The sequence below is a fragment of the Nycticebus coucang genome, chromosome 20 (genome assembly GCF_027406575.1).
Source record: "Nycticebus coucang isolate mNycCou1 chromosome 20, mNycCou1.pri, whole genome shotgun sequence".
Classification (NCBI taxonomy): Eukaryota; Metazoa; Chordata; class Mammalia; order Primates; family Lorisidae; genus Nycticebus; species Nycticebus coucang.
In genome coordinates, this window is record NC_069799.1 from 54,741,391 (window position 1) to 55,894,823 (window position 1,153,433).

Genomic DNA, 1,153,433 nt, shown 5'->3' on the forward strand with positions numbered 1-1,153,433 from the left:
TATTACAGAGTAAGTTATAGGTAGACGGGATAATATGAAAATGGCAGAACAATCATCATTGTTGAAGCAGGGTGATTCGTAAAAGGAGTTCGTCATACTATTTACTTTGCATTTCTTTGATACTTCTCAGTATGAATTTTAAATCATGGTATCATGATCCGTTCTCTCAACAAACATTTCCTTGGGATTTCTGTGTGCTAGGAACTTTTCTCAGGTCTGTGCATTGAGAACGGCCCCAATACAGCAAACAGGACGAGCATCACAGCTCTCACATTCCAGTGGAGGAAGACAGGCAAGCAATAAATAAAACAGTGAATGCAAAAGTATAAAGGATGGTTGTCAGGGCTCAAAGACTGAACAGGCTGCAGGAGGAGTAGCGAGGATCGGAGCAGAAAACACATCTGAAATGGAGTGACAGAGGACTCACCGAGGAGACATCTGAAGCCTGAAGGAAGGAAGGAACTGGCCAGGTTGCCCTGCGGGGACCAAACACCCCAAGGTGGCGGCATCCCTGGTGCGCTGAAGGAGCAGTTTGGGGGACAGATCATTGATGAACCTTGTAGGCCAGGGTAGCAACTTTCCCTCTTAATTATAATGAGCTGTGGAACCCCTGGAGGATTTTAAACAAAGCAGCAGCTTGATCTTATTTACATTTTAATTGAATCATTCTAGCTCCTGTGCTGGGAATAAATTGAAGGATACTAAGGTGAGCAGAGGCAGAACACGCAGATGAAAGGATGCTGGCTTGGAAAAGGGCCTGGCCGTAGGAGGCTGGTCACTCATGGGGCACATTCTGAAATCAAAGCTGCCAAGTTATGCTGAAGAATTATTTCTGGTGTATAGAGGGAGAGACGAACAGGCATGGACTTCTGGACACTGTCCTGACAATAGATAAGTCATCAATTTTATGGAAATAAAAAAGACTGTAGGAAGGGTAGACTTGGGGCTGTGCTCCTTTCCAAGAAGGCAGAGTGAAATCGCAGGAATTCCAAACAGTTCCACCACTGAAGTCTCAACATCTGGTCTGGCAAGCTTTGGGGCTTTCTAGGTTTTGAGAGTGGAGCTCTGTGAGGCAACCAGTTTCTATTATGTCTTATCCACAAGCTTCTCCCCAGAAAAGGGTGAAAGAGGGAAATTCAGAAAGGGAAGAGAAAGGAAATCCAACTTTGTTCCTTAGAAAATAAAGGCACTCAAATGGGACACTCAGAACCAGAGCTGCAATTACTTATTGTCCCAAATGTAATTTCATATTTCTAGGGCATGGGAAGAAGGAAGATGAAAGAAAAGAGATGCCGGGAACGAGAGGGGGCAGCGAGAAGGGAGGAGGGGGGAGAAAAAAGCAGAGGCAGTTTTCCTACCACTATTAACAGTGTCGCCTCTGATGGTCTGTGGGTTCCCCGTCAGCCTCATTCCGACCCTTTTCGCCTTCTTTCCCATGGTGGAGACCACTTTCCCCTCATTTTTGTGCTTCGGAATGCAGTTGTGTCGGTGCCCAACGTTGGGAGCTGCTGAAGTTGTTCAGGGCATGAGGAAGGCTGGGTACAAGAATGATGTCACAAAGATCCACTGTGCCACTGAACTTGGACTTTGTACTTTTGGATTTCTTATCAGGTGAGACCATTTCTATTGTTTAAGGCATGTGAGTTGGCTGTTCTTTTACCTGGGGTAAAAAAAGCCTTCCACCTGAAGCTCGGCCTGGCTACCAAGAGTTCTCAGAGGGTGAGCTTGGACTGGCACATTAGCTTCACCTGGAAACTTTACACAACTGCAAAGCTTTACACTGCTCCCTACGGTTCCATTTTAACAAATTCTCCAAGGACAGCTGGTGCACCTATAGTGTGAGAATCACTGCTCTGGGCTTTAATGAACAGGAGAGGATTAATGAATTCTGAAAAACAAGCTCTATCGGGGAAGCAGTAAAAACCTACCTTAATATAAAATGTCTGTGCATACAGTTTAGAAACTTCAGTTATTCTACAGGTATAATCATGAAAAGTTTCAAGCAAGTGTGGTGTTTGCTGTAAGCTTATTCTCTTAAGGATAATTATTTGCAAAAGATAAAGAAAACTTAGCTATGGGGAGGAGAGGAGGCTATAAGGCCTTGCCACAGACTCTCCAACAAGCCTGTCCCCCAACATTCCACATCATGGCCTGAGCTAATTTCACGGCCATCATGAAAACTCTTTTTATATTAACATTTTAACTCCTTCACCTATAATCCCCGAACTTGGTCCTCTGTGCTAAATTTGTATATCAGTTGCTGGCAGAAGCTAAGTTTTTTAAGCATTGCCAATCATATTCCACACGTGCTGAATTTAAATTCCTTGAAGCTAATTAAATGGTTATGTCAAGCATTAGCTATTTTAAGTGCAGCAATAAACTCTTATTGCTTTTCTGACGGATGGGACATGTAATACAATTGCCACTGTGTATATTTTGACTCTCGAGATGATTCATTAGATCCTGTATAGAACTTTCCCAAAAAGAGCAGGTTACATCAAACACTTTGAATAAAAATGTAAACCCACGGTCAAAGTGCTTGAGATTATCTTTCAGATTTAATTGAAATGCAGGTACAGCTTCTGAAATGATTTGAAGTCTCTTCCCAAAAATACAAGTTGTCTGAAAGCAAGAACTTTTAGCAGTGTGCCAGCTCAGCTGTTAAACAATTATTAGTGGCAGCTGTAGTTTAGGGGGTCACTAAACGAGACACATGCACAGTCAACTCTTTAATTCTCTCAGCCCACAGCTGCTGGATTAAAATTTGACACAGTTGAACCAGCTCTTCTTGATGTGTGATAATGGGACACAGCTCACCTCGCACAACTTCACCAACAGGAAGTGGGAACTCAGAGGTCAAGGGTGTCCCCGTGACTCTGAAGCTGGTGATATCAGATGTCTCTGATTCCAAAGTGCTTCTTCCTTTAGCATCTAAGGATTTTGTGTATAATAACTTTCCTAATTCTTAAAACCACTTTGTGACAGGAGAAACCTATATCCTAACGTGTAAATAATCAGACATCTTTTGTGTTTCAGCGTAAATTTTGCAAACAGCTGTCCCAGGATGGGCCACTTCTTAACCTTAGGTGCTTACAATAGTGTCTGGGACCCTTCCCTACTTCCTTTTTGGGGGTAAAGGAGGTGGGCAGAAAAGGAAGACAAGAACCCAACCACTCACAGAAGTCCCTACAACATGGTAGGTTGTGCCCGGTAACTTTTGCACGTTAACTCACTTAACATCATTGTCGCCACCACCCAGTCATGTAGATACTTGTTGGAAAGGTGAACCTGACTTTTAAATTGATGAAATTAATTTGCCCACAGATTATAGAACTACTTAGAGCTGCAACAGGGATTAAAATTCCATTTGGCCTGATGAAAAAACAATTGCTTTTCCTTTTACACCTGTAAGATAGATGCACCACAGCCCCCCTCCCTATTCCTGGGGAAAAAATTCTCTAATAATAAGATTTTACACAAGAGGGCAATTCCCTACCCCCTGCCATGGACAAATGCCTCCTTTGGCCACCCTGGCTTCGGTCCTGATTAATACTCAAAAATATATAACTGCATCATTCAAAAACTTCATGTTTAGCCAAGCACTTTAACTGTGATTCTTCCTGCATCTCAGCGGCTGCCCTTGGTAGTTGAGTTTCACCACCGTTAATTTCCCCTGGGGGTCTTTCTGATAGATGCACTGCAAACTGAGGGTTGAAAAGAGGAAAACAACCGAGGAAGGAGTTTATGGCATCATGGCTGGGAAATTAAGTGCAACTCCCTTACAACACATGCATTTTATCTTAAAGTGAAAATATTAATTATGGATTGATTTTAAGTATTGCATAAGCATTTCCCCTAAGAAACTGCTCTTTTGTAGCAGTTCACTCACTGAACCAAACAGGAACTTTACAAAATCTAAGGCGCATGGAAGGGCCCACTGCATAGATCTAACAGTTGAGGGCAATTCTTGCTGTAGTATTTCTACTCCTTTTAATGAGATTCTCAGCGGTTCTCAGGGCTGTATTCATCAGCACCCATTTATCAAAATAAAAAAGGTTTAGGCCTCCACATACAGTTAAGCGGCAATGATCGTCAAATGTTTTCTAATTGATTTGATACCCATTAAAATTCCATTTTGAAATATAAAAAAACCAAGGCCTGTAATAAATAATCAGTCACCTAGCACAACCAAAAATACACATTGCTTATAAATTATTCAAAGTGAAATGATGTCTCAGCAAAATCTTTAGATGATCTCTGAGAATTAGATACATGAAGAAGAAAAATCAAGGTTTTCAATGTATTTTCATAGTCAAATTAGTATTAGGCTTCAAATACTTCTAATTACTAGAAAATAATACTAAAACAAGCTCAGGTACTTATATCACTTTCGTTCTATTTAATTGAAGAAGATAAACCAAGGATTATCCATGAAAATAATTTCAGGGTTATATGTTAGACCAACTACTTTTCCAGGAATTTAATAACTGTAAAATGAATCTTGTGAAGCCAAGAGATATTTTCAAGGAAAATAAGATGAATTTAAAGCTTACCCCCCAAAAAGAAGAAAGCAGATACCAATATACTGTAAGCATTTAACCTTTTGGAATCGCTCTGTGTGAGTGTATATAAACATACACAGATACACACACACATATGGCACATATATATACCTCTCCATTTATCTAAAGTAGCTATGTGATACATAGATAGGTAAGGAGAGTATAACATATGGAAACACAGCAAGTATTTGACATATTTGACCATATTATGTCTTATAAGAAACTGGTCAGAAGAGAATTTTCAAACCTGGACCAGATGAACCCAATGACCATGGTCTGTGTGCAAATCCTAACTTCTTGGATGGCTCCTCCTTCTGGGTTAGGCTGAATGTGTATGTTTAGCCACTGAAAATCAGAAACAAATCATTTGACAAAATGTGCCCCATAGTCACATACAGGGACAGATAAAAACCCACTTACATGCATAATATTTATTGTAATTTTGCCCAGCACACTTGAGTGTTCACTGCTATTTCTTTAGGTAAACTTACTTCAAGTCCTTTGGGGGTGGCTAAACCGTCTTGGGCTCAAGGGGTGCCTGAGATCTAAGTTAACCACTTATAGTTTTTAGTCCAGAAATGTGTGGGTAACTCATTTCCTGTTGGTAAGATGCAAGAAGTGTATTGTGGCTTCTAGGAAAGATGTTTAGTCCCTCTTCTGAAAAGCTTCTAGAAGGGCACTTCTCTCTTCATAGTGTTGACAAGAAAACATACAGCCCTAGGAATAGGTGACAGCCTCGCTCCTTGAACAAGGAAGAATAAGAATAAAACTGACACTGTCAAAGGCAGACTGGATAAAAATAAACTCAGTCCTCCATGGACTGACCGAGCTGAACCAGTTCAAAGACCCTTTCTACCTTTGTACTTGCAAATCAGTGAACTTTCTTCATTATGTGGGCCAGTTGGAGAAGGTTTTTCTATTACTTAGAACCAAACCCACTCAAAATAACACATTCACTTTTAAAAATGTCAATTCCATCAAAAATATGTATTTGTCTTCTACTTTTAGAAAGTATCTAAAATTTAAAATAGGTCAAACTTCTAGACTATGACCGCACAGTAAAACAAGAGGAATTCCGTATCATTTACCAGTTAGTTACATGACGGTAGAAAACTACCCCTAGATTTCCACACTTTACAACATGGGATCACCCCTCATTTATGTTACACGTTCATTTTGGATCTTTCCTATGTTTTAATTTTAAATATGTGTTTTGGTTGTGACAAAGGTAAACGAACTACAGAACTTCCCTGAAAGAGTTTACATGCAACTAGCGTGGGGAAATTCCACCTACACGTGACTGACCAAAGCAAAAAATGTTGACCAGCATGAAAAATGCTGATGTCACATAAAAAACTAAGGGAGTTGGTTTACAAAAAAAAGAAAGCAGAAAAAACAAAACTCAGTGAACCACTGAGAACAATGATAGACAATATCATATCCCCAACAAACATTTTTTTAAATTTGCACGTCACAAAAAAAAAATGCAACATACAGTTTAAAAACATAAAAATGAGGAAAGCCAAGAGAAAACAGAATGGTATCTGCTAATTACGAAAAAAAAGTGACGAACTTGAATTCTAATTGTAATGAAGACAGCCATCTGCATCGGCTCACTTCACTTAGCACAGTGGCCTTCACCTTGGCTCCAATGGCAGGATCAACTTTTTTTTTTTTTTATTAAATCATAGCTGTGTACATTAACACAATCATGGGGTACCGTGCGCTGGTTTTATATACAATTTGAAATATTTTCATCACACTGGTTAATGTAGCCTTCCTGGCATTTTCTTAGTGCAATAAGACATTAATATTCTACATTTAGTAAGTTTCACATAGACCCTTGTAAGATGCACCATAGGCGTGGTGAAGAGCATTTCACTGTACGTATATGCTACATTCTCTTTATCCCTTCATCTGCCCATGGAGATTTAGGTTGTTTCCACGTCTGGGGTGCTGTGAATGATGCTGCTGTGAGCACAGGTGTGCAGATAGCTCTTTGGGATCTTGCTTCCAATTCTTTTGAATGTACAAAAATACATGATCTCACTTTTATAAGGAGCCCAGGTGAGTCAAACTCACGGAAGCAGAGAGTAGAATAGTAGTTGCCAGGTGCTGAGGGTGGGAAGAGTGGGGAAGTATGGGTTAGGTAAAAGTTGGTTATGCAGGAGGAATAAATCCCAGGGAGCCACTGTACCACCGAGTGTCCACAGTTTAAAATACTCAAAAATTTGCTAAGAGGGTTGATCATAGGTGTGCTCATATTGCACACACACAAAAAGGAATGAACGTAGGGAAAAATTCTGGAGTTGCTGACTACATTTATGGATTTGATCCTAGTGATGGTTTCAGGAGTGTATATTTATTTCTAAATTCATCAATTAATATACATTAAATATGTACAGTTTTTGAAGGTCAATAATACTTCAATAAAGTCATTTTTAAAACTCCATTAAACTCTGGAAGGCTGAGGAGGGTGGATTGCTTTAACTCAGAAGTTTGAGACCAGCCTAAGAAAGAGTGAGACCCCATCTCTACTAAAAATAGAAAAACTAGCCAGGTGTTTTGGTGGGCGCCTGGAGTCCCAGCTACTCAGGAGGCTGGGGCAAGAGGATCGCTTAGAGCCAGAGAGTTTGAGGTTGCTTTGAGCTGTGGTACCATAGCACTCTATCCAGGGTGACATGGGAAGGCTCTGTATCAAAATAAATAAATAATAGCAGTATTGAATAAGGATGTGTCTGAAGGGACAATGTCTCCTAATTTTTGGAGTAAAAGAATTAAATCACTTAACACAGTGTCCTTTTATGATAATTATCCAGATTACAGTCTTTCTCTTCAGGATAAGTTCCGGGACTCTTTCTTTTCTCCCCTTACACTGGCAACTAATATTATCTATCATTTTTGAGCACTTATTACAAGCCAACTCTCCCCTAGATGCTTCCAGTGTGTTTCTCATTTGAGCTCTGAAATATCCTTGTCATCATCCCCATTTTGCAGATCATAGAAATTAAGACTCAGAAAAGATTCACTAAAAGACCCCAAGTCACAAAGCTCAATCAGCTAAACACAGCCAGGAATCTCTTAGCGCATTTTGGCAGATTGGATTTTCCAAACACGACCGTAGCAGTATCCCTCGTCTCATGTGCTTCTCGACAGTGTGCTTCAGTGATCTTTGCATGAGCTCTGGAGTCTGCACGGCCCCTGAGGTTGAATTATAACCAACAGGCTGCTGTGAGAGGGATGGTGCGTGACATCTGAGGCCAGGTTAGACAGGGCCACGCAGCTGCTGACTGGTTCTCTCAGATGCTCACCGGGGAAGTCAGATCCTGCACCATGTAAGCATTTGGAATACCCTGCAACCTTGCTGCTGGAGAGGCCACATACAGGAACATTTACTGAACTTTCCCAACTGAGCCTATCTTCCCAGCCATCTCTTCCAAGGTCTCAGACAGGTGAGTGAAGCCAACTTGGATCCTCTAAAGCAGTCCATCTACCAGTTAAGTACCACTTAGAGATTGAGTTGACTGTATAAATTTCAAAACTGCCTAGTTGAACTCCATGTGAATTTCAGACCGATGTTATCACAAGCTGTAATAAAAAGGTTGTTGCTTTAAGTCACTAAGTCTGCTGATGCAGGATTGTAACTGGAGCACACAGGCATTGATTCCATTGCAGACTGATTTTTCTTGTTGTCAATCAATGCGTGAGTTTGCTTTTATGACAGCACTCAAGCCATTGCTCACATCTGAATTCCAGTCTCTTCCAACAAAAATCAAATATGAACCATCTATTTAAAACTAACATTCTGCTCTCTGGCTGGAGAATAAGTCATTTCAAATCTTCTGCACTTTTACATTAGTTTATCAAGATATAAAAAGTTCAACTCTTTTTTTTTTTTTGTAGAGACAGAGTCTCACTTTATGGCCCTCGGTAGAGTGCCGTGGCCTCACACAGCTCACAGCAACCTCCAACTCCTGGGCTTAAGCAATTCTCTTGCCTCAGCCTCCCAAGTAGCTGGGACTACAGGCGCCCGCCACAACGCCCGGCTATTTTTTGGTTGCAGTTTGGCCGGGGCCGGGTTTGAACCCTCCACCCTCGGTATATAGGGCCAGCGCCTTACCGACTGAGCCACAGGCACTGCCCAAGTTCAGCTCTTTTTAAGTAATCGAAAGTTAACAAAAGAAAGCAATCAAGTTCTAAATGCAAATAAGACTACAGTGTGCCCCAACAATTAACTGTCATTCTAGTGATGGTTTTCTTGCTTTCTGGAATAAGTTTGCCAACTGAGTTTACTTCACCTACCCTGTTAGACTGCTAATGAGAGACATCAACGTCTACAATGGATTCTGAATGGTTGATCTTTGCTGGTAAGTCGCATCAGAAACATGACAATTGCCTTGCTGAGTGCAGTGCCAATGCTGTAATCCAAGCACAGTGAGAGGCCAAAGTAAAAGGACTACCTGAGGCCAGGAATTTAAGACCAGCTTGGCAAGACCCTTTCTCTTATTTTGAATAATAATAATAATAATAATAATAATATTAAACAAACATTATGAGATGTACAGGAGAGACTAAGAAATTTAGAGTCTGATCCTATATTATTAACTCTCTACTCTAAATGCAACTCTGTTAAGTCCATTTTCTTCTCTAGGTCTTAATTTCTCAGTGTAAAAAAATGAGAGGATTGGGCGGCACCTGTGGCTTAAAAGAGTAGGGCGCCGGCCCCATATGCCGGAGGTGGCAGGTTCAAACCCAGGCCCGGCCAAAAACTGCAAAACAAAATTAAAAAAAAAAAAAAGAGAGAGAGGATTATCACTAAAATATCCTTTACCTCATAGGCATGCTGGAGAATGACTGTTTATTCAACAGTTAATTGAAGGGGAAAAGAAAAAATAAGTCCATAGACCTTTAATCAATTGTATAACCAGTTCATGAAAAACAAAGTTGTCAATAGAGAAAAAAGTCTATGTCAAATAATTTACAGTAAATATTTTTTATCTTATTTTAACGTAACATTCATAAAGATGTGTAGTTATAAAAGTTTGAATAAAATTACTATGTTAAAACAATAGCAGTTCAGAGAGTATATTTTATTCTTTGAGACACATGTTGAAATCAGTTAGTTTTAAGACTTTTGTTTAGAGATCAAAGAGGGAAAGGCAAATTGTTCCTCTCTAGTTTCTATCTACGCTTTAACTGAGAAGACTCTGGAAGTGATACATGTATTTTTTTTTTTTTTGTAGAGACGGAGTCTCACTTTATGGCCCTCGGTAGAGTGCCGTGGCGTCACACAGCTCACAGCAACCTCCGACTCCTGGGCTTAACCGATTCTCTTGCCTCAGCCTCCCGAGTAGCTATGATACATGTATTTTTAACATCATCATGAATAATGGAACTCACACAACAGGGGACAAGCCTAAAGAAAATGCTCCGTGATACCCATCACGAGCCTATTACCCTGCCACTAATGATAGACTCAGTTTGTAACCACTTGGTGAAGGATCTGACACCGAAATTTCTCCCTAAGGCCTTGATGAGTTTCATTTTGGAGGACTGCATGCAAAAAACACATGGTGTCTTTCTAAGATTTTAAAATCACAACTTCAAATAATTAGGGTGAAAGAAAACTCCCAGTTAGAATGAACATGTGCTAATCTCTACCCTCAATCAAAATCCACCTTAACAGAAAGTTATAAAACTTTTTAAAAAAAGAAATTTACAAATACAAAAAGAAGAGAAGAGGGAATTATAACAGGTGAGACATCATAACAGAATATTGGAGATAGAAAACAAATACAAAAGCAGTAATTAACTTAGAAATACGGGAACCAAATGGCTTACAAAAATGTCCAGTAGGAAGGAAACCAATTTCTGTAATGACTCTGACCAGTACAAGGGTTGAAAAGACCAGAAAATGTAATAGAGAAAGCCAAAATTGGGATGGGGTTTAAATCAGGACACCTGTTAAAGGAACAGTCCAGACTCACTGCTAAAGGAGACAGGTGGTCATCCTGAACCCCAAACAAAGTGATGTTGAACCAGAGACTTCCAGCACTCAGGCAACCAAAAATTGCTCAAGGCAGGGGTGAGAGATATTTAAATTTTAAAATACTACATTTTAAAATTGCAATTGTAATTGCCTTATGTCATTAGGGTGCCTGAGTAGGTAAATCTGAGATCCATAGAGCAGGCCCTTAGAGAGGGCAAGCTATAGTTCTGGAGTACAAGTTAAAGGTGCTATCCATAGGCAGAATTTCTTCTTCAGGAAATCCAAAGCTCCCCTCTTAAATCCTTCAGTGGATTGAATCAGCCTCACCCAGTTTATTTTGGAATATTCTTCCTTATTTAAAGCCAAAATAATTGATTGTGGATTTTAATCACAGCTGCAAAGTACCTTTACGGCAATATCTAAATTCCTGTTGGTTGAATAATTGGGGACTGTAATTTAGCCAAGGTTACATATAAAACTGCCCATCACACTAATATTAGGAGATGTTCCTGCAAAATGACCATTCTAAGGCCTCCATTTGATGAGCACCACCCATGCTCACAGAACATCTGATCAGATTGATAGAATTCAATGGTTTAAAATGAAAAAGAAATAAATATTTAAAGAAAATGTGATACAGAAAAGTCAGAACCAAATGAAAACTTGAATGAACAAAAAAAGGTTCAGAGAACAATAAAAAAAACTTTAGCTGTAATAGGTATTACTGTACACAAAACAAATTTTATCATAAAATAAGAAGAGAATGCTGTTTTCTGGAGTATTAAGTATAATTAAGAAGAGAACACAGAATTTTAAAATATAACAGCACAAGTTAAAAATTCAGTAGAAAATCCCAAAGACAAACTTCAGAGATTTGCCCGGAGGTCAAACAAATCCTAAAGAGATAGAAAATAGGAAATAGAATAAATTTCAAAGAAACAACATAAGGAAACGTTCAAACGTTGAAGGTCATGAGTTTCCAGAATAAAAAAATCAACTACGTGTCCTTAAAAATGAGTGAAAAAACACCACAATGATATATCACCGGAAATTTTCAGAATACCATGAATATAAAAATGGTCCTAAAAGTTTTCAACGGGAAAGATCTATGTGTGCATATAAAGGATTGGAAACCAGCGTTTCATGAAACATTTAACAGCGACAGTAGAAGCTAGAAGTCGTTGCATCAGTGCTTTGGAACTGTGAACTGGAAATAATTTTTAAACTAGAATTCTGTGCAACATTCACCCTCAAAATCAAAAGGTAAAAATCATGGTATTTTCAGCCAAACAAAGTCACAGAAACTTCGCTTCAAAGCAACCTTTCTCAATAAGCAAACAGATAATATAATATGATGATAAGGCTTTGCCAAAAGTGAGAGGAAAATGAAGAAAGCGGACCTAGGATCCAGGAAGCCGGATTCTGTGCAGTTAAGAAGCAAAATCCCTGCCTCACATGTCACCATGGGGCAGGCGTGGAGAGCAGGAGCCCCTATCCCAGAAGAGAACAAATCCCTAATCTAATTAGTTTAGATATTAATCTAATCTCTCCGAGTCACACCCCAAGGGGGAATTCAGGATGGCTGGAACCTGGTATGTTTGATCATACTGAGAAAAATGTCATAGTTCTGTCAAAGAAAATTAAGCCTGAGGAAGAGAAGAGGAAGGCAAGTGTCCTCCCAGAAACACAGAACTGTACATCAAAGCAAGTATTATCACAGAATACAATGTAGTGCATTTGCCAAAAATATTTACATATTATGAATAGGGCGGCGCCTGTGGCTCAATGAGTAGGGCGCCGGCCCCATATGCTGAGGGTGGCGGGTTCAAACCCAGCCCCGGCCAAACTGCAACAAAAAAATAGCCGGGCGTTGTGGCAGGTGCCTGTAGTCCCAGCTACTCGGGAGGCTGAGGCAAGAGAATCGCTTAAGCCCAGGAGTTGGAGGTTGCTGTGAGCTGTGTGAGGCCACGGCACTCTACCGAGGGCCATAAAGTGAGACTCTGTCTCTACAAAAAAAAAAAAAATATTTACATATTATGAATACTATCATATTAACAATATTATGAGAGAGTCAGGACAGGGAAGTGCTTTCTCCAATTACGGTTCCTATCGTTTCCTTGATGTCTAAAACAGCTGTTTCTTTGACCAAAAGAAATAAAAGTTCAAATTTAAAGTAATAAAGTAAGGAAAATAAGGCAAATGCTTAAAGTTCTTTCCAAATTTTTCATTTTATTCATTTATTTTTATTATTATTATTTTTTTTTTTTTTGCAATTTTTGCCTGGGGCTGGGTTTGAACCCACCACCTCCGGTATATGGGGTCAGTGCCCTACTCCTCTGAGCCACAGGCACTGCCCTCATTTTGTTTCAAGGGAGTTTACTTTCCTGGCTTCAAAATGAGAAGCCTGATAAAATTATTTCTATCTTTCTCCTCTATTCCGACTCTCTGTGTCCGCAGATGGGACTTATTTCATTCCACCGGAGAAGAACTACAAAGCTGTAAAGGAATATACTACTGAATTCATTTTTTTTCGAGTTGTTTTCTAAAGTTCAGTTAATCTTCCTATCTGAATTCCAACCTTTAAGAAACAGTATATCTTTAAAAGCTGAAGAATGCCCCATGAATTTCATAATAGAATTATCTTTTAAGGAGATGGCTGCCTGGAATACCCAGTGGCTGCCATTTACCATTGCTGAACTTGCCCACGGTCTCTCTAAATAACTTTTAAGATATATTTCTCTTTTTATGAGTTGGCTATAGAGTTACATTTTTGAAAATGAATTATGTGCTAAAACTAATAATATAGTACATGCAGCCCTGACTGGTTTATGACAAGGTGAATTCCAAAATCAAAGAAGTGTGATTTGCTTTTTCATATTAAATAAAGGTCAAATTTACAAAATGTTTCTCTCAGGTATAAGTCTGCTTGTCGACTTTATCAAATACATTCCAGATGTACTGATTCAATCATTGTGATTGGCAACCCAACTACATAGACAATGCCCTACCAGGAAGATTACCTAATTCTGTATTACATTCTCCTAACAGATACTAAAGCTAAAAGACAGAAGGAACCTGGCATCCTTGTGCGTAAATCTTTTATGATACACAAGTTTAACTTTTTTTTTTTTTTTTTGTGGTTTTTGGCCAGGGCTAGGTTTGAACCTGCCACCTCTAGCATATGGGACCACCGCCCTACTCCTTGAGCCACAGGCGCCGCCCACAAGTTTAACTTTTTAAATATAAGGTACCCTAGAAACTAAGAAAAATTATATCTGAACCTTCTCACTGAGAAAACTAAAGCAATATTTTAGAGATGACCATTTGAATTTTGCCCATATATTTTATAGTTGAATCAATCAAGCTATTTTAACTTAATGAAGACATCAATACTTTTTTCCTTAAAATAGAAAAGAATTTTTAAAACATAATGGAAATGTAATTGGGGTATATTGTAGTCCAAATAAAGCGAAAAAGGAAAGATGAAAAACAAAAAAGGAAAAATTTTCACAGCTTAACTTACACTCACCAAATTGTGGAAACAACCTAAATGCCCACCAATCCAAAAATGGATTAACAAGCTGTGGTATATGTATACCGCGGAATACTATTCAGCCATTAAAAAAGATGGAGACTTTATATCTTAACCTGGATTGGGGTGGAACACATTCTTCTTAGTAAAGCATCACAAGAATGGAGAAGCAAGAATCCAATGTTCTCAATTCTGATATGAAGCCAGAGGATGATCTAATTCAAGGTGGGAAGTAAGGAATAAGGGAGTGCAGAGAGGGGAGGAGGAAGGGGATGGGGGTCAGGGTGTATGGCACATCACTTGGGGGCAGGACACAATTATTAGAGGGACTTTACCTAACAAATGCAATCAGTGTAATCTCATTCTTTGTACCTTCAATGAATCCCAAACAATTAAAAAAAAAATTGTTTAAGCCTGAATGTGGTGGCTCACGCCTATGATCTTAACACTCTGGGAGGCCAAGGCTGGTGGATTGCCTGAGCTCAGGAGTTCAAGACCAGCCTGACAAGAGTGAGATCAAGTCTCTAAAAATAGTCAGGCATTGTGGCAGGCACCTATAGTCCCAGCTACTCAATTTATTTTTGTTGATTAAATATGAAAAGTACTGTATGTCATCTAAAATATTTTTAGCCTCAAACCAAAAACGTAAGCAATGAGAAAAATGTTAACACTGGTACTGAAGCAATATTTGAGCGTCTTTTTGGTGCATTCTGGTCAGTGAGCCTCCATAGGGCAAGAGTTAAACTCTTTACATAGGAAGAATTTCTAGCATATTCCATCTTCAGAAATAAAATATAGTCACGAACTTCTTAGCATGTTTAGCATGTTATCTTCCTGTATCATGCTTAGCAAGGTAAGATGTGAGATTTCATACTAAATCACTCATCAATTCTGAAGTTCTAGACTTATAACAGTTGGCTATCTGAATTTTAGGATACTTTGAGTTGTAAGGGTAAAAAAACAAATCAAATTGACCTTGAAAGCAAAATAAGAAATAAGAGGATGTTATTGCTTATGCATCTGAAAAGTCTCATCCAGAGTGTAGTCAGAGGACTCAATTTCCTTCTCTTTCCTCTGCCTTCCCACACTGGCTTTATTATCAGATTTTATTGATGGGGCTTGAGTAGAGTCCATTAAACACCCTTCTTGCTGGCAGGGGTCCAATGGGGCCGTGAAAACACACCTTCCTTCTCTCAACAGTCCCAAGAAGACACGTCCTTGCCTCAGGTTTGTTTCAAGTCTATCATTAAACTGATCAACTGATCACTGTGGCTAGCCACCTGCACAGTGCTTGGAAAGGCCTAGACCGAATTTCAGATCTACCACCCAGTGAATATACTGAGGATGGGAGGAAGGTGTGGTTCTCTGGAAGAAAACTGGAGTAGTCTTCCTAGAGAAAATGGATAGTGGATTGCAAAACCCAAAGTCATCAATTAGAGTTGCTTGGTTCTCCTTATCCTATGACTTCCAATTTAAGGTTTTGTTCTCTGTTAGAGATTTGTTTGCCAAAGCCATGCCAGAGAGAACTAGTTTCATCTAAAACATAATTCTGTTCTACACTCCCCCTTCCGCACATGGCCACAGTCTTGAAAGGCATAAATGAAGTTCTTTGTTATGATAATGATATGTTGATAGCAATAACGTGATATTGTAGTGGGCTACTGTTTCTCAAACTGATACACACATTCTTAAAGCTCTGATTCTTAAAACTAAGAAGAACTTATCGTGATAGTACCTCAGCTTTACAGAGTATATAGTAAATTCATTTTTCAAATCTCATATTCATGATACACCCATTTAAGTGCATATCTCCACTTTTTAAAAAACTTAATAGTTTTCTGTTCTAGAATTTCAAAGCATTTTATACACGTATTATAAGTGTATCCCTATGTTCTTCAACTGTATTTGAGAAAGTAGCTGCAATTATGAATTCTGATTTCACAATGAGTTGTGGCCATATCTCTTGTCTCCTAAGATTGACACAGTAACTAAAACACAGGACCAGGAAATTTCCAGATTCCTAGACAAAGAAATGGATTCCAAAGCTCTTTCTCATTTCATGACCCACACCCTCCCCCTTACACATGATTTCCACACATTACTGTTCACTCAAATAAGACATTAGTGGCGGGGCAGCGCCTGTGGCTCAAGGAGTATGGCGCCGGTCCCATATACCGGAGGTGGCGGGTTCAAACCCATCCCCGGCCAAAAAAAAAAAAAAAAAAGACATTAGTGGCTTTGGGGGCCATTTCTTTCAAAATAATTAAAATAATCATTTGAAAACAAAAGACTTCACCTTATAGATAAGATTAGACAGACTACTTTTTGTTTGTTTCTGACTGATTCAAATGATTATGTGACACATTACTCTTAAGCAACAAACAAAATACCACAGCTGCATCTTTCAACCACCCTAAGCTTCCTTTTACAGCACATGATACATAGTCAATTCTCATCATTCCTGGTAGAGATGTTGTATGAAGTCATTGCAAAAACTGAATTAGCTAATACTGAATCATTTCTCCTAAGGGATATACCCAGCTAATTTCCTGTAAGTCTCTGGCCACATTTTCTTCAACGTATCAAGATAACTTTTTTTATGCTTGTTTCTTTTTAACGACCCCCCCCCCCTTAGTTCTTGTTGATTCATGACAGACACTGTTGTTAAACACAGAGTTGATCCCTTAACATTGAACTCATAGCCGGTAGCACTGTATAACTCATGCCTAACCAAAGCTTATCTAACCTCCATCTATTCTCTATAAGGTAAATCACAGCCCTTTTGTGCTTGGGAACACTAGATGATACTTTCAGCTCTGTGGTTGGGGGGTCATTCTAAACAGTGAAATCAACAAGAGAATAAAAAAATGGAAAAAAATATGGCACTACATAAACCTCAAAAAGAACACTTGTTTATAGTACAAGATCTGAAACGAGAAGGCAGACCATTTCCTGTTTCATGTCCGCTGGGGATATGCGCATTGGGTAACTCAGATTTTTCACTGCTCTGCACACATCTGTGAATGACAACAGGATGCTACAAGTATTGATTTGGGGATTACACATACGTTTTACCAATAGGTGATTTGCATAGAGGGTACCCAGGTATTAATAATGAGGATAGACTATATCTGCTATCCATGACTTTTTTTTGTTTGCTCTATATAATTTTATTTTTATTTATTATTTTTATTTGAGGTTCATGTGAGGGTACAAACACCCAGGTCAAAATGTTTGATTTTGTTAGAGTGCCTCTTGTGATTATGTCCCACACTCAAAAAGGGTGCCAAATACCCCCACCCATGGGAGCTCCACATACCCCCAGTATCCCTCCCCCAATTGAAATGAATTTTTCTCCTATGTGGGTCCATGACTTTTCTGAATCCTTCTTGGGCATTTTATGTCTTTATTCTACTATCCACCACTTGGTAAACCCATATTATATTTGTTCTAACCATTTGTCTCAAGACTTTCATAGTCATCTTTCAGTTCGTCTCTTCTGCTAGTTTTTAATGATATGCCCAAAGCATGTTTTTTGTTTTGTGTTCCAGTTCCATTTTTGAGGGGAAAAAAATAACATCTACAATCATTTTTTTAAATACATAGCCTTCTGTCTTACTCCAGTTTTTTAGATGTCAATTGGCTCTGTTTTTTTAATTGAGTTCCTTCTTAAGCTGAAAATTGTACATCCATTAGTTGACATTTTTAGGCTCCTCTAAGGAGGCCGCTTCTTGGTGCCTGAGGCCAGAATGAGATTAGCATGAGCTCCCATCAAGCTAAGCTGCAATGGGAAGCTTATTTGTGAGTAGTTTCTGCACTGGTGGCCCCTTCTTTTAATACCAAGTGGAAGACAGAATAGGCATTTGAAATTACAAATACATGGAAGAGCCCAAGTACCAACGTGGAAGTGTTTCAATCCTCTCTGTGATGAACAGAATATTTTTTTCTTAATATATTTTAGGACTGGGAAAAGCCACACTGCTATTACAACTTTTAAATTAGATATCAAAATCCATTTTAACACCTGCTATACTGCTCCTACAAATGCCTAGGCTAATTAGGTATGTAGGAAAAAGTGAGAAAATTTCTACTACCCTAACTTTTCATGAAAAGATAACCTAGAATTTCAAGCCTTCTACCTTTCCTACTTACGAATTTATATCTTTTATTTGTGAAGGAATAAAATAGTTACTTTGTGTGCAGTCTAGAGTATATCCTGAAATATTGGCATTAAGAGACATGGAAAAAGAAACCCTGAGTTGAAATGGTTAACGGATTTCTCGAATTTTCTGCATAGCCCCTAACAGAGTAGTGAATTTCTTTTACCCTTTCTCCCTTCCTGACACATGATTTTTCTGCCTGGTGTCATCTCACTTGCCACTTTAGTGAAACTAAATTCCTATCTCAAAGCAGAGGCAGCATATCAAAGTTCAAATTTACGTTGCTTTATCTTTGTTCCTTGTGTCTGAACTTTGGCCTAATAACCTCCCCCAACACACACAGCATTAACTATAACCACAGGGAAAACCAAGATGAGGATAAGGTTGAGTTAGGGCTGTAAAAGATAAAAGAATCAGAAACAGCACTGATAGTGACTTTCATTTTGAAGTTATCCCCTGTAGGTTGTTCTTATCTAAGTCACAGTTGACTGGTTATTAAACTTGGATTTTCTGGGGTTTTTTTTTTTTATGATTTGTCCTTTGGGGGAACCAGCTGTTTGTTCTCTTTGTTTTTAAAAAATTCTATCTTGGGAATTGCTAGGTAAATTATTGTTTTAGATTTCAAAAAGTGTAGACAATGTTGTCAAATAAAACTGAAGTAAGAATGTATACTGGTTTGTATTACCTATTCCATAAAATTTCTCAAAGTTGAGAGTATGGTATTATGAAGACAGAAAATCTGAGTGGTCCTCGAATGTATCTTTCAGCCTCCATCACATCTGTCCTCCTACCACGTCAGGAAGATGCTAATCCCAGCTTTGTAACCTGGGGCTGGCTCATGCTGCCTCACATGAGCCTGTAAGTGCACAATTTTTACCAAAGCCACCCTATGGGTTCATGAAGATAGCCTGAAATGGACCATGGAAGAAGAATCTACATCTTGGGAATCAGCAAATGTTACAAAGCAAGGTGTTTTTTTTTCCCCTGGGAAGTTTGGTAAACATTTACCCCCATACCACCAAAGTACATAGCCCTGATGCGAGGACCATATGTTCCCAAACCACCTTGAAACAGCAGACAGTAGCAAGCCCTACATGTACTATGGTTTTTTATACACATACAGCCCTATGATCAGGTTTAATTTATAAATTAAGCACAGTAAGAGATTCATAAAATAATAAAAGAAGACAATTATAACAATATATGTTACAAAAGTTATGTGAATATAGGCTGGTACTCATTCATGTGCTTTCTCTCTCAAAATATCTTCTTGGATTATAATCATCTATTTTGGACCATTGCAGGTAACTGAAATCATGAAAAGCAAACCACTGTTATGGAGTGACTACTATATCTTTTTCTAAGCCTGGTAAAGGGAGGAAATGTCCATCTCCCAGAGAAGCTGGTTACAGAACAGAGTAAGACTACGCAAGGCTCAGGAGATGTATTTCCTCGGAGTTGATAGCCCTAATTGTCCCCTTCAACCTACACCAATGTAAAAATCACAAATTACCCCACAGGCTGAATATTTAGTCATCTATGATCAAAAATTACAGGGCAGACCTTATTCCAGAGTATCTGAACCAAAGACCCTGACTCCTTTATCTCACTGACCTTCATAGGTGACCGTGATCTTATAGATGCTGATATCCACAGTCACTGACCATCATAGGTGACCGTGATCTTATAGATGCTGATATCCACAGTCACTGACCATCATAGGTGACCGTGATCTCATAGATGCTGATATCCACAGTCACTGACCATCATAGGTGACCTTGATCTCATAGATGCTGATATCCACAGTCACTGACCATCATAGGTGACCTTGATCTCATAGATGCTGATATCCACAGTCACTGACCATCACAGGTGACCTTGATCTCATAGATGCTGATATCCACGGTCACTGACCATCACAGGTGACCTTGATCTCATAGATGCTGATATCCACGGTCACTGACCATCACAGGTGACCTTGATCTCATAGATGATGATATCCACAGTCACTGACCATCACAGGTGACCTTTATCTCATAGATGCTGATATCCACAGTCACTGACCATCACAGGTGACCGTGATCTCATAGATGCTGATACCCACAGTCACTGACCATCACAGGTGACCGTGATCTCATAGATGCTGATACTCACAGTCACTGACCATCACAGGTGACCGTGATCTTCATAGATGCTGATATCCAGTCACTGACCATCACAGGTGACCGTGATCTTATAGATGCTGATACCCACAGTCACTGACCATCATAGGTGACCTTCATGTTATAGATGCTGATATCCACAATCACTGACCATCACAGGTGACCGTGATCTTATAGATGCTGATATCCACAGTCACTGACCTTCATAGGTGACCGTGATCTTATAGATGCTGATATCCAGTCACTGACCATCATAAGTGACCGTGATCTTATAGATGCTGATATCCACAGTCACTGACCATCATAGGTGACCGTGATCTTATAGATGCTGATATCCACAGTCACTGACCATCATAAGTGACCGTGATCTTATAGATGCTGATATCCACAGTCACTGACTATCATAGGTGACCATGATCTTATAGATGCTGATATCCACAGTCACTGACCATCATAGGTGACCTTGATCTCATAGATGCTGATATCCACAGTCCAAGAGTAGGAGAGAACGAAGAAGAAAAAAGAGCATAAGAAAGACATGGACCTCCTATCTCCTTCAAAGAACCCAGAAGATTATAACCTATTGTCCACAACCTGGTCATGCTAAATTGAAGTGGAGCTGAAAAATAATTTTAATCAACTATTTTTTACATCTACTAAAAATTTTATGATTTTTCTCCTTAATGTATTAATAAAGAAAACTATATTGACCGATTCTCTAATATCAACCCCTGCTTGAATTTCCGGAATAACTCTGTTTATTCACCATCTATTCTTCCAATATATTGTTGAATTGTGTTTGCTAATATTTCGTTTAGGATTTTTGAGGATTATAATGAGTTAGCATATGTAAAACACTTAGAAGAGCATTTGGCCCATAAAAACATTTTATAACAGTTACCTGTTGTTACTACTAAGTTCCTAAGTCAGCAAATATTACCTGAGCTGTGATTTGTAGCTGAAGTATTCCACAGTGAGAAAAATTTTCAGTACATGATGAATATTCATTACAAAACTTTATAAAATGTTCTGTACATATGGGTCATCTCTTTGCAAAAATTGGTAGGAATATTTTTTAAATAATTTTTTGCTCTTGGACAGAAACATTTTTATTTCTCCTGGTGCATCTGATAAGATTTTTCCCTTGAATATAAATCTAGAATTGGAATTGCTGCACTACCAGGTAAGTGATTAAAATATAATGGCCAATGTTGTTGCATAGCTTAAAATATAATGGCCATTGTTTTAAGTACTAGCTTTTTACCTACCAGGAATATATAAAGAATACAGCTAATCTATATTTCCAATACTAGTAATTAATACACTTCTTCATTATTGCTGGTATGAGTTTTCTCCTTCTGCGAAATATGTATTTATATATTTTATCCATTTTTACATTGTGTTACTTGTATTTTCATAGTGATTTATATCATTTACATAATCTGGTTAACATTACTTTGTCAGGTACATGTAACATAAATATCTTTTCCTAGGCTGTAGCTCTTTTTTCAGGCTCTTCAAGTTAGGATTTTTTGTTTTGTTTTCTTTTTATAAATGGGAGTTCTGAATTTTAATGTAACAAATCTACCCATAGTTGCTCATATGGTTAGAATTTCTATCTTAAAACTTTTCCAAACTTAAAGCTAGCAGATCCTTTCTTTATATTTTTTATAAGTTTTAAAACTTTACTTTCGACATTTATATCTTTAATCCCTTAGAGACTGAACTTCTATTATGGTGCAATGTTAGAACTCAGTGTTTTATGTAGTTAACCAATTTTTCCAATGCCATTTCTAGAATGATCTCTCCTTCACTGTGGATCTGTTTTGTCCCCTCTTTCAAATATCAAGGTTCCAAATATACTAAGTATTCATAGTTTATTCTAATCTATTTTCTTCCATTGTTCGACACGTCTTTCTCTGTCCTAACACCACACTGTGTTAATTACTATAGCTAATTTAGAGTCTTAATATAAGGTAAAACAAGTTCTTCTTCATTCTCTTTTTAGAGTGTTTTGACCTTTCTTGACCCTCTGTTCTCTCACATAAATGTGAAAATTGTTTGTCAAGTTCCATGAGTAACTGTTGGAATTTTTATTGACCCTGCATGGATTATATCCGAAATAGATTGGGTAAATTGAATTATTAATGACATTGTCTCCCTCACCATGAATTTAGCATAAATCCCCATTTTCTGAGTTTTCTTCAAATAAAATTTTGAAAAAATTTTAATTTCTGCCTTTAATAAAATTTTATCATCATTAGTATGGCTTATCTTTTATTAGATTCACTTAATATGTATTTTATAGTTTGTGTTACTATTGTAAATGATGCTAAAGATTTATTTTTATTGATGAATGGGGATAGAATTGGTTTGTTTGTATTGATCTTATATTTAGCCACCTTGCTAACTTTCCATTTAGCTCTAACAATTTGTACTGATTTCTTAGATCATATTAAAAATGTTATGCAGACAATTAAGCAAAACCAACAATGGTTATATTTCCTCCTTTTTAATCTTTATGTCTTTAATTTTTTTCTTGAGTGACTGCATAGCCTAAACCTCTAGTAAATGGTTGAAAATAAATAATGATAGTGGGGCATATCTATATTTTTAATGATTTTTAAAGGAATCTTGCTAATGTTTCTCCACTTAAGAAGATGGTTGTTGTGCTCTTGTAATATATTCTATGTATACATTAGCAATAGCCATTTTAATTTAGACTTGACTTGATTTTATAGGATTATGTTGCTTGCCCTCAAATTAATAATTTCTGTATGTTTACTAATGTTTATAGTGACCTATAAGGAGGAAGGAAGAAGAAATGCTAGATAGATAAAAATAGCTGATGAATGAATCACCTTCCTCTTTATTCTGAACTCCTAACTCTTTCTTATGGGGAACATACTTTAAGTGGCTTTTGTAAAGGTGAACTTTTACCTGCTCCCACCACAGACCTGAATAATCAACTCAGTTGTTCCAGCAATCATGAAGAATCTATCTCTTTCTGAGAACATATATGCTAAGGCCTGTGTAAATCTGGAGCTCCAAGGAGACATCCTGGCTAGATGGTGGAGGAAACCTAGCTGAGGATGAGCTGCCCAAAAGGAAAGCCAACCTTCACTTTTCCGTTTTGTGTGCCAAAAATTCTTACCCATGCCTACCACTTTTGTCTGCACCAAGTGGATTTTTGTTTAACTTATAATCAGAAGAATCATAAGTATCACACAGCTATTACTCAGTCACTTTATATACCAGTCCATAAACTATGAAAACAAAAGGCATAAATATTTTTACTCGCCATTATATACCTAGCACTCATCATAATGGCTGGCATGCAATAGGTAGTTCATTTTTTAACAAGCCAATGAAGAGACTAAATATAATAAGCATGCAAAGATTTTATGTTCCTTTATGTCGAGTGTAAGCTGATTTTGTAACATACATCTAAATTTCTTTTGACAAGTTAATCTTTTATGCACAACACAATAATGACAATGAATAGGTTTTTATGGCTCTATTTCTCTTATTGTATGATTGCAACATCTGTGTTTGTTCTTCCTTTCTTGAGCATTCACTCCACAAGCATGTAACATATGCCCAAATAACACCATGTGAGGTGCTTCAGAGGACTCAAAATCAAACGAGGCATGCCAGCTACCTTCAAAAATCACCCCTGCGATCTTGTCCATGAATTCCCAATGTCTGTTGTGCATGCATCACAGACACAAGACGCAAGGCGGGAAGAGAGTAGTGGTTTCCACCTGGAATGTATGTGGGTGTGTGGTCTTTCTGAGGCAAGCATGAAAAAAACAACAAAACAGCAATTAAAAGAGTAGTTAAAGGTAATATGCAGAAGAGGTAAAGATAAAGAGAAATGAAGAAAGCCAGCATGTAATTAGGGCTGAAACAGCTGCTTAATCACCAGCATCATCTTTAAAATCACATTTTGCAAATAGTCAATATTTCCAAAATCTTAATCTATGAGCACCTTTCTCATACAAACTGCCTATGTTTGGCTATAGCTGCAGGAGTCTGTGTTTATCCAGGACAGTCAGGAAAACAGAACTTTTCACAACGTGGAAGCATTTATTGTTTTTAGTAATGTGTTCATTTATGCTGTTGGGGCTAAAAATCAACTGTACCTCCATTTCCTCACCTGTAAATAGAGAATGTGGAATTTCCAGCATCCTGACTCACATTGATACTAAGAGAAATGAAGTAAAATGCTGCGTCTGAAAGTATAACATACTCACTGTGAGTCCAAGGTGATCAGAGAGCACAGTGAGGTTATTACATCAAGAGAACAATATTTTCTATTAAAACAAGAGTGTCATAAGTTCTATCTACCAACACAAGACTTAGCTTATTGCCAACCTCAGAGGTGGTTCTTGTCTTCCAAATCCTATAAACTCTTCTCGCCGGCATGGCATAGATCAGAGAGTTCACAGAACGGAGATTCAGACAGAAATCCACAGAAGATGGAACGCCCAGTCCTAGGATGTCAGGCTACAGTGCAGAAACTCAGTGGAGGCAAAGGAATCTTCTTATGTGCCATCTTTGCTTAGATATTCACCAGAGTCATCAGAACAAAGAAGACGCGTGGAGATGACGCTTGGCCACCTCCCAAGCCCCCTGCTTAGATGGGCATTGGGCTGCTGGGTGGGGCCGCTCCACTCTGCTGCAGCGGGTGCCCCAGTGGTTTGAATCCCAGCAGCTGAAAAGACAAAGCTAAAGCTGCATGTCCCTGTACATGTACTAACCGTTCACAAAAGTCAGGGACAGTGTGGTTGTACAAAGAAGGGGAGCAGAGGACGAGCAAAGGACGAGGTCTGCAAACGCAGGACCCAAGCAGAGATGATACAGTCACCCACCAATCACAGTGATACTTGTTATAAATATGATTATATAGCTGCGTATCTATGCATGTGTGTGTGTATATATACAAGTTTATATATATTCACATATTAGCTAATTGATAACAATACATAAATTATAAGTAAAGACAAAGAAAGCCTATTTCATTGGGTGGGCTCAGCCATTCAAATTCATTATTAGGTTGTTTTTAAAATTCCTACCATAAAGATAGTCTGTATTATTTGTCCTCAGCAGTGCTGAGGTTTAAAATTGTGTGCAGGTATTAACCCTTAAGTTGTCATGTCTGGAAGGTGAGAACAGCTTCCGGGAGAAGGGAGGGGAGGAAGGGATTCTCAGGAGTATCAGGGAAGCAGCCTTTTAAGCAACCAGTTCAGAAGTATTTCAATATCTTAGCAACTGGTGTGGCCAGCCCAGTAAGGACCCTATCTTCATCCCTAATGGACAGTGGAGAGGGTGGCACCCAGAACAGACAAGCCAAACAAACAGCACCCCTGTGGTGGTGACAGCATGAGGTTGTTCTGCCTGGTGAGCTTGTAGTGCAACACAGCTTGTTATACCCCCCAGCAGGAAAACACACAGAGAGTGGGAATAGGAGAAACAGAACGGGGGGTTAGATGGAGATGAGAAACTCAGGAGAAGAATTTCATGAGATATGAGTCTATGTGCTGAAAAATGCTAAGTTTGTTGGAATTTAATAGATTCTCCACAGCACAGGGGACTTGCAAATGAAGTTCATTCCCTAAAGCCAGCTCAGATAAAGCAACTAACTACCAAGCAAGCTGGAGCTGCTGTTACTTTTAACAATTAGGAAATGCCTTAGCTATGGCTCTAGCGCAGGATATCATGTACAATGACCTGTGCTTCCCCCATGATCTTGGGTGAGAAGAATACCTAATGCCTGATTGTTATGTTCATGAACAAAATAAAAGGTTTAGTTTAATTTGGAAGTTCTAAATCTGGGGACGATTGGAAGGCTGTTTTTTTTTTTTTTTTTTTTTTTTAACTTGCTGTGACTGTCTGTCTTCCCAAGGTCAAGGCTCGGGTGCTGTGTATGTAGTGAGCTTGGGCACTGGTGAGGCCACTAAGGAAAATTCAGGACCCAGAATTGGCATTATTCTACAAATCCAAGAAAACCTCTTAATTCCTTTTTAATTTCAGGCTGAAGAAAACTTGGAATAGTTTTTACTCTCTCGAGTGAGAGGGACATTCCTTCAGCACTAATGTATCCAATAGTGGACCTTTTGTCTTGAAAACTGAAGTTCTTTCTGAGAAGGCCTGTGACCTGAGCGAGTTGATGAGTCTAGTTCAGACACACTTTAGTGGGAAAGCGTAACAGCAGTTCTTCTACTTAGTAAATGGGAGCAAAATTTCAAGGAAACCATGGGGTCTTTAAGTCTTGACGTAATGCCTGAGAAAAAATACAAAGGGATCAGTAAAACCCTGTGGCATTGCATATAGTTTGTCATGCTGCTGATATTTCTAAGTAAAAGCAAAAAAATACGGACTCTCTTTATGAACTGAGCTTTAAAAGACAGAGCAGAGGATTACTGTGAACCACACTGAATCAGTGAGTCTATTAGATAATAAAGTATTAGGGTTTGGGACTATCAGGAAACTTTGGCATTATAATTTTATAAACCTTGGACAAATCTCCAGCCCCAGGCATTTGGTTTCTTAACTGGTAGGATTAGAGTGTTACAGGGACCAGTACATGGAACTGTGATTATTTAATTAAATCTTTTACAATTGGTGAGAGTCCTTGAATTGCTTTGGCTTTTAGAGCATATTCATTAATTTAGGCAAAGGTTAAGAATGGTCTATTTGGGCATTTTTAGGTTTCATACTTTTAATGCTTCCTATATCAGTGGAGAAAGAGGCCTATAAACATTCAGGTATTTTAAAAAGGTCAGAGGTATTGCAGGCCTAAGTTCTGATCTTATCAATTTTTGCCTGTAGAGAGCATAACAGTTATGACTCGGGAGAGTCAGGGAACTCTAAGAATATTTCTCCCTCTACAGAGAATTTTATATGCCCTTTTAGCTTTGAAAATTAAGTCTCACCACAGCGAGTTTTACTGGAGCAATAGCACACAGTAAAATGGCATGTTTTGGCCCAGAAATTTGTCTCACATCTGTAATCCTAGCACTCTGAGAATCCAAGGCAAGAGGATCACTCGAGGCCAGGAGTTCGAGAACAACATGAGCAAGAGCAAGACCCTGTCTCTACTAAAAATAGAAAAATGTAGTCAGGAGTGGTGGAGCATGCCTGTACTCCCAGCTACTCCAGAGGCAGTGGTGGGAGGATTGAGCCCAGGAGTTTGAAGTTGTAGTGAGCTACAATGACACCACAGTACTGTAGCCCAGAAGACACAGCATACCCTTTCTCAAACAAAAACAAACAAACAGGTGTGTTTTTCTGAAAATGGCCCCAAAAGTCAGTTGGACAGGTTCACATTCATGTATGAGAACATCTTGAAATTCTCATCACAGAAATCTGTTAACTGATTAAAGTAGGGTTAACAGTAGACAAAGTAGTTCCAATATCCACAGGGGCTGAGAAAGATTCCCCACTTTCTTTAACTCTTGTTTTAATCGTATTACAGGGAATAACATACTGGAAAATCCCTCAGAGCTTTATCCATGTCAACTATCGTCATAAGAGCTAAAATCACACTGGGCTTTCTCTACTGGTCAGAGAGTCCAGCCATAAGGGAAGCCTGTTGGTGGACTGTTCTGAAGGACACAATCTCTTTTCCAGTGTCCTGGTTGTTTGCCCTTTAGGTAAATCCAATACAACTAAGCATCAAATCACATTTAATCCCACACCCAGTACAGTCTAAATATTGCTCAAATAAATTAAGAGTACAAATTAGTGGAGCTCAGAATTCAAGGGAAAACCTACTAGAACCTCTGGTTACAAACATTACAGCAGTGAGTACAATTGGTTCTGTGGGTATCTTGCCTGACCACCTGGTATTTTGGGGGGTCATTGGAGTTTTCCTTCAGATCCCACATCTGACACCAGATCTGTGAGAAGAAAAACTTTAGATAAATTAAATTTATCAGAGTTTAACTGAGCAAGACAAAAAAAATACACGAGTAGTCCTCAGAATTGGAAACAGATTCAGAGAGACTCTGCGGTTACCACACAGAGAAGATTTTTGAAAAATAAAAGTGGAAAGTGACATATAGAAAATGGAAGTAAGGTACAGAAACAGTTTGGTGGGTACAGCTTGGTGTTTACCTTATTTGAACACCATTGGATAAAGGACTTGCTCTGAGTGGTTGAGGTACAGCTGCTGGGATTCGCTGAGACATAGCTATTGCTAAAGAAATATTACTCCATTACATTTGTGGTTTATTTTCCTACTAAGTGTGGTTGTGGTTCATATGTAAGAACTGAAGTATGGAATTACAGAGGCTTTCTCAGGCCACATTTAACGATTTTAAATACACACATATTCATACAAATGCGTATGGGTGTGTGCACATGCGTGTGCAACCTGAAGGTTTGGAGTAGAGGGAGACAATGTTATCCACCAGGATTAAAACTTGTTCTTAAATCTTTTTCCAGTATTTCTGAGGGCCCAGGGGGCATTTCCGGGACTCCTGCAATTTCCCCCACTCAAATCAGCTACACCTGTTCCTAACATGGCCAAATGAGGCATTCAGGATTGTCTTGTGTTCTAACAAATACCGTCACAAAAATTCAAGAGCCAGTCTTTCATTTAAAAGGTGCAGAAAACCTCTGCCAGGGAATGAAGATGTGACAGCAGATGGGAAAGCAATCCCAAAAGACTGTGTCACCCAAGCAAGCTATTAACAGGGTGATGAATGTTTTAATACATACCCTCAGAGACCAGGTGGCTTAAACAACAGAAATTTGTTTTCTCACAAATGGAGGTGGAAGTGAAAGATCAGGGTGCCAGGATAGTCACTGGTTCCTGGTAAGGAATCTCTTTCTGGCTTGTAAATACTGAATTCTCATGTGGCTAGGGAAAAAAGAGGAAGTAAGCCTTGGTGTCTCTTCCTGCAGGGATAATAATCCTATCACAGGGGCTCACCCTCTTGGACGTGAACTCATCTAAACCTAATTATCTTCCAACTATGCCATCTTCAAATACCATCACCTTCAAAACATGAATTTTAAGGGGACACAGTTCAGACCATAGAATTAATAAGGCCCTCAAAAAAGAACTAGGGAACAGGCTACCAACGTATTTCTACATCTAACTTGGCCACAAAGAAATAGCCTCTGATCTTGACCCATTAGCATTCCGATCTAACTATACCCAGTCATAAGATACCAGCCTTTGCATCAGGGACAGACTTGAAAATGAGCCCTCTCTAAAGTGACTGCAATCATGTTTCCTCAATAATATTTTACTTAAACTTATCCAGAAGATGAATTACGATGTTCCCAATTCCCTTAGCAAGTGTAAACGTCACAAGAATTAAGTGGAATTTTTGTAAAAGTGCAATTAGTGGTGATCATCGAGTCTTATCCTAAAGAATATTCCTTTTTTATAACAAAACAAAACTAAGTAAAATATGAATGAATAAGGTTTAAATTGGAAAATCATTCACTGTGTAATAGCAGCACCAAATGGATTTGTAGATGGGAACTAAATGAGCTGGAAATGAAGGAGTAATGTACTAGGGACGCTATTCTTCATGTCATATGTTTCCTGTGTCTGAGGCAATCTGAATTGACCATCTCGTCAATATCTCAGGAGATGAAAATGCCAGCCTAGAGGAAAAGAAATGTTAGAACAGAAATTCTTATTGTCCTGCTATTCATTTAATTCTTCTTATAGAAAGCCCAGAGAACCCGTTATCTTTCAATGAGTAAGTGTCCCATCTTCCTGCAATTAAACTGTAAACCAAGCTCTTTAAAAAGGTCATATCTCAATGTATTGTACATTTCATTTTTCAAACAGCATAACTTTTCAACAGCACAGCAATTAAGAACCTAATTTCAAATAAGCTAATACTATATACATTTTTTGCCTTCCTTTGAATATTTATATGGTTTTAATAGTTATTACAATAGCTTAGAGTTTTATGTTTTCACATTGATATACTGTCTTCAAATACGTTGTTTTAATGATTTATAGAACCACTTCCCTAACTTTTTTAAGCTTTGCAAAATTTGTCTAATGAAAATAAATTTGCAAAAAGCGATGTCAGACTACTGCGTTTTATGTTATTTTATTTTAAATTATGTCCATTGGATAAAATTCCAAGTGGGATTTTCCTGTGCTAGGAACAGAGTATAGAACTGCTTTGTCCACAGTAAGCACCTTTTTGTTTTTTGGGTGGTTGGTGTGTAAATAAAATGGCTCAAACTCCTTTCTAAATACTATAGGAAATCCAGCTCCCCAGTGTTTCAGGATTCAGTGGCTGAGATTATTCATTCAAATACAATTAAAACTCATCCCTTCAGAGGAAGTTCTAGCTTCTCCCTTTCACTTCAAGAAGAATGAATCAGTGAAATAAGCCTAATTTAAGAACATTTAAATGTCAATCACCTGTATCATTTCAGACTCTACTAATGGAATTATCAGATCAGGCAAGGTAGAAGCCAGCATGTCAATAGGCCAATAAGAAAAATACATTTTGATAGGCAAGTAGGTTCTCACTGAAACCTTTAAAATATGATTTATAGGTGACTGCATGGTACATCTAGTTTCATGTGAAAGAAACCCTATTTTTACTTCAGCTGTATTTAGTGTCTCAGAAATAAATTCTGAAAGATACAGGCTGGGGGTGTGGAACAGCTTATCTATAGAGGAGTAAAGATAAAAGTTGCATCTGATTCTTTCTCAAGAACCAGGAAAGCAAGAAGAGAGTGGAGTGAAATATTTAAAATGTTGGAGGAAAAAAACAAAAACTAGAATTTTATACCCTGAAAAAAACTTATTTCAAAGTTAAAGGAGAGATGGGAAGCAGAGAAGGCAAAAAGAAAAACAAAAAAGTAAAGGAGAGATAAAGACTTCCTCAGACAATAAAATTTGAGGAAATGTGTTGCCAATAGACCTGCCTTGCGAAACATGGCAAAGGAAGTTCTTTCAAGAGAAGGAAAATGATATAGGTCAGAAACTCTAATTGACATTAAGAAAGAAAGAGCACTGGAGAAGAAATAAGGTAAATTTGTCTATTGAAAATAAAAATAAAAAAATTTTAAAATAAAAATTTTAAAAATAAAAATAAAATTTAAAGTAACATTTTAAAAATAAAAAAATTATTATTATTATTATTTGAGACAGAGTCTCACTTTGTCATCCTCAATAGAGTACTGTGGCATCACAGCTCACAGCAATCTCAAACTCTTGGGCTTAAGCGATTCTCTTGCCTCAGCCTCCCAAGTAGCTGGGACTACAGGTGCCTGCCACAATACCCGGCTATTTTTTTTTTTGTTGTGCTTATCATTGTTTAGCAGGCCCGGGCTGGATTTGGATCTACCAGCTCCAATGTATGTGGCTGACACCCTAACTGCTGAGCTTTATGCACCAAGCCAATTTTTATTGTTCTTAATTAAAGTAACATATAACAAATTGTTTGCAGTAAGAATAGCAATAATGTATTCAATTACATATGTTTTTACATGTTTTATAAATTATACATACATGTGGTTGGACAATTATGGTCACAAATATCCTAGAAAAATTGCTACATTCCTCATGCTGACTATGACTATAGTCACCTTCAAAGTACTCTGGGAAGCTACGCACCAATGACAGTGCCTCATCCAGCCTTCAAAGCAATTTTAGAACTCTTTTTCCAGAATGGCCATTAGAACTAATGTTCTCTGAGGTCTGAGGTTTGTCAATTAACTTTGCAAACTCATCCTAGAAAAAGTATATACCTCATTGCTGAATATCACTGTGGTCACCAGATGGCTAACGGGGAGTACTTTGAAGGTGACAGTAATGATATTCAGCAATGAGGTATAGCAGTTTTTCTAGTATGTGTTCATGAACCTAATTTTCTGACCTCGTGTATGCAATATAATTATAAGTAATAATTATATATTATATATACATATGCATAAATTATATTTATTATAATAATTAAATATGAAAATTTTTTCAGGCAGTAATTTTAAGCTGAGCCCTGAGAATAGACCAAATAGCCTGGCTCATTCCAGAATAAAAAAGTGACCACTGTGCAGATTGTGAGGGGAGTTCACCTATAATGCAGCTTCTAAGCACTTAATAGTTTTTCTTTAAAAGTTATAGTCTGTTACTATTTAACAATTTACTTGATTTTAATGTCTTTCTTTCTCATAATCAGGTTATGAAAAAGATAATGAATCCGCGGAAAGCAGGGACTCTTTCTATATCGCTAAACCTTCACTCTATTTAAGAAGCAGTTTCTAGGGAAACCCAGAGACAAAATAGGAGACAATAAAAGACATATAAAAAAAATTTCAGCCTCTAAAAGCTTTCTAGATAATTATAAAAGCTTAAACTAAAGATCTATTTACCTCGGTTCTTTATATTCAGTATGTCATGTCCACCTATCAACAAAACATTACAGGGAATATTAAAAGCAAAAACCACAGTCTGAAGACATAGAACAAGTATCAGGAACAGATTCATAGTGCAGAGGTTTTGGAATGATCAGACAGAGGATTTAAAGAACAATGACTAATGTGTTAAGAGCTTTAATGAAAACACAATATTGAAGGAGAGAACAAAATCGGGGAACTGGCACTGCTTGATGTTGACTCACTATAAAGTAACCAAGACAGTATGGTTAAAAAAGAAAAAAAAAAGACAAATAAATCAATGGAATGAAATATACAGCCCAAAACAGACTCATGCAAATATAGTCAACTGAACTTTGACAAAGGAGCAAAGGCAATTCCATAGAGAAATGACGATCTTTCCAACAATTGGTACAGGGACAACTGGACATCCACATACACAAAAACATATCTAGACACAGACTTTACACCTTTCGTATAAATTGACTCAAAACAAATGTAGATCTAAATGTAAAACACAAAACTATAGAACTTGTAGAAAATAACAGAGAGAGAGAATATAGTGTGTCCTTGGGATTGCCAAGGACTTTTTAGACAGGATAACAAAAGCATAGTTAATGAAAGAACAAATAGATCAATGGTACTTCATTAAAATTAAAAACAAACCAGCAATCCCACACCTTTAAATCATTTATCAACTCATTTCCACACGAAAACCTGAACGTGAATGTTTAGAGTAGCTTCATTCATGATTGTCAAAAATTGGAAATAAACCAATGTGAATGGATAAACAAGCTGCAATGCAGTAATAACAATGAAATTTCCTTCAGCAATAAAAGGAAATGAGCTATCAAACCACAGAAAGACATGAAGAAACCTTACAAATGGTATGTGAAAGAAGCTAGTTTGAAAAGGCTGCAAGCTGTGTAATTCCAACTATATGATAATCTGAAATAAGCCAACTTTAGAGACAGCAAAAAAAGATAAATGCCTTCCAGGAGTTCAGGAATGGGGGCAAGATGGAGTGGAGCACAGGAGGTTTTGGTGAGGTGAAGCTACTCTGACACTGCAGTGGCAGGTACATGACATCATCATTTCTCAAAGCCCACATAATTCTACAATACAAGGCATTTGCCCTCCTGTAAATTATGAACTTTAATTAATAATGTATCAGTAGTGGCTCATCAATTGTAACAAATATGCCCACGAATGCAAAATGGTAAGAGGGGAAACTGTGCAGAGGAGACAAAGAGCCACGTAGGAACTCTGTACTTTCTGTACAATTATTCTGTAAACTTAACAAGGCTATAAAAAATTAAAATTATTATTAAAATCCAAACGGAGTAAATCAAGTTAATATCATCACTATGAAAACTATGTAAGTTGTAAGAGATGACATTAAAATCACTTTTAATAGCATCCCCCAGATCCAAGCACTGCAAATGTCTTCTACTTCCAATCTTTCATTCTAGCTGTGAGTCATGCCACATAGCTATTCCTCTGTTCTGCTCTTCCCATCATCACAACTAATCTGATTCATCATAGAAGTACAAATTGCACAAAAGCCAGTTTTCATAGGTTTTATTTTTTGAATGTAATTATTCTCTCTCCCATTGTTGAATATTTACTTATATATTATTTATATATCCCTATATACATGATATCTCTTTATCTTGAAACAATGATGTGGCAAAAATCTTTGTCCATAAAACTCTGCCTTCTTTCTAAAATCTTTTTGTAAAAATAATTTCCTACAAGATGTATTAGTGAGACTACCTAAGGAGGGTGTACTTTACACTTGGAGTAACATTTATGATTATTTTAACTAAATAATTAAAGTCTTTCACACATCGTAAGATACTACCAGCATGTGGCTACGGCATTCTACTTCACCATCATGCTCCGATTCTCGCCATTCTTAATTCATGAAAATGTGAAGCCACTTGATTACTCCCAATACAATTTGGTGCCACATTGTTCAACACTAACATATGCGTTTAAGTAAACTTAAAGTATAAGACTTTTAAATTAGATTTCTGTCATCAACACTGTAAAAAGGAATAAATAAGAAAAGGAACACATGACAAAGAGATTTAATTTTCAAAACAGTTCAGATTACAAAGTACCTGGATATTTGCATTTATGAAGGTTGTCAAAATATCTACCATTGAATATTTGGCCACATTTTCAATTTGGCATCTCCAATTACAACAATCCCACAGTAAAGTTTGCAAAATGGTTTCTACTAAAATTTCCTATTTGGGGTGGTGCCTGTGGCTCAAAGGAGTGGGGCACTGGCTCCATATGCCAGAGGTGGCAGGTTCAAACCCAGGCCCGGCCAAAAACTGCAAAAAAAAAAAATCATCCTATTTTTACTAACTTATAATTCCCTGGAACAATCCCTGTTAAGTTTATATTTTAGCTTTCTTGGTTAGAGCTGAATGAGAAATTTGAGAGTGATGAAATCCTTTTAGCGACTATTAGTTTTACTTATTAGATGTACTCTCAAATTAATATATTCAAAATAAGATTTTTCTTTTCTCTTCACATTTTTAATAAAATTTCTTGGCATCAGTAATACAATGAAGTATTGATAGTTTGAGGAAGAAAATCAAGTAGGGCTAATTATGAAAATATATCAGGCAATCTAAAAAGACAAAAAAATAAAGAATTCATTGATCATTCTAAAAAAAAAAAAAGAAAATATATCAGGCAGAGACGGGGTACTATTAATATTTAAAGACAGCTACATATATCATAGGACTTTCTATCTAGAGCCAATAATGCCAGAAAAATTTCATTCATTGATTATACGATGAATACTGGCCACTCACAGAGCCCTATGTCAAGTGTCAGTAATTCATTTACATCCAAAGATTGATCAAAAACTAGTATATCCTTTAAATAGGACATATTATGTCCTGATACAGTGATTGGAATGTAAGGGAACTTTAAAAGTCATTAACATCCCAGCTTCCCAAATGAAGACAACAGTTCCTACAGAGATCAGGTGACTTGCCCAAAATATATTCAGCTATTTAACAGGTGAATATTAATCTGGGGCTTCAAGCATGAGGCTTCCTTTTGATGAAAAATAATTTACCCCCACCTACCCAACCTTCCCCTTGAGATCATTCACTTTTAGCTTTCTATTCTTTTGCATCGCACGTGGTTGAGAAGAAGAAAAGATAAAGGACTAGTTAAGCAAAATCCATCACATGAAAAATCTTTGTAAAATAAAGACCTGTCACAGGAAATCAAAGAACTGGGCTCAGTTAGATAGAAGCACCCCTGGTTTACATGTAAGAGAGCCTGACCTGAGACAGAAGAAAGAGCCATAAAATGGGGAAATAATTACATCACTACAAATAAGGAGTAATCTTTATCCACTAACCTCCAGCAGAGAATGAAAAAAAGCTGCTGATTTTCCTCATTTCTTGCTAATGAACCAATGATTCAATTAAAAAAAAATAAAATAATAGAGAAATAGTAACATAAAAAAAAGCAGGAAATATCTATCTTTGCAAGTTTTAAGCTATCTTTTTACATTTCCCTCCTAAGTTTACGATAGCATATAGACTGATTAGTCAATTAAAAGGGAATCCTGTAAATATTTGAATGTTTTCTCATTACATAAATGTGTCTTTTACAAATGTCATCCATCTCCTTGCTATTTCAGCAGCTTCTCTCCCCTTATCAGTCCCAAGGTTTTGATAATTTTACACAATTAGTTTCCCAGAGGACAACCTGTCTGTCTTACCAGCAAGGGAATCAAATCCTGCTCATTACTCAACCTTTATCTCCGGGGTTGAACTTTCCAGGCTAAAAGTAAAGGGTGTCATTCGTCCCTTTTCCATAGTTTCTAGGACAAGCCTAACACTCATCTCCACCTCTGTGTTTTCTTTCACTGGTCCCTTCTGGAACCTGCTACCTAACCTGAGTATTTTATTTTCTAAGTAAACAACATGCCTCCTAATTATATCCCCATAAGTATGCACTATTTTTTAATTGAATATAATTCCTCATCCTCACAAATTATTTATGTTATTTTGCATTTCTGAGTGCCTAGTACTATAGGGGACAAGAAAAAAACCCTATTTGATTGATTGGATCATGAAGTAATTCTCCCTTGCAGCGACTTTGCTTCCTGTGTGCATTTCCAGAGAAATGGTGGCCTTATTTTATTAAACAGGAAGAATCAAATTATGCCCTTCTTTCTGATAAATAAGTTTTAAATCTTTATCATAACATGGTATTAAATTACCATTCCACTTTTCTTCAAAACCATTTGAAGTCCTCCTGCTGTGTTTTACTGCCATTAAAAGAAGTCAAATAAGGCTATCCCTTTTTTTTCCTGTTTCACTAGAATATGCCTATAAAAAGAAAGAGTGTATAGGGCTAGCTATTAAGACAGCTCAAGTGATCTGTGTGTGTCCAGGCCTTTGGGGGAAGAGATGAATAAAATATAATCCTATATTAATCTTAAGTAATCCTTTTTTGCATGAGCAAATTCTATATAGATGCGGAGTAACCAACAAAGATTAGTAGATATTGAATGACTCTATTCAAGTGATTTTATTGGGAAAAAAAACACTACATTTATAGGCGTAGATGTAGGTATATACTTTGTTATACTACTTACATTTTGTATATAACAAATTTGCCAATTTGTTAAAAATATTCTACGAAAGTGTCTTTGGGTATTATTTCTAAAAATTCCAATGACCTTGAAAAATCTTTAAGAAGCATATTAGAATTAGTAGAAAATTCTAACTTTTAATAGCACAGTAAATCACAGCCATTTTTGATTACTATTGTTACAGGCAGTAGAACAGAGCAGAAGTTTAAGTCTCACAATGCCCTTGGCTCACATTTGACAAACAAAGAAGGGAGACACATAACAGCTTATTACTTAGAAGGATACTGAAGCTTGAAGCACATGTATTAAATTTGGGCAGTCTTGGTGAAAATGAGAACGGGTTTCCTCATTATACGAGCTGACATCCTTCATCTAAAACTAAATGAGATGATAAAGTAAGAGAAACAAGATGCATTTTCTGCATAGAGAACCATGTAATCCTTTACCTCATTTAAATAATAGATTCATAATTTTATGCCAACTATTCTGTGAAACATTAACATGCTTCATATTCTCACATGCTCAAAAACATACTTGATATTTTTGTATAAATATTATGTGCAGAAGGACTCACATGTTTTGAGTTTTGCCTACTCATTTTTATGAAGTTTTTCATGTGCCATTAACTATAAACTGTAAGAATATAGCAGCATAATTTTCTAAAAGTGGAATTAAAAGCTACTTTTAAACTGAGAGCCCGAGACTGAACTAATAATATTTAATGCACCTCAAAAAATGTTAAAATAATGTGCCCCATTCTACTATATCCCATTTAGAAATAGGACTTTTAAGTCATGAAGATAGAAGTAACTTTAGAGAATAAAGTCAAATTTATGAAGATTATATTTAAAATATCAGGTAATTGTTCACTTTTTAAGCCATTTAGTTTGCTGGGTTCTTACATTTAAAATCTTTTTCAGATCCTAAAGTTGGGCGATAGGCACGTGGACAGTCACCATATTATCCTCTCTATTTTTTTCTGTAAAGTTGAAATCATTCATTTTATACAAGTTTTAAGTATTTTTAAATTTTCTTTCGATGAATGCCAATAAAATCTCTGAAACTAATAGTTTTATCGATGATTGTGTTTCTCCATTTAAACACTTGATAAAAGCATAAGTACAAATCTTATCTAACATATCTACTATAATATCATACTTTTAACTATGGGCTAGCAAACACCTTTTACTCCCAACGACACTTCTAATTTCTACTCAAAATTTTTCAAAGCAGATAAGGACTATAAATATTAATCCACTTTCTGTAATCATTGAGTGACAAGGTTCTTAAAATTATAGTTCCTCGCCTTTTCCTTCCTTTACAAACCCTTTGTGAAGTCACAAAACATAAATTCCATAATTTAGCTCAACAAACAACATTGAATAAAACTGGGTCCCTTTGCCCTCACAATTCAAAATCTACTGGGTCTGTCATCACAGTTAATACATCAGGGAATACTTAGGGAAGTGTTTTTATTAACTAGATTTTATACTCAGTCACTCATATTAAATAGAATTTACTTTTATTAACTTACAACAAAATATCTATCTCTGGATCCAAACTAAGGACGGGAGTCAAGCCCCAGCAGCTTTGGAGTTCCCTGTGGGGCTTAGCTGTGAGAGTGGACCTTATGGTTCCCAGCAGGGGGGAGTGATACTTAATTCTATTCCCTCTTCCACCAGCCCCATGAGCTTATTGTAAAGGATCTCTATGTTAAGCTGCCATCTACTCAATATATCTAGAGTAGTCTCTTTCCTCTAACTGGACTCTACCAAGTGATAATACTAATATGAAATAGGCCTGCCTATTTCGTTTTCAATTTAGCTGGGTAATTGGTACATGTGAAAGAATGCAGGAAAAATACCAACTGCATTACAATTATAGATTATTCCTACTGTCATTGTTGTATGGAAGTGGCATGAATGCAAATAGAGAAATGCAAGGTCAAAAAAATAAGTCAAGTCTAGAATAAAAGGCAATTGTACAAAACGCTATATTCCAAACAAGTGACACGGCCTGCAGTCTCAGCACCTACTAAGTGAAGGGAGACAATGGGCATAGGCAAGGTAACTCTTTTTCTAAAATAAGTCTTGGCATATGAAAAAATGCTTATCATCTTTAATCATCAGAGAAATGCAAATCAAAACTACCTTGAGATACTATCTAACTCCAGTAAGATTAGCCCATATCACAAAATCTCAAGACCAGAGATGTTGGCGTGGATGTGGAGAAAAGGGAACACTTCTACCCTGCTGGTGGGAATGCAAACTAATGCATTCCTTTTGGAAAGATGTTTGGAGAACATAGAGATCTAAAAATAGACCAGCCATTTGATCCTACAATTCCTCTACTAGGTATATATCCAGAAGGCCAAAAATCACATTACAACAGAATGTTTATTTCAGCCCAATTCATAATTGCTAAGTCATGGAAGAAGCCCAAGTGCCCATTGAATCATTAATGGATCAATAAATTGTGGTATATGTACACCATGGAATATTATGCAGCCTTAAAGAAAGATGGAGACTTTACCTCTTTCATGTTTACATGGATGGAGCTGGAACATATTCTTCTTAGCAAAGTACTTAAGAATGGAAGAAAAAGTATCCAATGTACTCAGCTCTACTATGAAACTAATTTATGGCTTTCATATGAAAGCTATAACCGAGTTATAACCTAAGAATATGGGGAAGGGGGAAAAGGAGGGGAGGGAAGGGGATGATGGGCAGAGGGAGGGTGATTGGTGGGATTACACCTATGGTGCATCTTACAAGGGTACATGTGAAACTTAGTCGATGTAGAATATAAATGTCTTAACGTAATAACTAAGAAAATGCCAGGAAGGCTATGTTAACCAGTGTGATGAAAAGGTGTCAAACTGTTTATAAAAGCAGTGAATGGGGCCCCATGATCACATTAATGTACACAGCTATGATTTAATAATAAAAAAATAAAAATAAAAAATAAAATCCAGGGAAGGACAAAAATAAATAAATAAATAAAATAAAGTAAGTCTTGGGTGTATAGCCACTTAGAGATGAGCAGCCCTTCAGACAAAATCCTCATCAATCAGAGAAAGTGCAGAACACTCAGGTCCTCAACAAGTTGTTTAGTAGCTGTCAGGATCAGTAAACAAAACACCACATGTAAACGCAGGGAAAATATATATATGTACATGTAATAAAATCCCACTATGGAAGTAGGGGGCAAATGTCAATATAATTAGGTAGGTCACTGAAAGTTAATACCATATTTGAAAACTCCGATGGAGTATGAGAAACACTGAATAGGTTGCTGTTATTCCATGAATTTTTCTGATTGGCAGTTGATTAGCTAAGAAAGATTAGAATCACATTTATTATCTTAACATATTTTTAATAACCCTAGCATCACCCTTTACTGATTTAAATAATTATTGATTTTCCTACTACGTGCTAGGAATTTCAAATATAAAGGCAGCCAGAACAATACCCTCATCAGCTTAAGAATCTCAGAGTCTAATCATTTTCCCCGTCAGCAATGGACTCCCTAGCTATGTTTGAACTTTCAATTTTAAAAATATAACACTCATTTCAGAAGTAAGGGGTCTTAGTTTGTTTCCCCAAATGAATACTTTACATGAAGAAGAGAGTTTTTACTTACCTAAGAAATTATTATACTTTAGAGAGATTCACATAACAATGAAGTATTTTTATTAAAACTACAGACCATCAAAGCAAAGTAGAAAGTGACAGAAGCCATGAAAACCTAATGATCTAAAGTATTTCTTGAAAAAATATTTTTTAGTAAAAACAGTATTTGGAAAACAGTTACATCTTTGTCTATTTACTGAGTGCCAACTACCCGTGCTAGACGGGTGTATACAAAGGACTTTTATTTATATATATTTTTTTTAGTTTTTGGCAGGGGCCCGGTTTGAACCCAGCACCCCCAGTATATGGGGCCAGCGCCCTACTCCTTTGAGCCACAGGTGCCAACTTTAATGGAGCTGTATCTCAAGGTAGTCACAGTATAATCTAACCCAGTGGTTCTCAATCTGTTGAACGACCCTTTCACAGGAGTCGCCTAAATACATTCCGTATATCAGATATTGACATTATGATTCATAACAGTAGCAAAATTATAGTTATGAAGTAGCAACAAAAATAATTTTATGACTGGGGGTCACCACAACACGAGGAACTGTATTAAAGGATCATGGCATTAGGAAGGTTGAGAACCACTGAATTCTAACCTATTTTTATATGTAAAAGTAGTTACTTTAGATAGCTTAAGAAAAAAGGATACAATATTCTTATTTAAAATAATAATAATCGACTATCATCATTCCCCACACAAAGTCAGAACCAGACACGCCTAAAACACTAGCATTTGCTATTCTCACTTCTTTTCCATATTTATACAAGGCATATTTTCAATTAAGGAAAAAAGATAATAAATAATGACGTAACTTTGGCTAACCTATCTTTTAAACCAATACTATAAAACTCATTTCACAAAATTACAGCCTTTTTGGCAAAATAGACAAAGAAGAAAAATATGTTATTTAAAAGAGAACAAAATGTCGCCTTGAACTCCCCAGTTTTCCATTGTTGCCAAATTTTAAATGGCTTCAGTGACACAAGAGGAGAAATACCTGGTCATTTTAAGTAGATCTTTGGAATGACTTTGACCTACTTCATGGCCAGTTTCTGTAAAATACAAGGATTTTTTTAAAAATGTATCCCAAGACCAGAGATGTTGGCGTGGATGTAGAGAAAAGGGAACACTTTTGCACTGCTGGTGGGAATGCAAATTAATACATTCCTTTTGGAAAGAGATATGGAGAACACTTAGAGATCTAAAAATAGATCTGCCATTCAATCCTGTAATCCCCCTACTGGGCATATACCCAGAAGACCAAAAATCACACCATAACAAAGGTATTTGTATCAGAATATTTATTGCAGCCCTATTTCTAATTGCTAAGTCATGGAAAAAGCCCAAGTGCCCATCGATCCACGAATGGATTAATAAATTGTGGTATATGTACACCATGGAATATTATGCAGCCTTAAAGAAAGATGGAGACTTTACCTCTTTCATGTTTACATGGATGGAGCTGGAACATATTTTTCTTAGTAAAGTGTCTCAAGAATGGAAGAAAAAGTACCCAATGTACTCACCCTTATTATGAAACTAATGTAGGACCTTCACATGAAAGCTATAACCCAGTTACAACCTAAGAATAGGGAGAAAGGGGAAAGGGAGGGGAGGGAGGGGGATTAATGGGATGACACCTGCGGTGCATCTTACAAGGGTATATGTGAATCCTAGTAAATGTGGAATGTAAAGGTCTTAGCAAAATAACTAAGAAAATGCTACAAAAGCTATGTTAACTAATGTGATGAAAATGTGTCAAATGATCTATGAACCAAGTGTATGGTGCCCCACGATCATACTAATGTACACAGCTATGGTTTAATAAAAATAAATAAATATAAAAAAAAAAGTATATCTACACTCACAGAATCCTGAGTTGCCCCAGTATACAATGTTCTTGACACTTCTTTTATAGGAGCTTTTATTGATCAATAAACTTTCAAGTTTACATATAAATACAGTCATTGATAAACAAAATACTAATCATAAGGGCCAGCATTGCCATGAATTAGCTGACCAGCCTTTGTTGAACAACTGCATGCTCAGTAGAAAATTGCTTTTGGCCCCAGGCTAGGATATCTGTAATTGTTTAATTCACAGTGTGAACTGGGTGGGATACAAAAAGAAAACATTTATTGTTCCATCAATTATTTATTTATTTTTTAAATCTATGACTTCAAAAACGCATTTCAACATTCCTTCCTAAGAGATCGTGAATACAAATTCCATACTTTGTGGCTGTTTTAGCATCTGAAAAGTCTGGACACATTTCTCTTTCAGCACAGGCATACTTGGTTGTATGGCGATGTACCTTATTGCACTGTGCAAGTCCTGCATTTTTTACAAATTGAACGTTTGTTGCAATCCTGTGTCAAGCATGTCTAACATCACCATTTATTTCCAATAGCAGGGTCTCACTTCATGTCTCTATAAAATGTTGGTAATTCTTACAATATTTCAAATATTTTCATAATGAATAGATCTGTTATGGTGATGTATGATTATTGAACTTTGATGTCAGTATTATAATTGTTTTGGGTCATTGCAAATTGTGCTCGTATAAGGCAGTGACTTACTCTATAAACGTTTCCGCCAACCAGCTGTTGCCTCCATCTTTCTTCCTCTCCTCAAGCTTTTTTCCTGAGACACTACAATATTATGCCTATAATCCTAGCACTCTGGGGAGATGAGGTAGGAAGATTGCTTGAGCCCCAGAGTTGGAGACCAGCCTGAGCTAGAGTGAGACCCCATCTCTAAAAATAGCCAGGTATTGTGGTGGACACATGTAGTCCCAGCTACTTGGGAAGCTGAGGTAAGAGGATCCCTTGAGGCCAAGAGTTTGCGGTTGCTGTGAGCTGTGATGTGCACACACTCTAGTCAGGACAACAGAGTAAGACTCTGTCTAAAAGAAAAGAAAAAACATTGATAACTGATAATCTTGCAACTGTCTCTAAGCATTCATATGACAGGAACAGTCACACACATCTCTGCCTTTAAACCAAAAGACAGAAATGATTAAAATTAGTGAGGAAGGCATGTTGAAAGCCGAAAAGTCAATTAGCTAGGCCTGTTGTGCCAACCAAATTATGAGCATGAAGAGAACATTCTTTGAGGAAGTAAAACAGCTTGATTGCTGATATGGAGAAAGTTTGAGTGGTCTGGATGGAAACCAGCCACAACTTTCCCTTTAGGTAAAGTCTAATTCAGATCAATTCTATGAAGACTCTCTAACCAATTCTATGAAAGCTAAGAGAGGGGAGGAAGCTGAAGCGATAGGTTTGTTCATGAGGTTGAAGAAGAGTAGCTGTCTTCCTAACACAAAAGTTCAAGGTGAAGCAGGAAGTGCTGATAGAGAACCTATAACAAGCTGTCCAAAAGATCTAGTGAAGATCAATGATGAAGGTGGCTACACTACACAACACATTTTCAGCCTTTCATTAGAAGAAGGTGCCATCTAGAACTGCCATAGCTAAAGAGAAGTCACAGTCTTGCTTCAAACAAAGTCTAATGAAAGAATACATGAAACACAACAGATTTCTTTCAAAAGATTACTTATTGACAATACGTCTAGGCACACAAGAGCTCTGACAGAGATACATGAGGAGATTAATGTTGTTTGTATGCCTGCTAACACAACATCCAGAGTGCAGCCCATGGATCGAGAGTAATTATGACTTTCAAGTCCCATTATTTAAGAAATATATTTCCCAAAGTTATTGCTGCCATAGACAGTGATTCCTCTGATGGGCAAAGGATGGTTCCGACAAAGTAAGTTAAAAACCTTCTGCAAAGCATTCACCATTTTAGGTGCGGTAAAGAACATTTGTGATTCATTTGAGAATGAATATCAGCATTAATAGGAGTTTGGGAAAAGGTGATTCCAACTCTCACGATTGACTTTGAGGGGGTCAAACTTCAGTGGAGAGAGTAACAGCAGATGTGGTACAAATAGCAAAAGAACTAGAATTACATGTAGAGCTGAATATGGGACTGAACTGTGCATTCTCATGATCAAACTTGAACACATGAGGAGCTGATTCTAATGGATAAAGAAGTCATTTATTGAGACAAGATCTACTCCTGTTGTAAAGATAGTGTGAATGTTGTTGAAAGGACATCAAAGGATTTAGAATATTACATAAATGTGGTTGATAAATTAAGATATGAGAGGATTGACTCCATTTTACTCTGGGTAAAATACTCTCCAACAGCATTACACGGCTCTTCTAAAACAGAGCCAATGGATGCATGAAACTTCATTTTTGCTTTAAGAAATGGTCTTCAGCAACCAGCACCCTGATCAGTCAGCAGCCATCAACATTGAAGGAAAACCCTCCATTGGCAAAATATTAAGACTAGCTAAGGGTCACATGATTGTTAGCATTTTTTAGCAATAAGGGATTTTTACTGAAGGTATATACATTATTTTTAGAAATAATGCTATTGTACATTATAGACTACAGTATAGCATAAACATTACTTCGATACGTACTAAAACCAAAAAATTCTTTTTTTTTCTTTTCTTTAGAGACAGAGTCTCACTATGTCACCCTCAGTAGAGTGCTGTGGCATTATCAACCTCAAACTCTTGGGCTTAAGCGATTCTCTTGTCTCAGCTGCCCAAGTAGCTGGGACTACAGGCACCCACCACAATGCCGGGCTATTTTTTTGTTGCAGTTATTTAGCTGGCCCAGGTTGGGTTCGAACCTGCCACCCTCAGTGTATATGGCTGGTGCCATAACCACTGTGCTATGAGCACCAAGCACAAAACATTCTTTTGACTAATTTTTTGCAATATTTACCTTCTTGTGACAATCTGAAACAGAGCCCACAATATCTTTGAGGCATGCCTGTAATAGAGTAGCTGACTCTCCCAAAGATAATGATTACAAACTCTAGATAAAATATGAAGAAAATAATCACTTTGAGGCTCTAGAGAGTAAACAAAGCTCATAGAACTTAAGGGGAAATGCTTCTACAAAATTTATTTTATTTATGTTATTGTGTTTTTTTCTGTGACGGTACTTCCCAGTCTGAGCAACTGAGAGTATTAGGAATGCAGAGGATGGATTTTAGGTTTGAGAGAAAAAAAAATCCCAGTGAAAAGAGCCATGAACAGGAAGAACTAAATGTGTTTATAAACTCTACACAAATCCTTGGCTAACCCCTGAACCACAGACACACAGGGACCAGGTGAAGAAATAGTTAGAGGCTAAAGGAGCTGAGAGGAAATGTCAACGGCTTGCTTGCCAAAGGAACGACAGGGGAGTTGCAGTTTAGATAAGTTAACTCTGCTAGAGCAAACGCCAACATGTTAAAATTCTTCACCGAAAGATAAAATCCAGAGCCACTACGATATATCAACTACAGTGTCAATTACACAACAAAAATTATTTGACATTAAAAAAAGCAGAACTAAAAAGTTTCCAATAGATAAATAGTCAATAAAACCAATCCCTATATTACCTATGTGCAGGAGTTAGCATAGACTTCAGAATATCTATTTAAAACCATGTTCAAAAATGTAAAGAAAAATATTACCAAATGAACAGGTGTAAACTATTAACAGAAATGTGAAAACTATAATGTGAAGTAAATGGAAATTATACAACTGAAAATTACAATGTCTAAAATCAGAATTTTACTGGCTAGGCTTAACAGTGAACTTGAAATTCCAAAAGAAAAGCACAATAAATGAAGAGAGAGAAATAGAAATTTCTAGCCTAAAAAACAAAGACAGAAAAAAGACCGAAAGGAAGATAAGAACACATCTTCAGTTATAAATAGGTGGGACAATATTAAGTAATCCAACATAGTTTAAATCAGAGCCTTAAGAAAAATGTTTTAAAGAAATAATGATTTTCCTAAATTTAAAGTTACAACCTAGAGATGAAAAAAACAAACAAAAAAATTCAGCAGAGGCTAAACAGGATGATGCAAAAACCAGCCAAATATCTAGGTACATTGTAGTCATCCAGATAATCAAGAAGAAAGAGAAATCAACCAGAGCAAAATGAGCACTGCAGGGAAAAGGGGGGTGGGAGCAACAACAAAAAAGTCTACCTTCAAAATATTAAGGGCCATGAAACAATAAAATAACTTCTTCAAAGTACTAAAAGAAAAATGTTAACCCAGAATTCTAATCCACTGAAAATGTCCTTTCAAAAATGGCAGCAGTAACCCAATGGGCAAAGATCTTCAACATTTATCCAAAGAATCCACATAAATGACCAGTAAGCACGTGAAAGAAGGTCAAAATCGCTGATCGTTAGTGAATGCAAATCAAAACCACAATGAAATATTGCCTCACACCCATCAGGTTGCACACTATCAAAAGAAAAGAAAAGAGTAAGCATTGAGGAGGAAGGGGAGACGCTTGAACCCTTGTGTACTACTAGTGGGAATGAAAACGGTGCCTCCATTCAGAAAAACATACGGAGGTTCTTCAAAAAATTGAAAATATAATTAGCATAGAATCCAACAATCCCACTTCTGGGCATAAATTCAAAAGAATTCAATGTCAGATCTCGAACAGATATTTGCACATCCATCTTTACTGGAGCATTATTGACAATAACCAAAAGGTGGAAGCAACCCAAATGTCCATTGATAAATGAGTGGATAAAAAATACGTGGTAAACACACACACACACACGTTAGCATATTATTCAGCATTAAATAGAAGGAAATTCTGTCACAGGCTACAACTACAACATGGATGAACTTTGGAACACATTATGCTAAGTGATATAAGCCAGTCGCAAAAGTATAAATACTATATAGTCCACACAGATGAAGTATCTAAAATAGTCAAAAATTATTTAATATAAAAGCAGGCCTGGCACGGTGGCTAACACCTGTAATCCTGGCACTTTAACAGGCTGTGGTGGGTGAATTGCTTGAGCTCCAGAGTTAACAACCAGCCTGAGAAAAAGAAAGACCCTATCTCCAGTAAAAATTAAAAAAAAAAAAAATTTAGTTGGGTGTCATGGAGGGCACCTGTACCCCCAGCTTCTTAGGAGGTTGAGGCAGGAGGACTGCTTGAACCCAAGAATTTGAGGTTGCTGTGATCAACCATTGCACTCTACCCTGGGGGACAGAGCAAGACTTTGTCTCAACAACAACAAAAACTATAAAAAGAGGAAGTAGAAAGGTGATAAAGAAGAGTGAAATGCAGATGAATGTCATCTGCTTAGTATTTCCATTCATATACACAGTATGTCTATTTTATGTAATAGAAGAAAATAAGAATATCATGTTGTTAACATGAGAAACGTGTGTGGAGACAGAAAATCAGGGTGTTTTCAAGGAAGAAGAAAGAATAAAGGAAAGAGAAGTTCAGCCAAAAATAGAGGGGAATGCAGAATACGGTAATATAAATGCACGAGTTGTGTGTACATGGCCATGTATGTGTAACATTTAACCACCAAATAAGAGAAGACTGTTTAAATAAATTATCAGAAAACAACAGGCTCTAAATCATTCTGGTAAAGGGGAAAATGTACTCTTAAATGATCCATCCTCAAATTTGGCCTTTGCCAGGTACTAGCCTTGCAACTTCAGGCAAATTAAATAACCTCCCTAAGCCTCAGTTTCCTTTTCTAAAATTTAGTTAGGAATACTGTCAATTCCCAAAGTGGTTTTGATTCATGATCTATGTCTACATGACTTAATAAAAGGAAAAAAGAAAAAGAAAAGAAATGAAATACCGTTGATTATCTGTACTCCCACAGGGTTGTTACAGGGGCTAATTCTATAATGCACATTAAATTGTAATATATTGTAAGATTTACACTGCATGACTGCTGTTATTGTAGCATTAAAATTAGAATCATATCAATTATTGATCTCATCCTGACATTTCCATATGCCACTAAAGTATCACTATACACATATTGTCCCATCTTACTTACAAAGTAGGGCGGTGTTGGTACCAAAATGAAAAAGAATGATAAAAATCATGAGAGCACTATGCTGTAAGTTTTTTCTGCAACCACCACAATCACCATCACCACCTGCCCTCCAGAATTTTAATTAAATATCTTACAGCATGAATTTCTCTCATTAGAAATGCTAGTCATGCCAAATTTGCATTTGATATTTTTCATGAGAGGAAATTCTGAGCATGTATTGTATTTCTGATTCTGCATTACTGCTTTATTATTTAACCATATATAACCATGAGAAAATTGACAATGAATAGTAAAGATGGAAAAAAAATAAAACCCAGCTGCAAATTACTATAGACTTCAAGTGTTACCCCCATATGGGCCAGTTACTGGTAGAGCTGAGTTCTCAGTTGTGTTCTAAGTCTTGCTACTCAAAGTGTGGTCCGTGGACCAGCAAGGTGAGTACTGCCTGGCAACTTGTTAGAAATGAATCATCTCAGGTCCCAACTCATGTCTATGGACTAATCTTCATTTTAACAGGATTCCATGATTCATTTGCACACTGTCTGTGAAGCCATGTCCTAAATGATATCTATTATGGGAAGTTATATATGTCAAGGTCTGGGTATAGATGCTTCAACTATGGGAATGTCATAATAAGTGTTGTTTTCCTGAACTAGCTTGAAGAAGAGTCATTTGCAAATGGAGTTTGGAAGAGTCCTATGCTGTGTGAAGTGGGGGAGCAGAGATGGGGTGTGGGTGGGTGGGTGGGAAAGTGGCAGAGGACAGTGAAAAGGGCGTAGGCAGGAGGACTACAGTTTGCCCAGCCCTACAGACTCTTTCCTGAGCACTAAAGAAAGGGGTTTCAGATGCAAGCTAAAATTCTAGTCCTCTGAAACTCTGGGAGATTTCTGCTCACAAGTTGTGCTGCTTTGGTTCCAGGTAACAAAAATGTCACAAAAATAGAAAGTCTTCACACTTCAATGTGGAACACAGAGTATGATGGTCAACAGGAAAAGCTGTACTTTGATGAGACGTCTCAAGAGCAATCACTGAGAAGGGAGATTGCTCGGCCTCCCACATATTTTCGCAGTGGCCCCTACCATTGGCTGTGCTGAACCAGCCCCGAAAAACTGCGCATCGCTGGCAGCCAGCATCAGTGATGTAGGGCCAGAGGTGTAGTGAAGAACAGAATGAGTTTAGCGTGGAAGTGAGAGGGCTTTGCTTTTCAGACACTTTTGGGGACTTGCTAAAGTAATGGGGGCAGAGATATTGAGCCAACAAATAAAAGATGGTTACTTTTAAGAGAGGATGGCTCCCACTTGTACCCCAAGTCTCTTGGAGAAACAGGATTATCTTACACAACATTTCCTTGCTTTCTTCTTTCTAAAAGGATATCAAAGACCAGGCTCAGTGGCTCACCCTATAATCCTAGCACTCTGGGGGGTAGAGGCAAGAGAATTGCTTGAGCCCAAGAGTCTGAGGTTGCTGTGAGCTATGACGCACTGGCACTCTACCAAAAGTGACAAAGTAAGACTCTGTCTCACAAAAAAAAAATAATAAAATAAAATGTTATCTAAACGTGGTTAAGCCATTCATCCTTGGTGATTTCTACATTTCTGGAACAAAATCATTTTTATGTATTCAACATATTTATCCACTTGGATGAACAGATACTGTAGATTGATTTATATATTGCTAGTGGTAATATTTTTAGTTAATGAAATACTGAACTTTCATTTTTTAAAGCTATTTTTGCAGGATGGCAAAAAGTGATGGCTAATGTATTACCTTGGATTAGACTACATTTTTCTTGTCAGCAACAATGAGAGTGTGTTTTTAATATGGAGCGCATTTTAAAAGATGCTTTCTATATTCTTACTTGAATTTGGTGATTATATAATCATTTCTCCTCTAAGGGAGACCAATGGCACTGTATTTTTTTTTTTCCTACTCTCTTAACTAAACTCCTACAGTCAAACAAGCAGGAGGCAGGGCAAAAGTGTCTACTCATTTATAAGTCAAATAAATTGAACCCTGACTTATTAGAAAATGCAATTTGAGAACAGAAAAATTACTTCCTTCACATAATGGTTTGGCATTTCTCATCCTTGCATAAATCTGTTCCTTTTAAATTCGTAGCTTTTAGGCCTTGGGTGTTCTCATTATATTTTGGAAAATTGTCTTCAATTGCATGACCCTAAACCAGGCCCTGGGCTCTTTAATAAATCCATTTCAAATGTGTCAATCCTTATGCTGCACCTCAAGGACTCTCACAGCTAAGACTGAGTGGAGCTGCATGATGGCAGAGAATTATTATTCCCAGAATCTTAAACACACCAAATGAATAGTTAAGCAACACAGAATCCTTATGCTAAGTAAAATTGTCCTTGCAAAGCTAAAAACACAAGATTTTCCAGATCTCAAATATCAGCCACTTTCTCCTATCACATAATTGCCATTACAAAGCCATTCTAGCACAGGATACATGTTTTTAACATATATTCAATAAAAATTTAATAAACACCTACTATGTGCTGGTATGTACTTGGAATTAGAGCATGAACAAAAAAGAATTTACATGATTATATCTCTTTTGATGTAGGTTTTGGCTGATTTATGTTTATAGATCCTAGAAGGAAAAGAATCACATATGCTAATTTTTTTAACTCATGCTATAAGGTACTAGTTGTGATGATATCAAAAAATTGCTAAAAAAGAAAATAGAAAGCATCCTCTTCACCTGGCATTATGTGCTGCTCAGCTTCCTGGTTTCTACTTCACCTTATTGGAGCCCACGTTAACCGACTATGAGTAACAAAAGAAACGTGCCCTTTCCTTTTTCCATAGTAAGTCATAATCTCAATTTGTGGGCACAAAATGTTTCTTCCAAAAGCAGAAAACAATGAATTTGAGGGAAAACCTTCTTCTTAGATTTAGGTAAAAAGTCTTTCACTACACAAACTTTTCCTTTCATTGAAAAAAAATCCCTGATTTTCTTAGTACATATCAAAGTTAAATGTAGACATAAATACAGAGGGTGCCAAAAAAAGTATATACTTTTAAGAAAGGAAAAGAATATTAAAATTGTAATACTTGATATATACCAACAGCAAAAGGTAATATATATTGATGAATACAATTCACATTTGACTACCTCTTATCAAGTCACTCAAATGTGACTTATTACTCAGATATAGAGGATACCGAAAAACGTATACACATTTTAAGAGATCTCGTTGGAAGTAAAATCAACCACTCCCAAAAAGCATACAAATTGCAGGCAAAAAAAATGGATGTGTGTAACATGTCTGGGTACACTTCACCAGTAAAGGTGCCTCCAACTGAACTTCGAAAAGTAATACATAGATAACATCTCTTAAAATGTGTATACATTTTTTGGGCATCCTCTATGTATGTATAAAGAACATTCCTAGCAGCAACATTTGTAATATTAAAGACTAGAAGCATCCGCAGTATCTATGTTGGGGGTCAGAATAACAAATTTTGGTACAGCCATATAGTAAAATGCTATACAGATTCAAAAATCCTGCTGTATTTGTATTGTAGTAAGTTGCAGTCATGACCCCAATTTTTTATAGCTCCTTGTTTTCTACTACTGCATTCTCACACTGATTCTGGACTTGACTTTGTGAGGGGCTTCAGTTGATAGAATAGCAAATTTGATGCAAACAGAGACGCAACAAAACTTACATACGCTCCTCCATCAACTCCTGGAACCCTGCCTCTGTAACTATGACACGCCTGAGATGCCCTGTGTAAGAGGGGGAGAAAGCAGAGTAGGAGTGAGGGACATACGAACAAAAGCCAAGTTTTCCAGCAGAGACAATTACAGACCAGCCAGCTTCTAGTCCATGTACCACTATCTACACACACACGCAAAGTTAAGATCAGTGTATATTTGAAGAACTATCAGCTGACCTATAACTCATGAAATATAATAAATGGCTGTTGTTTTAAGTCATTAAGTTTTAGGGCATTTTATTACACAGGATTAGGCTGGTAATAGACCTACTGAGATGAACTAACTCTATCTCAAAAAATGTATTATTGACACATAAAATCAAGTCCCAGGAAAATGACTATAGAATAATTACATCACATTAAAAAAAATTCCGATTCGTATATAAGAAAAAAGACAGATATTCAGCAACAGTTACAATATTTACCCCTAAGGAAAGATGCAGATTAAATATGAAGGATGAGGTAGAGTCTTACTTAAAATCTGTAGAACCTTTATTGATTTGAAAATTTTTCCCAATAAAGATATTTTTATTGGCTCAGCACCTGTGCCTCAAGCGGCTAAGGCGCCAGCCACACACACCTGAGCTGGCGGGTTCAAATCCAGCCCGGGCCTGCCAAACAACAATGACGGCTGCAACCAAAAAATAGCCGGGCATTGTGACAGGCACCTATAGTCCCAGCTACTTGGGAGGCAGAGACAGGAGAATCGCATGAACCCAGAAGTTGGAGGTTGCTGTGAGCTGTGATGCCACAGCACTCTACCCAGGGTGACAGCTTGAGGCTCTGTCTCAGGACCAAAAAAAAAAAAGGTATTTTTATCTATTAGTTCTATAATTTTAAGGCCATCTTCAAAATAAAACATGGCTATAAGAAATTACCATAACAAAACACACTGTCTCTTCACTTAGCTCATTTGATAAAAGGACACTAGCTGTAGGTAATGAATATTTTAATGCAATTTAATCTGACCTGCAGAATACTTTGAAAATACAAAAATTTGAAAGAGTGTCTTCAAAGAAGACACAGATATAGCAGACAGTAAATGTAAGAGGAGATCCTGGATTTACTAAATTCTTGATACTGCTCAAGTGTGGCCTCTGTTATGGTAGATGGGCAAGAACAGGAAAAAAAAAAAAAAAACCCACTCCGAACCCCCTTGAAATACCTAAGAAGCTTAGCACTCTATCACTACCTGAACTATAACTACTACTTTCTTGAGCCCAGAATTGTCCCTAGTACTTTAGTTGTGGGAGATATATTGTTTTAGGGCATCTAATTCCAAAACATCTCTATTAAAAGGAAGTATCTTAGTCCATGTCCTATTGCTATAACTGAAAACCATAGACTAGGTAATTTATAAATAATAGCAGTTTAGGCCAGGTACAGTGGCTCACACCTGAAATCCTAGCACTCTGGGAGGCTGAGGCAGATGGAAGCTGGAGCTCAGGAGTTTGAGACCATCGTGAGCAAGACTGAGACCCCATCTCTACCAAAAATAGAAAACCTAGCTGGGCACATGGAGGGTGCCTATAGTCCCAGCTACTAGGAAGACTGTGGCAAGGATTACTCAAGCCCAGGAGTTTGAAGTGGCTGTGAGCTATGATGTCATCTCACTCTACCCAGAGCAACAGAGTGAGACTCTGTCCCAGGAAAAAAAAAAAAAGAATAGATTTGTATAGCCATAGCGCTAGAGGCGGGGAAGTCCAAGAGCATGGAGCTACATCTGGAAATGGCCTTCTTGCTACATCACAGCATGGCAGAGGACATCACGTGGCAAGAGAAGAAAAGAGTATTCGTTCACGCCTCCTTTCTTTCCTTAGAGAGCCATCGGTCTAATCATGGGAACCCCACCCTGATGGCCTTATCTAATCCTCATTACCTCTCAGAAAATGACCTCATCTCCAAATACTATCAACATATGAATTTGGAGATTAAGTTCCAACACATAAAATGTCCACAAAGAGTCCTAACTTTTGAATGAGATAATTGAGTATTTATATTCAAAATTTAGTCACTCTTTCAATCTTTTTAGATCTAAATTTTTTAATCTACAAAAATAGGTGTTCTTCTACACTTGCACAAGATAATTGTGAATGTTAAATAAAATACCCTCCTTACTATATAAATAAAATTATTTAAATATCCTTTGACTATACCAATAAGGATCATAGCAGACAATCACCCATGGTTTAAGATTTTTTTTTTTGGGGGGGGGATTCATTGTGGTTTAAGATTTTTAAAAAACCAGAGATTATTTTCCTGATTCTAAATATCACTCCTTCTTACTTATTCTGGATCAGTAAAATTTTACACTAGAGAAAATGATTTACTTGACTTAAAGAATGTTCCTCTTAAAAATATGAAATTTCTAAGAAGGCAGTTAAACCTTAATGTAAGAAGAGTGAATCTGACCTTTACAGGATATGCAATGATGACTACCCTAAACTTATTTTGTAGATTTTTCAGGAAAATAAGGTACTGAATATATCATGTCTAACGCAAAGATTGGCCTATGTTGAGACAGCAATAAATTCCAAAACATGAAGCTAGAAGCTCATCATATGAAAGGGTGCAAATGTAAACATTCCCATCACTAAAGAAATTTCTGTTGCAAAGTGTTTCTCTAGACAATGAGTCAGAAATTTTTTCTGTAAAATGGCAGAGTAAGTATTTAGTCTTTGAGGCATATGCATTCTTCCCTAACTCAGTATTGCCACTATAGTCCAAAGGCAGCCATAGACGAGGCATAAACAAATGAGTGGGGGGCTATGTTCCAATCAAACTTAATTTATGAATGCTGATGTTTGACTTTCATATAATTTTTACACATCACAATATTCTTCTGTTTACTTTTTCCCAACCATTTAAAAAAATGTCAAAATCATCCCAAGCTAGCAGGCCATCCAGAATCAGGATGAAGGCCTGATTTGTCCTACAGGCCAATGATCTCCGTTCTAGACAGTCACAAATGTATCCCAGAGAGATTTTATGTCATTGAACTTGAAGAGCTACTATTCGCCAGGCCAATGTTGGTCGGAAGTAGAGGAGGAAGAAGAATGGAAGGAGAGGAAGGAGAGGAAAAGAAAGAGGAAGAGGAGGAGGAGAAGGAAGGAACACAGAGAGAAACAAGGATAAAGGAGCACAATGCCAGTGTTCTAATTTGGGCAGACTAGCCAGCAACTCAGGCGCTGAGGGCAAGTGCACCATGCTTTACTCAGCTCCTGGGGGCAGAAGGAGCAAGCGTAGCAAGTCCACCTTAGCTCCTGGCAGCCAGAGACCTAAGTTTCACATCACAATCTCTGATACACCATCCACACAAGAGAAAGGTCTTGTGAACCTTTATACTCGGGGAAACAAAAGTGGCAACACGCCAAACGGGACAACTTCCCACTGTACACAGTATAGGAATACATCAAGGCCACAGGTGAGAAAGCCCAAACACTTTTTCCTGTCCCTACAAGGAGTGTAACACATTCCAGGAACTACAAATAAAACTGAGTGTGTAAGACTTGAGTTTGAGAGTGGCTAGAATTAAATGTGAGAAGCAAGATCAGAACCGGTATGCCACAGTGATGTCCCCTCTTGTTGGTCTTTGAGTTTGGCACATAGTCTGGCCTGCAGAGGGTGCTGTAACAGGTGGCGCTTGGTGTGATATTAATTAGAAGTATAAGGGCACCAGGAAGCCAGAGTCAGGCATGCTTCCTCGGCGGGTGTCCTCACAGTGGTCCTCAATCCAGCCTTCTTTATCTACTGCTATAAGTGCAAGGGATGAGATCTCATCCATGGATGTGGGAGGCCCATTGATTTAGGAGCTCCATGCCCCGAATAGGAACCAAGATATCTTGCAACAGTCCTGTAGATGTAGTTTCCAGGCAACCAAAGCCACATGCCCAGATCCATCCCCACATTTTAGGAGCCAGACCTAAGGTTTCCCACTCATAATGCTCTTTAATGTAGCATGTCACTGATGGGCCGTTTTTATGATCTGCAATACAGCCCAGGAACATAGCTAGACATTTCACCTTTACTGGGTCCTTAGGAAAAAAGAACCAGAAGCACTTAATTCAAGATAACATTTGTGAAGTATAAGGAAAAGAGTGTTGTTAACCCTTTACCCACAGCGATGCTAAGAAACTTGGCATTCCTCTTATAGGCAGCAGAAATCAAGGCAATCAAACTTGCACTGGAAAAAGATCATTCTGCAAAAAGATCAAAAAAATAAGTTAACTGATGACTCCATACTGTATCTCAGAGCCAAAGCATTCTATAATAGACATACTCTTATTTGACAACGTGAATGTTACTTTCTTTGCATTATCGTTATTATTATTGCTTTACATTTTGATATAGCAATTGTCTGATTCCTTTTCTGATTGTATTTATGTTTGTTCATTCGTTCTTTACAAGGTTTTTGTTTTTAGTTCTTATCTTAACCATTGTTATTGTTATCAAATTTTAAGCGTTTTTAGTTTTGTGAAGGCAAAAAAAATGGAAACCTAATAAATACAGGTATATGTAAAAATAAAAAATAAAATAAAAAAAGATTGTTCTGACAGCCACATAGAGGATGAACTGAAGAGGAAGGAGTGTGAGGTGTTGAATTCTGAGAAACCAATAAAGATGTTGTTGCAATAATCCTAGGGATCATAATGGCCCAATCTGAGGCATAAACAGCAGAGAGGAAATTGAAAGGACTTGATGACTAATAAAGTCATAAGGAGGTAGGGAAAAAAAAAAAGAGGGATATATCAATATGTAGTTCCCACATTTCTGGCTTAGGTGACTAAAAATTTAGTGGCTCTTTAGAAAATACGGAGAAAGGAATGTGTCTAAAAGTTGTATTAACCTTACAAGAGAAAATAAATAGCAATTCAGTACCGTTTACAAAAGACAAATACTAAACAATCTTGATTTAGGGTATCTTAGGTGAGATCTCAACCCAGAAAGAATGCTTGGTTTTTAACTGTAAGAGCCGTCTAAACACAGAGAGTGGTGTGACAAAATCCACTCACTTACATTAGAGCCTTTTGTATTAGAACTAATGAAAGAGGATTTCTTTTTTATTTTTAATGCAACTGCTAACCTATACAGAAGAGATGTCTGTAAACTGAACTTATTTGAGTTGGTCATTTAGGGCCCCTCATTAACAAAAAAGCCAATAATGGATCTAATGTTGAAGGGAGGATTATTAGTGCTTAATTCATGTGCTTGTACCTATGCCACATATTGGTATATTTTTTTCTTTTGCATGACATACATGTTTTGCCTTTCAAAGGGCTCTTTACGGTAATAAATATAACCTGCTCATGGCCTTGATGAGGCAATATATATTCAAGGAAGGCATGGATATACAAGTATTAAATTACGTTATCTATGTGTATATATATATTTCAAGGAAGGCATGAATATATATGTATTTAAAAAACAGTATTGTCCTTCTAGATCAGAGTTCCTCAGAGTAGTACTTTTCAACAATTTTCTGAGCATGAAATACATATAACATGGTCATGTTTGCAAGGAATACTACAGACTAGACAAGACCACTACATGCCCTGTCTGGCAATCCCACAACTCACTAATTGGGAACTCTGTGCTGGACTACACATGTAATTTTCACTTTCTAGTATTTCTGTAGCTCCTGTTGCCTTTGTGACCCAAAGCCAATCATACAATCTGTTTGAGGAGAAATTGTGCAAGTCCTGATGGACCTGGGCTTTGAGAAACATCTCTAGGCAATCATCAAATCCATATACTTTCTTTTACTGCTGCATCTGTAATACATTGTAATACCCTGAATATCATAAAGGCAGGAGAGTAGAGTCCCAGCCAAAAATGGAAAGTCTCGCTAATTAATCCTTTATGCCCACGGCATCTGGAAGAATGCGGAGAACAATTCCTTACTTCAAGTGAATTATCTATTATTCTCGACGTAGAGTTCACCTAAAATAGGTTCTCTACAATATTCAAATTATCCCACCAAGACCTAGGAAGACTTAACAATCTAAGGAAGACTTCCATTTTCTTAAGATCTTAAGACCACCCAGAAAAATGGCACCCTCACCATGCATTTAATATTAGAATGAGAGAAAAATACAATCCATACTTTCATAGTTTTGCCAACAGCCATATTACAATATTTGGATCTGCACAAACGTGTACAACAATCTCTCACAACAGGTTTATGGCATATTACAAACCATAAATTGCACTATTCAGCTCAACCTACCTGCTTCTTAGATACCCAACTGACTTTCATTTTGAACTGCAAAGATTTTCCGATTTTCTCTTCCCCCATCTTTGTTAAGAGGATATCTCTATGTTCCATAGTTGCCCTCAGCTTCCTTTCCTCCCATCAATGAAAATAATATTTTTTAATCAACCTTTTTTTATTATTTTCTTTTGGTTACTGTTGCAACTGCCTTTAAAAAGGCAGAGATTTAAAGTGAAAAGGGTAGGAAGAATATTGGAAGAACTCAGAAGAGAGACTAGTTTCAACATATAATAATATTTTTTAACCTGACAGAGACAAGAATTAGAATGAAAACAAAAATCTGCATTAGGGTTCCCGGCCATGTGTCATTGTTGGGAACTTGTTAGCAGGCACGCATACTGATGCAATCCCCGTCCCTTCTCAGAAATCTCCACGTTTCCTGAAGCTTCAATCCTCTTCTGCTCTGGTGTTTCCATTCATACCTTACAATGAGGACTTCTGCACATGTTTACAACTTCCACTGCAAACCTTTCATAGGTGGTTCTCTGTGCAGCCGTTTGTGCAAACAAAGAACTTCTTCACTGCAAGTGGAGAGTCTATAGACCACAAGGAAGTGAACGGACACTGTAAGAAGATTTCTGTACAAGTCTGCCAAAACAAATTGTTTAGAAGGAACATGCTAAACTTAAACCCCATGAAATACCCTCTGTCTCACTGGAGAAATTCGGGCTGCTGTATTAACCATATTTCTAGCTTCTGTAAACTTGATGCTTCCTTGCACATGTATGCTGGACATGCATTCCAGACAACTTAGTAATACACTTGACACATTTTACCTTGGTCTCCAGCCTCCCTTCCTCATCATCCCTCTCTGCTCAGGAGGAGTCCTCCGCCTGGGGATGTTCTTTTTCAAATACAAATCAACCATTCCAGAATCCACACCTCCAAGCACCTTCCTATTGAACTCTCATACCCAGGCCACTATCTACCTGCCCTTATCAGCCAAGGGCTACATACTAGTTGAATAGTGATGGTCCCTATGCCTCAGAGCCTGCTGAAATTATTCGAACTAGCCAGTCTGAAGCCTGTTTCTTGTTTTTTTTTCCTGTAGAAATATGAGAAAGGCTCTTGCCTACAGTTCCTTCCTCACCTTCTGCCCATAACCAATCTCAGTGCTTCCCCCAGTGGCGTCTCAAGGGGTGGCATGGCCCTGTGTATTGAACTGTAATAAGCTATCTTTTCAATGGCAGTTCTCTTCTGAGCAGTTGGACTTACTACACCTCAAATTTTCTGCTAAACACTGTATTTTAGAACACCTGCTGACTCTGACCATACCAGAGCACCGAGGAAGAAGAAATCACTGGAAAGGGGGATGTACTAAAGTTAAGATGCCCACTCCCTAATAGCTGACATTTGGAGAAGAAGGGTGGTAGGTAACTACCCATTTCTTACATGGCCCCATGTTGTCACACATCATTTTGTCCTTTAGAAGGACAGAGTAATGCACCAAGAATCAAACTCAAGTGTACAAGCCCAGGCTTATTCCATATCCTCCATTACTAATTAGTCTTGCCTAAAATACAAATGCAATAATCATTCCAAACTCAAGGTATGTGTGAAAATTAAAGCAGTAACTGATGGGAAATGCCTGTTCCAGCACTTGGCACACAGTAATTACTCAATACTGATATTATTATTATTACCATCATTATTGTTTTAATTTTTTGTTTAATCTCACTTGATGCTGATGTTGAAATGGTAGTTATGATCCAACAAGGACCAAAATTTCTGAATTATTTTCAAAAATTTAAAAACCAATGATTTGTCAACCAAAGAACAAAACAAACTAAACCATGAAATTTTGTCATTTTAGCACTCAAAATATTCTATTTGCACAATAACCGGCCAACTTGTCATGTTCCAGCCAATAGATCTGATAAATTAGACCTCCTGAAAGGGAGAGAAATCATAAGTGTCTATGCAAAGGCAGGAAACCATAAACCATTCAGTACTGAAAGGCATAAACTATAAAATAAAAATTTAAACATCCATAAATCTCAATCAAAAATGTCATAAGACATCCAATCTAGTTGTGTATAGTCTTGCTATAATCTGTGATAGTTTCCGTGACTGAGGCAGAGGGTGCCGAGATTTGGCCCAACATTATTCTGGGGCTTGGCGTCTGTAGCACAGTGGTTACGGCACCAGCCACATTCACCGAGGGTGGTGGGTTTGAATACAGGCTGGGTCAGCTAAACGACTTCAACAAAAAAATAGCTGGGCATTGTGTTGGGCACCTATAGTCCCAGCTACTTGGGAGGCTGAGGCAAGAGAATCACTTAAGCCCAAGTGATGCCATAGCACTCTACCAAGGGTGACATATTGAGACTCTGTCTCAAAAACAAAACAAAAGCATTATTCTGGGTGTGTCTCTAAAGGTGTTTGGATGAGATTAACATTTACGCTGGTAGACTTAGTAAACCAGACTGCCCTTCCTAATATGGGTAGACCTCATCCAATCAGTTGAGGACCTGAATAAAACAAAAAAGATAATCTTCCCCTAAGTAATTGAGAATTCTTCCTTCCTAACTGCCTCCAAACTGGAACATCAGCTTTTTCCTACCTTCAGACCTGAACTGAATTTTGGTTCTTCCTGGGCCTGAATCCTGCCAACTGCAGGGCCAAAGCTACCTGATCAGCTCTCTTGGGTTTCTAGTTTGTCAGCTCATTCTGGAGATCATGGGACTTGTCAGCTTCCATAATCATAAGAGTCAATGGCTTTCAGTCAATGTTTTTCTAAAAATGTGTGGGAAAATGGAATTAAAAAATAAAAACAAAAATATTAATTTTATTTTTCTTTTTTTTTTTTTTTTTTTTTTTGTAGAGACAGAGTCTCACTGTACCGCCCTCGGGTAGAGTGCCTGGCGTCACACGGCTCACAGCAACCTCTAATTCTTGGGCTTACGAGATTCTCTTGCCTCAGCCTCCCAAGCAGCTGGGACTACAGGCGCCTGCCACAACGCCCGGCTATTTTTTGTTGCAGTTTGGCCGGGGCTGGGTTTGAACCCGCCACCCTCGGCATATGGGGCCGGCGCCCTACTCACTGAGCCACAGGCGCCTCTATTGAGCTTTAGAGACTTTTATAAGCAGGGATACCAGATGTCTAGTCCATCCCTGAAGAACTGAGGTTCCTGGGAATTTAATCTTGTTAATGAAGTCTATTTTTATATTATTCTTTGAAGAAAAATGTGTCCCCTTTTAAAATGTTTTAAGATCAGAAGTTTTAAAAACTCAGACGGAGCCAGATTAGGAGTGTAAGGTGGACACCTAATGGTTTTTGTGGGTTAGAGATACGGGTGAAAGATCAGGGACAAATAGAGCTTAGACTGATATTCCGGGGGTGGGGGGGGGTCTGTTGTCAAGAGCCCAGATTCCACAGACCCCCCGCATGGCACACAGTGCAGGGTGGAGAACCACCTGGAGGTTTAAATGGATTGTTCAGCAATTACAAATCAAAATCTGCTGGGTATGTCCAAGTCTAGAGTGGGACCCAGGGAAAGTCAAGGTCAAGTTCTACCCCCTAAGCACTGTATCCATAACTGTCTGAACTTATGATGATATGACATTGTTCTTAAGATGTTCTTTTTTCTTTTTCCTATTACTTCCCTGAGGTTAGAGTTTCTTTCTGTTTATGATTAACTTTTTGGTCCAGGCTGTGTTACACATATACACTTTTCACACTCAATAAAAGACCCCTGAGGTCTTTGTTTGGGGAAGGATTTCCTTGCTACTTTCTGAGCATGTGAATTGCTTGTCTCTCCCCAGCCTCATCCATTATTGCAGTGCAAATAACTGAGCGTGAGTTTTCTTTCCATGCTGTCCCCTTGCCAGCCCCTCCACTGGAGCTGAACAACTACAGTTTCCCATCAAAATTTCACAAAACTGCACTTCTTTGAGGAGAGGAATGAGCAGGCGCATTGCCATGGCAGAAGACCCTCTGATGATGCTTTTCCTGTGTTTTTCTGCTAAAGTTTTGGTTGGCTTTCTCAAAACACTCTCAAAATACCCAGGTATTATCATTCTTTGGCCTTCCAGAAAGTTAATAAGCAAAATGTCTTGAGCATCCAAAAAAACCGTTCCCATGATCTCTGCTCTTAACCATGCTGCTTTCATTTTGACTGGACCCCTAAGTAGCCATTGCTTTGACTGTGCTTTATCTTCAGGGTCATACTGGTAAAGCCATGTTTCAGCTCCTTGTATAGTTATTAAAAATATATTTTTTTCAGGATCTTGATCCCACTTGTTAAAAAATTTTATTGAAAGTTCTGGTCTTATTTGCAGCTGATTTGAGCACAATACCTTTGACATCCACCCAGGAGAAAGTTTGCTCAACTTTAATTTTTTAGTAAGAATTGTGTTAAATGAATCAATTACCTAGTGTTAGTTCTTGTTTCTGATTTTGACTGTTGGTCCTCTTCAATTAGGGAACAGACAATATGAATTTTGTTCCTCACAAATTGATTTGGATGGATGGCCTGCCCCCTTGGGCTTCATCTTCATCATCATCTCATCCCTTCTTACAGCGAGTTATCCATTTATAAACTGCTGATTTCTTTGGGGAATTGTCCCCATAAACTTTTCATAAAGCATCAATGATTTCACCTAAGCATCACCATAAATGTTATGTGTGTTCTTGCTTCAATTCTCTCAGAAGTCATGTTTCTTTGATAGGGACCCTTTTCAAATTGATGTGATTCCTCTTACCCCCTCAAACTAAATCCTGCGCAGATCTGTTAAGAGAAGTTAGTGCAAGTTTATTTTGGCACAAAAACATTTTGAGATGCATTCATCATTTTTTCATACTATGCAATTTCCATGAACTTTTTGAAAACCCACTCATCTATACATCCTATTGATCCTGTTTCTCTAAACAATCTGGACTAATATACGTGCCCCAAAACCTATAATTAAGAATCAATGCATAGAAATAATGACAGAGTCTTTATTATGTTCCAGGCACTGCTCTAATCCCTTTATAGAGGCAGTTATTTAAAAACAATCCTATAAGGAAGGCACTATTAAAATATAAACAGGCATAGAAATGTGAAATCATTTGTATCAGCTTATATTGAATGTACATACTGTAGGTCCAGAGCCTGTGCTTCTTACCAAGAGGGTGTCCCATCTTTTATTTTAAGAAATAAAATACTTACAATAAAATGTACTATCATTGGAAACATAATTATTCCACTGTCAACAACTCTGTGTGACCTTAGCCCCATATTCTCATCTTTTAAAAAATGACTTTCAGGGGCTAGGCACAGTGGATCACACTAATAATCTTAGCATTTTATGAGGCTGAAGCATGAGACTCACATAAAGCCAAGAGTTTAAGACTAGCCTCGGCAATATAGTATTACCCATCTGTACAAAAACGGGAGTGTGATGGTATATGTCTATATGCCAGTTCCTTGGAAGGCTGAGGCAGGAGGATTGCTTGAGCCTTGGAGCTTGAGATTGCAGTGAGCTATGCTTGTACCACTGCACTCCAGCCTGGGCAAAGCGAGTCAGACTTGTCTCTTAAAAAAAAATAATTGTAGAAATTTTGTAAGAATTATTCAGCTCATAATATATAAAATGCCTACCATATTTTCCTAACACACAGCTAGTACTCAATTATTTCTACTTTCTTTCCCCACTGTGAATGGACTTTTCTTGATGCCATTACCATAAACTTAGACTATATTATAATAACTTATCAGTACCTCTGATACAATACATGCCTATGTTCTTTCATCACTTGGTCCTTGGATGATTTGTCTCCTGTACACTTTAAAATGTGGCAGTAAACATAAAATCAACTCAGTTTTAATATCCACATTTCTGTCAAGTTACACCATGCTTGCCCATATTGTAAAACAAATTTTCATAATTTCATTATCATGATAGATCAAAAAAGAACTCACATTCTGACAGTAAAATAATATACCTTCTCTAAAGGCTGTACCTGTAAATTCACAAATGTGACAGATTATTTTCTTATTCTATTCATGCTTTATGTGGGGAATTAACTTGTCAGTTGAATTATATACAAATTACATTGTTCTACATTACTCCTTATAAGACAAACTACCAGAGCTCATAATTTCTATAAAATTTAAACTGATACAGTACCAACAACGTTTTGTCTACCTTGCATTTTTTTTTCTTTTTCACAGAAAGCTTACTGCATTAGCCTTGTTACTACATTTTCAACTAGAGAGCAAGGACGTATCTTGTACTTGCTTGTCTACAGCTAAGAAAGTGCCAGTGATTTCCCTTCCCTGTTCTTGTTTGCTTTAGATATGAATGAATAAGTTCTGGAGATCCATTGGACAGCATGGTGACTATAGTTAATAATAATGTATTGTACATTAGAAAATTAATGAGAGTAGATATTAAATGTTCTCAGCAAAAAAAAAAACATTAAGTATGTGAAGCAATGGATATGTTAACTAGCTTGACTTAATCATTTCACAAAGTATACTTATATCAAAATATCATGTTGTATACCATAAATATATACAATTTTGTTTTTCAGACACAGTCTCACTTTTCACCCTTGGTAAAGTGCCACAGCATCATAGCTCACAGCAACCTCAAACTCTTGGGTCAAGTGATCCTCTTGCCTCAGCCTCTCAAGTAGCTGGGACTACAGGCACTGGCCACACACCCAGCTATTTTTTAGACAGAGTGTCTTGCTCTGGCTCAGGCTGGTCTCAAACGCCTGAGCTCAAGCAATACACCTGCCTTTGCCTCCCAGAGTGCTAGGATTACAGGCGTGAGCCACCAAAAACCTGGCCTATTATACAATTTTTATTTGTCATTCATTCATACCATAATAAAAGTAGACAAATAGAAAAATAGCCCTCTTACAACTATCCTTCACAATCAGAATATTAAAGATTTGTCAAAGTGTCTAAAAAAATTATTAGAAAACACATTCAAATATTAAAAGGATGTATTTGTTGTTCTTTAAAAAAGAAAACATCTCAGCCCAGTTTTCAGTTGATTCTAGCCCAACTCATGGTCTAAGTGGAATCACAAAATAGAACCCAGTGAAAATTGTCTAGCTAAGCCCAGTCACCACAGAAATATGAGAAATATATTATTCCCTTGCCTGGGTAGGGAACCTGCTGCCCTTATAGAAACTTGTGGCCTTCCAGGTCCTTAGCTGTTGACTTTGACTGAATCCAAATTTGACATAACAAATCCTCTCATTATAAGAGTTTCAGCAGAGAACTATGATGAGGCTTTTCTTGCTTACTGTGGTGCTTAAAAAAGAATGACCTTGAAATTAGAAAGCCAGCGATTCCTCACCCTACAAGGGCAATAAGTTTGTGGCGGTTTGTTATGTAAAAATAGATAACAGAGACATCTTATTTTTTCCAGGCAAGAAGAATAAGACAAGAATGTGTGCTTTAATGTCTGAGATAACAACTAAAGGAATAGGAGAATGGCTATATAACAGGAATGCCAGTAGCTAAAAGGCAAAATGGTAAAGATGATCAATACAGTCAAACTTTCGTTTCCAGGTATGATGTACATTTTTGCAGCAATCCAGCGCTCATGAAACACAATAAAAAGATAAGTAAATTACTCAAATTATTTATATATATATTTTATTTATTTATTTTTTTTTTTTTTAGAGACAGAGTCTCACTTTGTCACCCTTGGTAGAGTGCCATGGTGTCACAGCGCACAGCAACCTCCAACTGCTGGGCTTAGGCGATTCTCTTGCCTCACCCTCCCGAGTAGCTGGGACTATAGGTCCCACCACAACGCCCGGCTATTTTTTTGTTGTAGTTCGGCCAGGGCCGGGTTCAAACCCACTACCCTTGGTATATGGGGCTGGCACCCTACCCACTGAGCCACAAGTACTGGCCTCAAATCATATTTTTAAAGATACTAGAAATACGTGGAAGCACAAAGCATTACATGAAATAAAATTCTAAAGTGTTTTTGGAGAAGTACATAAGAGGGGAAACTTTCTGAGAAAAGCTGAAGATAATCCACTTTCTCCCTTCTCCCCTTCCCCCTCTGGAATAGGAGCTATTCTTGTAGCGTAGACTAATGATCTGGTTTGTCCAGGCTTCTGAGGATGTTAACGTCACTGGTAACAATAAGTGAATACTGGGCATATATGAATATATACAAATAAATGTGAATACTATGTGAAGAATATATATATGAATATTGACAAAAGAATAATAGAATATTGATTATAGATAGCAATAATTGTGATAGTTTGTGAATTTTTAATTGTATGTAGAAAAATACATAAAGGAATGATAATATAAAAGGTAGGAAGTTAGTAAAAAGAATTGCGATTCTAAGGTTTCACTAGCATTGTGGAAGAATTAAAATCAGTAACTCTGCATTAGTCTATAATAACAAAATAGTACACATAATTCCTATAGTAACCAATAAAAGATATACCCTGTTTCCCCGAAAATAAGACAGGGTCTTATTTTAAGGTGTGCTCCCAAAGATGCGCTAGGTCTTATTTTCAGGGGACGTCTTATCTTTCCTGTAAGTAGGTCTTATTTTCGGAGGATGTCTTATTTTCGGGGAAATGGGGTAATAATAAAGGAAGGTATAATTATTAGCAAAGTACAGTAAAATATATAATTAATACAAAAGAAGAAAAAGAAGATAAAAGGAACATTAAAAAGATTAATAAAATGGAAAGTAACAACTGAAAATAGAAATTGAAATAGAAAATAAGTAACTGTCATTTTAAAGCCAACTACATCAAAGTTGTATTAAATGTAAACGGACTAAATATTCCAAGGAAGAACCCTATATTGTGAAATGGGATTTAAAAACAATTATAATTTAATATTGCTTTTAATAGAGTTTTTAAAGAGACTTACATTAAATAACAACAAATATGGAAAAAGGTGCTTATCCTTACTGTCATAAGTCATCAGGAAAATTAAAATTAAAACTGCGATGAAATACCAAGCCACCCACCAGAATGGCAAAATTTTAAATGCTGACAACACCAAATTTTGTTGATGATGTGGTAAAAATTCTCATACAGTGCTAGGAAAAGTATAAATTGGTAAAGATACTACAAACAACTATTTGGCATTATCCACTCAAGTTGAATATATGCATTTTTTTATGATCTCACAATTCCATTCCTAGTCATATATCTGACAGAACTGTATAAATATGTGAACCAGGAGACATATATAAGAATCTTCATGTTAGTATTATTCATGATGGCAAAAACTAGAAACAACTGAAGTATGGAGAAACAAGTAGAATCAATTCCTTTATATGTATGTAGTAAAACAAAATATATGAAATTAACGATAGCTAGTCACAAAAATTGGATGGCTATCCTAAGCATAATATTAACCAACAGAAACCATACCCATATAATACACAACAAGTATGAATACAACTAAATAAATATACCAAAGCTAAAAAGGGCAAAACTAAACTATATATTAGAAACCAAGAGCATGATGATTTTTAAAAACCAAATAGGGAGCTTGGGAAGGGACATTAAAATTTTTTCTTTGATGTTAGTACTGTTCAATTGTTTTACTGGGTAGTAGTTATATGTTTTGTGGAAATTCTTTAGGCTGAGCACTCATAATTTGTTTTTATTTTTTTGCTTTTATTTTTTTGTTGTGTATGTCAATAGAGAAATTTCAGAAGTCGTAGAGATAGATCTGTTTTAATGAGATAATATTGCTGGGCTAAATAGAATGACCTGAAACATTAAACAAAGATTTATGAAATAATTCTTCTAGTAGACATCATTTTGGCAAATATAAAGGCAACAAGACAGTGTGGGCTGAAGAAACAAAGGATGAAAGAGGAACAGATCCAAGGAAGGACGGCCAGTAGTGAAGACGATGGCTAAAGGGAGCAAATCTTTGAAATTCTCTCTATACCAAATCACAACGTAACAATATGAAAATAGACTGAGGCTTTTAACTCATTATTTAAGAAAAATTTGCTTTATTAAGTTGTTTTTCTCATCTATAGAAATTCATTTAACTAAGCTTGGTAATGTTAATAGCTGTTAGCTAGTATACAATCACAAAATTTGGAGCTGAAAATTTTCTATTTATTTGATCTAAACATGAAAAGATATCACATTTAGAAAGTAATATAATTTCGATAATGCTAATATTTAGTTTTTAAGCAGTTATCTTAAACAACTAGGTAGGAATTTGGCTTCATGAATGCTAAAGAGTTAGAGGAGAGGGAGAAGTTCATAATTATTCAGCTGGAACTTTGTATAATTTCTTGGTGGAATTCCTGATTGCACAAATTGAGGTCTCCAGGTCTCTGACTCAGATATGTTCAGCAAACTTGTTTCATTTGCCAAATGGCAATAATCATAACTTTTAGTATTCCTGGCAATCTGCTTCAATAAGGATACAAAATGGAAATACACTATAGCATAACATCATAAAGTATACTATTAGTAAATGGAGCTATGATCATCTAAGTATGCTCAGAAAAAAATAAACCTGTGATATTCTAGAAAATATATGCAAAAGCAAACTCTGGTCAAAATCTCAATGAATTAAAAACAATACATTTTAATCTCATTTTAAAAACTTTCTTCTTTGCTAAACATTCTTCTACAAGATTAAGAAATAAATTACCTGCTGAAAAAGAAAATCAAAGTGCTACACAAACAAACAATAAATAGAAATAAGTTTTTGTTTGTTTTTGTTTTTGTTTAGCAGGCCTAGGCTGGGTTTGAACCTGCCACCCAATGCCGATTGAGCTATGGGTGCCCAGCCACTAGAAATAAATTTCATGCATTTCTGAAGTGTTGTATAACTTTTAAATAATAAGCTCAAAAAGATGTCACTATTGTCCACTCAATTCCTGCTTCTCATTTGCATCCTGCTTTTAAAGAATTTAAGTTTTTCATCATTGGAAGCTAATTTATTACCAGTAAACAGACCATCTTTAACTCCATTTATCCTAAATACAAAAATATAAGACTCTTGGGCAGGCAGGAGAGCTGAGTGGAGATAATCTGGCTGCTTCTCCCCACTGCCCATCAATTTCCCACTAAGCGGCAGGCCCAGCTGGAAGCCAATGTCACCTGGCTGGAGGTGTATACTATTAGTAAATGGTATACAACCTGCAAGGTGGGCCCTTCCTGATGACATGAACAAAGAAAACCAAGGTTAGAACAGGTCATAAGGCAAACAGGCCAGGACCGACCCAGGATATGTGAAGAAAGACTAAAATTAAGGAATTTAATAAAAATTAAATAATTATTTTTTTTAGATGCTTATGACTTGGAAGATTAAAATCAAACGCTTTATCAGGTCTGTATTGCTTCAACTGCTTCCACTTCATTCAATTTTCTCTCTGACAGGAAATTTTGCTTTCTTATTAATTCTTGAAAGATTGACAACTTAATAAAATTTATTTCATGGACTTGGGAAAACTTTTAGAGGAATGTAATGATATTTTTTTTTAAATGTTGACTATTGTGTAGTGTAATACACAAATGATAAGTATGGTATTAATCTAGGATTTGAAATCTCTGTTTGCTAGTTTGGCCCCTTCCCGGGGCTTGTTTTGAGCTTACACATATATAAAAGCATTCTCTGTGTGACTGGCCACGTTAAGAAAGAAAGCAAAATGGGCTGGATGCAGTAGCTCACACCTGTAATCCTAGCACTCTGGGAGGCCGAGGTGGGTGACCAGCTCGAAAGAGTGAGACTCCATCTCTGAAAATAGCCAGGCATTGTTGGGAGCACCTGTAGTCCCAGCTACTCAGGAGGTTGAGGCAAAAGGATTGCTTGAGCCCAAGAGTTTCAGGTTGCTGTGAGAGATGACACCATGGCACTCTACCGAGGGCGATAATAGAGTCTTTTATCTTTTATCCTTTTATCTCTCTCTCATTCTTTCTTTCTATCCCTTTCAAGAGAGAGAGAGAAAGAGAGAGAGAGAGAGAGAGGAAAAAAAAAGATAAGAAAGGGATAGAAAGACAGGAAAGAAAGAAAGAAAGGGGGGGAAAGTCTATTTTTCCCTTCCTCCTCCTTTCCCATTAGAATTAAGGAAAGGAGAAAAAATGAAAACATACTCATCCTTGAAAATAAGCCACTTACACTTTCTGACTCAAACTTTCTAAACAATTCTGATGGATTTTCAAAGCATTTTCTATAGAACTGGAAAAAAGAATGTTTTCAGCATGCTCAGATAAAGAATAATGGAAATGTTATCAATATTAATATTTTGTGAATTGTCAATAATCCAAGTACAATTCAGTATATCCAAGAAAAGGGGGAAAAAAGAAATGGATTAACTCCAAAGCTATTAAAACCCTCCACATTTTGGACAGATGCCAACCCTTTGCTCCAGACCATTTTTATAAACGGCATAATAACATAACACTCATTTCTATTTCAATCTCTTTGATGCAAACACATCCCTGAAATGATGACACAGCAAATTTTTAGGATTGCAGTGATTTTGTTGGATTTTTGCAGTATCACATGCAGAAAACTGAACAAAGCAAGTTGGCTGGGACGTGAACTTTGTTGGAGAATTAGCAACCTAAAACATAATTCACAACATCCTTGGCAGATGGCACAGAGCTGTCCAATTATCTTTGGAAAATAGCAAGGGATTTACTTAAAGCTGCCCTTTAGATCTTAAAGACTTGAAAGATAGCAAGAACTCACAGGCCTGTGGTCCTTTTAGCTAAGATTTTGTTTTGTTCATTTGCCTCAATCTCAGCAAAAGCACAAATGAATTCATGTGTTTGCTTAATGATGACGTTTATAAAAAGTTTCAATGAAATGATCTTTCAATACAAATTACTCGGAAAACTATAGCATTTAGACAAATTCACTGTCAAGCTCTCTTGACAATTTTCTCAAAATTTAAATAAATTACGTAATTTTATGCTTTCAGACTATGAAAGAGATATATTTTGGTATTGCTCTGTGGTCTCCAAAGGAATAATTGCAGCACAAATTAATGGCCTTTTAAAGCCCAGTAAATTGCTTTCTTTCCCTTTTATTTGTGAAAAGACGTTTCTTTCACATTTTTGTCTGAAAAGGAAAAAAGTATTCTAAGAGTAAGCAGACCCAGCAGAAGACCTATTTGACATATAATTATTATTTGTTGATCAAACAGGAAGTCTTACTATGCTTTTAAGCAACCTGGTTTCATAACAAGCAATTAAGCATGATTGAGGTCAGCCCTCTGTTTGAATTTCTAGTTGTTTTAATTCCTGTTTGGCAGGAATAGGCCTATGCAGAGCTTAAGAACTCTGACTTTGGTGTCAAGTATTTCTGGGTTTGAAATAGAGCTCTGTGGTTTACTATCTGTGACATGAGGAGTCACTAACCTACCTCAGTTTTCATTATTTTTAAAATGGGTGGATAATGGTGCTTGTTGCATTTCTTCTAAGAACTAAATGGCATGATGTATATAAAATGCTCAGAGCCCAATGCTGAATAAATTGCTCAGTAAATGACTTGACTATTATGAAGATTTTGAGGCAAGAATTTGTAAAATCCCTGGTTCCCTGGTTTTCCCAAACAGTAACTAAAACAAGTGACCTCAAATGTCAACCAGGCCAGTTCGGTTCAAAAGTATGTCCTTAAAATATCTGGAGAAAATCTTTCATGAAGGGTGAAAACTCAAGCACTTTTGTCCCAAGAATTGATGTTCAAATTCTCAGAAGGTTCTAGGAAATCGTCATTACAGACCACGGGGCAGGGCAGAGCTCCAGAAATGAATAGCAGGTTCAGCGGTTCAGCAGCTGCTGAAGGGACGATTTGGGTTCAGCAGGAGGAGTGGGGAGAAACACATGCCAAAGTCTGGCAAACATCACTTTGAAAAATTTGCTGGGCATGGTGGCTCAAGCCTTAATCCCAGTATTTGGAAAGGCTGAAACAGGAGGATTGCTTGAGGCCAGAAGTTCCAGCTATGATTATTCCTCTGTACTCCAGCCTGGGTGACACAGAGAGACCTTGTCTCTTAAAAAAAAGGGGGGGTGGGGGGTGGGGCTTAAACTCATCAAGGTCTTTTATATATCTAACTTTATGATGACAACAAAATGATTACCTGTACTTTGTGATGACTGAATTTACACTAGACAATGAACTATGAGCAAAGTCAATGTATCTTAAATCTACAGGCTGTGCAGTAAAGTTCAAGTACACTGTGGTTACAGTTATTATAGCTAATTTGCTAAAAAAAAAAAAAAAACAGAAGCAAAAGAACACCTGGGAAAACTAATAGAGAGAAAAGGGGTTTCAGCAGAATGTTTAAGACTAAAAGGGACGACGAAAGGGGTGTTTTAAGGAAAGGAAATCGTTCTTTCATAGGGTTGAGAGTAAGGCCTTTAACCAGGAACGTCTCCGGTACACTGATTCAGAGTATTGCCTGGTTACTTTTGTTTCTTTGATTCACCCAGTTAAGATTATAGGCTCTGGATCTAACACAGAAGTTTGAAGACGTTGGGCTGACCCCAGGTTCCATACCCACAAACTAAGAATTAAAATACCTATCTCAGGATTGTGTTGAAGTTTAGAGAACAGAATGTCTGAAAATCCTAGTATGAGCCATCAGTTACTCAACCAAGTACTATTATTTCATTCTGAGCCAGCCATTGATGTGGTTGGACAATTCATGTTGAACTTCTCACACGTTTGCATTTGAAAGGAACAAGAAAAGGCTCTGCCCCTCTTCAATTTCCTCTATTCTCCAGGAGTGCAAGAACTTTAAGAAGCAAACTTAACCAGAAATCACCCATTTGTTTCTCTCCTAGTGATACTTCCTAAGGGATTAACTTGAAATATCAGCAAAGGTTCATCTACAAAGACACAAATACGCTCAACAATCATGTTTACTAGGAGTTTTTATGCCACAAAAACATTCTAATAATGCGTAGGGAAAATCCGATTCAAAATTTTACCTGCAGTCTGAACTCAGCTATTTTAAAATGCATAAAGGAAAAGGATTGGCCCCAGAAATGCACTTGAGACTGCCCTCTGTCTTCTATGCAACACCTGCCACCACAAGCTTTCTTCTGTGAGAGGTGAAAAGGTTTTTAGATCCTTCCAGCTTTAGGAAGGGACATAATATCTTCCGGGCTAAATGTTGCCTAAAAGACTTTTACGTTATTCAGAATCTCATTGCTGATGGTTGTGTCAACCACAAAGAACACAGATTCTGAAAAATAATCTAAGGATGTTTATTCCAAGACAGTGTGACCGTGGTCCAGAGAGCTATATCCAAGAAGCCTTAAGCAAGTGGTCTTGTAAGGGTTGGGATACATTTTGGTTTTACATTCATTTTACATTTCAGGAAGAATTACACGTAAACTCAAATTATTACATAGAAAGCTTACATTGCTTTGACCCAAGAAGAGAGGAAATCTCAAAGTGGGACGTTCCAGGTTATAGGTGAGTTTAAAGATTCTTTGATTTGTCATTAGTTAAAGAAATGAACCTTTGTCTAAAGATAATGAAATGTTTTAAGGTTAAGGAAGTCTGCTAATCAGAGACAAGCACCAGACATAAAACCAGACTCCAGTGATCTGTTAAGAAAACGGATGACCTGCAGGGTCATTTCAGGTTGGTCTTGTGTGGCAAGGTTAGTTCTAAGAAGGAACAGGGGCATGACAGGCATGTCCAACCTTCCTTTTTATGGCCAGCAACTCAGTTTTAGGGTATTTCTGGGGTCCCCTTGGCCTGGAGGTGGTCCATCCAGTCAGGTGGAGGGGTGCTTCAGATTTTATTTTAGTTTAAAATTGTTTCCTGTTATTTGCAATTATGATAGTCAAATGCTAATGGCTGAAATTTAAAGTTATTTGCTGCTACAATGGTTCACTGAAATATATGAAGTTGTATTTATCCCATGAAGTAGAATAATTTTTTTATTCTTTGGAATTCTTTAAAAAACAACAGAAAAACATTGCTTCTCTCCAATTCCTTCTGTTCCCATTGTTCTGAGACTGTCTCATACACAGGCTGTTAAAATATTCTCAGCACTACTGTTCTTGCCAATAAACTCCATCTCCTTCATCCGTTGACTATAAAGAAATTAACCATCCTGATTAAAAGTTTTACTCATGTTATTCTCACAAGAGATGACTATATCCTAACTACTAAAACCTATACTTTTTTGCAGTTTGCCTTAGATTAGTCTTAGTTTTTTGGTTATCCTTTCCCCAGAACACAAGATTTCTGGTCAACCCAAATTCCTCTCTATCGCCCGGGAACATATGCTAGATAAAAATGAGTCATATGAATAAATGAACACACCTCTCATTCCTCCACAATCCTATATAATCTAGTCTCTATCATGTGTGGACGCGATCAGACTGCTTTGTAATGTAACTTGTACCCCTGTATTGGTCTCTGCTAATTGTAAATTACTCAAATACAGAGAAGGGTTTATAAAATTTTCATTCCATAGTAATAACTCATGCTTTCCTCTAACCATGTCTCTGATTATTCATGAATGTCAACTTACTTTCCATTTTATTTCAGGTTAAAATGAGGGCACAAACAACTAGGTGACAATGTTTCCATTTGTTAGGTAGAGTCTCTCTTGTAGTTGTTATTGATGTGTCTTCTTGGATGCAATACACAGACTTCCATGTCTGTGCCCTAACATTGTGCCCACTGAGTCAGATCACACCCATCCCATCCTCCCTCCTGCCTGCTCCCCTTTTCCTGGTCCCCCCAACCCCTCGACTTGAATTGAGTTTTTCTCTGTGGGTATCTATTAGATAGTCTACTGTCTTCTTATTAATATTGAGCACATTAAATATTTGCTTTTCCATTCCTGTGATACTTTACTAAGAAGAATGTGTTTCAATTTCATCTAGGCTAATACAAAAGATGTAAAATCTGCCAGTCTTATTTCTATGAAGAACTGTTCTCCTTTAATTATGATATGGCCAAGAAGAATCAGCTTTTCCTTGAATGATAGCTTTCATGTCTGTAAAAGGACATGGTTAGACCATGAGATTCCTAAAGGCCCTTCTAATCCCAACAAGCTATGATTATCTTAGGGCCCCCATGTAAAGGACCCTGAAGGCTAAAAGGGTGCAGTTTTCCACATGACTTTCAGTTCATTTGTGTTCCACTAATATACAAGATCAAGAGTCAGTTGTTACGCATTGCAGGTAAAGTTTATTTAAATTCAGAGCACTGGGAAGTTTTCATGTAAAACACAAGAAATGTCTAGCATGTCAATGAAGTTTCTGTCCTTTGAAGATGATCCAACTTGAAAAACGGGACAACAAAATCAAAGACTTGCTAGAAGTAAACTGTGCCAATGTTTCAAGTCTTAAGGTAAAGTCATAAAGAGGCTTCCTACAAGACACAGTAAAGTCATTTAATGCAGATACACTTTACAGTCCCTAGCAATGATTCAGACCCAAAAAGAAAGAAAAATGCATTTCTGAGATGTTTCAGTTTTTCTATAAAAAGCTACTAAATAAGGACAGGGCCTGTGGTTCAGTGGGTACGGCGCTGTCCCCATATATGGAGGGTGGCGGGTTTGAACCCAGCCCCAGCCAAACTGCAACCAAAAAAAAATGGCCGGGGTGGGTTGAATTGCAAGTACAAATTAGATCTATGAGGTGTAGAACACAAATGTCTTAATGCTATAATTGGGTAATTGAGGTGAAGGCTATGTTGATTAGTAGGATGTAAGCACTCCAATTTGTACAAATAATCAGCACACTGAATCCCATAATGGCATAAATGTATTTGTGATCTATGTACAAATGACTTAATAAAAGAAAAAAAAAATGGCCAGGCTTTGTGGTGGCCTCCTGTAGTCCCAGCTACTCGGAAGGCTAAGGCAAAAGACTCACCTAAGCCGAAGTGATCAAAGAATACAGCAGCATCTCAGGTTACAAAATCAACATTCATAAATCAGTAGCCTTTATATATACCAACAATAGTTAAGTTGAAAAAACAGTTAATGACTCTATCCCATTCACAGTAGTGCCAAAGAAGATGAAATATTTGGGAATTTATCTAACAAAGGACGTGAACGATCTCTATAAAGAGAACTATGAAACTCTAAGAAAAGACATAGCTGAAAATATTAACAAATGGAAAAACATACCATGCTCATGGCTGGGAAGAATCAACATTGTTAAAATGTCCATACTACCCAAAGCAATATATAATTTCAATGCAATCCCTATTAAAGCTCCACTGTCATACTTTAAAGATCTTGAAAAAACAATACTTTGTTTTATATGGAATCAGAAAAAAAACTCGAATAGCCAAGACATTACTCAGAAATAAAAACAAAGCAGGAGGAATTACGCTACCAGACCTCAGACTATACTACAAATCGATAGTGATCAAAACAGCATGGTATTGGCACTAAAACAGAGAAGTAGATGTCTGGAACAGAATAGAGAACCAAGAGATGAATCCAGCTACTTACCATTATTTAATCTTTGACAAGCCAATTAAAAATATTCAGTGGGGAAAAGATTCCCTATTTAACAAATGGTGCTGGTGAACTGGCTGGCAACTAGTAGAAGACTGAAACTGGACCCACAGCTTTCACCATTAACTAAGATAGACTCTCACTGGATCAAAGATTTAAACTTAAGACATGAAACTATAAAAATACTAGAGAAGAGTGCAGGGAAAACCCTTGAAGAAATCGGTCTGGGCGGGTATTTTATGAGAAGGACCCCCCCGGGCAATTGAAGCAGCTTCAAAAATACACTACTGGGACTTGATCAAACTAAAAAGCTTCTGCACAGCCAAGAACACAGTAAGTAAAGCAAGCAAACAACCCTCATAATGAGAGAAGATATTTGCAGGTTATGTCTCCGACAAAGGTTTAATAACCAAAATCCACAGAGAACTCAAACGCATTAGCAAGAATAGAACAAGGGATCCCATAGCAGGCTGGGCAAGGGATTTGAAGAGAAACTTCTCTGAAGAAGACAGGCGCGCGGCCTTCAGACATATGAAAAAATGCTCATCATCTTTAATCATCAGAGAAATGCAAATCAAAACTGTTTTGAGATACCATCTAACTCCAGTGAGACTAGCCTATATCATAAAATCCCAAGACCAGAGACGTTGGCACGGATGTGGAGAAAAGGGAACACTTTTGCACTGCTGGTGGGAATGCAAATTAATACATTCCTTTTAGAAAGAGATATGGAGAACACTTAGAGATCTAAAAATAGATCTGCCATTCAATCCTGTAATACCTCTACTGGGCATATACCCAGAAGACCAATAATCACATCATAACAAAGATATTTGTACCAGAATGTTTATTGCAGCCCTATTCATAATTGCTAAGTCATGGAAGAAGCCCAAGTGCCCATCGATCCACGAATGGATTAATAAATTGTGGTACATGTACACCATGGAATATTATACAGCCTTAGAGAAAGATGGAGACTTTACCTCTTTCATGTTTACATGGATGGAGCTGGAACATATTCTTCTTAGCAAAGTATCTCAAGAATGGAAGAAAAAGTACCCAATGTACTCAGCCCTACTATGAAACTAATTTAGGGTTGTCACATGAAAGCTATAACCCAGTTACAACTTAAGAATAGGGGGAAGGGGGAAAGGGAGGGGTGAGGTGGGTAGAGGGAAGGGGATTGGTAGGATTACACCAGCGGTGCATCTTACAAGGGTATATGTGAAACTTGGTAAATGGTCTGTGAAGCTAGTGAATGATGCCCCATGATTATATCAATGTACACAGCTATGATTTAATAAAAAAAAAAAAAAAAAAAGACTCACCTAAGCCCAGGAGTTGAAGGTTGCTGTAAGCTGTGATGCCACAGCAGTCTACCAAGGGTGATAAAGTGAGACTCTGACTCTTAAAAAAAAAGCTAGTAAATAATAATTCATTATGTCTTCAGTATATATTTCTTGAGTATGTACCATATTCCAGTTCTAGCTTCTACATTACTGTCTATATGCACTTGGGCAAGTTATTTAACTTATTTGGGACCTAGATCCCCTACATCAGTTCAATGAGGTAACAATAGAGCCCATGTCCCTGGCTCTTGTGTTGATTAGAGTTAATACTATGTATATACAAAACTCTACAGTAGGAATGAGCATGTACTTAACAATATTTAAATGATTTATATTGTTATATTGTTGGCATTATTGCTGTTCCATTATTATTTTTCCATGCAAGGCACTCTTTTAAATATGTTGTGGGTCCAGAAAAAGCTGCACCACAACCCACCCCCGACCCATGCCTGCTGGGCCTCCGCATGCCCTGACCAGGAACTGCGGAAGCCACGCAACCCTGCCTCCTCCCTCCTGTACCCTCCCTGCGCCCACACTGGCCCGCTCATCTGGCCAGGGACTATGGTAGCTGCGTGCCCTCCAGAGCCCTCCCTGCCTCTGTGCAGAGCCCTTCTCCTGGCCAGAGACTGCTGGAGCCTTGGACTCTCTGTGTCAAAGTCACTGGGCACCAGGCACTCCCTGAACCACGCACACCACCTCCCGCCCTGTTGCTGGATCCGGGTGTGTCACACTCCAGAGCTGCTTTCGCAACCAGAACTCCCTGGCTGGGGCAGCCCCAGAGGAACTACACAGGGTCACTCGCTACAAAGATCCAACAACAATAGAGTGATCCCACTGGAGTCTGATCTTGGAGAGACACCTCCCAACTCCGAGGACAGGACAGCCAGAGGTAATGGTGAAAAACAATCATGAGGTGAAATCAAGAGAAAAACTCTGGAAATATGAATAATCAGAGTAGATCAACTCCCCCAAGGATCAATGGGGCAGACACAGCACAAGATCCCCTGCACAAACAAATAGCTGAGATGTCAGAAATCGAATTCAGAATCTGGATAGCAAATAAGATCGAATCAGAATTCCAAGCAGTAACCCAAAAGATATCTCAAGAATTCAACGAATTCAAAGACCAAATGACCAAAGATTTTGATACGTTGAGACAAGGAGTTGCATCCCTCAAAGATCTGAGAAACACAGAAGAATCCCTCAGTAACAGAATAGAGCAAGCAGAAGAAAGGACTTCTGACATTGAAGACAAAGCTTTCAAACGCTCCCAAACTCTCAAAGAGGAAGAGAAATGGAGGGCAAAAACTGATCACTCTCTCAGAGACCTCTAGGATAATTCAAAGAAAATCAACATTCGTCTTACAGGGAGTCCCGAAAGCAATGAAGTGGCTTCACGAGGCACAGAGTCTCTTCTTCATGAGATTATGAAGGAGAACTTTCCAGACATGCTAAGAGATTCTGAAATTCAGATAGCAGACAGTTTCAGAACTCCAGCACAACTCAACCCAAATAACACATCCCCCAGACACATCATAATCAATTTCACTAAAGTTAATATGAAGGACAAAATTCTGAAAGCAGCCAGACAAAAGGAAACCATCACCTCCAAGGGCAAGAATATTAGAATAACTGCAGATCTCTCTGCTAAAACCTTTCAAGCTAGAAGAGGATGGTCATTGACTTTTAATCTCCTAAAACAAAATAACTTTCAACCCAGGATCCTATACCCAGCTAAACTGAGTTTCATTTATGATGGAGAAATTAAATACTGCAATGACATTCACATGTGGAAGAAATTTGCCATAACTAAACCAGCTCTCCAGGATATTCTCAGACATATCCTCCATAATGACCAGCATAATCCTCCACCACAAAGGTAAACCCACCCAGAAAATTTTGATCAAATTCCAACTTCCACAGTCAAAAAAGGATTAAAAATGTCCACTGGACTCTCGAAAGGCTTATCAATATTCTCAATTAATGTGAATGGTTTAAATTGTCCTCTAAAGAGGCACAGGTTGGCTGACTGGATACAAAAACTCAAGCCAGATATCTGCTTCATACAAGAATCACATCTTACATTAAAAGACAAATATAGACTTGAGGTGAAGGGATGGTCATCTATACTCCAGACAAATGGAAAACAGGAAAAAGCGGGCATTGCAATCCTATTCGCAGACGCAATAGGCTTTAAACCAACCAAAATAAGGAAAGATAAGGATCTGCCATTCCATCCTGTAATTCCTTTACTAGGTTTATACCCAGAAGACCAAAAATCACAATATAACAAAGACATCTGTACCAGAATGTTTATTGCAGCCCAATTCATAATTGCTAAGTCATGGAAGAAGCCCAAGTGCCCATTGACCCAGAAATGGACTAGCAAACTGTGGTACATGTATACCATGGAATATTATGCAGCCTTAAATAAAGATGGAGACTTTACCTCTTTCATGTTTACATGGATCGAGCTGGAACATATTCTTCTTAGAAAAGTATCTCAGGAATAGAAGAAAAAGTATCCTATGTACTCAGCCCTACTATGAAGCTAAATTGTGGCTTTCACATGAAGGTTATAGCCCAACTATGGCACAAGACTATGGGGAAGGGGCCAAGGAAGGGGAAGGGAGGGAGGAGGTTAGCATGGAGGGAGGGTGATGGGTGGGGCCACACCTACAGTGCATCTTGGAATGTGTACAGGTGAAACTTACTAAAGGCAGAATACAAATGTCTACATATAACAACTAGGAAAATACCATGAACGCTGCATTGAACAGTTTGATAGGAATGTTTCAGATTGTATGTGAAACCAGCACATTGTACCCCTTGAGTGCACTAATGTACACGGCTATGATTTAACAATAAAAAAAAATTGACGTCATGGGAAAGCTAAATATACTAAAAGAAAAAGTGATGATACTATATAAGAGATAAAGATAAATGCTATTAAAGTTAAGAAAAGGGGAGAATTACTTACATAAACTTTCACTATAGGCATTAACAATAGTCATGTGCTTTTTTTCACATGATTTTTAACCTCTTTCCTCTCCCCACGCTGGACTGAGTGGTGCCCTGGAAGATCAGTCTTATGCCTAATTCATGCTTGGTTCAGAATACAATATAAAAGACTTCCATAAATCTTGGTTTAACAGAGCAAAAGTTTTAGAATCAGGTAGAAAGAATTTGTCTGTAAACTCAGCATCGAAAGAGAAATGTCTAACAAGGAGTTAAAAACAGGAATTAATTTTAAGTTTCTTGAGTGGAAAGAGCACCACATACTGAGATTTTTTTATTTCAGAAAAGAATCTGATCATTGTCTATAGGATGAAAGGGAAGAGAATAAAAGTCAGTCAGCAGGCCATTTAAATTTTCCAATGTCAAGAAATTCAACTTGAAATCTTTTCAATTTCTTCTGAGTTTTACATCTTTAATAAGATTTATAGAAAACACTTCAATTCCTTTATCAGAGTGGTATGACTTGGTTCGTTATTAAAATGCAATCAGTACATTCTAAACGTGAGGCCATTCCGCAGATACTGACATTCTATCTGTTGTAAGATAAAATTTGTGTTATAGATACTGTCAGAAAGAAGGATCTTAGAACAGAGACTTAGCTAAGAAAATTTCATTAGGGATTCCATGATTGAGATTTGCTGTACATCTAGTCCCCTCTATGAGGATTTGACTACAATCGATAGCCTTTAGAAAGTAATTTAGGGCAATAGCTTCATAGCTACCCAAAGGATAGAATTATTAATAATAAACCAGTCCCTTCTATACTGCAGACATTGCAGAAACCATGGTTAAAGTAAAATGTTACCTCTTTGTGATATCCAGCCAGATCACTGCTTCCCTAAATTTTTGAATCACAAAATTATACCTTCCCACAGCAGAAAACTATTACTTATTTCCTTTTTCCTAAGAGTATTCCAAATATTGGCTCCTTGTACTTCTGAAAAGATGCTGAGCCTTTTGTTTCTGGCCATTTGGGAATTAATAATCTGATCCCTCTATCCCAACCCATGATACAAAAAAAGAGATGTTACCGAATACATATAAATTACCACCCAGCACATGCATTATGGGTATATGGCACACTATTTGGGTGTGGGACACACCTACAAGTTGGACTTTAACCTTACAAATGCAAACTATGGGAGGGACGGAGACAAGATGGCAGACTGAAGCCAGCTATCCACAGAGGCTCTCGTCTAGAAGGAGAGTTAAAGGACAGAAATTTAGCAAGTAACCTGGTAGATTAGAGCTGCACCAAGAGAGAAGGCTGAACAACGCACATCTCAACCCCCCTGAGGCAAGCTGCGACCCCAAGGATACAAACAAAAGGTACAAAATTCATCACCAAGCAGGTGGGGAGTCCCCTCCCCCATGAGAACAGTTCAGAGTGCCCCACAAACAAACGAGCAGAGTTCAAAGGTCCTCCCACAACACTCCATGGGAGAGACCCTCTAAAAACTGGACCTATCTCCCCCCCTAGGGTGCCATGGTGTTCTCCTGCCAATCATAAAACTGTACAAAACTGTATATATTCTCTTCCTGCAACTCTGAGCTCCAAGCACTCCCCTCCACTCTCATTCAGAGGTCTGGAGGCCTGTCCCCCAGGAGTCCAGATTCTTGGGTGATGTCTCGAGGGGTGTGGATAGGGCCTAAACAGCAGCTGGCCAGTGCTGACTCTGGGGCACAGGAGTTAGGAGAGAATGGTCAGCTAAGGGGGAACCACACTGGAGAGGCAGTGCCCTGAGATGCAGAGCAGCAGCCGTCTTTTGGCAACAATAGAGCTCATTCCTGGATATTCTGAAGCCACTCCCCCTGTCTCCCTGGGCAACCAGAGGAGGCCAGGCATCTACTCAGGTGGCAACCACCATGGAACAGATCTGGGACGAAAACACAGGCCCCGTGAGTAAACGGTTTGCCTGAGGCGGTACCAGCCTGAGTGGAGCACGGGGACTAGAAAAACACGTGCAGAGCCGGGAAGTTCCCAGGGTAGGGCTGACCCAAGGAATTACTTTACTGAGCCTAAGACGCACCCGGCCCTCAGGAGATCATCAGCATATAGACAAAGGAAGACAGGAGGCTAGAACTGACAGGTAACTGAATACAAACCTTCAGGAGCAAAGACAAGGCCTGAGGCGCAGGCTCTGGGAACTCAAAACAGATTCTCTTCTGCAGGGGAATTTAGCAGGGATAGAAACAAATTCCTGCAAAGTTGATGTGTTCTGTTTTGTCAGTAAGATCAATCAGGGGTGGGGCTAGAACTGAGTGAACACCCCCCAGCCACCATCAAGCACCCGAGGTTGTCAGGCCTCACCTCCCCCTGCTAGATAGAGGCAGAGTGCAGTGGCCTGGCTGAGCAGAAATAGATTTCCTTGTGATTCAGGCAGGTGCAAAGCCCTGGAATATTTGTTAACTATAGGCAACTGGGTCAAAGCCCTGCAGGAGTATTAGCGACTGGGTGTGACAGAGGTGCAAGGTAGGGAAGGAGGCATCAACCTTCCCAGACTGATCTATTTGCTGGTGGGCCCTCCTGACTCCATGGAGCACTGGAGTAAGCCATATCTGAGTAGTCACCAGACCCCTGCGATCCAGTTGCCAGAGACCTTTTAAACTCTCCCACTTGAGAGAGGTGCTGACTGAGACAATTGATTTGGACCTTTTAAACTGAGCCAATCGCCAAGGACTATTCAGGTGGTGCCCTGGGTGTGTGGTTGTAGGAAGGTTTGATTTTCCTTTTCCAATTGTCGCCTGTGGGGGGCGGGGTGACTTAATTGCTGGTATTTCTCTACAACTGAGACTTCAACCCAGAGTAACTATTTCACTAGGGTCGAACAGAAACCAGCTGAAAACAAGAGAGAACCACTTAGCCCCACAACCACAAACAGGTCCCCAGTTTCTCAGGCCATAGCACTGTACGGGTCCTCGACAAAGCTACAGGGGAAAAAAAATCAAACGGTATAAAACAATCATGGGGTGGAATCGGTGGAAAAACTCTTGTAACATCAATAACCAGAATAGATCAACCCCCACCCCCAAAACCCCAAGGAAAGATATGGCAGATGTAACTGAAGATCCCATTCATAAACAGCTGGCTGAGATGTCACAAATTGAATTCAGAATTTGGATTGCAAACAAGATTAATAAAATGGAGGAAAATTTGGAATTAGAAATTTGAGCAGCAATTCAAAAGTCAGAATTAGAAATTCGAGGAGAAATTCAAAAGTTGTCTCAAGAATTTAACGAATTTAAAGACAAAACCACCAAAGATTTTGATGCACCGAAGCAAGAATTTGCAGCCCTCAAAGATCTGAAAAATACAGTAGAATCCCTCAGTAGTGGAGTGGAGCAAACAGAAGAAAGAGTGGAGTGGAGCAAACAGAAGAAAGGATTTCTGACATCGAAGACAAAGCTTTGAACGTTCCCAAACTCTCAAAGAGGAAGAGAAATGGAGACCAAAAATGGATCATTCAACTCAGAGAGCTCTGGGATAATTCGAAGAAGGCTAATATCCATCTCACTGGAATCCCTGAAAGTGATGAAGTGGCGTCGCAAGGCACAGAGGCCCTTTTCCATGAAATTATGAAAGAGAGTTTTCCAGACATGCCAAGAAATTCTGAAATTCAGATAGCAGACAGTTTCAGAACCCCAGCATGACTCAATCCGAATAAGACATCCCCCAGGCATATCAAAATTAACTTCATTAAAGTTAATATGAAGGACAAAATTCAGACGTAAAAAATCCATTACCTACAAAGGGAAGAACATTAGAACGACTGCGTATCTCTCTGCTGAAACATTTTAAGCCAGAAGATGGTGGTCATCGACTTTTAATCTCCTAAAGCAAAATAACTTTCAACCCTGGATGCTGTATCCAGCTAAACTGAGTTTCACTTATGATGGAGAAATTAAATACTTTAATGACATTCATATGTTGAAGAAATTTGCCATAACCAAACCAGCTCTTCAGGATATTCTCAGACCTATCCTCCATAATGACCAGCCCAATCCTCTACCACAAAAGTAAACTCACTCAGAAACTTTTGATCAAACTCCAACTTCCACACTGGCGAAAGGATTAAAAATCTCCACTGGATTTTCAAAAAACTTGATACTCAAAATTTTACCAGACTTATCAATATTCTCCATTAATGTGAACAGCTTAAACTGTCCTCTAAAGAGGCACGGGTTAGCTGACTGGATACAAAAACTCAGGCCTGATATTTGCTGCATACAAGAGTCACATCTTGCCTTAAAAGACAAATACAGACTCAGAGTGAAAGAATGGTCATCCATAATTTAGGAAAATGGTAATCAGAAAAAAGCAGGTGCTGCGATTCTATTTGCAGATACAATAGGCTTTAAACCAACAAAAGTAAGGAAGGATGAGAATGGTCACTTCATGTTTGTTCAAAGTAATACTCAATATGATGAGATTTCAATTATTAATATCTATGCACCCACCCAGAGTACACCTCAATTTGTAAGAGAAACTCTAACAGACATGAGCAACTTGAGTTCCTCCAGCTCCATAATAGTCAGAGATTTCAACACTCCTTTGGCAGTAATGGATCTATCCTCCAATAAGAAGCTGAGCAAAGAAATTTTAGATTTAAACCTAACCATCCAAAATTTGGATTGAGCAGACATCTACAGAACATTTCATCCCAACAAAACTGAATACACATACTTCTCATCAGCACATGGAACATACTCCAAAATCTATCACATCTTAGGTCACAAGTCTAACCTCAGTAAATTTAAAGGAATAGAAATTATTCCTTGCATTTTCCCTGACCACCATGGAATAAAAGTTGAACTCAGTAACAACAGGAATCTGCATACTCATACAAAAACATGGAAGTTAAATAACTTTATGCTGAAAGATAGCTGGGTCAGAGATGAGATTAAGAAGGAAATTGCCAAATTTTTGGAACAAAATGACAATGAAGGCACTAATTATCAGAACCTCTGGGAAATTGTAAAGGCAGTCCTAAGAGGGAAATTTATAGCACTGCAAGCCTTCCTCAAGAGAACGGAAAGAGAGGAAGTTAACAACTTAATGGGACATCTCAAGCAACTGGAAAAGGAAGAACATTCCAACTCCAAACCCAGTAGAAGAAAAGAAATAACCAAAATTAGAGCAGAATTAAATGAAATTGAAAACAAACAAATTATACAACAGATCAATAAATCAAAAGTTGGTTTTTTGAAAAGGTCAATAAAATAGATAAACCTTTGGCTAACCTAACCAGGAAAAAAAAAAAGTAAAATCTCTGATGTCATCAATCAGAAATGACAAAGACGAAATAATAACAGACTCCTCAGAAATTCAAAAATCTTTAATGAATATTACAAGAAACTTTATTCTCAGAAATATGAAAATCTGAAGAAAACTGATCAATACTTGGAAGCAGGTCACCTTCTAAGACTTAGCCAGAATCAAGTGGAAATGTTGAACAGGCCCATATCAAGTTCTGAAATAGCATCAACCATACAAAACCTCCCTAAAAAGAAAAGCCTGGGACCAGATGGCTTCACGTCACAATTCTACCAAACCTTTAAAGAGGAATTAGTACCTATATGACTCAACCTGTTCCAAAATGTAGAAAAAGAAGGAATTCTATCCAACTTGTTCTATGAAGCAAACATCACCCTGATTCCCAAAACAGGAAAAGACCCACCAAGAAAATTATAGACTAATATCACTAATGAATATAGATGCAAAAATATTCAACAAGATCCTAACAAACAGAATCCAGCAACACATCAAACAAATTATACATCATGACCATGTCGGTTTTATCCCAGGGTCTCAAGGCTGGTTCAATATATGTAAATCTATAAGTATAATTCAGCACACAAACAAATTAAAAACCAAAGACCATAAGATTCTCTCAATTGGTGCACAAAAAGCTTTTGATAATATCCAGCATCCCTTCATGATCAGAACACTTAAGAAAATTGGTGTAGAAGGGACATTTCTTAAACTGATAGAGGCCATCTACAGCAAACCCACAGCCAATATCATATTGAATGGAGTTAAATTGAAATCATTTCCACTCAGATCAGGAACCAGACAAGGCTGCCCATTGTCTCCACTGCTCTTTAACATTGTAATGGAAGTTTTAGCCACCACAATTAGGGAAGAAAAGACGATCAAGGGTATCCATATAGGGTCAGAAGAGATCAAACTTTCGCTCTTCACAGATGATATGATTGTACATCTGGAAAACACCAGGGATTCAACTACAAAATTCTTAGAAGTAATCAAGGAATACAGCAGCGTCTCAGGTTACAAAATCAACGTTCATAAATCAGTAGCCTTTTTATATACCAACAATAGTCAAGCTGAAAAAACAGTTAATGACTCTATTCCATTCACAGTAGTGCCAAAGAAGATGAAATACTTCGGAGTTTATCTAACAAAGGATGTGAAAAATCTCTATAAAGACAACTATGAAACTCTAAGAAAAGAAATAGCTGAAAATGTGAACAAATGGAAAAAACATACCATGCTCATGGCTGGGAAGAATCAACATTGTTAAAATGTCCATACTACCCAAAGTAATATACAATTTTAATGCAATCCCTATTAAAGCTCCACTGTCATACTTTAAAGATCTTGAAAAAATAATACTTCATTTTATATTGAATCAGAAAAAAACCTCAAATAGCCAAGACATTACTCAGAAATAAAAACAAAGCACGCTACTAGACCTCAGACTATATTATAAATCGATAGTGATCAAAACAGCATGGTACTGGCACAAAAACAGAGAAGTAGATGTCTGGAACAGAATAGAGAACCAAGAGATCAATCCAGCTACTTACTGTTATTTGATCTTTGACAAGCCAATTAAAAACATTCAGTGGGGAAAAGATTCCCTATTTAACAAATGGTGCTGGGTGAACTGGCTGGCAACCTGTAGAAGACTGAAACTGGACCCACAGCTTTCACCCTTAATTAAGATAGACTCTCACTGGATCAAAGATTTAAACTTAAGACATGAAACTATAAAAATACTAGAAGAGAGTGCTGGGAAAACCCTTGAAGAAATCCGTCTGGGCGAGTATTTTATGAGGAGGACCCCCTGGGCAATTGAAGGAGCTTCAAAAATACACTACTGGGACCTGATCAAACTGAAAAGCTTCTGCACAGCCAAGAACACAGTAAGTAAGGCAAGCAGACAGCCCTCAGAATGGGAGAAGATATTTGCAGGTTATGTCTTCGACAAAGGTTTAATAACCAGAATCCACAGAGAACGCAAACGTATAAGCAAGAAATTAACACGTGATCCCATAGCAGGCTGGGTGAGAGATTTGAAGAGAAACTTCTCTGAGGAAGATAGGTGCACGGCCTACAGACATATGAAAAAATGCTCATCATCTTTAATCATCAGAGAAATGTAAATCAAAACTACTTTGAGATATCATCTAACTCTAGTAAGACTGGCCCATACCACAAAATCCCAAGACCAGAGATGTTGGCGTGGATGTGGAGAAAAGGGAACACTTTTGCACTGCTGGTGGGAATGCAAATTAATACATTCCTTCTGGAAAGATTTATGGAGAACACTTAGAGATCTAAAAATAGAGCTGCCATTCAGTTCTGCAATTCTCCTACTGGGCATATACCCAGAAGACCAAAAATCACATCATAACAAAGATATTTGTACCAGAATGTTTATTGCAGCCCTATTCATAATTGCTAAGTCATGGAAGAAGCCCAAGTGCCCATCGATCCACAAATGGATTAATAAATTGTGGTATATGTACACCATGGAATATTATGCAGCCTTAGAGAAAGATGGAGACTTTACCTCTTTCATGTTTACATGGATGGAGCTGGAACATATTCTTCTTAGCAAAGTATCTCAAGAATGGAAGAAAAAGTATCCAATGTACTCAGCCCTACTATGAAACTAATTTATGGCTTTCACATGAAAGCTATAACCTAGTTATATCCTAAGAATAGGGGGAAGGGGGAAAGAAAGGGGAGGTAGGGGGGATAATGGGCAGAGGGAGGGTGATTGGTGGGATTACACCTGCGGTGCATCTTACAAGGGTATATGTGAAACTTAGAAAATGTAGAATATGTCTTAACACAATAACTAAGAAAATTCCAGGAAGGCTATGTTAACCAGTGTGATGAAAATGTGTCAAATGGTCTAGAAAACCAGTGTATGGTGTCCCATGATTGCATTAATGTACCCAGTTATGATTTAATAATAAAAAAAAGAAAATAAAAAAAAAAACAAATGCAAACTACGGAATCTGGTTGCACCTCCATATTAATCTGAAATTAAAAAAAAAAACAGATGCTAGATATATTTTTAAATATCTTACTTTTAAATGCTTTGCTAATCTGAAAAGAAAAAACCCAAAGGCAAAAAATAATGATGATGATAATCATGATAACATGATAAAAGTAGAGTGAAAAAGAAAATATGGAGCTGCAAATAGCCTGGAAGCAAATGCCAATAACTGGAGTCTTGAGCTTTGGAGACACGCTTATAACTGAGGATTAGACTATGGGCCTTTGCCAGGATGGAGACAGCGGAACATAGACCCCTACAAAAAGAAATAAGTCTAGCATGGGGAAAGGATGTCCTAGGCAACTCAGGCCTCCAGCAAAGATCGAATAGATCTAAGAGATCAACCTGTCTGTCAGGGTCTTGGTTCCTGGAGAGAAACAGGCATAAAAGTGTAACAATAGTCTCAGAAAAAAATTTTAACCATAGACCTGCCACCACATGTGCTTGGGGCTTGGTGCATTATATATCATGTATGATTTGGAGAAGTAAAAGCCAAAATATTAATTAAAGTGGACCCAGGATGATAAAACAAATCCTCTTGGGAAGAAGGCATGTTCTACTGAACCCCCACACAATTTTCTTATAGTCAAATAAGAGTCCAAAATAATTATCAAATACCCAAGAAAATAAGTTATCTTGATGAAGAGTCAGTAGGAATATCAGACGAGAGGATTAGATCCCCAGGGATTTTAACACTAGAATAACATGGAATATAAAATAATGAAAGATTAAAATATTTAAAGAATAGAGAATCAAATCATCGTGAAGGATCAAGGGAATATTAAAAATAATCACACAGATTTATCAAAGATCCAAGTAAAAGTTCTAAAACTTTATTAAGATGTAGTCATTGAAGTTCAAAGCTTAAAAGATGAGTTAAATAGCATAGGAAACAAAACCAAAGAGAAAATTAACTATATCTGAAGAAATGAACCAAATGTTCCATGAATAAACAAAATAATTTAAGAGATACAGAGAACAGAATGAGAAGATTTAACATACATCTCATCACAACTGGAAAGAACAAAGAGACTAGGATACATAGGTGATATCTAAAAGATGACACATAGAAATAAAAAGGACTGAAAAAAGATCAAAAAACCACAGTCCAGATACATTATATTTAAAACATTTCAGAAATTGAAAGACAAGAAAAAGATACTTTTAAGATGTCATAAAAATACAAAAGAATAAAACAAAGAAAGATAAAGAAAGAAGAGGCGCACTGGCAGAATCAAATGAAATGGGAAGCGAATATAGAAGCACCATATATTCAATTGTCCTTGTTACTCCAATGAGTATGTGGCTCACCATCCGGACTTTCTGGAACAGAGCGCCCCCAAAGAGACCCTCATATACACAGAAATAGTGTGACAGAAAAGGCATTGTAGATCAGTAAGGATAAAGTGGAGTTTCAATAATGATGTTAAAAATGGAAAAACAGTGATGCTGGAACAATTGGTTAAACTTAGTAATATAAAAAGTAATATACAAAGAGAACTCTATTGTACACTAGACAGAAAAATCAATTCAAGGGAATTAAACATTTAACTGCGAAAGAGATGTTTTTAATCATAAAAAATATATAGATTAGTATCTTTAGGACCTTGTGGTAAGGATGACTGACTTAAGCAGGATGGAAAACTATGATGACTGAAAAATAAATTTGACCTATTAAAATTAAGGGTTCTTTATATCAAAAGACATTTTTTTTTTTTTATTGTTGGGGATTCATTGAGGGTACAATAAGCCAGGTTACACTGATTGCACTTGTTAGGTAAAGTCCCTCTTGCAATCATGTCTTGCCCCCAGAAGGTGTGGCACACACCAAGGCCCCACCCCCTCCCTCCTTCCCTCTCTCTGCTTCAAAAGACATTTTAAAAGAAAATGTAAAATCTGGCTCAGCGCCTATGGCTCAAGCAGCTAAGGCGCCAGCCACATACACCTGAGTTGGTGACGGGTTCGAATCCAGCCCTGGCCCGCCAAACAATCATGACTGCAACCAAAAAATAACAGGGCATTGTGGCAGGCACCTGTAGTCCCAGCTACTTGGAAGGCAGAGGCACGAGAATCGCCTAACCCCAAGAGTTGGAGGTTGCTGTGGGCTGTGATGCCACGGCACTGTACCCAGGGTGATAGCTTGAGGCTCTGTCTCCGAAAAACCCAAAAAATGTAAAATCAAATATTTAACCTTGAAGATATTTTTGGCACTTGGCAGATCATAAACTGGAATGCATAAACAATTCTGAGAAAAGGGAAAGGACAAATGACCAATTGAAAAGCAGGCAAAAAATATGTAAATGTCTATATGCCCAACCTCATTTTTAACCAAGATGGGAACAGTAAAATCGGGAGAGAATATTTTATACGTATCGGATTGGCAATAGTTTAAAAACCTGACTTTAGCAAGTATTAATGAATACAGCGAGTGAGAATGAACTGTTGGAATTGGCATGAAGCAAATTGGTTCAAAAATTTGCAAAATAATTTAGCATTATTTTGTAATGCCACTTCTGTAATGTGTTTCCACTTCTACACTAATAATTTAGACCCAACTCTTTGTGCATTTACACAAAAAGATGTTTTCAACTGCAAAAAAAAACAGAAAACAAAACCAACTTAGAAACAAGCTAAATACCCATTGACAAGAGAATGAATACATTGCCTTATAGTTACATGGTGCAAAAATACTAGTGAAAATTAATGAATTCCTACTACTATTGCATACAACAGCAAAGATGAACCTCCAAACCTAATTATGAGTAATATAGAGTAAATGAAAATCAAAAGAGAAAAAAATTATTTTTTTCTGCTGCATAAAAGGTAAGATGCCCCCTTCTTTTCCTTTTAGAACATTTTCTTTAGAAAATTTGTTATAAATTCTCTGGGAGGGCTGCAGTCTAACCTAAGTGGGCATCTCACTCCAACTCTATCTCCTTTCATACAGGATATGAGAAGTTTGTTTCTCCCTTTATATAGAGCCAATTAGCTAACACAGATGGTGACTCGATAACAAGTGAATTTAGGATGAACTATGAAAAATGATGCTGTCAAATCCTCTTACAAGAAGAGCGATTGCTGTGTTCTTGACATCACATATCTAATGCGTTATATATACTTGTGTAGCATTATAGAGGAATAAGATTTCTTGGGTCTTTGCAATCTCTTTAGCAGATTGCCTGCAAAGTGTGTCATACCCTAGTTTAATGCTTATTCAAACCAAAATAGATTTTGGTTTTTCTAGGTGAAGGCAATCCTAGTTGCTTACATTTGTCTTTTCCCATCATCACAGATCATCACAGCCCTCATTCCACATGGGAGAATCCATGTGGAAATTCCACCCCTTGCTGAGTGTGTCTATTCCAATTATAATTTCCAGAACTGGGGAAATAATTACAGGATGGGTTCAGGGATCCACTGGGCCCACAGAGCTGAGCTAAACCCCACCCACCCCCCTTTGATCCCATGGTCTCCCTAAGTTCCTTCCCACTGTTAGAACACAGCCATGCTTTGGGTCTCCCAAAAGCTGTGTCAGTTTAGTCAATGTCCAGAACTCCTCACCAGATCTGATTAGTTCCTTTTCCCCAATGTACACCTACCATGGTAAAAGACTGTTCTCCTTTGGGGAAAAAGTTAGAATAAACATTAGCAGTATAAATTTCTAGCATTGGAGTGGAGGGTGGTCCTTGCTCAAAGAAATTTAGCCTCACCTACATTAAAAGGGTCTATAAAGTGGGTCAAGATTGAAAATTGACTTAGAGGCCATGATTTTGTTTTTATGATTCCGGTTAGACTTTTATTCTCTTGACCTAGAACAAGAGAACAAGATTTGCTTATATAGATCAGGGAAGAATTTAGTAGTCTTCCTAGCTGTTCACTCCTAGAAAAACCACATTTTACTGACCAATGCCACAATCTACCTGAGTAAGACTAATCTGATTGCTTCCTTGACTCTGCTGAAGTTACCTCACCTGCCTTTGATGGTTGAGAGCCACCACTCAGCCCCTGCCCCCTCCAGATGCTAGGATGCGATTACTCCTTTTGCATCTAGTTTTCCTAATCCAGTGGCCGTAGTTCCTGCTATAAATGCTAGCCTGCTAGAGACAATGATCACAGGACTCTTCAAGAATACTGGGTCTCCTTGAACAAATTCATTTTTCACAGTCATAGGGAAATCTGTGTCTTCTGGCCTTCCCAGCGTAGGTAAACAGATTTTAGATGACAAATCCACTCCAGCATTCCAACCTCCCTAAGCCTTCCCCTCCAGTAAACCAGGGCAGACCTGGCATTTCAAGTTCATTTACTATGGGCGACCTTTTGCTCCATGTTTCAACCAACCAACCAATCTGTCAGAACCCTTTCCACCACTCTGAGCTGCAAGTTTAAATGCAACATCTCTGCTTAATGAGCCGATATCAATAAATTCAGCATGGTCCCATTTTAAGTTCTTGCCACCATTACCCTACATCCTTAATATCCTTTCCCGCACATATCCATGGATTTCTGTTTGTATAATTTAAAAAATCAAGTAGTTCTTAGAGTGTAGCGTAATTCCTCATGAGTTACACTTTGTGCCTTTAGGGGCCCCTAGGACTTGAATCTAGCTACAGGCTGGGAACCAAAGAGACGTGATTGGGGTTGGATTCAGAGGAGACTCAGCATTGTTTTTTGGCTTGGCAACAGCCTCAAGAAAGGCCACTGCATTTTCCTCAGGCAATGCAGTGTTAATCTCAGTTGGTGGAGAGCTGCTTGGATTAGCAAAGATTTACCAGAATAGAGATGTTCCATGTCCCCAGCTTTCTCCCATCCTCTGACCTTCAGAATCTCATTCCTTCCTCATCAGTGCTCTCACTTTAACAGTAGACACCCTGGGAGACTGGGAATTGACCCGGCTTTGTAATTCAGTCCCTTGCAGCATGAGTAACTGGTTTGCAGCAGTCTTAGCCCTGCAGCTGTGGGAGATAAGTGTCTCAACTCAGGGCAGACAGAAACTCTCATTTCATTTGCTCCATTCCTGAGCTGGAAATTTGAAACTCTGAGCTCATCCCCTTTTTTCCTCCCACTTTAACCAACAACATTAGAAGCAATGAGCCAGTCTCATTATGCCCAGTTGGACAAAGATGTTCACAAGCATCAGATGCCTGGCCACCCAGATCTTTGCCTCTCTTGTTGACAATGACCCTCAGTGGCATTGACAAGCATGGTGAGAATGTGCCCACACATAGTGTATTTATGATCTAATTTATCAAACCGGCCACTAGCTCTGCTCTGAGCGCAACTTTTGATGACACATGGATGTCCCATTGATTGAGAACTCCTCAGCATTATGTTTTACTTTTCTGAATAAAGTTGTATTAACCAAGTTGCATATATTTTTATGATTGTCTTAAATACTCCTAAAGGTGGGAGACAAAAAACAAATAGCATTTTTTCTTCTGACCTTCTCATCCTCTGTCCATTTTCCACATTAGGAATTCTTATACAAATATATGAAGAGAGACAATAATGGCAAAGGAAGATGTCAACTATCAAGGGAAAATTCATATTTTAAAGAAAAAATATTCAACATCAGAAATGCTGTGTACAGTGATAAGTGCTATATTGTCAGTAGCTCGAAAACCAGCTATAGGTGGTGATGACTTAAAAAATGGCCTCCAAATTTCTGACGCACTTCTCATTGATTGGAAGACAACATCTATGTTCCCTCCCTTGAAGTGGGGCTCTGTGAAAACTACAGAAACAAAACATAGCAAAACAACATAGTGCCCATGTCTGATCCCAAGCTTTAAGAACCTGACAGCTTCCACTTCCTATCTCTTGGAATGCTCACCTGTAGAATCCAGACACCATGCTGTAAGGTTATAAACAGCGCACGGAGAGGTCCAGATGAATCAGAACCAGATCTCCAGCCCATAGCACTAACTGGGTTCCCAGCCAACAGCATATACCAGCTTGCTAGCCATGTGAGCAAGCATCTTAAAAATGGGTCCACTAGCCTCCACCACGCATGCCAGCTGATCTCCAACAGAAAATAGCTACCCATTGTAGCTACCCAAGCTCTGCCCAAACTGCAGATCTATCTAAAAAAAAGAAGAAAATTGTTGTTGTCTCAAGACACTATAGTACTCAGATGATTTATTTTTGACACCAATAAGAACTAGAACAGAATATTTCCTAGAGCATCATCATAGACTCTTAAATATCATGCAAAAGTTAAATACAATTAACAAGCAATTAAAGGGGTTATATGCATGTATTACTTTTATAGATGTTCATGAGTTCTCATTGTAAACAAGACGATGGTTACCAAAAGGTTAAGAGATTTGCCCAAAATTAAGCATTTAATGAGGAGAGGTATTAGAATTAAAATGCAATTCTCCAGGCTCTGATTCTGATGTTTTGCCAACAGCCTGTGCCCCTTTGCATACAGCCAGTGTTTGAAAGGCACTTGTTTTCTAGGGCAGGTCTGCACTTAATTGACGTTCTTCAAAAGATAACTCCAGCGCTAATCAAGGCAAAGGAAACTCACGTGACATCTGAAATCAAATGAATGTCCCAGATGTAAACATTTATTTTAGGATAAAAATTCCTTCCTTTAGCCTTCAGTAACAGAATTTATTTCTTAAAGACAGCAAGAGTGTCCAAACATCTGAGAAGTACAGTCAATTATAACATTAAGTAAGGAAAGAGAATCACATAAGCTCTAGCAATGACAAAAACAATGGCCAACTCAAAGTTTAAAGGATAGCAAAGTAAACATGTCCTATGCCTTGGATGTAACCTGAGAATCTAACTGATCCATCACTGAAAATACATTTAAAATATAAATATACACTTGCTGTCCTAAGAAACATCACTTGATGGTTCCATTTTTATCATAAATTTACTGAGAAGGTATCCCCATGTGACTGGTATTTCCTACAGTACCTGCATCTTGTTACCACCCACTAAAATATGTACCAACAAAACCAAAGAAGAGAATGTACTGTGGAAGAGGCTACACAACCTGATAAAGTCAAGCACACAAAGGATAAAAATGTATGCAGACTGTACATCTTGTGTGTAGACTCAGTACTCCCTTTCACCCCAAGTCAATGAAACAGGAAAATTTCTGCCTTTCTGATTAGCAAAATAAAGTAATCTCTCTCCTGTCCCTGTTTCATCTATTTTAGCAAATATGAATCAAATAAGTATATAAATCAAAATCATAGTTCACATTTACTAGCTATTGTAGCCAAATAAACTCATCAGCTATTAGACAATACTGAGGCCTGGATGGATGACAAATTCCTTTTTCATATCAAATTCCTTTCTAAAAACACCTATAAGCCGATGACAGATGTCTGTTTTCTGGGGATGTTCTCTGCTTTGATTTCTCTGATGTTAACACAATTTTATCCACAATTTTATTCTTGTCTGTTTCCAACAAACAGTTGAGAATACATTTTAAGTATCTGTTGATCGAATTTATCCAAAAAATTTTGACTTCTAGGTTGGGTACAGTGACTTATGCCTGTTATAAAGCACTTCAGGACGCCAGGCTAGGAGGATCACTTGGGGCCAGGAGTTCAAGACCAACCTGGGCAACATAGCACAACCACGTCTTGACAAAAAGAAGAAAAATAAATTAGCAAGGTATGATGGAGAGGGCCTTTAGCCTCACTTGGGAGGCTGAGGCAGGAGGATTGCTTGAGCCCAAGAATATGAGGTTGCAGTGAGCTATGAGGATGTCACTGCACTCTGGCTTAGGTAACAGAGCAAGACCTGGTTTCAAAACAAAAACAAAAGAAAGAAAAGGAAAAGGAAAGAGCAAAGAAAAATTCTGACTTCTAGATGTAAAATACCTATTATCAATTACACCAGGTACATCACATTTTTGTAATAATATAGTTATTAAGAATCCAGGAATGGGAGCCAGGTAGTATTGGGTTTGAATTTGATTCTTTTCTTTAGCACTATGACTTTGAAAGAGTTACTAAAGCTCTTTGATCTCATCTGTTTTTGTACAGATTAAGTTAGATTCTTTAAGGAAATAATTTTGAAGATTTGTTTGTTTGCCTACAGCTGAAGAATTGGCCAAATTAGTGATAAGACTTAATTTTTGTCTATACCCAAAGCTCCTACTTTATCTATTGCACAATACAATTTCTAAAACCATATATGAATTATACACTGAAGTGCATTGACATAGAATTACTGCTCTATGCAGGCATTCTTATTCTACCAGCTTTCAAATACATGGTCATTGTAAAACTTTATATAAATCTTCACCTTTCCTGGAAAATACAGCAATATCACTATACTTCTTCTCATCTATCCTCTCATAGTAATTATTAGAACACTATTCTCCAGAGGTCCCTCGCACTTCTGAAAGCCTTACAAGTGTGGTACAATTTGCCCCTTGTTCTAGAATATCTTTTCAAAGATTGTCATTAAAAAAACAGCCTTTGAAGACAGAGGTAATTTCTCCTTCTAGAGCAAAGAACAAATATACTCCTTTGGAAAACAGACAGTGTCTTCCTCCCAGGCAAAGATAGAAGTGTTTACCAAACCAGTATAATAAAAATAATGTTCTGGCCAGGTGTGGTAGCTCACTGCCATAATCCTAGCACTCTGAGAGGCCAAGAGGGGTGGATCTCTTGAAGTGAGGAGTTCAAGACCAGCCTGAGCAAGAGCAAGACCCCATCTCTAAAAACAGCTGGGCATTGTGGTAGGTGCCTGTAGTCCCAGCTACTTGGGAGACTGAGGTAAGAGGATCACTTGTGCCCAAGAGTTTGAGGTTGCTGTGAGCTATGATGACACAGCACTCTACTGAGAGCAACTAAGTGAGACTCTATCTAAATAAATAAATTTCTCTCTGAAACAGAGAGCAATCATACTGACCACCCATTATAAAATATTCAGATTCTCCAAACTCAGCATTCCTCTCTCATAATGCAAGCTATTGATGTGAAAATGTCAACTGATTCTCTTACACCCCTATGTAGGAAGTGGATTGGGGCAACTGATGTAAGAATGCTGATATTCTCCATTTTTTTTAATTTTAACATCACATCCCCGGGTGAAGAGTTCAACTACAACATGACCTTTACCTAACAAATGCAAACAATGTAACCTAATCATTCGTACCCTCATATTAATCTAAAATTTTAAAAAGTAATAATAATAATTTTTTTATAATGTTTAAAGGAGAATGCTGATGTTTTGGCTACTCACTGATTGCAGTGAGCAGTGAACTCTCCTTCATCTCTGATCTAGATGCTTATTTGTTCTGCCCCTGATGAAACTATGATAGGCTAACTTGTCAGTCTGCCAGTAGGGTAAAATCTTATGCCTATCACAGTCCTTGGAAATATATAATGCATATCTTTTCAGTAATTTGCTTCAATTCTTGAAATTGGATTTTTAGGTAATTATAGCAGAGGTCAGTTGTACCACTGATATCTTCCTCATGTAATTAATGAAATTAAACAAGAGTAGTCAACTAAAAAAAAAAAAATTACCAGCAGTGTCACTACTGAAGATGTAGGGTACACATTATACCCAAAAGATTTCAAAACAGGAGCTGGACAGAACATTCTCGGTCTATGTGACTGCTAATCTCACTGCTGAACCTTGGAAAGAACACTGGTAATAGAACAGAATACTAAAAACTCTTATTATTCTCAGCCTGGAAAGAAAGCTACTGCAGAAGAAAGATGGAAGCCACAAAAAATGATAAGAAAAATTCTCTGAGAAAAAGGTACTACCGCCATCAAAGGATAATCAGATCTATGAACTCGGACAGGATTCATCCTTTCCATGGCTGTGATGGCTTAAATTATGTCCCACAAAGAGATATGTTCCCAAGTATGTTAGAATGTGACATATTTTTTAAAAGGGTGGCTGCAGATGTAATTTGTTACAATAAGGTCATACTGGGGTAGGGTGGGTCTCTAATCCAATACACCTGGTGGCTTTGCAAGAAGAGAAGAGGGGACTCACAGGAAGATGGCCACATAAAAACAGAGGAAAAGATTCGGGGGATACATCTGCGAGGCAAGGAACACCAAGGATTGACGATGACCACCAGAAGCCAGAAAGACGCAAGGGAGTGTGTGATCGAGTATCTCAAAGGAACCATGAAGTGACCAGTGTGAGCAGACACTCAGAACCTTGGGGATACAGCCATGAGAACAGTGGAATAAAGCCTATGTTGAAGTCTCCTCCACCACTGCCACTTTCCACTCCCACACACTCTATGCTGTCACCACCCCCAGGAGACAGGACAGAAACAGTGAAATGTGGTTGCTCTTCTTCCATAAATCACAGCAGGTAGGTCTTGGGTTAACTTTTTTTATCCTTACTCCCTACACCCAATCCACATCAAATCCCATTACCATCAAAATACACATAGAGCTCCTCCATTCCACACCAGCCTCACCACTGCCACCTCCCCCAAGCCCTCCACTGTCTTTCAACAGAATTCTTGTCAGTTTTTCCACTGATGGCTCTTGCCCTAGTATGTCCTTATACTCTATATCCACACTGCAGTGAGAGTGATGCTACTAAATATGAATCAGATTGTTTCTCTGTGCTCAAAATCCTTCAATGGCTTCCCATTTTTCTTCATATAAAATCCAAAGTCCTTTAAAAAATCCCACAAGGTTCTTCACCATCAGGCTGCCCACTGCTCCCCCTCTACACTGGCTTCCTGGATGATCCTTCAATGTGCCAAGCCCACTCCCAGCTCATGGAATGTGCCTCGGCCTCCAACACAATGGTTTCTTCCCTCACATTTCATAGATATGCACCTAAAATATAGATACAATCGTTGGTCCGGTGTCCACTCCTCCTACTAGGTTGCAAGCCCTTTGAGGTCAAGGACATTGCCTATCTTTTCCCTGCTGTATTCCCAATGCCTAGAAGAGGGCCTGGAACGTAATATTTACTGAACAAATATTTGTCGTTAAATACATAAAGATGAGGATGAGATCCATGTACTTTCTAGCAGATATGCTTGTCAGAGTAAATAGAAAGTCTGAGCAAAGATACCATGTATGGACTGGGGTTAAATGAGCTGCAGGTTAAAAAGAAAAAAAAGAAAGAAAAGTATTTTAAAGGAATTCTTAGTCTATAATCCCCAAAGGAGAGTTGACAAAAGACAGTATGTCTTACTTATCTTTGAATAACAATTGTTGCTTATTACATGTTTGTTTAATTAGCTTTGCTTTATAAATAGTACCTATTTTGTTCTTTTTATTATAGCAACGCTCAGGTCATTAGACAACTTATACATTCCCTCCCTATAGTCTACATGTGATGGTTAATTTTAAGTGACAATTTGGCTGGGCTAAGGGATGGCAACTTGATGGTAAAACATAATTTCGGGCTGTATCTATGAGGGTATTCCTGGGAACGATTAGCATTTGAATTGGTAGGCTGAGCAAAAAAGATAAGTCCTTACCCACCTGAGTGGGTTTGCTGAGGGTACGAATAGACCATGTGGAATAGAAGGGGTGAATTCTATGCCTTCCTCCAGCAGGTGGCGGGGGTTCCTCTTCTGCCCTCAGATATCAGAGCTCCTGGTTCTCACACTGGGGTTAGTTACATCATTAGCTCCCTGGTTCTCCGGCCTTCAAAGCCAGTGTTTTCACTGAGGGTGAGGGTGTTTGTCACAGCCTTTGTGTGGGGGACATAACCAGAAGAGGGACTTTCTAACTTTGTTAGAAAACAAAGTTTCTAACCTAACAAAATCAATTATTTTAACCTGGCTGTTGTACCCTCACATTAACCTGAAATTAATTTACTTAAAAAGAAAAAAAAAAAAGCTCAGTATTTTGAGTCCTTGTGTTTTTATTTCTCTGAAGAACCCTAATACACTGTAATACAATTTGACTCCCTCAGAAAACAACCAATATTGTAATGATTCATTCAGTCATAATCCAGCCAGGGTCTACTATGAAAGAATTAATCCTCTGCATAAACTGATTTTATAGCAAAGTATCAAAAAATAATCTCGATATCCAAAATGAAGGCAAATTCAGTAGTAGTTGTCTTTCAAATTTGATATTTAACTCAAACACCAAATATACTTTATATGCTCATGGTGTTTACTTATTAAAATGCTTAAAGTATTGTCCCACCAATAACATAATTCATTTCTTTTCTCAAAGTCAAGTTTACCTTTCGTAAATCTCATGCTCTTTAATAATTATAGTAGAACAAAAGTCACTATTTCCGCATGCTTTCTCCTCATTTTTACTAGCCACATAGCATGCATGGTATCTCCCAAGAATATTTTTGGAAAACATAGCTCCACACTTACCAAGTTGAACATAAAATATGTACAGCATTTCTACAGCAGTCACATTTTTTTCAAAAAAAGCAGGCATACAGGTAGGTTATAGAATTTGCAATAATGTTCTGAAAATTATTTTATAAAAGAATAGAGCATTCTCAAAAACAATCATTTAAAGCCCTGAAGTCATGCAAACTAACATAGAATTCAAGTATTTGGATAGTCAACGTAGGACCAGTGAGACGTACACAAAGTTTCTATCGCCCAAAGTTAACGAATAAATTTGTCAAATATAGTAATGAGCCCAACACAACCGTGTACATCACAAGCCTAGCCAGGCATTTACAAGTGAACAAACTGTTGGGATAAATTATTTCCTTGACTTCTTGGATTGCAATGTTATTGGAACTTGGCATTTGGGGGAATTGGAACTTAATGAACTTGAGATGACCTGGGATATGGTGGTTGCCTCTAATGAATCATTGTCACAGAGGCTGCTCTCCTCCCTCCCCACCTTTTTTTTTAAATAGGAAAGTGAGATCAGTGAGAGTTACAGTCTCTTTCTGTCAGAGCTCAATGCAAATTTGCAAGGTGAGTGGGAGTCTAAGACTTTGTTTTCAACAATAACTAAAAGGGTTTGCTTGCTGAACACTAGCTATCCAGCAGTTTGCCAAGCATCTAGAAAATATAGTCTTCCACAGCGCTTTACAAAATAAACTTGGAAGCAATTTAGAGTACAACATTTCTTCAAGACAGTTCATCAGTCAAAAGCAACCTCACTTCCCATTGGCATACTCTGAATCAAACCACAGGATGGCCTTTCAGTTCTCAAGTGTGAACAGAAGGTTTTACTTGCATTTCTAAGAAAGGGACTTCAAAATAGAAAGGCAGTGGTTGCACAATTCTGGACTTCCAATCAGGAGAACACAAATTCTAATATCCCTTCTAAGAAGAATTGCATTTGTAAGTGATAATTTCCATATACTCAATGTCTAACTCTTTGTATTAGGATTGTTAACAAAAGAGAAAAATGTGGTTCCCCCACTTACTCATTTAATTTCCTCTCCTTTCTTTTCTCCTTTCCCTTTTCCTATCAGTACTGGGGCTCTCAGTTTGCATCCCCATCCATTTGCCTTTGAATCGCTGGGTAACAAAGCTGCTATTTCAGTCCCTTGAGCAGGAGCAAAAATCACTGCTAATCAAATAAGCAATTAATCTGAGAGTATGTCACAGAATAGCTGGATATCCATGGGGAACTGAGAAAATAAATCGAGATGAACGTCTTCCTCCTAATGCAATTTTTTCTACTCTTCACTACTCCAGATAAAAGAACAATGCTTATTAATGACTGAGATATTATTTAATTTAAAGTAACATGATGATACCATGAACATGCTTCAAATAAAGGCCAGCTCATTTGAATTCCACATAGCTGGAACAATTGTCAAGCTGCCAGTGAAAAAGCCTCCAGTTTTATTCCCCCAAAGGCTTTTCCAAGGCTGACTCTGCCAGCTTAAACTAAACGTGTTCAATCATACACATCATTATGTTGGCAGCTTCTTAAAAACAAGTAGGATAAAGTTTGTCATTAACTTCTGAATTTTCTCTACTTTCATTTTGACTTTGGCTTCACAGACTACCAGAGAAACAGACCCCAACCGGCCACAGTTCTAATGCTGTGTGAATTTTGTCCAACATTTCGTCTCCTTATGGGATATTATATCTGGATATGGAGATCAAAAAAGATAGCAGAGAGGGTTACTGGCTGGCCAGTTATGTTGGAAGGCTAGTCTACATCAAAGGTGTCCAACTTTTTTTTTCTCTGCCACACATCGGAAGAAGAAGAGTTGTTATGGGCCAGATATTAAACATGCAAACACTAACAAAAGCTGGTTAGCAAAAAAAAAAAAAAGTCTGTGCATACCTTTTGTGACATCCCATACCACAGATAAGCAAAAACAGTCTTCAAAAATCAGCCTGTTGCCCCATGAGCAGCACCAGATTCCCCTGGGAATCCTTTCATCACATCATCGATCATTCCAAATTATTTATAGGTTGCTGTTCCCACCTGATGTACCAGTTCTGGAACCAGACCACCTGGGTCATAGTTCTACCTTTCCCACTACCGGGAGGGTCATTTATCCTCTCCATGACTCAGTTTCCACATGTAAAAAGAAGTAGCACTTACCAACCTTTTGGAATTGTAACAACTAAGTTAATTCTTATAGAAAAGTGGCAAACATATTTGATGTTGCTCATGCCTGTGTCTTTTGAAGGGAAATAGATGTTCTTTTTGTCTGTACCCCCCAAAGACTCACTTCGTGTTCAACCCAGAGGGTATACAGTAGAACCTCTGTATGTTGACCACCTGTGGGACTGTAACAAACCGATCAACGTATGGAGGTGGTCAACATAAGGAACTAGGCCTACTGTACTGATACATACATGTGGTGCATGTCTGGCCTATGAAAATTGGGTCACCTTAAGGAGGTGGTCAGTGTAGGGAGGTGGTCACCTATGGAGGCCCTACTGTCCTTGAAAAGCCTTTTGGTTGGGTGGACTTGGGTAAGGCAATAAATTCTCTGAGCCTGTAACAAAGAGAAGCATTCAAGTGGGGGCAGTGTAGTCAAGGGAATATGGATGAAACAAAACTGACAGAGACCAGTAAATCTTGAATCTGGATCCTATAGGAGTTCTTTACACTATTTTCTTTATTTTTCTGTATGTTTAATAATGCCTGTGATCAAATCTGGACCAAAATCCAGATCTGAGCCTGTGTTCTTTCACCTATATAATGACAGCCTTCTAGCAAAACTGCTGAAAGGGTTAGAGATAAGTGAAGTACAGAGTGTGCCACACGGTAAAGGGCTGGAAAAACAGTAACTACTGCTTCTATCCTTCTCATTAACTGAGGAACTAAACTGTGATGCCAATTTCCACCTGGGATATCTAAATGAAGGCGCCATGCTCCTTAGTTTTTGAGATCTACAAACTCTATTATATCCATGCACAGAAAAACCTCAAAACCTGTTTAGAACTCATCACATAAAAAATTAATAAATAAACCTGTGTGCCAATGTATTAACTTATGCTGGAGGTGCTAGGGAAACTCAGTAATAACAGAAGTCAAAACTCAAGGACGATATGATCCCAACAGGTCTTCTTTCACCGAGAAAGTGTGCCATAAACAGCAATTCCCTCTAACTTCCCTCCCCCTCCCTCTCTCCCACACCTTCAAGGAAAGTTACCATGTTCTTACTATCAACTTCCCCTCTTCCCAGGAGATTACCTCTCTTTCTTCTGAGGAGTTCATGCCAATAATTATGCTACAATTGTATTTCACTGTTCAATCTTTCCTAGAGTAAAAATGAGAAACAAACTCGAATCCCATCTTCACCTCCTTCCCTTTGGTACTGACCTACCCTCTCCCAGATGTGTCCTTCACACCATCCCTTCCTAAGAAATGTCTGCGTGTTTCCACTCCCTCACCTCTAACTTTTGACCCATTCTAATTTGGCTCCTCTCCACCTAAGGTCACCAACAGTCTGTCTGTTCAATATCAATAATACAATATTTTAGTCTTAGGGTTTTATGAAATTTCACATCACCATGGCATTCTTTACTGATGACCCCTCCCCATTCCTTTCTAAAGTCGTCTTTTACCTGGCATCACATTATTCTGGTTATTTCTCTACTTTCCAGCCTCAGCTTTGCCAGTTCATCACCCAGTTTGTCTAGACTCAGTTCTAGCTCATTCTTTTCCTCTTTTCCTAGATTTACCAGAATTTCCTAAATTGATGTTTTTTGTACCCTGAACTCTACTCTAAATTTCAAATCACTATTATAAGTGTGTCCTTACATTTCCTCAAAGATGTCCCAAAGTTGCTTCAATTGTATAATGTATAAAACTGAATTCATTACCTTGTCTCAAACCAACTTGCCTCTGTGCTCCCCACAAGACATCTGGTGCCCCATGCCCCAGTAGTAGTCTCCCTGACATCTCCTTTTCATTTACTCCTTTATTTCTACCCCTATGAATTACACGTATGTGGTAGGTGGTGTGTGTTTGTGTGTGTGCAGGTGAGTAGGTGTGTGGATGCCCCTGCCTCCTACGGGACCCCTGGGTACATCTGAGTGCCCATTTGAGGTTTATGATAACCAAGTTACCATGAAATCAATCAAGAAGGTTTTGTGATTTCCTGCTCCCATGATGTGTCATGGAGTTTAATTGGGGTTGAATTTTGCCAGATGTCTACAGAGGAAGAGAAGAACAAGAGATTGGGGGATATGGAAAGAGAGTGATTATGATTAGGGGTCAGTAACAGGGGCCACCTGCTACTCAGGTTGAGTAGCAGAGGAGTTAACAAGAGAGAGTGATGATTGATAAAAAATAATAGTAGCATCTGTGGATCACAAAATGATCAGTTTGGAGATAGAAGATAAACTTCCTAAAAATCAAAGAATTGAGGGCCACTTTGAGGGAGGGGAAGAAATACGTTAAAGTCATTGATAATAACGACAGGGGAGAGGCATCACCAAATTCTGACAGTTCTACTTCCTAAATTGAATCTATCCATTTGTTTCGGCCATCACAACCCTACTTGATGTTACCATGGATGGAAATTTTCAATACTCATACCCATTTAATACAACATATATGATACCGTTTAATTCTGTTTCTAAATTATATACGTAAGAGTACTTTTCTAGAAAACGGAAAACAGTATCAACCACAATTAAGTATATCCATGGAAGATAATGCCAATGTTTATTCGAGCTTCACATAAAGAATAAAATGAGAAGCATGGACATTACAGGGAAAAAAAACCATAAGCTATAATATACACATCAGTAAAATTCTGTATTGTAAAAAATCTGAGCAAAATAACTGAAAATATAAATTTACAAATACTTCTGAAGTAGTACCTTAAAAGGTAAATGCAAATGAACCATGTATTTTATTCTTCAGAAATATCTGAAACAGCACCACATTGCAAAGGAATGACGCACCCTCTAAGGTTAAAAATGCAAAACTCTGCTTTTGTAGTAAGTGTGGCACTGTGGCACTGGAGGCTGTTGCTCGGTGCCTCTGACAAGGCCATGAAGTATGGGAGTTGCCAGATAAACGAATCATGTACTAAAAACTCTTATTACAAAACAGGTCAAGACATTTTGGCATATTTTGAAGATGTTGCAAGGGCTCATACCTATATTATTTCTGTAAAGTGCTGCAATTATATATTTATATCACAAAGAGAATATTTCAGAAATATATTTCGTTGCATATAATGAATAATAATTTTTTTTTTTTTTTTGAGACAGAGCCTCAAACTGTTGCCCTGGGTAGAGTGCCGTCACATCACAGCTCACAGCAATCTCCAGCTCCTGGGCTTAAGCAATTTCTTTGCCTCATCCTCCCAAGTATCTGGGACTACAGGTGCCTGCCACAATGCCCGGCTTCTTTTTTTTTCTCGTTGTTGTTGTTGTTGTTGTAGTTGTCATTGATTGGCAGGCCCAGGCTGCATTCGAACCCACCAGCTCTGGTGTATGTGGCTGACACCTGAGCCACTTGAGCTACAGGCGCCAAGCCAATGAACAAATGTTTCAAAATAATCATTCCAAGCCATGATGGTTTCTCATCACTACTAAAATGCATTTAGCTCTGATATGAATACCATTAAACCACTCAGCTTAAGTTATTTCATATACTCCTCAAAAATTCTCTGAATTAGTGCTATGAAACTGATGTCAACATGACTATCTAGATCCATGAGTTTCAATCAGCGGGCCACAGCACACTGGTGAACCATGAGAGGATCTTAGGTATGTCACAACAATTTTTAAAGATCATTCATTAAATTATTTGCCAAGAGTCTGTGAAGCTAGTGAATGATGCCCCATGATCAATGTACACAGCTATGATTTAATAAAAAAATAAATAAATAAAATAAAATTTTTTTTGATCAGCATTATTTAAGTATGTCACAGAAGTCTAACTGTAGGTCCAAGTGTGGAGTTAAATAAAAATGGTTGGAAAACACTGGTCTTAGATTATTCGGCATACCACATAGCAAAACTAGCAGTATAAATATTTTTATTTATGATGATGTAACAGTTTAAGCAGATGACTTCTAGATGAAATCTTTAGTTAAAATGTTTGCAAACGTGCTTCTAAAGAAGAGGGAGTTTTGTTGTTTGTTTGTTTTTTTAATTACCCCACAGGCATATCTTTTTATGTAATAGAATCATCCTTTTAAATTGCCAGAGTTCAATGAATAAAACATGCCTCGCCAAGTCTTATCTGTGCAGATAAATTGTTCAAAATATAGGTGTATTTTAATATAACAGCGACAGACCAAGAGCAGGTACAAAATCCAAAAATGTGAGCACCATATCTTATCACTGTTTCCCATGAAGCTTAATCACAGAAACAGCAGTGCAAGCACACAGATTGATCCTTCCTATTTTTGAGACTACACAAGAATAAGGTATTTTTCTAAGGTAACTAAAGTCCAATTGTAACGTTTTATTTCAATTCAACATCTAGAATCGCAACCTGGAGGTGAATCAAAAATCCACTATCATGCTCATAAGGCTCATATTTCTCAAGGAAATGGACCAAAATGTCCATCTTAAGGAAAGGATGCTTTAAGGAGCAATTTATTCCGTGGGTGTCACAAGGCACTTGCTAAATAGAAAGGAAAAATCAGAAAAGACAAATGATACTTCACTTTTTAAGTACTAAAAAGAGGATTGGAAGAAAAAATTACAGAGATTATGGAAACGAGAAAATAATTTTAAAATGAAATAATTTTTATGGTTTCTGTCTTCCAATGACAAGTGTCACTAGTGCTAGTGACATCACAGTAGATAACAGAGCAAATATTCAAATAATTCTTTTTTAAATATAGATTCTAACTTTTTAAACATAAAAATTTCCGTGATAGAAATCACTTTTTCATTCCCTTTTGGCTATTCTGCTATCTGTTATCGGAGAACAGAGAGAGGAAATTTGCATCCCAAACCGCACAAATTTGGCTACTTACTCCCAGTTCTCAAGAACTTTTTGGTGGCCAGGGCCAGAGGTACCAGGCAGTGATGTAAGGCTGGAAATCAACTGAACAAAAGTGAAGTTATTTGTGATTCTGTCCCACATCTCACTGTCCAAATGCCACAGAAATAATATCTTGAATTCAACTCACCTGATATCTAAGAAAAAACAGATGCCCTAAAGAGACAGCACTTGGTCTGAACCACAAGGCATTACTATTTTGAAACAATCAACAAGTATTGTCATAAAAGTCTCTGACAAGTAAGTTTAATTAAGTTTGAATTTAATTTTTTGCTATATTGTCCAAGATGGACTCCAACTCCTAGGCTCAAGAGAGTCTCCCCCTTCAGCCTTTCCAAGTAGCTGCTTCTACCTTAGCATATGGAGTAGACCCTTCTGCCTCAACTCCCTGGAGTCGCTGGGACTCCAGGCACATACTACCAACCACCTGGTTTTCTTTAATTTTGATATTTTGAGATGTTCAAGCTAATTCTCCTAAAAGTTATTACAAAAGTTATGTGCCACTAGGGAATTAACTAAGAGACAAACAAAACATCCCGATGCATTTGGTTCACATTTGTGCCAGACCCACACTAATTCTCTAAGAATATATCCTCTAGACTATGACTTTTAAAAGTTTGTTGTTGTTGTTTGGCTGAGGCTGTGTTTGAACCCACCACCTTCAGTATATGGGGCTGGCTCAAGAAGCTAAGGCGCCAGCCACATACACCTGAACTAGCGGGTTCGAATCCAGTCCCGGCCCGCCAAACAACAATGAGGGCTGCAACCTAAAAATAGCCGGGTATTGTGGTGGGCGCCTGTGGTCCCAGCTACTTGGAAAGCGGAGGCAGGAGAATCGCTTGAGCCCAGGAATTGGGAGGTTGCTGTGAGCTGTGATGCCACAGTACTCCACCCAGGGTGACAGCTTGAGGCTCTGTCTCAAAAAAAAAAAAAAGCGTTTCAAATTGTGTTTTCTGAACTGATTTTCTAGTTATACAGGGGACTGCAATGTAACTTGAAAATAGACATTTCAACTGAGTCCTAAAAGCAATGTTTCTCAGTAGAGATACCACTGGTATTTGAAGTAGAACAATTCTTCTTCAAAGCTGGTTCACCGTGCCCAGCCTGGACATCTCTGAACTGGAGCAGAGGCCATGTTTAAAAATCCTGAGGGCTGGGCTCTCAAGGGAAAGACATTTAACCAACACATCATTCCCTCATCTATCATATTCCTAAAACTCCCCCAGCATGTCCCTAGGCAACCACTGATATTCTTACTATAAATTAGTTCCCATTTTTTTAATTTTACATGAATGAATTAATATAATGCCTCAACTTTTATCTGGTTTGCTTCACTCAGCATAATTATTTTGAGATAAGTTGATGTTGTAATATGAAGCAACACTTTATTCTCTCTTACTGATGAGTAGTATTCTATTGTATGGGTGCCCGGGAGTTGATTTATCCATTCATGAGCACAAAGTCCAATTTTTGACTATTACAAAGAAGGGTGCTAAGAACATTCACTTACAAGTCTTTGCATGGACAGATGCTTTATTTTCTGGTGGTTGCCTGGTAGATATGTGGTCGGTGTTATGGTAGATATGTGTCCAACTTTTAAAGAAAGTGACATTTTTCCAAAGTAGTTGTGATTTTTTATATTCTTATGAGCAGTACATGAGAGTTCCAGTTCTATCACATCCTGCTAAAATTTGTTTTTTCTTTTTATTCATTCTATTAAGCACACAGTGGTATCTCATTGGGATTTATCTGTATTGCCCTAAGCACTAATTATGTTAACTATTTCACAAGTTCATATACCAAAAGTATATCCTATTTTGTGATGTGTCTGTTCAAATATTTTGGCCATTTTTACCCACTTTTTTTGAAATTAAAATGACATTAGCATATCAAAACCTATGAGATATAGCAAAGCAGTAATAAGAAGAAAGTTTATAGCAATAAGTGCCTACATCAGAAAAGTAAAAAAGTTTCAAATAAACAACTGAATAATGCATCTCAAAGGACTAGAAAACCAAGAACAAACAAAATCCAAAATTAGGAGAAGAAAAGAAATGATAAGGATCAAGGTACCAATAAATGAAATTGAAACACACACACACCCCCCAAAAATAAAAGATCAATGGAAGTAAATGTTGGGTTTTTTTTTTAAAGATAAACAAAATTGATATAGCCAGACTAAGAAAAGAATAGAGAAAATCTAAATAAATAATATCAGAGACACAAAATCCACACACAAATATATGAATCAATGGCATTTCCATATGCCAGTAGTAAACAATCTGAAAAAGAAACCAAGAAAGTAACTTACTTATAATACCTACAAATAAAACATAATGCCTAGAAATACCCTTAACCAAAGAAGTGAAAAATATCTATAATGAAAACTATAGAACATTGATGAAGTCACAAGAAAATGGAAAGATATTCCAAGCTTGTGGGTTGGGACAATCAATATCGTTAAAATGTGCATACTATCCAAAGCAATCTACAGATTCTATGCCATTTCCATCAAAATAGCAATGACATTCTCAACAGAAACAGAAAAACAATCCTCAAATTTATATAGAACCACAAAAGTCTCAGAATAGCCAAACCCATCTTGAGGAAGAATAACAAAATTAGAGGAATCACACTACCTGGCTTCAAATTATACCACAGAGTAACCAAAACAGAATGGTGCTGGCGTGACAGACACATGGACCAATAGAACAGAATAGAGAATGCAGAAATAAATCCACACATCTATAGTGAACTTATCTTCACCAAAGATGCCAAGAACATACAGTGGGAAAGAATAGACTATTCAATGAATGGTGCTGGGACAACCAGACATTTATATGCAAAAGAATGAAACTAGATCCTTATCTCTCACCATATGTAAAATTAAATCCAAAATGGATTAAGGACTTCAATATAAAACCTGAAACTCTGAAACCACTAAAAGAAAACATTGCAGAAATGTATTGGGACATTGGTCTGGACCAGGACTTCTTGAGTAATACCCACAAAGTCCAGGCAGCCAAAGAAAATTGGACAAATGGGATCATAGTGAGTTAAGAGGTAACTCACAGAATCAGAGAAAATATTTGCAAACTACCCATTTGACAAGGGGTTAATAACTAGAATATGTAAGGAGCTCCAATTTTTTTCAACAGGAAAAAATTCGAATAACCTGATTAAAGAATGAGCAAAGGATCAGAATAAATATTTCTCAAAAGAAGACATAAGAATAGCCAATAGGTGTATGAATAAATGCTCAACTTCATTATTCATCACAGAAATGAAAATAATTAGATGTCATCTCACCCCACAAGTGAGAATAGCTTGTATCGAAAATATAGGCAATAATAAATACTGGTGAAGAAAGGGGAACACATGTACACTGTTGGTCCGAATTGAATATTACTACAATAACTTTGAAGAACAGTATGGAGGTTCTTCAAGAACACTAAAAATAGAACCCACATGACCCAACACTCCCATTGCTAGATATGTATATATATATTCATATTCAAAGAAGGGGAATTTAGTAAATCAAAACATATCTGTACTCCCATGTTTATTGCAGCATTGTTCATAATAGCCAAGATTTGGAATCAACCTAAGTGTCCATCAATGAATGAATAAAGAAACTATGGCGTGTACGTATTATACATAATGGAGTATTACAAAGCCACAAACAAGAATGGAATTCTGCCATTTGCAACATGTATGGAACTAGAAACATTATGTTAAATGAAATAGCAAAACATAGACAAATCTCATATATTCTCATTCATATGTGGGAGCTAACTATTAAAAACAATTCATCTCATGGAAGCAGGTTGGAGTGATGGTTATCAAACTCCAGGAAAGGTAACAGGGAGGGAGGGAAAAATGGGGATGGTTAATGGGTACAGAAGTATAGTTAGATAATTAGACTGAAAATATTTGATAGTACAAAAAAGTGACTATAGTCAATAGTTAGGGCATACTTTAAAATAACTAAAAGAGTGGAACTGGATATTCCTAATAAAAATAAGTCAATAATGCTTAAGGTGATGGATACCTCAGTTATACTGATTTGGCTAATTCACACTGTATGCCTGTATAAAAACATCATATGTACTCTCGAAAGATATACAACTATTATGTACTCATAACAATTAAAAATAAAAAAGAATATTGTAGGCAATCAAAAGATAATAAGATTTAATATTATTGCATGGTTTTCATAAACAATTTCTGATGGCTCAATATAATTTAAAAAATGTATATTTTAAGGTAAATACATTTATACATTAGTGCATTTATGGGGTACAATGTAATTTCGTATAGAATTAGGAATGCTTACATCACCCTGATTAATATATACCCCATCTCGTTTACTTGTGTTAAGACATTTATACTCTATACTAATAGATCCGACAGGTACTCTTGCATTACGCACCATGGTGTGATCCCACCATTCACCCTCCCACAATCTGACCTTCTCCCTCCCTTCCCATCATCCCCTCCTCCCTCCTTCATCCTGGTCCATAGTTGTGATCTATTCATCATATGAAAATGTGAGTGATTGTAAATTTGTTTCATAAAAGTACCGAGTACATTTGAATATTTTTTCTTCCATTCTTGATATACTTTAAGTAGGATATGTTCGAGCTCCATCCATGTAAACGTAAAAGAAGTAAAATCTCCATCTTTTTTAAGGCTGCATAATATTCCATGGTATACGTATACTATAATTTATTAATCTATTCATGGGTCAATGGGCACTTGGGCTTCTTCCATGACTTGGCTATTATGAATTGAGCTGCAGTGAACAATCTGGTGCAAATATCTTTGTTATAAAGTGATTTGTGGTCTTTTGTATATACACTTAGTAGAGGAATTGCAGAATCAAATGGCAAGTCTACTTTTAGATCCCTGAGTATTCTCCATACTTCTTTCCAAAAGGGACGTATTAGCTTGCACTCCCACCAGCAGTGCAGAAGTGTTCCCTTTTCTCCATATCCACGCCAACATCTGTAGTTTTGGGATTTTGTTACGTGAACCACTCTTACAGGAGTTAGATGATATCTCAAAGTGGTTTTGATTTGCATTTCTCTGATGATTAAAGATGATGAGCATATTTTCATGTGCCTTGTCGGCCATGCACCTGTCTTCTTCAGAGAAGCTTCTGTTCAAGTCCCTTGCCCACAATGAAATGGGATTACTTGTTCTTTTCTTATTAATAAGTTTGAGTTCTCTGTGAATACTGGTTATCAAACCTTTGTCAGAAGCATAACCTGCAAATATCCTCTCCCATTCTTAGGACTGTCTGCTTGCTTTACTTACTGTGTTCTTGGCTGTGCAGAAGCTTTTTATTTTGATCAGATCCCAGTAATGTTGGTGTTGCTTCAATTGCCCGGGGAGGTCTTCCTCATAAAGTATTCTCCCAGGCCTATTTCTTCAAGTATTTCTCCTGCACTCTTTCCAAGAATCTTTATAGTTTCATGTCTTAAGTTTAAATATTTTATCCAGTGAGAGTCAATTTTTGTTAATGGTGAAAGGCTTGGGTCCAGTTTCAGTCTTCTACAAGTCGCCAGCCAATTCTCCCAGCACCATTTGTTAAATAAGGAATCTTTCCCCCAATTTGTATTTTTGATGGGCTTATCAAAGAACAAATGATGATAAGTGTCTGGGTTTATCTCTTGGTTCTCAATTCTGTTCCATACATCTACCTCTCTATTTTAGTGCCAATACCATGCTGTTTTGATCACTATAGATTTATATATAGTTTGAAGTCTGGTAGCATGATTCCTCCTGATTTGTTTTTATTTTTGAGCAATGTCTTGGCTATTCAAGGTTTCTTCTGGTTCCATATAAAACAAAGTACTATTTTTTCCAAATCTTTAAAGTGTAACAGTGATGCTTTGATAGGGATTGCATTAAATTTGTAAATTACTTTGGGTAATATGAACATTTTAACAATGTTGACTCTTCCTAGCCATGAGCATGGTACATTTCTCCATTTGTTAACATCTTCAGAGTTTCATAATTCTCTTTATAGAGATCTTTCACGTCCTTTGTTAGGTAAATTCCCAAATATTTCATCTTCTTTGGCACAACTGTAAAGGGAATGGAGTCCTTGACTGTTTTTTCAGCTTGACTACTATTGGTACATATAAAAGCTACTGATTTGTGAGTATTTTGTACACTGAGATGCCACTGTATTCCTTGATCACTTCTAAGAGTTTTATGGTTGAGTCATTGGGATTTTCCATGTATAAAATCATCTCATCTGTGAAGAGAGAAAGTTTGATCTCTTCTGAGCCTATTTGTACACCCTTGATCACCTTCTCTTGCCTGATTGCGATGGCTAAGACTTCCATAATAATGTTAAAAAACAGTAGAGATAATGGGTAACCTTGCCTGGTTTCTGATCTTAGTGGAAATGTTTTCAATTTTATTCTATTCAATATGATATTGGCTGTAAGTTTGCTGTAGATGGCCTCTATCAGTTTAAGAAAAGTCCCTTCTATAACTATTTTCTTAAGTGTTCTGATCATGAAAGGATGCTGGATATTGTCAAAAGCTTTTTCTACATCTATTGAGAGAATCACATGGTCTTTGTTTTTTAGTTTGTTTATGTGATGCATTTATAGATTTATGTATATTGAATCAACCTTGAGACCCTGGGATAAAACCCACTTGGTCATGGTGTATAATTCATTTGATACGTTGGTGGATTGTATTTGCTAGGATCTTATTGAATATTTTTGCATCTATGTTCATTAAAGATACTGGTCTATAATTTCCTTTTCTTGTTGGGTCTTTTCCTGGTTTGGGGATCAAGGTGATATTTGCTTCATAGAATGTGTTGAGAAGTATTCCTTCTTTTTCTATGCTTTGGAAAAGGTTACATAATATAGGTACTGGTTCCTCTTTAAAGGTTTGGTAGAATTCTGATGTGAAGCCATCTGGTCCCGGACTCTTCTTTTTGGGAGATTGTGCACAGTTGATTCTATTTCAGTATTTGATATAGGTCTGTTCAGCACTTCCTATTCTTTCTGATTAAGTCTAGGAAGTTGGTGTTCTTCCAAGTATTGGCCAATTTCTTTCAGTTTTCATATTTCTGAGAATAAAGGTTTTTTTGTAGTATTCATTAAGGATTCTGTGACTTTCTGAAGTGTCCATTGTTATTTCACCTTTGTCATTTCTGATTGATGATACTATGGACTTTAATTTTCTGTTTTTGGTTAGGTTGGCAAAGGTTTATCAATTTTGTTGAATTTTTCAAAAAACCAACTTTTTGATTCATTGATCCTTTGAATAATTCTTTCGTTTTCAATTTCATTTAATTCTGCTCTAATTTTATTTATTTCTTTTGTTCTGCTGGGTTTGGGGTTGCAATGTTCTTCCCTTTCCAGGTGCTTAAGATGTCCCATTAAGTTATTGACTTCCTCTCTTTCCACTCTTTTGAGGAAGGTTTGCAAGGCTATAAATTTCCCTCCCTCTATAAATTTCCTTACTGTCTGTGTAGTATCCCACAGGTTCTGATAATTCATGTCTTCATTATTGTTTTGTTCCAAAAATTTAGCAATTTCCTTGTCAATCTCATCTATGACCCAGCTATCATTCAGCACAAGGTTAGTTTCCATGTCTTTGTAAGAGTACGTAGATACCTGTTATTGGTGAGTTCAAATTTTATTGCCTGATGACCTGAGAAAATACAAGGAATAATTTCTATACTTTAAATTTGCTGAGGTTAGACTTGTGAACTAAGATATGATCAATTTTGGAGGATGTTCCATGGGCTGATGAGAAGAATGTGTATTCAGTTTTGTTAGGGTGAAATGTTCTGTAGATGTCTGTTAAATTCAATTGTTGTATGGTGAAGTTTAAGTCCAAAATTTCCTTGCTTAGCTTCTTATTGGAGGATCTATCCAACACTGCCAAAGGGGTGTTAAAATCTCCAACTATTATGGTGCTAGAATATATTAAATTGCTCATGTCTGTTAGAGTCTCCCTTATAAATTGAGGAGCATGCTGGTTGAGTGCATAAATATTAATAATTGACATTTCATCATGTTGAGTGTCTCCCTTAACAAATATGAAGTGACCATCCTTGTCTTTCCCTACTTTTGTTGGTTTAAAGCCTAGTGTATCTGCAAATAATATTGCCACCCCTGCTTTTTTCTGATTTCCATTTGCCTGGATGACAGGTGCCCATCCCTATACCCTGAGCCTATATTTATCCTTTAAGGTAAGATGTGATTCTTGTATGCAGCAGATATATGGCCAGAGTTTTTGTATCCAGCCAGCCAACCTGTGCCTCTTAAGAGGACAGTTTAAGCCATTCATATTAATTGCGAGTATTGATAAGCCTGGTAGTATTTGGGGTGTCAAATTTTTTGAAAGTCCAGTGGACATTTTGAATCTTTTCACCACTATGGAAATTGGGTTTTGGTCAAGAATTTCAGAGTAAGTTTACTTTGGTAGGAGAGCATTATGCTGGTCATTATGGAGGATGGGTCTGAGAATATCCTGAAGAGCTTGTTTGATTATGGCACATTTCTTCAATGTGTGTATGTCATTGAAGTATTTAACTTCTCTGTCACAAATGAAGCTCAATTTAGCTGTACACAGGATCCTGGGATGAAAGTTGTTTTGTTTTAGAAGATCGAAGGTCAATGACAATCCTCTTCTGGCTTGAAAAGTTTCAGCAGAAAGATCTACAGTCATTCTAATATTCTTCCTCTTGTAGGTTATGATTTTCTTACATCTGGCTGATTGCAAGATTTTCTCCTTCATATTAACTTTGGCAAAGTTAATTACAATGTGTCTAGAAAATACTTTATTTGGGTTGAGTCGTGCTGGGGTTCTAAAATTGTCTGCTACCTGAATTCAGTATTCCTTGCCACGTTTGGGAAGTTCTCAATTTTATCTCTTGGAGTATCTGTGCCTTTCGGACCATCCTCTTCTCCTTCAGAGATTCCTATGAGGCAAATGTTTGCTTTTTTGGAGTGGTCCGCAATTCTCTCAGGGAATGATCTGTTTTTTGCTCTCCACTTCTCTTCGAGCATTTGGGAGTGTTCAAAAGCTTTGTCTTCAATGTCAGAGATCCTTCCTTCTGCCTGCTCCATTCTGTTACTGAGAAATTGTACTGTATTTCTTAGATCTTTGAGGACTGCAAGTTCTTGCCTCAATGTATCAAAATCTTTGGTGATTTGGTCTTTGAATTCATTGAATTCTTGAGACAGCTTTTGAATTGCTCCTTAAATTTCTAATTTTATCTTTACCTCTGTTCTTTCAATCTTATTTGCAATCCAAATTCTGAATTCGATTTTTGACATCTCAGCCATTTGTTTATGAATGGGACCTTCTGTTGTATATCCTTTATCATTCCTTGGGGGAGTTGATCTACTCTGACTATTCATGTTGACAGAGTTTTTCCCACTGATTCCACCTCATGATTATTTTTTCACCGCTTGGCTAGAGAAGCTGGCAAGGTGAAATTGAATTGAGGGCTTCTCTGGAGTTGTAATTAACCATTCCTTTACCAAAGAACTGGGACTGGTGATTGCAGCTTTTCCCTTAGAGTTTTACAAAGGTCCCATTCAGAACTACTACCTAAAACTATGGGCACCTGCTTGGTGTGGTGGGGCTAGATGGTGCTGACTGGTATTCAGCCTGTCTCTGTCCAATTCTAGTGAATCAGTGGCTTTGGGCTGAAATCTCAGCTTAAATTTGTTTCCTTGGAGTCCCAGCTTGTCGCAGCAGGGGTGATGCAAACCTATCAATCCTCTCTCTCAGCTCAGCTCCCGATCTTTCACTTTATTGGGTTATTTCTAGCCATTATTTCTCCCCCTGGATGGGAGCCTGTGACAAAAGCTGGCTTGAGTCAGCCATCTTGCCTCCCACCAGTAAATATATTTCTATTATTTTTCCTTCAAAAGCATGTTTAGAATTCCATTGAAATAAATAAAACCTTTAAGAAATGATTATCATAAAAAGAAATCCCAGAAGAAATGCATCAACACGTATTTTATTGGGTAATGGAATTATAGGTGGCTTTTTTTAAATCTTCTTTGTTCATTTTGCAAAACTTTTTAGAGTATGTTCTCAAGTTTTTTATCAGAAATAGTCACAATAATTTCTATATTTTTAAAAGCTATTATTAAACAGTGCAGCCACTGTTGAAAATAGTTTATCAGTACTTTAAATGTTAAAATTAAAGGTACCAAATGGTCCAGAAATTTCCCCCTCACATGTATATCCAATAAAGTTGGAGACAAGTCAAAGAGATTCTTGTACCCCAATGCTCATAGCAACATTATGCACAAAAGCAAAAAGGTAATAAAAGTCACAATATGCCCATCAATGGATGAATGGATGATCACAATGTGGTATTTACATACAATGGAATATTATTAAATCTTAATAAGGAAGGAAATTCTGATACAGGGTACAACATTAACCTTTGAAACATTATGCTAAGTGAAATATGTCATACACAAAAGGACAAATATGTGATTTCACTTATATGAGGTACCTAGAATAGGCAAATTTAGAAAGTAGATGGTTACCAGGAGCTGAGGGAGAGGACAGGGCAAGTGAGTGTTTAATAGGTGTCTCCTGTTTGTGAAGATGAAATATTTCTAGAAATGAATAGTGGTGATGGTTGTACAACATTGTGAATGTACTTAATGCCACTGAAGTGCATGCTTAAAAATGGTTAAAATAGTAAATTTTATGTAATGTATATTTTGCCACAGGAAAATGGTGATGAGAAAATGAGAATAAGAGCAATGATTTTTATTCAAAAAAAAAAAGTAAACTAGTATCCAGTGTATATATTTTATATCTTTTTGTCTGGTTTGTTCTTAAATGTTTATTTTGTTATGTTATCATGTTGTTTTCATTTGAATTTCTGACTGTTTATAGCAAATATGTAGAAATAGAATTGATTTTTGCATGTAGATCTTGTATTTTGCAACCTTGTTACGTTTACTTGTTAGTCCTGATAAGTTTTGAGGTTTTGGTTGTTTGGTTTTTTTTTTTTAATACATGTCATCAGATTTCCCAAATAGGTCATCAGGTCATGTGTGAACAAAGACGTTTTTGTGTATTGCTTTCCTTACCTCTACCTTCTATTTTCAACTTCTGCACTGGCAAGAAGTTCCTCTGTTGTGCTGAAGAGCAATGGTGAAGAGTAGACAGACATCATTTCGTTCCTGACCACGGACAGAAAACATGCTATCTTTCACTCTTGGGTATGCTATTTGTATATTTTCCTATTTGCATTTATCATTTTGAGGTGTTCCTTTCTAGTTCTACTTACTGAGAGTATTTATTAGGAATGCATGTTGGGTTTTATTTAATACTTTTTCTGTATAAATGGGTTTTTCTTTTAGAGTCTCTCCATGTTGTGAATCACATTGACTACTCATCTAAATTAAACCAACTTTGTATTGGTGCATTAACACGGATTTATCTTATGTTGTATTGTCTTTTTCATACATTGTTGAATTCGGTTTGCTAATATTTTGTTGAGGGTTTTTGCATGCCTGTTCATGAATAATGTACTTTTCCTAATGTTTTCCTGGTTTTTCTATTGATATAGAAAAAGTTTGGAAATATTGCCTGCTCTTACACTATTTGGACATTATTTTTTTAGAATTTACTTCTTTAAATATTTAGGGGAATTCTCCAGTGAAGACATCTGAACCCAGGGTTTCTTTGTGAGGAGGTCTGTAACTACCAATTTAATATCGTTTGTCTACGTAAGTTTTGTAGCATTTGGAGATTTAAAACAGTGTCTACTTGAGGGCTACTCATTCCATTCTTCTGAGGCAAGACCTTTCTGAATAATGTATCCAATACCATATTAATTGTGAAGTTTTCCATTCTGGCTAATGAGGACAGACACTCTCATCCTTGATTGATTGCCCTACACTGATGTTATTAACCCTTTCCCTAGACTCAGGTCCACTGTTTGCTCACATGCAGGCTATGGTCTATAGTCAGCTGAATAATCTATGGGTCCTCCTCCAAACTCCAAGGTTTTTTTGTTTTGTTTTTTTGTACAGCTATGTTTTGCATGACTCTTTCCTGTGAACTCCAGACAATTTCACCACCTTGAACTCTCAGCTCCATTTCTTCACTTTAGGATATCCATGAGGCCTTGCCTGAGCTCCCCCTTCCTTCCCTGCAGCCTGGAAATTCTGTTTTTTATATTTCAGACATCACTATCTTTAATTGCCTAAGGCCTGCTGTCCTCAAAATGTTTGTTGCATGTATTTTATTTTTGCTTCAGCAGAGAATATAAATCCAATAGGAGTAAGGCATTTTTAATCTCAGAAATAAAATTTTGCTTGTGACGTTAAGTGATGGCAGGACTTCCTATTTTCAAAGATTAATCAGATGAGGACTCAGTCAGGGAAGAGGACAAATCAGACCCACTAAATAAGAATAGAGATTTCTAGAGAAAAATAAAATTATCTTTTCATTGCCTCCCACAGATTGCTCATCTTCATCGTAAAAAATATTCAGCTACCGAGAAAACATTCATGACCCTGACTAAGGGGTTCAACTCATTTATGCCATTCTTTACTGCTGTGGCTGTAAGTTATAACCTCTCCATATTAAATGATAATTATAAAAAATGCACAGAGTGAAGCATATATTTTTCTCCTTGGAAAATTTTCCAGTCAACATTTTCTGTTCACCAAATGTCATCGAAACTTAAAGAAAACCTCCTACACCCTGGTTATATTTACTCCTCTCACAAAAAAGGGCTTGATAATGAAATCAGGCTTCACCCTGCGAGTTGTTTCTGCGGGGCCACAGATATCAGAATCTTTACAATATTGCCAAATTGGATTTTAGCTCTCTAGAGACTATATTTGATGGCACTCCAACATAAATCCATCTGGTCTGAGACTCCGAGTACATAGAACCCATGAATAAAAGGTTTAAGTCAAGAACTTTTTTGCACTACAGCAATAAAAATGTTTCCAAAGGCAAGAAAAACATGTATTATCATTGTATGAAAAGAAGGCTTTGAATGTTTTCCTCTTTTCAAGATTTTCAGAAATGTTTAAACATTCTTTGAATGTTTTCCTCTTTTCAAGATTTTCAGAAATGTTTAAACACATTTCTTCAGTTAAAATATCTACTAAGTACTCTAGTATAATCTATTTTAACTGAAGTGTATTTTAACTACTCTAATATCTAAGTACTTCAGACTCCATACTGAACCTCAGAGTCAAAGAATTCTATTATAGACATACTCTTATTTGACAATGTGAATGTTAATTTCTTTGCATGATTATTATTATTGCTTAAGATTTCGATATAGCAATTGTCTGATTTCTTTTCTGAATGTATTTATGTTTGTTTGTTATTTACGAGGTTTTTGTTTCTAGTCCTTATTTTAAACATTGTTATTGTTATTAACCTTATTTTATTAATAATATTAATAATAACCTTATTATTAACCTATTTAACCCTTTTTAATTTTATGAAGGCAAAAAAATGGAAACCTAATAAACACATGTATATGTAAAAATAAAAAATATGTATCTATTAAGTACTTACTTAGTGATGGTGTTGTGCTATGTGCTGAAAATATAGAAATGGAGTATACCAATTCTGTCTTGAGGATGTTTACACATGGATCATTACAAAAGTTTTGAGATACACAAAAATCAAGAAACATAATCTGCGTGACAGAAAAAAAGGAACTCCTTCAAGCAACACCAATAAGCCAAGAAAGGTGAATCAGAAAGGGTGCTGTTGCCTATAGTTCGTGAAAGAGAAATAACGAACCATAACACAGTCTGTCTCAAAACTTCCACAGAGACCCACATAGTTGGAACGGGCCTCAGGGTTATATAGACAGATAAATCAGCACTCATAAAGACTTGTTTTGTTTCCATAAAAAGTCATACCCATGATGAGCTATTATAGAATTTAAAATATTGTAGAATAATCAAGTTTTTAAAAATCATACCTTTTAAAATGATGATCACTTTTTATTTAATTCCCCTTAACCTCCCATTCAGCAAATATTCATGCCATCTACAGAAAGTGATATTGAACGATAGTCAGCAAACTATGGCCCAATGGCCAAATCCCTCCTGCCTCCTGTTTTGATAAACATTTATTAGAATAAGCCAATAATTATTCACTTATACATCACTTACTGCTGCTTTCATCCTACTACAGCAGAGTTTGAGTAGCTGCGACAAAGGTTACATGGCCCTGAACACTGAGCATATTTACTATCCGGTGCTTTACAGAAGTTTGCTGACTCCTGCATTAAACGATTACTTCTCAGCCCTACATTTAAACAAAAAGCTCTATTTAAACTAAAACTTGGCTAGTTTGAAATGTGCAATAAAGGAAATTAGATAACCTACTAACCAACAACTTGACAAGAGTTTTCTTTACAGAAATCCCTAGTCCTTTTTGTTTGCTTGCTTATAGAAAGCCAGTTGTTCTACCCCACAGAGGTGGTAGACCTCGACATTATTGTCCTCCAAATATTTCTGTATATGTCACCCCTTTCCTCAAAAAACAAAATATTTTCAACGTTTTAAGAGTCACAAAAATACAAATGGCACAGAGAGAACCTTGACTCTACCTGCCATATGACTCCCCAAATACGTGCTTCTGATTAAACTTTTCTTTGTATTACTCTGATTTGGTAAACAAGATTAAAAAGTACCAACTATCTCTAGAACTATATCATAATAGGTTTTGTTAGAGTGTCCTTAAAGAAGGGAACTATTTACTCACAATAAATTTCTCACATTCTGTGCTTCTAACTTTACCTTTTGCCAACAAAACATGTGTTCCATTGTTATGCATAACTTTTGAGTGAGGACATAGCAGATTTCTTAATGCTTGTAGGAGGTAGAGTATCATTAAAATGCTATTAATTAGACCCATATAGATTATTAGGTGGATAAACAAGCTACAATAACTTACAGTATCAAGAAATCTAGATTTCCCACATAGGAGAAAAACTCATTTCAAGTTGGGGGGAAGGGTAACAAAGGATGGGGAAAGAAGAGTAGAGTAGGCGTCAAGAAAGCTAGAGTTCCCACCTAGGAGGAAAACTCATTTCAGTTCAAGTTGGGGGGAGGAGTAACAAGGGGAGAGGGAAAGCGAAGGGGGTTGGGGAGCTCCCACTGAATGGGCACAGTGGCCCATCTTTTGAGTGTGGGACATAACTACAAGGTGGACTCTACCTAACAAAATCAAGTATGTTTACCTGGTTATTTGTACCCTCACATTAACCTGAAATAAAAATAAAAAAAGAAATCTAGATTTAACTTCTTAGCCCTACATTGAAACAAAAGCTCTATTAAGATTAAAACTTGGCTGCTTTGAAATATGCAGTAGAAGAAATTAGACAACACATTCCTAATATGTTAAGGAAACAAAAGATTTGGAACTATAGTTGACCCTTAGAACAGCAAAGGTGTGAACTGAACAGCTCCACTTACATGTGGATTTTTTTCGATGAAAGTTAGTGAGCCTGTCTTCCAACTCCTCCATCAACTTCACCTCTGACTGCAAGACCAGCCCTCCTTTTCCTCTTCTTCCTCAGTGTACTCAAAGACATGAAGACAAGGTGAAGACCTTCCACTTCCATTTAACGAAAGTAAATATGTTTCATCTTTATTATGATTTTCTCAATCACATCTTTTCTTGAACTTTATTGTAAAAGTATATAATATTAATGTATAAGACACATGGCATAAACAATAATTTTTAATCCACTGTTTGTTATCAGTAAGACTTCTGGTCAACAGCAGGCTATTAGTAATTAATTTGGGGAGAAGTCAAGGTTGTATGTGGATTTTTGATTGTACCTGAGTCAGAGCCCCAAACCTCCATTGTGGTCATGGGTCAAATGTATAAATAAGCTTCCTTCAAAATAATAAGTCTGTGGTGGTCACTGTATGTGTCTTTGAATATGTAGTGGAGAAAATGTTTTTCTATAGTTCTGTTTGGAAAGGTTCAAATGGTCAGTGATTAGCTGCTAAGATGAAAATACATTTAGCTGGGAAATGTTCATCCCTAAAGACCTCATTTCTATAGATGAGCTTTATTTCTATTTTGATTAACCTGGTTTCTCCTCCCAAATCATTCTAGAGTCACAAAGCCTACTTCCAAAAATGAAGTTGCCTAATGTTTTTTCAGCTGAAGTAACTACCTAGAAAGAGTCCAGATTTCTGTTTAGAAATGTGAGTGGGTCAGTGAGTAAGCGGACAAGCTCAGGGAGTTATTCCCTAGGCCCATCTACTGTATTGTTTTACATAATTAGAGACATTAAAGACCTTTGTAAGTTTTCAAAAAGTTTATGCAGTTGCTTCTGTAATACTATACTTTATCCATTTTTAACAGTGTTAAGCTGTATTCACTGAATTATTCATATTACTTCTTAGAAAAGTCAAAAATACATTCTGAAGCATCCAAAATTAAAAGGCAGGGGCAGTTTTCTAGTTTAGTGGTTTTTCTTTATTTCGGCACCAGGTTACGGGATGCAGTCCAATTAGACTTTTGGTTAATTCTGTATTTCTAGGCAGCAACACTTACATGCATTATATATAATAATATGCAGTGAGGACAGAAGCAGATGAAAAAGAAACAAACACACATACAACAGGTGTCATTCAAAGTGCAAAGTGTCAGAACCTACCAGAGATTCCACAGGAAGAAGTTGCAGGACAAACTCGGGAACAAGACAGCAGCAGAGGTCAACCCCTGAGAGGTACAGAATCCAGCGAAAGGGGTGGGGTGGTGGTGGTGGTTTGTTCTTCCTCCCTCACATCTCTGGCAGTCAGCAGCCTCTTGCACTGCTAGATGAGCCTTTCTATCCTAATGAGCCCAAAAAGCTCCTGCTGCCAGTGCACTGGCAGCTTCCTGAGGACTAAGCACCAGGCAGCCAGCTTCCTTGGGGTCACTTCAATGGCCACAGAACCAAGCCACGATGACAGGCACTGTATTACCTTTCCACCCACTGTGCACCTCTGTCTTCCACAGGGAGCTTTAGCCCCTCCGTTTTTTGCCTTACTTGTTCCCAGGCAAACATTTCCCAACTCTAGCCCAGACTATAGGAGAAAAAGGGACAGTGGGGCTGTCATGACTCCAAACAGAGGATCTGCATGACTCCAGACTCCAGACATTCCAGGGTGGGCTGGCTTCTGGAGAGAGGAACAGAGACGACCAGAGTGCTAGCTTTCCTCCATCCAGACTCTTCTCTTCCCCTGCACCTCTGCCACTCACTGCTGCCAAGAGAGACCACCGAGCCAGGGCTCTGGAGAACAGCAGCTTCCCCTCTGTTGATGCAGCTACTACAAGTAGATCTCACGCCTTTCCTCTTAAAGACCCGCAGTGGACTAAGGGGTGCTCAGACTATCAGCTCCCCACTCACCAGCCTTCCTCAGTGCCGCCTGCCCAGCTGCTTCATCACAGCAGGACACACTCCAGAGCAAAGGAGCATCAAGCTTGCTCAGGCACACCATACTTGCCAATTCAAGACCAGCATACTTCTGCTAGGCACAGCCAGGGATTGATCTTCAGGGACCAGGGACCAGGCCTGCAGGGCAGATCCTGTACGCCCGGCTTTCATTTGTGTTGTTTGGGGGCGTAGAAAGATATGGGGACTGATCCCAGCAGGCAAAAAAGCCCACATGGGAAGACCTGAAAAAAAGAGTGCAGTATGGGTCCCAGCCACAGTGCACTCTGAAGCACAGGAAAGCTGTGTATTCAGCCTGGGGTGGGATCCTGGAGAGGGAAGGTCCCTGCTTGTAGCATCACTGTTGGGAGCTTAGCTTGTCTGAGCACGTAGCTACTGGCAAATGCCAGAGGAAGGGAGAAGAATAAAACCCTCTCCTGACAGCCCAGCCCCCATGACCAGACTTTCTAGCTAAATGTGGTCCCCCCCACCCCACCGTGAGCCCTTGATCCCTGCTGAGACAGCTACCTTAACAGCTTCTGTGGAGCCTGAGGAGGTAGGCTCACCTGATCCAACCCTGCAGAGCTTCACTACTCCATCTGCCTCTACTGAGGCAGAAAATAAGGGCTCCCTGGGAAGTTCCAGGGTCCCACCCATCACCTGGGGCATTCCAGCGCTTTTCCTGATGGGCTATAGCTAGTCACAGGTCCCAACAACACCACTGTTCCATCTGGAAAGCACCACCTTGTGGCAGGGAGGTCAATTTGCACAGCCCTTTAAAGAATTTTCTGACTCAGTCCTACAGGTGTGGCTGATTGTTATGCACAAGTGCCACCTACTATCTCAGAGATTAAACTGGGCATGCCAGTACAACTCACTCTGCTAAGACTACAAGGCTAAAAAATGAGAAAAGATTCCAAACGTGGACTGAAAGGAAGCTCAAGGAAATTCAAGAGAAAATGGAAAACAAACTCAAAGAAAGCAGGAAAACAAATCAGGAAATGAAAGAAAAATTCACCCAAGAGACATATTAAAAAGAAAAACCCATTAAACTTCTGCAAATGAAAAACTTCATTTAAGGAAATACAAAACCCAGTGGAAAGTTGTGAGAGTCGACTAGACCAGGAAGAAGAAACAGCTTGAAGACAACTCTTTCAAGTCAACTCTGTCAAAAATAAAAAAGAATAAGAATAAACAAAGCCCCCAAGAAATGAGATTATGTAAAGTGACCAAATATAAGAATCATAGAAAAAAAAAAAAAAAAAGAATCACAGGTAACCCTGAGGGTGAAGTAGAAAATACACAGGAGCTGGAAAAGCTATTTGAGGAATACTTGAGGAAAATTTTCCTGGTATTGCTGGGTATTTACACATGTAAGTACAAGAAGCTCAAAAGAAATCTGGGAGACTCACTGCACAGAGGCCGTCACCAAGACACGTAATTATCTGATTGGCCAAAGTCAACACAAAGCGGGAATTCCTGTGACCCATGAGGTGAAAACAGTAAGTAACTTACACAGGAAACCCCCACCCCGAATTAGTCTAACTGCAGACTTCTCAATGGAGACCTTATAAGCCAAAAAGGACTGTGGCCTCTCCTTCAGTCTTCTTAAAAAGAACAACTCTTAGCCTAGAATTTTGTATATTGCCAAACCAAGTTTTGTAAATGAAGGAGAAACAAAGAATTTTGCAGACAAGCAGACACTGAGGGAATTTGTCAAGAGCAGACAGGTATTGCAGGAAATACTCAGAACTACAGTACATCTGGATCAGTACAATAGACACCCACCAGCAGAAAACCACCCAAGAACCAAAACTCAGAACTCACATTAAATAACAGCACAAGAGGTCAACAAAGTAATAAGGTACTGCCCAGCAGGGTGATCAGACCATCATCCACATATCAATTCTATCAATCAGTATGAATGTTCTGAATGCCCCACTCAAAAGACATAGCCAGGCAGAACAGATGGAAAAAATACAACCCAACTATCTGCTTTCCCCAGAAAACACATCTAACCTACAAAAACTTATACACATGCAAGATGAAGGAATGGAAAATATATTCCATGAACACAGAAACCAAAAGAAAGCAGGTGTAGCCATTTTTATATCAGATAAAATTGACTTTAAATCAACAATGGAAAAGAAAGACAAAGATGATCATTACGTACTCATAAAGGGAGCAAGTCAACAAGGCGACATGTTAATCCTACATACAGAGGATGCCAAAAAATGTATACACATTTTAAGCAAGAAAAACACCGTGGAAAAATATACTTGAGTCTTTATGTAAGTTTATGGATACACAAAAACCCCCAAACATAAAATTCATGAAGACAGAAATAAATGAAGCCATCCCAGGATCAAGAATAAGCCAAGCAAGCTGAAACTTACACAAGGAAACCAGAAAGGATGTTGTCAACTATGTTTCTTGGACATGAAATAATAGACCATAGAACATAGTCTGTTTCAAAACTTTCATAGTGACCCAGGTATACCAGTATCATTTGTTATCGTGTATAATGCACCTTGTATCCCTTATAAAAGTCAAACATGACTTGAGTATTAGTTTTAATACGATGTTTTCATGTCTTACAATGTGTACACATTTTTTGGCACTCATTGTCTTTATGCACCTATGCCCCTTCCACAAGCATGCCCAGATTTATAAAGCCAATGCAGGAGATAAACAGCTGCATCATAACTGCCAGAGAGTTCACCGCTCCATGGACCCAACTGGACAGATCATCTAAGCAAAAAATAAAGAAACACTGGACTTTAATGGGAATCTTTAACAAATTGGCCTAAATGGCACTTAACAGAACATTTTACAAAAATACTACTGAATATACATTCCTCTCATCAGCACCTGGTTCTCTAAGACTGAGCATATCTTAGTCCAGAAAACATGTTTCAATAAATTCAAAAAGATGGACATCATAGCATGTATCTTTTCAGACCACAGTGAAATAAAACTAGAAATCAACTAGAGGCCCTATTCAAAACAGCAAACATGTGGAATCAACCTAAGTCTCCATCAACAGATGAGTGGATAAAGAAAACGTGGGATGAGTATAGTGCAATGGAATAGTAGTCGCCAAAATAAAAGATGAAATCGTGTCTTACGCAGCAACGTGGCTGGTATTTAAGACCATTACCTTAAGTGAAACTACTCAACAACGAAAAGTCAAATACGTGCTCTCGCTGGAAGTGGTAGCTAAACAGTATGTACATTAACACATGGATGTACAGTGTGAACTAATTCTTTTGGACACTCAAAAGGGTGTGAGGGTGAAAGAGGTGAGAGATGAGAAATTATTTGCCAGGTACAAAGCCCTGACTTCACCGCTCCTCAATCAATCTACATAACAAAATTTTATTTGCATCCCTTAAATTTACACAAATTTTAAAAGAGAGCAAAAAGCTATAATATGACGTTTAGGATACCTTTCCATCCTCTCTCCCACCACAAATAATGATACATTTTTGCAGCCCCTTGATACAAAGAACTGAAGAACATAAATGTAGAAAGTCTGATCTGTGCTTCCTCCCAGTTATTAGCATGAGTTTTTGAAAATAAAAAATAAAGAGCTATATAGACGTGAGTCATGGATATTTCAAGTAAAATATGCACTCTTTAATTATCACCAAAGACACTCAGACACCATACAGCAGTAATTAGAGTGTGCAGCTATTTGCTCTGCAGTACTAAAGGGTGTCAAGACTTCCATTATTTATAAAGCTATATTTTTTTCAGCCTTTCATTTCACTGGCTCAAATTGATTTTGAAAAGATCCAGCCCTACCATCAAACAAAATCCTTTTAAGGCCCCAATATGTTCTCACCGCTAAGAAATTGCCTAGATATTTACTTTATAGTCAGAAACGATTAACCTGGATGAACTCTGAATTAATGTCCTTGCAATAGTTATTTGAGAAACATAATTCTAGCTGTTGGCTGACCTTTGGCCCACACAACTATCACTAGTCTTTCATCCTAAAACAATAGAAAGACAGTAACTTTGGAGGTAGACCTGCCTGCCAGACCGAGCTCTATTACCTTCTGTTAACATTATCTAATGCAAAATTGTTCAATTCTTTGCATCTCCTTCAGATTTGCGTCACTGTCTAATTAGAATTACATGAAATAATGTTTCTTTATACACAACTGACACAAAGTAAGATTTAAAACAATATTGTTTTATTCCCTTAAGTAGTCTGTCCTTCCTCTAGGCTTTTATTCACATCTCCTCCTTGGCTCTGAACACTTGGCTCTGACCTCACCTATGAAAGCAGGGGACTTGACTAGTATCAGCCAGAAGACGGAAGAGCCAGTAAAATCATTATTATGAATCTTGTCACAGTTTTCTTTGCACCAATTTCTCTGGATCTGCTTAAAACGTTTTCAGTAGAATGTTTTTCAAGAAATACAGAGGATGCAAAAAAAAAAAAAAAAAAGATACACATTTTAAGAGAGGAAAAGACTATTAAATGTGTAATACTCAAGTCACATTTGACTTCTGCAATTGCAAGTGGGCTCAGCATGACTTGTATTCATCTTTTGTTATCGGTATATATTATTGCAATTTTAATACAGTTGTACCCTAAAGTGTGTATACATATTTTTTCGCAACCCCATATTGAAGTAGATGCTAGTCAAACCATGACAAGATGAAATTCACAGTTGTTGCAAATCCGAAGAACTAAAACATATAATTTTTTTAACATATAATATCATGGGTTAAATTAAAAAAGATGTTGCCACAAATAAGTGTTTCTGGAGTTCATGAAATTTAAAAGCTGAATGTTTGGATGCTATGAATTAGCTACAGAAAAATCATTCACAATCTTATTTTCTCTTCATTTCCTCTGAAATAGAGACTGGAGTCTTAGGATACCTTTTCAGAATTCCCTGTATCAGGATTTTGCCATGCAACTCACTTCCAGCCAGAAGAACATTACCCGACTAAAATGGCCACTGTTAGAAATTTTTGCAGTTTTTTGGCATTTTTCCTTCTTCTGCCTGGGACATAGGATATACTTCCTAGAGGGATAAACAGCTGTATTGAAAGCATGAGGATGAAAAACACAACATAAAAATAAAAGGAATTCAGGACCGTGACGAAACCACTAAACTCTTCTACCAGCCCAAGACATCCTACTGCCAATTTTCTTGTTCCATTAGACAAATAAACCTCTTATTTGTTTAACTGCTATTAGTTGAGTGTTCTGCTCCTTATAAGTGAAATTTATCCTAATTGATGCAGCCCAAATGGGGAAGAGTGTTCACTTTAACAGGGAAGAAGGGGAGGAAATTTTAGGTGGGAAAAACAGCAAGGAACAATGACCGCCTCCAAGAATGAACATCCTGTGTTTGGAGACAAAGTAGCTTAACAAATGTACTGAAGTCAAGAATACACAGAAGGTCATCGCAGATAAATGGCCTCGTGTGTTTGTATCTGTGGGGAAGGGTCTAAATGCACAGTCACTGAATGCAGGACAAAGATTGGGAAATGGGGACTCACTCAGTGAAGGGCCAGGAGTAGGAGGGAATCCCGACATGTGGACAGGAGTCTGCCATCCAGGAGTGATTTTTCAGTTACTTAGACCACATGTACATGGGACTGGTAGTCATCATTTTTAAAGGCCTAGAATGCAAATAGCACATCCATTCAGCATCTGTCCCTGGTCATCTACTCTGTATAATTTATGAAGCAGCTCTGGTACTCAACACTAGGGTGAGACCTCAGAATGAATAATAAATAATAGAAAGTAAGGATGTATTTATCCCTTAAATACTTCTGTTCTTTACATGATAAATAAACTCTTCCTCTGAGGTTACTTCCCTATCACTTGTATCATCAACTCTTCTAGTCAGTCCAGGCCACTACACCAAGATACTATAAACCCAGTGGTGTAACCAACAGAAATTTCTTTCTTACAGTTCTGGAAGCTGGGAAGTCCAGGACTGGGTGCTGACAGATTTGGTATCTGTTGAGGGCCCCTCCCTGGTTCTGTCCTCACGTGGGTTTTTCTTGGTGCATTCAGGGAGAGGAAGAAAGAGGGAGACAGGGAGAGAGAGTAATCCAGTTGTAACAAGTGCCCTTTTAGGTAAAAATAAAATAATACTCGTGACGATAGCAAGCATTAGGATCACTTTCACTTTTGACAGACTCGGGAAAAGTCAAACTCCATAATCTATGTGCTGAAGAATAAGATACGAAGATCAGAGTCTAACAGCTTGTTTAAAAGCCAGGCCAGAATCAGGAGAGGAAGCCAGGCTGGGTTCCTCAATTGTGCCATGAACCTTCACCGCCCTAGTTTTTTCAAAAATCTATTTAACAAATACAAATGTCAGGCTTACTACGTGACTTACCCTGAATCTACGCAGTACTTACTATGATTTATTCCCATTTCACAGGTGGAGGGATAAAGAGGTTAAGTAAACTTCCAAAGTAAGTAACGTTAAGTAATCTACCTCCAAATTACAGGGAGGGTGTCATAAATAGGCACAGTTCATCATAAATAGGATTTATTTATTTTATAGGATATTTATTTTATCATAGATATGATTTTACCATAAATACCATATTTTATAGGATATTTATCATAAACTAGCAAACTCATGTTTTTATGTTTATCAACAGAAAAAATTATAAATATTTTGTACATGTAAAATCTTATAATGAATATTTTAAAAATAACATTTATCTATCATTTTCCATTTTCTTTATGCATGTACATCTGGTAACAGTGTCATGAAATATTCTCTTAGTCATTATATTCTTCTGTCCTTCTCTAAACAAGAATTTGATAGATGCTGGGAGTATAGTATACGGTTGTGCCTAAAATCCATATTACAAGTTTTTGCCTTCTTATAAATGTAATCCGTCTATCCTCGGGTTGTACAGAGAAGGCTGGGAGAGAGTCCTCTAGGTGAAGTACAATGACCGCTTCAGAAATTACCTCCATCTTTGGAGTTTGGGGGATGCCAGAAATAGGCTCAACTAGCTAAAAAAGGAGTAAAATAACTGAGAAGCACATTAGAGAAGGCTGCACACCAGTCAACAAGTGTAGCCTTTATTATCCTGTAGTTATGATCATAAAGAACCATTGAAGAATCGCCCGTGTCATCCAAGTCAGCCTGAGCTGCACAAACAGTGAAACACCGTCATCAGCCTCAGGGAAGAGGGAATTTAGGAAATCACAACTATCTGGGAAAAGTCCATCTCAACACAGGATCAGGACATAATTACTCCTGTCACTCCAGCCTTTGATAAAAAAGGCAAAAAAAAAAAAAATTAAGCAGTAATGGGTAGATTGGCATTGAAGAAAAAAAGACAGTGTTGAGTTTTCGCGGAAACATTCGTGATCATAGGCACCCTTTGCGAGTTCTGGGTACTAGAAGTCACTCTCAAACACAGAGAAAAATGCTTTTGTCTTTCAATAAGAAGCTGCTGCAAAGACAACATGACATTCTTTGCTGAAGGGTACGTTCCAGCTGGACCCAGAAACATGATTGAGTTTCCACATCTCGGATTTGACTTTGGGGCCACACTCCCTCTGGTATTCACAGCTTGGGAGGCTGGCAGCCTGCGTCACATCCCTCTGGTGCCATCGTTCCCATAGGAGATCACAATGCCCACTTCCCATTTTTCCACCTGGGAAAATTTCCTAGGGGTATTTCTCAGACCTGATTCCATCTCTGGATCCCCATGTAGGGGGTTATTCTTTGCATACCCAGTTTCCCATTCTAGCAATTTTGATTAATGTGTTTGGGGTAGAACCAGAGCATGCCCTTGTTTTTCAAACTCCACAAGTGACTCTGATGCAAAGGAGGGCAGAGACCCCCACCCCAGAGGTAAAAACGATGGTCGTTGTCAGCAACATTTACATTCTTGCTGTGCACCAGAGGATTTTCATTTGATTTGATCTTCATCACAACCATCTGAGCTTGGGACTATGATTATCCCTGGTTTCTAGTTAGGAAATCTGAGACGGAGATAAACTGAGTAACTTTGCAGAGGTCACACGTAGCAGAACCAGAATTTAAACTCAGGAGGTCTGCTGTAAATATGTATGTGGGTATTCTTTGCGCTGAATAAGAAAAAGCACCTTCTTTCTACGGCCCATGTGATTAGCTTAAAATCTTAATTCATGAAAATCTTAAAGCTTAAAGAATGGAAGATTGAAACGAGAGTGGATTGAATCATCTGTATTTTATAAGGGCTGTCTAGAAAGTATCCAGCCACTTTGTAATTTTTTTTTTTTTTTTTTGTAGAGACAGAGTCTCACTGTACCGCCCTCGGGTAGAGTGCCGTGGCGTCACACGGCTCACAGCAACCTCTAACTCTTGGGCTTACGCGATTCTCCTGCCTCAGCCTCCCGAGCAGCTGGGACCACAGGTGCCCACCACAACGCCCGGCCAAGTAATTTTTTTTTTTTTTTTTTTAATTATGAGCTAGATACTTTCCGGATAGGCCGCCTGTATCTGTGAAAGTCTACTGACCTCCCCAAGATTTCTACACAGGGTCAGGGAAGTGATCAGTCCTGGCCCCAAACTCTGGCTTTCACTGAATCAGTTCAGTTGGAGCAGCATTCTGTTGACTACCTTTTGCTGGCCTGTGTTTCCTCTGTATTGGCTCATAAAACAACCAGACGTGGGAAACAGTCACTTCCCACAATTAAAAAAAGAAGAAGAAAAGACAAAAAAAAAAAAAAAAACTAAATGAGCTATTGTAAGTTTTATCTAGAGTGTAGCAAAATTCTCTACTAATCTCTTGGGTGAGACAGAGAGTTTATTACTTTTTCAACTGTAGCAAGATAAATAACTTAAAATTGAATAGTGCTGTCCTGTCATTAAAATTCCCCAGCTGCGGGCGGCGTCTGTGGTTCAGTCGGTAAGGCACCGGCCCCATATACCGAGGGTGGTGGGTTCAAACCCGGCCCCGGCTGAACTGCAACCAAAAAACAGCCGGGCGTTGTGGCGGGCGCCTGTAGTCCCAGCTACTCGGGAGGCTGAGGCAAGAGAATCGCTTAAGCCCAGGAGTTGGAGGTTGCTTTGAGCTGTGTGAGGCCATGGCACTCTACCGAGGGCCATAAAGTGAGACTCTGTCTCTACAAAAAAAACCAAAACAAAACAAAAACAAAAAAAATTCCCCAGCTGCTCGACTATGCCAGTTACTCAGCCACAACCCACTGTCTCATTTTCTCTCTCGCTTTCTTCTATTTTATCCACCCTTGGCTTTCCCCTCACCTCTTCATTGCTAAAAACATTCCCAAGTGCATTGACAGCCTCAGATATATTTTTTTTCCAGGTTAATATCAGGGTACATATGATTAGGTTACATTGTTTGCCTTTGTTAGGTAAAGTCCAAGTTGTAGTTGAGCCCTTCACCCAGGTGTCCCCTATGCCCCTACGTTGTACCCATTGGGTGAGAGCTTACCAAACCCGCACGTCCCTTCCCGTCCCCACTTCTTGAATTTGTGTTTTTCTCGTTTGACCTTGGAGTTGTTCATCTACTAGTTTCATATCAGAATAATTGGAAATAACCCAAGGGCCCAGCGGGTGTAGTTATTTATTTATTTATTTATTTGCTAAGACCTGCCCTCACTTTACAAACGGGAAGCAGCAACTCAAAAGCTGCAAAGCTGAGCAGAGTTCAACCGAGAATTCATGGTCTCAGGGGACTCAGAAGCCCAGCAAACACTCCCAGCTTTCACTGAGATTCATGAAAGCCTATTGCTACTGAAGTCAGGGCAACTGGAAATGGAAAAGCTCGCACAGAAAACTTAAAGCTGCAAATCAACTCAATCCCAGGTGAGACTGAGGGCTTCTTCCCCTAAACCACCTGCACACTCTAGAAACAAAGGCAAATTCTCTGGGCAAGAAAGTAGCTTCATGCAGCGCCTTAAAATTGCTCAGTGATTTTCACATACAACAACTACAAGAAATTGTCATTTCTGTAAAGCGAAGATCACAAAATGTATCCCCTAGATAATTAGGAAGATTGAAGAAGTTGGTGAATTATCTGGTGCACCAATGAGAACTCAGCAAATGAGCACTCTAATAGCAAACAATGAGAAATTGAGTATGTAACCACAAAAATAATCCCTTTTAATTGTTCAGCCAGAGAAATTGTGGAAAGTTGATTCGTAATACTGCCTCAGGTATAGGAGAAAAAGGTGTCCTGGCTTTATGATTAGACTAACATCAGTAGTAGAAACCAGAGCCGTATACTTTCTCTCGTCAGTTCCTAGGCAAGACACCAGAAGTTAGCAAAGACCACAGCTCGACATTAATAAAACATGCATAGCTCGAAAGGCACTTAAACCTTATTTGTCTAGCCATTGTCATCATGTCAAATCCCGGGCTGTTCTGCTTATAATTAAACAAAATTTCTGCATACAGCATCACAACCTAATGTTTCATAATGAAGACAAACTAATTACCCTTTCACTATGGGTGTTCCTTAATAACCGCGAATGCATTATCCACGCTTTTAAAGCCTCCATATTGTTTCACACTTAGAATGCCATAATAAAGTCTTGATGGCAGGTATGAAATGTACTTCAAATTTATTAAGTGTTTGAAAACATCCGAGTTCTTATTTTTATATCTTTAGATGAGGGCTGTGTTTTGATGTTTATGCCCTAATGCCTAAGAGTATGAGGCATAAACCTAAGTACCAGTGGCAGCCCATCTGATACTAAATTCTTACTTTTTACACAGTTTTGAAATGTCACTTTTGCCTTCTAATATAGTCTGAGACTTGCAGACAAGACGGGATAGCAGTTGACTATGTCAGTGAGTGGACAATTTTTGATGGCAGTTTTTTATTTTACTTTCAGTAATATCTAATTTCTAATATCAACAAAAACTACAAAATTCCTATGCACTCACATGAGAATGAACATACTAGAGATATATAAACAAGCCAGTAAATTTAAACTTGACTCATGGACACACGATGGGATCTGAACACAGAGAGAGTTACACCATGTTTTTTAGATTGAGAGTAAAAGTACTGGAAACCTGTAACTGCTCCTTAAAAAAAACCTGTAAAATCAATGGAACTTGAATCAAATGCAAACAAATTTATACAGTGATTGTACAATTAAGCAAGTGGGCAGAATAGGTAAAAAAAAAAAAAAAAGACTTAAAGAAATAAAAAATAATAATAATGAAAGTGGTTTACCCAAATGCCAAAACATAACAAAAAGTTTCAGAACCTAAAGAATGGGGAAATAGGAAAAAGAGACAAGATGGTGGACTGAAGCCAGATTTCAACAAAGGCTCCCGTCCAGGAGAGTTAAGGGACAGGAATTTAGTAAGTATCCTGGTGGACTTGAGCCTCACCAAGAGAGAAGGCTGAAGAATGCACATCAACACCGCTGAGGCAAGTTGTGATCACAAGGACGCAAACAAAAGGTACAAAATCCACCACCAAGCGGACGGGAGTCCCCCTCCCCCATGAGACCGGCTCTAGAGCCCCACAATTGAACAAGCGGGCAGAAATTAAAGGCCCTCCCACTACACTCCACGGGAGAGACCTTCTAAAAACTGGACCTACCTCCCCTACTGGGGTGCCGTGGCGTTCTCCTGCCGGACATAGGGCTTAATAAAACTTTGGGAATCCTTTGCCGGCAACCCTGAATCCCCGGCGCTCCCCTCCCGCCCACTGAGGTCTGGAGGCCTGTCCCCCAGGACTTCGGATCCTTGGGTGATTTCTCAAGGGGAGTGGACAGTCCCCGAGGTGCGACTGGTCAGCATTGACTCTGAGGCGCGCGAGTGAGGAGAGGGCACCGGGCTGAGGGGGAGTCACGCCTCGCGGCACTTCCCTGCGGTGCAGTGCAGCAACCCTCCCCGGGCACAAGACTGAATAAGACTCTAGCTTCCCCTCTGAGAGCTGAGAGCCCCTACTCTCACTCGGGGTCTGAGGGCCTATCCCCCAGGAGTTCGGATCCTTGGGTGATTTCTCAAGGGGAGTGGACAGTCCCCGAGTTGCGACTGGTCAGCATTGACTCTGAGGCGCGCGAGTGAGGAGAGGGCACCGGGCTGAGGGGGAGTCACGCCTCGTGGCACTTCCCTGCGGTGCAGTGCAGCAACCCTCCCCGGGCATACGGGGCCCAAGACTGAATAAGACTCTAGCTTCCCCGCTGAGAGCTGAGAACCCCTACTCTCACTCGGGGTCTGAGGGCCTATCCCCCAGGAGTTCGGCTCCTTGGGTGATTTCTCGAGGGGAGTGCACAGTGCCTGAGCTGCGTCAGGTCAGCGCTGACTCTGGGATACGTGAGCGAGGAGAGGGCACTCTGCTGAGGGGAAATCAAGCCTTGGCGGCACTTCCCTGCGGTGCAGTGCACCAACCCTCCCCGGGCACAAGACTGAATAAGACTCTAGCTTCCCTGCTGAGAGCTGAGAACCCCTACTCTCACTCGGGGTCTGAGGGCCTATCCCCCAGGAGTTCGGCTCCTTGGGTGATTTCTCGAGGGAAGTGCACAGTGCCTGAGCTGCGTCAGGTCAGCGCTGACTCTGGGACACGTGAGCGAGGAGAGGGCACTCTGCTGAGGGGAAATCAAGCCTTGGCGGCACTTCCCTGCGGTGCAGTGCAGGAGCCCTCTCCGGACGCAGTATTGCATAAAACTGAATGAAACTCTAGCTTCCCCCCCCCACTCCCAATCGGGGTCTGGGGGCCCATCCCCCAAGAGTTCTGATTCTTGGGGGATCTCTTAAGGGGTGTGGACCCAGCACAAACTGCGGCCGCTCAGTGCTGACTCTGGGGCGCCTGAGTGCCCACACCAGAGCAGCAGTTCCCTGGAGGTAGATCAACAGCCGTTTTTTCTTTAACGGCAGAACGCTCACTTCTGGATATTCTGAGGCCACACCCCCTGTCTCCCTGGGCAACCAGAGGAGGCCACCGGTGACACGGCTCACAAACCGGGAAGCTTCCAGGGCGGGGCCGACCCAGAGAGGTGTTCAGACGCAATTCTCCAGCAGCAAAGACGTTTGAACTCAAAACAGCCCATCTTCTGTAGGCGACGACAGGAACAGAGACAGAACCTCACAAAGTTGTCTGTTCTGTTCTGTTCTGTTAGCAGCATCCATCAGGGACGGGGCTAAGCCTGAGTGAACACCTCCTTCCCATCACCTGCATCAAACACTCAAAGATGTCAGGCCCCATCTCCTCCTGCTAGATAGCGGCAGTCTGCGGGGGCCTGGCAGACTTCCTTGCGATTCAGGCAGGTGCAAACCCCTGGAGTGTCTGTTCACTGCAGGCAACTGGGTTAGCCATCTGCAGAGATACCAGTGACTGGGTCCGACGGAGGGGCAAAGTGGGGAAGGAGACGTCAACCTTCCCAGACTGCTCTGTTTGCTGGGTGGCTCCTCCTGACTCCATGCTGCACTGGGGTGAGCTGTGTCAGAGGAGTCACCAGGCCCCTGTGATCCAGTTCCCAGAGACCTCTTGAACCCTTCCACCCGAGACAAGTGCTGATTGAGACAGTTGATTCGAACCTTTTGAACTGGGCTAATAGACTGAGGACTTTTCAGGCAGTGCCCTGGGTGTGCGATTGTAGGAAGGTTTGATTCTCCTTTTCCAACTGGGGCCAGAGGTGGGCAGGTGGGGTGACTTAATTGCTGATTTTTCCACACAGCTGAGACTTCAAGCCAGAGTAGAAGTTGCAATAGGATCGAACAGAAACCAGCTGAAAACAAGACAGAACCACTTTGCTCCACCACACCAGACAGGGCCCCAGTTTCTCAGGCCACAACACTGTACGGGCCCTCGATAAAACCCCAGGGGAAAAACCAAAGGGAGTAAACCATGGGGCGGAATCAGCGGAAAAACTCTGGTAACATGAATAACCAGAATAGATCAACCCCCCCAAGAAAAGATACGGCAGATGTGATTGAAGATCCCATTCATAAACAACTGGCTGAGATGTCAGAAGTCGAATTCAGAATTTGGTTTGCAGACAAGATTAATAAAATGGAATTAGGAATTCGAGGAGAAATTCAAAAATTGTCTCAAGAATTTAACGAATTTAAAGACAAAACCACCAAAGACTTAGACACACTGAAACAAGAACTTACAGCCCTCAAAGATATGAAAAATACAGTAGAATCCCTCAGTAACAGAATGGAGCAAGCAGAAGAAAGGATTTCTGACATTGAAGATAAAGTCTTCGAATGCTCCCAATCTCTCAAAGAGGAAGAGAAATGGAGAGCAAAAACGGATCACTCACTCAGAGAACTCTCAGATAATTCGAAAAAAACAACATAAGGGTTATAGGAATTTCGGAGAACGATGAAGTGGCTGCCAAGGGCACAGAGGCCCTTCTACATGAAATTAAGAAAGAAAATTTTCCAGACATGCCTAGAGAATCTGAAATTCAGATAGCAGACAGCTTCAGAACCCCAGCACGATTCAACCCCAATAAGCCATCTCCCAGACATATCATAATTAGCTTCACTAAAGTTAACATGAAAGAGAAGATTCTCAAAGCAGCCTGGCGAAAGAAAACTATAACGTACAAAGGTAAGAATATTAGAATAACTGCAGATCTCTCTGCTGAAACTTTTCAAGCAAGAAGAGGTTGGTCATCAACTTTTAATCTCCTAAAGCAAAAAAACTTTCAACCCAGGATCTTGTATCCAGCTAAACTGAGTTTCATCTATGATGGAGAAATTAAATACTTCAATGACATTCATATGTTGAAAAAATTTGCCATAAGTAAACCAGCTCTTCAGGATGTTCTCAGACCTATCCTCCACAATGACCAACCCAATCCTATACCACAAAAGTAAACTCACTCAGAAACTTCGGATCAAACTCCAACTTCCACACTGGCGAAAGGATTAAAAATGTCCACTGGACCTTTGAAAAACTCGATACCCAAAATTCCACCAGACTTATCAATACTCTCCATCAATGTGAATGGCTTAAACTGTCCTCTAAAGAGGCATAGGTTATCTGACTGGATACAAAAACTCAAGCCAGATATTTGTTGCATACAAGAGTCACATCTCAACTTAAAAGACAAATACAGACTCAGGGTGAAAGGATGGTCATCCATATTTCAGGCAAATGGTAATCAGAAAAAAGCAGGTGTTGCAATTTTATTTGCAGATACAGTAGGCTTTAAACCATCAAAAGTAAGGAAGGACAAGAATGGTCACTTCATATTTGTTAAGGGTAATACTCAATATGACGAGATCTCAATTATTAATATCTATGCACCCAACCAGAATGCACCTCAATTTATAAGAGAAACTCTAACAGACATGAGTAACTTGATTTCCTCCAGCTCCATAATCGTCGGAGATTTCAACACTCCCTTGGCAGTGTTGGATCAATCCTCCAGAAAGAAGCTGAGCAAAGAAATCTTAGATTTAAACCTAACCATCCAATATTTAGATTTAGCAGACATCTACAGAACATTTCATCCCAACAAAACTGAATACACATACTTCTCATCAGCCCACGGAACTTACTCCAAAATTGATCACATTTTAGGTCACAAGTCTAACCTCAGTAAATTTAAAGGAATAGAAATTATTCCATGCATCTTCTCGGACCATCATGGAATAAAACTTGAATTGAGTAACAACAGGAATCTGCATACCCGTACAAAAACATGGAAGTTAAATAACCTTATGCTGAATGATAGCTGGGTCAGAGATGAGATTAAGAAAGAAATCAACAATTTTTTGGAACAAAATGACAATGAAGACACAAACTATCAGAACCTCTGGGACACTGCAAAGGCAGTTCTAAGAGGGAAATTTATAGCACTGCAAGCCTTCCTCAAGAGAACGGAAAGAGAGGAAGTTAACAACTTAATGGGACATCTCACGCAACTGGAAAAGGAAGAACATTCCAACCCCAAACCCAGTAGAAGAAAAGAAATAACCAAAATTAGAGCAGAATTAAATGAAATTGAAAACAAAAGAATAATACAACAGATCAATAAATCAAAAAGCTGGTTTTTTGAAAAGGTCAATAAAATAGATAAACCTCTGGCCAACCTAATCAGGAAAAAAAGAGTAAAATCTCTAATATCATCAATCAGAAACAACAAAGACGAAATAACCACAGACTCATCAGAAATCCAAAAAATCCTTAATGAATATTACAAGAAACTTTATTCTCAGAAATATGAAAATCTGAAGGAAATAGACCGATACTTGGAAGCACGCCACCTTCCAATACTTAACCAGAATCAAGAGGAAATGTTGAACAGACCCATATCAAGTTCAGAAATAGCATCAACTATACAAAACCTCCCTAAAAAGAAAAGCCCGGGACCAGATGGTTTCATGTCAGAATTCTACCAAACCTTTAAAGAGGAACTAGTACCTATATTACTCAACCTGTTCCAAAATGTAGAAAAAGAAGAAAGACTACCCAACACGTTCTATGAAGCAAACATCACCCTGATCCCCAAACCAGGAAAAGACCCAACAAGAAAAGAAAATTATAGACCAATATCACTAATGAATATAGATGCAAAAATATTCAACAAGATCCTAACAAACAGAATCCAGCAACACATCAAACAAATTATACATCATGACCAAGTTGGTTTTATCCCAGGGTCTCAAGGCTGGTTCAATATACGTAAATCTATAAATTAATTCAGCACATAAACAAATTAAAAAACAAAGACCATATGATTCTCTCAATTGATGCAGAAAAAGCTTTTGATAATATCCAGCATCCCTTCATGATCAGAACACTCAAGAAAATTGGTCTAGAAGGGACTTTTCTTAAACTGATAGAGGCTATCTACAGCAAACCCACAGCCAATATCATATTGAACGGAGTTAAATTGGAATCATTTCCACTCAGATCAGGAACCAGACAAGGCTGCCCATTGTCTCCATTGCTTTTCAACATTGTAATGGAAGTTTTAGCCACCGCAATTAGGGAAGAAAAGGCGATCAAGGGTATCCATATAGGGTCAGAAGAGATCAAACTCTCGCTCTTCGCAGATGATATGATTGTGTATCTGGAAAACACTAGGGACTCTACTACAAAACTCCTAGAAGTGATCAAGGAATACAGCAGCGTCTCAGGTTACAAAATCAACATTCATAAATCGGTAGCCTTTATATACACCAACAACAGTCAAATTGAAAAAGCAGTTAAGGACTCTATCCCATTCACAGTAGTGCCAAAGAAGATGAAATATTTGGGAATTTACCTAACAAAAGACGTGAAAGATCTCTATAAAGAGAACTATGAAAGTCTAAGAAAAGAAATAGCTGAAAATGTTAACAAATGGAAAAACATACCATGCTCATGGCTAGGAAGAATCAACATTATCAAAATGTCCATACTACCCAAAGCAATATATAATTTCAACGCACTCCCTATTAAAGCTCCACTGTCATATTTTAAAGATCTTGAAAAAACATTACTTCGTTTTATATGGAATCAGAAAAAACCTCGAATAGCCAAGACATTACTCAGAAATAAAAACAAAACAGGAGGAATCACACTACCAGACCTCAGACTTTACTACAAATCGATAGTGATCAAAACAGCATGGTATTGACACAAAAACAGAGAAGTAGATATCTGGAATAGAACAGAGAACCAAGAGATGAATCCGGCTACTTACCGCTATTTGATTTTTGACAAGCCAATTAAAAACATTCAGTGGGGAAAAGATTCCCTATTTAACAAATGGTGCTGGGTGAACTGGCTGGCAACCTGCAGAAGACTGAAATGGGACCCACACCTTTCACCATTAACTAAGATAGACTCTCATTGGATTAAAGATTTAAACTTAAGATATGAAACTATAAAAATACTAGAGGAGAATGCAGGGAAAACCCTTGAAGAAATTGGCCTGGGTGAGTATTTCATGAGGAGAACCCCCCGGGCAATTGAAGCAGCTTCAAAAATACACTACTGGGACTTGATCAAACTAAAAAGCTTCTGCACAGCTAAGAACACAGTAAGCAGAGCAAGCAGACAGCCCTCAGAATGGGAGAAGATATTTGCAGGGTATAACTCTGACAAAGGTTTAATAACCAGAATCCACAGAGAACTCAAACGCATCAGCAAGAAAAAAACAAGGGATCCCATCGCAGGCTGGGCAAGGGATTTGAAGAGAAACTTCTCCGAAGAAGACAGGCACACGGCCTTCAGACATATGAAAAAATGCTCATCATCTTTAATCATCAGAGAAATGCAAATCAAAACTACTTTGAGATATCATCTAACTCCAATGAGACTAGCCTATATCACAAAATCTCAAGACCAGAGATGTTGGCGTGGATGCGGAGAAAAGGGAACACTTCTGCACTGCTGGTGGGAATGCAAATTAATACATTCCTTTTGGAAAGATATATGGAGAACACTCAGAGATCTAAAAATAGATCTGCCATTCAATCCTGTAATTCCTCTGCTGGGCATATACCCAGAAGACCAAAAATCACAACATAACAAAGATATTTGTAACAGAATGTTTATTGCAGCCCAATTCATAATAGCTAAGTCATGGAAAAAGCCCAAGTGCCCATCGATCCACGAATGGATTAATAAATTGTGGTATATGTATACCATGGAATACTATGCAGCCTTAAAGAAAGATGGAGACTTTACCTCTTTCATGTTTACATGGATGGAGCTGGAACATATTCTTCTTAGTAAAGTATCCCAAGAATGGAAGAAAAAATACCCAATGTACACAGCCCTACTATGAAACTAATTTGGGACTCTCACATGAAAGCTATAACCCAGCTACAACTTAACAATAGGGGGAAGTGGGAAAGGGGGGGCTGGGTAGAGGGAGGGGGATCGGTGGGATCACACCTGTGGTGCATCTTACAGGGGTATTTGCGAAACTTGGTAAATGTAGAATGTAAATGTTTTGGCACAGTAACTGAGATAACGCCGGAAAGGCTATGTTAACCACTGTGATAAAAATGTGTCAAATGGTTTATGAAGTGAGTGTATGATGCCCCATAATCATATCATTGTATACAGTTATGATTTAATAAAAAAAAAAAAAAAAGAATGGGGAAATAGATAAATGAAACTAAAGAGACCCATGCATATACAAAGAATTAATTTATGATAATGGTGACATTTCAGATCACTGGGGAAATAGCATTGAAACAATCATCAGCTAGACATTTGGAAAACTACAAACAGATGTCTATCACTCATTTAGAAAAATCGAATTCCTACCACACTAAAGATCTAAATGTAAACAATAAAACTGCAAGCTTTTAGAAAAGACTTTAGGAAATTATATCCTGATAGAAAAGCTTTCAGCAAAACTAAAAACCAGAGCCCTAAAAGTTTATACTTGAACCAAAAGGAAGCTCAAATTCTGAAAAAACAAAAATCTCTTAAAAGAACAAAAAAACATAATGAGGATTATACTGTACTACATATAAAGGACTTCTACAATTTTTTAAGATATAAAAATGTTGTTGGAACATATAAGAAATTCACAGAAGAAAAACAAATTTCAAATAAACATAGAAACAAGATCAAATCATTGGGAATTAGAGGAATTCAAATTTACCATTACTATGACATACATTTTAAAGCTGACAAACATTCACTGTTGGCATGTCCTCATATTACTGGCAAGAATATAATATGTCACAACCACTTCAGAGGACATTTGAATCAATAAAAATTTAAAATGTGTGTGGACGTAGATCCAGGTACTTAACATCTACAAATTTATCCCTGAGAAATACGTGACTATGAGCTCAAAGAAATGTGTACAAAAGTATTTATTAAAGCATCACAACAGTAAAACACATCTTTTTCATTTTAGGTTAGTGTGAGTACAAACAACTAGGTTACAGTGTTTGCATTTGTTAGGTAAAGTCCCTCTTGTAGTTGTGTCTCTCATCCAAGACGTGTGCCCTACATCCTTCCATTGTGCCCATTCAGAGCGAGAACACCAATCCCCTCCTCCTCCTCTCTCCCTTCCCTCATTCCTCCTCCCTGCAACTTGAATCAAATTGAGTTTTTCTCTTACATGGGTGTGTGTTAGGTAGTCTACTGGCTTCATATTAGTATGGAGTACGCTGGATACTTGCCTTTCCATTCTCATGATAAATTTAAATGCTCGTGAAAAATTTAGATGATTTAAGTTTCTAACAACTAAGGGATGTTTACATACTACGATAATCCATTACGTGAAACATACCATCTTGCTTAAGAAATACAGACATATTATGCACATGTATGCAAATTAATAGACCAATATCTGAAAATGTAACACCAAATATTAATAGTGATTAAATTTAGGGGATAAAAAAATGACCACAATAACTTACTTTAAAATATGCATAGACTAAGTGACAAAAAAATTATAGCTAACGTGCTTTATTACATTGTAATATGTACTTAAATCTTAAACTGCCAATCAAATGGTTGTTCAATACATAATATATGTATAATTGACCCTATGCACTGAACTTTTTATTAAGAAAGATGAAAAGCAATACTAACATGTATTTGCAAAAAGGTAGTAAAATAATTTTACTCGTTTTCATGTACATTTTCAGCCTCATAGAACTGTGTGTATAACCGTTGGTTCCAGATGAATGAGCTGCCTGATATGTAATCAAGATGAAATCAAGTTTAAAAGTATCATCCTCCTTATCAGTTCTATAATATTCAGGCTCAAAATTAATCATGCAAAAGGTCATAGAGATAGCCTATGTTTACCCTAAAAATGGTTATTTTGCTTTTGTAGTTTGCATAGATTCACAAGATAAACTTTAATAACACTTTTAGTTTTACATAGTAATTTATGTGAGCTGGTTTTTTAATGCATTGCAAAGATACTGGTGATTTATGCTATAATATCAATCTGAAATTGGCTAGGACAGGGCTTCCAAATCTCTAATCTACAATCCCAGTGAAATTTTTGACACATATTTCTTTTCTGAGTAGAGAATAGCACACTGATTTTAAAGTTTACATTAAAAATAAGTTCCCAAGAATAGCATACACATTTCTAAAAGATAAAAATAGTAAAGAATTTCAAGACTTATAATAAAGGTTCAGTAATTTAAACAGTTTGATGTTAATGCAGAAACACTAATAAAACCCATACTTACATCATACTGAGAATTCAATGTATAAATTCTTATTAATAGAGAAAGGATAGATAATTCAGAAAATTTCGCGAGACAAATGGCTGTTTGAGAAAAAAAATCAAATTGTACTCAATTTACAACTAAACCTAAGTATAAGGAAGTGAATACAAAAACAAATATTCAAACATATACAGCAATCACTTATAATATTTAGGTGAAGAAGAAATTTATAAGCAAGATACAAACCATAAGAACCAAGATCACCAAATTTAAAATTCAGTTGAACAAAAATACCATATGCAAAGGTCAAGATCAACAAAAACACTGAAGCCATATGCAGACTAGAAAATAATTACTATCTATATTACATCAAAAGTTCCTGTACAGCAATAAGGAAAAGACAAATATGCCAATAGGAAAAAAATAGGCAATTAACCAAGGAAAAAAATAAAAATTGTATAAGAATGATCTCAAAGTCAGACAATCTGCTTCTGGGAGACAACGCTGCAGAAATGTTAGCAATGAAATCCACAGCAGACAAGCAAAAGTAATTCGTCATCAGTGGATCTAATGTGTCATAGGAAAAAGGGAAATCTTTTCAGGGTCCATTAATAGAAAACTATTTAAACAAATTAAACAACAGACTATCATGAAGCCATTTAAGGAACAAGGAAAATCATGTAGTACATCCAGGGGAAAAGAATGTAATTGGCCAAACCAAGGTCGCAGAATCAAAAGCAAGTGTATTTTACTATGATCTCATCTGAAATACATAAATCATGTGAATGTGTGTATGTGTGTGTACAAGATTTTGGGAGACCTGAGTATCTCTAGGAATCTCGCAATTGTGAGTGCACAGTGGAACAAGCAAAGAGAGACGGGTTACTTTTACTCAGATGGAGCCCAATGGTGTTTGAAGTTTGATAAGCACATAATTTTGTGCTATATTTCTTTAATTGAAACCATTCATTTGTTCATAGCAACAAAAACTAGAATACAAGTTAAGAGGTAAAAGAAAAAATAGACCTCCCATTTGATTCTATAATCCCATAATTAAACATCTACCCAGAAGAAAAAAAATCATTTTATGATAAGGATATTTGCACTGTTTATGGTCAGCTTAATTTACGATCACTAAAATGTGGAAACAACCTATGTCCACCAACCCAGAAATGGATTAACAAACTGTGGTACCAGGGGTCCTCAAACTACGGCCCACGGGCCACATGCAGCGGTGTGATTGTATTTGTTCCCATTTTGTTTTTTACTTTAAAATAAGATATGTGCAGTGTGCATAGGAATTTTTTCATAGTTTTTTTTTTTTTAAACTATAGTCCGGCCCTCTAATGGTCTTAGGGACAGTGAACTGGCCCCCTGTTTTAAAAGTTTGAGGACCCCTGTAAGGAATACTATTCAGCCATTAAAAAGGTGGAGACTTTACATCTTTTGTATTAACCTGGATAGAGTGGGAACACATTCTTAGTAAAGGATCATAAGAATGGAGAACCAGGAATCCAATGTACTGAATTCTAATATGAAACCTGTTGACTATCTAATATATACCCACATAAGAGAGAAGCTCAAATCAATTCAAGGTGGGGTACAGGGGAACGAGGGAGCGGGGAGGGGGCAGGGAGGGAATGGGGGGGTCAAGGCATACCACACCCCTCTTGGGGGCAGGACACAATTATAAGCGGGACTTTACCTAACAAATCCAAATAGTGTAACCTAATTCTTTGTACCCTCAATGAACCTGAACCAATAAAGAAAAGAGATAAAAGGAATATCTTTTAATCTGTTCACCTTAGTTAAAAGAGTTAATAGATTTGGGCGGCGCCTGTGGCTCAGTCGGTGGGGCGCCAGCCCCATATGCGGAGGGTGGCGGGTTCGGGCCCGGCCCCGGCCAAACTGCAACCAAAAAATAGCCGGGCGTTGTGGCAGGTGCCTGTAGTCCCAGCTACTCGGGAGGCTGAGGCAAGAGAATCGCTTAAGCCCAGGAGTTGGAGGTTGCTGTGAGCTGTGTGAGGCCACGGCACTCTACCGAGGGCCATAAAGTGAGATTCTGTCTCTACAAAAAAAAAAAAAAAAGAGTTAATAGATTAACATTCATTTCTATGAATATTTTCAAATGCATTGAAAATAAATTTGTACTTATTCATTTCTTCAAATATAACCACGAGTAGAATTTAAAATACAATGACTATTTTTCAAAGAATTAGATAAAATAAATCAAAGAACACTTAACCTATCTACCAAAAACATCAAAAAGTAGAATACAAAGACATCAGGCATCAATAGAACAGAAGAGGAAGTTTTGTCAGGTTACATGGATCTTTAGAAAGCAGAGTCAGCCTATAGTTAAACATTCCTACAAAAGATCCACCTAAAATAAAGAGAAATATAGTTGCTGAGAAAAAAAATCTTTAAAGGATTACAAAACACACAAACAAAAAAATACTCTGAAATGCAAAGATTAAGAAAGCTGGGTTTATAGTGCAGAATTCAAGAGAAAGAAAAAACCAAAACAAAAAAAATTTTTTTTTAATTCAGATATGAGGGTACCTACAATTAGGTTACATTATTTGTGTGTGTAAGGTAAAGTTCAAAGTCCAAATTCTAGTTGAGTCTTTCACCCAGGAAGTTTGCCATATACCCTACATTGTGCCCAATAGGTGGGAACTTACCCAATCCCCTCCCCGCTTCTTGAATTTAATTGCTTTTTTCTCTCTTGTGTGCCTGTAATTCCCATTTTGTTTTTGACAGAGGGCATTTTCTACTCTGAAGAAAAGATAATTTATTTGCCATTTACCATAGAATTATTATGGATATGACATGAGAGCTGTTAGAAAAAAAATGAGTATAAATTAATAAAAACATAGGAGCCATGGGAGATTTCTATATATTTCAAATTTTCATCAAGTAGACCAAAAATGTACAACTACATATAAAAGTTTAATGATATTTTTAATAGGATTGATTCAATGGCTAAGTAAACACTTTACACTAGTTCTCCTCACTAAGTGATTGCAAGAGCCTGGTTTCTGGCAAATTTTAAATTTTAAATTCCTGTATCAGGGAATTGCTCACATATATGTAACATACATACCCAATTATTACATGACATTAACATATTGTTTTCCCTCTTCTTGATTCATCCCCTATTTTAAAAAGTTCTAGGCCAACCTCCAAGTTCACCTGCATGTACATCATTCTCCTTTCCCCTGTATGTACGGGAGGAAGTGCATACCCGATGCTGGGGTCCATCTTTCAACCACAAAAGGAAACACAATATGGACACACACAGGTGAGTACTTCCAGGAAAAATGTAGAAAAGTATTGCTAGTGTCCTTTTCAAACAATTCCTGAAACGTGATCTACTCTGGACTTTTCTGGTGCATTTGCCAATTAATCCTCTTTATTATTTCAGTGACCTTGCTGGTTTCTCTATTACCTGTATTCTGAAAGCATCTCAACCAATACAGACTTCAAGGCACTGAAAAACACAATGTTTTAGGGGAAAGTATAAGAGGATACTTCTCTTCCCTTTTTTTATTTTGTGCTGAAGTTGATTTGAGAGATTCCAAACCAGTGAATTGTATGCCTCAAAATAAGATTACTGAGTTTTTAATGGAACCACCTTTTGTTTCATTTATACCCTTTCCCTCCATCTCTAATTGATAAAGGACTGTAACATATGGTACAGAGAATGAGTTAATTCTAAACATACTCAGCATGTTGTGTAAGTGACAAACATTGTGATGTATTCAAAGTAAGTCCTCTAATCTTTTTCTATTCCCTTGAAATATTGCTTTTCCAGGGGGCTCCTTACTACATCAGAGCTTTCCTCTCATGCCTATCCTTTTGCCATGTATTAAGTTCCTCAAAAAGACAGAACTGAAGGACGGGTGGAGAGAGAAAGAAAAATGAGAGGGGATTTATGAAGACATCACATGATTATGGAGTCTGGAAAGTCCCACAACAAACCCTCAGCAAGGTGGAGCACTAAGAAAGCTTCCACCTTACTGTTTCAGCCAGGCCTCCAGCAGATTGAATGGTACCTGCTCACACTGAGGGTGGACTTTCCCCCATCCCCCACACACCAACCTCCTCCAGAAACACCAACACCCCCAGAAACAGTCCATCCCTCAAGGCACTTGACACCCAAAAGTAACCATCACACCACGTGTGAGGAAGACATAACTAATAAGGTATGAATCCCAGCAATGGATGCAGCTTAATACCAAAGTAAGACTGCTATAACGTGTCTATATCAAAATTAGGTGAAAATACAAATCCATGTAAATTAATTTCCTACAAGAAACAGAGTAAATGGATCCAGTATACCAACAGGCCAGGAACGTCAAACAATAAAAACTGATATTAGCTAACTTACATAGAAATCAGACAGACATAGGACAGCTCACAGATCACAAGAAAATCTGCAGAACCAGCCTCGACATGCATTCAAGGGTGCAAGGGGGTCTGGATGGCAGAGACTGCTACTGAAGTCATGCTGGTCTGCCCCAAACACCACTCTGAATATTACTGCTGACAGGCATAGAACCCGGACACAGGAGAGTACCATTGTGAGAGAATTCAAATCTGGGATGCTCACTCAATATTTCAAGACAGGAGCCTTTGACTGTCCAAGCAGAGCTCTCATGTTTTAAACTCCTAGCTGCCAGGACAATGAAAGCCCAGCCTCCTTTAGCTCTCTTACTAGGAAGTAGGAGACTGCTTCCCACCATGACTCACAAAATGTTGGCTTCCAAGCCCAAATGAAAGAGACGCTGGGCAACCAACCAAAAAACAAAGGTTTGTTGAGAAGTAAGTCAAGATTTGTCTCTCTCATTTCTGCACATCTTGTGAGAACAACCCTGATTTTCTTTTACTCCAGACTAATTTTTTGAAATGTTAGGTTTAGCAAAGAGCCTGAGATGATGTATGGCTTAAAAAACTATTGCATGTAATGCTGATATTCTGACTACTGCTACTGCTGAGAGTAATAGACTGACTTTTGTCTCTGACCCAGGAATACTATGTCTTCTACCAGCATCCATCAAACTCTGGCTGACCAACTCTACAGTGGGGAAATAGGGTAAAAATCTCACAGTTTCTAACAGTCTCAGCTACAAACACCACCACTCAAACCACACAAAATGGACTGCAATGTTTTTTTAGCCTACATAAATACAACTAAAAACTTGTAATAGCAACACAAATTACACATAATTCCTATAAAATAAGAAAAAAAAAAACCACTGAAACATTATCCTTGTATTTTGGTATTTACAGTGAGTCCTAAAGTTTCAAAATAATTTTTCAACTAGCAGCCAATCCTTATCATTCCTGTTTTTCAACTGACTTAAAGCCTTAGCTCAGAAGCATGCTGATTGGGGAAATGTGGACTTAAAGCTAAAATTCGAAAGGAAAGCATCAATTATTCTAAAGTTACACTAGTATAAAGAGTTTATATAGATAGCACTTTTATAGAAAAAAGGTGTCATAAAACATAACTACAAATGAAAATTTTGCAATTATAGAAAGCACTATAATTGATGATATGCTGGGAAATATATAAATTGGTAAGATTAACTCAATAAGAACTACCAAATCCAAATAAATCAACATTCGGGGAAGAAATTTAAAATAATCTCTACAAAAAACATTGAGATTAAAGGAAGTTGCTGTCAACATTCTTTAAAGTTATAAAGACTAGACCAGCTCCCATGCTATTTAAAATATTTCAGCAATAGATAAAGATGGAAGTCACCTTATTTCTATTACTCAGCTAACACAATCTTGAAAATAAGATCAGCAAACAATTAAGCAAACAACCAAAAATCAAACAAAAAATATCAGCTAGATCTCATACATAATGCAATTGAACAAATTATAAATAAGTACTATAAAGCAAATCAGGAATATATTAAAAACAGAATATATAATGACCACATAAAGCTTATTACTGATTTTATATTATATCTATCATCAAATGTTGTTAATAAGTGAAATAGAAATTATAACAATATCTTGACAGATCCTAGGAAGTCACTTGATACAAAGTTCATTGTAGTGATAGGCACTATTCAACATGTGTTATAAGGAAAAAGGTATGAGAGTGGCCAGATGGATGAATTAGACAGATGGTCCTTTGCCTGTTACACAACAATTTCTACTGCTTCTTAAAAGTCCCAAGATTTGGTTCTGGGATGTGTTCAGCCATGATTCATCACCATCTAATGAAAATCAATTTCTTGCTTGCAGTGATTGGTTTAGGATTCACATATGATCTAGCCCCATCAATGAGGTTCGAAGACAAGTCTCCTAGGAGTTTCTAGGGGAACCCCTGTTAAAAGACAGTACCTTATTTTTTGCTTTGGATGCTATTGTGTGAATAAAAACTAAGAAAACCTTAGAAAAATTGATCTAGAGACCTGACACCATGGAGCTTTTAAGTTCATCAACCCCAGAAGTTCCTACGACCATATACTTCTTACATAGGATTTATTAACAACATTAATCTGTTTTTTAAGAAACAAATAGCCAGATAGTTTGTATTTGCAGCTAACAGTATCCTATCTATTACAACACGATAAATGATATCTTTGTCAAACCAACTATCAACATTGCACATAGTATTTTAGCCATCCCTTTTAAATTCAGAGACAAGATGGTAATGTTTACAAATTACCACCACTGTTTAACATTCTCTTGGAATTTCCAATCCATGAAATAAGACCATCAAAAGAAACAAAACATAAATATTGAATAGTCAACATTATCATTATTGCAAGGCAATATTATTATTTCCCCAGAAAACATAAAACCCAAGAGAATTAACTGGAAACCTATTAAAACCAATACAGAAGTTCATTAATGCGCTTCAATCATAGAGGATTTTAAATGCATTACTTTAAAAACCAATAGCTCTTCAATATAACAGCCATTCAAAAATATTATAAATCACAGCTACAATTGCAACAATAATATGATGTACCTGTGTTTAAACTTTGTAAATCTGCAGAGCATTATGAAAAGTTTTACTGGGAAATACCTAAATAAACGAATAACTACTCATATTTAATTCCCATATCTTAAGCACTTGAGGAGACTGACAACTCTATAAGATAACTTTTAGTAAATAATACATTTTGGATCAGCTCCTAATTTATAATTATTGCCATTGGGAATACCTGTATGCCCTCTGATCTTTTCATATAATTTGTGTTACTAAACATTTATCTATGAGCCTGGCATAGTGGTATGCTCCTGAGTCCCAGCAACTTGGGAGGCTGAAGTTTGAGTTATCCCTCGAGCCCAGGAGTTTGAGACCAGCCTGGGCAACAGAGTGAGAGCCCAGCTCTTAAAAACAACTATCCATGAACAAATTGTGCACAAATTAAATTATGTTAAAAGTATAGTGTGTTTTGTGTCATCAGACATTAAAACTTTGGAGCTAAAAATGCATAATGTGGATATGGTCTACTATCTGTAAAGGTCTCAAACTGGCTTACGCTTATATCATGGTAATAATTAAAAGTAAATTTCAAAGTTTTAGGATTTCATAGCATCACTTATATCTTCATAAACTAAGCTCTCATCATCAATTGCCCATCATTCAAAGAAGCTTTACAAATATGCCATTGTTTATGCATTTACCATGGATGCCTTTGACCAGCCCTTGACATTTGAGCTTTTTAATTGTGTAAAAGAGGACTTACATAATAATATAGTATTAGTATCAATTATGACCAGATACTTATTTCTTAGAAAGTTTAATCAAAATTTTAGTTAAGAAAATATTTTTAATTTTCATACAGCTGCAAGGCTAACTTAAGGATCAGAAAGAAGAAAAGTTCTAATGCAAAAATATAAAATTTATTAAATTTTCAATTTCCAGATACAAAGAACAATGTAAATATTTAGTAATCTTTTTCTAATTACAGAAATAACAAAAAAGGAATGTAAATTTCACTAGCTTATATTCAATGAGGTTAGCTGAACCCTTGAATTTTTTGACACAATGCATTTCTAATAACTAAAGTATTAATACTTGGCTCTGAATGTACCCTTTGCCTGACAAACTGTAACCACACTATTTTAGTTTGAGTTCCTCCTAAAAGTAGAGCCTGTGGCAAGGTCTTAAATGCAGAAGTAGTTTATTTGAGAAGTGACCTCAGGAAGTAAGGACATAAAGATAGTAGGACGGTAAAGAGATCAAAACCATGAAAATGTGTGTAAAGGAGCTATTGGCCATTTAGCTGAGTTCTCTTGGCAATCCTCTAAGGATCTGTGGAGAAGGAGCCTCAGGACGTCCCAGAAGATATTCTGAACCCTTTGTCCACCAGCTCTCGTCTTTTGCTGATGAAGGGCTGCCTCCACTGTATGAGCTCCCTTTGAACTTCAAAGCTGCATTTGCTTACAGATGAATAACTTTTCCACGTTTCAAGAAAGCAGAACCAAGAGATATCTACAACACGCTTGGTGCAGGAGGCTGAGGCGAGGAGGGAACTGTCCATGATGTAAGTGCTGAATTCAGGCAAACTACAGAACTCAGGTAATTTGCATTGAAATACCCATCCCATACAATCCAAACAAAAGTCTATGCCAAAGGCAAAAACAAACTATTTAATGAATTTATCTAATAAAAGAATTTATCTGAAGCCTATGAGAATTACTCAGAGAAACTGAAAAACAAAAGTATACATAGCCATACATTTCCTCCAATATATCAAGCTGCCCATTCAGATGCTATCTGGGTGTCAGTTCCGTGAAACAGTCTGCTCAAACTCTGTTCGAGAAGAATTTTCAGTGACTACAAGTCTTCCCATACAAATCCCTATTCCCCCATTAGGAAAAATAATATGGAAAAAGTTCAAATCACCTTAACAATGACTAAACAAATGTTGGTTTCTTCCTGGGGTAATCAAATAAAGAGCTTTCCACAATCAAATTAGAAAACCAGAAAGGCTTCAGTGTCACAGGTGAAAAGCTCATTTCCAGCCATTTGGTAGAGACAACTATTCGTACATTCCTAATTTACTCTCCTGGCATTTTATTGTTTTTATACATAAACTGGAGTAATTTGACAAAATGATCTCCAAGATTATCCCACCTTTAATATTTATGGGCTTATAGGTCAAAACTTTAAGAACACCATATAATGGACATTATTAGGAAAGATAAAAATTAAAATTGGGTTTGAAGTGGTAGGGATGGAGTTAGTCATCAGTTAGTGTCAGTATTTGTTTAGGCTGTATAATAAACCACCCCAAAATTTATCAGCTTAAAACAACAAATATTTATGATTCTTTTGTGGATTGCCTGGATGGTTCTTCTGATGGAATCCAGCTTAACTGAAACTGGATGGCCTGTAACAGGGGTTAGGAAACCTTTCCTATAAAAAACATTTTGGACCATTTGGTCTGTATTTAAGCTACTCTACTGTTGTAGCACAAAAGCAGCAATGGACAATTTACAAATGGATAGACATGGCCGTGTTCCAACAAAATTGTATTTATACATCGGTGGTGAGCTGGATTCAACTGACAGGCAGTAGATTTGCTGACGCCTGATCTATAGTGGTCTGACATTCATGTCCAGCTGGTTAGCTCAATGTCAGCGAAGGTGCTTCAGTTCTGCTCTACACAGCCTCTTAATCTCCATCAGGCTAGCCTGTGTCCATACCATTAACATAGTATATACTTGTGTTTGTAGATGCAGCAAGACCAGAAAGGCCCACTGTGTATCATTTTTCAAGTTCATTTGGTGTCATATTTTTGCATTATTCAAAGTAAGTTACATAGCCATGATCTGAATAGGAAAAAATCAACAAATAGACTGCACCCCTAGATGAGAAAAATGGGGAAAGTCACCATATAAAGTAATGTGCATACAGGGATAGAAGAAATATGAAGCTGATTTTATAATAAGCCACAGGGAATGCATAAAAATAGCCATGAATCCAAATTTCTTTCTCTCTTTCCTTTTTTTGAGACAGAGTCTCACTTGGTCACTCTGGGTAGAATGTCATGGCATCATAGCTCACAGCAACCTCAAACTCTTGGACTCAAGTGATCCTCTTGCCTCAGCCTCCTAAGTAGCTGGAACTGCAGGCACCCACCACAATGTCCGGGTAGTTTTTCTATTTTTAGTAGAAACTAGGTCTCACTCTTGCTCGGGCTGATCTAGAACTCCTGAGCTCAAGCAATCTTCCTGCTTCAGCCTCCCAGAGTGCTAGGATTGCAGGCAGGAGCAACCACACCCAGCCAGTGAATCTAAATTTCTAATTGTTTAGATTTACCTAACTCATTGGAAGATAAGGTTTTCCGATGACATGGAATATACCTTCTTTCTCCTAAAAACAATTTTAATGTTAGGATTATTTCAAGCTTTTCTACATTGGAAAGAAATACTACCATTCTGAGGCAATCCAGAGTTTCTCTGGATTATAATGTGTGAGGTTAGTGGAGAGTGGACCATTAAAAAGTAGGTTAATAAAATCTCTTTAAATTGGATTTTTTTTGCCCACTTTTATGTGAAAAGAGATGTCTATAACCCACAGCAATAAGCAAAGAGTCCATTTATACTTGAGAGTGAAAATATACACTTCCTTCCATCATTTCTACTCAGTTTGCTATCTCCCCTCCAGGCAAGGGAGAGGGGCAGCAATCACTTCAGAAAGTGATTGTTACTTTACAGCAGAAAAGCCTCTGAGACCACTGTTTATGAAAGTAGAGGGGAACCCTTAGAAAGCCAAAGGTGCAATTTCCCTTGACCATTTTGTCAAAAACAGAAATGAAAGTGAGAATATTTAATTATTTGGTATGGTTTTCGAAATTATACGTGGACTGTTACAGTGCCTGTGGTTGAATCTGGTGTTAATACTCATTTAAGTTTTTAAATAGTTTCATTTGCATTAATATGGACCATTAATTTGTCAACAATGGAAAAGCAAAGAGATGCAGACAGGGAGGCATTTGAAGGAAAATCGAAGGCCTCTTCTATATAACACAGATGCCTTCCATGATTGGTATGCTTCCATTAATACTCTCAAGATTAGCCCCTAAGAACAAAACTCCTTTCCCTAACATTTAAATCTTTCATCTCATCTTGAGAGGTTGCAATCAACTTTCTTCCACATAAAAAGAATAATGTAAATGAATTTATAGATTACCTATGGGGGGAGGTCAGGGAAAGGAATGACCTCACTGCTTAGAGTAATAGATCTTAAAATGTGGGCCCAGCAACATCAGCATCACCTGGGAACTTGTGAGATATGCAAATTGGTCTGGCCCACACCCCACTCAGTGAATCATACTCTAGAGATGGGCCAAACATCTGTGCTTTAAAGCCTCGTAGTTAATTCTGATACGGGCTGGAGTTTGAGAAACACTGCATTAGAAAATGACAAAATGTGAGCATTACATCAAGAGAGACACAAGAAGGGTCTGATAATTTTAAACTATCTGCTTTCAGCATTCTTCATGGCCCATTCATTATTTAAAAAAAAAAATAGATATTCAAATAAATAAATAAAAATAAAAAAATTAGATATTCAGCTAGGCACAGTGGCTTATGACTATAATCCCAGCACTCTGGGAGGCTGAGACAGGAGAATCACTTCCACCTCAGAATCCCAGACCAGCCTGGGCAACATAGCAAGACCCTGTCTCTAAAAACATTAAATAATTTGTCAGACATGGGGTGCTTGCCTGTAGTCTCAGCTCCATGGGAGGCTGAGGCAGGAGGATGACTTGAGCCCAGGAGCTTGAGATTTCTCTGAGCTATGATAATACCTCCCCACTCCTGGATGACAGTAAGATTCCATCTCTTTAAAAAAAAAAAAAATCAACAGGAATTTTAGTTATAGGAACATAGGTTGTCTTCTAAAAGTAGGCTTGATCAGCAAATCACTACGCTGTGGTGAATGTCTACTTCTATTTCTTATTCAAGTTAGGTGGGGACAACATAGGTAAAGAATAAGTTAAACGAGGAACATTAGGCCATGGAAGTGAGATAAAATTCCGCACCATTTTGTTGCTAGTTTTCACAGGTGTGTGCTTTCTGTGACTCCATGGAATTAATTTGATAAGAAGAGTTACTAAATTTATTCTACCTTTACAGGACAGAAATCATGTAATGAGTCCAGCCAACATACACACACACTTAATACAAAAAAAAAAAAAAGAAATACAAGTGTATTTTTCTTCTTTGAAATAAAAAGTCTACAAGTGAACAAGCACTTGAAATGTTAATGAGCAAGACACAGAAGGAAAGTTAATATATCAGATGAAAATGCAATTTAACAGAATTTGGTACCCAATAGTGGATGGGGGATGAATTAGATATAATATGGTGTATGAAAGAGCTCAGGAAGTTCAATTTTTTTAACTTATTTGGGATGGTCCCATTTACATCTATCTATGGTTTTGTTTTTCTACCTCAAGGGAAAAAAGTTGCCAGTAGCCAGGATGTCACAGGTTCAGATTACGTTCTCTTCCAACCAGTCCTTTGTCCCCAGCCTCTTTCTACAACTTGTTCTCACTCTCGGATGGTGTTGGGTGTACGCATCTCACAGGACTTTGCTACAGAGAGTTACTTAATTACAATCACTTCCCAAATACTTCTCTACCTAATGAAGCCTGGGGGTGACATTTCCACGAGCATTTAACAGTGCCTTTAAAAATCTTAAGCTCCAATATGGTAGAGGTCATAGGAATCCACAAAGAAAAAGATCATCTTAAAGGGAAAAATTGGCTTTTCTGTGCATGTCTTAAAAATTCGGTTATTGTACAACCATCTCAGATACTCAGAACTGAAATTTCTCTTTCTAAAGTAAATCTCTAATTTGGATGATTATTTTATGTAGAATTATTAGAGGAAACGACCTAATGCTATGTGATCCTTTTATATTGCATAAAAGACTGATTTTTACATCTTCACAAAAAAGCTAAAAAAGCTAATTTACACTAAGAAGATTTTCATAGGCATTGTATTAGATGACAAGTTTATTAAAAATAACTACTTGCTATTTTTAGATGCTTCATATGTTAATTACAATAATCAACTGTAAAGACAAAGTCTGATTTTCACAAACCGCATCTGAGATTGAGAATCAAAACCAATTGAATGAGAGTACATGGCTACTCTAGTAATGACTAATTTAAAATTAAGAATCATACACTTCATTTTTTACTCCAACTATGAGTATTACTGATCATTTATAGATCTTATTAAACTTATTAAAATAAAAATTTTCACAACTGATCAGCCTTTTTGTCTTTGTCTAATTTATATCTACAACTAAAATCAAAGTTGCATGTCCTTTTTGAGGGGATGGAAACAGAATGGAAAATTTTAAAAAATCTGGTGAAAATGGACTTGAAGTGGACACAGCACACAGAGGGAAATTTTTATTGTTAAATTAATATTTCAGGAAAAAAGAAAGATCTCGAATCAATAATTTAAGTTTTCATCTTAGGAAACTAGAAAAAGAAGATCAAGTTAAATCCAAAGCAAGCAGAAAGAAATGATAAAACTTAGAGCAGAAAACAACGGCTTTGAAAACAGGTAGGAAATCAATAGGGAATATCAATAAAACTAAAAGTTGGTTCTTTGGAAAGATCAATAAAATCAATAAATCTCTGAGTAGGCTAATCAAGGAGAGAGAGAGAAGACACAAATTACTAATATCAAGAAAGAAACAAGGATTATCACCATTAATCTTATGGACAGTAAAAGGATAAAAAAAGAATAGTATAAACAACTCAGTACTCACAATTTGACAGATATATTGGACAAATTCCTTGAAAAACACATTCTACCAAAACTCACACAAGGAGAAATATATAGTATGAATAGGCCTCTATTTGTCAAAGAAATTAAATCTATCATTAATAACCTTCCAAAAGAAAAAAAAAAAAATACCAGGCCACAATTGGTTCACTGATAAATCCTTTTAAACATTTAAAGATGACATAAATTCTCTACCGAACAGAGAACAGAATTAGAAGGAATATATCATGTTTCTTTCTATCAGGCCAATATTATCCTAATACAAAAACAGATTGAAAAACTAGAGACCAATCTATCTCATGAACATAAATGCAGAGAACATAAATTCTCTATAAAATATTAGCAAATAAAGTCTAGTAACATATAGAAAGAAGCATATACTATGACCAAGTGGGATTTATTCTCTCAGTATACAAAGCTAGCTCAACATTCAAAAATCCATTAATGTAATCAGTCACAGAAAATTATATGACTGGTGTTGACAGATGCAGAAATGCTTCTACATTCTGTTCTGTGAACATCCAATACATATTCATGATTTGAAAAAAATTCTCCACTAACTAGGAATAGAGGGGAAATTGCTCAACTTGATAATGACCATCTACCAAGAAATATATAGCTATCATCACACTTAAGGCCGAGAAAACAGATTTTTTTCCACTAAAATCAGAAAAAGGGAAGAACCTCACTTTCACTACTTCTATTAAACACTATGCCAGAATTTCCAGCTTATGCAATAAGAAAAGGAAAGTAAAAGTATACAGATTGAAAAGAAAGAAATCAAACTATCTTTGTTCACAGAGGCGTCATTATCTATCTCCAAAGAACCAGCAGCAAACTCCTAATATTAGTAACTGATTATAATAAAGTTGCATGACATTAAGTTAATATGCCACATACTAGAGTAAATTGATTCCTTATGTGCTAGAATAGTCAATTGTTATTTCAAATTAACATTTATATTATAAAAAAATGAAATAGTTGTAAAATTTAAAAAGCATAAACAAGATCTACGTGAGTAAATCCACAAAACTGTTGAATGAAATCTTAGAAGATGGGCGGCGCCTGTGGCTCAGTCGGTAGGGCGCCGGCCTCATATACCGAGGGTGGCCGGTTCAAACCCAGCCCCGGCCAAACTGCAACCAAAAAATAGCCGGGCGTTGTGGCAGGCGCCTGTGGTCCCAGCTACTCGGGAGACTGAGGCAAGAGAATCACTTAAGCCCAGGAGTTGGAGGTTGCTGTGAGCTGTGTGAGGCCACGGCACTCTACCGAGGGCCATAAAGTGAGACTCTGTCTCTACAAAAAAAAAAAAAAAGAAATCTTAGAAGATCTAAATGATTGGAAATCCATCACATGTACGTAGATGAAAAGATTCAATATTGTTAGGATGTAAGTTCATCCCAACTTCATTTAGAGTTCAATGCAATCCCAACCAAAATTCCACCAAGTTATTTTGTGGATAAAAACAAACTGATTCTAAAATTTATATGAAAAGGCAAAAAATCCGTAATAGCTAACATAATATGAAAGAGAAGAATAAAGTTGAAAAACTGACACTTCTTTATGTGAAGACTCAGTATAAATGTACAATAATCAAGACCATGTGCTCATGCTAAAAACAAACAAATCCAAATAGACAAATGGGTCCGAATAGAGAGCCCAAAAATCAACCCCCACACACATAGTCTATTGATGTTTGACAAAGGAGGAAAGTCAATTCAATGGAGAAAAAATAGTCTGTTCAACAAACGGCACTGAAACCAAAGGACATCCACATGCAAAATCAAAAACATAGACACAAGGCCTTTTTTAAACTCAAGGTAAATCAACAACCTAAATGAAAAATGCAAAAAAGTCCTAGGAGATACCATGCAAGAAAACCTAAGTGACCTTGGATGTGACAATGACAACACCAAAAGCATAAACCATGAAAAAAATATATACAAGTTGAACATCACTCAAAATTCCTGCTCTGCATTGGGTGGCGCCTGTGGCTCAGTGAGTAGGGCGCCGGCCCCATATACCGAGGGTGGTGGGTTCAAACCCAGCCCTGGCCAAACTGCAACAACAAAAAAAATTCCTGCTCTACAGAAGACATTGTCAAGAGAATGAAAAGACTAGAAAGAAATGTTACAAAACACATGTCTGATGAAGGATTGGTATGTAAAATACACAGAGAACTCTAAAAACTCAACAACAAAGAAACAGAATATTGGTTGCTGGGGGCTAGGGGTCGAGGTAGAGGATGGAAAGGTGTTAGACAAAGTATACAGGGTACAAAGTTTCAGTTATGCAAAAGAAGTAAGCCCTAGAGATCTACTGTACAGCCTGGTGGTATCTACAACTAACAATAATGCATTGTTTACCTAAAAGTTTACTTAAAGGGTAGATGTTATGTTAAGTGTTCCAATTAGAAAGAAAAGAAAAAAGGAAAGGAGGGTATTTTTGGAGGTGATGGAAAAGTTTATGACATTGCTTATGGTAATGATTTCACAGGTATATGCTTACCTCCAAATCATCAACTCATATATAGTAAATATGTACAGCCTTTTATAGGTCAATCATATCTCAATAAAGTGGTTTTCAAATGATGACAGAAAGTTCCAACATCTATTTGATCCATCACACCTAACAGGGATTTTCTAATTATCTATTCCTTTTGTACTTAATTCCTTATGCATTATAGGAAAACAATTCTCAAAATATTAAAGGATAGTTGGTTGTGCCATAATGGCTCACTTCTTAATGAAATCTAAATTTTTGTATCAACTTGTGATTGAAATGAAACATCACCAAATGATTATTGTCTGAGTACGCAGATTTAAAATACGTACCTAGGGTACCATACTATTCCTGCTTTCGAGTGTAGCTCACCTATCTTATAAAACTAAAAGGTGAATTTCTGTGACTTGTAAAATGTCTGTATTAAAATGATTTCTTACAAGAAGAATGTACTCCCTGTAAAAATGAAATTGATGGCTGGAGTCTTTATGATGAGTCAATTTAACTCAAATAAAATCTCTCCTGAGTGAAATACTTAATATGCCACCTCAAACTGGATTTAAACCCCTGTGTTACCATTTTTACTGTCTAAATAATAATCCATAAAAGATAAAAGTTCAAAAACATTACAAAATTATAAATCCAACAATGAAACTTCATTTGGGTTCAGCTTGGAAGGTAAATGCCAACTACCCACAGGAGTTTTTAGAATGCACATAGCTGCTAGTTACTTTAAACCATGGTGGCATTTTTCCAGCAACATTCTATCAGGAAACAGTACATCGTTTTCCTTGAGAAAAATGCAGCATTACTCTGATAGTTCTCAAACCCACTATTTTTTTTTTTAAACAAAGAACCTTCTGCATTCAAACAAAGTTTGTAACTATTCCCAAAAGGGCACAAAGAAGGCTACGAAGCAAGAAAAGATTATGATTCCTATATTGGCTATTATTCCCTCTACTTGTACTACTAAGTATATAAAAAATGGAGCAAGTTTAAAAAATGGGCATTAGTTAAGGATGGAGAATGAATACACTGTATTGAAAAATATACCCATATGGGTTAATTTTTTCCCTCACAATAAGGATCCCCTTAGGTGGTGCCTGCGGCTCAAAGGAGTAGGGCGCTGGCCCCATATGCTGGAGGCGGCTGGTTCAAACCCAGCCCTGGCCAAAAAATAAAAATTAAAAAAATAAGGATCCCCTTAAAATGCTGCCTAACTTTTAAAAGTTTATTCATCAAAAAGCAGGTTTTCCATTATCTTACCAAACATCAAATATATTGTTTACACTAAACGCTCAACAAAATCCCCTAGGAAGATAGACAGAAATCACAGATGACCATTGTCTGTTTTTCCCTATAACAACATCAAGCATAAGAAAATGAAAAGGTAATAAGCCAGCCTTCCTTTAATTTGGGGAAAAAAATAAATATTTAAAAAAATTAAATATAACCAAAAATTATAAAATAATTTAAGGTTGCAGACTAGTATTCACCCAAGTGATTACGGAATTTACCCAAGTTATTATGGAATTCCTAATCTGTCCCATTATATACAAGGGAAAGAATTCACCAAACACAAAATAAATGAAAGATCACACAACTAGGTTCTTCCAGACAAGTTTTTGTGTTTTTTAGTGCATCCCCATTTTCTTGTATCGACTTGAGTTGCCCCATTAATAAATGCTTGATGTCTGTTTGTTGAAAGAAATTTTTAACTGAGCTGACTCCAACATATAGGAAAACTGGAACTTCCCTTCTCTCTCACAATCACAGGACTCCAGGACAGAAAGGTTGGCAACTATTATTTTCCTTTGTTAATTCTCTGTCCCTTTAGCACAGCAGCTACATCCCCATTTTTTTTTCTTATATGCAGCTTTCTACGTTTCTCTAATTATTCTTCCAAAGACTCGAGAGGAACAAGATTTGGGTTGAGGGGCGTGGATGTTTGAGTCCACCGTAAATTGCCTCTGACAATGACGTTTACACTTGCCAGAAATTCAGGTAGGCATCACGATCGCTGTGGAAATGGTCAGTGTATACAAACCTGTACTTGCTGTTGAGGGGGGAGAGATAATTGAGCTTGATATTTGATGAGAAAGATAGAAAAATAACAATCTCTTCTGGTCCCCAATTATCAGGCTTCAAAGCTGAGTGCCAGAATAAAATAAAAATAATAATAATAATAATAACAGCAATGATTCTCATCAAGAAAGGGGGTAGAGATAGAAACTAGCTAAGCTAAGTGAAGATTTAGTCCAGGAAACTCGGCCTGAGTCAAAACCAGAATACACAGACTGTCTCTAAATCACAACATTTTGGGGTTTTGGATAAACCTGAGGCTGGAGGACAAGGTCCGTGAAGGGATAGAGAAATCCCCGGAGCAGCCAGCAAGCCAGGACTCCAAGAGCAGAGGCAGTTTTGAGCCAGGGGAGCACAGAAGGTTTCTCATTTCCGTCTCATCCTCCACTGGCCAGCGATCCCAGTTGGGTGTGTGCAGCAGAGCCCAGGATCCACACATGCCTGATAAAGTTTGGAGGTGGCAAAACCTGCTTGGCATGCCCTGCGGCTCTGTTCTGGACATGTGGAGAGGAGACCAGCCTTGGCATCCCTGTCCTGGATGGGTGCTTCCTTGTCACTAATTCCATCGGGAAGAGTGTTCAGCGTGAACCAAGTCTCACCGCCTTCTGTACACATCCATTCAGTTCAGCCTCACTGAGCCTTTCCAGTTTTGAAAGGAAGGTTTTGCTCTCACTTAAGGCTGTGGCATCACAGGCAGGAGCTTCGTGATGTAAAAGGGAGCTTAGAAAGAAATAGCGTTTAAATAGGATTGTAGTGCTGTGACTCTAGAGCTATTTTTCCTCAGCCAGGTGACACTCCAGCATGCTCCCGTTTGCTCACCCCAAATTTTAATATACCCATATTTCGTTTTATACCTTACAAATTTCTGCTAAAAGAAAGCAAGATACTGTTTTTTTCCTTTTTCTGAGTATCCTTTCGGTGTTTAGTTAGAGTCCTTTAGGGTTATGCCTCTAGAGGCAAATAGGTTGGTCTTCTTGGCTGTAAGATAATGTTAGTGATCAATAGAGACAATAATAAAACTAAGTATGGGTCATTACAAACATAACAAAAATTGCTTCTGTAATAGTTGAGCAAATTACCTGGAGGAAAAAAATCCAATAGACTCTTTCAAAGTGACTTTAGTCCTTGGAGTATTCAAAACAACGGCCTTTGTAAGAGAGTGTCAATACAGCCCTGTGCTTTAAGGGGGAAAATCACAGTAGAAGCCCTCAGAGGCTAAGGGATGGGGAGATACCACAAGGAAGGCATGTGAGTGACATTATTTTTCAACATTTTTTTTATTATTATTAAATCATAGTTGTGTACATTAATGCGATCATGGGACACCATACACTGGTTTTATAGACCATTAGACGTCTTTTTTTTTTTTTTTTTTTTTTGGCCGGGGCTGGGTTTGAACCCGCCACCTCCGGCATATGGGACCGGCGCCCTACTCCTTGAGCCACAGGCGCCGCCCCATTAGACCTATTTTCATCACACTGGTTAACATAGCCTTCCTGACTTTCTTAGTTATTTTATTAAGACATTTATATTCTACATCAATATTTCAAAAGAGAGCAAGCCCTTAGCGAGAGGAAAGCAGGGAGACACTCCCTGTAATAGACAGGGCCAGCTGTATAATTTGCAAGGCCCAAAGCAAAATAAAAATGTGGGTCCCACTTATTCAAAACTTGACAGCTTTCTCCTTTTTAAGTCTCGTCTCTGGACCCGCCACTGCGGTGTATTATTGTTTTTGGTTTTTTTGCTTTCTGTTTAATGCTACACTAACCCAGTCCCAATCCCTTGCACACAGGCCTGGCCCAACCCCTACCTCCCACCTTCCAGAGGGTAGGGAGGGTCATACCCTGGGAGGAGCAGGTGCCTAAGGATGAAAATGCACCCTGGGGAGGCACAGAGGTGACGGGAGACAGGACCCTACAAGAACCCAGGCTCCTAACCCCGGCACTTACTCCACCAGCCAGCAAACTTCACTCACAAGGCACAGATTCAAAGACTAAATCATTAAGAATTTCATAGATGGCAATGGTACAGCATTCAACCTAAAAGCGGTGCAGATGCGCTGGTCACACGCCCACGAAACCCATCCTGATGGCAGAGAAAGGTCCAAGTCCGAGGCGTGTGGACTGATCAGACAGTGAGAAACAAGAGCTGCCGGCACCGGTGGAAATGGCACCGCACACACCCCTTCCAATTTCACCTCGCCCTGCTAAGCTGCCAGGACAGAGCAAAGGAAATGTCAACACAACTGTGGTGTAAGTGAGACTTTCGGGGAAGAACTTATGAGCTGGCTCATTTCTTTTCCCCCTTGTTCTTATTGGTGACACATTTAATTAGCAACTTTGCTGTTACTGGCTATAAACATTGTAGGAAGCAAATCTATTTTTTTCTACCAGTTTTTACCAAGCCAAATTTACTTTTTTAATCAGTACAGTGCCAAGGAGATCTACAAATTTTATCTTCCTTGAATTTAATCCCCCAAGACTCACAGGTTAATTGTGAAGGAGGAAGGGAAAGAAAAGAAGAAGAAGAAAAAGACGACGTAGTGTCTGGTATACGATAAGGGAATTGCAACGATTTTGCCAGGTTATTTTACGTAGCTGCTGGAGTTATCTAACAAAATATTTATACATACATTGCCGAATCTGTTTCATCTATTTGGGAAAAATTCATTATATGGGGCTTGAGGCTCATCAATTTTACAAAGTGGTCAGTTAGCAATTTTTATTTTTAATTAAGTTTTCTTTGCCAAATTCTGAGAATCTAGGGCACATTCAACAAGTCATCAAAAAGATTAAGCCCTCAAAACTAGAGGACGCTGTTAGTAACAAAGGGTTACTAACGAGAACAGCAAAGTTGGATTATGATTTCCTTCGGTACTTTAAAACTTACGAAATCATTTATAATGTTCTAACAAAGGAATAATATAGCCTCAAATGCAGTCTTATTAACCGTAAAGCATCTAATTTTTGAACAGATGTACTCTCCCTATTCAAGCACCTCCAGGGGCTAATTCAGAACCACAGGGTTTAATTTGAGGGAAAGAGAGAGTCATTTTTTCTTAGTGGCTTCACAGCTTCAGCCCGCTCTGCTGCAATTTTAGGAACAGGACGGAGAAAAATAGCACCGTTTGCGCCCAGGAAGCAAAAGCACCAGAGGGGACAAAGCTTTCGAAGGGCTTTTATCTATTATTATTTTCAACTCAACTGGAAAGATCTGGAAAGATCAACACAGAATCTAAAGTGGATAAAAAAACAAAGTGAAACTCAGTTTCTAGTGGGGCAGACATTTGGCCAGAGACAGGGGTCATCATCTTTGCAGAGGCAACTGATAATACGGGATTCCTGGAAAGAAAAATAAAAATTGCACCCTTTTGAATGAGCTTTTCAGAGCAGCCTTAAATTGTTTCCTTTTAATTTCTAGAAGAACCAACAGAGTAAAGAGAATTATTGATTTAACATCTGGTAAGATTCACACGCTCCTTAATCAACATAATTGAAGGAAATATTAGGTAGCCCTAATCATAAAAGACCACTCTAAAGGCCATCTCTCTTGCAGGGTTTCACATACCCAAAATCTAACAAGGCACCCTTTATTAATGAGTCTTATTGCTTCTTATTACCTTAAGAAACACTATTGACTATAGGCTTCTTTATGAAAACCTACAAAGTTCTTTCAGGTCCATGTACATGGAAAAATATGAATATATTATATCAAGCAAATTATTTTTACCTTATGATTATGAAAGATTATTTAACACCAGTCATCAAGGAAATGCAGATCAAAAGCACAGTGCGATATCACTTCCCGCCCACTGGGATAACTAAAATCACAATGTCAGATTAAATGATAAGAAATACATGTGGAGAAATTAGACCCCTAATCTACTGCTGGTGGGAGTATCAGGTACAGCCCCTTTGGGAAACAGTCCGGAAGTTCCCGAAATGATGACTCATAGAATGACCATAGGATCCAGCAATTCTACTCTCCAGGATACACCCAAGAGAAACAAAAATGTGCACCACACAGAAACCTGTATGCAATGTTTAAGGAAAAACAATGCCTGTTAGCCAAATCTGGAAGATACCTAAATGTCCGTCAGTGGTCAACAATGTGGATACCGTATTTTGAATATAATGTTCATATGATGGATTATTATTCGTCCATAAAAAAGAAATGAAGAACTAATAACAAGCTGCCAGGGGGACGAAGCTTGAAAACATCATGCTAAGTGAAGAAAGGCAGCCCCAAAAAAGCACGTGCTGCATGATTCCATTTATATAAAAGCCCATGTTAAGAGATTTTATACAGACAGAAAATAGACGAGTGGCTGCTTTTGTCTGAGAGGTAGAGAATACACTGAAAGAGAGACTGGCAAAAGATAAAGCGTGCGGGGTTTACTTTTGAGGTGATGAAACGTTCTAAAATTGACTATGGGCTGGGTGTGGAGGCTCACACCTGTAATCTCAGCACTCTGGGAGGCTGAGGCAGGTGGATTGCTTGCACTCAGGAGTTTAGACCAGCCTAAGCAAGAGTGAGACCCCATCTCTAAAAATAGCCAGGCATTGTGGCGGGTGCCAGTAGTCACAGCTACTTGGGAGGCTGGGACAAGAGAATGGCCTAAGCCCAGGAGTTTGAGGTTGCTGTGACACTACGGCACTCTACCGAGGCTGACAAAGTGAGACTCTGTCTCAAAAAATAAATAAATAATATTGACTATGGTGATGGGTGCCCAAATTTCAGAAAGTACTAAAAACCACTGATTATTGATTTCATTCTAGCATCATCTCCCATTTCCTCACCCTGGTCTTCCCATTGCTCCTTCCACAGATCCTCTGAGCACAGCTTCTTCGTTTATATTTGGCCTCTATTTATTCTCTTGGTAAACTTGTGTATCACCTCATTTTTCTCTCTGGAATGATGTACATTAGTAATTATCAAACTGTTACTATTATATTAGTTTAATTAACTTTTGTTCTTTTAACCAGTTGACTTGGGCAAGCCTAATCTTACAGTAACAACTATGTACCAGATGTACAATTCCTTTTTTTTCAGTTATTATTCAGAGTTCTTTTCTTTATAATTTCTTTTTAAAGGTGACAAAATTAAAATTTATACGGAAGCTTAATTGTCAAGGTTCACTTATGTGAAGATCTCATCTTCATTTAATTATCTTCTTTCTGTGGGTAATACTTTAGAGTTGCTGGTTAAGTCTGTATTATCTCAGGGAGTTCTTTATGTCTGAAAAGAATGACCACAGAACTATCAAAAGCATTTATCTTAAAGCAACTGATAGATTACCTAAATTCCTATTATTTTTGCTGAGTTCTCACAAGCATTCACTCTTGGCAGATAGGGTACAACCAGCACTGTCTGCTTAAAAAAATCACTTTGTTTTCATGCTGAAAGTATTGTGTAAAGGAAATTTATAGTACATAAAGCACAAACAGGAAACAGATTGAAACAATTCAGTCTTTTTCCTTAGGAAAATACATGTTATACATGAATATTTTAGTAAAAATATTTCTACTCTTCACTTACTGAAAATTACATGTCCCTTGCCCTATTTTCTTCAATGTGTCAATTTCAGCTCAGTTACAATTTCATAAAAGAATGATGCAGAGATTCTCCTAAAAATTGCAATTGGCCCAGTTGTCAAGGTAGGTGGCACTTCTATAATTCTGATTTTTCACCCCCTTATAATAAAGCTTTTCATATTACTCAGTGCCTCTGAAGTGGGGGAAATGTTAACACTCTGAAGTGGGGGAAATGTTAACACAGCTGAAATCCAGTTCACACACTCCCTCTGCTGGTAACTTACTGTCTTCTGCAAGCTTAAGGACACCCAAGTTCACTGTCTCTTCCTGGAAAATGCCTTTCCCTTACACACAGATGTTCTATTTTATAATTCCTCTCTAATTTTTGTTTATTCATTTATTTTTTTTCTTTTTTCTTCTGACAGGGTCTTGCTCTCTCACCCAGGCTGGAATGCAGTGGCAGGACCTGAGCTCATTACAGCCTCGAACTCTGAGGATTCAGTGATCCTCCTGCCTCAGCCTCCCCAGCAGCTGAGACTACAGGCGTGCACCATCACGCATGGCCTATATCTCCTTACAAAGAACCAAGTTACCTAATTTAGTTATGAACAAATAAACGAAAACTTCTTTAAATATGAAAACATATTCTTCAATGTTTTTATTGAGCTCCTAATTATTGAACTCATATTAAGTGTAAAACCTTCTTGCCAAATTCCATCCATTTTAAAGAATTTTATGATACTATCATGTTTTTACCCTTCTCTCTTTCATCTCCTTCAAATTAATCTGATGCAAAGTACTGTGTTTTTCTTCACTTACAATTGCCACTTCTAAAACCCTTTACTACATTTTCCTGCTTCTAAGACCACTATGTTACATAACCTCTGATATCATGGAATACTTCCTAAAACATTAAATCCAAAAATTAACATGCACACACAGAAAATTATTCATTACTTTCCTTCTATTTATAAAACTCATCTTCAGTTAATTAGTGCACAGTATCTTTCTTTTATGGCTTTAATCTCCATCCCTGCAGCTGTCTTCCCAGTTCGGGTCATCAGCTTTTCATATTTGTATTTTTCTAGTTCCCCTTCTTTAATGGCGCTAATGATACTGCTGCAGAGAAAGTTTCCCTAAACCAGGAAAACGTCCTAAACCCAAACACAGGGTTTATTTCCATTAGCCTCAAAAAGTCGTAAAATCTCCTAAAATTAGATACAACATTTTGGCATCTGCATTCATGTCTTGTGCTAGAGAAAGGGTTGTGTAGCTTTCATTAGATTATCGAAAAGATTCATGATACCCTCTAAAATGTAAGAATTTCTTTCTTCTCTGTGCCTTCACACACCTGCTGCCATACAGGTGATGTATATACCTCATTGCTTTCCTGGTCTCACACCCAGTGGGGCCTCCCTTTCCACAGCTGTGCATCGAAGCCGGTCCCTTCTTCAGGGCACAGTAAAGGACCATCTCCACAAAGTACATTCTAACTGCTTTAACCCGAGCTGGACACTGCTTTCTGAATTCCTATTACCCTATAAACAGTAGCACCCTATTTAGCACTTAATTATTCGCTAATAGCTTCCCAGTTATAATAACCCTTTCCTGCTATTTCTGGCATGCGCATTAGTTTTATTTTCCTAATCAGGCTATACATCTCTATCTTATCCCTTGGTGGTCTTTTTCACCTGTTAGATTGTGAGGTCCCTCAGGGCAGAAGGCACACTGCTCATATACCCAACGCCCAGCATTGCACCTAGCACAGAGATTCCCTAAGTGTTAGTTGAATAATTTTTTTTTTTTTTTTTGAGACAGAGCCTGAAGCTGTTGCCCTGGGTAGAGTGCTGTGGCATCACAGCTCACAGCAATCTGCAACTCCTGGGCTTACGTGATCCTCTTGCCTCAGCCTCCCAAGTAGCTGGGACTACAGGTGCCCGCCACAATGCCTGGCTGTTATTTGGCTGTAGTTGTCATTGTTGCTCGGCAGGCCCCGGCTAGATTCGAACCCGCCAGCTCTGGTGTATGTGGCTGATGCCTTAGCCATTTGAATACAGGTGCTGACCCTGTTAGTTGAATAATTAACTATAAATTCTCTGAAGGAAACAAATGCCTCATTATCTGGCTACTTTCAATGTATAGGTATAAAAAATTTATGAGTTTATAAAAAAGGTGGTGCTACCATTCATGATCTAAGCTTTTCCTTGCTCAGGAAATAAATCAAAAATAAAAGTATTGTGCCATGTCCTGGAAGTTATAAGGCCTAAATCTCTTGTTGTTGTTGTTCATTTTGAGACAGAGTCTCATGTGTCACCCTCAGTAGAGTGCCATGGTGTCATAGCTCACAGCAACCTCAAACTCTTGGGCTTAAGTGATTCTCTTGTGTCAGCCTCCTGAGAAGCTGGGACTACAGGTGCCCACCCACAACGCCCAGCTACTTTGAGAGAGGAGTTCTCCCTCTGGCTCAGGCTGGTCTCGAACCTATGAGCTCAGGCAATCCACCCACCTTGGCCTCCCAGAGTGCTAGGATTACAGGCATGAGCCACCACACCCAGCCTAAGACCTAAATACTTTGATCTGTAAGGAAGGTTTATAGTTCACTACGAAATATTTAGAATTATACTCCAAAAAAATGGATGACAAAAAACCCCAAATCTTGTTTATGGTGACTATATCCATATTTCCCATAGATGATGGCAGAGCCTGGTGGTAAAAGCACAGATTACAAGGTACAAAGAAATGCCTTAGCACATTGTTTTCTTTTTGGCCTTTCTGCCACAGATTGGCTCATCAGAGGCTGCCCAATATAACAAATTTTTGCACAAAAAAGATATGAAGAGTAACAAAGGTAGAGGGTGAAAGACCTCAGTTCAAAAACTTGAATGCATTAATGACAAACAGAATCAAGTAGCTATTCTCAACACTGAACGCCACCCATATTAACAAGCAAGTTATCAGAAGACTACAGATACCAGGAGACTAGGCTCAGATTTAGTCTGAGGTTCCCCCCTCAAGGCTGGACGGGGACCCCAGTTTCCTAGGCCTGGGCAATTTCATGTAAGCCAGCCAGCCCTCTTTTCAAGTGGGCACTCTGACGCCCTGCCTGTCTGCCTCAAGCTGGAGGGGCTGCCTTGTTTCTGATTTGTAATAATATTTTAACGTATGTTTCTTGCTATGCAATGCTCCTTCACATAAATTGGTCTCTTACTGCCTAGGAAGACTTGATGAAAACAAAAACCAATCTGACTTGCACAAATATTTTCTTCATAAAGTTAGGATACCAAATGGTAGTGGGTAATGCTGTGCCCATATCTTGTCTAAAAGTGTACTGCACTCTTCAGTGAAAGTACTGAAATATCCCAACATTAGTAGCTATCTTGGAGCATGTATGATTTGGTCATTCCCCAAGCCCAGCATCAATAAGTCAACTGGATAGTAAAATAATACAAACTTATCCCAGCATCCACTTACCAAATCAGAATCTTAGGACAAGGGGAGGGTGTCTTGAGATTGTGTATTTTTGACCAGCACTTATAGGTGATTCCACGATTAGGCAAGTTTTAGAAACACTAGACTAAGGAGATGGGGAAATTAAGAAAGTGTAGGAATAACCAAATAGTGCTTAATCTAATAAAAAAAAAGCAGATGATCATTACATTACTTAATGTAGATCAAAAGGCACTAAAACAGTGCCTTAGACATAAAAAAAAACAAAGAAGACACTATTTCACCAAAGCGTAAGATATTGTAAAGAGGTGCAGCTTTTAAAACTAATCAAGATGGTTGACTAGAATTAATATTCAATAGTACAAAAAGTGACTATAATCAATAAGAAGTTAGGGTAAACTTTTAAAGAATGGAATTGGAATGTTCTTAACAACAACAAAAAAAAGATAAATGCCTAAAGCTGTGTTTTTCAACCTTTTTTTAATCTCACCACACACTTGAACCTATAAACTTCCTCAGAGTACTTAAATTATGTTAATTAAAAAAAGAGTGGAAAAAAGAATATATGTACTTGAAATTCTCTCAAAAATAATTTAATTAATAGTCTTTAAAAACTTTAGAGGCACAGCTAAGATCCTCTCACAGCACACCAGTTGAAAATCACTGGCCTGGAGTGATGCTGCGGCTTGAAGGGGTAGGGCGCCCCGGCCCCATATGCTGGAGGTGGCGGGTTCAAACCCAGCCCCAACCAAAAGCTGCAAAAAAAAAGTCACTGGCCTAAGATGATGGACACCCCTATTTCCCTGATTAATTCACACTGTATGCTTGTATCAAACATCACATGTACCCCATAGAGATATGCAAGTATTACATACCAAGATAATTAAAAAATAATTTAAGTATTTTTTAAAAACAATCATTTTCATTATTTATATCTTCTACCTCAAGAAATGACTTGGACCAGCTCTCCGTAAAGCTACAAATACACTGGTATAGAATAAAATAAGAATGTCAATTTACAAAGATAGAATGTAGACTATACATCCATAGAGCCCTGGCTAATGAACGCTGCAACTGAACTCAAAGCTTCACCCTGAGCTCCCCAGCAGTCTAAGGAAAGGGGAAATTTTGGTACGTAACTCTCAGTGCCTACCAGGAGAAAGCACATCATTTCATCAGGAGAAAAACATTTTCTTAAATCTCTATGTTAGGAAAAATTTATCCCAAGGGTGTTGATGTAAGGAATATTGAGCAGGTAATGGGCCATGAACTCTAAAGCAAAAAGGGGAAAGAATGCCATTCAGCACACAGCTATTTTTTCATTATCAAAGACTCAGTAAAAGCAAAAGGCACAATTTTGTAAAGGTATGAGGACTTCTGGTAATGGTAACGTTCTCCAGTGGAAGAATGATTAGCATCACTAATCATTATAATTCAGAAAACCATGAGAAATTAAGTCCATTAAGCCCTACGTTAATCACACAGTTGGTAAAATACAAATATGGTCTAGCAAGCGGGAGGGGTGAGGAGGGGAGGGGAAGGGGAGGGGAAATGGGAATAGCGATTGGATTAGTGGGAGGAGGGAGGGCATTTGGTCGGGATCTCACTGTGCACCATGCAAGGGTCTATTTCAAAATAAAGGAAATTTTAAATGCCTTACCACAAAAAACAAGTTAACTGAGGCAAGGGCTATGTTAATCAGTTTGATTTAAACATTCCAGATTGTGTATCAAATCATCACATTGTAACCCATAAATGCATACAATTTTTAATTAAAAATTAATTCTAAAAATAAATGGATAAAAAATGTAAATTCCTGTGACTTTGCCTGGAAACTGAGTAGGGACCAAGGATCTACACAGAGAGCAACTGATTCTCAGGTGACAATGGAGGCACATTTGGAGAACCCCTTCCTGGAATCTGCATCTTAATCGATACAACTGCATAATAATATTTGAGAACCTTTGCTCTAGCTATTGGGCATAGAAGTGGGGAAGAAGGAATAAAAAGATACTTTATTGGGAAACCTTGAAATAGCAGCGCTGGGGAGGGCAGCCTACTGGAGGAGTTCTCAACAAGCAGAGCCAAGATTTCTTAGAGAGCAATTTCAGAGTTTTTTCAGCCCTCAAACCAGAAATCAGCTACATGTTGCACCATGCGTGATGAATAATTAAAGTTTCCAGCAACTTTCAGCTCCAGGAAATGTCCTGATATATTAATAGTATCAGTTGGCACCCCAGACCTATGCTTCCAAATATAATCACCCTTCCTCTGCAATCCTTCTTCAACAACACTGGGGACAGAAGCGCCTTCTCAGCTCACCTAATTAAATTTTCTCAATAAAAAATTGTGAGGCCAAGGTCATGCCTAAGGTGACATAGTTAATCTTGCCAAATATAGCTAAGAATTCTAGGTCCCCACTACTGCTACAACCAGTTCCTTCTATAAGAGACTTGCTAATTCAAATCTAAGTTATTATTATTATTTTAATGAAAGGCTTAACCTAGGGGTCATGGAAGCAAGAACTTAATTTTTTTGAATATACTATCTTATATACTAAGAAAAAACTTTTCTATTCTCCTTAAATGTTGATTTTTGTGGTTTTTATTTATTTATTTTTTTTTGTAGAGGCAGAGTCTCACTTTATGGCCCTCTGTAGGGTGCCGTGGCCTCACACAGGTCACAGCAATCTCCAATTCCTGGGCTTAAGCGATTCTCTTGTCTCAGCCTCCTGAGTAGCTGGGACTACAGGCGCCCGCCACAACGCCCGGCTATTTTTTGGTTGCAGTTTGGCCAGGGCCGGGTTTGAACCCACCACCCTCGGTATATGGGGCCGGCGCCCTACCGACTGAGCCACAGGAGCCGCCCTGTGGTTTTTATTTTTAAGGATGGAACTTGATATTGGCTTTGATTTGGGTTTTTGTTCTTTGCTGCTCTGTGTTTTGATTTGAGAGGTAATACATTAGCCAATCTTTTACCCAGACTCCACATTCAGAAGTCTACCATTCTTGGGGTGAAACCCTGGCCTTTCAACAAACTGCCCCAAATGGCCTGCTTGTGGGTTCTGAGTATTGCCTTCATCTTTGTAGTATAATATTAGAAACCCAGATGTCTCTGTGTCAGCCAGAAACTTACCCCTTGGTGTAATAAAAAAAAAAAAAAAAGAAAATTCCTTTCTGACATTTTTCTAACAATCCTGCCCAACTAGCTTTCTGGATATGAATTAATCCTACCTATGAATGGGGTTTATCCTAAACAACATAAATGTAGATCTAACCTTGAGATAATGACACCCCTGGACTTTATATTCAAACAAAACTCAGACAGAAATAATGCTTCTTCATTAGTTTTTAATCTACAACGGTGTTATTCATAGGGCTTCTCACAATTTATAAATCTATTCTTAAGAAGATGCTCTCAAAGGGGAAAACCAAAGAAAACACTATTTTTCTGAAACTTTTAAAGTTGATCTACGTATTTGTATAAACTTTTTTTTTCTTTTTCCTTTGACTTACATTTATCTGAGCATCAGCCTTGTTAAGAGTTTGATTGGGGAAGAGTAGTCTTAAAAGCCTGCTAATGGCAGCTCTGTGGAAGAGAGAACATCAGCACAGATCTCAGGAAACAGGCTTAGCAAACAAGCCCATGCACTCAACAGAACCCTGCAAGTGCTAGTTACCTGCGACCCTATTCTAGGAAAAGACATTGTTACTACAACATACAGTAAACGATATTCTGAACAGATCTCTCTCATTTAGATTTTGGAAATTTAAGAAAAGCTATCAAGTGGGACAATCATAAATAAACAAATTCCACCAAAAAAAAAAAAAAAAAGAAGATTGTTGAAATTTGGTGTGATTTCTACAGTCACAATGGAAAATTTGCCAATGAGGACAGGTAGAGTTATGCTTAAGAATTCTGATTTTATTCTGATTAGGTTTGTAAAGCCACTTTCCACGGACAATAGGATCCAATAAAAAAATATGTATATATATTTACATGTTTGTTAAATTTTTCACCTTCAACTATCTGGATAAATATCATACGAAACTGTGAAAAATTGATTTTAACAAGTCCCACCTATCATTTAAAAGTTTAGTTAAGCAGGCTGAGTGCCCATTGCTTAGTGGCTGGCAGGTTTGAACCCAGCCCGGGCCTGCTAAAAACAATGACAACTACACCCAAAAAATAACCAGGCGTTGTGGCGGGCGCCTGTAGTCCCAGCTACTTGGGATGCTGAGGCAAGAGAATTGCTGAAGCCCAGGAGTTTGAGGTTGCTGTGAGCTGTGACACCATAGCACTCTACACATAGCAAGACCCTGTCTCAAAAAAAAAAAAGTTTAATCGACCTATTATAGAATCGTTTTCTGTTATGGCAAACATATAAACATTCTGCAGTCTGAAGAAAAGCCACTGCATGTAAACACTGAGCAGCTAATGGTACAGGCCTTCCAAATACCTAATGAAAATTACATATAGTTGTTCTATTAAAAAAGAAAAATAAGAGACCACTTACACTTTAAGAGATACAGCCAGAATAGAAGTGTTTCATCCATCGGCCATGCAATGCACGTCAACAATTTACCAGTTGCCATGCATGGTTTCCCATACTACCCATTGGAAAGAATCCTTCACATTCGCTCAACATTTTCTATAAGTCTTCTTCGATGCTGAGTTTCAGAATCCAAAGAAAAATAAGATCTGAGTTCTTCCTGTCTGGAGTTGGTTGACATGTCAGAAAAGAATTCTATTTCCTTATGAAAAGTGGCTAAGACGATGTTCAAATACAAGTAAGCCCTTGAAACAATCAACTCCTTTCCTGGGTTGAAAATAGATTTGTGTTCAAAGCCTTCTGCAAACCGAGGTTTATAGGATGATGACTTGTGCAAGTCTGAGAAGGGCTTACTATCAAAGAGAACAGGACTATATGGGCAAAGGCAGAGTCATGAACCAGCTGAGCATGCTCAGAAGCCAGCCAGTATTTAGGGGCTTACGTGTGTGCCTGCCTCTATATTGGAAGTGGGAAGGAAAGGAAATTATGATAGAAAACCAAGTAGAAGGCAGACTGTAAAGAGTTTTGTATGTCCAGTATTCTATGCAATGCCCTTTTTCTCTAAAACTTCATTCCATAAGTATGAAGTAATTCCTTTAATTGGGAATTAAAGAGAACTGAACAAAAAGAATGGCTGTAGGGATAAATATGATAAAATATATAGCCAAGATATTTACTTAGTTGTAATAGGTGATGATCTGTTGAGTTTAATAACAAATACGGCTTCGTTTCTGGAGTTACATTTGTGAGCAAAGGTTTGAGGTGATCCTTAATTTTTAAGCTCATTATAGTGAATTCATTATAAATTAAATGAATGAATTAAATGAATTAAAGTGAATTCATTAAAAAACTAACTATTGTGACATTTTAGGGACAAAAAAAAATGATAGGTATACTGTCTTGGAGCTAATATCTATGCTTCCACTGAATGTGGGTGTTTCTATCCTTCCATGCCTATGGTCTCCTTCTGTTCCACATTTTCATCATTCTATTCTGATTTCTACCATCTCCTACTGCGGTTTGCTTGAACGAGCCCTGAATCGTCTCTCTTCCTTAGCATCACCTAAAGTCTCCCTCTGTAAAGCTGCTCAGGTAAATGTCAACTGAACACTTGTCTAAAAACAAAATAAAAATACATAAATATGTATTGAGTGCTTTCAACCCTGAACTGTAAACACCCAATGCTAAAAACAGAACAGAAATATAAAAATGCAATTTGTAAGGGCTTTTCAAGGTCTACGAGAAGTAATTCTCATAGAATACAGATGGATGAAAATACTGAATTCCAATCAGGCCTATCTGGCTACCATCAACTGGCTCGTTTTCAAAGTGCGAGGCTACCATTCCTGGTTGGCCTCCAGCCTTATTAAGATTCTCAGTATTGGGGCGGCGCCTGTGGCTCAAGGAGTAGGGCACCGGTTCCATATGCCGGAGGTGGTGGGTTCAAACCCAGCCCCGGCCAAAAGAAAAAAAAAAAAAAAAAGATTCTCAGTATTTTAGACTAAAATTTCTACAAAAGGAGTTGCAATGATAAAGGAGACGTCCAGTAGACCCAGATGTAGAGGCTCTGGTGGCCCTCACTGAACAACTCTAACACACCCTGAAACTATCACTCTCCCCTCTCTCTTTGCATCTATTTCCTGAGCACTAAAATGTGGATGAAGAAACATTTAGCAAATGGTAGACAGACGCTGAACTAGAACGAAAAGTTCAGTTAAATAATTAACCAATGTACTTTGCCACATATGGTTGTCAGTCCAGTGAAACAATTTCACCCAGAACCTAGAAGCATAAAACACCAGTACAAATTATCATACTCCCAGACTCCTCAGGTTTGAAATTCAAACAGAGCAGAGTGTACTTGGTTGTTTCTGCTCTAAGATGTTTGAAGCCTCAGATGGGAAGACTAGAAGGTTGGAAGTGACTCACAACCTGGGAGATGGAATCGCCCAGAGGTAACTTCCCTTGTATGTTTGGCAATTGATGCTAGTTGTTGACCTCAGCTGGGCTGTTGGTTGAAAAACTCACCAACTAGCTCAAAGTGAGCTAGTATAGATTGCCTGGCATCGGAGGAGCTGGGTTCTAAGAATAAGCATCAAAAGTGTACCAGGCTCCTGCCCAGGCCTGCTAAAAACAATGACATAGATGTTATAGCATCTTCTATGACCCAACATCAACAGTCGCGCCGCTGTACTGCACACTCCCCAGTCTGCCCAGGTTCAAGGCACTCAGCAGGGTAAAGTGTCAAATTCACAGTGCAGGGGGAGCATGAAGCATGGGAAATCCTGTTGCAGCATTTTGGAGACATAAAATCTTCCACATGAGCAAAGAGGGTACCAGGAGAAATGCCAAACTTCATCTTCAAGAATTAATTTTTGTCCAAATCTCAACATTTTGTGAATTCAACAAAATCCATGAACTGTGCATATCTGAGGCTCCATCATGGCCCCTCCTGGCAATTTTATGGAGTTGTTATAGTTTTTAACAGAAATTCAAATCCTAGGGGTAAAACAGTAGAAACCTTGATAGAAAAATGTACAGATATAAATCACCGGTTGATGGTGAAAAACAAAAGTGACAAGCATAAGAAAACGACCAACCAAAAGAACAAGTTAAAACAACAAGATGATTTTATCTGCCAAAATAGCCAGGAAATAACAGTGTCAGCAACGATTACCTTACAAGTTGCTGGTAGGAATAGGTATTATTTATCTAAGGATATATAATGAATTATCTCCAAAATATAGCAAATTAAGACAAATATTTATTATCTTATAGTTTCTGAAGGACAGGAGTCCAGGAATGGCTTAGCTGGGTCAAACAATTTTGGCAGTAAGGTCATATATAACTAAACCTTTGTATTTTCCTATCATGTTAATATTTTAATATTATGCACTTAGAAAAACTAACTATATTCCTCATCCTAAGATCTACAGTGACTGGAAAGTCATCAATATATATAGCAATCTATCAGACTATATTTTTCCTATCATAAATCTGAGTGGAATTCATTTGTACATCACAAAACTATTATCTATTCAGGAAACTCTTGCAATCATATACTTTACTGCTGAACTAAATTAAAAAAAAATCATGTGAGGACAAACAGATCTTTTGTTTTAGTTTTGTTTCATTTATTTTTCTCTTTCCTTCCCTTAGAGAAATCCAGGGAGTCCAGACTTTACAAAGATCAGTCTGGGGCTTTATCTTCCAGCCAATTCTCAACTTCATTTACCTGTTCAGTTTATATGCAGAGGCATTAAATTTTTCCCCCCACAAACTCTAAGTCTTTTTACAAATGGTATATTAAGCCATATATTCCTGCACAGAAATGCAATAATTTGATTCCATAAGGTAACACAAGAATTAAATGACCAATGGAATTTGCAAAGGAAATCCTGAAAAGCCCTGGAAAGAGGAGCATTTTTTCTAAAAGACAAGTCTCTTTTTTCAAGGGTCTTGAATATCCTTACCCTCTTTTGCAAATAACTGCAAATATAAGAAACTTGGACTTTTGCACTAGAATATCCAATATATCCAAATATCCTATTACAACAAAATATCTCAATACAAGAAAAAAATTCTTAAAAATAAATGCTATCGTGATATATTACACTTTAACAAGACTATCTTCTTTAAAAATTAAAGTCAACACCTGTATATCTACCTTGAAATTAAAATATACTTTAGGGCAGTGCCTGTGGCTCAAAGGAGTAGGGCGCTGGCCCCATATGTTAGAGGTGGCAGATTCAAACCCAGCCCCGGCCAAAAACACAAACAAACAAACAATGTGTGTGTATATATATATATGTGTGTGTGTGTGTGTGTGTGTGTGTATACACACACACACACACACACTTTAAACTCAGAACAAAGTTAAAAGGAATTATAATTAGAACAAGACCAATGTTTTCATACACCCATTTTTAGGTCTTGAATGTTTTACCTGGCCTATCATTAAGCTCAGAACCACAAATCCAGTCAAATATTATATTAAGTGAAATGTTCTACAAATGTTGGTTAGTTATTGATACAAAACTATTCGAATTTTTCTTAAAAAAATTTAAAAATTCCCCTGCAAAAAAAGATGGGAACCACATACATAATAACAGCTGCCAAAAGCTAGATTGTCCTAGCTTTAGAAGGGTAATTCCTTACTTAAATAAAGAGTAAAAACTGAAGAAGTAACAGAAATACTTGTCTTTATAGGTCTTTGTCTGCCTTCAAACATAATGCCCAAGTACTATTATTACAATGAAGCTAAAAACAGGCTATTTACTGGCACATTAGTAAGTTACCCAAAAGCTTTCTGGCACACTGCCCATCTTGTAAAAGAAAATGTGTGGGTTTTAGAATAAAACCTACAATCAACCAATCTGCAATGTACAAAGGCCTATTTGGGTTCTGTGCACAGTATAAATCAATCATTTTCACTTACAATTCCCAATTGTATTTCTGTTAAACCAATGCTTCAAAATACAAAGTTTATTTCTGCAAAATATAACTGTCTATTATTTTGGAGGCATTTGAATAAATAGATTTAAGTTTTCTCGACTCTTTCAAAAGCAAATCAAGTGCGGTGCCTGTGGCTCAAAGGAGTAGGGCGCTGGCCCCATATGGTGGAGGTGGTGGGTTCAAACCCAGTCCTGCCCCATATGCTGGAGGTGGTGGGTTCAAACCGAGCCCCCGCCAAAAACTGCAAAAAACAAACAAAAAAAAAATCAAATACACTTTTATCTCCTGACAACATTCTACGTAAGGATGTATTATCTATCCTTAAATCATATTGTTGTTTTCAAATACTATTTTGAATAAATTAAGAGAATAGAGATAAGATCCTTTCTTCACAAACAATATAGATTTTCCAAATATTATCTATATTTTTTCATTAAAAAAAAAAAAACATTTAACTATCCTAGAGGCAATGAGATTTAGCAGTTAAGAGCACAGAAGGTGTAGTCAGGTTGTGTGGTTGGATCCAGGCTCTGCCACTTAATAACTACGTGCCATGGAGAAGTGACACAACCTCCCATCTGCCTTAGTTTCCTCATCTGTAAAATGGGAATGATTATAATAGAACATACCTCACACAGAGTTTTTGCAAATAAATACATAGACCAGTGCCTGCTAGGACGTAAGCGTGCTACACGCTGTTTTTTCCTGATCATTTCTGTTCTCATCGCCTCAACTTTCATCTGAGACTATTTCATTTCCTTAAAAGTGACAAGCCAGCCTTCCCACTGGTTTCTTTACCTTCTCCCTTGTCAACATCTAGAACACTCCTATTTCTAAGACATTAATGTGTACATTTATCCAGTGTCAAGCCCCACTTTGTTGACAAAAACTTTCTGTATTGCCACAAACTCCCATTGATCAGTGTGTATACACACACACACATTTATATAAATTCCTTGTCTTGCCTAATTATTTGAGTCCTTTGCCATATGCTGCCTTGAATTTTAATGTTTTGGTTTATAATTGCCATATGAACATCGAACTCCATCATGGCACATTTTTAGCATTCCCCTGCTCCCCAACAATTAACCTGCCTCTCTGGGGATCAGGACTGTTTTACTCATCTTTTAGGAGAGCCACAGCAGGGCATATAACAAGTATGATACGGAATTGATTCGAATATTTGTGATCACTTTCTAGGCAGACATCATCCTATTAGCATCTTTCAAATAAGGCAGTGTCTTCTTACAGTTGAAAAAGAGGAGGAATTCTCGGCTGGGAAAGCCTTGGAAAAGTGCATAAAGTTAGCTTGTTGATTGCCCCAGGTTTGTGTTTGGACCAAGAGAAACACAGAGGAACAAACGCGTTAACTGTGAGCTGGGCAACTGTCCTGGGAACCTGTGGGGAGTTCCTAATGGCACAGATTTCACCCAGTCATGGTGCACTGATCAGAGGGGTGAGGGGTGAGGTGGTGGCTCCAGCAGCTGCAGAGTGACTATTTTAACTTTTTTCTATCAAATGACTAGAATGTCTTTTTTTTTTTTTATTTCTTTTCAATAATGGGGTTGTGTTTGACTAAAAGAATGAGTCATTTTGCTGTTGTGAAGATGGCGCCCTGGGGTTCTGCCCTGACCTCAGGACGGACAGTGACAGGGAAAAGTTCTGCCTCAGTCCTTGCCTGGCTCCAGGCCCAGGCAGTGACAAGTGTTCTCTTTAACTGCAGCCTCAGGTATGAAGAGGGGATGCTTCCCCTCTCTGCAAGCTCCTCCCCATCATCTTCCCATCTCACACCCTCCTCGGCTCTGCCCAGCAAATTCCTAATTGCCTAGTGTGTTCATACCAAACCAAAAAAGATATAATCAAGGTTGTTTTTTAATTGAAAGATCTTACCACAGAGGCTTTGTGTAAAGGATGAATAGACATGGAAATTTTAAAAATTGTTACGGCAACATAAATGTTCAGCCAACAGATGCTCGTGCCCTGGAGTTGGGGCACAGGAAACACTATTCCCTCATGGAATTGGACCAGAAGGCAGCCTGGCCACCCACTGCAGGATTGAGGAAGACCTCTGTGCCTGTCCTCAAGCTGCAAACAAACTTAGTGTTTTTGTCCTGTGCTTTTGCCTACGCTGTCCCCTAGGCCTGGAATTTCAACCATCAGTTGTTCAGTGGGAAAACTGTGTTTATCTTTTAATCTGAAGTGTAAGCTTCTCTCAATGCCTGGATAAGACATCTTCCCTCTGTCCTGTAGTAATATTCACAGGGTGGCAGATTCGTGTATCTGTTAATCAACACTCAGTAGACCAGAATGAGTTCCTTGAAGTCAGAATTTTTTTTTCATCTATGTATTCCCACAAATACCGTACACATTGTGTCCAATACATATGCATGGATAAAACAAATGAGTAAATCTATGCATGAAAGAATGAACAGGTAAAAGCAGCCTTCATCACTGGTCATCTTAGACAAAGATAAACCACTGTTTGTGAACCTTCGTGGAGATACAGTGGTTCCCCCTTTCAGGGCTGAACAGGGAACCCCCATTTCCTAGGCCTGGGCAATTTCACTTAAGCTGGGGTGGCCTCTTCTGCAGAGGCTGCCCTTCCATTCATTTGTTAATACAGTCATTAACATTGAAAAGGTGTCTTCCACTTACCAAGTCCTGGCCAGTGTCATTCTCAAGACCTTCTACCCCTAGACAAAAAATCCACTCAGACTTCCCAATTGGCTATTTCCCTCTGCGGAAGCTCTGGTGCTTTTTATTCCTTCTGTTATTTCCTTCTATCAAATAAATCCTGTCTTACTACTGATCTGTGGTCTGTGGGTTCATTCTTTGAATCCCCGCAACCAAGAACTTCCTGCAGAAATTTCATCAGCTCTGGGACCAAGGGTTTGGCAGGTGAAGTGAATTGATGTTACTAAATGCTTCCCTCTCACTGAGCAGGAACACAGGGCTGAGCTGGCTGCAGGCGTCATGTGTACATTAGATAAACAGGGACATTCCTAGGACAGACACAAGAACTGACATCTCTGTCATGACTATAGGACGTCTTTTCTTCTTGCTTCCAGCCAGAGTTAGGGAAGAAGTAACCACGCACTGTTGATATTTCTCATTTAGGATGTTCTGTTTTATTTATTTATTTATTTATTGCAGTTTCTGGCCAGGGCTGGGTTTGAACCAGCCACCTCCGGCATATGGGGCCAGCGCCTTACTCCTTTGAGCCACAGGCGCCACTCTCGGATGTTTGTTTTAAAATGAACTAAAATGAACTTTCCTGCTTAGGTAGTAAGCCCTTTGGGAAATGGCTGCAACTATATAATGTACAGCAGAAAAGCACATTATCACCAAAGAGATAACAGCAAAACCACCTCTAAGGAATGCGATAAGAAGTTAGTTTAAACTTTTCCGAGAGGACTGAGATTCAAGACGAGAATAATTACAACCTTTGGGGGTAAATCTCTTCCATAACCTTGAATCAGGGAAAGAGAAAAGATTGCAAGTTACCGCTCTGTGGTTTGCTGGCTTCTGCAGTTAATGATTTGAAGTACAGCAATGGCGTTTTATCCTTATTGGCGAGTTGATTCTTACACACTACATAGGACTAATTAAAAATGGCTACGTAGAATGAGGAGCTGTGAAGACTGCTATCAACAAGGAAGGAAGGACTCACAAGTTTGCTTAAACAATATTTCTTAGCAATTACATTTAGGAAGATGCCCTGACCTCAGAAAGTACAATCTCCTGTTGTGCTTTCAGACAATAGTCATCAGATCATGTCAGAGAAATTAGTAAGTCTACTAATACTGCCAAGTCTTAGATATAACAGAAATAAGAAATAAATGAATGGTATTGAAGGTAGACCATTTGCATATATTTCTTTACTTTACTATGAACACATTGAACAGCAAAGTCCAAATACAATCCACATTCTTCATGTTTTTTTTTTTGTAGAGACAGAGTCTCACTGTACCGCCCTCAGGTAGAGTGCCATGGTGTCACACGGCTCACAGCAACCTCTAACTCTTGGGCTTCCACGATTCTCTTGCCTCAGCCTCCCGATCAGCTGGGACTACAGGTGCCCGCCACAACGCCCGGCTATTTTTTTGTTGCAGTTTGGCCGGGGCCGGGTTTGAACCCGCCACCCTCGGCATATGGGGCCGGCGCCCTACTCTCTGAGCCACAGGCGCCGCCCTTCATTTTTAATCCAATCCAAAACACTTCCTAAAATTATATTATCTCCTTTCATTATAACAAAAATTAATGCAGTTTTTTTTTTTTAATATGCCTTACAGGGTAGGTGCAAGATCATAAAAAAGGAAGTGCAAAGCGACCCAGTTCACAGGCAGTAAAACTCAGATTTCAGCTTTAATTTAGTGAAACCTAAGTAAATAAGGAGTTTGGGTAGGAGAATCAATCGACTCAGCTTTAACTAGGATAGCATTCAAATATTCTAAGAGGTTTTTTCCTTCAAAATAAATAAGAACATGATTCACGATAAATATTAAAAATGACAAAAACAAAGTTCTCCAAACGATGTGCAAAAGCAAGTAGTTGAAAGGCAGATTTTGCAAGAGCAGGAAAAACAATACATACATACTGTGGGGCAGTATTTCCCAAACGGTGCTCTGTAGAACGCTAGTTTTAAAGGAGTTTAAGAGATACTATGTGAAGAAAACAAAAAGAACTCAACAAAAAATCATTTGCATTTCTACACATTAACAATGAAATGCTGAAAGAGTTTAAGGACCAAGTTACTCAGTGAATAAGTGAGGAACTGAACTCTGCCCCATCTATGGATTCCAGAGACCAAAATTTTATTCATCACTTTCTGTACTTGAAGCCACAGTAGCAGCAACATCAGTAGTCATAAGTGAACAAACAACTACAGTCAAGGCATAACAAAACACAAAAGTATTTTACATTAATTTTTGTTATGATAGGTAAGTAGATAAATGAATGAATATAAGAATGTATGCTTATATTTCTACTTTATCCACCATTCATTTTAATGACCACAAATAGATGAACAAGAAATTTTTCTTTTTAACATTTCAAAGCTGAAAAACTCATGCTCTCCATCTTATTTCCATCTATCAAGAGATTCAACACAAACTCTGCCTCAAAAATTTTGAAACTTGTCCAGGCGTGGTGGCTCACGCCTGTAATCCCAGCACTTTGGGAGGCCGAGGCAGGAGGATTGCCAATCCCCTGCCTCCTCTCAGGCCATTCCTGACCTCAACCATTCTGCACCAGCCCCACCTTCTTCATAGCTTTCCCCAGACTATGCTCAGAATATTTCCACCTCAACATTTTGGCACATGCTACTTCATCTGGAAATTTAACTTCTGGTTTGTTCTCTCCCTCCCTTGAGGTCTTGATTCAAATATCTCAGACTTGGAAAGACCTTCGATGATGAGCCTATACAAAACAGGTCCATTTACAGTGTTTATAATTTAGTTTGGTTTTATTATCTTGCATATAAAAAGTAGAAGTTTTGTGTATGTGTTTGTTTCCTTATTTAGTGTCTACCTCACTCCACTAGAATATAAGTTCCATGAGGGTGAGAATTTTATTTACCACTATAGCCTCTAAAATACTGCCCAACACACACACAGAGTTTAAAAAATATTGTTACACGAATGACTAAATGGACACAATTACTGCTCTATTCAAGCACATAATTTACAATTGATGTAATTTACAATTTGCTTCACTACTCCAATTAAATCCTTAAAATGAATATTTTCATTTTGGTCATAAATGGCCCCAGGTAGACTTAGGTGAATAAAAATTAGCTTTTAAATGGCAATACAGCCACTAGTGGAAAAAGAGAATTTAACTGCTTTTATATATTGCCTTAAAATCTAGATGAGCCCTCATTCCTAGGATGTCTTAGTCACTTGGACTTAGAATCTGAAAGAAACAAATCAAACTTGCTGTCACTAGAGTGTTTTTTTTTATTTTCGTGATTTAGTGCAAACAACAGAACTGACAAAGTGGTTCTGATTTGACTGATGTGAACCACTATTAACTACAGTCATACTTATGTGCTGGGATATATTTCTGATCAAGTAAATTTGTTACTTTTCTATCAATAACATCTTCTCAAACTTCTTTCAATTCAAAAATTTATCAGCTAGATGAATCAAACTCCATATACAAAACCAAACTCCATATAAATTGTACAAAACCAAACTCCATATAAATTATACAATTTTTGTACCTCATCCAATAACAAATTTTATACAGCAAATGAGGTGTTTCCTCTAAACTTCAGGGGTGTCCAGTTTCATTTTATTTTTGTAGCTTTATTTGTCAATATATTGTGAACCTATGTCTAAATCGATGAACATAGTTCCAAATGTCGTTGGTTTTATCATATGGATGTGTAATTTGTCGTAATAATTCACCAATGTGTAATTATTAGAATTTAAGTTATTTTTAATGTATGATATCACTAAGGACTGAAATGAAAATAATATCCCTGTTCATTTTCACTCAATATTCTTTCTCAATGTCAACTCACCAGATCTGGCCTCCCAGGTTGAGTCTAGATGTGGCCCCTATCTTCATGTCTATTCTGCTTAAAATGTTTATTTTTTATATTTTGGCTAAAACTGATATGCTAACTATCTAGGCCAAGGTATGATGATGAATAACATGGAAATTTTGAAATGACAAGTCTTTTCCATCATTACTCCGATCACAGAGTTATTTATTACAACCAAATATTGTAAGTGCCTACTCAGAAATCAAACAGAACGTGACTAAGTCCAACATTTAAAAAGCAATTAGGCAGGGGCGGCGCCTGTGGCTCAAGGAGTAGGGCGCCGGTCCCATATGCCGGAGGTGGTGGGTTCAAACCTAGCCCCGGCCAAAAACCAAAAACCAAAAAAAAAAAAAGCAATTAGGCAAATGACAGTAATCCATTGAAAATAGGAAGTGATCATTAAAAATGATATTCATAAAGACTATGTTAAAGGTATGAAAATACTTGTGATTTTAGTGACAATCAGATATAAAAAATGTATGTACCTTATGGTTATGTCTGTTAAAATATGTATGGATTTAGGTAAGAACTGGTAAAAAACAAAAAAACACAGAAAATAAATACAATTTATGTATGAGGATGTTTAGACTTCTTTCAATTTTTATTAATTTTAGGGCTATTTTAAATTGAAAACAATAGAGTTTTAAACATTACCTTTAACAGTGTTATAATAATATGGTCAATTCCACATTTCCTTTTGTAACTACTGTTTTTATTCCTTAAAGAAAGGTCTCATATGATAATACATATTTTGTCCATTCCAATCTAACACATTTTATCATACTACATAAAAACTTTAACAAATACTTTGCCCACTAAACATGGAATATTTCCATGAAAGCAATAGCAGATGGCATTAATTTGTCACTGATTTTGTAATTTATAACATTCATTTGGAGAATTGTAACCACCTTCCTATTGTAATATTTATTCCATTATGAGTTTTCTGCCATTACCTTTAATGATATGTTTTGCTGAAAGCAATTCTTTTCTCAAATAGGCTTTTAAATTATTTATTTTGACTGTAGCATTCACCACTAGGGAAGAACTTATCTTTATCAAGTATTAAAAATTATTTATAATTTCTCTATCCTCAGGATTCATCTGAAAATGGCAGATTCAATTTAGCTTCTGTCAAACTACAACTTGAAGAGATACACATCAAAAAAATCCTACACAGTCATGAATTTCTACCAAGAAAATATATCCCTCTGATTGACATTTGGGGAGCAAACGATTTTGATAAGCACTGAATAGCCAATAAAAATATTGACCCCAAAGCCATATTTGACCAATTTTCCCACAGTGGAAACATTCTCAAGATGTCTTTACTTTATGGCAGTTTGAATGTCTTTCCCTGGTATCCCCCTCATAAAATAACAAAACAATAATTCAACATAACTAGAATTCCAGAAAATAATTTGGAGTTGAAAATAAATTTTGCTCTTGTGAAGTGACCAAAAAGTACCTCTTTTGTTCACTCCCTGATCCATTATTGTTAGAGTAGGGGAGATGGTTGATGTTGCTGAGGAAACTACACAGCAATCGTGTCTCTCGACAGTGGTGATCACTTTCCCAGAACTCCAAGCAAGAAGAGACTCTTTTAGTAAAAAGCATTTAGAACGAGGCTTCCATTACCTCAGCGTGAGCTCAGCAGAGGAATGCAGAATGCCCGGGGTGACGCATTATAGAGCTGATTAATCATATAGCCACAACCAGCCTTTTATAGATTATACATAAGAAAAGCAAACTCTTCCATATGACACACTAAAACCCATTCATTATTTCTTTCATTCATTGAAGGAAGTATTTGTTACACACCTGCTATATAGAGGTCCGGTACTCTTCCAACACTGAGGATAAAACTTTCAACCATAAAGGCAACTTCCCTGCTATCAGGGAGTCTACATCCTACCAGCTATTAATTATTTGAATGAATAAGATAATATTGATATGTGTTCTAAACAAAATAAAGGTGAGTTAAGAAGATGAAGAGTTGTGAAAAGGCTGGCAGATCCCATGGTTGCAACTGATGGGCAGGCACGGACTCTCTGATCAGATGACAACTGGATGAAGTGACAGAGTGAGTTAAGAGACTACCCCCACGTGCCATGGCCCCAGAGAACTTGGCATGATTGAGGATATTACAAGGAAACAAGCACCACTCGAAGTACCATGAGTGAAGTCATGGTTACTTCAGTGGAAACTAAGAGGTGCAGGTAGAGAAACAGCTCAAGGTCATTTCATAGACGGTGTTACATGCCATACTAAGCAGTTTGGTTGCATGCTGAGTCAAAGTATACACATGTGCCAACTTTGGGGCTAGGACAGGAGAGCAAGAGGAGAAACCAAGAGACGCAATTAAAAATTGACCGCAATAGACCATGTAGGACTAAGAATACTTAACTAATGGCTCAAAATTAGTGTATATTTTGAAGATAGAGATGATAGGATGTTCTGTTATTGAAGTATGACAAAGGAAAGATAGATAACTCTTGATAGTCAAATCTCTGCATCAAGGTAAGATAATCAAGAGAGTGAATGTGAATAGAGAAAAGACCCAAAGAATATACTATAGAAGACTCTAATAGTGGAGGTCAGAAAGCTGAATAGGATTTCAGACAACCAACAGTCCAATATGGTAGACAGAAAACAAAAGAGGATCCCAGCTTTTTGGAAAGCTGAGGCAAGAGGATAACTTGAGGCCAGGAGTTCAAGACCAGCCCAGGCAACACGGCAAGCAAGACCCTGTATTTACAAATTAAAAAAAAAAAAAATAGGTTGGTATGTTGGCTCATGACTCTAGCCCCCTCTACTCAGGAGGCTGAAGCAAGAGGATCCCTTGAGCTTAGGAGTTCTAAGTGAGCTATGATACCACCACTGCAGTCCAACCTGGGCAGCAAAATGAGACCCCAAGACTAAGGGAAAAAAGGGGGTGGGGAATGATATCTTGGTGATTAATTGTAGACACAGCTTCAATTGCTGCTCAATCAAGTAAGAGGAGGACCACGGATGGACCACTGGGTTTAGCCCCACAGAGAAGATGTGTGAGAAACATTTGTAGAATTATAGAAAGAAGGCCCTATTTGGAGTGGGCTCTATAGAAAATGAGAAAAAGACAAAGATTTCATATTTTCAAAGATGTAAAATGATTCATCCTTATATTATCCCTTGGCAAATATCAGAGTTACGTAGCCTCACCATAAAGTCAATATGCAGCTTCATTATAAAGTCAAAGAAAAAATAAAGCAAACCAAATAGGTATTTTTCACAATCTTACAATTTCCATGGCAATCTTTAAAACATTTTTTTTTTTAAGGAATCTGAAAGGGTAGACTTCCTTTATAAAAATTCTAGTCTTTTAAAGAAATTATATATATATATAGACACACACACATATATATAATGTCTTGATATAAGATCAGCCAAACATGAAATTTAATATTTGGCTTCTCACAAAAAATAAAATTATTCATGAAAATGAATAAAGAAAATGAGTAATACCTCATTGTGCTTCTCATTTTCAGAAGAGAAAATTTCCCATCAGTTACTTCATTAAGAATATTTTAACAGCCAATGAATGCTGTTAAATGTAGTATTTTCAATAATGATCTATTCTATGTGTCTTTTAAAAAAATAAAAACTAAAAGCTTAGGACATATGTTGTATTCTCTGAGTGAATTTCTAGAGCAGATGAACATCATCTAAAAGAATCATTCCAACTTGCTTGTGATCTGACATAGTAATAATTCAGATCTCAGGAAATTAGAAAATGAATGGTCAAATTACTCCTTGAACAGAGTTTCACAAACTTTTTTGAGCCAACACCTGTCCCTCCAATGGGAGAAGCCCAAGGACTTAGGGTCTCTGCATATGCTCAACTTATGCCAACATTGGTTGGAAAGAACCTTAGACTGTGATTCTCAAACATGAATTGTCTTTATCTCTCTTTTGAGAGAAAAAAACTAGCAAAAATCCAGACCAACTCTGAGGAGCACCTCAAATACAGAGTGAAGAGATGCCATTTGCTTTCAGCACTTGGTTTGCCGGTGAAAAATTGGGACTGTTGCTGTATAATTGCCTGAGAGTCTTCTTTAGAAGGAAAGGAAACTCCAAAAAGCACCTGTGCTGGGGATCAAGTTGTCCTCCTGTAGTGGCTTTGATTGATTTCATGCTGAGACTGAGGAACCACCAAGGCCATCTATCGTAATGACAGAACAGTTCTATTCACATTTATGGCCATTTCTTTACACTTTCTGTTGTAGTCAAAAAAGGTTCATGATATTCATCAAAAAATTCAGAAATGACTGCACAAGTGTAGTCTTGAAACCACTTTGGCTGGGAAATGTGTAAAGGCTAATAATACCCATCTACAACCTTGACTGAAAATAATTTCAGCACGGGCTCTGTAAAGCAGGCCCACTCACGCTTTTGAGGAGTATCAGAGTCCAACACATGGACTTTTGGAGAGGAGCCAATGGTTTAACGCTTATAAATCCTAGTGGAGAGAAGTCCAAGAATCCTCAGTAAAATCCAACTATTGCATTCACGTACTGTTATAGTCCCCTATATTTCCAGTGCTTAGAAAAGTATCTGGCTCGTAGTAAGTGCTCAGTAAATATCACCTCTAAAATTATTCATGCTAAATACTTTATGGAGCACATACCATACAGCAGACTCTGCTTTGTACAGCAATTCATAAATAGAACATTTGGAATGTGTTGTATGTTATGGAAACCTTGTGTGGATAGTTGAATAAAAATTTTATTTTTGCCATTATTGGCTATTGAAAAACTATCTGGGAATCTGAAAACACTTATTCACTAGGATCATTGTCTTTTTCTTTTTTTTTTTTTTTTTTGAGACAGAGTCTTAATTTGTCACCCTGGGTAGAGTGCTGTGCAGTCACAGCTCACAGCAACCTCAAACTTTCGGGCTCAAGTGATCCTCTTGCCTCAGCTTCCCAGGTAGCTGGAACTACAGGTGCCCACCATAATGCCCAGCCATTTTAAGAGATGGGTCTCACTCTTACTCAGGTTGGTCTAAAACTCCTGAGCTCAAGCAATCTGCCTGCCTCAGTCTCCCAGATTGCTAGATCACTTACTTTTTTAACAAACCCTTTCAGATTTATTTTCTTCAATCCTTTTCACTCAACATAACTGCCTGAATCTTGGACCAACCCCTACTGGGCCTTAATCTCCTTCCATAACATGATTGCTCCTATGATATACCTCTTCCATTGGAAATACCAATAGTCCCCTCAAGACAGAATACAAAACTATAGCATTTCTCCTACAGTAACAGCTATTAATTAGTTGGCTACGTCATTTTCCTATGGAGATTACTTTTTATTTGTTCAGACTCTATTCCAAAATGATGTAAGTATTCCTCCTACACACGGTCCTATGTCTTTAGCAGTTTTAAAACTATGGGAGAAATGCTCTGCTTAACTTTTTCAAACCATTTAATTTCCTTCCAAATAAAACCAAAAGTGAATGCCCAGTAGGATGCAAAGCCTCTTTAATTTAATGATGATACAAAAATAAAGAGAAGAGGGTGGTGCCTATGGCGCAAAGGAGTAGGTCGCTGGCCCCATATACCAGAGATGGCAGGTTCAAACCCGGCCCAGCCAAAAACTGAAAAAAAAAAAAAAAAAAAAAAAAAAGAGAGAGAGAGAGATAAGAGAAACATCTGCAGCTGTCTGCTACGTGGCAGTGAAGACTGCTAGGGTCAAGAGTCCAAAGGAAGAGTCTAATTTCAGAAGACACAGCTTGCGCTGGGAAAGCCAAAGGGAGAATAAGAACCAGACGCTGACGCTGAGAAAGGCCGGGAAGGCTGGTAGAAGACTGTGATTCACACTCCTTGAACAAGGCTATTTCTAAGTCCAGTGAAGCTAAGAACACCCACAAAAATGAAATACCATCAGGGCTCAGGCTTTAGTCAAGGATATTTTACCAAGCGCTATTCAGTGTGAAATGAACTCACAGTGGGATTACAATCCAGGCTCAGATACATTAGATCACCAGTTTCCCCAAGGCTAAGGAAGGAATAGTATTTATGATTGTCACAGCAAAGGATTTTTCAAATATGCAGTTCCTGGTAAAGGTGGGCTTTTAAATTTCTTCACTGTTAATATATATATCTGTTGAATGAGAAAATTATTAGTAGGAAAAAGCTTCTGTCATTGAAACAATAGCAACAAAGCTTTTTCTGGGTTTTGTACTGTCTAGACTGTAGAGGGATGATAAGCCTCTTATTTCAGTTATAAACTGATGAACAGTGTGTGTTCCTCAGTCTTTACTTGGTGGAAGCCTCGTTACTCATCAGCCCTGTACCTTAGCCAGGACAGAAGCCTGTCTGATACACACATGCACAACTTACATCAATACATGGCTGCTAAAATACAGGACATTTAGGAATAATAAGAACAAAAAGGTCATCTTTTGGAAATGATTCCATTCAGATTTATAAAGTTAATCTAAGCACAAATGGCTTACTGCCAGAGAAGTAATCTTATTATGAGGATGATTTTCAAAGGCCCGTAGGTTTCCATCGTCACCTTATTAGGGGGGCTTGTAATGAGCCACGTGACAGGCATTGCGGCTTAAATGCTTTTCTCTGAACCTTAGTCATGGTTGTAGGCCTTGCAGTACCTTACAATGTGAGCATTTTCAGTATTCAATAAATATTTTTAAACTGCTCAGAATAAAGTCAATTTGTGTATCATGGGGTTCATTGGAGAAAGGCTACATAGCCGTGATGAGTCAAGGATCAAATTAAAAACCAAACAATTTGGCAACATGTAGTCGTGGGAATAACCATGTGTTCTTTTGCTCACACAATAAGATCTTCACAAGAAGATGCTGGAGATTCAGACTTTGAAGACTTTGCTCTAATGGGCATGGAAAGCATTAGAAAGAGTTTTCACGCATATGGAGAAGTATGTAATGCTTACCTTACACCAAAGGCAATGATTCCAATGATCTCTAAGGTTTTTTTATTTCAGATTAATATGAGGGCATAAATGATTAAGATACAATATTTGCGTTTGTTAGGTCAAGTCCTTGTAGTCATGCCCCTCACCCAGGAGGTGTGCCGTGGATGCTTACATTCTGCTCATTAGATGGGAGTGTCCCAATTCCTCCTCCTTCGCCCTCCCTCCCCCCAACTTGCATTAAATTAAATTTTTTCTGGTGTGGGCATGTATTACTTCATTTACTGGCTTCCTGTTAGTATTGACTACATTGGACACTTGTTTTCTCACATAAAGACATTCAATTTGGGTGCTAGCTTCCTGACTGATTAGATTGACCCATATGAGCCCTTGTTGAGTATCTCAGACCAGTTCATCCTGTTCAGCCCTTGTGAGTATCTTGGAGTATGTTCATCTTCTCTAACATAGACTATCAGAATGGCCTTTTACCTTGTTCCCTGACATCAACCCTTCAGTCTTCTTGGGTTCTTCACTGAGCTTATCTTGCCTATATACGCACCTTTTGTCCTCGTCATAATCCTACTTGCTCAGTACTGGGAAGTTTCTCCACTGATGACAGAGCAAAATTCAACTTTGTTAAAATGTTAGACACTTTTGGACTAACCTAACTTTTATCCTAACTTCACAGATCTAGAAAAAGAATTCTATGCTTTGTTTGGAACCGGAAAAGAAGCTGAGTAGCAAAAGCAACCTTAAACAAAAAGAACAAATCTGGAGGCATCACGTTAACAGGCTTCAAACCATACTACAAGTTTACCCAAAACAGCACTGTATTGGTATAAAAATAGAGACACAGACCAATGGAACTGAAGAGAGTACCCAGATATAAAACCATCTATGTACAATTGATTGATCTTTCACAAAGCAGACAGGAACACGTACCAGGGGAAAGAAGCCCTATTCAATAAATGGTCCTAGGAAAATCAGACAGCCACATGCAGAAGAATGAACCACCTCCCTCTTAACCACTAACAAAAAATAATTCAATGTGGATATGACTTAGGTCTAATTTTACCATTATTAAACATATGCCCACATATCCATCTCCAAAGCCCTCAGATTCTTCAGTTGTTTCCCCAAATGTCAAGCCTTTGTTCCTATTTTTCTCCCTAAAATGACTTTCCTCAAGACCTAGAAGACTCCTACACATTCTTCAATGCCCAAATAAACATTGTCCTCATTTTGACATCTCAGGGTGTCCAGGCAGAACAGTGAAGTCTTTTCTTTGTTTCTATAACTCATAACATCTTTCAATTATTGTGAGATGTCACATTTGTCTATCTTCCTACTTTGGTTTTAAAATCCATAGGCATGAAGAAGGCATTCATCTGATAAAATGTCACTATTATTATGCTTGTATAAGTTTTAATCCTATGCATAATTATAATTGATTACCTACTAAGTACCAGGCACTATTCCTAAAGCTGAGGATATAGCAGTGAACACACAAACAAAATGCAGGGTGAGTATTACTGGGACTAATGATTGCCATTCTGATTTGGGTGAACAGGAATGTGCTCACTGATAAAGTGATATTTGAGGCAAGATATGGACACTGTGAGGCAGAAAGCCATGCAGCTATATAGAGAAAACCATTCAGAGGTTCTGTAGCCAGAGACACAGCAAGTGCAAAGGCCCTGTGGTGCAAGCACGCCCAGCATGGTCAAGGACCAAAGAAGACAGTGTGGCTGGAGATGAGTTAACAAGAGGAAGAACAGTAGCAGCCAGATTATGCAGGCATCACAGCCTACTGTATATAGATTCAGAGGTTTTGGTTTTTTTTTTTCCTCTGAGTGAGAAGGAAACCCTTAGAACGTTTGAAGCAATATAACAATTTCATGCTTACATTTCCATAGGATTACCATTCTTGCTATGTGTTTATCAGATAATTTTATCTCCTCCCTTAATTCATCAGTACACACTATTTCCCAGTTTCCCTTGCTAGATAGGACCGTGTAATTGACTTCTGGCCAAAAGCAAGTCATCAGTAGTGATGTTACTCTATTTCCAGTCCTGGCCCACGAGAAAACTCATGCACACTCTCTGCTGGATGCAGAGAATCCAACAGAGTTAATGCCACTATGCAGAAGAATCCTGGGTTCCTGAGTGGCCGTGTGGATCCAAGTTCCTTCATTCACTCGCTGCCATGTGAGCAAATAACACATTTATTGCACTAAACCAGGGAACTTTCAGAGTTGCTTTTTGTAGCAGTTAGTGTTATGACTGACACAGGAAGCTATTGCAATTACCCGAGTCCAACGTGGTGGTAGCTTGGATAAAGGTAATAACGGTGGTAACAGCAATCAGAATCTAGATGTGTCTTGAAAATGAACCATTTGGATTTACTAATAGGTTACATTTGGGATGTGAAATTAAAAGAGGAGTCGCAGGTGTTTCTCATGTTTTTGACCTAAGCAGGTACATTTATCTGAGAGGAGAAAAAAATTATGAGGGAGGGAACCAGGCTTTGGGTATAATCAGAAGCTAAGGTTAAAAAAAATGAAAGGTTGTGGCGGGCGCCTGTAGTCCCAGCTACTCGGGAGGCTGAGGCAAGAGAATCGCTTAAGCCCAGGAGTTGGAGGTTGCTGTGAGCTGTGAGGCCACGGCACTCTACCGAGGGCCATAAAGTGAGACTCTGTCTCTACAAAAAAAAAAAAAAAAATGAAAGGTTTGTGATTCAATTGCAAATGGTCACATAGGCAATCAGATATACAAGAGTGTGGATAAGGGGAAAGATCTGGCGATATAAATTTTGGAGTTGTCAGCTCAATATTTAAACCACAAGGTTCTACAAGCTCTCCAAGGGAGCTATTATAGATGGAGAAAAGGGCCCCGAAAAGGGCCCCACAGGCATTTCAGTTTTCAAAGGCTGGGAGATTAAAAGAAATTAGAAAGGAAAGCCAGTGAGGTAGAAGAAAACCAAGACAGAATGGAAACCAAATAAAGGATTCCTGGCTGCATAGTATTCCATGGTGTACACATACCACAATGTGTTAGCCCATTAAGTCATTCAGGGGTCAATGGGCACTTGGGCTGTTTCCACGTCTTGGCAATTATGAATTGAGCTGCAATAAACATTGTGGTACAAATGTCTTTGTTGTAAAATGATTTTTGATTGTCTAAGTAAGCGAGGTGATGGATGTGTTAATCAGTTCAATGTAAGCATTTCACATTGTATATCAGTACACTGAACCCCATAAATGCATCAATGTACAGTTATGATTTAATGAAAAAAATAAATGCATAAGATTGAAAAAATTAAAAAACAAAATTTCAAAGATGACAGAGTGATCCACCACATCAGGTCCCTATGGTAAACCACTTAATATTGTTATTCTTTCACTCTTTATCATCGTAACTAATACAAAGAAGCATGAATCCTATGTACTCAATTTTGATATGAGGACAATTAATGACAATTAAGGTTATGGGGGGGAAGCAGAAAGAAGGACGGAGGGAGGGGGGTGAGGCCTTGGTGTGTGTCACACTTTATGGGGGCAAGCCATGATTGCAAGAGGAACTTTACCTAACAATTGCAATCAGTATAACCTGGCTTATTGTACCCTCGATGAATCCCCAACAATAAAAAAAAATAAAAATAAAAAAATAAAATAAATATCAATGAATACTGAACGACTTTAAACGGTTAGCTATAAATTTGCTTTAAGCAGTGAGACACTAAATGCCTCCATGAGGGACACACTAGTGACAAATTATGCTTATGGGAAATGATGATACGAAATCTTCTTAAAAAGATAATAGTTAATTAACTAATAGTTTCACCAATCTTTAGCAGCAAGAAGCATTTTGATTACCCAAATGGTAGGATGAGTTGTTTATTCAATGGGGCAGGAAGTTTGGGAACCTCAAAAATTTCCTCTTTTGTGATACATAATATTTTGAAAAAATAGGACCTTTCTTAAAAGAATACCTGTTTGCAACTATAAGGAACAGTTTGAATTTTATGTAATTAGGCAATTATTTCTTTCACATCACTGTCTTCTCCTACTTCCAATTTCACTTTCTCCTTAATTCTCTTTAGTATGTTGAAAATATGACAGGGAATTTTAAGCTGAAAAATTTATAGCGAATTATTATAAAAAGTAAACCAGCATTGGCAGAATGTTGAATGTTTAAAAAATGTAACTTAGAGACTGGGTGCAGTGGCTCCTGCCTATAATCTTAGCGCTCTACAAGGCAGAGGCAGGTGGATTTCTTGAGCTCAGGAGTTCATGATCAGCCTGAGCAGGAGAGAGACTTTGTCTCTAAAATTACCCAGCTGTTGTAGCAGGCACCTATGGTCTCAGCTATATGGAAGCTGAGGTACGAGGATCACTTGAGCCCAAGTTTGAGGTTGCTGTGAGCTTTGACTCCATAGCACTCTACCCAAAGTGACAAAGTGAGAGTGTCTCCAAAAAAAAAAAAAAAAATTATGACTTACAAACATTTATGTGTATATGAAGAACTGACAAATGACAAAATTAACTTAATTCAACAAAACAAATTACAAACCCATGAGAATAAAATGAAGTTAGAAAAACTATTAATATAGCTGAACTATAAGACCAACCACTCATATAATTTGGGCCCAAATTAGGCCTCAGGCATGAAGAACAATCCCTCTCAAGGAACAATGCTTAAATCTGTCATTTCCCAAATGCTCCTGAATAGAAGTTGACAACTTCAACTGTCTCCCTAAAATAAATGCAAGAATAGGTTACATTACAAAATATATGCATTCTACAAAGGAATTAATTGGAGAGCACAGGCAAAAGAAATTTTAAAGGAATTTTGTAAGCAAACCAAATCAGCGTGGACTCCTGCATAGCTCTTTGGTGCACTGAGTTAATGCATGGTAAACAAAGGAATGCTTCAAACACAGAAATCATATGTTTCAAGTAAAGCTTGGAAAAATACAACAAATACAAGGGTCTCGAGAATTCACGGTTTTTGTGCTGGCTTCAGTGTAACATCTGTCTCGACTGCGCTGTCCATGAGTGTAAATTCCTTGGAGATAGGAACTTTGCTATTGTAATTGTCTACCGTGCCTAGCATAGCATCTTGCAGAAACAGAGGTTTACAAAACATAAAAAACATTCATTTGTCTCTAGAGCGCCTCCTTTTGGCTGAGGTAGTTCCTGTTCTCATCCGCATCTCCTGACGTTCCTTGAGTGTGGCCCGATGGGAATATACAAAAAGAAGCGAGATACCCTAAAATTAGCATTTCTCCTTGGAGACGCCTAGAAAACTGCCATTAAATTCTTTAAACACAAAGTCTTTTTACCACTTTCTGCATACATTATACAGTCTTTTAGTTCTTTCCCCATAAATTAAATAAGTTCAAACTAATGTGCAGACTTGACACAAGAATGGAAAAGCTCATTTTTCAAGTACCTGTTTAATAGTCATCCCACATTTTATTTAATTGATACACATTACAACCCTGATGGTAGAGAATATCCAACCCATTCTAGACTTAAGCTACTCAATATTTGAAAGTACTTTTTCTTGTGCAACATAATCAAGAGTGGAGCCAGCCTCAGACTTCAAAATCTAAGATTATATAATAATTTCTGTGCAGAAAATTTAAAACAATACTTATTGAAACAATAGATATTTTTCAAAACTAGAGCCTTACGTAAGTCCATGCTCCCTCCGTAATTTGTTCTCAAATTTCCAACTTATAGTTTATTTAGAAATTTAAAGTTAAAATGGCTTTAATCAAAACACAGGCAATAACAAATGCTGACAAAGATGTGTGGGAAAAGGGGGACCCTTGTACACTATCGGTGGAAACATAAATTAGGAAAGTATGGAGGTGCCTCAGAAACCTAAAAACAGAACTACCACATGACCCAGCAATTCCACTGCTGGGTCCATGGGTCATTATGAAAGTTTTGAGATACACAAAAATCAAAAAACATAAAATCTATGCAGATGGAAATAAAGGAAGCCCTCCCAGCAACATCGATAAGCCAGGTAACTTGCAGGGGCCAATCAGAAAAGACACCACCAATTGCACTTTTTGAGAGTGAAATAAACTGTAACAGTTTGTCTCAAAACTTTTGTAGCGACCCATGTACATGTCCAAAAGGAGGAAATCATTGTATCAAAGAGGTACCTACACTTCATGTTTATTGCAGCACTATTTACAACAGCCAGATATGTAATCAACCTAAGTGCCCCTCAATAGATGAAAGGACAAAGAAAATGAGGTACATATATACACAAGGGGATATTATTCATCTATAAAGATATAATATCTTGTCATTTGCAACAAGGTGGATGGAACCAGAGGACATTATTTTAAATGAAATAAGCCAGGCAGAGAAAGACAAATATGGCAGGTTCTCACTCATACATTGGAGATAAATTAAAAAAAAAAAAAAAGTTGAACTCATGGAGACAGAGAGTAAAATGATCATCACTGGAAGCGGAGAAGGGTGGTGGGGAAGAAAAAAGAAAGTGCGGATAATGGATATAAAAACAGAGACAGATAGGGTGGTGCCTGTGGCTCAAAGGAGTAGGGCGCCAGCCCCATATGCCAGAGGTGGCAGGTTCAAACCCAGCCCCAGCCAAAAACTGCAAAGAAAAAAAAAACAAACCAGAGACAGATAAACAAATAGAATCTAGCATTGACAATAATTTGCTGTATATTTTTAAATAACGAGAAGCATAACATTGGAATGTTACTAACACAAAGAGATAGTAAATGCTTAAAGTGATGAATATTCCAATTTACCCTGATTTGATCAGAATATATTGTATGTTGGTATCAAATCATCACCTATACCCCAAGTACATACACACAACTATTTTGTTCCTTTACAAAAGGATCACAAGTGAAAAATAGAAATTTAAAGTAATGTTTATAAAATAATCGTTCAGAACAACAGCCTCATATAAAATCATGCATTTAAAATATGAATGCAGAACTAACACATTTTAAAATACACTGAAAGGAATAATAACTCAGATGTTTTATTCAAAACAGTAAGAATCTCTTTTAGGAGGATACATAATGAGATATAAATTTAAAATCTCCTCCATAGTAACAAATACTGAACAACAAACATTTTAGGACATTGATACAAGTAATAAAAATAACACACACACACATATATATAAATTAGTTCATTACAAATGCATACATAAATTTTGGGCACTAAAAATAAACAATGCACATTTCATTGGTATATACATTTTTGTGTGTATATGTGATAAATTTCATAAACTAAGAGTACAGTCATTTACCTTAGAGATTTGGGAAACAGCTAAAACTGCCATAAATAATCATAAGATAGGATGTTGGCCAATGCTAATGTTCAAACTTGGTTAACACTACCACAATACCAGACATTCAAAGGTGTTAAAATAAAACAGATTATAAAGTCAAACTATGTATCAAATTCTAATATCGAGAATAACTGATCTAGTGAATACAGGTTTAAAATGACACGAGTTGAATAACAATAACGTTAGAGCTTTTGATCTCTAAGGTCTGTCATTTCTGATATATTATTTCACCAACCCAGGAAAAAGGAATGAATCGGTCTTTTTCTTCTAGTATCACGACTGTCTCAAAAGATTCTCTTCACAACTACCAAATTTTGGTTTGTATAATTCTGAGATCATTTTGAAATGCAGATATATTTTCTAATGTGAATAATTGTTAAGCAACAGGATACACTTCACTATGCAATCTATTCAACTAAAAACGTTTTAGGTTTGATTGCAATTTCATGGCAAGTCAGCTTCAGATTATTCAATACCATCAAAACAAAATCTCGCCAAGATTTTCTAATGTGCATTGTGTTTATAAATTCTTTTCAACCTAAAAAAGAAAACTGCTTCAGACCCTAAGCTATGTAGTAATTAAGGATTGTTAAAGAATTCAAGTATTGTTATATCATAATGCAAATTTTAAATTGGCACCATTTGTACAAGCATTTTCTGACATTACAGATGAGGTTCCATGACTACTGCTCCGAATAAAAACAAGTTAAAATGCTAATTAAAAAAATATTTTTAAAACTTTTCAAATGTCTTCATCTAGCAAGAAAGTAAGGAATATTCAGATGCCAAATGTTAAGTGAGGGAAGAAACTAAAAGATGAACAGAATTTGAAACAGATTGTTTGGCTGGGTGCAGTGGCTCACTCCTATAATCCCAGCACTCCGGGAGGCTGAGGCAGGTGAATCACCTGAGCTCAGGAGTTCCAGACCAGCCTAAGCTAGAGTGAGACTCCATCTCTAAAAATAGCCAGGCATTGTGGTGGGTGCCTGTAGTTCCAGCTTCTCCTGAGGCTGAGACAGGAGGATCCCTTGAGTCCAAGAGTTTGGGGCTGCTGTGAACTATGACTCACTCTATCCAGAGCAACAGAGTGAGAAACTGCCTCAAAAATAAATACATTCATACATAGATAACTATATAAATAAAGCATTTTTTTCTTGAAAGAAATTGATTTCTCAATTTAGGAATTTTATACTTTGAAATTTTTTTTTCCAGTTTTGCGATTTGTCCTGGCCTTAAAGCTGCAGGAACACAAGATAACACCCCGGGCATACTTAAGTTTAATAGAAGGAGAGGGGAAAGAGAATGAGAGAAAAGAACTATTTCAATAAATAATGACTTCAGGTTTCTAAATCTTCCAGAAGACCCCTCCCTACAAATCCAGAAAGATGTACAAATAGCAACAGGATAAAAAAGGAAAAATCCATATCATAAAGAATCGCCAAAAAACAAAAGAAGTCATTTCATTTTTTGTTGGTGGAGAAAAACACAGATTGCATTCATAAGAATATTATTTTCATTGACAGCCAACTTATCGTTTGAAATAATGGAAACCAGAAGAAAGTGGAGTCATACGTACACATACACTGAGACAAACTGAGTGTTAGAATTATCAACCTAATTAAAAATATTAACCAAATATGCCAAGGCATAATATTATCTAGAATAAACTAATTATGTGAAATTCAGTGAATTTTGATAATTATTCCAACTGCGAAATCACCACCACAATCAAAATGCAAAACATTTCTGTCACCACCAAAGCTACCTGAAGCCCTTTTGCAGTGCACCCTGCTTTCCACCACGGATGCTGGACAACCAGTGATATATACTTGTTGGAGGAGGGGGGAATAATATAGCATTTTCTACTCTTTTTACTTGAATGGCATTATATAAATATGTATTTTTTGTGCCTTTTTTCTTGTTTTTGTCTCTTTTACTTAGTTACTTTGAAGCTGATTCATGTTGTATTATGGATGACTACTATTAGTTGTATAGATATGCCACATTTTGTCTATTCATTCACATATTTAAATTGCTTCTACTTTTTGGCTATTGTGGATAAAGCTGTTAATAACATTCATCTTTGTGTGGATACGTGTTTTCATTTCATACCTACAATAAAATGCTTAGATCATATAGTAGATGCATGTTTACTTCTTAAAATAAGTGACAATCTTCCCAAGTAGTTTCAAGTGTAAGAATTCCAGTTGCTTCATATTCTCAGTGATTTTATTATCAGCATTCTAAGGATATCCAGTATCATCTCCTTGTGATTTTAACTTGTATTTTAAGCAACATGCTTCTGAATGATCACCAGTTCAACGAAGACATTAAAATGAAAATTAAAAAAAGTTTTTGAAATGAAAATAAAAACATAACACTAAAACCTGTGGAATATGGTAAAAGCAGTACTAAAAGGAAAGTCTGTAGTATTAAATGACTGTAACGAATAAGTAGAAAGATCGCAAATGAATATAAGGTTGTACCTCAAGGAGTTAGAAAAGCAAGAATAAACCAAACCCAATGTTAGCAGAAAAGCCATAACAATGATCAGAGAAGGGCTAAATGAAATAGAGACCCAAATACACACACACACGCACACACACACACACACACTCTCTCAACAAAATGAATAGATGGCTCTCCAAAAAGCTAAACTAAATTGATAAAGCATGAGCCAGACTAACCAAGAAAAGGAAAGAGAAGATAAACACGATCAGAAACCAAAAAAGGAAACATCACAACAGATAACCCCCAAAATGCAAAAGATCATCTGAGACTATTACGAATAACTATATACTCAGAACTAGAAAACTTTGACAAAATGGATATATTCCTGGCAATATACAACCTCTTGAGATTGAACCAGGAAGAAATGAAACTTCTAAATATATCAATCACAAGTAGCAAGATTGAATCAGTAATAAAAACTCTCCCTATAAAAAAATGTGCAGGACCAGATGCATTCACAGTCAAATTCTACCAAACGTACAAAGAAGAACTAACACCAGTGTTCCTGAAACCATCCCCCACCAAAAAAAATCAAGAAGGGAAATCTCCTTAAATCATTCAATGAGACCAGTATCACCCGCATACCAAAATCAAACAAGGACAAGACAACAAAACTACAGACTAATATCCCCAAGGAACACAGATGCAAAAATCCTCAATAAAATTGAGCAAATCAAATAAAAAAGCACACCAAAAACATAATATACCATTACCAAGTGGGTTTTATACTAAGGAAGCAAGGATGACTAAATATACACAAATCAATAAATTTGATACACCATATAAAATTAAAAGACCAAAACCATATGATCATCTCAATAGACACAGAAAAAGCATCTGATAAAACTCAACATCACTTCATGATAAACATCAACAAATGAGGAATTAGAAGAAATATACTTTTAAATAATGAAAACCATATATGACAAACCCACAGCCAACATCCTACTGAATGGAGAAAAAGCATTCTCCCTAGGAATTGGAACAAGACCAGGCTGACCACTATCACCACTCTTATTTAACATAGTACCGGAGGTTCTTGCCAGAGCAATCAGGCAAGAGAAAAAAATGACAAGCATCCAAATTAGAAAAAAAAAAAAAAAAAAAGTCACATTATTTTTATTTACTGATAGTATGATCTTATATCTAAAAAATCCTAAAGACTCCAGCAAAAACATTTTCTATTTGATAAATGAATTCAGCAGTTTCAGGAACAAAATCAATGTCCATAAATCAGTAGCATTTCTATACACCAATAACAATCTATCTGAGAACCAAATCAAGAAGTCAATTTCATTTACAATAGGTAGAAAAAACAAGATACCTGAGAATATATTTAGCCAAGGATGTAAAAGATCTCTACAAGGAAAACTACAAAACACTGATAAAAGAAATTATAGAGGACATAAACAAATGGAAAAACATCCCAAGCTGATAGGTCAGAAGAATTAATCTCATTAAAATAACCATACTTCCCAAAGAAATCTACAGGTTCAATGTAGTATCTATGAATACGTCAATGTCATTTTTCATAGAATTAGAAAGAACTCTGAAGTTCATATGGAAGCAAAAAAGAGCCCAGATATCAAAATAATCTTCAGCAAAAAGAAAAAAGCTGGAGGCATCCCATGGCCTGATTTCAAATGATGCAACAAGGTTGTAGTAACCAAACAGCATTTTATCAGTATAAAAATAGACACATAGGAAATGGAACAGAATAGAGAACGCAAAAATACAGCCACATATTTACAATCAACTAACCTTTGATGATGTTGATGGGAACATACATGGGGAAAGGCCACTCATTCAATAAATGGTGCTTGAATTTTTGATTGCCATATGCAGAAGAATGGACTCCTCTCTCTCATAATGTAGAAGAATCAATTCAAGAAGGACTAAAACTTTAACAGAAGACCTGAAATTATAAACATTCTGGAGGAAAACCTAGAGAAAATTGTTTTAGACATTGGTATAGACAAAGAATGTAAAACTACGACCTTAAAAGCATGGGCAACAAGAACAAAAATAGACAAATGGGACTTAACTACAAAGCAAAAGAAATGATCAACAGAGTGAAAAGGCAATTTTCACAATGGGAAAAAATATTTTCAAACTATACATGTAACAAAGGACTAATACGTAGAATTTACAAGTAACTCAAATGATTCAACAACACAAACAACTCCATTAAGAACTGGGCTATGCGCTGGGCATAGTAGCTCATGCCTGCCATTCTAGCACTCTGGGAAGCCCAAGTGGTTGGATTACCTGAGCTTAGCGGTTAGAGATCAGCCTGAACAAGAGCAAGACCACATCTCTACTAAAAATAGAAAAAAAAAAAAAAAAAACAACTAACTGGGCATTGTGGTGGATGCCTGTAGTCCCAGCTACATGGACAGCTGAGGCAAGAGGGTTGCTTGAGTGCATGAGTTTGAGGTTGCTGTGAGCTATGATGCCAAGGTACTCTACCCCAGGGCTGAGTGAGAGTCTGACTAAAAAAAAAGGGCTAAGGACAAAAACATATATTTTTGTATTTTTCAAAAGACAATAAACAAATGGCAATAAGCAAGTGAAAAAATGTTCAACATCACTAATCAAAGAAAGCCAAATTTAAACCACAATGAGATAGCATCTTATACCAATCAGAATGGCTATTACTAAAAAGGCAAAAAAAAAAAAAAGATGTTAACAAAAATGCAAAGGAAAGGGAACACTGACATACTGTTTATGGGAATGTAAATCAATGCAAACTTTGTGAAAAACAGTCTGGCTATTTCTTAAAGATCTAAAAATAAAACTCCTATATGATTCAGCAATCCTGCTACTGGAGTGAGATTAGAAAAGGAAAAAAATCAATATTCAAAAAAGATCTTAATATATTTATTACAACACTATGCACAGTAGGAAAAATAGGGACTCAACCTAAGTATCACCAAAAGAGGACTGAATAAGGCAAATATACACATTCACAATGGAATACAACGCAGACAGGAAAAAGAACGAAATCACGTCTTTCACCACAACATGGATGGAACTGGAGGGCAGTATCTTAAGTGAAACAACTCAAACACAGAAAGACAAATACTGTGTGTTCTTACTTACAAATGGGAGCTACATAATGTGTAAACATGAGCCTGAGTGTGGAATGATGGACAATGGAGACTTGGAGGCGGAGAGGGGGCTGAGATGGGGGTGGATCATGGGAAGTTACCTGGCTGGGCACCATGTACCTTGCTCCAGTGATGGATGAACTGAAGGCTCTGACTTCCCAAAATGCAATATATCAGTGTAGCAGAGTTTCACTTGTACTCCACGAATATCCACAAATAAAAACTACGATCATATACGTATGAGTTGATTTCTAAACTCCCCATTCTGTTCTATTGATATACACTGTATTTACCTCTTCGCTAAAACCGTACTGTGTTATTTGACAGGGTTTTATTTTAACATTTATCATACAATCCAGCAATTCTGCTCCCAAGCATCTACACAAGTAAAACAAAAACTTAGGTTCACATAAAAACCATTATAAAAATATATATGGCAGCTTTATTCACAATCCACAAAAACTGAAAACGACCCAAATATTCATCTACTAGGGAAAGGATACACGAACATTTTTGTTTTTCAGTACTAAATTAGGCGATGTATGGATACCTACGAAGGACTCCAAAGTTTGGGAAATGAACAAGTCTATTTTATCTCCATTAAACTGCAATCTCAGTTCAACACTCTTGTTTAGAAAGTAAAGTGTGCCGTTGGGTTTTATTTTCTCATTTCAATGAACTATCAGTTCTTTTCAAGGCAACAGTGGAAAGAGAACAGAGCAAATATGTGAGATTGAAATATCTATTAGGCCCAAAAGATTTTGAGAACTCTGGATGAGGCAGTCAGTTGTTGGTGCGAAGCAATTTCAGCTGTGTCCCAGATTTTGCAAGCTAAGTCAATACTGAGCACAGCACTTATTCAAAAGCCTACAGAAGATTTCATTGACTATTGGGTTCTCATCCAGCTCTTACAACGTATATCCATTTCCCAATCTTTAAGCAAAAGTTGCACCTAATACATTCTCAGTACAACAGGCCAATGAGCATTTTAAAGACACTACATGCAAACCACTCAAATTTTCAACATGCCTAGGAATAAACCTGAAAGTATTTGTCTTTAAAGAAACGCTTACTAAATGTCATCTTCATCATAGTTGCAATGTTACTTTTGAGGTTAGTCTCCTAATTTTTAGTTGTTTAATGTTTGTTTCTACATTTAATTTTTTTCTCTATTATAGAACACTCTCAGTTGAATTCTCCGCAGCATACTCAGGAAAGTCGGCATTACATATTAGGAAGTGAAAAGCTAGTCCCCGGCATATCATAAAAGCTTTGAGAAGACCTTCATCTAATGTGTTGACAGAATCATAGGGAGGTGGTTACAAAAATATATAAAGGAAAAAGAAAAGCTGGCATTCTAGAAAAGTGGCATTGATGTAAGAGGAAAGGATCTCAGTTATATCTGAAAACCATCAAAATGGTTTAAGGATACACAGTGGGGCTGGGAGATCTGTTTTAAATCCTGGAAGGCATTTACACAGCAGAATGAGAGAAAGTGAAAATGTTAAAAGCTATCACATCTTGCAGGAAACTAAAATCAAGCCATCATGGTGGCTGGTCTCAACCACCTGCACAGAAGCATCTTGCCCAGGTAACAACAGCAACCAGGCTCCAGGAAAACCTGCAGGATGTTCATGACAGCAGCATTAGGGGAGCCCTGATATCAGCTCCAGGCTTCAGGTTCTTAGGGGATCCCTTTGGTGAGCATTTCAAGTCTGGCAGTCCTAACATCAATTAGAACAAAGAATCAAAATGACAGTTTGTGTAAAATTGCAAGGACCACCAATCCCACCCCGGACAGAGGAAGAATTTTACAGAGACCAGCTTCAAGCAATCCCTGGAGGACTGAGTTATAGAGTTCCAGGTTCATTTATGTTTGTTTCTTAAGACTCTCAAAATGTTATATGGCCAGGAGCTATAGCTGTTAGAATAACAATATTCATTGCTATTTGGTATTCAGTCAAACACAGACAGTTCATTCAAGTATTTACTTTGACTATATACATGGTAAATAGCTCTCAGAACGTCTCTCCCAAACCAACCAGCATAAATCTAGTCACTACTGAGAACCTTTTGGGAAAAGCAATCTCTGGTTTCATAGAAGTTTTCCTGTAGTTACCCAAAATATTATCATTGATGACGTAATTGGGAAGGATTATCAAATTTATGTAAATAAATTAGCAGAGGCTTTCTTAGCATAGGAAGTTCTAACAAGGCAAGACTATGTTTAAAAATGCCATATTTTAAACTGAGATTTTCATTTAAAAATTGCATGATCAAACTAGAATTTTCTGATACAAAAAATATTTGGCATATGTAAGGTGGCCTTTTAAACTCTAGAATTCTGGATACCAGTATGTCCTGGCTGGCACCTGGACACAAAAGTTGTATTCTCTCTCTCCCTCCTCCTCCTCTCCCCCCAAAAGGAAAGAAGCAACAGGTTAGCCACCTGCTCAAATTTGCAATTTGTTAGAAAGTGAGTCTCTCGGGCATGTTTTTCACATTGGCCGTGCGTGATCTACTGGAGAACAGAAACCAGCAAAAGTTCTCAAGGATGTGAATATAAGAACAAGAAGGTTGAGTCCTTGGAAATCAGGTTGTTCAGCTTTGTGAAGGCATTTCTAAACTTTTTAACATTCTGGAATGCTCTCTGGGTTCTGCAAGGAATGACACGGTGATGCAGACACTTGAGACTAAGAAGGTGACAAAATCCTGACACATGAAGATCAGCAAAAGCCAAGCTAGCAATTGAGCCGCAGAGCCCAGGAAAGCCTTGCTCTGGGTTCACTAATCCGGGGACAGAGGCAGTGCTATTTTAGACAGTGCCACAAGGGCACTGGGGCAGAGCTGCTGCTGGTAGGGTGCCCTCGACGCCACTGGAATGGAGGAGTTTGAGTGACAGCTGGCTTCTAGATGTTAAGTCCTTTCTTATCAGATAATAGCATGGAGTTAGCAGCCCAAGCAGTCTCCCGGAGAGACTCCACAGCACACTTTTGAAGGGGCATTGCACTTGGTACATTTAGCCCTTCTGCAGCAAGAAGTGTTGTCTAAGAACCCGAGACGAGGAAATTAAAAGAAAAAGGGGAGTATAAGGGTTTCAGCTTCTGCTGACTCAGATTAATGGCTCTCTTTTTTCTATTTTAAGTAGGCCATTTTTGTTTGATATAAACTCATTCAGCAATGCGTTTATATCAAACTCCATACAGAACCTCAAAGTCAAAGCATTCTATAATAGATATACTCTTATTTGACAATGTGAATGTTACTTTCTTTGCATTATTATTATTGCTTAATATTTCGACGTAGCAATTGTCTGATTCCTTTTCTGAATGTATTTATGTTCGTTCCTTCGTTCTTTACGAGGTTTTTGTTTCTAATCCTTTTCTTAAACATTGTTATTGTTATTAAATATCAAGTCTTTTTAATTTTGTGAAGGCAAAAAAAAGGAAACCTAATTAATACATGTATATGTAAAAATTAAAATTAAAAAAATAAAATAAACTCATTGCTATATATATCTTTAAAATAGCCACAAAATTCGAAAGGAAAACTTCTCTAAACATCCAAATTGATCCTAAAGTTACATACCTCTCAGAAAAGAAAAAGTATGCTTTTTTATCTGTTATGGAGTTGGGTGTGTTATTTTCCTGTCTCATCTTGCCGGGATAGGTAAAGGAAAACATCAAGCTATATTTACAAAATTGGATTTTGCCAGTGTCTAAGCAACCTTTGAAGAAGAGGTATGGTTTTTTTTCAGGCCTACATGGCAATGCTTATTTGAAAGACTCCCTGATGATTTTTAAAATTAACATGTCATCTGCAAACACCAAAAGCAATAATGAAATTTAAAATGCCACAAAGGCATCTTGGTACTTCTGATGTTGGGCTACAATTCATTCTACCCAGTAAATCAAAGATTTGCTACCCAATAAATCAAAGCTCAAAGATAATAAAAACACTTGAAGTGTTATAAAGAATTTCCAATAAATACCTGTGAGTTCTCACAAAATAGTGTTTCACAAAAATACTTGTTCAATCATTTGAAATTGCAATAATAATTGAAGTTACAGGCCGCCTGGAACCATTTATTACCAAGCTAGTGTGGGCCCCCCAGAAAATGCAGATTAACAATCCTTTTGCACTCACAATGAATGCTGAATTTGACTTTTTTTTTCTTAAAAAAAGAATAAAAATGTTTTTCGTGTGTTTGCAATGGCATAAAAGAACATGGAGAAAAAAATACGTGTTCAAAAGTATATCCACCACCTTTTCGGCTTCTAATAGTGGCACCTGCCCGCAAAGCTGACATTTTCTCTTTGTTCCTTTCCTTTAAATTGTTATCACAATGTCAATCAAAGGCAAATTTACCCTCCGACAGGTGCAGAGAACGGCCTTTTCCCATAGTATTTTTGGGGACAGTAAGTCATTTGTTCATCAGCCAAAGTCAATACAGCCTTATTCATCCTGCAACAGCAATGTTCTGTTCAGAGTTGCCGAGGGCCATAGTTCTCTTTAGTGTAGTGGGATCATTCACAAATTTTCCAAGATACAAAAAGGCTTTTTAGTACCAATTTTGTTCCCTTGGTGAATGTAGGATTCCAATCAACTGTTCTTACCTAAGAGTGGAAGAGACTGTTTTTACCTAAGAGTGAGAGAGCTTTTCTCTTAAGTGTGCTATTAGACAAAACCTATGTATCTTACCACTTTAAAATCACCAAAGGACTGATTTCCCCAGAAATAAATACACTTAGGGGATAATCACAAACCTTTGAGTGGGGTTTCAGGTGCTCACATAGCCCTGAACTTCACCCACAGAACTCAGCTTTAAACTCTTGCCAGTGACTTCTGCGATGGGTTCAGCTTCCCAGGGAGGTAGCTGTTTTTTAAGTGTTTTTGCTCTCCACACCTGCACAGTGGCTGTAGAAGGTAATGGAAAACATTTGACTCTGTTGACGTGGGTTAGAGTGAATGGAGCTCCATCTCCCTCTAGTCAGGCTCTGATACTACTTCATTTCTCCCCCTGAATCATCATTAAGGACAGAGCTTGAGAGAGCCCTTCCCTCCTTTCACACACCGACCATGGAATGGGTCTGGTCAGTCTGCACTGAGGGTTTTCACATCCTCTGCTTCACCTTTTGATATCAGAGGGCTGGAAACACCACTCTCAAATTACGCTAATGCTGCCATTTTTTGAAATGTGACCCACGAGAGGGCATGAAGTTCAGTGGGGCATGCGTGTAAGTTTCCTCTTTCAGAAATAGTCGTGACTCCTCCCATGGCTTATTAAATATGTATTTTTGGCTAAGCCTGCCAGCATAAACTCCTGCTCCCTCAGCCCCTCCCTCCAAGCACTGGTTCTCACTTTCTCCCCCAGGCTATGCTTCCCAGGCTGCAGGACGGCCAGCCTGCAGGCTGCAAGGCTTTATGGGAAATAAAGCTCCCTCTCCAAATGTATGAACCTCATCATTCTTTAGTTGACACCTAGAATGATAATTTTCCAAAGTGTGTATATAAAGCACTTGAAACACATCCACTTTACTACTGGACAGTATTTCTGGGTTATCAACCAGGAATACTTTGTTCATTTACGCATTTAAGAACTATTTATGCAGCTCTTATTCATGCCATACTTTTATCTGTCTGGAAGCACAAGAGAAGGGCCGAGGAGACAGATAATGGTCCCTCCTGCATGTCGATTATATTTTTATAGATAACGATAAGAAATAAATAGGAGACTGAACAAGATAATTTCAGATAATGAAAAATGATATTAAAAAAAAGAAACAAAAAAGCCAAGTGATGTGATATTGACTGGGAGCAAGGTAACATTAGGCTTGGAGAGCAAGAAGCCCTTGTCAGGGGAGGTACCCGTGAGCAGAACCTGTTGGACAGTGGGCAGCCGTGCCAGCGTCAGTAAGCAGAATGGGCAGGCGATTTATCCTGAGACGGAAAGAGGGGCTGCATGATTGGAACAGGTGAGAGTCTGAGGCAGAGTTTCATCCTATTTGCTTTATGAAAATGTACATTGCCCAGCTGTAGTATGCAAATAGATTATAATGGGGCAAGAGCGCAAAAAAAAAAAAAAAAAAAAGGAGAGAGATAACTTAAGTACAGCACATGATCTAAGGCAAAGACTATTATCCCGCACCTGACTTTTGAAAAGTGCTTTTTGTTGGTGTCTACAATACAAATCCTGTATACAAACAGTAGCACTGAATCACAGCATTATAGGGCGGCGCCTGTAGCTCAGTGGGTAGGGTACCAGCCACATACACTGAGGCTGGCGGGTTTGAACCTGGCCCTGGCCGGCCAACAACAATGACAATGGCAACAACAACAACAAAAAATGGCCAGGCGGTGTGGCAAGTGCCTGTGGTCCCAGGTACTTGGGAGGCTGAGGCAAGAGAATCACTTGAGCCCAAGTGCTGTGACGTCACAGCACTCTACATGGGGCTACAGCTTGAGACTCTGCCTCAAATAATAAATAAGTAAATCATAGCATTATAAACTTAAAAACTTAACTTGGGGGTGGCGCCTGTGGCTCAAGGAGTAGGGCACTGGTCCCATATGCCGGAGGTGGCGGGTTCAAACCTAGCCCCGGCCAAAAAAAACCACAAAAAAAAAAAAAAAAAAAAAAAAACCAAAAAAAAAAAAACTTAACTTGGTCCCACTGTCTGATGAAAGCCGCACGTGACCTTGCCTTAGAAAAGATGAAGGGACAAAGAGATACCTGAATAAACAGGCCTAGCTAAGTACCTCCCAGTTCTCCTGCATGACCTTGCCTATTAACAGGACCTGTAGTTCTTTGAACCATTTCAATTTCTGATGCAATTACCTAAAGCTAAAGGCTGCTTCTAAGGTTTCATTGCTTGATTCACTTGAAACAAAATATACATAATGTAATATTTTAGTTGTGATTTGCCTGCAGCATGGAAGCTTTAAATAACAGTAGATTGATTGTAATAATTATATAATTTGAGGGAAACTTTAGGAGTCACCTGGTATTTCTAGAGAATGGAGATTAGTGTCTAGGTAAGCTAGTTTCTACTACCATGTTTCAGTCATAGTAATTGCATTTTAAATAAAAGAACAGAAGATGTGGCTAATATTTTATATCAAGGAAAAGAAAAAAAAGGAAAATTTAAAATACAATAATATGTTGACACAAACTTATGATACCAATACCTATTTTTCATTCAGCACCCTTGAATATCTGTGTCTTCAAGAGCCACACTGAGGGCTTGGCACCCGTAGTTCAGTGGTTAGGGTGACGGACACAGACACAGAGGCTGGCAGATTCGAACCTGGCCCCAGCCTGCTAAACAACGACAGCCACAACAACAACAAAAAAATAGCCAGGTGTTGTGGTGGGTACCTGTAGTCCCAGCTACTTGGGAGGCTGAAGCAAGTGTATCACTTAAGCCCAAGAGTTAGAGGTTGCTGTGAGCTGTGATGCCACAGCACTCTACCCAGGACGAATTAGCAAGACTCTGTCTCAAAAAAAAAAAAAAAAAAATCCACATTGCGTTCTGGTTCTAAAATGTCTATATTTGTTTTTATACTTCCTTCCACTTTCAGCAGAACTGTGCCACCTTTGTATCATTAACTGCCCAGAGCACCCCCACTCTGTTTTAGTGGGTTATTTTTTCCCTCAGTGCTGGCAGGAAGGCTGTTGATCCAGAATTTTGATGATTATTAATGTTTATGATATTTCTCTATCCTGATAACTGGGGTATTTGAAAACCCAAATTATGATAAAAAGTTATAAATGATACAAGTAGGCCTCAGGCACTGCCCCATGGAATGGAAGTCCCACGGAAGTCCCATTCATTTCCCACATGGAAAGTCACCTCTACCAATGTCCATGCCCATCCTTATTACTCCTGCCCATGAAAGATGCTCAATCGTTTTGAATATGGATCACGTCGAGCAGAGTCAACCAAGTAACGATTATCACCAGATTTTTCTTCCTTGTACATTGAAAGGTATTATCTTTGTAATCTTAATGGCCTTTTCCTCTCACCTCCTCCTTTCCCACAGATCCTCTTTTTAAAATCTCAAGTCTTACTAAGACAAATTAGCCACAGGTACAAATTCAGCCATGTAAATTCATTAGCTAAATTATTACCTACTTTCAGCATTCAGATTGGACAGACCCAGATTAAAAAAATAAGTTCAGTTGCTATCTCTGATGGTACATAAGGAACACCAAACATGGTGAAATGATGGGTTTTTCAATGTTTAATCAATAGCTCACAAAAGGAATACCCTGATTTTTTTTCTCCATAATCAATAAGCCCATTCTCCATTTTTATATTAATCCACAGCGAAGTAAGGCCTGGAATTGCAGATTAAGGCTTTCAAGTAGCCACACTCATTTCCCAACATGCTCTATGTGGTGATGTTTCTTGCAGATGCTGAGTAATTGTTAGTCATCCCTGCATTTCTCCAGCTCCCTGCAAATAACTTGAGAGAAACTTTAGGAGTCACCTGGTATTTATAGAGTTGATCTATTAAGTGAGCTTGTATTTCAGTGACTCATAAAAAGCTTGAGAAAGCCCAGCCAAGGGTGATGAGCAAAGGAAAACTTAATTAGTCCAAGCGACTCAGGCATACCTGCTATTTCGATCACTCCACCAGAATCCGGTTTTGAGAACAGGTTTCAGTGGCTGGGTCATCTGTACTCACTTTGGACTTTGAAACCTCCCAGGTCTAGGACTGTAGACTGTCCCAGGCCTTTGGAGCCGGGCTTGAGAGGAGATTGACGGCAGGAAGAAGGATCCAGACAGGGGTGTCGGCAGCCCTGGCTCTACAGGAACTATTCTCGCGTCAAGCCAAAGAGATCTGCTACTTATAGACCTACCCAGGAGCAGCTGAGAAGAAATAACACGTGGATGGCAGAGTTGATCCTAATCAGAATGTCCAAGGGCAAGTCTGGGCTAGCTGGTGAAACCAAAGGGGGTCAACATAGGATCTGCTTCAGATGCTTTCTTCTGCCCACCTTGAAGTGACCTCATAAACCACTTGATCACATGGGAATTCCACTTGGGTCTGGAGTAAATCCTTTCTCCAGAGCACCTGCCTTGATACGTGAATGGTAAATGTGTTTTAGGGAAAGGCTAACAAGAGACTCCAGATTTAAAATACAACAAATATCTGCCTCAGAATTCTTCATGGCAAAGACACATTCAGTGGGTGGCCGTAAGCTCCCAAGACTGAATCTCAAGATGGCTGTGTGGCCCTGTCTTGATTCCCAACTGTTAAAATGTACTTCTTAAAAATAACAAGCTGCTTTTGGTGACAGAATAAGGAAAAAAACAAGTTTTTTAAATTAAAAAAACAAATAAGTTGTGTCCTAACCTCAACATGATGCAATTCATCCACATAACAAATAACACCGGTAGGCTCAGTGCCTGGGGCTCATGCGGCTAAGGCACCAGCCACATACACCTGAGCTGGTGGGTTCAAATCCAGCCGGAGGCTCGTTGGATGACCATGACGGCTGCAACCAAAAAAATAGCTGGACGTTGTGGTGGGCGTCTGTGGTCCCAGCTACTTGGGAGGCGAAGGCAGGAGAATCGCTTGAGCCCAGGAATTGGAGGTTGCTGTGAGCTGTGATACCACAGCACTCTATCCAGGGCAACAGCTTGAGGCTCTGTCTCAAAAAAAAAAACAAAAAATAACAAAAACAAATAACACCTATAACCTTCTAAATGTAGCCCCTAAATTAAAAAATACAATAAAATACAATAAAATGATACCCCTCTGCTTTCCCTTTCCTATGGGGACAAAGGCACTGAAGCCACTGGAGGGTGGAGGAGGGGTGTAGAAGTGATGGGCCCTGGTGACAGCAGCATATTCAAGGGACTAGGAAAAAACGGAAGGGTGAGCACACAAATTGATATAGTGGTGTTAGTGGGCACCAGGTTTCTCATTGTTAGATAAGGACTTTACAAGAGTGGAAAGCTGGGAAGCCATAAAGAACTCAGGTATTGAGCTGGAATGGGGGGTTTCTTGAAGATACTTCAAGAAAAAGTAAAACACAGAGACTCCACATCCACATGCCTTTGGTGGAGGGTTTTTCTTTTTAATTGCACCACGTGAAATGCATAAAAACATGAGGCAAAAGTTTGCTTTGGAAGCCCCCTAATGGGCTCACGTTCCTGTCATTTGGTATGGTGTGTCGTTAGAAGGCTAGATTTTTAGTTACGGCTGTTACTAGGGGTCTATAGATGTAAGGAAAGGCTCCCTCAGTGTGTGTGTGTGCACACGTACATATGTACATATGCTCACACATACACCATACGCATTTTTTTCTAGCTGATGCAAATTCTGAGGGAGGAAAAATACAAGATGGTCGTCTTTTGGTGCCAGAAAGTAGAGAAATGCTCAAGTTAAAAAAAAAAAAATAAGAATGGGAACATGTGAAAGGAATTGGGGAGCCACCCTAAAGAGTAAGCTCACAACTTTTAAAAGACAGACTTTGCAGTCTTCCTTTAGCTATGGTTTGGCTTTGGAAGTTTCAGGTTCCTGGTCAATCACGGTCAGAAATCAGAAAATAGATGAGTACGGTACATTCAAGAAAAAGAGTAAAACGGAGAGCCCCCACATCCACATACCTTTGGGGGAGGATTTTTCCTTATAATTGCACCACCTGAAACACATAAAAACACGAGGCGATGGGCTGCTCCACCTGTTTCTAAGAACAGCAAACTTCTAATCCCCAAGATGAGAAAAAACTGAGCTAAAAACCCCAATGGTCTTGCCTTTTTTCCAGCTGTCTCTGATTTGGGGCGAAGGGAGCCTCTCGGTTCACACACCTGCTCCAGGCTGCAGAGAGCAGCCATTGCGGCGCTAGGGGAGGCGGTGGTGGTCCCCGCTGCTCCGTCCCCTTACCCAGGGCCCTGGTGCAGGAGCTTCCCAGGGACCCTCAAGGAGGGCAAAGTTTGGGGCCAGGGCCTGCCCGCGCCCCAGGTCCTTGTGTCCCCACCACACCGCCTCTGGCCACCAGGGTCCGGTCTGCCTGCGTGCCAGAACCAGCACAGGACTGATTCCGGGGGTGAAGGCACCCTGAGCGAGTGCTGTTGTCTGCGGGCCACTCCCCAGGCTGGGGGGTCCTTTCCATATGTCCATAGACCCTCCCCCGCCCCCACCCCAGTAAGCAGAGGCACGGGGAGAGGAGAGACACAGAGTCCGCGGCCCCTTTCCTGTCTAAAAATAAAATAAATTAATAAAATAAGTAAAATAGAATAAATATTTTAAAAGGTTGAAAAGCACTAATGGGCTCACATTCCCATCATTTATTACAGTGTGTTGTTAGAAAGCTAGATTTTTAGTTATGGCTGTTAATCCCTTACTGTGCTTACAAATCATAGGTGTATATGTAAAGAAAAAAACATAAAACCCCGTATTTATTCAGGGTTCAGGACTATCCATGATTTCAGGCACCCACTGGGGGTCTTGAAACATATCCCCTGCAGGTAAAAAGGGACAACTATTGACAGAAATGCAAACACTGCTATATTTGTATGTGTGTGAGCATATGTACATACATACATATGCTCACATATACACCATATGGATTTTTTTCTAGCTGATGTAAATTGTGAGGCAGGAAAAATACAAGATGGTCGTCTTTTGGTGCCAGAAAGTAGAGAAATGCTCAAGTTAAAAAAAAAAAAAAGAATGAGAACATGTGAAAGGAATTGGGGAGCCAACCTAAAACAGTTCCCAGTGTCCAAAGCTGGAGCCATTTGGACAATAAAATAAACGACTGTAGTGGCTTATAATCCACAAATAAAATAAACATCTTTGATGTAAATGATTATATACAAATAAACAGGGAAGAAGCAACAAATCTTTTTTACAGAAGAATTCTAAATTATTATGAGGATAGAATGAAAGAAACAGAAAGCCATCATTAGAATTCCACAGTAATTATTGTTGCAGGTAAATCCTACTATGGAATACTAAAATTAGTAGCAAAACTTTAAGGAGAAATAGGATAACCCCCCTCCCATAATATTTATTAATTTCTTTGGTACCCATGAATTGCTGTGGTTCCAGGAGGTGGAGCTTAATGATCCTTCTCTGAATATGATCTGAATTTAGTGAGTAGCTTCTAATGCACAGAAGATGGAATAGGAAAAATTATGTCTTTATAGGAGAGAATGTGGCAAACACCACCTCAACCAATAATCAAGGTTAACATGACCAGTATGAGTCGTGTTCATACCAAGTACCCACTGACGTGTCAAGATGAGAGGTGCACATTACCTCTGTGATATTCTCCCCCAAAGTCCATTAGTGAAATATCATCAGACACAAACTTCGAGATGGTCTACAAATGCCTCCTGACTGGTACTCTTTAAACATGTCAAAGTCATGAAAACAGTGAGAAATCAAAAAAGGCTGAAGGAGGGCTGGGTGCCTTGGCTCAGTCAATAATCCTGGAACTCTGGGAGGCCAAGGCAGGAGGATTGCTTGAGGCCAGGAATTTGAGACCAGCCTGAGCAAGAGTGAGATCCCATCTCTGAAAAACAAACAAAAACAAGCGTAGCGCCTGTGGCTCAAAAGAGTAGGGTGCCGGCCCCATATGCCAGAGGTGGTGGGTTCAAACCCAGCCCTGGCCAAAAAAAAAAAATTAGCCAGATGTGGTGGCTCCCACCTGTAGTCCCAGCCATTTGGGAAGCTGAGGCAGGAGGATGGCTTGAGCCCAGAAGTCTGAGGTTGCTGTGAGCTATGATGACACCACAGAACTCTAGCCTGGGCAACAGAGTGAGGCTGTATCTCAAAAAATAAAAATAAAATAAAATAATAAAATAAATAAATTAAATGTAAAAAGTAAAATAAAATAAATAAAAAAGTAAAATAAAATAATATAAAAATTTAAAAAGTTTGAAAAGCACTGAAGAGACATGACATCTAAATGCAACTTGATCCTGGATTCAATCCTGGAACAGAAGAAGGACAACGGTGGAAAATCTGGCCAAATCCTAATAGTCTGTGGCTTAGTTAATAGTGTTGTTCTGATGTTAATGTCTTATTTTTGATTATTGTACCATGGTTATGTAAGATGTTAACATTAAAGAAAACTGAGTAAAGGATAAATGAAAATTCTCTGTACTAACATGCAATTCTGTATCTTTAAAATTATTTTGAAATAAAAATATTTTTTAAATGAATAAAACAAACAATTGAAGTACTATCAGTATTTTACATACACACATACATGCCCTCCTTTTTGGCTGTTCAAATACTATTTCTTATCACTCTGTGAATTTTCTAATTTAACTGTTTTTTTTTGTTGTTGTTGCAGTGGGGCCGGGGCTGGGTTTGAACCCACCACCCTTGGTATATGGGGCCAGCGCCCTACCCGCTGAGCCACAGGTGCCACCCCATGTAACTGTTTTTTTAATTTAAAAGATTGAGCTGGGTCAAAAGCATGGGAAGACAAGTCACAGACTAAGAGAAAATATTTGCAAAGGACATATCTGTTAAAGGACTGGTATCCAAAATATACAAAGAGCTCTTAAAATTCAACAAGAAACAAATCAGTTTTAAAATGAGCAAACTACCTAACCAGAGACCTCAACAAAGAACATGCACACGTGACAAGCATATAAAGAGGCTCGAGGCCCCTAGCTCAGTGGTTATGGCGCCAGTCACATGCACCGAGGCTGGAGGGTTCAAGCCCGGCCTGGGCCTGCTAAACAACAATGACAACTGCAACAAAGAATAGCCAGGTGTTGTGGCTGTAGTCCCAGCTACTTGGGAGGCTGAGGCAAAAGAATTACTTGAGCCCAGGAGTTTGAGGTTGCTGTGAGGTGTGACGCCACGGCACTCTACCAAGGGTGACATAGTGAGACTCTGTCTCACAAAAAAAAAAAAAAAAAAAGATGCTTCACATCCTATATCATCAGGGAAATGGAAATTAAAACAACAGCGAGATACCATTATATACCTATAAGAATCGCCAGAACACTGACAACACCAAATGCGAACGAGGATGAGGATCAACAGGAATTTTCATTCACTGCTGGTGGAAACCCAAACTGGTACATCCACTCTGGAAGGCAACTGGGCAGTTTCTTATAAAACTAAACATACTCTTACCATAGGATTCAGCAATCGAGTTCCTTGGTATTTTCCCCAATGGGTTGAAAATGTTTATCTACTCAGCAATCTGCATCTGGATGAGCATAGCAGCTTTATGCATAATTGCCCAAACCTGGAAGCAACCAAGATGTCCTTCAGTAAATAAATGGGTAAACTGTGGGATATCCATACAATACAATCTATTGTTCAGTGCTAAAAATAAGTGATGTATCAAACTACAAAAAGACATGAAGGAATTTAAATGAATATTAAGTCTAAGAAGCCAATCTGAAAAGGCTACCTACTGTATGATTCCAACAAGAAGGCATTCTGAAAAGGCAAAATTATGAGGACAAGAAAGAGGTTAGTGGTTGACAGTGGTTGAACAGATGAAGCACTTTTAGGCAGCGAAACCCTACTGTGTAATAGTCTCATGGTGTCTGCAGGTCTTGATGTGTTGGTCGAAACTCATAGAATGTACAAGACCAAGAGTGAACCTATATAAACCACAGACTTGGAGTGACAATGATGGGTCCACGTAGGTTCATCAATATTAAGAATGTCACCACACAGGCAGTGCCTGTGGCTCAACGGAGTAGGGCGCCAGCCCCATATACCAGAGGTGGTGGGTTCAAACCCAGCCCCGGCCAAAAACTGCAAAAAAAAAAAAAAAAAAGAATGTCATCACACTACTGGATGTGATGGTGGGCCAGGCTATACGTATGTTGGGATGGAAGTTTTAGGGAACACTCTACACTTTTTGCTTAAATTTGCTGTAAACCTAAAACCGCTCTTAATAGTAAAGTATATACATTAAAAAAAAAAAAAGGATTGACCCCGGGGTAATGAGTGAAGAAAATTTACGAGAAAAAAAAAACAGCTTAATGCACTCTGAGAAGTACATTTACTGGAACGCAAAATTAGCTATGTGCCAGACGTGTTCAAGTGCTTTGTATACATAATTACACTTAATGACTACATTTCTAGAGGGTAGCTAACTTTTATAATCACTGCTTTACAGATGAGGAAACACACTCAGGGAGGTTAAGAGACTTGCTGAGGAGGCAGAAGCATGTGGATAAAAGCGGTTCTTGGTTTCTGGGAAAAGCAAAAGACAGAAGTCTCCTTAGAAATTAACTTTTTTGATTTAAGAACGTAGCTGCATTTGGGGGCATTATATAGTCCTACTCATAATAAGCACCTTGAAATCATGTAGTCTCCACAGAAAATCACACCGTTTTTCATGGATTCAGAATGCAATGTTTTTCCCATAAATATTCTTACTTTACAATTATGCTTATTATAGATTTATTATGCAAGTACTCAAAAAAGGAAGCTCATGAAAGAATGCCTATTTTATGATAATAGGAAAGAACATCCACTAACTGGTTTGTATTATCAACATCTGACATAAACCAAACTTGATCTACAAGGTATTTATTCAAAACTAATCACTGAAGAAGCTGAGGTCATTAGAGTATAAATTATAAAGAATATTCTCCTTGCATCTGCCAGTTAGAATATGTAAGTATAAGTTAAGATCACAGTGAATAGTAAATCACCTCCCCAGAGGACACTCAGTACTCCCTTCCCAGAGAAAGTTATACAGCAAGTCTAGTGTTAAGGCCAAGGGCATGGCAAAAGAAGACCCATCAACTGCTGTCAATGAAAAGGAACATTTCCATTCGTGGTGAAGATATAGAAGGAAGGGAAGAGAGGAAATAGAATAAGGAGAGAGAAAGAGAGAGAGAAGAAAGGAAAGGACTAGAAGGAAGAAAGAGAGGGAAGAGAGAGGGAGGGATTTTGTTCATCTTTTTTCTTCACTTTTCTTCCACCAATAAAATACCAGTAAAATATATGCCGAGGTCCTTAGGACCTTGTGCTAGTTCTTCTGTCCCTAATTCACAGGCCGAATTTCCAAACTCAATTGCCTACCCTGTTTCCCCGAAAATAAACATCCTCCGAAAATAAGACCTACTTACAGGACCAATAAGACGTCCCCTGAAAATAAGACCTAGCGCATCTTTGGGAGCACACCTTTTCGGGGAAACGGGGTAGATTCCCACTTCACAGGTTTATTCTAACTCTCCAGATTCATTCTTTGCTTTCTGGCCTCAGTGGCTTTGCTCACAGAGTCCCTCCTCTGAAATAAAACATCCTTATGCAACATCTAACGTAAAGGCCGCTCTGGCTGAAAAGCTTTCCCAGATGGTTTTTCATTCCTGCATTGAAGTTTGGTTCTCCTCTCTTTCCCTGTATTACTGACTCATTTCAGACCCTCGTAAGAGCACTTGTTCATTCTGCCTGATGCCACGGTTTACTAGACTGCCCTTTCTCTTTTGCGAGGCTGTGATCTGAGAATAGAAACCATGTCTTATTCATTTTCCTACTTTCCACTCCCAACACATCTATTGTGATTGACACATACAAGAATCCTAGAATCATGAGCTCAGAGTCAGAAGGAAACTGAAATAAAAAACATAAGCTATTGAGAAATATTTGATGGAGGAAAGATTTAGGGGAAAGGCTTGCGAAGGAAAATTAGAAAGAACAAGCATTATAAAAAACATTAAGAACTTACGTTTCACACAATTCCAAGCCCTTCTCCTATATTATCTCATGTAATTTTTACAACAATAAAATGAGGTAGGTATTGCTATTGTTTTTATTTTAACAGAGAAGCAAACCAAGACCCAGAGTGGTTAAATAATTTGCCCAAGATGGGAGCAGCTGAGGAATGATGGAGCCAGAATTCGAACCCAGGAAGTATGAGTCTAATGTTTATGCATATCAGTAAAATACAGTTTCATAAAGGGGCATTTTACATAGAGAAAAGGGACCTTCAGGAAAAATGGGTGAATACAATACACTTTCCAGCCTGCCAACCTTTGGATACTCAACACTGAATACCCTGGGTACAATTACCTTGAAATTGTAAAATCCTCAAAGTGGTCAACATTCAAATAATGTTATAAAATACTCACACAATATAAATTTTTCAGAAAGCCCCTCCTGTCTGTGATTTTTAATGCACAAATCTCCCCCACCCCCCAAAAGTGATACATTTAGTAGCCAACCCAAGCATTGCAGCCACAATGGAGGAAAGTCAATGAATTTTATCAAAGCATGCAGTCCAGACCTCTTCAGAAACGCTTGCTAGAAAAACCACAGGTAGTTTTCATTTTCCATCATCTGTCCCTAAGCAGCCATTAATTCTTTTTCTGCTTAGTAATAATTCAAAGCAAGTTGCCTACAGGAACAATTTGTAAAAGACTAATTTTTTTTATAACATCAATGCTAGATAAATTTTTCAAAATTTCCCACTTAAATCAAAGCTCAATAAAATATTTATAAATACTGAGACTGACAATTTATTATTTTCCAATTTTTAACCAGAATGGAAAAACACCAAGTATTGATGCCATGTACGTTCTCTGTGGTCCCAATATAGACAAGTTGTTAAATCTATTGGAGTTTAGGGAATATGTGAATCAGTTGGAGTTTCTGAAACTCAGCTCTGTGTTACTGTAGGGCAAACTCTAAAAGTTGAGAATGGACATGCCTTGGAAATTAGTATAAGAAGTGTTTGACATGAAATAAAAGTATATACTCATTTCCAGTTCAAATAAAAACATGCACTCTCTCTCTCACACACACATATACACACACTTTACCCTTGACTCCCTGACCACCATTGTGTTAGGCAGTTTCTGGGAAAACCATTCACACTGTAGTATAAATAATATCCCCACATTGGGCTCATTCTCTTTCTTGCTTATAGCCTCTTCCATCAAGCAGCCTCATAATGCCCTTATTTACTGGGAAAACCAGATCTCCTGCCTATCATTCAGCTTACAAATACTGGAACTGATCTAAAGCCTAAAGATATACCTTCCTGCATTTTAATAGGACAGAAAAATATATATTGATGGGATTAGAGCCTAATGCTTCAGGCCCTGAAATTCAGCATCAATTGGGTGATAACAGAAAATATCTGGGACATCTAAGCTTACCATCCTTTCTAATAACGTATGCAGAGGAGCATCCAGTGCTCTTATATTAAACCAGCCCTACTCATTATTATTGTTTTTTTGTCTGTTTGTTTCAGGTTAATTTGAGGGTACAAAGAATTAGGTGACAGTGTTTGCATTTGTTAGAGTCCCTCTTATAACTATGTCCCGCCCCCAAGAAGTGTGCCATACACCCTAACATTGCTCCTTAAGTAGGAGCACCCCCTGCCTCTCCCTCCTCCCCTCTCTCTACGCCCTTGTTCCCCAGCCTCTCACTTTGTTGTTTTTTTTTCTTTATTAAATCATAGCTGTGTACATTAATGTGATCATGGGGCACCACACCCTAGTTTCATAGACCGTTTGACACATTTTCATCACACTGGTTAACATAGCCTTCCTGGCATTTTCTTAGTTATTGTGCTAAGACATTTACATTCCACATTTACTAAGTTTCACATGTACCCTTGTAAGATGCACCGCAGGTGTAATCCCACCAACCCCCCTCCCTCTGCCCACCTCCCCAGCCCCTCACTTTTTCTCTTATGAGGGTATGTATTAAATCCTCTACTGGCTTCATATTAGAATAGAGTACATTGGATTCTTGGTTCTCCATTCTTGTGATGCCTTACTAAGAAGTATGTGTTCCACCTCCATTCAGTTAATACAAAAGATGTAAAGTCTCCATCTTTTTTAATGGCTGAACAGTATTCCGTGGCAAACAAATACCACAGCTTGTTAATCCATTCCTGGGTTGGTGGGCATTTAGGTTGTACCACAATTTGGCGAGTGTAAATGGAGCTGTGATAAATAGTCTAGTGCAAATGTCCTTGTGCTAAAGTGCTATTTCCTGCTCCTTATTTTTTTTTATAAAACTTCAGGGTCCTCAGTCCTAGTGTTTCTGTTGATGAGCTGGAGATGTGGACTAGCATAAAAAAAGAGACGGGTGGAGAAGAACCAGAGGGCTGAGGCTTATGTCCAAGGTCACTTTTCTTCACTACTTCCAGCCCCACATTCCCCATCCCTGGGCCCTGCCTCAGTAGTTTATTCAGGTTTTCAGATCATCCTGATACAGTAAGATAAGACTGAGGATGATACTGTCTCCCAGGGTTGTGATGAGCTGTCAGTGAGTTGACACATGCAGACATCTGGCATACCCCTTGGGACCCTCCATCAATGTAACTAGTGTGGTCAAATATCCCTACGGTTATATGGAATTTGATCTTAGAGAAATTGCCCCACAACTTACTTCTTGATTATAAAAGCTTCTATTTACTCTGCCCGGGATCTTCATTACTCTCTCCCATGAAGATGATAAGCCTCCACATGCTGTTTCTACTTTCTCAAATTGTATAGCGCCTCTGATGCTTCACTTTCAATCAGGCCTAATAGACTCTAATTGCAAACATTATTGATGGGAACGGTGCTACTTCCTGATAAGTGAGCTGTCGGTACAGAGCGTCCTGCCATGGCTCGCAGCTGAGCACAGAGAAACAAGTGTCCTTCCTCAGATCTCTCTTGGCACCCAGGACGTGGTTGATGGCACCTGGCAGCCTCCTTGATCAGGCTACGTTGTTTTGCCAGCTACCAATTGTCATCAAAGAATATGTTCTAGTATTATTCTATGGTTTGTTTTTTGCAAAGAGATTGTTACAAAATAGTCCACTGGACTCTTTGCCAAGCCACCAGCAAAGAGGTACAGAGTGCAGACAAAACATTTTCCATTTTCTGGGATGAAATTAAATAAAAGATGGCATTTTCACTAAAGTTTGAGAATGGGAGTTTCCAAGGTCAAAGGGGAGACTTCCACGTGTGGCTTGATAGTGATAGTTTCGTTAGGATTTTGAGTGAATCCTTTGATCACTTTTACTACAGAATTTATTCTATGACTAAAGTTTGAGCATTTAACTGCTCAGCTCCCCTACATATTAATATGTTACAGATGATCCTAAATAATTTGATTGGCCAGGAATAAGTAATTTGAACCAAATACAATCAGCTTGGTGGAACTTTTTAAAGAATGAAAATAACGCCTTTGATCAACTTCATTTCTTGGAACATAGATAATATGAGACCAGTTAAAGTGAGGAAGGAAAAAATGCCTTTCTTTTCCCTGTTGAATTTGGAAATCTCTAGTCAAGAAATGTCTTTTCTACAAAAGTTCTCTGATAATAAGATACAGTGGTCCGGCTGAGCATGTGGCTTATGCTTATAATCTTACCTCTTTGGGAGGCTGAGGCAGGAGGATCCCCTTGAGCTCAGGAGTTCAAGACCAGCTTGAGCAAGAGAGAGACCCATCTTCACAAACAATAAAAAAATTAGCCAGATGTGGTGGCACGTGCCTGTAGTCCCAGCTACTCATGAGGCTCAGGCAGGAGGATCATTTGAGCCCAGGAGTTTGAGGTTGCAGTGAGCTTGGATGATGCCACTGCACTCTACCTGGGTGACAGAGTGAGACTGTCTCAAAAGCAACCAAAAAAATATGCTGTCGGAAAAGTTAGTCCCTGGAAGATTTACCTGCCTCCAGCCATCCTGAAATCTTATTTCAGTTATTTCTCCAACTCATTCAGGTTTTTCTCCCCACAGCAGCTTCACATTTGCAGTTCTCTGGGTCTTGAACATTCTCTGCATCACTCCTCACACTACCTCCTGCTTACCCTTCAGTTTCAACTTGAACTTCACTCCCTCATGGCAATCACCTCCGATCATCTCCCGGTGTCCCTGACATAGACTTCCTTCCCTCACACCCTTAAACTATCACTGTGGCTCCCACATCTTCTCTGCAATGCTCTTCACTTGTACAATGATTTTTTAGTGCTGGTCTTCTCCCTGGCCTACCATGATGACTGCACCCAGGTCTTCTTTATCTTTCTGTCTCTAACACCGCGAGGCCTGGCACACTAAAAAATCATTTAGTAAATGTTTGTTGGATTAATCAGTTAATACCTGAATGAATGAAACCAGACATGTTGACACACTGTTACTGGGTGGGTGTGAATTGACATCAGGACACTGTTACCTTAGAAGCATGACTTCATGGGGATTTCCCAGCCCCTTCCAGACGGTGTTCTCATGTCAGGACACCCAGGTGCAGGTGTGGCTTAAAAGGCAAGAATGAAACCAAAAGATCCAGCTTATGAACTGTGCTGTTTCCATACTGGCCATCAAGACTAAGAAGTAAGTTGTATTTGTAGGTGGGGAGGGTTTGATTTGGGTTTTGGTTTTGTTGAGACAGCGCCTCACTCTGTTGACCAGGCTGTAATGCAGTGGTGTCATCATAGCTCACTGCTACCTTGAGCTTTCAAATTTCCAGGCTCAAGCAATCCTCCTGCCTCAGCCTCTTGAGTAGCTGGGACTACAAGCAATGGCTGCCATTCCTCCTTTTTTTTTTTTAATCACTTTTTTTTTCTGTAAAGATGGGAGGGTGTCTCAATATGTTGCCCAGGCTAGTCTTGAACTCTCAGCCTCAAGCAGTTCTCAAAGTGCTGGGATTACAGGCATGAGCCACTATGCTCAGCCAGTTTTTCATTAAAGTATGTGGTTCCTTATTAAAGCACATACTCTTGCCATCTGTCATTTTCTAAAGAGCTGAAGGGGGTGGAGGCGCGCAGAAGTCTCTAAATAAATAAACTGGCCGTCGGACTTAGATGGCCAATTAGGAGAATCTGCAAGTAGCAGCAATTTCCATGGGCACAATGACACAGGCCCCCTGGACTGTGTAGCCAGACCACCATGGAGGAGGAAAAAAGTTTTTTCACGAAGGGGAATAATGAAAATGCACAGAGAGCTCGCCTCTACAAATTGGACTGGTGATACTGTCCTCCCAGATAAGAAAACAGTCAGAATGCTCACAAACGAATATTCCAATGACCTTTGCACTGAGACTGTGGCTGGACAGACTAGCCAGGGCATGATGCTTACATTATAGTAACAAACAAAACCTGAAATCTTAGTGCTTAAAAGAACATGAATTCATTTCTCCCTCTTGTCATATGACTCTTCCATCTGTTGGGGGGGGTCCCCATCATTTTCCAGTTTAAAGTTTAGCCAGAATATAGGGTGAAGAAATCAACCCAAGTGTAAAATAGTTTACTACCACTTATGGTGCAGGGGACAGAGCTGGTCACATGGCCACTCCAGCTGGAAAGACCCTGAGAAGAAATGCAGAGAAAGGCCTGGATATGGGTGGGTGGGAACAGTCTCCACCGCAGTTATCAAGCAGTTCTGCTTTTCAAAACATCGTCTTGAGGTTTAGCTAAAAGGACTATTTCCTTATGGGTGGCTGAATTTAGAGCACTTATTATAAAATACGTTCTCAGAAACTGAGAGCTTTGCATTTATATCTTTGGTGTTGTGCTCCAGGGTGTACTTAAGATACTGTATTATTTATTTATTTCTACATACGTTACCACTCAACGTAGCAGCTTGAAACAGCAAACGTTGATTATCTGTTTCTGTGGGTCAGGAATTTGGCTGTGTGCCTCTAGTTCAAGGTCTTTGCTGAGGCTGCGAGTTCTGCTGGTGTGGAGGATGGGCACACCCTGGAAGGTCAGTTGCGGGGATGACTCACTTCCAAGCCCTGTCACGTGGCTATTGGCAGAATTTGGTTCCTCACTGGCTGTGGACTGCAAAGGCCTCAGTTCCTCCCTGGCTGAGGGTCAAGGTTCTTTCTCAGTTCTTCACACACATATCTTTCCATTAAGCAGCTGGCATCCCTCAGAGCAAGTGAGCGAGATAACGGGAGAGAAGAGCCAGGAATGGGAGCCACTGTCTTTTGGATCCTAATCTCAGAAGTGACAGCCTTCTTTGTCATCTGTCATATGCTGTTCATTAGAATGAACACTAAGTCCAGTCCACACTCAAGGAGAAGAGATGACACAAGGGCCTGAGTGTCAGGAGGCGGGAGTCATCGCAGGCTGCTCACCACTGCTGTCATTCCAAGCTACCTTATTTTGGGTTATCTTATTTCGATTCTTTTAGTTTGTTGAAGGTTTTCCTTTTTTCAAGGTTAGGCTAATAAAGATCACTTTCGTGCTGAGAATCAGGTAAGTTTTAAAACCCTAGGCTTGGTACTCGTGATGTTTTAATGTGGATGTTTGAATAAGGCAATAGATGATGGAAGATGGTGAAGAATCAATAAATAAAACCTACAGTAGGTCCGTTATGTGTAGTCATCTATAAAGTAGGAAGGATAGCCTGTCTTCGGATATCTAGAGCTATGCTACATATGTTGTATATAATATATATTTCCTAGTTAATTTCTTTTTCTTTTTTGCAGTTTTTGGCTGGGGCTGGGCTTGAACCCACCACCTCCGGCATATGGGGCCAGTGCCGTAGTCCTTTGAGCCACAGGCACTGCCCGTTAATTTTTTTTTTAAATCATATCTTAAAAAGCAGGAATTTATGTCTAATAAACGTTAGTACTATGAATAATTTATAAATAAAAATTAATACAAATACTGAAATGCAGCAATAACATAGATATGTCCATCTTCCGTTTTCTCATGAGTCCTTCATTTTTATTTCTGTTGGATTAAAGTTCAACATACAAATATCCCTTGTATACCATTAACAATTAGTTAATTTCTTAATAGGAGTTGCTCAGTTTTTAAAATTCCATCTGATATTGCACTGCCAAAACATCTTTGGATAAATGAAATGGCCTATTAGCAAATTTGAGTGAAAACATGATGATTTATTAGCAATGGCATTTAGATGATATTTCTTCTCCTAGAGAACTTTGTTGCCTATATCAGGGGCTAGGTTATACTGAGTTACAAACCACCTTAAATTTTAAGTGGCATAAAACTACCAAGATTCAATTTCTACTCCTGCTACGCATCCTTCCCAGCTGGGATAATGAGAATGTGGTGGAGGAACAGGGAGAATGTGTTTCTTGTTGTCACTCAGAGACTCTGGCTGGCTGAGGAACACTAACCCACATGTTGGTCATGCCAGCAAACAGAGAGTTCTGGAAGGTGTTACATTCCAATTAAAGATTGGCCCAGAAGTGACAGATATCATTTCCACTGTCAACACGTTTTCAGAACTGCTTACATTGCTGCCCAACCACAAGGGGTCAGGAAGTTCAATATTTCTGTGTGTCCAGGAGAGGGAAGAACCAAAAATGATCGCAAACAACACTGATGACAAACCACTCAATCCCCATTAAATACCACTGTGAGGAAATCTTCTATTTTTATTTCCAACTTGAAGGTCAAACAATATTATTAATATACTCAAATCTATTTGTATATATAAAAATATTCTTCTATTCAAACTGGACCTTCAAACCCCAGATGTAGGCATATCCCTCCTATCCCTGAGGTCCATATTTTCTTGTGCCAGCAGTAATTTCAAATTAAGCAGCATTGCAGGGTTTGTGTAGAATCTGGCCAATGTGGCCTGGGTGTTCCTTTTGTGTGTCTTAATAACTAAATTAAGAAATCATTGGCTTTGGGCAGCTCCTGTGGCTCAAAGGAGTAGGGCGCTGGCCCCATATGCCGGAGGTGGTGGGTTCAAACCCAGCCCTGGCCAAAAACTGCAAAAATAAATAAATAAATAAATAAATAAATAAACTTAAAAAAAAAAAGAAATCATTGGCTTTTAAATGCTAAAATGTCTCATGAAATATACATATTTGAGTTACATTAGGCAACACAAGATAAAAGTTAACTAGTTTGGAATTTTTTAAAGGAAGTTTTAATCTTTGAAAATTATTAGAGTTGTTTATAAAGATACAAAAATGTGTAATTTTATAATAATTCTTATAACTCTTTAAGGAAGAGTTTTATTTTTCTCGTCTCTTTACCATAGTTTTCTCCCTAGCCTATGCTCTGTCATGGAATATTTTAAAACAAATTGAGGTTACATCACTCTCCTGTTTACAACTCTCTAAAATCAGTGTCTCTGCAAACATTTTGAATAAAGCCCAAAGTCCTTACTATGACTTGGTATCTGGCTACAGCTCCGATGGACTTGAGTCATGCAGCCTGTTCAGTGGTCATCGCTCTCACAACGTCCAAGCCTGAAGATCTTTCATGACTTTTTGACTTATATAAGATTCATGACTTTTCCCTTTGTTACTCTCTGCACCCCTCCTATGAGTTTTCATGTCATTTTCCTTCATTCCATTCATCTCTCCACTTAAACTTTTAAAAATCTGGAGAGATATCTTCCCTGAATAGCCTTTCACTTCTTTTCACTTTATCCTGCTTTTCTCTACAGTAGGCATCACAGGTACTACGCACCATATTTACTCACTTTCCCTTCCTCCTAAAATGAAAGCTCCTAAAAATGGCAACTTTGTTTTAGTCCCTGCTGCCTAGAATAAGAGGTGGCCATAGTAAGAGCACATAGAAGATCCATTCAACAAAGTAATTTTGGAGAAACTTAAATCCAGAAGGGCAAGAATTCTTTTCCTCCCGGTCCTTGAAACTCCTGTAGCTAACAAAGTGTCATGCTGCACACTGGTTTTTAAGTAGCTATTGTTGAAATTAACAAATAAATGCCCCAGTTGAAAAGAATCCATGCTGCTGATTCTTAAAATGTGTAATAAAGTATTTTTCTCAGGTAATACCCCATAACTGCATGCCAGCTTGGGAAAAAAAAATTTCATACAACTGCAGAAAAGCCTGGCAAAGCATTTTGAAAAGCATAAAGAGATTAGAAATTTGAAATTGCTCATCTCTGGCCTAACTTATTAGCAGCACAGGCCTGAAATGACCTCTTAATGGCGGAATCTAATTCTGCAGTCTAAACGCAAGCATTGCTAAATTCCTTTGAAGAAATGAACTTAAAATTCCACTGATATGACAGGCAGAGCCTAGCAGAGAAGGCAAACGCCTGGTGCACCTGCTGTTCTCCCAATTCTTCTGCCATGACAGAAAACAGCTCATCAATCATCACATCCTCTCCCCCTCTGAACCTCACCTCGGCCCCAGATTCCTTGGCAAGCTTCTCTTAGAAGCCACGGCAATGAGGACTTGGACACCTCCCTCAAAAGCTCCTAGGTTGGAAACTTAATCCCTTTGAGCTCATGAATAGATTGATGGGTTAACGCAGGCTCAGCCCTCCTGATGGATTAATGTTGCTATAAAGGAAGTGGGTTCATGGTCAAGGGAGTGGCTTTGTTATAAAAGCAAACTCTCTCCAGCTCTCTTGTACTTGTTCTTTCTACCTGACATCATGACATCTGCCCACGTCATGACCCAGTAGGAAGGTCTTCACAAAACACCAGCACCATGCTTTTGAACGTCGCAGCCTCCAGAACCAATAAAATGTGTCATATAGTAAGCACATAAGCTAGAAACACAGTCATATATGACCATTATCAAGTATTATGTACTATATATAATTTTGTGGGCTACACATTTATAGGTCTGCTATTGCAGGTCTGTTTTCAGTGGCATCACCACAAACATGTGAATGATACTTTGCACTTAGACATTACACTGGCCACAATGTCACTAGGCAATTGGAATTTTTTTTGCACCATTATAGTTTTATGGGACCATCCTTGTCTATGTCATCTATTGTTGACTGAAACATTGTTACACACAGCATGATGACAGCATTCAGTCTGAGGCAAAATTATCAGAGGCTGATGAGAAAGCCCAAATCACTACTTTTGTCTGTTTCCTAAAACAAAGCACACACGACTCAGACCTCAATCTAGGTAACTCCACAATTCAGGAATTAGTCTTTGTTACTTCACTCCCATATTAGTGGCTAAAAAAAAAGTGATTTTCATTTTGGGAAACATGAGATCCAAGTATTTTTGTGGGAGGTGATCCCTTTTGGGAAGCAAGGTTAAATTTCAACTCTGGGGTGCATCTCCTTCAGATCAAAGTTGTGTGACCTGAATTCAAATCAAATTCTTAAGTATTTTCTAGCATCTGTTACATGGAAAACGTATTCCCTGGTAGAATAGGTTGTTGGGAGATGGAAGAAAACTAATAGATCCCAATGGCAACTATAGTCAGAGATGATACTTCATAATATCATAAACTCTTATAAATAAATGATGATTGTGTAAAAGACCTGATAAAAATCCCATCTTTCTGATGTCACTGATACAAACTACTTCCTAACTATATCAAGTCTATTCTAAAGTTTATTTTTGAAATTTCTATGGGAAGAAAAAGTCAGTAAACAAATCTGCAACACAGGGGCAAAGGTAACAGCATATTTCACCTACATAACAAGAGAACTTTTGAGGACTCCAGCAACATTCATTGAGTAGAGGTGCGGTGGCTCACACCTGAAATCCTAGCACCCTGGGAGGCCAAGGAGGTGCATTGCCTGAGCTCAGCAGTTTGAGACCAGCCTAGGCCAGAGCAAGACCCTGTCTCTAAAAAATAGCCAGGCTTTGTGGCAGGCACCTGTAGTCCCAGCTACTTGGGAGGCTAAGGCAGGAGAATTGCTTGAGCCCACGAGTTTGAGGTTGCTGTGAGCTGTGATACCACAGCATTCTACCTCCCAAGAGTGACAAAGTAAGACTCTGCCTCCAAAGAAAAAATAAAAGTCAATTAACAAGTCTTATCTACCCATTAAATCCAGTCTAATGGGAACTAAATTGTGGCATGATAATTAGCAATAGTATAGAAACATCAAGCCATCAAACATTTTAAATTTTTAAAAATTATATATTTTTTAAAAAATTGTATTATTTAGATTTTTTTACTAATGTACCTTAGCCCATCCTTCCTGTGACTTTGAATTGGTAAGATGTTACCTACAAAAAAGAAATTTAAACATGTGTTCAGTAACCAAATAGCTAAAAACTTTTTGCAAGAGGAAATCTTCCATTAAATGGTCAAGAGGAGTCACAAGCATGAAATGAAATGCTATTCTGCCATCTACAGGACACACACTAACTGGCTAGAAAATAACGTGGGCCCCTGAAGCTTAAAATAGATAAAAAGAGATATTCTGTTTGTAAAGGGGAGGAGGGAGTAGTGACAAGTTGTACATTTTTCTCCATGCCACAGAATCAGATTTCATCACAGAGAAGAAAATAACATTTTGAAAAGCACTTTTTTTGGAGACAGAGTTTCACCCTGCTAGTTGCTCCAGGCTGGAGTGCCATGGCATCAGCCTTAGCTCACAGCAACCCCAAACTCTAGGGTTCAAGCGGATCCTCCTGTTTCAGCCTCCAGAACAGCTGGAACTACAGACATCTGCCACAATGCCCAGCTAATTTTTCTATTTTTAGTGGGGCTAGGGTCTCACTTTGCTCAAGCTGGTGTCAATCTTCTAAGCTCAAGGGCTCCTCTGCCCCTGAGCCTCCCAGAGTGGTAGGATTATAGGCATGAGCCATCATGCCCTGCCTGGAAAAGCACTTTATAAAAACCAGTGTTTAGTCTACCCAGCCAGCTCAGTCAGTAGAGTATGAGATTCTTAAAAAACAACATTCACTGGGACTGCAAACTAATACAACCTTTTTGGAGGGACGTATGGAGAATCCTCAAAGAACTCAAATTAGACCTCCCATTTGATTCTGCAATCCTATTACTAGGCATCTACCCAGAAGAAAAAAAAAATCTTTTTTTTTTTTTTTTTTTTGTAGAGACAGAGTTTCACTTTATTGCCCTCAGTAGAGTGCCGTGGCATCACACAGCTCACAGCAACCTCCAACTCCTGGGCTTAGGCGATTCTCCTGCCTCAGCCTCCCGAGTAGCTGGGACTACAGGCACCCGCCACAACGCCCGGCTATTTTTTTGTTGCAGTTCGGCCGGGGCTGGGTTTGAACCCGCCACCCTCAGCATATGGGGCCAGCACCCTGCTCACTGAGCCACAGGCGCCGCCCGAAAAAAAATCTTTTTATCATAAGGACATTTGCACTGGATTGTTTATCACACCTCAATTTACAATCCCCCAAATGTAGAAACAACCTAAATGTCTAACAACCCAGGAAGGATTAACAAGCTGTGGTATGTGTACACCATGGAATACTATTCGGCCATTAAAAAAGATGGAGACTCTGCATCTTTTGTATTAACCTGGATGGAGTCGGAACACATTCTTCTCAGTAAGGTATCACAAGAATAGAGAAGCAAGAATCCAATGTACTCAATTCTAATATGAAGCCAGTAGATGATCTAATGCACCCTCATAAGAGAAAAGCTCAAATCAATTCAAGGTGGGGAATGGGGAGCTGGGGGGGGAGTAGGATGGGGGGTTTTGGGGTATGGCACACACATCTTGGGGGGCAGGTCGCAACTGTAAGAAAGACTTTACCTAAACAAATGCAAACAGTGTCACCTAATTCTTTGTACCCTCAATGAACCTGAAACAATAATAATAGTAACAACAGCCTTCACCCGTGCTTCTCTTCCTATGTTTATACTCCTCCGGAGTTCTTTGTTAAAAGCCAAATGACCAAATAATGAGGAAGAGAAGAGAAGGGCAAGACTCTTCAGCCTTCCTTGCACATAGCAAGAAAGAGGGAAAAATCACAGAAAGAAAGAGAAGGATGAGAAACGAAGGACCAGGAGAAGGAGGAGGGAAAGAACAGGAAAGAGAAAAAAAGGGGAAGGAAAGAAGAGTGAGGAAGAGGAGAAAGCACGAGAAGGAAAAAAAAGCAAAGAAACCCCAGACCCACTCATTTACTGACTACATATTTTGTCGCTACTGTTTTCCTGCAAACTGTGTTCTCCATGATTGCTTACATTATAAATTTTCCATTCCATGTTTTAAAAAATTCTTAGCTAATGTAGACCTCTTGTTAGATAGTATTAGAAACTGCTATGTCACTATTTACATGTACAAAGTATTTGCTTTTCCGAGTGCTTTACAACATTGTATTTTTTCAATCAGGAAGCAAGAGTGTGATCAAGTAACTTCATAACTGAAAGGGGTAAGGGCAGCGCCTGTGGCTCAGTCAGTAAGGCGCCGGCCCCATATACCGAGGGTGGCGGGTTCAAACCCGGCCCTGGCTGAATTGCAACCAAAAAATAGCTGTTGTGGCGGGCGCCTGTAGTCCCAGCTACTCGGGAGGCACTCTACCAAGGGCCATAAAGTGAGACTCTGTCTCCACAAAAAATAAAAAAAATAATTACTTCGATCTTGTTATCTTTCAGTAGAAGAAACTGAGGTCAAGAGATATTTCTATACTCTGTTTAAGATCACATGTCAGTTATTGGGAGAGGCTTCATTATAATCCACACTACCTCGTAAGTCTAACTTTTCCCCATTCATTTGTACATTGGGCAAATATTTAGGGCATACCTACTCTGGGCTAAACATTGTGATAGGTGCTGAAAAGTGAACGGTATATGAAAAAGACTCAGTCCCTGCCCTCCCAGTGTTCAGTCTCCTGGGCTGAAACATTCATCAGAGTCAGACAAAATTATAAAAGTATGGAGATGCAAGAGAGAGTTGAGTGAGGGCAGGGCAATGATCTGGAACAGGGGATGAGGGCTGACTTCTCTAAAGGAGTTATTGTTTTTAAACAGATACCCAAAGGATAAGCGGGGGGTTATCTGTGTGAAACAGAAAGAATATTCCAGGAAAAGCAATTTACAAAGAATGAAAGGAAGCATGGCGCTCTGATGGAACTAAGATCTAAGTAAGAACAGAGTGCAAAAAATAAGAGGGAATTGACACAGGAGGAGCCTCTGTAGGCAGCCTTGTGTCCCCTCATCCAGACCCACATTGGGACATTCTGTTGGTTTTGAGAAGGACCAATCATAGCTCTCATCTCACCCTGAGAAACACCTGGATGTGTAACAAAGGCCCAAGTGCTCTTGAATGAGGGTAGTAACCACAAACACAGGAAGCGGGCCATTTCCAGGGAGAAATTTTAGAAACAACTGGTGGGTGGGTACAGATGTTCACTTGATTTGTAAATTGCACACACTGTTTTATGCACTTTATGTTAAGTTATAAATTCACAAAAAAGGAAATGATATAACATTGATGAGGAAGAAATTAAAAGAAGAAACATTTTAAAAGGAGTCACTGTTCTCGTTTGCTTGTATTTTCAGGCAGAGAGATTTAGACTCCCGATTTAGCTCAGTCAGGAATACAGCTCAGAATTCCCTCTGAATGGGAAATCTTTCCCTAAGCCTTCTCTCACCCCCTCTTCTGAGAGACAGGGCCCCTGTTTTGAATCCAAACTGTCTTTGCTAGCCAAGTGACTTCCATTATGCCTAGGCATTCCTTGAATTTCCTTTTTGGGCAAAGCATATCTTGAAGAAATTCTTTCATTTCCCTTTCATTCTCCTAATAGGAGAAGAGGAAGTCAGAGCTGAAGTTTCTTGGATTTTCTCCGTGGTGGTTAGCAGCTTTAGAATCAAATGTCCCTGTTTTAAATCCTGGCTCTGCCATATGCTAATCTTACAACATTGGACAGGTCACTTCCCTGCTCTGTTGTCTCCATTTAAAATAGTAATAAATACATTTACCTTCATAAGGTGGTTGTAGAAAGCCAGGCACAGTGCTCATATCTATAATCCTAGCACTCTGGGAGGCCAAGGTGGGTGGATTGCTTGAGCCCAGGATTCCAAGACCAGCCTGAATAAAAGTGAGATCCCATCTTTACTAAAAATAGAAAAACTAGGTGGACAGGTAGCGGGCACCTGTAGTCCCAGCTACTTGGGAGGCTGAGGCAGGAGGATTCCTTGAGCCCATGAGTTTGAGCTTGCTGTGAGCTATGAGGCCACAGCACTCTACCCATGGTGACAAAGCGAGACTCTGTCACAAAAGTTAGTAAATTATCAAGTAAATAAATCAATAAATGTGGTTGTAGAAAAGTAAGTTTATATTAATGTTTTTTGTTTTTTGAGGCAGAGTCTTACTTTGTCACTCTTGGTGGAGTGCTATGGGGTCACTATGCCTCCCGGCAACCTCAAACTCTTGGGCTTGAGCAATCCTCTTGCCTCCTGAGTAACTAGGACTATAGGCGTCCACCATGACATCTGGCCAGTTGATTTTCTATTTTTAGTAGAGATAGGGTCTCACTCTTGCTCAGGCTGGTCTTGAACTCCTGAGCTCAGGTGATCCACCCCCCTCTACCTCTCAGAGTGGTAGGATTACAGGCGTGAGCCACTCACACCTAGAATATTAATGTTTTTAACAAAGTAGTTAGCATAGGGATTGGCATGGGGATGCCCAACATGGTAGATATCAATATTGCCTTATGACGATCTATTTGATCCTTGCGTACATCCTTAAACAATGTGGAGTGTCTCCTATCTATCCACCAACTCCACAGAAATCGTCCATACATACTTGGCTTCTCTCTCATCTCCTATGGGGACTAGATCCAGTGTCAGAAAGAATCCCCAAATCCGATCACCTGTGATTTAAACAGAATATGAAAGGTATGAAGTATCCTGATTTTTGAATTATACATCATGTACCAAAATAAGGCGATTTAATTAGAAAGGAGAAGACAACCTATCCCACTTTGGAGGGCATGGATTATTTGTTACTATAGAACTCAAATTGTATTTGTTTCTGTTGCAGAAGAGTCCTCAAGGATAACTACAGCTTTGGGTCTCCAAATCCTCCCCCAAATCTCAGGCGTGATGGTGCGGAGGCTGGTCTCACACCTAATCTAGGTTGTTCTGGACCCCATGGAGTTGATGTGTAGCCAATCTCAGGCTGGGATGGAGCAGGAGGCTGAGGAGCTGAGCCAGAGGCAAGCGACACATCCACCTGTGCAGGTAGAGGCCCCGTACATATGGGTGGGAATGCTGAAGGTGGCCTTAATTTCCTTCTGAAGAGTCTGGATGATGTATGTGGTTACACGTGCACAAACAGACGTGATCAGAGTGGTCTACAACTCATGAGATCCATCAGTAGATGCCACGGTGACAGAGATGGACGGTCCTCTTGGCCCCGGCCTGCAGGTCAATCTCTTCCCCTCATTTGGCTTCTCTACCCAAATCCTGCTTCTGAACAACTCATCTCTTTGGTAGGTGTAGGTTTAGATGAAGACAGAGATTATGAGGCAGTGTTGAAGCCCAGATCAAACTCCTCAAACCCCACAAATACTGTCTTGGACGTCCTAAGCTCTCTGGGGCCACCTACGACCTGGGAAGATGGAGCACAGTAGGGAATGGGAGCTTTGCTAGAAAACTCTGTCATGTTACTCCCCAGCTTGCATCCCTTCAGTGACTCCTTTGCCTGCTATAAAATCCCAGGTCTTTCTTTATCTTAGTCTACCACAATTTCCAGAGCCAGATTGTCCCAAACCTTGAATTTGGCAAGTAACCTTGGGAAAGATCTTTGATCACTACAGCTTGTTTCTCTCTTCTGCAAAGTAAGAAAACCTGCCTTGGACTGTATTGGCCAGGGCCATATTCATCAAATCAGGCTCTCTCTGGCATTCACGGGCCATGTGCCAAGAATTTCTGTCCCCACCACTTCCCAACCTGGATGAAATGTCCTCCCACAGGTTTTGGGATTTGGCATTCCATGTTGCCACTAGCAACCCGGATGTGTGGGGAGGTTAACACCCATGGGGCAAAACTAGACAAATGGGACACTCCAGATAGGAGAGCGAGGCAGATGAATTCCCTCTTCTCCCCTCCGTTGAATTCTGCAGGACATTTCTCCACAACCCTACAGCCCAAGGGGAGGGCCCCCCTCATGGTCCTGACCGAGTAGCTGGTGGACACACCTGCTGTGCCTCTTCCAGAGGGATCATGCAGCAGTGCCCAGCTTGGCACAACATCACTGTTATTACCAATCATTCTCTTCTGCCTCATTTCTGCTTTCTTACTCCCAATGCCTTGGGTTTGCACCTCCCAAATAAAATATCAGTATCTTGTTTTGAGGCAGTTTTCTAGGCGACTTGGGCGTGGAGGGAGAGGAAGCTAGTAGACTAGGGCAAATAAAGATGAAACCCCACACCTACTCCAGAAACCTGGGTTACCAAGCACTGAGGCACCTCTTCTGCTAGGCTCTGCCCAGAGTCCAGGGGATACGACCATTCCCACAACTCAGCCAGGTGGTCCAGAACCTCATCTATGGACTCAGCAGGCCACTTTACTGACCAGCAAGCTAATAGTGAGACATGTCTGGGCGCAGGTGCATGGATCAACAAACTGTGACGCTTGTATACTACAGAACAGCACATGGTGATGATCGTGGGTGTATACCCGAACTTTTCAAATCATACACTTTAAACATACACAGTAGAATGTGTATTAATTACACCTACATAAAGCTGTTTAAAAAACAGGTATGACTCTTAAATTCAGCTGATTTTTTAAAGAGGCAGGATGAAACCTTACTGATTTCTCTCAGAAGAAATCTCGTGAGGTACTTGAAATTCCTAACCTTCTACACAAAATTTGTAGCCCCATGTATAATAAGCATAATGAAAATTTCCTTTGTGTTAGATTACACTCACCTTCTTTTATAAGTAGATACACATGTCCACGACCCCAATTACATCCCAGCATGGAGTGCTCCGCACATGGCCGCCTCCCCACTGCGGAGTTTCTCCTCTGGCAAATGCACCTTCCACCTGGCCAGCTGCTTGGATCACAGTGATGAAGGGCCCAACGCAGGCTAACAGACTCCTTCCCTGAGGAGTATGGAGTTGTACCCAAGAACCTACCAATAATCTGACTTCTCCCAGACTTGGATGTCATCTGCCACAGAGATCACGAAACAGAGACATCTAGTCTAGAGAAAGACACGATTATGAAGAAGATAACTTCTTCCTGGTTTCTCCGCAGCGTTCCACTCGCTGGTCCTAGTTTGTTCTAGAAATACAGTTGTATTCCTGACCTTTGGTTCTATGAGCTCCCACTACCTCTTTGTTATAACAAAATTCTCCTCTCTGGTGGCACGCAGGGGTTTCTATCACCTCCAACCAGAACTGTTAAAGCAGATTTTATCTTTCAAAGAAAACAGTAAGTTCACTTCATATTGGAAAAGTAATTATTTATTATGACAAAAATAAAACCGTTGACTGAAAACAAATGAATGTTACACTATATTGCACCGTGATTGCAAACAAACCAAAATCTGTCTAAAAGATGAACATTCCAAAGCAAACGGCATCCTTTCACTTGGGTAAGTAGGCATGCAAGCAACTCGTTATAACATAATTGCAGAAATAAAAAAATCATGAGTACCAGCAACCTAAACTCAACATATAAAAGCATTTCATAACAGTAATGAAGTATTAAAAATTTTAAAACATGTCTTTTAAACAACCCCACCATTAGAAAAACATGCTTTGAACCACTTTCGGAAAGTGATGATGTGAATGCACTAAGTAGTTCGTTTGCTTTTCATTTTTTTTTCATTAATACTTGTTACACTGGACCAATGGCACACATTTCAATTGCTTGACTGGGGTTCAGAAGCACAGGTTGTGGTGTGAAACACGTTTTCCCCCTCTGTACAATAACAAAGGACCCACAGAGAGCTCCAATTCATAATTTTGACCTTATTAATACCACCTTCTATTCCACTAGGCTGATTCAGATACTGTTACAGAGCTTATGCAGGAAGGCCGAAGCTGGAGGGATAATAACAATTTGTATTTAAATCTTAAGAAATGAGGAGGGAGGTGGGTGGGGCCTTGGTGTGTGTCACACTTTATGGGGGCAAGACATGATTGCAAGAGGGACTTTACCTAACAATTGCAATCAGTGTAACCTGGCTTATTGTACCCTCAATGAATCCCCAACAATAAAAAAAAAAAAAAAAAAAAAAAAAGAAATGTACACAAAGATGAATGCAGACACATGAAAGTAGCTTTACATTCTGAGGTAAGAAATATATACTGAACGCGGGGCCTGCTACTTCCTCTTTAATGCTCAAGAGCACCAATTTATGTTAAGAGAGCCATGTATGATTATAATCATTACACTCGGATTAGAATAAATGCCAGAACAAGGCTGTATAGTTTTTGTTCTTTTTAAAAATTGTTTTAAAACTATGCTCTGTGGAATAGATGAACCAGAAAACAATTTATAACTATTCCGTAATTGGAGAAAAAATCATGACCATCATTTTATTTCATACTTTCAACAGAATAGCAGCTATAATTTTTTAGAAATCAAAAAGTTTTCATAACTACACTGAACAGTTTACTCCAAGAGAATAAAATAGGGGCTTCAGAGTCCCTGAATTTCCTGAGGGAAAATGTAGGAAGATTAAAATCATTAGAGTCTCATATGAACAGGGCTAAAACATGCAAGGAAATCATATAGCCAAGATCAACTGAGAGTCATTTGATATCTTACCAACACTGATGGAAATATATTCACAGTATAAAAGTGTCAATCAAATTTAAGGATTTTTCCTTTTACTTAATTAAACTAATTAAATATTGACTGAGAATTTGCCAATGTGCTTTAATGAAAACCATATGCGAATCTGATCTATGTCTATACCATGTTAGCCCCGCTGGTGGTAAACAAGAATAAAAACAAAAACAAAAACCACCTCCCAGGAATGCTATACCTTCGTTATAAATTTTGCACATCTGAAACACAGTCTGGGGAAGGGGTATTTATGGGACGGTGCAACATCCCCCAACTTGAGCAAAGTACCTCATGGACTGAAAAATGAGGTAATTTTTTAATTAAAATTTTACAGGTGGTGCAGGAAAACATTTCCATTCTTTTAAAACTTTGTTTTTTGACTGTAAATGCTATGCACAGCACATTTGACAATTTCTCCATTGCCAAGAGAAAATGTGGATGTCTGGTTTAAAAATGCAAAAGATGCCTCTACGTAACTACAGCTCCAAATTCTAAAACCCTAATCATGCTTTAGTCTTTTGGCCACATTAAAAATAACATATGACATCTAGTTCTGTAACAAAAGACTACAATTTCCAGTACTTTTAAGCGCCTTACCAGGGGAAAGGAGGAGATATTCACTGCTCTCATTCACATACTTTCTTAGCTAATAGTCTTTTGAGGACTCTCCCACTCCAAGTTTGTCTTTACTTCTGAAGAGTTTTGACTTTGTTTCAAGAGATGGCTCCAAACTTCTAAATTAACATTTCTCACATTTAAAGCTAACAGCAGTTCTGTTGAACATACTTTTCTACCTTAAATTTACAATGGAGTACTTGAATTTATTTTTTATATTGACCTTTATTTAGCTTTGGTCACCTAGAATTCTTAAAATATACTTTCCTGGGAATCTGGCTTTGGATTTTAGTCTTCAGAGTAATAAGAATAAGAAACTACTTAAAAACGGCAAATATAAACCACTTTTAGATTTATGCAGACATTTGTAAAATAGTGACATCTTGGCTACACTGTCCCTTCAATAAAGAGAACTGGTTTGGGGTGGCACCAAAAGGCAATAATTCTGAGCTCAGTAGCCAATTCCATCTGATTAGTAAAAGCCAGGAAAATAAGCAAAGTAGCTTCTCTAGCAGAGTATTCTTAACACACACAAGTGCTTTTTAAGCAGCTTGTTATTTTCTTAGCAATATGGCTTGTTTTCTCTTTTGCACTGTCATTGGCCGTTTGTTCAATTAAAGTGGAACAGCAGTTACCAACTGGTAACTTTTTTCCCTACTGTTTCATGATTGTATTGTTATATGAAGGAACAGAGGAATCAAAAACAGAAAAAAAATAAATTTAACCTCATACTAAGTGCATTTCCTTAATATTTGGGTTTTTAAAAAATTTTAGTGACTGTATGTAAGAATTCAGAATTTTAAAACCAAGACATGATAGAACTCTGGTTTAAGTTTCTCAGTATGAGAAAAAAAGGAAGGTCATGGACAGTAACCGTCCAAGGTCAGTTAGACAACTGACAAAGGCCAAATTTAGATTCAAATCCACTTCTTTGGATGACCAGCACAACATTCTACCAGATATAAGATAACATGCTGTACACAGAAGTGACTTTACCCCAACAAAATGTAAATGATTCTTAGAATTGAATTAGATGTGAAACTTTGTGAGTCCAAAGCCACACATGAGAAGTTAGACTCGTAAAGTTGGTCACCAAAGATAAGATTTCAATGAAATTCATCCATTCACAGGCATATCAGTATGTTTTTCTACTGATATGATTTTACACAGTCAAGGATTAAATCAGGATTAATCAATAGAAATAATTCTGTTTATAATTTGTCCTAAGATACTACACTAAAAAGATTTTTTTAAAGAAAGCTTTTATTGTTTTCTTTGAAATTTTCTTTATTTTGACTCTCATAGCTCTTCAGAGAACACTGTTTATAACACTCCCTATATACCACTCACTGTTTCCATAGGAAAATAACTATTTTCTCCTTTATAGATAGTAAAAAGTTAAATTATGCATAACTAAAATGACTATGGCTGTAGAGATGGCAGTCATTAAAAATTTTTAGTTATGAAATTTGAATTTAATATCTTTCCTCTAATGAATATAAAAGTAAGTACACCTTTAAGCATACTAATATAAGAAACTAAAAGCAAAAATTACATAATCTTCAGTTTTCAATAGGTTATATATATTAATATTCCAGGTTTTAAGCAATTAAAATACATTAATAAAAAATATACAGTATATTCCCTTATAAAGGAGCCTGCTAATTCTAAAAGAGTTATCAAATGGGCTTCAATGAGAATGAGGGGTTTGAAGATGAAGAACATAACATGTTCAAAATTAAGAAAAATTCCGTATTTGAACTGCAGGTTAGTTTTCCACTTTAGTTGTAACAAAAAGATTTCAGTTAAAATTTACTTCCTTTATCCTCAAATTAAAAATAAAAGGCAGAATGGTCTCCTGCAGGGGATGTGAGCTGGACTCCTTGCTTCCCTCTTACTGGAAACTCTGCTGGGCGACAAGCGCAGTGGACAGGGAAGGTGAGACCCAAACTGCTCAACTCATGATGTCTGAAGCACAGGCAGAGTAAAAAATTGAGAACTTATCTCAAAATAGGAACGAAGGCACTAATTACAAATTTATCTTTCAACAGACAATATCTTACAGTTGCTTGATTTATAATGTCAGAATCACTGCTCTAGGATTAGATAACTTGCTTGGGTCAAAAACATTCTCTTGGAGTAAAGGATAATCAGTTTTCATAGTACTGTAACAGGAAAGATCGAACTGAAAACCTAAAAAAATACTTTTAAAAAGCCTTACATGAATTTCCTAATTGAACTTTTCCCAATCAGCACAAAATCTCCTGGATGCCAATTTTATCTTCACTACACAACTAACATAAATCATTTCTAATCCAAAACTAATAAAATATTTTTAAAAAAGATATAGAAAATAAAATAAATTGTATTTTAAAAACTAAATAGTAAATTTGAGTCTATACTAGTAGTTATTTGACAAAATACAATCAACTGTTAAAAACACTTTCAATAATATAATGCTGATGTGGTAATATAAAAAATAACCATATAATTTGATAGAAGAAAACGGAGTCAGCCAATCTTCTTAGATACAAAAAGGCAGATAATCATTTCATGAGAACAAATACAGGAATACTAAATATGCTTTTTCTCAGGACAGACTTATGAGACTTATCCTCTGCATTTATGGTAAACAATATAACCAACTAGAAATTCAGGCAAAGTGTGCTCAGGTAAACGGCATTTTGTCAATTCCACCCCTCCCCCCCCCTCACCCCTTCCATACACACCACAAAGTATCCACATTGACTATGTCTGCTTTTCTCTTATGTTCTTGATTATGAGTTACATTAAAAGCTGAACTAAACTTACCCTCTACTTGGTACAGAATCACTAAGAAAAAGATTCAAAACAAGGTTAAACAACTATTTCCGAAAGTCCAGAAAAATTTCCGCAGGCCAGTTTTCAGTTCGAGGCTATGCTACCACTAAAGAGAAACTGGAAAAATGCTACCGACTAAATTAACTAAATATAATAAATCAAGTACACTCAAAACAGAGCAAAATTTAAATCAACTTACAAATAAAAAATACTAAAATCAAACTACCACTTTTGAACAGATACTGTGATGAACACTGAATCTTACTTTCAATCCAAAGTAAAAAATACTGCAAAAAATGAAGCCCTATTCTGTAAGTGTGCATTTTACCCCTTCCTTAGCAAGAATCACCCACCTGAATAAGCAGGATGGAAATTACAGGACCTGTCTCCCCTCTTAATTTAAGGTATACACTGTTTATTGTTCATGTTATACAACTGCCTCAAATAACTTTTTAACGCTATCAAGTAAACTTTTGATGGGCTATGACTTTTTCATTTTAATTGCTTCTTAATTTGTTAAGAACATCAACTTTGAGTCTCATAGTAGAATTTGAAAAGCTAGGATTAAATTCAGCAGTTTCCTGTAAGATCTTAGAGCTCAAGGCATACCTACAAAGATGGCAATTATTTCCAATCTATTACATAACATCTTAAAATAGAGACAAGGAAAGCCACATGGTTTTTTTAAAGTAATACACTGCTGGTGATAAAAATGCTATGACAGACACATTTTAAATTTTAAGAAAAAAAAAGTACTATTCATACTTCGGCTTTAGCTGCTGCCCAAAGTAGATGTGATTTCTCTTATAAACAGTATAGGTTGAAATTTTACTGATAATAAAGTTGTTGGTAAATTGATAGTAAAATATATTTCCAAGTGTCTTATTTTTAGTGCTTTAGCACTGAATGTGACATTCTTGAAATACCAAATTTATCCAATAGTATTGAAGCTGGGCTTTCAAATAAATATTTAACCTTGAGTAGTGTTTGACCAGATGTGGAAGGCAGAAAAATGAATTGAATTCCTTTAGAAAAATAAACAGCCTATTTAATTCCCATGCTAATGGTGACTTAAAAAAATTATTCCGTAACTTGTAATAATGTGTAGAAGTTTAAAGGTGAGTACTCCTGATGTTTGTTCTTCCTTATATATTTCCTTAGTCTAAGTAGATTTCTTTCTTTATAATAAGTTCTGTCCAAAAGATAAATGGTTTATAGAAGGAGCAAATAGTTAGTGCTGGAGAAGTTTGCAAGCAGTACCTGGTGACTTCCACTACTATTCTATTGAGCTAGCAATTACCTGACCAGGAGGAAATGGTGGTCAAGAATTTAAAGAAATTGGTCATTAAGGTTACAACAATACTTCCGAAAACATTAAACATATGACAAACATTTCTTACAAGGCAGTCACTGAATAATTAGAATAAACAGAAGAATTCTGTTGCTGAAAACATAGTTATACATTATGTTCATCCAACTGAAGATTAGTGCATTAAAAAAAAGTGAAGAAAAAAATCTTTTATGTTCCAGTTCAGCTGCACTTGATTCAAGTGTTGCTCAGAGGTTTGTGTTGTTATAAATTAAACATGCTGCTGCCTTAGCAGCCAAAGGTACTAGGAAAAAATGTTCATGTCACAGAATAAATAGAGCAGTCTCTTTCAAGCAAAAAAGTTATCTCACACCGATCCGGGAGGTCATCCACTCTAGACCTTGGCATAACCTGAACAAAAAACAGAAGTATTATCAAAATTAAAAGCCTTATACTTAAAAATTGAAAACATTATTAAGTCTTACCCAAAGCTTGGTACTACAATCATTATTTATATACCACAGTGTCAATAGTCAAACAACACGGTAAGAGGAATTTTTAACCGGAAGGTTCACTTAAACAAAATGATCTTCACCAGTGGAGTAATGTGGGAAACTGCTTCAGTCACTTCTTGAAGGTATAACTTTGACAGTTTTGCCATCAAGATTGCCAAGTACCTGCCCCCTCCCTCTTTTTTTTTTTTTTTTGAGACAGAGCCTCAAGCTGTCACCCTGGGTAGGGTGCCGTGGCATCACAGCTCACAGCAACCTCCAATTCCTGGGCTCAAGTGATTCTCCTGCCTCTGCCTCCCAAGTAGCTGGGACTACAGGTGCCCACCACAACGCCTGGCTATTTTTTGGTTGCAGCCATCCTTGTTGTTTGGCCGGCCTGGGCTGGATTTGAACTCACCAGCTCAGGTGTATGTGGCTGGCGCCTTAGCAGCTTAAGCCACAGGCGCCAAGCCAAAAGATGGAGACTTTTTTTTTTTGCAGTTTTGGGGGCTGGGGCTGGGTTTGAACCTGCCACCTCCGGCATATGGGGCTGGTGCTCTACTCCTTTGAGCCACAGGCACCACCCGCTCCCTCTTTCAAATGAACAAAAACCAAGAACTTTACCTAACCCCCACCCCCCCAAATTCTAAGGAATAGAATTTATGACCCACTCTTAAAAAGTCTACACATAGCTATTACATTGCAAGCTATTTCTGAGAAATATTATAAGAAAAACTAAGAAAGTTTGGTGGACTTGAGGATAAAGTGGTTAGTTCTCTGATACAAACTGGGTAATCCATTTATAACACAGTGGATTCTCCTTGGCCTAATATCCACAGTCAAATTACTAGGAACAAAAGTCTATACCATAGTGGTGTTTGTCTCAATCATTCATTGTCTGGTAGTTGACTTCCAAAAGAACCCCTACTAATAAAGACGGATACACATATGGAAAGCTCAGAGCTTCGGTTTAAGTTCTTATAGAAAATATAAAATCTCTTTAAAACTTCCTCTTTAATGCAGGTGACATTATGGTTCTTGTGATAAAAGCAAAAAAGAATATAAAAAATTTGGATTAAAAAACAATTAAAAAGTTAATTACCAATTTTTTTTGTAGAACATTACATTTACATTAAACATTATAAAAAGAGAGTTTACTAAAATTATTTCAACCTTGTAACCCCGATACACAATATAAAAACCACCTTTAGTTAAGAGCAACAGCAAAAGAAAGAAACAGGATCCAGCAAGAAAACAAGAGGGCGTAAGAAAACTGCAGGAAATTTGAAAGAAGGCACAGCTCCCCTCAGACCAACAAACACCTACCCTTCTCCTGTTAGAGCACAGCAGGACTGAATGTGCCATGGATGATCCTTAATTGAACTAAGGGTGAGGTATTTAGAGATTTCAGCTGCCGTCATACACCCTTTCATATCCTGTTTATTTGCAAAGATGAGGACTGCAGCCTTCCGCAAATCCTGCAACCAAGACAAAATATCTCTAATATGTGAAATATCACAATTCAAATTAAACCAATGAAGCAACAGGGTGAAGCATACTCAGCTGAACTGTTATAAAGAAATGTCTCTACCGTAAAATGAGCAGGCACTAAGATTTAATGTTAAATTTGTATTAAAATAATCTTGCTGAGCATGGTGGCTTATGCCTGTCATTCTGGCACTTTGGGAGGCTGAGGTGAGAGGATCTCTTAAGCGCAGGAGTCTGAGACATCAGCCTGGGCAACATAACAAGTCTCTACAAAAAATTAAAAACAAGAATCAGCCACGCATGGTGCATGTGCTGGAGCACAGGACTTATGAGGCTACAGCAAGCTATGATTGGACCACTATACCCAAGCACCCTGCCTTGGCAACAGAGTGAAACACCATCTGAAAGAAGAAAAAATACACAAATAACCATGATTTATGATTCACTCGAACAAAGACCGATTAACGTAAGATAATTGATTAAAAGTTATTTTTTTTTATTTATGGGCCAATGTGGTCAAACTAAAAGGAAACCCTGAATCTTAAATACTGACTCAAAGCTAGATGAGTAACATTCTAATGCAAATACGGTAGGTAGGATGTTGCCAAATACTACACTTTCTCCAAAATTTAAAGTAGAGGAAAGGAGATAAGAGCTGGGCAATACTTATCAGTCTTTATATAACATAAGGTCATTGGTTAATGTGCATTTCAGCATAGTTTATACTACAAAAATTAAAAAGATCAACTGTGGAAAACTATATCCTTGTTAAAGGGATAAACTAAAGCAGTACACACTAACATGGGTAAATCACAATGTTGTCCAGAAAAAAGCAAGTTAAGAAAAATGTGCACATTATGACATTATACAAAGTTTTAAGAACATGAATATAATGTTCTGTATAATTTAGACACACAAAAACATAGAGAAAGTATAAAAACATACATAGGAATAATAACCACTACTTCTAGGATAGTGGATACCTCAGACAGAGGGTAGAAAATCAGATGGAAGAGGACTCTTAAGACCCTGCATATCCTACATTGAATAGCAGCATACGAATGCGTTTCATTGTGCTCTTTTAATATTTATGAAATATTTACAAATAAGTGATCTCCAATTATTCATTAAAGATCTTTTAGTTATTATAAGCACTTGGGGAAAAGACACACGTTTTCCTTTTCCTTACTTCACTTTATCAGACTTTTTAAGGTATCCATATGTAATTTTAACTTTGAAAAACCTCTGCAATTATAGTAGTACACAGATTAATGTCAGTTTTTTTTTAAAAACTGAAAAAATGTGAATTTTTGACATCAAAATTTTCGTCAATTTAATGTATAAACTTGTGTTGCTAGGATGACCAATACCGTACTACATTAATCTCAGTAAAAAAGAAAAGCCAAAGAACAGTTACTCCATTGTTTTGTAAAGATTTACTTTCAGAATTTACCTCATGAGCCAACATTCTGTATAATTCTTCTTTTGTAATAGCTAGCCGTTCCCTGTCAATGCTATCAACAACAAGAATGATGAACTAGAAGACAAAAAAAGAAAATCGAATGAGGTTTCAAAAAGTTTTCTATAAAATAATTCAAGTGATCTAAATACTTTCTTCATATGGCATCATCATTATGATTTTAGCATCTACTATTTTTTACCATAAAGAGCTTCTATGAAACTCACATCAAGCAGTAATATCTAAATGTTAACAAGGTAACTTACGACTTCAATAAATAAAAACCATACCCAAGTTTATTTTGTAAAAAAATGACTGATGCCTGAATACATAATACTACATAATATTAAGATTTGTTTCAAATGCTGGTAATAAAAATTAATTAAAAATATACTTGTGTTTTACTAAGAATAATGTCTTCCACTTCCATCCAGGTTAATATGAAGGATGTAAAGTCTCCATTTTTTTTTAATGGCTGAATAGTATTCCAGGGTATACATATACCACAGCTTGTTAATCCATTCCTAGGTTGGTGAGCATTTAGGCTGCTTCCACTTTTTGGCGATTGTAAATTGAGCTGCAATAAACAGTCTAGTACAAGCATCACAAGAATGGAGAAGCATGAATCCTATGTACTCAATTTTGATATGAGGACAATTAATGACAATTAAGGTTATGGGGGGGGGGAAGGAAAAGCAGAGAGAGGGACAGAGGGAGAAGGGTGGGGCCTTGGTGTGCGACACACCTTCTGGGGGCAAGACATGATTGCAAGAGGGACTTTACCTAACAAATGCAATCAGCGTAACCTGGCTTATTGTACCCTCAATGAATCCCCAACAACAAAAAAAAAAGCTATGCACCAAAGCCAGTGCCTAGTTCACCCTTCAAAAAAAATAAAAAATATATATATATATATACTTGTGTTATCCTAAATAATACTCTTGTAGTCAAACTTCAAAGTATTAGCATTCATTTAACCAGTGGTGTCCAACCTGTCCACAGGCCACATGCTGATTTGAGGATGGTTTTGCTTATCTGTGGTATCTGATACCCAAGAAGTACGCATAGAACTTTTGTTTTGCTCATGAGTTTTGTGTCTGTGTATTTAACGTGTAGCTCAAGGCAACTCTTACTCTTCTGATGAGGCACAGAAAAATAGAATGTGGACACCCCTGAATTAAACAACCAATAACTGTTTACTTTCATGCCTATTAGAAGAAAAACATTAAAAAAACTAGTAAGATATTTTTACAAAACAATAGCAATAGTAAATGTTCAAGAAAAAATGTGCTAAACTGAAATATGTCTACCTACATGCTAATATACTAAAGGGAAATAATAGGCAAACTTAACTAAAGGCAAGAGACCCAGGAGAATTAGAGAAATTGGTTAGCAAAGATGTATATGAAAAAGGGTATTCTCAAAGCAAACTAAATAAGATTTAAAAAAAAGAAAAGAAAAGAAAAGAAAAAGGGTAGATCATGAATATTAAAAATAAAAGCAACTTTGGTAAGAAAAAAAGCAAATATAGCAAGAAAGTACCCTTAAATCATATGCATGCTGAAGAAAAGTTAAGAAATGAGGTTAAGGCCGGGTGCAGTGGCTATAATCCTAGCCTATAATCCTAGCACTCTGGGAGGCAGAGGCAGGTGGATGGCCTAAGCTCAGGAGTTCGACACCAGCCTGGGCAACAATGAGACCCAATCTCTAAAAACAGAAAAGTTAGCCAGGTGTTCTGGCAGGCGCTGTAGTCTCAGCTACTTGGGACTAAGGCATGCCTCTGAGGCAAGAGGATCACTTATGCCCAGGAGTTTGAGGTTGCTGTGAGCTATGATGTCAGAGCACTCTACCAAGGGTGACAAAGTGAGACTCTGTCTCCAAAAACAAGCAAACAAAAAAGAAATGAGGGTAAGAGGTACTAAAGGTTCTAGTAGAGGACAGAGGCAAGATAAACACAGACAGGAAGGATGGAATCAGATTATAGAGATGACTTTCAAATTAGGGAATGAGAGACAACTCATCAAAATATAAAGTGATTAAGGCTTAGAAAGGGATAAAAGGAAAGAGAAAGAAAGACAGCATAGGAAAAATGGACAAACCATGGGGGTGCAATTTTAAGTTAATAAGGTGTCGAGAACCAGTCAACTCTTGGGCTCTAATGAAAACGCTGCAGCTTTTGGATGACTCCTCAATGTAAAGAATTTTCAAAAGCGAGACACCACGGGTGAATAAAGCAATTAATGGGAAACCACACAGACAGGAGCCCTACCTATAATCTAAGGTTGCAGATGCTCTGTGCCATGCTGGTGGGCTGCAACAAAGGCCTTTGTTCTTTAGTGTGATTTTCATATTCTTGTAAAAAGTTTATTGAAAGATAGTGCATGCAAATAACATTAGTAAAACATTCTTTATGGACCCATACTAAGTCTTCTAGAATCAATTTTGACCAGGGCATGCTCTTTTCCCAAACGGAGTTGTGAGTTTTAAAAAAGTACCAAATAGCTATGCTATTTAAATAAATCATATACTAAGATGATGTTCTTCCCTTGGTCTAGCATATTCTACCTTTAAAAGTTTATTCTGCTGTACAAATGTGCCCTATAACCAGACTATTTGCTTACCAACGTCTTCTGTCCCTACAAGAAAACAATTACTACCACAAGTGCTAAATTATCTATGACATACCATTCTAGTTTACTACTTATACACACATACATATGCTATTACCATATAAATCTAGAATATATGTTTTTTATTTAAAAAGCCAACTTTGTTGACCAAAAATCCTTATATTCCTTTCTCCCCTGTCCTCCCACAAACCCCAATTTTTAAAAGGCATCATTTTAGAAAAAATTGGTTAAGTGTACCTCTGTGCAAGGAAAAATGGAACTGATGCAATGTACACCAGTATTCTTAAAAATAAACCTTTTCAACAGAACTCCGTGGTCTTATAAAACAAATGCCACGCAGAAGAGACCAAAGCAGAAACGTGACAGAGCACTCTGGGGAATGACCAGCAAATCCATTTTTAAAAATTAAAACACAATCTAACCAAAATTTTGAACGTTCAGTTCACGTTATTTGAAATAGTTTTATTAAATTATGCTTACAGTATTTTACTCCTCACCCAATCAGGGTTTGTTATAAAGTTGTGAGAACTTGGGAAAAGGTCTGTAATTTTTAGTGTCAGATTTCTGCAACAAGGGAGATCAGTTACTATCGTGAGGATGAACCGAGAGAGCCTGACCAACAGTAACCACTCAGTCAATACGCAGTATAATAGTAATAGCTTCCAAAACAATTGCTTCTTGCCTTTCACTTGAAAACCCAAATTCCTTACAAAAAAGGAACTATTAAAAGACATCTGTCAAGATGCCCTCATGGTAGCCTATCTATTTTCTGTGCTTACTCTTTGGTTCTTTTTATTAAAATTTAAGAGTAATCTTAGCATACCTCTGTGTTTGAGTAATATGTGTTCCAGGATGACCGCAGGGACTCTTGACCACCAATATCCCACATAAGAAAATGAGTATTCTTTACAACTATCTCTTCAACATTGCTTCCTATGGTTGGAGAAGTATGGACCACTTCATTCATTAAACTGTTGAAAGACACCATTAAAACTCTTGTAAACCTTGAGAACCCAAAGCGAGTTTTATCTCTATATTTTAAGAACAATCTTCCTTATTAGCATTGGTGATAATAATTAGCATGAAAACAGAAACATTTGTGCAAATAAATATCTAGACAAAGAACAACCCCCAAAGAAAGTTTTGTGGGTTTTTTGAATGGAATGAACTAAAAGCTTAAGCTAAACAGAAGGGAACACTGTGGTGTGACTCTGCATTTCTACGTCTAAAAATTCCAATACCACCATGTCCTGTTATCTGTTAGATGAGAACCAATGCCTCATCCTAAAATAACAAGTTTCCAGGAGACTTTATGCCAATACTTACAAAGTAGCAATCACTAGGTAATAGGCTATCTACAATTTTGAAGACTGCCTATGTGAGAAAATTGAGACTTAACACATAAAAATTACTTCAGGCTTATTAACCTAAACTAGTTCTAAAAAGATAAGGCCATGAGCAAATGAAAATTTTAACTAATATATTTAAAATACTGACATTTATTCAGCAAGTATTTGCTGTAACATGCCAGCCCTGCGCTGAAGGAGGCTTGTGAATCTCTGTTGGATTTTGTATGTATTTTTGAAGCTAATATTAGTTCAATAAAAATGAGAGGTTTAAAGATTAAATCATATTTAGGGTGGCGCCTGTGGCTCAAGGAGTAGGGCACCGGCCCCATATATCAGAGGGGGTGGGTTCAAACCCAGTCCTGGTCAAAAAAAAATTAAATCATATTTAAACAGTATAATATATAATGCCCAATGAATGAAATGCTTTTTAAAAGAGTAGTTATTCAGCAGGGCATTATAGCAGGTGCTTGTGATCCCAGCTACTCAGAAGACTGAGGCAGGAGGATGGCCTGAGGACAGTTTGAGCTTGCTGTGAGCTATGATGCCACTGCACTCTACCAGTGACAGTGTGAGACTCTATCCCAATTAAAAAGAAAAGGTAGTTGTTCAATGCTGAAACAAACCATAAGTCAGCAGCTTTTTAGCAAAGCAGCTAAAAAACCATGTTGAGCATTGGTTAAGTGAAGTACTTCCGATGAGCAGCAGACTACTATAATTTCTAATGCAAGATGAGGTGGAAAAAGGGAAGAACCACTTAACGGGGCAAAGCACTTCACAACGATTTGTTAAAATGCTTAGGCTATAGCTCCATTTCCACTGCTTAACAGATCACTTCCTTGGCACTGAAAGGATGATGGGAGGGAATTCACAGTGGATTCATGGACTGTTAAAATTTCCTTGAAATACTAATATATTTCTCTGAGTTTCAAGCTACTCCCTATTACAAGCTACTATAGCAATATTTTCAGGGGTGATTTCATTTCTTTTGATTTGAGAAGTCTGGGGCTATGTTAAAACAATTCCAAAGTTATCAGTCAGGACAGTACCAATTTATTACATGACCCTCACAGTAGGAAGAACTAAGTGAAATCCACTTCATTGCCTTACCCCAGCACTATAATATGTCCTTTATTTATTATTCGTTAATATTAATTCTTTCTTTTAAGGCCAGCAAACAGTGAATGCTTGTGAAGGTTTTAACAAACATACAGCTGTTTATTTTACTTGGGTTTCTATAAAAATTGCATTTGATAAAATTAAAAACTGTATGTTTAAGTTTTCCATCATATTACAGTGTATCTCATTCTTAATTATAAAAGGTTTCAGTAACTAAAATAATGAAAACTCATACTTACAACTGATAAAGAATGGTGGTTTTCCCTGCATTATCCAATCCCACTATAATTACTTTGTGTTCTACGAAAAGAAAACAAATAGTAAACATTTAACACTGCTGCATACTGCAATTACATTCTTTTCAACAATGATTATCAGTTAGCTTGCTAATGAGAATCATTCGCTGGATATCCATTACTGGACTGTTAAAATACAGAAAGAAATTTTATTATGTTAAGGCTAGCTGCCTCGAGCGAGACAACTATAATTTTTAGTTCTCTTGTAAAAGCAGGGGGTTATATCTAGTTGTGAGAAGATTATACAACTGCATACTTTTACAACAGGAAAGAAACTGCTCCTCAACCCATACATGTAAACGATATATTCTTTATCTGTAAGTCCTCAAAACGTTCTCCATAAAAACTAAATATTTAGCTGATGGATGGACTAAAATACAGTCAATTCTCAATTCATGTTGAACAGGGCAAGCAACAACCTGATTAGTACTAAGTTATTTAGAACAGATTCGGCAAATACAGTGGAACCTGCACAGTTAACCATCTCCCTACCCTGACCACCTCCTTAAGTTGACCTAATCTTCATAGACTGGACAGTACAGTACAGTACAATATCATGTACGTATCAGTACAACAGGCCTAATTCCTTATGTTGACTATCTTCATATGCTGACCAGTTTGTTACAGTCCCTTAGGTGGTACCTTTTCAACCTTCTTTATTGTTTTTCAGAATCATTATTAAAATCAATTGGCTGGCTCAGCACCCATAGCACAGTGGTTACAGGGTCAGCCACATACACCAAGGGTGGTGGGTTCCAACCCGGCCCGGGGCCAGCTACACAACAATGACAACTGCAAAAGAAAATAGTCAGGTGTTGTGGCGGGCGCCTGTAGTCCCAGCTACTTGGGAGGCTGAGGCAAGAGAATTGTTTAAGCCCAAGAGTTTGAGGTTGTTGTGAGCCGTGGTGCTATGGCACTCCACCGAGGGTGACATAGTGAGATTCTGTCTCAAAAAAAAAAATAAATAAATAAATAAATAAAATACAATAAAAAATAAATAAAATCAATTTGCTGACAAGAGTACAAAGTGCCCATACTTAGACTGTGTGTCAGACATGCAATTCAAAAGGTTTTGTGGGTAGTTGAATAATTTGGGGTTAAGATGTTACTTGTACCTGTCAGAGTTACGGTGAATTGGAATGTTTTAAAAATGTGTCACACCATGAGACGGTCTTTCTAGGAACCATATTCCACTAGAAATCTCTTCTAGGAGACCAAGCTGCAACCCTCACCCTGACAAAGGGCTGAGAAGGAAGAGGGCTTCCACTGTCACTAATCTCTTCATCTCCACAGCCAACGCAATACACGCTCATTTGTACTGAATGAAGAAAGCTCCAATCTCAGAGGGGCTGTTTAATGTTAATCAAGTGTTTGCACAGAAGTTTCTCTGTTGTCTTGCCTATGGTGTTCTCTTGGACCTCTTGTAAAACCAGCTCATACTTTGAAAAGAAAATCAGTAAGAGCACTTATTTCTAGACAATTTCAGGTTAAGAAATGAATAATTCCAAAAAAGAAGAAACAAATAAAAGAAAATGTTCTCCCTTTACTCTGTTTTTCTATTTTTAGTAAACTGAAAAAGAATTGTAGTTTTGTATTTTTTGAGACAGATTCTTACTCTGCTGCCCTGGGTCAAGTGCTGTGGCATCATCACAGCTCATGGCAATCTCAAACTCTTGGGCTCAAGAGATCCTCCTGCCTCAGCCTCCTAAGTAGCTGGGACTACAGGTGCATGCCACCATGCCTGGCTAGTTTTAATATTTTTAGTAAAGACAGGGGTCTTGCTCTTGCTCAAGCTGGTCTTGAACTGAAGAGCTCAAGCAACCCACCTATCTTGGCCTCCCACTGTGCTGGGATTACAAGCATGAGCTACCACACCAGCCTAGAATTTATAGTTTTAATATAGAATATCAAATGATGCCAATTAGATTAACACTATGGGAAGAAAAGTATTAAGAGAAATACTAAATAGTGAGAGAATTAAAAATCGTGAAAATTTGTCAAAATATATTCTATCATATTAAAATTTGATAGTGTTAAAATGACCAGCTTTTAATTTTAACATATAAGACAGCTCTAAAGATATTATGAAATAGGAATTGCTCCCCTCTAGGTATATAATAGTTAGACTCACACTGTCACGTAACTAGAGTATATAAACACCATATAACCAAATAAAAATGCCCAAATTAAGCAAATTTACCAAATAGCACTTAAGTCTGAATTATTACAAAGGACAGGCTGTAAAAGCAGAAGATGTGTTGTGGCAATCTGAGACTGCAGGCCTACAGGGCAATGATGAACACCCAAGAATTCTGGCTCTTGAAAATAAATGAAAAACCATAAAAAACTAACTGTCTCTATATTACACTGATTATAGAATCATAATTATGTTTTAGCTTGGAACAGACTGCAGAACTTGAGATTTATTCCTGCCCTCTCATGACTTCATCTCCAAATGCACCTCTGAGGAACCCAGCACCTTGCTTAGTTTATAGATAAGGAAACTGAGGCCCTGTTAAGATAAATAATTGGCTGTAGTTAAAACACATGTGGATGAGGGCAGTGAAAAGCTATTTCCCCCTTCTTTCTGTTCTACCATATTAACTGCCCTCCCCAATTCTTTGGTCTCCGCAGACCCCCATCACAACACTCACACTCTCGAATGCCTCACTTTTTCAGAGCAGCAATGTAAATCTGATGATTCAATGATTCAACATTAAGTTCATTTCAATGCTTGATTGCACTAATTGTGGTTAAGATGAACAGGTAGACTCTTAAAAGTATGTAAACAAGCACTGACAAAATAGTATCATTAGTTCAAAGAACAAATACTCCTAAGGATGAGATCTAGAATCCAGCTTTCAGTTAAGGAAAAAATTAGAAAGGAATATTCTAGTGTTTCAATCCAAGTGTTTTATATGCATTATGCAATTCAATCCTCACCATCATTCTAAGACAGCGGTTCTCAACCTGTGGGTCGCGACCCACAGGAACTGTACTAAAGGGCTACAGCAGTAGGAAGGTTGAGAACCACTGACCTAGGAGAAAGTGATGTAATTCCTCCTTTAGCAATAAGGAAACTGAGTTTTGGTTGCCCGAGGTCATGTTGCTGGGAAGTAAACAGAATCTTAGCTAGGAATTTGATTCTAGAGCTGGAGCTCTAAACTATTAGATAATGGATTTCTTCACTAGTCATGTTTTAATACTATTTATATATTAGTGGTAAACCAGATATAAATACAATGTCAAAAAAATCTTTTTAAATCTTCAAATATGAACATTATTTTAAATTTTAGAAAATGCTTAAGTATAGAATCTTTGCTAAGTATTTAAAATACTTTCTATTGACTTAGATCTTTTGCATTAACCTGGATGGAGTTGAAACACATTCTTCTTAGTAAAGTATCACAAGAGTGGAAAAGCAAGTATCCAATGTATTCAACACTAATAGGAAGTCAGCAGATGATCTAATATATGTCCACAAAAGAGAAAAAGTCAATTCATTTAAAGTTGGGGGCAGGAATAAGCAGGGGGTAGAGGAAAAGAGAGGAGGGGATTGGTGTATTCCCACTTAATGAGCACAATGTAGGGGTATACGGTGCACCTTTTGGATGGGGGACAAAACTACAAATGCAAATATCATAACCTAGTTATTTGTACCCTCACATTAACCTGAAATAAAAATAAATAAATACTTTGTGTTGAATAAGCTTAGAGCCTAAGGGAAAAAGATAATCATGTTCTATGTCTTACTTAGCTTCTTCTCAATTCAGTAGTAAATAAAACATTCCTCTATTACTTTTAATTTTTTAAGGTTGACTAGTGGTTAACATGATGCCTCCCCATCTCTGTGACAAAATTGAGTCTTATAATCTTTAGGATAATAAAAAAAGGAAAAGTTTATTGGGTATAAGAAACAGTCTTCAGGTAAACAAGAGTATTAAATGCAGAAGATCAAAGAGTTTAAGCAGGTAGAACACTATTAACGTCACGGGCCAGATTAAAGTGCCTGAAAGATACCAAAGACCTTTTCCCCAACTCGATGAACAAAAGAATTGATAAGAGGGCTTCACCAAGAACACAATGAAATAGATCTAACGTGTGTGTAGTATCTAGAGAATTCAAACGCTACCCATGATCTGGAGGGCAAATGTAAAGGGACACAGCGCATGGTTTTCAAGCTTGTTTGATAATGATCACAGTTAAGAAATATATTTTACATTACGATCCACGACACATATAACACAAGCAAAAGTTTCACAGAACAAGACCTTTACTGAGATACGTTCTGACAGTTTCTATTTTAGAATGTCCATTTAAATGCTCACTAAATCAACATGATAACTTACTAATCACTTATGGTAGGCAGCTTGGGGAGAAAATGGTCTAAGAAATACAAGTTAAAAAAGTAAACTGGGTGAGTACAAACATAAGAAAAATGTTCAAATTCAAGTACAAAGAAAAATAAAGCTAGGCACAAAGTCGATCTGTTGAAAACCAAAGATAAAGAAAACATCCTGAAGGCAATAAGAGAAAAAGCCACATAAATCTAAGTACAGATAAGAACTGTTATTGAACAACTTGTCAGAAAAAAAAAAAGTCCAGTAAACACTGAAATGACATTAAAGCACTAAAAGAAAAGGAAGGATGCTATAGTCAGCAAAAATATACGTAAGAGGGCAGCACCTGTGGCTCAGTGAGCAGGGTGCCGGCCCCATATACCGAGGGTGGTGGGTTCAAACCCAGCCCCGGCCAAACTGCCACAAAAAAATAGCCGGGCGTTGTGGCGGGCGCCTGTGGTCCCAGCTACTCGGGAGGCTGAGGCAGGAGAATCGCCTAAGCCGAGGAGTTGGAGGTTGCTGTGACCTGTGTGACGCCACGGCACTCTACTGAGGGCAATAAAGTGAAACTCTGTCTCTCCAAAAAAAAAAAAAAAAAAAAAAAAGAAAAAAAAATATATATGTAAGAATGAAGGATAATAAAGACATTTTTAGGCAAAAAGAATCAATCATGAGCAGAACTACATTACAAAAATGCTAAAGCTCTGCTTGAAGGAAATTTCTACCACATGGAAATGAAAAAACATTGAAAATAGTGAAGTGGGTAAATGAAAGAAATAAAAGATAACCCATCTTAAAACTTCAAAGAACATGTGACAGGAATGTCACATGACATTCAAAGCAAAAATTGTAATGTATTTTGTAAGGTTCATGACATATGTTGATATGACACAAAAAAAGGATCAGGTGAATGTAGAATTCTATAGTTTTAAGGTGCTTACATTTTACGAGAAGTGTTACATTAATAATTCTTGGTAGACTGAGAAATTAAAATGTGTGTTATAATTTCTAGTGGCATCATAAAAATAATGCACAAAAGAATAGATAGTCAAATAAGCATCCTTTCTCCCTTTGCCCATACCCTTTGCCCCGACCACCACAAAGAAAAACGCAAAATAAAATGGAATCCTAAAATTAAATCATTTAACCCAAAAGTAAGTATAAAAGGAGGAATAAAGTAACAAGTCTTTGGAACAAACAGAAAACAAACAGTAAAATAGTAGACCTTAATATACAACCATACCACAACCCAAACAATATCCTATAACTGAACTATGTATTCCAATTAAAACTAAATTTTACAATTCAAGGGAGAGAATTTCACAATTCTTTTTTGTATTAAAAAAGCAAGACCCAACTATATGCTTTTTATTTGAGGTATGTACTAAAACACAGAAGATCTGAATGAGACAACCACTTTTACCTAGTACAGATTTATAAAACATTACACACAACTGAAGAGTACTCATTCTTTTCAAGCGCAAATGATGTAGACTAAAACAGACCACTGACAACCACAAAAATAGTCTTGAGAAATTTGAAAAGGAAAATGGAAATCTTCCAGAGTATGTTTCTGCCCCATAAGTAAGTTACTTTAGGAACCAAGACTAAACTATCTAACGAACAACTAAGGTTTGGAAATTAAACACGCTTATAAATAAAACACAAGTCAAAGAAGCAACCAGAGACAAAAAAAATTAGAAAATATTTCAAACAGAACATTCAAACACAACATATTAAAACTTGCAGAATGTAGCTAAAGCAGTACACTAGAGGGACATTTACAGCTTTAAAATGTTGACATTTGAAAAGACAAGAGCCCAAATAACACAATGCCACACTTACAGCAGCTAGTTTGTTTTTTTAAGAATAAACAAAAAAGTTAAGCAGAAGGAAGAAATAAGGAGCAGGAATAAAAACAGAAAAACAGAGAAAATTAAAACATTTTCTTTTAGAAGATTAACAAAACAAAGTTGGAAAATTTCCACTACCAGACTTGTAGTATGGCTTAGGGATAAACATACATATGGCTCCAAGCAAGACACGACAAGGCAAGCCAAGAGAAAAGACTCACATTCATAAAATCATTTGGGTTTCAACAAAGGCTCCAAGGCAATTCATGTTGGGGAAAAAAAGTCTTCAGTAAATATGCTGGAACAAGCAGGTGTTCATGTGAAAAAAAAACAACTCAATCCCTATTCACATCATAAACCAAAAGTAATTTGAGATGAATCAGAGAGCTAAGCATAATAACTAAAGTTTCTAGATGAAAGGGGCAGATTCCTTAAACAGGACACAGAAAGCAACAACCACTAAAAGAAATTTTTTTTGAGAAATTGGATTTCACCAAAATCAAAAATTTCTGCATAGCAAAAAATCCCCATTAAGAAAATGACAGGTAAACCAGAGACTGAGCCAAATCATTCACAAAACACATACTGACAAAGGGCTCAATTTCAAAATACATCAATAATTCCTAAAATTCAATGATAAAAAGGACCCCAAAATTATTTTTTTAATGGGCAAAAGATTTGACCTGTCTTCAAAGATCTATACACCAACGGTCAATAAGCACAAGTAAAATAGTATGCTCAATGTTCACCAGAAAAATGGAAATTCAAATCACAATGAGATACCACTACACATCCAACAGAATGCCTAAAAATTAAAAGATGAACAACACCAAGTGTTAGTAAAAGTGAGAAACAAGTGAAATACTACTTATGAGGCAGGAGGATCATTTGCACACAAGAGTTTGAGACTGGCCTAGGGAACAAGATCTCAAAAAAGAAAAAAAAAGAAAAGAAAAAAAAAAAGAAAACCACTTACAGACACCTGGGCAGGAAATTTCTAAAGAATGAGTTTCATCAAATAAGAGTAAAGCGGGAAAGAAGATACTGGTTTAATAAAATAGAAAAGCAAAGGTAAGTCCCTAACAACTGTGTATGAGACACAGACACAAGTTCTGTCTGGAACACTCTGGAGGACTGTAGGAGAATCAGGAGTAAGATAAATCGCCTGAGAAAAACTGCTACAGAGAGGTTTTGGACAGTGTGCAGCGTGAAACAACTTAACCAAATTTGTAAAGAAAAGGAAAGCAATACTAAGAAGGTGTGATTAATTTTCTCAAGAGGGCCAATGTTGCAGGAAAAAAAGGAGACACAATTACACCACACTATAGCTCAGCAATAAAACTTTAGTCATAATAATAATAATAATGAAAATACTTAGTGTATAATAATCTATACTAGGATGAGGAGGAAAAGTATGAGTTTTTCTTCTGTAGCAGTAAGACCAATGGTAACTTCCATATAGGCATATTATTCAGCTATACAGAAGTATATATTGAAAAAAGTTAAGAGTTTGAAGAGCTATGAATGATACATACACCACTTTAAGAGTTTAACATTAAATTTAAAAAGCAAAAGGAAAGTTTTAAGACAGTCTGTGTTATCGGTTCATTACTTCACTTCCAAGAAACACAGTTGATAGCGTCTTTCCTGATTCACCTGTGCAAGTTTCACAATTATCAGGGTTGCTGGGCAGGCTTCATTTCTTTCCATTCCCAGTTTTACGTTTCTTCATTTTTGTGTATCTCAGACTTTCTTAATGACACATGAATATGTTACTCAAACAAACTTTTATGTTTAAAAAAACATACACTAAAATCAGCACCCATTATGTGCCAGCTATTGGGGGGGGGTATAGAAATGATTAAGATAAAGTTCATGTTTCAGAGAATGATTTCCATTGAAAGACATGACAATTAAGTAAACAAATTTATAATACAATTACAGGTTGTGATAAGCATTACTGAGAAAAAGACAGAATGAGAGTTGGGGTGGCAAGCATGCTATTTTTGATAAAGTAGTCTGGAAGGCATCTCTGAGGAGTGACATTTGATCAAAAATTAGAATGAATAAATGAAATGAATCAGGGATAAAAAATGCTCTGGAAGATGAGGAGTAAATTCTACGTTTAAATTTAGTGTGTATGAAACCAGCAGGAAGCCCAGAATTAAGAGCAGAATATGATAAAGGGAGAAATGTAAGCCACAAGACCTATGCAGTGAGAAGTCAAGAACAGTAATGATCTCATAAAAAGCTGGCTATCAGTGTTTAAAACGATAACGTGAAATTCACAAACGAGAAAGAAATAATGATAATGGAATTAAGATGTTATTTGGTTGTGAAAATGAACTCCAATTAAAACATTCCATTTGTTCTTAATTCTAGATAGCACTTTGTACAATCACAACACAGAAAAAGATCGTGCCTAAGAAAGACAAAAGGAAATTAAAAAAATAAAAATAGAAAAAGGAACGCAAAACCATACATTTACACATTGATATTTTTATAGAAACACACCTATAGGACCACATAGATACATAAAATGTTTGCAAAGGTGATCAGATTTTGAAATCATATCGTCAAATGGTAACTGTCAAAGTAATCAGTATTCTAGTTTAAAATGAAACAATACAAAACTGCTGGGATTAATTGTGTACTTTTAAGTTGCTTTAAACAATACATACTTTAGTACTCTTAAACTCAAATAGCATCTAATTTATGAGAAGGTATTTGAGGCTCTAAAATGCTACAGGAAAAATAAAAAGATGGGTGTGAGTAAATACTAGTAGACAAGGGAAAGGACTACATATGGTGATACCAGTAGTTCTTTTTTTTTTTGTAGAGACAGAGTTTCACTTTATGGCCCTAGGTAGAGTGCCGTGGCCTCACACAGCTCACAGCAACCTCCAACTCCTGGGCTTAGGCGATTCTCTTGCCTCAGCCTCCCGAGTAGCAGGGACTACAGGCGCCGCCACAACGCCCAGCTATTTTTTGGTTGCAGTTCAGCTGGGGCCGGGTTTGAAACCGCCACCCTCGGTATATGGGGCCGGCGCCCTACCAACCAAGCCACAGGCGCCGCCCTTACCAGTAGTTCTTAATACTACCTGCACATTCCAATTACCTTGGCACTGATGCCCAGGCCACCCTATCCTGTTAGGATTTAATTGGTCCAAGGTTGTACCTTGGGCATATTATTCTAATACATCTAATACCTCTGGCTTAGATATGTATAGCGACAAAAATGGAAACCGTTGAGGTTGGCGATTAATTTTGTTAATGCAGAAAAGAAAAGTATGGACTAAGATAAGCACCTTATGATATTCTCCTGCTTTAAAAAAAATCACAAGATCAAACTCTCCAATGGCTCCCAATCCTTGTACTAAGTCTAAATAGTTTTATGTTGTAGTGGACATCTGTGATCTGATTACCTCTTCAATCTATTCCTGTATACACCAAATTATTTAATTCCTCTTCCTCTTGTATATCCTTCCTTCTTCCTAGAAAAAAACGCTTCTCTACCCCCTTGGTCTAGTGTGTCTCCGGAACTCCTACTCATCCTTAAAGTCAACGTATGCCTTATCCTGCAAAGTCTCCCACAAACTACCTGAGAAAGATGAATCACTTCTTTCTTGAGGCCATCACGTTTTTTTGCACGTTATCTGTTTAAAAATTTGCTACACTGCACTTTTTTCATGTCTGCCTCATTTGAGTAATTTGAGAACAAATGAGGTCTTAATTCTTAAGACTGGCCTATAGCAACAGGAATTAAAGAGAATCAAATGACAGAATGACCACTAGTTCTAAATTTTCAACAGGAAATTTAAAGAAAAACATCAAAAGTGGAAATGGAGACTTAGGAGGCCTGAACAATTAATTATGTGACTATAAAAGTAGCCAAGAAATGTGTTTCATCATCTTCACAATTTTCCTTTCACCTATTTTATTTCCTGCTAGTCTGATTAAGGAAACTTCTTCAAACAAAAACGATACGAAACAGGAAAGGAAGGAAGGTGTACACAGGGAGAACCAACTACTTTGGTAATGTTATTTCTTAAGCCCTGGGGAAAGAGAAAGAAGTGGTATTTCTGTTAGTCTTTATACACTTGTGAGCATGTCTTAAAATGTTGCTTTACGTAGTGAATTTATTTAACAAGGATTATAAAATATAAACTGCTAAAAATACATTCAATTTATGATAACATCCACAGAGAGTTAAACTCTGGCTACTTTGAAATTATTTGATAAGCAATATTTACCTGTAATAACTGCATACACACATATGTATCTTTCTAACTTCAAAATGACTAAAGTTCTAATACCACGGACCAAGTGAACTAACACCATTTCATTCTCTTCAAGACTTCTTAAATCCAGAAAAAAGATACATTAGCAACAATAAATTGGTATCATCATAAAAATAAAACTGGTTTATAAATTATCCCTGGATATTAAAAACAAAAGCAGCTGCACTTAAAAACTGGTTTCAATTACTAAGAAACCATTCTGTAAATAGAATGCCTACAACTTATGGTTGGCCTCTTTTTTATCTTAATATTTTCTCTCTTCAGAAGACATCACATCTCATTCTTACTCACAACAGGTTTTACAGCTTCTTGGCCCTTTGGACTTGCGACTTCCAGATGTCTCATAACCTGTTCTAGACTAATTACGGACACGTACCGTCTTACACAGAACCAAAAACACTTGAGTTGTAGTTTTTAACGCCAAAGGGGGGAAAAATGTCTAGAATGAAGATTTCGGAAAACTCCATGTATCTGAATAGGCTAACTCATTCTCGAGTCCTAGAAATCAGGAGAAATCAGAGCGTGATGGTGCACGGACTTAAAGGACAGGAAGGAAAACAAAGCAACAGTAGTTAATTCGGAAAAAAATTTTTAGTAGTGTCGGTGGACACTTAACCTGGGGCTAGACGCAGAAACAACTATGCCTAATTAGAGACGGAAAAGGCCCTCAAAAGCCTCCGGGCGCCTTTAGGATATAGTAATCCCCAAATTCTCAATTTGGATTCTGGGACGTCAAATGCCTTCTCCGATTGCCCCTTTCTGCCGCCCATCAGGTCTCTCTTGTATATTCTCCCAGTCTAAAACGCCGAGTTTCTTGCTCCCCCTTCCACTAAGTCACTTCTCTGCGTCTCCGAACGCTTCTGTTCCCCGAGAGCGCTGCCCCCGGTGTCTCCCTTCTCCGGCGGCCGAACCCGTCGTCCCCCGATCCTTCTCACCTTGGGTACAGAAGAGGCTCCACAGTTTAGCGAAGATCAGCCCCATCATGAGCACCTTGGGCGGGCCTCGGGCTCCCTCAGCAGCAGGTGCCGCTGCGCCGGGCCCCCCACGGCGGCGCCGGCTGGGGGGAACCCAGAACAAGCAGGCTGAGACCGTGCAGCGAGGGCACTGGTTGGCCGCAAAGCTTCGTCCCGCAGCTCGGCTGCCGGTCGGAAGGCGCCGCACCGCGTCCCCACCGGATAGTCCTTTGTTTCGAGCCCGCTGAGCCCAACGCCGACCCGTAGTCCCCTCGGCCTGAACCCACCTACCCACCAGAGAACTCCACCAGCCCCAGGCCCCGCCTCGGCTCCGCCTCCCCTGCCAATGCCCGTACCACCCATCGCCGGAAAAACGGCGCGTGACGTCGGGGCGCTTACGTCACTCATGACGCCGACGTGGCGTTTCCTTCAGTTTCACTTCCGGTGGGCGGGCCCCGAGCGGGCCTGAGTCTGGCAGATTCCGGCGTGATAAGGAGTTGGGGAATTTCCCTCGGCGGGCGCTCGGTCCCTTGTTTCCCTAGAAGCGCTTCCGGGGCTCCCTTTGAGTACCTCTGCAGTCAGGCAGCTGTGACCTTGGCCTCTGAAACACGAAAAAATACCACGATTTTTGTGATTAAGCAGCCGCTGTTTGCTGCCCTTTGGCGTACAGCAGTGATGTGTTTTTCTTCTAACTGAAGTTTTCTTACCTGTCACGCTGGGCTGGCAGGTTTGGGGTTCTGTCGTAATTCTTAATTCTGAATAGAACGGATTGGGAGGTGAGCCATGGAATGCCTGCAGCCAGAGTTCAGTTCTGTGATTAGCCATTCCCCCCTTATGCAGTTTTACCAAGCAGTAGGTAAGTTCCTGAATCTTAGATCTAATTCTCTACATGATTTTCAGTTTTAGTTTCCGTTTCCCCCCCCCTTTTTTTTAACCTTCTTCATGAGCAGAAAGTTCCAAGAGATTGAAAAGTAAACCTTCACAGCCTCGAATGAGACGAAATTGGGTGTCCCTGAAACCAGCTGACGAAGCAAGCTTAACTGAAAAGCCTATGACTTTAGTCAGGTGGTTGGATATTAACCCTGGCAGCGTGGACTTTTAAAATCTCAAACTATTTAATTCCATGTGCAAAAAGAAGTGTATGATGCCCTCCCAGTGCTACGGTTTCACAGACCTTTTAAGACAGATGCAGGATAATATGCTTCAACTTTATGATAAAGAGGCGTACTCAACCTATGGAGATTAACTTGCCTATCAAGTTGGGCCATAAATGCAAATGATTTTGTGTTGGTATGAATCGAAGCTTACCGGGACATTTCTAGGCCTAGGTTCATTAAAGAAAAACGTATAGATTCTGTAACAGGTTCTTCAGTTGTTAGACATGGATATAAACCACCTAGATTTCAGATTTCTAAGAAACAGTTTCTGGAAGAACAGAGCGTTTTATATTAAAAAGCAAAGTTGAAGTGAAAAACTGTAGATTTCTTAAATATTTTTATTATAGTCTAACGATATTTTAGAAACAGTAGATTTGAATTACATTTCCAATCTTAACTAAGTGGAATTAACATTTTTGAGGAGGGCTCTTGATATTTTTATTGGTTTTACTTCTTGGAAATATCCGGAAACTTTATGTTGAACTGTTTCTTAAAATTTACTTTTATTGTAAACATCTTTTATGTGAACAGTTTACCTGAAAATAAAACTGCTCTAATATTTTAAAATAGTTTTCGTATCAAAATGTTATGTTAGCAGATTTAGAAATTTGAAATCTTAAAAAGTGGAGGGAAAGAAAATTAGCCACATGAAACAATGAGCATGACTGATTAATAGTATATAGTGGTGTATTATCTTAACAAGTCACATTGGTGTATCTATTGATCTGTTAGAAAAAAACACACTAAATTCATATTATATGCTTGTATCAGTTGTATAAATTGTATAATACTGCTAATTTACTTTAGAGAAATTTTGAGTTTTTAAATGTAACACTTAGAAACATAACTTCTGTATGATTTTTTTTCTTAAAACAACGCTTTACAATTTTTAAAAAGTAATTTTAGGGTAGCCCTTGATACAGAGGAGGTGATACTGTTCTGTAGAATGGTACTATTTAACAATAAGTTTGAGTTCATGAAATAAGAAAAAAATGTCATGATAAAAAGGAACATAATACTATTATTAGGATTAGAACTTATTTTCTTAAGTGTTAATTGGAAATAACTTTTAATTAAGATGGAAATTCAGTAAACTCTTTCCAGTATAAAAAAGTATAATGCAGGGCGGCGCCTGTAGCTTAAAGAATAAGGCGCCGGCTCCATATACCGGGGGTGGTGGGTTTAAGCCCGGCCTCGGTCGGAAAAAAAAGAAAAGTGTAATGCAAAGCAAAAAAAACTGAAATTTTAAGAAAAAAAAATGTCAAGTCGGGAATTTGGGAAATAAAACTATAATATTTCTTAGAACAAACTATTATAAACTAACTTTAGGACAGATAATACTACTTGGAAGAACTGGCCTCATCTGGAATTAAATTCAAATTGTTACGCAGATAACTGAGATCAACTCGTTAAAGGCTTGAACCAAGATTTCAGGGCACAGAATGTTCTGCCAGCAAGGAATAAAATTTACTCTTTAAAGTTTTTTTTGAAAACTCTCCTCAACCTGTAAGGTAATGTTCATTGTGATTTTAGTCTAACTGATCAGTCTCCATTTTAGATGGGATTGACATATTTCCTGTAAGAAAATTCTGTTATTTCATATGATGTAACAAGTCAACATCATGTCATTTTCAGTAAGTATCTATTGAGAAACCAACACTTTTAAGATGCTCTAGGTAATACAAAAGAAATTTAATGTTCCTATCAGTGGGAAGAGCATATGTAAGGTAGATTCTGATGAAGTTGTTTTATGTTTACAAAGAGGAGTCCTGACGTTCCAATAGGTCAAAGCATCCTCATTGCCTTTGGCCGATATTCAATCAATGAGAATTAACGTCTCATGAGGATCAGCCTTCTCAGTTTTGGTAAGCGTTCCTTTGAACGAGTACCTCAAAATGTCGATCTTAATTTAAAAATATAAAGTCATAAGGGTTCTGCTGTTCAGTGGCGGTCACGGTGGTTTGTAATTGCTCGATTATAGGAGGTTTTATTTTTTTTGAAACTGATGCAGAAGTACCTAATCATTGCAAAGATACAGATTGCTCAGGAATCTTGCTAAACTCTACATACAAGTTAAAGCCCTTTTCTTTCCCAGAGTCAGTGTGGTTCTTCCTTACCTAGATCGGAAAGATATTTTCAAGATAAAGCAGGTAGGGATTTAAACCCGTCCACCTCCTCTACTTTGAGGTTACCCGGCAGGACAACAGTGGAGCCCCTCCCCTTATTCCGGCAGGCCGGGTCTTCCACCAGCCCACGCCATTTCTCGCCACCCAGTCTTCCCCGACCGGCGGCGAGGTCTGTTTACTCACCCCGCTCGCCGCCCCTCCCTACGGAGGCCCCGCCTGACCCGGCGGGCCGAACCGCCGTCCGCGGGGCGGGGCTGGCGGCTACTGGCGGCTGCGGATTGGGAGACCGGCAGGGGAGGAGGAGCCCCGCAGACGCCGGATGTGACGCAATCGGAAAGCGGGTTTCCACGGAAAAGTTGGCGGCGCGGGTTTGAAAAGAAGGATATGTTATAAGGTGGCAAGCGACGGACCTGCTGCCAGCTTGGTTTCCGGATCTGGATTCAGTTCGCCACTATTCAGCTATTAAGCTTTTCATTTTATTTTTTTTGGAGGGGAGTTCTCCGCGGCCTGTGTAGCATTGCCTCAGACTTCTGTGATCCTCCTCAGCCGAGCAAAGACTCTTAAATAAATCTGGCGAGGCTCGAAAAAGCCTGGACGCTTCTCCGCGAAACGAATTTAACTGGGCGTGATCGGCACGATTTTCCCGGATACTTGGCATTACCGGCACTCTGTGTGTGGGGCTGTTCGTTGTCAAGACACTGCTCGCTGTAATTCAGAAAGAGAAAAAACACCGTTTCTCCAGCCCTTGCCTTAGAGGAGAACTAGACAACGGGGTAAAAATGTCTATTTTCCCTAAAATATCTTTGAGACCCGAGGTTGAAAACTATCTTAAGGAGGATTTTGTGAACAAAGAGGTAGGTCATATAAAGACGTTAAATGATACTTGGAAAATATCAAATATTTGCACTCTCCAGAGAAATAGAAAAAAAAATCTAAAGGGAAATTTTCATAGCATGGTTTCTTACTAATTAACCGAATCCGAATGTAAAAATACCAGTCTTTCCTACAAGTATGTTTACTAGGACAAAGAGTGAATAACACTTTCTAACACTTAGGAAGGAGAAAGAAGGAAAAGTAAAACTTACGTGTTTGTCATGCATTGCGCTGAAGAGGTTACAAGGATGACAAAAAGTCCCTGTTTTTTTTCTTTTCTTTCTTTTTTCTTTTGGGGGGGCATAGTGTCTCACTTGTCGCTCTGGGGGAGTGCTATGGTTTCATAGCTCACAACAACCTCAAACTCTTGGGCTTAAGGGATTCTCTTGCCTCCGCCTCCCAAGCAGCTGGGACTACAGGCACTCGCCACAACGCCAGGCTTTTTTTTTTTTTTTTTTTTGCAGTTTTTGGCTGGGGCTGGGCTTGAACCCGCCACCTCCAGCTCATGGGGCCGGCGTCCTACCCCCTTGAGCCACTGGCTGGTCTGGAACTCCTGAGCAAAGACAGCCCACCCTCCTTGGCCTCCCAGAATGGTAGAATTACAGGCGTAAGCCACTGCGTCCGGCCAAGGTCCCTGTTCTTGAGAACGCAAGTCCAATATAGAAGATGCACCTGTACTCTTAGAGCGCTTGCTGTGGCACTCAGGTTAAAAGGGTACTGTAATTTATTGAGGACTCTTTAAATTCCAATGGTGGTGTCAGGTGTTTTGCAAACCTTTACATTTTAATCATAACAATCTTTTTTTTTTTTTTTTGGTAGAAGTTTGTTCCCATTTTAATAGGTGAGAAAACTGAGGGTCCAAGAAATCATGTTAACTGACCCTAGTTGACAGCGCTGACAAAACAACTACTGAACTTTGAAGGTAAAGCGTTTAGGTGTAATGAAAAAAGATTTTGAATGTCAGGTGATTTGGATTCCAGTGCTTTGAGTGAATTACTTTCCGTTGCTTGACATTAGTTTCCTCTTGTGTGAAAATCAAGAATGGTTCAAAGTACTTCACAAGGTTATTTTGGGGTACTAAACATGAGAAGAAGTAACAGACATCGTTTTGGCACATACATCCTCAAAATGTTAATGTTACTGCTATTGGCAGTGCCTACCACGAAAATCCTCAGTGAATTTTGATAGTAAAGCCTGTGCTCTGTTTTACTTGACCCTACTGCTTCTAAACAACTTTAATTTTTTTTTAAATCTTTGGTTTTCTAATCAAATGAAAGCCACTTAAATGTACTCATTTTTTAAATATGTCGTTGAAGCTATGACTTCTAGATGTGATTTCTACATTTTATTTCCAAAGATTACATTAAGGGACTAGACTGTGTGGAAAGAAAAAAATATAATTCTCTTCATTTAAGTTCCTTAAACTCTTAAGGAAAATAGTAAGAGAAGGAGGGGCATTCAGCAGTTTTTAAGATGTTGAACATTGTGTTATAACAGATCAGATGTCTTTCTTTGACATCACCTTTACCTTAAACCCACTAACTGTTGTTTTACCGAAAAAAAAAGGCTGCCCCTTTGTAAAAAAGTACTGAGGAAAAGGAATATTCTGTACTAATAAAACTGATCTTTGAGAAGGGACAAATACTTGAAGACTGGTGGATTAACAGGCTGACAAGTGATTTGTGAAGATTTTGAAGAAATGACAAAGCAGGAGAAACTTCAGTTAAGTACAAGGGAACCTAGCTGTTTGAGTCTTTATACCTTCATTTCTGACAGGTATCTTTGCTACCATCTTTTTTGGACAGTATTTGTTACATTTAATAATACCACATTTAAAAACCTGATGTCCTGGGGGATCTTTGGCTGACAGTGAGTATATCAATGTTGCTTATTCTTTAATATTGGTATGTTAAATATACTAACCAATTTGCTCTGGGATATGATCTTAGCAAGTAAAAGCTCTACATGAGTGCTGTTAAGAGTTAATCTATTATAAATAAGTAGAACGAAATCCTGAATTTATGTGGAAAAATGTAGCAGATAACTAAATATTTTCAAAATGTTAACATTGGTATGAAGTTGAGGCAATGTTTTCTTAAGCCCTTTATGTTAGGCATTATAGTAGGTGTTTATTACTACAATTAAACCCAAGAACCCTGTGAAGTATTACTGTTCCCTAATAGTCATTAGCACATAAATAATACAGCAAAATGAAATGGAAATGAACATTTGCTATAAGGTGTTTCATTAAATGGAACAGATTCATAAGCATATTCTTCTGAATGGTTTTAATTCAGAAAATGAAATTTAAACATTAACCTGGTTCTTTTCAGGTTGTATCTGCTTTGGGTAAACAAGAAGCAGAAAGGAAGTTTGAAACTCTATTATATCACCTGTCACATCCTCCATCATTCACAACCGTCAGAGTGAATACAAATTTAACCTCTGTTCAACATGTGAAAAATCTGTTACTTGATGAACTTCAGAAGGTTTGTGGAAATTTTTGTTTTATGCATAGTTACATTTTTACTATTTATGTTTCTTGTTCCCCATTAAAATCCTACAGATTATATACTAATGTTCTAATTTTATAGATAAGTCAAGGATCATGAAAGCTAACTTAGTTAAAAAGACTTTGATATTAATCAGATTTTTACTTACAGGTAGTGATAATCTTCTTAAGAACAATGACATTAGGCATAAAGTATAAGCAGTGGCTCTAAGCAACTAAAATTGTTACTTGTACATAGCCATGAGTATATGCTTTCAACTAGTGGAAATTGTTGTGAGGCCCAATAGGCAGATCTAGACTGTTTTTTTGTTTGTTTGGTTAGTTTTTATGTTTTAGAGACAGGGTCTTCCTCTGTTGCTCCAGTTGGAGTACAGTGGTAGAATAATAGTTCACTGTAACCTTGAACTCCTGGGCTCAAGCAAGGCTCCTGCGTTGGCCTCCCAAAGTGTTAGGATTAAAAGCATGAGCCCAGCCCAGATTGTTTCTAGGGAATTATTCCTAGAATCTGGGTTTTCTAGTATCCTAATCTGATGTGTATAAGATCTTATGGACTGGATCTAGGAGAGGACAGATAGCATCTCTCTGGACTTTTGAGTCCCTTTCCTTAAAGGTTAAGATTGGACTCAGACCCTTAATGATTATAGAAACAATAGGAGCAAGATTGGACAGGGAATCTTGATTCAGTATATACAAAACTGATGAATAGAGCAGCTTTAAACTGGCTGGCGAGTTTTAACCCAGCCTGGGCCAGCTAAACAAAAATGACAGCTGCAACAAAAACTAGCCGGGTGTTGTGGCAGGCGCCTGTAGTCCCAGCTACTTGGGAGGCTGAGGCAGGAGAATTGCTTAAGCTCAAGAGTTTGAGTTTGCTGTGAGCTGTGACACCACGGCACTCTACCGAGGGTGACATAGTGAGACTCTGTCACAAACAAACAAATCCTATGAATATCCGATCTCCTTTAATGTTTCAAAGCTTACATACACCCCAAAGAGATGTCCTGAAAAGTATGATGCAACAGTAGGTGCTTCTCCCCAAAGTTTCTCTGGACCATCTGTTAAAATTTAATAATTTTAAATTTCATTGGCTGGTGAGAAATGGAGAAATAAACCTTCATACGTTGCAGGTGGGAATATAAAGCAGATAGTACTTATAAAATGAAACATAAGAAAATGACAGTTCATTGTCTTTAAAAAGATCGATTTCTTACTGTTAATTCTGTCAGGACATCAAAACAATGAAGGAGGGAGGGAGGGATAGAGAAGAGAGAGGGTTTGATTGAATAAGGAGTTTACCCTTCATACTGCTTCTTAGCTATCTAATGGGTATGATTATGGTCTGAAGTATCCTTTGGGAGCAGCAGACATTTAGAGAGCTGGTGACTTGGTAGAAAGGTAGATTTCTGTAATATGGGCAATTAGTTTCTTTTTCCTTATCAACTTAAACATAAATAGGTAGATTTTAGAAGTTTTTTCTAAATAGTATGTGGATACTATAGGGCAGTGCAAATATGAATTGTTGTTACTGCTTTTTTATGTAGTCTGTGAAGGAATGAGTTGGTAAACTCTAGCCTACATGGCACAGACTTTTAATCAAATATTTACTTGCCACCCTCTGACAGAGTGTTCAGTCCCTGTCATCTAGCCCACTGCTCTTTATTCTGTTGCATAGGGTGCCCAGTCGTCTTCTGCCTGCAGCAGTGGTACACTGGTACATATTTAACAATCCAGTTTTGGGAAAAATAACCCTGACATGTTGTGTTCGCTGATTTCCACTGTGATGGGAGTATTAACGTGTGTTGTACTGTGGTAGCCTCCGGTGTGACCATGGAGATGGGAGGAGATACAGACACTGGCACTCTTGAGCCTGTGAACTGGTTCTGGCACCTATACCACTGTCCCTGCACCTGTTTTCAGTGTGACAACAAAGTACAATAGAGGATACTGACAATCTTAAACCCCTACCATAAACACTTGTTTCTCTCACCAAAACGGAGTTGGCATCCAGTATTGATAGTGTATATTGAATAGTATTTAGTAATCTTAGGCTTTCATGTCCCATTCGGAAGCTTTTTTTTTTTTTTCTTATTTCAGATTAATGTGAAATGGGTTCAGTTATAACCTAACTATAATTAGGTTATAGTGTTTGCATTGGTTAGGTAGAGTCCCTGTCGTCGTTGTGTCCTGCATCCAAGAGGTATGCTATATACTCTTACATTGTATCTATTAAGTGGGAGCACACCAATTCCTATCCCTCCCTTCTTTATCTCTTTCCCCCTCCCCCCTCAACCTCCTCCCCCAACCTCCCCCCAACTTGAATTGAATTGAGTTTTTCTCTTATGTGAGTATGTATTAGGTTGTCTGTAGGAGACACCTGAAAAGAAACACCTTGGTAATAAGGGAATGGGGAAGGGATTGGTTTCTCTTAAAAAGCACGAGAACACGTAACATTGCTTGGCCGTCTCCACACCTGTGCTGTAAATAGCCATGGGATCACTTCTGTAAATAGCCACAGGAGAAGTAAGTGGAGGCTCCTACTGAGACTGGCTGCTGCACCTTTGAGGCGCTCCGCACCTCTGACCTGACTGAGACAACTGGCTCCTCCTGATGAGGAGACTTACCTGACTGAGACAGCAGGCTCCCCAGAACCTATGGGGAGCCATACTCCCAGCGAGCTTGTACAGCGGTCCGTGTCCTGGCAGTTTCATGGGCTGAAGCTGGCGACCTAGGGTCCGGGCTCCGACAGTTGTCTACTGGCTTCAGAAGCTTTTCTTAAATGACTACAACATGTAACTCTTTATTGGATATGTTTTTAAAATAAGTCACTTAAGGAAAACATAGTTTGTATTTATAATGCTAAATATTAAGTGAAATTGAGTCTTACAAAGAAGTTAGGATACTTCAGAATGAAATTTTAGAGGAAACATAGTTGTTTTTAGGGCTTTTTGATTTTTAATAGTATCCTGTGGAATAAACTAAAAGTGCCCCAGAGCTACCAGACCTTCTTGCTGTGGTAGATAATATCTGGCCAGGTAATGATCCTGAAAGGTTTTATAAATTGAAATTTATCAAATAGGTTGATCGCCTTATAATTATCTTTGTTTACTCTTAACAGCAGTTTAATGGGTTAACTGTTCCCATTCTCCAACATCCAGAACTTCGGGATATCTTACTTATTCCTGTTATTGGACCTAGGTTTGTAATTGTTTTATTTCCAAACTATATTCTTCTAAGTGAAAATTTGTCATAAGGATCTTTTTTACTGTTTGGTGATAATGCTAAACTTCTATATTATTAGCAACTAGAGAAACTAGAACTCAGGCAGCGCCTGTGGCTCCGTGGGTTGAGCGCCGGCTCCATGTACTGAGGATAGCGGGTTCAAACCTGGCCCTGGCCAGCTAAAATAGCAGTAGCAATTGCAACAAAAATAGCCCAGCGTTGTGGCAGATGCCTGTAGTCCCAGCTACTTGGGAGGCTGAGGCAAGAGAATCCCTGAAGCCCAAGAGTTGTAGGTTGCTGTGAGCTGTGACACTACGGCACTCTACCGAGGGCGACAGAGTGAGAGACTGTCTCAAAAAAAAAAAAAAAAAAAAAGAACTCAAAAATTTATAAATGCAGACTCCATATTCTATCATGGAAAATACTACAAAATGAGTGGCAACTGCCCAAGTATCTTGAGCATAAGGCCCTTTTTGTCCATTCAGTGCAGTAATTAACTTTTTCCCCATTTTCTTAGAAACTTTATTGATTTGTTCACTTGTATTTATAAATGAGAGTCTAGTGCTAAATTAAAACCTTTTTGGGTCACAACAAAACATAAAGCAGCGGTTCTCCACCTGTAGGTCGTGACTATATTAAAGGGCCGCAGCATTAGAAAGGTTGAGAACCACTGACATGAAGTGACATGAAGTGATATATTTCCTACCTTCATACCTGGTATGTTTGTAAAATTTTATTAGTAATTCAACAGTTATATAAGATTATAATATGCCATTTATGTTTTTCTTATTTACATATTTGAAAGGCATATGTTTGAAAATTAAAATATAGGCTTAGGGTTGATGTGGGACCCACAGCTCGCTGTTGAACAATCAAAAATAGGTTTATATTGTTCATCCATTCAGGAGGTCATTCCCCAGGGAACAGCCTGCCTGGGGGACTGGATAAAAGCCACTGCAGGGTCTGTTTACCCTGAGAACAGGAAATGCCCAGCTCACCCTGGGCATTTCCTGTTCTCAGGGTAAACAGTGTTACATGGTGCATCCCAGCTGGTGTGCTTCATGTGCAAGCCATGTGGACCTGACTCTGTGACGACTGAAACATTTCACCTGCTGGATGTGCCCGTTACCCAGGTCATGTAAAGGCTGTGGTAAAGGGCACCCCTGCTACCTCAGAACGCAATGTGATGTTATTCTTGATGAATCAGACAGTAGTTTAAGCAGCCTTAGCAGATTGGCTGACTCAGTTTCCCCTCGTGGATCTTACAGATACTAGTAAAACCTTAGGGCAGTTAACAAGAGTGGTGATGTGTGGGGATGAGTCAGAAGACACATCCCAGGAAGGTGGAAATTTTAAAATGGTTTTTAAAAATTAAGTGAATACAAAAAATTGGGGTAAAACTTAAAAAGGAAGAGTGATAAGATGGGTTGTAGCAGGATAGCAATTTTTAGATGATTATTAAGGAATGAAATAGATAAAAAGAAATAAAAATAGGCTTTCATATAATGGGAGTTCTCTTCCCACAGAGCATTTTAAAATTCTTAATTATAGCATGAAAATTTCTTAAACCACTGAGTTATAATATATAAATGCTTTTTTTGGAAGTAGAGCAATGGATTACTATATTTTGCTTTGTAAAATGTCTTCCCATGTATGACATGCACCTACATTTTTGGCCTAAAATTTCAGGAAAATCTTTTGTTTTAATTTTTAGATTCATTTTTATTTGTTTAAATTTAGTATTTGTTTTCTGTATTATAAACGAATTTTGTAAAAGCACCATCTTGTTTGCTAGCTCCCGCCTAACGTGTAAAATAAATGTCAGTCTTTGTTGGCTGAAAAAGCTTATGGCAAGTTCGTGTTCAAGTTCAACAAAACTGATCACCATGTTTCAGGGTATCATTTTGCATATAGATACCATTATTGGTTCCTAGAATTAAACTTTTGATGTATGAGCATAAATAAAAGAATTAAAAACATTTATAATGATACAGAATTAGTACTACCCATGTATAATGTGCATGGGTAGTATTATTCCCTCAAATTAGGGCAAAGTAGTGTCCATCGTACACAGCAAAATATAGTAAATTACGGTTTATGCATGTAATAGTTCATGCGACCTGTAAAAGAAGATGTTCATGATCAATTTTTAAGTATCAAAAGTAAATTGCCATGCTTAGGATCATTACTTTTTTTGCAATTAAAAATACAACTATGCATTTATGTGTATTTATTTACACATGAGAAAAAATCGAGAAGCTATAACATACCCCACTCTTAGTGGTAGTTAACTTTGAGGAGGTTAGATTGGGACAGAGCAGGTAAATAAAAGGAGGCTTTTATTTGTAAAGTTTCTGGTTTTTTCTTTCACCGTAAGAATGTATTATTTTTGCAGTTAACAAAAAGCTGGCTGTGGTGGTTCACACCTGTTCCCCACACTTTGGGAGACCAAGGCAGGAGGATCACTTGAGGCCAGGCCAGGGGCTTGAGATGAGCAGGAGCAACATAGCAAGACCCTCTTCTCTATTTTTTTAAAAACTAGCTGGCTTTGTTGGCATGTGTCTGTAGTTCTAGCTACAGGGAAGGCTGAGACAGGAAGATTATTTCATCCCAGCAATTTGAGTCTGCGGTGAGCTCTGATTGTATCACTGTACTCTAACCTGGTGACAGAGTGAGACCTCTTATCTCTAAGAAGGCAAAAAATATTCATTTTGTAGGCTTCTCATTCCATTCAGTTTTTAAAGGTAAAATTTACATGTAGTGACATGGAGAGATCTTAATGTATACTTTGCTGAATTTTGCCAAATTTGTACGACTATGTAGCCAAGACCCATTCTGTTCCCCCAGAAAATTCTCTTGTACTCAGCTACCCTGCTGGGAATGTCTTAGCTTTGAACCATTCAGCTACTATAGTAGATCACAATGACACATCTTTTGAAGTTACACTCATTTTGAGTATACAGACTTGTAGTTACTTAGGTTCAAAATTTGGCCATTTCTTATTCTGTTAAATATCCTTTTCTTTACTTTTAGTTACTTTTTTTAAAGGATAAAGTTTAATTAGATTTTTCTTCTTTACAGAAGTAAGACAAAACTGTAAAAATGAGAATTGTACATAAATCCTACAATAATTATTGTTACCCATGCCACCTCCCAGTTCTATATCTCTGAGTATTGACTTTGAATTTATTTAGTCTCTGTGCTTATATTTGCCTATGTGAATGTGTGTGTGTGGTTACTTACTAGAAAACATAATGTTCTAAAAAAAAAAAAAGTAATGTTCTGCAATTTGCTTTTGTGTTCAAGACATTGTTTATGTCTAATTGAGTTTGAAGTAACTGTGAGGCATCTGTATACTGAGGGTGCCAAAAAAATGTATACACTTTCTAAGAAAAGAAAAAAGTGTATTGTAATCATAATACTGAAGTCACTTTTGATTTCTGCCATTACAGAAGATAACAGGGCACAATATATGTGTACAAGATAACAAACATTATTGGTATAGAGTATTACAACTTTAATAGTTTTTTTTCTTAAAATGTGTGTACTGTTTTTGTACCTTCTGTATATATAGCTGTCTGCAGACAATTATTAATAAAAATACCAATTCAGAATCTAAGACTAAACATTAGAATTTACAGGTTATTGGCGGCACCTGTGGCTCAGTCGGTAAGGCACCGGCCCCATATACTGAGGGTGGCGGGTTCAAACCCGGCCCTGGCTGAACTGCAACCAAAAAATAGCTGGGCGTTGTGGCGGGCGCCTGTAGTCCCAGCTACTCGGGAGGCTGAGGCAAGAGAATCGCTTAAGCCCAGGAGTTGGAGGTTGCTGTGAGCTGTGTGATGCCATGGCACTCTACCCGAGGGCCATAAAGTGACACTCTGTCTCTACAAAAAAAAAAAAAAAGAATTTACAGGTTATTTTTATAAGCGATTACTGAAATTATGAGATCGCCAAGGGCTACAATGCACAGTTGTAGAGATGGTGGCATGTTTGGAACTTGGGAGAACAAGTCTCCTGAAGCAGCAGGTAGAGAATGAGCAATAAGACTGTGTGTGGGGTGGCCACATACACCCAGGCTGGTGGGTCAGAACCCGGCCCAGGCCAGCTGATCAACAATCACAACTGCAACAACAACAACATAGCCGGGCATTGTGGCAGGTGCCTGTAGTCCCAGCTACTTGGGAGGCTGAGGCAAGTGAATTGCTTATGCCCAAGAGTTGGAGGTTGCTGTGAATAGTGACGCCATGACACTCTACCCAGGATGACAGCTTGAGACTCTGTCTCAAAAAAAAAAAAGACTATTTGGGACCAGGAAAGAACTGAGAATTTAGTGAGATTTGATACTTTGAAGATCATTGAGAGAAGGTGGTGGCATGCACTTAATTCTTCCAGAAACGAATTGTGACAAAACGTGAACCGCCAACCAGGGACGCTCATTAGAGATTCAGTGCTCAGGATTTAAAGATAGATAGCCCTTTTATTCAAGGCTAATTGTATTGGCACCTTTGATCTTTGGAAAAGTCTTCCACGAGTGTTAGAGGTGATACCCAGATTTTTGTGATCTCAGAAATGAATGGAATGTGACTCAAAAAGGTTGACGGCAAAGGAAGGAAAAAAAGACTTCGCTCCCTTTGTCTATATTTAGTTTAAAGTATTTGTAGTTTACCATGCAACAGTTTACTGATTGAGAAATATTTTTGTAATTCTTTGTGTATTTTTCTAAAACATCTTTGAAGACAGAGAAATCTATTTTTTATCCAGCGGTATAAGGGAAACAGTCATGTCTGTGAAATGATTAAGCAGTTTGTAGTGCACTTTATTGCCTTCCACCAGGTGGACCTCTTCAAATTATTTTCCCTTTCTCAGGTGCCCATCTTCTTTTTCTTTTCTTTTTTCTTTTTTAAGTTTTTCCTATATATTTATCCCTTCTATTTTTAGCTTTCTCTTTCTCACTTATTCAGGACAGTTGAGACCAAAGAGCTTATTTGAGTTTAGATTGAAACACTGAAAAAGTGGGTAGGCATTAGAGGTATATTACTCTTAAATTTCTCTTGTCTTTTACATCCCTAGAAAGAATATACAAAATCAACAGTGTGAAGCTGTTGTTGGAGCCCAGTGTGGCAATGCAGTGTTAAGAGGAGCCCATGTTTATGTTCCAGGAATTGTGTCAGCTTCCAAATGTAAGTAATAATATTTAGATTTCCCTTTAAAATAAGGGTTCTCTAAAATTTATGTGCATTATCAAATGGAAAATATGTCAAATGATTACTAAGATGTGTTTCAAACTTACCTTTGATGTTTTCCCAGCTTCTCATTTAGAACTTTGTCTGATAAGGACAACTCATTCTTTGCATACAAGGATATATATGGGGATGTTTCTTTAGAGGATCATTACTGATGAATAGAGAGGGTGTCAGTGACATTACACTTTGTATTGACTCCATGGCCCCAAAACTTCCGGCAGCTGTCGTGTTATTGGTTATAAGGGTAACGTTTAAAACTTAGAACCTGAACATTGGGATAAAACTTTGTATTCTTAATTTCTTCACCCAGTTAGTGACAAACCTATATTGGATATACTTTGTAAGCGAGTTACTGTTATTCCCTGCTACCTTATTGGACTTGAAATCAAGAACCACTCATTTTGATATATAGCAGACTTAGTCTCTAGACCTCTGTTATCGTGTCTGTGAAATAAACAATTTGATCTGCAGAGTTTGGCATGCCACTGCCCACTGGCCAAGCCTGACCCATGCTTGTTTTTATATAGCCTACAAGCTGAAAATGATTTTTCCATTTTTAAAATGTTGTACCCTCCCCCCCAAAAGACAAAAAAGTGTATACCATGCCAGAGAGAGCTTATGTGGTTATAAAGCCTAAAATATTTATTTGCCCTTTACAGGAGAAGAGAAGTTAGTTTAGCCCTGATCTACATGTTTTTAGCTCTTCTACGTGGTCCAGCTGGTGGGCTGCTCACTCCTGTTGTTGGGTAACAGGCTAACCAAATTATAATAGGTAGTTTTAAAATATTTTTTCTTAAGTGTAATGCAATTTTCTATTATTATCATCACTGGGGTTTGTTCATTTATAATGAAATGCCTACAAAAACTAATCTAATCAGCCATATAAATCAACTCTACACTGTACAGCATAAAGGTTTTCGAAGTGTATACATACATGTACGTGTGAAAGTATGTATGCACATATGTGAATGAATAAAAGAACTTGTCATTAAAGGTTCTGCCTTAATTGTGCTGGACAGCAAATGGTGAAGAAATACCTACAGGGTTATGGGATTGAGAAAGATTTCTTTAAGCGATTTTTCTGTACATTTTTGAGGAATCTTTCTGAAAGAAACTTAGATCTTTGAGGACTGAGCTGTCAAGATTTCTGTGAAATCTTTTAAGGAATTTTAGGCCTGGGGAAAATAATTCATATAGAGCAAATCCTTCTCTGCTCAGCTAAAGGTTTCCAATTGGGGTAGGATATTTTGAAAACTCTTGTCTTCGCTGAAAAAAATTCTTCAATTAGATTTATTGGTAGGAAGTATTTAAAAATGAAATGAGATTTTCTAAGAATTGTATTGAGCCGATGGACCAGTTTGAAATGTCTCATGTCCACTTTGGTGCCTCTAGAGACCCCACTCTAGCTTAAAGAGTTTTTACCATTCTTCTGTCAAAGTATCTAGCTCAGTATAATCTGATTTTCTTCTTTCTTTAGTTATGAAATCTGGAGATCTTATTTCTGTATACTCTGATATTAAAGGAAAATGTAAGAAAGGAGCCAAAGAATTTGATGGAACAAAAGTATTTCTTGGAAATGGGATTTCTGAAGTAAGCCGCAAGGAACTCTTCAGCGGGTTGCCTCAACTGAAGTATGTCATCCAGTTTCACAGGGGAAATGAACATCCTCTTTGTGGTTTAAAGAAAAAAAAAAAAATGAAAGACACATCTAGTTGCATTGCATGAATTTTTTTTCTTTTGGTATAAGTTCATCTGGAAAAAAATTGTTTAACTCCTATTTCTATGATTTTTTTTGAAAAAGTTCCTCTTAGTCAAAAAGGGTAAATGGTGAGATTAAAGAGTCCAAGTAAACAACTACTCACACTGTAATTGTCAAATAATTTTGCTTTTCATTTTGAACATTATTTATGTGAAATTTTTTGCTCTTTGAAAACAGTGCTTATCTCAGAGTGAATTAGACGACTTACCTAGAATTCTTATAACATTCTGATTTTGTTAAAAGTTTATGATTTTAATAGGAATTAAAAGTGATTTTTTTAAACTAAAACAAATTTTAACCAGAAAGCCAACACTAACAGGAATATTTCTGGTCAGAAATTAATGTTTGAATTCGTTAAAACCAAATTGAAGTATACTTCTAAATCATCTCTTGTTGGCTGGTGGCTATAAGTAAATTAAATTCATGGAAAAATCTAGGCTCTTAGTTTTTTCAGCCTGTTTTAGGAGTTCCATGGACAGCTCCACTAATCCAGAGGCAACAGCTGACACCGGCATCCTGAAAGCTATGGATTTATCCATCTAGAATTGGACCGTATCATTGGTTCTCAGAACAGTTTTTCATGTTGCAGCAATTTGGGTTTACAGTTGAAATTCCTTCTTCTGAAAAAAACTGACCATTGGATTCCCTAGATCTAGGTAGCAATACTTTCCAAATGGCCAAGAACAAAGATTTTTATCCTCCTTAGGATTATTAACTATATACTCTTTATTCTCTTATTTGACCATTATTCATTATTAGGATTATTAACAATATACTCTTTATTCTCTTATTTGACCTGGTAGTTCCTGATATTGGGCCAAGTAATGTTTATAAACAGTGTTTTAAATAATTTTTTGTTGGTGAGAGTTAGGAGATTAGGTGACAGCCATCTTTCAAAAATGGTTGGTTTTTAAGTTCAGTTTATTCTGTTACCTTGTTGCAGTTTCTGTCTCTGCCTGTGTGAGTAGGTGAGAAGATGCCAGCTTCCACACATAGAAATGCTACATTTTCCCTTATTTCTCCTTTTTTTTTTTTTTTTTTTTTGAGATGGAGTCTTACTCTGTTGCCTGGGCTGGATTGCAATGGCGTGATCATGGCTCATTGTAACCTCAAACTCCCAGGCTTAAGGGGTCTTCCTGCCTCAGTCTCCCAAGCACCTGATACTGCAACATGCACCACCCTACCTGGCTAATTTTTTTTTTTTTTTTTTTTTTTTTAGTGGGGTCCCCTTATGTTGCCCAGGTTCGTCTCATAGTCCTGGCCTCAAGTAATCTTGCTACCTTGGTCTCCCAAAGTGCTGGGCTTACTCAGACAGGCGTGAGCCATTGTGCTAGGCCCCCTTCTTCTCATCTGTGTTCTTTAAAAATTTAGAACCAGCTCTATTAGTGGTACATTTGTTTTTGGGTAGAGAATTTGGACCCTTGGTTTCTTGATTTTCAAGTGAGTTGAATCATTCCTAGACTCATGGAGGTACATTAACTTGCGAGCAGACTGTTATAAGTATGCGATCTTGTACTTTGCATTATTATATGGAGATACATGGCTACAAAAATACCTTTAAAAGAAGCATGTAATCTTATACCTGAACAATAATTGGCCTAAATTATTTTTTGTCATGTTATTTTAAATTAAATGCTGTATAGATGGACTTGCTTGTGCTGGTAGGAATGATCAGAAGGAGTCAGAGGGGACCAGAAGTTAAGATGCCAGATAGCAACTGGGGTGGGAAGGCAGGCATGTCAATTTTAAAGTTTTGGTATTTTTCAGAGGACTGGAATCTTGCAAGTCAGAAAGTCATTTAAATTACTAAGGAGTGACCAGATCATAGAATTGAAGATGTTCAATAATGGTTCTAGACTCCAGGTGGGAGGTGAGGTATTGATCAAGATGAGAGCACCAGCTATCTCTGCAAAGGACTGACTTTCACATGTGAGGCAATGACATTTCAGAAGGTTCCTTGGTATGTTTCTTGCTCCAGAGCAGAAACTATTTGGGAAGAGAATATAGTAGTTTGACTGGATCCTGACTGGAGCAGGGACTGAGTTTGACATCTGAATTAAAAGTGCAGACTTAGTGGTTTTAAGCGGGAAAAATAAACGAGTGAGGCAGTTTCAGGGGTGAATGAAAGAGGAATAAAGGAGCCACCAGTTACTTACTGCATGCCAAAGGCTGCTAGAAAGGAGAGTTGATAGTCATACCAGTGCAGTGACACTCACAGATACCTACAGAAGTTATTTCACTCTAAAGGCCAGTGTAAACTTACCCTGCTTACATCAGGTAGGTACAGCCTATCTGTGTAGAAGCCTTTCTTCCAAGATCTATTCACAAGCTAGGTCCTAAGCTATCTGTGAATTTTTCTACTGTACTGTTTCTGAGAACTTTATCCTTACTTTCCCTACTTAGGCTCCCTTCTTTGCTTGTACCCATACACTTGGTTTAAATCTTGATTTTTATCCTTACCTTTATATTGAGATTACTTTTTTCTGTGTCCTTCTAATCCCCAGAAGCACTGCTTTGGTTTCTCCTTTTCTTGTTCCCTCTGGGTTGGCCTGATACACCAGGCCCGGCGTGGCTTTCTGTGACAGCGTCTGTGTGCTCTTTTCTCCCCTTTCATAGTCGGAACAGCCGCTCTCAGATTGCAGTGTTTGTCTTTATGAATCACTGTCATCACTGCCTTCCTGGGTCCCTGCCCTTCCTGCTCTGATCAGCTCTACTGCCGTTCACAAAGTGGGGCAAAGGTGGAAAGATCATCCTTGGGGTTGTGTCAGTACCGAGCAATTATTCTATAAAGAGATGAGAGGAGGGCTGTATAGCGTGTTTGTCCTCGTTCATGATTCTAAATTCTTTCGTCTTTCATAAAAGTACCTACTGACAAAGTGCTAGTGCAGCATTCACAAAATGTTTGCGGAATGGGAAGGCTAATAACATTGATCATAAATCTGTTACTGCAAAAATCAGAGTGAATTAATAATCAGGGATTACTTGGTTTTTAGTTTACCCAAATCTCTGAAGAAACTTATTTGTGCTTAAATGAAAATATTTGTGTAACTTTATCCTTTTCAGTTCTGATGGCCTTGAACTTTACTGCAGGCAAATATTCGAAAATAATTCACAGCACTACTCTTAAAGTATTTTGGTGTTGAAAAAAAGCAGTTTTAAAAAGACAAAGCATCTTACATTAGACTTACACCTGACTATATGCCCAGAAATGTAGTTTGTATAGACTAATGTTAGATTTCTTATTTTCCAGAGGTATAGGCATAAGAATGACAGAACCAGTATATCTCAGCCCTTCATTTGACAGTGTACTGCCCAGTTACTTATTTTTACAGGTAAGTATTTCTAAAAGTAAAATATTTAGTGACACTTAAACATATATCAGTGAGTTATTCGGAAACTTTTTTTTTTTTTTTAACTTTTATTAGCATTTTTTTGTGGTCTATATGTATTCTGATCTACCTTTGGTTAAGCAGCAAGAAAAACTTAAAAAGCACTCTTTTTTTTTTTTTCTTTTGGTAGAGACTGAGTCTCACTTTATCACCTTGGGTAGAGTGCCGTGGTGTCACACAGCTCACAGCAACCTCCAACTCCTGGGCTTAGGTGATTCTCTTGCCTCAGCCTCCCGAGTAGCTGAGACTACAGGCGTGCACCACAACGCCTGGCTTTTTTTTTGTTGTGTTGTTGTTGCAGTTTGGTTGGGGCTGGATGGTTGAACCCACCACCCTCAGTATATGGGGCTGGCGCCCTACCCACTGAGCCAAGGTGCTGCCCCTATAAGCACTCTTTTTTCAGTTGATTTTTAAAATACTTTTTCTATCCTGTTTTTCCCAAAGGTGATTTAATAACATTTTAAATTACTGCTGTCCATCTCAGAATATTAATCCCTAAATGATGCATGCATTTGGATATACATCTGAGTGTTTGTAACTCAGCGTTTGTAACTCTGAGTAAGATTCAGTTGGTTTACTAGTATCAGATTTTTGCTAGGTGATTATCAATTGCTGTGATACAGTTTGTTTTGCCTTATCCAGTTTATTAAGCACTGGTGTGTATGTTAACTCATTTGATTTGTTACAATCTGCTGTCACTCCCAATGTAAGATGCAGGTACTGAAGACCGGATGGCTAGATCTGTTAGGGTTCTTGGCCAAGGTCACACTACTGGTCATTGTTGGTATCTCAACTCAAACACAAGTCTAGATGCCTTGTGCCTTCTCATCTGCACAGTATTTAACCAAAAGACATTTAATAGATTCAGAGATTATTTCTGGTGTCAACACACAGAAAAACAGATTTGTGTTTGTCATCTAATTGCACGTCACTGGTGATGTAACACATTAGTGTGTAACACTAGATGTAACACATAACATATAGATGTAACACATATAATCTAGTACATAGTTGCTTATGAATCATTTTACTGTTTGGTTTGTTGTTTGCTTAGTTTTAGGTTTTATTGCTTGCTTATTGTATAATTTCAAACATCTTGATCATTTGACAACATAGCCCTGAATCATTCATTGCTAGTGACACCTGCACCTCCCTCACATTACTGATAGTTCCTACAACATTACTTTTCTCTTTGCTTTCACAGTAAAGGGCCAGGTACCTGCTCATTGCAGTTTAGTTTAGACTTTTGAAAAGAGAGAGCAAGCTTGCACAGTGCAATTTTTTTAAACATTTTTTTGCTACCTATAACTACAGCCCCAACTTTAAAGTCAGCTTAATGATGACTTTACAGTTTTTGGCCAGGGCTGGGTTTGAACCCGCCACCTCCGACATATGGGGCCAGCGCCCTACCCCTTTGAGCCACAGGCGCCACCCCATGACGATTTTATAAAATAGAAATTGTGAGTCCTTTTCTGATTCATGCTATCCAAGCCGCACTGTACAGCCACATTCTTTGTCACCTAGTATTAAAGGATTTGAGACTTTACTCCTGGAGTCAACTTTTGTGTCTTAGGATAGAGTTTAATCTTTTGTCATTTTTCTTGTAGAAGCTATTTTATTTTATGTAATTTATCTTAATGACCATTATTTGGCTAGTGAACCTAATTAAAAATGACAATAAGAAAAGTAATATTTGAAAAAAAAAAAAAAAAAGAAAAGTAATATTTGCTGAGTGCTTATTCTGTACTGGGTACTGAGTGTATTATGTACAGTTTTTTTTTTTTTTTTAATTTTTATGCAACACCACCTTCCAAAATCTTACAAAGAGGTGGCCAACATATAGGTAATACTTATGTAAAATTTGTGAATGAAGGTCTGGAGACTTCAGGGATGACCTTTGGAACCCCCTGGAAATCTTTGTCATATGAGAAAACTTGCCAAAATTCACAGATTGTATTATATTTTATACTCTTTCACTTATTTACCTTTACTGTATATTATTAATGCTGTAGAGCAGTGGTTCTCAACCTTCCTAATGCTGCGGCCCTTTAATACAGTTCCTGTGGGTCGCGACTCACAGGTTGAAAACCGCTGCTTTAGAGTGTTGTCCACATATGGAACAAAAATTAATGTAGGTAAGTCTCAGGGTTTCTCATCTGGAGTCAGATCATAGCTACGTATCCCTCACTTTTTCAAAACCTCTGATTTCTTCACAAAACAGAATTATCTTTTTTCCTCCTTGCAACTAATAGTGTGTGGGAGGAACTTTAAAAATCATCTAAATATCTTCATTAAAATTTCTCCCTAGATTTAGTATCCCTTGATACTTCTATTACTTGCATTAATTTTAATGCTTTGTATGTTCTCAGAAAGGGGGAAACTTGTTTATTAGTAACTTCTTTTTCACCAATGAGTTTCTGTCTTGAAGTTGTGATCTTGGATTCACTTGAGAAATGTTACAACTTTCTCAAAGTTCTTGAGGAGGTCCTAGTGGTTGTAACAATGTTCATTATTTTGGTAAGAATTAACTGAACTATTGCAGCTTTAAAAATAAATCACTCCATGCTTGTTTTAGCCTCTACCTTCTTTTTTTTCTTTTTTCCGAGTAATTTTTAAAAGGAACTATTTTTGATAATATTTCACCTATCTTAAACAAAGCTGACAATTGTCTTGTAGTAGCAATCTTTATATAATTAATAGTAATAAATAAATGATGTTAATTGCCATAGATGAGATATGTTTAGATTGTATAATCTCGTAGCTTTAGAAGCCCTTCCATTTTATTTTTCTCCTACTGAAAATGTAGTCTGGTGGCAGGGAGCTAGGAGTCTAAATACACTCGTTGGGTGGCATTAGCAGCATCAAACAAGGATTCTTAAATAGGAATTAGATGATGGAGCACCCCGAATTGCAAAATTTTGTACGATTTTGGGAAAAAGATGTAGATCAGTCTCATAACTGTAGAGGTTTCTGGCTATCAAAATATTGAGAACCAATAAATATAAGTAAATATGATTTTTTTTTTTGCCAGTACCCCCCAAAACACTGATATCAGAGCAGAAACCCCAAATTGACTGGCAGATTCATCGTGCATGTTTATGTCAAGTGTGCTCTGTGTGTGTAAGTCCTGTGAGACCATAGGATAGTCTAGGAAATCTGAATTTCCTGACCTCAGCATATTTACAGAAACTCTACTCTTGGCAGACGTGGAGTTGCTGTACTGCAGTTACTTGCAAAGGTTTCTTTGTGGTCACTGATTCTGAACTTAAAAGTGATTTTTGAATCATCAATGATTAAGTGCATTTTTTTTCTTATAGAATTTACCATCTGCCTTAGTGAGTCATGTCCTGAATCCTCAGCCTGGAGAGAAGATCCTGGACTTGTGTGCAGCACCTGGAGGCAAAACAACACACATTGCAGCACTAATGCATGACCAGGTGAGATGGTCGTCACAGCAGAACCATGCTCTGAGTGTTAACGTGTTTCCCTAGTGAAGGTGGAACTACGTGTAACTTAGGAAACACATAGCCATCCATAACCTAATTTATTTCAGATTCAGCCAAAGTAAGGACTATTCAGTTGTCAGTAGACAGTGTAACTTAGGAATACTGAATCAAGACCTTTTTTATTTATTTATTGTTTTTTTGTGGTTTTTGGCCAGGGCTAGGTTTGAACCCGCCACCTTCGGCATATGGGACTGGCATCCTACTCCTTGAGACACAGGCACCGCCCAAGACCTTTTTTAATTCCCTAGTTTTTAAATAAAATTATAGGATAGAACTCTTCCTGATGAAATTAAGTTGAACTAAAACATGTAAGAGTTTTTTTCATATTTAATCATAAAATTTCATAGTTTACTAAAATAAATTCTGCCACTAAAAGTTAACTTGACAGTGCATTATCAAAATGTGAAGAATGTACATATGTTGAGATGCATTCACGCAGATACATAAACAGATAAGGACATAGCCATACACGCACAGTACATATTTGTGTGTTTGTCTTTAAGGGTCATATAAACCTCGTCATCTGGCTTAATTATAAACTTGGAATTGTTGTCCCAAAATATGAGTAAGTTTGTCTTTGGATAACTTCAGCACAGATTTCATTGCTTTTTGATTGGAAGGTGTTTTCCTTTCTGATGGGCTGGTTTTATCTGTGTGTGAAACTCCTTGTGGCCTTGGAACCATTATGTTCCTCAACTGAGATTCTTCAACTCTGGAAGGATATGGCCAGTTGATGTCATCTTTCCTGTTTGTTTTGAATTCTGTAAACGAAGTGATTTCTAAAATCCTTATACATGCCAGTGTCTTTGTCTTTAATAAACTCCTCAATCTGGAGTCAGATTTGAGTTGACTGATTGAAAAACTAGTTAGTATGTGCCAGGAAAATAGTATTGCACTATAGTGACCAGTGTTCTCGTCTTCGTAAAGCTTACACGTGGGTCACTACAAAAGTTTTGAGACAGATCATGTTATGGTCTAGTATTTCACTTCCAAGAAACATGGTCATCAGTGTCCTTTCTGATTTACCCTTGCAGGATTAAACTTGGCTCACTTATCGATGTTACTGGGAAGGCTTCATCTGTTTCCATCTGCATGGCTTTTATGTTTCTTGATTTTTGTGTGTTTGAGAGCTTTTGTAATCACCCACATTTTATTAACAGAAGACACATAATAAATGAATAAAAGATACAACATTAATGATTATGGTAAAGGGTATGGTGAGAAATAAAGAAGGATTGAGGAATAGGGACTATTGGGGGGAGAGGAATGTGTTTGCAGTTTTAAATGACATGGTAAGAAGGGTCCACACTGTGAAGGTATTACAGTATCTGAGGGAAGAGCTGGAGGTAAAGAGCAATACAGAAGTATCTGGAAAGAACGTTGTAGCTAGAGGAAACAGTAAGTGCTGAAGGTGGCAGGGGCCCTACCTAGTTAGAGGACTCTCAGTCGTTTCAATGAAGTAGGGAAAGGGAGAGTAGGGGAAGGAAAAGAGATGAGGAAGGTCTGCAGACGAGGGCATTAGGGGGAGGAAGAGAGATGAGGAAGGTCTGCAGATGAGGGCATTAGGGGGAGGAAGAGAGATGAGGAAGGTCTGCAGACGAGGGCATTAGGGGGAGGAAGAGAGATGAGGAAGGTCTGCAGACGAGGGCATTAGGGGGAGGAAGAGAGATGAGGAAGGTCTGCAGACGAGGGCATTAGGGGGAGGAAGAGAGATGAGGAAGGTCTGAGACGAGGGCATTAGGGGGAGGAAGAGAGATGAGGAAGGTCTGCAGACGAGGGCATTAGGGGGAGGAAGAGAGATGAGGAAGGTCTGCAGACGAGGGCATTAGGGGGAGGAAGAGAGATGAGGAAGGTCTGCTGACGAGGGCATTAGGGGGAGGAAGAGAGATGAGGAAGGTCTGCAGACGAGGGCATTAGGGGGAGGAAGAGAGATGAGGAAGGTCTGCAGACGAGGGCATTAGGGGGAGGAAGAGAGATGAGGAAGGTCCTGCTGATGCCGGTCCTTGGTAGAACAACTTTGTAGGACCTGTTGGGATTCTTTTTATTGAGAATGAGGGGAAATCTGGAGGATTTTGAGTGCAAGACTGTTATAAGTCTACTTAAGATCAAACGTATCATTTTGGCTGCTGGATTGGGAACAAGCTGTAATAGAGGCAGGATGGAAACAGACGAGGTGGAAGGCTTTATGTCAGGGAAGTAGGGGTAGTGCAGGTGGTAGGATGTGGTCACATCCTGGGTATGTTGAGGGAAAGCTGTTAGTACATCCTGGGTATGTTGAGGGTGGATTGCATGTGGGTTGTGGAAGTGAGAAAATATTCCAGCGTGATACCTGAGGTTTTGTGCCTGAGAAAGTGGAGTGATGGATTTCCTACTGTATAGATGTGACTGTGGGAGGAGCAAGTTCTGCAGCTAAAAACAAATTGAGTTTTACATGTGTCAAAAGGAGATGTCTATTGGACATCCAAGTGATGGAGTTGAGCAGGCAGTTGGATATATGAGTAGAAGGGAAACGGTTGGGTTGGAGATACAAATTTGGAAGTCATTGACGTATCAATGATACATAAAGCCATCAAGCTGATAAATGGGTGGAAAGAAAGTAGAGGAGGTCTGAAGAGTGAGACTTCAGGGTATAGAACATCAACATTCAGAGATTAGAAAATGAGAAGGAATGTCCGCAGTGTAGGAGGAAAACAGAGGCGTGGATACCCTGGAAGCCATGCGAAGAGAGGCGTGGGAAGACAATGGTGGGGTGAAACGTGTCAGTGGTTGTTGACAAACCAACTAAGAAGCAGACTGAGAACTCCCACCGGATTTGGAAGTGTGGAGGTCATTGGTGACTTTGTCATGAGCAGTTTTGATTAGTGTAAATGCTGGTTTGGATCGAGAATGGGAGGAATCAAAGAGTGAATTGAGATAGCTCCTTTTGGGGGGAAGGTAGTGTGCAGGAGAGCCAAGAAATGGGGCTAGTTGGAAAGTCATGGGGCTCGGAGTTTTTAAGACAAGAAAGAACAATGTATGCTAACAAAATTAGGCATTAAGAGGAAAAACTGATAACCTTTGAGAGAGGGGAGAATTGCTGGAACAGTATCTTTGAATAGGTGAGATGGGTTAGGATTTGATACCGAAGTGGCCTTCGGTGGTAACAGGAGGCATCTTATCCGTGGAAGCAGAAGGGAAGACCAAGTGCATGGGTGCAAATGTTGTTGGGTTGGTGGAATTGGCAAGAGACAGGAAGTTTTCTTCTGACTGTCTCAGTTTTCTCAGTGAAAGAATGAGAAGGAGGTAGCAGGAGCTTTGAGAAGATATGAAATAGGAAGCTAGGAAGATGTGTGCTAAACTGGGCCATGTACATGCCATGAGAATTCCAGCCTTCACTCAGGGCCTCGTGGAGGTAGTGGTCATCAGTTCGTAGTGAGATTAGCTGGTATGGTTGTATGCTTTTCAGCTACCTGTTGTCAGACCTGAAGTTGACAAAATAGTGTTTTTTGTCGTGTTTATGCAAGAGAGGTGTGAGAGTTGAGGTGGTTGTCATGTGCCACAGAGTCTAAGATGGGTAAAGCGTGTAGCAAGGACGTTAAAGGGAGAGCTAGGGGACCAGTTGCTACTACTTTTCTAAATTAGCACAGATTTATAAAGTGTATGAAAGATAATAGAAATCTAGGAAACTCACCAGTTACCTTCATGGTACTTAACAGTAGTTTATAAGTAAATTTTACCTACCTGGGACAAGACTTTGGGATGTAAAAAATATACCTCCATAAGGCTTAACAAAATCCTTCTGCTCTAGCTAACTTACTTGATAAAAGATGTGCTGTCTGTGTTCCCACCCCCAAAGTGCCAGATGATAGACTTTATCAACAGATCCATTTTTGATCAGTAGTTGATAATTCTTTGGGTTTTCAAGGGGGCTGGGCATGATGGGCTCACAGCTGTAATCCCAGCACTCTGGACAGATGAGGCAGAAAGATGGTTTGAGGTCATGAGTTGAAGACCAGTCTGAGCAAGAGCAAGACCCTGTCTCTGCTAAAGATGGAAAAATCAGCCAGGCATCATGGCTGGTGCCTGTAGTCCCAGCTACTGAGGAGGCTGAGGCAGGAGGATTGATTGCTTGAGCCCAGGAGTTTGAGTTTGCTGTGAGGTAAGGCCATGAAGTGTTACCATACAAAATTATTTTTAAATTGTTTTTTACACCCCTCCAGAACATTTTGCTATGACATACAGAGATTGTAGGTCATATTTTCCTGGCTCGAGTTGCCAGAATTCACAGAAATCTTGTCTGCACAGCTGGAAAATATCAGACTGAGGATCAGTTGTACTAGTACTGTTTGTATGCATTTCTGAGCACCATAAAGCAGCCGTCTCATAGCGTTAATTCATGTTCTTAGAGGTGAACAAGGCACATCAGGTTGATGAGTTTTAATGGTTACCTCTGAGGGATGGTTTTTAATTTTAGAAGATTGTAATCCTTTCTTTTTGAATTTGAGTTTTGTTGATTAAAGGTACTTATAAAACTATTTTTCTGGCAAGAATGTGCTTTTTAGATGCAAAGACTTAGGTATTTGATGTAAATCGGATATATATTTGGTTAATGAATTTGGTTTTAAAAGTAGGGATGGTAGGAAACTGAAGGCCATAATTTTTAACCATTTTTTTGATTGTTCAGTTTCAAGACTGTTTAGATTAACATTTATTTCTACTTTTTCTGCATTGTTTTTCTTTTTAGGGAGTAGTGGTAGCAGTGGATAAAATCTTCACCAAAGTGGAAAAAATAAAGCAGAACGCCTTGTTATTAGGGCTGAATTCCATCAGGGCATTTTGCTTTGATGGAACAAAGGCGGTTAAATTTGATGTGGTTGAGGACACCAAAGGTGAGTTAAATTTTGTTTTGTTTCCATTATTTTCATTTTATTTATTTATTTATGTTGAGGCAGCATTTTACCTTGTTGCCCCAGGCTAGAGTGCTATGGCATCATAGCTCCCAGCAACCTCAAACTCCTGGACTTAAGCGATCCTCTTCCCTCAGCCTCCCAAGTAGCTGGGACTACAGGTGCCTGCCACAACATCCGGCTAGCTTTTCTATTTTTAGTAGAGATGGGGCCTTGCTCTTGCTCAGGCTGGTCTCAAAGACCTGAGCTCAAGTGATCCACCCACCTTGGCCTTCCGGAGTAGTAGGATTACAGGTATGAGCCATTGCACCCGGCCTGTCTTTATTATTTTTACGTGAAAAATCGTAATTGTATATATTAGTTATATATTAGTAGGATACAATGTGATATTTTGTTAGGTATACAATTTTGTATATGATGTGGAATGTTTCCAACAGGCTAACTGACCTATTCATTGCCTTATCATTGTGGTAATAAGACATTTGAAGTTTACTCTTAGTAAGTTTGAACTATAAAATACATTGCTATTAATTGTAATCACCACTCCACGCAATAGATCTCAAATACCTACTTAACTGAAACTTTATACTCTTTGAGCAGCATCTTTCTCCCTTCCATCCTCCCCCCATTCTGCTGTTTCTCTACGTATTCAACTTCCAGATAAGGGAGAACATCTGGTATTTGTCTTTCAGTGTCTCGCTTATTTCACTTAGCCTTATGTCCTGCAAGTTTATTTTGTCACCAATGACAGATTTTCTTTTTTTGTTTAAGGCTTAACATATTCTCCTTTTTTGTTAATTCCATTATGTATCTGGACCACATCTTTATCCATTCATCTGTTGGTAGGCACTTCGGCTTGCGTCCCTGTCTTGGCTATTGTGAATAATGCTGCAATGAACGAAGGAATTCACATGTCTCTTTGAGATACTGATTTTAATTCCTTTGCCTTGTATACCCAGTAGTAGGACTGCTGCATCATGTGGTAGTTTTTTTTGTGTGTGTGTTTTTTGTTGTTTTTTTTTTGTTTTTTTTTTTTGAGAAATTTCCAAATCATTGTCTATATTTGTTATGCCAATTTACATTCCCACTAACAGTGTAGAAGAGTTCACATTGCTCTGCATCCTCACCAGTATTTGTTATTTTGGCGTTATTTGATATTATTCATTTTCTTTTTTTTATTATTATTAAATCATAGCTGTGTACATTAATGTGATCATGGGGCACCATACACTAGTTTTATAGACCGTTTGACACATTTTCATCACACTGGTTAACATAGCCTTCCTGGCATTTTCTTAGTTATTGTGTTAAGACATATATATTCTACATTTACTAACTTTCACATGTACCCTTGTAAGATGCACCGTAGGTGTAATCCCACCAATCACCCTTCCTCTGCCCATCCTCCCTCATCCCTCCCCTCCGTTTCCCCCCTCCCCCTATTCATAGGTTATAACTGGGTTATAGCTTTCATGTGAAAGCCATAAATTAGTTTCATAGTAGGGCTGAGTACATTGGATACTTTTTCTTCCATTCTTGAGATACTTTACTAAGAAGGATGTGTTCCAGCTCCATCCATGTAAACATGAAAGAGGTAAAATCTCCATCTTTCTTTAAGGCTGCATAATATTCCATGGTGTACATATACCACAATTTATTAATCCATTCGTGGATCGATGAGCACTTGGGCTTTTTTCATGACTTAGGAATTATGAATTGGGCTGCAATAAACATTCTGGTACAAATATCTTTGTTATGTGATTTTTAGTCTTCTTGGTATAATATACGTAGTAGAGGAATTATAGGATTGAATGGCAGATCTATTTTTAGATCTCTAAGTGTTCTCCAAACATCTTTCCAAAAGGAATGTATTAATTTGCCTTCCCACCAGCAGTGTAGAAGTGTTCCCTTTTCTCCACATCCACGCCAACATCTCTGGTCTTGGGATTTTGTGATATGGGCTAATCTAACTGGACTTAGACGGTATCTCAAGGTAGTTTTGATTTGCATTTCTCTGATGATTAAAAATGATGAGCATTTTTTCATATGTCTGTAGGCTGTGTGCCTGTCTTCTTCAGAGAAGTTTCTCTTCAAGTCCCTTACCCAGCCTGTGATGGGATCACTTCTTCTTTTCTTGCTTATACGTTTGAGTTCTCTGTGGATTCTGGTTATTAAACCTTTGTCGGAGACATAACCTGTGAAAATCTTCTCCCATTCTGAGGGCTGTCTGCTTGTGTGTTCTTGGCTGTGCAGAAGCTTTTTAGTTTGATCAGGTCCCAGTAGTGTATTTTTGAAGTTGCTTCAATTGCCAGGGGCGTCTTCCTCATAAAAATGCCCAGACCGATTTCTTCAAGGGTTTTCCCTGCACTCTCTTCTAGTATTTTTATAGTTTCGTGTTTTAAGTTTAGATCTTTAATCCAGTGAGAGTCTATCTTAGTTAATGGTGAAAGGTGTGGGTCAAGTTTCAGTCTTCTACAGGTTGCCAGGCAGTTCACCCAGCACCATTTGTTAAATAGGGAATCTTTTCCCCACTGAATGTTTTTAATTGGCTTGTCAAAGATCAAATAACGGTTAAGTAGCTGGATTCATTTCTTGGTTCTCTATTCTGTTCCAGACATCTACTTCTCTGTTTATGTGCCAGTACCATGCTGCTTTGATCACTACCTATTTGTAGTATAGTCTGAGGTCTGGTAGCATGATTCCTCCTGCTTTGTTTTTATTTCTGAGTAATGTCTTGGCTATCCAAGGTTTTTTCTGATTCCATACAAAACGAAGTATTCTTTTTTTAAGATCTTTAAAGTATGACAGTGGAGCTTTAATAGGGATTGCGTTAAAATTGTATATTGCTTTGGGTAGTATGGACATTTTAACAATGTTGATTCTTCCCAGCCACGAGCATGGTATGTTTTTCCATTTGTTAACATTTTCAGCTATTTTTCTTAGAGTTTCATAGTTATCTTTATAGAGATCTTTCACATCCTTTATTAGATAAACTCCCAAAGATTTCATCATCTTTGGCACTACTGGAAATGGAATAGAGTCCTTAACTGTTTTTTCAGCTTGACTATTGTTGCTATATATAAAGGCTACTGATTTATGAATGTTGATTTTGTAACATGAGACACTGCTGTATTCCTTGATCACTTCTAAGAGTTTTGTAGTAGAATCCTTGGTGTTTTCCAGATACACAATCATATCATCTGCGAAGAGTGAGAGTTTGATCTCTTCTGACCCTATATGGATACCCTTGATCGCCTTTTCTTCCCTAATTGCGGTGGCTGAAACTTCCATTACAATGTTAAAAAGCAGTGGAGACAATGGGAAGCCTTGTCTGGTTCCTGATCTGAGTGGAAATGTTTTCAATTTAACTCCATTCAATATGATATTGGCTGTAGGTTTGCTGTAGATGGCCTTTATCAGTTTAAGAAATGTCCTTCTATACCAATTTTCTTAAGTGTTCTGATCATGAAGGGATGCTGTATATTTTCAAAAGCTTTTTCTGCATCAATTGAGAGAATCATATGGTCTTTGTTTTTTAATTTGTTTGTGTGCTGAATTATTCTTATAGATTTACGTATATTGAACCAGCTTTGAGACCCTGGGATAAAACCGACTTCGTCATGATGTATAATTTGTTTGATAAGTTGCTGGATTCTGTTAGGATCTTGTTGAATATTTTTGCATCTATATGTATTAGTGATATTAGTTTATAATTTTCTTTTCTTGTTGGGTCTTTTCCTGGTTTGGGGATCAGGGTGATGTTTGCTTCATAGAACGTGTTGGGTAGTCTTCCTTCTTTTTCTACCTTTTGGAACAGGTTGAGTAATATAGGTACTAATTCCTCTTTAAAGGTTTGGTAGAATTGTGACGTGTAGCCATCTGGTCCCGGGCTTTTCTTTTTAGGGAGATTTTGTATGGTTGATAGTATTTCAGAACTTGATATTGGCCTGTTCAACATTTCCACTTGATTCTGCCTAAGCGTTGGAAGGTGATGTGCTTCCAAGTATTGGTCAATTTCCTTCAGATTTTCATATTTCTGAGAATAAAGTTTCTTGTAATATTCATTAAGGATTTTTTGAATTTTTGAGGAGTCTGTTGTTACTTCGTTTTTGTCGTTTCTGATGGATGAGATTAGATATTTTACTCTTTTTTTCCTGGTTAGGTTAGCCAAAGGTTTATCTATTTTATTGATCTTTTCAAAAAACCAACTTTTTGATTTATTGATCTGTTGTATAATTCTTTTGTTTTCAATTTCATTTAATTGTGCTTTAATTTTGGTTATTTCTTTTCTTCTACTGGGTTTGGGGTTGGAATGTTCTTCCTTTTCCAGTTGCGTGAGATATCCCATTAAGTTGTTAACTTCCTCTCTTTCCGTTCTCTTGAGGAAGGCTTGCAGTGCTATAAATTTCCCTCTTAGGACTGCCTTTGCAGTATCCTAGAGGTTCTGATAATTCGTGTCTTCGTTGTCGTTTTGTTCCAAAATTTTGGCAATTTCCTTCTTAACCTCCTCTCTGACCCAGGTATCATTCAGCATAAGGTTATTTAACTTCCATGTTTTTGTATGAGTATACAGATTCCTGTTGTTAGTGAGTTCAACTTTTCTTCCATGGTGGTCCGAGAAGATGCAAGGAATAATTTCTATTCCTTTAAATTTACTGAGGTTAGACTTGTGACCTAAGATGTGATAGATTTTAGAGTATGTTCCATGGGCTGATGAGAAGTATGTGTATTCAGTTTTGTTGGGATGAAATGTTCTATAGATGTCTGCTAAATCCAAATGTTGGATGGTTAGGTTTAAATCTAAAATTTCTTTGCTCACCTTCTTCTTGGAGGCTGTATCCAACACTGCCAAAGGAGTGTTGAAATCTCCGACTATTATGGATTTGGAGGAAATCAAGTTGCTCGTGTCTGTGAGAGTTTCTCTTATAAATTGAGGCACATTCTGGTTGGGTGCATAAATATTAATAATTTAAATCTCATCATATTGAGTATTACCCTTAAAAAATATGAAGTGACCATTCTTATCCTTCCTTACTTTTGTTGGTTTAAAGCCTGTAGTGTGTGCAAATAGAATTGCAACACCTGCTTTTTTCTGATTACCATTTGCCTGAAATATGGATGACCATCCTTTCACCCTGAGTCTATATTTATCTTTTAAGGTAAGATGTGACTCTTACATGCAGCAAATATCTGGCCTGAGTTTTTGTATCCGGTCAGCTATCCTGGTGCCTCTTTAGAGGATAGTTCAAGCCATTCACATTAATGGAGAATATTGATAAGTCTGGTAAAGTTTTGGGTATTAAGTTTTTCAGAAGTCCAGTGGACATTTTTAATCTTTTCGGCACTGCGGAAGTTGGAGTTTGATGAACAGTTTCTAAGTGAGTTTACTTTTGTGGTAGAGGATTGGTCTGGTCATTATGGAGGATAGGTCTGAGAATATCCTGAAGAGCTGGTTTGGTTATGACAAATTTCTTCAACATATGAATGTCGTTAAAGTATTTAATTTATCTGTCATAAATGAAACTCAGTTTAGCTGGATACAGGATCCGGGGTTGAAATTTATTTTGCTTCAGGAGATTAAAAGTCGATGACCACCCTCTTTTGGCTTGAAAAGTTTTAGTAGAGAGATCTGCAGTCATTCTAATATTCTTCCCTTTGTAGGTATTGGATTTCTTACGTCTGGTTGCTTTCAGAATTTTCTCCTTCACATTAACTTTAGTGAAGTTAATTATATGCCTGTGGGATGTCTTATTCAGATTGAGTCATGCTGGGGTTCTGAAACTGTCTGCTATCTGAATTTCAGAATCTCTTGGTATGTCTGAAAAATTCTGTTTCATAATTTCATGGAGAAGGACCTCTGTGCCTTGCGAGGCCACTTCATCACTTTCAGGGATTCTAATGAGGTGGATATTAGCCTTCTTCGAATTATCCCAGAGCTCTCTGAGAGAATGATCCATTTTTGCTCTTCATTTCTCTTCCTCTTTGAGAGTTTGGGAGCGTTCAAAGGCTTTGTCTTCAGTGTCAGAGATCCTTTCTTCTGCTTGCTCCACTCTGTTACTGAGGGATTCTACTGTATTTTTTCAGATCTTTGAGGGCTGCAAATTCTTGCTTCAGTGTGTCAAAATCTTTGGTGATTTTGTCTTTAAATTCATTAAATTCTTGAGACCACTTTTGAATTTCTCCTTGAATTTCTAATTCCGACTTTTGATTTGCTCCTCGAATTTCTAATTCCAAATTTTTCTCCATTCTATTAATCTTCTTTGCTATCCAGATTCTGAATTCAATTTCTGACATCTTGGCCAGCTGTTTATGAATGGGATCTTCAGTTACATCTGCCATATCTTTTCTTGGGGAGGGTTGATCTATTCTGGTTATTCATGTTCCCAGAGTTTTTCTGCTGATTCCACCCCATAATTATTTTACACAGTTTGATTTTTCCCTTGGAGCTTTGTTGAGGACCCCTACAGTGCTATGGCCTGAGAAACTAGGGACCTGTTTGGTGTGGTGGGGCTAAGTAGTTCTGTCTTGTTTTCAGCTGGTCTCTGTTCGACCCTAGTGAAACATTTACTCTGGGTTGAAGTCGCAGCTGTGGAGAAATACCCGCAATTATGTCCCCCTGTCCCCAGCAGGCAACAATTTGAAAAGGAAAATCAAACCTTCCTACAACCACACACTCAGGGTACCACTTAAATTGTCCTCAGGCGATTGGCTCAGTTCAAAAGGTCCAAATCAATTGTCTCAATCAGCACCTGTCTCAGGTGGAAGAGTTTAAAAGGTCTCTGGCAACTGGATTGCAGGGGTCTGGTGACAACTCAGATAAGACTTGCTCCAGTGCTCCGTGGAGTCAGGAGGACCCCCCTCCCTCCCAACAAATAGATTAGTCTGGGAAGGTTGATGCTTCCTTCCCCACCTTGCACCTCTGTCATACCCAGTCACTGACAGCCCTGGAGGGCTGTGACCCAGTTGCCTGTAGTGAACAGATACTCCAGGGATTTGCACCTGCCTGCGTCACAAGGAAATCTGTATCTGTTCAGCCAGGCTCTGCCCCTATCCAGCAGGGGGAGGTGAGGCCTGACAACCTTGGGCGCTTGATGGAGGCTGGGGGGTGTTCAGTCAGTTCTAGCCCTGCCCCTGATTGATGTTACTGACAGAACAGAATAGAACAGAACAACTTTGCGGGAATTTGTAAATTCCCTGCTAAATTCCTCTGCCGTAGAGAAGCTGTTTTGAGTTCCCAGAGCCTGTGCCTCCTTTGCTCCTGCAGGTTTGTATTTGGTTAGCTGTCAGTTCTAACCTCCTGCCTTCCTTTGTCTATAGGCTGACGATCGCCTGAGGGCTGGGTGCATCTTAGGCTTAGTAAAGCAGTCCTCTGGGTCAGCCCCACTGTGGCAGTTTCCTGGCTCTACACGTGTGTTTTCTAGTCCCCACGCTCCACCCAGGCCGGTACCACCTCAGGCAAACCCTTTACTCACGGGGCCTGCGTTTCTGTCCCAGATCTGTTCTGCAGTGGTTGCCACCTGAGAAAATGTCCGGCCTCTTCTGGTTGCCTGGGGAGACAGGGGGTGTGGCTTTGGAATATCTGGGAGTGAGCCCTATTGTTGCCAAAAGTGGCTGCTGCTTTGCGCCTCTGGGCATCGCCGCTCCATCCTCTCCTCACTCCCGAGCCATAGAATCACCACTGACCAGATGCAATCTAGGCCCTGTCCACACTTCTCGAGAAATCACCCAAGAATCTGGACTCCTGGGGGACAGGCCTCCAGACCTCAGAGTGAGAATGGAGGGGAGTACTGGGAGCTCAGAACTGAGGTAGAGAATATATACAGTTTTATGCCTGGCAGGAGAATGCCGTGGCACCGTAGTAGGGGAGGTAGGTCCAGTTTTTAGAGGGTCTGTCCCATGCAGTGTAGTGGGAGGACCTTTGAACTCTGCTCATTTGTTTGTGGGGCACTCCGAGCCGTTCTCATTGGGGAGAGGACTCCTGTCCACTTGGTGATGGATTTTGTATCTTTTGTTTCTATCCTTGGGGTTGCAGCAGGGTTGATGTGCGTTCTTCAACCTTCTGTCTTGGTTCAACTCTGATCCACCAGGTTACTTGCTCAATTTCTGTCCTTTAACTCTGATTCTGGATGGGAGCCTCTGTGGAAAGCTGCCTTCAGTCAGCCATCTTGTCTCTGCCCCCGATATTATTCATTTTAAGTGTAGTGAGGTAATATCTTAGTGTGGTTTTTATTTGCATTTTTCTGATGATTAGTGGTGTTGAACATTTTTTCATATACCCATTGGCCATTTGTACATCTTCCTGGGAGAACTGTCTACATCACCTTTATTATTTTTTAAGGGACAGAGTCTTTCTTACAAGGGCTGGAGAGCAGTAGGGAATCATAGCTCACTGCAACCCTGAACACCAGGGGTTTAAATAATCCTACTACCTTGGCCTCTAGATCAGCTAGGACTTGAAGTGGATGTTACCATACTTGGCCAAGTGTTTTTTTATTTAGAGATGGAGTCTCAGTATGTAGCCCAGGCTGGTCTTGAATTCCCAGTCTCAAGCAATCCATCCATCTTAGCCTCCCAAACTGCTAAGATTACAGGGATGAGCCACTATGCCTGCCTATTTCATGGGTTTTTTTGTTTGTTTGTTTTTATTTGTTTTTTGAGACCGTATCACTATATCGCCCTCAGTAGAGTGCTATGGTGTCACAGCTCAGAGCAGTCTCAAACTCTTGGGCTTAAGCAATTCTCTTGCTTCAGCCTCCCCAGTAGCTGGGACTATAGGCTCCCACCACAATGCCTGGCTATTTCTTTTGTTGCAGTTGTTTAGCAGGCCTGGGCCAGGTTGGAACCCTCCAGCCTCAGGGCATGTGGGTGGCGCCCTAACCACTGAGCTATGGGCGCTGAGCCATTCATGTTTATTTTTGAGATAGTTTTGCTAAATATAAAATTCTTGATCAATGGTGGTTTTCTTTCCCTTTCTTTACTATGAATATGTCATCTTACTATCGTTTGGTTACTATGAATATGCCATCTTACTATTATTTGGCCTTTCTTCTTGTTGTCCCAGTGAGCAGTCAGCTGTTAATCTTATTGCAGTTCCCTATTTCATGGTGATTTGTTTTCCTCTTGCTGCCCTTAAGATTTTGTTTCCTTTGGCTTCAACAGTTTTATGATGATGTATCTTGTTGTGGATCTTTTGTTGCACTTGTGTAACTTAAGAGTTATTTGAGCCATAATTTTTAAAAATATTCTACTGAAGGCGGTAAAGTGAGACTCTGTACAAAAAAATATATATATGTTTTTCTCTTTCTGGCACTATCATTGTGCCTGCGTTGGAGCCCTTAATGGTGTCATAAATTTTTCTGAGGTCCATGTTCATTTTACTTCATCTTTTTGCTCTCCAACCTGCAGGTTGCACAATCTATATTCATCTATCTTCCAGCACACTCGGTTTTTGTTTCAGCTTAGCTCTGGTTGAACCCTTCTAGTGGATTTTTTTAATTGAAATTATTGCATTTCTAATTCTGTAATATCCTTTTTAATAAGATAATCCCCTGTTATTAAGGAGACACTGTCACCTTCTCTTCCCTTGCTCCTTTGAGCACGGTTTCCTTTTCTTTAGTTGTTTGAACATATTTTTAAAGGCTGCTTTAAGTCTTTGTCTGCTGTTTGGCAGCTCATCCTTTTCAGAGATAGTTCCTTTTCACTGCTTTCCCCCTTATATATGAGTCACACTGTCTGTTTCTTTGTGTATCTCATCATTTCTTCTTTAAACCTGGTCATTTTAGATAAATTCAAATAAACTTGGATACTAATCTGCCTCCCCCTCCTCCCCCACCCCAGCTTATTACTCTTTATTTCTTTAGTGTGATGGCTGGACTATTCTGGTAAAGTCTGTTTCTTCAGCATCTATAGCTTCTGATATTAGCTCCTCTGCACTCTTCAGAATGTGCCAAGTGACCCTGGGATAACTGACATTGGTTTTAACGGATCCCTCTTTTTCTCTTCCCTTGATGTTTGTGCTAAACTCTGTTTCAGTTGATATTACAAAGACTTGTTAGGCTCTACTAGTGACAGATTAATTGATCCAGTCTTTTCAACAGGTCCTGGCACATAAGTTGCTCCACTGATCCAATAAATTTGAAACGTTTTGCACGGGTCGTCTTGGAGGTTTGTTCCTGCCCCAGGAAGGCTCCTCTTACTGTCTCACTCCTTGGGTCTCTGATAAGCTTCTGTCTGGTCTGTGATTTAGCTTCTTGCCCTCATCCAGTTACCAGCATCCTCCTAATTGATTATCACCAGCCTCTCCTTTATTTCAGGAGTGTGCTGAGGTTTTCCACTTTTTCTTCTTAAGTCAGTTCACTTGGGGAGACCTTCAGAACTCTGTTTTCCTTTCTGCCTCTTCCCTTGGGCAGAAGCTCTGGGCCACTGCCTCAGAGATGAGGACAGGACAGTGGCCTGTTTCTCGTGGAGTGACACTCTTGCTAGGGTGGCAGCCTCTGGCCTTTTGTGGAGTGACACTCTTGCTAGGGTGGCAGCCTCTGGCCTTTTTGCCTTGCTTTTCCTAAAATAGAACCTCTTCACTATGAGCTGGGGCAATGGGAACCAGTCTTTAATATTCTCAGCCTCCTATATCTGGGGTAGAGCCTCCCACTTATGACTGGGGATATCATAGGGTGGGGAAGAGACATCCCCAGGATTTTCAGCTGCTCTTCTATGGAATTAGAGCCTGGGCAGATAAAAAATACTGGCCAGCCTGCCCCTTGTAGTGACAGCACATTCCTTGCATTCCTTAACTGAGAGCTTTGGACAAAGAAGGAATTATTAATATGCGTTTGTGGCTGTGCCCACATGAAGTGGATCTTTCACTCTGAGCTTCAGGGAATGGGGAGGCAGTTGAGGAAAAGGGAGAAGGGAATGGGATGTGGCTCAAATTCTGCAGATTCCCATGGTTCTTGCTGAGATGTAGTAGGTTTTCTTGAATAAATGCTTATTCATTTGCTGTATGCCCTAAGGACATTTTCCAGCAGACTTTAAGGGTTGCTTTTGGCTTTTTGCTGGGAGAGGGTCTGTAGAACTTCTAGTGCCCTTATTCCAGAAGTCATCTCAATCTCACTTTTAATATAAATTGCTACTAAATTATACACCACTCTAATGTAGTTTTAGAGATCCCAAAGTATAATTTCAAGATTATATATTATGTGAAAAAGCTTTTTGTAAATAAAAATGTCCGTATTCTTACACTACAAATAATCCTTAACACTTTTTAGTTTTGTATGAAAGAAATTTCACTTGCATCACATACATTTGGGGGTCATTTTGGTGATCTCGGTCTGTTCTATGAAAAGTTTGGAAGACATCCTGTTAATTTCTTAATTTACTGTCTACATAATCATCTAGTATCATCCATGAAAGGTGGTGTTTATTAGAAATGGGTGCAGAAATGAGGCATTGCCACTACCCTTGACAGGGTCACCATGTGCAGGGACATCTGGCTGAGTGTAATTCCAGCTCACGTGTTTAGCTTGGGCACTTTGCTATGCACAAAGGTATGTTGTAGGCTTGCAGATTTCCTGGCCTTTTAAAAAATTTTTGAGAGCTGTTTTTAGGGAAATTTATCTGGCCATAGGATTAAAAGAAAACTCTAAGTTATTTTAATAGAGGAAATTTAGTTTAAATTTATACTAAAGAGAGATTATTTAATATGAATAAACAATATAAGGAACTAGTTGAATAGATGCAGGAGAGCCCTGGGACAACCTAGAGCTGATAAGTGCCAGGAAAAGTCCCTTCCCTGTAAGGGAGACATTCCTTGATACTCGGAGCAGGGTACCTCCTGGAGCTGGGACTCAGCCCTCTCAAAGGAGGGGGCCTTGGTCTATTCTATACTGATACTTAAGGGAAAAGGCTGGAAACTGCTGGTGCCAACATAAAGGCTGTTACTGGGATGTTTTTGACAGGAGCAGCAGGTAAACAGGATGGAAGGACAAAGTCTGTTCTGCCTCTCGCCTCTGATCCCCCTACCCCATCACTCCTGAGCCTCCTATTGGTGATTCCCCAAAGGAAGTCAGCATGCAAAGGAGAACTATAGTTTGCAGAGTTGCTACCTGACCATCACAGGGCAGCATGTATGGCAGTCTAGATTTGTAGCTCAGAAAAAAGCATTTGAAAACTTGGATGTGCTGGAACAAAACAGAAACCTTTCAAATAGGTCCAAGTATATGTAAGTACAAGAATTCTATGTAGATAAAGGTAGCATTTCAAGCCTGGAGGAAAGAGTAATCAGTCAGTAGATAGCTCTGTGTTGATTTATTTTTGGAGGGAGAGGGGAAAGGACTATATACAAAAGTAAGTTGGAGATGGATTAAATAGAGTCAGGAGCTAAACTGAAAATAACCAGAAGCAGATGTGAACGAACATTTATGTGGTTTCACAATGGGGAAGGTTTTAAAGAATGGAAGCAAAAATAGAACTCAACAACAAAGATAACGTTTACTACTCAACATTGATGTGTACAAAAGCCTAAAATGACAAACTAGAAAATATTTATAAAATATTTTATAGAGGAAAGATTAATACCTTTCTTATATAAAGAACTCTTACGATCAATAAGATGACTATCTCAATAGAAAAGGGACAAAGACATTATGTTCTTGTAAAGAAAAAATGCAAATAGCCAATAAAATTAAAGTCAGCTTTGTATAGGATTTGGGAAAAGAAGTGCACTTATGGTGATAAAAGTGTAAATTGGTGTGGTCTTTGTAGAGGATTTTATCAAATTGTGTAAACGTAATTACTTACCTTGAAAAGAATTTCTTCTGGGATAGTAGATAAGACAGTAAAGATGGTTGTAGATGGAGCTGAGTTCAATTGATAAGAGCTTACTTTTACCAGCTTTGAAAAGCAGGTGATGTTGCAGTGAGGTGTGGAACCTTGTTGGGAGCCTGTAGAAAAGCAACCAGCTTTAAATACAACTACAGTCAGCAGCAGTATCTCGCTTGCGGGTAGATAGTAGAAATGTGTAAGCAGATCGTGTGGTTTCATAACTTTCTCCTAGCAATAGTAAATAGATCAGAAGTTGGAGTGAAGAAGATTACTCAAGTGAGTGCCAAGGAACACATGGTATAAAATTGAATCCGGGGAGGTCTTGACTCATTCTGCTCATTCCGGATCCCAGGTGTACGGATGGCCACAGAAACAAGGAGACTCATGTATATAGCCAGAATCATATGTTTCACTACCCCTAGTATGCTCTCTTTTTCTGGGCTGTCCCCAGGAGGAACGAACAAAAGAAGTATATGTTTTTGGACTGACTAGAATCAATTCCAGTTCCTACCTCTGATAAATTGTGTCTCCTGGAGTTACCCATACAAGGTCTTATTTAATTAGAGCCTCTTTTGTACTTTATCAAAAAGTAACCCCTAACTACAATAAGCATATTTTTAATCTTTCCACAAAGTAAAATCTATATTAAATGTAAGTCAGAATTAGTTTAACCAGCTAATTGGTTGAAGGGAGAGGTGGCTTTTCTTTATTCCAGATTATGATTTTAAATTTGTGATCTCTGCTTCTATCTCAAGAGTTTTCTATTCTAGACCAGAAGGGCAAATAGTAAATGTTTCTAATTCTCTTCCCAGGGGGACCTCCTTTCTTGCCAGAAACTTTTGACCGAATTCTTCTTGATGCACCCTGTAGTGGAATGGGTCAGAGACCAAACATGGCTTGTACTTGGACTTTGAAGGAAGTGACATCGTATCAACCATTACAGCGGAGACTCTTTACTGTGGTATGTTATGACCCTTTCCTGTAAAGGAATATTGACCTTTGCTAGTTTGATGCTTGAACTATTGAGAGTAATGTCATAGCAGCATCATTCACAACAGCCAGGAGGTGGAAACAACCCGAAAGTCCACTGACAGATAAATGGATAAACCAAATATGATATATACATACATGGAACATTATTCAGCCTTAAAAAGGAATCACATTCTGATACATGCTACAACATGGATGAACCTTGAAAATATTATGCTAAGTGATAAGGACCAGACCCAAAAGGAAAAATACTGTGCGATGGTGCTTATGTGGCCTAACTAGAAATAGGCAGATTTAAATAGAAGTTACTAGGGACTTGGGAGTGGGACAATTAAGAGCTTAATGGGTACAAATTTTCTGTTTGAGATGATAAAGTTCTGGAGATGGATGGTGGTGATGGTTGCACAATGTCACTGTATACTTAAAATGGTAAATTATATGCGATATATATTTTACTACATACACACGCAAGAATGTACACAAAAGATTGAGAAAATTTAGTTTGTTTGTTTTGCAGCTTTTGGCCAGGGCTGGATTTGAACCCACCACCTCTGGCGTATGGGGCCAGCGCCCTACCCCTTTGAGCCACAGGCGCCGCCCAGAGAAAATTTAGTTTAAATACAGGGAGTTTTCCTTTATGTTGAGTCACTCCTTAAAATGTAAGGGCAAGAGTAGAATTTCTTCACTGATACATTTAATAAATTTCAAACATTCTGCTCTATCCTAAAATAGTTAACTGAGTTGTTAACATATAGTTACTAATTGACATAAGGAATTGCATATAAAATGAATCACTTTTTTTATAGGGTTCCTGGGTCATCTGAAATAGCAAATTAGGAAGTCTAATAGAGGCAAAACCATTGATAAAAGGGAAAGTGACAGGGTGGTGTAGGATAGAAGAACCATGAAAAGTGCAAATTTAACTGGTATCCAGTATATTTTGGAACAGCGGTTCTCAACCTGTGGGTCGCGACCCACAGGAACTGAATGAAAAGGCTGTGGTATTAGGAAGTTTGAGAACCACTGTTTTAGAAGAACTCCAGATAGAACATTTGATGATTTTGCTCAGTCTTTTTTTTTTTTTTTTTTTCAGTTTTTGGCCAGGGCTGGGTTTGAACCCACCACCTCCGGCATATGGGGCCAGCATCCTACTCCTTTGAGCCACAGGTGTTGCCCGATTTTGCTCAGTCTTGTTAAAATGACTGTGGATATCACAGAGTATAAACAGCATTTGATCAGCTTCCCAATTATAAAGTCATAGGCTATAGCAGTGTCTAAAGTTGTCTTTGAGTACATTTCTATTGAGCTGTCCTGGTATCTCCTTTCATTCACGATGGTGGCACTGGCTGTGGATAATTCAACTTCTTGTTTTTCCTATATAGCCTTGAAAGAACACATCCCTGGAATTGAAACAGCAAGGAGCAAAAAGGAAGCTTTTCTTATAGCTGAGACACACTTTGACTTGAGGGTAAAATTAGGATTCTGCCGTCAAGGACTTGGCTCTGTTCTTTTTAGGTCATAGCAAAAAGGAAATTTTCAAAGGCTGCTAGGAGTAGATGCAGTCCTGATGGCAGTGAAAGGGAACGCTGACAGTGGTGAGGAGGAACTTAGGAGCGCCCTTTGGCCTGGACAGAAATGGAGAATCAGACTTAAGAGCCAGAAACGTCTTCATTCCAGCCGTGGCTCATCCACATAAGTGACCGTGGGTGCACAGGCTTTCATGATGGATAACGGCTTGTCCTAATGCTGGTGGTAGTAACTTTCCCTCACTGTTGTTACAAGGATTTATGGAGAAAATCCCAGTGAACTGCACATAGCAGCAACGTAAATTTTGATCAGCATACTCTGGTTTAAAAAGCACAAGTGCCATGCCATGGCTCATGCCTATAAACCCAGCACTGTGGGAGGACAAGGTGGAGGATTGCTCAAGGCCAGGAGACCAGCCTGGGCAACACAGCAAGACTCTATTAAAAAAACAAACACTAGCTGGGCATGGTAGCATGTGCCTGTGGTCCTAGCTACTCGGGAGGCTGAGGCAGGAGGATCACAGAGCCCAGGAGTTTGAGGCTATAGTGAGCTTTGATCATGCCACTGCACTCTAGCCTCTCAGAGTGAAACTGTGTCTCTTTAAAAAAAAATAATCATACAAGTAGAAGAATATACTGTGTTTTTTTTAAATTTTCATTCAAAATTTTTAAAATATCTGGGAATTTGAAAGTATAAACTTCAGGTCTTTCAAATCCACTTTAGCATAACATCTTATTTCCTGATTCACTTATTTATTACACAAATATTCACTGAGTGCCTACTGTATGCAAGACAGTATTCTAGATATTTGACAGTACAGTCGTAACACAGCAGGGAATGCATGGCCTTATTTATGGGGTTTCTATTCTAGCAGAGGAGGGAAGGACATGTATAAGCTACTCAGTATATCATGAGGCATTAATTCCATGGCTCTGTAGAGCAAAGTGAAGACAGGAAGGGGGCTGAAGGGGACAGGAGTGCTGCATTGGCGTAGTTCCAGTTTTACCTAGGGTTTGGGAAGAGCATCGCTGAAAACACGGCATGTAAGTAGAGGAGCATGTGAAGGACCAAGTGTATGGAGAAGTAGAACTTTCTGCCCTGGTGCCAAGCTCCTGAGGTCGGCGTGTGCCGTGCGTGTGCCAGCCCAGCAGGCAGCCTGAGTGAGCGAGGGAAAGAGTTTAGGAGAGAAGGTCTGAAAGGCAACCAGATACTTGGGTGTGTCGGCCTCCACGGCCTGTGAGGACTTTGGCTTTGTTTCTGATAACGGAGGGCATTTGAAGGGTTTGGGGCTGAGAAGGGTCAAGTTTAGAAGGACTGCTCTGGACTGTACTGAGACTGGATCGTAGGAGGGCAGGCAGACTAAATGGGAGACTGTTGCAGTGACCCAGGCTTGGACCACGGTGTTAGTGCAAGTGATGAGAAGTGGCCAGATTCTGGCTGTGGGTTGAAGGTGGACCCAATAGAATTTTCCAGTAGATGGGAAATATGAGAGAAAGAGAAGCATAAAAGATACTCTAAGATTTGGGATGGGAACATCTGGAAGGATGCAAAGATGTCAGTAGGTTTCAGAGGGAAGATAGGAGTACCTTTGGGGAAATGTCAAATTTGATAGTAGAAAGGTTGAGTGGCAACTAAATGTTTGAATATGGAATTCAGAAAGGATGTCTGGCCTAAAAATGTAAATTTGTGAGTTTTCAGCATAAAAATGGTATCTAAAGGCATGAATGTGAGTGATTGTGTTTGAGAGAGTTTTGGTCCACATGGATTATGACAGCTCCATGATAGTGAAGTGTGTCTACTCTGGGCAAGTATTGGTCTTAAGTGCTCTAATTAGAGATGGGTTCCTTACAGAACATCATTGTATTTTACACAGATACTAAAAAATGTACATTCTGCTGAGGAGTTCCTTCAGATGTTTATTGGGTCTTGTGGCCTGTGTGATCTGATCACAGTTTTCTTTAGGCAGTCCAGCTGCTGAAGCCAGGGGGTGTGCTCGTTTATAGCACGTGCACTGTGACACTGGCAGAAAATGAAGAACAAGTTGCCTGGGCCCTCAAAACATTTCCTTGCCTGAAGCTTCAGCCCCAGGTAATAATAGTTTCACTTCTGTCTGTGTAATCAAATCACAGAAACAGAAGCAGGTGATAACACGGTGTGTTACATGAAGAAATATGTGAAGTAAAGCTTCTGAATACTTTAATATACCATAATGTTTTTCTGAGTTTAAGACTGACCGGAGAGAATTTGTATATGTCCTGACAAACTTTATTCCTGTCTCTGTTCCTCACCATTGTGTTAAAATGGCACAGAGCTTGGGTGTCTTATGTGTTTATTCCATTTGTAAACTTCTTACTATTCATGTTATTTGGCCATTTCTTTCTAAAAGGTTTTTCTTTTTCCCCTTTCCAATCTTGTATTTTTCTGATACGGAAAATGTTAAGTATTTTTTTTTCCATGTCCCATCAAAGCCCAGACAGGCTTTGATAACTGTGATTTTGTGATATCAAAAAACCAACCAGGAGGAAAAAAAGTAGTTCAGGATTATTGTTTCTTTACAATTTATTATATAAACCATGTAACATTTAAAGAGCTTTCTTAAAATTTTTTACCTAGTGCTAGTCTAACTTTGTGTTACAGTATTTATTAACACTGTAATTCAATTTTTAGCCCAGGTTGTGTGAGATTAACTTTAAACCCATAATAATGCTCATGTTCATTTGATATGTTGAACATTGAGCTTTAGAACTTTCCTATATAGAAAATAGGTAACTGGAATACATAAATGAATATGAGATGGTTTCTAGACTCAGAAATTAAGATAATTACATTGTAGATGAAGGGAAGACTTGAGAATTAATTTGCAAGTGTATGTACATGTCCACATCCATATGTAAGCTCAGTAGAGACCGAAAAGAGATGGAAAGTTTTCCCTTACATTTTCTTAACTACTGTGTTTGAAAACACGTTTTACCAACATGAAAAAAATAGTGATTTAAAGTCAGGATTATAGGTCTTTTTCAGTAGTGGTTTGCAAGTATCACTCAATTCCTTTTGATTCTGTTTGTTGAAACTAATTGATACAGCCCTAATTTACGTATCCCTAATATTTGTTCTTGTAGTACACGTAAAAACAACAGCAACGAAAGTTTTATCATCCAGTTGATACGGGTCAGGGAGAGGTATCCTAGGTGCCTAACTCCTTTCAGAGTTTAAGATAGTGATAAAGCAGTTTGACCTACCGCTTCATTGATGATAATGTTCCATTTACTCAGTGCCCAGTGGGCACCTATGAAAGCTGTGATACCACCTTCTTTTAGCCTTAGACCTGAGTGTATTATCTGTTGTATAGATGAGGAAATTGGGATAGCTAAAGTTATTTAAGGTCAAAAGCTAAAACGTAGCAGCTGCTATTTGAGTTTCTGTGTTTCCAGCTACAGAGCTCAGGGCTTTGTAACTTCATAGTGTTTGATAAGCACTCAGGACATAATAGGTGACCATAATTCATCAGGTCACCACATACTACTGATTTCCCACTTCTCTGCCCAGAAAACAGCATGTATGTGCCACATAAGTAAAAGGCATTTACTCATTTTTCTATTTTTGGAAGATGTGGTTGTTACAACACAATGTGTCTTTTAACTTAAATTACACCAGGCATACTTAGTAATTACAGGATGTTCATCCACATTTATTCACTTTCTCCAAACAGGAACCGCAGATTGGAGGAGAAGGGATGCTGGGAGCCGGCCTGTCATTTGAACAATTGAAACAGCTGCAGCGATTTGATCCATCTGCTGTGCCACTGCAGCACACTGACCTTGACTCTCTGAGAGATGCCGCAATAGAAGACATGATGCGCTTGGCAAATAAGGATTGTATAGGTTTTTTCATTGCAAAATTTGTAAAATGCAAAAGTACATAGGAGAAGGATCCTCAGAAATGAAAATTCCAAACATTTGCCTTTTTTTTTTTAGCCAAAGTGTTGTCAGGCTAACTGAGCTATGGCATGGTTGCTAAGGAAACCAATGGCTTCCCTAAGTGAGCGATGGCATGGTTGCTAAGGAGACAAATGGCTGCCAGCTGTTTCACCCGGATCAAGAGATACAGAGGAAGTAGGGAGTGGTGGGAAATAATATTGTTTTTAAAATAATATTTTCTTTATGGGTTTAGTGGAGTTATGAAGAGAAGATATCTATAGATGTCTGGAACATATTTTCATTTGGGGTCTAGTATTTGTAAAAAATATAAGTCATTTTGTAATGTTAAAAAGGAATAAATTAGCAATATTTAATGTGGTTATAAAAAATAATTGTTTTCTGTTCCCAAGTTCCTATGTTGTAATTCCTCAAGAAGTATAGTATTTACTATGTACCAACAACTGAGGTAGTATTTTACTTTACTTTATCTCTGCTTGTTATCTGGGACATCAGCCCCTCTTTCAAATGAATTATGAATACTCTTCTAAATGATAGCTTACCTTTCCTATGTTTAATTTTGTTGATGATTTTAAATTAGAAAGTAAAATAATTATTTTCTTTACACTAAATTTTAAAAATGAGAATATTCTACAATTTGGATACCTTATTTTTTTTTTTTTAAACATGCATAAATTATTAGAAAATGTTTGAAAAAGAGAAAACCAACTTCTGACATGTGGGACTGGGCCTGGCCCTTGATGTTCTATTGAACATAAACCATTTCACATGAAACCAACATCAGACAAGCCAACTGTGCCTGTGACAGATCCAGACTAAAAAAGACTACTTCACAATCGAATATGGACTCCAACAAAAAACAGAGCATCATTGGAACTGCAAAAATGACCATATGGTGGCCAATGTAAGTGACAGCTTTTTAAAAACATTAATTATAGCCTCAGCTTATTTCATTCTACTGTTACTGGCTTTTTAGATAAGACTAAAATACCCAGCACCCAACCAGAGTTTGAAGGCTAGCTCATGCAGTGGCTGTTACATCCAACTGTTCTGTTAGCTCAGCCTGAACCTAGCCAGCCCTGGGCAAATGAAATACATAATTGACAACAATGGCCTGATAGTTTGATTTCTTTTTTTCTCCCTCATAGGTTTCCTTTGGGAATTCCTCGTAACTGTCACTAATAATGATTGCAAGGTCTCTTGGATCAGGTAAGATTCCTATCTGGAGAAGCCTGGCTGAAACACCCTTCCCTGAAGTTGTCTAGGTGCCCCTCATTGGGTGTCAGTCCCAGTCTCTGTTGGTCTCCCAGCAATGAACACTCTCATTCAATTTTACTAGCTGTGCCCTCTAAACCCCCCTCCACATTTAGGAAACACCCTGGAGGCAGAGACTCTGTGCTTTTTAGTCGCTACTTCAGAGCAAATGTTACCAAATGAGAGAGAAATTATTTCAAGCACGTGTGTGTTTTTGATGTCACTCATTCTGCCTTGCATCCAGTAGATGTTATATGACTAAAGAGAAACACTTTACCTGTGACATTTCTCTTTCCAGGGCTTAGCATACCTTCTCAAGCTTTAAATGTATTTTAAGAAACCCCACAAAATCCATTTCTTCTCAAGCTCTCTGCAAAACCTTATGTGCTAAGTGGGATGAAAATGGTAGAGAATCAGCATAACAACAAAATTGTAAACCATTAACAGCAACAAAGATCAGAATATAAGCATTGCCAGCAAAATGGAAGAAAAATATTTGCATATTGAAAATATTAAGGACACAAAGAATATTGTTACATTTTCCTTAAAGGTAGACAACGTTTAGTAGGCTTTTTCCTTTCAAAAATATAAGTAAATTGGAACATAAAATAATGTTAAGAGACATGGAAATTTAAGGAAAAAATGCTGTAGGAAGGGAGAAAAATGTGAGGGAAAGTTAATAAATATATGTTTTAACATATTTAGGATTAACAGGTCTCTGCAACAGAAAAAAGCATTTAAAACTAATAGGGAGTACATTTTACTTTAAAGGCCTGTGTCACGTTTTAAAATACAACGTAGCAGAAATTCAAAAACTGACAGATTACTCTGTTAGAGATCACATCTTAAATCTTTTACCTACCTTGAGCTTTAAATTTTAAATCAGACACATTGGGAAGATTACTAAAGGAACATCAAGTGTTTGGCCTTGCCTCTAAGGAAGGTACTCCCCAAGTAGGAAGAGTTGCTGAATATTTAACATATCCTCAATTACTTGAATCATTCCTAAAATGGCAATTAATACTACTACTAAGGAACAGTGCAGAAGCCAGCTCTTTATTTGTTTTATATGAATTACTTTAAACCAGGTTTGTTAAACAGTTCAGTGTAGCTGACAGTGAATGTCTAACAGGAATGCATAGCAGACCATGTGAAAAGTGTGGCATTGTCCCAAAGTACAGTATGACTGAGACACCCTGCATTTAGCAGCACCTTTTTGTAACAGTACCTTACATTAGCAGTAGAGAAAGAGCATAGGAAAGACTGAAACGGGTCTGACAAAAACATACAACTGTTAAATACATGTCTAGAATTTTCTAGGATGAAATCATGATTCTACAACTGAGTAGGTTAAGATTAAGCCTTTGCTGTGTGAAGCCCATAATTTTACATTCCATAAGTCAGTAAATCCTATCTTCCTTGGGACTATGTCTTCATTGACTAGTTTACAACACAGTGTACACATACGCTTACTATACACATTTCATGTATAGATGTTCTTATGCCAAACCCTTTAGTGTAACTTTTGGAGGAACACAGAAACATTCCAAAGTCATTAATTGGGACGAAATACCAGAGAGAGTCAGACTGGTAATCAACAATATTTTGCTGTGATGAAAGTTGAGCAGAAATATGGTTTCCCATCTAAGTGAGGATTTTGTCAAAAAAGTTACATATTATGACCACTTTTATATTTAATAAGTTTCACGTAAACAGTATAGAGCTAATTAACAAGGAAATTGCTTCTACGGGAAATTTTTCATATGTTAGCTGATACAATACTACACACGTAACTGATTTTTAAAACTGAATTTTCTTAAGGGTATGGTAAGCAGGGAGTTAAATGTAAAACAATTTAAACTTACAGAAGTCTAACAATATTTGGCAATAACTTGGATTAAGCAAGGAAGCAAAACAAAAAAACTAATATTATTCTGTTAAATAAGGTAGTGTACAAATCTGAATTTACAGATAGGCATTTTCCTGGGACCGACTCACACACTTAATCCTGCCTTACCTGTGAGTCGTGACTGGACAGAATATACACTTAAGACACAGAAAAAGCTGCAGCATTAACACGGCTACAACAGTGGAAGCTTCTTAAGAGACAGTGTCTTCAAGGTCCCCCTTCAGAGTGGGTATCTGATGTAGGAAAAATGTTCTTAACATTTTATTCATTGCAAGTCCCCCCATTTTTGCCCTGATTACTTCTGAAGAGCAGAAACTTTGGTTGTAAGCAGCACTTCTGGGTACTGACACACTGGGGGAGCGGGTGGGGGGGAATAACGGTGGGTGAGCCAGGAGAGAAACCCCAGGAACAGTAGGCAAGCTTAGAAAATGAAGTGGGAGAAGTCATAAAAATTTATTTTCCCACGAAATAATTCCACAAGCTGTGTAAACGTTTCTTACTAAAACAAATACTCTAACACACAAAGATTGTACATTTCCAGTGAAACACTCACAGTAAAAGTTGCCTGTATTTTTACTCTCTAGGAGCAAAAACAAGGAGCCAGCAGATGAATGCTTTCCTCGTTACCTTTGGCGGCAAGCTTCCTCACATTCCCTGACTGCGCGATGGATTCTGAAGCAACACGGAGCACGAGGAGACACAAAGCCAGGTGGGCAGCGTTCTCCATACCAGTCTCTAGTGTCTTCCTCACACTTGTATACAGACACACACACACACACACGTGCACACAGCGGGTTCCGGCTCAGATCCTCCAGTGCAGCGACTACAGCAGACACCAGCTACTAAGAATGTGTTCGTCACAATCAGTGTGAACTGTATGGAGTAGAACAACCGCTGGAGTTTGGTTATATTTACCATAATTTATGGTGAAAATTACAAACTTACAAGGATGGTATAACATTCAGAAATCAAACCTTTTCAAGTCAAGCAATCACACATATTTACAGTATGTACAGACTTTCTAATAGAATGAGGGTAGTGTCTAGACACTGTTATTACAAATTTCCTGAATGTGGGCATTTCTAGTCCCTGTAATTCATAAAGCAAATCTGCTGACTTGGCATTAAGACTCTAAAATAGTGTGATCAAACTGATATGTATATAATTATAATAAGGTGTCTGCAGAAATAACATTTACAAACTCTCTATACAGTACACAGTACTAGTACATAGAAAATAGATTCTAACTTTATGATCCCCTTTGTGTAAGGCAAGACTGAATCTGTCTCCAAATGTACCTCTGGCTGACTAAAAGCACGAAACAGTGGTCCATGAATGAATATGCAAATCTGGAGAAACAAGCAACTCCACTTTCTATCTGTGCTGATTCTGGCTTGCTGGATACATCAATTGCATTTCTGAAAACACTAGTATCACCTAGATGGCAACAGATTTTGTTCAAGTAGCAGCTGCCCGAGACAGTTTGTGAAGAGTCCAGTATAGAACCGGAGGACTGCAGCCGTACCAGGCCAATGGATACAGCACTTACAAAAAAGTCTTTGAATACTCTATTTCATGCTATTGCTATTCAAGCAATAGCAATACAAAATATTACAAGACGTCACATATGATTGCAATAGAGACCCCAAAGATTTTGTTTGAGGGTGAAAAAAAAAAAAACACACACACAAAGGGCAGAAGTCATTGGCGGATGTAGACATCCCTGTTCCACTCCCCGGCCTCATTCCGTTTTTTGGAGATGACGTCTCCATCCTTGTCACAGTAGCGATCCTTGGATTTATGACGGCTTCGCTGCCTGTTGCACTCGTTATGGTCTTGCTCTCGGTCCGTGTCCCTGGAACGGTGCCGCGGTTCCCTGTGTCTGTGGTCACTGCTCCCGTGGGTGTCATCTCTGTGGTTATGGTCACGGTGTGAGGCATAGTGGTCCACGTGTTCATGGGAATAATCTTCTTTGGGCTCCACGTAGGCAGAGTCTCGACTCTCCTGGGTCTCGGAATCAAATGTCTCTTGCCTGGAGAGACCTCGGCTTGTACCACTGCGATGGTTGTGGTGAGGCGCAGAGGACGAAGAACGGTGCTGGGATTTCTTGACAGGTTCCAGGCAGGGTTCTTCTTCAGCTTGAGAAGCAGAGCGGACTGGAGCAGAGCGATCGGTCTTCTGCTCACCCTGAGAACCCTGCCAAGGAGGGGAGCACATGGGCATTAACCAAGGTCAGTGTGTAAGGAACTAGCACAGCCTCAAGCATGTCTATTCTAGCATAGTCTTTCTGTGAAATATTAAAATGAATTCTAACCTATCTCAATTCCTGTGATAATGTCCAATGGCATTTTTAAGGGTCCAGAGCAGTACACATAGAAATAAAAAAAAAGATGCAGTGTTCTGTATATTCTCTTGTGGTTGAATACAGATCCTCAAGGGTTTTCTGCAGATGGATGGAGCCTTAACTACCTCTGCTTAAGTATATGTGGGAAGATGAAGAAAGAGAATCCAAAATAATTAAAAATATAAAATGCTTCAATGACAATATACTGCTCTAGGGCCTTCGTATATAATTAATCTGCCAGTCTTAAGGTCAACTCATGACAACAGACAGGAGGTAAATAGTGCGCCCTCATTATGCCTGAGTTAAGAGCAGTTGGAGACCTTGTTCAAGGATGAAAATTTAGTTGGAGGTGGAGCCAGGACTGGAAGCCAAGTGGTCTGCTTCCACAACCAGTGCTATTGACTAGCCCTATCTTAAAGAACATGTAGTGAGTTTTAAAGCCTGTATTAGGATAAATAGGATATTCTGTTCAAACAGATTAACAGCTTATGCTGGACCTGGTTTATAATGTTGGTCTAGGGCAGCGGTTCTCAACCTGTCAAACAACCCTTTCACAGGGGGCGCCTAAACACATCCTGCATATCGGATATTTACATTATGATTCATAACAGTAGCAAAATTACAGTTAAGAAGGAGCAATGGAACTAATTGTATGGTTGGGGGTCACCACAACCAGAGGAACTGTATTAAAGGGTCACAGCATTAGGAAGGTTGAGAACCCCTGGTCTAGGCATAGAGTTAGTGTATGGGGAACAAGCCCCATGCTGGCTCTCGGGGTTTGGATCTCCGTGGTGTTCCCTTAAGCAGCCTAGGTTCTCTATGAAGACTGTTAAATCCCCTTACCTGTGAATTAGAGGCTAGGGTGGGGCTAAGAGGCAGAGTGGAGGTGGCTAAAGTACGGCTAAGGAGAGGGTTGGGGAGATTGGTGCTGGGAGGGTGGGTGGCCTTCCAGTAGGCCTCCAGGTAGTCGGCCAGGTGCTCACAAGCATCCTCAAGCTGGTTCTCATCCAAGATCACATCAAACAACTCCTGCAGGGGTAGACATTTCAGACAGCACAGTTATGCTGGCCTAAGGCAGAGTTCCCGCCTCCTTCCCCGACTCCCAAAACTGAGGGAGAGAAGGGCAGAGGAGCTGGACCCCTAGGTACTGTATCTGCTCTTGGTCACCTGCTCCTACCTTCTCCTTCTTTCTTGACTGTCGGTCTACCTCAAATTAATGTTCAGACACTGAATGCATAACTAGTAAGAACCACCAGAAAGTGAACAGGCTTCATAATAGTTAAGAGCCAGACAGCACAGAAAAGTTGTCTATCAGCAGTGAAAAAAGATGTAAAAACAAATTTGGACCTATGATCTTGTGTTAGATACTAGCAAAATGAAATCACCGCAGGATACTTCATTTGTTTGGAACGAATACCCCTTGAAGTAATTAGGATTCTCTTCCGTGACAGGTGTTTGTCTGTTTTTTGTTTGCCTATTTGTAAAAATACAATGCCAGGTCTGATTTTTTTCAACTGGATTATGCCCTATATAGAAAGATAACTTACTGGAGGACATTGAGCCAGTTTATCAGCTGCTACCATCTGGACATTGAGGTGTTTCGCTTGCGATTTCCCTCGAGATTTTATTAACCTTTGTAAAACCTGTAAAAGATACGAATTTTTAATAGGAATATCTGCACTCATACAACTAGAAGGCACATTACTGACTCCTTTCTCTGGAGTCTTTTTATACATGTGTATAGGGCCTTATTATATATACAATAAAGACTTATAATAGAGCTAGAAAATACACTGTATAAGGTCATCTGCAAAATTGACAGGTGAACATAAATCTCAGTGCAAGAACAAGCATGGTGAAGTTTTTTTGTTTTTGCTACATGTAGACTAGCAGTTCAGATAGTTTGTCTCAAAACCTTTCAAGGTTTTAAAAAATTGTTGAGAACCCCAAAGAATTTTTATTTAAATACTTACCATATTAAAATTAAAACTGAGAAAGTCTAACAACATTAATTCATGTAAAAGTAATAAATGTGTTATATGTTAACATAATTTGCTTACTATAAAAATAGGTGCATGCTTTTCTTCTTTTACAAACTTTTCTAATGCTTGGTTTCACAGAAGACTCCTGAGGTCTGTCTGCTATCTATTCGATCTTCTCCAGTCTACTACACTGTATTATTTTGTTTGAATATGCAAAGAAAATCCAACCTCCTACAGATACGTTATTGAGAAAAGGAGGCATATTTTAATAGCCTTCCCAGATAATTGTGCATGTTCTACTTTGATACAAAACTCAACAAGTAGTGATTTTTTTAAAGACGAGTCGCCATGGCACATCTGAAAACGTATCAGTGAAGTAACTCAGTACCATTAGTCTGCCTTGAAATTAACATTATTCATTGACTTGAAAAATAATGGTTCCCTGAGTTCTGTTACTGGCAACACATACTGTTAGATGTTCTCCTCGAAGTGATAGGCTCACTTTTTTTTTGTTGTTGTTAAGACTCAGGGTCTTGCTCGGTTGCTCAGGCTGGGGAGCAGTGGTGGGATCACAGCTCACTGTAACTTCCAGTTGCTGGGCCCAAGCAGTCCTTCTGTGTCAGCCTCTCCAGTAAGCTGGGACTACAAGTATATGCCATTATACCCAGGCAATTTAAAAACAATTTTTTATTGTTGTTGTAGAGAGGGAAGATCTCACTACATCACTGAGGTAAGTCCTGACCTCCTGCCTTGGCCTCTCAAAGTGTTAGGATTACAGGCATGAACCACCACGCTCAACTGACAGGGTCTCTTTATTCAATAAAATATCTGCCAAATACCGAAGTTCAAATAAGGGTAGCCTGTCAGTTCTGTGAGATAAAAAAGTGGCTAGTTTAGTTTACATCTCAAATAATCACATCAGTACTTATCCTTCAGACAACTTATTTTGGTATGTACGCCCTACCTATTTCTTGAGACAGAATATTAAAAAGACTCATATTAAAGAGTCAAAATTTAATAAGTCAGTTCATCAGGATTTCTTAAGTGACACTGGCTTTTCTTCCTTAAACAGTGAGAACATGGTAATGATGATTTTTCATACCAGTCTTGATTCAGGCTTACTTTCCAGCAGTTTCACCCCCCACTGCATTTGATCATTCATGCAAATGTCACAACAGTGGAAAAAAATGAATAATGTCTTAGTATTATCCTAGAAGTAGATTTGACTTCATGGACTCTCTGAAAGTATTTCAGAATCCTGTTAAAATTCTTGACGAACAAATCTCTTCATCTCTGTACATTCATCATAAAAGCTGTTACTATTAAAAAGCAGAGCAGTTTGATTATAGAGCAAAGAACAGCAGCCCCACTTACCTTAGGAGAGGAAATCTTCACATATACTATAATAGGGGCCAAAGAGGTCTTACTCAGTTGAGCTGGATGATTGATAGTGTCTGCATCAAGAACCACCAACTGTAGCGTTCTTGCAAGTTCAAAAATTCTTTCAATTTCACTCTGCACTTCCGCTGTAAAATGTCAAACAGGGTTCAATTAGTTAAAGTACAGTATTTAAGGGACGGAAAAAGGGTATACTATTTTTTTAGCAGGAAGGTAGGTCAACCATTATGTTAATATTTATATGCAATACAACTGATAACAAGGTATCCTTTTGGAAAGTTTTGTTTCTCCACAACACCTTTAGAATTTAAGGAAGTGCCCTCTCAACTAGCTTTAAAGTTTACTTTTGAATAATACTGTGTTTGTTACAGTTAAATTTTTTTGTTCTTGCTCTGCTAACTCATTTTTTGGTGCTAGAAAACCTTCACTGTGTGGAATCATTTCATAAAACTTATAAGAAACTTAAGAGATATCGTTCATGTATTACTGGCTTTCCTTTTATTTATATGTCACTCATCAGTATGCTGTCTAGATATGTTTATTAGCAGGCTGAGTAACATCATAGCCAGAGACAGAAAGGGTGTCTCTAACAAAGGTGTTCAAAGGCACACTATTCATATTTTCCACCAACAAAGAAATGAGGCTGCAACATCATGTCTTAAAAGGGCAGTTATCTAAGCACAGCACTACAGAAAGCCAAACTATAAAATTTACTGAAAACTTATCACCAAATATTTCAAAATCTACTTGAATGCCAAGAAAATTACATTCAGTTCATCTGCTGCCCCATGCTCTCTCCAGAGAGCCCAAAACCTGACTAAATAGAGAATATTTCCGTCATTGCAGAAAATTCTATCTATGCTGCCCAGTGTGCTAGCTGCTAACCACGTGCTGCTACCAAGCAGTTGAGATATAACTAGTTTGAATGAACAACTGAACTTTAAATTCAAATAGCCAGAAGCTACTAGACCAGGCACCATAGGTCTACAGAGCATTATATGTAACTTGTGGGGGTACTTGTACTGCAGTCATGGGGGTCATTTCCATGACACTCGAAGACCAGCAAACTTGGACCTATGAACTCCTTTCAGTTCTGAAGTATTTGGATTCATGCTAAAAGACTCCTGGCAATAATTTTAACTGGTATATTATTCCAGAAAATTCAATTCACTAATATCTCTGCCTCCCAATTGCTTTTATTTAACTAGATGTCTTTAAGAAATCAGGACCCCCCCCCCCAACTACTTTAGATACTAGATTTATGCAGTCCCATACACCCATGATAGTCTTGCTAAAAGAACACAAAATATTATCAAACTTTAATAAAGCTTCTGGATTTACCAGTTGATAAGGAAACACTAGGATAGAGAATCACAAACTATTACACCAATGAATGTAATGCTGTTAGTGTGAAACTCTACAGAAAAAGTAACCCACCCAGGTTTTTTCAAGCAAAAAAGTCACAAGGTAAGGACACAAAAAAAATCTATAGATTAATAACAGAGTAAACAGACACCCTACAGAATGGGAGAAAATATTCACAAACTGTGCATCTGACAAAAACAAAACGTTAAAAAGTGAGCAAAGAACGCAACCATTTTTTAAAAGATATACAAATGGCCAACATGAAAAATATGTTAGCATCACTAAACAGAGAAATGCACATTAAAACTTCAGTGAGATACTCTTACTCCAGTTAGAATAGCTGTTATTAAAAAGTCATAAAACAATAGTGGGCAACACCTGTGGCTCAAGGAGTAAGGTGCCGGCCACATATCCCAGAGGTGGCAGGTTCAAGCCCGGCCCCGGCCAAAACTGAAAAAAAAAAAAAAAGTATTGGGGCAGTGCCTGTGGCTCAAAGGAGTAGGGCACCGGCCCCATGTACCAGAGGTGGTGGGTTCAAACCCAGCCCCGGCCAAAAACTGCAAAAAAAAAAAAGATATTGGCACAGATGTGGAGGAAAGAGAATGGTCAGGCACTGTTGGTAGGAATGTAAATAAATAAAACCTCTATGGAAAACAGTATTGAGATTCTTCAAAGACTGAAAGTAGACAGATCCAGCAATTCCGTTATTAGTATCTGCCCAAAGGAAAATAGGTCATTCTATCAAAAAAATACATGTATGTTTACTGCAGCACTATTCAGAATAGCAAAGATATGGGAACCTCCAAAGTACCCATTAGTTCATAACAGATGAAAGCGTGGCACATGCGCACACGCATGGAATACTAGTCACCCATAAAAGAATGAATCATGTCTTTTACAGCAGCATGGATGGAGGCCATTATCTTGAGTAACTCAGGAACAAAGTCAAACATCACAGTCTCACTTCTGAGTAGGAGAGGGGTGTGAGAGGAGAAATTGCTTAATGGATACTATGTACACAGAGTCCAGACTTTACCGTTATGCGATATATCCATAAAACAAATCTGCACTTCACAATCAATAAAAAATTAACACAACAAAATACTATAGAATAAGAGAGACTTAAGAGATCCTTTATCCATAAAGTACAGACCTTGTTTGGATACTACTTTGGGCGAATAGTAACTTGCAATGCATAAATGAGTAAGCTTACTCATTTATTACAAAGCCATAATTAATGCAAAGCAGTAAGTGAGTAAGCCTAATACCCTTAGGATAACTGGGATTTGCTTGGAAATAATCCAGGGATGGTTGGCAGAGAAGGAAGAGGAAGATGATTAATGAAACAAGATTGGCCATGAGTAGCTAGCTGATAGTTGAAATAGGGTTCTGAGTAACTTGAGATCCTTACAATATTCTCTTTACTTTTACATAGATTTGAATTTTCTTTTTTAAAACAGTTTTAAAGATGAAAATGGCATTCTGGTATTTCTTTTCATAATAGTGTTCTAAAATACTACCACTATTAGTATTTATTCTAACTCTTCTGTTACTTTTTTTTTGTTGTTGAGACAGGGTCTTACTCTGTCACCTAGCCTGTAATGCAGTGGTGTCATCAGAGGTCACTGTAGCCTCAAACTGTTGGGCTGCAGCAACCTTCCTGCCTCAGCCTCCTGAGCAGCTGGGACTACCAACGGCTGCCACCAGGCCTGGCTAATCTGTTGATTTTCAACTTTATCTTTGTGCCCTATAAATGTCTACACGACCACCAAACCCCAACAGTCAAATTCCAACCTAAATTAATATTTATTGTAAGCATTAGGAAAATGATCACCAAGATTTTCTTCTATGTGCTGTTAGTAACTATTCATGTACCCGCTAAATCTCATACCTTAAATGTACTTTTAACAGTTTGAGCCCTATTTATTATAAATTTAACATGTTTTCGTTGAATAAAATCAGAAAGCACATAAACAGAAAAAATAATCCATAATCTTATAATATCCGGAAATTACTTCTATTAATGTCCAAATTATTTCTGTTAAAACATGGGAATATATATGTATTTATATACACACTTGTATGTACATGTCCCTATCTTTTTAGAAAGTCTTTTTTTTTTTTTTTTTTTCTGAGACAGCCTCAAGCTGTTGCTGTGGGTAGAGTGCGGTGACATCACAGCTCACAGCAACACCCAGCTATTTTTTGGTTGCAGCTGTCATTGTTGTCCTGTGGGCCCGGGCTGGATTCGAACCCACCAGCTCAGGTGTATGTGGCTGGTGCCTTAGCCGCTTGAGCCACAGGCACCGAGCCAGAAAGTCTTATAGAAATACTTTAAACTTCTTTAATTAGGGGAAAACTGAGATAATTTAAAAGATTTTAAAGTGGCCTCCAGGATCCCAGTGTGACATTAGTAAATATAACCTTCAGGAGAGATGACACATTCAGATGAAAATACTTTTAACTTCCAAGTACAACTGATGCCTTCAAAAAGAAATGTATCCATACCAAGGATTTTCCTTTGACAGACTACATCATGCTCAGAATTTACTTCAAAAATGAAATGTCAAAGACTTCCCTGATGTTCATATCTGAAACTGGAGAAAAAACAGTCTGAAAGTCCATTTGATCCTTCAGAATTGTCCTAACTAGTCAAAGAATGCAGGTCAGCATCTTGAAGACTGGGCAAACCCTATTCATCTCCCCACATCATAGAGTTTTTTATACTTATTGTATTAAAACAAACAAAAAAATAACATTTTCCTATGCTTTGTATCTCCAATATCTATGAACGATACCCAGTAGGAATCATAATTTTTCTCCAAGATAAGAAGGAAGGGTGAAGTTAACTTATTCTGAAGGAGGTTTCTGCAATCAAACAATACTGTGACAACAGAATGGTAGTAACTTTTGTTGTGGCTAGTGTTGAGGGACATCTGAGTGGTTAGGAAGAAATTAGCAAAACCCAGAGGCAGCTCTAATATCAGTTATGTATAATGGTGATCTCAATGCTGATTTCATAATCACTAAGCAGGAAACTCCTAATTTTGACCAGCGCTTGCCATGTCTAAAGGAAACCTATAAAGCCTTCTCTAACCACCTTTCTCCAGCCCAGTGGATTCCACCTTTGCTTCCCACTACAAGGTGGCAAAGTGGCTTGGGTAGAAATATTTGATCCACAGACAACATGTTGAACCTAAGTATTTTTATCTGTAAAATGGAAAGGAGGAACCCATGTTGAGTGCAGGTGGTCCTTGACTGAAAACGGTTTATGGTTTTTTGATTTTACTGTACTGTAAAAATACTCTGCTTTCTCTTCAGATTGCATAAATCTTTTGCTGTGTATAGTGATGCACAACCAATAACCCATACACAACCATTCTGTTTTTCACTTTCAGTATTCAGTAAATTATATGAGATGTATTTATTTATTCAGTAAATTTATTTATTCAGTAAATTACAGTGGCTTTGCCCGACTGTAGGCTACTGTAAATGTTCTGAGCACATTCAAGGTAGGCTAAGCTATGATGTCAGTAGGTTAAGTGTATTAAAGGCATTTCGACTCATATTTTCAACTTAGCACTGTGTTTATCAGGACGTCAGTCAAAGAGCATCTATACGTAATAGACCTCAAGTATAACTTTGTACCTACCTCTGTTAACATGTAATCTCAACTCTATTTCAAAGCAGTGATTAAATATTTTTTTCTTTTCTGTTTTTTTTTTTTTTTTTTTGAGACAGAGTCTCACTTTGTTGCCCTCTTTGTTGGAGAGTGCCGTGGCATCACAGCTCACAGCAACCTCAAACTTGGGCTTAAGTGATTCTCTTGCCTTAATCTACCAAGGAGCTGGGACTATAGGTGCCCGCCACAATGCCTGGCTATTTTTTGGTTGTAGTTGTCATTGTTGTTTGGCAGGCCCGGGCTGAGTGTGAACCCGTCAGCTCCAGTGTACGTGGCTGGCATCCTAGCCACTCAGCTACAGGTGCCAAACCGATTAAAATTTTTTCTAATCAGCAGGAAATGGACTAAAAACTCAGAACAGTATGAAATTATTTCTGTTCTGTCCCTCAGCACAGTGCCTGGTACATAATTAGCACCCAAAAAGTGTGCTGAAAGGAGGAGTCAATTATGAGGTTTTTAAAAATAAAGACAAAAACTACTATTGTAGAAAAGAACCATTAAGTCTTAAAAACATGTGTTAGTGTGGCAGCCAGATGTATTTACATGAAATCAAAGTCTCCCACTGCTATAGATGGGCCATCAGAGCAACATAATAAAAATTGTACTTGATTTCTCAAGATAGACACACCTACCCTGGTAATTGATGGGTCAAAAGGAAAGAAGATATGAGATTTAAAAGATAACTGGTCCATAAACTTCACACTTATTGTTAAAGCCATTGGAAAGCCTACTTTCATTAGCTCTTTATTCTCCATAAATTATTTTCTCTCTCTCCTCCTAGAAGAGAGATGGCACTGTTCAAGTAATGCACTGAAAAATGGCTCCACCCAATGGAAAGCAATCTTGGACAGGTATTCGGAACACTGGTTTCTAGCTTCGGCTTTATACTTGCCTGGGTACCTCACTACACAGCCTTTCACATCCTGTGGTTCTGCAGTTCTTCACTGTATAGAGATGGGCTTGAACTAGATCAGGAGTTCTCAAACTTTGGGTACAATAGGGTCACCTGTGGGCTTAAAGTAGAGATGGTAGGGGCCCCTCCCAGAGTTTCTCAGTCAGTAGATGGGGCCTGTGAATTTTTATTCCTAACTAATGTCCCTGTCTTACTGGTGTTATTGATTTGGGGACCACCAAATAATTTATATATATATATATATATATGTGTGTGAAATATATAAATATTATATATAATTATATATATAAGTGGGAGGCTCAAGAGTTCTGACCAGCCTAAGCAAGACCCTGTCTCTACTAAAAATAATATATATACATACATACACACACACCAGTGTTTTGAAAATAAATTCCCCATGTTGAGCAGTACACCCATCATAGGGTTAACTGCAATTCAGGCTAATGAATGTTTTAAAGAATATATTCTGAGTAGTTGTCTCTGTCCCAAAACTCAGTCCAATTGTTTACTTTTCCTCTGATACATGATTTCCAGCTGCTCATACTGGCACCATAAGCATTTGTACAATTTTAGTTAGATCTTTGAACCATTAATGTTTAAAAATATTAAACACTATGGGTGGCACCTGTGGCTCAAAGGAGTAGGGTGCTGGCCCCATATACCAGAGGTGGTGGGTTCAAACCCAGCCCTGGCCAAAAACTGCAAAAAAAAAATAAATAATAAATAAATAAAAATAAAAGAAAAAATATATATAAAACATTATAGAGAAGCTATCATGCAGACTTAGAAAAATATGCTACATAGAAATTGGTTTCATCGGTAAGAAAATTGACTTCAATGTAAGATTCTAATATTGACATTGTAATAGACATTTTATCTTTTTCTAGCATAATGTAGTAATAGTAATTCTCCTCCCTCCTCCTGTAAATGTCAGCAAAACTACAACTTAAACGTATACAAACGCAGCAGCATCAAAAATAAACAACTGGGACCTGATCCAGTTAAAAATTTCTGCACAGCTAAAGACACAATAAACAAAGCGAATGGGCAACCCTCAGAATGGGAGAAGATATTCTCATGTTTCAAATCTGGCCAGGGGCCAGTAACTAGAATCTACAGAGAATTCAAGCAAATCAAAAAGAAGAGAACATACAATCCAGTTAATCACTGGGCAAGAGAAATGAACAGAATCTTCTCCCAAGACAACAGAAGAATGGCTGCAAAACACATGAAGAATGATTATCATCTCTAAGCATCAGAGAAATGCAAATCAAAACCACCTTGAAATATCAGCTAACACTAGTGAGAACATCCCACATCACAAAGTTCCAAAGCTGCAGATGTTGATGAGGGTAGGGAATCCTCGTACAGTGTTGGTGAGATTGCAAATTAATACAGCCTTTTTGAAAAGAAGGATAGAGAATCACCAGAGAGAGAAAAGCAGACCTTCCATTTGATCCCATAATGCCATTACTAGTTGTCTACCAAGAGGAAAATAAAATCATTTTTACCATTTTACCAAATACATCTGCACCAGAATGTTTATAGCAGCTCAGTTCACAATTGCAAAGATGTGGAAACCACCCAAGTGCCCATCAACCCATGAGTGGATTAACAAACTGTAGCTATGTATACCATGGAATACTATTCAGCCATAACAAGACGGAGATTTTACCTGTTTTGTATTTACCTGGATGGATATGGAGAACATTCTCCTTAGTAAAGTATCTCAAGAATGTAAAATGAGCATTCCATGTACTCAATACTAATTTGAAACTAGCACATGGACAACTACAGGAGACAAATTCAAGAAGGGGGAAGAAAGGGGGGGCTTCTTCAGTAAGCCCCCACCTAATAGATACAGTGTAGGAGTATAAGGCACACCCCCTGGGTGAAGGACTCAAATACAACTTGGAATGAATTCTGTGTACCCTCATGTTAATAATAAAATATATATATACATATACACACACATATATAAGAGAAAAGAACATGTTTGCCCCAGAGGAAGCACAAACTTGTGATCTATAACAAATAGTGAGTACCAAGTCATTTTCCAATATTGCATAAACACAGGTCACAAAGCTCAGGGTAGGAGAGGAGGGTAGAAAGCAGTGTCAATGAAGTTTTTATTAAATGTCTAGTATGTGCCCCTCACCGTGGTATGTATGGAGGAAGCAATGGTCAAAAAGGATCCAGTTCCTGAACACACAGAGCTTACAGACAATCAGCAGAGGTCCTCAAACTTTAAACAGGGGGCCAGTTCACTGTCTCTCAGACTGTTGGAAGGCTGGACTATAGTTTAAAAAAAAAATGAACAAATTCCTATGCACACTGCACATGTCTTATTTTGAAGTAAAAAAATGGGAACAAATACAATCACGCTGCCTCCTGTGGAGTTTGAGGACCCCTGCAGGCATTCATACAGATGAATTTTACTAAAATGAGTCCTTTAAGTTGTGGAAGGGAGAGGTCATAGGCTCAAAGGGGTAGGGCCCCAGCCCCATGTGCTGGAGATGGCGGGTTCAAACCCGGCCCCGGCCAAAAAAAAAAAAAAAGCAAAAGCTCCTCAGTAGACAGAACTAAATGAAAGACTGTATCATGAGCTGAACTGTGTCCTCAAAATTCCCAGCTCTTTCACTTCCTTGGAATGTAGTGCCATTGCCTTTCTAGAGGCAGTTTTGATAAATGATGTCAAATGAGTGAGTCCTATCATGTGATGTACAATTGATCCTTAAACTATGTTGGGGTAAGGAACTCTAACTGCTTGCACAGTTGAAAATCTACGCATCATTTTTGACTCCCCCAAAGTTAACAATTAATAGCCTACTGTTGACCAAAAGTTTTCCAGATAATATAAAGTCAATTAAGACATATATTGTGTGCTAAGCATGTTATATACGGTATTCTTATCATACAGTAAGCTATAAAAAAAGTTAAAAAGATAAGGAAAAGAAAAGATGTTTACTATTCATTTAGTGGAAGTGGCTCCTCATAAAGGTCTTCCTCCTCGTCTTGTTGAGTAGACTGAGGAAGAAAGGAGGGTGTGGTCTTGCTGTCTCAGAGATGGCAGAGGAATTTGAGGAGATGGAAGGGGGAGGCAGACACATTTGGTATCATTTCTGACTTATTAGTTCTGATTTACTTAAATATATTTCCATAGGGTACTAGTCCTTTGTTCATTGGCTTCATCTCTGATGCCTGCATCATAGATGGGTCCATGTTGGAAAGGAAGTCAAAGGCAGTGTCGAATCTTTGGAGCCCTTCGCCAGATTGTCCGACATCACTGTTTTCTGCCAGTGCTGATTCTGTGTCTTCCTTACCGTTTGGCATGGGTTTGGAAGCACTCACCTCCATCAGGTCATCTGTTACTTTTGTCTGACATGGTGTCTGTTAACTTTTGAATTCTTCCAACATCCATATCTTGAAACCCTTCACCCCTTGCCATGTTTTGCCATACCCACAGTCTCTTTCACGATTTCTTTGATTGGCTCTGTAAATCCTATGAAGTCATGCACAAACCTCTGGACACAGTTCTCCAGCAGGAATTTGTTGTTTTGGGCCTAGTGGCTTTTCCTGTAACGACAATGGCATCTTCAGTGATGCCTTCCAGACTTTCATGTTTCTTTATCAGTGTTCTCTTCTGTAGCGTTGACACTTTTTTCCCAGGGAATATCATGTGTAATGAGCCTTAAAGGTCCTTATGACCCTCTGATCTAGAGTCTTCAATAGAAATGTCTTTGTGGATATTGAGACCACTTCAGTGATGTTGGTGTTGAGCTCCTGGGGTTCTGGGTGTTCCGGGGCAATTGGATAATGTAATTATCAAATTATATCCAGAAAAGAACTTTAATAAAGACACCCAGAAAAGAACTGTATCCAAGGAAAAGAACTTTAAAAGGCAGTCCCTTACATAAGCAAAAGTCCCTTTGACTTCAGGGACAAAAACACTGATGGGAGCAATCCAGAAAGAGGGTGCTCACTGTTTAGGATACTGGGATACTACAGCTGGGATACTGGCAGCTGGTGTTTATCTTTCCCTTCAAGGCTTAGTTGAGGTTAGCAACTTCAAAGATAAGGACAGTCCTGCTTATAAACCCCAGTACATTTGCACAAAAAAGAGTTAGCCTATCACTTCCTGCCTTAAATCCTGGCGCTCCCCTCTTCCTTACAAATAAGTGTCCTTTGTGACCCCCCCCCCCCAAATAGGGCACCTTTATCTTTATTAAAAACCTGATCAAACAGATAGGCTTTCTTCTCAATGACTTTTCTTAGAGGATTAGTTCCCAGATCCCATTGTTTCTTGGTTGGCAGAAGCCACCTCTCCCATTATCTTGATGTTTTTTAAGCCAAACCTCTTTCTGAAATTATCAAACCATCCTGTACTGGCATTAAATCTTCCAGCTTCAGATCCTTCACCTGCCTTTTGCTTTAAATTATCTTACAATGATTTCACCTTTTTCTCAAATCATGTTAGAGTCTAGAGATAGGCCTTTCCTTATAGCAGTCCCACAACCACATAAAAGCTGCATGTTCAATACGAGATAAAAGGTATTTCAGAAGAAAGCGCAAGGTTTTCATGCTTGCTGGTATAGCTTCAGTGACATCTTCACAAATTTCCTTTTTACTCACTGCAAATAGTGCCATGAAGTTTTGGGTTTGTGTGCATAAGTTTTGATAAGTTTTAACTTTTTATAACAGATTTGTATGTATTTTATGGTAGCACAGGTGAATGATAAAATACTCATATCTGCATTTATTTTATACATTCATGATATATCTGTTTCTTAATATTTTTGGTTATTTTCAGGATAGGCAGTTTTCCAGAGTTACGGTGTATTGTTTAGGACCATATGGATATCTGCACAAGGTGAGCTCACTCAGGGGTTTATAAATAACTCAAGGTGAGCCTGCTTAGGGGTTTATAAATAACTTCATGGGGTTGTTTCCTAAGCTTCCCTTTTTCTCCACTATCTTTTTGGTCCGCTGGATAGAAAGCTGGGCTTTTTTTACCCCACTCTGCCATGCACTTGTGGTATCTGTGCCCAGGCTCTGGAGCCAAGTACTGGGGAGAGGAACAGAACTTTATCTTACTCTTTTTTTTTTTTTTTTGTAGAGACAGAGTTTCACTTTATTGCCCTCAGTAGAGTGCCGTGGCGTCACACAGCTCACAGCAACCTCCAACTCCTGGGCTTAGACGATTCTCCTGCCTCAGCCTCCTGAGTAGCTGGGACTACAGGCACCCACCACAATGCCTGGCTATTTTTTTGTTGCAGTTTGGCCGGGGCTGGGTTTGAACCCGCCACCCTCGGTATATGGGGCCGGCGCCCTGCTCACTGAGCCACAGGTGCCGCCCAACTTTATCTTACTCTTTGGGGAACATAGCTTCATCCTCAAAGTTTTGGGCTTTTGAGGACACCTGTGGCCATTGCTGTCTCTGCCAGGCGACCTCTTTGCTAAGTGTTTGCCTTGAAACTCTTGGTGTCTATATGTCAACACCCAGTTCCAGGTTCCAGATTGTAAGAGTCCAGGCTGTAGGATGCCAGAGGGGAAAAAATAAATTTAAGGTCATAATTGCAGTCAGAGTTCAAATTCTGGTCATCTTCTCTCATCTGTCTACTATGATTTATTTTTCACAATCTTCAAATAACTGTGCTTTGCACTCTGTTCAGGTTTTATAGCTGTTGTCAGTGGGAGAGATAGGATGGAGTGTACTTACTCTATTTTACCCTGAAATGGAATTCTCTCAGTTATATTTTCAAGAACTTACAAGATCTACTATAAAAGGTAAAACAAGCTGTAGTTACTAACCATAAATAACTAAAATAAAATATAAAACATGAGGAAAGAAGAAAGCTGAATAAAACAAAATATAGAATAAGATAACAAGTAGATCATTTAAGAAAATTAATTTAACAACGCTGGTTAAATCCTCATATTTATATGGGCTTTCAGTTAAAAATTCATATGCTGCTAATGAGAAATAAACCTCAAACACCACAATAATTAAGAAAATGAGGTGAGAGATATATTAACCAGTACTATGTAAATATTCCATATTGTATATGAAATCAGCACACTGTACCCCATAAATGCATTAATGTATACGTGATCTACCTCTTTATGATTTAATAAAAAAACCTCAAACAAAATCTCAGAGAGTTTAAAAATAAAAGTAGAAGCAATAATTACAAACACATACAAATTACCAAAGAATTAGGCAAGTGGCTATTTTTAAAAATAAAGGAAGTTTGTAATAGCATATAAAGTCAAATTTAAGATAAACTTAAAAAAATATATAAAATATAACAAAATTGTGGGCCTTCATATCAATAATAGCATTGAAATATGTCAGCTAAAATTACTAATTGACAATGAATGTCTCATGATGTTTCTACTAGATTTAACCAAACTGAGAAGTTAGCGAAAAGGTAAGGTTGCAAAGGTTCTCAATAATATAATTCATAAAGGTGATTTAACAGAAATTAAATGTAAAATTAATAATAATAGTCTATATACAAAGGAAAAAAATATTCAACCACTCGAAGGATTCAAATTGACATTACAAATTAAAAATGGTTCAGCACGGTGGTGTTTAAAGTTTGATCCTGGAACCAGCAACATTAGTATCTCCTAAAAATGTCATCGAAACACAGACCTCAGGCCATTCCCCAGACTTCAGGAACACTAGGGCAAGTCCCAGCGATCTGTTTCAGCATGCCTTCCATGGAGTTCTGATGCAAGCTCAAGTTTGCAAACCACTGTCCTGGGGATTAAATGGGTTTGATTTTTTACAGTGCCTTATCTAAGTTCAGCCTGCTGTTACTGAGAATACGATCTGTATTTTCAGGATAGAACAAAAACAGTTTCTGAAATGGGTTACTGAGGAAGCATCTTCATTAAATCAGCAATTTTTTAGAAAAGGAGGATCTCCAAGAACTTGTCAGAAATGCAGATGCTCATACTTCATCCCACACTTACTAAATAAGAATCTCTGGTTTGAGACAAGCACTGTTTTAACATACCCTCTAGAACCCAGGTGATTCTGATACGGAGGCTAGAGTTTGAGAATCACAAGAAAAGCAGCGATGACTACTCCATGTAACAGCACTCATGGAAGGCAGCCAGTGTTGTCTGAATTCAGATCTAGATTTATATCTTATGTACTTCAGTCTTTGAATAAGAAATAGAAGAATTATACAAACTGTCCTCTGTATTTGAAAAATTAGAGTTGACACTGCCAATGTTTCTTCCTGTTCCCATGAAAGGGAAAAGAAAAACAAAACTACTAATAATAGCAACCATTATTGACCTACTACTGTGTATCAACACATTCTATCCAAGTCACAATCATAAGGATACATTCTAATATTTTCACTATTTTAGGGATGGGAAGTAGAAAGACTATGTAATCTGATAGCTTAACAACAATTAGGAATAACAAAGACCTAAGGAAAGCAAGAAGAATAAAGTAAATATATAAGGAAATTAAAAAAGAAATGGTAGCCCTTAGTACTATAAATAATCTTAGTTGCATATATATATATATATAATACATAGTTGCATATATATATGTATACTTAGTTGCATATATATGCATTTATAAACTTAGGATGCCTAGCACATTCCTCAAATATTTGTGATATGAATGAATGAATGCTTCAAATCTGTACATGCTTCCCTAATGCCTCAAGAATAAACTCCAAATTCCTTAATTTCTTTTTTTTTTTTCTAAGACAAAGCCTCACTTTGTCACCCCAGCTGGAGTACAGTTGCATCATTATAGCTCGCTGCAACCTCAAACTCCTGGGTTGAAGCACTCTTCCTGCCTCAGCTTTCCCAGCAGCTGGAGACTATAGGCACCCACCACCACGCCTGGCTAATTTTTCTACTTTTAGTAAAGATGGGGTCTTGCTCTTGCTCAGGCTGGTCTAGAACTCTTGAGCGAGGCTGGGCACCCGTAGCTCAGTGGTTAGTGTGCCGGCCACATGCTCTGGGGCTGGTGGGTTCAAACCCAGCCCCGGCCTGCTAAACAAACAAACAAGCAAACAAAAAATAGAACTCCTGAGCTCAAGCCATACTCCCACCTTGGCCTCCCAGAGTGTTAGGATTACAGGCATGAGCTGCTGCCTGACCCCAGCCTGTCTCTCTGGTGTCTTGGTCCATCTCCCTCTTTTTAAAACTCTATATTTCAGCCAAAGCAGAGCAGACATATTTTCCAGAAACTTCTTGTAGCTCCCACTCTCAGCTGTCATCTTTTCCACCTCTTTCCCTTTTTTCTTGGCTAAATCTGATAAATCTGATCATGCTTCAAGTCTCAGCTCATGATAGGCTCCTGGGAAAAGCCTGTCTTACCAGCCTAGGTGTATCCACAGCGTTAGCCCTTTGGCAATCCCTTTAGCGCTGGACAACTTTGCTCATCACCCTCCGTTTCCGTGGGCTTTTCACTTACTTGCCTTCTTGCTACATACACCAAGCTTCTTGGTGGCAGAGGCTTCATCTAACTCATCTTTCTATTCCCAGGCATTCCCATGATATTCAGGGTCTAGTGTATGCTCAATAAAAATATATGGAGCAGGAGAGTCATTTAAAAATAAAGCAGAGCCAGCAGGTACAGCCCTGGTAATCTAAATAAATCTTTTATGTCCCTGATTCAGTTGATGAGTCTAAACAAATTACTTGACTCTGTTAATCAGTTGAATATATTAAATGAGCAATTTTATAATAATTTTTGAGAGCATCAAATAACGTATGGTAAGAGTTTTTAAGTGTCATAGAGGATAAGGACATTAAAAGGAAATTGCTGTAAACAAAATATATGATCACATTTTTTTCCCCCTAATAAATTTTTAAGGCTGTTACTGAAGTTTCATCATTGAGGAGTTGTTACATGAGGAACAAAATTTCAGTTCTATAAAATAGCATACTCATTACTGATAAAGTTTATTATTTCTAATAGTTTTTCTATTATGTAATCATACTTCAGGGTTAAAAGTATGATTTTAAAACTATATTAAAAACAAGCCTCCCCAAATTTACATATTTAACCTATAAATAGAAAAAAAATTAAGCTCAAAGATCTTACACAGCCTTCAGAAAATACACTTTATAAAAACAGAGACCTAATAATCCAGTAAGTCACATGTATAAAACCTAGAACTCCAAGCACATGCCAGAGAGAAGAAATAGCCAAAGGAACTCAGTTTAGTCAAATCAGTACATGTTAATAGGCAATATCCAATGACCACCTTGTAAATACATGAACTAAAATCCCTATACTCGTTTTTACAGATAAAACCAAAATGTTGATATTGGAAAATAGCCAGGAATTGACCTCATCTTTTACCAGTGTCAACCAACACACACAAATTATACTGTCTTGAATATAATTTCATTATTGATACGATTCAAGTGTTAAGGATTATTTGAAATAATAGACATCATTTATGGAGTTCATACCATGGTTAATCCTTAACAATAATTCTATAAGTTATATCTTTTTTTTTTTTAAGGAGGAAACAGCCTTTGAGAAATTAATAAGCTTGCTCACTATGAAGCCAGTCGTTGTTAAGAGTCTATAGACACCAAAGTTCAGATTACTAAAACCAAACCACAACCAAAACATTACTGTTGACAGCATGTGGAATTTTTAACTTGAAAGTATCATAACAAATCCTTCCACACCATGAAATCATTACGACTGTAGCACTAGCTCCAGGGAACACAAGTTGTTTTTTTTCTAAACTCTGTGACAAATGGAATTATCATCTCCTTAGATCTCACTGTCATTTTCAGGAGAACAGTGTTAAAATAGCTCAAGATCACTGCACTGACTTACCTAAGCTTGACCTTGTGCTGGATCTTTCTATGATCGCGTGCTTACTGGGATTGTTTAATACTGAGCGTTTGGCAAGCGAGATATCAGCGGTGACCCTTGTGATGGATATCCTGTTGGGAGAAAAAGTAACAGAAGACCCTAAGGTTATTAATCTAATCAAATGGGGTGGGGTTGGGGTAGGGGAAGAGGTGCATGCCCCAAATAAATCTAAGCATGGTGTGTGTGTGTGTGTGTATAGATACATAGACACACAGAGTGGCCATATTTTTACACATTTGTTAGGGCACTTACTCATTTTGTTTATCCTGCCCCTTAGTTAGCATTAATTGGTTGCTTGTCAAGTGCCAGGTATTTACTAAACACTTTACCTAAATTATCTCATTTAATCATCCCAAAAACTCCAGGAGAGAGGTTTACTATCTTACTTCTGGTGTAGAAGTCAATGACATTATTTATCCAAGGCTATGTATTTACTAAAATGTTGGTGCTAGGATTTGAACCCTGACTTTTGAGCCTACATTCTGTGACAGACACGAAGAATATGTAAGACAGATAAGGTCTTCCCTGAAAGAGTTGGTGCAGAGATGAGTAATCAACAAGAAAATAAATTAAAATTAAAGATTATGACGATTATAGTGAAGAGAATGTGCAGAGAATGACAACTGGCAATAATGAGTTGGGGGATCATTTTAGATAGGGTAGAAATGAGAACAGAAATTGGAAGCTGGATCTAGAAAGTGACTTATACTAGAGAAAGCTGAATAGTCAAGTGAACGGTAGAAAAAGTGGTGAAATAAAGTTGAAGGCTCACAGCATCTCTGAAGAAGTTGGGAAAGATGGGACCAAAACAGGAGGTTTGGTTACAAAACCTGTTTCAGAGTCCAAGCCCTCTACTTCTTCACAACATCAATTAGCCAGCTGACAATCCTTTGCCTACCTGGTCTAAGACCACAGATTTATTATCTACAGACATTGAGCAATAGGTCTTTGACCAAAAGACCCTGGGCAGAAGTGGAGACAGAAAATACTAGATGTGAAAGTAGGAATTCTGAATGGTGAGCCCCAGCCTTCTTCCCCATCTTAGAATACTGGTAGCCAGGCCTGTGTTTATATCCCTCATTGATCAGAATGGAAGAATATTCTCTGGGGAGTCTGCCCAAGAGTGAAGACCCAAGGATGATGGTAGCGGAGGGTTCCTATGTCAATTGATCAGCAAGGTTGTCCTACTTGAGAGAAAGCACAAAGTTGACAAATTCCACCTGTGAATTAAGAATTTCAAGTTAATTATTTTATGCTCCATTTTAAAATTTGAGCACAGGAACATTTGTCAGCCCTGTTTGGAAAACCTCTAACCTGAGAGACCAAAACAAATAGAAAAATCAACTATGAATTTGACTCACAGTTGAAAGTAAGAGGTCATTGTATCTTCAAAATTGAAAATGGACAACAGAAATGAACATTCAAAAGAAGGATTAAACAATAATGGTAAGGACCTTTTCAAAGAGTTAAAACAAAGACAAGGAGAGAAAATAAGAATGGTAAGAAAATTAGAGAACAGGAATTTAGGAGAAGAGAATGGAGAAAACAGAGAAGAAACCAGAGGAATCATTCCAGAAAGAAGGGTATAATTTCCCAGATTGCCCAGCACAGTGGTTAACCAATCCACACCAAGACATTTTCTTCCAGATTTCCTAACACTGGGGACAAAGAAAAACTCACAAGTTTCCAGAGGAGAAAATGGGTTTCAAGGGGTCAGGAATTGGAATGCTTTGTACTTCTCAACAGAAGCTAGAAGATACTGGAGCAAAAAGCCTCCAAAATTCAGAGGTGAAAATTATTCCAGCTAGCGTTCCATTACTATTTAAACTATCAATTCACTGAAAGGCTGACTGAAGACATTGTCGGGCATTCAGAGTGTTGAAAAATTTGAATGTACCTCTTTCTAGAGAAACTATTGGAGAAATTTTTTGAGGGAGAAATTTTAAGGGTAAAGGTTGACAGAAATTAAGGGATCTAGAAAAGTAGAGCTCCAACCCAAAAGAAAGGTAAAAAGAATCTCCAAGGATAATGACGAGGGCTGTCCCAGAATGATGCCAGGCACAGAGAGAAATGGTCTATATTAGAACTGGCTAGAACAACTCAGGGATTCAAGAAGGTAAGTAATAACTTTGGCTGGCTCCATATTTAGTATTTAGTATAACTGTGTAAATAATATTCCAGTGGACCATGTCATACACTGCTTTTTCTTATGTGCTTTCTTTATGGTTTTCACGAAATGAATAATTTTACTTTTTAGACTTGCCTAATTTTCTGTTAATTTGCCATGAATCCAGCCCCCAACTCTGTCCCAGCTGTCTAAATCTTTTCAAAGTATTTTCAAAAGCATCCAGTAGTTTCTCAATTTTAACTACTGAGAGATCAAGAGAGGAGACTTATGCAGGTGTATGATTTGCAGAAGTGCTCAATATTCTTCCTGGTCTGAAGTTCATAGACAAAGCCTAACACTGAAAACTCAAATAGCAAATTAAGCCCTTTATTTACAAGCAAGGAGAAAATACCAAAAGTCACAGCTGAACACTTACAAGTAGTTGGAATCTGGAGAGCAGGATGTTTGATAAACTATGAAAAGGAACTACTAGTATTTACAGAAAGATTTGGATCTTTATCTTTGTACAATAAAATTCATTCTTTTTGGTGTATAGGTCCAAGCATTTGGACCAATTTATAGAATTGATAGGGAATCCTTCCATGACCTCTTATGATTCAATGGGTTGCTGCCTTTGTAGTCAATCCTCCCTCCCACCCCTCCACTGGGAAATACAGAACTGTTTCCTGTCCCTAGATAGTTTTGCCTTTTCCAAAATATCGTATGTGTGGCCTTCTGAGTTGATCTTTAACTTTGTGAAGGGATGTGAGATTTATCTGTGCTGTGTGTTTCAACAGTTTATTCCTTTTTATTCTGAGGCTATTTTTTTTAAAAGGTAAGTATTTGATAAAAATCTTATTTAGTATTTAAAAAGCAGCAGTCAGAAAAAGAAACATTAAACCCATCAATTTAAAAAATAGTTTCATTGTTACATTGCATTGTGTTCACAAGGGAAGCCAGTCTACAGGAGGGTGCCTCCACTGCTCCATGATGATTACCAAATGTTTTCATTTATCTGGGGGTGGTATAGAAGGGTGAGGTGGTGCCATCTGGGAAACTCCAGCTGTCACATATGTAACAGATTGCCTTAATGCTGAGCCTGGCCACAGGGAGAGCTGTTCAAGCACTTATAACAGATTCCCTTAATTCTGAGCCTGGCCACAGGGGGAAGCTGTTCACTCAGCACTTGTAACAGGATTCCCTTGATGCTGAGCCTGGCCACAGGGGGAAGCTGTTCACTCGGCACATATCTATGGAGAGCCTATGTGCACCTGGAGATCTGGGTTTACACCTCTTAAGAGCCCTGGACACTCACTGGGAAGCAGCCACCCTGCCATGGCACCATCCCCTGTATGCAGCGGTGGTGAAAAGACAGACTACACCTCAGAAGCACCTTGTAGTCCCGCCTCTAGGGAACTCATTCAGGTGCAGAGTGGGAGCTTCTGTCATAATCCATCTTCCTTGTCCCACGTGCTTAGCCTTTTCTTCCTGAAGGTGGTATTCCACTGACCTGCTCGTGTGCTTAGGAGACAGGCCACTATCCTAGTTCAACTCCTGAAGTTACACTCTAGACATCATCATTACTTGTAGTTCTGCTCAGCAGCAGCAGACCTTGAAAATCCTGAAGGCAAAAATCTTGGGGACAATTCAGTTCAGAGTAATAATTCTGAACCTCTGCAGTATATCAAAATTACTATATAAGTTACGAATGCTCATATCCTGCCTTAGAGCTCTGGTTTCAATTAGTGGAGAGTGGTAATTTTAATACACAGCATTTAGAAGTTATCTCACATCTAAGTAAATTTCTCACACCGGAAAAAAAAAAGTGATGTAATGTTGCTGAGGATTGATTTCCAGTAAGATTCTCTCAGATTCTGGCAATAGTGTACATACCCCTATAGCAATTCAGTGCACATTCCAAACACTCCAGCGTGGATAGCTGATGTTTTCAAAGTCCCTGGGGGGAAAATCCCAATTTATCCCAGATGGTAGCTGTCCTTGTCAGTTTCCTTGTTAAGCTACCTGCCACTTCCTGCAAGGTGAGTGTGAAGATGGCTTTGTCTACAGGACACAGTTGGTTCAGGGGGATCCAATTTTAAACAGGCTACTCTACCACACACAACAGAGAGAGGATGGTGACTTGTCATCTATTCTTTCACCTGACACACTTATGCTATTTAACAAGCAGAATCGTGATTCTCTTCCAGAGATCCACAAATGGACTTACGTGGGATTCAGAACAGAAAAGGAATTCCTACCTAGAACCTTCTCATCATCAACATTTCCTTTTGCATTTTCTCCTCTTGGGTTTAAAATTTAAAAAAAAAAAAAAAATCTAGGGCTCGACGCCTATAGTTCAGCGGCTAGGGTGCTGGCGGGTTCGAACCCGGCCTGGGATTGCTGAACAAGGACAACTACACCAAAAAAAAAATAGCTGGGCATTGTGTTGGGAGCCGGAAGTCCCAGCTACTGCGAGGCTGAAGCAAGGGAATCACTTAAGCCTAAGACTTGGAAGGAAGACAGACTCTGTCTCAAAAAAATAAAATAAATAAAAATAAATAAATTTTGTTTATTGGACTGATGATTAAGAAACGACTCATTTTTCACTTTCAGAATGTCACACATGCACTCATACCGGATGCTTTCGATGGCTGTTCACCCTCTGTCGCCGTCCCGCCTTCCCCAAAGCAGAGGCATTTAATGATTCCGTTACTCTGGATGTCTTGCCGAGGGTAAAAACGTTCCTTTTTGTACGTGGCTTTTGAAATTCTATTTTATGAACCCTATCACTTCCTTTGACGACCTTTAACCTGGTGATCACAGGCCTTGACTACCGAACTCCCATCTCCTTAAGTCAAGATGAACTGAAGCAGGTTCATTAATAAATCCATGTGGAAAAGACTTCTGGTTAGGCTGGATATATACAGCATTCATAATATTTTGTGCATCTGTTTCTTAAATGAAACCAATCTGGGTAATTGACACTTTAGAACACCGGTTGAAGATACACTCTCTGGATGGAATCTATCTTCGAATTCTAAACTTACTCAGGCTTACACAGAAATAAGTGGTAAATCAGGAAATTCCATCCCATTTCCTCATCTTTGGCATTAGTAAAAAGAGCAGTGGATTAACTCAGTCATAAAAAAAGAAACACCTATTTTAGCAGAAATTTTTGTGCATGCTCATGTAGACAATTCCAAATTGTGATAAATAGCAGAGCCAAGGATAAAGAAATAAAAGCTAAAAGGGCCAGACTAGAGGCATGCCTTTTATACTTGGCCAGGGCCTGGTAGCCTTGGGCCAAGCTGTAAGGCTGCATTTCCTGGCACAAACTAAAAAACATTTTGTCAAGTTATGCAAAATTAAAAAAAAAAAAACAACTAATTTGGAGCATTTGATTAGGTAGACCTTGATTATGATGTCTTTTAAGACCTTGAAACATAGTTTTTTTCTTCTTTCCCTCTCAGTCCTTTCCTTGATCATTTCCCAACAATATATCTCTTGCTATGAAAGTTTCTCTCTTCATGCTTTGTCTTCCCTGCCATCATACTTGGGTTCTGGGAGGAAGGGGGAGAAGAAGGATGTGACGAGAGGTATGCTCAGTGCCCATAGCTCAGTGGTTAGGGTGCTGGCCACATACACCAGGCTGGTGGGTTCGAACCCAGCCTGGGCCAATGATAACTACAACAAAAAAATAGCCGGGCATTGTGGTGGGCCCCTGTAGTCTCAGCTACTTGGGAGGCTGAGGCAAGAGAATTGCTTAAGCCCAAGACTGAGGTTGCTGTGACTGTGACACCACGTCATTCTACCAAGGTGACATAGACTCTGTCCCCTCTCCCCCACCCCCAAAAAATACAGGAAGGTACACTAGCTCTGTATGTCCCCAGGTCCCCTCTAGTAAGCTACTCTTAGTTTAAACCTTGAGGTTTCCATTTTGGACTCCTGTCATGTCTTGAAGATCTGGCCTAACCTTTGTTGTGGCACCTGCTGATGTGATTCAAGGCCTTTCAATAGAGCATAAGGAAGTGGCATGAAGCCAATGCCCTTGGCTGTTTTTGCTACTTGAAATGCCTGGCACACAGGATATACTCAATAAATATTTGTTAAGGTAAGTTGAGTGAGGAGAAGGAAAGTATTCAGTCCAAGCCCACTGGCATGACATAATAGAAGCGGCTCCCAGATTTGTTACCAATCACTCCCTCCTTAGGTCCTTAAAGACCTCTAGGCAGGTTGCTGTATACATACGCTGTGTCCTACCTCAATGACTTCGTCCACTTTATACCCTCCACTGGGCACACCCTTCTCTTGCTTCCAATTCACTTGGTGAAATCTCAGGTGCCATTTTGAAACTCTTCTTGGATGTGGAAGTGCTAATTCCTCCTTCCTTTTTGCTATCTGTACCTAGTACATGCACATGCTGAGTTGCCCTTTCATTTACATTCTGTTTCACAGCTAGAGGTCTCAATTCGTGGTTTACATACACTCTTCATAGGCAGAGACTGTGGCTTCCCCATCCCTGCATTGCCTAATAGACTATGAAACAGTCATTCAAAAACCCTCCATCCATTTTCACACTGAGTGCTGCTCTAGGCACCAACAAATGAACAGCTTAGAAAACAATAAGTAAGATACATAAAAGAGCACGGGGGTGGGGGAGAAGTCAGGAAAGAGAGAAGGAGAATACGGGGAGCGGGGGTGTTCTCAGCAGAGGGAACTGTTAAGTGCAATGGCCCCGCACTGGGCACAGATCTGTCTGGCTGGAACACAAATGGGACAAGGGAGCGAGTGTGGCAGGAGCAGAATGAGCAAGTTAAATGAGAGTCAGAGAGAAGGAGCAGAAAGGGGGTGTGGAAGGGCAGACCACAGTCTGTGGACATGATAAAAGACTTTGTGTTTTACTCTGATGAGAAGAGAGGAGACTGGATGGCTCGGAACAAAGGAGTGATGAGACCCAGCTCATAGTAACGGGGTCGTGTAGGCAGTTGAGTCAAGAACAGACAGTAAGGGAGGGATGGTAAGAGCGAGAAAACGAGTCTAGAAGTGATTGGGGATGAGATGATGTAATGATCCAAGGAAGAGCTGGCGATGGTGTCTCAGACCAAAACAGTAGCAGAGGGCGTGTGAGAAGAGCTTTGATCCTGCATATGTTTTCAAGACACAGACACCAGCATTTGGATGTGGGAAGTGAGAGAAAGAATACTCAAGGATAATTCAATGATCTGGGGCCAAAGGGTCTTGGGACTGAAAGATGAGGAAACCATTAATTGAGATAGGGAAAGACTATGGGAGTGGAAGTTTGAAAAGTCCATTACACATCATAGTGGTGATGGTGAATAGGCAGTTGGGTGTATGAGTCTGGAATTCAGAGGAGAGACCAGCAAAAGACTGGTATTTAAAAATTAGACGCTGAAGGTAGATAGAAAAACTAAAAGCCCAAAAAGCTTAGCCCTGGGTTCTCCAAGATGTCTAGTAGATGAAAAAAGACCCAACAAAGGAGAAAAGGAACAGCTAGTGTGATAGAAGGAAAACTGGGGAAGTGTGCTTCCCACAACCAAGCAATTAAAGTACGTAGAAGAGTCTGGGGGAGGCCGCCCTGTGAACGCTTGCTCACGGTCAAGTAATATAAGGGCTGTGCATTCACCCCTGGATTTAGCAATATGAGGGTTACTGGTGATAGTGACTAGTTTTTGAGACAGAGTCTCGCTCTCTAGCCCAAGTTAGAGTGCAGTGGCATCATCATAGCTCACAGCAACCTCTTGGGTCCAGGCCATCCTGCCTCTGCCTCCTGAGTAGCTGCCACAACGCCTGGCTAATTTTTCTATCTTTAGTAGAGACAGGGCCTTGCTCTTGCTTAGGCTGGTCTTGAACTCCTGAGCTTAAGTGATCCTCTGCCTTGACTCCCAAAGTGCTAAATTACAGGCATGAGCCAAGGCACCCTGATTGGCATGACTGGTTTTGATTGGGTGGCGGGGGTGACAGCATAACTGGAGTAGGATCAAGGGAGCAGAAGGGAAGCAAGTGCACACAGCTCTTTGAGGGAATTTTCCTGTCAAGAAAAATGGGATATTTAGAGGGAATATAAGGTCAAATGTAAAGGGAAATAAGAATGTTTTTACATACTGATGCAATTTCCAATGGAAAGACAAATACTGATGAGAAAAGAAGGACGGACTATGCAGCTGCGTCTGGACAGTGTGAGTGGGGAAGACGGCCGCTGCTATGCACACAGTGGCTGGCAAATACACAAAGGAGGACAGATGGAAACCTCTTGCAGTTTTTGTTTTTTTTTTTTGAACCCGCCACCTCCAGCATATGGGGCCAGCGCCCAGCGCCCTACTCCTTTGAGCCACAGCCACCGCCTGAAATTTCTTGATGTTCTCTTCCATTTGCCTCTATTTTCTCAATGAAATCGTAAAGCAATGAGCAACAGCAAGATAAGAAGGGGTTGTTGAAGGTTTAAAGAGGGGGAGATGACAGGGAAAATCTTTAGAAAGGTGAAAGAGTGAACCGAACAGAGATACTTAGTGCCACGTCTAAGCAGCAATCAGGGGCTGGTTGATAGTGAACTGAGGTGAGACTAGTAGCCAGCAGGGCCATGTCCAAGTTCAGCTTACAGATAAAGGGACAGAAACAGGATCATCCGGAGTTGAGTACGTACAAACACAAATATCCTATTGAACCAGACTCAATTGAATGAAACTTCCTTCCTGTCATCACACAGTCATCGGAGGGGAGTTTTCTCTTAGGATCCCATTCCTGTCCCACCAGTACTTTGTCACCTTTAACATAAAATCCATAACACCCAATATTCTCAAATACTCACCGCCCTTCAAATCTGTGTTTTAAGAAATCAAACAACGCTTTTTGCATCATATCTGTGACCTGCAATTGGGCAAGCAATAAATTAAGATACAACAAAACAAAACTATTACTAATTAGGATAAAGCAATTTTATTTCTCTGGGGAGTGCATGAAAACCTGGGCTTTGCGTTTGGAAAAGGTAGCACATGAGCTTGCCGCATTCCTCTGGTTTTTGAGTCCTGATGCCGGTGAGAATGAAACTGAACTTTGGATGACATTTCCATGACAAACGACACTAAATGGTTTCAGTCACTCTCCATTTGCTACTATTTTCTGGACCCAGTAAATTGGAGCTAGAAATCTTCAAAGCAACAGCCAGGAAAACAGGACACTAAGCTTGAAAAACAACATGCTTTGTTGCTATGAACTCTTTAAGCTCTACATTCAAGGGTTGGGAATGGGGTGCAGAGTTATTTAATGCAAAGGAGTTCAGCATGCAAAGGTTGAGCATGCTATAGAACACGGCTACTCACCTCGTATCCCTTCAGAGAAGGGCCCACCAGGACCACGGGTCGCATAGATGGTACCACGTCATACGGAGGGGTGTGCTCTGTCTGCAGAGAGAGGAAAGGCTTTTAGACCCCTCCCAAGCTGGGGGAACTTCAGTATTTCACCTCTAAGGTGCTCTTTCTGAACTCCGTGATACGAGGCACGGGCTTTCCAGACATCTAAATGTTTTTTTTTTTTTTTTTACTTGCCTCTTTTCTAAATAAACCCAGTCAAAGATCAGTGGTGGGTTTATTTTCCTCAAGTTTTTAGTGACTCGATTAGCTACAGTTTTCCTGCTGTTCTCAAGAAACGCTACTGACCTCTCCGTTCCTCAAGCAGGAGGCACTGCTTTTGAACAAAAACCAGTTGGGAGAACAAACAGAAACAGGGCTCATGCAGAAAAGGTGCTTTAGGCTTGAGGGCAAGTTATTACTGCTTTTCAGATGCATTTGAGTTTTCTGAAGAGTTGAAAGGCAGGCATAATGTGGTTAATTATGGAGGAAAGAGACACTGCATTGTTCTCACCTCTGTCTTTCCTGCATAAAACCTAATTTCAAAATATTAGAACTCTCAGTACCAAAGGCTTGAAAAATTCTATTTTATCGTGAGAGTTTAAACTGGCATCACTGGTTCCAGTAAACAGTAATCGTGATCGCTGCTGACACCTTAGTGGTTGATGCTTTTTTCCTTATACTTTGGTACTTAAAAACTTCACATGTATATGTGTCTTGGAGGAAAGATGGTTAATGTGTAGTAATATATTCAACGGTGCTTCAGTGGCCCCAAAAGGTTCATCATCAACTTGCATATCTAACATCCTACTTAAAAATAATTTAGGCAGCGTTTTTGTTGAACAACTTGTTTCATGTCTTTCTGCAATGATTTTCCTTTTTTGGAAGAGTAGGGGGAGGAGCTAAATTTTCTAGCAATTTCTAAAACTGTCGCCAGTTTTCTGCTTAATTGCTTCAGATAAAATGGATAAAGTAGAATTTTTTCAAACAAATGAGATAAGAGCTAATTGGTCTGATTATTTTAAAACTGGCTCTTTTGATGGCAGAAAATATTAAATTGATCCAAAAGTAAACTTGTTTTTAATGTAGAAGAGAGGCAGATATGGCCTCAGACACTGGGATAGGCAAATCTTTGGGATGTGAATCCCAGCAAAAAGTGCCTGAAAACATGTGTTTTAAGAATCATATGCACCCAAAGACAAAATATGTGCTTTAAACTACTTTAAGAATTTGATAAACTGATGTGCAAATGTGAATGTGATTTTTGCATCAGCCTATCATTCCAGAACCTTTTACTGTTGCTCAAAACTGCCCATTGCAAACTTTCTGCCTTCATTTTTAATTTAAGTTGCCTCAGGGGGGAATAGAAAGCATTTCAAATTCAAAAGCTTCCATCTGAGATTTCACCAAGTAGTCACAGACTGTCTAATCAGAGGGGGAGAAAATGTTACTGTGACTGTGCTGTCAAATGGTACTGCTTAAAACTTTACCTAACATTCAAAATTCATTTGGATAGACACAATCAAGCTAGAATACATTTTTGAACAGAAAAAAAAAAAAATAACAAGACAAACATAATACAGTGACAGCACGAATGCCATACAAGCACCAGTCTAAAAGCAACCTAGAACATGGAAGACAGTCTCCTCGTTGACTTGCGGATTGTTGTTCTGTTTTTGAACTCTACATTGAAGTCTACCACATAATCGATAACATAAGAAAAATGAATTACCAGTGCCGAAGGCATCAGAAGCATATTTATTCGATTATTACATTTATACCACCTGGGATCACACTGAAAGTGCGTAGAAGCCAAGTCCTTCTAACTATGCAGGATATGGACACCTTTTTCACCACTGTAATTAGAAATATAAATTGCATGCCTTTTAGTAATAGCTATCAAGAAATTTCATCTCAGGCCTGGAAGTCTTCAGTGGCCCAGTGTGGGAGAGGTCTTTGGTTCCTTTGTTTGTGACTGAAAACTAGCAAAGGGTTACCCAAGCTGGAAATCAATCAGCTTCGCAATCAATAGGGTAGCTACAGAAATTACCTTATTTGATGGAATATTGGTGTTTTGTGCCTTGTGGAGAGTGACACCATTATTTGATCTATCCTTCCCTGTTAACTCTATTTTCTTTGAATTATTTAGTTAAAAAAAAAGTACGCTAAACAGTTTTAGAGTTTTTTGGAATTTAACGGTAAACAGATTTCAAAAAGTGTCTCGACTAATGAGATTGTAGTTCACGTTCCTGCTCTGAACTGTCCAAAGCAGCTTAGCAACGCTGATGCTCTCAGCTTCTGAACTGTGGACACTATTAGTCATGTGTCTGCAAGTTTCAGCTGCAACAAAAATATTAGAGCAGAGTGATGGGTCCACTGTTTGGGGAGAACTTCAAGCTGAAGCTTTTTGCATTAACACAAAAATGCAATGTTTTAAATTTTGCCTGGAGTGTTGAGTTCTTCTCTTATTATAGTTTTTTTTTTTTTAAAGAACTTTCCAGTTCAGTATCTGATACCTCATTGCTGACTTGAGAGTTCCTCCAAAGAGCAAAATACTTGTTTGCTAAGGAAAAGAGATCAGCATGTTGAGAGTTTAGGGCAGAGAGGAAACGTGGCTTCACAGCTGTGTATTAGAATATCCCCCTGGTTTTGCCAGACATGGTGATATCAGAGGTATGACTCTTAAAAGACACCATAGGAGCTGTGGAAAGTGGTGTGTACAAGGAGGGGGAAAAATGGAAATTTTGGAGGAGAGGGGGAGAGTTACTGGTCTCTAAAAAATAATGCTTTGAAGCCACAAAATGGACTGAAAGAACACAGACTTTTTCTGGAATAAAGATAGCTCAGGTATACCCTATAATTTCCAGGTAAGGGACAAGTGGCACCACTGGGTAGCATCTTGGGTGGCCGACGGCAAAGGCTCTATGCACGGCCACCAGCCACACTGTCCAACAGGTGAAATGCTGAAATCTGAACTGCTGGGGAAGGCGAGAACATGGGGAGAGTATTCATATATGACAAGAGGAGAAACTCACAGTAAACCGCCAAAACAAGCCTGCAGTTCTCCACTGGTCTTGCTCATCTGCAGATTGGGCACCTAGTGGATTAGAAGTTTAAATACTGACTAAATTAAAAATCGAATCATTTGCTTTTTAGTACAAGCTATGTATCTGGATAGTATCAACCAGAATCTCATAACTGCCTTAAAATGCTTGATTAGAAGTTAAATTTCTGGCCAATAAAAAAGAAAAAAGAAAGACAGACAGTAAGCATGCACAATTGAGGTGCATCGATGGGGTTCTCAAAGTCTGACATCCCTGGATGTTGAAACAAATTCCCTCGCTGGTAGATAGTATTCCATCAAAAAGGATAAGTGCTGTAATGGCGTTTGAACAGATCACTCCCTGAACTGAGTTGCTTTGAAATGCATGGACTCCATTCACTGTGGATAAGTTCTTCTCTCGGGACAGAAATGGTTGTATTTAATAAAACTGTGGGAATTAATGCTAATGATGCCAGTGGCAGGATCAACACAGCTATGTCAATGTGAACTTACCGATTTCTGCTTCTGCTTAGCTACAGCAGCGTGGAAAGGAAACAAAGAATAACAGAGCATGCATGTTATTGGCTTGTCAAAGGACGCAGACGGTCAACAGGACTAGCGAAGTGACGCAGTGCAGTCGAGCGGGTGGACAACGGGAGCTTGGAAGTTAATGTTACCTTCTTAAAGAAGGGCATTCTTTTCTCTTTGGAGTGGGGTGACGTTACACTGTTTGCACTGGGTTTAGGGGAGCGGTGGTTTGCTGGAATATCATTTTCTTCTGCATCTAAGCCAGTAGCGTCTATGTCTATAGCTATATACAGACAAACAATTCAAAAATCATCAGGTGGAGAGGAGAAGCAAACAGGTCACAAAGAAAATAAAATGAAAGCAAATAAGACTGACTGTAGTTTAAAAGAAAATGTCTCATGGGAGGTCAACACAGTAAACAAAGGAAGTAAAATTTCAAGGTAAAGCATGTTAGAATGCGATGCCACCAAATCTAACGAAATGGAAAGATACCCACTTGAACATTTCAGTTTCATGCTATATCTCTTGAATAATATTTTTAAAGAAGCATTTTTAACTTGTTTCAAATATAATGTCGATGTACTCCATATCAACTGTATAAAATAGGACAGAATAAAACATTTGGCTTGACTTCCTATGATATCTTAAACCAGTTTTTAGGTAATAAGCAACTGGGCTGAAAACTTTTTATCAGGGCAGTGACTCACACCTGTCATCCTAGCACTGCAGGGGCGGGGCTCCGTGGATTGCTTAAGCTTAAGAGTTGGAGAACAGCCTGAGCAAGAGCAAGACCCCATCTCTACTAAAAATAGAAAAACTAGTCGGGCATTTGGTGCCTGCTTTCGTCTCAGGTACTTGGGAGGTGAAGGTAAGAGGATCACCTGAGCACAGGAAGTTTGAGGTTGCCATGAGGTGAGATACCAAGGCACTCTAGCCTGGGGCAACACAGTGAGCCTCTTTCTCAAATAAGAAAAAAAAGAAAAAATGTTAAGCCACTGTCTCCAAAAAGACCGAAAAAAAAAAAAAAAAAGAAAAGAAAAGAAAAAAAAATAAGCCTATATCACGCTGTGGCTCTGATTTCCCATTTTGCCTGCTTATGTGCAAACTGAAGGCAATGTCAAAAGGTTCACTGAGATTCCAACAGGCATTTGAGGAAAACAGAGAATAAAAAATCCTCAATCCAGGCAACAGAAAGTTGTCATACGCAAGGCAAATGACTCAGGGAGGGCTCCTGGTGGACAAAATCAACATGATTTTAAGATACGTGTGTCCTCAGATAGTCCTGATCGGTGAGTAATCAAAAAACACCGGATCCCCTGATGCGGGAATGAAATCAGTCTAATAAAACTTTAGGAAACTTCTGATGCCTTGTGTAGAGCTGCTGCTGGATTTAACACAGGAGGTAGAGTGCGAGGGCTCAAAACCCTCTAGAATACGTCACTGGTTTCCTCATCCATAACAGGAAGGGTCTGGGCGTGGTGCTCAACGCTCTTTCACTTTTTGAATTTTTCAATCTCAAAACACCGCACTTAAAATGGGAAAAACACGTGTGATCTCATTTCAAAGTTTATAAAATACTTCCACATCCAACAGAAATTACTATGGAATTTTATCAACTATAGAATCAGAGTGGGAATCATTTTGAAGAACAACTGTCAACTGCGTTATTTTTAAGATGAGAAGATAAACTCGCAAAGTTTAAGGGGCTTGTTCTTGGCAAAGACTCGGCAGACGCAGGCCCCAGACCTTGTTCCGCCTTTGGCAATCTCTATCCTGTCTTTCCACTGCCCTGTCCCTCTGGGTTAGGTTCTGCCTCAATCTGGGGGCACTCTTTCAGTCCCCGGCCCCCTCGGAGTCATGCCCTGGAGGTCAGCATTTGGGATATCAGAGTTAAGCTCACCAGAAAATTATTCTGTGTTTGACATTAGCTTCAAAGAGAAAACAAGAAGAAAACTTACCCCAGGACATCATCATATTACACATGTCAGCTCTCTTAACAAAAACCACAGTACATTCAGATTTAAGGAACAATTTACCATATTGAAATAACAGCCCCTTGGTTGTGATAACAGCTACCATTCCTGTGGTACACAAGCTGAATTCGTGCATTCAACAGCCTCTTTTAACCTTTTCAAAGGCTGGGACCTCATCTGACAGGTATCACGTTATTTTTCAGCGTTGTGGTTATTACGGATATTAGATGATTCAGCCTTACGAAAACTAAGATCTCTTATTTAATTGTTCCTTTTCATTTGATTAGGTAGAAAGCCTGGCACTGTTTGCACAAAAGTATCAGTCTCGGTGATTGCTTGCATAGTAGATGGGGTATGACTTTTTATCAAGTGAAACTAAGAATGGACTGCACGGATTCCAGGTAGTTAGGTAAGCTTACCTAGAGAATATGTCTCTCTCTGCCCCATCCATGCATATTGATGAGCTAAAAGGTTCAGCAGGTGGGGCGGGGGAGAAACACTATGAAATGTCTCGGGGGACTGGAACCAATGCTGATTTTAATATCACCAAGTAGCTAATCCTTTGCTCATACAGGCAAATTTGCCTATGAGGCTTACTGAAGGACATAAGCCAAGAATCTGAAAAAAAGTCTTCAGGAAGGGGCAGTGCCTGTGGCTCAAGGAGTAGGGTGCCGGCCCCATATACCAGGGGTGGTGGGTTCAAGCCCAGCCCTGGCCAAAATTGCAGGAAAAAAAAAAAAGTGTTCAGGAAGGATTTTCATTGAATCCCAACGAGGAAGTGTGTTGTTAGCACCTTCCTGGATATAAAGGAAAGGGTCAGGGTCAGTATCTCATTTATGTCCTCACCAACATCAAGTAAGTTTCCCTTCCAGTGGTAAATTCCAACATGCTTTTATCTTTGTCATCTTTTATTGGGCTTATAAAGTCTAATTTAAGGGAGAGTAGCCCTTGAGTTTTATTTATTTAAAGAAAGAGTAATGGGCATCAATGTTTAGTCATGACATTACCCAGATGATACCTGGCTACCCACACAAGTAGCCTGAGTCAGGTTCTAAATTTACCTGTGCCTGGACAAAAAGGGCTCAAAATCCCAAATGAAAAACTTTCCAATGTTATTAGTCCCAACATTTGGTTAACTTAAGTCTAAAAGCAGCTGCATGCATTTTGGAATGCAGAGAATTCTACAACATGTCACTTTCAGAACAAATTAAAGAAACTTACCAAGACGGTTAAGAAGTATTTTCAACTCTGTTCAGAGTTCCCTATATTTTTATGGTTTCCTTTTAGTGCAGTGTTCTCCTTTTTAAATTTCGTCTGGGTCTTCCCATACCTTAGCAAACACTAGTTATTTACTTGGGAAGAACTACTGCCCTCTATTTGAAAATAGTTTCATTCTTCTTCATTAGTATACTTGTATTATTATTATTACTATATCATTGCTAGAGAGCCTTGGGAACATGTTTTGAAATTTTTATTTTAATCTTGGAGCTTGGGTCAAGTTGAGCGGAGTTCAGGGGTGACACACAGTGCTGTGTGTTCTGCAACTGACCCCATTACCTATACAAGATGACCCCATTACCTATACAAAATGTGAAAATTTCTCCTATTCTAAGTCCTTGAGGACATTTAAGCATATATATGTTAGGCAGCTGCTTATTTTCTTTGATCTAGCCATGAGGGAGGGAAATTACCCATAGGGCCACCAGGAAACAAAGATAAACATTACCACTGCAGGTCAATCTACACTTGATAGGTAGGGCAGCTGCTAGTGAAGGGGAATTGGGGGGCACTTCTTTCTAGAATTTTCTCATGTTTTCCTTTGAATTTTATCTCAGAGTAGTCCTGACATTCCTGTTATACATTTTGTCATCAGTGGTATCTCTAGTCAACTCAGTCACAAGGATTTTCTACTCTTTGTATTCAGAAAAATTATTTCAAACTCCTTTACCTGCACCTTTTCCTTCAAAAAATACTAAACTCTTCACGAAACTTGAATTCTAGTAAAGATAAACATTGGACTACAAGGTAAAATGTTATTTTACATATATATTAAATGATTCTTCAAAATCTAGATACCTCCTCTCCTTATACAGATGATCTTTGACAATAGTTCGACTTCAGATTTTTCTTTTTTTTGTAGAGACAGAGTCTCACTTTATGGCCCTCAGTAGAGAGCCATGACCTCACACAGCTCACAGCAACCTCCAACTCCTGGGCTTAAGCGATTCTCTTGCCTCAGCCTCCCAAGTAGCTGGGACTACAGGCGCCCGCCACAACACCCGGCTATTTTTTTGTTGCAGTTCGGCCGGGGACGGGTTTGAACCCGCCACCCTCGGTATATGGGGCCAGCACCTTACCGACTGAGCCACAGGTGCCGCCCTTGACTTCAGATTTTTCAACTTTATGATAGATTTATCAGGATGTTACCCCATCATGAGACGAGGAGGATCGGGACCTATGACAGCTTGACTTAATGACTTTTGGACTTTATGATGGGTTTATCTAAGTATTAAATGCAGCATATGATATTTTCAGTTTACCACGGGCTTATTGGTGTGCAACCCCATCATAAATTGAGGGCACTTGTACTGACAAAATGATTAGAAGACCACGATATGGTCGGAGGTAAACAAAGAACTGTTCTCGTCCTCAGAAACAGGACTGACATCTGCAAGTGGGATTGCTGCCTTACCGCCATGCGATGTAGCATTGTTCCATTTTAGAAGCCTCATAATGGTCCTCAGGAGTGACTGAAATTGTCTTTAAGATATATAAGAGTAGAAGTTTGTATAGTAATCCCTGCAACTTCATACATTTGAGGAGCAACAAGACAAGGCTCCTTCCCAATCAAGGGAAGATAGAAACTTCACTTAATAGCTACAAGGGCTTCAATTTTCATTTTGAGCACACTTTTTTTTTTTTTTTTGCAGTTTTTGGCCAGGGCCAGGTTTGAACCCACCACCTCCAGTATATAGGGCCGGCGCCCTACTCCTTTGAGCCACAGGCGCCGTTCCATGCTACTTTCTTAATTGCTGCAAGTTGTAAGTATATAGTTTTTGAAATCATTATGCATCCTAAAACAATTTATTTCTCACTGTCCTCAGATTTTACGCACAAAGTCCTATCATTTTTGCTAAGAAGTCCTTGACTGGTCTCTAAAATCTGTCAACATTCAAACAAGATGTGATTATCAATAATAGAGAAATCCAGTTCTTATGACACACCAGCCACCATGTAACTAGTCCCTTAATTTTTCCACAGATGCGCAATTCCCTCTTTTTGATCTCTTCCCATTTCTAGCTTTCTAGAAATCATACGCAGCATCTTTTCCCTCACGTGCACTGGCAGCTAATCTTTATGCTCATACCCTCACTCCCCATTATAGCTCTTAGCAAACTAAGTCGGTGATCCCAGGCTTTCCTGCAATTCAACCAATTAATTTCCTTTGTATATAGAACTCCATGTTCTATAAAGAACAGCAGAGTTGCCAGATTTAGCAAATATAAATGCAGTAAAATTTGAACTTCAGATAAGCAATCTTTTTTTTTAGCATACGTATGTCTCATATAATATATACTTATGCTAAAAACATTATTCATTGTTTATCTGAAATTCAAGTTTACCTGGGTGTCCCTTATTTAATCTGACAACTATGAGATGAATCCACTGATCGGGAAAGAAAACAGTAGATACTCTCCTCACAAATGTTTACATCTTTCCTCTGTAATTCTTTTCTATGTATTCTGCAAAGCCCTTTTGGTACAGCGATCCCTCCATGTTCACTTTCTTCTCTGTTCCTCACCTCTCTAAAATTTTTAATTCTTCTTTCTTTTTTAAACACCGCAACTACACTTCATGTTGCACTACGGTTGTTGATGGGCGTCACCCATGCACTGCCCACGACAAGGTGCCAGGCACCATGAGGGAACAAAAGATTAAAAAGTTAAACCTGTTCATCCTTTGATCAGCAGCAACTTAAACATTTTGACACACTTTCTTTTTTTATTTTTCCAAGCCAGAAAAAAAAAAAAATTCCCCCGTATTGTTTTTAACTCCATAAGGGCATCTTTACTTCCTGATCCCAATGAATATCTGTAGGGTTAACATAGTAATTCAGTGTATGTAAGTTCACAAAGTAGACAAGGCTGGCGGAAGCATGAAATGCAGTGTGGACTATCAGTGTGCGTCACCGACTTACCAGATGATGGAGGTGTCGATTTTCTGGAACTAGGTACTATGTCACCCAAACTGGATGATGAGTTTCCTCCCGATTTACTGGAGTAAAGCAAAAATTTCTATTAAATCTGACACTTATTTCAGATCTTAAAACATTTGTCTTACTCAATAAACATGATAATCCACTGTGTTCTCATTGAACTTTACATGTATCTTCAAGAAACAAAACAGAAATTTCTCAGCAGAGGTTTCTGGAGTACACAAAGGAGCAATGTGATGGTCCCTGTTTTCAAATTCAAGGTTGAATTTAAAAAGAATCAAAGATACTGGGCATCAAAAAAAAAAATCATTCTATCATAAGGACATCTGCACTAGACTGTTTATCACAGCTCAATTTACAATCGCCAAATTGTGGTACAACCTAAATGCCCACCAACCCAGGAATGGATTAACAAGCTGTGGCATAGTGTATATACAATGGAATACTATTCAGCCACTAAAAAAGATGGAGACTTTACATCTTTTATATTAATTTGGATGGAGTTGAAATACATTCTTCTTAGTAAAGCATCGCAAGAATGGAGAAGCAAGAATCCAAGGTACTCAATAATGATATAAGGACAACTGATGGTAGTACATGGTAGGGGGAGGAGGAATAGGGGAGGGGAGGGAAGTAAGCGGGTACAGGGCCACGGTGTGTGACACACCTCTTGGGGGAGGGACACTATTAATCGAGGGATTTCACCCAGCAAACTAAGCAGTACAACCTGGCTCATTGTACCCTCAATGATTCCCCAACAATAAAAAATAAAAACAAAAATAAAAAGAATCGAAGAGAACTGGGGTAACTGATGCAGCCCTCAGGTTCTCTGCCCAGACCACCAGCAGCTGAATAGCAGAGATTTCCTTTGCTTTTTATTTTAGAGACCCTCAGCGGCAACATCTACTCCTGAACCTGAAGGCTGACACCCAGACCTAACGTTTCTTTGTTGTCTGGTTCCAGCTCTTTTTATCTTGGCCTGATTATCTTTGGTACACTAAGACTCAGAGTACTCCAGTGCTCCCAGGTGACCCAAGAGAGAACAGCAGAGCAGTACAAAAACAAGCTCACCTTTAAAAGACACGCGAAGAAACGTGACAAGCTGAGTATCTGTACAATTTCACCACTGGACAGTGCCTAGAACATTTCTCAGGCATAACTAGCATGGGGATTAAACATGGTTACCCTGAGAACGATGGGACTATATCATTACTTCTGATCCTCTCAGAGCTGCCACGTTCTAAAGTTTAAAGTAAGGTATGCTTCAGTGTCTTAGAAATTTGGGGAGCTAATTAATACTAGAGTAACAACATTTTTTTTCTTTGCCAGTGTACCAGCAAGCTAAGTAACGTATTGCTAACTGGCCTCTTTGCAGAAGATGGCAAGGAACATCTTAAAAAAGCAACATGGACTTCAAGATCAGGAAGCCAAAAAGAAAAAAAAAAAAAAGAGCATCACTGAATTTGGGCAAGATGATCTCATTGCCTGATGTTTATTACTGTGACCATGCCAGGTCTAGTTGAAAGAACTGGTTACACTATCTATGCATCAAAGGACAACAGTCATTTATGTAAATGCTAATGTGAAAAATAAGTTCCTTGAGAATATCAGTCACAGGCTGGCTCTCCTTGCTGCTCTTCTGGACTTTTAATGCATACACCAAACATCAAGAATATTATCAGGTGACTAGCAGGAGGGCTACTTATCTTTTCAAGGTTCTTAAGAGATACTCCAGCTCCCTTAATGACACCAGACAGTAATGCAGTTAATAAACAGAGGCATTTATAGGAGCAACTCCTGGCAGTTATGCAAAGGCACTTATCACCAGGACCAAAATATTTTTTTTTCCCAGAAGTATGTCGTTTTTTAAAATTTTCTAAAGTTTTAAGTTGAATTTTGGTTCAAGCAAATTCCCTTTGAATTTTCTTAAATGAAAAAAAAATTTTAAGGGTTGGCTGTCTTTACAGAATCTCTTTGATTTTTACCAATAGTCAAAATATTATTGGAGTTGTATAAAACAGTCAGAAATATGGCAAATAGTGAAAATGGTCAGATAGAGATTTGCCCTTGACTTTTAATTCTACAAAAATGCCAAGTTCTTGAATTGTGTGTGCCCCAATTCTATGGCCTTTGATTTCCGTCAATTGTTTTAATTTACGTATCAAGGTTTTTAAACACTGCCAGATTCTGATTATGTCCTCAAAACAAAACGACATTGAAAATGTTAGGAGACAAATGTAAAACCCGCTGTCAGCCAGAAAAATATTTTCACATGCTGAGGCAAAAGCTCAGGACAAAAATAAAATCAAGAAAATCAAAGGAAAATGTATACAGCTGTAAGAAAAGGTAATCCTTGCCCTAAGGTAAGTTCTGAGATGTTATATGGATAATTTGTAGTCCTTTAAGCAAAAAGTGCTATAGTAAAAAAATATATTTGAATATTTATGACAATAACAGTTCATTCTTTGCTTGGCTGTGCCAGGCAGGCCGTGACCCCATAATTGGTAGACAGCAGGGCTGAGGTCTGGGTACCACCCTGGTTCCTACTGCTTACTAGGCTCTGTGGCCATGATCAGGTCCCCAGCCTCTCTTGGCCAGTTGGCTCATCTCTGACTAGGGGCTCTCATACCTGCCTTTCCCACAGGTTCTTAGAAAGCCGAGCTCAGCATTAACACTGGATTATGGAGGCTCAGTCGGAAGGCAGAGGAGAGACCTAGTCTCCCTAAGAATTTTGGCGAAGATTTCTACTCCCTTTCTACTCCTTGTGAAATAGTTCTCATTTCTCACCATAGGAAGAAGCAGAGAAAGACATACAAGCTCACCTCTGCAAAAATCCATCCCACATTTTCCAAAATGCCTTCTACGAAACATTTTTTTTTTTTTTTGGAGATAGTCTCAGCTGTCTCCCTTGGTAGAGTGCTGTGCTGTTACAGCTCACAGCAACCTCAAACTCTCGGGCTTAAGTGATTCTCTTGCCTCAGCCTCCCAAGTAGCTGGGACTACAGGCGCCCGCCACAGTGCCCAGCTACTTTTCTTGTAGTTACTATTGTTGTTTAGCAGGCCCAGGCTGGGTTCGAACCCTCCAGCCTCAGTGTATGTGGCTGGCATTGTAACCACTGAGCTATGGGCGCCGCCGAATAAAACATTCTCAAGACCTGAACCACAGAAGTTTTTATAAGAAGGTAATTTTAGTAAATACTGTACATGAAAAATACAGCCATTCCACTACCCAGATGCATGGTGCACATTATTAATATATTAATGGCTCTGAAGAACCCTAAAATAACTTTCCAGTACCTGGTACTATCCTAAATTCATTTGACCACAGAATCCCTTTCTCAAGGGACTGGACAAGAAAATTCTGAGAACTGCTGAATTAGCCTTAACAAACTAAAAGCGAACCATCCCCAGCTGGAATGACTTCAAACCTCAACTCTATAGTACCTAGCTGATAACAACAATGTCTATGACCTATGAAAATGAGCATTTTCTACATTATACGATTTTATTAACTAATGTTAGATATCAGACGGAAAGGAGAAAAACACAAAATAAAAGTCAAAATTTGAGAGAACAGCATCAGACCTTCTCACCTTGGTCCCATCTCCACACCTCTACTTAAACATGACTTAATGCATCTCAGGATCCTGAGATGCCTCCATGACCCAGGGATTAGTGAAAGTCAACTCTGGGTGAGAGGTCTCAAAACACAGAGGAATCTACCTGAACTGAATGAACTTGACAATTATAAAATGCTGGCTAATGAGGGCGGCATTCTAAACTACAGAGAATAGTCTATTTCCCTCACCTGACATGCGAGAGAAATCCTTGCTAACATTAAAATACTATCATCGACAAAGGAATTTCCATCATTCTATAAACACATCTGGCTATAAGCCAGAGAAAACAGAAATCTGCTATTCACATTAAAGAAAATCTTGCCATAGCCCACATCCTGTCACATAGGGAGGCACACCGCATCCTTGGACTCATCTGCAGAAGGTTCAAATTAAAATTCACTGCACATCGGAGTAGCCCTTCCAGTGATTCAGTGAGGGGCAAAACAGTCTCAAGAATCCTAAGAATGATCAGTCAGCCCCAGCCTGTTACATAACCCATCTAACTGTGACCTGCAAAGGCAGTTGTAACTTGTTTCACAGTTAGCTTTTCTTTTAAGCACTTCACAATGGATAGAACTGAAAATTGAGTTTCTCAGGTGAAAATGAAAGTAACAGATGACAAGAACTGCTGTTTGCGGTGATGTCTGAGACCGTCATCTTTATAATGTCTCCCTGCCATGCCAGGCAGTTACAGGCGCCAGGATTAGTCACCAGAGCACTTGTCAATGAACAATTAAGAATTCAGAATTTCTGGCATTAAAGCCTGAATTTAATACTCTATGACCTTGGATATTTTCATGAAAGATAATCATTAATTTGATTCTCACCCAATTAGGATGAAAGTTTCATGCTGTGATGAAGTTTTGCAAGTGCAGGATTTGTGATGCTACTGATGAACCGTGTCACCCATGTCCTTTTTAACATATTACTACAGAGGGCAGAGTACAGGAAAGGACAGGACGCAGATGACGGCATGATGGCGACTCTGACGCACGCCCTTGACGTTATTCTCCTACCTGGAGTAGAACTTCCCCTGCTTGGCCCTCTGCTCATGCTGCAGCCTCATGTTCTCTAGTTTCACCGGGCTTGGAATGAATCCGATTTCACAGCCTTCTTTCACCAGTCGTCCTATCCACCAGTCATTATTAAATTTCTAAACACAAAATCAAAAGTATTAAAATTGGTGCTGAGAGGCTCACGTCCCCAGAATTATTTCTCCATATGAACTATTTTTAACAGACAGCAATATGGCAATTACAATGAACAATGAGGCCTCCAATATCACAACTCAAGACACTCTTCAGTTCGTGCTAAAGGTAAGAGTGGAAAGATTTTGGTGCTCCTGGCAATCCGTGGAAGGCTTTCTGCTCCCTTCTCTCTCCTGGGAACAGGCTGAATTGAGTGGCTGCAGCAGCAGTTATAGGATAAGCCTTCTGGGTTCAAAGATTTAAGGCTCTTCCTAGCAAAACATCATTAGGATCTAGGAAGTATTTACAGAGATCTCTCCTCATATCAGTGCTTTCCAACTGGTGTGCAGTGGGTGGACCTTAGGTGTGCCATGAAAATTTTTAAAGATCATTGATTCAATTATTCTTGAGATAAGTTCAAAGCACAGGAAATATATTCCTTTTTCTTTTTTCATTTTGATCAACATAATTTAAGTGTGCCATGAAATTTTACCTACAGGTTCAAGTATGCCATGAGATTGAAAAAAGGTCGAAAAACACTGTCTTATATTATCAGATAAATTAGAAGTATTAACAGAAAGAGATAAATATTGAAGTTTACCTTAGATATTTCGTGTCAAAGAAAAATGTGTCTTTGTGTAAACATGTTTATAATTACCCAATACCATGTTCACAGATGATTTCCCTCCTTTTACTAATGTTGACAATTTATCCCCTGCAGGTGGAATATTTAGCTTGAGTCTTTATGGCTTGGTTTCATTTTCCTCAACCCAATAAGTTTGTTTTTGAGCACATCCTTGAAGCCTATGTGGTTTTTCTTTTTCTCTCATGATAGGAAAAGATCTTCCTCTGGCATTAGTCATGCTGTGGCAATCTAACCTCCTGTTGCAAGGTGAGATTTTAGGCATGCCACTTCTGAAAACTTTTCTTACCTTTCCTGTCTAGCCACTATTTTGCATCTCTGTTTACAAGTTATTGAAACGGGAGGCTCTAAATTCTCTAGGCTCTTTAACAGGCAGTCATCACCTCCTTTGTTTAGCTCAGTGAACAGTTAAATGTACATATGCTCTCTCTGACATATCCTTCTCTACACAGAAGGGCTCAAATTATAAATTCCTACAGGTCCAAGGAAACTTCGCGCTTCCACACTGAGATGATGATGTGGGAATTTCTGGTCACTTAACACAGCCATGTGGTAAATGTAGACTCCAAACAAACCTTAAGTAAGGGAGAATTTTCCCAGTTGAACAGCCTATGTCATTGTTAACGGAAAGGTGGAGACTTTCGACACGGAAGAAAAAGAATTTTCCTAGGGTGGCGCCTGTGCTCAGTGAGTAGGGCACCTGCCCCATATACTGAGAATGGCGGGTTCAAATCCAGCCCGGGCCAAGCTGCAACAAAAAAAATAGCAGGGCATTGTGGCAGGCGCCTGTGGAACCAGTTACTCAGGAGGCTGAGGCAAGACAATTGCCTAAGCCCAGGAGCTGGAGGTTGCTGTGAGCTGCGATGCCATAGCACTCTACTGAGGGTGACAAAGTGAGACTCTGTCTCTTTAAAAAAAAAAACAAAAACAAAGAAAAATAATTTTCCTAATTAACTTTTTCTTGCCTCACTAGCCCCAGTTCCTACCATTCTTCCTCCCGTGGCACAAATGTAGCGTCCAAGCAGGAAATAGGGGTACCTCCAGTCTGAGTTTAGACACTGTCAGCAGAGAGGGCAGTCGTGAATTCTAGATATTATTACTGAACTCTCCCCAGATGGCTAAACTTCAGACATCAGGAGAAACTTCACATCGTCAAGGTTAAACATGAAAAGAAAAAGTAACAGGTTAAGCATAAAAAAAGGATCATCTACTCCGGCAGTTCCCAATTTCTGGGCCACTGCCCAAGGGAGCGCTGAAGTTATTGCAAGAGGCCTCTGACTTCTTTCTGCTTTAAAAAAATCTATTTATATTAGCAAAGGTTGAGAGCCAGGGATTTAGTATGTATGTTATATAATCCTAGCTCCTATGCAAGGCTATTTCACAGCAATGAGAAATAACAAATGATATGTCACGGTAAAAAAATCATGGCGACAGACATGGAAATTACTGTCCTTACTTCCTTAACATGCAGAAAATCTTTTGATTCGAACGAGATGGCCATGCCTGGTACCGGCACATCGTCTTCGTGGGCTGCGCTGTAGCCGACATTTGTCCGAACTGCAAACGCAACAGGCTTTGTCTAAAGTGGGGGAAAGAGAAGGGAGAAAAAAAAAATAAGGACCCCCAAAGCAAGTCTTCCTCCTTTCCCCCCTCTGCCAGATACAAATAGACACGGAGTAAGTATTGTAATCAGTGGTACTTTTCCCTGCGTTGGTTCTTTATCACAGACAGCTTGTTAGTATTCCCAGCACGTGGGGAATCTTCCAGCTCTCAGCTGCATACGACCCATTTCCAAACTAGCAAAAGGCAGTTCTTCTCTTTGAAAGGACTATGTGTAAGGGAGGTGAAGATGAACTCCCCAAACACGTGTTTACATCATCACAGCTTGTAGCAACCGGAAATTAGAAAACGCAACATGAATAGAAGGCCCAGTTCTTTGGTTTCCATGGAAACGATGCAGAAACTACCTCCCCAGACACAGACTCTAATTAATCATAAAGGACATCAATCCAAAAGGTAAACTATTCTGAAGGAGCAAAGAACCAGGGAGTACAGACAATTGTAGTAACTATTCTTCATGGCTGCAGGGAATTAAGAAAGGGATGAGATTTTATCCTACTATTTCTTCTCCTGGAGTTTATGCAGCCATCAAAGACGATGCCATTAATTAACCTCTCCATTATTTGATGGTTTGAAAATGTACAGATAAGCCTCTGTCCTCTCTTTAGGCAATACCTGTTTAACTCTCAAGATGAAAAAATAGGTAAGCTCAGGAACGGCAAAAAGAGATGCTGTTCTGATGTGCTTCTTCCATGTTAAAGACATCTGGGGCGGGCGTCGCCTGTGGCTCAAAGGAGTAGGGCACCAGTCCCATATACCGGAGGTGGTGAGTTCAAACCCAGCCCCGGCCAAAAAAAAAAAAAAATACATCTGGGGCTTCCTCTTGGCAGGTTCTTCCTGCTCAGCGAGCTCTTGACCTGGACTTGCCAGGCAGAACTAAGAGGCAGCTGGAAGGGAGGGAACCCACCTCATTTGCACATTGGCCCCCTCATCTGTATCTGGGGCTGGGGACTGGGTTAAGAGCAGTGAAGGTTCTCTGGTGCACCCCCTGCCTGCAGACTGGACAAGGAGGACCAAGTTTTGGATATAGACACAACAGACACGAAGTGAATTTAAGTATTTAAAAGGCAATTCCTGGTATCCATTATAACTTTTAAGGATGCTATTTTATTTTATCTTATGAGAGAGCGCCTCACTTTGTTGCCCTCGGTAAAGTGCCATGGCATCAAAGCTCACAGCAACCTCAAACTCTTGGGCTCACGTGATCCTCTTGCCTCCGCTACCTGAGTAGCTGAGACTACAGGTGCCCACTACGACATCAGCTATTTTTAAGGATGGGGTCTCGCTTTTGCTCAGGCTGGCCTTGAACTCCTAAAATCACCTGCAATCCACCTGCCTCAGCCTCCCAGAGTGCTAGGATTACAGGCATGGGCCACCACACTCAGCCCACTAATGATATAATTATTAATATTCCCCACATTTGGTCATCTATTAAGGCCCAGCACATATGGTTTCCTAAGCGCTCCCCTGCTGAAATCCTCCTCAGACCAAACTCATAACACAGTTTAATACTCACCACGGGATGCATGCAAATCTCTGGGAGACTCGAGATGCTGTCCTCAAATGTGGATTCTGTCATGTCCTCTGGGACATGAGAAAATGATAAGTTTCTTTATATTCATTTTGCTTGCCTTGTTTTAGCTCTTTAGTTTGGATTCCCTTTGATAGTCCTCCGATACCAGGGTCATTTATTCTATTTTATTCTTAACCAACTTGAAGTTCCAAGGACCATTTATGAAGAAAGCACTGCATTTTTATCCCACAAAACTCTTCTTTATCAAATATATCCTGCTCTAGGTTAGCATTTTCATTGTTGTCCAAAAAACTCAGCAGGGACAGGGCCACAGGGGCCTTTCCTCTCATCATTTGGAGGGGGGAGGCTCTTGCCTTTGTTTCCAATTGGAAATTCACTTTTGAATTTGAGGCCATTTACCTGCATATTCCTATTACCTCTCTCTCGGTCTCTCTTTTTCCTTCTTTTAAAGGTAAAGCGAAGTCCTGATAAGCAAGAAGAACCAGGAGGCAAGAAACTGGTTCTGTCCAGAAGCCTCACAGGACCATGGGGAACAGTGGGGCTGGTGGTGAGACCTGCACCTCACTCTGGAACCCAAGAGGTGCCTTGGACCTTGAGGGAGGCAAAGTTAGTCCAGACCTGAAGAACGAAAGCAAAGGCGAGCTCTGAGAATTGGGTTCACTTCAGGCTGTAGGTTCCTTCTTCCAGCTGTCCTTTCTCTCACCCTCCAAGGCCTCGCAAGTTTATCTGAAAGGCTTGGCCATGGCTGGAGAGAAAGGTGGGAAGAGAAGTGAAAGGCATATCCCACAGCTATACTCAGGGAATGTCTGTCAAATGAAAAGCGATGTGCTGTGTGTTATACAGAGACTGCTGCATTTAATTTAATCCCAGCAACAATTGTTTTTTTCCCAGGTGAGGAAACTAAGGCTCAAAAAGTTCTCCCAGCTGGACATGGTGGTGTGCACCTTTAGTCCTAGCTATGAGAGGCTGAAATGAGAGGTTACTTGAGCCCAGGGGTTTGACTCCATCTTGGGCAACACAATGACACCCTGTCTCTCAAATAAAAAAAAAATAAATAAAATTTTAGGGTAACTGTAGTGGAAGGTAGAAAAAAAAATAAATAAAATTTTAGGGTAACTGTAGTGGAAGGTAGAAAAAAAAAAAAATAAAAGTTCTCCCAGACCAAAAGCAATTGAGATGGCAGTCACATCTAACCGTCTCACTCAAAAGCTTCAGTTCCTTTTGCAGGATTTAAGTGATTTTCATTCAAAAGGGTACATTGATGGCAATTCTAGGGCACTTAGATGTTTGTGTGAAATTTGAAGACTTGAAAGTTATAATTTACAAAAATTGGTTGGTACAAAAATGGTAAAAAAAAAAAAAAAAAAAAGGCCGTAGTTTACCCTGTGGTCTTATATGGAATGAGCACTTTCACAAGTTAGAACTATGGCTATTCATTATAAAGGCCACCTATTTCTGCCTCTCTGCCCTTAAATCAATTTCAGGTGCAGTAAATCAACAGCAATTTCGAACCGTAATTTTCGCTATTTGGATATAGCTGTCTTTGCATCTCCTTTTTACAATATGTAAAGCAAAATGAACTGGGATGTGAAAATGTACATGGTGTCATAGCTTACAAAAGTGTTGCTGAGGGCCCTGCACAGGGAGAATTGAAAGGACACAGCCACTCTAGTTCAACAACAGTCAAACAAGAATAAAACTCATGCAAAGTTCCTTAGGATAAAATGTTTTGGCTGGGCACAATGACTCATTCCTGTAATCCCAGCACTTTGGGAGACTGTGGTGGGAGGATCACTGGAGGCCAGGTGTTCAAGACCAGCCTGGGCAACATAAAAAGACCCCATCTCTACAAAAATAAAAATAGGAAAAAATTATCCAAGTGTGGTGGTACCTGCCTATGGTCCCAGCTACTCAGGAGGCTAAGGCAGGAGGATCAGTTGAGCCCAGGAGTTCAAGGCTGCAGTGAGCTATGACGGAGCCACTGCACTCCAGCCGGCAAAAGAGTAAGATCTTATCTCTTCCAAAAAAATTTTTTTTCATAGATTAAGGATTTAAAACAGCCTTAGAGTTTGTTTTCCGAGTTGATTACTTTTTGAAAGATTCATTCTCCATGTAACTTTGGTGCATCAGCTCAACACACTCTGCTGTTATCACTCAGGATTCTTCAGAGAGCTCCAGGATGGCCAACTACAGACATGTCTATGCCAGCCACTCTCGGGAAGATCAGGATGAGGGGACTCCAGTCACCTGTTACTGGATTGTCTAGCATAGAATCATTGTCATGAGGGCGCTGTGAGACAGCAAGGGACACTAGGAGCCTGGGTGGCTGCTCCAACACCCAAGCAAAGAGACCAGGGAGACCACATAGGGTTCTTTAGCTCCTGCTACGGTTCTTGGTTGTGGCTACACACACAGTTCTACTCAGTTTATAGCTTTTACGATGGACTTGTGTTGATGATTACAAGTCATTCCATTCAGAGCAATTCAGTCACCCAAAGAATGCTACTGAAGGTTCAAACCCCCTCATTTCATTACCTCTTACCCATTGCCAGCACTGCCACTGCATGGCAGAAAGACCCAATAGGATGGCCCCAAACTTGCCACCTACACGCTTCTGCTCTCACACATGCCCTCAACCCATACCTTAACATCCTTAACCACACTGCCGCGTGCTTTGTTTCTGTAGCCAGACGCTGGACCCAATCCTTAACAGATGGGTATGAGTGCCCCACGCGGGCAGCTCATCCCATGGCAGGACCTGCCTTTTCTCACATGCATAGGAAGCCCCATCAGCTCCACAGGGCCCATGGGCTCCATTTAAGGTTTATGGCTGAAGCAACTTCTGTTTTCTCCCAACCTTCTAGAATCACTAGGCCTAAGGTGTTAAAAACCAATTATTACAAGTAGGAGATAATTAACCTAAAATTTCTCTTTGGTGGTGAAGCAGAATAAACAGATTATCATAAATTTATGGCAATATTTCCAGCTTTCATCCTAAACAATGATTTAATGAGTTCATAGGGAAGCTAATAATTTGAATGAATCCAACGTCCAACAAACACAAATGTTTACCTCAAGTTTATTATAAATGTGGGTGTGGTAGAAAACATATTATTAGAAGGCAAAATGAAATTCACTCAAGAATAAACATCAACATCTGATCGTGGTATATAATCACTTAAATTTTGTGGATTGACTTCTTCACTTGTTAATACAGAGATGAATGTACTATGCTGAATGGCAAAGCTTTTCCACCTTCATTCTGAAACCATCAATAGCTAATAACATAAAAAGGAAATTCACAGTTTGTTTTAATGTCAGTAATGAATTTGTCTTAAATACTACCTTCTCCCAAAGTACAATCTTTTAAAAAGGAATTTAAAGAAAAATATGACCCAGATCCCTATTCTAAGAGATTATAGAAAAAGAGTTGAATATCAGGGTTTTGGGATCCAATTTCTTATAGGATACAATATTTTCCTATAAAACGATTCTACTCTTTTATAATTTTAAATGCCTCGAGTCAGAGCACAGTCTTACATAAGAAGCACTCCAGAACCAAAGAGACAGCGGTTTTACTTTTAGGAATCAGATTATAGGTATCTGTTGTATTTCTTACTTATTCATATTTCATTTCCATTATCCTTTTCCGATTACAACGTCTCAGTATCGTTTTGCTACTTTAGTGACAATCAAAAATTCTTTCAATAGAGAAGGAAACTTTTCAACTTCATTTTATTTCTCAACTTCATGTTATTCCCCATACAGAGGCAAAATGTCTACCATATAGTGTGAAAAATCTTGAGTCTTGCCCATCACTGACCTTTTAAAAATCTTTGCATCATTTATTATAAGCTGTTGGGTAGTCTGAGAATTCTTTTAATAGCAAAACACATCAAACCACAGTGATCAAAAGAGGAACAACTGATTATGTCCCCTGATGACTAAACACTGAATCAGACTGAATAAGCAAACAATCACAGATTCGTCACAAGATAAAATTTACATATGCAGTTAACTGAGCTGAGAAATTCAAGTTTCTTCTATAAAACTGATTCCCTTAATAAACATTAAGTTCATAATTACTATCTCAACTTAATGCCCTTGTATAACTTCTCTTAAATTCTAGTGCAGAAGATACCATGAGTAATATAATTCCTAACAATGAATAAAGGAAAGCAAAGCTGTGTGATAAAGAGTAAGCGTGGAGGAAGGGAGACAGCCAAAGGGGCGTGGGGTGGTGAGGGGGCTGCTCTGGAGTTAGCAGTGACTCATTCATTCATTCATATGAATTTATCGGATACTACTTTGCACAATTGGGATACAGGAGGTCTGGCAATAAATGCCGCAACTTTGTCCTAAAAGAAATGCTACCTACCTCATTGCTAAATATCTCTACGATCACCTTTGAAGTACTCCCCTTGGGAAGCTGTGCGTCAACGCCAGCAACTAGTTCACCCTTCGAAGCGATTTGAAGCATTCTTTTTCTGGAATGGCCATCAGAGCTGTCGTCCTACTAGGCCAGATGATTAAGTTGGGGAACTCATCCTAGAAAAAGTGGACCTTACTGCTGAACACGCGCACAGTCACCTCCGAAATACTCGCTGAGAAGCTATGCACCAAGGGTAGTGCCTGCTCCACCCTCCAAAGCACTTTCTTTAGAACGAGTTTGCAAACTGAATTGTCTTGACCTCATACTTCAGTAAACAACAGAAACTAAGACCTACTGCCCTCTAGGAGCTTCCATTTCAGAGGGGAGAGACCCACCATAAGCAATAGATGTAATAAACAAGTGAAGTAGATAATATGCTAGAAGGAAAATGAAAAAAAAAAAAGGAAGGAAAACTAGGGTGCAAAGTGACAGGGAACATGCAATTTTAAATGGGGAGCTCCGGTAGCTTGCATCAGGGAGGTGACCTTTGAACAAAAGCGTAAAGGAGGTGAGGGAGTGTGTCTCTCCAGACTCCAGGCAGAGGGAGCAGCCTCTGCAGAGGCCCCGAGGCAGCAGCAGGTCAGCTGCACCTGAGGAACAGCAGGAGACCAGAATGGCTGATGGGGCCAACTGGGGAGAGAAGAAAAGACACGGCCAGAACCCTCTGGTCACAGTCAAGACTTCTGGCTTTTGTACTAAATGAGATGAAAAGTGGCTGGAGGCTTTTCTGCAGAGGAGTGATATGTTCTGACATGTTAAAAGGACTGTGACAGCTGCTGAATTGAAAGGAGACTCCGGGGCTGAGCATGGAGACAAGATCTCGGTTGGAGAATCACCATAATCCAGGAAGAAAGATGACAGTCTGCCATCGAGGCAGCAGCAAGGGTGGGGGAATGTTTCAACTCTGATGCATTTTCAAAGTAGAACCAATAGGACTTGCTGACTAGATTGGTTGTAGGTATGAAAGACAGTCAAAGGCAGCGCATCTGAAGGGTGGAATTATCAATACGTCAAGCGATATGGGGCAAGGTTCTCGGTGGGTGGCTAGGCGGCAACAATCTGAGACTGTATGAAACATCCAACTAGGGTTTGGAAGAGTGCTCAACATCTGCTTGGAAGAATGATCTGGGCTAAAATATAAGGTTGTAAGTCTTAGGCATAAGGATGGCATTTAAATTCATTGAAGTCTGATGACACAGCCAAGGACACGAGCCTGCATGAGGGCCCTCTGCTACCAAAAACACTTAGGAGGACCAAAGATGGAAAAGAAAGACTGCTTAGACTGTAATTTATAGAAAGCCAAGTGAAGTGTCCTGAAGATAAGAAAGTGATCAACAACATGAAATCCCGATACCAGATGTAGTAAGAGGGCTGGGAACCGCCATGTGGACTTTGCAACCCAGAGGCCATCGCTGACTTCAGTGGCAGAAGAAGAGGAAGAAAAGAAATGGACCTGAGAGGTACAGACAGGTCCTCCAAGGAATTCTGCTACACAGGGGGGACAGGAGCGACAGAGGGCAGGGGAAGAGTTGAAGATCTTTCCCTTTAAAGTAGGAGAAATCATAGCTTATTTCTATGCTACAGGAATGATCTTGCAGAGAAGAAACTATGATAATATTCAAAAGAGGACAGAACTGCCTGGGGAGAGGAGAGGCCCATGACCACCGGGGGCAGGGCCTCCAACGCCAGACACAGGCCAAGAGACCACGTGTCCAGGTACAGCTGCCCGTCATGGGGCATGGGGCATCATCATCTGCTCATTGGTTTCATTTCTCCGCAGAATAGGAAGGTGGACGGGAGACGGGGAAGAAGGTATTAGAGGTTTGGCCAGGGATAAGACAATATGTCACAGTTATCTAAGACCACAGAGCATCACTGGACCACGGAAGAATGGTAGGCTTGCCTGGCAGTATTAAAACCCCTTTGACAGTCAAGGTCATCCATTATGATAGGCTAGCCACACCCTGCTAGAATATATGGGCATCATCATCCAGGTAAGAGAGTTAAAAGCGTAATCCTTCATCAAGATGTCACGGCTTTAAAATTGCTTTTTTCCAGGCAGCACCTGTGGCTCAGCAGAGTTGGGCGCGGCCCCATATGCCAGAGGTGGCGGGTTTAAACCCAGCCCCGGCCAAAAACTGCAAAAAAATAAAAAAGAAATTGCTTTTTTCCCATCTTGCTCTGAACTTTATACATACAGCCATTGTGTGACAGTGTATATTATAGTATGTATACAAATGTATTCTGCATATGGTTGGGGGCATTTTTACCTACTTCTATGAAGTGATCCCTGATACAGGTATTGGTTGCTACCTTTTTCTGGTGAATGATCTATATTCCTCTTTATTTTTTGATCCCGGGCTCCAAGTACTTACTACAGTGGTAAATATGCAGAAATAAACTGCTAGAGGAATCAATTAAGGAATTGGTTTTCTTCAGTTAGAGAAATCAAGTGTCAGGTACTTACAGGACAACTATTCCATATAATTCTCTATTACCATGGCTCCAGGGCCCACAAAACGGAATCTCTGAAACACTGTGAAAGCTGGGAGGGTCTAATTAGGCTCGTTTTCTATGACTAACATGCAGACAAGGGTGCGTATATATAAAACAGTTATCAAGTGTAAAACAGACATATTAAGAAGCAAAGGGGTATATGTTCAAAGCAAAATCTAATCTTTTATCACTTGAAAAGCCACTGTGTAGGAAACAATATATAGAATGTTTTACCCTTTGAAACAGAAAAATAGCTGAACTCTCGCAGAGGTGTTTTATGGAGCGCATACTGCGACTGCAGACAGGTGCAGAATCAACAGGCAAGGTAAAGTGAGACTAGAGTAACAATGACAAATGTACAGAGAAATGTGGCAAGGCCTTTTCCTTCTGCTCATCAAGGGAACTGATCAGGTTAGATCCGAGGTCTTCAATTAAGGCATGCACAAGATAAATCACTAGTTGTTACAGATTGAACGTTTACGTCCCCCAACATTCATGTGTTGAATCCTAATGCCCACAGCGATGGTATTCAGAGGGGGGCCCTTAGGAGGCAATGACCTCCTGCAGGTGGCACTCTCATGAAGGGCCCCCTTGCGGTCTTGCTTCCCTTCCCACCTTCTGAGATTACGGCAAAAAGATGCTTGTCCGTGAACTAGGATTCAGGCCCTTACCAGACGCTGAACCTATTGGCACCTTGATCTCAGACTTCTCAGCCTCCAAACTCTTTTTTTTTTCAATTTTTTTCTCCAGATGAACATGAGGGTACAATTAGGTTCCTTTGTCTGCATTTGTTAGGTAAAGTCCAGGTGGCAGCCGGGTCCCTCCCCAGGAGGTGTGCCATACACCCCTACTTTGTGCCTGTTAGTTGAGACTACACTAATCCTCCCTCCGCCCAGTAATTTCCCCTTTTCTCCTTCCCCTCCACCCAACTCCATCTAGGCTAATACAAAAGACGTAAAGTCTCCATCTTTTTTATGGGGTGGGCATGTATTTGTGCATCTACTGCTTTCATATTAGTATTGAGTATGCTGGGTAGTTGCTTTTCCGTTCTTGTGATACTTTACTTGAGAGAAAGTTCTCAAATTCCATCTAGGCTAATACAAAAGATGTAAAGCCTCCATCTTTTTATGGCTGAATAGTATTCCCTGGTATACATCTACCACGGTTTATTAATCCATTCATGTGTGGATGGGCACTTGGGTTGTTTCCACACCTTGGCGATTGTGAACTGAGCTGTGATAAACATTCTAGTGAAAATGTCCTTATGATAAGATGCTTTTTGTTCTTCTGGGTAGATACCTAGTAATGGGATTGCGGGATCAAATGGAAGGTCTACTTTGAGTTCTTTGAGGTTTCTCCATACTTCTTTCCAAAAAGGCTGTATTAGTTTGCGATCCCAGCCACAGTGTAAAGTGTTCCTTCCTCTCCACATCCGTACCAGCATCTGCAGCTTTGGGACTTTGTGATGGGAGCTCTTCCAACTTGTAATTTTATTCTCTGAGGATTCTCCATACTTCTTTACAAAGACTCAGCCTCCGAAACCTTGAGAAATACATTTCTATCATTTATAAGTCCCCCAGTCCCTGGTAGTCTGTTAAAGCAGCCCGAACAGACCAGCAAACCTTCACCAGGAAAAGCAAACATCTATGGAGGGATTCATCCCATGAGAAACCCACTCAAAAGAGAGAGACTGTATCACAGAGAGATACAGTCTCTGTGAGTTCGCTGGAGTCCACTGTTATTTAGTATCAATAAAACATTCTCCATTGGTAAGAATGTGCCGGCTCCTTTCCCCCAAACAGCTGTCTTTTACTAGAGTGAGGTCTTCCAAAGGTACAGCAACTCTCCCTGTTCTTTTCTCTGGACGGTGAAATGCCTGGCTTCTCTGACTGCTCGGGAATGTGAACACAATTCTCAGACAAGCCAGCATCTTAAGTGGAAAACAACTATTTATATATTTGATTTCATGCCTTGGTAGCTTTACCAAGTATGATAACAGCATTTCTCAAGTGATTTGGAAGCCAGTGGTATATAATTTGAGAGCAATTAATTTTATTTTAGGCTTATTATAGAACAAGACATTTTTTCCCGTCTTTGGTTGCCTTAACCAAACCAACGTGATGGTTTGTATTTCTAGAGAAAAACAGAACATTGTCTTGATGTTAAAATCACTAATAATCAAAGATTATTAGATTATTTATCTAAAATTCCTATATGCCTTTTCAGAAAAATATTAGGAAAATGTCAAGTCAATAAAAATTCATTCCTCTTTCAAGAAACATTTACTTAGAATCTATTTTATTTAAAATCCTGCATAGGGCCAGGCACAGCGGCTCACACTTGGAACCACAGCACTTTGGGAGGCAGAGACAGGAGACCTGCTTAAGCCCACGAGTTCAAGACTGCAACGAGACCCTGTCTCATAAACAAACAAATAAATAAAATCCAGCACTGAACACTTAAAGGATAAAACTGTGCAAGACACAGGGTTTCCTTCCCTGTGTCCCTTGAACCCTAGTGGGGGAACTTGTGCCTACACCAGACCAGCAAACTTTAGCTAAGGAAGTTGAAACGTTCGGATTGTTTGGCTGTTGCCTTTAGATCAATCTGCCCACTCTCCTCTTGGCTGGCTGCATCTTTTATACAGTTTTTGCCTTTCACACCTAAGTAACAATTTTGCATTTTTATTCTTTTTCTTTGCTTACCTGTTAACACACTGAACCCACTTTGCTGTCCCAGCTACTAAGCTGTTTTTTTCTCATACTATTTCTATTTTGCTTAAAGTACAAAAATTTGCAAAAAGTACAAATAAAAAGCAGGGTGACAGAGGGATATCTTGATAGTTACCAGCGGCACCCTTCTTTGACGGGATTTAGTCCATAAATGTGGCCCAGAAAATATTCAGAACCTGGAGCACTGAGCAGGTGTTTTTTTTTGGGGGAGTTTGTTTTTTTACCTTTGCCGCCATGGTTCCGCTTAGTATTTATATTCTCTGGCAAAAATGGGGATAAAAGAGTTAAAAGAAACTAATAATGGTATCCTTTTAAAATTACTGCTAGCATTTGAACAGTTATATCTATTCCATACTTACGTAGAAAATTATACAGTGCAAAGAAATTCCAACGAAGCATTCTAAACAAATACAAGGAAAGCCTTTACAAAGTATGTGCTGACAAAGAGACACATCCTATTTTGTGTTAATTCAGTAATCTTCACTTTTCTTCTCCATACTAACAGCTGTGGTTTCAGCTAAGTTCATACAGTTCTAGCGATCAAAAGTTATGCAAGCTCGAGACTGGGTGCTGTGGCTTGTGGCTCAGGCCTGTAATCCTACAACTCTGGGAGGCCAAGGCAGGTGGATCTCAGGAGTTCAAGATCAGCCTGAGCAAGAGCGAGACCCCATTTCTAAAACTAGCTGAGTGTTGTGGTGGGTACCTGTAGTCCCAGCTACTTAGGAAGCTGAGACAGAAGGATGGCTTGAGCCCGAGAGTTTGAGGTTGCTGTGAGCTATGATGACACAGTACTCTACAGAGGGCACCAAAGTGAGACTCTGTCTCAAAAAAAAAAGTTATGCAAACTTGAGAGTTTTTATTTTGCCATTTATTTCACACTGTTTTATCTTTCTTAAACTAAAAAAACAAACAAACAAACAAACAAAAAACAAACAAACCAAAAAACCAAGCAGAGTTATCTCCATGACCAAGATCCAAGCTTTGGCAGGTAATAAATTAGTGCATGCAGTTGTGGGTGGCAGGTTCTGAGTGTAAGACTCTGTCTGGTTACTCACTCTTTAGAAACTCTTTAAAAAAAACCCACCTTTGTCACTGCCCCTTATTTCAGGGTTGCAAGACTTTCTGGAGTAAAGCTTTGTGACAGATTGTCACTCTGCTTGACAGGGTAGAACAAGGTTCAAAGGGGCAGACCCTTGAGGAAGGCAGAAATCAGCTTAATATACGAAGAATCTTCTAATAATGACATGCTCCACAATGACGGACGTGTATTTTCAGATGTGATGTTATCATCTGAACATCTATTATACAAATGAATTCTGATAATAACTTAGAATGACTCTAAAGGTCCTGACTAAAGATATCCCAAACATCTGCCTGAGGCATCTTCAATAAAGTTAGGAGATATTTCCAGGCTCCTTGTGGCCCTCTGTGAGTCACAGTTTCAGGAAAGGCTGTTAATGTTGGATACAAATCCAACACACAGCATCTTCAACTTCCTTGGGTAGACCTGTGGCAGTAACATATAGAGATCATATGTATATTTATATATAGATCATATATATTTATATATAAATCCATGTATATATTTGATATATTTGTTCATATATAAATACATGATTTGGTCTGGTGGTAAACAGGCTTGCTTTTTGAGACATTAGACTATAATAATTGATAATTGCTTGAATCCTACTATGTAGAATGTGCTTAAACAGATCTCATTCAGTCCTCATACAAACCCTGTGAGTTACTGCAGGACTCCATATTACTGAAAAGAGGAAACAGAAGGTGGGGGGGGGGGTCAGAGAGGTGCCTGTGCTCACATATCTAGTAAGGATCCAGGACCGAAATCTAGGTCAAAAGTACACACTCTCTTACAGCCCTACACTGTCTTCAAGAGACACCACGGCCTCATTGGTAACACTTTTGTTTTCGTTTATTTCTACGCATCCTCTAATCGTTCCAAAATTCTATTACATGTCATCATATCCTACAGAAGTGACAGGTTACTTATTTCAGAACTTATCAAATTTCACTAATTCATATACAATCCTTCAAATAATTTAAATTTACTATTTCTTGGTTATAGCTTCTACATTTGTATCTTTTATATTTCCCAGCTGGAACTCTTACAGAATATATATCCAACTAAATTTTCACTTAAAAAACATACAATATAGAATATCTAGGAAATGCATCAAGTAAAAGAAAATGTCTTCTATGACTTCATGATCCAGTTAACATTTTAGAGATTACACATATGCTTAAAAAATTAAAAAAAAAAAATAAAATAAAAATCCAAACAAAATCAGCACTGTACTGGAAATAAAATTTGGAAACCACCTAATTTCATTTAAAAGGCTGTTGTCTTTCCATGCCATTTTCTTTTTATTTTTTAAAAATATTTCTATTATTTTTTATTTCAGAATATTATGAGGGCACCATTGCTTTGCTTGCATAAATTTGCTTTTGTAGAGTGTGAGTCAATTGTATAAGTGTGCCCATCACGTGGATAGTTTGCACTGCGCCTGTTAGGTGTGACTTCACTCACCTCCTCCTCCTCCCCGCCCACCTGCTCGATTTCCGCTGAGTATTATTTCCACGTATGCCTGTAAGTGATTGATTGATTCATTTCAATTTAATAATTAGCACATGTGCTGTTGGCTTTTCCATTCTTGTGATACGTCACTTAGAATGGTGTCCAGTTCCATCCATCCATGTCATTTTTAATGGCCACACCTGTCTGCATCCATTGGCTAGGTGAGACAGCTCATTTAACCAATCAGATGACTTTCCAGTTCCCCAAAAATCAGAAGCTAAGCCACAGAGTTTACGTAGGCATGCAACCCCAGAGAAAAGACATGAGGGGCGAGAGAGAGAGACCAGCCATCGCTGACCTGACAGCCAGTAGGTGTGACGCTGGCTTAACCCTCCTGGAGTATCCTCTGAAAAGACATATAAACCAAGTCTCAGGACAGTCTATCAGGTGGAGGATTTTTTTTTAATCTCGTTTATTCATCTCCTGGTCAAAGGTTTGCCCTGCCATATGTGCCTTCCCTGTGCGCAACACCTGTGGTCATCAACAAAGACCTGTTGACCCCCCCACAGGGGAATCACCACAAAAATGGACAGAACGAGAGGCAGGTGAGGCCAAGAGGATCTCACGGGTGCATAAGAAAATGTCTATATTATTATTACACATTTCTTACTACTACAAACACGTCCCTAAAACATTTTATCCTTAATTATTTCCTTAGACACATTCTCCAATCCAAGAACTAACTACGCCCAACCTTGCTGAGCTTCCATCAGACAAGATCGACCACATTCAGGGTGGTAGAGCCACAGACTCGTTAGACAAATTCTTAGATCAAAAGAGGTTTATATCTGAAAAGATTTGGTACACATTACCCGTATTTCCCTCCAGGAAGATAATGGTAATAGTGGTAATTCTCACGCGTACCAGGAGGGGTCAACATACCTCATTTCTCTCAGCCCTCCCCATCTGCCCTCAGCTCTGAGAGTCAAAAGGATGTGCTGGAAATGTACAAGTTCTGGACTGTGTTTTCTTCAACCTAACTAGGGACACTTGGTAGAATTAGTTCAGTAATCAAATCATTTCCTTTTGAATTAAGTGTTTATTAAGTGCCATTGCTTGGCAAGGAGAACACAGCTCAACAGAGAGAGATGGGTTTTGCTCTGTGAGGCTGTTATTTTAAAAGTACAGGGTGTCCCAAAAGTTACCGCTAATGGCACTACACATAGGGAAAAATGGGAAATTGTAGCTGAACATACCTGTATTTCCAAACTATTCATTACAAAATTTTACGAAATATTTAGAAAGTATTTTCCACTTGTTTGGCCACATCTTTGTGAAATTTTTTAATGAAATGGAGTATTTTGTAAATACAAAGTACATTAAGCTATAATTTCCCATTTCCCCCTATGTTTACAGTCAACCTTTAAGATACTCGGCATTCACAGAACCCAAGGCCTACTACTGTGAATGCCCTTCATATCGGTAGCTCATTCTCCTTTGATAACTAGTTTAGTTTTCTGAGACAGGCCAGAGTCATTCAAAGCCAAGTAGAATGGATCAAGCAAACATACGATGAACTTGGGAGATGAACTTGTAAATTGAAAACATTGCCTGACTATAAAAGTAATGAGCTTGCTTCTTGTATATTTCATGGACTGTCTCAGAAAACAGTCCTAACAATTTGTCAACGTTTTTGGAGAGCAAGCCAGTCCCCGCTATAGGTCCCAGAAGTTATCTTTGATTTTTATGGTTCCCACAAGTCATTTTCTTGGGATTTTTATTAAGAACTCCAGGCATGTCTGCAGGCATTTCTCAGCACACACCTGCCAAAAGACGGCATCACACACTCTGTGGGCCTTTCTACTTAATCTTGGCAGGAAAAAAAAAAAAAAATCAGGAAAAGGGTTTCAGGATATATAGACAGATAAATATGAAAAAATACATATATAAACTATATGCATCACACACAGCTATATGCATCTACTTTGGTTCTTTTTACTGAATATTTCTACTTACAAAGAATTCTAACATTCTAGAACTTTTCTACTTATAAAAAGAAATGCTGAACCATTCATGACAGCAAAGATATGGAATCAACCCAAGCGTTCATCAGCGGATGACTTGATGACATACAATGACATATTATTTAGCCATAAAAAGAATGAAATTATGTCTTTTGCAGCAACGTAGATGGAACTGGAGGCCATTATCTTTAGTGAGACGACTCAGAAACTCAAAAACCACACCTTCACACTGACACACGGGCCCTAACTAATGTGCACGCGTGGACAGAGTGGGTGATGGAGACGCTGAAGACCCAGGAGGGTGGGACGGGGTGAGGAACGAGGCATTAGGGCGCAACATACACCTGTCAGGCGATGGGAACAGTAAAAGGCCAAATGTCACCACTGCCCAGCGTAATCCATGTGAAAAAAATGGACTTTAACCCCTTTACCTAAGTTAAAAAAAATAAAAAGAAACGCTCAAAATTAGCAAAAATTGTAGGCACCCAAATAGTCACAGATTTCTAGGATTTTATTCCGAAATAATAAAAGAATGTGGAAGGAGTGGTGACAAAGGAGTGATGGAGCATTCACTTCTTGCATTTTTGTTCATTTTAGTTAAATTCTTGTGTCATGAATAGAAAAGTGTTAGGTTTCCCATAATTGTTTAGGTCGATGGACATAAGAATGTGTGGTGCACCCAGGTAGAAAAAAGCTTTGAAGAAAGTTTTTTTTTTCTTTTTTCTAAATGGTTCTGCGTAACATAGACATACCCACTATGGCCCCCACAACGGGCACTGACCATCCTTGGGGGAACTTTCAGTCTGGATCTTGACTACAGACAACAAAAGGATCCAGAACGGAAACCTCACTGTACAATAAAAACCATACACAACAAGCGTGTGCCTCGTGCTGCAACACAAGCATAATTTTATATAAGTAATCATAAGTGGTTTAGTGCATGAATCACTCCTTCTTCCTTCCTATGGTTCAGTGGCTCAGAAATCCTCTAAACTCATCCAATACAGAACTCCCTTTCTCACGGGTGAGGCTCAGCTGGGACACTTCTGCCCAGGGTGGCAGCTTTTGTCCGGGTATAAGGGTTCCCATTACTAAGCGCAGCCTGTCTGTCGGCAGTTGCCAGAAGTTCCTAACACTGTAGGCTTAACGTCTTTACTATGATGGAGGTTCCTTTTCTCCTGCAATGGTCTTAAAAAAAACAACAACAACAAAAAACTTGATCTAATTCCTGAGGAACCATGAACGTCTTTCTTCTCTGCTCCTCTGGCCTTTCAGCTTCCTGCTTCTGACTCTGTTTCCCCCTGGTTGGCTTCAACCTTCAAAGTGGCCGATTTGTAACCACACTCTGCTCCTCTGGGTGGAAAGAGGAACTTTCTAAGTAAGTCGTACTTGGATGAAAATATGGATGCCACCACCGCCGGGCTCCCAGCTGACATCCTCTTTCTCATAGCGGCTTGAGAAGTTTCCTACTTATGTTCACTGTCGAGTGGCTATACCAACATAGACAGCTCTTATTTTTCACAGTATACATTTCAAATGTCTTTAGCAAATTCTGAAGAAGATCATAATGAGAAACTGTCTTTAAGGGGAAATAAAAATCACAAAATTCAACATAACTGTGAACTGTGATCAAATGGAAGTTGGGGCTCTATCTGGTGGTTCTCCAGACCTTTCTACGGAAAGTAGCAGAGGAAGCAGTCATCACACTGGGGGAGTCCAACCTCGGCCATGAACTGGCTGTGTGCCCCAGTGCACGTAAACCATTCTCAGTGCAGCTCCCACATCTTAAAAGAAGGTTTTGTGAACATGAAGTGAGCTGGAACACACAAAGCTCTCAGCCCAGTGCCTGGAATCAGGACACATTCAAAAAACATACACAAATGAAGTTTCAGAGAAGATCAATCGATCTCGAGGTCTTCCAGTCTGCTACTAATAGATCAATAGTAAGATTTGTTATTTGAGAGGAAGGTTGTGGAAGGATCAATAAGGTATTCCTAGATCCAGAGATCAGTAATCATAACTATACTCTCAGAATGTGGCCCGAGGTAAGCACTGGCGATATTTTGTGACATGAGGAGAAATACAGAGGGTGCAAAAAACAAAAAAATGCACATACATTTTAAGAAAGAAAAAAACTGTATTAAAATATCAAGTTACGTTTGACTTCTGCAATGACGAAAGATGCAATATACCAGATAATAAATGTTAATATATATATCGAGTATTACAGTTTTAATATAATGTTTTCCTTTTTAAAAGCGTGTATACACTTTTTACACACCCTCAGTATATATTTGGTCAGGGTTCCTATTTCCTGGAACACAGACCCTTTGAAGGGGTGTCTTTTATGATGATAATGAGGTGGCTGGGAACTGAGGGCCCCCAGATGGGCTCAGGATGGGGGGCTGATTGAGGAGGAACCAACCACATGATTAGACGGTCAGATCTTTCAGCCACCCTCCCCCCCCACCCCCGCCCAAGCTCTGGAGAGAAGAGAGGGGCAGTGATTTAATCAATTGTGCCTAAGTAATGATGCCTCCATGACACCCCAGAGGCTGGTGTTCGGGGAGCTTCCAAGTTGGAGAAAACATGAGGGGCAGGAGGGTAGAAGCTCCCCCCAACATCTGTATCATCTGGCTCTCCCTCAGTTGCATCCTTTTGTAATAAACCAGCAGCCCAGCAAGCAATTTTTTTTAATGAGCACTGTGAACTATTCTACCAAATTACTGAACACAGGGAGGGCACCGTGGGAACCTCCAATGTGTAGCCAAGTTGGACAGAAGTTGTGATGTCACTAGACCGAGAGGGTCTGGCTGCGCGTCACTGTCAGCCAGTATGCAGAGACGGATTATATCCACCAAACTTTGCCAGAAGCCAGCAATTCTGGAGAACAGTGAGAGTAGCCTTTTCAAGACTACTGATTCTTCCGTTTCCAAAATCACAGTTAAAAGTTAAAAGCAAGAGCTGTACTAACCCTTATCTTAAACAACAGTAATTAACGCTTATCTTAAACAGCAGTAATCACCATAACACATAAGCCACAGCCCACCACAATTCTCATTCAAAAGTTAATCTTCTAAACCAATTGCCCTACATTACTCAAGATACACTTTCAGGTTGAAGTGGAGCTTATAAAACAGTAAGAATGGGAGCCAGGAGGTAAATGTCACTTAGGACCCAAGCCGACCAGACCGCAGCGTCATGTCAGCCCTCACCTGACAGATTCGGTCTTATTCTCACTGCATGTGCTCTCCGTGGGACACCTGCAGACTCATTTTTTGGTGACTATTGTCTAAAATGGGAACAATATTTTGGGACTGAGCCCTCCACCTGTTGGGTCTGCACTAACTCCAGCCAGGGTCAGAATTGAATTGAGGCTGGATGCAGCGGTTCCCTTTTGCAACCCTAGCACTTTGGGAGATAAAGGTGGGCAGATACATTGACAAGGCCAGGAGTTCAAGACCAGACTGAACAAGAGCAACACTCTGTCTCTACAAAAAAAAAAAAAAAACAATTAAAAAATAGCCAGGTCTGTGGCATGTGCCTGTAGTCGCAGATACTTGGGAGGCTGAAGCGGGAAGATCGTTTGAGCCCAGGAGTTTAAGGTAGCTATGAGGTATGATGATGCCACTGCTCTCTAGCTGGGGAAACAGAGTAAGATCCTATATAACAACAAAAATTAAAAAATAAAAAAGAATTAAATACAAATTTAGGACACCAACTTGGTGTCTACAGAAAATAGGAAAATTTCTTAATGTGTGTCTGTGGTGGGTGCGGTGGGAAACGTATCTGGAGCTGGAAGAATTAAGAGAAGCAGTTCAGTGGAGAGGAAACAGGATTTTTCCTTTCCGTGCCCCAGTATTTAGTGGGCCAATATTTAGCCAATGCTGAATCTGCTCTTTCAAAAGGCAAATGAGATGCTTCCCTGTGCTTTGCATTCACAAGATTATCCGCCCAGCCCTGTCTCCTGGAACGGGGAGCTGTTGCTGAGACAGTACTTAACACGCAGAGGACACAGCTCCAAGGAAGACAGCTGCTGAGCTGGCATCTCCACCCTGGCGCAGCCTCACGAACCAAGGGAACTGGACAATGGCACATGAGACCATGAGTCTGACTAAGCACCTGGTTTATGGCCAGAATGTGACCACAGGACCAGAGTCCACTGTCCCTGGGAGTCACCCTGCCTTTCTGGCCCTCAGCTCCCCTGTATATTAGATAACATGACACAATCCTGCCAGCTGCTGTCAGCTCTCCTCCACTGCTCTATGAGCACGCCTTCTACCAAAAAGTATAATTACATGTTTTCAAGAAGGCCCATTTTCCACGTGAGAAATATCAGCAAAACATCTTGAAACATCATGTTTTGACCATTATAGCAAAAAGAGCTCTTAGCGAGCGAACCCAACCCTCGTATTTTAAAAATGAAAAGCTGAGGCCCAGCAACTTTGTGTCTAATTCAAGGTCACAGAGTGCAGCGCGTGGCAGGGAGCCACACCTGCTGTCCCTACCTCCTACTCTGGAACCTTCTCCAGTTACAACTTGGCCCCAGTTCTCCTATGTGAAAAAGCCAATTGAAATCCCAAGAAATGATTTTTTTCCTTCTAGCTGGTAGTTTTCACTTGCTATTTTACAGCTCGAAAAAGACAAGTATATTTTTAAGAATCCCATAAAGTCAAGCTCTTTCCCCACTTTGGCTATTTAAAGCAAGTTACGTGAATTCTCCGTGGGACTGACAGGGGGAGGCACACATTTCTGGTGTTGCTTACGAACACACCAGTGCACCAGAGGAGAATTGACTGATAGCTTCAGACACTAATAAGTCCAGAGTCTGTTCCGAGGAAAACACTTTGCATGCGTCATTAAGGCTATTTTCAGGCTAGCTGTCTTGAATTGAATGTAAACTAGCGTTGGTGATTCTGAATCAGCGTTGGTGCTTTCAGGGAAGGAGAAAACATAACATATTATTTTCAAGGCTTGGTAGGGGCAATATTTTTGTAAAGGCTGTAATACATCTAGAGGGTTTTACAAGATAGTACTTTTATAATTTCTTTGAAGAACACCCCAATGACAGCATTACCTTAATATTTATCAGCTTGTATTATCTTAAATCAAATCAAAACACTGCTATCCAAAACAGGCATTTATTTTCACTGCAGATGCATCAGACCATACTATACTACAGAGAAATAACCTGTGATACTTTTTTTTTTGTTGTTTTTTTAAAGAGGGCTGGGCCCCTCCAGAAAATTATTGCCCTAGCTTGCCAGTGGGTGGCGCCAAAGCACAAATGTATTTTACTGAAGTCCTTTAAAAGCCCCACAGTTGATTCTCACCTGCTTCATCTATTAGGAACCACGGATATCACAGAATAGCAATGCAAATTCTGTGGTACCACTTTGACATCCTCCATGTCCAGGAACATAATCTAAGACCTAGGTCTTCAGATCTAAATTTTCTTATTTTATTTTTTACAGATCATATCTCAATTTAGTTCTTTTTTAAAATTTATAATTTCTTTTTAATTGTTTGGGAATCATTGAGGGTACAAAGAGTTAGGTTACACTGATTGCATTTGTTAGGTAAAGTCCCTTCTATAATTGTGTCCTGCCCCCCAAAAGTGTGCCATGCACTGTGACCTCCCATCTCCTCCCTCCTCCCCTCTCCCTACTCCCTACCTTTTATTAGATCATTGACTGACTTCGTATTAGAATTGGGTATAGTAGATTCTTGCTTCTCCATTCTTGTGATATTTTACTAAGAAGAATGTGTTCGACCCCAGTCCAGGTTAATACAAAAGATGTAAAGTCCTCATCTTTTTTAATGGCTGAATAGTATTCCATGGTGTACATATACCACAGCCTGGTAATCCATTCCTGAGTTGGTGATCATTTAAGTTGTTTCCACAATTTGGTAATTGTAAATTGAGCTGCGATAAATAGTCCAGTGCAAATGTCCTTATGATAAAGTGAGTTTTTTTCTTCTGGGTAGATGACTAGTAATGGGATTGTGAGGTCGAATGGGAGGTTCAGACCTAATTTAAATCAAAGACACTAAGGCTCTTCTATCAGCTCCCAACCTCCCTCCCACCCCAACTTTTGGAGTTAACATTAGGCTATGGAGGTGGCTTCCATCATGGGACCAAGGTGGGCAGGAAGGGTGGAAGGATGGGTTGGATGTCAAAGGAATTGAGACTTCTACTTCAAGAATGGTTCAGCTGGCTGGCCCTGGGGTTCGAGAAATAAAAGGAAAAACATGAAGCCAGGAGGGTATGATCTACTCAAAGAAAATGGAGCAACCTAAACCTCTAAGCTGCATCTGAAATTAAATAGTAGATGTAGCAGGAATGAGAACTGGAAAAGGAGCAAACAGAAAGAGGACTGTAATGAAAAAGGAGGGGGGAAGATGCTGGAGTTTAACATTTCTGGAGTGAGACATATTTGTTACCTTACATAAGGATCCTCTAACAGCAGGTAAGCAGAAAACAGGCATGGGGCCATATTGCAACACTGGATGGCTAGCAAGGGACATCCGTATAGGGACTTACAATTCACAAATCATCTTTACAGACACTGCCTATCACTCTCTAGCTAGGTATTTCTTCTTTACCTTTACTATTAAACAAAATTAAGGTCTCGCCTAACTCAGGAAGCCAAGTATGTTTAGCAGGTACATTAAGATGCCCACTTTGCAAATGAAGAAAACCAGATGGTAAGCCCCAAACCACATAGTTACATGTGGTAGAGACTGGACCGTAACCCATAATTCCAACTCCACTGCCCCATAATTTATGATGCAATTTTAGGCTTTGGCTAACATGTGCTCCAGAGGACTTGGAAATGCACAAGCTTACACCACGGGCAATTCAATAAAGACCAGTGATCACAGGATAATGGCTTCCTGTCTTGGAGAAAATACTAACCACAATGACTTTTTAAAGTATCTGTGCGGAAGAGGTAGTTGTGTTTATGATAGGCAAATAATACCATAATTTTAAGGTCTTGCAGAAACGCTCAGATGACAAACTTTCACATCCGCATCATTCCGCATCACACCCTACCATCTGACCCCAGCACATGGGCAGGACTTGAGATGGTGTCCACCAGGGCATCAAGCCAGGCTCCTCCCGGGAACCAAGAGAACAGAGACTTGCTGGTGTGGCTCCTACATTCATACCCTCTCTGCATGTCTGTCTCTGCGACCAGGTTGAGTTCTTTTAAGGACAGATGGTGTTTTCTTTGCCTTCATATCCTGCCACCACCACCACCGTCCCCACCCAACATTCAACAATTATTTCACCAAACATTTGAGGGCCTACCAGGTGCCAGATACTATAAGGATACCAACCTGAGTGCTCATGAAAAATCAGACACAGTGTAATAGGGTCTGGTGAACAGTGTGTATAATTCTGATGCCAATGAACTGAAGCAGGCTTAGGGAAGGAGAAAGTCCAGAAATCCCTATCAGCTAGATTAATGCGTACAGCCTGAGTCACATTTGAGATGTTTTTATTTAGTGGGTGAAGAAAGACACACATACATACACAAAATATACACACATGCAGAAATGGAGACATTTTCAAGGATTTTTTTTTTTTTTTTTGTAGAGACAGAGTCTCACTGTACTGCCCTCGGGTAGAGTGCCGTGGCGTCACATGGCTCACAGCAACCTCTAACTCTTGGGCTTACGCGATTCTCTTGCCTCAGCCTCCCGAGCAGCTGGGACTACAGGCACCCGCCACAACGCCCGGCTAGAAATGGAGACATTTTCAAACACATAAAAGTACTTGGCATTTATTTTGAAAAAATTCAACAACTCCTAAGAGGTAGATTCACATCCTTCCTTTCGCCTCTCAGGCATAGCATCTAACTAGGACACCAGAATCCTGTGGGGAGACAAGCATATAAGGAAAGCATCACAAGTATGGTAGAAGCTCTGTTAAGTTGACCACCCAACGGACTGTAAGAAACTGGTCCACACACAGAGGTGCTCAACATAAGGAACTAGGCCTATTGTGCTGATATGTAATGTGGTGCATGTCTGGTCTATGAAAATTAGGTCGACTTCAGGAGGTGGTCAACTTACAGGGAGGAGGGCAATACTATGGAGGTTCTAGTGTATTCGAAAGTCATAGCAAAAGGAGAATGCAAAGTTAGTCATTTCAACCAAAAGATTCTAAAAGAGATTATTTCAGACTCTTCAAAAAACACGAATGCCTTTTTATTTCACCTTATTCCCTTTGACACATTATTCAAATTCCATATTTTATTCAGATTTGCTTCCATCTGGGGCCCTGTTCATTAACACATATTTCTAATAGTAATTGATCTAGAACTTGTCCTTCCTCTAAGGAGCTAGAATCTTTACATGAAGGATTGTGAGGTCTCATTGAAGTGACAGTCTCTCACTCCGTCAGCCAATAACATCCCTAACGGCTCCAATCAATGGCTGCAAAGGGATTTGTTTCCTTCTGCTAGGGTAGAACCTTCTGTGTAGGACTTTTTATCCAATTGAAAAATCAGAAAAACCAAGCTCATTAGAAACTGCAGGTGAAACAGACAGACTCCAGCTTTAGTGCCTCCATGTTTTATTTTTACTTGGATGGCTGAAAGGTTTTATTTGCTAGTCAGGGATTCTTGGCTTCAGGCTGTGTAATTGGAGTGTCAGATAAGTGGTCCCCGGGGCAGGGAGGTGTGACTGTATTTGTCTATCAAGTGCTGTCATTCTCCTGTGAGGTCCAGATAACTGAAAATTATTAAGTGCCAAAATGTTCAGCCACAAAACCCTTATGGAGGAGGTGGATGGGGGCACTTATCTTTATAAATGACAAGATTGAAAAGAAACATGGGGCCCTGTGCTTCATCTTGCATGCATCTGGAAGGAAAATGACCAAGCTTAAATGAAGGCAGCGCAGAGGTAGGAAGAAAAGAGGAATACGTGGATGGGTCTGGGAGAAGGAGGACGGATGGTCTAAGAAGACACCCTGAGGCTGAGAAGGGGACCCTCTTGTTTTCTCATCTATATATTTGTCCTAGGTGACTTCATGCACCCACAGCCTTCAAGTGTCACCTCTGTCCTCTGTCTACATATTTAGCCCTGAAGTCTTATTTCTAGTTGTCTATATCCAATGGTCTCCAAGAATATCCACTTGCTTATCCCACAGTTCAACACGTCCATGGATTAAGTGATGTACAGGCAAGGCTCCCAACCACAAATATGCGACTGACACATGATTTACACTTACAAACGAAGGCTGTTACAGGTCAATGTACCTGTTCCAACCTACATACAAATTCAACTGGAGGACCTGTCTCATTCGTAACCCAGGGACTGCCTGTATTCAAGACTTGGTCCTCCTTGTGCTCCCATCCCGTTCGATACCCCTGTGGCCCAGACCCCTTCCTCTCCGTTCTTTCGCTCTGGTTCTCCACGCTAAGTGGGTATTTTTTACATGTTACCTTGTCCTTGCCCCCTTGTTCTTGTCCCTGCTTTCATACAGATGCTGCTGATTTCTCCAGTTTTCCTTCTTCAACAAGATGGAAAGGAACAAGAGCCAGAGAGGGTCCTGAAGAGACAACAGTGGCTTGGACCAGTGTGGTGGTGGCAGCAAGGCTGGGTATATTTTGGAGACAGAAACAACAGGACTTACTGACGGCTGGGGCCATCGCTGAACAGGGGAAGCCCGAGAGAGGAACGAGGCTGGGGAAGAAGTGGACAGTCAAGTGCTCTGAGTGGGATAAGTTTGAGGTCCTATGTGAATAAGACCCCAAAATAAATAAGTAAGTAAACACAAGTGGCAAAAGATGGCCAGAGAAGATGGTGTCACAGAAACCAGGAACAGAAGGCATGCTGTGTAGGAGGGAGTCATCAACTATTTTTTGAATGCTGCTGACAGACTGAGTGACATAAGATAACGTTTATGACCTATTTGATGGCGCAGGGCTTGTCAGTGACCTTGTTGGGAGACATTTGCTGGAAGTACGGAGGGAAGGTCTGCATGGGGAGAGGTGAGGAGGGGAGAAGTTAAGTGCAGACCTCTCCTTTGTGAAATGCCTGGCCGGGGAGGGGTGGGGGAACCTGAGGCTGAATGGAGCTGAAGGACCTCCAGGGTTTCCACTTTCCATCTGGGAAACCCCACAGTATCTTATGCTGAGGGAAGGATCCCACGGACAAGGAAAGATGGGATGCTGCCCAGTAGGGAAGATGAACGAAGGCGGGAAGTCTTGGAAAGTAAGGAACAAAGAACCAGAATATTCTCACAGGGACAGATTTACAGATGTGGATGGTGGCAAGAGGACAGTGTTACCACCCGTGAATCCCTGGGTTCTCAGTGGGGTATGAAGTAAAGGGAAAAACTAAACACTAAAAGACATTTTTTCACTTTTTAAAAGTGAAAAGAGATAGTAAAAACACTAAAAGTGAAAGGATAAGAAACTTGAGGAAAGAGGGACAAATATGAAAATCACCTCAGCTTCTATGACAGTGAACACGCTCTGCGCTCAATAAATAGCTCCAAGTAGTTTGATCTCTTGTGGGCAGTGTGGGAGCTATCTCTATTTTTGTATACCTTAATAATTTCCTATAGTGACTATTCTATCCTGGGGTTCCTTGAAATTTTGCAAAGTTCTGGAAAAAGACTGTGAAATCAGGGTTACTGGGCATCTCAGGTGGGTGGTTTCTGCATGGGGCAGATGACCCAGGTGGAACACCAACTCCCCAGAACTGGGTGAATTCTTGGCTCTGAGGGTAGAGAGGTAGCTCCTGCTGGAATAAATGAATATGCAACACAGGGAAGAAAAGGGAATCTCAGACACCTTTCCAGCACTCCAGGAAGATTTCAGTATGTTGAGGCAACTAGAGTTTGTAACAAACTGGTCAACACACAGAGGTGGTCAACATAAGGCCCTACGCCTACTGTGCTGATACGTACGTGTGGTCGTATGACTGGTCTATGACAATCAGGCCAACGTAAGGAGGTGGTCAGTGTGGGGAAGTGGTCAGCTATGGAGGTTCTACTTTATATCCAGTCTGATCCTGGATGAACTCCCTCCTCCGGTGATGAAGGACCGACGAGGATTCCCTGACATTTTCCCACTCCCACTCTCTGAGGAGTTCCAGATTTGGGTAGGGTGACGATGGCCAAATAATAGAAAGGTTTTATCAAAAAGCTGAAAAGATAGTCTGAAAATATAAGTATATCTTGATAGAATCAAGGGCACATTACGGACAGTGAACTTACAGGGATCTGAAAAGAGAAAGAGGTGTCAAATGAGAAGGCTAATGGCTGGACTGCGGTCAGCTTGGGCAGTGACGGGGCCACATCAAAAACATCTTCTGGACAGCACCCAAGAGATAAGGGTGGAATAATGCCAGCAACGTGAGGGTAGTCTGGGGGTAACTACAGAAGAGATACCAGTTTCGAGCAATAAGGGGAATCTCCTTCAAAGACTTTATAACCTTCCCAAAGAATAATCTCCCTGGGACAATCACTGAACTCACCCGAGATGCTTGTATATATCAGAACTCTTGTAGGAAAAAAGGGTGAATAAATTTGAAATATTCCTAGAGATATAAAAATAAAATCCGTTTTACTTAAACATTGGAGCTGTGTGTATAGGTCTTGCAAACTGATGACTTTGAGAAAGCCTTCCCTTGGGGTTTATACCTACCCAACCTCCCAGGGCTTATCCTGGAGAGAAAAACTGTAAAGTATGGATACAAACATGGAACTTACAGGCTGGAAGATGATCCGTGGTAGTTCCCACCACGCTTAATGTTAAACTACCGAAAGGCACAAACAGGGAGGTAATTTGCAAATTGAAACCGCACCCCTCACTTCTCACCTGCCTTTCTTTTACGCCTCATTACAGATTTCCATTATTTCACTGGTCCCTTGAGAAGTACGTGTGTGTGCACACATACAGATACATTTAAGTGTGTATACATGTGTATCTATGACTATAAGCATGTATGTATGTATATATCAACATAGGATTTTCTGAAAAGAAACCCCAACTATGTGAGTACCCAACTGGTACAAACTGCTGGAGAACAAGAGCCCCCCAGTGGATGGTAGACGATGTTTAGAATATTGTGGCATTTTTAATTAGCGATATCATACATAATAAAAGAGAGAAAAGGTCATTTTCTCTGTTTGGTGAATGTCATCCAAACGTTGGTCACATCATGGAGCGTTGTTAGCACGGACATGCTAACTGTCACCACTCCACGCTGCTCCAAAGTCTGAGGATGTGGGTTTTCCCCAGCACTGAGGGGTCTGTGTGTTGGGGTGTCAGCCCAGACAAAGAGAAGTGCCACTGGATAATCTCCGCCACGTCCTTCCTCCAGAATTGTTCCAGAGGACAGTGACATTTCTGCAGAAAAAAATATAGCCATGACAGCTGGGAGGAGCAAATCACAATCTAACGTGCCATCGGTACCTGCGATTTCAGTGTTTGCAGCTCCAGGTGTGAATCTGAGGCAGCGATAGTCTTTGTACAAAAGCCGAAACAGCATTAAAAAAAAAATTAACATAAAAATTTATAATATCTTCAATGTTGAGTTACCATATGGAGCAAAAATGTTTAAAAACCTTTGTAAAAGTTCACTTTCTTTATATTGGGGCCTTTGAATTATTTGCTCATTAAAGTTAGGATAATAAGCGAAAAATCCTTATTTTACTGATATTTAACTGATATATTTATGAGATTTATAGTAGTGTCAAAGGAGGAGTGAAAACAGAAAGACAACTGTATATCCAAGCATTGATAGAACTCAGAATAAGGGGTGATCATTTTGAAGTTAGCATGTAAAAGATCCATTACTATATACGTTGTCATCTCTACCAGGCCCAGAGGTGGAAGGCAGAGGTGAGGAGGGGCACTACAAGGAAAGGGGGAAAAAAAACTATAAATGTCTTAACACAATAATTAAGTAAATGAGGTGTTCGATATAAACATTCCAAATTGTATGTAAAATTAGCACACAGTACCCCATAAATGCATTAATGTGTACATGATCTATGTGTTTATGACTCGATAAAAATAAATAAATAAATACCCAGCAGGAAGACTGTGAGTATGAGACAGAAGAATTTGAGGGGCAGCTAAAGAGAATAAACATTAATGAGAATAAACAGATTAAAGACGGGGAACCTGTGTCAAACCTAATGTAGAGTATAAATGTCTTAACACAGTAATTAAGAAAGTGCGGTGAAGGCTATGTTAACCAGCTTGTTGTAAGTATTTCCAATTGTATGTAAAACCAGCATGTTGTACCCCGTACATGCATTATTGTACACAGCTGTGATTTAATAATAAAAAGAAAAGATGGGGAACTGGGTTGGAAAGAAGAATGGAAAAGAAGGTAAGAGAAATGTGGTGGGCCAGTTACTAAACAAGCTTCCGGTGTGGGGGCCATACAGCCTAGCAGGGAGTTTCTTCAGGGAAAGGGCATCATGAAAGTGATCATTTACACCAATCGGTCAAGGAAGGGAAGATTGCATTACATAGATGAAGATGAATTGCCAACAAGGAGGTTGGTTAAGTGGGAAATGGGATCCAAGTAAAGCACGTAGATGTCTGTAAAGACAGGAAATATCTTATTTCTCGTGTAACTGCACAAACCATCTTGGTATAAATAGTAACATCACCCTTAATGGAACTTCATGTCACCCGCCCTCAGCATCCTTTCTGGACCATCAAAGCTAGGCCATGCCTCATTTCACCGCACATCAGTGAAGCTCCATTCTACTTGGCTAATGAAAAGAAATTTCTGCTAGCAGTATAGAATTAGAGGCCGAGGACTTTTGAGGGGTTATGCCCTTATTACCATTCTAAAACAGAATCCATTTGCAGTTGCAAAAGAGCAGCCACAACATGAGTGGGGCCTACAGAGTTAAAGCACTTAACAGACCTCAGTGCCTTAACCTTCTTAAAATTCCTGAAAGATAAGCGAGTAGAATGTGTTGAGTGATAGACAATTTGCCCTTGGGCTAAGTTCCTTTATGAAAAACTCCTTCACCAGCATTCCCAACACTAATTTTATACGCTATTCCCCCAGGACGAACCTGTGTTTCCGCATATGTTCCAAACAGAACTCACCTCCACCACCAACAGCGGATTGTGAACCAGTTTACTTACATTCTCTAAAAATGTTTCTTACCTTCAGGACGTTTTAAACCCAGATCTCTGACTCCTAATTCTCCTGGGAAACTTTATCAGTATTCATTTACCTAATAATATAAGTACTGATTCTAAATCTAAGTCTTAGGCAGCACTTTCTCACTAAGTCACCTTCCCAATATATCACCAAGTACTCTCAAGAGTCAACCAGCCCCCACATGTTCCTTTCTGAACTGTACAGTGATAACTGTGCATTTATCTGTCACATTTTTCCCCTAAAAATACAAAATCTTCTGATACATCCTTTAATCTTCTTTATGGAGACCCGTATTGGTGGGTATTATTATATGAACTCTCATTATGATTTTGATGATGACTTGTCATTGCAATGAGTGTGAATTTTTAAAAAATTAATTATCATTTTCTCCTCAATGGAAAGAAAATCATGTTCTTTTACGTAAAATAGTACACAGTCCACTAACATATAAAAAGCAAGTACTGTGAAGTTGTATTGACTCCATCTCCTTCAGAATTTTGGTCCTATGATAATAAATGTTTTAATACCTGCATTCTCAACAGGATGATGTCACCCTCAAGGGTAACAAGGCCAAAATACAAACGCTGGCCTCCTGGCACTTACGTGCTGCTGGTCAAAAATTTCTTCTGAGGGAGTGGGAAACAATCTCACTCCTTTTAAGTATAAAGTGTAGTTACACATACAGCATATAACAGATAAAGAGTACTAGGCATATGTCTCTAGTATAAATTTTATTGGGGGATGGTGATTATGAAAAAAAGAAATTTCTAGAAAATGTTCCTTTAAAGGGGAGATAATGAAAAAGGTTAAAATATTACTTTTTAATATAATCATTAATGCCTATACAGTAATATAACAAGTTAGTTATTTATTAGTAATCCTTCAAATCTGTAGCCATTCTTATTCCTAAGTATTTGGTCTTTTTTTTTTTTTTTTTTTTGAGACAGAATTTCCCTTTGTCACCCTAGGTAGAGTGCTGTGGCGTCACAGCTCACAGCAAACTCAAACTCCGGGGCTCATCTTGCCTCAGCTTCCTGAGTAGCTGGGACTACAGGCATCTGGCACAACACCTGGCTGGTTTTTGGAAACGGGGTCTTGCTCTTGCTCAGGCTGGTCTCGAACTCCTGACAGGAGGATTGATCAAGCAATCCTCCTATCTCAGCCTCCCAGAGTACTAGGATTACAGGCGTGAGCCACCACACCCGGCATAATATTTTTCTTGGATACACTCCTAAGGGGTTGTGGTGCCAGGCAAAGGCATACCTATCACACAATATTATAACTGTTCATTCTATTTTATCCTCTCACTATCCTGTTTCCACTGAAGAGAATAGGGACTTCCTTCCCTCCTTCCTTCGCTCCCTCCTTCCCTCCTTCCTTCCTTCCTTCCTTCATTCACCATTTACAGAACACCCATGGTGAGAAAGACACTGGGCCCCCTTCCTAGGAGTACAGACAAGTCAAATACAAACACTGGTCTCCTGTCACTTACCTGCTACTCATGAAAAAAAAGACAGACACAGGCATGAAACAATCTAGAAACCATTTCATTCAAGTTCTGTGGAAGAAATCAACAGGCTGACATGAGACATGGTGGTTAAGAAGACATCTGTGAGGGGTGACGACTGGTCGGCATGTAGGAGATCAGAGGGAGTTGGCCACACAGTGGCCAGGAGGAGAGATTCCCAGCCTCATGGATACGCAGAGAGAGCCTGAGGAGGTGAAGCGGGGACCAGAGGAGCTGCCAGCAGTGAGGTGGGGACTGGCGTGAGGGGGGCCGGGAAAGACGCTGGGAAGTCAGGCCCATGGGGGCTGCTTCGTGCACTGCCCTTAAACCCCAGCAAGGCCTTCTGCTTTATCTAAGAGCACTGAAACACCACCCTAGGCTTTTAAGCAGGATAGAGACAAGACCCAATTTAAGTGTTAAGAAAATCCCTCTTGCTGTCATTGGGGCAGAAGATCACAAAAGCAACACCAGAAGGAGGAGACAGGTCAAAAGGCTGCGGAAGTTTTAATAGTTCAGGTGAGACGGGACTGGCTTGGATCAGCTGGCGGCAGCCGGGGCCGAGATGGAGAGAAACGGATTGGAACTAAGAATCTGAGTGAGGGGAGTGGGACAGCGGCCAATCAACGATGATTTTGGCCTGAGCAATGGGTGGACGTGACGACTCCTGCTGAGATGAGTTTTTTATCTTGTTTGGATCCCTGACCCTGCTCTGTCCTGGCCACTTCAAGCTGCCGTCAGGGTGCGATATTCTAAAATTCATCTACACTAAGATAGACTCCAGTGAGCTCTACCAGGTATGCTTATTAAGGAGATAGTCAGACTAAGCCAAAGCAGCTGGGGGGCTCCTTCCAGGCCAAGGAACCTTCTTCTGTGAACAGAAACACAGAAATCGTACTAGGTGGAGAGTACAGTTTCCTTAGAAGGCCAGTCTTGACAACCTCCCTCTTTGCAAAGATCCACAGACAGCAGCCTTTCAACATGCTGTGCTAACTGGATTCTTCTTATTTTTCTAATGTGCTCCTGTGGCTATGATTATTTTTATTACAATTTGTTCCAAAAGGACTAACGTTAATTTATGGAGGTTGGAACAACTCAGTACAGGGGATATACTTGGGACGTTGGGAAAAGAGTGCATGTGGGAGTGAAGCTGGGCCACATCTTTTACCCTTGGAACCTGAATTTATAGCTGTTAAAGAACTGAACCGAACCCCACAGTGGATTATGCGGAACACACTGCAGCATAATAAACAGATCTCTAGACACAGACTACGTTAGGACCCAGCATCCTGTTCGAAATATACATGCCTTTCAAGTTAAACACAACGAAATGCAGGTATTGCTGACGTGCAATGTAACGAACTGTGCAACCGTTGCTTGTGCAGAGCGTCCCACAGAGCTGGGACACAGGGCAATGAGTGGGTGGGAGGGACTGCAGCACAAAGAGTCCTTACTGTGAGAAGCCTCCCTCTTCTGTGAGACAGGCCGAAATGCAGAAAATGGTCAAACACTCTCTGAAGGGGAATAATGTGGTTCCTGCAAGAACACAGCTCTAAAGCCATTTAGTTTCTTAATGCATCAAATCAGGAAAACTTCATTTATATTGGACAATTCTGTCACAATCCAGTTTAGAATAGCGCCAAGTCAACATGGGAGATTTGATGTATCTTATTGACAGAAACTCTCTGTCTGTGCTGCAATTTATATATGAACAAAATGTGAAGCAAAGCAGGGGAAGATGGGAACTTGTGTGTTTGTAGAAACCAGGTACAAGGATCCTATAATAAATCTTTTCTTAGAATTGCAAATAGGAGCTGGGCAAGCTGTAATCCCAGGCCGCGGCAGGAGGATTGCTTGATGTCAGGAGTTCAAAACCAGTCTCAGCAACATAGCAAACCCCATCTCTACCGAAAATAGAAAAACCAGCTAGGCATGGTAATGCAAGCTGGTAGACCCAGCTGGTAGGGAGGCTGAGTCAGGAGGATCGCTTGAGCCTGGGAATATGAGGTTGCTGTGAGCTCTGATGACACCACTGCACTCTACTAGCCTGGGCAACAGAGTCAGACCCTGTCTCAGAATAAACAAACACTAATAAAAACAAAAACAAGAAAAAGAAACGCCGCTGGATATAAGATGCAACTACCCAGATGGCTGCTGCTTTATTTTGGGCGCTTCCATGAACTAGTTGTTTTTCTCACACCCAGCAGGCTAAGAAGAAAGGGAAGAACCAGGACGGAAATGAGCCGCTGTTACCGAGGGCCGCCGTCGCCCAAGTCCCAGTGCTGCACTGATCCCCCAGATCTGATCCTGGAAGCGAGTGACACTTTTTGATTTGAATCAATTTTTATCACATGCGTGGTTGAAAGTCACACAATTCGCCTGTGACTCTTCAATTGTGTATGACGGCAGCTGCTGGTATACATCCCGATGAACAGGTTGAGATGTCAGTGGCCATCCTTTTTATAAAAAAGCGAACGCGACAGTCATTCTTACACTGCTCTGCCCCCTCCCGCTTACTCTGACGCGCTTTCGGAGGAGGAAGCCAGAAGGAACATCCAAGTTCTGGGGGTTTCCTTCCCTCCCACGCACTCTCTCCTTTTCAGCTACAGTCCCACGTGCACCACCTCTGCATTCTTCCCCGCATCCTTCCCTTCCTCGCCCTCAGCCATGACTAAAAGCTCTGGCTTTGAGGTGATGAGGGAAAATGCACAGAAGGTATTTAGCAAGGAAGTGAGACCCGGGTTTCTGGGGAAGGATGCTCTTCGCCCTGCTGAACACGAGCCTGCATGCACGGAGCAGCCGCATTTTCAGATCCAGCTCTGTGATTCAGTCACCGGGCATGATTTCACAAAAGGCAGACACAACGAGAAACCGAGCACGTAGGCAGTTTACAACCAGTGGGTCCTTAAGATGGCTGGAACTGTGCATTCACGGGACGGTTTGGAGCTGGGTGGGCTGCTGAGCTGGGGAGTTACACAGACCCAAGGGATAGAAAGAAGAACAATAGAACATTTGCAATGAAGAGCTCTGGTCCCTGGGCCTGGGACATGCTCTGTCTTCTGCTGCACATCTGGTGGCTTCCATTCTGGTGAGAATAGGCTCCTTGGTGGGACCCGAGTTTGTCATCCCAGCCATTCTGTCCCATTCTGCCTCTTGTCCCCAACCCTGAAGTGCTCCCTCTCTCTACCACAATGGCCCTGTGTCCTTGGTCACGCCTTGGTAGCTGCAGCTCTGGGGACAACCCTACAGCCTGAAGACCAGTCCCTGGGGCTAGCATTCTTCTCCTCAGGCCCTGGCTCAGGAGAAGGGACTCACCAAAGAACAAAGGAAAGTCAAGTTGCCAAATAGGTGAGGGAGATTCCATCAAGCTCCCTGTAGATGCCTGGGATTCAACTCCTGGCCTCAGCATTTACCAGCTGGTGAACTCAGCCATGAATTACTTCATTTCTTTAATGCAAGATGGAGATTAAAGGAGGACGTTCATAGGGTCCTTGGGAGGATGAAAGCCGTGGGTTTCCGCAAACTGCTTGGTAAGGGTTCGTGGTTCTTTTTTTTTTTCTTCTTTTTTTTCTTTCTTTTTTTTTTTTTTGTAGAGACAGAGTCTCACTGTACCGCCCTCGGGTAGAGTGCCGTGGCGTCATACGGCTCACAGCAACCTCCAGCTCTTGGGCTTACGCGATTCTCTTGCCTCAGCTTCCCGAGCAGCTGGGACCACAGGCGCCCGCCACAACACCTGGCTATTTTTTTGTTGCAGTTTGGCCGGGGCTGGGCTTGAACCCGCCACCCTTGGCATATGGGGCCGGCGCCCTACTCACTGAGCCACAGGGTTCGTGGTTCTCACTAGATGCCTCGCCCCCAGACCCTGACTCAGCCTTGGCTGTTACAGGAACATTTTCAATACAGTTTCAATACAGTTACAGTTTATGTTACAGTTTCAATACAGCCAGGGCCCCCTGACACACTGCTGTGGAGGGCGGCCTTGTGTTCCCTGTCCCGTGTTTAAAGTAAGGAGTTTGGTATGGTCTTTGCTGCCCCTAACACCATTTCGAGACCATGTGACACCCCCACCTTGGCCTGTCTCCTACAAGGCCCATTCTTCCATGTACACCCCCTGTTATGGATGGTTCTGCATTGGGCTTGTAGCACCCGCCTCTCTGTCCCAGCTTCATTGTCACAATTTTGGTACCCACAGCACCACCCCTTCCTGGGCCTAGTCCACAATTCTCCAATTCTGGTCACTGCTGTCCCTCCTTCAAAATGTTACGTGTCTTTATCCCCTATTTCTTCTGATCACATCCGGACAAAGAATGTGCCTTCCCATCTCTGTCCCAAGCCTCGCCTTCTTCCTGCATCCTGTGTTTTTTACTCAAGCACAGGTTTTCATTTGTGGTCCCAAGATCGACCACTGCGCCACCACCTGGGAACTTGTCACCGCCTCAAGCAGTTCTAATGAGCAGGAACCCCAGGGGTGCAGCTGAGCTCCAGGGGATTATGATTCAGCCCAACAAGAAGAACTACTGTTCCAGAGAATTCAGTTGTAAAGCAAGTATTCCTCTTTTATGCCTTTTTGTTCTGCTTTTTTTTTTCTTCTTATCACTAATCCTGTTTAGGTCTCCCATGCCCTTTGGAAAAAAAATAGTTCTTAGGTTTGAAAGTAAAGAAATCCCCTATGATGCGTAAAAAATAAACATTAAAAAAAAAAAACATAAAGAAAAATAGGAATCCTGCTCTACCTATAAACTTCCATTCAATAATTATTTTATTTCATTAACACACTCTAAACAAGGGATGTGATGGACTTTCTATTCTTCGTGTCACACGAAGACTCCATCAGGCTTCCACACCTACCACATTCTACTGAATTATTCTTCCTGAGGCTAGTGATAACCTCTTGTTTTCCAAACTTTAGGCTCTCACTCCTGACATTACTAAACATGCCCTTCCTTTAGAAAGTCCTACCCTGATTTCCCCCAAAAGCAAGATCCCACCTCTGGGCCTGCCGGCCGGGCTTTCTTACCTCCATCTACCGGTAATCACTCTTCTGTACCACCCTGACCTGGCCCCGTGTCTTCTCATCCACCCCCCTCAAGTCCTCCTTTCCCACTGATTCCACCCTTATGAATTCAAATGCCCCCCTCCCCCGCCAAGTGACAACTTGACATTCACCTTCCTATCCACTTCCGCAAAACATGCACTCTTCTAGATGTTTCTAAATACGCGCTCCACAGCACCTCAGCTTTAACACATCATCTCTAGTCCAAACCATGTTCTAGTTTCAACCTGTAAGTCTTTATTAACGACACCATCATCTTCCAAATGCAAGGCAGCGTGTCCTACAATAGCGTTCCAGAAAATCCTACATCATGTAGAATTTTTTAAAAAGATTTCTATGGACAAATAATTTTGGGAAATGAGGCAATACTGTCTTTTTCTTAGGGATCCACAGTGTACAATAGCCTATTAGAGACAGTGTGAAACCCTGCACAGGAAAACCAACACAGGCAAATGCAGATTGATTTGAGCAAAGTCTCAGCTCCTTTGGGGACACTAAGGAATGTCACTGGGAACATCTACCTTATTCATCCAGATGTGTTGATTCTTCCTTGCAGAGATGTCCTTACCTAGATCTTACTTCCAGCCTCAGGGCCACCTCTCCACATCATGCCCTTGCTACTTCCTGCCCAAGTATCACAAATGATCACAGCTCACTCTCATGCTCTTGAACCTTTAATCCAGTCTAATTATTAATAGTTTGAAGCCAGATTAGTTTACTCAAAGTACAGCTCAGATAAATTGTACTGCCTGGTTCAAAACTTTCATTCAATCAAAGAAAAAAAGTATCATCATACAGAAAACAGCATCTGAGGTCCCTTCTTGTCCAGCTTGCCATCCTTCCCTTCCCTTCAGCCTCTGTACCCTGAGCTTCATCTCCAATGGACCTCTGACCCTTAGATTTCCTCACATCCATACTCCAGTTCTTGCTGTTTCTTTACTTCACCATGGAAAGCCCTCCTGTGGTGTCACTTTCTTTCAAAGATGTATCTGTACCCCGCCCCACCCCACCCCCAAGCTAGTAACATAAGCCCACTGTGTCTGCAAAGCTTTGATTGACCCTGGCTCCCCTGGAACCCAGAGTGAGGTGTTCACTGTACTCAATACATCTGTCCTCCGGTCTTCAGAACAAGGCCTGGCAAGGACACGTATGGTCTCTCATTCATATTTATCTCCCCAGCTGTACCTAACACAGTGTCCTGCTCAAGAGAGAGCTCTCAAAATAACCTAGATACTGACTAATGATCACCTTATGTTGACCAGTACCTAGGAAAGGAAACTCTTGTTTTTAAATCCAGAACCAAGGACACTGGAAACTCCTTCACCAACACATGGCCAGTCCATGTGTGATGGAAAAGAAAATTCGCTATGTTCTTCCTTAAAGTGCAAGCCTCTTTTAATACTAAGTGCTGTAATTTTGTTAAACTGATGCTGTCTTGGAAGCTATAAACATTATAGCTCAAGACAAAGTCTCAGACATGGTAATTGGCACCAGTTCTCGGCTTACCAGCTGTTAGACAATTTCCTCTCTTGTTCCTGAGAGGAACCAGATGTGTTCAAGTTCCCAGTGAAACCTTAATACTGAACTGAAAAAAATAATAGAATAATGGTAGCGTATTAGGTAGGACCTCAAAATACCAAGGGCAGAAACGAGACATACAAACGATTCCTACTTCTATCTTCTTATTACATTAGATATTTCTAGTAAAGCAAAACTGGGACAAATTCAGTTTGTTTTACAGTAAATGAGCCACAAATACTTGGCGAAAAACAGAACCAAAAACTTGGGCTTACTAGTTCAACCACAGGTTTTCATCTTTCCAGAAAACAAAGGGTAAAACCACTCAAGCTTAGTACAACTGTTAGACACAGTCCAAAAACAGTCTGGCTTTCATTTCCCCCCTTCTCCTATCCTTGTTTACTCTTTGTTCCTTCAATTGACCATTCTAAATGTCATCATATTTTGCTAATACTCTGGGCAGTATGTCACTGTATCTCCCTTGCCATGAATGGAAGGGGAAAAGGAAGCTAATAGTTACTGAATTTTCACAGACATCTTTGTCAAGGGGTTATTATTTTACAAATTAAAATGTCGGAAATGTACAGTAGCACAGAAGAGTGGGGTAAAGTGAAACCTCCCCCAGCAAAGCAAAAGTTCGCTGTTAATGTTCGTTAAATAAACACAAAATACAAACAATTCAATGACTTGCTACAGGACACACAGCTAAACAAGTGGGAGAAACTGGATTTTTAACCCAGGACTTTCTGGCTCTTTTTTTCTCTACTTCCTCAGTGGAAAGGATGGCTTATAAAGAAACTGGGGGAACATACGGGAGGCCAGAGTCACCCATTTTCTGAGATGATGCCTTTTGTAGGTTGCTGTAACCCCCAACATTTGTATGCCGGAGTCCTACCCCACAGTACTTCAGAGGGTGACCTTATTTGGATAAAGGGCTTTTATAGGGGCAGTCAAGTTAAAATGGGGTCATGAAGGCAATAGACTGGTATTACTATACAGAGAGAAATCAGAACACACAGACACACACACAGGAAGGATGATGTGAAGACACAGGGAGAAGACGGCCATCTTTCTCCATACCAAGGAGAAAGGCCTAGACCGGAACCTTCCCCCATAGACCTCCGAATGAACTCTTCCTGCCAACACCTGGATTTTGAACTCCCATCCTCGGGAACTGTGAGATAATAAATGCTGTTGTTTAGGTCACCCAAGTCTGTGGTGTTTAATTATGGCAGCCCTTGCAAACCAATGTAATGTGTGACCACAAACCATGGGGTTTTTTTTGAGACAGAGTGTTGCTATGTCACCCTCGGTAGAGTGCCATAGCATCACAGCTCACAGCAATCTCAAACTCTTGGGCTTAAGCAATTCTCTTGCCTCAGCCTCCCAAGTAGCTGGGACTACAGCTGCCCGCCACAACGCCCAGCTATTTTTTTTGTTGCAGTTGTCACTGTTGCTTAGCAGGCCTGGGCTGGGTTTGAATTCACCAGCCCCGGTGCATGTGACCAGCACCCTACCCACTGAGCTACAGGCGCCAAGCCCACAAACCGTGTTAAAAAGCACCCCCTTGGCTGGGTGCAGTGGTTCACACCTGTAATTCCACTCTGGGAGACTAAGGTTGGAGGATCCCCTGAGCTTAGGAGTTCAAGACCAACCTAAGCAAGAGCAAGACCCCCATCTCTACTAAAAATAGAAAAACTAGCAAGTGCCTATAGTCCCAGCTACTAGGGAGGCTGAGACAGGAAAGAACACTTGAATCCAAGAGTTTGAGGCTGCTGTGAGCTATGACACCACTGTACTCTACCCAACGCACAGAGTGAGACTCTGTCTCAAAATAACAAATAAACAAACATCATAGCCTAACACAGTCACATCCTGGAAGTGGTTCAGAGGTCTTATAATAGTTTACGAGAGCTGACATCACGAAGGACACACACCAGGTGCCTTAAACAACAGACATTCATTGTCTCATGGTTCTGGGGGCTGGAAGTGCAAGATCCAGATGTTAGCAGGTGTGGTTTCTTCCAAGGCCTCTCTTTTTGGCTTGTGGATGGAGCCACCTCCTCCTCCTTGTTGCCACATGGTCTTTTCCTGGCATCTCTCTGCATCCTCGTCTCTCTTAGGTCACGTCATATTGGATGACGGTCTACACTAACAACTCCATTTTAACTTGACTACTTCTTTAGAGGTCCTATCTCCTAATACTGTCACACTCTGAGGTTCATCCTGAGGTGAAGGTTCTAATATATGAGTTTTGGGGGGGACACAGTTTAGGCCATAACACAGGTGATGGATATAGGTAACCTCTAGCAAATAAATATGAGTCATTCCTTTTGTTCAGCAAAATGTTAAGTAATTTATGTGCTTAGTAACCTAAAATATTTTTCTCTTAAATTCTATTTTGGTGTGCAAGGTAAAATGTGTGTGAATTAAAAAAAGTAAAACATGAATTCACAGGAGGACTCTTCCTGCTGATCCACCCCATCTGGATGCCTGGGCCCTGTAATGCAAGGGCTGCCATGTTTCTGCTGCTCTCTGCACATCATGGAGATAAGCTTGAAGAGCCACACAGGAAAGGATGGGTGTCTTGGTCCCTGTAAGCTACTGTAATAAAGTATTGCAGAGTGACTTATAAACAATGGATATTTATTTCTGATGGTTCTGAGGATGGAGAAGTCAAAGATCAGGGTGCCAGATTCAGTGACTGGTGAGAACCTGCTTTCTTGTTCAGAGATAGCACCTTCTTAGCTTCATCCTCACCTGGTAGAAGCAGTGCACAAGCTCCACTGCACCTCTTTTTACAGGGCTCTAATCCCATTAATGGAAGCCCCACCCTCAAGATCTAATAACCTCTTAAAGGCCCCACCTCCTAAGATCATCACCTTGGGGGTGGGGATTTCAATGTGAATTCTGGGGACACATGCAGACACAGCATAGCAGAGCACTAAGGGCAGTGAAAATGAGAATAAGGGACCCTTTTCCAGGGTCTGGGCTAATGAAGTACATACATAGGTTGAATCATCTAATCAGAATCCTGAATCCACTCTGGGAACAGAACACTCCTCCTGTAATGTTATACTGAATGGGTCTCGGAAGGATAAGGAAGATGAAGAGGAATCTCATCCTTGAGAAAACAATATCTGCTCAGATTAGTTAATCTTAACCTTTAAGATAACCTGGGAAGTTGGGTCTATGCCTTCCCTTAAGCTGCTCAGGAAACTGCACAAAACAACCAACAAACAATAACTGAAACATAGCAGAGAAGCCAGGAAGGTTCCTGGGGGCTCCCAAAGGCCCTGCACCCAAGGCCCCACTTGTCAGAGGCCTCAGTGTTCATCCAGTCAGCCTGACAATGAGCTGTGAGGGCTCAAGGTGTCTGATGATAGCCACAGTCACTGTGCCTCTGGCTGGATCAGCTTCTTCTCTGTCTTAGGACACTAGGATGTTTGCTCATTTGCCATTTATGCATAGACTCACTGATTCACTCCAAGTGTAGCACCAGTTATGACTCAGGTGCTGTATTGGGGATATAAACAAAACATATTCCATATTTTTACACACTTCACAATTAAGTAAAATGCATGCTAAAATGAAGTGACTATAAATAGAATTAAGATTTGTGGAGCCCCTAAGTTACAGGAACTATGTACACTTGAGCTCTGTAATAGTCTCCATTATACTCATTTCTCAGGGAAGCATTATCTCTTTTTGATACACAAGAAATCGGAGTATTATCAGATTGCTCTGAGCTTAAAACAAAAAGGCCAGATTCAACCTAGGTGTGTGTACAATAAAGGACAGACTTGTTCTGGTACCTCCCATTGTTTTGGTATCTCACGCCCAGTTCATTCAGAGGATTAGCTTTTCAATCTTGGAAGGTTCTAGAAGGACTTATTAAGAGACTAGCTTGAAAGTACTTAGAAAATACAATCAAATGTATTAATCACCTTGATAGTAAATGTGGACAATCTACATGTATATCAAAATACCATTCTAGGTGGCGCCTGTGGCTCAGTCGGTAGGGTGCCGGCCCCATATACAGAGGGTGACGGGTTCAAACCTGGCCCCGGCTGAACTGCAACCAAAAAATAGCTGGGCTTTGTGGCGGGTGCCTGTAGTCCCAGCTGCTCGGGAGGCTGAGGCAAGAGAATCGCTTAAGCCCAGGAGTTGGAGGTTGCTGTGAGCTGTGTGAGGCCACGGCACTCTACCGAGGGCCATAAAGTAAGACTTTGTCTCTACAAAAAAAAAAAAAAAAATACCATTCTACAGGGTGGCCAGAAATTTTGTATGCAATTAAAAATAGTGTGCGATTTAGAATTGCATGTAAGTTGTATGGCCATCCTGTATAACTGTAAATGTCTGTAATTTTTATTTTTCAATTATACCTCAGTAAATATATAGGGAAAATAGTTTTTTCAAGAGCTTTTATAACAAGGAAAGCAGAATTACTATGAGCTAGAAAATGCTGAAGATAAGTAAACTCCATAAAATAAGTCATATTATTCCGTTCTTAGGTGGTTATTCAAAATGAATCAAGAACAAAGTAAACACAATGTGTCTCCACTACTGGTCACCTGACTGATTCCTCAGCTTCCACACTTGCTTCCAATCGCACTTCATTTCTCCTCACAAAAGAAACCCAGTATTTTTCTTTTTTTTTTTTTGAGTGTTCTTAAGATAGAAGGTTTAAATCACATCATGCCACTCTCTTGCTCGACACCTTCCATCAAATGTCCTGACATTCAGAACATAGTCCAAAGGCTTCCCCAGGGCTGGGAAAACTCTATCCACAACAGCCACACAATTTGTGCTGTGATCTAATGTGTCTCCCCCAAATTCACATGTTCAAACCTAATAGCATCAAGAAGTAGGGTCTGTATGAAGGCTTCACTCTCATAAATGAGATTATGCCCGTATCAGAGGACTCAAGGAAACCTGTTTATTCTTTTGTCCCCTTCTGCCATGTGTAAACACAGCAATAAGGCACCATTTATGAAGTAGAGACCAAACCTTCACCAGAGACTAAATCAGCCGGTGCCTTGAGCTCAGAGTTCCCAAACTCCAGACCTGTAAGTAATAAACTACTGTTGTTTATTACTCAGGCTACGATATTTTCTTATATCCACAGGAAAAGAGATAATTTATATTTGTGGGTGGCTTGTTTACCCCAACTATGCAATAATCCTTCCGAGGGCAGCAAACTTATTCTATTCCTTGTGGCTGGGACACAGCAGGTGGAAGACAGGGAGGAAAGAAAGAAGGAAGGGGGGCCGGGCACAGGGGCTCACACTTGAAATCCCAGCATTCTGGGAGGCCATTGCCTGAGCTCAGGAGTTCAAGACCAGCCTGAGCAAGAGTGAGACACTATCTCTAAAAAAAAAGCCAGGTGTTGTGGGTGCCTATAGTCCCAGCTAATGCGGAGGCTGAGGTAGAAGGATCACTTGAGCCCAAGGGTTTGAGGTTGCTATGAGCTATGATGTCACTCTACTAGTGGCAACAAAGTGAGACTCTGTCTCAGAAAAAAAAAAAAAAAAAAAAAGAACAAAAGAAAGAAAAAAGGAAGGAAGGGAAAGAAGATGTTTCATACTGGAAGTTAGTCAATTATCAGGTGAGACCTCTTATTCTTGAGCAGAAACTGATACAGGCTGAGTGACCAAAATAATTAGGCTGACTTATAACTGTAGAAACAACCAAACCTCAAGGATCCTGGTTCACAGTGTGACAATCTTAAGTGTATTTATAGCATGATTTTGAACGTGATTGGGAGATGGGGGACTTCTGCTACAAGAAGAAAGTAATTGAGAATAATTACAGTAAGCTGCTTATACTTTGGAGGGGATCGGACTGTGTTACCCTAAAATATGTAACTTTGCCATAAAGATTATTTTGTGCATAAAGCAAGTAAAAAGCAACAGATGCAGAAAGAATTCTTTGCCTTTCCCCTCATCTACCTAAAATGAGGCCATGAATTTTTCCTTATGAACTCCCCCTCCTCCCGTATCAGTAACAGAAGTGTGAATCTTAATACCGGAGATGGAAGGTGGGTGCTCAGATGAGTCTGTGAAAACAAACATTACCAAAATGGTTAACCCCAATCTTCCATTAGGTTCTCCTTGTCACTTCCCCACAACTTATCCTGTGAAACCCAACCCCCCTTTCCTTTGTTAAAAATGGTATATGAGCCCCCCAATCCTCCTGCTTCTTTTTCTTTTTGTGAATTTCTGTGTATGTCAAATATGAATAAAATTGTGTGCTTTTTCTGTTAATCTCTTTTTTTGTTTGTTAATTTGAAGGACTTAAGTACTAAACCTAAGAGGGTTCCGCCCTTCCTTTCCTGACAACCTTTATGTACCACCAATCCAAGCCTTCCTAGTCCCTTCTGTTCAATGCCTGGCCAGATCACAAGTATTTAATTTACAAGCGGTCTACCTTGTAAGACGTATATTTATAGCACTCTCAGACAGGACGAAATCAGATAAAGGGGCATTTTTAAAAGTCACATGAGGATTCAGGACTTTTATCCCAGAAAAGAAAGAGGAAAAAGGTGACCATATACGCTATAAGTCTCAGAGAGAACTGAAGTGAGATCAAAAGATTGATGTTAAAATAAGGCAAACTTCCCTTCTATATAAATTGAAATGCTATAACAGAGCTGTTGACAGAGGGCACAGGCTGCCAGCCAAGATGAGAAGAAATGGTCTATTTGGAAAGATGTGATGCTGGAGAACAGATGGATAACTGGCCTGGATCACTACTGGTGGTTTATAGGGTAAACACAAGCAGAGCACAGGTGGAGCGGGACCTCGAGGTCACAGCTACTGCCTATTTGCTATGGGGCTTGACTGCCAATCAACAAGTGTGGGCACCAGTTTCCACCATTAACGCAAGATGGATTAAACTGGTGGTTGGCCAACCCAGTTTCTCAGTGCCCAAGATTCAGGGCATATAACTCTGAAATGCTTAGTAGTGGCTGGAGACAGGAATCCAGCTGAGCCAGGTAGTTGAGATGCCCTAATACTCAAGGCCAGTTTCCTGAATCTATTAGTGCAGTTGTGTTACCTGTTTCAAAAACTGAGATTGGATGGATAATTTCATGGGGGAGGCGGGAGTGTTCCATGAAGAAGAAGAATTAAAAAACCCACCAGAGTAGCTCCAATCCCCTTTCACTTCTGAAATCCTATATTTTGGTGTCATTAACCAGCTAATGGTTTTAAAAGAACAGGGAAATTAAACAATGAAATTTTAAAAATCAAACTTAAAAGAAATAAGCACTTACTCTATATAATTGTAGGAGTGGAAAAATCAGTTTTAATAAATTTCCATGCTCCTTCTAGGTCAATTTGTCTTGATTACAAAAACTCTTAAAAAAATCGAGTCATAAACAAACAATATTCTATGACTTTGGAGTTTGGAGGCAACTGTTTTATTTGCCCCAGCAGAAGCAGGTTCCTAATGTAAGGTGACCCCACATTTGAACAAATGACAGAGTAAGCATCTTCGGCGGCCAGCTCTTAGGATTGCAGAAGATAGTCAAACCTTGTGGCAAAGACTCAAGATGCTTACCTAATATAGACAACTACATTTTCTAGCCTTCCTTACAGTTAGGTTTGGCTGCAGTGATTGAGCTCTGGGCAGGGGAATGCCAGTGGAACTAATGTTTGTCATTCTCCAGGCTGGCAACAGCAGAACTCATACCATCTTCTCACATTTTCTCTTCTTCGGGGGCAACTCTGGAGACTAGTGACCAAGATGGCAGCATTGCAAAACAGAATCTGGATCTCCAGGCCACTGCCCAGAGAAGGCTGGACTGTAACACACATGAGAAATAAATCTTTACTATGACTGACCAATCCGATATCTAGATTGTTATAGCAGGTAGTATTGATTGTCCCAGCACAAATTTCTACTTAAAATTTACATATAAACTACTTAAATGTCCCATTTTATAAATATATGCAATTGATACAACAGAGGTTTGAACTGCACAGGTGTCCACTTCTCTGTGTACCTTTGTCCGCCTGTGACACCACTGAGACAGTAAGGTCAACTCTCCTCCTTCTCTTTGTCTACTCAGTGTGAAGAGAAGTAGGATACAGACCTCGGTGATACTGTACTTCCACTTAATAGTAAATATATTTTCTCTTCCTTATGAATTTCCTAGTAACATTTGTTCATAGCGTTATTGTAAGAATACTCAATAACATACATAAAATAGGTATGAATTGTTTGTTAGTGGTAGGGCTTCTGGTCAACATAGGTTTTTAGTAGTTAAGCTTTGGGGGAGTCAAAAGTTCCAGCAGATTTTCGACAGTGTGTGGGGAGGCAGTACCCCAGCTCTCGTATCATTCAAGGGTCAAGTGTATTAATGTAGAAGTATCCCTCTTTCCAGACTCTTACCCTTATATTCCTTAAAATAACCTTTCTGAAAAGTTCTCATCTGCTTGGTGACCATTAGTAGAGGTACTGGGTGACCTGATGCTTTTCTAGAAGAAACTTCTATCCAACTTCTTGGAAACAGTATGTTTTAAATCCTTGAGTTTATCATAGCATCTAAGACTATATTTACAAATGTGAGGTCATGTTTCCAGACATGAATGTTAAATCTCTACTTAAATGTTTAAGTCGAATCGATCAGGTGACTCACATAATCAAAATAAGACGGAGATTATTCAGGCCAGTGTATCTTTAGCACATGGTATATGCTGATAGTCTTGTGAGGTTTCAGGTATAAGGTGAGTCTTTTCCGAAGAATAGCTCTAAGGAAATAAAACCTCATCTCATATTCAGGCATATGTGGTAATCTTTGGCAATTTTTTATTTCTGAACATTTAGCTTGGCATATTCTCTAAGTGCATATGGAAAAAATAAACATGATTTATTTTTGCTCAGTTGTATAAGCTCATTCGGTTTTGGCATCTACATGGATGGGAACTGAGTAACATTTTGTATGTAGAAGAATCTCTGATTATTTTTTCAGGTGCTTTAGGGTTTAAAAAATACCAAACACGCTTTGCAAGCAACAGTACTTCTAATCATAAAGCCATATGTAAGTCAAGGAACATCAATCTACCCATACATTTTCAAGGAGCAATTTTTACTCACAAGTCCTATTTTCACTTTTATTTATTGGTAGAGGACAGGGAAGAGAAATGTGGCAGTGATTATCAGGAAAAAGCATTGTTTTGATTGGTTAAAACATTGTTTTATGTTTGTTTTTTTTTTTTTTTTTTGTCTGTTGTTCTCTTACTTTTTCACTATGAATTTAATTATTCTTCTACAGGCAAACCTGAGAACTGGCAGCTTTCTCTGACTTTATTTCTGCAGATTTTGTAAATTCCTAATTCCCTGTATTAAAAATCACTTTATTCCTGAAATACTTTAAGTGGTTTTTGTTTTCCTGACTAAACCATGAGTAGAGTTGAATTGTTGTTCAAAAGAGGATACTGGGAATTTTGTCTTACTGACTGTTTAAAATCACACTATGGGGGGGATCCCTTTGTCACCTATTCAACAAATTAGAAGAAACGACCCTCGCATCATTTTCATCAACTTAATGTCTGAAACTCTCAACGTTCTATGTTTTTGAAGTGGTATTTCTGTATCAAACATGCTGTATGATTTTCAGAGAAAGTTCAAAACTAACTGATAAAGCTTTATATACAACACTATAAGCTCTTGCTGAAATGCCCAGAAATACTGAAACATAGTCCGTTCTACCGCAACAGTTGTGTTCCAAGAAGTTCCAAGCTATTAAAAAGGAAAATATCTAATTAAAGACAACAGTTTTGATTGTAGAAAAAAAGGATTATGGGCTACAAAGTCTCAAACTTGCCATAACACATTTACTGTTCCTTAAAGGTATTTACAATATTCTTAAAGTTGTTTCAAGAAAATGTAGTTAGAAATCATAAATACCGCTCACTGACCCATACTTCATTAAATAGTTGTATAAGAAAGGCTGTCTCTTCAGCAACCCCAGCTATCGCCAGCACACACAGATTCTTAGACATTCCTGCCATTCTGCGATAAACAAAGCTATTCACACAAAGCTTCCGAGTTACAGAAACAACAGCTATTTTTCTCGTGTGCTTGGTCTTAGATCACCCCAACACTACATTTGAGTGGAGTCTATGCACAGCAGAACTTGATGCCTAATCCATCACTTGGTTTCCACTAAAACTGAAATATGAGAAATGTTGGGATATAAAGTAGTCTAGCTTTAGGAAAGACAAAATGATTCTCTGTGGTCACTAATTCAGCTCTATTAAACTGATCACTGTCCCTAAAACTAATCCAGCTTCCTCCTGCTCCTGGGAGCATGCTGGTCCCCTTGCACAAAATATCCTATCTTTGAAGAATCCTTAAAAAACTCAAATTAGACCTCCCATTTGATTCTGCAATCCATTACTGGGCATCATCCAGAAGAAAAAAAATCATTTTATCATAAGGACATTTGCACTAGACTGTTTATTGCAGCTCAATTTACAATTGCCAAATTGTGGAAACAACCTAAATTCCCACTGTCCCAGGAATAGATTAACAAGCTGTGGTGTATGTATACCATGGAATACTATACAGCCATTATAAAGATGGAGACTTTACATCTTTTGTATTAATCTGGATGGAGTTGAAACACATTCTTCTTAGGAAAATGTCACAAGAATGGAGAAGCAAGAATCCAATACATTCAATCCCAATATGAAGCCAGTAGGTGTTCTAATACACGCCCACATAAAAGAAATGCTCAAATCAATTCAAGGTGGGACATGGGGGATGAGGGAGTGGGGAGATGGGAGGAGGAAGGGGGATGGAGGTCAGGGTGTATGACACACTTCTTGGGGGTGGGACACAATTATAAGATGGACTCTACCTAACAAACGCAAATAGTGTAACCTAATTCTTTGTACCCTCAATGAACCTGAAACAATAAAAAAAATTAAATTAAAAAATAAATAAATATCCTACCTCCAGCACTGTATTTTATCTATCTGCAGCACTGGCACACTGCCTTGTACCTGATAGGATCTTGAATACTTATGTATGTGTGCATGTGTATTTATATTTTGATGACAAAACAGCATTATCCAAACTGTTACATTCTAACAAGGGAAAAGAATCATAAACACAGAAACTGAAAGCCCAAATGCTTGGATGGCAATAAAAAGTGGCTGACATGGGTCACCCATCTTTTATTTCAAAGGTGTAAAATATTTATTTTGGCTGCATTTTCTGTGTGTTCAAAATACGCCAATGAATTTCTTTTTCCTAGAGATTATTGAGATGTTTTTGAAAACTGATGCTTAAGTTTTTATTTTTAACAGTTTTGTTGAGGTGTAACAAAGATACACATCCATCGTACTATTTGTTAAGTTTTAGCTTATGTGACCATTGGTAAAATCATTACCATAACCAAGATAATGACTTTATTAGGACATCAGGAAGGGCCAGAAAAGGATACAAAAGAAGACAGTTTAGGGTAAGGAGGGTGAAGGACTCGTTCATTGTTATATTTAAAATTTTAAATCTTACTTCAAAAAAATACAATGTGTATGGTATTTTTGTTGAAACTCTGGGTAGTCCAGAGTTAGTAGCTTAGTAAGTAGCTTGACATTTTGGTTTATTAAAAATATTTTTCATTTGCAAGACTTAGAATTACACTTCTATTTCTAAAATTAATCTGCTCTTCTTAAAAAAAGATAAATAATAGTCTTGCGTGTGACAGATACGTGTCCTGAGGGAAGGAGACACATGGGGTCTAAAATATCCCGTTAGGCTTTATCTGTTTTGTTTCTTGACTTTTATCAGATGGTCAGTAATTTCATCTCAGTTAATTTCCTTGTTTTGACTTTTTGAGGATGAAAATGTTTCTATTTATATGCAAAGCGTTTAACAAAGGTGCAGAGCCTGGTCGGCCCTTCATATTTTGTATCACAGCTTTTATGTTTAAGTTGACATTTTCACTAACTTTGCTGAAGTTCATTCTAGATTTAAATTGGACATATCTGCTCTTACAAGCAATAACCACAAGAAAGGCAAAATTGATTTTTTAGGCGACATGGAGAAATTTATAAAAAGAGCCACTTGAGGCATCAGTCAAAAGGCAGATTCATTCTATACCCACAGGTAGGTGTGACTGATGGAGAAGGCAGACAAGCAGACATTAGCTGTGGGTATGGAAAGTCTTATGAAATCTCAGATAAAGGAGACATCACATGTAAATACAAGCACAAAAGCATCTGAGACCCAAATATAAAATGGCAGAGATTATCTACTCACATAATCCATTTGCTTGACAGATTAAATGCAAACATATAAATGTTTTTCATGTGAATAACTAGAAATCCGATAATATTTACCTGTCACCCTTCCCTCAGCACATTTACATATGAGAATTATATCCACTCCTCTTAGGAATTTCTTTTGGGAGACAGGTCTCAGCAATGTGAATCACAGATCAGAACAATCCATACTACCCGGCCCTTGTCAACACATTGAACGTAATGAGATACCGTTAGAAGTGAACCTGCAATTCCTAAAACGGTCTTTACTTGTAATTTTAAGGAGGATAAAAATAAATGTCTTCTTTCTGTCTCTCTCCTCCCATACACCCTGAATATATAGAATATAAACATTCTGTGTTGCCACGTGGTCCTAAGACAGGTTTGTGTACCTTGACTCAAGTCTTAGTAACATGGAGCTGCCTGAATATCTGTTGACATTAGACGTATCCAACTTACATACAGAACATAGTTCATTTTTCCCTATTATTCTGGGTAATGCGACCTGCTTTAAACATCTTCTTGATTTTCCACTTAATAGAAAAATCAGTATAAAATAAATAGTGTTATACCAAAATTCAGATGAAATAATTCAGTATTAAATCTCATGCACGTATCTGCCAGTTCCGGCGGTGGGGCTCACTTGGTATTTTGCATGCATATTCCACTGAAGAAGAGCTAATGATGTTGGATTAATTAATTTACTTTAACTCTTAAGCGCTAATGGTTGAGACTCTTTCAGGGTAGATGAAATAGTCAAGTATTCATTTTCAGAAGGCACAATAAATCCAAAGCCGGAAAAAAAAAATTCTGCACCTTGACAGATTGTAGTAAAACTGCACAAGGACACAGATAAGGAGATCGGAAAGCGGGATGGAGAATGGAAATGATCCGGAGAGCTGGCTCCTCAGGGGTCAGAAGGGAAAAGGAAATCAACCACCATCTTCTGAGGTCCAGAAAAAAATACCACACTTAAAACTGTTTCTAGCAAAACTATCATTTTTTTTTTTTTTATTGTTGGGGATTAATTGAAGGTACAAGAAACCAGGTTACACTGATTGCATCTGTTTGGCCAAATACCTCTCGCAATCGTGTCTTGCCCCCACAAGGTGTGGCACACACCAAGGCCCCGCAAAACTATCTTTTATAAATGAGTTTCCTTCCAACAAATGGACTTCATCATCTAAAATGTTCTTATGAAAGAAACTTGGAAAGAACAAACTAGCCTGGGTTCAGTGGCTCATGCCTATCATTCTAGCACTCTGGGAGGCCAAGGCAGGTGGATTGCATGAGCTCAGGAGTTTGAGACCACCCTGCCCCTACTAAAAATAGAAAAAAACAGCCAGGCATTGTGATGGCTGCCTACAGTCCCAGCTATTTGAGGGGTTGAGGCAAAAGGATCTTTTGAGCCCAAGAGTTTGAGGTTGTTGTGAGTTATTGTGACACCATAACACTCTACCCAGGGTGACAGCATGATACTCTGTCTCAAAAAAGAAAAAAAAAAAAGGAATAAATATCAAGAAGAACAGTAATCAGAAAAAAAATTGTGAAGAACATTAATCAGAAAAAAATTGAAAAAAAATAAGGCATTAGAAAATAAATCAAAATAAATAATAGAGTTTTTTAAAGATAAAGAATAAAAATATTAAGGTTAAAAAAACAGATAAACTTATTGGCAAAAATGTAAGTCAGGAAAGACTTATCAGGCTTAAATAAAAATGTAACAAACTTACAAGATTAACAGAGGAAAGCATATGAAATAATCAGCTTAGTACCTGACTCAAGAAGAAAAAAGAAATTAGAACATAGCTACTCAGGAGGCTGAGGCAGGAGGATCACCTAAGCCCAGAAGTTGGAGGCTACCGCACTCTAGCCCACTCTAGCTGGGTTAACGGATCAACAAGGGAAGGGAGGGAAGATGTGAGGGAGGATTGTAAAAATGCTGCTTATCCAAGTATGCAAAATCTGTTTCATGTAGAAAATCTATTAATTTACCACAATCGTATGATCATCTTATAAAATTCAAAAGGGGCAGTTAATAAAATGCAGTATCAATCCTTAATTTTTTTAATAAATCCAAACTGGAAATAGGAGAAAACTTTCTTAACATCATAAAATGTCTTTAGAAGTATTTGCATAAAGACGTTTCCTTTAAGGTAGACTTTCACATACATCAAAAATGTATAATTCTGTTTCCATTAAGCCCCCGGGGGTTAATCACTGATAACTCTGAATATCAAGAAGCCAAATATCCTTAAATACCAATACTTTCCTCACACAGCTGTTTAAAAATGATTCTTTCTACCGTGAATATTTTCTAGAACTCACTAGGAAAATTCCTATACCTATTATGTTTGGAGGGTTTCTTTTTCTTTGGTGGGTAGATTTAACTACTGATTCAAATCCATTAATTGTAGAATTCTACAATGAATGTCATTTTCTTTTAATGACAAGTTGTGTGTATAGCTTTCTAGTTCTATTTTATCTATACATTTTTGTGCAAATAATTCTCTAGACACATTTTATGTTAAGAAAGGTTTCCGGGCGGCGCCTGTGGCTCAGTTGGTAGGGCACCAGCCCCATATACCGAGGGTGGTGGGTTCAAACCCCGCCCCGGCTGAACTGCAACCAAAAAATAGCCGGGCGTTGTGGCGGGCGCCTGTAGTCCCAGGTACTCGGGAGGCTGAGGCAAGAGAATCGCTTAAGCCCAGGAGTTGGAGGTTGCTGTGAGCTGTGTGATGCCATGGCACTCTACCGAGGGCCATAAAGTGAGACTCTGTCTCTACAAAAAAAAAAAAAAAAAAAAAGAAAAGTTTCTTCCACTTCTAGTTTGGATTTTTTCAAAAAACTATGGATTGATACTGAATTTTATCAACTGCCCCTTTTTACATCTTATAAGATGATCATATGATTTTTTTAATTTATTATTGTGATAAATGAATAGATTTTCTGCATGAAACACATTTTGCATACTCATTTCTTCATAAGCCTTTTAAGGTGAGCTGTGTTGTCCCAAAGCATCTTATACTCTTTCTGATGAAATCGAGGATATGTGACAAATTAGGCAGGTCAAACTCTAAGAGGAAGAAGTGCAGTTATTCCCCAGACTTTGTCATGTATAGAAACAGACTGGTCATTTATAAGCTGTCAAACTTCCCTACTGAATTTTCCATCACTGCTTTCACTAAGGACCCCTACTCAGGCAAACTGGTTAATTCACATTATTTTTGGCCAAAATGTACCAAGACTCTTTCTCAAAAGTTCATAAAACTATTCGTATTCTAAATGCATAATTTTGAATAGCCCAAGAATCTACTGGAAAAATGCCTTTTCATCCCTAGAAGTTCCAGAAAATGAAGCCTTAATTTTCAAAATACTGAGGTTTTTATCTTAACAAAGTCACCTTCACCTTTCAGTCCACCTCTAAGTGGTTTTTAGAACCTGGGACTTCATTCTGTATCATCTGTCTTCCATTCTTTCCTCTACAGTTATTCCATTTAAAGATCCATTACACGGCGACTATGACAAGCAATTAAATTCCCTGTTTACTGTGGATGGGCTAATCTCCTTTGGTTAAAAGTGGGTACTAAAAACAGTAAAACTAGTCTGCAGTCCTGGCTACTCAGGGCTGAGGCAGGAGGATCTCTTGGGCCCAACCAAGAGTTTGAGGTTGCTGTGAGCTGTGACACCACAGCACTCTACGAAGGTGACAGAAGGAAACTCTGTCTTTAAAAAAAAAGGCAGATGATTCTTCTCTGACTGGGTACCTATCTTTCTAGGCTCAAGAACATGGATATTTCATTGCTCACATTTCCTTTTTCATTCTTCCTCGTGGAAGTGTCGTGCTCCTGACTGTTAGGACCGGGAGACCATAATGAGGGCATGATACGCTCCTTCCACTTCTGTAAGGAAAGGCCTGAAGGTTTGTAGATCTGCTCATGCCTGAGTTTGTCAAATTTCTAGAGTTAGAAGGAATTAGAGCGTTACTTTGTGGTTGCAGATCTAAGGTCCATCTTCCCATCAACTCTATCCACACTCAAGCTGATCTTTTCTTTTCTTTTTTTTTTTTTTTATTTCCAAAAGGATTGCTTTCATTTATCCAGCAAGTGATAGTGACCCCTAACCACTTCCTAGCAGGAGGAGGATTGGGAGAGGTTCCTTTCTCAGTCCAAGGGCCTCCACAATGTTGGTCTGTTGGTTCCAAACACGTAGACAGGTGGCATCACAGATTTGGTAAACTAACAATGCTTAATCTCCCTCTGCTAGAGCAACAAGGTGAGCATCAATCTCTGCTTCTGTAAGAATCCTGAATTTAGGATTTTCAACTGTAACTACTCCAACTTCTATTTCTGAAGGTTTGAAATCAATTGACAGAACAGTAGACAGGCATGTAATCGCAGTTTCCACTGTCTGTTCAAATGTCCAATCAAATTTCTTCTTCACTTTTTTTTCAAGGAAACTGGTTGACTCAGTTTGTTTAACTCCTGCTGCAGTGGCTTTAAACCCACAGTAGTAACCCGCAGGATCACACTTGTACACCTGAGGGCCTTGTTCTTCATCTATACCAATTAAAATCATACAACAACCAAGAGGCCTCATTTCAGCATTCTGTGTGTAGACCTGAGAAATGTCAGCAATTCTTTTACACAGCATGTCCACGGGAATCTCATAGCCATACTTGTATTTCCAATTAGCTGCCTCATAGCGAGCCCTCTGTACCTGGGATCTGCTGTCAGCTGTCATTCTTTTTTTTTTTTTTTTTTTTTTTGTAGAGACAGAGTCTCACTGTACCGCCCTTGGGTAGAGTGCCGTGGCGTCACAACGGCTCACAGCAATCTCTAACTCTTGGGCTTACGTGATTCTCTTGCCTCAGCCTCCCGAGCAGCTGGGACTACAGGCGCCCGCCACAACGCTCGGCTATTTTTTTTTTTGTTGCAGTTTGGCCGGGGCTGGGTTTGAACCCGCCACCCTCGGCATATGGGGCCGGCACCCTACTCACTGAGCCACAGGCGCCGCCCCTGTCAGCTGTCATTCTTGTCATCACACAGCCAATGTTTTCGGTTATCTTGAATAAGTGAGTCACTGTGCTGGAATCCAATAATTTATCAGGTACCTTCTTCTGTGTGACAATTACTGCACAATCTTTCCCTCTGACAGCTACTGATGTAAGGCCACCTTGGTTAATAGCTTTAAAAGCATATTCTACTTGGTAGAGCCGACCTTCGGGCGAAAAAATGGTAATGTGGCGGTCAAAACCGGCACTGGATCTACGGGACATTTTGGTGCACCTACTACTTCAAGCACAGTATCCTGAGCTTTTCATTGAAAAAAAAAAAAGTGTGTTTATAGAAAATCTATATCAAATATTACATGAAATAGTAAAAATAATCTTTTAAAAAGTGTATGAAGAATCACCAACATTGTTGAGAGCCTGGCTTCTAGCCAGTGGTGCCTGACGGAAACAAAAAATAGAAAATTTAAAGGGATTAGAGAAGAAGACATGTAATTTTCATTGCTCACATGCTATGACTGGCCTATCTGTGTCTGATGGAAAACCAAAGAATCTACAGAAAATTTATAAACATTTAATAAGTTTAGAAAGACTGATATAGATTTTCAGACAAAACCAACTCCATATCCATGTCTCAGTGAAAAGAAACTATAACTTCACAGTGAGAGAGAAAGTAAGACAAAGAGGCTATAATAACTGAACGGTTAACATACCTAGGAAGAAATCCAACAAGCATAAGCATGACCTTTATAAAAAAGATAAAAAATATTCAAGAACTAAATTAACGGAGAGATATTTCGTATTTGTGGATGAGATGACTCAATATTATGACAAAGGCATTTTCTTCCAAGTTGATCCACAGACTTAAATTGCAATTTCAAACAAATCTCAGCAGGGTATTTTTATGTTCTTTTTTCCTTTTCTTTCTTTACTTTTCATTTTCTTTTTTTTGCTGTTGAACTTGATACATAGTATCTAAAATTTAAATGGAAGAGACAAGTCCAAGGATAGTTACATCAGTCCTGAAGAATAAAATGGACTGACATATTTGAGTTATATCAATATTTTATATCAATATTTACTTTAAAACTGGCAATTAAGGTAGTTTCGCCAAGAAAAGCAGTCCAGAAACATATTCTTAAGTAGAAAACTGATTTATGACTAAGCAGATATTTTACACCAGAGGAAGGTAACCAGTTATTCAAAAAATAGCTCAAATTGGTATTCCATGTGAAATCAGATCCCATCTCACTCTGTATATAATACCTAATTGTGGACTTATTAAAAAATAAAGAAATATGAAATTTTAAAACTATTATAAATAAACATAGAAGAATTCTTTATGAGGCCAGGGTAAAGGAGAATTTCTTAAACAAAATTCCCCAAAAAACATCAGAGAGGAATGACTCATCTGATTCATTATAAACAATGCTACATAAATATGAGCTGATAATAGCAGCTACCAGGCAAAACCTTTTGTCAATACACAAAAAAGACACAGATTATATAAAGTCCTCCTATATACTAACAGAAAAAGACAACTTTATTGAAAATTAGTCCAAAGCCATGCCCATCCATTTCACAAGAGAAAAAAACAAAGGTCAATACATATATGTAAAGTATTCATCTCGTAAGTAATTATGGAGCAAAAGAAACTCTTCTACCATGATGGTCTCAGTATAAATTAAGACAATCTCTTTAAAAACTAACTGCCTAATAAAGGTAAAAAATATATAATACTGTATTACCTAAAGAGTCCTTTGCCATCATGAAAGTTTTGAGATACACAAAAATCAAGAAACAGAAAAACCACATGGATGGAAATAAATGAAGCCCTTCCAGCCCCACTGAGAAGCCGAGTAAACTGCAGCTTCCACGGGTGGATCAGGAAGGACGCTGTCACCTTGGAAGTGAAATAATGGACCATAACACAGTTTGTCTCAAAACTTTCATAATGATCCACATCTGGAAACTAGAGAAATTCTTCTACGTGTACATCAGGCGACACGGACAAATGTTTCCAGACCAGGACTGTTTGCCACAGCAGAGAACAGAACAATCGTGCCAAGTCCTTGACTCAAGTACCATATATCGATAAAGAGAAATAAATTACCGTGACACGAATCAACGTGGATGAATTTTACACATTTCTTGCTGAGCAAAGAGAGCAAGTCACCAAAGAGCATCTTATTCTACTTAGATAGTGGTTTCAAAACCGAAGCAATACGGCGCGTGGAATATAAACTTATGTGGTAAGACAATCTACAGAGAACAGGAAGGAGGGAGAAATGCCAAGCTCAGCACAATGATAACCTTCCATGGGGGAGATGGTTCAAGGAGGGACAACGGGGGAGCCTTCACAGCTATCAGCAACACTCTGTGTCTTCAACCATAGCTGAGAATTTTTATCTCACTGTTACAAATACTCCTTTATACACAGGGTGTCCATAAAGGTCATGTGCAGTTGAAAATCATTTCAGACGGTTGATTGCACATGAACTTTATGGACACCCTGGAAAATATAACTGAGAAAGCGACCTGACATTCTGTTTGCAATACGTTTTTCCTTATATATTTTAATAGTCAACACATGTAGAAAAATGTTACTATTCCATATCAGTGACAGCATACAGCATCAGTACGTTATAGAGAAAAGGCTCTTTCCAGTAATCATGAGGTCAGATAATTGCCTTGTTTTCATTACTGCATTCTTGTTCAAAAAAAGTTGATCTAATAGTCTGCACACAGGAGTATTTCAGACATCTATTTTAGATATCTTTATGTCTCATACTTAATTCGCTTTCTCTCCTTGCCACTAATTATTCTAAAAATGACAATAATCCAATTTCACATGGGCCAAGAATTCAGGGCATTTGTTTGTGCCCACGGCAGAACATAGAAAGTCCTGGCAACTTGTGGACAGGTGTCTGGCTGCCTGGCGTGGGGCAAGTCTTTCTCCCTGGGCTCAGATATGGTTCCGCTGTATCTTCCTCCACCCCATGCCTGTGCACCCTCCCACACCAAACAGAAAGTTCTAAAAGACTTCTTCAAATTCCCACCACCAAAAGCTACCCAATAATTATTTTTCACTAAAGAATGCATTGGGCAACCCAAAGTTACTGTGAGTATCAGTCAGTATCACTCACTGCTTTGGCCATTAAGGGAGATACAAAGGAACTATATATCCCAGTTCCCCTGAGGTTACATGGAGGTGTAGAGACAAGACGTAACCTCATAAAACAGGGGAGACAGATAGACAGAGACAGCAAAATGCGGTAACACCCAACACAGGATTCCATTCACACATTCCCCATCGCTCAGCAGACGGTGTGATTTCACTTCATCTATGAATATGTGTTATGCCACTACATAGGAATTAAATTTTAAGTGTCAATAGAACAAGTCTTAGTTCAAGTTGCTCTCAGGTGTACATGTTTGTTGATAGAAATAAATAATCCTGTATGGTGTGATAATGGCTATAAGAAAAGTCTAAGCTATTTGGGGGTGGGAAGTGACCAACGGGGGCAGATAAAGGGGTGAGCGGACGGAGTGCACAGCTGCTGAATCACAGGGAATCTGTCCATGGAACCTGAAACTTTTGGGCAGAACCAAGTCCTGTTGCTACAAACATTTAATATTTCATTTATGTTTCTAAGAAGCCAGAAAGATGGCAGAGGCTTCTTTTTAATCCAGGGAATAAGGACAGTTTAGTAAGAGTGAGCCTTATCCTTCTGGAACCCCCAGGGACGGTCCCCTCCAGACAGCTAAATGGGGCTCTAGTTATCTAAATCAAATAGATAACCTAGACAAAAACAAACAGGATTAACACGAAGAAAGAAGTTCATACAAAATAAAGCCACTCAGCCTAATAAACTAGCATAGGCACGTAGCCAGCCCAAACCAGACAAAAGATTATCTCCCACTATCAGCTGAACTGGAAACCATCTTTTGGTTTTGCTCAGGTTCATACACATAGACCATTAAAAAAAAAAAAATCTGAAAACGCTAATCACCAACAACTGTTTAAACTAGACCATACTTAACAGCTATAGCCCAGGAAAGTATTTGGAGTATTGTATAAGCTGCCCAAACTACTTATACAGTAGACTAAACACTACAGCTAAAACCAGAACTCTCAGAATCCATGTGGTAATATCCTCAAGCATCTGAGCGCACAGAAAAACAGGCCACATGCTCAGGGCAATGGCCCACAGACCCCAGCGTCCATCGTTCTATCAGGACGAAGGCCGAGATTATTACCGAGAGGGTCTTGTACCTTTTATACCCTAGGACATAGCATTTGCTTCAGGGGTCTGTGAATACCCTGGAAATATCTACTAAACTATGGGCATAGGAGGTGACCATTTGTCTGAGGAAGGCTCACAGATTCTATCATATATTCAAAGACATTCATGATCCAGAAAAAAATTTAAAAACCACTGTTTTTCTTTTCAACTTTTAAGAAAGGGTATGATATTAGCAATATCACAATGAACATTTTCAGCCAAGGAAACGGCATACATATTTCTGGTAAATGTAAAAAACTGTTTCGGGGCTAAAATGATAAAATATGTGTTTTTCTGACTTAAAAACTTGATAGCTTTCTTTGGGCCGCAATTAATAAGAGTTGATAGGCCTTTACTAATACCAAGACATTTTACATACGTATGAATGTTTAGAAATAAAATTATTCAAAAGGCTCTCAAAAAATACTACATTCTCCTTTCTTTCAGCAAGACATTTATCAAAAGCATAATATTAAAAACAAATGGTTCAAGTTTGGAAAACTTTAATTCCTCAAATACTTAAGAGAAAAATTATTTTTTGCAGTTTTTGGCCAGGGTTGGGTTTGAACCCGCCACCTCTAGCATATGGGGCCAGCGTTCTGCTCCTTTGAGCCACAGGCACCACCCTTAAGAGAAAAATTTTGAGGCATAAACATGATCTTGATTTAAAATTTAAAAATTTAAAAAAAGGTTCAGTGCCTGTAGCTCAGTGAGTAGGGCTCCAGCCACATACACGGAAGGCCCCACCTAGGCCAGTTAAATAACAACGACAACTACAACAAAAAAAATAGCTGGGCATTGTGGCGGGCACTGTGGTCCTAGCTACTTGGGAGGCTGAGGCAAGAGAATCATGTAAGCCCAAGAGTTTGAGGTTTGAGCTGTGACACCATGGTACTCTACCCAGGGCGACATAGTGAGACTGTCTCAAAAAAGAAAAAAAAAAAGAAAAGAAAAAAAAGAAAGAAAAAAAATCAAAAAGAAAGCCTCTTTTCAATTCTTCTTATATTTCCTGGAACCCAAATCTCTATAGATAGGGTCAAATGCAAATGAATGTCCAACTATATTCTATAAAGAAAATGGTTATAAGCGCATAGGTTAGTAATTTTCAACCAGCATGCTGTGAGAGGATCTCAGGTGTGCTGTGACAATTTTTAAAGATCATTAATTAAATTGTTTTTGGAAGAAGTTCAAAGCACAGTAAATTTGTTCTTTTTTTTACTCTTTTTTCCGAGCAACAATTTAAGTGTGCCACAAAAGTTTAACTATAGGTTCAAGTGTGCCATGAGATAAAAAAAGGCTGGAAAACACCAGTATTGGTGAAACTTCAATTAGCAAAATGTGATCATAAATTTCATGTGTCAACTTGACTGGGCCACAGGGTGCCCAGATGAACATCATTTTGGGGTGTGTTTATGAGGGTATTCTGGATGACATCAGCCTTTGAATTTACAGACTCAATGAACTGATTATCCTCTCCAATGTGAATAAGCAGGATCCAACTTTTAGGGGGCTTGAATAAAACCAAAGGCAGAGGAAGGAGGAATTTGCCCATTTTTCTTTCCGTCTGCTTGAGCTGAAACATGGCTCTTTTCCTGCCACTGCACTGAGATTTACACCATTAGCTCCGTGGAGTACTCAGGCCTTCAGACTGCAATTACACCAGGAGGCTTTCTGGGTCCCCAGCTTACAGACGGCAGGTTATGGGACTTCCACAATCATGTGAGCTAAGTCTCTGGAGAACTTGAACTAAATACACAGACGTATATCCCCCAAACAGAATTTGGTTTTGTAGCAAAATATTAATGGCGGAATGTAGATTGATTAATGTAATAAGCTTAAACAAAACATTAAAGATTGGGATGTATCTCTTCATTCAAGATATAAAAGTCACTTTATAGCTGAATTTTGGTCACTTGAATATGAGGGTGCTGACTCAGCTGTCACCCAAAATGCCTTAGAGGTAGATACTAAGAACATGATGGCTCCAACCCCAGTGCACAGCCCATGACAGCTGTGTGACCTGGGCCCTCACTGCCATCCCCTTCTCTCTCTCTTTCATTTTTAAGTGAGGAGTTGAATAAAACAGTATTGTACATTACAATACAGTCACCATTTTATTTCTTGTCCCCTAATCTAGCATATATGACAAGGTAGGTGACCCATGCAAGTCTGTCAAAGGACTAATTACATGGAAATTTTTAACGATTCAAAGGATTTCTACATACCATTTTGTGTCTCCATCACTACACATGCTCTAGACTAAACTTCTGCTTCACTGAGAATTAGGCAAGCACTTGTAGGCTCAGAGGAGGACCAAGCAGTATTATGTCTGATCTGATAGTCATAACCAAGGTCTTCTTTAATTCTGCCTGAGTTGGTATAATGTTGGGTCGCCCTGTAAATGAACTTGTAACTTAATTCTCCTCTGTAAGGAACATAGGTTGACTCAAATGTAAGGTTACAATGGGTCCCATAAATATTTCACTCAGTGATGACTGTAGTTCCTCTAAGAAGATAATGGAATCATTAGCTGTTTAAAAAATCCAGGGAATGAAGCTAGAAAACTGTAGACTTTCTAGTTATAGAGAGTCCTGGGTAGCACCTGTGGCTCAATGGGTAGGGTGCTGGCCCCATATACCGAGGGTGGCAGGTTCGAACCCAGCCCCTGCCAAACTGCAACAAAAAAATAGCCAGGTGTTCTGGCGGGCGCCTGTAGTCCCAGCTACTTGGGAGGCTGAGGCAAGAGAATCACCTAAGCCCAGGAGTTGGAGGTTGCTGTGAGCTGTGACATCATAGCACTCTACCAAGGGCGATAAAATGAGACTCTGTCTGTAAAAATAAAAACAGAAAGTCTAGACTGTCTACCTTTTTGCTTAGCTCTTGTTCAGCATACTACCTGCCTGGTCCAGGGAGGTAAGATAATGGTCATGTTGGCCTCAAGTATTCTAGAACTGACATTTAAACAAAAAAAGCATTAGGCATTAATCCTACAAATATCAACAGAAAGAATTATTAGTAGGAACTTCCTAAAAGAAATTATTCACAGCTTATTGTACAATTCATTTTCCTTCCTAAAGACAGAATTTAGTTTTTTAAAAGTACTTTTTTAGACCACAGAAGTTTCTTTTAAAATCCTCACTAGTTTCCTCATCATTATAACACATTCTCATCTCTCTAGTCAACTGTCACCTGTAACCTTACATTTTTGGTTGCTATACTTTTGAGATTGATTTTTTTCATTTCCCCCCCTTAGCAACAGGCAATAAAATCCCTTTTCAAATAATTTCACTGTGTTTTCAATCTTCTCTCCTTTACCCTACTTTAACTCTGTTTCCTTAGCATTCTTCATACAATCCATTAAATGTTTCCTAAATACTTGACTGTTTTCCCATTTCTCTACAGGAAGAGAAATTCAAATAGTGCTAGGCTCTTTCCATTCGTATCATCATTTAACTAAGAACAGAGTTACGCACACACGCCCTGGAAGATCCTTTAAGAACTTACTAGATTCAAGAAATAGGCTATGTTAACCAGTGTGATGAAAGTGTGTCAAACAGTCTGTGAAGCTAGTGAACGATGCTCCATGATCATATCAATGTACACAGCTATGATTTAATAAAAAAAAATCAATGTACACAGCTATGATTTAATAAATAAAAAAATAAAAATAAAAAAGAAATCATATCAATGTACACAGCTATGATTTAATAAATAAAAAAATAAAAATAAAAATAAAAATGAAATCTAAAAACAGACTTATTTCAAATCAGTGCTGTAATGACCATAAACTGAACTTTAAAAATGGGGGGAAAGTGAGTATTTTGCTCATGAACTCTCTCTGGGCTCAACAGGAAACACAAACACACACACACCCCAGTGGTGCTTCTCCTTTTAAAATTATTTTAATTCTGCCCTGCCTTAAATTGGCTTTCATGGTTGAAGGGGGAAAAAAAAGTTTGCCTTTAATCTCTCCAGAGTATGAAACACAGAGGCAAGATTAGTGCATTCTTAGCTGTGTCTTTCTAAAAGGGACCCTTAGATCAGGTGAAAAAAAGCTAAGGACAGGAGCATTGGAGAAAGAATCCTGGGGCCTTGCCCTAATTCTACCACTTACGAGCTCAGTGACCTTGGCTAAGATCCTTCAATATCCACCATCAGTTTATTCTTCCATAAAAATGGGGCACCTATATCTACCCTCCCTTCCTCACTAATTTCAATGAATAAGCAGAATAATATCACGGGGAGTTAAATACCAAGGCACTGTGCATGCATAAGCGATAATTATTATACTGTCTGCTGATAGTACACTATCAGTGTGACAGGCCCATTGAAAAAAAATCCAAGATTAAATACCTTACAGCTACAGTCTCCAAACCCCAAGAGTTACACAGCTGTGTGGATCTGTGGCCTATTAGGAACTGGGCCTCCCAGCAGGAGGTAAGTCACGGGTGAAGCTTCATCTGTGTTTACAGCCCCTCTCCGCTGCCTGCATCACTGCCTGAGCTCCACCTCCTGTCGGATCTCCCCAAAGCCAATCCCCCCACTGCACTGTCAGTGGAAAAATTGTATTCTGTGAAACTGGTCCTTGGTGTCATAAAGGTTGGGGACCACTGCTTTACAGCATCATTCCCCATATTCAAATGGGAAGCAGCCCAGCTGTCCATTGACAGATGAATGGATAAAGGAAAACAGTTTGTACATAGAAAGAATATTATTCAGCCTTAAATTAGAAGGACATTCTGTCACATGGGACAGCATGGATACACCTTGAGAATGTTACTCTGAGCAAGATAGCCAGTCACAAGAAGACGAATGCTGTCATGAATTTACCTATATGCAGTAGCTATAGCAATCAAAATTAAGGAAACAGAAATAAGGATGCTGGATGTTCCCTGGAGCTGGAGAGAGAGGGAAATCAGGACTCGTTCAGATGGGTACAGAGTTTCAGTCCTGAGAGATGAAAAAGTTCTAGAAATCTGTTACATAACCATGTGAAATACTTAACATCACCGAACTAGGCACTGAAAAATGTTTAAGAAGGTGAGAAGAAAAAAACAAAAAACTTCAGTGTGGTTATTTCAGGGTAAATTGAGAATTAAGTGAGATTTAAAACACAATGAAAACTTTGTTGGGTGCCCCGCCTCCCGCCAGTTAGTAAGCTCAACAAGAAGCATGTGGCCAGGAAGCACGGGCTCTATCTCCAGAGAAGTGATGTGACAGTGGGGACACTGATAATCCAAACTGCCCTTCTCTGGTTGTCAGCCCTCCCCACCCCAGCAGGATCGGGGTCCACCTGTCTGCCGTAAGACCAAGAGCTTTTTAAGGGAGAAACCACATCTGATCCATTGTTGGTTTCCCCTCCTGGAATCCCCAGCTCAACTGAATAATACCACTCATCAAACCTTGGCTTATTAAATAAATTCTCCCTTCTTCCAGTTTTCAGCATCTTTTATTTAGCCATTGGTGGGGCAAAAACTCAGAAGAGCAGAGAGAGAGAAAGAGGGAGGTTGATTATTTTAAGCCTTGTGTGAGCCTTTGTATTATTCTCTGTTCTTATCTGGCAGAGAAAACGGAAGGGAAGAATCATGTATTTATAGCTGTGTTTACAATGATACAACAGAGATATTCAGTTATAGTGCTCTATGAAGAAAAAAAAAAAGGGCTTGAGCTGAGAAGTTTATAATAATCCTTCCCCAATCCATTTATGGTTTTGAAATAACCAGAAGTCTATATTATGGTAACAGCCCTTATAAGGGTTCTTAAATAAGAGTGCAGGTTTAAATGTGGGCAATTCTCAGCCCTCTAGAACCTCCATTAATAAAAACTATAAATCCATGCAAATGAGCATTGAATTGGGCAGAGAATCAGGCTGTTTTTAAAACATGTGAGTCTTCCCATAAGAAAGTTAAAGCTTGTTTAATAGGTAGACTGCCAAGATAAATATAACTATGAAGAAAGAGAGAGAGCCATGTGCAATTTTATTCCCAAAATATTCAGGTGTTGCTCAGAAAACAGTCTGTAAGGAGAGGGAGAGAGTTCAATCGCTCTTGATAACCGAGGCAGGAATCTGTACCCATGTGAGGGCCAAGTGCAGCGCCCAGCTGGAAGTCATAGCTCAGGAGACAGGACACGTGCTCGGTCACGGGGATGAATGTGGATGCAATCTGACCCACCACAGTGACTGCTGTGAGGTCTAGTGACAGCGTGAAGGCCGTCATTGCACTCAGTCCTGGAGCCACAGGATGATGACACTCAGATCACTCACCAGCAAGGGACAACTTGCTGATACAACAGTGACAATAGAATACAGCCTATGGCAACTATTTGTAACTAAAGAGAAAATAAAGGTACAGGCTTGATAACATCTCATACGAACTACTCCTTACACCTTGAACTCCCCGATGGCTAGAGCTGTGAGCTGTGGCTGCCTGTGCCTGTCACAAGAGGCCTGGGGTAGGAGACGGGTCCAGGACCCTGTGCTGGAAACGTACCAGCTCAGCTGATAATCACCAGAGTGCTGGGAAACAGGCGATAGTGTCTTTTTACACACAAAAAAGTTGAGCTTCATGTGTAATTTCTCAGAAAGTCAGGCAGCCAATGCATGGTACACCAAATCCAAGTTTTTGTAACAGAGACCCCCCTGGCTTACAAAATGCTGAAATATTTCCCACGTGATCCTTTAAAGAAAATATTGCCGACCCCTGGATTAAGTCTTCAAGCTTGGGAGGATGGAGGTAATGTGGAAAAAAGGGAAGGTTTGAAGGTGAAGACGGGGAACTCACTTTTAGATGGGTGGCAGAACCAACCGAGATACGAAAAGAGGGCTGGGTGCCCGTAGCTAAATGGTTAGAGCGCTGGTTCAAACCCGGCTGGGGCCTGCTAAACAAAAAAAAAAAAAAAAAGGAAGAGCTGAGATCTGAGATCCTGGCACTAGAAGGAGAGGTCAGCCCTGAAGGCACCTGCAGCAAGTGACCTTGGAAGCTTGGAGAAGGACAAGGAGTGAAGGGGAGAGGGTTTAAAGCAAGCTTGGATTGAAACAATGCACAGGAAGTCCCCCACACAGACTGCGTGGAGAGAGCGCTGCTCTAGCTGAATCCCAGGTGCAGGGCACAGATCACGACCCACTGGGGGGCCCTGGGTCTCTGCAGCAGCTCCAGGGGATGCCATAGACCCCCTGGGCTCTACAGAATTCTGTCTGAAATCCAGCAAAGACAGCAGGCCAAGCCCCCGGCATGTGGTTGTACGGACACCCACATTTCAGCGGGGGTGTGGGGGTGGGTAGCCAGAAGCTGAAGCAGAAGGGACAGAACAAGGCCCTCCAGTGTGGTGGAAAACCAGGGTGTGTGTTGTCGCCTGCACCTGCAGGACAAAACTGACTTACTAGACACCAAAGCCAAGTTGAGGTTTGCAGGGAGGCAAGGGAAGGCTTAATAAAAGCTCAGTGGACTTGGCAATTCGAAAGTCATCAAAGACCTTGAGTGAAAAGACTGAGACAGGAATCGGTTTCCAGGTGTTCAAGAGTAAGTGGGGGAAGGAACAGAAACGGGAGGAGAGCCCGGGGTGGTAGGCTGGCAGTAGAAAGGGGGGGGGATGGATGAAAGAGCTGTTTATTTTAAAAGGCTTGGAGACATTTCTTCTTCCAAAGAGGTAAGAAAGAAAAGAGATGGGCGTGGCAGCTTGCTTGTAGGAAAGGCCGCAACGCGCCCCAGCTGAAAGCAAACCCATGGTAGCTCTCTCCCATACGGACACGGGGCTTAACCCCGTGACTTGCTTTGACCAATGTGATATTAACAAATAGGACACAAAAAGAAATCTGATTATCACCTGTCAGACCTTGTTCTCTCTCCATGAAACCATGAGACCTAGATGAGCAGGAGCCCTCACCAGCCAGTTAGAGGGAAGAGACACTTAAACAGGAACAAGACGTCTGTGCTGACAGCTGCCAACCTCCAGACGCAGGCACCAGGCCATCCCGTATCAGCCAGTCACCAGCTCACCGGCCAGCCGGCCATGCTCATGGGAGAGAGGTGGAACCTAAGTAAGATGGTGACTACAAGCCACTAAGCTGAGATCGTTTTGGAGCAAAAGCTGTGAGAATGAGTGAAGCTTTTGCTGAGACTTTTAAACATCAATGCTGCAAGCTCTCTGTATCACCACGACTGCTCAAAAGGATCTCAAAATGTTAGAAAGACACGAAGCTCTGGTTTGCCTTTTGTATCTCTCTGTAGTTGGCAGTAATCAGGCATTATGGATTGCTATTATCATTGTCATAACTATTATTGTCAACTGACACTTGAAGTGAGTGGGATAAAGACGGCGGCAAGTGTGGCAGCAGTGTGTGTGACTGTCTCTACTGACTCAGAAGGGGGAGTCGGGGGAACAGAGGCATAGCACAGGTCCGGGGGCTTCTACACACTTTTGATTTATTAGAGGTAAAAAAAATACTGTCTAAGCTAATGCATGAGCAATAAACGAACCTATGCTGTTGGAAATTAGACATTTGTAGCCAGTTTTCGACTCCTACTTGAAAGGTAACTGCCATCAGCAAAAGAAGAGAGCTGACAACTTTTTCAAGGCAAAAATAGCAAGACAGCATCCGGAGTCCATGTTATGAAAGTAACTTAAGCCTAAAATATTCTCCTAAGGATGTCTCCCCTACATGGGGCTTTCTGGGATGAGCTGTCTTTCCCGGACTTTGTCTTTTACCAGTTCAATGTAATTTTTTTCTTTTTCTATGAGGAGCCCTTTAGCTTTTCATCTGCCACATGCTCTCTGAATTCTCCCCAACAGCGTCTCTTGCAGGTTTAAGAACATATGCATTCCAGACCTACGCATATACTTCTCAACTACCTCCCACGGAACGTTCTCAATAAGACTTTTTTTAAAAACATATTTAATATTTTTTGAAATTGAAAAAAAAAAAAAAGTGTCCCTGGGCTGATGAAACATGAGCAGATTTAAGTGTCTTCTTTTTGCTGGAAAGGCTAATTCAGGAGTATTTCCAACTGGGTAGGATTCTGCCCCATCCACATGGTATTTATCAACTAAGGAAATATGGGAAGTATTTTTTTTCTCTTGTATAGAATTTTTATTGAGAAAGATTGGGAATAAAACACGGTCAGCTGAACACAGGAGGTCAGACCATTAGTAAGCAAACTCCTTCCAGAAAAAGTGTTAACACAGCTCAACCGTGTAAGGTTGAGGATGAGTATTTCTAGGATGAGTATCCCTATGGTCACTTTCGAAGTACTCTCCTTGGGAAGCGATGCGCTGATGATGCCAACACTTAGTTGACCTTTGAAAGCAATCTTGCAACTCTTTTTCTGGGATAGCTATCAGAGCTGTCATCTTATGAGGTTTGACAATTAAGTTCACAAACTCTTCCTAGAAAAAATGGTTTGAAAGTTGGACTAGGCATGGGTGCATAGCTTCCCAAGGGGAGTACTTTGAAATTGATAATTCAGCAATGAAGTATGTGGCACTTTTTCTAGGATGAATGCAGGAACTTAATTGTCAGATTTTCATATGATGACAGCTCTGACGGGCATTCCAGAAAAAGAGTTCCAAAATTGCTCTGAAGGGTGGACCTGGTGCTGGTGAAGGTAACCATAGCGATATTTAGCGATGAAGTATGGAGTACTTTTTCTCGGATGAGTCTGCCAACTTAATCATCTGACATGGTATAAGCTCCCTTCTGAAAATGTTTTTTTTTAATTTTTTTTTAATTAAATCATAGCTGTGTACATTAATGTGATCATGGGGCACCATACACTGGCTTCATAGACCGTTTGACACATCTTCATCACACTAGTTAACACAGCCTTCCTGGCATTTTCTTAGTTACTGTGTTAAGACACTTACATTCCACATTTACTAAGTTTCACATATACCCTTGTAAGATGCACCGCAGGTGTAATCCCAAAAATATTTTTTTAGAAAGACTATAAACCCACAGGTATAAAGAACAAGAAACAAGCTAAGAGAGGCAAACAAAACAGAAAGTTATGAACAAGTAGCAATTAATAGAGTAGGAAGAGTTAGAACACAAGGGCTCTGCAAGGAAGGGCTCAAAAGCCAGGCTACAGAAAGCTCCTAGCAGCCACAGCCATACTTCTGCCTTCAGAAGTCTGGGCACCTCCAATTCCTCCTCCTTGCCAGAGTCCTGAGGCTATAGTGGGCTTCCTACCTGAAAGTTAGATTTATCTGAGTCCCTGCCTCAGTCTCTATAACCAGGCCACTTTCTCTCCCCACTCACCTCCTGAAGACCAAAGTTTACTCTTTGGGGAAGATGACTCAGAAATTTGAGATAACTGGAGGTACAGCTAAGAACAAGGGTGATTGATGTACCACAATAGGAAGAATAGATCATTTTAAGATCTAAATCTTAAGTGATCATAGTCCAGTCACCATTTCTCAACAGCTGCCAGAAACTTCGTTACCAGTCCAACATATCCGGGCAGATTAGGAGAACCCTCTCTGACCACATGCAAAAATAATCCCTCCCCTCTCCCAGTTAATGATCTAGGGTCCTCTCCAGTTACCCTATAAGAGTCCACCAGGCAAGAAGCTTTGCCATCACACCCAGTGCTTCTAATCAGCTCTGCAATATCTTCCTCTTAATTATGAATGGATGATCAAAACTCAAACAGCTGAAAAGTCTCCAGTGCATAAAAATAGAGTCACACATAAAAAAAACTTTACAGAAAACTAAAAAATAATAATAGTACCTTAAGAGATACAAGATATTTTAGCCATGGAATAAAAAAAAAAGGAAGCTAAAATAGAGAAAGAAGAAAGTTCTTGAAAGTTTTAAATTTTGACAAAAATAATTTCAGTAGATGGGTTACAAGTTGAGAAAAATGCAGAACAAAAAGTCAGAGACAGCAAAGAAAAACAATTACAAAGGAGCTTGCTAATCAAGTGTCTAACCAATTAGAGAGCCACAAAAAATACAGGGGAAAAATTGTGAAAGAAAAAAATAAGACAATTTCCAGAACTATAGTGATTGGCCCTTTGCAATGAACATAGGAAAAGCCAAGGGCAATAAACAAAAATATCCACACTAAGGTGCATGATGTCAAAATGTGAAAATACCAAAGAAAGAACAGTTCTCAAAATATTACAGAGAATTAAAGAAAACAAAAGTCACACTTAAAGACTGAATGCCATTGGCAATCATAATGGCAGGGCTGGATGTTAGAAGATCACAAAGTAATACCTTTGCAAATCTGAAGCAAAATGGTTTTCACTCTTTTATACCCAGCCAAACTATTCATTAAATGTGAAGGTAGAATGAAGACACTTTCAAGATGGCAAGATCTTAAGAAACTATTTCATCTCTGGAAGGTTCTATATTCTCTTGCTGCTAAGCCTTTACTTATACAGGCCTTGAAATACATAGTATCCTCAGGGCCTAGGAGGCATTTCCCACTGCTCCACTCCCTACGTCAGAAGATGTTAACTTCATCCATCCATCTTGTAAGATCTACTTTTAGGACACCACCTCTGCCAAGAAGGAGTTTTCTTTTCTTGACAGAGAGAAGAGCTTTTCCCTCTGGGTACTTACAGATCTTCCCCCTACCCTCCAGGGTATTCCATTTTACTTTTTATTACTATGATTTTCCTCCCTAAGTATATAGACACTTCCTATAAGCAAAAGACCCATCTATTGCTTCTTTATGGCTATGACCTTGTACTCCCTCCTACCACCAATGATGTCAAGTACCATTTCTGTAATATAGTAGATACTCGATGATGAGAGAACGTGGGCTTAAAATTGACTATTGATCCATTCTACTAAGACGATCTCACTAATCTCTTATCTCTGCTCCAAATCTTCCTATGTCTTCATTTTATAACTCAAGAGTTTCTGCATACAGAATAGAAGGCATCATTTTTGAGGACTGATGGGGAAAAGAAGAAAATGATTCTTTCAATTAAACGAAGATGATCGCATGACCCAATAATTTCAGTCCTTGGTAGAGACATATGAAAAATCAAACACCTGCGCCTGTACAAACGCATACATGAAAATTGACAGCGACCTATTCACAATACCTAAAAGGGGGAAACCACCCAAATTTTCAGCCATTGATAAATGGATAAGTAACTATCCACTGCACATGCAGACAGTGGAGTATTATTCGGCCAAATAAAGAACGCACGCTACAGCATGCATGAACCTTGACAACATTACACAAGTGAAGGTAGCCAGTCATGGGTGACCACCTAATGAATGATTCCATTATCTACAGAAACAGAAAGTTAAGGAGTACTTTCCCAGGACTGAGGCGATTGCTCATGGAATCAGGACAGTGATTGCTCAGGGGTTTGAGATTTCTTTGGGGGGCAATGAAAATGTTCTAAAATTATAGAGGGATGTTATGGTGGGCATCTGTAGTCCCAGCTACTGGGGAGGCTGAGGCAAGAGAATTGTTTGAGCCCAAGAGAATCGCTGTGAGCTATGATGCCATTGCACTCTACAGAGGGCAACATAGTGAGACTCTGTCTCAAAACAAAAAAAAAAAAAAAAAAAAGGAAAGAAAAGAAAATGTTCTAAAATTGATTCTAGTGATGGTTTCACAACTCTGGATATACTGAACACCACAGAATCATGCATTTTAAGTGGGTGATTAATGTCTCAATAAGGTTATTTATAAAGAAAAGATAAATGAGCAAATAAATGAAATTAATGTATTTTTTGTCTTTAAGATATTATCCACAAGCACAAACTGAAACAAGGTAGGATTTGCAAAGCATTCATAACTGAAGGTCAACACACACATTTGGAATCAGGAAACACCAAGTTAAAAAGCAAGGACATGCCAGTTGATATTGATTGGCATCAAAATTAATATATAATGTTTGCACTGCTGAGGTCACTAGTTAAAGAAAAGCTGCAACAAAGGGACAGTGAAGACCTCATTACATAATCTTTTGTAGGTCACTTCATTTCAAAAGGCAGTTTCAATTACTTGCCAATTACCTTATGTGGTAGAACTATTATTAAGGTAATTAGTGAATAATGTATTCACAGTTATATAGGACCAGGATCTGACAGCCCTGCTGAGGTCTCTTCCCGGTATTTGCACAGATTTATTATATGTGACCTGTAAAGCAAATGAGTAAAAGCACCAACTTGTAATGGCTCTTAGCTTAAGGGATGCTAGTCAAGTAAATGCAGAAAATGTTGGTTCTTCAAAAACGGATGCACAAAGTGTTTCAAGTTAAAGTTAAATGATGAATTCACGCATTTTTATATTTTAAGTCTCCTTTTTTAAATAGGTCTCACAAAGTTATGATGAGATCTGGGAAACAGGAATGGATAAAAAAAATAACTTAATAAAGAACTAGTCTTCTGAAGTCCCTATTTTGCATTCTTTAAGGATATTGGAATTTGAGAGCAAATCATCATTTTAGTATAAAGTAAAATTAAATCCTAATTTCTATCTTCTTTTTGAGCATATTCCAATTTTCTCTTACCCTAGTGTAACTCATTTGGATACATCAAGGGTTTAAGACATTGACCTAATTTTAAAGGAAAAAAAATGAATGTAAACTATTCTCATAAAGCTGAAGCTTTCAATTATTTTGCTTTTGTTTTAAATTCTCATTTGCTTTCACCTTCCCTATCATTCCTAACTAAAAACTTTTAAAGCTGTATGACAAGTACTAGGAACCTGGTTTGATTTAGGATCAGCATTTTGATCAATGGTAGGTTGAGAGATACTCAAAAGTTCTTTGCCGCAATTATGTCTTACTGGTGATTTACAGCATAGGGTTGGGACTCAACCAGGTATCCAAAGACTTCAAAAAACAAATACATTGGGTTGTAGGATGATGAGACACCAACCTCAGAAACTGTTTAATTTGGTCATGTGAAAATCACATATATAAATTGGTTACAAGTGGAACAATCTTTTATTTTGGAATACAAGTTTTTTGGTGTTATTTTGTCTTTACTTTTCTTTACATACAGTGTCAAATATAGAATGCAGAATTCAAATTCTCAACTGCAACCTAGATTACCTACAGTGCAAATTTGTAGCAAGTAACTCCACTAGCCATCTATCTATCATTTAACGTTCTCCATCATTTAACTTCAACCACATAATGTTTTAAGTGGCTGACTTTGACAGATTGTATTTGTTAGTTGATGGCAACTAGGCCTCAGCTTGCTTTGTTAGTTTCTAAGGTTGCAAAACCCTCCTTGTTATTACTGTTTATGAGCTATCTCCTGGTTAAGACTGCTAGACCAGGAGATGATTTCCCTGCCAGCTTTGGGGAAAGGATTGTTCTGATATTTGAAAATACTGCTTCTTAGAAGTCAAGGTCTCCTGGCAGATTCTCAGTAAACTACTATGGCAGCTGCGCCAGAGGTCATGAATATTACATAAGGGCCATCCAGGCATTCAAACCAGAATCTCCAAGCCACGATTCCCATAGCAACACACATAGATTTTACTCATCTCAGAGATGAAACAGCCAGCAGAAATGCTACCCTGATTTTTTCAGCAAGATCAACCCAGCACTTACTCTTCCTCAAGGCAGTAATTTTTTTCAAAAGATAACCAACCACCATACTAAAATACGTTCATTTCGGAAGGTACGGAGTCTCCCACAAGCCAAGCTACCTTCAACTGGGACAACAGTCTGTGCTTTAGAAATAGCTGTTCAAATGACTACATGGGGAAAAAATGACTTCAAATCACTACAATTAGTGAAATGAAACAGAGCTTAAGAAAAATCCTATAATTATATATTTCATATCTGATTTCCAGTCTCCCCTCTGCAGCTATACACTTTATTATGATGCCATGGACAAAAAAAATTCCAAGGAAGCAAACTTTTTTAATCAATAAAATCCTTTCTCTCTTCATGTTTGAAAAACATAATGCAACCAATATTGTAAACAAGAAGATGATGTACAACACCAACTGAGCAACATTTGGGGGAAAGATCATTCAAGTCTACGAAAAATGCACATTAGCTTGAAGAAAGTTGGTTTTTTAAACAGAGATGTGATTCACTGGAAAAATGATGGAAACTCTCTTGATCTCAGGTAGATGCACTTTTTTCCTCTTTGTACATTCAGGGATCTTTTGGGGTGTGTCCTAATAAGCTATCCACCCATTGAAACAAATCACGTGGCTCAAAAAACAACATAAGCATGAAGACCACTCTTCTATACCACACTTTTTTCTTTCTCCCAAGGGAAGCAAATAGGTGCTATTTCTCGTTTAAACCAGACAACGGAATACTCCGATAGACCAAACTCGAGCTTCAGAGGACGCTCCCACTGGTGGCCCAGCACCTGCCCAGCACAGCCTGCAAAGCACAGTTGTGGCAGAGAAGAAAGAGTCTCACCTTTGCCTTTTCCAGCTGTGCCTGGGCCTGCCGCTCAGCTTCTCTGCGCACTGCCTCCCGGTCCTCCTCCAGAGATACATCTGAATCGGATGGACGGCTGGTGTAGGAGTCTGCCGAACCCTGGAGAGGAAAACGTACATTTTAAAATAGATTCCATCTATGATGTTTGCCTTGAAAGTGTCTCATCTCCACGGCAGTGAGTTTCCAGAATGGTTCTATACATTCCTGAAAAGAGGAGAAAAGCATCCCTTTTGCGGCAACCCATCTAGAAAATCATGCTGTGGTTTGCAGGAGCACAGCTGTATGTTCTGATAGAGGCCATTCCTTCCCAAGCCTCACATTCCAGACTTTAGCCTTTCTGAAAGCTAGAACAAGTTCCTTTATAATTAACCAGCTCAGTGGTGCAGTGCAGGGCTGAAGGGCACCCATGGGTTTCAAGGATAGCTTCAGGAACAATCTATCTGCTAAAGCAAGTATTTAAAACTGGGAAGACATGAAGCCTAGGAACAACAGAAAAAAAAGTCTAAGGAGGTATAAACTTGAACTCTCTAAAATGTGACTACCAGGAGAGGACGCCCACTTTAACCTTAAGAACCTTTTACATCTTTTTGTACACCTGCTACCTTCTGCCAACTTCACTCCATCTTCCAGCAACACATTTTTAAATCCCTTTACATCGATTCAATTAAAGCTGTGTACAGAATACACCTGCTCCGGGATAGCTTCTGTGGCAATAAATCACGCACACAGAAAAGGATAGGAATCTCCCTGGCTCCCTCTTGCAATCAGGATCAGATTAACTCTGTCAAGCCACCATCTCCACCTGCACTCACTGCAGCAAAAAAGCAAAGATAAAACAGCGTCTCCCCCAAACGAAAGCCCTCGCGCTTACACAGATATCCGAATTCTTCAGCCGTCCTCCTTTGGCTCTTTTCAGAAGCCTGATCCAGGTGGCCTTCATGAGCCAGACGGCGCCTGGATCCTCCGCAGCTGCAGCCCGGGGCGCAGGTTCTCAGTGTGCGCCGAGCCCTGGAGAGCCCGAGCTCCCCCCCAATCCATGCTCCGGGCAAGCCCCTCTTCTCCGTCCCTTTCTGCCTCCGGGGCGTTCACACCCTGCCCCGGGGGACTCCCATCCGAGGAGACTTATTTCCCCATTCCGGGGGTCGAGGAAAAGACACGCTGGGGTGCTTTCTATGGCTTTCAAAATAAAGAACGCTTCAAGTGCATTCAAAGACGAGCATCAACTCGTTCTAAACTTAATGTATCCGATCATCCTCTTCCTTGCCCTCGCGTTGGTAAAGGAAATGAGTTGTAAGAGAACCTTAAAAAAAAAAAAAAAAAAACTAGTGCAAAAACGTATCCAGTGACATTTGCGAGTGCAAAGTTCAAGCCTTATCTTTGGCGATCTGGAGGGGCGGAGGGAGGAGGGGGAGGCGGCCGTCCTCCCGCACTGGGCATGCTCCATAAGTGGCCTTTTTACGCAGCAGCTCACATCTCGCTGTCCCTATGTCCAATTGCCCTTTCACATGCCAAGTGTAAACAGCTGGAAAGGTCTTTCGGCTCTCTAGTAACCCAGCCCAACGGTGTATTTACCAGATTTTGTTTCAGATGAAACAGTCTCTCAGACACAAAGCATGGATTCTTCTCATCTAACCTCTTTCTCTTCCTGACCTGCCTCATAAAGTATATCCTATGCCCCCATAAAGCAATTCGCAGGTCATAAATATCATGTGTGATACTGCACAGCCAAAATCAAATACTGCTCATTGGCCATCATACGCAGATAAAGCTGTTATTTGTTGCTTGTGACTTCCCTAATAAGATGCAAGAGAGAGATTTGGTCATTTAATAAGGACATCAAAGTAATCATAGCTCTATAAAGCAATGAGTTTAACTGAGCACAAAAGGACTGACCCGCTTCTCCAGCGGGGAAACTAGCCCTGGAAATAAAGCCAGGGGCATACAGAGCAATGTGAATTGTTACAGCAAGGCTCAATGAAGACATTTCAAAGCTTGGTGGATTTATTAGCTTGAGATAAAATTCACAGCATAATTGAGTTCACACTCTGCCTGCAGATAAGGGGATGGGGGCTTGAGAAGGAATGATATCAGGAAGTTATTAATTTCCTGTACTCATGAAATTACATTTTTTAAAAGTTTACTAATGAAGAAATATGCCCTTTCCAATTTCTTAAACATAAAATTATATTGCTGCATTCCAAACTGCATTTATTTGAACGTGGTGGGGTATTATTTTGTAAAGTCTCATGCAAACAAGAAAACAAAGGTTTTTTTTGTTTGTTTTTTTTTTAAATGTTTCCTCCCTCTCTCCTGTCCTCAGAATCTGAGCTAACAGCAATCTACATAACTTAAGTGCTAAAAAAATACATAGAACAGGGGCTTCAGGATAAAAATTAGAGGTCAACTGCACCACAGCTGCGGTACCATGACATAAACTAATAAGTAGATCTTCATTGTGGTGTGAAGTGCATGGAGGACAGAAATGAACCTTTTTGTTCAAGGAATATTTACAAGGGAATAATGAAGTCCCACGGTCTCACCTACCGTGCGTATTGCAAACGTACATGTCAAATAATAGTAGAGTATAAATGTCTAAACACAACAATTAAATAAGTGAGGTGAATATGTTAACCAGTTTGATGCAAACATTCCAAATTGTATATAAAATCAGCACATTGTACCCCATAAATGCAGTAATCTACACAATTATGATCTAATTTAAAAAGGGGGTGGGATATGAGTCTTTCAACACAGACACACATGGTAATAGATGCCTCATTTTTCTAGATGGCTTCTTAAACCAGTGGTAGCACAGTAGAAAATTAGTAGGAAGCACAATTATAACCCTTTGTCTGGTCCCCAGTGTTCCCAGGCTTGGCATCCTACACCCAACCACCCCACTAAAGGTTCAGGTAACACCTCAGTGAAGATACAAAGTTTCCATCTTTAAAAACCCTATAGTGACAGGCTGAGAGAGACAGCATAAAATACACATTAATTTTGTGTGATCTCATTCCCTTTGAAACAAGACTTTGAAAGTCCTTTGCTAATAATCAGATGTAGCTTTTGCAATGCATTGTCATTTCCAGACTGGTTCCCAAGCTTAAATAGTTAAACTGTTAAAAAAAAAAAAAAATCTCTTTGTTGACTTTTGGCAATGATCTTTTGACCATTTGCAACTTACTCAGCCTTGACTGTTTTATAATACTGGATGTGAGAGGATGAATTGATCTTTAGCTTGTGGAAGGAGCCAGATTACTTGGATTTCTTGCATCTGTAATAGCATAGACTTTGAAAATATTGTTCATGATAGCAGTTATATGTACCTGGTGTCGAAAGAGAGGGCAAAAAAAAAAAAAAAAAAAAAAATTATCCCACACCGTCCAATAGTAGCATGTTCCAGTCTCCAGAGTTGCTGCATTTTTGAAAGTCACACTCCTGACATACGCCTTATAATTAATCTCCTTCCTTCTGGGAGTGTGGATTTATGCAGTTAGAAGTGATACATCTAATTAAGCTTTTGCCTTTGGTACCATATGGATTTTCTGGGTCATTGTGCCTCAAGTAGTCTTCAATCAGGAACAGCTGGCAGTCGCTTTTATAACTCCAGAACAGGTTCATTACAGGATGTACCCTTGATCGCTACTGTGCCTGTAATGTGATTAGCTGGTCTTCCGCGGAATTTGCCCTTGTAGGTACATCCCATTTTCAGCTGCCCATATTTCCTTTTTTGATCACTTAATATTTGCACTCCTAATGGTATGATGATTCTAGAATGTGCCTCGCACCTAAGGTCCCTCCATAGTTCATCTTCACACTCGGAATACGCGTTCTTTGCTTTTAGAGGAAACTTTCATCTGATTAGATGACCTGATGCTTTTATCTGCTCTTTAATTTCTTTTTCTGATTTATGTCAAATAGTTGCACACCCTTTTTTTTTAGCACATTTTTATTTGTATTGACGATAGTTTTTAAAGCTATGCTCTACTACGTACAATCGCATGTAATTCCAACCTCAGTTTTCTTGAATGTTCCTGTATTTTCTCATTTAAATCTGAAAAGAGTAATAGAGTTGTAAGCCTACTTTTTTTTTTTTTATTGTTTCAGGTTAATTTGAGGGTACAAAGAATTAGGTTACATCGTTTGCATTTGTTAGGTAGAGTTCTTCTTATAATTTTGTCCTGCCCCCAGGAGGTGAGCCATACACACTGATACCCTGCCCATTAAATTGATCGGAGCACACCCATTCCCGTCCCCCTTTCTCCTCTCCTTTCCCTGTTCTCCTGTCCACCACCTTGAATTGAGTTTTTCTCCGATGTGGGCATGTATTAGATCTTCTGCTGGCTTCATATTAGTATTGAGGACAATGGATTCTTGTTTCTCTATTCTTAGGATACTTTGCTAGGAAGAATGAGCTTCAACTCCATCCAGGTTAACACAAAAGATGTAAAGATGTAAGCCTATTTGAAAAACATTTTGGATCCCAGACTGTGACATCTATTTCTGTAGGAAATCTTCATACAAAGTCTAAAGCAATGCTCCACAGCAGTGTTGTTCAACTGGTGTGCCACAAAAACTTTGAAAGATCATTAATTAAATTATTTTTGAAAGACGTTCAAAGCACAGTAGGTATATTCTTTCTTTCACTCTTTTTTTTTTTTTTTGATCAACATAATTTAAGTGTGCTGCAAAGTTTAACCATAGGTTCAAGGGTGCCGTGAGATTAAAAAAAAAAAAAAAAAAAGGTTGAAAAACACTCATTTAGTGCAACATCAATTTCTCATGGTATCTGAAAGACACCTTGATTCTAGACAAAGCTATACCTCAAGAATGTCCTCAGGACTTCAAACCACCTCTTCACGCATAGGACCAGGCCAACACAATGGCAAATTTGACTTCAGTTACTTCCTCCAAACCTGCCATGGGACAGATAGTCCGTGGCCTACTGGCCATGCTCACATCTTTTAAAATAAAATTACAACAATGGGGTAGATGTCTAAGGACAAGGACCCAGTGGAAAGGGTTGTATCTTGTATTGTCTGTTAGCAGGGGGTGATCAATCCTTCATTTTTCATATTGTCATACCTCTTCACAGCTTGCAAGAATTAACTTTTGTTCTGTGAAGCCATCTACATCTCAGAAATCTGAGTTGTCATCCCCCGTTTTTTTGACTTCTTCATAAACAAAACCATAACCCATTTATGGATAATGAGAGAATCCAAACTCTAAAAATTCAAAAATGACACAGGATGCTGAGACGAAGCACATTTCCATAAATACTGTATACTTTAATTTGCATATGTCATGTAATTACTATGCAAATGTACATGCACAACATCAAATGTGATTGGCCTATCATTGAGCTTCATGTCAAAATAGCAGCCGAGGGGATGGTAATAAATCCTTGCAAGGTCATCCTTGGGTGACACTTTTATGATTATGTAAAAGCTAAAATGCTAGCTTCAATTTTCTCAAGGGAACAGGAGAATCTGTAAATTTTGTGTAGCTATGGAATTTACTAATGAAGAGAGTAAATCCCCCCCCACAATGAAACCCACAGAAAAGCAAAAACCACACGTGCAATTACTGAATGTTTATGGTTTGAAAGTTTGTGTTACACCTGTAAGCTACGTGCTGAAAATATAACTGGAAAAAGATTAAAGCTTCCTTTCTATCATGGAGCTTACTGTTTTAGTGAAGGATGCTGATTTTTTCTTTTCTTTTTTTTTTTTTTTAAGGTAGTAGACAATTGCTGTGAAAGACTTAAAATAGACCGGGATAGTGACATGACAGTAAAAGGGAGCTTAGTTTTTTAGTTAGGGTCTGAGATGACACCAAGCTGAAGCTTAAAGGATAAAAGAAAAAAGTCAGTCCTGGAATGTGTTGAGAAAACAGACATTTGGTGTAAGGAATAACATGTTTATAGACAAGAACTATTTAGCATGTTTGAGGAAGAGAGGTCAATATAGGTATCCTGCTGCCTTTATTGAAAGATTTATTTAAGCTTTCTGTCACTCTCTCCCTCACTCCCTCCTCCTCTCTTTTTCTCTCACTCTACATATGTATAGTGCGGCCTCACAAGACAATTCCTTCCACATGTTTGATTTACTTAATTAGGAGTGACATTGAAGTTGTTGTCAGTAAACTTCACATTATTGGAAACATAATGTGTTCTGAGATTTCAAGAGAGCTCTTGGATTTACTTCCTCGCAATACCAGCTCTCTAAGAGGCTATTCGCAGTATGTTTTTGTGATTGTTCTACATTACACCAATAATTCGGACAATGAACTTATGAAGAGTAGGCTATGTACCGCACTGATGGAACTGCTGATAGTTAAGGAGCGCTCACTCTGTTAGGCCCTGTGCTGATTTCATATTATCTAATTTAATCTCTAATTACCTTCATTGTAACGGAGGAGGAAACGGAGACACACAGAAGTGAACTGACCAAAGTTAGGAAGCAAATAATTGATGGAGTTAACTTTTAGCAGAGTTCAAGTCCCATGCACGCATCAGCTCATAAAAGTAAAAGGCAGAGCAACCCCTGACGTGCCACTGATGTTTCTCTTCATCAAAAGCATATCTGTTCTGTCTGCTGTACATGGACAGCCATTTCTAATTCTCATAAAACATGATGATGACTTCCAAATCCTAAGCCTGATCTTTGCTAACATCTTGGCATTCTCTCTCCACGCCCTCGCCATACACACACATCTTCATAAATTTTCAAATACGATCATTCCAGAAGGCACAATGCACGTGTCATGCAGATCTGCCGAAATGCAAAGAATTTCACATTCACTGATGTAATACACCGGTTTGTGGAAGGAAGAATTTAGATACTTGGCCGCTACTCTGAAATTTTCCTCACTTCAAAGTATCTCAAAATTGTGAAGCACACTTTTCATGGAAAGTAGAAAAGTAGACTAGGTAAACAATGGGAATCATGAAACTCATTTTTCTTTCTTCTCTGAAAAATGAATATAACTCTGGCAAGCTGGCCTTTAGTCGCCTGTTGGCAGCTAATGCTGCCTGAGGCTGGCTGGAATTCAAGCACCTTCTTTCAGTTTGATAGAGCCAATTGCTAGTTTTCACCTCTGAAGCTGAAATTATTAAAAAGTATAAATGGTAGGTATAAAGTTCAGAGACACGACTCACATATTTTTAACATCCAAACAGTATTATCACCAAATTATTCCTTATAGTGAGGGCGGGATAGCTGTTCATAGTCTACAGAAAAGCTTCTGTCCAGTATTTGTAACATCTGACATTATCAAATGGAATCATTTTGACAAAGTTAAAACTACACGGCCAATTTTGATACTGAGTTTTGGATTTCACACACAGGCTCAATGATTTTTCTTCATTATGTGTTTGTGTGTGTTGGGGGTGTTTTCCAGGCCTTTCATATGTATTTACAGCTCAACATCACTAATCATCAGGGAAATGCAAATTAAAACCACAGTGAGATATCATGTTCTCCCAGTTAGAATGGCTTAAAGTCCAAAAACAATAGATGCCAGCATGGATGTAGAAACAAAGGAATGCTGATTCACTGCTGGTGGGACTGCAAATGAGCACAACATCTATGGAAAACCGTGTGCAGATTCCTCAAAATCTGAAAGTAGACCTATCATTTGATCCAGCAATCCCCTAGTATTTACCCAAAGGAAAAGAAGTCATTGTATAAAAAAGGCACCTGCACTCAAATGGTCATTGCAACACCATCCACCCAACCTAAGTCCCCGTCAATTCATAAGTGGATTAACAAAGAGCACCATGTATGCCACGGAATACTATTCAGCCATGAAGAAGGATGTTGCCTTTGGCAATAATTCGAATGGAACTAGAAACCATTATCCTAAAAGAAGTATCTAAAGGATGACAAAACGAACACCACATGTATTCATCATTAAATTGGAGCTAATTAGCACACGTGTGCAGAGGGGAAGTAAAACTCAATGGAAATAAAGCAGTGGGGAGGGGAGAGGAGGAGATGGATGAAAACCTAGATAATTGGTAGAATGACCACTATGTGGGTGATGGGCACACTTACAACCCTGATGCAAGCATTCCAAAAGCTGGCTATGTAAAACATGCATCTCTTTTGTATCCCCATGATATTCTGAAATAAAAAAAGAATTTAAAATATATATATTTACTGATGGTGATAGATAATAAGAACTGTTCATGGTAACATATATAATTCCTTATGAAGAACTTTACCGTTCCTTTTATGAGAATGGGAACAGGTAGGCAACAGAAATACAGTGACCTGGGAAAGTTGGACTATCTCAATTCACTGCTGAAGAAAACTGAATAAAATAGGGGGAAGGAATGAATAAATTTGATGTAGGGTATTTTTGGTATAGAAATTCATGGTGGGTCTAGATACTGCCAGAAACTGTGTGTGGACACCATCACATTCTACTGATTCATGCCAATCTGGGTACACACAAGCTATTATTTCTCTCTCCCTAAGAAAACCTTCCCTTGGCTCCATTTTCTCTACTAGCCCCTACCCATTTCTTTGCTCCCCATCATAGGAAAAATTGGCTAAAAAGGCTGCCTATACTCACTCTAATTCTTCTCTTCCAGTTCTCTCTCAAACTGATTCCCACCATTCTGCTAAAATTGCTCCAAGTCATCAGTGATCTCTCCAAGGTTCCACCCCATCGTCCATTCTCAGCCCTCATAACCCATCAGTAGTAGGTGGATCACTTCCTGTCCCCTGTTTCTCAACTTGACTTCTGTTCTCCCTTGGGCTTTCTCTCACCCCACTGGCTGCTCCTTGTAAGTCCTCTTTGCCAGGACCTGCTCTTCCTTTCACCTTCGACACCCTCTCCAGCCACCTGTCCTCCATCTTCTTTCTGTTCCAACCTCACGGACCTCCTGGGTCTTCCTCACAGACACGAGGAATGCTGCTCCCCCAGAGGAGCATTTGCAATTTGTAAGTCATCAGCTACAGCTTTCTACACTACTAACTCAATCACCTTGTCTAAGTCTTTGCTCCAAAGGCCTCCTTCTCAATAGGCCTTCTGCAACCATCCTATTTAAAATTGCAATCCTTACCACCCTCTAGTGTTTGCAATCTACTTACCCTGTTCTAATGATTTTTTTTTTTTTTTGTAAATAGTGTCTTCACCTCTAACATAAAATTTACTAACTATATTGTTTATTGTCCATCTCCCTCCACTGGAACAGTGGTCTCCAACCTTTTTGGCACTAGGGAGAAGTTTCGTAGAAGACAACTTTTTTTCATGGATTGGGAGGGGGATGGTTTTGATACAAGTCCACAAGCAACTCATTTATTATCATCTCTATGCAGTCAAACCTCTCTGCTAATGCTAATCTGTCCTTGCTGCTGATTCCCAGTGCTATCTTCACCACCTCAGCCCACCGTAGATCAGTAGGCATTAGGTTCTCATGAGGAGTGCACAGCCTAGCTGCCCTCACAGGCAGCTTACAGCAGCGTTCGTCCTCCTATGAGAATCTAACGCCACTGCCTTCTGACAGAGGGCAGAGCTCAGGTGGCAATGCCAGTCATGGGGAGCAGCTATAAACACAGATAAAGCTCACTCCATGGACTGATACTGTTCCATGGCCTGGGGTTGGGGATCACAGGACTTCAATGTAACACCCTCGAGCGCAAAGTTTTTTGTTTGTTTCATTTACTCATATAGTCCAAGTGGCTAGAACAATACCAGGCATGGAAAGCTCTATAAACATTTATTGAAAGACTAAGGGTTGACAAACAGCCTGGACTCCTTCACATTCTAGATCTTAAAGCTTTCTCCCTTTAAGGGAGGGGGTCTTCATTTCATTCTTAAACATTTCAAAATATTCTTAAGCATTTCAAAAAGTGCTCATGTCTATTCCTTAATAAATAAAAAAAAACAAAAACAGAAATCTACCTGTTTATAGTGAATGGACAATAAATATTTATAATGAATAAAAGAAGAATACATAAAGAGTTCAGCTTGCATACATTCCTGGTGTTCTATCATAAACCCCAACAAAAGCCAAGTTCACTAACTTAGTGCAAGTGTCCACTATAGGTCAGTTGATTAAATAAGCATATCTTAAAACAAACAAGCCACTCCAAAAACCCAGGTCACTATGCTTAAAATTTATATAGCATCCTTCTTCCAAGGAATTTAAAAGAGACTTTGTATTTCGAAAATATGATTATAGCTCATCTTCTGTGAAGCCCCTTTTCCTATTAATTTCACTTCTTCATTCCAGGAACTTAAAGTTCCAATCTCTTTTTTTTTTTTTTTTTTTTGGTCGGGGCTGGGTTTGAACCCGCCACCTCCGGCATATGGGACTGGCGCCCTACTCCTTGAGCCACAAGCGCCGCCCCTAAAGTTCCAATCTTAAAACTGCCAGAGACTCATTGCATAGCCAAAGGCAAGTCATATAAATATTTCCCAGGCTAATTCTCCCCTTTGTAAAATGAATACACTAAATTGGAGCTACTAGCAGGAATGCTCTTGGAAACTTTCTTGCAGATGGTTGAAAACACATTAGAAATGTGACATCGTGTTTCAATGTTTACTATTTTTTTTTTTTTTTGTAGAGACAGTCTCACTTTATGGCCCTCGGTAGAGTGCTATGGCTCACACAGCTCACAGCAACCTCCAACTCCTGGGCTGAAGCGATTCTCTTGCCTCAGCCTCCTGAGTAGCTGGGACTACAGGCACCCGCCACAACGCCCAGCTATTTTTTGGTTTGCAGTTCAGCCGGGGCCGGGTTATGAACCTGCCACCCTCGGTATATGGGGCCGGCGCCATACCGATTGAGCCACAGGCACCACCCAATGTTTACTGACTATTAACTTCTCGCGCACACCACCCCTGCCATTCCTGCAGGGATGAAGTTCAAGTTTATAGCAGAAAGTGTGACCGTACATATAATTTGTAATAAGACAGAATGTTTTAAATCTCAAGCCAGTGCAAGAGGAAGATATTTCTTCAAGTAATTTTGGGTAATGCATTTCAAAGGAGTACAACTTGGCTTTTTTTTTTTTTTTAGAGACAGAGTCTCACTTTATTGCTCTCGGTAGAGTGCCATGGCGTAACACAACTCATAGCAACCTTCGGTTCCTGGACTTAGGTGATTCTCTTGCCTCAGCCTCCCGAGTAGCTGGGACTACAGGCGCCCGCCACAACGCCCGGCTATTTGTTTGTTGCAGTTTGGCCGGGGCCGGGTTCGAACCTACCACCCACCACCCTTGGTATCCGGGGCCAGCGCCCTACTCACTGAGCCACAGGCGCTGCCCATCTTAATTGGCTTTTTACTATTAAATAAAGGTCATGTCAAAAGATGAACATCCAAGTGCCAGGCCTTTTCTTGAGTGGAAAAACAAAGAAACAAAGCGGGGCTCTTGCTTTTCAAGGTGAGTTCTCCCGGGTGGCAATGAACAATTGATCCACAAACATTAGTAAACAGCCAACATGTGTGTCCTCCAGGGACCTGCACAGCTGTCCAAAGGGATATGGCTTCAGCCCTCCAAGAATTTATCTTCTAATATTTTCTTCGTACATACACAAGGCGTACTAACTGATAAGAAAAATAATAGGAGATGAATGGATCTAAATAGACAGAGGCTCTGAATAGGAGATTCACCAAAATCCAAGCAGTCATAAGCATCTGGAGAAAGTGTTCAGCCTCACTAAATTAAACACAATTCCGTTTTCCTCTAATTTCCTCTTTGCAAAGTTCCAATTCCCAGTGTTGGAAGGATGCCCTTCTATTGAGACTTTCACTCTCTGTGAATGGTTTTTGACTTGATTTTCCTACAAACCTTGGGGAAGACACGTTAACCTTCTGTAGATACCCAGACATGTAATGAGATGTACCTAGGCTATCAATTTCACTTCCGAGAACTAGCGTAAGAAAATTCTGCAATTATGGTCCCTACACTTAGTAGACTATTAGGCAACGTTAAAAATAGTTACAAAGACTGAAAAGGATTACAGGCAAATGTTTATGGACTATATTTGGTAAAACAAAGAAAACCCAAATCTCAAATAATTTCTATGTATACATACATTTATGTACGTAAGAAAAAATAATAGAAGAGATAGGGTTGGATTAGTTTTTAAAAAAAAAATCTGAGGATTATTTTAAATTTTCTCTGTAATGTTACCATTTTATGAAGAAAACTACTCCCTGGAGTCCCAGCACTTTGGGAGGCTGAAGCCAGTGGATTGCCTGAGCTCAGGAGTTCTTGCATGAGCAAGATGGAGACTCTGTCTCTAAAAAATAGCTAGGTGTTGTGGCGAGCATTTGTAGTCCCAACTACCGGGGAAGCCGAGGCAAGAGGATTGCTTGAGCCCAAGAGTTCAGGTTGCTGTGAGCTGTGACACCATAGCACTCTAGTGAGGGTGACAGAGTAAGACTCAAAAAAAAAAAAAAAAGTTCTTTATTCTTCTAAATGAAATGTCTAACAAAATTTTTAATATCGCCAAGATATTTCCTCCAATTGATTGATTTGACCTAGATAATATTTTGCCTGTGGGGAAAGAAGGCAAAGACTTGGTCTCCTGAAAGCCTCTTTATACACATTAAAAACAATAAAACCAAGTAAAGATTGCTGTAGGAATTACGTTGGGTAAGAAACAAGAGTACTTAAACGTGTATTATTCTGAAATATTACATTTCTCTGTGGAAACTGTATAAAAATAACTATTTCAGTTTCCACATAAGATACTGCACTTCTCTCATATGAGTCCTTAAATAATTTCTCACTACTAGGATGGGTAAGTAAGCAGGCCAAATGACTCAGTAATTTGGTAATAAATTATTAATATACTGCTCTAAAAGCCTAACCTTCCAGAAAGATGTGACTTTGGTTCGGAGAGATTTAATATTGAAAATAGGCTACACCATCAGGGATTTGGCTGGACAAATGCCAGTGATGTGGTGCATTCAGTAATAAGGCATCGCAAAGTACCCTAGTGACCTAATATAGTTAATGCATCCCTTAAGCAAAGAACCCACCTTCAGGAGGCAGTTTAAGAACTAAAGACAATCTGGTTGATACATCTCTCTGTTTAGAAAAGACTGCATATTTTGATTAGTTAGCTGGAAATGTGCCTTTGGTATATAACATTCATATTAGAGAACCAAGACTATGTTAAGAACATTTAACAAAAGATTAAACACGTACAGTTGGTCAAATGCACTGTACGTACTAATAATATATCTTGTCTCACAAATGAGAAAGCATTTTATTTTTACTACATGGAAATATCTGCTGAAGTTTTAAAGTATAATGAATTTGAAGGCTGGTAAAAGCTCCATCATCCAGCAAAGCAAAAGTACCCAGATAGTTCGGTACGAATGCAACTTGGTAAGGAGCAGGAGTGGCTTGGGGACTCGCTGCAGTGGAATGTAATATCTATATGAAGATGGAAGCTTGTTTTGTTCACATCTGCATCTCAAACCCCAGGACACCTGTGGGGAGAAGACATGACGGATTTTAAACAGTCTAGTGAGGGAGACAAGACATCACAGGGGTCATAGCACAAAACATTATTTGTGATTTTCAGGAATTACTATCAAGGAAAGGCAAAGTGTCGGGCCAGGGAAGGTGGAAGGGAGCTGAAGCCAGAACTCAGAAGACGCTTCCAAAAGGAAATGTGTATTTAGACTGACAAAATAGTTATCAGCTATAGAAGTCTGAGTTCCCTCCCATATTAATAAATCTTATCATTCCATACAAAAAAGACCAAACAACTCAGTGCAAAAAAATAGACCAAAAGAAGTTGGTGGGAAACAGTCATTGAAAGAGGTGAGGGAACAACATTCCAAGATGGAAGGGCCAAAAAGAAGGAGAGAAGGATCTTAGCCTGTTTAAGGAGCAAGGGCTGGGTGGGCGGCGCCTGTGGCTCAAAGAGGTAGGGCGCCAGCCCCATATTCCGGAGGTGGCGGGTTCAAACCTGGCCCTGGCCAAAAACTGCAAAAAAGAGGAGCAAGGGCTTGGTGAAGAAGAGGAAGGCCCTGAGACGCCTCAGCTGGCTGTGTCTTCTGGAACTCAGTACTTCAGGTATGAGTTGAAGCCTTTAATTACAAAGGAAAGTTATGGTAACACCATCAATTCCTTGATTCTTTTTCTGGACGAATACATGGAATGAGCTTTCATGATTCTTCCCAGTTTTGTGTGTCACTCAATGTTTCTCTCAACAGGTATCCCCACCCAGGAACCAGGTATGAAAATATAAAGACAAGACATATCCCTCATCCTCAGGTAGCTTACAGCGCCTACATCTCTCACCAACCCACGTCTCAAAGCTTCAAAACACACAAGCTATACACTTTACTGCACAACATTAAAAATCATAAAGTATTAACAGTAAACTTGGACAAAATACAAAATGACAAAAGTCTGATTTCTTTCATAGGTTAATAGGTCTTATAATTCAATATGAAAAAGACCAGTTAATAACTTCTCCCTGACTTTCAAAAGTAATCCAACTCAGTGGACAAAATAGGCAAAAAGAAAAAAAAAAAAAAAGGTGATAGTCACAGGAAAAAAAAATGGTTTTAAGCATATAGGAAATTATTAACTTTAGCCCTGATGAAAAAAAAAGAGAAAAAGAAAATACCAGCTTTGATCGTTTGTGGCAAAGATGAAAAGCAAAGTTAGTTTGCTATCACGATGGTCCTCTCCAACATTGCCCCTTATGAATACAATTTGTAGAATTTATCAAAATTGAAAATTCACCTTTGATTCGTAATTCTAATTCTCATTCCAGGACTTTTAGAGATATATACATACATATGCATATATGTAATATACATATTTATATAAAGATGTTTATATAAGAATGTTCATTATGACAAATCATATTTGTGTGATTTTTGAATAACTTAACTGCAGAGAAATGGTCAAATAATTACACAGCATCCATATGATAGCATGTTATTCAGCCATTAAAAATAGATAGAGTATATCTAGCAGTTAGTATTAGCAGCTCTGCCGATGACGTCACTTCCTTTTTACCTACACAACACCTGCTGCTCTTGTTCTTCAGAGAGGATCCTGGGAGTGTTTGAAAAGGAAGGCAGCCTGCCAGGGAGGTGGGGCATGATGGTTGGTTTTCTCTGGGTAAAGGAAAGGTGCTAATTAACACAAAAAATCAAGATTGCTCTGGGGCTGCATGCAGGGAAGTTTACACATTTCCTAAAGAGTAGGTTCCTCAAGGTGGGATATTAGCTATTTCCTTTCCTATTCATCTTTACTTTAGTGATCTGGAAAATTAAGAAAATGGTGATGCATCTTTCTTTAAACCTAACCTTCAAAATTCATTTTCCCAGTTAATAACTTCTCATTGACTTTTGAGAGTAATTTAAAGGAGGATCATTTTCAAAATAGTTCCTGTTCCCCAAAGTGTGCACTTAGGTTCTCCTAGGTAGGTGGTGTTGAAGATTTTTCAAGCAATAAAACCTTTTTTTTTTTTTTGGGAAAGACAAAAATTAAATGAAAATGTTGCTTGGTTAGTCAAACCATATTATCAAATATTTTCAAAGGAATTAAGAACACTATTGATTCTTGAGTTAGAAGCTTTAACCTAAGTGAATTAAAACTAAAAATTTTAATTAAACTTTTAAAAAAAATTTTATAAACAGTTTCTAACGAACCTTAAGGACATTATGAAAACTGAAATAACCACAAATGGACAAATAGCATATGGTCCCTGTATGTGAGGTCCCCAGAACAGTCAAATTCACAAAGAAAGAAAGCGGAATAATGGTTGCCAGGGGTTAGGGGTAGAGAAATTGGGGAGTTAGCATTTCATGGGTATAGAATTTCAACCAGGAAAACAGATGAAATTCTAGAGATGGATGCTGAGGTGGTTACATAAGAATGCAAATGTGTTAGATGCCACAGAATCATACACTTAAAAATGATTAAAAAAAAAAACAGTAAACTTAATGTTATGAATAGTTTACCACTGTAATTTTCTTTTTCTTATACCCAAACAAGATGTCTGGTAGAGAAATCAGAGTAAGCCTTGGCATTAAAAACAGAAGAATGACACAAGGCAGCAATTCTCTCTAGGAAGTTGACAAACACAATGTATATAAGCTAGAGACAGACAAGGCTGTCCCTGCACTGTTCTGAACTGTCACCCCCAGCACCTAGAACATAACTAGGCTGGGCAGGCTCCTGACTTGGATTTGTTCCAGGGAGTTGGGAGCAGAAGGGAGGAAGTTTTTGCCTTTCAAGTTGAAACTCACAATTTCGAGAAGCCCTTTTAGAATGCCCTCTACCGTGAATAGGCTAATTCGCGAACACCCTCTTAATACTGACTCATGGTAGAGTTTAATAATTTTTTGTTGGTTTGTTATTATGTTTTTTTTTATTGAAACAAATGACAAATTTTATTACATGAGTTAATTTTTTATGTCCAAGCACAAGGATAATAAAATATATTTTCCACGCAAAATATTATATCCATTAAATAACAGACAGTGGTAACAATGCAGTGTAGGTTTCCTGGGAAGCAGACTCTGTGATAGAAATATACAAGTAGAAAGCGTATTTATTGGGCAGTGCTGTGTAGATGAGGACCAGTGAGAGCGGAAGAATGAAGCAGGATAGACAGAGCAAGAAGCTGAACTCTATCAAAGTCCTGAACCTTGAATGAGACTCTCTTCAGCCATGGGCAATTTCCAGAGAAGAACTCAGCAGAGAGCAGCCAACTACCCTGTTTCCCCGAAAATAAGATAGTGTCTTATTTTAAGGTGTGCTCTCAAAGATGCGCTAGGTCTTATTTTCAGGGGACACCTTATCTTTCCTGTAAGTAGGTCTTATTTTTGGGGAAACAGGGTACCAATAAATATTCCCTGCTGAGGGAAGGAGGGCTTCAGTCTCAAAAGGGTTGGGGGATTTGTGGGAATCTGGGAAGCACATCATAGCATTGACTACGGATGATCAAAAAGAACAATACATATTTCATAATTGATAGCCAAGTTCTGCCTCAATCCCAGATACAATTAAACTTGAAATTATGAAAAGGTAAAATTCTAGCAAGAAAACAAAGAAACCACATGAAATGCCAGCTACTGAAATTATGGAAACTTTGATAGAAAGAGAGAAAAAACACCCCCCCCCCCCAAAAAAAGGCCTCTAAATAGTGAGGAGAATTATTTCTGGAAATACTCATTTTTTCCCCCAAAGTCTTAAAAAATAGACAACTAATATTCATAAATAAAAATAGAAGACAATTTCAAAAAACAGATCATGCCGAATCTTATGGACAAAAGAAAAAGAAGAAATCCTTCTTTATGTTTTGTTTTGAGACAGGATTTTACTCTGCTGCTTGGGCTAGAATACACCGATGTTTTCATAGCTCACTGTACTCTCAAACTCCTGGGCATAAGCAATCCCCTTGCTTCAGCCTCCCAGGTAGCTGGAACTACAGACACACGCTACCATGCCTGGCTAATTTTTCTATTTTTTGTAGAAATGGAGTCTCACTATACTCAGGCTGGTCTTGAACTCCTGGCCTCAAGCAATCCTCCCTCCTCGGCCTCCCAAAGTGCTGGGATTACAGCCATGAGCCACTGTGGCCAGCTGATTACACCTCTGATTTATTAATTAAATTACAGATTTTGTATAAAGCAATTGCATCTAGAAAAAGAAATTCTGTATGTGCTACAGAAGGATAAAAATCTGAGAACGTCAGGTGGTCTCGGTGTTTTAGGTAACCCACAATTTTAGCACTAAAATGCCCAATTATACACTCATTTGTGATGAAAATGTTGACATGTCACCAAACATGCTGTAATGTGTTAAGTATAATAATTCAAATGTGAGAAGTGACATATTTCAGACAGTATGTTAATGCCTGGGGAGAGGCTTACTATAATTATCGTTTCGGTGTCCCTGGAATTTCACCATCCTAGGTTTCCAAATCTGTAGGTCTAAACCCCACCTCCCAAACTCTTGATTAGATCATTTCCTTATGCTGAATACCTTCCAGACAAGGAGCTGAAGCAGAATGTTCATGGGCCCCAATTAACACGAAGTAAATAACTTTTCTAAACTGCCAAAAGAAAGAGTTCAAGGGCAGGGTATATGTCATAATGATCGTGTTCGGTCAGTTCCCAGGTCTGGGTAGACATTTAAACACATCATCTGAAGGAATGAAGGTTATCATTTGTGTTGGCAAGCTTAATTTTCAGACACCTCAATAAAAACAGTTTTCTACAAAATGGCATCTGTAATACAGCCTTAATTTCATGCTAAGCTGTGTAGAAAGCATCACACTTCTCCTACTATGAAAAAAAAAATACCTTCAGGATTCTAACCACACAGATCATATCAGCACTCGGCCAAGGACATGGACTCAATTGGCCCATTGCCTCCTTCTGGATGACTCTTTCCGTGAGCTAAGAGCGATACTCACATTTTTAAATAGCTGAAAATCCAAAGAAGAAGAGTATCTTGGGGCATGTGAAAATGATATGAAATTCAAATTTCAGTGTTCCTAAATAAACTTTTATTGGAATGTGGCCACACTCTGTCACGTATGAATTCTTCATGGCTACTTTTACGATATGGTAGCAGAACTGAGTGGTTGGCAGTGGAGAGACCATATGGCCTCGGAGCCGAAAATATTTGCTATGTGGTCTTTGACAGATAAATTTTGCCAACCTCTGTATTACGTGACATGCCAAATTTCAACTTCTATCTGCTCATGCCACATTGATGCTGATGTTGGTAATACTGACACCCAATGATTCCTTACGCCCCATTCCCCTTTGTCCAAGCGAAATGGGAATGTTTAATTTTGGAAGGCACCTGGGTGGCACAAGAAGTTTCCTCCCCCTCCCACTGATCAAAATTATTGACACTTACACTGGTATCTTTGCACAGTCGGTTTTTAATCCAGTGACTTCCTCAAGAGATGAAAAATAGTTTTGTTCCCCAAATCTATGTCGGAGGCATTTGGAGGCAACTTCATGATGGTTTTCGGCATATTGACAACCAGGAAAACTGAACCATGCCTCAAATGTAGACACGGTCAACAAGGGAGCAGTGTGTGTTCAGACATTCACTATGCACATTTCATGCCTGTGAAACTACCACACTCAAGCCGATAAACACCAGAGATGTCACTCAGGGCATGGACTCCTGCACTCCCCAACAAGGGTCCAAGGAGAACTGAATTTTCGAACTCTTGACACCAGTATTTTGTGACAAATATTTTTTTTTTTATTGTTGGGAATTCATTGAGGGTACAATAAGCCAGGGTGTGACAAATATTTTATTCCCTAATCTTAAGGAACATGGCTACTTAAGGAAAAAGAGAAACAGATGTCTTCATCAGTTAAGAGCTGCTTTTTCTAGTTTAAATGGCCTGACATTTTCCCAATGCATAGCCCTAAACACTCAATTTAAAGAGGATAATTTACTTCTCAGAGGACTTAGAAACTGATGAATTTAACAACAGACCTCATCCCCATTAGCAGATTGAGATTACTGTTATTCTAATAAAGAGACACGTACTTTTCTCCTTATGCAACGAGACAGATCAAAATAAAAGGGAGCAGGATACTTCAGAACACTCAGCTCCCAATCTTTTCTTTTCATTTCTAATACCAGAGAAAGTAGGCATTTCTCCTGAGGCTAAGTCTTAGGACACAGCCTTTTGCTTTTCCTAAAGTAGTCTGTCTTTAGGGGGCAGTATAACAAGAACTGTATCTGACACTTAGTAGTCTTTGACATTGGCCAAGTGATGTAGCAGCTCTAAGGCTAAGTTAGACTCCATGCCCAAGGCTCTGAGGCTAAATCGTAGGGACCCTGCTCTGTTACTGAGTGGCGTTTCATTATTTTGCTGCCAACCTTAATGCTAAGTACATCATTTAGGTTGCTAACCTACTCAAGGAAAATCTATCTCAGTGACAAGGGACTTCCAAAGATGATTCAAATTATAACTCTTCAGTGTTGGCTTGCTGGAAGCTCCCTCTGTTTCAGTCCTCACACCACCCATGTCCCAGGAGATGCTTCCCTTCCATCTTATTTCAAGGTCATCCCCTCTTCTTTCAACCCTCCGAAGGTCATCTTATTTTTCTACTTTCTCCCAGTTCTACTTGGCACCTCTTCAGCTCACCTTCCTTGCAGTCTCCTCCACCTTCCTGAATCCCTTGGAATCAGCACATCACCTCTGAGCCCTTTGTCTCCCGTCTATCATCCTGCTGAGTGTGGCTTGCTGAATGACCTCTGCAGCCCTCTCGACCTCAGCCAAATCATCACTTTTTATCTCATGTCACTACGTAGCTTCCTTTCCCTCTGCCACTATGTCTATTCTCAGCTACCATCTCACCCTGATATGCCTGGTAATTATACATCTTTTTCTCCAACTCAACACCGCATAATAATGAAATATGGAGGTGGGAAGAAGGGCGGCTAATTCTTTTTTTTTAAATTTGTATCTATTCCTTTACATGCGTTTTCAAGGTTTCCTCTCACACTTTGTTTGATCTCTACATCTCAATTTTGTCTTGAAAATATGGACTCTTTCAAGACTAAAGATCAGGAATGTCATCTTCTTTTTTTGAAACAGAATCTCCTTTGTTGCCCTGGGTAGAGTGCTGTGGCATCATAGCTCAAGCAAGCTCAAGCGATCTTCTTGCTTCAGCCTCCTGGGACTACAGGCACCTACCATTATGCCAGACTATTCTTAGAGACGGGGTCTTGCTCTTGCTCAGGCTGGTCTTGAACTCCTGAACTCAAGCAATCCACTTGCCTCGGCCTCCCAGAGTGCTAGTATTCCCACCAGGAAAGTCTTAAAGAGAAGATTTGGGCAAGTACCAATTGAGAAGTGGACATTAGTAGACTCCTAGCAAATGAACACTCCTGTCAAAGTAGACGGCATTCCAAGTTAATAATCCTAACACTGTATTCATTAAATCAAAACAAAACAAAACAGAATACTAACCAAGAACCTAAAGGAACATGGAGGCTAACTTCAGAGACTTAAGAGAGCAAACTGAGAAATTGCAGAGATGGCCCCCTGGGAGGAACAGTATAGAGCAATGAAGGGCTTCCATTTTGCATTGAGTTGGCCTACATTTGAATTCTAATTCTACCTCTGATGAACTATGAGATCTTAGGGCATATTTTTCAAAGTCTTGAAACCTCAGATTCCTCATGCATAAATTGTGAACAATAAAAAAGGTTTTGAAGAGTCAATATATGTAAATCACTTAATATAGTGCCTAACCATAAATATTCAATAAATAATAGCTACTCTTATCATCACTATCAGCGTTTCACAACAACTGGAGGGTTTTTAGGAACTGTCCAACGTTGTTTGGGAGAAACAATTGGAATCAAGATATGAGAGGGGAATCAGTTATAAATCAGTCTGAGTGTGGGGCAGGAAGAAGCACAGTGCCTGGCCCTCACGAGGGGTTAATAAATGGCTGCTGAACGAATGAATGGAGTCACAGATCACAGAAACCTTGGAAAAGAGGTTTCTTTAAAGATCTCCCCACAGCACAGGCCCAAGAGAGTTCTGCAAGTATTTAGGGAAATGGGATACGCTGCTGCCAATGATTTCACATTTCATAGCGAAGTGTAGTTCTTGTTTTTGTTTTTCTCCAATCCACTGGATCTAGGGTGATTCTTGAATCTTTAAGAGTGCAAATCTCCAGGGAGAAGTGAGCATATTTCTAGACAGGAGCCACGAGGTGGGGCTGACATTTGGCTAAAGGTGGCCTTGTCCTGGAAACACTCCGTGGCTTCCAAGAAAGAGGCAGTCATGGCCGTCCCAGAAGAAGCTGACGGTGACCTCACCACTGAGTCCCTTCATTCAGGAATTAAAACAAAGACACATCTGCCAAAAAGGACCAAGGGACTACAGATTCTTGATTAGTCTGTTGTAGAAAATCAAATCAGAATTTGTATAATTTTCCTTCCCAGCCCAAGGTAGGGGTGAGGGCAGGGACTGACCCCCACTGGATAGAATCAGGTATATCTGCCCAAATAGACCTGCCCTGCCCAGGAGGGGTCAGACTCATGTCCCTCCCAGGAAATAGGCATGCTGCCAATTGCTGCCCTCCTCAACCCTTTAAATCTCTATCCGCTGTAACCCATGTGTGGAATTCCTCTCTTGATTTCACCCCACCTGCATCCAGGTGGAAATAAAGACCACATGATTTCTACAGAACGGGGATTCCATCTTCCTTACATTTTGCACCTTCGAGTCATCTTTCATCCTTGGGTCCAGAACCTTTCACCACTGATGGTATTTTGGTATATTTGTTCATATCGGACAACAGAACATAGGAAAACAAACCATCAGTGGGGTCAGTCTCTGAGGCCCCAACCCAACTGCTGTGCAACTGTTTAATGAGATTCATTTTTGAGTCTTTGTGACACAGAAGGAACGAAAGGAAATGTTCTCAGCTCACCCGAAACCTCGCTTTGGTGTACAGTCAACAAAAAGGTGAACCCCCTACTCTGTCAGTTAGGCCTTTCCCTTGGTGACTAGGATGATGGCAGTGAGCAGACCATAGCAGTGTTATCCACCAACATAATTCACATATGTATTAACTAACTTACTCTTCAGGATAATCCATGAGATAGGTGCTATTATCATCCTTGCTTTGCAAGTGCTGTGAGTATGTGTGGCACCCTCCCCCATTTAGTAAGTGACAGAGCCAGGGTCTAATGTCAGGGCTTCTGGCTCCAGAGTCCACATCAACCACCAGACAGCTGGATAAGCTGATGCCAAGACGAATGCAAACACAGACAATTCAGGGAAGATGAGCGACAAATCCCTAGCGGCCTGAAGGGGTCAGAGGATGAAGGGTCAGTCACATCTCGGACAACCTGCTTAAACTTTTTGAACCTTTGTATTCTAACCCGTGAACTTAGGATAAGAACATCAAAGTGTACAGTGAAGCTTCCACTGTAATCCCAACAAGCATCTGTCACTTTCTACCCATTATCTTCAAAATCGGGAACTGCCACATTCATTGGAAAATTTACTTCTCTCTCAACTTTATGTAAACAACAGAGCGAGGTCCATGGTCCACAGTGTTCTAAACACTCAGCTGAAAAAAGGACAAAGGCCATAAATTGAAAACTCACCAAGGACTAACAACAATAGTAGTTAATACTCATAGCACCTACCATCCTAAAGTTCACACTTTGTTAACTCGACTGGGTCTTCATGATGACCTTACAAAGTAACTTAAGATGAAGAAACGGAGGTGGAGATACTTGAAATAACTTATCCAAGGTTACATGAGTATAGAAAAATTAACTATGGCTAAAATATGTGAAAAAATTGACCTCAACAATAATAAACATGTATGTAGATGTTTAAAATGAGATAAAATTTTTGTCCACCAAATTAACCATTTTTTAAATGACAGTCAATATGACACTGGAATTCAAACACTATTGGCAGAAGTCTAAATCAGTATGCCTTTTCTGAAAAGTGTGTGGGAGTATGTATTACTCTTTTAAAAGTAAACACTCGGAAATTCTTTTTTATAGAATCTATCTGAAGGGAAAAAATAGAAAAAATATTTAAGTATAAGAATGTTCACTACATGATTTTATATATGTCAGAATAGGAGACCAGAAGACAAGGCTGAAACCAGATGCAGGGGCTTGAAATTTGGGGGCAAATGTTAAAGTAAACACCCTCCCGGGCAGACGAGCAGCGGTAACAGTAACTGAGAACCCCAGGCAAGAACTGGCTTCGGGCTACCTCTGTCACCTGACATGAACTCTAGCAATTTATAATATCACTTACATCGTGGTTTTCCAAATTTCTCCACCCTTGAAATCGCCAGGGCAGTTCCAAGGCAACCATATAAAGTATAAAAACAGGAGGGAGCCCAATTCACGGAATTCCTACCCAAATTCTTGGTAAAAGCCAAACCCGTATCCTTGAATATTCCTCCCCTCCATCAGTAGGACGTCAAAAGAGCAAAAACCACTTCCTCCTGGCGCAGCTGCTCTTTTGTGGAGGCTGACTCCCCTCTCTTTTGAGAGGGAACGTTAACTTTTAATTAAAAAAAGAAAAAACTATCACTTGTTTGGTTTATATGGTGTGTCCTGAAATTCTTTTCTCGCGATGATCAGCAAGAACCAGGGGAAAAGAAAAATCCTCCCTTCAGAGGCCACTAACATACACATATGTGTGCACATATATATCCACCAATATGTATCTATGCATAGCTATGTGCTGGTATTTTATATGTACACGTACTCGTATATGAGCATGTCTATAGGTAAGTCACTACGAAAGTTGTTTTTTTTTTTTTTTGTGGTTTTTTTTTTGGCCGGGCTGGGTTTGAACCCGCCACCTCCGGCATATGGGACCGGCGCCCTACTCCTTGAGCCACAGGCGCCGCCCTTTTATCTTTTTTTTTTTTTTTTTTGTGTACGAAAGTTTTGAGACAGACTATGTTATGGCCCATTATTTCATTTCCAAGAAACACAGTTGACAGCGTCCTTTCTGATTTCCCCGTGCAAGTTCAACTTGCTCACCTTATCAGTGTTGCTGGGAGGGCTTCATGTCTTTCAGTCCATGTGAATTATATGTTTCTTGATTTCTGTGTATCTCAAAACTTTTGTAAGGACCCACGCGTATGTGTCTGTGTATCCGTGTAAAGCTAACTACATATCCAAGAATGGGAGAAAGTATCATTATGAAAACTCCTTTGAAAGTTACATTCTATAGGCATGGACTACTTTATCTTTTTAGTGCCTAAAACATAACAGGAATTTCAAGTTAGCAGGAGCTCTTATTTTAACTAGGAGACTGCGCTCCATCTCAGGGGGAATTTTAAATAGTAATGAGCATATGAATCCCCGGAGCATCTTGTTAAAATGTAGATTCTGATTCAAGGCCTGAGGTGGGACCTGAGAATCCACATTTCTAACAAGTTTGGAGACAGAGGCCCTCAAACTTTTTAAACAGGGAGCCAGTTCACTGTCCCTCAGACCATCGGAGGGCCGGACTATAGTTTAAAAAAAAAAAAAACTATGAACAAATTCCTGCACATATCTTATTTTGAAGTAAAAAAACAAAACGGGAACAAATACAATCACACCTCCTCATGTGGCCCGCGGGCTGTAGTTTGAGGACCCCTGTCAGCTATGGGAACTGCAGGCCCACCGAGCACATTTTGAGGAGAAAAGTAGAAGTCACGTGTAGCAATTTAACTCAATAGTCGATTTTGGCTCACTCCTGTAATCCTGGCACTCTGGGAGGCTGAGGCAGGTGGATTGCTTGAGCTCACAGAGTTCAAGAACAGCCTGAGCAAGAGCCAGACCCAGTCTCTAAAAATAGCCAGGTGCTATGGCAGGCACCTGTAGTCCAACTACTGGGGAGGCTGAGGCAAGAGAATCACTTGAGCCCAAGAGTTTGAGGTTGCTGTGAGCTGTGATGCCCTGGCACTCTACTGAGGGTGACAAACTAAGACTCTATCTCAAACAATCAATCAATTAATTAATAGTCAATTTTTTAGTTGCCACATTTCAAGACCTCGAAAGCTACCGCACTGGACAGCACAGATGCAGAGTATTTCCACCATCAGAGAAAGTTCTACTGGACAGTGCTAGCTGGTAGACACCAAAAGCAGCACAGAACGCTTCCAGGACCGGGTGGCTGGTGACTCATTTGCCAGTGGGCTCACTTATTATATTTTAAACTGAAGGAGACGTACTTTTTCCCCTTCTTGTAACTTCCAACTACCGGCCCAGCTTCTAAAAAGATGCAACATGGAAATGTACAACTTCTTAAATAGTCTTTTCAAAGGTGCCATATTTTTCTGTTTCCTGTTAAAACTAAAATTAAGAGCACATCAATAATCTCAGGAGAAAATGATGATTCTTACCTTCCCACTATCTGTTACTTACACTACAGCAAGTACAGGTCATTTCAGTAACAATGACAAATCGCAAAAAAAAAAAAAAAATTGTTAGTGGCACAAACAATATTAAACTCACATAAAGAAAACACAAAAAGGACTTTGGGACTAAAAAAACAAACACATTTTTTAATCTAATAGCTTAAATTTTTAATTTAGTAGTATCATCCCCGCAGATTTTACTACAAAGCCTGGAAGAATTACCGGAGTCAATTTTTATAACAGTTACATACACCTCCTTTTAATAAACACATACTCAAATTTAAGTCCCCAATAAAGGGTCTGATTCAGGGTTTTTAAACATTTGAATTCTTAACACAAGAAAAGTTCCAAACTCAATCTCAATTACCAGAATGCCCTACGTTAATGAATTCACAGGAACCCTAAATGAATAGCAAACGTCAAATGAACACCAAATCCTTTAGGCTCCTGCTGTCACATTGAGGCCAGTACCTTTTTTTTTTTTTTTTAACAAAGTGACTCATGGTGTAACTATTTAACATGATTACATACTTTAAATATTTTTTTCTTCATTATAGACCATATGGTTTCTCAAATTATGTAAAAAAAAGATAAAATTATTCATGGAAGAACCATCTTCTGTGCATAATCTCATACAACAGGTATGTATTTTAAACACATGGGGGCTGATTAATGAATGTGTATTCCTAAAATACTCCTTTGGGTGTATTCTAGGAAATAATTTCTGTATACATTTACATTCATTATTAAGAAAAATAAGAAAAACCTGGAACTCATTTTCAGACATGCATTCTCTAAAACGTTAACACCATTCCTCAAAATACATCTTCCTGTTTGGTAGCATATGCTTAAATGCAACTCTTATATAGATGGAAAATTCTGCGTGAGCCACAAGAAATATAGACAATTCAAAGAGACAGCGAGGCTTGGACTGTGGATATTGGATGCATTTCTGCATTATTTATCTAGTATAAGTTTCCTTTATGTTATTATTCTGAAAAGTTATGACTTTGTAACCACTTCAAGTTCCTGAGAACTTTCAGATCGAGTCATATCCTACTCTTAAAAGTTTCTTTTCGTCTTGACAGTGACCCAAGGGAAAAGAACAAGAGATAAAAATGTGCCTTAAAAATAATGGCCATACTAATAGAAAAGGCCATTTTGAAATTTATAATAAAAACTTTCAACTCTCATACTGGAATGACAGCTATGGATCATAACCTCACTTCAACAGTTGAAATAAAGAAACCAAATTAAATGGCAAACTGTGTGGGGGATTTCAATCTGCTATGATTAGAGAGGTCAGTTGCTTTTCAAGAATTTTTTTTTCCTTCTGGCCATATGACAAAGAAATGAAATCATCTCATTCTATTAAAATCCCAAACAGACCTAAAAATGGGATTTTGTTTTTAGTGGAATATGACCAATCAAAATGTATTCCTTAATATAGGTCTATTTCTTTTTTTTTTTTTTGAGACAGAGTCTCACTATGTCGCCCCCATAGAGTGCCAAGGCATCAGAGCTCACAGCAACCTCAAACTCTTGGGCTTAAGCAATTGTCTTGCCTCAGCCTCCCAAGTAGTTGTGACTACAGCTGCCCGCCACAATGCCTGGATGTTTGTTTTTTGTTCTTGTTGCAGTTGTCAATGTGGTTTAGCAGGCCGGGCCAGGTTCGAACCTGCCAACCCCAATCAATGTGGCTGGCGCCCTAACCACTGAGCTATGGGTGCCAATCCCACAGGTCTACTTCTTAACAGTTTATTATTAATCTAACTTACAGCTTACCAATCTTTCTAAAATCACATTAAATTACCACCTCGATTCATCAAGGTATTAAGGAATTAGAAATATGATTATAGAATTTGAAATGGATGATACAATATTTCAAAATATATATATGGTTTAAAATACCGTTTTACAATCTTAAAAATGTGTGTGTCCATAACTCTTAAGTTTAACTTCATCTTTTATTTGCATATAAGAAGTGACTACATTTATTGTCCCTTTTTTGCTCTGTGCAGTCATTACTGTGAATTTTACATAGTTTTATGGATTAAAAACAATGTTAAGCCAGGTGAGGTGGCTCACACCTGTAATCCTAGCACTCTGGGAGGCCGAGGCAGGAGTTCAAGACCAGACTGAGCAAGAGACAGACTCCGTCTCTACTAATAAAAAAACTAGTTGGGCACTGTGGCAGGCAACTGAGTCCTCGCCACTTCGGAGGCTGAGACAAGAGTATTGTTTGAGCCCAGTTAGTTTGAGGTTGCTGTGAGCTATGATGCCATCTACCAAGGGCAACAAAGTTAGACTCTAACTCAAAAAAAAAAAAAAAAAAAAAGTCAAATCCTAGTTATTCCCTTTTAACTTAAATACTTTCATTAACGTTTAAGAGAAGCACTCCTTAGAGTGAAATTTCACTAATAGTTCACTAAGTATTTACAAATGACCTAAAGAAAGTTTTATAACATATAAAAGTTCTCAATTCAATTACTTACAACCATATTTAACAGATATTATTTCACTGAAGAATCAAGGTATTTTAAATTGCCTATAGTTACACTCACAAGGGCTTTTTTATTTATTTATTTTTTTAGAGACAGAGTCTCACTTTATCACCTTCGGTAGAGTGCCATGGAGTCACAGCTCACAGCACCCTCCAACTCTTGGGCTTAGGCGATTCTCTTGCCTCAGTACGAGTGGCTAGGACTACAGGCTCCTGCCAAAACACCCGGCTATTTTTTTGTTGCAGTTTGGCCAAGGCTGGGTTTGAACCATCATCCTCGGTATATGGGGCCAGTGCCCCACTCACTGAGTCACAGGTGCCACCCCACTTACAAGGGCTTTAAACAGTACTCTTCCAGAAGATGTTTTTTGTTTTTTTTTTTTTTTTGTAGAGACAGAGTCTCACTTTATGGCCCTCGGTAGAGTGCCGTGGCATCACACAGCTCACAGCAACCTCCAACTCCTGGGCTGAAGCGATTCTCTTGCCTCAGCCTCCCGAGTAGCTGGGACTACAGGCGCCCGCCACAACGCCCAGCTATTTTTTGGTTTGCAGTTCAGCCGGGGCCGGGTTTGAACCCGCCAGCCTCGGTATATGGGGGCGGCGCCTTACCGACTGAGCCACAGGCGCCGCCCCAGAAGATGTTTTAAGATGCTGAAAACTGAAATCCAAGTTCAAGTACAAAAGTAACCCTAAATACAACATGTAATACAGTTACAAAATGTGTATGTTAATTTCAAACTTTGCCCCCTAGTATATTAACATTTATTCTAGCCCCTCAGAAACAAGCTATTTCTTTTATACTGCAGTTAGTGACAGCAAGCACTTGAGTGGAAAGTTTAAAAACAAACTTGGAAATGATTAAAGAAACTGATGAAAAATGCTAGCTGTCCCTGAGAGTAGGTTTTTTACCACTTCAGAATACTCACTGCCACGGCAGCACATGCTTCACACACACCAGTCTAGATTCTCAGAGTGTCCATTAAAAGGGCTCCTAGGACGCGGAAGCTCATTACCACAGGGAAGCTCCTTCCACAGCGGGAATACAGGGATATTAGTTTCCCACGCTTGGCAATGCTCTTAAAATAGGCTCTCAGACACTGAAAAAGCAAATTAAAAAAAAAAAACTATTTACAAGCACTTCAGGAAATGATGGTCTGCAAACTGAGTGGAAATTCCACATCCAGAAAAAAAAAAAAGTCAGTTTTTGATGTAATATATTAGTTGACTACTAGAAGCAAAATAAATCAAAGAGAGAGCTGGGCTGGGGACATTCAGTCAAGTTTCTGTTAAGTGGTTTAATCACTTGACCCAGTGACATGGGGAGAAAAAACACAAAACCACCACTAAGCAACATTAATTTCCCATTTATTTAAATGAGTAGAAAGATTTTTCTAAGAATTTAAAGGTAATTTGAGTGTTTATTGGTGAAAAGCTAGAGGATCTAATAACTTATTGAATTTCACATCCTGACAAGCAAATTGACAGATTCTCACATCCTCAGTAATGATAATGATACTTTTATACATCGCCTTTCTTTCTGGGTCTGCATTTGCTTCAACCTGTGAATAATTTGTGTGGGAAGACATACAAAGAAATTTAGGATTGGTTAATACTACACCAAGCATCCAATGAAAACAGAATAACAGTTCTTTTGCCAACTTTTGGGTAGTATATGCAAAGAAAATTGCACTGTTCTGTCTCAATACTGTGATTCAGAGAAAATATTTCACCAACACATTGAATTTACTTCCTACCTTCTAAAAAAATGATAACAAAAATCTTGCCCAACATCCTTGTAGTACAAGGACAGAATTTCGGCCAAGGAAGTTTTGTGTGTTTTATTTAGAAGTAATTTAACCAAATACTGGACTAGCTTAAGAGGTTGTATGGATTGGAATAGAGCAACATGCAAAAGGAATCCAACCTGGGGTGGCATCTGGAAAAAACCATGAAGGAAAACCAAGGGCAACAGTTCAAATCACCTTGAACTTGTAAAATAATTGGCCATCAACTAGTTGCTAAATATGGATGAGGGAAGATTGAGAATTAAAAAGATGCCTTCAAGCTTTCTGGTCTTCTCATATTCTGATGAGAACTTCAAAGCCAAAGAGGTTAAATAACTCACCCAAAGCCAGTCTGCTAGATTGCCTGCTGGGAACAAACTAACTCCCAGACGGCTCTTACCCAAACTCTGAGATGGGAAACCACTCTTTGGATAGCAAACAAGCACAGGTTGAACTCCGAAACAGCCTTCCCTCTCAACTCCATCTGTAATTAACCTTGAGGTCCAGGGCAAGTCCTTTCACTTCTCTGAGGATTGCTTTCCTCCCCAACCCAAGTGAATGGTAGTAGATGAATTTCTACAGCTTTTTCTACCTCTAACATTGCAACATTCTGTGCAAATAAATAAAATAGCACTTGCTAAAAAAAAAAAAAAAAATGGTATCTTAACAGCAAGAGACATTGTCGATTTCTGGATTTTAGGAAAAGTCTTTAATCTCCCATCATTTTTAAACCCTATTATCTATAATAACAAGTTAAAGAACAATAAAGAAAGACTTTATGGGAAATGGGGCTTTGGTAGAAAGGAGAAAGTTGGGAACTAAGAACAAAGAAATGTAAAGCAAAGAAAGGAGTTAGAATACAAAAGAGATACATCAGGGACAAGCGATCAGAGGTGGCAGGAGGGACTCAGGAGGGGGGCAGTGAGTAGGCTGAGAGATGGAGAAGGAGAAAAGAAGACCAGATGGTGACTGAACTTCACTGGGGTCTCCACTCTTCAAACAGCATTAAAAACAATACTGCTGGGCCGGGCGTGGGGCTCAAGCCTGTTATCCAGCATTCTAGGAGGCCGAGGCAGGTGGATTGCTTGGGCTCAGAAGTTCGAGACCCCTGTCTCTACTAAACAAAGAAAAACGAAGGCAAGAGGATCTCTTGAGCCCAAGTTGGAGGTTGCTGTCAGCTATGATACTACAGCACTCTACTCAGGGCGACAGGTTGAGACTCTGTCTCACAAAAAAAAAAAAAAAAAAAATATATATATATATATATATATAGATAGATAGATAGATATAAAATACTGCTGGGATTAATATTTTTATAGCAGTTTATGTTATTGAATCCACTTCCCCCAAAATTATTTATCTATAAACCAGACCTTTTTGATTGGCATTACTATTTTACAAAAAAAAAAAAAGAAGAAGAAGAACAGACATGTTAGGTGCCATACCCAACATCACACAGCCACCCGGATACATTAGGCAAAGGTATGATTCAGAATCCCTGGCTCAAATACTTGCTTTTTTTTAACCATATCACACTGTCCAGTCATATCTTTTTTCAAAATGCTATTAAATACTAGCTTTGAACTTCTAGAAGGTTGAAAGGAATTCAAGGTACTAAAGGCTCACATTCAGAAGGTGCACACTCTCTGAAAGTATAATCCAGGCATGTCTTTAAACTACCAGCATGACTAACATGGAATGTCACCGGGGATCAGAGGATGAGACTTCCCCAGGGAGCGGGGAAGGCCCCACGGAGGGAGAGGGCGAGGATTGGCAGCAGGCCTAGCGAGAATGCTGAGGTGACTGGGTTCCAGACATCCTCAAGTGAGTAGATCTGCTTAGTAGTGGCCAAAAATTAATAAAGAAAAAGTTTGCATGGAAATCACAGGTATTATATCTGAACAGGTGAGCCTGGGCCATCCACCCTGTTCAGAGCAGGCCGGTTAGGAACCTCCAAGTGAGGGAACGGGTGGGTCAATGGTCTTCAGCCCAATGAGCCTGTTGGAACAGAGTTTCTGAACTCACTTAATAAAGATTTTGCTTAGCTGGGCACAGTGATTCATGCCTATAATCCCAGCACTCAGGGAGGCTGAGGTAGGTGGACTGCTTGAGCTCACAAGTTCAAGAGCAGCCAAAGCAAGAGTGAGACCCCATCTCTACTAAAAATGAAAAACTGAGGAAGAGGATCTCTTAAACCCAAGAGTTTGAGGTTGCTGTGAGCCGTGATGCCATAGCACTCTCTCTACCAAGGGGTAGAACGTGAGACTCTGTCTCAAAAAAAAAAAAAAAAAAAAAAAAAAAGATTTTGTTTTACAATGTTCCCACTCATACATAGAACCTAAATATTAAAAGAGCAATTGATCTCATGGGGATAGAGATTACAATGACGGCTACCACGGGCTGGGAAGGGAAGCAGGATTGGTGGAGACAAAGTGGGGACAATTAAGGGGCAGTAGTAGTTAGTTAAAATCAACACTATTTGATAGCACAACAAATAATCAACAAGTTGGGGCAGACTCTAAAATAACTAAAAAGTGGAATCGGAATGTTCCTAACTCAAAGAAATGATAAACGTTTGATGTGATGGATACCCCAATTACCCTGATTTGATTAATTCATATTGTATTCTTGTAGCAAACATCACACACCCCCTACAAAGATATACAACCATATGCACCCATAACAATTAAAGATTTAAAAAAATTAATGAAAAATATTTTGGTTAACATTCTTGATGAGTTTTCTATAGCAATATTTTAATAGATTTTTATACTTTATGGCCTTGAAAATCTATTACTTCACAAGTATGGGGGGGGTTTGGTTTGGTTTTTGTTTTTTGAGACAGGGTTTCTTTTTTTTTCTTTTTTTAAAGACAGTCTCACTTTTTCACCCTTTGTAGAGTGCTGTGGAGTCACAGCTCACAGCAAGCTCAAACTCTTGGGCTTAAGCCATTCTTGTCTCAGCCTCCCAAGTAGCTGGTACTACAGGCACCCACCACAATGCCTGGCTATTTTTTAGAGATGAGGTCTGGCTCTTACTCAGGCTGGTCTCAAACCTATGAGCTCAGGCCATCCACCCACCTCAGCCTCCCGGAGTGCTAGAATTACAGGCATGAGCCACTACGTCTGGCCTTAGAGAAGGTTTCATTCTTCACCGAGGTTGGTGCACTGGTGTCAGAAACACCTGGGCTCACATGATCCTAGCATCTCGGCCTCCTGAGGAGCTAGGACTACAGCCATGCAACACCACATCTAGCCATTTTTAAAATTTTTTCTATAGACAAGATCTCACTATCTTGCTCTGGCTGGTCTCAAACTCATGGGCTCCTCCTACCTGGGCCTTGCAAAGTGCTACAATTATAGGTGTAAGCCACTGCACCAGCCTGAGCACATGCATTTAGTAGATGGGGCAAGGGGAAGAAATCAGCCAAGAATGAGAAGTCATGCTCAAGGGAGTAAGCAGCAAGAAAAATAGAAGGGGGAAAAGGAGGAATGAGTAATAGAAAAGCAAAACCAGAAGGGATTAGAACTGTGGACATAACCTTGGCTTTGACAGTTAGAAAGGCATTCTTGTTTCTTTCTTCCTATCACTAGTAGGGAATATCCGCAGTTTTGCAGCCAACCATGATGGAAACTACATGGATTTTGAAATCAGACACCCCAGCTCTGCTACTCGCCAGCTGTGCATTAAGCAGGTGCCCAATCTGACGCCCCAGATGCAAGTAGCCTTGCAGTTTAAGAGGATAAGCTCTTAGATCTGTGATCAAAGTCATCTCTTAAAATTCTGTGCCTTTACTTCTCTGTAAAATGAAAATAATAACAGATCTACCTGATAGGACTCCTACCAGCAAAAAATGAGTCATTAGAAACACACAGTAAATGTTAGTCCCAACACAAAACTCTTCTTGCCTAAGTTTCCTCTTTCATACAAGAGAAGCCACCATCTAGTTCAGAGGTTTGACTGATGGATATCGGTGTTCCTCCCCGTGTTCACCATGCTGACTCATCAGCAAGTTATTAATGAATAAATCTTTCCTGAGAGCCTATTCTCCCTCCCCTCCATGTTCCTACCCTGTTTTTTACCCCCAGTATAGTATCATGTTCCTGTATTTATGGGCTAGTTTGAATACAGAGCCACATAGTTTTTCTCTTTGTGCTGGAGACTGAAATTTACAAGCCAGGACTCTTCATTCACTGATTGTAAAAAGCATAAAAGTCCCCCGTCATGTCAGAAAAATCCAGAGAATAATATCAAAAATTCAGGAGCTGTGGGCAGTCAACACACTAGTTTAAGAAGGCTCTTACTAACATCATTTGAAACCAAATGTATCTGGGGGGACATGGGGGAGGTCAGGGGAGACAGACTTCCCAGGGTGCACTGGCTATTTTCAGTTTAAGGTTATGACCACAAATGAGGTTCCTAAATAATTTAGAAGATAAAAAAATAAAAGTAAACTGTAGCTCCTTCCACTCCTTTTGATTACCAAGCCAGCTTTCTCTATCATAATCTACTGAGTTCACTTTATACAAGTATTCTGAAAGAAAGAAAACTCAGCCCACCATGATGACAGGCACCTGAGACCTTCCTAGAGAAACCAACTGTTACATTTCAATTAAAAGTAGTTCCATGGATAGAGAAAGGAAGCTCATTAGGGAAGGAATGTTTCATTCACTGTTTGGTTCCTAGATCCTAGAATAGGATCTGCACATAGTAGTTGCTCAGTAAAACTTCTTAGTTTTGAGGACACAGGGTCTCGCTTTGTTGCCAGGCTGGCGTACAGTGTGAAGGCCATAGCTCACTGCAGCCTCAAATTCCTGGCCTCAAGTGATCCTCCTGCCTCAGCCTCCTAAGTAGTTATGATTACAGGAGCTCACCATTGCACTTGATTAATATTTTTCATTTTTGTAGAGATGAGGTCTCACTATGATAGTCTCCAACTTTTAACCTCCTTCCTCAGCCTCCCGGAATGCTGGGATTACAGGAATGAGCCACCATGCCTGGCTCTCCGTTAACGCTTAATAATTGAATAAATGAGTGTGTTTCCCTGTCTCTGTGCATTTCCTTTCATTCATTCTTCGGTTCCCTCCTTAAACACTTGCCATGCATTGCTACGATAGTGTGCTGGAGTAAATGCCGAAGGCTGTCCGGTATGGACGGCAAACGTGGTTCTCGTCTTCAGTGGAGCTTATGGTCTAGACCGGTGGACCCCAACAGAGTGTTCCAGAAATGTGTCGCTACATTTCTGGTTGTTTGAACGAGGGAGGGGTGTGACAGACTGTTTGTAGGCAGTGACTAGAACTGTCCTGTGCTGTACACAACAATCCTATCTAATTACAAAATGGGTGTACACCACTCTCAACCTTTGACTATCCTGCTGAAATTCAAGTAGGTGAAAAAATACACTTAGAAAATTGTCTGAACCTGGAATCCAACTCGATTTTGCACTTATGCACAAAGTATTTTTGCATAGTTGGAACTATACTGAATGTTCTAGAAATGAAAGTACTGGGTAACGCAATGGAAGACTGTACTTTGTTGGGAACTTCAGTGAGACTTGTTAACGGCTGTCTGCAGGAGCCACACACCTGCGTAGCCCACTACAGCAGTCCCTTCCTGCCACCTACTTCACGGTGTCTTCCAGGAAGGTGATGCCGGAGCCACCAAAAACTGAAGTACACACAACTTAAGAATAAATTAATTGAACCTAACTTTGTACTCACGTAGGTCCAAATTTCAAGGTTTTAAAAATTGGGTGGGTCAGCTGTTTGAAGTAACATTAAATTCTACCTCAGGATCATAAAGGAGGAATGGGGAAGTACGGATGTTAAAAGAAACAACGTCTGATGGAAATGTAAACTGCTGATCTAGACAACAAACATGTCCAATTGTTTTATTTGTACCAGGTGAATAAACCGGGTGCTGTGACAGAGAATGATGGGGGGAAATGCTTTGGACAGGGGAGTCTGGGGAAACCTTTCTGCAGAATCATAGTTTAGCCGTCTCCCAGGCCAGGGCAGGGAAGAATATTCCAGGCAAAAACATCCCCAAAATAAAAACAAAACCCCAGCAAGACCATGAAGATAGAAAGAGTTAGCTCATTGGAGAAATTGAAAAAAACCCAGTTAGTACTGTTCAGTGAGGTTCAGTGAGGGGGAAGAGCGTGGATGGGGGGCAGGTGGTGAGTTTCCCAAGGGTGCCTCGAGTGAGCATGAGATCCAGCCCCCAGATTGAGGTAGTTGGATGAATGAGGAGGCATCCACATAGCAGAAAACAGAGGAAGTGGTGGCCTCGTCTGAGGTGGCACCCATGGTGTTCTAACAGCATCTCTAACCTTGCAAAGAATCAAGGACAGGGACGGGACAGGTGTGGGGCTGTATCAGCGCCTGGGCAGTGGGGATCCAGGTCCCCCAAGACCTCAAGGAGGGCAATAGCCACAGGGAGCCTGCGTCCTGCTAAAGTGACCCTTGTGAAAACCTTCCAGAAATTTTGTTTTAGTTTTTGTATATTTTACCTGTGCGTTAGCTGACTCAGACATTACAGAAGAGAAAGAAAAATTCGGATCAAACTCAGGGAGCCTCATTAGCTGGGCTCAAGGCAGATAACTCCTTCATTCTGACAAGTGCTCTGGGCTTCAGCAGAGGCTTTGCTGTAGCATTAAAAAAAAAAAAAGATAAGGGTACATTTACTCAAGTGTTATAATTACTCATGTGATATCATTTTTTTATTCCAAGAATAAAGTATATATGAAATTAACACTAAATGGTTATGTATGGAATCACCTGTTATTCAGAAGGATCCTAGATTTGTCCTTATTTTTTAATAATGACATTTTTTTCGACCTAGGTTTATACCTAGAAAAGAACAATTACAAATAGGGGTTATAAAAAATAACCTCCTTATCCAGAACTCCCAAATCTAAAAAGCTCAAATAACAAGAGGTATTAGAAGTACTATGTTAAGCCCCCTAAAACACCACACAGGTTGCGTGCCCCTTACCCGAAATCCTAGGGACCATAAGTGGTTTGGATTTTAGATGGCTTTGAATTTTGGAATATTTGCATTCACATAGTGAGATATTTGGGTGATGGGACTCAAATCTAAATGAGAAATTCATTTATGTTTTATGTACATTGGATACATACAGCCAAATGGTAACTGTATGCAATAGTTTAAAAATAATTTTGGGCATGAAACAAAGCTTATGTTCACTAAACCACCAGAAAACAAAGTTATCACTATCTATCTTGCGTCAGTGCTCAAAAAGTTTTGGATTTTGAGGCATTTCAGACTTTGGGATTAGGGATGCTCACCCAGCTTCTAAAGAAAAACTCATACATATGGTTCTATGGTTGTGTTGTATTTTAATTCTCTGAACCCTGTCAACCCATGTGTAGACTACGTAGATACTGAACTTGTTTTCAGAACCAGAAAAGCCATCTCCCCACTGTTTGCTCAGTCTGACTGCTCGCGAGGCAGTCTCAATCTTCTGCTCTTGGAACCATGGCCTCCTTGGGCCCAGAGATTCTTCTAAAGATGGCTGCCCCCACCCTCACAGCTGTAATTCAAGAGCACACACAGAGCAAGACAGTAACTCTAAAACACAACTCAACCAAAAACCTCAGCTTCCTTTCAGGCTTCACCCTTTGTGCCCTTAGCCACAGCCAACCCAGTCGACCACTCCATGACACCATCTGGTTCCTCCTCCAGCCCCACAATAACTGTCTTAGATCAGGCTGCCATTTTGCTTTGCCTAGGACTCCTCCAAGAACCTTCCGACATCTTCAAGGCCAGAGCAAGGTGGGAGGGGGTGAAGGAGTGGAGGACAGATTATGACTTGGAATCAGGAACAGTGTGTAGTTCTCCTGGGACCTCAACAAGGAGACTCCTCCCAAGAGAGGTCAGATCTCCAGGCAAGCAGTTTAAGGACACAGATCAGGAGGGAGAAGATTCTAAATATTTCACGTGTGTTTCTCAGATGATTAATGCTTCATTATCATATAGTCCTTTACTATTATTATTTTTTTTTTGAGACAGAGTCTCACTATGTTGCCCTTGATAGAGTGCTGTGGTGTCACAGCTCACAGCAACCTCAAACTCTTAGGCTTAAGTGATTCTCTTGCCTCAGCCTCCCAAGTAGCTGGGACTACAGGCACCTGCCACAATGCCCTGCTATTTTTGGTTGCAGTTGTCATTGTTGTTTAGCAGGCCCAGGCTGGGCTTGAACCCACCAGCCTCAGTGTATGTGGGCAGCATCCTACTCACTAAGCTATGGGCGCCAGGCCACCTTTTACTATTTTTAAAGATTTCATATTGTATTTGATCCGTGAGGCTCAGAGGAACCATGTCATCATCATTTCAAACACAGAAATTAGGAAACGGACCCTCAGAGATACTGGGTGATGTATCCAATGTCAATGATTTAGTTAAGGCCCACTCCCATTTTTGAAAGATCATTAAGTTCCTTTTCAATAGTAATCAAGTACTCATCAAGCTATCAGACACTCACTGGTATTGATAAGTACTGAGAATTTTCAGAATGTCAACTGGAATACAAGTTCGAACGACATCTGTAGAAGGATTTGTTTATACTAGAAATAAAACTTTCTCATGATATTTTATTACAATGCACTTGGGCAAAGAAGTAACTTCAATTGCCACAGAGCAGTATAAGGGAAGTTTTTTTTTTTTTGTAGAGACAGAGTCTCACTGTACCGCCCTCAGGTAGAGTGCCGTGGCGTCACACGGCTCACAGCAACCTCTAACTCTTGGGCTTACGCGATTCTCTTGCCTCAGCCTCCCAAGCAGCTGGGACTACAGGCGCCCGCCACAACGCCCGGCTATTTTTGTTGCAGTTTGGCCGCGGCTGGGTCTGAACCCGCCACCTTCGGCATATGGGGCCGGCGCCCTACTCACTGAGCCACAGGCGCAGTTTTTAAGAACTAAGCTGGAAATCTAAAACTGGATTCTGAGACTAGATTTCCATGAATTAGAAATGTTAACCATTCATGATCCTTGAAGCACTGCAATATGTCTTACCAAGCATTTTCTTTCTTCTTCTTTTGCATTAGTTTTAGATGTTTTTGTGGTTAATTTCACTTTGATGCATACCTTATACTAAATCAACACAGATCAGTTAACTGTAAAGGAAAGAAATCTTTACATGCTTAGTTTATATCATAAAACTACTGAGCTAAAAACAATTGAGAAGACTCATGCCCTAAGATTTTCCCAAGTCCATAAAAAATACAGATCTTCCATAGAATCATAAACTTTTAAAGTTCAATTCTAATTTCAAAGCATCACGTGTGTTTGCCTAAAATGTAGGCCATATTATTATTTAGGAATCATATTTCTCTAAAAAAATAAGATTTCTACTTTTCATGATCTTTTTACTGAACATCACATTTTCCTGCTACCAAACATATTTCATAAAAAATAACCTTTTTAAAATAGTCTATAAATTAAAATTATAACTTGACAAGAAATCATGTAGTATATTTGATGGATTCAAACTATGCTCCTATGTTCTGTTCACAGTTTTTAATGATACAAATGTATATGAGATCTGACAATAAAGTTTAAGAACTCACCCTAGAAACTGCATTCCTCACTGCTGAACATTACTAGGGTCACCTCTGAAGTACTCCCCTTGGGGAGCTGTACACTGACACCAGCACCCAGTCCACCCTTCAAAGCAATTTTCCCAGAATAAGTTTGCAAACTTAATTGTCAGAGCTTATACAACAACAGCTCTGACGGCCATCTCAGAAAAGAATTCCAAACTCGCTTTGAGGAGTGGACTAGCACTAGCCCTGGGCATAGCTTCCCAAGGGAAATACTTCAAAGGTGACCACAGTGATATTTATGCAGCACTTTTTCTAGGATGAATTCATGAATTTAATTGTCTGACCTTGTATATTCCTTCGTTTGCTCAGAAGATGGAAAAGTCCATTATACTAACTAATAATTTCAAATTGTGCTAAATAGTACAATTCTCCCTTTAAAAGGCCATATCCTATACAATGCTATGAAGCAGTGTTTTCAGTATTACTTAAAAATCAGGAGTGCACGTGGAACCCCTTGTAAGTCACATGACAATTAAGTGCACACGTTTGAGAAATCACGGACCTAATTAAGACAAAAACCCTTTCAAAGTTGTAAGCGAGCAGCAAAACAATATAAATAAGAGTTCTTACAAATGGAACTCGTGGAATGCTTTTAAGTGACGTATTTATCATGCACTGATAATTTCTTCTCTTTCTCAATGTATCAATCCTATCTCAGTACCCTTCTGTGATAACGTTAGTCACTGACCCAATTCCACAACCAAAGTGCATTCATACCATGGTGACATGTGCTATCTTCATAGCCTCGCGTGATAAAGCAATTATATTCTCCCAGTGTTATAAGAGTTAACAAGTCCAGTTAACAATGCCATGGTTTTTTCTGGCTCACAGAGGAGTCCTATTATAGGATGTGATGTGTAGAAGTCACTTAATCCATGTGATGTGAAAGGTAACAGGCGTATCAAAGAGGCATTACCTTTTATAAGGGAAGGATGAAGTATTATAATGGGGCTGGCTTGGGTGTCAAAATGTACTTCTGGGAAGATGATTCCTCTGGTGAGTAAGGTTGGTACAGCCTCTTCCTTTCAGGGAACCCCAGAAAGAGCAACCTCGTCAAAGCATCATCTGTCTGAACCTTGCAAACAAGTCGTGCACCTTTCTAGGACAGTGAACAGGCTTTGAGAAGGCAGGAGGGGAAAGGATTTAAAATTCCCAAGGTCGGGTGTGCTGGCTCAGGCCTGTGATTCTAGCACTCTGGGAGGCCGAGGTGGGTGGATCACTTGAGCTCAGGAGTTCAAGACCAGCCTGAGCAAGAGCAAGAGCAAGACCCAGCTCTACAAACTAGCCAGGCAGTGAGGTGGAATGCTATAGTCCCGGCTACTTGGGAGGCTGAGTCAAGAGGATCATTTGAACCCAATAGTTTGAGGTTGCCCCAAGGACCAAAAATCATTTGGCAGTAAAGATATTTGCACCAGATTGTTCACTGCAGCTCAATTCATAATTGCCAAGTCATGGAAGAAGCCCAAGTGCCCATCGACCCACGAATGGATTAATAAATTGTGGTATATGTACACCATGGAATACTATGCAGCAGTAAAAAAGATGGAGACTTTGCCTCTTTTATGTTTACATGGATGGAGCTGGAAAATATTCTTAGCAAAGTATCTCAGGAATGGGGAAAAAAAAAGTATCCAATGTACTTAGTACTACTGTGAAACCAATTTATAATAACTCACACTTGCATATGAAAAATGAAACACAACTTTAGGCTGTGGGGGGACAACAGGGCAATTTGGGGACAATCTTGAGATCAGGCCAGTTGGGTGATTTTCATTATCTCTGCCTATGAAGGAGGAAAGGGGAGGATGAGGGATGGGGAGGGGGCGGGAGAGATAGTAGGGGATGATAGGGGGACCACAACTATGGAGCACATTGCAAGTACAAGTTGGTTCTATCATGTGTAGAACACAAATGTCCTAATGCTATAATTGGGTAAATGAGATGAAATTTATGCTAATTAGTATGATGTAAGCACGCCAATTTGTACAAATAATCAACACACTGAAATGGGCATAAATGTATTTATGATCTATGTACAAAAGACTTAAAAAAATAAAACAGTTTGAGGTTGCTGTGAGCTAGGACAACACAGCACTCTACACAGGTGACAGAGCGAGACTCTGTCTCAAAAAAAAGGATTTGAAATTCTCTGTATCAATGTTTATATTTTAAATGTCATAACCAATTATTTTTCTCTGGTTTGTAAAATCTGACAGCCATTTTGATTTGTTGAATCCATGAATTACTCAGGAAAAAGCAGCTAATAGAAATCACTCTTTAAACTACAGACTTTCCACTTTCCGATTTGGAAAGAAATATGACGAGGGAACCTTAAATTATGTTAAAATCTTTCCTAATTCAGTAATTAAGAACTTGATTTAGTTCATTATATTGAACTGAATTCCTTTGGTTTCCACTGCTCCAGATCAAGCGCAAGGGAAGGAATTACCCACATAGACTAGAAAATTATTTCTCTCAGCTCATGTAGACCATCTGGTTTTCCACGGTAGAAGGAAAAAGGCAAAAAAGGGTAACAATAGAGTAACGTATCTTCCCAACACAATTTTGAAAAATGCTTTGAAATGTCTGTACATAGCAAATAGTTTTCCAGTTCAGCATTTCACGGATTAAAAAATACAGGCTGAAGAACATAAAGACACATCCACCAGTACATAGCAGAGTCAGCAAAGATCTCTTGATCTGTGTAATTTCCCCAAGCGTTTTCTTGTTTTACGATACTTCTTTTATCACAAAGTGGTCTCCTAATCTCAATATATCATGATGATAAAACAAAATATATGCTTAGATGCACGCCAATAATTGAAAAAAGAAACATAAAAAAATCCCCATAAAATGTGATGAGAAATCTGGTAATAAACACATATTTCAGCAAGAAAACAAAAGGAAAAGAAAGGGTATACATGTGGTCTTTATGAAAATATCTTTATTTGTATACACATTCTCTTGAGGGAGCTGGTATATAACGATAAGAAAAAATTGCTCTTTAAAAGACAAAAAAAAATCTCTGATCATTCTAGAAGACAGAAAACTATTTTAGTAAAAATGGATTTTTTTTAGAGAGGATTATAATGTTTTTTTAAAACACAAGGCAATTGGGGGACAATCTTGGGATCAGGCCAGTTGGGTGATTTTCATTATCTCTGCCTATGAAGGAAATAGCTGATCTTTGGTTTTGCTGTGTGTATGTGGGGGGATTCTAGGAGGGCTGACTGAAAGCTTCACCTTCTGCTACAAGACCCTCAGGTCTCAAGGTCAAGAAGGAGCTCCTTCGTAAAGGAACACTAGCTGCATGCTATGGTTCATGCCTGTAATCCTGGCACTTTGGGAGGTCAAGGCAGGAGGACTGCTTGAGGCCACGAGTTGGAGACCAGCCTGAGCAACACTCCCCATTCTCCACTTTCTGAGCCCCTGACAGCCACCATTCTAAGTCTGTCTCTGTGAATCTGCCACTTCCAGGTCCCTATCAGTGGGATCCTGCTGGAACTGTCCGTACGTGCACTTCTGAGTCTGGCCTATTTCACTGAGCATATCGTCTTCGATTTTAATGGCATTTTGAATGCTAAGTTTATGCTGCTGGCATGGAAAGTAGTCCCAAAGAAGTCAGGCACGCTCTCTCGGCTGCAGAAATTAAACCAATATGCACTTTCTCAACCCCAGAGCAGATACTGCATCAATAACTGGACCCATAATTATTCACACGATCTCTTACTGAGTTTGCTTTAGTAATCTGGAACTCAGTGAAAAATTCTTTTTTTTTCTTTTTGGTGTGTGTGTGGGGTCTCTCTGAACAATCAACTTTCAACATTTCCAATGATTGTTATAACTACAGCACAACAACGCTCAGGTACACAGAAGCAGCCCCATGGAGGCCCTCATGGAAACTCTGAATGCTATCATGTCTCCTCCCAGTTCCTGTGAATTCCTGCCTTTCCTGTGAAATGCAAAGACAAGAGGACAGATCTGAGCTCTCTTTAAAATATCAACTTTTTCGGAGCTCACATTTAGGCCACATAACCATCTTGGGCCTCTCTAATTGTAGCACAAAATATGTACGTCAATGAAATCGTTTTAAAGAGACAGTTGACAGGGTCTCTTGTCTAATTGTTTCAGGTCAATATACTAAATTGAACTCAATGCCACAACTTCCAAATTTTCAATTGACCTTTTACCCTGAGAATTCTCTAAACATTTGTGTCTGTAATAGAGAGTCATGATTCCCTTTTCTTCAATATTTCCATAGCTGCAAATGTATTTTCTTACCTTGTTATCCATGTAAATGATAATTTTCTCAACAACAGAGACCACCTTTAACTTCACCTAAATAGTACTTAATTCATACTATGTGGGTTATTAAGATTTTGGGTAATACCTGCCAAAAGGTTGCTTTTGTCGAAGGTTGATTTTTTTGTCCATTCTGTTATAGTTGGGTGCAGGTCCAAGCTTCCTTAAAAATAACCCACCTAAACATCAAATTAGTAATAATTATTCATAGCTCATTATGAAAGTGTTGGAAGTTTAGTTGTACATCATGCTCAAAAACGCCCTGATGTGGAACTTGAAAGATTCCTTCCAAATGTTTTTTATTGGTCATTAAACCTTATTAAAGTAAATCACAAAAATGGCCATAAACCTGGACCCAGCTGGAAGAATCTCAAGCCCAGCAGGTTTCATGTTGTAGAAATATCTCTTGTTAAAAGCATGACATCAATATCAAATGCACATTCTTTAACCCATTACTCAGGCTTCAGAGGAAAGACAAAAACTACAAACAGCTATTCTGAGATGCTCTAAGTATAAGGCATCACCTCCCTGGGCCTCTCATCTCCCAAACGAGACAGTGGAAAGGCAAGAATTGTCAATTATCACCTTCATTTCTCAGGGGAAAGTCGACAAGCCCAGAGATTTAATCGGCTTGCTCCAAAACCAAGAGACAAGTGCTAAAGTCAAGAATAAATCCTTGTTATTCTCCCTTAAGTTCAGTGAGATCCATCCATCCCATCATGCTCTCAAAGCAAAGACACTTTCTGTCCACGAGCAACTGTGAAGAAGATTAGGGGACATAGGGTGGGACAAAGTAGACTTTATAAAGAGGACACTTGATCAGGGGACGTGGGCCTTTCTGACAGTGGAAAAACTATTTTGTGTTCACAGTATAAAAAGGATCTCAGACACGACTTTATGGGCCATAATTTTTCTTTCTGATGCTGCTAAGAGGTCACAAAGCAATGTGACTTAACTGGGGTTTAAGAGTAGGTAATGGCTGTTAGTAGAGTTAACAGATGACATAATGTGGCCCTGAGCGTTGGCTCACACCTGCAATCCTTGCACTCTGGGAGGGAGACGAAGGGGTGGGGGCGGGGGGAGCGGGGATTGCTTGAGGTCAGGAGTTGGAGGCCAGCCTGAGTAAGAGTGAGACCCTGTCTCTACTAAAAACACAAAAAATTTATCTGGGCATGGCAGTGTGCACCTGTCGTCCCACGTCCTTGGGAGACTGAAGCAGGAGGCTTGCTTGAGCCCAGGAGTCTGAGGTTGCTGTGAGCTCTGATTAATCCATTGCATCCTAGCTAAGGCGACAGAGCAAGACTCTGTCTCACATACACACACACAAAAGACATAATGTTACATTAAGGTTAAAATGACAATAGGTCCCCTACCAAAAAAACATACAGAAAATTTCAATCTCCAATCCTAGGGGAGAAGTGAAAAGTCCCTGAATGGCCAAAAGAAGGAAGCCAGCAGGTGCAGGGGCCCTTCTGGTCCTGAGAGCCGTGAATCAGCAACAACCTGATGGGCTAGGCTTGTGATGTCCCCGAGGATGCTAAGTCTATGGAGCCAAAAGTGGGACTGAATTCACTTGTTATGTTAATTGCCCTTCAGTCAGCTGTGGTCTTTTCTTATTCTGTAGAATGGTTATTAGCTGTCTGCCAAAAAGTAAGTTAGACATCATAATAAAGTTGAAAGCTTTTTGGTTCTACTTTTTTTTTTTTTTTTTTTTTTGGCTGGGGCTGGGTTTGAACCTGCCACCTCTGGTATATGGGGCTGGTGCCCTATTCCTTTGAGCCACAGGCACCACCCAAAGAAAGAAATGACTTTCTTTTTTTCTTAGAGACAGTCTCACTTTATCACTCTCAGTAGAGCGCTGTGTTTTCACAGTTCACAGCAACGTCCAGCTCTTGGGCTTAGGTGATTCTCTTGCCTCAGCCTCCCGAGTAGCTGGGACTACAGGTGCCCGCCACAACGCCCGGCTATTTTTTGTTGCAGTTTGGCCACCTTGGTATATGGGGGCTGGCACCCTACTCACTGAGCCATAGGTGCCGCCTGGTTCTACTTTTCAAAACTGAGTCTTCATCTTCTGATTATTCTACTGGTGATTTCTAATGACATATATTACCCTTTAGACCCCCCAAGTGTGGCCCCTTGAGGGAATCCAAACTTCACAGAACAAATCCCTTTACTAAAAGGGTTTGTTATATAAAATTTGGATTTAGTCAAAAGGCCAGTACTCAAGAGTCCAGGCCACATGTGGCCCTGAGGTCCCGGCTCCCCACCCCTTCTGTAACAAATACTCTTAATATTGGGTGGCGCCTGTGGCTCAAAGGAGTAGGGCGCCAGCCTATATACTGGAGGTAGCAGGTTCAAACCCAGCCCCGGTCAAAAACTGCAAAAAAATAAAAAATAATACTCAATATTTAATGAACTAAAGTAACATTAAAAAATCTAAATACGGGATGCCCAATAAAATAATTTACACAAATACAATAATACACATATAATAATACAAATACAATACACGTCTATAAATATTCAGACAAATATTCACCTTCACTAGTAATCCAAGAAACGGAAATTAAACCAATATTGTCTAACTATTTACCTTTGAAGTAGTCATTAATATCTAATGATGGGTACACTGCATAAAATCAATATATTAATAATGCAGACACTGTCAACTAGAATTCTCAAAAGATATATCAAGAGCCTAGCCAGAGATTAACAAGAACATTCAAATTCATTCACTGTTCAAACTATTCCACAGCTGAGAATTTATCTCCAAGTTGTTTAACAGAGCCAAAAACCATATCCTTACAATTGTCATTATACATTTATTTAAAACCAATAAAAACAAAAATATGGAATCAACTTAAAAGTCTAATCATACATGACTATGTTATTGGATAAATGATGGCGAAGCTGCAGAATGTTATGTTACAACTGGACAGTGTTCTCAGAATAATGTTGAGGGGGAAAGGCAGAATTCACAGTACTCCGACACTACAGTTCCAACTATAAAAATACGCAGGCTAGTAGAAAAGGAGCAGAGGGCAAAATGCCAGCATAAAATTATCTGACCAAACATGGTGAGGCTGTGGGATATTCTTAATACTTATCATTTCTTTTAATATTTCTTTTATTTTTACTGATAACAACCTTACATTAATGACTCAGAATGGGAAAGTTCTAATTCAAGTTTTTCCAGTTTCAGTAACAAAAAGAACTTTGCGAATCTCTGTCCAGATTGCACAAAATGATCATTTCCACCAACTGCTTTATGGGACGAGGTAAAATCAAATCAAACAGGCTGGTACCTGTAGGTGATGCTGCCAGTATTCTCAGGTATATGTGCTACCCACCAGGCCTTAAAAACAGGGTATCTACACATTTACATACAAATTACATCCCACACGAGATGCAGAAACCTGAAGCCTTAGGCCATTATCTGCTTTACACCATGCAAGGATGCACGGTCACACGTTAACTTTCTCTTAAAGGAAGGAAAAAAAAATACTATGTTAGCAATATAAAAAGAAAGAAGAAAGAAAATCACTAGATTTTCTTAGAATATTTAACCACCACCATCTTTTTTTGTTCTCCAAGGCTTATTCCCATTCCAGAGCTCTGGTTCATCACCCTTGAGAAGTGGAGGACTGGCTCGGTGCCCATAGCATAGTGGTTACAGCACCAGCCACATGCACCCAGGGTGGCGGGTTCGAACTCGGCCCTGGCCAGCTAAACAACAATGACAACTGCAACAAAGAAATAGCCAGGCGTTGTGGTGGGTACCTGTAGTCCCAGCTACTTGCGAGGCTGAGGCAAGAGAATCACTTAAGCCCAAGTGTTTAAAGTTGCTGTGAGCTGTGACGCCACAGCACTCTACCAAGGGTGATATAGTGAGACTCTGTCTCAAAAAAAAAAAAGTGGAGGACCACTTTGAGAATCAACTGAAGCTAGAAAATGTTCATATATACATAGGCTGAAATATTTGCTCACAGTTTTGCAGAGTTTACACTTGTGTTCCTCTCCTAGCCCTCTGGTAGTGGATGTATAAGATAGCCAAATAAGAGCCTCGCTTCATGCCGGGTTATTGAATCTCTTCCCCTTCCTCCAACATGCAAAAGAAAGAAAGCACCCAAACCAAAACAGAAAACCTCCTGACCTTTCCCTGGCTGCCCATCATAAGCATCTAGTTTCAGATCTCAGAGCTGAGTTCATTCATTCTTTGCCACTGCAGAAAATGTAGGAGTCCTAGTAACCTTAGGACTGCAGGTGCTATGCAAATCAGGCCACCTATAATTACATTTCTATACATGTACTCTGAGCTTTTAAAAGCAATTTTCACAAATACCTTAAAACATAAATGTTATTATTATTCCTAATCTGATAGTTGGTGAAACTGAGGCTCAGAGAAGATAAAACTTGCCAATCACATAGTTATTAGGAGGATGGCCTGGTATTCAAAACAATCTGTCCGAGTCCAAACACTGGCTCTTAGCCACAGTCAGAGAAAACTAAAATTATGGGGAACATCCTAAATTTTTAAAAGCTTCCATAAATTGAAGAGATCATTTTTTACGTGGAGAAAGGGAAGAAAAGACATTGAGGGAGTGACCATGTTGGTCTAAGAATAATTGTGGCTATTAAAGATGACGATGTTTGAATCCGTGTCATTAAAATTCTTCAAGACATAATTTTTAATTATTATTAATAATTAATAGAAATATTATTCTACTCTAGGAATGAATAGCTTTCATAACTATTTCCTTAGTTTTAGACTTTTAGGTCATTTCCAATTTTCAGTATTATGTTTTATGATGAACATCTTTGTTCAGGGAAACATAAAAACCTACTTGCCCAAAGCTCACATTTCCTCAGAATTGACTAATCAAATTCAAATGCCAAAGGGATGAATATTTTATTGAAGTTATATTCTCAGTATGCTTTAACCTGCATTAAATACTGTAACAAAATTAAAAATCATTTGTGGAATGCAAAGAAAAATTACATTTTTCTCCACTAAGTATATATTAAAATTTCAAAAAAGAAAATACCATATTCAGAAATTTACAAAGCATCAGATTTTATAAAGTCAACAAGTGCATTTACTAATACTTAGACTGATTTTTTTTTTTTTTTTGGCCTTTGGCTGTGAAAAGGTAATTACACCAAACTGCATCAGCTTCATAGTTTCATTTTAATGCAAGATGAAAATTAAATGAATCATTTCTAAATGTGTCTTCATGCCGTTGGGGTTTGTATGACTTTTAAAAAGTCCTGATATAAACTGATACCGATATAAAAACTAAAATCATTCTTGGGTTGGACAAAAATAAAGACCACATAGTTTATTCAGCATTTAAAAAAGTTATTCTGCAATACATATACACACATAAATACACACATGTAAATGTATATGTGGATTACGAAAAAATTTCCTCATTTATACTGTTGTCCCAACTTCAAAGAAAAGTTTCTATTATCGTGGAACTTTGAGAAAGACTGAATTGAAAGTACTAGATGGTTACAAAAGCCTTTATAAAGAGTTATTTTAAACTTTAACCATTCGAACAAAAAAATCTATGTATTTGAAAGCCTCACTCCAACATAGGTGTTAGTTAAAATGAGAAGGGGCAAGCCATATAAGAAATAAAAAATCCAGGTTTAGGGATGAAAAAGTGGTTTCAAAGGAAAAACATCTCTATGCAGATTCCCCGTAACACTTCGAGACAGGACTGAAATTAATGCTAGGATAAATTACTCATGTGATTATTTTAGAATCACACAGATTGGCATTCCCATGAAATAATTGAAATAATGGTGCCCAATTCCACTGTTGACTATATTCAAAATGACTAACGATATGTATTTGGCAATTTGGGTTTTGTGTTATTTATTCTCCTAATTCATAGAATTCTTTTGTAGGAAAAAATATATAGCAGTTTTTTCACATCTGATAATATTCTTAGAGAACAGGCAAGTTTACGGGAAATGATGACTCTGGGCGTCCCTCAAAACAGGTATTGAACGATTTCTAAACTGAATATGAATAGTATGTGAAAAGTTCAGAAACTTGTATAAAGAAAATATTAAATGCCTAGATGCTTTATAATTAAAATAATCACGAGTAACACACTGCCTGCCCTATGTATAAAGGAATATAACTGTGATATACAAAACTTAATGGGAGCCAACTCACCAGGGAAATCCTGTATCTTTAGAAAACCTAAAATGAAATCTAATAAAAGATAGTCAAAATCACATAGATCAAGCAAAATATCTCAATTTATTGAATATGCTAATACTTTTAGATGATACCATGTAGAAAAAATGATTATTGCACATAACTTCTTAGCAAGTACTTTTTCCCCTATTATTCTAAATTTGGTGTACGTTGAGATAACAGAAAACAAAAGAGATCATTTGGAAAGAGTTGTTGTTATTGATTTTAAAAAGGGATTTTCGCGTCCTAGTAGCATAGATGTTTATGACATTATGATTTTTATTTTTATAGGCTCTGTGTTAATTTTAGATTCTGGAATTATTATTTTTTGAAAGGCATCAATAAAGTTCTAAACCAAATCCAAACACCCAAGACAGCCAGTGGTTGTGCAGTCAGGCTGCGTTTCAGTGTTTTAAGTATTAAGACTCTCACGTCTATAGTGCATTAAATCCAAACAATTTTCAGGGACAAACAGCAATCAAATCTTCATTTGCAGCAACACAAGAAGTCACCGCATCCTGATTTACACAGAAAGGAATCAGACACACACACCAAAACGGCTCAGTGGATGGGCTGCCAGAAAGAGCCACAAAGCAACAAGTGCTTGTCTGCGGCTGGAAAAGCCTTTTCATTTTCCTCTGAAGTTCGTGCTTTTCTCTCTCTCTTCTCCAGGCTCCTAAATGGATCTAAATCAGATCAAATTTAAAGCCAGAACTACAGTTTCCCTAGATTATGCCCCACGGTTAAGTCATAACACCGTGAATGGCAACATTTCTGGCAAGATAAGAACACTTCACAAAGTAAAGCCACTGAGTTTGCTTGCAGCTCGGTAATAGCTCAGCGCATTTTTGCTTTCTTTAAACCACACCGTGCATCTATCTGGCTGCCTCCTTCCCCGTGTTCTTACCCCAGGAATGATGCATTTTGTCTGCGGAGAAACCAGGCGTCTGTCAAGCATGCTAGATCTGCTGGAAGGGGACCGGCAGGCCAGGGGGAATACTCTTCCCAGGAGCAAAAACTCAGGACCAGCCAGAGCAGCTCAGCTGAGCAGCATATCAACAGCTTTCCCCTTCACTAGCTGGCTTGGGGGGTGTAGCCGTAGCCAGTATCACTTTCTACAGTTTGTCAGATTACAGCTGCTCCCTGTGTTCCAGAACCACTTAAGAAACAGCCGAGGAGCCCATCAAAGTTAATTAACAAAGGAAAGTGGGAGGGTCTTTTTCTACTTTGAGTTACATCAGCTGGCTTGGAAGAGACCGCCAAACTTGTCCAAGCAGAGTGACACTTCATCAGGGTCAGATGCGAGCCATCAGGCTGCCCCGCCACACAGAGCTCAAAGACACCTTCTTCATAATAGCCCAGGGTGGGGACAGGGCTGCTTTAAGGCTACACATGGTTTCTAGGTCCTTAAATGCCTTTTGACTGAATCCACATTTGACAGAACAAATCCTTTCATGTTGATGAATACCTTTCTGTTTGTCTTTTATATTTTATTTTGAAAATGAATGCATTTTAAATACCAAGGAATAAAATGAATTTCAGCAAAATAATCCTTCCAGCTTGACAGGCACAATTAGAACATTTGTGAATCATAACGTTAAATAGATGGCTATTCTGCTCATGGTTTAGTTCTAACTTGCCCCCACCTGGCCGTTGCCACTACCAAATGAAGCTGGCTGATGACCTTTTATGGGGGTCAAGTAAGCCAGTCTGTCATCAGCTTTTGACAATGGTGTACTGTGTTTGAAGTAGCATTTGTGGACAGTTGCATAGCTCAATGTTTTTAAAATTCTGTCTGAACAGCCCAGCAAGTCAAAGATGATCAACAGAACACTGAAGGAAGAAAACAGATTTCTTAATGAGGATTAGGAATTGCAATAGTATCTTGTTTCTGCTAAAGAGGAGGTGATTTGCTTGCTTTGTGATACTGCAATATCAACATTAAAGAAATTCAGTGCTCATCAGCATTATTATAACATGCATAAATATTTTACATTAGAGGGAGAGGCTTGAAAGATTTTATTGCAGAAATTAAAAAATTAAAAGTGAAAGCAAACACAATTCCTTCAAGCAGCAGTAAGACCTGGAAACAATACCGCTGAAACAATTTATAAAGTAGTTCAAATACTCAGGAAAACAGGGAAGCCATTCAGTGACATAAAAGTTATGAAAGAATGCATTGGTGAGGCTGCAGCTTGCTTAGATCCTGGTAAGGTTTCAAAATACAAACTTGGCTCTTTCAAGACGAACCATAAGTGGTTGGCTGCATGAATCAGCCTTCAAGTTAACAGAACAACTTCATGCAATGCTTCAAAAGGAAAATTTATGTTCTTCCATCACTTTGGATGAATCAACTGATAACTACTGACTCCGTGCAGGCTGTATACTTCATTCAGGTCGTAACAGAAGATTTTCTTTACACAGAGTTACTTGTTTCAGGCACTCTTATGCACAGAACATGGGGAATAAACATTTTCTACAACTTTCTTCAACAAGATAAATGTCATGAGGTTGGAGTGAACTTGGTAAATTTGGTGAATGTATGTCCAGATGGTGTCCCTTCCATGACAGGAAGACATGAAGGGTTTATTACACAGATAAAAAAATAAGAAGTATTAACAGATCCAGATGCTCAATGTTTACTGTGGGTTAGGGGCATTTTGCATCTCTGTGAGGACAGACATTAGTTTGCAGAAAACAGACAGATGTACAAATGAATTTTTCCAGTAGAAATGAACTTGTCTGGTACCCAAATAACTGATGTCTAGTATGAAAAAGACCCCCTAAATTATAGTTTTATTGCCATCTAGAGTATGAACCAGTTCTGTATCAAATTTAATAATCTTAGCTCAGCATTCTTTTCTGCAATGACTATAAATATGTGCACCTTGCCCATAATCTTTTAAAACAGTGGTTCTCAACCTGTGGGTCACGACCCATAGGAACTGTATTAAAGGGCCGTGGCATTAGAAAGGTTGAGAACCACTGGTTTAAAGTGACTTTACCCTCTTACTGCTTCTTTCAATAGATCAAAAAAAAAAAAAAACAGTCTCTGGTACATAATCATTCCGTATTTCTTTCAAAGAAATATTCCAAAATTTTGGAAAAATTATATCAAGACGCCAGTTTTCAACTTGCAACATGATTTCTTTCTCTTCTGACAGCAGCATGTCATATACATATGCCATATCTGATGCTAACTTTCCCAGCTTAGCCCACTTAAATTTATAATGCCACTAAAATACATATTTACAGTGGGAATGTTAATAACTAATGAGCTCAGGTTTGAAGAGAAGGATGAAGGATGAACAATTCCCGTATGTTGCATTCAGAATTTTCATCTTCATCCTTCTCTTCAAACCTGAACTCATTAGTTATTAACATTCCCACTGTAAATATATGTTTTGCTTGGTTGCTTTCCAAGCACTGTAAATATATATTTTCCTTGGTTGCTTTCCAAGCTCTTATAAACGTTCTAGAACTAAACAACGGTCTGCGTGTGTATGTGCACTTGCATGGTTATATGGATAGTATTCTTTTCGCATTATTAGAATTTTTTTCTTTTTGCACTCAAATGGGCCTGAGAGACAGTTTGTTGAGGTCCTTGGGAAGAGTATGGAGAGCTAAACTGAAGAGAAATTAAGGAAGAGGTACATATAAGAATGACAGTTACTGAAAGAAAAAACCAGTAAAGGGAATATTCAAGGCCCATGAAGGACAGGAAGTGAGAGACTTTTATTTTATTTTTGTTTATTTTATATTTATATTTTATTTTATTATTTTATTTCACTGCAGCCTCAAACTCCTGGGCATACATGATCTTCCCAATTCCCAAAGCACTGGGATTATAAGTGTGAACCACTGTGCCTCACCCAAGTGACAGATTTTAGATGAGATAGTTTGTCATGCCAGAAATAGGAAGAAATAAGAAATCCCAGACCCCAGACAATTGGTCACTTTACAGTATTAAAAGGATAGAAAAAGGAAAGCAACCTTGGACGATGCCTGTGGCTCAAGGACTAGGGCACTGGCCCCATATACCAGGGATGAAGGAAAGCAACCTTAATTTAGATAGGTGAGTCACTATCTAATAGTAATTTTGGACTTTTCATACTTGCAGTAAATTTTCAAGTTACATGTCTGTACTGGAGGAAATGAATCTTTAAAATACTCAGCCATGTTATAAAAGTAACATATTAAAAATAGCATATTTCTAGATTTCTTCCCTAGGTATCAAATAGTTTTTTTGGTTATAATTCATTTCCATTGTGGAGTACTCAAAAATAAGGAAAAACAAAACAGAACAACAAAGCAACACTTATGGTTGCCATCCCTCAGGTTCCTGATCTATAAATAGAGGGTAAAGAGTTCAAAGGATAATCATCAGGGTGACACGTACAACACCTACTAACCATCTGGCATACCAGCGTTGCCAAATAAACGTTAGCATCTTTTGCCATAATCCAGCAGTTCTCAACTGGGGGTGATTTTTTACAACATTGAGCAATTTCTAGAACCTCTGTTTGACTGTCACAACAGGGAGGGGTGGGGACTTTACTGACATCTAGGGGCAGAGGCCAGCGTTGCTGCCCACATCCTATAGAGTGCACAGGGCAGCCTCCAAAACACAGGATGACTCAGGTCAATGTGCCCAGAGTCCTAACACAGAGAAACCCTGCTGAAATGTCAAGGCTGTCCTTTCTGTCAACACTGCTGACGTGAAGGGCTTTAAAGTGCAACCTAAGATCACAGAATGTGAAATTCAAATTATTTCTACGTCTATTTCAGGTTGAAAGTAGGACAGATGACTAGAGAGGCAAAGGAGAAAGATGGGAAAACTAGACCACTGTAAGTCTGGAACATCTTGGAAACAGTTCCAGGCGCTCAGCAAACTGCCTGGTTTTTCTGTGGTCCTCAGAGAAGCCCAGAGAGGTCCTTGGAATAGCTGTGTGTCTGATTTCAGAAGGAAGGACCTGAGGTTTCTGAGGTCTCAGCCAGCACGCATACCTCTGACATTTTAACTTATTTCCAATACTCCTCGATGACACCCCTACCCACCCCCCAAGTTGTCTTTGCTAAACTGAAAAAGACTTAATGAAAATGACATTATAACCAGAGAACTCCCAGAGTGCTTTTTTTGTTTAATAACTAAAGATCCATACTAATCTGAAAACATAAGGGTTCTTTTTATTGGTATACAAAGGTCATTAGGAAAGTTTTGAGATACCTCAAAATCAAGTAACACAAATACCTGTACAGATGGGAACAAATGAACCCCTCCCAGCAACATGATAAGCTGAGCACGTTGAAACTTGCACAAGTGAATCAGAAAGGACGCTGTCAATGGTGTTTCTCGGAAGTGAAATAATGACCGTAACATAGTCTGTCGTGACAATTTCATGGGGACCCCTGTATTTGTACTCAGTACAGCTATGATGTGTCCACATACCCAGAAGGCAGGAAGGAGAGCTTCAGTCACTGTGAAACGTCAATGTCAGACAACTTTACCATTTGTTGTTTTAAACTTTAAAACAGCAGCTGATCTTTCTAGATGGGGAGGTAGTAGCCAAAATACAAATACGTTAGGTTGCCAGGAGATTAAAAAAAAAAAAATACAGAATTTTGGAGGTCACATACTTCAAGCAGCCAGTCCAGACTTCAAAGTCCAGACTATTTATCTAACTGGCCAGGATTGTGAAAAAATTCCCTTGATCACACCCCAATTTAGAGCTTATGCCTCAATAGTGTCGTCTTTGATTACAAAAGGCCACGCCGTGTGTACAAATATGGATAATTATGGTATGCGTTAACCAGACGGTGACTCATCATAGCAAAACAAAACTCTACAGCATGTTTACACGCTAAGGCTCACATGTGTTTTTGGTAAATAACAGCCAAACACATCATTTGATCTAAAAAATAAAAATAGGAAACAATCTTACATGCCATGATTAAAAAAAAAAAATGGAAATAGTCACACACAACTGAGTTTTCTTTCCACATAGCCATCTATCTTGTTACTAATAGTACTTTTTTCTCTTTAACAAAATTTCCAACTGAATTACAGTCATTGACTGAAAAGAATATGAAAAAGAGTGAAACAATTTCACTGCAGTATTTCAGTGAATAGTTTTGCTTTCTCAAATTTTGGTTCCCCCTAAGTAGCCACGATCAACCCTTCAATCCCACCTCCATTCAACCATCTGCATAGGAGGTGAAAATGTCCATTCTGATCAAGAGTCACTCAGATAAATGGAGCTCCCTATTAATTTCATGAAAAATGTAGCCGTGGGGAGAACTCAGTTGCCTTGTGTAAGAGAGTAGGTCTCACTTTGTTGCCCAGGCTAGAGTGCAGTAGCATCATCATGGCTCACAACAACCCCAAACTACCAGGCTGAAGGGATCCACTTGTCTCAGCCTCCTGTGCAGCTGAGACACAGGCCATCACTTTATTATCTTCTGAATGGACAGGGTCTGGCTATGTTGCCCAGGCTGGTCTCAAAATCCTGCCCTCAAGTGATCTTTCCACCCCAACACCACCCCAAAGTACTGGGATTATAAGCTTGAGACAGTGCACCTGGCTGGGATCAGGTGACTTTTTATTTCTCTTCTCTTCTTGATAAAATAGCTGTCCCTTAATCTGCTCTTTATCATTAGTGAAGAGCTTACATTGGCTAAACAAATTCCTTTCGAGACAGCACATTACATTCAAGCATATCACAACCAACCAACTGCAAAAACAGACAAGGACTCTTTCCTTCCCACCCCCTAGTCCCTATTTTTGGATGAGACATACTTGAAAATAAGCACATATTATAATTAATGAAGAGGCACAGTAATTTTGTCTACATCAAAAATGCCACTTCAAAAGATTCTAGGAAAAACAGAAGGAGAAAATTGTGTTTTCTGTCTCTCTCCTCGCCTCAGGCCTCCCTGTTCCCTGAGACACAAGGCAGAAATTAGGCAAATGAGTAACCCTACAGAAAAAGGCGCGTGTCTGTCACTTAAAATCAAATGCTAGAAATGATTGAGTTTAGTGAGGAAGGCATGAGGAAAGCTAAGATGGGCCTCTGGGGCCAAACAGTTTGCCAAATTGTGAATGCAAACGCAGAGATCTTGAAGGAGATTAAAAGTGCTACTTCTGGGAGCTCATGAATGTAAGAAAGCAAAACAACTTTACTGCTGATACGGAGAAAGTTTCAGTGGTATGAGTAAAAGATCAAACCAGCCACAGTTATTCCCTGGAGCCCAAGCCTAACCCAGAGCGAGGCCCTAACTCTTTTCGATTTTGTGAAGCCTGGGAGAGGTGAGGAAGCTGCAGAAGGGTGGTTAGAAATTAGCAGAGGTTGAATCCTGAGGGTCAAGGAAAGAAGCTGTCTTTATAATGGAAAAGTGCAAGGGAAAATAATAAGGGCTGATGGAGAAATTGCAGCAAGTTATCCAGAAGACCTGGCTAGATCAGTAATGGAGGCGCCTGCACTACACAATTCACTTTTTAAGGCAGATGGAACAGCCTTCAGCCGGAAGTACTAGATGCCATCCAGAGCTAGGGAGGAGAAGTGAAGGTCTGACTTCAAAGCTGCAAGAGACAGGCTGACCCTTTTATTGAAGGCAAATGCAGCTACTGATTTTAACTGATGGTTGAGTGGCAATTTGAGCAAAAAGCTATCTCACGCCACCGGCTACTATTTCAGTGACATGATCAGGAAAGCTTTTACAGTATCCTACATTACCCTATGTTTTAAAAACTGTGATAGCTAATGTGACTGCAAACATGAGTTAACCTGTGATTGGTCAACAGCATTTGGGGACGAAAACACAACTCCTGACTGGTCAACAAGGTGTTAGGGTGAAGCAAATGATCATTTACCATTCTGAAAATCCTAGTACCTCAATTAAATCTACTCTGCCTAATGCCCTAGAAATGGAACACCAAACCCTGGACAGTGGCATATCTGTTTACAGAATGGTTTACTGAACATTTTCAGCCCAGTGTTGACACCTACTTCTCAGAAACGAAGAGTTCTTATCAAAAATTACGGCTCAGTGACGGTCACCCAAGAGCTGTGATGGAGATGTACAAGAATAATGTTGTTATGGCTGCTAAGATAATATTCATGATGCAGCCCATGGAACAAGGAATAATTTCAACTTTTAAGCCTTATTATTTCAAAAAAATACATTTTGTAAGGTGATTGCTGCCATAGACGGAGATTCCTTTGATGGATCTGGGCACAGTAAATCAAAAACCTTCTGGAGGCAGATTCACAATTCTAGATGTCATTAAGAACATTCATGATTGAATGTTCAATCATGAACTCAAAATATCAACATGCAACAAGAGTTTGGAAGAAGTGGATTCCAACTCTCACAAATGACTATGAAAGCTTCAAGACATGAGTGGAGGAAGCAACTTCAGATGTGGTGGAAAGAGCAAGAGAACTAGGATTAGAAGTGGAGCCTGAGGATGGAAATGAATTGCTACAGTTTCCTCGTGAAGCTTTAACAGGTGAGGAGTTGCTTCTCATAGACCAGCAAAGAAAGTGGTTTTTGAGATGGAATCTACGCCTGTTAAAAATGCTGCAGATTATTGTTGACTTGACAAGAAGAGATTTAAAACAGTGCATTATCTTTAGTTGACAAAGCAGTGAACACAGTTTGAGATTAATTCCAATTTGGAAAGAAATTCTACTTTGGGCTAACTGCTACCAACAGCAACCCAAGCTACAGAGAAGCCTCTTAGGAATGAAAAAGTCAATCAACGTGGCAAATTGCACTGTTGTCTTATTTTAAGAAATTGCCACAAGCTACCCTAGCCTTCAGAGCCACCATCCTGATCAGACAGTGGCCATCAACATCAAGGCAAGATCCTCCACCAGAAAAAAAGGCTATGACTCCATGAAGGTTCAGGTGAGTGTTAATGCTTTGTAGTAAAGAAGTGTTTTTTAATTAAGGTACATTGGGTTTTTTTTAGACACAATGCAATTTTACATGTAATAGACCAGAAAACCAAAAATTCATGATTCACTTTATTGCAAGATTTGCTTTATTGAAGTGGTATTTGAAATCGAACCTATTGTGTCTCTGAGGTACGCCTATATATGGAAAAAGAAGTATTTTAATATATGTGAACAGCATTAAATACATTAATGTTTATATATGTTTATATAATCTTTGTGTATATATACACACATATATATGTACATATATATATATATATATATAAAGTCTGTCTTCCCCAAACAGAATAAATGTAGAACTTACAACTTGTCTATCATGCTAGTTTAGACTTTAATGTTACCACCATGAACACACGTACTGCTTTTAGAGGAGTAGAATTTGGCCCATAATCCTGTAAAACATGTAGAATAATTGATCTCAAAATGCATTTCTTTGACATATTTTAAAGTAGCCTGGCAAGGGTGTCTTTCGTAGGGGATGTTTGCGCCTGCAGATCTAGGGAGAGTCTGCATTAATTCAGCCAACCCTTTCCTGGTCCAGTTCTAAGAAAGATTAACTGAGAGTTGGACATCTTTAAAGGTCCAAAAAGAGACATTTACCACCTAGCCTCTCTGAGGCCTGCCAGCTGCGAGGTTTGATGTATATAACAAGACCACCTTCGCCAGCCAGGCCTCTTCTCTCTCACATAACCTGTCTTGCTACTAAAACCTTATTTACCACTATAACTTCTTCTTCTTATTATTATTATTATTATTGCCAGGTTTGGAGGCTACATTCTTCCTGTAACCTCTAGACGGTAAATAAATTCTATACCCCATTGAAGGCTGAGTCTTTACTTTGAAGGATCCCATGCATACATGTTAAATGAGTTCGTATGGGCCTTTTCTACTGTGAAAGCATGTCACATTGGCAATGTTGATAGAAAGGACACCTTGGACATTTTAGCAGTGTTTCTTCATGTCAGGACTGTGGGCATATTGACCTAGGTCATCCTTTGTTTTGAAGGTTAACCTGTTCAGTATAGAATATGGGCAACAACCCTGATCTCTTCCCCTAGATGCCAGTAAACTACCTACCCCTCTTTGTTGTTGACAATCTAACAGAGGTTCTAGAAATTGCTCAATGTTGTAAAAAAATCAACCCCAGTTGAGAACTGCTGGATTAAAAAAAATGCTAACATTATTTGGCAACTCTGATATTCCAGATGTGTACTAGATGTTGTATATGACACCCCGATGATTATCCTTTGAACCCTTATCCTCTATTTATAGATTGGGAACCTGAGAGATGGCAAGGATTAAGTGTTGCTTTGTTGTTTTGTTTTACGTTTTTTCCTTATTTTCCAGTCCTCCACGATGGAAATGAATTATACCCCCCAAATCTATTTTACACCTAGAAAAAAAAATCTAGAAATATGCTATTTTTAATACATTAATATCATACTAAGGCTAAGTATTTTAAGCAATCTGCCTCATGTCAGTGATTTTTAGCAAACCCATAAGCCCTTGGCCCCATAAGTACCTTTAGTAAAGTGAAAAGCACACCAGGACTCTTTTTAAATTTAGGTTTAAAAAAAAGTCAAAAGACATGGTACTTGCTCTTCCTTACCGCTACCTATGGAGGTGGCGACCATCTGTTTGGCATCATGGCCACCCTCAGACCTCTTGTGAAGCTGAAGATCATCAAAAAGAGAACCAAGAAGTTGATTGGGTGCTACTCAGACCTATATGTCAAAATCTGGCAGAAACCCAGAGGTATTAACAACAGGGTTTGGAGAAGATTCAAGGGCCAGATATTCCTGCCCAATATTGGTTATGGGAGCAACAAAAACACATCAAGTGCTGTCCAGTAGCTCTGTAAGTTCCTTGTCCACAACATAAAGGAGCTGGAAGTGCTGCTGACATGCAGCAACACAATGTTTCTTCCAAGAACCACAAAGCCACTGAGGAGAGAGCAGCCCAGCTGGCCATCAGAGCCAGTAATCCCAAAGCCAGGCTGTGTAGCAAAGAAAATGAATAGACAGCTCCTGCGCACATTTTATTTGTGTTTAAATAAAACCTTAAAAACAGGAAAAGAAAAAAGAAAAAGAAATGATACTTGCTTCGTTAACTGAACTTTCACCATACTACCATCTTGAACTCCTCGACTCAAGAGGTCCCCCTGAGTCCTCCTGGCTGTACAGGATCATGCCACTGTATCCAGCATCTCCTCAGTTTTATTTAAACCAGAGCTTGCTGATACAACGAGTCCTGGGAGGAGTAGACCCAATAATTCTCTACGTTTGCACTTGACTACATAAGTATATGTATTACAAGTGACTAAGGTATAATTACCTATATAAAATTTGTCAAATATTTTAAGTATTAAATAGTGATGTAATTTCTATGACTTCTTTGTGTTACCTGTACAAAGTACATTTCAGTTTTAACAACACACATTTATCAATTCAATAAAAAAGAATAAAACAGAGAGATAAAGGGTATCTGGATAAAATAATGGATTTGTGATAAAGATACTGTAGAACATTCATGTCTGCTAAAGTAAGACCATGAGCTAAAAGGAGTGGTTCTCCCATGTGACTGCATTTACTGTAACTTTCTGCCAGGCAAGAGTAAAATAAATTCCACTTTCTAAACGCAAAATGCATGGAAATCCCAAAAATGTAACTGTTTACTCCCTGATTTTGACTACAATGACACATTTTAAAAGCCTATATCTTTCCCTTCCTCCCACCTTTTTATTATAAGAGGTAATTTAGGAGTACCAAGTCTGGGAAAAAATATTCACAATCTCATTATGAAAACATAACAGGCATGATTCATCACTTGCTTTTTTAAGCATAAAAACTGTTTTGTTGTTTGTGAATATACAAAGGCAGGACCCTCATGGGTGTTTTAAAATGTGATTAACAACCACATAGCGCTTTATTTGGAAGAACATTTTTCGTGGATGTTAACCATCCTTTTTTAATAGAGTTGAGGATCCCCATCAGTGCTATCTATTCCTCTGTGGCCCAGAATATGCACATTTATTCTGAATGTATTGTGTATCACAGCCAAGTGGAGAAAAGATTAGAGAGGCAATTACGAAGAAAAAGAAAATCCTGACACATAAATGACAGAGTGTGTATTTGTGTACAAATGAAAAGTGGGGGAAATACACGCCTGTGGTCTTGCAGCCCTAACTTCTCTCATAATGTGTCCTTCTGCTTGTTGGTGGTTCTCAGCGTGGTCTGAGGACCTTGAGACCATTTCAGGAGGTCTAAGTCCACAGTATTCTCTGAGTATCACATAAAAACTAGACATGTGGGAACAACCTAAATGCCCATCAACCCAGGAATGCATTAATAAACCATGGCATGTGTATACCACAGAATACTATTCAGCCATAAAAAAAGATGGAGACCTCACATCTTCTGTATTAACCTGGAGTTGGAACACATGGAAAAGCAATTATCAATGTACTCAATACCAATATGAAGCCAGTAGATGAACTAATACCCACACAAAAGAAAAACTCAATTCAATTCAATTCAAGATGGGGGAGTGGGTAGGGGGGAAGGGAAGTGAGGAAGGGGATTGGTGTGCTCCCACTTAATGGCCACAATGTGGGGTTATATAGCACACTTCCTGAAGGCAGGATGTAACTACAACAGGGACTCTACCTAACAAATGTAAACACTGTCACCTAATTCTTTGTACCCTCAAATTAACCTGAAAATAATAAAAGAAACTAGAGATAATCACAAAATTCAACATTTGAGAGATATGGAGATTTTATAGTTCCTTATTCTCTAAATAGCTGATGAAATAAATATTTCCAAATATTGTCTACGTGTTGGCCACCTCTTTGCAAAAGGTTGTAATGACTATTTTGTAAATAAAAGTATATTTAGATACAATTTCCCATTTTCCTTGTGTAAGGTTACTTTTGGGGTGACTATGGGGACATTCTGTGGAGGACCCAGTCTTTAGTAAGGTAGATTAAACTCTGGTAAACAAGATCCCTTTAGTTTATGTGCACACCCACTATGTAAATATAATTTAAGTATACTCATACTTAAGTATAATTGTGGTTAATCTATGAATTATTCTAACTATGAATATGATGCATGATACAGGAGTGGATAAACCAGGCCCAAAACACTCTTACTTGCTTTAAAACAGCAGTTCTCAGCCTCGCTGCAATATGGAATCACAGGGAAGCTTCAAGTTACACCTAAATCCCACCCCAAGATGGTAGTTTCTTGGGTCTGGGATGAACTTGTTTGGGCATGTGGATTTTTATAAGCTCTGCAGGTAATTCTACTGTTAACCCAATGTAAAAAACAATTGCTTTAGGGCCATGAAAATTCTCCTTTCTTCTCTGTAGGTTTCATCATTGTTCAATTTTAAAATATTGAATTTTGAGGCGGGGGGGGAGGGCAGATTTTCACTCTATTACCCTGGGCACAGTGCTGTGGTGTCATAGCTCACAGCAACCTCAAACTCTTAGGCTCAAGTGATCCTCTCACCTCAGCCTCCCAAGTACCTACAACTACAAGTGTCCGCCACAACCCCTGGCTAGTTTTTCTGTTTTAGTAGAGATGGGGTCTCATTCTTGCTCAGGCTGCTCTTGAATTCCTGAGCTCAAGCCATCCACCCATCTTTGCCTCCCAGAGTGCTTGGATTACAGGCATGACCTACCTCACCCAGCTTAAAATCTTGAATTCTTATAGCTCTTGAACTTCACAATGAAACCCAGCATTTGATCACTTCTAGTATTCTCAGACTATGGAGTGGAGGTGTCTTGCATCTTTTCAGGTCTCTCTTCCAGACCTTCACAGGCTCACCAGTTACCCCTAAGGCAGCCCTTCTTTCTCTGCCTAATCCTAATGACCTGCTTCATGGATTTGGCACTTTTGATCTGCCCTCTATGTGCCCTACACTCCCACTCCGCCCTCACTCAGGCCTGTGACCCCTTGCCCAAAATCTTAAACCAGCCTTGCCTGGACCCCTGCTCAGCCCTATCTCCAGAGACCCTGCTCATTTGCAAGGAGAGGTTAGTCAGACATCAGAATATAGGGCATACATGTGGTCATTAAAAACAAGACCGGCTGCAATTTAGTATTTCCAGATGTGTGTATTTCCATAAGATAGCATTTAAGTATATCTGATATTTTTGGAAGCTGAAGAGATGAATCAAAAGAGAATTATGTTGTTTTTATTATGAAAATGTAATGGATATACTTAAGAAAAAAACATGTTCTTTATATTTATGTCATAGGCACGTTCTTTTGTGGTCTCTTTACTTGGGCTCTGAAATCCACAGGTGCCTTGGAGCAACATCAAAACATATCTGAAGGCATTTTCTCAACCAGAATGAACAATTCTGGCATGTTCTAGGATATCGTTTTTCAATATCAGGAAAGTTTGACTTTTTAGTCCTCACGGAAGGGTGGTGGCCTATGCAATTGCTTTTAACAATCTTTCCTTTCTACTCTCTGAATTAATGTGAAGGTGCGTAAGTCAAATTTGAAGACGTTCCCATGATTGGGGGAGTACTCTGCCACATTCCAAAGGAAAGCGAGGATATCCTAAAGTAAAACTCTCTCCAAGTGAGCTGTGCTTATTAAGCACCAAATGGGATTTGATGTATTTGCAGAATTTAATCTGAAGCAGTCAGAGGGCACAGCAGTTCTGATGAAGTCTGATAAAGGAAAAAGTGCACGTTTATCTTCATCTGCTCCTTCTCGCTGGGCTAAAACACTGTGAATTTTCTGCCCCTTGCTTTCCTTGCATAAATTACCAAGAAACAACAGTTAAGTCTATGCTGAATTGCACTTGGGGTAACTAAGATTGATCAGATTCACCTTGGAATATGATTTTGAATTCAAAGTACCAATTACTTGGGGGACAAGGCTTTACATTTACGAATTATTTGTTTCTGATTTCTATATTGGACTCAAGGCAGCAATCACAGTAAACATGATTCATTTCCTACTAATCACTGGATTCATGTTTCCCCTTTTGTCCATTTTCCCCACTTTTCCTATTGCTTTATTATTATTTTTTTTCTTTCTGTTTCAGGACGCTAATCCTGATTAATTTTAGTAGCTCCTATCTTCTGTTACTCATTTACCTCGAAAAATGAAGACCACGGAGTCAGGCGAGCCAGGATTCACACAGTAGAAATCAGCCTCAAGGACAGGTTTGATTCTTAACTCTTCTTCTAAATAGCTATGAAATCCAAGGCCAGTGACTTTACCCTATAGGTCCCAGTTTCTGTGATTTAAAAATGGAGACACTCTGGACTGGACTGGCTACATGATTTGCGGGGCCCCATGCACAATGAAAACATCACTATCTTCTTCTTTGGGATTATTAAGAATTAAAGACAGTGATTACAGAGCATCCTTCCAAACATAGGGCCCTTTACACACCCATAAAGCTGGTCCCTGCGATCTCAATGCTTCTTTCATAGGGTTAGGGTGGGGAATAAGATAACACATGTAAAGGACTAAGCACAGTGTTGGCACAGGTAAGTTCTTAATAACCAATAGCTACTATCAAAATATTATTTTTGCTCTGCATTCTATGTTAACTGACTTCTAGTTGGCTTACTCATTTCTCCTTGCATATTCATTTAACACTGCCATTCACTCGTTCAATGATATTTGTATTCTGGAACAAATGTCTCCATTTTTTTTTTTACTCCAATCTACTTTTTTCTTTTTGAGATAGGGTCTCATTCTGTTACCTGGACAGTCATGTCATCATAGCTCCCTGCAACCTCAAACTCCTGGGTTCAAGCAATCTGTCTTCCTCAGCCTCCAAGTAGCTGGGACTACAGTGCACACCATTGCACCTGGCTAATTATTCAATTTTTTGTAGAGACAGGCCTTGCTGTTGCTCTGCTCAGACTGGTCTCAAACTCCTGGCCTCAAGCGATCCTCCTGTCTCTGCCTCGCAAATGCCAGGATTACATCATGTCTGAGTTCCACTTCATATTTGAAGATCCAATCGAAGCTTCCCTTCCTTTCAGAAGTCTTCTCCATTGTTCTCGGGGAGAGAGCTTCCCTTCATTATCCACGGCATATTCTCTGTAACAGCACCGGCCACTCTATGTACACAAATACTTGTCTAATATACAATATACCTTTCTTCCCTGTAACTCTGAAGCTTCTCATGAGGAGAAAGGCTGTTCATTCAACTTTGTACTCCTGCGCTGTAATCTGTAGGTGCCTAATAAATGCTTGGAAGATGAATGAATGATGTATTAACTCTTTGCAAGCTTGAATTTTATCCTAGATTCATTTGCATTCCTTGCCATTATAGGTGCTCCTAAATTAGTATTTTTTCCAACCGTTTTGCACAGGCTCTGTCTGTATCAGCAGGTTGTTAATGGCACATAATGTGTCATTTTCTACAAATGCTTGGATTTAGGTTGTCTCATTTTGATTTGTTCAAAGAACTAGCAGAGCAATGCCTTATAACAGGCTTGGAAGAAACTCACCGCTTCTTTTCTGGATAGAAAAATAGAAAAGATAAGAAAATCTCTAAGCAACACGAAGCCTTCTAACCTCTGCCTTCCAGTTCAACATAGTTATTGAATGTGATCATATCTTTTCATTAGGATACTGTCGGTAATGAACTTCCTCAGTGTTGAAACTCATTCCCTTAACTGCTCAAAAATATCACATTTAGATCCATTCTGATGAAAATAATGTCTGATGCCATATATTCTTACAATGAAAATATAGAGTCTAAGTCAAGCTTGTTTTGCATGACTCAGGTTCAAATTTCTGACCACTAATGACTATGATTCTGCCAGTGCTCCAAAACCAGAAACATCCCAATACGACGTACCAATGGAAGAGCAGATAAATTGTGATATAGGTTCTACAATGGAATAGTATATGACCATCATAGGTCAATCTTAGAAACTTAATATTTAGTTTTAAAGAAAGAAGCTCCAGCCTTGGTGCCCATAGCACAGTGGTCATGGTGCTAGCCACATACACAGAGGCTGGTGGGTTCGAACCTGGCCTGGGCCAGTTAAACAACAATGATAACTACAACAACAATAAAAACAAAGAGCCAGGTGTTGTGGCAGGTGCCTGTAGTTCCAGCTACTTTGGAGGCTGAGGCCAGAGTACTGCTTACGCCCAAGAGTTTGAGGTTGCTGTGAGCTGTGATGCCACAGCACTCTATAGAGGGTGACATAGTGATATTCTGTCTCAAAAAAAAAAAAGGACACTCTGAATATAGACATAGAATATGATTTCATTTATATAAAATGCACAAAAATAGATAAATCACTCAATGTTGCTTAAGAATATATTCAAGAGTGATACAATGATAAAGAAAAATAAAGTGGCTATCATCATAAAAGTCCAGATAGTGGTCATCATTTTTGTTGTAACTTTCTACATGAAATTCATTCTCCAAATTTTCTTAAATCTTTAAAACATTTCCTAGATGTATTCAGGCAGAAAGTAAGATTTTTTAAATTGATAAGTTTATAAACTACTGTGCATTTAAAAGCTTTAAAAGCTATTAATCTAAATGACTTAGCCAGCTGTGGGCTCTAATGCAAAAATAAGACATTTATAAAATTTATTCCTTTAATGAAATGTTTTGACAATTTATCATCTCCTTTAGTTTCACAAATATAGTCATTATGTGTTTCATATGTAATCACTTTGAAATAGGAGATTAACAGAACATTAAATGCCATTCTATTTCCCTTAGAGGAAATAAAATTATATAGTTAGAGATACTGCATAGCTCTCTGATAATTGTTTCTAATCTGTTCATTCCATCTCATTCAGGGTAATTTTGTAAAATTATGAAAACGTGGCATGTTTTACAGAAAACCGTCACATATAAATAAATATTATAAACAAAAACCGATTGAGTTAATGAACAACGAAGAACCTTAATAATAAACGCTGACTACAAAATATGTGCTTACCACTTGCTTATGGGTGGTCATGATTTCCTTCATGAAAGCTAATTAACATTTTTTCTTAGTGTTATTCAGCACATTTTAATGATTCTTTCTGTTAGCTATGCTCTCTGATTCCCAAGATGCTGTCTTGGAGATCAGAGTTAATACTCTCTGATAGCTAAAGAGTTAATACTCTCTGATTTCCAAAATTTCCTTCCTTCCTTCTTCCCTTCCTCCCTCCCCTCTTTCCTTTCTTCTTTTGAGACAGAGTCTCACCTTGTTGCCCTGGGTAGAGTGCCCTAGTGTCATAGCTCACAGCAACCTCAAACTCTTGGTCTCAAGAAAACCTCTTGTCTCAGCCTCTCGAGTAGCTGGGACCACAACAACACCCACCTATTTTTTTTTTTTTTTTTAATGTAGAGACAAGGTCTCGCTCTTGCTCAGGTTGGTCTCTAACTCCTGAGTTCAAGTGATCCACCCCCTCTGGCCTCCTAGAGTGCTGGGATTACAGGCATGAGCCACCGCGCCTGGCTGATCTCCAAGATTTCTATTTAAGGGACTTTAAGGTTTAGAAAGTTGCCAACCCACAGCTCCTTAAAAAAATTCAAAAATGGGGGGTACAGAGCAAAAGGTACATCAGCAGGCCAGAACCCAGTATGAGGTGCTAGGCCCTGTGATTGTCACATGTCTAAACTAGTGAGGTGATTTAAACACCAATCAACAACTGCCTTCTCCATCACTAATCTCCCCTACTCCCGCCATACTCCGCTAGTGGAAGATTTAATGAAACCCTCCAAGGTACTGTGATATTCTCCAGTGCATGCAAAGATGTGAAACATGCTAATCAATCTCCCTAAGTCTAATGCCCTATATTCCAAGTTGATCAGATCAATGGATGTAACAGTTTAATGGGGGTGGCTGGGAAATAATTTGTATGTATCCCATCAGGGTACATTTAAGGCTGAATGAATCCATTCTGTGTTCAGAGTACAGAGAAATTTAATTATTTCAACTTCTCACAGATCTGAGAAAGCACCTCATGGCCTTGATACATCCAGGGACCTATCACAACACCCCAGTGTTACCTATGAAGGACTATTTTTGCTTCCCCTATGACCTCTATCTCTAAGAGGAACATTTTCCTCCTGGCTTGCTCTTTGGAAATACTTCAGTTCATGGTGTGTGGAGTGAAGGGTTTACTAATAGTCTCCTTAGAAGGAAAAATGTGAGCTTTCTGGCCCCCTTCCATGTTGTCAACAGTAGTTCTAACTACAAATCAAGTAAATTAAGTAAGACAATGATTTTTCTTTAAAACTCTTGCTTTCTTGGATATGGTTATTATTCTTGGCATACAATAACTTCTGAGGGCACTCCAAAATTTGCTGAAAATCAAGCAAGGGCTGATTGAAATGAAATCCAAGTACACTCAGTTTATGAACAACTACCAATGTGTGCCACAGAGTTTTTCAGCCTATTGATAAGGAAAGAAGAGGCGATTATTTTCTAGTTCTCTATTCTTTTCCAGTGCTTCACATGCATGGATTCATTCAGTCTAAAAAGTACCCTGGTGGGATACAAATTATTTCCATTCTATAGATTAAAAAAAAAAGGATATGAAAGGATATGTTACAGGCAGCAGGATTCTGTCTCAACAGCTTAGACCAGTGTTTTATCAACCTTTTCTTATCTCATGGCACACTTGAACCTGTAGTTAAACTTCCATGGCACACTTAAATTATGTTGGTCAAAAACAAAAAAGAGTAAAAAAAAGAATATACTTACTGTGCTCTGAACTTCTTTCGAAAATAATTAATGACATTCAAAAATTTTCACAACACACCTAAGACACTCTTGCGGCACAGTAGAGTGCCATGGCACACTGCTTGAAAAATCACTTTTTGAGACCCAGACTTGTACTCTCAAACATGGCATTCTGCTGCCTCTCACAATCACATCCTTTTTCATGCAAGGACTTAATCATAAACTATGATTTAAGGACTAGTTTTTGTATATTTTGTTCTTTTCATGAAGTAGATGTTCACTCATGTAATTAAACAAACAAAAATATGTATTTCATACTTATCTGTGATGAAGACTCAAAAACCAAACCAAAGCAAATGAAACCAACAAAACCAACAACCAACCCTTTGGCATCACTGAAGATGATCAAGATCAAGAATCTTCCCTCTTCCCCTAAGCAGCCTGAGGTGATCTGTGAAAATGGTTCACTATTCACTTGACCCAGAAACCCCCCCAAAGTCATGCAAGTCAAGAGGCTCAAATCTTCGCGTTCACTTTAAGAACACATGTGAAACTGCTCAGGCCATCAAGGGTATGCATATACAAAAAGCCACCAAGTATCTGAAGGATGTCACCTTAAAGAAACAATGTGTACCATTCCGACGTTACAATGGTGGAGTTGGTAGGTGTGCCCAGGCCAAACAGTGGGGCTGGACACAGGGTCAGTGGCCCAAAAAGAGTGCTGAATTTTTGCTGCATATGCTTAAAAATGCAGAGAGTAATGCTGAACTTAAGGGTTTAGATGTAGATTCTCTGGTCACTGAGCATATCCAAGTGAACAAAGCACCCAAGATGCATCGCCGAACTTACAGAGCTCCTGGTCGCATTAACCCATCCAGGAGCTCCCCCGCCACATTGAAATGATCCTTACTGAAAAGGAACAGATTGTTCCCAAACCAGAAGAGGAGGTAGCACAGAAGAAAAAGATATCCCAGAAGAAACTGAAGAAACAAAAACTTACAGCACAGGAATAGATGCAACATAAAATAAATGCAAATAACAGTAAAAGGAAAAAAAAAAAAGAATCTTCCGATCCGACAGAAAAACTGAAGAGTCCATAAGAACTGGGTATAAAAGGGTCAAGCGAGTTTCATGTGGGAATCAAAGGGGAAGAAATTAATCCCAACTGAGGAGTTGGAAGCATATGGAGGATCTGACAGGTTCTTGGGAGGACAGAACAAAAGGATTAGAGGTTGACCAAGGGAATGACACTTAGTGGGAAGACACTCTCAGAGGAGAATGAAGAGCAAAGCAAGGAACCTGGCTCCTGCCTACCTGTCTGCCATCGTAAGCTGTCATGTCTCCCCATCCCCCATTTGCCTGCCAGGCCTTTGCATCTGCCTCTGCCTAGAACATACACCCAAGACCCTCATGTGGCCTTTCGTTGTCATACAGATCTCAGCTTGGAGATCACTTTGTTAGAGAGACCCTATTGCAAAACACCCACCCTTCTCCTTAATTTGCCATTTTATTTGGTTTACTTATTTCCTGTTTTTCTCAGTTAAAATAGATTCTTTATGAGCAATGAACTCATCTTCCTTATTCTATGTCCTAATTTCTAGAAGCAATGCCTAGCACAGAGGAGAACTTGATAAACACAGAGTATATCAAATACCCTCTATTTGTTGAATGAATGAATAAAAGTAGGAAATTTACAAGAAAGAATGGGTATTACTCAGGGTCAAAAACTAAGAAAAATTTTAGCAGGATGAAAACAAAAAAGAGGTCATTAGAAAAAGCAAGGAGAACAATTTTTGGAGACCCTTGAGAGGACAGTTTTTGTAAAGTAGGTTGAAGGGGGGATGGGGAACCAAAACTTAATTGCTGTGGGTTTATGAGTGCATGGGAGGTAAGTTTTCCTTGAATTGCAGAAGGAGCAGAAGAGAAAAGGAACATGTGTTCCTTTTTGTTTGTTTCTATAAAAGGAGCTCACCCTTTTTTTCTTCTCAATTCCCCCAAGAAATGTGGCCTTCCTTGGTAGTAGTGATAAAAAGAATACCTAAGAATGAAGTAAATTGGGAAGGTCTGCTAAGGCCAAAAGTACCCTAAAGTTTTGTATAAGCACAGACAACCTGTAGGAGAACCTTTTATTTATACTCATGGGCTCTTTATGTAGTTAAGACTTTTCTTATTCATCAGTATAGATTTTTAACTCAGAGATAATTTGAGACTATAAAAACAGCAGCTAACTGAACTTAGCCTTATAAGGCCTATTGCACATAGAGATTAGTAAGTTACTCAGCATTACATTAGTATACACCACCCCGTTTTAGATCCTAAGATTACAGATGTAAATTAATATCACAAACATATTACTTTAAAATATTTGGGAAATAAATGTTTCAAGTACCCATTAGTAACCTTTTAGAAAATTTACATATAAATAAACATATCAAGGGTGTCTTTCTAGAACTGGCCGGGCTGATTATTACAATTTCAGGAATTTTGGCTCTGGGTGCCTATAGCTCAGTCACTAGGGCACCAGCCAGATACACCGGAGCTGGTGGGTGTGAACCACCCAGGCCTGCTAAAACAACAACAACAACAACAAAAACAGCCAGGCATTGTGGTAGGCGCCTGTAGTCCCAGCTCCTTGGGAGACTGAAGCAAGAGACTCACTTAAGCCCAAGAGTTTGAGGTTGCTGTGAGTTGTGATGCCACAGCACTCTACCAAGGGCAATGTAGTGAGACTCTGCCTCCAAAAAAAATTTTTTTTCAGGAATTTTGAAAGCCAGTTGTCATATAATCATTACTAAAAGTTAAATTATAAAACCCACAATGAAATAAATTATGCTAAAAACAAAGACAATACTTAAAACTTATAATTTCCTAATTATTTTATTACATTTTACTTGAGGTTATTCATGCCTTCTGTACCTGTATGTTGAAATACTTGATGATGTGCTAATGGGCAAGTCTTCTCAGCTCTGCATACAGTGAAGTCACGTTACAGGCTGAAATTGGCCACAGTGAGAGTATTTACACCATGGACATTGGCAAATACTAAAAATCGGAATTGCTTTAGTTTTTGGGCAGGTGAATATTAGACATTCGCCAGCACACCACTATTCTCATCTACAATCAGAAACTAGTACTTTATACACATCTTCACCTAACTTGTTTGGTTAGAATTCGTATATGAATATCTAAAGACAAGTATCCGTAAAAGAACAAAATAAAACAAAACATCACTAGGATTCCAATTCTCTTTCCAGTGAGTTTTTCTTACTCAATAAGTTTTTAGTTGTGTGATTGTTAATCATTTGGCACAAATTTTAAAAGGTTTCCAGGGTGAAGGAACATTCGTCTGTTGTACTGGTATTGCTATTGTATGTAAAAGTAATTTTAAACATCTTGCACCAGAGTTTGGAAAACTTTTTATTAGATAACATTTTTTTCTGTATTTCTTATAGCAAGAAATGTGTTACCCTATGGTAGAAAACAGGACAATTGCGGTCAATTGGTTTGGTTAAATATTTTAGAGTAGTGAATACTGTTTATTTTTTATGAATAATGGATGATGAGCTATAGAATTTCAGTTGTCTAAATATGTAGTTTTTCACACTTGAAGACGGAGGAAAAAATAAAAAGAAAATACAACCCTATTATTTACTGACATAAACAGGGCCTACTCTACTAAGGTGTGAGTTACAAATGGTCCAGTCATGTTCCCATATGTGCACAGTCAAGCATGCTGGTGATCTCTTTTATCCAAAATGAATAATTTAACTAACATTCAAATTCACTCACAATAGAACTATTCCTTAAGATTATTTTTTGATAGCTATATCAACTACACAGTCTTTACCCCTTTCCCCCCAAATTCCAAACTTTGACAGTGATAAATGATGGTTTTATAAAAACTCTCTTCTCTAGAGGTGACTTATCCACAATTTTGGGATTGAAAGATGATAATTATAAACATTCCAAATGATAAAGTCCATGAATGCATATGTTCAATCACTCATTAACTCAGTAATCACTATGCATTGATCATAAAAAGCTAATAACACTCCGAGGTTATCTGTAATCACTTGGTCATTTACACTTCAAGTTTCAGTATTTAATTGTCTGGAAGCCTCTAGAGAGAAAGATGATTCCTTTCATTAAAAGCCTAGAATATTGAGCGGCACCTGTGGCTCAGTGAGTAGGGCGCCGGCCCCATATATCCGAGGGTGGTGGGTTCAAACCCAGCCCCGGCCAAACGGCAACAAAAAAATAGCCAGGCATTGTGGCGGGCACCTGTAGTCCCAGCTACTCAGGAGGCTGAGGCAAGAGAATCATCTAAACCCAGGAGTTGGAGGTTACTGTGAGCTATGATGCTCTGGTACCCTATCAAGGGAGACAAAGTGAGACTCTGTCTCAAAAAAAAAAAAAAAAAAAAAGCCTAGAATATTTCAACGAAGAGAAATTAACTTGATCCCAAATACATGACCTGCAAGCCATTATTTTTGTAGTAACCACAAATAGAAACAGCTCTTTGAAAATGGCTAACTAGAAGAATACAATGTTTTGCCATCAGTGTGGGAACATACTACTTTCCTCCACGGAATACATCTGCAATTCTCTTTACCAGCCACAAACCTAACAACCAAAGTGAGGTAGACAAGTAGGAGGGATATATGATGAGTTCTGTGAATACTTTTCCCTTAATTAAAAAACTTATTTAAAAAAATTAATTACATCTTTATACCCTGAGCTTGAGAGAAAAAGAAAGTGTTGACGTGTTCCAGGCTACTTTTAGGGCAAACAATAGAAATTTCCAAAGATAGGAACAGAATTCAGGGAAGCAAAGTAGAAAGTGAACTTTTAGAAAAGCACATAAATTAGGATCGCTGTAAAACAGTGGTGACATCTGGGAAACATCTGGCAAGGTCTGGAGACATTTTTGGTCATCATAACTGGAGAGGGATTGTTACTGGTGTCTGGTTCGTAGGGGGCAGGAAATGCGACTCAACATCTTACAGCGCACAGAACAGACCCTCCAAGATAAAATATGTATCCAGCCCCAATGTCAAGGGTGCTGATGTTGAAAACTCGCTATCCAGCTAAACTATTGCTCTACTGCTATCACAGATTAACAAAATATTGCTCAGAACTAAGAAAAAGATACTAGAAATACGAAAGAAAATAGCAATCGCCTAAATACATCCTTAAAATTTGTTTCTTTCTAACTATAAATAATTTTTATTGATAATTCTAATAACTAGCACGACCATGATACACGATAACAGTCACTCAGTCCTTAGGTACATGCTGGGCACTGGGAGGCCTGATCCAAATTCACTGCAACCACATGATGTCAGTGATATTATTAGCACAGAAAAAAATGATCATTTATTGCATCAAATATCCTCTAGAGGTCAGCAGTCACTTGCTCTGTCGTTTGGTCAGTAATAATTGGGAGCATGACCTTGAATGTTGTGAACGTCACGAGAACTCTCTAAAACAAAGTTAGATACTATTTAAACACGCCTCAAGAGTTCTGGATTCCTAAGGATTGGTGGAGGAAAAAACAGGAAAAAGAGGCAGGATTTATCAAAGGTACTTTAGAACTAAATGAAAAAGGCACGAATAAATCATAAAAGCTAAAGCCAAATCAATCTAGTGTACAAAGGCAGGAGCTGACCAGGGATCTGGTTGAACTGGACTATAAGAATTCTTCCTCACCCACTACATCACTAAACACATCTAAAGGACATTGATAATGTGACCTAAGAAAGCTCAGAATATCCCACTATACCCATTGACAAGGATTAATTCAGCATCTGGGCCAGTATTTCTGGCTGTAATACCATCTTCACTGGCTGAGATAGGATGATATAAATTATTCTTTTGCAGGTAAGGCCAGAAACATTTAGAATTAAAAGCAGAAATGTTTCAATGACTAAATAAATATTTTAATATAAAGGAGCCTGTGCATATTTCAAATATAACATATTTTTAGTATTTAAGAGCATTTGGCCTTAGAGAAACAGTTTTCTAATTTAAAATATGCCACTGGGGAAAAAAAATAAAACAAAAAATGTAACTGAATAATTGGTACAGATTTGGCATTTTTAATTGAAATCTTACTAATTTCACATACTCTCTTGAACATTCAAAAGATCTTTAATTTCACCACATCTACAATTGTAATTTTATGTCCTAAGAGTTCCTCGGAAAGTTTTTGTCAGATGATTGAACACGTGTAAGAAAAGATCACAGGTAGTAAAAATATAAATGCATTCTAAAATACCTTGGGACCAAAAGAGAAACAAAGCCCTTAAGGTAAATGCTGACACATCAGGACATAGCCCCATCAATACGGAACAAAACGCAGGTCTACTCAGGAGTGAAGGACACCACCTACCCCATCCCCATCTAACAGATTTTTTTTTTTTTGCGGTTTTTGGCCAAGGTGGGGTTTGAACCGGCTACCTCTGGTATATGGGGCCAGTGCCCTACTCCTTTGAGCCACAGGCACCGCCCAAGAGTAACAGCTTTTTAAACTCAGGTGCCTGTGGGGTCCCTATCTGGCTACTCCCTGATAGGCACCTTATAGGGAAGCCTGACTGCCCTCTACAGTTGACCCCTAAATAACAGAAGTTTGAACTTATCAGGTCAGTTTTCTTCCGCTGATGCCCGAGACGTCAACCCCAAGCCCTTCTCAGTCTACTCAACATGAAGATTGCACGGATGCAGACCTTTATGATACACTTAATCAATAGTAAAGACATTCGACTTGTACTTAATCAATATAAATATTTCCTTTTCCTTATGATTTTCTTAACATTTCCTCTCTTTTCTTTTTGTAACAATTTAGTGTATAAAACACAGAACATCCTACATAGGTGTTAACGGATGGTTTATATTATTAGTGAGGCTTCAGGTCAACCGTAGGCTATTAGTAGGTAAGATTTGGGGGGAGTCAAAAAGTTGTAGGGGATGTCTGACTGCAGAGGGTGAGTGCCTCTTGCTACCCTCCACATCCCTCAAAGGTCGACTGTGCTCCTGTCTTTGCAGAACCACAGCTGTCCCCTCATTTAGAGATGACAAGCCTACTGGGAAAACACAACTGAAACATTAGGGAGAAACCCTTGCCACCCACCTATGGGAACCAATAGAGTGAATCATCACAGGAATGGATGGACAAATAAGGAAAATCAAGACAAGGTTCAAAATAAAGAGAAAAGTTGATCCTCGGGAAACAGAATTAAAACAAGGAACTGAAGCAGGTTTAAACAAAAAGCCCAAATTGAAATCTTCAGAGCAAATTAAGAATATTGCATTTAGAAAGCCAGAATAAAAAGCTATGAAAAAGTACCAGTGAGAGAATTAGGAATGTCCTTGGAAATTAAAACATACTTGCCAGCATAAAAAGTTCAAAGGCCAGCATAGCAAATAAAAATGGTGTGTAAAACAAAATAGAAAATGACAGAAAATATGAAAAGGTTAAGAAATATGGATAGCTCCCAGTATTTCAATGTTTATCCTACAAAAGAATAAAAAAAAAAAACTGCAGGAAATGTGAATATATTTACATCAAAAATGCTACCCAGTGCTAAACAGGATGACTGAGAAAAAGATTCACACCTGGCTCAGTGCCCCTAGCTCCGTGGTTACGGCGCCGGCCACATACACGGACGGTGGCGGGTTCGAAACAAGGCCAGGCCAGCTAAACAGTGACAACTGCAACAACAACAACAAAAAAATAGCCAGGCGTTGTGGCAGGCGCCTATAGTTCCAGCTCCTTGGGAGGCTGGGGCAAGAGAATTGCTTAAGCCCAAGAGTTTGAGGCTGCTGTGAGCTGTGACGCCATAGCATTCTACCGAGAGTGACATAGTGAGACTCTGTCTCAAAAACAAACAAACAAAAAAAAAAAGATTCGCACCTACACTCATCTGATGAAAATCTGAAATTCAGGGATAAAGAGAAAACACGAAAAGCTCCCAGAGACGAGAAAACAAAAGATCAAATCAATTATCTACAAAATCAAAGAATCAGGCCAATATTATTATCAGCAACTTTGCATAACTGAAGAAAGATAATGAAAAAAAGTTCTGACAGAACAATATATTTTATAAATCAGAATTCTATGAAGATAAATTTTCAATTTTAAGAAGAAATTTTTGAAATTTCAAGAACTCAGAAAGTTTACTAACCATATACTTTTTTAATTATTAAAGGCTTTCTTGCAAAAACAAAAAAGAATCCAAGAGCAAAGACTTCATGGGATATTAACCATATTATTGCTGAATGTGGCTAAGATGAAACAGGAAATCTGAAAGAAAATAAGAGAATTCATGGGCTGGGAGATAGGAGAAAGTCACTTTTGAGTGGCAAACTCTAATGATTATCAAAATAAATGCTCCTCTCCATGGAAATAATATGTAAGTAATACATTTATAATGTAGATATTATAAATATTATTACTTTTTACTTTAAAAGATCATACTATACAGCAAAACTAAAGGCTTAATTCAGGTTTCAGAACTGATTCAGTTATTTTATTTAGTTATTTTATTATATTATTATTATTTTGAAACAGAGTCTCACTCTGTCACCCTGGGCACAGTGCCGTGGAGTCACAGCTCATAGCAACTTCAAACTCTTAGGCTCAAGAGATCCTCTTGCCTCAGCCTCCCAAGTAGCTGGGACTACAGGTGCCTACCACAAGACCTGGCTAGTTTTTCTAAATTTAGTAGAGATGGGGTCTCATTCTTGCTTAGGCTGATCTCAAACTCCTGAGCTCTGGTGATCCACCTGCCTCAGCCTCCCAGAATGCTAAGATTACAAGTGTGAGTCACTATGCCTGGCCTCTAATTATTTTATTTATAACTGATATAACTAACACAAATGCGATGTTATAACTAAATAACAAAAACGGGATGGTATGAGAGGTGGGTGGTAGTGGATTTCAAATTCCTCATCTTTCAAAGTTAGTAGATTACTAAATAAGGTATGAAGTATAATATTTAAATCTGCATTGGCAACCACCACATGAATTAAGATGAACTTTTTTCCTCTTCATTTTTTTATTAAATCATAACTGTGTACACTAATGCATTTATGGGTTACAATGTATTAATTTTATATACAATTTCGAATGCTTACATCAAACTGGTTAACATAGCCTTCACCTCACTTACTTAATTATTGCGTTAAGACATTTATAGTCTACTCTTAACAGATTTGACATGCACCCTTTCTTTTCACAGTGGTCTTCGCGGAGGAGTAAAATTGTGGAAGGGATCAGAGAGTGACAGAAATACTTATTTTTCATTCCATACCCTTTTGTTCTAGTTGGACAACTTTTTTCCACATGCATGTATAGGAGCCATAATAAATAATAAGAAAATAGATAATAGTGAAGGCGGGGAATGTTGGGAGACAAGTAAAACCATCTGCAAAAGAATTATTAGAAAAATAGTGTACCTATTTTAAACATCTAACTTAAATTTTTTTAAATAATTTTTCTACTGCATGGTTTCCTTGGCTTACTAATAGAGTGAACCTTATTATTACCATCAAAGTAGACTTCATTTTAGAGAGGATAAAAAATGTTGTTTATGAACTATAAAATCCAACTTTAATTGGCAAATTCTAGAATTTCAAAGACTGAGCTTTAAAGGTTGCCGAATATGCAACTGGGGGCGGGGGGAGAAAAACCCTTGTACTACTCAAGTTGAAAATAAACTATTTAAGCATACAACAAATTTTAAAACCTGTGTAACTGAGTATGTGCAGGTTTGGAATTAGCAATGCTGCAACATTTTTTTAATATTATCGGAATCACATATTGTAACTTTCTGAAACAAGCATTGATTTTTTTTTCTGATCCAACGGTTCCTTAGCAAGAGAGGCCTTCTCTGACTTCCCTTGGAATAAAATGTATTTCATGGCACCTGTGGCTCAGGGAGTTGGGCGCTGGCCCCATATACAAAGGTGGTGGGTTCGAACCCAGCCCTGGCCAAACTGCAACAAAAAATAGCCCGGCGTTGTGGCAGGCGCCTGTAGTCCCAGCTACTTGGGAGGCTGAGGCAAGAGAATCACTTAAGCCCAAGAGCTGGAGGTTGCTGTGAGCTGTGATGTCATAGCACTCTATCAAGGGAGACAAAGTGAGACTCTGTCCCTAAAAAAAAAAAAAAGAAAGAAAGAAATGTATTTCACTGCCTGGATCTGTCAGGAGTCTTCATCTCCTTAGCCTGCTTCACTTTCTTTACAACCTCACGTGTTACGCATTTATTTGTCTATATTTTGTGCCTTCTCCAGCTCCCAGTAGAATGTAAACTCCCTTGAGGAACAAAAAATTTTGTTCCCCATTGATTCATTTTCCAGTATGCATAGTGAGACCAAACAGTTAGTCATCAGATACATGAATTAAGTCTTTGGTTAGATCTCTTCACTGACCAACCAGCCTCAGAAATTATTAGTAATTATTAGTAACTGGCAACCCTGATGCTAATTTTAAAGTTATTTTTCTATCTCCTTTTTAATTATCGGATCAATAATCCTTTTGTGACTCGTATATTTAAACACATGGCTTTCTCATCCTCTGGGGTCTGTTTAATACAATGTCTTTTTTTTTTTTTTTGTAGTTTTTGGCCGGGGCTGGGTTTGAACCCACCACCTCCAGCATATGGCACTGGCCACAGACACCGCCCACAATGTCCATTTTGAAAGAAAGAAATGCACAGGATCAAATGAAATCCACATTTGCGGAAGGGTCTAACCATGTCGAAGCTCTGGACAGAACCACAGGGCTCTGACGCAGAAGCCTTCGTCTTCCCATTTGATGGGAACACCTACTTCCCGCTCAAGTTCTGGCTGCAACGTGAAAATTCTTGGCTGCCTGCTCCTTATGTAACTGCTGGAGACGTTCTGACTCTTCTTCCGCTATTTCTCAATCCTCCCTTATTTTTCCGCTTGTTAAAAACAAGAGTCACGCCCTCTGCTACCTTTACACATACAAAGCAGACTAGTCTAAAAGTTGCCATCTGATATTTTAAAATTTTAGGAACCTATCAGACGACATCCTCACTTTTACTTTAATCCTGAAAATGTTCTTTTTAAGTGAAAAAAAAAAAAAGAAAGAAAGTAGCAATGATGAGGGGAGAAAGACAATCCTCTCACTCCCAAGTCATAAGGTTTTCTTTTTTTTTTGAAGGGCAATTTTGCAATGCTTCCAAACCAAAATGAGAATCAGAGTAAGTTTATACTCAAATATGACTCTGCTTTTTAAATTGCATTTCTGAAAGTACTTCATTTTCTGGCTGACATCAGCAAATGTACAGCAGTGCACTGATGACATTTGATACAAAAGGGACAATGTGTTCACCCAAAAAAGTTGTTGAGTCATACCCTTGACTCATTTTGCCAAGAGCCAAAGGTGTGGAGCATACCTTACGCCTTCTGTAACTTTTCTGTTAATAAACTTTTATGTTTATTAACACTTGGCACTCTCGGGCTTGTTTTTGGCAAGCTGACACATGTCCAACTTACTATTCATTATGACCCAATGGCAAAATCTCATGAACTGTTGAAAGTGACTTTGTGACAAGCTGAATGATAACCCAAGAAATCACTCTGTTACAGAGTTACAATTTTAAAACATACTTTCCAGGTTACAATGAGCTTCCAAGAAAGATGAGAAATAGACATTCTGAGTGTATATTATTTAGACTTAAGCTAATCAGTTTTTGGTTTATCTGACAGCAAGAGTGTGATACATGCTACTGGCAAAAAAATTAAATCAGCACCTTCTCCTTGCCTCCTGCAAATGTTGGAATTAGTTGTATTTCTTTTATTATCATTGGTCTGAAAAAAATTTTTTTTTTTTTTGCCGTTTCTGGCCAGGGTGGGGTTTGAACCCACCACCTCTGGCATATGGGGCCAGCACCCTACCCCTTTGAGCCACATCTGCCACCCTGGTCTGAAAATTTTTTATCTTTTATATGTTTATTAACAGGCAAGACTTTAAGTGCCTCTTCCACAACATTTCGCATTCATTTCATTCAGTGTCCTCACACCTGTTTCAGTCCATAACATCAAATTGCCGTTTTCCCCCTCCCATCACTGGCAATATCTTTTAATGCATGCAACAAATATTTATTGAATGTGCCTTCTACGAGCCCTGCCTGGGCAAGGAACTAGGCTTGAACAGCATCAATACAACATGGTCTTTGCTTCAATTTAGTAAGGAAGAATAGACTCACAAACAAATAATTGGTACGTAATCACAAATTATGCTAAATTCCATGAAGGACAGAGGACAGCGCCCATTTACCAACTTTTGAGGTATTCCACTGGCACTTTTAAACATTGCTTTACCTGGCTCAATTTTCCTTTCTATGATGTTCTCTGCCATCATCAGGATGTCACATGCAAATCCTGTCCTTACCCTTGGCCCCTGGCTGTCCTCTTTTAGAGAGACCTTCTCTTCCTTACCAGGAACACACATGCATAATTCTCACTTCTTCCTGCCTTTACAGCAAATTGTTATAACCAAAGGACCTCAAATCCAGACATTTTTTCCCAGATCACAACATTTTATATTTTTTCTCTGTCTGTTCTTTCTCCTGGAACAAACCTACGCTTAGCTTTTCCCATGACCTTTCAACTGTTCTGCGGTATCTTTTCTCCATGAACCTCCTCCTGGAATCACCTGATTTTCTTCCTGTTCCACTTCCCAAGGTCTAGAATTTCACCAGTCCCAGAAACCCTCACTCCTTAACTATTGTTGGCTCCTATTAACTCCAAAAAAAAAAGGAAAAAAAAATTCAGACATTTTCTCCAGGTTACTATAAATTGCTAGAGAATTTTGATACCTAACACTTTATCCAACTTCACCATGACCCTCAATAATGCTCCCAATTATTTCATCACAGACTTTTCTCTTTCATTCTTCTATCTCAGGGTTGCCCTCTTCATTTCCAAGGATCTCGTCCCTACTGTGACAAGACTCATGTGAACCAAAATGGAATTTACTCAAAATTTAGGCCATCAACCACACACACACACACAAATCCTTTACACATTCATCTCTGTGTTCTGGTTCCCTTTAAATTCTTTATTTCTTCAAACCCTACACCTCCTATTTTCCCTGTTTCCTTTCTCCCACTTTCCCCAGAAATTCACTATCCACAGTTACATCTGCATCTTTGCTCAAGCACAGTACCCCTCGTTCCTTCTGGAAGTAGCCTCTATTTGCTCGCATCCACTTTCATCGCCCGCACACTCCCTGTAACTAACTGCATTTGTGTTCAACTTTCACCGGGGAGAAAGCTCTTCTTCCAAGATCACAATAAAATGCCCCTTTCTGAAGTCAGTTTTCATCCAGGGGCCACCTCTTCTCTGCCTCCTCTCCTTCCTTAGCTACCAGAGCATCAGGCAGGGCAGGGCCTCTTGCACTAACTCCCTACCAGCTTCTCCCTTTTATTTGCAGAGACTGTGTGAGAATTCCTTAGAATTGCTCCATCAACCCTCTTCTCCCCTCCACCTGTGATCACAAATAGCGCCATGAGCATAATCCGCCTTCCAGATGAGCTCTCTTGGGTCAACGGAGGGTTGAAGTTGTCAGTTTTTGCTGAAGCCAGCGCTTGCAGATTAGGGGATGTCACATAAAATCTGGACTTCCAGATTTGCTTGTGAAATCGTAATTTATACCCATGGTGGAATACAAAAGCACAATAGATAGTAGATAAAAACGGCTGTTTGATGGTAACCATGAAAGACCAGCTTCTCCCATCACTTAGGAACCACGAGGTACATTCTCGGCAGGTTTTGAGGAATCGTGCTGAGATACCGCCAGTTCTCCCACTGTTCTGTTCCTATCCACGCTCTACTTATCCGTGTCTTTATTTCAACAGCCCCAGTTATTTGTTTTAGCTTACATTATTCTCCAATCTTATTTCAAAAAAGATTTCAGAGTCCTTCAGTTTATTTTTCCTGTGACTATTGGGCTTACCCAATAGAAAATGTACGAAGAAATAAATGAAATAATGAAATAGATGATTCCCACGGTGAATTCCAAATTCCACCCCACTTAGTAGATGCTGTCTGGAGGTAGATGACATTTATTTCTTGTCATCCATAGATTTTTCCTTATTTTTAATTTTGGAGGGGAGATGGTTCCCATGGGAAGGAGTTTAAGAAAGGGAAATAGATAAAGGTGGAAAAGTAGGAGAATCGGCATAAGAAAAGTCACTTTAATTCATTCCTCTGTGCACTCCCTTGCATAAGACACAAAAACCTACGCTTGGCAGTAATTAATCCTAAACTTCTATTTCTCAAAACTGACATTTCAATTTCCATTACATCTATTCCAAGAATAAGGCATACATCCTTCTGAAGAGAGAAAAAAAGGGAGCATGAAAAGTACAGCATGACCCTCAAGGAAAAGGGCTACTCCTGTCTTAATGAAGGAAGAGCAGAGAGCCATTTTAATTCCTACTCATTCAACTATGTTGAAATGTTACCCCACATACTATCATTTTTAAACTCCTAATAGCGTCGAGCTAATGTTTATGATAGATTTACTTTTGTTTTGAAAGTAAAGCTTCGCACAGAGCACTGGGAGAATGATGTCTGCGCTGAAGTCAAGGTCACGTCAGCTGCATTTGATTTCTTGCCTTGGTGCTTCCCCAGCCCACTAAGCCTGGTTGCCAGGCAACCAGGGCAGCTTTGCTGAATATAGATATTAACAGGTTTAGGTTACACCGGAAGGAAAAAAAAAAAAGGAGTGAAAATGAACACAGACTTATCCTTCACCTGGAAATTCGGGGGAAATAAGCAATGTTTTCAACTCAACATTTGAAATCATTTAATACTTTTTCTTACACCCCACAACCCTTACATGGTACGAGGGCAGTTCATTGTATTTGAGGTATACACGTGCCCACCGGCTACTGAAAAATACATTTGTCCACTGCCACCATGACTTGCAATTCTCAGTTTAAAAACACCGATAATTTTTTTCCTGGAAATTGAATGACTGTCAATGTCATTTTAATGAAACAAGAAGAACTGTTTACTCAGAGTGGGACGTGTGCCCAGGCGGACAACCTGCCTCACCTGAAGTCCTCTTCTCTTCAGGGATTTCTACATGATTACTAAGACAGTGATAAAAAATGAGGCCTCTGATGGGAGATGCCAAAGGTTCAAAGACTTCAGGACTGGCTCTTATGAAGAAAGGTAATGGTGACATCTGAGACAGGTGGCCCTGAGATGTTTGAGAAGGGAGAAAACAAACAAACAAACAAACAAAAAAAAACACATTTCTCCTATCTTTGCTTGTCTGCCTGCACTCCCATGCAGGCTTCAGGAAAAAGGAAAAACAAGAATAACCTCTCTATGCCTTTATCCTCAAAGGCTACACCAGCCAACAAGGGTCTAACCCAGCTCCTCTACTGTAAGTGCCACTGTGAGATGAATGACCCTAAGGAGACCCCCAGGAAGTCTGAGTTTAAAGGTTACCTGCTTACAGGTAATAAACCTATCAAAGAGCTGGTGAAGAGGGAAGGCTGGGGCTGTTAGCTCAAATTGCATACACCTGCAATCTAATCTGCCTGCACGTGGAGAAAAAGAACACCCCCCATCTGACTGTCATTCACTTTTAAAGACAGGTGCTGCCGCTGTTCAGCTCTGCAATCAGCTAAGGAGGGGGCTGGAGCAACAAAGCCTCTGCCTATCTATCTGGACTGCTACTATTCAGTTCTGGGGATCACTGGGACTATATCTCAAGTCTGTTCAACAACTTTTATCGTCAAATGCATGATTCCATTTTGATTCCTTGGTGTCAAGTGGGAAATCTGATGCGGGTGATTTTGAGAAATCTATTCCCATGCTATTTTTCCTTTTTCTTAGAAAAGTTGGTGAATTTTTTTTTTTTTTTTACTCTCAGCCTTGCTTAAGGCTATCTTTTTTTTTTTTTTCCAAGACAGAGTCTCACTTTGTCACCCTTGGTAGAGTGCTGTGGCGTCATAGCTCACAGCAACTTCAAGCTCCTGGGTTTAAGAGATTCTCTTGTCTCAGCCTTCCAAGTAGCTGGGATTACAGGCAAAGGCTATGCTACCTTAAATTGAATGTATAACATGGGTTATTTCCTTAGGTCTCAGGAAACTGGAGACTCTCATGGCCTTTCTATGCGTTAGGAGGAGACACAATGGATTTATCTGTGAAACTTCTTCAACTAGGCAGAAAAGATGCCCAAACCCCATCATCCACCAGTTGGGGCTTCCCTTCATGCTACCAGAGAAAGCAAAGGCAGCTCATGTTCCCCTCCCGCTTTGACTTGGGAACTTAACGGAGATCATAAATTTAAAAGGTGAGATGGAGTAAAAGGTGCCAATAAAAAAAAAAAAAAAACACCAAACTTCTGTGGTGACAGGAATACTGCTGTTTGTACTTTTTTTTTGGAGACAGAGTCTCACTTTGTCACCCTCAATAGAGTGCTGTCGTGTCACAGCTCACAGCAACCTCAAACTCTTGGGCTCAAGTGATTCTCTTGCCTCAGCCTCTCAAGTAGCTGAGACCACAGGCGCCCACCACTATGCCCAGCTATTTTGAGAGACGAGGTCTAGCTCTGGCTCAAGCTGGTCTTGAACCTGTGAGGTCACGCTATCCACCCACCTCGGCCTCCCAAATGCTAAGGTGATGTTTGTACTTTTGAACACCTGAGTCCCCTTTCTTAAAAGCAGTGTGTGTGGGGGTGCTCTGTACCTTGAGTATTTCCACCTCACCTTCATTTCTTTGGTAACATGCAAGTTAAAATATTGCTCATTTCTCACTAACGGTCTTATTTTCTTGAAATGAGCCCAAGTCCTTAGGAAATCCCATCTTTATCTTTTCTTCCCCAGACTATTCTGAATATTCTGTTCATTTTTTTTCCAGAAGTCACTGCATTGTTGTTGAATTTCCTGGCATTTTAAATGTGCTAACTTTCAAAGGTAAAAACACCTAGAATTTTTAAATTTAGGTAATACTATATAAAGTGTGTTCTAGTAACATAAACACAAATTTACTTTACACAGGGCTCCAGCTATACATGCAGTGAGGATAATTCTCTTTCATGATAGGACTCACTTTCATCTTGGCCTTGAAGAGGGAGCAGCTGTGAAATTTCAGCACTGGGGGGGTCAACCTGTCAGCCAAGCAGTGGCAGCAGAAACACAGAGGTGACAATATACGATATGAACTCCGAAAAACAGACATTCTACTTAGGAAAGTGGCAGTGAACAGGGTCAGAAATGTAGACGCTCTTCAAAGCCAGGCAAAATCCTTCCCGTTCTTCTTTCTTGGGAAATCTCTTACCTTTAAGGAATCTATTCTCAGCACTCTTATAATTAAGCCTTACAGCCACCAGAGATGTAAATATAATGATCCCTATTTTTCATGTAAAGAAAGTGATCCTCACAGAAATTAATCTGCCAAAAGTCACAAAGTTGTTGTCTCCTTACTTAGGGCATGAGAATTCCCTAGATGTAGTCACACTCCCCAGGCTCACTGACTCTCAGGGTGCTTGTAGCTGACGTTTTCTAGAGAAAACTCACGCCCAGCCAGGCCCTTTCCACCATAATCATCCACTCACCCTCTGTTGTCACATTTACAGTGACCTCGTAACTCACTGTCCAAATCAGGACACTTTGAGAATAAAAAGGGGCTTCATTAATAATTGTCATGGTAATAATAATAATAATAATAATTGTCATGGTAGTAAGAATAACATGGGACTTCTGGTCACCCTCGTTTTAAGGAATCCCTGCAAAAGGGTTCTTGGTAACTGATCTGAAATCTTTCAGAGCAGAATCTCTCCGGTCTTTTCTCCAAAGGGAGCATATCTGAACTTGCCTCGCTCAGGGTAGAAGGAACCTGCCCAGCCTTATTTCCCTTGCTCTGTCTCGTTCCTGGGACAGAGGGCTGCCCCGCTGCCCCTCTCACAAGCCAGTGGAGTCACAGGGATGTGGCGTGTTTTCCTTCTCAATCTGCTGACCCGGCTGTCTCGCCTGCCCTGAGGCCACAGTAGTGGGAACAACATCCCCCAACTGGGCAGGGACCCAGGTGCCTCTGAACAGCTTGCGATTTGGTAACATGGTGCAAACTGTTATCGCTTCCATTATAGAGGACAGCTCATCATTGATCCTCCCATTCTTGGGCCCGAAAAGCCTCGAATGTGGCATCTAAGATGAAGGCAGTTCTACAGCTCCTCCTGTCACCCTGCAGGATTCCTTCACTGTTTAGTCTGAATATAGTGATGCTAAGATGACACTTTACACATCTTCCCTGCACCAGCTTGAGTTTTCTCAACTTTTTTTCTTTTCTTTTTTAAAATCCTTCATTCACATAGAAAAATAGAAGCGTGCAGCGGGGACACTTGGGGACTCGGGGCGATGATCTGGTTTTCTCCACCCGACCTTACACACATTCCCTTGACCTTCACTCAGTGATCTTCAGACTCTGAAACACACAGGCCAGATACCGGTAACCAGGAGAAGCACGTCTGCACCCTGTGTGAAACATCTTCCCAAACACACACTAATCTTTCCCTCAACCTCAGACAAAAGCCCTAGAGCCATCCCAGCAAACTGCAAGAAAGAAATTCCAACAGCTCAAACTTCATCTAGACCAGTGTTTTTCAACTGATGTGCCAAGAAAAGTTTTAAAGATCATTAATTCAATTATTTTTGAAAGAAGTTCAAGACACAATAAGTGTATTTTCTTTTTTAATCAACCTAATTTAAGTGTGCCATGAAATAAAAAAAAAAAAAGTTGAAAAACACTGGTCTAGGCTAAGACCTGGGCTCCAACCCAAGCTTAAGAAGGCTCAGGCCACCTCTCTTCTGGATTCTTCTGCTGACTTCTCCATGGAGGAAATTCAGGTGGACAAGGAATGTTTCATTTCTCTATGGATGGTGAGGAATTCTTAAAGGATTTTGATATTCTTGGAAACTGATGAAAATACGGGTTTAAGAAAGGATTTTTGACATTCTTGGAAACTGATGAAAATACGGGTTTAAGAAAATGTATTAGATAGTAGAAAATGTCTGGAGCGTTGGAATGAACTGAAGAGCACATTTGGAAGTGAATGATCAGTACAGAGGTAACCACAGAGCCTGCCAGACATAAGATAATAAATCCTTGAACTGATGCTACAGCTGTGCTATTGGACAAGAAAAGGAAGACAAAAGTAACAAACTAGATCTCAACAACTTGTACACGTTGGCACTACAGTAAGCACCTTCTGTACATTATGAAAAATACTCTTAGAGGAAAAGTTTTAGTATCTTCCTTTTACAAATGAATAAACCCGAGTGAATTCGTCCAAAGTCACATAGCTGGTGGCAGAATCAGGATTTAAACCCAGACCCTGTCTCCAAAGTACACATTTTCCTGGTAGAGTATACTGTCAGCAATGCTTTGAATTTCAGTGCACGAGAGAATAATTGTCTGCAGGATCAGAAAGGAGAAAAAGAGAAGCAGGGAAGAAGATGATGACTTGGTCCCTTGTCCTGAGTAACTTGTAAGTTTGAACTTGGATTATTTTTGAAAAGAACATATTTTATTTTTTTTTTTTTTAAATCAGCTTTATTTTATTTATTTATTTTTTTTTTTTGGTGATTTTTTTGGCCAGGGCTGAGTTTGAACTCGCCACCTCCAGCATATGGGACCGGCGCCCTACTCCTTGAGCCACAGGTGCCGCCCAGAACATATTTTAATATTAAATAAATATAATTAAGAGTGGCAGGCTACATACAAACATATACTTCCTCATGCTTTATGGCTGGCTATAGAAAGCATTATGTATTTATATTCACTAAAGCCAACTGATGTAATCTCAGGTTTTCAAGCCTAGACATAGAGTTAACCTGTTAGAGTACACACATAGACTCTACACACACACATATATTTAGAGAGAGAAAAAATTGTCTCTGTGTGTCTAGAAGAATCTTAGTGACCTTGAACCTAAGTAAATAACCTGTCTGTGGGCAGCGCCCATAGCACAGTGGTTACGGCACCGACCATATGCACTGAGGGTGGCAGGTTCGAACCCGGCCCGGCCAGCTAAACAGAACTGACAACTGCAACCAAAAAATAGCCGGGCGTTGTGGTGGGTGCCTGTGGTGCTAGCTACTTGGGAGGCTGAGGCAACAGAATCGCTTAAGCCCAAGTGTTTGAGATTGCTCTGAACTGTGACGCCACAGCACTCTACCAAGGGTGACGCAGTAAGACTCTGTCTCAAAAATAAATAACCCTTCTGTATCTTAAGACTTGCTATGATTTCCTATCAATTGTGAATGAAGCTGAAAAAATTAAAATCTGCGTAGATGTTTGAAAACAGTTTAGTAAATCTTCTAATGTCCCAACACGGGGAGAGATGACAGTACGTAAATCTGAAGACTGTGGCATACAGTCAGAGCATGAAAAGGGAAAATATGAAAGTGGACATTTCCAGAAATCAATATTGTCTGAAGACTGGTCACATGATGTTGCAGTGAAACTTGCGTACCGAATAAAGCAAAATCAACAGCAAGTGCATTTCTGACAAAGCCCCACCTTAAAAGCCATTCAGCTTAAAATTCGTCCAGACAGGGTGATCGGAGAGTGTAAAAAGAAAACCCCCCAGAGAATGATGATTCCTGAGAATTTGAGAGAGAGATCCACATGGAAATAAGATGAAATATAGAGAGATTCAAATGACCCCAGGAAGGCGATGGGTTCTACTTCCTGGAAGACACATTGTCTGCTTCAGAAAAGAGTCAGTGCCCTGTCCTATATTCAGTATGTTTAATTATCATGTTAGTCTTTTTGGCCAATGTCTAGTGACATCTATTTTATAATAATAGCATTAATGTATTTGCTAGGAGAATCTATAACAAGAAATTGCAAATCTCCCAATTCTGCATTCGTAAATCTCTGGCACTGTTATATGACTGTAAGTAACCCATTTCTGTCCTTTACAGGTCCCCTTCGTTTTCTTAAATAAATTGTTGGGTTTTTTTTATTCACCACAGAAAACCGAAAAAACAGCCAATGCAACTACCCTGAACTACTAATAATTATTTATACATAGGACCATAGATGTGGGATACCAGAAAGTTCATTATGATTAATTTATGCTCTTGAGAATTAAAAGAACAGCAAGGGAGTTTACCCAGCGTTAGGATCCCAAGTGGGGCCCATTATTTTTGTATTTTGTATTTCTGTAAAAAAAATGACTTTTCAACAAAGGTTAGCGTGGCACAATATCAGATTTTAAGGAGTCTATGTACTTGTCATGAACAGGAGACCACAGGATCATGTCACAATTAAAAAAAAAAAAAAAGCCTTCAGCTCGGCCCTTGTGGCTCAGCGACTAGGGCGGCAGCCGCATGCACCCGGGCTGGAGGGTTCATACCCGGCCTGGGCCTGCCAAACAACAATGACAACTACAAAACGAAAAAAGAAAATAGCCAGGCGTTGTGGCGGGTGCCTGTAGTCCCAGCTACTCAGGAGGCTGAGGCAAAAAGATCATTTGAGCCCAAGAGTTTGAGGTTGCTGTGAGCTATGACACCATGGCACTGAACCCCAGGGCAACAGAGTGAGACTCCTTCTCAAAAAAACAACACAAAAAAAGAAACAAACAAAAAAACAAGTTTCTCCAGTCTTAAGGGGCCACAGTCGAGTGTGAAGCCAGGAACATCACTATTTCTGCTGTCTGTGACCTCATCCGGCACATGCCAGTGGGTACCGTCTTATGATGCCTCTCTACACCACGATTCTCCAGAGATTTAACAAAGGGATTTAGATCTGCCTTCGAACCCCCCATGGACAGTTACTAACGATACACAACTATCTACAAGAGACACAAGGCAAGTGAAAGATTGTCACCACAGCACAGCCACCGGGCCTTTTGCCCTTCTTCACACACTCACGCACATTCGGGGCGCACTCCTGACCCAGGATCTTTGCAGCTGACCACTTCCTTTGCAGGATGCTCAAGTCCTACCTGTTCCTACGGCTGACTCTGTCACCCTCTTCAAGTCTCTGCTCAAATAGTTTTGACCCACCTATTTGCAGCTCCACCTTGCAATTCCTGGCACTTCCTAATCCCTGTTCTATTCTACTCACCGCCTGACCTGCCACTTGGGCATTTGCTCAGGGTCTGTCTCCCCTTGTTGGAGTGGAAGCTTTCTGAGGTCGGGAATGTTTAAACATCTTACTCACTGTGATTTCCTTGGTGCCTAGAATTTTAGAGAGGGTGGCATTCAATGAGCATTTGTTGAATGACTATTCAAACTTCCTACCCAGATGACTTGATAATCCTTCACATGTCTCTGACAAATAGGTAGTTACTATCATCTTTCCACTGTACATCTTGGGAAACGATCATGCCATTTAACCAGCTGCCCAGCTCTGAGAGGTGTGCACAGGAGAGGAGGGTGGCGTTTCACTCTGAGGCTTGTGGTGTTCATTAAGGTGCATTCCTTTTTTGTGGTGGTCAGCAAGGTGTTCCAGGGACACCATGTGTCTGAGGAATGTACCAGAAGGATCAAGGGGGAAGAGTTACAAGACCTACTCTCATCACGGTGAAGTTTACCATGTGGTTACAGCTATAGGATGACTCATTTTCTTCTCCTGAACTCTTGTCCACGTAAATGTCCAAAGGGAAATGAGACTGGCCAGAGCGGGAATACTAGATACAGCTCACTCTGCACAGCCCCAAACCTCAGAGAAACCTCAGTCAATACCCGACGACACTGAATTCCGAGTCAACATTTCAAAGCATCTCTCTCTACCCTAAAATCAAAATAGGGACGTTCACATCCATTAGCAACTGTCTGTTCACTGCACAATCAGCACACGCCAACCTAATGACTCCTAGCCCGTCTTGCCACTGTCATTGAACTCATACGCTTTACTGTTGACAAACCCTGGTATTTTTGACAAACTCTGGTAAAACAAGTGTTTCTAAGTTTTCAGCCAACAACCTGAACTTTTCAAAAAATACTAGCATAACTGAGTCTGAAGTCTACCAAACCCAATGGTAGTCTGAGATGACAAAATATTTCAAGTTTTGCCCTCCCAGCAAAAACACATCATTGGGCAGGCACTGCTTTGGGAGAATTAATCTCTTAGGAGGATTAATCAGATGAAGGGAAGGGATAGAAGTTTGAAACTACTCCTTCCTTCGTGTTTATATGCAGGCAAGAAGTAGCAAACTCATTTGGGCATTAGAATTAACTCCTGGACTCTTTATATTGGGAAGAAAAGCACTCACTGTTAGGCAAAGGGTCTCTGAATCATATCCCTAGGTTATACTAGGAGGGAATGAATTATCAACAATAACATCGATTAAAAAAAAAAAAAAAAAACCTGGGTAGAGTGCCATGGCATCATCGAAGCTCACTACAGCCTCAAACTCCTGGGCTCAAATGATCTTCCTGCCTCAGTCTTCTGAGTAGCTGGAACTACAGGTGCATGCCACTATGCCTAATTTTTTAATTTTTTGTAGATATGGGGTCTTGCTATGTTGTTCAGGCTTCTCTTGGATTCATGGCCTCCCCAAGTGCTAGGATTACAGATGTGACCCACAGCACCCAGCCAATATCTATTTTAGATGATAAATGAACTTCAAAAATTTCGTCAAGTTTTCACAAATAACATTGAGTTGTGTTTCAAACCAAGATACACCTCTTTTAATTAAGTACTATGAAAGAGTAACTATTCATGACAAAAAAATACGTAATCATCATTCCTTTTTTTTTTCAGACAGCGTCTCACTTTGTCACCCTCAGTAGAGTGCTGTGGCATCATAGCTCACAGCAACCCTAAACTTGGGCTCCAGTGATCCTCTTGCCTCAGCCTCTTGAGTATCTGGGACAAAAGGTGCCAGCCATAACACCTGGGTATTGTTTTTAGCTGAGGCTGGTCTCGAACTCACGAGCTCAGGTGATCTACCTGCCTCGGCCTCCCAGTGTGCTGGAATTACAGGCATGAGCCACCACCTCTGGCCGTAATCTCCATAAATATTGTGCTATTTTGTATAAAGTAAGAAGAACTTAATTAGTGAATTTCAAATTAAGGTAGTAAAAATTATTTCTCAACCTGAAAAATGGAATGATGTATTTTTCCTGAATTATCTTTAAAAAACTATAATCATAATCTAATGATAAATTCTGTGCAAAGTGTGGTTGTGTTTGCATGTGTCGGTGCTGGCTAGAAATTTGGGGTTAGACAGGACTTCACGTAGAGACCCCACTTGCCTATTGATTTTAATGTATCAAACCCACTTAACATGATAGCAGGGAACTAAAGCCGCTTGTTTTTTTTTTTGTTTGTTTGTTTTTTAAGAGTTTACAGATTGTTCTCATTATTTTCAGCTCAATCTGATGTTTTCTATTTTTGGTAGGAAACTACCTTGAAACGATATTAAAGTATCAAATATGATTAGGATTAACATACTGTTGTTACTACGGAAATGGTAAACTGCCACTACATACACCTGTTCTTGATTGACAGAAATCACTGAGATACGTACACTAGAGAAAAGCTTACGCTGTCTTGCTCCTAAGACACAAAAAACACTTGTCTACACTTTTCCCAAATAATAAAAAGTCTGAACATTCTCCCCTTCACAATTAACTTGCCCACCCTCCCAGGAAATTGACACTATTAATACTTTTATTAAACACACACAGTTATGAAGTTAAAAACATCTTCACATCATAACCCTGGCTTTGTAGGAATACATCTTAAATTTTGTATGTGTCTGCAAAGGTGAAGCCACTTAAAACTGGCCAAAGAAACCTGGTAATTACCTGTGTTAGAGGGCATATTTTAGCAAGCACACTATCATGATTTTGTCAATGAATTTCTGCCACTTATAGAGACATTTACATGCTTTCCTAAGTCAAATGCTGCTTTCAGAAGGTTTCCAAAACACTCCTACTCCGCGAGACCACTAGGTATCTTTACGTTCTTAAAGCAGGTGTTTTTGCTTAAAATATATTTTTAAGAGAGACAAAAATCGTCTACTTACCCAGGAGACATTTTTGCCCTTGGGTGATTTTAGCATGGTAACATGAAATACTAAAGCCGTCAACAACAGTTTCACCAACATGGAAAATCCCGTGGACTATATTCCAAATGGCTTTGTTACCCAAATGCAAAAAGTTCCCTGGTCTGCCAGACACAGGTATCATAAGGAGCCGTGAAGATGTCGTTCAGATGGCCCATCTTCCCTGTCCGTGTTAAGCATGTGAACATTGGCATAACAGCCAGAGCACTAATCACGCAGCCTAAGGACGCAGAAGCTTCAACATAGTCTGTCTTCTGGATATCCCCCAGATGCAGAGTGGGGTATTCCCTTAAAAAAGAAAACTTGCGTCCACGTGGAAACGTCCAAAATCACACAGGTAGTCCTCCTCAGCTGTGCCAGTGCGGTTCCCAATTACTGTCCAAGCTTTCCTAAGAAGCTCAGCAGCTAGAACTTTCAGTGACTCTTAGGAAAAATAATAAAAGCAAAGAGCACCCGGAGCCCTTGTAGATTAGCTGCTGGTGGCATCCATGTTAGGAGGCACCAAGGCTGCCCAGAGAATCCAGAGAATGCAAGCTCGGTTTCAATAAATAATACATGGTCTCAGGTGCAGCGTGCACCTGTGTGTGCCTTCTGCGCAGCCGCACGGCGCAGGTCTTGCTCTCTCTGCAGACTCGCAGACTTGGTGCGCCTGCCGCTGATGAACCTGCTCGGGGAAAGGCTGGTCTCCTAACAACCAGTGGCATTTGTTTATAAGGTAAGCAAAGGAGAAGCCCCAGATGGACGCGCGAGGCTGGAAATCAGAGCCGCCTTCCTCCCCTTTGTTCCTGTGCCCTTGTGTTCCCTCACTCTCCCTCCTGTCAATCTAGATTAACCGGGCAGATCCAGGCTAAATTTTGCTACTATCAGTAGTGATTAGTGTGAGTTGATGAAATCGGATTATACAGGCGGACCGCTGCCTTCTCCCTCAGCAAGCAACACCATGGGTTTGCAAAGCCGGCTGCCCTTCTCCTCACCCGCGCTGCAGCGTTCTGGAAGGTTCTGCTGGAAGGAATATGCTATCGAGAGAAAACCTGGCGATTTGCAGCTGCTTAGATAGAAACACATGGAAGGGACCGTCTATTTCACTTTGTACTGTGTTTTGAGCCCAAATCTCAGAGCGAAATGACCATAAAAGAAATAATATTTTTCCATTTCATTAAAGATTGTTTCCCTAGCAGGGTGACCACTTCCAGCAAGAGCTTGAGATTATCTGACCCTACAGAGAAGACTGACAGTCGCTTTTCTTGAGCATCTATTTATTGTGCCAGAGACATTTACGTATATTCAAGCCCAGGCAATCTTGGAAGTAGGTATGAAGATCAACTCTTTCAGGATGAAAAAAAAATTAAGATTTTGAGATGGTTAAGTACCTCTCAGAAAAAATCTATTGGGCTAAAGCAATGCTTTTTAGGCCCCTCTCCCTCTCTTTGAAATCAAATGGCATCTGGATTTTTTTTTTCTTTGAGTCTCTTTCAACCTACTCGAAATGAGTTGCTCATATATATTTTTAAAGAACCATATGTTGCCCTTATGTGTCTAAGAATTCTTTAGAATTTTGGTTCCTACTGATTTTAAAAATAATAATGTTCCATGCTGTCTCATAAAAAATATTTTGGAGTAAATTTTTATGAAGTATAAAACAACAGAAGTGGGGCTATGGAGTTTATCAGGTATCAATAAATATCAGTGCTTCTCACAAAGGCCTTAAGTCACTGATAACTCTGCTATGCAGAACAACTATAGTCAACAAGAATAGCTATCATTTGCTAAAAATATTCTATTTGGTGAGCATTTTACATTGATTACCCAAAATGACCTCATGAGGTTGATTTTGAATGATTTTTTTTTTTTTTTGGTAGAGGCAATATGAATCAGTATTGAATTTTTTAAAAAGAAAAGCCTAACGTTACAATCAAAATCGCAGGTATGAATGTAATTTGTAATCCATTCAAAGTCAGAAGAAATTATAATAGACGTGAACATGGCGATAGAAAAGGATTTTTTAAATGAAATAGTGGTTTGATTGTGTGTATTATCTGTGTGTGGCTGTGACCTCATCTGCCTCATTCTGCTTTAAGCATCTAGGGATGTGGCCCATATCTATTGTATTTTTTATCCTCAGGGAATAAAGTTATCCTCAATAAGTGTTGTTGAGTAATTGGTTACTGTCCCATGTTAAAATTTAAAACAGTTCTTTGAGTATAACTTTCAGTGAAAATTTTCAGCAATACTATTAAAAACAACGACAGCAATTTGGAACCTGTTTTGACTGAAATGTGAATGCTAGAGATGACTTCTTTACACATGTATTTATATACTTCAAAGTTCCTAAAAATCATGAAAGAATATCCAGCCGTTCAGTGTTCTCAAAGAAAGCTGCTAAGACCAGACCATGTAACTCGAGACATATTTAATTTCAGGTTCTTCTAGAGAGATTTAGTTTCAAACTACAGTGACATTTTTGTTCTTTTGAGTCGTAATGGTCTGATGTTTTGTGTCGACTGGTGACACACACACCCCCAACACACACAAAGTTATGTTGAGGTCCTAAGTCTTAATATATAAGAACGTGACCTTATTTGGAAATAAGATCGTTACAGAGGTGATCAAGTCAAATTGAGGTCATTCATGTGGGCCTTAATCCAGTGTGACTGTTGTCCTTATAAAAAAAGGAAATTTGAATACTGAGACGCTCACAGAGGGAGAGGATGTGACATGTGTATCCACAGGGGAAGACAGCCCCATGATTGGAGGGAAGCCTTCACGAGACAAGGAATGCCAACTCTGGCCAGCAAACAGCAGCCAGAATAGGCAAAGGGAGATTATCCCCTCTAGAGCCACCAGCAAGAGCCCAGCCCTGACAAGATCTCCCCTTTTAGACTCCCAGCGTCCAGAAATGTGAGACAACAAATTTTTTTTGTTTGTAGCTACCTCTCTTTCAGAGCTTTGCAACAGAAGCCCTAGAAAACTTAACACAGATGTCAAATCAATTATTCTTTCTTTTTCTTTGATCCTTTGGAGCATTCCAAACTTCTTTTGTTTCGGCACAAAATCCTAAAGGTGAAAATGTCAGAATTTATTTTTAAGACTGGCTTTTCAAACTACGCCATTCTTTTTATTTTCTATATTTGACTACATTTTAACTTATTCATGGCCCTGTCTGAACGTTGCACATACTGGATCCCTTAACCTGAGGATCTAGCAGGCAGGGCCATGAACTTGAATGGGGAAAAAAATATTACATCTCAGGCGGCACCTGTGGCTCAAAGGAGTAGGGTGCCGGCCCCACATGCCAGAGGTGGTGGTTGAAACCCAGCGCCGGCCAAAAACTGCAAAAAAAAAAATTACATCTCTATTTTCAGTAACTTCTGACTGAAACGTAACATTTCTTTCCATTACAAATACTAGAAGCAGACCACGTAGTATTGGCAATACCCATAGCATCAGTGATGGAAATCACAGATATTTTCCTATCAGATTATAATTGCTTCCCATGTATTAAAATCTATGTCCATCTCCTAGTTAATGATATACACACTGAATTATTTAGGAGAGATTTTCCCTGTGCTTTGTAATTTATGCTGACATACATAAAAATGTTAAGATCGTTTGATGACGGATGGATGGATAGTGAGACATGATAAAGACAGATTCAAGGAAACGCTACCGGGAGAAGGTAGACATGGAATATATCAGGGCTCTCTGTGAGATTAACTTTGAAAATTTTCATAAGATGTTAGACAATGTTAGAAAAATATTATGTTCATCAGTACTTCAACATTATGATAGTAATTATGTCCACCACTAGTCTGTGTTATTTAATATATTTAATAATACATATATATTTTTTTTTTTTTGAGACAGAGTCTCAACCTGTCACCCTGGGTAGAGTGCCGTGACATCACAGCTCACAGCAACCTCAAACTCTTGGGCTTAAGTGATTCTCTTCCCTCAGCCTCCCAAGTAGCTGGGACTACAGGCACCCACCACAAGGCCTGGCTATTTTTTGTTACCGTTGTCATTGTTGTTTAGCTGGCCTGGGGCCAGGTTCAAACCCGCCAGCCTTGGTATATGTGGCTGGTGCCATAACCACTGTGCTGTGGGCACCGAGTCAATGTGGTTAATATATTAACAGAAGTACATCTCTTACTACAGACTCAATTTTAAAATATTTTGGAAACTTTATGATTCTTTTGTAATTTCACGAATTTTATATTATGCACTTAAAAATACTGCTCCAAGAAAGACTACCCTAGGTACCACCAAACTACCAAGGGTCCATGGCACAATAAGAATTTCATCTATAAAAAAAGAAAATAAAAAGAATTTCATCTATAAGGTTATGATGAAAAATCTGATCAGATTTTTCTGCAAGATTTTTCTGCAAAGCTATCTGAAAGAATCAAGGTTATAATGAGGCTTTAAAATGTCATGTAACAACCATGTACAAAATTAAAAACTTTACAGATATCTTAGACATACTCAAATTGAATTTTGTGCCAGTTACCTACTGCTGGGTAACAAATTATCCCAAAACTTAATGGATTAAAATAGTATCTTATTATGTATTAGGTCTGTGGATTCATTGAGGTCAGCTGGGCAGTTTTTTTGGGGGGATCTCTGGTTTGGTAACGGTCAGATCGCTGCTAAGGCTGAGTCATCTGAAGGCTTGGCCAAGCTGTGGCTGGACATCCAGGATTGCTCCCTCATATAGCAGGCAGTTGATGTTAACTGTCAGCTGGCTCTGCATGGTTTGAGCTTCTCACAGCATGCTACCTAAGTTCCAGAAGACAGCACCCAAGAGCAAACATTCCAAAGTATCTAATCCAACCCTGAAAGTCACACAGTGTTCCATTTGCCATGTTTTATTTGCCAGAAGTGAGTCACAGAATCAGAATCAGCCCAGATTCAAGGGAGAAGACAGACCATACAAAGACATGAATACTGCATGTGTGGCTCCTGGATGGGAGGGAGAGAGGCAGCTCTGGAGACCACGTGTAACAAATACATCCATAAGAGTAAGGGTACATATCTAGGGAAAGGACGACTGAGGGTAACCCTGTACATGGGGCTGCTGGTCCTGTTCACCTAAGTTTCTACTATAGTTAGCTCATTATTTCTCAAAGAGCCCCAGATGAATTCCTTTCCCACTGAAATTCTTTTTTTTTTTTGCAGTTTTTGGCCGGGGCTGGGTTTGAACCCGCCACCTCTGGCATATGGGGCCAGTGCCCTACTCCTTTGAACCACAGGCACTGCCCTCCCACTGAAATTCTTATGTTGACCTTGGATAAGTGAAGACGTGGCCAAATGTGTGATTTAGGATTCCCTAGTTCCCCATTATCTCCGAAATCCCTCCAACCAGAATGGTCTTTCTTAAGGTAAGAACTGTGTTCTATATTTTCTGTTTTTATACCCTTTCCACTTCTAGGACTGAGCATCCTGCCTTGGACATAGAAGTTTCCCAGAAGTAAGCTAACAATTTTCATCATTATAAAAGTGAGATTCGCAAAAAGCTATCTTGGCTTTTGGAAGTAGGTCAGAGGAAGGAAACAGAAGTTGTTGTCAATATTCTCTCACAACAAAGAAGATGCCGACCCTTCTGAGCCTGGCTCCTGGAGGAAGAATGGGAGGAAGATTTAGATTCTTCAGTGGGATTCAGCATTTTCCTTTTTTTTTAAATAAAAGACTTGAATTTTATTGTATCCAACCGGTGTCTCCTGTTGACCAAGGATATCTTAATTGACCTGCAGTAGGAGTTTAAAGACTGGAAACAGATTTCCTTAACTCACCACTGATTCCAGCCACACAGCAGTGTGCTCTGTCCTACCTCAACCCCACACCATGTGAGTGCCCCTCCACTCTCTGCCCCAGAGTCTTAAGACTTGCAAACATCCATTCAGCCCACCAGCAGGCCCAGAAATGCAAGGAAATTACTGCGCCTAGAGACAACACTTGGTGAACAGAGGAAGGAACTAGTGAACAAACGCTCCCTCGCGTCCTTAAAAGTGGACAATTCTGGAAGGTTTTGGTATATTTCCCAGGAGGCCCCAGTAGTATCTACTCCCCTTATACCTACAACCTTGGTAATATTTCTTTATATTGGCTTTTCCTTCCTCCTTATCTCCCAGAACCCTCCTCCTCACCCCCTACCCAATAAACTGCCTGCTAATTCCTTCCCTCTGCATTTGGAGAGTAAGATCTGTTATTATTAGGCACACCTAACAGTAAACAGCACCCACCACTCAGTGGAGAGAATGCCGGACCCAAATCTGTGAGCATTCTTTTTCCAGTCCTTTAAGTGAGCCTCTAGGAGAGGTCCTCAGAGATGACTAAGTAGCTGCAATTTTCATTCAAGCCTGTTAGTTATCTTGTTAATTAGACTGTGATCCCTGGAGGCTAAGATGTTGGACTTGCAGGGAAGTTTCTCAGCTAGCACCTGAATGCCTGCCTCCATTTTAACAGCTGCTCAATTAGTAGGTTCTCATTAACTAAGTAAGTGGTTCTTACTCTTGAGAGTATTACCTCTTTGTATCCAACCCATTAAAAATGCAAGGGTATCTTCCCTATTGGATCCTCCCTAAGCTATGCGCTGTGCCTATGTGATTCTCTATCCTAACCTCCAATTGTCCAACACTAATGAGTGTTATTTGGTATGAACTCATCTCCACCAAACAATCAGATATATTCAAATAGAGATGAAGTGAGCATGGTGGATAGAGCATAGATTTGGAATCAAACACTTCTGCTCACAAAATATGGAAACTAGGACAGGCAACTCACTTCTTGGAAGCTGTTTCTTCATCTATGTATGGGGCCTAGTGACTTCTATACTGTAGGGCCTTTGTGAACATTAAGTGAAATCACAGGTAGTGCGTGTGGTGTGGTAAACCACACAGAGGCTCACACCCAGGACCTCTCTCACTTCTAAGTTCCTGATTGGTCTTTGTAAGGTACCTATTATGTGATTAATATATAAACCTGGCTCAGTCTTTGATTCCTCTTTTGTAAGAGAAAGAGAATTAACTTTCACATTTATTTCACAAGATTGAAGCCAACAATCAAATAAAATCATGCATATGAAAGTCACTTGATATTCCTGTAAATGCAATGATAGGTACAAGAGACAAGTGAAGGCAAGGCTGCCAGGGACGGCTGCACAGTCTGGGCACTGCACAAAGGCCTTGGCCAAAGGATGAGTCAGAGGTGCAATCATGAGAGGCTACTTCCTCCTAGTAAGGATGTATTTTTGTAATTTGTCCCCTCAGAGTACACAGAGGGGCCCCCAGCAGAGGCCTTTAGTGTGTGAATTAAACAGTAGACTACAGAACAGGCTCATCAGCTTCAAATCATGGCTCTGTCATCTTTGGGCATAGTCTCTCTGTGCCTCAGTTTCTTTAACTACAAAATAAAAGGTTTTTATAGTGCTCATAGGTTATGAGGATTACATGAGTATGTAAAACCACTTAGGAGAGTGTCTTGCACATAGTAAGCACTCAATTCATGCTCATGGTTAATCGTTATGATTCTTATCGGTAGATCTCAAGTCATAATCTAAGCGAAGATATGTACCCATTAAGATGCAACATAAACAACACAGCATCATTAATTCAAAATAGAATTAAGGTCTATTCAAAACCAATCTATGCATACACCTATTTTTTAATGAGGCCAGTTAGCAGTGTATGCTTTGATTTTTCTGGATTTTTGATGAATATAATTAACAAATCAATGAACTCAATTGAAAAGACTACTAGCACATGCAGGTGGTAAAAACCTAGCTCTGATGATTCAAAGCGGCTGTCAGAATGTGTTCTCTTGGATGGAAAATGTGTTTTGTTTAATTCAAGCCAGGACTTTTAATACCAATGACTCTGAAGAACTCTGGTATTTAGTGTAGACCTCGCTGAATATTCCTAGTAAGTGGCCTAAAATTCTGTCAATGGGTCATGATGCCTCTTATATCTTACGATGATTTATTTTACTAAATGCTGACCCTTGTTGGATTACAAACTCTTCAAGGGCAAGAACCATATTCATCATTTTAGTATATCCAACACTGGCATATTATGTACAAAAAGAAAAAAAAATGCTGGCTGAAGTGATAATACAAACGTCTGCCAAGTGAACTTCAAAGACACATCCCAGCAGAACACGATGTAATATTGTAACCCAGAGATGACAAGGGCATGGATAAGGTTAGAAAACAATGGCTTTTTAAACAAGGGTCTAACCACAATACCCTGTCCCCTCAGAGGGAGTCTTCAATGATAACTTGCCCTTATTAATGATAGTCACAAAGCCATTCTATGGCTCTGAGAGTGAATGTGGGAGGCAGGTGGGGAGAAAGGGGAACAAGGGAGAGAGGGGAAGGGAGAGGCTCTCTGAACTTCTTCCAGGAAGAACAGAACCATTTGTTTTACCAGTTCCGGGACAGCTTTCAAAAAGACAGCCAAATCCTTTCAGTTTTGATTAATTTGGCCAACCAACTAAATTAAAATGTCCTTGATAAAAAAGGGGGGTATGAAGGAATTCTATAGTGGGAATTCGTGTTATTTCTAATATCCTCAATTTCAACCAAAATTTACTAGAGATTAAAAAAAATTATTTTCAGAGGGTAAGTTAACCCTAAAAAAGTTGAGAAAAGTAGAATGATTATCTTTGGCTATCTTAGCTATTTTTTTAACCTTTATTTTCTTTATTACAAATAGAATTTTGGTTTAAATAAATCATATTTTATGAGTCAGAGTAGAAAGAGAGTTATCATATTTATGTTTAATTTTCTTTTCTTTCTTTCAACTGCCCCTACCTCTGAGATTTTCCTAACGGCTTTATCACCTCACCTGGGAAATAGACAGAGGGTATATACGTTTTTGGCACATTTTAAGAAAGATCATTTAAAATGTGTGTACATTCTTTTGGCACCGCAATATAAGACTGTGTGGTCCTTCTGATTTTCTCCATTTGAATCCAATTGCCTGAATTGACAGAAGGACTCTTGAGTTCATCTCTGCACATCAGTGTAGATTTCTGGTCACAATAAAAACAGCTCCCTATTACTTACCAATTAAGCCTTAAGTCAAATCCTGCATCTCTTTGATCATTATGTGGGTACATCAGTTCTATAAATAGAGGCTAATTTATATAGTAACAGTGATACTAAGAATAATCTTCTACTCTACCATGATTTTTCATATACAAATCCTTATACCTTAACCAGAAAAATATAAATTTCTGGACAGTATAATAGCAAGGTTACTTACTGAAATCTAAGATTTGAGACATAATTTATGTATAAATAACCACATTAAATTCTAGCTGGTTATAGTGAACTAGTTTCTAGGCAAATTCCTATCCATGATCTAACAGTTTGACTCAGGACTCAAAAGCAATAAATAAATTTTAAGGAAACAATGAAAGAGAGGATATTTCATTCTTACGAGATCCTTGAGGAAAAAGATGATTTGATTCATCTTTGTATCCCCCAAGAATAATAGGGTATCTGATATGTGCTGGATACTAAAATTAGATAAACATGATCATTAAGATAAAAATTAAGTATGCCTCACTTCACAATTCATGTTTTAATTATCATTTCCATTTTATGAACCTCCACATATATACATTTCATCTTGACCTTACATTAACTTAGCATGTCATATTACTTATATTTATGCTAACATTTCACATTTATCTTTTTGGCTGATCATATTTTTTCCTTAGTTTATTAGAGTTCAGGCCATTTGGTTGAAAAAGAACAGAGATCACTAAAACCCCCATGAGTGGCAGGACCTGATTTAAAAAATATATGCTTGCAGGAACTCAGAAAAGCTGAATAATCAAACTGCGGAGAGGCCAGGAACCATTTTTGATCTTCATTCTCATGCTCCGCCATCAACACAACCTTTGATCTATAAAAAGTCAATAAAAGCATCGTCTTTGTAGGCCATGCTTGCTGAAAGCTCCACTGTCTGTGCCGAGTGTCCCTTTGATGACTCGCTCCTTTCCCCAAGCATACTCTTTATTACACAGCTTCTATTTCCTCACAGTATTTTTGTATTCAAAATGTTGGCAATCCCATATAGCACTGGGCAAGAGAGATGAATAGAAACTTCTCTAATGAAGATAGATTAATGGCTAACAGACATGAAAAAATGCTCACCATCCCTGATCATCAGAGAAATGCATATCAAAACCACACAGAGATATCATCCAACCCAGTGAGAATGGCCCACATGACAAAGTCTCAAAGCTACAGATGTTGGTGTGGATGTGGAGAGAAGGGAACACTTTTACACTGTTGGTGGGACTGCAAAGTAATACAACCTTTTTGGAATAAAGTATGGAGAATCCTCAAAGAACTCAAATAAGACCTCTCATTTGATCCTGTGATCCCATTACTAGGCATCTACCCAGAAGGAAAAAAAATCCTTTTATCATAAGGACATTTGCACTAGACTATTAATCACAGCCCAATTTAAAAACTGCCAAAATGTGGAAAAAGCCTTAATGCCCACCAACCCAGGAACAGATTAACAAGCCGTGGTAGATGTATACCATGGAATACTATTCAGCCACAAAAAAGATGGACACTTTACATCTTTTGTATTAAGCTGGATGGAGGTAGAACACATTCTTCTTAGTAAAGCATCACAAGAATGGAGAAGCAAGAATCCAATGTACTCTATTCTAATATGAAGCCAGTAAATGAGCTAATATAAGGCGGGGATGTAGGGGAATGAGCAAGTCATGAGAGGGGAGGATAGAGAGGGATGGAGGGTCACAGTGTGTGGCACATCTCTCGGGGACGGGACACAATTATAAGAGGGACTTTATCTAAAAAATGCAATCAGTATAACCTCATTCTTTGTACCCTCAATGAATCCCAAACAGTAAAAAAAAATACTGGCTTCCAATGACTCTTCATGACTTTAACTCTTATGAGTGGTAATCTTTCAGCTCCTGTTTCACTGCCGATTCTGTGAATTTCTCATTGAAATTCCTAAGCCAAGGTGTATACCTACATTGAATACATTTTGGCTGCCTGTCTGGGTGGGGAGAGGGTGCTGTCTGTGCGTCTCCTATAGAGCTGCCCTTTGGTAGCACTGTGAATTGGGCAAGGTCACACAGTAGGAAACAATGGGCTGGGCAAGCCCAGGATGGACATCTCCAATAACACTGGCATCATTACTCACTTCTTTATGTTGCTTATGATGGTTGCACTGTTTGCTTCTAATTTTAATTTCTGATGAAATTGTCTGAGATTTACCATCGCACAGAGTATGAAGAAGGGGGGAAAAAAATGTCTGAGATCACTATTTTTTCCCCAGATTTTCCAATAGTTCTAATCTTCTATATCAGGTAAAGTGTGGTACAAAGATGTTCTGTATTTACCAATCCGAAATTACTATAAAATATATTTTAATGCTTTGACTTGACTTACTGAAATGGATGAAATATTGGCAAAGAACAAAGAAAACTTGACTTGTACATTCCTTATTTAATCTAAAAAAAGTCTCAGCACTCTGGTTGCAATTAAGTCACATATTTTGAAACCAGAGAAATCCATTCATGTTATGAAGCAAAACGGATGGTAAAGCTTTACTTGGAAATTTAAAAACTTGTGCTTAAAGTTGGCCAGCATGGTAATTCAGAAACCATTAATAAAACATTTATCGTGTTAGTCTATGCTTTACAAAAAGCAGAGCTGTTATTTAAAATGAAGAACATTTTAAAACCACAGTGAGTTGCATGAGAGAATATAGACTCACTTAACTTTCCCCACACACCACATGATTTAAAATCAGAATGATTCTCTCTCACACACCTCCTAGGAGCTGATATTCAAAACACATGAGTCTGCAGTCTCTGGTGTCTATTCCATTATAAAGGCAGCTTGTCCCCTTCATGAGAAGTACTGGAATTAACAGGATAATGTTGAGAAATGAATTCTGAAAGCTGGTATTTAGATGAAACATCGGTACTTATATCTGACCCATCTGAGACCTGGCAGTTAACTGACGTCCAGAATCTGAAGCCAAACCATAGACCTTTTCTCCAAATAGTCACAGAGCAGAGCTGTCAGAGTGAAATCGTGGCTGACTTAATGACTGTCTACAATGCCCCAGGAAGTAGATGTCTCATCAAGGACTTTAAAAGGCAGCATAAACATAGAACCTCCAATCAACTCAGAAAAAAAGGGAGCTTGTCATCTCATTTTTTGTGGAGCACTAACACGAACAGGGCCCAAATCAATGTCTTTTAAAAGAGTATTCTTTAATCTGATTGTACTACCCACCATGGTTCAAGAGTTAAGTTCACTGGGAAAAAAATGTGCAATAAGGATTCATACAGGGGAAAAAAATGAAAAAACAAAGAAACCCAGAAAAGTCCCCTTCAGCAGTGATGGCTTCTCCCTTTGAGGAAGAGATTCGTTTTGAAATTTTAAGTGCTTTTTGGTCTATAGAAATAAGAATCCTATTATTTTAAAATGTTAATAAGTACATTATAATTAGAGTTCAGAAATAAAAATGCTACTAACTTGGCTGCTTTGAGGAAGGCTGAGCAAGAGTTCTTTAGAAGAAGGCAGTTGAAGAATTATGAGATTTTAAATAAAGTGAAGGTCTGTACTGTATGAGAAAAAAAATACGAAGATTTATTTTTTTAAATATTTGTGACCCTCAAGGAGAACTCATGATATAGAGAACCATGACCCTCTGTCCAGCTCTCTTTCATCAGACCAAAGTTTGCAGGCAAAGTGGTACACGTGATGCTAAGTTCTAGGGCAGTGGTTCTCAACCTTCCGAATGCCGCAGCCCTTTGATACAGTTCCTGTGAGTTGCAATTCACAGTCTGAGAACCACTGTTCTAGGGTCTGTCCTTAATGCTCCCTTATTCAGATTTGAGGGGTAGGTGTTCATGAGTTCATGAGCCTGAGGAACCTTCTGCTCATCATCAAATCGCTTTGTAAGGTATTTTCAGTAAACTTTCACACAAAAAGATTACTGAAAAGTGCTCATAGTTTGTTTTATTCATTTTATTTATTTCTTTATTTATGTTTGAGACACACAGTCTTACTCTATACCCTAGGTAGGGTCGTGGTGTCACAGGTCACAGCAACCTCAAACTCCTGGGCTCAAGGGATCCTCTTGCCTCACCCTCCCAAGCAGCTGGGACTGCAGATGCCACCACATCCACCTATTTTTTCTATTTTTAGTAAAGAGGTCTCACTCTCTTCCTCAGGCAAACTCCTGAGCTCAGGCAATCCACCCACCTCAGTCTCAAAGAGTGCTAGAATTACAGGCATGAGTCACCACACCCAGCCTTCAGTTATTCATATTTTGAACAATTTGCAAATCACCATTCTTACTCTTTTCCTCTTTTGTTTTTCCTGGACTGACATTTATCATCCTCCAAAATAAGTGGACAGGTCAACAGATTAATTTCATCCAAATCTATCCTAATACAAGAAAAGTTGCCAAAGGCTTTACAGCATAACTCATCACACACCATCATATACAGGATAATTTACTCCTTTCTGTTACATCTATAACAATTTCATAGTTAGAGGTCAGTGGGACTTTCTAGAAATACAAAATCAAAATGGGATCTTTCTTTTTTATTACTATTATTATTAAATCATAGCTGTGTACATTAATGCAATCATAGGGCACCATACACTGGTTCCATAAACCGTTTGACACATTTTCATCACACTGGTTAACATAGCTTTCCTGGCATTTTCTTAGTTATTGTGTTAAGACATTTATATTCTACATTTACTAAGTTTCACATGTACCCTTGTAAGATGCACCACAGGTGTAATCCCACCAATCACCCTCCCTCTGCCCATCCTTCCCCTCCCTCCCCTCCCTCTCACCCTTCCCCTTATTCTTAGGTTATAACTGGGTTATAGCTTTCATGTGAAAGCCATAAATTAGTTTCATAGTAGGGCTGAGTACATTGGATACTTTTTATTCCATTCTTGAGATACTATACTAAGAAGAATATGTTCCAGCTCCATCCATGTAAACACGAAAGAGATAAAGTCTCCATCTTTCTTTAAGGCTGCATAATATTCCATGGTGTACATATACCACAATTTATTAATTCATTCGTGGATTGATGGGCACTAGGGCTTTTTCTATGACTTAACAATTATGAATTGGGCTGCAATAAACATTCTTACAAATATCTTTGTTATAATGGGATTTTTGGTCGTCTGGGTATATACCGAGTAGAGGAATTATAGGATTGAATGCCAGATCTATTTTTAGATCTCTAAGTGTTCTCCAAACATCTTTCCAAAAGGAATGTATTACTTTGCATTCCCACCAGCAGTGTAGAAGTGTTCCCTTTTCTCCACATCCATGCCAACATCTCTGGTCTTGGGATTTTGTGATATGGGCTAATCTTACTGGAGTTAGATGATATCTCAAAGTAGTTTTGATTTGCATTTCTCTGATGATTAAAGATCATGAGAATTTTTTCATATGTCTGTAGGCCGTGCGCCTGTCTTCTTCAGAGAAGTTTCTCTTCAAGTCCCTTGCCCAGCCTGCAATGGGATCACTTGTTCTTTTCTTGCTTATACGTTTGAGTTCTCTGTGGATTCTGGTTATTAAACCTTTGTAGGAGACGTAACCTGCAAATATCTTCTCCCATTCTGAGGGCTGTCTGCTTGCTTTACTTACTATGTTCTTGGCTGTGCAGAATCTTTTTAGTTTGATCAAGTCCCAGTAGTGTATTTTTGAAGCTGCTTCAATTGCCCAGGGGGGTCCTCCCCATAAAATACTCGCCCAGACCGATTTCTTCAAGGGTTTTCCTTGCACTCTCTTCTAGTATTTTTATAGTTTCATGTATTAAGTTTAAATCTTTAATCCAGTGAGAGTCTATCTTAGTTAATGGTGAAAGGTGTGGGTCCAGTTTCAGTCTTCTACAGGTTGCCAACCAGTCCACCCAGCACCATTTGTGAAACAGGGAATCTTTTCCCCACTGAATGTTTTTAATTGGCTTGTCAAAGATCAAATAACGGTAAGTAGCTGGATTCATCTCTTGGTTCTCTACTCTGTTCCAGACATCTACTTTTCTGTTTTTGTGCCAATTACCATGCTGTTTTGATCACTATTGATTTATAGTATAGTCTGAGGTCTGGTAGCGTGATTCCTCCTGCTTTGTTTTTATTTCTGAGTAATGTCTTGGCTGTTTGAGGTTTTTTCTGATTCCATATAGAATGAAATATTATTTTTTCAAGATCTTTAAAGCATGACACTGGAGCTTTAATAGGGATTGCATTAAAATTGTATATTGCTTTGGGTAGTATGGACATTTTAACAATGTTCATTCTTCCCAGCCATGAGCATGGTATGTTTTTCCATTTGTTAACATTTTTTAGCTATTTCTTTTCTTAGAGTTTCATAGTTCTCATTATAGAGAACTTTCACATCCTTTGTTAGATAAACTCCCAAATATTTCATCTTCGTTAGCACTACTGTGAATGAAATAGAGTCCTTAACTGTTTTTTCAGCTTGACTATTGTTGGTATATATAAAGGCTACCGATTTATGAATGTTGGTTTTGTAACCAGAGATGCTGCTATATTCCTTGATCACTTCTAAGAGTTTTGTAGTAGAATCCCTGGTGTTTTCCCAATATACAATTATATCATCTGTGAAGAGTGAAAGTTTGATCTCTTCTGACCCTATATGGATACCCTTGATCACCTTTTCTTCCCTAATTGCAGTGGCTAAGACTTCCATTACAATGTTAAAGAGCAGTGGAGACAATGGGCAGCCTTATCTGGTTCCTGATGTGAGTGGAAATGATTTCAATTTAACTCCATTCAATATGATATTGGCTGTAGGTTTGCTGTAGATGGCCTCTATCAGTTTAAGAAATGTCCCTTCGATACCAATTTTCTTAAGTGTTCTGATCATGAAGGGATGCTGGATATTATCAAAAGCTTTTTCTGCATCAATTGAGAGAATCATATGGTCTTTGTTTTTTAATTTGTTTATATGCTGAATTATACTTATAGATTTACATATATTAAACCAGCCTTGAGATCCTGGGATAAAACCAACTTGGTCACGATGTATAATTTGTTTGATGTGTTGCTCGATTCTGTTTGTTAGGATCCTGTTGAATATTTTTGCATCTATATTCATTAGTGATATTGGTCTATAATTTTCTTTTCTTGTTGGGTCTTTTCCTGGTTTGGGGATCAGGGTGATGTTTGCTTCATAGAACGTGTTGGGTAGTCTTCCTTCTTTTTCTACCTTTTGGAACAGGTTGAGTAATATAGGTACTAGTTCCTCTTTAAAGGTTTGGTAGAATTCTGACATGAAGCCATCTGGTCCCGGGCTTTTCTTTTTAGGGAGATTTTGTATGGTTGATGCTATTTCAGAACTTGATATTGGCCTGTTCAACATTTCCACTTGATTCTGGCTAAGTCTTGGAAGGTGACGTGCTTCCAAGTATTGGTCAATTTCCTTCAGATTTTCATATTTCTGAGAATAAAGTTTCTTGTAATATTCATTAAGGATTTTTTGAATTTCTGAGGAGTCTGTTGTTATTTTGTCTTTGTTGTTTCTGATTGCTGAGATTAGAGATTTTACTCTTTTTTTCCTGGTTAGGTTAGCCAAAGGTTTGTGTATTTTATTGTCCTTCTCAAAAAACCAACTTTTTGATTTATTGATCTGTTGTATAATTCTTTTGTTTTCAATTTCATTTAATTCTGCTCTAATTTTGGTTATTTCTTTTCTTCTACTGGGTTTGAGGTTGGAATGTTCTTCCTTTTCCAGTTGCTTGAAATGTCCCATTAAGTTGTTAACTTCCTCTCTTTCTGTTCTCTTGAGGAAGGCATGCAGTGCTATAAATTTCCCTCTTAGGACTGCCTTTGCGGTATCCCAGGGTAATTCATGTCTTCTTTGTCGTTTTGTTCCAAAAATTTGGCAATTTCCTTCTTAATCTCATCTCTGACCCAGCTATCATTCAGCATAAGGTTATTTAACGTCCACGTTTTTGTATGAGTATGCAGATTCCTGTTGTTACTGAGTTCAACTTTTATATTCCATGGTGGTCCGAGAAGATGCAAGGAATAATTTCTATTCCTTTAAATTTACTGAAGTTAGACTTGTGACCTAAGATGTGATCGATTTTGGAGTAAGTTCCATGGGCTGATGAGAAGTATGTGTATTCAGTTTTGTTGGGACAATGTGTTCTGTAGATGTCTGCTAAATCCAAATGTTGGATGGTTAGGTTTAAATCTAAAATTTCTTTGCTCAGCTTCCTATTGGAGGATCTAACCAACACTGCCAAAGGAATGTTGAAATCTCCGACTATTATGGAGCTGGAGGAAATCAAGTTGCTCATGTCTGTTAGAGTTTCTCTTATAAATTGAGATGCATTCTGGTTGGGTGCATAGATATTAATAATTGAAATCTCATCATATTGAGTATTACCCTTAACAAATATGAAGTGACCATTCTTATCCTTCCCTACTTTTGTTGGTTTAAAGACTATTGTGTCTGCAAATAGAATTGCAACACCTGATTTTTTTCTGATTACCATTTGCCTGAAATATGGATGACCATCCTTTCACCCTGAGTCTATATTTATCTTTTAAGGTAAGATGTGACTCTGGAACGCAGCAGATATCTGGCCTGAGTTTTTGTATCCAGTCAGCTACCCTGTGCCTCTTTAGAGGACAGTATAAGTCGTTCACATTAATGGAGAATATTGATAAGTCTGGTAAAATTTTGGGTACCGAGTTTTTCGAAAGTCCAGTGGACATTTTTAATTGTTTTGCCACTGTGGAAGTTGGAGTTTGATCAAAAGTTTCTGAGTGAGTTTAGTCTTGTGGTAGAGGACTGGGCTCTACCAATCCTCTTATTGGAGGATAGGTCTGAGAATATCCTGAAGAGCTGGTTTGGTTATGGCAAATTTCTTCAACATATGAATGTCATTAAAGTATTTAATTTCTCCATCATAAATGAAACTCAGTTTAGCTGGATACAGGATCCAGGGTTGAAAGTCACTGATAGCCCCACAAGGCTGTGACCCAGTTGCCTCTAGTGAACAGATACTCCAGGGGTTTGCACCTGCCTGAATCACAATCTACATCTGCTCAGCCAGCCTGCTATGCTCTGCCTCTATATAGCAGGGGGAGATGAGGCCTGACAACCTCAGGCACTTGATGGAGGCTGGAAGGGGGTGGGGTGTTCACTCAGTTCCAGACCCGCCCCTGATTGATGTTACTGACAGAACAGAACAGAACAACTTTGTGGGAATTTCTTTCTGTCCCTGCTAAATTCCCCTGCAGAAGAGAAGCTGTTTTGAGTTCCCAGAGCTTGCACCTCAGGCCCTGTCTTTTCTCCTGCATGTTTGTATTCAGTTAGCTGTCAGTTCTAGCCTCCTGTCTTCCTTTGTCTATAGGCTGATGATCCTCTGAGGGCCAGGTGCATCTTAGGCTCAGTAAAGCAGTCCTCTGGGTCAGTGCCGCTCTGGGAATTTCCCAGCTTTGCACATGCGTTTTCTAGTCCCCACGCTCCACCCAGGCCAGTACCACCTCTGGCAAACCCTTTACTCACGGGGCCTGTGTTTCCATCCCAGATCTGTTCCACGTTGGTTGCCACCTGAGAAGATGCCCGCCTCCTCTGGTTGCCCAGGGAGATAAGGGGTGTGGCTGTGGGGGAATATCAGGGAGTGAGCCCTATTGTTGCAAAAAAACGGTTGCTACTCTGCGCCTTGGGGCAGCATCACTCCAGTGTGGTTCCCTCTCAGCTGACCATCCTCGCCTCACTCTCATGCCGCAAAATCAGCACTGACCAGCCGCAGTCTAGGCCCTGTCCACACGCCTTGAGAAATCACCCAAGAATCTGGACTCGTGGGGGACAGACCTCCAAACCTCCGAGTGAGAGTGGAGGGGAGTGCTGGGAGCTCAGAATTGCAGCTAGAGAATATATACAGTTTTATACAGTTTTATGCCTGGCAGGAGAATGCCGAGGCACCCTAGTAGGGGAGGTTGGTCCAGTTTTTAGAGGGTCTGTCCTGTGGAGTGTAGTGGGAGGACCTTTGAACTCTGGTCATTTGTTTGTGGAGTACTCTGAGCCATTCTCATGGGGGAGGGGACTCCCGTCCACTTGGTGATGGATTTTGTACCTTCTGTTTATATCCTTGGGGTCACAGCTCACCTCAGCGGGGTTGATGTGCATTCTTCAACCTTGTCTCTTGGTGCAGCTCTAATCCATCAGGTTACTTGCTAAATTTCTGTCCTTTAAGTCTCCTTCTGGATGGGAGCCTCTGTGGAAAGCTGGCTTCAGTCAGCCATCTTGTCTCCTAGGGCCAATTAACCCCCCAAATGGGATCTTTCATCGTAGACATTTTACCAGAACTATATCTGACGAGTTGTGTTGTTCCAACAAGGAGGAACACATGGTATGAGCTGTGTCTTGAAAGAATTAAAGAATATATGATATTTCATTTTAGCTCTTTCATCAACAGGTTCTTCAAAGTGTTGCTTAGCCAGTTCTGCAAACTTTTGTAATTCAGTATCATGATTCAATAAATTGCAATCCTTATTAAATACTGAATGATATCTTTCTGTCAATACTAATAACTTCAATCCATCCAAATATTTATTCAGTCCTCACTCTGTACAAGCTTTTGCTGGGTATGAATCGTACTGTAAGGAGAATTCTGGATTTTTTCTGACAAACTCCAGCAATCCTCATTACTTTTTTCATTATTCCCATCCTTGTCACCAAGGAATTTCAGCTTAAATATGTTAATACTTCACTTTAGAAGCTTTGATCACAAGTAAGCATGGTTTATTTTTTAAAAAATGTATCCTTTTTTGTGCATCATTGCAAAGAACATCTCTGGTTTTTCTCTGCCCAGGACCTAATTCCCTTTTTTTCTGGAAATAACATTTGGATTTCCCTTGGGGAAATTCTCCCCTCTCTGTTTAACATAGGCTTGTTAGAGAGCCAAGCCAGCAGCCCTCTCCTGGGCTGGGGAGATCAAGCTGGGCCATTCTGATCTTCCCTCCCAGAACTTGAGCCTTAAGTAACTTGACACAAGTTGATGTCAGGTGAGCTGACTCAACTGAGCCTGGCCATGATTCCTGGTACTCAAATTCTCAGAGCAGCCCTCTGGCTTTGGGATTTCCTTCTATCATCTCAGCTCTCCTATTGGCCAGTAGTCCTCAAATAAGAGTGTGTATGAAAGTCATGCTGAGAGATTATTAAAAATTAAATGATCAGGATCCACCCCTGAGATTAAATCTTCTGAGTCTGGAATGGTTCCTAGGCACCTGCATAATTTTTTTTTTTTTGAATGAACATCCCTAGAATTCTAATTCTAGCATCCCAAAGAATACACATAAACATTGCCAGAACTTCCAATGAATTCTATGTTTCATATTACAAACAGGTGATTTCTATTGTGTACAGTCAAATAACCTTACCTTGTCCACATTCTCTGTAAATAGTTACAGAGTGATTATTAATATAGATACATGTAACCCTGGTGGAGAAAGGAGGGAAAAATGCCAGATCTTCCAAGTAGATTCTTTTTTAAACTCATCTTTCCCAGACATCCTGCCCTGTCTCCAATAACTAGGACCTTTGAATTCATTAAGAAGCCTCCATGTCTAATAACTGTGTCCCAGTCATCTTTGTTGAAAAATGTTGTGTTCCATTCTTTTGAATACCTACTACTTTGCTTCGTAGCTTAACATCTGCCCCAAAGTGGGGGGGTGGGGGTGGGGCTGATTCTCCCCATAAAGAAAATACCATAGAAAACTCAATGACACATCTGGGGGGAGCAGCACAGACTCACTTGGACCATTATTGAAACAAAAAGAAAAGAAAGAAAGAACAAATGGTAGGAGAAGATGCTTTGCTCCTTTCTCTCTTGTTTGGAAATCAGAAGAAATGACATAAATTATTCATTCCTTGGGTGGTGGGCAGGAAAATAGTGATCTACTCAGCACAAAAGTGCAAGCAAGAAAGGAAAAAAAAAACTCAGTAAACAAAATAGAAAGCTACTTCTGATGATTCAAACAGAAGAGAATTGGCTGTAATCTCAATGTAATACCAAGAAAGAGAACAAAGACAGGCGTCTGGCTCGATGGGAGGCAGATCTATTCAACAGAAAGGTCATCAGGATGGAGAAGCTTCTAAACCAACAGCACAAAAGGCTGCCTGGGAGAACTGCTACCTGCTGGAGCCTCAGCTGGGGAAGGCAGGAGGAATGACACATCTCCCAAAATAGGAGCTGCTCATTTTATATACAGTAAAGATGTTAGGACAGCTTTTAATACATATAGCTGTTAAAGCCTTTGACTCAAGGCTTTACATAAATAATCCATTGTCCTGTTTTGTTTTTAATGGCTGTGCTTCAAGATGCTTCAAAATGTTTTCGTTTTTAAGCAGATTTACCTATTTTTGTAACCACTGTTTTTAAATAAAGTTAGTCTGTGGTTTTGGGTGAGCTTCATTGTTTAAGATCAGAACTAAGATTTCTTCTGTACTTGAGCAGGACAGCCTTGTGGGCCAGTAAGCTGGGTCTTGCTTTAAATCCTTAAAAGAAATATACAGAATATAATCTAAATAGTGAAAGAAGGCCTAAAGAGTAAAGAATGACATAGTTTCAAGCTCTAGCAACTGAATTTTTCTTTAACTTTATACCTAGCAACAAGAGTGGGGAACCTAAGTGTACACCAGTGGTTCTCAACCTGTGGGTTACAACGAACGGGAACTGTATTCAAGGGCCGTGGCATTAGGAAGGTCGAGAACCACTGCTCTACACCATCACGAAGCTGTGTGTGTAGGCAATCAATTTTACACACATACATAATTCAAGGAGGCATCTGGGGGAAGCTTCACGGATTCACTGACACTCTTATCCCTCCCCCCAAAATAAAAGCATGTTATAATGATAAGAAGGAGCAGAGGGGTAATAGAGGAAAAGGAAGAATTTGATAATGTTTTACCAACATTATTTACATATTTACTCAATAATACTCCAGAGTGTCTGTTGGACACCAGACACTTGCTGGGCAAGAAAGACACAATAGCAAAAAAGGAATAGAGGAAACTTGGAGTTCAATGGACAACAGACAACGAAAGAGATTATTTAGATAAGGTACGGTAAGTGCTAGTGCAGGGAAAGACCAAGGACACCTTAGCAAGACTCAGAAGTGCAGGGGCAAAGGAAGGAGCTGGCTGTTGGGAAGCTGCATGATGTTTAATGCCAAGGCTGCTACAGACACTGAAGGTGCCAAAAGCCAAGGCCAAGGAGGCAGACGGGAGCTTCATCAAGAAGCAAATCACAGGATGCTGATCAGCTTGCACTTACAGTGCAACCATTGAGAGTTTTAAGCAAAGAATACCATGATTGTACTTGAGAAAAATCACAATGGCAGCTACAACATGGAGAATGGACGGTTGGGAAGGAAGACAAGATGAGCAGAATGGTCAGAAGGTGGCTGTGTTAATTTGTGAGGGAGGAGGAGGGCAGATTAATGGGGCCTGTGCTATGATTGAGATGGGTGGAAAAGAGAAAACATTCCAGAGCTCTTGAGAAGGAAGAAACGGCCGACCATGATGACTGAATGGATCGGAGAGTAGAGGGAAAAGGTCCTTTAATATGACCAGGAAGGGGATAGGAGAGTTAGGTATCAGTGTGAGAATGGATGGAGGAACAAGACCCAAGAGGTCTGAGCTCAATCTTGTACCAGCTGTGTCCACAGGGGCTGGAGAGCTTCCGAATCGAAATGTCTGGAAGACTTTGGCTGATTATATATGAGTCTGAACCTCGGAAGACAGGTCTGACTGAGATGGGCGCATTGATTTAGTCCATCAGTATCTACACAGGATAGTTCAATTTCTCCAGCCATTTCATCTAATCTACTTTTCACAGATGTCCCTTTTTCTAAGCATTCCTCAAGTGTGTGTTGATACACGTACTTGCCAGCTTTTCTAGACTTGAAGACAGACTCATGCCTGCCTAAAAACATGACAAAATAGACAGAAAAATAAAGATATCAAATGTCGATGGGAGGAATAGAAAGAGAACTATAGATAAAAGAGAGAGAGGAGTGAAGAGAAAGGTGTTTCAAGACCATGGAATGGGAGCATGACCCCCCAACATGCCTATCTGACCATCTTGACAGGAGTATATCTTTAGAGGAAGTAGGTGAGCACAAATTAATAGAAATATCTCTAATATGAAGTACAACTCATAAACTCCTGTGAACTTCACTTAGGAAATGTCCCCACAGCAAAGGTATACCAGTGTTCAAATAAACTCAGTAGAATTTGATTGCCCTTCATGAAACGGATTCTAGGCATGCAAAGCCAATGCCTTAACCTTAACCCACAGCTGAGTACTGTGCATTTAACACCCCATAAAGGCCAGGCCTAAAAACACAGCCAGAACTTGTCTTCTTTATTCCAAAGTATCCTGAGTAAGTCTGATCATTTCTCAATCAACAGATTCCCCAATGTATAGATTATTTTTACTCAATGCATTTCAAATGGAGTGTTTTTTCTTAGTGAGCTAAGATAAGAAGTACATATCTCTATGTATCAATTTCTATTTCATGTGTTTTTCTACAGAAAGATAAGGAATAAATTAATTTTAAGGCAATGATCCCATTAAATATTACACAAATAAAATGTACTATTACAAAATACCTGATGATAGAGAAAGTAAAACCCCACCTATCCCTGCATGATGCCATTCCTGTGAGCTGTTCGTATGTGGGTAAAGCCTTCTAGATATCTACTCACGCAAACTCCAATGAAGATAGAAATGCATGCAGAGTAAGTGTAGTCACGTTACAGTAGCCTCTCCAGAGCTGGCCACCTCCCTACATGGACCACCTCATTAAGTTGACCTAATTTTCATGGACCAGACCTACACCATGTATATGTATACAGCAGGACTAGTTTCTTATGTTGACCACCTTCATATGTTGACCAGTTTGTTACAATCCCTTGGATAGTCAACTTACAGAGATTCTCCTGTATGTACATTGCTCAGCACCTTAATTTTTATGTAACATATTCTCAGAATATAAATCTCTCCCTATGTCAGTCTATCCAAATCCAGCCTTTTCTCTTTAATGCCTGCACGGTATTCCCCATGATGGTCTTCTACGAATTTTCTCCTGTTGGCAGATAATCCTGTTATGCCACATACATTTTAATGTTCCACAAACTTGTATATCTGCACCACTAGACTAGGCTTTTCTGAGGACAGAGACTGGAGATCCAGTTCTTCTCTGTATTTCTAACTTTCAGAACAGCCCTGAGCAAAGAGCAAGTGATGGTGATGGACAATAGCTTCCTAAATGAACAGATAAGTGGTGTCTACTACAGCTCTATGTAATTCAGTAAACATTATGAAAGTGTCCTTTGAAACAATGGATGTATCATCCTGCAGGTGATTGCTCTTTTTCAGCATAGGGTAAGTGGTGCTCAGAGGTAGAAAGAAGCAGGAATAATCATAATTCAAAGAGCTCATACTTCATCAAGTACTTACTACGTGCCAAGAATTTTCATAGTTTAACACATACAATTTAATAGTCACTGAAAACCTATAAGGAAGCTTCTCTTATTATTTCTCATATTTCACTGAAAGGGAATTCAAGGCATGGAGTGATAGAGTGACTTGCCCAAGGTTCTCCAATGCGCAAAGTCCAGACGTGTGCTCCAGAGTCTACTGTCATTCACACATTGGACTGTCCCTCCAATGGGCCAGGAAAGCCAAGCCTGTACCTGGGGACCTGCTCCAGCAGTGTTAAGATGTCCTGCCTCCCTGACCATTCATCAATACCTCATTCCCTGCATGTGCCCAGAGGTTGTCAACTGGGTTTCACTTCCCCCTCTGTTCTCCTTAACCGTTTACAAAATAGTTTATCTCATTTTCTATTAATAAAATGTCATTATATAGTAAAGCTTAAAATTAAAGCAAAATTCAAAGCTCTGAAGAAGTTAAATCATTAATATTTATCGTAGAATTTTACAAATACTCAGGTATGATTATTTTTGAACCCAATGCGTACTACTCTGATATAGGCATACATCAGAAAGGCCTTTAAAGAAATTACTTTTACATATCCTAGAGAGATGAGCATGAGTTAAGAAAAATTGTTTTGTTTTGTTTTTTTAGGACTTCTATAGCACCTTAAAAATTTGAAGGGTCAAATTAAGGATTTTAATGTGGCCAATCTTGAACGCTATTAAAAACAAATGTGTCTCAAATCTGAAAAGTTGGCAATCTCTTGCCAAAATATATAAAGGGATTTGACTTTAAAAGACCCAGGTATTAAAAGCCAAATATCATTCTTAAAGGAGATTTTAAGACGTATCTGGAAAAGCTCTGAGTGATTTAAGGTATACCATACATACACACGCGCACACACACACACATACACGTACGCACTCACCACTATGAATGTGAATCTTATTCCTTTATTTGTGAAGGGAGGATTTGGTGCCACCAAAAACTCTTTAAAAATCATTTGCCACGAAAAGATATTTCCCAAGATACATATAAAAAGTGTATAGCTTACACTTATTTTAATTAGTAGGGCAATTCTGATCCTCTGCAAAAAGTATAAAAATTATGAGGGAAAAACTATAATTTGGAAAGTATATTACTTACATTCTACTAACCAGACATCTCTATGAACTGATACTTCAGCACTTCTCAAGTTCAATGATAATTGATTTTTATACTCAGAAGCACTACACAATTTTCATGTTAATTAAGTTTAATTATAATTCAATTATTTAAACTCAGAAATACATTCCAAAGAAGATGAACACCCCACACAGAATAAGAATAGGTTTCAGTTTGAACCTCAGCTCGACCATAATCAGACTCTGTGACCTTTGGCAATAAAGTTTATTTCCTTGAGGGTGAAATTTTCTTAGTTATGAAATTCCATCACTTGCTTCGCCTACCCTGAGAGACTGCTTTAATGTCAAATGAAATAGTGGGCACAAAAGGATTCTGTAAACTTTGAAAGGCCACGTGTGTGTACATCCGGTAACCATAACAACCAGAATTTAGATTGATAAGTCGCTTAAGTTATGCTATATCCAGAGGGTACCAAAAAATGTCTATACATTTTAAGGGAAAAAACTATTAAAATTATGACACTCATCGTATACCAATAACGAAAGATGAATACAAGTCATGTTTAGCGCCTCTTGTAATTGCACAAGTCAAAGGTGACTTGAGTATTTACAAATTTAATAGAGTTTTTTCCTTTCTTAAAATGTATATACAATTTTTGGCACCCTCCGTATACAAAAGTAGTAGTATTTGGTGACCTCACTGTATTTAAATCCTCTGAAAGTTCAAAAGTGATCATGCACTAAGGAAAATATGATCTCCTAAGAGACTAGTAGTGTGTAGACTAGGCTCTCCACCACCCAAAGCATTTATCAAGTACTTAGCAACTCTTAGTTTTAGCAACTAACACAGGTTGCAGCCAAGTCAAGAGCCAGTTCCTCTCCCTCCTAACCTGATCTCATCCTGGGCACTAGTTTTGATAAACAACCATGCGTCAGGCCTTAGGTCATTGCAGACAAACATTATTTCACTTTAACTCTCAGAATAAACTTTCCAAGTTTTCCTGTTATCCTGATTATACAGACAAGGAAGCTGAGGCTCCAAAAGAGAAAAGAATTCTCCACTGTCCCACAGTAAATAAATGGTAACATAAAGATTCAGACCAGGTTAAGCCTCTTCCACATTCTAATTATGGCTTGCCACATGTCGTTTTGTCTTTAATAATTTTGTTACGCTAATCGCCAGTTATTTTTCTCCTTGCCAGTTCTTTTTTGGAAAAAAAAAAAAAAAGCTTTAAAAGACAAACAACTTAATAGAAAAAGAAGCAGCAACAGGTACTTCATGAAAGAAGACGTGTGAATGGCCCATAAATATAGAAAAATGTTCTTGACTTCACTCGTTACCAGGGAAATGCAAAGTCAAATCATAATAGGATAATTCTACATACCTGCCAAGCTAAAATTCAAAAGAGCATGGTAAGTCCAGGGGAAGCGCTCCTGGTGGGACAGCACAATGATGGAATGCTCTAGAAAAGCAGTTTACCAGCAACTACTTAGGCTGAGTCTATGTGGGCTATTTGTATCCAACAGAAATGTGAACATAAACATTTACAATATGGCATGCCACAACTGTTTATAACAGCATTATTTACGACAGGCCCAAACTGGAAACCACCCAGATGCCCATCAGGACAAAAAAGAAAGAGTACGTGCTGTCTGAGTCTATTTGAATAAAATTTAGAAATGGGGAGAACAAAACAATCTATAATGATAGAGGTCGGATCAGTGGGTCCCCTGAGGAAGGAGCGCAGCAACCGTGACTGGCCGGGAGAAGGGTGTCCACTGCGCTCGGCATCTTAATTTGGGTGTTGGTGACACAGATGTGCTGATTTTGTGAACACTCAGACTTAGACTTCTGCACTCGCTTTTCCGCATGCGTGTTACGCTTCACTAAAAAGTTTACCAGCAAGAGTTGGCATCCATCTCTGCTCCCCAAGCATGCACAAGGCGATACTTTAGTACAAATGTCTGCCAGAAACGCACACGGCGCTGACCATGTTTACATATCCTTCTAAATTTCAGAGTATTTATCCCGCTGACAGATTTTCATGTCCTTTCATGTCAAAAAGCAAGGTGGTTGAGCTAAGCACAGGAATTACTTGGGGGAGGCAAAGCTGAGTTTTGAAAGAATGATGGTTAGGTGTAAGCAAAAGACCACTAGACCTTGAATGTAAATAACAGTGTTAAACTGAGTCTAATGCATGGAGTCTTAAGGGCGACAGCCAAGGAATGGGGCTTGCTGCTCTTGGAGAGAGCCTGGAATCTGAAGGGTACCTTAACCTGGTGAGGTGAGGGAGCTGGAAAGAACATGAAGAAACAGCTCTGAAAGGGAAAACTCCAGAAACAGAACTATAGCATCTGCATAAAACTTTCTTTGAAACCCACATAACTTTCAGATGCTTTCTGAGAGACAGTGTTAAGAGTAGGAGGAATCCTTTAGAAAGCTGTCATACTAAAAAAAAAAAAGGCAAAAGAACTAGTGGAAGATTGCACACACATAAGTCAACTGATTTATTTATCTGATATACGTATATTCTATATACACATATAGGATATCTAATAGATATCCTATATATGCATGTACATGGACATCAATGTTAGAGTTCCATCTTAGTATGACCTAAGTTGTCATTTCCCACTCTAACAATAGATTTGAGAAAGGACCCTAGGAAGACCCCAGCCACGAGCCTGCAAAAGTGTGCACAGCTGCCTTGTGCTTGCTGACGACATGGTTATTCAATGAGCAGCTAGCCTCCAGAGTATTGTGTGCTCTGCAGAGAATTAGAGGTCTCACTCATAGACAGATCACAGTGGGTTCTTTTCCTCCAAGGAAATAAAATAGGCTTCAGATTTACCATACCTCCTTCTCTGAGTTCACCATCTATAAAGAAAACTGCAACCCACATATTAAATTGGCAAAGAACAGTTCAAACAGCAGCGGGTGGGTTACAGGACAGAAGCGTTCTAAAGCAAAGGAAAATTTATTTCCAGTGACCAAGGTACAAATGCCTTTTAACTTGAAAATATATTTATGCTATCTATTTTGTGGCTCCTTAACCCAAATACAGGGTAAAAAAGTTTAAGAAGCAGCAGATGAACCAAGTCTCTATATCTTTTACTCAAGGTTTTATAAAATACAGGCTAAGCTATCTCCTTCTACTTATTTGTATGTTCAATGTAAAGAAAAGAACAAAAATAAATTGGGTGAAAATTGTTGCTTTGTTTGAGGTCTTGTCTCAGTATTTCTGTATTCAGCGGGCATACCTAACCACAGATTTCTTCTCATTCACTATACAAGAATAAACAAAAATAACATAAAAGCTATAGACTTCTCACTGATCCTTATCTTATAAAAACGTGGATCTCTAATTTCAAATTACTTATTTCAACTTCAGATTTTCTTTATGTGGATAATTCTGTACTCTATAAAAGTTTCTAACACTTATTCCTACATCTTATTTAAAAGCAATTAATTTGATTGCATAAAAATCATTTATCCCCACAGATACCATATTTAAAAATCTTGGTTGGCTACCTGACTACTCCAGGGACTCCTGATGTGTCAACTGTTGCATTTAAAAGACGAATGGCACTGAATATGTACCACTTACAAAAACCTTTATTTTATAGGGGCTCTTTAATGCTCTTACGTATTTAATACAATTGAATACTGTGTTTAAGATTTGACAGGAATAGAGTTATCCCTTCCCTAACCACTCCCCCACCTCTGATTTTCAACTTTCTATAGACCATATTAGATTTTGACCTTGTTTGTCCTGAAAGTCTCATTTATATCCCTTCTGGTGGTCAATTTTCCAAGGTCAGAGATTTCTTTACCTAATATCCTTAAGTATTGATTAGCTGTCCTTGTTAATTTTCTATTTGTTTTGCAGCCAGGAATTTCAAAGCAGGGTTAAACAATTCAGCACTGCAGTTTGGCCAGCCTGCAAAAACATCCTTTTCTCTCTCTCTCTCTCTTGCATCACTCTCTGAAAATGAAGTGTGGCTGTGTGGAAAAAAAAAAAAAAAAAGTATGAAAATAAAGCCAGTGCTTCCTCAGAGCCTGTCGGCTAGCATACCGCATAGCATATTTCAGTTAGCATCCAATCCTGTTAAGTAGTGATACTTCAGTATTTGTGTGAGCCTGCCTTGTAGAATTTAATACTCAGGGAGCCATTTTGCAAAACACAGCAGGTCCGTGAAATAAGGACTATTTCAGTGAAAGTCACAGGATGATAAAGCTGTTGTAAATGCAAGCGTTGTTGCAACCTCAGACGATTATCATCCGCTCTTTCTCTGAAGCTGTTCAAAGCAGGATTTAACATTAGCCTCTGTGGCTATCTTTAATTTGACAAACTCCATACTATTCCTTTTTTTCATTCCACCCGCCCCTCCCCATGCCATAATTCAAATACAAAAACAGGAACTACTCTAAGTAAAAGAGAATACCAACTGGTTTGAACTGAGACAGATCTCGGAGACAATGGACTTCCCAGACCAATCCCTGTGAAGGTTATTTCCAACCTTAGCAAAGTAACATGGCACAAAAGATAGAGAGGAAAACATCTCCAGGAGAGAGGGGAAAAAACAAAAAAAAATCTCAGCATCTCATAGAGCTCAGGTGCCTTGAAAACTCGTGATACAAACGATTGATCGTCTGGCTGGTTCAGCACAAGGATTAAACACATCTGAGAGAAACAACATGCATCAGACAGACACCAGTGGTATTTTTCAGGTCCCAGCTGCAAGTCTACAGCTATAGAAACTTACATAGGACACCCGTACTCGCCGGCGATGCACCAGCCCGCAGCACTGCATGAAGAGGTGACAGGATGCAGTCAGCGTGTGGCTTCACCAAGCTGCACTGTGCCTTGCCTCCTTGTCACAGACACTGTCCATGTTGTCCCACCTTCTGCTCCCAGGTAAGAGTCATGAGCAAATCACCAGTTAGCTTCTGCCTCCTAGGTAGTTTCTGGAAAAAAACCCCTTCCTCCTCCAAACATGCCAAAACTTTGTTCTGTCTGCCCTGTTGCTACTGTGCTATTGTTGTTGCCGGGTAATTTGAGATCTTCTTCGTCGGGGGGCTGCCTATTTGCAAAAATCTACAGAGAGTAGCCTGAATTTTCCTAAAGTAATAACTATTGCTAACACACAGTGGTGACTCTCCAGATCACCAGAGTTTCTTGGCAATGTCTTTACGGTAGCCATTCTCAACTCGGGAGATTCTGAAACATCAGAGAATCTTGCATTTCACGACCCTGCAGTAGCCTGCTTTTGACAAGAGGAGGCCTGTTCCTGCTGCTGTTTATGTGACTGCTTCTGACAAGGCTGCTGCTTCTGTTCCCGCGGCTGCTCGCCTAGGCTGCCTCCATCACAATTGCACAGGCTGGCAACAGCATCCTGGATTCCGTGCTATCCCTGGAACGTTTGGGGAATATCTGATTTGCTCCTTCCCCCTCTGCCCCGACCCTGAAAAATGACTGAGTCTAGACTGAAATTCACCATGGATTCCCAGGACTACAGACACACCCTCCACGTTGTCAGCTGTTCTGTCCTGCAGTAGGTATTTCACAGGAATCGTTCAGAAGGATTGCCGGGGTATCCTCAGGACCTGACTCACTGCACACTCGTTTGGTGGTTCACTGCCAAATATTCATTTCCTACGTTAGAGCCTATTGCATTAACATAACTCCAGTGGGCAAATTTGATCAGAGTCAGACCAAATTAATTAGGTAATATATCACCTATGATTTAGACACAATAAACTATATAAGGCTACAGTCCGAGCCAGAGAGTTTATAAGTCAATACTCCCTGGAAGCTATGATTTCTACCTTTCCCTAAAGACACAGTTGTTTATAGGGACTGATCTGATCTTAGCAGCGTTTCGAAGAGATTTTGTATGTGTCATACCTAAAACAATGAACCATTAAGGTGTGTATGTGAGGATTCGACGATTAATTTGTATATGGACCATGTTAATTCATGCTGATTTAAAAACCCATCAGAGCAGATTTGCGCCCATGCCCAAGTCACCCCATATACTGTTACCACTTAGGAAGGTTATATTAATTATTTCAAGTCACAGATTAAGGATCACTCTTAAACCCATTAGGCCCAGGAACAAACAAAAGCCTGTTTGCTGTTAACACTTTACCAGTATTTTCTAAAAACTTATAATTTGCAATAACCGTTCTGTATCATTATCAATAGTCTAAGAGGCTATTAGAACTGAAAAGTACTCCTGCCTTAGTTTAATTTTTTTTACTTTTCCCATGAAGTAACTGAGGCCCAAAACACTTACATGTTTTGTTTCTCGGTAATGTAAGCAACAATGTAAGTGATACCCTGTAATTGACGTAATGCACACAGTCTGTGAAAATTTTATGGCTTTATCATATACTAATTAATCCTCTGTATATTTGGAGGTGTAAAAGGAAAATAATAGACTATAAATGCACAATAGGGATACTCTTGTGATTAAATTAGAAACCCAGGGCAAAACAAAACTTCTGAATTACATTCCAAATTGACTCTTAAAGACCCAGAAAAAACTTGCACTTTCATATGAAAGATGAATCACAACTATAGCCCAGGATGAAGGAGGGAAGGGGAGAAGGGTGGGAGAGGAGGAAGGTAGTTTGACAGAGGGAGGGTAAATGGTGGGACCACACCTACGGAGCATATTGCAAGGGTACAGATCAAGTCTATCAAGTGTAGAACACAAATGTCTTAACACAGTGATTAAGTAAATGAGATGAAAGCTATCTCGATTAGTTGGATGTAAGCACTCCAATTTGTACCAAAAAATCAACACATTGAATCCCACAAAGGCATAAATGTATTCATGATCTATGCATATATATAATAAAAGGGGGGGAAAAGTCCCAGAAAAAAACTCTCAAAATTTTCTGAAGCATAAGATAAATTAAATCCGATTTTTAAAAAAGGAACCTTAGCAAGACATATGGTAAATAATAGAAGACAACACATAATTCAAATTCAAGTTTTTTCTGAAGGCCCCTTCATCACCTCAAGCACCATGTGTTTACTAGAATAAATGAATAGAAAAAAAGAATAAAAATGAACTCAAAATTAGAAAGAGATGAAAAGACTAGGGAAATGATCTAACTCTTCTATGATTCTGAATTTGGATTTGGAATTCACTTAACTTCTTAATTAACGGTGATATTTTTATACACAATGTGAAAGAGATTCCCTAGTTCATTAGAGATTCCACCCACCTTGTCATTCAAGAATCCATAAAACGATGCCAAGCTCTACCTTATTCAATTTGGCAAACATTTATTGAGCACCTTTATTTACTCAGCACTACGCCAAGGTGCCAGGGATATGAAATAAATAAAATACATGCAGGCTATCTGTGCCTCCAGGCACTTAACAACAGGACAGAAAAGAAAACAGTGTTTAAGCACCATGGAAGCACCACACCTAACTATCCCAGGAAGGAACAATAAAGTCTTCACAGAGATGGGGACACTCGGGCCAGCCTTTGCAGAATGGGAGAATTTCTTCCCACGAAAATGGGAAGAAAAAAGAATCACAGGCACGGGGGGATCAAATGCAAAAGCACAGAAAATCACACACGAGATACACAGAACAAATTCTGGTTATACAGAATGTACGAGAAGCATGCATCGACGTATTCATTTCTGTTCAGACAACAAGGATAGATCCAAGTCCTCATTCCAAACTGAGTTCTCCTCCAAATTCAGTCCTTACTCATCACTGCACTCCCAGCACTTAGCACGGTACAGGCGGTTCCCGAGTTCAAAACCTCCAATGTACGTACGACTCACAATAACGAATGGAGGCGATCACAGTGAGTCCCCAAGTTACAAACATAGCCTGACGTACAACTCGCACTTATGAACAGAGGCTATTACGGTGAGTCCCTGAGTTATGACTCCCCAAGTTACAAACATAGACTGATATACCACTCACGCTTATGAACAGAGGCTATTACAAGTAATAGGCAAATGTTTGAAAATATTTTTATTAATTGTTAATTGAAATCATAACTGTAGACATTTATGGGGTACAATGTGATGATCTGTATACAATGTAGAATGCTTACATCAAACAGATCAGCACAGCCATCAGCAACCTTATTTATTTTTGTGGTAAGACATTTAAAATTGACTCGTAGGTATTTTGGAATATACCCTTATATTGTGCACATTAAGTGAGATTCCACTAAATGCCCTCCCTCCCCACAGACTGCCCTACTCCCTCCCTGACCCTCCTCACACCTTCCCCTTGCTAGACTATATTTGTGTCTTTGGGTTTTTTTTTTTTTTTTTTAAGAGACAGAGTCTCACTTTGTTGCCCTTGGTAGAGTGCTGTGGTATCACAACTCACAGCTACCTCCAGTTCTTGGGTATAAGTGATTCTCTTGCTTCAGCCTCTGGAGTAGCTGGGACTACAGGCACCCGCCACAATGCCTGGCTATTTTTTGTTGCAGTTTGGCTGGCGCCAGGTTTGAACCTGCCAAACTTGGGATATGGGGCCAGCGCCCTACCCACTGAGCCACAGGCGCCACCCTATATTTGTGTTTTATCACTCGTATGAGTGTGTTTATATATTGGTTTCCTAATAATATTGAGTACATCGGATTTTTCCCATTCTTGAGATACTTTACTAAGAAGAATGTGTTCCAACTACAACCAAAGCAACAGACAGGCCTTCGGAATGGGAGAAGATTTTTGCATGTTATGATTCCAACATAGGTCTGATAATTAGAATCTACAGAGAACTCAATCAATAAGAAAAGAACAAACGACCCCATCACTTTGTGGGCAAGAGACTTGAACAGAAACTTCTCTGAAGAGGACAGACAAATGGCTAACAAACACATGGAAAAAAGCTCATGATCATCTTTAATCATCAGAGAAATGTAAACCAAAACTGCTTTCAGGTTAACAGGTAAATGTACCTGTTCCAAGTTATATACAAATTCAACCGAAGAATAATCCTACAGAATCTATCTCGTCTGTAACCCGGGGACTAACTGTAACTGACACAGAGCTGGGATGGCGAAGATTCATCGTTGTGCTCTCTACAGCCATTCTTTTCTTTGTGGACACTGGCTGCTGGGCTGAGACAAACATCCCAGCCTCTCCTGCAATGGGGATGGCCACAGGGCTGGGTTCTGGTCCACAGAACGGAAGCAGAATTGCCACATCCAACATGCTAGTCACGGGCTCCTGCTGAGCTCTGGAACAGAGTCACCCATCATGAGAAGCAAGCTGCGTGTTCAGGAGAAGAGAACAACAAGCTAGAAAGATCCCCAGTCCCTTGGACAAAAGTGCTACCATCTGCACTGTAAGCTGAAACAGAAACAACCTCCTAGGTTGTTTAAGTCGTTTTACTTTGATTCAGCTATAGATGCTAACCCTGTATTTTCAAAGTGCCTCAGTGTTTCTGGAATGAATAATTAATTCACAGAATCCAAGACCGCCATGGAGAAGGTGAGAGTAGGGGAGTGGAGGAAGAGAGGGTTAAGAGCCCAGGCTGGGCCCACCCTGCACAGCACAGCAAGGAGTTCAGACTTCATCCAGCACCATGTATTGAGTTTCTGACACTTTTAGATGTGAAAATACCTGCTGTCTTATTAAGAAGTAGGAAAAGAAAAATCTCCTGACTGTTGACTCTTAAAAAAAAAAAAAGAAAAAAGACAACCCAAACTGGTCAATAATTAATCTCAGTAAGAAATCTGACACTTTTGAGTTTTTGGACTTGTTGACAATAAATGTCCATCTACTGAATAATCAAATCAAATCAAAAGTCAATAGAACTAGCTGTTTGTTCATGTTGCTAAATTACAAACCTAATGAATTGTTAAATTAGCTATTTTGTTATGAGACCTGTTAAAAGCAGAACGTTGAAAAGTGACAATGGGAGGTAGAGTGCCAAAGCAACCAGTTAAAAGGAAAATCATAGATAAATGGCTATTACAGCAATGCCAGGTAGATTCTAAAACTTGAGAGATTTATTTTGGGCAGTCTTCATAGAGCACAGGAATTAGTATTTCTTTACGATTCTCTTTCTACCTTACTGTTCCTTAGGAGGGTTAAAGCACACAGTAAATGATCAATGCTGGATGAAGTGCTGCTTCTGAGAAGAACGTTCTTGGATACTGGGGGATAAAATGAGACCCAGAGAATCCTTCTGTCATGGAACTAAAGACTTTCTGTGGGGTCTGACTCCACGTGGGTGCTTCTGGCTCTGGTGGTAACTGTGATCCTAGGAGAGAAGTGACCTTCCACCAACTGACACCCAGCCTTACCCTGGCTGGACCCTTCCTTCACAGTATGTTGCTGTCACTGTAACCATCCAGAGTCTAGTGTTCTTAAATTCACCAAAACCTTTCTTGCTAATTTCAGTGAAAACACAAGAAGGACCAGCTGTCTACAGTCGTCCATTCAAACAATAAGGACAACTGAGGGCTGCTCACCCTGTATGCCTGTGTGTGTCTCTGCCAGGCGCCCGTGATGAAAGGGCAGGTAAAATAACCAAGGCCCCTGACTACAGGAAGCTTAGAATCCAGAAGGTGAGACTATTGGAATCAAATAATCCCATAAACATATACATAGTAATTACCAGCTGGTAAATCCTTTGAATGAAAGTACGGAAGACCATGAAAATAAACATGAAGACCAAAGTCTTCTAGAAGGAGAACAGTGAGAAAAGGCGTCTCTGGGGAAAAGCTAGTTGACCTGAGCTCTGAGAAGTGGAAAGGAATTAACTAAGCAGAGAGAAGAAGAGGCAGGGGGAGGGAATAGAAGTCTGTGAACTCGTCCTAGAAAAAGTGCTACAAGCCTCATTGCTGAATATCACTATGGTCACCAGATGGCCAAGGGGAGCACTTCAAAGGCGACCATAGTATGTTACACTTTGTCTAGGATGAGAAGAATAATTCCAAAATTGCTTTGAAGGGTAGACTAGCCTCTGGCATCAGTGCAGAGCTTCCCAAGGGGAGCAGCTCCATGGTGACCATGGTGCTACTCAACAGTGACGGATGTAGCACTTTTTCTAAGACAAGTGAACTTAACTGTCAGATCTTGTATATTATTTACAAAGGTCTGTGGAGTGGAAGGGAGACTGCTATGTTTAAGAAACTGGAAAATAAAGTAAAAGAGAGAGGGGGGAACAAGATGGGGCTAGAGAGGCAAGAGATCGCTCCATCATGAGAACTGGGTGAGGATTCAGATAGTCGAGAGGTATGACCAGAGCCTTAGCCTTTAAAATCCACTTGGGCAGTGGAATTGAAGCTTAGGCTGGAAGGTGGCTGGAAAGGAAGCAGGGAGACCAGCTAGGAGGCTGCTGCAATTACCCAAGTAGAAGGTAATGGTCTTTTGTGCTAAGTTGGTGGTGATGGAAGGCAGGGAAAGTGCATGGATATGTGACATATTTAGGAATTAAAATAGACAAGTGCAAGTACAGAAAATAAAAAAAGAAACCCAACGTTACAGATACGTATTCCTCAATTCTCTCATCTCTGGACATTTCTAAGTTCCATTTCTGAACTTAGAAACTTCCATTTCTGAAGTTCATTCTCCTATAGTACAATCTGGAATGAACCTTTATTTTCATGTTTGTTCCAGTGAGCTTCTATTTTTGGTCCAATGCTCCTTTCTCTCCTTAGGATGCTGAACAGAATCTCTATCTGGTACATCTTCCATTAAACTTCACTTCTTTAGCCACCAAAAGACACTCTTGTATTTCATTCTAGTTTCTAAAGAACTGAAAATTTTTCTTTCCTATTGTCATTTAATTCTTACCAAGGTGTCAGGGCTCTCTTTTGATTTGCTAGGGTGGTTTGTTCGTTTGTTTGTTTTAATTACCCACAATCAAGTATTTCTGCTCTGTGAGTCGTATCATTTGTTTATTCACCACCTACCTACAGATAGCAGAAGAAAGTAAAATAACTATTATTGCATGCAATATAATTAGGGGAGGGGAAGCCACACTTCTACAATTACTAATAAACAGATTTCAATGGTAAGTTTAAAACATACTTTGTGTTGAAATGGCAGTTAAGGTCACAAATTCTTGAATGCTACATTCAAGATTGTGAGAAATTGGTGTAACCCTAATAAACCCCAGTCCTCTTTCAGGCCAGCCATATTCAAAGAAGTGCAATTCAGCAACAAAAGAGTAATTTAAGATCTAATGCCAATCTCAAAGAATATAATAAAGACTCCTATCATCCACAACCACACTTCTGAAAACTCCTTTTCTATTCCACCCCCATCCATTTATATCCAAAAGCCCCTGGAAATCCCATCCTCACTTTCCAACCCAAACACACACCCCAAAACCTACCTGCTCAGTACTCAGCTTCCTGAATCTTCTTCAACCTACATCCCCCGGGTTTGCCTTGAGATTTTCTATAGCTTTTGCGTTCTTTTTTCCCTACTCATTGTATCAGTGTTGATCATCACTCAGATTCTGAACAAGGAAATCCAGCAAACAAAACCTCTATTCTTTTATGCTCCATCTTCAGCCTAATCTCTTTCTACCCAGACATTAGGTTTCATTCCTACAGAGAAGTGAGCAAGGGCAGAACACGATCAGATGCCGATGGAGGGGAGAAACACTGAGCGAACAAGGGCAAAATTCTCTTTATTATAGGGAACAGAAGAAGGGAGAGGGAGGGGAGGGGAAAGACCAAGGACATTCGTGTCTTAAAATTTTCCAGTCCATGCTATATATATATATATTTTTTTTTTCCAGAATACACTTGACCAGTTCATTTCATCCATTATAGACATAAGGAAATGGAACATGGATGTAAGAAAGAAATCAGTGGCCCTTGGGTGAAAAAAGATGAGCTACACTATTCATAGCAAACCATCTCATGAACAAATCTATGGTGATAACAAGATAAAACACTTCCCCGTTTTGATATCCTCTTTGTTTAAAAAGACCAATAAAGGAAAATGCACATTTTCTCTGAAATTGCCATGGAACATTCCTAATAGGTTTGAAAGTGCTATGGGTAAGTATACCTATAAATCATATGTTTTTGTTAAAATCTGTGCTTATCATGAGTGTTGCCATCCACGTCAGTCCCACCACTACTTGACTAACCCTGCAATGCTGCAATTCATTTCCAAAATTGACAATTGGCAACTTTTTGAAAATCCAGGGGCTCAAGTAGATAAAATGCAAAGAATGACCCCCCGCCCCCTCCACGTGCCCACTCCTACCAAGGTCCAGTCTCTGTTCTGAACACTTTTTTTTTTATCCTTTCATTTTTGTGAGATGCTCTACAAGGCTTTTATCTCCACTTTATAAACACAGAAATTGAGTCACTATGAAGTTAACTAAGTTGTTCCAAGAAATGGCAGAGTCTGGATGTCTACCCAGATTTTTTTGGCCCCTGAGCGTATGGTTTTATGCACCTCTTCAATTCTCTGTGAAAGGTACAAATTAATTTTATAACCTGAGCCTGGAGAAGTACGTAATGGCTAATTTTAACCAACCCAATCATACAACAGACATTTTCCCACCCTGAGCCACAATCAGACTATCTTGCAGTGAATGGTTCCCTTCTAGCAGTGGCCCAAATCACCCTTGTCTTTCTGCAAAACACTCCCACCACTGTACTTGTTCTTTTCCCTTTCTTGAAAAGTATGAAATGTCACCAGTTGGAAAAGTTATTTAATGCCAGGAGCACCTTCTTATTAAAATTAAACATATTAGGCTCAGCACCTGTAGCCCAGTGGTTAGGGTGCCAGCCACATACACCAAGGCTGGTGGATTCAAACCCAGCCTGGGCCTGCTAAACAACAATAACCACAACAACAACAAAAATAGCCGGGCATTGTGACGGGCGCCTGTAGTCCCAGCTACTTGGGAGGCTGAGGCAAGAGAATTGCTTAAGCCCAAGCGTTTGAGGTTGCTGTGAGCTGTGATACTATGACACTCTACTTAAGGCAACACAGTGAGACTCTGTCTCAAACAAAAAAAAGACAGGGGCTATTAGCCAGGCATGGTGGCTTATACCTGGAATCCTCACCGTCTGGGAGACTGTGGGAGGATTGCTTAAGGCCAGGAATTCATTCGAGGCTAGCCTAAGCAAGAGTGGGACCCTGAGTGAGAGAGATATGGGTCTCTATAAAAAATAAATAAATAAACATCTTAATATTAGAGCTATAACAAATTATTTAAAAACATATTTTATCTATCCATAACTAGTTATCAATTCCCTACCCCATTTCAGAAACAACTGAAGAAAATTTTCAAAGATAAATTTAACAAATAACCTGGAAAGAGCATGTTAAAAGGAATTTAACATGCTCTTTCCATGTTATTTGGAATTAAAAGTGGAAAAAAAGGCAACTCCAAAATAGAGACACAACATGGAGGCAGAAATGGGGCTTGAAATGCACCCCACAGTAACGGACACAGTCCCTATGAATGAAAATGAAATTTGACTCTGAGCTTTCTAGCAGCCAACTCAAAAAGGGAAACTTGGTCAGTTACATAATTTACTTCCCATAAGCTTAAAATAAACCAAATGCCCAGAAGTATGACTGTGCGTGGCGTTAACAGCAGACACTGATGGAGTCCCACAAAGAAGGACATTATGTAAAGTGACAAACAGCATTCCTGACAGCATCCTTACAGGAAATGCCACCATGGGTTTTAACAGGCTGCTTCTGAGACTGACTTTCAGCAGAAGTGAAAAGTCTCACACCATAGCAACATTCAGTAAAATACTCTGGGTGGACAAAGGAGAGAATGGACTATACAAGATAATTAACTCCTTACAGATTTGACTTGACCCAAGAACAATAAAAAACACTAACAAAAACAGCTAATATTTACTGATGCAGGCACTCAGTAAGCATTATTCCTTTAATCTTCATAACAAATATGAAGAAGACTTATTATGTACCCCTGGGTGACAGGTAAGGAAACAGACTTAAAAGTGGAGGGACTTGTCCTTACAATTTGTAAGCAACAGAAATAGGATTTGAACCCAGATCGGTTGAATACCAAAGCAATGGCTTCCAACCACAAGGCCACCAGAGTTTTACACAGTAAATGGACTCTGTGTTCTTTAAACAATCCCACTGAGTATTGTTCTTCACCAGCGAGCTTCAGATAAATAGTAGATGGCAACGACCTTAAGACAACTCAACACAGATTATATGATTTACTGACAAAGCTGAAAGTAACAAAAGATGAGAACACTGACGGGAAGGCTCACCCGCCTCTGCTTGCCCCTGCAGTGAAAGCAAATGGCCTTCCCTCCAGACACCTAATGAAGATTGAAAAGTTTCAGAGAATGGGAAGAATGCATAGACGCTTTGGGAGCAGGAACAGATGCAAGAGGGAATTAAGGCATAAGCCCACATGGTATTGGATCTTTGCATGGGGTCTTGATACAACAGGGATGGGAAAACAGAAAGAAAACAAGGCAAAGATCACTTTGTCTAGTTCAAAGCAATCTGCTTGGGTCTTGGGTCTACACTAGGCTCCTACGCTGGTTGTAAGGACCTGGATACCTTAAATCTTCAATGTGTCCAAAGGTAAAAAAAAAAAACTCTCCAAATTTAGAATGGACAATCCCTGAGGACAAGACAGAACTGAGCACAGGAAGACCTCCTTGACCTCTCAGAAAGATGAGCTTTCTGGGAAGAAAATCCCCGGTAGATGTCCTGGAGTGGGGTCATACTTACCCACAAAAGGAAGAGCAAGAAGGTGCCTGATGTTCCAGCCCAGGGCATGATCAGATCACTTAGGTAAAAGAGACTCCTGAGAAACCCCTTTCCCCAGTGTCCTTAGCTCACTGTAAGGACTGGATTTTATTCTAATTGCAAGGGGGGAAATCATTGGAGGGCTTCAAAAAGGATATAGGATTTGATTTACATCTCTGAATTGGTATTGTATCTGCAGAGTAGAAACTGCAAGGAATAACTGAAGGAAAAGATCATTTTTGAGCCTACTGCTGTATTTCAGGCAAGACAGAGGGGTTTCATCTAAGGCATTAGTAGGAAAATATCTTGTAAAGTGATAGGATTCAGGGTGTAGAGTAGAACTTCTCTAAATTGACCACCCAGGGGACTGTAAAAAACTGGGCAACATACAGCGGTATTCAACATAAGGAACTAGGTTTACTAGCTGAAGCAGGGGGCTCACTTGAGCTCAGGAGTTTGAGGTTGCTGTGAGTGATGATGATGCCATGGCATTCTAACTTGGGTGACAGAGCAAGACCCTGTCTCAAAAAAAAAAAGTTCAATAAACAGAGGGGAAGCCAACGATTTGAAACAGCTTTTTCAAGACTTTCTTTAGCAGAGCGTGGAAGAATGCAAACTTTGCTACAAAAAGATATGGAAATAAGGCATTTGTTTTCTTTGAATAGGAGGCCTTACAGGTAAGAAGGGGTGAATGAAAGATGTTTCAAGAAAGAGCTTAGATAATTATAGGAGCAAAGACCATGTCTGGGCCCAGGAGATGGAACCCCAGGCACGAGCAGAGTGGCTGGCTCAGAGAGACTGAGTTGGTTCAGCCACTGTGACAGGAAGACAGGCAGGAAGATTTGGGTACAAGTGGGCAGATTTAATTGTAACAGTAGGTAGTAGGAAGTTCTTTTTAGAGAGTTGCTATTTTCTCAGATAAAATTAGGATTAACTGAGACCTAGGAGAAGGAGAGAAAATGCTGCAGATCTGAGGACCAGGAAGGCCTGAAAGAGACTTCTCAGAAGTACTCAAGTGGACGGGCCCGGAAAATAGAACCGACAGGCAGTAACAAGTGCAGGTTCAAATTTGTGGTTATGAACTTCAAGCAAAATAGTCCCCAGACTGATGGGTTTTTCCTCACCCTGTTCATCTTCTGTAATTCAAGGGTGGAGTCCATGAGACTGAGATTTAGCCCGATTTGGGACTTCCACTAGAGTAGACAGAAGGAGAGAGAAGCAGACTGTTGAAATTGTCTGCATGGATCATGGTGGAAGCTCACAGATAAGCAAGAAAATGTGAATGATGGACTAGGAAGAGATGCTGGCTATAAAGGTACAAAATTATAGAACAGAAAGATCTCTCAGAGAGTAAAATCAGACACATCAAATGAGATCACAGACATTCTCCTTTAAGATATCTTCAAGAGATCACCTTCTCCTAATACTGCGGTAGCTACCAAGAAATGTGGTGGCAAAGCCACGGATGAGAAAAATCTCACTGTAAAAAGTGTTATAATGAAATAGAAAAATAGGCTATTGGTTCCCCTTTCAAAATTCCAAAGATCCCTAAAAGTACAATAATTGTAATAATTTAATATTTGTGGAGTGCTTACAATGTGCTGAGCAATCTACACTTTTTAATTTTTACAGTTCTTTAAGGTAAAGTTTGTGTCCCATTTAGCACACTGAAAAATTGAACATGGAGAGGTTCCCTAAGTGGTTTAAGTTTGTATAGTCAGGGGAAAGTGAGTGGGGCTCCAATTTTAGGTGGTCTGACTGGGGAGTTGATATTTTTGATTAACTAGAGGTGGTCACTGGAACTGTTCTCTGGATTCTGGGAATGGAACAGCCAACAGAGAATTTTTTCTGAACATCTGCATGCAATTTGTACCCTTCTTCCCCAGCACCTACCCAATGATGCCCAGGCATTGCTTCTCTCCTTCTGATTAACATGAGGACATGAAAATCCAAAAGTAAGTTCAGAATAAAAATCAACAAAAATTCTCATTTATACAAAGAAATACAGGAGTAGTTCCAAGCTCATCCCTTCACCTCCCTGGGACTCTAAGTCTCTGATGTCGGAATTCATTGTTCTGCCTAAGACTCCGCCTAGGTGCAGAGGAGAATGACTGAGAGTTGACCTTCTTGTTAGGTAGGGATAAGGAGGAACAGCTGCCTTGTCCAAGGGGTGTCCGTGGACAGAACAACCAGAAAGAGGTAGAGAAACCACAAAGTAGAGATATAATCAGGGCCACAAAAGAGGGTCTTTGGACCATGAACACAACCAAAAAGTGCCCTCAAGGGGCCTGCCCTCATTAGCACAGTAAAAAAATCACACCTACCCCACAAATCACACATACCCCCCACCTCCGAAAAATGCCTCACAAGGTTAAAAATGGGGAGGACTCGCCATTCCAGGAATTCTCCACCCCTTTTCTGAGTAAAGCCCCAATTTAACATGAAGTTAAAACCTTTGTATAAAGGGGAGAACCTTACCTTCAATCCCAGGGTATTCTTCACTTGTGGAGATAGACCTGTTCCCTCTCTGGGGTGTACTGAACTTGCTTAATGAACCTCGGTGCTCAGCTTGCTTCTATCTGTTTGGCTTGCTCATTTTGTTCTATGGGCTCAGTACCAGGAACCTTGCTTCAGTGCTGGGAACCAAGAACCAGGGAACATGAACCTGACATATGGTCACCAAACCTGAAATTCTCACGTCTTAGTGGAGTGGAGGTGATCCTACAGCTAAAGTTGATGGCCAAACATTCTTATAGTGATTTTGGCAAAAGTAAAATAAAATGAACAAAGGCAACAATGTTGTGAGATTCCCTAAAGCAGTTCCATCCTAGTTCACCTACACACACAGAGGAGAGGGTTCTATACACTATATACCCTATTGTTTCCTAGTACTGCTGTAACAAATTACCATAGACTTAATGACTTGATAAGCAATAAAAATTTATTATCTTACAGAAGTCCACAATGAGTCTTATTGGGGAGGGGGGAAATCAAGGTGCTCCCAGGGCTGAGTTCCTTCTGCAGGCTCAAAGGAGAGTGTGTTTTCCACCTTTCTGGGCTGATGGCCCCTTCATACCCTCAAATCCAGTAATTGCATCCTCTGACCTCTATGCCTCTCTCATATTTCCTTCTCTCAGACATTCTTATCTCTTTTTTTGACTCATAACAACCCTATGATTACCTTGTGCCCACCCAGATAATCCAGGATAATCCTCCCAGCTCTACAAAATCCTATTTATTCACAGGTTGCAGGGGTTAGGGCATGAATAGCTTTGGGGGGAGCTGATTCAACCTACTCAGCAACCCATGTATGTACCTGCTGAGTAGAAAGCCATTCTTCTCTAAGACCACTTCCCTACAATGCCCTAACAAATCTCAAGTCTTCATACATACATTTGACAAAACAACCCAAAATACTGTTGACAAATTTGAAATTAACAAATGAAATTAAAAATTCCCAGATGAAATTGCTGTGGTACATGTAACAGAAGTCGCTGATAGAGGTAAGAGGCAGTATGATGCTTTATCCTAATATGTACATAATTTTTTTGACATATCATCTTGTATATGAGGAAAAGTCATACCTTTCAAGGACCCCCATAATTGCTGATGCAGGGTAGCTGGGAAATGGTTTAGTGATTCTAATTTCAGTTTTGAAATGATTTTTGTTCAAAGGTAAAATTTTAAAGTTCAAATTTATTGATAAATTAAAAAATCTTAATCTACAGAAATCTCAGCACAGAAACCAGACATCTGTGGTTCTGGAAAAGACTTTCTTTAAGCCTAGAAATCTCTTTTTATGACCTTACAGCCAAAGTCCCAGCAGCAAATATTAAAGGCGTTTAACTATGGAAAAACAAATCTAGCGCCTTCTAATTGAACACTTTTAAACAGCCAGTGATAAAAGCCAACAGCATCTACCTTCTCACACTGTGTCACTAAATTCTACCCAGCAATGGAGCACTGTAGTGAGCAGTCACTCACTTTCACAATTAAAGAAATAGGGCTCCAACGGTGAACTGACATGTCCAAGGACACACTGCTGGTGACTGTGAGAGGTAGAGCTGTGTTCTCACTCAAAGCTAGTCTACTTTATGTTGCCATAACAGAATACCTGAGCCTGAGTAACATATAAATATGCTTATTTGGCTTATGATTATGGTGGCCGTAAAGTCCAAAATGAGACAGCTGCATCTAGCGAAGGGCACAATGCTGCTTCCACTCAGCGGGAGGAAGGGGAGTTGATGTGTGCAGAGAGATCACATGGTAAGAGAGGAAGCAAGACACAGAAACTGAGGGTGCTGGACTCTTCTTAACCACCTGCTCTCACCGGAACTAACCCATTACCAAGAGAGTGAGAACTCACGCACCTTCCACCCAGGGAGGAAATTTATCTATTCATGAGGGATTCTCTCCCAAAACCCAAAAACCTCCCAACACAGTCCCATCAGAGAACAAATTTCCACATGGGTTATGGCTGGGACAAACCACATCCAGACAATAGCACTCCTTAAATTCTGCTAGGTTATCTTTCCCCAGTGCTGTGGTCCCCAAGCTCTCCAGGATGACCCTAGTAAGGCCACCCTTAAACACAAAATCCCCCACCTTACTCAGGCCCCTCCTGGAGTTTTATGAACTGCCTTTTTCTTTTACCTAGAATAAAAACCTTCACAAGATCTCTGTGTTCATTCTTTATCAAATTTAATACAGCAATGCGTTTAGATTGTTGCTGAAATCTAGGGATTTCATATTTCAGTATTCCTTCAGGTTCTAAAATAGTCTTCATATATACCAGAATGATTCACAAATTTTTTTAATTATATTGAAAATATAACAATGTTGTCAATTTAGAAAGTATCAAAGAAAAGAGAGTCTTTATCTTGGCATATAAAATTTGACAATTTTTTTGCATATTTTCTTTGAAATTTTGCTACCGTTACTTACTTGCACTTAGAATACAGATACTTTCAATTTCCTCATTGTGCCAGACTTAAGCAATCTGTAGAAACTGTGTGGTATTTTGATTCTTCATTTATACAGAGGATACCAAAGAACTGTATATATATTTTAAGAAAGGAAAAAACTCCATTAAAATTGTAATCAAGTCATGTTTAACATCTACAATTACAAAAGATGCAAGATACAACATACAACAAATGCTATCAGTATTTATTGAGGATTAGAATTTTAATACAATATTTTCCTTTCCTAAAATGTACTTGCATTTTGTGGCACCCTTTGTATATTTTCTTCAAATATTTTCAAAGCATACCGTTTATCTCATTTGTTTTTTTCTTATGCAGTTTAGTATTTTAAAATAACATTTTAAAATATGGTTAAATAACCATATTCAATTAAATATTCATAGTCATGGTTCTCTTTGTAAATTTGGTGAAAATATGGTTTTCTTTATAAATTTTTTTCTATCACATCACAACTAAGAAAGACTTTTTCACCTTTCCATTGTTCTAATAAATCAACACTTTTATTCTAACCATGATTTATGTTCAACTCTCTACCCATAGACTATTCTATTTAAACTAATTGGTTTTGATACAAGATGTGGATCTAATTAACTAGTTGCCCCAATACAATTTTTATACTTACTTCTTACATATTACATAAATTGAAGGCAAGGGTTGATTTATAATGTGACATTCCTTTTATTTAATGTCCTATTGTTATATATATTTATTTTTAATGCATCTCTTTCTGGTTACTTCAATATGTAGTTGAATTTGAGTATTGACTATGAATATTTAATTGAATATTGAACATATATTTTAACAAATACTTGAACATTTATTGTTACTGGAATATTTTATTTACCATGACTTGGATATAACCAAAAAGATTAACCTGCTTGTTTATCACTCTTCTCTCAAAATATAAGCTCATTTTAGCTGACAATTACTACTTGTACAAATATTTTAAGTCATTCCTCTGGCTTTTCAGTAAGATACAAAGACTAAAAGTTCATACATGTAGATAGAAATAAAAACAATTGTACCATCACTAATTACACAGGTTGACTTCAAAATTTAGTTAGCTAATCAAAGAAATGTACCAGGTAGTAAGGAGGAGAAATTCTCCTATGTGTTTTAGTTGGACAAAACAATGGACATTTGACCTTTGAACAACGCGAGTTTGACCTGTGTGGGTACAGATTTTTATCAACCATATGTGGATTGAAAAAACAGTATTTGTGGGATTCAGAATTAAAGGATATGGAAGGTCAACTTTTCATATGAGTGGTTCCACAGGGCCAAGTGTCAGACTTGAGTATGTAAGGATTTCGGTCTCTGAACCATCTTCCCGCCACATTGAGGGATGAGTGTATGTTCTTAAATACTTAAAACATTCTTATAACTCTCATGTGATGCGTAATGTTGGTCCTGCTGTGTACTTCCTGATCCATCCATTTCTCAGTGGTTTCCTTGCTGTTAGAAAGAAAATATAGGGTGTGGGAATTTTCAAGATGGCTGACTCAGAATTGAGCTGTGTGATGTGCTTCTGCTCCATTCCAGAATCTTCTGCTTCCCTAGGTGACTTTTTTTTTTTTAAAGAAAGATTATTGGTTTAGATTATATCCTTATATGGCTGTTATTGACTAAAAAAAAAATTGCTAATGGGATTGCAGGGTCAAATGGAAAATGTAATTTGATTTCTTCAAGAATTTTCCATACTTCTGTCTTTGTTTTATTTTGTTTTGTTTGAGATACAGTCTCATTTTGTTGCCCTCAGTAGAGTGCTATGGCATCAGAGCTCACAGCAACCTCAAACTCTTGGCCTCAAACAATTCTCTGGCCTTAGCTTCCCAAATAGCTGGGACTATAGGTGCCCGCCACAGCTCCTGGCTATTTTTAAAGATGGGGTCTTGCTCTTGTTGCTCAGGCTGGTGTCAAACCCATGAGCTCAGGCAATCCACCCGCCTCTCAAAGTGCTAGGATTACAGGCATGAGCTCCCACGCCCGGCTCCATACTTCTTTCCAAAGAGACTGTATCAGTTTCCAGTCCCGCCACAGTGTAAAAGTGTTCCCCTCTCTCCACATCCAGGCCAGCATCTACAACTTTGGGATTTTGTCATGTGGGCTAATATTACTGAGGTTAGGTGATATCCCAGGGTGTTTTTGATGTGCATTTCTCTGATGATTTGGGACAATGAGCGTTTTTTCAGATGCTTGTTAGCCGTTCATCTGTCTTCCTCAGAGAAAGGGATTGTTAGCTTTTTGTTGATTGTTTTGAGTTCTCTATAGGTCCTAGTTATCAAGCCTTTGTCAGATTCATAATATGCAGAAGAAAAAAAATCATTTTATCATAAGGACATATTCACTAGATTGTTTATCACAGTTCAGTTTACATAGCCAAGACATGGAAACAACCTAAATTCCTATCAACTTAGGAATAGATTAACAAGCTGTGGCATATGCATACCATGGAATATAATTCAGCCATAAAAAATGGTGACTTCACACCTTTTGTGTTAACCTGGATGGAGTTGAAATATATTATTCTCAGTAAAGTAACACAAGAATGGAAAAGGAAATATCTAATATACTCAATACTAATATGGACCAGCAAATGATCTAATTCACACTCACATTGGAGAAAAACTCAATTCAATTCAAGCTGGGGGGAGAGGGAAATAGGGAGGAAGGAAAGCAGAGGGGGGTTGGGGTTGTCCCACTAAATGGGCACATTGTAGGGGTATATGGCTCACTTTGGGGGTGCAGAATGTAACTACAAGAGGGACTCTACCTAACAAATTCATATGTTGGTATTTAGCTATTTGTACCCTTGCATTAACCTGAAATAAAAAAAATTGCTAGTTATTTTTTAAATAAGCTTTTAATAAGCTCTAGACATTAGGAAAGAGGTCTTCTGTGATACAGTTGCAATCTACCATTCTCACCCTACCATCTTAATCTTCGATAATGTCTACCCAGTTTCTTTACCCATAAGGTAGCAGAAACCAGAGCTTGCTGTATCTAGGGCAAGGCGTCTGTGACAGCTGACCCTGCAGTCCTATGGGGTCCATTTAGTCACTCTTATTTACAATGCCAATGTTTCCTTTTCCATTATTCTGGTGAGAAGACCTCAATGGAAGGTGATTTTCTTCCAGTGCAAAACTGTTACATACACACACCCCTCCCTGTAAGTTTATCCTTCAGATTGTCAAATATACCTTAGTTTTTACATTTATTTTCTCTTGCTTCATTTTTGTGCCTGTTAGTATTTTATTTGTTTTCCATGTACCTTTTAAAAGCTCACCTGTATATTTAATGGAACAAAGTAAAGAATAAAAGAATAAGCCTTTTCTGTTCTATCTCTGAGTGCCATCTCTTCGATGTTCTTTATAACTCATTACAGGAGCATCTCATGTATTTTTTCTCATTACTTCTGTATAAATGTTTTTATTCTCATTTTATTTTATATGATTTTTTTTTTTAGTTTTACACAGGATAAGAACCCTTTCTTCCAAATATTCACTTTTATTTATAGTCTGAGTCTTATTGCATTGTCCTGAATTTAAAAAACAACATATTAAAAATAATGATGATTTTGAGTAGCATTCACTTTTTTCCCTGCATTTAAAGAGATTGCTTTACCCACCATTCCAGGAATGGATTAATAAACTGTGGTATATGTATACTATGGAATACGATTCAGCTGTAAAAAAGATGTAGACATTACAGCTTTTGTATTTCAACCTGGATGGAATTGAAACACATTCTTCTTAGTAAAGTATCTCAGGAATAGAAAAGCAAATATACCATGTACTCCATACTAATATGATGACAGTAAATGAACTAATACACGCCCACACAAGAGGAAAACTCAATTCAACTCAAGTTGGAGGAGGGGGAAGGAAAGAAGGGAGGGGGGAGGAGAGAAGGGGAATGGAGGGAAGGAAGGAGGAGAGGAGAGGAGAGGAGGAAAGGGAGGAGGATTGATGTGCTCCCACCTAATGAGCACAATGTAAGGGTACATGACACACTTCCTGGAGATGGGACCCAACGACAACAGGGACTTTACCTAACAAATGCAAACACAAATGCAAACCTAATTGTTTGTACCCTCATATTAATCTGAAATTGTTAATAAAAGAGACTGCTTTATATGGAAGAATGTATAAAGGATCTGATTCTAGATCCTGCTTGTGGGTCCACATTCTGTCTCCCCCACTTACAAGTTCTGTGACCTTGCACAAGTTACTTTGCCACTGTATTTCAAGTACCAACTGGGGCTAAAATAGCAGCTACTTCAAACAGTTGTTATGATTATTTTGTTCATCTTTCTTTTTTGATAACAAATTATTTCAAGAGCACTGGCTCTCTAGTCAGGTATGGATTCAACTCAGTTTTAATCTGAATGTAGAAGAATCTCTAACTCAAAGTGATAGGTCAAAATTAAATGGCAGGACACCTGTGGTACAGAAGAACTTTTATACTTGCTGGAACACATGGTAACACTTGTGTTAATTTCATTTTCTGAAAACAGCAAAGCTCTATGTTTATGGTGCTCTGTGAGTTCTGACACATAGTATGTGGTATTTTTTTTGAGACAGAATCTCACTGGAACTCGGTAGAGTACCATGCTGTCACAGCTCACAGCAACCTCAAACTCTTGGGATTAAGTGATTCTCCTGCCTCAGCCTCCCAAGTAGCTGGGACTACAGACGCCCACCACAATGCCCAGCTATTTTTGTTGTTGTTGTTTAGCAGGCTCAGCCCAGGTTCGAACCCACCAGCCCTGGTGCATTAGGCTGGCCCCCTAATGGCTGAGCTATGGGCTCCGAGCCAATATGTAGTATTTTTATTTGAAGTGTTTCCTCAACCAGAATATCTTTGATGATTTCTATAATGAATCTTTGAGAAAGAAAGGCAGTGGAGCCACAGGAAATCCCCAAACATTTTCTCAACTTCTACAGTGGTTACCATCGTAGATGGGAATGCTCCCAGGATGCCTGTGTTGTAGACAACTGTTGGTTAAAACAGTCTGATAGTATAATGGCATTTTCCTCATTGATGAAACTGTGTTTACACCAGGAAGCTTTGCAAATCTCTGTTTGGTTGGGATTATTTCATTTGAGCATGTCATTTGCCTTTCAGCACCTTTGTAAGAGAATGTGCCCTATTCATTCATCTGTTTTACAAGGATCTGGAGCATTTGGCATAAGCCAAGCACTGGTTGAGGAGCTGGAGATTCACTGGGGAGGAAATGGAGACAGATTCCTTCCTCAAGGAACTGATGGTGAGACTGTTACCAATTAGGAAGAAGAAATTTGGGTGCTGTAAGAGCTGGCAAGAGACCTCTTGTTTCATGTGGTCCAAGAATTCAGGGAGTACTTCCCTGAGGAAATGAGGCAAAATCTGAGATCTGAAACACGAACACAGTAACTAGGTAAAAGAGAAAAGGGAACAGCAATCCTAGAAGAGGGAACAGCATGTGCAGAGGCTCTGTGCACAGGTGGCATCCTGAACGAATAGCAGGTGAGATGGCAGCAGACTGGGACTAGAGAGGGAAATCACGCAGGCCTTTCGGTAAATTATCTTCCCAGCTTTTCAGTTGTACTGAGATAAAATTGACAAATAAAAATTGTATCTTTTAATGGAATCCAACGTAATGTTTTGATATACATACACACTGTAAAAAAAAAAAAACACTCAAGCTTGCTCACATATCATCACTCTCTTCATCACCAATTTTTAGTGTATGTGTGGTGAGAACACAAGATCTGCTCTCTTAATTTCAAGTGTATAGTGCAGTAAGTACAGTATCATTAACTATAGTCTCCGGGCCGTACATGAGATCTCGAGAAGGTATTCACCCTGAGAAACTGAAACTTTGTGCTCTCTGAACAACTACTTTCCATCGCCTGTTCAGCCCCCCGGCCCCTGGCCATCACCCCTCTGCCCTTGTTTTCCATGCTTTTGGGCAATTGTAAGGGGTTCTGTATTTGTGACAAGAATGAAACAAAGTCATGGAGGGATCCATGATTAGATTTTCACTGTGAAAAATTCAGCCTGGATGGTGCAGTGTGAGAACCAGGCTGGAGGAAGGGTAGCTGACCAACGCAATGGGCATGTGGTGGGGGGAGGGCTCAGGGTGGGTGGCACAGGACAGGCTGGGGGACACCTAGGATGCTTAACAGCAAGACCAAAGAATTGACAATAGACTTGCCCTTGGGATCCACTCCGGAGAAAAACGCCATCCAGAGTGACTCTGAAGTTACCAGTTTGTGTAACCAGTTGAGGAAAAATACCACTCATGTGCTGAGCCAGCCAATGCTGGGACTGAGCCAGGTCTGGAAGAGGCCAGATCACCAGGGCAGTTTGGGAGCTGTTGCATCTGAGCTATCTTTGAGAAACCCAAGGGGAGATGTCAAGAAAGCAGTTGGATTTGTTCCCCAGGCAAAGTCCAAAAGACCAACAGCAAGTTGCCTGGTTGAGCCCTCCACGTTTTTGTGATCTCACCACAAATGACCAAAACACACAGTGGAGTTGGACTCATGGTGAGCCCACGCACCACACTGCTGTGAGACCTACCCGGCTCTCCACATGAGACTTCAAGCTTTGAGTAAGTTTCATACAGATGCTTAGTGGTTTGAGTCACTGTGATTCTTTTGCAACACGTCGCTTGGAGTGTAGACTAATACTGTCCAAGAGAGTCCACGTGGGATGGAACAAAATGTCAAGCAGAATATGTTTTTAGTCATTTGTCTAATGTCAGTAAAATCCTCAGAGTTATTTGTTGTGCTGGTTCAAAGTGTGAACTCTTCCTATCATCCCAATCATTCAATATTTTTATGAAGCTCCTATTTAACCACTCACACTTAAGATTTTCAACAGAAATTTTTAAAAAATAGGAGGCTTTTCGAAAGTCATGTGAGTTTGTGGCGGCTGATAAGGCAGAGAGGCAGCTAGCTACCCAAGATTCAAAAGGAATCAGTAACGCTACAGTAACGTGTCCATGTTCTGTTCTGTCACTGCAGAGCGCAGAACCCACAAGTCCTTCTTTGAGATAGCTAAAAGCATTCAGCGCTTATAAGATTCAGTGGTGGGAAGGGTAGCCTAAAAACTTTAAAAAAAAAAAAAAGGAAAAATTAAGATCCAAGAATAACTAGCATTTTGAAATGCTTTCCTACTTTTAAAGTAGACTTGCTTCTTAATTAATAATTGTATGCAACAAACTTAAGGAGTTTTTTTGTTGTTGCTGTTCATTGATAGAAAGCCAAGCCCTGTTTTAGTTTGTGGCCACTAGGTGGCAAACTTTGCTAAAGAATGCTGCCCCATTGAAAAGATTTTCTTTTCTTTTTTTTAAGATTCAAATCTTAGTAAAAGTATTTGGGTTACAGCTGCCATCAAGTCTTAAAATACTTCTTCAGGGTTCACATCGCCTCTGCAATTAAAAAGGAAATACAAGATTTCACAATAGTAGGAGTTTAGAAATAATATAATTGGGTCCTTTCTCATTTTCTAAAAAACTAAGGCCAAATATAGTTGAATGGTTTGTTGTTTTATTAGTTAAAGACAGAGATGGGGCTCCAACTCAACCTCTGAAATATCCCCGTAGTAATTTTTCACATTATTTTTAAAAAGAGCAGCGCTATTACGGTAACTATTATCTGAATGAAGCTATCCTGGCAAACAAGGAGTCATTCTTAGAGAAGATTATGAAGAAATTTTGAATCACCACAATCCTGTACTCCTTGGCAATCAACTCACCCATGCTACACTATTTAAAGCAACTTACAAGCTCAAAAGATTTAAAATTACCCTTTTAAGAAAGTCTACCAAGCCCTTCCTTAAGTTGGATTGAGGGGTTTTGTTGTTGTTTTATTTTTTTTTCTTTTAGGTTCACATTTGGTGGAAAACATATTAGTCAAAAGGATTTGGAAAGGCCGTTAATCAAATAATGAAAAAAATGAAAAGAATGAAGTGGTTTGTGATAAGAAAATAAGAATTGCAAAACCAGATCAAGGTAGCACTCGAAGCTCAGGCATTCCACGGCACACATGTGCGAGGCGACCTTGGAATCCTAGCTATCGAGCAAGCCTTGGTTTTGTTAAGTGAAGACCAGGCTAGAATTGGAAGCGTTTCACGAAATGGTGCCAAGAATGTGAAAAACAAAACAGACTTTAATCATGGTTTGGATCCAAGCACACTATCTGCCAATCATAAGGTTACGTCTGGGGTGGACACGGGCAGCTATATAAAACTAAATGCCAGATGCGATGAGGAGCGATGTTTCAGAAAATAGTCTTCATAGTCTGCATAGAAAATAGTCTGCATCTGGCCCAACCTCCCATCTGGAAGAATGCCAAAGGGCAAGGCAACATCAGGTCCAAACTAGGATATGTTCCACACTACAGAGAGAGAGCGCGTAGGGAGCAGAGTCCAGTGCGTGAGGCCCCCAGAGCCTTCACAATCCTTCAGCCATGAAATCCTCAGTGAATGAAGTCCAGACTCCTTAGCACGGCATGAAATGCCCTGTCTGGGCTGATTTCCTGCCTACTTTTCTAGCACCATCCACGTTCTCTGACTTCAGTCTGCTCAGGCACGCCAGTGGGGGCCCACACCCCAGTTGGGTGCACCATGCTCCTTTCACACCAACTTCAGTCCTTACCAGGCCCTCACCTCCTCCTGGCTTTGTCTGTCCACCTACAGAATTCTTCTAAAGTCAAGACCAATCTGCATTTGTTTCCTAGGCCTGTTGCAACCAGCTACCATAGGTTGGCTGGCTTAAAGCAATGTAAATATATTTCCTCACAGTTCTGGAGGCTACGAGTTCAAAATCAAGGGGCTGACAGGGCCATGCTGTCTCTAGAAGCTCCACGGTCGAACATGCTCCTGACTTTCTCATTGCTTCTACTGTTGCCAGCAAACCTTAACATTCCCTGGCTGGGAGGTGCATCGATCCAGTGTCTCTACCTCCATCTTCACTTGGCTCATCTTTTCTGTACTTGGGTGTCTTGGTTTTCTCTCACAAGGACATGAGTCACATTGGCTTAGGGCCAACTCCAATGGGCATGACCTAATCTTAATTTGATTACATCCAGGAAACACCTATTTTTAAATAAGGTCCCATTTATAGATACCAGTGTTTAGAACTCAACGTATCTTTGGAGGGGTCACAGTTCAACCCCCAATTCCACCTTTCCCTGTTCCTACTCACCCACCCCCAAGAATTAGGGGCCACCTCTCTGCACTCACCCTTTATTGGTATCTCTACGATAGCAGTGACCACGCTGGAGGCGGGCATCATTGCACACATCCTGTGAGATCCCCGGGTAAGCAGAGCCTCTTTCTTTTCCATTTTCCATCTTTGTGTTTGCCTTGCTTGGCACTCTGCCTGGTGCATAGTACTCTGGGCCTATGAATGAACATCACTCTCTGCAGTTTAACTCTGGAATACCTCCAGCTCCCTGGCATTTTCCCTATAGATAAGGAGAATGTCTCAGTGAAACAATCCCCAAAGGAGATTCTTAGCTGAAGGGAGACTCAGGCTGCAAAGTTCTGGTTAAGAAAGGGTTTGGGGAGTAGGGAGATGCACGCTTGGATTAGATCATGAAAGCAAATGTTTCCGAGGGGTGGATGGCTTCTGAGTAGTAGGGAGTGGCAGAGAGAGCGTGAGCAGCTTATGAACTGCAGCCTATGATTTGAGGGGAAGAGTTTTCTTTTTTGTAACACAAATACCTGTTTCCGAGGAGGACAGGTCTTTTCTGCAGTAGCTTTATCCCAAATGAGTGCATTTCATTTTCTCCACCCACCTTGTCTAATGAAGCCTTTAGGCTTCTGCAGAAGATGGCCCCTGGCTCTTGGGAAGACCTATTGAGATGGATCTAGAGATGCAGCTGAGATAAATGATCATCCAGGGAGGGAGTAGGGGGCTCTATGCACCCGCAGAGCACCCCTGTTTTTCTCCATAGCTCGCCTGTTCCTCTCGGATGTGTGATCTCCCATCCATACAGAAGGGTCTGCACCCTGCCCACCTTCTCTCCCTCCATGTCAGAGCTCTAGGTGGGGCTGTAGCAACTGGTCTCCCCTCTGTGTCTAGTTTTGGCCAGTGGTGACTTTTGCTGCTTTTAAGTAGACAGGGTGATACAGCAGCAGAGATCAGAATTGGGGTCCAGATCGGCTGCCGCCAAACTGAGGCCACAGGGGTCAGTTTGGTTGGTGTAATATCAAAGCCTGGCTGGTGTAATATCAAAGCAAAATCTCATGGTCCCTGCTATTGACTGAGTCAATGGCAGCAAAGACTGGATTATTCATCTTATTATTGTGGCAAAATACACATAACATTTACCACTGTAACCATTTCTAAGTGTGTAGTTCAGTGGCCTTAAGAACATCTATCACCACCACATACCTGCAGGACATTTTCCTGTCCCTCACTGAACTCTGTACTCATGAAACAATAAAGTCCTTTCCTCCCTCCCCCTCGTCCTTGGGAACCACCATTCTACCTTCTGTCTCTCTGTATTTCTCTACTCCAGTGTGTGTGGAATCAGAGGGCATCTGTCCTTCCACGATTGGCTTAGTCCACTTCACACGCCGTCTTTAAAGTCAATTCATGTGGCAGCATGTGGCAGAATTTCATCCCTTTTTAAGGCTATTACTACCCCATTTTGCTACCCATTCATTTGTAGATGGGCATTGGAGTTAATAGCATCTTTTGGCTACTAGGAGATGTCATCACCAGCTGGCCAAGGGGAGGCTTGGTGACTGCAGTGATATTCAGCAATGAGTAGCATAAATTACAGAACCTAAATGTCAGACCTCATATGATGACAGCTCTGATGGCCATTCCAGAAAAAGAGTTCCAGAATGGCTTGGAAGGGACGAGCATCAGTTAATAGTTTCCTAAGGGGAGGACTTCGAAGGTGACCATAGTGATATTCAGCAATGAGGTATGTAGCACTATTTCTAGGAGGAGTTCGCAAACTTAATTGTCAGACCTTGTATTCAAGAGAAAAAGTTGCCTAGACACCTCCTTTCGGTACAAAGCACTTCATAAAACAAGACCTCGACTGTGTCCCCTGACAACTTTGGCCAAAGGAGGGACAGCACATGTGTTCCCTAATCAGAGAACGTGTCTCAGTCATGAACCAGCTTCTGGGGCCCTAACCTTGCAGCCTGTGCTCCTGTGCCCAGCACTGCCTGCCCCTGGTCTCTGGTGTGTCTCAGTACCCAGCACAGGAACCACTCACTGGTCACCCCCCAACCCCCCTTGGGATTGCAGTCCTGTGCTCACAAGGGCAAGGACCTTTTAAGTTCTAAGCAGGAATACATTAAGATTTGGGGGGATTTCAGCTGACTAGGGCACTCATGGCAGTGACCCCTTGCCACAAGGCTCAGATGTGGGCTGGCCCTCCTAAGGGAGGTTATGTGTAGGTTGATGGCTGAACTCCTGGGAGCAGGGATCTTACTGTTTATTCTTTTGTGCCCCTACCGAATCCTGCTTAGAACTTCTATCCCACATAGTGAGAGCTCAAAAGATGCCTGCTGATAAAAACTGAGCTGTATAATGCACTCAACACAAGGCCCATCAATACTTGCTTAGCTCTTAAAAAGTGATGCTGAGAGAACTGATGTGACTCACTTAAAGTCACGTCAAACCCCGAGGATCAATCCATAATTCCCAACGCACTTTTTTTTTTTTTAAATAAAATAAGCACATCATTCTTTTTTTAACCTAAGAAAAAGAAACCTAGCTAGCAGAGGGATAGAAATAACAGATGTTTCCACTAGAGACTAGCTCCCAAGACTCAAGTGCTTACACGTTTTAAAAGCGTTAAACAAAAAATTACGTGTTAAGGTCACTACACACATAAAAGGGGCGACGTTGGTAATAAATTGCAGGAGCGGACTCAAGCGCTCAAGTGTAAACTGCAGAGCAGGAAGTTGCCTTGCACAAATTCAGTGTTCTCAGGAATGATGGTAAATCCTAGAACACATGAGTCCACGCTAACATAATGCCTGGGCTTCGCTGCTGTCCTGCCCTGGACTGTCATCAATTTCATGACAAAATCATGTGTGAGGAACTTCTCTCTCTCTCTGTTTTCCCAAGCTCTCTAAGCTATTCAAAAGATACTGGGAAACTCGGACTTGTAATGAATACACACACAAAAAAGGATTTTTAAAAAATGTTTCCCCAAATTGCAATATCTATGCAAAGAACAGGTCAGATCTTGTGTGACAGCAAGTTTTAGGCAAAGCTGATATAACATAGCTCAGCCATGTCACTTGCTGGCTCCAACTTACTCCAAGGCCCATAGTTAAAGGAAGAGATTAGTCTAACCCCTCCCCATCCCAGAAAAGTGTATTTTTAAAGATTCACAGATCTCAACCAACTTTTTCTCACTACAGCAAAGATAGTAAACCATGGATTTGAGATTTAAATTATTCCTTTCCTATGCCTTTTTTACACATACCTACCAGGAGGCTGTACAGTAGAGAAGTTAAACCCAAGGTCTGTAACATCAGATTTGTGCTAGGATCTTGGCTGCTTATCTGTGGACGAATTACTACACCTCTTTCTGTTCTCAAGGTCCTTCTTTTATAAAATATGAATGATAATAACAGTAATCTGTTCAATAGGTTAGTCACGAAAATTAAATAAGTCTAGACACGGTGCCATCGACGGTGTTAGCAATATCATAATATCTTCTTCCCTTGAGGCAGATTCTTTTTACAATGTTTTAAAAAATGTCCTTCCATTATCAGCCCCCAAATAAAAAAAAAATCATAAAATACATATCATTGTTATCTTCAAAAGAGAACTTAAAATGTCTTGTATAAATACCTTCGTGGTCACTTTTATGTACGTAGGGAAAGAAGATAAAAGCAACGGAGGACAATTTCCAAAAGAAGGTATTAGTACATCGTACATGGGGGTTCGGTTTCTTCCAAATATGTTTTTATGCAGATATTATCATGATCGCTGCTATTTTTCTTAAAAGAAAAATGTTTCTAGTTGCTTACAAAGAGTTTTAGGCTAGGGGAGCAATGGGGGGCTCCAACTCCTGGTTCGAGTCCTGTACTGTGTACAGTGAGTCTTGAATAGAAGAGCAATTAGAACTCTCAGGGAGCCTCAGAATGAAAGGAATTCAATATAAAACTGATGTCTTTATCATGTTTCTTTTTTTGTTTGAATCACAGAAAGAAGTTTCTATTTTAAAGTGCCTGTCAATCCACCAACAGTACCATCCAGTTTTTAGAAAGTGCTATGGTATGTGCCAGCAAAGGGGCAATGGGTAAGAAAGAGCTGAAAATATAGGGCATGCTTCATAGAAGCAGGATTCAAAGGATACAAGACATATAAAGAGTTGAATGTAACAGCACCCGCCACGCCTGTGCCAGCCCATGACCCAGGATTGGGAGAAATACATCTTAGTTGCCTGTAGCCCTTTCTCAGCCAGGGCTATTTTACACATGCTGTTAAAATACACAAAAACTGAAGTTCTACCAAGCTTTCAGCCTACTAACCTTCCTCCTCTCCTCCCTGGAGGCAAGCTATATTTTATGAATATTGCCCCTGGGTAATTTTTTTTTCTTCAAGCAAACTTATGGTCCATGCACAGAATTGTTAACTATATAACATGATCTGTCTTCCTTCCCCTGGTCAATGCCAGCTCATAGGAGACTCATTTATAATTTTAATTAAGGAAAGAAAAGGTATCTCTTCATTATAAGAACTGAAGAGGTTTGGCTGCCTGATCTTTAAGATTCCTTCTAGATAAAAATGTGTGGTTTTTTTAAACCCTTCTTCCTGAGCACTGAATGTGAAATGTCTGATTCTTGATGGTTCTTGAAGAACGACATATGTTTTGCTTCCACCCTCACTTCCAGATGTTTTCCAAGAGAAAATTAGTGTTTTTCTCCCTTGTTTCATTCTCTGACCTTGATTACTATTTTGTATCTTATTTCTATTAATATTTTAAATCTCAACAAACTTCCTCATGAAAGCACACATTGTTTATGCAGGATATTGGGTGCCTTATTTTCTGCAAATACTTCCAATCATACCATAAACATCCCCCTATTATGTTCATGTGTTTAATAATAAAATAAAAAACAATTGAGGTCATAGACAAGGATGAAAGAAGTTTTCTCCACAAGATGGAGCTCATTCTTGCTTTTATTTTCTAAATTCAAGGAAATTTTACATTATTGCAAAAATGTATGTTGTTGGTTTGAGGTGTTTTTGACAGTTCTCTCACTTCTTTCCCCCAACTATTCCATTTTGAAGGGTATTGCTTGCGTTGGAGAACGGAGGAGCGGGGAGGCGTGCCATTCTCTATGGCCTTCTAACAATGAGTTAGCTCTTTTGAACCACTATGTCAAATGTGATGTCAGCAACTTCCTGTGAAGTGTTACAGAAAATAAAAGTGTAATATTCGTGAAATGCGATCAGTGAGCTAAGAATTGGTCACCGAGTGAGTCAGGTTAAAATAACTGCTGCCATCTGAATTCATGAGGTTGAATTCTAGAGTAGTGAGTCACAAGATTCTTCGATGTATTTTGTTTTGGCCCCGAGTGGATGCCTAGTTTCAGTGTTAAAGGGATTACATGCCATAATCTAAATTCTCCCAATGGTAGGATTAATGCTATATCTAATTTTGCTGTGTTAAATCTGAATTCATAACTCCATAAAAGAGAACTCAGTCATAAACCTTCTTTTAAAAGTGCTCTACCTGCACCGGCCCCATATACCAAGGGTGGTGGGTTCGAACCAGGCCCCTGCCAAACTGCAACAACAAAAAATAGCCGGGCGTTGTGGTGGGCGCCTGTAGTCCCAGCTGCTAGGGAGGCTGAAGCAGGAGAATCACCTGGGCCCAAGAGCTGGAGATTGTTATGAGCTGTGACGTCACGGCACTGTGCTCAGGGTGACAAGGTGAGACTCTGTCTCTAAAAAAAAAAAAAGTGCTCTACCAGCTCAGCACCTGTAGCACAGTGGTTACAGTGCCTGCCACATATACGGAGGCTGGCAGGTTCAAACCTGGCCAGAGTCAGATAAACAACAACAACTGCAACAAAAAATAGCCGGGCGTTGTGGCGGGCACCTGTAGTCCCAGCTACTTGGGAGGCTGACGCAACAGAATCGCTTAAGCCCAAGAGTTTGAGGTTGCTGTGAGCTGTGACGCCACAGCACTCTACCCAGGGCAACATAGTGAGACGCTGTCTCAAAAATAAATAAATAAAAGTGCTCTACGATCATAGAATTAATAAATGCATGCATCTGTAACTAAGATTGACAAGCTTTTACTACAGAAGACTGTTTTCTTTATTTAAAAATATGAAACCTACTATAAAGAATTCTCCCTTTAAAATTTTATTTTGTTAATATTTTAGTATTTTATACATTTTTCATGTTGCCAAATACTTTAAGTATCACGATCATAAAACAATGTAAATACATTCCTTAAATGATTTTGATATCTTACCAAGTAAAAGTTTAAAAAAAAACACACAGTTTAAAAGTACATTTTCTATTTGCTTTGTACAGTGCTACTTTGAACTATTTAACTTCATGAACTTTAAAGTCCCACATTAAATTTGGCTGGGTACATATCTGTGGTCTAATAAGACTAATTTTAGATCTCTGCTATTTTCCCAAGCAGAAATACGACTAAAGATTTGAACTTCTGCCTCAGTCCCTGAATATGGGAATAATCATTCTTGTTTTCTAAGAATAAAAAAAAAAAAATCATGTAACTGAAATTATGGATTCAAATTGGCTTTGCTGATTTGAAAATTAGCTGTTGCTAGTCTCTTATACTAATTACGCTAGTGTTATTTACAAGAGTATGTAAGAAACACAGCTGGGCGGTACCTATGGCTCAAAGGAGTAGGGCGCTAGTCCCATATGCTGGATGCTGGACGTGGCAGGTTCAAACCCAGCCCCAGCCATAAACTGCAAAAAAAGAAAAAAAAAAAAAAGAAAGAAACACAGCTGAGATACTTTACCTTACTTATGTATACTCACTGTAAAAATGCTTTATAAAACTGTAAAGAAATCGAGTAAGTGGAAGGAGGGGAGGATGAAAATTATCTACGTGTGACAAAATTGGCCCAGAGTCTAAAACTACAATTTATATGGAGTAATCTTTGTCCTAGGAACTCTTCCAGGTACCATACAGACACCACTTTCTTGAGCCCAGAGATGAAGAGTTGAGATTCGAACACAGAATGTTTGTTTTTTGAAGTTCTATATCCTTTGTGATTCCTCGATACCAGTTTTTTCAATCTTTTTTTAAATCTCAGGGCACACTTGAACCTATCGTTAAACTTCCATGGCACACTTAAATTACGTTGATAAAAAAAAAAAAGAAAAAAAGAGAATATGCTTGCTGTATTTTGAAAGTCTTTCAAAAATATTTTAATTAATGATCTTTAAGAATTTTCAAGGCACACCTAAGCTCCTCTCATAGCACACCGGTTGAAAATCACTGCTCTTTACTGTCTTGTAGGATTACTGAGATGCTTTTCATCTTAGCCTTAAAATAAAATATAGTTTTTAAATGAGCCACACAGTAATTTACCCTTTTGAAGGTGAGGCTTTCGTTTCATTTGCAGACAAAAAGAGACTAAGTGGGAAAGTGGTCTTCTCACTTGAAACAATGTACAAGTGTTATTATCTGCTCATTATTCCCCCCGCCCCCTTTTAGGGGCTACACTGAAGAAAGCACCAGCTTCCTCTCAATCTTTTGATAAACAAGTTTATAAGGAGGGAGTAAGTACTGAATTGAAAGCACCTTAGTTTTCTCATCTCTGCACTTTCATCCTCCTCCCTCCATCAGTGCATCCTGAGCCCGCTCATTCTTCTCCTGCATTGCTTTGGTTGTATACGCCAGCATGGAAGCCTCCAGAGCCTCTGGCCACTCCCCACCCCACACCAAGCACTTCCCCGGCTGCCCAGAATCCATGAGTCCCAACCTGCTCGCCTCTCTCACACCTGAGCCTGCGATGCCCTCCCCCTCAGGAAGGGAAGTACCGCTTCTTACCCTTCTGGATCAATTTTTTTTTTTCTTTTTTTGAGACAGAGTCTCACTCTGTTGCCCCAGGCTTGAGAGCCATGGCCTCAGCCTAGCTCACAGCAACCTCAAACTCTTGGCCTCAAGTGATCCTCTTGCCTCAGCCTCCAGAGTAACTGGGACTACAGGCACCCAACACACCACAATGCCCTACTATTTTTAGAGATGGGATTTCACTCTTGCTCAGGCAGATCTGAACTCCTGAGCTCAAGCAATCTACCCACCTCAGCCTCCCAGAATGCTGGGACTACAGACGTGAGCCACCATGCCTGGAAACTCTGGATCAATTCTGATTCACTCACCAAGACCCAGATCCAATGATCTCACCTCTCAGAGGCCCTACTGACCCTTTTATAGGATTTGACATAAAATTCTTACTATCATTTTGAGAAATGTGCTATCATTATGGTCTTTCAGAAGGAAGAGTCCTTTTTTTCTGCCTCAAATGTGGGCTACCTATACCATCCTTCGAGTTATGGGTAACAAACCATTTCACTTATGTTGGCCATTCTCCTTGACTTAAACCCTCTCTCCCTCCTACTGTCCCTCCCACCCCCTGCTTTCTTTTTCTATTCTAGGTTAGATAGTAACACCATGTGACAGAAATACCAACAACACAGGAGCTGGGGCAGATCATAAAACTTGGGTTTCAAAGACAGATGTGCCTTGGCTCCCATCTGCATGTCTGACAGTCCCTGCCTTACTCTTTCATATGTTTGTGGGGTGAGATTATTCCTGTGGAAACTCTTTGTAAACCATAAAACAATATACAGATGTAAGACCCAGAGGGGCCATCCAATCACATTCAGTCAATGTTTATTGTGTGAACACATTAATGATCACTCAACCACACACATAAGCTCATAAATCTTAAGAGGTGCCGACAGATGGCAGAATCAAACAAAGATCAAATTTTCAACCCTACTTCTGCCACCCATTACTTATGTATCCTGAGGCCAGAGAAAAATGAAGGTGTCCCCAGCAGGGGCCCAGTTTATAAGAGACATTAAAACAAGAGTTTAAGGTTGCTGTGAGCTATGATGCCAGGGCACTCTATCCCGGGTGACAAAGGGAGACTCTGTCTCAAAAAAGTTATATATATAAAAAACATCATTGGGGTAATTTGGGAAAAGAAAATTCAGATCTTTTTATAACTCTTACAAAATATATAATGCAGGGGTGGGGAACCTGTGGACTTCTAGGTCCTAAAATTCAGCCTTTTGACTAAATCTAAATTGGGACTGCAGGTTTCCCACCTCGGGGGTCCAGCTTCTGCTAAAGTAGCTAATGGCAGTGAATGGGAACGTAAAAGCATCCTTCATTATGGCTAGTCTGCCCTTCCTTATGAAAATTTTTAAAAATATTTGAATATTGTTTGAATAAGGATTGAATGAGGACTCATGGACAGCTTGCTTTATGTGTCTACAAATCCTAGTTCATCCGACTCAGGTCTTATGCCTCAGAACCCCAGTTTCCTGTCCTGTAAAATGAGGCATAGAATATTTACTTGGAAAGACTTATAATATTGAGATGGCATATAAGATATTTGCACTGAGTAGGGACTTCATAAACTAGCAGTGAGGGGTGTGGTTTTGAATCTGTCTTAGCCACATCTCTAACCTCTTCATTCACCTCCTCCCACCAGGGATCTGTAATATCCAATATTAAAAGTTCCTACTGACTCCTCCCAAGTCAACAGAACATGAAAGGATACAATAGATCACTTTAAAAACACACACACATGTTCTACAGAACTAAAAAAGCCTGAGAAATAGCAGGCCATGTATAATGAAAGAAATGAACCATCTATGCTGTTGTCCTTGACCTTGAACAAACACGGGGTTGGCTGACATCAGAAAAGAACCAAGACCTTGGAGAAAAGGAGAGAAATACAGAGATATCTTTGGTGCTCACACTATACTCCTCTGGAAAAAGGTAGTGAAAACTGATGGGCTGGGGTGCAGACAAATGTTCATATCAGGATGAAGCTAGAAGAAAAGGGAGGAGGTCATTTCACCAAGTTCTGCCCCTGTAATCTGGAGACCTTGGCTAGACTTCAATTTGGCTCTGCAGACCACGGAAACCTGTAATAAACTTATAACCTTGGGAGAGTGATCCTACATCAGACTGAACTCCCAGAAACACTGGGCTGGTCATGGCTGTGGGACATACGCCTTCTGTCACAAGCATTACAGAAGGAGACTGGAGTAACCAGGTTCTCAGCCCAGCTCGATCAAGGACAAGCCTTGTAACCTGATCCAAGTTACACTGTCTGAGTTGCACTAAAATGAGAATACAAACATCTGTCCTCTCCCTTCACGGGTTAGAGCAAGATATTCTTTGGAAAGTGCAAAGCAGCTACAAAATAAAGAACTGTAAGGAATCAAGCAATTTTATTCAATAGAACAGAATACCTTTAATTTGTGTATAAAACTCATTTCTCAAAATTGATTTCCTATCAAGTTGGGTACAATGGTTTCCTATTGGCAAAAGTTCCTATTGGTAACCTTTGAGGTTACAAAGCAATTGGAGGCTCGGTGCCAAGTTGCTCAGTAGTTACTCAGTGGTTACAGTGCCGGCCAAGTGCACCGAGGGTGGCAGGTTCGAGCCAGCCTGAGCCAGCTAAACAACAATGACAACTGCAACAGAAATAGCCAGGTGTTGTGATGGACACCTATAGTCCAGCTACTTGAGAGACTGACGTAAGAGAATCGCTTAAGCCCAAGAGTTTGAGGTTGCTGTGAGCTGTGATGTGACAGCACACCACCAAGGGTGACATGTGAGACTCTGTCTCAATTAAAAAAAAAAAAGCAATTGGACATTTGTTTTGAAGGGAGAGGCTTAGTGAGGGGAAAGGAGGTAGGGGGAGAGGAAGGTAGGTCCTTAACAGTATTTGAGCCCAATAAAATTGAGTTCAAAAGTTTCACTGTGTTTAAAACAGTTGTTCCAGGCTTTATAGAAAGCATTCTATCCAAAAAGGGCAATAGATAGTGAGGGCATTAATTCACAGAGGTTTAGTGGAGGAAGACATCTCAAAGGTGTAATATTTTATTTTTATCTAATTAGCTCTCACTACTAATCTCTACATCCACTTAAAAGCAGTACTTATCCTGACTTCTACCCAGAAGAAAAAAAAATCATTTTATCGTAAGGATCCTTGCACTAGACTGTTTATCACAGCTCAATTTACAATCACCAAAATGTGGAAACACCCTAAATGCTCACCCAGGAATGGATTAACAAGCTGTGGTATGTGTATACCATGGAATACTATTCAGCCATTAAAAAGATGGAGACTTTACATCTTTTGTATTAACCTGGATGGAGGTGGAACACAATCCACTTAGTAAAGCATCATGAGAATGGAGAAGAATCCAATGTACTGAATTCTATGAAGGCAGCAGATGACAATATAAGCTGGGGGGAGGAGAATGAGGGGGCCCAGAGAGGGGAGGTGGGAAGGGGATGGGGGTCATGGTGTACGGCACACCTCTTGGGGACAGGACACAATTATAAGAGGGACTTTATCTAACAAATGCAATCCGTATAACCTAATTCTTTGTACTCTCAAGGAATCCCAAACAATAAAAAATAAAAATTTTTAAAAAGCAGGACTTTTCATATTAAGCCTTATTATTTCTAGAAATTAAAATGGGCCCACTGTTCTTTGGAAAAAAATAGGGTCCCAAGGGCTGCGCTTGTGGCTCAAGGAATAGGACGCCGGCCCCATATACCAAGGGTGATGGTTTCAAGCCCAGCCCAGGCCAACAACTGCAAAAAATATATATATGTATAGGGTCTTTAAGACACAAGGATATGTTACAGGGAGAAGCAACCTGTGTTTACTGTCTCTATTTTTGTACATATTTTACTGGACAGAAGAGTTCTCATTTTGTAAGGACCTAGCAGTTCCTGTCCTATTAGAGAAAAAACAATACAAAGGGTAAATTCAAAAGAAAAGCATTTCAGCAATGGGCTACAGGCTCTAAAATTAAAGATAAGAATTCTTCTTGACTATAGCTGTCTTCTTTAAGAAGACTAAAAATGAAATTAAAATGTTAATAATGGCGTGTCTGGGCCTGGAATAAAGACTTTTTGGTACTTTTGAATTTTTCATTACTTAGCATGTAATAGTCGATAAAGAAAACGTCTTTTTCTTAAAGTATTTTAAAATAAAAACAATGAAGCATCTTGATTTTTTTTTTTCAGTTTTTGGCCAGGGCCAGGTTTGAACCTGCCACCTCCGGTATATGGGGCCAGCGCCCTACTCCTTTGAGTCACAGGCACTGCCTCGCATCTTGATTTTTATGCTTTTCTGCATAAGCATTAAAAACTATTACATATTTTTAATTCCTCTTGAAAAATCTTATAAATATTAATTAATAATTATAGTAGAAACTCTGTAAGTTGACCACCCATGTGACCGTAAGAACTGGTCAACATACAGAGGTGGTCAACATCAGAAACTAGGCCTACTGTACTGATACGTACATGTGGTGCATGTCCGGTGTATGAAAATTAGGTCAACTTAAGGAGGTGGCTAATGCCGGGAAGTGGTCAGCTATGGAGGTTCTACTCAACTGCTTTAACGACAAAACCAATTCAATGAAATTTCATCTATCCCATAAATATTGGCTGGAGGCTTATTACCGACTGGCCTCTTTAACGATATGCTATTCCACAGTGCCATGGAGTATGATTGTATCAATATTCAATATTCAGTATTCCATACATAGAAGATGTTGGATATATGATGTAAGGCGTAATTTGTATTTGAAAACCAGCTATCTAAGGATTAAGCAAAATGCATCAAAATAAAAGAAGTCTTTCTGAAGCAAAATTATTAAAGCTAAGAATCTGATTTAAATGGCTTCTTCTCTGCGTGTGCTGCGTGTAGCGTACGCCTAGGAATGACAGCCAAACAAAGCCTTCTCAAATTGTGTCAGATGGGATTTCTGAGTCATTCATGTAACACAGCGAAGGCTCAAAAGAAATAGTTAATAATGGAATGAAAGCCTAATTTTGAGACAAGTTTCACAATTTTTATATTCAATGTTCTTTTTAACTCAAATGCCACTTTTTTCATTCCATCCAACGTATGTTCCAGCAGCTATCTCTAAACAATCGGTACTATTTACATGAGAACCTAATAATAAGAGCTATTATCACAAACTAAGAAACTAATAGTGGTTCTCTAACAGCAGCAAACATTCACTCTGTGTTCCTATTTCCCCTATGGCCTCATTAAAATTTAGTTTTCCCCAACCATTTATTGAAATCAGGATCCAAATAAGATCTATACATTGCAACTGGTTGCTGGGTCTCCAGTTTCTTTAACTGGTAGGCTCCTCCTCATTTCTTCCCATTGTCCTTTGGCAGTTAAGTCATGGAAGAAAACTGGTCATGTGTCCTATGGAGTTTCACACGATCTGAAGTCTACATCTCTGTGGTACCATTTAACATAGTCCAATGTCGACTGCTACTTAGATCTAGAGATTTTACCAGATTCCAATATGAATCCAGCAGAACATTAATAACCGTATCGTGCATACTTACACAGAGGGAGGCCGATTTCCCCAGGCTCTTCCTTTCTTTGGGAAGATACTAGCACCTCGCACCACCTAAGCATTTGGACTGCAGAAAGGCGAAATTCCAAATCTCTGACCCCTGCTTGGTTGATTAGCTGGAGTATTTTTATAAAGAACAACTCTGCCTCAACACCAACTTGGCCAATGCCAAAGTAAATATTGAACGTTTTCGATAAAGCTAATATGCAATGCACTCCCCGATTCTGGCCTGGCTTCAATGGATAAAAGAAAAACTATGCAAGATAAAAGAGATTTTCCTTTTCACACATTTTACTTCTTTTTAAAAAATGAATCCATAAAGGTCTTTTAAAATGATTTTTGGTGCTCACAAGAAAAGTTTCATTCTTTATTCTTTTTTTATAAATTTATTGTTGTTATAGCAGTCAGTATCCAAGACCTTCAGTTGAAAAGTTTCTTTAATTGAACCTGTGAACTATCTAGTGAATTCTGATAAACCAAGCAGTACTTCCAGCCATTTGGCTGGACACAGTGGCTCATGCCTGTAATTGCTGTACTTTGGGAGGCCAAAGGATGTCTTGAGGCTGGGGGTTTGAGATCAGCCTGGGCAGCACAGCAAGACACCATCTCTAAAAAAAAAAAAAAAAAAAAAAGTGTAAATTATAAAAATTAGCTGCATATGGTAGCATGTGCCTGTAATCCTAGCTACTCCCCATGTGGCTTGAGCCCAGGAATTCAAGGCTGCAGTGAGCTATGATAACACCACTGCACTCCAGCCTGGATGACAGAATGAGGCTGGAAAAAAAAAAAAAGTTCCAGAAATCAGCAGGTGAGGGTGCTGGCAAGTCAATCAAGTCAGCCAACTTTATTCTTAATCCTCATCTGATTCTATGACACAATCAATATTACTCTGTCCCTTGGCCTTGGAATGAATTTCTATACTCACACTGGAATGTGAGCAGGTGTCAAGTTCTGAAAATTCTTAAGACTTGAAAGAAAAGATGAAAATCTTGGGGAAGATCCTTTCAGAAAAGGTTACAAGGTGTCCTGGCCTTGCCCTGCCCTGTCTCCCCTCTGAGCAAAGACCTAGCCAGGCAGAAGTGTCCCCACACCCACTAGGACCAATTTCTCTACATTATAAACAAAATTATTTATGTTTCCCTACAAAAGGAAAAAGCTTATCCCTTTAGGATCCTCTAGACTACAGAAATAAACAGAAATAATGATCTCCAATAAGACTTGAGAAGAGCAGCTTAGATGGAAAGTAAGATTTGTGAGAAGTCAGACAGATGAATAATAGTAAGAAGGTATTGAATTTTAGAGAAATATAAACATAAAAATTAATAGGACATTCCAATTCCCTCCTAAGATTTTGTATTCTAAAGAAAGTATAACATCTGAATTCCCCCCTAAAATTTTGTATTCTGAAGAATATAACACCCGAATTCCCCCCCCCTAAGATTTTGTATTCTAAAGAATATATAACATCTGAATTCCCCCCTAAGATTTTGTATTGTAAAGAATATATAACAACCGAATGCCCCTCTAAGATTCTGTATTCTAAAGGATGCCCCCCATGGCTACGTTGAGAGCCAACAGAATGTTCACTAGGTCTTCTGTGCTAGGGCATTTTCAGTTTTGACAACTTATTCCAGGAATACAGACAGAAGGGGGGAATGTTACAGAAGGATTAGGAGAAGCATTCTCTAATAACTCTATTTTCAAAGGTAATAATACTGAGTCTTTTGAGGCTGAACTTCCCCAGAAGGTCAAATGATGTTGTGAAGAGCACCTGGAAATTGAATTATCAAGTCATCTGATTCTCTCCCATTTTCCATCACATGCTCAAATCACTTCTCCCCCCAACCGCCCAGAATAATGACTGCTGAATCATTTAATATTTGAAGCAAAGAACAAAAAGAGAACAAAATATACCCAGCAAATCTTTACATTTCACTTGTCTTTTTTATAAGGACACGAGCAGAAGAATAGCACTCTGAATTCCGGAGGTAGAAATGTTTCGATAGGACATAAATTTCAGGGAAACACACACACACACAAAGGTAATGAACGGTCGTGCCTCACAGCCACACACTTCTCTGGGCCTCCATGTTTTTCATCTGTGGAATGAAAAAGTTGCAACAGACACTAGTTAATGTCTCTTAGGATTTGAGGACTCCCTACTGAAAATTTGAAGAATCTCTACTGTCACTATTTCAAATTCATCAAATTGAATTAGATCAATGGTGATCAATTCCCTGAAACAGATAAGTTTTCTGATTAAATAAATTATTTAATCGATTAGTCAAAATGGGATGTTGGTGCTCCATGAGCGGCGAAAATAGTTTGAGTTCAGCAAGACCGATTCTAACAAAGAATTTACATTTGTTACAGATTAGTCAAATAAGAAATATTTCTATTAAATTGGTAATGACATGTTAGACCAAAGTGGTCTGCCTCAGGCCTTTGCAATCACAGCTGCAGTGGGCACCATCTGTGAGAATTCAGTTCTCCCCAAAACCTTTAGAATGTCATGCAAAATGTGATACAGGGAATGGAAGGTTTATCTGTCATGACCCAGCATGACAGCAAAGATACAAGGGGCTCTAGCACGTAACTCCCACTGGGAAAATGAAAGCACGGACCACCATCTCAAGCAAGCAAAGGCCATTAACAGTAATACGGGGCTCGGCGCCCATAGCTCAGTGAGTAGGGTGCCAGCCACATACTCAAACTGGTGGGTTTGAGCCCGGCCTGGGCCTGCTAAACAACGACAACTACAACCAAAAATAGCCGGGCGTTGTGGCAGGCACCTGTAGTCCCAGCTACTTGGGAGGCTGAGGCAAGAGAATCACTTAAGCCTTAGAGTTTGAGGTTGCTGTGAGCTGTGATGCCACAGCGCTCTACCAAGGGCGACATAGTGAGACTCTGTCTCAAAAAAAAAAAAAAAAAAAGAGTAATACGGGGCAGAGATTTCCTGGAGTAGATGCGGGTACAGGAGACATGTTTTGGCACATGAGCTGGCTTGGATCCCTTTATCACCTTCTGAATTCCCCCCTTTGGTCCCTCTTTCTGCACCAGCCACACTGGCTTTGCGTTTCAGAACACACCAGGCACACTCAGACTTTAGGCCTTTGCAATGGCTTTTCCCTCTACTTGGAATGTTCTCCTCCTAGACTGACTTAATTTCTCATTTCAGGTTTTGCTCAGAGGTCACTTTCTCAATTACCTTGACCTCCCTGTTGAAGACTGAAATGTGCAGTCTCATCTCCATTTTCTTTTTTTTTTTTTTAATGTACCATGGATTAGCTTCTGCCACACTAGAAATTAAACGTGTTCATGATACTTAATGTTTATAGTTATATCTACCAACTAAAATGTAAGCCCCATGTAGACAGGACTTTCCTGAGGTGCATATAGGGTCACAAGAAATGTTTGTTCACCAATATATCCCACATGCTTGGCTGTAGAATACACTAAATATTTGTTCAGTCACTGTACAAAGAAATGAATGAATATAAAGGTTCTATTTATGACTCAGAAAGAACATCTGGGTAATCTCTAGAAAATTAGTCAACTGAGTCCAAATAAATGGACTGGTTAAAAAAGGAATCTATTTATAGCATCTCCACCCTGACTTGGGTGTACCAAGGCAACCATTGGATCCATAACCCAGGCAGAAATCGATAACACATTATGTTTATTTCCCTTGCTTTAGAGAAACTTTTCATGAGACTTCTGCTTTGGAATTTGGTGGGGTTAAAGAATGGTTGAATCTTACACATAATGGATTTTTTTAAACCACCATGAGGGGCTGTGGGACTATGGGGGGAAAGGGAAGAAACCAGAAGATGGCACCCCCCAAAACAAGCACTCCAAGCCCCAACAAACAAGATCAACATTTATATCATTCTGTATATACTTTTTTTTTTTTTTTTAAGTATTCTACAAAAACCAAATGTATTGAAACCACAGACCTGGAGGCACTCAAGTGCTGTATTTCTGCCATCACAAACCAAATCAGGAGCCAAGAAGGGTCCACGTGGTTGTAATCACAGGATGTGTCCCCACTAATAATAAAATAACCATGTCTTTTGTTTTGTTTAACTATGACTGAAGGGCATAACGAATCTATGGGAAAGCTCTTCTTCTCATAGACTCTATTGGATAAAGTTTTCTATTCTAGAATCTCAGAGAAGAATTCAAGACTTGTTCCAAATGAAAATGATAATAGGCGAGGATTATAGGAAACAATGATTGAGGTTCCCGAAAGCACACGGAACCATAAACTCAGCTGTTCTAGGACCATCAAGAATTGACCTGAACGCATCTAGTCAGCAGCAGCGTGAGATAAAAACAAGAACACAGGGCGGCGCCTGCGGCTCAGTTGGTAGGGCGCCGGCCCCATATGCCGAGGGTGGCGGGTTCAAACCCGGCCCCGGCCAAACTACAACCAAAAAATAGCCGGGCGTTGTGGCGGGCGCCTGTGGTCCCAGCTGCTGGGGAGGCTGAGGCAAGAGAATCGCTTAAGCCCAGAAGTTGGAGGCTGCTGTGAGCTGTGTGAGGCCACGGCACTCTACCCAAGGGCGGTACAGTGAGACTCTGTCTCTACAAAAAAAAAAAAACAAGAACACAGGTTGCTCTCAACTATCAACACGGTCTCGGGAATGGGCAGTGGAGGGGCAGAGAGGATGGGCCACCATCTAAAAGCATTTTTCTCCTCTCTCGAACTCACTTAATTCTTTTTTATTTTTTTTTTTTGCAGTTTTTGGTAGGGCTGGGTTTGAACCCCCCACCAGGAGCTTGTGCCATACTCCTTTGAGCCATAGGCGCCACCCCTCACTTAATTCTTTAGTGCTGTGCTCACCAGCAAGTACAGGAAAAACACACATTCAAAATATGTAAAACAAAGCAGCAAACGTCAGAACACATCTAACCATCCAAGAGTCCGGTGAATTTTCATTTTTACTTCTTAACTTTCTCAATCACACCTAATTCAAAACGATCATTTTTGTCAAAATGCGTTGGGAAGAAAGGCTAGGTTTCACCTTGTGCCTGGTTTTTACTGAAAGTAGTTTTGGGCTCACTTAATATGCTTTGCAAATCTCCAGGCTGGTCCCAGAAACTGCCTTACTCCCAGAGGGGCTGCCGAGCTCGGTGCTCCTTGGAGCTGGACCAGAAAACAAGGGAAAATGTCTGGCCTCCCCACGGGACCTGCCCACGTGGTTGTAAACATCTGGAATGAACCAAGCCCCATATCGCATAGAGGAAATGTGATGTGCTTCAAAAATGGTAAAAGTCATACCCTGAATGAAGTAATGGAGCTTGTAGGCTGCTTTGGAAATAAACACACGGATTTCATTCATAGTCACGGCCGTCTGCGGAGGGGACACTAGGGGTCGCTGCTCCCATGAAACGCCTTCGTGGGAACTTCGGCGATGGGAGGGAACTTTCAGTTCTTTTCCTCGGCTTGTCCTAATTGTTAACACTGTAGGCGTGAGCACTGCACGATCAATAAAGCCCAGCAATTTTTAGCCAATTCTTTTCTTAAAAAACTAAAGCCACTGAAGTGGGCCAGGCACGGTGGCTCACGCCTGTAAACCCAGCACTGCGGGAGGCCAAGGCAGGTGGATTGCTTGAGCTCCGGAGTTCAAGACCAGCCTGAACAAGAGCGAGCCCTGGTCTCTACTAAACATAGAAAAAACTAGGCAGGCTTTGTGTTGGGCGCCTGCAGTCCCAGCCACTTGGGAGGTTGAGAAGAGAGGATCACTTGAGCCTAACAGTGTGAGGTTGCTGTGAGTGACCATGATGCCAGGACACTCTAGCCTGGGCAACAGAGTGAGACTCTGCCTCAAAAAAAAAAAAAAAGAAAGAAAGAAATGAAAGAAAGAAAAACAACAAACAAACAAACTAAAGCTATTGAAATAGTGAGCATGACTTTTACTGTAATCATGAATACTAAAGACTACTCTTTTCTTATCACACCCTGGGCAAAGTTTTCATGGCATGATTCTGACACAGGGACATTCAGCCAATACACCCAGGTACTGCCACATCCATTAACACACTGAAGCACCTCCTTACTAGCTCCCACAGCCATGATCCCAGGGCTCCACACATGTATCCTAACACATCAACTGTGCTGAACTCTCCCCAAGATCCGACAATTAAAGGAGTCACAGTCTATCTCAGCAAGGCCATGGGGAAGGCCTCTCTGACTGGCTGATGCTGCCCTGTACGGTTGTTGGATTTTTTTTTTTTTAACAGCACCCCCATAGAAGATACAAATGGATGCAGAAGTAAAGGTCTTGTGGTTTTAATCCAATCAGGCAGCGATACATGTCTCCAAGTCAGTGCTGGCATATATGGAAAAGATTTTTAATAAAACAAATTTGAAATAAAGTCATAGGAACTGCAACTCAGGTACCTTTCAGAAGAAGGTTGAGTGTTTCCATAGAAATAATCAAAAGATATAGGTCATACAGGCTTAAAGAGGTGTGGTATCAGCCATAAATAACAGAGGTAAAACTTTCAGAAATCCACTTGTATGATTTTCTGTGTGTTTATGTAAATTAGAAGGAATGATGGCAAGAGGAGTGAGCTCACGACCCGGGTTCCAGTTTACACGTCTGAGTCTCAGCACTTGTGTTAACTATGATTCTGCAGTCCCTCTGACTACCAAGATGTGTCTAGCATTTATAACTTTCTAAAATTCAGGGTTCTTAGGGGTGGCATCTGTGGCTTAAAGGGGTAAGGCACTAGCCCCATATGCCGGAGGTGGCGGGTTCAAACCTAGCCCCAGCCAGAAACTGCAAAAAAATAAAATAAAATAAAATTCAGAGTTCTAAAAAGAACCTCGACAGTTTTAAAAAAGTAGACATATAAAATATGCCTATATTAATTTGTAATATGCAGAATTCTACATAAAAACTCCATTTATTGGCTGGGTTTCTTTCCTCTATATAACTTTTTTTATAACAATGATTCTTTGTATTGATTTGTAAACTACTTTTCTGTCAGACAAATAAAAACTGTATCTATTTATGGTATACAACATGATATTTTAAATAAGGATGACTTTTAAGTAACAAATGAAGCTGAAGCCCCTGCTATGATATAGAACAGAATACATTATGTCCTTCAAATGTCCAGGTGAGATATATTTTTAAAACAAGAAAAAGAAGTCAAAAAGGAAATCAATGTATGCAAACAATTTTCTAAGCTTTATAGTACTGTGGGTGTTTACACTGCAAATGTAAAAACCCTAGGATTTCAATATATGTTACAAACTTTAATTTTTGTAAAGCAGTAACTACAGACGTATTTTCTAATGCTCAAGGGTATCCAATCTTTTTTCCCCCTGTCCCACATTGTAAGAGTAAGAGCTGTTTTGGGCCACACGTGAAATACACAAACACTAATGAAAGCTGATTAGCAAAAAAACAGTCCCAGTCTGTGCAGACCTTTCATGATATGACACCACAGATAAGTAAAACAGCATGAGCAGGCTGCAGGTTGGACACCCCTGCTAGGATCTAACAGTTATTAACTATGATATGTGGTAGCCCACCCCTTAATTACCAGGCATAAGTTCCAAGACTCACAATGGACAGCTGAAATCACAGCTATCTAGAATACATTTTTTCCTCTGCACACATACCCGTGATGAAGTCCAGAAAGTTTTATAAATTAGGTACAGGAAGAGATTAACAATAAGAACTAATAAAATAGAACAATTGTGGTGCCTGTGGCTCAAGGAGTGGGGCACCGGTCCCATATGCCAGAGGTGGCGGGTTCAAACCTAGCCCTGGCCAAAATAAAAAAAAAAAAAAAATAGAACAATTATAATATACTTTAATAAAAATTGTGCACACGTGAGGTCTCTCTCACTCAAAATATCTTGTACTGTACTCACCTATTTTTAGACCACGGTTGACCCCTGGGTAACTGATACCAGAATAAGCAAAACCGTGAATAGAGATGGGCAGACTACTATTCCAATCCCTGCCCCATAGTGATATAAAATTCCACTTTGAGCCTTATTTTCACATGTCTTACTTTACCTGCCAACAAGAAATGGAGGCCGGCATGCCATCCTAAGCCTTTGTCTGTTGAGTGACAGTGGCAGCCCAACTCTGCCAAAATTGCTTTGAAGGGTAGACTAGGCGCTGGCATCAGGGCACAGCTTCTCAAGGGGGAGCACTTCGAGGGTGACCATAGTGATATTCAGAAATTAGGTATGCAGCACTTTTTCTAGGATGAGACTGGGAACCTAATTGTCAGACCCCATAAATAACGTGACCTCTATCCTACTCAAAGGAGCTGCAATGAAGAAAGAATTGATAAAGAGACCAAAGGCCCATCCCATCCTCAGATGCAAGAGTCTGGTCTGGAGGGTGTAAAGATCAGATTTTATGCATTTGTGATTGGAGTTTTGAGCTGTATAGGACTTTTACAAAAATAATCCAAAATGACTGCAAATTATACAATACACAAAATGTTAAGAAGATATCCTCACTTGGTGGAACTGTAGGAGCTAGCACAGCACAGTGAGAGGCAATGAAAAAAATATAAAATGGTAAAATGCACAGATTTTTGACAGCCAAACTAGAGTCAAGCATATTCTCTCTATATACATTGACAACAAGAATAGCAACCATTTATGGAACTCTCGCTGTCAGGAAGGTATATTATCCCCATTATATAGATGAGAAAACTGAGGCTAGGAATGAGATATAACTTTCCCAATGGTGCAGAGGTAGGAATTTTACATGCAAGCCTACCTGACTCAAAGAAACCTCATGCTTTTAATGATTGGATACATAATTGTCTTGTTATTAATGTGCCTTAAAAGGGAAGATCAGAAAAGTGATCTCCAAGAAGGCATATTGTAAGGTGTTTTTTCAAAGCCCCCCCCCCAAACAAAAAGAAAAACACACTTGAGATCCAACTATTAACAAAAATTAGAAAGTTTGGAATTAGAGACCCGGGAATGAAAGCCAAATCTTTTGTTTGTAAAATATAAAGAATCCATCCAGAAGGGAAGAGTTTCATTACTAGAAGTTAAATAAATACTTGTTGCAATTAAATGAAATAAAGACTATTCTTGAAATTGACTTAACACAAAAACTACAGTGTGGGATGCCTGTGTGAGCAAAAGCAACAATATATGTATTCTTTCAGTCAAGTATTTTCAAGTGTTCACTGTGTTCCAGTGAACAGTGTTTAAAAGTGTATAAAAGTAGACAAAACTGGTAGTGCACCTGCCCTCACGGGGACCACCACATATAAATCTATCATGCCATAATTTCATCATCTCATTAAATCCGGAAGTTAAACGATTTGCATAAGGCCACACATCAAATGTCAAAGCAAAAATTACAAAGCAGGAAATCTAAATCCTATGACAGATTTAACGTATTTTTTAATTTCAAATTAATGAGAGGGTACAAATTTTTAGGTTACTGTATTCTCACTTCCAAGGTGAAGTTCAAGTTGTAGTGGAGTCCTTCACCCAGGGGATGTGCTGAACACTCTCACCTTGTGCACATCAGGTGAGATCTCGCCAGTTACCCTCCCCAGTCTCCCATCCCCTCTCCCTTCTCACCCCTCCCCTTTGCTAGACTATTTTTGTGTTTAATCCTATGTGTGGGCTTGTAGTTGTTTATATATTGGCTTCATATTAGTATTGAGTACATTGGATTTTTTTTTCCCCATTCTTGAGATATTTTACTAAGAAGAATGTGTTTCAACTCTATCCAGATGTATCATACATCTATTATACATCTATCTAAAAGATGTAAAGTCTCCATCTGTTCTTGTATCTGAATAGTACTCCATTGTATACACATGCCACAGTTTTGTTTTGTTTTGTTTTACAGCTTTTGGCCAGGGCTGGGTTTGAACCCACCACCTCCGGTATACGGGGCCGGTGCCCCACTCCTTTGAGCCACAGGCGCCACCCCATGCCACAGTTTGTTAATCAGTCATGGGCTGATGGGCATTTGGGTTGCTTCCCCAACTTGGTGATTGTGAACTGAGCTGCAATAAAGGAGAGACTTTAAATTTTGTAACAAAAACTATCACTTTCAAGGAAAAAAGAAAAGATTGCACTTCTGTCGATGAGAACCAGTTTTCTTTATGACACTGGTATTTCAGAAAGCCTGTTTAACAAACGCGCCATGGACATCTATGAATAATTTTAGGTCTACTTATTATTCTTACTTCCTGGGGCTGAGTGGTGCTCTATCATTTCATGTTGTACTTTGTGGGTTAATACGTAATCAATATGCTTCATTATAAGGTCAGGAATAAAAAGCGTAAGTGACACTTGATACAAAAGTTTACATTTGCCAGCTGCAAACACACCATAGCAACGGAGAGAGATGGATGAAAAAGGTTTGGTTTCTATAGCAACTATCTCATGGACCATCCGTAAGCTGGACGAGGGCATTGGGAGCCATCTGAGCACTTTTAAAATCTCGTCTCTTTGTCTATTTAAACATAATGTTAAAATTTAATATTTTTCTTCTATAAGGATAAGCTTCCTCTTTTATTTGCCATTTCACAATCTGATTGCTTTGTTTGTTTGAATGAGCCTGTTTTTATCGAAGCCTGTAAATCTAACCTTTACAAAAATGGCTGTATTTTCCTCCTGAAACTTCAACTCATCAAAGAGAAGGCACAAACAGAAGGGATACTTGGCGTAAGCAGAGAAAAATGGATTGTGAAAATTTTTGTTATATTTTAAAAGCCTATAAAATGCTATTATGAAACTATACTTGGTTTATTTCATATTTTTTTAAGACAACAACCTGCTTTTCGTAACTGCCATCACTAGCAAAAACCATGGAGAAATTACAACACCATTCTTTTTTCCGTCTTTATTACCATGTACCTAATTGTCTTGCTTACGCTATAGCTTCTGCTAAAATAATCAACAATTGATCGCTCCTGTTCAATTTCTCTATATACACACATGTATATCTATGTGTGGGTGTTTGTTTATATTTGCTGTCCATGAAGTCACCTTTTCTTTGAAAGTACTAATTGATGTAATATAGAAAAATAAAATATTCCAGGCTCGGCACAGTGGTTAGGGCACTGGCCACATACACTGAGGCTGGTGGGTTTGAAACCAGCCTGGGCCAGCAACAACAATGACAACTGCAACCAAAAAAAAAAAAAAAAAAAAATAGCCCGGCATTGTAGGGGGTGTCTGTAGTCCCAGCTACTGGGAGGCTAGGGCAAGAGAATCGGAGAATCGCTTAAGCCCAAGAGTTTAAGGTTGCTCTGAGCTGTGATGCCATGGCACTCTACCAAGGGCAACATAGTGAGACTCTGTCTCAAAAAAAAAAAAAAAAAAAGAAAGAAAAGAAAACATTTTAATCTTGAATAAAATCACTACCTCCTTTTTTTTTTTTTTTTTTTGAGACAGCACCTCAAGCTGTCATCCTGGGTAGAGTACTGTGGCATCACAGCTTGCAGCAACCTCCAACTCCTGGGCTCAAGCGATTCGCCTGCCTCTACCTCCCAAGTAGCTGGGACTACAGGCACCTGCCCCAACACCAGGCTATTTTTTGGTTGCAGCCATCAATGTCGTTTGGCAGGCCCGGGCTGGATTCAAACCCGCCAGCTTAGGTTTATGTGGCTGGCACCTTAGCCGATTGAGCCGTAGGTGCCGAGCCAAAATGACTACCTTTCTAAGGGAAGATTCTCTGCACTTATTCATAGGGTGTTACCCAAAGGTCACACACAGACAAAGAGAAACCCATAAACATTAAGTAAGAAAAAAGTGGCTAATTGCCAGCCAAGGTACAAACCCATTTTTGGTCAAGGGTAGCACACTTCATACTGTCCAGCTACCCAACCTAGCTTATAAAGATGCTCTGCTTCTAGCCACAGTTGGGCTTTAGTTCAACTACTCAGCAGTATTTCCCAGTTCCAATTCCTCATTTCCAAGCATCTGCCTAAATCTGTCTCCTTCCAGTTGGTTGAGTGGAAGACAGAGAAAGAACCAAGTTTTCACAGAGAATTGAATCTGGAGGTTGTGACCCATTCTTTGTGTCTGCTCTGTACCCATGAGATTCTGCAGAATCTCAGTCTGCTCCAGAGCTGGACAGTCTGATATTTTCAGAGGGTGAGTGACAAGCTCAAAGCATCAATCACAGAAAATGTTCAGTTAATGGGGACCCTGTTAACAGCTTTCCCTGTGATGAAATTTCAATCTGGTTTAATAACAGAGATAAGATGACACTGACTTAATTATATAATGTCAGGCTATATGTCAAGAAAGGGAATTTCAACGTGAAAACATCACAGATTACAAAGTGAATGTCTCCTAAAACAAAGACTGCCAAAGCAGAGAACCTGCTATTTCTGGAAGCTACAACATTCCAAATGGAAGTTACCAGGCGGGCACAACACAGAATGGATAAACACCCAATTATAGAACCTGAGACTGATTCTAGAACTGCGGACTCTGGTTCAACCTCAGTTCATTCCATTTGGCTGCCACTTACTGAGCAATTACATTGTCTCAGGTACTAAGGTAAATCCTTAATCTATATTATCTCTAATTTTCTTAAATCCTTATACATTGTGTATTATTATCATCATTTGACAGATGAAGAAGTGAAGGCTTAAAGGAGTTAAGAAATAACATCAGCAGATTTTTTGGACCTGGTTCTCTTTTACTCCCAAGCCCCATATTCTGGCCTTTATAACATTTGGTGAGTCATTTCAGAGCTAGGGAAACTGAGGTCCAGAGTAGATGTGTAAATATACTCAATCACAGCCAGAGAAGAGACTAGAACCTCCATATACAAAACCAGAGGATGCTTGCCTTCCAAATCATGCAAGATGACCTTTATAGTTTCTGTTTGAGCTTCCCTCCAAAGGGAAGTCAATAGTGTTCTCCCTGGCAATATTACGATGTCTTCTACATTCAACTTATTTTGTTGTCAGCCAACTTTTTCTTGGCCTCCTTCACTCAACAAAGACAATTCCATCCTCTATTTCAAGAGTCCAAAACCACATACTCACCCACTTTCTTACCAAACTACCACCAACGTAGGAAACTATCTCTTCATACCAAGCTGGTAAAATTTTGGTGAAAGAGACGTTTGACTACAAGAAGAATTTTAATCTTTTTCTTTTTGGCCACATAAGGAAAGATTTTTGTAACTTGTTCTCAAGAAAGTATGAGAATCAAAGCAGATGAAAAGAGAGAGAGTAAGACTTGAAATTCCACCTGTTTGTGGTATTTGGCTCTCACATTGTACAAGATGTTTTAAAATGTTAGGGGAAGATTTGTTAAAGGGCCCAAAATTACAGCTAGATAGGAGGAGCAAGTTTTAGCATGCTATAGCACTGTGGGATGACTACCGTTAACATTAATACATGTTTTCAAATGGATAGAAGAGAGAATACTGAATATTCCCAACAAAAAGAAAAGCATTTGAAATGTTGGCTGTGCTGATCACCCCGATCTGATCCTTATGCAGTGTATATACTGAAACATCACTGTATTCCTCATAAATGTGTACATCTGTAATGTGTCAAACACATTACACAAAACACATAAGAAGGATACTGGACCCTGTTGTAAGGCAAGTGGGTGATAAATCTATCAGGACTACTGCTTTGAAAGTTCTAATGAACAATCAATCAGAGTAGCTAGACAATGATTTCATTCAATGTATTTCTACTGAATGAAAGAATAAGATAGTAATGCATAGATAAATTTCTCCAAGTCATAAGTTATTAGGGGCCATAAAATCAAAGCAATTGAACATCAGTCCTGTTCTACCACTGAAACCAAATTCTGAACCCATCATATAGAGTTAGTATAAATGTCATGTCACGGAGGTGAATCTCAATGCAAAAAAATGAATGAATAAATAAATACGTGCAGTGCAAAGACTTGTTTCTAGAAGCTAAAGAGTTCTAGATGGAGCTTTCCTCAGCCATGGAGGCATTAGAAAATAACTTCTAAATGGAAATTACTCATTTCTCTATCTTAGATTGTCCCTGCTTAATAAATGGGGACAAATAATTGTCACTTAATAATTACACAATTGTTGCCAACATGAATGAATCTGATAAAGTTATCTGTTTCTTAGGAAAAGCTGGTAGGAGAATACTACTTCAATTTTGTAAGCAGTACTTTCTCTTCTTTGTTTTCCTTTCTAGAAATTGGAATCATCTGATATTTTATTACGTGTTAATTGGTTTATTATCTATCTCTCCAGCAGAAATACAAGCTCACCAAAGGAAGGAGCTTTGGTCATGCATTGTTGCAATTTCTGTCATCTTGAACAGGACCTGGTGCATAGTCAGGTCCTGGTCAATGTCTATGCTATTCACACTCATTTTCAAAGAGCTGGTGGCACCTGCACAGTTTCAATGCTCCTATCATGCTTGTTGGCCACTTTTTTCTCGGCGGACACATACAAACACTTAGTGAGTACCCCCCAGGTACAAGGCAGTAACTCAGACAATAGGAGACTCATAAGTGCGCATAAATCTTTAATTTTACCTTAGGAAGAAGAAAGGGAAAAAATACATTTAAACGTAAAATTATTCAGCCTTACAAAGCAATGAGTGTTGAATATGATGTATTAATAAATGTTGTAGTATTTAGAATGGACACAAATGGATTCAAAGCAGAGAGGCCATGACATGCTTCCAAGAGAACAACTGAAGCTGGATCTTGAAAGCAAGGTTAGAATTTTGAAACACACAGAGAAGTTGCCGTTCTGGGTGGAGGACACGAGGATACAGAAGAAAAGGAATGAGCACACGTTGTCTATCTAAGAATGATGAGTAAACAAATTTGGCCAAAGTCCACCTTTACCGGGCAAGAGAATTGGTAGAGGAATCTGCCAGAGTGAAATGAAACTGTTTCAAACAGGTGTTCGAACCTCAGAATAGCTGTGGGTAGACAATGGAGTTATTTAGCATTTCATTAGCACTGTGTCATGAATGGCATGTTCAGAGAGATTAATCCAGTGGCAATACATGGAAAATGTTGGCAGTTGGGGGTCCCATTTCCCCTAACCCCAGCTTCAATCACTTGGCTGAGCTAGAAAGTCCAACCAAGGCATGACAGTCACCCAAAGCAAAAGTGAAGGGAAACTGGAAATAAAACTGGAGCCGCACAGGCAGTGTCGATGGAGAGCAAAACTCAGCTACACAAGCTTCAGGGGAATAAAGAGAGATTTTCTTTATGAAGAGCAAAGGGAAAGTTTGGAGCCGTTGCAAAGAGAGCTGGGAGGAGGAGAAGAGGTGAGAGGCTGAGCTGCAAAGGCCCGCAGGAGTGTACTCTGTTTGAAATTGGCTGCAAGCTTTTCATTGGCTCCTCTGAGCCTCCAGGCAGTGTTGCCCTTTTCTATTGGTCGTTGACTGTCTCTTTCTATTGGTCGTTGGTTACCTAGGTTACTTCACACCCACATTCTTACAGTCCCTGTAGACTTCCTGGTTCAGCAGGCCAGATTTCCCTCCCTCCCTCCCTGAAACCCTTTTCTTAATGTCTCTTCCCAGAAAGTACTAAAAGGAGAGAGGGTCCAGAGCCAGCAGGGATACTAATTAGGAAGTTTCACAGAACCTATTACTCAACCCCAAAAACCCCCTTCCTGAAAGTACCTCCAATTATATTCAGATTTCAACCCACACACTCCAGTAGAAGTTGACCTGACTATATTTTTGTCTCAAAGGCGTCCCGTCTTCCATGCCATTTTCCTGGTTCCTTGATCCAGCTGTCAGCTACTCAGAACGTGGCCATCATTTGGATGCAGGGATTGGTTTAGGAACAGGTATGTGACCGGATTCCAACAAGAAAATACAGAGATGTCTCCTAGAAACTTCCAAGAAAAGTGCTTCCCTCTGGATGCATATGGAGGTCTGAAATCCTATAACCAACACATTGTTGGTCAAAGGAGGACAGAGCCAGGAGAATCCCAAACAAGCCGGCTGGAGTGCTTGGATTAAGTCTTTGAGGCCTGCTTTATCTCTGGACTTTTCAATTCTGTGAGCCAATAAAATTCCTCATTGCTTAAGCCAGGTTGAATTGTCTTTTCTGTTACTTGCAGGCACAAACATCCTCGTTGATGGAACTTAAGCCTGAAATAATAAGGAGTGTCTGGCGAAGGTTACAGAGCAAGGGAGAGAGGGGCTGGGAAGGAAGAGGTATGTTCATTCCGTAAACACTTAACATTTCATGTGTGCCAGTCCCAAATGCTACGTGCGAGGAGAACAAGGGACGCGAAAGACACAGTCCTGCCATCCAAGAGCTCTGTACCTGAAAATCGTTGGTCAGTGTCATGATCATATAGTAAAGTAGTGCCCAGGGAGGTTAGAGGCCTATGGGAAAGATTGAGAGGCAAAGAAAATAAGAGAAAGGAGAGAGATCAAGAGAGGAGAGACAAGCATAATAGAGGGTCCTAAATTCAAGATTGGCAAGAAAAACTCAGGATGGGATGGATCCAAAGACACTACATACTGCAAAAAACCAGGCAGACAGAGAAATCAGTGATTTTAAACTGAGTTACCTGGAAGACAAGCATTCTAAAGTCTCTCTAAATTATTTTTAGGACAATGTGGGACACACATACAAAATACATCCATATTTTTAGGACAATGTGGGACACACATTTTTGTTTTAATGCCATCGCTGTGAATGGCATTAAAAGAAGAAAATACCTCCCCCTTTGGGAGGAGGATGAGTTTCTTTTAGACACTGATGAGATTCAAGGATAACACAAAAAAGGCTTCACTTTTAAGTGACTGGCCCGGAGGGAGCACACAGGTTGCCGTGCTGGTGTTAAACAGCTTAGCACAGTGGGTTAAAGCCAACTGTGAATTAGCCACCCCTGGGGTCCAAATAGTTCATAGCCCATAGCCACAGTTCATAGTCTTTGTGACTGTAAGCAATGAACTTTGTCTCTCTGTGTCATGTCTATGAAATGAGAATGGTTGTAATAATAGCAGCTTCCTCTGGTAGCGGGATGTCTGGGATCAAGAGTTGACATACACAGAGCATGTGCCAAGCCCAGCCATTGTAGGCCATCGCCACTGTTGCTACTGCTGTATTACACCCATTCTCAGTAAGAGGAGCTGGAAACAAAGAATATCTTAATGGTGTCACAGAGATAAAGATGAAAGCTCGCTTTACAGAACACAAATGCATTTTACTTAACGAAACCAAGAATAGAATTCTCTGTACCAAAGGGGCCGACTCTCATGATAGACATGGGTTCACAGATGTTACACAGAAGGCAACAAAAACTTTTTCTCCCTTTTTTCCTCCTCAGCAGCCAGCTCAAGGAGAAACTGAGCAGCATCAGAGCCAGTCACCGCCTGGAGGGGTGAGCCCCACAGCTAATCAGCAGAGGCAGGTGTCATGCTGAGAAGGCGCTGCCTCTGCCCCATCAGGCACGGACAGCCCTGACAGTCTAAAGAACCGAGGACATTCTCGGCCTGCCTGGCTGAAGTTTGCTGTGATCTTCCGGCCAGGAGCCAGCAGCCCATAATCCATGCTTTCTTGATGAGTGGAATGTATTTATGAGACATTTACCGAGGGCCCAGGCGCAATTTGTAACCTCAAAACAAACCGGATCCTTGTGGTACAACCCAATACTAGATCTGGGCTGTGGCCTCATTGGACCCACTTGCTAAGCTGAAGAGCTGAATCACCCCAGGGCTTCGTTAACATGTGTTCCGAGCCCGTATTTGTAAGCATTTCCTCGGCTGGAATGAGGTAAAGTGCTGGGTGCTTCCGTCTGAAGCTCTGATTCTATCCTCCCCTGTTTACACTGGAACTTCTCCTGTGGCATTTAAAGCCCCCAAATATGCAGTTTTATATAAACTTACTAATCTGGCTAACAACTGTTTAATGACTGCCTAAAAATAACTGGAGTGAAAAAGAGCACACCCCATTACATTTTGGAAAAGTATTCCCGAGGTGATCTTGAACTCTCCTGCGCCATAGCTAGATAGTTAAAGAAATGTCTGGTCTTTATGATACTTCCTCATGTATTTTTAAGTTCCAGGGGAAAAGTATTTAGAGACCATACACATACATAGTAAGAATCAGCCAAAGTGCAGTTTTCTACATGCTGAATCTAGAGCTAAAAGTTTAACATCAGAAGCAATTTTCCTTTCCAAAATGAATCTTCTGGCAAACTGGAAGCGAGTTATCACTGGGAATGGACACCAAGGTATCTAAAACGAACTCTACTTAACATGACTGTAACTGCCAACACATAACTACAGATACGTACATTTCATAAAACATAGACTTGAGCACGGAATTATAAAAGATAAGCTGTAATCCGTGTACTGTCTCAGAGTCAAAATGACTGATTCTCCTCTCTCAAGTAGAAGTCTTCTGAAGGAGACACTCAACAAATACATGTCTCCATACCTGCCCATGCCTCAGCCATGGTCCTCCGTCCAGCATGAACAGGTCTACATAAGGAACAAATGCTGAGGGAAACCTGGTCAACCCAAAGCCCTTGTTGGTGTCCTCTGGGTACACCACCAGAAGCACAGTGGGTTGCTGAGAATTACAAATGTTCTGAGCACTAAAGATGTCCAGAATCTTCTAGAAGCCTCTTCTAGAAGAGACAAATAAATAAATAAATAAAATCTTCCAGAATCTTCTAGAAGCCCCTTCTAGAAGAGACAAAGAAAGAAAAGAAAAGAAAAGAAAAGAAAAGAAAAAAGAGAAAAAAGAAAAGAAAAGATCCCTGGAAAACTGACCTATGGCCTATAGGTCTTTACAACTTTGACTGGATATCAGTTAAATTGGGAAGATTTTGCCCATTCACATTCTCCAGCTAGAGAACCCAGAGGTGCTCAAGGCCCTGAGGGCCTAGTTTTCACCATCATTCATCAGCCTAGGGCAACTGCAAAGTGCTAGAGAGAAAAGTGAAGTAGACAGGTGAGTATCAAGATGTCACTCAGAGCGTGAGCACCTGCAACAGTCAAGACTCATCTGAGCAGAAGAGAACCACAATAGTGAGCCCAGTGGCAGAGGGACCTGTGACCATCAGGGTAAGCTTTGATTTGGAGAATTCCTTCATGCCCAACTCCTTCCTGTTCACATCCCAGCCTCTCTATGATGTCTGGCCTGCTTTACTATTTAATAGTATAGACTGTCCCCCCAACCTAATACTCCAGAACCTTCCTACCCCAGTCTCCTTTTTTCTTTTTTTTTTTTCCTGTAGCTCTGATCACCTAACATACCATAAAATCTATTTGTTTATAATTGGACGGCTTTCTCCCTCCACAGAGTGGAAGTTCACCAACACAAGGAACTTCATCTGGTTGAGTTACTGATGTTTCATGAGCACCCAGATAAGTACCTGCTACCTAACAGATAGACATAAATATTTATGGAGTAAATGAATGAATTTAAGAGTTTATCTGTTTGTCCAGAAAGCTCTGGATTCCTTTCTACAACTCTCCCTCATACTGTGCCATCTCACCCCACCTTCAAGGAGAAGGCGCTTTAGTGAGCCCCTCAAATGTAAAACGTACATCAATCTACCACACTAGAGTGGGGAGATAATAGGGTAGGCCAGGAGATTAAATCCCTGAGTTCCAGAAGGAAGCCCTCTCTTCAGGAACCTTTTAGAATCTACCTCTTTGGAGACTTATTTCCTAATAGTTGCATCATCAGGTGGGCCTAGTTTCACTTCAAAGGATCTCTTCCTCAAGTGGAAACCAGTAATGATGTCATGAAAAGATGCCACCTGTACTTCATACCCACAGAAAGGCTATTAAAAACATACAAACAGAAAAAAAAAAAAACAGAAAATAACAAGTGTATCCAATAGAATTAAAAACAGGGACTCAAACAAATGTATGTACACGCGTGTTCATCACAGCACAATACACATTATCCAAAAGGTTCATCAATGGATGAATGGATTAAAAAAATGTGGTATATCCATACAATGGAGTATTACTCTCCCATAAAAAGTTAGGAAGCACAGCTATAGTGCGGATGGTCCCATAAAGCATTATTCTGTATCTCTGCAAGAAGGCTGTCAACAAGAGAAAAAAAATATTAGGCCAAATGAAAAAAGCCAGATACAAGTGTTTACATATTGTATGGTTTCATTTACATGACATTTCCAGAGTAAATAAATCCACAGAGACAGACACAGACTGGTAGCTGCCAGGGGATGGGGGATGGAATGATAGGGAGAGAACACTTACTGGGTAGAGCTTTTACTTTGGAGTGACAGAAACGGATTGGAACTGTGTGGAGATAGTAGTTGTATAACACTATGACTATATTAAATACAGTGGAATTATTTGCTTTAAAATGGTTAATTCCGGGCAGTTCCTGTGGCTCAGTAGGTAGGGCGCCAGCCCCATATACTGAGTGTGGAGGGTTCAAACCCAGCCCTGGCCAAACTGCAACAAAAAAATAGCTAGGCATTATGGCGGGCACCTGTAGTTCCAGCTACTCGGGAGGCTGAGGCAAGAGAATCGCCTAAGCCCAGGAGTTGGAGGTTGCTGTGAGCTGTGCCGCCACAACACTCTACCAAGGTCGATAAAGTGAGACTCTGTCTCTAAAAATAAAAAATAAAAATAAATAAAATGGTTAATTCTGTGTTATACAAATTGTACCTTCATTAATTATAATAAATTGAATGAATGAATGAAGAAGCCACTTACCACCTGGTATAGACAATTCTTGAAAGTTCAGGTGATCAAATCTACTGGGGTTTTGGCCCAAAGCCCAAGTCCGTACACAAGTGTGTTTCCTGGCCTTGTCCTTTTTCCCTGTGTGCTGGGAAGAGGTCCCAGCACCTGCTCTGTAGCTGGAGGACAAGGTTGCTCCAGAATTCAGTGATTAACCATCCTAGATCCCTGGCTCAAGTCTATTTTTGTCACTTGTACATCATATTAATATTAGAGCACACTTTAGTCCTTTTTACCACTGTGGAGGGCACGAGAACCAGATTGGGAGGTGTTCTGATTTCCTCTCACACCTTAATCAATCACTGAAACAGAAAGGGATTCACCAAAGCAACTGTCTCCAGGGCTAGTTCCTTCCCAGCTCTGTGTCAACACATCATTTAGCTTCTCTGAACCTCAGTTTCTTCACTTATAAAGTATAGATAAAAATGGCCATCCCACTTATCCATGGGATTACTTCAGCTGTCTGTGGAGAAAAGACATAGAAAAGTGCTTAGTAAATACCCAGCCACCCAGTCCTGTCAGGTCTCCCCTCTACTACTTTTCATTCTATTTCTTTTCACTTTCACCATCCCGGCTCATGACATCTCAGCCTCTCACTGCTCATTCACCCTAACCTTGTAAGGCCACCCACTTCCTATTGGCACTTTTCCCATAATGCATTCTCCCCTCTGCCCCCAGTGATCTTTTGAAACCCAATCTAATGATGTCACACCTCTCTGTCTGACACTCTTCTCTGCTTTCCCTTTGTCCTCAGGGAAACTCCTAATATGGATTCAGAAACCTTTATGATCTATTCCGGACCATCTTATCTTTCCTGCTCTTCTCCTGTCAGCACCTAACTTTCAGTTTCTGGAGCACACCATGCTGCCTGAAATAGTGTCCCCATCTCTCCACTTCCCTCATTTTCCCCCACCCCCACTGCGACCATGGTCTCCAACCCTTTGCCTGAATAAATTCTATCAACTTCTAAGGTTTCACTAAGACATTGCCTATTCCAGGCTTTCTTCCATGACTCTTCCCCACCAAGACAGGATTGAGAGCCCTTCTACTCTCAGGGAAGAGGAAGAAAATGTGGCAGGTGGGTAGCTGGGTCCTCTTCTATTGAAATAATGACTGAACAAAATACACTAAGAAATGAGAGGCTTCCCCTGTGCCCTCTGCATCTAAGAAAAATCTATGTCATTACTAGATGGATCTTCTCACTCTGGGGTCCTGGGTGCAAATCTCGGAGCGAGTATGCCTTTCTGATTAGTATTTGCTGAGCACCTGCTACTTATTCTAAGAGCATTCAGAGCAGAGGTCCTCAAACTTTTTAAACAGGGGGCCAGTTCACTGTCCCTCAGACCATTGGAGGGCCGGACTATAGTTTAAAAAAAATACATGAACAAATTCCTATGCACACTGCACATATCTTATTTTGAAGTAAAAAAACAAAACGGGAACAAATACAATCACATGTGGAGTTTGAGGACCCCTGATTCGGAGGATACAGAACTGATCTAAAGATAGGCTGGGGCCTCAAGGAACTCTAACCCTGAAGGGGCTCAAGTGTGAGAAAACTGGCCCCTTGTTTGTCTGAGAGTTACCATGGCTTTGATCTTGTCTGAGCTATGTGAGAACACCATCCAGGGGCTAGGTGAAAACAGGCTTTTCACATACACCTGTGTCTAAAAATATGGCCTCTTCAGGGTGGCCAGAGCATAGAGACACAAATTAAAGTCTCCAGATATTTTTCTCTGCCTAGTGAACAGGCAAAGAGCGAAAGGAATGGTAACATCCAGTGTTGATGGAGATGTGATGGAAAATGTGGTGGTAGTTTAAACTGATCCACTGTTCTAGAAGGGTCAGGTGGTGACATGCAACCAAAGCTTGAAAAACATTCACACTCGCGATTCTGAGCCATTTCTGGCCATCCATCTGCAGGCAGTCATCTGACCCCAGTGCTCACCACTTGTGCTCCTTTTAATAATAGAAAAAAAATTAGAACAATCCAATTATTTTCAACCATAAAAATTATTTAACCTATGGTTACTTCTGGAAGACCAAGTACTACCCTGCTACCAAAAATGCTGCTAGATAATTATGTGAACAGTAGAAGAGGGTTCACAACATTCGACTTTATGAGGAAAATAAGCGATAGGACAATGCAAATAGTATAAGATCATTTTTCATGAAATATAGGAGAATATAAATCTATACACATACCAAAATTCTAAAAGACTATAAAAAGTACAATATCAGGGGCAGGGTGTTTACGCCTTTTTGCTATATTTATTTTTGAATTTCCCTTCAGTTAATATGAATTACTTAAATTAGTAACTATGCCAGAGGCACATTCATGAACATTAAATTCTCTTGTGAATTAAAGCCTTGGAACCCACAAAGGAAGCTATGAAGTTGGCCAGTGTGAAGATAGCAGACCACCATTTAAACGTAAAAACCACACATTTTCAAAAAGCAATGACTTTGAATTGTTTTCAAATAGAGAATCCTCTAACATGTGTTCCTTAACCTTTCTCAGAGTCTACCCTGATGTGATTAGAGTTCAAGTTTTATAAAATGAAACTCAAATACACAGAGGATAGAGGCCTGAATTCTTAACTGTGGTGATCTCGCTATATACTGTCTTGTTTTTTTATATTAAGCATATGTTATTTTTATAATCAGAAAGAATAAAACTATTCTCATTCATGATATCCACTTTCTATGTTATAAGGAGATGGTTTAGCGATGAGATTAAAGATTTTTCTCCTTATGCTTGTTTATGTTTCCCCAGTTTTCCCAAATAAGCATAGGCTATTAAAAAAAAAAAAGCACAAACAAAAAGGCTCCAAATTTCAAAGTTTGCTAAAAGTTTTGAAGCTGTGAATTCAACTAAATGGAATTTTGAATGGTGTGTTTGTAGTTTACTAACAGAAACATGAAATTTTAGTAAGCAGATCTCACCCCCAGGTATCCCACTCCCTACCTGGAGGCAAGAGTCATAACCCAAACATCATTTCAACAGTTCAAGAAATCTAAACCACCATCCTTGCCCTGGGCATTATTAACCACTGCTATAAGCCCTTCATGTAAGACTATGCCACAATTACATCTGGATTTTCCTAAAAAGGCAGAAACATTTTAAAGGCCAGAGATTAGGCATTTTTGCATCCTTAACAAAAGCATCAGTTGGTCTTTATAAAGTCATTTGACTCTGAGCGTGTCACATCAAAACACTCTTAAAAAATGATACACAACATTAAGTAACTGAATGTACTAGAGGAAAAGCTTTAAACAAAGATAATTCATTTTATTAGATTAAAAAGCATTCCCTGAGGGCTCTTTTTGCCTTTCAGAATCCTATTGTACAATACAGTGAAATCTCGCCTCTAAAATTTCACTTAATGTTAAAAAAAAAAAAAGAAAGAAAAATGTAAGAATCCTCTATGTCTTGAGTTAAAAACTGTTTTTCTAAAATAATTCCTCCCTCTCTCACCCCACTAACATGGTTATTTTTAAAATGTTGCCACACAACGTATTTCTTTCAACTTTGGGCCATTCAAATGAAGTATCAGAAGTTAGATATATAATAATACATTCTACCTTTTTTAGAGAAACCTTATACTCTAAATTCTAAGAAATGTCATTTGGATGGTCTTTTTCAGGTTATTTTCATTTACTAACATTTACTGGGCTTTTATAAAGATAATAAGATTATCCATTAATGGCTGAGGTTCTCTTAGCTACCACTAGCACCCCAAGTTCTAGCTATCCCCACTCAGGCTCACTGGCCTTCCTCTCAACCCATCTTGAAGCCCGTTAACTCTACTTCCTCTGTTCACTCTCAAATCACACGTCACTTCCTCCAGGAAGGCTTCCTGGGTGCCCAGATTGGACTGGCTCCCCTCTCATGCCCTCCTGTGTCTCTGCTCCAAGGGCAACTCACAGAGACTTTCCGGAACACGTTCCACTGGCCATCTTTATCACCTCACCAGGATTTACACTTCTTCAACCCACTCATCCCCCAATCCCTGCTCCTCTACCCACTGTCTGCACCACCAGCATGTCATCTCCATGAGAACATGATTTTTCTGCTTTGTTCTTTGCTGTAGACCAAGCCCAGAGAACAGTTTCTGGCACATGGTGGGCACTGAATAAATATTTGGTGCACAATTGAAGGCAAGCTTGGATAAGCAGGGAAAGCTATTCAAAGGGGACTCTCATGCACACACCCTGATTTCTACCTTGTGATCAGCTCTGCCCATCTGTGCCAGCCTCTCATCAAGGTAAAAAATGTATTTTCATTTTCCTTCATGTTTTCCAAATGCAAGCTCCTGACCTCAGTACTATTTCAGTTAGTATATAAAAACAAGTACCCTGCTAGAAACTGTGTCCAAAACAGTCCAAGATGCCAGAACAAATTCATTCCTTTCAACATTTCCAGGGCAACAGCAAACCCAAGATGACCTTCCAGTTCCCTTTTGCCAAAATGCATTATAACCCTGCTCTAATAAATGCTCTCCAGAAGCAGCTGAGCTCACCGTATAAATGGAATTTAAATAACACATTTCCTATCTGGAAGCACTTTGTATACAATTTAAGTAATCTGATTTTGTTAATAAATTTTAGGTTGAACAGAATCAAGCTGCTAAAAAACTATTTTGAATTCAGTTTGCTAGGCCCTTTAAAAAGATGAATTTTATGGAAGGTAGATGCTATCTCAAATTGTTTTAAACTCACAAAGGAGAAACAGTCAACAAAATGCCTGACCAGTCATCCTCAAAACTGTCAAGGTCATCACAAACAAGGAAAGTCTGTGAAACTATTCCACCCAACAGGAGTCTAAGGAAAAATGAAAACTAAACATAACTGTGATAATCGGATTAGATTCTGGAACAGAAAAAAAAAAAGATGTTAAGGAAAAACTAGAAAATTTGAATGAAATATGTATTTTAGTTAGTTTACTAAGTGTACCATGTAGTACTAAGAGGTATGGACACTCTTGGTACCATCTCTTTGCAATAATTCTGTAAATCTAAAACCATCTTAAAGTAAAAACGTATCTAAGAAAAATACTTTTAGTTTAATACATTAAACTGAGGTGCTTGATACCGCCAATAACCAGCAAGCCTCAACAAAAAAACCTTAGGTTTACCATCATCTCAAGATATCCTGACTTTCTCCTGCAGTTTTTAATCTCAGGCAATAAAGTTTAACAACTGCAAATTGAACATCTACCCCGTGCCTGGCACCACAGTAGTTTTACACTGGATACAAAGACGGTTAAGACAAAAACCCATGCTTTCTTAGAAGATGAACACAACACCCAAATTCCCTGATGTGGCAAGTTCTGTATAAGAATAGACGACACTGGCTGAGCACCCTTAGGCGCATTTTTTATGAATTAACTCTTGATCCTTTCAACCACCCAAGGAGATAGGAACTAGAGTTGTGCCATTTGCACACAGGAGTACATGGAATCCTACAATAACTCTCTAACTCTGCCCAGCCTGCAGAGCCAAGGGATGGCACAGCTGGCATTGAATCTAGGGGGTTCAGTGGAGCACCTGCACAGCTCACCACTGCACCACCCAGCCTCCTAAGGGCACCCAGATGCTCACATCTAGGAGCCTATACACTTGGAAAAGTTTTATAAACATACCAAAATCTGAAGTAGACTTTACATGATCAGTAGGATTTTTTCTTTTTTTTTTTTTGAGACAGAGCCTCACTATGTCACCCTCAGTAGAGTGCTGTAGCATCACAGCTCACAGCAACCTCCAACTCTTAGGCTTAAGAGATTCTCTTGCCTCAGCCTCCCAAGTAGCTGGGACTATAGGCACCCACCACACAACCCCCAGCTATTTTTTGTTATAGTTATCACTGTTGGTTGGCAGGCCTGGGCCGGGTTTGAAACCTCCAGCCCCGCTGTATGTGGCGGTACCCTAACCACTGTACTAGAGTTGCAGAGCAATCAGTAGGGTTTTTTAAAAGGAGGCAAAGAACAGGGTAGGAGAAAGGGAGAAAATAAAAATGGTGTAGAGGCAGAAAAAGCTTGGTGATGACTGTTTGTTTTGGCTAGTTTAGAGAATTTTGTCTGCCCTAAGCACTTCACCTACAACTTCTCACTTAGGCCTCACCAGTCCACAGTATGTGAGTCAATACCAGCATCTGCGTTTTATCAAAAGAAAGGAGGCTTGAGAAGTTACTGCCGCCATCACATACCACTTTGCTGCAAAGCAAAAATACCAACACAGGTCTGCCATCTGCATAGCCACACTCTCAACCACATCACCCCTCTGCCTCTCACTACTAGAAAAAAAAAAAAGGACTAAAATGATTTTGCATGCTATTTCCTCAGCATGGTTTGTGGGTATAATGATTACATACACGGGAGTGTAAGGAGAGACTGAGATAAAAGGATTTGGGCAGAAAAACTCCAAGGTAGAAACAGTGCTTAAAACTTCAGGTGAAGGAAATAATGAGTGACATTTTGTTGGTTTTTTTATTTTCCTCCTGAAAAGTTTGCCCTTTTTCAAATTTCCCACGAGGAACACAAGTTACTTTTATGCTTAGAAACAAAAGTGATGTAAGAAATGATAATTGAACTCATTGAAAGTGTACAGGTTGGAATGATATCTAGTTTTTGACTTTTTAATATTTTTACCCCTTTCCTCTCTTGCTTAAAACTGATCAACCATCAGAGGCTGAGGCAGCAGGATGCCCACAGCCTGAGTCTGAGGTACCACGCCATTGCTCTCTGCGCAGGGCAGAGGGTAGAACTCTGTCTCAACAACAACAAAACAAACCAGGGAAAAAACCTGATAAACACATAAATATAAGTAGGCCAAAGGGAAGGAGCCCACCATCTGCTCAGGGGTGGCCACTGCCCCCAGGGACCTGTCATTGCCCCACAGAACAGCTCTTTGCTACTAAAATGAGCCTGCCCCACCGAGGCGAGCAGAGTACTAGAAAAATCCCTAAGTTGTCCCTAATTGTTCTCAAGATTCATTGGGACACGGTTTAAAGCGGACATCAAATTTCAAAAAATTGAGTACTATAAAGAGGTATTTTCTCTAAAGGTTAATAACCTCAGGAGAGTTCCGTAAGCAGGGGAGGAGGGAGATTTAAACAGGGCTATTGTCTCGTCTCCTCATTATTAAGGTTAAACTCCTTGATTGGGAAGAATGTCTTACATTCTCTTTGCTTGCGGAGGAGAGTTTGACGGCAGAAAGGAGAGACTCAGGAGAGGTCATTTTGGTTCTTGCATTGACCCAGGGAGTTCTAGAGGCCAAGATGACCCTGGGTCAGCGGATGCCAAAGGCAGAGACAAAAGCAAAGGGAAATGAATTCTCAAGATACACTTGACCTTTATTTCATTTTGTCTAAAAGCCCCTTCATGTGGATCCTTGAGGGAAAGGCAGCCACTGCCCCCATTTTCTTTTATTTCTATTACTGAGCTCTCAGGATTCGTGAGCATCTGTTCTGTGCCAGACACTAGTTTGTGGTTCACATCGTCCCTAATCCTCATCACTGCCCCATGAGTCAGGGACACAGTTTTCCCACTTTGCAGAGGAGAACCCTGAAGACAAAAAAGGTTGACCTTCACAGCATCACAGAACTACAGACAAGAGGACCCGAGATGAAAAGCCAGTGTTATCTGGCCCACATTCTCCCACGACACCATCCTGCCTGCCCTGGCATCTTCATGCAAAATCCCTGGCCTCCATGTCACAGATGCCTCTGAGAAAAAGACAAGGAGATTTGCAGGATTACCCACCTACCAAAGGAACTAGACATTTTATCTAGTGCAACCGATAGCAACCCCCTGCCTGGGAAGCCACCCTCATTATCAACTCCTCTCCCTGTGCAGACTCGGCCCCATGCCTCACTGTGCCACCGGTGGTTTCAGAGAGGCTACAGCAATGTGTCTTATCATTCTAGTCCATCCTGTTACGTTTCTATGTTGGCAAAATATAAGATCACTCTTCTCTCTCCAGAGAGCAAAAAAGCAAATGAGGCTAGTAGGTTTCTAAACTACAGTCTTATATGGCCTCAGAGTTCTCCCTTGCATAAATACACACTGATACGCTAATCAGAAGCCAAGACAGGAAACTATAAATAGCCCAGGCTCCAGCCAGCAGAGGAAGCGGACCCGTAGTCATGCCAACTTGCACATATAAGCATAGGAATGGAATCTTCTTTGCAAGCCTCATCTATACCCAAGAAAAATACCATGACAAACACTACCCTCTGTCAACACTGAGTGACAAATATTTTTATGAAATTCTGCAAATAAGAGAGAGAAAGGTGGAATGCACAGGTTAGATTACTGGAGAGGAAATTGAGTTGGAGTGAATTGTCAGAACTGAAAGAATTTTCCTCTTTCAAGTGAAAGCACATTTTAAACATGCATGCCCTGTGTTCATTAACAAGCAAAAGAAAATAATCAGTGTGCAATTAGGTATCGTATAAAATGCTAAACCACAAACTCAAACACACCCTGCTAAATTGCTTCACATGGAAGAAATCTTTGAAATTTTTAAAATCTACTGATTTGAACTCATCTTTCCCCAAAGAGCTTTAAAAAAATGAGTGAAAAAAGGTAGAGAATTACTGTGGCACATTCGGCATCACTTGATTTAAAAAAACTATAGCTGATCACAAAAGTGAAAGTTTCATTCAACAAAAATGACCAGGGATGGAAAGAAGGGGACAGGTGTCAGGAGAAAGAGACCCTGGTTCACGGCCATGGAGCTAATTTGTTCACGCTGCCTTTATCCAGAGGCAGAGAGGACCCTAATCCATGGTCTTGGGAGAACTATCATTTTTCTACAATTTCCCAATAATGAGGGCTACTAACCCTTTTATTTTCAAACTCTATCTCTCCCTCCCCAGACCTCGTAATATCCATACCATGTTTTCTAACATTCTGCTAAGGGGAAATATTAATAGGAAAAAGTAAAAGGTGTTGACATTTCATAGAATTTAGTTTACCTTGCAATGAAACTGTTCATAGTTACTCAATGAGTAAACGTCTGTCTACAAGACTCAGAAAGTTAAAATTTCTTTTTATGTGAATGTCTTACGTAGAGCACCGGTAGGTACGTACAAGGTCTCCAACTCTCTCTCCTTAGAAAAAAGGAGACTCACTTGGTTGCTGTTCTATGTTTTGGCCACTCCCCACCTCATCTTAGCAGGGTGTGGCAGGGGAAATGCCCAGAGATCCCCCAGGGGTCCATTACCAGGCCTATCTAGCGTCACTACCCTGGGGCTGAAGGTGCCCAAGTTTCAAACAGACTCACTAATGGCGACTCCTCTGAACCATCACCATCTCCATGGCAACACCATGGTGAGTCCTTACAAGTTTCAGAAATGCAGGCAGCAAAAGCAGAAGCTGGATTCAGATCCCAGTAAATGTCCGGCAGACCTTACATCTAAAGCAAGTTCTCAACCTTCCAAATGCCATGGCCCTTCAATACAGTTCCTGTGGGTCATGACCCACAGGTTGAGAACCGCTGATCTAACATGTATCCCTCGCATTCAGTATTTTCACTTTCCACCCAAGGTGTTTCTATCATCCAAGCTAAATGAAACCTGCAAATGGGGCAAGAATCCCTTCCCCAAATCACTGTCTGTTTGTGACCATACCCTACTTTAACAAAATGCACATAAAAGGAATCAAAAAGAATAAATATCAATTGGATCCTTGTGGTCAGGCCCGCTGTCTGATTAATTTCCGTGTAATTGTTGGTGTCCAGCATGAGTTTAAATTATTACATACATGCACAACCCACTTCAGCAACGTTTCCTGAAGGAGAATGAGTCTAAGAAGATTTATTACTATTTAAGCGCTCACAAAGCCTGATGAGGTAATAGTTAATGCTTCAAGTACCATTAAGTGATTTTTAAATCACTTTGAAGATCATTCACAGCAAGTATCATCCCAAAAAAAAAAAAAAAATAAGAAAAAAAGGTTGTGTGCACTGGAGTCACCAAGGTCAAGTCACCCATCTCTACAGCCTCACTACTTAAGGAGATAATATGAATAGGAAAGTCACAGGATAATCCTCTCTATGGTATGCAAATTCAGCTCTGTGTCCTGAATAGAGACCTCCAGGGAAAGAACTTCAAGGAGTGTTCTGGTGTGAGTCAGAAACCCACCACCTGAGGTCAGGCTCATTGCTGTATCCTTCTCCCAGGATGGTCATCTTGAAACGTAGGATGGAAGTCTAGTTCAAGGTGCATATGACATGCCCTCAGGATACAAGCTGGCCCTTCCTCCCGGATGTGGTCAATACTGCAAACATGTATGTGGACGTCACTGGTAATCTGTAGGACTCTAACAGGCACTTCCGCTTCTCTGCCTGTCTCCTTATTAAATGTCTCCACAACCTAAGGCCCAGGTCTAGTAAGGCTGTGCTCTCAAGAGAACAGTGTCCCTGGGTCTCTTCCCCTTCCCGCCTCTATAACCTTTCTCACCATCAGCACAAGTTCTGGAATTCTTTAGCCTTCACCAAAATCCCCACTGTTCCCTCTGGTCTTCTCTCATTCTCAGCCAATCTTCTTGATGTCCCCCAAAGCGCTGAAGTGCAATGACCACCATCTCCCACACCCTTCATCTCTTCAAAGCCTGCACGCCAGTGTTCTCTGCAACACCCCAGCCCCAGGCTGCCACGTCTGCTGCGGCCCTCTCCAGTGGAGACTGGGACTTCCAGCATATTTCATCTCCACACTCTAAATTAAATTCCAAAGCCTCCAATTGGCGTTCTAGCTCCACCTGGCTTACTTTGACCCACTTTCTAGGCTCACCTGCCACTAATTCTCAAGGCTCCCTGAACACCAAGCAAAATATTACTCACTATTCTCCTACAGGAATTCTGCTTTGCTAACTCCTTTGGCCCACCCTGCCCTGCTAGTCCTAGAATGTCCTTCCTTCCTATTCTCACTGTTGGAGGTTCCAATGTAATTTCTCCCTCCTGTAATGCTTTCATGATTTCCTAATGAGAATACTATCTTCTGACGCTCAACTCCTAGACCACTTGTTCTCTTTTCCTATCTGAGGCATTTGCACTTTCTTCTTTTAAACCCTCTGTTTGCCTATTTTGGCTCTTCATTAAAATAGTAAAGCTTCCTACTTAGAGACTGTTTCTCTTTCATAAGATTATCCACCCTTATCAGTGTCGTATATTATATATTGGTGGGGAGGGGAGTTACCGAGCCTCTACAATAATGGGTGCTTTTTTCCTGCCCTAACCCTGTTTGGGCAAAGCCAAACATGCATTCAGATGATTGCGTAGTAAACTCTGCATGGTTGTGAGCTGAAGACCACAACTGTCCTTGGCACCCCAGAACTGATGCTAATGAACGGTAAAAGGTGTTCTCCTGTGCAACATGCCAGTCAGGATTCAGTCTCGTCTCTCAACCCTAAAAGAACAAGAGCTCACTTCCCACAGGTCCCCCACTGTCGACGCACACCACGTGTTTAGATGCCATGGTGATTCTGGGGATACAATTGTTTTGAATCTAAAAAACCCAGAAGATTGGAGCTTCCCTACCGTGGCAGTGGCTCTGTGTGTGTTGGGGTTGAGGGAAGAGACTGATTTCTAAAACTTGATGAATAGGAACCTGCAAACTTCAATGAAACGAATCTTCCCCCTAAACAATTTGGTTCCCAAAGCTGATTTCCTTCAATAATTCTCACCTGTTCTTCATATATAATGTTTTTATTCGAACCCAACGTGCTCACCTTGGACTTGCATTCATTTTGTTTATTTAATGTTCAACAAAGTAAACCAATAGTGAAAAGGTGGCTGATGATGTGTGTGGGACAGATCTTTCTTTTCAAAGGAGACGGCTCAGTACCAAAGTGGTACCAGTGTGGAAAATGGGAGCAGCAATGGCACATTTGAAATGCATTTGTATGTACTTCAAACAACATGGCGCAAGTTTTGACACTAATGAATATAATTATACTGTGTCTAATATGTGTAGTAAAAAACATGGATTGGCTCACGTGTGTAATCCTAGCTCCGTGAGAGGCCGAGGCAGATGGATGGCTTGAGCTCAGGAGTTCAGGACCAGCCTGGGCAAGAGTAAGACCCTGTCTGTATTAAAAATGGAAAAATTATCCAGGTGGTGGTAGGCACCTGTAGCCTTCAGCTACTTGGGAAGCTGAGGCAAGAGGATCTCTTGAGTCCAGAAGTATGAGGTTGCTGTGATCTAGGCTGACACCACTGCACTCTAACCCACGGCGACAGAGTAAGACTCTGTCTCAAAAAAATGAAATGAGAGTGGTGCCTGTGGCTCAGTGGGTAAGGAGTCGGCCCCATATACCAAGGATGGTGGGTTCAAACCCAGCCCCAGCCAAACTGCAACAAAAAAATAGCTGAGTGTTGTGGCAGGTGCCTATAGTCCCAGCTACGTGGGAGGCTGAGGCAAGAGAATCGCCTAAGCCCAAGGATTTGGAGGTTGCTGTGAGCTGTGATGCCATCACACTCTACTGAGGGCTAATAAGTGAGAATCTGTCTCAAAAAAAAAAAAAAATTAAAAAAAAAGTGAAATGAAATAAAATAAAATAAAAAGACTTTAAACAAGATCCCAAAGAAGTAATTTCTCATGAGCTGCACAAAATGTTCTTAACAATTCTGATCAAAAGTAGTTAACAGAATAGGTTTAAAGGTTCTTTTTATGATGTAGGTATTAATAATTTATAAATGATTATTATGTCATTAATGCTATAACACATGTACTGTGAAAGTCTGTGTTTCTAAATTTTTTTTAAATCTTAAGCCAGAAGTGAAAACTAATTCTTTGAAATTAATTGATTTATTAAATATTTTTATTAGTCAAGGCAAATTTTAAAGGTGATACATAGGAAATATAAATTGTATTTAATGTTAGAAGGAACACACATCTAGCAGATTTAATTTCCTACAGTATCTGAGTCAAGCAGAGCAATAGGGCAAATCTGAAGTGAGAAATAAAAATGCCTCAAACCCTGTCTTCAAAGTCACTAAAGCCTTTACTTCTCTCAAACAAGGGAAGATTAAGCAAAACCAAGGCCATTAAAAATTATCTTAAAAGTATCTATTGAAGAACAGTATTTATTCACTATTACAGAATACAATATTTTGTCACTCTCTGTAACTTTTCATTTATACTAATAAAGTACTTGTTTAATAAAGGCCATCTGAGACTCAGCCAGGCTCAGCTTCCTGTAATAATTGCAAGGATACATTTTATAAAAATGTAAAATGTAAACATTTAAAAGTCTCTCACTTGCAGGCGGCGCCCGTAGATCAGTGGGTAGGACGCCAGCCACATACACCCAGGCTGGGGTTTGGGGGTTGAAACCCAGCCCAGGCCCCCTAAACAACGACACTGCAATAAAAAAATAGCTGGGTGTTGTGGTGGGTGCCTGTAGTCCCAGCTACTTAGGAGGCTGAGAAAAGAGAATCGCTTAAGCTCAAGAGTTGGAGGTTGCTGTGAGCTGTGATGCCACAGCATTCTATCTAAGGCAACATAGTGAGACTCTGTCTCCAAAAAAAAAAATAAATAAAATAAAATAAAAATAAATAAATAATAAAAGTCTCTCAATTGCCAAGTATTTTAAAAACCTACAGAAATATAATAAGACCCAGCCCTCCCTCCAGATGCAAACTTAATATCAACAAAACATACAATGTTTCCTATGTGTAGAAAACACGTTATATTAAAAGATTGAAAAACATGTCTTTCCATAGTCAGAACCCCTAATGATTCATTGTATAATGCTAATTCCAAGAGCAGACAGTATTAAACCCCGAACCCAACTCAAAATGTCAAAACCAAAGTTCCTATGACCTTCACCTCTTAGAGACCTCATTCTCAGCACATTCTAGAATACATCTCTCCTTGGTGGTTATCCTATAAGGATATGTGTATATACAGAGGGTGCCAAAAAAATGTATGCACATTTAAGAGACACAGCTGTCCTATTCATGCCTGTCTCATGATGACCCCAGCATTCAGTTGATCAACGCCATCTTTTGTGCAAACATCACAGGACACATTGCTACCATAATTCAATTCAACTTTGAAAAGTAATACAGAGATAACATCCATTAAAATATGCATACATTTTTTGGCCCCCCGATATGTGCGTATGTGACCTAAAATAAGCCAGTGGTCTGAATGTTTTATTATTGCCCTTGGAACCACCATTTATAAAATTTGCTACATACCAGGCAGTGTGCTAATGTGAACTCTGTGGTATCTGATGAATTATCTTTACTTCATCTAGACCATCTCTTTCATTTCTCACAATGGCTTATAAAGTAAGCCAATTATATTCCCCATTCGAAGACAAATTTAAACTCACAAGGGATAAGCAACTTGCCCGATGTCAGACAACTGGAGAGTTGGGGAGTGTGGCTTTGAACTTGGGCAGCCTGATTCTGGAGCGTGTGCACTTAATGACTAGACAATTGTGCCTCTCCATGACAAACACAGACATGCTTATCTGACACTTACTCATCAACAACAAAATCCATTGAAGGTAAAGAAAAATAAATGTAGGCATATATATATATATATATATATATATATATATATATAGTGTTTTGAGACAGAGTCTCACTATGTCACCCTTGATAGAGTGCCATGGCGTCACAGCTCACAGCAACCTCAAATTCCTGGGCATAAGCAATTCTCTTGCCTCAGCCTCTCAAGTAGCTGGAACTATAAGCGCCCACCACAAGGCCCGGCTATTTTTTTGTTGTTGTTATCATTGTTGTTTAGCAAGCCTGGGCGGGGTTCGAACCCACCAGTCCTGGTGTATGTGACCAACACCCTAACCAGTGAACCATGGGCGCCGAGCCTAAATATAGGCTTTTAACAGTGCGTGCCAATAACACCAACTTTAATAAAGCCTGGATAACAAAGACAGCCTGGCATGTAAGGGCTGCCACCATCATTTCCCAGCTCTGGGACCTGGGGTCTAATCTCTCTGAACTTCTATTTTCCCATCTTTGGAGATATGAGCAGTTTGAAAGAATTTTTTATTAAAGCATGGAAAACTAGAAAACACAATCAAAGAGAATCTACAGAGTATAGTGAAGATTCAAGATAACAGAATAACATTTTCAATCCACTATTCCGATGGATGTCCTAGCTTTTTGCCCCTTGAAAAATGCAGATACGGGTCTTACAATCCCCAAAGGTGCTAACCCTTTTACCTTCCCCTTTTCTCTGCTCTTCAGCTAGACACGTGATAAAAGTGAGGGTCAATTAGAGAAGACACTGAGTATTTAAGAAATGTCTGCTTTCCTTGATAACTAGGATCTGTAGAGAACTCAAATTAATCCACATGAAAAAAGCCAACAATCCCTTATATCAATGGGCAAGAGACATGAATAGAACCTTCTCTAAAGACGACAGACGAATGGCTAACAAACACATGAAAAAATGTTCATCATCTCTATATATTAGAGAAATGCAAATCAAAACAACCCTGAGATATCATCTAACCCCAGTGAGAATGGCCCACATCACAAAATCTCAAAACTGCAGATGCTGGCGTGGATGTGGAGAGAAGGGAACACTTTTACACTGCTGGTGGGACTGCAAACTAGTACAACCTTTCTGGAAGGAAGTATGGAGAAACCTCAAAGCACTCAACCTAGACCTCCCATTCGATCCTGCAATCCCATTACTGGGCATCTACCCAGAAGGAAAGAAATCCTTTTATCATAAGGACACTTGTACTAGACTGTTTCTTGCAGCTCAAATTACAATCGCCAAAATGTGGAAACAGCCTAAATGCCCACCAACCCAGGAATGGATTAACAAGCTGTGGTATATGTATACCATGGAATACTATTCAGCCATTAAAAAAAATGGAGACTTTACATCCTTTGTATTAACCTGGATGGAAGTGGAAGACATTATTCTTAGTAAAGCATCACAAGAATGGAGAAGCATGAATCCTATGTACTCAATTTTGATATGAGGACAATTAATGACAATTATGGTTATGGGGGGGGGACAGAAAGAGGGAAGGAGGGAGGTGGGTGGGGCCTTGGTGTGTGTCACACTTTATGGGGGCAAGACATGATTGCAAGAGGGACTTTACCTAATAATTGCAATCAGTGTAACCTGGCTTATTGTACCCTCTATGAATCCCCAACAATAAAAAAAAAAAAAAAAAAGAAATGTCTGCTTTCATTCTGCGTATTGGGGCAGAGACGAAAAGACACTCATATAAGCCTCATCCCTCGGATCCGGTGACAGAAGTCACTTATTTCCACTGATAAGGTGTTTGCCCGGCATCTCTTCTTGACAGCTCCTAGTAACAGCTCCCACCTTCCTTTCTGGATTCAACTGCACTTGTCTCCTCTAACCAGCCTGTCTGCACACCTGGCCACATAATGTTTGATCCAAACTGGTCCACCATAGTCCTTCATCCTTGTCCACAGAGATGAGCCCAAAAGGATGAACCAAGGGGGTCAATTTCAGTAAGAGTCCTTTTTGGTAGCGTTGTTTTGTTTTGTTCTTTAAACTGGAATTAGGAAGGACTGAGAGAAAGAAGCAGTCCTTTTTTTTTTTTTTCTTCTCTCTGCTATCAAAGCTGGAAAGGAGGCAGCCTAAAGCTCCCAGCTGCCATGTCCCTGCCTGCATGGGGAAACCTTGCCTGTGCCGTGACAGAATCAAAGGCCTGTGCAGGGAGAGACAGTCCTGGCAGCCTCCTGTCCTCCCCTGTCGCATCCCTGCCTTGTACAGTTACCGATGGCAACAAATCTCCTGGTGCTTATGCCAATTTGAAATGGCATTCTGATACTTACCACCTAAAGGTCCTGATTTGTCATAATCCCTTTGGTATAACACAGCCCCCCACTTCCCACATGGATAAACTGAGTCAAAAATGCCAGAAGAGACCCTAATACCTGGCGGAAGGCAGCACTGGGGGTCCTTAACAAGTTTATCCATTTCCTCTGACAAAATCTCCTGTGCTGTTAAACGTAACAGTGAAGCACAGAGATGAACACAAGAGCAGCAATTCTCTCTGCTGAGTGTGCTTTTAAAGACAAACCCGGAGGTACCAATACAATACGGTGATGAACACTTTGCAAATTGGCAAATGAATTACCCTTCCCGCTGAATTAAGATTCTATGCAAGACTTACCATTATCACTCTAAAAATATCTAAATCTTAATACGATAACTCCTCCCCCTTAGTAAGATTCGCAAACATTAAATTTCTCTAAGATGTTTAAGACAATACTCCATAGAGGTTTAGTATTGTGATAAAACTACACAATACTCTGTTCAAGATGAAAAAACAATCCTCCGGTGGCGCCTGTGGCTCAGTGAGTCGGGCGCCGGCCCCATATACCGAGGGTGGCGGGTTCAAACCCGGCCCCGGCCAAACTGCAACCAAAAAATAGCCGGGCATTGTGGCAGGTGCCTGTAGTCCCAGCTACTCGTGAGGCTGAGGCAAGAGAATCGCTTAAGCCCAGGAGTTGGACGTTGCTGTGAGCTGTGTGAGGCCACGGCCCTCTACGGAGGGCCATAAAGTGAGACTCTGTCTCTACGAAAAAAAAAAAAGAAAAAACAATCCTCAAGAACATGACTTACTGGTTTCTAAAATTAGGGGAACTTGGTTTTCCTTCTAGGACAGTAGTGCTGCTCAAATGTTATCAAGAGTACTTGTATGATAATAAAGATTTATTTAGTCCTCCAGTCTCCATGAGGACATTTACAAACATATATATGATACCAACATTTTAATTTTATGCTGGCAACTGGAGATGGTTTTATCACAAAGATGATAGATAATGTAAAAAATACAATGGTAGCACACCCGCCTGTGATATAAATATGCTCTGATATTAATATATTTATATATTCCCAGGAAGATATATTTTCACAGACTCACTTGACCCATCAGGAATCTACTTGCAACTGGACAGAACAGGGCACAGCTCAGTCTGAAGGCAGCTCGTGGGATTCCAATGACTTACTCTTTCCCCTGTCTTGGGGGTAAGAGTATTTTTTCTTTTAAAGCTATCCCCAGGAATGTGGGAGCGCACATTCATTTACCCTCTAACGGGGCTGTCCGTTGTTTCTGCCACCATCCCACATCCATTTCTTCTTCCTCTGTTAACAGCCCTCGAAGGGTCACCACTTTCTCATTCTTACCCCATGTGCCTTGGGGGGAGTTGACTTCCCTCCCACCTCCACAGTGACTGCACGGCCTGGGTCAGGCGGGTCAGAAGATCACCGCCCCCCAGCCTGTATGAGGTGTTCAGGAATGTGACATGCAGTTGTTCAGTCAAAGCCAGTGAGATGCTGAGATACTACACAGTATAAACCTGACCTAAAGCTCTTGGGCACACTCTTATACCCGGTAGAGCTAAGAATGAAACCAATAAGGAAGAGGGTAGAGGTCAGAGACAGAATGAGATCAGGAGCCCAGTGACCTCACACAACAACGGGGCCTACAGGTGAACAAGGCCATAAATTTCCTCCTTGCTTCAGCCAGCCTGAGTCACAACTGTGGTCTCCTGCAACAGAGAATTCACACAGGTACCTTGTTTTCTCTGTTTTCCAGAAGATCAGCATAGGAAAACTCTGGGAGTAGGAAGACATAAGTGATAGGCATGGAGCCCAACTCTATGACCCCAAAAGTAAGGGAGTTTCTAATAACTTGTTAACAGATACTATCTAGGAGGAAATATTCACTTATGGGCAGTGCCTGTGGCTTAGTGGGTAAGGAGCTGGCCCCATATACCGAGGGTGCAGGTTCAAACCCAGCCCCAGCCAAACTGCAACAACAAATATCCACTTATAAAACATAAGCATGGGCGGTGCCTGTGGCTCAAAGGAGTAGGGCACCGGCCCCATATACTGGAGGTGGTGGGTTCAAACCCGGCCCTAGCAAAAAATAAATAAATAAATAAATAAATAAAATAAGCATTTGGTCAAAAGCTCAAAAATGTTTGCGCAAAGGACCCTAAGTTGAATTCAGAAGACATTATTCAAAGGGCAGTATTTCTATCATACAATTAGGCTTCTTACCACTAATTCTCTATACTTATGTTAAAATATAAATAGATCTGGGTCATGTGTTCGCAATCTTTATTTTCTGAGTCATTTTTAAGTAAGCATATATTCATTCTATAGTCAAAAGAAAACCTGTTTGTAAACATGAAACAAAAGTGATAGAAGTAAATATTTTAAGTTAAATCACGAGGTGAACATGTAAATGCCCTCTGGAATATAAAAATTGCTCCTTGCCCACGAACAGCTTCTAGCCACGCCAGCACATGGCCACCCCATCAATTTCTGATCATTCTTAAACTTATTTTAAAAAAATAAATGCCAGAATATAATAAAAAAGAAAAAGTTTCTTTTTTTTTAATTACCCCAATGCAACAATATTTTCACTCCTGATTTTCTTTGAAATTCTATGCTGTTGGCAGATATTGGTATAATAAGGTTACTTAGACTAGTCTGGGTATCCAGCCACCATTTATTATGTGTACTCAATAAAAGGCAAATTACAAATGAGTTAAACAAAAGCAAATAGTAGTTTTGAAGTTTTCTTGGCTGTGGGTAGACTGTATTAGAGAAATAAGACTCAAGATCAAGCATATTTTCTAAGATCTTTTCAGGGAAACACAAGCCCCAGCCAAATTAACATCACTGGCTTATGCAGAGGAGCCACAGTTAAACTCATTCACAAGTTTATGTTGGGGGCAAATAATGCATTTGCTTTTCTTTTTTTTTTTTTTTTTTTTTTGTAGAGACAGAGTCTCACTGTACCACCCTCGGGTAGAGTGCCGTGGCGTTACATGGCTCACAGCAACCTCTAACTCCTGGGCTTACGCGATTCTCCTGCCTCAGCCTCCCAAGCAGCTGGGACTACAGGCGCCCGCCACAACGCCCGGCTATTTTTTTGTTGCAGTTTGGCCGGGGCTGGGTTTGAACCCGCCACCCTCGGCATATGGGGCCGGCGCCCTACTCACTGAGCCACAGGCGCCGCCCAATGCATTTGCTTTTCAAAATGGATTTCTATAATCTGGCTAACTTTCCATGAAATGACTCAATCTTCCAGGGCCACACGACATCAGAAGAAAAAAACACCTTAATATAAAGAACCTGGAGCTTGGTTTTCAAATGTTTGAGTAAATCATGGAAAACTCAATGGACAAAATGAACATTTAGCTGCTGAGGGCAGAGAATGAAAAAGTGACAGTGTGAACATATGAATGTATTCAAACTTTAGCTCCTTACTCCTGAAGACCATTAAAAAAAGGAGGGAAAGAAGGGAGAAATCTAGATTAAGATACTATCAAGAAATCATATTTCTTGCAGAATGAAGTTTCTTTTATATAAGACGCTTTGCTCAAAATCAATTTCTAGAAGAAGAAAAAATCAGTTATGTGTTGATTTTAGGAATTCTTCCCCTCCTCGGTGGTTTGTTCAGCAGCGATTCCTTTCAACCTGGCTGACAGCCTCCCAAGCTTTCTTTATCAGGAGAAATAAAAAAGAAAGAAACAAGCCAAAAAAACCCCACATAACACTTTCACAAACTTCCAGCAATACGGAATAGAATATCTGCGTGATTACTTCTTAAAGCGTGCAAATATTGTTAGTGGCTTTTCTGCAATTTCCCCAAAGGGGATTCAAGGCCACAAACTGCTTGGAAAAGGGCTAGATGTGGGGGTGTCATTGAGGTGACTTGCTGAGAAACTTCACTGGCTTGGGAAACGCAGGGCTTTCTCTCAGGTTGTAAAGTTGCTTGACTATGCCCCAACTATCTTAAGCTGCTTTGACCTAGCAAATGCTCTGGGTTTTTTTTACACTACAGACTTGTGTGTAAATGATAGAAATAAGAACCAAGGTAGGCTCCTCTCCTGTCACCTGCCACCCTCTCTGCCATCTTGCATTATTATCCTCACTTTCCAGGGGAGCTAAGAGTAGACATCCTCTCTTCTGGTTGCATAAGAACTGAATCGCAGAGCCTCAATAAAATAAAGGCTATTTTCTCCTAGTCAACTCAGGCATTTTTGCCATGAGTTGCAGGGTTGAGTAGCCCAGGGAGAGAGAAAATGGTGGATGTACCTTCCCACCCCCACCACCCACGCTGTCCCTCTGGGCCCTTATCTTAAGAAGCTGATAACTATTCCTGGTAACTTCACTTGAAGACCAGGAGAGGGTCGTGTTACAAGGGAGGCTGAAGGGACTGCCCAGGGCTTTACTGACTTTCCATCCCATCCTCAGTAAGGGAAGAGAAATAGGACAGCTTTGGGATCCAGGAATCCCGGAGGCTCAAAGCCCCTCTCTGCTCTGTTCATTTCTTTTTTTCTCTCCTTCATGTTGGAGGGGTGTGGGGCCCTCAATGTTCTTTCCCTCCTCAATTCTACTGGGGATTAGACCTTGTGAGCCAAAAGAACTGGTGCCCCAGTAAATATCCTCATAATAATAAAGGGTATTTATTCTTGCAAACTCAATCTAGGAAGATTTATGAGTTGAGAGATTCAAACAAAGGAGTTTACAAATATTGTAAATATTAATTGAATAAGGTTTGAACTGCCATGATTTTTAACATTTGTCACCACTAATTTATCACAGAACTATTTCCTTAATAACAGCATTAGATTATGTGAGTAATCTAAACTCATTCTAAATGTCTCTTTAAAGGCACCTGTATAAGGAAATGTATGTAAACTTATACATATATAGTCACATACATTATGGATATAAGATCAAGTGATATTGAGAACCTGGTTTTTTTTTTTTTTTTGGTTTTGTTGTTGTTGTTGTGAGAGCATGTTTTTTAAAATTATATGACTCCCTCAAAAGACTACTTTTGGTCTAAAATTTAAAATCACACACAATATGTTTGACCCAGAAACTTCCAACTCCCCACACCCCAGAAATAGAAACATCTACGGTCAATCCAATGTCAGGCTGAAGTGAAATCAAAAGGCCTGTGGAGTTTGTTAATAAACAAACTGCCCTTTAAATGAGAAATCCATAAAAACACACTGCTTTTTGATGCTTTCTGGGATGGAGCACATCATGAACAGCTGATTTGAACCAGAATATGTGAATAAAATGTTCTGAAAGACACATGAACATCTTTCCTGGTACAGATGAGGTCTTGAGAAGAAAAGCAAGATGGCGCCACAGGTGGACTCCCTGTGGACACAGGTGCAGAGACATTCATGTTTTGATCTCAGACGCCTTCAGGACCTGGCTTCACTATACTTGCTGGGCCTCATCTCTCACTCAGCCCTGCCAGCCTCCCAGTCCTCAGCCAGAACAGATGGAACACCCCACTTTTCATCCCTCCCCACTGCCTTTGTGCAGAATGAGCTCTCAAAGGCTGGTGCATCCTTCCCCCATTTCTTCTCCTAGAATATTTTTCCACATTCTTCAATATCCACCTTGAACATGACCTTCTCTGCAAAGATCACTCCATTTCCCAAAGGTATAATGAGGCTCCTCCCTGAGAACCCATATTTGCACATTCAATTTTTTTTTTTTTTTTTTTTTTTGAGACAGAGTCTCTCTGTGTTGCCCCTGCATAGAGTGCTGTGACATCATTACAGCTCACAACAATCTCAGCCTCTTGGGCTCAAGTAATCCTCTTGCCTCAACCTCCCAAGTAGCTGGGACCACAACGCCCACCTGATTTTTCTATTTTTAATAGAGATGGGGTCTTGTTCTTTCTCAGGCTAGTCTTGACCTCCTGAGCTCAAGCAATTCACCCACCTTGGCTTCCCAGAGAGCTAGGATTACAGGCGTGAGCATCACACCGGGCCTTTGCGTTCACTTCTACTATAGAACGTTAATGCATGAATACATCCAGTACTTTAATATTCTCAACTAGGAGCCCTGTCATTTCATTCAATGTCTGGTCTGGTGTCTGGAAAAGGCACTTCTCAGGTCCATGAAAAAAGCCAGTAAGTGAATGAGTAAATGAGAACCAGTGAACTCAGTACAAAGTCCAGCAGAGTCAGAAAGGGCGTGTACTTCCTGTTTCCAATGCAGTTTTTCTACACACACACACACACACACACACAGATAGCCAGAGAAACAGTTCCATAATAAAATGTAGACACCTTCAAGACCTGAACCCCAGAGCTACTCCCCTGCTTAGAACAAAAAAGCCTCAATACAGACGTGTAGTCTGAAACAACTGTTTGGAAATCCATCTACAGGTAATGTTCTTTTTTTTTTTTTTTTTGTAGAGGCAGGGTCTCACTTTATGGCCCTCGGTAGAGTGCCGTGGCCTCACACAGCTCACAGCAACCTCCAACTCCTGGGCTTAAGTGATTCTCTTGCCTCAGCCTCCCAAGTACAGGTAATGTTCTTTTATCACTTTCATCATCACAGCCTCTTATGCTTGCATTATACGTCCCATCTCAGGACGCTCCAGAGAGAAAAATGGTGGAAAATGCTAGATAAATCACTTTGGCCTATTTTATGGGAATATTGTAAACATCTCCCAAAAGACCATGTGCGTGCAGAATTGTCTAATAAATACGATGCTATTCTTCTTCTCAAAGAGGATAATTAGCAGGGTAAAGGGTGGTGTCTCCTGGTAACCAAAGAAGCTAATTTTCTCAAACTGCTCTCCTGCAAACAAATGGCCTGAGGCAGGGAGAGAATGGCTGATTTTGAACTTATAAGACCACTAATGACTACTTCCACGCAAGGGAAACTGTCTGTTAGTCGGTGGCACCAGTTCAAAGGAGTTTACATAAGTCCATGGAAAAAACCACAACACAGAATGCAGATAAGCAGCTGTCTGCAGCTATAAACCCGCTGACCTTCAACTTGACGTCTACAAGGAAAACCTATTTATATTGTGATTGCACATGGTTTTATCTGTCGTAAACATTTAAAGAGGTTTTTTTTTTTTTTTGAGACAGCCTCACTCTGTTTCCTGGGCTAGAATGTCTCGGTGTCATCATAGCTCACAGCCACCTCAAACTCTGGGGCTCAAGGGATCATCCTGCCTAGGCCTCCCTAGTAGCTGGAAGTACAGGTGTCACCACAACACCCAGCTAGTTCTTCTATTTTTAGTAGAGACAGGGTCTCAGTCTTGCTCAGGCTGGTCTCGAACTCATAACCTCAAGTGATCCACCAGCCTTGACCTCCCAGAGTGCCAGAATTAGAGGCATGAGCCATCATACCTGGCTAAAGAGATCCTTAAAAAATTGTAAAACTCTGTAAATAATGTTACCAGCAGAAAGAGTCCGCCTCTACTTCCCAACTCTGATCTAGTCACACCACCTGGCCCAGAAATGTCTCTGAAGAGTCTGGCAGGACACCATGGAAGGAACCTTTTACCACATCCCTTCTTCATTCCTTGGAGGTCGTAGGTTCACCAGATACAGCCCCTCTGACTCTGCCCTGGGATCTTGGTCTCTCAGAACCCCTGCCTGTCATCTGACCTAACACCCTGCCCACTTCCACCCACCTGTCTCCTCCCTCCCCAAACTACTTTTGAAAAGTTTCAAACTAGCAGAATAAGAAAAAGAATGGTCCAATTAACACCTGTATAACCAACCTACAGGTTTGATAACACTGAATATCTTCCTTCATACGTGCTCAGTACTAAACAGATGACCTCCTGATTCCTGGATGATGCTGGGGCCTGCCGAAGGCCAACCCAGCTCTTAGAACCCAATGTTTTTCTCAGGTGCTACCAGAATCCTAGCTCAGGGGCAGGACCTGTACCTTATACTCCCAAGGATGGTTGCTGGCTTTGGCCTAAGGACCCAGAACTTCCCCTGACTTTTACACCACATTTTGAGCTTCACTATTGTTGAAAAGTCTCTTGCTGCCCAACAAATACCTCAACATTCCCAAGAATATACCAATCTGATATGATACTACGTACGTGTAAGTTCATGAACTTGGGCAAATTAATTAAACTCTCAAGGTGTACATTCACCATCTGTTAAAATGCCTCGTCCCCATTGTGTTGTGCTAATGATTTTAGTGTTTACCAGAGGGGCTGGCACGTCATTAGCACACCTTGGTGATTTTGTCATCTTTAGTCAAATATTTACTTTGACAATGCTTGATATTCCAACCAGCTGACCCACCGGCGTGTGCCTTCAGCCCTTCCTCACCTAGCATGCCACATCGTGCGTACTGTGGCCTGGATGTCCTGTGTGCCCTGGTGCCCTTGTAAGCTTCTGACCTCTCCTCTCATCCGTCCCTCCACACACACTAATTCCAAACACATAGGTGGTCACCATCCCACAAACACACGAGGCACTGACATTGTTCTAAATTACTGTTGGGGTCAGTGTTCCCATGCTTGCTCCATGTTCACTATTCAGAATTAAAACATCACCTTCTCTGGCCTCACAAAGGAGATTTTTTCTTGTGCTCCTCTACAAAAACACATACTACACATTCTTCTTAGTAAAGCATCACAAGAATGGAGAAGCAAGAATCCAATGTACTCAATTCTAATGTGAAGCCAGCAGATGAGCTAATACACACCCACGTGAGAGAAAAACTCAAATCAATTCAAGGTGGGGAACGGGGGAACCAGAGCAGGGAGAGGGGAGGCGGGAGGGAATGGGGGTTGCAGGGTAGGGCACACCTCTTAGGGGCACGACACAACTATGAGGGGGACTTTACCTAACAAATGCAAACAGTGTAACCTAATTCTTTATACCCTCAATGAATCTGAAACAATAAAAAATGAAAACACGTACTTCCTTCAAGTTAACCATTGGTTTGTTTTAGGGTACTAAGTCGTGGGTACGATTACTGCTTTCCTAGGGGCTGACTCCTGCCTAATTTGTGTCTTATGACCCAGTGTGACATGTTAACCCCTTTCAGGTAAGAGTGCTTAATCATGATGGGTATCGGAATCCTTTGGGAATTATTTCAATGTGCACACTTCCAACCCTCCTTCCTGCATGCTAATAATCCGCTTGACTGTGAAATCTTCCATAGAGATTTCTGGATTTGACTCCTTCACCACATTCTGTTTAGTGAAAAAAAAAAAAAAACATGAATGGAAACAAGACCTTGAAGAGAGGAAACGATATTCTTCAGTCTGATTGGGGCCTTGGTGAGTAAGCATCATCAATCAATCAGCAAGAGATGATATATGGGCTTTGATATTTCCCCCCTACGCACTGTAAATACATAACAGGGCATTCTGACCTGTCCTGTGGTTTTATCCTTCCAGCAGCTCTCTCTGTGATCATCAGAGAGAAAGATTAAGAGAGGCTTTTAATTCTTCATTATTTTTGGTACTACACTTCTATGAGCTTGAAGTAACGAATGCAAGAACTCAATAGACTTAATAATGTGCTGAGAGAAATGGAAGTATAAAAAGTACTTCTAAATAATCTTGGCACTCTAAGAAGAACACTGGCTTAATGCAATTACATTTTTTTATTCTTTTAATTTTATTTCTTATTTCAGATTAATACAACAGTACAAACAATTAGGTTACCATGTTTGCATTTGTTAGGTAAAGTCCCTGTGGTAGTTGTGTCCAGTACCCAAGATGTGTGATACGTATCCTTACATTGTGCCCATTAAGTGGGAGCACACCAATCCCCCACCCTTCTCCTCTCCCCTTTTCCTCCCCCTCCTCTCAAGTTCAATGGAATTGAGTTTTTCTCTTGTGTGGGCCTGTATTAGATCATCTACTCCAGTTCTCAATCTGTGGATTGTGACCCCTTTGTAACAATTAAAATACATCACAGCATTAGGAAAGTTGAGAACTACTGATCTACTGGCTTTATATTAGTATTGAGTACATTGGACTTGCTTTTCCATTCTTGGGATACTTTACTCGGAAGAATGTGTTTCAACTCCATCCAGATTAATACAAAAGATATAAAGTCTCCATCTTTTTCATGGCTAAATAGTACTCCATGGTATGGGTATACCACAGTTTATTAATCCATTCATAAACCTAACCATGGGCACTTTGGTTGTTTCCACATCTTGGCAATTGTAAACTGAGCTGTGTGCAAATGTCCTTATGTTAAAATTATTTTTTTCTTCTGCATTAATGCCTATGTAATTACATTATAAAATACAGTCCCATTTTTTACATATAAAAGAAGAAAAGGTAAAACTTCAGCCCCAGAATACATATGCACAGTTAGTTGTACAAACGTAAGCGTATTCATAGCCGTTATGAAACATACAACCCCTCTTTTTTATATATGGGGCAGTCCGTGTGTACTTTACTCATCAGAAAAATTATGCTGAAGAATGAACAAAATTGTAGCTTAGACTGGTGAATTTAATCTTTCAACAACCCAAGCCTGTTAAACATTTTATAAATCTCTGACATGTCATTAGCTAGAAATGATCGAGGCCTTAGGAAAAGATTTTATACTTCAGAGAAACTGAATAAATAACCTGAAAAAAAAAAAACTCATAGGAGAAAGAAATCTAAAGTGGGTTCTTTATTAAGATATTTTCTAGGTTGACTACAAAAAGGATGTGAAGTTATTCCATTTCTATATCAATTGTATTAACACACACGGGGGAAATGCTGCATTTTACTCCTTTAGCAGTCTAGCAAAAGACATTTTTCTCTTTTTCTGATACACATGGGCTTTTTGATTCAATGCTTCCTAGTGCAAGTTGATCTTCATGTAAACACTTAAGTGACAAGGAAACAAAAAACGTCATACATGAAGCCAGTTGTAACAGAGTCACTATTACAGACTGAATTGTATCTCCCCCATTCCCCAAATTAATGTGTTGGAGACCTAAACCCAAGTATCTCAGAAAGTGATTTTATTTGGAGATAAGTTGAAGATAGGAACTTTATAGAAGTAATCAATTTAAAGGAAAGTCATTCGGGTGGGCTCGAATCCAAATGACTGATGCCCTTTTAAAAGAGGGAAATGTGGAGAAAGACACACCCCAGGGAGAATTCCAGGTGAACATGGAGATGGCCACCTCTAAGCCAAGGAGAGAGGTCTGGACAGGTCCTCCCCTCAAAGCCCTTGAAGGAACCAGCTCTGCTGAAAGATCCTTGATTTCTGAACTTTGGCCTCCAGAATGGTGAGACAACATATTTCTGTTGTTGAAGACACCAAGCGTGTGTTACTTTGCTACAACAGCCCTAACAAATTAATACATCATCCATATTATTTTTCTTCCAAATTCAAAGTTTTCTTGTTTTGGTTGGGGAGGAAGTTTAAAAAAAGAGAGAGGGCGGCACCTGTGGTTCGAAATAGTAGGGTGCTGGCCCCATATGCCGGAGGTGGCAGGTTCAAACCCAGCCCCAGCCAAAAACTGCAAAAAAAAAAAAAAAAAAAAAAAAAAAAGAGCAAGAGAGAGAGTGAGATTGGCCATTTTCCAACTTTCAGATACAAACACCTAGATCAAAGAGAAATCAATGCATCTTTGTACATCGGTAAAAAATGGGAGTCCTGAATGGGATTTAAGGCCAATGTTACCTCTGCAGGAAAAAGAAGGCCCCTGGTTCACAGAAAATAACCCAAGGAAAAAAAGCTGATGAGGTTGCAATGGGAAAACTCTCTGCAGGCCATAAGGAGAAAGCAGATCAGGGGAAAGTGTCCTTGTCCAGAGTCCAGACAACCAGCTGGGTGTGGTGGCTCATGCCTATAATCCTAGTACTCTGGGAGGCCGAGGTATATGGATTACTTGAGCTCAGGTATTCCAATTTTTATCTTATCCTTAAGAGTTCGAGACCAGCCTGAGCAAGAGAAAAACCCTGTCTCTACCAAAAATACAAAACAACCTAGCTGGGTGTTGTGGCAGGTGCCTGTCATCATAGCTACTCAGGAGGCTGAGGCAAGGGGATCACTTGAGCTCAAGAGTTTGAGGTTGTTGTGAGCTATGATGCCGCTGCCTTCTACCAAGGGCAACGGAGTGAGACTGTGTCTCAAAAATAATAAAAATTTAAATGCCAAACAACCACACTATTTCTGCACTCCCTTCTCACCAGGCTTAAAGTAAAAAGAAGTATGGAGGCTGAAACTTGTCCACATATACTAAAGACATAAAATATTAAGCCCTAAGCCAAGATAATTCTCTACAACTTGATGGTAGTTCTGGAAGGATGACACACACTGGTAAGACACTGGCAGGGTACAAGGGCATCCTGAAGGGCTTGAATGATTAATAAGTTCTCCCAAATATAAATTTATAGAAGACTCTACCATGGTGCTCAGATTCCCCTGTGATCATCTTCCTGTTTTTTCCTCCTCTCTTATCCCCAAACTTTGCAATGAGCAGGGGGCTGAAAGGAAGCATGAACAGCGTAGGGGACTCAGCACCCTTCCCCTGCAGGTCTTTGTAATAAACATACAAGTATTGTCACAAACGTGAACCAAGGATGAAATAAAAATGGAAATACTTACTTGTTGAACCACACCATAGCAAGTATTTGTGAGCCAGGGGCCAAAATCTCGAAAATGCCTTCTTTATCATACGATAATCATCATAGATTTCCAGAAATAAATCAATAAGGAGAGAAGCTGACAATATTGACTTGTAGAAAAGATGGAATCGGGAAGATGGAACTATCCCTTGAGCATACCACACAACTAGCGTGGGTACAAAGACTGTGAAGACACGAGACTCATGAATAATTAACTTCAAGCTAAGTATCTGATCTCCAGCAGTACTGCTGAAAGTTTTAGAGTTCAATTGCAACATACACTTTTAGTAAACTCAGTGTTTAATGAAACTGTTTCTCTAATCATACAACTTACTCCATATTAGATCATCAGAATATATTTTCTATTAAACTAGTGGGGTTAATTCAGGTTGCGACTTCTAAGACTTTGCATGGCTTAGCCAAGCAGAAAATGAAGAAAATGGAAGAAAATGAGGCATAGGTGGAAAAGTATAATTCAAAACAAAAATTTAAGAAAATAAAAACACCCGCATACGCTCAGCGCCTATAGCTCAGCGGGTAGGGCGTCAGCCACATACACCAGAGCTCACGGGTTCAAATCTGGCCCAGATCTGCTGAACAACAATGACAACTATGAACAACAACAACAAAATAAAAACAGCTGGGCATTGTGGCGGGCGCCTGTAGTCCCAGCCACTTGAGAGGCTGAGGCAGAAGAATCACTTAAGCAAAAGAGTTTGAAGTTGCTGTGAGCTGTGATGCCACAGCATTCTACTGAGGGTGAGAAAGTGAGACTCTGTCTCAAAAAATAAATAAATAAAATAAAATAAAAAATAAAAACAAAAACACCTGCATAAACATTCTTGCTTTTAAAACAGTATGTTAATCTAGGTGGGAAAAACAAGATATATGAAAATAACGTCTCTATCCACAAATTATCTTATTAATTAGAGGCCTTAGTCAATTTACTTTAGTGAGCAGGTGTTCCAAATTCATAAAAAAAGATCTAAGGATAAGATGATTTCTTATATAATCAAATCATTGTTCTCCTCAAAAATTCTGTTCAATTAGATGTGCTAAAAACTAATTCTATATGGGAAAATGAAGTCTGAATTTTGTTTTAAAAATTTCCAAAGTACATATATCTCCTATAAAGAAAAAAGTAAAATTTTCTTCATAGTATATAGGCTTATCACATAGGGGGAAAAAAAGGTCCTTATAAAAAAAGGTTCATATTCGTATACTGATATATTTTAAGAAGGGTTCTTAAGAGGACACAAAACAGGTCCTGCCATTCACAAAAACCTAAGTGAATGCCTAATAAGACAGACATTTACAGGAAGCCACAGTGGCCATAAATCTCCTACATTATTATTTATAGTTGTGTTTGTGATGAATATAGCATAACAAGGCCACAAGCCAGAATTTAAGGACTGAAAGATTTATCCAACCTTAAACATATCAGTCTGCGCAGGCCTGGAGTCTGTAATCATTACCGCCGTTTAATCTGCCTTTGAGAAACAAAACTGAAAAAATAGACTGCATGGCTCTGTGATTAATCATTTGTATTTAAAGCCGATCTGAACTAATATAAAAGATCTTAAAAGGCAGCACCAAGAACACGGTACTGAGAGAGGATGGAATGTGTTTAGAATACCATGTTCTGAAAGTGTCATGCAACCTTCTGTTCAATATTTGGTTCATTCCATCTTGTCATCCTGATCTGTATTCTGGAAGCCGTTAGATGCTACAGGATGATTTCGTTACAACCACAACATATGTTGGTGAGCAAAACCCCAGATCCGTTACACAGCTCTTCCCTGTTCGCCCTAAGGAATAAGGGTACTTGATAAATTCTAAAGGGAGTTGTTGATCCCTAAGACTCAGCACAAAGCACCGAGGACACCAGTCAGTACAACACGGCAAACTGTATTTAAAAAAATAAATCAGTGTAAGCAGTCGGTGAGTCCTGGCCCTACGTGGAGAAGCAGAGAGTAGATCTCAGATGACAGTGTTTTCTGAATGAAAATGACTGCACTGTGCAATCGTAAAATAAAGCAAAACTGGCCGTCAGCCCCCCAGCATTTGGTGTTCATCTTAGGAATGCTGCCAGGTACATAAATGTAGCCAGGGAGAACACATGTCTTTAAGGAAAAAACAATCTAAAAAAGAAAGAAAGGGGGAGAGAGAGAGAAAGGAAAAAGGGGGGGGGGGGAGAGAAAAAGAAAAAAGGAGGCAGGGAGAGAGGGAATGAAAGAAAAAGAGAATGAGAGACCACAGGATTAACCAGCAACAAGCCAGTATTTAAAGACTGGCTTATTGCAACCACCAAGGCTGCCTCCTCCACCCCCAGCCAAGTTGCTTTGACTTTGAGGACCAGTCTTATTTGCAGATGTACATAGTTTTCCCTGACCTTGGCAGTATCAAAGAATTTATACAGTTAGCAGTTCTAGCACAATCTCTTGAAAACAGCAGCACAAACATCCTACCCCATCCACGCCAGGCAGGCCTTGGTACTTCGATGCACCTATTTTTCTAGTAAGTTAATTTACCTACTGAGGTTCTGGTGCTAAAATAAACTTTTTTTTTTATAAACACATTTAAGACAACAAGATTCTAAGAATATTTTTCTTTCTTTGGATAAAGCTGGGAGGAGAGAGTTAAGTTCTATGACAAATGAATTCACTTAATGAGCCTTAAATAAATGCAGGACCCTAAATGCAAAGGATTTCAAGAATTCTAACTTTTCCGGGTTTCATATCATGACAGATGAAGTCTCGTTCATGTACCTGCTACCAACACATGGCCAACGACAACCTTGATTATGTACAATTACCTTAACATCAAGAACAAGATAACTACAGCTTTATATATTACATAACTTTTAGCAAGTAAATAATTTGAATAATACTCATTAATTCTAACCACAGTTCCCACAAGTCCTGTTTGACACTTTTCACCCCTTGATAAATTAGAATTATAATGACTATTTACAAAGCAAAAGCCCCAATGAACAGGGGCACAGCTTCTAAAAGGGCATGATGTAAAACCAGGTGTTACATCTACGTGTAACTTTATCCAGATTTCCAATAAAGATGATTCATGGGTCCACATCAACCTCAGTCAAACCTCAAAACAGGTGATTCATACTAAAGTCCATTTCTGTTTATTTAAGAGAACAAAAAAACTTCAGAATTCTGAAAAGTTTATGCTCCTGTGACTTTTGTGGGAGGAAGGAAAAATAAACACGTTTCTAATACCAATCCTCCATCTCCAACAAGAGTAGTGGAATCTGCTAAAACAGTAACACAAACTGTGCATTTGAGCAACTCTGGATGAGGCAGGTAAAGTAGTGGTGCTGGTGTTTGTAAAATCCAGATGCCTAGTGAAAATTTACAATGCTAAAGATATCCTCAATTTCCTGTAAAAAAGTTAAAAGCAGAATGATTTGTACATTCACAAGCATTCATCCTCAAAGCAGTGGTAGGAATCTTTCTACACCCCTTTCTTAGCCAAAAGAATTAACTTGTATTATTGATTTTCAGTTATCCACATTCTTTTGTTACAAGGGAGTAGAGCATAACCAGTAACAGACAAAATCTACAGTCAGCCACATGAATTCCAGTTCTGACTCCATCCTTACTTAGCACGTGAACATAGAGATTTACTTCACTTGCCTCTATCTTAATTTTCTCATCTGTAAAGTGGAGATACAGATTGAACGTACAGCAAGCATTTAATAAAGGACCATTTCCTCTGGCGTGGTCTATTTCTTATTTAGATTTTAATTATTGCTCTAAATAGGCAATGATAGTTATAAATAATAGTAATCAACTCTTAAGCTGTGTAATTAAACTCAGTAATTTAGAACTTTTACAAGTTCACATAATCCTTACACAGAACGTTTGAAGAAAGCGCTGTTTTCCAGGTGAAAATGCTGAAGTGCAAGAAGATTAAGTTACTCATCTCAAGGCCGATTAATAGCAGAGCCGGGATTCAGAGTCTTGTAGCCTGGCTTCGGAGGCCAGAAGCTGAACCACTACCCTGCTTCTTAAAGAATATCATTTTAAATCAACCTTATAACATTGCAATTTCCAAAAATATGATTATGTAAGTTATAATTTCAGGATATAGTGCACATATATTTCATATAGGTCATGTTTTATCTGCAACATAAAAGAATGAAAATTTAAAAATCAGATAAACCAGTAGGGCCTACAGCTCAGTAGGTAGGGCATCAGCCACATATACCAAAGTTGGCAGGTTCTAACCCAGCCTGGGCCAGCTAAAACAACAATGACAATTCCTATTAAAAAGAGAGCCGGGTATTATAGTTGGTGCCTATAGTCCCAGCTACGTGGGAGGCTGAGGCAAGAGAATCACTTAAGCCCAGGAGTTTCAGGTTGCTGTGAGCTATGATGTCACAGCATTCTACCCAGGGCGACGTAGTGAGACTGTCTCTAAATAAATAAATAAATAAATAAATCAGATAAACCACAGTTAAATTTTGTTCTAATCAATGCTTTAAGAAAGGGCAAGGAAGAGCAAGTTCCATCATTTGAGTTTTTGATGTACTGTGTAAAGTAAGCTAGTCTGTCATCACTTTACAACATGTTCACACAGAGAAAAACCAAAAGCAACCTCATTTCCACAGCCCCTGGGAAATCCCACTAAAGTCTGCCAGATGCGGCACTGACCCCTCTGTGAACAGATGCCAGCCTCATCCAAACTCAGCCTAGACCTGGAATTCTAACTTGGAGCGGATCTTCTGTGGGGCAGCGGGGAATTAACTTCATGAGGGATACCATTCAAACCCAGCCCTCGTCTTTGACATACCACTGGCTTCAAATAGGTTGATGACATTAAGGGCCAGCAGACTGGTGAATTGGCTAACTAATGGTGAACTGGTTAAATAGACAAAATGGAACCTTCATCTCTGTCTGACCATACAATTTATCTCAAAGTACATGCTGCCCTGTTTTAGGGCCTAACACAGAAACACATTTATAAACAAACATTCCTTAAGACTTTAAGGATTCTCCTTAAAGAGTAAGTTTACTTAGAACATGGAAAATGATTACTACAAATATACACCTGAAAGTCTGGACAGATAAAATGATGGAGAAATGCTTTTTCCTCTTCTCCTCATAATCTTTCTTCATGTTGGTATTTCAATATATTGGAATATATTTCAATATATTTCAATAAACAGCTATAATGGTAATGTAATGGTTATAGACAATTCATAGAACTAATGAGACATTGACCTCAAAGAATGATAAAATACTTGCATAAGATCTTCAGATTATGAACAGATGGTGCCAAAAAAATGTATACATATTTTAAGTTTAAAAAAACTGTATTAACATTGTAATGCTCAAGACACATTTGATTTCTAGTGTTCAACATGAGTTATGTTCATGTTTTGTTATTGGCATCTGTTGAGTATTACAATTTTTATACATTTTTTTCTTGCTTAAATGCATATATTTTTAGCACCCTCTATATAATTTTCTTGCTTAAATGCATATATTTTTGGCACCCTATGTATAATATAATGTTCCCTTGCTATTTCCTAGGTCCAGCCACAGGTAAATTGTGACTTAGTTATCAGGAAAATGAATATTAAGACTATAATGAGCTATCACATAAGCTGTCCTAAGATTGACTAAAATTAAAAAAATGATAATACCAAGCATTGACAAACATATGTAACAACAGAAACCGTGGCACTTTGTTTGTGGTAATGCAAATTGGTACAACCACTTTAGAAAAATGTTTCCTAGTGTTTTCTTTAGTTGAGCATATGTATGTCATATAACTCAGCATTTCATTCTGTTTATTGAAGAAAAATGCATACAATAACCCCAACTGGACACAACCCAGTGTCTGCCAACAGGAAACCTCATAAATCAGTTGTGCTATATCCATCCAATGGAAGGCTGTAGAGCAAAGAAAATCAACCATCTACTAAAATATTGGACGCAGATGAATACAACAATACAAGGCTGGGTGAAAGAATTCGGACATGAAATGATGCCCTTGATATAAAACTTCAAAAACAGGTAAAACAAATGTATGGTACCAGAAGTAAGAATACTGGTTATCTTTAGCAAGAAAAAAGGGAATACTGATTGATGAGGTTCAAAAGGGAACATCTGGGATGCTAAATGCTTATTTCTTTATCTGATGTTAGTTCCATTGGGGTGTTGACTTTGAAGAAACCTTATATTGAACACAGGATTTGGGTAGTCTTTTGACAAGTATGTCACGTGATTGATAAGGGGGTTTTCTGTTTAAAGGCCTGGTTTCAAGCATAATTATATATAAATCTCTATTAGTCTGCTTGACCTGCCACAATAGGGTATCTCAATGGAAATTAATTTCCTCATAGTTCTTGAGATTGAAAGGCCAAGTTCAAGGTGTCGAAGGGTTGGTTTCTGGGAGGTTTCTCCTCTTGGCTTGGAGATGGCCACCCTCTCAATGCCTTTGCACATGACTTTTCCTCAGTATGCGCACATCCCTGAGGCCTCACTGTCCTCTCAGGAGCATGATTGTCCTGTTGAATTAGGGTCTGGCCCTTCTGTCCCCCTGCAACCTGGATTCCTGCCCAGAGCCCTTATCTCCAAATACAATCACATTGTCAGGGTTTCCAAAGTGGAATTTGAGGGGAAACAGCATAATTCAATTCATGAAAAATTCCATGGTATTCTCCCAGTTATGAAAAGAAAAGTTCTTAATTCTTTTCCCTTATGTAAAATTATCACAGTTTCAACTTCTCAAACTTTTAAATCTCACAATTGTAAAGAATACCGAAAAGTGTACTTTACAATCTCACGATTGTAAAGAATACCAAAAAGAATACTTCCCAGTTTTAAAAGTCCTTACAATAGATTGTTTCTCAAAATAGAATTCTAAGGTTTTCAAAATTCTCTAGAAATTATTTTTAATAGAAGGACCGTATTAGAATCTAAGTGGTAAGATATTTTTAAATAAAGCCCAGTTATATTAACAAATACCTTTTGACCACTTATACATAAGTTTCCTAGCCACCGACAGGTAAGTAATACACATTGAAATAAGTCATTTGATTACAAAACATCTACTTATGGTAAAAAAGAACACATATAAAAGGAGTTCTTTTAAATTATTTAATAGTCTGACACGCTTATTGTTACCATCTGCCATGCAGTTTCACACTCTCGGGAAACCATTTCCACCAGATATCTAGCTGTCTCATGGTAGCTTTTGCTTATTTTGGTTTTGCTTATTAATGGCAGCAAAAGCACAAATGCTGTTGTAACAGAGCAGAATCTAAATTACCAAAGGGAAAATATAATTTTTAACTCAGAATTCTTGCCAAAGACAGTGATTTTTTTTCCTGTGATAGACACAAGCTAGTCCCTCAGAGTTTGGATGACCTGCTGGTGTACCCAGTACCCCCACATCCACACCATAGCATCTCGTCCCACTAAAACTCGTATTTACCCTTGTGGATAAGTTCCCTTTTGCCTTCTTCTGTGCTGATATGTTTTGGCAATGTCTATCTATATGTAAATTAAATACTTTGACAGCTTTCTTTATCATTTATAATTGTGTGGTTTCAAGCACACAATATGAAAAGAAAGTTATTGTGCAGAAAAACAACTTCCAGTTAATTTATGTGCAGTGTGGTAATCCCTCCTCACTTTGTGAATTGAGATCTTAAACTTCCATGAAAGAGGAATTTACAGCTAAAAAGACAGTTGGAAAATGGCATCTGACAATTGCCTGGCACGATGTTTTTACAGAGCTTAAATGAGCGACACTGAGCTCCATTCTGCTCTGTTCTAGTCACCATGCGCTGGTCACGTGAAACCAATTAGTTTTTGTTTTCCTGCAATTTCAACAAGTTGCTTGGGATTAGGGATTGCTTTGCTACTATGCACAGTAAGAAGCTTGTGTGTGTGTTCATGGGTTTTTGTTTTATTTTGTTTTACTTTACATCCTGCAATGTTCAGCACCAATATGAAGACTCAGAGCGGTGGATTCTAGATCCCCAGGTTCAATTCTCTTATCCCAGAGGCAGAACTAATAAGCATGCTTCATATCAAAAAGGCCTTGAGTAACTTTCCTTTAAGTGACTCACCTAAGCTAATTGACTGTGTGTCCCAAGGTCCTCCATTCATCCTTGGGCCACCATGCCTGCATCCTGCCTGATAACATCAGGCGGACGCACACACCTTTGGCTCCTCCAAGGGCCTTCCCAGCTCCTGCTGACAACATGAGAACATGGCTCTAGGGCTCGACTTCACTTGGCTTCAGCTTCTCTTTTCTTTCTAAATGATTCTTACCAAAAACATAAACCAGCTCCGCCCCTTCATCATCAACTCTCCTTTTCTCTACAACCACAATAATTCTAAACTGGCATAGACTAGGACTCAAATTTTTCCAGTTGCCTAAAAGTTACTGGGACATATCCTTGGCATACTGCAATCCTGCAAAGGTACACTGATGGCTGGGGAGGGGCCACCCTCAGTCTGTATAAGGACAGTGTCAAGAGGCAGCCACCAGTGAGGCAGGCAGAACCTAGGGCCGTGACGAAGGGGGCAGCTGTTGACAACCCCGTTCTGGGAAATGGGCTGTCACTCACAAGAGATTATCTATGACACCATTAGTCAGACCCTGGCCATCCCTCAGCCAAGAAAGTAGGTGCTCTCTGGCACTACTACACCACCACCATTTTCCACTCCATTGAAAGGGGTGAAGAAGATGATGAATCCTGACTCACACCTGGTAAGACCTTATTCTCAACATACACCATAACCTTTATTCTCAATAGACAACTGTAACCCTCAGAAGTCTAACTGCCTGCATTCTTCCTGGGGGAACTGAGGTCCTTCCTCTTACCATAATAAACATGTTTACCTGTCAGGCAGGCTGACATCGCTTGGTAGGGGACAGTTCCATAACTGTTGGGCAGTCACTTGCCACTTGTTAACTAAAAAGAAGGCCATGTCTCCAAAAGCAGAGACAGCTTCAATTATGTCCCAAAGACACCACCTGTTCAATTTAACCTCAGTAGCTCTGACCATTTCAAGACCAAGGACAATTTTCTCTCTTTTGATTCAAGCCCAAAGAAAGAGGGAAGAAGAAAATTCAGCTAGAAGAACGCCCAGGGGTATCTCAGCTTCACACCTGGGAACACAGACGCTCCACCACCCCACGGAAACCACCAGAAAACAAAACCTCCGAAGCCTGTAATAATTTCTTACATTTTCTCATTCTGTTATGCAGAAATCCTCCAAAATCAATGCTACACTTGCCCTTCCCCAAGTTTCCAGGGCAGAGTATTTATTATTAATCTCACTCAAAATGAAAGTATTTTAATTATGATATTAAACGGCACATTTTTCACTTCAATTAAAAGTAAACACAATAATACAATATACAAGCTTAAGGATGAAGATGCAAATTCACTTAAAAAAAAAAAAACTATATTCATTTTAACAAAGCCATAAATTGCATTGCTCCCTTACCTGACGAACAAAACTATTTGAGGTAGTGTCGGATGAAGTGCTCCCATCAGAGCCTTTAAATCTGTTTTTCCTTCGAGCTCCTTTTCCATAGGACTGCAAACAAGACCCAAAAAAGAAAAAGAAAAGGAGATTATTATTAGACCCTTTTATAGAAATCTAAGCTTCATTGTAGAAAATATCAAAGGCCCAGGCAAGTAATAAGTTGCCATCCTGTGGAGCTTCATTAGAACAAACATAGTGGTAAAATCACAAAAATTTATCTGAAATCAGTAGAAAAAAGAGGTTTCTAGACAAAGCATTTAAGGACTAATGCATTAAAACAATGTATGCTATCTGTGAATAGGTTAGCAATCAAGAAGCAAAGTCTTCTAAAGATAGAGCATTTAAGATTAGGATGTTCAAGGTAAGATGAATTGTTTCAATAACAGGTTTGGGCCAAGTGCAAACGTCTATAAAAATGAACTTGGTGCAAGAGGGATTTTACCTAACAATTGCAATCAGTGTAACCTGGCTTATTGTACCCTCAATGAATCCCCAACAATAAAAAAAAAAAAAAAAATGAACTTGGTTTTTCTATTGTATCTACAGTTTATATTCAGAGCTCTAAGAACTATGGATCAATCTATGTTTAATTCTAAGCACAGATAAGTATTGCCAATATTAAACTTCAAAATATAAGTGCAAAATGGCTCAACACTGAGCATTAAACATAATGCACAGGTTCGAATCTACAGACAACGTTGGGCAAATTTCTTAGCCTTTTCAATCATCAGTCTTCACATTGTTAAAAAAGGTTGTTTTAAGGATTAAATGAAACACCAACTCATAGGATTAAGTATGAAATAAAATAATGTATTTATGCCATCTAGCATTTAGCACATCGTAAGAGTTGTTTGTTTTTGAGACATAGTGTCACTATGTCACCCTCGGTAGAGTGCTGTAGCATCACAGCTCACAGCAACCTCAAACGCTTGGGCTTAAGCGATTCTTTTGCCTCACCCTCCCAAGTAGCTGAGACTACAGGTACCTGTCACAAAGCCCAGCTTTTTTGTTGTAGTTTCACTGTAGTTTAGCAGACTGGGCCGGGTTTGAACCTGCCAACCCCAGCATATGCGGCCGGTGCCCTAACCACTGAGCTACGGGCACCAAGCCCAAAATAATATTTTTAAAAAATTATACTGACATGAGAGTCAGAACATGTGGGAACAAATTGCACTAAACTATATAAGAAGAATTATTAGGCTCACAGATTCCATCGGATTGTCAGAACTTATAAAATTTACTTTTTATAGATCACCAAGTTCATGTTTTGAAAATGCTACTTGAGGATGCATTCCATGCGCACATGGTTTTCATTAAAAATATCTTATAAACCATGATATACGTGGCACTTAGGTGAGCTAAACTCTATTACAAACATTTGTGTTATGAGTAATTTAGATGAATTTGCAATCAGTGAGAGGGTGGTACAATCTTAAAGCAAAGAATTTGCTTAAATGTGTTTGTTCTTGTCAAAGTAGCTAAGGCATTTATATAATACAAGTGTGTTTCCATGGCATTTAATTAACTCTCAACTTCATAAAAGGAAAAAAAAAGCTGGACTAGGCTTTCACAATGTAACATACAAGGTTTTCCTCACTTAACAGCTTATTCTTCTTACTTATGTAAACATTGTTCCATAAACTGTTGAAAAGTAACATTCTTTTAACTATGTTCTTCCTTTTCCAATTATTATATAAAGGTTTGGACAGATGTGTCGTCCCAGGTCAAAGAAGACTAAAATAAAAAATGAAAATCTCCAAGTTTAAAAAAAAAAATCTGTATTACTCCATATGGAAAAATAGTTATTACCTTGAAAGTATGTTTAAGGCCTAATGTGTTTCTTTGGGGAGGTAGAGGCAATCTCTGTTAGATTCATCATTTATCTTTGCAAGGAGTATAAATTACTTCTGAGAACAAAAACAAAATATAATCTTAAGTCTATGATTCCTTCCAGTACCATCTATAAATGGGTGGAAAAGAGTGTCTTTGCAATTCTATCGTCATTTTATTTCAGCTCTTTAATGGTAAATGTTTTACTATTCAGCTGCCTGGGTGTGTAAGCTTTGTCCTAGTTGCACACCAGATATTGTAAGAGTCACACAATGGTGAGGATATTGAGTCCTGGGTGACGCTGTTACTCTGTGCAAGAAGTTACACATTTAGAAATTCACATTAATTTTTCTAAGCCCCTGAAAATCCCATTAATATAGGTATACTTTGCTACCCATGCAAATGTATATATGATAACACTACTGGTTTTTAACTGTACTAAGATAGTTTACACATTAAAAAATAATGATATACCTTGAATTGCATGCAAACTGGTCATAATTTTGAGGAAAATACATTGTCTTTCCACCTCTTAAATTTATGAGGGATGATATATTTAAAGTATTAACTTATTCATAACTTAATAGTGTTAATAGCAAATCCCTAATCCATCATGTAGAATTATTAAAAAACAAAATAAATAGATATGCTTAATTATATCTCTGTTCTGCTATTTTATGAATTTCACCAGTAACTTCAAAAGTCTTTTGGGCGGCGCCTGTGGCTCAGTCAGTAAGGCGCCGGCCCCATATACCGAGGGTGGCAGGTTCAAACACGGCCCCGGCCAAACTGCAACCAAAAAATAGCTGGGCATTGTGGCGGGCGCCTGTGGTCCCAGCTGCTCAGGAGGCTGAGGCAAGAGAATCGCTTAAGCCCAGGAGTTGGAGGTTGCTGTGAGCTGTGTGAGGCCACGGCACTCTACCAAGGGCCATAAAGTGAGACTCTGTCTCTACAAAAAAAAAAAAAAAGAAAAAAAAGTCTTTTAAAAGAAGAAACTATGGAGTGACTACCCCATAACTAGTTTTTTAAAAACAATAGCCAAGATCATGGAAAATAATTAACGTTAATAGCCCATTTTTGTTACTCCAAAAAATGTTAGTGACAATTTATACTGCCATTACAAAATTAAGTTTCCTTTTCATCTACTATATATTTAAAATTAAGTTCAACTTGCTAAAATGATTTGTTTTCCAGTTACTTTAAATCCATGAAACTATCTTATTTGAAGGAATTTAAAAAAAAAAAAAAATGAAAGTCAAATCTCTCCCAAAAAGAAAAAAAAAAAAAAAAAGGTAAGATTAAGTGTCCAAATATTTAGTTGACTAAATTTGGGGGGGAAAAAGCATAATTTTCTTGGTTAATTTGCTAAATAGAGCAACTTCTATTAAACATTTTTTCTAAATATTTTCTGGAAACATTAAAATATATGAATGACCAATATCTGAAACAGTTAATCATTAGGCAACCCAGCTTATAGGAAGAAAAAAAAAAGGTAACGAGGATTTGGCCAGAGTGCAAGTTGTTACCCACAGATTGACCCTGACACACACAAGGGACAATTTACTACTACTAACTACTTTTTAGAACAGTCCAAAAAGTCACTAATTTCTGCTCTTTGCCTATTAGCTATATGGAGATTAATGAAAACAAATGATGTCACCACAGTAAAAAGGCACAAGAAAAAAAGAAAGAAAACAAAAAACTCACACATATGTAAATTCCTTTAGTTGTCCTAAAACACCAACTAAGCCAAGTAAGATTTCAGAAACTAGAAAATAAAAGATTTAAGACATTTCTACAAATATATTTGACTTATTCAAATAATATGCAAAATTCATCCTGATGTTAACTATCAGCTCAGTGTCAATGACTGTCTTCCTTGACACCAAATGGTTTTTGTAAACTGGACTCTAGTCCTAAAATCAGCAAATAAGGTAATTAAAATCTGATTTCCCTGTAGTTAATTACAGAAGTTGTCAGAGATCTCAGCAGGGCACACTAAGTTGTCTTGGCAGCCCCGAGACAACCTTAAGACAGACCTGGCTTCTGTGCTTTGATGGTCATGGTGACAGTTGTCCCACCTACGAATTATGCCTTGAGCATAATGCTGATGCCTAAAATTAGTTTCCATCCCTCTCAATTTGCATTCATTAATGCTTATCCCTTTCCGATTTCAGACTGCCTTCATCTTAGGGCCCAAAGCAAACAAATCCAAAACTACCTAGAGAAAAATTGTACATTAAATCTCATCTCTCAGTCTCTTAGTGTGAATAAGGATGTCAGATCCTTTGCTAGGTGAGAAGTAGCTGAGATTACCTTCTTGGGAAAAGGGAGAAATGGTCAGTTGCTTTTTCTATGGATCAGTTAGCACCAAAGCAGAAAGGAATTGGGAGGAGGCTGCAGAAATAGAGGTTCTCTAGTTTTGGAGGGAGAGGCATGGGCAGGTGGAAGACGGAGAAGGGATGAGGCCAGGAAGCCAATCTGTCCAGCAAGGAGGTACCCAGGGAGGGAGGGCTGGAGACCACCAGGGAAACCCGTGCTGTCTCCTGCCAGGCTCAGAAAAATCTCCAAGACCGTCCCAGTTAATGTAAGGGGTGTCATAACTCGATTGGCTGTCTCTAGCTGTGGAAGTAATACACGGTGTTTGACGTACACTGTTTGTAGGGTGTAGGCATGTTCCACACTACAGTCACAAAATTGAAGAGTGCCACCAGCTCCTAGAGGGTTAATATATTTTGCTGAGCTGCTCTTGAAAGGACCCAGGCTACTGCCCTGTGTAATTCAAAGGAATTAAGCACAGTAACAGGTAAATTAATCTTTACAGAAAATGAGAGACAAAAACAGTAAGACTACCTGGAAAACTAAACCTGACATCACTCAGACACCATATTTCAAATTCTAAAACACTCAGAATTTCTGATTGGCACATTTGTAAATTTCTCTCCTGCAACGCCAGAACAAAAATACCACTCAGATGCAAAGCCATGGTGGTCAGGAGTGAAGGTTCTAGCAAAACATAAAGCACAAGGCCCAGGACCACTAACCCTGGAGACTGCAGAAGACTGACTTGTACCACAGAGCCTAAGAATGCTTCGGGAAAGCAGTGCTGACTCGGTTCTAGGGCTGCCAGAGAACAGCTGTTGCTCCCTTTCGATAAGACTCCTTGCTACAACCATTCAGGATGGTGCCGTGACCAGGCTGTATTACGACAACATGCTTGAAAAGCATCTGGCAAATCGGCTGGGGTGGAACCAGCTGGGATCTGTTGCTAGGAGCAAAACAAACAGGCCCTCTGGTTATTGTCTGTTCACTTTCAGGTGTGACTGGAGGTGCCGGTTACGATCTCTTTGAGGCCTGCATTGCTGAGAGACAGGTCTTGTTTCTCCCCCATTTCCTCTTCCGTTACCATCCCGTTCTCAATTCCTGCCACCTGCTTCCCAGCCTTCATACAGAAGCCATTCAACTCTCCAGAGAATGACTATTTCTATACTTTATTTTAATGCTGTTCACTATAATAGGAGTCACAGTCACCTCTAACTTTTCTACCTGCCACACTAAAAAGGTGCACAGCAGCAGGTGAAATGAATTGTAACAATGCATTTGAGTTAACATGACAGATCCCAAATATTCTCATTTCCATACGCAATCAACGCAAAATTTACGTAGGAAGATGTCTTATATTCCTTATTTCACATTAAGTCTTTGAAACCTGGTCTGCATTTCACGTTTACGGCTCATCTCAGTTCAGATGAGCCACACTCCAGAGGCTCAAAAGCCACACACTGCTCTTCTGGAGCTTGGGGAGAGGGTCCTACATTAGCACCTTGACACGGGAGGCAGACTGTGTCCAAATTCACACTGAAACTGTTCAACACTTTACCTGCAAAGGAATGCAATGTTCTTAAATCAGAACTTTCAAGAGTTTGCAGTCAGACTGCCCTTCCCTTCTCATGTAGGAAACATTCATTTTGTTTAGGATTGTGTGCTCGGGAAAAGAGGGACTGGCAACTAGGTGCATGTTTTCTCCTTCCAGGATTATTTTGGTCAAAAAAAACAAACAAAAAGGCAAATTGGCTTCCTTCATACAATCTAATTCTATGGCGGTGCCATAGAATGATTCTTCAAGCCCACCATCACCCAGTAGTTCTATTTGCAAATAGACATCCCATTTCTAGGTAGAATTACCCAGCAATTCTTAATAGAATTACTTAGTGCTACAAAAGGGGGGTCCTAGGGGGATGCTCCTGAGACATCCTCCTTTCTCAGCAGCTTTGCTTCCCAGAGAGATGGAAGAGATGCTTTGCCAAGCTTCACAGAGCCCCCTGATGCCACGATGTATTAGCTATAAAACAAACAAGGCAATATTTCCCTCAAATAATGGATGTGATAGGAAAACAATTCAAGTAAACCTGCTTTCATTTTTGAAAGGCAGAGAAGGCAAAGAGATAAATGTCAACACTGTTGAACATTTGTACCTCTAACCTGCCTAGAAAATTCCTCCTGCCCCTTCTCCTCTCTCCCCGAGTCTGTGCAATCACTTATTAATTCCTGCCAATTGATCTTTGAAATGTCTGTTGCACAGACCTGTCAGATCCATCATCTTTCCATCCCTTCTTCATTTAGGCCTTTATACCTCTTGCCCAAACTGTTCCATGGGCCTCCCTCCTAGCAGTTCTGCCTGGGGACTCCTGAGATTCCCAATTGTCTACAGAAGATTCCCAGGTGGGTCTTCTCAAGGAGCCATCACATGGCTTCACTTCTAAGCCCTGTTCACGATTCTCTTTTGCTCAATAGACTAAAGCAAGCGTCCTCAAACTTTTTAAACAGGGGACCAATTCACTGTCCCTCAGACTGTTGGAGGGCCAGACTATAGTTTAAAAAAAAAGAAAAAACTATGAACAAATTCCTATGCACACTGCACACATCTTATTTTGAAGTAAAAAAACAAAATGGGAACAAATACAATCACACCGCCTCATGTGGCCCGTGGGCCGCAGCTTGAGGACCCCTGGACTAAAGGTTCCAGAGTTGCCAAGATGTGGCCTCAAACTGACTTGGCACTCTTATGCCTAACTGTGCCAAATCTTACCCTTTCCACATTCTGGACCACCTCCTTAAGTTGACCTAATTTCCTAAACTGGACATGCACCACCTGTACATATTGGCACAATAGGCCAAGTTCCTCATGTTGACCACCTCCAGACGTCCCTTGGGTGGTCAACTTACCAAGGTCCTACTGTTTTTAGTAGGAAATTTCTAATTTCTGTGACTTTGCTTCACACCTGACTTCCCACCACTAACTCTCAATTTCTGTTGTAATCTGAACCATCCTTCAACTCTCCTCTCAAATGCTACCTCCTGGATGAAGTCTTTCCAGACTCCTCCAAATAGGCTATTCATGACCTTTAGCTCTTTGAGGCCATCTAGGAAGCAGTCCATCTGTCTCTTACAGCCCCAGGTCACCCAGTCCCTATGCATTTTTTATACTTGCCAATACTGAAATGTAAGTTCTTTGAAGGCAGAAACTGTGTCTTTTCACATCAGAATCATTCCCCATGGCAGCTGCACAATCAACATTTGTTGAATTCTGCTTGATTACATAAGTTACAAAGTTAAATTAGTAACTCTTATCTGAACACAATCATGTTTTATGTCAGCTCTTAGCTTTGATCTCCAGGAATTCAGGAACTCTATTTTTATCGTAAGAATAAAAACTTTTCTAAAAAAAAAAATCCCTCAAGAAAGATCAAAGTCAAGAGAAAATCTAAACGTCCTTTGCCCTATTCAAGACCTTCATCCTGGAATCACGGAGATCTCTGAATATATTTTTCAGTACTATCTAACCTGGCAAGTGTCTAGATAAAATCAGGAGTCTGGAAGAAACACCAACTGTCTCGGTTGGATTTCAGATTCTCTGGCAGAGGCTAGACAGGAAAGAAGCTGGTTAGTCACAGGTTCCCGCTCTGTGAAGCAAACAGCCCTGAGGGGACTAAAGGAATCTAGCTACTTTAGGGCCACAAAGGGAATAGACTTCAGACTACACCTTCGTTTCTGCCTGCTTTCCCCAACTTGAATCACAGTGAATTACCAGTGTTTTAAGTTAGCACATTTACTTTCAAGCCTCAAAGAAAGTTCAATGAATCTGGACTATTATGCTAGTGGAAGTGCCATTGTTACAAGTTATCAAAATATTTAGAGGACTCCGTCTTCATCTTAGAAAGAGGACAGCCACAAAGCATTTGCAGCCTTGCTGGGATCGCCGGCTCTGGGCTCCGTCCGCATATGCACGTCTGTGTACACACACGCCTATCTATCTTACCACGATTTATGATCTGGCGAAGGTAAACTTGAAATCAACAATCTGGCATCATTAAACAAAGAAGAAACGTTTCTCCAAAACGTAACCCTGACCTCTTCTCACATCCCTGGCTAGGAGCCCGAGGTCATTTCGCTGCCAGGATAGAAGTTGAGCGACTCCTTACCGCGGAGACCTGGAGGTGTTCGCAATCCACCCTGTACCTGCCAAAGCCTTACGTAAAAGCCACCTTATCATTGCCCCACGCCTACAACTGACATCTCCGATTTCACAACCGGCAGCAAAGCTGAATTTTTCCAGCACCGCGGATACTCATCGGAGAGAAAGCGGATCCCGAAGCTCCCTGAAATAGCTAACGTTTCAGGGGAAATGGAAAAATAAAAACTTTCTTATCCCCTACGCGCTCTCCTTTTAAGGGGTCCAGGCAAACCTTGGCAAGTGCCGGAGAGGACAGGACGGGGAAGCTGTCCAGGCGGCCGGCGTGACGCCCCAGGTGCGGAGGGTGGCGGGGCAGCCCTGGGGAGTCCCGGCAGGACCCCCCGCGGCCACCTCTGTCGGCTCGTCCGCACCCCCGCGACCACCCGGGCCCCGAGCTCGGCCAGAGGGGTCGGCGCGGGAAAGCGCGCTGCGGGAAGCCGAGTCCCTCCCGCCCACCCGGACTCACGATCTTGAGCAGGTCCAGTCCACTCGCCTGGTTCATGTCTCTCCATGTGCCTCTCCCGGGAAGGGGCGAGGAGGGCTGGCCGGGGCAGCCCGGGGGAAGCCTCGGGAGCCCGGCAGGTCGCCCCCGCCCTGCCCCGCTTGCTTTTCGGAAGCAGAGAAAAATGGAAGCCGGAGAAGAGCCAGGGCAAGGCGCAAAGGGACAGGGTCACGGCGCCAGGAGAGGAGAAGAGGGTGGCAAGCGGCGAGGGGAGAGGCGGAGGCGGAGAGCCAGGCAGGAGCGAGGCGCGAGGCCCGCGATCCCGGAGCGGGAGCCGCGGCGCCGGGAGCGGCGGAGGTCGGCGGCCGCGGCTCACAAAGGAAGGGGCAGGCGCGGCGCCCTCGCTACCTGTGCGGCGGCTCCAAGCGCCCCCGCGGGAGCTGCGTTCTCCGGCAGCTCCATCTGGATCTCCTGCGCCACCGCCGCCGCTGTGGGAGGCGACTTGGACATGTCGCTTTGGACCATTGGCGAAAAGTCGGCTGCAAGCGCGCGGCCAGCCCCTGGCGGCGGGTCCCCTCCTCCTCCTCCTCCGCGCCCCCGCCCCGCTGGGCTCCGGGGGCCGCGGCCGGGCCGCTGGGGCAGCGTCCCGCAGCGCCCCGGGATCGGCACCGAGCTGCCCGGATCTCAGCTAGCGGGACCGGCCCGGCCCATGCGGCGGAGCGCGCGGCGCTGGGGGCCGGGGGGCGGCGGCGCGGGCGCGCGGCTGGGGCCGCGGAGAGGGGCGCCCTCCTCGGCGGGGCAGCGGGGCCGGGCGGAGCGCAGCGGACGCAGCGGGATCGGGAGCCGCGGGTGCCGGGGAAGGTCCTCGCCCCTGAGGGAGGGAAGGAGGGCGGGAGCGCCCCGGGCGCGCGAGCCAGGGGGAGGCGCGTAGGAGAGCTGGAGTGACAAGCCGCCGATGCGCCGAAAAGTTCCTCGCAGAGGCGCGGGCCGCGTGGGCTCCGAGTCAGCCGCTGCGCGTCGCCGTGGCACAGGCGCTGGAAAGTTTTCAAAGCCGCGAAAGCCAGGCCTGGCGCCCGGGAGGTGCCTCTCCCCGACGGGCGAGCTCAGATCCCGGGGCTCCAGCACCACCCCCACCTTTCGGGGACCCTAACAGCCTCGGGCGGGCGAGGGCCGGCCTCTGACTCGAGAGGGGACGAGAGCGCACCCTGCGTTCCTGCGGCGGAAGGCTCGGATCAGTCAAGGTTCCCTGGCAACCCCAAATTGCAAACGTCTGCAAAGACCATCCCGTGGCCAGTTAAAGGAAGACCCAGAAAAGAAACCGGGCTCAGAAACCAGGGATTCTCAGGTGATCCCGCCAGAGGCTGCACCTGGCCGCTTCAGCCAGTCCCAAGTCGCCCCCACCTGAGCCCCAATTTGTTCCTTCATGACTTGCAGGTTGTCTTAATCGTTGTCAATGGACACTTCTTTCCTCCTTGCAGAGCTGAACTTTTTCGGTAGGGTTGAGAAGTCTTAATATCCCATTTCCTGCAACAGGAACACCGCCTTAAGATCCTAAACCCTTGAGAATGGATAGTGTCTAGCAAGAAGGTCTCATTTAGAGCACTCAAGTCAGATACCCCAATAACACAGATTTTTATATTAAAGGGTGCATTTCATTTCAACAGTATTTACTACAATGGAAATTTCTATAGAACACGTTTCCCAGGTATCTGTGTTCTTTTGTAACAACAAAACGTAACAGTTTTGTATCCGGAAAGACTCGTGCAAAAATTTACAACAGGCGTCAACAGCCTTCTATGAGACATTAAATTGTTATGAGATACAGCATTTATTCTTCTCAAAGATAAGCATAGATATTTCAAACTTACCTCCAGGCTTGAGCAGGGCTTAAAGAACAAATCTTGGTATGGTTAAAGATTTAGGGGTATCCAAAGTGTCATTGTATTTGGTGTTAAAAATGCCGTGTTTAGGGCGGGCAGGGTGGCTCATGCCTGTAATCCTAACACTCTGGGAGACCAAGGCAGATAGATTGCTTGAGCTCAGGAGTTCAGACCAGCCTAAGCAACAGTGAGACCTGGTCTCTACTAAAAATAGAAAACTAGTGGGGCATTGTGGCAGGTGCCTGTAGTCCCAGCTACTTGGGAGGCTGAGGCTGGAGGATCTCTTGAGCCCAAGAGTTTGAGGTTGCTGTGAGCTATAGTGTCATGGTACTCTACCCAGCATAACAGATTAAGATTCTGTCTCAAAAACAAAAAGCCATTTTTATTTAAATTTTACTGGATGTTAAAAGGAAACACTGAAATATTAGTTTGTAATAATGATTTTAAAAGGGGGAGCATTTTTGAACAGTAACAGTCTGTCCCCCTGGGAGCCTGTGACTTAGAATATGGGCTGGGGGACCAGACAGCAAGGGAAGTGGGCTCCTTCTGCTACATGACCAGGGTTAGAGGCCTCCCCAGCACCCTAAGATTTGTAACATAAATTTTAACTTATAACAATCAACAGTGCTATTTTATATATACACACATACACATGCACTCACGCACACATATCTGTGCAAATGGAAAAGAAATTATATTTAAGGTTTTGGAGTTACAGACGACATTAGTCCCACCATCTATACATAGTATAACTCTCCCAGGCCTATTTTGTTCCTGAAACAGTTGAGTTTACTATTCCTTTTCTGTGCCACTGGAGAAACACAGCCAACAAAGACCAGGTCGCTACCCCCTTAGGGGTTACAGTCTAGTTAGTGGGCACTCGGAAGCCAATTAATACAGAAAAAGGAGGAAGGAAGGAGAAAGGGATGAGGGAAAGAGGAAACGTGGATTCTAACAAGGCTTTCTAAAACGCACGTTTGTTGAAACTTAAGTGTTTTCCCCGACATCTGATTTCTTAGAGCATACTTAATTATTTGTGCATTCGCTTTCAATTATGACCATTTGGGAGTAGAATTTTATCTTCCATCTGATTTTTAAAGAGACCACAAAATATCAAAACAACCTTGAAAATAATTTTGAATAATCCTTATACTTACAGCCACAGGGCAAGTAAAGTTTGAATTAAATGTTCCAATGTGCAGTAGTATATTCAGTGCATATAATTTATGATATGAACTCTATTTTTGTGTTTCTCTCCACCATTAGACTGAGTTCCTTGAGGGCAGAAGTTGTATCTTTTTTCATCTTAGTATCTCCAGCACTGAGCATCAAGTCTGGCACTTAGTTGGAGCCTGAATACACTTGTTGTATAAATGAATGAATGAATGGTCTGTCTTTGTGTGTCTTAAAAGGTTGCATATGACTTTGCCAGTTTTAACATACAAAGACAACATTTGCTTAATCACGACTCCCATGAGAACATTATATTAATGCTTCCATTATAACTCGCACTAACTCAACTAGACTGTATGAACACACACAGTACAGTGTGCTCATTCAGACTCTCGTCTCGTAAGAGATTTCAAATAAAAAGTAACAAAATGTTACTCCTAAAAAAGGGAGAAATGGTCAGAATCAAGAGGCTTGGAAAACTTAAGGATACTTCCTATCTTGCTTGATTTCCTTGTCTCTCACCTACTTTGACTTGTGCCATATCTAAAAGCCACAGATGAAAGCAAAAATTTGGTAAGTAAAGCCTAATTTGTTTAATATTTAAAGTTACACAGATGCAGGAGACTCCAGGAATAATGGATGTGCCATCGTCCGCAGACGTATTTAAATGCAGATGACTAATTTTTTCAAGCTGTATGTCCGCTACCTCGCACTCATTAGTCCTTGTAACGGACAGGCATATTCTGGGCATTACAAAGACTCTGAAATGAAAAGCAGGGTTGGTAAGAAACATTGGTTAAGGAGGCCAGAAGTTTAGAAGACTATTTTTTTTTTTCTTCAAGTGGAAGAAGGAATGATCACCATTACTTTATTCTTCCTCTCCCGGGGAAGACCTTAGAGTAAGAGCTTTCTAGAACAGGCAAACATGTACAATTTCTCTTTTCATTTCATAAGTCATTTTTCACCTCACAAGTCTGGATTTCTGCCCCCTTTAATAACATTTTCATATTCCCCATACCTTGCTGGCCACTAGCCTGACGTGGTAGGATGCATTCCAGGAAGTTACACGTTTGCTAAAGTGAATCTGAATTACAGATTGTTTTTTTAAAAGCATCTAATGGTGAAAGCAAGCCAGTATAAGAGGGTGAATGTATGTGTATGTATAGCAGAAGGGTAAAAGGAAAATGTGCAAGCCACAGGGAAAGCTTAATTTCACTTTCAGAGAAAAGACTTCATAGAAGTGCGGTTCCCTGAGTTCTTAGAACTAGTCAGAGCTCTGGAATATCTAATATTACCCAGCACTTTTTAGTTTATAAAGCACATTCATTTCCCATCTGATTTATTTCTCATCCAGACTCTGTTATGACAACTGAAACTCTGTGTACACATGAAGAGCTAGGGTTTGTGTTAAGAGTGATATACATGATTTTGTCTGTGAGGTCTATGTTGCTCAAGTAAGTTGAGCTGCTGTAATAAATAACCCGAAATCCTTAATGGGTTAGACAGAAACGTATTTCTCTGATATGGGGGTAGGAGTTCCCTGTCTCAAGTAGCTCTGACATTTAAGAGCCAAGATTTTGGTGACTAGCTGCCTTCTTTACAACATGGCCTTCAAGGTCACTATGGACAGTCCCATCTGGGATATCCCACTGAGGACCCGGAACCATGGTGATAAATGATAGAGCATACAGGTTTTATGGGCCAAGCGTGGAAGTGGTATACATCACTTTCACTTATTTTATTGGCTAGAATTCTGTGATATGGCTGAACCTCCAAGAGAGCAATAGTCCCAGTTTTGTGGTTTAGGGACAAAAGGAGGGTGGAGTTTGCTTTTGTATTTGACAACAAATGTCATTTTACTAAAGTATAACCAAATTTGACAGACTTTACATAATGTATAATATGGTACTGCTTTGAAATTATTAATGAAGCTTCAGCCAGTCATGGATAGGGAAAGGTCTGCTATCTTTCCATATTATTCTTTTTTTGTTTTCACTTGGGTATGAGGGTACATTGTTTGCATTTGTTAGGTAAAGCCCGAGTTGTAGTTGAGCCCCTCACCCAGGAGGTGTGCCATATACTCTCAGGTTGTGCCTGTTAGGGGGAGCACACCCATCCCCCTCTCTTCTCCCCTCCCCCAGCACATCAATCCCCCCTCCTCCTTCCCCTTCTCCTCCTCTCCACTTGACTTGAATAGTGTGTTTCTCAGGTATTTGTTCATCTACTGGTTTCATATTAGTAGAGGACATTGGATGCTTGCTTTTCCATTCTTGTGATACTTTACTAAGAAGAATGTTCTAGGAAAGTGGCAACTTAAGCACATCTGAATAACAGACAGTGGTAGAGGCAGGGCTTAACCACGTGTCTTTTAAACCCCAACTCTGAGACTCCTTTTTAGCACACCATACTTTTCTGTCTGGTATACTTCAAAGAACCCTGCTACACAGGTTAAAGCTGGGTTGGTAGTTGGAGAAACAGACTTACGTATTTGTTTTGTGTGTGTGCTACGATGACTAAAGGAACATACTTCCCAGAAGGTGGGCTAATCTCGGAAGTAACTATGAAGAGCAGAAGTTGTATTAATTCATGCCATTGTGTGTGTGTGTGTGCACCTGCTATGATCCAGGGCAATGGAGGCAGTAGCTTCAACAAGGAATGACTCCTATATTTAGAGAGCACAGCAGAGCAGAGAAGACCAGATGAAGGAGGATGAGTGAGTGCAAAACACTCCGGGAGAAATTTTTAAAGACAGGGAAAAAATGTTCTAGGCAGAAAGAAAGAAAATGCAAACACAGAAGGGAAGAAATTCAGTATAGTAGAATAATTGAAAGTAGAGTTTGAAAAAGGGATAGGCAGACAATTGATTATGAAAAATACCCAATTTATTCTATCTTTTGCTCTCCTATGGAAACAATATGTCTTTAGATAGGAATATCCTGTTTATAAGCAAAGGCTTTCACCTCCTAAACTTCCTTTCCTTTCCCTTCCTTTCCTTTCCTTTTTGAGACAGTGTCTCACTCCATCACAATGGGTAGAGTGCCTTGGATCATCACAGCTCACAGCAACCTCAAACTCTTGGACTCAATAGATCCTCTTGCTTCAGCCTCCCGAGTAGCTGGGATGATAGGTGCCTGCCACAATTCTTAGCTCATTTTTCTATTTTTAGTAGAGACAGAGTCTTGATCTTGCTCAGGCTGGTCTGATCTCCAGAGCTCAAGCAGTCCACCCACCTCAGCCTTGCGAACTGCTAGGATTACAGGTTTGAGCCACCATGCCTGGCATCCTATACTTCTTCTTGCCAAGGCACCTTGATTTTTTTCAATGGAAGGCACACACATATATGTGCTCTTCTGTCATAGGAGTACAGACAAATAAGACTCAATTAAGAAACACATTTGAATTTACCCATACAAAGTAGCCAGGTTATCTGTAGCTGAGATTCCTAACTGCCCACATCTCCTTGTTATGGAAACTCTGCTTTTAGCTGAAGCTATTTTGAGGTAGAATGTTAGATAAACCTAAATTAGATTATACTGCTTATAGTGTTTTTTAGGTCTTCCATACCCTTATTGTTTTGTTTTGTTTTTTTTTTTGGCCTACTTGTTCTATCAATTAATGAGAAAGGAATGTTGAAATCGCCAAGTAATATTGTGAATTTGTATTATAACTTTTAGTTCTCATTTTTGCTTCATGTATTTTGAAGGTCTGTTATTAGGACTATTATACTTTATTGGGAATTGACCCCTTAATTGTTATGTAGTCTTTATTTTTGGTAATATACCTTGCTCTAAAGTCTACTATGATACTAATGATACATTTCAGTATTCTTTTGGTTAACATTTTCATGGGATATCTTTTCCTATCATTTTAATCTATCTATGTATTTATGTTTACAGTAGGTTTCTTGTAGGCAGAATATAGTAGATAGATTTTGCCATTTTGTTCAATCTGACAGTCTCTGACTTTTAAGTAGGTTATTTAGTCCATTTACATTTAATTATAAAATGATTGAATTAAAACTAATATTATATTATTTGTTTTCCATATTTACATCTATTATTTTTTTTCCCTTCACTCTCTTTTTCTGCACAATTCTATGGTAACAAGTATGTTTTAGTATTTTGTTGTTTTAATTCTGATTAATGGCTTATCAGTTATACCTTATTTTAAAATTTTTATTTGTGGCTGTAGAGTTTACTATATACATTTTTAACATTTTACATTCTTCATTCAAATAATATTATACCATTTTACCAATTGTCTAAGAATCTTTAAACAGTGCATTACCTGTCAAGTGTGATTGCTTAAAACTACATTTCCTGCACCTTGGGAGGCTGATCTGGGAGGATCACTTGAGGACAGGACTTTGAGACCTCTGTTGGCAGTACATCTCATCCTCACAGAAAAATGTTAAAATAGCCAGATAGGATGGCAGGTCTTATACCCCAACTACTCAGGAGGCTGAGCCAGAAGGATCACTGGTGCCTGGGAGCTCAAGTTTACAGTCAGCTGTAACCATGACACTACATTCCAACCTGGGGCACAGAGTGAGACCCTGTCCCTAAAAATAGTATACTGCCAATTTTGTTCTTTCTATTGTGTTGTTATACATTTTACTTCTGCACATATTATAAACCCCACAATGCTTTATTCCATGTTTTCCTCTAAAGAGTTATCAATAAGATTAAAAAATTAAAAATACTTCATCATTATTTTTACCATGTCTAGTATCATGTTCATTTTTGGTATGTATATCCAGATTTCTGTCCAGTAGCATATTCCTTCTGACTAAAGAATGTGCTTTAACAGTTTTTACAGTGCAGATCTGCTGGCGGTGGACTCTCTCGGCTTTTGTTTGTCTGAAAAAAATCTTTATTTCACCTCCATTTTTCATTTCTATATTTTTCTGGTTATATAATTTTGTACTGACAGTGATTTTTGTCTATCTGCTTATTTTGTCTTTCAGTACTTTGAAGACATTGCATAGTTGCTCACAAGAGGTCTGCTATAATTTTTATTTTTGTTCTCCTATAAGTGAAGTCTCTTCTTTTTTATCTTAGGTTTTTAGCAGTTTGACATAAGGTGTTCAGGTGGGTTTTTTGTTAGTTTATCATTGAAAACTTCTTTCAAATCACAATAAAAATCAGAAAATATTTTGAAATTTGTCATGCCTAGGACTCTCCACTTCCTAAAAGTGCTTTCATTAAACACTAATAATAATCATAATAATAATGTTATGAAACAGAATTTCCCTCTGTGACCCTGGGTAGAGTACCGTGGCATTATCATAACTCACAGCAACCTCAAACTCTTGGATTCGAGCGATCCTCTTGCCTCAGCCTCCTAAGTAGCTGGGACTATAGGCATGCATCACTATGCTCAGCTAGTTTTTTCTACTTTTAGTTGACATGGGGTCTTGCTCTTGCTCAGACTGGACTTGAATTCCTGAGTTATAGCAATCTACCCACCTTGGCCTCCCAGAGTGCTAGGATTACAGGCATGAGCCACTGTGTCTGGCCAAAATTAATATTATTTATTTTTCAAAGACTTGATAGAATCCAATAGTAAAACCATTGGGACTTGAGATTTTCTATGTAGGAAGATTTTTTTTTTTAATTAAAAATCCGATCTTTTTAACAGGTATAAAGCTATTCTGGTTTTATTTTTCTTCCCATGCTGGTTCTTAGCTATTTGTGTCTTTCAACAAATTTTCCTCTTTCACTTGTCAGTTTTATTGCCATAAAGTTGTTCATAATGTTCTCTTATTATCCTTTCTATATTGATTTATAAATTCTATAGTTTTGGCTCTTTTTTGTTTCTTATATAGACAATAAATATATTTTTTCTTATCTAATATAACCAGAGGGTTGTCATATGCTTTTTGAATGTTTTCTAAGATAAGCTCCACAGTTTTATGTTATATATATAAATTTACATATATATACATTTCTAGATTCAGTTGGCTAATAGTTTAAAAGATTTTGATTTAATTTTCTGTATTATCTATACATTTCTAATGTATTGATTTCCAGTCTTTATTATTTCCTTTAGTCTACTTTGGTTTAACTTGTTTTTATATAGCTGCTTCACTGTAAATTTAGATAACTGAGTTTTTAGCCATTTAAATTGTGAGCTGTAGTTTGCCAACACTTGATTTAAAGGATTAAAAAGTAGAATGTACAAAACTTAAATGTTTCATTTAGATAAGAAAAATGAGGTAAATAATAAAATACAGAACTTGTTTTGTGTGTAATGTCAAAACATTTATCTTTCATCAAAAATCTAAAAATTTTTATTAAAATTCAAATGTTAACATGTTATGATCAATGAATATGAACAAATTATTTATTTATTAGCAGGGACCATAATATTTACTTTAAAAAATTTAAAGGAGCCACATTTTTAGTCAATATTTTGACGATAAATTAAATAATATGAAATACTTGTAATTAAAACTATTGGCAATTATCTTACTTACCATCTAATTGCCCAGGTAAAGAATCAACATTGCATTTCACACATTATACCTAGACACATACGTATGTATACAGATTAAGGCATAAAACAAGTTGCTTAATGTTACTGAATTTTCACAGTTACCATGAACAACTGTTGTGAACATTGAAGCCAATTGGTGAGTACCTCCAAAGTAGAGAAATTAATGGGCACGCAGTAACCACACAGGATAAAGCCTCTGGATGTACAAAGGTGCACCTTCAAAGCTCTTGCTCATAGATGGGCAGGTAACTTACATTTTACCATTCCACGCTTAGTTATTTTGTCCTAAGCCTGGAAGGACATACCTCCAAGATCACCAGGCTATGTTTTTAAACTCTGTGTCAGAAGCTTATCCTCATCCTCCTGGTGTGAAATCAAATTTTTTCCTTACTTCATTTATTATTTGCACTTACCAGATTGAATTGAATTGGAAATGACAGTTTATCTTTTGCCCTACACTGGCCAGGCAGGGCACTTCCTACCATCATCTTTCTATTCTTAGGTACCTAGTCCCATACTCACTGAAGACTCATCAGACCAAAGCAAATGTATTCATGAAGCTGCTTAGAAGAAACTAAACAGAAAGCACTTCAAAACAATCAATCCCCTTATTAAGCAGTTACTACACTACTTATTTTAATTCTTTGCCTGCTTTTCTGCATGTATCATTTAGAGCGCTGTGCTCTATGTATAAAGAGGGGTAGGAAGAAGAATAATGTAGACCTTTTGCACTTGGTATATAAAATATTCAAACTCTTCTATTCCTCCTGGGGGAAAATTGTTTGGCCTCAGGATATGGTGATATAAAGATAAGAAAAAGTCCCAAGATAAAAATCGTATTTTTCTCCTAAACACAATGCCTCTTTGTCAACTTCTCTGTCACCACCCACCCCTGCTACTTTAATATTTCTCTTCTCCATCCACTGTCTCTTTGATTACTCCTTGTTTCTCCAGCCAGAAATAAACAAAACATCCCAGAAAGCAAAGCGAACTATCAATTCTATAGTTGTTTTTTAAGTCCATAAACATACTTGCTGGATCTCTGCAGATTGCCGCCAGTTTTCACATTACTAGTTCGTCCTGTTAACAAATTGAAGGAGGACTTTCAAGTAAGTCACTCCCGCAGTGGTAAACGGGGAAAGTTTCAGTTGTACCTACCTTGTACAGAGTGCTCGGTAGATTAATTGCTCCAGAGGAAAGCCAAACACCATTATTCTGTGCTATCCAACTCAGTAGCCACTAGCCTATTGAGGACTTCAAATGTGGCTACTGCAACGTTTAAAAGTTTTTAAACCAAAGCAATGTACAGAAAAAAAGACTGCAAATGTGTATCAGTTAAACTAACAATTTTATATTGACTACATGTTGAAATACTTAAAATATATTTTGTTAAAATATTTTTGTTATTAAAATGATTAAAATAAATCTCACACATTTCTTTTTATGTGGCTACTGCTAGGTTCTGAATGTGCCCCTCCGAAATTCATATGTTGAAATCTTTTTTTTTTTTTTTGGCCGGGGCTAGGTTTGTACCCGCCACCTCTGGCATATGGGACCGGCACCCTACTCCTTGAGCCACAGGCGCCGCCCCATATGTTGAAATCTTAACTTCGAAGGTGACAGCAGGAGGTGGGATCTTATGGGAGGTCATAAGAGCAGTGCCCTCACGGATGGAGTTAGTGCCCTTGCAAAGGGGCCCCCAAGTGTTGCCTCGGGCCCCAGAGAGTTGCCTTGGGAACACAGCAAGAACACAGCCATAGGCGACCCTGGACTTGGGCCCTCAATAGACACTGCACCTGCCAGCACCTTGATCTTGGGATTCTCAGCCTCCAGAACTGTGAGAAATCAATTATTTGTTGTTTATAGGTGGATGTGTTTATGGTATGTTTCTTATAGGAGCATGAATGGATTAATACACCTATGGAAAAATTTTAAATTTCTAAAGTAATTTCATAACTGTTCGCATGATGTGTCCATTAAATAGTGCTGTTCTAGAGCTGTGGTCCCCTGGGCAGCAGACTGGTATGAATCCATGGCCTGTGACGAGCCAGGTGGCAAGGCAGGAAGCGAGAAGTGGGCAAGTGTATTTACAGCCTCTCCCTTTCTCTGGCATCACCTCCTGAGCTCCGTCTCAGGTCAGATGGGGGTGGGGGCAGCATTAGATTGTCACAGAAGGGAGCCCTGCTGTAAACTGCACAGCCGAGGGATCCAGGTTGCGCTCCTTGGAGAATCTAATGCCTGGTGAGGTGAGGTGGAGCAGGGGTGGTGGTGCAGGCACTGGGGAGTAGCTGCAAATACACATTATCATTAGCGAGACCATAATAAATCAGTTGCTTGTAGACTCATATGGTAAGCATCCCTCATCCCCCTCCCTCACACCCCATGGAAAAATGGGAAAAATTATTTTCCCATTGGAAAAATTATCCATGGAAAAATTATCTTCCATGAAACTGGTCTCTGGTGCCATAAAGTTAAGGACTAATGTTCTAGAGGATTGTGGATTGCCTGCTCGGACTCCCTTAAAAAAATGTTCTTGAATGATACACTACAGTTTGTTATTGCTGTTCAACATTTTTTAAAAACCTTTAAGTGTGGACATGCTGTGGTTTTCTAACTGTGGTAAAATACACATAAGATTTACCACCTTAGTCCTTTTTTTTTTTAATTTCATCTTAACCATTTTTTAAAATTTCAGATTAATGTGAGGGTACAATTAGGTGACAATGTTTGCATTTCTATCTTTACCAGTTTTAAGTGTACAAGTTAGTGATACTAAGTGCATTCGTAATGTTGTGCAACCATCACCACTATCTGTCTCCAGGACTGAAACTCTGCACCTGTTAACACCAACTCCCCATCCCCTTCTTTCACCTTTGGCAACCACCACTCTGCTTTCTGGCTCTTATGAATCCGAATACTCCAGTTTCTCATAGAGGTGGAATCCTGCACTATTTTCCTTTTGTGTCTAGTTTATTTTACTAAGCATAAGGTCTTCCAGCCTCATACCCGTGTCACAGCACGTATTGAAATCTCCTTCCTTTATAAGCTTGAACATATTCCATTATGTGTATAAGTTGCATTTTGTTTCTTTTTCTGCCTTCATCCATTGACAAATGGATGGGTTGCTTCCACATTCTGGCTATTGTGAATAATACTGCTATGAACTTGGGTGTACAAATATCTCTCGAAGTCCATGCTTTCAATTCTTTTGAGTATATAACCAGAAGTAGAGTTGCTGGATCATATGGTGATTCTACTTTTAAATATTGGAGGATAGCCGGGCGTTGTGGCGGGCGCCTGTAGTCCCAGCTGCTCGGGAGGCTGAGGCAAGAGAATCGCTTAAGCCCAGGAGTTGGAGGTTGCTGTGAGCTGTGTGAGGCCACGGCACTCTACCGAGGGCCATAAAGTGAGACTCTGTCTCTACAAAAAAAATAAATAAATAAATAAATAAATATTGGAGGACACTTTTTCACAGGGGCTAGACCATTTTACATTCCCACCAGCAGTATCCAGGCTTTGAATTTTCCCATAGCCTCACCAATATGTGTTATTTTCTGTTATTTTAATAATAGTCATCTAACAGGTGTGAAGTGATATCTGATTGCTGTTTTCATTTGCATTTCCCTAATCATTAGTTCTTTTTATATGTTTATTAACCACTTGTATATCTTCTTTGGAGAAATGTCTATTCAAGACCTTTGCTCCTTTTTTTAAAACTGGGTTATTGCTTTCTTGTTGTAGTTTGTAGGAGTTCTTTATATATTCTGAATAATGATTCTTATGTAAGATTTGGAAATATTTCTCCGATTCCATGGGTTACCTTTTCATCCAACAGAGCGAAAAGAGTTTTTGCTCACAAAAGCATCATAGAGTCCTTTGATATATTAAAGTTTTGAGGCTCAATTATATATATACATGAATTACATATAATTTATATTGACTGCAAACACACACACACATACACACACTGCCTGTTGCCAAATCCCATGTCATGAAGCTTCTCTCATATGTTTTAAGAGATGACAGTCTTAGATCTTACATTTAGATCTTTGATCCATTTTGAATTAACTTTTGTACGAAAGTATGCCAGTTAAAAATCTAGTTTCTTTTGTATGTGGATATCCAGTTTCCTCAGCACTGCTATGTGACAAGATTGACCTTTCTCCCATTAAATAGTCTCTGCTCGCTTGGGAAAATTGACCGTATATTGGAGGATTTATTTTTGGCTGTCTGTTCTACCCCACTGGTGTAAATGTCTGATGCCTGTTACACACCGTTTTGATCACTACATGCAGTGTTTTAAGAGCTATGGTGCTCTTTGCAAAGACTTTAGAAGGTGGTGAGCACACTGTTTCTCTGGGTGAAAAATACCACAGACAGAGATTTTATAGTTATTATCTAACCAAAAAGTAGTTATAGTTGGATGAAAATTCAATACCTGTAAAATCACCTACAGTCTTAGATTCTCTCACCAATCGATTTTTAAGCCATTCGAATGTTAGTAAAATTGAAGCTTCATGTATCATAACACATAAAAATTAAATGAACTCAAAACATTTACAATTATGAGCAATGAAAATCAGTATCTTTACTTTTCTTTGGAATTCACAATCCAGATTTTAACAACAATCCTAATGTTGACTACCCATGTGATCTTAAAAGCTGGATTCTAATTTCACTAACTTTCACTAAGGAAATCATTTCAGAATGGTCGAAGTTTGTTGTATGTCGTTAGTCACTTTCTAAAGCGCAAACTACTGAAAAAACAAACAAACAAACAAAACCCCAAAAAACCATTCTCCCATTGCTCCTGGAGGTAATCCAGGCTTTCTTTCATTACACAAATGGAGGGAGACCATGCTGACATAAATCTTCCACAGGAGCCAGGTGTAAAGGAAATACACAACTCTGCATTCTCAATTTTAGTCCTGCGTTTTCTTAGATAATTAATCAGAAAATTATATCTATGAGAAAGAGTAATAGGATGACCCTTTGTGATAACCTTTAATGGTTAAAAAAAAAAAAAATATATATATATATATATATATATATATATATATATATATATATGGCGTGTAAGCTTTAGCTCATTCCTTAAAACCTAGGGAAAAGGCTGATTTTGCTTCAAAGCTCCATGGTACTCTTTCTAGAAGAATCCCATTTTTAAAATATGTCCTTCTCATACTCCTTCCCCCTAACAAAACCCTAAAACATGGTAAAATATAAAACAAAAATCTCAGTGAGATGGCTTTAGGTCAGTGATTTTCAACTGGTGTGCTGCGGCACACTGGTATGCTGTGAAAAATTTGAAAGATCATTAACTAATTTTCAAAAGAAGTTCAAAGCACAGTAAATGTATATATATTTTTTTCACTCTTCCTTTTGATCAACATAATTTAAGTGCCGTGGAAGTTTAACTACAGGTTCAAGTGTGCAGTGAGATAAAAAAGGTTGAAAACTAATGATCTAGGCTACTTGGAGTTTTCCTCTAAGTGGGAAAACTAATGTTTAATAATGGTTTACTCCGTGCCAGGTGGTGTACTTTATATCAATCATCTTATCCTCTCCTCCCTGCACCCTTGGTGCTGTTATCAGCCTCTTACAGTCGAGGAAACTAAGGCCCAGAACAGACACAGTCTTGTCTGCAAATACGTAGTTGACAACCAGTAAAATTCTTAAGCAAAACATTAATCTATATATTTTTCAATAGGAAAAAGAATACTAGTGTAAACCATGAAAAGAACTTATTTTCATAATCCAACCTTAATCTTATAACAGACATATGCCTAGCATTTGTTATGATTCCTTCATCGTGTCTATTTTTAACTGTTCCCACCGTTTCACTGGCAAGCAGATCCTCAGTAAAATGCCACTCAAGCTGTCAGGGTAATATTCTCCTTTCTCTGTTAGGTTTTTACTTTCAGTTACTGCAATCCTAGCACTTTTAGTGGGTGAGTCTTAACTTACCTGGCCTAAGGTTTTTGCCTTTATAAAAGGAGATAGGAACAAATGCTTACTATTTTCTAAGTCTCTAAGAATGTATTAGGACAAAATTTAGAATGGAATTTTCTAGTATTTAATGACATGTTTGTGGATCTCCTTTTTTCCCAGCAGGCTAGCAAAAATTTTGATAATTATCTTTTTGTTTTCATTGAGATAAATTTCACATAACATAAAACTATTTTAGAGTGTACAATTCAGTGGCGCTTAGTTCATTCATAGTTTTGTATAACCATCACCTCTACCTAGTCCTGAAACATGTTCCTCACTCTAAGAGGAAACTTTTTTGAAATTGGGAAGTGTGACTCCTTTAACTTTGTTCTTCTTTTTTCAAGATTGTTTTAGCTATTGTTTGGGCTCCCTTGCAACTCCATACGAATTTTAGGATCACCTTCTCTATTTCTGCCAAAAAAAAAAAAAGAATGGGAAGAAGGAAGGGAAGGAAAGAGAGAAGAGAAAGAGAAAGAAAGAGAGAAAGAAAGAAAGAGAGAGAGAGAGAGAGAGAGAGAGAGAGAGAGAGAGAGAGAGAGAGAGAGAGAGAGAGAGAAAGAAAGAAAGAAAGAAAGAAAGAAAGAAAGAAAGAAAGAAAGAAAGAAAGAAAGAAAGAAAGAAAGAAAGAAAGAAAGAAAGAAAGAAAGAAAGAAAGAGAAAGAAAGAAAGAAAGAAAGAAAGAAAGAAAGAAAGAAAGAAAGAGAAAACCTATTGAAGTTTTTGATAAGATGGCTTTGGGAAATTCTGACATCTTAATGACACTGAGTATTCTAATCTATGAATATCAGATGTCTTTCCATTTACGTAACTCTTTAATTTTTCTCAACAATATTTTAGTGTACCAGTCTTATACCTCTGTAATTTATTCTTTTTGGTGCTATTGTGGATAAAATTTGTTTTATTAATGTCAATTTCATATTATTTCTTGGCAACGTATAAAAAAACAACTGATTCTTATGTGTTAACATTGTATCTTACAATATTGCTGAATTTATTAGCTCCACTAGTTTTTCTTTTTTTTAGAGATTCTTCAGGATTTATTGCATATAAGAAATGTCATTTCCAAAATGAGGTAATGTTATATCTGCCTTTCCAATTTTTTTTCTTTTTTCTCTTCTTGCTTTCCAGTTTGGATGACATTTTTATTATTTTTTTTTCTTGCCTAATTGCTCTGGCTTAGACCTGGAGTATGATAATGAACTGAAGTAGTGAGAATGGGTATCTTTGTCTTTTCACCTGATCTTCATGGAAAAGCTTTTATTCTTTCATTTTTAGTCTGGTGTTAGCTATGGGTTTTCATGAGTGCTCTTTATCAGGTTGAGGAAGTTTCTTTTCATTCCTACTTTAATTATTTTCAATGGTTATGATAGGGGTAGCCCTATAATAATATTACTCTACTCATCTACATGTGGAAGTGCTTCCTAGCCCCCATCTTTGTAAATTATTATTAATATTAATAATATTAATATATTCATAACCAATTCATATATGAATATTATATTCATAATCTATGAATATATAACTCATAGAAATGACAAGATTCCTAAGACAACCTTCATATTTGTGAAAGAGGTTAGATGCCTACTTTACTAATATGTTTTTAAATATTCCGAACAATCCTTTTTTTCTGTTTCACATCTCAGACCTTATTTTGTAGAATAATGCTTTTATTATTGGGTAGGTCAAGGGTTTTCCTTTTTTCATAATTTACTAAAAGTAAATATATGCAATTAATAAATAATCATCAATTGAGAGTCCTGATGTTACTGGAAGGGGGAGAAATTACCCCAAACATCTAAAAGCAAGAGACATTTACAATTGTAGAACTGAGCTTTCCCTAATTATTGAATAAATTATTAATACTTTGCTTTCACTTGCCTCAGTAAACTATGCCATATAAATCTAGTCATTGTCTTTATTCTTGGTCACGGAAAAGTTTCTGTAAATCAAATTTCTAAATCTCTCCAAAATAGTCGAGTTACAGGATATTCTTAACAGATTAGGAAAAAGCACTGGACAATTATATGGATCTTTGGCTCACTCCATACCACTTTCAATGTATTATTCCTAGAACTATCTCAGATTTAACATAACGTGAATTATTCCTTAATTTTTAAAGGAATAAATTGGGGAACAAAGAAAGTTGAGATCGATTTGACTGCCTTGATCAATCCTTGAAAAGTGCTACACTAGAGATGTTACTCTAATTTTCCTTAGTCCCCAGGTTCACCAGCAAGACACCATGGCTAAGACTCTCAATTTCTTATCTCTACAGTATGGGCTCTGGGCTAGATTTCAGGACAAAACTTGTACTAAAAATGTGGCCTTTGTTTATGGGTTTATATTTTTACGTAAAAATATTATTTGTGATCATCTGAAAAGGGCGTGTGGCTCAAAGGAGTAGGGTGCTGGCCCCATGTATCAGAGGTGGCGGGTTCAAACCTGGACGGGCCCCCTCCCCCCAAAAAAAACCTGCAATAAATAAATAAATAAATAAATAAATAAAATAAAAATAGTTAAGTTAGGATTTTCATTCAGACTTCAGTGAGTCATGATGGTACAATATTTTATATATTATACTCTTTGTTAACGTGTATCAGCATTAGTGTGAAATTTTCAAAATAAAAAGCCATTGTCAAAAAAACTATCAACCAGAGTTTTTAGGAGACATGATACTTTAGTTTATTGAATTTAGAGGAAAACTGAGATCCTGAAAAATCTTTGAAAACACTTTAGTCAAATATTCTCTGGCCTTTTCCCAAGTCCCGGGAATTAGCAGTATGAACAATTATCATCGCAAAACCGGACAGATTCTAAGTGATTTTATATTTTGTTGTCATTGTGTAAATAAATGTACTGAATTGGTTCTCTACTATTTTCTGCCTTTCCCTGAACATGTAGAAAAATGTTTGCAGTTAGATGAGGTTTTAGGTACTGAGAATTTAAAAGTGACATGTCTAAAAAGCAAAATACAATTAAGCAGTTTCCCAGGGTAACCTAGAGTGTGTTTTAAAGATGATAGATTTGACTCAGCACCTGTAGCTCAGAGGCTAGGGCACCAGCCACATACCCTGGAGCTGCTGGGTTCCAATCCAGCCTGGGCATGCCAAACAACAATGACAACTACAACCAAAAAATAGCCGGATGTTGTGGTGGGCTCCTGTAGTCCCAGCTACATGAGAGGCTGAGGCAAGAGAATCTCTTGAGCCCAAGAGTTTGAGATTACTGTGAGCTGTGATGCCACTGTACTCTATGAGGGCGACATAAGGAGACTCTGTCAAAAAAAAAAAGATGATAGTGTTGCTTCTGTGGTTCAGAAGACTTAAGAATTCACTCTAGATTTAAACATGAAGGACTTAATGCACTTAACCTTAATGTCCTTTATCAGTAAGGGCGGAAGTCAAGAGTAAACTTTTATTACTTTTCAAGGTTCCTCTCAACTCTAAAATCGTATGATTTTATGCAGAGACGTTGAAAACCAGTGAAATACTTTTCTTTTACATTCCATTTTTTTTGTCTTATTTGGAGATGGCCTCTTCACAGGAAATGACGTTTCTCAGGAAGGATTCCAGATCATTCAATCTCTTTATTTTGTATTCCAAATAAAGTAACAGAGAGAATCTAAAACTTGCATTATGTCCAAAAGGAAGAAGGTACACACAGATATGTCTTCTTCTTTCAGGTCATAACGAGACTTCAGCACAATTTAGAAATATTTTTTGTACTTCTAATAAGCAATCCAGATGCCAGAATTACTAGCTGAGTCGCAAATTTAAGGAAAATGTCTCAGTCATACTTTAAGAGACACCGTAAACGGTCTTTATAATTAGGGTACTAATGACAGTATTTTTTGCTGATAGCGTACGTTAAATCTAAGTGTTCCGAAGAACATTACAAAGTAATGTAGCCTAAAAAATATTTTGGCAGCTAGGGTTCCTACTGCACACAAAGGACTTTTGGGGGAGTGACATACTGTTGTCACTTAAGCCACAGAAATAAAACAGATACAAAATGCCAGGTGGCAATAATCATATAGAAAATTCCTTTCTTTCATCCTGAGAAATCCCAAAGCTTTTTGTAAATGTAAATGGCTCCGCTAAAGCACAGGCCCTTCTCCAGAGAACAAGAACTATGCCTTTGATCAGACATGTTAGCAACAGCAATTTGAGGAAAGGCAATGTCTATGCAAAACTGCAATAATAGATTTTTCAGCAGTAAGCATAGTGCTAGAATTCTAAGAGATAATAAGTTACAAAAATAAGTAGGAAAGTTAAACCCTAGCAGCAAACACATGATATTTCAGTAAAATTTGAATTTTTTCCAACATGTACAGTAATCAGCAAGCGCTATGCAGTTGCTTCAGAGATTATTCAATCCTGACAACAATTCTGCGAGGTATATTCCAGTATTATCCCTAGGTACAGATGCTTAGTATCTGAGAAACCTTGCCCAAGGCTAAGCACATAATCAGTGGTAAATATTGATAAGATATGTATCCCTATATGTAGGTATGGAAGGTAATCATTTATACTATGGATATTAGAGATTTGTCTTGAAATCACCTAATTAAACTAGATAAAGAAACAGGAATTCCAAGTGGTGGAATTTTGTCATCATCTGGCATTGGAACTAGATTCTAATCCAGGAAATAAAAGGTAAATTTTTGACACGGATAGAGTCCCACTCTGTCACCCCAAGTAGAGTGCAGTGGCATCATCCTAGCTCACTGCGACCTCAAACTCCTGAGCTCAGGTGATCCTCCTGCCTCAGTCTCTCAAGTAGCTGGGACTACAGGTGCCTGCCACCCCACCAGGCTAATTTTTCTATTTTTAGGAGAGAGAGAGAGAAAGAGGTCTTATTCTTGCTCAGTAATGTTTTGAAAGAGAGAGAGGGGGAGGGAGGGAAGAAGGGAGACAGGGAGAGAAAGAAAGGAGTAGCAATCAAGCAAGAAAGGGGACAAAAAGAAGAGAGAGAAAGGGGTAACAGACAAAAGAGGAATCATAATCTGCTGAAACCTTGTGGAATCAAGCCAGTTATTTAAGTAACTTCATTTTGAGACAAACCTCCTCTAATCAGGGTAGTAAATCAAAGTCCTCACATACGAATAAAACTATAATTTTCAATGGCTTAATGCTTCAGGGCATTAGCTATTACCCAGGTTTGGGGACCCATAAATACCACCCCACTTTGTGTACCTTTAGAGGTGTCCTTGGACCCTTCTGAAGATCAGCCTCATTAGCTGTAAATTAGGAAAAATAATCTTTACCTCTTGAATTCCTGGGGATTAAATGCTTTAATAAGCAGAAAGAGTTTAACAGATGGTAACTGGTCCCTAAGTTGATTAATCATTCTTCTCTTTACTTTCCTATTAGGAAGGAGAGTGAGCAGGATTCTCTAAGGTTTGTTCACTTTCACTTCCGTGTGCAGAAGGTATAGCGATCAGAGCAGGGGAGGTGGGGACATTCACAGTCAAAAGTTCATGCTCCTAATTCTGGCATAATTATTTCCTTCAATGCGTTTTTTTGAGAAACTTGCTGGTAGCTGTGAATCCTTCAAATACTGAGTTTTAAAACAGTGATCTTGCTGTTTCCCACCATTTGCAGGCATGACCATGGCTGTCAACATGAGACACACACACACAACCCCCCTCCAATCCCGAGAGAGGAGAGAAAGAAAGAAAAAGACATTCATCAAAACTAGATGCTCTAGTATGTTTTCCTTCCCACACTTAACACACAAAGCCAGACAGAAACTAATAGGTAACATTCCTTTTAATTAATATATCATAGGAAATTCAGAATCTGATCACATTTATATCTTCTTGCCGACAAAGAGATTCAACTCTCACATTAACACCATCGACACACACACACAAGCATTTAAAAAAATAAAATAACACCCTGAATAGATCTAAACTAAATTCTTGTTACCAAATCCCTCAGCTTCCTTTCCACAATAGCAATTTCCCCTGACGGTCTTGGCTGGAACCTTCCCAGCTCTCTTTGTCTCTCTACCCAATCAAGTAGGAAATTCTCTTAATTCTTCCTTTACACACATCTTTCCGAGCAATTCTGTTTTTCTCTTCTCACTGCCATCATCCTCGTCAACAAAAGGACATCTGGATTTCTCAGTGTACATCTGGAAACCTCTGTAGTGTGGTGGTCCGTAGGTCTCTCTCTGTGTCCATTACGTCCAAACATTGCCAACAGATTCATTTTGCAAAAATGACGTAAAATAAAACACTCTTTATACTGGTAAGTCTAGTCAAATCCTGACAAGTCTCTGATAGAACACGCTCAAAAGAAAACTTTTTAACCAATTCTCCCTGCTGGGAGTCTCAGCCTCTGGGGCTCTCCACCGGGGCCCGACCTGCCATGACTCTCCCCAAATTCTTACACTAACCTTAGAAACTTAACTTTCACCACCCCCTTCTTCTCCGTCTATTTGTTCCCAGCATTACGTCTGCCACATCGTAGTCATATATAAACAGTTCATGAATAAATGAGCCATCCACAAAAAGAAAAAATATCCTTCGACCTCTTTCTCAATTTGCAAATGCAAACCCCACACAGAGTCACCTTCCAAGTCTGGGTGTCCATGCTTCACCCCAGGACACGTAAATTTGGTGCGTAATGATATGATGACTGCGAAATGTCTTAGGGGGTCAATTCTTTTATTGCCTTTATAAATAAATCATGCTCTATTTTGCAGGAAATTTTACAAGAGGGTAGTTTATAAAAGTCGGTGCATATAATTGAAATGTGTTACTCATGCAGTATTTTAGAAGTGTTCATAATTATTCATTTATCTTTGTGCCAGGAAAAACAAAATAAACAAGTAGACCCAAGCTCCGGCATAAAAAAGAGCAAATTGACCCTTAAAGGACATTTGAAGTATCTCCCAAGATCTCAGAAATTGTTTGGTTACAACCTTGTAGATGATATGTGTGTTTGGTTCAGGAGTAGACGTCCTTAAAATAAATTGTTACAGGCTAAACGTGTCCCTCCAATTCACGTGTTGAAGTCCTAATCCCCAGTGTGATGGTATTAAGAGATGAGGCCTTTGGGAGGTGATTATGTCCTGACGATAGAGACCTCATGATGGGATTAGTGCCAAGATAAGAGGATATAGGAGAGGCATGGGTGTAGCTAGGGAGCATTGGTCTTTTAGGAGCAATTTTTTTTTTTTTTTTGAGACAGAATCTCACTTTGTCATCCTCAGTAGAGTGCCATGACATCACAGCTCACAGCAACCTCAAACTCTTGGGCTCAAGTGATTCTTTTGCCTCAGCCTCCCCAGTAGCTGGGACTACAGGTACCCACCACAATGCCCAGCTATTTTTAGAGATGGGATCTCGCTCTAGCTCAGGCTGGTCTTGAACTCCTGAGCTCAAGCAATCCATCCGCGTTGACCTCCCACAATGCTTTAAAGGGAAATTTTTAAAGATTACTTAATCATAGATAGGCCTTTTGTGAGCATCTCATAATGATGTTCCAAAGTAAACTTTTAAAAAATTCATTATATTGGGCGGCGCCTGTGGCTCAAGGAGTAGGGCGCCAGTCCCATATGCCGGAGGTGGCGGGTTCAAACCCAGCCCCGGCCAAAAAAAAAAAAAAAAAAATTCATTATATTACTTCAGGTAAAATAGCCTTTTTTTTTTAGTTTTTTTTATTATTAAATCATAGCTGTGTACATTGATATGATCACGGGGCATCATACACTAGCTTCATAGACCGTTTGACACATTTTCATCACAATGGTTAACCTAGCCTTCGTGGCATTTTCTTAGTTATTGTGCTAAGACATTTACATTCCACGTTTACTAAGTTTCACATAGACCTTTGTAAGATGCACCGCAGGTGTAATCCCACCAATGCCCCTCCCTCTACCCCCCTCCCTCCTCCCTTTCCCCCTTCCCCCTATTCTTAGGTTGTAACTGGGTTATAGCTTTCATGTGAAAGCCATAAATTAGTTTCATAGTAGGGCTGAGTACAGTGGGTACTTTTTCTTCCATTCTTGAGATACTTTACTAAGAAGAGTATGTTCCAGCTCCATCCATGTAAACATGAAAGAGGTAAAGTCTCCATCTTTCTTTAAGGCTGCATAATATTCCACGGTGTACATATACCACAATTTATTAATCCATTTGTGGATCGATGGGCACTTGGGCTTTTTCCATGACTTAGCAATTATGAATAGGGCTGCAATAAACCAGAATCCAGAGAGAACTCAAACATATTAGCAAGAAAAGAATAAGGGATCCCATCGCAGGCTGGGCAAGGGATTTGAAGAGAAACTTCTCTGAAGAAGACAGGCGCGCCGCCTTTGACATATGAAAAAATGCTCATCATCTTTAATCATCAGAGAAATGCAAATCAAAACTACTTTGAGATATCATCTAACTCCAGTGAGACTAGCCTACATCACAAAATCTCAAGACCAGAGATGTTGGCGTGGATGTGGAGAAAAGGGAACACTTCTGCACTGCTGGTGGGAATGCAAATTAATACATTCCTTTTGGAAAGATATACGGAGAACACTCAGAGATCTAAAAATAGAGCTGCCATTCAATCCAGCTATTTTTGTTTGTTTGGCAGGCCCAGTTGGGATCGAACCCACCAGCCCCAGAGCATATGGCCCGGGCCCTAACCACTGAGCTAGGGCACCTCTGAAACTGGTGTCTAGTAGTAATCAAACTCTCTCCTTTCCTGTGAACTTAGCCTCCACAGCCTATGATGGCTTCTCTGGCCTCTTTTGCTTCCATGATGACTTTGGATTTTCTGCTGTTAGTAAGTGTCTACTTCCTTCAATATTTACACATTAAAATACCCAAGCAGAATGAACATGGGCGCCCCTTGTCCTTGTGTACCAGACCATATCACAGCTCATGGGTCAACCTACAAAATGATCACTCATGTCTGTTGTCTGGTGCTGACAATAGGAAGGTCCCAGGGGACATTGCATCCCTGCCCAGTCCTTCTACAGGAGGCTGTGATCACTTCTCCAATAGTCGCATCTCTAATTCAACAGAAAGCTTCAATTTTTAGTTGACAGTTCAGAGACAGTGTATGGTTCATGCCAACTCCATTGTGTGAATTAGATAAGAATGTATCAAGACGCTGTAACTACTCCTATAAAGTAGGTGAGAGAGAAAGTTCCAGGTCCACAGAAGTTTGGCATCAGCTGTGCTGCAATCTGGGCTGACTGCTCGTCTCAGAGGCCCTGACTTAGGGAAATCTTAAAATAGCTCGAGATCAGCTCTTGTGTGGAATTTGATGTCTGGCTTTGAACTCCTGATATGGAAGGGTGGGCGCATCACTGCTCTTCCCAGGACAGTCAGATTTTTAGTATTACAGCAAAAATCAAACACATTTATAACCAGTGAGATATACCCAATTCCTACTAAATTATATTTAGTATAATATAATGAGTGTAAATGGAAAAGAGAAGCCAGTGGTTCACTGATGGTCTGATATGCTTTGTTAGTGGGGATTTAGGCTGGGGAAAAGGATGATGAGGAAGGTACTTAACACCTACGAAGGGTCAGGAGGGGAAGTTGGAGTGTCTTTCTGTACAGGATCAGTTCTCACCAGTGTCTAGAACAGGCTGTGTAGACATGGGGCAGAAAGAGATCTCACTTAGCAACACCAAGTACATTCAAGTTTTGTAAGGAAAATAAAAAGTTTGTCCTGCAGAAGAAATCGGCCTGTCTGTGTGTGGGTGGAGAGACAGCTGGGAACATAGAGACTGAGCCAAAGAGAGCAAAACACTGTTACATCCGAGCAGAGGGAAAGTGGACAGGAACACAGCCCCTCTCCATTAGCAATGAAACTGCCGGAGGCTTTGATTCACAACCAGCTTATCCTGAAAACTGCCTGGCAATGTCACATCAGGCAAGGGCAGGGACCACAGCATTTTCCTAAGTGCTTGGTTTTCATTCATCAGATAATAGAATAATAATGTTTCGTGAAGTTTCACAGGTCACGTGTGCTGTCTCTCTCTCTCTCTCTTATTCTCTTCTGTTTCTTTTTCTCTCTTTCATTTTCTCATTCACTTTCTTTCTTTTACCTCTTTCACTTTCTTTTTTAATCTTTTTCCCTCTTTCTCTCTCTCCTTCCCTCCCTCCACTTCTTCTCCTACTAGGGTCATTTTTTTCTCTCTTTATGAGAATGTTCAGTGAATCAATGGAATAAACTATAGTACCATATGGTACAGATGGAGGGGAGAGGGAACATAAAGAGAATGTTTTCTTTTCTTCTCTGCACTAGTAAGCAAGCAAACAATTAAATACACACTCGCTGAACACAACCATGGACAAAGCATTGTGCTACTTCAGCAAGACAAAGATAAGTCTTGATCCTGTTACACTGAATGAACTAATAAAGCCATTTATGCCTTGGGGCCTATAGCTGACCTCTAATCCGCGTGAAGACATCCACCCAGGAATTTTCCCATTCCTCTGCTATTTCACCTATCACCTACTTCTGGGTCATTCCCATAACACACAAGCATAATTTCCCTTTAAAACAAATGAGGAAACGAACACACTCCTCTTAATCTACTTCCTCCGACCCATTTCCAACCAATTTCTCTGATCCCTTCGCAAAATCCTTCAAAGGGGTGTAATTCCTAGTTTCTAATTTCTCACCTCCACTTCTCTCTTGGAAGCCCACTTGAACCAGGTCTCTTTTCTCCCACCATTCTACAGTAATCGCTCTGTGCCTCAGTCTTCATCCTGTGATGCTTTCTTCGATGTCCTCATTCCTTGCTGGTGGTCCTGCAGCCTCTAATGTGTTTCTCCCTTGTGTCCTGACCAGTGGATGGTGACCAGTCAGGGCTCAGCCTTTGGTCCTTTTCTCTTTTCTATTTACACTCACTGTCATGTTCCTTATACCCACTTACATAATTTAAAATATCACCTACATATTAATGATGCCCCAATTTTTATCTCCAGTTCAAACTTCTCTCTCCCACTGTGATCCAAATACCTAATCATCTACTTAGATGTAGAAGAGACACCTCTAACTCTGTTCCCAAAGCTGAGATACTGATATTCTTAAACTCACTCCATTTAACATCTTTTTTTTTTTTTTTTTTTGAGACAGAGTCTCAAGCTGTCACCCTGGGTAGAGTGCAGTGGCATCGTAGCTCACAGCAACCTCAAACTCTTAGGCTCAATCGATTCTCTTGCCTCAGCCTCCCAAGTAGCTGCGACTATAGGCACCCATCACAACACCCAGCTATTTTTTGGTTGTAGTTGTCATTGTGATTGGTGGGCCCAGGCTGGATTCGAACCCACCAGCTCCAGTGCATGTGGCTGGTGCCCTAGCCGCTGAGCTACCAGTGCTGAGCCTCCATCTACTTATCTCTGCAAATAAAAAAGCTCTTCCCTCCAGTTGTTCAGTCCCAGATCCCAAGAGTCATCCTGACTCCCCTTTCTCAAATTCCTGTTGACGCCACCCTCAACACAGATCCAAAATCTGACAAGTTTTAGCATCTGAATTCCTATGACCCTGGACCTGTCAACCACCATCCCATCTGAGTTACTATAACTGCCTCCTAACAGGCTTTCCTGCTTTCTATCCTAGGCCTTCCCAGTCAACTCTCAATACCAAGAAGAGTCAAGAACTCAACAGCTCTACCTTTGAACTTCTTTGTTTATTCTTTTATATTTCAGCTTAGATATCAGTCTCCGTTTTGTTGACTCGTTACAGCAATAATTCCTGAGTTGGACAAGTGCTGAGAGGCCAACCCTTCAGCACAAGATAAGGTGAAGAGTTGCCCACAGGGAAAGATATGAAAGAGTGAAAGAGGTTGGGGTCATGGTGGGAGATAGAGCCAAAAAGAGGGAGAGGGAGAAGCTGGGGAGACATGGAGCAGCTGGCAGGAAGCTGCAATTTTATAGAGAAAATATTCTTCTGATGTATGAAAAGTGGTTTCTTTCTCTACCAGAAATCTTTAGTAAAGAAATTGGTCAATGTTCTTTGGATTGGTTTTCAATGAAACGATGAGCTGAGACTGGCCTCAAGGTAACTCGGTATAGTATTTGGTTGTCATGGAGACTGACAAAGGATTTGATGTAGGTGAGGTACACACAGGTGTGTAGAGGATGTACCAGCTTCGTTCTAATTCTACTCCTTGGTTAAAGCTAAATTTCAGAGATTTAGAGATAGGGGAAGAAGCCTTGGGAAAGATGAGGTGAGATAGGTGACTCATGAGGTCAGTAGGATGATTCTAATATCTAGATCTGTCTGAGCATTTGTTCTTTTCTTCTTTCACTGCCTGTGTCGCACTTGACTTTTTACTTTGCATCTTTTAAGTCTATTTTAAGAGTCTATGTCTATGTGTCTCTCCTATTTACATTCTGAGTCTCCTATCCAGGAATTTAATCAGCAGAATTACTTTTTGGTAGGGAAGGTGTGAAGTTTTGTCTATAAGTTTCTAACTACCTTCTTTTTTCTCACAGAGGTGGCTTGTGGCAGATTTTTCTTTTATCAGACTCCTAATCATTATTTTTAGACTTTATGTCCCAGTGGACGCTTCCCTGTGTCTCTGTACCACAGGTGGTTTCACCTTCCTCTTCCTCCCTCATGATTTGGCCCTTACTCTTCCCTATCCCCACCCCGTAATATTTCTGCTTATATTTGATTTCAGAGCTTTGTTCCTTAGTCTGTTTTTATCCCTTCTTTGCCTATCCAGAATGATGCTGTGTCTAGCATCTTGCTGTAAATACTGTACAATGATTCCATGTAATTAGCTGTGGCTCATGCCCACAATGGAGAGCAAGCCTTCCAGGTCTGCAAATTAAACATCACTTTGCTCATTGAAAAAAAAAAAAAAAAAAAAGAAAGTTAGCAGATGAGGTATATAGTACCACAGCCAGGAGTAAAGAGCTGGGTATGCAAGCTGAAAGTTTTGAACTTTACCTTCTAGACAATGAGGAACCACTTCTGTGTTTAAGAAGGGGACTTACTAAGCTCAGCGCCTGTAGCTCAGTGGGTAGGGCATCAGCCACATACAGTCATACACCAAGGCTGGGAGGTTCAAGCCCAGTCCGGGCCTGCTAAACAATGACAACTGCGACTAAAAAATAGCCAGGCATTGTGGCAGGTGCCTGTAGTCCCAGCTCTTTGGGAGGCTGAAGCAAGAGAATCGCTTAAGTCCAAGAGTTGGAGGTTGCTGTGAGCTGTGACAACATATCACTCTACCGAGGGCGACATATAAAACTCTGTCTCAAAAAAAATAAATAAATAATAAAGGGGACTTACTAACTAGATCTATGTTATTTGGGAATGAATTGGAAATAGGCTCATGGAAGGGAATAAAAGGAGATTTTTCTGAGAGCAAAGAAAAGAGATGGTGAAGGTTCTAATCTAGGGAAGAACCAAAGACGGTTAAGAAAAGTTGTGTTTGATATGCAGATGTTCCTTCAAAGGCAAGTCCCTCCTGTGACTACTAAATTTTGAGCCTTAAGCAAGGCGTGTACACTTAGAAGTGGAGTTGATAGGTGAGTTGACTTAGAAGATCAGCTTCAGAATGACTCTGATGTTATGAAACTGGAGGTTTGGATAAATAACTCTTTGGGTAAAGAATTAAAAAGCTGAGAAAAAACACTCTCCACTTTGACTATCACTCAATGCCTTAGTAGTTTAGCTAACTCCAGAGTGTTAGATACTCAGTAGCAGAGAAGAACTAATCATCATAATAAAAACTAACCTTCATCGAGGGCTGGGAACTACACTAAGACTTTATATCTAATCCATATAATGACTCCATGTGGGTTTTTAAGTTATAGTTAAATATGCAGAAACTGACACTTAAAAATTTAATGTCCCAAGGTTAGAGACCTGGGCAAGTGACAAAGCTAGGACCTGAATTTAATTGGTCATTTACCTTCATCCCTGCTTTGAATTCCACCACAAAGAAATGCTACATTTCTTTTTTTTAATTATTTTTTTTATTAAATCATAGCTGCATACATTAATGTGGAAATGCTACATTTCAATGAGAAAGATTAAGAATTTCACTACAGGGCGGTGCCTGCAGCTTAAGGAGTAGGGTGCCGGTCCCATATGCTGGAGGTGGTGGGTTCAAACCTAGCCCCGGCCAAAAAAAAAAAAAAACCAAAAAAAAAAAAAAAAAAAAAAGAATTTCACTACGTGTATGTTTGTAAGAAAAATGATATAAAACAGTTTCAAAATTTACAGTGATAGAAGAATGCAAAGATAATAATTAAGAATAAATCTGGAGAAAGACTGAGCAGGATGGCTGAAGAGAAACCTCCAGCCATTGTCCCTCCCCAGGAACACCAAATTCAACAACTGCTGAAGCACTTTCAGAAGAGCAGAAACTCAGGTGAGCAATCAGGAGCTATCTTTAACATTATGTCAAGGAAAGAGGTGAGAAGAGGGCAGAAAACACAATCTTTCATTGTCTGCGCCACCCTTCCTGCACCCCGTGGCAGTGCAGTGGCAGCTCACCAGGGGAACAGAGAATCAGTGTGCCTGTTACACAGGAACACAACACAGGACAGAATTCTGACAGTGCCCACGGAGGTAGCGAGGTAGCCAGGCAGCAGAGACCCTGGGCTTTGGGTGAGATTGGGCTGGCTTCAGTTGCAACCTGAAGCAGTCCCAGGTGAGGTGCCCTAAGAGAGTGCCCACTCCTCCCACAGCTCCAGAAGCCAAGCACAGACAGTGGGAGAAAAGAGTCAGAGTCTTGGCCTGGTATTTCAGGAAATTCCACCAATTGTCTGTAAGACTCACAGCATTACCGGTCTTGGGGCACCCCAATGCTGATGTGGCTGCAGTGACCAAAGCCTTACATCACAATACTCAATTCCCTTTGAATATCTGGAAAGCCTTCTCAAGAAGAACAGGTTCAAATAAGCCCAGACCATGAAGATTAAAATAAATACCTAACTCTTCAATGCCCAGACATCCATCAACAAACATTCACAAGCATCGAGAACCAGGAAATCATGACCTCACCAAACAAACTAAATAAGGTAGCGGTGACCAATTCTGGAGCAATGGAGGTATGTGACCTTCCAGACAAAGAATTCAAAATAGCTAAAGAAGCTCAATGAACTTGAAGACAGCAGAGAGGAGGAATTCAGAAGCCTAACAGAGAAATTTAACAATGACATTGAATTAAAAAAATTAAGCAGAAATTCTGCAGCTCAAGAATTCAATTGGGAAACTGAGAAATGCATCAGAATCTCTCAGCAGAATTGACCAAGCAGAAGAAAGAGTTAGCGAGATTGAAGACAGGTTATTTGAAAATACAGTCCGATGAGAAAAAAGAAAAAGAAAAGGAATGAAGCGTACCTACAAAATCTAGAAAATAGCCCCCAAAGAGCACATCTAACAGTTACTGGCTTTAAAGAGGAGGTGGAGAAAAATTGAGGTACAAAGTTCATTCAAAGAAGTAATAATAGAGATTTTCCAAACCTAGAGAAAGATGTCAACATTCAGGCACAAGAAGGCTGGAGAACACCAAGGCAATTAATAATCCTCCTAAGGGTCCTGGAAAAGAGAAAGAAGGAGAGAAGGGGGAAGGGAAAGGAAAGGAAAAGAAGAGAGAGAGAGAGAAAGAGGGAGATAGGAAGGGAGGAAAAGAGGGAGGGAGGGACAGAAAGAGAGAGAGAGAGTGAAAAGAAATAAAAGAAAGAGAAAAAAGCCCGAGTATCTCCTCCCCTTCTCTCTCAGTCTTGCCCATCGTCTGCACTGCAGTTCCCTGGCTCCAACTTCCCCAGAGCAGAACCTCCAAAGTTGCAGCTCTTATCCCAGCCCCTTCCCTCAGCCCAGCAATGACAGGGGATTCCTGCTGTCACTAATCCTCCCCTGACTTACCTTACCCTGCCTTGAGCAGCTTCTCAGCTCTTCCATCACTTTCACAGCAAATTCTCTGCATTAATTCCCCTCTGTTTGTAAATACATAGACCGATTTCCCTTTCCTAGTTAGCCCACAAATCTGGTAGCTAAACCAAAAATGAATTTACTGTATTGAAAGCAAAGACCCCAACTCCAAAATTTCCACTGAGTTACACAGAGGAGAGAAGAGACAATCCTTTCCCTTAGTCCAAAAGGGCACCAGAGAGAAAATGAGGTTAAGGAAAAAAAGAAAAGAGCATTATGAATTTCCTGCTTCCCAGTCCTCAGGGCAGTATGGGGAGGCGGGGAGGGGCTACAAGGACAAGGGCATACTTGAAGACCCCCTCTAAAATTGGGGATGAATCAGTGAGGGGAGTGGACCTGTAGAAAAAAACTAAAACTCTGAAAAGGTTATGGTGCTCCACCTCCCATCCCAAAGAATAAACCTGACCGTAATAAAAGAGATGTTAAAACACAAGAAGATTAATAACGGGGCCATAGTAATATAAATAAAGCCAAGTGTTGGAACATATTTATTTATTTTATTAGAAACATAGAAATAGAAATGTTTAAAAAGCACCCAAGGGGTGGGGGGATGTGGGGGAGAAAGCCGGCCTTCGTTCCTATCCTGGAGAGAATTTCTGACCATACTTCTCTGTTTCTTCCCGTTGTTAAACTCTTAATCCAGACAAATGTTCCATCGTTTTCAGTCTATCAGAGAATGTCTGAATACCTACACTTGACCTTCCACTACATGTCCAAAAAAGGATCCCACTTCCCACGTTGTGTTGGCCATTTCCATCAGAGGAATCTTTAGAGACGTTCTTAACAGCTCCCATGATAGAAGTCTGTTTTTACATGGACATTTTCCAGTTTAAATAAATTAAGAGCCATTTAACTTCATCTGTTCTTAGAGATATGGGATAATTTTTCAACATCTGAACTAAAAATGAATTTGCTATGGTAAGGGAAATGATAAATGGATGTTAGAAGGACCCCGACAGAATATTTCAGAACTCAGAGAACTCATTAAGAGTTAAAAAGGCACTTTGGTAGCATCTTTCATTACAGTGGGAGTTCTTGAGATTTTCATGTAAAAAAATTCAATGATCAGGGGAAAAAGCCCAATGGGAAATTTTTCTGAAAATAATAGTGATAGAAATCTTAGAGCTACAGATATGCTAAACAAAACCACCTCAACCCCCACTCCCCCCAAAAAATCAAGGTGAATTTGGCAGGTAGATTCTTCTCTCATACAAAAGAAAAATAGGTTGAATTAAGCAATGAATAATACAAATTGATGATTAGTGAGAAAAAATACCTAAGTAACTATTTTCCTTTAACCTTGCACTTAGAAATAGTAGTAAAATTGAACATTGAGGCTTGGCACTCATAGCACAGTGGTTACGGTGCTGGTTACAGTGCCAGCCTTGTGCACTGAGGCTGGTGGGTTTGAGCCAGGCCCGGCCAGCTAAACAACGACAACTGCAATGAGAGAACAGCTGGGTGTTGTTGCGGGCCCCTGTAGTCCCAGTTACGTGGTAGGCTGAGGCAAGAGAATCACTTAAGCCCAAGACTTGGGAGGTTGCTCTGTCTCAAAAAAAAAAAAAAAAGAAAGAAAGAAAAGAAAAGAAAAAAATTGAACATTAAAAAAAAGAATTCTATTATAGACGAAGCGCAATTGAATGGAAAACTATGGAGTTTCTGTGACCCAATTAACGAGTATCTTTGGACCAAGATTCCACTGGAGTAGCAAATATTCTACAAGCCTCTGGGATTCTGATCTTGCACCTCAAACCTGCAAAGTACAGTTAAAATGAAGCCTCTTCTCAGCCCTGGTCTGGGATCTTTTGCTTACCTTCCCAGGCTGAACCTTTAGTCTGATGTCATGTGACTTGTATATTTAGATTTACCTTAAAGACCTCTCAGTTCATATAATTGTAAATGATTAATTTTCTGTTCTCTTAGCTTTAGTTATATTCTCAATGTGGTTTGTGCAAGCAAGGACTATCTATCGGACCAAAGGCACAGAATACCAAATATATGAGATAGTAAAACATGGGGTCCCTGTTCTAGATACATATTAATGATTTAGAATATCTCTGTAAAATTAGAGATATGAATTAGAAAATTGGGCCAACCATTCACCACATTTTATCCACATGTCAAATCTGTTTTATAGGCATCTTTAGGCTTTAAGTTTCCAGGTAAAAAACAAAATAGGCCCATACCTAAAGAAAATGTGCTTTCCTACAAATCTGGATTTGGCTTTTATCTTATATCAACGGAGTAAGTAGTCATTACCCAAATGTGAGTATTTTCACCTTTTGCTATAATTACTAGTTTACCAGAGGATCCCTCCCAGTAGACTGGAAACTTCTTTGGAAGAGAACATGTAGTTTGTTCATTTTTATATTCCCAGTGCCTATATTTCCTGGCAAAGAGCCAAGACTCCACAAGAGTTGCATAAATGGCATTTTTTTTTGTTTTTTTGGTTGAAAGACTGTAGATTATACCTGAAGAGCTGTAATCAGTGGTCAAATCCAGAGGGTTCTGACGTTTCCCTTCTTAAGGTTTTAGTTTATCATTTTCTATAGCAGCAAATACAGGTGGGACCAGCAGAGGGCAGTGGGACAGATGATGGAGCTAATTTCAGGGAGGACTCAGCTAAAAAATGACACTGGGGTAGCAAGAGGATGCTAGTGGGGAGACTATAGGTTATTGTCACTTTCCTGGTATAGAATATACTACGTACAGTGTTCACTCATTTCCCTTGAAAAATAGTTTTGACCCATGATGTCAGCATGCTGTCATATGGCCAGTAGAATGTTCAGGAAAGAGAAACTCCCCTTGAATCTGGCTGGATGACCAAGTCAAGAAATGTCACTTTCCTGGAGTGACGTGAATCCCTTGAGACCATGAGATGCATGTACTAACACCCATTGCAAATTAAGACATTATGACTTTTTAACAGAAAGCATTCTCTGGGTCCTAAGGAGAGATTCCATGCTCATGAAAACAGGACCAAAAATAGAGGAAGTTATTCCAAACAATCCTGAGTGATTTAGTGTATTTCTGACACAGGGAAAGACAGAAAGGATTAACATTATTTCTGGCGATGGGGAAGAAAATGTGAAGCATTGCTTGTGGTCGCCCTCAAACCCCTGTGTACCCATTTCATTTTCTAGAACATGGGGAAGTATTTTGACCGTTCTTTTTCAAAGAAAATCCCAAAGGTCATTCTGGAAGGAACTGTATGCCTGACAGTTTTATTAATTTATAATAACATCATTTTGTTTAATAATTATGGAAACGTTACAAACTCTGATATAGTGACAACAATGCGATAAAACTTTGTTTCTTATCTACAATATGTTGTGCAATCTGCCAGCCTCATTTGTCCCCATCCTTAAGCTCTGTCTAGTTTCTTAGTGTCTATCATGAACATATAGACAATACTTTATTTGATGGAGTCCATTGTCACCCTTCTCCTCCATCAGGCATTTCTTGTCCCTGATACTTTTTTAAAAATTAATTTCAGCAATATTCACTGATTCATTTCTAAAGGTAAGCATTGGGAAATACAAAAAAGGAACTTAAAACTCATTCTGCTTTGGGGACACTGTGCACACTTTGAGACTAAACATCAGAATATGTGGTGGCCAAGCGTCCTTCACTCCATTACTGACAGGTTACTGAGGTCAGGACCAAGGGAATGAGGTCATTTACTACCTACTAAGGGGGACTCATTTCACTCTCAGATTGAAATTGAGAAGGGTAATACTTGAAAAAATGTAGAATTTACTTCTCATAATCACTATAATAAGTCTATTTTAATAATTGAAAATTCCGTGTACCAAAAATCCAAACCAATCTCCAGAGTTCAGCAACAAAAGATAAGAGATTTTGTTCTATAATATTAAGAATGAAAAGGATTTGAAGTGAAGTTGATGTAGCTTTAGATCTTTTGTTTCATTTTGTTTTTTTAAACCAACACAAATTCTAACAGGTTGATATGCCTAGCATTCTGCTTGATGTAAAGAGAATTTGATAGCTTTAATTCAAACAATGGAAAGGAGGATTAGGTTGAGGGAATGCATTGCAGAAAATCGGCAAATGTTCTCCAAATTGGCTACTTCCCCCAGAGTCAGTCCTGCCTCTCACATCAGCTGCGCCCCCATAATTAGGTTTTCTGAAACAGAATTTTGTCTTGACAGCTAAAGACTTGTGTATGTATCCATACTTGCACATGTGAATGGGTGTACATGTGTGGGTGTGCATGGGTGTGTGAGTGCATGCCCATATGTTGGAGCAAAAGAGGGTGTTGGAAGATTTTCCTCTGCCCTATCAACGGTTATCTTTAAAGAATAGCTGAAGTCACAGAGAATGATTATCTTAGAACTTCACCCACTCTGCTTATTACTGAAAAGGCCTATCCAGTTCTCAATACATATTTCATTTTCTTCTAAAAGACAGAAATCTTTTTATTTTCTAAAAATTTATCCCTGATTCTGAGAGGTTTTAACTGTCCAAAATTTTATTGACTTCAGTAATAATTTCAGATACCTCAATTTCTCACCTTGAGGAATATCCTTATGTGAAGAGACAACAATATAATCAGTCAGAATAGGAGTTCAGGAATGACATACATGTGGATCTAATATTTACTAGTTAATCCAGGATCTCATATTTACTAGTTTACTATCCCTGTACACTTGAGTCGCTTTGGTAACCTCTTCCTAAGCCTCAGTTTCCTCTTCTGTGAATGGATCTACATGTGGAATAATACCTTCCTTATGGCATTGTTGCAAGAATTGAGATGAGGTAGCTAACTGTTTAGTATAGCAGTAGACACACAGTGAGTATTCAGTATGTGTTAATGATGATGATCTTGTTTATAGAATAAAAATTACACATAGTGAGGATTAGATCATACTATAAGACATAAAAATAAAGCATCACAATGCACCACAGTGTATGGAATTCCCCCACATTTCTTTAACTTCGGAAGCCACATGCCATCTTCTCAATTCTACTGTCACTTATTTAATATTCCTCATGTTCAAATACATTTAGCTTTGATATAAAAATACTTGTGCAATAGCCGGGCGTTGTGGCGGGCGCCTGTAGTCCCAGCTACTCGGGAGGCTGAGGCAAGAGAATTGCTTAAGCCCAGGAGTTGGAGGTTGCTGTGAGCTGTGTGATGCCACAGCCCTCTACCGAGGGCCATAAAGTGAGACTCTGTGTCTACAAAAAAAAAAAAAAAAAAATACTTGTGCAATGACAGATTTTATGCATGAGGTTTTTTTTTTCTAGTAAACCTTTTTAATACTGAAACTATTAAAATTGTTTGCCTGTGTATCATGTAAAACCATCCTGTGTATCCCCAGAGGTATATATAACACATTTGGGGAATAAAGAAATAACAAATCAGCGGCTATAAAGAAAAAGAGATCAACTTGGGAAGGTTTTTTATGAAGAAGGTTGATTTGAGCAGGGACTTGAAGGATGAATAATATCAGAAGACAATTAAGGTCATGGCGGGGAGGAAAAGCAGAGAGAGGGAAGGAGGGAGAGGGGTGAGGCCTTGGTGTGTGCCACACCTTCTGGAGGCAAGACATGATTGCAAGAGGGACTTTACCTAACAAATGCAATCAGTATAACCTGGCTTATTGTACCCTCAATGAATCCCCAACAATAAAAAAAAAAAAAAAGACAATATAAGAAACAACTGTTAAGTGAATGAATTCATCAATATGTTACCAGGACAATTAGAGTTTTGTGTATCAATGAGGCCAGAAAATAGAACACAAATTCTTGAGAACACTCTTGACTTGTGGTCCTACAACTCAAGTATTTTTCAATCTTTTTTATCTCATGGCACAGTTGAGCCTATAGGTTAAACTACTGTGGCACACTTAAATTATGTTGATTTTAACGAAGAGTTTTAAAAAAGAATATACTTACTGTGCTTTGAAATTCTTCCAAAAATAATTTAATATGACCTTAAAAACATTTCAAGACACACCTAAGATCCTCTCATGGGGCACCAGTGTGCCCTGGCACACTGGTTGAAAGTCACCGCCATAACTGTTAGAAAAAGGTGACAAACATTTTACTCTGTTCTTTCATGTAGGATCATTGAAAATAACACACACACTCACACACACAAACAAAAAATCAAATCAACCAACACATCACCTAATTTCTTTTTTATAAATACTCTACAACTCTGCTACTTTCTGGGTGTTTGTCCTGATCAAGCTGCTTTCTTTCTGTAAGCCTCTGTCTTCTCATTCTGAAATCAGGTAGTACAAGTGTCACAGGTTATGATGAGGATTAAATGAGTTCATCTGTGTAAATTGTTTCTCGTTGAGCTCTCAAGATCTCAACAAATGGGGGCTATTATTATGAAAATAAGAGCATAATTGTAATGATTCATCACAGTAGTACCTTGTAAGTATTAATAAGTGCCAAGAAAAACACAACAAGGGCTCCATATCTGGGAAAGAAAATGTTGCTGTCAAATGCACATCAGTTGTCAGTGATAAAAGTAAAAAAAAAAAAAACAAAAACAAAAAAAAACAACTGAGTTGCTCCCAAAAGAACACAATGGTTCATCTTCACAATTCTGAAGCATCAGTGAAATGTGAGATTCTGTTCACACTCTCTACAGGACTCTGGCATTCTGAAATGGAAATCCTGCTTGGAAAACAATAATTGATGCTACTGAACATGTTCACATTTATCTAACACCTTAGAAGTTCACTTATTATAGCAGAAAATTCATTCATTCAAGGATACAGCAAGGTGTGGTTCCTGAGATTAACCACTTCTAAGAAGTATAAATGGCTCACCCCATGCAGGGGACAATTTCTAGTGGACACAAGTGCCATTTCTGTTTCCATTTACGATGATTGTAGTAAAACAGCGATGAGATTGGTAATTCAGTTTTGCTTTCCTGACGTTCACGAAATACTGTAAACATGAAAATTCAATTAAAGGGAATAAGGCAAAGAGAGCAAGACCTCAAAATCTGAGAAAATTTACATGCGCAAATAAGGGTAATTGAAAAAAAGAATACTTTGCTAAAATTTTATTTTAAATTCTTAGTGTTTCCAGAGCTTTTCTTTTGGAAAACTTCAAAATATTCTGTGAAAGAAGCATAAGATAGATCTGGGGACAATCCTTCCACTTGGCAAAGGGGAACACCAGGGCTCAGCTCAATTCCGTCATTTTTCACAGTCTTTACCTCCCTCCAGAGTTCAAAAGTTTGAGAAATATGTTGCCTATAGCAACTGTTTAAATCTCAGTGATTTAAAATGTTCACCATCAGCTATTGAACAAAGGACTGTCAACAAAGGAGGGTCAGGGCAGCTTCTGTTTCTTTCCCACAACAAAGACAATCAACCAGCCCCTCCTCTGGCATTGGTTCACCTTGCCTGTGCAAGACCTATGCTCACAGAAATCTTACTTTCCTTTCCTTTCTCTTTCTTCTTTTTAAAACAACCCCTTCCAGTGTATTCTTGTGAGCACAAATCACTTTCTGACAGGTGAATGAGTAGATCAGAAAGTCAAATAGTATCACTATTTCAGAGTGTTTGAAACATCACCAGATTTCTGGTTTTCACTTGATGACTTTGGGAAACAAAAGAAAAGAATTTAAAATTAAAAAAAAAAAAAAATCACAAGATTTAGAACATATACCTTCTCTATGTGGGTCTTTTATGGTGACAGAAAAGACGATAAATATTTTACTAATCAGGAGGTATTTGCTTGATTCTAAGTGTATTCTGTAGCATCCAAGCTTTGGAAGTGACCTGTGTCCTATGGAGAACCCCCTTCTTGGAGAACATCCATGGCAAGTGTTTTTTCAAATGCCACGTCACGATTCTACTCCAGTTAACTCTGTTTTGCAGTATGTATACTCTGGAAAGTATCTCCTGTTTGTGGACAGGAGATATTTATTTTCCAGGGACCAGGTCTACTAAATAGAAATGGTGCTTCAGTCATAGCCTCATTCAGCCTCTGTGTCCTAGCTCAGGGTGCCTGATATTCATGCAGGACAGAACAGCTCTTGTTGTGGGAAGCAACACTCAATGCAGTCTAAGACCAGGGGCAGAAATAATAATAACAATTCATCCCTAACCCGAAGTGGATTCTGTTCAGGCTAACTTACAGACATAAAGGTCTGACAATGAAGCTCACGAACTTGCCATGAGCTTCCATTAGCAGCACTGTACAAACAGCTTGGGAAGGTTTCATAACCTTGGTATATCAGTGTCTCACAGCTCTGTTCATGTGCACCCGGGATGGTGTCTTGCTGAGTGGCATTGATTATTATTGTGCAGTTTTGTGTGCCATCGTGAGAATGTCGGAGCTTGAATTAGAGCAACGAACAGACATTCATAAATTTCTTGTTAAATTCCACGGCCTAAAGTGGAAGTGAAATCAAGGATGTGTTTATCCAAGTTTATGGGATAACGCCATGAAGAAAATGGCAGTGTAAAAATGGATTAAACATTTTTCTGAGGGGAGGAAGGGCAACCAGTAACAACAGAACTAAGAAAAACATTGCAAAAATTCATCAAAGTGTGCATCAAAGTCATTGACTGACTGTGAGAAGCAGACTGATCGAGAAACAGGAAAATAATAACTGAAAATCTTGGCCAACAACTTATGTCTCTGGAATCATGACAATGCACCAGCTCACAAGGCACCGTCTGGGAGGAAGTTTTTAACCAGTAAACAAATAATTACATTGGAATACCTTCCCTACTCACCTTATCTGACCCCCAGTGACTTTTTTCTTTACCTAAAGATACAGGAAATATTGAAAGGAAGGCATTTTGATGACATTCAAGAGATCAAGGGTAATACAATGACAGCTCTGATGGCTATTCCAGAAAAAGAATTCAAAAACTGTTTATGTAGCTTCCCAAGAGCAAAACTTCAAAGGCGAATGTAGTGATATTCAACAATGAGGTACACAGCACTTTTTCCAGGATGAGTTGGCGAGCTTAATTGTATGCCTCCTAGAACGTTTTGAGTGAATCACTTAAGCCTATTCAATAATGGTGGAAAAGAAACTACTGGTGATCTTTTTGTAGAGTTGAGAATTTTTTTGTAAAGTAAATAATCCTCCCTGTTGATAGACCCAACATGATGCTAAAAATTTGAAAGGGAGGAAGGTCGTCCTCTAAAAGTTTGTCTATGAGATTAACTCATAGTAAAACAGAGAGATGCAAAGTTACTGTTAAGAATCTGATTAACTCCCTGGACACTAGAACCATATTGAATGAAGAAAAGAAAAGCCTATAACATTTGGGAGTAGTAGGGAAGAGGGGGTACTTAGGTGTAGGAGCATAAGTAACTGGGAGCTATAAAGCCAAGGTCATATCCACTCCATGTAACAATGTCATATATTCTCTTTATTATTATTATTATTGTATATTGGATCTTTCTTTTGGCTTTCTTAGTTTGCTTATTTTTCAACTTAAGATATTCTTGATTTTCAGCTATTTAAGAGAAAACTAGAATAAAATATTCAAGCTCATAAAAAACTTTTCTACTCAGCCCTACTATGAAGCTAATTTATAGCTTTCACACGAAGGCTATAACCCAACTATAGCACAAGAATATGGGGAAAGGGCCAAGGAGGGGAAGGGAGGGGGCAGGTTAGGGTGGAGGGAGGGTAATGGTGGAGCCACACCTACGGTGCATCTTAGAATGGGTACAGGCGAAACTTACTAAAGGCAGAATACAAAGTCTTCATACAGTAACTAAGAAAATGCCATGAAGGCTACGTTGAACAGTTTGATGAGTATATTTCAGACTGTATATGAAATCAGCATATTGTACCCCTTGATTGCACTAATGTACACAGCTATGATTTAACAATAAAAAAAAAACTTTTCTACTTAGTGAAAGCATAAAGGAAATTAACAGGAAATGTAGCATTAACAAGATACATGATCACATCTTGATCCTTATAACTTAAACAAAATAAATTGAAAGTAATTTGATGTGTTTAAAACTTTTTGAGCTGTGTGTGCTATAGTAAGTCAATTAGCCTCTCTGAACTTCAGTAGCCAAAAATGCTGATACTATTTCACATACAAGTTGCTATATAGTTAAATAATCAAAGGTCTATATAGTCCAGTGTCTGGCATATTCTAATACAACTTCACCACATTTAGATAATCCTAGCTTTAGAAGTTGAGGTGCTAAAATAGCATTGTAAATTATGTTTATAAACATAGTGCTATGGGAGCAGGCTGGGAAATGACCCTTTCCTGCTACAGACAGGAGCCCCCATAGCTCCTGACTGTTCAGTCTGTCCTTACCCCTCGGGAGCAGAAGCAGAAAGACCTCCCAAGGAGTGCTGAAGTGAAGGATGAACACAATCAAAATACTGAGCACTGTTGGCCACGCCTGAAAATTCCATTAAAATATGACCTTCTCTTGGACATTCTGGAAATTCTTTTACTAGCCTTGGTTTTGAGATACCGCTCTCTGAATTAGCAATGTGTTTACAAGATGGTACAATAAATAAGAAAGAATGTTACCAGGGTCATGGCATGATGCTACGTAAGTCAGAAGTACAGGAAAATAATCTACAGGAAAGTAATCAGGGACAAAAAACTCACAGCTGAGTCATCAGGGCTGATTAGGAGGTGGCATTATTCCCAGCTAAAAGCAATTTTGTGGGAAGGAGTCAAACAGATGACTAGTTGTGAGAGTGACAGATTCTTGAGTCTCCCTGCCACAAACAAAATCAGAATACCCTGGTATTGAATAGTGAGTGCAAAGACAGTCTCTGCCTCCCCTCCTTGGTGATTTTTTGTGTAGATGCTCCAAGGTTAGAATTCTAGTAGCCTGGCCCCTTTGCCGGGGACTTGGTAAGCAACAGAGAAAAAATTATTGATTGGTGAATCAAGATGCTTTTGTTGCTGTAACAGGGTCAAAGAGTATTATTTGTTTCTGGATGCAAACCTAATTACAGAAAGACAGGAAGACCCAAACCCCAAATCCTTTCCCTTTTCCTGTCATGTCTCTAAAATAAATGTATTATCTGGAAATCTTTCCTTTTTCTAAAATTCTTGGTAGGATCTTAAATCTAGGTTATTCTCTTGAGCTGGCCAAATAAAGAAGTGAAAATAACATTGAACACTCACATACACCAAATTCTATGTATTATCTTATCGATACACAAAGTCTATTACGATCTATTACCAATAAGCCTTCAAGGTTTAGCATTTTTATCTCAGCATTTCATATATGAGAAATCTGTGGTAAGTTAAGTTTACCTCAGTTGAAATAGTAAGTAAGGCATGGAGCTAGGAAGGACCAACAGATCTTTTTGACTCCACACTTGTTATTTTTGCCTAACAAAGGCACTTCAAATTTTGATTTTGTAACTTAGATCTCTCTAGTAAGGGCTGTATAAGTTTGTCCCCAGTAAAAGCCAACTGGGGCGGGCGGGGGGCGAGTTAGTCCCACTGAGGATGGACTGAGGGTTACACAAGGAAAGGATCTCCAGAGTTTGAGAATACCTGAGGTTTTTCTGTGCAGATCAATTCACCAGCACCACCCCCCCAGACGAAGGGTTGAAGCCTCCTGGAGAGAAAAATAATCCTTATCTTCCTTTTCTACAGTGGTACTTGAGTGAACACGTTTTATTTGGAGGGAGAGGGCATCTTTTCTCTCTTTGTTATAGAAAAAATACTGTTATTCTATTTCTTTTTTTTTTTTTGCAGTTTTTGGGTGGGGCTGGGTTTGAACCTACCACCTCTAGCATATGGGGCCCTACTCCTTTGAACCACAGGCACCATCTTTTTTTTTTTTTGACACAGAGTCTCACTATGTCACCCTCTGTAGAGTGCTGTGGCATCAGAGCTCACAGCAACCTCAAAGTCTTGGGCTTAAACAATTCTCTTGCCTCAGCCTCCCAAGTAGCTGGGACTACAGGTACCTGCGACAATGCCCGTGTATTTTTTTGTTGTAGTTGTCATTGTTGTTTAGCAGGCCCGGGTTGGGTTCGAACCCACCAGCCTGGGTGTATGTGGCCAGCACCCAAACCATCGAGCTACGGTGCCGAGCCTGTTATTCTATTTCAAAAAAAACCTTTTACTAAAAAAAAAAAAAAGACTTTTACTATTAGGCAGGCATTAGTTACTCTGACAATGTTGAACTATAACTGGAAAGTAATTAATGGTCTGTCCCTCAATCTATGGAGGGAATTATTCTGAGAATAAAAGTACCAGTAGGTGGTAGATAGACAAGAAAAGATGGACGGATGGATGAGATAGATAAGATAGATCAGACTGATGTAGAGAAATATAGATTGTTATTTTATTTCTGGAAACTTGATTTAACTTTCAAATGCTAGTGGAAATTTAAATCAAACTTTTGGTGATATAATCACTGCTGATTTAGAGGTCTTTGCTGTGATTTCGTAAAACCCATAGATGTCTCCAATCTGACAATTATCCTACTGTTACAATAATTGTTTATCAACTTAGTTGTCATCATCCAGGTCTCTGCCCCACTGAGATTATTCTTTAACATTCACATAAAATACCTTAAGATTTCCTTCCTTTGTGAAAACTCTGGCACATGCTCCCTAAGACTTCTATGTACTTTCCGGGCAAAGGGCAATTATTCTCATGGCCATTTCTTCCTATGAGTTTTAACTCCTGACATAATGTTAATCCCTGCTTATTTATCTTTTTCTGCTGTTCACAGTTTGCACAGACTTTCTCCAAATATGGCCCTCATCTTCCCTCGTAAGTTCCTTCTCTTCTGCCTTCTTCTCCCTTGTTAAAGGATTAAAAAAAAAAAAAAGATTGAATTATGATGCTTAGAACAAACATAAAAGAAATACTGACAAAGATTTTCTTTAACCCATTAATTAATGAGGGAACTATTAATATGCTTCAAATGAGAATTTTATTTATTTTTTTTTTATTGAGACAGAGTCTCAAGCTGTCACCCCAGGTAGAGTGCTGTGGTGTCACAGCTCACAGCAACCTCAAACTCTTGGGCTTAAGTGATTCTCTTGCCTCAGCCTCCCAAGTAGCTGGGACTACCGGCACCTGCCACAACGCCTGGCTACTTTTTTTTTTTCGTTGTAGTTGTCACTGTTGTTTGGCAGGCCAGGTTGGATTCGAACCTACCAGCTCCAGTGTATGTGGCTGGTGCCCTAGCCTCTGTGCTACAGGTGCTGAGCCCCCCAGATGAAAATTTTAATACATTGACTGCCACTACAGTATTTAATACATTGATTGACACTAGAAAAAATTTTCCTTGGGACCATGATGTTTATTAGGTCAAGCACATCAACTACCATGTGACTTATATTTAACTTATGAGAGTTTTTGAGCTCCGGGCCGCATGAAGCATGTATAACTCACAGGTCTCTTGACCTAATAAAACACTGTGGCCCCAAGGGAAAAAATTTTTTTTCTAGTGTGGCAGTCAATGTTCAAGAGATGTGTGAGTTACCTATGCTTCATGAGACCCTAAGCTCAAAACTGGCCTAAGTTAAATCCAACTCACATGGCAATTAATCTGTTAAATGCACATATAAATATGTAAAAAAGCATTTATAGATATTAAAGCAAAAGTGATCAATATTCATGTGACAATTATTAAACTACATTTCTCACAACTTGCACTTTGATGAAGAATCATTTGCATTGCTGTTGGGTAGTCTACAGAGTTTTGAAATTGCTCATAGCAGAGTGTATTGGACACTCAGTAATTATTTTTGCTCATTAAAATGTCTTTCATAATTGCTTTTGATATCTTTATTTTCCACAGAAAGTTGCTAGTTTTAAACTCGTTGAAGTTTTAGGATTTTTTTTACAAATGGGACAATAATCTATAATAGTACAACATAGAAAAACTGAACCTAATGCAGAATCAAATATTGAGTTATCTGTAGCAAATGCGTGTTCTCATTGGGCATTTTTAGCCTCAGAGAAATGTTGTTCTCACCAAACTCTCCCCTTTCCTTTTTTATTTTATTTTTATTTTAGATTAGAGGTGCACTTAGATTGTTTACATACTTTTTGTGCAGATTGAGTCAAAATTATGCATGTTTAAGTGCACCCTTCACCCAGTGTGTACCGTACCTAACAGGAGTGAATTTACTCATCTTTTCCTTCCCCTCGCCCCAGCTTGATTTTCATTGAGATTTAACTTCTGTATTTTCATTTACGTGTTGATCCATGAATTCCAATGTGGTATTGAGCACGTGCATTTGTTTCTCCATTCTTGTGATGTTTCACTTAGAAAAATGGTTTCCAGTTCTCTGCAGGTTGGCATTTTTTATGGCTGAGTAGTACTCCACAGCTGGCACCTACCACACTTTATTCATGTCCTGATGGGCACTTAGTTGTTTCAACATCTTTGCAATTATGAATTGAGTGTAGGTGTCCCTTTTTATAAAATGACCTTTTCTCCTTTGGGTATGTACACAGAAATGGGACTGCTGGATCCAATGGTAGGTCTCCTTTAGGTTCTTTGAGGTATCTCTGCACAATTTTCCACAGAGGCTGCGCTAGTTTGCACTCCCACCAACAATGCGTAAGGGTCCCTTTCTCTCCGCATCCATGCCAGCATCTTTTGCCAAACTCCACCCTTTTCTCTACCCAGACATTTTACTTCTCTTGTCTACTGGAAAGCCAATCTCTCTTTCCCATTCAGACTAGCACTGAAATTTAGTCATCAAATCTAAAGGCCTATTACGTATTTTCCCACATAAAGACCATTTTTTCTTTTTTTTCTATTTTTAATAGAGATGGGGTCTTGTTCTTTCTCAGGCTGGTCTTGAACTCCTGAGCTCAAGCAATCTACCCGCCTCAGCTTCCCAGAGTGCTGGGATTATAGGTGTGAGCCACCATGCTTGGCCAAGACTATGTTCTATATAAGCAGATTCTGTCCCCCTGGGGCAGTCGGCTTTGAAAATAAGAGCACTTTCCCTCTGTTTTATACAGCAGTCAGGCTCTGAGAATATCCTTGGAATTTTCAGCCACTGGCAAACATTGAGTCTTCAATAAAATCCTTTTTTTTACAACTGAGTGTTACATAAAGTCTTAGCATTCACATGGCTCAGGGAGGGGTTCCTTCCTTCTATGCTAGACCCTCTGCTTTCCACATCATCCACTCTAGACGTCTTCCTTCCTGAAACCTGTAATATATGTGCATCATTCTCTTGACTTGGAAAAAAAAAAAAAAAAAAAGACTTGAATCTTCTTCTCCCATCCCAAGTGCCCTTTCAGCTTTGTCTTCCCCATCCAGCTGTGGGTGAGTAATGGTTAGACATAAACCTTAGCTGATTATTGAAATAATGATAATCACAAAACCAAAAAAAATAATGCAAGCACAATGTTTCTTGTATTTAAATCATTGCTGTTTGATGTATTCCCCAAATGTGATAGGCTGACCGCTCAACCTTGTTATTGCAAAATTTAAGCTTTCCATTTTTGCAAGGAAAAAGAAAACTCACGCACAAGAAAATGAATTCATTTACAAGATAATTGCAGCAAGTACAGAGAGACATTTCTCGAAAGGAAGATCAAATGGATGTCTGGTAAAAAGAAAAGCCACTGAGAACCAAGAACCAAGGACTCTATTTGTCCCTAAGTTGCAGACTTGTCTTCCCTCTTGTCTTTTTTTTTTTTTCTTGCAAACTCTAAAATCTGTGGAGGGAGGCAGGCAGAAAAATGAAATGTATAAAGTGAGGCTGGGGAAATCCATTTGTACATGTATGTGATGATAGTTTTGCAACTTGAAGGGCAGACCCTTCCCAGAAGTTCGGTGGCTGATATTTGGCAGTCTCTAATCTATAATTTGGGGTCAAACATCCCAGGGGTTCTCCACATTTTCATGAACTGTTTGGAGGAAGATGAGTAAAGGGATTTTCTATCATGCATTTATTCCTCACAACTATCTTGAGAATTCTTCTATTTGCAGAGGATAAAATGTTAACTCAAAAAAAATGAACTGGCTTGGTCGAGGTCACACCACTAAAAGCCCAGTTTGCAATGTAGGTTTCTATGACTCTACGCCACCTATCTGCCTTCCACTTTCTATTATGCCATGCTAAAACTCTAGACTGGTCAAAGAAGATGTAATCTAAAAAATACTGAAGAATTTAGATAACATTCAGTTATAACATCTTCAGTGGATAAACTTAGGGAGAAGGAAAAATAAAAAAGTAATAATGAACAGTTCTTATATTCACTAAAGAACTTTCTGTAAGGTTTTCCAATCTTTTTTCCTCTCCTATGTTTCAGTGATCTGACCTTATTCTCTATTCCCCTTGCCATCATCCTAGTCCACGTCCTAATCACCATATGCCTGAATTGTTACAGCAACTTCTCCCTCAGCTCCATGACTCCACATGGGTCATCCCTTCATGCCCCTCCATGGATGTAACATCATCCACTTCAGGGGACCAGACTCCCTTCATGGTGCCATATATATTCTGACCCATTCTCATTTTTCACCCTGCCCAAGCTCTAGTTTGGACTAGCCCATCCCTCACAGACACCCTCTTTCCTAAATTTCCACAGGATGCAAAGCTCCCCTGTATTAGTTCTATTTTCTTAGTTAGATGATACTTTCTTTGAATGGAAGGAGTCCCAATATATTGCATTCTGGATGGTCTGTCCAGTGTGTCCAGCACAGCTCTGAGCTCAGGCAAAGCAACCAGTGTATCCTGATGGACTCTGATTAGAGTGAGAATATTAACAGAGGAGGGAAAAAATTTGAAAAGTGATAAAATGCCTTGGTTGTGGTCCATGGGGGAGAATAAATGGAAATTTAAAAGACACATTCTGTATTGGTCAAATACAACAATACATAAAAATGACCTTGGAACTCTTGATCTATATCTCAAGGATGTCAGTAGAAAACATTTTAGAAAATTCCCTCTACAATGTTACTTCTCAAAATAGCCAGAGACTCCTCAGGATATCATTGCACCCTTCTAGAGTCACTGCCCCCTTCACAATTCCCTCCAACAGGACATAGGTAGTCCCCACAATGCATGACTTTCTGGGGCCAGATCCTCCACACAAATATAGGCCTCAGACCTTAAACATACAGAACCCAGTATTACCAATTCACTAAGTATGGATGATGGTCAACCCAAGTCAGTCAAATATGGTAAACAATGGATGGTATGTGAAGTAGGCAGACTCCAGTCTGATTAGTCTAGTCTATCCACTGACAGATAGGGACATCTACACAAATCCCGAATACCTTCTGGATGGAGGCCCACACCAGGCTGCCAGGGCTAAACTAAGGTTTGCTTGGAAGGGCTCAAACAGTTGATGCTGCCAGTCCAAGCAAACATTCTTCAGATGAGACCATAAGATAAAAACATACAGCAGGCTCAGAATACCAATGAGGGTAAGTTGTTTTCCAGGAATTCTGGGAGAATCCTTAGTTAGGGTCATGAAATTCAAAGGTATGCTGACCTAACCCTGAATGTGCATTCCCATACATATTTGCCAAGAGAAGTGGACGAATTTATACTCTGCTGTCTTTATTTAGGAATTTTTGATATTTTCCCAGGGGTCAATAGATATCATGTGACCACTCCCACCCTACCCAACTGGTACCTGGCCTAAATGGGCTGTGACTGAAACTATCTTGGGCACCTACTGCATTCTCCATCTCAACCCAACTCACAACCATTTTTCTTCCTAACTACTCACAGAATGACTCAACAGTTTCTCCCTAAGTGATTTGCCTGAACTTCCCAAACAAAGGGCCTTTCCAATATTGTTTTAAAATACCCCAAATATTTTCTCTCATAGGCCTCAAAGATTATGCCTTCCAAAAAGTTTTATTCATTCATTCATTCAACAGACATTAACACAAATTTTCAGGTGCTGTAGTAGACTTTAGGAAGATGGCCTTCTAAGACGGTGATTTTAACAGGTATCCACAGCATGCTGGTGTGCGGTCAGAGGATCTTAGGTGTGCCATGAAAATTTTTAAAGATCACTAATTAAATTGTTTTCAAAAGAAGTTCAAAGCACAGTAATTACTGTATTTGCTCTTTTTGATTAACATAATTTATAAGTGTGCTCCGAGAATTTAACTATAGGTTCAAGTGTGCCATGAGATAAAAAAGATCAAAAACACTGCTCCAAGACATAGTAATTTCCCTCAGGAGCTTATGTAATACCTACTGAAGGTCAAAGATGTCTTTTTATATTCCTTCATTCCCATTGGTACATGAAGAATCATTCAAAGTCTCTCTCAAATTACTCCATTGCTGCTCATAAACTTAAAAAACCAAACACCGGGTGGTAACAGATCACATTATCTTATTTTGTCTGTACACAAAGAAAGATGGCGTTACGGGAATCTCTGAAAGATATCAAATTTAATTTGAATGAAGAAATTTTTAGTTTGCCCCCACACAACTTGATTCATTTCAAAGCCAGTAATCCAATCGGAAATTTGCAAAGGCACCATTTCAGAATCCTATCATTTGGGGTAACTTACACAATGGGAGTTTATACACAACTGCTCCTTTCTACATAAAGCCTTTGTTCTAACAAGTCTGTAATTTCTAAAGCTATTACAATATTTTGTCATGCCCACCCAAAAGATAGTCTGGGTGAATGATGATTAAATAGATGTGGATAGAATACACCAAAAGCCCAGCACATTCTGAAAGATTTGGAGATCAGGCCTCTCAGTAAAGCACACCCCTCGTCTTTTCTAAAATGAGGATGGCCTTTTATCTGCTGGTACTCAGAATCTGTTCCAAAAGGGAACTTTGAACTCCCACTTGGGCACACTTCCCAGGAGTTCCACATTTCTTCTTCTGGCTCTTGACCAACAAACAGCTCAAGAAAATAATGAGGCTGGGCTTTGTTTGTTTGAAGTATTCCATGTTTTCTGGCTTCATGTTCTGGGGTTGTCTACCATGTTTTGAACTTTCTTTTCAGCCAATCTGAGACCTTTCTTCTCAAAACAGTTTGAGTGCAGAGTTACGAGCCAGAGTTGCAGGTCCCAATTCTGCTACCTTACCTTCCTTAATAGTTAAATTTCCACAGAAAGTAACATCTGTGTTTCCACGTTAAATTAAATGCCTGCAATAAGTTGTCCTACCCCATTTTAAACATTTCCTTTAAAAAAATACAAAAAAGAACATATCCTTAAGACTGTGATCACCAAACTCAACGCTCTGAAAGTAATGAGGTTTAGCCAAAAATGATGCAGAAATAGGGCCTTGCTCTACCATCACAGGAATAACTTTACCAAAAAAAAATGATACCTGGAAAAGTATACATCTGAAATTGAATAACACTCTCTGGGGCATATTGCTATTAAAATGTCTCTGTATCAACAATTTGCCTTGAATGGCACTATTACAAAGAAAACCCTCAGACCTCAGGGTTGGGCTCAAAGCAGGGTCCCCACATGCAGACAGCCTATCACAGAATCGGACTATGTCCCCAGGAGGCCCAGGTCCCCACGAGATGTTCCCTGGGCACAAATAGCTTCCCTATACAATCTTCCAATTCGATAATTATTCAACTTAACAAGATCATCTTTTAATACACAAAGAGCCTGTGAAGGGAATAAACACAGCAGACTTTTTCTGCAGAGGGTTGGGTGTAATATGGTTGCCATATTCAGTTGTTCTAAGGAAAAGGAAGTTATGTAGAAGGTGAAAACGGAAGCAGAACATGCACGTCCAGGGTGGGACACACAGGAGCAGGCAGACTTCAGGAGGCTATGGCAATGATTTTCACTCAGTGTGCCGTAAGGGAAACTCAGGTGTGCTGTGAAAATTTTTAAAGATCATTAATTAAATTATTTTTGAAAGAAGTACAAAGCATAGTAAGTGTATTCTTTCGTTTACTCTTTTTTTTTTTTTTTGACCAACATAATTTAATTGTGCCACAAAAGCTTCACTATAGGTTCAAGTGTGCTGCGAGATTAAAAAAAGGGTGGAAAACACTAGACAAGACTAGCACGCACACATTGCAACAAGATGATGGCAGGTAGTGAAACCACCCTGGGAAAGGTGGCGTAAGGCAAAGGCAGCCAGAGACTGGGTGGTTGGATGGCACAATATCTGGGCCATGAGGCTGAGAGTGAGAAGGGAGAGAATGAGGGAGGATTAGGAGCTTAGGTGGTCTCACAACTGAAACATTAAGATGGAGAATGTAAAGTTGCTAATGCAGATGGTGAAGGCAGCTGGAATTCTGATAGGACTTGGGGTGGAAAGGGTCATGGCTCAAGGTCTGTTGGAGCTCTGACATCAGACTGTATAGATTTATAAAAGTAACGCACAATGACATAAATGATGATGTCTAGTGACAGTCAATGTGTAATATTGGATAAAAATCAATTAAGAATTTATTTTACTAAAGAAACGTAAGGTTTATATCCATCCAGGAACGTCTGAACTTTCGGCTTCTCTGTGCCTTACTAGAAGGCAGCGTTGTCTTGGGCAACACAATAAATACACAAACACTAACGAAAGCTGACAATCAAAATAAAATTTCCGTGCACTTTGTGATATCTGCCTTCACAGATAAGAAAAAATGTTCTCACATAATCCACATGCGGCCCACAGGTTGCAGGTTGGACACTCCTTATTGTCATGTGTTATGTCATAATAGAAGTGGGATCAATTTTGATTCAGAAGTCCATCTGACCAACCATCTATCATCTGTGTGATTTTATTTCTCCAAGAGTCTTTTCTAATTTGTAAAGTAGGACTAGTAATGTTGACCTCATACAACTGCTGAGATTGTCAAATACTATCACATATAAGAAACAGATACCCAAGGTGATCTGCAGGGTAGCAACTACCTTAATAAAACATCTCCCTGTCCCTGGTCTCATTTGATTAATTCCAGTGTGTGCACCTGACTCAAGAGAAGCCATTTTACACTTGAACCAGAGGGAATCCAGTTTGTCTTTCTCCCCTGGCAAAAGTCCTGGAGTATAAGATATAAAAGGCATTAGCTTTCTGAGACAAATAGAGCTCATCTACACATGGGAGCTGGGAAATTCCTTCTTTGGCCTGAAAGGCAGGGCTGGATGTTTTACAAGTATCAGGGTGTCAAAGTGAATAGCAAGGTACTAGACGGGGTTCACGGCTTTTGCAAGTGCTTTTATTTTGATTTTTTGCAGTTTTTGGCTGGGGCTGGGTTTGAACGCACCACCTTCAGCATATGCGGCTGGCACCCTACTCCTTTGAGCCACAGGTGTCCCCCTGCTTTTTTTTTTTTTTTTAAGGTATTGTTACATAGCGCAGAACTTGGGAGTCAAAAGTAATCTATGTACTTCATCAGATACTACTTTAGAAGGGTGTAGGAGAGAGAGGGAGGGAGGAGGCGGGCAGGCTAAGTGGAGAGAAACGAGAAATCACGAATGAGAATGACATCTTTTAAACAGGGATGAACGAAGTCCATTCAGCCCCTCCAAGATCCAGAACGTGCTCCTGTCTCTATCCTCTTGCTTCAAGCTGAAGACTACAGTGCTCCTGGGAAAACATGCAAACAATCAGATACCTTAAAACCAGAAGGACACGAGAGAAGCAGCTCGGTGATCTGGAGCTGAAACCCAGCCACGAGGAGCCAGGCAACGGGGGAGGGTGACTGTTCTGCCGAAAAGCGTACCTTACAATTCAAAAAAACTTCGTCACCAGACTCTGAGAACAGATAACAAGAGTGGGAGGAAGGACTGAGGAGCAGCTCGGGGAAATATTTAATAAAGCTCTGTAGTTTTGAAGCATCAGTTGCAAAGCTCTTGACAAACTCCCAGCCTTATGGAATCTTCAGAAAACCAAAGAACTGACTCACAGCATAAACCAAATAGGTCCACGTTACCTTCTTCAGTGCAAATATAATTAACACCCAACTGATGGAGGCTTTTTAATGCCAGAGTCTATTTTTAAAAATCACTTACCCCCAGGCATGGTTATGTTCAGTACTCCCAGTAAAAAACCTGTAAAATCTGACTCAATTCTGAAAATGACCATTTTTCTGTCAAACAACCTCTTCAACCTCTTGCAAACACTTGCTCCATTATTTTATTCATTCTCAAGGTCCCTTGCAGATCTAACCATAAATTGAAGGAAAATTGCATTTTAAAAAAAATTTTCTCTATAGGGGATAAGTAAACACGAAAATAAACGTATATTCTGAAATTGCCTATCCCCACTAGGTTACAAGCACTGAGTGTTTCCAGACCTACATTCATTTTATAGCTCACAACCAAAAGGAACACACAAAATTTTAGCCATGTTTATAGAGAAATTCACAGAGCCCTGAGATGATAATCAAAAAACCCCTGCAGGTCTGGGAAGCCCAAGTTTAGGTGTGGGGAGCCATTTATCATTTTAGAGAGTGTTTCTTGCTGACACCATGTAGGACGAACTGGTTGCATGTGAAAGAAAGTGGAGGGAGGTATTCCTCAGAAGCTGTAGCAATAGTTGAGGCAGAAGGTGATCAGATAGAGGCCTACGACTGGAAGAGAAAAGAGGACTTTTTTTTATTATTAAATCATAGCTGTGCACATTAATTCAATCACAGGGTACAATGTGCTGGGGTTTTTTTCTTTTTTTTTTTTGAGACAGAGCCTCAAGCTGTCATCCTGAGCAGAGTGCTATGGTATCACAGCTCACAGCAACCTCCAACTCCTGGGCTCAAGCGATTCTCCTGCCTCACTTCCCAAGTAGCTGGGACTACAGGCGCCTGCCACAATGCCTGGCTATTTTTTCGTTGCAGCCATCATTGTTGTTTGGCGGGCCCGGGCTGGATTCGAACCTGCCAGCTCAGGTGTATGTGGCTGGTGCCTTAGCCGCTTGAGCTACAGGTGCCGAGCCAATGTGCTGTTTTTATATACAATTTGAAATATTTTCATCGAATTGGTTAACAAGGGCACAGGTGAAACTTACTAAACGCAGAATATAAATGTCTGAACACAATAACTAAGAGATAAGATTTTTGAGAGAAGAAAGGGAGGGCGGCAGACTCAATAATTGCTCCTCATCAGGGGTGGAAAACAAATGTAAATTACATAATATAAACACATGTAGGTTTCAAGGGTCCGAAAGGGAACAATTACAATGAGTACAGTTGATTAACTGGAAGTCTCTAGAAGGAACGCTCAGTCCCAGTTCAAGTGGGATTTGTAATTAGAGGCCTTGGGCCCTGTCTGAACCAGGGCTTAGAGGCCGTCATTCCTGGGCTTTCTGTTTCCTGTCTGTAAAATGGCAGGTAAGGGTAGGAAGGCAAATTAGATGCTTAAAACCAATAACAGAGCAGGCGAATGGAAAGATCCAGAAAAAAAGAAATTTATACCAGACAGAAATAAATCCAGGAAATCCTTTTATCAATTGTGCCATTTGAAATGAACTTAGCTTTTTAAAAGAGGGAGAAAATAAATGAAGCCAGGGATAAGATTTTGAAAAGTAATTTCAAATAATTACTACGTTCCCTGCAAACAGAAGTGAGCAGCTTGACTTTCAGAATAAATGGCCATTTACAGCTGTCATTGCCTAACAGGGCCACCTGCGCGACCACGGCAGTGATTCTGTGTTGCCCACACACTTTGGCCTGCCCAAAGTCACAGAAAGAGTTTTTCTTACAAAAGAACCTTTCTTCTGGCACTAGAGGCGGGTGAGTCAGATAGTGATTGAACATCAGCACATTTATACTGTTGTCACACTGAGGTTTGGATTTTTTTTTTTTTTTTTTACTGGCACAAAGTATTCTAAAAAAGAATGGAAAATTACCCCTGTTTACTTCAAAGAGTCATGCTGATTTCCTCGAAATAGGCAGATTTTCTGTTGCTCGGGGCAACTGATTAAATTCACAGACATCTTGCCTGTGATTGACAGCTTAAGAAAGGCTAAAGTTTATTTGTAATAGATTTGAGATTGGATTATAATAGGGATACAGAAAGACATCATGTAGTTAGGAGAACAACAGCAGACTTCAGATATGTTTAGCTAGTTGAGAAAAGGCTATTGCGTAAGTTTGAGTTCTTGCAAGAATTTGCTTGCAAGCTATTGGATAACTTCTAAGAAAAAGATTGACCAGAGGCATGGAGATCACAAAACAAATCCAGCTAATGCACTTCTCACACAGTGAACAAATGTCATTACATAAAATTTAAGCCAAAACATTTCATCAAAAGGCCTCTCCACCAGATTAGAGCCAAGTCAGACACGGTTATTTGACATACGTTAGTGTAACTGACATCTGAAATAGACCAGCGGTTCCACCAAATCCTCCCAAACCTCTAAATTTTATGTATAATTTTTATGGTGATCTATTACTAGATGTATAATTACTATAGTTTTGTAGTATATAAATTACCATATATAATTTACTATGTAATTACTATAGTATTGTTGATTTTCCTTTTTGAAGACAATAAGCAAATGTAAAACGCAAAGGCATGCATTTTCAATGAAAGTAACAACTCAGATGAATTGTTTATCAGATATAAGTTCTGGTAGGTACTAATTTGCTAGCTAGGTCTGCTAATCAACAGCAATCACTACTGAGTCACGGAAGGACTCTGACTTCTGATTGCACTTGGAGTTGGTCAGAAGCCATGGGAAATAACTGCAACCTTCACATTTTTAGTATTGTGCTATTTTTTTTTCCATCTATCCTATTGTGTTCCTTTTGTATCTTACCTACTTACACACAGCCTTTTGCTATTTTATTTTACTTAATTTACTTCCATTTCTTCTAGCTTGACCTCTCCTAGCTTGAACGGCTTACGAACAGAGAATATCTCTATTTTGATTTCTTGCTTGGTACACAGGTGGCCTTCAGTAAATGCATGTTAAAGGAATGAATACATGAATAAATGAGTGCTTTCTTCAATTTTTGGTAATCTTTAAATGCTAAAACCTATCAGGGCTTTACAAACTCATGGAAGTGGATCAGAATAGGTTGCTCGGAAATGGGCCACTTTGGCATAAGGATTATTCAGAGCTGAAGGCAACTGAAAATCAACAGATAAAAGAAGGAAAAATAGCCCAAAGGAAAATTAAAAATGTATATTCTATATAGTTAATTATCTCCAAAGCTGATATTATTCAGGAGCTTTACATTTTGATAGAGTAAAAAGGTAATATTGTAAATCCGTCTGTTTTAGATATTTTAGCATGATATATAAATGAATACAAAGGTGATAATAGTATTACTTGGTAACTTGGCCCAGTTCTAAGAGTTTAGATGAATTTTCAAGAATCCATCAACATAATTAAGAGTAGCATCATATCAGGGAGACAGGGAATCAATACCAAGGTATTTGCATAAATAGATCTTACTAAAATAATTCTTAGTTCTCCCGTAGATTTCTTTGTCATTTTCCCACAATTAGTTGTTCTTTAAAGGTCTTTCCTTTGTTGAAAGGCATTGTAAGCCCCAGAGTCTAACTACTTCTTTGAGTCTTACTTCTTGTCTATGAAGACCTATGCATATACATTTTAAAAACTGGGTTTCTTTTCTCTTGTTAATCAGTCTTTCTTTATATTAATTTTTAGGCCCCCAGGAACGAAACAGAAGAAGATAGAGAAGTTTGTTCTCTTCAACATCATATTTATATTTCTTTTTATATCCATCAAGGAAATCTTTGTCCTGGGTATATTCACTGTATTTCTTATCTCTCATTTCCTCTTTCGACATTTCATAGTATAATACGAAAGTAACAAACTTCTACCTTGACCACATGGGACTCTTTTTAAGAGAGTTCTTCCTGTTAATATCTCAACCCCCCAAATAAACTCAACAGTTCTCTGCTTCTTACCCTTGTCTTTATGACATCTTCTATTTTCCATTCTCAGGGGTTGAAAAGCACATTTTCACCCTTATATTACTTTTGTCTGTTAGTCTTTCAATTTCATTGTTTTGGAGACTCTTTGATCAAAAATTCCATTTTCTTCTTTCCAAAGGCTACCTCAAACTCTGCTCTTTGTTTAGGCCTGGGGATGAGTATCTCGAAAAGAACCTTTGGCAAAGGCGCATCCTCTCATTTGTGAGTGGTTTTGCCTTGCTAAAGCCCATTTTTTTTTTTTTAAAGTCAAAAACATGACTCTCATTTCTCTCCATATCCATCTGGCAAGGATCACCAAATAGACTGTAAAACTAAATCCCATTGTTGCAATAAATGTGAAATGATTAGTGATCTTGCATGAACAAGAATCAAAAACAAATATAACCCGCCCCCCCCCCAATAGTAGAGAGAATAAAAGGACCTAAAGAAACAGACAGTAGACCTGAAGATAAAATTCTACTGCTTTTTGATATTCACTCTGGATCAAAAAAAAAAAGAAGAAGAAGAAGAAGAAAGAGAGAAAGCGAGAAAGAGAGGGGAGGGAGGGAGGGAGAGAGGGAGGAAGGAAGGAAGGAAGGCAGGCAGGCAGGCAGGCAGGCAGGCAGGCAGGCAGGCAGGCAGGCAGGCAGGCTTGCCTAGCCTGAGGTATACTTTGCAAGTGATACATTTTACCAGGCTTGGAGGGTTTACCAGCCACCTGAACTCAATCTCATCACAGCCTCCAAAATTTCCAAGGCATAATTTTTTAAATGCTAAAACGATGCATGTGCAAAAAATAAATATATGTGTGAGATTATATACTACTCATTAACCAATGAGGGAACAAGTAAGATACTAGGACAAATGCAAATGAACACTTTAAAGATCAGAGACTTGGTCAGTTAAGAATGCCAGAAATAAATGTGCTAATAGATACAAAATATGTTAATATCCTGCAGGGCAATAAAGTGTAATGTTTGAGATTATTTTTTGTAGCAGGAGGAAATGAATTCTCTACAGAATTTATTTCCATCACTGTTGTAAAATTATTTGCATTCCTTTTAGCTTTCTGCAAGTTAACGTCTTCCTCTGCAGAGCTAGAAAATTTCTTAGTTAATAAAAAGTCAGCAAGAGGTGCACAGCCTCATAGAACCAGATAATCCCCAATGGGTTCACCAACCCTTTGCTAAAGGGACACTTAACGTCCTCTTTTGCCAATTTCTGTATCTTGAATTATTCTTCCTGATACCCTTTCAAAATTATATTCACCTTTCCTTCCTTTTCCCCTTTCTTCTTGTCTTTTCCTTTTCTCTTTAGATATATATCGATCATTGTGCTCTAGATCAGCATTAACCAACAGAACTTTCTGTGGTGATGGAAATGCTCTATGTCTGTGCCATCCAGTGTGGATTCTATTAACTACACATGGCTACTGAACATTTGAAATGTGGCCTGTGTGACTAAGGATTTTTTTTTTTTTTTGCAGTTTTTGGCCGGGGCCGGGTTTGAACCTGCCACCTCTGGTATATGGGGCCAGTGCCCTACTCACTGAGCCACAGGCGCTGCCTCATACTAAGGAATTTTTAATTTGACTTAATTTCTTTCTTTCTTTTTTTTTTTTTTTGAGACAGAGTCTCATTATATCACCTTCGGTAGAGTGCTGTGGCGTCACAGCTCACAGCAACCTCAAACTCTTGGGCTTATCCAATTCTTTTGCCTCAGTCTCCCAAGTAGCTGGGACTACAAGCGCCTGCCCACAACACCCCACTATTTTTTGGTTGCAGTTGTCATTGTTGTTTAGCAGGCCTGGGCTGGGTTTGAACCTGCTAGCCTCAGGGCATGTGGCTGGCACTGTAATCACTGTGCTATGGGGTGCTGAGCTAATATTTCTTTTTAAGAAACATTCAGCATTCCTTTTTCCTATTTACCCTGCACAACTAACTTGAATTTATTGACTAATAATTTATTATGTGTTTAGGACTTCATTGAGATCTTTAATATTGCATTAGTTCTCTATGGCTTCTTTTGACGTATGTACAGATTCCTGTACAGGTTCAGGTTCAGGACACAGGCATCTTTGGGTGGACATTCTTCTGACTGCCATGAATATATTATTTCACTTAATCCTTATTATTTCTATTTTTCAGAGCGTCACAACACCAGCACTTTCACTCTTCTGTGCTACAAAACATGAATCTAATGCTTAGGGAAGTTAAATGCTATGACCCATAAATCCCACAGTTTGTACAGGAGCCGGCTAGGATTCGAACCAATGTCTGTCTCTCGTGATTGATTTCCTAACCACTAAAGTGTACTAAGTCTCACAGATGTGACTCACCTACCTCTGCCTTTGCTCACTTGGACTGTCAGTCTTTCTATGCCCCTCCCCCAAAACATTACTGCAGGAAAAGGTGCGAAACTTGTTAAACTTCTGAAGTATCATGGCTTGGATGCAGTGGCTCATTCTTATCATCTCAGCTACTGAAGATGCTGGGGCAGGAGGACCACTTGAGACCAGTATCCTAGGTCAGCCTGGGAAATATAACACCCCTGTCTCTAAAAAATTAAAATAAAAATTAGCTAACCACAGTGACCCATGCCTGTAGCCCTAGCTGTCAGGAGGCTGAGGTAGGATGCTTGAGACCAGAAATTTGAGGCTGCACTGATCATGGCTCTGAACGCCAGCCTGGGTGACAGAATAACACCTCATTTCAAAAATAAGTAAATAAATAAAATGTGCAATTCAGATCAGAAAAAAATATGCATGGCTTAAGTGGTACCCTCTGTGGTACCCAGGGACACTCGACTCTGTAAAGGGTTTAAAGGCGCCTGTGGCTCAGTGAGTAGGGCGCTGGCCCCATATGCCGAGGGTGGAGGGTTCAAACCCAGCCCTGGCCAAACTGCAACCAAAAAATAGCCGGGCGTTGTGGCAGGCGCCTATAGTCCCCGCTGCTTGGGAGGCTGAGGCAAGAGAATCGCGTAAGCCCAAGAGCTAGAGGTTGCTGTGAGCTGTGTGACGCCACGGCACTCTACCGAGGGCGGTACAGTGAGACTCTGTCTCTACAAAAAAAAAAAAAAAAAGAAGTTAAGGTATAAAGGGATAAAGCTAGGCCTAAGAAATCAAAGGAAAACCGAACAAATTCTGGAGGGATATTTTCAGCTTGAGATTTTTCTCAGCACTTCTGGGGCATAGCTATCTGTCTCCTTTGCTGACTGCAGGGACAGCCTGGACCCCAGGCCACGGCTTTTTTCTTCTTCTTAAAAAGAGAGAAAAGCTAAAATGCTACTATAAATTTCATACCAAATAGGCAGGTAGAGATTACATGTGCTCCTTGTGGAGATTCAGGATCACACAGCGCATATTTCAGTGGAAGCTCATTTTTGAAAGGATAACACTCTTGGTTTAGCTAAAAATAAAAAAAGAGAATTATTCTATAGCCCATTTATTAGTTTTCTTGCCTTGGCCTCCTTCATCACCTGTGCAACCAGTCCAGCTGGAGTCTTCTGGGTAGTGTTTGGTTTCTTGATTTGAATGCTGGTTGTGTGGGTGTTTACACTGTGAAAATACATGAAGCCGTACACAAGTGATTTGTGTGCTTTTCTGTGTGTGTGCTGTACTAATACAATTTTTTTTTTTTTTTTTTGGCCGGGGCTGGGTTTGAACCCGCCACCTCTGGCATATGGGGCCAGCACCCTAGTCCTTGAGCCACAGGTGCTGCCCTACTAATATAATTTTTAAAAGTACAATATGCTATCTATACCTTAATTTTTAAAGAAGAAAAAGGGATGAAAGTCCTCAAAAGCTAAGTCATTCCTAAGAATCTATAAGAGAAACACATCACTTATTAAGACTGACAGAAGAGTCACAGTAATTTTAAAAAGTGTGGTTCTGATAGCAAAGTAAACCAATAGAGCAGACAAGAGACATCAGAGGCAGACAAGCAGATATAGGGGATGTAATATGTGACAAAAATGGCACCACAGATCAAAAGGTAAAAAATATATTATTTAATAGATGGTATTAGGAAAATTGAATCATTTTAAAAAAACCATAAATTACTATGGGTAGACCTCAAATAGATTAAAAGTCAAAAGTTATTAGAAAATATAAAGAAATATCTCTGTGACTTGCAAGGAGGGAAATGCTTTTAAATAAAACCTCTAAAGTGCAAATAATAAGGCTAAAACTTGATGAGTTTGATTACGTCAACACTATGGCTTTCTGTGGGCAAAATTAATTAGGTGTTTCTTAATATTGTTGATGGACTAGAGAAAGTTATTTGCAATGCCCAGAATTGACCAAGGATTAATATCTAGTGAATACGAAGACATGTCCATATCACCTATGAAACGATAAACAATAGGAAAGTGAGAAACAAATACAAAAAGACTTACAGTGGAGCTTTAATAGGGATTGCAATAATTGAAATTATATATTGCTTTGGGTAGTATAGACATTTTAACAATATTGATTCTTCCCAGCCATGAGCATGGTATGTTTTTCCATTTGTACACCATGGAATATTATGCAGCCTTAAAGAAAGATGGAGACTTTACCTCTTTCATGTTTACATGGATGGAGCTGGAACATATTCTTCCTAGTAAAGTATCTCAAGAATGGAAGAAAAAGTACCCAATGTACTCAGCCCTACTATGAAACTAATTTAGGGTTTTCACATGAAAGCTATAACCCAGTTACAACCTAAGAATAGGGGGAAGGGAGAAAGGGGGGGGAGGTGGGTAGAGGGAAGGGGATTGGTGGGATTACACCAGTGGTGCATCTTACAAGGGTATATGTGAAACTTGGTAAATGGTCTGTAAAGCTAGTGAATGATGCCCCATGATCATATCAATGTACACAGCTATGATTTAATAAAAAAAAAAAAAAAAGACTTACAGCAGAGGAAACTCAAATGGGTGTAAGGTGTATGAAATGATGTTGAAACTCATTAGTCATCAGAGAAATACAAATCAAAATGACCAAGCGCAAAAACTTAATCAATTGATTGGCAAAACCAAGAAAGTTGGAAGATGACAAACGTTGATGTGAGAATACCTGGACCCACGTGTACTGCTGGGTCAATGAGTCAGGTGCCATTGTTCTGGAGACTGACCAAGCACTTAGGCATACCCTGTGACCCAGGAATATGTGATTATAGACCTTTAGGTGCAAAGATTCTCCCAGGTATGTATACGTTTAACAACTCCTCACATGGATTCTTAGGCAGAAGTATTTAGGTACAACGACTACAACATTGCCCCTGGCAGAAGGACACTAAAGACACAATTGAGATACACTACTCTGAAGAGGGGTAAGTCACATGTACTCGTCCCAAAATCCACACATGCCCACATATGTGCATGTATGAACAAACAAGATAAAACATTCAATGATTTTAAGAAAAACAACGTCTTTTTTCCTTCAGATCCGATTTGGTGGGCCTGTTCCTAATTTCAACCAAAGAGGAATCTCACATTTTTCTTGAGTAAGAGAATACCTACCACACCCATAATGGGTAATGCCATTTCTAAAGCTGGTCCTCTTCCAGCTCAGGTCGTAAGAACAATGCCTGTGAATCTTTTCTGAAAGTCTAGTGCAGAAGCAACCCGGTTCCCCTCGTTACCCTGAGACCACACTTGCCTCTTCTCTGACTTCCTCTGAGGAACTCCCACTAAATGAAAGTGGGTGGGAGCTCCAGTCCTAGGGACAGACTCCTGTGATGGCTGCCCATTGGGACTTCAGAGCATCCGTCATCCAGATCCCCATCCCCTCTCATTCCACTGGGAGCCACTTGTGATTTCAGCATAGACCCCCTCATCAGCTCTTGACTTTGATCAGGATGGGAGCCTGCTGAGTGCTGTTAGACCCCGAATTTTGCCTGGTGAGATGAAGCCAGAACAGCACTGGAGCACATTCTCTGGGACTGTACCCCAGTGCCCAGTGTCATGGCTGGGTGGATGATGGCTTCAGAAACATGACCTTGTCCTATTCTCGGAAGCCTAAGAAAGTTAGGCTTTCTTCCGAGTCCCTTTTCCCTGCATGGCAAAAGGGACTTTGCATATGTGATTATAGACCTTTAGGTGCAAAGATTTTCCCAGATTATCTGACAAGTCTGATAGGTCCCTCAAGGGGAACAGAGGAGGTAAGTGAGAGCAGATGTTAATGCCAAGAAATAAAAGGTAGCTTTATCTGGAAAAGGCAAAAACAAGACCAAAAAACCTATAGTCTCCAACAGAGGTTTCAGCCCTGTCAACACCCTGACATTAGCTCAGTGAAATTTATTTTGGAATTCTGACCTCCAAAACTATGAGAATATAAACTTGCATTGATTTAAGCCAATAAGTTTATGGTAATTCATTATAGCAGCAATAAGAAACTAATACTCCCAATAATGGCTCTCCAGAGTGTTACACCAAAGACCTCCTAGTCATAAAACCAATGGTCTTTTCCTCTTCCCCTGGCTTCTTAGCAGCTCTTGGGAGGCTTCCAGGTACGTGTGTAATAGCGGGAAGAACATGGGTTTTAGAGGGGGAAAAACCCATATCTGGTTCTAATTACTGTTTCTATGCAAGAATTCTTCCCCAGTGTTTCTCAGAAAATTTATATGTTTTTTCTGTATCTTAAAAAAAAAAAAAAATCAGTTGAGAAATTGGGGAAATGGAAAAACCATTATAATTCTCTGGTGTGAATTAAAGCTTAACAATAAACCTAAGACTGTTCACATTCTAATCAGTTTTGCTTATATCTGTTGCCATGCAGTAAGTACATATTTCTGGCCTTGTCTGCTGCTAATGCCATTTCTAAAGCTGGTCATTCTGGCACATAAAATAAGTATTAATAATTTTACACATACTGTATGGTTTATTTGAATTCTATGAGAGCTGTTCTAAGAAATTATAAGTTTTAGAAGCAAATAAATCCTTAAGTTGGCAATTTCTACACAGATTCTTTGTAGTTCTGTCCCTAGCAAGGACATTATTGTTACAAGTTACATTAGTTTACTACTGTTCCATACCATTTGCTGGCATTTTCCAGTATTTCAACCTTCACTATACTTCATAAATTCTAATACTTTGAATTCTTCTTATTTACCAAACACATTTTTAAAATATCCATAATAAGCAAGCCATATGAAGAATGTTAAGATTATTTTTAAAATAACTTAAGATTTGGAGAAATCTTGTACATTATGATATCTCATTCCTGAACCCTCCAAACTCGTTTCTTGTTTGGAATTTGAAAACACGAGTTCAAATCTCTGCCCTATCATTTTATTAGTAGTATAATCTTGCACAAATTATTACTTTAAGCTTAGATGTCCTTATCAGTCAAAAGGGAGCAATAATACCACAGAGGTTTGCTGCAAGTTTTCAGTAAGATTATATACAGGAAGTGCCTGAGAGATAATAAATTAAAAAGAAAAAAAACACGGAATTTCTACAACCTTGGATTTGGTAAATAGACTCATAGATATGATACCCAAAACAAAACCAACTAAAGATAAGACAGATTTTACCAAAATTAAAAACATTTGTGCATCAATATTACCAGGGATATTATTTTAAAAGGGAAAAAACAACATATAGAATGGAGGAAAATATTTGTAAATCAACTATACAACTAAAACAGACAACTATTTTAAATTGCACATGAACTTTATGGACACTTCGTATGAAGAAATCCTAATTCTCTATAACAAACTCAAAAACAGCCTAATTGAAACACTGTCAGAGGGACTTCCAGCTTCCTGTTCTGTGTGTAAGGAGCTTGGAAGTTACAAATTTATCCTAACAAGTAAAAACCTGAAAGACTGAAAAATTAACAACTCCCTAGATCCCTAAGAGAAGTGAGGCCTCACAAGCTGCACTAATGCCCCAGAAACTGGAGAGATAGACCAGTGAAACCCCCAAGCAGAGGCCTCAGCAGAACCAGTACCCCACTCAGCACTGAACTGAGACCAGGTATCAACCATGTGACGGTTTAAACCTGCAAGGGACCCAGTCATAGTGGGAAGGGGGACCATCACCTTTTGTGAGTTTTACCTCCAGGAGTTTGACGACATTCTCGCAAGTATCGAAGAAGAATCTCCTTGTGCTTCTGGCAGGGAGACGAAAGAGGATCCATTTTGAAATACACCTGAATGCTCCCTTCTTAACAAGGCCTGCCCTCAGGAGAAAGTAATTAACTACAGGCCAGCCTGCTGAGGGGTTATCAGAACCTGGCTGACCACGGAAAAGGGTGATACCCCCCACCGAGCTCCAGCCCATCAGGCCTTCCAGCTGGGAGAAGGCTAATACCAAAGTCGCTCTCACTCTAGCCATCCAGTCTTACCTAAGAGGGGAGAAAAATACTGAGAAACATTTGTGAAGTTATGATCCAGAGGCTCACTAAAAGGCTGAGACTTAATCAAAAGACCGTGAAATACATCCCCTTTCTCCACACCTTACCATCACATTACTAAAGGCCTATTTACAGCAATTCCTTTTGCAACAAAAAGGATGAAGCTGTAACCAGTTTAACTGCAAGGAGAAATAGGTGAATTTGCTATTAGTGTGCAAGAACTCAGCACCCCACTGTCAGAAATGGATCCAGTGGGCAGAAAATCAGTAAGAACATAGTTGAATTCAACACGCCATCAATCATGTGACTGTAACTGACATCTATAGATTACACAACAATGTAGAATACACATTGTCCTCAAGCTCATATGGCACATGCTTTAGACCATAAAATATACCATAACAAATTTAAAAGAATAGAAATCATAAAATGTCTGCTTTTGGATCATAATAGAATTATGCTAGAAATCAAGAATAAGAAGACAACTGGAAAACCTAAAAATAGGTAGTGATTAAACAGTACATTTCTAAGTAACACATGGGTCAAAGAAAGTAATCATAAGAGAAATTTAAAAATAGTTTGAACTAAATGAAAATAAAAAATACAGTCTATCAAATGTGGGGGATACAGAGAAAGCAATAGAGGAAAATTTGTGGTATTAAATGCATGTAACGGCAGAAAAGAGGGTCTAAAATCATGATCTAAGCTTCTATCTTAGAAAATTAGAAAAAGGAGCATACATTTAAATCCAATATAAGAAAATAGAGGAAATAACAATACTTGAGAAGAAATCAATGAAATTAAAAACAGAAAATCAATAGAAAAATCAGCGAAAACAAAAGCTGATTTTTGGGGAGGAAAATTAAAAAAATCTAAAAGACTTTAGCAAGGTTAAATTTTAAAAAAGACAGAGAACACAAATTACCAATATCAGAAATAAAAGAGGGAACACTACTACAGGTCCCATGGATTTAAAAGGATAATATAGCAACATGAACAAGCCTATGTCTACAAATAGTATCACCTGGATGAAATGAACTCATTTCTTGAGTGACACAACCTTCAACCTTCCTTCACAAAATTAGCTCAAAGTGGATCATAGACATAACTATAAAATACTAAACTCTAAAAAATTCCTCCCAGAAAATAACACAGAAGAAAACCTAGATGACCATAGGTTTCGTGATGACTTTTTACACACAACACCAAAGGCACTATCTAGGAAAGAAAGACTTGGTAACATAGACGTCATTAGAACTAGAAACTTCTGTTCTGTGAAAGGCACTTTTAAGAGAATAAAAAGATAAGCTAAAGACTAGGAGAATACTTCCAAAAACCTTATCTCATAATGCAGTGTTATTGGAAATATACAAAGAACTCTTAAAACTCAACAGTAAGAAAACAGAAAATCTGATTTAAAAATATGGCTTGGCACCTGTAGCTAAGCAGCTAGGGTGCCAGCCACATACACTGGAAATGGTGACTTCGAATCTAGCCCAGGCCTGCCGAACAACAATGAAAACTACAACAACAAAAAAAATGGATAGCTGGGCATTGTGGCGGGCACCTGTGGTCCTGGCTACTTGGGAAGCTGAGCCAGGAGAATCACTTAAGCTCAGGAGTTTGAGATTGCCGTGGGCTGTGGTGCCATGGCACTCTGTCCAGGACAACAGCTTGAGACTCTATCTCAAAATAAATAAATAAATAAAACAGAAATAAAAATAGGCAAAATACCTGACCAGATACAGTTTGAGTATCCCTAATCTGAAGATGTGAAATCCTAAATGTTCCAAAATCCAAAACTTTTGACGACTAACATGACACTCAAAGCAAAATTTCCAATTTGGGGGTTTTAAGTTAGGGATGCTGAACAGCTATGTATAATACTAATATTCCAAAATCTGCAAAAAAATATAAAGAAAGGAAGAAAGAAAGAAAGAAAAGAAAAAAAGAAAGAGAGAGAGAAAGAAAAGAAAATCCAAGACCTTTCTGGTTCCAAACATTTCAGATAAGGGACATTCAACTTATATACACATGGTGAATAAATATATGAAAAGATGCTCCACATAATATGAGGGGATTTCAAATGAAAACAATAATGAGATATCACTGTATAGTTATTAGAATGACCGAAATTCACAACACTGACAACACCAAATGCTAGCAAGGAGGGGGAGCAGCAGAAGTTCTCATTCATTGCTAGAGGGATGCAGAGGGTACAGCCACTTTGCAAGACAATTTGGTGGCTTCTTATGCAGTAAAACCTACTCTCACCAGACAACTCAGCAATCTTTCCCCTTGGTATTCATCCAAAGGAGTTCAAAATTTATGTTTGCACAAAAACCAGCACACAGATGTTTAGAGCCCCCTCATCCATAAATTACCAAAACTTTGAAGCAATCAAGATTGAAAGGATCACACCTGTGGTGCATCTTACAAAGGTATATGTGAGGCTTGGTAAATGTGGAATGTAAATGTCTTAGCAAAGTAACTAAGAAAATGCCAGGAGGGCTATGTCAACTAAGGCGATGAAAATGTGTCAAATGGTCTATGAACCAAGTGTATGGTGCCCCATGATCATACTGATGTACACAGCTATGATTTAATAAAAAAATAAAATAAAATAAAATAAAATAAAAAAGATGTTCTTTAGTAGGTGAATGGATAAAGAGACTGTGGAGCATTCAGACAATGAGTAGTGTTCAGTACGGAGAAGAAATGAGTTATCACGTCATGAAAAGACCTGGAGGAAACCTAAAGGCAAAACACTAAGTGAAAAAGAGCCAATCTGAAAAGACAACACGCTGTGTGATCTCAACTGTCTAACATTCCTAAAAAGACCAAATGGTGGATACAGGAAGGAAGGACAAACAAGGGAAACGCAGGATTTTTAGGGCAGTGAAACTATTCTGTATGATACTACAATGGTGGATACGTGTCATTATACATTGATCCAAACTCATAAAATGTACAGCACCAAGAGTGTTATAATGTGACATTAATGTCACACAATATAAACTCCTGATGTAAACTATGGTTGCTGGGTGACAGTGGAGTGTCAATTAGGGTCATCAATCTTAACGTATCTACCATTCTGGTAGGGTATATTGATAAGAGGCTATTCATGAATGGAGGCAGCCAATATATGGGGCATCTCTGGACTTTCCACTTCATTTTGCTGTGAACTGTTCTAAAAAAAAAACAAAGTCTATTTTTCACAAAGGAAGCAAACAACTTGAATAGCTATTTCTGCAAAGAAGATACATGAATGGCCCCTAAGCGTATGAGAAGATGGTTGGCATCCTTAGTCATTAGGGAAATGCAAATCACAATCACAGTCACATAGAATTTCACAGCTATTAGGGTGAGTGTGTTAATAAACAAAAACCAGAAAGTAGGAAGTATTGGTGAGGATATTCAGAAATTGAAAACCTCCTAAATTGTGTGGAAATGTAAAGTGGTACAGCTACTGTGGAAAAGAGTTCAGCAGTTCTGCACAAAATGAAACATGATATTTTCCATATAACCTAGCAGCCTCACGCCCAAGTAGAGTATGTATTGAAAAGATTGTGAGTAGGGACCCAAATAGACCTTCAGGCGTTGACATTGCAGCCCAGTTCCAGTAGCCAGGAGGTGGAAGCTACCACATGATTGTCAATGGATAAAGGGATGAATAATAAATAATAATACACACACAATGGGGTATTATTTGGACATAAAAAAAGAACAAAATTCTCGAGGAGGAGACAAGATTGCTGACTAAAGCCAGCTTTCCACAGAGGCTCCCGTCCAGTAGGAGAGTTAAAAGACAAAAATTCAGCAAGTAACCTAGTGGATTTGAGCTGCACTAAGAGAGAAGGTTGAAGAACGCACGTCAACCCCACTGAGGTGAGCTGCTACCACAAGGATACAAGCAAAAGGTACAAAATCCATCACCAAGTGGACGGGAGTCCCCTCCCCCACGAGAACGGCTCAGAGTGCCCCACAAACAATCGGGCAGTGTTCAAAGGTCCTCCCACTACACTCCACGGGAGAGACCCTCTAAAAACTGGACCTACCTCCCCTACTAGGGTGCCACGGCATCCTCCTGCCAGGCAAAAAACTGTATAAACTGTATATAGTCTCTACCTGGAATTCTGAGCTCCCAGCACTCCCCTTTACTAACACTGACGTCTGGAGGCCAGCCCCAATTGGCGGAGAGGAGACCACACCAGAGTGGCAGTTCCCTGAGGCACAGTGTGACAGCCGTCTTTTGGTGACAATACGGCCAGGCAAAAAACTGTGTAAAGCTGTGTGTGTTCTCTGCCCGCAGCCCCAGGCTCCCAGCGCTCCCCGCACTCCCCTTTGCTCTCGCTCCAAGGTCTGGCGACCTGTCTCCCAGGGGTCCAGACTCTTGGGCAATTGCTCGAGGGGTGTAGACAGTGCTGGGCTGCAGCCGGTTGGTGCAGACTCTGGGGTACGGGAGCAGAGAGAGGACGGTTGGCCGGAAGGGAGCTACACCGGAGCAGCGGTTGCCTGAGCCATAAAATAGCAGCCTTCTTTTGCTATCAATACGGCTTACTACCGAATATTCTGAAGCCACACCCCCTGTCTCCCTGGGCAACCAGAGACTCAGACTATAGGATTTGCCTGAGGCTACTCGAATTTGCAAACCAGGGAAACTCCCAGGGCAGGGCTGACCCAGAGGTCCGCTTTACTAAACCTAAGACGCACCTGGCCCTCAGGGGATCGTCAGCCTATAGACAATACAAGAGCAAAGACAAGCTGATTTGGAACTCAATTCAGCTTCTCTTCTGCAGGGGAACCGCAGAGTTGTTCTGTTCTGTTCTGTTCTGTCAGTAACATTAATCAGGGGCGAGACTGGACCTGAGTGAAAACCCCCCAACCTTCATCAAGCGCTCGAGGTTGTCAGGCCTCACCTCCTCCTGCTAGAGAGAGGCAGAGCGCAGCGGCCTGACAGACTTCCTTGTGATTCAGGCAGGTGCAAACTCCTGGAGTACCAATTCACTACAGGCAACTGGGTCAGCCAACTGCAGGGCTATCAGTGACTGGGTGTGACAGTGGTGCAAGGTGGGGAAGGAGGCAGCAACCTTCCCAGACTGATCTATTGGCTGGGTGGCTCCTCCTGACTCTACGCAGCACTAGACCAAGCCACACCAGAGTAGTCACCAGAGCCACTGTGATCCAGTTCCCAGAGACCTCTTAAACTCTCTCACCCAAGACAGGTGCAGACTGAGACACTTGATTTGGACTTTTTGAACTGAACCAATCGCCTGAGGACAAATCAGGTGGTGCCCTGGGTGCACGGTGGTAGGAAGGTTTGATTTTTATTTTCCAATTGTTTGCTGGTGGGGGGCGGGGTGACTTAATTGCTGATATTTCTCCACAGTTGAGACTTCAATCCAAAGTATCTGTTTCACTAGGGTGGAACAGAAACCAGCTGAAAACAAGACAGAACCACTTAGCCCCACCACACCAGACAGGGCCCCAGTTTCTCAGGCCACAACACTGTACAGGCCCTCGACAAAGCCCCAGGGGAAAAAATCTGAGGGAGTAAAACAACCATGGGGCGGAATCAGCAGAAAAACTCTGGTAACATGAATAACCAGAATAGATCAACCCCCCCCCCCCCAAGGAAAGATATGGCAGAAGCAATTGAAGATCCCATTCATAAACAACTGGCTGAGATGTCAGAAATTGAATTCAGAATTTGGATTGTAGACAAGATTAACAAAGTGGAATTAGAAATTCGAGGAGAAATTCAAAAGTTGTCTCAAGAATTTAACGACTTTAAAGACAAAACCACCAAAGACTTAGACACACTGAAGCAAGAATTTGCAGCCCTCAAAGATATGAAAAATACAGTAGAATCCCTCAGCAACAGAATGGAGCAAGCAGAAGAAAGGATTTCTGACATCGAAGATAAAGCCTTTGAATGCTCCCAAACTCTCAAAGAGGAAGAGAAATGGAGAGCAAAAATGGATCACTCTCTCAGAGAGCTCTGGGATAATTCGAAGAAGGCGAATATCTGAATCATAGGAGTTCCAGAAACAGATGAAGTGGCCTTGATGGGCACAGAGGCCCTTCTGCATGAAATTATGAAAGAGAATTTTCCAGACATGCCTAGAGATTCTGAAATTCAGATAGCGGACAGCTTCAGAACCCCAGCACGACTCAACCCCAATAAGATATCCCTCAGGCATATCACAATTAACTTCACTAATTAATGAAGGAGAAAATCCTCAAAGCTGCCAGGAGAAAGAAAACCATTACCTTCAAAGGGAAGAATATTAGAATGACTGCAGATCTCTCTGCTGAAACTTTTCAAGCCAGAAGAGGGTGGTCACCCACTTTTAATCTCCTAAAGCAAAATAACTTTCAACCCCGGATCTTGTATCCAGCTAAACTGAGTTTCATTTATGATGGAGAAATTAAATACTTTAATGACATTCATATGTTGAAGAAATTTGCCATAACCAAACCAGCTCTTCAGGATATTCTCAGACCTATCCTCCATAATGACCAACCCAATCCTATACCACAAAAGTAAACTCACTCAGAAACTTCGGATCAAACTCCAATTTCCACACTGACGAAAGGATTAAAAATGCCCACTGGACTTTTGAAAAACTCGATACCCAAAACTTCACCAGACTTATCAATATTCTCCATTAATGTGAACGGCTTAAACTGTCCTCTAAAGAGGCATATGTTAGCTGACTGGATACAAAAACTCAGGCCAGACATCTGTTGCATACAAGAGTCACATCTTAACTTAAAAGAAAAATACAGACTCAGGGTGAAAGGATAGTCATCCATATTTCAGGCAAATGGTAATCAGAAAAAAGCAGGTGTTGCAATTTTATTTGCAGATACAATAGGCTTTAAACCAACAAAAGTAAGGAACGACAAGAATGGTCACTTCATATTTGTTAAGGGTAATACTCAGTATGATGAGATCTCAATTATTAATATCTATGCACCCAACCAGAATGCACCTCAATTTATAAAAGAAACTCTAACAGACATGAGCAACTTGATTTCCTCCAGCTCCATAATAGTCGGAGATTTCAACACTCCTTTGGCAGTGTTGGATCGATCCTCCAACAAGAAGCTGAGCAAAGAAATCTTAGATTTAAACCTAACCATCCAACATTTGGATTTAGCAGACATCTACAGAACATTTCATCCCGACAAAACTGAATACACATACTTCTCATCAGCCCATGGAACTTACTCCAAAATCGATCACATCTTAGGTCACAAGTCTAACCTCAGTAAATTTAAAGGAATAGAAATTGTTCCATGCATCTTCTCGGACCACCATGGAATAAAACTTGAGCCAAGTAACAACAGGAATCTGCATACTCATACAAAAACATGGAAGTTAAATAACCTTATGCTGAATTATAGCTGGGTCAGAGATGAGATTAAGAAAGAAATCACCAACTTTTTGGAACAAAACAACAATGAAGACACAAACTATCAGAATCTCTGGGACACTGCAAAGGCAGTTCTAAGAGGGAAATTTATAGCACTGCAAGCCTTCCTCAAGAGAACGGAAAGAGAGGAAGTTAACAACTTAATGGGACATCTCAAGCAACTGGAAAAGGAAGAACATTCCAACCCCAAACCCAGCAGAAGAAAAGAAATAACCAAAATTAGAGCAGAATTAAATGAAATTGAAAACAAAAGAATAATACAACAGATCAATAAATCAAAAAGCTGGTTTTTTGAAAAGGTCAATAAAATAGATAAAACTTTGGCCAACCTAATCAGGAAAAAAAGAGTAAAATCTCTAATCTCATCAATCAGAAACAACAAAGATGAAATAACAACAGACTCCTCAGAAATCAAAAAAATCCTTAATGAATTTTACAAGAAACTGTATTCTCAGAAATAAGAAAATCTGAAGGAAATTGACCAATACTTGGAAGCACGTCACATACCAAGACTTAGCCAGAATCAAGTGGAAATGTTGAATAGGCCCATATCAAGTTCGGAAATAGCATCAACCATACAAAACCTCCCTAAAAAGAAAAGCCTGGGCTTTTTTTTTTTTTTTCAGACAGAGTCTCATTCTGTTGTTTCAGGCTGGAGTGCCGGGGCTCCAGCTTAGTTCACAGCAACCTCAATTCCTGGGCTCAGGTGATCCTCCTGCCTTAGTCTCCCAAGTAGCTGAGAATTCAGGCAACCACTAATTTTTCTATTTTTAGTAGAACTGTGGTCTGGCTTTTGCTCAGGCTGGTCTTGAACACAGAATCACTCGAATGATTCTCCCACCTCAGTATCCCAAAGTGGTATGATTACAGGCATTAGCCACCATGCCCAATGAGATAATTGTCCTTGACATTTGGAGTATTTACTTCTAGTCCTTTCCTATGCATACATGTGTACAGAATTCTTTCTCTACATAATTAGGGTCACATTTAACTCCTTTAAAAATTAATATTAGGCTTGGCGCCCGTTGCTCAGTGGTTAAAGTGCCAGCCACATAACCTGGTGCTGGCGGGTTTGAACCCGGCCTGAGACTGTGAAACAAAAATGACAAGAACAGGGTGGTGCCTGTGGCTCAGTCGGTAAGGCGCCGGCCCCATGAACTGAGGGTGACGGGTTCAAGCCCAGCCCCGACCAAACTGCAACCAAAAAATAGCCAGGCGTTGTGGCAGGCGCCTGTAGTCCCAGCTACTTGGGAGGCTGAGGCAGGAGAATCGCCTGAGCCCAGGAGTTGGAGGTTGCTGTGAGCTGTGTGAGGAGGCCACGGCACTCTACCGAGGGCCATAAAGTGAGACTCTGTCTCTACAAAAAAAAAATAAAATAAATAAAATTAAAAAAAAGAAAAGAAAAGAAAAGCCTGGGACCAGATGGTTTCACATCAGAATTCTACCAAACTTTTAAAGAGGAATTAGTACCTATATTACTCAACCTGTTCCAAAAGGTAGAAAAAGAAGGAAGATTACCTAACACGTTCTATGAAGCAAACATCACCCTATCCCCAAACCAGGAAAAGACCCAACAAGAAAAGAAAATTATAGACTGATATCACTAATGAATACAGATGCAAAAATATTCAACAAGATCCTAACAAACAGAATCCAGCAACACATCAAACAAATTATACATCATGACCAAGTCAGTTTTATCCCAGGGTCTCAAGGCTGGTTCGATATACATAAATCTATAAATGTAATCCAGCACATAAACAAATTAAAAAACAAAGACCATATGATTCTCTCAATCGATGCAGAAAAAGCTTTGATAATATCCAGCATCCCTTCATGATCAGAACACTTAAGAAAATCGGTATAGAAGGGACATTTCTTAAACTGATAGAGACCATCTACAGCAAACCCACAGCCAATATCATATTGAATGGAGTTAAATTGGAATCATTTCCACTCAGATCAGGAACCAGACAAGGCTGCCCATTGTCTCCACTTCTTTTTAACACTGTAATGGAAGTTTTAGCCACCACAATTAGGGAAGAAAAGGCGATCAAGGGTATCCATATAGGGTCAGAAGAGATCAAACTTTCGCTCTTCGCAGATGATATGATTGTATATCTGGAAAACACTAGGGACTCTACTACAAAACTCTTAGAAGTGATCAAGGAATACAGCAGCGTCTCAGCTTACAAAATCAACATTCATAAATCGGTAGCCTTTATATATACCAACAATAGTCAAGTTGAAAAAGCAGTTAATGACTCTATCCCATTCACAGTAGTGCCAAAGAAGATGAAATATTTGGGAATTTATCTAACAAAGGACGTGAAAGATCTCTATAAAGAGAACTATGAAACTCTAAGAAAAGAAATAGCTGAAAATATTAACAAACGGAAAAACATACCATGCTCATGGCTGGGAACAATCAACATTGTTAAAATGTCCATACTACCCAAAGCAATATATAATTTCAATGCAATCCCTATTGAAGCTCCACTGTTACACTTTAAAGATCTTGAAAAAACAATACTTCGTTTTATATGGAATCAGAAAAAACCTTGAATAGCCAAGACATTACTCAGAAATAAAAACAAAGCAGGAGGAATCATGCTACCAGACCTCAGACTATACTACAAATCGATAGTGATCAAAACAGCATGGTAATTGGCACAAAAACAGAGAAGTAGATGTCTGGAACAGAATAGAGAACCAAGAGATGAACCCAGCTACTTACCGTTATTTAATCTTTGACAAGCCAATTCAAAACATTCAGTGGGGAAAAGATTCCCTCTTTAACAAATGGTGCTGGGTGAACTGGCTGGCAACCTGTAGAAGACTGAAACTGGACCCACACCTTTCACCATTAACTAAGATAGACTCTCACTGGATCAAAGATTTAAACTTAAGACATGAAACTATAAAGATACTAGAGGAGAGTGCAGGGAAAACCCTTGAAGAAATCAATCTGGGCGAGTATTTTATGAGGAGGACCCCCCGGGCAACTGAAGCAGCTTCAAAAATACACTACTGGGACTTGATCAAACTAAAAAGCTTCTGCACAGCCAAGAACACAGTAAGTAAAGCAAGCAAACAGCCCTCAGAATGGGAGAAGATATTTGCAGGTTATGTCTCCAACAAAGGTTTAATAACCAGAATCCACAGAGAACTCAAACGCATTAGCAAGAATAGAACAAGGGATCCCATCGCAGGCTGGACAAGGGATTTGAAGAGAAACTTCTCTGAAGAAGACAGGCGCGCCACCTTCAGACATATGAAAAAATGCTCATCATCTTTAATCATCAGAGAAATGCAAATCAAAACTACTATGAGATATCATCTAACTCCAGTGAGACTAGCCTATATCACAAAATCCCAAGACCAGAGATGTTGGCGCGGATGTGGAGAAAAGGGAACACTTTTGCACTGCTGGTGGGAATGCAAATTAATACATTCCTTTTGGAAAGAGGTATGGAGAACACTTACAGATCTAAAAACAGATCTGCCATTCAATCTTGTAATTCCTCTACTGGGCATATACCCAGAAGACCAAAAAATCACATCATAACAAAGATATTTGTACCAGAATGTTTATTGCAGCCCAATTCATAATTGCTAAGTCATGGAAGAAGCCCAAGTGCCCATCAATCCACGAATGGATTAATAAATTGTGGTATATGTACACCATGGAATATTATGCAGCCTTAAAGAAAGATGGAGACTTTACCTCTTTCGTGTTTACATGAATGGAGCTGGAACATATTCTTCTTAGTAAAGTATCTCAAGAATGGAAGAAAAAGTACCCAATGTACTCAGCCCTACCATGAAACTAATTTAGGGTTTTCACATGACAGCTATAACCCAGTTACAACCTAAGAATAGGGGGAAGGGAGAAAGGGGGGGGAGGTGGGTAGAGGGAAGGGGATTGGTGGGATTACACCAGCGGTGCATCTTACAAGGGTATATGTGAAACTTGGTAAACGGTCTGTGAAGCTAGTGAATGATGCCCCATGAATATATCAATGTACACAGCTATGATTTAATAAAAAAAAAAAAAAAGAACAAAATTCTCATCTATCCCCCAACAGGTATGAGTCTTTTAAAACTATGTTAAGTGGAGTATTCCATACGTAAAGGACAAATACCGTATAATTCTGCTTACATGAAATATCCCGAGTACATTCCTGGGGCCACAGAGTAGGTGAGCCATTCAGAGTCCTACCTACTTTAACCAGAGAATATCTTTTAAGGTGCGACTTCCCTGTGAAATTTTTGCATGGGGAAAGGTTTTCATGGTGGGGATGGCATCATAGCTCACAGCAATCTCAAACTCTTTGGTTTGAGCAATCCTCTTGCCTCAGCCTCCCCAGTAGCTGGGACTATGGACGCCCACCACAATGCCTGGCTAGTTTTTCTATTTTTAGTAGAGACTGGGTCTCACTCCTGTTCAGGCTGATTTTGAACTCCTGAGCTCAAGTGATCCACCCACATCAGCCTCCCAGAGTGCTAGAATTACAGGCTGAGCCACCATGCCCAGCTAATTTTTAAATTTTTGTCAACACTGATAGTTATGCATACTTAGGAGGCACTTGTGATATCCTGATATACACATACAACGTGTGATGATCAAATTGGGATATCCATCACATCCAGCATTTATCATTCCTTCTTGTTGGGAACACTCCAAATCTACTTTTTCCGTCATTTTGAAATATACACTCAATTCTTGTTAACTGGAGTCACCCTCTTGTGCTTCTGAACACAAGACCTTATTCCTTCTGTCTGAGCATATTTTTGTACCCATTAACCAACCAGTCTCCACTGAGCCTCCTGACTATGTTTAGTTTCAGAAATTCTTTTTATTTCTTTTTCCTTAGGTGCATACATTCTTAAACCCTCCACTTAGGGGTAGGAAAGAAGTGGGATGGAATGAACTTCTCTCTAACAAGGCAATGATAGGCCACGTCCCTGGGTCCAGAGGTGACGTGGGGGCCCCCCTGGCTGGCTGACATTTCTGTTCACTTTTCTTCACAATAGATTCATTGCAGCTGGGGACTCAAAGCCAGCCCATCTGTCACCATAAAACACTAACACGAGGCAAGGCCTGCTGCGGAGCGAACCTTATCTGAAAGGCTTTATGTGATCAAGAGAGGCTTGGCAACCTTCCTGCACCGGCCGTGCTCTGCAGAGAAGGCTGAAGTGATGGTTTCAGCTCAGCTAAGTGAGGGGATCTCAAACACGGTGTCAGTGTGATGACTGAAAGGACACGAACCAGACACAGGCTCGCTAAATTAAGTACATTCAAAGGAGAAATATTTATACTTTACATTTTAAATAGTCCCGGAGGGACACGCAATGTGTTTTCCATCCTGCTGGTGTTTAAAAACTTCCAAAGCAAAGCAGACCCCGAAGCTGTGGGTTCCAATGATAGCGATTTTCTTATCATAGGGATCAAAATAACAGCCTCGAAACGCCAACGCGGCCTTTTGTGCAAACACTCGGAATATGGATTATTGAGAAGAAAAGGGAATGTCTGCGCCAAGGACAAGTGCACATGCTGTCGCTAGGCCTGGCTGTCTGGACACAGCTGCTAAGAGGTAACATGTGTCGCCGGTTTGGCCAGGGTTAATCAAGTAATGCACTCTCCGGAATGTGTTTGTTGGGACTCCGGGGTTCTGGGCTCGGCTCTGCCTCTTGCCAGCTGCAAAGCTGGAATTAGGAACATTCTGGGAAACACACAGGAGAGGGAAAAAAGGCAGGAATGGTTGTCATCTTGGTTGACCTACAGCATGGATACTGTAGGTGATGGAGATGGGGTCGTTTTTGACTGCAAGTCTCCTGAGAGAATGGTGACTTTACAAGGTCCCCTTGTGATCAGAAAGAGGAAAGGGACCTTTGTCATTGAGTTGCTCTCTGCAGAAACTAAGGACCACCCAAGCAGATGCAAAGTGAGAGAGAGAGAGAGAGAATGGGATGTTAGGTTACTAGAAGAAATCAAGATCTAAGGCAAGGAAGGGAAGAGGAACAGCAGAATAACAACAGGTGAGCCACCCCTCCTTTCCACCGTGGGGTATGACCTGTGCTTTATAAAAACCAGCACAGGGCTGCGCCTGTGGCTCAAAGGAGTAGAGCGCCGGCCCTGTATGCCGGAGGTGGTGGGTTCAAGCCCAGCCTGGGCCAAAAAAAAAAAAAACAGCAGCACAATCCGCATGGCACTTAAGTGTGGGGGACCGGCTTGACCACCTTAACCCTGTGACTTTGGCCAAGTTACTGAATCTCTGCCATTATGTAACCTCCTCCGTACGTTAAGTGGGAAAGACAACGGTATTGATCTTTTTTCATTTTAATAAACACATAGAGTAGTTACAAGCAGACTCCAACTTACAAACATCTGGCTGACAAACGACTCACACATACAAACAGAAGTACAAACATCCGACTTATGTACAGCTCACACTCAGACAGAGGCTCTTACAGGTAATAGGTAAAAGTACCTGTTCTTACTTACACGCATTTCAAACCTACAGAACTATGTTGTTTGCAACATAGGGGACTGCCTATGTTATATCCCAGAAATTATTCTAAATACATCATACGCATGTTTGTATGTCAGTTAATGAGGGGAATGTGTGTTGAAAATGTGTCATTAGACGATTGTTGCAAACCTAGATGGGCTAGTCTGTGACACACTAGGCTCATGGGGTTGCCTGCTGCTCCCAGGGTACAAACCTGCAGCTCATTGCTGCACTGGATACTGTAGGCAACTGGAACACAATGTAGGGATTTGTGGATCTAAAGATACATAAACATAGAAAAAGTGTGGTAAAAATACAGATAAAAGATACAGAACGGTGTAACCACGTAGGGTATTATTATGAATGGAGCCAGCAGGACTGGAATTGCTCTGGGCAAGTCAGTGAGTGAATGGTGAGTGAATGTGAAGGCTGAGGATGTTACTGTGCACTACTGCAGACTGTAAACACTGTACCCTTAGGCTACTCTGAGTTTATTTTTTTTAAGTACATTATAATGTTACAACAGCGATGACATCATCAGGCCACAGGAATTTTTTTTTTTTTTGAGACAGAGTCTCACTATGTTGCTGTCTTACCATGTCACCCTGGGTAGAGTGCCGTGGGGTCACAGTTCACAGCAACCTCAAACTCTTGGGCTTAAGTGATTCTCTTGCCTCAGCCTCCCAAGTAGCTGGGACTACAGGTGCCCGTCACAACACCTGGCTTTTTTGTTGTTGTTGTCATTGCAATTTTTATTGTCGTTTTAGCTGACCCAGGCTGGATTCGAACCTGCCAGCCTCGGTGTATGTGACTGGCACCCTACCCACTGAGCTACATGTGCCGCCCAGGCCACTGGAATTTTTCAACTGCATTATAATCTTATGGGACCACCATCATATACGTGGTCTGCTGTTGACCAAATTGTGATGTGCTTGAGGACTGTGTTTAATCATTGGTCCTCATGATGATGTTGTGATGTAGGTGGTAGAAGTCGGGAGGATTAAATGAGATAACATCGATTATTATTTATAGAACAGTGCCCAAAGTATAGAAAGGATTCAACGAAGGTTGCTAATGTTATTATTGATTTTGAATGGACTCAATTTAAGCTTTACACATTTTCTAGACACTGGGTACATAAAAACTCTTCTTAACAGAAGTAACAATATAACGATAGCTAAGAGTTTTTGAGTGATTATTACAGGCAGGAGAGGTATTGAATGAGCCCTGTCCACAGCTGTGTCTTTTCTCTAATCATCAGTGATCAGGTGTTCATGGAAAAATAACTACCTCAGAGTAATGGCCATTACTGCACAGTTGGTATACAGCTGGTGCTTACCAAATAGAATTGTTGCTCATAGTGCTGGTGATACCATGTGGACATGAAATGCTCCATTCAACTTTATATTCCCCCTGTTATCCCAGAGTTGCATAAATAGTATTGTTAATCTTTTTGTGAAGAAAAGTTCTCACTTAAGACAATTGAAATCTGGAAAGAAGACCATAGCAAAAGACAGAAAACAGCTGGAAAAGGGAGTCAGGAGGGCCAGGTTCTGGGCTTATCTCTGCTTCTCACCAGCTGCAGTGCCTTAGCCAGGACCATCCTGCTCCCCAGCTCCCATTTTCTGGATTCTCAAATCCCTGTGATGAGCCAGGGGCAGGAGAATGAGGTCCAGCAGAGCCTGACTCCAGTGGGTGATGTTGGAATTCGGATGCCCTGGTCTAGGCCACAGTGACCCAGCTAAGATCCAGAGGGGCGGGGTAGCCTCGGACCCCAGCTTTCCTGATTGCATTCTCGATCCTCTGATGCTGCATGAAAAGAAAGCTCTGGAATTAGGACTGAGGCTGTCGCCCACCTCTGCCTCTGTGCCAGTCCCCCCTAAGCCAAGCCAGTCTCTGCAGACCCCTTCCCAAGCCTTTTCTCTCTTGCTGCCAGCCCCTCTGCCAGACGTGTGATCAGACCGTCATATGTCACCCAGAAACTCCCCAGCCATTCTTCTGATCTTGCCACATTGAGCTGGGAGCTATCAAAGGCTCCTTCCACAACTAGCAGCCTATGATTCTGTGTACAAAAGTCTATCTTGTCACATCACGTGCCTATTTCAGACAAGACTTCTGTTTAACCGTTAAGGCTCTGAGTGACCAGATTAACAACAGTCTTGATCTAGAACATAATTGGATAATCAGACAAATACAATGTTAGCGCGTCTCTCTTTAAATAAGCAACAATTCAATTATCTACCATTTGTTTGCGTGCACTCTCAAATCTTTATGTGCTCTTTATACTAAACCTAAAAGATAAATGATATTGACCTCTTGCCCATATGGTATAAACACTCATGTAACGACCTTGAAGTTGCACTGAGGCTGGCATAGTGCTCAGTACACAGTTGGTGCTTAATACATGAAGATGAGATTGTAGTACTGGAAGTATCATGGTTGGGGGGAGAGTTAACTTCATTATGTCACACAAGAGGGATGCAAAATGCTGCCTGCAAAACTCATTTCTAAAATAAGATAATTATCTTCTAAAATAAGCTGACTAAACAGAGATCCTGCCCCCCACCTTTTTTTTTTGCAGTTTTTGGCCAGGGCTGTGTTTGAACCCGCCACCTCTGGCATATGGGGCTGGCGCCCTACTCCTTTGAGCCACAGGCACCGCCCAATCCTGCCCCTTTTAACATATTTTTTTTGTGTATGTTAATCATAATGGAAATTTCTGAACAGGGAGGGATAAGTCAACAGTTGAGTCTTGGAACTAAGAGTAGCCTGGCACATCTGTTAGGGACTTGCTGTCACAGTCTTTCTTATAAAACAAGGCTAATAGATTTTATTTACCTTGTGACGCTGTTAAAATAATTTGTATAGGTTTTTTTTTAAAAAAAAAACTATATTTTTTACAATGAAAAATTATATTAAAAACTAAAAAAGTACAAACACCAGGCTATTGGTTATAGTTAAGGAGCTTTAATACATATAACAAATAAATACTTTAAATATCTTATTTGTGAGCCTATCTAAAAGGTTAGACTGCCATTTTGTTAGACTGACCTTTTCTTTTTCTTTAACTCGACTGGTTTCAAATCGAAGATTTATAAATTTCAGCCCCCCAAAAGAACGTAAGGGATAATTCTAATATCTTGTTTCCTGAAAGGCTTGCTTCAAACAATCCTGAAAAGAGAATTAGGTACTTTCTTTAAAAACTGGTAGAAGGGGATTCTTGGTAATGTAAGGATTTTCAGAACGCTAGCTACAAGGATCACATAAACATCCCTCACTGTCACTAGCTCTTTAAAACACTGTCATGCCATAACTCTAGACACATCTCAGCTAATCAAAATAATATATAAATCTATGAAGTAACCAGATAATACATTTGTCTGAAGCAAACGGGGAACGTTTTGAACATTTTCTTCCTTTACCCTTCCAAGGAAAGAGCTAACTTCAACACTTTTGCTGAGTGCTATGAGAGTGACCTGGAAATTCTCGGCTATAGCTGACAAAGCCAAAATGGTTCCAGAAATGGATGGGAACTACTTCCCTCTCCTGAATTGTGTGCAGCCCAAAGTTTAAGTCTTTGTAACACAGATATGAGTACATCATCATTCTCCATTCTTCCAACATGTCTCTGCATGGGCATCAGTGCCCAGATACTGTGGGATCTTCAGAGGTCGTCTAGCGCCAAGTCCCTTCAATTACAGTCTTCCCTGACTGGGGACCCTCATTTCATGGCAGCTTGTTGCATTGTTAGAAGCAGACATGTGGGGAAAGGGGGTGCCTGCATTGTGCTGCAGAATGTTCTCTTTCAGGGTGCCTCTGGTTCCCCGAATTTTTGTCTGAGATGATCGGTACAGTGAGAAAAACCCAAGGCCATAGGTGGCGCCTGTGATTCAAAGGAGTAGGGCGCTGGCCCCATATACCGGAGGTGGTGAGTTCAAACCCAGCCCCCGCCAAAAACTGCAAAAAGAAAAGAAACCAAGGCCATGGAACCACGATAGCTTTGCCACTTACTAAATGGGTGATTTTAGTAATGGTACTGAAACATTTTGACTCAAATTGCTCATTTCTAAAATGTGTTGATCTTAGGCCAGACATAGCGGTTCATGCGTGTAATCCCAGCACTCTGGGAGGCCAAGGCAGGTGGATGGCCTGAGCTCAGGAGTTTAAGACCAGCCTAAGTGAGAGTGAGATCCTGTCTCTAAAAACAGCCAGACCCTGTGACAAGAACCAGTAGTCCCAGCTGCATGGGAGGTTGAGGCAAGAGGATCACTCGAGCCCAAGAATTTGAGGTTGCTGTGAGCTGTGATGCCATAGCACTCTACCCAGGGTGACAAAGTAAGACTCTGTCTCAAAAAACAAAAAATGCTTTGAAATGGGGCTTAAATGACAAGAGAAATAATATAGGACAAGCCCTTATAAAAGGTCTTGCATAACAAAGGTCAATATATAATATCTGTTGCTATTATTATTCAGGCAAAGTTTCTAGATATATCTCTATCCTCACTTCTCAAAAAAAGAAAAAGAGTTTTTTTCATGAAGACCCTCCAAATGTTTGTCCCAATTTTGAACTTATTACCTAGGACGTGGTCCAGCCATCACAGAAAACCTTTCTTGTGAGCAAAAATATTAATTAGGCAATTTCTGACATACATTTCATTTTAATACTTCATTATTATGACAGCCTTTTAGAATGACAATAGATCTGGGTGACCTAGTAACCACAAGAGAATCCAGCTCTTCCAGTGAAAAAGAGACACATTTAAAACCCCAAATAAGACTAGTTTGCTTATCCATAAAACGGTATTAGGCGATCTTCTAGGTTCCTTTTACCTCTAGTATTTTGACTTGCTAATTGTATTGGCAAAAGCTCAAGATAGACAGACAGCATGATAGATTTACTGACAAATTTATGCAATCCTGGCTGAATGACTAATAAGAATGTTTTTAGCTTCTGAAGGGATTATGGTGCGAAAGGACCTGCTGTCAAGTTATCTCTGGCCTGATACTCACGTAACAGACTTTTACAGAGATTTATTAATTTTATTGATCTTTTCAAGAACCAACTTTTGGTTTCTTTGATTTCCTCTGTTAATTTCTTGCTTTCAATTATATTGACTTCCTCTCTAATTTTTATTACTTCTTTTCTTCTGCTTATCTTGGGTTTATTTTGTTTTTCCCATGCTAGTTTCCTAAGCCAGAAGCCTAGGTTATCTTTAACTTTTCTTGTTTCTAATATGTTCATGTAAGATGATAATTTCTCTCAAGTACAGTTTTCACAGCATCCCACAAATTTTTTTTTTTTTTTTTTTTTGCAGATTTTTGCTGAGGCTGGGTTTGAACTTGCCACCTCTGGCATATGAGGCCAGTGCCCTACTCCTTTGAGCCACAGGCACCGCCCAGCATCCCACAAATTAAGTTGTATTTTTATTTAGTCAAAATATATTTTATTTAGTAGTCCCGGGACGGGTTAGAACTCACTAGGCCCAGTGCACGTGGCCAGCACCCTAACCACTGAGCTCTGGGCACCCGGCTGAGTCAAAATACATTTGACTTCTCCGGATTAGTACTTGGATCCATGTGTTATTTAGAAGTTTGTGGTTTAATCTAGAATTATTTGGGGGGGAGGAGTTCCAGTTGTCTATTATCGATTTCCACTAATTCCACTGTGATCTGGGAGCAGATAATATATAATTTCTGTTCTTTTAACTATGTTAAGGTGTGATTTTTGGCCCAGAATATAGGATGAACTTGAGAAGAATGCACATTCTGCTGTTGTTGAAGTAGATGGACTACAGGCATTGTAAGATCCAGGTGACTGATCGTGGTCTTCAGGTCAGCCATGTCTATGTCCATTGCTGTCTGTCTATTCCTTTTTTCTATCTACTGATTGAGGCCAGCTGAAATAATAACTGTGATAGTGGATTAATCCATTTCTCCTTGTAGTTGCATCCATTTTAGGGCACACGCACATTAACACTTATTGTTTCTTCATGGGTAATCGACTCCTTTATTGTTACATAATGTTCTTCTTTCTCCTCAACCATTTTTTTTTTTTGCTTTGAAATTTCCTTTATGTGCCATAACTGTGGCTATCCTTGCCTTCTTTTGATTAGTGCTAGCATAGACTGTCTTTCTGCTTTTTGAACTTTCGTTAAAGAAAAATATACATAAAATGTACCATTTTACAGTACAGTGCAGTGGTGTTGAGCACGTTCAAATCATTGTGCCGCCATCACCATCATCCATCTCCAGAACTTTTTCATTATCTCGAACTGAAACTTTGAACCCATTAAAAATAACTCCCTGCTTCTCCCATCAGCGATCTCTAACAATGATCCTCTTTTCTCTGCTCCTATGAATTTGACCACACTGCTCATGCTGACTTAGATCTCTGAAGTGTCTCAGATAAGTTGTTGCTATCCAGTTTGTTCAACATTTTTCTTGTGTAAATGAGAGTGATGTAAGCTCCTTACATGCTGGACTAGAAATCAGAATTTACATACAACAGACTCTTCAACTCAAAAGCAAGTGTCTTTACTTATTATATATTTTTTTCATGGTTAATTGTCTTTTTATTTTTTTTATTTTTTTTCAGACATATCAGGTTTTTATTTATTTATTTATTTATTTTTTTATTAAATCATAGCTGTGTACATTAGTATGATCATGGGGCACCATACATTTGGTTCATAGACCGTTTGACACATTTTCATCACACTAGTTAACATAGCCTTCCTGGCATTTTCTTAGTTATTTTGCTAAGACCTTTACATTCCACATTTACTAAGATTCACATATACCCTTGTAAGATGCACCGCAGGTGTAATCCCATTAATCCCCCTCCCTCCACCTACCTCCCCCCTCCCTCCCCTCCCTTTCCCCCTTCTCCCTATTCTTAGGTTGTTTTATTACATTTTTGAAATTTCAAGTTGTTTAATATTGGCCCAATCATCCAGAGTTCTTACATAATTTTTTAAAACTTTGTTTTACTCATTTATTTCCAAAGTGAAGTATAAGATAGCTATGGCAGAAAAATTAGGAAATGTAGGATTTTTAAAAAGCAAAAAGATACCCTTTAATGCCATCCCCCAGGATGTTTCCCTTAGTGGACAGTCTTCCAGGGAAGGTGCAGCACATGGACACCTGTGATTCGCAGAGAACGCTATGTCTTCAAGAGCTGGAATTATATACTCAGTTGGTGAATTGCTTTTTCCCTCGATGAGTCATGAACATTTTTTCATAACAATAAATATTTGAAATATTCATATGTTATAGGATTTTTTTTTTCTTCCAGAAAGTATTCAGAGGGATGTCTCAGAGACGTCTATAAAAAGGGGACAAGGGGCCAAGAGATCAGTGCTCTGGTTCCCTTTGACTTCTGCCAGAGCAGATTTAATATAATCTGTGGAGATTCCAGACAAGGTTTTCTTTTCTTTCTTTCTCCTTTTTTATTTTCTTGAGAGAGTCTCACTCTTTTGCTCTGGGTAGAGTGCTGTGGTGTCACAGCTCACAGCAACCTCCACCTCTTGGGCTCAAGTGATCCTCTTGCCTCAGCCTCCCATGTATCTGGGATTACAAGTGCCTGCCACAACACCTGGCTAGTTTTTATATTTTTCTATTTTTTTAATTTTTAATTTTTTTTTTTCCTTTTTAGACAGTGTCTCACTCTGTTGCCCTGGGTAGAGTGCTGTGGCATCATCATAGCTCACAGTAACCTTAAACTCTTGGGCTCAAACGATCCTCCTGCCTCAGCCTCCAAAGTAACTAGGTCTACAGGCACCCACCACCCATACCTGGCTAGTTTTTCTGTTTTTAGTAGGGAAGGGGTCTTGTTCTTGCTCAGGCTGGTCTTGAACTCCTGAGCTCAAGTGATTGATCCTCTTCACCCTCTCAGAGTGCTGGGATCACAGGCATGAGCCGCTGTGCTGGGCACAAGATTCTCCTTAACCAAAAAGAAAAGTTTTTTTTAATCACTTATAGACCTATCTATTGAAAGCTGGTGCTCCATAGCACATCATTCTTACAGGCTGAAGGACATTCTGCTTTGAAGCTTACTCTTGAGGTTTACTTAGCCCTATTATCTATCATTTAAGTTGATCCAATGTCATTGTCATTGTTGGACGCTTCCTTCTGTTGTGCAGACAGACACAGGTGCATGTCTGCCTGATTTGCATCATGTATAAATTTAATAAGATTTTCTATGTCTTTGTCCACTCTGTTGATGAGATGGTTGAACAAAACAAACCTAAAAAGAAAGTGACCATTAGTGACACTTATCTATTTGTAACTCATTCTTTGATGTAGGTTTTTAAAATATGATTCTTCAACTATTTATGGCCGATGAGAACCCCCAGGGTTTTGATGTTTGGGAATAAACTTTCATAGAGACTGTTAGTTTACTGAGGCTGCTTCGTAACAAATAAGCAGAAACTGGTGGCTGAAAATAACAGAAATGTGTTCTCTTTCTGGAGCCTTGAAGTTCAAAGTCAGGGTGTCAGAGTGCCAAACTTTTGCGTAAGGTGCAAAGAAGAATCCTTTCTTGTCTCTTCTGGCTTCTGGCAATCCCTGGCGTTCCTAGGCTTGTAACTGCATCCCTCCAGTCTCTGCCTCTGTCCTCACTTGCTCATCTTCCATCCGTGTGTGTCTCTGTGTCTTTTAAGGCACACCTAAATCCAGTATGACCTCCTCCTAACTGAACTAATCTGCAAGGACCGTACTTCTAAAAGGTCACATTCTGAGGTTCCAGCTGGACATGAACATGGAAGGGCACGTAGTTCATCCTACTGTACCAGTGACTGTTTTTCTACAAGAAAAAGTGAACTGACTGTAAGCGGTATGCTGTTTGGTGCACAATGGAGGCTGCAAACACCACCACTTCCACCAGGGCGAGAAGCCTCAGACAGGACTAAATGGCCAACACTCAGGGAACATTAACATGCAACCTCCAATGACTGAGACCCTGGAGATGAGATTTGATTGGACTGGCCCAGAGCAGATTGTAAAGATTATTGAGGTTGCTGGACTGGAAGTCAAAAGTCTGGAATTCAACCCTAGATGAGCTCCTTTCCAAAGACAGGGGTTTGGGCAACAATTCAGACCCTTGGACTTTAGCTTCCTCTCTGTAGAGGCAGTCTGACATAGGGATTAATATCACAGTCTCTGGAGCGAGCCTACCTTGATTCTGCAAACTGGGGCAAGTTAACTGACCTATCTGTCCCCAGTTTCTTCATCTGTACAGTGGGGTTGAAGACAGTGTTATACTTACACTCTCAGAGTTCTTATGAGAATTAAGAATTGACTCTCATTATGAATTGAGAATTATGAATTATGACTCTCATAAAGCACTTTTCATAGTATCTGGCATGTAATAAGTACTATGAAAATGTTTGATATTGTATCGCCATTATGAAATCAAAGAGTTGGATTACATCTCTTAAGTTTGTTCCAGGGCCAGCATTACATGGCACGGTGGGATGACTTTCATGGGTGCTCTGCAGAGCCTGATATTTAATGAAAATGCTGAGACCTTGAGACACATCTAGTCCTAAAAGAAAAATCCTAGATTGTTTTTAAAAGTCTGTGCTCCTGGCTACAGGGCATCAGCCCTGTTTAAATAGGCCAGGCCTCCAGCAAGTAGACACTCTGTTTATCTAAATGATGCCAGGGTCCTGCCAGGGCTGATTTGATTTCCTCAGCAGGTGTATTGGACACGGGGAATCAGTTGAACTGCTTTTTGTTCTCCCTGAGCCAAAACCAAGTCTTGACAATAACCATGACTTCAGACAGTTTCCTCTCTGTCACTTTCCTTTATTCAACCTTAGAAGTGTAACTAGATTGGAACATAACAGGTTTTCAGTTATTGTGAGAGACATAGGGTAAGAAACAGAGGCTCATGCCGAGTGTAAGCACCATGACACCTGCACAGAGCCTTCCTGGAGAGGATGGGCAGAGAGGGGCAAACGAGCCGGGTCCCCCCTTCTCTCCTGCTCCAGAAGTGAATCAAGGTAAAAAGACCCATTCAGGATAGCTTTGAAGGGCAGGTGCGAGCTGGTTTGCAGATGTCATTAAAAATCAAAAATATATGAAAACGCTTGATGTCTGTTCTCTATCAAGACATTTCCTTAACCAAAATCAAGATAGCACTGAGAAGTTAATCGTGAAACCGTGATGTCAAAGAGGAGACCAATGAGGATGATGGTTTCATAATTGTTGAGCTATTAGTATTTTCCAGGCACTGTGCTAAGGATTTGGTGAGCAATATCTCATATGGACCACTCCATAATCTTATGAAAAAAGGTCCCTTTTCGACACTAGAAATTATCCAAAGACACCATCGAGCTTCTAAGCAGTGCAGCTCCAATTCAAACCAAGATTCCAGTTCAGAACCTGAATGTTTTGTTTTGTTTTGTTACCATATAAAAGTGTAAGTTTATTTTATATTAGAGAAAGGAAAGAAAGTAGGGAAAAAAGAAGAGAGTGGAGAATAGTGAGGAAGGGAAGAGAAGATGGAAGCAATAGAGAGAAAAGGAGTGAGAGAATGGTGCAGCATCCTAAAGAAAGGACAGACGCCCACCCTAGACCCAGAACTCTTAGTGACTGCATAGGAGCCCTATCTGCTTAGTCCAGTCTACCCCAGTGTTTAACAGCCTCCTGCCCCAGCAACTGCCTTCCAGTGTAGAAAAGGAAAGGAAGTTATATGGTGTCTCATAAGGAAAGGGACAGTCTCCCCAATCTGGGTTCAGGGAAGCAGGGTGAAGGGGTTGGTAGTGGTCTCAATTCACACTTAAATGAGACTCCAGTCCTGTTCTGGGTCCAGCAGTGGGGCCATCTTCTAGGCTTTTCACTCAGCATCACAGCAGCATGGACCCATTCCCCCATCCCTAAAGATGGCCCTGTCAGGAATGATGGATATTTAAATAAGATTCTTGTGGATTTGCTCTTTGACTTTTCTCCAGGATAATTTCTAGTTTGAGGGAAATAAATAAATAAATAAAACCGTACTAAAACAAGTCAATCACCAAGGAGAAATACAATGGAATCCTAAATTTAGGCTTGAGGAAGAGAAATACCGTAAATCACTGAGAGATCTGGTTTCAAGGAAAACATTCACCCTGAAGATGAGTAACATGTAAATGGTTTAAAACAGACGACAGTGTTCAGGCATCCCCAATTTACACTCTGTTCATATTTAGAAGGCAAATAGCTGTCATCATGTTTTTCTTACCACTCAAGTTTGAGGATACAGAGATTTTCTAGCAGTTCTAAGATTGGTTGTGGCTAGAAGTTCATCTCAGGGTAGGGTTTGCTATCTAGAAACCGATGTGGATTACCAGATAATGCAGAGCAAAGGAGAAGTGGTGATCTAGAAAGGTAGCCTTGGGGTCATTACACCACATGATCTTTAAGATGATTACTGCAGATAACTCCTGAGGGGTCAGTGTCTGCTCACAAGTAGGGCACACTAATGTCAGGCCTGCAAAATACTCACTGAGGATGTTCCTCTAATCCAGCGGTTCTCAACCTGTGGGTCGTGACCCATAGGAACTGTATTAAAGGGCCACAGCATTAGGAAGGTTGAGAACCACTGCTTCAATCCTTCTGACGGCCATCTCCCTTCCAGCCTGTCTGCCTTTTACTTCCAACTTCACCAGAAGGTCAAATTCAACTCATTCTAACTTGAAGGTTATAGAGTGAGAAGGTCACACCAAAATTTTTAATTTAGCCAGCCCCAAACAACTCTAAACTTGAACTTGGAACAAAGTCATCCATCAGAGCTTTTCTAATGAAATCAGTATAAATGTCAAAATCAGAATCTGGTCACAAAAAACCCAAACGCAGACAATACCAAATACTCCTTATGTGTGACCTCCACATCTTGTTGACCTGTACAAAGGGATTTTTGTTCAGCTAAAATTTATTCCCTAATAAAAAATAGGGCAAAATTTTCTGTGTCAAATCTGCATAGCTTTCAGGGTAAATACGAATAAAAACCCTATTTATGGACTCTTCATCCAGTAAATTCTGGGACTGATCTGAGGCTCAAAAGCAAGGGAATAAAGAGAAGGAAGTTTCCCCCTAGAAACTTTCGTCTAGGGAAGTTTGTAGAAATTTTTGCATGGCTCTTGGGCAACACAGCTGTGCACCTGCTCAGTCTTGAAGTCAAATCTGCCTGACTTCTATCACTCCAAGCATTTTTCAGAATGGTGTCCCACGCAGTAGGATCAGATCCACCTGGGCGTGGTTCGAAATCAAGGTCTCAGGCCTCCCTCCAGATCTACAGAGTCAGAAACTCTAGGGATGGAGCCCAGCAATCTGTATTTTCCAGATATCAATCTTCCAAATGACCCCATCACGTGTCAGCATCTTAGAACTATTATACTGAACAATGATGTTCCTTTAAATCAAGCTCTAAAGACAACTGGAGAAAAAACTCACTTTCTTTTGAAATCAAAGAAATGTAGATGAGAAAAGATTGTGTTTGAGTGAGGTACAGCCAAGAGTATCTACCTATTAGAGAGGAAGAGAAGGAGAGATGTATTTGATGTAGTGCTGTGAGTCATGTTGGCAGTAAAATGGGCTTTTTCCCTGGTAAAGATATGTCATTAAACAAATAAGATAAATATTAGACATCCACTTTCTAAAAAAAGAAAAAAAACAAAACTAAAGCCAGGGTTATTTTCTGTTTTAATAAGCTTGCTAGTTATCAATGATGTTATCATTCACAAAATTATCTACCCAAACATCCTGCTTACAATTCTAATTTCTGAGGAAATCTTACTTCCTCAGAAAGAATATATTAATAAAACATATCTCACTTTTCACTGAGATTATTACAATAAAATACACTGTTAAATCTGTGAGAGTTCAGGCATTAATCTACTGCCTAACTCAAGCTTTATTATTCTAAAACATTTTGAACTTTAGCTTTTGTTTCTGGTTCCACTTGCCTGGAACATATTTCATTTGGTGACTTATACAGAAGAATACTGACATATTATCCTTTAGAATGAGATTGCTTATTCATGAGTACTGCTGAGTCAGTGAACTATGTTATATTGGTTTTTTAAGAGACAACTCAGTATCTGACAACCAGCAACAGAAGCTAAAACAAACCATCACATTAAAACTAGACTTTATTACATTTTTGGTCACTTAGTTTGTTGATAGTTTATAATCTCACAGAAAAAAAAAAAATAAGTTGACATCAAAGAAGTTGCAGTTGATTTTGTCCCAGTCAGCATCTGTCCGCTTCAAATGCTACAAACATTTTTACTTTGGCACGCAATATTTTCTTTTAAAGTTTACTAGAATGAATTGAGAACTTACTTGTTCCTTTCTAAAAATAATGATTTTTATAATGATGTTGGAAACTAAAACCAAAATTTCAATTAAGGACAGCTTGACCTTTTTTATATCTCCAAAAACAAAATTACATTATAAAATTAATAAGTTGATGAACTTAGACACACACTTCATCAAGAGGAAAAATACTTCATTTACAAATGATTACAGTTGACAACAGAGGAAACAAAGTAAGACCATAGAAAATAATTTCTGAAGGATTTTGAGGATGCTAACTTATATTTTAATATTTTGTTCATATATAGCCAAGAGTAAAAGAGAAAGCCAACCTAGGGTCAATCCAAAGTTCTGCAGGAGAAACATCATCCAGGGGCGTTGTGTTTGAACATGAGTCATTTCAGGAAGCTAAAAAAAGAATAAAAAACCAGAATAAGATCCAGATATATTCAACTGCTGGGAAAAGCTCGGTGGGAAAACATGAGAGACTCTGTTATTCAGAACTTAATAACCTTTAAAATTCCCAGTTACTAAATGCTTAATACTTACTCTACCATAATTTGGAAATGTAAGCTAAAATGGGCCATTTGATTGTGGTTATAAGGATCCCAATATTGGCAAAAGTCTTAGAATGACATAGTTATCAACTGAAATCAAACCCAACTCTTCAACTTCTATTATCAGAAAATGGATAATACATAGAAAGTATTATTTTTGACTGTGCGATTAGGTTTACAAAACTGTTAAATGTCTATGTTGGTGCAAAGCATATGGATATATAGAACGAACCAAGCATATTTAGATAGATCAGTGGTTCTCAACCTGTGGGTTGTGACCCACAGGAACTGTATTAAAAGGCCGCGACATTAGGAAGGTTGAGAACCACTGAGATAGATAGATGACCAACCTCTTCCTGATCTTCAGAATATGTAGTATCATGTGCTATGGCTACTTTTTATTTTCAGAGAAACATTCATGAAGTGCCGTAACACTATATAGAGGGAGATGTCACCAAAGCATCTTTTTGTCTATTATTCTGAACCCTGAGATGCTCAGAATGAGTATACCCCTTCCATAGTATCATTGTTTCTACAAGAGCACAGACTTGGGTCAACACGGATTGAAGATTTAACTGACACTTCGCATTATCAATATTTTGGATCAGATAGTCCTTTGTTGTGGGGCTTCTTCTGTCCAGTAAAGGTTGTTTAGCAGAATCCCTGGGCTTCTTCTAGAGTCTGGTGTACCTCTGCACTTAGTCATGATAACCAAAAACACCCTCAGACATTTTGGGGGGAAAATGCTGCCTAGGGAATAAAAATCACCTCAATGAAGAGCTACTAGATTATTTTAACTGTCAAGTAAAAGATCAAACACATAAAACATTAGAGGGCTTTAGATTTATGGCAATGGAAAGCAGGTTGACAGATTTATAATGGTCTGTAAAGAAGCATCCTGAACGTTCAGTTTGGGTATGCTTGAGATGGGTGTTTCCTCCTTTAATTAGTTAATTCAATGGGTGAGTATTTGGATTACTGTGACCTAGTCTCTCATATCCCAGCATGAAGCAGTAAGCTCAAAGACAAAGTTGGAATCCAGAACTGTTCTCTTGATGGGTGGTTTTAAACAAATCACATGCCCTTTTGGTATCTTGTAAGCCATGTTTTAAATTTGTTCCTTTGGAGAAATTCTGTAGGGGTCATCAATTACTAGAAATTTAAAATGCCATTTGGAAAAAAATATATAGAATGTAGATAAACATAATTCAGTTTCTAACTATGTAGTAAAGAAACTTAACAAAAAGAAGTCAAAACATTTGATTTTATATTTTACATATTACATATATTTTCATTATGTTTAATGTTTAAATTAGATGTCATTAGAGTAAGTTGAATGGATGATTAACAATGGATTTATGATAAACTTTCTCCCATTTCTTCCTATTTAGTGAATGAACATCTATCATTCTATTAAGATGACTGTTTTGGTATCTAATGCCAATATCCACAGCAGACATGGCAGCTTGCTAGCTTGCTGTGTCTCAAAAACCTTTCATGAGATGGTACTCTTGCATGAATGATAAATGCATTGGAATTTCCCAATACCTTTGATTCTCAATAGTTTTCACCAATTTTTAATAGTTTACTTCAAGGCCAGGCAGCATAGGCAACCACTTTTCTTTGTCCTAGTAAGCTATACCTCAGATTGTATCTGTGAGACCCAGTTATACCTCTGTGGTCACTTACAGGTTCAGACTTTGATTAACTATTTCCAAATACTGTGATAAGGCATTGTGTAGTTCCTTATTATCATCTTTCAAACAAGATAATGAATTACCAATTACAAGACTAGAGGTGGTGGCTCACACCTATAATTCTAGCACTCTGGGAGGCCCAAGTGGATGGATTGCTTAAGCTCAGGAGTTCAAGACCAGCCTAAGCCAGAGCCAGATCCTGTCTCTAAAACTATCCAGGCACTGTGGAAAGCATCTGTAATCCCACCTACTTGGGAGCCTGAGGCAAGAGAATCACTTGAGCCCAACAGTTTGAGGTTGCTGTGAGCTATGACATAACAGAACTCCACCTTGGGTGACAAAGTAATACTCTATCTCAAACAAACAAATGAAAGAAAGAAAGAAAGGAGGCAGAGGCAAGATGGCTGACTGGAGCCTGCTTTCCACAGAGGCTCCCACCCAGAAAGAAAGGTAAAGGACAGAAGTTTAGCAAGTAAGCCAATGGTTTGGAGCTGAGCCAAGAGAGAAGGTTGAAGAATGCACATCAACCCATCTCAGGTGAGCTGCAACCCCAAGAATACAAACAAAAGGTATAAAATCCATCTCCAAGCAGATGGGAGTCCCCTCCCCCATGAGAACGGCTCGCAGTACACTTTCTACAAATAAGTGAGGAGAGTTCAAACATCCTTCCATTTTATCCCACAGGAGAGACCCTCTAAAAAACGGACCTCCTTCCCCTACTAGGGTGCCATGGCACTCTCCTGCCAGGCATAAAACTGTATATTCTCTACCTGCAATTCTGAACTCCCAGCACTCCCCTCCACTCTTACCCTGTGGTCTGGAAGCCTGTCCCCCATGGAGTCCAGATTCTTGGGCATTTTCTCAAGAGGGGTGGACAGAGCATGGGCTGTTGCTGGTCTGTGCTGATTCTGCAGCACAAGAGTAAAGAGAAGATGGTCAACTGAGAGGGAACCATACAGGAACAGCGGTGCCCTGAGGCACAGAGCAACAGCTGCAGAGGTGAGAACAATAGGGCTCACACCCGTAGGGATATTCTGGAGAGACATTCCCTATCTCTCTGGACAACCAGAGGAAGCCAGGCATCTTCTCTGGCAGCAGCAACTGGTGGAACAGATATAAGACAGAAACACAGGCCATCTGAGTAAAGGGTATGTCTGAGGCAGTACTGGCCTGGACAGAGCGACGGGACTAGAATATGTGCACACAGAGACAGCAGACTCCCAGGGTAGGGCTGACTCAGAGGACTGCTTTACTGAGCCTAAGATGCACCCGGCCCTCAGGGCATCATAGCTGAGACAAAGGCGGGCAGGCAGAGGCTAGAACTGACAGCTGAGTGTGAGTTCTAGCCATGCCCGCCCCAACACAGACTGCAGCCAAGATCGGGCAGTGGCACAGACTGGGGCTGAGTCGCAGTTTCTGTGAACTCAAACATCATCTGATCCGCAGATGAATATAGCCAGGACAGAAAGAAATTCTGCGAAGTTGTTCTGTTTTGTCAGCAACATCAATCAGGGGCGTGGCTGGAACTGAGTGAACCACCCCCGCCTCCATTAAGCACCCAAGGTTGTCAGGCCTCACCTCCCCCTGCCAGATAGTGGCAGAGAGCAGCAGCTGGGCTGAGGAGACACAGATCTTCCTGTGACTCAGGCAGGCACAACCCCCTGGAGCATCTGCTCATTGGAGGGAACTGGGTCACAGCCCTGTGGGGTTACCAGTGACTGTATGTGACAGAGGTGCAGGGTGGGGAAGGAGGCATCAACCTTCCCAGACTAATCTATTTGCTGGGTGGGTCCTTCTAACCTCATGAAGCACCGGAGTGAGTCATATGTGAGCTTCCACCAGACCCAGGCTATCTAGTTGCCGGAGACCTTTTGAACTCTCCCACTTGAAACAGGTGCTGACTGGGACAATTGATTCAGACCTCTTGAACTGGACCATTCACCCAAGGACTATCCAAAGTGAAGTGGTACCCTGGGTGTATGGTTGTGGGATTTTCCTGTTCCAATTATTGCCTGTTGGGGGTGGGGTGACTTAATTGCTGGTGAGACTTCAACCCACAGTAAATTCACTAGGGTAGGACAGAGACCAGCTGAAAACAAGACAGAGCCACTTAGCCCCACCACACCAAGCAGGTCCCCAGTTTCTCAGGCTGTAGCACTATACAGGTCCTTAGTAAAGCTGTAGGGGAAAAGGTATAGATACCAGGCCCAGCTTTTGGGCAAAGGGCTGGTTAATCACTACCCCTGGAGCCCCCAACTCAACTTCTCTTTATCTGCTCATCTTGCCAAACGATGTAAAATAATCATGGGGCAGAATCAGCAGAAAAACTCCGGTAACATGAATAACCAGAGTAGATCAACCCCCACAAGGAAAGATATGGTGGACACAACTGAAGATCCCATTCATAAACTGACGGCTGAGATGTCAGAAATTGAATTCAGAATTTAGATTGCAAATAAGATTAATAGAATAGAGGTACAGTTGGAATTAGAAATTCAAGGAGCATTTCAAAAGTTGTCTCAAGAATTCAACGAATTCAAAGACAAAATCACCCAAGATTTTGGCATATTGAGACAAGAATTTGCAGCCCTCAAAGATCTGAGAAATACAGTAGAATACCTCAGTAACAGAATGGAGCAAGCAGAAGAAAGGATTTATGACATTGAAGACAAAGCTTTTGAATGCTCCCAAACTCTCAAAGAGGAAGAGAAATGGAGAGCAAAACAGATCATTCTCTCAGAGAGCTCTGGGATAATTCGAAGAAAACTAATATTTGCCTTAGGAATCCCTGAAGGTGATGAAGTTACTTCGCAAGGCACAGAGGCTCTTCTTCATGAGTTTATGAAAGAGAACTTCCATGATTGCATTAATGTACACAGCTATGATTTAATAAACAAAATAAATTAATAAGTGAGAACACTAAAAAAGAAAGAAAGAAAAAAAGACCAATTATGAGGTGTGGCTGAATTAATAGCATGTCCTATCTCTGCTGTTCCTCCTGCCACCCAGTTGTGGTTCATCTTTGATAAAATACATAGAAGTAATTTCTGGAAAGATTTTCTTGGCAATGGCATATAAAGTATGGATCATTTACTGACCCAGCATGCCTGTTTTGAGTAGATTATTGTGAAGTAAAAATATTTCCAACTAGAATTAGAAGCATGGTGGTGAACATGCTTCTGATTCAAGAAGTAGAACGTGAGATGAATTTTCAAGTCCTTCATGTCTTAAGGAACCTACATTTTTAGAAAGCTCATTTGCAAATTTCCATTTTTGCCTTGAACTTCCATTCATGGCCCTTGGTTGGGGAGAAGCAGATCTTTGACTAAGGTAGATTTAATAACCAAAACATTTTAGATACAAAAACACAGAGCTAGTGTTAGTGTCTTGAGAATTACAACACAGTCTTAAGCAGTTTCTCTTCTTACTAAATCCAAAAATACCCTAAGTTTTAAAAACAATTGTCCCATCTGTAATTTTTCTCACTAGCCTGAGCTTAGAGACCCATGGCTTGCTCAGAGTGTCTAACACACACAGGACTGGAGACACCTGTTTCTAAGGACCCATGTCACTACTCCCAGGTTGAAAATCAAAAACCCCTTATTCCTGAATATAGATGGCATCACCCACAAGAAAACATCCAGGAGTGTTTTGCAACTCCAAAAGCAAAATTCATATTTAATGCAGTGTCTTTGGTAGAGGTGTCCAACAGGCTGCAGCTTTTATTTTGTTATTATTCAAAGTAATTTGCTCTACTATGACTCGCCATCCATGAGGCTGTGTCCTCTAGCAGAGGATCTGTATTTCTAGGTCTTTGGCTACAAAGGTGTAGGCATCACTTTAATTATATGCTTTTCATTTACATCCATTTATCATGCCCTTTCTTATATGTTTCCCTCCTTTTATTCATCATAATCCTGTAAGCAATAAAATGACTAATTCCTTTTAGTTATGAGGAAACATTGGCTCAGGGAGGACAATGGCTCACCCACAGTCACATAGGTGCAATGTCAGAGAGAGGATAAGAAAGCAGGTGGAGCTTTCAAACACCTGCAGAGATCAGCTCTCTATCTGAAATCCATCCTTGCCTATTATGACCAAGATCTTTTGTTTAATTAGGAAAAAAGAAAAAGGAAAATGCCCCGTGATGAGTGGATCACTGAAGCTCAGGAGTTCAAGACCAGCCTGAGCAAGAGTGAGACCCCTGTATCACTATTAAATAGAAAAAAATAGCCAGGTGTTGTGGCAGGTACTTGTAGTCCCAGTTACTTGGGAGGCTGAAACAGGAGGATCACTAGAGCCCAGGAGTTTGAGGTTGGTGTGAGCTGTGATGAGGCACTCTACCCAGGGTGATAGACTCTGTCTCAAAAAAACAAAAATTATTAAAAAAAAAAAATAAAAAGAAAGAAAGAAATAAAAGAAAAGGAAAGGAAAATGTTGATGCTAAAATTTTTTTTTTGAGATAGAATTTTACTCTGTCATTGTGGTCAGAATGCCATGGTGTCGACAAAGCTCACAGCAACCTCAAACTCTTGGGCTCAAATGATCTTCCTTCCTCAGCCTCTTAAGTAGCTGGGACTACAGGTGCCTGCCACCACACCCAGCTAGTTTTTCTATTTTTAGTAAAGACAGGGTCTCATTCTTGATTAGACTTATATTAAACTCCTGAGCTCAAGCAATTCACCTGCTGTGGCCTCCCGGAGTGCTAGGATTATAGGCATGAGCCAAAGAGCCTCACTAAAAATTTTCAATGAGCCATAACATTGTCACTGCAGGTGATGAAACTACGATGAACTATGTGATACAATATATAGACATCACACTGCCTTTGTCATAAAAGATCATGGCAAAGCAGGCAACATGCATCTGAAACAAATGCCATAAAAACAGACTAACTTTGTAAGGCTATGGGTATGTACAATCAATGCAAACCAACATTTCAGAATAGTTCAACAAGATTTTCATCCCAAAAAGAAAGTTTTTAGTATGAATTCCCTATCTGAACTTCCCATACCCACATGTAAATCAATTTGGTAAGAAAACTCATCTAAACCTACTTTTGAGATAATACTTGGTACTTTTTAGCAGGATTATGGGTGAACATATGAACCATATCTCAAGGATACACCAAAAAATACCAGAGTGCTACAGAAAGTCTTTCTACAAGATACAAATATTACGCTCAAACCATATCTGATTACAGCATCTCATCTTCTCTCAAACTATCCATATATGTTTGTATCATTTCAATCATTAAATTCTGAAGGAATGTAAAAGTCCATCTGAATTAATTTCTAAGCATTTATGTTTTCCTTTTATCTTGTCGGGGATTTTGAACTCTTGTTAAGGGTTTAACTGATCCCAGTTTTCCCCTTGCATTTCAAGAGAGGGGGAAAAATCCTCTTTTCCTGCAGGGCAGTTAAATTCTGTTATTGAACAGTTTTACAGATCTTGATTTATATCCTAAGACTAGAGGAACTAAAATGATGGATAGAATATATTCACATTGAAGTAGAGACAGAGAAAGAGAAAAAACTTTTAGCAAAAGAGATTTGCCTAGAGGTAGTGCTAAGAGAAATGTTCTTTAGATTTCTGCCAGAAATTTGGAAACCTTGAAGTAGAAAAGTAACTTCCTTTTTTATCACCATGTTTAGCAAGTTTCCCAACTCAAGTCAGTGAATGATCATAAAATAGTTGCAGTTTTCTGGGGAAACAAAAAAATCTTTACCTAAAATGTGGCCATTTCATCTGCCATGACTATTTTTTCTTTTTCAATTTAAAATCAAGGCACTGATAAGAAATTCCTCAAAATACACCAGCCTCTAGTTACTGGGTGTGACTTATCTACAGATGATAGTCTCCGTAAGTTCTGTTAACTGAGACACAGTTGTGACGGTTAACTTCTAAATAGGATTTCTGAATGTTTTAGAAGGTGATATTAAGTAAATATTTTAAATTTGAGTCAGTCCTCGTGATTGTAATCCTAGCATACAACTAAAGGTTTAAAATGAATGTTTATGGAGAAAATTAGTGGAAGACATTATTCTTAGTAAAGCATCACAAGAATGGAGAAGCATGAATCCTATGTACTCAATTTTGATATGAGGACAATTAATGACAATTATGGTTATGGGGGGGAAACAGAAAGAGGGAAGGAGGGAGGGGGGTGGGGCCTTGGTGTGTGTCACACTTTATGGGGACAAGACATGATTGCAAGAGGGACTTTACCTAACAATTGCAATCAGTGTAACCTGGCTTATTGTACCCTCAATGAATCCCCAACAATAAAAAAAAAAAAGAGAGAACACAGCAGAAACCAGAGTAGACAGATACCAGCGTGTTCCAATGTGATCCTTACATACTAGGAGGGGACCTGCTAAGGATGAGCTGTGTGTACCAGACATTCTCTGGAATTGATATTTTCTTCTTCTTTCCTGGACATCTGAACATCAGACTCTTGTGACAAGCAAAGCCTTCTCTTTCCACTTCCATCTGTAATTTGAAAGTGGTTTATTGTTGGTGACTTTCAGACTCGTTACTGACTGTTTCAACATTTATCTTTATTTATAATTCATAAGTACATATATTGTACAAGAAAGATCAGCCTTCAATGCTTCTAAGACAGGTAAACATGTCAAAGAGCTTTCATTTAAAAATATGCAATCCAAATGTATAAATTCAATATTCATTTGATAGATATTTGCTGATATCATTTATGAAGGTAAAGTTGTATTTGTATTTCAAATATTTTTCCCTCCCAGGAATGCATAGCTTTTGGCATCATCAGCATTTGGAAATGATTTGCTTCTCTATTCATAAAGCTTGCTTACCAACTCATGTATTGTAAAATTCTTTCAAAGAGAGGTTCTAAAACTCATTGTGCAGTTTGAGGCAGGTATACATTTGCATTTGTTAAGTAGAACCATGTTTGTTCCTACGAAAAATGATGAAGAAGAAAACTCAGAGACTTATTTTGGAGGACATCCTAATTATGCTTCATTTCTGGAGGGGCACACATCTGCAGGCTGCTCTAACTGCATCACAGGCCGTCAGTGGCTTAGTTTGTTCTTGCAGAAGGACATCTAAGAATACAGTAGAAACTAGAAACTTGTTGGTACAAGTCACCATTTGGCTTGCAAATCCACAGTTACCGGTTTGTACCTGCAAACTATACATGTTGATTATCAGGGACTCCTGGTTTCTGGTTCAATATACTATAAGGAACTTAGAAGTCGCCAGGCTGTCCTCCCAAGTAAAAAGCAGACCAACTGCAGCATCATCAATTCTTTTTTAAACAGATACATCAGAGAAGGGAGGTCACAGGGCACCCCACTGCCTTAGAAATTGAAGAGATAGCAGGTGGATTCAGAAAATGACAACTTTCCATAACATCTGACTAGAAGGGATGAATTGCTGGAGGTTCAGTGTGGACAACTCTAAGAGTTAAAAATTTCAGGGCACCCAGTCACCAGGGCCCCCAGCTTTTGTGAGTTTTACTTCTAGGAACTCCTCTGCACAGTGAAGATTAGAGAAAAATCTTATGCTTCCAGCAGGAGGTGGGTAAAAGTAACCATTTTGAAATACACTAGAACATTCCTTTCTTAACAAGGCCTGTCCTTAGGGCAAACCACTTAACAAAACTCACCTTGCTAGGGTTTTTATTATCACAGCTTTCATTACCTGAGGGAAGGGAAGTATCTAACTTCACCCCTCACTAGTGAACCTGTCCTGCTTGGTGGGGAGAGAAGAGTGATGGCAATGATTGGTGAAGTCACAGACCAGAGGCTCAGGCTCACTGCAGACTGAATCCTATCATAGGACTATAGAACCCTTTCCTTTCCTGTTCATTTGCTTTACTACAACATTACCAAAGTCCTATTTAGCACAGTTCCTTTTACCCAATATATCACGCCCAACTTTCAAATTGCAAGGCATTCTAAAAAGCAAAAACAGTTCGAAGACAAAGCCATCAAACCAGATTCAGACATAGCAGAAATGTTGGAATTACTAGACCAGGGGTTTTAAAATATTGTGATTAATGTGCTAAGGACTATAATGAAAAAAAGAGAGAGAGAACATGCAAAACTGATGGGCACTGTAAGCAAAGAGATGGCAATAAGAAAGAATCAAAAGGAAATGTTAGGGATTGAAAACGCTGAAATTGAAGAACATCTTTGGTGGGCTCATAGGTAGATGAGAAATGGCTAAAAAAGGAATCTCTGAGCTTGAGGATATTACCAAAGAAATTTCAAGAACAGAAAAGCAAACAGAAAAAGTACTGGAAAAGACAAACAAACCCAAAACCAGAACAGAATATCCAAGAACTATGGGACAATTGCAAAAGGCATAACACAGCAGGAGGAGAAGGAAAGGGACAGAGGCAAAAATCACACTGAGAACTTCTCCAAACTAACATCAGAGACCAAATCACAGATTTAGGAACCTACGAGAACACCAAGCAAGATAAGTGCCCCCAAAAGCTACACATAGGCACATCATACTCAAACTTCAGAAAATCTTGAAAAAACAGAGGGAAAAACTCTTTACCTTTAAAGACAAAAATCACCTGATTTCTCAGAAACCATGAAAATGAGAAGACAGTGGAATAAAACATTTAAAGTGTTAAGAAGAAAAACTGACTTGCAATTCTGTACCTTGCATGATTATACTTCAAAAGGGAGGAAGACATTAAGACTCTCAGAAAACAAAAATGGAGATTTGCTTGCGGCCAGTAGACATGACTATGACAAATGTTACGAAATTCAGAGAGAAGGAAAATGAGACAGGTGAGAAACTTAGATCTACGTAAAGAAAGGAAGAGCACTGGAGAATGGATAAGTACAGGCCAATAAAAACTTCTCTTTTTCCTGTTCTTAATTGATTTAAGTAGTTGTTTAAAATAATAATATTATATTGATAATATAATAATATTATGTTGATAATATATTATCAACAAATAATAATATCAACAATGTATTCAATTATGTATGTGGATGTATAAAGGAAATGAAGATATGATATAAAGAACAAGAAGGAAGAAGTAGGAATATTTTATTTTAGTAAGGTACTTACACTGCTTGTAAAACAGTATATTAATTAAAAGGAGGTTTGCGTTAGTGTAGATGTATATCACAACTCAATAGCAACCATTATCGCAAGTAAAGAAAAACGTATATTTTCTACAAAAAAGAAAGAGAAAATAGAATAATATACAATGCTCCGTTAAAAACAAAAGAGGTTTGGGAATCTGAGGCAGGAGGATTGCATCTACCTACAATCCCTGGTCTTTGACAAAAAAGACAACATCAAGCCCTGTTCAATTAATGGTGCTTGGAAAATTGTATAACTATACAGAAGAAGGGAACAGGACCTCTATATCTCACCAGCTATAAAAATTAATTCGTGATGGATAAAAGAGTTAAATGTAAGAGAGGGAACTATAAAATTTTGAGAAGAAAACATAGGAAAAGCTCTTTTAGACACTAACCTAAGGGAAAAATTTATGACTAGCCCAAAGGCTAATACACTAACAGCAAAAATAAATAAATGGGACTTAATTAAAAAGTTTCTGAACAGCAAAGGAAATAATCACAGAGGGAATAAGCAACCTACAACTAGAGAAAATATTCACAAACTACATATCCAACAGAAGACTAATATCCAGATTCTACAAAGAACTCAAACAATCCAGTTAGAGAAAAACAAATGACCCAATTGAAACATAGTCAAAAGACATAAACAGTGTGAGTTACATGGTAAAGATGACATCATTGTCTCATATAATTAGGAGAGACAAAAATGTTACTCACTTCTAACTTGTATTTAACAATTCTCTTCTCCATTTTTTCCTTAGGGGAAGTGATCCAGTTAGACCAATTCTTATTTGTACAGCTCAGCAAGGACAGCAGCCAGCATTAGTAGAGTTAATTGATCCTTGAACAATGCTGGGGGTTTATAACAATAATCCCCAGAAAATCTGCACATAACCTTTGAGTTTTTCAAAAGAAGATAGAAAAATGGACGGCAAACATATTTTTAAAATGCTTAACATCACTAGTCATCAGGGAAATGTAAATTAAAACTACAATGAGATACCACCTTATCCCTATTGGAATGGCCATTATTGAAAAGTCATTACATAACAGATGTTAGCATGGGTACAGAGAGAAAGGAATGTTTATACACTTTTGGTGGGGCAAATTAGTACAGCCGCTATAGAAAACAGTCTGGAGATTCCTCAAAGAAATAAATGTGGCCCTAATATTTGGTCCAGCAATCCCATTGCTGGGTATCTACTCAAAGGAAAGGCAATAATTTTGTCAAAAGACACCCGCACTCAAATGTTTATCACAGCATAATTCACAACTGCAAAGATGTAGAACCAATCTTAGTGCCCCATCATTCACAAGTGGATAATGAAATGCCCATGGAGGGGTGAATAGATAAACAAAAGATAGATATACGTACAAAGGAATATTACTAAATCTCAAAAAGGTATGAAATTCTGACACATGCTGTAACAAGGATGAAATGTAAAAACATTACACCAAGTGAAATAAACTAGAGACAAAAGAGCAAATGTTATATGATTCCACTTATGTGAGGGACCTACAGTAGTCAAATTCATAGAGTCAGAAGATAGAGCACTGCTTGCCTGAGACACTAAGAAGAGGTGGGGAATTATTATTTAACAGGTACAGTTTCACCTTGGGAAGACAAGAAATTCTGGAGGCGGACAGTGGTGATGATTACACAGGAACGTAAATGTAGTTAATACTGTACCCCCCCCCCAAAAAAAATGGTTGAAATAATAAATTATCATAATAAACACACATCCTCCAACATTTCAAAAGCTTTAACTTTTTAGCTTTTTAGAGTATTGTGAAATTGTAATAGTACAGTATTCATTAAATAAAGCCCGACTTGGCTAGAGGAGGTTACCAATCTCCATGGAAGAGGCTTTATCAGTTACTGAATCTTAGGAAGGCCCCCTAGGACTTCTCTTTCTACAATATTCTGAAAAATAAAAATTTGCTCTGAAATGTTTGCTTAAAATTACTATGCAAAGTCTTGCTTTTAACAGTCTCCCAAGAGTTTAATAAAAGTTTGGATATGGCTGTCCTGGGTTTATTATGTAAGATTTTTCCTTTTCTTTATGGAACTTCTTTTTTTTTTGTTATTCCCTCTTTTGACAACAATTCAAAGAGGGATATTAGCATGTGTTATATTTTGGAATCATATTTGATTAGTAATAGCAAGATCCTCAACACAGATTCCTCTAGTGACTCAACAATATTCTAGATTTTGGAGATTTGTTCTCATTGACATGGGTCCTGTTATGAATGTAGGCCTTTTTCAATTAGTAACTATGTTCAGAAAAACTTAATAAAGCAATTTTAATCTTCCTTATCAAGCAAGAAAACCAGGACCACATCTCCCAGGGTATTGAAAACAGCCAACTGAAGGCTTTTCTCAAGGTTAAAGACTTTGGCATTGGAAATTTTATTTGCTGAATATTTAAATACAGAACCTTATAGGACTATGACTTCCTAATTGGGTCCAGGAGATAAATGAATATTCCTTCTCTTTTGAAAATTGTGAATTATATGATAAAGATTATATCATTATTGTATATAATTAGGAGAGACAAACATGTTACCTACTTCTAACTTGTATTTAACAATTCACTTCTCCATTTTTTCCTTAGCGGAAGTGACTCAGTTGGACCAATTCTTATTTGTACAGCTCAGCAAGGACAGGCAGCAGCCAGCTTTACTAGAATTGATTGGTCCTTGAACAATGCTGGGGGTTTAGAACAACAACTCCCAGAAAATCTGCACATAACCTTTGAGTCCCCAAAACCTTAACTACTAACAGCTTACTGTTGACTAGGAGCCTTACCAATAACATACAATGAATACATATTCTGTATGTTATATGTAAACCCTATTCTCACAATAAAATAAGCTAGAGAGAGATTATTAAGGAAGAGAAAATATGTTTACTATTCATTAAGTAGACGTAGTCAACCAAAAAGGTCTTCATTCTCATCATCTTCACCTTGAATAGGTGGAGGAGGAGGAGGAGGAAGGTTGGTCTTTCTGTCCTATGTATCACAGAGGCAGATAAAAATCTGCTGTATAAGTGGACCCATTCAGTTCAAACCTGTGTTGTTCAGGAGTCAACTGTATTTTTTTTAATATGATTATTTGGGAAGACACGAGTGTGTATGCATGGTGTAAGAGAGGTATGGAAAAATACAGACTTTGTAGTAGCCATGTGAATAAAAATACCAAGACAGTTCAGCCTTGACTGAGATTAGGTCCATTAATCATTTTCTCAGTAGAAAATGTCTAAGTGTAAGGTGTGAGTGATTTTCACAAAAATAGAAGTCCTTCAAAATTATTGGTAAGAGTGACTCATACTTCTTTTGTGAAGAAAGTGAATGTTAAATTATATTAATTTTGCTGCCTGGAATGCCTGCCATTTCTTTCTCAGCAAAAAAGAATATTTAATGAGATGCCAATGGTACTCATTGATTTTTAAGCATAATATCAATGTTACTTCATGCACCCTTTTCAAACAAAATATCCTCTTCCTGTGGATGGATAATGCTGAAAAGGATCACACTGAGGTATTCCCAAACATTGAAGAAAGAATGACTTTTCAGATGTATAAAGCATTCATTTACCAGACCCAACATGGGGACTGTGGACCATTGACTGAATTGCATTGGACTTATCCAGATTTTTCTAAGAAAGACTCAAATTTAATAAATTGGAAGATAAAGAACTGGGTGGAAGGAATGGGATAGATATCCTAAAAGTATAAGATTCTGGGTTTAATTTTATAGTCACATGATTGAGAAAAGAGGAAAAGCCCAGCTGGAAAGGCAGCTGTCTGTCAGTCCATTCATCTTTTCACCCAACTCACTATCTCAAAGCTGCTGCATTTACTGAACTATAATAATGATAGAAAAGCCAATGGACATTCTTCATCTTTGATTATTAATTATCCTATTTATTGAGTGGATTTAATACGCAGGTCCTATTTTTGTATCTTTTGGCAAAGGATCTTATATTCATACTCAAAATACCCCTACCTTGTCACACAAGATTATCTGGAAAATTAGAAAATGCTCCAGGTAAAGGCCTGGCTGTGATATTACTCCTGCAAGACACTTTCCAAAAGAGGGAAGATAAGTAAATTGATCTATGTGACTGCTCTTCATTCTAGCCATCTCCTCTCCCATTCCTAGCTAAGTCAAATAAGGCTGAATCAGCAACAGACTTGAAGAGGAAAGACAAGTTTTAAAAGCGCAGCCAAAAAAGTGTGAGGGGGAAGAAGAGATCTGGAAAGGCATGGGGTAATGAAGATTGGTGCAAGAAGGCGGCTGAAAATAAGGTACACTTAATTTGCATATGGAAGGACACCTGAGTTTTGTTTTGGCATGACACGCTTCCTTCTCCACCACCTGACTCCCTGAGTTATAGCCCTTCCATCCACAGCTTGGGTTCTATTTATGTCTTAGACCTTGGGCAGTTGCCCAGTTCCCCCCATTCTGGGGACATCTCTGGTTACATCCATGGCGATGGCCCCTTGGGGTTTCTACAGTCCTGTCGCTATGGAAACACAATTTCCTCAGGATTTAAACCCTCAGGAAAAATGCTTAAGGTTTGGAACTTTGCCTCAGATTCAACATAAACCTTTCCTTGGCCTAACCCATTTATGGCTTTTTTTTTTTTAAATTTATGCCTTAAATAATAAATTAGTAAAAAATAAAGTCTCTGTTATCCAAACTGCTGAAAAAAAATGCCATAATTTGAGGGTTGTCTTACACCAGTGGTGCATCTTACAAGGGTATATGTGAAACTTGGTGAACGGTCTGTGAAGCTAGTGAATGATGCCCCATGATCATATCAATGTACACAGCTATGATTTAATAAAAAAAAAAAAAATTGAGGGCTTGTCTTTTCCTTCTAATTGAGCAATTTGTTGTGAATTTTAGGAAAGGTGGATGTGAGAAATCCTCCAGGACTCCGGTTCTGAGAATTCTCTTAGCAGGAGGTTTAGGCTCTCGGACAGAATGAGGTTTCGTCTCCATTTTCTATCACAATGACACCAAAGTTAATAGCACAGGGATGTTTTAATTTTCTGTAGATCCTGTTAGCAAATGACCCCAAACTTGGTGGTACGGAACAAACAGATGTATAATTCTGTAGGTCATCAGGCTGATATTAATGTGTCTATGCAGTGTGTTCCTTCCAGACTCTGGGGAGAGTCTGTTGCCCTGCCTTTTCTATCCTCTAGAGGCGCCTGCATTCCTTGGCTTCTGATTCTTCTTCCATCTTCCAGGTCAGCTATGCTGAATTTTTTGCACCTTTCATCTGTCATTACCTCTTTTTCTCTGGCCACAACTGGGAAAAGGTCCTCTACTTTAACAGTTACTGTGGGCACACTGGACCCACCCAGACAATCTAGGATCAACTCTACCATCTCAAGATGCTACACCTTTCATGTCCACAAAGTCCCTTTTGACATATAAAATAACTTCATTTATAGCTTCCCCAGATTATGATGTATACATTTTTGAAAGGCATTGTATCTGTAGAGAACAAATCTCATGAAATCTTTCTAGCAAACATGAGACTATGAAAAAGACAGTAAACCAATAGAACTGGTTATTAGATTTAGAAAAAGTAGACAGGCAAGATACTAACCCACTAATCTCAGGGACTGCTAACACAATTTTCTAGTAATGTGGCAGTTCACATATCCCAGCTGGACCCCCATATCTTTACTTTCCAAAAGATAATTAGAAGGTAAAAGGAAGGAAAAGATACTCTGTACAAATGGTAAGCAGGAAAGCAGATAACACTATATTAACATAAAAGGAAAATTCAACATGATAGATTTGCCAAAAAAAAAAAAAGGAGGGACCTCTCAGCACAGTAAAAATACTGATTTAGCAAGGAGTCATAACAACCCTTCTAGGAACTGAGTGTTTACATCCCTTCTAAAATTTCTATGTTAAAATCCTAAATTCCAGTGTGAAGGTATTTGGAAATGGGGCTTTTAGGAGGCAATTAAATTTAGATGAAGTCATGAGAATGGGGCCCCCATGATGGGAACAGCATCTTTATAAGGTCTCCTGTATACCTGCTCTCACACTCTCATGTTTACTCTATATATCATTTGCCATGTAAGGACACACAAAAAAGGCATCTGTCTACAAACCAGAAAGAGAGTCTTCACCAAGAACCAAATCACAGTTCTTCCCAGAACTGTGAGGAACAAATGTTAATCGAGCCACCCAAGTTAATGGTATTTCTTGTTATTGCAGCCTGAACTAAGATTACCCATAAATATGTATTCATCAAAAAAGGAGCCTCAAACACCTGAAGCAAAAGTGGCAGAACTAAAGAAGTAGGCAAACCCACAAACAGAGGTCAATATTTTAATACCAAACCAGCATACATAGTAATCAGTATAGAATTTGAAAACAATACTATCAACCAGCTTAACCTGACATTCACAGAATCCCATACCCAATAACTTACATATATTCATGTAATTTTCAAATGCACGTGGGGCATTTACCAAGATAAACTGTATCTGTATTTTTTTATCCTGGGCCATAAAATAAGTTTCAAAACATTTCAACTGACTGAAACAATATGGCCTGTATTTTCTGGCTAAAAAGGAATTAAACTAAAGTCAAGAACTTAAAGATACTCAGAAAGTTTCCAAATAGTCATCAGGCAACATACTTCCATAAAGCAGTGGATCAAAAAAAAAAAAAACTTAAATGGGAAATTTATAGGCATTTCAAAATGATCAGTATTGATAATACATGTTAAAATATACTGAATTCTCTCTTCTGCCTGAGTGAAGGGCTCAAGTCCAACTTGGAATTTATCTTAGAAATGCAAACAATGTAGTCTAACCATTTGTACCCTCATATTAATATGAAATAAAAATAAATATAACAAGTAAATAAAATATTGAATTCAGCTAAAGCAGTAGTTCAAGGGACATTTATAAATTTAAGTGCTAATATTAGAAAAGAAGAAAGACAGTATCAGTGATATAAGATTATGCCTTATAAAGCAAGAAAGTAAAGAGACAATTAAATACAAAGTAAGAGAGAAAAAATGATAGATATTAGGACAGAAACAATTTAAAAAATCATAAAGTACTGATATATAACCATTACTAGTTTTTCCATTTGTGGAATTTGTAAACACTGTCAGATCACAGCTCCTTTTTCTTGGGGGTGAATGCACCAGGGAATATCACAAAGTTTTCAGTGAACTTGAAACTATCATTATCACCTGGCTCCTCATATCCATGGATCAGAAAATAGGGAAAAATGTTAGATGCCGGTGGGAGTACTTGTTACTGATTTCCATGAGGAGTTAGGGTTACTGCTATATAAAGAGGAAAGGAGGGACAAAGTCAAAGTGACTGACCAGACCCTTGGTGAAGGCCTGGGTTGCCCCTAACAGGAAAGCAATCTGGGTCAACCATAGTGCTGCCTGGAGTGGAGTAGAATCAAGATCGGCTGTGGGAGGAGAGAGATGAAGATGATGAATGTCAGCATGGCCTCAAGACCAGCAGGGTTTGGTGCTCATCTCACTATTTTGTATTAAATCTTTGTGATATTTTTGGTTGGCTACCATCATGAGAGGATTTGGGGACAGATGGGATTTCAAAGACAAAGAGGGCAAGAACATAGTGAGGACCAGCTGTGAATGGTCATCACATTATGTGCTACTTCAGATTCTCTTGGCCCATTTCTGCCCCTGACCATTGCTGCAAAGACCACTTCCAAGGAAGAGTTGACGAGTTTTGCAGGTCCTGCTTCCAGCCCACATTGCATTCTTTTTCCTCCTGTGCTGGGCTTCTGTGATGTGATGGCACATGCCTCCCATGGAAATGCACTTGGTGCTCAAGCATGTATAACCTGCAAATGAGTGAGGGTGGTGTGGCATGAATGCTTGTGGGGCCAGTGTTGAACAACAGACTCTGCTTGAGCACATAGATAAAGCCTCTTTCATTCCCAGCTAAACTGTCCAAGTCACGTTTCTGAAGCCTCCACAGATGGAGTCCCCATGTACTGGTCAACTTTAATAAAAACATATTGTTATGTGGACTTTTCTTCCTTCTCTGTTTCACTTTGCCTGGCCTTCTCTTCTGCTCCCGGGATCACCTCCCAAATGAATTGCTTCATGCTTGCCTTTGTCTTTGCCTCTGCCTTGAGGAAAACTCAGTTTAGGACATTGATTTTCATGACAGAGCATTAATTTCCTCTGGCTACCCAGAGCTGCATTTATTCTTAACTTTCTTTAGAAATGATTCAATGCAAGTGGAAGTCAGTGTGCTTGGATGAGGCAGTCCCTCTTTGGAGAATTAAGACTGGCAGTTTTCCCAAGGGAAGACTTCAGTGTTGACCTCTTTGCTAACGGTCCCATGTTGGCCTCTAGATTTTTTTTTCTTTTAGAAGTTTGAAATAATGTACCCAACTTCTCTGAGACAAACAACACACACATTAACCAGTCTTTTCACATTAACCCTGCTCAGAAGGTTATATCCCAAATTTAGCATATAATCAGTATATGAAAGAATTCCCCTTTTCCCTTTAGTTGTTGCATTTAATTTCTTTGCCATTTCAGAGTCTTGAAACCTTGTTTCCTTCCCTTTAAATGACAGACTATTTTCTTTGGCACAGCCCCAGAGAACAGCACCAGTTAAACTTGGTGCTATGTGAAAGAGTTGTATTTATTTAGAAGTCGCTCAGAAGGCCGTGAGAGTAGACGACCTGGATTGTAGGAAGTAGCCCCAGGAAATCAGAGTATTTTCTTTCCTGTCTTTTTGCCAGGATGCTGGTTTTCCCTTGGCCAATAGTAATTTGCAATAAAGTCAAGATTTATGCCAGTCATAATCTCATAGGATATCAGTCACGTGGCTTTCTTGGAAGCAACTGCTTACCCTTATAAGATGGAACATTGAGGGGAAAATAATGTTTAGCTGAGGGTGCTCCATGACAAATGGTTCTTGATAATCTTCCCAGATCAATTCTGGGAGTGCAGACACCATAACAAGGAAAAAGAATTGACTACGTACATAGACATCCATCATCCTTGAAGAAAGACTCAGACTGTGTTAAAAACAGCATAAACTTCAAAAGAATATGGCAACTTCTCTCAACTGACCCATAAGGAGAAAAATAAATCGAAAGCTAAAAATCAGAAGGCTTAAGAATGAATCTGAGGACTGATGTACAGATATTTAAAACAAAGAAAGCTCATTGAGGCTGGGTGCCCATAGCTCAGTGGTTAGGGCACCAGCCACATGCTTCAGGGCTGGTGGGTTCAAACCTGGTCTGGGCCTGCTAAACAAACAAAACAATAAAAGCTCATTGAATGGTGATACTGTGTTTTTGAAGTTATAAAAGGCTAGAAATCAAGATTTCTCAAATTGGAAGCATAGTAGGGTTCTATAACACTGACTTCAGGATGGGGGATGAACTCAGAAAGGGGGTAAAATTTGTTCCACTTTTAACTTCATTATCAAACTTAAGAAATTTTCTGAGCATCACAAATAGTATATAAGAACATTTCTAAATATGGAACTACATTGAACATTGCTTGAATCTCATTAAGAATTGAAAAAAACTACCAGAAACTCGGAAGCCATTATACTGAGCTTTAAAATGATGGTGGTTACTTGGAGAGCTCCCTTATTAAATTCTACTTCAAGAATGCCCTGTTATTCTGGTTTTGCCAGTACAGGATTCTGCCTCCATTTCTTTCCTTATGAAACATTTCTTTTTGCTTATTTTCAGGAAAATGGCTACATCGCATCAATCCCAATCTGTTCCATATCTTCCCCTCGAGACTTTTTTTTTTCCCTTTTATTAAGTCATATACACATAAATCATGAATACATTTATGCATATGTGGGATACAATGTATTGATTTTTTTATAAATTTGGAGTGCTTACATCAAACTAATTAATATAGCTTTCACCTCATTTACATGATTATAATGTTAAGACATCTACGTTCTATACTTGATAGATTTGATTTGTACCCATGCAATATGCTCCATAGGTGTGGTCCCACCGTTTACCCTGCCTCTATCAAACCTCCCCTCTCCCCTCCCTTCCTACTCCATGTCTCTCCTGGGCTATAGTTATGATCTATCTTACGTAAGAAAGTGTGAGTAAATAAAAATTGGTTTCATAGAAGTGCTGAGTACATTGTATACTTTTTCTTTCATTCTTGAGATACTTTACTTAGGAGAATACATTTCAGCTCCATCCATGTAAACATAAAAGAGGTAAAGTCTCCTCTTTTTTTAAGGCTGCATAGTATTCCAGGGTATACATATACCACAATTCCTTAATCCATTCATGTGTCGATGGGCACTTGGGCTTCTTCATGACTTGGCAATTATGAATTGAGCTGTAGTGAATAATCTGGGGCAAATATCTTTGTTGCAAAGTGATTTTTGGTCTTTTGGATATACTCCTAGTAGAGGAATTGCAAGATCAAATGGTAGGTCTATTTTTAGATCCCTGAGTGTTCTCCAAACTTCTTTCCAAAAGGAACGTATTAGCTTGCATTCACACCAGCAGTGCAGAAGTATTCCCTTTTCTCCACATCCACGCCAACATCTGTACTTTGGGGATTTTGTGATGTGGGATACTCTTAGTGGAGTTAGATGGTATCTCAAAGTGGTTTTGATTTGCATTTCTCTGATGATTAAATATGATGAGCATTTTTTCATGTGCCTGTAGACCATGCACCTGTCATCTTCAGAGAAGCTTCTGTTCAAGTCTCTTGTCCACAATGAAATGGGATCACTTGTTCTTTTCTTATTAATAAGTTTGAGTTCTCTATGGATTCTGGTTATCAGACCTTTGTCAGAAGCGTAACCTGCAAATATCCTCTCCTATTCTGAGGGCAGTCTGTTTGCTTTATTTAGTGTGTTCATGGCAGTGCAGAAGCTTTTTAGTTTGATCATATCCCAGTAATGTATTTTCGGTATTGTTTCAATTGCCCAGAGGGCAGAGGTAGATGTATGGAACAGAATTGAGAACCAAGAGATGAAACCAGACACTTCTTTTTTTTAATTAAATGAAACCAGACACTTTTCGTCATTTGATCTTTGATAAGCCTATCAAAAATATAAATTGGAGGAAAGACTCCCTATTTAACAAATGATGCCTGGTGAATTGGTTGGCATCTTCTAGAAGACTAAAACTGGACCCACACCTTTCACCTCTAACAAAAATTGCCTCTCACTGGATAAAAGACTTAAACTTAAGACATGAAACTATAAAGATTCTTGGAGAGAGTGCAAGGGAAACACTTGAAGAAATTGCCCTTCGAGACTTTTTATTTTACTCTATATTCTCCAGGGTACAGGTAATAACATATTTGACTTCTATTCGCATTAATTTTTAGTCTTAAATATTTCTTTTGTTAATTTATTTCATTGTTATTTACCTTATTACAACCCGTGAGAAAGAATAATCATTCTGACTTTTACCTGAAGATATTTAAGTTGTAAACAAATCCAGTAGAAAGCAACCTTCCAAAAGGTTGCTCTATCTTTCAGAGACCAGAACTTAAGAGGCAAAACAACGTGAAATTTCCCGAGTTCAATTCTCTTGTAAGATTATAGAGAATGAAAATTAATGATTGAGTTGTCATAAGTGTCACCAAACAGTCCTTTAGGAATAATCTTCTCTCTTTCTCATTTCACCAGCATGATAGTCCTTTGGCGATTAAAACTTAAAGAATGTAGTTATTATTTTTAAAAGTTCAGTGGGTTAATTAAGACAAAGAGAGCTACTTAGTTCTGTGACAAATTCAGTGGAACTATTTTGCCTTGTATAAATAAGACAGTGGGCTTTTTGATAGAACTTTTCATTTGTTCAGCTCGAAGTACAGGCATCATATATGGATTCAAAGCCAGAATGGGATAAGCCAATGACCACTCTCCTGATAAATATAAAGGTTCTACCATTTCTACTCCTATTAACTAAAAGAATGTTGATATTTTCTGTATCTCAAATTGTATTCTCTCTGCCTACATCTTATCTTTTTGGATCACATAGACTATTTCCATAATTTTATGTTATTATCTATACTCTCCTCTCTACTTATTCTTACATTTTATTGTTTTCTCTTTGTTTTACATTTTCAGTGTTCAGAAAAACAAAATCCAAATGTCACAAAGCTTACCATTTCAACCAACGATAAATATAGGAACATCCCAGCAGTGACCGTGAAGATCCAGTCTTGGACACCTGGGTCGGCTGACACTGAGAGGCCGATGTACAGTCCTATGAAAGCTGTGAGAGCACTTATAAAATTTATCAGAATGGCAGTCTTAATGGAAAGTCCAGAGCTTAAGAGCACAGCAAAGTCTCCTGAAGATTGAGAAAAAGAAAAGAATAATCATCATCATTTAACTGATGATGCCTTTATAATGTGCTTTCAAATGCCAGAAGCTAGAACCACTTTTATAAGTTAGGGACCAGTGAATGAAACACTCTCCTCCATTTCTCCAGGATTCATAGCCAATGCGTTGTACCATCAGGAAGTTGACTTTCAAGAGTTCTGCTCCTTTTCTTGCTGCTAAAGATAGCATAGAGAGAGAGGGCTGTGACACATTCTTTACTTCCTGATATCCTGTGACATTTTAAACTTTGACAAATGAAAAATAAAGTCACCCGCTGTCCCAGGGTTTCTAAAATTTTTGGTCTGGAAACCTGGTCAGAGAAATCACGGCAGCCTGTGAGCTTTTATTATTTTCTCATGCAGGGACTTCTGTGGGGAAGAGGAAACTATTTGATAAGCAATTTTTAAATAATTGTAAAAATTGGTTATGAAAATGAATGTTTTCTTTTAGAAAATGGTTTTATTACCATAATGATTATAGGAAAATGAGCTTATTCTCCATACCTTCCCCCCAGAAAACACTGGTAAATCTGAGAGGATCTATTTCTTAGTTTGGGGAATCAAGACTAGAATTCAAAAAAGAGCCTGAGGTCTCAGGCTCCTCATTCTGTGGCACAACTGGTCCTCTGAACAGGTCTTGAAACCTCTTTGCTGACTTGGTGCCAACTGTCACACTGCCCTGGAGTTTGGGGTTAAGGATCAGGGTCCATTTCACTGTCATGGTAGCTAAACCCAGGACCACAGACAGGATGGCTTCCAGACCAGTGCATTTTGATGCCTTTAGGACAGATTTTAGATTAACTGTTCTAGAAGAACAGGTCAAAATGAGTCAGTGACAGGACTTTGAGCAATGGACACAAAACACAAGAGGGCAGGAGTGCCCAAGGGCCAATGTAGGCCTGAAAGTGGCAGCAGAGAGAGAGAGAGAGAGAGACTGTTAAGAGTCCTCTCCCTCTATAACCCTGTGTCTGTTTCTGAAACTTCTACTCTATCCCGTCATGGTTCCTGGGAGGCGGGATTTGAATTACAGGGCTATTAAGATGACTTGGAGAAAGAGTCTTATATGTATCAGCTACCATGCACCTGTCATTTCAATGTTACGCTTGGCTTTAAACATTTTATATAAATCAAGTTGGTGAAACCATGGTTAAGTTTTAATCTAAGTGTTATTTTATCTCATTGGTCTGTTTGCTGACCCCTGGGTAAAGTTCCCCTCTAAATATTTTTCTATATTTAATATGCATATTTTAAAGTCCTTGTCAAAGTTCTTTAACATGAGGTCTCTCTGAATGACTCTCTCCAGAATCCAAAAAGAGTCACTTCTGGCCTTAGGGAAAATGATAAAGGAATCTAATTCAATGTCCTCAAGGCCCAGGAATTTTTTGTTCTAATCTTCTTTCTCTGCTTCTTTAAATAAATTATACATAGAATTTGTCTTATAATCGTATTTTGGAAAAAGAACCACACTAAAACATATTACGACTTTTTCAACAAGCTGGAAGAGCGATTCTACTGTTGGACTCACCCATTTCGTGTGGAATCTCGTGACACAAGATAGCAATTGTGGTGGTCACTCCAGACTCAGATGAGGCTGAAAAGGCTGCTCCTATCACTAGGCCATCTGCAAAATTATGCAGGCTGTCCCCAACCAGAATCATTATTGCTAACAAGCTAATGGATTTGCCTAAAGAACCAAATAAAAGTATAAGAGGCATTAATTGATTATCGGATATGACTTAGAACTTTCCCATTCCCCCTTGACATTTTTATCTTGAGTCTAATTAAATAACCCTGCTTTGTTTTAGCTTTCAGAGTAAGTTAGTATTGAAGATGTAAATAAGGTAACCAACATGCTTCAATGCATGGCCACTGCTTTTCTAATTAGTTTAAGAAGTTGCATGTGGGCATTGCAACTATTTTATCAACTTGTCCAGCTATGCCAAAAGAAAAAAGTTGAAACTATGCTATAACTTGCCAAAATACCACTGATGACTTTTCCACCTGTATCTCTTGTTATGTATTTTAAAATAATTCAAGAACTTTGCTATAGACTGAATGTTGATGTCCTTCCAAAAGTTATGTGTTGAAACTTATTCCGCTAGTGTGATGATTCAAGGATGAGATTGGGTGAGTCTTGGAGTGAGATTACTGCCTTTATACAGATGTCAGAGAGCTCCTTTTCCTTCTAAGCCATGTGAAGGGAGGAGCTGTCCATGAACGAGAAAGTGGCCCAGGGCCTTGCACCTTGATCTTGGATCTTCAGAACCATGAGAAAGAACCATCTAGTCAACAGTGGTTTGTTTTAGCAGCCTGAATGGACCAACACAGACCTCCCCGTGGAAATAGAGTCTATTTTCCAAAACTGCTCCTCTGAGTCAGACTGTCCCTGGGTTAATCTACAGCAGTGTAATGAAATAATGTGGATCATAACAGGGTTCAGGATTTTAATAGTTTTGATAAACCTAAATTGTATGTTAAGATAACCCAGACATAGGGTTGGATGGCTCATAAACACAAAAAATATTTTGCAGATAATATTTATTCTGACAGTAGTCTGCCCAGGTGTGCTGCTTGATAAAGATACTCATTGATCAATTGCCATGGTCTCAGACATCATTAATTACTCAGTTGAATATCTACTGTGTAACAGCTGCAGGTCGTAGCTGCCATTAACATTAAAACTGAATACATTTTAATAATTGTGCTCAATAAAAATAGAGAAAAGTTACCTCCTGTCTTCCTTTACATGGTCTAAAACAATGCAAGGGGATCGTATTATAATATTGTTTGTTGTTTTATTTGGAGAATATGATGTGATTTGTTTTATACGCCACATTATAAAAATAAGAAACGTTAGTAAATAGCAGATATAGCCCAAATTATTACCCAGACATAGCTATCTTGACTGTGTTACAAAGGGGTGCTGTGCTTTTTACTAAAGTCATGGGTATTTAGAAATATCACTGTAGGACTGACTTGTGGTTTGCTAACTTATTTTATCTTTTGTTAAAAACTGGCAGATTTCAGGAAGCAGTCATTAAAACACAATAAATGCAGAATTATTGAATTCAGGGAATTTTTATTGGCATTGCCTGGAAACTCTCAGAGTCCAGTAATGCTACCAAGTCAATTAGCTATGCTTGCCAATTTTCGGAAATCAAGCCCTTCTTTGTGAAATGAGAATTTTTAAAAATTTAAAGTGATACATTTTACAACACTGTAGCATGCAAATAAAATTATAATTTCCCCATGGCTACATAGAATGTTGATAGTAACAGCATATATTTCAATGGAAGATTTTCAGCCAATATATATTCTGCTAGGAAACAGTGTGACCTTTTTTTGCTGTCCATTATTTCATTATCTCTAACTGTGGGTTTCTAAATGTCAGATCATGGATATGTAACAAGCCACAAGGCAAATATACACATTTGCATGTAAGCCACAAAAAAGCACATTGTGCATATTTCTTAAAATAATTTAAACCTTATTTACTGAAAGATAGATAAGCATTCATTGGCAATTTAATGTACTCATGACAGAATTATCTATAGTATTTTATCCTTACTCAAATACCTGGAGGTCATACTGAATTCCACATTTCTGAACTATCAGAGATTTTCCAGACTGCAACTTGGCCTGGAAGTGGTATCATTTTGCCTTTTGTTTATTTAAATCAGATCATGGATAGGATTTTTGTATCCTGTCTTTTGAAGTTGAGTTCCACCCATGAGGTAACAAGTAATCAAATATTTGAAGCTAATTCAATATGGTCCTGGCAAAAGGGCAGCTCAGTAATCTAATTGAGATTTGTTCACCCTTCCTTCTGTTTGCCAAGTTTGATAGGAAGTAGGAAGAGACGAGGGCTGTTTCAATAAGACCATCATTCTCCACGACCTAGCATCCCCTCCCTGGTTCCCTGCTCCTTATACGACTAGGCCTATCTTTCTTTCCCCTTCCTTTCTTTCAAAAGCAAAAGTGGGAGGAAGGGACTCTATTGCAGACCTGCTAGGTTGCAGACATTCTGAAATTATTCTTGAACTAAAACTTTAGAAGGAGAAATATTATTAACCATGTTCTGAAGGCAGAAATACACAAAATGCGTAATTACGTGTTTTGTATCAAACAAATGACTTAAGTTTATTGTATCTAAAACATTTAGAGTAATAGTCATTAACAATAGCATTTCTATCCCCAATGACATTGCAAACCAAGGATAAAGACCATGCCTATTTTATTCTCCGGGGCACACATAGTACCTGAAACACGGCAGACCTTCAAGCATTTCTTGGGTGGAATGAGAGAGTGTGAGGACGTATCAGTGCATGAATGAATGAATGAGACTGTGAGAGGATGTATCAGTGCATGAATGAATGAATGAGACTGTGAGAGGACATATCAGTGCATGAATGAATAAATGAGCCCAAAGACATTTGGGGTCATTAGCATTTCTTGAATTCCCCAGTGCCAAACATCACTAGCTATACAAAGCTGAGCATGACTTAACTCCTATAACTATTGGTTTCTTTTTCTTTTTCTTTTCTTTTTTTTGAGACAGAGTCTCAAGCTGTTGCCCTGGATAGAGTGCTGTGGAGTCACAGCTCACAGCAACCTCCAACTCTTGGGCTTCTTGCCTCAGCCTCCCAAGTAGCTGGGACTATAGCCATCCGCCACAACGGCCAGCTATTTTTTTTGGTTACAGTTGTCATCATTGTTGTTTAGCTGGTATAGGCTGGGTTTGAACCCACCAGCCTCAGTGTATGTGGCCGGTGTCCTACCTACTGAGCGTTGCCAACTATTGGTTTCTTGATTTGCATAATTCAGACATAGTTACTTTTGCTGCATGAAGTTGTAGGAGGATTGAATGAGATGATCCATGTCCAATGTTTAGCAGTGTGCCTAGCATGTAAGAAGTGTTCACTATGTGAGAGCCATCTTTATTATTGGGTAATTAACTTATGATGGTAGATGGGAATAACTAGTCAGGACACGACTAAAATGTTGAGAATTTTGGGCGGTGCCTGTGGTTCAACGGAGTAGGTCGCCGGCCCCATATGCCAGAGGTGGTGGGTTCAAACCCAGCCCCAGCCAAAACAACTACAAAACACAAACAAACAAAAAAAACTTTGAGAATTTTGTGTCCCAAAAGGGTAATGCAGGGTGGCCATAAAGTTCATGTGCGATTTAAATAGCAACTATATTACAAAAAATGTAATTATATGCAAAAATATTTCAATTGCACAAGAACTTTCTGGCCACCCTGTATAAATGAGAAAAATCAAGCAAAGATTTAAGAGCAACTGATAAAGACCAGAACAGACATGAAACCCAAAACAAAAAACGTCAAAGAATTATTCAGAACATAAGCAAAGGGGAATAAAGTCCTATCTAATGTTGGCAAATTAAATTCAGAAATAGCAAAAGGCATAGGGAAAAAAAACCTTTGGTAACTGAAAATTATATAAACAAGGTAAAAATGAGACATTACGCATTTGAATGTCATTGCCTCAGTGACAATAGGATAAATGAGACATTTTCAGTGATGAATTTGAAGATGAAAAATCTATGTCTCCACATTTCCTAATGAAGTAAAAGTCTCAATCATCACGTAAGTATTGAGCAATATAAAAAGAGCTCCGATAAACACGTATATGTTCATACGAATTGGAGTTTTCAGGGGATCGGTTTTAAACCACAGGGAAAACACAATTTTTCAGAAGTTAGTAAAAATGTGTACATACTAGGTGTAAGAGATGGATAGAAATGGGTCTTTATGAAAAATCTGACTGCCAAGTTTTAAATAATGAAATAGATACCCAATGTGAAATCTATGCGGTTTTGACATATGTTAAAACACACATTGCCTTCTTCTATGGTGCTCTCTACATGGTAAGTTTCGCTTTTTAAAAATTTGTACTCACATTTGCTGCTGGAAGATGTCACGCTGCCTAAAGGAATTTCAGCTGTCTGTGAATCTTCTGGGCCTTTCTATTTTAAATTAAAAAATAATTCATGAAAGGTAAGTAACAGTCATCACTTTGTTGAAAAATCAAACATCTGAAGAGTTGTGTTGATTTTTTAGAAGACATTTTCATACTCAAGATGTATATTAGAACCTCTAAATTTCAGAGACAACACACACTGTAGAGCTGAAAGTCTGTGGGCACAGGGTATGCTTTCTGTACAATCCACATTTAGATGAAAATAGCAGTCTTAGGTAGCTCGGAGTCTTCCAAGAAGAGCTGGAGGCTATCAAGACCGTCTGTAATACAGACTGCTAAATTATGTAAGCTTTTATGAAATTCAAAAGCTGTAGCAAAAAATGATTCTTGACCTAATTTGGCACTTCTCCTGTATTATGGATTGTGGATGGAGGAGTTGTCTAATCTATAAGCAGATGGTATATTCTGGCTGGATAAGAAACCCTTGCAAACCCAACACTTCATTTCATCCATTGAAGCTTAATACTCTGTTTTAACTGCTTTGCCAGAGAATCTTGGCAATTAGAAACATAGATCCACAGACTTACAAAAACCATCTATAATAGATCAAAAATTTTCTTTTCATCCTTTCATATGACAGAGAAGTGAGGTTTCAAAATTGGCTTTATATTACATTACAAGTTAAGATTATATGATTTTGTTTCCGAGACTGACTCACAGTTCAATTTCTGGGAAGATACTTTCCCCCTCTACGCCTGAGGCTCTGATTCTACTATTCAAAAGAAAAAATACTTTTTAAAATCTGCCTATTAAACATGCCCGTTTAAAAGTATATTCATATAATTGTATCAACCCAAAGTTGTGGAAACTTTGACACAAATTTAATGTGCGACATAAGCACCATTTGTTAATGTAAAAGAAAGAAAGTAAACTTCACATATTAAAATAATAGCAATTATTCAGAAGATGTTGTAATAGGCTGCTTTTGGAGAACAACTGCCCAAAAGTAAGGTAGGAACCATTGGATACAGGTCTAAGAGAAAGTTTACAGGCCTCCTCCCTGAAATTGGGTAGATACAGAAACAAAAAACAATGTCATCCCTTTATGTTATATATCAAAAGCCTAGTTATAATCAAAATACCCTAAAGTCCTATGAAAAGATAAAAGTTTCAATATTTGTCTGAATGTTTTGTTTTTCATAAAGGTTACATATTGTCACACTGTGTAAAGAATTTAGACCCAAATATCCAAGACTCCTGGGTGATTGGGAGGGACTGGAAGTTCTACACTTTTCTGAGAAACTTTTTCAAACAATTGAAAAAGTTCATATGATTTCTGTTTTGCGCTAGGTTGATCTTTCAGCTTAAATCCCAAAAGAAATGGTGAATACATTAGGGAGCTAGAGGGTTCAAATGGTTCAAACTAGGTTAGCGTCAGAGATTTGCTCATATGCATCTTGGGGCTCTGGATCCCTCATTCAAACAGAAGGAATAAAGTCAGGCTTAACATGATTTTAAAACTAATTTCAGCCTGAAGTTATCTTCTCTCAAACCACATTTAAAATATCTAAGCGATAAATACAGTAAGGTTCCTAAAATCATATTTTAAAGGAAAGTTTTTGTTCATGTCTCTCAGCGAACATTAGATATGCAAAGTTCTGTTATATTTTGCTGTGCTAATGTCTCAGGGATAGCCTAATTCATGTCTCTATTGAGTTAGAGATCTACCTTTGAACTATAAAACCTCTACTCCCAGGCCATGGTTACAGGAGGCAAGCTTTCTAACAGTTATATATTACTTTCACATTTGTCCTATCTATATTTGTTATTTTAATAATTAGGATGGGAATACTGTTTTAAACCTGATTGGAAGTTTTTGAGAATTAACATGGGAGATTTTGTTGTGGAAAGTTTTGAAGATGCTCATTAGGAAACAGCTCATTGGGCATAATTAGGTCTATGATTATGACATCATCAGACTTCACTATGAGATGAATATCCAAGTTCTAGGCACATTAACTCAATTCTCACTCTGCATTTATTTACATCCACCAGGCCATGACGAAGGATCACTCAGAATGGAAAATCTAAAGGTCCACTGGTTTATAAAAACATATCACTAAAATGATTGAGGATATGTGTGTCAATTTGATCCCATACGTGTATCAACGTGGTGCCAATAGTAATGATTTGAATCTGCAGAGAGGGCTTTCTGCTCATTACAACACCTTTCACATGATTGGCGAAGTTTCCCAAACAGTATTGATCATGGTCAAGAATAGAAAAATCAGGAGTTTGGATTCTATTTGTTTATCCTACTGATTTTGATCTGTTCATTGAAGAATCAAGAAAAGAAGGTGATCAAATCAGTAGAAATGCTTCAGACCCATAACCTACCAACTGGATAGTTGAAGAAGATTTGCCTCTGCCTGCCTGGTCACTTAGTTCAGAGCTGAGTTCAAGGTGGTGCGAATGCCCCATGTGCCCATTAACCAGTGACAGGCCCTGCTGGGTGAGGATGGTTTAAAATTAGTGCAGTCTTTGCCAATCCCACAGTTCCAGCTAACATGTTGCTTATTGGCCGAAGTGATGGGTGGCACAAAAAGAACTTGGAAAAATCTCAATATAATAAATATTTGCTCAAATGCTTCATCTTAGAGAAGCTTAGCCCTGCTCCCAAACATCATGTATAGTCAGAACGTTTGAAGAATGTGCAGTTATGATTAAAAGAGGCTTAAATGGTGGCAGTTTTTGTACTGTCTTTTTTATTTACTAAAATTATACAAAATTTAAATTTAATTTAAATATGTATACAAATTAATTTTAATTTAAATGTCTACAAATTAATTTTAATTTAAATATTTATACAAAATCAAATTTAATCTAAATATTTGTGCAAAAATAAATTTAATCTAAATATTTGTGCAAAATTAAATTTAATCAAAAATTTATGCAAAATTCAATTTCATCTACATATATAATTAAATTCAAATATTTATGCAAAATTAGATTTAATGCAAATATTCATACAAAATTAAATTTTCAATTCTCTCCAAAGGAGATACCAAAATGATAATCAAAACCGTATTATACCCTGTCCCTACTAAAATATCTCCAGAAATGTATTTGTCAGTTAATGCACTTGTCCATTTTAAAGCATTTGCATTCCTTTTATTTCATGCCATGTCATACATCTTGAAACTATATTCTTAAACACATTTTGAGTTCCCTGACAAGCCCAGGGAGAATCTGAATAAACTCTACAATTTTTGCATGTTTGGGATTTCTTTTATTCATATTTCCACCCATTTAAATTTCTAACTACTGTTTTATGTATATAGATCAATACGTTGGCTTTGTAATTTAGTTTTCCCAGTCCAGAAATTCTAATCCATTGTGTATAAATGGCAATCTTTTTTTTTTTTTTTTTTGTAGAGACAGAGTCTCACTGTACCGCCCTCGGGTGGAGTGCCGTGGCGTCACACGGCTCACAGCAACCTCTAACTCTCGGGCCCACGCGATTCTCTTGCCTCAGCCTCCCGAGCAGCTGGGACTACAGGCGCCCGCCACAACGCCCGGCTATTTTTTTGTTGCAGTTTGGCAGGGGCTGGGTTTGAACCCACCACCCTCGGCATATGGGGCTGGCGCCCTACTCACTGAGCCACAGGCGCCACCAAATGGCAATCTTTTATTGTTCTTTTATGCTTCTTGAGGTTAGAATTCCTTTTGTGGGAGTTAATGTTCTAAACTTTTAGGATAAATGCCATGATGGAAGCTGGCATTCCTAATTTACAATAGCACCCTACTCTGAACCCTAGACCAAAGAAAAACCCTACTTTATGAAAACAGGAACATTTTTACACAAGTTGATCTGCAATATATTTAAAATCTTAACATGTATTTATTATCAAAAAGTTTCAAACACAGAAAAGCTGAAAGAATCATAATGTGTACAAATACTCAGATACCCACTTCCTGGATTCTATCATTATTTTACAAAACATATTTTATTGCTTACCTATCCACCTATCACCCCTCTATCCATCCATAAATCCATCTTATTTTTTGATGCATTAAACAAAATTTCAAACAAATTTAGGGATGATAAACAGAGCTGTTACTTATTTGTATATTGAAACAGAGTTTGACTCTGTCACCTTGGGTAGAGGGCTATGGCATCACAGCTCACAGCAAACTCAGCCTCCCAGGTAGCTGAGATAACAGGCACCCACAACAACACCTGGCTAGTTTTTTAATTTTTTAGTAGAGACAGGGGTCTCATTCTTGTTCAGGCTGGTCTTGAACCCCTGAGCTCAAGCCATCCACCTGCCTTGGCCTCCCAGAGTGCTGGGATTACAGGTGTGAGCCACCGTGCCTGGCCCCAGAGCTGGTATTTTAAAAGGCTACCAAGGTTTGTCTTGGCACAGACATGTATCTACCTTGCCAGTTGTTATATGACCAGATAAAGAGCCAGGCATACATAGAAAACTAAAGAACTGCCGAGCCTCACGACTTTGTAAAGAAAAACTGCTTGATTTTAATCTCCTGGAGTTTTTTTTAAGCATTTACCTTTCTAACCCTCCCACCAGACAGGCAATCAGTTTTTCTTATATAATAATGTATAAGAACAAAGGAAAAATAATCCACAAACAAACCACGTTACTTTTTACATTTTATCATATACGTAGAAATTTATCACAATCACAATGAAATAAATTATTCAAGCCGAAAAAAATGTTCGACACAAATCTCCTTCCTGAACTTCTTGTTTTTGTCATTATAAATTTCCTTAAGATAAAAAATGACAGGTGATTCTGTGAATGTTCCCAGTTTTTGTCTGCTTGTCTATTTGTTTTTGGTTAGCAAACATCCAAAAGACTGATTAATACCTAGGACACTGGGTCCCCTCATTCCTCAGACATGAAATAGTCTCCTGTTTCTAAACCAACCATGAAGGTTAATTAGAAGGTTGTAACAAGTGCATTAACTGCCCAGCAACAGATGTTTAAAGAAATGAACGACTACCCTTATGATGAACCTGCCAGTTAGAGTGATCTGTGTGCTCTTGAAATCAGAGCTCCGTCCATAACATAGACAACTTCGTGAAGACATTATTAGTTTTGAACAAATACTTTTGAAATAAAAAGTGAATATTACAAAATCTTAAAGCAGAATAAAACTTAAAATATACCTTGTCATTTGGTGATACAAGAAGAACAAAACATTTTTCTAACAAGAAAAATCCATGGATGCCTCCAATTAATCCCAACAGTTTCCAGATATGACCTTTGCTTTCATGGAAATGTTCAAATTCTGGGGCTTCCTGCTTATGTAAACCAAGAACCTTTCAAAAAATGAAAGAAAAAAAAAAGAAGGAATAACATTTGATGACTTAAATGTCAAAGAATAGGCATAGCATTGCGTATATTTAACTTTCATTCTGGGGAATCTCATGACAATTGAAATCACTCAAAGCCAAGTTTGTTTTAGGTATGTGAATACTTCTACTATAAGGTTAAATCAGGATCAAATAAAGTGTGTACAATAGAAAAAAAAAAGAGCTTTGAATAGCTTATGCTAATGAATACAGTAAAGTCTAAGCTTTATTTCAACAAGTGGCCTAGATTTTTATCCCTTCTCAGTCCTTTGGACAAATTTGTTTACCAAGAGTTCAATGTACATCTGTTTACACAGCAAAGTTTCATAAGCTATTAATGTATTTTGAATCCAGAATACCTATAAAGATATATTTCATCTGGGGTTTATTTTCCCCAGGCCTCATTGCAATTAAATTAAATTATAATAAATATTTAGATAAATAAGAAATCCATCTGGAAGACTTGTTTCCTTGAGTGCAGACTAGGAAATATAACCAGCAATATTTTCAGTTCTCTGAAAAGGACACAAGAAATACACTAGAAATTTTTCTATAGTTGGCTCATCTCATTGCTAATTCATCCTGTTGGTTGACCTCATGATTTCTTGTGAGCTAGTAAATCACTAATCATATTTCCTCCTGAAGAGAAGACAATTTGTGAAATGGCTCAGTGGTGTCTAGATTTAGGATGTGGCTATAAAATTAAAAAAATAAACAAGGAAGAAATTACATATGTATGGATTACATGCACATATGTTCATGTACACGTATGCAGGCATTTATGTGTGCATATACTTACGAGGGCTGCCACTTTAGTTTACAAACTCACCCTGGAAAACATGCTATATACCTCACTGCCGAATATCACTATGGTCACCTTTGAGGTCCTCCCCTGGGGAAGCTGTGCACTGATGCCAGCCCATAGTCCACCCTTCAAAACAATTTTGGAACTGTTTTCTAGAATGGCCATGAGAGCTATCATACAAGGTCTCCCAAGTTCACATACTCATCCTAGAAAAAGCGCCACATACCACATTGCTGAATGTCACTACAGTCACCAGATGGCCAAGGGGAGTACCTTGAAGGTGACCATAGTGATATTTTCAGCAATGAGGCATGTAGTACTTTTTCTAGGGCGAGTTTGCAAACTTAATTGTCTTACCTCATATGTATGTTTGTGTATATGTGTGAGCATAAAAATATGTGAGTCCATAGATACCGACACATATAAACTGAGTACATAGATGTCACTAAAAATGACATGTTAGTTAACTTTTTCTTTCAGTAAGGACATTAAAGGATGCTACCTAAAACTTGTAATTACCATTAATTCACAAAATAGACAGCGTTGTAATATCACAAAAGAAAAACCTACAGCCTCAGAGTAAAATCTAAATCTTTCAGTTGAATTAATTTGCTGACTACAAAAGGAAATCAAGAAAATGTTGCCCTTATTTTTGTGCAGACCTTCAAAAACCTGCCATGGGTCACCGATTGATCCTGCTTGCTCCTACACATCTACTACATCTTTCTTTTTCTGCCTTTATTTCTTTTCTCAAGTAAACAAGACAAAACAACCCCCTCTGCCTTCTAAATTTCACAAAACTGAGCCTGTCTTTTAAGTCCTCCTCTGTAACGCGCTCTGCCCACATCCCAGTCCACCCTCCTGCCCTTGGTGTGCGGTCCTCCATCTGGGGAGACTCAGGCATCCTTGGGAGTCCTTTGCTGTTTCCTAGGATCCTGGGCAGTAAACAATTCTGCAACCACTGCCGTGACCTAGAAAAAAGGCCTCGGCCACCACCTCAAGCCCATAATAGGCCCTGAAATATTTCCAGAAAATTAGATTACCAGGGAAATTAAAACTAATAGTGGTTTGTTTCATTTCTCCAGCGCTCACTTTGTGATTTTTCAGATCATGGAATAATTACCAAGGCTCTAATCAACCAGAGTGACCCTGTAGGAAACTGCCAGAGGCTTATGGAAAATTTAACATCTCAGGCTTTGGGCAGGGGGCACAGTGATCACTGGGGTCCACAGTTATTATCCCTAGTGAGAGATTTCAGAGGGAACTGACAACCTGGTCTGTAGAACCGATGAGGTTCAGCAGGACAGCTGAAGAGACCCTTTGCAATTCAAGTCTTAGTTTTTTCATTTCTGACAAATAAAGAGCCTCAGAAGACTTCAGCAGAGGGCCAGCGTCCTGAAGCTTTCATGTTTCTTTCTACATTATTCAGGCAAGAAAAAAATATTCCATTTTGATGGCTCAGACTTCGAAGAGCCATTGAGGTGGTGCTACTACAGAGGAGGGCAGAGACAAGGGTAGGAAGTATAATGAGGCACGCGGAGACTAGCAACCCCAGGAAACTATGGCCACCCTAAGGGATGAAAGGGGAGAGAAAAGAAATAATGTGGCCAAACCTCAGCAATTTCTAGAGCAGACACGAGAGCTAGGAAGAAGCAGGAAGAAATGTCACTGCCTCTGTCTCTTCCTACCCTGGGTTTCCCTAGTGCCTCCTATCAGCTGGACCCAAACTAAATCCTCCGTGCAAGGGAGGTGAGGAGATGCAAGCTTCTGGAGAAGGAAAGAGAGCAGAGGACAGTGGGGATGGAGCTGATGTGGGGTGGTGGGGAGGTGATCGGAGAAAAACCAACAATGCCTCATAGCCTGTTCACTTTTTTATTTATAGATAATTAGGATATGCTTCCTGAATCTTTCTTAATAGGAATCTAGATCTGATCCCTTTTTCTGTATTTCACAAATAAGCATGCCACATGGTGAACCTAATGTTTGGTCGTCTCTTCTCTCCAACAGGTACAGAGAGGCTCTGGGGAAATAAGGTTTCTTGCCATGGAAAACACTGACCGTTGTGTGTGCTCATTAAAGTCAATGTAAAATTTCACATAAGTATCCCCAGTGGCGAAATTTAGAGAGAAATTAGACACGTCCCACCTGAAATGTTGAAGAGCTGATTACCTGTGGGATAAGGTGAAGCAGAGCGTCTCCAGACAGTGTTCCCACAGCCAATCCCACGAATAGCTGCAAAATGAGCTTGTAGTTCTCCTCACAGCTGTGGAAAAGGACCAGTGCTGTCCCCAGCATGGAGCCCAGTGTGAGCACAGTCACAGCCACCGTGCTGTAGCCGTATTCTAAGCCAAAGGAGATCATAAAAATGGTCAGGGGATATGGGTGAGGCGGAGCAAGATGGCAGCCGAGTAACAGCTTCCTTGCATCTGGGCACCGTGAGTCTGGGGAGATAGGACTCCAGGCATCTCTGGCTGGTGGGAACTGCCTATCATCACTCCTATGAAGATACAGGGAGTCAGCGAGAGACTTCTGGACCCCAAGAGGAGGACTAAAACAGTGGAAAACCGGCAAGTGGTCGCGTGTGTTCAATCCGTCTAAACCCGCCCACAACTGTAAGTTCAGTAGCAGCGAGACTGCAAACCAGAAAGGCCTTACCTGTGAACTATTTTGATGTCCTTGGACTTGGCACTGAGTTGAACTGCCTTGGGGAAGGCCTGAGCGGGAGTGCGGAGAACTTTGGCCGTTGTCTAGGGCCCCAGTCTGAGCCGCTGAGCCAGACGGAGCTAATAGTGTTTGGCGGTGGGTCACACGGATCCATTGTCAGTGATCTGCCCCGGCAAGCTCCGCCCTCAGGGTCGCAGAGCTAGAAACGGGTGGGAGCTGGTAACCCAGCAACCAAGTAGCCTAAGGGTGGGGTTTGAGCCGCCTTGCAGCCCTAACCCTCAGGGGCAGAGTGAGACCGGTTTTGGCACACTGAGTAAATGGATAGCCACTTCAGCAGCGATTCCAGCGAGAAAGCTGGGAAAGCTTCTGCTCAGCAAGTTTACAAGTTCAAAGTGCCTTTTAAGTAGGCTGAAGAGAGATTTAGGGTGTCTACCTGCTGGGGTTTGAGAAATCAGCAGACTCCAGTCGTATCAGAACTGTGACTAACATCTCATACCCCAGAAGACCACGTGTTGCCCAGACAATATTCAATAACATATACAAACTGCTTTGTTTTTGGTTCTGTATTTTTTCTTTTTTTTTTTTGTTTGGTTGGTTTTTTTTTGTTTGTTTGTTTCTTTATTTTGACATTGCTGATGTTCTTTTGTTTTTTTAATTTCAATCTTTTCCACACAGATCCCTTTTTCTTTCTCAATTTTCCTAGTTTAATTATAATTTCCCATTGATGCCTTTTTTAATAACTTCAACTTCATTTTTGCTAGTGTTTCTACCGATATAATTTGGTTTTTCACCCAATTTTATCCCCGTAAAGTTTTCTGTTTGCTTCTTTTGGTTTGATTTATAGCATTTTTGTCTTTCCTCTCTACTTGGTGGAGGTGGGGTACTGTGTCTGATCAGGTTAGCAAAGAGCTGCTGACCTCAAGGGAACCACGCAACTGGGCACCCCCAGAAGGTGGGGTTTTTTAAGGTTGTGTCAAAGTACCCTACTGTACACCTATATTGCCCTGTCTCCCTCTTTCTGTGCCTCTCTTCTTTTTGTCAATATTCCTTCTACCCACCCCCTCTCCTTTCTCTATCTTTCTTTTTTTCTTATCACTCGGTCCTCCTTTCTTTCATCCCCTTTTTTTGCTCTTCAACCTTCTCACCTTTCTGGTCCTGTAACCCTTAGTCCACAGGCACAAGAACTTAAAAAGCAAGAGGAAGTGAAAGGAAAATTAGGGCAAGGAAACAGATAAAAGAAACCACTCATGAGGAAGAATCAGCAGAAAACTCCAGGCAACATGAAGAACCAGTCTAGAACAACCCCACCAAGGGACCATGAGGTAGCTACTGCAGATGATTCCACCAGTATAGAAATGTTAGGAATGACAGAAAGGGAATTTAGAATACACATGTTGAAAACAATGAAAGAAATGATGGAAACAATGAAGGAAATTGCTAATAAAGTGGAAAATAACCAAAAGGAAATCCAAAAACAGAATCAAATAAGAGATGAACGATATGAAGAATATAAAAAGGATATAGCAGACCTGAAGGAACTGAAACAGTCAATTAGGGAACTTAAAGATACAACGGAAAGTATCAGCAACAGGTTAGACCATGCAGAAGAAAGAATTTCAGAGGTAGAAGACAAAGTTCTTGAGATAACTCAGACAGTAAAAGAGGCAGAAAAGAAGAGAGAGAAAGCAGAATGTTTACTGTCAGAATTATGGGACTTTATGAATCGTTCCAACATACGAGTTATAGGAATTCCAGAAGGGGAAGAAGAATGCCCCAGAGGAATGGAAGCCATACTAGAGAATATTATAAAAGAAAATTTCCCAAATATCACCAAAGAGTCTGACACACTGCTTTCAGAGGGATATCGGACCCCGGGTCACCTCAACTCTAACCGAGCTTCTCCAAGACACATTGTGATAAACCTGTCCAAAGTCAAGACAAAAGAAAAGATTCTGCAAGCTGCCAGGAGTAAGCGCCAGTTGACCTACAGGGGCAAATCCATCAGAGTTACCGCAGACTTCTCTAATGAAACTTTCCAAGCAAGAAGACGATGGTCATCTACCTTTAATCTACTTAAACAGAACAATTTTCAGCCCAGAATTCTGTACCCTGCTAAGCTAAGCTTCAAAATTGACGGAGAAATCAAATCATTTACGGATATACAAACATTGAGGAAATTCGCCACAACAAGACCAGCTCTACAGGAAATACTTCAACCTGTTCTGCACACTGACCACCACAATGGATCAGCAGCAAAGTAAGAACTCAGAGATCAAAGGACAGAACCTAACCTCCACACTGATGCAAAAGACAAAACTAAGCAATGGTCTCTCACAAAATAAGACTAATAGAATACTACCACACTTATCAATTATCTCAATAAATGTTAATGGCTTGAATTCCCCATTGAAGAGACATAGATTGGCTGACTGGATTAAAAAACACAAGCCATCCATTTGCTGTCTGCAAGAAACACACCTGGCTTCAAAAGACAAATTACAGCTCCGAGTCAAGGGTTGGAAGCCAATTTTTCAGGCAAATGGAATTCAGAAGAAAAGAGGAGTTGCAATCTTATTTTCAGATACATGTGGATTTAAAGCAACTAAAGTCAAAAAAGACAAAGATGGTCACTTTATATTGGTCGAGGGAAAACTACAACAAGAAGACATTTCAATTCTAAATATTTATGCACCCAATTTAAATGCTCCCAGATTCTTGAAGCAGACCTTACTCAGTCTGAGCAATATGATATCTGATAATACCATCATAACAGGGGACTTTAACACACCTCTTACAGAGCTGGACAGATCCAAATTAAACAAAGATGTAAGAGATTTAAATGAGACCCTAGAACAACTATGCTTGATAGACGCATATAGAACACTCCACCCCAAAGATAAAGAATATACATTCTTCTCATCACCCCATGGAACATTCTCCAAAATTGATCATATCATGGGACACAAAACAAATATCAACAGAATCAAAAGAATTGAAATTTTACCTTGTATCTTTTCAGACCATAAGGCACTAAAGGTGGAACTCAACTCTAACAAAAATGCTCAAGCCCACCCAAAGGCATGGAAATTAAACAATCTTCTGTTGAATAACAGATGGGTGAAGGAAGAAATAAAACAGGAAATCATTAACTTCCTTGAGCATAACAACAATGAAGACCAAGCTACCAAAACCTGTGGGATACAGCAAAAGCAGTTTTGAGAGGAAAATTCATCGCTTTAGATGCCTACATTCAAAAAACAGAAAGAGAGCACATCAATAATCTCACAAGAGATCTTATGGAATTGGAAAAAGAAGAACAATCTAAGCCTAAACTCAGTAGAAGAAAAGAAATATCCAAAATCAAATCAGAGATCAATGAAATTGAAAACAAAAGAATCATTCAGAAAATTAATGAAACAAGGAGTTGGTTTTTTGAAAAAATAAATAAAATAGATAAACCATTGGCCAGACTAACGAGAAATAGAAAAGTAAAATCTCTAATAACCTCAATCAGAAACGATAAAGGGGAAATAACAACTGATCCCACAGAGATACAAGAGATCATCTCTGAATACTACCAGAAACTCTATGCCCAGAAATTTGACAATGTGAAGGAAATGGATCAATATTTGGAATCACACCCTCTCCCTAGACTTAGCCAGGATGAAATAGACCTTCTGAACAGACCAATTTCAAGCACTGAGATCAAAGAAACAATAAAAAAGCTTCCAACCAAAAAATGCCCTGGTCCAGATGGCTTCACTCCAGAATTCTATCAAACCTTCAAGGAAGAGCTTATTCCTGTACTGCAGAAATTATTCCAAAAAACTGAGGAAGAAGGAATCTTCCCCAACACATTCTATGAAGCAAACATCACCCTGATACCAAAACCAGGAAAAGACCCAAACAAAAAGGAGAATTTCAGACCAATCTCACTCATGAACATAGACGCAAAAATTCTCAACAAAATCCTAGCCAATAGATTACAGCTTATCATCAAAAAAGTCATTCATCATGATCAAGTAGGCTTCATCCCAGGGATGCAAGGCTGGTTTAACATATGCAAGTCTATAAACGTTATCCACCATATTAACAGAGGCAAAAATAAAGATCACATGATCCTCTCAATAGATGCAGAAAAAGCATTTGATAAAATCCAGCATCCTTTTCTAATTAGAACTCTGAAGAGTATAGGCATAGGTGGCACATTTCTAAAACTGATTGAAGCTATCTATGACAAACCCACAGCCAATATTTTACTGAATGGAGTAAAACTCAAAGCTTTTCCTCTTAGAACTGGAACCAGACAAGGTTGTCCTCTGTCCCCTTTACTATTCAACGTAGTGCTGGAAGTTCTAGCCAATACAATTAGGCAAGACAAGGAAATAAAGGGAATCCAAATGGGAGCAGAGGAGGTCAAACTCTCCCTCTTTGCTGACGACATGATCTTATACTTAGAGAACCCCAAAGACTCAACCACAAGACTCCTAGAAGTCATCAAAAAATACAGTAATGTTTCAGGATATAAAATCAATGTCCACAAGCCTTTGTATACACCAATAACAGTCAAGATGAGAAGCTAATTAAGGACACAACTCCCTTCACCATAGTTTCAAAGAAAATGAAATACCTAGGAATATACCTAACGAAGGAGGTGAAGGACCTCTATAAAGAAAACTATGAAATCCTCAGAAAGGAAATAGCAGAGGATATTAACAAATGGAAGAACATACCATGCTCATGGATGGGAAGAATCAACATTGTTAAAATGTCTATACTTCCCAAAGCTATCTACCTATTCAATGCCATTCCTATCAAAGTACCTACATCGTACTTTCAAGATTTGGAAAAAATGATTCTGCGTTTTGTATGGAACCGGAAAAAACCCCGTATAGCTAAGGCAGTTCTTAGTAACAAAAATAAAGCTGGGGGCATCAGCATACCAGATTTTAGTCTGTACTACAAAGCCATAGTGGTCAAGACAGCATGGTACTGGCACAAAAACAGAGACATAGACACTTGGAATCGAATTGAAAACCAAGAAATGAAACTAACATCTTACAACCACCTAATCTTTGATAAACCAAACAAGAACTTACCTTGGGGGAAAGACTCCCTATTCAATAAATGGTGTTGGGAGAACTGGATGTCTACATGTAAAAGACTGAAACTGGACCCACAACTTTCCCCACTCACAAAAATTGATTCAAGATGGATAAAGGACTTAAATTTAAGGCATGAAACAATAAAAATCCTCAAAGAAAGCATAGGAAAAACACTGGAAGATATTGGCCTGGGGGAAGACTTCATGAAGAAGACTGCCATGGCAATTGCAACAACAACAAAAATAAACAAATGGGACTTCATTAAACTGAAAAGCTTCTGTACAGCTAAGGACACAATAACCAAAGCAAAGAGACAACCTACACAATGGGAAAGGATATTTGCATATTTTCAATCAGACAAAAGCTTGATAACCAGGATCTATAGAGAACTCAAATTAATCCACATGAAAAAAGCCAACAATCCCTTATATCAATGGGCAAGAGACATGAATAGAACTTTCTCTAAAGATGACAGACGAATGGCTAACAAACACATGAAAAAATGTTCATCATCTCTATATATTAGAGAAATGCAAATCAAAACAACCCTGAGATATCATCTAACCCCAGTGAGAATGGCCCACATCACAAAATCTCAAAACTGCAGATGCTGGCGTGGATGTGGAGAGAAGGGAACACTTTTACACTGCTGGTGGGACTGCAAACTAGTACAACCTTTCTGGAAGGAAGTATGGAGAAACCTCAAAGCACTCAAACTAGACCTCCCATTCGATCCTGCAATCCCATTACTGGGCATCTACCCAGAAGGAAAAAAATCCTTTTATCATAAGGACACTTGTACTAGACTGTTTATTGCAGCTCAATTTACCATTGCCAAAATGTGGAAACAGCCTAAATGCCCACCAACCCAGGAATGGATTAACAAGCTGTGGTATATGTATACCATGGAATACTATTCAGCTATTAAAAAAAAATGGAGACTTTACATCCTTCGTATTGACCTGGATGGAAGTGGAAGACATTATTCTTAGTAAAGCATCACAAAAATGGAGAAGCATGAATCCTATGTACTCAATCTTGATATGAGGACAATTAATGACAATTAAGTTTATGGGGGGGGAAGCAGAAAGAGGGATGGAGGGAGGAGGGTCGGGCCTTAGTGTGTGTCACACTTTATGGGGGCAAGACATGATTGCAAGAGGGACTTTACCTAACAATTGCAATCAGTGTAACTGGCTTATTGTACCCTCAATGAATCCCCAACAATAAAAAAAAAAAAAAAAAATGGTCAGGGATTCACAGATGCCCTCTGTTCAAGCTTCAGCTGCTGCAAATGCCACAAGAATCTTTCTCCTGGTAACATCTAACAGGGATATGGAAGTTTTAAATAGGTGTTATATATATGGGATAAAAAGTTTTCAATTTTTAAGGGGAAGAATGAATAGACTCACGATGGTCCGAATGTCTATGTCTCCCCAATATTCATATGTTGAAATCTAAGCATCGAGGTGATGGGTTAGGAGATGGGGTGTTTGCAAAGTGATTAGCTCATAGGGTCTCCCCACCACCTTGAATGGGACTAGTGTCCTTCTAACAGGCCTGAAGAGACCAGAGTTACTCCCTTCCACTAGGAGAGGACACAGCCAGAAGGCACCAGCCCAAGAGCCAGGAGGCGGACCCTCACCAGATGCCGAATCTGCCAGTGCCTTGTTCTGAAACTTCCCAGCCTCTAGAACTGTGAGAAATAAATGTCTGTAGCTTCTAAGCTGCCAGTTTATTGTATTGGATTGTAGTAAGGATTAAAACAAGACATTCACCAAATAACCCTATTGCTTTGAAGTACCCTGACTACCCCTTACTAAAAATCACTGTGGCAAGCAAGGACTAAGCTCCCCTCCCATCCCCAAAGAAACTAGAGTAGAACCTCTGTAAATTGACCACCCAAGGGACTATAACCTGGTCAACATACAGAGGGGGTCAACATAAGGAACTAGGCCTCCTGTACTGATAAGCACGTGTGGTGCTTGTCCAGTCTATGAAATTAGGTCCACGTAAGGAGGTGGTCAGTGGAGGGAAGTGGCCAACTATGGAGGTTCTATCGTAAATTCTCTCACTTGAAACTCCAACATCCATGGACAGTCACTAGTAACTATTTCCATCTAATCACATTGAAAACCTCTCAAAGGCAAGGAACAGTGTTATAGGGGAAGAACAAAGTGTGGCACCATCGTAGACCTATGTTTGTGCACAAAACAAGTACACACTTTGGAAGAACTTCCTTCCACTCTCAAAGCTCTCAAAGTTATTTGGAAGATCCAAGGGCTTATTATCCTCAATGACTAAAGTGAGCGATTTTATTGATGAAATCTGATCAATGGACATGTAGGAGCTAGTAGCATAAACAGTCTACATTTTAGATGTTTGCAATATTTTTTATAATCCTGAAAACTTATTTTGCATTTCTAGGCTTCCAGGATTTTTTAACATTCCAAAAGTAAAATTTTTAACATTATTCAAACAAAAACAAATACATTTGAAGGACCAGAAATAAAGGAGAAGGAAAAGAAAGAAAAAAGATAAAAATGACTTTCAGAGTCAAGTATAAATGATATGGGGTTTAAAAGTTACTCACATCATCATTTTCATTTAATTGCAGATATTCAAAGCAAACGATTCCTTCCCCCACACTTATTTAGAAATTACTGACAAGTCATGGCAAACGTTTGTAAACAGTGAGGAAAAGTAATTGTGCAATTATAGTTTTCTTTAGTGATTATATACTTTAAATCAAACCATTTCATTATTATAATACTTAAAGCTCCCTGCAGTTTTTTGTTTTTTTTGTTTTTTTTATTTTTTTGAGACCATCTTCCTCTTGTTGCCCTGGCAGAGTGCCATGGTGTCATAGCTCACAGAAAACTCACACTCCTAGGCTTGAGCAATCCTCCTGCCTCATCCTCCCAAATAGCTGGGGCTACAGGCACCCACCACCACCACGACACCTGGATAGTTTTTCTATTTTAGTAGAGGCTGGGGTCTTGCCCTTGCTCAGGCTACTCTCGAACGCCTAAGCTCAAGCAATCCACCCACCTTGGCCTACCAGAGTGCTAGGATTACAGGTGTGAGCAACTGCCCTAGCCATTCGTGCAGTTTTCAAAGAAACTATCCTCTCAAAGTCTGTTATGATAGAAAGTGTCCCATTCTCACCATCCTTATATTTTTCTAGAAAGTTTACCCTTCACCTTAAATCATAATAATACAACTGGTAACATGGCAATAGGCTTGTGATTATAAAAAGACCTATTTTGAACAAGTTGTAAATTTTACAGAGGTCTAATATTGAAATACCTTTAGCAGTACATTGAGAAGTTTGCAAGAAAATGCAAACTTCCATCTACCTGCCACCCTTTGCTGCTACAGGAAGCCCTATAAAATGGTATAAAAGGAGGGGGAAAAGAAAGTCGTTTTTCCACTGGTATAGAGTTTCAGTGTTACAACATGAAAAGGTTCTAGAGCTCTGTTGTGTAACATAAATATACTCAACACTACCAAACTGTACAAACACAAATGGTTAAGATGGTACATATTGTGTCGTTAAGTATGGTACTACCATTTAAATATTAAAATACAATAATAAATATTTAATAAATGGTTTAGAATGGTCATACAGTTACATCCAGGTTTTATTTCATTCTCTTTTTTTAAAAAACCACATCGTTAAAACATCCCTACAGATCTTCAACAAAGTTTCATAACCCTATTCCTCCCAAATAGACCCTGTATGGTCTCATTTGAATTTTAACGTGGGCACTTGGGTGTCTAATCAAATTCGAAGTTGTCACTTTTTGGTGGTCACTACAAAGGACAATAAAATGTCAAGAACTCATAGGACAAATGAGGGTGTGACGTTTCCCAGGCAGATAGGGAAGTTTCAAGACCCTTCAACTCCACTGTGGCTCATCTCCTCTCTGTCCCACGGGCGGCTACAGTGGGAAACTGGAGGAGAAGGAATGTTTCGTAATGTCAGCGCTTATCAAATCATTTTAGACCTCTGTGAGTTAGATTTCATTTGCTCTCGTGTGGGAAGCACAGCCTAAAAAACATAAAACCTTTGAGTTTTGCGGCCTTCAGGCTCTGTGATAATTTGCCCAGGTTTCTACTTCAGTGTCATGGGGTCCCTCATGATTGGAGTCAGGAACTCGTAACCAGGTTCTAGCTAAATGTTTGGCATTACTACAAGAGGACTTGACCTCGCCACTAAATTCTTAGCCACTTCAGAGAAGCTGCCTTGGATAGGTCTGAAGTTTGAGCCATAATAGTCTTTCCTAGAACTTCAACTGAAGGTAGCACTTAGGCGGTGAGTTTCTACACATTAAACAATATTTTCTTTTTCTTTTTGAGACAGAGACAGAGTCTCACTATGTCACCCTAGGTCAAGTGTTGTGGCGTCACAGCTCACAGCAATCTCCAACTCTTGGGCATAAGTGATTCTCTTGCCTCAGCCTCCCAAGTAGCTGGCACCCGCCACAATGCCTGGCTATTTATTTTATTGCAGTTGTTTAGTTGGCCTGGATTGGGTTCGAACCTGCCACCCTCGGTGTATGTGGCTGGTGCCATAACCACTGTGCTATGGGCACTGAGCCCAAACAATATTTTCTTAATAGTGTCTCTGTCCTCCTGTCTTCAATGTAACATCACACATTTCTGTAATTCCAAAAGGTCAATCTGAACCTTTTCTGCTAATTGTATAATGCAACATTTTCGATGGAGGACAGTAATATTTTTCTAGATTCTTTAGTGAGTGTGACTTGTTGATATTTTTCATAGCAAGACTACTTATTCCTTAGAACAATGTTTTTCAACCTTTTTTTATCTCATGGCATACTTGAACCTACAGTTAAACTTCCATGGCACACGCAAATTATGTTGATTAAAAAAAAAGAGTTAAAAAAAAAGAATACACTTACTGTGCTTTGAACATCTTTCAAGAATAATTTAAGATTGTTAAAAATTTTGGCAGCACACCTAAGATCCTCTCACGGCACACCAGTTAAAAAATCACTGTCCTAGAAAGATCTAGAAGTTCATTCAAGAGGGGATATGACTTTTTCATAGATCTTAAGTTCCAAACCCTTTTCTGAGTGGCCTGTACGTATCAGGCACCATGTCAGGTGGTGGGAATATAAATATGCCCCAGGAAGTTCCTTGGTGCCACGCTTCTGTTCTCATCCATTGTGTGAGCATCACCGGCTGACCACCAAGTGCTGAATTACTTAGCCGCTCCCTGCTAATGTATTTTTTTTCCTCTCAGTGATTGTGGAGTCTTAGGTAGGTAGGCCCCAGCATGGTTTTGCTCACATAAAATCTTCAAATGCAGAAGTCACAGTGGGGAGCTGAACAATTCAGATGTGATGGGCATTTCAGGCTGTTTCAGAGAGAAAGAAATGTCCCAACACCTCTCCCCGCTTCATTTCAGTGCCCTGCCATTTCCCTTCTGCTCCTTCCTTTCTCTCCTCTCTCTCTCGTAAATAAACCCAAGTTCCCCATCCTTACACTTGTAAATTCTCTTATAAATTTACCCAAGTTCCCCATCCTTACACTTGTAAATTCTCTTATAAATTTACCCAAGTTCCCCATCCTTCCACTTTTCATGACTTCTAAGCTCTCTAGTAATTTCTCTAAACTATTACCCCAACCATCTTTCAAGCTTTCTTTGTGGGGCATATTGATGCCTACACGAGACTTTCCACCATCCTCCCAGCACCCGAGAGAGAGAGAGAGACACAGCTGTAAAAAATGTTCATCTAAGGCCCTCAGATCCACTCATGGTCACATTTTTACTATGTATCATGGATGTTTGTACGCCAATAATTTTAATTTTGGACTTTTAAATATACAATGCTTTAAATTTACTGAACACTTTTTTGTACACATTATTTTATTTGAACCTTAGAGGGACCCTGTGATGCCTTCCCATCCTGGGGCTACCAACCACATCTGGAAGGCTGGTACCTCCTTCCCAGAGCAGTCTGATGCGCTTTGATTTACCCCAGTGTGCCTTTCTTTTTAATACACGCCATCATGGGAGGAAAAAAAAAAAAAGCCCCAGGAGCTCCCAGCTTTCCATCATGCAGAAAAAGAAACAGGATCTGGGAAGCAGAGAAATTAGTTAAGATTGCAGAGTGTCTGGGAAGAGAAGGCGTAACTCAGGGCTGTGTTTCAGACGCCAATGCTCATGTCCTTTTAAATCGTACCACTTCTCAACTATGGACTTTAAAGTTGGCCCATGATTGAGTCCAGTTCAGGAGACAAAATCAATTCATATAAACTATATACAAAATGTAATACATTCATTGAAAAGCAGTTTGCCATAGTGATGGGAGACAAGGACTCTGGGGCCAGCTTGCCTGGGTTGGAATCCCAACTCCACCGCTTACCAGCTGTGTGTCTTTGGAAAGTTATTTGACCTCTCTGGGCCTCAGTTTTTTCAACTCTAAAATGTGGGTGATAAAACCATCTAGCTGGTAGTGTCGTCAGAAGGATCACATGAGTTGGTGAACATAAAAGGCTCATCACAGCACCTGGTATGTAGTAATTACCCCACCTTCGTTGTTATTACCGTCCACATCAGTTTCCCGAGGGAAGAACAAGAACTTACTTTCCAGAGTGCTGGGGAGCAACTTTGCTTGCTGGTCCCGGGGCAGCTGGCAAGAGCAGCTGAGAAGTTGCTGGATGATACCAGGACTCATTTGCTTAAAGTCCTCCTTAGAGATGGACAAAGGGTGGCTGTTCCGTAGAAATATCTCCACCAGCTGTCTAGCAGAGAAGCAAGTCTGGGAGGCGAAAAACATTGATCATTACTAACTTCAGCCCTCAGCCATGTTCACTCCCGGTCGGCATTCTTGAGGACTCAGGACTAGACAGAACAGCCAGAACGAACACCTGAAGCCATGTGGACATACGTTCACCTGCAACCTTTCATCCCCAAATGATTTCTAAGGATTATTTGAAATCTCTGATCCAACTCTTCGGTACCGTGCTTCTATTCCGAGTATTTTTTTAGTGCAAGTTTTAGACACTTTCTTCTTTCTTAAAAAAGACATGCTACGCTTTACAAGGTGTTGAAAGGTGTTCCAACCCGCAGCCTAAGGAAGCCTGGATGTTTTTGTTGTTTTTCAGCAAGAATAGCTTTGCGTCAACAAAACTCAAACTTCTCATGATTAGCAAGAGCTCTGTGGTAATGAGGTCACTGTCTGTAATACCTCCTGATTTAATAATCCCGTGTAAGCGACATGTATTTTCCAAAGCAGTAAGTTAAAATTTTAAAAAGTGAACACTGTGTCAACTAGCTGGTATATAAACATTAAATGATATGGACACTTCTCAATGGAGAGCCCTTCTCTGCAAAAACAGGTGAAAACATTACTTCCTATGACTTCACTGATTTTTATCTAAATAGTTACAGTTTTTCTCATTATTTGGACATATTTATAAGAGAAAAATAAGCAAAAAGTATCACAGGTCTCTCCAAACGGCCACAAGGCATTTAATTGTCCATCTCAGAAGTAAGGGCTGATGTTTCGTGTGTCAAAAATTATAAAAGTTCTGGGTGACACCTGTGGCTCAAGGGAGTGGGGCGCCGGCCCCATATACCGGAGGTGGCGGGTTCAAATCCAACCCCAGCAGTCTCTGGGTGAATGAGAATGGTATATAGTTTTGCCAGCATAAATGGATGCCTCCTATTCAAATAAGACACCAAAGCAATGTCTTTGTGAGCTGTAGTTGCAATCAATAAGAACTAGTGATTTACAAAGCTGGTCTGATTTTCCATGCTCTCATATAGGTGTTTTAAAAACACATTGCTAATCAGAAAATACTGACAACCCATTCTGCTGTTTTTCTTCCCCCTCACATACAAATCTTTGGGGTTGATGCCATGGACAAAAAGCTTTATCTAGATCAGGAACTATTTGGTCACGTGCAACAGAACCAACTGAAACCAAAAAGCAAGAGGAAACTGCATTAGGAAGTCATAGAGAATGGCAGAGGATCCAGGCATTGAAACCATGGCCATACCCCATAAGGAACGGCAACTTGAAGCTGGAAATTAGAGCCAGCTTCAGGTGAGCATGTCTGCGCTCACTCTCCCCGCTGCCTCCTGCCCCACATTTATTTCCTTCCCCTCTACCCGTATCTATTTCCTTTCACAACGGTCCTCTCTCATTTAGTAAACACGAGGCCATATGGACTCCCGCTCTGAAGTAAACTTTCAGTCAAAGAATCCAAGAGTGGGTTGAGTCTTCAAGTGCTGTGGGAAATCTGATTTGTTCAGCCAAGCCACACATGGGCTCTCTTGGATCAGGCATCCATCCATCCGGTACAATCAATTTTGCCCATGTGGTAGGAATGTGCAATAATGCTGTTCAAACTCTGCCTCATCTCTATGAGGGAATCACAGAAAGTTCTCTCCTACAAAAGAGCACCCGCGGAAAACTAAACTACCTCCTTTGTCACAATAATGTGTGCCAAAGACAATATTGTCTTTTCCACCATGTGTTACCGATGGAATGTAATTCTTTCATCATTAAAAACATCAAATAAATAAATAAATAAAAGGAAATGAGCACAAACTTTGGTGGAGGAAACCCTCAGAATGAATTTTCCTACTGGAAAATGCTGGCCTAGGAAGTAAAGGAATGGAGAGAAAAACAAAAACAGAATGTCAGGCATCTTTCCCTGGTTCATTGTGAAGAACATTCAGTATTATTAAGAATAAGTAAAGGGGCGGGCACAGTGGCTCACACCTGTAATCCCAGCACTCTTGGAGGCTGAGGCAGGAGGATCCCTTGAGTTTAGGAGTTTGAAACCAACCTAAGCAAAAGTGAGAACCCTGTCTCTACTAAAATTAGAAAAATGAACCAGGCATGGTGGCCAGTGCCTGATGTCTCGGTGACTGGGGAGGCTAAAACAGGAGAATCAAGTGAGCCTGCTGTGGGGTTGCTGTGAGTGGGGCTGATGCCACGGTACTCTAGCCTGGGCAACAGAGTGAGTTCGTCTTAAAAAAATAAAAAGTAACATAGATATCTTCAGAAAGCCATCTGTATATTTAAAAAAAAGACTTTTGCTTTTTTTTAATGAGACTTTCTCAGTTTTAAGATATAGGTTATGTTCAATAGGAATATTCCTCATTAAAATACAAATGACAAAAATGTTTAACTTATTTAAATCAACATTTCCCAAACCATAACATGGTCGTTAAGAACACAGAATATGCTAGCAGACAACCTATGTATATATCAGTATCTGTGAACTTAGCTAATGACTTACTGGCTCCATGTCTCAATTTACTCATCTGTAGGATGGACTAATATAAACCATCATATGGCTGTTACAATAGCTAAATGAGGTAATGCAAATTAAATAGAACAGAGTTTGACCCACAGTAAGTATTCAACAATGTAAATCGTGATCATAGGACATTAATGTCTCAGGATTTTAAAGGATTAGACCACAGAAAAATTCTATGATCAAAGTTTGAGGAATGCTTGGTTTGATAAGACTAAAGAAACATCCGTTTAGTAATAGACCTCTCTAGACATCATAAGTGAAATGTGCATTTCCAGTATTTGTCCACCTGATTTGACCACAGTTCATCAAGACACAACAGTGAAGAGTGACCCTTACAACACAACCTCACAGATTTGGGAGAAGATAAATATATCACCTTCTCTCGAAAACCTTCTTAGTGCCACCCACAATACAGATACTTTTCTGTTGCTTGCTGTCCAAAGTAATATCTTCTTACTCTAACCTTTAAAGTGTTGGTTCATCTGTTCTCCTTCATCTGTAAAGTCTGTTCTCCTCTACACCTTGTAAGTTCCATAGGAGCTGTGCCTAACTTTGTTCAACTCTGCATCTGTCATGCCCAGAATGGTGACTGGCAAATAGCAAGTGCTCACTATGCATTTTCTGAATTAGTTATGCACACATTCAATATGGACCCAAGGGAAGAAAAAGCAATATGTATGTCTTGTTTCTATACCGACAGAGATAGACTTGTAGAAAAAGAAAATCATGACCACACTATGGAAATAGAATACTTTTTACTTTGAAGAAAGTATACATTACCTTTTAAATTTTCTACAACTCTAATAGATCTTTCACAGCTGGGATTCCTTTGGTAACAACAAGTGAGGATATGAGAGGAATAGTGTCAGTACCTGATCCAAAGAAACTGGACCTGCATCCAACTCTTTGTCCATGGAGACAGATAGATTGGGGTAGTCCCAATCATGGATTGCTGGGTTGCTTTGTTTCCTTTGAAGTTGATGGATTTTATCCTTTTTGATACAGGTACTTCTGGTCCAGAGAGTGTTGAGGAGTTGGTCTAGTTCTAGAAATTTCATATAAAATCCAGTATCACACAGAATAGACAGATCACGTTCAGAATAATCAGTCATCATAACGTCACCATTTTTTAATTGGCATAGTATATTCAGTAGATGTGGCTTGAAAATTAAAGTAATGAATAATATCCTTACCTGATAGGTGGAGGGTATTGGTATTATTCAAAACATTGAAAATATATTCTGTGAAATAGTCTGGTGAAGGCAAATTTCTTTGTCCCAGACAAACACCTTGGAGGGACAAAGAGATGATCGTTGCTGCCAGTTGAGGAAGTGTATTTTCATCAGCACCATGTTTGTTTAGGATTCCGGATTGTTTCTGCAGTGTTTTGGTTTCCATACACTGAAATCAGATACAAAGTATGGAGAAAATTTTAACTTCTGAATTTCTTTTTTTTTTTTTTTTTAGAAGTACAAAAATATGGAACGCTTCACGAATTTGCGTGTCATCCTTGCGCAGGGGCCATGCTAATCTTCTCTGTATCGTTCCAATTTTAGTATATGTGCTGCCGAAGCGAGCACAACTTCTGAATTTCTTTTGATTAAAGCATCTCTTGGATTTTCCCCCCAAAAGATAAGGAATAGTTCATCTAAAAGAAAATGAAATTATTCATCGGAACTTGACTATCATTTTCCCATCTTGGACACAATACTCTTTGGAAAATAGTTGTGTCTTTTTTATCTGCTGTAATACTGAATTTTCTTACTTCCACACCATTAGTCCTCATTAACTCAACTTTTCTCATTCCACTCTTACAGATGTGTTTTCTCCAAGAGGATCTCCTATTCTTGTTGTTTAACATCCTTTCAACTGATAAATTGGTTTTCTCCCAACTTCAAGTCAAATCTGCATTCTCTACCTTGACTCCACACAGGCTCAGTGAGGGGCACCCCCACTTCGCATCTGCCTTCAGTCTCAAGCTCTGTGTGGTGCATGCTCACTGCATATCAAAGCTAGCATGGTAAACAAATGGCACTTAAATAAGCTGAAAATCTTCTGCACAACTAAGGTTACAACAATTAAAACAAATAGACAACCTTCAGAATGGGAAAAGATATATGCGTGTTAGGAATCTGACAAAGGGTTGACAACTAGAATCTACAGGGAACTCTGATGAAAAAAGAGCAAACAATCCTATCTATCATTGGGCAAGAGACATGAACAGAACCTTCTCTGAAGACAGACAAATCGCTAACAAACATTTGGAAAAAATTGTCCCTAATCAGAGAAATGCAAATCAAAATCACTCTGAGATATCACCTAACCCCAGTGGGAATAGCCCACATCAGAAAGTCCCAGAGCTACAGATGATGGCATGAATATAAAGAGAAGGGAACACTTCTATATTGTTGGTGGGACTGCAAACTAATACAGTCTTTTTGGAAAGAAATATAGAGCTCAAAGTAGACCTCCCATTTGATCCCACAATCCCATTACTAGGCATCTACCTGGGGGGTGGGGGTGGGGGCAAAATTTTATCATAAGGATGTTTGTGCTAGATTATTTATAGCAGCTCAATTTACAGTTGCCAAGATGTGGTAACATGCTCAAATGCCCATGAACCCAGGAATGGATTAACAAAAATGTAGTATTACTATTCAGCTATAAAAAAAGACGGAGACTTTATATCTTCTATATTAATCTAAATGGAGTTGGAACACATTCTTCTTAGTAAAGTATCAAAAGAATGGACAAGCAACCCTCTAATATATTCAATACTAATATGAAGCCAGTAGACGATCTAATATATCCCACACAAGAGAAAAACTCAATTCAATTCAAGTTGGGAGAAGGGGGCAGGAGGGTGGAGGACTGGTGTGCTCAAACCTAATGGGCACAATGTAAGGGTACATGGCACACCTCCTTGGTGTAGGACACAGCCACAACAAGGACTTTATATAACAAATATAAACACTGTAACCTAATTGTGCCCTCATATTAATCTGAAAAAAATAAATTAAATAAATAAAAGCTAGCACAGTGCCTGTGTTCTTTGAACTCCCAGAGAAATAGGACTTTAATCATAGGTATAGGCTGATGTCCTATGCTCAGTGGTTAGAGCACTGGCCCCGTATACTAGGGGTGTTCGGTTCAAACCTGGCCTGGGCCTGCTTAAAAAAAAATCGTAAGTGTCATTCAATTTTCCTTGATTAAGTTAAGAGCTCCTGAAAGGCTTGAATTTTGCCTTATATTCCATTAGTATTCCCACTCAGTTATTTAAACACTACCCTAAGCCCATTACATAGGAAGTAAAGAACAAAATGAATTCATCAAAAGAGACATCAAAGGAAAGTTATCACATCAAGGTTTCATTCTTATGACAAGTTCTTATTGGATTTTCTTTTTAACCTATAACTAGAGAGCTTAGCTTGGCAGGATCAAGATGGAGACTTTACATCTTCTGTATTAATCTAGATGGAGTCAGAACACATTCTTCAACTGTAGTGTGAAGTAGAGTAGAAGGCTGAGAGCCAGCTACCAGAATTTTGATAAATTTGGGGAAGAAGTCAGAAGTTCCAAGGGTGAAAACAACACCTTGGAAGAACAGAGAGCATGAACCTTGTAGCACATAGTTTCCCACGGAGGTTGTGAAAGAGTAATGGTCTCAAAGTTCCATTGAGGGTAAAGGAAAATTTCAACCTCTGTTTCTACCCATGAAGTCATCTGGGTGTGAATCAGGAAGGCCCATCCTGCACACAAGAGGCAGAGCTGCGGAGCATCATGACATGGAAATAGTGAACAGTGGAGAGAACCAAAGAGGTGGCAACATTAAGAGATTGATTCAGGAAGAGAAAACACAGAATGGATTCAACAAAAGAGAATGAAGGAACAGAGGGGTGCTACCTTCAAGACTGGTAGGGCGGTTGGCTGGATTAGAGTACTCTGGTGTGACATTATTTCTCTAGCAGAGCTACTTGAGGCTGATCTGGAGGGGCTGTTAGTGGTTTGACCTATGGAAGATGAGGCCCACACAGAATGAAACCATAAAATGCAGTAGTGATGGGCCAAATGAGCCAGCACCTCCCGTGGCCTCACTCCAGCTAGTCAGGAAAAGCAATTACCTGTAGTGGGCTGCGGAAAGCCTCCTGCAAAGTCTGGGCTGACTGACATCCTAAGGGACCCTGGCCAGGTGAGTGGAATCCCAGGCCCTTCCCAGGAACTAGAGGCAGTGATGTTGTATAGGACTGTGGTCCCCAATCCCTGGGCCATTAACTGGTTCCAGTCTATGGCCTGTTAGGAAGGGGGCTTCACAGCAGGAGGTGAGTAGCAAGGAGCATCATCTGTATTTACAGCCACTCCTCATCACTTTCCTCACCTCCTGAGCTCTGCTGCCTGTTGGCTCAATGGCAGCATTAGATCAATACTAATATGTGTTAGCATTGAACACTTCTAATTATAGAGGAAAGGAAGAAAATAAATTCATCAGAACTTGAATGGCGTGAACCCTACTGTAAACTGCACATGTGAGGGAATCCAGGTTTCATGCTCCTCGTGAGAATCTAACACTGCCATTGATGCAACAGGAGGTGGAGATGTGGTGGGCTTGAATCATCCTAAAATCACCACCACCCTACCCCAGATCTGTGAAAAATTATCTTCAATGAAACTGGGTCCTGGTGCCAAAATGGTTGTGGACCATGCTGATCTAGGAGATTGTTGGTCTAAGAGTTTTGACACAGCAGTTCAACTCTTAATGACTAAAGCTAAATAATGCATTTCTATATGTGATATTGAATTATTTTGTTAAAGGAATGTTTTATTTCATAGACGACCCTCTGGAGCCTAGATATTTGCAGTATGTGTAGGATAACCAGAAGCCTAGATTTATACACACCATCTGCCTCAAAGTGCCAACTTTCCATTTTCATTTCTATTTCATCTGAACCAAAAGTCAGAAATGGGTAGAATGACTAGAACCCTAGTAATTAATTTGAATCAACCTTGTAATACATGGATTTTTCACTGAAGAAATTATATAGCCTATGAAAGTATCTGGTTTAGGCAGAAAATTGAATTTTATAAGGGAACCCCTTTATTGAAAACAAACATAGGAACAAAAACACGGCCACATTTTGAAATTTACAGGATTAGAGCTATTGATGTGACATTCATGAAGTCCCGAGCCAACAAACAGCCTTTCCATTTGCTCTGCCAATAACATGAGAGATTAAACATATTTACAGCAAATTGAAGGGTATGTTGGCTGCTCATTAAGCTGCGACATGATTGCCCAGATACCTTTGGGCTCCTAGAAGCCAGAATTGAGACTAAACAAAATTTCTATGTGTCAATGAATAATTCAAGAGATTAAGGGGCGGGGGGAAGTAGATTTTACCATACTCCTCAAAATGTGATAATGACTTCTCAATTAATTCTTGGAGAAAACGTAGCTTAAATACACTTCATGCTCAGGGAACTTTATCTGCTAAAACTTCCCACTGTTAATCAGAAAGCAAGAACCTAATCGGAAGGCCAACTTTTGCTGGAATCAGCAATGGCGACCACAGAGTCCAGGTGGAGTTGGCAAAGAGGAGGTGCATTTTTATGACCCCTGGACATAAACAGCACAAATCAAAAGTCATACAAGAGACATTATCTAGTGTTGGCAATCAATGAGGAATTTTTTTTTGCAAGCTGCTTGTTTGGTGAAACAATGATAAATTCATCTTTCTCAACGTGTTTCTACCTACTTCCCTGGCCAGAAGGCAAAGTAGATAGACACACTGCCTTTTACCACCACAGCTCAGTCCTTGGCAATTCACCAAAAAGCCTTGAGTCACTTACTTGTGTACTCAGGGGGACGCGGGAGAAGAGAGCTATCCTGTCACCTGGACTGCCTGTCCACCCACTTAACTTCTGCATAAAACTCATCTTCCAATTAGTCATTACATTTCCACTTTTGGACTTGAAATTTTAAATTATGTCACTCAACAGCCCAAAGTTAAAAACCACTTCAACCTCCCTTTGGAGTTCTTGAATGTCTGAGAAATAAATAAGGAAAAAAAAAATAATAAACTGCTGAGACTGGATCTTTGTTACAGAGCCAGTTGGCAATTTTCTGCTGCTTACCTGGCCCCTGGAAGTATTAAAGTACCGTCTGGTGAAACTCAGGATATCTTCTGTCTCATTCTGTGAAAGGAAATAGGAGTCTTCATCCTGCCTGAGGCTCAGCAGGCTGTGTAGGTAAAATTTATACTCTTTATTACTCATGTTGAGCTTTGAAGAACAGATCTCTTCCTGATGGACAATGTAATAGAGGAGGAGAAGAGAAACTCTCTGGATCACTTCTTCCTGAAACTGATCTTCAAAATTTCCTCCAGCTAGTAGCAACAGGGCATCTGGTTCAAAACACTGTGAAAACAACAACAACAAAAAAAAAAAGAAAGAAAGAAAGAAAAGAAAAGAAAAATAAAGCTTAGCAAATTGTTCCAAAACCAATGGTTCAATGGAGACTATAGAGTCTTATGATTTTAGGAATAGAAGGTAAAAGTAGGCAAGCCCAACAGCCAGATTTGGGGATGAGTGTCATGACTGGACTTCTGTATAACAATGATGCCGTCATGGGGAATCCTTTTTCACTAAGAGTGGTTCCACCGTCTCAATTACAGTTGATGCAATTTGTTGATTTAATGCCTGTATAAAACTGGCTGACTCTTTGGCTTTTAAAGTTATATCAAAGCTGGGTGCAGTGGTTCAAAGTATCTCAGCACTTTGGGAAACTGAGGCAGGAGGATTGCTTGAGGCAGGACTTCAAAACCAGCCTAGGCAACATACAAAATACGTTGTTTTGTCTCTATAAAATATATATATATAAACATTTTTTAAATGAGCCAGGCATGGTGGCAGAAAGTAAAAGAAATAGGTGAGGGCGGCGCCTGTGGCTCAGTCAGTAAGGCGCCGGCCCCATATACCGAGGGTGGCGGGTTCAAACCCAGCCCCGGCTGAACTGCAACCAAAAAATAGCCGGGCGTTGTGGCAGGCGCCTGTGGTCCCAGCTACTCGGGAGGCTGAGGCAAGAGAATCGCTTAAGCCCAGGAGTTGGAGGTTGCTGTGAGCCGTGTGACGCCACGGCACTCTACCGAGGGCCATATAGTGAGACTCTGTCTCTACAAAAAAAAAAAAAAAAAAGAAATAGGTGAAATTAATTTTAATATTTTATTTGACCTTATATATCCAGAGAAAATCATTTTAGCTTATGATCAAAATTATAAAAATTACTAAGATATTTTATAGCTTTTTCTGTTGAAGTCTTTAAAATCTAATGTGTATTTTACAGTTACCAGCACGTCTCAGTTTGGTTAAGCTACATATCAAGTGCCCAATAGCTCCATGCAACTAGTGGCTACCATGTTGGACAGCGTAGCTCTAGAAAACACCGTCTTTAAAATTTCTTATGTTATTAATATTCTAAAATTACTTTACTTATTTCTTCTCTCTTCCGTAAGAACATGGGGCCCACTAAGGCTGGGTTTTGTCTACTTTGCGCACAGTTCTATCCTCAGCACACAGCTCAAACTCAAGCCATCTGCCCCTTCTACTCTGCCTCAGAGAATTGCTAAAAATATCTTCATTGAGGAAAACCAGAACATGCCACCCCACAATACACCACTTTGCCACATCCATTATTTTGAGCTGGAAGCAATTGAGAAACATCAAACAGAAAGGGCTACCTTCCCCCTTTCTACCTAAAAGCAAAACATATTTTGCATGAGAAAGGTACCCTCACTGTATCAAGAGAACATTCTTATCATTGGAGACAGGAAGTTAATCCTGAGATGAATCTGTACAAACAAACTTTACTAAAACAATGCTTATCATCCATTAGTATCCCATGTGTATTTCCTGTTTGCTTTCCAACAATTTCCCAAGCCAGACCAAACTCCTAAATTCTTACTCTTGTCACATGTCCACAACTTATTGTTCTTTGTCAAAATGGTATATTAGACCCTGAGACTAACTGCTTCTTTGGGGTTTTCACTTTTTCTATGAAGCTCTCCAGGCCAAATAAAAATATTAACATCAAATAAAATGTGTGTGCTTTTTATCCTATCAACTTGTCTTTTGTCAGACTCCAGTCATAGACCCTAAGAGACAGTCTTTTGTTCCTTATACTAAAGCCTTGTTTGTTTCACAAACCACAGACAGATGCCTGGAATCTATAGTCTGAGAAGTTTACATGCCTTACGGTTTTAATCAGCCTTGTGAGACAGCAAGAAGACGACAGACACAGGAATTGTGAATGGAAAGCTCTCTCAGCAAGAGAGAAGCTGCCTTTTTGCCAAACATTCCTGAGACTTCTCAGGAGATGTGAGAAGCAGCCCCATGACACATCAATAGCCTCCAAGTTAAGGCATTGAGGAATGGCTATCCTGAATCCCAGAGGGAGGTGTCCCACTGTAGGGACAATTTACTATAATATCTTTTAATCTAGTCTTCTCTACAGTGGAAGTTTGGGGAGTTCTCCCTGTTTGCTGAGTAACCCACTCTGTAACATCTGGTATGTACCATCTGAGTCAGGAAGAAATAAATGTCATCTCCAAAGCAAAGCATAATTGCATCCTTCCCAAAGCCAAACAGACTTTAATCCCTCCCCAACTCAGCTGCAGGGATATCAAGAAGCCAGCAAACAGAAAGGATGCAGGGGTCCCAATAAGACCGACTCCCAGTGCAGATATTATACTCTACCTCTGATACCAGGGCAGCCCTTTTTTGTTCCCTAAGTGGCCCACAAAATACATGTATTGATAGCTGCTGGCAGAGCTGACACCAATACCCAAAGTGGTGAATGAGTTAAAACAAATACATTATAAAGCCATTCTTCGTACCAAATAACCTCCTGAAACCAACCCTTTGGCAGGATTAGCTACTATTTATTGGCAGACAAGCATCCAGAACTGTGCTAAGCACCTTATACATCAGGGCATCCCTCAGTGTCTGATCTAATTGGTTCTATAAATGTGTAGGATAATGGATTTTTTGATAGTGGGAATGCTATATCATTACTCTAAATGGACAAAATGTCTCCAGCTCATACAAAAATTTCCACATAGTATAAAGCATTTAGAATACCAATTACCCAATTATTTAATGCATAATGAATTAATGTGCACATTTGTGTGCAGTATGCAAGGATTCTACACAGGATCAAGAGTTATGTTTTCATTCTATAAGGAAAGTGTACCACAGTATATATGATAACCAGTTCTGTAAGTAACTTGCCTAAAGCCACACAGCTAATGGTCATGAACTGCCTCAGTCTTATTTCCTACAAGGACAGGCCTTATTCTCTTAGCTCTTTTGTGCCATGGAGAACACAGGCTAGAGATCCACCAATGTATTTGACATGCAACCCCTTTGACCAGTAATCTTCAGTGTGGTAGGACCAGAAGTTACTAGGAGACTGGGGGGTTGGTCAGCCTTTAGAACTCTCAGAACAAGATTCAACCAAGGGGTTGAATGCATTTATCTTTATACACTTTCAAGGGCTGCTCAAGTTGACTGATGGGGCTGGACAAGTAGGAAGAAGAATGTCCACAACACAACAGATAGGATGCTCATGTGGCCACCAGACCACCCAGAAACATCAGGGCTTGGTGTGTGAGCGTGCAGCACCAGCACACAGGCACACTTCATCCCGTCCAAGGTGCCTTGTACTTGTGCTCATTCATGGGTCCTCCCTAGGGTCTTTGCTGTGTATCTTTCTGGGGTTAGGAGAGCCGGGTATGGGACAGCAGAGAGCAGGGTCCACACTGGAATCATGCAGATAGGCTTTCCAGAACTGGTATGTAAAAAGCCTACAACATGGAAGGTAAAATGTGTTCTTGGGAGGCCAAGGCAGGTGGATTGCCTGAGCATCCAGGAGCCTGCCTCAATGCCCTCAAATGTGTTCTTGACCTTGAGAACTTAGAAACATATGGAAGCACCTTATTTTGTCTGAGTAGAGATTTGTCACCTTGAGTGCTTGTCCTTATTTCAATTTTCTGACACCTGCTGTCTTAAAGCTTAACTGTGAATCACATGGCCATGAGCTGGAAACTTGGCCCTCTTTTATGAAATTGAACTTTAGAGAAGTTACCTTTAGGTGGTGGCTCGGAGGAGTACCACAGAAAACCTCAGAAAAGCTAACATAAGAAAATATGAATTCTTCCCATGGGCATAGGCATGCCGAAAAAGCATATGGGGGGTGTCCCATGGCAAGGGGTGGGTAGGAGGCAGTTTCAGTTCATCTCTATTTGACTGATTTTCATTGTTAAAGTTTTTAGCAGTTGGCTCAGTTGTGTTTGGGAGAGGATGTTTAGCAAACTTTTGAAAATCTTGTCCACCCCATAGGCATCAAGATCTGTCCAAGGCAGCTGCTTTTGGTGAAGTAAGTCTTTGTTAAAGAAGAATGAACTCATTCACGAATAATCCATTAATTTTCCTTTTAATCTTGTCAGGTGGAGGCATAAGATTTAAAGGGGGAAAAAAATCCCATGGATTCTGGGAATTGGTTTTAAAGACTTCATAAGGAAATAAACATTGAGAAAAGGCTAACTAAAATTCAAGGCCTTCCTTACAAATTAAATAAGACAACCCAGATATTTGGGAGCAATTGTCCACCATACCTTGTGGCCAAATCAGATGGCCTCCCCAGCTATGGCAACGCTGCTTTGCTAATTTCCTATGCCAGTTAAGAGCTTCAGTGATCACTTTCTTCTTGTACATTAAGAAGACAGCTGTCTTAACTGCAGGATAAACTTCAGGGGTTTTAGGACCAAAGACTGAGACTAGATTTCGAGTAGTGGGAAAATCCCCTGTCCCCTTTAAAATTCTTGGGTTTTTTATTGTTGGAGAATCATTCAGGGTACAATGAGCCAGGTTATACTGTTTGCATTTACTGTTTAAAGTCCCTTTATAATATTTTTTTTTCTTTTGGAGACAGAGTCTCACATTGTGGCCCTGGGTTGAGTGCTGTGGCATCATAGCTCACAGCAACCTCAAATTCTTGGGTTCAAGAAATTCTCTTGCCTCCCAAGTAGCTGGAACTGTAGGAGCCTGCCTCAACGCCTGACTAGTTTTTAGAGACGGGGTCTTGCTCTGGCTCAGCCTGGTCTCCAACCTGTGAGTTTAGGCAATCTACCTGCCTCGGCCTCCCAAATGCTGGGATTACAAGCGTGAGCCACCACACCTGACCTGAAGTCCCTCTATCAATAGTGTCCTGCCCCAAAAGGTGTATTACACACAGTGGCCCCACACCCCCCTCCTTCCTTCTCTCCATCCCCTTCCTCACTCCCCCTCCCCCATCATGTACCAGCATCAATTGTCCTATCAGAATTGAGTACATTGGATTCTTGCTTCTCCATTCTTATGATGCTTTACTGAAAAAAATGTATTTCAACTCTATTCAAATTAAAACAAAAGATGTAAAGTCACTGTCCTTTTTAGTAGCTGTATAGTATTCTGTGGTATACATATACCACAGCTTGTTAATCCATTCCTGGATTGGTGGATACATTGTTTCCATAATTTGGCAATAAGGACATTTGCACTAGACTATTACAGCTAAATTTGCAATTGTCAAATTCTTGGTTTTTGTAAGGTTTTTTCAGGGGGACCCTGGGAAACACGGCTACCAACTAAATGTATCTACCAAAGAGCTGAAGGATGCCACTAATGGGAGGCACTTTAGGGGTCTGTACTAGAGTCAGCAGCTTTTCTGATGGACATAAAAGAAAAGTCTTAGCAGAGAAGAGTGAGAATAAACTTCTTGGATACATAAGATCAAGCTGGGTGCTCACCACACTTTATCTGATCACAGTTGTGACAAGGGGCTAGGATCAGTTATGAATTAAATGGAGACCCTTTAGCCAGTGGTCCTCTGCCTTGCATGGGTCTTAGAGTTGCCTGGAGCAATTGCTGTGAAATCCTGAGCATCTGGGACAGTTCAGGGGACCTCTGCAGGGAGGAAGGAAGGGTGCCATCACTCCAGTGTCCTGGGTAAAGGAGAGTTCAGACACTGCCATGAGGTGCAGGGAACGTAAGGACAGAGGGACATGGGCTTGTCTGAGCTTGTCCATGTGATCCCCACAGAGCTGTCCCTGAAGGACTTGTCACCTTATGGACGAGAAGACCATGTTTCAGTATGTCCCAATGCTAGAAGGTGCCACAACAGGGCTCTCTTCTCCTTCCAGGAACCCATGCAGGGTCATGGTTCTCATCGTCACTGAAGTGGAATTTATCCTTCTGGAGTCACTTAATCCCTAAATTCATTAAAATTACATTCTAACCCTATTGTTAAAGAAAATGCCAACATCAGGCAAGAACTACCCATTTTCAAAGGCTGCAGTTTGAATAGATTTATCAGTAAATGGGCAGTGCTCTCAGATACTTCAAATTGTTGACTTTTTGTTTGTTTGTTTGTTTGAGATAGAGTCTCAAGCTCTCACCCTGGGTAGAGTGCTGTTGCCTCACAGCTCACAGCAACCTCAAACTCTTGGGCTTAAGTGATTCTCTTGCCTCAGCCTCCCAAGTAGCTGGGATTACAGGTACCCGCCACAACGCTCAGCTATTTTTTTTCTTTTTTTGTTAGTCTTGCAGTTGTCATTGTTGTTTTAGCTGACCCAGGTTGGGTTTGAACCCGCCATCCTGGGTGGCTGGCGTCCTCCCCACTGAGCTATGGTGATGCCCAAATTGTTGATTTTTTAAACCACCCAGTTTTCACCTAGACCTAAACTTGGAAACATTATTTCCTTCTGACAAATTCAAAACACCCACTTCTTTTTTCCCCCAGAACATTAAGGACGTAAACACACATCCTTGCCCTCTCTCTTCACCACAGCATTTCCAGCATGAGCTCTGCATCTCCACAAAGTCCCTAAAATGACAAAAGAGACTCGGCAAGAAGTTGAAGCTCTATGGTTTGCACCAGAACCTACGTGTTTGGGAAATCAAGAGAACTCTTTGTTTCTTCTGATTTTTCATGAATGAAAACATCAGCAGCGAAAGGGTGAGACAACAAAAGACCGTGTTTTGAGTCCCAGGAATGAACCAATTCCACTGAAAGCCAAATTGGACAGATTCTTGGTAACATCACAGGAGGCAGTTAAGTGCAAAGCCATTTTCCCCCAGCCCTGAAAAATGGAGAACTGTTTTGCATGTTTATATCTCCCCAGCAAAACTAATATTTAAGCAGCCTTAATAAAGCATTCTCCCTTCATTAAAGGAGAACATTCCCCTGAAGCAAATTCTCAGAGGACGTTAATAAGATAGGACTTCTGGATATTTCCAGAAGTTTCTATCTTTATATATTAATGTCATCACAGATGAGTCACCTATTATAACACATTCCTTCTGGAATCCATCAGGTATTTTAACAATTATTGAATTATTTATTGTTAGCACGGAGCAGAGAAAATTCTATGAACAAGACCTTTACTGTCACAGGAAAAAAACATAACAACTCCACAATGCTTAACCAAGAAATGCCCCCCCCGCCCTCCTTGACAATGCACGGTTGGGAAAGTCAGTCCACCAAAATATATTCTAGGGCCAGTTATTAGCTTTTATTTCTTTATTTTCATTTATGTATTTGTGAGTTTGTCCTCAAAACATCTGGTCAGTCAGAAATGGAATAAAGAGCATTGTTGTCTGATTTGTTTATGGTCATCTTAACACGGGGGCTGTCACCTTCTACACTGCTCCCATCAGATGACTACCTTGCCCCACACAGCCACCCTAATAAAAAAAAAAAAATTCTCTGATCCCCCCAATATCACATTTAATTGACCTGGAGAGGCTTTTTTTTTTTAAAGAGTCTTTCCTAAATTGGCGAAACCTCAGTCTCTGGAGGACAAAGCCTCAACATGGGGAAGGTGGGAAACCAGCCCAGATGATTCCGATGTGTAATCAGAGCTGAGATTCACTTTGCAAAGCAGGCTAAGGCTGTGAATTGGGCCAGAGGAGCCATGGGTCTAATTTCAGTTCCACCTTCTGTATTTCGTTCCCCCAGCTCAGATTCCTCATTAAGAAGATGATTGTCTAGCCAGCATTGTGGCAGGACCCTATAGTCCCAGCTACTTGGGAGGCTGAGCCAAGAGGATCATTTCAACCCAAGAGTTTGAGGTTGCTGTGAGTTATGACACCACGACACTCTACCAAGAGTGACAAAGTGAGACTGTCTCAAAAAAAAAAAAGAAGATAATTGTCCAATCATTAACTACCCACCATGGAGACTATTACAAAACACCAATCAACATCCAAGAGAAAGCAGTCAGACATTCCATGTTAGATAAATACCAGATTGCTAATATTGTGCTACAAAAAAGGGGGGGAAAGCCCAAATAGCACTATTTGGTCACGTGCAAGTTCACTGCAGGGCAGGAAAAAAAAGGATTAGCAAATCAGAAATGAGAGAGGAATGAAAAAGTTCACACTCACCAATAAATACCTCTAAATATGCAGAAGGGTTCCAGAAAGGCTTACACAAATATCTTCCTTTCAGCAACAACAACAAAAACAAATTCCCCTAGTGTTAAGTGCTACATGAGAATGCCCTTGATGTGTTATATCTCAGATATGGAAGATGTTTCACCGCAAGCATTGCCCACTTGGATAGTGGAAGATTTGCATTTCATTTGGCTTTGCTGGAGTAAAGGACCATAGAACCCATTGCTGTCCTCTGAACGTGCCCTGGTACCTGACCCCACTCCGTGGCACTGACCAGATTACAATCTCCTTGCATTCCGGTTCTCCTCTGTGGGCACCCAGCTTTCTCCAACAACGTTCTGATGAGGTTTCTTGAGTGGTTGAGGGATGGGTGGTCACCCGCAGCGAGAGCTCGTAGTGTATCTGCCAGTTGCCCTGGACTCCCAGAGCTGCTGCTGTCCTGGGCTGAGGGTGTGTCTGTCTCAGCAGAAGGGACACAACCGAGCAGAAGGAACAAGGGCACCCAAACTACTGAAAGCTTTGTCCAGAAGCACATTTCCACTCTTCCTTTACCTTGAGTCCAACTTGGATGGAGATGGGTGCGTTGCAGTTCACAGGATAAACTGGTAGCCAAAGGAATTTCTGTGGTCGAGGGGGGGGAAAAATATCAAAGCTTTAATTATTGTGCCTGCTACATGTTTGAAAGAGTTCATTAATTGGGTAGCTAAGCTGATTTGCAATGACAAGCTGTTTCTAAACAACAGGGGGTGTGTGGGTAATTTATAACCCCAGAAACTACTATGGCTGTAGGCTTTCAAACCAAGTAAGACCAGCCAGAAAGCTGACGAGATCACCTCTCCCTGAACTAAACACACTAATAATTAGGATTTCCATCCATCTACCTCTCTGTCCCCATGATGGCATTAATGTACACAGCTATGATTAATTTTTAAAAAATTAGGATTTCTCCTAATTGTCTCTGTTTATCTACAGCTAGTAAAAGTTACAGGAAGCAGAACAGGAAAGACCTTGTTACCCTAGTGTACAGAATTCCAACTGATTTGTGGTCCTCCTCCCTAAATAAAAATAAAGAGAAAATAAATTCTAATAAATTACACATATAACATTGAGTTAGAAGGTTTTAGACAAGGAAAAGTTCTGGAAGAAAACAGTGGTGTTGGAAAAACACTGCCCTTTTTTTGTTTTGTTTTATGAAGAGTCATGATTCTAGACTAGAAAAACAAAGGAATTTCAAGACCACAAGAACATCATTAATCCGCTCACTCAATGATCACTAGAGGAGTGTAAGGCAACTTTACAGACCTAAAACTTTTGGGGGGAGAATAATAATCTTTTCCACTGTTGCTTAAGGATTGCAAAATGCAAACAGCATCTCATGTTTGATCTTGGCCCAGAGATGAGCTGGTCATGACCATGGGATAGTAACAAAGACACTGGTGTTACTTTTATGGTTAAAAAGAAAAAAAATTAAGATTCTTACGTTAGCATAGTTAAAAAATGACAGGATGACACAAACATTTCTAAACCCAGTGCTTACCTTCAGAAGATAGACAAATGATTATTTATCTGGAGCTCCACAAGCTTTTAAATCTCAGACAGTATTTCACGGTTAACAAAGTTCCCTATTTTTAAAATTCCATGACTGTGCCCTGGGAGCTGGAGAGGATTATTTCAGCCCAGAGAAGTTTTCCGTTGCCATGGAAAGAGCTGCTTGAAGGTAACAATGAAGGTGGATAAAAGTGAGAACTTTCTGTCTGGTAGAGTTTCAGGATAGTCAAATAAATGCAGTTCATGAATTTATGACTTTGTACACTGATATTTAAACCAATTTTCTTAGACTTATCAATAGTCACTGGCCTTTCCAGGGACAGAATCTAGGTCAAAGGATTTCACCTTTGTGCAACAGAAAGGCTTGAATGTTGGGTCAAGATTTTTTTCTTTCTAGTTGATTCTGTGGTAGCTGTTTCATCCAGATTTAAATCAGGATTTGTTGACCAGATAGGTTCTTCACAACCTTATTTCACGAAATGCAGAAGTCTAAACAATTTTTAAGACATGCATCATAGGTGTTTTCAAACAAAAGGAAAAATATTTGTTGAAGCAATGAAGTGCTTACCTGAGAAGCAGGGCAAGTAGAGAATGTAATCAGCTGTGTATGTTGTGACCCCCAGCATCAGGGACAGGGGATGTTACAGCAGCTCCTTCAGTCCCTGCCTCACGAGGTTTTGATAAATTGGTCGTGAATATATGACTAAAGGAATAAAGTGGTATATTTTATAGGAGACAAGATCTAAGAACTCAACGTGGACCGAGTGTCTGCTTAGAGTGCAGGGGCTTGAGGCGTCTGGTGGAAAGGGAAGTTAAGAGAGAAAGGAATTAGGGCAACTGGTCTCCTCCATCACTAATTGAATATGGAGTTTGGGATGGGGTAGGATGATCCTGAGAGAATGCCGGGAACACTGATAGAAATAGAAAAGGCAAATCTTCCCCCAGAAAATTCCAAGCTTCTCTTTAACAGCCCATCAAGGGGAAGTTGGGTTTGTGTAAACCAGGGTTTTTCAACCTTTTTTTATCTCATGGCACACTTGAACCTGTAGTTAAACTTCCATGGCACACATAAGTTATGTTGATCAAAAAAAAAAAGAATAAAAAGAAGATACTTACTGTGCTTTGAACTCCTTTTGAAAATAATTTAATTAATGATCTTTAAAAATTTTCATGGCACACCCAAGATCCAGCACACCAGTTGAAAGTCACTGGTCTAAACTGTCAAGGCAAGGGACTTGGCCTGTTTCTTGTGAGCTTTGGGGTGAGATTTAACTGGAACTGGAAGCCAGAATCACCAGAGGAGCAAGGAGCTGGGCTGAAGGTCATGATCTTCAAGATGAGAGTCCAAGGCCAATGGACTCTGGGCCTGGGAGGCCCATACTCCACCACTGCTCCCTGCAGGCTCCTGCTTGGCACCCCTTGCCATCTCCACAGTGGGGACCACTGGTGCTTCATTCACAGCCTCAAGCTGTGTCCCAGTCTCAGGGACTTGGTTAGCAGGTTACTAAGGAAATATAGTCTAAGCCCTATTCAGCAAATGATCTGATCCTTCCTGGACTGGATACTCACAAGTCGCTGTGCTTTGCCCTTGTCCCTGGAATTACCCCTGACTCGCCCAGCTCTAAGTAGCAGATCCTGAAGGCTGCACTAGGCCCCCACTGTTATAACCTGCTCATTCCTGAGACACTGGGCACTGCCTCCCTTCAGCAGTCAGCCTACCCCCGGTGTGGCCGTCCCTGGCAGCAACATGAGGTGCCACAACTATGCACTTGCTCTGGGCTTCCCTGCTCCCCTTTTTTGTTGCCTTCTTCCCTCTTTCCAAAGACACTGACCACTCTAAACAATAATTATAACAATGCTCATGAGCACGCATTGTCTTTTATGCCTCGGCACTGCGCTAAGTAACTAGATGTGGGATCATGACCCAGTTACCACATCTGCTTTCATTCCTGGTCCAGGTGAGTTTGGATGCCCATATCCAGCAGCCAGTTAAATGAGTCCTGAAGGACAAAGGATGTTTTTGAAGGATCCAGGGCTAAGTCATGGGACCTAAGGAAGCGTGAGTTGAACATTCAGGCCTGAGTTAAGGGGGAAAGCAAAGCCAGGGTTTTCCTCAACAGAATTTTACAAACCAGCACCTCAACCCTGCACCATCTCATCACTCTGCTTCAGTTCACTCTTGCTAATTTCAAATTCCTAGAGATGGCTCAGCGCCTGTAGCTTAGTGGCGCCAGCCACATACACCAGAGCTGGCGGGTTTGAACTGGCCCCGGCCTGTCAAACAACAATGACAACTGCAACAAAAAAATAGCTGGGTGTTGTGGCAGGTGCCAGGACCAGTGTGGCTAAAGCATAGATAGTGAGTATGTGGCATGCCAGGGGCAGATCATGTGGGTCCTGTAACCCCTGGTAAGATGGTAGACTGTTCTTCTAAATTAAATTGGAAGGTATTAAAAGGTATTGCATTTAGGAGTGACATAATGACTCATATTTTAGAAAGTCCACTTGCTGAACCATGGAGAACTGGAGGGGATCTAAGCAGAGGTAGGGCGGTAGCAGGCTATCATATTTCAGGCAAGAAATAATGGCAGACAAGGACATGGCCAGAGACAGAGGGAGACCTGGACAAGTCCAAAAGCTATTTGGGGAATAGCATTGAACAGTATTGGTGACAAATATGAAAGGTCAGGGCAAGAGAGAAAACAAGAATAGCTCCAAGTTTTCTAGACTGAGTGGCTGGGTACTATCGTGCTACCATTTGCTAAGATGAACATCATCAGACTGGTATCCACATGGGGAAAAGGAGTCTATTTTGTTAAATCTGTGATATCTCTGAAACATTCTGGTAGACCAGTCAAATAGACAAGTTAGAAGTCCCAAGTAGAAGCCTAAAGATAAATATTAGAGGTTCATCAGCATAAAAATAGCATTTATTCATTCACACACTTTTGTAGGATCTTTTTCCTTTTAATTAAATGACCATTTTTAAAAATAAAATCTATTGCTCATCATTCATTTCACAACTGTTCTAACTCGAATGAATTATAGGGAGAAAAAAAAAAGTCAAGATTATTCAGAATTCTCTCTTTAGATCAGATTAATTTAAAAAATGTCCCCATTGACCAAGCCCACATTGAGCTTGGTATCACCTACCACCTACACGAATGGGATTACTGCCTCCTTCTGGTCAACATTACGATTTCTTGTTGAGTTTTGAAAAGAAACCATTCTTTCATAATGACAAAACTAATAAACTTTATTAAATATCTGGAATTTCTCTTAAATTACAAAATTTATAAGACATTGGATTTGTGTTTACATAGACAAGGAGAAATTTCTCCAAAACTTTCAAGCTCACTTAATATAGAAGTAGCCCTTAGAGTAAATGTTCTTCTAATGATTCCTCCCTCATCTGTCTAGATACAGGCAACTAAAATGCTCTATTGGGTATAATCTTACTTGGACCCTTTAAAGGTGAATGTGTCAAGGGAAATTAAAAGGACCATTGTGGTCAGAAATGTGGGAAAACTCACTGAGGAGTAGAGGCAGGGGAAGCTGTCCTCTTGAAGAATTTAGTTAGACTGGAATTTATGAAATATTTTAACAATTAGGGAATGTGGATTATGAGGCAAGGGATAAAGAACAGATAGAAGATGTGGATATCTCAGAGAGCATGTGTGCAGGGAGATCACAATGTGTACCAGGAGCCCCAAAGTCAGTTGAACATGACAGCAAGGCCTTAGAAAACATGAAAAGAAATGTGTTACTGAGGCCTGACCTTTCCCCCATAGAGAACCTGTACTAAGGACTCTAGGGGCTGAATGAGCCTTGAAAGATGTGCTGAGAGTACTAGCTTATTGTACCCTCAATGAATCCCCAACAATAAAAAAAAAAAAAAAAAGAAAGATGTGCTGAGAACAACATGGACAGCCTGCTCCTTGATGAGAGAGACAATCTCTTGGGGTTAGATAAAAGAAACAGTTTCTTTCTCCTCTGCTTGCAGTATGGGAATGGCGTCAGCCTATCTGCCTCACAGGGACTGGAGATTTAACTGCCTCTTGTGGAAACTGTGAGCATGGTCAAACTTGCTGTTCGCTGTCACATACTGCTTCTAAACTTTGTTCTTTGTTTCATTCATTGCATCCCAATTCTTTAGATTAGAAATAACATAGGGTAGAGTATAAGTAGTTAAAGAGCATCTTAACTAAAGTGGTGAAAGATTAGCAGCCTTAAAGAAAGATGGAGACTTTACCTCTTTCATGTTTACATGGATGGAGCTGGAACATATTCTTCGCAAAGTATCTCAAGAATGGAAGAAAAAGTATCCAACGTACTCAGCCCTACTATGAAGCTGATTTATAGCTTTCATATGAAGGCTATAACCCAGCTATAGCACAAGAATATGGGGAAAGGGCCAAGGGAGGGGAAAGAAGGGGAGGGGGGAAGTTAGGGTGGAGGGAGGGTAATTGGTGGGGCCACACCTACAGTGCATCTTAGAATGGGTACAGGCGAAACTTACTAAATGCAGAATATAAATGTCTACATACAATAACTAAGAAAATGCCATGAAGGCTATATTAAACAGTTCGATGAAAATATTTCAGATTGTATATGAAACCAGCATATTGTACCCCTTGACCGCACTAATGTACACAGCTATGATTTAATAAAAAAAAAAAGATTAGCTGAGTTAAAGTGGTAGATACCGTGAAGGATGACATATGGTACAGTTATTTGCTTTCTCCATGATTATTCATTTGCTAATTTGAATACAATGTATGGAATAAATATTGAGTTAACTCAGAACATGGGGCCTGAGGAGAGATTAAAGATGGCGGCTGAGTAACAGCTTCCCTGCAACTGGGAACAGCGAGTCTGGGTAGACAAGACTCCAGGCATCTCTGGCCGGTGGGATCTGCCTATAATCATCCCTTCGAGGATACAGGGAGCCAGCAAGGGACTTCTGGACCACAAGAGGAGGACAAAAACAGTGGAAAACTGGCAAGTGGTTGCACGTGTTCGATCGACCTAATCACGTTGGCAACCGTTAAGTACAAGCAGCAGTGAGACTGCAAAGTGGAAAGGCCTTACCTGTGAACTGTTTCGGTGTTCTTGGACTTGGCACTCAGTTGAACTGCCTTGGGGAGAGCTTGAGCAGGAGTGTGGAGAACTTTGGGCATTGTCTGGGGCCCCAGACTGAGCCACTGATCTGGGCGCAGGAAGCTATTGTGAAAGAACTGCCCCAATAAGCTCCACCCTCAGGGTCTCAGAGCAAGGATTGGGTGGGTCAAAGTAACCTACTGACTGAGCAGCCTAAAGGCGGGGACTGAGCTACCTTACAGACTTAATCCTTAGGGGCAGAGTGAGATGGTTTTGGCACCCTGTAGCCTTGGGCTGTTGCCCTGGGTAGAGTGCCGTTGTGTCACAGCTCATAGCAACCTCAAACTCCTGGGCTTGGCACCACTCAGACCTCCATAAGAGCTGTGCAGTGACCCCCGACCAGTGACCCGCACCCACCGGGCCTCCACATGCCCTGACCAGGAACTGTGGGAGCCACGCAACCCTGGGTCCTCCCTCCTGTGTCCTCCCAGCTTCCACACTAGCCCGTTCATCTGGACAGGGACTCTGGTAGCTGCGTGCCCTTTGGACCCTCCCTGCCTCTGCACAGAGCTCTTCTCCTGGCCAGAGAATGCTGGAGCCTTGGGCTCTCTGTACCAAAGTCACTGGGCGCCTGGCACTCCCAGAACTGTGCGCACCACCCCCAGCCCTGTTGCTGGATCTGGGTGTGTCACAAACCGGAGCTGCTTCCACAACCAGAACTCCCTAGCTAGAGCAGCCCCAGAGGAACTACACAGGGTCACTCCCTACAAAGATCCAGCAACAATACAGTGATCCCGCTGGGGTCTCATCTTGGAGAGACACCTCCCCAACTCTGAGGACAGCCAGAGGCAATGGTGATAAACAATGATGAGGCAAAATCAACAGAAAAACTCTGGCAATATGAATAATCAGAGTAGATCAACTCCCCCAAGGATCAATGGGGCAGAAACAACACAAGACCCCGTGCACAAACAAATAGCTGAGATGTCAGAAATTGAATTCAGGATCTGGATAGCAAATAAGATCAAATTAGAATTCTAAAAGTTATCTCAAGAATTCAACGGATTCAAAGACCAAATGACCAAAGATTTCGACACATTGAGACAAGAAGTTGCATCCCTCAAAGATCTGAGAAACACAGTAGAATCCCTCAGTAACAGAATGGAGCAAGCAGAAGAAAGGATTTCTGACATTGAAGACAAAGCTTTCGAATGCTCCCAAACCCTCAAAGAAGAAGAGAAATGGAGAGCACAACACACCGCTCTCTCAGAGAGCTCTTGGATAATTTGGAGAAAACCAATATTCGTATTATAGGGATCCCCGAAAGTGACGAAGTGGCTTCACAAGGCACAAAGTCTCTTCTCCATGAGATTATGAAGGAGAACTTTCCAGACATGCCAAGAGATTCCGAAATTCAGATAGCAGGTAGTTTCAGAACTCCACCATGATTCAACCCAAATAAGACATCCCCCAGACACATCATAATCAATTTCACTAAAGTTAATATGAAGGAGAAAATTCTGAAAGCTGCCAGATGAAAGAAATCCATTACCTACAAGGGGAAGACTATCAGAATAACTGCAGATCTCTCTGCTGAAACCTTTCAAGCTAGAAGAGGATGGTCATCGACTTTTAATCTCCTAAAACAAAATAACTTTCAATCCAGGATCCTGTACCCAGCTAAACTGAGCTTCATTTATGACAGAGAAATTAAATACTTCAACGCCATTCACATGTTGAGGAAATTTGCCACAACTAAACCAGCTCTCCAGGACATTCTTAGACCTATCCTCCATAAAGACCAGCGTAATTCTCCACCACAAAAGTAAACCTACCCAAAAAATTTTTGATCAAATTCCAACTTCCACAGTCGCAAAAGGATTAAAAATGTTCACTGATCTCTTGAAAGGCTTATCAATACTCTCAATTAATGTGAATGGTTTAAATTGTCCTCTAAAGAGGCATAGGTTGGCGGACTGGATACAAAAGCTCAAGCCAGATATCTGCTGCATCCAAGAATCGCATCTTACATTAAAAGACAGATATAGACTCAAGGTGAAGGGATGGTCATCTATATTCCAGGCAAATGGAAAGCAGAAAAAAGCAGGCGTTGCAATCCTGTTCGCAGACGCAATAGGCTTTAAACCAACCAAAATAATTAAGGATAAGGATGGACACTTCATATTTGTTAAAGGTAATACTCAATATGATGAGATCTCAATTATTAATATTTATGCACCCAACCACAACGCACCTCAATTTATAAGAGAAACTCTAACAGACATGAGCAACTTGATTTCCTCCACTTCCATAGTAGTTGGAGATTTTAACACCCCTTTAGCGGTCCTGGATAGATCCCCCAAAAACAAGCTAAGCAAAGAAATTTTAGATTTAAACTCAAACATTCAACATCTGGACTTAACAGACATCTACAGAACATTTCATCCCCCAAAAACTGAATACACATTCTTCTCATCAGCCCATGGAACATACTCCAAAATCGACCACATCCTAGGCCACAAATCTAACCTCAGAAAATTTTAAAAAATAAAAATTATTCCTTGCATCTTCTCAAACCATCATGGAATAAAAGTTGAACTCAATAACAACAGGAACCTGCATACCCATAGAAAAACATGGAAGCTAAACAACCTTATGCTGAAGGATACATGGGTTATAGATGAGATTAAGAAGGAAATCACCATATTTTTGGAACAAAACAACAATCAAGACACGACTTACCAGAATCTCTGGGATACTGCAAAGGCAGTCCTAAGAGGGAAATTTATAGCACTGCAAGCCTTCCTCAAGAAAACAGAAAGAGAGGAAGTCAATAACTTAATGGAACATCTCAAGCAACTGGAGAAAGAAGAACACTTCAACCCCAGATGCAGCAGAAGAAAAGAAATAACCAAAATCAGAGCAGAATTAAATGAAATTGAAAACAAAAGAATTATACAACAGATCAATAAATCCAAAAGCTGGTTTTTTGAAAAGACCAAGAAAACAGATAAACCTTTGGCCAACCTAACCAGGAAAAAAAGAGTAAAATCTCTAATTTCATCAATCAGAAATGGTAATGATGAAATAACAATAGACCCCTCAGAAATTCAAAATATCCTTAACAAATACTACAAGAAACACTACTATCCCAAATATGAAAATCTGAAAGAAATCGACCAATACCTGGAAGCACGCCACCTACCAAGACTTAGCCAGAACGAAGTGGAAATGTTGAACAGGCCTATATCAAGTTCTGAAATAGCATCAATATACAAAATCTCCCTAAAAAGAAAAGCCCAGGACCAGATGGCTTTACGTCAGAATTCTACCTAACATTTAAAGAAGAACTAGTACCTATACTACTAAACCTCTTCCAAAACATAGAAAAAGAAGGAATATTACCCAGCACATTCTATGAAGCAAACATCACCTTGATCCCCAAACCAGGGAAAGACCCAACAAGAAAAGAAAATTATAGACCAATATCACTAATGAATATAGATGCTAAAATACTCAATAAGATCCTAACAAACAGAATCCAACAACACATCAAAAAAATTATACACCATGACCAAGTCGGATTTATCCCAGGGTCTCAAGGCTGGTTCAATATACGTAAATCTATAAATGTAATTCAACACATAAACAAACTTAAAAATAAAGACCATATGATTCTTTCAATTGATGCAGAAAAAGCTTTTGATAATATCCAGCATCCCTTCATGATCAGAGCACTTAAGAAAATTGGTATAGAAGGGACATTTCTTAAACTAATAGAGGCCATCTACAGCAAACCCACAGCCAATATCGTATTGAATGGAGTTAAACTGAAATCATTTCCACTTAGATCAGGAACCAGGCAAGGTTGCCCATTCTCTCCATTGCTCTTTAACATTGTAACGGAAGTTTTAGCCATTGCAATTAGGGAAGAAAAGGCGATCAAGGGTATCCATGTAGGGTCAGAAGAGATCAAACTTTCACTCTTCGCAGATGATATGATCGTATATCTGGAAAACACTAGGGATTCTACTACAAAACTTTTATTTTTTTTTTTATTTATTTTTTTATTTTTTTTGGTTTTTGTACGGGGCTGGGTTTGAACCCGCCACCTCCGGCATATGGGACCGGCGCCCTACCCCTTGAGCCACAGGCGCCACCCTCTACTACAAAACTTTTAGAAGTGATCAAGGAATATAGCAATGTCTCAGGCTACAAAATCAACACCCATAAATCTGTAGCCTTTATATATACCAACAATAACCAAGCCGAACAAACAGTCAAGGACTCTATTCCTTTCACAGTAGTGCCAAAGAAGATTAAATATTTGGGAGTACACCTAACAAAGGACGTGAAAGATCTATACAAAGAGAACTATGAAACTCTAAGAAAAGAAATAGCTGAAGATGTTAACAGATGGAAAAACATACCATGCTCATGGCTGGGAAGAATCAACATTGTTAAAATGTCCATACTGCCCAAAGCAATATATAACTTTAATATAATTCCTATTAAAGCTCCATTGTCACACTTTGAAGATCTTGAAAAAATAATAGTTCGTTTTATATGGAATCAGAAAAAACCTCGAATAGCCAAAACATTACTGAGCAATAAAAACAAAGCAGGAGGAATCACGCTACCAGACCTGAGACTGTACTATAAATCCATAGTGATCAAAACAGCATGGTACTGGCACAAAAGCAGAGAAGTAGATGTCTGGAACAGAATAGAGAACCAAGAGATGGATCCAGCTCCTTACCGTTCGTTATTTGATCTTTGACAAGCCAATTAAAAACATTCAGTGGGGAAAAGATTCCCTATTTAACAAATAGTGCTGGGTAAACTGGCTGGCAACCTGTAGAAGATTGAAACTGGACACATACCTTTCACCATTGACTAAGATAGACTCTCACTGGATAAAAGATTTAAACTTAATGCATGAAACTATAAAAATACTTGAAGAGGGTGGCACCTGTGGTCAAGTGGGTAGGGTGCCGGCCCCATATGCCAGAGGTGGCAGGTTCAAACCCAGCCCCAGCCAAAAAAAAAAAAAAAAAAAGAATACTTGAAGAAAGTGCAGGGAAAACTCTTGAAGGAATCGGCCTGGGTGAATATTTTATGAGGAGGACTCCCCAGGCAATTGAAGCAGTATCAAAAATACACTACTGGGACCTGATCAAACTAAAAAGCTTCTGCACAGCCAAGAACATAGTGAGTAAAGCAAGCAGACAGCCCTCAGAATGGGAGAAAATATTTGCAGGTTATACCTCCAATAAAGGTCTAATAACCAGAATCCACAGAGAACTCAAACGTATTAACAAGAAAAGAACACGTGACCCCATCTCAGGGTGGGCAAGGGACTTGGAGAGAAACTTCTCTAAAGAAGACAAATGCACGATCTACAAACACGTGAAAAAAAGCTCATCATCCTTAATCATCAGAGAAATGCAAATCAAAACTACTCTGAGATACCACCTAACCCCAGTAAGAGTAACCCACATAACAAAATCCCAAAACCAGAAATGTTGGCGTGGATGTGGAGGAAAGGGCACACTTCTATACTGCTGGGGGGAATGCCCACTAATACGTTCCTTCTGGAAGGATGTTTGGAGAATACTTAGAGACCTAAAAATAGATCTGCCATTCGATCCTATAATTCCGTTACTAGGTTTATACCCAGAAGACCAAAAGTCACAATGTAACAAAGACATCTGTACCAGAATGTTTATTGCAGCCCAATTCATAATTGCTAAGTCATGGAAGAAGCCCAAGTGCCCATCGACCCACGAATGGCCTAGCAAATTGTGGTACATGTATACCATGGAATACTATGCAGCCTTAAAGAAAGATGGAGACTTTACCTCTTTCATGTTTACATGGATGGAGCTGGAACATATTCTTCTTAGCAAAGTATCTCAGGAATGGAAGAAAAAGTATCCAATGTACCCTACTATGAAGCTAAAATACAGCTTTCACATGAAGACTATAACCCAACTATAGCACAAGACTATGGGGAAAGGGCCAAGGAAGGGGAAGGGAGGGGGGAGGTTTTGGTAGAGGGAGGGTAAGGGGTGGGGCCACATCTATGGTGCATCTTAGAATGGGTACAGGCGACTGCGCTAATGTACACAGCTATGATTTAACAATAAAAAAATAAAATAAATAAAAATAGCCAGGAGTTTTAAAAAAAAAAAAAGAACATGGGGCCTTTGCTGTTTCCTTGCATTAGGTGGTGATGGTCCCCTGGGCCCACTCTTTTTTAAATCCTATCTTGTCTCTCACATCTTAATTTCTTTCGTTCTCTCGTCTCCACTAAGCACTGGGGATACGCAGGGGTTGTGTGGAGGCTGGCCCCCGACAGACCAAGAGTAAAGCTGTTGACCATGTACCATTCAGAAGCTTGGTGACAAGAACGGGTACTGTCCAATGAATCTGCAAGGTCTTGAATTTGCCACTGGCAGCTTTGGCATCTCTTTAAGCTCTGTCAAGGCACTACTGAGTGTAGCTTCAACCTCAGATGTTTTTTGTCACCAGTAAGATTTCAACCTCCTTGTTGAAAGCTGTAAGTTTGGCAGTGTCCCTGTGATACTCCATACAAGCTTCAGCTCCTTAGAGTAGGGGGTCCAAGTGTTGTTGACTCAACTCTTCACGTCCCGAGGGCGATTGTTGATATCTCTGCCATGAATCCATAGCACTGATGGTGTTGAGCATGCTTGTGGTTGTACTTTTAGTCCCATAGCTCAACCAAATAGATCTATTCCTGCTTTAGTGCTAAACACAGAACAGCCTGCTAGAATCTCTAGGGCAATCCCCTCTGCAGATATATCAAATCTTGGGAGAGGTGAGATGTTATAATTGGTATGTTTAGAAGAACAGTGTGTGTATTTGACCACTTGCCCTTGGCTAGGGCCCAGCAACAGCTTTTGAACTTGTAACTTATACTGCCTTCTATTCTGCTTTTCTACAACATTTTATGACCTGATTCTTCAATATCAGATGCAGTGGAAACTGAAAAATATACAGACTATAAATTGGGAGCTGAAAAATATACAAACTATAGATGTTGTTGGCTTCCCAGGTGTTGTGCTTACTATGGTCCTGGAATCATTTTTTTTTTTTCCACTTTGTTAGTCTTTTCTGTGAGTTCCTTGAGGTTGATGGCAGCTACCAAAGTGCCTTTGGTAAGCTGACAATGACAATGAGAATTAGTGAAGAAGTGTTTATAGCTCTTTCCAATAAGGACAAACTCTCCTGGTCCTTGGACTTTTCATTTTTTATCTAATCTATGTGATATTTATTGGCAGGGATGTCCTCTTGGCTAAACCCCTATTTCTTACAGAGGAATATTTTGCAAGAAGTTCTTTGATATCCTGAGGCTTGGCACTGAGGAATACACTTGGTTGAAGACTGTCCAGGAGGACACAGCAGCTTGGATCCTGTCGGGAGTGACCTTAGGAAGGGCTACTGATACTGCCTGGCCTCCCCAGGCTCATCCTCCCTGCTCTTCTCTGCCCATGCAGAAACCTCAAAGATGTTGCTGCCCTTCAAGGAAGAGAGCTGGCCTTTAAACAAGAACAAACAGCAGCAAAACAAGCCCAGTGACTATGCACATCTTGAGGGGGAGCTCAGGAATACCAGGGCTTTGGAAATTCAATTGGTGGAGACGTCTCTAATTTAGCCAGAGTCTTCCATCTTGGCAATGACATTCAACTCAGCTGCTCAGGGCGAGGTCCCCCACTGGTTCCACTTCTTTCTTCATGTTCTACAAGTTTGGGCTGAGTGTCTACACTGGCTGAGGTGTGACCCTGAAGATAATAAAAGCGGGAGTCCCAATACCTGCTTTCTGACACAGGTATCACAGCTGAAGACCAGTAGCAAGCAGACCCAGCCAGACTGCAGCCCTCACAGGAAGGTGGCCCCCACAGAGGCACTGGGCCAGCAGGGCACACACAATGTACAAACAGCCTTTTCTGGCAAAAATCATTTTTGGCATAGTACATCTCTAGTAACAGCCTGCTGACATGGTATCAGGGGCCAAGAGAGAATCATGGCATGACCAGATAAAACTCAGAGCTTTTAATTACGAGATTCAAAATCATGAGTACAAAAAGCTTACATACCGCAAAAATTTAGCCCATCTCTTAGCCCAGAACTTTGTTGAGTCAAACCTTGCCAGATAGACCCATGTTTTTCAACTACTTTTTTTTAAACTTACAGCACACTTGAACCTATAAATTCACACAGCACACTTAAATTATGTTGACAAAAAAAAAAAAAAATATATATATATATATACATATACTTATTGTGCTTTGAACCTTTCTCAAAAATAACTTAATCATCTTTAAAAATGTTCATGGCACACCAAAGATCTTCATGTGACACCCCAGTGTGCCACGGCACAGTGGTTGAAAATCACTGAGATAGACCATCATCTTCAGAGGTGGCTTTCTAAAGACTGTCACCCTTACACCCTCCCTTCTTCCCTCCTGGAAACATTAAGTACCCCTCTTGGTCCTCACCCGCTCAACAGCCAGAGTCTCCAAGTTTGGAAATTAGCCTCTAGGGTGGTGGCTCATGGCATTCAACAGAACACTCTGGAATTAATGCGATCCCATTTTCTTTCTTTTTTTTTTTTTAATTTATGGATTTTTTATTGTCATATATTGCAAATGAGCGAAAATAATATAACTGATACCCTTGTCCCCAGATTGAACAAATGTTAATATTTTGCTACTTTTATTTCAGTTATGCTTTACAAAACTTGACGGGTAGCACTCATGTACCCTTGCATCTGGGTTCTCCATTTGTCCTCAGAGGTAGCCATTACCCTAAAATTGGTCTCTTCCCATACATGCATTCTCATCAGTGGATATGGAATTCCAACATCATTTTTCTTTTGTTGGCTAAGGTATTCTATAGCTATTTCTGGTCTTTCAATAGGTACTCTCAAAACTTTACATATGCATAGTGCACATACTTCAAAACATCATGTGGTACATGATAAATACATACAATTTTATCTGTTAATTTTTTATTTTTTATTTATTTTTTTTTTATTGTTGGGGATTCATTGAGGGTACAATAAGCCAGGTTACACTGATTGCAATTGTTAGGTAAAGTCCCTCTTGCAATCATGTCTTGCCCCCATAAAGTGTGAAACACACCAAGGCCCCACCCCCCTCCCTCCGTCCCTCTTTCTGCTTTCCCCTCCCCATAACCTTAATTGTCATTAATTGTCCTCATATCAAAATTGAGTACATAGGATTCATGCTTCTCCATTCTTGTGATGCTTTACTAAGAATAATGTCTTCCACTTCCATCCAGGTTAATACGAAGGATGTAAAGTCTCCATTTTTTTTAATGGCTGAATAGTATTCCATGGTATACATATACCACAGCTTGTTAATCCATTCCTGGGTTGGTGGGCATTTAGGCTCTTTCCACATTTTGGCAATTGTAAATTGAGCTGCAATAAACAGTCTAGTACAAGTGTCCTTATGATAAAAGGATTTTTTTCCTTCTGGGTAGATGCCCAGTAATGGGATTGCAGGATCAAATGGGAGGTCTAGCTTGAGTGCTTTGAGGTTTCTCCAGACTTCCTTCCAGAAAGGTTGTACTAGTTTGCAGTCCCACCAGCAGTGTAAAAGTGTTCCCTTCTCTCCACATCCACGCCAGCATCTGCAGTTTTGAGATTTTGTGATGTGGGCCATTCTCACTGGGGTTAGATGATATCTCAGGGTTGTTTTGATTTGCATTTCTCTAATATATGGAGATGATGAAGATTTTTGTCATGTGTTTGTTAGCCATTCGTCTGTCATCTTTAGAGAAAGTTCTATTCATGTCTCTTGCCTATTGATATATGGGATTGTTGGCTTTTTTCATGTGGATTAATTTGAGTTCTCTATAGATCCTAGTTATCAAGCTTTTGTCTGATTGAAAATATGCAAATATCCTTTCCCATTGTGTAGGTTGTCTCTTTGCTTTGGTTATTGTCTCCTTAGCTGTACAGAAGCTTTTCAGTTTAATGAAGTCCCATTTGTTTATTTTTGTTGTTGTTGCAATTGCCATGGCAGTCTTTTTCATGAAGTCTTTCCCCAGGCCAGTATCTTCCAGTGTTTTTCGTATACATTCTTGGAGGATTTTTATTGTTTCATGCCTTAAATTTAAGTCCTTTATCCATCTTGAATCAATTTTTGTGAGTGGGGAAAGGTGTGGGTCCAGTTTCAGTCTTTTACATGTAGACATCCAGTTCTCCCAACACCATTTATTGAATAGGGAGTCTTTCCCCCAAAGTATGTTCTTGTTTGGTTTATTGAAGATTAGGTGGTTGTAAGATGTTAGTTTCATTTCTTGGTTTTCAATTTGATTCCAAGTGTCTATGTCTCTGTTTTTGTGCCAGTACCATGCCGTCTTGACCACTATGGCTTTGTAGTACAGACTAAAATCTGGTATGCTTGATGCCCCCAGCTTTATTTTTGTTACAGAGAACTGCCTTAGCTATATGGGGTTTTTTCCAGTTCCATACAAAATGCAGAATCATTTTTTCCAAATCTTGAAAGTATGATGTTGGTATTTTGATAGGAATGGCATTGAATAGGTAGATTGCTTTGGGAAGTATAGACATTTTAACAATGTTGATTCTTCCCATCCATGAGCATGGTATGTTCTTCCATTTGTTAATATTCTCTACTATTTCCTTTCTGAGGATTTCATAGTTTTCTTTATAGAGGTCCTTCACCTCCTTTGTTAGGTATATTCTTAGGTATTTCATTTTCTGTAAAACTATGGTGAAGGGAGTTGTGTCCTTAATTAGACTCTCTTCTTGACTGTTATTGGTGTATACAAAGGCTACTGACTTGTGGACATTGATTTTATATCCTGAAACATTACTGTATTTTTTGATGACTTCTAGGAGTCTTGCGGTTGAGTCTTTGGGGTTCTCTAAGTATAAGATCATGTCGTCAGCAAAGAGGGAGAGTTTGACCTCTTCTGCTCCCATTTGGATTCCCTTTATTTCCTTGTCTTGCCTAATTGTATTGGCTAGAACTTCCAGCACTACGTTGAATAGTAAAGGTGACAGAGGACAACCTTGTCTGGTTCCAGTTCTAAGAGGAAAAGCTTTCAGTTTTACTCCATTCAGTAAAATATTGGCTGTGGGTTTGTCATAGATAGCTTCAATCAGTTTTAGAAATGTGCCACCTATGCCTATACTCTTCAGTGTTCTAATTATAAAAGGATGCTGGATTTTATCAAATGCTTTTTCTGCATCTATTGAGAGGATCATGTGATCTTTATTTTTGCCTCTGTTAATATGGTGGATAACGTTTATGGACTTGCGTATGTTAAACCAGCCTTGCATCCCTGGGATGAAGCCTACTTGATCATGATGAATGACTTTTTTGATGATAAGCTGTAATCTATTGGCTAGGATTTTGTTGAGAATTTTTGCATCTATATTCATGAGTGAGATTGGTCTGAAATTCTCCTTTTTGTTTGGGTCTTTTCCTGGTTTTGGTATCAGGGTGATGTTTGCTTCATAGAATGTATTGGGGAAGATTCCTTCTTCCTCAATTTTTTGGAATAATTTCTGCAGTACAGGAATAAGCTCTTCCTTGAAGGTTTGATAGAATTCTGGAGTGAAGCCATCTGGACCAGGGCATTTTTTGGTTGGAAGCTTTTTTATTGTTTCTTTGATCTCAGTGCTTGAAATTGGTCTGTTCATGAGCTCTATTTCTTCCTGGCTGAGTCTAGGGAGAGGGTGTGATTCCAAATATTTATCCATTTCCTTCACATTGTCAAATTTCTGGGCATAGAGTTTCTGGTAGTATTCAGTGATGATCTCTTGTATCTCTGTGGGATCAGTTGTTATTTCCCCTTTATCATTTCTGATTGAGGTTACTAGAGATTTTACTTTTCTATTCCTCGTTAGTCTGGCCAATGGTTTATCTATTTTATTTATTTTTTCAAAAAACCAACTCCTTGTTTCATTAATTTTCTGAATGATTCTTTTGTTTTCAATTTCATTGATCTCTGATTTGATTTTGGGTATTTCTTTTCTTCTACTGAGTTTAGGCTTAGATTGTTCTTCTTTTTCCAATTCCATAAGATCTCTTGTGAGATTGTTGATGTGCTCTCTTTTTGTTTTTCAAATGTAGGCATCTAAAGCGATGAATTTTCCTCTCAAAACTGCTTTTTCAGTATCCCACAGGTTTTGGTAGCTTGTGTCTTCATTGTTGTTATGCTCAAGGAAGTTAATGATTTCCTGTTTTATTTCTTCCTTCACCCATCTGTTATTCAACAGAAGATTGTTTAATTTCCATGCCTTTGGGTGGGGTCAAGCATTTTTGTTAGAGTTGAGTTCCACCTTTAGTGCTTTATGGTCTGAGAAGATACAAGGTAAAATTTCAATTCTTTTGATTCTGTTGATATTTGTTTTGTGTCCCAGGATATGATCAATTTTGGAGAATGTTCCATGGGGTGATGAGAAGAATGTATATTCTTTATCTTTGGGGTGGAGTGTTCTATATGCATCTATCAAGCACAGTTGTTCTAGGGTCTCATTTAAATCTCTTATATCTTTGTTTAATTTCTGTTTAGAGGATCTGTCCAGCTCTGTAAGAGGAGTGTTAAAGTCCCCTGTTATGATGGTATTATCAGATATCATATTGCTCAGACTGAGTAAGGTCTGTTTCAAGAATCTGGGAGCATTTAAATTGGGTGCATAAATATTTAGAATTGAAATGTCTTCTTGTTGTATTTTTCCCTTGACCAATATAAAGTGACCATCTTTGTCTTTTTTGACTTTAGTTGCTTTAAATCCACACGTATCTGAAAATAAGATTGCAACTCCTCTTTTCTTCTGAATTCCATTTGCCTGAAAAATTGTCTTCCAACCCTTGACTCGGAGCTTTAATTTGTCTTTTGAAGCCAGGTGTGTTTCTTGCAGACAGCAAATGGATGGCTTGTGTTTTTTAATCCAGTCAGCCAATCTATGTCTCTTCAGTGGGGAATTCAAACCATTAACATTTATTGAGATAATTGATAAGTGTGGTAGTATTCTATTCGTCTTATTTGGTGAGAGTCCATTGCTTACTTTTATCTTTTGCATCACTGTGGAGGTTAGGTTCTGTCCTTTGATTTCTGAGTTCTTACTTTGCTGCTGGTCCATTGTGGTGGTCAGTGTGCAGAACAGGTTGAAGTATTTCCTGTAGAGCTGGTCTTGTTGTGGCGAATTTCCTCAATGTTTGTATATCCGTAAATGATTTGATTTCTCCATCAATTTTGAAGCTTAGCTTAGCAGGGTACAGAATTCTGGGCTGGAAATTGTTCTGTTTAAGTAGATTAAAGGTAGATGACCATTGTCTTCTTGTTTGGAAAGTTTCATTAGAGAAGTCTGCGGTCACTCTGATGGATTTGCCCCTGTAGGTCAACTGGCGCTTACTCCTGGCAGCTTGCAGAATCTTTTCTTTTGTCTTGACTTTGGACAGGTTCATCACAATGTGTCTTGGAGAAGCTCGGTTAGAGTTGAGGCGACCTGGGGTCCGATAGCCCTCTGAAAGCAGTGTGTCAGAATCTTTGGTGATATTTGGGAAATTTTCTTTTATAATATTTTCTAGTATGGCTTCCATTCCTCTGGGGCATTCTTCTTCCCCTTCTGGGATTCCTATAACTCGTATGTTGGAACGATTCATAAAGTCCCATAATTCTGACAGTGAACGTTCTGCTTTCTCTCTCTTCTTTTCTGCCTCTTTTACTATCTGAGTTATCTCAAGAACTTTGTCTTCTACCTCTGAAATTCTTTCTTCTGCATGGTCTAACCTGTTGCTGATACTTTCCATTGCATCTTTAAGTTCCCTAATTGACTATTTCAGTTCCTTCAGCTCTGCTATATCCTTTTTATATTCTTCATATCGTTCATCTCTTATTTGATTCTGTTTTTGGATTTCCTTTTGGTTATTTTCCACTTTATTATTAGCAGTTTTCTTCATTGTTTCCATCATTTGTTTCATTGTTTTCAACATGTGTATTCTAAATTCCCTTTCTGTCATTCCTAACATTTCTTTATAGGTGGAATCATCTGCAGTGGCTACCTCATGGTCCCTTGGCGGGGTTGTTCTGGACTGGTTCTTCATGTTGCCTGGAGTTTTCTGCTGATTCTTCCTCATGAGTGATTTATTTTATCTGGTTCCTTGCCCTAATTTTCTTTTCACTTTCTCTTACTCTTTAAGTTCTTGTGCCTGTGGAAGTTGCGGGCGGGTTTAGACGGATTGAACACATGCGACCACTTGCCGTTTTTCCACTGTTTTAGTCCTCCTATAGGGGTCCAGAAGTCTCTCGCTGACTCCCTGTATCCTCAGAGGGGTGATGATAGGCAGATCCCACCAGCCAGAGATGCCTGGAGTCCTATCTCCCCAGACTCACGGTGCCCAGATGCAAGGAAGCTGTTACTCGGCCGCCATCTTGCTCCGCCCTCCTCGATCCCATTTTCGTACAAGCCACTGTGCCTATTACAATTTTCCTATTGCCTTTACAGCCAAGGGTTACTCTGACTTCCACAAAAACCACCTTCAAAATGCTTTTCCTCCAAGGAGCTGATGTGTTTTCTTCTGCCCTCTGAGGGAACAAATGTGGTTTACTGAATTATGATCACCACAAGAATCAGAAGGATTCCATGTCCTTCCTTCTTGAAGATGACTGGCACCTTGAGATGGGCATGTCTATAGGCCAAACAATGTAGTTACTGCTCACAGATCATTATAAAGATCTAGGGTTTGGCCCAGGACTCTAGTATTTGACCTATACTATCTTATTCCTGAAGTTTATATTCTAAGGTCGGATAAGAGACAGAGCTTCTGTTACAGTTACACATTACCGATGATTATGGAGGTGATGTGAAAACAGTATGGCATTAGGAGAGAAGGGAAAGTTACAGAAGTAGATATGAGCATTTGTGGTTCTTAGTTAATTGACAAGAAAAAGGAGAAGCCTCAGCTTTAGTTAACTCCTATGCCCTTGGGCCACATTGCTCTTAATTCCTGGATTATGTGAGATTTCTAACAGCTTTGAGGAACTCTGTTTCAATGCAAAAAAGGATTCTAAAGTAGAGGGCACCATCAAAGTCATAGTCTGAGAGCTTCAATGCCTCCATCTCCTGGGATGTTGATTGAAAGGCAGATTCTAGGATTCTGCTCCCAGATCTACTTAATCTAACTCGCAAGCCCAGACCCAGAGGAATCTGAGGTGTTAATAAGCATTTCATGAGGTTCTTGTGCCCAGCAATATTTGAGGACTCCTGCGAAGATGACTCTGAATCAGGGATACGCCCACAGAGCCTTCTACATTCTTACATTTTTGGTCTTAAAGAAAAAAAAAATTAAATCAACAGAAAAAAAGGGCATGGTAGTTTTGCAAGTGTCTTAAAACTGAGAGAAATGCAGGTACATGAGCTTATGATCAGATCCAGAAAGAGAAGCTGTGGGGGTTTCCACTCACCCCACAGAGCTGGATGAACAATGTTGAGAATCACTGCCAAGACCTATTCTCACTGAGCTTCTGTGAACATTAATATTTTAAAGCCCCACTGTACTGTAAGACAACTCAAGGAGGCTTCCCAATGTCAGTGTCACTCACTTTTGAGGGAGCTGCTTATCAGGAGTCACTTCTGAATAACTTTAAAAAATATTATTTACAGAATGCTAAAGAAATCCTAAAACCAAAATGTGTGTTTCTGGTATACTGCTGAGCAGTCTGGGTGACATTGCCAGTTGAAGCTGGCTGCCGACACATGTCTTTGACAGCATCCACTGAGGCTTGAACTAAAACAAGGGTTTATTTATTGTTTTTTAATCTCAGAATATTACAGAGGTACGCTAGTTTTGGTTACATAATTTGCTTTTGTATATTTTAAGTCAAAGTTATGAATGTGCCCTTTACCCAGAGAGTATGTAATTGTACCTGTTAGGTGTGAATCTACCATCCCTTCCTCCCCTCCTCCCATCTACTCGATTCCCATTGGGTTTTGCTTCCATGTAAGTGTTGATCAACTCGCTCTAATTTATTAGTTGAGTACACATAGTGTATGTTTTCTTCATTCTTACAATACTTCATTTAGAAAAATGGTCTATAATTCCATCCAGCTTGTTATAAAAAAATACTAGATCACCATTTTTTTATTTGTTGTGGACGAGTAGTACTCCACAGTGTACATATACCATAGAGTATTAATCCACTCATGCCTTGACGGGCACTTGGGTTGTTTCCACATCCTTGTGATTACAAATTGTGCTGCTACAAACATTCAAATGCAAGTGTCTTTTTGATAAAATGTTTTTCCCCCCCTTTAGGTAAATATCTAGTAGTGGGATTGCTGGATCAAAGGGTAGGTCTACTTTTTGTTCTTTGTTCTCCATACTATTTTCCATAGAGGCTATACTAGTTTGCAATCCCGCCAACCAAAACCAATATTTGTTTTTTAAGACAGTGTCTATGTCACCCTCAGTAGAGTGCTGTGGCATCACAGCTCATGGCAACCTCAAACTCTTAGGCTTAAGTGATTCTCTTGCCTCAGCCTCCTGAGTAGCTGGGACTATAGATGCCCACCACAAGGCCTGGCTATTTTTTGGTTGCAGTTGCCATTGTTTAGCAGGCCTGGGCCAGGCTTGAATCAGCCAGACTCGTGTATGTGGCTAGCGCCCTACTTACTGAGCTATGGGTGCTGAGCCAAAAAGCAATGTTTTAAGGAAATTTTATTCTATGATATTTAGGGACAATATGGATTCCCTAAGAAAAAAACAGGTGCATGAAAAGGCAAATTCTAACTATCTTTGTTCAGATCGCATTTAGTTAAGAAAAAGAAAAAGTTATGGGTAGCCATTCTACCTCGGGAAATTCACTACTTCCCATAATTATGAGATATGACTATATTGATGTTTAAGAATTTTGACCTAATAGGAATTACTGAGAAGTCAACCTAAAAGGAAGAAGTGGAGATAAAATTAATATTAATACAAGCAAGGGAGTTGATTTGGGCCAAGCTTGTGGATCACAAGCTGGGAATAAAGATTCAAGCTGCCTTGAATGTCCACCAGATTAGTAGCAGTTACAAGTGGATTTTTTAAAGGCCAGTGAAGGGGCAGCCTGATACCAAATTGTTCATCAGGAATTCTCATCGGCTTACAGAAATAAAACTGATTAGTGACTGACTGTAATCAGCAGTTCCCAACCTTTCTGGCACCGGGGATAGGTTTCATGGAAGACAAGTTTTCCAAGGATGATGGGGGTGGAGGTGCAGAGAGGGGACAGAGCAGGGGGTGATGCTGTGGGCTTGACCATTCCCAGTGGGCCACAGATGGGTGCCAGCCTGTGCCTTGGGAGTTGGAGATTACAACGATACATTGTTAAGGTGTAGATTGCAGCCTGTAGTATCCAATGTGGTATTATTAGGCTAACTTATACCTGTGGCAATGGCGAGCAGTTTTAAGAGATGAAAACACAGCTCAAAACAGGGAGTAGGATATGAGTGCAGTCTCATTTTAATGCCTTTCTGGGCCTGATAATTTAAAAAGACTCACATACCTGTCATGAAAGTTCTTTTCTTTCCTCAGGAATAAGTATTTCCAAGCTAGTGCTATTTACCTTATTTTGGTCACGTCTTAGCCCGTTTGTGCTATTGTCACAGAATTCCACAGACTGAGTAACGATAATTTGTTTGCTCACCATTCTGGATGCTGGGAAGCCTGGGATAAAGGCCCCCCTACTCCTCCACGGCAGCCTCTGGAGGGGAGGAACGTGGCACCCCCAGGGGTGAAAGGTGGAAGGACGACAGTGCTGAAAGCTGGGGAAGCCGCCTTTCTAAGGTCCTCAATCACATTCACCAGGGAGGAGCCCTCCTGGCTGATCACCTCACCAAAGCTGCACCTGTCAAAACTAGCCCCTTGACTTTTGATTTTCAACAACTGAGTTTTGGAAGGGACACCTTTAAACACTAGCACTTCATTACCCAGTTCCTAGAATCAGCTGGAAGTTTTGTTTGTTTGTTCTGGCCTATTAATTAAGGCAATGAGGCATGGGTCCCTCTCCAGCCCCTGGTTTAATGGGTCTGGGGTGAGGCCCAGGTGATTATGATGCATCACGCTGAGAACGCTCATTAACAGTCAGTGAAACGGGCTTCTGTCAGTTATCAGCAGAGAAGGAATTCTCAATAATACAGGTGTTTCATGTACTTAGTCATACAAAGATTTCCAAACTGAAATAGGATTTTCTACCTCCAATTTAGTCATCTCATTTTTATGGGATCTAAGCCTCTACGGGTCTCAGAGCCTAATTCATTGTGAGTCTATTCACGTAACTTCATGGCCTCAAGGCTGGATAGCTGAGTCTAAAGGAATACTATTTCTGGCCCCTCTTACATTAGGCCAGATCAGCCCATGCACCTTTGATTACAAAGTGAGGTGTGTTACCTCTTTGCGTTACTGGGGCAGAGACTGACACCACCTCAGGGGGCTCTGGATGCAGATAAGGTAGAAGGAGCAACAGAGGAACGCCTCTTATCACCACTGAGCGTGTAACCCACCAGACTCAGTCCTTCCCAGCTCCCCACAGTCACCTCTCACGCTCCATTTTTTGTGGTTGTTGCAATTTAGCTGAGGCCGGGTTCGAACTCACCACCCTTGGTATATGGGGCTGGCGCCTTACTCACTGAGCCACAGGCACCGCCCTCTATGCTTCTTGTAAACCAGCCCCCTTCTCATCCTGGTAGCTTTGCTCAAGAGTTCCCTTTGTCTTGCCTTTTCCCTTCTCTCCAGGTACTTTCTACTCATCTTTTTCTGTAGTCTCTCTTGGGAGCTGTTCTTGACATTCAGAGAGACTCTATAGTGAAACTAATAAACCCTAAGTTTCAAGGCAGCTCACCTGTAGGGGGTCCCTTGTAAGTCCCCAGGTAGAATTTTCACATGGTCGTGCTTTTTAAAATGAAGTTTGTAGATGATACTTTAACCGTACTGTTCTGGACTCTCCATTTCTACTACCCCTCCATCACATTTCCTCTTATGCTGGGTGCTATTAGAGTGACCATGAGCATTTTGGGGAACCGGGATAAAGGAATGTTGGGTTTGGAAGGCATCTAGTTTGGATTTCAGCCACATAATATACTTAACATGGCTGTCAATCTAGGAATTATGGATTAGTCTCAAGGTTTTCCCTACATGAGAGATGAGAGGTTTACTAAGGAAGATCTAACACTAAATGACCCCAAAATAAAATTCTCCAACATTAAGACATACCAGATTTTCTAAGCCTCCAGACAGCTATATTCTTATACACATTTTTCAAACTAATCAACAAATGACATCAAAAAACATTTAAAAAGCTCAAATGGTCAACCTGTAACTACGGAGTTAAAATATAAAGCCAAGTCCTCCATTTTTTTTTTTCCTGTTTACATTAAATCCGCTGACTTTTCTACTAATGTGAAAATGAAACTCACTGTTTAGAATATTACTTATTCAAGGCTACTTAGAGATTTTGTTTTTCTTATACAATTCAGCCAATTCTAATTAAAATATAAACATTAAAAATGTAAGCCTAAATTCATTTAAAACTAAAAAAATAAAAGGATTAAGGAGCTTTTAAACAAAATCAAACTGCCATAAAAAAGCTTTACCCAAAATTTTGGTCCACAGCCTTCATTAAATTATCCCATTGGAACAAATACAATTTAGCCATGTAAACAGCTCCCAGTTTTTATCAAAAATACAATTTGGATCCAACCATCTCTTATAAACTGGTAGGTTTATATTACTACCTTATGACTGAAATTCTAAAATAAAAGCTATAAGAAAGATTCAATTGTTTCTGTTTCTCTGGAGAACACTGATGAATGAATACAAGGCAAAAACAAGTCTTACTTACAGAGGTAGGTTACAGACAGAATGTGTCCTCCCAAAATGTGGATGTTGAAGCCAGCCCTAACCCATATTAATTCAGAATTGTGGCTGTTTTTTGAGATATGATCTTTAAAGAGATGATTAAGTTAAAATGAGACAGTTAGGGTAGGCCCTAATCCAATCTGCCTGGCGCCCATCCTTATGAAAGATTAGGACACAGTGAAAGAGACACCAGGAGCAGTTATACAGAATAGCAGCCTTGTGAAAAGACAGCAACAAGGTGGCCGTCTGCAAGCCAAGGAGAGAGGCCTCCCTCAGAGAAACCCAGCACTGCTGGCACCTTTATCTTGGACTTCCAGCCTCCAGAAATGTGAGAAAATGAATTTCTGTTGTTTAAGCTACCCAGTCTATAGTATAAGGTTATGGCAGCCTGGGAAAACTAATAGGAAACATATCAGGAAGTTAATCATTAAAATAATATGTAATTGTCCTCAATTTAAGATGTCACCGCCTTTTATTTAGGAGACAAAGTCTGTCTCTGTCACATAAGTTGTAGTGTACTGGCATGATCATACTCACTGCAGCCTCTAATTTCTGAGTTTCTGGGCTCAAGTGATCCTCCTGCCCCAGCCTCCTGAGTAGCTGAGACTATAAGAATGTGCCACCACGCCTGGCTTTTTTTTTTTTTATTAATATTATTTTGTACAGGCAAGGTATTGCTATGCTGTTCAGGCTCTTTTTGAATTCCTGTCCTGAAATGATCCCTCTACCTTGGCCTCCCAAAGTGCTGGGATTACAGGCATGAGCCATCATTCCCAGCCTATTCTTTTTGTTTGTTTGTTTGTTTGTTTTTGAGACATTGTCTTACTATGTCACCCTTGGTAGAGTGCCCTGGCGTCACTGCTCACAGCAACCTCAAACTCTTGGGCTTAAGCAATTATCTTGCCTCAGCCTCCCAAGTAGCTGGGACTACAGGTGCCCACCACAACACCCAGCTATTTTTCGGTAGTAGTTGGTCATTGTTGTTTGGCAGCCCCGGGCTGGATTCAAATCTGCCAGCTCCAGTGTATGTAGCTGGTGCCCTAGCTGCTGAGTCACAGGCGCCGAGCCCCAGCCTATTCTGAAAGAGGCCCCCAAAAGTACAATCTCAGTTCCCTCACAATCTGGCCATGCCACTGCTGATGGCCACGTCTGTATCTCTCACTGCTACACTAATACCTTACGCCAGTCAAGTATTGGTTGTAAAATGATCTGCTTGTGGGTCTGGACGACCACTAGACTGTGTACTCCCTGTGGACAGACCCTGCCTTTTACCCATGTCTGAATGTATGGGGGTGAGCTCAGTGTCTGGCACGTGTACTAGATGAAGGAAGAGATAAAGATACAATGCAGGCGTAAGTGGATGCCAAAGAAGGATGCACCAAACTCCTACCAGTGCCTGCAGAGTCCCCTTTAATTTTTAGAGTTCAAGTTATAGATTATTCATGTTGTTTGCATTCAACCTGGGAAAAATAACTTTAAGAATCTTCCAGCTCTACTGGGCACGATCGCTCACTCCTGTAAGCCCAGCAATCTGGGAGGACGAGGCAGGTGGATTGCCTAAGATCGGGAGTTCAAGACCAGCCTGAGCAAGTGACACCCCCTTTTCTGCTAAAAATAGAAAAACTAGCCAGGTATGGTGGTACATGCTTGTAGTCCCAGCTACTCAGGAGGCTGAGGCAGGAGGACTGCTTGAGCCTCCAAGAGCTATGACGCCATGGCACTCTATCTAGTGTGACAGTGTGAGACTCTGTCACAAACAAACAAACAAAACAAAGAGTCTTCCAGCTCCTGAATCCTGATAAACACCTAAGATGAGAGTACAGCTAGTGAGGAAAGCAACACCCACTTACACATTAAATCGCCAGAGAGAACTTCTGATTAAGAAAGGAAAATCAAATAAACAACAACAACCCAAACCAAACACCAATGAATGAAACAAGAGAAAAACTCCTCTTTCTACCCAGTACCTACCCCCCCCACACAAAAAAAACCTCCCTTGCTATTTCAGTATGATGTTTGAATAGCTTTGTAGATGCACATGACTTCTCTCTTTATGTGTTTGGGTGGATAACGTGAGAGGGTGAAACAGAACTTGGCAACCCTGTCAAATACACACCGTCTCTTGCAAGGATGAGACATTTGAGTCTGAGATCAATGTTGTTTTGCATCCAAAATATTTTCTGTGAAAAGGAAGTTCTGAATTATAAGGAAAGAGGCTTGTGCAAGGAATTTGTTAACCATGCTCAGTCATGAATTTCTTCTCAAATTCTCTCTTGTTCTTGAGGAAAGATTATTAACACACACACACATACACATATGTATGTAGGCTGTGACTTTGCAGCCTCCATTTCCATTGGAATTTCTGCAAATGGAGCCTGCTTTGTTCTTACCCCTAAAATGAAAAGCTATTTGTTTTCTATTGTTTGATGTGTAGAAGGGAACCATTTGTGCTCAGCAGCCTTTCCCACAATTGCCTGCTTCTCACTTCCTATTTCTTTCTAAGCTGGAGTATCTGCACATTTCATCTGACCCCTTATCTGATATGCTGTTGCTTAATTGTTTTTGAATGATGGATGTTCTTGAAATACATAGGTATTTTCTTCCCAGAAAAAATGGTACACACACAAATAAACACAACTTTTTGCATGCAAGTTGGACTCCTTCAAAGACCACTCTTTGCCATCCAGAGAGTGCTGGTCACTGGACCTAGGTAAAGAACTCTTACCCGTGGTAAACCCTTAAGACAGGATTGGCAGCATGGTGCCCTTGTAAGATACAAAAGCTCTAGAATATTTCATAATGTAGCTAAAGCTTTGTCCGAGGCACACATTTTAAGTTAAAAGGAGTAATTAAAGGGAGAAAAAGATATTTAGAGTTTTAATCCCAAATATCAGTGCCTTTGATTGTTGAATTCTGAGTTGAGTAGATGTTCGGGGGGGAAGATCTGAGAAAACTGTGCAAATTGTTATGGTAAAAAAATTCATTTTGCACATGATGGTTTAGCAACATACCTTTTCCAAATAGATAAAGAGCTTGATTAAGAATGTCTTTACTAATAATATTGTGTAAGAGCAAAGTTAAAGTGTAACATGAAGGGATAAATAAATCTCGGTTAAAAGCAAATTTACATTTACCAAGATCACCAAAATGCAAATCTATTAAAAATAGACCTTGTCTTTAATGTTTATTTCACATTATCTAAGTACATCCAGTGATGCAAATTTACATTTTATTTCACACCCTTGTATCCTGATATACATATAAGAGGTCAAAGAACACATTTGCAATATTTAATCTATAAAATTATGCTCGGGAAAAACCAGATTCTCGGCTGCCTTATTCTGCTGCACATTTATGAATACAATTCTAAATAATCAAGTGGAAATCATGACTGGTCACAGAGAAAGCTGACTAAATTTTGACACCACCTGAGGTTGTTTATGTTTAATTTTTGAAATGGCCTTCTGACTGCTGAAATACATTTCAGTAGGTAACATATTTTTCAGAGCCCCTTAAAATATTTCAAGAGGCTTCACTGGTTGTTTCTAGAGCTGTTGTAATCTACATGAAATTGATCCTAGTTACAGGGCAGTGATACTTAAATGTTGGCATTGTAGTGCTGTAGATGCGCCTATGATTTTTTTTTAAGTGGTAATCAACATTACTATCCCTCTTTGTAAAAATACCTTGCCAGGCTAGAAAATGAACCACTATTCATTTAGGCAAAGGAAAAGGACAGGCCAGTACAACACATAATTAATTTGAAAGGAAACAATCGCATGGAATTAAAGAATTAAACAATTTTAGTTACAACTTAATGAGATTCCGTTATACCAAGATCACACGTTGATACTAGATGATTGCGTGTTCATTCTGTTCAATGTTGCCCATGAGATCTTTCGTGTCACTAGTTCCTGAACTTGACTGACTGTTAAAATAGAGAGTGTTTTCAAAGGCGCCCTCTTGAGGTAGGAGCACACGTCTTTTCTTATAAAAGAAATAGGCAGCAAGCCCAGCACCGGTTAAAATAAGGAGGATGACAATGACCACTACTCCTGTCCTGTTGGAAGACGGTTTGGGAGGCTCCATCTTCCTTGAGTCAGCTGTAAACAAATTTTAAAAAAAAGGATTAGGGAAAAGATGGAGGGAGACAGAGTTTAAATGATATGGAAAACAATACAACTTTCTTTCTGGAAATGCTAAAATGCATATTTTTTCAAGTGACATTTGTCAAACAGAAAGGCAAGACACGAAAACGAGAATCCATATGGCCCCTAGAGGATTATTAAGAATATTTAGATGATTATTCAGTTGCAATAATACTTCATTTGTCTATGTAGCCTTGAGCTAGTTAAACAAAGTCTTTTAAATATGTTACCTTGTTTCACAATAATGTAAAGCTGCTTCCAAATGCTTTATAAGCAGATAAATAGAATAGAACAATAACGATGATGGTACTTAAAAGCAAGTCAAAAATTAGGAAAAAATAGAAAATAAACATAGTGGAAATTTGAACTCATATAATCAGTAAACAAAAAGCACCTGGGAGACTGATGGGAGGTTTACAATCAAGTCATACATTTTACCTTGAGTTTTTTCTAGCGGCCAACAATATGGGTGAAATAGGATCAGTTACGTAATTGAAGCTGTCTATAAAAATTAAAACAAAAAACTTTGCTAAGAAAAGAAAAGAGATTCTGGGGAGGAATTTCTTCCATGGGTTCTCATAAAGCAACTCTTCCTAACACAGCAAAAAAACAAACAAAAAAGCTTTCAAGCGCTTCTTAGAGTAAAAACACCAACTTGAACCCAAGGCCTTTTTTCTAAAGTATCATTTAAGGTAGGTTGATGACATAATAACCCAGAGGCTGTGTTAGCTCAAGTGAAACTGCTGAGAGTGCAGAGGAGAGACCATGATGACTTTTTTTTTTTGGCAATTTTTGGCCAGGGCTGGGTTCAAACCCACCACCCCCCGGTACCCTACTCCTTAAGCCACAGGCGCTGCCCAGAGATCATTATGGCTTTTAAAACAAACAATATTGATGTATTATTAATAGAGGACTTGTAATTTTGTAATGGTCTTACCTTTTGTTGTAATTAATGCATGAGTAGGTTCGACATCAACAACTGTAAAAAAGGAAAATTAATTAATTATATATTTATAAAAGCCTACAATAATTGCATGTAGATAGTAAATAGTATTTGGTTCACAAATACAGAGACTACTCCATGTTTGGTTTGGTATGATATGATAGAGATACCGGTACAGATAGAAAATCTATCTATCTATCTATCTATCTATCTATCTATCATCTATCTATCTATCTATCTATGCTAAAGCAGCATTCTACATCTACATGGTAAGTTTGAATACAAGGTTGGACAACTGAGTTTGCAAACTCATCCTAGAAAAAGTGCTACATACCTCATTGCTAAATATCACTACGGTCATCAGATGGCCAAAGGAAGTACTTTGAAGGTGAATAGTGATATTCCACATGGAGGTATATAGCACTTCTTCAAGGATGAGTTCATGAAGTTAATAGTCATTCTAGAAGCTGAGTTCCAAAATTGTTTTGAAGAGTGGACTAGTTGCTGGCATCAGTGAATAGCTTCCCAAGGGGAGCACTTCGAAGGTGACCGTTGTGATATTCAACAATGAGGTAGGTAGCTCTTTTGCTAGAATGAGTTCATGAACTTAACTGTCCAACCTCATACATTAGATTCTAGTACTGTAGCATTGGAGCCACTGATACCCTTAAAATCTACCCAACCCATCCATAAGTAACAGCATTCTAGGCTAGGGTTTTAAAATTGGCCCACTGAAATGTTACAAGATATTCAACATTGCACCAGAGATTGTGGTGTATGAGAACAGAGTTGTTTTTTTTTTTTTTGTAGAGACAGAGTCTCACTTTATGGCCCTCAGTAGAGTGCCATGGCATCACACAGCTCACAGCAACCTCCAACTCCGGGGCCTAAGCGATTCTCTTGCCTCAGCCTCCCGAGTGGCTGGGACTACAGGCGCCCGCCACAACGCCCGGCTATTTTTTGGTTGCAGTTCGGCCGGGGCCGGGTTTGAACCTGCCACCCTCAGCATATGGGGCCAGCGCCCTACCGACTGAGCCACAGGCGCCGCCCTAGAACAGAGTTTTAAAAGACCAAGACCTGTACTGCTTTAAAATGATAAAACTTCCTGAGACAAAAGGGTTAGTGTATCTAACTCAGTTATTTAAATCTATTACCTAATTAATAAGTTCATGTCCTGGGAAGAATCTTAGGTGCGGTGGAATGGCAACAAAGTATCATTATGGTCCAGATAGTGCCTTGTGAGCATTGGACACTGTTAATTAGCCTCAATCTCTTTCCTTCCATGGTCTCACACTCCATCTCAGAAGGAGACTGAATTAGTCCCTAACTCATTCTATAATCAATTCTTTTTTGTTTGTTTTTTAGAGACATGGTCTTGCTCTCTCACCCAGGCTTGGGGTAGCTCACTGTAGCCCCTGAACTCCTGAGCTCAAGTGATCCTCCTGCCTTAGCTGGTAGGACAGGTGCACACAACCAGGCTTGGCTAATGTTTTTTTATTTTGATTTTTTTTAAGATGGGGGCTCAATATGTTGGCCTTGAACTCCTGGGCTCAAGCAACCCTCCTGCCTCCACTCTGTAATTAATTCTGATTCCTTCCCAGAACCCTGACCTCTTCTGGTTTATGCTGGTATTACTTTACCCCCTTTCCCCGACATCATAAGCCTTGTAAAAATGCTCTGGCGACTGCCTGCAGTTGGCAAATCCATACACATGGGTATTCCATCATAAATGCATTGATAAACCCAAATGACTATGTTAGCTGAGCAGACAGAGGGTGTCTCTTGCTCACTCAGAGCAGCAGACAGCGATGGATCACCATGGCAGATTGAATTTTTCAGTGATAAATGGACAGAGCTGGGATGGCCCTGTAATCACATTATAATGCCAATTATAATGATACCTGCCAATTGGAAAGAAGTGATGGCCAGGGAACAGACACAACACATGACAAACTTAGTACTTACTTTTTGGTCTTTTACAAATATATCCTTTGTAGGAAGAACAGTGAATATTATTCCAAAATCCAGAAGACGCCTGTAAAGCTACACAATCGTTTCCTTCACCAGAGGGATCTCCTGTGTTCCAGTTGACAAAGGCAAGTGGATTGTTGTTTATCCAAAGCCACATCCCTGGTCATGAAATAAAACCAATAACAGTGCAAGTGAAAAATAACCCATCTTAAAATAAGTTAGGCTTACTTGTGCAAATTTTCTAAGCACATTATTTTATACAAGAATCAATGGTTTAAAAAAAACAGACTTTGAACAGATAAGACTGTAATGACTAAAATATATTTAAATTAAAAAATTACTTCCAATTAGTACAAATATTTATACTTCTCCTTTTGTAGCTTCCCCTCCCCAACACCATCCCACTAAAAAATGCTTTTTAAAGCTTCTTGAACTAAGTTAGCTATAAATCTTTTTTTAATTGGCAACTCTGAGGATTATATCATAGGAAAGTCATTTTAACTTTCAGTTCCTACATCAAATAAAAATATGAGTTTGAATTTTCAAACTCATCACAAATTAATCCTTGTTTTAGGTAAGACTTTCCAAAAATAAAACCATGTTTTACATACAACATTTGGAAATATTCGTTATTGAATAATTGTTCTGCCAAAATTACCTTCAACATTTCTGTACAATCCTATCCAAAAATTGGTTTTACTTTTAAGTGGCTCGACACGATATGACAGAAAACTAGATTCAGCAGCACTTTCGATGGAAACCAGAGTAGAGCCTGCAAAGCATAAAAGTATCAATTATTTTGTAAACAGCATTGATTGTAAGAGCAATAAAAATCAACCAATGTCTCCACTGGAGGGGTGGATATTTTTTCTGCTCAGAATTTTAGTTTCCATTTTGAAAACATCGTCTGTGATGTCCTGGATGGAGTTAAGACATTCTTCTTAGTCAAGTATCACAAAAATGGAAAAGCAATTATCCAATGTGCTCAATACTAATATGAGGCCGGTAGATGATCTAAGGCATGTCCACATAGGAGAAAAACTCATTTCAGTTCAAGTTGGGGGGAGAGGTAACAAGAGAGATGGAGGGGGTTGGGTGCTCTCACTGAACGGGCAAGGGATGGGGATGTTTGGCACAACTTTTATGTGTGGGTCGTAACCACAAGAGGGACTCTACCTAACAAAAACAAATATTTTGACCTGGTTGTTTGTACCCTCACATTAACCTGAAATAAATTTACAAGAAAGAAAGAAAGACCCTGGCCAAAACTAAAAAGAAAGAGAGAGAGAAAAAGAGAAGAAAGAAAGAAAGAAAGAAAGAAGGAAAGAAAGAGAGAGAGAGAGAGAGAGAGAGAGAGAGAGAGAGAGAGAGAAAGAAAGAAAGAAAGAAAGAAAGAAAGAAAGAAAGAAAGAAAGAAAGAAAGAAAGAAAGAAAGAAAGAAAGAAAGAAAGAAAATACAGTTTTGAGCATCACTGGAGTCCAAGCACCGCACTAGTTCCTGCAAGATATTCAAAGATGAGTAGGACATAGAATATGTCTTAAGAGCGTTATGGCTCCATGGCCAGTCATAAGAGCCTGCAGGGATATCAGAGAGGAGGTATTAACTGCAATCTGCTACGGAAATGTCAAATGTTCATGTTAGGTGAAGTAAATGAAAAGCAGTCTAAGAGGAAATAGAATTTAAATAGAGGTAGCGTAGGCTTTCAAGTAAAAAGGATAGAAAATTCTTCCAGGAAGAATTAACAAGAGGGAAGACCAAGCAAGAGGGAAGTGTAGAACTTCTCCAGGGACAGAGATGGCTCGGTTTGGAGGGGATGTAGCACCAGCATGATCAACCGGCTAAAGACAGTCATGGGTTACGTCTCGCTGCAGAAGGAAGGAGGTGGGTACTGAGGGCAAGGTGATGACAAAGAAGACTCAGCTTTTTCTGGAAGCAGAATGATGTGACGTACTATAGGACTATTGATCCAGCTGTTCTGCAGAGACCCATTCGAGGTACAGAGAGGAAATTGGGAGACCAGGTAGATAACCACGAAAGTGACAATCCACGTTAGATGGTGTTGGTGTTAGATTTTATAGAAAAACCATAGCTTTTTAGTAATAACTAACATATTTTTTAAGAATTTCGTGCCTAACGTGTTGCTTTGGGGCTTTACAAGCATTACCACATTAAATTTTTATAACAACTCATTAATAGGTACTATTGTTACCCCATTTTATAGCTGAAGAGAACAAAGGACAGAGGATGAGTAATTTGCCAAGATCCTAACACTAGTCGAGGGTAGAGTCAGGTACAACTTAGACTTTCTCAGTCTTGAGGTCCTGGACATAACAATATGCCTGTTTTCCATCTTACTGAGTTCTGGATTATCCATTCGATGACTGTTTTCACTGGATGATTCCATAATTCACCATTAAATACATTTTATAGAAATTCATCACTTCAAAATATCTGTTATGTATTTTGAGAAAGAGAATTTGAATCATTCATTTTATTTACTGGACAATATAGTCACCTAAAATTGAAGACAAAGTTTCTTACATGTTCATTGCAAAAATTAAAAAAAAATACTAAACAACCTGAAGGAAAACATTTATTTATTTTTTAAATTTTTTTTCTATTTTTTTTAGTAGAGATGGTGGGGGCGGGGAGGTCTCGCTCTTGCTCAGGCTGGTCTTGAACTCCTGAGCTCAAGCAATCCACCCACGTCACCCTCTCAAAGTGCTATGATTACAGGAGTGAGCCACCTGGCTGAAAAACATTTTTATAAATGATTAAAGCAGACTTCAGATAACATCAGCAGAAAGGGCAGAATATGTACCTCTGAAAGTCTTTTCCCCTATAAAAGCAATGAGAAAACCGACAAATCTGTTAAAATCAACTTTTCTAGAATTCTAAAAATTAATTAAAGGCTTGCAAGAATACAAAAAAAAAAAAAAAAGATTGAATCTCAGTAGTTAACAGTGAGCTTCATGGTGTTTTAGCTAGTCCTAATCCTTCTGTCTTCTTCCCAGCTCCACTGTTGCCTTTAAAACCAACAGCTCCACAACAACTGTGAAAATCAGTAACAATTGGATTAATAGTCCTATAGTACATGATGCCCCTGGAGAGGTTAGAATGGGGTTACAGCTCTTTTTAAGCTCTTTCTCAAAGAATTTCCATGATTTGACCTGATAGTTCTCTAGAAAATCCTACTTGAAAAGCTTGCTTTTATTTTATCTATATTTTATCTTATTCTTAATCCAGTGAGTGAAAAGAGGCTTATCCCTGGAAATGTTTGTCAAAAGCCTTTGGTGGCAATGGTCTAACACTGTAGTTGCCCATGCCGGTGGTGGCACAAGGTTGACTTTTGAATGAACCTGAAGGAAATGAGACGATATAGCTCTTCACTGTTGGATGAAGAACCCTGAGTTAGAGCAAAATAAAAAACCCTACTAAATACATCCAGGAAGTATTAAATACTAAAATAATTCAGTGAAATGTTTGGTAGGATGTAACTAGGTGACTTTTTCATGTACCCTGAAAAGTTAACTTGGACATTTTTTACAACAGGGAGAAAATCATTCCTTTTCATCATGTCTATTTTAGTTTCGTTTTCTTTTTCTTCACAAATACAATAGCCAGATATAAATACTTTTCTATTAATAGTAAAAAAAAAAATAAAAGAAAAAAATGGTTCCTGGGTACTTGTAAAGTCTGAGCTTATCAGTCCTGAGACTGCGGGTAACTGAGTAGGAGAATTCTGGCAATTTTTAGAAGATAGGACAGAAAGGAAGAAATATTTGTGCAGAAAATGATCTGAATTTTCTAAAATATTGATGCTACAAAGTTGGAAATTACATTGAAGGGACATAGCATTGTTCTCTTACAAAATAAATCAGTTTTTAAAAAACAGGTATCTTTACGTTGCTGTGGTGTTGTGTCACAGGACTCCAGAATAGGTTATTATCAATTTTTCTTTCAGGAAATGTGGCACTTACCCATCCGAAGACATTCCAGAGAAGCTTGGCCCCAGTTCCTGGTATATGAGGACTCAATATAGTAGCAGTGAGCATGGAAAGGAATCCATGCTGTGTGCTGTGACTCAGGGCACCTGCCGGGCAGCTGTGGAGGCTCTGTGGCAGGGACAACTGTTAAGAAAAACATATTTAAAATGAAACTAAACCAGAATCTTTGTAGCATGTAGAATAATATTTCAGTGGCTAAGGAAAATGTTACTATCTAGTATTATTAAAAAAAAAAAAACTTCCAATGGTTACCATTTGGATCTACCATTATCATTCTTTTTACTTTATTTTTCTAAAATTTTAAATATATTTCACTAGAATGTACTATGGCATAGTGGCAGTCAACCACATTCATAGTTCAGACTATATATCTATAGATACCTACAAACATTAAGTTTATTAAAAGTCCCCCCAAATAATTTGTAATTTTCCAGCCATTCTATTCCTTTTCTGAGATCCTAACCTATATAACCCCTCTTTAACTATTAATGACACCTGTAACATAACTAAATGCTATAGCTGGAATTCTATAACTATACCAACAATACACATTCTGATAAAATTATTTTGATCTGAATATGTTGTTAACATCAAACGTTAAGCATAATTTCCTGGGGAATCCATTATTACAGATTCAAAGGACAACCTTCATAATAAAAACTCAAAAGGTTTATTAAAGAGCAAATAAATCCTCAAAAGAAAAGAAAATTTTCTATTGCCATTATTTTCATCTGTGTATGCATGGTGTACGTTAAAATGGTCTTTTGTTAGGTGAAGAAATATATTTTATCTTATTTTCAGCTACCCAGCATGGAATAACATCAACAGTGGTGTGTAGTAGCTTATTCAGAAAATTTCAAATCCTCTGGTTGTTTTGCATATTCATTTACCATCTGATTTTTTGCAGAGAACATAAAAACTTTCATTGCAAGGAGTCGTCTTCCAGAAGCCATCAAGATCCAGATAAACGCAGGCTGATTTCAGCTTGGGCTCATCAGCAGCCCAATTAGTGTACCTCACCCTCCATTTATCCGTCCAAGTGTATTCATTATTGGTCTGCAAGAACAAAAACAACCATTAACACGGAGCCTTGCTTCATTTAGAAAATAGCAGAAGAACCAAGTGAAGAATAAAGGATATACTTAAGACTGTGATTAGACATGGAATTTTGCACATTTGAGAATAAAAGGAACATTACACGTCATTTCTATCAACTCAAATTCAGTAAATGCAGCCTTTCTTCGAAGTAATTATTTCTTGCCGATCACTAGAAATGCATCCTTGGAAGCTATTCTGAAAAACACTGACTTCAGAAATCTTTACGTCTTATTCCCTGAAACTGTCTTTGTTTGCATGCTGTCAGAGGAAAAGAGAAGTTTCATCTTCATAACAGATAAAATATTTCGTATATTAATATTAAAATTATTTTAAAAATTAAGTAATTTTCATTCAATTCTTGGACCCCTGAGAGAAACACTAAATTGCTACTGATCTCATTGGTCTGTGGTAGAAACAGCACCAGTGATAAATGATGTGGCTAAGGTCACTCGGGTAGTAAAATGGGAACCTAGGTCTCGTCACTTCTACTTAGGTGAGTTTTTGGCTATGTGAATTATGACGTCATCACAGCTCACAGCAACTTCAAACTCTTGGGCTTAAGCGATTCTCTTGCCTCAGCCTCCTAACTAGCTGGGACTACAGGCGCCCGCCATAAGGCCCAGCTATTTTTTTGTTGTAGTTGTCATTGTTTGCCTGGACTGGGTTCGAACCTACCAGCGTTGGTGTATGTGGCTGGCGCCCTGCCCACTGAGCTACGCCACTACCTGCCGAGCCTGTAACTAGGGTGTCAAATGCCTATGATGACACTTTTTAAAAAGCATATTGTTTTATTCCAGTTGCACACTTAGTCTCTTATTAAAGTTATGATAATACACAACTAACTGACACCATCAACAATATTACTTATCAATAAAAATATCTTTAATAATCTACAAGAGATTTTACAGGTAATGCCTAAGAATCGATAATTGAATTTTTTAAATATTCAAACAATTATCCTCCTCTTCATGGCATTATGTAGTCTACCACGCCAATTACCAAAGATCCATTGACAAAACCAAAATCAAGTTGTTATTGTGAGTTAGAATTTTGTTGCATTGTATCATATAATCAAATAGGGCTTGCACATCTAGTAATTCCATAGTTGCAAGGAAGGCAATGATACTGTTTGTCATAATTATCAGGACAGCAGAAAATCATTTCATCTTTAAAAAAATAAATAAAAAGCCTGTTTTGAACTCACAAGAGAATTGTGAACATGTCTGTGAGAAGGAAATGAGTGATTTATCAAACGACTTTATTATTCAAAGCATAGTCAACAGAGACTTTAAAATGCCTTGCCTGAGTTTAATCACGGAAATCATTATAGAACTACTTACTTTTAAATGTTTACTTCCCTACTTAGAAAATACTCATTGCACAAAGTGTAAATTTCTATCTCTACATCCGGGCATTGGAAGCTCTTTACAACGTGACATCTTCTGTCTCTTTCTCTCTTCTTGGTATGCCTTCTTTATGTTCTAACACACCAGCCCACATCTACGAGGTTTGGTTTTCTCTGAGAAACTCTCTTGGTCTTCCCCCCCGCCCAAATGCTCCCCTTTCTCTTGTCCTATCGCTCTTTCCATATACAGTGGAACCTCCTTAGCTGATCCTCTCCCTACGCTGACCACCTCAAGTTGATCTAATTTTCATAGACTGGACGTGCACCACATGTGCGCATCAGTACAGTAGGCCTAGTGCCTTATGTTGACCACCTCTGTGTGTTCACCAGTCTGTTTCGGTCCCCTGGGTGGTCAGCTTACAGACGTCTTACTGTGTTTTTATTTGACACTTCCTGTATTATTTCTTAATTACTAGCCAACATATCCATTTCTTGGAAATAGAAATAGAAAGCTGGAAAGTTTGCTGGCTGCCTAGCTAGCTGGATGGATGAAGGGTGGATAGATGGTTGACGAGGCATCGGAGAAGAATCACTCTAGGAATATTCTGACAACTCCATCACCACGCTTAGTTCCTCACCCCCACCCACTCCTGCCAACCTTTCTTTCTCTGTGACAGAATTCAGGAAATTGACTGTCACGAAGTAGTTTTCACACCCGGATGGAAGCTCTGCCACCTCAGGACCTCTAATAAATCTAGAATGTTGGCACAAAAAAATAAAAACCATCCTCATCACCAACAACTGAGTAGTCCCTGAGCTGTTCCCCTCATGGCATTATTACCATCCTGACCCTGGAAGGAAATAAGTGAGTCAAGAAAATGACTGAGATGCAAAATCTAATTTGAATAGTCAAAAGCAATTAAGATACTTAACAGCAATTAGATAATTCTTAGTTTGGCCAGATCCTTGAAGGTGTTGGGTCCCTGAAAGATGGGGTCTCAGTCAAGTTAGCACCAACACTATTTCTGATGAATAACACGTGTTTGGAACAAACAGAAAGAGAATCCTATCCACCCGCAGTGTACCCATCACGGCAGGTGGCACGGGTTCCCGGCATCTTACCAAGTTACTGTTGAGGGCTATCCACACACCCTCCGTAAGTGTTTGCATTTGCAACCACACAAATGCGTTGCTATAGGGATCCAAAACGCTCGCGAGGAGGGAACTGTGAGCCCTGCAGTATTCCTCAGCTTCGTGCCACTGCACTTTAAATTTCATGAGTGAATAGCTGCTTTCACCATATTTAATAAAGCCATCTGTTGGAATTGTTGCTGGAGACTTAGGCAAGGCCGGGTCTACAGTAAAAAGACCATTTTTATTAGCATTATCAAGAAACATTCATTGAGCACCCTTGGTACATGACTACTATATCTCATCCATCATAAAAATAATCGGAATAGCACATACCCAAAATGGCAAGCATTAAAAATATTTTCGTAAGCCATTTCACGCCAGAAAACAAAGCTTCATTTTTTAATGGGTACGCCCAATTAAATTAAAATTTTTTAACTCTATTTAGAATATGAAGGTAGGTATACGATCAACTTTCTCAACTACAAAAGGTATCGCAAATTCAATATAATCTAGTATCCGGATGAAAGAAATGGACACAATTTAAGGCCACAAGTTAACGAACATGGATCACTGTGCCATTACTAATCTTTATTTTTCCATCTTGGTCAAATGTGAAGGTGAACAACAGTCTTCCCGCTTGACTCCCCACCCTGCCCCTGCACTGGTTCTATTCCGTCCATGACTTTGTATCTATTTGGCTCCATCTGTGAGTCATGTACCTTCAGGAAACTGGTTAGGTTCTGGAATAAATCCTTACATGTGTGTCTGATTCAGCTAACCTTTATTCATGATGATTTCTTATGCCCTTCACCTAGGCCCCCCACACCCTATCCAGATTGACCCAGGGGTTGGAGCCTCTGTAAGTGAGAGTCACTTCAGCTTTCTGATCTTTCCTCCTCAGTCTCCTAGGATGAGTTTCTAATCACTGCATTAGGTACATCTGCACTCTGGGCCCCTTCACATCAAGGCCCCAACAGAGAACTTGCTTCTGCAGGCCTTAGCTGATGTCCCAGGGCAGAAGTCAGCAAACAATAGCCAAAGAATAAAATTTGCCTGTCGTCTGTCTTTGTAGCCAGTGAGCTGTAAAGGTTTTCAAATGGTTGGGTGAAAGTGGGGAAGTTGAAGAATAATAATATTTCAGGACATCCTAAGCACAAATTCAAATTTGTGTTCACGAATAAAGTTTTATTGGAACATGGCCACATTCACGTGTTTACACAAGTCTATGACCGCAGTAGAGTTTTTTTCAACGAGACTATATGATTCACAAAGGTGAAAATATTTATAAGCCAGCTCTTTATCCTGGTCTAGGGATCTATATATCCTTGACTGCCGGGTTTTGTCTTGGCAGATTGACATGTTTTACTTTGTATCAACTTGACTCACCATGTGCCTTGTTCCTACTCTACAGCAGAGTAGACACGTTCTTTTTTTTTTTTTTTTTTTGTGGTTGAGAACGATTAGAAGAGTTTATTGGTCTATAGTTAAAACTGTGATGAAATACAGTGAATAATTGTTTTAATACAGGAACTGACTTAGCAAATTGAATGGACTCCCTCTAACGCAAGTGAATAAAATATTTGTATGATGTTGTAGAATCTGTGATTTTTACTGGCAAGAATTTATAGTTTCCTTTGCTCGTGACTGTTACACCGTAACTTCATTCCATCCTCTCCTTTCTTCTGCTGTTGCTGCCATCTTGTGTTGGTATAATATTAAACCAAGAGACCCCAGCCAGGATCCTTAAAATGTTATAGCCTATCCGGAATGGAACAACTTTACAATTTCCCAGTTTAGGGAGATATGATCTTGTTTTAATGCCATTGGAAAACGTTTGGACTGTTAAAAGTGGTAAATGAGGTTTGAGGTAAAGCTAAAAAATAAAATAGCTTCATAAAGGGCTTTATATAGAAGTAGAAAACAGCTCCTCTGTCCAATTTGCTTGTTTATAAAAACAATCATTTAAAAAGATCATGTGGAAAAAACAAAAATATTGAAAGATTATTGCCAAGTTAGATCACAGGCAGTTTTTCTCTTCTTCGTAAGTTTCTGTCTTTTCCTAAATTTTAGCAAAGAATGTGTCTCGTATAGTCTTTAAAACGGTGTTTATTCTCTAAAAGTTTAATATGCATATATAGGTATATGTATTTATAGAGGCTTTAAAAAATGCAGAAAACTATATTGAAGGAACTAAAGTCTCCAAAATCCCACTCTCTGAAGATAACTATTCCTATTTTGATGCCTTTCCATTGAGTCTTTTTTATTCTTTCTTTTTAAGAGGAGCGAGGTTGCTATTATTTTTTGATAATTTGTAATTTACAAAATTCATATGCTGTCTTTTTTTCCACTTTAACACTGTGAACTTTTCCTTAGGTCATTAAAAAATTGCAAACTATGGGGGAGGTGATGGCTTACACCCATATTTCCCACCATTTGGGAGAATCTCTTGAGCCCAGGAATTAATGCCAGCCTGGGCAACAAATTGAACTTTGTTGAACCTAAGTATAAAAATAGTTTCCCCTATACTTTTGCCAGCTGTCTGATAGTAAGACCCCATCCCTACAAAAAAAATTTAAAAATTAGCTGGACGTGGTGGTATACACCTGTAATTCCAGCTATTTAGAGTACTAAGGCAAGAGGATCTCTTGAATCCAGGAGTTTGAGGCTACAGTGAGCTATGATCATGCCACTGCACTCTAGCCTAACAGACAGAGCAAGACATAAAAAAAAAAAAACCCTCAAGCTTTTTTGTTTTTATTCCTAGTAAAATATTCTATCACTTACGTCTATAAAATAAGAAAAGAGTCTAAATAAGCTTTTGAATTACTATTCACTCCTGTAAGGAGCTTCTCCAATTTGCCTAAAAAACAGAGGTGCAGATGGTGTGTTTTGGTGATTCTGGTGGCCTATGATTCTGGTGCTGTAGGGCATTGGGTAAAGAGAAAAGTGACGTGACCTTGGGACAGCTTCAGGAGCAAGAAAAGATTAGAATTTCTGCAGTTCTTGTCAATTATCTGAAACTATGTTACATGATTTTTAATCATTGCTATGAGTCGATATTAGTTCCCTGATTATCCCAAAAGTATAAGGAACATTTAGTAAGTCTGGGAGAACAAGTACCTTCCAAATCCAACTTGTCCTCTCAGAGCCGTATGCGAAACGGCAGCAACCTTCCCACCCTCAGTCTTCACATCAAATCTATTTTTAAATTTCTAATGTTTTTGTGTAGCTAGACATTTTTATTCTCATTGGACTAGAAACTAGAATCAACATCATCTTGAGTCACAGTAAATAGCCAGTTCTCTGTATCATTTTCATTTAACCATTTTCAAGATTCCTAAGATGGGAAAAAGAGAAACCTCAAATGAGAGATCTACATTAATAACACATCGAATCCAGAGCAGAGAATGAGGCTTTTATGAGGCTTTGTGCCAACGATTCTCAAAAAATAGGAGTTGAATCGAGACGTTCCTACTCTGACATTAAGAAAAGGTACAGGTAGGTATCGGAACTCAGAAAACAACACCACAAATGAAGGCCTCCGAGGCTGCCTCAGAAGGGAAGGTTTTTCTCTGCCCGTTCCCTGCCTTCTCATCTCTCAGTTCCATTGTCCCCCAAACCCAGCCATAGAAACCAGAATCCTTTCCCAAAGGAGTGCTTAAACGCAAGGACTCCTTTTCACCATAGGCAGCCATAAAAACCTCTAAATATTTTTTTTTCTTTTCAGATTAATAATCAAGGCACAAACTATTAGGTTACAATGTTTGCATTTGTTAGGTAAAGTCCCTGTTGTAGCTGTGTCCTGTACCCAGGAGATGTGCCATAGACCCTTACATTGTGCCCATCAGGTGGGAGCACTCCAATCTCCCTCCTCCACCCCCCCAACTTGAATTAAATTGAGTTTTTCCTCTTTTGTGGGCATGTATTAGATTGTCTACTAGCTTCAGATTAGTATTGAATACATTGGACACTTGCTTCTGTATTCTTGTGATACTGAAGAGAATGTTCTCCAACTCTATGCAAGTTAATACAAAAAATATAAAGTGGCCATCTTTTTAATGACTAAATAGTATTCCATAGTGTACATCTACCACAAAAACGTAAAAATATTAGCCTAACTTGCCCCGGGGCCTCTCTGTGTAAAAATTGTCCATATAGAAATTATCTAACCTACCGTAGTTGACTATAGATCATAAGATCCCCCCATTCTAGAGACGGTCCTACCCCATACCCCAAAGGAAGAGCACTGCTCACAGAGGCCAAGAAGAATCTAGACCAGTGGTTCTCAACCTGTGGGTTGCGACCTCTTTGTAACAATGAAAATACATCCTGCATATCAGATATTTACATTACGATTCATAACAGTAGCAAAATTACAGTTATGAAGTAGCAACGAAAATGATTTTATGGTTGGTGGTCACCACACCATGAGGAGCTGTATTAAAGGGTCGGGGTACTAGGAGGCATTAGGAAGGTTGAGAACCACTGATCTGGACATAAAGGCCTTGCTAGGTTAGATCATACCCTTTTTGTCCAACTGTATTTCTATACAGCTTTCTGTACTTTGTTGAACCGAAGTATAAAAATGGACCTTGGTCTGGGTCTTCCTTCTGAAAATCTCTGTGTCGTGTAAACCTATGATTAAATACATTGGTGTGCCTTTTCTCCTATTACATGCTGCCTCTTGCCAGTGATTTTCGGTGAACCTTCAGAGGATAAAGGAGAAATTTTTCCCCTGGCTCCTACATTGGCAAATCCTCCAAATTTTTAACAAAATTAGGAAAAGTTTCAACATCAAGGTTAATCTGCCTGATAAGAGAATGAGAGACTAAAGCATATCAACCTTCTTGACTGTCACAGATGCACGTGAATTAAAGTGAGAATCCAAGTTAATGTTGTACAAGGGAATGATATATTTTTTAAAGTAGAAAACCCAGCCCTTCCAGGCAGGTGAGGTTCAGAGGAACTTACCAGAAAGTGTCTGGCATATGTAGCCGCGCTTGCTGTCACAGACATCGTCCATCCACTTCCCTGCTTCATTGGATTTGCCTCCAATAATAACCACACAGTCAGCCTGTTTATTTACAGAGAAAGAAAACAAGGATGAATCAACAATTATGTACATCGATTCGTGAACATGCCAAAAATAACATCTCATTATCCCGAACTTCCAAGTCTTAAGATCGCCCTAATTTATTGTATATTCAACCCATCATTACTTTTTGCACAACTGCATCCGTATTCCATGCAGATGCCCTACATCTGAATTCTTGCTATCTGAATTTAAAATCAAACAGATTATGGATAAATTTTGGAGGCAGGCCTCAGAAACTTTCCTATCAGAAGTTGTATCAATCACTACCACCCCTTAGAAACCAGACAAATATGGTATCCTCTCTGTCCAAATTCTCACTAACCAATATTCAGAGATAATTGCTATTATAGCTTCATATCTTACTTATAATCTTACAAGGGAGGATGCGAGGACTAGCTAGAAAAATATATTCGTTTGGTTCTGAATGTGTTTGCAATCCCAAGCTTCCACAAGGCGGTATATCAACCAACACGAACCACACACCTGCTTAAGTTTTTACACCATGTCAGCTGAAGATTTTGATTATAACATGTGCCGTTCTTTTTAAAAATTATAAATTATAATTCATAATGTCTGACACTGCTCTAAATGTACTGGTCGTGTACTGTACATGCATGAATTCATTTAAATTCATACTCATCCTATGAGGTAGGTGATACCATTGTGCCCATTTTACAGATGAGAGAAACAAGGCAAAAGGAAATTAGATAACTTGCTGGTGGTCACACAGGCAGTAAGTGAAAGAGTTGGGATTCAGTCCCAGTCCTTCAGGCTCCCCACAGACTGGCTGTACAGGAAAACAATCAGGACTATTTCTCAATGGGTGAGGAATGTGTGGTGCCCTGGGGGCAGGAGGCCTCCCAGGCTTCTTGTTAATAAAAAGCAACCCAGAAAGGGAAGATTGGATATTTCCCTGAAGGGAGGTACCATGAAGAAGAAAGTTAGGCCAGCAAGCCAAGGGTACACAGCAGAGAGATGGACAGATCCTCCCTCCGTAGTAACGTTGAAAAGCCATGGAGAGCATTTCACCTAAGATGAACATTTCTCATATAGTCACATTCTAGAATGAGAGATGTGTACCCTAATCAGTATGCCAGAGTTAAATTGGCAGCTATTCTTTTTTGATGGCACATAAAATTATGGCGAATTCTTCTATCCGTAGTTATCTTAGCTGCAATGACAATTAACCTTTCAGACTCTCTGACTTTTCTGTTCCTGCTTACGCTAGTTGAGCTGTGCTGTTCTTGTACTTCAGGCTTCAGAAGTCAGTCCAGATATAGACTCGCCCTTCTGTAGCACTGAGTCTCTGCTACGGCTGCCAGACTACACCGTACAGAAGTGGTCAGGTGTGTGGACGCCATGGCCAGTTTCTGGGAATTTCCTACAGGTACAAGCCTACAAACTGTGCGCCCACTGGCTACACCTGGCCCAGTCCTGAGGTTGGTTTGTGATCATTTAGGTTGTATCTCCATCTTCCCTCCATTCCCCCTTCCTTTTGAAGCTTAAATATATGAAAAGTGTAGGCTCAGAATATTCTCTCTCTTTCTCATTCACGCGCACACACACACACACACACACACACACACACTCTCCATTTTCCATCAAGCATTCATTCTCTTTGGTAATTGACTATATCCCCAATATGTCTCTAATCTTTTTGTTTCATTCACATGCATTGAACCTAAAATACCACACTTCCTTTCCCAATGGGCTAAAAAATGGTGCCTTGGGTGTGAGAAAGCCTCTCTATGCTGTTTCCACAGGTAAAAGTATTACTCCCTCAGAGGTCATCAAACTAGAATAGGAACTTAATCAGGTCCACCACCTGTTTTTGTAAGTAAAGTTTAATAGGAACATAGCCGCTTCTTTCACATTATCGTGGTTGCAACAGAGACCTTTTTGGCCCTCAAAGCCTCAACTTCTCCATTATAGAAAATGCTCCTCAACTTCTGCAAGTCTCCACCACCCAAACACAAAGCTTTTCACCATTTCCCCTTTACAGCTCATTTATTTACCAAATCCTTTCTTTCTTGAAGTACTATGTAAAATCAATCTCAGTATTTTTCTCCTGAAGTGCCGTTTCTCCCCTTCTCACTCCTGTATCTAGTATGGTTGGAGCAGGGGGAGGACAACCACATGCCACCTGCCCCCATCTCCAGATACCATCTGCAGTCTAGCATGGAATGGGGTATTGTGCTCATTTAAAGTCAGAGGATGGGGTTTGGGGCAAGGTCATTGTGGACCAGCCAGAAATAAAGAGAGGAGATCTCATCAAATCATTCTACTTTTGGGCTCGATGCCTATAGCTCAGCGGCTAGGGCGCCAGCCACATACACCAGAGCTGGTGGGTTCAAATCCAGCCCAGACCTGCCAAACAAAATGACAACTACAACAACATCAACAACAATAACAAAGCCAGGCATTGTGGTGGGCACCTGTAGTCCCAGCTACCTGGGAGGCTGAGGCAAGAGAATCACTTTAGCCCAAGAGTTTGAGGTTGCTGTGAGCTATGATGCCACAGCACTACTGAGGGTGACAAAGTGTCTCAAAAAAAAAATAATCATTCTGGACCCCCACCCCCCAATTTGTGTGGTAAAAATACCAACGTTCCACTTTTTCCCAATACCAAGTTTCCTTTTAAAAGAAATTTAAGCAAAAATGGAATAGATTTAAAGCAAATGTTAAAGACTTTTAAGTCCTGCTAGTCTGTTATGTAAGGAGGTTGGCAGTTATCCCTCCCATCCACAACAGGTGCCCCAAGAAAAGCCGGGGGAAACTGAAATCAACAACTCTTTTTAAAATACATCATAAGGGTGGGACAGGGTGGCTCATGCCTATAATCCTAACACTCTGGGAGGCTGAGATAGGTGGATTGCTTGAGCTCAGGAGTTCAAGGCCAGCCTGAGCAAGGGCAAGACAGTGTCTCTACTAAAAATACAAAAACTAGTCAGGCTTCATGGAGGGCACCTGTAGTCCCAGCTACTTGGGAGCCTGAGGCAAGAGGATCGATCACTTGAGCCCAAGAGCTAGAGGTTGCAATGGACTTTGATGACACGGCACTCTACCTAGAGTAACAGAGTGAGACTGTGTCTCAAATAAATATATAAATAAATAAATACCATCATAAAATGGAGGTCATAAAACAAACAGCTGATCCCCCACATTAGAGAAACAGACAGGTAGATATAGGAAATCTCTACTGACCAGGGCAGAATTCCAGGAGCAGAAAAGTCCATGGGAACCAGTGACTGAGGTAGGGAAAACAAAACTGTCATTAACAAATTGCTGGAGGCTCAATGTGGACAAGTTTGGAAATTAAAGACTCTTGGTGGGTAAGCCAGGCCCAGTGTCTCATGCCTGTAACTGTTGCAGTAGGGAAGGCCGAGGCAGGTGGATTGCTTGAGCTCAGGAGTTCAAGACCAGCCTGAGCAAGAGCAAGACCCATCTCCAAAACTAGCTGGATATCATGGCGAGCACTTATAGTCCCAGCTACTGGGGAGGCTCAAGTAAGAGGATCACTTGAGCTTAAGAGTCTGAGGTTGCAGTGAGCTATGAGGCCAGGGCATGTTACTGAGAGTGACAAAGTGAGACTTTGTCTCAAAAAAAAAAAAAAAAAAAAAAATCACTTGGTGGGGACATTCTTAAATAGATCCCCATATTTTTGTGAGTTTTACTGCCAGGACCTCTTACCAGATCCTCACAGTAAAGCAGAGGAAAAAAAAAATCCCCTCTTTCCTCCCACAGAAGATGTGGGAAAGAACCATTTGAAATACACCAGATTACGAAAATAATTTTATGGTTGGGAGTCACCACAACATGAGGAACTGTATTAAAGGGTTGCGGCATTAGGAGGCATGAGGAAGGTTGAGAACCACTGACCTAGATTAACTGTAAATATATGCTGCAAACTAAAGAGCAACATCTAAAGAAAATCTTTTTTAAAAGCATAATTGATATTCTAAAGAGAAGAGAAAAATGGAATCATACAAACTATTCAAGTAAAACCAGAAAAAGAATGGAAGACAAAAAATGAAGCAAGCAACAATAAATATGAAACAATAACAAATATGATGGATATTAATCCAACTATATTAATAATCATTTTACATGTTATTGGTCTAAATACACCCGTAAAAGGACAGAGACTCATAAGTTGGTACAAGAAGCTCACTTTAAATATTAAAAAATGTATAGATTAAAGGTAAAGGATGGAGAAAGGTATACCATGCTAACACCAGTCAAAATGAAACTAACAAGATTAATTTCAGGCAGAGCAGACTGCAGAGCAGGGAAAGTTATCAGAGGTAAAGTGTTACACAATGGTATAAGGGATAATTGTCCCAGAAGACAAAGCAATCCATAATGTATATGTACCTAGCAACAAAGCAGCAAAATAGGATAGAATTGCAAAGAAAAATAGATGAAGCCACAATTAGAATTGGAGCCATCAATCAAAAATAGAAAGATAAAAGAGACAAAACATCAGCAAGAACATGGTTGAACTGAACGTCACCATCCATCACCTGGATCTCCTTAACATTGATGACTTTGTCCAACAACATCAAAGATCCATTCTTCTCAAGCTCACACAGAATATTCACCAAGACTGACCAGGCCCTCAAACACACCTTCACAAATTTTTAAAAATAGAAAGCAAACAAACTCTGGACAAAATCTCTCCTATGGCATCTAAATTTCTCAAAATTTGATTCCCACTATCCAGGTTTATAGCCACTTCTTTTCTACATAAAACTCCTACTTCAGATCCAAAGCCATTTCTTCCTACCCAAACACACTTTCTGCCTTTTCCCTGAAGATGTCTCTCACCTTGACCACTTAATCAGGTCTTGCCCTGTTATTTTTAAACTCGGAAAAAAGATCCGGAGTTGAGTATTTTTTTCAGTTTCTTCCCTCTTCCATGTCAGGCAAAGACGTTGATTGCCTCCAAAGATAAGGTCTGCTGATTCAAACAACCCATTCCCTAGTGAATTTCTTCCCTCTTAACTAATATAGTACTTTACAGCTGACCCCATCATTAAATACTTATGTTTCTTTACTGTCTTCTTTCTTACCTTAAGACTTGTGGTCTAGTTTAAGTTTAAATTATTTTAAGTTGAGAACAAAATTGTAACATTTCTTCCTGCTTTTTACAACCCCCAGCATGGTGTTGGACACTGATAGGTTGACTCTGTTCAATTATAAAAGAGTAAAAATAGTAAACTACAGAACCATAGTCTGTCTCTCAGGTTAATGTACAAAAGCTTTGGGCATGTGATAAGCACTGTGCAAATGTCAGCTCAATGATAATAATGCTGGTGATGATATCTTTAGATAGTAGTAGTTTCCAGACTTACACCGTAAATACTACAACAGCTGCAATAGGTAAGAGGCAGTTCATACCACGAAAGTTGATTAGCCTGGCTTTCAAGCATTTGCTCTGGGTTTCTCTGCTTTTCACTACGGCCACAACCCCAAGTCAAAGAGTGCTTTCTTGACTCAATCCATACCAGTGATTTTCAACTGGTGTGCCATGACAGGATCTTAGGAGGGCCACAAAAAATTTTAAAGATCTTAATTAAATTGTTTTTGAAAGTAGTTCAAAGTAAGTATGTTCTTTTTCTTTTTTTACTTTTTTTTTTTTATCAACACAATTAAAACGTGCCACAGGAATTTAACTACGGGTTCAAGTGTGCTGTAACATCAAAAAGGCTGAAAAACATTGATCTATATACCCTTTCCTTCCAGGTGGGCTCAGCCTAAAAACAGTTAAAATCTGCAAGAATAAACCACTCAAGGAGCATCCGTTCTGCAAGAATGGACCCGATCGATGGGTAAACTTTTCCCAGAGGATGTATCAATAATATGATAATTCCATGCAAGCTGATAGTGTAGGGAGAGGTAACCCCAAACTGATACTCACATCTTCATAAGAAAGGCTGCTTCTTCTTCCACCAGGGTAACCTTTCCCCCAGTTGGTATAATGAACTCCTCGGCCGTCCGTCCAGAGGAACGTGTGTTCTGAGTTGACATCATTCAGCCCGATCCAGGCGTTAAACGTGGAGTCTTTCATATGATAGGTAAGGAAGGCTGAAAGAAAGTTTTACAAAAAAATTTTAGACTTTGAGGACTGATAAACTATGAAAAATACTTAAAGCATCTTCAGTTCAAGATAGTGAGCGTGTGGCTTGTGTCTTTATCACTATTTAAGAGCACTTACTGTGAAAACAAACGCATTCTAAACTCAGCGAGGTGTTGTCACTTGAGCCTTGGACTTGGAAAAGTTTCTTAAGAATGTAAGTCTAGTTTTTATCGGGGCCACTGCAGATGGTCGTGCAAGTTACACTCTGCCCGAGGGCATCAGGTCAGAAAGCCAAAGAGAGCTGAAGCCCATGACAAGGCCCATGAAAGCTGCACTTTCTTTCTTTTTCTTTTTTCTTTTTTTTGCCATCATCTGGTTTATAGACAGGTAAATTGTTCAAAAATGTTCTCACAATTCAATACGGCCCAATCTGGCCTGCTAGAAGACGCACATTTTTCTAATTCCTAAAAAGTCATCAGATGGGCTAGAAGCTGTCCTGATTCTGTAAACAAGATAATCTGATTCTAACTAGAAAAGAGAAGGCTCTTAACCTAAAAAAGTTCTGGAAAGCAAAAACTGTCAATTCAAGAAGCAGTAGGCTGTCAAATTATCAAATTCTTAGATTGCCAAACCAAGAATTATGCAACTAGGATTCCTCTTAGGAGGAGGTGTAGCACGGAGGGGGTGTGGGGTATGGGGGTAACCCCTAGACAACCCCTAGGCTGTCCACTGTGTGTGCTTGAACCCAGGGGGCCATCTCGATGCTAACGGACTCACATCACTGGGCAAGAATACAGAAAAAATATGGCTTCTTGCTTTTGATCAATTCTGTAGCAGAGAGGATGGTGGCAAACATCTAACAGCCATAAAAAGTTGAATTACATGTGTGGCCCTCCCTCTTCCCTAGACCACTTCCACACCTCCCACAGGAGCTGCCTTCTGGGACCAGCTCCAGTGCCCCAGCTCTTGACTTCTAGACAGATGAGCACCTATTCTACAGAATAACACTTTGCAAACATTTATGCTAAAATAAGAAATGGAATGACTGAGCACTTGTGGTTATGAATACAAAATGCAAAATATAAGTCTACAGAGATCAGATTATCTGTACATTTATGAATAAACAATTCCAGGGAAGAGCCATGGCTAAATGCTTACTCTTTCTGCACAGGGGGAAATGTGGCCACCAATTTGCTCAGAAGTTCACGTTTTTCTGAGTTAACTAAAGATTTTTAAAAAACAAAAATTTTTCTTTGGATACTTTTTAGAGAGAGAGAAAAACTAGATACTTGATTAGATACTTATTTTGGTTTTATTTTGTTTCCGAAACAAGATCAGAACGTTTGCCTTATCCCCTGTCTTGAAATAAAATAAGGAAACACTCTCTACCTGCCAACATTTAGCACTGACTTTTTTTCTGCCAACAACCACAATAAGAATTCAACGACGTGTGCCTGCTTTGCCAGGAATAATGTTATTTTATCTGAAAATTGTTTCCTTCTGCATGTCTCTATTATCCAGGTTCAATTTCATTATGCCAGGAATCAGCACTTCGTGGTTCAGAGAGGAAATCAATGACTGTGTTTCTCCGCTGGGCAGCCAAGCCCCAAGTGGGGGTAGACAGAGAAATGGGAATGTTGTATTCTTCCTTCACGGCCTATGGTTTGACCCTTTCTTTCAGGGTCTGGCAAGTGGCTCAACTTGTCAACAGTTCTCAGTGAAAGCTGAGTGGGTTGAGTGCGCCATGAATTCTAAGCAAGCCCATGGCGGCATCTACAGAGTAAACATTTGCGAGAGCACCATGTGTGTTTCCAGTGTCCTTCTTCTTTCCTCTAGTTTTTGAGACATATCTTATGTATTAGTAAATGATGTTGGAAGTTAAAGGATCTCAGAACCAAAAGAAAACTTACAGAATATTTAGTCCACCTTTCTCCTACAGCATCCTCATATACACAGATTTGTAGATCCACCAGATCACGGTGGGGCACCCTCCATGCTGTGTGCTGGCAATCTGTGTGGCTCCATAGCATCGCTCCAAGTATCTTCCAGCTCAACCATTTTCACAGCCCTTTAAAAACTTCACCTTCCTCCCAAAGCTGTCCATCGCGCAGCTCTTCTGTCTCCGAATTTTGATCTGACATCTAATTCCCTGTGACGCCACTCACGGGTTCTACATCTTCCTTCTGGGCCACAGGGGATGATGCTTCAAAGCCCGCATCCTCTCTGCCAAGCTGTAGAACCTGCAGATCTTTCCATCATTATGTGCTTGCTGTGGTTCCCAAGCCCTTCCTCCGTTTACTCTCAATCTCCTGCAGGTGGTCAGCATCCTCCTTAAAGCGCAGTCCCCATGTGTCAGTGAGGTCAGCCCCAGAAAGACCACGCCAAAGTGGTAAGTGCCTTTCTTTTGACAACACCGTAATGAATTTTACAACCTGCTATGTGGATATGGAGAAGTTCTCTCCCTCAAAGGTCTGGCTTATGTTTATGGTTTATCAAAAAATTCTCCCCCATTTGTTCAAATTTCATATGTAAAATATCGATTTTATTGCATTAGAAGTTACAGGACCAAGTGCCTAGAAGGAAAGTACATGGGAAATCAGCAATTTTTTCATCTTATTCATAGAAGTACTCTTCTTTGGCCCTTTGGGGAAGGAGGAGGGAGGGATTTGAGCTGGATAGACCCAGGTTTGATTCCCAACTCTAGTCCTCACCAGGCAAGCTCCTTAACTCAAGGCTCTGTCAACACCATTTCCCATTCACAAAAGGGAGTAATAATACCTGAGTTTTTATGACAATACAAAGGGACTTTATATAAAAAGCACAGCAGGGTGGCTGAATAAAATCATTTTCAATATGTGCTTGATTTTCCTACTTTTTTAAACTTTTTGCTCTGGAGAAAACAAAAAATCATTACCTATCAACAATATTCTACCATAACATGGGCAAAATTACATATTTCAGTGATCCACTGATTGCAAAATGGCCCGCATACCTTGCTCCTTTTCATTTTGTATGGAGGCCAGATTTCCTCCAAATTCGATGCAAGCTTTTCGTGCCTCCTGCCATTTTTTTCTTTCTTCTGAAGCAAATCCAAAGATTTTGAAACACTGAGGGGAAAAGAAAAAGAACAAAAACCACAGGGTTAACTAAAGATAATAAAGTTTGCTCTATAGAAAATCAGAATTAATCATGACAATTACTGCTAAATTCAAACTTTCTCACAACAGAATCAAGGACTAAAAAATTAAGTTCGTTTTATGACCCGCAAAATTTTCTCTCCAAGGTTTTATTCTACCGTGGGATAAAGGGTACAACTCTTTGGATAATATCTCAAGAATGTTCTCAATCTTCATAGAAAATGAAGAATCATGAGAATCTTCACCTGTTCTGGCTAAAAATTTTCTAAAGGAATCAGGTAAGCCAAAGTTAACTCTGAGATGAAAGATTTGCTTTGCCAACTCTCCATAATGATCAATGGCAAGATTGCAACAAATTCTCTTAGTACCTTGTTATTGTAAAAATTCCAGCCTTCCTTACAACCTGATGGGATGGGGGACGGGGTGGGCATAACTGTGACGTTGATACTGTTGTTGTGCCGTTGGCAAATGAAGGCATTGGGATAACCACAGTTAATATCATTCCAAAACCCTGGCAAAGAGCAACATAATTCAATTAGATCCACATGTTTATGTTCAAAAACACTTATTCATTTTCTAAAATGTATTTATATTTTATATTTGTAAGAATCCTCAAAAATGACTTAGACTGTAATCAAACTTTATTTTTACATGACTAGAAGAATCCATGCAATCCTTTTGCCCTTCCACTTTAATCAAAGTTCAACTTCATAGAGAACTTTCTATGAACCAAACATGAACTTGGTTTTGCAGATTGTCATCTAAATGGTGAGTGATAACTAATCACAACAATCTAACAACACCTAAATTTTATATACACCAAGCATCTGTATAGATTTTTAGGTGGATTATTTCATCATATCTCTGCGTAGTGTTTTAGATGAATTATTCAATGATTAGATTAAATTATTTCAATGATGCAATGATTGGATGAATGATTTCAATGATTAGATTTCAGAGAAATTCTATCATCATTCTCATTTTACAAAATAAGAAGCTGGAGAGATGAGAGATAGAAAAAGAGATAAAGAGATAGAGAGAGAGAGACAGAGAGAGAGGAGAGAGAGAAGGAGAGAGAGAAGGAGATGGGTACACATATTCTGGATATCTTCCCTGAAATAAAAACATGAAAAACAATGTTTCCTAATTTGAGAACTGAAAAGATTGACTATGCCATTTATTAGCATAAACGTTAGGCATCCTTTCCCTTTACAAATTGAATGGGTTATGCTGCTAAAATTAGATTGTCCTTTATCCTCTTATCTTGCCTCGCTCAAGTGCACCACTTGCTAGTCTTAGCCTAGAAACATAGGAAATGACACCAAAGCAAGTTCAAGATTTGTGTATTGTCTACCTGAATTTGAATACATGGTCACACAGTTTTCATCCTCATTGGCAAAATTGGGTTCACCTGTGGCCCAAGACACATAATCCACTTTGCTTCCATCCATCCAACTGGAAAAGAAATTTCGGGCATTTTGCAACAAGCCAATCATTAGAATAACAGGCTACAGTCTACTGGTGGGAAATGATAATTCAATCCAAAAGAGGGGAACCCAGAGATAAAACGGTGGTTGCCCAAAGGAACATCAAACATTTCCTGATCTTAAATGATACTAAACTTGAGTCTTGATTGCCGCTCAATGATGGCAGTGAACAGTCCCCTGGAATATATGTGGCCAAAATATCTATGCCTGGGCCAGGGTGACACACTCAGGAGAACATGTACACTAATGAACGAGGAAAAGAACCCCCAAAATGTACTAATTTCTTCACTCTTGTAGCTTTTCCTGGCTCTTCTATCTAATGGAAAATAATACAATCTTCTTTTAAAGGGAAAGCATTCCATGCAGTTGAAAGAGTAGTTCAGGCTACATGCAGTCCTGCTAACACAGTGCATGGTGCAAAAAAATAGGATCCTTTGGTTCCAGGCAGCAAGGTTAATTCAAATGGGATTATAAGCATTTAAATAAATTCATTATTCATAAATATCCAATACATCTTTTAGTGGATTATTTACCAACAGAAGATGACACCCCAAACAAAGGCAGGTGAAATTTTACAAGATTAGATCCAATTATGAGCTGTTCATTTGAAATTTATAGTGTTGAACATATTTAATAGGATTATTTTACATTATTTTTAACATTTTTAAAGATGCTTTTGAGGGCCAGGCATGGTGGCTCACACCTGTAATCCTAGCACTCTGAGAAGCTGAGGTGAGTGGATTGCTTGAGCTCAGGAGTTCAAGACCAGCCTGAACAAGAACAAGACTCCATTCTAAAAATAGCCAGGCATTGTGGTGGGCACCTGTAGTTGCAGCTACTTGGGAGGCTGAGGCGAGAGGACTGCTTGAGTCCAAGAGTTTGAGGTTGCTGTGAGCTGTGACAGGGCATACTGAGGCTCTAGTGAGGGCAACAAAGTGAGACTCTATCTCAAAAAAAAAAAAAAAAAGAAGAAGAAGTTAAAAAAATTCCTTTTAGATAGAAAATGTTGTGGGATTTTTAAAATGCATTCTGTGAATCAAAAGTCTCCAAATAACTCAGGTATTTATAAGATCACTATCCCATGAAAAGTTATCTTAGCTTGATTTACTTACATAAACTTTTTATCCAAGCTGATCAATAAACCAATAAAATATGCTGTCTGTGCATCATTCTTGTTTACCTGGAACACAGAAGTTGACATACAGTTACATTTATAATCACATAAGCAGCAAGTTATTTCACAGAACCTACATAGGCAGCCTATTTGAAATTATTTCTAATGAGAAATTCATGAAGATGTTGTATATTCCACATCATGCTTTTCAGAGAAATAAAAAGAAAAATATGCATGAAATTGAACATCATGCATTTATAAAACAAATGCCTCAAGTCATTTTCTATAATATTAAGTGCCTATAGTAGTTGGGTTGTCAATGACATTGAAACAAAGCATTCAATTGGGATTATGCATGAGAGAAAAGATGTTATATAATGTAAATTAAAATCTATGTATATACATACACACATGAAATTCATATGTATATAGGCAAATATACTTATACACATTAGGAAATATCCTGACAATTTCAAGGTGTATCCATAAAGATGGTGATGAGTAAGACTACACTGTAGTGCCCTTATGATCAAACAAATTTTTATTCTTTCAGTGCTGAAAAATTTATTTTTTTTCTGCTTTCTCTCTTACCTCCTCCATGACAATGAGAAAACCTTGAAGAATTTTAGTCAGAAAGATACTGAGCCAGTCTTGGAAAGAATAAATTATACCTTCAATGATAGCCGATCGTTTTGGTACAGCCATGGAAGATTTTTATATGAGGAATTGGGTTGTACTACCTGTTAGCCAACAATTTTGTCTAACAGGCCAGATTTTTAATTAATAATCAAGCTATATGATACACAAAGGGCCCAGGGTTGACACAGAACTGCTAGTTAAGAATTTTAATCTTTGGCTGGGCACAGAGTTTCATGTCTGTAATCCCAACACTCTAGAAGGCTGAGGTGGATGGATTGCTTGAGCTCAGGAGTTCAAAACCAGCCTGAGTAAGTGCAAGACCCTATCTCTAAAAAAATAGCTGGGCGTTGTGGTGAGCGCCTGTAGTCCCAGCTACTTGGGAGGCTGAAGCAAGAGGATTGCTTGAGCCCAAGAGTTTGAGATTGCTATGAGCTTTGATGCCACAGCATTCTACCCAGAGTGACTGAGTGAGACTATCTCAAAAAAAAAAAAAGAATTATAATCTTTGCAAATTTCAAATCAGTGAACAGTGAACTCAAAGCTGCCAAAATGTTTCTGGGTTCTGGGATACTGTGCTAAATACTTAAACCTTTAAGACATTATTTCCATACAGCCTCCTCCTCCCACTGGAATTCACATCTTTACCTCTGACTTCAAGAGGTAAAAATGCTGCCCATAATTAGAAACTGTGCCGTGGGGTACTACCAATTGTAGACACTCCGTATGCTTATCACATATTACCATCTCATTCTTAAATTAATCATGTTCTTACATATTTCCACAGAAACTTCTTTTCACTTTCACTTTGAATAGAAACAAGATCACCAAAATTCTTCTTGCAAAAGGCTCGCGCATTGTCCATGGTTTCCTTCTCTTTGCTGAAATAATACTGGTAGTCTTTGTAAATAACCCAACCATCTTCAGTAACTGGTGGATCTGAGAAATTCATGAGAAAAGGTAATGAGTTTTTCTTAGACAAAGTTAAGAATCGGTATCTACAGTACACGAAAGTGAAAAGGACAGAGTAGCTCCTCCATGAGAGGTCTCGGCAACACAGACAGTTCAGAATAAGCAGAATGTCTCATGTCAAATCCAGACTGAATGATCTAAAGCCAAATATCTGCTTTCCACCAATCTTGTAAAAATTAGCCACTTTTTTCCTTCCTGACTAAATTCCATGTGTCATCATTGGACAAAAGAACTCCCAGTGTCACTTTCATCAATAGGACATGCGTAGATGAGAGGGCGTGCATACATGCACCCTACTGTTCTAGATCCAAGAACTGGGGACTCTGCAAAAACATATCCTGTTCTAATATGAGAAAGAACTTCCAGGAGATGGACTTGGCTGTTACAGGGTACAATCAGAGAACCTAGGGATTCACTCATTAGGAGGACTCCTTAGGTTTTTTCCAAACCATAGGATTTGATGGTTCTATAGGTTGAATAAAGGCTCCCAAAGATAATCAGGTCCTGATCCTTAGGACCTGTGCCTCTTATCTTACATGGAAGAAGGGACGGACTTTGTAGAGGTCATTAAGTTAGGCAATTTGAGATGAAGATATTATCCTGGATTAGCCAGATGGGACCTAAAAGTAATAACGAGGGAGGATGGGGAAGATTTGACTATATGAAATGGAGGCAATGTGACCTCTGAACCTAGATGATATACTTGCAGCTTCTGAAGCTGGAGGAAGGGGCCATGGACCAATGAGTGCAAAGAAGGTGCCACAGATCAATGAGTGCAAGGAAGAGACCACAGGCCAACAAGTACAAGGAAGGGGCCATGGACCAATGAGTGCAAAGAAGGGACCATGGACCAATGAGTGCAAGGAAGGGGCCATGGACCAGTGAGTGCAAGGAAGGGGCCATGGACCAATGAGTGCAAGGAAGGTGCCACAGATCAATGAGTGCAAGGAAGAGACCACAGGCCAACAAGTACAAGGAAGGGGCCACGGACCAATGAGTGCAAGGAAGGGGCCACAGGCCAATGAGTACAAGGAAGGGGCCACAGGCCAATGAGTGCAAGGAAGGGGCCATGGGCCAATGAGTACAAGGAAGGGGCCACAGGCCAATGAGTGCAAGGAAGGGGCCATGGGCCAATGAGTGCAAGGAAGGGGCCACGGGCCAATGAGTACAAGGAAGGGGCAATGGGCCAATGAGTGCAAGGAAGGGATCACACACCAATGAGTGCAAGGAAGGGCCACAGGCCAATGAGTGTAAGCTTTTCAAGCTGGCAGAAGCAGGGATTCTCCCTTAGAGTCTTTGAAGGGAGCATACTCATGCTGACACCTGGATTGTGGCTCAGTGAAACGATTTCAGATATCTGATTTCCAGAACTGTAAGGGAATAAATATGTATCATCCTAAGACACCACACTCACAGCAGTTTGTTATGGCAGCCTTTGCAAACTAATATATATGCTGAAAAGCAAAAGCTGGACCCTTAGAGTTGATCTTGGAACTCTCGAGAAATTATATTAACATGTTTTGTGTTTGTGCATATGAGTTTCTCTCTGAAGAAGATCTGAACTTTCCTCTGAGAGTCACAATGGTATTAAGAACACGTACTCTCCGTCTTCCTACAGTAAGTCATATTTTCCTTAAGAAAAGGGGAAAAAGGCTATCAATATAGAGATCAGAAAATAAGAAAACACCTACTGTCTTGAGGAGCGGGTGTTGGCTCGGGTTTTGGTGTCTGTCCTGTAAAACAAGAAAGCATTAGGCACATAGTGACTTGACTGTCTGCTATCACATTTCCTTCTATTTTCACTATTTTCATGGGTCAATATGGTTAAAAACTTAACCATTATTTATTTTTTTGCACTTGCTTCCCTCTCTGCAGTTAGTTTAGGACATTGTAGACAGGAGAATAAAGAAAAAGAGATTTAGGTGTTAAAAGTTGAATAAACCAAGTGCAATAACAGCCACTAGAAAATGGAAGACAGCTTTCAGACACAAGTACTATCACATAAAAGAAAGAAAAAAAACGTGAGTTTTAGAACCAGGAACCCTAGAATCAAATCCCAAAACTTGGTCTTAATTATTTGACCTTAATTTTGTCAGCTACAAAAGGGATTCTAAATTTGTGTTAAGTAGATGGGGTAAAGTATGTGAGTTATTGTATAGAGAAGGCATCCATTAGATGTTAGTTTCCAATCAGACTTCTTCTAATTAGCTATGAAATTACTTATAATTTTATTATGTAAAACTCTGACACATGAACTATTTATAAATTGTGCAATATATTTTCTTTAAAGAATCCTGTTTTTAGTATAGTATTTAAAATTTTTAGTATGTTTACTATGTTTTACTAAAAGTTAAATAAACCATTTTCCTTTCCAAGTACTTAGTGACATATCTGGATTTTATTAGAATCTGATGAATTCTGGTTACCTAACTTTGGGGTTAATGTATTTAACATCTGCAAGAGTTAGAGCTTCTAATAATACAAAAAGGATACTAGCCATTGGTAGCTAGGAGACAAAACAATAGGCAACTACTGATTCCTCTATTCTGGAAACTCTGAAAGTGATAATCTAAGCAGAAAAGTAATGGAAATGAGCAAAGCCCTAAGGTATCTCTAGCCATAGAGTTAGGAAAGTTGCCAAGATTTTGCAACAGCAGAGGACAATACAGTTCCATTTATCTATTCACAGCAGAGGAAGTTGATGTATATTTTGGTTTGAGAATAGGTTTGTTTATTTATCTCGACCTTAGACCCTGGATCCTGTGACCTCCATGTCTGACTTGGATATATGGACTTTTCTGAGTCACAGATAATGACAGACAGCATTCCTATTTTTTTCGACCATCAATAACATGATAGGTATAATAGCATCACAGCCTTCCACATGGTGCCTATTCTTTGCATTGAATGATTATTTGAGAAATCAATACTTAGAATACTCAGACTTGGGGCAACTTTCACCTGTTTGATAACTCACATAGGTGGTCAGAATGTGAAAATTCCAAATAAAGAAACTGCATTTTAATGACTCTGCTTATGGTGTAGGACACCCACCCACTTCTGTGAATATAGAGCCTAGACAGGAATCAGAGCAGCTTGTGGGAACTATTTTGGAGGACGTGACTCTGGTCCAGGATTTCTGGGTGGCCTTTTGATCTTCTGTTCCTTTGGAACATTTATCTGAGCCCGGCAACTTCATTCTTATCCTGTGAAAGGATGGGCCCTGACAGTTCCCTTATTTTGCTATTTTGTTTTTCTGGTTCTGCTAAGAAAGGAAAGATACCAGCATTGTCATACCAGGAGCTTAGTTCTCCCATCTGAGATAAAGGAAAGGACAGGTGATCAGGTGATCATACCTTTTTGTATCTGGCAAATCCAGTTGTTAAGGTGTTCACAGTTAATGTCATTCCAGGACATACCAGGGTCGCCTTTCAACTCACCACAGAATTCAACATTCTGATAATTATTAGGTTCTCCATAAGCCCAGTTTTCATATGAAACCTACATTAGAAACATTAAATTATAACCACCAACTATTTGTCAGTCCAGTGCCAACTCGAACAGAAAAAGAAAGCACAGTTCATACACATGGGTGGAAATAACTTTATTTATATGGAAATTTGTGAAATTGAATAGAGTACACAACTGATTATTATGAAATCATCTTCCTCTTATTAAAAAGAATGAACCCAAGGGTTGCAAAAATAGGATTTATATGTAGGAAAGACTTGGCAAAAAACATTCCAGTTAGTACTGGGAGTTGCTAAATTTACAACCCAGTTGTAAAGGATAATATTTCAGGGTGTTGTTGGAAGCTTTTGCTTTATTAACTGGGCAGGATAAAAAAAAATACAAATAACTCTTCTTTCAAAAGAAAAAGACCTATAATATAGTGCTAACAAAGCTACCAGACTTTGCCAAAATGAACAGAGAAACCAAATGGAGGCCATGATTTAGGTCCTGTATGGAGTTCTCAATGTGGAATCATAACCCACAGTGTCTTAGACTTTTAAACATGATATTTCCCAGAGCTGTAAATATAAAATCCCACTATCAATGGAGCCATCCGATAAACCACCTTATCCAAGTGCCTTGAAAAATTGCTGGTTGGTTAGAAGAAGAGAAAGAACCGAAATTATACAAAATCGCTTCCTGTGATGACTAGGGCTTCTAAGAATTGCCAGCTTATGCCTTAAGCTCTCACTTCTCCATTTCTGAGAATGCAGAAGTCCGACAAAGCCTAATGGTTATAAGTGGGAATATTAAAAATGTTTCCATTTCTAATCCACATGCAAGAAGCAAAAATGCACTCAAATTTTAAGAAGTTCACCTGCATGCCAATTTTGCACAGTAGAATGAAGATATTATTTTATATAAGTGAGGGGCATGAGCTTTCCTTCTAATTTCTTTCTTCTGGTCAATATGGCGATGCCTTGAATGACAAAGAGAACTAAACTGGGATGGGGCAGGATATTGACTCTACAATGGCATCTATTTCACATAGAAAAATGTCTCTGACCATTGTAATGACCTGCCTTACAAGAAGTGTGGATTAACCCAACAGACAACATCACAATAAATACACAATAAAGTACAAAAATGATACATTAAGTCGAATTACTCACAGGAGAACCATCACTCCAAGTAAAGCCCTCTACAGGGCTTCCATATGTCAGTCCCAACCAAAACAGTTCATGGTAGCTTCCACTTGCCCTGTAATAGCCAAAACACAAAGAAAGCACAAGGTACTGCATGAAACGAGATCAGTAACCTCCACTACATAAATTAGCAGTACAGAAGTAAAGAGATTTAATAACTAAATATAAGCTTTCTGCAAGAGAGGGTTCATTTTGGTTCTACCCATAAATGTCCTAAAAATCCCATGATCGCATTAATGTACACAACTATGATTTAACAATAAAAAAAGAAAGAAAAAAAAACTAAACTAAAAATTAAACAATTAAAACAAAAATTTCCTAAAAAGGGACCACTACTTGAGAACAAATAATTGCAAAGCAATGATCAATGGTCATTCTCAACAAACATGTACTGAGGGTCTTGTACTTTTATAGAGCAATCTATGGCAGAATTTACACCTATAAAATTAAAAGATGTGGAAGTGAAAAAGGTCAAGAAGGGCCCATGAATTTGGAAGATTAAAAGGCTTCTCAAAGTAGCATCCTGAACCCAAAACTTCATAAATGTAGTAGGAGAATTTTCTCAGCCTTATTAGCACCAAATAGGTAAAAGGAAAGAGTATCACACAGAAAAGGTACTTACGTTACCAACCGCCATACCGCTTGCTGTTCTGCTTTATTATTGATGCTAGCCAGATCACCACCCAGAGCTCTGCAAAAATCTCGAGATTCAAACCATGTTTTCTTCTCATGTTTTCCTTTTGCATACAGCTAAAGATGATACGGTTTCAGAAGTTATTTTATGCTTCATAACTTGTCAAATCAAGAGAAACAACTATTTACTTTTGATGAGACTTATAGAAAAGACATCACCATGGCCCCAAATAGTGTCGTCCTCTTGATTTAGAATCGATTGACAAGTGAGTATTTGCCCAACAAAACTGGGAGATTATTTTGTTGAGAAAACAAAATCATTATCTAAAATAATATTATTTTTTAGTGGAGGGGGATATTAGATTAAAATCTTAGGAGGTTTAAACATATGCGTTAGGTATATAGCTTTTGGTAGGAACAGGGTTAAATTGGCTAAGTATGAAAAGTGACATTGAAATGAACCTAGTATTTTTCTTTATGGTTATATATTTTAACTATTTTTTTTTTTTTTTGAGACCGAGTTTCACTATGTTGTCCTCAGTCGAGTGCCCTGGTGTCACAGCTCATAGCAACCTCAAACTCTTGGGTTTAAGCAATTCTCTTGCCCTAACCTCCCAAATAGCTGAGACTACAGGCGCCCGCCACAATGCCCTGCTATTTTTTGTTGCAGTTGTCATCGTTGTTTAGCTGACCTGGGCCGGGTTCAAACCCACCAGCCAGGGTGTATGTAGCCGACTCCCTACCCACTGATACATGGGTACCACCCAATATATTTTAACCATTGACAGACATTCATTTGGTAGGGATATGTTGGGTGCTAAATTAAATAGATTATATAAGTTAGGGACTATATCATACTGTCCAGAGAACTGCCCGTAGAATAGTGAAACGTAACTAACAGTAACAGTCCAGGATACACCTACCAGTACACAAACAATAAGGAGTTGATCATAGCCACTGACTTCTATAATTTTCATTCGTTATTTTTCCTGAGTCATGGCTCACACCTCATATACCTATGAAAAAAGGAACTTGCTTCCAATGGACTATAGCTGCCCCAGCTGGCATCATCCAACCCAAGACAACCTTCACATCCTTCCTAACTTGAGCTCTCTTGAAAAAGGTGTCTTGAGCAAACATCCATGTGAGTAGCCCCCAAGACACCTGTGAGCACCTCAATTTGCTAGACCGTAACGTGAGATTTTATGTTCTTAAATAAATGTAGTATCAGCTGGATTTATTAATAATTCTCACATCTTAATATTTCTGTGTACAGATGTGGTCTACGTATTTCCAAACTAACGCTACCTAAACATCTCTAAGACTGAATAATTTCCAGTGAGGCACACGTTTTCATCTATGGAACACCCACCATCATGTGGATTTTCTCCCTGCCGGACTCCTGGTTCACTTCGCAGCTCTGGATAGTTCGGCTGCTTCTCTCAAAAAACCATCAACACATTTCCAACCCCCGAGGCAGGGAGCTGTGAATAGGATGAATCTGGCCTTTGTATCCTCACTCAGAAGTTCCCAGAGATGATGTAATGAAATACCTCATTTCCTTTGTGTCAGTCTTCAAATAATCCATTTACAAATCTCCTCTGTCTTGGCCGATGCATCCCCCTCTATGTAAATTCTGTTTTTAGCCCTGAATAGCCACAATGGATTAAACAGCTCCTGGGTCTCTATTGCTATTAATAGCAGAAACTGACTCAACGGCCTCTACTCCTCTTGAGATAGAAAAGAGTAGACAACCTCAGTCTGAGGCATTCATCAGCCTGGTTAAACTCTCCTATAGAAAAATGAATGGCCCAACCTAGAAACGTATATAATAATAGCAGAACATCAAACTGTCATTGAATGGGCATGGGGAAGCCATGTTTTATCAATAAGTCAGGAAAAAAATGGGGCATTCTCTCTAGAGTACCCGTGTGGCATTACTGCAGATTAGTTCATGAACTACGTTAGCTAAGAACATGGACTGGAAGAGCGTGAGAGGCAATAGCATTGCCTGAGGGAGAAGAGAAATTTCTGTCAAGAGGACAAGACTTGTGAGTCCAGATCAGACCTTGAAAATCTGGAGGAGAAAAGAGAAGGACAGGGGGAATGATAAAGGCAAAGCTGGTGAGAAAAGATGTCTGTGAGATGGGTTTGTAGGATTGATTGTGTTTGTGGTTTAAATGCAATGATCCTTAATGTCCAATCAGCCCGCTGTTTAAAAACAAGGGCTGGCTGGGTCAAAGAAATCAGAATCTCTACAGGTAGATCTTGGGCAGTGTGTTTTGGTTTTATTGTTTGTTTATTTTTTAAGTCCTTAGGTGATGCTTGAGGCTGAAGCCTATTCCATTTTTTTTTTATTAGCCTCGTGATCGATACTTGCCTTGTAACACAAGCTAGTTTTACTCGTGGTACCCCAGTCTTCCGGACATTTGGGTTCGGGAGTCGTTGTAGGCTCCGGTGGCCGAGTCACTCCTTCCGCCCAGTGCTTACACACAAATTTGTTCTTTTCATCGCATTTCAAAACATCCCATAAGCCCCCTGCAATCCCAGTTCTCATGGCAACACAGCCCGCCTTTCGGCCTGTAGGAGAGACAAAGTGGAATTCACTCCACAGGTGTTTGTTGAAGATCCCACAGAAGACAGTTCCAAGGTGAACATCGCAGTAGGTGGGAAAGTCTGCACATGGCCGGAAATGCAGAGGTGCAGAGGGCCATGCCTCAGAGCCTGTGTCTATTGGTTTGTACTATTTTGAACTGTTCTTTGCCTTTTATTTGTGTGGTCTATGTCCACAACTTAATTGTGATCTCCAATGTAGGGGGGTTGAAAACATTTTATATTTCTAACATCTGGCAGAGTGCCCCCTAGTAATATAATGATATTTTTATATGATCAAATTGACCATGAATGGTAAAAATTGTGATTTAATATTTCTCTCCTTTCTTTTCTTCCCTCCCTCTGTTTCTCCCTCCCTTCCTTCCTCTTTCTCCCTTTCTTTCATCCTCCCTCCATCTTTTCCTTCCTCCCTCCCTCTCTCCTTCCCTCACGCCTGCCTTCCTTTTTTTCCTATTTCTCCCTTTCTTTCATCCTCCCTTCCATCCTCCCTCCCTCCCTTCCTTTTTTCCTTTCTTCCTTTTTTAATTCTTTAAGACCCTTGTCTCCCCTTCCACACAGGCCTTCCAGGATCAAAGTTCTTCCCACACTTCAAAATGAGCCACATATGAGCAAGAGATGTTCAGTAATTTAATTCTAAACTTGCTTCCTCATCTTAAAATGCAAATATCAAGACCCACCTTATGCGGTGTAAGGAATGCCAGCTTTAATGAACAAAGAAGTAAATAAAATAAAATAAAATGAGACGTGGACTAAGCTTAATAGTTTATAATTCTGTTTTACAATGGTAGTTATTTCCAAAGAGTAACTACGAGCTTTGAAAACATCAGGATTCCTTTCTTCTGGGTAGATGCCCAGTAATGGGATTGCACTATTCAGCTATTAAAAAAAATGGAGACTTTACATCCTTTGTATTAACCTGGATGGAAGTGGAAGACATTATTCTTAGTAAAGCATCACAAAAATGGAGAAGCATGAATCCTATGTACTCAATCTTGATATGAGGACAATTAATGACAATTAAGGTTATGGGGGGGGGAAGCAGAAAGAGGGATGGAGGGAGGAGGGTGAGGCCTTAGTGTGTGTCACACTTTATGGGGGCAAGACATGATTGCAAGAGGGACTTTACCTAACAATTGCAATCAGTGTAACTGGCTTATTGTACCCTCAATGAATCCCCAACAATAAAAAAAAATAAAATAAAATAAAAAAAAAAAAAAAAGAAAACATCAGGATTCCTTGCTACTAAGATGAACTAATTCTTTGATCCTTAGTCTTTGGAAAGGACATTAAGTGTTCAGATGTCCTTCTCAAAGTTCTGGAAAGACACACCTTTTCAGAATATTTTCTCTGCAATCTCTGATTTCCTGACACCACATGAGTCTGTTTGCCTTCATAGTACTGAATTGAAACCCGGTATCTCTGAGAGATGACCCCTCCTGAAGCTGTGGTGCCATACAGTGCTCCAAAATAGGTCAGCTGACCTGGCACTCAGGCCAGGGCCCTCACTCACCCCTCCACTCATTCAAAGAGGTCAGCCTTCCCTAACAGTGAACCACCACCCTTCCATCAAGGCTGAACCTTAACAATGGCTGCAACTGAGTTGTAGCTCCAGTTTGACCCATTGTTATATTCCCCAGGGACGGTCCCGGGTTAACCACTCAGAATCCCACTGCTGAATGAGCAACCTGGGCAAAGTTCAGTAGTTTCACAGTGATTTTTCAACCGGTGTTCCATGGCACACTGGGGTGCTGTGAGAGGATCTTAGGTGTACCGTGAAGTTTTTTAAAGATCATTAATTAAATTATTTTCCAAAGACGTTTAAAGCACAGTAAGTATATTCTCTTTGTTTTACTTTTTTGGATCAACATAATTTAATCGTGCCATGCAAGTTTAACTCTAGGTTCAAGTGTGCCATGACATAAAAAAGGCTGAAAAAAACACAGACCTGGGGATGCAGACTGGTCTACAACTATTTTTTAATAGTATACACTCAGCTCTTATTATACTACCCAATTTTTTTCAAAATGAACTGAAACTTTTCAGAAAGTTCAATAATTTAGTCAATTATAATCACACTATCAAGATAATTGATTTAGTTTCCTTATTGAAAGCTGAGAATGCAAATTAAAGTAACTCCTGAAGATTAGGATGTATGAAGCCAAGTAGTCAATTCATATGCTTGAGCTATTATTCCTTTTTTAGCTTTTTACCCAGGTACAACATGATATTTGCTATAGACAATATCGACATTTCTTTGTGTTATCACATGCTAGTGACGCCAGTGTATAAAGGAGGCAAAGAATCTTTCAAAGTCTATTTCAGCAACAACTTGCAATGTCTTCCTAGAAAAGACAAATCAGAATTTATGGGGCGGCAGATTGCCGCCAGTGCAAACAGCACAAATTTGGGGATTACACAGATTAGTCTAAATCCATGTTCGGAAGCTTTCTAGCCACATAAATTTTCTGAGTCCCAGTTTCCACCTCTTTTAAATGAAGATACTAAACTTATCTTACAGGGTTTTTGTAAGGATAAAATAAAACTCAAGGCAAATAAAGAACTCAACCTGATGGTGCATGAAAGATATTAAAATAAGAGCGCTGTCCTTTGTTCCACTACCCAAGCATGCTAATATTTTAGTTCATAGCTGCATTGAAAGGTTTTATAGTTTAAGTTTTCAGAAATAAGTTAATCATTTGGAAGTTTGTGACCATTTAGAATTTCATATATAGTTTTAAAGTAGACTTGTGCCAGATAACCTAGCAATATTTTCTTTCCTTTATTCCTTAGAACACTAAACTCATAGGGAAATTTTTAAAGAAAAGAATAAAGAAAGAAAGGAAAAAGGGATAGAGGAAGGGAAGGGAAGGGAAGGGAGGAAAATTTAAAACAAGGAAAAGAAAGAAGAAAAAAATCAAATGTTACCAAAAGCACAATCAATTTACATAGTCTATTTTTGGAAGGGTACACAGAGGAATAACAGACTTTGTCCAATGAATTCCTAGGATGAATGAAATCCTAAATTATAATAAAACACTGCACATACCTGGCATATCTGAATTCCAGTGGGTAAACTGAACATCTTCTTCAATGGTCCACTGAAAGGTCCCTTTGTTTTGTACATCTGAAAGTCCTGTCCAAAAATACTTTTCAGGCCTTAATCCAACCAAACTAGTCAGGAATGCTTGTTCATATCTTTAAAAAGAAGAATTAATATTTGACTAAGTTTTAGAAACACTTAACGTACATTTTTAAAAAATTATCAATACGAAAAGTATCTCAGTTCCATGTCCAGACTATAATTAGTAATTCAAACACATTGTATTGTATTTATATGCCATTTAAATTATACAAATTTTCAGTAGGGAAATGTGAGCTTATGAAGGAGAGATACCATATAGCTCAGGAAATAAAACCATTCACATACACTCAAGCATTTATTTCTCTCTAGTACTTGCTTGCCTCTTTGCCTATCCTCAAAATTAAGAGAATTTTATAAGCACAAAGGAGAGAACCACAGCATTTTAAAATAGGTTTAAAAAAATCGGTCCACTCTTCAAAAAGGCCAAATGCTCTGTTCAGTTCTTGATTTGGCAAGTTAAGGGATAGTAACATTATTGAAGATAAATGCAAATAAAATAATTTACAAGGATTTTCCCTCAATTTTGCTCTTCAATTTCAGCTCTGAAATAAAGGAAAAAGTTCTCAAGAAATATAGAGAAGCAGAGATTTAATCTCTAGAAAGAACAGGAAGCAGAGTCATGAATTCCAGCACTTTCTCTCCCTTTGAATTCTTATCTATGTATTTGGCATAATCTGGTAACAAGACAAGTCAGTTGGCAAGGCAGCCAAAAGTTTGTCTTAACTAAAAAACTTAAAACCATATGTAGGGAGTCAGCTGCACAGGCAAAAGTCTCTTTTGAGTAAAAGAAAAGTGGTACCCAAAGTTGCAGGCACAAAGAGAGCTGTTGATGGCTCCAGAGAGACCAGGAAGGGATTCCAAAGAGAACTAACAAGAACACAACATTCATCTGACCAGAATCTGAATAATTTCATTCCCGAAACAAGAACAAAAAAAACAATTAAATGTTCCAAACTCAATTTAGTTTTCTTAAGTGTCTGAAATCACATTTAACAACAGTTAGGGAGCTGCTGAGTATAAACATCATAAAAGACACATAAAGAAAATTATAAGATGCAGTGAAATCTTATAATAGTATATTCCAATAGACCAAAAGATGAATTATAATGCAGACCAGCACATGACCTTCTAGTACTCAAAAGATTAGTTCACCTCTCTTGTTAGAAGATAAAAAGAATCTACATTCTGATTTTTCAGATGTCAGCATTATATCAGGATGCAATGATGTACCACATTTAATTGTATATGAAAGCAGGATGTGGGGTGAAATACACTTCTTTTATAAAGGCTATGCTACTAGTACTATGACGACTGTCATTTTTACCAAGGTATTTTTAATACCAATAGTATCTCCTACATTTTTATTGGGCCTGCCTTGAAAGGCTAATAAATATAACTTCTTGTATTAAAACAATAATTTTTTACCTCTTTACTGCAAATGAAATGAGTATTTTAAAGTATTTTTAAAAAATCTATAATGGGTATTTTTATTTAATTTAAATCTTTTTTTATTTTGACTGATTTAGGGGGTACCAGTGGGTTTTTGTAACATGGATAAATTGCATGGTGGCGAAGTCAGGGTCTTTAGTCTACCTGTCACCCGTATATTTTACCTTATAGGTAATTTTGGATGACTTACCTCCCTCTCAGTCTCCACATCTATTATTTCACTCTATATTAAAATTTTTTAAAACAAAATTTTTTTTCTGTGGCTAACCCAGGGCTTTGCAAAGAGTAAGTGAAGCATAAATAAATAAATCTTTAAAAGATATGGGTCCCTAGAGGTCAAAAGTTACAGAGAATTCTCTATGTCCATGTGACTTTTCTTGACCTATGAGGCAAAGAAAAGGATAAAAAGAATGAATTATTCAGTAAATCTCTCTGCCCTTTTTTTGGGTGGGAGAAAGTGATATAAAGATACAAAGTGGGATTTTTCAGCTGACAGTGTTTACTTTTCCTGCTTTAAATTTTTTGACACACAGCAGAGCAGGAAAAAGTTCTATCTATAGATTACATTTACTAGATTTTTATTATTAAAATCTTTTGAATATTGCTTCATATGTACTAAAAGTTGCATAATAGTTTATAATGTTTGCAATGAAGAATCTAAATAAGGATGCTATTTTTTATGTTTCTACCTTTATAAACCATATCGTAACATCACATAATTTACTCAGAAATTTAAAGCAAGTTGATACCTGGACTTTTCTGAATATTTTTCATTATTTGACATATATAAAAATAAAATTAAGGCCAGGCATGGTGGCTCACACCTATAATCCTAGCACTCTCGGAGGCCAAGGCAAGAAGATCCCTTGAGCTCAGGTGTTTGAGACCAGTCTGAGCAAGAGCAAGACCCTATCTCTATTAAAAAAGAAAAATTAGCTGGGCATAGTGGCAGGCATCTGTAGTCCTAGCTACTCAGGAGGCTGAAGTAGGAGGATCATTTGAGCCCAGGAGTTTGAGGTTGCAGTTAGCTATGATGACACCTCTGTACTCTAGCCTGGAGCAACAGACGGAAACTCTGCCATGAATGAATGAATGAATGAATGAATAAAAATTTACATACCTGTCTTCAATAGTTGTCAAGTAAGCTTTCTCATTTTTACAGGTTTCATTCGCTTCTGTAAATGTTGACAGCGTATGTCCAATCAAGTAGCAGTAAAACCCATATCTTTTCCAGCCCTATTAATGTTACCAAGCAGTGAAGACACAAGCAGGTTATCATACATATTTATCAGGAAACATTATTTTCATATTCTGTCATGAAATAAATGGATAAATAATAAAAATGTCTAAAGAGCACAAATCTGAAAATTTGAAATGCAATGAAAATGATCTGTATAAATAAATAAAGAAAAGTCATGCCTCATTCCTCAGATGACAAATCATGATACCTCATGGGAAAGCAGTCATTTTCTCCACTTCTGATGCATTTTCCAGTGAAAACTGCCTGTGAAATGTTCACAGAGGAACCAAACAGATTGGCTAAGATTTCAGTTTTAGAATAAGCAACCATAAGAAATAATTTGGGGAATAGCAGACCCAGTTGCCTATTGAACCCAACAGTAGGTGATAAGTGTGAAACTGAATCACCTGGGCAATGTAATTTGGTATGGCTCCTCTCCCATCTTCAAATACACAGAAATTCTAAGTAAAAACATAATGATAGACTAAAAATCCATACCAGAATTCAAAAGGAAGAAGGAGAAAAGCTTCCAGGTACAAAAATAAGTAATACGCTAAAATCTGAATGGAAATGCACATGCTAAGATTGCCCTTGCCCTGGGGTATTTCAGATCTAGATTAAGGTATAGTGGGCTGATGGATTAATGCCCATGCAGAATGCGACATTTGGCCTTTGACACATCTGAGGTGAGAACTGGAATACTCTACCCACAGAACCAGGAAATGACAGAGTCTTGTCTTCTGTCAGGAGTGATAGGTGCCAAAAAACCCCCAAACTCTTCAGTTTGAAAATAAATGCCAAGTCAGTGTCACAGCTCCTTCATCTCTGTAACACACGATGATTTTCTGCTAACTGCAGAAAACTTTCAACTTTATACTATCCATAGTGTATGACAATCCACAGCTGAAATATTCAAGTAATACTTGATCTACAAAAGAGGATTCTCTTAAGCATGTGAAGAAGTAGAATATGAAACCACACAACAGCAATATTTCCACAACCCAGATGAGACTATGCCATTTGGGGGAAGGTGTGAGAATGGAGATGGGAACTAACTCACAATCAAAAATTACAAACCCTGTGAGAAAACGTCCCATGTTAAGGGAGAGTCAACATCTTAACATAATAAAACACCGTGAAAAAAAATTATGTTGAGATGATTTAGTAACAAGAGAAAAAATACAGCCAAAAGCAAGAGATCAAAATACTACCCTGTTTCCCCAAAAATAAGACAGTGTCTTATTTTAAGGTGTGCTCCCAAAGATGCGCTAGGTCTTATTTTCAGGGGACGTCTTATCTTTCCTGCAAGTAGGTCTTATTTTCAGAGGATATCTTATTTTCGGGGAAACAGGGTAGGCACAAAGAAGAGGAAGATATAAATCAAAAAAGAGATTTTTTTTGGAAAAATAAATATAGTCATAAAAAAACACAGTGGTCGTTCAATCAACATAGCAAACAGGGTTTCAGAGAAAATCAGTTAATTGGGTGAACGTAGCACAGAAAGAGATGAAGAGAAGTTAGAACAGTGGTTCTCAACCTTCCTAATGCTGCAATGCATTCTCATTGTTCCAAAGGGGTCGCGACCCACAGGTTGAGAACCACTGGCTTAGAAATATGTTGATAGAAAATGTAGACAATAGAATGAGAAGGTTAGATGCTGACCTTTGTTTCAGAAGCAGTGAGTAAAATTAAGAGCTGGTAGTTTTCAAAAATTGAAAGACAGCTATGAATCCTCACAAGGAAGGATCGCGCTAAATACCAAAGGGAACAAATAGAATAATTCCAAATCTAGACACAAATAGTAAACCTGCAGAATGGCAAAGATGATGAGAACATCCTGAAATTGGAGGTAAAATGTAATAGGATACTCTCTTAAAAACAGAATTGGTCTGATCATAGGAATTCCAGAGGCAAAAATAAGGGCAAGAAGAAAATAAAATAATACATAAATTGGCATCCAAAAAAATTGTCAATCTAGAATTCTAAACTGACTTAGCTAAACTATTATTCAGTGTGAGGATTAATTTAAGATTTTCAGACTAAAACAGAGAGTTTTCTATTCCCAGATCCCCAGTAAAAGAACTCATAAAAGATTTACTTTGGAAATAAGTAATTTTAATTTGGGAGGAATGAAAGAGCTAAAACTCCATTGACCAAAGAAATTGATATATGCCTTAGTAAATGCAAGTCTCATGGCAAGGATAACTAATGGAAGGTAGGGGGCTTTGGGAATGGATAGGAATATAGGAATAAGTTAACAGGATCAGGTCAAAGTCAATTCCTTGTTTGGGATAATGTTATATCTTTAGGTAAGATATTATCATTGGAGGAAGCTGGATGGAAGGTAACAGGAGAACTCTACTTGTGTGCCTACCATTATTTTAAAATTTAAAGTTTAAAAAATATTAAGTAGAATAATGTTCCTTTTGTTCAGGAAGCAAATAGAGATATTAACCTAAATTTTATCATCTGGAATATACAACTATGATTTAATAATAAATAAATAAATAAAGAGAAATTCTGAACAACAAAATATATATATATATATAAGTTGAATTGGATATTTTGACACACCTGTAATCCTAGCATTTTGGGGGGCCCAGGTTGGAGGACTGTTTGAGGCCGGGCACTTGAGGCCAGCCTGAACAACACAGTGAGACTACCATCTATATAAAAAACATAAAAATTACTGGGCAGTGCCTGAGGCTCAAAGGAGTAGGGTGCTGGCCCCATATACCAGAGGTGGTGGGTTCAAACCTGGCCCTGGCCAAAAAAAATATATATATATATTATATAAATATATAATTTATATATATAAAATGGTATGGTAGTGTGCACCTATCATCCCAGCTACTCGGGAGACTGAGGCAGGAGGATTGTTTGAGCCCAGGAGTTTGAGGTTGTAGTGAGCTATAATCATGCCACTGTACTTAAGCCCAGGCATCAGATCAAGACTGTGTCTCAAATATTTATATATTGAGGCCTCAATATATATATATATTTATTTATAGAAAGAGAAATATAGATATATATTTATAGAGAGATAAATATAGATATCTATATATTTATATCTATATTTAATTCTATATATCTCTCATTCAGCCTCCTTATCTATATCTATATCTATAGATACATAAATATCTATATTTCTCTCTATAGAGAGAAATATAGATATTTATAGATAGATAATTATAAATATAAATATAGATGTATAAATATCTATATTTCTCTATATAGATATTTAGAGAAATGTATAAATATCTATATTTGTATAAATGTATAAATATCTATATTTCTCTATATAGATATTTCTCTATATAGAAATATATTTATATTTAGATAAATTTATGTTATATATACTTATATATCTATAGATATCTATATCTGCATAGATCTATAGAAAGAAATATATAGTGTATTTATTTATCTCTCTCTCTCTCTCTCTCTATATATATATATACACGCCTATAATTTATATATATATATAGAGAGAGAGAACTATTTAAAGAAATAGAAGTTAGAAGATACAATTCCCAAACCCATAGGAGAGGGAAAATGGGATAAAGATTACTTAACAGAACCAATGGAATGCAGGAAAGGAAGGGAAAAACAGCAAAGAGTGATAAACAAAATAAAGCCTAAAAATAAGATGGTAGAAATCATTCCAAATGTATCATCAGTAGGCAAAACAAATTTAAACTCATTTGTTAGTTAAAAGCCAGAGATTCTTAAATTAGACTAAAAATAAAAATGCAGATATATGTTTACAAGGGACATTTCTAAAACCAAATGACATAGCTATATTAATATTAGATAAAGTAAATGTTATGGTAAGAAAGGCATGATTAGGGAATGAAGAAAGTAATTATATAATAATTAAGGGGATGATTCATCAGAATGATATAACAACACAGCCTCAAATTATATAAAGCAAAAGTTGACAGAATTACAAGGCACATATTGTGTAAAGCTGACAAAATTCTTAAGAATGTAGAACATCTGCATAATGTAATTGCTAAATTTTATCTATTCAATATAGACAGACCCTCTACCCAATAATCAAAGAACATTCCACTGAAGCAGACTTGGAATATTTATAGACATTTACTATGAACTAGACCGTAAAGAAAATCTCAACAAAAATGAAAAAAAAGCTACATGATCACAATACAGAGAAATTAAAATCAGTAATATCTTCCCAAACACTTAGAAACTAGAAAACAAAACTCTACTACCAAAAATCATTACTATCAAAATTCCCACTGCTGTGAACACACACACACACGCGTGTGCACACACTCTGAAATCATGGGTCAAAAAAATTTTAGCAGAAACGAAAAATATTTTAGATTGCATCCTAATTAAAACACTGCATAAAACTGGTGGCTGATCCATGGTTTCAAGTCCATCTTTTCTTTTTGTAACCATTTAAAAACACACGTATTTTAATGTCCTATCTATTAATTTCTCCAACTGAAGATCCTGGTGGTGTACTTTGTAATTTTTTTTTTTTTTTTTGTAGAGAGAGTTTCACTTTATTGTCCTTGGTAGAGTGCCGTGGCGTCACACAGCTCACAGCAACCTCCAACTCCTGGGCTTAGGCAATTCTCCTGCCTCAGCCTCCCCAGTAGCACCCACCACAACGCCTGGCTATTTTTTTTTTGTTGCAGTTTGGCCAGGGCTGGGTTTGAACCCACCACCTCTGGCATATGGGACTGGCGCCCTACTCCTTTGAGCCACAGGTGCCACCCGTACTTTGTAATTTTTGATTTAACACTCATCTGTGAGGTTCCCACAGCCTGGATGATGGAACTTGTTTATAATGAGGATTTACATGTGCATCTGACAGGGATCCCATAACGCTGAATTGAAAACTGAAGCCCAGATCTGTCTCACAACAGACTTGTGGTTTTGACTCATCAGAAAGACACCCCACCACCACCACCACCACCACCACCAAGTACCTTGTTACCTTCCACTGCCAGTAAGTGGATTTTTTTTTTCTAATCTTCCTACTTCTTTGAAGAAGTCTATACCTAGAGCAGGTGTTTTTAAATTGGCCAGATTATTTAATCTATCAATGCTTCAGTTTCCTTTTATTTCTAATCAATACTATATATCCTAATTTATTAAAAGATAATAATAACCGTCTTCATAAAGGGTTGCTATTATTCCCCTGTTTTTATTCTAACCACCCTAATGATTAAATTGGATTATTATCAAGACTACAATATGTGGTAAATAGAAAAAGATAAAAAACTTAGATTGATTATGTTAAAGCAATAAAAATTTAAGGACTGTTTATGATTTTAGAAAGCCACAATAATATACAATCTCTCGTGTATGTATATGATTAGGCAAAGAATACATAAATTTTCTGGTAATGAATCAAAGTATACTGGTCTAGGGGAAGGAGAACAGGATTCTAGCTTTATTTCTATTGCCTATAAGAGAGCTATATGGCTTCTCTGGGCTAAAGTTTCCAGACTGCAAAAATTAGAAGAGGAATTTGGATAATCAGTAAGCTCCTTCATCTCCGTAACATGCTGTGATTATCTGCTATCTGCTCCATTTTTCTTTATGGTTTATTTGTACAGTCCCACAGAAGAAGGTTCCACCTTCCAGTGTTTGTTACAGGATGATGGGACCCCAACATCAAACTCTTAGAAAGAAAATAGTTTCTACTTCATTTTTACTCAAGAGAAATGAGAAAGGACAAAAGAGGAAGATGAGCCAGTCTGCCATCAAACAGGAAAATGGTAACCATAAACCCTGCTTTTCAGTTTCTTTAGGCTTTTAAAAACTTATTTTGCAAAGACCATTTTCTTCATTCTCAGAGAAGTGCAAGACTCATGGGGAGGGTGGGAAGGGTGGGATTGAGATGAGATTACACGCCTGTATTCCAGGCACTCTGGGAAGCCAAAGTGGATAGATCCCTTGAACTCAGGAGTTCGAGACCAGCCTGAGCAAGAAGGAGACCCCATCTCTTCTAAACACAGAAAAACTACTGGGCCAGACACCTGTTGTCCCCAGCTACTTGGGAGGCTGAGGCCAGAGCCTTGCTTGAGATGAAGAATTTGAGGTTGCTGTGAGGTATGATGACACCATAGCACTCTACCCAGGGTGACAGAGTGAAACTTCATCTCAAACAAGTCAAAAAAAAAAAAAAAAAAAGGGCCTGCAGGGAGGTGCTGCTGTCATGCAGATGAGACTGAAGCTCAACAGGAAAAGGCTTGTGTGACTATTCAGTTTAACTGAGTACTGTGGGTCCCAGTTGGAATCTAGGTTTCCTGCCTCCCATTTCTGTGATCTACTAAAGAGAATCCCCACCAGACAGAAGCAATTCAGAAATAGTATGAAACAGGGGGGAAAAAAAGACTAAGGATAGTTTGCTATTGACCACTTGAAGTTATCTGCTAGAAATATTCCCGACAGCCCATAGGATCATCTCCTACAGAGATGAAGGAGCTTAGTAATTATCCAAATTCCTCTTCTAATTTTTGCATTCTGGAAACTTTAGCCCAAAGAAGCCATATAACTTTCTTATAGTCAATAGCAATAAGGCTAGAATCCTGGTCCTCTGCCCCTAAACCAGTGTACTTTGATTCATTACCAGAACACGTATGTATTCTTTGCCTAATCGTATACATACATAAGAGATTGTATATTATTGTAACTTTCTAAAATAAACAGTCCTTGTAACCTGTAAGCACAGTCTCTTGTAACCACCTTCATCTGGTTAGCTCCACCACACGCTAGTGGACATGTGATCTTAACACCCTGTGCCCTCTCTTCCAATTCCCATGACATTCCAAAAGGAGGTACTGGCCCTATGTAATTCCATATTAGCTACGGAGAATTCCCAAAGAAAAGTGAAGGGAGAATGGTGTTAACAGACACTGATAATAAACCATTCAAGGTTTGGACGCAGCTGAAACATTTGGCTATTACGATAACAAAGCACTTTCACATATAAAAATAAAACCAACTTTATCAAAGAATATCTGCTGATCTGAAATCGCCGGGTACATTTTGTACTCACTTTCCGGCAGCCTTGTTCAACTTCCACTATTCCTGGACCTTGGCTTTGTGATTTCATTTTGCAGATGTAGTCCAGAGGCCACTCGCAGGCTCGATCTGCCCAATACCCATCCTTCAGAGAGGGTAGAGAAAAAAATAAAGGATCACCAGTTTGGGGACATCAATACTATTTTCTTGTAATTGGGCCTTAGAGAAAGAAAATGAAGATTCAAGGTTATTAACAGAAAATGGCAACTGCAGAAAGGAAAGGAAAAGAAATTGATGTTTTACATGTAAATAATACATTTAACTGCGGCTACAAAGGTGTAAAAAGAGATTGCAACCCCCATCTGGTTTTATATTCTAGAAGTTCAAGCTACTATTTGGAGTGATCCAGAAACTAAAAATGCTTGTAAGTTCTTAGCTGACAGTGCTCACAGGAGGTTTGCATGCTGCATTCTCACCAGTCTGAGCACTCACTTCTATCTTCCATTGAACCAAATGCATATAAACCATCCAGAAACAACTCCCTTGCCCAGCGCGCTGAACTTGAAAACAAACCTGAAACCAAAGTCATCTTTCCTTCTTCTAATCTCAACAAATGAATGTTCTCCCAGGTCTAAGGCTCCACCTTCCACTTTGTTGCAGATTCTACCTTCTCCCCCTTCCTTAGAGACCTCACGTTAATGTTACCTCTTCTCTCCTTCCCTTAACTGCAAAATGTCTAGAAAAATGTCTGTAATTCCTTATCCCTCATCGGGTCTCAACCCACTGCAGTCTGGTGCCCAAGCCTTCCTTTGGAGCAATACTTATAAACGCAAATGTAGTCTTTCTGCTCCTGCGATAATTCCTGTTTCTTAACCTTCAGTGCTAATTAATGTTTCTACTCACCCCTTCTGCCTCTAGCACTTTCAGCTAAACTATCTTTTCATCTCCTTCCCAAATCCTCTCTGGTTTCTTCTGCCTACTCTTTGGATAGTTAACACATATTCTTAAACTTTCCATCAATCACAATAAACACAACCACAGTGACAAAAATAGTAGCTAATATTGATTGAATAGTAAAATTGGGCCAGGAACTGTCCACAATATATGCATTATCCCGTTTAATACTCATATTACTCATATCCACAAGTGATCTGGGTATCATTCCTATCCCCATTTTGCAAATGAGGGAATAAGTCACAAAGCAAAACTATATTTACTGTCCATGAACAAAAGATAATATGATGATAGTCTTCAATTGTGAAGGTCCTACTTACAACATGGAGGCAATCATTTCACATGACACTTCCATGTCACATGAAAAAAATAAATGTAACTTTTCAAGGACTCTAGGTTGTGGAACCAGAATCGTTCTAACTAGGTCTGCGTCTACTCAGAGCAATCAAATAGAACCAAGGTTATCATGTGAATCCCGCATTGGTCAATGTCATCCTTTAACCAAAAGTCTCTGTCCATTGCCTTTGTGGTTCCTCTTGACTTTGCTAGACAATTCAGAGAGATTCAAGAAATTGAATCTGAATTTTGATTCAACTTTGATCCATGTCAATTTACCTAGAATAAAACCAATCTAAACAAATGTATGTCATTCAGCAGGACAGAAAGAAAAGCCCCCAATGGTTTTACTAAATACCAGCAGTGCAGGTGGCCTCACCTTGCCTTTCATCACAACACAGTCCTCCTGTCGGTTGTTCTCATGGCTCGGTTCTCCGCGAAGCCATTTGGTGAATGTTACAGGGGTCCCATCACTCCACTCAAAGTACATTTGAATCTTGATGTCATTTAAGCCAATCCACAGCTCATCACTTGACTCTAAACAGGAAGAAAACCACAAAAGTAGGATATACAAAGGTTGCTTTCCACAGGTCAGGAGGGTAGCAGGAAAGGAAGGCTTTCTGCTTTATCAGTAGGGCTCTACTCCCTTGCAAACATCATTGTCATAAAGGATAATCCTCTGGAGTATGAACCTCAGTCTGTAATGCTATAGATGTATATGCCAGCTCTGTTTTATGCTGTCTGTTTTAGGTTGTGTACAACATTGTGAATCTGACTGTGTTCTTCAGTTACACCATTACAAGTTATATCTCCTGGGAGCTGAAAAATGAAATTGGGGTAGCTCTATTATTACTCCCTAGTATGTGAAAACACTTTTTAAATTCACCATGCCAACTGCAATCATATTGTTAGAAATACAATAGCCTATTTACACAAGTCTATTTGCCTACTCTTACATCTTACAAGTGATTGAAAACAACAAAAATTTAGAGCCACTGTTATTGGAAGGAGGGAGGGAGTTGGGGGAAGGAAAGAGCACAGAGAGGGAAGGAGGGAGGCTGTTGGGGGGTCACGGTGTGTGACACACCTTTTGGGGGCAGGACACAATTATAAGAGGGACTTTACCTAACAAATGCAATCAGTGTAACCTGGTTCCATGTACCTTCAATGAATGCCCAACAATAAAAAAATAATAACAATAAAAGAATATTCTAGTTGATTCGTTTAAAGAATCAATCACTATACTAGAAGTGAAAATTATCTATACAGTGAGAGAAATACAAAGTGAAGAGTCAGGCTGGCTCCTGACCTTTGCTACTTACTTATTATTCTATAAATAAAAGTGAATCTGTAATTATTTTTACCATAAGATGTCATGAAACACCAGCAAAACTCAAATCACAAGTGAGGTTAAAACCAAAGCAACCAATATAGATTTTAAATGTGATTATTTTGTTTTGAAATTCTGTTGAGGACATTATTGATTTTATGAGTAGTTTTAATCTGAAAAAATTCTAAATATCAGAACAGAAATGAGACACAACTAAAATGCTTGAAAATCCATGATTTCATAGCTGAAAAATAAATACTTCAAAATTAAAAAAAAATCAGAGTACTCAATTATCTAGTTTGCACAACGAGGAATTCCATCACAAACGCTGGATGTAGTATCTCTGAATGGTAAAATAAAATTGCTTGCCAAAGGAAGGTAAAGATGAAGCCCAGAAAAGAAGGAAAATATACACTATGTAAAAATTTAGCTAAGTGGTTTAGTCTCTTCCTCCTCAAAGTTGTCATTCAATTTTGCTCTTGGAGAAGTCCCAGTCTGGCCTGCTGCCAGCCCCAGCAGATGTTTCCAGTACCATGGGTTGAAAATGACATTGCCAAGATGGTCCCCTTTTCCTTTCACTTGATTTGACAGATCATGATCTTTTAAGCAGGGATCTCACATACCCTTCGAGGGTTTCAGTTGAAGACCAATGAAAAATTGGGGACCACCCAAATCCCATAATTATAATAAAGTATTAAGCAGTGTGCCATATGCCCTTACATTATGCCCATTCAGTGGGAGCACAGCAACAAGAGGGACTCAACCTAACAAATGCAAATATTATAACCTAGGTGTTTGTACCCTCACATTAACCTGAAATAAAGAAAAAAATCAAGTATTAAGAGTTTTCCTGTAAAAGTTCTTCTTGCTAATCTGTTCTCCCCCTATAGTTTTTGAAATTCTTAAATTCAATCTTGATCCTACAAAAATATATAATATGTGAGTGTAAAGTTGTGAAAATGAGTTTGATAAACCATTTGGGGAAGTCATAACAAGTCAGTTGGTATAGTCATAACTTACATGGGCAGGTCCCTATGTGCCCCCTTGAAATATATTTCCATGATTAATATAAAAGATATGATCTCAACTATCTAAATAAGGTTTTTGTAGGCTTTTGTCCTAGAAGCAATAATATTAACTTTATAACTTTACTTTTTGAATATTATTTTATTATTTTCAATAAATAAATCCTCACCAGTATTTTTTAATGGAAGCTTTTTTCATTCATTTGCAAATTTTCAAGCAGAATTTAAAATCAATTTTGGCCATCCTGACTTCCCAAAATAAACCATAAAAATATTAGTTTCTTCTATTAATACATCACGTTACAGAAAGGAGAGCAAAATTTGCACCTTTGTTCTACAGAACCTCGACTCACCTATTTTCCTCTGATTCACTGGCAAATTTTATTAGCTATTATAAGTGTCATGATAAACATAAGTAACTGTTATTCACACATAGTTTTGATTCCATTATTATCTTTTAGTCCGAATTTTCTAGGCTAGGTAGACAAAGAATTATCCACAAATGATGAACAGGCTGCAGCTGGCTACTCTAATGGTCTGTAATGAGAAATGAGATTAAAGAGGAAGATGAATTCCATTTGGCACAGGGGCCGGGAGTAGTACTGTTTGGGAGCCATTTAAGTCTTTCTCTGCTGGTGCTGTATTTTGTTCTAATCTATTTGTTAAGTGCTGCTCCCCCAACCCTGTCAATTTCCCAGCACTATGGGGCAGGTGCTGTCACCACATCAGCAACATTCGTTTCCTCTTATTTTGCTGGGGGGAAGTTAAGAATAGTCACAGCTATCACTTAGAAGCCTCCTCTGTACAACATGAAAATGATAATCATTTCATCAACAAAGATTGCCAAATGCTCGGGATCACTAGGTTGTTTCTCAGCCAGCTCTTCTACAAGTAAGCAGTCCCAGCTCATTTGACCCATTTTTTTCTTCCGGTTAGTACTTTTTCTATGTATTTTTAAAATTATATACCTAAAATTGAGACATCCATTTCTTTAAATGGTTTATGCCAACATCTAACCACTATCGAAAAAATAAAATCCCCTTTTTTCACCACTTTAGCTAGTTTCATAAAGAAAAGAAAATCCAAAGTGTGAGACGGTTCATGAAGAGACCTCCCTAGCTGCGTGCAGTGGCTCATGCCTATAATTCCAGCACTCTGGGAGGCTGAGGCAGGTAGGTTTCTTGAGTTCATGAGTTCAAAACCAGCCTGAGCAAGAGTGAGACCCTGTCTCTAAAAAATAGCTGGGCATTGTGGCGGGCACCTATCATCCCAGTTACTTGGGAGGCTGAGGCAAGAGAATCGCTTAAGCCCAAGAGTTAGAAGTTGCTGTGAGCTATGACGCCTGGGCACTCTACCAAGGGTGACCAAGTGAGACTCTGTCCCAAAAAAAAAGAGACCTTCCTTATGAGATAAAATCTGTACCTAAAAAAAGAAAATACACAAACACGTGCACATACAAAAAAAGATTCCAAAGAATTAAATAATGTTAATAAGTTTAAAGACAGACTGCTCTGAATCTAGATAATTTACAGAAAGATAATATTTAAAATCTATCCATAAACTGACTACATGTTAAAAGAAGATAAACTGGATTATCTTTTAGTGATAGGAATTCTTTACATTGCTAACAATTTTCATATTGTAGGCATGATTTGATGTGTTATATTTATTAAATTGCTTAATTGTTAATTTATGATTAAATTTTAAAGAGATGGGTAGTGGGGTGGCGAGAGGAATTCCCAAGACTAGACTCAAGCATACGAGCAGTGTAACATTTCTCACCATATCCTAGCTGGGAGAAAATAAAATCAAATTCCTCGATGCTGTGGATACTTGCGAGATCACCGCCTTCCTTCCTACATGCAATCAGGGCATCTCTCTGGATTTTCTTCTCCTCTCTGTGAATCTTGTAACAGTATCCGGCATATGGCCACCAATGACTAGGACAGTTAGTAGGCACATCACTTTCTAGAAAAAAAAGGAAAAAAATAAGTTCGTAAAACATTTCAAAGAGAAGATGTGTTTAAAATGATAACCATAGATGTTATCATTCTGTACATGGAACAAGTTCATAGTTATTAGGCAAATTAAGGTAATACTTATTTTTCTGGCAAATACTATATATTCACAACAAATAGGTTAGACATATTTTATTTTGGTTTTAGACTAAAAGAAAAAGCAAAAGAACCCACAAGACCACATTAAGGTACAACAGACCATCTAATTTTATCTACATCTTATCAGCAAATCTGTACGAAGCATCTATTATGCACTGTTAAAGGTTTGATAGATAATACAGCCCCTAACAAGTTTTAATTTACCCTTAGTCTGTGGATGCTGGGGACTGGTCACTCTTCAAAGGGCAGGTGATACTCATAAGCAGCCGTGAGACAGATCGGTGTGGACAGACAGTAGACTGGGTGGGGGACAGGGCCAGAGCCACTGCAACCATAGCACCCCAAGCCTCGGATCCCCTCCTGTGCCTTGGAAGAGAGCCACGGCTATTAATTATTCTCCCAAAATGACATGTGCTCTTGTGGCGAGGGGAAGGCTTTGATTCAGACGTTTTTGCAGTAAAACCTGAATTTGCCACAAGTTGTGTGATCTTAACCAAGTCACATCACATGAATCAAAGTATCCATATGTGCAAAAAACAAAAAAAATGTAAAGATAAAACTCATACTAATGTTAAACCCTACCCACTCTGTGTTCTTCCAAACTGGAAAAGAATAATGTGCTTAAAAATTACAAATAATGCACAATTATTGTTTTATTAAGCCAATGGTCAATATCCTCATTATTGTTACCAATATTAGGGTCAAATTCCATAATCCTGATAAGACATTGCAAAAATTTACTTTAAGGATAATGAACTGGGGAAGGTAACAGTAAAGATATTTGAAGGTGGAAGACTCACCTTACTTACGCTATATGCCCTTGAACCTGGCACAGGGTCTAAACATGCATATTGAGTGTTTGCCAAGAAAAAGAATTGAAGTTGTATTTGAAATATGGCAGCTGATTAACATTTAGCGGCATATATTGTTTACAGAGGGTCTGCATCACCAAATGAAAGTCAATTTACATATTTACTTAAGCTTGCCATTAAATGTTCTCAAATGGCTGCCTTAATAAGTCTTCAATAGAGGGTAACTTTCTTTGTTATTATTTTAATAAATTAGTCCCATTATCCCTTAAAGGCAGAGAGTATCTGAAGCACTCTGTTTAAGCCCAGGATTCTATGCATAGTAGTTATTCAAATAACTAGTAGTCACTCATAATGCCCAAACACTGGATTATGTATTATCATAGAAAAATGCATATTTAAAAAAATTCTACTTCCTCAATACTCTTGAGTTCTGTCCACTTCCAGTGGTGAAAGAAGGAAGGGAGAAGAAGGAAGGGGAGGGAAGGGAAGGGAGAAAAGGGAAGAAAAGAAAAGGAAAGGAAAGGAAAAAAAAGAAAAGAAACTCACATTAGTATGGCTCTAGAGCCCTCTGGTGGGCTATTCTAATTTTGCTACTTAGGAAAGTGAAAGGGTCAGCCAATGCCAAGTGCTTCAAAAACTGAACACTCTTCAGTGTGGTGCATTTTACAAGGGTACATGTCAAATCTAGCAGGTGAAGAGTATAAATAGTGAAGGCTATGTTAACCAGTTTGTTGTAAGTATTTCAAATTGTATATGAAACCAGCACATTGTACCCCATAAATGCATCAATGTACTCAGCTATGATTTAATAAAAAAAGAAAGAAAAACAGACGAACAGATGAACTTTAAAATATTTTAAAGCAGAAAAGAAACCAACTCAAGTGAAATGAAGGGGAGTTTTCTGAGGCAGCCACAAAACCTTATTTTTGTGGAGGAGCAGCATTGGGCAATAGAAAGAGAAGACAAGCTCTACAAATGTGAACCACATACAGAATTTAAAATTTGGTAGGAGCGATTGTAAATAAAAGTAAAAAAACAGGTCAACTTCACTTTAAATAATACATTTCATTTTAGATTATATATCTCAAATATTATCATTTCAACACAGGACTCTATCAAAAATGAGAAATTTTACATTTTTTTCCCACACCAAGTTTTGGGTATCTAATGCATATTTTCCATGTGCAGACTGTCTTGGTTCGAGCTGGCCACGTCTCATGTGCTCAATGCCCACATGCGGTCAGTGGCTGCTGAACCAGATAGCACAGCCCTAGAGACCTGGAAATTACTGACAAACAGGGTAGTATCTCAAGGACTAACAGGGTACGAGGCTGAATTCTTATCCAAGGGGTCCTGATCAGATAACTCTGCATGATTTGATCTCTCATATACTTTTCCAAGCTGCAGTTTATTTCAGTTTATAGATAAGATTGGAACAATTAATCCAGGAAGTGTAGAGATGTTCAGAAACCACTGTCAATTGGGGGTTAGTGAGGGAGGCAAGGGAGACATAGCAGAAAATTTGATGAGTGCTTAAAAATCCAAGCAAGATTTCACAGGAAGAAGAGGTATTAAAACTTCCATCTTACAGAGGAGGAGCCTAAGACTGGCAGGTTGACCAGTAAGTCCAAGTTACAGAAATCTGCCTCCTCTACCAGAGAAACTATACAATAAGCATCTCTCCTCTTCCCCAAAGAGGGGAATTCAGTGTCTTAAAAAGAGACTTGTATGAGCTCTTCCAAAAAGAAAGAATTTATACTATTTCTCCTACAGGAGGAACGGAGGAGGTGAAATAAAGAATAATTCGGCTTACCCTGAGAGGATCCAGCAAATGTCTAAAAAAAATTGTCTGTTTATGGAGGGTGAACAGTGCTGTAAGTGGTTTTATTAGAGGGCCCTTATAGAGGGCCTTTAAAGTATAATCAAACCCAATAACCAGGACCCTCACCAATATCCATTAGAGATCTTGGCTAAATCCCTATCAATTAAAATTGCAAACACACCTACTTCCGAATCCAGCAAGTAGGAATGAAGGAATTAGCAAATTCATGAGATGACGTGTATATAAAGTTATTCACTTCAGAATTGTTTGTAGTAATAAAAGATTAGAAGTCAACCAAAGTCCATTAACAGAGGACTGGCCAAAAAAAAAAAAATCAAAGTTCTCTTCCTGTAATTGCTGTTGGGCAGCCGTGAAAGTGAATGCAGAAGCTACTTTTGTCCTTTGTGGAATGATGTACAAAGTGGTTAGTGGGAAACTTAGGGTCAAGGATATATGCGTGGTATATACTGTCATTTGTAGTAAGCAGACAAAAATAATTATATTTGTTTATAGATTCACAGAGTAGCAAAATAAGGATCCACACCCAGAAACTATTATTCTCCAGGGAGGAGAACGGGGTGTGAGAGGTTCAGAGGTGATAGGAAAACATTATTATGTTGCCATTTTTGTACCTTTTGAAGTTTCTAGCTATGTCAAGCATATTTTAAAAACCAATGAAACTGCTTTCAAAATCAAGAAGAAAAAAGTCAAGAATGCCATCGGACTGGTTCCCACAGCAGCTAATAAATAAATTAAACCACTTAAAGCACTGTTTACCCTCCATAAACAAATCTTTTTAGAAAGTACTTTGCTTTTAGTGAATTTGAAGAAAGAATTAATTTCTGCCTTAGTACTTTAATTCTTCTATAAAATAATAATGGAGAACATAGTTAATTTTATTTCCCGGCATCGACCTCCATGTAAAATCCAGTTGCTACTTTTTGGAGATTTGAGTCCATTCTCTGAAGACTAGTGTAAGTCTGAACTTCATGGGAACTCAGACCTGGGAGAACCTAATAAAAATATCCCTTTCGGGTAGGGTATTAGTTATCCTAGCATGGATTCAGTTTTGTCGTGTGTGCACATTTTATGTACCCTTTGAGTGTCTTTTTTTTTTTCATCTATCACATGTACACGATAATTCCTACTTCATAGAACTGCTGTGAAGATAAAATTCTTATTTATGTGAAAGGCTTTGCACAATGCCCAAACAGTGCAGCACATGCAGCAAATGCTAGAAATCAGTAGTAGTAAGCAACAGAATGAAATATTACAGGCCTATCGTTCATGGTTTGCCCCTTAAAAGCTCTGGGATCATTTCATAACAGCTACAATGAAGCTGAAATGTTATTTATCTTTAAATTCCGATATCTCACCCACATCAGACCAAACAGATCACTTACCTGAGGGAATAACAAAAGAATTCAAAGTACTGTTGCCCTTCTTGCAAATATAGCCTAGTTTCTGAACACATTCCAGATTTTCCCATTTTGCATTTTTTCCAGGATTTAGTGACACACAGCTTTTTCCAGGTTCAGCTGATGGACTTCCTTTGAGGAAAAGGAAATGTTAAAGTGAGGCTATTGTAGGGATTCCAAGCAGACGGCGTCCCCAGCCTCCTGTCCTCATCCTTGAAATTTAATATACTTCCCATTCTGTATTTTGCTACATATTTGCAGATAAATATTTACTGGCTGCAGAGCAAAAGACGTGAGGCGTGTCTATCCATTTTCAAATTGTTGGAGTATTCTAATGCCTAAAAAGTTAATTATACCAATGAGAACTTTTTGCAATAACTTTTATTCTCCATTACCAACCAATAAAGCTAGACCTCAAAACTTGAACAATTATCACCCCCTATCATTTAGGGTATCATAGAAAGGTACCAGTAAAAAGAACACACGATGTTCCAAACCAGCTATATTAAACATTGTCAATAACCACCACAACAAAAAAACAAACAAAAGAAACTAATTGAAGCTGACCATCAGGACCAGGCTTGAAACCTTCCCCATTTGGAGAGAAGACAGGAAAGAAAGTGAACAGACAAGAGAGTTCAACGGAAGGAGTAACTGGAACTACAGACGTCATGCTCCCAGCACTGAAACTCTTTCTCAGTATCTTCAGCTCAGCCCATTAAAGTACACTGCTTGCCGCTATGCCTTCCTTCACTTCTTCTGGAAACTGATTAAAGAACCAGGTACAAGCATCAATACCCAGATTTCTCATGCTTTTCACGACTCACATGACATTGAAATCCGTGCCCTGAAAACTACCTTCGTCTCACACCTGAAGACAGTGTGAATGGATCACATTCTGTTAATAGCTCTGCCGTATGACCTTTGACACCCATATAATCTGAACTTGAACTTCACTCTCCCTTCTGGCAAGACTGGAGTCATTAACACCTGCTCCACAAAGTCTTCACCAGAAATTTCTGAAAGTTATTTAAATACCGCACACACACAAAAAATTGTAAGAAGTATAAAGATGCTTTAAAATTTATAGATGTTGTGACTAAAGGAGCAAGATAGCTGAATTACAGATAAGGAAGCACTACTAGAAATAAGTGTTCAAGAAACAAGAATACATTTTATAGTCGTTGATAATTGATTCATGTATTAATTCATAAATCACATTATATATTTATTTTTTGATACAACACCCCTACCAACTTTAAGATATATATATATTTGAATGCACGCTTTCAAGATCATCATTGTTCACTTCAAAAATGAATGTATTCATGAATTCATAAATCACATTACATATTTACTTTTTGATACAACGCTCCTTACCAATTTTAAGGTATATATATTTGAATGCACACTTTTAAGATCGTCAATGTTCACTTCAAAAACAAATGTATTTTAACAGGTGCCTTATCTGTTAATTACTCACTTGGAGACTTGACCGGACAAGTTATTCAAGAATAATTTCTAATATTCCACAAGATTCCTAATTTTAATTTGAATGAGTAGTCATACTATTTCAGAAGGTGATTTGATCTGGTACCTTCTTCTCTGGAATTTGTTTTAATAAAAAGGGGAGTTTCATTCACTTTCCTACTCAGATTCCACTTCCATGCCTCACCTTCACCAAAGGTAGCCCCCCACGTTTTCTCGCTGAAATCATAAATTAAGTGGTTAAATCTTATAAGCATCACTCTAAAACTGAATGATAAAAAAAGGATCTGCCTAATGTTGTACAATAATTTAGCAACAAAGAAAAGAATAAAAATTCTAGTCCCCTAATAAACGATGGTTACTGTCCAATGATGTAATTGAGCCCAGGATTTTTCAGTTGAAATTAACTGAATGGGCAGGCAGACAAATTAAATGTTTACCCATTTTTAAGAAATATATCTTATATTATCTTGCAGTAATATTTACTTCCCACATTCTAGAAGAAAACAAAATTGATTATCATTGCAAGATTCGAGTGACGGCCCAGTAACAATCATACAATGAAGAAATGTAGTAAAAGTAGAATTTCATAGTAAGTTCGAATTCAATTAAACCAAAATATATCCCGTAAAAATTCTCTCTCATTTTGTTTGTTTGTTTTAGATAGGGTCTTGCTCTTTTAAGCACAGGGTAGAATGCAATGGCATGATCAGAGCTCACTACAGCCTAGAACTCCTGGGCTCAAGCAATCATCCTGCTTCATGAGTAACTAGGACTATAGGCTCATACCATCACCTGGCTAATTTTTTTTCTAGATAAAGGGTCTCCCTATGTTGTCCAGGTTAGTCTCAAACTCCTAGCCTCAAGTGATCCTCCTGCCTTGGCCTCCCAAAGTCCTCTCATTTTGGAAATATTATTTTATCAAAATGGGGGGGGTTGATATAATAAGTCAATATAGAAAGTGGAGAGTTTAATTTTCTAAGCCAAATGCAAAAAAACATTTAGTAGCTTTAAAAAATAAGTCTTACTTTATGAAAGAACACCATTATTGGTATTGCCCATGGGGGGAGTTAGAAAGATGTGACCAACATAATAAGCCTCTCCCTTTCTCACACCCACAACAGACATCACTGATCATTAATTGAACTGTCCTAAAACCCCAAGACTGTTTTGAGGGTGGGGTATAGGCAGTGGTGTGGAATCATCTCCAACAGAGGACTTCAAGTAGCTATTAACACCAGCTGATAATTGCTGAATAAATTGAAAATATCTTATTACTGGTTTTTTTGTTTTCTCAGAACATTGCTTTATGTGTATGTGTAAAATCACATTTAGTAATTCATATCCTTTTACTTCCTATTATTTCTATGGGGAATACAAGCATAGAAATAATTAGCCTATAGCATTTTCTGTCTTCCAAAAAAATAAGAAAGCTGTTGTACGTTTTTGTCATCCCCTGCTTCTGTTTTTCTAGAAACTACAAATTGCCAAGAAAGTGCTTTTCATGCTGGTACAGGGCATAATAGTCTGTGACTGAGACAGGTTTTTTTAATCTGGTCCTATTAGGTTAGAAACAGGAGAAAATGGTGTTAATGTCAAGTCAATCGTTGTCATGGTGACAGCAAGAATGCAGATATCTCACAACCCAAAGACAGCCTTGAGAAATTCTCCCGCACCAAATAGTTTCAGGTCACTAAATTCATAGCATATATGTATACATAAGTATACACACAAAATCTTTAAATATTTTACAGGGTGGATGTATGTCCACCCTGTATATACCATTCTATATTACAGGTCATAAGTACATATTTTATTTATAAGCCCTTTCTTTTTCTTTTTTTTTTTTTTAGACAGAGTCTCACTATGTTGCCCTGGGCAGAGTGCCGTGGTGTCACAGCTCACAGCAACCTCAAACTCTTGGGCTGAAGCGATTCTCTTGCCTCAACCTCCCAACTAGCTGGGACGATAGGAGCCTGCCACAATGCCCAGCTATTTTTGGTTGCAGTTGTCCCTGTTGTTTAGCTGGCCCGGCTCAAACCCGCCAGCCTTGGTGCATGTGACTGGTGTGCACTGTGCTATGGGCATCGATCCTATAAGCACTTTCAATGAAACATAAAATTCAAAAAATCATGACAAATGAGTCCAATATCAGTCATAGAAAAAGCTGAAAGCACCTTGGCAGACTTTGCAAATAAGTGTCAGATAATCCTTTCAAGGATGATGACAAGGGTGATGAAACAGCAGGCACAGAGTAACAATCCTATTAGCATATTCAGTAAACCATGGTGAAGGGTGGCTACAAAATTTGGTTTTGGATATAATGCCTAGCAAATCATGGATATGCTGAGAATTTACATTTTAAACAGAAATCTGTATTGATTTGTGTGATAACCATGGCAGACAAGTCCTTTTCCCTGGAAGCTGGTACAACCTTACAGATTTACTATCCAGGGTGGCCATAAAGTTCATGTGCAAGGGCCACCCTGTATTTAAATCAGGCTGGTGGATTTCAAAGCAAGGTGAGGAATGAACTCTATCTGATAAAGTCTCTCAATCTTCTTTGAGATCTACACGCACGATGAGAAAGTTCTTCATAGTGTCCGGGTAAATTAAATTTGGATTATTTGACCCTAGATGGACTCAACCCTACCTGGTAGCCAGTTCAAATACCGGAATGGACTGCCACCACTCCACTGCCAACCACTGCTGAAACTCAGACTGTTAAGTCCAATCCAGAGTCCTGAAGTCAAAGAGCTGGTTAATCCTATACAGAAAAAAGCAAAAACAAAACTGGCATTCAGAAAGAGTGATGAAATTAAAATCAGAATTAAGTGCTCGAATCAAATATAATCAAGGGACATAACAATAACCCTAACTAAACTGGTACCCTTTGCATCTCTTAACACTCTAAGGTGAGTAAACAAAATATCACCTCCATTGACAGGAAAAGAAACTGAGGCAGAGCACAGGTAAGCTAGTAAGATTCTTGTTAAGGTTCTGCATTTTGACAACTATACTTTTGGACAATATGAATGTGATTCTTATTTGGACATGAATGTCATCAAATCATGATATTTTTATTTCGTTTTGAAGTAAAAGATTTATTTTGTATAAAAGTCAAATTTTATACACTCTGATGGAAAAATTGTCATAAATGTTTCAACTTATCACTTTCATAACTTATTACTCTGACCTTCTATTTCAGAATTTATTCCATAAATTTTGTTTTTTGTTTGTTTTTTTTTTTTTTTTTTTTTTTTGGAGACAGAGTCTCACTATGTCACCCTGGGTAGAGTGCTGTGATGTCACAGCTCACAGCAACCTCAAACTCTTGGGCTTAAGTGATTCTCTTGCCTCAGCCTCCCAAGTAGCTGGTACTAAAGGCACCTGCCATAACGCCTGGCTATTTTTTGGTTACAGTTGTCATTGCTGTTTAGCAGGCCGGGGCTAGGCTTGAGCCCACCAGCTTTGGTGTATGTGGCCTGTGCCCTACTCACTGAGCTATGGGCACGGAGCCACATAAATTTTATTTTATGATATTTTTAAGTCTGTTTTTCTTCTGCATTAAAACGGTGATTAAATTCGAACCAGTCAGTATTTCTACTAACATGAATGCTTTATTTAGGCAGTTTATAAGTCATAATTACGATACTCAAAACTCTGTACTAGGTCTGATATGGAATTTTTTTTTACTTAAAGAAAAAAGAAGCAACACAGACTTCAGTCCTCCATGGGAAACATTCTAGCCTGTTATTACACATTTTTTTGAAAGAAGATATAAGAATTTTTTGTTCTCTTTAAAGTATTTTTATCGATTAAAGGCAATTAGTGAAAAACAAAACTGTCTTTGGTTTTAATAAAATACCAACCTCAAGTATGTGTACCTATTGGTAAACATAAATCGACCAGTTTATGCTTACTGCGATGTATACCAAATAGTTTCAATAGTAAGAGTTAACACTTATTAAACACTATATGCAAGGTACTATCTTCGCTTAGTTAATCCCCCACGAATTATGAGTTGAGTAAGACTATCTCCATTTTATTGATTAGAAATTTGGGAGTTTAAATGATGTGATAGAGCTAAAATTTAAACCTAGGTTCATATGACACCAAAGCACAGTCTCCGGAGTTCCAATGTAACCAATGGAGCTATCTCAAGGTCGCTAAAATTCTTCCCAGTTTTCATTAGTTTTTACATACACTCATTCATGTCGTATATTAAAATGACTGGGGAGGGTAGTGACCCAATGCTGAGAAAAGTATCTTACATTTATTGTACCCCCAATTCTATGAGGGGGCCCCGGCTTTCTTAGAGATCCCAGGATCTGCATATTGTTCAGCATTTGCAAAGAGACAACCACTTGAAGATTATTGACTAGGTTGATATTGATGAAACATTGATGTTTCATAAACGGAACTGCACTCAATACCCACGGGTGCTAAAAAGTAAACATTATTGTGTGATGTCTTTAAATGAAGTAGCAAAATAAAAATAGGATTAGGATGAAATTAAATACTGGCATGTAAAAAATTGATGAACATGAATTCAAATTCACTTACTTTTCTTTTTATTTTATTTTTGCTATTCTAGAAAACAAAGTCGAAAAGCTAGCACAGATCTCTCGCTTAGATACTTTTTATACCTTGGGAGGTACGTAATCCAATTTCTTTATTTTACAGATGTGGCAACTAAGTAAGGACAGAGAGGTTAAATTAACTTGTCGCAGGGAAGCAGAGTATTAGTGGAACCCAGGGTTCAATGTGGTTTTCCCAGTAGATTCAATCTGTGTTTAAATTAAAATTGCCCCTGAGTTATTATTATGATAATAACTCTTCTAGACAATTTTAAATGTTAGAGCACCTTTCAGCAAAGAACAATGAACTAGGCAGGTATTTGTCATACCTGTCTTTGCTTGCAAACAATAGCCTATTGCCAGAACTTATTCTTGTCATCTGTCAAGACTCAGCAGTGGGTTCCTGAAAGTTAGAATTTTATTCCAAAATATGGAAATATTTGTTATAAAAGCTATACCAAGGAAATGACATTATCAAAAGGAGAAATCTTTCTTTAGTCTTAAATCTCCAGGATGATCTTCAAGCATGACTGTATTCTTAAAAAAAATAATGATGATGAAGTGGTTAATATTTGTCTATGTCACAACAATCGTAGTTGTTCATGTCATCAATTATTTCTTTTAATTTGGTAATTAAATTACATGGGACTATTAAACTTATTATGAGTACTATGTCATTATATATTTGTTTTAGGATAAGTTAAACCAACTAAAAAGTGTTGCCCCAAATCATTTAGGCAAACAAATAAGCTATAAGGTGTCGAGAGGAAATACTACCTACCAAACCATACCTTAGAAATACTCTGTGATCAGTATCATATTGATATTATGCTCTAGGTCAATAATTACACTATGAACTGAAATTGAACATTAGATGATTTTTTTCCCACAAATTCTTTAAGGTTTTACTAACCTGATTAATAATTCTCTGTATAACTGCAGAGAGGTATTCTAAAGAAAATGCTCTTTAAAATAGTATTTCGAAGTGTTAAATATTGATTAACTAAAAATCGATTACTCTAGTTTTTAAAAAAAAGTATCAGTTAAGAAAGAAGTATATTTGAATTTTAAAAAACTATTAATAATTCACTGATTAGGGCAGTGCCTGTGGCTCAGTGAGCAGGGCGCTGGCCCCATATACTGATGGTAGTGGGTTCAAACCCAGCCCCAGCCAAACTGCAACAACAACAACAAAAATAGCCGGGCGTTGTGGCAGGTGCCTGTAGTCCCAGCTACTGGGGAGGCTGAGGCAAGAGAATCGCCTAAACCCAGGAGTTGGAGATTGCTGTGAGCTGTGATGTCATGGCACTCTACCAAGGGTGATAAAGTGAGACTCTGTCTCTAAAAAATAATAATAATAATAATAATTCACTGATTAAAGAAGAATTAAATTAGATTTTTGTCTGAGATTTCTTAATTAAATTACTATGTTTGCCATGATGGGAAATGATAACAGCCCTTAAAGGGAATTATCGGCTCTAGGTGCTTCTAAGCACATCTTTAAATAATTAAATTAATTCATCATATTTATTTATTTTAAAGACAAGATTTTCTTCTCTCATCCAGGCTAGAGTGCAGTGGTATCACTGTGGCTCAGTGAAGCCTCAAACTGCTGAGTTCAAGTGACCTTCCTGCCTCAGTCTCCTGAGGAACTAAAACTACAGGCCTGGGCCACCATACCTCTTATTTTTGTAGAGACGGAGCCTCGCTATATTGCCCAAGCTGGTCTCAAACTCCTGGACTCAAGGGAATCCTCCCACCTTGGCCTCCCAAAGTGATGGGATTATACTCAAGAGCCACCATGCTCAGCCAATTAATTAATACCTTCTAAAACAAAGCCTCATGTATAGCATCTGGTCAATAAATTTAAGTTACTGCTATTTATTACCAATATCATTATTAATAGGATTATTATTATTACTAATGTAATTGGCAAAGGTGTGATTTAGAAACAAAATTCAGACCTTCTGTTAAATATATCACTTAGAGCCAATGAGCATTACCCAATTTTTTTCCTCTAGTGCACTTAGGTAATTTTACAAAGGAGCAGACCCAAATACTTTTATTATCACTATGAAAAACATCAATTCTACATGCTAAATTATTAAATTTTTAACTTCCTGTACATCAATTCTGCCTGCTAAACTACTAAATTTTTAACTTCCTGTATATATTATCTGAAATGACTATATACTTTCTTTTGATTTTAAAAAAATGTATGAAAGGCCACTTTTAACACTGGAATTTTTGCGTTCTTTTCTACATTGAGGTCCAATTTGTTTTCCAGGCAATACCAAAGGAAACTGTTAAAAACATAATCAGGGAAACGAGCCAAATTTCACTTCCCGTATCTTATTTCAGTTCTGTAAATCCTAATCCTGGGCATATGTACTCATAAATCAGATTCGGGACTTGAGGATTAAAAAAAAATAATATTAAAAAAATAATAAATAGAATGTCCCAGCATTTTTCAGGGTTGAAACAGAAGTAGTGCAGATAATAGAATGCCTGTGGTTGGCGTGCATTTGCCAGGCAGATAATAGGAAACGAGATTGCCACGTTCAAAACACAAGAACTGGAGGGAGGAGACATGGTGTCTCCATGAAGGGTTCTCATTAGCACTCGGGACCACCAGATCCTTGATCATTGAGAGAATGAGACACTTGCAAGATGAAACAGAAGATGGGGCTGATTCCAGCTCAGCTATTTTCTCAGGGTGAGTCATGAAGCAGTTTCCCAAGCTCTTCCTCCTGCTCTGTTATCTCATCTATAAAGTGGGGATTTGTGAGGTTGGTGTGAGCTTTCGAAATAAAATTTCGTGTTTAACAGATGACAGCGAATCAAATCTCAGAGTCATTGAATGGGCTTATACAATTTTTAAGTGACCTCGATTCCTAAAAATCCTCTCCTAAGAGAGATCTTATTTTTAAAGTGTTAACTGTCTGTGGGTTGTTTTTTAAATGGCACATTCCCTTCAATGCAATGGATCACAATCACCCATTTAGCCCCCTATTTTCTAGATTCTTCCCCAATGTTTCTTAAGAAATACTAAATGTTGTTAATATCTTTCTTCAAAATAAGGTGGGGGTATATCTTTCCTCTATTTAATTTTTTTAAATTCTCTGTCAGATTTCCCCCTGCCAACGCATGATATTTTTGACTTTGAAAAAAAAGGCAGGAATTACTACAAATCTCATTAGAGATGTCATTCTGAACCAGATTTCAGTTAAAACTGGCTGACTAAGATTCCACAGGCTTTGATAAGAGTCAGGTAAGTATCTGAGGTGACCGCAGCCTCTGAACCTCTGGGAGCTTGTTTGCTGTGCTGCCAGGACACAGTGGTCACCCTTGGGAAGCATTTCCTGCAGCCCAACTCTGATAGCTGAGTTCAGGGTCCAGGAAATCAGTCTGTAGCAGGCAAAGCCACCATCTAATCATGTCATCCATGCTTCCCCATAGCCAGTGAAAGGAGGAAAAAGTAACCTGGGCTCTGTCCCTTGGCTTCCAGAAAACCAGAAAACAAGCAAACATTGGAACAAGTCAAGATAACACGATCCACAAACAGATTCAAATAAAAAAACAACACATACACCCCAACGGAAACCATTTTAAAACTCTATACACGGTTCTCTCACCCACGCGAATGTACACAAATAACCTCAGGACTCCTGTGAATCATCTTTTCTATTTCTTAATCATCTATTTCTATTTCTTAATTCCTTAAGAAACATTCATCTACATGACTTTATCTTCCTCTCTTCTGGTGCTTTCTTCTGCCTCCTTATTTTTATACACTGTTGTCAAGACGAATCTCTCTGACTTTTGTCTCAATAGTATAGGGCTCCAAAGTCCAAGGTAGAGTAAGAATAATTGGTGCAAACTGAGGCAGAATCTGGTCTCTGAGTTTATGAATGCAGACAGTGAGATCATAGCACTTTTCTACTCACAATCTCTTTAATGAAAACATATAGGGTGAATGTGTTGCAGAGAAGAGGGTATCATCGGAAAACACATGGAAAAGAGAAGTGCTCAGAAATGAGGTGAGGTTGGGGGATGTACTCTAGCCCTTAGAATGCTTTGCACCAGCAGTCCCCCAAATTTTTGACATCAAAGACCAGTTGGATGGTTCCATGGACAGCAGACGGGGACAAGAGGCAGAGCTCAGGTGGTGATGCTGTGTTGCCCGGTTTCTAAAAGGCCACAGACTGGTGGTACCAGTCCCAGGAAGACAGGTTGAGGACCAAAGATTTATGTGAATTATTTGACTAATGCCTATACTCCTAGCTGTCTAGAAGGCTGAGGCAGGTGGATGGCTTGAGCTCAGGAGTTCAAGACCAGCCTAAGCAAGAATGAGACCCTGTCTCTACTAAAAACAGAAAAACTAGCCGGGTATTGTGGCAGATGCCTGTCATCCCAGCTACTCAGGAGGCTGAAGCAAAAGGATCTCAAACCTAAGAGTTTGAGGTTGCTGTGAACTATGGTGATGCTATGGCATTCTATCCAGGGTGACAGAGTGAGACTCTGTTTCAAAAAAAAAAATAGAAGTCACTGATGCCTCCGGAAATATCCCCAAGCTCCCCAGCTTCACAGAGCTGGCACCGGGGCTGTCTGGTTCCAAAATTTATTTTCTTAACCCCTGCACTCTGCTGCCTGTATACAGCAAATACTAACACAGTCTTTTACCAGATATGCTCCCTCAACCACCTGCCCCGTCACCTGGCTAGGTGATGACATAGATTCCTGGGCCCAACTTCACAGCTACTGATCTAGAATCTCCAGGGCCTGGGCCTGCCTGGGAACCTTCACTTGCACCAAGTTGCCAGGTGATGTGAACAAGCAACTTCGCATTCAAGAACCACTGTACTTACTGTCTTCTTGTCGTAAACTATGCAGCTGCCTAAATATTAGGCATTCTTTTCATTTGGCTGCATTAACATGGGTCAGCCAGCAAACATTCATTGTGACTCTTTTCCATGGAAGGTTCTGTGTGAATCTCCTTGGGAGAAAGAAGGAACACACATACTCACCAGACAGCCCCCATTTCTAGCCCTAGCCTCCAGCTGGCGTGCTGCATGGCACCTGCTATCATTTGTACCTTTTTATTTGTTTGCTTTCTTGTTTGTATCTGTTTTCCCCATTGGACCGCATGTGGACAAGATGGGGTTGGCTTTGATGTCTCCAAGACCTAGTATAAAGCCTAGCACAGAGGTACCAGATATTTTGTGGAATAAATCGATTAATTAAAAATAAATTAATGTATTTATAGTCTTGTAGAGGATGGGGCATATGTGTGAGTAACTGCTATAAAAAAATGGCAAGAAGTAAATAAGAGAAATGAAGGCGGAAGTGGAAATGATTACATGCCCATTGTATAAAATTTGGCAAGGAAGAAGAAAATGATGCGGGAAAAGACATGGAGGTGAGAAGATAGATCAGGAACAAAGACTTCTCTTTTGTCAAGACTGCAAAAGACACAGAGAGAAACAGGAAGAGGTGGATAGACGACTGCTTTTGAATGTCAGGAAAAGGTGTTTTATTAACTATTTGATGAGAAATAAGGAGCCAGTGGGGGTGTTTCGAACTCATAGGAGGAGTGCTATACCATTCCAGTGCAGTGTCTGGGTAAACTGAAGGCAGGGATTTAGAGGCCAGGAAATTGGGGATGGTTTTGCTCCCACATTAATTTCTGCTTCTAATCTCACTGTTTCCCCTGGTGTATACAGAAGCTAAAATAGTTACTCTAGATTAATAGATTGATTGATCGATCTTGATAGATTGTCAAGTCTTCACAATCTTAGAAGAACAGATGTTTAAACACACACACACAAATACACTGTGAAAAGAGTATCTATAAGACCTGAAAAACAGAGACCCTGGGAGTGAGAGAGACAAGAGCCAGGGTTTCAGAGCAACCTGTGACTTCTGCCTGCTGCCAGGGAGGGGCAACACTGCATTTTATCATGTTGAACTCCACAGTGCGGTGCACATGAAAGATTTCTGCCTTCATGTTAGACCCAGATACCTGACCAGCCTTATGTCCAAGAAAAACACTCATAATTAATTGTGGCATCTTTTACTCTGAGTTCAGATTAGTCCTCAGAATCCTTCTTAGCACTGGCTCTAGGGACCATCACAACCTGTAGAACCAAGTTGGCTCATGAGCAGAGACCTATTTGCCATCCCTGGTGTCATTTTCAGAGTGGAGACCTGTCATACCATCCGCGTAACCTGGTTAAGGACCAACTGTCATGACATCTATCATTTCTTGCGCAATCTACTTCTAATCATGATTTTAATGACAGCTCTGATTTCCTTTCCATGTCATTACCTGTCAGGTAGGTCTGCTCATGTACCTCGGTGATGCTCAGGAGTTCAGCGTCCTGTTGTTGGCAGCTCTTCCTCGCCTGGTGCCACGTCAAAGCGGACTTGGAGTTTATCTGGTAGGAAATGCTTGTCAACGGATCCTTATTCCACAAGCTTTCACTGCCCTCAACTGTGAAAGAAGTCAAGGAGAATGGGCTACAGCCTGCATAGAAAACACTTTCAGGGCAACACTATCTTTTAAACTAGCTTAGTAGCACGATTGCCTAAAACATTATCTTTCTCTTCCTTTCCTTTCATTTTTCCCTTTTACTTATTGTTAAAGTGGCTTTGGGATTTTCTTTACTCCTGAAATGAAATGGGGGAGAAGGGAGGTTTCAAAGAATTAGCTACATCCACATCCAATCTCTTCCCCGTGCAGAAAGCAAGCAAAGCATAACATCCTAGTCTCCTTTGGGAAATTTGGAATCAGATGAGTTGGAAAGCGAAGTAATTGTAAAGACAAAGAATAGAAATACCAGCCCACTGTTGTTAATCTAGACAGAAAAAAAAAGGTGACGGGGTAAGGGAATGAAAGAAAATAAATACAAGTCTTCTCTTAGCAAGTGGGTATTTTGCCTATACATTAAATCATGAACTTGGGGAGTCTCATTCTCCCATCACTAGGATGTATGCAGTATAGGTAAAGCTCTTAGCAATAGTAGATACTAATTGTTACTTTTTCTTTCCTTGGGGTAAAATATAATTATTTTTTATAATCTTTTTTCTTTTCTATTGTACAATTCCCAATACATTTCAGAAACCTGGATGTTCTCTATTATGCATAGATAAATATTATTTATAGCCTTTACCTACGTTTCAGAAGTTAGTAAACAAAATATTTACATATGCTTTATGTTAAGAAAATTTCTCTTTGTTCTTTTTAATACCCCAGGGTTCTATTTTTGAGCCATGTAAAGGATTCATCTTTTCATTTATTTGTAAGGAAGTGATAAAGGATTATATAACTTCTCAAATGTTCTGTGAAATACTCAATGTCCTGTGATATTAGGCTGCTTTCCATACAGTTTATCTTGTCCTGATTCTTAACTCTGCCTTTGTCTCTGATGAGGAAGTGACCTCATCAGATCTTTTCATCGAAGGGTGACAAAACACCACACACCATGATATGAAACTTGTGGTTTCATGGCACATCCAGGAGGAAGAAAACATCAAAATTTGATTCTGGCAACAGCATAGAAATGTTGAAGATGTTTTCATGACAAAATCATAATATGTTCTATAAAAAATAAATTTGAATTAGTGAGGCTAAATTTAAATGATAATGATCTGAGGTCTTATGTTGATTGTATATGTGAATGAGATCAAGTGAGGATGGTTTGGGGTTTACTTAAAGACAGAGATTGTTTTAAACAATTCATTTTAGAGTTTGGAGTCTCTGTGATATAACAGAAAATGTGAGATATTAAAAAGGGGAGGATTCTTTCCATGCTCCAGGAATGGGGGAAAGCAATATAAATGACCAAAGAAGGAAATGCAATGGACTCTTCACTTAAAGTAAATTTTGCATTTTAAGTCAAGGGATTAAAAGATATTTCTCAATGCATATAAAGGTTTGCTGACTGTTCATAGCCCCAAAGAGCTCAAATTCCCACAGAAAACCAGCACAACTGATGTTGAGAGCTAAAGTTGCAAGCTCCAGAAAACTGAAAGAATGGGGTCTTTTCCTGTTCTCATGATACTTGAAAATTAATCTCTACCCAGAAGGAAAACATTGCAATAAGCAATGCAATGCACAATGAAGTGTGTATATTAACTGTTGCCGGGTCAAGAACTGGGACTTCATCTTCCTGTATCGAAGATTAAGGCCAGTTTAAGGCTAACATAGAAGAAAACGCTCTTTTGAAAGGAGCACAAAATGAAATAGACCAGGAAATTACAAAGCCCACATGACAGGCATGAAACAAAGTGTGCTTGAAATTTTTAATGTACATTGAAATCAAACTTCTTATGATTATTTTACTTTTGCGTTTAATAGGAAAAAGTATATATGATTTGGTGGTGAAGATATAAATGTAAAGTAACACGACTAAACATTTATTCTAGTGAACATGCTCAGGACACCTCTCCCACCCATAGTTAAGGCTGTTCGAGGTTGTGAGTTTCCTTCGTGCTGAGGGATTTATAATCTGTCACGTACATTTCATTCATTAGATCACGCATTCATCCATCAACTCTTTTGTCAATCAGTACCATTAAGTGGAAGATGATATAGTTGGACCCCATTGCATGTGAACGCCTAAGAAATTCCATGAAACAGATTTAGAAAATGTTATTCCTACTAAGCAAAGGAGAAATATCCTCCTTAATCAATGAAAAACTGGTATTGCTTTGTCTTGGGGGAAGGAGGAGCTACTTTTTCAGAAAAAGACTTCTAATATAAAAATTTGACATCTATAAACCTTTAGTGGGAATCAAATGTGTAAAAGTTGCTAGAAGAAGGTAAATACATTTCCTTCCAATCAAGAATGGAAGAGCAGTGTGACCAGGAGCGGGACGGCTGGGAGCTTTTGCGGGGATTGTTCTATTAGAAGTGAGTGGACTCAGGAAATCAAGTTTACTTTCAGAGGGATGAGCAGAGAGTATAGCTCAAAAGAGACAAATAAGCACAATTCTTAGACTTCTGGCTTTAATTTGACAAGCCAAGTTATTTTTCTAAGTTGTACTATTTTACATCCGTGTTTGAGATGATGTGGATTAGGAGTGGATTTGTGGTCCTGACAACTGAGTTGTAAGTGATGCTATTACAATTCAGGAAGCCTCACAATCATCCTGGACCCCATCAGATGTCCTGCCTGGCCTCTCCCCTGTGCAGGGCAGCGGGAGAAAACGTCCTGAGTGGTACCAGGAAGCAAGAGCTGCTCTGACCCAGTCTGAAGTAGCAGGCGAGAGGTCAGTGGGCAAGAAGGTTAGGAAGGAAGAAGCGGGCAGCGGGAAGGGGGCGTTGGGTGACAGGGAAAGTGAAGCAAAAGAGAAAGAACACTCTCCTTTCCTCTTTCCTTAGCCCCAGCTCTGCCACCCAATGCTGACATCCTCCACCCTGCTGAAAACCTGCTGCCGTTTCCTCAAACACCAAGTCTTCATCTGCCCTGGAGTCCTCCCGCCCTGGTGATGTGATCCTGCTTCTTTCCCATTATACAACTTAAATGTTCACTTGTCCAAAACTTTCAAGCATATACATGACCCACTTCCATTGATTCCTGGCTGTCTGAAAGCAAATGACACTCTTCTTAAATTAAACATAAAAAGAGTATCATTATTACTATTTTCAAATAAGGAGCCCTTTTCATTCCAATGAAAAAAATTCAGGGGCCTCTCTCTCCATCAAACCCTACACTTATTTCTGGTTTTTTAATCTGTGGTTTCCCAAAGGGAAAGCATCTGGGGGTGAGAACATGGCGTGCATGCTTCCAGAGCTAGGCGTACGTATATTGCATAGCGTACAGGTTAATTTGCCCTAAAGTCTTAGAAAATAACTGAGAACTGGTAGAAATAAAGAGGTCATTTGCTGCAGGGAAGGTTGGGACAGTGGAGTCCAGTCTCATTTTCTAACCGTGATCTCAGGAGATGTTGAGATAGTGGGGGGTACAGTCTACTCTTGTTAGCAAGATCTCAATACACATAAAAATCCCTGGGCTGAGACTCCAAAGGTCTGTGATCTAGTCTCCAGCCCACATGGATCACTTTCTCCGTTATAAAACGGAGACGATGCCTTCCAAAAAAGGCTTCTGGTGAGATACAGTGAGATTGCAAAGGTGAAATTACTCTGAGGGGGTAAATGCTCCAGATAAATGCAATTCCTGAGCACTACCATGCCATACCAACCATGCAAACTCTTCCTGATAAACAGTTACTTACATTTCAAAGGGCAGTACCCGAATAGCTTGTCTGCGTCGTAGTCGGTGGTGGTTCCGCACCAGAGCCAGCCGTCCGAGCGCCCTGCGCTGGTGCAATCTGCGTACCACTTGTTCTCAAACTTAAACGGAAACGCACAGGTCGCCCCGTTCGCGTTGCCCAGCAGCGTGTACATGGCTAGAGAAACACAATGGTTGGCATTTGAAGCGTCAGCGGCATTTCTGAACCCTGATTTTCCAGTAAGAAGGTGTAGGTTGCACAGGGGACCCTTGTTTTTCCCCTCTACCTTGGTCTTTTGCTGGGTACACACAGCAGTCTGGGCTTAGGAATAGCTCCACCGTTTGGGGGGACAGATTTTCCCCCTTCCTCTATGGACACCAGCTTTAATGTTTGCATTTTCTCCAGCACAAAGAGGCTCTTCTTTCTCTTGGTTGGAATTGCAGAATTATGGAATCTTTAGAGGGAAAATAACCTTAAACCCTCACCAACCAATTTCTGTCAAGCCAGCCTGGACTGGAGTCACTCAACAATGATTATCAGGAATGGGAATTTGGGCGTAGTTTTGCAGTCTACATCATGAAAACAAATCACTCCAGATCATGAGATGCCATCTACAATTGAGACCTGTCTTTTTAAAAACTGAAGGCAAACAGATGAAGCCAGAAGCTCTGGATTCAACCGGAAAGGTAAATCGCTGATCATGGTTTGGCATAAGCCAAAGGGTCAGAGAGGTTCGTGTCTTTATTAAGAACCAAACAACTCACACAGCTGAATTCTCCAGTTTGTTTAAAGGCTCCATCTTAAAAAATATATTTAAAAAATAAAGTGCCTGTGGCTCAAAGGAGTAGGGTGCCAGCCCCATATGCTGGAGGTGGTGGGTTCAAATCCAGCCCTGGCCAAAACTGCAAAAAAAATAAAAAAATAAAATAAAGTTTCTATCTTTGTAGGAATCCCCTCTTTGGGAGATGAAAGTCTTTACATTGAAGTATGTGACCACTTGCCACCAACTGATATTCAGAATTTAATTTTAGGTAGCAATTCTTTTCTTAATTACATTTTGTAGAGACTATGACTTGAAAAAGGTCTTAACAGACATTCAGTCTTTTAGATAATATAAATTTTGTAAAACGTGTTGCACACTGGAAGAGCACAATAAATGTGGGTTCCTTCCCTTTCTTCCTTTTTCTTCACTCATTCTACTTATTTGGTTTTCCTTAAATGCTAGGTTTATTTTTAATTACCTCAAAAATTACTTTTTGGTCAATGAACTGGTTGCATTAACTTTAAAATGCTATTCTAGCTCTTGTTCCACTACATTGAAGGACTGATCTTTCAGATCATATATCATAGAAGGAACAGGGCGGGTTCAGAAATAATTGTGCCTCTCTTAGTCACTGAGACACTTGTTTCTTCGTATCTAAGAAACCAGTGAAGACCACCTCAGGGCTAGTTGTGCTGTTAAAGTTAGCCAAGAAATTGTGGATTTATAGACGCCGGTCAGAAAGAGTTTTTCAGGACTAACTCACTTGATTTAATAATTCCTGAATTTTTCTGTACACCAGGCACTGGTGACCCAAAGAACCCCAATTACCTCACTCACAATCATCTAACTACAGTTGATTTACTGTTCCTCTTGTGATCCAAACTTCCACACAACTACCAAATCCACCTACATCTACAGTTCTGGTTCTATTATTCCAAAATAATCCTTCTCAACCAGTTCCATGCCCCCACCCCAACAAGTTTTCTTCTTCAGAGAGAGAAAGAGTCTGTATGATACAACCTCTGTATTTGGTCCTAAAATATGTCCAGTTAAAGGATCTTGTGGTCAAACTAAGGGTAATTCCTCTATCAGAACTATCTTCAGTACTGGGAAATCTTGGGAGAGTACGCAAAATATAGACAGGGGACCATCTACACCATAACCGCCCGAGTCTTCATAAAAATAATGGAATAGTTTCATGGACTCTTCCCTGACTGGCTTACTTAGAATCTGGGTGGCAGGGGAACTCAGAATCTTCATTTTTAACAAGTTCTTGAAGTGATTCTTCAGTACATTAGAGCTTAAGAACCACTATCCTAAATCTACGCATATTTATCTCAAAACCAATGGGAGAACAGAAAGGGTAGAGGAAGGAGACCTACAGTGTTGCATTTTAAAATAAAATAAGCCTAATGTCTTAGCACAGTCAAGTTCAGTTCTTCAGTTAGCATAATTCTCATTCATAGAATTTGACTCAGTGAAGTTTAATTCACCCTTGTCCTGTCCCATAATTTTCTACAGAGTTTCTCCTGGAAGATTGTGTTAACTTAGGTTGCCCTCATGTATTTTCTAAACCTACATGGTGAGAAAAAAAAAAAAATTTGAAAACCTAAACCTACACGGTGTTCAAGAAATGCCCTGGAATAACTTCTCCTGAGCTCTTCTCTTACCCTCTCTCAATTCTTGCTCTCCCGTCTTCTTTCCATACTATAGACAGAAAATGAAACATGTTCACAAATGTATCTTCTTACAAAGAACTGAATTCCTATGCTCCATCTCAGTTGCAATAAGCTGGGTTCAGCCAGTCTCAGCAGCCCAAGTAACATGCAAGTTTCTCTCTTGTCCTCACAGGGAGGCTCTTCCTCTGACCTTGAGGTTGTTCTGGAGAACACAACATGATAACCAAGTATCCAAGCCTAAAATGTGGTTATCATATCATCAGACTCAGAGACCAACCTTTACAAAAGGCTTCAAGTTCTTTTGTGTTTTGCTTTGTTTTCCATGCAGCCTGTGCCTGATAAAAGAAAAGTCTAAATACTCTGATTTTATTTAACCTGTAACAGCTCAGGGAACCAACTATGTATAAGATGATCTCCCCACCCCCTGATTGGAGGTATCTCTTTCTGCAATAGCTAACTAAATGTACTGTGTATAAATTTATAAGCTCATTCCTCAGCCTTTCTAATTGTTGGGGAGGGGGGTCTAAACCCTTCCCCCTTCTCCTCCTCTCCTAGAACAAAAGGCCTACACCTGGTCCCACCCTGAGAGTTCCACCGGAAAGAACCTAACCCTCCAGAACCTTCCAGCAAGCTGTAGAATCTTCATTTCCCTTGGCCCAGTATAAAAACAAGCTTCCAACCACCCTCAGTGCAGACGCTATCTTTGCCCAGGTGGGTCTCAGTCCCTTTATTGAATTTGCCCTGAACCTCTCCTGGTCTCGTCTCTGGGTACAGCTCCACACCCCTTTCACTCATCTTCTGATTAGGATGGTCTCTAAATACCCACGAGGTGACATCATAAATTACAAACATTTAGAAATCCACATTGTCCAGCAATTTGCCAAGATTTCATATTAGGCAAATGAATTGATAAAAAATGTTGTTGTATGAATCATTTCTCTAGGGATAATTTAAACCAGAGAAAAAGAAATATTACTTAAGTTCATTTATTCCTCTGACTTTACAATGTTAAAAGAGGCATTAGTTCAAAGACCCCAGGGAAAATTATTTTCTAATATTTCTAGTATACACCAAACAAGAACATATTTTTCTTGGATTTGTTTCCAATTAAGAAGAGGGGAAAGATTTGACACAACGGTAACAGTTCCAAGCTTCTTACCTTCATAACCTCTAGAGCACAGATCATCTGTGGTTCCATAAATCTTCCACCTGCTCCATAAACCAGATCCCTTATAGAGCATAATGTTCTTTTCTTGTTTATTGCCATAGTTAAAATATAAATCTTCTCCCTTGATTCCAAAAAGCGTGTCATTTTTGCACTCCCACTTCTGGAATTCATTTCTCAGGTCACAGGCATATAGTGTGACAGGAACCCAGTCGGTTTTTGATGGCACTCCCAGGCAAAGTTTAAAGGCAACGCTCATAACCTGGGAATCAGACACCCATCGGAATTTCTGGGATTCAGCATCCTGATTGCAAGCTGCAGTTTGCACTGAGCTAGGACTTACTGCTTCCACACAGCGCTTGTGATCTTCATTGTAGATTAAAAATTGCCTAGTGTCTGTTAAAAAAAAAAAAAAAGAAAAGAAGGGAAAAAAGAAGAAAGCAAGCAGGGTTAAATGGGTTCATGTAACAAGGACAATATTTCAATATTTTAGGTCAAAAGTTCCCAAGCACTCCGTTTTGCTAAACAGTTTTGTGACTCCAGGAAGAAAGATTCCAGAAGCTGGAGAGAGAACAGGATGGAAGCTGCCCTGGGGGCTAGCACCGAGCTGGACGTCTTCAAGCTGCTCTAGTTAAGTATGAGAAGCCTCCTGAAAAATGTCCCCGTTACATGCTCATTTTCATGATATAGAATGAATGTAAAGTCCAATTATGAAAAGAAATGATATCAATCTGAAAAAAGAAAAATGGGATAACATAATAAGCTATAAAATTAAACACATGTATACCCCAGAATCAGATTTTTTTTCTTCCAAATAGGATTCTGAAGTGTGGCATGTCCAGCCCGTTTAGAGACAGAGATGAAACCTATGTATAATTATTCTGCTTATAGCCCCAGGGATTTGTATTTTTTTTTTTTTCATTTTAAGAATAGTTTTACTTTAGGTAATTTTCTCTTCATTTCATGTCTGGCAAATTTTCGAGTTAGGTGCTTTCTGGGTGACTTGGGTTGGGCTAACTCGACAAGGTTTTGTTTTATTTTGTTTTGTTATGTTTTCCTTTCTAATAACAGGTATCATACAGATTTAGCTTCCAGAGATAAATTAACCTCTATTAGGGTAGCTTTCATTTTGTTGCATTCCCCATCTAAACTTCATAGAAGGCTGGGTGTGGTAACTCACACCTCTAATCCTAGAGCTCTGGGAGGCCAATGCGGGTGTAGATTGCTTGAGCTCAAGAGCTGGAGACCAGCCTGAGCAAGAGTGAGACCCTGTCTCTCCTAAAAATAGAAAAACTAGCCAGGTATTGTGGTGGGTGCTGATAGTGCCAGGTACTCAGGGATGAAACAAGAAGACCCCTTGAGCCCAAGAGTTTGAGGTTGCTGTGAGCTATCTTCCATGGCACTCTAGCCTGGGGCAACAGAGTGAGATTCTCAGAAAAAAAGATTAAACTTATATAACACAAACCACATGAGAATGTATTGAAAGTTTAATAATTTGTGACATTTCCATAAAGGAAAAGTAAATATAAGTTTTATGTCATTGGAGGTAAAATTGTATGAGAATAACTTTAACAAGGGCAATGTTTTTTCTATTCGTAATCATGGACTGGCGATTTAAGGAAATGTGTAAGGATGGCTCAGACTTAAAGCACAGAGCTGCTAGCTGGCAAAACAGACTTCCTCTTGCAAAAGCAGGGGGAAACGGATCTGGTAAGCATATTTTTCCCCCTTATCTCTAAATTGAATTCACATAGAGGTTTTTCTTTTTTGTTGTTATTTTTTTTAAATATCCAAACTTCAAGAATTGTTTTAATTTTGTGATATACACATAAACACTTCTTATAAAATTTTCCTAAATCTCTTCTATTTGTACAGTTCTTTCAAACTGAACTAGAGGTATTGCAGATGCCTGGAAGCCTGAATAAATGAGCTCATTAATCAAAGCATTTCAGTGAAATAAAACTGAGCAGTAGCACTAGAAGGGTTCTTAAGCATTTACAAAGAATTTTCACAAGCCATATTCCTGTTATAGTTCTCAATGCCCGGCAGAGCTTGGCATCACCTACGCTCCAAAATCAGTTTCAGAACAGTCCACTAAGTAGGGGTTTCTAACCTGCAGCCAGTGGGCTACGTGTTGTTTTAGTGAGGCCTTTTTTTGCTTGTTTGTGTTGTCTGATACCTTGAAAAGTGTGCACGGGGCTGGGCATGGTGGCTCACACCTATAATCCTGGCACTCTGGGAGGCCAAAGCAGGTGGACTGCTTGAGCTTAGGAGTTCGAGGCCAGACTGAGCAAGATCAAGATCCCATCTCTATTAAAAATAGAAAAAAACTAGCCAGGCATTGTGGTGGGCACCTGTAGTTCCAGTTACTCAAGAGGCTGAGGCAAGAGGATCTTTTGAGCCCAAGAATCTGAGGTTGCTGTTAGCTATTATGACACCACAACAGTCTGTCTAGGGTGACAGAGTGAGACTCTGTCTCAAAAAAAAAAGAAAGAAAAGACAAGTACGCACAGACCGTTTCTTGCTAATCAGCTTTCGTTAGTATTTGTGCATTTAATGTGTGGCCCAGGAAAACTCTTTTTCTTCCAATGTGCAGCAGAGGACAAAAAGGAAACAAAAAGAAAAAAGTTGGACACTGTGGAGCACATTGCAAAGAACAAGTTGGATCTATCAGGTGTAGAACACAAATGTCTTAATGCTGTAATTGGGTAAATGAGGTGAAAGCTATATTGATTCATAGGATGTAAGCGCTCCAGTTTGTACAAATAATCAACACATCAAATCCCATAATGGCATAAACGTATCAATGATCTATGTACAAATGACTTAATAAAAATAAATAAATGATAAAAAATAAAAGTTGGACAACACTAAAAAGCTTATAAAGAATTTTTTGCCTTGAAAGATTACTTTCTTCTGAGGGGCTTCTGGCTCAGCTTTTGTTCACACTTGTTTGAGACTTCCGGCCTCTATCCTACCTGGGGTCCTAATTCTGTATAGCTTCAACCCCCTGCTTGGTTTCCACAGCCTGATGACTCATGCATGCTGCTTTGACTTCTTGGAATCAGGACTCAGTGAAGCCTGGACCCATAACGCCCGCGGCACCTGTCGGCTTCTCTGCAGCTGGCGTCTGTCAACAGAACGTACAACACCTGCCCGAGTCTCCGCCCCTCCAACCGAGCTCCTTCCACACTCCATGTCATGTTGCCACTGTGCGTGTCCTAGCAGGGCAAAATGACCAATTCCCTCCCTTGGCAGTAAAATTAAAATGTTAATAAAATGACTTTGCTCGTGATACAATACAGGAAATGAGAAAATAAGGACACTTGTTTAAAAAGCAGTTATGATCATCACTACGCCTAAATATAATCTAGGTTCCTCTAATCTGAAAAGGTCATCAACGTGGAAAATGTTGTCACATATACCATACAGAGGGTGTCCCCCAAATGAATACACATTTTGAGAAAGAAGAAAATGTAGGAAAATTGTACTACTCAAGTCACATTTGGCTTCTGTAACAACAAGAGACACCAGATAACAAATGCTATCGTATCTACGGAGTAGGACACTGAATACAGTGTTTTCCTTTCTTGAAATGAGTATACCTATTTTTGGCACCGTCTGTATATGTCTGTACACTTAATTGTTATTCTACCTACTATCTTCTTCTGAGGGCTTATCTGCCAGTTTTCAGATAGCTTTACTCAGTAATATCTCATTAATAAGAAATACATCTTTCACCTCTTACTTCAGTAATACTGACTGTATTGTCAAACAGCAAACACTTATTAACTGGTCAGATTGAGTCAACTCACCAGTTGGTAAACTAGTGCCTTAAGAGAGGACACTGAGAAAGTCTTTAGGCATGAACTGTGCTCCTCTTTTAGAGATTTTTATGCTCATTTGACTTTTATGTCCTTTTTTTTTTGGTAGTTTCTTTTTTTTCCTTTGGCGGGGGCTGGGTTTGAACCCACCATCTCCAGTATATGGAGCCAGCGCCCTACTCCTTGGAGCCACAGGCACGGCCCGTGCCTTATTTTTTTTTAATCTGTAATTCCCTCTTAGTTTAACTCCAAGGAAGATGGGATTTCGGGAGCAAGCTTTTCTTTCTCATTCATGGCATCCACCAGACCCATAACCTACAAATCCAGGAGTCTTTCTGCGTCTCAAGCCTTCTCTTACATTCCAGGGCAACAGTGAAATCTATTGGCTCTGCCAGAAATTATACTGTGATGGTTAATTTTATGTTGTCCATTTGCCTGGGTCATGGCACCCAGATATTGGATCAAACACAAGCCTGGATGTTGCTAGGATGGTATTTTTTAACGAGATTATTATATAAATCAGTTGATCTGAGTAAAGCAGATCACTTTTCATGGTGTGTGGGACTCACCCAATCAGTTGAAGGCCTCAAGAGAGAGCAAACTGAGGGAGAAGAGAGAATTCTCCAGTGAGGGGATTCTGCCTCTAGACTGCCTTTGAACTTGAACTGGTGTCACCTCTGTCCTGGGTCCAGCCTAGCCCTGCAGACCTGGGCTTGCCAGCCTCCAGAGTGGTGTGAGTCAATTCCTTAAATGATACTTTCTCACACTGTCCCTTTCTCTCTACACACACCCACTATCTCTGACACACACACACGCCTGTTTCTCAGGAGAATGCTGACTAGCTCATTAATCATTCTCTTTTACACAATTCCATGGCCACCACCCCATACCAAGCCGCCCTGGTCTTGCTCTGGTCTTCCTCTCTTTGAAATGGAATCATGGAGAAAGAAAACATCTGATCTCCCAGTTTCCTGGACGGAGAGGGACCCGACTTGTCACCTTGGAAAACCTATCAAACGTAGCAGGTTGCATTCTCTGAGCTGCAGATCAGAGAGAGAGCTCTTTCTGTTTCCCTAATCACTTTAGCAGATTTCCTGGGATGAGCACCTCATTCTGGTAAACGCTTACTCACTAATAAAACTGTTTTCTTTCATTTCCACCTTTATGGAGAGGTTTTCCTGGATGGGAGGAGATTTTTGCTTCTAATTATAGGAGGAGATTTTGCTTCTAATTATAGTTTGGCAGCAATTTCAATCCTGTACCCAGGAGAAGTACATCCAGCCCTCACCCACATCATAGCTCACTAGGAAGAGCATGTTCCAGCCCAGCCACCCCACTGCCTGCTTCTCCTCCCATCACCCCTCCCCAGGCTGCCTTTCTGCTCCTCAAAGCCTCCAAGGTCATTTCCACCTTAGTGACTTCATATTTTGAGCCTCCTCTTCTTGAGAGGGTCATTAAGTCCCGCTCAAGTGTCGACTCAGAGAGCTGACCATCCTAACTTCTTTTATTCTTGTATTTTCTATATAATATACGTAACTACCATATATATGCATATACATATAAATATGTAAAGCATATATATGGTAGTTACGTATATTATATGCATATATATATATATGCTTTTTCTTGAATTTGCTTACTTGTGTTTTATTTTTCCCCCTCTATTGGAACATAAATTCCTTGAGAAGATGGACTTGATCTTTCTGGTTCAAAACTGTAGTTTCTCTTTCGGGAGCAAAACTCATCTCTCAACTAATATTAATTGAATGAATGGAAGAATATTCATTAACTCTGAAGCATCTCGACCAGTAACTTAAATAAACTATGTAATAACAAATGAATGATTATGGATCTATTTAATATTAGTTTTTCCCCTGAAATTTTCTTTTTACTGAAGAGTGATAGGGAAATGTTTATAGTTGTTAGAAAAAAAGAAAGCACTTGGAAATGAAGAGCTTCTATTTCAACACACACACTTATCTATTCTTGTTTCCTGTATTTCTCTTCTGCCATTTGGAAGCAGGGTAAGTTTGATATTGCCCCTGCCAGACAATACAAGGAAATGTAAAATTATCACTTTATGGTGATACTTTCATCAGACACTATTCTTTTCCCTCCGAGTAGCCAGCCTGGAGTTTTGTTTTTAATCACTGTCCCTGTGCAACATGTCTGATTTAAAATATCATACTTCTTCCTGTGAAAGTATATTCAAGACCTTGGCCAAAGGCCAGCCTGTGAGATTTTTGCCACTATCCCCCGCTCCCATGTAATGCATTTATAAGCATTCTACATTCTGTCCATTCTAATTATGGTATTGTAATAGAAATATTAAAAAGCTAACCCAATAAAGACAACCGGGTTGCTGTATTCATTACTCCACAGCCTTGTTTGCAGGATCTAATATGTGACTTTTCTTTCTTTTTAATATTTATACTTCAAACATGTCTTTAAAGAATGGACCGATTCTCCATCCATCTTAATGTGATTGCACTAATCTCACATTTATTTTTCAACAAATATTTGACAAACACCAATCAGGTGCCAGGTGCTGTGGTGGACAACACAAGTGCAAAGGCAAGTTCCCCACCCACTAGCACGCACTGTGGTGTGGTGAATTCCAGGACAGAAATACCAAGGGTCAAATACATGTAGGAAAGAAACAATACATTTCAACCCAGTATCTCAGGTTAAAAATAACTGAAGACTAAACGTCCAGTAACATAGAGTGAGTTTTCTTTTTTTCGTTTTGTTTTTTTGTTTCTGGTTTTTGGCCGGGGCTAGGTTTGAACCTGCCACCTCCGGCATGTGGGACTGGCGCCCTATTCCTTGAGCCACAGGCACCACCATAGAGTGAGTTTTCTTTTAAGCATGTCTAAATATTTTAAATGATCCCATTATATTCAAAGAGTCATTAAATCTCCAAACCTACTGGCAAAGAAAATTAGGCTATTAGAGGTAACTATTTAGGGATATAACCATGATATGCTATATTGTCGCATACATTTTTAGACTTTTTACACTATCAACAGATAAAAATGTTGACATTTAAACACAAAAGAAGGCCAGGCATAATGGCGCTGTAATCATAGCACTTGGGAGGCCAAGGGGGGAGAAAATTAACTCCCCAAAGGTAGAAGCCCTTCATCAGGGACTGATGGCAATTGCAGAAGGCTCCAAATCCCTTGCACCTTGGATGGGATGACCTTGAGGCACACGTTCCACACTGTCACCCAGCAGAACTCAGTTCCACTTGCCCACAGAGGTCCCCACAGGCTTGTCAACGCACCTCCCTTCCCACCTTATCTCCTCACTGCACTGTGGGTGTTTCCTGGGCTCTCCTCCCAAGTAAACTACGGGAACTCAAATCAGAATGTAACTGCCAAGGCACCAGCTTCTTAGGGAAACCAAACTTCTTTCCTCCACCAAGACTGCCCTCGCTTTCATTCTTAGGAGATGGTCCAGGCTTTTTCACGACACTTGGCCCACTGTGTGGCTGCATCACGAGAGCCCGGAAAGGCTCGGTGTTGCCCTGGGGACGGTGGCATCCACGAGTGACAGCCTAGTGTGGCATTTCCTCTCCACTCCACCCCCAGTGGCGCCATGTTGACAGTTTGAAATCAAGCATGGTAGGAATATGTACAGTTTAGAAATCAGTAAATGTCACACATCAAATTGGTTCTTCCTTCTGCTTCTCCACCTCCGCCTCCTTACCAGGTGTTAAGTTCACTGCCTGTGAACCAAACCCTCCCATTTCCAAGTTAAATTTTTCCATTATGGTGCAAAGTCTGTGTCTAACCAGCTTTCAAGGTATGTGTCTCCTGTGATTATAAATAACCCCACAGGGGTCTAAACTTTGGCACTGAAGATTAAGAAGATATAGGTGAGAAAAAGGGTAGAAATGGTACGTGGGTCTCTGTTAACCTCTGGGTAGAACCACCCCATCCATTGGCATCAACCCACAGAGGCTTGTGGTGCTAAAGGTACGACACACTCTCTTGGAGGTGAACAAAAGGATTCCAGGTTCAAAAGAAATAAACCAATAAGAAATAGGGTGAACTTTTCATAGGTTTTTCTAAGGGTTAGGGGTGAGGCTCCAAAGGTTTTCAATGTCCTTTAATCTGCTGCTGACTAAGCAGGCACCTTGCTGTCACCCAGACTCCTCTGTTCACAGGTCATTTGAGCCAAGAAAAGATAAAATGAGAATTATAGGCTCTCGAGTAAATAATAAAAAAACAAATCCTGGAAGGGGCTCCCTTGCCTGTTTTTTATTTTGGTTTGTTTTTTATTCTCTAAGTAAACAGATTTCAGCATCTCCCTCCTTTCCCGGGGTCTGTGCTTTCCATGAGGAAGACATTCATCAGAGCAAGGCATCCTGCCGTCTGCAGGAGGGAAGCATTCCCAAGCAAATTCAGAGATGCTTTTTCCTCAAAAGCATGACTGAGTCACTTTTTTAAAAAGTCCAGGGGCTTTATCTGTGCTGCCCAGTAGAGTAGGCAGCAGCCCCGTGTGACTAATGGGCCTAGTTTAAAATGAGACCTGTGTGAATTGAGGAGGGCTGTAAATACACGACACACACCAGACATTGAAGGGTTAATTTGAAGAGATGACTGTGAAAATAGCCCAAGAATTTTTATACTGATTAAACGTTGAATGACAATGTTTCAGATATATTGGGTTAAATAAAATACATTAATAAAATCCATTCCACCTTTCTTTTTAGTTGTTTCCCTCCTCCACCCCCACCCCACCCCCAATGTGGCCACATAATGAGGCTACTTGTGTTTTTATTGGGCTCTGCTGGGTTATGGAGTCAGCTCTGCTAACCAGCCTTTGAACTGTTAACTCAGCTTCTGTTTAAAGATCTTTAGTGGCAGGGAATGCACATCTCCTAAGCAGACAGTTCTATTTGAGACAACACAACCCTGGGAGGACTTTTACTGGTCTTAGTTTTTACCGTTGGGGCTGTGAAGAATATTTCGGTCCTCTTGCACAAGAAAAACATTTTGAAAAAGATGAAAATCATGGAGATACTTCACCCTACCTTGTAATCTTTCCAAGTCCCAATTAAGGAGCTCATACCCAGCACCAATTACTCAGTGAGGGAAGGTATTTGTAGACAGGACTACAGTGAAATATCTTCCCAGGCTCCATGAATCTTTTCTTAGCATTGTTTCATGGGAAACTTCTCTTTTAAATGCTTATTATAATACTTTTATTGGACATTTTATTACCATTGCGAGGGGGACGTCACTGCCTTTATTACCTAACACTTGCAAAGCATTGACTAAGGATCATACTCCATTCTAAACATATCACATGATGTAACTCATTGGATCGTCACAATGGATAGGGAGGTGATACTATTCTCCCCTTTCCATAAACGTGGAAATTAAAGAGCAAAGAAATGAAGTAGGTTGCCCAAGGTCACACAGCTAGTAAATGAGAGTCAGGGTGCAAACCAGACTGCCTTCCCTGGTCTCTTTATACTCACTATTACATAATGCTCCTTCTGGTTTGACCTTTGCAGTAGAAACTTCTCTCCCTAGCAAGCTTCCCATCCCCCACTACTGTATCAGCTCACAGACAAATCAAGCTCAGTGTTTGTTAACTTGATAGAAATGAAGGAAGATCAAAAACAAAAACAAAACAAAACGAGTTTAAAATCCCTTTCACATCATCTCCAAATATAACCAGGAATGAAGATGCTTCCAGGCCTGCTCATTGTGAAGTTTAAGCAGGTTGAGTCCAGAGAAATAAAAAAGACAGACTTGTTAGTGGCTGTGAGAATCTGAAAAGCTCTGAATCTGTTGTTAATGAGTCCTCTCCAGTTTCCAGGACAAAAGAAGAAAAGGAATAGCAGTTTGAACAATGTAGAATACAGTGAGAGTGAGCTTTCTAACAACAAAATGTATGAATGATGAAAATGATGCACAGAAAAAAAAAAAAAACGAGCATAAAAGGTGAATGGAATTGCTTCCAAAGGGATGCTCTGCGATCGTGTCCTTGCAGTGAAGGTGAGGAAGACATCGTGCCTCCCTCCTTGCAGCCAAAGATACTCAGAAGGTATTTTGGGGGAGTTAGAGAGAAAATATTGTGAATTGAAACCAGAATGAACAAACTGCAGGGGAAGAAATCTCTGCATGACTAAAAAAGGGAAGGAGGTACAGGAGATGAGAGAACTCAGAAGGAAGAGAGAGGCTCCGGGGGGCTCTGGGCCAACCAGCAACTGATACCAGAGCAGCAGCCTCCTCCCTCCCCAAGCTTCCCGTGTGCCATGCCTGGTGAGCAGGTGCAAAAACTTCCCCGCTGAGGGTGTGGTACAGGTCTTTGAAGGAATCTGTTGACATTGAGCTAGAAGAATGAGGTGTGGCCTAGGCCCCAGGTCAGAGAGCCCCCCTTCCCCCAGGCTCAGAGCAGACTTACCCAGTAGCTGCACAGCGCTGGGAAGAACGGAGACCAACACCAGCAGCAGGGCCAGCCTCATGGCCCAAAGCTTATCCTTTTCTTCCAGGGATGGAGAGGAGGGTGCAATGCAAAAAACAAAACAACTAGGGCACCTGATGAGTGCCCCCCAACCTAACGCGAGTGCCCGGAGCTGCCCCGCTGAAAAGAAGGACGGAGGAAACGCTCGCTTTTAAAGGGCTCCTGAATTTAGGGAAAACCTCCAATAAGGAGATATCCTGTCACATGAGGGTGGTTGGAAAAACAGGAATTCAGAAGTTACAACTTTGCTTTGTAAGCTAACTTCTGAGAAGAGCAGAGAGAGAGGAAGGGTAGAGAGGGACATGTGTGGGAGAGGGGAGGAGAGGGGGTGGTGGTGAGAGGTGAAGAGCCAGCCTGGCATGCTGGACGGGGAGAAGTGAAACAGCCCCTGCCCTCCTGGCCTCCTCAGATGGGGCTGGGTGGGGAACAGGCTGCAGGCCATTTACCTGGGCCGGAAACGGAGCTTCCCCTGGGAAGCAGCAAAGTCAGGGGTCCTACAGCTGACAACCTCCACTCTAAAGGGACAGAAGCCACAGGCACGGAAAAAGGACACTTTTATGCTGGAAACATTTCTCTCATTCTCCAAATTCAATCTTTTATTTCCTTAGAACTTTGAAAGAAACAGTTCACAGGGAGCTTTGCTCCTCTACTTAGAAGAAAAGTGAAAGAGAAGCTAAAACTAAGAGGGAATCTCAGTAAGGCCAGGAAGGAGAAAGTTCTAGAAGCCCTTCTTTTGGCACCGTATTCTCCAGACAGCCTGGGAGCACAATGCCAAAAGATTTGCTATAAAGCCTTCCTGCCCAGCCTCAACGATAGTGGTCTTCTGTCCGTGTGGATGGATGCTTTTGCTAGAAGAAGAAAATCTGGTTATTTGGTCAAAAGATATATATTCATTTCTTGGCAAGGGAAATTCTTAAAAGTAAAAAAAGAAGTTAATGGGTCTTTCATGAAAATATTTTAAATTGTATATAAAGGGCGGCACCTGTGGCTCAAAGGGGTAGGGCTCCGGTCCCATATGCCAGAGGTGGTGGGTTCAAATCCAGCCCTGGCCTAAAACCACAAATAAATAAATAAATAAATAATAAATAATAAAAGCCTTAAAAAAAAAAAAAAAGAAAGAAAGAAAGAATCTTTGTTTAAAAAAAAAAATTGTATATAAAACCAGCACATTGTTTCCCACAATCGCATTAATGTACACAGCTATGATTTAATTTAAAAAAATAAAAAGAAATAAAATGAACAGACACATGCCCCTAATACATAAATAAAGAAAGAAAAGAAAAAAGAAAGCAAGAAAGAATAAAACAATCTCCCACACATCTATTTTGTTATTTCTCAGAAGTAAAACATGGATTAAGAACACTGTGAACAGAAAGTAATGATTAGACAGCCAAGCACGGGAAATGTCAGAAATTCAGACAGAAGCTGCTGACACCACTGTGTGCTTGGAGATACTCAATGAATAGCTTATCTTCAAACAGAAACGTTCAACATTCACAATCTTCGCAATAAAATTATAAAATTTGTTTCCTTTTGAAAATGTGATATAGTTTAGATACTGATTGTCTTTAACATTCCAACTTTAGATTATTTTGAAAGGAGGAAAATGGTGAAAATGTAGGACAGAGAACCAACGTTTCTTTGTTTCTGACAAAAATAAAGTTGGTTACACAACAGAACAGATAAAACCAATACATTTCTTTCTAAGACTTAGTTTCACTGATTTGTCCTTGAAAAAATATTTTAAGTGGGTCGTTTGTGGCTTTTAAATGTAAATAACTTATATACAAAAAGTTCCTGCCAGATTTATGTACATTTCAGAAGTGAATAAAATCTTGGAGAATTATCTTTACAATCACATTCAAGGTTTGTTTTTCAGATACACAAGGGTGTCCTATCACATTTGTATAGTTAAAAAAAATCAGGATTAGTCATAAAATATGTGGTTTTGAAACAAAGTGAAACCAACTATCCCACAAAGAATTTACCCCAAGATCTTGACCTTATGGAAACAAAGATATAATAGCCTGGAAGAGGTAACCAAGGCAGATAAGAAAACCAGCTCTTGGGGGGAAGGGACATTATTGAAGATGGGATTGTAGCAAGCTCTAGAAATCTGTCTCTCCACTTAAAGAACCATCAAACAGGCAGGAAATGTCTGAAATAACCACAGATGCTCTTTGATGGGTTTGGGTCCTGATAAACCCAATCAAAAAGTTGAAAATATGGTAAGTCAAACACGTGTTGAATACACCTACCCAAACATCACAGCTTAGCCTACCCTAATTTACACGTGCTTGGGAACACTCGCATCAGCCTAACATTGGGCAAAATCATCTAACACAAAGGCTATTTTATAACAAAGTATTGAATGTCTAATGGGATTTACTGAATACTGCACTGAAATTGAAAAACAGAACTGTTGTATGGGTACTCCAAGTGGTTTCTTTGAATGTGTATTGCTTTCACATTATCATAATGTCAAAAAACTCTTAAGTCCAAACATCCTAGGTTGAGGATCTATATTTTGGAAGTCTGGACTCTAGTCAAAAACTTGGAGCATCCAGAGGGGAGCTTGATGAAGAGGCTGGTAAATTTCAGTGAATGTCAGTCTTTCACTCATGGTAGTGGTTCTCAGACCTTGTACCTGTGTCCGGCAGCTATGCGGGAGCAGCCCACATTTTTGGTAGAGCTTGCTGGAGTCAGGGTGGGCAACAAGGATCTTTTCCTCCAAATATCAGGATTGTCTGTTCTAATTGGGGCTTTTGATTGCTTCCACCACTTCACGTAGTACTAGAAGTTCTAGCTAGAGCAATTAAGCAAGAAAAAAATTAAAAGCATCCAAATTAAAAAAGAAGTGAAATTATCTCTGTCCACAGATGCCATGATTTCATAGGTAAAAAGTTATAAAGCTTCCACAAAAGAACCGTAGAGCTAATACATTCCACAGAGTTGCAGAACAGAAAACCAAACCACAAAACACAGAAACCAGTTCCATTTACAATAGCATCAAAAAGAAAACAAACAGGAATAAATTTAATAAACAGAAGACTTGTATACTGAAAACTATAAAACATTGCTAAAAGAAATTAAAGAATAGATGAAAATGGAAAGATATCCTATGTTTGTGAAATACAAGATCCAATATTATTAAGATGGCAATATTACCTAAATGTATGCAGTCTCTATCACAATCCCAATTATTTTTTTTTTGCAGAAATAGAAAACCCCATTCACATGAAATCTCAAGATAAACCAATCTTGAAAAAGAACAAAGTTGAAAGTCTCATACTTCCTGATCTCAGAACTTACTGCAAAAGTACAGTGATCTAAACAGTGTGGTACTGGCATAAGGACAGACATACAACCAATACAATATGTGTAGAACAGAGAATCCGGAAATAAATCCTCAAGTACACGGTCAATTGGTTTTCAACAAGGTACCAAGACCGTTCAATGAGGAAAAGACAGTATTTTCAACAAATGGTGCTGGGGAAAGGCATCCACGTGCAAAAGAATGAACTTGGACTCTTACCTTATACCACATATAAAAATTAATCCAGGCTCAGCACCTGTAACTCAGCAGCTAGGGCACTGGCCACATGCACCGGGGAGCTGGTGGGTTCAAACCCGGCCCAGGCCTGCCAAACAACAATGACAACTATAAAAAAAAAAAAAATAGCCAGGTGTGGTGGTAGGTGCCTATAGTCCCAGCTACTTGGTAGGCTGAGGCAAGAGAATCAGTTAAGCCCAGAGTTTGAGGCTGCTGTGAGTTGTGACACCACAGCACTCTACCCAGAGCGACATAGTGAGACACTGTCTCAAAAAAAAAAAAAAAAAATTAACCCCAAATGGGTCAAAGACCTAATCGGGACCTAATCAGAAGAGCTAAAACTATAAAACTCTTAAAATAAAACATTAGGGAAAATCTTCACGACATTGGATTTCTTAGCTATGATACCAAAAGCACAGGTAGCAAAAGAAACAAGGCTTTGTCAAAATTAAAAACTTTTATGCATCAAAAGATACTATTTAGAGAGTGAAAAGACAACAACACACAAAACAGGGGAAAATATTTGTATATCATGTATCTTTTTTTTTTTTCTTTTTTTTTTTTTTTTTTGGCCAGGGCCAGGTTTGAATCCACCACCTCCAGTATATGGGGCCAGCGCCCTACTCCTTGAGCCATGGTTGCCACCCAATCATATGTCTTTAAGGGATTAATATATAGCATATATAAAGAACTACAATTCAACAACCCTAATAACAAAACCTATTCAAAAAAAAAAAAGGTCAGTGGTCCTGAATAGACATTTCTCCAAAGGAGGTAAACAAATGACCAATAGGCACATGTAAAGATATTCAACACCATTCGTCACCAGGGAACAGCAAATCAAAACTACAATGATGTCATTTCACACCCGAGGGGATGGCTACTATCAAAAAATAGATAAACTATAACAAGTGTTGGTGAAAAGGTGGAGAAATGGGAAAAACTTTGGGCCTTGCTGGTGCCAGTGTAAAATGATACAGTTAGTGTGGAAAACAATTTGGCATTTCTTCACAAAGTTACCATAAAACTATCAGATGATCTGACAATTGTTCTTCTAGGTATATACCCCAAAGAATTGAAAACAGGACCTTGAACAGATATTTTTGTACGGTGATGTTCAAAGTATTAGCCAAAGAGTAGAGACAGCTCAGGTTTAGCAGATGAAAAAACAAAATGTACGATATACATACAATGGAATATTAAACAGCAGTAAAAAGGCATTTCGATACCTTCTACAACAGGTAACAACCTTTAGACATCATGTTAATTGAAGTAAGGCAAACACAAAAGAATAATTATTGTGATTCCACTTACATTAGGTGTAATAAGTAGGAAAGGGAAATTTATGGAGATAGAAAGAGCTTACCAGGGCTGGGAAGACAGGGACTGGGAGAGAATGGACAGTTACTATTTAAGGGGCACAGGGCATCTATTTTGGATGATGAAATATTCTGGAAATAGAAAGTGATGATAGTTAAACAATATGGTTAAACAATTTAATTTAAAGCCACTGAATCAGTTTAAATAATGATATCTTATGTATGCTTTACCATTTATATTTATATAAATATATTTATATTTAAATATTTTAAATAAAAATATTTTTTATTTTTAAAAAATCTAACTTTTATATGCTTCTACTAAGTTTTGGTTTTGGTTTTCAGTTAGCTATTGATGATGGTGGTTGTTTTTTTTTTTTTCCCCTTTTTTTTTTTTATTGTTGGGGATTCATTGAGGGTACAATAAGCCAGTTACACTGATTACAATTGTTAGGTAAAGTCCCTCTTGCAATCATGTCTTGCCCCCATAAAGTGTGACACACACCAAGGCCCCACCCCCCTCCCTCCATCCCTCTTTCTGCTTCCCCCCCATGACCTTAATTGTCATTAATTGTCCTCATATCAAGATTGAGTACATAGGATTCATGCTTCTCCATTCTTGTGATGCTTTACTAAGAATAATGTCTTCCACTTCCATCCAGGTTAATACGAAGGATGTAAAGTCTCCATTTTTTTTAATGGCTGAATAGTATTCCATGGTATACATATACCACAGCTTGTTAATCCATTCCTGGGTTGGTGGGCATTTAGGCTGTTTCCACATTTTGGCGATTGTAAATTGAGCTGCAATAAACAGTCTAGTACAAGTGTCCTTATGATAAAAGGATTTCTTTCCTTCTGGGTAGATGCCCAGTAATGGGATTGCAGGATCGAATGGGAGGTCTAGGTTGAGTGCTTTGAGGTTTCTCCATACTTCCTTCCAGAAAGGCTGTACTAGTTTGCAGTCCCACCAGCAATGTAAAAGTGTTCCCTTCTCTCCACATCCACGCCAGCATCTGCAGTTTTGAGATTTTGTGATATGGGCCATTCTCACTGGGGTTAGATGATATCTCAGGGATGTTTTGATTTGCATTTCTCTAATATATAGAGATAATGAACATTTTTTCATGTGTTTGTTAGCCATTCGTCTGTCGTCTTTAGAGAAAGTTCTATTCATGTCTCTTGCCCATTGATATAAGGGATTGTTGGCTTTTTTCATGTGGATTAATTTGAGTTCTCTATAGATCCTAGTTATCAAGCTTTTGTCTGATTGAAAATATGCAAATATCCTTTCCCATTGTGTGGGTTGTCTCTTTGCTTTGGTTATTGTCTCCTTAGCTGTACAGAAGCTTTTCAGTTTAATGAAGTCCCATTTGTTTATTTTTGTTGTTGTTGCAATTGCCATGGCAGTCCTCTTCATGAAGTCTTCCCCCAGGCCAATATCTTCCAGTGTTTTGCCTATGCTTTCTTTGAGGATTTTTATTGTTTCGTGCCTTAAATTTAAGTCCTTTATCCATCTTGAATCAATTTTTGTGAGTGGGGAAAGGTGTGGGTCCAGTTTCAGTCTTTTACATGTAGACATCCAGTTCTCCCAACACCATTTATTGAATAGGGAGTTTTTCCCCCAAGGTAAGTTCTTGTTTGGTTTATCGAAGATTAGGTGGTTGTAAGATGTTAGTTTCATTTCTTGGTGTTCAATTCGATTCCAAGTGTCTATGTCTCTGTTTTTGTGCCAGTACCATGCTGTCTTGACCACTATGGCTTTGTAGTACAGACTAAAATCTGGTATGCTGATGCCCCCAGCTTTATTTTTGTTACTAAGAACTGCCTTAGCTATACGGGGTTTTTTCTGGTTCCATACAAAACGCAGAATCATTTTTTCCAAATCTTGAAAGTACGATGTAGGTACTTTGATAGGAATGGCATTGCATAGGTAGATTGCTTTGGGAAGTATAGACATTTTAACAATGTTGATTCTTCCCATCCATGAGCATGGTATGTTCTTCCATTTGTTAATATCCTCTGCTATTTCCTTTCTGAGGAGTTCATAGTTTTCTTTATAGAGGTCCTTCACCTCCTTCGTTAGGTATATTCCTAGGTATTTCATTTTCTTTGAAACTATGGTGAAGGGAGTTGTGTCCTTAATTAGACTCTCTTCTTGACTGTTATTGGTGTATACAAAGGCTACTGACTTGTGGACATTGATTTTATATCCTGAAACATTACTGTATTTTTTGATGACTTCTAGGAGTCTTGTGGTTGAGTCTTTGGGGTTCTCTAAGTATAAGATCATGTCGTCAGCAAAGAGGGAGAGTTTGACCTCCTCTGCTCCCATTTGGATTCCCTTGATTTCCTTGTCTTGCCTAATTGTATTGGCTAGAACTTCCAGCACTATGTTGAATAGTAAAGGTGACAGAGGACAACCTTGTCTGGTTCCAGTTCTAAGAGGAAAAGCTTTCAGTTTAACTCCATTCAGTAAAATATTGGCTGTGGGTTTGTCATAGATAGCTTCAATCAGTTTTAGAAATGTGCCACCTATGCCTATACTCTTCAGTGTTCTAATTAGAAAAGGATGCTGGATTTTATCAAATGCTTTTTCTGCATCTATTGAGAGGATCATGTGATCTTTATTTTTGCCTCTGTTGATATGGTGGATAACGTTTATGGACTTGCGTATGTTAAACCAGCCTTGCATCCCTGGGATGAAGCCTACTTGATCATGATGAATGACTTTTTTGATGATAAGCTGTAATCTATTGGCTAGGATTTTGTTGAGAATTTTTCCATCTATATTCATGAGTGAGATTGGTCTGAAATTCTCCTTTTTGTTTGGGTCTTTTCCTGGTTTTGGTATCAGGGTGATGTTTGCTTCATAGAATGTGTTGGGGAAGATTCCTTCTTCCTCAATTTTTTGGAATAATTTCTGCAGTACAGGAATAAGCTCTTCCTTGAAGGTTTGATAGAATTCTGCAGTGAAGCCATCTGGACCAGGGCATTTTTTAGTTGGAAGCTTTTTTATTGTTTCTTTGATCTCAGTGCTTGAAATTGGTCTGTTCAGGAGGTCTATTTCTTCCTGGCTAAGTCTAGGGAGAGGGTGTGATTCCAAATATTGATCCATTTCCTTCACATTGTCAAATTTCTGGGCATAGAGTTTCTGGTAGTATTCAGAGATGATCTCTTGTATCTCTGTGGGATCAGTTGTTATTTCCCCTTTATCGTTTCTGATTGAGGTTACTAGAGATTTTACTTTTCTATTTCTAGTAAGTCTGGCCAATGGTCTATCTATTTTATTTATTTTTTCAAAAAACCAACTCCTTGTTTCATTAATTTTCTGAATGATTCTTTTGTTTTCAATTTCATTGATCTCTGATTTGATTTTGGATATTTCTTTTCTTCTACTGAGTTTAGGCTTAGATTGTTCTTCTTTTTCCAATTCCATAAGATCTCTTGTGAGACTGTTGATGTGCTCTCTTTCTGTTTTTCGAATGTAGGCATCTAAAGCGATGAATTTTCCTCTCAAAACTGCTTTTGCAGTATCCCACAGGTTTTGGTAGCTTGTGTCTTCATTGTTGTTATGCTCAAGGAAGTTAATGATTTCCTGTTTTATTTCTTCCTGCACCCATCTGTTATTCAACAGAAGATTGTTTAATTTCCATGCCTTTGGGTGGGGTCGAGCATTTTTGTTAGAGTTGAGTTCCACCTTTAGTGCCTTATGGTCTGAAAAGATACAAGGTAAAATTTCAATTCTTTTGATTCTGTTGATATTTGTTTTGTGTCCCAGGATATGATCAATTTTGGAGAATGTTCCATGGGGTGATGAGTAGAATGTATATTCTTTATCTTTGGGATGGAGTGTTCTATATGCGTCTATCAAGCATAGTTGTTCTAGGGTCTCATTTAAATCTCTTATATCTTTGTTTAATTTCTGTTTAGAGGATCTGTCCAACTCTGTAAGAGGTGTGTTAAAGTCCCCTGTTATGATGGTATTATCAGATATCATATTGCTCAGACTGAGTAAGGTCTGCTTCAAGAATCTGGGAGCATTTAAATTGGGTGCATAAATATTTAGAATTGAAATGTCTTCTTGTTGTATTTTTCCCTTGACCAATATAAAGTGACCATCTTTGTCTTTTTTGACTTTAGTTGCTTTAAATCCACATGTATCTGAAAATAAGATTGCAACTCCTCTTTTCTTCTGAATTCCATTTGCCTGAAAAATTGTCTTCCATCCCTTGACTCGGAGCATTAATTTGTCTTTTGAAGCCAGGTGTGTTTCTTGCAGACAGCAAATGGATGGCTTGCGTTTTTTAATCCAGTCAGCCAATCTATGTCTCTTCAGTGGGGAATTCAAGCCATTAACATTTATTGAGATAATTGATAAGTGTGGTAGTATTCTATTCGTCTTATTTGGTGAGAGTCCATTGCTTAGTTTTATCTTTTGCATCAGTGTGGAGGTTAGGCTCTGTCCTTTGATTTCTGAGTTCTTACTTTGCTGCTGATCCATTGTGGTGGTCAGTGTGCAGAACAGGTTGAAGTATTTCCTGTAGAGCTGGTCTTGTTGTGGCGAATTTCCTCAATGTTTGTATATCCATAAATGATTTGATTTCTCCATCAATTTTGAAGCTTAGCTTAGCAGGGTACAGAATTCTGGGCTGAAAATTGTTCTGTTTAAGTAGATTAAAGGTAGATGACCATTGTCTTCTTGCTTGGAAAGTTTCATTAGAGAAGTCTGCGGTCACTCTGATGGATTTGCCCCTGTAGGTCAACTGGCGCTTACTCCGGGCAGCTTGCAGAATCTTTTCTTTTGTCTTGACTTTGGACAGGTTCATCACAATGTGTCTTGGAGAAGCTCGGTTAGAGTTGAGGCGACCTGGGGTCCGATATCCCTCTGAAAGCAGTGTGTCAAAATCTTTGGTGATGTTTGGGAAATTTTCTTTTATAATATTCTCTAGTATGGCTTCCATTCCTCTGGGGCATTCTTCTTCCCCTTCTGGAATTCCTATAACTCGTATGTTGGAACGCTTCATAAAGTCCCATAATTCTGACAGTGAACGTTCTGCTTTCTCTCTCTTCTTTTCTGCCTCTTTTACTATCTGAGTTATCTCAAGAACTTTGTCTTCTACCTCTGAAATTCTTTCTTCTGCATGGTCTAACCTGTTGCTGATACTTTCCATTGCATCTTTAAGTTCCCTGATTGACTGTTTCATTTCCTTCAGCTCTGCTATATCCTTTTTATATTCTTCATATCGTTCATCTCTGATTTGATTCTGTTTTTGGATTTCCTTTTGGTTATTTTCCACTTTATTAGCAGTTTCCTTCATTGTTTCCATCATTTCTTTCATTGTTTTCAACATGTGTATTCTAAATTCCCTTTCTGTCATTCCTAACATTTCTGTATAGGTGGAATCCTCTGCAGTAGCTACCTCATGGTCCCTTGGCGGGGTTGTTCTGGACTGGTTCTTCATGTTGCCTGGAGTTTTCTGCTGATTCTTCCTCATGAGTGATTTCTTTTATCTGTTTCCTTGCCCTAATTTTCCTTTCACTTCCTCTTGCTCTTTAAGATCTTGTGCCTGTGGACTAAGGGTTACAGGACCAGAAGGGTGAGAAGATTGAAGAGCAAAAAAGGGATGAAAGAAAGAGGACCGAGTTATAAGAAAAAAAAAAGAAAGATAGAGAAAGGCGAGGGGGTGGGGATAAGGAATATTGACAAAAAGAAGAGAGGCACAGAAAGAGGGAGACAGGGCAATATAGGTGTACAGTAGGGTACTTTGACACAACCTTAAAAAACCCCACCTTCTGGGGGTGCCCCAGTTGGGTGGTTCCCTTGAGGTCAGCAGCTCTTTGCTAACCTGATCAGATACAGGACCCCACCTCCACCAAGTAGAGAGGAAAGACAAAAATGCTATAAATCAAACCAAAACAAGCAAACAGAAAACTTTACGGGGATACAATGGGGTGAAAAACCAAATGATAGCGGTAGAACCACTAGCAAAAATGAAGTTGTAGTTATTAAAAAAGGCAGCAATGGGAAATTATAATTAAACTAGAAAAATTGAGAAAGAAAAAGGGATCTGTATGGAAAAGATTGAAATTAAAAAACAAAAGAACATCAACAACGTCAAAATAAACAAACAAACAAAAAAAAAAAGAAAAAAATACACAACCAAAAACAAAGCAGTTTGTATATGTTATTGAATATTGTCTGGGCAACACGTGGTCTTATGGGGTATGAGATGTTAGTCACAGTTCTGATACGACTGGAGGCAGCTGATTTCTCAAACCCCAGCAGGTAGACACCCTAAATCTCTCTTCAGCCCACTTAAAAGGCACTTTGAACTTGTAAACTTGCTGAGCAGAAGCTTTCCCAGCTTTCTTGCTGGAATCACTGCTGAAGTGGCTATCCACTTACCCAGGGTGCCAAAACCGGTCTCACTCTGCCCCTGAGGGTTAGGGCTGCAAGGCGGCTCAGACCCCACCCTTAGGCTACTTGGTTGCTGGGTTACCAGCTCCCACCCGTTTCTAGCTCTGCGACCCTGAGGGCAGAGCTTGCCGGGGCAGATCACTGACAATGGATCCGTGTGACCCACCGCCAAACACTATTAGCTCCGTCTGGCTCAGCGGCTCAGACTGGGGCCCTAGACAACGGCCAAAGTTCTCCGCACTCCCGCTCAGGCCTTCCCCAAGGCAGTTCAACTCAGTGCCAAGTCCAAGGACATCAAAACAGTTCACAGGTAAGGCCTTTCTGGTTTGCAGTCTCGCTGCTACTGAACTTACAGTTGTGGGCGGGTTTAGACGGATTGAACACACGCCACCACTTGCCGGTTTTCCACTGTTTTAGTCTTCCTCTTGGGGTCCAGAAGTCTCTCGCTGACTCCCTGTAGCCTCATAGGAGTGATGATAGGCAGTTCCCACCAGCCAGAGATGCCTGGAGTCCTATCTCCCCCGACTCACGGTGCCCAGATGCAAGGAAGCTGTTACTCGGCTGCCATCTTGCTCCGCCTCCCCGATGGTGGTTGTTTTTAACTAACCCTTTCTTCAAGTTAAAATATAAAGGAAATCCTTTTTTTTAAAAAAACAGGCAGTCTTACTCTATTGCTCTGGTTGGAGTGTCCTGTGACATCATCACAGCTCAGAGCAACCTCCAACTCTTGGGCTCAAGTGATCCTCTTGCCTCAGCCTCCTAAGTAGCTGGGATTACAGGTGCCCACCACAATGCCATAGCTAGTATTTTTCTATTTTTAGTAGAGATGGGGTCTCACTCTTGCTTGTTTTTTATTGGTAAGATAATTGCTGAAGTATTTCTTTTCCTCCTAGAATTTCTCTTTCTCAAACATCAATTGCTTCATACCTACTCTATTTCATATAAGATGAACTTACTATCTGCTTTGCTCAGGAAAAGTTTCAAGAAAATTGCTCAACAAATTCCTTGGTAACCTCTTATATTATTTCTCACAACTAAAACTGGTGACCTCTTGAGAAATTAGTGTGTTTTTTTTCTCCAGTAAGTCTATCTTGTAATAGACAATTTTAGTCAAATGTTACCAAAATAACTCCTATACAACTACAAGAAAAAAGAAGATATAGTGATATTTAAAAAAAATTAGGCTCGGTGCCTGTGGCTCAAGTGGCTAAGGTGCCAGCCACATACACCTGAGCTGGCGGGTTCAAATCCAGCCCGGGGCCCGCCAAACAACAATGATGGCTGCAACCAAAAAATAGCCAGGCATTGTGGTGGGCGCCTGTAGTCCCAGCTACTTGGGAGGCAGAGGCAGGAGAATCACTTGAGCCCGGGAGTTGGAAGTTGCTATGAGCTGTGATGCCATGGCACTCTATCCAGGGTGACAGTTTGAGGCTCTGTCTCAAAAAATAAATAAATAAATAAAAATTAAAAAGTTAAGTATAATTTTTCAAAAGATGGAACCCTATTTTTCAATGTTCTTATTTAATCACATTTTTCAATCCTTACCAAAATATACCAATAATGCATTAGCAGTTTAATAGAAAACAGTTACATAATAGCAAGCAAATTTCTTTGTATTAGATTATTTATATAAAATTCTGCTGTAATTGTAATTGTCTTCAAATAGCTTATTTGTGTTTATTGTAATCTACAGTGTATGCATGCAGATTATGTGAAGGAACTGTAAGATTCATAGTCTTTGGTCTTGTTTAGCTTGGTTTGGCACACATCTTTATAATATATTAGTTAATTTTACAAAGTAATTTAATGAGAAGGCTATTTAACCTGTTTACTATTTCCAAAAAATAAAAACCTCAAGCACAGAATAAAAATGTATTTATAATTTGAAAGTGACATATGACCTACACTTTCTAGATGGAAACCAAGACACAAAAATATCGGGCTTGTTCTTTAGAACTACACCAAATATGTATAATTTTTAGCAATTTGGAATGCAAGTTTCAAACTTATCAACTCAAATATTTAAAACACCTATTTCTAAACTAAATATTTAAAAGAAAAAAGATTTTGTAGAGAAAGAAATAGTTCTTAAAAATTCATTAATATGTCAATTTCAGCATAAGAAAAATTATGACTTCTTAAATAGGTCTATCTTGGAAAATTAATATTTGTGTATGCATAAATGCAAACTTTCACAGAAAGTATTACTACCATAAATATCCCCCAATTCACATAAAATCGACCTGTAATAGATTTAAGACTAAATGATTTAATTTTGCCAGTTTTACTAAGACCCTTTTTTAAGGATTACTTGTTCATAAAAACCACACCCAGACTAATTCACAGCTACCCAAATTTGTCAAATGAGCAAATTAAAGAAATGTTCAAAACAGTCTTCAGAATAAATACGGTAACCTATATAAAAGCTGTCGTCAATCATCAATTAGTTACAAACCCTTAGTGCTGCTAAATCTATTGACCACTGTTTCTCTGTAAGTTTTCTCACCTCCTGACTCTACCGTTCCTGTGTTTCCATCAGGTTACTAAACAGCTCTGAATGTGGATGAGAGAGACCAGAAAACAGGAATCTGAAAACTGAGTAAACGCATCCTCCCGTAATGACGTAGACATCACAACAACAGATTTGCTTGAACATAGAACTTTAATTAACATGTAAAAATAACCACTTGGTAAAATAAAACAGCTCAACTGTATATAGTTAATGCATTTTTTCCTTTTATGATTTACTATATCCTCCAGGGAGTATAGCAGCTATTTTGAAGTTGTATGGCTTCCAACTGGCATATCATTCTTTTTATAAATTTAATTAAATGTCTTTTTTAATGCCTGTGACAAAGAAAAGCTATTGACATATTCACTAAGAAAAGTCCTGCCCCAAGGTCCGCAGGATAAAATAGTCATTTATTAAGCAAATATCAGTGGGCAGTAGGCAGTCAACACACCATTTCATTACTCTTTCCTTTCCTCTGTCTTCCTACAATTGTCATTTGGTGAAATCGGGCCCTGATAAGAAAACACTGTAACATTCACACATTGTAATTTCAAACGTTAATATTTACAAAGAAAAGGGACTAAAAGTCTATAAAACGCATTAGAATTTTTATTACATTGTACTGAAATTTTATAAAAATTATTAGACTATACAGTAATAGCTTGCTCATAGATAGAATTTTTTTTTTTTTTCTAGAGACAGAGTCTCACTTTATTGCCCTTGGTAGAGTGCCATAGCATCACAGCTCACAGCAACCTCCAAATCCTGGGCTTAGGTGATTCTCTTGCCTTAGCCTCCTGAGCAGCTTGGGACTACAAGCATCCACCACAACGCCTGGCTATTTTTTGTTGTTGTTGTTATTGTTGCAGTTTGGCCACGGCTGGGTTTGAACCCACCACCCTTGGTATATGTGGCCGGCACCCTATCCACTGAGTCACAGGCACTGCCCAGAATTTTTAATGTATTTTTTTCTACAACTAAGTTTATTTAAACTTGACATTTAGTAAAGACATAATTATCATCTGGGTTCCAAATTTTACTTGGAAAACAATCTCCTATAGCCTTTACAGATACTGCCATTTACTGCAAGCATATTTTCATAGAGCAAAAAAAGTAAATTTTTATTAGGACATAAAATCTATGTGGGCTTTAACTAGCAACAATAAGAAGCTATGAGAACTGCAATTATAATATTTAATGTTATTAAATACATAACTTTTAATCATAGTGTAGAACTACCAATGCTTTATCAGTATTACTTGCTATAATTTCTATCCTATACTACAGACTTTAAACTCTATAAAGACGTGTATACTCTTAAAATATTAAATAAAACTAAATACTCCATTTACCTCCAATAGTGATCCTTTGAATAATACATGCCTTCATTATTTGTGTAAAGTGCTGCAACTTCCCCAAATATCAGGCACATTCATGTTCAAATATTAGATACAAAATGCATTATAAATTCAAATAATAATACTTCCGATTTTACCTAATCGCTGTTTACAAATTCTAATATAAGGATGAACATAAATTTATGTAAAATATTTTCATATTTAGGACTATTATAAGTTAATCCCTTGGTGATAGATTTTCTTAATAAAAAAAATTATCATGGCAGAATTAGAAAAAAATTACTTGCCTTATAATTTTTGTAAGTTATAAGTATTGTGAAGTGCCTGCAGGATTGATAGATAAAGATAAAGGGGTATTGTTACCCAAGATACCCTCAGGCCTTTATTTAAGGAATTTGAAGATCAGTGGGAAACTTAAACATAATAAAAATTGTAATAAAGTACTATACTTTAGGTTTTGGGGTTTTTTTATAGTGAGACTCTGTCTCACTTTATCGCCCTCGGTAGAGTGCCGTGGCATCACACAGCTCGCTGCAACCTCCAGTTCTTGAGCTTAGACGATTCTCTTGCCTCAGCCTCACAAGTAGCTGGGACTACAAGCACCCACCACAACACCCAGCTATTTTTTTGTTGCAGTTCAGGTGGGGACAGGTTTGAACCCACCACCTTTGGTATATGGGGCCAGTGCCCTACTCACTGAGCCACAGGTGCCACCCTATACTTTAGGTTTAAAGGGAGCTCTGAGGAGGGACACAACTGTCTGATGAATGGATGTCCTCACCCATTTCAATCTGTGTAGTCAGCAGATCACTTACTTTTGAACACAGTGCTGCGTGATGTAAAGGTATAGTCTGTGGTAACCTTAGGATCCCACATCCCAGACTGTGAGCAGGGAATAATAATTTTAAAGACACATTTAGTTACTTGTTTACAGGGGACTTGGTACCATGAAAACACTTAGCGTTTCTCAAGTTACTATTATCTGCTAACCAATGTGCTCAGAGCATTTCTGACCCTTTACTCCACTCAGTCTTATTAAATTAGCACTAGTATTATGTTCACCTTTTAGATGTGGGAACTGAGGCCCACAGTGGTCAAGGAACTTGTCCCAGATTATAAAGGTAGAAGACAAGCTTTTAACAATTGTTAGTAAACCTTCGCTTACAATATGAGAAAAAACATTAGACACCCAGGAAAACGAGACTGTGGGATTTGGTGGAGAGCTACAGGCAACATCAGTTATTCATTCTTAAGCCACTTTCGCAGCACAGATCATTGACGGTATATAAAATCAGTACTCTTTGTACATAAATAAGCCTCTCAAAAATCTCTCCAGCATCTGAATATTCGAACAAGTGGAAAGATCCTACTACAAATATCAGAGTATAGTAATAGCAAACAACATAGTATGTATCTAATCATTTTATAACATCAAGATATTCATGCTATATTATCACATATGACACTGATGCCTTTGCTATTTTAAGTTGAACTTCCCATTTTGAACAGGGCTTGTACTTGATCATTTTTATCATGGTATCAAATTCCACAAATAAAATATTCTTTTACCACTATCATAAAACTGTATCTAGGTATTGCTGAAGTACCCTGACTTCATTATGGTAAACAACTTCAAGTCAGTACCGCAGTACTAGCCAAACGGCTAAGCATTGAGCTGAACCGAATATCTGCTAAAGTGAATTGTTGTTTAGGCTGAAATCAATTTGACTAAATAAAAATCACTCACTCCAGTGGCATAAAGAATATACTTCTGTGTTTGAAGTAAACATTAAAGCTATAATTTCCAAATTTTTAAAAAGGTATAATCTAAAAATTCAATATTGAACTTCAGATGTATTTCTGAAAATCTAATTTTCATTAATCATTTCATATAATGCTCTTCAAGTTATATGAAAGATAAAAATCTCATTCTTGGACTAACAGTGGGAAAAAAACACCTTCTCAGTTTTTTAAAAGGGTTTTACTGAAGAGTATTTTGAGAAAAATTGTCATATACAAAACTAACCAAAATTAACTACTGACATGTTCTAGATATCCCTGAGAGTCAACTTATAAGAATATAACTTCGTTTAAATTTAGCACCATTTGTATACATAAAAAACCTGGTATGCTAAATTAAAAAATAGCTTATGCTCTACAATCTATTCTTCATTTCTTAATAGAGTGCAAAGACCAAAGTCCCAGAAAAAAAAATACTACAAACATGTTTACATGCATAACAGAAAGGTCATCCTACTATTCCATTTTCTTTTTAAAATGGAGACATTTCAAAGGAAGAGAAAACCCTTAGTCGGGTTAAGTGATTGAAGTAAATGTAAGACAGAGTCACCAGTATGTTTTTACAAAGGCCCAGCACAGGTGTGATTGTCCCCAAGGCGATGATCAAACCAACTCTAACAAAAACAAAGGGTAAATCTTGCAGCAGGACACCCAGGGAATTGAGAAGAGGATTTTTGGGAGTGAATATCATTCGTAGGAGAGAAATGAAACTGAAGATGTAAACTGGATATATCCAGGCTGACTTGTACACCCTGGGGTGACCGGCCACACGCACCATTTCAATAGTGTCAGACCACAGCAGAAAGCTCCACAGAAATATCTCGGCCCGCACGTCACGCCGAGACATGGCTCTCAGGATTCCCGAGTGAAATGACGGCTCTTGGGGTTCCATCAGCTCAGACACCTGGCTCTGGGTCATGGGTTGTGATGGGTGTGAGATCTGGGTTCTCCCCACATCGGGAGGAGATGAAGGGTTATCTTCATTTTGCCTCACCTGCTCCGTCACAGTTCTTATTTGTTGCAAAGAGGTTGTATGGATGGTCCCATCTTCAGAACCTGGAATACATGGATTCATTCAAATTTAAATTGTATGAAAATGTAAACTTCAATTCAAAAATAAAAGTTCTAAGTGTTGGCTCATCCTCTGGGCACTGCAATCCAGAGGCTACGGCCTCACCGACACCTTCAGCCCAGGGGAATCAGCAGCATCCTCGGCGCCTGAGGTCGCCGCCGCCTCAGCTCCACTCTCGAGTCCTTCTCCTAACCTTGCTGAGGGCCGGTCCCGACCAGGGGACACCCCTCTCACCATCCCTTCGTGGGACCCACCCACGGGCGCAGCAAGCCAGGGCCGGTTGGCGGGCAGCAATAAGCACATTCTGAGCGGTGCTTTTGAGGCTGTTTGAGTGATTAACACGTAGACCTTTCCCTGGGACACTTTCTTGAAAGGACCAGCATACATCTCATTGGCCTCAAAATAATCCCAAATTAGTGGATTTGTTCCAAACAAGACTACACTTGACTCACTGAGCCTGGAAAAATTGAACATCACATACCAAGAGTGACATCAGGTTAAAAAAAGTACATAAAACTGCAGTTTGGCTCTTTTCCTGCCTTGGAAGCAAGAAAAATGGAAAACTGATAATCAAAGGAGGCGGAGACAAGATGGCTGACTGAAGCCAGCTTTCCACAGAGGCTCCTGTCCAGAAGTAGAGTTAAAGGACAGAAATTTAGCAAATAACCTGGTGGATGAGAGCTGCACCAAGAGAGAAGACTGAAGAACACACATCAACCCCGCTCAGGCGAGCTGCGACCCCAAGGATACAAACAAAAGGTACAAAATCCATCACCAAGTACACAGAAGTCCCCTCCCCCATGAGAATGGCTCAGAGTGCCCCACAAACAAAGAACCAGAGTTCAGAGGTCCTCCCACTACACTCCATGGGAAAGACCCTCTAAAAACTGGACCTACCTCCCCTACTAGGGTGCCATGGTGTTCTCCGGCCAGGCATAAAACTGTACAAAACTGTATATATTCTCTACCTGCAACTCTGAGCTCCCAGTACTTCCCTCCACTCTGACTCTGTGGTCTGGAGACCTGTCCCCCAGGAATCCAGATTCTTGGGTGATTTCTCGAGGGGTGTGGACAGGGCCTAGACTGCAGCTGGTCAGTGCTGATTCTGAGGCACAGGAGTGAGGAGAGGACGGTCGGCTGAGAGGGAACCATACCGGAGAGGCGGTGCCCCGAGGCGCAGAGCAGCAGCCATTTTTGGCAACAATAGGGCTCACTCCTGTATATTCCAAAACCACACCCCCTGTCTCCCTGGGCAACCAGAGAAGGCTGGGCATCTTCTCAGGTGGCAACCACCACGGAACAGATCTGGGACGGAAATGCAGGCCCTGTGAGTAAAGGGTTTTCCTGAGGTGGTACCAGCCTTGATAGAGCGAGAGGACTAGAAAACGCAAGTGCAGAGCCAGAAAATTCCCAGGGCAGGGCTGACACAGAGGACTGCTTTACTGAGCCTAAGACACACCTGGCCCTCAGGGGATCATTAGCCTATACACAAAGGAAGACAGGTGGCTAGAACTGACAGCTAACCGAATACAAACCTGCAGGAGCAAAGACAGGGCCTGAGGCGCGGGCTCTGGGAACTCAAAACAGCTTCTCTTCTGCAGGGGAATTTAGCAGGGAAAGAAACAAATTCCTGCAAAGTTGTTCTTGTTCTGTTCTGTTCTGTCAGTAACATCAATCAGGGGCGGGCTGAGACTGAGTGAACACCCCCACCAGCCTCCATCAAGCACCCGAGGTTGTCAGGCCTAACCTCCCCCTGCTAGATAGAGGCAGAGCGCAGCAGCATGGCTGAGCAGATATAGATTTCCTTGTGATTCAGGCAGACGCAAACCCCTGGAGTATCTGTTCACTACAGGCAACTGGGTCACAGCCCCATGGGGCTATCAGTCACTGGATGCGACAGAGGTGTAAGGTGGGGAAGGAGGCATCAACCTACCCAGACTGATCTATTTGCTGGGTGGGTCCTCCTGACTTCACGGAGCACCAGAGCAAGTCATATCTGAGTAGTCACCAGGTCCCTGAGATCCAGTTGCCAGAGACCTTTTAAACTTTCCCACCTGAGACAGGTGCTGACTGAAACAATTGATTTGGACCCTTTGAACTAAGCCAATCGCCCAAGGACTGTTCAAGTGGTGCCCTGCGTGTGTGGTTGTAGGAAGGTTTGATTTTCCTTTTCCAATTGTTGCCTGTGGGGGGCAGGGTGACTTAATTGCTGGTATTTCTTCACAGCTAAGACTTCAACCCAGAGTAACTGTTTCATCAGGGTTGAACAGAGACCAGCTGAAAACAAGACAGAACCACTTAGCCCCACCACACCAAATAGGTCCCCAGTTTCTCAGGCCATAGCACTGTATGGGTCCTCAACAAAGCTCCAGGGTAAAAATAAAATGGTGTAAAATAATCATGGGGCAGATTCAGCTGAAAAACTCTGGTAACATGAATAACCAGAATAGATCAACCCCCAAGGAAAGATATGACAGATGCAACTGAAGATCCCATTCATAAAGAGCTGGCTGAGATGTCAGAAATCGAATTCAGAATTTGGATTGCAAACAAGATTAATAGAAAGGAGGAAAATTTGGAATTAGAAATTCGAGGAGAAATTCAAAAGTTGTCTCAAGAATTTAACGAATTTAAAGACAAAACCACCAAAGATTTTGACGCACTGAAGCAAGAAAATGCAGCCCTCAAAGATATGAAAAATACAGTAGAATCCCTCAGTAACAGAGTGGAGCAAGCAAAAGAAAGAATTTCTGACATGGAAGACAAAGCCTTTAAACAATCCCAAACTCTCAAAGAGGAAGAGAAATGGAGAGCAAAAACAGATCATTCTCTCAGAGAGCTCTGGAATAATTTGAAGAAGGCTAATATCCGCCTCATTGGAATCCCAGAAACTGATGAAGTGGCCTCGCTGGGCACAGAAGCCCTTCTCCATGAAATTATAAAAGAGAATTTTCCAGACATGCCAAGAGATTCTGAAATTCAGATAGCAGACAGTTTCAGAACCCCAGCACCACTCAATCCCTATAAGACATCCTGCAGGCATATCATAATTAACTTCACTAAAGTTAATATGAAGGGGATAATTCTGAAAGCAGCCAGATGTAAGAAATCCATTACCTACAAAGGGAAGAATATTAGAATGACTGCATATCTCTCTGCTGAAACTTTTCAAGCCAGAACAGAGTGGTCATCGACTTTTAATCTCCCAAAGCAAAATAACTTTCAACCCCAGATCCTGTATCCAGCTAAACTGAGTTTCATTTACGATGGAGAAATTAAATACTTTAATGACATTCATATGTTGAAGAAATTTGCCATAACCAAACCAGCTCTTCAGGATATTCTCAGACCTATCCTCCATAATGACCAGCCCAATCCTCTACCACAAAAGTAAACTCACTCAGAAACTTTTAATCAAACTCCAACTTCCACAGTGGTAAAAGGATTAAAAATGTCCACTAAACTTTCGAAAAACTCGATACCCACAATTTTATCAGACTTATGAATATTCTCCATTAATGTGAACGGCTTAAACTGTCCTCTAAAGAGGCACAGGTTAGCTGACTGGATACAAAAACTCAGGCCAGATATTTGCTGCATACAAGAGTCACATCTTCCCTTAAAAGATAAATATAGACTCAGGGTGAAAGGATGGTCATCCATATTTCAGGCAAATGGTAATCGGAAAAAAGAAGGTGCTGCAATTCTATTTGCAGATACATTAGGCTTTAAACCAACAAAAGTAAGAAAGGATAAGAACGGTCACGTCTTATTTGTTAAGGGTAATACTCAATATGATGAGATTTTAATTATTAATATCTATGCACCCAACCAGAATGCACCTCAATTGATAAGAGAAACTCTAACAGACATGAGCAACTTGATTTCCTCCAGCTCCATAATAGTCGGAGATTTCAACACTCCTTTGGCAGTGTTGGATCGATCCCCCAATAAGAAGCTGAGCAAAGAAATTTTAGATTTAAACCTAACCATCCAACATTTGGATTTAGCTGACATCCTCAGAACATTTTATCCCAGCAAAACTGAATACACATACTTCTCATCAGCCTACAGAACATATTCCAAAATCTATCGTATCTTAGGTCACAAGTCTAACCTCAGTAAATTTAAAGGAATAGAAATTATTCCTCGCATCTTGTCGGACCACCATGGAATAAAAGTTGAGCTCAGTAACAACAGGAATCTGCATACTCATACAAAAACATGCAAGCTAAATAGCCTTATGCTGAATGAGAGCTGGGTCAGAGATGAGATTAAGAAGGAAATTGCCAAATTTTTGGAACAAAACGACAATGAAGACACGAATTATCAGAACCTCTGGGATACCGCAAAGGCAGTCCTAAGAGGGACATTTATAGCACTGCAAGCCTTCCTCAAGAGAGAAAGTTAACAATGTAAAGGGACATTTCAAGCAACTGGAAAAGGAAGAACATTACAACCCCAAACCCAGTAGAAGAAAAGAAATAACCAAAATTAGAGCAGAATTAAATGAAATTGAAAACAAAAGAATTATACAATAGATCACTAAATCAAAAAGTTGATTGAAAAGGTCAATAAAATAGATAAACCTCTGGCTAACCTAACCAGGAAAAAAAGAGTAAAATCTCTAATCTTATCAATCAGAAATGACAAAGACAAAATAACAACAGACTCCTCAGAAATTCAAAAAAATCCTTAATAAATATTACAAGAAACTTTATTCTCAGAAATAGGAAAATCTGAAGGAAATTGACCAATACTTGGAAGCACATCACTTTCCAAGACTTAGCCAGAATCAAGTGGAAATGTTGAACAGCCCAATATCAAGTTCTGAAATACCATCAACCATACAAAATCTCCCTAAAAATAAAAGCCCGGGACCAGATGGCTTCACGTCAGAATTCTACCAAACCTTTAAAGAGGAACAAGTACCTATATTACTCAACCTATTCCAAAATGTAGAAGAAGAAGGAAGACTACCCAACACGTTCTATGAAGCAAACATCATCCTGATCCCCAAACCAGGAAAAGACCCAACAAGAAAAGAAAATTATAGACCAATATCACTAATGAATATAGATGCAAAAATATTCAACAAGATCCTAGCAAAAAGAATCCAGCAACACATCAAACAAATTATACATCGTGACTATGTGGGTTTTAACCCAGGATCTCAAGGCTGGTTCAATATCCATAAATCTATAAGTATAATTCAGCACATAAACAAATTAAAAAACAGAGACCATATGATTCTCTCAATTGATGCAGAAAAAGCTTTTGATAATATCCAGCATCCTTCATGATCAGAACACTTAAGAAAATTGGTATAGAAGGGACATTTCTTAAACTGATAGACGCCATCTACAGCAAACCCACAGCCAATATCGTATTGAATGGAGTTAAACTTAAATCATTTCCACTTAGATCAGGAACCAGACAAGGCTGCCCATGGTCTCCACTGCTCTTTAACATTGTAATGGAAGTTTTAGTCACCACAATTCGGGAAGAAAAGGCAATCAAGGGTATCCATATAGGGTCAGAAGAGATCAAACTTTCGCTCTTCGCAGATGATATGATTGTATATCTGGAAAACACCAGGGATTCTACTACAAAACTCTTAGAAGTGATCAAGGAATAAGCAGCGTCTCAGGTTACAAAATCAACATTCATAAATCGGTAGCCTTTATATATACCAACAATATTCCAGCTGAAAAAACAGTTAAGGACTCTATTCCATTCACAGTAGTGCCAAAGAAGATGAAATATTTGGGAGTTTATCTAACAAAGGACATGAAAGATCTCTATAAAGAGAACTATGAAACTCTAAGAAAAGAAATAGCTAAAAATGTTAACGAATTGAAAAACATGCCATGCTCATGGCTGGGAAGAATCAACATTGTTAAAATGTCCATACTACCCAAAGCAATATACAATTTTAATGCAATCCCTATTAAAGCTCCACTGTCATACTTTAAAGATCTTGAAAAAATAATACTTCGTTTTATATAGAATCAGAAAAAACCTTGAATAGCCAAGACATTACTCAGAAATAAAAACAAAGCAGGAGGAATCATGCTACCAGACCTCAGACTATACTATAAATTGATAGTGATCAAAACAGCATGGTACTGGCACAAAAACAAAAAAGTAGATGTCTGGAACAGAATAGAGAACCAAGAGATGAATCCCACTATTTACCATTATTTGATCTTTGACAAGCCAATTAAAAACATTCAGTGGGGAAAAGATTCCCTATTTAACAAATGGTGCTGGGTTAACTGGCTGGCAACCTGTAGAAGATTGAAACTGGACCCACACCTTTCACCATTAATTAAGATAGACTCTCACTGGATTAAAGATTTAAACTTAAGAAATGAAACTATAAAAATACTAGAAGAGAGTACAGGGAAAACCCTTGAAGAAATTGGGCTAGGCGAGTATTTTATGAGGAGGACCCCCCCCAGGGCAATTGAAGCAGCTTCAAAAATACACTTCTGAGACCTGATCAAACTAAAAAGCTTCTGCACAGCCAAGAACACAGTAAGTAAAGCAAGCAAACGGCCCTCAAAATGGGAGAAGATATTTGCAGGTTATGTCTCTGACAAAGGTTTAAACCAGAATCCACAGAGAACTCAAATGTATAAGCAAGAAAAGGACAAGTGATCCCATCACAGGCTGGGCAAGGGACTTGAAGAGAAACTTCTCTGAAGAAGACAGGCACATGGCCTACAGACATATGAAAAAATGCTCATCATCTTTAATCATCAGAGAAATGCAAATCAAAACTACTTTGAGATATCTTCTAACTCCAGTAAGATTAGCCCATATCACAAAATCCAAGACCAGAGATGTTGGCATGGATGTGGAGAAAAGGGAACACTTCCACACTGCTGGTGGGAATGCAAATTAATACATTCCTTTTGGAAAGATGTTTGAAGAACACTTAGAGATCTAAAAATAGACCTGCCATTCAATCCTGTAATTCCTCTACTAGGCATATACACAGAAGACCAAAAATCACATCATAACAAAGATATTTGTACCAGAATATTTATTGCAGCCCGATTCATAATTGCTAAGTCATGGAAAAAGCCCAAGTGCCCATCGACCCACGAATGGATTAATAAATTGTGGTATATGTACACCATGGAATATTATGCAGCCTTAAAGAAAGATGGAGACTTTACCTCTTTCATGTTTACATGGATGGAGCTGGAACATATTCTTCTTAGCAAAGTATCTCAAGAATGGAAGAAAACGTATCCAATGTACTCAGCCCTACTATGAAACTAATTTATGGCTTTCACATGAAAGCTATAACCCAGTTATAACCTAAGAATAGGGGGAAGGGTGAGAGGGAGGGGAGGGAGGGGGGAGGATGGGTGGAAAGTGGGTGATTGATGGGATTACACCTGCAGTGCATCTTACAAGGGTACATGTGAAACTTGGTAAATGTAGAATATAAATGTCTTAACACAATAACTAAGAAAATGCCAGGAAGGCTATGTTAACCAGTGTGATGAAAATGTGTCAAACAGTCTATAAAACCAGAGTATGGTGCCCCATGATCGTATTAATGTACACAGCTATGATTTAATTAAAAAAAAATTTCTAAGTTGTCTAAATAAGCATTCTCTTGGAACGTCAACAAAAGAATGAGGTAGCTTGTTGAAAAAATACAGGGTATAGAAGACTCCTGGTGTCTTAGTATTTTCCCGGGTATGGAGCCTTAGTCATTTTTACCATTTCATAGTAACAGCCCTTACTGGTTCGTGAGCTAAACACTTCCACATATTATCTCATTTCATTCTCAGAGGACAAAGTTGAGAATTAAGGATTACTATCCCATTTCACAAATACAAAAAATGGGGCCCAAGAGGTTAAAAGATGCCCAAATTCAGATATATAGTAATGGGCAAAGCTGGAATTCACACTCAGGATGTTTGACACTCACTAACAAACTCTTAACTTTATGGCTGCTGTTACCTATCTGGAGTTAATGTATCATGTGCCCATTACAAAACACAGGAGTATGATAAAATCAAGTGCATCTAGAAATTCACTGGTCCAAGCTTGTCATTTTATAAGATAAAGCAGAACTTTATCTTATTATAATAATAATATAATAATCCTCACAGGATTTATTAAATATTACCCCTGCCCTAGGTCTCCAGGCATGAAGTTTGGTGCTAAAAGGGAATCTGTGTAACCATCAGAGATTCATAGTAAAGTGTGACACTCTGAAGCCAAGATTTTCAGCTATTCTTTCCTAAAGATTTTCAAAGCAGACAGTAAGACTGGCTAGTCTAAAGCATGTCTTTTGCTGGCCATGAAACTGGACCTGGTCAACACACCGGTTATCAAAATGAGTTTAATATGTCACTTATCACCACCATGGTGTGTGTGTTTGTGTGTGTGTGTGTGTGTGTGTGTGGTGTCAAAGGTGAGATTATGAAGGGACCCTGCTATCTCAACACATCCAGTGTCGATGGCATTGTTTTTATACATGAAGAATTTATCATGTTCTTTTTCAAACATTTATCCACTTACAGACACCATTTTTGTTGCTAGGAAATTATCAGGCCTTGACAAAGTTTATTCAGTGAATGTGCCAAGCTGCCATGTCACCCAATAAGACTTAACTTTACAGGGAGCCATTAAACTGAATAGCTCGAAAGATCCAAGAGACAAAGTCAATAAAAATTCATGGGAGCTCCTTGAGCTGAAAGTGATAACATTTTACAAATAAATAAATTATGATTTATTATTACTATTATTTATTTATTATGACTAAAATGCTTGATTACTACACACAGAAGTTTTGTAAAGGACACAATAAACTTGGTTTTCTTCTATACAATTAACTAATTATTGTAAAATTTTAAGTGTGAATTGAGTGCTTTTATAAAGGAACAAGATGATCTAAATTCTTGATGAAACATCACTTACTTCTGTTATGAATTATTCATAGGTAAATGCCAAAAGCCATGACCTTAGAAACTCTTTTACCAATCTTAGAAGTCATCAGTGGCCTGCGTAGATATCATCTTAATAAATAATCCTCAAGAAAGAGAGATTATATAGCAACCGGTTACTATTTTTAAATTCAAAAAGTCATCTTTTTTAAACTCATGCTCATTTGCATCAATTGTATCTCTCATTTTATCTTTTAAAAATCTGATCTAAAAAATGTGTCTTAAAATATGTCATGTCCAGCCAGGCATGGTGGTTCACACCTATAATCCCAGCACTCTGAGAGGCTAAAGCAGGTGCATCGCCTGAGCTCAGGAGTTCGAGATTAGCCTGAGCAACAGAGAGACGCAATCTGTACTAAAAAATAGAAAAAACAGCCAGGTGTTGTGGCAGATGCCTGTAGGCCCAGCTACTGGGGAAGCTGAGGCAAGCAGATCAGTTAAGCCCAAGAGTTTGAGGTTGCTGTGAGCTATGACACCGTGGCACTCTACCAAGGGTGACAGTAAGACTCTGTCTCAAAAAAAAAAAAAAAAAATGTCATATCCTAGAGAATTCTCCTTCACTTCTCTTGGTAGATGAAGGTGTTTGAATGAAAATCCAAATGCCTTTGTCAACAGTCAGAACAAAGTGTATAGTTTGGGCTTTTGAAAGACAGTTGCAAATTCAGCATTGTTTCAAAGCCAGGAAGTGGCAATGCCAGAAAGGACACATTAACATTTTTCAAATAGTCAGTGACACTTGTAAAATCTCAAGCAAAGCACCGTGGGTAGGAAAAATGAATGCTTAGCTAGCGTTTGGTTTTGATGAGATTTGGTGAGATTAGGAATGGGCATTTCATGTCTCTCCACCACTGTGTAGGGGCTAGCTTAGATTTGGAGATACAGGGGCTCTACTTCTTTGCAAGAGAGGATCCCTAGAACTATTAACTGAGAAACACTGCTGGGCTCTCAGAGGGCCGGGGATTGTTGAGGAAAAAGAAGTCCTTTGTTCACTGGACCAGCCAGCGAGTGCGTCTCAGAGCAACACACACGTGGACGTCAGCAACACTGCCCTTTGCCTCCTCGGTGACTTTCTTCTCCACAGTAGTACTTTTTAAATGACCACTTGCGACTGGAAATCTTTGTCTTGCTATTGGTAGTTGTTATTTGTTCTACTTGGATAAAACAATATTTACTTGCGCAAAATCCACAAAAGATACGAGCATAAAGGCAGCGATCTCACTTCCTGAGAGGCTCACATTGCCCCGTAAAAAGTAAAAATAGCAGCCTCCCTGCGTCCTGCCCCACATCTGATGCCAACTGCTGCAACATCTGCCTTCACTGTGCAAGCTGAGGAAATGTAATCTCAATAACAGACAAGTGTTGAGATGGGTAAACGCCTACCTGTTTTATTTTATTATTTATTGATATGGATTTGTTTCTCCCTCTGACTTGTTCCCTAGAAGCTTTTGATTGCTCAAGGTAGGGGGGAATAAAACAATAAGATACAACAAGAAATCAAGAGCGAGGCAATTTGGGGAGTAAGCACATACTCTCCCTTGCAAAGAGAACAGGAAAGCAGCAAGTTATTTACGTTAAAAGAAAGAAGAAAATAAGGAGGAACTGCAAGGAAAGACAGCATGAAACAATCCTGGAATAAAGCTGATAGGGAAAAGGCATCAGTGAGACTCCCAACGCCCGTTACGAGCAGACAGATAGTAAAACGCTGCCCCCAGCCCCGGCTAGCCCTTGGCAAATGACGGAGCAAATAGTACGGAAACGGCGCTCAGCTTCATGCCTCTGAGTCTCCCGAGTCACACCAGTCAACACAGAATAATTAACGGTGGCAGGGTTCTCGAAAGAAAGTAAATCCCGTGATGGAAGAACATCACAGGGGATTCGAATTGCACTGGAGACTCAGAGGTGACTCATCAGAGAAGTGACCGTTACAAAAAGATGGGAAGAATCAGTAGGAATTAATTAGGTGAAGGGTAGAAGAAAGAACTTGCAGGCTAGGAGGACTAGCATGGGTAGAGATCCTTCCACTGTATGAGTTGAAAGAAAGGGAGTTTGCCAAGAGGTCAGGCAGGCAGAGAGGAAAGAAGTGTGGAGGAGCTAATATTTATTGGTGATTTCTATATACCTAAGCCTTTCATATACATTAACTCACTTATAAAAGCGCTATGGGTAGATACGATTATGTTCCCATTTTAATGATGACTAAACTGAGGCACAGAGAAATTAACTACAGTAGAACCTCCATAGTTGACCACCTTTGTGCATTGACCACCTCCTTAAGGTGAACTATTTTGCACAGACTGGACACGTACCAGATGTAGGTATCAGCACAGTAGGCCTCCTTCCTTACGTCAACCACCTCTGTATGTTGACCAGTTCGTTACAGCAGCTTGGCTGGTCAACTTGCAGAGGTTCTCCTGTATTCCCTAAGTCAGACAGCTAGCAAGTAAATAGACCAGAACTTGAATCCCCAACCCTAACCCCTATAAGCATATTGTCTGTGGCAGAGACCGATCATAGAGGGCCTTATGGGCCAGGATACAAGTTTTAAGACTTTATTCTAAGTTCAACAGAAAACCCTTAAAGAGCTCAGAGCAAGACAAAGACCCAGTTAGAGGAGAATGTACAGCATTGGAGTCACAGAGGACGCAGAGAGAGCAGCAAAGATTCAGCTGGGTGGAGCAAAGTTGTTACCCAAGTCACAGCAACCAGAAGATACAGAATTACTCAGAATTACTCAGAGGAGAGTATGACTAGGCTTAATGAACAGGCCCTCAATTTTCCTGGGGGAAATTGTTCTGGAAAAGCTCAGAACTAAAGATCTAAATAAATATAACTGAGAAAAAAAATCTGGAGAAGAAGAAAATTAACAGTTCTGGGTGATTGGCGGGATTACACCTGTGGTGCATCTTACAAGGGTACATGTGAAACTTAGTAAATGTAGAATATAAATGTCTTAATACAATAACTAAGAAAATGCCAGGAAGGCTATGTTAACCAGTGTGATGAAAATGTGTCAAACTGTTTATAAAACCAGTGTATGGTGCCCTATGATCGTATTAATGTACACAGCTATGATCTAATATTAATGAAAAAAATAAAAAAGCCAAAAAAATAAAAATAATTTTTTAAAAATTACATTAAGCATAAAAAGCACTTGCAGTCATAATACTCAGAGAACAAGAGGCAAAAAAGGCAATCAGTTAATAGGCACTCCAAGGTAAATGATAGACTCTGGTATTTTGAGATTATATGCTCACTGAGGTAGGATAACCAGCAGTTCTGCCAAGTAATAAGGGATGAACTGTGACACCTACCTCATGGCTGCTAATAAAGGAATAAGTTGATATTGGTAAAGAACTTAAAAATCGTGTCTAACATATAGAGCAGTCATACATGTGTTAAATAAATAAATAGCAGTCTGGGGGTGTTGGCTCTTGCCTGTAATCCCAGCACTTTGGGAGGCCAAGGCAGGAAGATCACTTGAGGCCAGGAGTTCAAGAGCAGCCTGGGCAACATAGCAACACTGCATCTCTACAAAAAGTAGAAAAATTACTGGATACTGGGCACGGTGGTGCACACCGGTAGTTCCAGTTACTTGGGAGGCTGAGGCGGGAGGATTGCTTGAGCCCAAGAGTTTGAATTTGCAGTCAGCTATAATGATGCCACTGCACTCTAGCCCCAGCAACAGAGTAAGTCTCTGCCGTAAGAAAAAGAAGAAAAGTAGCAGTAGCTAAGCAATTTATTTTTTCAAATTAATTGGAATGGAATAAAAAATATCAGAGTGTAGTAAATAGGAAGAGGGAATACAGTTAAACCTGGGCTATTGTTACACTGTTTGCCAGTATCCCATATATTGGGGAGGTCAAAAGTTTGAGAAATAGTGTCATACCCAGAGCAGTGATTTTCAACTGGTGTGCCATGAAAGTATCTTAGCTGGGCTGTGAAAATTTTTAAAGATCATTAATTAAATTATTTTCAAAAGAAGTTCAAATCATACTATATATATTCTTTTTTTTTCACTCTGGTTGGTTTTTCTTTACTTTTCTTTCTTTATTTATTTTTTTTTATTTTTTTTTATCAACACAATTTAAGTGTTCCCTGGAAGTTTAACTACAGGTTCAAATGTATCGTGACATAAAAAAGATTAAGAAACACTGCCACAGAGACTTAACAAGACTGTGAGTTCAGTTCCCATGCGTGCCTGTTCACATCACAAAGAGAAATGCTACCTGTTCAGGTGGAGACAGCTTATACCAGCTCACAAGAGCCCATCTGACCATCTCTTCTCCATTCCATAATCGCTGTTCGTGATAGCACCCTGGGAGCATGAAATCGGTCATGGTGGGAAAATTGACACCCTGGAAATTGGCTAATGCTATTAATTGGGATTCTCTCCCCCCCGCCCCCCTTCTCCAGAGAAGCAGTTGGTGAAATGCTGACTAGCACAGTACCGCTTGTGTGCAAAACTGTACACAAGTTTTCACCAAACAACAATCAGGATGACGACAGTGGTGATGAATTCAAGACAAATGTGCACCCCATTCTGGAAAGCCCATGGCCTCCCTTCCCTGCTAGGAAATGGTAGTGGCTACTTTCTTCATTCTATTGGTATCTAGTAAACTCAAAACCCCTGAGATTCAGTTTCAGTTCCCTGCCTTCCGTTGCCTAAATCTGACAATAAGTAAATGTGTCATTTCTGGATTTTATGCAATGGATTTTAAGAGACTTCTTTTGTCAAAGGACACAGCTGAAAGGTCAGATGGTTTAAAAACCCTTTTCCTCTCTACCATTACTCTACACATTCAACCACCACTGGACAAGTATTGTTAAAAATGGACAACAACGTATTCTCACTTTTAAAATATTCCATTTTTCAAGACTGAGAAAACTTTCTAAACTTCAGTTTTTCATTTATGATATTCCAGCTGCTCTCCCTGGTAGATATGTGTTGAGACTAAAGAATGTGGTTTTATTTATAATATGTATGTGTTTTTAAACAACTAGAAAATTAAATTACTTTTATTATCTATATATGGTATATATTTCTAGATATGTTTGACTAGAAATATATATATGTGATAATGCATGCTGATTTTTTTTTTTTTTTACTTTCTCTTATTCCTGTATGGGTCCCTGAAATATTTATTTGGTATATTTAAATAAAACATAGAAAGTGAGATGAAATGTCAAGAAGCATGCATAGTTATCTCATTGCCAATCATAAATAATTTTAGACTTAGATTTGAAATGTGCCTTACTAGTATTTCCTCCATTATTATAAATATTTAGCAGTTTTAAGGGCTTGGACACAGGTTTCAGCTAGGAATCTCAGTGTGAACTTGAGCTGGGTGACAAAAATGGATGCCTACTGGGAATGAACCTAATTCACAGCCTTCAGAGTGCCTATCACGGCTTTAATGGCCCATGGTGACACCAGTGTAGTGTACTAATATCACTCTATGTCTGCTAGCCCGGGAGTTCCATGCCAAGGGGTCTCTGCCGGCTTTTGCTCTCCTTTGAATCGCTGGCACCTAGCAGCGTGCCTCATGTGGGAATGGAACAGATCCACCACCAAGATGTGCTGAACAAAAAGTGGGAGCAATTTCTTTTCTGGAGTGTATTAGCGTGCAGAAACAATGAACATCTTGGAGAGAAAAACATTCTGCAGTAAGGTAAGGAAGCTAAAGCATAAAACTTGGGCTCAATGGTGATTCCCCAGAGTCCATAGGCGGGAGGACTGTGGCGTGCACTCGGACTAGACTCTGAGAGGTAGGGTCAATCACTGGTCCCTGTCCTGGAGGAGGACTGACCCCACTGGCAAGCCCTGGAGGCCACTGAGAGTGCCTGGCAAAGCCTTCTGGGGACCGGTGTAGCTCAACAGTAAGATAAGATATAACAGGGCACTGGGCCCAGCAGACCGTCAGCACAGCATAGCACTTGCACAGCCCAGAGGCATTTAGACAAAGGGACTGCAGCAGCAGCAGTGGCTCAAAGCATTTCGGTGGCCTGCCAGGCAGTGTCACAGGGCTCACCAGGAGGGGGAAGAAAGGGTGAATAGATGTGTGACTCTGAGAAGATTGTGTTTGTGAGCTCATAGGAAGCAGCCCTTGGAACGCCCGCCCCCAACATGTGCACACACCCAGAAATAGGAGGACTTGGGGGTCTCAAAACAGCAAGTGGAAACCCAGCATGAGAAAAACCATGTTCCTATAGACAGGCCGGCGCTATTAATACACACACAATGTAAACTAAAACCTCCTTGTAGACCAAGAACATCTAAACATTATGCAGGCAATCAGCTCTCTTCAAGATAAGAAAATCAATGACCTAGGCTTTTCATTTCACACTGGGATCATAAGCTTTCCTGGTTCATAATGATATGGAAAGCAAGGTTTGGAATTCTAAAGGAATGCAGGCTGAATTCTTTACGTTCCCTTAATCCCATCAGTCTCCCTGAAATGCTTATTTCTAACACATCCTCTAAACTCTCAAGTGTCATTTTACATACTAAAATTGTTCACAATTTTTTTTTTTTTTTGCCCATTAAGGAGAAAACAATTTAAGGCCAACTTGTGAAAGTCATGTGAAGCTTTCAAAATTGAAGGGAGGCTTAACTGAACATTTTGATAGCACCTGCCATTCTGGGTCCCTTGGCAAGGTGCTCACTTCTGTACAGTGTTTGGCCCAATTCACGTGGTCTAATTCTGACAGCTGGTATCTCATCAGAAAGTATAAATCAGAAATTCTACCCTTATCTCACTCTGGTCAAGTAAATAGCCACTTACTTATTGAGAAGGAGGAAAAAAATTGTAAAATGAACATACTTTCTTGAAACTTTTTCTAAATGGCAAAGGGAGGGTATGAAAGGAAATACCCTCCCTTCTTGGCATAACCTCCGGACTCGGCGTTCCTCATACTCATCCCTAAACAGATTGCAAAACAACACATTATGGAAACCCAGCTCACACACTGGCCTCATACTGTATAGTAAGCTATTTCTTAAAAAGAACCAAAGAGGAACTCAAAATGCCATTCATTTTATTCAGAGGAAAGCAGCACCCTCTTTTTTTTTTTTTTTTTTTTTTTAACCTCTGAGACATCTCTTACATTCTGTTTGGTTAACATGTGATGAGTTCCATTGCAAGGAAATATGGAAAGCCAGTTCCTTTAAGAATTTGGATTTGGCCTCTCAGCTTTCAACGCAGTATCTGTCGCTGCGCCCGGTGCTTCCTATAATCAGGGGTTCTCAGTCAGGTTGTGCATCAGAATTTGCTTGGGGAGATTTAAAAACACTACAGATGCCAGGTTCTGCGCCCCCATCTGTTCATCAGCGGGCAGAGAGCATATGTGTGTATCTTTAAAAGACTCTTCTGGTGATTCTAGTGGAAACCCATGGCTATGAGCTCCCACATATATGTTAACAGGTGGCTCCTAATTCAGTAAAACTTACCTTTGGCGTTAGTTTTAAGAAATTATGATTTCAGGTCAGTTGTGGTGGCTCATGCCTATAATCCCAGCACTCTGGGAGGCTGAGATGGGCGGATCACTTGAGCTCAAAAGTTTGAGACCAGCCTGAGCAAAAGTGAGACCCCGTCTCTAAAAACAGCCGGACACAGTGGCAGGCGCTGGTAGTCCCAGCTATTTGGGAGGCTGAGACGAGGATCACTTGATCCCAGGAGTTTATAGTTGCTGTGAGCTAGGATGCCACAGTACTTTATCCAGAGTGACAGAGTGAGATTATGTCTCAAAAAATAAAAACAGAAATTATGATTTTGTAAGTCATAACAAGAAAAAATAACTGAGAAAGGAACAATTCCTTCCCCCTCTTCCATTCCTGCTTTGCAAACTCCCACCCCTGGATCAATCCTGCTGTTCTTTTTTTTCAACATTCAATATCCAGATTTCTGAGTCTCATGGAGGAAAAAAGCCTCCATGGGTTTTTCTCTGGGTGGAAGAACAAATTCCTCGTCCCACCCTTGGCCTGCAGTGTGCACATGGCTCACCCGTCCAGCTCCCCGTCCCCCGCTCGCTTCACTTCCACTCCCCTGTGGTTACCCAGAGCTTCCCCTTTCTGTTGGGTTTTCTCCCTTCTCTCCATCTCTACTGTTCCAGGCAGAAAATCTGCTTCCTATTTCACAAAGAAATCGGGACATCGTCAGGTATAAATTGCACCCACTTTCTTTCTCCCTATTACCTTCAGAATGGTGAACCCACTGGGGAGCTTTAACAATCAGTAGAGCCTGGGTCCTAAATGTATGATTTAACTACATGGGTGCAATGTAGGCATCAAAAATTTTTAAAGCCCCTTAGTTGATTGTAATCTACAGTCAAGAATGAGGACCGTGCTCTTAATTAGAGATACAACTCAGAGTCACTCATGAGAGTTTTCTTTGTAAAAATCTACCTATGCTCAAGTTGCAGCTCCAGAAATCCTAACTCAGTTCATCTGGAGTGGCTGTGCCTGGCATTAATGCTTGGAAAGTGTACTATTAAGTGCTTTTTATATGTTCAAAGTATCAGAAGAAACAGAAAGAAATATAGTAGAGGCAGAGGTCTAAAAACTTTGCCCACAGTCAAGGAAATAAATACATCGATTATCATGCCTAACTTACTGGGTTACTCATCCATTAACAAGTTTGTATGTTTCTTCATTAAATATTTACATGTAAAATTTGTTGAAGAAATATACAGAAGAAGATCTAAGTGCCTATATGTTTAGAACAATTTTTAAATTGGAGGGAGAATGATTAGGAAATAATTTTCACTGGTAGTGAATAAAGACTTTTTAAGCATAATGCCCAAGACTTGAACCATAAAGGAAATATGGATAGCTTGAACTATGTCAAAATTAAAAATTCTCTATGTGAAAAACACCATCGTAAATTTAAAAGGCCGATCATAACACTGCAATGCACACTATATCTATGGCAGGCAAAACTTAACACCCTTAATAATTTTAGAACTCAAAAAAAAAAAAACTATAGAACTCTGAATCAGGAGTGAAAAAACAGAATGGACATACCAACAGAAAAACTGATCAAGGACATAAGTACAGGTATATGGCATTTAATAAAATACAAATAGGTGATAAAACTATGAGAAAATGTTAAACAACTACTACTTCAGAAGGCAAATTACAAAGGCAACTAATTTGCCTATGATGAAGATAAAATGAAATAAATGATCTGGTGTTTCAAGGTTGAAGAGAAACAGGTGTTTTCTTGTGAACCCTTCAGAGGGTAAAATGAAGATACTCTTTAGAGGGAGGAAGTTGACTACACATATCAAAAACCTTAAAATCGTACATGGACTTTGAGCCAGGAATTCCACATCTAAGCAAAGGAAATTGTCATCTGTGTGGCGGAAGTCCCTGCACCACTGACCTTAGTCTCTGGATATTAAAAGACTACACAGCAGAAATTGGACTAGGGCCACCGTGAGCAGATTTATTTGAAAACCTTCCCCTGCCAACATCATACCTGGCACCTCTCACCAATGTGACAGTGGAAACTGCCTCCTTTGCAGAGCTCTGAGGTTTTCCACGCAAATAGCCTGTTGACCTCACCTCTAGCAAGCTGGCTCTGCCCACACAGATAGCCCTAGTAATGCCAAACCACCCTTGGCCCGCATCCCGCCCATTTATACAATCCCTTTATGGCCCCCTCTATAATTCTCTGCATGAGCAGAGACAGTCCATAGTAGTCATTTTCTTCTGGCAGTGTTGTTGCCAAGGCATCTGGGCAGGAGTAGATGCCCCAGGTCTTCTGAGGACACTCTGCAGTCATCATCCTGATGTCACCCAGCTCTCATCCAGCAGCAGGTTTAACTCTCTCCATCTCCAGGGTCTGTTTCGCCAGTCACCTCTTTAAGTGGCGTCTGACCCATACACAGCACAGCAGCCCTTTAAACACAGACCACCTGCACCATTCATATTCCTCGTCTCCCTTTCCCAGCACAAAGACACATTGGCTTATCTTTCCAGCTGTCCTTTACTTGTCAACCCTTTGTACTTCTGAGCAAGAGTCAGAACCACAGTGTTTGTAATAATTAAAAACTAGAACAAATGTAGCTGTCCAACAACAGGGGATTAGCTAGATACATTGCAGTTCATGAATATAATGGAATATCACTGGATGAATAAAAAGGGTGCAATAGAAGACGTAATAACAAGAATGATATCCATCATGCATTGTTAAGGAAAAAAAAACTTACAAAATAGGTTTCTTCAACTGATGAATGGAAAGATGCAATCAGTTATAAATGTCTAGTCTACAAGTGTATTTAAAGCTGATTTCCCTTTTTGTTCTCTTTGTTTACCTCTATTTTATAATCTTTTAAAATGGGTATGTATCTTTTGGAAAAACAAAACATGAGAATTAAAAAATTCAAAACAGCATGTCAAAAATAGTTATCTGTTCGTTGAAGGTATTGGGCCTTGTCTACCCACCAGGATGGGCTTGAGCTCCTTATAAAGCTGAAACAGCTCCAGAGCAGGAGCAGCCACATATAAAATCTAAGATGGGTGTTCACTTTGCCTCTAGGTCAGTGATTGTCAACCAGTGTGCTGCAAACATTTTTAAAGATCATTAATTAAATTATTTTTCAAAGATGTTCAAAGTACAGTAAGTATATTCTTTTTTCATAGTAAGTATATTCTTTTTTTTTATTATGGTATTTTTCTCTCTTTTTTTATTGTTAAATCATAGCTGTGTACATTAGTGCAATCAAGGGGTACAATGTGCTGGTTTCATATACAATCTGAAATATTCTCATCAAACTGTTTAACGTAGCCTTCATGGCATTTTCTTAGTTATTATATGTAGACATTTGTATTCTGCCTTTAGTAAGTTTCGCCTGTACCCATTCTAAGATGCACCATAGGTGTGGCCCCACCCATTATCCTCCCTCTACCCTAACCTCCCTCCTCCCTTCCCCTTCCTTGGCCCCTTCCTCATAGTCTTGTGCTACAGTTGGGTTATAGCCTTAATGTGAAAGCTATAAATTAGCTTCATAGTAGAGCTGAGTACATTGGATACTTTTTCTTCCATTCCTGAGATACTTTGCTAAGAAGAATATGTTCCAGCTCCATCCATGTAAACATGAAAGAGGTAAAGTCTCCATCTTTCTTGAAGGCTGCATAATATTCCACGGTATACATGTACCACAATTTGCTAGTGGGTCGATGGGCACTTGGGCTTCTTCCATGACTTAGCGATTATGAATTGGGCTGCAATAAACATTTTGGTACAGATGTCTTTGTTATATTGTGATTTTTGATCTTCTGGGTATAAACCTAGTAAAGGAATTATAGGATCGAATGGCAGGTCTATTTTTAGGTCTCTAAGTATTCTCCAAACATCCTTCCAGAAGGAATGTATTAGTGTGCATTCCCACCAGCAGTGTAGAAGTGTTCCCTTTTCTCCACATCCACGCCAACATCTCTGGTTTTGGGATTTTGTTATGTGGGCTACTCTTACTGGGGTTAGGTGATATCTCAAAGTAGTTTTGATTTGCATTTCTCTGATGATTAAGGATGAAGAGCTTTTTTTCATGTGTTTGTAGATTGTGCGTCTGTCTTCTTTAGAGAAGTTTCTCTCCCAGTCCCTTGCCCACCCTGAGATGGGATCACGTGTACTTTTATATTCTTTTTTTTTTTTTTTTGATCAGCATCATTTAAGTGTGTCACGGAAGTTTACTATAGGTTCAAGTGTGCCATGAGATAAAATAAAAGGTCAAAAACCACTGCTCTAGGAGGTGCAAAATCATGATTCCTAGGAGCTGGGCCTGCAAAAATGGAGAGTTGTGACCTCAGTTAGGAGAGAGATTCGTTCTGCCCCTCTGAAGGCTGTCCTGGATGAATGACTTTCAAATATCTAGCAGAATAACCTTTTTGTTCCCAAATGAAATATCACATAAAACACCAACTCTTAAACAAACAAACATTGTGTAAATATGGCTGAAGTAGGAATTAGAGCATGCAGAGACCCCCCCTCCAGTTCAGTTTCCCCTCTCCCAACTCACACACATGCACACATGCAAATTTTTACAGTCTCTTGGAGTAGCTTTGCTGGTGTTTAGAAGAACTACTCAATAAAGAAGCAGTAGCTGGTTGTAAGAAGGAAACTTGCTTTTCTGCCACTGGTTTGTTGATTTAGGGTGTGAAATCCAAGCAAAGTTATTTTTATTTCCCATACACACCCATTCACAGAAAGCACACACGCGTTCCCAGAAGCCCAGTCTTTCTTCTTCATAAAAAGCTTTCTTCACCAAGTCTGTCTGCAGACTCCCACAGAACCCGCCACCTATGTCTTCTGTTTAGTCTTTTCTGACTTCCAACACCTCAAATCAAATCAGGGTTTCCTCAATGGCCTGGTCTATAATGCTATAGACTATATAATATGGTCTTATATACAACTTTGTAACATGGCATCCAGGCTGGGCTACAAATACTATTCAAAGGAGTTGTGAAGGTGGGGCTGAATACTCCCACCCCAACCATGGACGCCCTCGTGTATGGGGGTTAAAGAATCTCAGTGGTGGCTGGGAGGGGAATCTAATGGTGATCGTGATTGGGGTTCACATAGGTACATTGGATGGAAGGAGAAAGGACAAGACCCCATAGAACAAAGCTGCCAGGTTCAGCCATGTGGTGTAACAATAGGAGAAAAATTGATGGTTTCCAGGAGAGTAGAAAGGCCACCACCTGAAGTCATTGAAGCCTAGCCAATCCATCAGACATACTCATTCTAGAGTTAAAAAAAAAAAAAAAATAGCTATTCCAGTTACTCTGTTTGGAACCTCTTGAGAAAAGTGGAACTCAGTGGAAGGAAGCCAATATTCCAACTGGCAGAAGAAAGGTCATCAGTCTACAGCACCAGCAGCACATCAGCCGGGATCCCCGAGGCCAGTGACAGCAGAAGCGTTTGGAGCAGAGTCCTGCAGGAGTGATGGGCACTAGTGCGGGGCAGGGGATTGTGTGTGAGAATGAGAAACAGACAGTGAAGCAGAAGCCGTGAGATATTTAATGGTCTGGACCAACAAACAAGGGCATAGGAAACTGACACTGGGTCCAGTTTTAAAACCAGAGCAGAAACAAGATGAGAGGAGAAGAGGCGAGGAACAGCCTGTCATCCACAGGTCGAGACTCAGCTAACTCAGCTGGCAATGTTAAAGTGCTGTCATTTGTACCCCCACTCTAGAAAGAGTGGGGGACATGTGAGCTATCCTTTGTATGCTTGTCCTTTGCTCAGGGGACAGGGTGTTGACAATCTTAGGCACCATGTACACCTGTCATGCCTCAGAGATGTATGAATCAGAAAAATATTCCCATGTGAGTCTCAACGTACCTGACACGTAGAAGTTGTTACACGGTCATCACTTGCTACTGAAGTATTTCCAATAGTAACAAAAAGTTAGTGGAAAGGATTCCTTGGTCCAGTGAAGAATGCTTTAGGCATAAGTATATTTCATAGGTAGATTTCTATTTTAAAATTTGGAAAATCTGCAGCAAGATCAGTTTTATAGCTTGGCATTTAGATGGATGGGGTGATGCAAGAGAGTCTGTAAATCTAGAAATTACAGATTACCTTGGTTCTATCCGTTATAAAGGCAAAATTGCTGTAAGCTAACAGACAGGCCTGCACATTTTTCTGTGCTCTATATGGATAGAGCACAGAAAATAGTCACATTCCCCATATTTCCCTCAGGAAGCCAAATTATTCTATACCTTGTTCTTCATCCACCATGACCCTACTTCTTTGATTCTGAAGTGCCCCATGTAATGAAGCCACATTTATAGCATACACTTGCTTAGGTACAGATTTATGTATTAAGAATTATATTCATGTGTTTAGGTATTAATTTATGTTCCAGGGAATAAATGAGAATACCCCATGGAATCAAAATTCACATAATTTATTTTATTAATATGGATGTTTGAAGGAGGGTAGGAGACTGTTTGAATTCAAATTTTGCATAAAAGTTAAATGCATGCATTATTCATATTTACAAAGGCATTTTGAATGAATACTAGTTTTCTTAAAGTGTATGGTAAAACTGCTGGGCCTGATGGCTCATGCCTGTAATACTAACACTCGGGGATACAGGGTGGGCGGATTGCTTGAGCTCAGGAGTTCAAGACCAGCCTGAACAAGAGTGAAATCCCATCTCTAAAAAAAAAAACGTAGCTGGCATTGTGACAGGGACCTGCAGCTCCTCAGGAGGCTGAGGCAGGTCATCACTTGAGCCCAACAGTTTGAGGTTGCTGTGAGCTATGATGCCATGACACTCTACCCAGAGTGACAAAGACTGTGTCTCAAAAATAAGTAAATAATGGTAAATCTACACAAACCAGACATTAACCTTCCTGAATATGGGCAGAGAAGAGCTCGAGAGAGGCTGTTCAAGTTAAGAAGCAGCTGTTGTACAAAATGTTCTAGAGTCTTCTCCCAGTGCCCACTTCTTCTTTGGGTGTCCTTTCATTTCAGTTCTCAGTGTCATCATCACCACTTCGGGATACAAGGGCAATTCTCCTTTAAAAATCCAACGCGCCACTAACAAAACTAACATGCCACCGATTTATTCCCCAAAACATACATGTGTATTTCTCTTATAAAAGGAACTTTTAACTTGGACAGAAAGTTTACGTTACTATGGAAAATAGAATCATCAAAACAAGCCAATTTGAAGCTGGGTGCAGGGGTGCAGGCCTATAATCAATCCCAGCTATTCCAGGAGGCTGGGGCAAGAGAATGACTTACACCCAGAAGTTCAAGACCAGCCTGGGCTATATAGTAAGACCCCATCTCAAAAAAAAAGCCTAATTTAAAAATAGACTAGTGTCCTTCAAGAATCCATAGCTGTAGCAAAAGGTTTGGAGATTCCCAAATCTCTTAAGTTTAAGATGGATATGCTTGGCTCCAGAGGGCAGATCTTACTTGAGAGGGCCTATTCCTCAACAGATGGCTCCATCTGTCACCTGTGTTTTGCTAAACATAACATGTCCATCATCTCCCACTCGAGGACAAAGTACAAAATGCAGAGTGCGCAGAGTCTCAGATTTCCTGGTGGCCTCCAACTCAGTTTTGCTTTCAATCAGAGCAGAAAAAAGTGGATGGGTGGTGAGACATGACCCACAAATGACTCACTGACTCGAGGGGTTACCCTTGTCACTCGGAAGTATTAGAGCCTCACTCAGTCTACCACATGGGTCCCATCAGGAGCAAACTTACAAGACCTGCCCATTCGAAATGAGTGCAACATGACAAAATCTTAGCCATCTAATAACGAGCATGCAAATACTGCAAATTAAACACGGACACTATCACATGACATTGAAGGACAGCTGGAATTTATGACCGAACAAACAAAATATTCCATTAACAGGATGCTTTTTTTCAAGGCCAAACTGTATTTAGCTTGAACTGGTCACTTTGGAGGAATGTGGCATATCTTGGTGTTATTAGTGAGATCTTTGACTATTTTATAATCTACAGTTAAAAACACATAATTCTCTAGGACATAACTGCTGTAATCATATTGATACCTGCAGCAAAAGGCGTCCATACTAAACTCTTCATTAATCCATTTACACATAAAGTTTTGAGAAAGTTCCAGAAAAACATAAATCTCTAACAATTTTCTTAGATAATTGTCTTGCCAAAATGAAGGTTTTGGTATTAAATATTTGGTAACTTACTAGTACTACAAAATGTAAGTAAGACATGACTACCTCACAGTCAAGGTAAATGTAAAAATAATTAGGTTTAAATGTCTTCCTTTGCAATCTCCTATCAGAAAGGTTTGCACTAAGATGTCATCAGATATGTCATCAGAATACAGAGTGGTAGGAAGATGAGAGATACATCAATCTTTTAAAAACATTCATAGTTAAAAGAATACTTACTCTTTTGACTCCCTCTAAGAGGATGTATCCTGAGTTTTTCAATGATATCAACTACAATCAAGGATGACAGGACCAAAGACACAGGCAGGTCAGGTAACATATCAGGTAGGACATCAGCAGAACCATTGATGTTCTTTTGAATCTGTTTTTAGAAAACCATTTAGAAGCATTAAATTAGTGTGCTTTCTTTGTTCAAAATGCTCCCAAGTAATCCAAAAGCAGCACTAAATTAATTGTAAATTAACATTTACTAAAAATAAACAACACTAGAAACTTGTTCTTCAGCTTCTCAGGTTTAAAACTCTATAAGGTTTTGAGTCAGTTCTAAAGATGAAGATTCGTATCAATGGAAGAGTTTTCAGTTAAAGATACAGCTTGGCAAATCACACAAAAATAGAATAGTAGGCTCCCTGTCTTAGTGGAACAGATAATTCCTTCCAACTCTACTGCCAAGCAGAGCTTCTGAGAGCTACATGGGGGACCAATATCAACATTTAGGATCTTCTGAGAAGGGAGAGCCCAGGTAAGCCCATCGAAACTTTAGGGCCCTTCTTCATCTTCTTTTAAAGTACTTACAAAATCCTATGGCAATTATCATATTAATGGTGAAATGTTGAAAGTGTTCCCTGTGAGATCAGGAATAAGACAAAGACACCCCCATGAGCACGTCTATTCAATATTGTGTTAATACTAGAGATGTGGGCCAGCATAATCAACAAAAGAAGGAAATCAATAGTACAAACACTGGGAAAAAATAAAAACAAAATATCATGATTTGTAGACTGCATGATTGCATATGCAGGAAGTCTCCCCAACACAGATAGGTATGTCATTCTTACATACCTATGATGGAGAGTTAGAAAGTAAGATTTTTTTTTAAAATGATACCAATGTAATGAAAACTCAATATTTCAAACTTCTGTGGAAAATGACAGGCTGATTCTAAAATTTATATGGAAATACAAAGAGCAAGAACCTCTGGAAAAAAAAGAAAAAGAGACAGAGGAAAAGAATTATTATAAAGCTACAAGAATTAAGGCAGTGTGGTGTTAGCAAAGGACAGAAAATCAGGAAGTGAGACAGGCCAGAAAGTTCAGCATGGGATCGCAAATACACCCACTTGATTTATAACGAAGAGAAGGAGCGATTTATTTTATTATTATTATATTTTTTTTTTGTAGAGACAGAGTCTCATTTTATGGCCCTCGGTAGAGTGCCGTGGCCTCACACAGCTCACAGCAACCTCCAACTCCTGGGCTTAAGCGATTCTCTTGCCTCAGCCTCCCAAGTAGCTGGGACTACAGGCGCCTGCCACAATGCCCAGCTATTCTTTGGTTGCAGTTTGGCCGGGGCCGGGTTTGAACCCACTACCCTCAGTATATGGGGCCAGCGCCTTACCGAATGAGCCACAGGCACTGCCCTAGGAGCGATTTATTTTTTTAAATAAATAATGCTCAATCCATTGGATATTATCTGAAAAAGAAGTTTGATTACCCCCTTACTGCACAACATATATAAAAAGCAATTCCAAATGGATTTTCACTTTAAAAGAAAAGAAATTGATAAATTAGACTATTTTTAAATTAAGAACTTCTTTTCATGAAAAGATACCATTGAAAGTACGAAGGAAAGTCAAGGAGCATGAATGTACATAATCAGCAGAGGACCAGGAATCTGAATATGTAAATAACTCTTCCAAATCAATTTTTATTTTTTTTATTATTATTAAATCATAGCTGTGTACATTAATGCGATCATGGGGCACCATACACCAGTTTTACAGACCAAATCAATTTTTAAGAGATGAGCAAAACCATTTTAAAAAAGGGGCAAAATGAAAAGATGCTTAACATCATTAAATATTAGAAAAATGCAATTTAAAACATCAATGAGATTCAGAAATGCACCCAGCAGCATAACTGGAACAAAAAGACGTACGATGCAAGTGCTGGTTAGGAAATGGAGCAACAGGAACGCTCATTCTCTGCTAGAGATCTCTAGACAAGAGCTATCACACTCGGTATACTCTCCATGGAAAACTGTGTGATCTGACCTGTTACCATTTAAATTTGAATATCATAGGACATATCCATCCTATTCCTGTGTATTTAACCAATGTATGTTAACCTGTGTATGTTAACCAACATTTGCACATGCACACCAAGAGATACTCATGTTCAAGGATGTTCACTGCAGTAATACTTGTAATTGCCAAAATTGCAAACAACTGAAACAGCCATCAGGAGTAGAACCCATACATTTTTTTTAAAAAACTGCATTATCTTCATAAAATGAAATATTTCACAGCAATAAAAATGAACGAGTTATGGTTATACCTCTAAACATGAATGACTCTCACAGCCATAGTTTTTAATGTGAATATTTCAAAAACAGGCCAACTAATCTGTCCTATTAGAATTCGAGGTAGAAATTAGCTCTGGAGAGGAGAGAAAGAGTCATCACAAGAAGCATGGAGGTGGCTGAGTTTAACTTCTGGTCCTGACTAGTGTTTACACAGGGACTGGCTTTGCGGTGCTCTATTGGAATTGTACATTTACATTTTGTGTGCTTCTCTGTGTGTTAGGCTTCCGTGAAAATTAAATAATAAAAAAAAGAAAAAAGGGCCAGGCACGGTGGGTTAGATCTGTAATCCTAGCAATCTGGGAACCAAGGCCAAAGGATTGTTGGAAGTCAGGAGTTTGAGACCTGCCTGAGGAAGAGTGAGACTATAGTAAAAATAAAAAATTAGCCAGGCATGATGGTGGGCGCCTATAGTCCCAGCTATTTGGGATGCTGAAGCAGGACCATCACCTAGCCCAGGAATTGAAGGTTGCTGTGAGCTATTATAGCTATGATAACTCCACTGCATTCTAGCCTGGGTGATGGAATAAGAATCTGTCAAAAAAGAGGAGAGCCAGCGAGTGAGAGCACAAGGCTGGGTGAGGTGGTTCACGCCTGCAATCTTCTCACACTGGGAGGCCAAGGTGGGTGGATTGCTTGAGCTCAGGTGTTTGAGACCAGCCTGAGCAAAAGCAAGACCCCATCTCCACTAAAAATAGAAAAACTAAGGGAAGAGGATCTCTTGAGCCCAGGAGTTTGAGGTTGCTGTGAACTATGATGATGCCACGGCACTTCACCCAAGTTAACAGAATGCAACTCTGTTTGAAAAAAGAGAGAGAGAGAGAGAGAAAAGAGAAAGAGAGAGAGAGAGAAAGAAAATACATAACAGGAAATGAAATATCTTTTTTTCCCCAGACATTGCCTTTTTCCCTGTGTTCTAAAGGAGATGAAATATCTTAAAAAAGAACTAGGAAGGGCCATTGAACCCCAGACACACTGTCCTTTTATAACCATGCTGCTCCTTGAAAGGTTTAAACTGAATTTTTATAGCTCTTGGGGACCTCCCAAGTGATTTACAAGGTCTTTGTGGTGAAAGGGGGTGGAAATGACAAATCTAGACCGAAACATTTATCTGATGCAAAGCACATCTGTGGGTCTTTCAATGTCATTTCACACATTCATACACTGTTCAAATAGTGTCTAGGACATATTCTAACAAGCAAGTAATTTCTAATAACAAACATTACTTGGTACTCACCTCTCTCACAACATTATGATACTTGTTTTAATCTCTTGTTTATTTGAATCTCCACTGTCAGTAAATAATTACTGAAGGCCAGAGACTCTGCCATACATAATTCCCGAGTGCTCTACTTCCACTATCTAACAGTACCTCGCCTGTAATATGCACTTAATGAGTATCTATCCAATTAATAAACAAAATATCACAAAGGAATTTCAGTTGTGTACTTTGGGGATTCAAAATTTGTATCTTTCACAGCACCTCGCAAATTAATAAGATTAGTAAGCATTCTCCTAGGACTCTCCTGGATGATAAAGTTCTCACACCCTGAAAGTTCTGCCTATAACATTCCTGCCCTAAAGCCGATCCAAAAGTCCTTTTGAAGCTATATTTAATCAAAACATAAACTCAGAGCTCTTTTCGAATAAATAGCATGTGCAAATTATTTATCAACAGGTAACTTATCGAAGGTCAGTGTAAGTGGTTTTTCCCTTGGAGTCTGTCATTCATTCAGAACCAAAGATGATCATGAAAAACATCAGGTTGGTAAGAGAAACGGATTGCAGATGCACTTTCAAATTCCTCACTTTTTTATTATTTCAAAATAACAATTCTGTCTCACAAACAGAAAAGTAATATTTAAAAAAAAACTTGGCTGCTGAATTTTCCTCCATAATCTCAGAGGTAACAATCAATGACTTTAGTACTTTAAATATGTAGATTGCAATCTGGAAGAAGACGAAATTTAAGTAAACCTTAAGACATTTGTTGGGCCCACTGCTCTATCAAATGTCAATAACAGGACATTTTATTTAAAAAAAAAAAAAAAAAAAACCCTCAAAATCTTGCAGCAGAAGAAATCAAAATTCCATACCTCGGTCACTGCTACCGAAAAGGTGAAGCTGGGCAATGTGGTGAGTATGACACACATCATCAGAACAGGCCGCCTAGCAAAGGAGAACAAATAAGGCAAAACTATAATGTACAAGATCAACAGTTCCTCTTATATTTTGCAAAATTGGCAGTTCCTGTTCCATTCATCTAGAGTTTTTCTAAGAAGCTACTGCTTCCTATTTCCATTTCCCAAATGGTTGCAAATGGCAAAGAGGAACGCTTGCAAACGACAGAGTGCTTTTCTGGAACAAAGGGGCTAACCTGAATAATTAGCAAACTGTAAACTATCGCAATCGTGGGAACTCAAGTCCAAAGACATTCCCTATTTCCGTAATTCATTCATTAGAATTCCAGCCAAGAGGTCAGGCTCTGGGGATCAGCTAAGAAGAACAGAATGACTTTCTCCATTCTATCTTATACCCTGTGTTGTAAAATCGATTTTTCAAAAATACATTTAGGGATGATAAACTATTAGGGGCTTAAAGATCACGTAAATTAAGAACACTTGGATATGTTTTCATTGACCACCCCCCTGCAAAAAAGATTAAACAGAAAAATGACATAATTTTTCAAACTTGTTTTGGGGCCACTTCTTAAACCTCACATGATCAATCAAAGAGTTATTAAGATATTATATGTATATAATATGATATAACAGGAGATTAAAATGCATGTTTAGCACCATTAATTTATAGAAAGACAAAAGACACTCAAAGATTTTTCTATAATGAAATATTTACCTCTTCTTTCTTTAGTTAATATATTAATTACATTCACATAATGTGTTTCTAAATACACAGTGTTGACTGCTTTCAAATTGTGAACAATTTCTCCTTGATCCTGATCTCCTTGATCTCCTTTCATCTTCCATCCCATCTTAGATGTCCCAGATATAGAGGTAAGTTAGAAGATGAGATTGCCCTCTCTCAGAGCCTCTCTTGACCTGGCTAAAACCAGGATGATGGGACTCTCAACTGGTAGCTCCACCTCTTTGTGTGAGCACAAATCCAAGTTCCTGCAGCACTAGGATACTAAGTTAGATTGTCTAAAACATTCATAAAGTCCTCTTCATCTCAGTTTGACCTCTAAACAATGGCAGCACCCCCAGGGGTTATTCTTGGGCTTCTCCTTTACCTATATTGTCATCCAGGATTACCTCATCCACGTCTATAAATACTGTCCACTTGCCCTTGACTCCCAAATATATGCTGGTCTTTTCCCTGAGCTCTTGACTTGTGCAACTGTTGCACACCTACCACTTGGATGTCAAGGAGTCAACTCAGACTTAGCATGTCTGAAAGAGAACCCAAGCCCCCTCCATACCTGTTCCAATGCTTCACTCAATCCTGTCTGATTTACTGCCCAAGTTCCTTTCAAACCCATCTTCTGATAACCCCACAGTTCATCCACTATTGTCTCTCACCTGCAGCATTTCCTAACTGGTTTCCTGTTGTCATAATTAGCAACATTTTTTCATTAAAAAAATGGAGTCAGGCTCAGTGGTTAGGGTGCTGGCCACATACACCTGGGCTGGCTGGTTCAAACCCGGCCAGGGCCAGCTAAAGCAATGACAACTGCAACAACAAAACAGGCAGGCATTGTGGCGATGCCTGTAGTCCCAGCTACTTGGGAGGCTGAAACAAGAGAATCACTTAAGCCCAAGAGTTTGAGGTTTTTGTAAGCTGTGACGCAACAGCACTCTACCGAGGGCTACAAACTAAAACTCGGTCTCAAAAAAAAATGGAATCATATTTTAAAAATTTAAAACACAGCTGGTCACTGCCCCACTCAAAAATCTCCAATGCTGGGGAAAGGCGGCAATGGGGGTGGGGAGGGGGTTATCATTTAATGTGTACAGAACTTTAGTTTTGCAAGATGAAAAGAGTTCGGTGGATGAAGGGTGTTGATGAGTTACACAACAGCAAGGTGAATGCCCTTATTGCCACTGAACTGTACACTTAAAAATGGTTAAGACGGTAAATTTTACATTATGTGCATTTTTACTACAGTTAAAAAATAATCTCCAATGAATGCACAACGTAATTAGAATAAAATAGAAATTTATTACCCAAGCCAACAAGATGTGGTTTCTCTTCTTCCTCCTACACTACTCATTTAAAATGATCCACCTTTTCCTCCTCCATCACTTCAGCCAACTGGCCTCTGGCTATTTGGTGGTCACACTCAGGTACCCCACCGGAGAGCCTCATACTGGTTGTTCTCTTTGCCAGGGGTTGTCCACCATGTCTGTTCTATGTCTAGTTCCTTGTAGTTACCTACTTCTAATCACATTCCATATATATAACATATAGAATATACAGGGTGTGCCAAAAAACATATACACATCTAAAGAAAAAAAAAGTATTAAAATTGTAATAATATATAGTGATAACAAAAAATGAATACAAGTCACGTTGAGCACCTCTTGTAATTATAAAAGTCAAATATGACTTATTACAAATTGAATACTGTTTTTTCCTTTCGTAAAATGCATATACATTTATTGGCACATTTTATGTGTGTGTGTGATTATATATAACTTATGTATGTAGCTCTCATGACCGCCTGAAATTCTGCAGATTATTTCTTTGTTAATTGTTTTTTACCTCCCTCTTTCCTCATTCCCCCAAGGTAAGTTTCTTGGAAGGAGGGATCTTATCTGAATTGTCCACTACTTTTATCTCCAGCATCGAGAAAAATGTTTCTGAATTTTTGGGTGTGTGTAATGAATCTTCTGAGAATGTAATGAATCCTATAGACCCTTCTTGGATAAAAATTTTAAAAGAGTAAACCGAAATATATAAACTTGCAAAATAAACCAATCATATTGAAACTAGCCAAAGTCTTCTTCAAAAATTATATACAGTATGCAGTCTTTTTAAAGAATTAGGCTGGGCATGGTGGCTCATGTCTGCAATCCCAGCACTTTGGGAGGCTGAAAGTGGCAGAAGCATCACTTGAGGGCAGGAATTGGAGACCAGCCTGACCTGAGCAATATAGCAAGACTCTCATCTCAAAGAAAAAAAAAAAAAAGATAAATTAGCTATTCACAGTGGTGTACACTTGTAGTTCCAGCTACTTGGGAGGCTGAGGCAGGCGGATTGTTTAAGCCCAGGATTTTGAGGTTTCAGTGAGCAATTATGATGCCATTGCCTTCTAGCCCAGGGTACAATATGACACTCTATCTCAAAAAAAAATAATTACATACCCAGTTATTCAAATTATTATATGTAGTAATATATGTGCCTATATATGAGCATACTGTCTTTTTAAATTTCCTTTGTAGCATTTAAGGTCTAGTAAAAATTGTAATAATTCATAAATTCGAGGCAGTAAGGATCGTGAATCATATATACTGATGACTTTGCTACAAAGAACTGTTGCTTGATATGAAAAGGTCTGTGAGATATGACATGAAAAGTTCTGTGTAATAAAACTACAGGTCTTGTTAACACTATCGTGGTTTGTTACCAATATCCATATTAGAAAGGAATGCTAGCTTTCAGTTAGAGGTTAATAGAAATAAAGTAATTTGTTTCTCTTTCCAGTTCAGGAACTCTATGATGAGAAAGAATATTTGACACATAGCAGGAACTCAACAAATACTAAATGAACTTGGGTAGATAATAAATAAATATGCTAACCCAGGCCAGGAATGGTGACTCAGACCTGTAATCCTAGCACTCTGGGAGACCAACGCAGGTAGATTGCCTGAGCTTAGGAGTTCAAGATCAGCCTGAGCAAGAGCGTGACCCCATCTCCAAAAACAGCTGGACACTGTGGTGGGCACCTGTAGTCCCAGCTATTTGGGAGGCTGAGGCAAGAGGATCCTTGAGCCCAAGAGTTTGAGGGTGCTGTGAGCTATGATGCCACAGCACTCTACCACAGGTGACAAAATGAGACTCTGCCTAACAAACAAACAAAAAAAATGCCAACCAAGTCTACATTTTATTTAACCAGAAATAATATTAACCTGTGCTTGAAAAACTTGATTTACAGCAAGGGGATGCTTGTAATTTATTAATGCAAGTTATGAATTGAATAGTGTCCTTTCAAAACAATATTGAAATCCCCCACCCCCAGCACCTCAGAATGTGATCTTATTTGGAAACATGATCTTCACATAGATAAGCATGGAGTGGGCCCCAAGCCAATATGACTAGTGTTCTCACCAAAAAACGGGGCCATTTGGCGGCAGCCTCACACAGAGAGACTTGATGAAACACAGAAAGAAGAATGTAGTGATGAAGGCAGAAATTAGGGTGATGCAGCCACAAGTCAAAGGAAGTCAACAACTGACAAATATTCACCAGATACTAAAAGAAAGTCATAGGACAGATTCCCCCTACATCCCTCAGAAAGAACCAATGCTGCCAACAGACTCAGCCCCCAGAAAGAACAAATTCGTGTTGCGTAAGCCATCCAATTGGTGGTACTCTGTTAGGGCATTTCTAGGAAACTAACACAGATTTTGCTACTGGGAAATGGAATGCTACTGGGACAAAGAGCTCAAAATGGAGAAGTGGCTTTGGAATCAAGTAAGGGGAAGAGGCTGGAAGAGTTTTGAGATGCATGACAGAAAAGGCCTGGATCGCCTTGAGGAGACTGTTAGGAGAAACACAGATATTCAAGGAGCTTCTGGTGAGGGCTCAGAAAGAAAAGATGAGAGGAAAAGCACCTGTCATCTCAGAGAACAGATATGTTGCCATGAACAGAACGCTGCCAGAAATAGGAATGCTAAAGGTGCTTCCGGTGAGGCTTGTGAGGGAACTGGAGGAAAGGTGATCCTTTTCACAAGGTGGCAGCAAATTTGGCTGAATTGTGCTCTGGGGACATCTCTAAGCAAAGTGTTGGAGGTGTGGTCTGTTTTGTCCTTGCTACTATAGTACAATGTGAGCAAAGAGAAGAGGTACCTCGAAGAAAGAATTTTTAAGCAAACAAGGAACTAGAACTTGAAGATTTTGAAAATTCTCAGCCTGTCCGTACTGCAAAAAATGAAAAAGGTTGTGCCTTGAGAATCCAGTCAACCATGTCAGCAGAAACATTGCCGGCTTGAACTGCAGGTGGCAGAAACCGAATAAAAGGAAGAAAGGCTATTGGACTTGTGGGACTCTAGGGGGGAAACAGGCTGATAGAGCTGTTTAGCTGCATACGTGTTATTCCTCAAGAAAGGGGAAGAACAACACTGGCTCAGAGGCTGGAGGAGAGGCCGGCATTCCAACCACAGACCCAGAGGTGCCTTCCTCAAATCCAGAGGGCAGAGCCACCATCCAGGGTTGAGGGGCTGGAGCTGCTATCCTGGTGGGCCCAGAGGATGGAGCATCAAGCCACAGAGGGTTAATTGCAACCCTTAAGATTGACTGGAATTTTCCCTCTGAGGTTGTGCATCTATCTGCCTGGGACCCAGGAATACTTTTACCCTTCCAATTTCTCCCAGGTAATGTCCATTCTGTGCCACCACTGTATTTGGGAAGCAAGTAACTTTCTGTCTGATTTCAAGTGTTCACAGGTAGAGAAGAATTTTGCCCCAAGATGAGTTGTATCCCACTTCTCACACATAATTGATTTGAGTGCTTTAGATGGTGAGTTTGGGGACTTTGAGGTGATGATATTTAGATGAGATTTTGGACTTAAGGGTTGGTGCTGGCACGATTAAGACTTTTGGAGAAGCTGGAATGAGTGAGTCTATTTTGAATATAGAAAATACATGAATTTTAGGGTGTCAGAGGGTGGAATGCTATGGATTGAATTGCGTCCCCCAAAAAGATATGTTTAAGTCCCAATCCTCAGTACCTTAAATCGCAACCTTATTTGTAAACAAGGTCTTTATAGATGTAATCAAGTGAAAGTGGAGTGCTAGGGTAGAGCCTAGTCCAATGTGACCAGTGTCCTTTTAAAGGGGGAAAGTTTGGACACAGACATGACAATAGGAAGACCCTGAGAGGACGTACAGGGAGAAGAACCCTGTGTGAAGATGAAGGCAGAGCTCAGGGCGATGCTAACAAGCCAAGAAACACCAAAGATTGCCAGGAAAGCACTGGACACCAGGAGAGAGGCATGGAACAAAATCTCCCACACACCTCTCAGAGGGAACCCTTTCTGTGTCACCTTGCTCTCAGACTGTTAACCACCAGAACTTTCAGACATTTGAGAATTTGTAACAAATTTATCTTGTTTAAGCCACCTAGTTTGCAATGCTTAGTTATGGCAATCCTAGGAAGTTAACACAGTAAAGGAATTTATAATGGGATATCATGGACACTTCTTTGAGGGTCTACTCCTGCAGAAATTAATGCAAGGGTGCAACCATAGTACAGAGTGGCTGCAAAGAAGGACTTATGGGCAGGGTGTAATTTCCAAATGAAAGACTGAGTTAGTAGCCAGACTTGGTGGAACACACCTGCGGTCTCAGCTACTTGGGAGCTGAGGCAAGAGGATTGCTTGAACCCAGGAGTTTGAGGTTTCAGTGAACTATGATTATGCCACAGTACACCAGCCTGGATGACAAAGTGAGACCCTGTCTGAGAAGGAAGAAAGGAAGGAGGGAAAGGAAAAGAAAGAGGAAAGGAAGGAAGGAAGGGAGGGTTAAGGTCCTACCAATAGACCTCTATGTGCCCGGTAATAAATTGGCAATGAAAAGGATTCTCCTAGGAGTGGGGCCCATGAAGACAGAACTGAGCTAGGCCACGCTGGGTTAAATATTTCTCATTGTGCAGTGAGCATTCTGGCCCTGAGATTTCTCACAAAGAAAACATGGTAGGTGGAAAGGATCAGCTAATAACTTGGAAAACGACTCTAGGCTCAGTACAAAGATTCTCCTTTATCTAACCATTAAGTCAAAGTGTCCCTGCCTGTCTTTCCAGGCTGCCCATCATCTGGCCTTCTCTCTCCAACAGAGAGTAACACTCCCACTCTGCACCAAGCCTTAGTGAGCTCGTACCACCTGCCAAGAACTGTAGGAAAACATTTTATATCCATCACTCAAACCCTATGACAACCCTGTGAGAGAGGTATCACCCCTACTTCACAGATGAGGAAACTGGTGTTGAAGGTTTAATTAACTTGCCAAGGACCCGCCACTTAGGAGGTGAGAGGTAAGTTCTAATCCAGGCCTTTCTAGCTCCAGAACTCCTGTCCTGACCTGGTAGCTCCCTGTGGTGCTGCCCAGCCCACTTCTCTCTACTTGCTGCCTTCTAAGCAAGTGGGTCTTCTCCCTCCCCCTAAAGAATTCATGCTTACTCCTACATCAACTTCTTTTTCTTGCTCATGCCCCTTCTCTGGAGTGTCTTCTCAGCCCAAGTTTCCAAGCTCAGCTCAAAGAATGCCGTCTTCAAGAGATTTTCTCCAACGGCTCCAAAGCACAGTATTCTCTTAATAAACCCGAGTCCATAAACCCATGTATTGAAAACCTGCTGGGTGTGAGACACCATAGTGGGCTGGCAGGGTGGGGACGGAAAGGATGAATCTAAAAGGACACCTGCTCTACTGTCAAAATGAAGTTGTTTTTTTGTCTCCTGGAAAGGAGAACTTTACTTCCTCTAAAGGGTTAAAGCCTGATGGGAAGTGTAACCTCTTGGCAAAGACCAGAAACAGGCACTTCCCCAGAATTACATTCTGATGACTCTCTCCTCTGGGCCCCATAAAGTGCAGTGATTTATGATTTATATTACTTTTTAGCTTTTTATGAATAAATAACTGTGCAGTCTCCATGGCAGTTTGCAAACTCCCTGAGGAAGGGGGTAATACCTGAGGAAGGAGGTGTTCCCCTGCAATAATTTGCAGACATGGCTAGCTGGAATGAAGGCTTCCTGTAGGGAGGTAGTTTGGGGAAGTAGAGGTCAGAGGAGATGGTCTTGAATATCAGGCCAAGTCCTAGGATATAAACGGCAGTGCACCTGGTATCTGTGTGGGGAGAGGTCTTCCAGGCAGTCAATCATCACCCAATAAACATTTATGAGAAGAGGAATTGAAGTGATCGCAAACGGGAACTGTAAAGAAATCCAAATAGGTAAAGTTATACCTATTTAAACAAACCCTTGGCACCGGCTGATGGATCGCTACTAACCTAGAGGATTTCTAGGAAAGCTAGGAGTTTCAGTTAATATCACCTTGTTAGGACAGAGATGCCAAAGCTGCAGTGAAAGCCAATGGCATGAAGTTAGTGGCTGCATCTGCAGAATATCCAGGTATCAGTGACATATCCTACCCCGGCACTAAAATGACAGTCATCATCCCAAGGAGAATTTCAAAAGAGAAAAAGTCCAGAAACCATGGGGCAAGAAGGACCAATGGACTTCTGCACACTGGAGCAGAAAACACTTGATTGAGAGAAGGTGTGGTTGAGGTGGCAGAGTGAAGCAGCTGCCCTCGGATGTTCAGAAAGCTTTAATGCAGAGTCAGTAAGCTCAGTCAAGTCACCCCTGCTGCCACAGTTTTGGGAGTCATTATCATTCACATGGCAGTTTATATCATGAGAGCGGGTGAGAGCGCTTAAAAAGAATTGGGAAGGTGGCCAGGCAAGCTGGCTCATGCCTGTAATCCCAGCACTCTGAAGGGCTGTGGTAGATGGAATGCTTGAGCTCATCAAGAGTTTGAGACCAGCCGGAGCAAGAGCAAGACCCCATCTCTACTAAAAATTGAAATACTAGCCAGGCATTGGGAGGGGTGCCTGTAATTCTAGTTACTTGGGAGGCTGAGGCGAGAGGATCGCTTGAGCCAAGAGTTTGAGGTTGCTGTGAACTATAATGCTATGGCTATATCCAGGGTGATAGAGTGTGATTCTGTCTCAAAAAAAGAAAAGAAAAAGAAAGAAAAGAAAAGAAAAAGAATCAGAAGTCATGGTCAAATTCACAGGGTTATAAAGAGAAGGCAGAGGAGGTGAAGTCTATAAAGAGGATGGGAAGGAGAGCCACACGGTGGGAGGTTTTATGTTCTTATGTCCACGCAAAGAAATAAAGAAAACTGTTCTAATCATGAGAGCCACAGAAGGCAGTGAGTTCCCTGCAAAATCAGAGGTGAACTGATTTTATCCATCCATGTGGTGGAAAATAGCATCGTAGGTAAACTCTAAGATTTCTTCCAACTTTAGGATTCCGTGGAATAATGTCAACATTTGATTCTACAAGCAAGAGGAAGAAGAGATTTTTAAGGGATGCATCTTAGAAACCTTTTCTAAGAAGAGTAATAGGATCCACCCATGAGGACTGGTAGGGAAAGTAGGGAGAGAACGCTGGTGGGTGAAGGCTGCCAGAGCCCGAGCATCAGTTAACAAAAAGTTCTTCACTTTCCCCTGGACAAAAGGTCTCACACTGGACCTGAATAGATGAAAATATGGGCTGACTATGCCAGAAACTCAGTGCACGATGGCCCTGGAAATGAGGGCCTAATCGGGATAAGGAAAACAGTCATGGAAAACAAAGAGCTGGAAAGGGGAGAATGAATGGAATGTGGTGACTTATTGCAGCGGGGTAAATACACTCGCTCGCGTGTGCTGATGCACTGGGTATCCTGGGGCAAGGCAGAGGAAGCTGCGGCCAAGTACCATCAGAGTACTAACCCAGAACATACAAGAAGATGACAGACCCCCCCGGCAGGAGGGGGTAACTGCTAAGCCAGTGTTAGGTTAATAGTATCTTAGCAGTGACATCTCAGAGGTGCTGGGTGAGCTCTGCTTCCCTCAGGTGAGCCCGTCTGTCCAGCTGTGCACAGATGTTGCTGTGCCACATATTTCACTTGCGTGTGCTACTGCAGAGCAGTAAGGTGCTCAAGAGACCAGGGTCTGCAGACAGACGCCCTTGAGGCAGTCTTGACTATCACTGACCGTGTGATCTTTTAACTCCTGTGCTTCAGTTTCCTCATTTGTAAAGTGGAAACTATAATTGCCTTCTATGGAAAGATTGGAAAACTAACTGAAACATTACACACAGTGTGTCTAGAATTAGGGTTGGGACACAGGAATCGCTCAATAATTATTTGCTCTTATTTTGCTACAACGATTACTACAACCGCTGCTGTGACTGCTGATGCCACCGCTACTTGAAACAGAGCAACAGCAGAATCTCATCAAATATATGAAAGACTTAAGCAGGGTAAAATGTAGCCCCAAATATTGGGGTCTGTCAAAAGTGATGCTGCCCAGGATTCCAAGGCATGGCACAGCCTGAAGTAATTGTACCCTGAAGGACTCAAAAAGATTTCAGAAATAGAGCTCTGGATCCCAAGACAGTGAAGGAACAGCCACGAACACTCTAGGATTTTCCTGCCCTGATAAGCCTTCTCTCTGGGGACCTAGTCTGGGTCCAGGGTGCAATGGAGCTCAATGATTTCACCATTTATAGGTATTTCAAGAAAGGATCTTTCTTATTTACTGGAGTACACAGTTTTGAGAGTATATAAATAGCTTTCCTTCATTCTGCCACCCACCAAATACCTCCTTTACTATAAAGTATGACAGGTATCCCTAGAAAGGAACAATAATTATAAAAGAATGAGGAAGCGTAAACTGGTTCACGCCTGCAATCCTAACACTCTGTGAGGCCAAAGTAAATGGACTGCTTGAGCTCAGAAGTTGGGAGACCAGCCTGAGCAAAAGTGAGACCCTGTCTCTACTAAAAATAGAAAAACTAGCTGGGTGTTGTGGTGGTTGCCTGTAATCCCAGCTACCTGGGAGGCTGAGGCAAGAGAATCACTTGAGCCCAGGAGTTTGAGGTTGTTCTGAGCTATGACACCATAGCATCTACCCAGGGTGACAGAGGGAGACTCTGTCTAAAAGAAAAAAAATCACTGTGTAAATGCAAAATACTTTATAAATATCATAAATAATGTTATCATTATAGGGGCCCTCATTATACTCATAGGAGAGATCTGTAAAATTCTCCACAGTCAAGGAGTATCACTGAAAGCTTATTATAGGTTTCTTCTGTTTTACCAGTTTTATCCTCACATCTACCATTCTTGACTCCAAGGAAGAAATTCAGTTGTCCCTGTTTTGCTCAAAAAAACTATGGCTCAAAGAATTTAAGTAACTCACACACGGTCCCCCGGTCTATGTCAAAGCTAGAATTTGAATCCAGGTCTGGACTCTCTTAGGTGAACTCCTGGGGCACACACTTTGCTGATGACTTGGTCTCTCCTGAAGAGCAGCCTTGGGCGAGCGACGCCAGCTCCGACCTTCAGGGAAGCTCTCAAACAGTTTTGACAACATTAAATCTGTGAATGTTCAGGATCTATGAAATTTTACGTAAACAACTATTTAATTCTTCTTCAAACATAATTCATACTTTCAATTTCCACTTTCTACAGTATCAACTATCTTTGCATGATCTAAATGAAGATGACATATATTATAGTACCCAAATGCACATCTTTGGGAATCATATGAAATATGCTAATTCACATCTTTGAGGAAAATATATCCTAATAACGCTAAACGAGTTGCATTTTTTTCTTGAAACACACTTAACATTTGAAATTAGAAAGAACAAAGGAACAGTTGCAAGACATAGAGAAAACAGCGTGAAATCAGACAGATCTGGGCTCACAAATCCCAGCTCTAATTCTTGATTAGTTTTAAAGCTCCTGACAAAGTTAATCACCTCTTTGAGTTTCAGTTTCTTTATCTTAAAACGAGAATGCCAACACCTACATTTTACCGGGATGTTGTAAAGTTTCAATCTCATGGCACAAAGTGTCAAGTTCCTAGAATAGTTTTCAGGAGCTATTTTTTCTCCTCTAAGTAGACAATAACCACATGATAATGTTCACAAATGAAGCCCAGAGGGCAGTTTCAGTTTCACCGAAATTGTAGATAACCTGTTGTCTATCTAAAACTGTATAAAACACTAGTGGCAAGCCACACCCACAAGCAGAAACTGAAGACTGGAAAAGCATTTCCCAAATGAAATCACTGAAAGATGTCACTGCGGTAACATCCCAAGAGATTTTAGCCCTGGGGCGGGGGTGGGGGTGGGGGGGAGGCAACTTAACCCAAACGTGCAAGATGAAATCTGAGCAGACAGGAGGTGAGTGGTTTACCACGTGCACCAGGGACTTCCATAGAAACCAAAGCCTACTTTCTTTAAAAATTTCAATTGCCCCAGGAAATTGGACCTCATCCTTCAAAAAGGTAAGGTTTAGGGCAGTGATTAGAAGTACCCATTACCATATTAGACAGACCACAGACCGAGGTCCAAGTTGACTGACTTAAGAACAGTAATGATAAACTCATGAAAATAAAAGAGATAAAAGAGATGTTTCTGTACCACCTTACATCAGTCCCAGTAGTAAATGATCTGTAAAGAAGCATTTATAGCTTAATAATGACAGTAAGTGATCTGGGAAGGTTTGCTGCCCAGATGACAGAGAGTCCTAAGGATGAGGGGAACTAAAAGACAAAACCCAAGAGCTCTTTCCTGGGCTGTGCTGGGTCAGCTTCCCACTGGGTTCATTCTGTTGTCATTGGACTTTCCACCATGGACAGTCAAAGCAACTCCTAGGGAAATGAGGGAAGTGGAGGGCCTGGCCCAGCCCCGAGTTACCTCTCAGGTGACCTCAAGGTTCTAGGCAAGGTCTGGGGAGCCCCCAAGCCCTACTGGTAAAAGCACTTCCTTGGGGAATTGAAAGTCTCCTGGTAAGATTCTTGGGGCCACATTCAGTATCAATACGGAAACAGAGGTTCACCAACTACACACTTCTGCACCTCAGCATCTTCCTGAAGAGTATAATTAGCTCTACTCCTGTCTATTATTGCCACATCTCTGCCCTTGCTTAGGCTCAAGATCCTAGCTCCTCCCTTTTCAAATGTGTTCTACATTGGTTCACTTTAAAATAAAAGCTCAGTGAGAAAGAAGACTTATCAAAGAAAAATGAAGACATACTGGACGCGTAAGTATCGGATCTGAAGATCCAAAAGGAAAAACACATTAGTGCGGAGATTATTTGTTGTAAATACCTTTATGTGGATCTGTACAGTTACTAGCTATATTGCTAGTTAAATAAACATTAAATCCTGATTTATTTCAAATAGCTCTGCATTATTATTATTGAAGTCCCCCCCACACAGGGATTATAGAATTTACCAACATAATAAAGTATTATTTTTTTTAAGTCTAAGTAAAACAAACAAACAAAAAAAAACAGTTGCTTAAAAAATCTTGGTTGATGGCCAAACTATGCCTCAGACCTGCAAAATGCAACGTAAATATCTAAAAACAGACATTACTTTCAGTTTTACACAAAAGTAAAAATCTATATTATCATCTCACGATTATGATTTGTCTAAGTTAATTCTAATACCTCTGTGCAGCTTAGTGTACAGAGAAATTAGAACCAATGCTTTCTACTTAGGCTAGTGTGAAGCAGTACTAACTCCAGCCTTATCAACACTCAGTAAAAGTGACTGTGGAAAAAGTATCAGAGATACCATAATATCAATGTGTTCACAGCAACCATTAACCTCCCATTATATACAACTTACGCTGTGCTCACAACTTTGTACACATCACATTGAAAAATCTCCCTGAACACATCACGGAGATTCCTTGCTAAAGAGTTCTTGTACTTACCATCCTTTAATTTTTTTGACAAGATGATGTTTCTTGTGTAAGAGAACTTTCACAGGAACCCAAATCACTAGTGTCACCAAAGCCACATAGGCGATAGAACAGGAAACAATCAGCCAGTAATGTGTTTTCTCAGAGACGGTCCTCGTCCCCTGATAGGCGGTGGCAAACTGCTCCATGATCACCAGTGTGGGAACGGAGAAGGCAGCGAACTCCAGGAGCTCAAAAACCAACAGCTTAATCAGCCTCCCAGAAGCCATCCTGAAGACACGCACGGCTGAGTGCCCTGTTCTCCCTCTCCAACTCCAGGTGGCATATGGACATCCAGCTACTGAACTGGGATCAAGTTCCTTGTACTCCAATCGCTAACCAGTGACTTTTTATTCTTTTATTGACCCTCGTATGGTTCAATGATCTTCCAACTTAACAACCATGATCTCTTAAAGAAACAGGGCTGTCGTGGAAGTGATCACTTAATGTATTTGCACATCTATTACTAGAAATTAAATAAACTTCAAAGCATGCCTGGGAGCATTTGTTAAAAACAGAGATCTTTTTAAAAATGTGTTGTTGCTGATTTTAGCACACACACAACAAAAAAACATGTATATAATATTCTACTCTTGCTAAATAGACCTGGTGGAAGAATATAATTTTAGAGTTAAAAGAGTAGTTTTTCCTATTGAAGAAAATCTGGGCAAAGAGAGAGATTCAAATCCTGAATCTTCATCTCAGAAAAATCACCACTCCCTTTTGTGAACTTGAAAAGAAGTTTGGATTCACTTTGTTAACTTGTTAACCAGGATTCTTCCTGACACTTAAAATATTCATTCATCGTTGCCCATTAGTTGACATATAACAGAAATCAACGTCATTTTTATGTTGCTGGTCAGGAAACTGAAATGGTGATATTAGAAATCTGTTATCAGGATTAACACATTAAGAGCTCTCTATAACTAGTCCAAAAGCACATCAAATATTCAAAAGGCAACACCATTCTCCATGAGTATCATTCCCTCCAAAAATGTAAATTTGAGCCCCGGCGGTAAGCATTTTCTAGATGTTAGGGTGCAAGGATGAATGAATGAGAGAGCTTCCTGCCCTGGAAACATTCAGCACAAGCCAGGAAACCAAGCCGTGAGCAACAGAGAACCAAGGTCAGAAGCATAAACTCCATGCAGTGGTAACATACAGAGAACTTCAGCTTTGGGCTGTGGGGAGGGCAGGGCAAGATAAGGACCAGCGAGATGGATCAGGGTGTGAAGCTGTCTGTAACATTTCAGACAGAGGCAAGCAGCCTGATCTGATTGACGCGAGCCTGGTGTGGTGGAGCAGGGAGCAGGAGAAGACAGTGTTAGATAGACCAGTCGGTGTCAGAATGTAAACGTCCCATTGAGGATTTGGGGGAGGGGGGAATGTCTGTGCGCACGGCAGGCTGCAGTGGAAGGCAATGTTTTCTGAACACAGCAGTCCCTCCGTCATTTGGGAAGGAGATTTAGTGCTGAGGTGGAGAAGGACAGAGTGGTGTTACCCTGAGGACAGGGAGGCCGGCGGGAGCCACAGAGGAGTTGGGTGTGAGGGTCGAGTCCTAATAACAGAGAGTGACAAGGAGGGCGTTGACACCCATCCTGTTCCACCGTAAGCTTGCTTCATTAAACAGCCTCCCTGTGCCTGCTGTCATGCTGATGCAGACCAGCACTTCTCTAGGCTTTTATCTCCCAAGTCCTTGTCTGGCTTCCGGGGTACAGCCTGGGAGGCTGGTGGTGGCTCCGAGGATTAACACACATCTGCTGTCCTTCTACCACAAGACAATTGGTCAGGGGGTTCTTCAAGGTATAAGTGACCTTAACTGAACTCAAAGTTTGACGTTTAGCAGGTGTTCCCTACTATGAAAGCAGAGACTCGGAGAGCAGTAACAGGAAGATGAAAGGACAGGGCAGAAACCTACCTGAGGGGCTCTTCTGTTGTCAGTTTTCTCTACTACCCTTGTCACTGGCATTAATTGTCTGTATCATCCCTGAAGAAAATGTCTACTTAAATAATACTAGATGCTAATTCTATAACCTCCTAACCCTGTCTTTAGTCGTGAACAAAAATGTAACATATTCATTACAAAATTTTTAAAAATATTTACAAAATATTCTCTATGTGCTGACCACCTCTTTGTGAAACTTTACAGTGAATATTTTGTAAATAAAGGTACATTCAGCTACAATTTCTCATCTTCCCCATGGATGGGGACTTCATGGGCAAACCTGAGGACACGTGTAGAAGCCAGATAGGGAAGGAATAAAATAGTAGGGTGAGGAACCTGATCCAGAGAGAGAGAGAAAACTGGAATAAATCAACAAAGAAAAACAAGCACAGCAAGGAAGGCCAGTGTCTAAAGTCACCTCAGTTGTTGAACTTTCCAGATCACATACATCCTTAGAAAAGGGAGTCTTTGTTCTTTGCAACAAAAAGAGTTTGAGTATAAGACAGAGGAATAGGGCCCAAATACCGTTCGGGAATAACAGTAGTGTTTGCTTTTTAGTGTTGAAAAACACCAGAAGATTCAGAGGCAAAGATTTAAAAAAACAAATCAAAATAGAGTGAATCCGAGAAGGCTTCTAAGAGGAGGTGAGTTTGAGCCTGTATTGATCCTTCTGACTCAAAGCAGTATCTACACCCTGCTACCACAACCTTCTCTGTATGGTGCAATGACATTTCCACTGAAAAATGTTCTAGGAATGTTCATGGTGTTGTAAATTGGGGTCGGGGAGAGAAGCAAGTTGCAGACACTGTAACAATAACATAACAATGTTATGTTAAACAAGTTATGATTTAATAAAAAATAATTTTAAAAAAATGAGGAGAGAGGACTGTCTGCTATGATCCAAGGCATAGCCTTCAATTATTTCAGAGCCTTCAACCGCATTCTAAGGTGTCATTTGCCTGTGTTTAACAGGACAGGTTGGGAGGCAGGGAAGGTCCCTTTGTGAGGGACAGAGCAACTGGCTAGCTTGGCAATGAAGGATGCCATTGTGCAAATAGTAAGCTACCATGGGAGGAAATCATGCCACACCCCTGACTTGGACACACAGAGATGAAAGAGGGCTTCACCCCACCTACCCTTCTGCTGGAACCCATTTGCTCCAATCCTGATTCCTTTTCCCTTCTACATCCCCTCATGAGTCTGCCAGGCAATCACACTGCTGGTAACTGGGAGGCTATGGAGGGGAACATTTTCAAACCACTTGAATTAAGTTCAATACTGACTCGAGGAATTCTGTGCCTTAGTTTGCTCTTTAATGTTGGGTTTAACAACTTCCTGGTAGGAAACAGATTTGGTTTTCCAAGGCTGGATCCGTGGTGAAAAGACTGTGTCTTGTGGTTAGAATTCACTTCCATGTAGGAGTGTTGATGCAGTGTTTTTTATTTTAGTAAGCAGAAGATATCACTCTGTTCAGGGGAACACCTGTTCCCCACACTTCCAACTGTCACTTCCTTCCTGCAGGCAGGAAGTCAAAAAATTGAAAGTCTCTGAAATTGTTAGTAAGATCATTTGTAATCTCAAGGTTTGTTCATTGTTTGCAGTGTAGGGTCTGTGAGACAGAATGTACAAACTGCCAGGAATGTTCTGGCATATCCGTGACTTGTTTCCTGTGATCACACAGTGTTGATGAGCAAAGGCAGGAGCTGGTGGCAGGGAAACTGCTCTCCGGATCTGCAGAGCACTGGGGGAGGCCTAATTTACTGATTATTTACAAGTTCAAACAGTCACTGATCATCCTAACCAGGTACTACCAAATTCATTGCTAAAGGTGAATTAAGGTCACGCTACCACCTATGTCCCCTTTACCAAGGTTATGCTATCACAGTCCAGACTACACTAAACTTACATTATGGGAGAAAGTATAATTTCGTCTATTAAATAAGTGACTTTATAATAACAAAAACAGCATATTCTTTTTTGTAATTCTTTTGTAACTGTTGACTCTATTATTGAAATTAAAATGTATAGGATACTCCTACTTTTTAAAAAATAATTATTCTACTAAAATTGTCCAGATCTTGAGAGGAAAAAAACAAAATGAATTAAGACTTTCCACTTCCCTACAGAACCATTACACAATTTGTGTGTGTGTGGTAGTATGTAAACAAGAGCTGGGAATTGAAGGGGGTGATATATTAAAGGAAAAAGGAAGTCATTTTGCTCTTTACAACAATTGTCAAATTTGACTTTTCAAGGGTCTACAACAGGCGTCCTCAAACTGCGGCCCACGGGCCACATGAAGCGGTGTAAATTGTATTTGTTCTCGTTTTGTTTTTTACTTCAAAATAAGGTATGTGCAGTGTGCGTAGGAATTTGTTCATAGGTTTTTTTTTAAAACTGTAGTCTGGCCCTCCAACGGTCTGAGGGACAGTGAACTGGCCCTGTTTAAAAAGTTTGGCGCCTGGTCTACAACGATCTGAGTTAGCCTTTCAACACTCTAAAGAGCAAGTTTTAGCAAAAAGAATGTAGATACAACCCTAACAATTAGCATAAATTCATCCCAAATGTGGAAGGATGCTTTAACCCAAACTTCCCAATTCTTCACTGTTGGGAACTTGGTAAACTTTCAGTTCTATAATTTTTCCTTAATTTAAAACATCTTGAAATCACTTAGTCCTGCCCATCATGCTCTCACAAACAAACATAATCATCATCCAGTTCATCTGACGCAAGCAGAGAAGTCTGATTTTGCCAGCGGTTTGCCTGTATGCAGTACTCCCTAACTCCACTGGGTGGAGCAGGTTTTGTTTCATTTTAATCACAATTTTTGAGTTGATAATTTTTAAAAGATATTGTGCATTTGGACCCTTCTAATTATCTTCTGAATTATTTTATTTTTTTTAATTTAGGCTAAAAACTGTGTGTCTTCTGGAAAATAATACATCATCCTGAACGACATAAACGTGGTCCATTTAGTCTGACATTTAATGGGGTAAGTCCCAGCTCGTCTGTTCTCAAAAGCCACACAGTGGCGTGCCCTCTCATTCAGAGTAAAAGCCCTGGGCTTCACCATACTTTCCCAGGCCCCCTCTCTCCCCACACCTTTCTCTCTGACTTTATTTTCTGTTACACTACCTCTCACTGTACTCCTCAACATTCTTCAAACATACCAGGCATTAAAGGCTTTAGGTCCAGACTTCACCTTTCTCTCAACCTAGAAAATTCTCCCCCAGGTATCAAAAAAGCCAATTGCCTTATTTTCTTCAGATCTTTCCTTAAATGGCATTTTCTCAGCAGGACCACTTACCTAAAACTTCAATATCTCCTCCTCCCAATTTGCTGTCCTCTCCCTGCCTTACTTAACACATAACACCATCTAACAAGTTTCTCTTTACATATTATGTTAATTGTGCTTCCCCCAACTGAAATGTAAGTTTCTTGAGGGCTGGAATTTTTACCAATTTTGATCTCTATTATATACTCACACTGAGACTAGCAATGTTTGTTGAATGAATGACTGAAGGAATTCCCCAATGAACTCGTGTACTCTGCTAGCTACCATGCTGTTGCTGACCTACAAAGATGATTAGACACACTCTGCCCCCAGACGCTTTACAATTTGGTCTGAGAGACTGACTGAATCTTAAGTACTTTCAACAGTAGCACAGAGAGACATGTGCCCAGGGCATTATGGGAGCTGAGGAGAGGCATGTGCTCAACCTGGAGGTTCAGGTAAAAAGTTTACAAAATAAAAACAGGCGCATTTATCTGCACTTAAGAAACTAGGGTTAAAAACAAAATTACAACACAATGAGTTTAAAGATCTCATTGGCTTTTATTTGAAACTCATGAATCAAGGCAGCATCCCATTCGGTAAAATAGAATAACTGAGCTCCGGGGTCCAAATCAGAGTAGAGATTGTCTTCACAGGCCAAAAAGGGCTGAAGAAAGCAGAAATTAGGAACAAATAGTAGACTGGCCTTGTAGAAGTTAACTTTCTTTATTAGGGTTAAAACAGAGGGGCTTCTTTATCATGCTGACTTGGGTAAACTCTTCTCATTGGTTACTATAAATCTCCAGGTGTTTTGTTTGTTGTTTTTAAATATTGATCCATCTCAAGGTTTGAGGATATGCTACCTTCAACACGTGACTCCCTTGCTGATTTGGTCTGGTCTGGTCTGCTGGAGGCCTAGTCCAAAATAATGGTCTCCCATCAATTTCATTTACCACGTGTCTAGCTTGATTCTTTTGAAGGTCCTACTAGAAAATACTACTAAATCTGCTACAAAGCACTGAAATAATTGAAGACTGTATCTAATTACAGTTACATGTAGAATGAGCCCTTATCTCCTTATCAGCCTTAACACATCAAATTCCAACCAAGTGCTGTCCTTTCCGATGTATGTTTTATTTCCTTTATTTGCTCATGACCTTCTTTAAGGTAGCAAGAGTATCTTGTGTTGAGGGGGACTCTAAGGCCATCGCCAGTTTCAGTAATTTCCTAGGAGTGCTCATGGAACTCAGCATATCATCTTACTCATGGCTATGTCTTATTATGTTGAAAACAACTCAAAGCAAAGTCAGCAAAAGGAAAAAACGCATGAGGCAAAGTCCACAGGAAAATGGGTACGAGTGTCCAAGGATCCTCTCCCCGTTGAGTCACACAGGACACGTGTGATTCCCCCAGCAATGAGTCACCACAGCACACATGAAATGCTGCCATCCAGAAAAGCGTGTTAGAGACTCAGCACTGGGCGTTTATTGTGGGTGGGTAGTGTAGTCACTCTCTGCCTGGAACACACCAAACTTTCAGACTCCCAGAAGAAAGCAGGTGTTCAGAGTAAACCACATCATTCCTATAAATCGTTTAGGGACAGTGAGCCGCTCTTATCAGTTCTGGGAATGCTGGAAACCCTCCTGAAACCCAAATTTCCAGATGTCTCAGCCAGGAGCCAACCTTGTAAACAGGCTTTTCAAAAGACAGCACTTGGCCTGCCATGTTAACTCCTTCCTATCCACTCGTTCGTGGTTAGCTCCCACTAATGCTCAAAGATTTGTTGAATTTCATGTTCAATTTTTTACCATTGCCAAAATGAGACAATGGGAATTAAAGAAATGAAAATGCCATACATTTAAAGAATTATGGTTATATTTTAGAACTGCATGTATACTTTTGAAAAACTGGCCGCTTCATTTGAGTATGTTTTTTTTTGATCCTCTATAACTTAAGCATGGATAAACCAATTTCAGGTAAACAGCTAGCTAATCATCATCATAAATATAGAAGTAAACAAAATGTAATGGTTTAAATAGCCACCACCACAGCAGTAGTGGCCCAGATAGGACTTCTATTTTTAACATTATTGATGTTTAGGATTTGCCCTATGGTTTTCATATTAATCTATATGACCCTTCTCTTATAATGATCAGAAGACTTTGAACTTCTATCACAGGGCCAATACCAGATTCTTGATAAGATTGATTTATTAGATTAATAACAAACCTATTAGTCTCTATAATTAAAACATTTTGAGTTGACTGGACAACTCTAATTGCTGTTCAGATCCAAGCATGATGGTTAGCAAATGTTTTGGCAAGACTCCGGTGAAGTGTGGGGTGAGCTCCTGCAATGCAAGACAGTCTGTGGCTGTGCTAGGATAGGCCCAAACTATGCTCTGCAAGGAGGCTGTGGAGGAACAGAAGTGACACGTATGCCTTGACAGATCACCGATCTCCTCTGCCATATTTTGTTTTCTGGAAGATGCCAATAACTGCAATATATGAAATCCTGCCTAGAACATTTCCTTAACAGACTCTACTTTGTATTTAAGAACTCATATATGAGGTCGGACAACTAATTTCATAAACTCATCCTAGAAGCAGTGCTACATACCTCACTGCTGAGTATCACTATGGACACCTTTGAGGTGCTCCCCATAGGAAGCTGTGCACTGACGATAGTGCCCAGTCCACCCTTCAAAGCAATTTTTAACTTTCTGGAGTGGCCATCAGAGCTTTCCTTGTATTACCCTTGATGTCCTGAATATCATCAAAATGTCTTCCTTTCAAAATTTCCTTTACTTTCGGGTAAAGAAAAAAGTCCCTGGCGGCCAGGTCAGGTTAGAGTAGGAAGGGTGGTCCAGCAGTTGCTTGTTACCGGCTAATCCTCACAGACACTGCTAGGTGAGGTCCTGCTGGTCCTGATGTAGAAGCCCATTTTTGCACACACCTTTCTGATGCCAAGATTCTCAGTGAAGATTTTCCTGTTTCTCTATCAATATTTACTTAGTCTGCTATGCTTCTCATGGTCAGCTGACGATTTTTATGCACAATTCAACTAATGTTTTCATCAATTCCCCACATGGTGGTAAGTTCACGAACTTAATTGTCAGACCTCAGAGGCTTAAAGAGAACCATATAGGCTCCTTTGGTTTTAAGTTTTTCTTATGTTCAGGAATATAATCTGTAAATCCTCACATCTCCTGGCTCTATCAGTAGAGTGGGGAAAGACTAGGGGAAGCCTTGAAATCTCAACTGGGGAGTTTTAAACTAACCCTGTAGGACACAGATTCTAAGACAGGCAACAGAAAAGGTTCTGAGGAGTCTCTGCAGCCCCTGAAATCACATGTGAAACACTGGGCAGAAGCCTTAGAAGGTGATTATGATCTCAGGGTGTTTGTGAAGCCTTAGACCAAGACGGCTGAGGGGACTCAGCTCAGAGGAGGTTGCCTGGCGCCAGTATTTTCCAGACTAGCAGGACCTGAGGATTAAGGGGAGGGCCTGCACTTGTTAATTATAGGTTTCCAGTCCTATCCCAGATAAACAAAATCAAGGCTCTCCAGGCAGATGACCTGGGAATCTCTATTTTACCAAGTATCCCTCTGATGTATTATATACTTCAGCATCTTTCAGGTCCATGCCAGGTTAAACATTTTATGACTCCAGGATCTTTTATGGGCCTATTTCTATTGCTAAAGGCCTGAAGTACTCTCTATTTCTTAAAGGTTGACAGGAAAATGGTACATCAGGGAGTTACTTCTAATGCTGCTAAAGCTAAAGCTCTGAAGTTCCTTGCATGTAATTTCATTCTCCAGAAAATTTGAACTATTTTGAAAATCTTGACATACATTATAATTCATTGCTTCAATCTCTAGCCGTAAATTAAGACATAAAGGCAACAGCAAACCCAGGTATAGTATGTCAAAAATGATCTCTAATAGGTTCAAAACACATCCGTCCTTCAATTTCTGCAGAGATATGCCAATTGCTTTCCTTTGATTGTTAACAAAACCTAGAATATTCTACATTTTAAGTAAACCAAAAGTCTAAAAATCAGCGTTTTCCAGATATCATGGGAAAACAATGAATCAGAAATTGACTGCCCTAATAAAAGTTCTTTCTCAAATAACCTGTCTGAAGCCTAGACAATCTTCAGTTAAGTGTTTTAGATTTTTTAAGATTCAATCTCAGCAGCACCACCTACTGATAATTTAAATTCAGTACTTTAAGTAAATCCTCAGCAGTACACGCATATCAAACAATTCACTAGAAAACACCTAGAACATGTTTAGGTTTTCATAATGTGTACGATGATGTAATTACTAGAAGGGAAATGTAGTATTTATGTAGGGGTGAGTCAAACTGCATTCAATTACCACGTGTCTCTGCCATGTTGGCTCCTACCCCAGTGAGTCCCCATGACTCTGTACCCCAGCAGGGTTCAGCCCATAAGAGGACTGGCAGGCGGTCTGGGGGCAGCAGAAGCAGCTTGTTCCCCTTTCCCACCTGCTGTGCCGGTCACAGCTCTGGGTCAGTCTGTCTCCTCCGCAGGCACAGCTCTCTCGGGACCACACGTGCTCTCGGCCTGGGTGTGGTGACAGCTGCCGGTGCCTCAGCATCCCCTCGCTTGTTCCCTTCAGAAGCAGTTCTCTCATGAAAGTCTGTCCAGTTAAAGCTACTGGACGTGATTCTGCCTCCTCCAGCTCTTGGAATAAATATCTAGAAACAAATGGGTTCTGAATAGCATTTGATTAATAAGCCACGAATAGATAAAAGAATACTGAGAAATATCACTTTCAAAAGACATTAAACATAGTCATTTAGATCATCCTATTCAATTTTTATATTTACCGCTTGGTCAAAAACGGGAACTAGCGCTTTAAATTTCAAAATGTTTACTTTTGCCAAAAATTACAAAAACCTACACACAGCTCCGTTAGCTGTCAATATCTCCATCTTCATTCATTATGTTTGAAAAAATTTCCCTGAACATTTTGAATTGTAACATACATAAAGCATTCATTTAGTAAAACGAACGCTTACTTGATTTTAATTTTCCCTACTCAAAGCATAAACAAAACCATGTTTCAATAAATATCCTTCAGGAAATGAAAATGTGGGGGCATTTTCTGCCCATCAAATAAAGTCAGCCATAGTTAAATGTCTACAAGTCCTGGCTGAAAATTAAAATGAAATAAAAAGGGTTAGGGGACTAGGGTACTTGCTCCCACCATGCTGAAGACTCAATTATTCTTTTCTAAATACATGAAAGGCATATAGAAACGCAGAAACACTCTGTAGTTTAATGGAGTAAGTGAAAGCACATCATTTAACTTGTAGCCCTAATGTAATTCTATTTCAGCTACTAGATCTCTCCACATCAAATGGATATTTAACTTAACCTGAAGAAAGTCCATTGGACTACACATCCCTTCATCGTGTACACTAATACATGGCAACCATACAAATGAAATGAGACTGGCCTGATGTTTTGATATTGAAGTATTTCACTAAGAACTATTAGTTATCCAAATTGTTTTTGTAAGCAAGAAAAAGGTTATTAGGGGTATAAACATACCTATTTACCTCAAGAATTATTTTTGTAAAACCCAACCACAACTACATTCCCTCCTGAGACCACTCTTTAAAAAATTAGCAAGAGACCAAAAAAAGAATTCTAAAAGGCACCTGTTTACAAATGGAGGCTACAATACAATCAGTGATAAACAAACAGAAACTTTGGTCTCTCCCAGTCTATGAAAAAAAACTATCTAGTTAACTTAATATTTGAAATAGCCCTAATTAACTTCATTAGATTCCATTAAATAATATAGTTTATGAAAGCTTCTTTTAAATGCCAGCAGGGTATTTAATCTTCTCAAGTGCATGCAGGAAAATTAAAAACAAATATAATTTATTCTTGGAATTATTTTATAAAACAATGTAACATAATGAATACATACAATTGACAACACAAGAAAAAAGTTAATTTAAAAATTAACCTTTCTTGAATTTAAGGGTTACTTTAATATTTATTAACATTAATAACTTATAACTAAATAGTATACAATGGCATAGGCCTAATATTTGTGATGCAAATAGTTGTCGTTGATTTTATGCCTTATTTGGAATACTAGAAAAAGACAATCTGGGCCAGTACCAAAAATGAAAACTACGAGTTTTCAAAGTACTCTAGCATTTCAGCAATCTCCTTACTTAATAAACAAAATAGCTAAACAACAGCAAGTGTGGTATATTCAGGTCATGAAGACCAAGAGTACTACTTTGCTTACAAGAACATTAAGAACAGTAAAATTTCACGTAGTCTGGTGCCACATATCACCCTTAATTTGAAGCACTATGCAAATACGGTATATGCCCCAGACCCATAACTATTTTTTTATTTTTTTCAAATCAGCACCAATGAAAATGAAGGTACTATTAACAAAGCACTTCTTCCCAAAGTACAGTTGATCCTAGAAGGGTCACTCCAACACAAGAAAAAGGCTCACCAGTTTATTCACGGAAATAACGTGCCCCAAATCTATTTGTAAATTATGTCTATGTGTTAGAAATCACGTCCACAAGTTTCAGTATCTAGTGTCCAGTCTACCTTCTTTCCTCTTTTAAGATGCTAGAGGGCAATTTCAGTGTCATAGGAAAGTTATTCAGGCTGAACAGAAGGGATACTAAGGTAGACAGAGACAGAAGGTGGAACAGAAAATTTCTGCAAACTAAGAATCGTGTAGTTACACTAGCCCTACAATTTATTAGTGAGTACTAGATGGTCCACAGAGAATCACGGAGCTGCCCAAGATCACATACTGACCAAGGTAATTCTTTTGACAAAAGATACATCTGAGTTAAAATCTAGTCCGCTGAATTCCTAGGGATATGAACAGAAATTTCCACTTACTAGCAGAACAGACCAGTCAATTCCTACAACTTAATTTAGTTCTTATTCTTATCTTCAACCCCAAATACCGTCACCACCATCCAGTGGTGGTGGAAATCCATGTTGTCACAAACTATGATACATAATACAAAGCAAATTAATGAAATCATTTTGTCATGTGCCATTTTCTGGACATGAACTTGATACAACTGCATTTTTAGCAACTCCAATAGACTGTTATCATTACATTTTTAAATTACAGAATTACTTACATTGAACCCTTCCAAGCTGTTTTGGAGAAATAAATTCCAAAATAGTAAACAGATATGTTTCTTTTGTGTTTTTCGTTTGGAGAAAAAAAACCCGTTATCACATGAATGTTTTACATAAATTTTCCTGTTTGACATCTTATTTGGCTAGCATACAATATTGCATGTAATTAATTTAACAAAAAACATTCTTAATTGTTGGTATACCAGATCTTTTTTTTTTTTATTGTTTTATTTATTTATTTATTTTTGAGACAGAGCCTCAAGCTGTCGCCCCCAGATCTCTTTTAAAAGTAACAAGGTAGGTATATTAACAGTATTAGTTAAGAAAACTCAAATACCCTGCCACAAAACAATGAAATTATACACATTTATTCTACTTTTTAAAAAGGCCTTTAACCAACTGAAAATATCTTAGGTCCTAAACTAGCTATTTAATAAATTGATAGTATACATTACTGTAACTGGCTTGTTTCTAAGATGACTGACTTACCCTGCTTCCAATATTGGAAAGTTTCCTTTCCAACTTAAGAAAAAGAAGTCAGGATTAGCACTTTTAAAAAGAAAGGACTTCTCCCCTTCAGTGATTTCAGTATCTAAACAGAGGTATGACTACCGGGTAATGAGTAGTCCTTTAAACCAAACATAGCCCTATAATTGCTGATGACATTTCTAAAATTATTAAAAGCTACCCAGACTGAAACAGGTAGATGAACAAACTGAGAAAAGCTGATTTTAGTTTGAATGGGGAAGCATTGGGGGAGGGCTATTTGCTTCAGTTACTCTAAATGTAATTTAAAATGAACACAAAACTACTGAATTACAGTAGCATCAATGGCCTGAGGACACAGTCTATTATACAGAGTAACTACACTCTAAGGTTAACAATACTCTTTCATGTGCTTCCTATATAATACTGAAAGATTTAGTTTCAACACTTCTAACCCTAAGTCATACGGTGCTGACTGTAATTCTTTTAGGAGCAAGTAATGACACAGAGTCACCATCTTTAGGGACCCTTGATAAAAGTATCAAATTGACGTCATAAAACAAAGAGATAAATCCAGAATGTGGTTCATTCATGAGACAACTGGCATCGATCTTTAAGGAGTCAATGTCATAGGGGAAGAGATGATTAATCGAGGCTCATAGAGAATAAATTGAAAAACAAATGTGGTATATATTTATGGAATAGCTTTGGGTTTGAAAAAATATATACATCTATAAAAGACAGTTTAGGGAACATTCAAGAACAATATATTGCAGAATTTCTGTTACTTTACTTAGATATGATGATAATGGTTTATATTATAGAGAAAACTGTCCTTATCCTTACAAGGTGCACAAAGAAGTACTTAGGAGTACAGTTTACAATGTCTGTAATCTGTACGTTCATACAATGAAGTGTGCGTGTGTGCACACATATGGACACTGCTCTATACAATACACATGTGTATATATAAACATTTACAAAGAGATAAGATAGAGCAAACCTGGTAAACCATTAATGATTTGTAAATCTTGATGAATAGTATCTGGGTGTTCAATGTATTGCTCTTTTGATCTTTCTGTAGGTCTGAAACTTCTCAACACAAAAGTCATTGGTAAAAGTGCTACTTATAGTACCAGATACTTCAAGGGGCCAATTTAGTACTATAATTCCTACTTCCTTCAGCTGTTTAATCTTAACCTCTGACCCAGGGGTGTGCAACCTTTTTTCTCTTCTGCCACACATTGGAAGAACGTGACCACACATTAAATACACGAACACTAACAAAAGCTGATGAACAAAAGAAAAGGTCTGTGCATACTTTTTGTGATATCCGAGCCTAGAGATAAGCAAAACAGACCACAAATAATCTGCACAAGGCCCAGGTCATGTTAGACACCCCTTTGGTCTAGTCTAAACCGAGTGCTCTTAAACTGGGTGTGTACATCCTAGGGCACAGGCAAAACAAACCACTGAGATACAGACAGAAAATACTAAAATTCTATTAATACCATTTCCACTACTCCTTTTAAGATGTCTGTTTTTAGTATGATTCAAAATATAAGACATGCATTAGCATAGAAGTTGTACAATTTGTAAACATACATACATATTTTAAGGAAACATATCAAAAAATTGTTACTCATCAGGCTATCTGATCAAAAAAAAATGGATACTGCTCTTCTATAAAATGTATAGAACTATTTTTTTAAAAGTCTCTGACCACCAAAAGCTCTTTAAAATCAATTTCTTTTGCTTTTATCCAGGGATTTACTGACTTTTAATAATTTACTATCAGAAATGTCATGAGACTAAAAGAAGCAGCGAACAAACAACAATGGCAGTGGGGCGTGTTAGCAGAAGCTAAGAAGTTGGAAAATCAGCAAAGTACAGTGTAACCACAAGTTAGCACCAATGAAATACTAAATTCTGTTCATCAAGGAAATCTAGGATTTTAAATATTGAGGCTAGAATGTCCTAAGGAGCAAGCATTTTTGAAACTAAGAAAACTTCACAAAAATAGACCATAAAGTACAGAAATTTCAAAGAAGTACTTGCTAAACAAAAATAAACAAAACAGCTTCTCTTGAAAACCAGATAGGCAAGTCATTATAAATAACACAGAAAACAATCTAAGTACTTGACAAGAACGCTTACTAAATCATGATTCTAAAACAAAAGAAAACTGAATATATGGCCTTTAAGAAAATATTTAGGTATGTTTCTTCTATTTGTTATAAGAAGTGGTATATATACCATTCTAAGTGGTATAAGCACTCAATCAACCCAAAGAACAAAAACCAAAAGGAAAAAAACCCTGGAAAACGATACAAGAGTGAAAAATTTATACTGTTTTGTTATTGTTTAAAAAGTGATATAACAGGGGCAGCACCTATGGCTCATGGTATAGGGCACCAGCCCCGTAAACCAGAGGTGGTGGGTTCAAACCCGGCCCCGGCCAAACAAACAAATTAAAAAAAAAAAAGGTGATATAACAGGAAGCAAGCTACGAGCACTAGTACAGTTAGTAAGTAAACCAAGGAAATAGATGAGAAAAAGAAGACAGTAATTTTTAATGTATATTAAACAAATGAAAATTCAAGCGATTGTATCAATAAACCTCATTTTGGAAAATAGTTTCTGTAACATTTTTAGTTGCACCGTTTATCACATAGGGCACTAATTTGTCCCAAATAAACTTGAAGCTTAGAACAAAAGATATTTTTAAGCTGAATTATACCTGTGTCATATATGAAAGCTGCATCTTCTAGAAAAGAATGATGATGGTGATCTGTTAAGCAATTTAAAGAGGAAAAACTAAGAGGAACAGAAACAAAGGTCTAGAGGTATTTAATATGAATAAGTGAATCTCTAGGCACGTAAAAAGCCCCTCACCGAGTAGAAGAGACAGGTAATGTGAAGGGGAATGGCAGAGTTAAAGAAGACTGCAGAAATCACATTAAATAGATGTAGCTCTTCGAAGGTTTGGGCACCGTCATCTTACCACATCCAGCTGGCCAAGGGGCCTGCAATTACTTAAGCTTGAATTTCTTTCATTTAGATGTCTCTGTTTTATGGAACATACCTCCAAACTTTATAAAAGAAATAAACTGAGAAATAAAATTTGCTTCATAGAAGTTTACATTATAGCTAGGTTCATTTTGTAAGTAATTCTATTCCTTCAAAATAAGGACAGCTATTGACAAAAAAAAAAAATTCTTGAAAGTGCAAAACACACAAGCATCAGAACAAAATCATTTGTGACCCCAACAAGTACCTTCTGCTTCCACCCTTGTCATGTTATTTTAAGGACAGAAAGCCAATGCTTCATTTTCATTGGAATTTTTCCACTGGGTATTTCATACTTAATGAAAGGCACAAACTCAGATAACATCAGTTTGAAGTATTTATCACTTAAATCTTTATACGCTTAGTAATCTAATAGGTAAGGAAAACTGCATTATGAGGATAGTTTTTTTTTTTTCTCAATTCATCATTGACTTATTTTATAGGGCAAAAAGCGTATGTCAGTGACTTTACAACATGAAAGATATCAAAATTAAAAAGGGGAAATGATACATTTGTCACTGGCAAATAGGAGTTTATCAAAGGACAAAAAATCATCGTGTAACTTAGGGAAAAGTATATCAGGTAAACGATACTATTAAAATTAAAGTGAAAAAAATTATAATCTTATCAAAAGTAAAAATATTTTTTAAATTATTAAAATTTTAAAATTATTAAAAATATTTAAAATTTGAGTTCATATTTTAAAATTACAACTTAAAGGCAGCACACTCTGTGAAATTTGAATTCATATTTTAAAATTACAACTTAAAGGCAGCACACTCTGGAAGGCACAACACCAGAGTGAGACACTGAAGTTGGAAATGGTGCTTTAAATCTGAGCCTGTGAGATTAGTCACCATTAAGATTATTTACCAAAGATGAAATCATGTGTCAAAAAGAAAACAAGCTATTTGATTACAATAGTCTTAGAAAATATAAATCTAATTTTCTTTTATAGTTTGTTACCTATTAAATCAAGTCATTAAATAGAGTGCTCAATTCAACCTTACAATTGTTTAAACAAAAGCGTTAAAATAATGGGGCAGCAAATCGGGGAAATCATAAACATTTTAAAGATTAAAACATCAGTGGAAAACATTCTTCATAAGAATCCAAAAAAATGCATTCAATCAAAATACTCCTGAGTAGAAAACAAAAATATTTCTATCAGAACTTTAAAAGTCAGGAAAGAACAGCCCGAAAATCCAGTTTGAAAGGTAACAATAAATGCATCAACTGTTAAGTAAAGGCAGAAATATAGATTACTTTGAAACAGCTACTTATATCCACTTTAATGAAGAATTAAAGGATACAATGTGTTAAAGACAAATGTATAAGACTAGTAATGGGATAAGACAGATGAATCAAATTCCGTTTATGTCCTAACTAATTACAAGAGACTTTGAGAATGTAGTGTATCCATGTTTTCTTTCCAGTTTAAAAATTTCTATCCATTGCCCCTATCTTTGGTGTCACTGCCACCAATAAACCCAGTATACAGCTTAGAAACCTAATTACTACCTTCACTTAAGAAAATGTAAATCCACATCATTTCTTTAAAAATAAGATACAAAGAATGGGATCCTACCTAATTTTGTCTCATGGTCCCACAATATTCTGAAATGTCATGCCAAAATGTGAAAGTTCAAAAGGGAACATTATTATTTGCTACACTTGCACCAAAAATTTTTAGCTACTGTATGCTGGTGTGATGACAGCTAGTAGTATGCAGAGGCTACAGAAAGACATTTCATATATATATATGTATATTGTATACATATATATATATATATTTAGCTCACAATTAGTAAAAGAAAAGTTCAGTTTAATGTGAAACTGAAACACGGACAACAGAGCGTCTTCCTGGAGACAAGGCTCCAACTTTGTTTTCTTGCAGTTTAAAAGAATAGTGTAATTATCTTAAATTTACACAAAATATTAAGAAACACGGTAGTTGTTCATGATTAAAATAAAATAGCAATGTAAATTAATTTAACAGTGTTAAATATATTCACATGATCACCACTGTGATTCAAATGGCCACTAATGAAGTCACGTATCAATATATGTACATTAACATTCGCCACAACAGTTTTTGTAAGTTTGACTTTTTGCAGACCAGGTAATTTTACGAGACAAATAATCTCTATCATTTCTTTCATATTATGAAAGGAATTAAACGTCATAAGTAGTTTCATTCCTGGGGGGGAGGGGGAGGGGAGAACCTCTAAAAAGTCAATGTAAATTGAAGAGAGTTCTACCTTCTTGAATATTTGAATGTGTTGACCGAGATAGATTCCTATAAGCTGAGCGTAAACAAATCATAAGGTATTAATGAATCTCATAACATTGTCAGTGGCATTTGCAGATACTGCACAGGGAGGCCCAGGTCCTATAGCAGAGCCTTCTGAGAATATGGCTGCTGTGGCTGCGGTGGCTGCTGACTGCCTCCCGGCTGAGGCAGGGCTGCGGATGTTAAACTATAGTTTGGCACCTGGGTCACAGCAGTTCCTGCACTCTGGTACAGAGTGCCATCAGCAGTTGCGGCAGCTGGCGGGGGACTGTATACTGAAGCCTGGCTGGGATAGGTGCTTCCTTGTACAGAACTGACCATTGTGCTGTGGAAAGAGAAGAACACCCAATTAGATAAATATTGAATGACAGAGCCATTTACACATAAACAGGAAAGCTATTTAATAACATTCATGCATATACACTCAATTCAATAAGTTTTTCTTAAATATTTATACTTGTCAAACATTGTTATTTTAGGCACTGTGATACCATTAAACAAAGAGAGAGAGAAATAAGTCTTGCAGCTTACAATATAGTAGGAGAAAGGGGGTAATAAATACATAATGTATTAAGTAGTTATGATCGCTATGAAAAACTAAAGCATGGGAGGGAGAACCCAGAGTCTGTGAGGCCAGGGATATTACTGTAGGGGGGGCTCTCAGAGAAGGCAACATTTAAGAAAAGACCTGAAAAAAGTGAAGGAGTGAACCAGATTAATTATTGAGGAAAAGCATATTTCGGGCAGAGAAGCTGTTGAAAAAACGCCAGGAACAGCAAGAAGGCCACGAGGCCTGCAGCAAGGTGAGCAGGGCTGGCAGGTAAGATAGTGGCAGAATTAGAGGCGGGCAGGAGAGAATGCATGTGCCCTGATGGCCATGTTTAGGACTCTGGCTTATACTGTGAGTGAGCAGAAAAGAAAGTGGCTGGTTTTGAGCAGAAGTATTATGTAATTTGACTGAGGTTTCAACATCCTCACTGTAGGATAAGGAGAGGAGCAAGGACAGACTGGAGGCTGTTACGGTCACCCCTGAGAGAGCTGACAGGCACCAGAGCCACGCTGGTAATGTTGGAAAGAAAAGGGTCAACTCTGGACATGTTTCGAAGATAGTGCCTTCAAAATTTGATAATGGACAGAGTAGTCCAGAATGTCTGAGGTTTGGAACTAAGCAACTGTTAGGAGTACTTGGTAGAGTGGCCATTTGACAAAAAAGAGGTGACTATGGTAGACGGGGGAGAAGGGGGATGAGGAAGATCAAAGTATGATCTTGGACATGTCAAGAGACATATACAAGAAAAGATATTGTACAGGACATCAGCTATTAAGTCTGGAGTCCAGAAGAGAGATACAGACACTGGGCCTTATCAGCACATACGGGGCATTCAGAGTCATGGAGCTAAAGGAGACCCCTGGGGAGTGACCGCAAGCAAAGAAAAGGGCAGTCCACATACCAAGCCTTAGACCTTGAAGTCAGGAGGATAAAGAGGCATTAGGCAAAGGAGACAGGGAAACAGAGTAGCCACGGCCAAGTGAAGAAAGCATTTCAAGAAAGAGCAGGGAGTAATGAACTATTTGTCAAATTTAGTAGGAGGAGAACTGAATCAACCAAGGGATCTGCCAACACAGAAATCATCAGGTCCTTGACACTGATCATTAGGGGAGATGAACGCCTAGTAATCTCTGATTTCCCCCCAAATACAAAGCATTTACTTTCCCACCACATTCATCAACTATCTGTACCTACACCATTCATGAACTCTGCTTTCCCTCTTGCTATAGCTGACCAGCTGTCAGTGCATGCATCTTAGGCCCCTCTACTTGGCACTGCTCCTATAACAAGAAAAAATAATCCTCCAAAGAGTTGTCTTTATTCACTGTCTCTACTGCCTCTCTTCTATCTCCAACCTGACAGATGAAAGTTGGCTGTGCGTAAGACACTAAGTTAGCCACGATGCAAAGAGAACTACTAAGATGCTTAAACTGGACAATTTCCCCAACATTTGTACTAAGAATGTAAAACGAGCCATACAATGGGCAACTGTCCAAATTTTCAAAGTATTGACTCACTACTTATTTCTAAACATTCTTTCAATTATAAATTGTTTATAAACCCATTGCTGGTAAATTTAATACCCTTGTTTAAATTAATTTGTTATTGTTAGATAAGTTAATTCTTCTAGGAGGCACTAATTTATGTACATTTCACCAACTAATGTGACTGCTTAACTATGGCGTCACCCATTATTCTCTAAGTGTTGAGAGATGTAAGGCTGTATTACAAGAGTCGAATTCTGTGCTATTATTTACACCAGGGTGGGCCACAGTGCTGCAATAATGTAATATAGAGACTATGTGCTAAGCTCCGGGACAGAATACCTGGTTTTGAATCTTAGCTAAGTGGGACCTTGGGGGGGGGGGTTGGTCTCCCCATGCCTCAGTTTCCCCATGTATAAAATGGAGATTATAGTGCAGGTTATTATGAGAAATAAATGAGTTCATATCTATAGTGTACAGCACATACTAAACCACATAAATGTTGCTCCTATAATCACTCCCAATTCACCCTTCACACCTCATCTCAGTTTACAGCCCTACTGTCCACAGGGTGGCGTGGGGCACAACCCTGCAGTTAACCCACTACTTCCTCTTATCTCTGTTCTACACTACTTCACAAACAAACTGCCCGATATGCAATTATTTGCTGTTTCCTAAAAAACCCTTTCCCATGAGTATTACTGTACTTTAGTTAGGCTCTCATTATTTCTTGCCTACTACATGGTCTCCTGGTTTCTAATCTTGCCCCTCTGAAGATGTTTATCCTATTGTCGTTTAAAGCCTTTCATGGGCTTTCTTGTGATCTTTAACCTGATGTCTAGGGCCACTCATTCAGGTCATTGTCAACTTCTCTGAGTGTATTTCCCACTCCCACATCACATCTATCAATCCTTCAGAAGCAGCACCCTGTTGGTAATGCCCAGCACATCCTGGGTCTGTCTCACCTGCTACCTGTGCTCATTCACTGGGTCCCATATCACTCCACACTACCACATCTTTGTCAGGGGAGAACATCCTCCTTTCGTTTCTGGCTCTTGGCTAAGGACAACACAGCTTGAGTGTATCTTCTTGAAAATGACCTCAAGCCCTAAGTATCCTCAAGCACCAGTTGTGTACCCTTGTAAATTGTGTTGTAATAAATTACACATTTCTTATGTGTTTTCCCCTACTACCATGACATTGTATGTGAAATGTCTAGCACAGGGGAGACACAATAAATGTTCAATAACCATCTGTGTGACAGAGATGAACTGAAATCACACACAAATGAGTCCATAAGCTTTGGGGACCTTATAACGCTGTCAGTTGTTTTTATTATTGCCTTACAGTATTAGCATCACCACGTGTGGCATTAGAAAACCGCATCAGTGCCACTTTGCCAATTAGATTGTCTAAGGACAGAAGCCTGAAAAGGGGTTAACTCTAAAACACCAAAATTATATGAAAAGAGTAAGTAATAGCCTTCTAGCTAGGAAGGAAGGAGCACTCAAAAACATGCCTATCAAAACCAACAACAATAAAAATCCTCACTGACCTCGATTTGCAACTAGAAAAAGCTTGAGTCAATTATGCAGTATCCATCTAGCAAGGAGGCTTCTAACCCTCACTCCTTCCAACTTTATTATCCTAAATTTACTCTGTCAGCAATTTCCTCTTATTTCCCCATTTAAATGCATACATACTTGTTTTTATCTACTTGTAAATATATATTACTTCTTGTACATTTACACAGATGTTTAAATGGCCTCAAAGCTTTTGTAAAAGACTTTATGAAGCCTTTGTAAGAAGTACAAAAATACACCAAATTGCCCTAATACAGCACTTGAAACTGTCATCAGTAATACCTACACATTTTATTTATCAAAACACATACTGAATTCCTGTCCAGTGTAAAATCGTGTGCTACATTGTGTGGTTATAAAGGTAAAAGAGACTCAGTTCCAGCTTCAAGATACTAAATGCAGCATGGATACATGAAGTAAAAGGGAACCACCAGACGGGAAACAGAGTGCGCTCAGGCGCCTCTCAGAGCAAGCACACAGGGGCACCAGGGCTGAGAGACTAGGAAGCAAGAAGAGCCTCCTAGTGAAAATGACACTAAGCTAAGAACTACAAAATAAGCAAGAATGTACCAGGATGAGAGGGCTAAATATTCCAAAGAAATGCTCTTCAAAAAGCACCTGCTGAAGGGCGGCGCCTGTGGCTCAAGGAGTAGGGCGCCGGTCCCATATGCCAGAGGTGGCGGGTTCAAACCCAACCCTGGCCAAAAAAAAAGCACCTGCTGAAATGAACACGTGTTCCTTGAGAGGGGACATTAATAGCTACACTCTATCAGTAGGGTCAGGCGACATGTCAGCAATTTCCTGACTGCAGAAGCAGACAGAGCAAGCCCCAGAGAGGGCTTCCACAGCACAGAGCAGCACAGTGAAAGTTCCTGCCCACAGGGCATCTTACTTACAAGGAGAATTTCCCCAGGCCCTGCCTGACCTGTAAGAGTGGGTCCCAAATAATCCCTAGTAACAAGGAAGGCATTCAGGGCAGCATGTGACAGTAAAAAGAGGACCAGAAGGGGAAACTAAGTGTAAAATGGCTGAAGCGTTCCACATCACTCATGGACACCAGTTGTCTTCTCAACAATGCCTACCTCTACCCACTATGTGTCTAGTTTAAAAGCAACATGCTACTCTTCTCAGGATAGCTGCCGGCCTATTCTCCATATACATAATTCTTTTTCACTAGATTTCAACTTTACAAAAACCCCTGCAACAGACAAAGCGACATTTCACATTTTTTCCCTAAGATATACAACCCACTAGAGAATCTCCTGTTTTTGAGCTTATAATAGGTCTCCCTAACATCCTCCTCTTTAATGTCACTTCAGAATACTTGATTATGACAACAGAATAGTGCCTGGAAATCCCGAAGCATTCCCACCACGCGGCTCTTTGGGAGTGAATAACAGACAGTGAGGGCAGAACGGAAGCACTCCTGGGTAGCCCTGACACGGACGGAAAGGCTGTAGCTAGTGTGCGTCTGCCACCTAGAAACTTCTATTATTAGTCAGAATATCTACCCTTTATTTGTTTCAAGGGAAAGACATTAGCTTAGATTCCCACTAAAGCACAAAAAAAGGTATATAGTTAATAACCGTTCAACTACAGGACAGAGAGCATGGTAAGTAAATGGCAGAAGCAGATGGGCCTCAGCCATCACGTATTCAGCTGTCTGCCTCATGAGCCACAGGGGCACACGGCTTTTCGTATGTTCTCTTTTCAAATGCTGTACCCAGCTACACCATTTGAAATGTGAATTCCAACACAGGGCAAAAAGAAGAAAATATTTATCTTAAAAAGATAGCCCAGAAGTATTATACTCTAAAATAATAATAACAAAACTTAGAGTTTACATGAAATGTGTGGGAAAACGATAAATTATAGTTACCAAACTTAAGTTTCTTTAAAGACATTATCAAACAGCGTCACACACTCAAATAAAAACTTATAGTAATATAAAAAATTACAGAACTGAAACCAAAACACAGGAGTTGACTGAGTCAGGAAACCCCAGCTGGTGCTATAACCACAAGCCTCCTCACAACCGACGCAGCATCTGAATGGGGCCGACTGCACGGCCACAGGGATGATGTCCACCCAGATTTTTCTTACTCAGATCTCATAGTTAAGATGACTGGGGACACTTAAAGAGTTTCAACAGTACTACCTCCAAACAACACTCAATCATCAAATTACTTTGGGTAAGAAGCCTGGGTCTGCTGACTGGGAAGGGCTGGGTTTGCAGACGGTGGGACCACTCCTTGGCTGAGAGAAGACAGCTGCTCCGGGGGAAGACTGTAGCTCTGGAGATGGCTCATCTGTGCGTTTCCTGCTACCAGGTAAGCACCACTCTGAGGCGGCCCTGCATATACCTAGAGGAATTAATGAGAAAACATATTTGACTCTGAAATTTTAACAGGCATACTATAGAAGGCATACGGTTACAAAAAGAACAAAACTTACCACTCTGGAATCTTTTTAAAATTTACTTCTGTCAACAGGCATTTAAAAAAACACTTTTTAGTGAAGTAAGCTGATGAATTAGTGAATTAACTAATGCTTTTAGTTAAACACTAGCTAAATTTATTGTTATTTCCACACAGAAGCATTAAAAAAACTTCTCTTTGAAAATTTATACTAATATAGTCTCTCTTTCCATTAAACATATTTAATATTTTCCATGTTGGTATTTTAAAAGGAATCCCCAAGGACGTTTAAGAAGTACATTTGAATTCATCATTTTATAGCCATAGACTGTAATCACCTATAGATACAATTTACATTTCCTAAGTTGCAATTTATTGAACATTAAAGCAAGCTAACTTTCTAAAGTGGGGCTCAGCAAAATTTGGGGGGTCAGAAGTAAACATTTTAAGCTTTGTGGACCATATGATCTCTGTCACAACTACTCAACTCTGCTGGTTAGAAAGCAGCTAGCTATAATGCAGAAACAAATGACAGTAGTTATGTTCCAACAAAAGTTTATTGAAAGGAAAAAAAAAGCAATAGGCTGGATCTGTTTGCCTATTCTTGCATTTTAACAATGTATTTTCTTCTTTTCCCAAAAAGTCTTAAACACTCAAAGTCTGAAAGACATATGTTCTAACTTTCGTAAGATTCATTAGATTCTTCCATTTCCTGTGTTTGAAAAGAGAACTTCCATTCTCTACGTGCTAAGACTGCTGCCATGTGTTAAGACAGTAACACAACCACCAAGAGATGAGGACCTTGACCATCTCAGTATATCTGCCAAGGCATAACAGGTTATAAATACAGCTACACTACCTCATAACTGAACTTTCATTGTTCTTTGCAAAGTGAATAAGAGGGTTTTGTGTTTGACTTAAACGATACCTGAGTGGGTATCACTTAGTCCCAAGGTTTTGGGACTTGGTTGTTCATCTCTAGGGTGCTGGGCTTTCATTTCAGGGGAAATGAACCATGCTAAAAATTAATCTGAACAGAGTTTGTCCCCACTCCACATGGATAAAATGGAATGGATGCCCTGGCTTCTTATTCTCTATACCATGAACTTGCTAAGTTTATGAAAATGGTGCCCTTGAAAGGGTTGATTGGGTGAAAAAGGGGAAAGGACTCTGTTTTGCATTACATGCAGGCTTGTGCAAAAGGGGGGAAATTCTGGATTAAAGCAGCTGTTTTCTTTAAGATGTATACATATACAGCTTTTCATTTCATTTTTCTTTCACTGCAGTTAAGTCTTCCTTTCAAAGATGACTAGAAGAGCACTAGATGCTTAAGAGTTTTTCTAGTTCTAAAACATTTAGGATTTTTAAAAACTACTTCATTGAGATATAATTGACATATAAAAAAGGCTGTATATATTTAGTAAATACAACTTGATGAGTTGGGAGATAAGTACACACCCATAAACTATTGCCATAATCTATGCTATAAACATATCCATCATCTCAAGGAGTTTCCTTCCACCCTCTTTATTATTTTTTTAAGTGATAACACTTAACATAAGCAGCTCAAAATGTAAACAAAAAATGTCGATACTAAGAATAACTTAGTTATAATTAGAAATGTGACAGATTCAACAAAAACTGAGGTTCTTAACCAAATAGTTATACGTAACTTTAAAAATATGGCCCTCAATCCTGAAGATTCTGATACTACATCTGGGGAAGAACCAAAGTACTTAAATTTTTTTTAAAGTTTGATGGTTGAGTCTGCTGCATGCCCCTACACAAAAGCAATTATTTCTTTAATAATTAGTATGTACTGTAATTGTCAAGTAAGAAAATTCCTTTAAACTTTTATTCTAAACATTACTTTTAGAAAGTTTCACATTTCACAAAAACATAGCCTATTCCACGTAATCTCAAACACATTCAAGAATTTAAAATATACTTGAACTTTTTTTTTTTTTTGTAGAGACAGAGTCTCACTTTACTGCCCTCAGTAGAGTGCCGTGGCCTCACACAGCTCACAGCAACCTCCAGCGCCTGGGCTTAAGCGATTCTCTTGCCTCAGCCTCCAAGTAGCTGGGACTACAGGCGCCTGCCACAACGCCCGGCTATTTTTTGGTTGCAGTTTGGCCGGGGCCGGGTTTGAACCCGCCACCCTCAGTATACGGGGCCGGCGCCTTACGGCCTGAGCCACAGGCGCCGCCCAAAATATACTTGAACTTTTAAAACTTACCTGAGAACCAGAAACGCCAGATGACTGCATGTAATACTGCTGACTCTGTAATTTTGCGTACATGGAATACATTGGATCTTCATTCATTAACTTGGTGTACAATGAAAGTGCCTCCATCACTTTAACATTAAGTTCTGAGAGTTCTGAGTGTTTTCTGAAACATTAAACAATAATTTGAAACATGGTTGTTACTTAACTGACCTAAAGCTTTAAATAATGACATATCAAAATAGCAGAAATAGCAAAAAGTAGTACCAGTAGACATTATGAAAACTTTGGCCCTGGCAGGGAGCAGTGGCTCATGCCTGTAATCCTAGTGCTTTGGGAGTCCAAGTTGCAGGATCACTTGAGCTCAAGAGTTCAAGACCAGCCTGAACAAGAGCAAGACCCCGTCTCTACTAAAAAAACAGAAAAATTTAGCCAGGCAGGCTAGTGCATGTCTATAGTCCCAGCTACTTGGGAGGGTGAGGCAAGATGACTGACTGAGCCCAACAGTTTTGTACTGAGTCAGGCTGACACCATGGCACTCTACCCAGGGCAACAGAGTAAAACTCTATCTTTAAAAAAAGTTTGGCCTGGGTGGCGCCTGTGGCTCAAAAGAGTAGGACACCAGCCCCGTATGCCGGAGGTGGTGGGTTCAAGCCCAGCCCTGGCCAAAAACTGAAAAAAAAAAAACAAAAAAAACTTTGGCCTATGAGAAAAATATCCTGCGCTTTTGTCCTGAGGCAGCCAACACTGTTTAAGCTTTAAGTACTTTGCTAAGGAAACTCCTATTTACTATATCTGAGTTTCCCTAGTTATTGACAGATAGGTCATTTGTGGGCTCTGGCAATGTCACTTTAGCAAATTAGCAGATTACATTAATTAAACCATATGTTAGAAAAGACTAATATAGTAAAGGTCAGTTAAACTGTCACTCTGAGAGATGATTCTAATTCTCCACATCTACTACAAAACGAGTGAATGAGCACTGGCTCCTTTGAAATAGCTTTTATTTTTTAAAGGCACATACATCTCACTCTGCAGTTTATAGGTAACCTCAGGGAAGAAGGCACACAAGATAGATACAGCCCATGGTCTTTTACCTGTCAATATCTTCCAGCTTTTCATCAATGAGAGGTCCCATCTGGTGACACATTGCTAAGATGACAAGATTTGAAGAAATATAAGAAAACACAACAAAAGCAAGCCTTTGACAGATATTCATATAAGGTAAAGAATAAAGTTTTAATTTAGAGTAATAAAAAATGCATTCGTTAACCCTAGTCCACAAAACCTGAAAATGATTTTCTTAATGTGTGCTGGTGACAATCTAAAGTACAGATCTCAAAAATTTTAAACACCTGTTTCCAAGATTCAAAAATGTTAAATAAAATACTTAATTTGGATAGAAAAGTATAAGAATTCAAATTCTACCTAAGATTTAAGCTACATATAAAAGTGAGCCTTAGTCAAGGGAGAGTGAAGAATTTTTAATATTATCTTCGAAAACCTTTCTGTGACATAACACTAGATATTAACCCCTGCTTATTCCTTATTTGCACTTGTAAATGGAAAACGAGTTTACCCTCGAGATGAAGTAGCTCTGGTAGATCTGGCTGATCATCACTGGGGTCCGTACTTTGCAACATCTGTAGTAGCTGGTCCATTTTCTCCTACAGGAATTAAACAGTCAATACAAAAAGCAGCCAACTTTTCCACGCAACACTATGGTCTCACTTTGTTAACTAGATAATGGATATAGAACTTTTGTGATTCATAGAAATGGAGGTTCCAATTTTGCTTTTATGCTCTTTTGTGCCACATGAAGCCAGAGACTTGAAAGGGCTTTATATTTATTTTTGGAACTGCTAACAGAGATCGTCTTAAATGAGAAGACAGAGCCACACTAAAACTTACAGCATGTATCTCTTATGTCAGGCTACAGGACTGCCCTGTTTTACAGCAGCCTTAGTTTAACCACACAGGCAGGTGGTTAAACACCCCTCCCAAGATGGCACTGCTTAAGACTAACACTCAGGGCTTACTTGTCCTACCCCATGGTGAATACAGCAGCTGCTTCAGTATGGCAGAGACCAGCTACATTACAGCTGCTCTTCTAAGCGGGGCTCTAAGGATTTAACTTACGTTTTCTTTCCATCAGTATTTCAGTTTGTCATAGAAGGAAAGAGAAAGACTTGTGGTTTCTTTATTCTATGTGGGCAAGGCTGGAAGATACCTGAAACCAATGGCTTAGATCTCTTTTGAAATCTCTTGTTCTAAAGACCAAGGGAACTAATAAAACTATCATTACATAAATACATCTATACATTGTATAACAGATCTATTCTACCAAAGAGCACTAAAAAAGTTACAAAAACTTTCTCTGTGCCTGGTTTCTATGTAGTTATGCTACTACACACGGGGCAAATAATTTAAAGACTACTATTTATAAGCAAAGCAATTATTTAAAACAAAAACAAAAAGTCTGTGCTCTGTGTAGAAAGAAAACAGATTAAGAAATGTATTATTAGACTTGGCACCCATAGCACAGTGGTTACGGTGCCGGCCACATGCACTGAGGCTGGCAGGTTCGAACCCAGCCTGAGCCAGCTAAACAACAATGACAACAGCAACAAAAAATAGCCAGGCATTGTGGTGGGCGCCTATAGCCCCTGTTACTTGGGAGTCTGAGGCAAGAGAATGGCTTAAGCCCAAGAATTGGAGGTTGCTGTGAGCTGTAACGCCATGGCACTACCAAGGGCAACATAGTGAGACACTCTGTCTCAAAAAAAAAAAAAAAAAAAGAAAGAAAGAAATCATTAGAGAGTGAAAGTAACACAAGTGTATTAAAAACACTCTTCCCCAGTCAAAAGAATTTTGTATTTTGAAATGGATACCTTTTTTTTTACTACAACATTGTAATAGTAGTAAAAACTATAAACGACCTGTAAACAACTTAAGTGTCCATGATAGAATTAAATAAATCATAGTAAATCAATTTTATGGAATTTTAAGCAGAAATTTAAAATAATGAGGTACTGACAAGGTAAAAATGAGATAGAGGAGGAAGTTTTAGAAACAATCTTTGCTTTGTCTATATTGCTTAAATTTTATAATCAAAAAATAAAAAATATTGCATAACAAAAAAATTCAAGTAATCAATTTTTTTAAAAGAGGGAAACATTTCAACTTCAATACAAAGTACCAACTGCTATCACCAGGGAGCTCACTCACTTCATCAATGTAGGCTGGTTCTGGCTCGGGTTCTATTGTCTCCACCTGAACATCATCACTGAATTGTACCGTCTTCTTCTCTGTTTTAACTATAAAATATGCAAAAATTACCTTTTCTTTATAATGAATTTAAAATTTTACTTAAAGCACTTAAAGTTCCAAGAGAGAAGATGGATTTTTTCTTTTTACATTCCCATCAGGCTGAGAGACTCAATTTAAGAAATATCTTGGTTGCAGATTTAGATATTAAACATAGAACATTACTTTCTGAAACTCAGTCAAGATTTCTTAATTTTCCATAAAAGAGTTTTCACTAAAAATAAGAGTTGTATTTCTCAAAGATTAATTACCCTACTACCTATCAGAGTTTAACAAATTGGTAGACAAAAAGCAGTGTTATAACGGCACAAGTAAATTCAGCAATTTAAAATAAATTCTTTCCTTGTTAGTACAGTGCTGAGTAAAAAAATTAATAAAATGAAATAAAATAAAATAAATTCTTGATTGGGTTTTAGTAGCTCACGCCTGTAATCCCAACACTGTGAGGCTACAAAGGGAGAATCACCTGATGCCAAGAATTCGAGCCCAGTCTGAGCAACATATAGCTAGACCCCATCTCTACAAACAAATAGAAAAATTAGCCAGCCACTTATTTATAAATAAAATAAATTCCCAACTTTTAAATTACTGGTCCCTTCAAGAAAAATCTCATCTGACAGACAAACCATACTATTTCAATTTAATGAATTGGAAAATCAACTATACGTTCTCTGGCATGCCATTGACACTTTCCTAAGAGCAGGGCGTCCAGGCAGGTGGAGAACTTGACCAGTGGCCTTGGCAGGAATCTGAACTTTCCAAACAATCAGCTGGTATTTTTTAGTTACATTATACTTAAAAAAAAAAAAGTGGTCCTTGAGGAACCAGCAAACCATTGGCCAGAAGTATATTTTCTCTTGTTCACCAAAGCAATCTTTAAGAACTATTTAATACGACCTTAACTAGTAAATATAAGTTATTATTAATATAACCTCCAAATAATACTGAGAAAACATACACAGCTCTAAAGGAATGAACTTACTTTCTGTATTTTTAATCCTTGTATTAATGTGGCAAATCAAAATTCATAAAAAACATTAAGAATCAAGATGGAAAGGGAGATGGGAGAAAAATAAAATTAAGTTAGAAAGCTAACATGTCTCTTAAATAAGCTTGATGGAATACAATATTTCCTCAATTGATCTCCAGAACAATCCTGAGACATGCCAAATTTATAAAGCCTGTGTTTGAATGCCAATCTGTCTGAATGTGGCCTCTGATTTTAAGCTCTGAGCTGTGTGCTTCCATGTAAAACAGAAATATTTTAATTTCCAACACAAGGAATATATTCCATTCCATTCAAGTGACCATAAAGCAACATTCTAAAAAAAAAAAAGTTTTAGCTCATTTATTTTTCCACAGAGGAAAAGAGACATCTGCTACAGACATTTTTGCTTTTTATATCTTGAGCTATTAACAAACAGAGAGCTGAGATAGCACTGGCTGTTACCCATAAGAGAAAGCACGGCTGACTTCATAGCCTTACAGCTGACAAGGCACAAATTTGCAGCCCCTTTTCTCATAGGAACTATTATTATTAATCCATGTCTAAGGAAAAAATACTAATTACAAATATGACAAATTATTTCCATAATATCTTACTGTATCTCCAAAATAAGAACAAGCTGAGTAGGGTAGATAGTTCTACTAACAGGTTAAGTAAAATAAGCTGCTACTTCCTCAAAAAGAATGATACTATGGGGATCATGCTAGCACTCAACCAACCTTGAGAACTATAACCCATTACAGAAGCTCAGATGCTCCTGTTTCTTTTTCAGATTGTCCAGAATGAAACATGAAAAAAACTAGAAAACTCTTACTGACGCTCTGTTGCTGTCTGATGGAAAAGAGGTTAAACACCTGCATGAGCCACATGAGATCTCAAACTTTATCTTGAACATTAGTCCAAGACAATTCTATCCCTTCCAACAGCTGATTCAGGGAAAAAAGAAAAGCCTCCCAAACAACAAAAAAGCACCATCACCAGCCCAGGTTATTAAAAAGTCCAGTGTGCTATACAAAGCCATTGAAACAGGGTTCTCCACATTTTTGAGTTCTAGCAAAAAAAAAAACTTCATTAAAGAATGGGTATCAGAAATCTGCCTCTCTAGAAGTGATACAAGACAACCTGGCAATAACTACAAGAGGACATCATTTCGTTAAAGGACTGTAATTTCTGGTTTGAACACACATGTACTTATAAGTACATAAGATTCACATAAGATTCAACAGAATAAATATGAATAGAATCTTATGTTACACATAAGATTCAACAGAAATAAAAAGACTAAGATGAAGATTCTTTCTTAAAATCCATGTAAACAAACAAAAAACAAATAAACAAACAAACAAAAAAATGAAGTATCTTGTGGTTTCTAATTTTCTTTGATCCCCTCTATCTTTTGCTATCCAAAGATAATATGAAGCTTGGTGCAGTGGTTCATGCCTATGATCCCAGCACTTTGGAGGCCAAGGCGAAAGTTCCCTTGAGGGCAGGTGGTCGCGACCAGCGTGACCACACAGTGACTGAGACCCCCGTTTCTACGAAAAAATTAGAATAAAATAATTAGCTAGGCATGGTGGCACAAACTTGTAGTCCTAGCTCAGGAGGCTGAGGCAGGAGGACAGGCTGAGTTTGGGGTTGCAGTGAGTTACGGTGATGCCCCTGTATTCATGCCTGGGCAACAGAATGAGACTTTGTCTCCATTAAAAAAAAAAAACATAATGTGAGACATTTCGCCAGATGATTGTAGCTTACCAACTTATATACAAAAACTCTTTAAAATTTTAAATATTTCAATCCAATAGAAATCTTCCAAGACATGAACATATTTTTCTGCTTTCTTAAACAGAGGGATTTGTTAATGACTTAAACTTCTCTTGATGACCCAAACTTATTATTATGAAGATTCTTTAAAGTATTATGTAGAAATATAGTGAACTGTCTCCCAGTACTCTGACAGACTGGTGGCATTACTTCTCCCATGAAGGCTTCCACTAGTAACACTGTTCCTTCACGGCCTCACTTTCTAGTTTATTTCTCATAGTCAGCAAGGGTTTGTAAAAAACTATTTATACGGGCGGCGCCTGTGGCTCAGTGAGTAGGGCGTCGGCCCCATATGCCGAGGGTGGCGGGTTCAGGCCCAGCCCCGGCCAAACTGCAACAAAAAAATAGCCGGGCGTTGTGGCGGGCGCCTGTAGTCCCAGCTGCTCGGGAGGCTGAGGCAAGAGAATCGCGTAAGCCCAAGAGTTAGAGGTTGCTGTGAGCTGTGTGACGCCACGGCACTCTACCCGAGGGCGGTACAGTGAGACTCTGTCTCTACAAAAAAAAAAAAAAAAAAAAAAAACTATTTATACGATTGGTTATATATCCATTAAAATGGATCCTTCTGAATATCTGACATGTTACTTAGACACCCTGCTTCCAAGTTGGGCTCGGCAAAAGAAAAAGAGTCCCAACCTTTGAAGAGGAAGAATCCTTCATGAGGTGATACTGCACTTATCTCATGCACCAACTGATGAGAAAAATACATAAATGTATAAACCCCATAACACTTCTTCTTCTTCTTTTTTTTTTTGAGACAGAGCCTCAAGGTGTTGCCCTGGGTGAGTGCCGTGGCATCACAGCTAACAGCCACCTGCAACTCCTGGGCTTAAGTGATTCTCTTGCCTCAGCCTTCCAAGTAGTTGGGAGTACAGGCATCCCCCACAATGCCCAGCTACTTTTTGGTTTTAGTTGTCATTGTTGTTTGGCAGGCCTGGACTGGATTCAAACCTGCCAGCTCTGGCGTATGTGGCTGAGACCTCAGCTGCTTGAGCTACAGGCGCCAAGCCAGTAACACTTCTTAATGAATCTGCATATGGTATCTATATAGACACACGGTTCAAAGATAATCTTAGCAGACAGACATTTCAATTCTCAAGATTATTTCTGATAAAACACGCCAGGGAGCCACATGTTAAATAAACACCTTGGAGGTGTTAACATTTGAGAATCACTGCTCCAAAACTTAGTCAACTTTGAATAAGCAGAGGATAATACACTGTCATTCGCTGACAAATTAAGAAATACTTACTCATTTCTGGTTCAGCAGTGAGATCTGCAGTTACAAAATTAGAAGGAAATAACCCTATGCCTTGATGGGTTTCACCTTTCCACCAGTTTGGATCACTGTGATGAACAAAAAAGAATGCTTTACTATAATATTTGTATTACTCTAAGGCTTTATCTTTGGTCTTATTTAATTCACATTATTACCAGATTGTTATCACTTACAACAATCCAGTAAAGGAACCAATGAATCTATATTACAAACAAGAGGCCTTTGAGGAGGTAGAAACTGTCCAACATACAGCCCTACACTTTAAAACTCAACTTCAGGTAGGTCATGGGCCCCAGCGTAAGAACCTTTGTAATAAGATATATTCATTTAAATCTCCATTCCTAAATCATTGCTCTAACACATATCAGCAAGTTTTTTTCTCTCAACAGAACACATACAAAAGATGACATGGTTCATACCACAAAATGTTCATAAGGAGCACGCTCCCTGGTGTGTTTACCATTGTACGGCCAGTGCTCAGTATATGGAAAGCTAGCAAGTACTCGATAAATGCTTTTGAAAGAATGAATGATCAAGGTTGTGTACAATTTCCAGATAACCAATTCAAACTTTACTACATTTTCTTCCCACTCACAAAGAAAAAAAAATAATAAAATATAAGTCTAAATATTTGTGTCCTCTCAAAATTCACATGTTGAATGAAACCTTAACCTGCAAGGTGATAACAGGAGGTGGGGCCTTTAATAAGTGATTAGGTCATGAATGGGATCAGTGACCTTATAAAAGAGATCCCAGACAGCTCATTTGTCCCTTCTGCCATGTGAGGACAGTGAAAAGTCACCAATCCATTAACCAGGAAGTGGATCCTCAGCACACACCAAATCTGCTGGTGGCTTGATCTTGGACTTAAGGCTCCAGAACTATGAGAAGAAATTTCTGTTGTTCATAAACCTACTTGTCTATGGTGGTTTCATATAAGAGCCCAAATGGACAAAGGCAGTAAACATGAATAACTTAAGATCAATTTCAATTTATTTTTAAAAACCACCTTCAAATCTCAGTACTTCATTATTGCTCACAAGCATCAGTAACAAAACATTTTTAAGCAAAACATCAAGCTATAGTAAAAAATAAACCTGATGCACTGTTATCACCTCCCCTATGATAATAATGTTTATAATTCCATGTAAAAATAATTTGTTCCACATGGATAGACTGTTCTATTTAAATAAATTCAACAGATGATATATTTCTTAGAAATTCCAAAATCATATACATGTACACAGTGTATTTTATAAAATCTTAACTTTTAAAAAAAAATTAATGATCTATATTATTAGATAGAACCAAAAAATGAATAACTATGCCTTCAAAACAAAAAACAAATTAAATAATAAATGAGAAAACATTAAACTATAAAATAAGAATCCATACAGTATGATAAAGCAAACCAACCATCACACAGATAAAATATCTGGGTTAATACTTATTATTACGTTTGGTAAGTACAATGACCAAAATCACAAAAGTAATGTCATATATGTTTATATGAATATTCAATTTAATATTAACCAGTACCTGTCATCAAGAACTGTAATAATTTCTCCAGCTTTAAAAGTAAGTTCATTATCTTCAGCAGCTTCAAAGTCATATATAGCACGAACTTTTCGACCTTCGTGTTGATGGTTAGTTAAGAGATTGGATGTGCTTGGATATAAAGTGGAAAGGGTGGTTGACTGTTGCCTTTGTTCCTTCAATGACAATTCAATGGCTACAAAATAAAGAGTTTATAAAGACTCAAAATGTTATTATATCCAAAAATCCAAAGAAGTACAAAAAGATACCTCACGGTAAAAAGTATTCTTCTTTTAATACTGTAGGTGGAAACCAGGACACAGCTTGATACAATAAACAAAAATTATTTTATCAATTTTACTCATTCATTTATAACTGGAAGTTTAAAAATAAATCAACTAACAAAAAAATTGAACAGCACAATGGCTCCTATTTTTACTGAACACACATAGTTAAAATTATTCTGGGTAATAAAAAGATATAAATTCTTAGACCTACTTTTTTTAAATTTAGCTGCAGATATTTTATATTTTCTTTCCCCTTTTTAATGTGTTCACATAGTTTAAGTTGTCAAAAAGTAATCAAAATCACCCGGGAAGTCAACAGTACCAAGTCTCAATGCAGACTTAACTAAATCAAGCTTTAAAGACAGTATTAAAAACCTAGATTTTATTGCTACAAAGGTTATTCTCATATAATCAGTCTCACCTAACAAAAATCCTCCAAAAGAGATCTCAAACATGTCTCCTCTATGTCCACCATCACCCACCCAGGGCAGACCATCACTGTACATCTCTCAGGCCGTGCAATGTAATCTTAATGCGTTGACTGTCCTGCTTTCAACTCAACTCATCACCCCTTCTACTGTTCCACCTTTGTTCTAGGTTAATAAAAGAGCTAATAGGAAAATAAAACTTTAAAACTGCTAGAAGGTAATACAGGAAAATATCTTTTCGGACACTGGGGTAGAGAAAAACATCTTTTTTTTTTTTTTTTTTGCTGTTTTTGGCTGGGGCTGGGTTTGAATCTGCGACCTCCAGCATATGGGGCTAACGCCCTACTCCTTTGAGCCACAGACACCACTTGGGAAAAATATCTTTAAGAAGACACAAAATAACAGGAAAGCAAAAAATCCTCATCAAAGCCAAAGTATAAGCTGAAAACCAGGAATACATATCAACAACAGATAAAATAGGTAACAGATTACTAATTAATATTTAAAATTAAGACCTCTACATTCATTGTTTAAAAAACAAACAGAAAAGAGAAAGCTAATTCACCAAAGGGGAAATCAGAATAGCTACTTAACATACAAAAATGAACTCAACCTCATTAGTAATCATAAAAGTAAAAAAATAAAATAATTGGACATCATTTCAAACCTGTCAGATTCACAAAAATTAAACTCTAACTATATACCAAACCTTGCTGGGGGATTAAAAAATAGTAATAATAGTTTTCATACACTGCTGATGGAAGACGAAGCCATGCAACCTATTCACCAAAGTTGAAACTGTACCAGTCTCTCTGATCCAACTATACTACTTTAGTCACATGTAACAGAGAACATGTACGAGAATACTCACGCAGAATTATTTGTTATAGTGAAAAACTCAGAAACAACTGACATGTCTATTAGTAAGGAGGGTAGGAAAAGTATGGTTTATTTATTAACACACTGGAGTATTCTTCAGCAGTTTAATCAACTTGATTTAAATGTCTCATCTTGAATAGATTTTACCCATAATGTTTAGTGAAAATAGTTGCAGACGGTACTTAGAGAATACATTTGTGAAGAAAGAAGTGGCTGGACACAAGCATTTGATACTGTTTATAGATATACGGTATAGTAAAAACACTAGAAAGACAGATGAGGAGGACACACGGAACAGCAGCCGCCTCTGAAGATGAGAGGAAAAATGACAGGGAGGGAGGCAAAGGTTTCAGCTTTAGCTGTCAAGTCCTAATTTTTTTTATCTTTAATTATCTCAGAGAAAAAATACTGAGTCAGAGGTCTACCTCCTTCCTGCCATCAAGGACTTAAAAGACTCACCTTTTGCTAAATCTTCTTCTTCTTTTTTGTTAGCCACAGTACCAGGATCCTTGGCTACCAGGGCTGGGCTTGCTTTTGCTTGTTCTGCAGCCTAACACAAAAAAAGAAACACAATATTTGAAGGTTGGTCTCAAATTATCCTACCTTTACCTAATCTAAGAATTCATAAGACCCTTCTTATCAATCTACCATAGAAAGAAATCCAAATGGGAGCAGCTTCCACCTTGAAAGGAAGAAGAGTCAGGACTGGGGGACGCAGACCGAAAGCAAGTGGACTCTCAGGGCAAACAGCCCAAGAGCACTCTCCAGATCTGTGTAAAGGCTTAAACTCAAAGCAGACAGGACACAAATCAGAAGCCTATAGGAGACTTAAATGTGTTTAGAAAAATTCTAATATCAGAAAAGAGAAAGGAGAGGAAAAAGCAAAAAAAATTAAATTTGAAAAAATTTAAATACCTTAATTTAAATTTGATAATTAATTTTTTTAATTATTTATTTAGTGACTGTATTTTCTTGCTTCCAGAGCAAAAGTCAGGATGTTATCTTTAGGAACTCAGATTTATACATAATTATATATGTGCTCATAAAATCCTATTTTATAAACTAAAACACAAGTAGTTAATTCTTCAAGTATACCACTGCCTATATTAAACATCTGTAAATAAAGCAGTGTGCACAAGTACACAAATGAATCTATAAACTGATTCACACTTTTGGAATTACAAGCATCTACACGTTGAGGCCTCTTAGTTATCACACAGCATTCAAGGCTAGTGGGAATCCAGCACACCTTCCCAGCCTCATTCTCAACCACTCCACCAGACTTGAGAAACTGCTAGCAACAGCCTCAGGCAGTCGAAACCCCAGCCCGGCCACACCTCTGACACGGTCTTGCTTCTGTCTGTTATCCTCCCGCCAGCTCCTTTTGCACTACCCACTTTCATCCATCAGTGAACACTAAACGGCTAAAATATTGCTTTCTCAATGAAACATTCCTGAATTCCTTAACTAAACATTCTCTCTTCTTTGTTCCTCTCACAACACTTTTAAACAAGTTCCCATGATGTGGGTGGTGAAGAAAGCAAGCTGTGGAGTCAGGCAGACATGGGTTCAAATCCCAGGTCCTCCCCTTTCTAGCCACACGACACTGGGTGCGTCAGCCTCTTTGTGGCTCAAGTTCCTCAACACCACGATGAGGACAGTAATAGCACGTAGACCTCAGGGATACATCCTCGCCTAATCAGATGATTAAATTAACACATGCAGCTTCCAAAGCCATGTGAGGTGGGACATTCAGGGTTCAAAAGAAAAAGTACATTATCTCTGTATATAAAGGTAATAAGATATGAAAGCTATAGCAAAAAGGATGCTGAGGCAGGGAGTAAATGGCCCTATACAGTGTTACATAAAATATTAACTCAAAGCAGATTGTGAGCAGTTACAAATATGTATCACAATCCCCAGAACAACAATGGAATTCTAAAAAGTATTCAAATTATCACCAGTGGCTGGCACAAAGTAATAGGCAACAAATCTCAGCTTTTATTACAATATCTAGTAGCCTGTCCCCACCATCAGACTATATGCTCCTTGAGAAAATACGCCCAAATATTACAAGCAATCAATAAATGTTTGTTGAGTATATGAAAGACAAAATATTCAACATTATAAGAAAATACAGTTCTATATTCTTCACTTACTGTATTTCACACTATTAAACAAATTTAGTTTTTAAAAAGCTGACAGAAAGGATGGGTGGAGGGAGGGTGATTGGTGGGACCACACCTACGGTGCATCTTACAAAGGTACATGTGAAATTTACTAAATGTAGAATACAAATGTCTTAACACAATAACTAAGAAAATGCCAGGAAGGCTATGCTAACCAGTTTGATGAAAATATTTCAAATTGTGTATAAAACCAGCGGCATGGTGGAAAAAAAAAAATTAGTTGTCAAAAACATTTCACTGAGGATAGTAGAAACTTGCTAGATATTAAAAGATGTCCCCCCGCACCCACCCAAAAAAAGCTACTGCTGTTTTGACACAATTCAAAAGATTATGTAACTGTTGGGTGGTATGTAATTCTGTAACCCGTTATACCTAATGTAATTTATACTTAATTAGTATAGAGGGTGATTTAAATATTGGAAATTTGAGCAGGACAGTATGCCTTTGAATCGATAATTCTTGGTGTATCAAAAACTAAGATTGGAAATTGGTGCTGTAATCAGGGACTAGGTATCCAAATGAATTAAGAGAAGATTCCCTAAAAAAAGAAAAAAAAAAAAAAGCTGACAAGAAAAAAGCTTTCTGGAGTTCAATGAATATAACTCTCAATTCTGATCCATCTCTAGATGTAATCAATATGCTTTAGGATAATGCTTTAATTATCACACACTTCTAAAAACTGAAGGCAGGCTTGTCAGTAAAAACCTTTAACATTTACATAAACTTTTGTTGACAGTCTGGTGGATTTCACAATATAGATACATTGACCTTTTGCGCTCTCTGAAGGAATTTCTATCAATCAAGAAGGAAGTGTGGAGATAAATTATATTAAGCCCTCCATTCCCAAACCGATTTGAAACTTCTTTTCTATCATCAGGTTCTAAGTATAACAATGATACTTGCTTTCTTAGCTAGTCAAATGTGGTAGCAGAGCTAGCCTTCCTTCTGTCTCCACATTCAAACTGGGTGCTAAGAGAACTGCATCAGCATGAGTTAGGTGGCTAAAGTATTATTTTTCTTAATAATTTTACAGTATTTTCTTCTGTACTTGGATTGAAAAATAATCATGTACACTTTTAAAAAAAATCTATCTTTAAGGGCTTTTGCTGAGTATGCCCTGACAAAAAAATCTAATCTGATGAACATGTGGGGATCACATAAGTGAGTGGCTTTAAAATCTAGAGTTCTTCAGTTGAACTTAGAAGATTTTTTCAATAAACACGAAGCTTTTTTCACATAGGGTTTCCAATGATAAGCTTTTCAAAAACCACTCAAAAACCCATCGTTCTATTTCATATTTTACTTTATCTACATTATATATGTATACATAAATAAATATATACTTGTTTTGTAGCTGAATGGATAACTATAACAAAATTAATTTTTGTGTATTTTAATATCTAAATCAAAAGAAGAAAAATAAAGTTACCTCTTTTTTTGTTTTTGAGATAGACCCTTACTATGTCACCCTCGGTAGAGTGCTGTGGTGTTCAGCAGCTCACAGCAACATCAAACACTTGGGTTTTAGCAATTCTCTTGCTTCAACCTCCCAGGCAGCTGGGACTACAGGTGCCTACCACAACACCTGGCTATTTTTTTTAGTAGTTGTCACTGTTGTTTTAGCAGGCCCAGACCAGGTTTGAACCTGCCAGCTCCACTGTATGTGGCCAGTACCCTAACCACTGAGCTACGGACACCGAGTCAAAAATTCTTGCCTTTACAATTGCTCTTCTGTGCCCTGAACCTTTTGAACTAGAGACTAATCTAATTCCTCCACCAATCAAGAAATAATGCTCTTGCCAGTGTTCATTCCACTTCTTGTCCTTTGAAGCCCAGTCTGAACAGACACATATCCACTAACCTCTGTATCAAACAGAAGGCAGGGTCCAACAGTGAAAAGAACACTGGACTGAGAGCATGCCTGTGTTCTAGTTCCAGCTCTGTCGACTACTAGCTGTGGCCCTGGGCAAATCACTGAACCATTCTGAGTCTGTTTCCTCATTTGTAAAATGAGTGGATTAGATTAGAGGATCCTTAAAGTTGTTCCCACAGCTATCTAAGATTCTAGATTAACTAAACAAGTCTACGTATGGAAGTACTCATTAATAATTCTTCCTTCTTTTATAAGAGCAGGTCCCTGAGCAGGTCCCTGTGTAGAATGAAGGCAGTTTTCACTTGCACTGAAAGGATCCTCTAGAGCAGTGCCTCTCAAGTTTCACTGTGCATACAGAGTCATCTGAGGATGTTACAATGGAGATACTGAATCCACAGGTCTGGGAGGGCGTCTGAGAGGCTGCATTTCCACCAAGTTTCTACGTAATGCCAATGATGTGGGTCAACAAACCACGTTTTGAGCAATAAGTTCTAGAACACATAGAGAAAATACAGTTCCACTAAGTATCCACACTCTCTCGTTCTCTGCAGGGTCTACTCTTTGATAAATTAGCATTGTTTCTATTCTCAAGGAATTTATGTCTTGGATTATTCTGCATAAAATTATTCCTTAATTATACAGATTCTAGAAATTATACTTAGTAAATGCCGGCTATCAATTATAAATGAATACTTCTCAAAGACAATTATACAATTTATCATGATAAAACCAATCATAAGACAAAATTTTTTCAAGTTAAAAAAAAATTCCTTTGCTTCTTTCCTTCTCTCTAACATAGTTTTGAACATTCACATCTCAAGAACACTGAGAAAAACTGGAAATGCCTTGGGAAGAAAGTCTAGATGGGCCTGAACCAATATGTCAGAAGTCCAGTGTAAGCCCTCAACACTGAAAGTTTTCTGTTCATGGTCTCACACTACTCACTATGATATGCCCCAATTCATAGAGTGAGGAAAGACCGTATAGTAAATTACCACATACTTGAAACCCCTTGATTAGTTTGGCACCCTAAAGGATGGTTACCCAAAATAGAAAAGGAATTAAAGAAAAAAATACCTTTGTTTTTTTTTTCCAAGTAAGTTAGAAATTGATTCCATTACATAAATATTCTTTTTATGGGGGAGGGGGTGGAGGAAGTTAAGCTTTTCAATCATATCTGTTGGGGGAAAGGAAGAAGATTTATATACAGTCAGCTCTTATTAAGGAAAAAGGTGTTTCCTGTGTTTCTCTTCCCATTCACTCCTTATATCTCCTTCCCATTTTTTTTAAATTTTATTTTTTATTTTTTATAGACAGTCTTACTCTCTCATCCAGACTGGAGCAGAAGGCAGTGGTATGATCACACAGTTCACTGTAGCCTAGAAATTCTGGGCTCAAGCAATCCTCCTGCCCCCACCTCCTGAGTAACTAGGACTATAGGCACATCTGGCTAATTTTTTATTTATAGAGATGGGGGTCTCACTGTGTTGCCCAGGCTTGTCTCAAACTCCTGGCCTCAAGCAATCTTCCTGCCTCAACCTCCTGAATCCTTGGGATTACAAGTGTGGGCCACTGTGCCCAGCTTCCCGATCATTTTTGCTACATGTATTTATCAATTATCAAAATCAAAAGAACCTCTAAATCCTTCCCCAAATTTTAAGGATATCCACATTTTTGACCCATCATTCTCTATAAAGTTATAACAGTAAGAGCATTTAACAATATTGTCAATATTACCTGATGTAATATAGTTATTGTCTATATTATACCTATATAAAATTTTTTTAACTGCAAAATGTTAAACCCATTCATTTATAAAGACAGATTGTGTGAGAGTAGAGGTAAAAACACATTAATATTCTATGGTAATGCTTTTCAGGCACCTCTGAATGCACAGCTATGAACAAAAATTCTTCTGAGCTAGTAAAAACTACCTGAGAATGGAGAAAAAAAGAAAAAACTCAAATAAATGTAGCTATTTTATAGAAATAAACTGTAGCACATACACAACTTAACAAAATACCTGAGAACCAATAGCTGGGAACGTAACTCCTTGTTCCTTAAGGTTCTTGATCATTGCGGATATTAGACTAAGTTGTGGATCATTCTTAAATTCATCTGTCCATTCAACCATAAGAGCCTTTAATTTTTCACATACTTTAGGATGACCCTGTAGAATAGGGAAAAAATTAACAAAAAGTACCAATTTCCTATTCAACTATTCCATAGACACTTTAAATGTAAAAATTACATGATGTGTTACACTTTTTGAATCACAAATTATCTCCAGGTATAGACTATACACTTGAATATACACTTGGTTACTAGGAAAGACTTACGTTATCTCTATACTGACAAAAAATAAAAGAAACCACCGTATGTACCTAGTTTTAAAAATTAAAACATTAAATATGTAATAACTTATTTTAGAGATCTGAAAGATAGGACTTTTCAGAATATTTTGCAACTAAGCTAATTTTGTACATTAGACAAAAAAAGTAGTTTACTTTGTTTTGCTTTTTGCAGACAAAAAAAAAAAAAAAAAACCAAATGGAGAGAATAAATGATACAGCTCCTTTATTCAGAATTCCTGAATTTTTAATGAAATTAAAAATCATGACTGTATGTTTTTCCCTACGATGTTTAATTATCTGGGGCCTGGTTTAATATGCACTGCATGTTAATTATCTAGGAAACTTCTTCAAAACAGCATCCCTCCCTTAAGTAAAAAACCAATATATTTACTGTAAAACATTTACAAAGTAAAGAGAAGTCCACTCTCCTATACCCAGTTGTTTTCTTTTTGTGTGTGTGTATGTTTTTTTTTTTTTATTTCAGATTAATATAAGGATACAAATGATTAGGTTACATTGTTTGCATTTGCAAGGCAAAGTTTAAGTTGTAGCTGAGTCCTTTACTGAGGGTGTACCTTATACCCTTACATTGTTCCCATTCCCCTTCCTCCTCCCCTCAACACCCCACTTGAATTTATTTTTTTTTATTGTTGGGGATTCATTGAGGGTACAATAAGCCAGGTTACATTGATTGCAATTCTTAGGCAAAGTCCCTCTTGCAATCATGTCTTGCCCCCATAAAGTGTGACACAAACCAAGGCCCCAACCCCCTCCCTTCGTCCCTCTTTCTGCTTTTCCTCCCGCCCCCCGCATAACCTTAATTGTCATTAATTGTCCTCATATCAAAATTGAGTACATAGGATTCATGCTTCTCCATTCTTGTCATGCTTTACTAAGAATAATGTCTTCCACTTCCATCCAGGTTAACACGAAGGATGTAAAGTCTCCATTTTTTTAATGGCTGAATAGTATTCCATGGTATACATATACCACAGCTTGTTAATCCATTCCTGGGTTGGTGGGCATTTAGGCTGTTTCCACATTTTAGTGATTGTAAATTGAGCTGCGATAAACAGTCTAGTACAAGTGTCCTAATGATAAAAGGATTTTTTTCCTTCTGGGTGGATGTCCAGTAATGGGATTGCAGGATCAACTGGGAGGTCTAGCTTGAGTGCTTTGAGGTTTCTCCATACTTCCTTCCAGAAAGGTTGTACTAGTTTGCAGTCCCACCAACAGTGCAAAAGTGTTCCCCTCTCTCCACATCAACGCCAGCATCTGCAGTTTTGAGATTTTGTGATGTGGGCCATTCTCACTGGGGTTAGATGATATCTCAGGGTTGTTATGATTTGCATTTCTCTAATATATAGAGATGATGAACATTTTTTCATGTGTTTCTTAGCCATTCGTCTGTCGTCTTTAGAGAAGGTTCTATTCATGTCTCTTGCCCATTGATATATGGGATTGTTGGCTTTTTTCATGTGGATTAATTTGAGTTCTCTATAGATCCTAGTTATCAAGCTTTTGTCTGATTGAAAATATGCAAATATCCTTTCCCATTGTGTAGGTTGTCTCTTTCCTTTGGTTATTGTCTCCTTAGCTGTACAGAAGCTTTTCAGTTTAATGAAGTCCCATTTGTTTATTTTTGTTGTTGTTGCCATTGCCATGGCAGTCTTCTTCATGAAGTCTTTCCCCAGGCCAATATCTTCCAGTGTTTTTCCTATGCTTCCTTGGAGGATTTTTATTGTTTCATGCCTTAAATTTAAGTCCTTTATCCATCTTGAATCAATTTTTGTGAGTGGGGAAAGGTGTGGGTCCAGTTTCAGTCTTTTACATGTAGACATCCAGTTCTCCCAACACCATTTATTGAATAGGGAGTCTTTCCCCCTAGGTATGTTCTTGTTTGGTTTATCGAAGATTAGGTGGTTGTAAGATGTTAGTTTCATTTCTTGGTTTTCAATTCGATTCCAAGTGTCTATGTCTCTGTTTTTGTGCCAGTACCATGCTGTCTTGACCACTATGGCTTTGTAGTACAGAAGAAAATCTGGTATGCTGATGCCCCCAGCTTTAATTTTATTACTAAGAACTGCCTTAGCTATATAGGGTTTTTTCTGGTTCCATACAAAACGCAGAATCATTTTCTCCAAATCTTGAAAGTACGATGTTGGTATTTTAATAGGAATGGCATTGAATAGGTAGATTGCTTTGGGCAGTATAGACATTTTAACAATGTTGATTCTTCCCATCCATGAGCATGGTATGTTCTTCCATTTGTTAATATCCTCTGCTATTTCCTTTCTGAGGATTTCATAATTTTCTTTATAGAGGTCCTTCACCTCCTTCGTTAGGTATATTCCTAGGTATTTCATTTTCTTTGAGACTATGGTGAAGGGAGTTGTGTCCTTAATTAGCTTCTCATCTTGACTGTTATTGGTGTACACAAAGGCTACTGACTTGTGGACACTGATTTTATATCCTGAAACACTACTGTATTTTTTGATGACTTTTAGGAGTCTTGTGGTTGAGTCTTTGGGGTTCTCTAAGTATAAGATCATGTCGTCAGCAAAGAGGGAGAGTTTGACCTCCTCTGCTCCCATTTGGATTCCCTTTATTTCCTTGTCTTGCCTAATTGTATTGCCTAGAACTTCCAGCACCATGTTGAATAGTAAAGGTGACAGAGGACAACCTTGTCTGGTTCCAGTTCTAAGAGGAAAAGCTTTCAGTTTAACTCCATTCAGTAAAATATTGGCTGTGGGTTTGTCATAGATAGCTTCAATCAGTTTTAGAAATGTGCCACCTATGCCTATACTCTTCAGAGTTCTAATTAGAAAAGGATGCTGGATTTTATCAAATGCTTTTTCTGCATCTATTGAGAGGATCATGTGATCTTTATTTTTGCCTCTGTTAATATGGTGGATAACGTTTATAGAATTGCGTATGTTAAACCAGCCTTGCATCCCTGGGATGAAGCCTACTTGATCATGATGAATGACTTTTTTGACGATAAGCTGTAATCTACTGGCTAGGATTTTGTTGAGAATTTTTGCATCTATATTCATGAGTGAGATTGGTCTGAAATTCTCCTTTTTGGTTGGGTCTTTTCCTGTTTTGGTATCAGGGTGATGTTTGCTTCATAGAATGTGTTGGAGAAGATTCCTTCTTCCTCAATTTTTTGGAATAATTTCTGCAGTACAGGAATCAGCTCTTCCTTGAAGGTTTGATAGAATTCTGGAGTGAAGCCATCTGGACCAGGGCATTTTTTGGTTGGAAGATTTTTTATTGTTTTTTTGATCTCAGTGCTTGAAATTGGTCTGTTCAGGAGCTCTATTTCTTCCTGGGTAAGTCTAGGGAGAGGGTGTGATTCCAAATATTGATCCATTTCCTTCACATTGTCAAATTTCTGGGCATAGAGTTTCTGGTAGTATTCAGAGATGATCTCTTGTATCTCTGTGGGATCAGTTGTTATTTCCCCTTTATCATTTCTGATTGAGGTTACTAGAGATTTTACTTTTCTATTCCTCGTTAGTCTGGCCAATGGTTTATCTATTTTATTTATTTTTTCAAAAAACCAACTCTTTGTTTCATTAATTTTCTGAATGATTCTTTTGTTTTCAATTTCATTGATCTCTGATTCGATTTTGGATATTTCTTTTCTTCTACTGAGTTTAGGCTTAGATTGTTCTCCTTTTTCCAATTCCATAAGATGGCTTGTGAGATTGTTGATGCGCTCTCTTTCTGTTTTTCGAATGTAGGCATCTAAAGTGATGAATTTTCCTCTCAAAACTGCTTTTGCAGTATCCCACAGGTTTGGTAGCTTGTGTCTTCATTGTTGTTATGCTCAAGGAAGTTAATGATTTCCTGTTTTATTTCTTCCTGCACCCATCTGTTATTCAACAGAAGATTGTTTAATTTCCATGACTTTGGGTGGGGTCGAGCGTTTTTGTCAGAGTTGAGTTCCACCTTTAGTGCCTTATGGTCTGAGAAGATGCAAGGTAAAATTTCAATTCTTTTGATTCTGCTGATATTTGTTTTGTGTCCCAGGATATGATCAATTTTGGAGAATGTTCCATGGGGTGATGAGAAGAATGTATATTGTTTGTCTTTGGGATGGAGTGTTCTATATGTGTCTATCAAGCACAGTTGTTCTAGAGGCTCATTTAAATCTCTTATATCCTTGTTTAATTTCTGTTTAGAGGATCTGTCCAGCTCTGTAAGAGTAGTATTAAAGTCCCCTGTTATTATGGTATTATCAGATATCATATTGCTCAGACTGAGTAAGGTCTGTTTCAAGAATCTGGGAGCATTTAAATTGGGTGCATAAATATTTAGAATTGAAACATCTTGTTGTATTTTTCCCTTGACCAATATAAAGTGACCATCTTTGTCTTTTTTTACTTTAGTTGCTTTAAATCCACATGAATCTGAAAATAAGATTGCAACTCCTCTTTTCTTCTGAATTCCATTTGCCTGAAAAATTGTCTTCCAACCCTTGACTCGGAGCTGTAATTTGTCTTTTGAAGCCAGGTGTGTTTCTTGCAGACAGCAAATGGATGGCATGTGTTTTTTAATCCAGTCAGCCAATCTATGTCTCTTCAGTGGGGAATTCAAGCCATTAACATTTATTGAGATAACTGATAAGTGTGGTAGTATTCTATTCATCTTATTTTGTGAGAGTCCATTGCTTAGTTTTATCTTTTGCGTCAGTGTGGAGGTTTGGTTCTGTCCTTTAATTTCTGAATTCTTACTTTGCTGCTGATCCATTGTGGTGGTCAGTGTGCAGAACAGGTTGAAGTATTTCCTGTAGAGCTGGTCTTGTTGTGGCAAATTTCCTCAATGTTTGTATATCCGTAAATGATTTGATTTCTCCGTCAATTTTTAAGCTTAGCTTAGCAGGGTACAGAATTCTGGGCTGGAAATTGTTCTGTTTAAGTAGATTAAAGGTAGATGACCATTGTCTTCTTGCTTGGAAAGTTTCATTAGAGAAGTCTGCGGTCAATCTGATGGATTTGCCCCTGTAGGTCAACTGGCGCTTACTCCTGGCAGCTTGCAGAATCTTTTCTTTTGTCTTGACTTTGGACAGGTTCATCACAATGTGTCTTGGAGAAGCTCGGTTAGAGTTGAGGCGACCTGGGGTCCGATAGCCCTCTGAAAGCAGTATGTCAGAATCTTTGGTGATATTTGGGAAATTTTCTTTTATGATATTCTCTAGTATGGCTTCTATTCCTCTGGGGCATTCTTCTTCCCCTTCTGGGTTTCCTATAACTCGTATGTTGGAACGATTCATAAAGTCCCATAATTCTGACAGTGAACGTTCTGCTTTCTCTCTCTTCTTTTCTGCCTCTTTTACTATCTGAGTTATCTCAAGAACTTTGTCTTCTACCTCTGAAATTCTTTCTTCTGCATGGTCTAACCTGTTGCTGATACTTTCCATTGCATCTTTAAGTTTCCTAATTGACTGTTTCGGTTCCTTCAGCTCTGCTATATTCTTTTTATATTCTTCATATCATTCATCTCTCATTTGATTCTGTTTTTGGATTTCCTTTTGGTTATTTTCCACTTTATTAGCTGTTTCCTTCATTATTTCCATCATTTCTTTCATTGTTTTCATCATGTGTATTCTAAATTCCCTTTCTGTCATTCGTAACATTTCTTTACAGGTGGAATCATCTGCAGTAGCTACCTCATGGTCCCTTGGCGGGGTTGTTCTGCACTGGTTCTTCATGTTGCCTGGAGTTTTCTGCTGATTCTTCCTCATGAGTGATTTCTTTTACCTGTTTCCTTGCCCTAGTTTTCCTTTCACTTCCTCTTGCTCTTTAAGTTCCCGTGCCTGTGGACTAAGGGTTAGATGAGTCCTTTTGGTACAGGACCAGAAGGGTGAGAAGGGTTGAAGAGCAAGAAAGAGATGAAAGAAAGGAGGACCGAGTGAAAAGAAAAAAAATAATAGAGAAAGGAGAGGAGATGGGTAAAAGGAATATTGACAAAAAGAAGAGAGGCACAGAAATAGGGAGACAGAGCAATATAGGTGTACAGTAGGGTACTTTGACAGAACCTTAATAAAAAACCACCTTCTGGGGGTACCCAGTTGGGTGGTTCCCTTGAAGTCAGCAGCTCTTTGCTAACCTGATCAGACACAGTACCCCACCTCCAACAAGTAGAGAGGAAAGACAAAAATGCTATAAATCAAACCAAAAGAAGCAAACAGAAAACTTTACGGGATAAAATTGGGTGAAAAACCAAATAATAGCGGTAGAAACAGTAGCAAAAATGAAGTTCTAGTTATTAAAAAAGGCAGCAATGGGAAATTATAATTAAACTAGAAAAATTGAGAAAGAAAAAAGATCTGTATGGAAAAAGTTGAAATTAAAAAACAAAACAACATCAACAACATCAAAATAAAGAAAAAAACAACCAAACCAAAAAAAAAACCAAAACACAACCAAATACAAAGCAGTATGTATATGTTGTTGAGTATTGTCTGGGCAACACGTGGTCTTCTGGGGTATGAGATGTTAATCACAGTTCTGATATGACACCCAGTTGTTTTCAAAACAGTTACCAATACTATTAAACTTTAACACTTCATCTTCACTTAAAGAAACCATATTAGGATCTCTTCATAACAGCTGTACATCTTGATGGACATTCAAGACATTAAGAGACAACACTTATTAATTAGTAGGAAACAACTAAATATAACTAAATAAAGCAGAAGAAAATAATTATCACATAATCATGTTTGAAAAGTACTGATTTTAAATTCTCATCACATTTCTGGACTTTTTTTCCTACTAAAACCTAAAACTATTCATTTTTTTCCAAAACACGAGGCATTTTCCATCTTAAAAACTTGTTTTTGATGTTTAGTACCTATCCCTGCAAAAAAGCCAGAAAAAATTACCTTCATAATGCACAAATTTTTACTGGCAAACCTTACACATTACTTCTATAATTTTTTTTAATAATTTTTTTTAATTTCCTGAATTGTTTAATTTGGATTCTTTATTCCACATGCATTTAAGTAGACAGTTGTATGGCCCTCCAAATCTCCTCCCCCTTCTTTCTGTGTCCTAACCAAAAAACAAGAGTGCCTTGACTGCTTTTGCAACCCAGCCTGCAAAGACCCAACCTGGGACATTGAACATTCCCAAGCACTGATTAAGTTGTTCGGATTGTTCCTGAAACGCTAAAAAATCAAATATGCTGCTAAACATGTAAAAACCAGCCATGGCCCTGAGCCAAATTCCTTAGACCCTCACATAAACTTCATAAACTGATCCTTACATTACCAACCTACCTGGGAAGAACCTCTCTTTTCTCAGTGTCCCTCACAGGGACACTATAGCCGTCTATATGTAAGTTCCCCTAAGAAAGGTAAAGGACTCATCACCCAGGTTTTGGGCCTTCTTTTTTTGGCATCTCAACTGGCCCCAAAGGGGCCAGTCTCTTATAAGAACTCCCTTGCTGTCACTTCTGGGGCAACTTCAGCTGTGGATTTAGCCAGACAGAAAAGCATTATATTATTAAAATCCTGTGACGGCCAGGTAGTGGCCTTATTCACATCAAGATAAAAACTCAACAGTGCCATATACTTTTGGCAATAATTCTGAAGGGTTCTACATTAGGAAAATATCTCTGTGGCCACAAAAACGGTTAGAAAAAAATGTGACTAAAGTAGACTGGTATTATTTAATTAGATATAGAAATACATGTTTTCTTATTAAATGAAAGAGATGCTGGGAAAAGAAGTTAAATATATTCAAATACGACCTGAAAAATCCAACTCTCAAAATTGTGGGAATCTGTATTCTCTTCAGCAAAATACAATACAGTATAACCGCTGTATGTTGACCACCCAAGCGACTGTAACAAACTGGTCAACAGAGGTGGTCAACGTAAGGAACCAGGCCTACCGTACTGACATGTACATTGTGGGGCATGTCTGGTCTATGAAAATTAGGTCAACTTGAAGAGGTGGTAAATGTAGGGAATTGGTCAACTACGGAGGTTCTAATACATTTACTTATATAGTGAACAGACTTGGCCTAGGAAGGGTTTTTAAAAAAGATACAGAATAGTGTTTTGTAGTTTAAAATATGAAAAGTAAATAATGAAATACATGAAAAAAGAAAACTACCTTAATTAATTTCTGGAAATAATGTTTCTTACCTTATTTAATACGTTGCTTACTTCACTAGCAAAATCTCTTGAACATACTTCTAAATGAAAAATTTTGCCACAGTTTGATACGCATGCTCCTAGAAGCTAAAAGCATAAAATCAGACATTAAAAGGGTTCAATTATGGCAGATAATCTTGTGGTAGAGCTTCAAATGAAACCACTTACAGTCAGCGCTTGCATAGCAACATGAGGATCTTTATGGTTCACCCTCCTCATAATAGACCGAAGACAATCTTTAGGTCTAAAAAATGAGACATGTAACAATTAATTAGTAGTACACTTAGCTTTTTCTCTCCCCTTAAACGTCATAGGCAACAGACCACCATACAAAAGAGAGACTATCGTAGAGAATTTTAATTTGTATTAATGAAAGGGTTGAAAAATTGCATTATTAATTCTTTTAAATTTTTCAAACAAAATTAACAGGCTTTCTAACTTAGCAAGCACAGATTAGAAATTTTGGGCTATTTCTAAGTGAAAAGCAGGTTTTGAAAATAAAATGGTGGGGTAAAACTTTCACTTCCAACGATGATGGAATAAGTGGAACCAGACTGATACTCCTGCTGTGAGCAATTATAAAACTAGAAAAATATATTTGAAATACATATTGAGCTAATTGACTGGGGACATTAGGCCACAGGCAGTACTGAATGATGATCCCAAAAAAGGAAAATAAATTATATAAGCCAGAGGTTTGCCTCAACTTTATGCCTACAGGCACTTTCCAAATATGACTGCAGATTTTCTGCCTAAAGGAAGTTTCTGTATCTGGCGCAAGGAGGGTGAAACCAAGCAGAGTTCAGTGTAACAACTCCTGAAAGAATAAAGTCTAACACTCTGTAACAGGAATACATGATAACAAAAGGGTTAACTCCTCCAAGGAAGCATAATTCTAAATGTCTATGTATGTAACAAAAGAATTTCAAAATATATAAAGGAAACATGATAAAGCTGAGAGGAAAAACAAAGGAATCTATAGGAAACTTCAATCTACCCCTTTTAATACTTTGATAACACAAGACAAAAAATACAAAGATGGACTACGTGAACAAGAGTATCAGGCAACTTGACTTTGCTGACATTCAAGAACAATCCTCCCACCAATGGCATAACACACATTTTCTTCAACTGCAAAATTCACCAAAATAGACTGCATTTTGAACTATAGAAATGTTGACAATTTTACAAGAAGTGAAGTCCCATAAGGTACATTCTTTGACCACAACAGCATTAAAATACAAATAGATAACATGACAGCAGGAAAATCCTCAAATATCTGGAAATCAAATAACACGTACCTAAATAACTCTTATGCCAAATGATATCACAAAACCATAATTTCACTTAAGGACATGAAAATCAAGTACTCTGTACAAGAATGCTTATAACAGCTGTATGCCTAAGAGGCCAAACTGCACATAATCCAAATGTCTATCAACAAATGAATATGTAAATTTTTATATAGTAATACAATGTATTTTTTCTCCTTACTTTTTGTACAGATGGGGTCTCACTATGTTGCCCATGTTACCCACGCTGGTCTCCAACTTCTGGCTTCAAGTGATGATCCTTCCACCTCAGTCTCCTAAAGTACTGGGATTACAGGTGTGAGACACCCCACTCGGCCATAATATGCTTGTGTGGTTTTCTTCTTCTTCTTTTTTTTTTGCAGTTTTTGGCCAGGGCTGGGTTTGAACCCGCCACCTCTGGCATATGGGGCCGGCATCCTACTCCTTTGAGCCATAGGCACTGCCCCAACTGATTTTTTTTTTTTTTAATGGCAGACCAAGCAAGTGGCAAACTTGCATTTCATGGGGGTGCTATATGATAATTAACAATCACAGTTAATTATCAACCTAGGAAACATCTATGTGTGTCAGTTCTCAAAAAAATTACATAATAAAACTCAGTGTTCCAAATATTCACAGTAAACTGAATCTTAGAAAAGTTCAGCTCCTTTCCCATGACACCAGTTACCATGTAGTAACAGGCACTAACAAGATTAAAATCTATCACACTAAACACTCTATGTTCTGACCACCGATTTGCCTGCCAGTGAATTAAGATAACACATGCAAGGAGCTCTTCATGTAAGTCAAAGGAATATAGCCTGAAAAATATTAAATCATCAGATAGAAATGATATATATTTTACTCTAACAACTCCACACAGCTATATAATATTCCATCCCTAAATAGAATACACATTCCTCTCAAGTGGTTATGGAACCTGACACAGCATAAACACTACATTAAGCTATAAGCAAGTTTCTATAGATGAAAATAATAAAAATCATAGCAAATATATTCTCCAAAAACAACAGAATTAGAAACCAATGACATACAAAAATTTAGGAAGTTAAAGTATGTAAAAATTAGACAATATACTCCTAAATAGTCAATGGATCAAAGCAAACAAAACCGCAAAGGAAATTAAAAAATACTTTCAGATGAATGAAAAGAAAAGCAATGTAACAAAAGCCAGACACTAACTATAAGGAAAAATTAGGATAAAAGATAAGATTCTCGTTATGAATAGTTCTGGCTCACATAGCGCTTAGGAGGGTGAGAAAAACAGGGGTGGTATTTTCACGGAGCTACAGCTTTTAATATCTTTTTTTCAAGTTATAGACCAGACTAAGAACAGACATGGCAAGAATGTACACAGCTGCCTCGGGATCTGTCAGCTCTGACGAACTAATGCACCAAAGACAATTTCATTATTTAGCAGTATTATTCCAATCCACCTCAACTAACCCTACTCTCAGATTCAAAGAAAGCATCCTTAAGACAGGCTTTTCTCCATCAAATACTCCCTTCTCCCACTTGCTATCCCATCATACTGCTCTCAGCCACTCAGTTTCTTTGTGAAGTCACAACTATTAAAAACAAGCTTCCTCAGGCTCAGAAGTAAATGAACATAAGATGTGAACCCCACTTCTTCAGTCAATCTTCAGACATAAATACCAGAGCTTTCTACTGTGTTTTCTTTTCTAATACAGACTTTTCAATTTCTCAAACAAAATACAAACTCTGCAGAACCTGAAGCTTTTAAGGCAACTCTGGAAAGAACAGATTTTTTAAAAGTACTTTATCAGCAGTCATTTCCTTGATCTAATGGTGAATTTAGAAATTTTCTCATTCTTGCACATTCATCCTACTGGACGTTTGGGTCTACCACACAGCATGCTATTTGTAAGTATCAGTGTTAAAGGATACCAACTCTTATGATTAATTCAATTAAGTAAGCAATACTGTCAGGATGAATCACCTACTCCACACAAATTACAATGACACTGTAAAAAACTCTGTTGATAACACCGTAGAACCTCCAGACCTGACATCTCTCTACACTGACCAGGTCCTTAAGTTAACCTAATAATTTTCAAAGACCAGACATGCACATATCAGTACAGTAGGCCTAGTTCCTTGTGTTGACCACCTCCACATGTTGATCAGTTTGTTATAGACCCTTGAGTGGTCAACCTACAGAGGTTCTACTGTATGGTGAACCTGATGCTCATCAATCATCCTGCAGGTAGCAAGTACTATGCAAGCTTTAGAAATAAAGCAGTGAATAAGATACTGACCCCATGTCATGGGACTTCATAGGCTAGCCTTTAAATTAAATGAATCTCTGTATAAGTTACAGCTGTTACAGAAATTTAAATGATTATCCAAATTTTTCATAAACTACAAATATCATGTTTAAAACCACAAAGTTTAGGCTTGGCATCCACAGCACAGTGGTTACAGCGCTGGCCACATGCACTGGGGCTGGCAGGTTCAAACCCGGCCCGGGACAGCTACACAACAACAAATGCAACAAAAAAATAGCTGGGCATTGTGACAGGTGCCTGTAGTCCCAGCTACTTGGGAGGCTGAGGCAAGAGAATCGCTTCAGCCCAAAAGTTTGAGGTTGCTGTGAGTTGTGATGCCCCGGCACTCTACCAAGGGTGACATAGTGAGACTCTGTCTAAAAAAGAAAAAAAAAACAAAAAAACCCCACAAAGTTTAGAAAATGCTAGTATTTTTAACTTTTATGAATTCTGATAAACTAAAAGCTTCATCAGGTCATGTGTATAAAACAAAACCGTGGCGAGTAACCATGAAAGAAAATCTTCATGACTACAAATCAGTTAAGATTCCTTATCAGTTATTCCTATTTGTATCAATGGTTAGAGCTCCCTCAACACAGTATTTTTCTATGTTTTAAAAGTCATAATTAAATGTCAAATAAAAAAATAAAGGAATCTTCATTTCACATTTTGTCATTCCAGTTCTTAAGGACTGAGTGTCATAAATATCAAAAACGGAATACATAATTCTGTTTATTAGAACCCATTGTTATGTCTAAGGATACATTCAGTGTTTTGTTGTCAAATTGAGAGTTCTCATTCAACACTTATAGAACTAATAGATCTCTAGCACATTGTGTATTCCAAATGTAAGCACAATAGTAATTCCCTTCCCCCTGCTCATCTACAGTCCTTGCCACTTCCCACCAAGAAGTGACATCCAATAATCCTCCCCTTGAATATGGGCCAACTTCAGTGACTTGCCTGACCAATAGAAAGTAACAGAAGTAAAATTCTGAGACTGACAGTTCACAAGAAGCCATGGAGAGAACACCTGAATCTCCTGGAGCACTGGCTCTTAGGATGTCCCTCTGGAAACCCAGCCTCCATTCTATGAGAAACTCAAGCCAGAAGCCAAGGCTTCAGGTAAGAGTTTAAAGTGATAGCCTCAGCTGAGGTCCCAGTTAATGGCCAGCCATGGCTGCTACCCACACATACCAGTCAAGCCTTCAGATAAATCTAGTCTCAGCCACTAACTGACAGCAATTTCATAAGAGAGCACAAACAGGTGCGACGCCTGTGGCTCAAAGGAGTAGGATGCCGGCCCCATATGCCGGAGGTGGTGGGTTCAGACCCAGCCCAGGCCAAAAACTGCAAAATAAATAAATAAAGCACAAACAGGAACAGCCCACATAACCATGAGTGATACTAATAACAAACTGCTCTTTTAATCCACTAAGTTTTAGAATGGTTTGTTACATAGCAAGAGGTAATGAGACTAGCAAAGCATGCTGACAACTATTAGCTTTAAACAGTATTAAACTGCATTATTTACAATTGTTTGGATCTTTATCTTTTAGAATGAAATTTAAACATAACATGTACAGTAATAAATGTGCTCAAGTTTGTAAACACAAATTAGAAAAAAGTCAGGCTTATAAAGCCCATCCACGGGGCGGCGCCTGTGGCTCAGTGAGTAGGGCGCCGGCCCCATATGCCGAGGGTGGTGGGTTCAAACCCAGCCCGGCCAAACTGCAACAAAAAAATAGCCGGGCGTTGTGGCGGGTGCCTATAGTCCCAGATGCTGGGGAGGCTGAGGCAAGAGAATCGTCGTGTAAGCCCAAGAGTAGAGGTTGCTGTGAGCCGTGTGACGTCACGGCACTCTACCTGAGGGCGGTACAGTGAGACTCTGTCTCTACAAAAAAAAAAAAAAAGCCCATCCACGAATCTCATCTCTGGATCACTTCTCAAAAATGCCCTGTTCTTTCTGACTCCCAATCCTCCACTACTCTCCTTCTGTGCTGTACTTAGGAAATTCTTACTCACTCACCCCATAGGTCACAGCTTAAACCTGTGAGAAATTTAGTCCCTTGACTGCTTCCCCACATCAAGCACAGACTAGAACTGGGTAGCACAGCCTGGAACTGGGTATTCCAGCTGCAAACTCAAACACCAAACTAAATTTGTCAGATGGTAATTGTTAACAGTGGCAGTGACCCCTGAGGGAGCGCCTGCTTTGTGCTGGATGCTGCGCGAAGAGCATCACATGCAGACAGACTGACTCCGGTCTGTGTCCTTCACCAAAACATGATAAGGCTGGAGCACTTATCACCTCTGTTCTGTTGGGCTTTTTCTCCTTAACTGTTTATCTCCCACCTTGAGGGTTTCTGGACTGCCTAGCTCATCCTTGGTTTGCTACTCCTTAGTCATGATCTCTGGCACATACTGAGTTCTCAACTGAAATCTGAAAGAATGAAAATAAGAATTACTTAGCAACTGCTGCTGCTCTCCAATGACTGAAGTTAAAACGTTTTCATTATGAATAAGATGTAAAATAATGCCCTCAACACGGCAGAAACTCCATAAAAAGTCATTGAGCTAAATATGAAAAACACTGCTTTTCAGCATTGTAGTTAGTATTTAGGATAACCGAATAATCTTCTTTCTGAAGCTCTATTTATTACCTAGTCCTGCATTTCTCTCCGAGTTCACTCTCTAAGAGGAAAACATACACGCTTTCATAGAATTTAGGTTCACGGAACTCGTAATAAAACCATGATGAAAGAAAACATGTACAATAAGTAATACTCAGAGAAGCAGAGGATGTGAGGAGAGAGGCTGATGCTAATAGACACCAACAAAATATTTTACAAAAACACTTGCTAAAATAAACTCTGCATGTACACTTACCAAAGCTCCCAGCACCCACCCTTTGTAAAATTCTTGTCTCTGTCAAAAAGCTTCTCAAAACCCCATTGTGGCTTTTAAAACTTTTTGTAAGATACGTTCTCTCTTTCCCTTATCCTGAGATGGGAAAGGAAAAGACAAGGATCTGGGACTCGGACAAGAACAGAGAAAGGAAGAGTTTTCTCACCTTTCCGGTTTTCTACCCCAAATTATCTGTTTCTCTTATTTGTAAATGACCATGACACACTGCACTGTTGTAAAATGTCACAGAACAGCAGTGTTTCCTTGGGTTAATTTCTGAAGTCAGGGAGTAAGGCCGAAACTGCAGATAATCAATTCTGACGGGAGAGTTACCTATAGAGAACATATCACACAAGCTCTCAAAAGTGTCTAACACAACCATGTTTTTCCTCAGTCATTAGAGCAAAACTGTTCCTCTGAACACTAGGTGAAGAGGCTGGCTTACATATAGGGCCATGTTATATAAAATACGCATACTCCAAGCAAGAATCACCCTCAGTGCAGTGAGGTATTCACACTATGATTGGAGTGGGAACTGGGAACTGTCACGTGAGATAGTACACTCAAGAGCTCACTAAATGGTTTGGAAGGCTTGAAGTTTTAGGGAAAAAAATTGACAGGGCTGCAAAAAAATACAGTTAAATTCAGTAAGTTAAACACATATATGATATAGCTCAATTCTTCAGAGAATCATAGAACACAAATTTCACATTGCAATAATTCTCTTTTCAAAGAATAATGAAATTTCAAATCTCTTTGAAATTTGAATGACCCTTTGTAAAATTTCCAACAATGTCAGTACATTGTTTATAAATGTCTACCTACTTATAGGTAAGTTGCTAAGACAGCAATAGCTCGGCCAGTGCAGTGGCTCACGCCTGTAATCCTAGCAATCTGAAAGGACAAAGTGGGTGGATTGCCTGAGCCCACAGGTTCAAAACCAGCCTAAGCCAGAGCGAGACCTCATCTCTAAAAATAGCTGGGCATTGTGGGGCGCACCTGTAGTCCCAGATACTCGGGAGGCTGAGGCAAGAGAATCACTTGAACCCAAGAGTTTGAGGTTATTGTGAACTGTGACACCATAGCACTTTAGTGAGGGGGACAAAGTGAGACTCTGTCTCAAAAAACAAAAAACAAAAAAAGAACAACAGTTCAACATTAGGCTCTAGTGACTAGTGGGTGCGAGTATCTGAAAGGTATGTCTGTGATTACATAAAGAGAATAACCAAGAATATCTGATGCTACTGTTGGATAAAGAAGTTAAGATCCACAGTACCTTATGCTTTATGAAAATTTCAGAAAGTCTTTTACTTCAAATATAATATACCTCATCTACATTTCTTTTGAAAAGTACTCTTTAGGATCATAAAAATCAAAGATTAACCAATGACAAGACAGTTTTATACTATGCAGAAAATTACTGGCACTGAAAAGACAATAAATTTAAACTTTTGTTCCTGCATCTATTACTAAATCAATTATTTTTAGATCAATCAACTTTCCAAAATGAAGATAATAACTTTTCATTATCCCCTTCTCAAGGTCTGACAAAAGAATAATAGCACATTTTTCCTAAAAGTATTGCAAATACAAAACAAAAATGGCAAAAACAGAAATTATGAATAGTAATAATAACAGAAAGCACAGTCAATATATCTGCATGGTTAACCTCTAACCACTCATGAAAGTAGGACTAAAAAGGTACAAAGACACTAGCAGTGTGAATAAATAAAGCACTATTTGGTATTCACATCAGAAAAATTCTTTGCAGTGGAAGCGTACCTGACATGTGGCATCCCTGGTCCCTGCCTAATCAATGTCAGTAGTAACCCCCCAACGCCATCCTGTGACACCCAAAAATCCCTAATGGAGCAATACCACCCACATTGAGAACTAGTGCTAGAGAAAGAAGCACAGGGTGTAGGAAAGGATTTGAGCTTGACAGACCTCATTTGTGAAAGAAGAGGTTTCTAACACTTCCTTATCAAATGTTAACCCTAAAACCACGTAGGGGCTTACCGACACGCACCATTAGTTCTAGAAAGCACAAATATGTGTCTCCCTCTCTTGTTACTTAGTACTTTAATGAGGAAACATGGTCTGTGTTAGACACATTAACACATTGACTTACTTTAACAAGAGAGGGAGACACATATTTGTGCTTTCCAGAACTAACCTGGACCTCTTGCTTTCTCCCTCTTCCCTAAATCCCCCAGCCAGATCATGTCAGACTCTTCTCACTTCATTTCATTTAAAAACTTCAATTGCCCCCTAAGCACCTAATGATTTTAGCTGCTGGCTCACTGCCACTCTCTCCAACATTATTCCTCATCCTAATCTGCAGAGATTAGAAAACTAGTTTAAGTGATGTTCCCAACACCTTTGGCATTTCTATTAACTCTCATGTTCACACCCCAGATTTTGTCATTAGCAGTAACCAAAAATCCTCTATGATCATAATAGAAAGTATCCTACATTCCAACTATAACATTCTACTTTCCTTTCTTCAAAGCCCAATTCTGTGCTCATGTGAGGCAACTCACCTCTGCTGCAGCTATTCTGTATCCTTCAAGTTCTTAGAAGGCACCAAGATTCCTCTACCTTGCAGCATTCAGGTATGTGCCGCTGCCTCTTCCTAGGATGCAATACTTTGAGCTCTTTGACTCTTTGCGATTTTAAAATCACAACATAAATGATATCCCTTCACATCAGTCTTTCCCCCCAAAATATAAATAAGTCTCCTCCTTTATTCTCCATCACATTACTCTCTCCACTATCTTCTTAGTCCATCATGTGGTTGTTTCCTTCTTTTTCCATCAGCAGACTATCATCACTGTTTGTTGGCCAAGGCTACGCCTGCTTTATTTACCACTGTATACAAAGCATGATACCAGTTAGTACTTAATAAGTGTTTGACAAATAAAAGAAAAAAATGATTGATGCAAAGAGAATAAAATTAAAGAAATCCTGCTGTGTTAAGAAAGTGAAATTAACATGGAAATCAGGATCAAGCTTTATAAAAAATCCTTTAATCTTACTCTTGTTGGAATCCTTTCCCTAGCTTAAATTACATAAAAGAATCTTAAATATGAATCAGATTTCTCCTTTACAAGCGGGGAAAACCTACAGTACCTAGAGCTATTGAGATGATTAAATAAAATATCGATCCAGTACTTTTAACTGGGCATGGCTAGTAAGTGGTCAATAAATGTCTGCGGTTACCCTGAGAAGAGCACTTAGAAGACTTTGAATATTAAGGCTGCAAATCAAGGATATGATTATAGCAAAAATAAAAATTGGAAGAGGTTTGTTTCTCTGACTTGATGCTGCCCTTCAACTCTAAGATGCCTCGCTCAGAGATTATTTTTCCCCTAGAAAATCAGGAAATATTCTATCAACTTCCAATGAAAGGTCAGCAATTGTCACAAACCAGTCTAGCATAAGACAATACAAAGCCAACGGAAAACATTTTTAACAAACTGCCTTCCAAAGGCTTACATTTGTATTTTTCACAAAATATCAGTAACAACTATCATTATATTCTTCTACTTATGTTTGAATAAAAAAGATTTACTGCCTAATTCCATCAAGCAAGTACTGAACAGTTACATGATGTTTTCCACCTCAGTCAACTCTATCTGTGGCTGAATCAGCTAAGCAAAGACAGCTAACATACAACATAATATATAGCACAAATTATATGTCAATTATAGAACTTTAATTTTAACTTATTACTGTGAATAATACCTACCCTAACATCTATTCTCACAAATGATAATATGAGCAAATCAATGAAAACTAACAGAGAAAAGCTTTTTATTACATGAAGATATGTTAAAGAAAACTGTTACTATCATTCTGAAAGTTCTCTTCATTTCTAACAAAACAAGACTGTTCAGCCCATCATATGACCTACTTGGCTGGGCATTCTTCACTACTTACTCATACACTGGAACTGCACACTAAAAATCATGTGAATATCTTGAGATGTCAGAAAAAATTTCAGAAAGTTAACTAAAGTTTTTGGTTCAGAATAATCAAATACTTCAAGCTTCTATGAAAAAGTAGCCTAAAACCTTTATGATGCAAATAGGGATTACGTTTCAATAAGGATAGCCTTTCTCAGAATGAGATAATTACTAACAATTATTAAATAATTTTTATTCATTAACCCTTAAAGTGTGTCAAATATTCTACATGCCACTAACCAAAGTTGATATTAAACTAGAAAATGATTTCTAAATATGTCCAGTACCAATAGACATTAAAAGAAATATATAGTTCTAAGACAGGATATATTAAGAAATTAAGTAACAAATGGAGATTAGTTTATTATCATTATATGAATTATACATGAATGGGTGAACTATTTACACATTTTTATAAAGAAAGGGAAAGATACAAAAGAAACAAAAGTAGTTACCTATAGGGATGAGGGAAGGAAACGGGAATGGGAGTTAGTCCTGTCAATGTTCACCTTTTTAAAATTAAACTATTTAAATTTTTCAGCCATGTGAACATGTGCCTTAAAAGAAATATATACTTTATATAAGTGTATGTCTTTAAATCAATGAACATAAATAAATGTATGTACATATGTATCTGTGGTGCAAAGATTAGAAAAACAAATTTTTTTAAAGGAGAATTTTTTTATATCACTGGAAGTCATGTTTCTGAGTCATAGTTTTGACCAAAAAAAAACTTCACAATAATGGCTCTTCCTCCACTTTAAAATCTGAGAATATTTTCCAAATTACAACTCTAAGACAGATGACTTGGAAAAAAAAAAAGCCAAAAAGGGAAAACAGAATAAAATAATATGAACTATTTCATTTTATTTACGCATTAAATAATTATACTATAAATTAACTGGTTACAACCATCTTGATTTTAAAAACACAAAACTATCCCTAAATCTGCCTCTTAAATATATTCCTACATTTTATAATTTTATAATTTGAGACTAACACCAAATGGCAAGAAGGAAGGAGAAAAGGAAAAAACATTGAATGAAAGAATAAAGCCACTTCTCATTACTGAATTTGCTAACGTTGAAAATACTAAATTCACAGATTCAGAGCAATGTCGATTAAAAATCCCAAATGGTAACTCAAATAGGAAGAAATATACGGAAAGAATGTGGTCTAAAAATAAATTAGAAAAAAAATTAAAAATTGAGAAAATTAGAAAAAAATTAAAAATGTATCTACAGAGATATTGATACTAGATTAAAAAAACAGACAAATGAAAAATAGTTTTTAAAACTATACATCAGTGAATTTCAAATGTTAACAACAGGAAAAAGAATAACTGATAAGCATGTCTGATAAAATATTAACATGAAGAAAAATAATCACCATACCTTCACAATACATCATTCAGAATTTCAGATAGGTTACACACTTAATTTTTTAACTAGAAAAATATGAAATATTTCTAGTAGTAAAAGGGGGTTTGTCTTTTGATTTCAAGAAACTGACCAGATTATTATAAAAACCGTCCACCAAAAATGAAGAATACCAAAGAAAAGATTAAAAGAAAATCAACGGAATAAAAAGGGAGAGAGGAAGGACTTTAAATTGGAATGGCAGATAAAAGTTTTATCTCAAAAATACACAAGGATGGATCTAGGACAATATCCAGACTTCACCAGATAAACTCTCACAAAATATGACTTTAATCAAAAAGAGGCAGAGTCACACCCATTTAACCACATGCCAGGTACTATTACACTTTACATATTCACTAATCTCATGGTCACAACACCCCTCTATGAAGAAGCTACAAATTTATTTGTACATGATAAACTAGAAACATAAGGCCCAGAAAGGTAATTTACTTATCCATTAACAAGCTCAGTGGTTAGAGCCAGTATCTGAACCCAGGCAGCGTCGCTCCAGAGTCCATGATCTCAAGCACTAAGCTACTTGCTTCTTTCCCACGCGCAGCAAAAATCCATAGAACATCCCTTCTAAAATCTACAACATTTACTATATTTAGTCCATCTAAGTTTACCAGATATAAATTACTAAAATTTAGGACAAAACTCAAATAAGAATGATTTTGAGAGAGTGCACTGAAGATTGGGAAAGCCATGATTTTATCCATACAGGAAATAAGAAAAAGCTTTCTGGAAGAAATAATATATATATTGGGTCTAAGAGGATACGAGACACAGAGAAAAGACATGGAAGAAAGCATTTTATTCTGAAGGAATAGCAGAACCAAAAGCATTAAACTAGAAAGGCACTGGCAACTCAAATAGTTGAGCTGATGAATGGTATGTAGGAGGGAAATAAAAAATAAATGATTCAGAAGACTTAAAGAGTTTCAGACTTGATCAGCATAAAAAATAGGAGAATAACAAGAACACAGTTGTTATATAAAAACTATGTATAAAAATTAGAAAGATGGGAATGGAAAGAAATGCCAGAAGGTAATTCACTAGCCTCAGCAAAGTAAGGAGTGTCTTAGGTAAAGTGAAAAAGGAATGCAAAGGAATATATGCGTAGCACACCATGGACAGCTGCTGAGCAGGGCACAAGTAAGACAGTCCAGTAGAACCTCTGTAGTCTGACCACCTTGAGGACTGCAGCAAACTGGTCACAATATACAGGTGGGCAACATAAGGAACTAGGCCTATTGTACACTGAGAAAATGCAGTACATGTCCAGGCCACAAAAACTAGGTCAACTTAAGGAAGTGGTCAAGGTAGGGAGGTGGTCAATTATGGAGGCTCTCCTGTACTATTTATGTGGCACAATGCAGTTAACAAGACTGCTAACACCACTGTTTGGAAAGCTCTGTAATAAATGCCCAAAAGTTCAAGATTCTATTTCCCTAATCTGTCTTTCAGTATTTACTGATCATTTAGGTGAAATGTTGCAAATACAACAAAGGAGAAAAGAATTCAGAAATAACCATGACACTTGGTAACTGAGAAATTACTAAGACTAAAATAGTCAGTAGAAAAAGCAAGATTCAGAAGGAAAATATGGAAGATGATTAATTAAAGTAACAACTTTTTACCAGTCATATAAGGAATAACCTAGATTGTATGATTTTTCGAATCTTTCTGTTAACAACATTCCACTTTTTTAAACCAAATTGTAATTGCAATATGTTTTACCTGCTAACTCCTCTTCTTTCATGTTTATAAAAGCATTAATAAAAATCCTTTGAAACTTAAACACTTACCCAGTGCGAGATTGACCAACTTTATCACAAATATCCAAAATAAGGCCCCAGTCCTCAGCTGTATTCATCTCACTGGTTGCTTTCTCTGTAGATTATAAAATGAATTGCAGAGACATTATTTTCAAAATCTTTAAAACATATAATCACATTCAAATCACCCAACTATAATAAAGTCTCAGTAACAAATTAGAAGGGTTGTCAACACTCCGATTAAGGAGACTTTCTTGTCCATCTTTAAAGGGGGTGTAGTACCCTCATTATCTATCACAATCATTTTTCCCATTCACACCTCAATTATTTTTTACTAAGCATAAAAAATAAGCTGTTTATCTTTCTTTATAAAAAAACTTATATACAGGTCTACCACCATCTGCAAATAGACCAAAATAAGATATATTATTTTCATTATCAAAAGATTCTTTGTTTTACTATGGTATATACATATCTATATACATATATATACACATATATATCTATATAACATATAGATACACACACACATACATATTATGGAATATTATTAAGCCATAAAGAAAGATGAACACTTTATAGCTTTTGTGTTCACCTATATGGATTTAGAGGAAATCCTCCTAATTAAAGTATTATAAGAATGGAAAAGCAAGCATCCAATGTACTCAATACTAACATGAAACTAGTCAATGAACAACCATATGTTCACACAAGAGAAAAACACAATTAAATTCAAAAAGGGGTTGAGAATGGCCCACATCACAAAATCTCAAAACTGCAAATGCTGGCGTGGATGTGGAGAGAAAGGAACACTTTTACACTGCTGGTGGTACTCCAAACTAATACAACCTTTTTGAAAGGAAGTATGGAGAACCCTCAAAGAACTCAAGCTAGACCTCCCACTTGATCCTGCAATCCCATTACTGGGCATCTACTCAGAAGGAAAAAAATCCTTTTACCATAAGGATACTTGCACTAGACTGTTTATTGCAGCTCAGTTTATAATCATCAAAATGTGGAGATAGCCTACATGCCCACCAACCCAGGAATGGATTAACAAGCTGTGGTGCATGTATTCCATGGAATACTACTGAGCCATTAAAAAAGACAGAGACTTTACATCTTTTGTATTAACCTGGATGAAAGTGGAAGACATTATTCTTAGTAAAGCATCGCAAGAATGGAGAAGCATGAATCCTATGTACTCAATTTTGATATGAAGAAAATTAATGTCCTAGTACATGGGGGGTGGGAGAAGTGGAGAGCAGACAGAGAGAGAAGGGACACACCTCCTGGGTGCAGAGCCCAACTACAACTTGGACTTTACTTACCAAACACAATGTAACCTCACTGTATATACCCTGTATTAATCTAACATTTTTTTAAGAAATTTTTTAACCTCACTGTATATATATATCCTGTATTAATCTAATTTTTTTTTATTTGCTTTATTTGCTAGTAAAGCAACATTGGCTAGGCACAGACGTCTATCAAATTGTTTGGGGTAATTAATTATTTAGCTGTTTTGATATAGGTCTTTCAGTATGCGGAGGGAGAAACTGAGAAGAAGCCAAGCTTTAAAAGCATATTTTTCTTTAAATAAAACCTTGACATATTAAAAACATCAACTGAGGTATGGCACATTGAACAGAATCATCTAATTTAGCTATTTTACTTAATTATAACAAAAGAACTTTTTTTCAGGCAAACACAAAGGACTGAGAAAACATGAGAATAACAGCAAGCCCAGGCACTTCTGACTAACTGATTACAAATTTAGGGGTTCCTACTAAACTCTCAGGTTCGATTATTCACTATAACTCATAGAATTCAGGAAAACATTATACTTACGATTATAGTTTTATCACGAAGGGCACACTCAAAACAAACCAATGAAGAGATAACATAGATATCCCTCAGTATTCCTGGGGAGTTGGTCCAAGGACTTTCTAAAGATACCAATATCCAAGGACTCTCAAGTCCTGGATATAAAATGGTCTCGCATTTGCACATAACCTATGTACATCCTCACATATACGTTAAACCATCCCTAGATTACTTACAGTGCCTAATACAATGCAAATGCTATGTAACTAGTTATGGTACATTATTCAGGGAATGATGGCCAAAAAAGTCTGTACATGTTCAGTAAGACACAATCTTTTCTCAAATATTTTTGATCTGTTGGTTGAATTCACATAGGTGGAACCCATGGATATGAAGGGCCAACTGTATACAGATAAGTCTGGCAGGATCCCAAATGTGAAGCGTCTGTGTCCTCAGGAGGCATCACCCTCCTGCCACACTGTGTATCACCACTAGGAAGCTCAACTCATCTTAAGTGTTCAGGGTTATTATTGGGGTTTCCATATGGGCATGACTTATTAAACCACTGGCCACATGCTAGAACGCAATCTCAAGTCCTTTTCCTCCACCAACTCTTTTAATCACATGGTTAGTCTCTCTGGAGTGACTAGCTGCCATAGTGAGTCATATTGTTAATGTAAACTAAGATGTTATTCCAGGGGCCCACCAGGAATAACAAAGATGCTCCTAGCACTCAGGAAATTCCAAGGATTTAGAGGCTCCCTCTCAGGAAACAGGAACAAAGACCAGTCAAGTTATTTATTACTCAACCCTCTTTATAAGAAAACTTTATCTTAAGTGAAATCCAATATAAAACGCAAATCCAAGTGCAAGTGCTTTGGTGGGGAGTCCCAGAGCTCTGCCCCATAGGCCCCAACCTCTCTGAAGCCCAAGAAGACTAATTGAGTCATTCCAAACAATATCCCTCAGTCTAACCTTTACTTCATCTTAGAAAAGGAAAGCAAGTTATTACTTTGATCTGGTAGTACATTTTAATAATTAATACATCATTCTTGCTGACTGGTAGTCAAGTGGGATTTTTTAAAATACCTAAGCGCACTGTTTTAAGAACACATTCAAATTTTAAAACTTACTACCTTATTTAAAAATATAATAGCTAGGAATTGTGTTCCCAATACACTGCTGTTGCCCTCAAACGTCAGCACTGCCTCTAGTGAAGAAACTACATCACTACAGGCCTGGCACTATGGCACTCCATAAAATTACATGTTATCAAAAGACCACTGAACTTCTGATTTGCAAATTTTCTTTCCAGCATCTGGTGAGAGAAATTGCTCAGGACTTCAAAACAGATCTGTACTTCCAGAGCACAGCTATTGGTACTTTGCAGAAATCAAGTGAAACCCATCTAGTTGGCCTTTTGAAGACACCAACCTGTGTGCTACCCATCCCTTCCTGCTGCCAAAAGATATCCAGCTAGCACGCGGCACGTGCAGAGAATGTGCTTAAGAATCCACCCATGAGAGGAAAAATCTCATTCTCAAAAAAAAAAATCACTTCTTCTTATTAGTAGTTCTGAACGTTAATTTGTTTCCATGGGGATCAACAGATACCCAAGTATATAATAGGGAATGGACATCAGGTATTGGCCACCTTTCCATTTCTATTTCTATGCGAGTTTTTTAAATACATGGGAGGATGCAAGTCAAAATATTTCAGTGAACAAGTTTCAGCAGTTCAACTTTGTAACACCTATCAATAAACCTGTTAAATTTTTCTGGACAAACCAGAATTTGGATTTTTTACAAACAAGTATATCGCTTATTGATGGGAACTAACTAACTAAATAAATAAATAAAATATAATAGCTAAGCATATTAAAATTTAACTTATTAAAAAGTTAATAGTTAACTGAAAATGAAAGCCCTGTGCCTGATCAAATATAAATTGCCTACGATCGTAGTTAAATATGATCTTATAGTTCCTGAATTAATGACATATCCAAGAATGTGTGGTTCAGTCCTAAGCAGATATTATGCTGAGCACTCACAAACTCCGTTCTTGACTTTCCTACACATAAAAGGATCAGCATCTGACTCATACTTGTATGCAAAGATCAGAAATTCAACTCATTTCAGAACTCTAAAATTGTTCACATCATTTACTGATACTGTCTCAAAATCAGTACTAGCAGCAGTTGTACATGGTTGTGTGACTAGCAAATGAAGTCAAAACCATTTATTTCTAAGACAAAAACAGGGTTTGTGGGAAAGGGAAAAGAACAAACAAAAACAACCCAGACTTGCTTTTAAGGAATTCAAAGCTTTATGATGATCTCATTTTATACTCACACTATCCTTACACTAATACTCCAAAAGAAGATTAAGAAATTTGCCCAGCAGTACCTATAAAAATCACGTACAAAGCCTCATTTGAATGTCAATAGTCTTTTCACTGGATTGGAGAACTTTTTCTGATTAACAGCTACTTTCGATTTGTGGAGGTGAGACGTGCTAACAGAATGACACCTCATCATGTTCAGGCTGGAGGGAAAGGACTGTGTTCAGTCAGCTTGGAGACCTAACAGTTCATCAAAGTGGCCAACAGGGAAAACAAGCCTGAAAGAAATTACCCTCTTTTTGCAATTAGGGGAATTGATTCTTTGAAAATGTTTCATCTAGTGTCCCTACCCTCCTGGCTATTGGAAGTTCTATCTGCAAAGAGCAATCGAAAGCTCTGCTAACCAGAAAGGGAAGTAGGTATCAAAACAACATCATGGAAGTATTTCAGGGAAGAGCATAGAATAGAAATGATAACCTAAAAGCATGAAAAAGAATCTTATAGGAGAGATAGAAAGAAACAGAAAATCAAACACTATTTCTTAATCCAGTGGATCAGACCTTTAACATACTTAATGTGTTCTGAATTTTCACATTTCTCTCCTGCGTAGGTGTTGAGAGTAACTGCCCCCTTAGAATCCAATAGACACCAAATCTGTTTCTAACTTTTTATGAAAAAAGCTAAAATGCACCCATTGCCTACTAACTGCCAGGTGCTATGCTAAGTGCCTTGCATGTATCATCTCCTTACAACAACTCTCAAGAAGGCTCATGAAGAAAGAGACGAGTCAGGCAAGAGGACAGCACACCTGAGAAGCACAGTGACATAACACCAATAAGGAGTGAAGTATACCTTTAGGAAAAAAGTGAAAAGTGACACTGAAAAGTTAAAAAAGAGCCAAATGCTAAAGAGGGCTTACATGTCATGCTGGCAAAGTCCAAATTACTGTGAAAGGTATAGATTTGCTGAAATACTTGAATCAGAAGAGCCACATGAGTACTTTATTTATTTATTCATTTACTTATTTAGTGAGACAGTCTCACTCAGTCACCCTGGTTAGAGTGCTGTGGTGTCATAGCTCACAGCAACCTCAAACTCCTGGGCTCAAGCAATCCTCTTGCCTCAGCCTCCCAAGTAGCTGGGACTACAGGTGTGTGTGCCACCATACTTGGCTAGTTTTTGTTTTTAGTAGATACAGGGTGTTGCTCTTGGCTGGTCTGGAACTCCTGAGCTCAAGGGATCCTCCCACCTTGGCCTCCCAGAATGCTAGGAGTACAAGTGTGAGCCACCATGCCCACCTTACATTTATATTTAAAAATATCTCTACCAGCCACCTGGAAAATGAATGGGGACAGACTAGAGGCAGAGAAGAACGGCTAGAGGCTTCTCTACTAATCTAAAAGGGGTGATAGAAACCTGGTTAGCAGCTGCAATGAGAACAGAAAGGATGGGAGATAGGATGTAGGATGTACGAGTGGATTCAAGAGCTACTGGGAAGATAAAACATGCAGACTGGAGCAACACTGGAAGCCTTAAGGGCCTTTTCATTGTGTCTGGCATGTAAGGTTGAACAAGTTTACAAACTCATCCTAGTAAAAGTGCTATATACCTCACTGCTGAATATCACAATGGCGACCTTCGAAGTACTCCCCTTCACCATCACCAACTTAATTGTTAGACCTTGTAAGATGACAGCTCAGATGGCCATTCCAGAAAGAGTTGCAAAATTGCTTTGAAGGGTGGCTGGAGTTGGTGCATAGCTTCTAAGGGGAATACCTCAAAGGTGACCATAGTGATATTCAGCAATGAGGTATGTAGCACTTTTAATAGGATGAGTTCCCAAACTTATTTAACTGACCTTGTATTTTTATTACTTAGAACCTAAAGAATTATAATTATCAAAGTCAAAATGACTCCCAGGTTCTTGACCTGTGACTGAGTAAATTAAGGTTATCAATTATCAAAACACGAAAAGCGTAACTAAAGAGAAAAGTTTCAATACAGTTTTGAACATGCTGAACATATGAAGCATATTCACTTTCAACTGAGAACGTCATATGTTTTGTGATTTTACAAGCAATCTTCATAGCAACCCCATGAGATTGATGTTTTTATCCCAATTTACAAAGGTGGGAATCGAGCTCAAAGAGGTTCAACTACAGTAGAAACTCCACAGTTAACCACCTCCCTACACTGACCACCTCCTATAGTCATATAGTTTTGGCAGGGGGTAGGAGGGTTTTGTAACTGATGGGTTTTTTCACACATTTGTTTCTGGGGGACAACCAAACATACAAAAGAAAACATCAGTGATGTCAGTCTCTGATGCCCCAATTGGTATGCAATTGTTAAGTTGACCTAATTATCAAAGAACAGACATGCACCACATATACCTATCAGTACAGGAGGCCTAGTTCCTAATGTTGACCACCTCTGTATGTTGGGCAGTTTTTTACAGTCCCTTGTGTGGTCAACTTGCAGAAGTTCTACTGTATACGTTGTGGCCATTTACTAACAGTAAATAGTGCACATGCAATTTCAACACAAAACTCAAGGTCTTTCCATCACATACTTCAAGAGAATAATGTGACACTAACATTTAAGATAATTTTGCCATGACTTATGATACTGACTAGACTAAGTAAAACAGATTAAAAACAAACTCAAGTCTGTAAGGTATAGAATGGTTAAAACCAGTATGACTAGGAATGCAAACGTTCTATTATAAAAACAAAGTCATGATAATTTAGCCGAGACAGAATAATTCAAAGATGATGCTTGAGTTTCAGGTCAAAATAACTACAACTCTACAATATTACCAAATAATGAATGAAGAACCAGAATGAGAATAAGTTCAGTTTTCTGAACCAATCTTATGGGTAGATGAGTATTTTAGGTGATAACAGAATACCAAAGATCTGGGAAAAATCAATAACTCATTAGTCAATAAATACTTATTGATCACTTACATTGTACCAGGCACTATACCTAAAGTATCAGAGATAGAAATGAAAAGTTCTCATCCTTATGGTATTTATATTCCATATGAAAGACAAGACAATTAAGTAATGTTAAGGTAGTTAAGCACTATAAAGAAAAATAAAATGGAACAAAGAACCAGTGTGAAGGGGGTAAAGATGATTATTTTTTACAAAAGGTATTTCAGGAAAGCCTTTCTTAAAAAGTGACTTTTGAACAGATTCCAGAATGTGACGTTTAGACCTTCAAATACCTGGGAGAAGAGTATCCCAGTGAAAGAAAACAGCAAAATACAGCTAAAGAAGCAGGAATGAGCTTGGAGTGGGTAGATCCAAGAAGCACGGAACGCAAGAGAGAGAGTTTAGAGATCATAATCATGTCAGAGATATAGGAAGGAACCAGATTGTGGACCATAACAAAAAAAACTGTATTTCCTTTAAGGTGGAATGGGAAGCTACTAGAAGGTTCTGAGCTGGTCAGTGACATTAACATCTGTAGAAGATCACTGGCTTTCTTAAATGAAAACTAAGTGTAGGGGCAAGAGCGGCAGCAAAGAAGACTACTGGAAGGCTCCTGCCATAGTCTGTGAAAGAGATAATGAGGACTAAAGTAAGATAATAGTGGTGAGATGGAGACAAATGATGAGATTCTCAATCTATTTTTAAAGTAGAGACAAAAGATCTTGCTGAAAGAATGAATGTAAAATGTGCAGGAATATGAAGCAATGGAGAGTCGTTAGAGCTGAGTGACCGGAAACATTAATGGCATCACATGTGTATACCAAGATGGGCAAGGATGAGGAATGAGCAGATTTGGGGAAAGAACTAATACCCGAGTCTTTAACATGTTTGTTTTTAAACACCAAGCAGAATATAAGTGGAAATGCTGACTAGATGAACGTCTATGTCTAGAGCTCAGGCAAGAGGCTGGAACTACGAATACAGGCATTTGGGAGTCACCAGATACATACGGTATTCAAAGCTAAGAAGTCAGATGAGGTTCTTTTTTAATCTTACTTTATAAATAAAAAGCACAGAGATTTTCTAAGTGTTTTACAAATATTAACTCAACCCTCTTAACCACCCTCTGCATTAAGAACTATTATCCCTACATTCCATTTTAAAGATAAGAAAAATGAGGCACAGCATATCTTCAGCAACTAACCCCAAATCACACTGCTGATAAGCAGCAAATCTGGAATTTGACTCAAGCAGTTTGGCTCCAGAGTCTGATTTCCTAACACTGAGCTAAGCTACCTCCTAAGACTCCATGGGAAAAAATGTTGAAGAAGATATTCTAAAACCAAACAACAGGACATTCAATGTTTGGAAGTTGCAAAATGGAGAAGCAAAAGACTAAAAAGGAGCTAAGAAAAAAATCATAAAGTGTGATGTCCTGGAACGCCACAAATTAAGTATTATACAGTATATCACAGGTAGTTTAAGAGATCAACAAAGAAATGGACTAGAAATTGGCCATAGGATTTGGCAAGACAGAGTCACTAAAGGCTACAAAATAAAAACTAGAAGGAATGAGTTATCTTTATAATTCAAGAGTAGAATTTAGAAGAAATATAAGGTCCAAAAGGAAATGCATGTATTCCAGTGAATGTTTTCTGAATGTTCACCATCACTAGACACTGGTCTACATCCAAGGGACACAGTAGTGAACAAATCAAACAAAATCTGTCCTCATGGAGCTCACATTCTAGTAACAACTTTAGACATTTCTTCAAGGGAAAAGCTATTACCAGAATTTTGCTTCTTTAAAAGAAATGTTATATTACATAAATCAGTCAGTGGATTTCTGATTCAGTTTCAGTATATGAATAAAGCTGAGGACAATTAATTTTGAAGAAGCACAAATATAATAACACCTAATGAGAGGCTGGGTGTGGTGCCTCATGCCTGTAATCCTAGCACTCCAGGAGGCCAAAGCAAGAGGATCCCTTGAGATAATAGTGGTGAGATGGAGACACTCAAGACCAACCTGAGCAAGAGCAAGAAGCCGTCTCTAATACAAATAGAAAAATTAGCTGGGTATTCTTGTAGCAGGAGCCTGTAGTCCCAGCTACTCAAGAGGCCCAAGACAGGAGGATCACTTGAACCCAGGAGTCTGAGGTTGCTGTGACCTAGGCTGTGGCCAAGGCTCTCTAGCCTGAGGCAACAAGAGTGAAACTCTGACTCAAAAAAAAAAAAACAAAAGAGTTGGTGGAATTACTTTTATGTCACTGGCATACACATTGATAGACAAGGTGAAAAGGAAAATTGTTAAGGGTATTCTACATACTGTATTCTATATGCTATAAAAAATTTAACATAGAAGTCTATTGGACTCGAATTCAAGGATGATTTACTGGGAATCTCTGAAGAGTTTTCTTAGCTAGATTAATCTTTCATGATATTCTGACACATGAACTGTGAGGAGAAAATTGATCAAAATACCAAAACCTAACTTTAAAAAGTAAGCTTTTCTAGAGCAAAAACCATTTCCCTACACTCAAGAAGCTTACTGTCCGGCAGACTCAATGCCAATAGTCTCAACAACCCTTTATCAAGCACCTACTGTGTAGCAACCATTAATTAAGCAGCAAAAAACAGGATATAACTATCTTTAATGGTAAAAAAATTGGTAAAAACAAAAAATGCTAAAATAATTTGTAGGCTTTGGAAAAGGGTAGAAATTACAATGAACTAGTAGATAGAGTAACTAGGTGCTATTTTGTCCCTTGGGAAACATTCAGTACTGTCCAAAGATCTTTAAAATCATGACAGGGGATTGGCGTGCCACTGGCATCTCATGGGTAAAACCCAGGGATGAGGTTAAACACCCCACATTGTAGAGGACAGACTCCCCATAACAAAGATAATTACCTGTCCAAAATGTCAATAATGTTGCTACTGAAAAACCCTTGACAAGAGTAAACAGAAAATGATTCTGGTATGACGAGTTCAATTCTGAGTTGGCTTTAAAACATGAGGATATGTTGAAAGATAGAAGAAATAATAGAAGCAAAAGCATAAAGGCAAGAAGGAACCTATATCTGAACTGGGTGGTGTAGGTACTAGGAACAGGTTTGACATTAAGAAATTTATCTGAATCCAATGCAAATATGTGTTCAAAAGTCAGCAGGATTTAAAGGTGACTGGTAGTTGGTACCTAGATTACACAGGACCATGAAAACTAGACAAACATGCTGGGAACAGAAGTAGTATTAAGAAGTTGTTTTATTTAAGCATTTTCCCCAGAGACTGATATAAAACTTCTTGATAGCACCAACCAAATGTTGTTTATCACTGAATCTCTTGAAAACCTAAGCCCCGTGCCCTGTAAACAGTGTGTGCCATATGCTTATTAAATGTAATTTTCAATTCATTATTCAATAAATATTATTGATGATCCCTTAAGTTCCATGCACTGCTAAGATTTAGGACATTCATTTAAACAAATGAATGGAACAAAAATGTTAGCCTTTAGAAAGTGCCTGCATACAAAGGCAATGTAGTAGCCCCTCTACACATATTATTTCATTTAGTCACAAAATACAATAACGTATTTTCCCCTCCTGAAAGCTGAGGACACTGAACTCCAAGAATTTAAAGGTTGGCCTGAATTTCAACGTGAGCTACGAAGTGGCAGAGACTTTTCTAGTCTTAACTCAAACCCCCAACCTTTAGTGACATGCTGTAAAGAAAAATTAAGAAAGCAAAATTCAACATCTACCTTTTATAGTTAAAATATATGACAATGTATAAAGTAACTTCACAAGGTTGTCTCTGTATTGCTTTACTAAATATTAAATTCTGCCTTAAGAGATTTGGGTATGGCATTTGACTAGCTTTCATTCCACACTCATGTGCCAATGTAGTTCCTGGGTGCATTCAAATCATTCCAAAATCCTCTTCCCAGAAACTCAAATTCCCATAATTATTATCTTCAGGCCAGAAAAACTAAAATAAAAAGCTAACCCGCTGGACTGATACGATGTGTACCTAATACCAACAAAAATTTAGCACTTCAAACACCTTTCCAGATACAAGGTCCTCTTCCACACTTCTCAAAGTGCAGAGACCTGGCTTAGGAAAGGCGTCGCAGGTCGCAGGTACTCAGCTAGGTTTCAGCTGTTGCCAGGTATTTCATCTTCATCCCTCCCAACATTTTTAAAAGTCTATCTTTGATCAGAGCTCTCTGCCAGCTACCGTTATGGGAGATTTTAAGATCCTCTAAGGAACCTAAAACATTCTGCCACTTCCAAACGCTTTAACACTGGTCGAGGAAAACACTTTTGTTACGTGGTTTATAATCCTGCTCTAGCCTAGATACGCCTCAGCCTTTCGCTGTTTTTCCAGAAACACAGTCCCAGCGCCAGATGCTACACCAGCTGCTCCTCCGAGGCCCTTTTCACCAACCTCTTAAGCAGTTCTCTCGTAAACCTACAGTCCAAGCTCAAGGGCCCTTTCACACGCTCTCTGAGCCTATTTCTCTCAAAGAGGATGCGCTAAACCCTCAACCTTTTCCCAACACTTAAGGAAGGAGCCTCCGGAAAGGGGAAGAGCTCGACCTTGGTCTGGGGGCCCTGAACGTAGGCAGAAGCGGGGAGGGGGGCTTGCAGTCCGGGGAGGATTGGACAGGGAGCGGCAAAAACACTTACCAACATCCTGATCGAAGGGGTTGGTGGCAAAGAGAGGCATCTCCACTGCGTGCTGAGGTGTCCGCAGGGACTCCCCCTCGACACCACGGGATTCAGGGTGCGACGTAAGAAGGAAGACTCCGCAGGCAAAAACAGCAACAGAGACTGACTCCACGGGGTCAGCAACTGCTCCTCCTCTCACCCACCCCCAGCAACCGAGGCGGCGGCGGCGGCAACAGCTAAGGAGCTGAGGAGGCCCCCGCGCGGGGCATGTCGGGAATCGGGGCAACCTCGGTGCCGCCTGCTCCGAACCTGCCCCGAACCTGCCCCGCCAGTACAGCTAACGACCAAGGAGCCGCCTCTGCTGATTTCTCTTTTGATTAGTCACAAACAAAGGTAGAATCAGCGCTTCTGTTTTCTAATTTCCCCTTGATTAGGAGTCTCCGGAGGACGGCGTCCTTCAGGCGCGCTGAAGCCTACTAAGAACCCCAGGAGAGAATCAGGGTCGGGAGAAAGAAAACCGGATTAGTGTGGGTCGAGCCGAGCCCCTTTTTTACCTCGTGCTTGGTGGGTTGTTATAATTCTCTCTGAAAGGGAACAGAAACACCTCTGGGCCACCTTTTAAGTAAAAAGATTATGAGTTCAATTCGCTAAGATGGCAAGAAACTTGCTTGGATGGATGAAGTCGTGAGAGCTGAAGGATTAGCTCGAATCCCTGGAGAGGGAGTGTCGGGCGCGCGGCTCCTGCGCCCTGGCCGAGGTAACGCTGGCTCCTCCGCGGGCGTCCCTGAACGCCCAGCTTCGGAGTCTCTGGGGACAGCTCCTCTGCTAGGGCGCTGGCCCGCGCTGAGTAACTGTGCAGTCACTGAGCAGCTGTGGGAGGTAGGAAATGAGTCTTTTTCAGCCCGAGGCAGCCCCTCCTAAACCGAGCCCCAAAGGAAAACTGAAACTTGGGAGCTAGAAATTGATGAGTGGTTCCTAGCAGTTTAAAATGTTGATTGAACTATTGATTTATAAGTTAACTTAACAAATTACAAATTATTCTCTACGTCCGGTAGAAATGATAAGAAGCATCTGCTTGAGATTGTACGTCCCACTTGGAACAGATTTAGTAAACTCACTGTGCATGTAAAATGAAATTATGTAAATTGTACCCAATTACAGCACTTCCAAAAGTAGCATGACATGTCAACAGGACAAGTATCATAGCATATGATGAATGCCTTACAAAAATCCTTTAAAAATGAAGTGAAAGTGAAATATGCAAATTAAGTAACAGATAATGTGTTTTGTCATTCAGACAAAGTTTGAAAATGAGGGATGTGGGGAATCTGACACTCAAATGTCGTTGGAAGAAGTGGATATTACTGAATGTAATTAATCTTCCTTAGGGAAATATTTGGAAGTATGGAACAAGCTTTTAAAAATGTGGATATGATATCAGAACGTTATTAACCATTAGAATGCCCAACGTTAAGATATTGGACAGTTTGCTTTCTTTTGGTATCACAAGTTTTCTCTTCTGTAAGAAACAGGAATAATAATAATAGGGTTGTGAGGACCAAACGGGTTAATACCAACAAAACCCTTACACAAGTGCCTGGTATATGGTAAGCATTAAGTAAGTGTAAATAGTCATTATGATTAGTATTGACCAAATCACAACATACACAATGTAAAAGCTATACACCCTTTGCAGGTGGATAATATATAATAGATATATATTTACATAGAAAGATATCTGAATACATAAGTTTTTAGAAGGTTATAAAACCCTGTAAAATTACAAATATCCACAATTTTTAAAGTCTGAAAGAAAATACAGGAGAATAATATGACATGACCTGGTAAGACTCTGGATATTTTTGTTTATGCATGTTATAGTTTCCAAATAATTTAATGATAAGAATGTGTTTCTTGAAAAAGCAGAAAAACAAAACACAAAAATGTAAAAGTGATATGTTAGTACCACCAGGTCTTATTTTGAGGAGCCAATAGCATAAAATTATTACAGAATGTCACCACTGATAGAAAAAGCAGAGCATGGGCGGCACCTGTGGCTCAGTCGGTAAGGCCCCGGCCCCATGTACCTGTACAAGGGTGGCGGGTTCAAACCCAGCCCAGTCTGAACTGCAGCATCAACAAAAAAATGATTGGGCGTTGTGGCCGACGCCTGTAGTCCCAGCTACTTGGGAGACTGAGGCAAGAGAATCTCTTAAGCCCAGGAGCTGGAGGTTGCTGTGAGCAGTGTGATGTCACGGCACCCTAGAGTCTCTAAAAAAAGAAAAAGCAGATCCTTCTCTTCTCAAAAACATCTTGATTACAGGGCTGACAGAATCAGATGATTCTGATTGTCCACCTCTGGTTCCTAATAGGTGTCTTGGACACATTATCAGAATTGCCCTGTATCAGAGCCAGCTGTTTATGAAAATGCATTTGGATATGCTTTGTGCTCCAGGCAGAATTATTCTGTTGCCAGCAATACGTGAGTGAACAAATTATTCAAGCCTTAATTATCAATATACACGCATTGACAGTAACATTAGTATTGATAGTGTTACCCTTGTATTCTCACCTAGAAGAATGACTATAGCTATTGAGGGAAGGGGGGGGGTTCTTGATAATTATATGCTATATAAATAATAAATATTTTTAAATTATAATATTGTAAATATTGTTCTGTTTAATGTAAAAGCCAAATACAAAAAGCCAAATGAGTTATATTTTGAGGCTAGCTTCTCTTATTCTCCCTTTGAAACACTGAAACTCTATAGTAGAGTTTCACTTTCAGTGTTGTCATAGTTTTCTAAAACATTTTAAAGACTATCAATTTCACATTAAAATATTTCTATAATATTATATGTTTAATATGTTCTATGGTTAATTTTAAAATGTTATATTCTTTTATTCTCAGTTTGGCTTTGAAAATTCTTCTACATTAAAAGCAAAGATACTGACATCCAAATAAACTTACTCCAGGAAAAGATCTATAATTTTATGGTTCAGGGAAAGGAATATCCCAGGAAGGTTATTAATTAAGGTTTAATGATTCCAACCCAAGTAGGAATGATTAATATTTCTCAAATTTAACCCTTCCTCTCCATCCTCATTGTAACTGTTTTACTTCACACTCTCATCCTCTCTTAGGCCAGTTATTACATTTACCTCCTACTATGTTTTCTCCTTTCCTACTGCTAAGGACTGAATTTTATACCCCAAAATTCACATGTTGAAGCCTTTAGCCTCAATGTGGTGGTATTTGGAGATGGGGACTTTGGGAGATAATTAGATTTAGATGAGGTCTAACTCTAATGAGGCTGGGGCCCTGGTGATGAGATTAGTGCCTTTCTAAGATGTACACCAGATTGCTTGTTCTTTCTCCCTCTTTCTGCCACATGAAGTCCCAGGGAGAAGGCAACTGTCTGGAAGCCAGTAAGAGAACCTTCACCAGAACCAAGACATGCTAGTACCCTGATTTCAGAGTTCTTAAAACCTCCAGAGCTATGAGAAAATTAATTTCTGTTGTTTAAGTCACTCCCTTTGGTATTTTGTTATGGTATTCCTAGCTGACTGATATACCTTCTAGCTCCAAATCATTCTCCACAGTACTGCCAGAATGATTTTTCTTTTCTTTCTTTCTTTTCTTTTTTTTTTTTTTTGTCTCATTTTGTCACCCTCAGCAGAGTGCCGCAGTATCATAGCTCACAGCAACCTCAGACTTTTGGGCTCAAGAGATCCTCCTGCCTCAGCCTCCCAAGTACCTGGGGTTACAGACACTTGCCACAATGTCTTACTATTTTTTAGAGACAGGGTCTTTCTCTTGCTCAGGTTGCTTTCCAACTCTTGAGCTCAAGCAGTCTGCCTGTCTTGGTTTCCCAGAGTGCTAGGATTACAGGCATCAGAATGATTTTTGTAACATACAAATATGATTATATCATTCCCTTAAAATTTCTTGTACTGTTCTTCAGTCATTCAGTAAACTTGTATTAACTCCTAATGTGTGCCAAGTACCATTATCAGATAGATTAAAAACTGGAAATAGATGCTGGAAACATCATATGGATTAAAAACTTTGTGTGATTTAACGTTTTTTTGGAGTATAGCCTATAAGGAAGACAGTTATTAAAGTAATTGCACTTTTATAGGTGTGCAAAGTAGTCTCCTGCCTTCAAGATTAAACCCTAATTTCTTTAATATAATCTCTTGAATGAACTGGCCCCTCTGTTCTACATCTCTTCACAGTTTCTTCTTCATACCCTCTACTCAGTCTTTGTGAACTACTGCAGTTGTCCAAATGCCTCCATACTTTTTATACCTTCACGCAAGCAACTCTTTCTGCTATTTTTGCTCTTATTATATTTAGATCCTAGACCTCTGAACCTCCAGTTAGATGTCACTTATTAAAAAGCCTTTCCTGAATCAGTACCTGACCAGTAATAAATATTGGTTAATTGGCCACCTCTATCATAACACTTAGTGGTATGGTATTTGTTCCAGATACCCATCACTACATACAAACCACCCCAAATGTAGCAATTTAGGACAACAACAATCACTTTTTATACTTACAAACAGAAATTTGGTCAGAGCTGTAAGAGACAGCTTGCCACAGTGTCAGTGACAGTGACTCAGAGGCTGGGATGACACTCCTCTTAGAGCTGCAGTCATTTACAAATGTGCTCAGTTTTATGTCTGGCAATTGATCCTAGCTGTTGGCTGAGCTATTGGGATTATCAGCAAGAACAACTACATGGGACCTCCTGTGTGTCTGCTCAGTTCCTCTCAGCTTATTGCATGGGCAAACGGCTAAGTATCCGAAGAGTCAGAAAACCAGAACTGCCAATTTCTTAAGACCTGGGTTGGGAAATGGACATGTATTATTTCAGTCATATTCTGCTAGGTAGTCACAGCATCTGCCCTCAAGGGGAAAGGAAATAAAATTTACCTGTAGGTGAAAGGAGTGTCATGGGATTTGGGGGTCATGCTTAAAAGCTACCATCATATGATAATTTTTACTTAGTTGTATAAGCATTAGTCTATGAATAATTTCTATTTATGGGCTCTTCACAGTAGGATTCTTCATAAATGTTTGTTAAATGTGGTAAAGAAACAGAATATGTTGTGATTAAAATGGCAAGCTTCCATTACCGGTCAGGATTGAGTAATAGGATCTAGAATTATCTTTTTTTCACCATAACCAAATAGGGCACTGGACAAAATATATAGGACAATTGATTTCAAACATGAGACAATAGCCAGCACTACTCTGTGATCCCAACGAGAAAGGAAACATATCCGAGGCCTGATTACAGCAGCTTTCTGCCTGGAATCAATTTCTGGACTGTGGCATGAGAATGGGGAACCCAAAAGAGCCATAAGGTCTTACTGTATTGACAAGAGAAAGGACGGTTTAGGGAGACCAAGAGATCAGAGTTTGGAAGACAGAATATTAGTTCCCACAAGGTCAAGAATAGTGTTCATTCCCATCAGATAGGAGGGAAAACCATATTTCACAGTATACTTAGTACATTTTTCTCTATATTCACACTGACCACAGAACTGGTCTATGACCAGATATGTGGGGGTGTTTTTCCACGCCAAGAAATTCTTCAAATCTTTGTGGACACCAACTGGATAGGCCTACAATTTAACTCAATTTTGACACTGTCTTCCTGGAAATAGCATCAGATCCCACAAATTAAGGGCTCTCTCCCCCAGGACTTCCCCCACTTCAAGCAACAATCACAAATCCAGGCTGTCACCTGTGCTTATGACTGAGTGGCTATAAATTGGACATCTCCACAGCCCCCTCCTTGGATTTAAAGATTTGCTAGAATGGCTTACAGAATTCAGTGAAACACTTGACTTGCAATTACCTGTTTATTATAAAGGACACAACAGCCAAAGGAAGAGATGGATAGGACAAAGTATGGGGGAGCGATGGGAGCTCCCGTACTGTAGTGAATTCCTACGATTTTGTGTTGTTCAGGCATCCATCTTGAATGCAAGTTGAACTTTCTCATACCAGAAGCAGAGTTTAATCTCCCTTGACACAGTGTACAGTTCTGTGCCTCCTGCCAACTCCCCAGTGTGGCTGATCCAGATATAAGGTTGTGACTTATGTGACCACCTCCCTGTGGGACAGCTACATACCACCTACTTGACTTGCCCCACTAACTCCTCCTCCTCCTGTGTGGATATGTTGCAGTGACCCACCTCTTAGTCACAATGTGACTCCACTGAACTTGTGCCTACTTGCTTTAACCTAACGATTACTGATAGAACTCCCCAAGGGAAACCTGCCTGAGTAATGCCCTGGACCCCAATAAAGGCCTTGTCCCCCCAGTCCCTTGTTCTCTCACTGCCTCTCATACTCCCTACCCACTGGTGAGCACTGTGCCAGACAGCTCCCCACTTTGCATGGGCCCTCTGAAGCATGCTGCTCTCTCCTCTCCAGGACCTGGAGGCAAGAAACTGCTTCTGTTATTTCTCGTGTTTCATTGAGTTGCCTCCTCTGTATCTCATCTGACCAGGCACCCTAACCTACCTTCTTTCCTCATCTGGGCCCTGCTAGAGAATAGCTATCTTGGTAGAAGTAAACTGGATGCAAGTCAAACAAGAGCTACAAGTGTATCTGCCAGCATAAATAAGTTTTCTGTGAAATGGACACCCGGTCATGAATCAGATACTTAGGCATTGGTCTGCAAGGAAAAAGATCAAATGTGTGAAAGACACACTGTAAACATCCATGACCAAATCCCTGATGCCCAGCCACTCTAATGAGAGAGACCTCAAAACCAAATGAGAAAAAAATAAAACCGCAATACATGCTCTCTCCAAGTATGCTACCCTCCCAGCACCTTTCCATGTTCAGCAACACAGAAAGCTCTCTAAACCCTGTGCTTTGGGTTTTTATGGAGGCTTCATTAAGCATGCTCGATTAAATCATTGGCCACTGGTGATCAACTCCGCCTTCAGTCCTTGTCTCCCTGGAGGTTGAGGGGTGGGACTGAAGAGTTCCAACCTTCTAATCACTAGGTTGTTATCTTCTGACAAACATCACCCATCCAGGAGTTCCCAGCTACAAGTCATCTCTTTAACTACAGAAAGACACATATCACTTCAGAAAGTACAAAGATTTGAGGAGCACTGTGCCAGGAAACAGGAGCAGAGACCAAATACCTATTTTCTGTCATGTCACAGGTTATTGTGTGAAGTACTCAAGGTAGAGTACTTAAAAGTGTTTTGCCTTAGGAACAGGGCAAATTAGCTTTAGGCTAAAGTTGCTGCTGCTTCCCTAACAAAGCTTAAAAGCAAAAACCTGAAAGAATCAAATTGTTTTCAAGTAACTGTACCAAAACAAAGTTCAAGGGTATTTATAGAAACATAAAAATATCTAGCGCTCAGAGATAAAGTATATAATGTCTGACATCCAACCCCAAATCACCGGACTATCTACAATAAATTCGCTTTAAAAATGTATTAGAGCATACAAAGATATACTATGTTAATAATAATCAAAATAAAGCTGGAGTCGCTATATTATCAAACATTTCAGAGAAATGACTATTCGTAGGTATACAGAGTGCCATTTTATAATGAGAAGAGGATAATCCTATATATTTTTGCATATAACAACGGAGCTTCAAAATAGATGACATAAAAACTGATGGAACTTCAAGTAAAAATAAACAACTCTGTAATTAGAAATTTTAACTCCTTTGTCTTGATAGGACATGTAGACAGAAAATCAGTATGGTCAAAGGCTTGAACAATACTATCAACCAACTTGATTTAAGTGAATACCCATTTTTTTCTAGTGTACATGAGATCAAGATAAATCCTATTCTGAGCTTTAAAACAAATCTCCATAAATTTAAAAAGATTCATATCATACAAGGGCATTAAATTAAAAATACAGAACGGAAGGATATTTGAAAGTCCCAACATATGGAAACTAATTAGCATACTTCTCAATGACTCAAGGAGTCAAAAGAGAAATAAAAATGGAAATTAAAGGTATTTTTGAATTGAAAATGAAAACAGTATATCTAAATTCGTGGAAGCAGTTAAAACAGTGTTTAGAGAGAGATTTATAATATAGCAGCTATATAAGAAAAGAAGAAAGGTCTCTATTCAATGATTTCAGCCTTCACCTTAAAAAAATAGAAAAAGTAACAAATAAAATTCAAAGTAGAAGAAAGGAAATAAACAGAATGGAAATCAGTGGGGGGAAAAACACAAAAACTATAGGAAAAATAAATGAAACTAAAGCCAGTTTATTGAGGTCAATAAAATTGATAAAACCGTAGCCAGATGGATGATGGAGGGGAAGTCACAAAATTACCAATGTCAGGAATAAGAGAGGTGGCATTACTACAGATGCCACAGATATTAAAAGGATAATAAGGAAATATTTTGGCCAACTTTAAGAATTGGATAACAGAGGAAACAGCAGATTCCTTCAAAGCCACAAACTACTAAAGGTCATCCAAGAAATACTGAACCTGAAGAGCTCTATTTGAGTTTCTTGTTAAAAACTTAACAAAGTTAACTCCAGACCTAAATGGCTTCACTGGAAATTTTAAAAAGAGAAACAAGGCAATTTTGGAGTGAGGTGGAGCAGTGATGTTCTATCTTCATTACTTTGACTATAATAATGTTTTTATGGGTATACATATCAATTAAATTGTGCATCGTGAATGTGTAGATACTATATTGAAATTCAGAATATGCCTTAATAAAGCCATTAAAAAGTCACCAGAAATTACATCTTGTGCAACTGTTTATAGTTACGCTAAAAAATTTTAGGTCATCACTTAAGAATACAAGAAAACACTTAAGTGTTTTTGAAGTTATGTGTTTCAAAACAGCAAGAATGTTTGAAAACCACAGCCTTGGACCAATCCCCAGCAGCTAGATTGCCTCTCCCCACCCCTTCCCTCCTCTCCTAATAGATATTCTGGAACAGCTGCTTCCGCTATCATGGATTGACATCTTTCGTTTTGGAGAAGGTTGAACCAAACTGTATCACACCAGGTTTCATAAATAGCCTTTTCATAACAAATGATAGTATTATAAGGAATACAAATACACACATTCATAATAGTTCACCTTGTGCCTTCTCCTTTTGCCTCCTTTTCTATTATAATAATGATGGATTTTATATACATATATATGAGCACCTAATAACTGCCACAGGTTGGGTAACTGGATTGGCAACACTTACCATCTGGTCTGGGTTTATGGCAGTTCCACTACTCCGTCTGCAGCTAATGTGTCCTGAAGGCTCTTAGACAATGAAAACCTCACCAAAGAGCCTGCTGCTCCCCAGCATTTACTATTCAAATATTTCTTTCAAAACAAATGATTTTTCACCATTTAGCACAACAGAAAACACATATGCTTACTGGGGGCAACTTACAAGAAGAGAAAAGGCATCTTCATTCTAAAATTCCCCAGACTGTATCTGTGCTGATAGGGAAAATTTTCTCCCAAGGAGCATTTAAAATGCAACTTAGGTTGTGTTTAGCCTTACATAATTAATGTTTATAATAGCATATGTGTATGTTTGGTTTTATTTTCATGGTCAATTTCATAAGGTATGAAATTGTTCTTTAGGAATGAAGTTCTCATTTATAATAATATAATGTACCTATAGAACAGTAGTTAAAGTCTGCACTTCCAACTGTTAGCCTAGAACCAAATTTGTATGATTGATTCTGTCCTAAAGGAAATTCTACGTAAGCTCTAGAGGAGCTTCACTGTGCCTCAGCTTGCACGTCAATTAAAAAAAATGAAATTGGGTTAAATAAATTCCAGTATTTCCTTTCAAACCATAATGCTCAACCTAATCGTTTTCTAGATTAATGCCTCTGTGTTTTGAGGTTTCTCACTCTTCACATTTCAGTTCTCATTCTCTTTCTTTGTATTTGCTCTTAACTGTGTTTCCCCCACTCACTTCTGCTACATCTCACAAGTACTCCCCTGAATGCACTAGCTGTCTTCCTCATGTTCACTCCTTTCATGATCTCTACAAATAGCTGGCTAAGTTTGTTTTTTTTTTTATTTTAGACAAGAGTCTCATTTTGTTGCCCTTGGTCGAGTGCCGTGGTGTCACAGCTCATAGCAACCTCAAACTCTTGGACTCAGGTGATTCTCTTGCCTCAGCCTCCTTAGTAGCTGGGACTGCCACAACACCCAGCTATTTTTAGAGATGAGGTCTCACTCTTGCTCAGGCTGATCTCAAACCTGTGAGCTCAGGTAATCCACCGGCCTCGGCCTCCCAGAATGCTATGATTACAAGCATGAGCCACCACACCAGGCCAAAACTGAGGAAGTTTTTTAAGTTTTTTTATGTTAATGACACCATTTCTTACTACTGGTATCATTGCTTTTATCCTGTTGAAACAAACACATCGTGCCTCCTCACATTCTAGCATAATTCACAAAGAAACTGTACATTACAGATCATTAAAATCACTGGCAATGTCACCAACACTATTCACTAATACAAATCAGTAACATGAGATTTGTTACAAAGCTATGTTAATCAAGACAATATGATACTGGCACAAAGATAGACAAATCAATAGAACAGAATACACAGAAATATGTCTGTACTTACATGGCCAATATTTTTAATAAATACTCAAAGGCAGAGAAAGGATAGGTTTTTAACAGATGGTACAGGAACACTTGAATATCTACAAGCAAAACTTCAAACCTCATTCCATACCTTGTATTATGTACAAAAATTAATCAAAATGGATCATAGACCTAAATGTAGAGCCTCAAACTATTAAATTTCCAAAAACAGGACAAAACCTTTGTGACTTGGGTTAGGCAATGATTTCCTGGATCTAACATTGAAAATATAATCCTTCAAAAAAAAAAAATCAGTAAACCGAACTTCATCAAAATTAAGAATGCCTATTCTTTGAAAGACACTGTTACAAAAAATGAAAAGCACCCAAAAACTAGGAGAAAATATTTGCAAATTAAATACCTGAAAAAGGACTTGTATCTGGAATATATATATTCCAAAACTTGAGGGAGCAATCAGTCCACTGAAAAATGAACAATAGATTTGAACAGGTACTATAGCAAAGAAAAAATATGGTTGGGAAGTAAATACTTCCAAAGAAAAGAAGCTCAGCATCATTAGTCATTAGGGAAATGGAAATGAAAACCACAGTGAGATAATACATCTATTAGAATAGCTGAAAATTTCAGTGATCATGCCAAGTGTTTGCCAAGATGTAGGGCATCTGAAATGTACAATAGCACAATTATTTTAGAAATAGAGTCTGGCAATTTCTTAAAAAGTCAGACACACACCTATTGTGATACTCAGTTATTCTGCATCTAAGTATTTACCCTAAAGAAATGAAAGCATATCTTTATATAAAGTCTTGCACATAACTGGAAAAAATCCATATGTTTATCAACAGGTGAATGAATGGATAAACAAATTGTGGTATATCCATACAATGGAATAGCTGCTCACCAATAAAAGAAAATATTAATACCATATATACGCCCCACATGGATGAATCTCTTATTCAGGCCCAGTTACATAATTTGTGAAGCCTGGTGCAAAATGAAAATATTGGTCCATATAAACTATTACAATAAGTTCAAAACAAGGACAGCAGAGCATTCCACCAAGCATAGAGCCTTTCTAAGCATGGGGCTCTGGGACTAAACAGGTCACATGTCCATGAAGCTGGACTGACTCAAAGTCACTACCCCAAGTGAACACAAAGAGTACATAATGTGTAATTCTATTTATATAGAATATAAATAGTTCTTGAAAGTGCAAATCACTCTGTAGTGACAGAAAACAGATGAGTGGTTGCCTGGAGATTACGAAAGGGCATGAAGCCACTTTGTGAGGTGATGGATGTGTTCACCATCTTGATTGTGGTGAAGGTTTCAGAGGACATGTTTGTCAAAACTTACTAATGATACATTTTAAAATGTGCCGTTTACTGTATGTCACACCACAACAAAGCTGATCACAATTACAAAACATTAATGGGCATTTGAAAAGTATTTTTCAAAATATAGTTCATGATCTTTGGTATGCATTTCTTCATAAAATATATATAAGTAAAGTAAATAAAAGCAGAAAACAATATATAATTAAATGCTAAACTCAATGTCACATTATCAGGACAAACTGTTGGAGCTAGAGGAGACTAATACAATGTGAATTGAAGTGCTCAGGGAAAAACACTTTAAAGAATTGGTATTGAATGCAGGCCAAAGAGTGAATGGCATTTATACAAGCAAGAAAGAAGGGAAATCAAACGTCTGGGGAGGGTGAACAGAGTGAAGATTTGTATTAAAGTCTATCCTGCTCAGTTTATGGATAATGAACAGATCAGGGGATATTTTTTAAACAATGCTTTTTGTTTTTTTAAGAGACAGGGTCTTGCTCCGTCACCCAGACTGGAGTGCAGCGGCCTTATCAGAGCTCACTGGGCGCAAGCCTGGATCAGAGGATTTTGATGACATGTACTAGGAGATCATGTTCCTTTGGGACCCCAGGGCTCAGGTTATAATAAAGAGCTATGAATGCTTTTATCCTAAAGGTAAGAGCTAATCCTTACACTGGCAAATTAATGATGTTTTGAGAAGTCAAACTTGTTTATAAAATGCTATCCCAAATATTTTTTGCTCTCAGAATGTCTTACTCTCAGTGAGACTACCTACCTCAAGTTTCATTTTCCCACCTCCAAATATGTCTTCATTTTCTTTTTTTTCCTATCTGAGAAAGAAGGTTGTTTTCCCTTTTTGAAACCTAATCTCTCCTCTGTCTTCTTACTGCCATACTCACCTACTATCAGAGAGATCTTGCTTCATAAAATAGCGTATCTCAAATAGGTAATCAATCTTTCTGTCTTTATGGCAACTTCAGCAAATAAACAACAACAAATAAAAACCACCTTTTGATTGCCTGTTGTTTCAAGATGCCTCCTTCTGATACTTCCAAGATTTCGTCCATCTGCACTTTTCCTCCAACTCACTTTTCCTCAATCCAGTTTGTTCTTTCTGCCCCCAGGATTATGATCGGCCTTTAGCTGGCAACATCATCTTGCAGAGTGACTGTTGGAATCACATTCCTTCTTTAAGTATACAAAAGTCATTTCTTGCATGAGTCGTTTTCTCGGTCTCTCGAGTTACATTTTTTGGCAGCTCTTTAGCTCCCCTAGCACTTTGTAATTCTCTTTTCAAATTTATTTTATTCTGCAGTTGATAATAGAACATGGGCTTTGGATTCAGGCAGACTTTCACAATCGCTGCTTATTAGTTTATAACCTTGGGCAAATTTCTTAGCTTCTCCAGACTTCAAGGAACTCATCTGTAAAATGCAGATAATAACACCTATCTGAAAAGACTCTTGTGTAGACTAAATCAGCTAAACTGCCTGGCACATGAGAGGTGGTATGTTACTATTATATCTTGGAATATATTAATTTGTCTGATTTTCTTTTTCTTTTCTTTTTTTTTTTTGAGACAGAGTCTCAAGCTGTTGCCCTGGGTAGAGTGCTGTGGTGTCACTGCTCACAGCAATCTCAAACTCTTGGGCTTAAGTGATCCTCTTGCCTCAGGCTCCCAGGTAGCTGGGACTACAGGTGCCCGCCACAATGCTCAGCTATTATGTGGTTATAGTTGTCATTGTTATTTGGCGGGCCTGGGTGGGATTCAAACTGCCAGCTTCGGTGTATGTGGCTAGCGCCTTAGTCGCTTGACCTACAGGTGCCAAGCCTTTGTATGATTTTCTTATCTACCGCATAATACTGTTAGCTTTGGAAGAATAAGCTCCATTTTTGTTTCATTTTGGCTTCACCTGTTTGTACATAACACATAGTAAATTATTCACTTTTTAAAGGGATAGTTTTTAAAAATCTGTTGACATGTTATTTATTCCTACTGTATTTATGAGGGCTCATTTTAAAAAAAGTATTATATCTAACTTTGTAAAAAGCATAATCATTGTAACAGTAAGGGACATTCTGTGTCAGATTCAATGTTTTAAAGGAATAATTGGAACCATTAAGTGTGACTAATTGGAACCATTAAGTTTAAATAATTGGAAGCATTAACTGTAAAATACAGACCCACCTTACCACAATTATTGGGTTTTATGTTAAACATCAATAAATACTGTAAAATCTAAACCACTAGCAGCATTTAAAAACCACCTCTAATGATTTATGCTTAAAGAAATGGCTCAGGCCTATAATCCTAGCACTCTGGGAGGCTGAGGTGGGTGGATTTCCCTGAGCTCACAGGTTTGAGCGAAGCTCCTTCTTGCAAAATAGCCGGTCATTGTGGTGGGTACCTGTAGTTCCAGCTACTCAGGAGGCTGACACAAGAGAATCAGTTGAGCCCAGGAGCTTGAAGTTGCTGTGATCGGTGACGCCATAGCCATCTACCCAGGGAGACAAAGTAAGACTGTCAAAATGCATCTATTTTATGTGTTCGGTATAAGCTTTTGACAAATGCATATACCTGTGTTAGCATCAACCTAGTGGACATTTACATTACCTCAAAAGGATTCCTGTCTATTTTTAGTGTGTTCTCCCCACAGACCCCAGCAACAGGCAACTTTTCTGTTTTCTGTTACTATAGGTTAGATGTTCTTCTTTTAAAGTTTCATATAAACAGGATGTACTATTTTGTGTCTAGCTTCTTTTGCTCAGTATAAAGTTTATGTGAGCCACTTATACCTTTTTACTGTTTGTTTACTGTTGAAGTTTGTACCTTTTTACTGCTGAGTAATGGTCCATTAGATAACTATACTACAGTTTATCCATTCATGAGTTGATGGACATGTGGGTTACTTTAGAATTACCAAGACTGAAGCTGCCATGAACATTTGTTATAAGTCTTTGTGTGGACATATGTTTTTACTTACGTTGGTTAAATACAAAGAATGAAATTGCTGAGTTACGTGGTAAGTGTATGTTGATCTTTTTAAGAAATTGCCAGACTGTTTTCCAAAACAGTATTCTCTTTAGCTGTGCATGAGAAGGCCACTTGCTGCACAGCCTTGCTAACATTTTAAAATATTAGCCACTTGAGTGGTTGTGTAGTGATATCTCACTGTGGGTTTAATCAGCATTTAACAATGCACATGCTATTAGCCATTCTATATCTTTAAAGTATTCAAAAAATAAAATGTTTTTTGTTCATTTAAAACAACTGATCTTTTGAGTTGCAAGGATTCATTTTATGTTCTAGACACAAATTCCTTGTCAGATACACATATTGTGAATATTTTCACCTTGAAAGAGCAGATGTTGCACATTTTGATGAATTTCAATGTCTTTTTTTCCTTTTTTAGTTATTGGTGCTCTTTTTTGCACCTAAGAAATCTTTGTACCTAAGATCTTTGCCTTCCCCAAGATCACAAAGATTCTACTATATTTTCTTACAAGCTTTATACCTTTAGCCTTATATTATGATCCATTTCAAGATAATGTTTGTCCATAGTGTGAAATAAGGGTCAAGAGTGATTTTTTAAAATATCGTATCCAGTTCCATTTACTAAAAAGATTTTATCCTGTTATTGTACCTTGGCTTCTTAGTTGATGGTCAATTGAACATAAAAATACATGTTTATATAAATATATAAGTACGGATTCTACATCTGTACTTTATTCCGTTTTGTTGGTCTCTATGTTTCTCCTTATGCCTTCCACACTGTAGTGATAACTGCCATTTTATAGTTAAGTCTTGAAGTCAGTTATGTATGTGCCCCAACTTTGTTCTTCCTCTGCATTTCCATATAAATTTGATGGTTAGCTTGTCAAATTAAACAAAAAATTCTGCTTGGATTTAGGAGAACTGATATTTTGGCAGTATTGAGTATGTCAATTCTTGATTGTGGAATAGCTATTTATTTGGGTCTTTCATTTCACCAGAGATTTATAGCTTTCAGTGTACCTATCTTGCACATGTTTTGTCAGATTTTTTCCCTAGATAGCTTGTGTATTTGGATGCTCAAGAAATTTTAATTTCCACTTTACTTCTTCATTTTCATTTTAAATGCCTTTTTATTGGGGTTCATGTTTTCCTCAAATTTGAACAATTTGGGGCCATTATTTCTAAACTAGGCATGCCTCGGACTCTTCCTCCCCTCCCCATTTTCCTATTGGAGTTTTTTAAGTTCCCCAGAGAAAGCAGGTAGTGCCACCTGGGAGAGGTGCCCAGAGTTAGGACCCGCGTGGACCGGGTCCTCCTTTTTGCTACTGAAAAAGAGTGGAGTCAGGAATTTGGGGATTGAATTTCAGCACTCTGACTCCAGCGCTCCCTGCTTAACTGCACGCTGACAGGAGAAAGAGGGGTACTGAAAGGAAGAGGAAAAGGCGAGAGTTACAGAGTGCAGGGCAGTATGAACTTTCCTTCTTTCGTATCTTATCAAGTCTTGTTTTCTCCTGCTTCCCCACGACATCAAACATTCTGCCTTGAATTGAGATCAGTGCCCGCAGAACACTGGCACGGGTAGAATCCACGAACGTGGGACAGTCTCATTGTATTAACTTTCCACATGCCGACGAGCCAGTAAAAGAGAAACTGGGCCACGTGGGGGCCTTTTCCCTAGAAAGTCTTAAGAATGAGAGGTGGGAAGATCCTGCCACCTGCCAGCACATGGAGAAACTACGAAGGGTCCTAAGGGCAGACCCACGCAACTCCAGGTGCGTTCCGCCCGTCCGGACTAAACGCATTAGCAAGGGGCACGTTGTCAGGACGCAAGTCGCCTGGGGCGTCTCTCTAGGAAGAGGTTTCCCCAGCTAGCGGAGCGATCGATTTTCCACAGCAGCAGAAACCACAGCGCCGCCTGCAAATCGTAACTGGCGGCTCGCGGGATCCGGAGCCCAAGCCGCAGCCAGGCCAGCAGGACCAGGGCCGCGAGTTCTCCCGCGGGACGGGGAGGGGGCGGGACCGGGGTCAGGGGCGGGGCCTAGGGCGTCCGCTCCTCCCCCTCGCGGGGCGGCCCGGCTGGCGGCGCCGAGCTCCCCGCGCGCAGCACATGGGGCGCCTGACAGAGACAGCGGGTGGCGGCGCTTGGGTTGTGCGCTCGGCCGGGTCCCCTCCGGATCTCCTGCCCCTGTCGTCCACGCCCTCCGGCTGCGCAGCCACCATGGTGTCCAGTGAGGAGGAAGGCGCCTCGGAGGCCAGCGACGAGAGGGAGGCGGCCGGCAAGAGGAGGCGCCTCGGCTTTTTGGCCACCACCTGGCTCACCTTCTACAACATCGCCATGACCGCGGGGTACGCGCGCCCCGGAGGTCCCTCTACACCGGGCTCGGGGGACGAGCCGACCGGCGGGAGCGCGGGGTGGCGCGGGGGCGCGCGCGGGCCAGACCGCGGGTGGGCGCGGGCGGGAGGCGCGGGGACGGCCGTGGGGGAGGGGCTCGGCGCCGCCGCCGGCTTGAATGGGGCGGGGGGGCCGGCGCGGCTCGCCGGGCATTGCCTAATACGGTGTATGGCGTGGCGCGGCGGCCGCGGGGCGCTGGCCGGAGGTTAAGTATAGACCGGGCAGGAATGCGGGGCCGACCCGCGGGGGAGGTGGATGCCTCCCGCCGCTGGTGAAGACGCACCGGGCTCCGGCCACCGGGAGCTGTCCGGCTGCGTTTCCTCGTGCTGCGATCCGTGGGCAGAATTTAACTTTTAATTTGATCTCAACTGAAAACACACAAACACACACACACACGAAAACATCGTATATCCTAGAGGAGCTTCTTACTTGGGACAATTAAAAAAAAAAAAAAGACACCACCACCACCTTGTCGGAGTATGGCGCTCGCGTCCAGCATCTTTACGGCCTGGTGCTCCTTTGCCGATAGATACCCTGTACTTTTATTTCTGGCTTGGAGCATGACTTCCCAGTTGAGGTTACACAATAATTATCTGTCTTCAAAGAGCCGTCAGAGTGATTTCTGGGTCAACTGCTTTTCAAAACCTGTTGGGAAAATGCTTTTCCGTTTCTAAATGTTATTGCCTTTTAAAAGTTATTTTCTCATCATTGCAGGAAACATTCACTTATACAAATGTGGGGAAAAGTTTAATATTTTCAGCTCTCTTTAGGGCTGTGGAAAACGTGAATGACAAAGATTTAATCTTTTAGTACGGTATTGAATGTCTTATGTGCTTAGGGTGTGATAGAGAACGCCAGGTAACAGTTCATAAGAAGGTATTTATTGAGGATTTACTATGTGCCGGGGACGGTACTGGTTATTTTAGATGTATTATCTCATTTTTTAATCCTCTACAATCCTGTGAGGGGTACATACGATTGTATTTTATAGATTAGGAAACTGAGGCATAAAGAAATACACAGCTGGTACCCTAGATTTCATCCGAGACTTGGCTACAGAGCTGTGCCACTTCATCCTCCTCCTTTCCTAAATTGTAGTCTTGAAAGGAGAGAAAACTAATCAGATATTAAAAACAAATGGAGAACAGTTCCGTACCCCACTCTGCGCTGCTGGAGGGGCGGAAGGAATTCTCTCTCCTGGCTGATAGGCTTATGTAGTTAGCCTTTTTTTCTTTCTTTCTTTCTTCTTCTTTTTTTTTTTTTTTTTTTTTTAGGAACAGTCTCACTTTGTCGCCCTTGCCCTCGCCCTCGGTAGAGTTACATGGCGTCAAAGCTCACAGCAACCTCCAACTCCGGGCTTAGGCGATTCTCTTGCCGCAGCCTCCCGAGTAGCTGGGACTACAGGTGCCCGCCATAACGCCCAGCCAATTTTTGTTGCTGTTTAGCCGGGGCCGGGTTTGAACCTGCCACCCACGGTATATGGGGCCGGCGCCCTACCCACTGAGCCACAGGCGCCGCCCCTGTAGTTAGCCCTTTTTTTTTTTTTTTTTTTTTTTGCAGTTTTTGGCCAGGGGTGGGTTTGAACCCGCCACCTACGGTATATGGGACCGTCACCCTACTCCTTTGAGTCGCAGGCGGCGCCCCGTAGTTAGCCTTTGTGAAACACCTGCCCTGTGTTACTGGTGGTTGTCCCTTTCCAGTTCACTCCCCATTTTGAAGGCCAACTTACATTTCAGAAATGAAAATCAATGGGTAACTTCAGTTAAAAGCCTTCAGTGAGTCCCTGTGACCTCCACCCTAATCTAAGGGATTTAGACCGCCTGTCTCCCAAGGCCCTTTGCCATAGGCTCTCTGGTTCGGATTTCCACTCTACCCTGCATTAGAAATCTCTCGTCGGACTCACTCTTCCCTCGAAGCACCATGTATGTTCACAGCGCTCTCGTCTTTGCTCAGTTGTTCATTCTTTGTATGTAATGTTCTCCTTACTTTCCCTGTAATTTCTAAAAAAAAATCAACCCCTTTGAAATTTTCTAGGTCTCCTACTTCACCTGGAGTAGAATTAAATGCTTTCTCTTTTGTGCTTTTGCGCTTGGTTCTCCCTACCCCTTCCTGGCATCAGAGATTATCTAAACTTGTTTTTTTCTCTGCCTGCATGGAGAAGGTCCCTTGTTTTCTTAAGGCAGTGAGTGGCAAGTGAAATGGAATCATCCGTGTAACTAACTTTTTGGAGGCTTTCTAGATAGAGGCGTTGAGATTTTAAGAAGGAATAGAATTTGCAAACGTAGAGGGTATGCATTTCAAGTGACATAAATTCTAGAAATGGGCATAAGAGGCAAGCCTGGTATATTCTCTTAACTGAATTGGAGGATGGTGTCGGGAATGGGGAAAGTAAGTTTGGAGAAGGTGTAGTGTTGAAATTGGAACAAAACCATATACATTCAGTGGGGTGGATAACAGAATTCATTGAAGTTGTTTTTGTTCACTTAACTTGTTTTATTATTATTATTTTTACCAGAACTCTGGGTGTTTATTAATTTTTTGTAATTTTGAAACAAATTGGGTGTAATGTCTTCCATCTATGTTTCCAGCTACTTGGAAGGCTGGGGCCAGAGAATTGCTTGAACCCAGGAGTTCAAGAGCAGCCGTCCAAGCAAGACCCCACCACACAAAAAAATTTAAAACAATTAAATAATATTTAAGAGATATTCTACATTTTTATAAATGTCAAAAAGAATTTGTGTAATTCTGTAAGCCTGGCATAATCTTTCATTTTTTCAACCTTCATATCAGAGGGATAAGAAAAAAAGTTTTCAAAGTTTTACTCAAAACCTTATTCTCAAGGAGCCTTCACCTAGCCTTCTTCATCCAAAAGTTACCCACATTCTAACATTATCTCCCTTGCTCGCTTTATTTTTCCCCTTTCCACTAACTGCCATACATCTGTACAATGTATTTTACAAATTTGTCATTGATTATTATCTGGTGTCCCTATTACAGTGTAAACTGCTTAGAGCACTCAAATATTTATTCAGTCAATGAATGAATGAACACATATTTTAAAGCATTATTATTACTACTTCTCTGTTGTATATTCTATTTTTATCTAAATTCTACATGCCTTATTGAATATAATCCTATTTTTACTTAATTGTCTATCAAATATTTTTATATAGTTTTCATAATTATATTCTTTCACAGAGTGATTTTAATCATGCCCCTAGTCACATTTTTCTTTCATTTCTGTTGAATAGTGCTTTAGTATAAATTCCCAGGAGTAGAATTACATCTTTAAAGGATGTAAGGTTTCTGTGGCACTTGGTCTTTTTCTTTCTCTTTGTGTGTGCATTTCAACAGATACTTTTGAGCTTGCATGAATGCATTGTTCTACATCAAGAGAGGGACATAAGGTAAATATTTTAGGCCCTGTCTTTTTATATATTACTTAAATAACAATTGCAATAAAAGAATGAGATAAGTGCTCGGTGGAGAGGTCAGAGGACAGACAGGCAGAGAGAATCAGAGAAAGCCTTGTGGGGAGATCATAGTATTTACACTGAGCTTTGAAGGATGAGCAGGACCTGACAGGTGTGGGTAAGGAAACAGGATGTGTTAAGGTACAGAGGTGTGAAATTTCTAGACATCTGTCTAGGCAACAACATGTGGTCCTTAGGTGGGAAATGAAAGTGGACATGTCACTTGAGCCATTGCACAGGGCCTTAGATGACTTGCTAACATGTTTGGATTTTAATTTGTAAATAGTACAGGAAGGTGTTAATTAAAGGCTATGTCTCACCTCTTTGTAGCTGGGGAACCTCAGACAAGTTACTTAACCTCTCTGAGGCTTAGTTTTCTCACCTGCAAAATTGGAACAACACAACTACTTTGCTAGATTATTACAAGGAATAAAGAGATAATGGATATGAAGTTCTTATCAGGGTTGCTGATGCACAATGGACTTTTAAGAGTGTTAATTCATATCCATAGTGTTTAATTTAAAATTGCACTTCTTGCAGAAAGAGAAATTCGTTAAGATCTTTTCACAGTATACTTAATAGTACTTAAGAGAAAAACAAAAACCCAAAGTTCATTTCCAAAAATCTTAAATAAGAGCCATACTTTTTATTGCCAAGGAGGATATACAGGGTAGCCATAAAGTTCATGTGCAGTTTGAAATTGCACACGAGCTTTATGGCCACCCTGTATTTAATCCATAAGGACAAATCCATTGTATAGATCTACCACAAGTTGTTTATCCATTTATCTGTAGGTGCATGTTTGGGTTCTTTTCAGTTTGGGTTACTATAAATAAAGCTATGAACAGTCATGGACATATGCTTCGTTTTTTCTTGGATAAATACCTATGAGTGGCAGGACTGGGTAGATGGCAGTCACATATTAATTTCTTAAGAAACTGCCTTTTCTCCAAAGTGGTTGTATCATAATTTTACCTTCACACTGGCAAATAAATGAGACTTCCAGCTGCTGTACATCCCTGCTGGCTTTTATAATTTTAGGCATTTCAATAAGTATATTATTATATGATTGTGAATTTGATTTTCATTTCCCTAGCACCTAATGAGGCAGAGTATCTTTCCATGTGCTTACTTGCTAGTTGTGTATCTTCTAAGAAGATATAGATCCAAATTGTTTGCCCATTTTGTTTGGTTTAATGGGTTAGTTTCCTATTTCTGAGTTTTGAGAGTTCTTTTCTTTTTCTTTTTTTTGAGACACAGTCTCACTTTGTTGCCCTGTGGTAGTGTCACAGCTCATAGCAACCTCCAGCTTTTAGGCTCATGTGATTCTCTTGCTTCGCCTCCGCCTCCCAAGTAGCTGGGATTACAGGAACCCACCACAACACCTGGCTAGTTTAGTAGAGGTGGGGTCTCATTCTTGCTCAGGCTGGTCTTGAAATCCTGAACTCCTGAGCTCAAAGTGCGATCCACCCGCCTCCGCCTCTCAGAGTGCTAGGAGAGAGGTTTTTTTTTTTTTCCCCCAGTATTTGGCTGGGGCTGGGTTTGAACCCACCACCACCAGTATATGGGGCTGGCACCCTACTCCTTTGAGCCACAGGCACTGCCCAGAGAGAGTTCTTTATACTGTCTAGATACAAGTCCTTTATGAGATAAGTGATTTGAAAACATTTTGTCCCGGTTGGCTTTTCGTTCTCTTAACAGTGTTCTCAGAGAGTAGATAGTCTTAATTGATTATTTATTTATTTATTTTTAGTTGGTGAGAGAGTCTCACTCTGTTGCTCCAGGTTAGAGTGCCATGGTATCAGCCTATCTTACAGCAACCTCAAACTCCTGGGTTCAAGTGATCCTCCTGTCTCAGTCTCCTGAGTAGCTGGGACTTCAGGTCCCTGCCATAATGTTCAGCTAATTTTTCTGTTTTTAGTAGAGACAGGGTCTTGCTATTGCTCAGGCTGGTCTTGAACTCCAAGCTAAGCTCAAACGATCCTCCTGCCTTGGCCTCCTAGAATGCTGGGATGACAGATGTGAGCCACCGTGCCTGGCTTCTGATGGTCTTAATTCTAATACAGTTCAGCTTCTCAGGCTTTTTTCTTTTAGGAAGGTTTCAGCTTAACTCATTATTAGGATGATCGTCTATGTGCAGTCATGCGAAACACTCATTATTGGCCGCTAAACAAAACTATAACTTTAGTCTAGGAAAGGCAGTTTACATGAACAATACAGATTGTATAAAAGTCAAAGACCGCCTTTCAAATGGTTAAAGTATAAAGAAATGACAAATCAGAGTATCATCATTTTTCAAAAATTACTGAAATAGTGGATCTAGGCAATGATCATTATAACTGTTGGTGTCATAAAAGAGAGAGACACCCAGAAGTTAATTATGTACTCCTTATAGAAGTGTCTACCACAACTTAGTAAAATCCAACAAGAATCTGATTGAACCCTTAGAATTAGCTACCAATTTACAGGCGATAGAGGAACAGAATGTGGTAAAAATGACATCTGGGTATTCAGTTTGCAAAATCCATACTGAGGGTTATTGCAAGAGTAACCATTCAGTGTCTTCAACAGATAATTACAAAAGACAGAGAATGAGGGAAGGAAGGAAAGAAGGGGGTGGGGGAAATATAAATTAAAAGAGTCATAAAAGATATACCAACTAATTACAATGGATGAATCTTATTTCAATCATGCTTTTAAAAAATTATTAGACAGGCTTAGTGCCCGTAGCACAGTGATTATGGCATCAGCCACATACACTGAGGCTGGCAGGTTCGAACCCAGCCTGGGCTAGGCAACAATGACAACTACAACAGAAAAATGGCCAGGCATTGTGGCAGGCACCTCTAGTCCCAGCTACTTGGGAGGCTGAGGCAAGAGACTCACTTAAGCCCAAGAGTTTGAGGTTGCTGTGAGCTGTGACTCTATGACACTCTACCTAGGGCTACATAGTGAGACTCTGTCTCAAAAAAAAAAAAAAAAAAATTATTAGACAATTGAGGAAATTTATATCCTGGCTCTATGTTTTGTGACCTTAAGAAGTTAACTAGTAGTAGTATGATCATGTTTATTCAAAAGAATCCTTTTGTAGATACATAATGAAACATTTAAGGATCTTTTCATAGAGTATCATGAATTTGATTCAAAATAATAGGGGGGAGAGAAAATAAAGGGTAAATAAAACAAGATTGTCCATAAGTCTTAATAAGCTGGGTAGTGGTGGGAGGGGTCTACTATATCATTCTCTATACCTTTGTATATGTTTGAAATTGCTTATAAATAATAAAAACTTGAAAGGCAGTGTTCAAGTTTTCTTTTTTCTTTCCTTTTTTTTTTTGAGACAAAGTCTCAAGCTGTCACTCTGGGTAAAGTGCCATGGCAGCTGGGACTAGAGGCGCCCACACGACACCCTGCTGTTTTTTTGTTGCTGTTGACATTGTTGTTTAAGCTGGCCCAGGCCAGGTTCGAACCCACTAGCCCCGGTGAACGTGGCCCACGCTGTAACCACTGTGCTATGGGCACTGAGCTGACAATCAAGTTTTTTAAGGAAAAGGTGGTTGCCAAGATATTTCAGGAGAAAAAGCAGCATTGGAAGACAGCTAGATAAAAGAAAATCCTCTTTGATAAGGTTTTTCATGGTCACTGTAGCCATAGTGGTGTGAGAAGGTAGCCCTTGTGTTCAGTAACTCCTGATATATATCTCTAATATTGCTCTGTTCTGTTTTCACTTACTAACTTAAGAGTCCTCAGAGGCCAAAGCTATGTCTTATTTGTCTGTAATTTCCCAATATCTAGCTCAGTACATGGCTTAGTAATATACAGTAAATGTTGATCTTGAAGATGAACAAATAAGTGAATTAAGCAAACAAGCAAGGAATCTACATATAGAACGTGTTGGTTTGCGGTTTGTTTTCCCTGAGAGAGTATTTTATCACGGACTGAGTTTATTTGTTTAAGTTCATTTAATCAATAGTCCTGGCAAATTTTAAGAAACGAAACAATATTCCAGAAAAGCATTCCTAATTGCAGAAATTCTGATCGCTTTTGGAATATTTTTTTGTTTGTCTTATTACTATTACTAAACTAACAGATGATGGAAGAACAAGGTTCGCTCAGTGTGGGGCCCTTAGAGAGACTTTGATTGTCACCCTTTGTGATCATGGTTTTGGGCGGTAAGCTGTGCTTGATTTAGATTGGCTCTGTTAAGATGATAAAACAGATAAGAGGTTAGAATAGATGGTTTGATGCTCCTTTCAAACTCCTGAATGTGTTCCATTTCTTTTATTTCCTACAGTGGAGGGTCACAGTCATAATAAGGACTAAACTGTTGATAGTTGTTACAATACTGCCACCTATGGAGCAACAGTGGAACTTGCTCTAATGCTTGTTAGAATGCATGGATTTTTATATCATATAATGCTGTTTTTAAAAGTAGAGAACTTAAACCGGGTACACTGGCTCAGACGTGTAATCCCAGCAGTCTGGGAGGCTGAGGTGGGTGGGTTGCTTGAGCTCAGGAGTTCAAGATCAGCCTGAGCAAGAACAAGACCTCATCTCTACTAAAAATAGTAGAACATTGTTGCAGGTGCCTATAGTCCCAGCTAGTCAGGAGTCTGAGTCAAGAGGATCACTTGAACCTAGGAGTTTCAGGTTGCTGTGAGCTATGATGCCATGGCACTCTAGTCTGCCTGATAGAGTGAGACTCTGTCTCAAAGGAAAAAAATGTAGAAAACTTGCCTTCTAAATGATCCTTTAATAAATTAATTAGTTGGTTAATAGCTGCCTCTAAAACATATCTTTTGTAGACATCTGATTTGATTTTTCCCCAGAAAGATAAGTGTATGGAAAATGTGAATGGAAACATCTTACTAAGCTTTTTTTCCCCTTTTCTTTCTTATTAAACTTTTTGATGCTTATTGGAAGTATGGGGACTTGGAATTGAGAATAATGAAATCGTAACATTTTAAGTCTTCAGGGACCCTGAAACATTAAACCACTGAGTTCAGTGTTGGCTTTCCCATGAGATGAATCCATGAGTTGTGTCCACAGTGACACTGTGATGCAGTGTAGAGGACAGGTCTAGGGATTCAAAGTCCTCTGAGAGTCTGTTTCAAACTTGAAGAACTTAACTCTGAGACCTGGAGTAAGTAATGTCTCCACATCACCATTGTCTCAGCTGGAAGAGTAGCTTATAAATGATCACAAGACTATTCACTAAAATGAGCATAGACTCCCCACGTAACTTAAAACATGCATTTATTATGTAAGTATGAATTTCCATAATTAACTAACATCTCCGGAAACAATATATACTTAGACCCAGACCAGGATAGCATAGGGGTTCAAGAGTACAGACTCTGAGGTCAATAGTGGGCTTCTGTCCCAGCAGACTGGCTGTGTGACCTGCCTGCTTCCTCCACAGTGAAATGGGAAAATAGTAGACCCTTCCCTCATCTTAGGTTATTGTGAGGATTTAATGTTAATATGCAATGCATTTGTTTACTTATTTAGAGATAGGGTCTTGCTCTGTCACCTGGACTAGAGTGCAATAGTGTCATCATAACTCACTGTAGCCTCTAACTCCTGGGCTCAAGTGATCCTCCTGCCTCAGTCTCCTAAGTGCCTGGGACTACAGGTATGAGTCACCAGCCTGGCTAATTTTTTTATTTTTTGTAGAGATGGGGTCTAGCTATGTTTCCAAAGCTGGTCTTGAACCGTTGGCCTGAAGCAATCCTCCTGCCCCAGTCTCCCAAAGTGCTGGGATTAGAGGTGTGAGCCACCGTGCCTAGCCTGTAATGCATTTAGAACAGAGTCTAGAATATAAAAAACATCCTAAACATATTATTAATCTTCATTTCACGTATACATTCACATTGTTGTATAACCATCACTTCTTTCCATCCCCGTTACTTTTCAAATTGAAAAACCAAAATTCTGTGCTCATTGAACATGAACTTCCCATTTCCCCCTCGCGCCCCCATCTCCTGGGGACCACCATTCTACTTCTGTCTTTATGAGTTTGATAACTCTAGGGACCTCATGTGTCTAGAATCATACCCTTTTGTGCCTGGCTTGTTTCACTTAGCAAAACATGTTCAAGGCTCTTTGGTGTTGTAGCATGTGTAAATTTCTTTCCTTTTTAAAGCTGAATAATATTCCATTTTTTATATATACTTCATTTTGTTTATCCCTTCAATGACTGGACACTTGGGATACTTCCAGTGTTTAGCAATTGTGAATGATGCTTCTGTGAATGCGAATGTACAGATCCGTGATATTAGTTTTGGTCTATTTTTATAAAATATTTTCATTTTCTCTAGGTGGTTGGTTCTCGCTATTGCCATGGTACGTTTTTATATGGAGAAAGGAACACACAGAGGTTTATATAAAAGTATTCAGAAGACATTGAAATTTTTCCAGACATTTGCTTTGCTCGAGGTAAGTTTTTCATCATGCTGTTTTCTATAGTAACATTTATTTGAACATCTTTTTGTTGCTGTTGAGCAAAATCAGTCTTATCTTGCTGATTATGTACCACCCAGGGATTTGTTTTAATACCAGCATGACAGGGATTGATGTTTTGTATTATTGACATGTGATTCCTGTCTATTTGCTTACAGATAGTCCACTGTTTAATTGGTGAGTTTTGGCTTTAATTTTTCATTTTTGTTATAAATTGCCTTTAGGACAATAGTTAACTTGTTTTTCTCTTTAAGGAATTGTACCTACTTCTGTGATTGTAACTGGGGTCCAAGTGAGTTCTAGAATCTTCATGGTGTGGCTCATTACTCACAGCATAAAACCAGTAAGTGTTGTAAACTTGGAATCCAAAATATTCACGTTTGTATATTTCAGGGAGCAGAAGCATTGGAAAAAAAGGAATTGGTTTTGAATGTATCCAACTCAATACATTAACTTAATGCTTAGTAGGATGACTTTGGAGCACAAGCAGGACCAAATATCAGCATTTTTAGCCATAATATTCTCCTCTGATGCTTTCCAATTTTTAAAATTCATATTCTGTCAAATAACTAACAGAAAATTCTCTCTTTGTAGAATCTTCTTTTCTATCAGTGATTCTCTTTAATAATGTCAGTGATGTCAGTATAAACAGTTTATTTTTCCTCGTTTAGCATTGCAAATTGTAGTAACAGACATAAAAAGGTAAATATATAGCTCTGTAGCTCTGAATAGCTGGAAAATACTAAGTTAAAAATTAAAAAGGATAAAAGGATAGCAAACTTCAGCTAAATAGGAGGAATAAGAGATCTCCTTCAGCACGATCGACTGCAGTTGATAACACGTATTCTTGAAAATTGCTAACAGAATAGATTTTAGGTGTTGTCTCTACGAGTAAATAAATACGTGTGGCAATGCATATGCTAATTAGCTTGATGTGGCCATTCCACAGTGCATCTTACAAACTGTAGAACATCATAGTGTGCACTGTAAATATATAGTACATACGCTTTTAATTTATCAGTTAAAAATAATTTTCAAAAAAGTGTTAAGGAATTTGAAGGAAAAAAGCATTTTATTTAATAAGGCATGATGGGAAACAGACCTAATTATTGTATCTAATTAATGGCTTAAACCTTTTAGACAAGACAGACGCCACGTTGACTATGTCAAGATTTCTGGGTTTCCTAAGCCCATGATGGAAGTATTTCCTAGGTCAACCTTTCTGATCTTCTTGACAGCCTTCAGAGTCCTCTGCCTACTTGAGGACAGATCTCTGGCCCCTTTCTGGCCTCCTCTCTGCTTGGGGACTGATACCTAACCTGTCCTCTGTTGCTCTTACCCTCACTGGCCTCCTGTCTGCATGGAGACAGGTTGTCGACCTTCTGCCCTTGCCCCCTCTACACTTCAGCCTCTTAAGTAGTATCTTTCAGTCAACCTGCTTGATCCACGTGTCCCCCGTAACCAGTGACTGCCACGTGGAGAACCAAATTTTTTATCAATTAAAATTGCCCATTAGTTTAAAAGCAGGAGGACAACGTGAACAGAATGAGAGAGAGACTGTCCCAGGCAGTGGATCAACCTAATAACGGCTGAGCTAGGACCACGGAAGGGCTGAAGAATGATGGAAAAGAAAGGTAACATTAGCTGGAGAGAAGAAGTAAAGGGAAGCTGGAGAGGGGCGAGTTCCAAAGATTCGTTGCTCCTTTTACCCTCCACTGGATCTCTGCCTTCGTGTGACTATGGTTCTACAACAGTACTTTCCCACTGGCATCTGTTCACCACTTTAATTAGTTAACCTTTATGGAATGCATTCTGTATAGCTGGTGCTGTGCTAATCTCTGTATTTATAAAAATGAATAAGGCTGTTGGGAAGTGAGAGACGTCATACAAGTGTGGAATTGTGAACAGATGCTGATTGTATACCTGTTCCGTGCCTGACAGTGTGCTGGGGATATGTCTGTTAATACAGTAAACAGGTGCCTCACCTCGTGGAGCTTATAACTGAGAAACAGGGTAAACAATAATTACCCCAAAGACTTAATTATATTCGTGTTAAGAGCTTTGAAACAACAGCCCAGGATGCATGGCTGTCTACCCAGGAACTTAGTCTGATCTGGGGAGTGAAGAAAGACTTCTCTGAGGAAGGGATGTAGGGTTGAAGCTGGAGTTAGCCAGACAAATTTTAATACAAATTGGCAAGTGTTGTAATTCAACTCTGGGAAAGTTTTCTAGAGGGCATGATACCTTAGCTGAATCTTAAACAATGAGAAAAGGTTTTCTATGGGAAGCAATTAGGCAGCATGTATAAAGACTCGGTGGTTCAGAGCATATTCTGGAAATAACGAAGTTTAATGTCATTTCAGAGAAAAGTATGTAGGAGGGTTGAGTGACTGCAGATGAAGTTGAAGAGATTTCTGAGCTTTGATTGTAAAGTACCTTAACTGTCATGCTAAAGTATTATTAGAACTTACTTTTCTTTCTGTTTTTTTTTGTAGAGACAGAGTCTCACTTTACCGCCTTCAGTAGAGTGCCATGATGTCACAGGACTCACTTTTCTATTCTGTTGAGCAGTGGGGTCCCAGTGAAACTTCTAAAGTATAGGACTTAGCTGATTGTGTTTTTTTGTTATACGGTCTCACTCTGTTGCCCAGGTTAGAGTGCTGTGCATCAGCCTAGCTCACAGAAACCTCAAACTCTTGGGTTTAAGTGATCCTGCTGCCTCAGCCTCCTGAGTAGCTGAGACTAAAGGTAGCTGCCACAACAATCAGCTAATTTTTCTGTTTTTAGTAGAGATGGAGTCATGCTCTTGCTCTGGCTGGTCTGGAACTCCTGAGCTCAAGAGAGCCTCCTGCCTTGGCCTCCCAGAGAGCTAGGGTTACAGGGGTGAGCCACTGTCCCTGGCTCCAATTTTTTTTTTTTTTTTGTTTTGTTTTGTTTTTTGCAGCTTTTGGCCGGGGCTGGGTTTGAACCTGCCACCTCCGGTATATGGGGCCTACGCCCTACTCCTTGAGCCACAGGCGCCGCCCTCCAATTTGTTTTTTGTCATCTTTGTTTTCTTTTTAAGAAAAAACATGCACCCATGAGGAAAGGACAGACTGTAGGACTGTTAGTCCAGAGATGATGATAAGCTCTTGAATTAAAACAGTGGAAATGGGGCCAAAAATGAGAGGAAGGATTCAAGAGTTGTTCATATAGCAGATTGGGTATGATAAAATTATTAACAGAAAGTAGGAGGGTCAAATGGTTCCCATTCTGGTTTCGAAGGGGTGATGTTGTCCTGAGATGGAGCTATTGTTGGCTAGAGTGAAGGTTGAGAATGAAATATCAGGGCTCAGCGCCTGTAGCTCAGTGGCTAGGGTGCTGGCCACGTACACCAGGGCTAGTGCGTTTGAACCCAGCCGGCCCTGCCATCCAGCAGTGACAGTTATAACAAAAAAATAGACGGGTGTTGTCTGGCACCTGTAAGTCCCAGCTACTTGGGAGGCTGAGGCAAGAGAATCTCTTAAGCACGAGAGTTTGAGGTTGCCGTGAGCTGTGAGGCCATAGCACTCAGTATACCAAGGGAAACATAGTGAGACTCCATCTCAGAAAAAAAAAGAAAAGAAAGAAGGAAGTATCAGTACTCATGTGACCCTTCTTGTGCAGAGGACATATTTAGGTTCCATGTTTATAATGAATTACCTGATAGTGACTAACCCTAACATTCTATCAGGATAACAGCTAGCAGATCATTGAAACAAATGTCTTCGTTGGAGAAACAAGTTTGCATTTGAACGACACTGTGGATTTCTCTGTGATTCTGCAGATCCAGAATGAGGAGAGTGTGGTGCTTTTTCTGGTGGCGTGGACGGTGACAGAGATCACTCGCTATTCCTTCTACACATTCAGTCTCCTTGACCACTTGCCGTACTTCATTAAATGGGCCAGGTGGCGATCCGTGTCTCCCAGTTTAGTTTCTCACCGTCCTGTGCATGCTGATGTGTGTGCTGAGCTAACACCGAGGACCAAAATTTCCGTTTTAGCCTAACAGTGCCAGAATGCTGTTGTTCTAGATATTAACAGCATTAAAACGTACTAAAGTTTAGAGTCACGATCCAAAGATGAATCATGTTAATACATATTTTGAGTAAAATCGGTGCACGACAATTGTAGTAGTATACTCCAGCTTGGTCATTCATTTTTCTTTGAAAGCACAGTAAATGCATTTTTTTATTATATTAAATTATCTGTGCCAAAAATGGCAACTGATTAAAATTATTTTAATATTCAAGCTGGTATCCACAGATTATCTCACATCTACAATGTTTTTTTTTCTTTAATAGAGACATTTTTAAAAGCCACACTTAACTTATAATTTTATCATTTGGATGTAGAGAGAATTTATATTTCAAGGGCTCCAAATACTTCCATCCCAAAGCAACAATTTTTAAAGCTAACGATGTCTGTTTAAATTCTTGGAGCAAGTGATATTTTACACTTTTTATAAAAGCAGAACTGCTCTGCAGAGAACACATCATAAACCAGTATAGATTTTTTTCATTCTGTTCTCCAGACTGTATTTATGGGAGCAGTAACAAAATAACCGTGACAGATGGTGTGCACTTCTGCACACCTGAGATGCAGGTAAGAACAAAGTGGCTCTGTCCTCTCAAAACGAAGACAAAATTTTTTTAAATTATAGGTGCATGATACGTTAGAGGGTGATGAAGGGTGAGATGTACATCCCGTGGTCAAGGGTTAAGTATTTTCCTTCTTACAAGTTTTTATTAAACTACTTAGTAATCTATTTTCATTTCTAAAAATGTGTTTGTTTATTTTTCTGAGACAGTCTCACTTTGTCACCCTCGGTAGAGTGCTGTGGTGTCACAGCTCACAGTAACCTCTAACTCTTGGGCTCAAGCAGTTCTCTTGCCTCAGCCTCCCAAGTAGCTGGGGCATTGTAAAAAGTTTAAACAATACAGGAGCATGTGGAATAAACAGAAAGCTCCCATTTATACTCCTTATCCAACCTACTTTCTTGTCTCAGAGTTCAGCGTGTAGCCATCCAGACTTTTTTGTATTACTGAAAATGCAAAAGCACAGATATGAATTTTTTAACATAAGTAAAATGTTATTATGCTTGCTTTTTGTTTATGCAAATAAAATAGTCTATTTAAATTGCACATGAACTTTATGGACACCCTGTATTTTATCTTGAAATTATTTTTTTAAATCAGTATTGGTCCATTTTAGTCCACCTCTTTAACACTGCTCAGTATTCCATAGTGGTTGGAACTAGTCTGTATTTCTGGAATTTAGACCATTTCCAGTCTTTTAGTATTAGACATTATATTATTAACAATGCCATATCTGTATTTCTGTTACTTTTAAAAACTCTGATATTTATGTTTATACCTTTTGTTATTATTTTATTATTAGCTAAATCCTTAGCTAATTTCAGACTTGTTTCTGATTCCCATGTATTAAAAACCTAACACTTTTTCTTAGCTTATTACTCATTTTGTTAATAACTCATGTATTGTACATGTTCAGATATAATTTAGGATATATACATAAACCAAAAAGAAAGAAAAGTCTTTTAAATTCCTTACATTTCATCTAACGTGAGGATGATCACTTTTTTTTTTTTTTGAGACAGTGTCATGCTGTCACTTGGGCTAGAATGCAGTGGCATTAGTAAGCTCACTGCAGCCTCAAACTCTTGGGCTCAAGTGATCCTCCTGCCTCAGCCTCCTGTGTAGCTGGGACTACAGGTGTGCACCAGCATGCTCAGCTAATTTTTCTATTTTTAGTAGAGCAGAGGTCTCGCTCTTGCTCAGGGTGACCTTGAACTCTGGAGCTCAAGGGCTTCTCCCACTTCCGGCCTGCCAAAAACTCACTGTTAATTGTTGTGCATTCTTTTAGACTTTTCTCTTTTACATTCTCTAGCTCCTTTTTAGACATGTGTGGCTGACCATTTTCCATATAGTAAAATGCTTGAAAATTGTAATTTGATTTTAAATATATTGTCTGTCATAAGGAAGTTACACTACCATCTCTATGTGTTTCATTGGTTTTATTCATACTGTACATGAAAACATGCTCACTGATGGGACCTTCAAAAGGTGGTGGTTTGAATGTAGCTGGATTCTAATCCTAGAATGCATATCAATACTATGTTGCATGGCTGTCTCTTGGACCTCTGGTGTCTTTCAAAATCCTAATTCATGATACAGTCTCTTTATGTGCTGTATTTACAACATTTGTTTGAGGAAGATAACAGATGCACCTTGCACATTTCCCTGAGATCAGACGCATTGGTTTCTATTGCTTTGTCTGCCTTTCTGAATGCATTTGCATGTCTTAACTTTCTGGAAAACTCTGCCATTTCATGTTTAAAATTTTCTATTGAGGAATGATTGTCAATTGCCTTCATGTTAAGCAAGGTATTATAAAATCTTTTCCATTTTGAAATGCATGTGTTAGCCAAATACATCATGTCTGTTAATCATGATCCTGAATAAGTTTCATGTCAAAAAGATCTTTAAAAATTCCAGCCATCTAAATATATTTGCCAGCTGCATTAAGTTAAAAAAATAACATTTATATTTATGTTCAAATGTGGAAGCTATTTTTCTCAAATAAAACTTCACTTTAGAAATGGCTTCTTGGGCGGCGCCTGTGGCTCAAAGGGGTAGGGCGCTGGCCCCATATGCCAGAGGTGGTGGGTTCAAACCCAGCCTTGGCCAAAAACTGCAAAAAAAAAAAAAATAGGAATGGCTTCTTATTTATGACAGTTTGGTGTGCTATACTTTGATTCAATTTGTGCATTAAGAGTCTTCTTGGAAAAGTCCATATAATAGATAATTGAACCTTGAGTTATGTTTTCATTTTGAATTCCATTTTAATATAAGAAATGCATTCCTTTCAAAAAAATTTTAGGTGGCACTTGGAATCTTCAAGGAAGCATTATGTTTTTTTCTGAATGTAGTCTAAAAACAGATAAATCTCCTGTAGGGGCTGGGAGCATGGTGGCATGCCTACAACCCCATCTGAGGCATGTCACTTGAGGCTAGGAAGTTCAAGGCTACAGCGAGCTGTGATTGTACCACTGTGCTCCCATCTGCTCCATAGAGCTAGACCCCATCTCTAAAAAAGTAAAATAAGTAAATAAATCTCCCATACTGCCCTCAGAACTTAGAGGGTAATGTGTAATCTCTTTTAAAAGTGCAAGTCAAGTCAAATTATGTAATTTGCTTCCATTTCATTAGAAAATTAGAAAACTGTCTTTAAGGCTTTAAACTATCATAGTTGATTCCAGGGATGATTTCTATTTTCTTTTAAAGACCAATGCCACCAAAAAAATCTTTTGAGAGCCACATAAAGTAAAAAAAAAAAAAAAAAAAGCTTAAATCAATTTGGATATTTTATTTTTGTATTTTTTTTTAAAGGTTTCTCTACACTGTATTTTATTTTTTCCTTTTTTTTTTTTGCAGTTTTTGGCCGGGGCTGGGTTTGAACCTACCACCTCCAGCAAATGGGTCCGGCGCCCTACTCCATTGAGCCACAGGCGCCGCCCTGGATATTTTATTTGAGAAGGGACTATCAAATGTCCAATTGTATGATTTTAAAATGGAGATGTAGGGAAAGATTGATTTAAATGATCCACTAATAACTGCAGAAGACTGGTAAGAAAGCCAGGGATATATCCAAGGCAAAGAAGGAATAAACAGTCACAGAAAGGGAACCATACTTCATTCTTTGACAGTTAATCTATTTTGGCAAATAATCTTTCCCTGCTACCCATTATCCTCAGCATAGAGGAGTAAGGTGATTTTTACGTTGTCTGTAAGCTTCTTCAATACTGACAAATTTGACTTTTCTTTACAGATATTTCTTTTTTTAAAAAAAAAAAACCTTTTTTTTTTTTCATTTATTTATTCTTTTTGCAGTTTTTGGCTGGGGCAAGGTTTGAACCCACCACCTTCAGTACATGGTGCCGGCGCCCTACTCCTTGAGCCACAAGCGCCACCCTACAGATATTTCTTAATGACAACAAAATAGCGAAATAAAGTACAGATTCATCTGATTTCTTTTTCCATCAAAATTTTGACTTTTCTCTAGTAACTTAAGATAGTGACTAAGTTGGAGAAAACTGTTTTTCTTTAATGGAAAAATATCTTTGTCTTGGGTCTTTCAGACCCTTGTTGTTGGAAACCAGTGGAACACAGGATGTTTCCTTAACCGGAGCCACAAGTGTCCCCTGGCCTACTGTGTGTTAGAGACCTGGCCATGATCCAAATGAGCACATGGTTATTTTGGATTTTGGATAGAACTTTGTCAGCTCTATTTTAAGCCAAATGTGGGAATTCTGGAAGTAACTTGTCTTCCTGTTTTGAGAGTAATTTTAGACAACATACTCATTAGTAATTACTGATGTGTTAGGTAGTGTTAGTAGTTTTTTACGATAGTTATTACTTTTAATTAGTAACCACAGAGAGTTTATCAAAAGCCTCTTAAAAAAGAACTACTTTGGTAATTTCAAAGTTTAGATATAAAATTAGGATCATAACCAGTCTTTTTAAGAACAGCTTTTGATCAGTAAATTACTAATGACAGGAAAGAAAAGCAGACAATTTTGACACCATGCACCAAAGAAGTATCTTAACAATAATCTTTTAAAAACTGCATGTACACTTTTTTTATGTATAAAAATACTTCAGTACTGTAAAGTAAGCTGACTTTTTATTTAGAAAATCTTGTCATTTAAAAAGGAAACTGTATTAGAAAATAGGATAATTAATAAGCAAGTGATTAAAGTAGGAAAATGAACTTCTTATGTGAAGTCATTGTAAACATGTAAAGAAAAGCTTCAATATAGTACTAGCAAAAGAACTGTACTATAAAACTCAGAATTCTAGACTAATAATTCTCTGAGGTTTTTTTTTTTTTTGTTCCTCCAGATATAATTTTTTTATTATCTTATATCCCGTCGGAGTTGCTGGTGAACTTCTTACAATATACGCTGCCTTGCCTTACGTGAGGAAGACGGGAATGTTCTCACTAAGACTTCCTAACAAGTACAATGTCTCTTTCGACTACTATTATTTTCTCCTTATAACCATGGCCTCCTATGTACCATGTAAGTACATATTTGTTACTATTTGGATTTAGCATACGATAGGGAAGTTTTTGGAAAGGTACCTTAATAAACTAGTTTAATAAGCAAGGAGAAGTAATTAGAAATTATTGCTTATACATACATTAAAACTTCAATCCCACATTTGTTCACAATTTGCAATAACTGAAGATGGAGTGAGTCAGAAGGCCTTTTACTATGAGAAAAATGGTAAGTAAATTAATACAGAAATGATTGCTTTCTCAAAATCATTTAAAAATAAATCATTTAGAAAAAAATCATTTTTAAACAGACAGCGGTACACTATAAGCATTTAGAATTATGTATCAGTATAAACATCTTATCCAAGAACGTATCAGATCATTTCTGTCTATTCATTAAGTGTATACTTGGAAAAATCATCTTAGAGTACTGTTTATTCTTACTTATGTTGTTCTATGTACTTGAAAATAATAAAGCTGCTCTTCTTAAAATATTTTGAATAACTTTAGCATCTTCACTAATTTCTTATCCTCTTCAACAGCTGCAATGAATTGTTGAGACTTTACTCAGTTCATTTAAATTTTTAGAGAGACATATTTTTAGGTCAAATATTGATGGTCGCTTAAGGAATGATGAGGGACAGGTAAGGTTGTAGTTTGTCCTCAATAAAATGAGCGACTGACTGATGTAAGTGGGGGAGGAGAAAGGAAATGGGAAAAGTTTGTAGCTTTTATGTATTGACATAATATGAACTATTTCACCTGAAGGGGATGAGCATAGAACTTGGCCGGCTCCTTGAGGTCTCCAGCTTTGAAGCTTTCCCCCAGTCAGAGCTGGTGTAGGGTCAGAGATGGTCTTCTACCACGTCAGCCTGATTGTGCTGTCAGCAGAATCTGGTTTGCCACCAAGCCGGTTCAGGAGCTCTAAGGAGTGACATGTACACTGTTAGTTCACACCCCTAACTTATCCCAGCGTCTGGTTAATGCAGAGTCTTTCAAGCTTTTTATTAGCTCACAGCGCATTTGAGCCTATAGTTAAACTTCCATGGCACACTTACGTTATGTTGATTAAAAAAAAAAAAAACTGTGCTTTGAATTTCCTTTTGAAAATAATTTAGATAGTGATCTTTAAAATTGTCATGGCACAGTATGCTGCGGTGCGGCCTTGACAGTCACTGAGTTATGAGAACTTGCCTTGAGCAGAACCAGACACCGAGTAGGCAGGTGTCTCATGGTTATAGGCTCAGTCATGGGATTCTCCTCTTCTTCTGGAGTGCTGAGACATCTCCACAGAAACTGAGGGATCGCGGTTTAAAGCTTTAAGCCACCAACTCTTGACTGCGTGTTTCCCAGGTGTCATAACAAACAGATTCTAGCCTGTGCCAGTAGGAGCTTCCCAGTTCCCCATGTTGCCTCCTACTGAGAGGCCTCTTGCTAGAGGATCAGACAGCCGGGGGTGGGGGGGGGAGGGCAGGCCCACTTCCCATTCCATTATTCATATTAGTACATGGAGTAGTACCAACTCATTCTACTTTGCTTATTAAATCCTTTGCTGATTAAAACTACTAGAAGTACTTCTTTAAGTTCTTATTTTAATACTCAAAAGAAATAGTATTACATTTCCCATTTATATTACAGAAGAAAGAGGTAAGTTGCTTAAAAGTCACCTCCCTGGTAAATAAAGCCAGGATTTGAACTCAAACCCCTTCCTTCTACTAAACTACTCAGAATTCTATAGGAAGGTTTACAATAACTTGTCAGTTAATTTTAAGTATATATGACCTGAATAAATTTAAGCCTGATGGTGTAATACGATGGTTATGTTTGTTAAGATAGGAGGTCTCTAAATTAAAAAATGAAAATAAAAGCTATGTATTCCTTTTATTTTTGCTCTCTTTGAGCTAAATTCTCCAAATTTTTATCAGAAGTTTGTTTCGAAGTTGGCTTCATTGGTTTGGTTATTTGGATCATCATTTTCAGAAGTATTTTTACATTTACATTGTGTAGGGCTGAGGTTAATTTGTTTAGCCACCAACATTTATACTGTGATTTAAAGCATTGGTTCCAAAATATTCTCTAAATTTGACTGGACAGGTGGCCGTTTGTCCAACTGACCTCGTGTGTATACAGTAGACTCCATAGCTGGCCACCTCCTTAAATTGACCTAATTTTCATAGACTGGATATGCACCAGAGAAGGCCTAGTTCCTGTGTTGACCACGTGCATATGTTGACTAGTTTGTTACAGTCCCTTGGGCTGTCAGCTTACAGAGGTTCCACCATATTTATTTATGTATAACAGGCTATCCCTATACCCAGACAAGAGTCGCTTCTGCTGTGGGCCATGTTTTGAGGACCTTGCTCTGGCCCTTGTGGTCACCCCTCCACACAGTACCCTGCCCCTTCTAGGTCATATTCTAGACTCCTAGGACCATGGAGTTTTCTGCCCAATGGTGCTGAACGTGCACCAAGGCTGCTAGGGGCCTCTTATTTGCTCCATTGCCCCAGGGGCTGACGTGTTCCAGTACATGCATTCCTGAGATCACCGGATAGCCAGTGGTCAGCAGTTTATGAAGTCTATGGATGAAGCTTAGCGGTACCCATTGGAATGTCCACACACACAGGTATAAGACCCCTGGTGGTTCAGAGTACAGCCAATAGAACAGAGAGAAGGATGCCAGGCAGCCCAGCTTACCTCGTGCCACGCCCAGTATTCCACAGAGTTAGAGAACCCTAAATCCGAATATGGCCGTCCAGGTCGTTGTGAAGATATTTATATCAAGGTATTGAGTTTGCTGAAAACAAATGAAAGCCAAAACAAAACCCCAAAGAGCTTATGGCGTTAAAATATGTAGGCGTGTGATAGGTAGACCCTCATTAGTACTCTTTTCTTTTTGAGACAGAGTTTCACTTTGTCACCCTCAGTAGAGTGCTGTGACATCACTGCTCACAGCAACCTCCAACTCTTGTGCTTAAGCAATTCTCTTACCTCAGCCTCCTAAGTAGCTGGGACTACAGGTACCCGCCACAACGCCCAGCTTTTTTGTTGTTGTTGTTGCAGTTGTCATTGCTGTTTTAGCTGGCCAGGGCCAAGTTCGAACCCACCACCCTCGGTAAGTGGGGCCAGCAACCTACACACTGAGCCACAGGCACTGCCCTCTCATTAGTACTCTTAACCTAAGCTCAGTAAATATTAGGGACTAGCAGTGGTATATAACATACTTATTCTCAAAGTTTGTCATGCTTGACAAGTTGCAAGTATAAATAATTTGAAAGCAGTAGCTTATCTTCCTTTGTTCTCTTTTTTTTTTTCAATTAAGTGTTTCCACAACTCTATTTTCATATGTTACATCAAAGAAGAAAGGTGCTTCATGGAGAGGTGATTGTAGAAAAGGATGATTAAACACGATCCCTGCAAACAAGGTGCTTTTTCCAGAATAACCAAGATTACTTGACTCTTAAGTTTTAACAAGAATAAACAACTTCATGAAATGTGTCACGGGTTGTATGGTTTCTTAAAATATAAACTGAGACCTGTGTTATTTGCAAGTGTTTGTCTTCATATTGTGGCAGATTCTGTTTTTTTTTCTTTTATAAAAACTATGTGAAACAAAGAAATCCAAGTTGGGTAACAACCAATGAGAAACAAGAAGAGAGCCTAGGCCCTTGTGGAATTTGAAATCATGTACCCATTGATTGTTTTTATTATTATTAAAATAACATGCCCTGAAATACATGTTATTAAAAATAAATGTTTTTTTATTACCTTTAAAAAAAAAAAAAAAAACCTATGTGAATATCAACTTCTGGGCAGGTATTGATTATTAAAGAAATAATTGGGCATATTACCTGAAGAAAAAAGCCCCTTTTGTTGGTTTTACTAAATACTTAGTTTTTTAAATCAATATTTACAAATTAGTTTAACGATTTAATGTTATGCTACCTGATACCAGTGGTATTTACGTGATATTTATAAATGAAACTAAATGCAAAATTATAATAACTTGCTAATAATGTATTGGTATTTCTTGAACAATCTATTTTTTCAGGTTATGAGGCAGCATTTATGATTAATAACAATTTTTGGAAGCATAGACCTAATTCGGTAAGACTTTTGATATAGGTAAAGCAAAAGCATAAAAAATGTTCACATACATGTCACAGTTGGAAAAGATTCTAGGCCATTGAAATTACTTACAGCACTAAGAAAATTTATTTTTATTTCAAATAGCCACTAAAAATAACCTTTTCAACTGTAAGGATTTTCAGGGGTTAGGAAAAGTCTAAATATACATGTTGCTGTACTGGTTTAAAAAAAAAAAAGACATCTGATCACAATATTATGCTCAGATTTCTGGTTGACAAAGGCTTCTCTGTACTATGGAATTACAGTAAAATCTCCACAGTTTACCACCTCCCTACACTAACCACGTCCTTCAGTTGTCATAATTATCATAAACTGGACATTCACCACATGTACGTATCAGTACAGTAGGCCTAGTTCCTTATGTTGACCTCCTCTGTATATCGACCAGTTTTTTACAGTCTCTCGGGTGGTCAACATGCAGAAGTTCTGTCTCTCGTAAAAATCACGGTACAATAATCTCTTTGTGACACTTGCATAATAAAGTTTTGGAGTATGGTCTGAAAACATGTTGATTTTATTCTGAATTCCATTGAATAGCAAAAAATTTTATCATAAAGTTCCTGTTCTCATGTTTAATAAAAAGATACAAAAAAGATACTTTTAAGTGGGTAATTGAGGATTCAAGATGGAAGGCGAGTAGTGGATTCCATCCCTGACGAGATAATCTACTCTCCTGAAGTTGGGTGCTCTGGGCTATATGGAAGGAGGCCACTGGGAGGCGGAGCAAGATGGCAGCCGAGTAACAGCTTCCTTGCATCTGGGCACCGTGAGTCTAGGGATATAGGACTCCAGGCATCTCTGGCTGGTAGGATCTGCCTATCATCACCCCTGAGAGGATACAGGGAGTCAGCGAGAGACTTCTGGACCCCAAGAGGAGGACTAAAACAGTGGAAAACCGGCAAGTGGTCGCGTGTGTTCAATCAGTCTAAACCCGCCTGCAACTGTAAGTTCAGTAGCAGCAAGACTGCAAACCAGAAAGGCCTTTACCTGTGAACTGTTTTGGTGTCTTTGGACTTGGCACTCAGCCGAACTGCCTTGGGGAGAGCCTGAGCGGGAGTGCGGAGAACTTTGGCCTTTGTCTAGGGCCCCAGTCTGAGCCGCTGAGCCAGAAGGAGCTAATAGTGTTTGGCTCTGGGTCACAGGCAGACATTGTGAGCGATCTACTCCGGCAAGCTCCGCCCTCAGGGTCACAGAGCTGGAATTGGGTGGGAGCTGGTAACCCAGCGACCAAGTAGCCTAAGGGTGGGGTCTGAGCCGCCTTGCAGCCCTAACCCTCGGGGGCAGAGGGAGACCAGTTTTGACACAGGGTAAGTGGATAGCCACTTCAGCAGTGATTCCAGCGACAAGCACTTCCCTGAGAAAGCTTCTGCTCAGTAAGTGAACAAGTTCAAAGTGCCTTTTAAGTGGGCTGAAGAGAGATTTAGGGTGTCTACCTGCTGGGGTTTGAGAAACTAGCAGCCTCCAGTCGTATCAGAACTGTGATTAACATCTCATACCCCAGAAGACCACGTGTTGCCCAGACAATATTCAATAACATATACATACTGCTTTGTTTTTGGTTGTGTTTTTTTTTTTTGGTTTGGTTGTTTTTTTTGTTTATTTTGATGTTGTGGATTGTGGTTTTCTTTTTTAAGTTCAACCTTCTCCATACAGATCCTTTTTCTTTCTCAATTTTTCTAGTTTAATTATAATTTCCCATTGCTGCCTATTTCAATTATTAGAACTTCATTTTTGTTAGTGTTTCTACCGCTATTATTTGGTTTTTCCAGCCAATTTTATCCCGTAAAGTTTTCTGTTTGCTTGTTTTACTTTGATTTATAGCATTTTTGTCTTTCCTCTCTACTTGGTGGAGGTGGGGTACTGTGTCTGATCAGGTTAGCAAAGAGCTGCTGACTTCAAGGGAACCACCCCACTGGGCATCCCCAGAAGGTGGTTTTTTTTTTTTTTTTTAAGGTTGTATCAAAGTACCCTACTGTACACCTATATTGCTCTGTCTCCCTCTTTCTGTGCTCTCTTCTTTTTGACAATATTCCTTTTACCCACACCCTCTCCTTTCTCTATTTTTCTTTTTCTTATCACTCGGTCCTCCTTTCTTTCATCCCTTTTTTGCTCTTAAACCTTCTCACCCTTCTGGTCCTGTAACCCTTAGTCCACAGGCACGAGAACTTAAAGAGCAAGAGGAAGTGAAAGGAAAATTAGGGCAAGGAAACAGATAAAAGAAATCACCCATGAGGAAGAATCAGCAGTAAACTCCAGGCAACATGAGGAACCAGTCCAGAACAACCCCGCCAAGGGACCATGAGGTAGCTACTGCAGAGGATTCCACCTATACAGAAATGTTAGGAATGACAGAAAGGGAATTTAGAATACACATGTTGAAAACAATGAAAGAAATGATGGAAACAATGTAGGAAACTGCTAATAAAGTGGAAAATAACCAAAAGGAAATCCAAAAACAGAATCAAATGAGAGATGAACGATATGAAGAATATAAAAAGGATATAGCAGAGCTGAAGGAAATGAAACAGTCAATCAGGGAACTTAAAGATGCAATGGAAAGTATCAGCAACAGGTTAGACCATGCAGAAGAAAGAATTTCAGAGGTAGAAGACAAAGTTTTTGAGATAACTCAGATAGTAAAAGAGGCAGAAAAGAAGAGAGAGAAAGCAGAACATTCACTGTCAGAATTACGGGACTTTATGAAGCGTTCCAACATACGAGTTATAGGAATTCCAGAAGGGGGGGAAGAATGCCCCAGAGGAATGGAAGCCATACTAGAGAATATTATAAAAGAAAATTTCCCAAATATCACCAAAGATTCTGGTACACTGCTTTCAGAGGGCTATCGGACCCCAGGTCGCCTCAACTCTAACCGAGCTTCTCCAAGACACATTGTGATGAACCTGTCCAAAGTCAAGACAAAAGAAAAGATTCTGCAAGCTGCCAGGAGTAAGCACCAGTTCACCTATAGGGGCAAATCCATCAGATTGACCACAGACTTCTCTAATGAAACTTTCCAAGCAAGAAGACAATGGTCATCTATCTTTAATCTACTTAAACAGAACAATTTCCAGCCCAGAATTCTGTACCCTGCTAAGCTAAGCTTCAAAATTGACGGAGAAATCAAATCATTTACGGATATACAAACATTGAGGAAATTCGCCACAACAAGACCAGCTCTACAGGAAATACTTCAACCTGTTCTGCACACTGACCACCACAATGGATCAGCAGCAAAGTAAGAACTCAGAAATTAAAGGACAGAACCAAAAATCCACACTGATGCAAAAGATAAAACTAAGCAATGGACTCTCACAAAATAAGACGAATAGAATACTACCACACTTATCAATTATCTCAATAAATGTTAATGGCTTGAATTCCCCACTGAAGAGACATAGATTGGTTGACTGGATTAAAAAACACAAGCCATCCATTTGCTGTCTGCAAGAAACACACCTGGCTTCAAAAGACAAATTAAAGCTCCAAGTCAAGGGTTGGAAGACAATTTTTCAGGCAAATGACAATTCAGAAGAAAAGAGGAGTTGCAATCTTATTTTCAGATACATGTGGATTTAAAGCAACTAAAGTCAAAAAAGACAAAGATGGTCACTTTATATTGGTCAAGGGAAAAATACAACAAGAAGACATTTCAATTCTAAATATCTATGCACCCAATTTAAATGCCTCCAGATTCTTGAAACAGACCTTAGTCAGTCTGAGCAATATGATATCTGATAATACCATAATAACAGGGGACCTTACCACTCCTCTTACAGAGCTGGACAGATCCTCTAAACAGAAATTAAACAAGGATATAAGAGACTTAAATGAGACCCTAGAACAACTGTGCTTGATAGACGCATATAGAACACTCCATCCCAAAGATAAAGAATATACATTCTTCTCATCACCCCATGGAACATTCTCCAAAATTGATCATATCCTGGGACACAAAACAAATAACAGAATCAAAAGAATTGAAATTTTACCTTGTATCTTCTCAGACCATAAGGCACTAAAGGTGGAACTCAATTCTAACAAAAATGCTTGACCCCACCCAAAGGCATGGAAACCAAACAATCTTCTGTTGAATAACAGATGGGTGAAGGAAGAAATAATACAGGAAATCATTAACTTCCTTGAGCATAACAACAATGAAGACACAAGCTACCAAAACCTGTGGGATACTGCAAAAGCAGTTTTGAGAGGAAAATTCATCGCTTTAGATGCCTACATTCGAAAAACAGAAAGAGAGCACATCAACAATCTCACAAGAGATCTTATGGAATTAGAAAAAGAAGAACAATCTAAGCCTAAACTCAGTAGAAGAAAAGAAATCTCCAAAATCAAATCAGAGATCAATGAAATTGAAAACAAAAGAATCATTCAGAAAATTAATGAAACAAGGAGTTGGTTTTTTGAAAAAATAAATAAAATAGATAAACCATTGGCCAGACTAACGAGGAATAGAAAAGTAAAATCTCTAGTAACCTCAATCAGAAATGATAAAGGGGAAATAACAACTGATCCCACAGAGATACAAGAGATCATCTCTGAATACTACCAGAAACTCTATGCCCAGAAATTTGACAATGTGAAAGAAATGGATCAATATTTGGAATCACACCCTCTCCCTAGACTCAGCCAGGAAGAAATAGAGCTCCTGAACAGACCAATTTCAAGCACTGAGATCAAAGAAACAATAAAAAATCTTCCAACCAAAAAATGCCCTGGTCCAGATGGCTTCACTCCAGAATTCTAGCAAACCTTCAAGGAAGAGCTTATTCCTGTACTGCAGAAATTATTCCAAAAAATTGAGGAAGAAGGAATCTTCCCCAACACATTCTATGAAGCAAACATCACCCTGATACCAAAACCAGGAAAAGACCCAAACAAAAGGAGAATTTCAGACCAATCTCACTCATGAACATAGACGAAAAATTCTCAACAAAATCCTAGCCAATAGATTACAGCTTATCATCAAAAAAGTCATTCATCATGATCAAGTAGGCTTCATCCCAGGGATGCAAGGCTGGTTTAACATACACAACTCCATTAAACGTTATCCACCATATTAACAGAGGCAAAAATAAAGATCACATGATCCTCTCAATAGATGCAGAAAAAGCATTTGATAAAATCCAGCATCCTTTTCTAATTAGAACACTGAAGAGTATAGGGACAGGTGGCACATTTCTAAAACTGATTGAAGCTACCTATGACAAACCCACAGCCAATATTTTACTGAATGGAGTAAAACTCAAAGCTTTTCCTCTTAGAACTGGAACCAGACAAGGTTGTCCTCTGTCACCTTTACTATTCAACGTAGTGCTGGAAGTTCTAGCCAATACAATTAGGCAAGACAAGGAAATAAAGGGAATCCAAATGGGAGCAGAGGAGGTCAAACTCTCCCTCTTTGCTGATGACATGATCTTATACTTAGAGAACCCCAAAGACTCAACCACAAGACTCCTAGAAGTCATCGAAAAATACAGTAATGTTTCAGGATATAAAATCAATGTCCACAAGTCAGTAGCCTTTGTGTACACCAATAACAGTCAAGATGAGAAGCTAATTAAGGACACAACTCCCTTCACCATAGTTTCAAAGAAAATGAAATACCTAGGAATATACCTAACGAAGGAGGTGAAGGACCTCTATAAAGAAAACTATGAACTCCTCAGAAAGGAAATAGCAGAGGATATTAACAAATGGAAGAACATACCATGCTCATGGATGGGAAGAATCAACATTGTTAAAATGTCTATACTTCCCAAAGCAATCTACCTATTCAATGCCATTCCTATCAAAATACCAACATCGTACTTTCAAGATTTGGAAAAAATGATTCTGTGTTTTGTATGGAACCGGAAAAAAACCCATATAGCTAAGGCAGTTCTTAGTAACAAAAATAAAGCTGGGGACATCAGCATACCAGATTTTAGTCTGTACTACAAAGCCATAGTGCTCAAGACAGCATGGTACTGGCACAAAAACAGAGACATAGACACTTGGAATAGAATTGAAAACCAAGAAATGAAACTAACATTTTACAACCATCTAATCTTTGATAAACCAAACAAGAACATACCTAGGGGGAAAGACTCCCTATTCAATAAATGGTGTTGGGAGAACTGGATGTCTACGTGTAAAAGACTGAAACTGGACCCACACCTTTCCCCACTCACAAAAATTGATTCAAGATGGATAAAAGACTTAAACCTAAGGCATGAAACAATAAAAATCCTCCAAGGAAGCATAGGAAAAACACTGGAAGATATTGGCCTGGGGAAAGACTTCATGAAGAAGACTGCCATGGCAATTGCAACAACAACAAAAACAAACAAATGGGACTTCATTAAACTGAAAAGCTTCTGTACAGCTAAGGAGACAATAACCAAAGCAAAGAGACAACCTACACAATGGGAAAGGATATTTGCATATTTTCAATCAGACAAAAGCTTGATAACTAGGATCTATAGAGAACTCAAATTAATCCACATGAAAAAAGCCAACAATCCCTTATATCAATGGGCAAGAGACATGAATAGAACTTTCTCTAAAGACGACAGACGAATGGCTAACAAAAACATGAAAAAATGTTCATCATCTGTATATATTGGAGAAATGCAAATCAAAACAACCCTGAGATTTCATCTAACCCCAGTGTGAATGGCCCACATCACAAAATCTCAAAACTGCAGATGCTGGCGTGGATGTGGAGAGAAGGGAACACTTTTACACTGCTGGTGGGACTGCAAACTAGTACAACCTTTCTGGAAAGAAGTATGGAGAAACCTCAAAGCACTCAAGCTAGACCTCCCATTTGATCCTGCAGTCCCATTACTGGGCATCTACCCAGAAGGAAAGAAATCCTTTTATCATAAGGACACTTGTACTAGACTGTTTATTGCAGCTCAATTTACAATCGCCAAAATGTGGAAACAGCCTAAATGCCCAGCAACCCAGGAATGGATTAACAAGCTGTGGTATATGTATACCATGGAATACTATTCAGCCATTAAAAAAAATGGAGACTTTACATCCTTCGTATTAACCTGGATGGACGTGGAAGACATTATTCTTAGTAAAGCATCACAAGAATGGAGAAGCATGAATCCTATGTACTCAATTTTGATATGAGGACAATTAATGACAATTATGGTTATGGGGGGGGAAACAGAAAGAGGGAAGGAGGGAGGTTGGTGGGGCCTTGGTGTGTGTCACACTTTATGGGGGCAAGACATGATTGCAAGAGGGACTTTACCTAACAATTGCAATCAGTGTAACCTGGCTTATTGTACCCTCAATGATTCCCCAACAATAAAAAAAAAAAAGATACTTTAATACTGCTTTTGATTTTTAATTAGATCCTTTAAAAAATTTCCCTCTGGTATTAAAATATCCTGATTATTATCATATTATATATTAGAGAGAATGTTAAATAACTTTAAAACAAAAAGGAACTTTTGCCTCCTGGAGCTATCAGGGTGTCATTTTGGCTTTAAATGTTCTGTACTGTTTCCATTTACTATCAATATGTAACATCACACTTTGCAAAATTACTCGATTTTGTGTTAACCATTTCCTTTACGACTTTCTTAATGTAGAGATCTGTAGTTCAGAATATTTTTGCCAACTTTTCTTTTAAGTAACTTGGTTTTTGAAAGGTGCTATTTCTTTCATTACATTACATTTTCATATTTCCTCTGCAGCTGGACGTTTGACTGAGCAATACGGGTTAGGTTATTAGTTCCCCAAATCCTGATATTCTTTCTGCTCCTACACTTCTTGATCAGTTTTCATCTTGAATTTTTATATGGAAGAAATTTTCACCAAGTTTTCCCCCTTTGATGACCTAAGAAATTCACACTATTTATTTTATTAGATGCCTGTCTAGTGAAAAGTATTTTAAGTCATTTCCCCAAAATTTGTTGGTACTCCTTTTAAGCATTTGTAATACTCTTCTCCCCCCAAGTTGTGGACTATCTTAAAGTAGGAATTGTAATTATAATAACTTAAATAAAAATGAAAATGCATTAAACCATTTGCTGACATTTATTTATTTGTTTATTTATTGGAGACAGAGTTTCACTTTGTTGCCCTCAGTAGCATGCTGTTGGTGACATTTATTTATTTATTTATTTTTATTTATTGGATACAGAGTTTAACTTTGTTGCCCTCAGTAGCATGCCGTGTAGACACAGCTCACAGCAACATCAAACTCTTGGGCTCTAGTGATCCTCTTGCCTCAGCCTCCCACGTAGCTGGGACTACAGGCGCCCACCACGACACCCAGCTATTTTTAGAGACGAGGTCTGACTCTCTCGAACTCCTGGGCTCAAGTGATCCATCTCCGTGGCCTCCCAGAGTGTGCTGGGATTACAGGCATGAGCCACTGTGCCCATCCTGGTGACCTTCATTAATATACTCAAAACTTTAAATTTAGTTTATCTTCATTATCTCTATCAACCATTTCTAAACTGTCATTTGTATAGAAAACAAAGTGCAAAAGAGCAATTTGATTTCTAAAAAGTATTTAAAATTCCTCTGTACTTTTTTCCAACTTTTGAATTTCTCCCAAGTCACCATAACTTTAATAGACAAGTCAGGACTTAAACAAAACACAAGTTGAGTTTAGTCCTATAGACTTTGGTAGTAAAAAACATATATCAATAAGTTTTGGTGCTAGCAACTTTTAATTGTATTTGGTGACATTCCTTTGAATTATGTTTGTTTTTCATAGCTTTATAGCTGTATAAACAAGAGACAAGTTTAAAAATACTTTTCAGGGTCTTAATTTGGTATTAATACAGCCACATACTGATAGTTAAAACTGAAGCACCATTTTTACATGTTTAGATTTTTAAGCATCTCATTACTACAGTCTCTGGGTTTTGGAGGAGACAGTTTCCATGGTTTGTTCTTATGTTGAATTTGTATGTAATCGGAACAGGTCCATTCACGTATTACTCATAATAGCCACCGTTCGTAGATGCCAGTTGGATGTTTGTAACTTGGGGACTGCCTGTATTATGCTGCAATCTCATGGTTTCTGTTGCAAATGGTCTAGAATCCTGTAAACCATCCCTATCTCCCCCCACAAATATTTATCTTTGTTTACTGTGTGCCAGGTACTATTGTAGGGAATTAACATCTTCATCCTAGTTTATTTCTCTGCACCCTCCACAGTAACTTTGGCCCAATTGCTAGAATAGATTGGTTAGTAAATCACACTGCAAAATACAATATGTCAGCGATCTGATGCAATGGATTCTTTGTTAGAATACTAACATATGCATCAGTATGTCAGAGCACCACCAAATAGATAACATTCTGGCTTTAAACTACCTTATGACACAGAGTCACTTTTATGCAAAGTCACTATAAATCCTTAAGGGATCATTGAAGGAAAAATTAGTGTCAAAAACAACATTTAAAATACATTTAATACATTCAAAACATTTTTCAAATGACTAACGTGTAGAGATATTTTCCTTTAATACCTATATCTGGATTATACATACAATTATTAGAATAAAAAAATCAGCAACACAGTTTTATACTTTCTCATAGGAACGCGTTTAAAAGAAGTTAAACTTCAATTTGTTAGTATTTTTAGTCTAAATTTAAAAAATATTTAAATAGAGTGGAACTTGAAAGTATACCTTAAGAATCTTAGTTTTTTTTAGCACTCCTGTTACAACTTAAAAATAATTTTGTCACTCTTTATTTTGAAATAATGTCAAACTTGCGGGAACGTTGTAAGACAAGTAGAAAGAGTTTACATCGCTGGAGTCTTTTGTACAATTGCGTCTCACCCTGCTGACTCTGTAGTGTTTGTATTGAATAAAGAGAAAGGTAGGCCTGCTTCTCAGGTGCTCCAGAGACTTGGATTCGAAGGTGTATGGAAGGGACTCTGCGCGCATCATCATGACTGGCTCTCTGACTGCACTACAGAGGGTTCATCTGTGGCTCTGTGAAAGTCCACACAGAATTTATCCCACCACACTAAAGGGCAGGCTTCCTGGCCCTTCTGCACTGAGATGCCAGAGTCCAAAGAAGCAGCTCAGATTAACTCAGTAAACAGATCAAAGCAAGTATGGACTGAATTTTCTTGCTGATCAGTGTCCAAGAATGTACAGAAGAACTTTTACATATTTAACTGCGTAGAAAATTGTCTATTATTGATATAATTATTGTAGTACTCTTGCTTAAGTTTGCTTTTGAAATAAACCCAGATGTTTATGGAAAGAAAACCATATTCAATATCCCCAATAGAGCTGAAAAAGAAAATCAGCATTCTTATAATCATTCCTCCTATGTTATTTCTTATCAAAACAAACACCATAGTTTTAAGTTTGTAAAAAGGATAAACTTGATATTTACAGAGTGTGAAGTAGTCAAATATTTTGCGCATGCTTTTTAAAGCAATTATTAATTCAGAGCCATGTAATTTATCTGACCGCTTACATCGTGCAAATTTTTTTTCTTTATGTCATGCAAATTCTAAAAGAAAGAGCAATAGTAAAATCTAGTCAGTTTTTTTTTACTGTATTGAATTTATTGAAATGATATAATGGGCATCATTACATTAGAGTCAGAAAATATGTTAAAATATTTTAATGTGGTGGGATTGTTAATTAAATGGATCTTCTAGTGTTGTGTGTGTGTGTGTGTGTGTGTTTTTGTAAATAAGCCCCACTAAACATACATACACGTTCTCACATGCCCCAGTGCACACACAATCCATCTCGGGGAAGAATTCAAGGTAGTGAGAGATGTATATGTTTCTGTTTTGGGAAAATATGTTTGCCTGAAAATAATTATAATTTGCCTGAATGATTTTTAATTTAATCATAAGTTGACTAAAATAGGTTTGTAACAAAATTAATATGTTCAGAGGCTGGTTTTATTGAGTTAAACTTTCATTGAACTTTATTAAACCCCCATAACAGACATTAATCTTAATAACTGAGGAAATGGGAATAATAATTTACATTAAGTGTACTCGAGACGAAAATAATGACTTTTAAACAATTTTTAGCTCAGAGAATTTAGATTTTGTAAGCATCAAAAACTCATAATATATTTTTTTAAAGCTACCACTTTTAACTTGTATTCATAAGCATTTGCTCCAAAATCTGACATTACTTTTTTGCTTCAATCCCAAAATCAAGATATTTGACACATTTGATGTAGATACCAAATTTATAGCATTAAAATGTGTTCAGCTGTTATAAAGTTCAGAATTTAAAAATAGTTTTTTTGAAATAGAGTTTATACTGTCTGTAGTAAATAGTAAAATATTATTATAACAAGAAATTACTGATAGGAAGCAAATGTGAGCCTTTATTTTGTGAAGATATTGGTTATTTTACAAGTCAAGTATTTCTAGTTATGAGGCATTTGGGGACCCTGAAAAATTCCTAATGCTTATTGTATTACTATCTGCTTTGTTTTTGAAAAGGCATTTAAAACTATTTCTGTGAATTAGCTTTAGATGCATGTATACCTTGTAAACATCCAGTTTCCTTACTTTAAAATATGTTTTTAGATGGGTAAACATTAGGAGAAGAAAATAAATGACTACGTAAATTTTGAAGTCTTGTGCAGGTAAGACTAAGTTGTTTTAGTACCAATTCTAATCTTATAGGAAATGAAATGGCTTAATTTAAAGCTATACATATTTCCGTGGGGGGTAAAGATAGATTTACGGATTTATTTCTTAGCAAATATTAACAAAATAAAAAATGATAATCCCTTAGAATATTATTATTGTATTCTTACAACAAGTATTTAAAAATTCTCTCTCATCAGCCACATCCAATGGTGAAATGGTGACATGTGTCACGGTTAAGAGCTGGGGCTTAAGGCAAAATTCCTCATCTGAAAAATGGGGTAAGTGGTTGTCTGAGGAGCAAATGCGGTCGCTTCTATAAAGGAACAGCACAGATCTTGGCAGATAGGAGCACCACATATATGTTTGTTGTGTTAATTGTAGAGGAATGGACACTATGCTTGCAAAGGACAGTTACTGATTCTTATCACATTGAAAGGGAACACTGAGAACAGGACAGTCTCCTGGCAAGCCGAGAGACGTTTTGTGATTTGGGGGCAATCCCCCAAGTAACTCAGGGTTCCAGAATGAGATAGGATCGGTCACTCACTAATAAGCAAGCATGTGTTAAACATTGATGCTTAGTACTTCTTCATGAGGGTTGTGGGGAAAGAATGCCTGGCAATCCTTAGGCATGCAGCCCTCCATGTCATTACCTTAACTCTCACACCTGTTGTGTATAACCTTAATAAATAGCCCTTGCAGAGGGGGCTCTGGGCTACCTGCACTTAAGGTTAGCCTGCCTCCCGAAAGCTTGTATTTATAATCCATGTCACACCTAGTTCCTTCCTACGGGGACCGAGACCAGGGCCTTAGGGGTCATGACAGTTAATGACATTGTTTTTCATGATTTTACAACAGCTGTTGTACCAATTGAAATTCTGAAGTCATACCAATCTCTCACTTGTTTCTTGGGAAGAATTTATCATTTACAGAGAATAGTCTGTCTAGAATTGTCTTGTCCTATATTTTTTTCTACTTTTGGTTTTGAAAGATTGCCTGCATTTAGCTATTTTTTTCTCATCTTGAGTTAGACATAAGAGGGTTCAGTGTCATTTAGAAGTAGAGTAGGGGAACTCATGTAAACTGGAGTTCTGGTGCCCTGCTGCTCATGGTTTGTAACAGTAAGTTAAGACCGATGCTGTGGTGAGATGTTTGGCCCCAGCCTGGCCCCATGGCAGTGCTTGCAGGAAAGGAAGGATGGGACTTTGATCCACTGACGGGAGTGCCAGGTTTGGACGTGTGTGACTATTGTCATTACCATAGGAGATCCTTTAGAATCCCATTGTGTCAGCATATTAATAATTTTTATGTATAGTAGTAATTGAAGAATATAAAAGTTTATAAGGTTCTCAAATGAGAAGTTTCCTAATCAGAATATGATGAACTAATTATTTCACTGTGACACCATCCTCTTGCCAAGTCACCTTGGCTCAAGCTGGGCTGGTTTTGTTTGTTCTGTTTTTTTGTTCCACGTGATGTCAGCTGAGGCTTCAATCACCTGAGGACTCAGTTGAGCTACGACTTCAGAGATGACTCTCACCTGTGTCTGGCATTGGGTGTGGGCAGTCATCTGGGAGTTTATGCCCGGCTTTTCTGTGTGGCTTGGGCTTTTCCAGGGTGGCTGGGTTCCAAGAAGCTGTGCTCAGGAAGGAAGGGAGGGAGGAAAGTCAGAAGGGAAGGAAGGAGGGAAGGAGGGGGAAGGAAAGGAAGGAAGGGAGGGAGACAAAGAGGAAGGAAAGAAGGAGGAAGGGAGGGAGGGAGGAAGGGGAAGGAAAGAAGGTGGGAAGGGAGGAAGGAAGGAGAAACTGTCCTCAAGGCTTAGACCCAGAACTTGTGCCACACTCTGTTAATTAGGCAGACCCAGAGCCAGCCCAGACTGAGAAATGAAGCCGCCTCTTGACAGGGAAAGTGATGAATAATTTGTGACCATCTTTAATTACAGCAAGTAAGGAAGCCTTTGCCAGAAATTAATTATAACTAAAATGTCCACTGCACAACTCATTACAAACACAAATTCTAGCTAAGAGAATTACAAACTTATTTGAAGGAAGTTTTAAGACCATTCCTCTAAACAAAGTGAGTACCCCACCTTCCCTCTGCATTAATTTATGTGTTAATTGTGCCTGGGTGGTGATTTTCTACACTAGATGTTCTTGGCTATTCCATGATTTATTTCTACATTTCTAGTTTAATATGTGGTTCTTATAAATCTTTTAAAATATTTTGTAAAAGGGCCGGATGTGGTGGCTTACGCCTATAATCCTAGCACTCTGGAAAGCTGAGGTAGGTGGATTGCTTGAGCTCAGGAATTCCAGTCTGAGCAAGCATGAGACTCCCCCCACCCACCAAAAAAGCCCCAAAAAACTAGCTAGGTGTCCTGGTGGGAGCCTGCTGTCCCAGCTATTCAGGAAGCTGAAGGAAGAGGATTGCTCAACCCCAAGAGTTTGAGGTTGCTGTGAGCTATACCGCCACGGCACTTTACAAAGGGTGAAAAAGTGAGACTGTCTCAAAAAATAAATAAATGAAATAAAATCTTTTGTAAAGTAAAATAATGAATGAATGAATGAATCAGTAAACAAAAACAAAAGTGTTGTGATTGTGGGTGGAGATGAAACACCTGGAATTTACACACTGGGACCTGAAAGTAAGTGTGTCTTGGTGAGAGGGGCCAGAGCTAGAGGATATTGAATCCCTAAGCATGTGAAGAAGTCTCAGAGTGTTTAGAAAGAGGATCTTGGAGGTTCTCCAAATACATTGTGTCCCCCAAACTCTTGTGTAGAGCTTCCCTGTTCTGCAAATAGAGAACAAAGGAGTATTTCCTTAATCCAACAACTAGTATCTAGAGCAGTGGTTCTCAACCTTCATAATGCCATGACCCTTTCATACAGTTCCTCATGCTGTGGTGACCCCCAACCCTAAAATTATTTTTGTTGCTACTTCATGAATGGATCAGAGTAGCTGGCATTTCACATCAGTCACGGAGTGCAGCTGAGTGGCTGGAGGCAGAGAGATATCAGAAGAGTATTGCAGGAGTTCAGGCAACAAATAAAGCAGGCCTGAACAAGCAGTGGACTCTGGGGCTTAGGCATGGTGATCACTGTTACAAAGCACATGGAAGGCGAAATGAAAATGACTTCATGAATGAAAGGTGGGGTCCCACTTTGTAATAGGGACTTCTAGTTGTCACCCAAATCTGTTATCCACTTTCCTAGTAATTGAACCCTTCAGTTTTAACTGGCACTGGGAATGAAGATATTTCCCAGTTTCCCTGCCGGCAAGGCATGGCTGTATGACCAAGTTCCAGCCAATGGAATGGGAGTAGAAGTGACTTGCTCTTAGTGGAGTGTTCATGTGGCTGGGACATGATGGATATTGGAACTCCCTAGCAATGGTAGAACAATAGGATAAAAGAGCATGGATGTCTGAATAGAGCTGTGCAGTCATGCACTGTATTAGCATAATGAGTACCATTCCCATAAATCACAATGTGACTCAGAGAGTTGTGCAGTGCACATCCTGCACAACTGTCCACAGTAGCCCAGAGCCACGTGCACAGGGACGATAACCTGGGGCATCTCTCTTGGGAAGCTCACACCTGAGCTATTTAAATTGCTATTGTTTTGGATATCTGTTTAAACTTCTGAACCTATATGACAAGTGCTACAAGTTTCTAAATCACAGATAGTGACTTGAGTGCTTTTGTGTCTTTTAGCAAAGAAAGGGAAGTCAAAAGGAATAGTAGTTAAGGGGTGAGGTTTTTTTTTGTTTTGTTTCGTTTTTACAGATTTCTTGAGTAAATGCTAAGTGCAAAGCTCTGTGACAGAGCTGGGGAGAGTGTAAGGAAAAGACAGTTATTGCTCTCCAGGAACTTAAAATGTAGTGTGGAAAAACACAGCAGTACCGGTAACTTTAGGGAATATCACCTTCAG

The 1,153,433-nt window shown here is 39.2% G+C and overlaps 9 protein-coding genes, 2 long non-coding RNA genes and 1 other non-coding gene across 33 annotated transcripts; 4 read left to right on the forward strand and 8 right to left on the reverse strand.

Annotated features, from left to right (window-relative positions):
* The first annotated feature begins 233,609 nt into the window (after positions 1-233,609).
* LOC128572340 (uncharacterized) lies at positions 233,610-245,734 on the forward strand. The gene is made up of 3 exons (XR_008376177.1): positions 233,610-233,933; positions 243,361-243,560; positions 245,304-245,734. It is a non-coding gene; the product is annotated as an uncharacterized LOC128572340 (long non-coding RNA).
* A 42-nt stretch (positions 245,735-245,776) lies between these two features.
* ARL5B (ADP ribosylation factor like GTPase 5B) lies at positions 245,777-272,460 on the reverse strand. Its single transcript, XM_053572181.1, has 7 exons — positions 272,130-272,460; positions 260,644-260,704; positions 258,763-258,910; positions 255,304-255,387; positions 253,689-253,840; positions 246,588-252,282; positions 245,777-246,407 (listed from the first exon to the last, which is right to left on the reverse strand). The coding sequence occupies exons 1-6, from the start codon at positions 272,176-272,178 to the stop codon at positions 252,234-252,236; spliced, it is 543 nt and encodes a 180-aa protein (XP_053428156.1). The 5' UTR covers positions 272,179-272,460; the 3' UTR covers positions 245,777-246,407; positions 246,588-252,233.
* A 415-nt stretch (positions 272,461-272,875) lies between these two features.
* NSUN6 (NOP2/Sun RNA methyltransferase 6) lies at positions 272,876-323,960 on the forward strand. Of its 5 annotated transcripts, none has more exons than XM_053572175.1 (13): positions 275,722-276,284; positions 278,637-278,792; positions 281,928-282,007; positions 287,105-287,214; positions 288,755-288,908; positions 292,287-292,368; positions 295,743-295,862; positions 300,655-300,799; positions 314,449-314,597; positions 318,116-318,241; positions 319,863-320,992; positions 321,237-321,297; positions 323,836-323,960. In XM_053572175.1, the coding sequence occupies exons 1-11, from the start codon at positions 276,210-276,212 to the stop codon at positions 320,073-320,075; spliced, it is 1,410 nt and encodes a 469-aa protein (XP_053428150.1). In that variant the 5' UTR covers positions 275,722-276,209; the 3' UTR covers positions 320,076-320,992; positions 321,237-321,297; positions 323,836-323,960. The 5 variants fall into 5 exon arrangements, with proteins under 5 accessions (XP_053428154.1, XP_053428153.1, XP_053428150.1 ...); XM_053572177.1 differs by having other exon boundaries at positions 281,931-282,007; XM_053572179.1 differs by lacking the exons at positions 275,722-276,284; positions 281,928-282,007 and adding an exon at positions 272,876-273,003.
* Positions 323,686-679,129, reverse strand: CACNB2 (calcium voltage-gated channel auxiliary subunit beta 2). Of its 12 annotated transcripts, none has more exons than XM_053572162.1 (14): positions 678,920-679,129; positions 669,684-669,776; positions 446,041-446,160; positions 370,950-371,072; positions 368,680-368,816; positions 364,026-364,102; positions 358,004-358,137; positions 354,257-354,337; positions 353,746-353,804; positions 344,774-344,883; positions 328,952-329,103; positions 327,143-327,238; positions 326,439-326,624; positions 323,686-325,447 (listed from the first exon to the last, which is right to left on the reverse strand). In XM_053572162.1, exons 1-14 carry the CDS (start codon positions 679,034-679,036, stop codon positions 324,953-324,955), a joined length of 1,980 nt encoding a protein of 659 aa, XP_053428137.1. In that variant the 5' UTR covers positions 679,037-679,129; the 3' UTR covers positions 323,686-324,952. The 12 variants fall into 12 exon arrangements, with proteins under 12 accessions (XP_053428137.1, XP_053428138.1, XP_053428140.1 ...); XM_053572163.1 differs by lacking the exon at positions 358,004-358,137 and adding an exon at positions 357,319-357,380 and having other exon boundaries at positions 324,815-325,447; XM_053572165.1 differs by lacking the exon at positions 358,004-358,137 and adding an exon at positions 357,840-357,859 and having other exon boundaries at positions 324,815-325,447.
* On the reverse strand, positions 425,626-426,660 carry LOC128572339 (proteasome subunit alpha type-6-like). The gene is made up of 2 exons (XM_053572182.1): positions 426,385-426,660; positions 425,626-426,113 (listed from the first exon to the last, which is right to left on the reverse strand). The coding sequence occupies exons 1-2, from the start codon at positions 426,653-426,655 to the stop codon at positions 425,626-425,628; spliced, it is 759 nt and encodes a 252-aa protein (XP_053428157.1). The 5' UTR covers positions 426,656-426,660.
* Positions 679,130-696,856: 17,727 nt separating the features above from the next.
* SLC39A12 (solute carrier family 39 member 12) lies at positions 696,857-840,444 on the reverse strand. 7 transcript variants are annotated; one of them, XM_053573192.1, is made up of 14 exons: positions 840,309-840,444; positions 839,046-839,392; positions 830,417-830,698; positions 825,481-825,688; positions 825,160-825,332; positions 821,598-821,772; positions 809,379-809,551; positions 806,219-806,371; positions 803,425-803,535; positions 801,007-801,073; positions 796,611-796,769; positions 794,867-795,054; positions 771,688-771,763; positions 696,857-697,327 (listed from the first exon to the last, which is right to left on the reverse strand). In XM_053573192.1, the coding sequence occupies exons 2-14, from the start codon at positions 839,304-839,306 to the stop codon at positions 697,104-697,106; spliced, it is 2,250 nt and encodes a 749-aa protein (XP_053429167.1). In that variant the 5' UTR covers positions 839,307-839,392; positions 840,309-840,444; the 3' UTR covers positions 696,857-697,103. The 7 variants fall into 7 exon arrangements, with proteins under 7 accessions (XP_053429167.1, XP_053429174.1, XP_053429168.1 ...); XM_053573199.1 differs by having other exon boundaries at positions 839,324-839,392; positions 840,309-840,409; XM_053573193.1 differs by having other exon boundaries at positions 803,425-803,532; positions 840,309-840,409.
* LOC128573267 (U6 spliceosomal RNA) lies at positions 825,761-825,867 on the reverse strand. The gene has a single exon (XR_008376410.1). It is a non-coding gene; the product is annotated as a U6 spliceosomal RNA (small nuclear RNA).
* A 28,059-nt stretch (positions 840,445-868,503) lies between the features above and the next one.
* On the reverse strand, positions 868,504-959,424 carry MRC1 (mannose receptor C-type 1). Its single transcript, XM_053572934.1, has 30 exons — positions 959,230-959,424; positions 948,977-949,378; positions 945,379-945,552; positions 941,468-941,632; positions 933,213-933,326; positions 929,057-929,203; positions 924,685-924,870; positions 920,927-921,084; positions 919,292-919,402; positions 912,130-912,245; positions 909,465-909,613; positions 906,186-906,385; positions 903,795-903,922; positions 903,140-903,227; positions 901,871-902,015; positions 900,206-900,247; positions 898,318-898,481; positions 896,905-896,972; positions 895,660-895,760; positions 894,674-894,816; positions 894,161-894,275; positions 891,010-891,176; positions 884,966-885,068; positions 879,983-880,215; positions 877,308-877,473; positions 876,391-876,540; positions 873,068-873,181; positions 872,404-872,568; positions 870,433-870,474; positions 868,504-869,450 (listed from the first exon to the last, which is right to left on the reverse strand). Exons 1-30 carry the CDS (start codon positions 959,288-959,290, stop codon positions 869,200-869,202), a joined length of 4,368 nt encoding a protein of 1,455 aa, XP_053428909.1. The 5' UTR covers positions 959,291-959,424; the 3' UTR covers positions 868,504-869,199.
* A 13,811-nt stretch (positions 959,425-973,235) lies between these two features.
* TMEM236 (transmembrane protein 236) lies at positions 973,236-1,020,676 on the reverse strand. The gene is made up of 4 exons (XM_053572857.1): positions 1,020,240-1,020,676; positions 1,006,658-1,006,730; positions 1,002,201-1,002,342; positions 973,236-977,308 (listed from the first exon to the last, which is right to left on the reverse strand). The coding sequence occupies exons 1-4, from the start codon at positions 1,020,494-1,020,496 to the stop codon at positions 976,725-976,727; spliced, it is 1,056 nt and encodes a 351-aa protein (XP_053428832.1). The 5' UTR covers positions 1,020,497-1,020,676; the 3' UTR covers positions 973,236-976,724.
* A 16,799-nt stretch (positions 1,020,677-1,037,475) lies between these two features.
* On the reverse strand, positions 1,037,476-1,097,612 carry STAM (signal transducing adaptor molecule). Its single transcript, XM_053572863.1, has 14 exons — positions 1,097,388-1,097,612; positions 1,085,621-1,085,705; positions 1,072,084-1,072,159; positions 1,071,907-1,072,002; positions 1,063,413-1,063,559; positions 1,057,787-1,057,877; positions 1,055,737-1,055,929; positions 1,054,171-1,054,265; positions 1,049,996-1,050,084; positions 1,048,347-1,048,434; positions 1,047,865-1,047,919; positions 1,046,780-1,046,933; positions 1,044,311-1,044,486; positions 1,037,476-1,038,831 (listed from the first exon to the last, which is right to left on the reverse strand). Exons 1-14 carry the CDS (start codon positions 1,097,425-1,097,427, stop codon positions 1,038,606-1,038,608), a joined length of 1,611 nt encoding a protein of 536 aa, XP_053428838.1. The 5' UTR covers positions 1,097,428-1,097,612; the 3' UTR covers positions 1,037,476-1,038,605.
* Positions 1,044,343-1,052,430, forward strand: LOC128572783 (uncharacterized). The gene is made up of 3 exons (XR_008376249.1): positions 1,044,343-1,044,453; positions 1,047,882-1,047,991; positions 1,051,873-1,052,430. It is a non-coding gene; the product is annotated as an uncharacterized LOC128572783 (long non-coding RNA).
* A 16,770-nt stretch (positions 1,097,613-1,114,382) lies between the features above and the next one.
* Positions 1,114,383-1,137,224, forward strand: HACD1 (3-hydroxyacyl-CoA dehydratase 1). The gene is made up of 7 exons (XM_053573123.1): positions 1,114,383-1,114,652; positions 1,124,492-1,124,609; positions 1,124,792-1,124,810; positions 1,124,888-1,124,976; positions 1,128,439-1,128,560; positions 1,133,576-1,133,754; positions 1,137,052-1,137,224. Exons 1-7 carry the CDS (start codon positions 1,114,414-1,114,416, stop codon positions 1,137,132-1,137,134), a joined length of 849 nt encoding a protein of 282 aa, XP_053429098.1. The 5' UTR covers positions 1,114,383-1,114,413; the 3' UTR covers positions 1,137,135-1,137,224.
* Positions 1,137,225-1,153,433: the final 16,209 nt, after the last annotated feature.

Excerpts from the sequence above, each read along its gene's own strand:
- MRC1 (XM_053572934.1), bottom strand. The coding sequence starts at position 959,290 with ATGAGGCTGGCCCTGCTGCTGGTGTTGGTCTCCGTTCTTCCCAGCGCT. Across the intron at positions 933,327-941,467 it reads TGAGCAGACCTACCTGACAG|GATTAACCAGCTCTTTGACT; the intron begins GTAATGACATGG and ends TTTTCTGTATAG. Across the intron at positions 896,973-898,317 it reads AGAAGTTTCTGTGGAAATAT|GTAAACAAGAATGATGCACA; the intron begins GTAAGAACATGA and ends TCTGTGTTCCAG.
- STAM (XM_053572863.1), bottom strand. The coding sequence starts at position 1,097,427 with ATGCCTCTCTTTGCCACCAACCCCTTCGATCAGGATGTTG. Across the intron at positions 1,072,160-1,085,620 it reads GTTGGTCAATCTCGCACTGG|ACCTAAAGATTGTCTTCGGT; the intron begins GTAAGTGTTTAA and ends CTCATTTTTTAG. Across the intron at positions 1,044,487-1,046,779 it reads CTGGCGTTTCTGGTTCTCAG|GTATATGCAGGGCCGCCTCA; the intron begins GTAAGTTTTAAA and ends TAATTCCTCTAG.
- TMEM236 (XM_053572857.1), bottom strand. The coding sequence starts at position 1,020,496 with ATGGCTTCTGGGAGGCTGATTAAGCTGTTGGTTTTTGAGCTCCTGGAG. Across the intron at positions 1,002,343-1,006,657 it reads TTTCGGTAGCAGTGACCGAG|ATTCAAAAGAACATCAATGG; the intron begins GTATGGAATTTT and ends TTCTAAAAACAG. Across the intron at positions 977,309-1,002,200 it reads TCTTAGAGGGAGTCAAAAGA|GTTCTGAAGATGGGACCATC; the intron begins GTAAGTATTCTT and ends CATGTATTCCAG.
- HACD1 (XM_053573123.1), top strand. The coding sequence starts at position 1,114,414 with ATGGGGCGCCTGACAGAGACAGCGGGTGGCGGCGCTTGGGTTGTGCGC. Across the intron at positions 1,114,653-1,124,491 it reads AACATCGCCATGACCGCGGG|GTGGTTGGTTCTCGCTATTG; the intron begins GTACGCGCGCCC and ends CATTTTCTCTAG. Across the intron at positions 1,133,755-1,137,051 it reads CATGGCCTCCTATGTACCAT|TGTTTCCACAACTCTATTTT; the intron begins GTAAGTACATAT and ends TTTTCAATTAAG.
- CACNB2 (XM_053572162.1), bottom strand. The coding sequence starts at position 679,036 with ATGGTCCAAAGCGACATGTCCAAGTCGCCTCCCACAGCGGCGGCGGTG. Across the intron at positions 446,161-669,683 it reads CAAATAGTTTTGTTCGTCAG|GGTTCGGCAGACTCCTACAC; the intron begins GTAAGGGAGCAA and ends TTTCCTCTCCAG. Across the intron at positions 371,073-446,040 it reads CACAGCTGGAAAAGGCAAAG|ACAAAGCCTGTTGCGTTTGC; the intron begins GTGAGACTCTTT and ends CCCCCACTTTAG.
- LOC128572339 (XM_053572182.1), bottom strand. The coding sequence starts at position 426,655 with ATGTCCCGTAGATCCAGTGCCGGTTTTGACCGCCACATTACCATTTTT. Across the intron at positions 426,114-426,384 it reads AGCTGACAGGGGCGGCGCCT|CTGACAGCAGATCCCAGGTA; the intron begins GTGGCTCAGTGA and ends AAAGAATGACAG.
- SLC39A12 (XM_053573192.1), bottom strand. The coding sequence starts at position 839,306 with ATGTGCTTCTGGACAAAGCTTTCAGTAGTTTGGGTGCCCTTGTTCCTT. Across the intron at positions 821,773-825,159 it reads GTCCAGTTTCTTTGGATCAG|ACTTGCTTCTCTGCTAGACA; the intron begins GTACTGACACTA and ends TTCGCCTCCCAG. Across the intron at positions 803,536-806,218 it reads TTGTATCACCAAATGACAAG|CAGGGCCTGTCACTGGTTAA; the intron begins GTATATTTTAAG and ends ATCCTCACCCAG.
- NSUN6 (XM_053572175.1), top strand. The coding sequence starts at position 276,210 with ATGTCTATTTTCCCTAAAATATCTTTGAGACCCGAGGTTGAAAACTAT. Across the intron at positions 287,215-288,754 it reads AATTGTGTCAGCTTCCAAAT|TTATGAAATCTGGAGATCTT; the intron begins GTAAGTAATAAT and ends TTCTTTCTTTAG. Across the intron at positions 292,369-295,742 it reads CCAGTTACTTATTTTTACAG|AATTTACCATCTGCCTTAGT; the intron begins GTAAGTATTTCT and ends TTTTTCTTATAG.
- ARL5B (XM_053572181.1), bottom strand. The coding sequence starts at position 272,178 with ATGATGGGGCTGATCTTCGCTAAACTGTGGAGCCTCTTCTGTACCCAA. Across the intron at positions 255,388-258,762 it reads CATATTACTCAAACACAGAG|TTCATCATTCTTGTTGTTGA; the intron begins GTATGCTAAGAT and ends TTTGTCTTCTAG. Across the intron at positions 252,283-253,688 it reads TGTGCTCTAACAGGAGAAGG|GTTATGCCAAGGTCTAGAGT; the intron begins GTAGGTGTTTGT and ends TTTTTTGTTCAG.